The sequence below is a fragment of the Phyllobates terribilis genome, unplaced genomic scaffold (assembly GCF_046119375.1).
Source record: "Phyllobates terribilis strain yellow unplaced genomic scaffold, ASM4611937v1 Scaffold_1__5_contigs__length_1240528914, whole genome shotgun sequence".
In the NCBI taxonomy this organism is placed as follows: Eukaryota; Metazoa; Chordata; class Amphibia; order Anura; family Dendrobatidae; genus Phyllobates; species Phyllobates terribilis.
The window spans coordinates 126,065,754-127,219,186 of NW_027362761.1; positions in this window are offsets into that span (position 1 = coordinate 126,065,754).

Consider the following 1,153,433-nt stretch of genomic DNA (forward strand, 5'->3'; position numbering starts at 1 on the left):
TTGTATATGTCTGATCTTTGTATCATAATAAATATTGACCATTTTTTGCTATAGAAGTGTTGATTCGGTCTTCGCTTTTTTCTCTGGTAGTTCTATATTTGGCGATGGAGTCGCATTTAGTCCATATAGGGTAGTAATTAATAAAAGGTACATATCATACCTATATCTACACACATGGTGTGATTTATACTACCCATTTATGATTGGTGTTCTTTATTACCAAGATAATGCAAGGTGTCCTGCACGCGATGACCCGAACTTTGATCGTTTTTTCAAAGTTCGGCCGGTCATCGAACACTTCAACAACAAGTTTGGTGAAGTGTACGTGCCCCAAAGGGACATTTGTGTGGATGAGTCCTTAATTTCATTTAAGGGGCGGCTTGGATTCCGGCAGTACCTGCCCAGTAAGAGGGCAAGGTATGGGATCAAGCTGAAAAACTTTGTGATAGTACCTCAGGATACACTCACAAGTTTAGAGTTTATGAAGGGAAGGACTCCCGGATTGAACCCCCTGAATGCCCCCCTGTTCTGGGAGTGAGTGGGAAAATTGTGTGGGACTTGGTGCACCCACTGCTTGATAAAGGTTATCACCTCTACGTGGATAACTTTTATACAAGTATCCCGCTCTTCCAGTCCCTCTCTGCGAGACGTACCGCAGCCTGCGGTACTGTCCGCAAAATTCAGAAAGGCCTCCCAAAGACGCTAATTGGGCAGCTGCTCAAAAGGGGTGAGAGCAGAGCCCAATGTAGCGACCACCTGTTGATGGTCAAGTACAAGGACAAAAGGGATGTCCTTTTCTTGACCACCATACATGGTGATGGCAGCACACTCAGCACTGTACGAGGTTCCACTACACAGGTCGTCAAACCAGACTGTGTAGTGGGGTACAACAAGTACATGGGGGGAGTTGATCTCTCAGAGTGTGGTACAAGAAGCTGGCCGTGCACATTGTACAGATGGCAATGCACAATGCTTTCCTTCTGTCACAATGTGCAGGCCAGACTTCTGCGTCGTACCTTCAGTTTCAGGAAACAGTTATCAAGGCCCTGATATTTGGCAGCGGTGACAGAGAGGGCCCCAGTACTTCTGGAATTGAAGGACCAAGAATTGTACCAGGCCAGCATTTCCCAGGGCAGATCCCTCACAGCGGAAAAAAAGGAAAGTCACAAAAGAGGTGCCGAGTGTGTTATAAAAGTGGAATACGCAAGGACACCATTTATCAATGTGACACCTGCCCTGACAAACCTGGCCTGTGTATGAAAGACTGCTTCAAAAGATACCATACTTCGATGGACTATTGAATTAATTTCTGAAGTATGACAACCTGACGAACACTGCACAGCTGACGTAGTGTTCGTCAGGTTGTCATACATCAGTTGTGTAGTGTTCGTCAGATTGTCCTACACAACTGATGTATAACACTACATTACAAAATTCAAAAATCAACTAACACTACCAAAAAGGGGGCACTTGTTAGGCATTTCACTGTTTAGGCACATCAAGGGCTCTGAGAACATGACATGACGCCCGCAGACCATTCCATCAAAGTCTGCGTTCAAAAGCGTCACTCCTTCCCTTCCGAGCCCTTACATGCGCCCAAACAGTAGTTTTTTTCCAACACATGGGGTATATGAGTACTCAGGAGAAATTGCACAACAACATATGGGGTGCAATTTCTCCTAGTACCCTTATGAAAATATTTTTTTTTGCATTTTTGTGGAAAAAATGTTTTTTTTTTATTTTCACAAGTCAACATTATGATTTTCTGAGAGGCACCTGGGGGTTCAATGGGCTCACCACACATCTATATAAGTTCCCTGGGGGGTCTAGTTTCCAAAATGGGGTCACTTGTGGGGGAGCTCCAATATTTGGGCACACAGCGGCTCTCTAAATGCAACATGGTGTCCGCTAACAAATTTAACGCAAAATCGGATCAAATTGTTAGCGACACCATGTTGCGTTTGGAGAGCCGCTGTGTGCCCAAACATTGGAGCTCCCCCACAAGTGACCCCATTTTGGAAACTAGACCCCCCAAGGCACCTATCTAGATGCATTGTGAGCACTTGGAACCCTCAGGTGCTTCACAAATTGATTCATAAAAATGAAAAAGTGTTTTTTTTTTCACTTTTTCATTGTTACGAATCAATTTGTGAAGCACCTGGGGGTTCCAAGTGCTCACTATGCATCTAGATAGGTGCCTTGGGGGGTCTAGTTTCCAAAATGGGGTCACTTGTGGGGGAGCTCCAATGTTTGGGCACACAGGGACTCTCTAAATGCAACATGGTGTCCTCTAACAAATTTAACGGAAAATCGGCTCAAATTGTTAGCGACACCATGTTGCGTTTGGAGAGCCGCTATGTGCCCAAACATTGGAGCTCCCCCACAAGTGACCCCATTTTGGAAACTAGACACCCCAAGGCACCTATCTAGATGCATTGTGAGCACTTGGAACCCTCAGGTGCTTCACAAATTGATTCATAAAAATGAAAAAGTGTTTTTTTTTTCACTTTTTCATTGTTACGAATCAATTTGTGAAGCACCTGGGGGTACCAAGTGCTCACTATGCATCTAGATAGGTGCCTTGGGGGGTCTAGTTTCCAAAATGGGGTCACTTGTGGGGGAGCTCCAATGTTTGGGCACACAGCGGCTCTCCAAACGCAACATGGTGTCGCTAACAATTTGAGCCAATTTTGCGTTAAATTTGTTAGCGGACACCATGTTGCATTTAGAGAGCCGCTGTGTGCCCAAATATTTGAGCTCCCCCACAATTGACCCCATTTTGGAAACTAGACCACCCAAGGCACCTATCTAGATGCATAGTGAGCACTTGGAACCCTCAGGTGCTTCACAAATTGATTCATAAAAATGAAAAAGTGGTTTTTTTTTCACTTTTTCATTGTTACAAATCAATTTGTGAAGCACCTGGGGGTTCCAAGTGCTCACTATGCATCTAGATAGGTGCCTTGGGGGGTCTAGTTTCCAAAATGGGGTCACTTGTGGGGGAGCTCCAATGTTTGGACACACAGGGACTCTCTAAATGCAACATGGTGTCCTCTAGCAAATTTAACGGAAAATCGGCTCAAATTGTTAGCGACACCATGTTGCGTTTGGAGAGCCGCTGTGTGCCCAAACATTGGAGCTCCCCCACAAGTGACCCCATTTTGGAAACTAGACCCCCCAAGGCACCTATCTAGATGCATTGTGAGCACTTGGAACCCTCAGGTGCTTCACAAATTGATTCATAAAAATGAAAAAGTGTTTTTTTTTTCACTTTTTCATTGTTACGAATCAATTTGTGAAGCACCTGGGGGTACCAAGTGCTCACTATGCATCTAGAAAGGTGCCTTGGGGGGTCTAGTTTCCAAAATGGGGTCACTTGTGGGGGAGCTCCAAAGTTTGGGCACACATGGGCTCTCCAAACACAACATGGCGTCCGCTAATTATTCAAGCAAATTTTACAATCAAAAAGTCAAATGGCGCTCCTTCCCTTCCGAGCCCTGCCGTGCGCCCAAACAGTGTTTTTTCCCCAAATATTGGGTATCTGCGTGCCCAGGGGAAATTGCACAACAAATTTCGGGGTCCATTTTTTCTTGTTACCCCTGTGAAAATAAAAAAAATTGGGTCTAAAGTAACATTTTTGTGAAAAAAGTTAAATGTTCATTTTTTTCTTCCACATTCAAAAAATTCCTGTGAAGCACCTGAAAGGTTAATAAAGTTCTTGAATGTGGTTTTGAGCACCTTGAGGGGTGCAGTTTTTAGAATGGTGTCACTTTTGGGTATTTTCTGTCATAAAGACCTCTCAAAGTGACTTCAAATGTGATGTGGTCCCTAAAAAAATGGTTTTGTAAATTTTGTTGGAAAAATGAGAAATCGCTGGTTAACTTTTAACCCTTATAGCTCCCTAACAAAAGAAAATTTTGGTTCCAAAATTGTGCTGATGTAAAGTAGACATGTGGGAAATGTTATTTATTAACTCTTTTGTGTGACATATCGCTCTGATTTCAGGGCTTAAAAATTCAAATTTTGAAAATTGCAAAATTTTCAAAATTTTCGCCAAATTTCCGTTTTTTTCACAAATAAACGCAAGTGATATCGAAGAAATGTTTCCACAATCATGAAGTACAATATGTCACGAAAAAACTCTCAGAATCAGGGGGATCCGTTGAAGCGTTCCAGAGTAATTACCTCATAAAGTGACAGTGGTCAGAATTGTAAAAATTGGCCCGGTCATTAACGTGCAAACCACCCGCGGGGCTTAAGGGGTTAAAGAGGTCTGAATACTTTCCGTACCCACTGTATGTGAAAACAAAAATTGTGTTTATTCGGCTAACATATTTTCGCCCCAAATTTGTAATTTTCACAATGTATAATATGAGAAAACTGACCCCATAATTTGTTTTTGCATTGCTATATTCTGAGAGCTGTAACTTTTATTTTTTTTGCCGTGTGAGCCATATTAGGGCTTGTTTGTTGCAGGACAATTCGGCATAAATTTTTTTACATATGACTTTTTTATCGCTTTTTATTAAATTTTTTAGTGGTCAGTATGATGAAAAAGCTACACACTTGGCTATTTTAACGCTCACCCATGACAGCATCACGAGAAAGGGGATTCTTCCTTCAAGGACAGGAAACCTACAGGCTACTCTCCCACACATCAGTAGGTTTCTTGTCCTTGATGGGTGAACCACTTACATGCTCGGGCGTGACCGGATTACTCACGAGCCACATCACAAGATGACGCACCAGTCACGTAACGACCCGGGAACTTCTGAGTGTACCGGAGAGGCATGGAGGTGCGGGCAATAACGCGGCTCCTGCATTTAGGCGACAGATCGCTTATTCCAACTAGCAGAAAGCCATCTCCATTTGCCACCAGATTGAACAGGAAGGTAGAAAGTTTCTGTTCTCTTAATCCTAGCGAAGGTGCCTAGAGGGTAGATGCCTTCTTAATTCCATGGAAATTCAACCTAGCAATATGCTTTTCCTCCAATAGCCCTGCTGGTAGTAAGAAAGATCAGAGAAGACAAAGTGAGGGTTGTCTTAATCACTCCCTTTTGGCCCAGAAAACAATGGTTCTCATGGTTGAGAGCAATGTCACCGACCCGTGGGTTCTCCCGGAGGTTGCGAATCTCTCTTCTCAAGGGCCAATCCACCATTCACAAGTAGCCAATCTTCATTTGATGGCATGGAATTTGAGAGGGTGCTGTTAAAGGAAAGAGGTTTCTCTCCCAATCTTGTCTCCACCCTACTTCAAAGCAGGAAGTTATCCACATCAAGGATTTATGCTACAACATTGAGAAAATTTCTAACTTTTTCAGGATCAAATATACAGGATGGGGCGACAGTCGGTCGTATTCTAGAGTTTCTGCACAAAGGGCTTTAACTATGCCTATCCACAAGCACACTCAAAGTCCAAGTGTCAGCTCGGGGGCCCTGTATAACTGTGATCTAGCACGGAATTATTGGGTGTCTAGTTTTTTTAGGGCTTCATCTAGATCCAGGCCCATCTTAAGAGAAAGAGTATTGCCATGGAATTTAAATCTAGTCTTAACAGCCATGACTGAGTTACCATTTGAGCCCATTGAATCAGCATCTGTTAAAGTTCTTTCTCTTAAAACAGCCCTTCTGGTAGCCTTAATATCGGCCCGAAGGGTCAGTGACATTCTCCTCTCCAAAGTTCCACCATTTACTCAGATTTTGGAAGACTAGTAATTTTGAAGCTTGATCCATCCTACCTATCTAAAGTAGCGTCTCAGTTTCATAGGTTACAGGAGATAGTTTTTGCTCTAGCCAAAAAAATCAGAAGGAAGAGAAGCTTCATATGCTAGATGTTAGAGGATGTCTTTTTAAATACCTGTCTGTTACTGACTCCTAGTGGAAAGAGAGTTTTTTGTTCGTGTCCTTCCAGGGTCGCAGGAAAGGGCTTAAGGCTTCAAAACGCACAATAGCTAGGTGGATTAGGGAGGCAATTTCTTTAGCTTATTCTGCAAGTGGCAAAGCGGTTCCGGAAGGTCTGAAGGCTCACTCATCAAGGGCCATGGCAACCATCTGGGCGGAGAGATCGGACAATTGAACAGATTTGTAAGGCAGCAACCTGCTCTTCTCCGTCCACTATAGGCATTATAGATTGGATATGGGTTCCTCTTCCGACCTCAGCTTTGGGAGAAGGGTGCTCCAGGCTGTGGTCCATCCCTGAATTCTTATTTTTTTCTGTAATTCTCTTGTGGTGCTGTCATGGGTGAAGAAAAAAATATCTTAATTAATTTTTGCTCTTTTCCTCACCTTATTCAAAGAAACGTTACTTGTTTTGCAGAGTAAGCTTCCAAAAGGTACATGCTAACAGTTACATCCATTTCAATAGTGGTCATTATATGAAATGGCTTGAAAATATCCCACAAAATCAGTTTAAAAGGATTCGGAAAAACTGCACCCTCAACACAGACCTCATAGAACAGGCAGATGTTTTACGTAAATGGTTTGAGGTGCAAAAATATCCCAAAGAACTGGTTAAACGTGCCTTTCTCAATACAAAGGACTATGAACAAAGTACATTAATAAATAATGTCTGACAGTTTAGTAACAATTTGAACACAATTTTATTACCACTTACAATTCATTTTATAAGAACATCCAAAAAATTCTAAAGGGACACTGATACATTCTGTTGAATGATCCAGTTCTGGGAAATCTAGCTATCACTTTCCCCAGAGACCCTACTATTAAATATATTTTGACACCCAGCCGACTATGGTTCAATACCGCAAAACACAGAAAATCCAATATGTTCACCTAATGGGCTCTATAGATGCAATATAAAAAAACTGTCTAAGCTGCCATTCCATTTCCCATGGGATCACATCCTACACTTGTGTTCACTCGGGTGAAATATTTCCCATCAATGGACATACGTCATGCTCCTCAAAACTCATTATTTATGTGATTATTTGTTCATGTAATAAACTTTATGTAGGTAGAACTGCAAAACCCCTAGATAAAAGACTTAATTCACACAGATCTAATGTCTAGAAAGGATTCCTGAAACAAGGACTGTCACGTCACTACACTATAAAAGATAACAAGGATTACAAAAAGCTATGTATCTTTCCCTATCTCAAGATACACAAAATAGTATGGAACAATTGAACAGAAAAGAAATATATACTGGACATATAAACGGAATACATTCAGGACTCATTGAGGTCATGGATATTTTTCTTTGATAGACCTATAAAGGAATATCAATATCCCTCCATTTTTTATAGATTTTACTTTTTTATCATTTCACAGTAATTAATGCCCTTTATCATATTTTACCATATGTGTATCTTCAACTTTACATATTCAATGTGTATTAATTAATTTTTCAATATACTTGTTTCATGGTAATGAATTCATATTAATAATTTATATTAATAATATATGTGAACCCACATGAGCATTTAATAAGTGAACAATAACAAACCGGGTTTAACATCATCCATAATTGAAAATTGGGACTATGTTGTTACGAATCGTGATTCTGTGCTACACTACTTCGGCCGCCATTGTCCTGATCCTGGAGGTGGAGTTACTACGCGTGCTGAGAAACTGTCACATTCTTGTGGAGTGTCGTGTTCTGGGATGTGTGAGAACTCAGAACACTGCTTTGTCTGGTACTATGCAGTGGTGGGATATTGTCCAGTCTGCTGTTGAATCTAGCAGGGAGTGGCTGTCTGGGGATGATTGGGAGCTAATGAACACCTGATCATTAGGCGGGCTATATATTCCTGCTCCCTGCTCATTTTTTTGCTGTTTATTGCAGTTCCCTATGTGCTTGGTGGTGAGTCGTGCTACCACTAGTCTTGCTATCTTTTCAGGGGTTTTCTCATTTTCTCTTCTGGTTACACTTCCTGGGGTTCTTGCAGAGGTACTCTGGTTCTTGACTGGGCACCAGCCTCATCCCTGGACGCCAGATGTCCTGCTACAGTGGGCCTGGGAAGGGCTCTGCCAAAGTCCCCCCTGGGTGAAGAATATTCCTGGCCCTCAAGGGCTCGCCTAGCTGGGCAGCTTGTGCCAAGTGCATCTGTGGCTGCACCTTTGCTGGTTTGGTGTCTGTCTTGCTGGGTCCCTCTGCACAGCACTTAGCATATGTTAACTCATTCCTTCTTTTTAATTCAGAAATGAACAGATTTCATATAGGTTCCTGGCGCTTGCATTTTGCGGCTCTCTGATCCAGTTCCCACACTGTCACCATTGACCGCATTATTGCTGACCTACTTTCACATGCAGCCATTGGTTTCGTCTGAATGAACTACAACAAATGTCTCCAACGCAAGGGGGGTTTCCCATTGACCCAATTCCCACGCCTATGACACTGCTCTACTCCAGTCTAGCTATTCATCACATCTTTCTCTTTTAATTCAAAGCTCACGTAACTGCTCTATTCCAGTTTTTTTCAAGTGAGTTTCTTCTACATCTTACTATATAGTAACAAGGAAAATCAAATATAATAGAAAAAAAAAAGTAAACTGTTCTACTTATTATAGTCACCAGCACATCAATTATCATTATATTTTTATCACAACACCTTACTGCGTATTTATCCATTTGTTTCATCTATTCTATTCATGACATATCATTTTATGTGGGTTATCACTATTTCATAATTGCCAAATATTGGTTGAACACCTTATTATACGTTTCCCCCTTTCACTGGCACTTCCTGGAAACAAGAATACTGCGTTAAACAGTTGGGATTATCTGTCAGATATTGGCTTCACATCACATCATTTATATTTTATTTTTAATATGATCAATACTTTTAGAATTATATATTTTTAATATGAACAACTAAATGGACATCACGGTTAACTCCATAACAGCATTTCTGTCCAGTGTCACTAATTTTCCTTTTGTTTCAATAAGTCCTTTTTTTACATCCCTGATCTTCTCTCATTCTTTCACGCACACATTTATTCACACTCACTCGTGTGGCTCACCCACATCAAGATCAGGACGATGTCAAATCTGATAGTCAAAACTAGTTTGAATCATATAAGTTTATATATGCATATAATATATTTTAATATTTTTATTTCATATTTAAAAAAAAATTGTTTTAATAAGTTCCACAATATTTAATACTTTTATATGTTCTTATACTTGATTATTACGTGTCCTTATTCATTTCATTTTATTTTATGTATCAATGTCTTTGGTCCTATGCCAATGGTTTCAATTTGAACTCTGACACATTTTTTTGGTTGCTTTTTTCAGACACTAGTGGACCATGTAAGACAGGCTGTTTGTCTGTGGATCTTTTTACTGTGGTTTTATCCTAAGGAAGAAATTGAATAACTTCGAAATGCATAGATAATAAAAATTGCATAAAACCACCTATAGATTCCGACTGAATATTATCCTAGTTTTCAACCCGTGGCTTTCAGCAGCTGGGTTCACTTTTCTCATAAAAGGGTTGTGTGATCAGAACCTCACCAGGTGAGCAAGATTTCTATATAATTTTCATGTGTACTATTGGATAAAACCCGATTGAGCTTTTTTGCTCCCCAGTTTCTCCTCCTGATTTTTTTTACTGTTGACTTATGAGGGCTTGTTTTTGCAGCGTTTTAAATGACATTGTTCACTTTACCTAATGTACTGAAAAACACGAAAACAAAATTCCAATTCCAACATTTTTTTTCAAGTTTTGGATTGCCAGTGCTTTCTGTGCAGCAAAAAATGCCTGGTAACTTGATTTTCCAGGTCAGTCTGATTACAATGATAGCAAGTTTCTATATTTTGTTTTTAGTTAATTTACTGCTTTAAAAAATCTGAACTTTTTTAACTAATATTTTGATTGTCGCCATTTTCCATTGCTGCTATTTTCATATCTATGAAGTTAAAATGAGGGCTTGTTTTTGATTGGCGAGCTGGAATTTTATTAGCACCATGTAAGTCAAAATGACTTCTTTATTTCTAGGGGAGGCAGTTCTGTCATTTTGATGTTTTTTTCTTTACAGTGTATACCATATGGGTTAAAAACTCATATTTTGAAAGATTGACTTTTTACAAATATGGCGATACCAAATCTTCTTACCTTCTTGTTTGTTTTTTTACTATTGGAATATGATTTTTTTTTCCAGTTTTTTAACTACTTGACTCAAACCTTTTTTATATTGCAGTATATTGTCTCCTATGAAGCCCAACCACAAGCTGGGATTCATAGGTGCATCAAGATGGCGGCGACTGGTGCCTTTATCACATTATGGAACTTACACCGTAAGGCTATGTGCACACGATGCAGAAATGAAGCAGAAAATTTCTGTATAATTTCTGCATCTCCCTGGCAGAAAAAACGCATGCAGATTGTGCATGCGTTTTTCCTGCGGAATACATGCGGATTCACATGCGTTTCCACATGCGTTTCCGCATGTGGATTGACAAGCGCTTTCCAGGCGATTTTAGCATCACCTGGAAAGTGCTTGACAACCGGCATGGATTTATATAGTGTGACCCGGGAGAGTGGTAAAAATAGATGTATTCTTTACCCTCTGATGGCCCGCGCTGTCCTGCTCACTCCGTTCTCCCGGCTGCCGGCAACTTTGAATTGAAAGACCTGCCGACGTCAGCGTCACGTGACCCGTCACATGACTCTGACGTCAGCGCAGGTCCTTCAACTCACTGCAAAGTGCCGGGAACCAAGCAGGAGCGGTGCGCGGGCCGCCAGAAGGTAAGTATACATTTATTTTTTATTTTATTCTTTTTTTACAGATTTTTTAATGGTACCTGGGTGTGAATGAGACTCTCCTTTCCTCTACACCCGGGTACCATCCGCACATTAGAACGCGCCAATTACGCAAGTACAGATGCAGTCTTGCGGAATTGGCGCATTCTAATGCAAGTCAATGGCGGCGAAAACGCAGCGCTTCCGCAAAATTAATGGACATGCTGCGGATTTTTGAGCGCAGCGTTTACGCTGCGGAAAAATCCGCATCATGGGCACAGCACATGCGGATTTCAATTGGGGAACATTGCTGTCCTTCTACCATGCGTTTTTAATGCGTTTCCGCGGCTGCAAAAACGCCACGGAAACGCATTAAAAACGCATCGTGTGAACTCAGCCTAATTCAGAATTTAAAGAGTTATTATGCTTGTCGGTGATATACTGATACGTCGATGCTAATAGGCTCCTGTCCATTGCATACCAGGCAACCCATTGGCACCTTGCATTGTGTGGGGTGCTCTTCTGTCTTTATAAACCTCCTATATGGCAGCAATGCTTTCAACATTGTCATTAAAGGTATATTCCAGAATTTATTTTTTTCAAATTGACTGTAATGTAATAACCCAGCCGTGCCGTCAGATACTCAATGGCTAATTTCTTACATAATGTTCTGGCTCCAGATCCTCCATAACTATGTCTCTGCTCTCTGTGAAGTGGGTGGTCTTTCAGTGCTGCCCATGTGACCACTAAAAACTACATTTCCAATTTCCACTCTCTCATCTCCAGGCTCCTTGCTCTTCTCATGATCTGCTCTGTGATCTCCTAATGCCCCCTGGGGCAAATCCAACAGAGACATGGTGCTGTGCCTAGTTCCTAATATTATATCACTAAATGTAATTCATATCTGTCCCCACCACTTTGTGTAGAGGTTGCTAATCCTCCATCCTCCAATTCTGTGAGTATCAGAAACTTTCTGACTATATGTCCTCTCCTGGTTCCAAAAACTGTCGTTGTTGTCCATAGCAACCAATGACAATGCAGCTTTCACTTAAAAAAATGAAAGGTAAGATCTGATTGGTTACTGTGAACAATATAAACAGTTGGCAGTGTAGATAAAGTGCCAGTTGTATTTATATTGTGTTTATAGGCAGGAGGCATTCATTATAAGAAATATATACAGAAATTGAATATTCACTTTTTGTAATGAGAAAAATAACATTGACGGTTTAGTAACTTGTACTCCTGTGCTTTCTTTGCTTCGTCTATCACACAACCAAGCTGTGCAGTCTGAGAGAAGCATAGCTATTCCTCCATTGACAGCAACAGGCGCTCAGTGCCCCTGTCCAATTTGAGTAGTAAGTATGGCACAATCACACATATACAGCAGTGTTCAAAGTAATAGCAGTGTGTTCAAAAACATGAGTTAAAGGGGTTTTCCCATGAACGAAAGTTGATTTTAAGCAATCGATCTTGGAATAATAATAATTTCCACAACTGGATGTGTTTAAATAAAATAATCATTTACGATCCCCTGCTGAATTGTCTGTATACTCTTTCGCTTCCTCCCCTGCCCAGGAGTTGTGGTATGATCAGACCATGTTCTGTACGGTCAGACACAGCCATTACACAGTACACAGCATGGACACATTTATAAGATTATCTCAGCACAGGAACATTTTATTTAAACACATCCAATTGTGGAAATTATTATTATTCCAAGATCTATTGATTAAAATCAACTTTAAAATTAACTTTGTTTGTGGGAAAACCCAAGCACAAAATCTTTATACACTGCTCAAAAAAATAAAGGGAACACTTAACAAAATATTACTCCAAGTAAATCAAACTTCTGTGAAATCAAACTGTCCACTTAGGAAGCAACACTGATTGACAATCAATTTCACATGCTGTTGTGCAAATGGAATAGTCAATAGATGGAAATTATTGGCAATTATCAAGACTCCCTCAATAAAGGAGTGGTTCTGCAGGTGAGGACCACAGACCACATCTCAGTACCAATGCTTTCTGGCTGATGTTTTGGTCACTTTTGAATGTTGGTTGTGCTTTCACACTCGTGATAGCATGAGACGGACTATACAATCCACAGAAGTTGCTCAGGTAGTGCAGCTCATCCAGGATGACACATCAATGCGAGCTGTGGCAAGAAGGTTTGCTGTGTCTGTCAGCGTAGTGTCCAGAGGCTGGAGGCACTACCAGGAGTCAGGCCAGTACACCAGGAGACGTGGAGGGCGCCGTAGGAGGGCAACAACCCAGCTTCAGGATCGCTACCTCTGCCTTTGTGCAAGGAGGAGCACTGCCAGAGCCCTACAAAATGACCTCCAGCAAGGCCACAAATGTGCATGTGTGACACCCCAGGGGTCTGGTTGCCACAGTGATAGAGATATTACGTCTGAGAGCAGGTGGGAGGTCTCTTGGTCAGGAATCCTATGCATGCCACACCTCCTGCACAGTCCTGGGAGGGGAAGAACTTCCCCTATATAAAACTGGGGCTGAGGCAGGGTTAGTGAGTAGAGAAGAAGTAGAGACAGAGAAAAGAAGCAAATATAGGAACAGAACATCAGGAGCTCTGTGGGAGCAGTGTTACAAGGAGTCAGGGGCTGGCAGCTGCAGAGCTCGCCCTGACTGAGAAGATTTCTTACCGGACCCGGAGTCCGAGGCTGTGGGGATTAACTCCTACCCAGCAGCAGAATCCGTCAGGCAGGGGATTCCAGGTCCTCTGGCCAAGAAACCCGAAGGCACGGTCACACGCATGGGACCAGCACCGCCGTCGTGGAGCGGAAGCTACTAGAAGGCCCCGAGTCACCGGCCATACGGGTGAGCACCACACGGTACACTGAGGGACGTGGGCTACTTATACCCGCCTCTAGCAAGGTAGCCAGAAGAGTACAGTTAGTTTGGGAGGCCTACAACTCCGCCTGGCCAAGGGAGATCCCATCTGCTCAAGGACTGACCAGGCCCCAATCGCTAGCCAGTACTCCGGGAGGGTCTATCTTTGTCACCAGTAAAGACCCTGAACTACACCGTACCATCTCCGAGTGGTTCCTGCTACCCCCATCATCCACGTCGGCTGCCCTGAGGCCATACCCCTCCCGTTGGGGGTTATACTATCACGCTGCCCAATCCTACCACCGGCCTCAGCGGTCTGCCCTGCAGCAGCAGCTCCTTAGCTGTACTCAACGGGTGGCGTAGTCGTCCAACATCTACCGCTGATACATCGCCGCTCAGTTTGACTCCCTGGGCACGGACCGGGTCACCGCCACGAGACTACAACCCTCAACAGATCCGGCTCCGGGTAAGCTCCCGCGTGCGCAACGCAGCGCGACACAGGCCCAGGGGCGCGTCAACTTTTGGCGTAGTCGGCAGGATTTCGTGCCCGCAACCACCGGGTACTGCGTGCCTGAAAAAGACTGTTCAAACTTACCTGTGGTGAAGATTCCCGCCATCCGGCGCCATCTTCAGCCTTCTTCCCGCCATCCGGCGCCATTTTCAGCCTTCTTCCCGCCTTCCGTGGAGTTTTCCCGCCGTTGGACGCCATCTTGAAGACGTCGCGCGGGAAGAAGAGGGGCGTGGACTCCGAAAGCGCGCGAGAACTGAAGCCCCGCCTCACGTCCGGACGTCGCGTAAGGTCCTGGAAGGAGCCCAGCAGACGCCGACGTCACAGGAGCGCGACGGAAGGTCCTCAACCCTGACGATCTACTGCGGAGCCGCGGCCTACGGAAGAGGATCATCGCAAGGTAGGCCACGGTCCACTAGGGGGGAGGAGGATGTCGGATACGGAGGAGAGCTTCACTGCCTCAACCCCCGCCAGCGCCACCGCTGCTGCAGTCATGCCTTTCACCATGCCCTATATCCCGGGAGCGGCCTGGCTACCCCAGTACTCAGGGGAGTCACATACCCTGCATGACTTTAGAGAAAAGCTGGATAGCCTCTTCCAGGTGTACCCCCTCACAGAAGAGCAAAAAGTGAGCATCCTGGTGGCCCAATTAACTGGGGCAGCCCGAAGGGAGGTAAAGTCCTGGCCACCTGGGGGGAGGACTGTCGCAGGGATACTAACCCGGCTGAGGGACACCTTTGATACCCGCACCTCAGCCGAGATCAAGCTTAGATTCTACGGGTGCAAACAGCGGGCACATGAGAGTATAAGGGACTATGCCCTGAACCTACAAGAGGCCCTGAGAGCCATTAAGCAGACCGACCCTGACGGCGTGGGAGACGAGGACAGGCTGTTGACTGAACAATTTATAGAGGGTTTATATTGCAATGCCCACCGAACCCAGTTGCGGGCAATGGCCTTACAGGACCCTCATCTGGGATTTGCACAGTTCAAGGACAGAGCCATCCGGGTGCTCCGAGAACCGGCACCAGGTGGCGTTGTGACCCACAGACGCCCCACTACTACTTACCACCAGGAGGCGGCGCCCTTGTCGGCAGGGCCTGTGGGAGCTGATGCGCAGGCTTTGAGCAATGACCCGGCTCCAGACCTGCACCATCAGGTCCAAGAGCTAGCTAAAAGCGTTGCTGCGCTAACCCGAACTGTGCAGTCTTTACAGGTTTCTACTCCAGGGAAGATCCAGCTGGCATCCGGACCGGAGGACATCCCGTGGCGTCGACCAAGGAGGACCCCACCGGCCAGAGGAAGACCCAGCGACCGATACAACGAGGACGGACGACCCATCTGCCGCCGCTGTAATCAACCCGGACATATGGCAAGGTACTGTCCTTTAAACTGGCACAACCTAGGGTAGAGGGCCAACCCCTAGGAAAAGGATCATCAGGCCCATCGAACTGGCGCGACAAATATGTGGGAGGACGTCCAGTCTTGCCTGTGGTACTGGATGGCATTCCTATGAGTGCCCTACTGGACACCGGGTCACAGGTCACCACCATCCCGTACGTGCTCTTCAAGCAGTACTGGAATGACTCGGATATTACTCGCTGCCCTGACGACGACTTGAGTATCATCGCCAGCAATGGTCAGCCCGTGCCACAGATCGGATTTAAAGAGGTGACCATTAAAATTGGTAGAGTTGAACTGGCAGCACAGGGACTGATCATTGTAGACATTGACAAACACGAGAGTCACCCAAAGATAACTCTAGGAACTAATGTAATTGAAAATTGTCTTGCAGAGGTGATTTTCCTTTTACAGCAGGTTGCCAAGAACGCCAGCTCCGGCGAGCAGCGAGTGCTCCAAAAAGAGATCCGGGCACTGATGCGACGGCAACAGGTGGAACTCTCCAGCGGTGAGATTGGTAGCGTGAGAATGTGTGACCCTTTCCCTATTGCCATGCCCCCAAAAAGTGAAATGATGATTTGGTGCCGGGCAGCTATTGGTCTGAGAGGTAGAGATTACCATGCAATGGTAGAACCAGTTTACTCAGACGGTAGGCCCACTATCTTGACAGCACGGGGGGTGGTTAATGTACGCCATGGGAGGGTGCCCGTTCGCATAATCAATATCGGGAAGAGGGAAGTGTACCTGCCCCGGTATGCCACGCTAGCCAAATTATATACCATTAACCAAAATGCTATACAATCTGTGGAACCCTTGCCTCCATCTCACCCGGAGGAAGGTAACGGCTCTAAGAAAACAATGGAGGACTGGTGTCAGCAACTACATTTGGGTACTGACTCCACTCCCTCACACCAGAAACAGGGAGTCTATCGGGTGGTTCAAGAGTACGAGAGAGTGTTTAGTAAACACCCGTTAGACTTCGGGCGAGTCAAGGGGGTAGAACACCACATCCCCACGGGAGACCATCCTCCCATAAAAGAGAGGTATCGACCCGTACCCCCTGCACACTACCAACACGCCAAGGGGATGCTTAGAGACATGAAGGAGGCTGGGGTGATCAGGGATAGCTGTAGCCCCTGGGCAGCTCCACTAGTCTTAGTCAAAAAGAAAGACAACACCATGAGGATGTGTGTAGATTACCGGAAAATCAACCGAATCACACACAAGGATGCGTACCCCTTACCAAGGATAGAGGAGTCTTTGGCTGCTTTAAGATCTGCTAACTTCTTCTCTACCTTGGATCTCACTAGTGGGTACTGGCAGGTTCCTGTAGCAGAGGCGGACCGGGAGAAGACCGCATTCACCACCCCGATGGGACTTAGCGAGTTTACCTGTATGCCGTTCGGACTCTGCAACGCACCAGGAACCTTCCAACGATTAATGGAGTGCTGTCTGGGCCACAGAAACTTCGAGACGGTCCTGTTGTACTTGGACGATGTCATCGTATATTCTAAGACTTATGAGGACCACCTGAAACACCTGGCGGAAGTGTTCGAAGCTCTGGCAAGCTACGGCCTAAAGGTGAAACCCTCCAAGTGTCACCTCCTGAAACCAAAGGTGCAGTTCCTGGGACACGTGGTGAGCGCTGACGGAGTGGCTCCCGACCCTGATAAGATCACCGCAATTAAGGAATGGCCAAGTCCCTCCAGTGTAAAGGAAGTGCGGCAGTTCCTCGGGTTGGTAGGCTACTACCGCAGGTTCATCCCCGGTTTCACCAAAAAGGCAGCTCCTATGCAGGACCTCCTGATAGGCCAGTCCCGGAAGGCCAGGAACCAGAAGCCGCCCTTCAGATGGGAGAAGTTGGAAGAAGAGTCCTTCCGCCAGCTGAAGATGGCCCTCACGGGGGATGAAATCCTGGCGTACCCGGATTACAGCCAGCCCTTTATCCTCTACACCGACGCAAGTAACATCGGGCTAGGAGCCGTGTTGTCCCAGATCCAGCAGGGGAAGGAGCGAGTAATCGCTTACGCCAGCCGAAAACTGCGACCCACCGAAAGAAACCCTGAGAATTACAGCTCATTTAAGCTAGAGTTCCTGGCAGTGGTGTGGGCAGTCACCGAACGCTTTAAGCACTACCTCGCTTCTTCCCGGTTCGTCGTGTACACGGATAACAACCCGTTGACACACCTGGACACGGCAAGACTCGGTGCCCTAGAGCAGAGATGGATGGCCCGCCTGTCCAACTACGAGTTCACCATCAAATACCGGGCAGGACGCTCCAATACCAACGCGGACGCCCTGTCCAGGATGCCAAACCTACCGGACGTAGGAGAAGATCCAGAGGGACTGGAAGAAGTCGAACTCCCCGCGTTTCACCGTCATGGGACTATCCAGTATTCCCATCGGGTAAGGAGTAAGCAAGGCGCTACGCTTAACCCCTTACCTCACTACAACTGGGCGGAAACGCAAGACAGTGACCCTGCCGTCCGGCTGGTGAAGGAGATGCTGACTCGGCCAGAGGCTCGCCTTGACCCAGACGCTCCGGAGGAAGCCAAGCAACTGTGGGCAGAAAAGAGTAGACTGTTCCTTTACAAGGGGAAGTTGTGCCGCAGGATGGTTAATTCCCGGACGCATGAACTAATCTGGCAAGTAGTGGTGCCACGACGAGACGCAGCCATGGTGATGGAGGCATACCACGATGGAGCTGGGCATTTCGGATGGAAGAAGCTGGAGTTCCTGCTGCGCGGGCGGTTCCATTGGGTAGGCATGAGGGGAACCATCGAGAGGTGGTGCAGAGACTGTGGCCCGTGCAACCTGAGGAGGAAGGACCGTGCCAGCCAGAAGACTCCCCTGCAGTCCATCGTCACCCGGCAGCCGTTGGAACTGGTAGCCTTGGATCATGTAAAACTGACCCCAAGCAGAAGTGGCTACGTCTACGCGTTAACCATCGTGGATCATTACTCCCGGTTCTTGGTTGTCGTCCCCGTCAAGGACTTAACGGCTCAAACAGCAGCTAGAGCCTTCCAGCAGCACTTCTGCCGTCCACACGGGTACCCGGACCAAGTGCTGACGGACCAGGGACCTGCCTTTGAAGCGGAGGTCTTCCAGGAATTCTGCAATCTGTATGGCTGCCGGAAGATAAGGACGACACCCTATCATCCGCAAACTAATGGACTTTGTGAGAAAATGAACCAGGTGGTAATGGATCTTCTGAAAACGTTGCCCCTGGAAGAACGCAGTCTGTGGCCTGAGAAGCTGCCCGATCTGGTGGACCTATACAACCACATCCCGGTAGGTTCCACCAACTGTACCCCGGCTTACCTAATGAGGGCGAGACCTGGTAAGTTACCTGTTGACCTGGAAATGGGAGTCCTGACACCCGAGGACACTTCACCAGAAGCAGACTGGGACACAGAGAGGCAGCAGCAGTACCGGAAAGTACAGGAGAGCGTGGAGCGAAGTCTCTGTCAGGCTAGGGAGAGACAAGAGAAAACTTACAACCAGTATGCTCCCGCTGTTCCCCTGGTGCCCGGAGAGCAGGTCTTGAAGAGGAAAAGACGGCTCCACAAGTTGGACGACCAGTGGGAGAAGGACCTGTACACCGTACTGCCCTCAAGCCACGAGAACCCGAAGGTCTGTACCATCAGTAAAGACGGAGGGGAGACCACAGCCATTGTATCCCGGGATCACCTGAAGAAGTGTCCTGAACAGCTACGGAACCCTGAAGAGGAACAAGAAGACCATCGACCCGTAGAGGAAAGGGAAGATATGGTTAGTACTGTGCTCGGAGACTTCCCTCGGTCTTGGACTCAAGTCAATGGTGCAGTTGTGGTACCCGTACTCACCTTCCTCCAACCAGCATCCCAAGCACCTATGGAGCAACAGGTAGAGCTGGAAGAACAGCCGGTCCAGGAGGCGGAAGACCCCACACCAGCAGATCAGGAGGATCAACCCTCTGCTTGCAGTGAGCCTGCCATATCCCTAGTGAGCCAAAGGGCCCATAGACAGCTGCCCAATTTACCCTTGACAGCTCCTACACCCTGTAGTTCAGGGCCAGACAGTCATCTCCGTAGGTCCACTAGGGCCACTAGAGGCCAGTTACCCGCACGTTGGAGGATTTGAAGTGTATAAATTGTTTTATTTGTGGTTACCTGTTTTTCTTGTTGCTTGTGTATAATTATGTGTTTCTAGTTGTTTATAGGAGTCTTTGGTGGATTTACCGGGAATCCTGTGTACATAGTTGGAGCGTAACCCAGGACGGACTAAAGACTGTTAAGGACTCGGGGCAGGACAGACCCCTACCTGGTTACGTCTCCCTGTTTTGGTGAAATGGACACCTTGCTTTCTTCAAAGACTGCACCCGGTTACGGACATGCCGTGACCACCTTTATGTGTTTCTTTATTGTATTGTTATTGTTATATCTTATGTTTTTCTAAAATATGTTTAGTCCCGGAGTACTAAATTTCACTAGGGGGGAATGTGACACCCCAGGGGTCTGGTTGCCACAGTGATAGAGATATTACGTCTGAGAGCAGGTGGGAGGTCTCTTGGTCAGGAATCCTATGCATGCCACACCTCCTGCACAGTCCTGGGAGGGGAAGAACTTCCCCTATATAAAACTGGGGCTGAGGCAGGGTTAGTGAGTAGAGAAGAAGTAGAGACAGAGAAAAGAAGCAAATATAGGAACAGAACATCAGGAGCTCTGTGGGAGCAGTCTTACAAGTCAGGGGCTGGCAGCTGCAGAGCTCGCCCTGACTGAGAAGATTTCTTACCGGAGTCCGAGGCTGTGGGGATTAACTCCTACCCAGCAGCAGAATCCGTCAGGCAGGGGATTCCAGGTCCTCTGGCCAAGAAACCCGAAGGCACGGTCACACGCATGGGACCAGCACCGCCGTCGTGGAGCGGAAGCTACTAGAAGGCCCCGAGTCACCGGCCATATGGGTGAGCACCACACGGTACACTGAGGGATGTGGGCTACTTATACCCGCCTCTAGCAAGGTAGCCAGAAGAGTACAGTTAGTTTGGGAGGCCTACAACTCCGCCTGGCCAGGGGAGATCCCATCTGCTCAAGGACTGACCAGGCCCCAATCGCTAGCCAGTACTCCGGGAGGGTCTATCTTTGTCACCAGTAAAGACCCTGAACTACACCGTACCGTCTCAGAGTGGTTCCTGCTACCCCCATCATCCACGTCGGCTGCCCTGAGGCCATACCCCTCCCGTTGGGGGTTATACTATCACGCTGCCCAATCCTACCACCGGCCTCAGCGGTCTGCCCTGCAGCAGCAGCTCCTTAGCTGTACTCAACGGGTGGCGTAGTCGTCCAACATCTACCGCTGATACATCGCCGCTCAGTTTGACTCCCTGGGCACGAACCGGGTCACCGCCACGAGACTACAACCCTCAACAGATCCGGCTCCGGGTAAGCTCCCGCGTGCGCAACGCAGCGCGACACAGGCCCAGGGGCGCGTCACATGTGTCTGCACAAACGGTTAGAAAGCGACTCCATGAGGGTGGTATGAAGGCCTGACGTCCACAGATGGGGGTTGTGCTCACAGCCCAACACCGTGCAGGACGCTTGGCTTTTGCCACAGAACACCAGGATTGACAAAGTCGCCACTGGCGCCCTGTGCTCTTCACAGATGAAAGCAGGTTCACACTGAGCACATGTGACAGACCTGACAGAGTCTGGAGATGCCGTGGAGATTCATCTGCTGCCTGCAACATCCTCCAGCATGACCGGTTTGGCAGTGGGTCAGTAATGGTGTGGGGTGGCATTTCTTTGGAGGGCAGCACAGCCCTCCATGTGCTCGCCGGAGGTAGCCTGATTGCCATGAGGTACCGAGATGAGATCTTCAGACCCTTTGTGAGACCATATGCTGGTGCGGTTGGCTCTGGGTTCCTCCTAATGCAGGACAATGCCAGACCTCATGTGGCTGAAGTGTGCAGGTGTGCAAGATGAAGGCATTGAAGCTATGGACTGGCCCGCCCGTTCCCCAGACCTGAATCCCAGTCAGCACATTCAACTTGTACAGAACAAAGTATTCAATGAGAATATTTCATTCATTCAGATCTAGGATGTGTTATTTAAGTGTTCCCTTTATTTTTTTGAGCAGTGTGCTAGCTTTTATTTCTATGCATTGGGAACATTGCACACTGTTTTCTAATTCAAAACATAAAGAGAAATGTATATAATTTGTAACTACTTTACAGAAAATAAAAAATGAACATTGGGCTGTTCTAAAAAATAGCAATGCCTGCATTTGTCTTTACAAACTCAACAATGTCTTTTTGTTTTTGGAGTTTTTAGCGTTCCTGTGAATCACTAATCTAATATTTAGTTGTATACCCACAGTTTTTTAGAACTGCTTGACATCTATGTTGCATAGAGTCTACCAACTTCTGGCACCTGTCAACTATTATTCCAGCCCAGGATGCTTTGACTACATCCCACAATTTTTTGGCATTTGTTGATTGGGCTGGCTACTCCACAACCTCAATTTTGTTGGGCTGGAACCAAGATTTTGTTTGTTTACTGGTGTGTTTAGGGTCGCTGTCTTGTTGAAACACCCATTTCAAGGGCATATCCTCTTCAGCGTAAGGCAACATGACCTCCAAGTATTTTAATATATGCAAACTGGCCCAAGATCCCTGGTATGCGGTAAATAAGTCCGGCACCATAGTAAGAGAAACATGCCCATATCATGATGCTTGCACCATCATGCTTCACTGTCTTAAGAGTGTACTGTGGATAAAATGCAACATTTGGGGGTCATCTGATGAGCTGTCTGCCTCCATTGGACCCACAAAGAACAATTTTACTTTCATCAGTCCACAAAATATTTCTCCAGTTCACTTTAGTCCAGATGATGTGTTCTTGGCAAATTGTATTCTCTTCAGTGCATGTCTTTTTATTAACAGTGGGACTTTGCCGGGACTTCTTGCTAAGAGATTAGCTTCACACAGGCGTCTTCTAACTGTCACAGTACTCACACATAACTTAAGACCGTCTTTGATCATCCTGGAGCTGATCACTGGCTGAGCCTTTGCCATTCTGGCTATTTTTCGATCCATTCGATTGGTAGTCTTCTGTTTTCTTTCATTTCTATCATTGTTAAGAAGTGTAGACAATGGACAAGTTTTACCCTCTCTAATCACCTTTTTAATCAAAGTACGCTGTTCTTCTGAACAATGTCTCGAACGACGCATATTTCTCTGGCTTTCAAGGAGAAATGCATGTACAACATGAGCAGGCTTCACCCTTAAATAAGGGCCACCTGATTCACACCTGTTTCTTCACAGAATGATTGACCTCACTAATTGAACGCCACACTGCTATTATTTTGAACACACCCCTTTCAATTTATTATTCAAATACACAGACTCAAAAACATGCAGATCATGAATGCTGAGTCTGTTGGCTTTCTTACAATCTACTGCAGCAACTGGTAAATTGTTTGACCTGTGGTAATATAATTTATACCAAAAACCGTGATTAATCTGGTTAGTTATATTGGGCTGTCATTATTTTGAACACTACTGTACTGTGTCACTGCAAAGAAAGAGGAGGACACTCGCTATAGAAAAATATCAGGTATCTACTGAGCATGTGCACCTATAGTGAAAAATCTACAAGACATATCCATGGGCAACCGGGTAGACCAAAGCCTCTAAACATGCGGGTTTTCAGGGAGTGATATCTGAAGCAGCGAGCACTTAGGGAAATTGATTGCATTTGACAACTCCATTTCTTTTAATATTTTAAGTCCGTGAGCTGTGATTCATATTATGAATAACCCTTTAAATTGGTTGAACAGCCAGAATTAGGTTTGTGGCAATCAATGTATTAATTCAGTTGTCATTAAACAGCCAAAGGAGACTTGTGCCACAACAACATAAAGCACTAAGCGGTGGCATATGGCCCCTAACGCTGTAAAAAGGCATATTGGTGGTAATTAATGGCTTAGTTACTTCCATTTCATTTTACTTCACCTCTCTGTGCAAACCAACTGTTCATAAATTCATTAATATTTAGCTGCCAAAGCATTTTCTTGCTGTAGCAATTGTGTACATTCCTTCACATGCTGGGAGCAATTAACTAGAATGGGCCCAGCTGTTAGACACTGCTCCAGCAGCTATCAGAAAAGGCTGATTGCGTTTAGACACTCTCACGCACACACATCAAATGGCTTCTGTTCTACTTGGGCATTTTCAGTTTGATTTCACTAAAAAGAAAGCATATAAATGATATGGATAGAAGATCTTATTGGCCATCTTGGTTGTCTGATTGTAAGAAATCTTAAGCACCTGCCATCCGCACATCAAAATGTATTTCTTATGCTCTTCAATGTATGCTACGCATTTTGAAAACATTAACTGTTGTGTTTTAAAAAAGAAAATCAGCAAGTCCATTATTATTTGTATCAAGATATTATTCCATAAGATTTTTAAGCAAAGGCTCCTGCTTTTGTCATAAGACAATTCTGAGATACTCTGACCTTCGTGGTCAATTTTCCATTCAGGAAACAAATATATACCCTATTTCCACTGTATTTGCTATTAATTATTCAGTTTTATAGTAGTGAATGTGTAGGATACTTCACTTTTATTAAAGGGGTTGACCACTTTCTCTACTTAGTACAGCTTTCCTCACAGACTGACCAGCACGTCTGTCCATACAATGGCTGCTGGTAGAGGAGCATGTGACCAGACTTATCCATAAGCCTCCTTCAATTGTAAAACACCTCATATTGGAAAGCTGCTTTTCTTTTGGAGGAGGCTGATGGACAGGTCTGGTCATATTCTCCATCGGCAGTGATGCTATGGACAGAAGTGCTTTTCAGTTTGTGAGGAAAGGAGCACTAGCAAGGGAAAGTGGCCAACCTCTTTAATGAACATGTGTTGTGCCTAAAGAGTTTATCCAGGAATGTTTTTTTTTACTATGGGCCTAAGAACTTACTACCTGCTAACTACCTGCCTGTTTTGCCCAGTACCGATCTCTGTTGGCACAGACTACTGTGACAGCCTTTGCAAGAAAAATGTAAAAAGCATATACAGAATGGGAGGAATAGTGTTAAGCAACAGCACATGTGATAAAAGACTTATATATATTAATAGATCACAGACTGCATGTGAGTCAACAGTGTGATGCAGCAACAAAAACGGCAAACACAATTCTGGGTTGCATTGACTGAAGCATACCGTCTAGATCACCTGAAATAATTATTCCCCTCTACTCCTCTTTGGTCAGACCACATCTGGAATACTGTGTCCTATTCTGGGAACCACATTTTAAAATAGACATTGAAAAACTGGAGCAAGTTTAGAAAAGAGCCACCAGAATGGTGACCGGTGTGCAAACAAAGTCCTATGAGGAACGGTTAGAGGATTTGGAAATGTTTAGCTTGCAAAAAAGAAGACCGGGAGGAGACTTAATAGCTATCTACAAATATCTTAAGGGCTGTCACACTGTAGAGGGATCAGCTTTATTCTCCTTTGCACAAAGAAAACTAGAAGCCATGGGATGAAACTGAAAGGGAGAAGATACAGATTAGATATTAGAAAAAACTTTGACAGTGAGGGTGATCAATGAGTGAAACAGGCTGCCACGAGAGGTGGTGAGTTCTCCTTCAATGGAGGTCTTCAAACAGAGGCTGGACAGACATCTGTTTGAGATAGTTTAGCGAATCCTGCATGGAGCAGGAGGGTTGGACCAGATGACACTGGAGGTCCCTTTCAACTCTACCTTTCTATGATTCTAACTATTTAGCTACTTCTGCTGATGTCATGTCGACAGAGCAGTGGCTTCTCTTCCATTCTATTGACAGGGCATGACTGCTAAAAATAATTGTTTGTAACACGACAGCAGCAGAGAGTGGTCATTGAGTGCTCTATTCTGGGCTGCTCTGTCGATGGGTTATGAATGCCAACGTCATGCTGATTGACAGCCAACTCCACACAGTTAGGCAGCAGGGAACCAGCTGTCAATCAGCATGACATCGGCAGTCATGCCCTGTCAACAGAGCGGAAGAGAAGCCACTGCTCTGTCGACACAACATCAGCGGAAGTTGCTAAATCACCAGCAAAAGCGGTCACACTGCTCTGTGCCAACAGAGATCGGCACCGGGCAAAACTGGCAGGTTGTCACCCTAATCATATGAAGAGGGCATTACCACATTCACAATTCCAGAGGGTTCACCGTATTGTCTCAGAGACTCACACTCGTGAGATTCGATTGAAAGAGATGCAGAATAAATTTAGGAACCGGGGTTATCCCGACGCCTGTCTTTCCCTTGTATCTAAGACACCTAAAGAGAAAATTGTGGGTCCGAGAGCGACTTTTGTGAATACCTACCATCCATTCATGCGTATTATTCATACAGTCATTCATTCCCATTGGGCTCTTTTAAGGAACTCTTACCCCAACATATCTGAATTTCAAAAACCATCCCTAATTTGTCATAAGAAACCCCAGAACCTTCGTAATATACTTATTAGAGCCGATCTCGGCTCCACAATTGTTAAAGATACACAGACCTTTTTGTCTACACCAAGAAGAGGAACGTTCCCTTGTCTTCATTGTTTACAATGTTCCAACATCTCCAAGGGTGACTCGTTCACGCATCCTCGATCGGGAAAGAAATTCCCTATCGGTGGATTTTTCACTTGTGACTCGTCATTCGTTATATACCTAATTAAATGTCCTTGCGGTCTCGGATATGTTGGAGAGACTACCCAGCATATCCGTGACGGCATCTCTCAACATAAATCTACAATACGTTATAAGAGAACAATGTTACCCATACCGGCACACTTCATTTTGAGAGGACACGACATTTCTCAGCTTCGTTTTCAAGTATTGGAACACGTTCCCCTTTTTAGACGTGGAGGCAATAGAATTCTTAGGTTGAAAGAAAGAGAGGCTTATTGGATTTATAGATTAAATACATTGGAACCGTTTGGCCTCAATAGGGAATATGAAATTTTTTAAGAATTTTTTATTAATGGGATTTCTTATTGATGGAAAATTTTGTTTAAGATATTTTCTGCATTAACAAATAATTTGCTAAAAATATCTTTCCATCAAAAGTTTTGTATTTGATTGCTTTCCCCATCCCTGTATCTATTATGTGTGCCATTTAATTTGGATATACCTATGAAATAGTTATTTAAGAAGTTTGGATTCATTAATAATATATTTTTTTCTCTCTATATTTTTTTTTCTCTTTTTCTCTCTTTATGTTCCATTGGTTAATTAGGGGTTCCTCAGGTATGGCTCTTTTGTCTTTTTGATTATTTTATTTTTTTCCCTTTTTCTTCCATCTTTTTTCCATTTTTTGATTTCATCACTTTTTTCATCTGTTCATCTTTTTATTATTTTTAGAATTTTGAGTTATTTTTCTAGGCTATGTTTGTGTATATATGTGGGTGTATGTGTATGAATGTATACAGTTATGTCCATATATATTTGGACAGACATTTTTCTAATTTTGGTTCTAGACATTACCACAATGAATTTTAAACAAAACAATTCTGATGCAGTTGAAGTTCAGACTTTCAGCTTTCATTTGAGGGTATCCACATTAAAATTGGATGAAGGGTTTAGGAGTTTCAGCTCCTTAACATGTGCCATCCTGTTTTTATAGGGACCAGAAGTAATTGGACAGATTAAATAATTGCAAATAAAATGTTCATTTCTAGTACTTGGTTGAAAACCCTTTGTTGGCAATGACTGCCTGAAGTCTTGAACTCATGGACATCACCAGACGCTGTGTTTCCTCCTTTTTGATGCTCTGCCAGGCCTTCACTGCGGTGGTTTTCAGTTGCTGTTTGTTTGTGGGCCTTTCTGTCTGAAGTTTAGTCTTTAACAAGTGAAATGCTGCTCAATTGGGTTGACATCAGGTGACTGACTTGGCCATTCAAGAATATTCCACTTCTTTGCTTTAATAAACTCCTGGGTTGCTTTGGCTTTATGTTTTGGGTCATTGTCCATCTGTAGTATGAAACGAAGACCAATCAGTTTGGCTGCATTTGGCTGGATCTGAGCACACAGTATGGCTCTGAATACATCAGAATTCATTCAGCTGCTTCTGTCCTGTGTCACATCATCAATAAACGCTAGTGACCCAGTGCCACTGGCAGCCATGCATGCCCAAGCCATCACACTGCCTCCGCCGTGTTTTACAGATAGTTACATAGTTTATAAGGCCGAAAAAAGACAAGCGTCCATCCAGTTCAGCCTATTTCTTGTGCACTGCAGCTATTCCGCAGCATTGATCCAGGGGAAGGCAACAAAAAACCATGCGGTATAGGCCAATTTACATCATTGAGGAAAAATTCACTTCCCGACACCAATCTGGCAGTCAGATTAAATCCCTGGATTAATTAACTAAGCATAAGATGTAATTTTATTGTTCTCAAGAAAGGCGTCCAGGCCTCTCTTGAACTCTTTAAGTGAGTTGGACATCACCACTTCCTCTCCCAGAGAGTTCCAGAGTCTCACGGCTCTGACCGTAAAGAATCCCCTTCTATGCTGGTGCAGGAACCTCCTTTCCTCCAGATGCATAATGTGCCCCCTCATCTTTGTCACCATCCTTGGTATAAACAGGTCATGGAAGAGATCTCTGTACTGCCCCCTGATGTATTTATACATGTTTGAGGTCTCCCCTAAGCCTTCTTTTTTCCAATGTAAATAGGCCTAATTTTGACAACCTCTCTGGGTATTCTAGTCCCTCCATTCCCTTTATTACCTTAGTCGCCCTCCTTTGTACCCTCTCTAGCTCCAATATGTCTTTCCTGAGCACCGGAGCCCAGAACTGTGCACAATATTCTAAGTGCGGCCTTACCAGCGCTTTATACAGAGGAAGAACAATGTTCTCATCATATTCCTCTTCTGATGCATGCCATGACTCTATTTGCCTTCGCAGCTGCTGCCTGACACTGGGCACTCCAATTTAATTTGCTATTAACCAAGACGCCCAGGTCCTTCTCCATGTCAGATTTCCCCAACGGTTTCCCATTTAATATGTATGGGTGACTGCTGTTTTTCTTTCCCATGTGCATGACCTTACATTTATCGGCATTGAACCCCATTTGATGATGTGGTATGCTTTGGATCATGAGCTGTACCACGCCTTCGTCATACTTTTCTCTTTCCATCATTCTGGTAGAGGTTGATCTTGGTTTCATCTGTCCAAAGAATGTTCTTCCAGAACTGTGCTGGCTTTTTTAGATGTTTTTTAGCAAAGTCCAGTCTAACCTTTTTATTCTTGATGCTTATGAGTGGCTTGCACCGTGCAGTGAACCCTCTGTATTTACTTTCATGCAGTCTTCTCTTTATGGTAGATTTGGATATTGATACGCCTACCTCCTGGAGAGTGTTGTTCACTTGGTTGGCTGTTGTGAAGGGGTTTCTCTTCACCATGGAGATTATTCTGCGATCATCCACCACTGTTGTCTTCCGTGGGCGCCCAGGTCTTTTTGCACTGATGAGTTCACTAGTGCTTTCTTTCTTTCTCAGGATGTACTAAACTGTAGATTTTGCCCCTCCTAATATTGTAGCAATTTCTCGGATGGGTTTTTTCTGTTTTTGCAGCTTAAGGATGGCTTGTTTAACCTGCATGGAGAGCTCCTTTGACCGCATGTTTACTTCACAGCAAAACCTTCTAAATGCTAGCACCACACCTCAAATCAACTCCAGGCCTTTTATCTGCTTAATTGAGAATGACATAACGAAGGGATTGCCCACACCTGTCCATGAAATAGCCTTGGAGTCAATTGTCCAATTACTTTTGGTCCCTTTAAAAACAGGGTGGCACATGTTAAGGAGCTGGAACTCCTAAACCCTTCATCCAATTTTAATGTGGATACCCTCAAATGAAAGCTGAAAGTCTGAACTTCATCTGCATCTGAATTGTTTTGTTTAAAAATCATTGTGGTAATGTCTAGAACCAAAATTAGAAAAATGTTGTCTCTGTCCAAATATATATGGACCTAACTGTATGCATATATATATATATATATATATATATATATATATATATATATATATATATATATATGCATGTGTTTGTATATATATGTATTTGTATGTGCATATGTGAATTTATCTCTCTACTGGTCTTCCAGTAATTTTCTGCATCTTTATTATTATTTTATTAATACATATATTCTTTTTTATCTCCTCTTTTATCTCTTTATTCTTCTATCACTTTCTGTTTCTCTTTTCCTCTTCTCCGATCCTTGTCTAGCTAATTCCCTCTGTCTTACAGCGAGGCACGTATTTGGTTCTGTTACTCCCCCAGCCCGGGCCGCTCCGTTCTTCAGCCTCGGCTCTTTTCGGCTTTTCTCGGCTCTGCCGACCGGGCGCATGCGCAGTTCTAATTTAGACGTCATCGCACAGCTGATCCCTGCCGGGTGCGTACTTCCACCCCGGCTTTATTTAAACGGCGTTTGCCGTGAGTATTTACACACCGCCCAGCCCAGGCTATCCATTTACACGGGTCACGCAGGATTTACCAGGTATTGTTTAATAGACCTTGGGGGACCATTTCCCTGCTTTATTTATATTTAACTAATAGCTTATATTATACTTCCCATAGAGACCTTATCCCTTCCAGCTCAAGTGGACCGGTAATTATCCTTCCCCACCATATTATCATTAGTATACAGATAGGTGTTTACCTTTTCCCCGCTATCTTTTAACAACTCACTTTTCATATATTTCTCCTTTCCCTCCCCTCCCCCTCTCCCTTTTCTTTCTCTTCTTTCTTACTTTGCCTACAAGAGTATTTCTCAGACTGAGGTGTACTTATTATTTTATTGTGTCTTTTTTCATATATTGGTTTTATGTTTATCTACAGAGCTTTTCACTTATCTACAGAATGAATCCTATCTGAAGATGATGGCCCTTGCTGTTTCTATATCATCACTGTTATATCTGCACTTCCTTTTTTTGATTTTTATGTGTATTTATATTTTTCATTTATGTTTATCCTTTGCCATTGGTTTTCAGATCGATGCATATTTTTGTTTGTTACTTCTTTTTGTATTGCCTTGTTTACTTTGTTTATTATATTAATAACGGATTGATTTGTTAATATGCAGATAAACCTTGATAAAGGCTTTGAGAGCCGAAACGTTGGTTTGAAGTCTGTCTGACCATGTTGGTTTGAAGTCTGTCTGACCATGTTGGTTTGAAGTCTGTCTGACCATGTTGGTTTGAAGTCTGTCTGACCATGTTGGTTTGAAGTCTGTCTGACCATGTTGGTTTGAAGTCTGTCTGACCATGTTGGTTTGAAGTCTGTCTGACCATGTTGGTTTGAAGTCTGTCTGACCATGTTGGTTTGAAGTCTGTCTGACCATGTTGGTTTGAAGTCTGTCTGACCATGTTGGTTTGAAGTCTGTCTGACCATGTTGGTTTGAAGTCTGTCTGACCATGTTGGTTTGAAGTCTGTCTGACCATGTTGGTTTGAAGTCTGTCTGACCATGTTGGTTTGAAGTCTGTCTGACCATGTTGGTTTGAAGTCTGTCTGACCATGTTGGTTTGAAGTCTGTCTGACCATGTTGGTTTGAAGTCTGTCTGACCATGTTGGTTTGAAGTCTGTCTGACCATGTTGGTTTGAAGTCTGTCTGACCATGTTGGTTTGAAGTCTGTCTGACCATGTTGGTTTGAAGTCTGTCTGACCATGTTGGTTTGAAGTCTGTCTGACCATGTTGGTTTGAAGTCTGTCTGACCATGTTGGTTTGAAGTCTGTCTGACCATGTTGGTTTGAAGTCTGTCTGACCATGTTGGTTTGAAGTCTGTCTGACCATGTTGGTTTGAAGTCTGTCTGACCATGTTGGTTTGAAGTCTGTCTGACCATGTTGGTTTGAAGTCTGTCTGACCATGTTGGCAATAAATTTTGAAAACCTCAAATGAATTATTGATTATGGACTTTGTACTGTGCCTGGATGTTAATCTTACTAGGATACTGATTTTGCATCCAATAGGCACTATCAAGGAGTAGCGTATATTCTTTTTCGTGTTATAAAACTGGCAGGTAGTTAGCAACTACCTACCTGTTATTTCTTAGGCCCAGAGTAAAAAAAAAGTCCTGGATAACCTCTTTAATACAGTTATACTGTGAATGTCTGCCGTGAGACAGTAGATTATAGAAATGTAGTAAAATTGCTATTACATGGAATGCTGCTGCAGGTCGCATCAATTTTTCAAAACTGCTGCCATGTAACTTATCACTGTTTAAAACAATCACAGAGCCTCCTCTCCCCATCCTGACATATTTTGGTAAGGCCCAAGAGGAAACCAGCTGATGAACATGACAAAACACATCAGGGGGTTGTGACTGTGGTTTAAATAATTAGAAGTAATCTAGCTATTCATCTGACAAACAGATGTTACCTACAGGCGCATCAATGTTTAATACAGTTTTAGTCTTTTGCAGTAGTCATAGATGAAGGCCACATTAAGGCTACATTCGCATGATGCGTATTTGAGTTTTAGATGTTGCATATCATCTGCCATTTTTTTGCACCTATTAAGTAAATTTGTTTAGTTGCATTTGTTTCATTGCGGTTTTTAGTGCATGTTTTTACACTGATTTTTGGCTCATTTTGGTGTGTCATACTTTAAATAAAGCTGATTTGTTTTTGATACTTCCTGATATTTGGCTTTGACTAAGCTTTAATGATAGATATGTGCAGATTAGATAAGTCTTTAGTGCATTTCCTCAGAGGGAATGTACTAAAAACGCATCTAAGTTTTTACCCGTGGATTTTCCGCATCAAATGCAATTCTATGGGGTAAATCCACACACAAATCTCCGCGGACCCGCAAGAGAAATTGACATGTTTGCGGATTTAAAACACACATTGAAGTTGAGTTTAAGCAGCGTAAAAATAAAAGTACAGTGGGCATGACATTTTTTTATAAATCCCATCCACTTTGCTGGAACTGTAAGAAACTGCATATTTTCTGTAGCGAAAAAACAGAGGCCAAAACTCATTGTGGAAACTTAACCTAATTAGAGACTTATCAAAAACGTTCTCTTAAAGGGAATTTGTCATATGGTGTTTGCTACCTAATCTGAGAGCAGCATAATGTAGAGACAGAGAACCTGATTCCAGCAATGTATCACTGGGCTGCTTTGTGTAGTTTTGATAAAATCATTGTTTTATCAGAAGGAGATTATCATTAGAGGACTACTAAACTTGCTGCCATATATTCCTACATCATAATGACCTCTGGAAAATCCTGCCCCACTAATGAGTGGGAGCTGTACACAGAAAGCTGTCAATCAGTAGTGTGAGCAGAGTTATACAAAGCTCAACATTCAGACAACTGCTAGATCTGCAGCAGAGAGAACAGTGATATTGTTAAAATGAGAGCAAGCAGCTCAGTAAGTGATACCTCACTGGAATCAGGGTATCTGCCCATATATTATGCTGAGAAGCTCTGCAGAGGGACAGAAGTGCACACAAAATAGGGCAATACTGTCTTGTAAAGGATAGGTATAAGCAATGGTAGCACCCACCTTTAAAGGTGTGGAAAACTGCTGCTGCCCCATGGCTGGAGGAACTGGTTCTTCCAGATGTATAATGGCAAAAATGGAAGTTGGCACGTTTAGGGAGGCTGCGCTGCGGGAATGAAGAGCTTTGGGATTCCAAAACGTTTTTTGTTAATACCCACACGTTCCAGCGCCGGACTGGTGCTTCTCTCAATGTATAAAAATACAAGTGTGCAAGGTACAACAAGTGAAGGCTTTAAATAGGAAAAAATGTCTCCAAAAAGCATGTGAAATGCCCCTAAAGGGGAGGGGGAGGAAGTAAAAGAAAAAAAGTGTTAACACAGAGAGGGTGGAGTGGTTAATGAAGCACGGAGGAAAAAAAAGTGCAGAAGGAGAGGGGAGCAGGGAAGAAAGTTAAAGCATGATCAAGCTGATTGATATGTAAGATGTAGAGAAGTGTGATGGAAAGATGTGAATGTTAAGAATTGTGAAAGGATATAAATGTAAAAAATATTCAGGAGATTCATGTGTGTGGCTATATGAGAATTCAGCGTGAAGTGAAGAAGAAAAAAGGAATGGAGATTTTAAATAGCTTGTGTAGAATTAAGCGATCGCTCTTAGTGTCTAAAGGAGCAAACAGGAGTATCGAAAAGTACCAAAATGAGAACCATGACAGAAGATGGATCAAGATTGATGTAAAAATCCTGTAAGAAGTGTGGGGATGGAGATCTGAGAGTAAAAAAAACACCAGTATATATAGAAAATGTGTTAATCCTGAGCCAGGTGTTTGTGAGGGATTTAACATTAAATGTGGTGAAAAATTAAGAACCAGTGTGTTTCTCATTAAATTAAAGGACAAAGTAACAAATGAGTATTTTTTCTGAAGACAAAGAGAAACGAGGTTAGATAGTGTACAGAATTGCTAATTTGAAGGTAATTAAAAATAATTAAAAATGTAGTAAAAATATAAAGATATAGTAAAAGTACAGTAAGATGTATATAGTAAAAATTACAACAAAAGAGCTCAATATCAAAAAGGCATTCAGAAGTAAGGTATAAAATTACAATATAAGATATATAAAAAGGCCTCTATATCAGAAAGAGATTTGTGTGAAACACACAACTTTCTATGATGGGTTGTGTAACCTCATAAAAAAAAGAAATTGACTGGTATGTATAAATGAAAATAAAATTAACAATTAGAGTATAAAATATGAGATTATTATGTGTAAACTCAATTGGGACAAGAGAAATGCATGCAGTGTTTTTGCCATGTTCATTGATAGTGTCTGGAGAGACCATGATACATAAAGCCTTTGGCTTTATTAGCTCGGTGTGAATTGAGCCTTTTAGTGTAATGTTTGCTTTGTCCTGCCAATGTACTGCAGCCCACATGTACACTCAATAAGATAGATTATGAATTGGGTCTGGCTGGTTATATAAGTTTTTAAAGGGAAGGTTTCCCCTGTTTTACTTAAGTGGAAAAATTGTGTATTGTGCAAAATCCATTTGTCAAGTTACTTCAAAAGGACCTCAGGCAACTTGGAACTAGTATGGTTCTCAAAGTGGGTGCCTGTCTGAAAGTAACTTGTGGTTGGTCAGGGATGAGGTGGCCAAGAATAGGGTCTTTCTGTAAAATGTGCCGATGCTTTTGTAACACTTTCCTTAATGAGAAATGATTTGTTTCCTTTTCATTGTCCTGGGATCTTGGTTCCAAACATTGTTGCTGTGTGAGCAGAGCAGTCCCTAACTGATGTATTTAAAAACTGATCATGTGTATAGTACCTATATGAGCAGATCTGAAGGTAATGTCCATGTGGATACGTTGCAGAGGACGGCATTTATGTGCATGGCCCACAAGGGAGGGGTGGAGGCCTACCTAATATTGCAAAAGCAAGAAACAAATTGAATATAAACACATGGGCCATGCACACGGTGAACAAGTCTGTAGGACAGTGTTCACACCACCACAAGACTGAAAAAATGTATACTAAGCCGCTCTACCAACGTCAAGGACATTACCTTCAGATCTGCTCATATAGGTACTATACACATGATCAGTTTTTAAATACATCAGATAGGTACTGCTCTGATGTGGGTTACCTTGACGTTGGTAGAGCGGATTAGTATACATTTTTTGCAAAAAACGTGTCAACTAAATACCCTGTTTTTTATCACCTTTTTACTAGCACTTGCTGTTTACGGTTACTTTTTTACAACAGAGTATTTTTTATACGTTTGTTTTACTGTGTCCTTGTGTTTTTCAGTCTTTTGATGGTGTGAACACTGTCCTACAGACTTGATGAATCGGGGCCTATATGAGTAACTATTAGTGTTGATACTCGGGTGCTCGACCCGAGCAACGAGCCCAATGTTAGTCTATGGGAGACCCGAGCATTTTTGTTGCTGCACCCCCGGCAGTCTGTAGAAAGCCTAAAAAGTGCCCAAAACGATAGTGACAGTGCTCAAATGACATTGGGACAGCATGGGAATCGCCCCAGGAAGCATTTCTGACCCCCAGGTCACTGCTGTCAACAACGTGGTCAGAGGTATGAAGCCACTTTTACGGGCTCACAATAAAACATATAAAAACGAAAGTGAAACTGGTTTCCTGTGAAATATGTTAAGGAACATCTTTTACAGGGTAAAGACTTGTGTATAAGGTAAAATAAATAACCAAAAACAAAAATACTCCTCCACACCTTGGGCTATGTTCACAGGTAGCATTTTTTATGCGTTTTTGCACCTTTGTATTGCTTTCAACCGTGACAAATGCATTCACCGGGAAATGTCATTTTAACATTTTACAACCTTATCTGGCCATGTGCTGTGTGACACATGCATACAGTGCTGAAAAGACATGGGAACAGCATGGGGAAGACCCCTGGAAGCATCTGACTCCCAGGTCACTGCCTAAAAGTGTGCCCATCAGAAGTGATCCTTGCCGCATCAGAAGATGCAGACTTGAAACTATCCCCGTGCAAGTCCTTGTCCCAGGGCAGTGTTCAATTGTACCTCCCCCATTCCTTGCAATGCAAGCGCAAGTATGCAGCCTGACACCCACCCACCCCCAGGCTGCAATACCATACTGCTTGCTTGCTTGCACTTGGAATTGGGCCTTTTATGCATGTGGAGGCGGAATCTGGCCACCACGTCATAGCTGCGTCGGCGGCCTGGTATCCATACTCAGTCCCCAGCCTCCCAGCGGCCTGGTGTCCACGCTTGGTCCCCAGCCGCCAGGGGGTGGCCAGGTGTCCATACTCTGTCCCCAGCCGCCCGGCGGCCGGGTGTCCATAAACGGTCCCCAGCCGCCCCTATTTGTCCCGGTGCGCCTTATACACAAGCGTGCATACCAAAACATTACCTGTGCCCTCCCCAGTGCATTTAATGGGAAGGACAGCCTAACCACAAACACGTGGACAAGTGAATGTGGCCAGGGATGGTCCATCTCACTAACGCCTTCACACTGGGTTAATATTGTGGAAGCCGGGACACAGTTGGACACTGGGATGCAACACATCCTCCAGACATAAAGGATTTCGGGTCCTGGGTCAATCAGGCTTCAACACAAAGTTCAGAAGGTAGACAGCAGCAGTGTTCGGCCTCCTACACAACGAGAAAATTATTCATGATCATGAGGCCATCCATCTCCTTAGCTTTCTGTTCCTTGGAATGCAAGCGCATGTATGTAGTAGCGGTTAGGTCTGAGGTGGTCAGCGTTTTGGCGCATATCCTACCTCCTCCGAGGATTGCTGGATGTTTTCCTGCTACTATCCCAGTTCTATGACTCCCTTTAAAACAAAGCTTCAGGTGATGAATGATGGATGAGGTGGTGGCAAAGGAGAAAGAGCAGGAGGAACAGGGACCATTCACATCAATATCAGGCCAGTCAACCACACGTGTCTTGTAGGATATGTTTCTGTACCAAAAGGAGCGGTTCGGCTACACAGTTATAGGGCATACAATGAGTGCAATGCCTACCAAAAATTTCGAGGCACTCCAATGCCCCTTGGAAGTGACATGGAGGTCAGAGGGCCTTAACTAAACCGTTTTTTCCATTTATAGCAACTAGGTCTCCTGTACACTGTTGGCCTAAGCAGTGAATGGAAGGCTTTCCAAAAATTATGAGGAACTGCAATTCCCCTTGAAACAGACGTGGATTACAGCGTACTAAAAACCTTCTACCCATTATTGGGGAGTGGGTCTCCCTTAGTGTTTGCCTATGCATTGAAAAGCAAAAGCTGACTAAAATTAGGAGGAAATGCAATGCGCGTTGGAAGAGTCGTGGAGGTTAGAGTTAATTAAAAACAACATTTCAATGCCCCTTCGAAGAGCTGTGGAGTTCAGAGTGGTTTAACAAGACTGTTTTAATGCCCCTTGAAAGAGACGTGGAGGTCACAGTAGCTTAAAAAGACGGTTTTAATGCCCCTTTGAAGAGACGTGGAGGTCATTGTAGCTTAAGACGGTTTTAATGCCACTTGGAAGAGACGTTGAGTTCAGAGTGGTTTAACTAGATGTTTTTAATACCCCTTGGAAGAGTGGTGGAGGTTACAGTGGAATAAAAAGACAATATCAATACCCCTTGGAAGAGTGGTGGAGGTTACAGTGGAATAAAAAGACAATATCAATGCCCCTTGGAAGAGTGGTGGAGGTCGCAGTGGAATAAAAAGACAATATCATTGCCCCTTGGAAGAGTGGTGGAGGTCGCAGTGGAATAAAAAGACAATATCAATGAACCTTGGAAGAGACGTGGAGGTCACAGTAGCTTAACAAGACAATTTTAATGCCACTTGGAAGAGACGTGGAGTTCAGAGTGGTTTAACAAGACGGTTTTAATGCCCCTTGGAAGAGACGTGGAGGTCATAGTAGCTTAACAAGATGGTTTTAATGCCCCTTACAAGAGCCATGCAGTACAGCATATGAAAAACATTATTCCCATTATTGGGGAGTGGGTCTCCCATAGTCTTTGCCTATACCTTCCAAGCAAAAGCTGCCAAAAATTAGGACGGAGGAACTTGCAATGCTGGCAATACGGACCACGGTCACCCTGGTGGTATAGTGGTGGTGGAGGCTGAGGATAAGGAGAAGAGCAAAAAACAGCCGAAATGAGGAAGCGTATACCCATGTGTGGGTGTAAAGTGGTGCATGGGAATACACCTCCCGAAATAACACAGTGGATTTGACTTTGTTACTCTGCTGTCATTTGGTGGTGATGAGAAGTCCGGCCCAATCCAGCCCTTGTTCATTTTGATAAGGGTCAGCTTGTCAGCATTATCAGTTGACAGGCGAATGCGCTTATCAGTTATAATTCCCCCGGCGGCACTAAAAACACGCTCGATAACATGCTAGCCGCAGGGCACGCCAGGACCTCCAAGGATTACAGAGCGAGTTCATTCCAAATGTCCAGCTTGGATACCCAATAATTAAAGACACAGGAATCACGGAGGACGCTGGTACGGTAGGCAAGGTACTCCCTCACCATCTTTTGAAACTTTCCACTCCTTGTGAGAGTACCCCGCGCCTCAGGGCCTGTAAGCTGGGCAGGTCTCAGAAAACTGTCCCAGAACTTTGACAGTGTTCCCCTGCCTCTGCTGGATTGGAGTTGCGTCTCTCACCTGTACTCCTTTGTTGGGCAACGAACTGTGACCTCTGCCGCTAGCGTGTTCAGATGGGAATTTTTTTTAACAGTTCTGCAGCAAGGGCCTTCTGGTACTGCCCCATTTTTGTAGACCTCTCCACCTCAGGAATAAGAGAGTGAAAGTTCTCCTTGTAGCGGGGGTCTAAAAGTGTCACCAACCAGTAATGACCGTCACCCAACATTTTGACAACGCGAGGGTCACGGTTAAGGCAGCGTAACATAAAGTCAGCCATGCGTGCCAGTCTGGTAACGGGCTAGACTTCCGTGTCCTCACCAAGATGACGACTGACCATGCTCTCCTCTGCCTCCTCCTCCTCCCCCCTGTCCTCAGGCCACCCATGCTGAATCGATGGTATGACAGTTGTACGGGTACTACCGTCTACAGCGCATGATACCAGTTCCTGTTGTTCCTCCTCCTCCTCTCCCTCATTGTCCCCCAATGCACTTTGGGATGAGATGAGGCTCAGCTGTGTGTAATCGCCCGCTACTGCTTCTTGATCCATCTCATCATACTCTGGCTGCAATGCCTCCTCTTTAATTTTCTGCGTTGCAAAAGACAGACAAGTGGGATGCTGACGCTAATGATGGCGTCATCGCCACTCACCATCTTGGTGGACTCCTCAAAGTTTGTCAGGATGGTACATATGTCAGACATCCAGGTCCACTCCTGAGGTCTTATGTGTGGAGTCTGACCTGAATATCGACGGCCTTGTTGCAGCTGGTACTCCACAACTGCTCTCTTCTGCTCACAAATCCTTTGCAGCAAGTGGAGGGTAGAGTTCCAATGTGTGGGGACATCACACACCAGTCGGTGTGCCGGAAGCTGCAAACGCTGCTGCAACACAGCAAGGGCGGCGGAAGCTGTAGCCGACTTCCAAAAATGAGCTGACAGGCGGCGTACTTTGACGAGCAGATCTGGCAACTCGGGGTACGATTTAAGAAACCGCTGAACCACGAGTTTAAGCACATGAGCTAGGCATGGTATGTGTGTGATCTCGCCTCGCCTCAGAGCCGCCACCAGGTTACGGCCATTGTCACACACGACCATGCCTGGATGTAGGTTCAGCGGTCTCAGCCACAGATCTGCCTGCTCTTTCACAGCTGTCCACAACTCACAAGAAGTGTGAAGTTTATCACCTAAGCTTATGAGTTTCAGCACAGCCTGTTGCCGCTTGGCTGAGGCAGTACTGCAGTGCTTCCAGCTTGTAACTGATGTGGTGATATCTGAGATGGAGGCTGAACATGAGGAGGAGAAGGATGATGTGCAGGAGCAGTACACTGTGGGGGCAACTCTGACTGACCTAGGGCCCGCAATCCTCGGTGTGGGGAGGATGTGTTCCGTCCCAAGGTCCGACTGGGTCCCGGCTTCCACTATGTTTACCCAGTGTGCCATCAGGGAGATGTACCGTCCCTGGCCACAAACACTTGCCCACGTGTCCGTTGTCAGGTGGACTCTCCCAGTAACTATGATGTTGAGGGCATGGCAGATGTTTTGGGAAACGTGCTTGTGTAGTGCGGGGATGGCACACCGGGCAAAATAGTGTCGGCTGGGGACAGAGTACCGAGGGATGGCCACCGCCATAAGGTTGTGGAAGGATTCAGTTTCCACCAGCCTAAATGGCAGCATTTCCAACGCAAGCAGTCGTGAAATGTGCGAATTTAGGACTGTGGCCTGTGGGGCTTTGGCTGCGAATTTGCGCTTTCGTTAAAAGGTCTGGGATATGGTCAACTGAACGCTGTGGTGGGACGTGGACGTTGATGCTGTTTCTTGAGAAACTGCCATAACAAGTGAAGACTGAGAGGAGGGGGCATCTTTGCATGCAGTATGGACAGGGGATTGCCTTGCACGCACAATAGCGGAAGAAGCAGTGGTGACACCCGCTGACCCACAAAGTTGGGTTCTTTGCTGACATGTGTCTGATCATGCTGGTGGTGGTCAGTAACATAGTAACATAGTTTGTAAAGCCGAATAAAGACTTGCGTCCATCAAGTTCGACCTGTTCTGTAATTGCTAAAGTTGATCCAGAGGAGGGCAAAAACCCCAAATGATTTGGCCAATCTTCACCTGAGGAAAAATTCCCTCCCGACTCTGAAACCAGCAGTCAGAATAAATCCCTGTATCAACCTCCTACTTTATTTTATTTTTAAGTATATGCTGAAATCTGCCTGGTATCTAGAAATGCATCCAGTCCCCGCTTGAACTGGTGTAGTGAATCCGACATTACCGTCTCCTTACTCAGTGAATTCCATATTCTCACTGCTCTTACCGTAAAGAACCCCTTCCTATGCTGGTGCTGAAACCTTTTCTCTTCCAGTCTTAGTGAGTGCCCTCTTGTTACCGTAATATCCCTCCTTTTGAACAAATCCCGGGCAAGATCTCTATACTGTCCCCTAACATATTTGTACACATTTATTATGTCCCCCCTCAACCTTCTCTTTTCCAGGCTGAATAGTTCTAGTTTTGCCAACCTCTCTGGGTATTGCAGTCCCTCCATTCCCTTTATTAATTTTGTTACCCTCCTTTGTACCTTTTCAAGCTCATTTATATCCTTTCTATATATTGGGGCCCATAACTGAGCACAGTATTCCAAGTGTGGTCTGACCAGTGCTTTGTACAGTGGAAGAACAATGTTCTCATCCTTTGCAGCTATACCTCTTCTGATACATCCCATTACCCTGTTTGCCCTTACAGCAGCGGCCTGACTTTGGGCACTCCAATTTAGTTTGCTATCAATCAAGATGCCCAAGTCCTTCTCCATCTCTGAATTCCCCAATGATTTCCCATTCAGTGAGTACTGGTGACTTCCATTTTTCCTTCCCATATGTATGACCTTACATTTCTCCTCGTTAAACCTCATTTGCCATTTAATGCTCCACCTACCCAGCTTATCCAAATCCCTCTGTAGGTCTGCACTGTCCTCTTTTGTATTAATTGTTTTACATAACTTTGTGTCATCTGCAAATATTGATATTTTACTATTTATCCCGTTGACTATGTCGTTAATAAAGATATTAAATAACATTGGGCCTAGTACAGACCCCTGTGGTACCCCACTAGTGACGCTTACCCAATCTGAGTATATTCCATTTATAACCACCCTCTGCCTTCTATCCTTTAGCCAGTTAGCTACCCACTTGCAGACATTTTCGCCCAGCCCCATCATTCTCATTTTGTATACCAACCTATTATGTGGCACGCTATCGAACTCTTTTGAGAAGTCGAGATACACGACATCCACTGGTTCCCCCTGATCTACTCGAGAGCTAACCTCCTCGTAGAAGTCAATCAGGTTTGTTTGGCAGGAGCGATTCCTCATGAATCCATGTTGGTTCGGGATTAAAAGATTATTAGCATCAAGATGCTCCGTAATTGCCTCTTTAATGAAGCTTTCAAAAATTTTGCCCACAACGGACGTCAGACTCACCGGCCGATAGTTTCCGGCGTCACTTTTCGCTCCCTTTTTGAATATTGGCACTACATTCGCCTGTCGCCAATCAAGTGGCACAGACCCAGTCTCAACAGAGTCCTTAAATATAAGATATAACGGTCTGTCTATCACATTACTTATGTAGCACCCTGAGGATTCGGCTGCTACAGGGGTATTGCACCTCAACCCAGAGGTGTGATATTCCACTCCCGGGTAAGGAAGGAGTGTGGAACTGAGCTCAGATAGACTGCATGCACTACATACATCCCATTCCAGAGGAGCAGGCCGACGGCACTCCCACTTAGAAATGTGCAGGTGCGACCGAGCCTGTTCCTGGCTGGAGTGGGAGGGGGGAGGAACATCCCATGTAGTGTAGGGGCAGATAGGGGGAGCAGTCTGGGTAGTGGTAGGAGCTCATTGGGTGCTGGTCACCTGAGCTCACACATAGAGGGATATATAAGGAGGGCACCAACTAGGATCAGGGTCAGACGCGGAGAGTAAGTCAGATGCAGAGGACAAGCCTGCAGAAAGAAACAACAGCCCTGGAGAGAGAGTGGAGTGAAGAAAGACCCAGAGGGGGGGACAAAGAAGGGACCCAAGAACCCAAATAAGAACACCGGGTGAGGAGTCAGCAGAAGGGTACCGGAACCCAAGCTGGTGGGGGTAAAGACATTCCCCAGCCAGAGACCGGAGACCGTGGGCAGAGTCTGTCACGGTCACCCACTACATTCACCCTGAAGGCAGACCACATGGAGGGTCAGGGAACCTGAGGCCAAAGGTTGCCCAACAGAAGGCCCGAGGGAGCTGGATTTAGGTGAATCACTGGTGGGGACGGCTGAAGGAAGGACAGAGGGAGAGCTCAGGGCCACGCTCCGGACTTGTTTGGGGGTTGGCCGGATCCAGGACCTGGTGGACGCAGCACGGCTCGGGAGGTCACTTGGAGCTAGAGTGACCAGGAACATCTGCAGTAAGTAAAGACCCTTAACTGCACTACCCGAGTCTGTCATCATTACCGGCTGCACCGCACCACCACAACCCCCATCCTCTGCGCCTGTCCCCTCTGAGGCTATACCCCTCCCGTTGGGGGTTATCCCACCAAGCTGCGCATCCACCATCAGCCTCAGCGGACCCTGCTGCAGCGGCGGCCACAGTGACCGCATCACAACGGGTGGCGTAGTCGACACAACGAACTTTAATAACATCAGTAAAGACTGCCACATAACCCTGAGCTTGACGCCCTGGGCACGGGACCGGGTCACAGCCGCTCGGAGACTACAACCCCCCATCTGATCCGGTGCCGGGTATTCCCCTCAAAAAGGAATATGTCCCAGGGGGCGCGTCACTTAGTTCCCTTAGTACCCGTGGGTGTATGCCATCAGGTCCTGGTGATTTGTTTATTTTAATGTTACTGAGGCGTTTCTGTACCCCAGCTTGGGTTAGATTTGTCATACTTAGTGGAGGATTAAGTTTGTCACTTCTCATTTCTCCTGTTAGTTCGATTTCCTTTGTGAAAGTTGTCGAAAAAAAATTATTTAATAGATTAGCTTTATCCTCATCTTTCTCTATGATTTTGCCTTCCTCACTTTTTATCGGTCCAATATTATCCGATTTAATCCTTTTACTATTTATATACGTAAAGAACAGTTTGGGATTTGATCTACTTTCCCTAGCAATACGTCTCTCTGTTTCCTCCTTCGCTATTTTTATTTGTTTTTTACAGGTTCTCGTTTTTTCCTTGTAACACATTAGTGCCTCCTTACTGTTTTCCTGTTTTAATCTCTTGAATGCCTCTTTTTTGCCATTTAACGCCCCTTTTACGTTCTTGTTCAACCATATTGGTTTCCTCTTATTTCTGGCCCTTTTATTCCCATACGGTATATATCTCTCGCACTGAGTATTCAGAATTCTTTTGAAGGTTTCCCATTTACTATTCGTATTCCTTTGATTAAGAACTTTGTCCCAGTCAATAAGTTGAAGGCTTTCTTTCAGCTGATCAAACTTCACCCTCCTAAAGTTTAATGTTTTTGTTGTTCCCTTATTGATAACCCTACTGAAGGGCATTTTGAAGTCGATAATATTATGGTCGCTATTACCTAGGTGCCCCCCTATCTGTACCTCAGTTATTCTATCAGGCCTATTAGTCAATATTAAGTCCAACACTGCCTTCCCTCTCGTTGGTTCCTGCACTAGTTGGGAGAGATAATTATCCTTAATATTTGTCAAGAACTTTTTTCCTTTCTGAGATCTACAGGTTTCTGTTTCCCAGTCAATATCCGGGTAGTTGAAATCCCCCATTACAATCACTTCATTATGTTTTGCTACTTTGTCTATTTGTCCTAATAGCAGATTCTCATTCTCCTCTGTTATATTGGGTGGCTTATAGCAGACCCCCAGTAATATTTTATTATTATTTTTAGTTCCCTCTATCTCTACCCACATGGACTCGACCCCCTCTTCTCCCTCTCCTATATCTTCCCTTAGTCTGGGTTTTAGACATGACTTTACATATAAGCAGACTCCTCCGCCTTTCCCCTGTTTCCGGTCCCTTCTAAATAAACTATAATCTAATAAATTTACCGCCCAGTCGTAGCTATCATCTAGCCCAGTCTCTGTTATACCTACGATGTCATACCTCTCCTCCGATATAAGCGCCTGCAGCTCATCCGCCTTATTGGTCAGGCTTCTTGCGTTGGTCAGCATGCAAGATAAAACTTTGGGGTTATTTAGCATCCTATTCTTCTCTAACGATCTAACTGTACTATCCTCACCCCCCTCTCCACCCTCATTATATTCACTTCTCCCCTTCCCCCTTGCTTGCCTCACATCCCACCTATTTCCTTGGTTCCCCCCCCCCGTCTCTAGTTTAAAAACTCAGGTTGGTAGTTTTGTCACCCCTGCTGATGCTGGCCTCGCAGGTGGTACAAATGGCCTTTTTGGGGTTATCAGCAGAGTCTTTAAAAAAAATTCCAGACTCTGGAAGACCTACCGGTTGTACTGGCAACGTCCCTCGTGTTGGTGTTACGGTGAACGGCTGCCCGCCTTCTGTCTGCGGCCAGCACACTGCTTCTTCCTGCCTGTTGGGGTAATTTGCCTCCCTCCCCCTATGTGCTGCTGGCCTCGCTCTGCGTGTCCTCCTGCCACGTTGGGTCAGTTACTAGATCATCCACCACCTTCTCACTTCGTGGCAATTGTGTCTCGTCATCGTCCACCTCTTCTGACAAATTGCCAGCGTCGCCTTCCTGTGGCCGTGGCTGTTCAAATATTTGGCCATCGCTACATGGGATCTCCTCTTCTACCACTTCAAGCGGAGCAGGCGAGGGGCACAAATATGGAAATGGACCAGTGAACAGCTCTTCAGAGTGTCCAAGTGTGCGATCAGTTGCTGTCTGACGACACTCGGCATGGTGGGAGGAAGGAGCATCAGGGTGAGGAGGAGTATGCGGTCGAGACTCACGGCTACTAACACTTGACCGTGTGGAAGACAGACCGGAGGTGGTGGTGCCCAGGTGACTGGAAGTATTATCTGCTATCCAATTAATAACCTGTTCACACTGATCAGTTTGCAATAGTGGTCTTGTTGTGTGCTTCCCTAGTAATTCGGTCAAGAACTGGGAGCGAGAAGATGTGGCTGTTGGTTGTGGCACATTTTCACCTTGGCCACGTCACCGTCCTCTGCACGTACCATCACCAGAACGTCCAGTTCCACGTCCCTAGCCACGTGCCTTGCCCATTGTAAATGAAGTAAAATAGCTTACACTTGCACTATCAATGGCAAAAGGGTAACATAAAGGAGATTAGAACCGTGGAAGAGGAAAACCACAGTTCTAGTTCTCTGGCCTGCACCAGAATCTTTTAAACAGATACTGTACAGACCAAAAGTTTGGACACACCTTCTCATTTAAAGATTTTTCTGTATTTTCATGACTATGAAAATTGTACATTCACACTGAAGACATCAGAACTATGAATTAACACATGTGGAATTATATTCTTAACAAAAAATTGTGAAACAACTGAAAATATGTCTTACATTCTAGGTTCTTCAAAGTAGCCACCTTTTGCTTTGATGACTGCTTTGCACACTCTTGGCATTCTCTTGATGAGCTTCAAGAGGTAGTCACTGGAAATGGTCTTCCAACAATCTTGAAGGAGTTCCCAGAGATGCTTAGCACTTGTTGGCTCTTTTGCCTTCACTCTGCGGTCCAGCTCACCCCAAACCATCTCGATTGGGTTCAGGTCTGGTGACAGTGGAGGCCAGGTCATCTGGCGTAGCACCCCATCACTCCTCTTCTTGGTCAAATAGCCCTTACACTGCCTGGAGGTGTGTTTGGGGTCATTGTCCTGTTGAAAAAGAAATGATGGTCCAACTAAACGCAAACCGGATGGAATAGCATGCCGCTGCAAGATGCTGTGGTAGCCATGCTGGTTCAGTATGCCTTCAATTTTGAATAAATCCCCAACAGTGTCACCAGCATAGCACCCCCACACCATCACACCACCTCCTCCATGCTTCACGGTGGGAACCAGGCATGTAGAGTCCATCCGTTCACCTTTTCTGCGTCGCACAAAGACACGGTGGTTGGAACCAAAGATCTCAAATTTGGACTCATCAGACCAAAGCACAGATTTCCACTGGTCTAATGTCCATTCCTTGTGTTCTTTAGCCCCAAAAAAGTGTCTTCTGCTTGTTGCCTGTCCTTAGCAGTGGTTTCCTAGCAGCTATTTTACCATGAAGGCCTGCACAAAGTCTCCTCTTAACAGTTGTTGTAAAGATGTGTCTGCTGCTAGAACTCTGCATGGCATTGACCTGGTCTCTAATCTGAGCTGCTATTAACCTGCGATTTCTGAGACTTGTGACTCGGATAAACTTAACCTCAGAAGCAGAGGTGACTCTTTGTCTGCCTTTGCTGGGGCGGTCCTCATGTGAGCCAGTTCTTTGTAGCGCTTGATGGTTTTTGCAACTGCACTTGGGGACACTTTCAAAGTTTGCCCAATTTTTCGGACTGACTGACCTTCATTTCTTAAAGTAATGATGGCCACTCGTTTTTCTTTACTTAGCTGCTTTTTTCTTGCCATAATACAAATTCTAACAGTCTATTCAGTAGGACTATCAGCTGTGTATCTACCTAACTTCTGCATAACACAACTGATGGTCCCAACCCCATTTATAAGGCAAGAAATCCCACTTATTAAACCTGACAGGGCACACCTGTGAAGTGAAAACCATTTACGGTGACTACCTCTTGAAGCTCATCAAGAGAATGCCAAGAGTGTGAAAGCAGTCATCAAAGCAAAATGTGGCTTCTTTGAAGAACCTAGAATATAAGACATATTTTCAGTTGTTTCACACTTTTTTGTTAAGTATATAATTCCACATGTGTTAGTTCATAGTTTTGATGCCTTCAGTGTGAATGTACAATTTTCAAAGTCATGAAAAAAAGAAAAATCTTTAAATGAGAAGGTGTGTCCAAACTTTTGGTCTGTACTGTATATTTGTGTCTGAATAGTCAGCGAGACACTCAAACTGTTTTTTTTAATGGAAAAAAGGCAAAAAAGTGGATAATACAGAAATTTGAACCGTGGAACTGCAAAACTACAGTTCTAGTTATGTGGACGAAACCAGACTCTTTTAAGAGGATTTAGATGAAAAAAAAAGGATTTTTTTCTGGCCCCTGAGACCTGGTGCTATGTCTAGCAATTTGAGAAGCAGCACACAGGACTGTGATGCAGTGTTTGTTGGTATAACCACTGCGTCTCCTATACAGCCTGCCTGCCTGATATCTGGGATGGATATTAGTCCTGAGAAGGACTGTTGGTTTGATTTTGCAGGCTAAAGAGACCCTACACTACCTATTTTGCAGTATAAATCTCTCCCTAGCTCAGCAGCACTCTCCCTACACCGTCTGATCTGAGAGGACTGTGTCCAAGATGGCGGCGCCCGGTTTTAAAAACTCGAGGTGACGCTGTGCGGCCAGCCAATTACTGTAATGCCCACTACCAACATGGCTGCGGCATTACAGTGACTGGCTGGCAATCCCTGCATGTTCATTGGCTCTATAACGAGCGCTAAAAACATGCAGGGCGGAGACCTGAGCTCCCGCCCGAGTAACCCGGAAATGCTCGGTGCTCGCCGAACATTCCGAGTAGTGAGATGCTCGGGCGAGTACCGAGCAGTGTCGAGCATGCTCGCTCCACACTAGTAACTATTTAATATATCTAACCACTTTTCTAATATACTTCAATTCAAAATTCCCTACCCTTCCCTGTCTATTCTAACTTGTCTGTGTTTTTTTTTTCTTACTTCCGAGGACAATTTGTTTGAGTCTTCCAGCATCTCCTCCACAGCATGATAATTAAGTCAAATGAAAGAACCAAAACTTATATTCTCATGAAACCTCTTCAGAACTACCAAAAGGCAAATCCATTTGGTTCTCTTCTGAGTCCGTATTCTACTCCAATTGCTTCCATGGGGGGTTTTTCAAAATCCATTTAAGGCTGTGTGCCCACTATGTGTTTTTTATGCGTTTTTGCAGCTGCGGAAACGCATTAAAAACGCATGGTAGAAGGGCAGCAATGTTCCCCATTGCGGAATAAAACGCAGCACTACCAATTATTTTGCGGAAGTGCTGCGTCTTCGCCGCCATTGACTTGCATTAGACTGCATGGATTACGCATCACTGTATATGTAGATGCGTAATCCAAGCGTTCTAATGTGCTTATGGTACCCGGGTGTAGATGAGAGGAGTGTCTCCTCCACACCCAGGTACCATTAAAAAATCTGTAAAAAAAGAATAAAATAATAAATGCATACTTAACTTCTGGTGGCCCGCGCAGCGCTCCTCCTTGCTTCCCGGCACTTTGCAGTGGATTGAAGGACCTGCGCTGACGTCAGAGTCATGTGACGGGTCACGCGACGCTGACGTCGGCAGGTCTTTCAATCCACTGCTGCCGGCAGCCGGGACCGAGCGAAACAAGACAGCGCGGGCCATCGGAGGGTAAGTATATATTTATTTTTTTATTTTTAACCACTCTCTCGGGTCACACTATATAAATCCATGCAGTTTGCATGGATTTATATAGTGTGACCTAGTTGTCACAAGCACTTTCCAAGTGATGCTAATCGCTTGGAAAGCGCTTGTCAATCCGCATGCGGAAATGTCAGTGGGTAACGCTCCATTTCCACATGTCCCTGGCAGGAAAACGCATGTACAATCCGCATGTGTTTTTTTCTGCCAGGGAGATGCAGAAACCCTCAGGAAAAAATCCTGAGCATTTCTGCATCGTGGGCACATAGCCTAATTCCTCATACTTTGTTAGGAACTGTCACAATTATCTTGACACAACTTTGTGGCCCTGATTAACGTCAGAAATGTGGTGGTATTATTAGCAGTTTTTATGTCACATGTTACTTGGTGCACGCCACTGAGAAGATGCACTAGATTCATCTATTTTAATTTTGAAACTTCATGGTGTTTGGCAGCCTTTATTCTTAAGGCATGCTCACCAGACCTTTAAGGGGTTGTCCAGTCAAAAGTGATAAGTCTGCAGTCACTTTGTGACTGCAGACTTATGAATCCCTCCAGCGCCCGCACTGTATACTGCGGGGATTCGCCAGTTTCAGACTCCGGGCCAGAGGGCATGTATGAGTTATACATACCCCTGGACAGTCGGTGCTACCTCTCTCCATACATTTGTATTGAATGAGGCCACGTCCTGTCTAGTGATGCAGATGACCAGTGGACTCGTCCGACTAGAAGGCGCGGCCTCGCGCAATACAAGTGTATGGAGAGCGAGGCCACGCTGGGTGGAACAGAGAGTGGTAGATGATGGCTGAATTATTCATCCGTCATCTGCCAGGAAAGATGCAGGCTAAACTTGCGAGCCTGCCTCAGAGGCAGGGAGACGGCATATGACGTACATAATACTTCATAAGTCTTTAAGTGGTTAAGATAGAGATTTTGCCTGCTTTCCATCATCTACTGCTGATGTTATGGATAGTATAATTGTGTTAATTAAGCCCAGAACACTGACATGCTCATTAATAAATTATGTTTTCTATAGTATACAATCACTATTATAATTGAGCATTGTTAGGTAGAGCACAGAAAAGTACAATAGGTAAACTTAATTTTGAGTTGCCGCACGGGCCTCCCCATAGTGCCATGCAACTATGACATCTCATGGATAATCATAACTTACAGTGGTGGTCACTACCTGGGCCATCACAGATCAGCGATTTCTAGCGGAGCACAATTTGTATGGCAGAATCGTTTTCTATCTCCAGAGTCACTTGGTAAATCTTTCTCTTCTGTAGAGTGTAAGCTCTTATGGTCATCAGGGTCCTCTTTCTCCCATAGAATGTAAGCTCTTATGATAAGCAGGGTCCTCACTTTCTGCTATAGTATGTAAGATCTTATGACTCGGTGGGGGTCCTCATTCTCCTGTAGTGTATAAGGTCTTATGGTTAACAGGGTACTCTCTCTTTCCTGTACAGTGTAAGCTCTTATGGTCAGCGACATTCTCTCCTCTCCTCTCCTCCATGTGTATTTTCCAAGCAATTACAAACTTTTCAGTATTGAGCACAATGCGATTTAATTCCTCAAGAATTTAATTTTTGGGAAAAATTCAGCACAGTTGAAGAATTAAAATTTCAAAAGATCCACTCATCTCTAGTTATCAATAAGATTATAAATCTTTAAAAGTAACATGTAAGTCTGTGTGAACTTGCACTAGAAATTAACGAACTTACAAACCTTTTCACCGTCCTACACACTTTACTGGTGTAGGTAAGGTTATGCTGTAAAAAATGCACATACCATACAATTTATACACTTGGTACATTCAAAAATGAGTATGGCACACAATGAGAAAGTACAAAACCAAACATGTTCCACCAGTTTCACTGGGGAGACTCAGAAGTATGAAAGATATAGTTTTCTCCCAGCCTATGCAGGACTTTTGAACACCGCTGTAAATCATGACACCATTAAGAATGTATGTCAGCGGTCACATGACCTGTCACATGGCTAAATGACGTCATGGCAGGTCCTTTCACACCTCCGCGACCCATACAACAGACCGGACGTAGCGAAGAAAAGACCGGGGGCCATCGGAAGGTAAGTGTAATCTTTATTTTTTATTTTAAATTCTTTTTTTAACAGGTTCTATGATACCCGAGTCTGGATGAGAGTCTCCTCTTCTCCAGACCCGGGTACCATCCGCATATTGAATCGCATAATATCCGCTTGTGCACATGTGCTGACACGGATATTATGCGTTTCAATGCAAGTCAATGGCGGCGATTACGCTGCCTGTCCGCAAAATTAATGGACATGCTGCGTATTTTTTCGCAATGATAATCTGCAGCAGAAATTTCCTCAGCATGTGCACAGCACATGCGGATTATCATTGGGGACCATGGGGCACGTATTACCAAGCGTTTTTTAAGCGTTTTCGCTGCAGAAATTCTGCGGCAAAAAAGCTTGAAAAACGCATAGTGAGCACACAGCCTGACTCTCCTATCTCTTCCTACCTTTAAATCTATACTACTCTCTTTTCTCACAAATTAATCTTCACCTATGTGCTGTTATACACACTACCTGTAGAGTTTTTCAATGTTTTATGGCTTTCTCTTGTGATGTCTATGGCTGTGATGGCCTCTCCCCCTATCCAGATTCACAAACAAATAGCTGCTATATTACCTGCTTCTGCTTTTATACAGGTCATGATTGTCCCTCCTGATTGACTATGTGAAGTGATAGCTGCAAAGCATTATGGGAAAACCTGTTCTGCCACTCCCGAGGTCACGTGAGCCTTATCTAGCTAATGTAGTCTTCTTTATTGTGTAAAATGTCACCAGCTATTTTAATCGATTTGAATAATCAAATCCAATGTTTTACCTCATTGATCTGTTGGCAACAGGGTACCATAAAATACAATGAAGAGATGCCACTGGTTGATTCATATAGAGTAACATATCCTTTTTTGCCAAGTGACCTACAGTTAACAGGGTTTGCCACTGCTTTACCCCTTTCATGTGAACTAACTGCCATAGATAAGCACTTCACGAAATACCTTTCTTTGCCAAATCCTGCTGTAACCTGTGCTGCTCTACTGGTCACATGATCTCTGTCTCTCCCTCAATTCTGGGCTCTGGAAATTGATGGGTGGACGTGGCTTGCTGCGCTAGTGTGCGGGGCTGCATTCAGGAGTGTTCACTCGGTTCCTGTGAATGCTGCCAGTTCTTCCTTATATCTGTATATATACACAGTCAAGACCGAAATTTGTTGGCACCCCTGAAATTGTTCCTGAAAATTAAGTATTTTAGCCAGAACATTATTGCAATTACACATGTTTTGTTATACACGTGTTTATTTCCTTTGTGTGTATTGGAAAAACACAAAAAACAGAGAGAAAGAGAAAAAAAAGCAAATTGGACATAATTTCACACAAAACCCCAAAAAGGGCCAGACAAAATTGTTGGCATCTTTCCAAAATTGTGGGTAAACAGGTGGGGGCAATATGAAAATCACACCTGAAACAAGATAAAAAGGGGAGACGTTGACTGAATCTTTGCATTGTGTGTCTGTGTGTGCCACACTAAGCATAGAGAACAGAAAGAAGAAGAGAACTGCCTGAGGACTTAAGAACCAAAATTGCTGAACAGTATAAGCAATCTCAAGGTTACAAGTCCATCTGCAGAGATCTTAATGTTCTTTTTTCCACCGTACGCAACATAATCAAGAAGTTTATAACTCATGGCACTGTAGCTAATCGACGTGGACGGCAGAGAAAAATTTATGAAAGGTTGCAACGCAGGATAGTCCAGCTGGTGAATGAGCAGCTCCAATCAAGTTCTAAAGACATTCAAGCTGTCTTGCAAGCTCAGGTGACAGCGTGAACTATCTGTTGACATTTGAATGAAATGAAACACTATGGCAGGAGACCCAGGGGTTCCCAACTGCTGACATAGAAACATACAAAAGCTAGTTTGCAGTGTGCCAAAATGTACGTGAGTGAGTGGACAGATTGGACCAAGAAAGACCTTTTTGGTAAAACACATCATTTTACGGTTTACCGAAAACCAAATGAGGCCTATGAAGAGAAGAACGCAGTACCTACAGTCAAATATGGTGAAGGATCAAAGATATTTTGGCATTGTTTTGCTGCCTCTGGCACTAGTTGCCTTGACAGTGTTCAAGGTGTCATGAAATCTGAAGATTACCAAAGGATTTTGGGTCGCATTGTAGTGCACAGTGTCTGAAAGCTGGATTTGCATCTTAGGTCATGGTGTCATGAATAATTTGGGGATTCGTGGCAGCTCTGGGTGTGCTGTAATTTAAATGTAGTTTTTTCATTTTGGTCCAGCAAGGGTTAATCTTAGCCTCTTGCTGGCAGCCTTTGTAGAATGGTCAGCTGATGTTGGTTGATGCCCCTCCCACCTCCCTTTAAATAGCCACATGATCCATTAGCTGACCACTGGTTATAGTTCATTCTATGCTGACCTCTTTGAAGGAGCCAGTCTCTGGAAAAAGCTGTGGTGTTCATTTTTATTGCAGCGGTGAAGTTTCCTGTTGGAAAGCTAAGTGTATTTTATGTTGCTATCTTCCCATTGTTTGTCTTACCTTCCTCGTATCCTATTGTAGTGGTGAGAGTAGTGTCTCGCTGGCCTGCGCACTAGCCTGGTTAAGTCTGTGATCGCGCACGGGAGAAAAAAAACATCTAGGGATGATAGGGGAGCTTAGGAACAGACACAGGTTGGTTTCAGGAGGTGTCCCTTCCCTCGTTCCCTACCACTAGGGCCCTCCTTCCCCTTATATCTTCCTGTTGCGTCCGTGTGTTGTGCCGTCCACCGGACATCTCCTTGTCGTTTCATGACACATGGGTCTTACAGTAGGACAATGACCCCAAACATACTTCAAGAAGCACCCAGAAATGGCTAGAAACAAAGTGGAGAGTTCTTAAGTGGCCAGCAATAAGTCCGGATCTAAATCCCATTGAACACCTGTGGAGAGATCTTAAAATTGATGTTGGGAGAAGGCACCCTTCAAATATGAGAGACTTGGAGCAGTTTGCAAAAGAAGAGTGGTCCAAAATTCCAGTTGAGAGGTGCAAGAAGCTTGTTGGTGGTTATAGGAAGCAATTGATTGCAGTTATTTATTCCAAAGGGTGTGCAACCAAATATTAAGTTGGGGGTGCCAACAATTTTGTCCAGCCCATTTTTGCGGTTTTGTTTGAAATTATGTCCAGTTTGTCTTTTTTTCTCAGTTTTTTTTGTGCTGTTCCAATACACACAAAGGAAATAAACATGTGTATAACAAAACATGGGCAATTGCAGTAATTTTCTGGGAGAAATACTAAATTTTCTTGAACAATTTCAAGGGTGCCAACACTTTCAGCCACGACTGTGGCTAGGGGAGACTATAAACTACTGAAGCCAAATTGGTTAAAAACAATTGATTGTTGTGGCATGAAAAGGATTATAAAATAATCTAGTTGGGTCAGAACTTGTAAAGATTGTGTTATGAATAAATAAATGAGTGTTGGAAAGAGGACTAATCAACAAGGTAAGTATCATTACATAAAAAAGTAATGAAGGAAAAGTGGTATGAGATATAATTGTAAATATCAGAACCTATTAAAGAGAATCTTTCATTGGGTTTATGCTGCATCATCTGAGAGCAGCATAAAGTCGGGGCAGAAATCCTGATTCTAATACTGGGATTTATACGGGGCTTCTTCCAGTAGATTTAGTAAAACAGTTGTATTTATTACAGCTTTGCTAATCCTCTCAGTGATGATTTCCTGATGTGTAGACCTCGATATTCATAGCTTTGGCTATGTCTGCCATGACCATTGACAGTGTAGACAGAAAGCTATGAAATAATGGTAATAGCGGGTTTATACCCAATTCACATAGCTGTAATTTTAAGCCAGAATAAAGTGTGGCTCCAAGAACAGGTATGAATCTTTCAATTATAGTTTTTTCGCTTCCACTACGGATTCCACTACTGATTCTGGCTAATGAATTCTAATGCAAAATATTGCCGAGGTAATAAGGCCTTAGGCAAAGCATGTCATTAACCGCTTAAGGACCAAGTGATTTTTTGTTTTTTCACTTTCATTTTTTACATTTCTTGCTTGCTTTCTTCCAAGACCCATAACTTTTTTTTTTAATTACCGAAACATTTTTGTTTTTCCATTAATGGGATTGTGTGAAGACTTGTTTTTTTATCCCCTGAGCTGATGTTTTTATTGATACCATTTTTGGAGTAAAGATGACATTTTGATGACTAGTTTTTGCATTCTTTGTAGAGCTGCAATGACCAAAGATACACAAGTTTGGCTTTTCGATTTTATCTCCTTACAGTTCAACCGATTGGATCAATTAGTTTTAGATTTTGATAGATTGAAAATAATGATTGTATTGCAGTATGAAGTTAAAACTCATGGTCTCCTTTGACCGCAGCCTTAGACTGTTTTTATAGGTGCACATCATGGTAGACATGGGGGCCTTCAGCAGACCCCCGGCTCACACGGGCACATGAAATGGCGTGAGCCCAGGACACAGAAAGTACACTATAAATGCCACTATTAGAGATTGTGATTATAATGAAAGCTGGAAATATAATGGGCGCAATAGGGTTCTATCCTGTCACGGGTGTGTCAGATGGACAGACAGTCGCCCTGCAGTTGGTTGCAGAAGATCTCTTTGTTTGGCATTACAAACACCTTCTTGAATCTGTCTCACTCTAGGACCCAGCAGCTACCGCCCTCCTGCTAATTGACACCCAGGCCTGAGTGTTAAAATACTTTTTGTTTGCAGCAGGGTGGGACCAGTGATATTCACATGTTTCCTTGTGAAGGCTTCGAGCTATTGCAGTCTGCTTACTTCCGCTCTTGTGCTATGAGGACGTTTGGTGTAATCTCTCTGAAGTTGTCTCAAGCTAAGTTACTTTTCTCCGTGTGTGTCTCCCTTGTTGTCTTTAGTTGCTAGTGGGGACTGACTAGGGCTCATCCCCCCTTCCCTATCCAGGGCCAAGCAATAGGGAAATACAGGGCTTAGGTTCCTGTGCGGCGATTGGTGAGGAACCAATATAGGGACGATAGGGGAGTCAGGGTGATATGAGATCAGCCTAGGAAGTCTCCACTCCCCTTACCCTAGTCTGTGCTCCTTTCCCCTCTTCCCTTCGTGTTTCACTTAGTCTTTCCCAAACCTTGCATGACATTATCACCGGCCATGCACATTTAAGAGAAAAAAAAACTGACACTTGGGTTTATTTGTGTGTTTTTTTTTCCTTGGCATGGTTTCTGTTGCAGACCTCGCAGAGCAGTTCGGCTGTCTGTCCCTGGAGGTGAATAACCTCCGCGGTGAGGTTCAGCAACAGCATCAGCGTCTACTGGTTGCTAATGTGGGGGTCTCTGCAGGTAGGCCTGTCCAGCCTGAATCCAAGCTTGCCCTCCCGAACAAGTTTTCAGAAAGTAAGGACAAGTATTTTGTGTTAACAGAGGCCTGCAAACTATACTTTAAATTTCGTCATTTCTCCTCCGGAAGTGAGGAGCAACGAGTGGGAATTGCAATCTCACTGCTGCAGGGAGATCCACAATCCTGGGCTATTTCTTTACCACACAATTTGGTTTGTCTCCAGTCTGTGGATGTATTTTTTGGAACCCTGGCCCTTATCTATGATGACCCTGACCGAGTCGCCTTGGCGGAATCTAGGCTACGTCGCCTTCAGCAGGGGTATCGGTCAGTGGAGAGGTACAGTTCTGAATTCCATAGATGGACAACGGATTCTAAATGGAATGACTCAGCCCTTAGAAGCCAATTTTGTGAGGGTTTTACTGAAAGGTTGAAAGATGCTTTGGCAGTATATGAAATCCCTGAGTCCTTGGAGGCTGCCATGTCGTTGGCTATACAAATTGATAGACGCCTTCAGGATAGGCGGGTGAGACCACTTTCTCCGGGCCTTCTTGTTGGGGTTATGTACCTCTGCCGGGGGAGCGGTCTGGCCGTGAACCAGTACTGATGGAGGTGGAGGAACCAATGCAGTAAGGGGGTGCCTCTGCATCATACATTTCCCCAGAGATTCGCAAGAAAAAAGGCGTGTTTTTTCTGTGGAAAAAGGGGACATTTTATCGGGGCTTGTCCTTCGATTCCTAAGCAAAAGGAAACTTGAATAACCCTTGGTAGTCTGGAGTTGGACAAGCAAGAGGTGCATTTATCGCCAGCCTTCAGTTCCTGGTTTGTCCTGACAGCAGAGGTGGTGCTAGAGAGCAAAAGCGAGAAAATTTCTGTGTTTGTTGACAGTGGAGCTGGAGTCAGCATGGTTGATGCTGAATTTGTAAAAAACTCATGGTCTTGCTTGCTGTACTTTAGCTAAGCCTATTCTCATCTTCGCCATCGACTCAGCGCCACTTGTACAGAAAGCACTTACTCAGATTGTACATAATGTAAAACTGAGGGTGGGGTCAGTTCATTGTGAGATCCCTTGCTATGTCCTGTACAGTCTTTCCATCCCAATTGTTTTGGGTCTTCCATGGTTGGTGAAGCATAATCCGTTGGTGGATTGGCAGGCCTTGGAAATCATTGAATGGGGAGATTATTGCCATGAGAACTGTTTAGATATTTCCCTTGCTACAATCTCTACAGAAATATTACCTGCTTTTCTGTCTGGTTTTGAGGATGTTTTTTTCTGAGAAGGGGTGTCAGGATTTGCCTCCTCATCATACATATGACTGTCCTATTAACCTGACCCCCGGAGTTAAACTACCAAAGTCCAGACTGTATAATCTTTCTCGCCCTGAGAGACAAGCCATGAAGGATTTCATTTTGGAAAGTTTGGAGAAGGGACAAATTAGGCCCTCATCTTTGCCTGTGGCGGCAGGGTGGTTCTTTGTGAAGAAAAAGATGGCGGTCTACATCCCTGTTTAGATTTCCGGGAATTTAATCAAATTACCATTCGAGATCAATACCCTCTTCGTCTGATTCCAGATTTGTTCAGCCAGGTTGTGGGAGCTAAGGTATTCTCCAAGTTATATTTAAGGAGAGCCTACAATCTGGTTAGAATCAGAGAAGGGGATGAATGGAAAACAGCGTTCAATAACCCTGAAGGGCATTTTGAGAGTCTGGTTATGCCTTTCGGTTTGACCAATGCACCTGCGGTGTTCCAGCATTTCATAAATGACATTTTTGATCATTTAGTGGGGAGGTTTGTGGTGGTCTATCTGGATGACATTTTGGTTTACTCACCTGATTTTGAGACACATCGGGGGCATGTTAAACAGATGCTCCAGATATTAAGGGATAACAAATTATATGCCAAACTTGAAAAATTATGTTTTCGCTGTTTCAGAGGTACAGTTTTTGGGGTACTTGAACCTGAGGGCTCTACAACTTTTTCTGGGCTTTACTAATTTTTAACGGAAATTCATCCAAAATTACTCAGTAATCGTGAAACACCTTACTGATATGACTAGAAAGGGGTCTGATTTTTCCAAATGGTTGGATGCCTCCTTCCAGGCATTTTCTTCCTTAAAGAATTGTTTTGCCACTGCACCTATACTCAGTCAACCCGACATTTCCCAACCCTTTATTGTAGAAGTTGATGCGTTGGAAGTGGGGGCTGGGGCTGTGTTTTCTCAGGGTCCATCCCCTGGTAAATGGCGTCCATGCGCCTTCTTTTCTAAAAAATTGTCTTCGGCTGAGAGAAATTATGACGTGAGTAATAGGGAACTTTTGGTGATCAAATTGGCGTTCGAAGAATGGCGACATTGGTTGGAGGGGGCTGTCCATCCTATTACTGTTATTACTGACCTCCTCTCTTGTCGTTTTTGGTGTCCGGGGTTGCATCGGGATGTGATTGAACACGCATCTGCTTGTGGTATTTGTGCGCTTTCTAAAGTATTGCATACCCGTCCGTCTGGTACTCTTCTTCCATTACCTATTCCTAGCAGGCCATGGACATATTTGTCCATGGATTTTATTACTGACCTACTGGTTTCTGCAGGCAAAACTGTGGTTTTGGTGGTTGTAGATAGGTTCAAAAAATCGTTCACTTCATTGCTTTACCTGCACTTCCTAATGCCAAGACACTTGTTCATGTGTTTATAAATGAGATTGTGATGCTTCACGGGTTCCCTCCAATGTGGTGTCAGATCAGGGGACCCAGTATGTTTCCAAGTTCTGGAGAGCATTCTGTGCAGCTGTCCTTTTCCTCTGCCTTCCACCCATAGTCGAATGGACAGACCGAGCGCATCAATCAGAATTTGAAGACCTACCTCAGGTGTTTCATCTCTGAAAATCAGGAGGATTGGGCATCCTTGTTACCGCTGGCATAATTTGCCATTAATAATCATCATCAAGAATCCACTGGCAGGTTACTGTTCTTTGGTGCATACGGTTATCACCCACAGTTTGGTACCTTTAGTGGGGGAAGAGCTTCGGGCGTTCCTGAGGAGGAACGTTTTGCTTCAACGCTCTCCTCGGTATGGCTGGGGGTTTTGAGTAATTTAAAGATCATGGGAGACAGGTATAAATGTATGGCTGACAGAAAACGCTTGCCAGGTCCGGACCAAAATGTAAATTACTTTTTGTGGTTGTCTACCAAGAATATCAAGTTGAAAGTCCCTTCTTGGAAGCTGGGACCTAGGTTTATTGGTCCCTATAAAATAACCGCAGTCATTAACCCAGCAGTGTTTCGCATTGACCTTCCTCAAGCCATTAAGGTCCACAATGTTTTCCACAGGTCCTTACTCAAAAGATATGTGGAAGCTCTTGAGCCCTCACCCCTGCCGCCGACCCCAATAATGGTTGATGGTAATCTGGAGTTTCAGATTTCGAGGATTGTAGATTCTCATCTCCAACTAATTTCCCTACAATACTTGGTGCACTGGAAGGGTTATGATCCAGAGGAGAGAATGTGGGTTTTAGCATCAGGTGAACAGACAGTCACCCTGCAGTTGGTTGCAGAAGATCTCTTCGTTTGGCATTACAGACAACTTCTTGAATCTGTCTCACTCTAGGACCCAGCGGCTACCTCCCTCCTGCTAATTGACACCCAGACCTGGGTGTTTAAATACTTTGCTTGCAGCAGGGTGGGGCCAGTGATATTCACATGTTTCCAGGTGAAGGTTTGGAGCTGTTGCAATCTGCTTACTTCCGCTCTGGTGCTATGAGGACGTTTGGTCCCTTGTTGTCTTTAGTTGCTAGAGGGGACTAACTAGTGCTCATCCCCCCTTCCCTATCCCGGGCCAAGTGATAGGGAAATACAGGGCTTAGGTTCCTGTGCGGCGATTGGTGAGGAACCAATATAGGGACGATAGGGGAGTCTGGGTGATATGAGATCAGAATAGGAAGTCTCCACTCCCCTTACCCTAGTGTCTGTGCTCCTTTCCCCTCTTCCCTTCGTGTTTCACTTAGTCTTTCCCACACCTTGCGTGACATATCCATGTTAAAACAGAAAATGAAGCAAAAAATATGCTCACCTTAAACCACTGTAAGGGTATGTGCACACGATGCAGAAATGAAGCAGAAAGTTTCTGCATCATTTCTGCATCTCCCTGGCAGAAAAAACGCATGCAGATTGTGCATGCGTTTTTCCTGCAGAATACATGTGGATCCACATGCGGATTCACATGCGTTTCCGCATGCAGATTGACAAGCGCTTTCCAGGCGATTTTAGCATCACCTGGAAAGTGCTTGACAACTAGGTCACACTATATAAATCCATGCAAACAGCATGGATTTATATAGTGTGACCCGAGAGAGTGTATATACTTACCTCCGATGGCCCGCGCTATCCTGCTTTACACTCCGTTCTCCCGGCGGCCGGCAACTTTGAATTGAAAGACCTGCCGACGTCAGCATCACGTGACCCGTCACATGACTCTGACGTCAGCGCAGGTCCTGCAACTCACTGCAAGTGCCGGGAACCAAGCAGGAGCGCTGCGCGGGCCGACAGATGGTAAGTATATATATATTTTTTATTTTATTCTTGTTTTACAGCTTTTTTAATGGTACCTGGGTGTGGATGAGACTCTCCTTTCCTCTACACCCGGGTACCATCCGCACATTAGAACGCGCCAATAACGCAAGTACAGATGCAGTCTTGCGGAATTGGCGCGTTCTAATGCAAGTCAATGGCGGCGAAAACGCCGCGTTTACGCAAAATTAATTGACATGCTGCGGATTTTTGAGCGCAGCGTTTACGCTGCGGAAAAATCCGCATCATGGGCACAGCACATGCGGATTTCAATTGGGGAACATTGCTGCCCTTCTACCATGCGTTTTTCATGTGTTTCCGCGGCGTTTACGCAACTGCAAAAACGCCGCGGAAACGCATTAAATACGCATCGTGTGAACTCAGCCTAATTGCTGAATAAATTGGTTGCTGTTGATCGACAGAAGGAGATACCATGTGCAACTGTAGAAAAGTGGAGACAAATCTGCACACTTGCTTCTTCATCAATGCCAGCCACAGAAGTCAGTGGTTTGTCCTGATGAATAAGCAGGTGTGCTTCAAAACACGTTGATAAATAAAAATTGCATTTATAACATGTTTTTTTCCACTGCATCTTTCTACTATCAGAGATTGACAACGGCATTAAACAGGTTAACAGTTTGGCTGTACCTGTGGCTGCTAGAGGCAGATGATGGCTTAATATTGCAGCCATCATCTATTAGGTATTATGTAGGCTCAGCTCCTGAGCCCACTCCATACACCCACTCTCAATGAGCGTCCTGCATGTAAGAAGTCTGGTTGAGCTGCAGCAGAAAAAAAGTGATTTTATCAAAACTGCGGGAAAAAACCTAGTGAATGACATATCAATGGAATCGGGGTCTCTGCACCTATTTCATGCTGCCTTGGGATTGTGAAGCATAAACCTGATGACAGATTCCCTTTGACCACATTGGGTTTTCTAGCATTATATCAAAGCAGCTAAAGGCAAAAAAATAAACTCAATAAAAGCTTTCATCATATTTCTGCTTCATCAGTTTTCGATTGTTTTAATGAGTAGAATAGGAAGTCAAATTGAATGAAGAGATCTGTAGTATTTATCACTGATCAAGGGATGTGAGAACAGAGCAATTTAATGACATTGTCTGATTACAAATACCTAGGAAAAGCTGTGGGCGGTCAGACAGTTTTCCTGCTGTGATGTTGCGATAGGACGACCCTTTAACTTGTGTACATGTTCGATGAAAGGAGTAGAAATATTTTGAAAGCAAGTCTATCCGTTTCTCACAAATCGTGGCAGTTTTATAATGCATGATATGTACTGCTTTAGAGTTTGATTCAAACAGTTGCGTTTTAGTCATGGATTACTTATTTTTGGCAAAAAAAAGAAAAAAACGTGATTGCCTAAGTGTTGTTTATCAACACTTGAAGTGATAGTAAATCAGATAAGAAGGTGTGACTCTAATTTGCACCTCTCTCTCATCTGCCCAGAGGAGTTGCCTGTCTTTGCTAGCACATCAGAGAAATGACAAGGGGTTGCTTTCCAAATGTGTTGTGAACAGATGTGACAGTCACACGTACTGTGTTCATAAATTTACAGTAGTCAGTTCAGATATAAAAATTACTGTTCATTAATTTATTGTATACAGTTCAGATGTAAAAACTCATTCTAGCATGTTTGATAGATTCAGCAGTAATTAAAGCTTTGTATTTGATAAATACTAATGACTATCTTTGTTCACATACTCAAAAAAAGAATTTTGACAGTTTTCCAAGTGTGTGCTCACTTCGTAAGGGTTACTAAAGTTGTTTTTGTAAGCTTCCTCATATATTCTCATGTCTAATTTTAGTTAAAAAAAAAAAAAAAAAAGCACTCATTAATATCCTTTATCTCCTTGAACATTTTGTACCCTCTATCAAAGTGTTGAATTAGCCCTAGTAGTAGTGTGATAACGCTATTTTTACTATAAAAATAGAACATTATTTTTCTGATCTCTTTCCATAACTGAAATCTTTATAAACTGCTGTATTATGCAATGAACATAGTAAATGAAGCAGAAGTTTCTCAGTGACATCTATGTCTTGTAAGTAAAGAATTTAACCTTTAATGCAATTAAATTTATTAATACTATTCTGGGATGAGTTATAATTTGAAATTAGGAGCTCTATGCTGTAATTCTGAGAAAATCTCATAACAGGTTCCCTTTTGATTTCTTTCAAGTGGATTGCTTTCATGCAATATTTACATCCTAAAAATTGTCCATTACCCCAATTATACCTCTATTATAAGGCAGTACTGTAAAGATCACTCCATTATAAAGGCATTAAACCCAATAGAACTTGAAGCCATAGAACTAAATAAAACGTAACATTTATTAAGAAATAATTCTATAACAAATCTATACTTAACAGGATACAGCAAGTGTTAATGACTAGTGATGAGCTAACGTGCTCGTCACTGCTCGGTACTCGCTCAACGAGTATTTCGGGGTTGCTCGGGCGGGAACTTGGGTCCCCTCTCTGCATGTTTGGCGCTCTTTAGAGAGCCTGCCATGCACTGTAATGTCGTAGCCATGTTGGTTGTTGGCATTACAGTGATTGGCTGGCCTCACAGTGTCATCGGGTCTATATAAGACCTGGCGCTGCCATACTCGTCACAGTCTACCCCGGAACCAGGCAGAGTAAGGAGAGGTGCTGCTGAGTCGGGGAGAGATTTGCTTGTTTATAGTTAGTATAGGTATTCCAAAACATATATCTATATCCATCTGAACTAACAGTCCTTCTGAGGACTAATCCAGGTGCATATTTTCAGTGGTAAAGGTGATAGCAGGAGGCAGGCAGACAGTGTATGTGGCAGACTGCAGTGCATATAGTGCAAGAGAGTCCATTGAATGTACGATTAGTATAGGTATTCCACAACATGTACAGTACAGACCAAAAGTTTGGACACACCTCATTTAAAGATTTTTCTGTATTTCTTTGAAAATTGTACATTCACACTGAAGGCATCAAAACTATGAATTAACACATGTGGAATTATATACTTAACAAAAAAGTGTGAAACAACTGAAAATATGTCTTATATTCTAGGTTCTTCAAAGTAGCCACCTTTTGCTTTGATGACTGCTTTGCACACTCTTGGCATTCTCTTGATGAGCTTCAAGAGGTAGTCACCGGAAATGGTCTTACAACAATCTTGAAGGAGTTCCCAGAGATGCTTAGCACTTGTTGGCCCTTTTGCCTTCACTCTGCGGTCCAGCTCACCCCACACCATCTCGATTGGGTTCAGGTCTGGGGACTGTGGAGGCCAGGTCATCTGGCGTAGCACCCCATCACTCTCCTTCTTGGTCAAATAGCCCTTACACAGCCTGGAGGTGTGTTTGGGGTCATTGTCCTGTTGAAAAATAAATGATGGTCCAACTAAACGCAAACCGGATGGAATAGCATGCGGCTGCAAGATGCTGTGGTAGCCATGCTGGTTCAGTATGCCTTCAATTTTGAATAAATCCCCAACTGTGTCACCAGCAAAGCACCCCCACACCATCACACCTCCTCCTCCATGCATCACGGTGGGAACCAGGCATATAGAGTCCATCCGTTCACCTTTTCTGCGTCGCACAAAGAAACGGTGGTTGGAACCAAAGATCTCAAATTTGGACTCATCAGACCAAAGCACAGATTTCCACTGGTCTAATGTCCATTCCTTGTGTTCTTTAGCCCAAACAATCTCTTCTGCTTGTTGCTTGTCCTTAGCAGTGGTTTCCTAGCAGCTATTTTACCATGAAGGCCTGCTGCACAAATTCTCCTCTTAACAGTTGTTGTAGAGATGTGTCTGCTGCTAGAACTCTGTGTGGCATTGACCTGGTCTCTAATCTGAGCTGCTGTTAACCTGCGATTTCTGAGGCTGGTAGCTCGGATAAACTTATCCTCAGAAGCAGAGGTGACTCTTAGTCTTCCTTTCTTGGGGCGGTCCTCATGTGAGCCAGTTTCTTTGTAACGCTTGATGGTTTTTGCAACTGCACTTGGGGACACTTTCAAAGTTTGCCCAATTTTTCGGACTGACTGACCTTCATTTCTTAAAGTAATGATGGGCACTCATTTTTCTTTATTTAGCTGCTTTTTTCTTGCCATAATACAAATTCTAACAGTCTATTCAGTAGGACTATCAGCTGTGTATCCACCTGACTTCTGCACAACACAACTGATGGTCCCAACCCCATTTATAAGGCAAGAAATCCCACTTATTAAACCTGACAGGGCACACCTGTGAAGTGAAAACCATTTCCGGTGACTACCTCTTGAAGCTCATCAAGAGAATGCCAAGAGTGTGCAAAGCAGTCATCAAAGCAAAAGGTGGCTACTTTGAAGAACCTAGAATATAAGACATATTTTCAGTTGTTTCACACTTTTTTGTTAAGTATATAATTCCACATGTGTTAGTTCATAGTTTTGATGCCTTCAGTGTGAATGTACAATTTTCAAAGTCATGAAAATACAGAAAAATCTTTAAATGAGATGGTGTGTCCAAACATTTGGTCTGTACTGTATATATCTATATATATATCTATATATATATATATATATATATCTATATATATATATCTATGTCTATATATATATATATATCTATGTCTATATATATCCTTCTGCACTAACAGTCCTTCTGAGGACTAATCCAGCTGCATATAATCAGTGGCAGGCAGGCAGTGTATGTGTCAGACTGCAGTGCATATAGTGCAAGAGGGTCCATTGAACGTCCTGTTAGTATAGGTATTTCACAACATATATACAGTACAGACCCAAAGTTTGGACACACCTTCTCATTTAAAGATTTTTCTGTATTTTCATGACTTTGAAAATTGTCCATTCACACTGAAGGCATCAAAACTATGAATTAACACATGTGGAATTATGTACTTAACAAAAAAAGTGTGAAACAACTGAAAATATGTCTTACATTCTAGGTTCTTCAAAGTAGCCACCTTTTGCTTTGATGACTGCTTTGCACACTCTTGGCATTCTCTTGATGAGCTTCAAGAGGTAGTCACCGGAAATGGTTTTCACTTTACAGGTGTGCCCTTTCAGGTTTAATAAGTGGGTTTTCTTGCCTTATCAATGGGGTTGGGACCATCAGTTGTGTTGTGCAGAAGTCTAGTGGATACACAGCTGATAGTCCTACTGAATAGACTGTTAGAATTTGTATTATGGCAAGAAAAAAGCAGCTAAGTAAAGAAAAACGAGTGGCCATCATTACTTTAAGAAATGAAGGTCAGTCAGTGCGAAAAATTGGGCAAACTTTGAATGTGTCCCCAAGTGCAGTTGCAAAAACCATCAAGCGCTACAAAGAAACTGGCTCACATGAGGACCGCCACAGGAAAGGAAGACTAAGAGTCACCTCTGCTTCTGAGGATATGTTTATCCGAGTCACCAGCCTCAGAAATCGCAAGTTAACAGCAGCTCAGATTAGAGACCAGGTCAATGCCACACAGAGTTCTAGCAGCAGACACATCTCTTCAACAACTGTTAGGAGGAGACTTTGTGCAGCAGGCTTCATGGTAAAATAGCTGCTAGGAAACCACAGCTAAGGACCGGCAACAAGCAGAAGAGACTTGTTTGGGCTAAAGAACACAAGGAATGGACATTAGACCAGTGGAAATCTGTGCTTTGGTCTGATGAGTCCAAATTTGAGATCTTTGGTTCCAACCACTGTATCTTTGTGCGACGCAGAAAAGGTGAACGGATGGACTCTACATGCCTGGTTCCCACTGTGAAGCATGGAGGAGGAGGTGTGATGGTGTGGGGGTGCTTTGCTGGTGACACTGTTGGGGATTTATTCAAAATTGAAGGCATACTGAACCAGCATGGCTACTACAGCATCTTGCAGCGGCATGCTATTCCATCCGGTTTGCGTTTAGTTGGACCATCATTAATTTTTCAACAGGACAATGACCCCAAACACACCTCCAGACTGTGTAAGGGCTATTTGACCAAGAACGAGAGTGATGGGGTGCTACGCCAGAAGACCTGGCCTCCACAGTCACCAGACCTGAACCCAATCGAGATGGTTTGGGGTGAGCTGGACCGCAGAGTGAAGGCAAAAGGGCCAACAAGTACTAAGCATCTCTGGGAACTCCTTCAAGATTGTTGGAAGACCATTTCCAGTGACTACCTCTTAAAGCTCATCAAGAGAATGCCAAGAGTGTGCAAAGCAGTCATCAAAGCAAAAGGTGGCTACTTTGAATAACCTAGAATATAAGACATATTTTCAGTTGTTTCACACTTTTTTGTTAAGTATATAATTCCACATGTGATAATTCATAGTTTTGATGCCTTCAGTGTGAATGTACAATTTCCATAGTCATGAAAATACAGAAAAATCTTTAAATGAGAAGGTGTGTCCAAACTTTTGGTCTGTACTGTATATCTATAATAAAATCGTACAACCGTCCCTCTGTCTGAAGCCTCTATAGACTGCGCAAGCGTGAAATGCCTGCGCAGTCTGGCTCCGGACAGAAGAACGCATGGAGCCGTTACAAGTAAGCGGAGTGTATGGCGCCGTAGATCGTGGTATGCGTAGACACTGAACGCATACCACGATCTCCGGCGCCATACTTACATACTTACCTGACCGGGAGGAGCGTTGCCATGGCCCCTCTCCTCGTCAGAGACCGGGGCAGGAGTGAAGAAGTCGGAATCGGCGCATGGGCATAGAGCTATCCGGCGCCATTTTACTGAAGGCACATTTGCAGTGTGTCTTCTGCAAAATGACGCCGGACAGCGCGGTATAGGCACGCGCGTACTGCGGCGCCACACTCCTCCCCAGGCCTCCAGCAGAACAGGACACAGCAGCCCTGGTGCACAGGGAAGAAAGGTGAGTATGTGGTTTTTTTTTTGTATGTGTGCAGCATTTAAGTGATGAGGCGGGCCACACATACCAGGATTGGGGGGTGAGGGGGCCACACATACCAGGATTGGGGGGTGAGGGGGCCACATATACGAGGATTGGGGGATTTGGGGACCACACATACCAGGATTGGGGGGTGAGGGTGCCACACATACCAAGATTGGGGGATGAGGGGGCCAAACATACCAGGATTAAGGGGATGAGGGGGCCAAACATACCAGGATTAAGGGGATGAGGGGGCCAAACATACCAGGATTGGGGGATGAGGGGGCCACACATACCAGGATTGGGGGATGAGGGGGCCACACATACCAGGATTGGGGGATGAGGGGTACCATACATACCAGAATTGGGGGATGAGGTGTACCATGCATACCAGGATTGGGGGATGAGGGGTACCATGCATACTAGGATTGGGGGGTGAGGGGGGCATGCATACCAGGATTGTGGATGAGGGATGCCATGCATACCAGGATTGGGGGGTGAGGTGTGCCATGCATACCAGCATTAGAGATGAGGGGTGCCATGCATACCAGCATTGGGGATGAGGAGTACCATGCATACCAGGATAGGAATGCAGGGTACCCATGCATACCAGGATAATTGATGGGGTGCTATGCATACCAGGATGAGGGGTACCATGCATACCAGAATAGGGATGAGGGTACCATGCATACCAGAATAGGAATATGTGGTGCCATGCATACCAGGATTGGGGGATGAGGAGTGCCATGCATAACAGGATAGGGATGAGGGGGCCATACATACCAGAATGAAGGGTTGGGTGCCATACATATCAGGATCAGGGGATGAGGAGGCCATACATACCAGAATTGGGATGAGGGATACCATGCATACCAGGATGAGGAATGGGGTGCCATGCATACCAGGATGAGGGATGGGGTGCCATGCATACCAGGATGAGGGGGTACCATACATACCAGAATAGGGATGTGGGGTACCATGTTTACCAGGATGAGGGATGGAGTGACCATGCATACCAGGATGAGGGATGGGGTGTCATGCATACCAGGATGAGGGGTACCATGCATACCAGAATAGGGATGAGGGGTACCATGCATACCAGGATATGAATGTGAGATACCATGCATACCAGGATGAGGGATGGAGTGCCATGCATACCAGAATTAGGATGAGGGGTGCCATGTATACAAGAATGAGGGGTACCATACATACCAGAATAGGGATGGGGTGTCATGCATAACAGGATAGGGATGCGGGGTACCATACATACCAGGATGAGGGATGGTGTGCCATGCATTCCAAGATGAGGGATGCCATGCATAACATAATTGGGGATGACAAAGCCATGCATACCAGGATGAGGGATTGGGTACCATACATACCAGGATTGGGGTATGAGGGGTGCGATACATACCAGGATTGGGATGAGGGGTGCTATGTATATCAAGTTTGGGATGAGGGGGCCATGCATACCAGGATGAGAGATGGGGTGCTATGCATACCAGGATTGAGATGAGGAGTGCCATGTATACCAGGATTGGGGATGAGGGGTGCCATGCAAACCAGGATTGGGGATGAGGGGTGCCATGCCATCCAGGATTGGGGATGAAGGGTGCCATGAATAACAGGATTGGGGGTGAGGGGGGTGCCATGCATGCCAGGATTGGGGATGAGGGATGCCATGCATACCAGTATTGGGGATGAGTAGTGCCATGCATACCAGGCTTGTGGATGAGGGGTGCCATGCATACCAGGCTTGGAGATGAGGGGTGCCTTGCATACCAGGATTGGGGATGAGGGGTGCCATGCATACCAGGATTGGGGATGAGGGGTGCCATGCATACCAGGATTCGGATGTGGGGCCATGCATACAAGGATAGGAATGAGGGATACCATGTATACCAGGACAGGGATGAGGGGTACCATACATACCAGGATAGGGATGAGTGATGGGGTACCATGCATACCAGGATTGTCATGAGGGGTGCCATGCATACCAGGATTGAGGGTGAGGGATGCCATTCATACCAGGATTGGGGGTGAGGGATGCCATGCATACCAGGATTGGGAATGAGAAGTGCCATGCATACCAGGATTAGTGGTGAGGGGGGGTGCCATGCATACCAGGATTGGGGGTGAGGGATGCCATGCATACCAGGATAGGGATGGGGGCAGCACAAATAACAGGATGGGGGGCAGCACAAATAACAGGATGGGGGCAGCACAAATACCAGAATGGGGGCAGCACATACCAGCATGGGAGACCATATACCAATAAAAATGCTCGCCACCCAGGCGTAGAACAGGCTCAATAGCTAAAATATATATATATATATATATATATATATATATATATATATATATATACATATATATATATATACATATATATATATACATATATATATATATACATATACATATACATATAGCCACATTTCTGGCTTCAAACATAAAGATATAAAATTCTAATTTTTGGGGGAAGAATCAACAACAAGTGGGACACAATCGTGAAGTGGAACGAAATTTATTGGATATTTCAAACTTTTTTAACAAATTAAAAACTGAAAAGTGGGGCGTGCAATATTATTCGGCCCCTTTACTTTCAGTGCAGCAAACTCACTCCAGAAGTTCAGTGAGGATCTCTGAATGATCCAATGTTGTCCTAAATGACTGGTAATGATAAATAGAATCCACATGTGTGTAATCAAGTCTCCGTATAAATGCACCTGCTCTGTGATAGTCTCAGGGTTCTGTTTCAAGTGCAGAGAGCATCATGAAGACCAAGGAACACACCAAGCAGGTCCGAGATACTGTTGTGGCGAAGTTTAAAGCCGGATTTGGATACAAAAAGAGTTCCCAAGTTTTAAACATCTCAAAGAGCATTGTGCAAGGGATCATATTGAAATGCAAGAGTATCAGACCACTGCAAATCTACCAAGACCTGACCGTCCCTCTAAACTTTCATCTTGAGCAAGGAGAAGACTGATCAGAGATGCAGCCAAAAGGCCCATGATCACTCTGAATGAACTGCAGAGATCTACAGCTGAGGTGGGAGAGTCTGTCCATAGGACAACAATCAGTCGTACACTGCACAAATCTGGCCTTTATGGAAGAGTGGCAAGAAGAAAGCCATTTCTCAAAGATATCCATAAAAAGTCTCATTTGAAATTTGCCACAAGCCACCTGGGAGACACACCAAACATGTGGAATAAGGTGCTCTGGTCAGATAAAACCAAAATCAAACTTTTTTGGCCACAATGCAAAACTATATGTTTGGCATAAAAGGAACACAGCTCATCACCCTCAAAACACCATCCCCATTGTCAAACATGGTGGTGGCAGCAACATGGTTTTGGCTTGCTTTTCTTCAGCAGGGACAGGGAAGATGGTTGAAATTGCTGGGAAGATGGACGGAGCCAAACACAGGACCATTCTGGAAGAAAACCTGTTGGAGTCTGCAAAAGACCTGAGACTGGGACGGAGATTTATCTTCCAACAAGACAACGATCCCAAACATAGAGCGAAATCTGGAATGGTTCAAAAATAAATGTATCCAGGTGTTAGAATGGCCAAGTCAAAGTCCAGACCTGAATCCAATCGAGAATCTGTGGAAAGAGCTGAAAACTGCTGTTCACAAACGTCCTCCATCCAACCTCAATGAGCTCGAGCTGTTTTGCAACGAAGAATGGGCAAGAATTTCAGCCTCTCGATGTGCAAAACTGATAGAGACATAACCCAAGCGACTTGCAGCTGTAATCGCAGCAAAAGGTGGCGCTACAAAGTATTAACTCAAGGGGGCCGAATAATATTGCACGCCCCACTTTTCAGTTTTGAATTTGTTAAAAAAGTTTAAAATGTCCAATAAATTTCGTTCCACTTCACGATTGTGTCCCACTTGTTGTTGATTCTTCCCCAAAAAATTAGAATTTTATATCTTTATGTTTGAAGCCAGAAATGTGGCAAAAGGTAGAAAAGTTCAAGGGGGCCAAATACTTTCACAATGCACTGTATATATCCATCTGAACTAACAGTCCTTCTGAGGACTTATCCAGCTGCATATAATCAGTGTTAGGCAGGCAGTGTATGTGGCATACTGCAGTGCATATAGCGCAAGAGGGTCCATTGAACGTCCTGTCTGCTGCTGCTGTAATAATTACAGATATTTGAAGACCTATCAGGGGCCAGGGCAAATTTTTTTTTTATCTTGATCCTGGTTATTTGCTTAAAAAGCAATCCAGAGTACACCATTTTTGGGCTCCATTTGCTTGTTAACACTGCAGAATACAGCCAGATCTGTTCCATATTTATCGGTCGACCATGACAGCACCACGAGAGAAAGGGGATCCGCCCACCAAGGACAGGAAACTTGCAGGCTTAAAAGGGGCGGCCTTCTCTTCTCACCTCAGTTTGGTTTCCTGTCCTTGATGGAGGGAACCTCTGACAGGCTTACCTGTGAAGATGTCCTGAAGAAGCGTGCTGTCGAGCAGCGCCCCTGTCTGGGATCAGCAGCTCCTGTACCATCCTGTGCCCTGGGCTGTGGGAGCTGCGCCCCTGTCTGGGGTGTCAGCACCAGCCAGATAGATCGTGATGAAGGAGGCTGCACCCCTATCTGGAGATGGCAGCCCCAACTTGAGGTGGGCACAGCATTGGGGGGCTGCGCCCCTGTCTGGGGTTGGCAGCCCCAGACCTGCGTGCAGGACGCTGGGGGAGCAGCACCCTGGTCGGGGTAGAGCTGCCCCTAGCAGCATGTGAACGCTAGCTGGAGCAGGCAGCTGGAGGGAGAAAGCGCTGATTACAGGAGCAGCTCCTCTATGACCGGCGCCGCATGCTTCCGGTCTTTCACAAGGCTGGGGGCGGGGCCTGATGCTGGGCTGTCATGTGACCAGACAGGAAGTCCGGACAACATGCATGCAGACACCGCGTGAATGCTGCGTTCTTCCCTCCAACCAGCAGATGGCAATGTAAAAAAAAAAAAAGAGGGGAAATTAAAGGGAAGTAGATGCTCCTATTTAAGGGTCCAGATATCGCTGCTCTAGGCTTCGCAGCTGCTTCAGAACGCTATTGTTAATGGATTCTGAAGACAAGCAGCAGCAAATCCAGCGGCCGCCGCTTTCTCCATCTCAGTGGTCGCCTGGGGAGCCCCAGGAAACACAACCCCCTCGAATCACCAGCAATTCTCTGACTGCTGCTAGACGAACCCGGTCCGGCCATCGTGACTCTAACAAGACGGACGAATCTGCAGCCCTAGGGACGATCCCCCCGGCTGAGAAAGGTCCTCCAGCTAAACCGGTACCAGCTATTTCAGCTCTGGGTAAGTGATCTTCAAGAAAGATCACTTGGTGTCACGCTGTCTCCGTATACTGGAAGTAGGGGGCCTAAGCTGACCCTAAGCTGGGGCCCTGACTAATCCCTCAACCTGGAGGTACTGTTAAAGGTACAGAGGTCCAGGCCGCCAGCGTAACCCCTACCTCCTGAAGATCCCTGCACCACAGTAATCTAGTCCTGAGAAGGACCCCGATCACAACCAAAGGGAACAAGACATAATATGCCCAAACACAATACTTAGACGAACGAGACAGTACAAGGGAAAAACCAAAACCACCTTGCATACAAACAACTTCTCAACTACAACAGAGGGAAAACCAACGGGAAAGGAGATAAATGATAAAGCGAGGAAAGGGAAAACACTTCCAAATACACTTATCTCAGCAACTCCAAACACCACGATCCGCTCTGTCAGTCTGAATGAAATGCTTTCACCGACACTTCCCAAACAGACCAGCAGGTATAAGAAGGAGTCTCACTACAGAAGTATTGATTGCAGCTGGGCGAGGCTGGACCTCATCTAGCCCAGAGAGAGAGAGAATTAACTCCCTCACTGCCGAGAGACACAAAGCACCAACAAGTCAGCTGCGAGAAGTCAGGCTGTGTACTCGTGACGATCTTCGTGGCAACACACCCGTGACAGTACCCCCCCTTCTACGAGGGGCCTCCGGACCCTCAGGGCCAGGTTTATCCGGGTGAGTCGTGTGGAAGGCCCGAACTAATCGGTCTGCGTTAATATCCGACGCAGGAACCCACATCCTCTCCTCAGGACCATACCCCTTCCAATGAACCAGGTACTGAAGGGACCGGCGATTAAAGCGTGAATCAATGACCCTCGATACCTGGAACTCCAAGTTACCATTGACAACCACTGGAGGGGGAGGTAAAGGTGACGGTACCACCGGCGCCACATACCTCTTAAGCAATGATCTGTGAAACACGTTGTGAATTTTAAACGTAGGGGGGAGATCAAGACGGAATGCCACCGGATTAATAATAGAACTGATTCTGTACGGCCCAATGAACCTGGGACCCAATTTCCAGGAGGGAACCTTAAGTTTAATATTCCTGGTAGACAACCATACCCGATCGTTCACACTTAGGTCCGGACCAGACACTCTCCTCCTATCAGCCATACGTTTGTATCGGTTCCCCATAGTATTCAGATTCTTCAGCACCCCTCTCCATACTGAAGCGAGTGATGAGGAAAATCGTTCCTCCTCAGGAACCCCCGAAGAGCCCCCCCTACTGAAAGTACAAAACTGGGGGTGAAAACCATATGCCCCAAAAAACGGGGACTTACCAGTGGACTCGCTCCGCCTATTATTAAGAGCAAACTCTGCCAGAGGTAAGAAAGAAGCCCAGTCCTCCTGGTTCTCTGACACAAAACACCGGAGATATGTCTCCAAGCTCTGGTTCATACGTTCCGTCTGACCATTGGTCTGAGGATGAAAAGCCGAAGAGAATGACAACTGCATCCCCCGCCGTGCACAAAACGCCTTCCAGAACTTAGACACAAACTGAGACCCCCGATCAGACACCACCTCGGAGGGTACCCCGTGAAGCCTCACAATCTCCCCAATGAACACCTGCGCAAGAGTTTTAGCATTAGGGAGAGCCGGAAGAGCGATAAAATGTGCCATCTTGCTGAACCTGTCCACTACAACGAGTATGACCGTTTTACCCGAAGACGGAGGGAGGTCCGTAATAAAGTCCATAGACAGATGAGTCCAAGGACGCTCCGGGATCTTCAAAGGTAAGAGGGCCCCAGACGGACGGGTATGTGAGGTCTTAGAGCGCGCACAAACCCCACAGGACGCGACAAAAGTTACCACCTCCTTATGTAAGTTAGGCCACCAAAACCGACGCGAGAGGAGATCCACAGTTGCTTTACTCCCCGGGTGTCCTGCAAAAACAGAGTTATGGTGTGCCTCGATCACCTTTTGTCGCAACTGATCTGGAACAAACAGTCTCCCTGGAGGTCCAACAGGGGCGTCCCCCTGAGCCTCCAATACCTCCTCCTCCAGCTCAGAGCATACTGCTGAAACCACCACCCCCTCCTGAAGGATAGGAATCGGGTCGTCCGTATTCCCGGCCCCCGGGAAACTACGAGATAAGGCATCCGCCTTTACATTTTTTGACCCAGGACGATATGTAACGACAAAATTAAACCTGGTAAAAAACAATGACCACCTAGCTTGTCTGGGATTCAGACGTTTCGCGGACTCCAGATATAGCAGGTTCTTGTGATCGGTGATGACGGTGACCGGATGAACTGCCCCCTCCAAAAAATGGCGCCACTCCTCAAAAGCTAACTTAATGGCCAAGAGTTCCCTATTGCCGACATCGTAATTCCTCTCAGCGGACGACAATTTTTTAGAGAAAAAGGCGCACGGATGCCACTTACCAGGGGACGAACCCTGTGACAATACTGCTCCCACCCCTACCTCGGAAGCGTCTACCTCTACAATGAATGGCTGAGACGCATCAGGTTGAATGAGTATGGGCGCCGAGGCAAAACATTTTTTCAAAGAGGAGAATGCTTGACAAGCCTTGTCAGACCACCTAGAAAAATCCGTCCCCTTTTTAGTCATGTCTGTGAGAGGCTTAACCATGGACGAGAAATTACGAATGAACTTCCGGTAATAATTAGCAAACCCCAGGAAACGTTGTAGTGCCTTAAGATTCTCTGGCCGATCCCACTCAAGAACTGCCCGCACTTTCCCAGGGTCCATACGAAAACCGGACGCTGAAACCAGGAAGCCTAAAAACTGGAGTTCCTGTACGGCGAACACACACTTTTCCCACTTGGCATACAGTTTATTATCCCGCAAGATCTGTAACACCTGCCTAACGTGCTCCTGATGAGACACCAGATCCGGCGAGTAAATTAAGATATCATCCAGATATATGACAACAAACTGTCCCACCAGGCGGCGAAAGATGTCATTAACAAAGTGTTGAAACACCGCCGGGGCATTAGTCAGACCGAATGGCATGACAAGGTTCTCATAATGCCCCTCCGGAGTGTTAAACGCCGTCTTCCACTCATCCCCCTCTTTCATCCTAATCAGATTGTACGCCCCCCTGAGATCCAACTTAGAGAACCATTTGGCGCCCACGATCTGATTAAAGAGATCGGGAATAAGTGGGAGCGGATACGGATCTCGGACCGTAATCCGATTAAGTTCACGGAAATCCAGGCAAGGGCGTAGGCCTCCATCTTTCTTCTTAACAAAGAAGAACCCCGCAGCCACCGGTGAAGATGAAGGTCTAATATGCCCCTTAGCCAGACTTTCTGAGATATAATCCTTCATGGCCTGCCTCTCAGGACCAGAAAGGTTATACAACCTAGCTTTAGGTAACTTGGCCTCAGGGAGCAGTTTTACAGAACAGTCATACACGCGATGAGGAGGTAGTTCCTGACACCCTTTCTCCGAGAATACATCCTCAAAGTCCGCCAGAAATGGAGGTAAGACCCAAGGAGTAACCGCACCAATGACCGTGTTCATGCAGTTTTTATTACAGAATTTACTCCATTGGCTTATCTCCCTGGTTTGCCAATTAATAACCGGGTTATGCTTAGCTAACCAAGGAAGGCCCAACACAATAGGAGTGGGAAGACCCTCCAACACGTAGCAAGACAACAGTTCTTTATGTATTGCCCCCACTTGAAGTTTTACGTCATGCACAGCTTGCAAAAAACTTCCCTGACCGAGAGGCCTGGCATCGATCAAGAATATGGGGATGGGTTTAGCCAACTCACTCAACCGCATACCTTGGACCCGGGCAAACCGAGCATCAACCAGATTAGCCCCGGCCCCACTATCCAGAAGAACAGATATCCTCTCAGTTCTCGTACCCACCACCACCTCCGCCGGTACGAGAAACTGAGACGAACCTAGGGACGAAATACCTACTCCCAGATTGCCGTCCACCACACAACCTGGGATTAACAGTTTTCCGACGACTCTTCACTCTGCAAGGGACGGGATGGACACCCCCCAATAAAATGTCCCTTTCTCCCGCAGAAGAAACACCTTCCTGCCTTATGGCGCACCACCGGTCCCCTCCCCCGAAATGATGTCCCTCCTAATTGCATAGGCTCCTCTGGACTGACCAGGGGAACCACCATATGAGGGGACCTTGTAGGAGGTGGAGTCATCACAGGGGGTAGAATTATCCCGCACCTCTCCCGAAGCCGTCTGTCCACGCGAATAGCAAGGGCCATAGCGGCTTCCAGTGACACGGGAGAGTCATACTGTGCCAACACATCCTGTAATTTGTCGGATAAACCATGACAAAACTGGCTCCTAAGAGCCGGGTCATTCCACTGGGTGTCCGTGGCCCACCTACGGAACTCCGAACAGAATTCCTCCGCCGGACGATCTCGCTGCTGGATCCTACGTAACTTAGACTCAGCAAGGGAGATCCGATCTGGGTCATCATATACGAGTCCCAGAGCAGCGAAAAACCTATCCACTGACTGGAGAGCCGGGGAACCCGGGGGAAGAGAGAACGCCCAGGATTGTGGGTCCCCTTGTAGGAGCGAGATGACAATTCCCACCCTTTGTTCTTCACTCCCCGATGACCGAGGCCGCAGCCGAAAGTACAATTTGCATGCCTCCCGGAAAACAAAAAACTTGTCCCGCCCCCCAGTGAACCTATCAGGGAGAGCTACTTTAGGTTCTGGTCCGGCTTGCTCCTGAGGATGCCAAACCTTGGACCTAACGTCCGCCAGCTCCATGGACAAACTCTGCAATTGCCGAGCTAGACCGGCTACTGGATCCATGGTAGCTGGAGAAAAACTAAGTTGGGTCGGTGAAAATGTCACGCTGTCTCCGTATACTGGAAGTAGGGGGCCTAAGCTGACCCTAAGCTGGGGCCCTGACTAATCCCTCAACCTGGAGGTACTGTTAAAGGTACAGAGGTCCAGGCCGCCAGCGTAACCCCTACCTCCTGAAGATCCCTGCACCACAGTAATCTAGTCCTGAGAAGGACCCCGATCACAACCAAAGGGAACAAGACATAATATGCCCAAACACAATACTTAGACGAACGAGACAGTACAAGGGAAAAACCAAAACCACCTTGCATACAAACAACTTCTCAACTACAACAGAGGGAAAACCAACGGGAAAGGAGATAAATGATAAAGCGAGGAAAGGGAAAACACTTCCAAATACACTTATCTCAGCAACTCCAAACACCACGATCCGCTCTGTCAGTCTGAATGAAATGCTTTCACCGACACTTCCCAAACAGACCAGCAGGTATAAGAAGGAGTCTCACTACAGAAGTATTGATTGCAGCTGGGCGAGGCTGGACCTCATCTAGCCCAGAGAGAGAGAGAATTAACTCCCTCACTGCCGAGAGACACAAAGCACCAACAAGTCAGCTGCGAGAAGTCAGGCTGTGTACTCGTGACGATCTTCGTGGCAACACACCCGTGACACTTGGGTAATAAGGTGTCCCTTCTTCTTATCCGTTTAGGGGAAGAAGTGTACCTCCAAAACCAAACACAAGCAATGTGCGTTATGCGAGGCCCTATTGGCGGACTCATATTCCAAAAGACTGTGCCAGTCCTGCATAAACCAAACTTTGGCGGATGAGACCCCTAGTTTCACCTCAGGTTTAAAAACCCTAGTTAAATCAAAGGTGAGCAAACTCCTCTCTAAAAAGTCTTAGAGGAAGGATCTAACCATGAGGTCTCCCCAACTCCTGATTATTCCCTATCATCAGCCGAGGAGGTGGACTCTGACGATTTATCTTCTTCATCTTCCTCATTTTCGGATAGTGGTTCAAGCCAGCACTGCTTTCCATTAAATGAAGTTGATGGGTTGGTTAAAGCGGTCCTCTCAACCATGGGCATTACGGACCTCAGACCAGAGAAGTCAGTCCAAGATGTCATGTTCAGAGGATTGGGGCAGAGGAAGAGAAAATGTTTCCCGTTTAATGATAAACTTCAGGGTCTAATCCATAGAGAGTGGCAAAAGCCGGAAAGAAAGGGTTCTCTCCTCCCATTCTTTAAAAGAAAGTACCCCTTTGAGGACTCTGCCTCCTCCTCCTGGGAGAAGGCTCCCAAACTAGACACAGCCATAACTAAAGCTTCTAAAAGGTCATCTCTCCCCTTTGATGATATGGGGGCCCTTAAAAATCCTCTGGGCAGAAAAGCGGATGTGTTTCTCAAAGGCACCTGGAAGACAACCGCTGGGGTTTAAAACCAGCAATTGGTGCGACTTGCACAGCTAGGTCTTTGATGATATAGATAGATCAGCTGGAATCGAATTTAGAAAACAACACATCCTGGAAAGAGATCTTGTCTAGTATCCCACTCATGCAGAGGGCAGCAGCCTTCCTAGGGAATGCTTCCGCGGACTCTGTTAAGTTAGCTGCTAGATCGGCCGCCATGTCTAATGCAGCCCGCAGGGCCCTGTGGCTCAAGTGTTGGCCGGGTGACATCCAGGCTAGAACTAGACTCTGTGCTATACCTTGCGAAGGGGAACATCTCTTCGGTTCAGTCCTGGATGAAATCCTAGACAAAGCAAGTGACAGGAAGAAAGGTTTCCCTAGCCTGTCCATGCCTGCCTATATGCGGTCTTTTCGCAGGAGAAGATTTGTGCATAAAAGGCCACAGAGAGACCAGGATAAATGGGAACACCATAAACCAAAAGGTAGAGGTCTTCTGTTCAGTACGTCTTCTTCCACTCGGGAGCCCCGGAAATCGAGTCAGTGACTCGTAGCCCAGGTAGGGGGGAGGCTGACGGGCTTCTTACCTTCCTGGACAAAGATTTCAGCCAGTAACTGGATCCTTAATCTGATAGGTTCGGGTCTGAGATTCCAGTTCCAAGCAGTTCCTCGTGGAAGGTTTATCTTGACCCCGGTCCATTCCTCTATATCAGAACAACTCGCTCTTCAGGAAGAAGTACTTGACCTTGTTCAAAAAGCAGTCCTGGTGGAGGTCCTGGCGTCTGAAAGGGGGTTGGGATTTTACTCCCCTCTCTTTCTGGTTCTTTCAGGTGCATTATAAATTTAAAAGCACTGAATAAATTCCTGATAATCCCCACCTTCAAAATGGAATTGATAAGGTCAACAATAAAATTGCTGTTTCCAGATTGTTACATGGTAATTTTGGATTTGAAAGACACCTATTACCATGTACCTATCCATTCAGATTACCAGAAATATCTTAGAGTGGCCGTGGTTATAGATGGGGTCATCAAGCATTTTCAATATAGGGCCCTGTCATTTGGTTTAGCCATAGACCCCTGGGTATTTACCAAAATCGTGGCAACGGTAATGGCTCATGTTAGAGAGCATGACATATTAATTATCCCATATCTGGATGATTTCCTGATAGTTGATAACTCGGCCATTCAATGTAGTAAGCATCTGAAAATAGTGATCTCCATCTTAGAGAATCTGGGCTGGGTCCTCAATTTAAATAGATCTAGGTTAACGGCCACAAAAGTTCAGCAATTCTTAGGAGTTATGCTGGATTCAGATTCTCAGACACGTTACCTCCCTGAAGCCAAAAAACTAAGGATCAGGGATCAAGTAAGAAGGGCAGTGTCAAACCCAGTCATGTACCTGAGAGCTGCAATGTCACTGTTAGGTACCCTGACATCTTGCCTTCCCGGGGTTCTGTGGGCTCAATATCACTCCAGGGTTTTACTGGGATGTACTGCATAATGAAATTATGTTTAAGGGGTGCTTGGAGGGGAGGTTTTCCTTGTCTTCCCGGTCAGTTGAATGCTTACAGTGGTGGGATAATGAAGTGAACTTATCCAGAGGGGTCCCCTGGGCTTTTAGAACAACCCAAACAATTACTACCGATGCCAGTTCCAGCGGGTGGGGGGCCCATCGGGGAGCTATGGTAACCCCAGGGTCATGGTCTAATTCGGAAAAGAGTCTCTCCTCCAACGCTAAAGAATTTCTAGCGATAGACAGGGCAGTCAATTATTTTCTAGTTTTTCTTCAAAATCGTGATGTAAAAGTTTTCTCTGATAATAAAATCGCAGTAGCTTACGTGAACCACCAAGGGGGTACACGATCAACCTCTCCGATGAGAGTGGTGACTCCTCTCTTTCAGGTCTCGGAATGCCATCTTCGTTCCTTAACAGCCCTTCATATAAAGGGTAAAGAAAATTCAAGGGCAGACTACTTAAGCCGCTATACCCTCAGACAGGGGGAATGGGAACTAAATCAGGACATTTTCTCCCAAATTGTCCAAAGATGGGGACCTCCAGTAGTGGACTTGTTTGCTACAAAGTTAAATTGGAAAACTCAGCTCTTCTGTTCGCTGGATCCCACAGAAAAAACCCTGGCAGTAGACGCTCTCCAGATACCTTGGTGTTCAGTCTAGCCTATGTCTTTCCCCCGTTAACCCTTCTTCCTATGGTTATCAGGGAGGACAAGGCGATAGTTCTGCTGGTCGCACCCTTTTGGCCCAGGAGGCCCTGGTTCTCATGCCTCAGGAGCATGTCTGTGTCAGATCCTTGAGTTCTACCAGAAGTTCCAAGTATAATTCTAGAATTTCTGCAAAAGTTCTTGAGTTAGAGCTAGCCACTAGCACCCTGAAGGTTCAGGTGTCCGCCTTAGGCGCCTTATATAGCTGTGATCTGGCGAGTAATTATTGGATTTCTCGTTTCATTAAAGCCGCCTTTAGGTCCAGGCCCATTGTCAAAAGCAAATTGGTACCCTGGGATCTAAATTTGGTTCTTAAAGCCTTAATTGGTCCACTCTTTGAGCCAATAGAGTTAGCCACTCTTAAGTCCCTCTCCGTTAAAACAGTACTTCTGATAGCTTTAACATCTGCTAGGAGAGTTAGTGATATTCATGCCCTGTCTTCAGCCTTGCCCTTCACTCAGATCCTGGATGATAAAATAATTCTTAAACCTGATCCCGCCTATCTCCCTAAAGTAGCTACCCATTTTCACAGACTCCAAGAAGTAGTCCTACCCTCCTTCTGCCCTAATCCGGGTAACCGGATTATTATTTATTCGTTATTTATGTCCTACCAAGGTGTTAGGAAAGGCTCTAAAGTCACAAACTCCACCATAGCTAGATGGATCAGGGAGGCTATTTCCCTAGCTTATACATCCAGCGGTGAGGAAATACCACAAGAATTGAAGGCTCACTCCACCTGGGCAGTGACTACCTCCTGGGCGGAGAAGACAGGTGTCTCGATAGAAGACATATGTAAGGCTGCTACCTGGTCTTCTCCATCTACCGTCTATAGGCACTATAGACTGGATTCGGGTGTTTCGTCTGATCTCACTTTCGGGAAAAGGGTGCTCCAAGCTGTAGTCCCTCCCTAAACTTCTTCATCTCTGTAATTCTCTCGTGGTGCTGTCATGGTTGACCGATAAAGTCATAAGTTACTTACCGGTAACGGGATTTTTCGGAGACCACCCTTATAGTCCCTCCCTTCACATTGGTGGGAGCACTCCTTGTTTATTAATTTTCACTCTTAAGTTGGTGATTTATAGAAATGCTGGTTTATCATGTTTTTATTGTCTACTAACCTGGTGGTCCTCTCAATGCTCTGTAATCCAAACTGAGGTGAGAAGAGAGGGCCACCCCTTTTAAGCCGGTAGGTTTCCTGTCCTTGGTGGGCGGATCCCCTCTCTCTCGTGGTGCTGTCATGGTCTCCGAAAAATCCCGTTACCGGTAAATAATTTATGACTTTCAGCAATAAAAATCCAGAAATTTGAACTGAACATGAAAAATTTTTTCCTCTTTTTCCATTCTGTTGCAGTGTGTCGGTCAAGCTATTTACTCTAGGTGTCTGTGAAGAATAGTATTAGTAAATCACAGGCCTGCTATTTAAAACCGTGGTTCTCTGTCAGACATATCACCTATAACAGTGTTCCAAAATCAGCCATTTCTTCCATTTTCATTTTGTTGCAGTGTGTCGGTCAAGCTATTCACACTAGGTCTCTGTGTAGAATAATATTAGTAAATTACAGGCCTGCTATTTAAAACCGTGGTTCTGTGTCAGATGTATCACATATAACTGCAGTACAAATCCTGCCATTTGTAGTGAAGCAGAGGAACTTTTTTCAATGATCAGATGCATGTGATCCATATGGCTGCCGTAATTATACAGAAATTTTGTGGAGCATGCCAAATATTCCACTCCTTTTAAAGTCAGCCACCTGTGTTTTGTTGAACCAATTGACACTTGGTCGCTGACAAATACCATACTATTAGGCGACTGCCTGAAACCATGGCCATCAGATGTTATCCCATATGACCGCCCTAATAAGTCAGCAATTATTGTGAGCGTGTCAAATATCACACTCCATTTAAAGTATTGCAGTTGTGGGTTCAAACCTATTCTCAGTTGGCCGCTAACAAATAGCATATCTGTGAACAATGTTGTCAGAGTATTACTTCACTTTTGCGGACTGACAAAAAAAAAACATACAAAAATCAGACTAGAATGAAAAAATTTTTAATACACATTATTTCAAGGGTAATGACTTGTATATAAGGCCAAAGAAATAAAAAAAAATAAAGTTATGGACTGTGGAAGACATTTATGCGACCAGAATGAACACTCATCTGTAGCTGGTGATGATACAATCTAGCAGCAGCACCTGTTCGTATTGTAAATGCATCTAACAGCGTTATTGATAGGGAATAGAATAGATTTTACATGTTTTTGGGCAGCACCAGCAGCACACAGTATAAGGCAATAATACCTGGCTGGATCGATGTAATATGATATCCATACTGCAATTCCTCACCCGTAAAAGAATTTCAAATAAAACAGTTAATATTCTAGAATATAGAATCTATTTGAATTGTCCTTCCCATTATTAAGGAGTGTGTCTCCTATACTGTTATTGCATATGCAACAATTTCAAGGGCTGCCAAAAATTAGGACGAACTCCAATACACATTTGAAGAGACGTAAAAAAAAAATAAAAACACAGTAGGATCTTTCTTTAGTATAAAAACCAGACTTGCCAATGCAACCTCAGTGAAATCACATTGTTCAGCTCCTGCACCTCCTCCCCTAGTCGGGCCTTCATCTCCAAAATGACCACATCAGTCACAAGCTGAAAGCATTGTGGCACAGCCTTGGCCAAGCGGCAACAGGCTGTGCTGAAGATAATATGCTTATTGCTTAGGTGACAAACCGCCCACCGCTGCAGAGTTGTTGAAAGCTGTAACACAGCAGCCTGAACTGTGGCTCTCACTGCTGAACATACAGCCAGGCATGGTTGTGTGTGACAATGGGCGGAACCTGATGTCGGAGAAATGACAGCCGGAGTAGATACGGTTTCCCTCTATGCCAGTCCTTTCACCGAGCTAAAGAATATGGCTGTGATGAAATACAACTCTCACCGAGAAGCAGTGTCAGACTGAAAAACATTGGACCCACCAGAGGATTTGATTTCTGAGGGCCCAACTTTCTCCCTTGCTCAAGAGCCCCATAGCAGCTGAAGAGTTTGCGCTATCATGAACTCTCCTGATGAAGAAGCCGGGGTCCACCCAAGGATTCTCTGGTGGGCCCGTCCAACCCTGCCGAGAAGCAGCCCTGGCTAAGAAAAGTGTGTCGGAAGGTTCCTGGACACTCTCTGGCTGCTTTTTTACTGAAGGGGAAACCCATGCAAACATAGGGAGAACATACTAAATCCTTGCAGATGTTGTACTTGGTGGGATTTGAACCCAGGACCCCAGCGCTGCAAGGCTTCAGTGCTAACCACTGAGCCACTGTGCTCCCCTCTCTGTTCTCCCTCTGATATCTAACATGCTGGAGAAACTTGCACCTACTGCCACTCAGTATCTTCAGCTCCTTTTTGAGAAACTAATGTATTTGGGCAGAAGAAAAGGAAATTGTGGATGGCTTTGCTACTGGTACTGGGGGCACTGCTAATACTATGGCATTGTGCCATAGTTCACTGGAAATATTCCTGGCTGGTTGGAGCCAAGCTGATTCCCATAGAAAAGTACCAGCAGCAAGCTAAGGAGATAGTGGTCTCAATCATCATCACGACCTCACCTTAGCACTATGATCTCTCCTGAAGGAGAAGCCAGGGCCCACCGGAGGAGTCTGGTTCTCTGGTAGGCCCGTCCGACCCTGCTGAGAAGCAGCCCTAGCTAAGAAAAGTCTGTGGGAAGATTCCTGGACACTCTGACTGCTTTTTTACTGTGGACTGGCTCCAGCAAGCTATAAGATTGCAATCTATGATCCCTTCACTGGCTCCCCATTGGCCAGAGACTTCAGTTCAAAACCGTAACCATAACATGAAAAGCCATCCACAACCTGTCTGCTCCATATATCTGTGACCTAGTCTCCCGGTACATACCTGCACGCAACCTCCGATCCTCACAAGATCTCCTTTTCTACTCCCGTCTTCTCTCCTCTTCCCACAATCGCATACAAGATTTTTTCTGTGCATCCCTTCTACTCTTGAACTGTGTACCCCAACATATCAGACTCTCACCTACTGTTGAAACCTTTAAAAGGAAGCTGAAGACCCACCTCTTCCGACAAGCCCACAACCTGCAGTATCCCTAGCTCCACCATACCGCTGCACGACCAGCTGTACCCTCACCTACTGTATCCTCACCCATCCCTTATAGACTGTGCGCCCTCACGGGCAGGGTCCTCTCTGCTCTTGTACCAGTCAGTGACTACTTTTCACATGTAAAGCGCAATGGAATAAAAGGCGCTATAATAATAATTAATAATTATACTACTTATATTCTGGGTCAATTGATGGCACTTTCCTGGTGACTGCCCCTAAATTGATGTGTTTTGGCAGCTTTTGGTCCCATTTGAAGGTGTTGTTTATACGTTTGGTTTTGGCTCCCAATGAATCCGATGGCATTTGCTAATGTTCGGCGAATATTCGACAATTACATTGGCGAATATTGCAAAAACGGCGATTGTAATCCGAAACGAATTTTGAAAAATTATATAGTTGTTGCATCACGGTTTTCCTGGTGATATGGTGGTGGAGGATGAGAAGAAGGAGGAGGGCGACATAAAATAGAACAATTCCTGAAGGGTATACCCATGTCTGGGTCTGAAGGGGTGCATGGGAACCCCCCCAAAAAATAACCACTGGATTTGAGTTTGTTTGATGCTATCATCTGGTGGTGTTGAGAAGTCTGGCCCAATTCAGCCCTTGTTCATTTTTATGAGTCAGTCTGTCAGCATTTTCAGTTGACAGGCGGATGCGCCTATCAGTTTTATCAGTTATTTTTTAGTGCCCCCGGGGGCACTAAAAACTATCTTTGACAAAATGCTAGCGGCCAGGACCTCCAAGGCGTAGAAAGACAGTTTATGCCACGTGTCCAGCTTGCATCTTCCAAAAGTTTTCCCTCCTTGTTTGAGTACCCTGTGTATGAGGGCCTGGGCGCTGGGAGGGTCTGCGAAAACTGTCCCAGACTTTTGACAGAGTTCTCCTGCGTCTGCCGCATCTGTTTTGTCTCTTCCTCGCTTGTACTCCTTGGTTGTCCAATAAACTGTCTGACTGTGACCTCTGCCGCCAGCGTTGTCAGATGGGAATTTTTTTGTTATAATTCTTCAACAAGAGCCTGAACTTAATAGCTCCAAAAATGAACTCCTTCGGTTTCCTCCCTCTACTAACCTACCTATACCTGACTTTGCAATTTCCTTTATGTGCTGCCACCATAACTCCCACTCGTCATGCCTGCTATCTTGGAGTCATATTTGACACACAACTTTCCTTTGTTCAACATGGAAAATCACTCACTCGATCATATCATCTGCACCTTAAAAATTTCTCCAGAAGTCGACCTTTTCTCACCTTTCATACTGCAAAAACTCTTACTGTCCCTCTTATTCACTAGTGCAACTCTCTTCTAATCGGTCTCCCTCTAAACAAACTGTCTCCCTCTAAACAAACTGTCTCCCTTCCAATCCCTTCTGAATGAAGCAGCCACGGTTGTATTTCTATTAAGCCGCTTCACCGACTCCTCTATCCTGTGCCAGTCATTACACGGGTTAAGTTAAACAATCACTACAGAATACAATACAAACACATCTCTCTCACCCACCAAGCTGTCCACAGTTCTGCACCAGTCTATATCTCTTCCCTCATTTCTGTGTATCACCCCTCCTGTGCCCTCTGTTCTGCAACTGATCTAAGGCAGACATCCTCCTTAATCAGAACCTCACACCTCCATCTCCAAGAATTCTCTTGTGCCGTCCCAGTTTTCTGTAATGCCCAAAATGCATACATGATGCTCACGGTAAAGGCAGGGGAACATAAAGTCGGCCTTGTGTGCCTGACTGCCAACAGCCAAGACTTCCCTGTTCTCACCACGAGTATGACTGTCTATGTTCTCTTCCTCCTCCTCCTCATTATCACCAATCCGCGTTTAGATGAGATGAGGCTGTACTGAGTAGCATCACCCTGTATAGTTCCTTGCTCTGCCTGCAATGCCTCCTCTTTAATTGTAAGCAGTGAGCGTTTCAGTAGACAGAGACGCGGGATGGTGACGCTAATTATGGCGTCATCGCCCCTCACCATTTTGGAGGAGTCCTCAAAGTTTTGGAGGAGGGCACAGATGTCAGACATCCATGCCCACTCATCAGCTCTTATGTACGGAGGCTGACCTGAATGTCGACGGACGTGTTGAAGCTGGTACTCAACAACTGCTCTCTGCTGCTCAAAATCATTCCAAACATCGACGAACGTTGATTTCCAACGCGTATTCACAGCGCACACCAGTCAGTGAGCTGGAAGCCGCAAACGCTGCTGAAGCCCTGCCAGGGCGGCGGAAGCAGTAGCTGACTTTCTGAAATGGGCACACATGCGGCGTATTTTCACCAGCAGCACTGGCAGATCCATGTCGATTTTGAGAAACTGCAGAACCACTAACTTGAGCACATGGGCCAGGCATGGTACATGTGCGAGCTTGCCTACGTTCAGAGCCGACACCAGGTTCTCTGATACAGCTTTCAACTACTCTGCAATGGTGTGCGGTTTGTCGCCTAAGCATACAGTCCTGCTTATTGTTATTGGTACACACGAAGTTTAAGTAAATAATCTGGAACATGTCCACTCATCATCTCCCTTCTCGACGACTGCAACCTACTGCTCTGTGGCCTCCCTTCTAACATTTTTGCATTCCTCCAATCTATCCTAAAATCTGTTGCCCGACTGATCCACCTGTCCCCTCACTATTCCCTGGCCTCTCCTCTCTGTCAATCCCTTCACTGGCTCCCCATTACCCAGAGACTCCAGTTCAAAACCTAACCTTGGCTATCCGCAACCTGTCTCCTCCATACATCTGTGACCTAGTCTCCCAGTACTTACCTGCACGCAACCTCCAATCTTCACAAGATCTCCTTCTCTACTCCCCTCTTATCTTCTCTTCCCACAATCGCATACAAGATTTCTCCCATGCAGCCCCCCTTCTCTGGAACTCTCTACCCCACCATTTCTGACTCTCGCCTACTGCTGAAACCTTTAAAAGGAAGCTGAAGACCCACCTCTTCCGACATGCGTACAACCTGCAGTAACCCTCGCTCCACCATACCGCTGCAAGACCAGCTCTTTCCTCACCTACTATATCCTCACCCATGCCTTGTAGACTGAGCCCTCGCGGGCTGGGTCCTCTCCTCTCCTGTGCCAGTCGCTGTCACATTTTAGTTCAAGATTATTATAATTGTTTTTGCGATGTATACCCCTTTTTCATATGTAAAGCGCCATGGAATAAATGTCGATAAAGTAATAATAATAATGTGATCCAGACTCACATCTACTGAGACTGGACCACGTGGAACACAGGGTGGTGGTGGCAAACCGACTGGAAGCTTTATCTGCTATCCAACCAATAACCTTTAAACACTGCTCTGGCTTCAAAAGTGGTGTTCCGTGGCCCCCTAGAAATTGGAACAGGAAGGTAGTTCGACATGACGTGGGTGTTTGCTGTGCTCCCTCAGCAGGCACAGTTTCATCTTGTCCACGGCCTCTGCGTGCACTATCACCATCACCATAACGTCCACTTCCTCGTCCCTTTACACACACCTTGCCCATTTTAAATGGAGTTTAAGATTTGTCACATTGCCAAAAATGTCTATTATTACCGCAGTAATATAGGATCACGTCTGATGATATGACCACAGTTTTAGGCAGTGCCCTGGGAGTCAGAGAAGCTTCCAGGGGTCTTCCCCATGCTGTTCCCATGTCATTTGAGCACTGTTTCCATCGATTTGGGCAATTTTTAGGCCCTCTGCAGACCGCCGGGGGGAGCCACTGGAAAAATGCTTGCGTTTCCCATAGACTTACATTGGGCTCGTTACTCGGACCGAGCACTCAAGCATTCCAATTTGCTCGACCCGAGCATTTTAGTGCTCGCTCATCACTATTAATGATCCTTTAAAAAAACAGATTGTGTTGTCACATGTCCCCAGGGAATGCCAGGGCGAAATATGTGATATGTGACCTATGATACCCCCAGAGGAAGCCAAGACGAAACGTGATAAGTAGCCTGTAATGGATTTAATGGGTTATTCATGGTATTTAACTACTTTTACTATCTTGCCACTTAATATACAAATTTATGTTCTGACTTCATGTCTATTTTATTCACTAGTAGTTGGTGATTAGACATAGCAGCCGGGGGCCAGCTACATCAATACTGCCGTTATCAGTATTTCATGTTAGTTTTAAAGGGTAACTGCTATCACTTATGGAATCCGATTTAGTATAATTTTGTTTTTATAACAATTTCTTTCTTAACCAAATGTCTGACTACACCTATGGCTCCATCCTAACTGGCTTGAGCTGTCTTAGATTTCTGGTTTTGAGGACGTAAACCCAGGCAAGTTTTCTATTAAATCACTGCAGTGCAGAAATCAGAACTGGCTTGGTATGAAAAACAGTTCTCATATTTTTATTGTGTATGATAGCTTTTTTATTTTTGACAAATCTCTAAAACGACTATTGGTAAGAATATGAAATTATGTTAGTTTTTGTAGGAAATTATAAACCAATTATCTAAGTAACTATATTTCTAAAGGTGCTATTGACATGAAATTCTCGCCAGATGTTGGTAACAACCCATGCAATCCACCCATGCAAAGAAATCAAACCATAGATGTCCATAAAGTAAGTTAGGTGTAATGATGAAAAATAACCAAGAGAAAAGTATTAAGGCTTACTGAAATTTAATTAATACTTTGTACAAAAACCTTTCTTGATCATGACAGCTTCAACATGCCTCCTGTATGGAGAAACTAGTCGCGTGCATTGCTTAAGTGTGCTTTTGGCCTATTCCTCCACGCAAACACTCTTCAAATCCTGAAGGTTCCATGGGCTCCTTCTATGAACTCTGAGCTTTAGTTCCTTCCATATATTTTCTATTGGATTCAGGTCAGGTGATTGGCTGGGCCATTCTAGCAGCTTTATTTTCTTTCTCTGAAACCAATTGAGAGTTTCCTTGTCTGTGTGTATGGTATCATTGTCTTGCTGAAATATTCACCCTTGTTTAATCTTCATCATACTGGTAGATAGCAGCAGATTTTTTTCAAGATGGTATCGGTAAATTTTTCCATTCTTCCTTCCTTTAATCACATGAAGTTTTCCACTACCGTATGCAGAAAACCCACTCCATTATGTTCCCTCCTTCAAAATTCACTGTTGGTATGATGTTCTGGGGGGTGATATGCAGTGCCTTTTGGCCTCCAAACATGGTGTGTTTTATGGTACCCAAAAAGTTAAATTTTTGTCTCATCTGACCAAACTATATTCTCCCAGTATTTCACAGGTTTGTCTAAATGTTATTGAGCAAACTTTAAACGTGCTTGAACATGCTTTTTGTTCAGCAGTGGAGTCTTGCAAGGTGAGCAGGAATAACCTTGGCACTCAAGAGTATGTTCCAGTAATGAAAATTTATTGCAGTCCATTATAAACAATGACAAAACGTTTCGGTCACTTAGGACCTTCTTCAGTTGACTGCAGAGAACGCAAAATACTGTGAGTAAATAATATCAAAAAACTTTTTCACAATAATATATAAATCTAACATAATGTCAATATACATACATGTATCAATAATTGATGGGGATTCAGGAACAAGGGAAGAGGAAAAGGATCTGAGGAATTCCTACATGTGAATAAAGCTATCTCTATCCATTTGTGGTTATATGGAGAAAAATATATGGAGAAAATTACCTACCAGTATATAGACTGTGGTAGGATTAATGGACAAAAGCAAGTATCTTAAGAGGGTCCATAAAGGACTGCCTGGGAGTGAAAAAATAGTAAAATGAATTTATAAGTGAAGGCAAAAAGGTACCTTGTAAAGGTAGAAGGCACAATTACCTGGTTCAGGTAGGATGGACAGTGTTCTAGTGGCACCGCGGTATCCACCGCTGGTTATGCTGACCATCTGACTATGGGGGGAAACCTTAAATAGGGGAGGGGATAGCAGGATAAACCAATCACTGCTGCAGTATTGAGGATGCGGTTTGCGCAAAACCGGAAGTGATGTCCTCACTATACCGGAAGTGACGTTTCAGGATCACGTGTGCGGTCCAAGGGAGGTGCGCTTGCTTTCCAATGTGCAGGAAGTGTCTGCGCTGGATCTGTGACTGAGAGTAACGGTACAAGGAGGTGCTCAGTGGCTCTGGGACCCCATTGGAGGATAAGGGGAAAGACTCTAGGGAGTCTTTAAGGTTTCCCCCCATAGTCAGATGGTCAGCATAACCAGCGGTGGATACCGCGGTGCCACTAGAACACTGTCCATCCTACCTGAACCAGGTAATTGTGCCTTCTACCTTTACAAGGTACCTTTTTGCCTTCACTTATAAATTCATTTTACTATTTTTTCACTCCCAGGCAGTCCTTTATGGACCCTCTTAAGATACTTGCTTTTGTCCATTAATCCTACCACAGTCTATATACTGGTAGGTAATTTTCTCCATATATTTTTCTCCATATAACCACAAATGGATAGAGATAGCTTTATTCACATGTAGGAATTCCTCAGATCCTTTTCCTCTTCCCTTGTTCCTGAATCCCCATCAATTATTGATGCATGTATGTATATTGACATTATGTTAGATTTATATATTATTGTGAAAAAGTTTTTTGATATTATTTACTCACAGTATTTTGCGTTCTCTGCAGTCAACTGAAGAAGGTCCTAAGTGACCGAAACGTTTTGTCATTGTTTATAATGGACTGCAATAAATTTTCATTACTGGAACATACTCTTGAGTGCCAAGGTTATTCCTACTAGATTTAGGGCACGGTCCCTTCTTGAGCACCACAGAACGGGAGTGCAGCGATTATATTACAAATTTGCAAGGTGAGCATGCATGGAGGTTTGACCTGGTCTTTCTGTAGCTCTCCATAGGTGTTCCTTGGCTCTTGGACAACTCTTCTACTAACTATTTTTACTCCTTTGTCTGAAATCTTATGACGAGCACCTGGTCATGGCTGTTTTATGGTGAAATGATTTTCTTGCCACTTCCGATTATGGTCCCAACAGTGCTCACTGGAGGTTTCAGTAGTTTAGATATTCTTCTGTATCTGTGTGTGTGTACACACTGCTCAAAAAAATAAAGGGAACACTCAAATAACACATCCTAGATCTAAATGAATAAAATATTCTCATTGAATACTTTGTTCTATACAAAGTTGAATGTGCTGACAACAAAATCACACAAAAATCATCAATGGAAATCAAATTTATTAACCAATGGAGGCCTGGATTTGAAGTCAACCCCAAAATTAAAGTGGAAAAACACACTACAGGCTGATCCAACTTTGATGTAATGTCCTTAAAACAAGTCAAAATGAGGCTCAGTATTGTGTGTGGCCTCCACGTGCCTGTATGACCTCCCTGCAACGCCTGGGCATTCTCCTTATGAGGTTGCGGATGGTCTCCTGTGGGATCTCCTCCCAGACCTTGACTAAAGCATCCGCCAACTCCTGGACAGTCTGTGGTGCAATGTGACGTTGGTGGATGGAGCGAGACATGATGTCCAAGATGTGCTCAATCGGCTTCAGATCTGGGGAACGGGCAGGCAAGTCCATAGCTTCAATTCCTTCATCTTGCAGGAACTGCTGACACACTCCAGCCACATGAGGTCTGGCATTGTCCTGCATTAGGAGGAACCCAGGGCCAACTGCACCAGCATATGGTCTCACAAGGGGTCTGAGGATCTCATCTCAGTACCTAATGGCAGTCAGACTACCTCTGGCGAGCACATGGAGGGCTGTGCGGCCCTCCAAAGAAATGCCACCCCTCACCATTACTGACCCACTGCCAAACCGATTATGCTGAAGGATGTTGCAGGCAGCAGATCGCTCTCCACGGTGTCTCCAGACTCAGTCACATGTGCTCAGTGTGAACCTGCTTTCATCTGTGAAGAGCACAGGGCGCCAGTGGCGACTTTGCCAATCCTGGTGTTCTGTGGCAAATGCCAAGCGTCCTGCACGGTGTTGGACTGTGAGCACAACCCCCATCTGTGGATGTCGGGCCCTCATACCAACCTCATGTAGTCGGTTTCTAACCATTTGTGCAGACACATGCACATTTGTGCAAAATAACCTTGGCACTCAAAATTCTCTGTTAGTGATTTGTGATTTTTTTTAATGCAGTCCAAAAGGATAGTATACAGAACACAAAAAGTTTGTCTATACGACCTTCATCAGTTGACTGCAGAAAACAATAAATAAAGTATAAGTACAATAACATAAATCAGCAGAGTACATCTGTCATGAACATAAATCCGAACAGAGTGATTAAACGACAGGATCACAGGGGATGGGAAAGTGGAATACAAGTCACGGGTAATGCAAAGTAGAGGAGAAGGATGGGCGAGGAGGGGGGGGAGGCGGTTGAGGAGAAAAGAGAAAAAGAGAAAGAGTTCTATGGAAGGTATAAGGCACCTACCCGTGTAATCTGTGAGCAGGTATGTGAGAGAGCAGTTTGAGGGTCCAAGAGAACTACCTAGAGGAGATGGTACAACAGGTAAAAATGCTAAAGAAGATACTAGTATGTTCCAAAACATTGGAACAAACGTGGTATTTACCTGCAGTAAGGTATGTGAGGATGAGGAGTGTCAACGCGGCGTCCACCGCTAGTTGTATAACCCCAGGTGAGAGGGAGGGTCTTAATATAGTGCTGAAGGTAATGAGGTGACCAATGGTAACAGGAGCGCTAAAGTGACAGCCTGCGCATGACCGGAAGTGTCACAATGCCGAAACCGGAAGTGGCTGGTCACGTGTGCGTTCCACAGTGCGAAAGCTTGCGTTCCAGGATACAGGAAGTGCGTGCACAAGCTAAGGAGATTGGTGAGGTGCTCCGTTGTCAGACAAAGTGGTCAGAAACTGGAGAGGACAGCAGGGAGGGACCAGGTAATGGGTGATTCTGCAAGAGAACAGAAATATGTTACTGTGGAGACTATGACTTAGTATAGATCGTAGATATCTGCTGCAGACCATATATCAGCTGGTAGATGAATGACAGATTGTAAAAACCTAAATCACTGGTCAATCATAGGAAAAAATATAAAGATCACAATGTATCATAATATACGTGATATGGATGATTATAGCTTAAGTCTAGTACATGGATCCTAAATGGCACACAAGTATGAACATTAGATGGAATAAAACAGTGGAACCCAACATAAGACATTCAGTAATAGCGTGCAATACCGTATCAAGCTCCCAGGGGTTAAGAGAGGAGGTAAAGGAGATGTAACGGTGTTCATATAAAAGATAATAAATCGTAATCTCTATTCAGTCCCCTGGGGGAAAGGGAGTCTAGCTCATGGATCCAGAACGCTTCACATTGTTTGAGCAGGCGGATTCGGTCGCCGCCACGCCGAGGTGGCGCAACGTGTTCCAGAACTTGGAATCTCAGTTGGGAAATGCTATGGCCTGATGCTATGAAATGCTGTGGGATGGGTAGAAGGAGGTTCTTGCATCTAATTGTGGACTTGTGCTTGGATATCCTGTCCCGTATGGGCTGGGTGGTTTCCCCTATGTACAGGAGCCCACAGGGACATTTTATCAAATAGATCACATATGAGCTGTCACAGGTGAAATATCCCTTGATATAGTATTTTCTGCCAGAATGGGGGTGGTGTATAAGGTTGCCCTTCGTAACATTACTGCACTGCCTGCACTGTAGGCAAGGGAACGTGCCCATTTTGGGATTTTGAAAAAAACGTTGGGTAAATTTTAGTCTGTTTTTGCCCATGTCAGCTCGGATGAGCGAATCCCTAAGATTGGGGGCTTGTTTGAAGCATGGCATAAACGGTTTGTGAAAACTGGTAATAGACAGATAGCCGGTACTCAAGATGTTCCAGTGTTTACGGATGGTCTTGTGAAGTAGATAGGAAAAAGGGTGGAATGTATGCACGAAAGCAATACGGTCTGATTTGTTGGTATGTGTGTCACGAGGAGTGGCTTGTAAAGGCTGAAGAGATGATGGAGGGTAGCCCCTTTCGGTAAACTTCTGGTGCATCTCCCTCAATCTCACTTGGCGAGTAGTGGGGTTAGACACAATCCGTTCGACCCTTTTGAACTGTGATCGGGGTATGGACCTTTTGATATGCGATGGATGACTGCTGGTGTAATGCAGTAGTCCATTACGATCAGTGGGCTTGGAGTATAAGTCTGTGGTGAGGAAGCCTTCGGTGTCCTTGATAATTAGTGTGTCCAAGAAACTGATCTGGTGTAGGTCATGGGTGATGGTAAAGTGTAGGTCAGGCCAGGCCGTATTGAGATCAGAGTAGAATGATTCCAGAGTGGTTAAGGGGCCATTCCAAATGCAGAAGATATCATCGATGAATCTCTTCCAGACAACGGAGTGTGCCTGGAAGAGAGGGTGGGCGTATACTACCATCATTTCGAACGCTGCCATGTAGCTATTTGCGTATGGCGGTGCTACATTTGAGCCCATAGCGGTGCCCTTCGTTTATAAGAAGAACCTGTCTTGAAAGAGAAAATAGTTCTTTTTGAGTATCAGGGCCAATAGGTCCATGACTAATTCTGTGACCTGGGGGTTAGTCTGAGCCTCCACTAGTAGTGTTTTGACTGTGTGTATACCTTGGTCATGTGGGATGGAGGTGTAGAGGTTTTTAACATCGAATGACACCAGCCAAGCAGAGGTGGGGACTTGCTTAAGCTCCGTAAGGACACGAAGGAACGAGTCCGTATCTAGTAGAAAAGAGGGACTCTTTTGTATTAGAGGTGTAATAATCTTTTCTACGAAAATAGAAAGAGGGGAAAACAATGAGTCTGTGGAGGCCACGATAGGGCGCCCAGGGGGTTCCGTTAGGCTCTTGTGGATCTTGGGTAGGACATAAAAGACAGGAATGATGGGGTGCGTCTTGGTGAGATATTCTCCCGTTTTGATGTCAATTGTTCCTGCTCTGATGTGTCGGTCTATGGTGTCACGTACGAGGACCTTGAATTGGGAAGTGGGGTCATGAGGTAGTTGTAAATAAGTAAATGTGTCACTTAATTGGCCCTAGACTTCCTTAGTGTATTGGGCTTTGTCCATGACAACTATTGCACCCTCTTTGTCTGCTGGTTTAATTACGAGATCCTGATCTTGCTTGAGACTATTGAGGGCCTGTTGGTCCAACGACGATAAGTTAGGTTCGTAGTGAAGCCCCCCTCCATCTACCTTGGAACGCAACTCCCTGAAGGCTGTATTAACGAAACCTATAAATGTCTCAAGGGCGTGTGAGCCCTGAGGGGGCCTGTATGTACTCGTAGTATATAGGCCCAGATCTCTGGCTGTGATGGCTACAGTGCCGTTAGTCATAGAGGGTTGGGGTACCAAGGGGGTCTGATCAAAATGGACTTTTAATCTAAGGGAGCGATAAAAGCGCTGTAGTTCCATTTCCAACCTAAAGGTATTAAACCTTGATGTTGGACTGAAGGAGAGTCCCTTCTGTAAGACAGACAGTTGGGTCATGGTGAGTGTCTTTGAGGATATATTTACCACCAAGCGGGGCGGGTCTGGGATCGGGTCACCCGGTTGTATTCTGCGTTGTCTCCGGTGTTGGCCACCCCTCCTCGTTTTCTTCTTTGCGGGTATCTCCGTGGCTGGCTTAAAAAACGAGAAGAGCTAGTGAAACTGTTCCTTGTCTCTGGTTCGGAGCCGGAGGATGATGCGTCCGTGAACGTGCGGGTGAATCTGAAAGGGTTGCCACCCGGTTGGTATCTCTCTTGCCAGCGGTATACTCTCTTTGCCTCGTAATCCTCGGTATCCCTTTGGAATTTACTCCTTTTCTTGGATTCGGTGTCCCTACGGTGCTGGTCGATGTTGGACTGGATTTTAGTTTTGAGATTGGTCCATTCGTCGGGACTCAAAGAGGAGATAAGTTGTGTCTCAGTGTTAGTAATCAAGTCCTTCATGGAAGTTATAGCTCTATGTAAGAAATCCACAGTAAGTACCATTAAATCGAAAGAGCACTTATTGAGAATCTGCTCAAATTTATCGTTATAATCGGGTAGATCGGAAAAGAGGGTTGGTCTGAGAGGCACCTTTAGACCCCTGGGGATTCTTTGTACTTTCAAATATTCAGTTAAAGTGGTACAATGTAATTCCAGGTTTACTAACTGCCGATGGTCCTTCTCCAGATTTCGTCCCCAAGTCTCACCTGGAGGTACCCTGAGGAAGTCACTGGATATGCAGGTGCGGGCCAAAATAGAGTTTGTTTCCTCCACATTATAGGAGAACGTAGATGAGGACATATCCCCTTAGGGGTGCTAGCGGACTGGTACCAAAATATAGAAGAGTAATCGCTGCACTCCCTAGTGTGGTGCTCAAGAAGGGACCGAGCCCTAATACTATGCAAAATAACCTTGGCACTCAAAATTCTCTGTTAGTGATTTGTGATTTTTTTAATGCAGTCCAAAAGGATAGTATACAGAACACAAAACGTTTCGGTCTATACGACCTTCATCAGTTGACTGCAGAAAACAATAAATAAAGTATAAGTACAATAACATAAATCAGCAGAGTACATCTGTCATGAACATAAATCCGAACAGAGTGATTAAACGACAGGATCACAGGGGATGGGAAAGTGGAATACAAGTCACGGGTAATGCAAAATAGAGGAGAAGGACGGGCGAGGAGGGGGGAGAGGTGGTTGAGGAGAAAAGAGAAAAAGAGAAAGAGTTCTGTGGAAGGTATAAGGCACCTACCTGTGTAATCTGTGAGCAGGTATGTGAGAGAGCAGTTTGAGGGTCCAAGAGGACTACCTAGAGGAGATGGTACAACAGGTAAAAATGCTAAAGAAGATACTAGTATGTTCCAAAACATTGGAACAAACGTGGTATTTACCTGCAGTAAGGTATGTGAGGATGAGGAGTGTCAACGCGGCGTCCACCGCTAGTTGTATAACCCCAGGTGAGAGGGAGGGTCTTAATATAGGGCTGAAGGTAATGAGGTGACCAATGGTAACAGGAGCGCTAAAGTGACAGACTGCGCATGACCGGAAGTGTCACAATGCCGAAACCGGAAGTGGCTGGTCACGTGTGCGTTCCACAGTGCGAAAGCTTGCGTTCCAGGATACAGGAAGTGCGTGCACAAGCTAAGGAGATTGGTGAGGTGCTCCGTTGTCAGACAAAGCGGTCAGGAACTGGAGAAGACAGCAGGGAGGGACCAGGTAATGGGTGATTCTGCAAGAGAACAGAAATATGTTACTGTGGAGACTATGACTTAGTATAGATCGTAGATATCTGCTGCAGACCATATATCAGCTGGTAGATGAATGACAGATTGTAAAAACCTAAATCACTGGTCAATCATAGGAAAAAATATAAAGATCACAATGTATCATAATATACGTGATATGGATGATTATAGCTTAAGTCTAGTACATGGATCCTAAATGGCACACAAGTATGAACATTAGATGGAATAAAACAGTGGAACCCAACATAAGACATTCAGTAATAGCGTGCAATACCGTATCAAGCTCCCAGGGGTTAAGAGAGGAGGTAAAGGAGATGTAACGGTGTTCATATAAAAGATAATAAATCGTAATCTCTATTCAGTCCCCTAGGGGAAAGGGAGTCTAGCTCATGGATCCAGAACGCTTCACGTTGTTTGAGCAGGCGGATTCGGTCACCGCCACGCCGAGGTGGCGCAACGTGTTCCAGAACTTGGAATCTCAGTTGGGAAATGCTATGGCCTGATGCTATGAAATGCTGTGGGATGGGTAGCAGGAGGTTCTTGCATCTAATTGTAGATGTGCTTGGATATCCTGTCCCGTATGGGCTGGGTGGTTTCCCCTATGTACAGGAGCCCACAGGGACATTTTATCAACTAGCGGTGGACGCCGCGTTGACACTCGTCATCCTCACATACCTTACTGCAGGTAAATACCACGTTTGTTCCAATGTTTTGGAACATACTAGTATCATCTTTAGCATTTTTACCTGTTGTACCATCTCCTCTAGGTAGTCCTCTTGGACCCTCAAACTGCTCTCTCACATACCTGCTCACAGATTACACGGGTAGGTGCCTTATACCTTCCATAGAACTCTTTCTCTTTTTCTCTTTTCTCCTCAACCGCCTACCCCCCCCTCCTCGCCCGTCCTTCTCCTCTACTTTGCATTACCTGTGACTTGTATTCCGCTTTCCCATCCCCTGTGATCCTGTCGTTTAATCACTCTGCTCGGATTTATGTTCATGACAGATGTACTCTGCTGATTTATGTTATTGTACTTTTACTTTATTTATTGTTTTCTGCAGTCAACTGATGAAGGTCGTATAGACCGAAACTTTTTGTGTTCTGTATACTATCCTTTTGGACTGCATTAAAAAAATCACAAATCACTAACAGAGAATTTTGAGTGCCAAGGTTATTTTGCATAGTATTAGGGCTCGGTTCCTTCTTCAGCACCACACTAGGGAGTGCAGCGATTACTCTTCTACATGCACATTTGTGGCCTGCTGGAGGTCATTTTTTAGGGCTCTGGCAGTGCTCCTCCTGTTCTTCCTTGCACAAAGGCTGAGGTAGCGATCCTGCTGCTGGGTTGTTGCCCTCCTATGGTCCCCTCCACGTCTCCTGGTGTACTGGCCTGTCTCCTGGTAGCGCCTCCAGCCTCTGGACACTACACTGACAGACACCGCAAACCTTCTTGCCACAGCTCGCATTGATGTGCCATCCTGGATGAGCTGCACTACCTGAGCAACTTCTGTGAGTTGTTGAGTCCGTCTCATGCTACCACGAGTGTGAAAGCACAATCAACATTCAAAAGTGACCAAAACATCAGCCAGAAAGCATTGGTACTGAGATGTGGTCTGTTGTCCCCACCTGCAGAACCACTCCTTTATTTAAGGTGTCTTGATAATTGACAATAATTTCCATCTATTGTCTATTCCATTTGGACAATAGCATGTAAAATTGATTGTCAATCAGTGTTGCTTCCTAAGTGCACTGTTTGATTTCACAGAAGTTTGATTTACTTGGAGTTATATTCTGTTGTTTAAGGCTGTGTGCCCACTATGCATTTTTTAAGCGTTTCTGCAGTGGCAATTTTGCTGCAGAAATGCTTAAAAAACGCTTCATAGAATGTCTGCAATGTCTTCCAATGATAATCCGCATGTACTGTGCACATGCTGTGGAAATTTCCGCTGCGAATTATCATTGCGGAGAAATCTGCAGCTCTACCAATTATTTTGCGTAATCGCGGCGTTTTCGCCGCCACTGAGTTGTATTGAATCGCTTAATATCCGTATGACTACATGTGCACATGCGGATATTAAGCGATTCAATGTGCGGATGGTACCCGGGTCTGGAGAAGAGGAGACCCGGGTACGATAGTACCTGTAAAAAAAAATGGTCCCCGGTCTCCATAGTGATGCGTCCTGGCTCTCTGGCAGCTCGCGATGGTCTAAAAGGACCTGCCATGACGTCATTTAGTCATGTGACGGTTCACGCGACTGCCTAAGTCACATGACTAAATGACGTCATGGAAGGTCCTTTTACACATCCCGAGACACCGGGGAGACCTGACGCATCGGATGAGGAGACCGGGGGCCATCGGAAGGTGAGTATAATGTTTTTTTTTCACCATTTTTATCTTTTTTTTTTTTAACTAACTTGGTCACACTATATAAAATCCATGCCGGTTGCATGGATCTATATAGTGTGACCAAGTTGTCAAGCACTTTCCATGTGATGCTAAAATCGCTTGGAAAGTGCTTGGCAATCCGCATGCGAAATCGCTTCACTTCCGCTTGTCCCTGGCAGGAAAAAAAAAACGCATGTACAATCCGCATGCGTTTTTTCTGCCAGGGAGATGCAGAAACGCTCAGGAAAAATCCAGAGCATTTCTGCATCGTGGGCACTTAGCTTAAGTGCTCCCTTTATTTTTTTGAGCAGTGTATATATATATCGCACTGTGAGACCGCTTAAGACATTAAGACTGGCTTTGTTCACGCCTCTTCATTAATCAGGAGTGTCAGTTGAGTGGCATGTACCTCTGTTTGTGCCTTACTACAAAACATTTTCCAGTCCCTACTGAAGTAAAATTTGTGGCATAGTGAACACCACTACTCATCATGAGTTTGACAAGCAGTGGTCGCCATATCCCTGTCCAGCCTTAGCTCCACCCACTTTGTCGAAGTTTTACAAAAATGGTGTGAGAACACCAAAACTCGCAAAATTTTAAAGCATCCGTCTAGTTGCTCCAAAATTGTGACTTTTCAAAGCTTTTTACAAGCTTGGATGAATTGGCATCTGTGTGTCAAAAATATTAACTAAGTATCTCATGTTTTGTATCTGTATAGCAAGGGATTCATGTATTCATTAATCACAGTATGCAGACGCACTGTGTATATATATATATATATATATATATATATATATATATATATATATATATATACAGTGCTGGCAAAAAGTATTGGCACCCCTGCAATTCTGTCAGATAATACTCAGTTTCTTCCTGAAAATGATTGCAATCACAAATTCTTTGGTATTATTCTCTTCATTTAATTTGTCTTCAATGAAAAAAACACAAAAATAATTGTCCTAAAGCCAAATTGGATATAATTCCACACCAAACCTAAAGAAGGGGGTGGACAAAAGTATTGGCAAAAATCATGTGATGCTTCTTTAATTCGTGTAATTAACAGCACCTGTAACTTACCTGTGGCACCTAACAGGTGTTGGCAATAACTAAATCACACTTGCAGCCAGTTAACATGGATTAAAGTTGACTCAACCTCTGTCCTGTGTCCTTGTGTGTACCACATTGAGCATGGAGAAAATAAAGAAGACCAAAGAACTGTTTGAGGACTTGAGAAACCAAATTGTGAGGAAGCATGAGCAATCTCAAGGCTACAAGTCCATCTCCAAAGACCTGAATGTTCCGGTGTCTTCCGTGCGCAGTGTCATCAAGAAGTTTAAAGCCCATGGCACTGTGGCTAACCTCCCTAGATGTGGACGGAAAAGAAAAATTGACGAGAGATTTCAACGCAAGATTGTGCGGATGGTGGATAAAGAACCTCGACTAACATCCAAACAAGTTCAAGCTGCTCTGCAGTCCGAGGGTACAACAGTGTCAACCCGTACTATTCGTCGGCGTCTGAATGAAAAGGGACTGTATGGTAGGATACCGAGGAAGACCCCACTTCTTACCCGGAGACATAAAAAAGCCAGGCTGGAGTTTGCCAAAACTTACCTGAGAAAGCCTAAAACGTTTTGGAAGAATGTTCTCTAGTCAGATGAGACAAAAGTAGAGCTTTTTGGGAAAAAGCATCAACATAGAGTGTACAGGAAAAAAAAAGAGGCATTCAAAGAAAAGAGCACGGTCCCTACAGTCAAACATGACGGAGGTTCCTTGATGTTTTGGGGTTGCTTTGCTGCCTCTGGCACTGGACTGCTTGACCATGTTCATGGCATTATGAAGTCTGAAGACTACCAACAAATTTTGCAGCATAATGTAGGGCCCAGTGTGAGAAAGCTGGGTCTCCCTCAGAGGTCATGGGTCTTCCAGCTGGACAATGACCCAAAACACACTTCCAAAAGCACTATAAAATGGTTTTAGAGAAAGCACTGGAGACTTCTAAGGTGGCCTGCAATGAGTCCAGACCTGAATCCCATAGAACACCTGTGGAGAGATCTCAAAATGGCAGTTTGGAGAAGGCACCCTTCAATTATCAGGGACCTGGAGCAGTTTGCCAAAGAAGAATGGTCTACAATTCCAGCAGAGCATTGTAAGAAACTCATTGATGGTTACCGGAAGCGGTTGTTCGCAGTTATTTTGGCTAAAGGTTGTGCAACCAAGTATTAGGCTGAGGGTGCCAATACTTTTGTCTGGCCCTTTTTTGGAGTTTTGTGTGAAATGATCAATGATTTGATTTTTGCTTCATTCTCTTTTGTGTTTTTTCCTTGCAAGCAAATTAAATGAAGATAATAATACCAAAGAATTTGTGATCGCAATCATTTTCAGGAAGAAACTGCGCATTATCTGACAGAATTGCAGGGGTGCCAATACTTTTGGCCAGCACTGTATATATATATATATTTTTTTTTTTTCTTACTATATAGTGACATTTATAGATTATCTAATATAATTGAAAGGTCTATTTTTGTATAGCAAAAAGAAAAAAAATATTTTATCAACTCACCACTCCCATGTCTTGTAGTTGCTTTGGAAGATTTCTAGTTGGACAGCAGCACGGAAAGCCAGTTCCAGTTGAGTTAATAAGTTTTAGTTTGTAATACTCAAGCACCACAGAAAAGGTTAAAAATTTAAAAATGTATTCCAATCCATTAAAAACATTATTGTGTGCACCTATATGATAGCATAGTTTACGTATTTCATAAATACTATAGGTAGTCATAGTATAACCTTTTCCAAGACACTTGCAAGAGCAGGGTTAAAAAAGTGATTCAGTGGCCAAGTATGTCTCCTGATCTCAATCCAACCGAAACACTTATGGGGAATTCTGAAGAGACAAGTTGAATATCACTCTCCATCCAGCATCCAGGCTCTAAAAGAGGTTGTTCTTTAAAAATGGAAGAAGATAGATGTTGCAGTACATTGTCAACTTGTTCATTCCATGCCTAGAAGACTTGGGGCTGTCCTTAAAAATCATCGGGGTCATAGTAAACATTAGATGCAGTAGATGCAGTAGTTTTTGATGAGGAATGTATTCATTTTTGTATCAACTAATTTGAGTAAGACTGAAGGTTTTGTAATGAGTTATATTGTTAACCTTACTTTCATGTTTTAGGTTAAAGAAATATTCTATGAAACTCAGTCTTGTCAAAAGTTTGAAAATTGTTCTTGCATTCAGTAAGATATTGATTAATATCTTACTTTTCAAAGGGATGTACTCATTTATGCTGAGCAGTGTATATGTGTGTGTGTATGTGTAATTCTGCTTTCATTTACCTAACTTTAACTTTAGGTTTTTTCATTAGCAAAGACATATTTAGGTCTAGATCAGATATATTTAGATGAGACCACAGAAAAGTTCACTCCACACAGTCACTGATATGAAATTAGTCATTTTGTTCTGGATTCTGGAAACTTGTCAGCCTTTTCATTTCACCATGAATAAGTGCAGGTTGTATTTGAACCCAAAGAACTGACAACCTGAGATGGATGTTTGCAAAGGTGCCAAGATTTTGCACAAGTAAGGGCATGTCACAAGGTTTAAGACGTGCTATAGTAAAATGATTAAAGGCATTCAAAATCTACATTAGAAACCTATCTGCAGTCTTTCACCCATAAAAGGGAGTTGGAAACTACCTCAGTAATAGCCCACTTGGTGGTTAAGGGCTCAACAATGTCTCTGTACTAGAAACCCTGTAGTGCTAGGATTGAAAATCATAAAAATGAGATAATTTCACGTATATTTATGTACTTCTTAGTACAGTCCTTACCTTTTTGATTAAAGCCCCCTCACGACAACATCATTGGTCTGTTAGAAGCAAAATGCAAAGGAAAATTGTGTAGAAATAGTAGTTTTTAAGTTTTTAAATTCTTTAAAGTTAAAGGTCATGACATATGGAGTAACTTAATAAAGACAATCATTGTACTGAGTTGAGTACCATTACACTTATAGCTTCCTGTAATAGAGGGTAAACATAGCAGCTTTTTTATCTTGATTTTATATCGTTTTCTGAGGGCTACAATAGATATAATAGCTTTTGCCCTTCTGGGCGCAATTTTCAAATGTTTACGTATATCTTTTTGCCAAAAAATGATCATTACGAAGAATGTGCCAATGCTTTTCTATTATTTTACACATATAACAATGGCAATGATTATATGTGGCAATAAAATCATAATTTAATTGCCCAAATACAGCATTTACTTTGCATTTTTGTAAAGTTAACTGTTAAAGTTAAACTATTTGAATCCAAAAATATTTTAGTAATTGTCGAGTTCTCGCCAGCTATTCGGACTAGATATAAAAATTAAATGACCTCAGAACTAGAACATGTGAATTTGAGTCATCATTTGTTAAGAGTATTCACAAATTCAGCTAGATCTAATGCTGTACCTTTCCAAATAAAAATAAGGTCAATATGATGTTTATAAAATGATATTCTCAAACCATGTTTCCTCAACATCACCCATATATAGATTAGCAAGGGAGGAGGGCAAAATCTGTCCACATGGGCTGTTCCTTTCATCTGAAGGTTGCAATAGGATTCAAACTTAAAAGCATTATGCTTCAAAATAGTCTATACCATCCAAAACAAATTTGTTTCTGTCTGATGGGAATTAATCTTTATCAAGGAGTTTCATTATGGATGTGATGGCTAACACAGTATATTACTATGAAATTAATTGACATCTAATGTTGCCCATCCATTAATGTGAGTCTGTTTATATGTATGTAAGTTATTTATCAAATGTTTGTTATCTTTAAAATAAGAGTCGAGTGACAACAAATTTTTGCAATTGCATATCCATATATTGTGATAAATTGCAAGGGAGAGATTGTACAGCTACCATTATAGATCTCTGCTGGATTAGCAACATCTTAACGAACTTTGGACAAGTTTTTATTGGTAACACAGGGTTTTTTATTTTCAAATGTTACCTTTCTTTTCGTGTAAGAACACCTTACAAATAGGCATCATCTCTAAAAGTTTAAACACCTTGACCTACACTCACTCTCTGAATCCCTTCTCCCTCTTACAGACATTAGTTCCTTACATGATGCAGATGTTGCTGTGTCTTTATACAGCACCATAACAGCTGCAACTCTCAATTCGGTTGCCCCCCTCACACATACCAAAGCTCGCACAATCAACGGGCAACCCTGGCACACCAGCCTAACTAAAGAACTGCAACAGGCCTCCTGGCTTGCTGAGCTTAGATGGAAAGGTCCCACTCCAATGAGCACTTCATCGCATTCAAACAATCCATCACTACCTTCAAGTCCACACTCACTGCTGCAAAACAAACATACTACTTATCTCTCATATCCTCCCTGTCTCACAACCCTAAACAGCTATTCAACACCTTCAATCCTCTCCTCCATCCCCCAGCGCCTCCTCCCTCTCTCCTCAGCTGAAGCCTTTGCCTCATTCTTCAAGCAGAAGAATGACACCATCTGACAGCTTTTGCCTAAAGTCCCCACAGCCCCTCCTCACATCTACTCACTCCTCCTCCAAAACCAGCATATCCACCATTACAGAAGATCAACTTTCCTCTTTACTCTCCAAGTCACACCTCACCACCTGTGAACTTGACCCAATCCCGTCCTACCTCATCCCCAACCTTACCACTATCTTCATCCCAACCCTAACCAACCTTTTCAACCTGTTACTAACAACTAGTGTCTTCCCCTTATGCTTCAAACATGCCTCAATTACACCCATCCTCTAAAAGCCCTTACTTGACCCATCCTCTCTGACTAGCTATCTCCCCGTATCACTTCTCCCCTATGCCTCAAACTACTGGAACAACATGTCCATTTTGAACTGTCCTCCACCTCTCTTCCTACTCCCTCTTTGACCTCCTACAATCTGGCTTTCGACCGCACCATTCTACTGAAACTGCCCTGATTAAAGTCATCAACCACCTACTAACCGCCAAATCCAAGCGGCACTACTCTGTCCCCCTTTTGGACCTGTCATCTGCCTTCGACACAGTGGACCATTCCCTTTTACTACAGACTCTCTCATCTTGCGGCATCACAGACTTGGCCCTATCTTGGATCTCATCATACCTTGCAGACAGGACATTCAGTGTCTCCCACTCACACACCACCTCCTCATCTCGCCCCCTATCTGTCGGTGTCCCCCAAGGTTCAGTTCTAGGACCCCTGATCTTCTCCATCTACACCTTCAGCTTGTGACAGCTCATAGAGTCTCGCGGCCTTCAGTATCACATCTATGCTGACGACACACCGATCTACCTCTCTGGACCCAATATCTCCTCCCTACTAACCAAAATCCCACAATGTCTGTCCACTATTTCATCCTTCTTTTCTGCTAGATTTCTAAAACTTAACATGGATAAAACAGAATTCATCATCTTTCCACCATCTCATTCAACTCCCCCATCTGACCTATCAACATCAATGGCTGTCCACTCTCCCCAGTCCTGCAAGCTCGCTGCCTTGGGGTAACCCTGGACTCTAATCTCTCCTTCAAACTACATATCCAAACCTTTTCCACTTCCTGCCAACTCCAACGCAAAAATATCTCACGGATCCGCACATTCCTCAACCACGAATCTTCAAAAACACTAGTGCATGCCTTCATCTCCTGCCTCAACTACTGCAACTTCTTGCTCTGTGGCCTCCCTACCAACACTCTCGCACCCCTCCAATCTATCCTAAACTCTGTTGCCCGACTAATCCACCTGCCCCCCCACTATTCCCCGGCCTCTTCTCTCTGTCAATCCCTTCACTGGCTCCCTATTGCTCAGAGACTCCAGTTCAAGACCCTAACCGTGGCATACAAAGCCATCCACAACCTGTCTCCTTCATATATCTGTGACCTAGTCTCCCGGTACATACCTGCTCGCAACCTCCAATCCTCACAAGATCTTCTCTACTCCCCTCTTATCTCCTGTTCCCACAATACAAGATTTCTCCTGTGCATCCCCCCTACTCTGGAACTCTCTACCTCAACATGTCAGACTCACGCCTATCGTGGAAACCTTCAAAAAGAACCTGACGACCCACCTCTTCCGACAAGCCTACAACCTGCAGTAACCATCACTCCACCATAACACTGCATGACCAGCCCCACCCTCACGTACTGTATCCTCACCCATCCCTTGTAGACCGTGAGCCATCATGGGCAGGGGACTCGCTCCTCCTGTACCAGTCGCTGTCACGTTTTGTTCACGATTATTGTAATTGTTTTTGCTATGTATACCCCGTTTTCACATGTAAAGCGCCATAGAATAAATGTCGCTATAATAATTAATAATAATTCCTTGATCCACTTATAAGGAAATATCTTATATTTAAATGCGGATGTCACCTCTGAAAGCCGCAATACACATTCACAAACAAAGCGATACACTAAAGTATCTTGAATGCTTTTCTATAAATTGCTCAGCTCCATAAAATTTACATAGTAGGAAACCAAAAGTAATCATGAACTATATTCAACAAATGTGATAGATCCAAATTTGAGATGTCCATAATATCCAGCAGAGATTCGCTTAAGTCCAATATGGTGAGTCTGCCATGGACTTGACGGCATACCACACAAACTCTGCAACATTTCTGGGCATTCCCAATTCTCCAATATGCTTAGGGGTTTTCTTATTTCTCAAGCAAGCTTGAGAAAGTGGAAGGCCCAAAGACATCGCAATGTTTGTGTGGTGCACTGTGGGGTCTTTGGTGGATGTTCCATAACTACTGCTTGATTTTATGGACACTTCCAGTTTGGATCTATCATATTTGGTGCATTATTTTTGTCAGGGGTTAAAGCCATTCTATTTTTTTTAGCTCAGCCTCAACAATAAGATCAATAGTAGTACAACGACATACTGAATTGGAAGGGGGCTCAGCTCTTGTATTGCCACTGGTGAAATTAGGCATTGGTGCTACAATAAAAAGAGAGCCACTCATTGGAGAAAGCTTAATAAAAGATGATCCCACCAAGGACATCATCTGCAAGGAGTTTGTATGTTCTCCCTGTGTTTGCGTAGGTTTCCTCTGGGCTCTCCGGTTTCCTCACACACTCCAAAGACCTACTGATAGGGAATATAGATTGTGAGCCCCAATGGGGACAGGGCTGATGATGTCTGTGAAGCTGTCACGCTAGGTATGGGAAATACTTAGTGCAACACAAAGGGAAGAGGAAAAGGGAGCCTAGACTCCCTAGGCTGATCTAATATCACCCTGTCTCCACTAACGTCCCTATATTGGCTCTTCACCAATTGCCGCACACGAACCTCGCCCTGTCTTTCCCTGACGTTTGGCCCTGGCTAGGGAAGGGAGAAAGATTAGGGCTAGTCGATCCCCACTGACAACTAAAGACAACCAGGGGCAACAAACAAAGGAAGATAGCTTAGCTTTTAGTTGACTTCAGAGAGATGAACACTCGTCCTCATAGCTCCAGAGGATGAAGTAATACACTTGCTCCGAGCCTTCAGAAAGGGTAATGTGAGTATCGCCGGCACCTCCCTCTGGCAGACAGCAAGTATTTATACACAAAAGCCAGGGTGTTAATTAGCCAGAGGAAGGTAGCCACTGGGTCCTAGAGATACAGCCTCTAAGAAGGTGTCTGTATTGCCAAACGTAGAGATCTCCTGCAACCAACTGCAGGGCGACTATCTGTCACCTCTGACACACCTTTAACAGTACCCCCTCCTCTATGAGTGACCTCCGGACACTCAGGACTGGGTTTCTCAGGATAAAAGGTGTGGAATGAATGAACCAACCTGGGAGTGTTCACCTCGGATGCTGAAACCCACATCTTCTCCTCTAGACCATAACCCTTCCAGTGCACCAAGTATTGTAGAGAACGACGTTGGAGACAAAAATCTACAATCATTGAAATCTGGAACTTCAGATTACCTTCAACCAGTACTGGGGGAGGTGGTAGAGGTGAGGGCTTAAGAGGTTCCGCATACTTCTTGAGTAAGGACCTGTGGAACATGTTGTGGACCTTAAAGGCCTGAGGAAGTTCCAGACGAAAAGCTGCAGGGTTAATGACGGCGGTTATTTTATAGGGACCAATAAACCTGAGTCCCAGCTTCCAAGAAGAAACTTTCAATCTTATATTCCTGGTAGACAACCACACAAAGTCATTCACATTCAGGTCCGGACCTGGCAAGCCTTTTCTGTCAGCCATACGTTTATACCTGTCTCCCATGATCTTTAAATTACTCAGAACACCCTGCCATACCGAGCAACAAAGCAAACCGTTCCTCCTCAGGAACTCCCGAAGCTCTTCCCCCACTAAATGTACCAAACTGTGGGTGATAACCGTATGCACCGAAGAACGATGACCTGCCAGCGGATTCTTGACAATGATTATTCATGGTAAATTCTGCCAGCGGCAAGTAGAATGCCCAATCCTCCTGATTTTTGGAGATGAAACACCTGAGGTAGGTCTCCAAATTCTGATTGACACGCTCGGTCTGACCATTCGACTGGGTCCGCCGATCTGACACCACATTGGAGGGAACCCTGTAAAACTTCACAATCTCATTTCTGATCACCTGAGCAAGTGTCTTGGCATTTGGAAGTGCAGGTAATGCGACGAAGTGAACCATTTTACTGAACCTATCTACAACCACCAAAACCACCATTTTGCCTGCAGAAACCAGTAGGTCAGTAATAAAATCCATGGACAAGTGTGTCCATGGCCTACTTGGGATAGGTAGCTGTAGAAGACTACTAGACGGACGGGTATGCGAAACCTTAGAACGCACGCAAATACTACAAGCAGATACGTGTTCAATCACATCCCGATGCAACCTCGGCCACCAAAAATGATGAGAGAGGAGCTCCGCGGTTGCCTTACCAGCTGGATGCCCAGCAAGCACAGAGTTATGATGTTCCTTAATTACTTTGCGGCACAGATTAAATGGTACAAATAACCTTCCTGAAGGGCAGGAGGCAGGGGCATCCCCCTGAGCCTCCAACACCTCACACTCCAGTTCAGGATACAGTGCCAAAATGACTACCCCTTTGTGTAATATAGGGGCAGGGTTCTCATGGTCACCACCACCAGGGAAGTTCCGGGACAAAGCATCAGCCTTGACATTTTTGACCCCTGGACGAAAAGTGACAACAAAATTGAACCTAGTAAAAAATAGAGACCATCTAGCTTGCCTAGGGTTGAGACGTTTAGCTGACTGGAGATATGACAGGTTCTTATGGTCAGTAATAACAGTAATGGATTGGACAGCCCCCTCCAACCAATTTCGCCATTCTTCAAACGCCAATTTGATCCCCAAAAGTTCCCTATATAGTTTCTCTCAGCCGAAGACAATTTTTTAGAAAAGAAGGCGCATGGACGCCATTTACTAGGGGATAGCCCCTGAGACAACACAGCCCCAATCGTGACATCCGACGCATCAACTTCTACAATAAAGGATGGGGAAACATCTGGTTGACTGAGTATAGGTGCAGTGGCAAAATGATTCTTTAAGGAAGAAAAAGCCTGGAGGTAAGCATCCGACCATTTGGAAAAATCAGACCCCCTCTTAGTCTTGTCAGTAAGGGGTTTCACAATTACAGAGTAATTTTGGATGAATTTCCAGTAAAAATTAGTAAAGCCCAGAAAACGTTGTAGAGCCCTCAGGTTCTCGGGATGGTCCCAATCAAGGACTGCACAGATCTTTTCCGGATCCATCTGAAAACCTGAAGATGACAACAAGTATCCCAAAAACTGCACCTCTTGAACAGCGAAAACACATTTTTCCAGTTTGGCATAAAGTTTGTTATCCCTTAATATCAGGAGCACCTGCTTAACATGCCCCCGATGTGTCTCAAAATCAGGTGAGTAAACCAAAATATCGTCCAGATAGACCACCACAAACCTCCCCACCAAATGATGCAAAATATAATTTATGAAATGCTGGAATACTGCAGGTGCATTGGTCAAACCGAAAGGCATAATCAGACTCTCGAAATGCCCTTGCAGGGTATTGAACGCTGTTTTCCATTCGTCCCCTTCTCTGATTCTAACCAGATTGTAGGGCTCCCCTTAGATCCAACTTGGAGAATACCTTAGCTCCTACCACCTGGCTGAACAAATCAGGAATCAGAGGAAGAGGGTATGGATCACAGATGGAAATTTGATTTAATTCCTGGAAATCTAAACAGGGACATAGACCGCCATCTTTTTTCTTCTCAAAGAAGAACCCTACCCCCACGGGCAAAGATGAGGGTCTGATATGTCCCTTCTCCAGTCTTTCTGCAATTAAATCCTTCATGGCTTGTCTCTGAGGGCCAGAAAGATTTTACAATCTGGACTTCGGTAGTTTAGCTCCAGGGGTCAGGTTAATAGGACAGTTATATGCATGATGAGGAGGCAAATCCTGACACCCCCTCTCAGAAAAAAGTCCTCAAAACCAGACAGAAAAACAGGTAATATTTCCGTAGACAGTAGCAAGGGAAATATCTAAACAGTTCTCATGGCAGTAATCTCCACATTCAAAAATCTCTCCGGCTTTCCAATCCACCAACGGATTATGTTTAACAAGCCAAGGAATACCCAAAACAATGGGTGTGGGAAGATAGTCCAGGACATAACAAGAGATTATTTCACAATGAACCGACCCCACCCTCAGTTTTACATTGTGTACAATCTGAGTAAATGCTTTTTGTGCAAGTGGCGCCGAGTCGATGGCAAAGATGGAAATAGGTTTAGCTAAAATACGGCAAACAAGTCCATGAGTTTTCACAAACTCAGCATCAACCATGCTGACTCTGGCTCCACTGTCAACAAACACAGAAATTTGCTCGGTTTTGCTCTCTAGCACCACCTCTGCTGTCTGGACAAACCGAGAACTGCAGGTTGGCAACAAATGCACCCCTTGTTTATCCAACTCCAGACTACCAAAAGTTAATCGAGTCTCCTTTTGTTTAGGAATTAGAGGACAGGTCCCAACAAAATGTCCCTTTTTCCCACCAAAAAAACATACTCCTTTTTTCTTGCAAATCTCCGGGGAAATGTATGATGCAGAGACACCCCCTAACTGCATGGGTTCCTCCACCACCCCCAGTACTGGTTCTCCCCCAGACTGCTCCCCCAGCAGAGGTACACAACCCCAACAAGAAGGCCCCGGAGAAGGTGGTCTCACCAGTCTATCCCGAAGGCGTCTATCAAGACGTATGGCCAACGACATGGCAGCCTGACTGCCAAGGACTGAGGGGTTTAATATATTTCCAAGGCACCTTTCAACCTTTCAGTAAGACCCTCACAAAATTGACTTCTAATGGCTGAGTCATTCCATTTTGGAATCAATTACCCATCTACGGAATTTAGAACTGTACGTCTCCACTACCCGATTCCCCTGCTGAAGACGACGTAGGCTAGACTCAGCCAAGGCGACTCGGTCAGGGTCATCATAGATGAGGGCCAGAGCCCCGAAAAAACCCTCCACAGACTGGAGACAAACCGAGTCCTGCGGTAAAGAAAACGCCCACGACTGAGGAACTCCCTGCAGTAGAGATATCACAATTCCAACCCATTGCTCCTCATTTCCGGAGGAGTAAGGACGAAGTTTAAAATAGAGTTTTCAGGCCTCCTTGAATACAAAAAACTTGTTCCTACCTCTTGAAAACCTGTCCGGGAGGGCAACCTTGGGTTCACGTTGGACAGGCCTACTTGCAGAGGCCCCCCCATTGGTGACCTGTAGCCGCTGCTGAACCTCACAGTGGAGGTCACTCACCTCCAGAGACAGACTGTGCAGCTGCTCTGCGAGCTCTGAAACTGAAACCATACCAAGGAGAAAGGAAAAAAAAAAAACACTCAAAAATCACACACACAAAGAAAACCCAAAGTGTCAGTTTTTTTTCCTTTTCAAAATGTGCTCGGCCAGCGATAATGTCACGCAAGGTTTGGGAAAGACTTGAGGGCATACTATACCAACTCTGCAACATTTCTGGGCATTCCCAATTCTCCAACATGCTTAGGGGCTTTCTTCTTTCTCAAGCAAGCTTGAGATAGAGGAAGGCCTCAAGACATCGCAGTGTTTGTGTGGAGCACTGTGGGGTCTATGGTGGATGATCCATAATTACTGCTGGATTTTATGGACACTTCCAGTTTGGATCTATAATATTTGGTGTATTATTTTTGTCGGGTTAAAGCCATTCTATTTTTTTAGCTCAGCCTCAACAATAAGATCAATAGTAGTACAACGACATACTGAATTGGAAGGGGGCTCAGCTCTAGTATTGCCACTGGTGAAATTAGGCATCGGGGCTACAATAATAAGAGAGCCACTCATTGGTGAAATCTTAATAAAAGATGATCCCACCAAGGACAACATCTGCAAGGAGTTTGTATGTTCTCCCTGTGTTTGCGTAGGTTTCCTCCGGGCTCTGCGGTTTCCTCACACACTCCAAAGACCTACTGATAGGGAATATAGATTGTGAGCCCCAATGGGGACAGTGCTGATAATGTCTGTGAAGCTGTCATGCTAGGTGTGGGAAAGACTTAGTGCAACACAAAGGGAAGAGGGAAAGGGGGGAATGGAGACCTCCTAGGCTGATCTAATATCACCCTGTCTCCACTAACGTTCCTATATTGGCTCTTCACCAATCACCACACGTGAACCTCGCCCTGTCTTTCCCTGGCATTTGGCCCTGGCTAGGGAAGGGAGGGGGTGAGTGCTAGTCGATCCCCACTGACCACTAAAGTCAACCAGGGGGAACAAACAAGGGAAGATAGCTTAGCTTTTAGTCGACTTCAGAGCGATGAACACCCCTCCTCATAGCTTCAGAGAGGATTAAGTAATGCACTTGCTCCTAGCCTTCACAAAGGGTAATGTGAGTATCCCCAGCACCTCCATCTGGCAGACAGCAGGTATTTATACACAAAGGCCAGGGTGTTAATTAGCCAGAGGAAGGTAGCCGCTGGGTCCTAGAGAGACAGCCTCTAAGAAGGTGTCTGTAATGCCAAACGTAGAGATTTCCTTCAACCAACTGCAGGGCGACTGTCTGTCACCTCTGACACACCTGTGACAGAAGCGCTGTGGAATTAATGGTGCTATATAAGCAAGTAAAATAAATAAATAAAAAATTCAGCCATCTTAAGTATGGACAGTGTAGCAAGTGTAATTGGAGGGATGTATGTTCACAGAGTTTCAAATTCCTAATATCAATGTTGTCACTAACTTTAAGGGTATTCAATGAAGAGACTTTCCAATTACATCTGTCAGAACCTGTGGTAGATGGAGGAGGTAACAATCCAATTACACCTATCAGAACCTGTGTGACCGACCCATAAATGTTTTATTATTTCTGACTTTTTGATTCTTTGATGTCCCATCCTACTGTTCACCACCTGGTGAGAGTATCCTTTTTGTAATTTTTAAAATGTAAAAAATGACTATATATGTATGTATATGTATACACTCCCTGACAGAAGTTATGTCGCTTATCCATGTTATGTAAATAAAAGCTTATAACCGGACGTTAAATTCATCCATTGGTTTTATAAATTACTCTTTTGAAAGCTGAAACCCTCCCAAATTTGGTTTAGGTAAAGAAAATAAATCAATGCTGAAATATTGATCATTTAATGAACGCAGAATGGTCAGATTTTGGCAAGACAAAAGTTTTGTCACCTGGTCATATAATGCACCCAATCCTAGTTTACATCCTCACCAGTGCTCAGTAAATGATTGGTTAATTAGTGGGTGTGTATAAAAAGAAACCCAGCACCCCAGACCTTCACTTGAACTGCAACTTGAGCTCTGACAACATGCCAAACATCCACCCTGCGACCAAAGCCTTCATTATCAAGAGGCTGAAGACCAGATCCACTGCAGAGGTGGCTGACACCTTTAATGTGTCTCAGAGCCAAGTACAAAGAATTAAAAAAAGATTTGAAGAGAGTGGAGATGTTTGATAAGCCCAGGTCCGGCAGACCCCTCAAGACAACTGCTCAGGAGGAACGTTTGTTGGTTAGAAAATCCAAAGCAAGCCCCTCTTCCACTGCAGCAGAGCTCCAACAGGCCTGGTCACCTCAAGTTCCAGTGTCAACTAGAACAGTTTGTAGGATTCTGTCTCGAAATGGCCTCCATGGTCGAATCAGTGCCCAGAAGCCAGCACTAAACGAAAGGCAAATAAAAAAACTGTGGCATTTGCCAAGTCCCACAGCCTGCTAAACAGATGGACGCTGGAAAAGTGGCAGAAGGTGGATTTCTCTGATGAATCTTCAGTAGAATTACACCACAGCCGCCGCAAATACTGCAGGAGACCTACTGGAGCCCGTATGGATCCAAAATACACCCAGGAAACAGTTACATTTGGTGGTGGAAAGATCATGGTCTGGGGTTACATTCAGTATGGGGTGTGCGAAACATTTGCAAGGTGAAAGGCAATATCAATAGCCTAAAATATCAAGAAGTATTAGCTACCTCTTACATTCCAAATCATAAAAGGGGTCAAATTCTGCAGCAGGATGGTGCTCCATCTCATACATCCATCTCTACAACAAAGTTCCTCCAGGCAAAAAAGAACAAGGTGCTCAAGGACTGGCCAGCCCAGTCTCCAGACATGAACATCATTGAGCAGGTTTGGGGTAGGATGAAAGAGGAAGCTTGGAAGACAAAACCAAAGAATCTAGATGAACTCTGGGAGGCATGTAAGACTGCATTCTTTGCTATTCCTGATGACTTCATTAATAAATTGTATGAATCATTGTTGAACCGCATGGATGCAGTCCTTCAAGCTCATGGAAGTCACACAAAATATTAAATATGATTCTAATAGCACCACAACTCCATTCACCAATGTTATGCCACATATATTTGTATTTTAAGATAATTATTTGTTTGAATATCACATTACTTTCTGTGGGCGACAAAACTTTTGTCTTGCCAAAATGTGACCATTCTGTGTTCATTAAATGATCAATATTTCAGCATTGATGCCAATTTATTTTCTTAACCTAAACCAAATTTGAGAGGGTTTCAGCTTTCAAAAGAGTAATTTATAAAAACAATGGATGAATTTAACGTCAGGTTATAAGCTTTCATTTACATAACATGGATAAGTGACATAACTTCTGTCAGGGAGTGTAGGTTTTGCCTAAAATACAAAAGAAATTTGCCATCTTTAACTTTAGGCCTATTGGAGATCATTTAATCTTCAACTTGCTTAACTGTTTACATTACAATAACAGTAATTTTGACCAGAGGTGCCCAAACTTTTAGATGCCACTGTTTCTGTGTGTTTTTTTTTTTTTTTTACTAAAACTTCTTTTTCAGAGTTGAGAATACAGCATGTTCTCATACTCCAACAGAACAAGTGGTATGGCATCAGTGCACTCAATCTCTTCCACTTGTGGGGCAGGACCAGCTGGATGGCCTACTAAACCACAGCCAGCGGAATCATCAAAAAGCCGAAGTGACTGCTGCATGACTTGAGGCCCATAATGCTTGTCTGATTTGCAAGGGGGTGAGGTGGAACACAGATGCCCCTGGGCCAGAGGTGCCAACTTTGCGCTTTCAGCAGGGGTCCGGGTGGAAGAGAAAATGAAAGAACTGAAGGCGCTCTCAGCCATCCAATCAAATACTGCCTCTACTTGTTCTGGTATCATTTGTCCTGCAGTACTTGGGCCTACAAAATTACGCAGAACTTCCTGTCACCAGCGTGCATCAGGGGAAGGTGTTTCATTTGGGAGCATAGCCTGTGTGTAGCAGAGGCCATCAGATAATTGCAGCTTCTTGTCTCCCATGAAGACTATTGAAGCAGGTAAAAAGTATGAAAATAATTAAAAAAATATAAAAGTTTAAATCACCCCCCTTTCGTCCCATTCAAAATAAAACTAAAGAAAATCAAATATACACATATTTGGTATCACCGTATTCAGAATCGCCAAATCTATCAATATAAAGGAAGAATTAATCTGATCGGTAAACGGAGTAATGAGAAAAAAAATCAAAGCACCAGAATTATATTTTTTTGCTCGCCGCAACAATGCAATAAAATACAATAATGGACGGTTAAAACATTGTATCTACCCCAAAATGGAAGCTCGGTGTGCAAAAAATAAGCCCTCAATCGGCCCCAGATCCTGAAAAATGGAGACGCTACGGGGGTCGAAGAATGGAGACTTTTTTTTTTTTTTTTTTACAAACTTTCGATTTTTTTTCACCACTTAAATTAAAAAGATCCTATACCTGTTTGGTGTCTACAAACTCGTAATGTCCTGGAGAATCATAATTGCAGGTCAGTTTTAGCATTTAGTGAACATGGTCAAAAAAATAAATAACTGTGGAATTGCACTTTTTTGCAATTTCACAGCACAGGGAATTTTTTTCCCGTTTTCCAGTACATGACATGGTAAAACAAATGGTGTCATTCAAAAGTACAACTTGTCCCCCAAAAAACAAGCCATTACATGGCCATATTGACAGAAAAATAAAAAAGTTATGGCTCTGGGAAAAAGAGTAAAAAACAAAAGTACAAAAACGGAAAAGGGACCCGGCATGAAGGGGTTAAAGCACTGAAGTTTGGGTCCCCATTGACTTCTATTGGATTCTGGTTTGGGGTCAAGTTCTGATACCTGAACTGAACTTTGGGCTACAGTTCGGCCGAACCCGACAAACCCAAACATCCACAGGTTTGCTCATCCCTAGTTCCATTAAGAAAATTTCTAGCAAAACAAATATTGTAATCCATAGCACTGATAAGGAAGGGGTAGTGGTCTTCAGAATATGGCAGATTATATAAAAGTGACTGACTGTTATGCACCAGTCTTGGCTACAAGGCTGGATACTGCTCCTTTCCCCTATGTCTGCTGCCCTTTGCTGTGCACTACTTCAGATTTCACAAGTTGCTTGGCCTATTCTACTAAAATTATCACCAAGGGCCTTTTAAAGCCAATGTTGACATGCCTTTACATTTAAATATTGAAAAAATATTTTCAAATTTAAATTCCCAGAGGAGTACTGCATGGCCTTTAAGTCTCCTTACACCAACTCTCCACAAGGATAAACTTTCTACTTAAAAAACCCTGTCAGAGGTCTTTCAACTAGCGAAAATAGATCTCCTACTTTGCACTGATGAGGAACAAACACCCTGAATCACGTATCTGCAAATAGAGTTTCTGGTTCAGCTTCTTTTTCTAAGTTATGTTGCAGGGCTTGTTAAAGGGTCGATATTAACTTTTAGGATTGCTACATCCAATAGGTGGCACGAGAGTTCAAGTCCTCTTCTCTTAAGAGGCTATTTGCTATTTTCAATATTTGCATATTTAAATTCCCAAAGGCTTTGCACTGATGAGGGGTGGCACACCATCTCCCCCCCCCCCCCCCCTGAAGCAACCACCCCTCTCCCCCAACACATGTCTGCAAATTTGGTTTGGCTTACTGTAATTAATCGAGAGGCAAGGCTCATTTAAGGGTCGATATTGACTCTTGGGATTGGTACATCCGATAAGTGACGCTAGAGTTCAAGTCCTTTACTTTACTTCCCTGAACAGGCTATTTGCTGTATTGTAAGTAATTCTTGTGCTTGTTACCTTCTGTCTTGGAGTTGCCCCACCAGTTTTACTTAGCTGGAATAATTTTTCAAACTCTTGTTTGCTTCTGAAATCTGTATTTGCTTCCTGGCACAGACCTAACCCATCATCTTCTGTAAGGATGACCAATTCCTCTTTAGAAATTGTTCACGTTACCAATGCTGCTCTGATTCCTGAACTGTTTCTTCAGTTCCTGTGCTTCTACACACCCTTGGCTCTGTGTATTTTGGTGTGTCCTGCTCCGCTTATTTGCCTGTTATGCTAGTCCTCACTATTCAATATCCAGCTGATTTTGCCATCGTTCATGGTATGTGTCTTCACCCTGATTTGCAGCCTAATGAATCATCTCACCAGGTGAGTCCTGACACTTACAGCATATTGTTTTATCAGAGCTACTGTATTCCTCTAAAATGTGACCCCACAACTAGCAGTCATATAGGCGATGCAATTTGAAAGGTGTTCTTTCATGAAAGGTAAGGTATTTTTTAAAAATAGAAACCCTGTGTTACCTATATATTCTTACTTGATCAAAGTTCATAATGATGATGTCAATTCACCAGGTAAACCTATAATTGCAGGTTTATAATCTCTCACCTGCAATTTATCACAATATATCGGCATGCAATTGTAAAGATTTGTCACTCCTGATTCGTATTTTAAAGACATCAAATACTTCCTAAATATCTCACAAATAAATGGTTTCACATTTATAGATGGGCAACATTATACGTCAATTCATTATATACTAATATGCCACATGAGTTTTGCCCATTTTTTTTGCTAATCTATATATGACTATGTTCACATATCATGTTTTTTTTTGCGGCACAAATCTGCATCAAAAAATTATCTTCAGGGGCATTTTACTCAGTGTTTTTCTTGCAGTTTTGGTGCTTTTTTGGTGCATTTTTTCAGCGTTTTTTTCCACCGTCCTTCTGTCTCTATTTATGCATGTACGTAAAGTTCTGTGCAAAAAAGAACCCCATTGTATTTTGCCATCAAAACGCTGATGCAAATTTTGGTGTGTTTTTTTTAGCATTTTTTTCACCACCCATTACTTCCTATGGGTGAAAAACGCTGAAAGAAGTGATATGCTCTATTTTCCAAAAAAACATGCCAGTCACAAAATACGGAACATGATGTGTGAACAGAGAGTTCTGGTTTCTCATGGACGTTGCTGAAAAAAAACATGATGTGTGAACATAGCCTATGGGTGATTTCAAGAAAACATATATTTCCTCAACGGATGTATGGCCTGACAGTGTCATATTTAATAGACATTATATTGTTGACCTTATTTTTATTTGGAATGGTATGGCATCAGATTTGGCTGAGTTTGTGATATCTCTCAATAATAGCGAATGGGGACTCAACTAGAAATGCTCTAGTTCTGAGAAGAATTTTTAGATCTAGTGCTGATAGCTGAAGAGGACTTTATATTTGCTAAAACATTTTTTAAATAAAGTTGAGTCATCTAGTTAATTTGAACAGTTGTCATTGCAAAAAAATGAGAAGTCAATGTTCTGTTTAAACAAAAATAAATGCAAATGCATTGCAAAAGTATTAACCCTTTCCCAACATACAGTGGGGAAAATAAATATTTGATACACTGTCAATTTTGCAAGTTTTCCCACCTACAAAGCATGGAGAGGTCTGTAATTTTTATCGCAGGTACACTTCAACTGTGAGAGACAGATTCTTAAAAAAATTTTAGACAATCACATTGTATGATTTTTACATAATTAATTAGCATTTTATTGCGTGAAATAAGTATTTGATACAATAGAAAAACAGAACTTAATATTTGGTACAGAAACCTTTGTTTGCAATTACAGAGGTCAGATGTTTCCAGTAGTTCTTGACCAAGTTTGCACACACTGCAGCAGGGATTTTGTCCCACTCCTCCATACAGATCTTCTCCAGATATTTCAGGTTTCAGGGCTGTCGCTGGGCAACACTGAGTTTCATCTCCCTCCAAAGATTTTCTATTGGGTTCAGGTCTGGAGACTGGCTAGGCCACTCCAGGACCTTGAAATGCTTCTTATGGAGCCACTCCTTAGTTGCCATGGCTGTGTGTTTCGGGTCTTTGTCAAGCTGGAAGACCTAGCCACGTCCCATCTTCAATTCTCTTACTGAGGGAAGGAGGTTGTTGGACAAAATCTTGTGATACATGACCCCACCCATCCTCCCTTCAATACGGTGCTTTCGACCTGTCTCCTTTGCAGAAAAGCATCCCCAAAGTATGATGCTTCCCCTGCCAATGCTTCACGGTTGGGACTATGTAATTTCTCAGAATCTTCCTTACCCGACAAGGCGAGATCTTGCATGGAGCCCCAGAAGAGGGACAGTCATATTGTGTTTCTTCGATTTTCTAATAATTGTGCCAACAGTTGTTGCCTTCTCACCAAGCTGCTTGCCTATTGTCCTGTAGCCCATCACAGCCTTGGACGGGTCTACAATTTTGTCCCTGGTGTCCTTAGAAAGCTCTTTGCTCTTGGCCTAGGTGGAAAGCTGGGAGTGTGATTGATTGAATGTATGGACAGGTGTCTTTTATACAGGTAACGAGTTCAAACAGGTGCAATTAATACAGGTAATGAGTGCAGAATAGGAGGACTTCTTAAAGAAAGACTAACAGGTCTGTGAGAGCCTGATTTCTTGCTAGGTGATCAAATACTTATTTCATGCAATAAAATGCAATTTAATTATTTAAAAATCATACAATGTGATTTTCTGTTTTTTAATATTAGATTCTGTCTCACAGTTGAAGTGTACCTACGATAAAAATTACAGACCTCTCCATTCTTTGTAGGTGGGAAAACTTGCAAAATCGGCAGTGTATCAAATACTTATTTTCCCCACTGTATGTCATGGTTACTTTGATGCGAGCTTGCAAGCTTTCCCTGCAGATCATGGCTGAATTGTTCATCCATCATCACCTTTAGAAGCTGCTTGTGGAGGAGAACTGTTAACATGTTAAACGACGTTGTCAGTCTCTGACAGTGGTATTCATCGCACATTGGCATAGGGGCGCGTCAGTCTATGCACCCATTGGCACTAGTGACGTAATTGTGGGGCACCTATTGGTTGCCATGTTAGTCAGAGGTCTGCTGAAGACCCCTGTGCCTGTTATTATGGCACTCCTGTAAAAGCCAGCCTGTAGCTGGCGTTTGTAAGGTGTCAAGGGCGGTAGCCGTGTGCGAGCTGCTGTTTCTCCACACCTTTGCACCCCACAAATAAACAATGTCTCAGTCCATCAATGGTGTGCTGTGGACAATGCAGTGTACTCACTGTCAGGCCGGAGGCCTTCGCTGCATCCACGTCATTTGGTCCAGGATCAGCCGTACACACATCAGGGGACATCTGGTTTGTTATCACAAATTCAAATTTACTGGACAGTTCAGATACACGCAGCTTCGGGCATTGCACCGTCCAATATAAGTTTCACCAATACGGCACATTTCCAGCCTCCGCTCACGTTCAGCTCGGACAATCCCCACGCTTGATCCTCCTGTCAGCCCCAGGGATTTTCCATCTAGCCCCACAGCACTCCTGAAATCTGCTACTTTTTGCTCATGCATTTTCCAGTCCGGCTTCCTCTGTATGGAAGGGAATAAGGCATACTTCCCAGTGCCTAGTTTGGGCCATAGGCCCCGAACGTTACAGGAATGTCTGCAAGAAATTCGATACAGCCTCATGCTGTCAGAACGCTAAGTACTTCACCTGCCTGCATCCCACTGCCGCTTGAACCTGAACTTCTCCCGAACCTCACACTAAAACTGTCTGACTAAACCAGGAAATGCTTTCCCTTTTTGCTTGCCCTAGACCCTTCCCAATCTGGGCTAGACCGAACATTAACTGTCTCTTTTCTCTATCTGTTGCTGGGCAACTTAACCTTTCACCTACATTCTAACATCACTACTTGTTACGCATGTGGTTGAGGAACCACTGTGCCATAGTCCGGGAGAGCCTGAAGGGGCATAACTAAGCAAACACCTGGTTTTTCACTAGAGCCCCTGATGGTGTGGTTAGATTTGAACCCATGTGGACGCCAGGTGCTGCTCCAGGACATACCCCAGAGCCATGGTGTCACACTGTCACAGAATACTGGAGGTAGGGGGCCTAAGCTGACCCTAAGCTGGGGCCCTGACTAATCCCTCAACCTGGAGGTACTGTTAAAGGTACAGAGGTCCAGGCCGCCAGCGTAACCCCTACCTCCTGAGGATCCCTGCACCTCAGTAATCTAGTCCTGAGAAGGACCCCGATCACAACAATTGGGAACCAGAAATAATATGCCCACACACAGAATTTAGACGAACGAGACAGTACAAGGGAAAAACCAAAACCACCTTGCATACAACTTCTACACAACTACAACAGAGGGAACACCAACGGGAAAGGAGATAAATGATAAAGCGAGGAAAGGGAAAAAACACTTCCAAATACACTTATCTCAGCAACTCCAAACACCACGAACCGCTCTGTAAGTCTGAATGAAAAGCTTTCACCGACACCTCCCAAACAGACCTGCAGGAATATGAAGGAGTCTCACTAAAGAAGCATTGATTGCAGCTGGGCGAGGCTGGACCTCAGCTAGCCCAGAGAGAGAGAGAATTAACTCCTTCACTGCCGAAAAAACACAAAGCACCAACAAGTCAGCTGCGAGAAGTCAGGCTGTGTACTCGTGACGATCTTCGTGGCAACACACCCGTGACAGTACCCCCCCTTCTACGAGGGGCCTCCGGACCCTCAGGGCCAGGTTTATTCGGGTGAGTCGTGTGGAAGGCCCGAACTAATCGGTCTGCGTTAATATCCGACGCAGGAACCCACATCCTCTCCTCAGGACCATACCCCTTCCAATGAACCAAGTACTGAAGGGACCGGCGATTAAAGCGTGAATCAATGACCCTCGATACCTGGAACTCCAAGTTACCATTGACAACCACAGGAGGGGGAGGTAAAGGTGACGGTACCACCGGCGCCACATACCTCTTAAGCAATGATCTGTGAAACACGTTGTGAATTTTAAACGTAGGGGGGAGGTCAAGACGGAATGCCACCGGATTAATAACAGAACTGATTCTGTAGGGCCCGATGAACCTGGGACCCAGTTTCCAGGAGGGAACCTTAAGTTTAATATTCCTGGTAGACAACCATACCTGATCATTCACACTTAGGTCCGGACCAGACACTCTCCTCCTATCAGCCATACGTTTGTATCGGTTCCCCATAGTATTCAGATTCTTCAGCACCCCTCTCCATACTGAAGCGAGAGATGAGGAAAATCGTTCCTCCTCCGGAACCCCCGAAGAGCCCCCCCTACTGAAAGTACAAAACTGGGGGTGAAAACCATATGCCCCAAAAAACGGGGACTTACCAGTGGACTCACTCCGCCTATTATTGAGAGCAAACTCTGCCAGAGGTAGGAAAGAAGCCCAGTCCTCCTGGTTCTCTGACACAAAACACCGAAGATATGTCTCCAAGCTCTGGTTCATACGTTCCGTCTGACCATTGGTCTGAGGATGAAAAGCCGACGAGAATGACAAATGCATCCCCCGCCGTGCACAAAACGCCTTCCAGAACTTGGACACAAACTGAGACCCCCGATCAGACACCACCTCGGAGGGTACCCCGTGAAGCCTCACAATCTCCCCAATGAACACCTGCGCAAGAGTTTTAGCATTAGGGAGAGCCGGAAGAGCGATAAAATGTGCCATCTTGCTGAACCTGTCCACTACAACGAGTATGACCGTTTTACCCGAAGACGGAGGGAGGTCCGTAATAAAGTCCATAGACAGATGAGTCAAAGGACGCTCCGGGATCTTCAAAGGTAAAAGGGCCCCAGACGGACGGGTATGTGAGGTCTTAGAGCGCGCACAAACCCCACAGGACGCGACAAAAGTTACCACCTCTTTATGTAAGTTAGGCCACCAAAACCGACGCGAGAGGAGATCCACAGTTGCTTTACTCCCCGGGTGTCCTGCAAAAACTGAGTTATGGTGTGCCTCGATCACCTTTTGTCGCAACTGATCTGGAACGAACAGTCTCCCCGGAGGTCCAACAGGGGCGTCCCCCTGAGCCTCCAATATCTCCTCCTCCAGCTCAGAGCATACTGCCGAAACCACCACCCCCTCCTGAAGAATAGGAATCGGGTCGTCCGTATTCCCGGCCCCAGGGAAACTACGAGATAAGGCATCCGCCTTTACATTTTTAGACCCAGGACGATATGTAACGACGAAATTAAACCTGGTAAAAAACAATGACCACCTAGCTTGTCTGGGATTCAGACGTTTAGCGGACTCCAGATATAGCAGGTTCTTGTGATCGGTGATGACGGTGACCGGATGAACTGCCCCCTCCAAAAAATGGCGCCACTCCTCAAAAGCTAACTTAATGGCCAAGAGTTCCCTATTGCCGACATCGTAATTCCTCTCAGCGGACGACAATTTTTTAGAGAAAAAGGCGCACGGATGCCACTTACCAGGGGACGAACCCTGTGACAATACTGCTCCCACCCCTACCTCGGAAGCGTCTACCTCTACAAAGAATGGCTGAGACGCATCAGGTTGAATGAGTATGGGTGCCGAGGCAAAACATTTTTTCAAGGAGGAGAATGCTTGACAAGCCTTGTCAGACCACCTAGAAAAATCCGTCCCCTTTTTAGTCATGTCTGTGAGAGGCTTAACCATGGACGAGAAATTACGAATGAACTTCCGGTAATAGTTAGCAAACCCCAGGAAACGTTGTAGTGCCTTAAGATTCTCCGGCCGATCCCACTCAAGAACTGCCCGCACTTTCCCAGGGTCCATACGAAAACCGGACGCTGAAACCAGGAAGCCTAAAAACTGGAGTTCCTGTACGGCGAACACACACTTTTCCCACTTGGCATACAGTTTATTATCCCGCAAGATCTGTAACACCTGTCTAACGTGCTCCTGATGAGACACCAGATCCGGCGAGTAAATTAAGATATCATCCAGATATATGACAACAAACTGTCACACCAGGTGGCGAAAAATATCATTAACAAAGTGTTGAAACACCGCCGGGGCATTAGTCAGACCGAATGGCATGACAAGGTTCTCATAATGCCCCTCCGGAGTGTTAAAAGCCGTCTTCCACTCATCCCCCTCCTTCATCCTAATCAGATTGTACGCCCCCCTGAGATCCAACTTAGAGAACCATTTGGCGCCCACGATCTGATTAAAGAGATCGGGAATAAGTGGGAGCGGATACGGATCTCGGACCGTAATCCGATTAAGTTCACGGAAATCCAGGCAAGGGCGTAGGCCTCCATCTTTCTTCTTAACAAAGAAGAACCCCGCGGCCACCGGTGAAGATGAAGGTCTAATATGCCCCTTAGCCAGACTTTCAGAAATATAATCCTTCATGGCCTGCCTCTCAGGACCAGAAAGGTTATACAACCTAGCTTTAGGTAACTTGGCCTCAGGGAGCAGTTTTACAGAACAGTCATACTCGCGATGAGGAGGTAGTTCCTGACACCCATTCTCCGAGAATACATCCTCAAAGTCCGCCAGAAATGAAGGTAAGACCCAAGGAGTAACCGCACCGATGACCGTGTTCATGCAGTTTTTATTACAGAATTTACTCCATTGGCTTATCTCTCTGGTTTGCCAATTAATAACCGGGTTATGCTTAGCTAACCAAGGAAGGCCCAACACTATAGGAGTGGGAAGACCCTCCAACACGTAGCAAGACAACAGTTCTTTATGTATTGCCCCCACTTGAAGTTTTACGCCATGCACAGCTTGCAAAAAACTTCCCTGACCGAGAGGCCTGGCATCGATCGAGAATATGGGGATGGGTTTAGCCAACTCACTCAATCGCATACCTTGAACCCGGGCAAACCGAGCATCAACCAGATTAGCCCCGGCCCCACTATCCAGAAGAACAGATATCCTCTCAGTTCTCGCACCCACCACCACCTCCGCCGGTACGAGAAACTGAGACGAACCTAGGGACGAAATACCTACTCCCAGATTGCCGTCCACCACACAACCTGGGATAAACAGTTTTTTCGACGACTCTTTACTCTGCAAGGGACGGGATGGACACCCCCCAATAAAATGTCCCTTTTTCCCGCAGAGGAAACACCTTCCTGTCTTATGGCGCTCCACCGGTCCCCTTCCCCGAAATGATGTCCCTCCTAATTGCATAGGCTCCTCCGGACTGACCAGGGGAACCACCATATGAGGGGACCTTGTAGGAGGTGGAGACATTACAGGGGGTAGAGTTATCCCGCACCTCTCCCGAAGCCGTCTGTCAACGCGAATGGCAAGGGCCATAGCGGCTTCCAGTGACGCGGGAGAGTCATACTGTGCCAACACATCCTGTAATTTGTCGGATAAACCATGACAGAACTGGCTCCTAAGAGCCGGGTCATTCCACTGGGTGTCCGTGGCCCACCTACGGAACTCCGAACAGAATTCCTCCGCCGGACGATCTCGCTGCTGGATCCTACGTAACTTAGACTCAGCAAGGGAGATCCGATCTGGGTCATCATATACGAGTCCCAGAGCAGCGAAAAACCTATCCACTGACTGGAGAACCGGGGAGCTTGGGGGAAGAGAGAACGCCCAAGATTGTGGGTCCCCTTGTAGGAGCGAGATGACAATTCCCACCCTTTGTTCTTCGCTGCCCGATAACCGAGGCCGCAGCCGAAAGTACAATTTGCATGCCTCCCGGAAAACAAAAAACTTGTCCCGCCCCCCAGTGAACCTGTCAGGGAGAGCTACTTTAGGTTCTGGTCCGGCTTGCTCCAGAGGATGCAAAACCTTGGACCTAACGTCCGCCAGCCCCATGGACAAACTCTGCAACTGCCGAGCTAGACCGGCTACTGGATCCATGGTAGCTGGAGAAAAACTAAGTTGGTCGGTGAAAATGTCACACTGTCACAGAATACTGGAGGTAGGGGGCCTAAGCTGACCCTAAGCTGGGGCCCTGACTAATCCCTCAACCTGGAGGTACTGTTAAAGGTACAGAGGTCCAGGCCGCCAGCGTAACCCCTACCTCCTGAGGATCCCTGCACCTCAGTAATCTAGTCCTGAGAAGGACCCCGATCACAACAATTGGGAACCAGAAATAATATGCCCACACACAGAATTTAGACGAACGAGACAGTACAAGGGAAAAACCAAAACCACCTTGCATACAACTTCTACACAACTACAACAGAGGGAACACCAACGGGAAAGGAGATAAATGATAAAGCGAGGAAAGGGAAAAAACACTTCCAAATACACTTATCTCAGCAACTCCAAACACCACGAACCGCTCTGTAAGTCTGAATGAAAAGCTTTCACCGACACCTCCCAAACAGACCTGCAGGAATATGAAGGAGTCTCACTAAAGAAGCATTGATTGCAGCTGGGCGAGGCTGGACCTCAGCTAGCCCAGAGAGAGAGAGAATTAACTCCTTCACTGCCGAAAAAACACAAAGCACCAACAAGTCAGCTGCGAGAAGTCAGGCTGTGTACTCGTGACGATCTTCGTGGCAACACACCCGTGACACATGGCCGCTGACCCTCAAAAGAGCAGGGAAGCAGGACCAGCCAGGAACTGGATCACAGGGGAACATGCTCCTCCTTGACAGAACAGGTACTGGATCAGGAACAGACAGGATGAGTTCAGGAACACAGGCCAGCCTCAGGTACAGGATCACAGGCGCAGGTTTAGACTGGACAGGAGAGGGTATCGTTATAGGTGCAGACAAGGCAAATCAGGCTTAGGAACAGGATACAGCAGGGCAAACAGGAACCAGTTTAGACAGGGAAGGCAGGACGGACAGCCTCAGGTTCAGGCAGGGTCAGGTTCAGACAGTGCACATGTACAGGGATCTTACAACTTGGTAGCAGAAAACAGACTGAATACTGAAATTGAGAAGTCACCTCCCAATAGGGGAGGCTGCATTAAATATCAGACGTCTCCCAGCTATTAGCTGGGGACGTTTTCAGAAGCGTGCATGCTGGCCCTCTAAGCACACACCCAGGAAACATGCATGCCGTGCGCAGGTCTAGGGAGGAAACAGACACCGAGAGCATGGATGGGTAAGTGAACACACCAGCGTCCCTGCAGGGTGGGGAAAAGGGATTCGTGCAGGGTCGCCGGCGCTGTTCTAACACTACCCCACCACACCTTACGCCCCCTCTTCTTTAAGCCTGCTAGGAATTTCTGTAGAAGAAGTGGAGCATGAATATTTTGTGGTGGCTCCCACGACCTTTCTTCAGGTTCAAATCTCTTTCAGTCGACTAAAAAAATGTTTTTCCTCTCACCTTCTTCAAGGCTAAGATATTCTTCACCTGAAAGTCATCTTCGGAACTGATGGTAACAGATGTAGCATCAGGAAGCTTGAAGAAGGGACTCAGGATGACTGGCTTCAGAGGGTGGCAGCTTCAACATATAAGACACAGCATTAATTTGCTTGATGACTTCAAAGCCAGGACCCAACTTGTAGGATGGAATCTTGAGACGTAAGTACTTAGAAGATAGCCACACTATATCCCTTGGACAATAACAAGGTGGATCTAAGCATCCCTTTCCCCATGCCTCTTCCATGCTCAGACGATTTCTTTAAAGTGTCCTTGGTGTCCTCCCATACAGTATCTTCGAGAAATCCTTTGTGAAAGCATCAGCTGCTGGTACACCAAAAATGTTCGACACTGGAAGAGGGATTCCTGGCTGTTGACCAAAGACAGTAAAGAATGGAGAGTTTGCCAAAGACTTACTTGTTATAGAAGAACTCTGCCCATGGTAAGCGCTTGACCCAACAGTCATGATATGAGTTAGTGTAGTGTCGCAGGAAATTGGCCAGAATCTCGTTGATTCTCTCCATCTGTCCAGGTAGTGGTAGGAGTCGCCTTGACCGGAGTTGCCTAGGAGTTTTGTGGCGGGCACAGTAAGGACAGGCAGAAACTAACTCCATGATCTCCTTACGCATGGTGGGCCACCAATATTGACGTGATATGAGCTGCAACGTCTTTTTCTGCCCGGCATGACCGGCCATCTTGGAGGAGTTACCCCATAGCAGAACTCGCCTCTTGTCCCATTCTGACATCAAGGTCTTTCCTGGAGGAATTTGGGACAAGTTTACCAGAGTAACAGTAACCATCTTGGACGGCTTGATGATGAGATGGGGTTCCTCCTCTTGGTCGGTGGGCAGGAAGCAGCGGGAAAGTGCTTCAATCTTGATGTTCTGATCAGCTGGCTGAAAATGCAGAACAAAGTAAAAACGGGCAAAAAATAGAGACCACCTAGCCTGGCGTGGGTTTGGTTTTTGTGCAGATAGGCCAAGTTCTTTTGGTCTGTATGAATGACGACGCGATAGACTGCTCCCTCGAGAAGGTGCCACCACTTCTCTAGGGCCATCTTAATTGCCAACAACTCTTGGTCGCCAATTGAGTGGTTGCACAACAGAGAAGGCCATGGAAAAGAAACCACAGGTCACCATATGTTCAGAGGAAGAATTTGGGGTTAGAACTGCTCAGGCTCCAGAATTTGAAGCGTCTACCTCCAGAAAGAATGTTTTGCTCACCTCCGATCTATGTAAAACTGGAGAGGAGAAAAAGACCTGTTTCAGGGAGACAAAAGCATGCTCAGCCTCTGGAGTCCATACTTTTGGACCCTTACAGATCATAGCGGAGATGAGATCGGTCTGGGACGAGAAAGGTGGAATGAATTGTCAGCAGTAATTGGCGAATCCTAGGAATTGCTGGATAGCTTTAACTCCGGCAGGACGTGGCCACTTGAGGATAGAAGACACTTTCTCCAGATCCATCTTCAGGCCCATGTCCGAGATGATATAAACTAAGAAAGGCAAAGAAGATTGTTCAAACATGCATTTTTCAAATTTAGCATACAAAGCTAACACTGTGCCTCACCCATGGAGAAGCATGGTGGAGGCAGCATTATGTCTTGGCGTTGTTTTTCGGCAGTTGGAATTGGGGCTTAAGTTAATTTGAATTGTTCATAATTCTTTGTAACTTATCAGTCAATTTTGCAGTAAAACCTTCAGGACTCTGCTAAGAATGTCACCTCTTAGCATGATAATAAATCCTAAGCATAAATCTAAAACAACAAAATAATGGTTGTGACGCGCCCCTGGGCCTGTGTCGCGCTGCGTTGCGCACGCGGGAGCTTACCCGGAGCCGGATCTGTTGAGGGTTGTAGTCTCGTGGCGGTGATCTGGTCCGTGCCCAGGGAGTCAGACTAAGGGGCGCTGTTTTAGCGGTAGATGTTGGACGACTACGCCACCCGTTGAGTGCAGCCAGGGAGCTGCTGCTGCAGGGCAGACCGCTGAGGCCGGTGGTAGGATTGTGCAGCGTGATAGTATAACCCCCAACGGGAGGGGTATGGCCTCAGGGCAGCCGACGTGGATGATGCGGGTAGCAGGAACCACTCGGAGACGGTACTGTGTAGTTCAGGGTCTTTACTGGTGACAAAGATAGACCCTCCCGGAGTACTGGCTAGCGATTGGGGCCTGGTCAGTCCTTGAGCAGATGGGATCTCCCCTGGCCAGGCGGAGTTGTAGGCCTCCCAAACTAACGATACTCTTCTGGCTACCTTGCTAGAGGCGGGTATAAGTAGCCCACGTCCCTGAGTGTACCGTGTGGTGCTCACCCGTATGGCCGGTGACTCGGGGCCTTCGGGTTTCTGGGCCAGAGGACCTGCAATCCCCTGCCGGTCGGTTTCTGCTGCTGGATAGGAGTTAGTCCCCACAGCCTCGGACTCCGGGTCCGGTAAGAAATCTTCTCAGTCAGGGCGAGCTCTGCAGCTGCCAGCCCCTGACTCCTTGTAACACTGCTCCCACAGAGCTCCTGTTGTTTCTTCCTATGCTGCTTCTCTTCTCTACTTCTGGCATGGCCCAGGAGCTGGGCCCAGCCGGAGCCACAGCTCCCTGTCAGCCCTCCTGGCTGAACTCTCCCTCTCCACTCTCTAACCCTGCCTCAGCCCCAGGTTTATATCGGGGAAGTCCTTCCCCTCCCAGGACTGGGCAGGAGGTGTGGCATGCATAGGATTCCTGACCAAGAGACCTCCCACCTGCTCTCAGACATAACACTGCCATTACTGTGGAAACCAGACCCCTGGGGTGCCGCATTCCCCCCTAGTGAAATTTAGTACTCCGGGACTAAACATATTTTTAGAAAAACATAACAAGGTATAAACAATAATAATACAATAAGAAAAACACATAAAGATGGTTACGGCGTGTCCGCAACCGGGTGCAGTCTTTGAAGAAAACAAAGGTGTCCATTTCACCAAAACAGTGAGACGTAACCAGGTAGGGGTCTGTCCTGCCCCGAGTCCTTAACAGTCTTTTAGTCCATCCTGGGTTACGCTCCACTAACTGTACAAAGGATTCCCGGTAAATCCACCAAGGACTCCTATAAATTACTAGAAACACATAATTATTTACAGGATATGGCCGCTCTCAGTCCTCGGCCAGTGGGGATAAGGATTGGCTGCTCACAGTCCTCAGCCTGGTAAGGGATAGGGGCACATGGGGAACAATTCACTAATCCCAACGGGGACCATATTTTAATTAGCAGCAGTCCTTGTACCCTTACGGGTAACTATTTACAGCTCTTTATTCACGCTACTTCCCTTCAGTAGCTATGTCCTCTTTGTGCTCCCTCCTGAGGGTAGTCCTCAGACCCGTCCGGGTCCTCTTGACTTTCCTCGTATTGGTAGTACTGCAGCTCCTCCTCGGTTAGCTGGGTTAGTATCTCTGCGACAGTCCTCCTCCCAGGTGGCCAGGACTTTACCCCCCTTTGGGCTGCCCCGGTTAATTGGGCCACCAGGATGCTCACTTTTTGCTCCTCTGTGAGGGGGTACACCTGGAAGAGGCTATCCAGCTTTTCTCTAAAGTCATGCAGGGTATGTGACTCCCCTGAGTACTGGGGTAGCCAGGCTGCCCCCGGGATATAGGGCATGGTGAAAGGCATGACCGCAACAGCGGTGACGCTGGCGGGGGTTGAAGCGGTGAAGCTCTCCTCCGTATCCGACATCCTTCTCCCCCCTAGTGGACCGTGGCCTACCTTGCGATGATCCTCTTCCGTAGGCCGCGGCTCCGCAGTGGATCGTCAGGGTTGAGGACCTTCCGTCGCGCTCCTGTGATGTCGGCGTCTGCTGGGCTCCTTCCAGGACCTTACGCAACGTCCGGACGTGAGGCGGGGCTTCAGTTCTCGCGCGCTTTCGGAGTCCACGCCCCTCTTCTTCCCGCGCGGCGTCCTCAAGATGGCGTCCAATGGCGGGAAAACTCCACGTATGGCGGGAAGAAGGCCGAAGATGGCGCCGGATGGCGGGAATCTTCACCACAGGTAAGTTTGAACAGTCTTTTTCAGGCACGCAGTACCCGGTGGTTGCGGGCACGAAATCCTGCCGACTATGCCAAAAGTTGACGCGCCCCTGGGCCTGTGTCGCGCTGCGTTGCGCACGCGGGAGCTTACCCGGAGCTGAATCTGTTGAGGGTTGTAGTCTCGTGGCGGTGATCCGGTCCATGCCCAGGGAGTCAGACTAAGGGGCGCTGTTTTAGCGGTAGATGTTGGACGACTACGCCACCCGTTGAGTGCAGCCAGGGAGCTGCTGCTGCAGGGCAGACCGCTGAGGCCGGTGGTAGGATTGTGCAGCGTGATAGTATAACCCCCAACGGGAGGGGTATGGCCTCAGGGCAGCCGACGTGGATGATGGGGGTAGCAGGAACCACTCGGAGACGGTACTGTGTAGTTCAGGGTCTTTACTGGTGACAAAGATAGACCCTCCCGGAGTACTGGCTAGCGATTGGGGCCTGGTCAGTCCTTGAGCAGATGGGATCTCCCCTGGCCAGGCGGAGTTGTAGGCCTCCCAAACTAACGATACTCTTCTGGCTACCTTGCTAGAGGCGGGTATAAGTAGCCCACGTCCCTGAGTGTACCGTGTGGTGCTCACCCGTATGGCCGGTGACTCGGGGCCTTCGGGTTTCTGGGCCAGAGGACCTGCAATCCCCTGCCGGTCGGTTTCTGCTGCTGGATAGGAGTTAGTCCCCACAGCCTCGGACTCCGGGTCCGGTAAGAAATCTTCTCAGTCAGGGCGAGCTCTGCAGCTGCCAGCCCCTGACTCCTTGTAACACTGCTCCCACAGAGCTCCTGTTGTTTCTTCCTATGCTGCTTCTCTTCTCTACTTCTGGCATGGCCCAGGAGCTGGGCCCAGCCGGAGCCACAGCTCCCTGTCAGCCCTCCTGGCTGAACTCTCCCTCTCCACTCTCTAACCCTGCCTCAGCCCCAGGTTTATATCGGGGAAGTCCTTCCCCTCCCAGGACTGGGCAGGAGGTGTGGCATGCATAGGATTCCTGACCAAGAGACCTCCCACCTGCTCTCAGACATAACACTGCCGTTACTGTGGAAACCAGACCCCTGGGGTGCCACAGTTGCACCAGAAGAAGACTAAAGTTTTGGAATGGCCCAGAATTGAATCTAATTAAAAAATCTGTGCGTTGGCCTGAAGAGAATTGTACACAGATGTCCTCACAGTCAGAAAGAATTGGAGCTACTGCCAAGAAGAATGGGCGAAGATTGGCAATTATAGATGTGCCATGCTGAGATACTTCTTTTTCTAAAGACTGAATGCTTCTCCAAATTATTAGATTAAGAGTTTGCATATTTATTTAATTACATTAGTTATTTTTATTTTTCAACCCATGCTGCCCAAGGTTAGAGTTCCTTTTACCTTGTGCAGCAGTTTTTCAGTTTAAGTATCAATGGAGCTCCATGCAATACAAACCCACTATTCAGAAAATGATGGTATTTCCCAGACATGCCCATGATAAAATGTCTCTTTTTATAAATTCATGATTTTTAAATACATTTTAGTTAAATTATACATCCAAAATAAATTATACTTCTCTGCCTACCTTGTCTAACAACTGTAAAATGCAAAACTTTCTCTACCTTTATACATATTTAGAAAAAACACTCACTGCAGCTTGTACCTGTTCACACTTGCTTTATTTTGTTCGGAGGTGCTGGTCAATATTTTTATTTCTTTGTAACACACAATTGTACGTTGTGACTGCCTTCATATTTTGCTGAGGACTCCTCCCCTTTGGCCAAGGGCCGATTATGTAAAGAACAATGATCAAATTCTAATTAGAGTATGAGCATAGTGTGATCTGATTCTCTCGGATAGGGAGAAGACAGAGAAAAAATGTCTCCATCTTCTTCATTCTGTCAATACACGGAAATTAGACTGCACTCCAAGTGCCGTCTGATGGTTTCCACTGACTCATTGACTTGCATGGCCGAGTGTGATCTGAATATCGGATTAAACTCAGAAGTGCAGCGATTTTCGGACATGTGCACGGCTCCATAGAATAACATTGGTCCATTTTTTGTCATTAAGCTTCTTTGTGGATGTTACCTGAGTGCTTGCTTGATCGTTTTTGACCTGAGGAGTTTTTTGAGCGGTTTTCCATCATTTTTCGATTGTCTATTTACTGGCGTTTTACAATTGTTTTATTTCTATATTCAACATTGAAGAAACAACTAGCGGTTTCTGAAGTGAAAAACACTGGGAAAATGCTCAAAAAGGCACATGTGTGGATTTTGAGCCTTCCCATTGATTTATATTGTAAAATATAGAGCATCCTTCAGCTGAAGAATTGACAGCATACTTCTTTTAATGACTTGATGTCTTTTGAAACCTGAAGTGATTAAAAGACTCTCAAAAGACTGAACAAATGTATAGGAAGTTTTTTTTACATAGAAATATATACGTTCATTCTTTTGAGCTTTTTCTGGACCCTTTTTCAGTAATCTGTCTGAAAAAGATGTTGTTTGTTTATACTCTGAGGCTATTTAGACACAGTTTTTTTTGTAGTCTTTTCAGGGTAGAAACTGGGATAAAACACCAAGGTTTTGAGTAGTTTTGAGTTTTTTAGGAGGATTTGGAGAGCTCCTGCTCAGTTTCTGCTCCAAATACTCCTTGAAAAACTCTGTGCACATACCCTTAGGCTATGTGCACACAATGTGGATTAATTTGCTTTTACGGCGAATTTTCACCGTGAAAATGCATTAAAATAGCTTGTAATAGGTCTGCCATGTACTGCAATGCCAATCCGCATGTGCTGTGCACATCATGTGGAAATTTCCGCTGCGGATATGCATTGCGGTAAAAACCGCAGCAAGATCAATTCTAGTGCGATTCCACTACGAAATCGATACTATTGACTTGCATTGGACCGCATAAGATCCGCATGACTTCATGTAGTCATGTGGATCTTATGCAATTTAATGTGCGGATGGTACCCGGGTCTGGAGAAGAGGAGACTCTCATCCGACCCAGGTACCATCATACCTACAAGTTAAAAAAATAATTAGAATGTTAAAAATAAAAAAAAATAATCATACTTACCTCTCCGGCGCCCCCGGTGTCCTTCCGGCGATGATGCGCTCTCCTCGGCTCCCAGCAGTGATCTGCAAGGACCTTCGGTAACTTCATTTAGTCAGCTGATGGTCACGTGACCGCTGACATCAGTGGTCAGGTGATGGTCGCGTGACCATCAGCTGACTAAATTACGTCACCGAAGGTCCTTGCAGATCACTGCTGGGAGCCGAGGAGAGCGCATTGTCGCCGGGAGGACACCGGGGGCCGGCGGAAGGTGAGTATGAATATTTTTTACTTTGTAATTCTTTTTTTTAAACTATTTTATGGTCACACAATATAAATACATGCCAGTTGCATGGATTTATATTGTGTGACCAACTTGTCAAGCACTTTTCCTAGTGATGCTCAAAATCGCTTCGAAAAGTGCTTGAAAATACGCATGCTTAAAACGCATGTCCCTGGCAGAAAAAATGCATGTCAGTTCCGCATGTGTTTTTTCTGCCAGGGAGAGGAAAAAACACATGCGAATTTTGGCGGGAATTTCTGTATCGTATGCACATAGCCTAAGACCTCATTCACATATCTGTGTTTAAACTTCCACATGAATAAAACGGTGTCATCAAGCGTTTTGGAACAGTGTGTGGATCGTGTGTTTGTTTTTACTATCAGTTTGTCATTAGTGTTTTTTATGCAAAGAAAGCAATTACAAAGCTTTTCCTATTCTTTGCAATGTGAAATACATACAGCACACACTTGCCTTCCGTGTTCTGTACATATTTTCCATAGACCCACGGTATTGGCCAGTTCCACCTATGATACTGGAAAAAACACGGCCATGTGACTTGCACCATAGATTATAATGGGTATGTGTTCTATCTGTGAAAATAATCAGATGCAACACATACGTGTAACATGAATACTGAATGAGGCCGGCTGTTAAATAGTGATAAACTGCCGCATCAGTGCAACTTCTGAGTGCTGACACTGCAACAAGAAAAGGTGTATTTACATAGAGCAAAAACAAAAAAGGCAACCCGCTCACCTCCTTTAGTAGCACTAAACCTTGGGGCACAGACTGCTTCTCGTCAAGACATCCAACTAGGTAATGTTAATCCATAAAGATTGTTCCATCTCCAGAGGGTTAAAATAATGCCTTTTATTAATATAATTGAAACTTTATATTCCAAGTGAAAAAAGTAAAAAAAAATTGTTTCAGATGCAAGCAATTATATTTAATTGTGGCATCCCTGTTTGCATATACCCTAATTAAAAACAAACAAAATAAAAGCAGTAGTAAATACTCCTGTGCAATTGTCTATTAAGCCACAACAACACCTAACGTATGTGGAATATAATTACTTATGATGCTGACTGCAGTATACATGGATTATCGCCAAACACTAACCTGGGTATGAGTTGTAAACAGGGCCGGGACAAGGTATTTTGGCACTTTAGGCAGATGAAGCCAATCGTGCCCCCTCCCCGAAGCACAGGAATAGGTCAGAGACTAAGGTAATAGGTCCCCTAACACTCACACACCCTCTCGGAAGGATCTGGTAACAAGCTATGATGACCACTTCCACTAGAATTGTTATCTTTTTCATCACAAAATATCAGCAAAGGTAATAAAGTGGTGCATTTTAGGGGTGTGACTTAACAGGGAGTGCAATTTCAAAGTTAAATATAGAATTATTCATTGTTTGTAGACCATTTACACAATATGCGGGACAAATAGCGATATCATTTCAAACTTCCTATATTTTAAATGTCAGACCTAAGGATAGTCACTGAAACTAATTCTGCTTAAAAATAATGAGAGCCATTTGGTTGTAATTGAGGTTTCCACCATTTGGTAGATACTCTAAAGGAAACTAAACAGACCCACTATAGATAGAGATGGTATGATGGTTTTTGCTTCTTTTATACAACAAATACAGCTTGCACAAAACTGGTGGTGGTTTTGGTGCCATATTCATGTACTGATGGTGGTTCTGATGATGTATTCTGGTTCTGATGACATATTCATGTAGTGATGGTTGCTCTGGTGCTGTATTCATGTACTTTTGATGGCTCTGACTTGACTATGTATTCTTGTACTGATGATGATTCTGGTGATGTATTTGTAGCACCCTGAGGATTCGGCTGCTACAGGGGTATTGCACCTCAACCCAGAGGTGTGATATTCCACTCCCGGGTAAGGATGGAGTGTGGGACTGAGCTCGGTAGGCTGCATGCACTACACACATCCCATTTCCGGGGAACAGGCCGACGGTACTCCCACTTAGAAATGTGCAGGTACGACCGAGTCTGTTCCTGGCTGGAGTGGGAGGGGGGTGGTACATCCCAAGTAGTGTAGGGGCAGATAGGGGGAGCAGCCTGGGTAAAGATAGGAGCTCATTGGGTGCTGGTCACCTGAGCTCACACATAGAGGGTGTATATAAGGTGGGCACCAACTAAGAACAGGGTCAGTTGCAGAGAGAAAGTCAGCGAGCAGAGGAGAAGAGAGACCCAGAGTGAGAGAGGAGAGAGAGAGACCCAGAGGGGGAAACAGAAGAAAAGGACTCTAAGACCCCAAATTAAATCCCCGGGTGAAGAGTCGGCACAGGGTACCGGAACCCAAGCTGGTGGGGGCAAAAACACACCCCAGCCAGAGACCGGAGACCGTGGGCAGCGTTTGCCACGGTCACCCACCACATCCACCACGAAGGCATACCACGTGGAGGGTCAGGGAACCCGAGGCCAAGGGTCTCCCAACAGAAGGCCCGAGGGAGCTGGACCTGGGTGGATCAATAGTGGGGACGGCCAGTGAAAGGACAGAAGGAGAGCTCAGGGTCACGCTCCGGACTTATTTGGGGGTTGGCTGGATCCAGAACCTGGTGGACGCAGCACGGCTCGGGAGGTCACTCGAAGCTGGAGTGACCAGAACATCAGCAGTGAGTAAACATCCTAAACTGCATAACCCGACTCTGTCTCTGATTGCCGTCTACACTGCATCACCACAACTCCCATCCTCTGCACCTGATCCCCCTGAGGCTATACCCCTCCCGTTGGGGGTTATCCTATCAAGCTGCACCAACACCACCAGCCTCAGCGGACCCTGCTGCAGCGGCGGCCACAGTGACCGCAACACAACGGGTGGCGTAGTCGACATTAAGAACTTGATAACATCTGTAGGACTGCCACATACAACTGAGTTTGACACCCTGGGCACGGACCGGGTCACAGCCACTCGGAAGACTACAACTCCCATCTGATCCGGCTCCGGATATTCCCCCTAAAGAATATGGCCCAGGGGGCGCGTCATATTCATCACCAGAACCATCATCAGTATATGAATACAAAACTAAAATCATCGTCAATATATAAATTGAACACCAGTTCCATCAATCGTACTTGAGTATGGCACCAGAACCATCATCAGTTCATGAATACTTAACCAGAACAACCATCAATACATGAATACATCACCAGATCCACTATCAGTGCATGAAAACGTCACCAGAACCAGCATCATTACATGAATAAGTTAAAAAAAAACATCAGTACACAAATGCATCACCAGAACCACCATCAACATATGAATACTTCACCAGAACCACCATAAGTACTTCAATACAAGAAACAAGCTTAGTACAATGATCAATTGTAATGTCAAGTCAGCCTCATATACAATTGTATCACAAAATCTACAACTCCCAGTCTGTGCTTGGGATGGTAAGGAGATGCTGGGAGTTGTTGTTACTAGCCATCATCAGATTGCAGATCATACAGGAACCATGGTAGTGATGAGACATGGCGGGTATCACAAATAAACATTACATCCAGGTACCTTATAGGTGACATGCTCTCTGAAAAGAGTCATGTTTCTTTTCGTCTCCATCTTGCCTAAAGGCCTGATGACTTTTCACTTCCACAGCCCGTCACTGCAGACTTCCTCTTCTCCGGTACATCCCCACACTGTGCCCTTAAAAATAAAATATCATTAAAATGCCATCTGCATAAAAATATCAGCCTTAATAAGCCTCATATGGTATATCGCCTCCACACTGTCTGCCTTAATGAGCTATAACCACCACATTGCCTGCCATTATCAGCTATAAACCCCACACCATCCTCCCTTAGGAACCATGGCCTAAACAATGTCGGTCTGCTCTCTAGTTTTCCCTTACACTCTCGACATCTCCACTCCATAGCATGCCCTTATTTCATGATGCCTACTTTCCATATTCATTCTGTGCACCCTCTTTTCACTATGCCTTTATACTGCCCATCACGCTGCCCTCTCCAAACTGTACCCACTCCTCACACTGTTCCCCTACACAGGGTGATGGTCACCACAGCCGCCCATACAGTATGATATCCACAACAACCTCCTGATATAGTATCATCACCACCACAGACCTCCATATATAGTATAATGTCCCCCACAGCCCCCCACATATAGTATGATGGCCCCCACAGTCTCCCATACAGTATAATGGTCCCCCAGTTCCAAATACAATATAATGGCCCCCACAACACAGTATAATGCTCACCACAGGACCCCAAACAGTATGATATACACCTCAGCCCCCTATCCAATATAGTCACCACAACACCCTAAACAGTCATGAATACAATTGATTGTGGGAAGGTGACGCTTGCTGGGGTGCAGTCAGTGAGCCTGCATCTTGGCTGTCAGTGTACTGAATGCCTGCCGCCGGCCGCAGGCATTCAACAATTGTTTTCAAAGTGCGCCCCCTTTGTGTAGTCAAAAGGTAGGGCCCTAGGAGGGTGCCTACCAGTCCTCCCGGGCCTCGTTGTAAAAATAAAAGATGATTCCGTTGATACATCCTCCACGCTTGGTGGAAGACTAGTATAAGAAGCTAGTATTGTTGAGAGCAAACTCTAAATTTGTTCAATTGAGCTTTGTACCATCCTAACTTCCATAGCTTCAGGTAAAGTCACCAAACAACATTTGTATGTTCTCCCTGTGTTTGCGTGAGTTTCCTCCGGGTTCTCTGGTTTCCTCCCACTTTCCAAAGACATACTGTTAGGGAATCTAGATTGTGAGCCCCAATGAGGACAGTGGCGATAGCTACTGTAAAGTGCTGTGGAATTAATAGCGCTATTAAAGTGAGTAAAATAAATAAATTAGATCTTGCCTGCACTTCAAATTTGTAGGCTTCTGGCATATCTAATAGAAATGGTTATTGTCCCAATCAGAGAAAGGTTGCCCTGTCGTGCTTGATGGGCATGCACGAATTGGCCAATTTGTTTAAGTATCTCAATTTTATTAGTATATTCCATATGGCAGTGATGCAGTTTATATTCAATATATTCATTGTTTGCATATACTGTATCTTGGCCCACACTACATGCTGATGCACTTTTCTCATCTGCATATGTAAAATGATAAATTAATGTAAATTTCTCGTTTACAGAATCTGAGTTTTGATCATCTATTTATACCTCTGCGTATATGTAGGATGATAGAGGTACTAACAAATGATTCATTTCCAAATGCTAATTAAATTATTGTTAATGCCTTTTTTTATCATCATGATTGTGAAAATGTCTTGATTAGGGGGAAGATCTTCATTTAAATATGAACAAAAGATTAAAAAATTAAAAGTTTAAAGGACTTTATATATTTTTTTGGGATGCAAACAATTGTCTTTTACTAGAAAATAACATTATTTTAATGCATTCACTTTTCCTATTAGATTGGTATATATATTCAGATATACATAGCAATATATATGCAAATGCTTGTACCCATGGCATTTTGCATTGGTGAAAAGCAGTTTTGGAAGAAAAAAAAAAACATAGAAAACAGAGCTGCATAAATGATTCTATTCGTGCTTAGGGTAGCGTGAAAAACACAAGCAAATAGAGCTTCTAGTAAATCAAAAGCACAGTATTATCTTCCCAGACTGGCATTTAATCATTTTGCAATGTGACAAACACAATTGGTTTTCATGCTGGCAGATGACACACATCTCCAAATATTACATCTCAAATCTGCAAACAAAACCGCCCGCGTTCAACAGAATGTGCTTTGGTTTACATGCCATTATCTCAATCCTTGCATCTCGGCAGTCGGGGTGGTATTCAGTACTTTTTCTATCAATGATTTCCTCGCTGTTAACATGTTCAGTTTTTCCTCTTTAATCCTGCTGGAATGCATTGCTTTATGAGTGCATCTGAAACACTTCTAGATATTTCAAAGAAGAACTCCAGGGGTCATATTATTTGGAAGAGAAAATATTAAAATATGATCACACAGCATCCGCTCATAAATCAGTCGGCGTGAATAGACTGAGGATAGAAGGCCTGAGTGAATGGTCTTATATTTGTAGTACATCATGACTATTCACAAAGGGCTATTACTGTTACAGGGTTTTAACTGAGAGATCTGAAAGAATGTCATTATATCTTGAAATAGACTGTGAATATTTGACTAAGGAGCAGTGAAATGAACTGTATGGCAGATAAAATGAGGTTCTCAGAAAAAAAAATATGCTGAATTGTTCTATATTACATTCCATAGTCCATTGGCCAAATAATAAGGTGGAATTGTTATGTAATAATGTGTGTCATGTAGAGAATGTGTGGTCTTTATAATGGTATGTTCATCTTTCTATTACTAGACGAAGAAAGATTATATGCAGACACTGAAACCAAAGTAATGAACAGGAACAATACGCACCCAATGAAACCCTCATAATGTTCTTGTTAAAGCTGTTAAAATGAAGTTTATTTCAATACGGCTGCCTTGCTCTATTATTAGCTACACCCTACCCAGAAAAGGAAGAAATTAAGATGTTTGCTGAAAACACAACTGTATAATCTATACACAGTCATAGCCGAAATTGTTCCAGAAAATTATTGCAATCACGTGTTTTGTTATACACATGTTTATTTCCTTTGTGTGTATTGGAACGACACAAAAAAGGAAAAGAAGGCAAATTGGGCATAATTTCACACAAGACCCCAAAAATAGGCCTGACAAAATTGTTGGCACCTTTCCAAAATTGTGGGTAAACAACTTTGTTTCAAGCATGTGATGCTCATTCAAACTCACCTGTGGCAAGTAGCAGGTATGGGCAATATGAAAATCACATCTGAAACCAGATAAAAGGTGAGAAGTTGACTCAGTCTTTGCATTGTGTCTCTGTGTGCCACACTAAGCATGGAGAGCAGAAAGAGAAGAGAACTGTCTGAGGATTTGAGAGCCAAAATTGTTGAAAAATATCAACAACCTCAAGGTTACAAGTCCATCTCTAGAGATCTTGATGTTCCTTTGTCCACGGTGCGTAACATAATCAAGACGTTTACAACCCATAGGACTGTAGCTATTCTCCCTGGACGTGAACGGCAGAGAAGAATTGATGAAAGGTTGCAATGCAGGATAGTCCGGATGATGTACAAGCAGCCCCAATCAATACCAAAGAAATTCAAGCTGTCCTGCTGGCTCAGGATGCATCAGTGTCAGCGCCAACTATCCGTTGACATTTGAATGAAATGAAACGCTATGGCAGGAGACTCAGGAGAACCCCACTGCTGACACAGAGACATAAAAAAGCTAGAGTGCAGTTTGCCAAAATATACATAAGTAAACCAAAATCCTTCTGGGAAAGCATCTTGTGGACAGATGAGACAAATATAGAGTTTTTGGTTTTACCGAAAACTAAATGAGGCCTACAAAGAAAAGAACACAGTACCTACAGTCAAATATAGTGGAGGTTCAAAGATGTTTTGGTATTGTTTTGCTGCCTCTGGCACTGGGTGCCTTGAATGTGTGAAAGGCATCATGAAATCTGAAGATTACCAAAGTATTCTGGGTCACAATGTAGTGCCGAGAGTCTGAAAGGTAGGTTTGTGTCCCAGTTCATGGGTCTTCCAGCAGGACAGTGAATCCAAACAATAATTCAAGAAACACCCATAAAGCACTGAAGAGTTCTGAAGTGGTCAGCACTGAGTCTGGATCTAAATCCTATTGACGCCTGTGGAGAGATCTTAAAATTGCTGTTGGGAGAAGGCACTCTTCAAATATAAGTGAGCTTTGGCAGTTTGCAAAAGAAGAGTAGTCCAAAGTTCCATTTGAGAGGTGTAAGAAGCTTGTTGATGGTTATAGGAAGTGATTCATCGCAATTATTTATTCCAAAGGGTGTGCAACCAAATATTAAGTTGAGGGTGTCAACAATTTTGTCCGGCCCATTTTTGGGGTTTTGTGTGAAGTTATGTCTAATTTGCCTTTTTTCTCAGTTTTCTTGTTTTGTTCCAATACACACAAAGGAAATAAACACCTTTATAGCAAAATATGTGTAAGTGCAATAATTTTCTGGAACAATTTCAAGGGTGCCAACACTTTCAACCATGACTGTATATATATATATATATATATATATATATATATATATATACAGTTATATGAAAAAGTTTGGGCACCCCTATTAATCTTAAGCTTAATGTTTTATAAAAATTGGTGTTTTTGCAACAGCTATTTCAGTTTGATATATGTAATAACTGTTGGACACAGTAATGTTTCTGCCTTGAAATGAGGTTTATTGTACTAACAGAAAATGTGCAATCTGCATTCAAACAAAATTTGACAGGTGCATAAGTATGGGCACCCTTATCATTTTCTTGTTTTAAATACTCCTACCTACTTTTTACTGACTTACTAAAGCACTTTTTTTGGTTTTGTAACCTCATTGAGCTTTGAACTTCATAGCCAGGTGTATGCAATCATGAGAAAAGCTACTTAAAGTGGCCACTTGCAAGTTGTTCTCCTGTTTGAATCTCCTCTGAAGAGTGGCATCATGGGCTCCTCAAAACAACTGTCAAATGATCTGAAAACAAAAATTATTCAACATAGTTGTTCAGGGATAGGATACAAAAAGCTGTCTCAGAGATTTAACCTGTCAGTTTCCACTGTGAGGAACATAGTAAGGAAATGGAAGAACACAGGGACAGTTCTTGTTAATGCCAGAAGTGGCAGGCCAAGAAAAACATCAGAAAGGCAGAGAAGAAGAATGGTGAGATCAGTCAAGGACAATTCTCAGACCACCTCCAGAGAGTTGCAGCATCAACTTGCTGCAGATGGTGTCACTGTGCATCGGTCAACTATACAACGCATTTTGCACAAGGAGAAGCTGTATGGGAGAGTGATGCGAAAGAAGCCGTTTCTGCAAGCACGCCACAAACAGAGTCGGCTGAGGTATGCAAAAGCACATTTGAAGAAGCCAATTTCTTTTTGGAAGAAGGTCCTGTGGACTGATGAAACCAAGATTGAATTGTTTGGTCATACAAAAAGGCGTTATGCATGGCGGCAAAAAACCACAGCATTCCAAGAAAAACACTTGCTGCCCACAGTAAAATTTGGTGGAGGTTCCATCATGCTTTGGGGCTGTGTGGCCAATGCCGGCACCGGGAATCTTGTTAAAGTTGAGGGACGCATGGATTCCACTCAGTATCAGCAGATTCTTGACAATAATGTTCCAAGAATCAGTGATAAAGTTGAAGTTACGCAGGGGATGGATCTTTCAGCAAGACAATGATCCAAAACACCGCTTCAAATCTACTCAGGCATTCATGCAGAGGAACAATTACAATGTTCTGGAATGGCCATCCCAGTCCCCAGACCTGAATATCATTGAACATCTGTGGGATCATTTGAAGAGGGCTGTCCATGCTCGGTGACCATCAAACTTAACTGAACTGGAATTGCTTTGTAAAGAGGAATGGTCAAAAATACCTTCATCCAGGATCCAGGAACTCATTAAAAGCTACAGGAAGCGACTAGAGGCTGTTATTTTTGCAAAAGAAGGATCTACTAAATATTAATGTCACTTTTCTGGTGAGGTGCCCATACTTATGCACCTGTCAAATTTTGTTTGAATGCAGATTGCACATTTTCTGTTAGTACAATAAACCTCATTTCAAGGCAGAAACATTATTGTATCCAACAGTTATTACATATATCAAACTGAAATAGCTGTTGCAAAAACACCAATTTTTATAAAACATTAAGCTTAAGATTAATAGGGGTGGCCAAACTTTTTCATATAACTGTATATATATGAGGACCAACCCTTATAGCAGCTCATTTACTGTAATCATGAATTAATGTTGCATTATCTTTAATCTCTCTCTATTTTACTGTAACAAATTTACATGGCTTATGTTTTTTTGGTTAGAATACATATAGCAGTAGTAATCGCTGTTGGCAGCAATTTAACCGTGTGAAGGAATATTTTTTTTATAGGTTGAGAATCACTGTTTACAATCAGAAATATTTTTAAAGGGAACCTGTCACCTGAAAAAAACGCTATTAACCTGCAGATATGGGGTTAATCTAAAGGTTAATAGCATTGTGAACCTGCCTAGCACCGGCACATAGACCTATGTTGGCGGGAGGAAATAAACATTATTGTCACCAGCAGCGTTTAGGTTTCAGTCATGGGGGCAGCACCAGAGCGAGTCCAGTCGCCGCTCTGTGTATTGAGAGCAGTCGCTGTAACCATGCCTCCGGTACTAACTGACTGTCTTGGGTGTGTCCGAAGTGACAGACAGTTGCCCTGCAGTTTATTGCAGGAGATCTCTACGTTTGGCATTACATACACCTTCTTAGAGGCTGTCTCTAGGACCAAGCGGCTACCTTCCTCTGGCTAATTAACACCCTGGCCTGGCTGTATAAATACCTGCTGTGTTCTAGAGGGAGGTGCCGGCGATATCCATTACTCCTTGTGAAGGCTTGAGCAAGAGCAGTACTACTTCCTCTCTGGTGTTGAGGACGTGTGCGCAGTTGTCTGGAGTCATCTAAAGCTATTATTATTATTATTAATTTATATAGCGCCATTGTTTCCATGGCGCTGTACATAAGGATGGGTTACATACCAAATACAGATATCACTTACAGTAAACAAACTAACAATGATAGAACGGTACGGAGGGAAGAGGACCCTGCCCTTGTGGGCTTACATTCTACAGGAATGGGGCGGAGACAGTAGGTTGAGGGGTTGCAGTAGCTCCGGTGTTGTTGGTTGAGGTGGCAGCAAGCAAGGTCATGGCAGGCTGTAAGCTTGTTTGAAGAGATGGGTTTTCAGGTTCCGTCTGAAGGATCCAGATGTGGTGGATAATCGGACGTGTTGAAGCACAGAATTCCATAGGATGGGGGATATTCGGGAGAAATCTTGGAGGCGATTGCGTGAGGAACGAATAAGTGTGGAGAAGAGAAGGAGGTCTTGGGAGGACCGGAGGTTACGTGAGGGAATATATCGGCAGATTAGTTCAGAGATGTACGGAGGAGAGAGGTTATGGATGGCTTTGTAGGTCAGTGTTAGTAGTTTGAACTGGATACGCTGGGGGAATGGGAGCCAATGAAGGCATTTGCAAAGGGGGGTAGCAGAGGAGTAGCGAGGCGAGAGATGAACAAGTCGTGCAGCAGAGTTGAGGATGGACTGGATTGGTGCGAGAGTGTTAGCAGGTAGGCCACAGAGGAGGATGTTGCAATAGTCGAGGCGGGAGATGATGAGGGCATGCACAAGCAGTTTAGTAGATTGAGGGTGGAGGAAAGGACGGATTCTGGAAATATTTTTGAGCTGGAGGCGACAGGAGGTGGCGAGAGCTTGGATGTGGGGTTTGAAGGACAGGGCAGAGTCAAGTGTTACTCCGAGGCAGTGGATTGTCGGTACAGGGGAAAGAGTAATATCATTTATTGTGATAGAAAGATCAGGTGGGAAAGATATGTGAGATGGGGGAAAGATAATGAGTTCAGTTTTGTCCATATTGAGCTTGAGGTAGCCGGAGGAGAAGAAGGAAGATATGGCTGCTAGACATGCTGGGATTCTGAACAGCAGAGAGATGACATCTGGGCCTGAGAGGTAGATCATCAGCGTACAGATGGTACTGGAAGCCATGGGATTTTATGAGCTGTCCCAGGCCAAGGGTATAGATTGAGAAGAGTATGGGTCCTAGGACAGAGCCTTGAGGGACTCCAACAGAGAGGGGGCGGGGTGTGGAGGTAGTGTGGGAGTGGGAGACGCTAAATGTGCGGTTAGAAAGGTATGAGGAGATCCAGGATAGGGCAAGGTTTTTGACGCCAAAGGAAGAGAGGATCTGTAGTAGGAGGCAATGGTCAACTGGATCGAAAGCAGAGGACAGGTCAAGAAGAAGCAGTACAGAGAATTATCTGTTAGCTTTGACTGTAAGTAAGTCATTGGTGATTTTGGTAAGGGCAGTTTCTGTGGAACGGTGGGGGCAGAAGCCGGATTGTCGATTGTCAAAGAGAGAGTTAGATGAAAAGTGGGAGGAAAGTTCAGCGTGAACGTGTTGCTCAAGGAGTTTGGTGGCAAATGGGAGCAGCGATATGGGGCGATAGCTGGACAAGGCGGTTGGGTCGAGGGATGGCTTTTTGAGGATGGGCGTGATTGTGGCATGTTTGAAGGCAGCGGGGAAAGTACCAGAAGATAGTGATAGGTTGAAGACATGTGTTAGGGATGGGATGAGTGTGGGGGTGAGGTTGGGGAGGAGATGGGATGGGGTCAAGTGCACATGTGGTGAGGTGTGATTTGGAGAGGAGACGAGTAAGGTCTCTTTCTGTGATGTTGGGAAGGGAGGTTATGGGGGTAGGGAAATGGTGTGGAAAGCAAAGGGGTTGTGGTGGTTGGACAGTAAAGACTTGCCGTGTTTGGTCAATCTTGTTTTTGAAGCTAAGTAATTCCCCTTTTTTTGTCCCCCCTTGTCATTAGTATCAGTGGGGATTTACTAGTGCTCATCTCCTCCCTTCCCTAGCCTGCGGCGTGCGGCGACTGGTGAAGAGCCAATATAGGTACGTTAGAATATCACCCTGTCTCCCCTATCAGCCAGGAGGTCTCCACTGCCCCCTTTCCCTAGAGTTTGGGCTTCCTTTCCCTTTGTGTTGCACTAAGTCTTTCCCACACCTTGCGTGACATTATCGCCGGCCGAGCACATTTCGAAAAGGGGAAAAAAAAAGACTGAAACTTTGTTACTTTTTTTCCTCTGTGTGTTTTTGGGCATGGGCCTTTTTTTTCCTTTCTCCCTTTGTATGGATTTAGTTTCAGGGCTCGCAGAGTGGCTGCACAGGCTGTCTCTGGAAGGTGATTGACTTCCACTGTGAGGTTCAGCAGCAGCATCAGTGGCTAAAGGTCGCCAATGTGGGGGTCTCTGCAGGTAGGCCTGTCCAGCCTAAGCCCAAGGTTGCCCTCCCGGACAGGTTTTCGAGAGGTAGGAACAAGTTTTTTGTATTCAAGGAGGACTGCAAACTGTATTTTAAACTTCGTCCTTACTCCTCCAGAAATGAGCAATAGGTTGGAATTGTGATATCTCTACTGCAGGGAGATCCTCAGTCGTGGGCGTTTTCTCCAGTCTGTGGAGGGGTTTTTCGGGGCTCTGGCCCTCATCTATGATGACCCTGACTGAGTCACCTTGGCTGAGTCTAGGCTATGTCGCATTCAGCAGGGGAATCGGTCAGTGGAGACGTACAGTTCTGAATTCCATAGATGGGCAACGGAGAGGGGCTTACTGAAAGGTTGAAAGATGCCTTGGCAGTATATTAAACCCCTCAGTCCTTGGAGGCTGCCATGTCGTTGGTCTTGATAGACGCCTTCGGGATAGACGGGTGAGACCACCTACTCCGGGACCTTCTTTTCGGGGTTGTGTACCTCTGTCGGGGGAGCACTCTGGGGGTGAACCAGTACTGCGGGAGGTGGAGGAACCCATGCAGTCAGCGGGTGTCTCTCTGCATCATATATCTCCCCGGAGATTCGCAAGAAAAAAGGCGTATGTTTTTTTGGTGGGAAGAAGGGACATTTTGTTGGGACCTGTCCTTTAATTCCTAAACAAAAGGAACTCAATTAACTCTTGGGAGTCTGCAGTTCTTGCTTTGTCCTGACAGCAGAGGTGGTGCTAGAGAGCAAAACTGAGAAAAATTCTGTGTTTGTTGACAGTGGAGCCGGAGTCAGCATGGTTGATGCGGAGTTTGTGAAAACTCATGGTCTTGCTTGCTGTACTTTAGATAAACCTATTTTCATTTTCGCCATCGACTCGGCACCACTTGCACAGAAAGCATTTACTCAGATTGTACATAATGTAAAACTGAGGGTGGGGTCAATTCATTGTGAAATAATCCCTTGCTATGTCCTGGACAATCTTCCCCGACCGATTGTTTTGGCTATTCCTTGGCTTGTTAAACTTAATCCGTTGGTGAATTGGCAAACCGGGGAGATTATTGAATGGGGAGATGCCATGAGAACTGTTTAGATATTTCCCTTGCTAGTGTATCTATAGAAATATTACCTGCTTTTCTGACTGGTTTTGAGGACGTTTTTTCTAAGAGGGGGTGTCAGGATTTGCCTCCTCAACGTGATTATGACTGTCCTATTAACCTGAGCCCCGGAGCTAAACTACCGAAGTCCAGACTGCATAATCTTTCTGGCCCTGAGAGACAAGCCATGAAGGATTTCTTTGCGGAAAGTCTGGAGAAGGGACATATCAGACCCTCATCTTTGCCCGTGGTGGCAGGGTTCTTCTTTGTGAAGAAAAAAGATGGCGGTCTACGTCCCTGTTTAGATTTCCGGGAATTAAATCAAATTACCATCCGTGATCCATACCCTCTTCCTCTGATTCCTGATTTGTTCAGCAAGGTTGTAGGAGCTAAGGTATTCTCCAAGTTGGATTTAAGGGGAGCCTACAATCTGGTTAGAATCAGAGAAGGGGATGAATGGAAAACAGCGTTCAATTCCCCGGAAGGACATTTCTTGAGCCTGGTTATGCCTTTTGGTTTGACCAATGCACCTGCGGTATTCCAGCATTTCATAAATGATATTTTCCATCATTTGGTGGGGAGGTTTGTGGTGGTCTATCTGGATGATATTTTGGTTTACTCACCTGATTTTGTGACACATCAGGGGCATGTTAAACAGGTGCTCCAGATATTAAGGGATAACAAACTTTATGCCAAACTGGAAAAATGTGTTTTCGCTGTTCAGGAGGTGCAGTTTTTGGGGTACTTGTTGTCATCTTCGAGTTTTTGGATGGATCCAGAGAAGATCCGTGCAGTCCTTGATTGGGAACGTCTCAAGAACCTGAAGGCTCTACAACGCTTTCTGGGCTTTACTAATTTTTACCGGAAATTCATCCAAAATTACTCTAATTGTGATACCCCTTACTGACATGACTAAGAAGGGGTCTGATTTTTCACAACGTAATTAAGGAACATAACTCTGTGCTTGCTGGGCATCCAGGTGGTAAGGCAACCGCTGACCTCCTTGCTTGTGTTTTTTTTTTGGCTGGGGTTGCATCGGGATGTGATTGAACACGTAGCTGCTTGTAGTATTTGCGCGCGTTCTAAGGTTTCGCATACCCGTCTGTCTGGTACTCTTCTACCGCTACCTATCCCTAGTAGGCCATGGACACATTTGTCCATGGATTTTATTACTGACCTACTGGTTTCTGCAGGCAAAACGATGGTTTTGGTGGCAGTAGATAGGTTCAGTAAAATGGTTCACTTAGTCGCATTGCCTGCACTTCCAAATGCCAAGACACTTGCTCAGGTGTTCATAAATGAGATCGTGAAGCTTCACGGGGTTCCCTCCAATGTGGTGTCAGATCAGGGGACCCAGTTTGTTTCCAAGTTTTGGAAGGCATTCTGTTCTTGACCGGGTGTGAAGCTGTCCTTTTCCTCTGCCTTCCAACCTCAGTCGAATGGACAGACCAAGCGTGTCAATCAGAATTTGAAGACCTACCTCAGGTGTTTTGTCTCCGAAAATTAGGAGGATTGGGCATCCTACTTACTGCTGGCAGAATTTGCCATTAATAATCATCGTCAAGAATCCACTGGCAGGTCACATTCTTCGGTGCATACGGTTATCACCCACAGTTTGGTACTTTTAGTGGGGGAGGAGCTTCAGGAGTTCCTGAGGAGGAACGGTTTGTTTCGTCGCTCTCCTCGTTATGGCAGGGTGTTCTGAGTAATTTAAAGATCATTTGAGATAGCTATAAACGTATGGCTGACAGAAAACGCTTGCCAGATCCGGACCTGAATGTGAATGACTTTGTGTGGTTGTCTACCAGAAATATAAGATTGAAAGTTCCATCTTGGAAGCTGGGACCTAGGTTTATTGGTCCCTATTAGTGATGAGCGAGCATACTCGCAAGTACTCGGTACTCGCCCGAGCATCTCAGTACTTGAGATGGCAAGGGACAGGGAACTGGACGTGATGGTGATGGTAATGGTGCATGCAGAGGCCTAGGTCATGGGCAAGCTGAAATTGTGCCACAACAAACACCCACATCTTCTTGCCCGACCTTCTAGTCCCAATTTCTATAAGACCGCAGCACACCACTATTGAACCCAGAGCAGTGTCAAAAGGTTGTTTGTTGGATATCGGATAATGCTTCCAGTCACTTTGCCACCACCACCACCCTGTCTTCCACACGGTCAAGTCTCAGTAGCCATGAGTCTGGACCGCATATTCTCACCCTGATCCTCCTTCCTCCCACCATGCCGAGTGCCCAGAGACAACTGATCCCACACTTGGACACTCCAAAGAGCTGTTCACTTTTCCATTTATAGATTTGTGCCTCTCACCTGGGGCACTTGAAGCGGGGCAAGAAGAGATCGCATGTAGCGATGCCCAAATATTTGAGCAGACACGGTCATACGAAGGCAACGGTGGGAAAGTGTCACAAGAGGTGGACGAAGATGAGACACAATTGCCAGAAAGTCAGGAGAAGAACCAGGGTGCGGAAGTGGAAGACGAGGTGGTGGATGATATAGTAACTGACCCAACCTGGCAGGATGACATGCAGAGCGAGGACAGCAGCACACAGGGGGAAGGAGGCAGAGCACACTAACAGACAGGAAGAAGCAATGTGGTGGCCGCAGACAGAAGACGGGCAACCGTTCCCCTAACACCAACACGACAAAAGTTGCCAGTACAACTGTTAGGTCTTCCCGAGTCTGGTTGGTTTTTAAAGACACTGCCGATAACCCCCAAAACGCAATTTGCATCACCTGCCAGGCCAGCATCAGCAGGGGTACCAAAACTACCCGCCTGACCGCCACCAGCATGATCATGCACATGGCAGTAAAACACCAGACTTTGTGGGCTGAACCCCAGGGTCCAGCAACAGTGTCTGCGGGTGACACCACTGCTTTTTACACTGTTGTGCATGTAAGTCAATCCCCTGTCCATAGTGCATGCAAAGATGCCTCCTGCCCTGCACCTGTTGTTGCACACTCTCAAGTAGCAGCTTCAGGAAGCACGTCCACGTCCTTGTCCCAGCGCAGCGTTCAGTTGTCGATACCTCAGTCCTTGAACGCAAGCGCAAATACGCAGAGCCAAGGCCCCACAGGCCACTCTACTACATTTTTCACGACTGCTTGCGCTATAAATGTTGCCTGTTAGGCTCGTGGAGAATGAAAGCTTTCTGCAACCTGATGGCGGCGGCCGTCACTCGGTACTCGGTCCCCAGCCGCCACTATTTCTCCCGGTGTGCCGTCCCCACATTACACAAGCACGTGTACCACAACATTAGCCGTGCCCTCAACAATGCAGTTACTGAGAAAGTCCACCTAACCACTGACACGTGGACAAGTGCTTGTGGGCAGGGATGGTACATCTCGCTGACGGCACACTGGGTTAACATAGTGGAAGCCGAAACCCAGTCAGACCTTGGGACGGAACACATCCTCCTGACGCTGAGGATTGCGGGCCTTAGGTCAATCAGGGTTGCCCCCACAGTCTACAGCTCTTGCACCTCATCCTCCTCCTTCTCCCCTTCAGTCTCCATCTCCGAAATGACCACATCAGTCACAAGCTGGAAGCACAGCAGCACTGCCTCAGCCATGCGGCAACAGGCTGTGCTGAAGCTAATATGCTTAGGTGACAAACCGCACAATGTTGAAGAGTTGTGTACAGCTCTGAAGAGCAGGCAGATCTGTGGCTGACACCACTGAACCTACAGCCAGGCCTGAACCTTGTGGCGGCTCTGAGGCGAGGCGAGCTTACACATGTACCATGCCTGGCCCATGTGCTTAACCTCATGGTTCAGCGGTTTCTCAAATCCTACCCGGTGCTGCCAGATCTGCTTGTTAAAGTACGCCGCCTGTGTGCCCATTTTAGAAAGTCAGCTACAGCTTCCGCCGCCCTGACCATGCTTCAGCAGCGTTTGCAGCTTCCGGCTCACCAACTGGTGTGTAATGTCCCCACGCGTTGGAAATCTACACTGCAGATGTTGGAAAGGATTTGTGAGCAGAAGAGGGCAGTTGTTGAGAACCAGCATTAACATGGCCTTCGGTATTCAGTTCAGACTCCATACATAAGACCTCAGGAGTGGACATGGATGTCAGACATATGTAAAACTTTGAGGACTCCACCAACATGGTGAGCAGCGATGATGCCATAATTAGCGTCAGCATCCCGCTCTTCTGTCTTCTGAAACGCTCTCTTCTCACAATCAAAGAGGATGCATTGCAGGTGGAGCACGATGAGATGGAGCAAGGAACCATACAGGGTGATTACACACAGGCAAGTCTCATCTCATCCCAACGTGGATTGGGTGACAATGAGGAAGAGGAGGAGGAGGCGGAAGAAAAGGAGCTAGTTTTATGTGCTGTACACGGTACTACCTGCACAACTGTCATGCCGTCTGTTCAGCGTGGAAGGACTGACGACAGGGAGGATGAGGAGGAGAGCATGGTCAGTCTTCCTCTTGGTGAGGACACGGAAGTCTTGCCTGTTAGCAGTCTGGCATGCATGGCTGAGTTTGTTACGCTGCCTTTCCCGTGACCCTCGTGTTCTAAAAGTTTTGAGTGACAGTCATTACTGGCTGGTGACACTTCTAGACCCACGCTACAAGGAGAACTTTCTATCTTTTATTCCTGAGGTGGACAGGTCTACAAAAATTGGGCAGTACTGGAAGGCCCTTGTTGTGGAACTATTAAAAAAATTTGCATCTAAAAATGCTGGCTGCAGAGGTCACAGTTCGTTGGACAAACAAGGAGTACAGGCGAGATAGACACAACTCCAATCCAGCAGAAACATGGGAACACTGTCATAGTTCTGGGAGAGTTTTCTCAGCCCCTCCCATCGCACAGTTCCTGAGGCGCGGGGTACTCTCACAAGGAGTGCAAAGTTTGGGAAGATGCTGAGGGAGTACCTTGCCGACCGTACCAACGTCCTCTGTGATTCCTCTGTGCCTTATAACTGCGTATCCAAGCTGGACACATGGAATGAATTGGCTCTCTATGCCTTGGAGGTCCTGGCCTGCCCTGCTGCTAGCGTTTTATCAGAGCGGGTTTTTAGTGCCGCTGGTGGAATTATAACTGATAAGCGCATCCGCCTGTCAACTGAAAATGCTGACAGGCTGACTGTTATAAAAATGAACATGGGGCTGGATTGGGCCAGACTTCTCAACACCACCGAATAATAGCAGCATAACATAAACTCAAATCCAGTGTCTTTTTTTGGGAGGTGTATTCCCATGTGTAGCACCCTGAGGACTCTGCTGCTACAGGGGTATTACGCCTCAAGCCAGAGGTGTGGTATTCCACTCCCGGGTAAGGATGGAGTGTGGAACTGAGCTCAGTTAGCTGCATGCACTACACACATCCCATTTCCGGGGAACAGACCGATGGTACTCCCACTAGAGAAATGTGCAGGTACGACAGTGTCTGTTCCTGGCTGGAGTGGGAGGGGGGTGGAACATCCCAGTAGTGTAGGGGCAGATAGGGGGAGCAGCCTGGGTAAAGCTAGGAGCTCATTGGGTGCTGGTCACCTGAGCTCACACATAGAGGGAGTATATAAGGTGGGCACCATCTTAGATGAGGGTCAGTCAGTTGTCAGTCAGCCAGTCAGACAGTCTGTCTGAGAGCCTGAGAAGCAGAGCAGAGGAGAAGGAAGAGAGACCCAGAGGCGCAGAGGGGACCCCAAGATCCCAGAATAAGGACAAAAGGGTGAAGGGTCGGCAAAAGGGTTCCGGATCCCAAGCTGGCAGAGGCTACAGCACACCTTAGCCAGGAACCGGAGGTCGTGGGCAGGATCTGCCACGACCCTCACCAAATCCACTAGAAAGGCATACCAAGCATAGGGTCAGGGAGCCCAGAGGAGGCTTGACCACCAAGAGACCCGAGGGAGCCGGCCAAAAGTGGATCCCTGGTGGGAACGGCCAGAAGAAGGGAGAGTCAGAAAGGAGCTCAGGACCATACTCAAGAATTGCCCGGGAGTTGACCGAGTCCAGGACCTGGTGGACGCAGCACGGCTTGGGTGGTCACTGCTGTACACAGTGACCCGAGCAACACCAGTAAGTAAAACCCTGGAACTGCATTTTATGCCTCTGAGTCTCCTTGCTGCACCTTCACCACCACCATCCTCCACGGCTGACCCCCTGAGGCTATACCCCTCCCGTTGGGGGTTATACTACCAAAGCTGCACACATACCAACAGCCTCAGCGGACCCTGCTGCAGCGGCGGCCTTTTGACCGCAAATCAACGGGTGGCGTAGTCGACACAAAGAACTCTAATAACATCTGTAGGACTGCCACACACTGAGTTTGACACCCTGGGCACGGACCGGGTCACAGCCACTCGGAGACTACAACCCCCATCTGATCCGGCTCCGGGTATCCCTAACAGCACTGGCCCAGGGGGCGCGTCAACTTTGGCGTAGTCGGCAGGATTACGTGCCCGCAACAACCGGGTACTGCGTGCCTGAAGAAAAGTTCATCGTTACCTTAAAAAGAAGTCTCCCGCCGGTTCCGGAGGGTCCCCGCCAACGGACCCCATCACAGGTCGTTTCCCGCCGGTTGTCCGCCATTTGCAGCTTTTTCCCGCCATTTCCAAAGATTTCCCGCCTTGGAAGAGCGGACGCCATTATGGGCGTGCCAGAGGGTGGCAAGAGGTCACCTCCCATCGTGGGCCAGGTCGAAGAATGGCGCCAAAAGCGGAAACCGCGCCCACCAACAGAGACTGTGATGCTGGAAGTGTCCATCAGCGTAAGAGAACTGCCCCTGGAACTGACAATTGCAAAGTTGCCCCGGGACCACCCTAAATGTGGGCGGAGACAGAACAAGAGAGCAGAGATGGGTGTCGCCTGGAGCAGTCTGGAGAGAGCGCACCCGGAGACAAGAAGTCTGGAGAGCAGTCCAGAGAGAGCCTACCCGGAGATGGAGGGAGAGTCAGGCAGCACCGACCCAGTGGTCAGGAGCCTGCTGCAAGCAACGACCCCACTAGGCTTAGTGGAGGTCCTGGCACAGCTCCCCCGAGACCGGGAGTGTGCACAGACCGCGCTGGAGAGCCTCGCACGGAGGATGGCCCGGGTACAGCGAGAGACGTTGGCGGAGTGGAGCCGAGAGATGGCCCAGCAGACCGGAACCCGTCAGCGGAGCACGCCACCCGAGACGAGGAGACAGACCGCCTCTGAGGATGGTGCAGGAGGACTCAAGGCCGGAGACGGCGCCGAGAAGGGAGCTGAACGGACGGAGGCAGGTAAAGGGGACGTCTCTACCCCGAGCCGGGAAACCGCGTGCCTGCCCCAGCTCCCCGTCGCAGAGCCCGAAGTTCCCCCTGCCGTGCCCGTCGCTGCATCGTCACCGCCGCCGACTAGGCCTCAACCGGAAACCGCGGCCGCGACCCCTGTAACGTCACACGCCTCGACCTCGAGCGTGGCAAAGCAGGAAATACCACCGGCCTGGTCGCAAGGCCTAGTACCCCCGGGCGCCGCTATTCTAACAGCGCCCCCTACCTCCGCGGAGCCACCGGCCTGGTCGCAGGGCCGAGTAACCCAGGGCGCCGCCGTTCTTACGGTGCCCTTTGCCTTTAGGGTGCCCCAAGCCTGGTCGCAAGGCCTGGTCAACCCGGGCGCCGCTACCATCAACGCGCCCTCAACATCTAGAGTGCCGCACCTGGGTGAAAATCTATTTGCCCAGCATACGTGCCCGGATGGGCAGCCCTTCATATGGCCCCAGGAGTACATTCAGCTGGAACTCCAGAGAGCAAGGCCCATGTGCGAGCCCCTGATTCCGGCTCCGAAGCCCGTAAAGAGGACCTCGCCCCCGCTGGAGGAGGCACAGTTCGAGTGGGACCCCACTGGAGAAGACCTCATGGGGTTCACTCAGGAGACTCGGGCGGCCGCAGCGGAGCGTGCAGAGTGCTGCCGCCAGCAGCTCGAAGTCTTCGAGAGGGAGCGGAGAGAGAGGCGGGTCCGGGAACAGCAGATGCAGATAAGAAGCGCGGAGCAGAAGAGCCGGACCAGGAGGAAACCCCGTGCAGCTCATGGTCCCCGTGCCACCGGGACTGTGATAAAATTCAATATGCAGCACGGATGGGGCTTTATCAGAGACCATCAGACCCCCGGCGACGTCTTTGTAACTCGCAGAGACGTAGAAAGCCATCTGCCGGAGGGACACAGAGGTCGTGACCTGTATGTAGGGGACGAGGTCACCTTCACCCGGCACAAGTGTGCCAAAGGACCCTACGCCCTCCATGTACATCGCCTGACGGAGGAGGAGCTGTGGTGTGAGGAGGAGCAAGAGGGCCCGGACGGGTCTGAAACTGAAACCAACCAACAAGAAAGAGCAGGAGGACGCCGTCGTTGAAGTACGGTAGAGAGAGACTGTATAAAGTTGCCCGTCGGGGTACCAAGAACTGTTGCTGCTTTAAATATGTCCCCGTTGGGACAAGTGTGAACTGTTCTAGTGTGTCCCATCTCCCACAGGCTGAGGACTGTGAGCAGCCATCCCTTATTCCCCACTGGCCGAGGACTGAGAGCGGCCATATTTCCTTTGTATATAGTTGCGCTTTTTAAGGCGCCCCCTACCGGTTTTATAGGAAACTGTTTTCTTCCAAGAGAGACTGTCGCACTTTACCCGGTCACAAGTTGCACCGTGACCGGAGGAACCAGAAACAAGAATGTTATTTATGAAAAGTTTATGCTGATATATATATTGTTTTATATGTTTATGTTTTATGAAAAAAATTGTATGTTTTGGATGTTTTTGTTCTCTTACAGCCCGAGGACGTGCTGTGATTTACCAGGGGGGAATGTAGCACCCTGAGGACTCGGCTGCTACAGGGGTATTACGCCTCAAGCCAGAGGTGTGGTATTCCACTCCCGGGTAAGGATGGAGTGTGGAACTGAGCTCAGTTAGCTGCATGCACTACACACATCCCATTTCCGGGGAACAGACCGATGGTACTCCCACTAGAGAAATGTGCAGGTACGACAGTGTCTGTTCCTGGCTGGAGTGGGAGGGGGGTGGAACATCCCAGTAGTGTAGGGGCAGATAGGGGGAGCAGCCTGGGTAAAGCTAGGAGCTCATTGGGTGCTGGTCACCTGAGCTCACACATAGAGGGAGTATATAAGGTGGGCACCATCTTAGATCAGGGTCAGTCAGTTGTCAGTCAGCCAGTCAGACAGTCTGTCTGAGAGCCTGAGAAGCAGAGCAGAGGAGAAGGAAGAGAGACCCAGAGGCGCAGAGGGGACCCCAAGATCCCAGAATAAGGACAAAAGGGTGAAGGGTCGGCAAAAGGGTACCGGATCCCAAGCTGGCAGAGGCTACAGCACACCTTAGCCAGGAACCGGAGGTCGTGGGCAGGATCTGCCACGACCCTCACCAAATCCACTAGAAAGGCATACCAAGCATAGGGTCAGGGAGCCCAGAGGAGGCTTGACCACCAAGAGACCCGAGGGAGCCGGCCAAAAGTGGATCCCTGGTGGGAACGGCCAGAAGAAGGGAGAGTCAGAAAGGAGCTCAGGACCATACTCAAGAATTGCCCGGGAGTTGACCGAGTCCAGGACCTGGTGGACGCAGCACGGCTTGGGTGGTCACTGCTGTACACAGTGACCCGAGCAACACCAGTAAGTAAAACCCTGGAACTGCATTTTATGCCTCTGAGTCTCCTTGCTGCACCTTCACCACCACCATCCTCCACGGCTGACCCCCTGAGGCTATACCCCTCCCGTTGGGGGTTATACTACCAAAGCTGCACACATACCAACAGCCTCAGCGGACCCTGCTGCAGCGGCGGCCTTTTGACCGCAAATCAACGGGTGGCGTAGTCGACACAAAGAACTCTAATAACATCTGTAGGACTGCCACACACTGAGTTTGACACCCTGGGCACGGACCGGGTCACAGCCACTCGGAGACTACAACCCCCATCTCATCCGGCTCCGGGTATCCCTAACAGCACTGGCCCAGGGGGCGCGTCACCATGCACCTCTTCACACCCACACATGGGTATACGCTTCCTGATTTTGGCTATTAGCTCTTGTCCTCCTCCATCTCCTCATCCTCATCCTCCACCACCATATCATCAGGGTGACAGTGGTCCGTGATGCAACACCCACATAATTTTCTTAAAGGGTGTTTATGATGTCCGTAAAAAAAATTTTTTATACAGTATGTTCATGTATACCCCCCGGGGTAAATGTTTGTCAGCCCATATACTTAGTGCATGGGCGTTACAATTATAGGAGACCTGCTCTTTTCTAATGGGAACATTTTTTTATGAGGCCCTCCTCCACGTCTTTTCCAAGGGGCATTGAAGTGCCTCCAAATTTTTGGCAGCCCTTGCATTCACTACATAGGCCAACACTATGGGAGACCCACTTCCTAATAATGGGAACATTTTTTCATGAGGCCCTTTATGTCTCTTCCAAGGGGCATTGGAGTGCCTCCAAATTTTTGGCAACCCTTGCATTCACTGCATAGGCAAACACAATGGGAGACCAACTTTCTAATAATGGGAACATTGTTTTCAGTAGGCCCTCTGACCTCAACGTCTCTTCCAAGGGGCATTAGAGTGCCTCCAAATTTTTGGCAACCCTTGCATTCACTGCATAGGCAAACACAATGGGAGAGCCACTTCCTAATAATGTGAACATTGTTTTCAGGAGGCCCTCCTCTACGTCTCTTCCAAGGGGCATTGGAGTAAGTCCAAATTTTTGGCAGCCCTTGCATTCACTTCATAGGCAAACACTATGGGAGACCCACTTCCTAATAATGGGAACATTGTTTTCAGGAGGCCCTCCTCTAAGTCTCTTCAAAGGGGTATTGGGGTGCTTCCAAATTTTCAAAGGGGTATTGGGGTTCGTCCAAATTTTGGGCAGCCCTGCCACTCACTGCATACGCAATAACAGTATAGGATACCCACTCTTTAGTAATGGGAACAACAAAGCACATCCGGCTGATGGCTCTCCAAGAATAGTGAGGGCCAACTGTTGGCCCTTTAAGAATAGTAAATGCCGCCTGATGGCCCTATAAAAATAGGCTTTGTGACTTTCATAAATGAAAAAGGATGTGTATGATCATGTCTCACACACCACATGGCCAGATAGGGTTGTAAAATGTTAAATTGACATTTCCCAGTGAATGCATTTGTCTCGGTTGAAAGCAATGCAAAAGTGCAAAAACCCATCAAAAACGGTACGTATGAACATAGCCCAAGGTGTGGAGGAGTATTTTTGTTTTTGCTTATTTATTTTTCCTTATATACAAGTCATTACCCTGGAAAGGATGTTCCTTAACATATTTCCCAGGAAAATCCATTTTGGTTTCGTTTTTGTATGTTTTATTGTGAGTCTGTAAAAGTGGCATAATACGTCTGACAACATTGTTCACTACAGTGACCTGGGAGTCAGGAATGCTTCCAGGGGTCTTCCCCATGCTGTTCCCTTGTCATTTGAGCACTGTTCCCATTGATTTGGGCAATTTTTAGGCCCTCTGCTGACCGCCGGGGGGAGCCACCTGAAAAATGCTCGAGTTTCCCATAGACTTACATTGGGCTCGTTGCTCGGGTCGAGCACCCGAGTATTCCAATGTTCTCGACCCGAGCAATGAGCACCCAAGCACATTTTATAGAGACTAGTGATGGACGAGCACCCGAGCATTTTAGTGCTCGCCCATCACTAGTCCCTATAAAATAACCGCCGTCATTGAACTTCCTCAGACCCTTAAGGTCCACAACTTGCTCCACAGGTCATTACTCAAAAAGTATGGGGAACCTCTTGAGCCTTCACCTCTACCACCGCCCCCAGTAATGGATGATGATAATCTGGAGATCCGGATTTTGAGGATTGTAGATTCTCCTCTCCAACGTCGTTCTCTACAATACTTGGCGTACTGGAAAGGCTTTGGTCCAGAGGAGAGGATGTGGGTTTCAGCATCAGAGGTGAACGCTTCCAGGTTGGTTTGTTCTTTCCACACCTCGTATCCTGAGAAACCCTGTCCTGAGTGTCCAGAGGTCACTCGTAGAGGGGGGGTACTGTCATGGATGTGTCAAGGAGATCTCTACGTTTGGCATTGCAGACAACTTCTTGAAGGCTGTCTCTAGGACCCAGTGGCTACCTTCCTCTGGCTAATAACCCCCTGGCCTGGGTGTATAAATACCTGCTGTGTTCCAGAGGGAGGTGCTGGCAATATTCATTACTCCTTCTTAAGGCTTGAGCAAGAGCAGTACTTCTTCCACTCTAGTTTTGAGGACGTGTGCGCAGTTGTCTGGAGTCGTCTAAAGCTAAGCAGTTCCCCTTTGTTGTCTTTAGGGTCAGTGGGGAATGACTAGTGCTCATCTTTTCCCTTCCCTAGCCTTAGCCAAACACAAAAGAAAGACAGGGCGAGGAACGCGTGCGGCGATTGGTGAAGAGTAGTGATGAGCGAACATGCTCGCTACTGCTCTGTGCTCGCCCGAGCATCTCACTGCTCAAGATGCTCGGCGCTCTCCGAGTATTTCTGGGGTTGCTCAGTGGGAGCTCGGGTCTCCTCCCTGCATGTTTGGTGCTCTTTACAGAGCCAATGAACATGCAGGGATTGCCTGCCACTCACTGTAATTTCGCAGCCATGTTGGTTGTGGCATTACAGTAATTGGCTAGCCGCACAGCGTCATCAGGTCTATATCAGACCTGATGCCGGCATGCTCATCACAGTAACTCCGGAGTCAGACAGCGTAGGGAGAGGTGCTGCTGAGCTAGGGAGAGATTTGCTTGTTTCTAGTTAGTGTAGGTATACCAAACTATATTAGATACACGTATCCATCTCAACAAACAGTCCTTCTGAGGACTAATCCATCTGCAGAGATATTCAGAGATTCAGGCAGTGAATATAGGAAGGCAGGGTATGTAGCAGACTTCAGTGCATATAGCACAAGAGGCTCCATTCCAGTTTTATCTGCTGCTGCTGTTAGATACTTCTAGAAATAGGCCCAGGTCTCGGGGGCCAGGAATAATTTTTCTTTGGATCTTTATCCTCATCAGGAGAGCTTTAAACTACAACAATGTGGGAAGGGAAGCAAAAGGCCAGAAATAGATATACAGCTGACAAATACTTTTGAGATCTCTGCTACTGGAAGTGGAAAGGAAGAACAAAGGCAAAAAAATTTAAATAATAAAAATATGGGAGGAAGAGAAACCAATCACAAACTACAATGTTTTTATACAAATGCACAAAGCATGGGCAACAAACAAGGAGAATTGGAACTACTAACGCAGGAAAAGGAATATGATGTCATTGGAATCACTGAAACTTGGTGGGACGATACACATGATTGGAATACAAGGCTAAAAGGATACAACTTATTTGCAAGAAACAGACTTGATAAACGGGGAGGAGGTGTCGCATTGTATGTTAGAAAAGCATATATCTGCACAGAGATTGAAGCAGAGACTGGGAGTTCTGTGGAAACTGTTTGGGTAAGAATACAAGGAGAGAACACTGGAAAGGACACCATTGTAGGCATTTACTACAGGCCACCTGGGCAAGTTGAAGATATGGATGAACTCTTTATGTATCAAATGACCAAGTTCTCCAAAAAATATGACGTAGTGGTCATGGGAGATTTCAACTATCCAGACATTTGTTGGGAATCTCTCTCAAGTAAAGCTAACAGGTCAAGCAAATTCTTATCCTCTCTTGCTGACAACTTTATCTTCCAAAAGGTAGGGGAGAAAACAAGGGGATCTGCTACTTTGGATCTACAGTTATATGAAAAAGTTTGGGCACCCCTATTAATCTTAAGCTTAATGTTTTATAAAAATTGGTGTTTTTGCAACAGCTATTTCAGTTTGATATATGTAATAACTGTTGGACACAGTAATGTTTCTGCCTTGAAATGAGGTTTATTGTACTAACAGAAAATGTGCAATCTGCATTCAAACAAAATTTAACAGGTGCATAAGTATGGGCACCTCCCCCGAAAAGTGACATTAATATTTAGTAGATCCTCCTTTTGCAAAAATAACAGCCTCTAGTCGCTTCCTGTAGCTTTTAATGAGTTCCTGGATCCTGGATGAAGGTATTTTTGACCATTCCTCTTTACAAAACAATTCCAGTTCAGTTAAGTTTGATGGTCGCTGAGCATGGACAGCCCTCTTCAAATGATCCCACAGATGTTCAATGATATTCAGGTCTGGGGACTGGGATGGCCATTCCAGAACATTGTAATTGTTCCTCTGCATGAATGCCTGAGTAGATTTGGAGCGGTGTTTTGGATCATTGTCTTGCTGAAAGATCCATCCCCTGCGTAACTTCAACTTTGTTACTGATTCTTGAACATTATTGTCAAGAATCTGCTGATACTGAGTGGAATCCATGCGTCTCTCAACTTTAACAAGATTCCCGGTGACTGCATTGGCCACACAGCCCCAAAGCATGATGGAACCTTCACCAAATTTTACTGTTGGTAGCAAGTGTTTTTCTAGGAATGCTGTGTTTTTTTGCCGCCATGCATAACGCCTTTTTGTATGACCAAACAACTCAATCTTGGTTTCATCAGTCCACAGGACCTTCTTCCAAAAAGAAATTGGCTTCTCCAAATGTGCTTTTGCATACCTCAGCCGACTCTGTTTGTGGCGTGCTTGCAGAAACGGCTTCTTTCGCATCACTCTCCCATACAGCTTCTCCTTGTGCAAAGTGCGTTGTATAGTTGACCGATGCACAGTGACACCATCTGCAGCAAGTTGATGCTGCAGCTCTCTGGAGGTGGTCTGAGGATTGTCCTTGACTGATCTCACCATTCTTCTTCTCTGCCTTTCTGATGTTTTTCTTGGCCTGCCACTTCTGGCCTTAACAAAAACTGTCCCTGTGTTCTTCCATTTCCTTACTATGTTCCTCACAGTGGAAACTAACAAGTTAAATCTCTGAGACAGCTTTTTGTATCCTTCCCCTGAACCACTATGTTGAATAATCTTTGTTTTCAGATCATTTGACAGTTGTTTTGAGGAGCCCATGATGCTACTCTTCAGAGGAGATTCAAACAGGAGAACAACTTGCAAGTGGCCACTTTAAGTAGTTTTTCTCATGATTGCATACACCTGGCTATGAAGTTCAAAGCTCAATGAGGTTCCAAAACCAAAAAAAGTGCTTTAGTAAGTCAGTAAAAAGTAGGTAGGAGTATTTAAAACAAGAAAATGATAAGGGTGCCCATACTTATGCACCTGTCAAATTTTGTTTGAATGCAGATTGCACATTTTCTGTTAGTACAATAAACCTCATTTCAAGGCAGAAACATTACTGTGTCCAACAGTTATTACATATATCAAACTGAAATAGCTGTTGCAAGAACACCAAATTTTATAAAACATTAAGCTTAAGATTAATTGGGGTGGCCAAACTTTTTCATATAACTGTAATCCTTATAAACAGGGAGGAAATGGTTGAGGAGGTAAAAGGGGCTGGAACCCTAGGAGGCAGCGATCATGCTATTATAGAATTTTGGATAACTAGAGGAGGAAGACATGTAAAGACTCAAGCTTCAAGGTTAGATTTCAGAAAGGCAGATTTTAAGCGACTCGGAAAGAGAATAGGAGGGATCCAATGGCTGGAAGTCCTTAAGGACAAAAATGTCCTGGAAGGATGGGAAATTTTTAAAAATGAGATTCTCAAAGCACAATCATTAACAATCCCAAAAAGTAGGAAGAATGGGAAGCATTTAAGGAAACCAAGATGGATGAACACAGAACTTAAACACTTGCTAAAAAGAAAGAAAGAAATGTTTATCAAATGGAAAGAGGAAGCATATCTAAAGAAGATTATAATGCAGTTTGCAGATCCTTCAGGGCACGTATCAGGTTAGCTAAAGCTGACAATGAATTAAGGCTTGCAAGAGATGTCAAAAGCAATAAAAAAGGATTTTGGGGGTATGTCAAAAGTAAAAGAAAAGTTAAAGATGCTATAGGATTTTTACAGGATGAAAATGGTGAAATGGTAAGAAAGGATGTTGAGAAGGCCGAACTTTTTAATTCCTATTTTGCATCTGTTTTCTCTCAGAAAGAAAATGTAACATCAACTGATCTTCACTGTCCTATTAAAGGAATAGAAGATTCCAAGTTATTTGCAAAGAGAGAGATTGTGAGGGAATATTTAGCTAACATAAATGAGTTCAAGTCTCCAGGTCCAGATGAATTACACCCCAGAGTACTGAAGGAGATTGTAGAAGAAATTTTAGAACCACTCTCCATAATCTTTGAAAATTCTTGGAGAACAGGAGAAGTCCCAGAAGAGTGGAGAAGAGCAAATGTTGTTCCTATCTTCAAAAAGGGGAAAAAGGTGGACCCAGGGAACTATAGGCCGGTGAGTCTGACTTCTATACCAGGAAAGATCTTTGAACAAATTATTAAACAACATGTATGTAAGTAACTGGATAAGAATGAAGTGATTAACCAGAGTCCGCATGGGTTTGTAACTAACAAGTCATGTCAGACTAAGTTAATTTCCTTCTATGACAGAATCATTGACTGGGTGGATCAGGGAAATGAAATGCTGTAGATATAGTATATCTTGACTTCAGCAAAGCATTTGAGAAAGTATCTCACACCATCCTTATTGAAAAAATTACCAAGTATGGAATGGACAAGGCAACTGTTCGATGGATTCATAACTGGCTTAGTGATCGGACTCAAAGAGTGGTCGTAAATGGCTTCACATCCAGTTGGATGAATGTCTCAAGTGCTCTGTCCTGGGACCTGTATTGTTTAACATCTTTATCAATGATTTAGATGTAGGAATTGAGGGTAAACTGATTAAATTTGCTGATGACACAAAGCTAGGAGGGATAGCTAATACTAGAGAAGAGAGAGAGAGGATTCAAAAAGACCTAAATAAACTAGAGCAGTGGGCAGTAACTAACAGAATGGTTTTTAACAGGGAAAAATGCAAAGTACTACATCTGGGCAATAAAAATGAAAAAAGCGTATACAAAATGGGAGGAATAGAGCTAAGCAACAGTACATGTGAAAAAGACTTAGGTATACTAATAGCTCATAGACTGAACATGAGTCAACAGTGTGATGCAGCAGCAAAAAAGGCAAATACAATTCTGGGATGTATTAACAGAAGCATACAGTCTAGATCACGTGAAGTCATTATCGGACTTTACTCCTCTTTGGTCAGACCTCATCTGGAATACTGCGTTCAGTTTTTGGCACCACATTTTAAAAACGACATCGACAAACTGGAGCAAGTTCAGAGAAGAGCGACCAGAATGGTGACCGGTCTGCAAACCATGTCCCATGAGGAACGGTTACAGGATTTGGGAATGTTTAGCTTGCAAAAAAGAAGACTGAGAGGAGACTTAATAGCTGTCTACAAATATCTCAAGGGCTGTCACATTGTAGAAGGATCATCTTTATTCTCATTTGCACAAGGAAAGACTAGAAGCAATGGGATGAAACTGAATGGGAGGAGACACAGATTAGATATTAGAAAAAACTTTTTGACAGTTAGGGTGATCAATGAGTGGAACAGGCTGCCACGAGAGGTGGTGAGTTCCCCTTCAATGGACGTCTTCAAACAGAGGCTGGACAGATATCTGTCTGAGATGATTTAGTGAATCCTGCTTTGAGCAGGGGGTTGGACCAGATGACCCAGGAGGTCCCCTCCAACTCTACCATTCTATGATTCTATGATTCATTATTTGCTTAAAAAGCAATCCAGAGAACACCGTTTTTCTGCGCCATTTGTCTCTTGGCTCTGCAGAATAGAGCCAGGTCCTTTCTATATTACAGCGCTAAAAATCCAGCTGTTTAAAACTGTGGTTTGTCCTTTACACAGATCATATATAATTGTGCTGAAAATACTGCCATTTCTGGCCTCCATTAAAAATTTGTTTCAGTGTTTCAGTGAAGCTATTGATACCAGTTTGCTGTTCAAAATAGTTACCTACAGGCCAGGTATTTAAAACTGTGTTTTCTCTGTCACACGGATCACATATACGTTTTCAGAAAATGCTGCCATTTCTGGCCTCCATTAAAAATTTGTTTCAGTGTGTCAGTGAAGCTTTTGACACCAGTTTGCTGTTCAAAATTGTTACCTACAGGCCAGGTATTTAAATCTGTGGTTTGTCCGTCATACGGATCACATATAAGTTCGCTCCAAATTCAGTCATTTGTAGTGAGCGTGGAAGATATTGTCCTCCATTTAAAATTGGCAAGGCACATGGCAAGGGACGGGGAACTGGTCGTGATGGTGATGGTGCATGCAGAGGCCGAGGCCATGGGCAAGCTGAAATTGTGCCACAACAAACACCCATATCTTCTCTCTCGACCTTCCTGTCCCAATTAATAGGGGACTGTAGAACACCACTATTGAACACAGAGCAGTGTGAAAAGGTTATTGGTTGGATAGCAGAAAATGCTTGTCTTCTACACGGTCAAGTCTCAGTAGCTGTGAGTCTGGACCGCATATTCCTTACCCTGAAACTCCTTCCTCCCACCATGCTGAGTGCCCAGAGACAACTGATCCCACACTTGGACACTCCGAAGAGCTGTTCACTTTTCCATTTTTAGATTCGGGCCTCTCGCCCGGTCCACTTGAAGTGGGGCAAGAGGAGACCGCATGTAGCGATGACCAAATGTTTGAGCAGCCACGGTCACACGAAGGCGACGGTGGGAACGTGTCATAAGAGGTGGACGATGATGAGACACAATTGCCAGAAACTCAGGAGGAGGACCAGAGTGCGGAAGTGGAAGACAAGGTGGTGGATGATATAGTAACTGACCCAACCTGGCAGTAGGACATCCTTGCCACAGACAGAAGGCAGGCAACTGTTCCCCCTAACACCAACATGAAGGAAGTTGCCAGTACAACTGTTAGGTTTTCCCGAGTCTGGTTGTTTTTTAAAGACTCTGTCGATAACCCCAAAAATGCAATTTACACCACCTGCCAGGCCAGCATCAGCAGGGATGGCAAAATGACCAGCCTGACCACCACCAGCATGATCAGGCACATGGCAGCAAAGCACTCGACTTTGTGGGCCGAACCCCAGGGTCAAGGAACAGTGTCTGTGGGTGGCACCACTGCTGTTGTGCATGCAAGCCAATCCCCTGTCCATGTTGTATGTGAAGATGCCTCCTGCCCTGCACCTGTCATTCGCACTCTCAAGTAGCAGCATCAGGAAGCACTTCCTTGTCCATGTCCCAGCACAGCGTTCAGTTGTACATACCCCAGGCCTTGAAACGCAAGCCCAAATATGCCGCCAACCCCCCACAGGCCACACTACTAAATTTAAATTTTTCACAACTGCTTGCGCTAGAAATTTTGCCTTTTAGGCTCGTGGAGATGGAAGCATTCCACAACCTGATGGCGACGGCCGTTCCTCGGTACTCTATCCCCAGCCGCCACTATTTCTCCCGATGTGCCCTCCCCACATTACACAAGCACGTGTCCCAAAACATTAGCAGTGCCCTCAACAACGCAGATACCGGGAAAGTCCACCAAGTGCTTGTGGGCAGGGTCGGTACATCTCGCTGACAGCACACTGGTTAAACATAGTGAAAGCCCGGACCCAGTCTGACCTTGGGACGGAACACTTTCTTCCGACACCAAGGATCGCAGGCCCTAGGTCAATCAGGGTTGCCCCCACAGCTCCTGCACCTCCTCCTCCATCTACAAAATGACCACATCAGTCACAAGCTGAAAGCTCTGCAGCACTGCCTTGGCCAAGCGGCCACCGGCTGTGCTGAAGGTAACATGCTTAATGCTTAGGTGACAAACCGCCTATTGCTGCAGAGTTGTTGAAAGCTGTAACACAGCAGCCTGATCTGTGGCTCTCACCGCTGAACATACAGCATGGTTGTGTGTGACAATGGGCGGAAACCTGGTGACGGAGAAATGACAGCCGGAGTAGATACGGTTTCCCTCTATGCCAGTCCTTTCACCAAGCTAAAGAATATGGCTGTGGTGAAAAAAAACTCCCACTGAGAAGCTGTTTGAGATTGAAAAACATTGGGCCCACCAGAGGATTTGATTCTGAGGGCTCACCTTTCTCCCCTGCTCAAGAGCCCCATAGCAGCTGCAAAGTTAGCGCTATCATGAATTCTCCTGAAATAGAAGCCAGTGCACGCCAGAGGATTCCTTGGTGGGAGCGTCCAACCCTGCCAAGAAGCAGTCCTGGCTAAGAAAAGTGTGTGGGAAGGTTCCCGGACACTCTAAGGCTGCTTTTTTACTGAGGTGGAAACCCACGCAAACACGGGGAGAACATACAAAATCCTTGCAGATGTTGTCCTTGCTGTGATTTGAACCCAGGATCCCAGCGCTGCAAGGCTTCAGTGCTAACCACTGATCCAATGTGCTGCCGTTCGCCCTCTGATATCTAACAGGCTGGAGAATCTTGCACCTACTGCCACTCTATCTTCAGCTCCTATGTGAGTAATTAATGTATTTGGGCAGCCACTCAGTCTACCAAATAAAATTCCTGAGAAGGAAATTGGGGATGGCTTCGCTACTGGTACTGGGGGCAGTGCTAATACCATGGCGTCATACCATAGTTTACTGGAAATAATCCAGGCTGGTAGGAGGCAAGCAGATTCCCACAGAAAAGTACCAGCAGTAATGTTCAGGGACCCACGCTTGTAGAAGGCGGAGACAATACCAGGAGAAATAGAGGCGGCTGGGGACCGAGTATGGACACTCGGCTGCCGCTAGTATGAGGTTGTGAAAAGCTTCCGCCTCCACGAGCCTAAAAGACCACATTTCAAATGAAAGCAGCTTTAGAGAACTTCCTGGGAGAAATGACAGCTGGAGTAGATATGGTTTCCCAAGTCCTTTCACCAAGCAAAAGGATATGGCTGTGGTAAAATACAACTCTCAGCAAAAAAAGCTGTGGACTGGCTCCGTACCATCCCTGGCCACATTCACTTGACCAAGTGTTTGTGGGTAGGCAGTCCTTCCCATTAAGTTCACTAGGGAGGGCACGGGTAATGTTTTAGGACCCGTGCTTGTGGAAGGTGGAGACGACACCGAGACATATAGTGGCGGCTAGGGACCGAGTATGGATATCTGGTCGCCGCCGCCATAAGATTGTGGTTATGAGGTCCTTCCCAGTAAGTGCACTGGGGAGGGCACGGGTAATGTTGTGGGACCCGTTCTTGTGGAAGGCAGAGACGATGCCGGGAGAAATAGTAGCGGCTGGGGACCGAGTATGGACACCTGGCCTCCGTCAGCATGAGGTTGTGAAAAGCTTCCGCCTCCACGAGCCTAAAAAGCCACATTGCAAGTGAAAGCAGCTTTAGAGGACTTCCTGGGAAAAATGACAGCTGGAGTAGATATGGTTTCCCAAGTCCTTTCACCAAGCTATAGAATATGGCTGTGGTAAAATACAATTCTCAGCTAAAAAAAGCTGTGGACTGGCTCCGTACCGTCCCTGGCCACATTCACCTGTCCACGTATTTGTGGTTAGGCTGTCCTTCCCAGTTAGTGCACTGGGGAGGGCACAAGCAATGTTGTGGGACCCATGCTTGTGGAAGGCGGAGACGATACCGGGAGAAATAGTGGAGGCTGGGGACTGAGTATGGACACCCGGCCGCCGGCATGAGGCTGTGAAAAGCTTCCCCCTCCACGAGCCTAAAAGGCCACATTTCAAGTGCAAGCAGCAGCCCAGATATCAGGCAGTTTAGTATTGCGGCCTGAGGGTGGCTGGCTGCATACTTGCGCTTGCATTCCAAGTAACAGAAAACTAAGCAGATCGTGGCCTCTATCATCATCATGGCCTCACCTCGGCACTATGAACTCTACTGAAGGAGAAGCCAGGGCCCACCAGAGTCTCCGGTTCTCTGGTGGGCCCATCCAACCCTGATGAGAAGCAGCCCTGGCTAAGAAAAGTTTGTGGGAAGGTTCCCGGACACTCTATGGCTGCATTTTTAATGTGGACTGGCTCCGTACCATTCCTGGCCACATTCACCTCTCCACGTGTTTGTGGTTAGGCAGTCCTTCCCAGTAAGTGCACTGGGGAGGGCATGGGTAATGTTGTGGGACCCATGCTTGTGGAAGGCGGAGATGATACCGGGAAATATAGTGGCGGCTGGGGACCGAGTATGGACACCCAGCCGCCGGCATGAGGCTGTGAAAAGCTTCTGCCTCCACGAGCCTAAAAGGCCACATTTCAAGTGAAAGCAGCTTTAGAGGACTTCCTGGGAGAAATGACAGCTGGAGTAGATATGGTTCCCCAAGTCCTTTCACCAAGCTAAAGAATATGGATGTGGTGAAATACAACTCTCAGCAAAAAAGCTGTGGACTGGCTCCGTACCATCCCTGGCCACATTCACTTGTCCACGTGTTTGTGGGTAGGCGGTCCTTCCCAGTAAGTTCACTAGGGAGGGCACGAGTAATGTTTTAGGACCCATGCTTGTGGAAGGTGGAGACGACACCGAGACAAATAGTGGCGGCTAGGGACCGAGTATGGATATATGGTCGCCACCGCCATAAGATTGTGGACAGGTTCCACCTCCATGAGCCTAAAAGGCCACATTTCAAGTGCAAGCAGCTGTCAAAAATTTGGCAGTATAGTATTGCAGCCTGTGAGTGGGTGGCTGACTGGCTGCATACTTGCGCTTGCATTCCAAGGAATTAGGTAGGAACAACTGAACGCTGCACTGGGACAAGGACGTGGACAGTGATTGTTGCAAGTCTGCAGCGACAGGTGCATGGCGGGAGGCATCTTCGCATGCGCCAAGGATCACTTATGATGGGCACACTTTTAGGCAGTGACCTGGGAGTCACAGATGCTTCCAGGGGTCTTCCCCATGCTGTTCCCATGTCTTTTCAGCACTGTATGCATGTGTCTGATGATGTGTCACACACCACATGACCAAATAAGGTTGTAAAATGTTAAAATTACATTTCACAGTAAATGCATTTTTCTAGGTTGAAAGCAATTCAGAAGTGCAAAAACGCATCAAAAACGTTACGTGTGAACATAGCCCAAGGTGTGGAGGAGTATTTTTGGTTTTGGTTATTTATTTTGCCTTATATATAAGTCATTACCCTGGAAAGGATGTTCCTTAGCATATTTCCCAGGAAAATCCATTTTGGTTTTGTTTTTGTATGTTTTATTGTGAGTCCGTAAAAGTGGCGTAATACCTCTGACAATGTTGTTGACAGCAGTGACCTGGGAGTCAGAAATTCTTCCAGGGGTCTTCCCCATGCTGTTCCCATGTAATTTGAGCACTGTTCTCATCAATTTGGGCAATTTTTAGGCCCTCTGCAGACCGCCGGTGGAAGCCGCCTGCAAAATGCTCGAGTTTCCCATAGACTTACATTGGGCTCGTTGCTCAGGTCGAGCACCCGAGTATTCCAATTTGCTCGACCCAAGCATCGAGCACCCGAGCATTTTAGTGCTCGCCCATCACTAGTGAAGAGCCAATATAGGGACATTAAGGGAGACAGGGTGCTATTCTATCAGCCAAGAGGTCTCCACTCCCCCCTTTCCCTAGAGTCTGGGCTTCCTTTCCCTCTTCCCTTTGTGTTGCACTAAGTCTTTCCCACACCTTGCGTGACACTGACAGCATCTCAGCATTTTTTCTGGCTGTCAGTCAGTGCGGGGGGCTTACTTACAGCCACCGCTCTCTATACACAGAGCAGTGACTGAACCTGCGCTAGTGCCGCCACTATGACTGAAATTGGAATGTTGCCAGGGATGGGGGGGGATAAAGTTCATTTCCACCCAGCAGCAGGTGTCTAAGTGCCGGCCCTGGGCAGGTTCACAACAATATTAACCTGAAGATTAACCCCATATTTGCAAAGTAATAGCGTTTTTTTTCATGTGACATCTGTTTTCTTCAAAGTATTATCAGACTATTTAAGTTTTGAGAATGGATGTAGAAAATGGTTGACAATTAATCTTGGGAATACATCACAGCTTTTAAATGAAACCAAAGCTGGTCATAGAAGCAACAAAGTTCTGCTGATTTCTACAAAATTGATATGCTGATACATTGGCAAATGTAGTTTTCACTTAAAACTGCACAACTGTTTCATGAAAATAACAGATGTTTTGAGTAAAACTGGATTAATCTGTGGATAACTTAATACATGCACAGGAATAGAGAAGATATCAACACTAACACTTATAGTTTTTACCCATTAACATATGCATGTTAGCTCTTCTCCAAAAACAAGTTAACTGTTTCTTTAGTGCCACTTATAAGTAGCTATCCAGCCAAACTACTGACATTCATCTGTAAGCACAAAGACCTGACATGGATAACCATTCAGGAGGGCCCACCCTTGAAATCCTTCATGAACTATGCAACACAAACTCCTTTCTGAGGTGTCTATTTTTTTAGAAAACATCCTTGCGGCTCTTATACAAATGCCCGCTGTGTTTGATGTCCTGGAAAGTTAACTCAGCGAGTCTTCCGGGGTGCTGTCCATTATACTTTTCAATGCTGTTGTGACCTTTTTTTGTCTGAAGCTATCCAGGAAGCCTGAGACATTTTGAATAATTTTAAGAATGCTTTTTGGATTGTGAAGAAATGCATGTTCTTGAACTGAAAAGAAATGTTTATCGAATGGAATTCTAGAAAGTCTGGACAGCAATGAAGAGGAGTATTGTGTTAGAGTAACGAAGGGGATTAATGCTTGCCAAAATTTATAAGGTGTTGTAATTTTTAGAACTCACTCTGAGGGGTGTGCCCAAGCTCAGTAGATGTAGTGAGTGTGTTATTATACAGCTATGTATTCTGCCATTTGCTATCATGTTAGAAACGCCTACATTTATGCAAATTATGCCTATATTCACGAAGCCTATAAATAAGCGAGACCTTCATTTTCTCCTTTGTAGAGCTTTGAAAATCAAATGCCTGTGTATTTAATTCTCAACTCCGCCGTAAAACGAATCCAAGAAACATTTAAGTTGAAGTTAGAACTACTCCAACAATTAATATCTCCCTTCTTCCCATTCTCCCCGTGGTATGTCTGTCTTTCAATAAATCTTCAGGTCTGTGATTGCACTTAGCTCTCTGCTCACCCCATGTACCATCTACAAGAACTCATTTTAAAGCTGTGTATTTGTTAAATCAGGATATATTTTCACACCTTTACTTTATCTCTACACCCTTGAATAAATTTACTTTTCTGTATGAATATTTCTCCACAGAATACTCATGTCTTCTATTTTTCATTGCTTGGGAGCTGGTTTTCCCTTAGTCTTCATGCTTCAAAAGAATCTTTCACCAGGATTGTGATATGTAATCTGAGAGAAGCATAATGTAGAAACAGAGACTCTGATTCCAGCAATGTATATGCCCTCAGGGGCATACCGTCAATAGCGACAGCCCACACGGCCTCATTGGGCTCCCTCTGTCCTCACAATTTCAGCAGTATTCGCATCCTCAGGATGTGGATATCATTGAATAGAATGGTGGATCAGGTAGCTGAAAGCTCCATAATTCACTATTTACAGTATTTTTCGGACTATAAGATGCACCCCAAATTTTGGGGTGGAAAATAGAAAAAATATATTTTTTATAAGATGGGGGGTCCATCCTATAGTCCGGATAGGTATCTTACCTGGGGGGTGGTGGAGCGAGGGTCACAAGAGGCATGGTCCCTCAGGGGGTGCTCCAGCAGAAGGGGGTTGCGTTGGTGGTCGAACGGGATGGCAGGAAGCAGGGCCCCTCCCTCAGGAACGCGGCTACGGCAGCAGAAGCGGTGAGATGCTGCGGGGCCAGTGTCAGCGGTCAGCAGAGTGGCGCGCATTGCTTTTCAGGTGGCCGCGGCCATCTTCCCGAAGCTTTTATCTACAGGGCAATGGCTGCCTGAGCTGGTGCATGCGCAGACTGGGATCTCGGCGGCCATCTTCCTGAAGCTGTGGGCCTCAGGGAAATGGCCGCTGAGATTCCCGTCTGCACATGCGCCACCTGAGGCGGCCATTTCCCTGTAGATCACGGCTTTAAGAGGATGGCTGCAGCCCCCAGAAAAGCAATGCCTGCCACTCTGCCTGACCACCGACACTGGCCCCGCATCATCTCACCGCTTCTGCTGCCGCCTCCAGGTTCCTGAGGAAGGGACCCTGCTTTCTGCGATCCCGCTCTACCACCACCGCAACTCCCCGGTAAGCTACGTTTGGACCATAAGATTCACCCCCTATTTTCCTCCCAAATTTTGGGGAAAAAAGTGCATCTTATGGTCCAAAAAATATGGTTGTTGAACCCGGTAAGCCTGAGACCTCAAGTCATTACATCATTCTTGCTGTGCTGAAGCCTCAGTACTCACAGTGTCAGTAATTGTGGGGGCCATCGTACTAATTGGGGGGCTTGTGGGGGCCAGTCATACTTAATGGTTGGCTTATGGGTGTCAATTATAATGAAAGGGGGGCTGGTGGGGGATAATCATACTAAATGAGGGGCTAGTGGTGGCAATAATACTGAATGGGGGTCTGGTGGGGACAATATACTGAGTGAGAGTCTTGTGGGGCCATTATACTGTCTGAGGGGCTGTGAGAAACCCCATATTGAGTTGGGGACTGTTAAAAACCCCATATTGAGTTGGGGACTGATGGGGGCCCTGAGTAGGGGGATGTGGGGCATACTGACATGCCTTAATACTGTGTGTGTGTTTGACTGTGGGGATATACCATAGAGGGGCACTCTAGGTGCATCATGCTGTGGGAGCATTATACTGTGTTGGAAGCACTGTGAAGTCATCACATTCTATATTGTATGTGTGGGGTAAAACTATGCTAGGGGATTCAATATGTGGATACCATTCTCAGTTTGTGTGTGGGGTTATTTTTGGGAGCATCATACTCTATAATTGCCATAAAAGGGATATCGCTAAAGTACAAGTCTATATAATATAGGTTTATAAAAGTTGGGAGATATGACCCCGCCAAATACATACAGTTGACACCAGAAGTTTACATACATTATATAAAAAGACACATATGCATGTTTTTCTCAATATCTGAAAAACATGCATTTGTTTTCTCAATATCTGAAAATAAACCTTTCCTGTTTTACGTCAATTACACACGTGGTCAAAATTGTGGTACCCCTCGTTTAATGAAAGAAAAACCCACAATGGTCACAGAAATAACTTGAATCTGATAATAGTAATAATAAATTAAAAATCTTTGAAAATGAACAAATGAAATTCAGACATTGCTTTTCATCCCTGCTTCCACAGAATTAAAAAAAAAATTAAACTCATGAAATAGGCCTGGACAGAAATGATGGCACCCCTGAAAATAATGTGACCAAAGGGATATGTTAAATCAAGTTGTGTCCACTAATTAACATCAGAGGTGTCTACAATCTTGTAATCAGTCAGTGGGCCTGTATATAGGGCTACAGATACTCACTGTGCTGTTTGGTGACATGATGTGTACCACACTCAACATGGACCAGAGGAAGCAAAGGAAAGAGTTGTCTCAGGAGGTTAGAAAGAAAATTATAGACAAGAATGTTAAAGGTAAAGGTTATAAGACCATCTCCAAGCAGCTTGATGTTCCTGTGGCTACAGTTCCACATATTATTCAGAAATTTAAGATCCATGGGACTGTAGCCAACCTCCCTGGACTTGGCCGCAGGTGGAAAATTGATGACAAATCAAAGAGACGGATAATACGAGCCCAGGATAACTTCTAAACAGATTAAAGGTGAACTTCAAACTCAAGGAACATCAGTGTCAGATCTCACCATCCGCCGTTGATTGATCCAAAGTGGACTTCATGGGAGACGACCAAGGAGAACACCATTGTTGAAAAAAAATCATAAAAAACCCAGACTGGAATTTGCCATACTACATGTTGACAAGTCACAAAGCTTCTGGGAGAATGTCCTATGGCAGATGAGACAAAAATGGAAGTTTTTGGCAAGGCACATCAGCTCTATGTTCACAGATGGAAAAATGAAGCATATCAAGAAAAGAACACTGTCCCTACTGTGAAACATGGTGCAGGCTCTGTTATGTTCTGGGGCTGCTTTGCTGCATCTGGCACAGGGTGTCTTGAATCTGTTCAGGGTACAATGAAATCTCAAGACTATAAAGGGATTATAGAGCGAAATGTGCTGCCTAGTGTCAGAAAGCTTGGTCTCAGTCGCAGGTCATGGGTCTTGCAACAGGATAATGACCCAAAACATACAGCTAAAAACACCCAAAATAGCTAAGAGGAAAACATTGGACTATTCTGAAGTGGCCTTCTATGAGCCCTGACCTAAATCCTATTGAGCATCTTTGGAAAGAGCTGAAACATGCTGTCGGCAAAAGGCAACCTTTAAACAAGAGACAACTGGAGCAGTTTGCTCAAGAGAAATGGGCCAAAATACCTGTAGAGAGGTGCAGAAGTCTCATTGACAGTTACAGGAATCGTTTGATTGCTGTGATTGCCGCCTCAATAGGTTGTTCAACAAAATATTAAGTTAAGAGTACCATCATTTCTGCCCAGACCTATTTCATGAGTGTAATTTTTTTTTACATTTTGTGGAAGCAGGGTTGAAAAGCAATGTCTGACTTTCATTTGTTCATTTTCATAGATTTTAATTTATTATTACTTTTGTCAGATTCAAGTTATTTCTGTGAACACTGTGGGTTTTCCTTAAATTAAACGAGGGGTACTTTAAGGGGTGACCACGTGTGTAGGATTACCATCATTTTTAATATTTGCTAAATGCCAGAATGAGAGAGAGAGAATGTGTAAAAACATTTTTATTACTTACTGTAAAGTCAAAAGTTTACATGCACTAAGATTACTATGCCTTTAAACAATTCTGGACTGCCCATATGATGATGTCATGTGTTTGGAAGCTTTTTTTTTTGGCAACATCTGAGTAAATTAGAGACACACCTGTGGATGTATTTTAATGCACACCTGAAACACACTGCTTATTTGTGTAGCATCATGGGAAAGTCTTAAGAAATCAGCCAAGATATCAGGAAGAGAATTGTGGACTTGCACAAGTCTGACTCATCCTTGAGTACAATTTCAAAATACCTGAAGTTGCCTCATTTATCTGTATAAACAATTATACGCAAGTACAAACAAGATGGGTATGTCCAGCCATCATACCGCTCAGGAAGGAGACGGGTTCTGTGTCCCAGAAATGAACGTCCTTTGTTCCGACATGTGCATATCAACCCAAGGACAAAAGTAAAAAACCTTGTGAAGATGATGGCGGAAGCTGGTAAGATTGTGTCAATATCTACAGTGAAACGAGTACTGTATCAACATGATCTGAAAGGCCACTCTGCCAAGAAGAAGCCATTACTCCAAAAGAAACATAAAAAAAACTGATTATTGCTTGCAAATGCACACAGGAATAAAGACCTTATTTTTTGGAGACATGTCTTGTGGTTTAATGAAACTAAAATTGAACTTTTTGGGCAAAATGACCATCGCTATGTTTGGAAGAAAAAAGAATAAGCTTGGAAGCCTAAGAACACCATCACAACTGTGAAAGACGGGGGTGGCAGCATCATGTTGTGGGGTTGTTTTGCTGCAGGAGAGACTGGTGCACTTCACAAAATAGATGGCATCATGAGAAAAGAAGATTATGTGGCAATAATGAAGCAACATCGCAAGACATCAGCAGAAATTTGCCAGGCAGAGAAGCCGTCCCCCTTACCGCCGCGGTCCTGCTCAAGCGTCTTCCGGCCTCCCTGCAGCTGCTGCTGGTGCACGCAGCTTCCCTGGCTCTGTGCTTAGGGCGTGCACGCGCTCCCTCCCTCTTAAAGGGGCTGCGTGCGTCATCCTAAAAAGTCCCCGGCCAATCACCAGAGGGCTTTCCCTATAAGAGGCACCTCCTCCAATATGGAGGTGCCCGTGCAAGGTTGTTGCTTTGTGATTCTTACTTTTCTTCAGCCCCCAGGTCCTCTGCAAGTCAGTCCTGTTCGCCAGTCTGATGTTCTGCTCAGTCCGCTAGCCTGACTTCTTTTCTGCCCGACAGTCTTTACCTGGAAGCACCCGCCTGTTACCTGCCGTGCTTGCCAGCCCGCTTACCTGGAAGCACCCGCCTGTTACCTGCCGTGCCTGCCAGCCCGCTTACCTGGAAGCACCCACCTGTTACCTGCCGTGCCTGCCAGCCCGCTTACCTGGAAGCATCCACCTGTTACCTGCCGTGCCTGCCAGCCCGCTTACCTGGAAGCACCCACCTGTTACCTGCCGTGCATACCAGCCCGGTTACGTGGAAGCACCTGCCTGTTACCTGCCGTACCTGCCAGCCCACTTACCTGGAAGCACCTGCCTGTTACCTGCCGTGCCTGCCTGCCCGCTTACCTGGAAGCACCCGCCTGTTACCTGCCGTACTTGCCAGCCCGCTTACCTGGAAGCACCTGCCTGTTACCCGCCGTGCCTGCCAGCCCGCTTACCTGGAAGCACCAGCCAGATACCTGTTGTGCCGCCAGCTTGCCTACCCAGAACACTCGCCTGATTATCTGCCTAATCAGCCTGCTTGTCTACCCAGACCACCCGTCAGCCTGCCAGCCGAAGCTCATCCGCTGTACGGGTCAGTTCCTGCCTTCTGACCCGTGGGAGTCACCTCCTCTCATACAAGGTCGGTCCCAGAGTGGCAACTGGTCCCTCTGCTCGGTTCCTCCCTGGTTCACGGTGTCAACTGAGCCACCGTGCGACCTTGGTCAGACCGAGTTGCTACTTAGTCACGCCCCTCTGGCCCCTCCTTGCACCGCAGCGCAGAGGTTCCACCACCCGGATCCGTAACAAAAGTTAAAGCTTGGGTGGAACTGGGTCTTCCAAATGGACAATGACCTGAAGCATACTGCCAAAATGGTAACAAAGTGGCTTAAGGATAACAAAGTCAATGTTTTGGAGTGGCCATCACAAAGCCCTGATCTCAATCCTATTGAAAATTTATGGGCAAAGCTGAAAAGGCAGGTGCGAGCAAGGCGACCTACAAACCTGCATCAGTTACACCAGTTTTGTCAGGAGGAATGGGCCCAAATTCCAACCAACTATTGTGAGAAGCTTGTGGGTGGATATCCCAAACGTTTGACCAAAGTCATTCAGTTTAAGGGCAATGGTATCAAATACTAATGAAATATATGTAAACTTTTGACTTTGCAGTAAGTAATAAAAATGCCTTAAAACATTCTCTCTCATTATTCTGTCATTTGGCAAATATTAAAAATTATGGTAACCTAATTGACCTAAAATTGGAAATGTTTATTCTGATTTCATGTCAGATATTGAGAAAAACATGCATATGTGTCCTTTTCTATAGTGTATGTAAACTTCTGGTTTCAATTGTATATACAGTTGTGCTCAAAAGTTTACATACCCCAGCAGAATTTTTCCTTTCTTGGCCTTGTTTCATAAAATATGAATGATAACAAAAAAACTTTTTCTCCACTCATGGTTATTGGTTGGCTGAAGCCATTTATTGTCAAACTACTGTGTTTTCTCTTTTTAAATCTTAATGACAACCAAAAGCATCCAAATGACCCTGATCAAAAGTTCACATACCCTGGTGATTTTGGCCTGATACCATGCACAGAATTTGACACAAATGGGTTTAAATGGCTACTAAAGGTAACATCCTCACCTGTGACCTGTTTGCTTATAATCAGTGTGTGTGCATAAAAGCTCATTGAGTTTCTGGGATCCAGACAGACTCTTGCATCTTTCATCCAGCCACTAATGTTTCCGGATTGTGAGTCATGGGGAAGCAAAAGAATTGTCAACGGATCTACGGGAAAAAGTAGTTGAACTGTATAACACGGGAAAGGGATACAAAAAAATATCCAAGGAATTGATAATGCCAGTCAGCAGCGTTCAAACTGTGATTAACAAATGGAAAATCAGGGGCTCTGTAAAAACCAAACCACGGTCAGGTAGATGAAAGGAACAGCATTCTTACAGTAAGGTGGATCGCTGATGTTTTGGGGATGTGTGAGCTACAAAGGCACAAGAAACTTGGTAAAAGTTGAAGGTAGTGTGGTAGTTGTGGATGAGATTCTTTATTTTCTCAGATGGTAAAGCTGCCCATTCTTTTAGGAAAAAAGCCTCCAGTTCCTGTAAATTCCTGGGCTGTCTAGTATGAGATCTCCCCAGAGTGGCTCAATGATATTGAGGTTAGGAGACTAAGATGGCCACTCCAGAACCTTCACTTTGTTCTGCTGTAGCCAATGACAGGTCGACTTGGCCTTGTGTTTTGGATCGTTGTCATGTTGGAACGTCCAAGTATGTCCCATGCGCAGCTTCCGGGCTGATGAGTGCAAATTTGCCTCCAGTATTTGCTGATAACGTGCTGCATTCATCTTTCCATCAACTTTTACCAAGTTTCCTGCGCCTTTGTAACTCACACATCCCCAAAACATCAGCGATCCACCTCAGTACTTTACTATAAGAATGGTGTTCCTTTCATCATAGGCCTTGTTGACCTCTCTCCAAATGTAATGTTTATGGTTGTGGCCAAAAAGTTCAATTTTGGTCTCATCACTCCAAATACCTTGTTCCAGAAGTTTTGAGGCTTGTCTCTGTGCTGTTTGGCGTATTGTAGGTGAGATACTTTGTGCCATTTGCGCAGTAATGGCTTTCTTCTGGCGATTCAACCATGCAGCCCATTTTTCTTCAAGTGCCTCCTTATTGTGCATTTTGAAACAGCCACACCGCTAGCTTTCAGAGAGTCCTGAATTTCAGCTGATGTTATTTGTGGATTTTTCTTTGCGTCCTGAACAATTTTCCTGGCAGTTGTGGCCGAAATTTTTGTTGGTCTACCTGACCATGGTTTGGTTTTTACAGTGCCCCTGATTTTCCACTTGTTAATCACAGTTTGAACGCTTGCTGACTGGCATTATCAATTCCTTGGATATTTTTTGTATCCCTTTCCTGTGTTATACAGTTCAACTACCTTTTCCCGTAGATCCGTTGACAATTCTTTTGCTTTCCCCATGACTGACAATCCAGAAACATCAGTGGCTGGATGAAAGATGCAAAAGTCTGTCTGGATCCCAGAAACTCACTGAGCTTTTATGCACACACACTGATTACAAGCAAACAGGTCACAGGTGAGGATGTTACCTTTAGTAGCCATTCAAACCCATTTGTGTCAAATTCTGTGCATGGTATCAGGCCAAAATCACCAGGGTATGTGAACTTTTGATCAGGATCATTTGGATGTTTTTGGTTGTCATTAAGATTTAAAAAGAGAAAACAGTAGTTTGAAAATAAATGGCTTCAGCCAACCAATAACCATGAGTGGAGAAAACGTTTTTTTGTTATCATTCTATGTACCTCACTGCACTTACTGGTCTGCATGCTGTCATTTTGATAAAATCACTGTTCTATCACCTGCAGATCTAGCAGTTCTTGGAAAGCTGAGGTTTTCATAACCCCACCCAAATTACTGATGGGCAGCTTTCCGTGGACACTGTAAATTGGCAAAAAGCTGCTAATCTGTTGGAGGGGAAAGGTTATGCAAAGCAATAGCCAGGAAGACAGACAACTCGTCCTCTAGTGATAATCTCCTGCTGACTAAACACTGATTTTATTAAAACTACAGCAAGCAGTCAAGCAAGTTACAAATTGCTGTAATCAGGGTCTCTTCCCCTAAATCATACTGTTCTCTGATTACGTAGTAAAATCCTGCTGACAGATTCCATTTCGGTCTGTATGTAAACCTGTGGGTATTTTGTATGAAGGGTCTAAAAACAGTCCACACAATACATTAATACATCCTGTTGGATTTGGATGAATGTTCTTTTATTAAAACTGCTGTTGAAATGTTCCAGGCCTAGATTTAGAACTGTGGGCATGGAGTGCACATTGCTGGCAGCAATATTACATCTTGGATTTATTTATTATGAACAGAAAGAGTTCAGAATGTTAAATATATATGCTTTGTGTTGAGCCATTTCTCATAGCATGTTGTTATACAATAGTGACTTGACAAACAGTTAATTTTGTTTCATTGTTTGGATTTTTGTAAAATTTACTCTTCAGAGAGCTGAAAAGAATATTGGATTGTCTGCTTTTTATTACTTTCTTTGTATGAAATTGTAATGCTCATCAGCAGTTCGGAGATGGATTTGCATATGAATTACAGAGCAGATGCAAGCAGGTGAAATTCCAATGACGAGGTCGAAAAAGTGTCTGATTAATTTAATGCAGCTCCTCAGAAAGCAGTACTTTTATTTGCCTTAATCATATATACTATCAGTATTTGGTCAGTATTCGGTCAGTATTTTTTCTCAGGAGTGGAAGCCAAAACCAGGAGTGGGTGATAAATGCAGAATTGGTGCACTTGTTTCTATTATACCTTTTTTCTGATTGTTTCTCACCTGGTTTTGGTTCCTACTACTGAGAAAAATTAGTGACCGAATACTGACCAAATACTGCTAGTGGGGCTGGGGCCTAAGACTGAATGTCTAGGGGCCTGGCAGCGAGCAATGTGAAAAGACACGCTTCCAACAAGCTCCATTAAGATATCTTTAATTTATTTTTCTTACATCTTCTTTATCTGTATCAAACAGGAAGTAAAGCCCACTATGCCCACCTAAATGCCTTAGTAATCTTGCAGTTGGTCCCAGAGTATTTTAGGTATTTTTATGATAAGGGGAAAGGCAAGCAGAAGAATGGAGCATGAGCTTCAAGATGGCACTGATACGAGCACGGTAGTAAGAAAAAGCCGGGTAGGAGAGCGCCAAAAGGAAGGCATGGCTACACTAGAAAGATATGCCATGGCAGTGCCGTCAGGGGTTGACAAGATGTGGTTTGGCTTATAAAAGTGGAGCAAAATCCTTAATTCCTACAGCCCAGCAAGAAACTGAGTCAAATGAAGAGATAACGTCAATATTTGGGACAGATACTGTAACCCCCAAAAATGGGCAAGTTGCTGTTGAACCCACTCTTAAATCTGCATTAAGTCCTTATCATCGCTCACATTACAGAAGGGAGGAATTAAAGAGGACATATCTACATTCAAACATGATCTCCTTAAAATTTCAGAGAGAACTACAGCCCTTGAGGAAAGGGTAAGTGAGATGAAGGACACTTTACTCCCTACCAGATGCGATTACAACACACCAGAATTCTAGAAACATTCCTCCTTAAACAAGATGACTTGGAAAATCATCTCCGTAGAAATAACTTTTGGATGCTGGGGACCACTGAAAAAATGAAAGGACCTAGTGCTAGGGAATTTTTTGAATACTGGTTGGTAAAGGTGTTTGGAAAAGACACTTTGAAGCCACTCTTTGTAGTAGAAAGGGCTCACCCTGTAACGACCAAACATCTTTCTCTAAGAAGCCCTCCTCGCTCACAGTACTAGTCAAGTTACTCTACTATGGAGATCATGATATCACTATAGGAAAGACTAGAAATAATCCTGAAGTGTGTGGATGGTCACAGATTAATTTCCGACAGGCAAGAAAAGAGGTCACAAGTTATTGATTTTAAAAAAGGCATGCACTTATTGGGAATCTCCTATTCCATGCTATATCCGGCCCATTTATGGATGGCAGCAATTCAACTTATGGTTTTTGATTCCCCTAAAAATGCCCTCTATTGGCTGAATTGGATGAATTGGGAGAAAAGAATGCGAGCAATAGATAATTGCAACCGACATTTGATCAGAGATTGGTGGTAAACTGTCATTCTCCATATCTCAACTTTCAAAAACATATTGTTATATGTTCTTAACCTTCTCTCTTGTACAATATGGTTTATGGTGTATTGCCTGAAGATTAGAATTGATAATATTATTCTGGGGTCTTCTGTTTCATTTATCTAATTTCTCTCTCCCCTTTTTCCACCATCCTTTTTGAAACAACACTTACCATGGCTGATGATAAACATTCTCTGCATGAGTAGCGGCTGTGTATCAGCCACGATACATGCGGCTGCGGGTACACAAGCATTTGACTCGAGCACGCCTGCTACTCTATCCTAGATCATGCGCGCTCATCACTAGTGCCCATATATTGTAGTACCCATACATTGTGCCAGCTCGTGCTTCTGGAGATATGGACCCTGTAAATTAGGTGGGCTCTCATCGCTACAGAAAAAAACAACGTGGATGCTAACTGCAGTTTAGGCACACTGTGGGGCTCAGAAGGGAGGGGGGCATTTGGATTTTGGAGCTCAGAATTCGCTGGATTTCTTTTTAGAGGCTAGGAGCCATAGCGCTTTTCCAGAGCCTTTTGTACTACCAGTAATGTGGAAGCCCCTATATTTCCATTAACAGATGATGGACCCAAGTGGGGATTTGCTTTTTTGTGGATTGAGTTGAAGCTTTTACATAACATTTTGGATCACATTTAATCTGTTCTCTATGCTGGGCATTTAGATCAGGGTTTCCTACGAAATTTCCAAATGACGTGATTGAGATGAAACCCCTGAGGAATCCGTTCACTATAATGAGGCAGCGGAGTTATTCTGGATTCCATCTGGCCCCTATCTGGGGTGTCCTACTTTTCAGAAGTGCAAAAAACTGTGGTCGACTGCGCTTTTATGCATGCTAAAAAAAACGGACACCGCTGGATCATAGGCCAGACGGCATCCACAGTTCCTCCATCTGCCTCATTATAGGGAATCTTCCCACAGGGGTCCCGTCTGAATCACGTATTACAGAGATTTACACGGAAACACCAGTGTAAGCGCTCAGCGATCTTTGTGAGGCAGAATGAACAAATCAGCAGCAGGTGAAGAATTGGTTTTATTTTTTTTTTACGTCGTTCCTCGTGCGGTATAAGAAATTAGACGGCTTTATTCTTTGGGTCGTTGCGATTACAGTGATACCAGATTTCTATATTTTTTTTAGGTTTGGCTGCTATCACACACTAAAAGATGCTTTTTTTTTTGCGAAACAAAGTTGTTGCATCGCAATATTTTGAGAGCTATAATTTTTCTATAGTACTACCAACAGAGTCATATGAAGGCTTGTTTTTTGCGGGACAAGTTGAGGTTTTTATTGGTACCATTTTCGGTCATGTAATGTTTTTTGATGACTTTTTATTCCAGTTTTTGTGAGGCAGAATGAACAAAAAAGAGCAATTCAGGAATTATTACTATTTTTAAAGCCATTCACCGTGTGGTAAAAGTGATAAGACAACTTTAACTTTATTATTCGGGTCAGTACGATTACAGCGATACCACATTTATATCATTTTTTTATGTTTATACAATAAAAACTATTTTTTAGAAAAATAATTGTTTTCGCATGGTTCTATTCTGAGAGCTATACGTTTTTTATTTTTATGTTGATGCAGCTGTAAACCGGCTTATTTGACGACAAGTTGACGTCTTCAGCTCTACCATTTTTATTTACATTTGACATTTTTTGTTCAGCGGTATGAGCAAAAAGCATAGTTTTGACACTTTTTTTTTACAGTGTTCACTGAAGTGGTTGAGTAGTAGGATAGTTTTATATAAAGCATAGTGTGCGACCTGGGGGGATCCTGTATGGAGGACAATATAGTCCTCCATACAGTTTTATGGGAACCACATAATCCTCCATACAGTATTATGGGCACCACATAGTCCTCCATACAGTATTATGGGTACTACAAAGAGCTCCATACAGTATATGGAGCCCATATAGGGCTCCATACTGAATAATGGACCCCATATATTGCTTCATAAATAATAATGGACCCGATATATTGCTCCATACAGAATAATGAACCCCATATAATGCTCCATGTAGAATGGACCTCACATAATGCTCCATACAGAATAATGTGCCTCATATAAGGTTCCATACAGAATAATGGGCCTCATATAATACTCAATACAGAATGATGGGCCCCATATAATGCTCCATACAGAATAATGGACCCCATATAATGCTCCATACAGAATAATGGGTCTCATATAATGCTATATACAGAATAATGGGCCCCATACAATGCTTCATATAGAATAATGGACCCCATATAATTATCCATACAGAAAAATGGAACCCATATAATGCTTCATATAGCATGTACCCCATATAATGCTCCATACAGTATGGGTCTCATCTAATGCTCCATACAGTACGGGCCCCATCTAATGCTCCATACAGTACGGGCCCCATATAATGCTGCATGCATAAAAAATGTTAAAAAAATCACATACTCATCTCTCCTAGCTGGCCGCAGCTCCAGACTCCTCAGTGTCTTCCGGCTCTCTGACTGCTTAGAGCAGAGGGCGTGCTATAGTGACGTCATTGCTCATGCTGACCTCAGACATCACAGAGTCAGAAGACTCCAGAGCTCCGGAGGAACAGGAGAGGTAAGTATTGCAAGTGGGGGGCCCCACTCCCAGGCGCTGGTACCTGGCTCTCCCGACTCACGGGTCCCATAGCATGCTGATGTCCCCACTGGTAAGTGTATAAGAAAGACTTGGCACTCTCTTCTTCAAACAAACTAAATTATTTTATTGTTCATAGAAATTCCAGATTTCATAAAGACATTTTGGTCAGTCAGACCTTCATCAGTCATCTGGAAGGTGATTACACTGCAGCAGGCAGCGCTAAAAAGGTGTCTTCGTGGTGAAGAAAACAAAAATGTAATTTGGAACTTGCAGCCTTCTTCCTAGGCAGCAAAACTAGCCACCATGAGAGAAGTTTGGAATAAATGGATAGAAATACTTCCAAAATTATACAATACTGGTGAAAATGTCAATGTGGATCAACAACTCGTGGCAGTCCGAGGTAGGTTTCCTATCAAACAATATATACCGAGCAAGCCAACAAAGTAGGGCATCAAGATATGGACACTTTGTGACAGCAGCAGTTCATACGCTCTAAACGCTCAGGTATATACAGGAAAAAGGCCTGGAGAAAAACCTGAAAAGAATCAGGGTATGCGAGCCGTTTCAGATTTGATGTTTGAACTAAGAGGACAAAATGTGACATCTTTTTTACATCGCACCAGCTGGGACAGCTGTTGCTAAAACGAAAACTTACATAGCTGGACACTGTAAGAAAAAGCAATGTATCCTTGGTAAAAGAGATGTTCATAGTTCAACATTTTACTTTACTGGAGATATGACAGTGATTTCTTACATTCCCCCCAAAAAAAAAACCATGTCATTCTGATGAGCACGGTGCACCATTACAATGCAGTAAGTAGTCAAGATGACAAAAAGCCGCAGATGATATTAGATTATAATTCCACCAATGGGGCAGTTTATACGCTAGATCTACTAATAGCTACGTACACAAGCAAACGCGAAACCAATGGGTGGCCAATAGTTTTATTTTATAACATTGTTGATGTATCTGCCTACAATGTTTTTGTATTATTGCGTGAAATAAACCCCCGATCAGAATGCCAATAAACTGCATAAACAAAGACTCTTTATGGAAAAATTAGGAAAATCATTTGTTATGCCATCTATTTTAAGAAGAAAAGTAAAACCCCGAAGTGAAAGAGCAGTAGCCATAGTAAACCGTATCCAGCAGCATGCTCAACAAAGCGAACCTACAGCCTCCACCAGCACTTGAAAAAGACTGAAAAGGAAATGATGCAGAATTTGTCCATCTTCATGTAATAAAATAAATATTACATGTTCTAGTTGTAGTAAATATTTATGTAAAGCACATGAGTTATTTCACAATGTAAGAATGTGAGAAAGCCCGAATATAAGTGAACCAGCACAACCCTTTGCTATATTTTCTTTAAAAAACTGAAGTTTTTATTTTTCATTAGTTTTTGACAAACCATGTTCACATACAGTTAGTGCTGCTCACCAGTATTGGCACCCCTTCATTTTTTTCATAGACTGTACAATATCTTCAGAAATAAATGGAAATGTTCCAAAGTTATACCCTCAGGATTTTTTAATTAGTGGTCCAAAGTAATACAACAATAGAACATTGTTTTTCAACTTCCATGTTGCAATTTCAAAGAAGAAACAGAATAAACAGCATGTGATGCAATAAAGGCACCCCTAATTAATACTTGGTTGCACACCCTTTGGCATTGCTGACCGCCTCTAAATGATTCTTGTAGCCATCTATAAGCTTCTTGCAGTTCTCAGTTGGAATTTTCTCCCACTCTTCTTCATGCAGTTTGTTCAAGCTCTTGAATGTTTGCAGGGTTCTTTTTTCCAATGGGATTCAGTGGGATTAAGGTCAGGTCTCATTGCTGGCCATTTTGAAAAAGACCATTCTTTTTTTCCACCATTCCTGTGTACTTTTGGATGTGTGCTTTGGGTTATTGTCTTGCTGGAGGACCCATGATCTTTGACTTAAACCAAGTTTTCTTACACTGGGTAGGACATTTTGCTCTAAAATCTCTTTATAATTCTCTGATTTCATGATTCCTATTATATGGTCAAGGCGTCCAGTACCAGATGCAGAAAAGCAACCACATAGTTCCTCCACCATGCTTAATTGTTCAATTGTTCCTATCCCAGTCCTTGGAACGCAAGTGCAAATATGCAGCTAACGCCCCACAGGCCACACTATTAAATTCACATTTTGCGAATGCTTGCGCTTGAAAATGTTGCCTTTTAGGCTCGTGGAGATGGAAGCTTTCCGCAACCTGATGGTGGCGGCTGTCCCTCGGTACTCAGTCCCCAGCCGCCACTATTTCTCCCGGTGTGCCATCTACGCATTACACAAGCACTTGTCCGACAATATTAGAAGTTCTCTTAACAACGCAGTTACTGGGAAAGTCCACCTAACCACAGACACGTGGACAAGTGCTTGTGGGCAGGGATGGTACATCTCGCTGATGGCACACTGGGTTAATATAGTGAAAGCCGGGACTCAGTCAGACCTTGGGACAGAACATGTCCCACCGACGCCGAGAATTGTGGGCCCTGGGTCAATCACAGTTGCCTCCACATTCTACAGCTCCTGCACCTCCTCCTCCTCTTCAGCATCCATCTCCGAAATGACCACATCAGTCGCGAGCGGTAAGCACTGCGGCACTGCCTCTGACAAATGGCAACAGGCTGTGCTGAAGCTAATATGCTTAGGTGACAAACTATTCAACGCTGAACAGTTCTGGACAGCTCTGAAAGAGCAGGCAGATCTGTGGCTGACACCGCTGACCCTACAGCCAGGCATGGTCATGTGTGACAATGGCCGGAATCTGGTGGCGGCTCTGAGGAAAATCGAGCTCACATACAGTACAGACCAAAAGTTTGGACACACCTTCTCATTTAAAGATTTTTCTGTATTTTCATGACTATGAAAATTGTACATTCACACTGAAGGCATCAAAACTATGAATTAACACATGTGGAATTATATACTTAACAAAAAAGTGTGAAACAAGTGAAAATATGTCTTATATTCTAGGTTCTTCAAAGTAGCCACCTGTTGCTTTGATGACTGCTTTGCACACTCTTGGCATTCTCTTGATGAGCTTCAAGAGGTAGTCACCGGAAATGGTCTTCCAACAATCTTGAAGGAGTTCCCAGAGATGCTTAGCACTTGTTGGCCCTTTTGCCTTCACTCTGCGGTCCAGCTCACCCCAAACCATCTCGATTGGGTTCAGGTCTGGTGACTGTGGAGGCCAGGTCATCTGGCGTAGCACCCCATCACTCTCCATCTTGGTCAAATAGCCCTTACACAGCCTAAATGATGGTCCAACTAAACGCAAACCGAATGGAATAGCATGCCACTGCAAGATGCTGTGGTAGCCATGCTGGTTCAGTATGCCTTCAATTTTGAATAAATCCCCAACAGTGTCACCAGCAAAGCACCCCCACGCCATCACACCTCCTCCTCCATACTTCACGGTGGGAACCAGGCATGTAGAGTCCATCTGCTCACCTTTTCTGCGTCGCACAAAGACATGGTGGTTGGAACCAAAGATCTCAAATTTGGACTCATCAGACCAAAGCACAGATTTCCACTGGTCTAATGTCCATTCCTTGTGTTCTTTAGCCCAAACAAGTCTCTTCTGCTTGTTGCCTGTCCTTAGCAGTGGTTTCCTAGCAGCTATTTTACCATGAAGGCCTGCTGCACAAAGTCTCCTCTTAACAGTTGTTGAAGAAATGTGTCTGCTGCTAGAACTCTGTGTGGCATTGACCTGGTCTCTAAGCTGAGCTGCTGTTAACCTGTGATTTCTGAGGCTGGTGACTCGGATAAACTTATCCTCAGAAGCAGAGGTGACTCTTGGTCTTCCTTTCGTGGGGCGGTCCTCATGTGAGCCAGTTTCTTTGTAGCGCTTGATGGTTTTTGCAACTGCACTTGGGGACACTTTCAAAGTTTGCCCAATTTTTCGGACTGACTGACCTTCATTTCTTAAAGTAATGATGGCCACTCGTTTTTCTTTACTTAGCTGCTTTTTTCTTGCCATAATACAAATTCTAACAGTCTATTCAGTAGGACTATCAGCTGTGTATCCACCAGACTTCTGCACAACACAACTGATGGTCCCAACCTCATTTATAAGGCAAGAAATCACACTTATTAAACCTGACAGGGCACACCTGTGAAGTGAAAACCATTTCCGGTGACTACCTCTTGAAGCTCATCAAGAGAATGCCAAGAGTGCAAAGCAGTCATCAAAGCAAAAGGTGGCTACTTTGAAGAACCTAGAATATAAGACATATTTTCAGTTGTTTCACACTTTTTTGTTAACTCATAGTTTTGATGCCTTCAGTGTGAATGTACAATTTTCATAGTCCTGAAAATACAGAAAAATCTTTAAATGAGGTGTGTCCAAACTTTTGGTCTGTACTGTATGTACCATGCCTGGCCCATGTGCTTAACCTCGTGGTTCAGCAATTGCTCAAAACCTACCCGGATCTGCTTGTCAAAGTACACCGCCTGTGTGCCCATTTTAGAAAGTCAGCTACATCTTCCGCCACCCTTGCCGTGCTTCAGCAGCGTTTGCTGCTTCCAGCTCACAGACTGATTTGCGATGTCCCCACGCGTTGGAACTTGTGAGCAGAGTAGGGCAGCTGTTGACTACCAGCATCAACAAGGCCTTTGGTATTCAGGTCAGACTCCACACATAAAACCTCAGGAGTGGACATGGATGTCAGACATATGTACCATCCTCCAAAACTTTGAGGACTCCACCAAGATGGTGAGCGGTGATGATGCCATAATTAGCATCAACATCCTGCTTCTCTGTCTTCTGAAATGTTCTCTGCTCTCAATTAGAGAGAATGCATTGCAGGTGGAGCACGATGAGATGGAGCAAGGAACCATACATGGTGATTACACACAGCCCAGCCTCATCTCATCCCAACGTGGATTGGGTGACGATGAGGAAGAGGAGGAGAAAGAACAGGAGCTAGGTTCCTGCACTATAGATGGTACTACTTGCACAACTGTCATACCGTCTGTTCAGCGTGGATGGCCTGAGGATAGGGAAGAGGAGGAGGAGAGCATGGTCAGTCATCCTCTTGGCGCGGACACGGAAGTCTTGCTTCTTTGCAGTCTGGCACACATGGCTGAGTTTGTTACACTGCCTTTCCCCTGACCCTCGCGTTGTCCAAATTATGGATGACAGTCATTACTGGTTGGTGACGCTTCTAGACCCACGCTACAGGGAGAACTTTATGTCTCTTATTCCCCTGCAGGACAGGCTTAATAAAATGGTGCAGTACAAGAAGGCCCTTGTTGTGGAATTATTTTAAAAATTCCCATCTAAAAATGCCGGCAGCAGAGGTCACAGTTCGTTGGAAAACCAAGGAGTACAGGCGAGAGAGCCACAAATGCAATCCAGCAGAGGCAGGGGAACACTGTAAAACTTCTGGGACAGTTTTCTCAGACCCTCCCATCGCACAGGCCCTGAGACGCAAGGGACTCTCCCAAGGAGTGCAAAGTTTTGGAAGATGGTGAGGGAGTACCTTGCCTACCGTACCAACGTCCTCCGTGAGTCCTCTGTGCCTTATAATTATTGGGTATCCAAGCTGGACATGTGGCATGAACTGGCTCTCTATGCCTTGAAGGTCCTGGCCTGCCTTGCTGCTAGCGTTTTGTCAGAGCCGGTTTTTAGTGCCGCCTGTGGAATTATAACCGAGGCGCATTCACCTGTCAACTGAAAATGCTGACAGGCTGACTTTTATAAAAATTAACAAGGCCTGTATTGGGCTAGACTTCTCACCTCCACCGAATGATAGCAGCGTAACATAAACTCAAATACAGTGTCTTTTTTTGGGGAGGTCTAACTCTATTCCCATGCACCTCTGTCTTCACACCCAGACATGGGTATACGCTTCCTGATTTTGGGTATTTGCTCTTGTCCTTCTCCATACAGTATGGGACACAGACTTCCTAATAATGGGAACCTTGTTTTCAGGAGGCCCTCCGACCTCTGCATCTCTTGCAAGGGGCATTGGAGTTCCTCCAAATTTTTGGCAGCCGTTGCTTCACTGCATAGGCAAACAGTATGGGAGACACACTTCCTAATAATGAGAACATTGTTTTCAGAAGGCCCTCTGACCTCTATGTCTCTTGCAAGGGGTATTGCAGTTCCTCCAAATTTTTGGCAGCCGTTGCTTCACTGCATAGGCAAACAGTGTGGGAGACACACTTCCTAATAATGGGAACATTGTTTTCAGGAGGCCCTCTGACCTCTACGTCTCTTGCAAGGGGCATTGGAGTTCCTCCAAATTTTTGGCAGCCGTTGCATTCAATTTATACCCTATAACTGTATAGCAGACCCTCTCCTTTCTAATGGGAACATGTTCTTACTGTGGCCCAGCTCTATGTGTCTTTAAATTGTTAGTGGGGTTTTTCCCAATTTTTGCCAGCCCTTGCAGTCACAGCATGGGCATTACCACTATAGGAGAGCCACTCCTTTATAATGGGAACATTTTTTTTACTGAGACCATCCTATATGTCTCTTCAAAGGGGTATTGGGTTGCGTCCAAATTTTTGGCAGCCCGTACAGTCACTGCATACTCAATAACAGTATAGGAGACCCACTCATTAATAATGGGAACCACAGAACATAGCTGGCTGATGGCTCTCTAACAATAACGATGGCCGACTGCTGGCCCTTTAAGAATAGTAAGGGCCGCCTGATGACCCTATAAAAATAGGCTTTGTGACTTTCATAGTCCCTCCATCATAAATGAAACAAGATGTGTCTGATGATGTGTCACACACCACATGGCCAGATAAGGCTGTAAAATGTTAAAATGACATTTCCCGGTGAATGCATTTGTCTTAAAAAATAACGTAAAAACAACAAAACAGTAGGATTTTTCTTTAGTATAAAAAAGAGTCGCCAATGTAACCTCAATGTAATCACATTGTCCAGCTCCTGCACCTCCTCCTCCATCTCCAAAATGACCACATCAGTCACAAGCTTAAAGCACTGCAGCATTGCCTTGGTCAAGCGGCAACAGGCTATGCTGAAGATAACATGCTTAATGCTTAGGTGACAAACCGCCTAGCACTGCAGAGATGTTGAAAGCTGTAACACAGCAGCCTGATCTGTGGCTCTCACCGCTGAACATACAGCCAGGCATGGTCGTGTGTGACTATGGGCAGAACCTGGCGATGGAGAAATGACAGCAGGAGTAGATATGGTTTCCCTCTATGCCAGTCCTTTCACCAATCTAAAGAATATGGCTGTGGTGAAATACAACTCCCACTCAGAAGCAGTTTAAAACTGAAAAACATTGGGCCCACCAGAGGATTTGATTCTGAGGGCTCACCTTTCGCCCCATAGCAGCTGCAAAGTTTGTGCTATCATGAACTCTCCTGATGGAGAAGCCAGAGCCCACCCTATGATTCTCTGGTGGAACCGTCCAACCCTGCCGAGAAGCAGTCCTAGCTAAGAAAAGTGTGTGGGAAGGTTCCCGGACACTCTATGGCTCCTTTTTTACTGTGGTGGAAACCCATGCAAACACGGGGAGAACTTATAAAATGCTTGCAGATGTTGTTCTTCCTGGGATTTGAACCCAGGATCCCAGCGCTGCAACACTTCAGTGCTAACCACTGAGCCAATGTGCTGCCATTCACCCTATGATATCTAACAGGCTGGAGAAACTTGCACCTACTGCCACTCTATCTTCAGCTCCTTTGTGAGAAACTAATGTATTTGGGCAGCCACTCAGTCTACCAAATAGAATTCCTGAGAAGGAAATTGGGGATGGCTTCGCTACTGGTACTGGGGGCAGTGCTAATACCATGGCATCGTACCATAGTTCACTGGAAATATTACAGGCTGGTAGGATGCAAGCAGATTCCCACAGAAAAGTATCAGCAGTAATGTTCTACTTTTTAAATGTGAACTGTCCTGATTGGGTCTCCATCTGCTGGGCTGACTGTAGTGGAAGAGGCTTTGGTCTCAATTATAATATACTGTACTGAAAGTCATTTCCAGATATTGTTCTCCACACAGGGGTACACAGACAAGAATCTTCACATGATCAATCAACATGCGTTACTCTGGCAATCTCACTGCAATAAAATACTGACCTCAACAACCATCAGCCGCCCCATCAACTGCATCTGCTGCTTCTTCCTCCTCCTCTGTTACAGTGCCAAGTATTGTCACACAGGTCTCCCACCGCAGAACCTCCAGTTCTTTTCCCGCTCCAGTCAGGCTGAGTGAGAGCCCGTCAGCTGTAACGGAAGCTGACATGCCTGCTGTTTTTGACCCATCTCAGAGAACGAGCACACCACAACTTTATCAATCCATCGTAACATCTCCGCCTGCATCTCACTCATGGTCCAGCAGTTTGTCCAGTTCACCATACTCCGCCCTTTCTTAGCACTGCAGCCAGCCCTCGGTCCTGTAATTGTGATCACGTAAAAGATTGTTTTCTCCTACACATAAGAAAGCCAAGAGATTGAACTCCACCATCTCCAATCTGTTGACCACAGAAATGGTGGTGTCAGGCCCTAGTTTTTTGAAATGTGAACACTCCTGGTCGGGTCACCATCTGCTGGGTTGGCTGTAGTGGAAGAGTTGTCGGTCCCCATTATACTAGTTGTACTCTAATGAAATTAATTCTTTGGTGCAGATTAGGGTTGAGCGAGTTTGTTCTGTACGAGTATGCTCGGGCCGAGGTCCGAGTATTTACTGCTGCTCGGTGAAAAGGTTAAATCGCTCCCGTGTGCATGATTTGCGACTGTTTGACAGCTTTATTACATGTGAGGAATGTGTGAGAAATAGACATTCCTCACATGTAATAAAGCTGTCAAACAGTTACAAATCATGCACACGGGAGCGATTTAACCATATCACCGAGCAGCTGTAAATACTCGGAGCTCGGCCCGAGCATACTCGGCGAAAGGGTTAATAGAACATACTCGCTCAACACTAGTGCATATATTGTTGTCACAGGGGTACACATGATATAATCAAAATTGGTTTTTCTAGTACCATGGTATATGAAGCGGGCTACATTTCATCTTTTAATTCTTTGGTGCTGATATTGTTCTCCATACAGGGGTACACATTACTGATGAGCGAGCACTAGATGTGCTCAACTTAGTGGTTCAGCGGTTTCTCAAAACCTACCCAGAGCTGCTTGTGAAAGTATGCCGTGTGTGTGCCCATTTCCGAAAGTCAGCTACAGCTTCTGCCACCCTGGAAGTGCTTCAGCAGCATTTGCAGCTTCAAGCTCACCGACTGGTGTGCGATGTGACCACACATTGGAAATCAACGTTCCAGATGTTGGGAAGGATTTGCGAGCAGCAGAGGGCAGTTGTTGAGTACCAGCATCAACAAGCCCTTTGGAATTCAGTTCAGCCTCCGCACATAAGAGCTGATGAGTGGCCATGGATATCTGTGCCGTCCTCCAAAACTTTGAGGGCTCCACCAAGATGGTGAGTGGCGATGGCGCCATAATTAGCATCACCATCCCTCTTCTCTGTCTACTGAATGCTCGTTGCTCACAATTAAAAAGGAGGGATTGCAGGCGGAGCAAGGAACTATAGAGGGTGATACTACACAGCCCAGCCTCATCTCAACGCGGATTGGATGATAATGAGGAGGAGGATAAGGAGGAGAACATGGACAGTCGTTCTCTTGGTGAGGACAGGGAAGTCTTGGCTGTCTTGGAAGTCTTGATACCTCTCTTTCAGTCTGTGGGAAAGCTGTATGACTTTCTCTTAATGATGACCTTCAGTAGCCTAAACCATGGCTTTGCTTATGCACGCTATTTCTCAAAAACGCATTGCAGATCAGGCCATTTCCCAACTCTGTAGTCATGAAATTCAAGGCGTCACGAACAAGCTTTGTGTGTGGCTAAGCACCACCGAGAAGTGTGAGATGATGTTGGAAGGGCTGCCATTGCTTATGTAACAAGCTGCTTTAGAGGACTTCCTGGGAGAAATGACAGCCGGAGTAGATACAATTTCCCTCTATGCCAGTCCTTTCATCGACCTAAAGAATATGGCTGAGAAGCAGTGTCAGACTGAAGAACACTGAAGAACCAGGGGAGGAGTCCTGAGGAGACAATTTGCATATTCTCACAGCATTTTGGGATAAGTGAAGAGTCTCCGCGAGCTCAAAGAACACTGGATTTTGGCCGTTGGAGCTGAAAGGAGGACATTGGTGAAGAGTCTCCGCAAGCGAATTTTGGAGCGTTTTTCACTGTTTTCATAACATATCAACAATAAGAACATGGAAGAGTCCAGGAGCCATTTGGTGAGCTGCATATCCTGCTACATGTTCACAGACTTGCCAGTGGAAAAGCCAAACTTCACATGCCAGAAATGCAAGCTTGTGTCCCTGTTGGAGGAAAAGTTAAGTAATCTAGAAGAGAGGTTAACTACCTTGAAAATCATTAAGGAAGGTGAATAGTTAGACAGAGCAGAATTATCTCTTCATGATACAGAAAGAGAAGAAATTCGAACTGCACCTGACGAAACAGAGCAATGGAAGCATGTGACCCAAAGAAGCAGGAGGATCGAGAGGCAGTCAGCACATATACTGCTCAGGAACCAGTACCTCTCACGCAGGAGAACCACGAAGAAATACAGCAAGATAAGACTTTGCCCACAATGAAAACCTTGTAAGCCCTCAAAATCCTCCTGGATGGAGAAAGAAAAATGTTGTGAAGAAAAAACGGAGAGTGGTGGTCATGGGGGATTCCCTGTTGAAAGGAACAGAGGCCACTATCTGCAGACCAGACATAACCTCAAGAGAAATGTGCTGTCTTCTAGGAGCAAAAATTAAAGATGTGTCTGACAGGATATCAAGACTCTTCAGACCTACAGATCACTACTCATTCCTGCTAATACATGTGGGGACAAATGAAACCGCAAGAATAGACCTGGAGCCATCTGCAGTGACTTTGAAGACTTAGGCAAGAAAGTGAAAGAATTGGGAGCGCAGGTGGTCTTCTCATCCATCCTCCCAGTGGATGGCCATGGAGCAAAGAGGTGGAATAAGATTCTACAGGTGAACAACTGGCTACGTCGATGGTGCCGTCAACAAGGATTTGGATTTCTGGATCACGGAATGAATTACCTATATGATGGACTACTTGCTAGAGCTGGGGTACACCTTACGAAGACTGGAAAACATGTATTTGGAAGTTGCCTTGCTACTCTCATCAGGAGAGCTTTAAACTAGAACAATGTGGGAAGGGAAGCAAAAGGCCAGAAAAAGATATACAGCTGAAAAATACTATTGAGATCTCTGCTACTGGAAGTGGAAAGGAAGAACAAAGGCAAACAAAATTAAATAATAAAAATATGGGAGGAAGAGAAACCAATCACAAACTAAAATGTTTTTATACAAATGCACAAAGCATGGGCAACAAACAAGGAGAATTGGAACTACTAACGCAGGAAAAGGAATATGATGTCATTGGAATCACTGAAACTTGGTGGGACGATACACATAATTGGAATACAAGGCTAAAAGGATACAACTTATTTGCAAAAAACAGACTTGATAAACGAGGAGGAGGTGTCGCATTGTATGTTAGGAAAGCGTATATCTGCACAGAGATTGAAGCAGAGACTGGGAGTTCTGTGGAAACTGTTTGGGTAAGAATACAAGGAGAGAACAAGGGAAAGGACACCATTGTAGGCATTTACTACAGGCCACCTGGGCAAGCTGAAGATATGGATGAACTCTTTATGTATCAAATTACCAAGTTCTCCAAAAAATATGACGTAGTGGTCATGGGAGATTTCAACTATCCAGACATTTGTTGGGAATCTCTCTAAAGTAAAACCAACAGGTCAAGCAAATTCTTATCCTCTCTTGCTGACAACTTTATCTTCCAAAAGGTAGGGGAGAAAACAAGGGGATCTGCTACTTTGGATCTAATCCTTATAAACAGGGAGGAAATGGTTGAGGAGGTAAATGTGGCTGGGACCCTAGGAGGCCGCGATCATGCTATTATAGAATTTTGGATAACTATAGGAGGAAGACATGTGAAGACTCAAACTTCAAGGTTAGATTTCAGAAAAGCTGATTTTAAGCGACTCAGAAAGAGAATAGGAGGTATCCAATGGCTCGATGTCCTTAAGGACAAAAATGTCCAGGAAGGATGGGAAATTTTTAAAAATGAGATTCTCAAAGAATTTAAGGAAACCAGGATGGATGAACACAGAACTTAAACACATGCTAAAAAGAAAGAAAAAAATGTTTATCAAATGGAAAGAGGGAGGCATATCTAAAGAAGAAGAAGATTATAATGCAGTCTTCAGATCCTGCAGGGCACGTATCAGGTTAGCTAAAGCTGACAATGAATTAAGGCTTGCAAGCGATGTCAAAAGCAATAAAAAAGGATTTTGGGGGTATGTCAAAATTAAAGAAAAGTCAAAGATGCTATAGGATTTTTACTGGATGAAAATGGTGAAATGGTAAGAAAGGGTGTTGAGAAGGCCGAACTTTTTAATTCCTATTTTGCATCTGTTTTCTCTCAGAAAGAAAATGTAACATCAACTTATCTTCACTGTCCTTTTAAAGGAATAGAAGAATCCAAGTTATCTGTAAACAGAGAGATTGTGAGGGAATATTTAGCTAACATAAATGAGTTCAAGTCTCCAGGTCCAGATGAATTACACCCCAGAGTACTGAAGGAGATCGTAGAAGAAATTTTAGAACCACTCTCCATAATCTTTGAAAATTCTTGGAGAACAGGAGAAGTCCCAGAAGACTGGAGAAGAGCAAATGTTGTTCCTATCTTCAAAAAGGGGAAGAAGGTGGACTCAGGGAACTATAGGCCGGTGAGTCTGACTTCTATACCAGGAAAGATCTTTGAACAAATTATTAAACAACATGTATGTAAGTACCCGGATAAGAATGAAGTGATTAACCAGAGTCAGCATGGGTTTGTAACTAACAAGTCATGTCAGACTAACTTAATTTCCTTCTATGACAGAATCATTGACTGGGTGGATCAAGGAAATGCTGTAGATATAGTATATCTTGACTTTAGCAAAGCATTTGACAAAGTATCTCACACCATCCTTATTGAAAAAATGTCCAAGTATGGAATGGACAAGGCAACTGTTAGGTGGATTCATAACTGGCTGAGTGATCGGCCTCAAAGAGCGGTCGTAAATGGCTTCACATCCAGTTGGATGAATGTCTCAAGTGGGGTACCACAGGGCTCTGTCCAGGGACCAGTATTGTTCAACATATTTATCAATGATTTAGATGAAGGAATTGAGGGTAAACTGATTAAATTTGCTGATGACACAAAGCTAGGAGGCATAGCTAACACTAGAGAAGAGAGAGAGAGGATTCAAAAAGACCTAAATAAACTGGAGCAATGGGCAGTAACTAACAGAATGGTTTTTAACAGGGAAAAATGCAAAGTACTACATCTGGGCAATAAAAATGAAAAAAGCATATACAGAATGGGAGGAATAGAGCTAAGCAACAGTACATGTGAAAAAGACTTAGGTATACTAATAGATCATAGACTGAACATGAGTCAACAGTGTGATGCAGCAAAAAAGGCAAATACAATTATGGGATGTATTAACAGAAGCATACAGTCTAGATCACGTGAAGTCATTATCGGACTTTACTCCTCTTTGGTCAGACCTCATCTGGAATACTGCGTCCAGTTTTGGGCACCACATTTTAAAAAAGACATCGACAAACTGGAGCAAGTTCAGAGAAGAGCGACCAGAATGGTGACCGGTCTGCAAACCATGTCCTATGAGGAACGGTTACAGGATTTGGGAATGTTTAGCTTGCAAAAAAGAAGACTGAGAGGAGACTTAATAGCTGTCTACAAATATCTGAAGGGCTGTCACATTGAAGAAGGATCATCTTTATTCTCATTTGCACAAGGAAAGACTAGAAGCAATGGGGTGAAACTGAATGGGAGGAGACACAGATTAGATATTAGAAAAAACTTTTTGACAGTTAGGGTGATCAATGAGTGGAACAGGCTGCCACGAGAGGTGGTGAGTTCCCCTTCAATGGACATCTTCAAACAGAGGCTGGACAGACATCTGTCTGAGATGATTTAGTGAATCCTGCTTTGAGCAGGGGGTTGGACCAGATGACCCAGGAGGTCCCCTCCAACTCTACCATTCTATGATTCTATGAACATTGGGCCCACCATAGGATTTGATTCCAAGGGCCCACCTTTCTCTTCTGCTCAAGAGCCCCATTGCAGCTGCAAGGTTTGCGCTATGAACTGTACTGAAGGAGAAGCCAGGGCCCAACGGAGGATTCTCCGGTTCTCTGGTTGGCCCATCCAACCCTGCCGAGAAGTAGCCGTGGCTAAGAAAAGTCTGTGTGAAGGTTCTCGGACACTCTATGGATGCTTTTTTACTGAGGAGGAAACCGGAGAACCCAGGAGGAAAACCCCACAAACATGGGGAAAACATACAAACTACTTGCAGATTTTGTCCTTGGTGGGATTTGAACCCAGGACCCCAGCGCTGCAAGGCTGCAGTGCTAACCACTGAGCCACCATGCTGCCCTCTCTGTTCTCCCTCTGATATCTAACATGCTGGATAAACTTGAGCCTACTGCCACTCTGTGTCTTCAGCTCCTTTGTGAGAAACTAATGTTTGGGCAGCCACTCAGTCTACCAAATAAAATTCCTGAGAAGGAAATTGTGGATGGCTTCTCTTCTGTTACTGTGTGCACTGCTAATACCATGGCGTGCCATAATTCACTGGAAATATTCCTGGCTGGTTGGAGACCAGCTCAATCCCACAGAAAAGTACCAGCAGCAAGCTAAGGAGATGGTGACCTCTATCATCATAAAGGAGTTAGCTCGTTGTCTAGGAGACTGACCACCGCTGCTGTCTACCTTATGAACATTGTGTTGAAGCTTGCAAGGTGTCACAGGTTTGCCATGACTGAGAGGAGCCAAAAGACCACAGTGTCTGATTCCTCCCACTCCTGCACTCATTAGAAGCCTTTCACCTTCATATTAATCGGTGCAGGCTTCTTTTAGCAGTGCAGGGCTTAATCTGCTCAATTGTGAATTCCTTGAAGCTTACCTTCATTTAGGCTCTCAGCAGATTTGTCCCGTGCATCTCCCCTACTGTGTAACTCTGTACCCCAACACATGAGACTCTTTCGCCTACCATGGAAACCTTGAAAAGGAAGCTGAAGACCCACTTCTTCTGACAAGCGTACAATCTGAGGTAACCCTCGCTCCAGCATACATCTGTATGACCAGCTGTACCCTGACCTACGGTATCCTCACCCATCCCTTGTAGATTGTTTGTGCGCCCTCACGGGCAGGGTCCTCTTTCGCTATAATAATCAATAATAATAATTATACTACTTGGACTCTGGGTCAATTGATGGCACTTTCCTGGTGTCTGTCCCTAATTTTATGTGTTTTGGCAGCTTTTGGGCCCGTTTGAAGGTGTTGTGTATGCGTTTTTTTTTGCCCCCCCATTGAATCCAATGGCGTTTTTTAATGTTCGGCGAATATTTGCCGAATAAATTGGCGAATATTGCAATATCCGAACCGAACATTGAAACATTCGCTCATCTCTAGTATCAAGTGCTTTGTTGTGTTTTTTTGCTTTTTGTGCTTTTAAAAAATGGTTAATAAAAATTATCTAATTAAAAAAACAATGTCTGCTCGTCACAGCGACAGTTACTACTGGCATCATAGTTTCTTAGTTTTAAGGTTGAAAGTAGATAAGTCCATTGAGATCAAGCTATAACTTAACATATTGAGGAGGAAGGAAGGCAAAGACCCCATGGGGCAGATACAGACTTTCCAAAATTAGGGAAAAATTTCTTTCCGACTTCACATAGAGCAGTCAGTCTAGTTCCCTGGATCAGCGTCCTATTACAGAATCTAATACCCATAACTTGTGATATTATATTTTTCAAGAAATACATCCATTCCCTCCCTGATCTTATAGACAGTAAGCCGTTAAAAACATCATGTGGCAGAGAGTTCCATAGTCTCACTGCTCTACAGTAAAGATCTACCACCTGTGATGATTATTAAACCTTCTTTGCTCTCATTGTGGGGAATGCCCATTGTTATTGTTGCAAGCCTAGATGTAAAAAGATCTCTGAATTGTCCATTAATTTAGTATATTATAATGAGATCGCTTCAAACCTTCAGTTTTCTTAACTGAATAACTCTAAGTGTAATAACCTGTCTAGGTATTGCAGTCCACCCTTTCTCTTATTAACCTTGTTCGCTCTTCTCTGCATCCACTCTAGTTTAGATAGGTCCTTCTTATACAATGGAGACCAAAATTGTACCCAGTATTCTAAGTGTGGCCGCACTAGTGACATGTATAGAGGTAAAACTGTGTTCTCTTCATGAGCATCTATGCCTCTTTAAATGCGTCCCATTATTTTATTTGCATTGGCCGCAGCTGCCTGACACTGGCCACTAAAGATGAGTTTGCTGTGTACCAATATAACAAAGTATTTTATTGTGACTGTTTTACCCAGTGATTTACCAGTTAGTACATACAGTAATTGTACATTTTATTTCCTCAGCCATATCTCAGTTATCCCACTAAATCACAATTTTCTTCCAACATTATTCATTCTAATTTATCAATATTGTTGGTGAGGCTTCTGGTATAAGTATACAAGCATTTTATATATTTTTCTATACCTCTGTTCTTTCTCTATGTATTAACTGTTCTAGCATTTCTTCCCTTTCCACCCTTACTTAAATTACTTAAGGCCCTGTCACACATAACGAGATCGCTAGCGAGATCGTTACTACGTCACGGTTTGGAGATCGCTGGAGAGATCGTTGGGGAGCCGTCAAACATGCAGAACTTGCCAACGATTTCGGCCGCCCCAGCGATCTAACTAACGATCTCGTTGGTCGTTGGGGCGCTTTCACACAGCAGCTATTTCAACGATCCACACCTTGATAGGAATTGTACTGTGTCACAAAGGCATGCATAAAATTACTTTTCCGCGCCCCCTCATCTCCGATTGGTGGACGCTACTGCGTTCTGATTGGCGGCAGGTTTAAAATAAGGCGACGTTGCAGCAATTCCGTTCCTTTGTTCCTATCTGAGCTCGGCATTCGGATCGGAGCAGTGTTCTCCGGGCAACATTCGTTCATCTGGGATTTGTTAAGGCCCTGTCAGTGTCCTGATTATTGGATCCTAGTAGCGTTCCACAGCTGTGATTCCATTCATCTGGGCTTTGTTCCTGACAAGCATTCTGGTTTGTGGATTTTCTTCAGCTGTGACTCAACATTGATTTTTTGGTTCTTCAGGCAGCTATATTGCTTTGTTTACACGGTAAGTTATTTTAGTGGGTTTTTGCCACACCCAACAAGTATACATTTGCTTATGCATCGGAGGCCATTTATAAGGGGGTCAACAAATAGTGTGCAGTATTTTTTACTATGTTTTAAAATGTTTCATGTATGCTCACTGTATGCTATCCTTTTTCAGATGGCTTTCAAAAGTGAAGAGTTTGTGAGGGAAATGATTGACCTCTACCGCTCCCTGCCGTGCCTTTGGCAAATAAAATCAACAGACTACTGCAATAGAGAGAAAAAGAGGGAGGCATACCAGCAATTGATTGCCCTCTTTAAAAGGCATGGCCCCAACGAGAAGGTGGATGAAGAGCTGGTGAAGAGAAAAATCCAGGGTCTACGCACCGTATATAAGAAAGAACTCAACCGGGTGGAGAAGTCAAAGAAGTCGGGTACCGGCACAGATGAGGTTTATGTGCCGACATTATGGTATTATGACTTGCTTGCCTTCACCCGTGACCAGGAGCTACCTCGGCGAATGGCGTGTACGATGCGGCCGACCCCGGAAGAAGACCCCGACATCCGGACTGACTCCCCTGTTGAAGATGTAAGTACCTTCTTTGCTTCACTGTAAATAGCATTTATACTTTCAATGTACATGCCATAGTTCAGCCGCCCCTCACATTTGTTTTTTAGTACACGTGTACCCATGCTGGTCATAACATACCTGCTGGATGTTGTAACCAAATCTTAACTTTAATTTTGTGTTCCCACAGCACCATCGGCAAGATGACGACATCCCGGCTACGGAACGTGGTATGGAGGAGGCGAGTGTGCTGTCAAGGAATGAGGAACCTATGGCATCGGCGAATGAAGACCCTATGGCCTCTACAAGTGAAGACCTTGTACCTCGGCGACAAAGAAAATCAAGGAAAAGAAAGGCCAGCTTGCCGTCATCGCCAGATCTAATATCTCTGACGAACAAGATTCTACTGCTGCAGAGCCAGGCCAAGCGGGACAGCTTTGCAACATTTGCTGGCGAGAGACTACAGAGGCTAGATGACCGACAGAGGGCGCACGCAGAAAGGGTCATGTTTGAGACTTTAAATAAAGCGGCAGCCGGTGAACTTAATGAAAGTTCTACTGTACATACTCTGATCGACCCTGGCCCTTTTCAACAACATTCTTGGACCCATATGCCGGACCCACTTTGCAGCACACCAGTGCAGAGGATCCGACATCCACAAAGCCTTGCCCCCCCCCCCCCCACAGTATCCCATGTGTTCGGATTCTTTTGTTTCCCCCAGGCATGGATACACAAATACAGGCAATCAATCCGAAGAACTGTAGTGATGTTCCATTTCAATTTTTGTTATCATTTTGTAAATATTGTTAATTTAATACTTATTTAAATTGTTAAAATTGTTCACATTTTTGTTTGTTTATAAAAAAAATGTTTTATTGTCCTCTTTTTTAACTTTACCCCTGCCCTCCGATCTCCCCCTGATTGAAATAAAAATGTTTTTTTGTTGTCTTATTTTCTGCTTTAACTCTTCCCGAGGGTGGGACCCCTCACCCCTGCCCTCCGATCCCTTCCCAATCTCCGTTCCCTCCCCTCCATTCCCTACCCTCCATTCCCATCCCTGCTCTCCGCTGGTGATCACCTCCTCCCCTTCTCCTCTTCCCGCTCCAGGCTTCATCACCTGTCTTCTGTCTTCTCCCTGTGTCCTCTGGTCTTCTTCACAGCTGGTCTTCTTCCCCTCCTCTTCCTACTTCCCTTGTTTAGTCTTTGGGGTCATAGTCATGATGCACTGTATGGCAATGATCTGCCATACCATGCACCATGAGTCTGACTCTGATTATAGGTTGTATATACTAGATTCCTGATAGGGCGTTGATCCAGGGAACTAGTCTGATTGCCATATGTGGCGTCAGGAAGGAATTTTTTTCCCCGAAATGGAGCATGTTTTTTTTTTTGCCTTCCTCTGGATCAACATGTTAGGTCTTCCTTCAACTTTTCATACTATGTTCCTATTCTTTCCTATTCTTTCCTCTTCTCTCTTCTTCTTGAATTAGCTGGCATCTGTGAAAGCCGACTTCAGACGGCTTTCCTGCCCCACACAACATCAGCTGATAACCTCAATTAGCAGGCGGCTATGAAAGCCGACTTGGGAGTCGACTTTCCTGCCCCCGCACAACATCAGCTGATAACATCAATTAGCAGGCGCTATGAAAGCCGACTTCAGACAGCTTTCCTGCCCCCACACAACATCAGCTGATAACATCAATTAGCAGGCGGCTATGAAAGCCGACTTTGGAGTCTGCTTTCCTGCCCCCGCACTGCTCAGCAGGCAGTATCACACAGGATAGGATTAGATACACAACTCAGCAGACAGTATCACAAAGAATAGGATTAGATACACGACTCAGCAGACAGTATCACAAAGAATAGGATTAGATACACGACTCAGCAGACAGTATCACACAGGATAGGGTTAGATACACAACTCAGCAGACAATATCACAAAGAATAGGATTAGATACACAACTCGTCAGGCAGTATCACAAAGAATAGGATTAGATACACAACTTGTCAGGCAGTATCACACAGGATAGGATTAGATACACAACTCAGCAGACCGTATCGCAAAGAATAGGATTAGATACACGGCTCAGCAGGCAGTATCACACAGGATAGGCTTAGATACACAACTCGTCAGGCAGTATCACAAAGAATAGGATTAGATACACAACTCAGCAGACAGTATTCGGAGTTGGCCGCATGAAGCAGCCGGAGGGTCCGCATGCGGCCCGCGGGACGCGTGTTTGAGACCTCTGATCTATACAGATGCATACATATAATGGGTGTGAGTGATGAAACATCTTGTTTGTTTGTAACAAAGTGTAGACAACAGTGGATATAAACTTTAACTTTTTTTTTTATAAAAATAGAATAAATATAACAACAAACCAAAAAATATCAACAACATAAAAAAAAAATGTTATTGGCTGCTGCAACGCTCTTGGGCTGCCACAAATCTTGCCAGCATCACTCCGTGCTGGTGGATCTCTTCACTAAGTCTCAGCTGTGACGCCAGGAGATTGTGTAATGTTGGGATTTCTACGGAGGTAATTGTTAAACTTAAGTCCAATAATTCTGTACATTCATCAAATTAAGGCTATGTGCCCACGATGCACCACACCTGGGTACCATTCGCACATTAGAAGGCGCTAATTACGCAAGTACATATGCAGTATTGCGGAATTGGCGCATTATAATGCAAGTCAATGGCGGCGCAAAAAAAAAACCCTTCTGCAAAATAAGTGGTAGTGCTTCGTTTTTTTCCACAATGACAATCTGCAGCATGTGCACAGCACATACGGATTATCATTGGGGAACATTGCTGCCATTCTACCATGCGCTTTTAATGCGTTTCCACAGCTGTAAAAACGCTGCAGAAACGCCTTAAAAAACGCATCGTGGGCACACAGCCTATCAGGTACATGTTTGTTATTTAACACTTACGGTTTTCGGCTTGCTCGGGTGATGACGAGCTGATGGACCACCCGGATCCCCTGGCATCACTGGCTAGGGAAAGACACAACACTTCATAGTACATGACAGCCCTATACTTTCCAAGTTGTATGGACTGTATTTTATGTGAAAGCATTACCGTAAGATGAAGCTGCACCTATATCACGGAGGGATGCTGGCGAGCCTGTGGATGACTGCTGCTGGGGCTCCGGGGCTGCAGGTGACTCCCGCTGGGGCTCTGGGGCTGCAGGTGCTGGAAAACAAATAACATTAGATACCTAAGGTAATTGCAGTTGTAACTAATGTGCTGCCATATATTGTGCTAACGTATTTTAAAACCACTCACCACGATGGGGCAAAGTCTGTGACCGGATGCTGGTGATACGGTCGGCAGATCTATACTTCAGATCCGCCAGCTTCTTCCTGATTTGGATAGCAGAGCGCTGCACCCCAAATCTCCGGACCAGGCCCCGACCGATCCTCTGCAGCGCCGCCTGTTTATGGAGCACTGGATGTTCAGAGTGCACATGGCACTCATAATCCAGTGCATCCAGTTGTGCTACAAGGTAGCGCACCTCGGCATCGCCCCAAGGAGATGCTCTCATTCTGGATGCCATATTGCTACTGATGAGCTAGGCCGCAACTACGTCGTTAAACACGCCCACGACGCATCAACGTCGGTAACCACGCCCACGACGTATTAACGTCGCCCGCGCGCTTATTAGAGGACTCTACTGCGCGCTAGCTGCGACCTGAATTATTAGCATCTCTGTCAGACTGGAGACGCTGTATTGATAATGCGTCATCTGTAGAACGCAGCAGCGTCTCCAGCCTGACGGTCACACAGGAACACTGGTGTCTAGGTGGTTTTAAGTAGAAATATATATCTATATTTTTAGATAGGTATGCATACTTTTGTGTCTGTGACTATGTATGTGTATATCTAGTTATCTGTATATGTGTGGATATGGGTGTAGATTTATATGTATGTGTATATGGATGTATATGGATGTATTTGGATGTATCTGTATACATATGAGTACACCAGTGGCGTACCGCCATTGGCGGCAGGCCACATAACTGCTATGGGGCCCGTGGCCATAGGGGGCCCGTGAGCCAGCGGACCCCATAGCAGTCTCCCCCATTCTGTACCCCACGCTCCGCTGTTTGATTGCCGCCGCCGCCCACTGCCACTGTGTTCAGACATAGCCGCGCGCTGTGCGGCTATGTCTTGTGGTAATGACGGCAGGGGCGACACTGCACCTTTAATTGTGCTTGTGTCGCCCCTGCTGCGTCATTACTACAAGACACAGCCCCTGCTGCGTCATTACTACAAGACACAGCCGCACAGCGCACTACGCGCAGCCATTACTGAGTTCAGTGCCGGTGGGCGGCGGTTAATCAAACAGCGGCAACGCTGCTACGATGCACCACGCTGTGTCAGACAATGGAGCTGCCAGCTGCTGTCGTGATGAGGGAGACAGGCTGCAGAGACTGAAGCAGCGGGGAATGAGGAGTGGTAAGTATGCATTTATTTATTTTTGTAAATCAGTCAGTACTGATAATACTGGAGGACTGGGGCTGCCTTTTACCCTATGGTGGGCTGCATTATACTGTGTGGAGCACCACAGCGAGTGCATTATGTATATGTTTGCATATGTATATGCTCTCCCATCCTGGTATACAGGGCTGTGGAGTCGGCAAGCCAAACCGACTCCTCAATTTCCATGACTCCGACTCCACGACTCCGGCTCCCTCATACATGGCTCATGTGATACATTTCCTATAGCACAGATTCATCTCAGCTAAAAGTCCAGATCCAATCAGGAATAGAACATTTATAGGACATTTCATAAATTTCCCAAATTCTTTGGAAAAAAATATTCCACACAAACTGCATTGAACTACTGTACCCAATTTATTATATATTTTATGAGTCGGTCCTTTTTATACCGACTCCAACTCTGACTCAACAGCCCTGACAGTAGGATCATTGCACTGTGCATGTGGAGGCTAAAAAGGAGGAATTCACCATCGGGGTATCATACTGTGTTAAGGGGGACACTTTTGTTGGCATCACATTTTATGGGGCTATGAAAGAGGAATCTAGGAGTTCAGAAAGGTAGAAAGTTGCTATGCAAAGGCTGGAAGGTTGTGAGATCTGCTCTTCTGTGTCCCCAACAATTATTTACTGTTTTTTTTTATTTTTATGGGGGTCCCCAATTATAACTTCTGGTATGGGGTCCCATGATTCCTATGTACGCCCCTGGAGTACACGTATGTATATACGGGCCCTTACTACTGAAACAATGAGAAACAAAGTAAAACACAGTTTATTACACAAATCAGTACAAAACTGAAAGTAGTGTATTCAGTTATATGAAAAAGTTTGGGCACCCCTATTAATCTTAAGCTTAATGTTTTATAAAAATTGGTGTTTTTGCAACAGCTTTTTCAGTTTGATATATGTAATAACTGTTGGACACAGTAATGTTTCTGCCTTGAAATGAGGTTTATTGTACTAACAGAAAATGTGCAATCTGCATTCAAACAAAATTTGACAGGTGCATAAGTATGGGCACCCTTATCATTTTCTTGTTTTAAATACTCCTACCTACTTTTTACTGACTTACTAAAGCCCTTTTTTGGGTTTTGTAACCTCATTGAGCTTTGAAGTTCATAGCCAGGTGTATGCAATCATGAGAAAAACTACTTAAAGTGGCCACTTGCAAGTTGTTCTCCTGTTTGAATCTCCTCTGAAGAGTGGCATCATGGGCTCCTCAAAACAACTGTCAAATGATCTGAAAACAAAGATTATTCAACATAGTTGTTCAGGGGAAGGATACAAAAAGTTGTCTCAGAGATTTAACCTGTCAGTTTCCACTGTGAGGAACATAGTAAGGAAATGGAAGAACACAGGGACAGTTCTTGTTAAGGCCAGAAGTGTCAGGCCAAGAAAAACATCAGAAAGGCAGAGAAGAAGAATGGTGAGATCAGTCAAGGACAATCCTCAGACCACCTCCAGAGAGCTGCAGTATCAACTTGCTGCAGATGGTGTCACTGTGCATCGGTCAACTATACAACACACTTTGCACAAGGAGAAGCTGTATGGGAGAGTGATGCGAAAGAAGCCGTTTCTGCAAGTACGCCACAAACAGAGTCGGCTGAGGTATGCAAAAGCACATTTGGAGAAGCCAATTTCTATTTGGAAGAAGGTCCTGTGGACTGATGAAACCAAGATTGAGTTGTTTGGTCATACAAAAAGGCATTATGCATGGCGGCAAAAAAACACAACATTCCAAGAAAAACACTTGCTACCCACAGTAAAATTTGGTGGAGGTTCCATCATGCTTTTGGGCTGTGTGGCCAATGCCGGCACCGGGAATCTTGTTAAAGTTGAGGGATGCATGGTTTCCACTCAGTATCAGCAGATTCTTGACAATAATGTTCAAGAATCAGTGACAAAGTTGAAGTTACGCAGGGGATGGATCTTTCAGCAAGACAATGATCCAAAACACCGCTCCAAATCTACTCAGGCATTCATGCAGAGGAACAATTACAATGTTCTGGAATGGCCATCCCAGTCCCCAGACCTGAAAATCATTGAACATCTGTGGGATCATTTGAAGAGGGCTGTCCATGCTCGGCGACCAGCAAACTTAACTGAACTGGAATTGTTTTGTAAAGAGGAATGGTCAAAAATACCTTCATCCAGGATCTAGGAACTCATTAAAAGTTACAGGAAGCGACTAGAGGCTGTTATTTTTGCAAAAGGAGGATCTACTAAATATTAATGTCACTTTTCTGGTGAGGTGCCCATACTTATGCACCTGTCAAATTTTGTTTGAATGCAGATTGCACATTTTCTGTTAGTACAATAAACCTCATTTCAAGGCAGAAACATTACTGTGTCCAACAGTTATTACATAGATCAAACTGAAATAGCTGCTGCAAAAACACCAATTTTTATAAAACATTAAGCTTAAGATTAATAGGGGTGCCCAAACTTTTTCATATGACTGTAATTGTCAGTAGTTGCCCACTATAAGTTCTGATGCTGCCAAGTAACAGCACCAGGACCGTTAAAATACTGGCAGTAGTTGTCGCGGCAGGTCTTCGCATCCTGGGTGTTTCTGCCATATCCCACTGGTTGAAGGCCTGCAATTGCAGGATCATTTGCACGCCATTCTCCGAGCTCCACTTCCCCATTGGCTAGGTCCACAGAGTCCATGAAGCCAGGCGGACAGTACGTAATTGCATCACATCGACGAAGAAAGTTGTGAAGCGTGCAACAGGCCAAAACAACAGAGTCTATTGATGTAAGCTTCATGTTAATTGGCGTATGAAAAACTCTGAAGCGGTTGGCCATGATACCGAAGGTATTTTCTACAACACGACGTGCCCTTGACAAACAATAATTGAAAATTCTTCTTTCCTGGGTAAGACTTTTTTGGGGGAACGGTTTAATAAGATTGGGATGAAGTGGGAAGGCTTCATCGCCGACAAAAACAAAATTAAGGTTACATGTAGTCTCTGAGTTGGGAGGCAAGTGTAGGTCACAGTTGTCCAATCGCTCTCCAAAAAGTGTGTGCTCTAAAACACCACCATCAGAAACCCTACCGTTCATGCCAACATCTACATTTATAAATTTGTAATTGGCGTTAACAAGGGCCATCATGATGATGCTGAAATAGCCCTTATAATTATAAAAATAGGATCCGCTATTTGGTGGCTGAGTGATTCGGACATGTTTCCCGTCCAAAGCCCCACCACAGTTAGGGAACTGCCACAGCTGCTCAAAATCAGAGGCAATCTTTTTCCATTCCTCCTCCGTGTTGGGAAACTGTATGTAACTACGTAGACTGTGGTAAATCGCATTACATGTCTCCGGGATTAGAACACTGAGCATGGGCCTTGAAATGGCTGCAGAAAAATGCAAGTCTTGGAGTGAGCGTCCGGTGGCCAAGAATCTCAGTGTGACTGCCAATCTTTCATCTGCCGGAATGGCAGCACGCATCGCTGTATCCTTCCGTTGAATACGTGGCGTAACTCGTTCCAGTAACTCTTTAAAAGATTCCTCTGACATCCTCAGATAGTTGCGGAAATCATGAGGGTTCTTCTCCTGAAGCTCTCTTACAAGTTGCATGTGGGACAATTCAGACCTCTTCTGCAGCCACTCTCTGGTCCACATGCGACGTTTTCGTTTGGAACGCCTCTGTAGCTCTCGTGCCTCATCTTGACGCCGAGCTTCCTCAACCAGCAATGCAGCATCCACAATAGCACACTGCCCGTCATCCATGATGTGCAAACTGCAAACATAACATGAAAAGATGAGAACATTTTCAACAAAACAACTAACACAAGTATTTAAACTGTACATAAAAAATATCATGGAAAACCGTGTTCCCTTCTGTTAGTGAGCATGACAGAAAATGTGCTGTGTGGGTGCGTGTGCATGAGACCCCTAAAATATCTGTCCATGCAAAAGCATATATATACAGATAGAAGCCAAGCCCTCCCTCCCTGAAGAGCAATGATAGCAGATAATTGGTAAATGTCCTATAAATGAATTAAAAATGGAAACTCATTTGAGACCTCAAACAATTCCTACCTCGCTAAAGATGCCTGATTTCTTCAAAGCGGAGTCACAGCTGGAGAACGCTACAATGATCTGCAAAAATCAGCACTAGTCCAATGAACGGATATTAACAGCCCGGAGAACTCTGCTACGATCTGCAATCAAGCACGAAGTCAGAAACAAAGGACGGAATCACTATTCTGTTGCCTTCTTTATGCGCGGCCGGAAATGAGATCGCTGTAGCGACCACCAATCGGGGACGAGGGGCGCGGAAAAGTCCAATTTATGCACGCCTACGTGTCTCTGCTCTGAATCGCTGACGAGGTCGTTGGTTAGGTGTCAAATACAGCGATGCACACTGCCCAGCGGGAGTGCAATGACCCAGGAATGGTCCAGGAAGCTTTGTAGCGATCAACGATCTCACAGCAGGGGCCTGATCGTTGCTACCTGTCAAACGTAACGAGATTGCTAGCGATGTCGCTATTGCGTTACAAAACCCGTGATGTATCAACGATCTCGCTAGCGATCTCGTTATGTGTGACAGGGCCTTTAGTATAGATAATGGCCTGGTCCTATCTTCCCCTCATATACAGTAATTGTCCTACCCTCAGTCTATAATTTAAACACTATTCCAACTGTCTAGCATCTTGGCTCTCATCACTGAGCAACAATGGCCACTGATTTGCTGCTGTGATCCACTGCTGACTGCTGGTAAACAACAGAGTACTAGTGATAATAACATCTAATTATTAGAAAACAGTGTTTTTTATCATAGAGACCTTTATTACCACCCTCCCCTGATATATTAAATGAAGATCTATAATTATATATTTCAGTTTACTGAAATAGAAATCTGTTCTGCATGCAACAGACGCAATTAAAGGGCAACTTTCAGTAGAATCAATCCTCCTAAGCCACCAATATGGGCACTCAGGTCATAGAAAGTTGAATGAAATGATACCTTGATATCCATGTTTTTCTTATATGTAAATGAGCTGTTAAGATTTATAAGCCAGACAATGATCTGCATGAGAATCTGCCTCCAGAGAAATAAGATAAAGAGATAAATGAAAGTGTGTAATTATAACTGACACATCTGCAGGTTCCTCTCAGCTTCAGTTTCCATCTCACAGACAGACAGTGTTGCAATACAGCAGAGCTGTGAGAGCTGCTGCTCAAAACATGTTTGTAATGCAACAAAGTTAAGTTCTACTGTTCTATGTTAGTTACATGTCTCACACTGGTAATGCCCCCTTTCATTGAAAATGAGCTTAGGAGGCAAATTTTCGGAGAGTTCTATGTCCTGGCCCTAATTCTTAATAGCTTATTTACGTGTTAAGAAAACATGGATTTCTCTGGAATAAGAAAGAAGATTGTAGATATTAAGGTATCATCTTAATCAGCTGGCTATGACCTACTATAACATCTGTGCTGGTTTGTGCTTTGGCTGCTAGGCGGCGCCACACCGTTGTTGCGGGTGATGTTTGATAGCATCACTCCTATTTTATTCTTAGGACTTGTGGCTCTGGCCAGTTCGGAAGCTACGGGGTAAATCTTGTTGAACAAAAAAGAGGAGAGGAGTTTTTATAGGCTAAAAACAGTCAACTTTTTATTAAAAATAACATGAAAACAATTTAAATACAAAAGATAAATGGTAAGAATACAAAAGGGCCCCAATGTGCGTTTTGTGTGCTATAATTTTGCTCCCTCAGTGGGCTAATGCACTAACCTAACTCACAGGTCCTTAAACACCTTAAGTACAGCGATCACATAATGGCCAATGAAAATCGATCTGTCTGCGCATATGCACCACGCCGTGTGTGCCAACTACACAGCACGCGGCAATCAAAGTAGTATGTGCCTGGTCAGAGAGCAGGGGACGTGTTGCCATAGCTCCCGAACATGCGCAGACCCCATGAAGATGGATGGCAAGAGGCATGCGATTACACCAGGGAGAAGGAGGTTAATGTGTAGCAAGGTAAATATGGAGAGATTTGCTTGTGTATTAGGTAGTGTAGTGAGAAAACACATACATTACACATATCCGTCTCAACAAACAGTCCTTCCGAGGACTAATCTATCTGCAGAGATATCAGGCAGGCAGGGTGTATAGACAGGCAGTGTATATAGTACACTGCAGTGCATATAGCATAAGAGGCTCCATTCCAGTTCTGCCTTCTGCTGCTGTTAGATATTTCTAGACATAGGCCCAGGTCTCAGGGGCCAGGAATAATTTTTTGGGGATCTTAATCCTCATTATTTGCTTAAAAAGCAATCCAGAGAACACCATTTTTCTGCGCCATTTGCTTGTTGGCACTGCAGAATACAACCAGGTCCTTTCCATATTACTGCACTAAAAATCTGCAGGCCAGGTTTCTAAAACTGTGTTTTCTCCGTCACATGGATCACATATACGTTTTCAGAAAATACTGCCATTTCTGACCTCCATTAAAAATTTGTTTCAGTGTGTCAGTGAAGCAATTGATACCAGATTGCTGTTAAAAAAATTGTTACCTACAGGCCAGGTATTTAAATCTGTGTTTTCACCGTCACACGGATCACATATACGTTTTCAGAAAATACTGCCATTTTTGGCCTCCATTCAAATTTTTTTTCACTGTGTCAGCGAAGTTTTTGACGCCTGTTTGCTGTTCAAAATAATTACCTACAGGCCAGGTATTTAAAACTGTGTTTTCTCCGTCACACGGATCACATATATGTTTTCAGAAAATACTGCCATTTTTGGCCTCCATTCAAATTTTTTTTCACTGTGTCAGCAAAGTTTTTGATACCAGATTGCGGTTCAAAATAGTTACCTACAGGCCAGGCATTTAAAACTGTGGTTTCTCCGTTACACGGATCACATATAAGTTCGCTCCAAATTCAGTCATTTGTAGTGAGTGTGGAAGATGTTATCCTCCATTTAAAATGGGCAAGGCACGTGGCAAGGGACCGGGAACTGGACATGATGGTGATGGTGCATGCAGAGGCCGAGGCCAAGGCCGTAGGCAAGCTTAAATTGTGCCACAACAAACACACACATCTTCTCGCCTGACCTTCCTGTCCCAATTCCTATGGGACTGCAGCACACCACTATTGAACCCAGAGCAATGTCAAAAGGTTGTTAGTTAAATAGCAGATAATGCTTCCAGTCACTTAGCCACCACTCTGTCTTCCACACTGTCAAGTCTCAGTAGCCATGAGTATGGACCACATATTCCTCACCCTGATCCTCCTTCCTCCCACCATGCTGAGTGCCCGGAGACAAATGATCCCACACTTGGACACTCTGAAGAGCTGTTCACTTTTCCATTTATAGATTCGGGCCTCTCGCCCGGTCCACTTGAAGCGAGGCAAGAGGAGATCGCATGTAGCAATTCCCACATATTTGAGCAGCCACGGTTACATGAAGGCGACGGTGTGAAAGTGTAACAAGAGGTGGACGATGATGAGACACAATTGCCAGAAAGTCAGGAGAAGGACCAGTGTGCGGAAGTGGAAGACGAGGTGGTGGATGATATAGTAACTGACCCAATCTGGCAGGAGGACATGCAGAGCGAGGAGAGGAGCACACGGGGGGGGAGACAGAGCACCCCGACAGGCAGGAAGAAGCAGTGTGGTGTCCACAGACAGAAGGCAGGCAACCGTTCCCCGTAACACCAACACGAAGGAAGTTGCCAGTGCAACTGTTAGGTCTCCCCGAGTCTGGTTGTTTTTTAAAGACTCTGCCGATAACCCCAAAAAGGCCATTTGCACCACCTGCCAGGCCAGTATGAGCAGGGGTGGTAAAACGACTAACCTGACCACCACCAGCATGATCAGGCACATGGCAGCAAAGCACCCGACTTTGTGGGCTGAACCCCAGGGTCCAGAAACAGTGTCTGTGGGTGGCACCATTGCTTCTTCTGCTGTTGTGCATGCAAGCCAATCCCCTGTCCATGGTGCATGCGAAGATGCCTCCTGCCCTGCACCTGTCGTTGCACACTTTCAAGTAGCAGCATCAGTAAGCACGTCCTTGTCCTAGCACAGCATTCAGTTGTCCATTAGAGATGAGCGTTGTTCTACTCGAACTGTTCGCCAATCTCAAATTCGAGCTGTTTTGGGCGGTGTTCGAGCCGTTCGGCGAACACGAACAATTTGAGAAAAATTCGGCTGTTCGAGGTTATGTTCGATAACTGTTCGTGCACCAAAATCATAACTGGATATTTTCTCAGTAATGATGAAAATTAATGTTAATACGCAGTTTGAGTGTACAGCGGGGTGGGGCGAGGGGCAGGGGATGGATCTCTGCAGGAACAATGAAGATCTCCATTTTTTTTTCTCTTTCCCGCATTTGCAGTGGGGAGGTGCAATCTGTCATCCTATCAGCAGCGCACACACGGAGCGAAGTGCTTTTTTTCACACAAGCAAGGGCATGTGTCATTGGCAGTGTATGTCACATGTCCTTGCCCTATAAGACCAAGCCATTTTCCCCGTCGCCACCATTTTCTCACTGCTGCAGCTGCGTGTTAGACGGCACCGCTGTTGCTGTGTGCGCTATACCTTGTTAATTTCAAGCCAATTTTCGCACAAATCTACAGATAGCTTGGGAGTAGGGAATAGTTGTGATTGCAGTCCTTTTAAGGACTAGGTTACAGCATTTCCTACGACTTTTATCAGGGAGGTCTGTGCTCTTAAATAGATAGGTTGTGGGAGTAAAGACTAATTGTAATTGGAGTCCTTTTCAGGACTAGGTTATATCAGTTCCTATCAGTTTTTGCCAGGCAGGTCTGTGCCAGTGCTGTGCAAGTTTTTTTCACAGCATTTGGCTGAATCTAGCAAAGCTAATCCTTTTTGGCCTATTGCAGAGTGTGTTAGTCAGTGGAGTAGCCTATCTGTGTTGCAAGATATACCACCTGTGTATAGAATACCAATTTTTTTACTGCACCTAGTGAAGTAAAATCTTTTGGGCATAGCATCATTCTATTAGTCCATCTATACTGACCTCCATCAGGTTGCAAATTAAAACTAATTTTTATCTGCATCTACAGTACCTCTGAAAAAATATTTGGGCTTCTACCTGTGTGTGGGACTTGTTGCATTAGTCCATCTATACTGACCTCCATCAGGTTGCAAACTGAATATATTTTTTTCCTGCATCTACCTTTGAAAAAATATTGGGCTTCTAGCTGTGTGTGGGTCTTGTTCTATTAATCCATCTATACTGACCTCCATCAGGTTGCAAACTGAATATAATTTTTTTCTGCATCTAGCTCTGAAAAAATATTTGGCCTTCTAGTAGTGTGTCGGACTTTCTCTATTAGTCCATCTATACTGACCTCCATCAGGTTGCAAACTGAATATAATTTTTTTCTGCATCTAGCTCTGAAAAAATATTTGGCCTTCTAGTAGTGTGTCGGACTTTCTCTATTAGTCCATCTATACTGACCTCCATCAGGTTGCAAATTAAAACTAATTTTTATCTGCATCTACAGTACCTCTGAAAAAATATTTGGGCTTCTAGCTGTGTGTGGGACTTGTTGTATTAGTCCATCTATACTGACCTCTATCAGGTTGCAAACTGAATATATTTTTTTCTGCATCTACATCTGAAAAAATATTGGGCTTCTAGCTGTGTGTGGGACTTGTTGTATTAGTCCATCTATACTGACCTCCATCAGGTTGCAAACTGAATATATTTTTTTCTGCATCTACCTCTGAAAAAATATTGGGCTTCTAGCTGTGTGTGGGTCTTGTTCTATTAATCCATCTATACTGACCTCCATCAGGTTGCAAACTGAATATAATTTTTTTCTGCATCTAGCTCTGAAAAAATATTTGGCCTTCTAGTAGTGTGTCGGACTTTCTCTATTAGTCCATCTATACTGACCTCCATCAGGTTGCAAATTAAAACTAATTTTTATCTGCATCTACAGTACCTCTGAAAAAATATTTGGGCTTCTAGCTGTGTGTGGGACTTGTTGTATTAGTCCATCTATACTGACCTCCATCAGGTTGCAAACTGAATATATTTTTTTCTGCATCTACCTCTGAAAAAATATTGGGCTTCTAGCTGTGTGTGGGACTTGTTGTATTAGTCCATCTATACTGACCTCCATCAGGTTGCAAACTGAATATATTTTTTTCTGCATCTAGCTCTGAAAAAATATTGGGCTTCTAGCTGTGTGTGGGTCTTGTTCTATTAATCCATCTATACTGACCTCCATCAGGTTGCAAACTGAATATAATTTTTTTCTGCATCTAGCTCTGAAAAAATATTTGGCCTTCTAGTAGTGTGTCGGACTTTCTCTATTAGTCCATCTATACTGACCTCCATCAGGTTGCAAATTAAAACTAATTTTTATCTGCATCTACAGTACCTCTGAAAAAATATTTGGGCTTCTAGCTGTGTGTGGGACTTGTTGTATTAGTCCATCTATACTGACCTCCATCAGGTTGCAAACTGAATATATTTTTTTCTGCATCTACCTCTGAAAAAATATTGGGCTTCTAGCTGTGTGTGGGTCTTGTTCTATTAATCCATCTATACTGACCTCCATCAGGTTGCAAACTGAATATAATTTTTTTCTGCATCTAGCTCTGAAAAAATATTTGGCCTTCTAGTAGTGTGTCGGACTTTCTCTATTAGTCCATCTATACTGACCTCCATCAGGTTGCAAACTGAATATAATTTTTTTCTGCATCTAGCTCTGAAAAAATATTTGGCCTTCTAGTAGTGTGTCGGACTTTCTCTATTAGTCCATCTATACTGACCTCCATCAGGTTGCAAATTAAAACTAATTTTTATCTGCATCTACAGTACCTCTGAAAAAATATTTGGGCTTCTAGCTCTGTGTGGGACTTGTTGTATTAGTCCATCTATACTGACCTCCATCAGATTGCAAACTGAATATATTTTTTTCTGCATCTACCTCTGAAAAAATATTGGGCTTCTAGCTGTGTGTGGGACTTGTTGTATTAGTCCATCTATACTGACCTCCATCAGGTTGCAAACTGAATATATTTTTTTCTGCATCTACCTCTGAAAAAATATTGGGCTTCTAGCTGTGTGTGGGTCTTGTTCTATTAATCCATCTATACTGACCTCCATCAGGTTGCAAACTGAATATAATTTTTTTCTGCATCTAGCTCTGAAAAAATATTGGCCTTCTAGTAGTGTGTCGGACTTTCTCTATTAGTCCATCTATACTGACCTCCATCAGGTTGCAAACTGAATATATTTTTTTCTGCATCTACCTCTAAAAAAATATTTGGCCTTCTAGTAGTGTGTCGGACTTTCTCTATTAGTCCATCTATACTGACCTCCATCAGGTTGCAAATTAAAACTAATTTTTATCTGCATCTACAGTACCTCTGAAAAAATATTTGGGCTTCTAGCTGTGTGTGGGACTTGTTGTATTAGTCCATCTATACTGACCTCCATCAGGTTGCAAACTGAATATATTTTTTTCCTGCATCTACCTCTGAAAAAATATTGGGCTTCTAGCTGTGTGTGGGTCTTGTTCTATTAATCCATCTATACTGACCTCCATCAGGTTGCAAATTCAAAATAATTTTTTTCTGCATCTAACCCAGCCAATAGTTTTGGCCTAATACCACAGTTTGGCCACTCAGCTCTGCTCGGTTACCATCCATTGTTTTTTTGTGCAAACAACTCCAGAGTTGTGAATTAGTTAACCACCAAAATGAGTGGAAAAAGGCCTGCTGCTAGTGGAAAGGGGAATAGGCGTGTTGGGAAGGGGAAAAAAGGTTGTGTCCGTGGGGTAGGTGTTAAAGCAACAGTAACATCTGCAGAAGAAAGACCATCTTCCAGCCAAACTAAAATGTCTACTTCTTTTAGCGGACAATGTGATAAGATCCCTTTCCAGATGAGGCACAAATTCCAGATGAGGCACAAAAACAGCAGGTGCTTCAACGGATATCAAGTGCTCCTTTAAGTGGGCTCTCCTCCACATCAACTTCAACATCACAAATACTCCAGTCCTCAAAGGTGTCACCCAAATCGCACTTGCTTCCTCACAGCTCCCAAATCTCCAGCTGCCCGTCTGAGTATGAGGTAGAACAGATGGTTGAGTCTGCAGAGCTGTTTACTCATACTATAGCCTGGGAATCAGAGGTCGACTCCAGCGCTTCTGTGAATCCAGACGAGGAAATGATCTGCACTGATGCCCAGAATCTTTATGAGTCGGATCCAGGACCAGACGCAGAAGGTTCTGACCATAATGTAGACCCTCATTCCCAAACTGTAACTCCTGTTGGTGGAGACAATGAGGAAGACGATGATAAGACTCAAATACCTGATTGGAGCGACAACTTTAGTTTTTTGTCAGGGCAGGAACAGGTTGGCTCTGAGGACGACGGGTGTGATAACGCACAGGGTGATGATGATGAGGTCGGAGATCCCACTTACTCTCAACCCACAGTCAGCCAAGAGATGAGGTCAGCAGAGGAGGTGGAGGAAGATGCTAGTGACGACGAGGTCAGGTTGCGCCTTCCTGGACAGAGACGTAGTACTGGAAGCACGTCAACAACTGCATCCTCAAACACAACTCTGCCTCTCACCACAAGTCGTGGTGGCTCTTCAGGTCGTGTTATCTGTAACATTTGTCAGCAAAAGCTAAGTAGAGGCCAAAAAATACATAGTTTGAGTACTTCATGCATGAACCGGCACATGGACATGAAGCATAAGTTGCAGTGGGAAGCTCAGTGTGCTACAATGAGGCCTAGCCGGCCGGGCCAACCACCGTCTGCCATATCTTGTGCATCCGCGGCCTCTTCATCCTCTGTGACTGGGGGGACAGCAGTCACACCTGTTTTGGGGCGCAGACCTGCCACCTCTTTACCCGCAACAGCCAGCGTGATTGGCAGGTCATCATTTTCTTTGGAGGTGGTAACACCAGCTGGTGTTGAGCGCTGTCCGACATCGATAGAACCACCTTTGGATCAAGGCAACCTAACATGTCCGCCTGCATCTTCCTCACAGACCGGCAGTTTGCCGGGGACACCCTTATCAACCCCGTCTAAGCACAATAGCCAGCCCTCGGTCCCTCAGATGTGGACAAGTAAAAGACCATTTCCTCCTAGCCATGAGAAAGCTAAGAGGTTGAATTTCACCATCTGCAAGCTCTTGGCTACAGAAATGCTGCCTTTCCGCCTGGTGGACACAGAGGATTTTCGAGACCTTATGTCCGTCGCAGTGCCCCAGTACCAGATGCCCAGTCGGCACTACTTCTCAAAGAAAGGTGTGCCTGCGCTCCACCAGCATGTCGCACATAACATCACCACTTCTTTGAGAAACTCTGTGTGTGACAGGGTGCATTTCACCACAGACACTTGGACGAGTAGGCATGGACAGGGGCGTTACATGTCGCTGACTGGGCACTGGGTAACTATGGTGACAGCAGGACAAGGGGCTGCTGTCCAAGTCTTGCCGTCCCCACAAGTTGTGCGTCAATCCTCTTTATGTCAAAGTTCCTCCACTGCTTCTGCCTCCTCAACCTCCTCTCGGTCTTCCACCTGCACCCAAAGCCTGTCTGGTCATGCCACAAGCTTTCTAACTGCGCAGAAGGGATCCTGCACACCTCCTTACTATGCTGGCAGTAGGGCTCAACGTCATCAGGCGGTTTTTACATTGAAATGTCTGGGAAATGTGAGTCACACAGCTGAGGAGTTGTGGTCAGCTCTGGAGAACCAATTTCATGAATGGTTGTCTCCACTGGACCTGAAACCAGGGAAGGCCGTGTGTGACAATGCTGCAAACCTGGGTGCGGCCCTTCGCCGGGGCAATGTCACACACGTGCCTTGTATGGCTCACGTGTTGAACCTGGTTGTCCAGCAATTTTTAGCCCACTATCCCAGACTAGATGGCCTTCTGCAGAGGGCACGGTCGCTGTGTGCTCACTTCCGCCGTTCGCATCCCGCAGCTCAGCGACTTACATCTCTACAGAAGTCGTTGGGCCTGCCACTTCACCGGCTAAAATGCGATGTGCCTACCCGGTGGAATTCAACTCTGCACATGTTGCAGCGACTGTGGCAACACCGACAAGCCCTGGTGCAATACGTTCTGACGTATAGCCTGGGCCAACGAGATTCAGAGGTGGGGCAAATCACGCTGGAGGAGTGGTCTCAGATCAGGGACCTATGCACCCTTCTGCACAGTTTTGAAATGGCGACGAAGATGTTTAGTGCTGACGATGCCATTATCAGCATGACTATTCCGGTGATTTACATGCTGGAGCACATGTTAAACAGAATTCGGAGTCAGGTGGTGGCACAAGAGGAGGTGGAGGAAGTAGAGGAGGAGGAGTTGTATGCGGAAGGGCTAACATCTGCAAGGTCCAGACGGTCGGCAGCACCAAGGCGGCAGGCATGTGAGGGTGGGGGAGATGGTTTTACCAGGGCGCATGGTAGCAGCCAAACTAGTGAGGAAGGTGCAGGAGCCCAGGAAGAAGTGGAGGACGAACTGATGGAAGACTCATCAGATGAGGGAGACCTTGATCACATTTCTGTTGTGCGAGGTTGGGGGGAGAGGACAGAGGAAGGAAGCATGATTGTTACCTCGCCACCAACACAACAGGGACTTGGTGCTCCTGGATGCGCAACACACATGAGTGCCTTCTTGCTGCACTACCTGCAACATGACCCTCGAATTGTGAGAATTAGAAATAATCCTGACTACTGGGTTGCCACACTGTTAGATCCCCGGTACAAAAGTAAATTTGCAGAAATTATTCCTGCCATAGAAAGGGATGCACGCATGCAGGAGTATCAGCAGAGACTGTTGCAGAATCTTACATGTGCTTTTCCACAAAATACCAGTGGTGCACGTAGTGAATCTCACAGTTCCAACTTGCCAACCGTGGGACCGTCAAGTGTTCAGCACTCAAACCGTAACAGAACCACAGTATCTGCTGGTAACATCAATTTTGCGGAATCATTTCACCACTTTTTTAGCCCATCCTTTGCAAGGCCACAGGAGACAAGAAGTCTGACACATAGTCAACGCCTAGAGACGATGGTACAGGAGTATCTCCAAGTAAACATTGAAGCCACGACTGTGTCACTGGACCCTTGCTCTTTTTGGGCTTCCAATCTGGATAAATGGCCGGAGCTAGTCACTTACGCCTTGGAGATCTTGTCATGCCCCGCAGCCAGCGTTCTGTCTGAACGTGTGTTCAGCGCTGCTGGTGGTGTGCTGACAGATAAGCGCACGCGGCTCTCCACTGATAATGTAGACAGACTCACGTTCATAAAGATGAACAAATCATGGATCCGAAACGACTTTTCTACCCCTGTGTCATCCTGGGGAGAGTAAAAGCTTGATGATTGGTTAAAATCACCCTACCAACCGTTTTAAGCTTTCAAATTACTAATCATGTTTATCTGTATCTTGACTGGAAAATAATTTGGGCTTTGTAGCAGTGTGCAGCACTGATCCTATTAGGCCATCTATACTAAAGCTTCACCAGATTTAAAATTAAAAATAAATTTTAGCTGCATCTAGCCCGGAAAAAAATTTTGGGGCTCCGAGATGCGCAAGGCACATAAGTGCCTTCTTGCTGCACTACCTGCAGCATGACCCTCATATTGTCAGAATTCGAAGTAATCATGACTACTGGGTTGCCACACTCTTAGATCCCCCAAACTTTTCGATCAACCTTTTCATTTTAATAAAGACCAAAAAAATGGTCATTTTTGAAATTATAAGCATTAGCAGGTTGTTAGAAACTGAAATCAAACAGTTTTCAACTCAAAACTTTATTCTAGGTGATGTTACATTTTCACATAGGACCCCTTGTTCGAAAGGAGCTTCTGAACTCTCTCGTCCATTGAATTTGTCAGGTTTTGGATGGTTTCTGCTTCAATTGTTTTGCATGAGGACAGAATACCCTCCCAGAGCTGTTGCTTAGATGTGAACTGCCTCCCGCCATCATAGACACTCCTTTTAATGATGCTCCAAAGGTTCTGAATGGGGTAGAGGTCAGGGGAGCATGGGGGTCACACCATAAGTTTGTCCCCTTTTATGCCCATATCAGCCAGAGATGCAGATGTTTTATGTGCAGCATGAGATGGTGCATTATCATGCAGAAAAATGATCTTGCTGTGAAATACATGGTTCTTCTTCTTGAACCATGGCAGGAAGTGCTGTTTGAGAAAATCCACATACATTATGGAGTTCATCTTTAGCGCCTTCAGGGATCCTAAAGGGGCCGACAATCTCTCTCCCCATGATTCCAGCACAAAACATTACTCCACCTCCTCCTTGTTGGCGCTGTAGCCGTGTTTGCGTGGGGTGTCCATCAACCAGCCATCCTCCACTCCATCCATCTGGACCATCGAGCGCTGCACGGCACTCATCCGTGAACAAAACAGTTTTGAAATCAGTCTTCATGTAATGTTTGGCCCACTGGAGCCGTTTCTGCTTGTGTGAAGTGGATAGAGGAGGTCGACAGGATGGCGCATGCACAGCTGCAAACCTCTGAAGGACCCTGCATCTTGTTGTTCGGGGGACGTTGGAGGCACAAGCAGCTTCAAAAACTTGTCTGCTGCTATGACAAGGCTTTTTTGCCGCTGCTCTTTCAACCTGACGTAATTGCCTGTAGGAAAGAGTCCTCAATTTGCCCTTATCAGCACGCACACGTGTGTACTGTGAATCAGCTACATACTTCTTGATTGCCAAGACACTTCATCCTGATCATCGCACAATGTTGATTGTAGTCATGCCTTGACCTAAACACTCCACAATTTGTTGCTTCTCAGCAGCCGACACATCCTTTTTCTTTCCCATTTTGGCAGAAAATGTAGGCTGCTTAATAATGTGAGAGAGCCTTCTTAAGTAGTCTTGCCTTTCATTGGACACACCTGCCAAACTAATTAGCACAGGTGTCTGCAATTGCTTACAGTGATATAAAGAGCCCTGACACACATCACCATCAATGAGTTTAACTGACAAACAAACAAATTCTTCCCTTATCACTCCTAAACACTTTTTGCATAATAATTTGGAACGCAGTGTACATGTGCTTTTCCACAAAACACCAGTGGTTCACGTAGTGAATCTTACAGTTCTAACTTGCCAACCGTGGTCTGTATGGAGTTGTTCAATAAAGGGCCCAAAATTAAGATAACATAGATGGGAGAGGTCTCTATGAATAGGAATTCCTAAGTATTTGATACCCTGTGAGGGCCAGGCAAAGGGAAAGTTGGACTGGATGGAATCCTATATGGATTTGGGGAGGGAGACATCGAGGGCCTCAGACTTCGCTGCATTGATTTTAAAATTTTACCATGTAACAAAGTGATCTATTTCAGCCATAACAGCATGGATGGATATATGTGATTGAGTGATATATACTAGGACATCATCAGCAAATAGAGAGCACTTGTACTCGGTGCCTCCCACCTCAATCCACCTAATATTGGGGTTATGGCGAATTGATGAGAGCAGGTGCTCCGTCACTAGGATGTATAAGAGAGGGGACAGAGGACATCACTGCCTTGTCCCATTGGTGATTGTGAAAGGTGATGAAAATGTTCTGACGCACCCCCTGGGCCTTGGGACACCCGGAGCCGGACCCTTTTTGGTGGATGCTGGTGGTTGTAGTCTTCGTGGCGGCGACCCGGTTCCGTGGCTCAGGGCGGTCAAACCAGTGGCGGAACTATTTATGTGGTTTTGATGTTTAAATGTCCGACTACGCCACCCGTGGATTGCGGTCAGAGTGAACCGCCGCTACAGGGCAGACCGCTGAGGCTGGTGTTGTGGGTGCAGCAGAGCGTAGCATAACTCCCCACGGGAGGAGTATAGCCTCAAGGCAGTGTATGCGGAGGATGGGGGTGATGGTGCAGGGCAGCAGCAGTAACGACACGGAGTCAGTGATGCAGTTCAGGGCCTTTACTCACAGTTCTTATTATCCAGACCACGTCTGCAGGTAACGGCTGCCCACGTCGTACTGTGCTCACCAGGTGAGGGGCTCAGACAACTCCCAGATAACTTTGGAGCACTTCACAGGACCCCCTTTGTGTGTCCTTTGTCTGGCCTTTCTTACCAACACTTCTGTCCGGCTGCCTCGGGCCTCCTCTTGGTAAACTTGGCGCCAGTTTCCCTGACCCTATGTGGTGCCTTCCTAGCGGGTGTAGCGAGGGGCTGCGCCACATAAAATGTCAGAGCCTCCGGTTTCTAGCTGAGGGTCGTTTCCTGCCTCCACTAGTTCGGGGACCGGTCTCCCCCTTTGGCCTGACCCCTCCACGCAGGTGGATTCGGGCGTGCGGTGGCGACTCGCCCGTCCGCACCCCTGGGATCCCTTCATTCCTCGTTCCTGGAGCCTTCTCCGCTCCTCTTCCTTCCTTCTCCCTCTTCCAGGCCTGGGCCTCTGTTACTAGGCCCGCCTCCGGAGCAGAGCTCATGCAGAGCCCCTGCTCCCTGCCACTTCTGCTCAGACTTCTCTGCACTGAACTAAGATGGTGCCCACCTTTTATACTCCCTTCTCAATGCACCCAGGAACTGCTTCCTCCCTGCTCCTGCACTACAGGGTTCCCCTTCCTCAGTGTTCCCTCCCCCCACTCCAGCCAGGGACAGGGACTGTCGTGCCCATCTCAGGGGCATATTGGTCGCCCTGCCCCACGGCAATGTGGTGTAATGCATGCAGGTGTCGGGTCCTGATCCACACTCCATCCTTACCTGAGAGTGAGATATCACACCTCTGGGTGAGGTGCAATACGTCTGTAGCAACCGAGCCCTCAGGGTGCTACAGTTCCATTTATCTTCAGCCTAGGTGACGTATTGCGATACAGGGCCGTGATTTTGGCTATAAAAGGGTCCCCTAGACCCCTACCCCAAGCTTTTTAAGAGAATCATATATGGCGTGCCAGGAGACTCTATGGAATGCTTTCTCAGCATCCAACGAGAGTATCTAATTACAAATTTTTAACTGCATCTAGCCCAGGAAATACTTTGTGCCTAGTAGCAGTGTCTGCTAGTCAGCGGATTATCCCGGCTGTTAAGCAAGCTGCACCACCTGTAGTTTAGACACTTAATTTTTTCAAAGGAAATGCTTCGGGACCATGGGATACTTAGTGAAGAGCATCAGGAGGCACCCCAAGGCATAGGGGCTGGGACTGGCAGTAGGATGCCTTGCGGTGGACAGCCGAGCTCGATCCTTATAAAAGCTTTTTAACTGCAGCAGCTTTAGTGGACGCTACTGGAGCTGGAATTACCGCGGCTGCTGGCATGAGACTTGCCCTCCAATAGATCCTTGTAAATGGATTTAAAGTGTATTCATTCAAATTAGAGAGACAATTTAAATTAAAAAGCTTAGAGCTGCCTCCACCACAGGGGGGCTCGCTCGACCCACCAGCGGACAGGCACCAGTATTGGGAGAGGGGGGCTGGCCGTCAGGGTTCACCGCGGCTCTGGCACAAACCCGGCGACACGGAGGTGGCACGGGCAGGAGCGGACTGGCCGTGTCGGCTTCTCACTTTTTGGATTTTAGAAGGGCATGACATGCCTATATCTGTGTCTCCCCCTCCTTTTACTCCTCCACCTCTTTTATTTTCGCATGACTATATGTACTTGTCACTTTTCCATGTGTTAGTTATGTCTTCTGAGCAGTTTGTCAGCTTTTGGACACCTTTGAAGGTGTTTTCTATGTGTTTCTATGTGTTTTTGTTTGCCTGCCATTGGTTTTAACGGTGTTCGAAGGTGTTCGACGAACAGTTCGACGAACAGTTCGGCGAACACACGGGTGTTCGACGAACCGAACCGAACTCGAACACTACGGGGTTGGCTCAACACTATTGTCCATACCCCAGTCCTTGGAATGCAAGCGCAAATACGCAGCCAACGCTCCACAGGCCACACTACTAAATTCTCATATTTCACGACTGCTTGCGCTCAAAATGTTGCCTGTTAGGCTCGTGGAGACGGAAGCATTCCGCAACCTGATGGCGGCGGCTGTCCCTCGGTACTTGGGCCCCAGCTGCCACTATTTCTCCCGGTGTGCTGTCACCGCATTACACAAGCACGTGTCCCAAAACATTAGCCGTGCCCTCAATAACGCAGTTACCGGGAAAGTCCACCTAACCATGGATACGTGGAAAAGTGCTTGTGGGCAGGGACGGTACATCTTGCTGACGGCATACTGGGTTAACATAGTGGAAGCCGGGACACAGTTGGACCTTGGGACGGAGCACGTCCTCCTGACGCCGAGGATTGTGGGCCCTAGGTCAATCAGGGTTGCCCCCACGGTCTACAGCTCCTGCACCTCATCCTCCTCAGCCTCCTCCTCCTCTTCAGCCTCCATCTCCGAAATGACCACATCAGTCACCAGCTGGAAGCACTGCAGCACTGCCTCGGCCAAGCGGCAACAGGTTGTGTTGAAGCTAATATGCTTAGGTGACAAACCACACAATGCTGAAGAGTTGTGGAGAGCTCTGAAAAAGCAGGCAGATCTGTGGGTAACACCGCTGAACCTACAGCCAGGCATGGTCGTGTGTGACAATGGCCGGAACCTGGTGGCGGCTCTGAGGCGAGACGAGCTCACACACGTACCATGCCTGGCCCATGTGCTTAACCTCGTGGTTCAGCATTTTTTCAAATCCTACCCGGAGCTGCCGGATCTGCTTGTTAAAGTACGCCGCCTATGTGCCCATTTTAGAAAGTCACCTACAGCTTCCGCCACCCTTGCCTTGTTTCAGCAGTGTTTGCAGCTTCCAGCTCACAGACTGGTGTGTGATGTCCCCACGCTTCTCTGTCTTCTGAAATGCTCTCTGCTCACAATCAAAGAGGATGCATTGCAGGCGGAGCATGATGAGATGGAGCAAAGAACCATACAGGGTGATTACACACAGACCAGCCTCATCTCATCCCAATGTGGATTGGGGGACAATGAGGAAGAGGAGGAGAAAGAACAGGAGCTAGTTTCCTCCGCTATAGACGGTACTACCTGCACAGCTGTCATACCGTCTGTTCAGCGTGGATGGCCAGAGGACAGAGAGGAGGAGGATGAGGAGGAGAGCATGGTCAGTCATCCTCTTGGTGAGGACACGGAAGTCTTGGCTGTTAGTAGTCTGGCACGCATGGCTGAGTTTATGTTACTCTGCCTTTCCCATGACCCTCGCATTCTCAACATTTTGGGTGACAGTTATTACTGGTTGGTGACACTTCTAGAAAATGTACAGTACAGACCAAAAGTTTGGACACACCTCATTTAAAGATTTTTCTGTATTTTCATGACTATGAAAATTGTACATTCACACTGAAGGCATCAAAATTATGAATTAACACATGTGGAATTATATACCTAACAAAAAAGTGTGAAACAAGTGAAAATATGTCTTATATTCTAGGTTCTTTAAAGTAGCCACCTTTTGCTTTGATGACTGCTTTGCACACTCTTGGCATTCTCTTGATGAGCTTCAAGAGGTAGTCACCGGAAATGGTCTTCCAACAATCTTGAAGGAGTTCTCAGAGATGCTTAGCACTTGTTGGCCCTTTTGCCTTTACTCTGCGGTCCAGCTCACCCCAAACCATCTCGATTGGGTTCAGGTCTGGTGACTGTGGAGGCCACGTCATCTGGCGTAGCACCCCATCACTCTCCTTCTTGGTCAAATAGCCCTTACACAGCCTGGAGGTGTGTTTGGGGTCATTGGTCTGTTGAAAAATAAATGATGGTCCAATTAAACGCAAACCAGATGGAATAGCATGCCGCTGCAAGATGCTGTGGTAGCCATGCTGGTTCAGTATGCCTTCAATTTTGAATAAATCCCTTACAGTGTCACCAGCAAAGCACCCCCACACCATCATACCTCCTCCTCCATGCTTCACGGTGGGAACCAGGCATGTAGAGTCCATCCGTTCACCTTTTCTGCGTCGCACAAAGACACGGTGGTTGGAACCAAAGATCTCAAATTTGGACTCATCAGTCCAAAGCACAGATTTCCACTGGTCTAATGTCCGTTCTTTGTGTTCTTTAGCCCAAACAAGTCTCTTCTGCTTGTTGCCTGTCCTTAACAGTGGTTTCCTAGCAGCTATTTTACCATGAAGGCCTGCTGCACAAAGTCTCCTCTTAACAGTTGTTGAAGAGATGTGTCTGCTGCTAGAACTTTGTGTGGCATTGACCAGGTCTCTAATCTGACCTGCTGTTAACCTGCGATTTCTGAGGCTGGTGACTCGGATAAACTTATCCTCAGAAGCAGAGGTGACTCTTGGTCTTCCTTTCCTGGGGCGGTCCTCATGTGAGCCAGTTTCTTTGTAGCGCTTGATGGTTTTTGCAACTGCACTTGGGGACACTTTCAAAGTTTGCCCAATTTTTCGGACTGACTGACCTTCATTTCTTAAAATAATGATGGCCACTCGTTCTTCTTTACTTAGCTGCTTTTTTCTTGCCATAATACAAATTCTAACAGTCTATTCAGTAGGACTATCAGCTGTGTATCCACCTGACTTCAGCACAACACAACTGATTGTCCCAAACCCATTTATAAGGCAAGAAGTGCCACTTATTAAACCTGACAGGGCACACCTGTGAAGTGAAAACCATTTCCGGTGACTACCTCTTGAAGCTCATCAAGAGAATGCCAAGATTGTGCAAAGCAGTCATCAAAGCAAAAGGTGGCTACTTTGAAGAACCTAGAATATAAGACATATTTTCACTTGTTTCACACTTTTTTGTTAAGTATATAATTCCACATGTGATAATTCATAGTTTTGATGCCTTCAGTGTGAATGTACAATTTTCATAGTCATGAAAATACAGAAAAATCTTTAAATGAGAAGGTGTGTCCAAACTTTTGGTCTGTACTGTACAAGGGATGCATATTTTATTACATAAAGAAGGCATTTTGAGATCACTTTATACTGCAGAAAAAGTCTAAATTGATCACCTCATTTAAAATTTGTTGGAATAGAAATTATTATTCTGCCTGTTCTACTGTTATAATGAAATGCATCACTTAGGCTGTGTGCCCACGTAGCATTTTTCAAGCGTATATGCTGCGGAATTTCCGCAGCGTAAACGCTTGAAAAACGCATGTATATCCGCACCCCATGTTCCCCAATGGGATTCCGCAAGTTCTATGCACATGCTGCGGATTTTTCGGCAGCGTTTATGCCGCGTTCAAAAATCCGCAGCATGTCATTTAATTTTGCGTTTCCGCAAGCGGAATTGCCTTTGTCCAATGCATAAAAAACGCAAGGCAATTCCGCATGTGGAAAACGCGTGATAAACGCGCGAAAAATGCGCGATAAACGCGTGCGGAATTCCGCATGCGTTTTTCCGGGAGAAGACTTGCATTTATGTAGCAGAAATTTTCTGCTTCATAAATGCAACGTGGGCACATAGCCTTAGACTACAAATAGCTTTGTCTGTGACTAGATGAACCACAATTTCCTGGAGGTTTCAGCCTAATACTGCATGTCTCAGCTGGAAGCCACTTTGAGATCTCATGGCTAAAATGAATCAGACCAGAATTCAATCACCCAATGGGAAGTCATTCTGTGGGTGTAAGATTTTGTGAGACTTACATTTACAATATGCATTAACAATAAGGTACTGAATCTATCACTGCATTTTGCTTTAAAATACCTGACCTCAGCTTTTCTATGACAGCATCATCTGTGGCTTTACCGATCAGTCATTCACATAGGTCAGAATTATTCTGCATGAAAAGCTTTTCTCCACAAAAGTAAAATGATGATCATAAAAACATTCACATTAAAAATCCATCGTAACTTTTCCATATATAAATCCACATGACTGCTTCATATTCCACTGCAGTGAGCCTGGGCTGCCAGGGATGAGAAAAAAAAAAACAAATAATTGCATTTTTCCTTTTTTTTCATGCTCAAGCACTCACCTATATGCAAACTGTGCAATTTTTGTAAAATTGAGACAGGTACACGATAACTGTGCTTTCTGAAAGCACCAATTTGAAAGAAGAATAGACGATGTGTACTTTCTCTGGCTCTTATAGACTCAACCTCATCTTAATTGTGGAGGCCAGTAGGACAAAATGTAATTTCTGTTATGTTACTAATTTTTATCCCCAACTTTATTCTACTAGTATAAATAGATTTCTCAACGGAGGTAGCAATAGAGATTCAAACAGAACCGTCTAGTTTAATTTAGTGTGTTAATACAGCCGCCATGCTGGCGATTTGCTCCATTTCAAGTGTATGTCATGATGGTACTTGTCATATTTCAGTTATATACTAGAGATAATTGTCTCCAAAGAAAAATTTATGCTTTGCTTGACCCTTCAATAGTTAAACATTGATTGCAGTAATACATGCCAAGTGGTTGGATATCCAGGGATTTCCATGAAGTGCGCAGCTATTTCTAGAATGACTGTCCTATATTTAATCATAGGCTGACATTGATAATAGCGCTTCAGTACCACCTGTAACTGTTAAACTGTGATTAGATACAAGTCTTCCTTTTTTCAGTGCTATTGATTTAACCCCGCAGGGTACATGTCATTATTGATGTGAACAAGATATCTCTGCTTTAGAGCTTGTGAACTCTCATCCTATAAGTTTTATCAATATTCACATTTACTGGAGATCATTGTTACATAGGTGTAAAATTAGTTGGCATCAAACAGTTTAGCACATACATAATTTCCAACAAAACATTAAATATCCCAATGACTGGGATTGTAGTTACAGTTTCTGTTGTCCCAGACATTGAATGTGAGCACATACTTTCCCTGTATTACTTTCTCTGTAAGTGTTAAAGGGCAAAAATAAATAAAGTCAGCATACTTCTTATGTGGTAATTTCATGAAAACTGGTTGTAGTCAATGCAAGACAAGGGTGTGAGAAATATTACATCAAAGGGATGGTTATCATGTTTATAAAAATCAAACAGGGTGAAGGTCCCTATCTACCAGACCAGAGCCCTTTGAATTTCCTCCTACATGCCAGTATCCAAAGTGATTTTCCTGCTTAATATCCACAGCAACATCATGTGTATGTCACTCCGCAACAATGATGTTGCAATGGGCATCCTAATTAGAAGAAGCACCATGGATGATGGAGGTTTGGAGGGTTCTGCCCCGGTGACCACAGGCTTCTGACGTGGTTGCTAGACCAGGGTCTGCCAAATCTTGTTGCTTAACTCAAATTTCTATCTATTTATTTATCTTGCCAATATAGCGCCAACATATTATACAGTGCTGTATAGACATTGTCATCACTCATTGTCACAATATGTCTTTGAAGTATGGGAGAAAAGTGTCTAAAATGTCTCTGTACAAGAGACATTCATTAAATATTTCCCTTGACCCACTTCCTGTGAGTTGTGAACTGGTGCTTTGTCTTACAGAAGGTGGACACCTTTGGTGAGCGTGCCACGTCTCTTGGTTTTGATGGCCTCCCGCAATTTCCACAGCAGTGAAGCATAGTATGCCCCAGTGATCATAGTACCCTTTGCTAGGAAATCCATCAGTACTACGCTGTGCTGGTCCCAAAATACTGTGAGCATGACCTTGCCTGCCGAGGGTTGGGCACGTGCCTTCTTTGGAGGTGGTGAGTCGTGATGCTTTCATTGCATCGACTGGACTTTAGTCTCAGGATCATAGTGATGGACCCAGCTTTCATCCCGTGTGATCAGTCTGTTGAAAAAGTCCTCCTGGTTTCCATGGCACAACGTCAATAGAGCCTGAGAGCATTCGACTCGTTCCTGCTTCTGGAAAGGTGTGAGCAGCCGGGGAACCCAGCGAGCGGATATCTTTTTATCTTTTGCATGTAAAGATGGTCTTGGATGATTTTTTCCACGGACTCCACACTAATCTTGACATTTTGGGCTAGGTGGCGAATGGTTACGCGGCGATTTTCCAATATGGCGACCTCCACTTGCTGGATGGTGTGTTCATCAATAGCAGAGTGGTGTGGCCCTGGAATTGGAGCTGTTTGCACCGAAGTAAGACCACATTTCAATTGACGATGCCAGTTCTTGACTACATCATATGATGGGGAATCATCACCATAAACCTCTTTCATCTCATCGAACGTCTCCTTTGGTGTGTGGCCTTTCAAGTAAAGGAACTTCATGACTGCTCTGTATTCCACTGGGTCCATTATCAAACCTCACCACTTCAGCACCTGTAAAATCAAGACCGTTATCAGTTATGAGTTGCAAATTGGCACGTAACCTATAGAGACTTATATCATTACACATGTGAAGTTTCAGCATCCTGTGATAAATAGAAGTGGGTCAGGAAATCTTTCTCATATATATTTTCCTGATTGTTAAGGTAATGATTACCATTTCCCAGTTGTTTACCTGACATACAACTACATATCATAAATAAATGGGGTAATCTAATTGTTTTCATCAGGTAGATAGATACCTGTTTGTCTAATTAGAACAGCTTCAGACAAAAGTTACGGCATAATCTCCTTAGCCAATGCAGAATTGTAATTCATTACTGAAAGGGCTCGTGCTGACGACTGTTTTATTCAAATGAGTGTTATTCGTGTTTTTGACTGATAGCACTCATACCCATGTTATTCTATGGGGCCATGCACATGTCCAATTATTTCCTCGGACCAATTGGTCCGAGGAAAAAAATCACAGCATGCCAAATTTGATTTTCACAGATTGACATAATGGAGAAGGTGGAGAAACTTTTTTTTATCTCTGCCTCAGAGAAAATCAGATGCTACTTTGACCAAACTCTGATCAGAGAAATGGTGAAAAAAATGGTGGATAAAAGACAAAATCTGCCTTTCTTCATCTTCACAAAACGTATGCGATGGAGAGAACAAACTCCATGCAGATATTGACGTTGGTCAAAATTGAACCTTGGACATGAAAAGCAACAATGTTAACCACTGATAATTTTAGACTAAACAAGCACCATTGTTTGTTTGTTTTTTTCTGCGGAAAACAGTATGTGTAAATACCTAGAACCTAGAAAGACTATAAAAAGGAAATTGTTACTAGCAGTTGTATCTAATGATGATGTGACAGCCTCATTATTGGTTGTGTACAGGCTTCGTTGTAGCTTCCCATATTCGACCAGTGTTTATATTATATAATAACTACTTATTTACTGATGTTCAGAGACAGATTCTGCATTCTTCAACATACTTTTACAGTTCCTTTCAATACTGTTAAAATAATTCATTTGCTTTTGGCATTATAAGTTAATGTCTGGCTTACAGATTTTAAAACTTGAATAAATCAGAAAGAAAATGTTGAAAAAAAGACCTGGATAATAGAAGAGTTATCGTGTTTTATTTTCTCATATATCATTGCAAAAACAGAACACTGTTGCCCTCAGCAACTCAATAACCACACTATACACATGCTTCCAAGCACTGCTTGGAAAAAGGTTAATCTTAGGACAACAGAAGTGAACACAAGAATCCATAGAAAATATACATTTTTATTGAATAAATATAGTAATAACACATTTAGACCAAAAGATGCCTCACAAAATGGGAACTTGGGAAAGGCTTAGTAATTCTAAATGTAATACTAATTAGTGTTGAGCCACCCCCGTAGTGTTCGAGTTCGGTTCGGTTCGTCGAACACCCGTGTGTTCGCCGAACTGTTCGTCGAACTGTTTGTCGAACACCTTCGAACACCGTTAAAACCAATGGCAGGCAAACAAAAACACATAGAAACACATAGAAAACACCTTCAAAGGTGTCCAAAAGCTGACAAACTGCTCAGAAGACACAACTAACACATGGAAAAGTGACAAGTACATATAGTCATGCGAAAAGAAAAGAGGTGGAGGAGTAAAAGGAGGGGGAGACACAAATATAGGCATGTCATGCCCTTCTAAAATCCAAAAAGTGAGAAGCCGACACGTTCAGTCCGCTCCTGCCCGTGCCACCTCCGTGTCGCCGGGTTTGTGCCAGAGCCGCGGTGAACCCTGACGGCCAGCCCCCCTCTCCCAATACTGGTGCCTGTCCGCTGGTGGGTCGAGCGAGCCCCCCTGTGGTGGAGGCAGCTCTAAGCTTTTTAATTTAAATTGTCTCTCTAATTTGAATGAATACACTTTAAATCCATTTACAAGGATCTATTGGAGGGCAAGTCTCATGCCAGCAGCCGCGTAATTCCAGCTCCAGTAGCGTCCACTAAAGCTGCTGCAGTTAAAAAGCTTTTATAAGGATCGAGCTCGGCTGTCCACCGCAAGGCATCCTACTGCCAGTCCCAGCCCCTATGCCTTGGGGTGCCTCCTGATGCTCTTCACTGAGTATCCCGTGGTCCCGAAGCATTTCCTTTGAAAAAATTAAGTGTCCAAACTACAGGTGGTGTAGCTTGCTTAACAGCCGGGATAATCCGCTGACTAGCAGACACTGCTACTAGGCACAAAGTATTTCCTGGGCTAGATGCAGTTAAAAATTTGTAATTAGATACTCTCGTTGGATGCTGAGAAAGCATTCCATAGAGTCTCCTGGCACGCCATATATGATTCTCTTAAAAAGCTTGGGGTAGGGGTCTAGGGGACCCTTTTATAGCCAAAATCACGGCCCTGTATCACAATACGTCACCTAGGCTGAAGATAAATGGAACTGTAGCACCCTGAGGGCTCGGTTGCTACAGAGGTATTGCACCTCACCCAGAGGTGTGATATCTCACTCTCAGGTAAGGATGGAGTGTGGATCAGGACCCGACACCTGCATGCATTACACCACATTGCCATGGGGCAGGGCGACCAATATGCCTCTGAGATGGGCACGACAGTCCCTGTCCCTGGCTGGAGTGGGGGGAGGGAACACTGAGGAAGGGGAACCCTATAGTGCAGGAGCAGGGAGGAAGCAGTTCCTGGGTGCATTGAGAAGGGAGTATAAAAGGTGGGCACCATCTTAGTTCAGTGCAGAGAAGTCTGAGCAGAAGTGGCAGGGAGCAGGGGCTCTGCATGAGCTCTGCTCCGGAGGCGGGCCTAGTAACAGAGGCCCAGGCCTGGAAGAGGGAGAAGGAAGGAAGAGGAGCGGAGAAGGCTCCAGGAACGAGGAATGAAGGGATCCCAGGGGTGCGGACGGGCGAGTCGCCACCGCACGCCCGAATCCACCTGCGTGGAGGGGTCAGGCCAAAGGGGGAGACCGGTCCCCGAAACTAGTGGAGGCAGGAAACGACCCTCAGCTAGAAACCGGAGGCTCTGACATTTTATGTGGCGCAGCCCCTCGCTACACCCGCTAGGAAGGCACCACATAGGGTCAGGGAAACTGGCGCCAAGTTTACCAAGAGGAGGCCCGAGGCAGCCGGACAGAAGGGTTGGTAAGAAAGGCCAGACAAAGGACACACAAAGGGGGTCCTGTGAAGCGCTCCAAAGTTATCTGGGAGTTGTCTGAGCCCCTCACCTGGTGAGCACAGTACGACGTGGGCAGCCGTTACCTGCAGACGTGGTCTGGATAATAAGAACTGTGAGTAAAGGCCCTGGACTGCATCACTGACTCCGTGTCGTTACTGCTGCTGCCCTGCACCATCACCCCCATCCTCCGCATACACTGCCCTGAGGCTATACTCCTCCCGTGGGGAGTTATGCTACGCTCTGCTGCACCCACAACACCAGCCTCAGCGGTCTGCCCTGCAGTGGCGGTTCACTCTGACCGCAATCCACGGGTGGCGTAGTCGGACATTTAAACATCAAAACCACATAAATAGTTCCGCCACTGGTTTGACCACCCTGAGCCACGGAACCGGGTCGCCGCCACGAAGACTACAACCACCAGCATCCACCAAAAAGGGTCCGGCTCCGGGTGTCCCAAGGCCCAGGGGGTGCATCAGAACATTTTCATCACCTTTCACAATCACCAATGGGACAAGGCAGGGATGTCCTCTGTCCCCTCTCTTATACATCCTAGTGACGGAGCACCTGCTCTCATCAATTCGCCATAACCCCAAGGTGGATTGAGGTGGGAGGCACCGAGTACAAGTGCTCTCTATTTGCTGATGATGTCCTAGTATATATCACTCAATCACATATATCCATCCATGCTGTTATGGCTGAAATAGATCACTTTGTTACATGGTCAAATTTTAAAATCAATGCAGCGAAGTCTGAGGCCCTCGATGTCTCCCTCCCCAAATCCATATAGGATTCCATCCAGTCCAACTTTCCCTTTGCCTGGCCCTCACAGGGTATCAAATACTTAGGAATTCCTATTCATAGAGACCTCTCCCATCTATGTTATCTTAATTTTGGGCCCTTTATTGAACAACTCCATACAGACCACGGTTGGCAAGTTAGAACTGTAAGAACCACTGGTGTTTTGTGGAAAAGCACATGTACACTGTGTTCCAAATTATTATGCAAAAAGTGTTTAGGAGTGATAAGGGAAGAATTTGTTTGTTTGTCAGTTAAACTCATTGATGGTGATGTGTGTCAGGGCTCTTTATATCACTTTAAGCAATTGCAGACACCTGTACTAATTAGTTTGGCAGGTGTGTCCAATGAAAGGCAAGACTACTTAAGAAGGCTGTCTCACATTATTAAGCAGCCTACATTTTCTGCCAAAATGGGAAAGAAAAAGGATGTGTCGGCTGCTGAGAAGCAACAAATTGTGGAGTGTTTAGGTCAAGGCATGACTACAATCAACATTGTGCGATGATCAGGATGAAGCGTCTTGGCAATCAAGAAGTATGTAGCTGATTCACAGTACACACGTGTGCGTGCTGATAAGGGCAAATTGAGGACTCTTTCCTACAGGCAATTACGTCAGGTTAAAAGAGCAGCGGCAAAAAAGCCTTGTCATAGCAGCAGACAAGTTTTTGAAGCTGCTGGTGCCTCCAACGTCCCCCGAACAACAAGATGCAGGGTCCTTCAGAGGTTTGCAGCTGTGCATACGCCATCCTGTCGACCTCCTCTATCCACTTCACACAAGCAGAAACGGCTCCAGTGGGCTAAATATTACATGAAGACTGATTTCAAAACTGTTTTGTTCATGGATGAGTGCCGTGCAGCGCTCGATGGTCCAGATGGATGGAGTGGAGGATGGCTGGTTGATTGACACCCCACGCAAACACGGCTACAGCGCCAACAAGGAGGAGGTGGAGTAATGTTTTGGGCTGGAATCATGGGGAGAAAGATTGTCGGCCCCTTTAGGATCCCTGAAGGCGCTAAAGATGAACTCCATAATGTATGTGGATTTCTCAAACAGCACTTACTGCCATGGTTCAAGAAGAAGAACCGTGTATTTCACAGCAAGATCATTTTTTTGCATGATAATGCACCATCTCATGCTGCACATAAAACATCTGCATCTCTGGCTGATATGGGCATAAAAGGGGACAAACTTATGGTGTGACCCCCATGCTCCCCTGACCTCTACCCCATTCAGAACCTCTGGAGCATCATCAAAAGGAGTGTCTATGATGGCGGGAGGCAGTTCACATCTAAGCAACACCTCTGGGAGGGTATTCTGTCCTCATGCAAAACAATTGAAGCAGAGACCATCCAAAACCTGACAAATTCAATGGACGAGAGAGTTCAGAAGCTCCTTTCGAACAAGGGGTCCTATGTGAAAATGTAACATCACCTAGAATAAAGTTTTGAGTTGAAAACTGTTTGATTTCAGTTTCTAATAACCTGCTAATGCTTATAATTTCAAAAATGACCATTTTTTTGGTCTTTATTAAAATGAAAAAGTTGATCGAAAAGTTTGGGGGATCTAAGAGTGTGGCAACCCAGTAGTCATGATTACTTCGAATTCTGACAATATGAGGGTCATGTTGCAGGTAGTGCAGCAAGAAGGCACTTATGTGTCTTGCGCATCTCGGAGCCCCAAAATTATTTTCCGGGCTAGATGCAGCTAAAAATTATTATTAATTTTAAATCTGGTGGAGCTTAGTATAGATGGCCTAATAGGATCAGTGCTGCACACTGCTACAAAGCCCAAATTATTTTCCAGCCAAGATACAGATAAACATGATTAGTAATTTGAAAGCTTAAAACGGTTGGTAGGGTGATTTTAACCAATCATCAAGCTTTTACTCTCCCCAGGATGACACAGGGGTAGAAAAGTCGTTTCGGATCCATGATTTGTTCATCTTTATGAACGTGAGTCTGTCTACATTATCAGTGGAGAGCCGCGTGCGCTTATCTGTCAGCACACCACCAGCAGCGCTGAACACACGTTCAGACAGAACGCTGGCTGCGGGGCATGACAAGATCTCCAAGGCGAAAGTGGCTAGCTCCGGCCATTTATCCAGATTGGAAGCCCAAAAAGAGCAAGGGTCCAGTGACACAGTCATGGCTTCAATGTTTACTTGGAGATACTCCTGTACCATCGTCTCTAGGCGTTGACTATGTGTCAGACTTCTTGTCTCCTGTGGCCTTGCAAAGGATGGGCTAAAAAAGTGGTGAAATGATTCCGCAAAATTGATGTTACCAGCAGATACTGTGGTTCTGTTACGGTTTGAGTGCTGAACACTTGACGGTCCCACGGTTGGCAAGTTGGAACTGTGAGATTCACTACGTGCACCACTGGTGTTTTGTGGAAAAGCACATGTAAGATTCTGCAACAGTCTCTGCTGATACTCCTGCATGCGTGCATCCCTTTCTATGGCAGGAATAATTTCGGCAAATTTACTTTTGTACCAGGGATCTAACAGTGTGGCAACCCAGTAGTCAGGATTATTTCTAATTCTCACAATTCGAGGGTCATGTTGCAGGTAGTGCAGCAAGAAGGCACTCATGTGTGTTGCGCATCCAGGAGCACCAAGTCCCTGTTGTGTTGGTGGCGAGATAACAATCATGCTTCCTTCCTCTGTCCTCTCCCCCCAACCTCGCACAACAGAAATGTGATCAAGGTCTCCCTCATCTGATGAGTCTTCCATCAGTTCGTCCTCCACTTCTTCCTGGGCTCCTGCACCTTCCTCACTAGTTTGGCTGCTACCATGCGCCCTGGTAAAACCATCTCCCCCACCCTCACATGCCTGCCGCCTTGGTGCTGCCGACCGTCTGGACCTTGCAGATGTTAGCCCTTCCGCATACAACTCCTCCTCCTCTACTTCCTCCACCTCCTCTTGTGCCACCACCTGACTCCGAATTCTGTTTAACATGTGCTCCAGCATGTAAATCACCGGAATAGTCATGCTGATAATGGCATCGTCAGCACTAAACATCTTCGTCGCCATTTCAAAACTGTGCAGAAGGGTGCATAGGTCCCTGATCTGAGACCACTCCTCCAGCGTGATTTGCCCCACCTCTGGATCTCGTTGGCCCAGGCTATACGTCAGAACGTATTGCACCAGGGCTTGTCGGTGCTGCCACAGTCGCTGCAACATGTGCAGAGTTGAATTCCACCGGGTAGGCACATCGCATTTTAGCCGGTGAAGTGGCAGGCCCAACGACTTCTGTGGAGATGTAAGTCGCTGAGCTGCGGGATGCGAACGGCGGAAGTGAGCACACAGCGACCGTGCCCTCTGCAGAAGGCCATCTAGTCTGGGATAGTGGGCTAAAAATTGCTGGACAACCAGGTTCAACACGTGAGCCATACAAGGCACGTGTGTGACATTGCCCCGGCGAAGGGCCGCACCCAGGTTTGCAGCATTGTCGCACACGGCCTTCCCTGGTTTCAGGTCCAGTGGAGACAACCATTCATGAAATTGGTTCTCCAGAGCTGACCACAACTCCTCAGCTGTGTGACTCACATTTCCCAGACATTTCAAAGTAAAAACCGCCTCATGACGTTGAGCCCTACTGCCAGCATAGTAAGGAGGTGTGCAGGATCCCTTCTGCGCAGTTAGAAAGCTTGTGGCATGACCAGACAGGCTTTGGGTGCAGGTGGAAGACCGAGAGGAGGTTGAGGAGGCAGAAGCAGTGGAGGAACTTTGACATAAAGAGGATTGACGCACAACTCGTGGGGACGGCAAGACTTGGACAGCAGCCCCTTGTCCTGCTGTCACCATAGTTACCCAGTGCCCAGTCAGCGACATGTAACGCCCCTGTCCATGCCTACTCGTCCAAGTGTCTGTGGTGAAATGCACCCTGTCACACACAGAGTTTCTCAAAGAAGCGGTGATGTTGTGTGCGACATGCTGGTGGAGCGCAGGCACACCTTTCTTTGAGAAGTAGTGCCGACTGGGCATCTGGTACTGGGGCACTGCGACGGACATAAGGTCTCGAAAATCCTCTGTGTCCACCAGGCGGAAAGGCAGCATTTCTGTAGCCAAGAGCTTGCAGATGGTGAAATTCAACCTCTTAGCTTTCTCATGGCTAGGAGGAAATGGTCTTTTACTTGTCCACATCTGAGGGACCGAGGGCTGGCTATTGTGCTTAGACGGGGTTGATAAGGGTGTCCCCGGCAAACTGCCGGTCTGTGAGGAAGATGCAGGCGGACATGTTAGGTTGCCTTGATCCAAAGGTGGTGCTATCAATGTCGGACAGCGCTCAACACCAGCTGGTGTTACCACCTCCAAAGAAAATGATGACCTGCCAATCACGCTGGCTGTTGCGGGTAAAGAGGTGGCAGGTCTGCGCCCCAAAACAGGTGTGACTGCTGTCCCCCCAGTCACAGAGGATGAAGAGGCCGTGGATGCACAAGATATGGCAGACGGTGGTTGGCCCGGCCGGCTAGGCCGCATTGTAGCACACTGAGCTTCCCACTGCAACTTATGCTTCATGTCCATGTGCCGGTTCATGCATGAAGTACTCAAACTATGTATTTTTTGGCCTCTACTTAGCTTTTGCTGACAAATGTTACAGATAACACGAGTTGGGTCATCTTTATCGATCTGAAAAAATGCCCAGGCTATGCAAGGCTTAGCACCCATGCGACCTGAAGAGCCACCACGACTTGTGGTGAGAGGCAGAGTTGTGTTTGAGGATGCAGTTGTTGACGTGCTTCCAGTACTACGTCTCTGTCCAGGAAGGCGCAACCTGGCCTCGTCGTCACTAGCATCTTCCTCCACCTCCTCTGCTGACCTCATCTCTTGGCTGACTGTGGGTTGACAGTAAGTGGGATCTCCAACCTCATCATCATCACCCTGTGAGTTATCACACCCGTCGTCCTCAGAGCCAACCTGTTCCTGCCCTGACAAAAAACTAAAGTTGTCGCTCCAATCAGGTATTTGAGTCTTATCATCGTCTTCCTCATTGTCTCCACCAACAGGAGTTACAGTTTGGGAATGAGGGTCTACATTATGGTCAGAACCTTCTGCGTCTGGTCCTGGATCCGACTCATAAAGATTCTGGGCATCAGTGCAGATCATTTCCTCGTCTGGATTCACAGAAGCGCTGGAGTCGACCTCTGATTCCCAGGCTATAGTATGAGTAAACAGCTCTGCAGACTCAACCATCTGTTCTACCTCATACTCAGACGGGCAGCTGGAGATTTGGGAGCTGTGAGGAAGCAAGTGCGATTGGGGTGACACCTTTGAGGACTGGAGTATTTGTGATGTTGAAGTTGATGTGGAGGAGAGCCCACTTAAAGGAGCACTTGATATCCGTTGAAGCACCTGCTGTTTTTGTGCCTCATCTGGAATTTGTAGCGATTGGCGTGGCCGTAAGAAAGGGATCTTATCACATTGTCCGCTAAAAGAAGTAGACATTTTAGTTTGGCTGGAAGATGGTCTTTCTTCTGCAGATGTTACTGTTGCTTTAACACCTACCCCACGGACACAACCTTTTTTCCCCTTCCCAACACGCCTATTCCCCTTTCCACCAGCAGCAGGCCTTTTTCCACTCATTTTGGTGGTTAACTAATTCACAACTCTGGAGTTGTTTGCACAAAAAAACAATGGATGGTGACCGAGCAGAGCTGAGTGGCCAAACTGTGGCATTAGGCCAAAACTATTGGCTGGGTTAGATGGAGAAAAAAATTATATTCGATTTGCAACCTGATGGAGGTCAGTATAGATGGACTAATAGAACAAGTCCCACACACAGCTAGAAGCCCAAATATTTTTTCAGAGGTAGATGCAGAAAAAATATATATTCAGTTTGCAACCTGATGGAGGTCAGTATAGATGGACTAATAGAGAAAGTCCCACACACTGCTAGAAGGCCAAATATTTTTTCAGAGCTAGATGCAGACAAAAAATTATTTTGAATTTGCAACCTGATGGAGGTCAGTATAGGTGGACTAACAGAACAAGTCCCACACACTGCTAGAAGGCCAAATATTTTTTCAGAGCTAGATGCAGAAAAAAATTATATTCAGTTTGCAACCTGATGGAGGTCAGTATAGATGGACTAATAGAACAAGTCCCACACACAGCTAGAAGCCCAAATATTTTTTCAGAGGTAGATGCAGAAAAAAATTATATTCAGTTTGCAACCTGATGGAGGTCTGTATAGATGGATAAATAGAACAAGTCCCACACACAGCTAGAAGCCCAATATTTTTTCAGAGGTAGATGCAGAAAAAAAATTATTTTTAATTTGCAACCTGATGGAGGTCAGTATAGATGGACTAATAGAGAAAGTCTCACACACTGCTAGAAGGCCCAATATTTTTTCAGAGCTAGATGCAGAAAAAAATTATATTCAGTTTGCAACCTGATGGAGATCAGTATAGATGGACTAATAGAACAAGTCCCACACACAGCTAGAAGCCCAAATATTTTTTCAGAGGTAGATGCAGATAAAAATTATTTTTAATTTGCAACCTGATGGAGGTCAGTATAGATGGACTAATAGAGAAAGTCCCACACACTGCTAGAAGGCCAAATATTTTTTCAGAGCTAGATGCAGATAAAAATTATTTTTAATTTGCAACCTGATGGAGGTCAGTATAGATGGACTAATAGAGAAAGTCCCACACACTGCTAGAAAGCCAAATATTTTTTCAGAGCTAGATGAAGATAAAAATTATTTTTAATTTGCAACCTGATGGAGGTCAGTATAGATGGACTAATAGAGAAAGTCCCACACACTGCTAGAAGGCCAAATATTTTTTCAGAGCTAGATGCAGAAAAAAATTATATTCAGTTTGCAACCTGATGGAGGTCAGTATAGATGGACTAATAGAACAAGTCCCACACACAGCTAGAAGCCCAAATATTTTTTCAGAGGTAGATGCAGATAAAAATTATTTTTAATTTGCAACCTGATGGAGGTCAGTATAGATGGACTAATAGAGAAAGTCCCACACACTGCTAGAAGGCCAAATATTTTTTCAGAGCTAGATGCAGATAAAAATTATTTTTAATTTGCAACCTGATGGAGGTTAGTATAGATGGACTAATAGAGAAAGTCCCACACACTACTAGAAGGCCAAATATTTTTTCAGAGCTAGATGCAGAAAAAAATTATATTCAGTTTGCAACCTGATGGAGGTCAGTATAGATGGACTAATAGAACAAGTCCCACACACAGCTAGAAGCCCAAATATTTTTTCAGAGGTAGATGCAGATAAAAATTATTTTTAATTTGCAACCTGATGGAGGTCAGTATAGATGGACTAATAGAGAAAGTCCCACACACTGCTAGAAGGCCAAATATTTTTTCAGAGCTAGATGCAGATAAAAATTATTTTTAATTTGCAACCTGATGGAGGTCAGTATAGATGGACTAATAGAGAAAGTCCCACACACTGCTAGAAGGCCAACTATTTTTTCAGAGCTAGATGCAGAAAAAAATTATATTCAGTTTGCAACCTGATGGAGGTCTGTATAGATGGATTAATAGAACAAGTCCCACATACAGCTAGAAGCCCAATATTTTTTCAGAGGTAGATGGAGAAAAAAAATATATTCAGTTTGCAACCTGATGGAGGTCTGTATAGATGGATTAATAGAACAAGTCCCACACACAGCTAGAAGCCCAATATTTTTTCAGAGGTAGATGCAGAAAAAAAATATATTCAGTTTGCAACCTGATGGAGGTCAGTATAGATGGACTAATAGAGAAAGTCCCACACACTGCTAGAAGGCCAAATATTTTTTCAGAGCTAGATGCAGAAAAAAATTATATTCAGTTTGCAACCTGATGGAGGTCAGTATAGATGGACTAATAGAACAAGTCCCACACACAGCTAGAACCCAAATATTTTTTCAGAGGTAGATGCAGATAAAAATTATTTTTAATTTGCAACCTGATGGAGGTCAGTATAGATGGACTAATAGAGAAAGTCCCACACACTGCTAGAAGGCCAAATATTTTTTCAGAGCTAGATGCAGAAAAAAATTATATTCAGTTTGCAACCTGATGGAGGTCAGTATAGATGAACTAATAGAACAAGTCCCACACACTGCTAGAAGCCCAAATATTTTTTCAGAGCTAGATGCAGAAAAAAATTATATTCAATTTGCAACCTGATGGAGGTCAGTATAGATGGACTAATAGAATGATGCTATGCCCAAAAGATTTTACTTCACTAGGTGCAGTAAAAAAATTGGTATTCTATACACAGGTGGTATATCTTGCAACACAGATAGGCTACTCCACTGACTAACACACTCTGTAATAGGCCAAAAAGGATTTGCTTTGCTAGATTCAGCCAAATGCTGTGAAAAAAACTTGCACAGCACTGGCACAGACCTGCCTGGCAAAAACTGATAGGAACTGATGTAACCTAGTCCTGAAAAGGACTGCAATTACAATTAGTCTTTACTCCCACAATCTATCTATTTAAGAGCACAGACCTGCCTGATAAAAGTCGTAGGAAATGCTGTAACCTAGTCCTTAAAAGGACTGCAATCACAACTATTCCCTACTCCCAAGCTATCTGTAGATTTGTGCGAAAATTGGCTTGAAATTAACAAGGTATAGCGCACACAGCAACAGCGGTGCTGTCTAACACGCAGCTGCAGCAGTGAGAAAATGGTGGCGACGGGGAAAATGGCTTGGTCTTATAGGGCAAGGACATGTGACATACACTGCCAATGACACATGCCCTTGCTTGTGTGAAAAACAGCAGTTCGCTCCGTGTGTGCGCTGCTGATAGGCTGACAGACTGCACCTCCCCACTGCAAATGCGGGAAAGAGAAAAAAAAATGGAGATCTTCATTATTCCTGCAGAGATCCATCCCCTGCCCCTCCCCCCACCCCGCTGTACACTCAAACTGCGTATTAACATTAATTTTCATCATTACTGAGAAAAAATCCAGTTATGATTTTGGTGCACGAACAGTTATCGAACATAACCTCGAACAGCCGAATTTTTCTCAAATCGTTCGTGTTCGCCGAACGGCTCGAACACCGCCCAAAACAGCTTGAATTTGAGATTGGCGAACAGTTCGAGTAGAACAACGCTCATCTCTAATACTAATAAGTATAGATATTGCAATGAATGGAAAGGTACCAGTCAAGCAGTGGGTTTGGACATGCCCCTAACAAGAAGCAGGGTGAAACGCATGGGGGTGGAGGAATTCTGTGCCTGTCATGACTTCACCTGTTTCAAATTTCATTTAAGAGATAGTACCATCTATCTATTCAAAAATATTTAATTTAAGAGGTAGAACATCTATCTATTCATCAATGGACGAGCCCCTGGGAGAAGCAGGGCGAAACGTGGGTCGGAGTGGAATGACGCGGTGCCTGACATAACTGCGGCTGTTGCAGCTTTCATTTAAAAGGTAGAACCATCTATTCACACTATTATTGCAGGCTGCATGTTCACTATGTATAATAAAAACACAAAATGTACACAGGCGCTAATAATCCGTTACTTTTCCAAGCTACTAGTTGAAAAGCAAACACCACGATTTACAAAAAATAGTATTATGCAAACCAACTCACGTTATGGGAAATTAATGAAATGAAAAATGAAAAAAATAACCTTAAAATAGCTAATGTAAACCTAAACCCCCTTTATTGCGCACATGCTTTCCTCTGGTGGTTTATCCTAATGTATCGCACTTATATTTTGCACCAATATATTTTCCTTGTTATATTGTGCGTAGTAGATAGTTTAATATATTGCACTAGATGTTTTATGTTTCAAACATAACGAGACTTAAATGCTCAATTCACAGGCCCAATAAATAGGGGTTATTTGGACGCCATTTTAAGGAGTATATTCTATCCATCACTGAACCACATTTATGCATGTGATATAATTAACTTGTGAATCTGTTTTGAGGTAAAGTGTAATAATATACGCCAAGACATTAGGACAAACCACCAGAAGAAAGCACATGCACAATAGGGGGTATAGGTTTACATTTGCTATTTTATGCTTGTTTCGTTTTTTTCATCTCATTAACTTCCCATAGCGCGAGTTGGTTTGTATTTTGAATATAAATAATATTATGTTCGCTATATAACTGAGATAAATGATAGGTGTGACGATCGGTAGTTGGTTATCACCCACTGTTTGGTACCTTTCGGTTCATTGCAATATTCATTAAATGAAATATATTTGAATAGATAGATGGTACTACCTCTTAAATGAAATCTGCAACAGTTGCAGTCATGTCAGGCACCACATCCCTCCACCCCCACGTGAGTTTCGCACTGCTTCTTCTGGGGGCGTGTCTAAACCCACTGTTTGACTGGTACCTTTCCATCCATTTTAATATCCATATTTATTTGTATTACTTTTGATCTTAATGTTTTATTACTATATTTATTTAATTATTATTACTATATTACCGTACCGTACGCACCCCATATTTTTGGTTGGAAAATAGAAAAAAATATTTTTTATAAGATGGGGGTCCATCTTATAGTCTGAATAGGTACGGTATCTTACCTGGGGGGCAGTGGAGCAAGGGTCACAGGAGGCAGGGTCCCTCAGGAAGTTGACGGCTGCAGCAGAAGAGGTCAGATGCTGTGGAGCCTGTGCCGGGGCTTGTGCCTGGCTGAGGCCCTTAGCCTGGCCGTTTCCTGTGCTGGGGCTTGTGGCTGGGGCCGAGGCCTTTGGCTGGGGCTGAGGCCTCTGGCTGGGGCTGAGGCCTCTGGGTGGGGCTGAGGCCTGTACTGGGCTGAGGCTGGGGCCTCGGGCTGGGGCCTGTAATGGTCTGAGCCCAGGGCCTTGGACTGGGGCCTGTACCATTCTGAGCCCGGGACCTCGGGCTGGAGCCTGTACTGGGCTGCGGCAGGTGCCGGGCAGTGAGCGGCGTTGGGCGGCGAATCAGTGTGGCCTGCACAGGTTTCCGGTGTGCGCGGCCATCTTCCTAGTGCTGTGATCTACAGGAAAGGAGAGCTACCGGTCTGCGCATGCGCTGGCTCCGGTGGCCATTTTCCTGTAGATCACAGCTCTCGGAAGATGGCTGTGCACACCGGAAACCTGCGCAGGCCGCAGTACTTCGCCGCCCGATGCCGCACACAGTCCGACACCGGCCCCAGTACCGGCTGGGCACAGATCCCGGCCCAAGTCGCTCTGCCTCACCTCTGCTGACGCCGCCGCTACCACCACCGCTATCCTGGAGGGCCCTGCAATCCCACTTCACCACCACCGCAGGTAACATTCGGACCATAAGACGCACCCCCCATTTTCCTCCCAAATATTGGGGAAAAAAAGTGCGTCTTATGGTTCGAAACGGTAACTCAATAAAAATGCATATACAGTCATATGAAAAAGTTTGGGCACCCCTATTAATCTTAAGCTTAATGTTTTATAAAAATTGTTGTTTTTGCAACAGCTATTTCAGTTTGATATATGTAATAACTGTTGGACACAGTAATGTTTATGCCTTGAAATGAGGTTTATTGTACTAACAGAAAATGTGCAATCTGCATTTAAACAAAATTTGACAGGTGCATAAGTATGGGCACCCTTATCATTTTCTTGTTTTAAATACTCCTTCCTACTTTTTACTGACTTACTAAAGCACTTTTTTTGGTTTTGTAACCTCATTGAGCTTTGAACTTCATAGCCAGGTGTATGCAATCATGAGAAAAGCTACTTAAAGTGGCCACTTGCAAGTTGTTCTCCTGTTTGAATCTCCTCTGAAGAGTGGCATCATGGGCTCCTCAAAACAACTGTCAAATGATCTGAAAACAAATATTATTCAACATAGTTGTTCAGGGGAAGGATACAAAAAGCTGTCTCAGAGATTTAACCTGTCAGTTTCCACTGTGAGGAACATAGTAAGGAAATGGAAGAACACAGGGACAGTTCTTGTTAAGGCCAGAAGTGGCAGGCCAAGAAAAACATCAGAAAGGCAGAGAAGAAAAATGGTGAGATCAGTCAAGGACAATCCTCAGACCACCTCCAGAGAGCTGTAGCATCAACTTGCTGCAGATGGTGTCACTGTGCATCGGTCAACTATACAACGCACTTTGCACAAGGAGAAGCTGTATGGGAGAGTGATGCGAAAGAAGCCGTTTCTGCAAGCACGCCACAAACAGAGTTGGCTGAGGTATGCAAAAGCACATTTGGAGAAGCCAATTTCTTTTTGGAAGAAGGTCCTGTGGACTGATGAAACCAAGATTGAGTTATTTGGTCATACAAAAAGGCGTTATGCATGGTGGCAAAAAAACACAGCATTCCAAGAAAAACACTTGCTACCCACAGTAAAATTTGGTGGAGGTTCCATCATGCTTTGGGGCTGTGTGGTCAATGCCGGCACCGGGAATCTTGTTAAAGTTGAGGGACGCATGGATTCCACTCAGTATCAGCAGATTCTTGACAATAGTGTGAAAGAATCAGTGATAAAGTTGAAGTTACGCAGGGGATGGATCTTTCAGCAAGACAATGATCCAAAACACCGCTCCAAATCTACTCAGGCATTCATGCAGAGGAACAATTACAATGTTATGGAATGGCCATCCCAGTCCCCTGACCTGAATATCATTGAACATCTGTGGGATCATTTGAAGAGGGCTGTCCATGCTCGGCGACCATCAAACTTAACTGAACTGGAATTGTTTTGTAAAGAGGAATGGTCAAAAATACCTTCATCCAGGATCCAGGAACTCATTAAAAGCTACAGGAAGCGACTAGAGGCTGTTATTTTTGCAAAAGGAGGATCTACTAAATATTAATGTCACTTTTCTGGTGAGGTGCCCATACTTATGCACCTGTCAAATTTTGTTTGAATGCAGATTGCACATTTTCTGTTAGTACAATAAACCTCATTTCAAGGCAGAAACATTACTGTGTCCAACAGTTATTACATATATCAAACTGAAATAGCTGTTGCAAAAACACCAATTTTTATAAAACATTAAGCTTAAGATTAATAGGGGTGCCCAAACTTTTTCATATGACTGTATTCTATGGATTCTTGTGTTCACTTATCTGGTCCTGAGATTAATCTTTTCTCAGGCAGTGGTTATGTATTGAGTATATTTAAGTGCTATCCATTATTGTTTTTTTTCACTGTAAGGACTGTTTTTTTGTTGACTAATATATAGAAATGTGCATAACACAGTTTTCATCAGCTTAAAGAGAATTCTTTATTAACATAAGTCACGTGGCAATAATAAAGTCCATCAAAGATGACAAACAAAAAAGATCAACAGGTAAGTGACCCTGAAGAGACATGTGTATCATGACAAGTGGTCAAAGATAAATGTTCTACATTCATGTAATAAATAAATGCAATCAAAAGGGTAGAGAGCAGGGCCGGCTCCAGGTTTTTGTGGGCCCCAGGCGAAAAAGTCTCAGTGGGCCCCTTTATCATATACCACGATTCATGATGCACAGATACGGCGAATAAATATAGGTATACCACACAATACGCAGACACGCACACACACACACACAATACGCAGACACACACAGTACGCAGACACGCACACACAATACGCAGACACACACACAATACGCAGACACGCACACACAATACGCACACAATACGCAGACACGCACACAATACGCAGACACGCACACAATACGCAGACACGTACACACAGTATACAGACATGCGCATGCACACGGTACGCAGGCATGCGCACACATACACACATGAACATGGTACACAGATATACACACACAATGTGCAGACACGCACAGATACATACACATACATTAATGTCCACTCACTACTTCATTGTAAGTACCTTGTGTGTATTTGCTCTGCTCTACTTGTCTACCGCACATGCAGGTTTTGCTCTGCTCTGTTGTCTACCGCACCTGCGGGTTTTGCTCTGCTCTGCTTGTCTACCGCATCTGCGGGTTTTGCTCTGCTCTGCTTGTCTACCGCACCTGTGGGTTTTGCTCTGCTCTGCTTGTCTACCGCACCTGCGGGTTTTTCTCTGCTTTGCTTGTCTACCGCACCTGAGGGTTTTGCTCTGCTTTGCTTGTCTACTGCACCTGCGGGTTTTGCTCTGCTCTGCTTGTCTACCGCACCTGTGGCTCTATTCCTGTATCCCAGTCTGTACTGATCCCTATCCTGCCTGCGTTCCTACCTGCCAGTACCCACCTGTCTGCACACCAGCTGTGCCTGCCAGTACCCACCTGTCTGCCCACCAGCCGTGCCTGCCAGAACCCACCTGTCTACATACCAGCCGTGCCTGCCAGTACCCACTTGTCTGCATACCAGCTGTGCCTGCCAGTACCCACCTGTCTGTATGCCAGCCTAATCTGCCTGTTCCTGCATTCCCCGGTGTGGGTCAACAGCTGTGACTGGGGTCTGATCTGGAGTAGCACCTGATCCCTCTGCTCGGTTCCTCCCTGGTTCACTGAGTCGACTGAGCCGCCGTGCGACCTTGGTCAGTCCGAGTTGATACTTAGTCACTCCCCTCCAGGCACTCCTCGGTTCATGGTCCAGTGGGATCACTAACCACGCTCACGCCAGTCAGTCTGGGCATGTGCGTAACACCATGGACACGTGGACAAATGCTTGTGGGCAGGGATGGTACATCTCGTTGATGGCACACTGAGTTAATGTAGTGGAAGCCGGGACCCAGTCGGACCTTGGGACGGAACACGTCCTCCCGACGCCGAGGATTGTGGGCCCTGGGTAAATCAGGGTTGCCTACAAATTCTACAGCTCCTGCACCTCATCCTCCTTTTCAGCCTCCATCTCTGAAATGACCACATCAGTCACAAGCTGGAAGCACTGCAGCACTGCCTCGGCCAAGCAGCAACCGGCTGTGCTGAAGCTAATATGCTTAGGTGACAAACCGCCCAAAGCTGAAGAGTAGTGGACAGCTCTGAAAGAGCAGGCAGATCTGTGGCTGACACCGCTGACCCTACAGCCAGGCATGGTCGTGTGTGACAATGGCCAGAACCCAGTGGTGGCTCTGAAGCGAGGTGAGCTCATACACATGCTATGCCTGGCCCATGTGCTTAACCTTGTGGTTCAGCAGTCTGCTGGATCTGCTTGTCAAAGTAAGCTGTGTGTGTACCCATTTTAGAAACTCAGCTAGAGCTTCCGCCACCCTTGTCGTGCTTCAGCAGCGTTTGCAGCTTCCAGCTCACCGACAGGTGTGTGTAGCATACCTGGCGGCGTTCTTGCATGGTGTTCCATCTCTCATCATGCAAGATCGCAAACTTCATCTCCCGCCCAGCTTCCTGGTCTGGCTTCTTTCCTTGTGCTCTGCTCTGCTCCACTTTGGCTGCATAGGGCGACGCCCGCTGAACTTCCTGTTTCTTGTACCTGCTGCGGACACGCCCCTGTTGCACCTTCAGCCTATTGCTGTCCATCTTTGGGTATTTATACCACCTTCTTCCTCAAGATGGCGCCTGAGCATTGTTTCTTGTCAGTTGGCTTTTTGTCTCTGACATGCCAGGTCCTATCCTGTTTTCCTGCCTGTTTTCCAGTTCTGTGTCTGAACTGTGGTCTGTTCTTGAGAACACGCCTCTTGCCTGTTCTTTCGCCTTCTAGGGGCTGTATTCCTAGATCTGCCTGTCTGTGCCTTGCGGTATCTGTTCCCGTCTGAACAGAGTCCTGTTTGTGTCCCTGCCTTGCGGTATCTGTTCCCATCTGAACAGAGTCCTGTTTGTGTTCCTGCCTTGCGGTATCTGTTCCCGTCTGAACAGAGTCCTGTTTGTGTTCCTGCCTTGCTGTCTCTGTTCCCGTTCCTCTGTTCCCTGTTGTCTGTGCCTCGTTTCTACTTTAACCTTGTCTCCCTTTTCCCTCTATGTCTGTTTTCTGCGTCTTTCTGCAGAGTCTGAACCCGCTCCTAAATTCCTTCTCGTCGTCTCTGTACCTCTGTTGTGAATTTAGTGTACGCTCGCTACTTCTATGCAAGTACTGTGCGTGCTTCTGGTTCTGCCTTTCCTTCTCCGTCTGTTCTTTGTGAACAGAGTCATATCCCCTTGCCTTGTTTACCGCTCTGCGGTGTCCGCTCTGCTCCTGCTTAGCTTGCCGCTCTTGCGGTTTCTGCTCTGCTCCTGCCTTGTTTACCGCTCTGCGGTGTCCGCTCTGCTCCTGCTTAGCTTGCCGCTCTTGCGGTTTCTGCTCTGCTCCTGCCTTGTTTACCGCTCTGCGGTGTCCGCTCTGCTCCTGCTTAGCTTGCCACTCTTGCGGTTTTTGCTCTGCTCCTGCCTTGTTTACCGCTCTGCGGTGTCTGCTCTGCTCCTGCTTAGCTTGCCGCTCTTGCGGTTTCTGCTCTGCTCCTGCCTTGTTTACCGCTCTGCGGTGTCCGCTCTGCTCCTGCTTAGCTTGCCGCTCTTGCGGTTTCTACTCTGCTCCTGCCTTGTTTACCGCTCTGCGGTGTCCGCTCTGCTCCTGCCTAGCTTGCCGCTCTTGCGGTTTCTGCTCTGCTCCTGCCTTGTTTACCGCTCTGCGGTGTCCGCTCTGCTCCTGCTTAGCTTGCCGCTCTTGCGGTTTTCACTCTGCTCTTGCCTTGCTTGCCGCTCCTGCGGTTTCTGCTCTGCTTTTATCTTGCTTACTGCTTCTGCGGTTTCCGCCCTGCCCTGCTTCTGCCCGCTGCTCCGACAGTCCTGTCCTGCCCTGCTTGTGCTCGCTGCTCCTGCAGCCCCGTCCTGCTCTGTTCTTGCCCACCGCTTCGGGCGTTCCCTCTCTGCTGTGGTTGTCTACCGCATCTGCGGTTCTGTGACCCAGTCTGTACTGGGTCTTAACCTCTCTGTGCTCCAGCCCGTCCTTTCGGCCAGTACCTCCCTGCCTGCATACTCGCCTGTATCCACCCATCTGCATACCTGCCGTGTTTGCTTACATCCACCAGTCTGTGCCAGCCTAACCTGCCTGTTCCAGTAATCCTAGTGTGGGTCAACCCCCGTGTCCGGAGTTTGACCTGGAGTAGCACCTGGTCCCTCTGCCCGGTTTCTCCCTGGTGCACTGGCGTCGTATGCCGTCGTGCCACCTTGGTCGGATCGGCCAGATACTTAGTCACGCCCCTCCAGGCACTCTCCGGTCCATGGTCCAGTGGAACCACAACACCCGCACACGCCAGTCAGTCCGGGCGTGTGCATAACAGCATGCTCAGGCCATGGTTCCCGTTGAGCCCCACGGCCTTCGCTCTCTGAGACGTTTTCCAGCTAATACGTGCATTAAAAATAAATAAATAATTTTTTTTTTTTTTTTCTCTAGCTGAGTTCCAGGCTAATTTCGCACCCGTCCAGATGGAGCTTTCTGCACCCGTTCCTGCGGATCCGCCCCAGTACTATGGGGATCCAAAACAAAGTCGTGCATTTGTGGAGCAATGCATGCTGCACTTCAAGTTCTACCCTCTTTCTTTTCCTTCTGATTGGTCTAAAGTGGCATTTATAATTGACTACCTAGCGGGGGATGCCTTGAAGTGGGTCACCCCCCTATGGTAAGCTTGGGATCCTATCGTCCTTGACCTGCAGGCCTTCCTGGTGGCCTTCCTAATGGTCTTCGATGACCCCAACCCTGGAGTCCCTGCTGAAGCTGCACCTGCTCCCGCGGATCCACCACGGTACTACGGGGATCCAAAACAATGCCGTGCGTTTGTGTGGCAATGCTTGCTGCAGTTCCGGTTCTATGCTAATGCCTATTCTTCTGATTGGGTTAAGGTGGGATTTATAATGTCCAACCTAGCGGGTGATGCCTTGGAATGGATCAACCCCCTATGGGAAGCACAGGATCCTATCGTTCTTGACCTACAGGCCTTCCTGGTGGCCTTCCTTTTGGCTTTCGATGATCCTAACCCTGAAGCCCCTGCTGAAGCTTCACTTCCCTGTATCCCGGAGCAGCCCCGACGGGTAATGTGCATAGGTAGCGCACAAGTTCTCCTGCCCGAAAAGACTGTTGCTTGCCCTGAATCCACTCAGGATGACTACACTCTCCGGAATACTGCTCCCAACCTCAAGAGGCAGTCCAGACGTGCTAGACGCAGAGGCAAGCCGTCACGCCAGGGTCTGTCCTCCCTGAGACCTCCTGACCCCAACCTTGAAGTCCCTACTGAAGCTTTATCTTCCTGTATCCCGGAGAAGCCCCAGCGGGTGATGTGCGTGGGTGGTGCACCAGTTCTCCAGCCAGAAGAGACTGCTACCCATCCAGAGTCCACACAGGAGAGCTTCCTGCACCTGGCATCAGATTCTACACCCACTTTAACCAGTGTGCATGTCCAAGGATGCTCCGAAGCTGTGTTTACCTCCGAGTCTGTACACCTCTACTACCTGGCGGAGGACCCCTTGTTGCCTCCTGAATCCTCCGGGATACCACTCGATGACAATTGGAGAGAGTCTTCCCTACACCCGGTACCCGATACTTCGTCCGCTCAGTCCTGTGGGCCTGACAATGGATGCCTCAAAGTGGTAGTTACTTCCGAGTCTCTACACCCCTCTGACCAGGCAGAGGACCTCCAGTTGTCTCCAGAACCCTTCGGGGTGCTACCTGGTAGCGAAAGGACAGAGACTCTCCTATTCTCTGTACCTGATACCTCGCCCGCTTCTTCCAGTGAGTCCGACCTAGTGTACTCCGAAGCAGAGGTTACCCCCGAGTCTCTACACCCCTCCGACCAGGCGGAGGACCTCCAGTCGTCTCCTGAACCCTTCGGGGTGCTACCTGATAGCGAATGGACTGAGACTCTCCTTTACTAGGTACCTGATACCTCGCCCGCTTCTTCCAGTGAGTCCGACCTAGTGTACTCCGAAGCAGAGGTTACCCCCGAGTTTCTACACCCCTCTGACCAGGCGGAGGACCTCCAGTCGTCTCCTGAACCCTCCGGGATGCTACCTGATAGCGAATGGACAGAGACTCTCCTTTACTCGGTACCTGATACCTCGCCCGCTTCTTCCAGTGAGTCTGACCTTGTGTACTCCGAAGCAGAGGTTACCCTCGAGTCTCGGTATCCCTCCAACCTGGCGGAGGACCCCCAGTTGTTTCCTGAATCCTCCGGGGTACCACCACATAACAAAGAGGCAGTGTCTTCTCTACACCTTGTACCTGATACTTTGCCCATTTCATCCTGTGAGCTTGACAAGATGTACCCCGAAGCAGAGGCTACCCCCGAGTCTCTGCACCCCTCCAACCCGGCAGAGGACCTCCAGTTGTCTCCTGAACTTTTTGGGGTGCTGCCTAAAAATAAATGTAGAGAGACTTTTTTGTGTGCTGTTTCTGGTACTTAATCATAGAATCATAGAATCATAGAATGGTAGAGTTGGAAGGGACCTCCTGGGACATCTGGTCCAACCCCCTGCTCAAAGCAGGATTCACTAGATCATCTCAGATAGATGTCTGTCCAGCCTCTGTTTGAAGACGTCCATTGAAGGGGAACTCACCACCTCTCGTGGCAGCCTGTTCCACTCATTAATCACCCTAACTGTCAAAAAGTTTTTTCTAATATCTAATCTGTGTCTCCTCCCATTTAGTTTCATCCCATTGCTTCTAGTCTTTCCTTGTGCAAATGAGAATAAAGATGATCCTTCTACAATGTGACAGCCCTTGACATATTTGTAGACAGCTATTAAGTCTCCTCTCAGTCTTCTTTTTTGCAAGCTAAACATTCCCAAATCCTGCAACCGTTCCTCATAGGACATGGTTTGCAGACCAGTCACCATTCTGGTCGCTCTTCTCTGAACTTGCTCCAGTTTGTCTATGTCTTTTTTAAAATGTGGTGCCCAAAACTGTACACAGTATTCCAGATGAGGTCTGACCAAAGAGGAGTAAAGACCGATAATGACTTCACGTGATCTAGACTGTATGCTTCTGTTAATACATCCCAGAATTGTATTTGCCTTTTTTGCTGCTGCATCACACTGTTGACTCATGTTCAGTCTATGATCTATTAGTATACCTAAGTCTTTTTCACATGTACTGTTGCTTAGCTCTATTTCTCCCATTCTGTATATGCTTTTTTCATTTTTATTGCCCAGATGTAGTACTTTGCATTTTTCCCTGTTAAAAACCATTCTGTTGGTTGCTGCCCACTGCTCCAGTTTATTTAGGTCTTTTTGAATCCTCTCTCTCTCTTCTCTAGTATTAGCTATCCCTCCTAGCTTTGTGTCATCAGCAAATTTAATCAGTTTACCCTCAATTCCTTCATCTAAATCATTGATAAAGATGTTGAACAATACAGGTCCCAGGACGGAGCCCTGTGGTACCCCACTTGAGACATTCATCCAGCTGGATGTGAAGCCGTTTACAACCACCCTTTGAGTCCGATCACTAAGCCAGTTATGAATCCACCTAACAGTTGCCTGGTCCATTGCATACTTGGTCATTTTTTCAATAAGGATGGTGTGAGATACTTTGTCAAATGCTTTGCTGAAGTCAAGATATACTATATCTACAGCATTTCCCTGATCCACCCAGTCAGTGATTCTATCATAGAAGGAAATTAAGTTAGTTTGACATGACTTGTTAGTTACAAACCCATGCTGACTCTGGTTAATCACTTCATTCTTATCCATGTACTTACATACATGTTGTTTAATAATTTGTTCAAAGATCTTTCCTGGTATAGAAGTCAGACTCACCGGCCTATAGTTCCCTGGGTCCACCTTCTTCCCCTTTTTGAAGATAGGAACAACATTTGCTCTTCTCCAGTCTTCTGGGACTTCTCCTGTTCTCCAAGAATTTTCAAAGATTATGGAGAGTGGTTCTAAAATTTCTTCTACGATCTCCTTCAGTACTCTGGGGTGTAATTCATCTGGACCTGGAGACTGGAACTCATTTATGTTAGCTAAATATTCCCTCACAATCTTTCTGTTTACAGTTAACTTGGATTCCTCTATTCCTTTAAAAGGACAGTGAAGATCAGTTGATGTTACATTTTCTTTCTGAGAGAAAACAGATGCAAAATAGGAATTAAAAAGTTCGGCCTTTCATCTGTTGCTGAAGATGGCTGGATGGGAAGTCGCATCCTAGCCATCCAGATTATAAGACCAGTTTTGTCTCCTCCTGTGGACAATAGAAGTATTCTCCTTGAGGAGAGGGATTGGCCCCCAAATTCCCTGCGGAAGATCCTTGCAGGCCTGAAGAAGAGGGGGCGTAAGGGGGGGGGGTACTGTAGCATACCTGGCGGCGTTCTTGCATGGTGTTCCATCTCTCATCATGCAAGATCGCAAACTTCATCTCCCGCCCAGCTTCCTGGTCTGGCTTCTTTCCTTGTGCTCTGCTCTGCTCCACTTTGGCTGCATAGGGCGACGCCCGCTGAACTTCCTGTTTCTTGTACCTGCTGCGGACACGCCCCTGTTGCACCTTCAGCCTATTGCTGTCCATCTTTGGGTATTTATACCACCTTCTTCCTCAAGATGGCGCCTGAGCATTGTTTCTTGTCAGTTGGCTTTTTGTCTCTGACATGCCAGGTCCTATCCTGTTTTCCTGCCTGTTTTCCAGTTCTGTGTCTGAACTGTGGTCTGTTCTTGTGAACACGCCTCTTGCCTGTTCTTTCGCCTTCTAGGGGCCGTATTCCTAGATCTGCCTGTCTGTGTCTTGCGGTATCTGTTCCCGTCTGAACAGAGTCCTGTTTGTGTCCCTGCCTTGCGGTATCTGTTCCCGTCTGAACAGAGTCCTGTTTGTGTTCCTGCCTTGCGGTATCTGTTCCCGTCTGAACAGAGTCCTGTTTGTGTTCCTGCCTTGCTGTCTCTGTTCCCGTTCCTCTGTTCCCTGTTGTCTGTGCCTCGTTTCTACTTTAACCTTGTCTCCCTTTTCCCTCTATGTCTGTTTTCTGCGTCTTTCTGCAGAGTCTGAACCCGCTCCTAAATTCCTTCTCGTCGTCTCTGTACCTCTGTTGTGAATTTAGTGTACGCTCGCTACTTCTATGTAAGTACTGTGCGTGCTTCTGGTTCTGCCTTTCCTTCTCCGTCTGTTCTTTGTGAACAGAGTCCTATCCCCTTGCCTTGTTTACCGCTCTGCGGTGTCCGCTCTGCTCCTGCTTAGCTTGCCGCTCTTGCGGTTTCTGCTCTGCTCCTGCCTTGTTTACCGCTCTGCGGTGTCCGCTCTGCTCCTGCTTAGCTTGCCGCTCTTGCGGTTTCTGCTCTGCTCCTGCCTTGTTTACCGCTCTGCTGTGTCCGCTCTGCTCCTGCTTAGCTTGCCGCTCTTGCGGTTTCTGCTCTGCTCCTGCCTTGTTTACCGCTCTGCGGTGTCCGCTCTGCTCCTGCTTAGCTTGCCGCTCTTGCGGTTTCTGCTCTGCTCCTGCCTTGTTTACCGCTCTGCGGTGTCCGCTCTGCTCCTGCTTAGCTTGCCGCTCTTGCGGTTTCTACTCTGCTCCTGCCTTGTTTACCGCTCTGCGGTGTCCGCTCTGCTCCTGCTTAGCTTGCCGCTCTTGCGGTTTCTGCTCTGCTCCTGCCTTGTTTACCGCTCTGCGGTGTCCGCTCTGCTCCTGCTTAGCTTGCCGCTCTTGTGGTTTTCACTCTGCTCTTGCCTTGCTTGCCGCTCCTGCGGTTTCTGCTCTGCTCTTATCTTGCTTACTGCTTCTGCGGTTTCCGCCCTGCCCTGCTTCTGCCCGCTGCTCCGGCAGTCCTGTCCTGCCCTGCTTGTGCTCGCTGCTCCTGCAGCCCCGTCCTGCTCTGTTCTTGCCCACCGCTTCGGGCGTTCCCTCTCTGCTGTGGTTGTCTACCGCATCTGCGGTTCTGTGACCCAGTCTGTACTGGGTCTTAACCTTTCTGTGCTCCAGCCCGTCCTTTCGGCCAGTACCTCCCTGCCTGCATACTCGCCTGTATCCACCCATCTGCATACCTGCCGTTTTTGCTTACATCCACCAGTCTGTGCCAGCCTAACCTGCCTGTTCCAGTAATCCTAGTGTGGGTCAACCCCCGTGTCCGGAGTTTGACCTGGAGTAGCACCTGGTCCCTCTGCCCGGTTTCTCCCTGGTGCACTGGCGTCGTATGCCGTCGTGCCACCTTGGTCGGATCGGCCAGATACTTAGTCACGCCCCTCCAGGCACTCTCCGGTCCATGGTCCAGTGGAACCACAACACCCGCACACGCCAGTCAGTCCGGGCGTGTGCATAACAGTGTGCAATGTCCCCATGCATTGGAACTCTACATTGCAGATGTTGTGAAGGATTTGTGAGCAGAAGAGGGCAGTTGTTGACTACCAGCATCAACAAGGCCGTCGGTATTCAGGTCAGACTCCACGCAAAAGACCTCAGGACCCATTCCATGTCCAAGTATAGTGAAGAGAATCTTGCCAGGAGATTTATCCAGAAGTCCTTCTCCCCGGCTGGAGCGGGCTTCTTCTCTGTGAAGTAAAAAGGATGGCTCTCTGCGACCCTGCATTGAGAATAGAGGTCTCAACCAAATTACGATCAAAAATAAATATTCTCTGCCTCTCATTTTCGAGTTGTTTGATCATCTTAAAGGTTCCAGATGAATGGAAGATGGCCTTTAATACTCGAGATGGCCATTATGAGTATTGCGTAATGCCGTTTGGACTCTGCAATGCCCCTGCAGTCTTTAGAGAATTGGAGAATGACATCTTCCGGAACCTTCTCTACACGTGTGTGGTAGTATACCTAAATGATATCTTGGTGTTCCCTCCCAATCTGCCTTCACACCAAAGGGATGTTTGCCAGGTCTTGCAGAGATTAAGGAAGAACCATCTGAATGCCAAATATGAAAAGTGCATCTTCGAGCAGACCTCTCTTCCATTTCTCGGGTACATCATCTTCGAGACCGGCCTGACAATGGATCCAGAGAAGGTATCCGCCGTCTTGAAGTGGCCCTGCCCAGACTGCCTGAAAGCTATCCAGCGGTTACTCGGATTCGCAAACTATTTCCTCCAGTTCATTCCACATTTCTTCTCTCGGACTGCTCCTATTTCTGCCCTGACCCGCAAGGGAGCCAGTCCTAAGATTTGGACTCCAGAGGCAGAGAACACCTTTGTGTCTTTAAAACAGGCCTGCTCCTCAGATCCTGTACTGCATCATCCAGACAATAATAAGCAGTTTTTTTCTGGAGGTGGATGCTTCTTCCTTAGGGGCTGGAGCCGTTCTTACTCAGAAGTCTTCTTCCGGGCATATGGTGACCTGGGGCTTCTTTTCCAAAATCTTCTCTGCTCAAGAACACAATTGCTCTATAGGCGATCGAGACCTGTTAGCGATTAAACTGTCTCTGGAGGAGTGGTGGTTATTGCTTGAAGGAGCAATGCATCCAGTGGTTATCTACACTGACCACAAGAATTTAGCCTATCTGCAATCCACACAGAGGCTTAACCCGCGACAAGCCAGTTGGTCTTTGTACTTCACGCGTTTCAACTTCACTCTCCATTTTTATTCGGCAGATAGGAACGTCAAGATGGATGCTCTCTCTAGATCCTTCCAGTCTTCTGACCAGGAGGAGGAGCCTCAACACATCATTGAGCCCTCCGACATTCTTACGGTCGCAACATTGGATTTGTCTCAGCTCTCTTCTGGAGAGACGTTGCTGAACCAGATAGGAAGCGGGTCCTTCTCTGGGGTCATTCATCTAAGTTGGCTGGCTATGCCGGACAGAAGAAAAGGGCTCTCCTCATTTCCCGCCATTATTGGTGGCTGACCATGCGCAATGATATTGCAGATTTCGTCTCGGCTTGTGCCTCTTGTGCCCAGAACAAAACCCCTAAACAGCTTCCGACAAGTTGGCTACTTCCTTTGCCTGTTCCATCTACTTCCTGGCAGCATATTGCAATGGATTTCATTCCGAACTTCCAGTATCGACTGGGTGTAATGTCATCTGGGTGGTTGTGGATCGCTTCTCCAAGATTGCTAATTTCACTCCACTGTCTGGTCTCCTGTCTGCTCCTGTGCTTGCAGAGAGGTTCATTCTACATATTTTCCGCCTCCATGGTTTACTGCTCCATACTGTCTTTGACAAAGGCGTCCAGTGTACTTCTTGCTTCTGGAGGGCCACCTGAAAATTATTTAATATCACTTTGGATTTCTCTTCAGCCTACCATCCTTGTTCCAATGGCCAGTTAGAGGTAGAGTCAATCAGATCCTGTCCAACTTCCTGCAACACTTCGTCAATGCCCACCACAGTGACTGGTCTAAACTGCTGCCTTGAGCCGAATTCTCGTATAACAACTATGAGAGTGAATCCTCTGCCAAATCTCCATTTTTTGTTGTCTGCGGTCAACATACCAATATTCCGTTCCCTGTTTCTACTCTCTCCAATATTCCTGCTGCTGAATCCCTCGTCAAGGGTTTTTTAAGATCTGGGAGGACATTAGTCCACATTATTGAAGTCCTCTGAACTGATGAACATAAACACAAACAAGAGACGTCTGTATCCGCCTCTGCTTCGTCCTGGGGACAAGATCTGGCTGACATCTAAGTATGTCCTTCTCAAGGTAAATTGGGTCCTCACTTCACCGGTCCATTTGAGGTTCTCAAACAAACTAATCCAGTAAACTATAAGCTCAGATTCCCAGCCTCTTTATGGATCTCCAATTCTTTTCATGTGTCTCTCCTCAAGCCTGTCATCCTCAGTCCTTTTTTCAAAGATCCTGTTACCACTCCTGCTCCAGTCAGTGCTGAGGACATTTTTGAGGTAGAGAACATTCTAGCCACCAAGAGGGTAAGTGGAAAAAACTTTTTTTCTTGTGGATTGGAAGGGGTTTAGTCCTGATAAGAGGTCTTGGGAGCCCAGGGAGAACATTAATGCCCCTCTCCTCCTGGGAGATTCCTTATGGGCTTGAGGGGGTGAAAAGGGGCTACTATAGCGCTGGTGTCTCTGCACTCTGCCACCCTCTCCCGGCAGAGACTCTGACTCACTCACCTCTCCAGTCCCGCACTTTCTCCCTCCTCTCCTGTTGTTACTGCTCGGGTCTGCGCACAGCTTGTAGATCCCCGGGCACTGTGCTTAGGGCATGTGCATGGTTCTATCTTCTTAAAGGGACAGCACGCGCTGTCCGAAAGTGTCCCAAGCCAATGGCTGGGAGACACTTATTGTTTAATGCACCTCCACCTTATGGGAGGTGCCTGTGCAACGTTGTTAGTCTGTTTCCAAACACGGTTGCTAGTTGTCACGTCCCAGTGCCCACCTGCCTATCTGTGTATTAGCCATGTCCGCCTGCCTGTATGCTCTTCAGCCGTGTCCGCCTGTCTGTACTTCAGATGTGCCCGCCTGCGCCTTCCTGTCTATCAGCCATGTCCGCCAGTACCTGCCTACCTGTCTTAGTCGTACCAGTTACCACAACAGCCGTGCCAGCTAGTATTTGCCAAGTCTACTATTCCTAACCATTCCTGCCTCCTGTCCCCTGGGGGTCAGCTGCCATCCACCCGTGGTCATTTCTGGAGTGGCACCTAATTCCTCCTCTCTTGACTCTCTTTGGATCATGGTATCGTCAGCTACTGTGCATCCGAGGTCGGACTTGGTGAGACACCTAGCCACGCCCCTCCAGACTATCCTCAGATAATGGCACAGTGGTTCCACCACTTAGTCAGTTACAAAATGATTGTCATGAAGAACATGAAGCAGCTGTCAAACATCCTCCCGATGCTCCTCAAGAGAACCTGAGTAGATCAAAATATCATCCAAGCATATCACCACAAATCTTACTACCAAAGATGAAAAAATATCATTTATAAAGTTATGAAATACAGCAGGAGCACTGGTCTAACCAAATGGCATCACCAAATTCTGAAAGTGACCCTTGGGAATATTGAAGGCAGTCTTCCACTCATTACCTTGACAAACATGTATAAGACTATATGCTCCTCTCAGATCCAGTTTAGGAAACCACTGGGCCCCTTCTAGTTGATTAAACAGATCAGGAATAAGAGATAACGGGTATTGGTAACATACAGTAATCTAATTAATCTCTCTAAAATCCAAGCAAGGACGCAAACCTCCATCATTTTTCTAAACAAAGAAAAACCCATGGGGACTGATGAGGTGGAAGGCCTTATGTGACCCTTGGCGAAACTCTTTTGAATTTGCTCTTTCAAGACATCTCTTTCCGGAAGAGAGAGATTATACAGACGAGATTGAGGCAATTTGTTCCCTGCGATAAATTCGATACTACAATCATATGACCTATGCGGGGGAAGAAATTCGCATTTCGTCTCAGAAAAAAACATCCTCAAAATCCTGAATAAAATCTGAAAGAGGAGATCTCATGGATGCATGGATCAATTGTAAAAACAAAAATCCCCCTAAAACGTAACCTCTCTACTCTCCCAATTTATAGAAGGATTGTGTTTCACCAACCAGGGCATACCCAACACAACTTTAGCTAGTAATGACAGAAAGACCATGAAAGGCATAGATTCTGTGTGTAACACTCCCACTCTCATGCACACATTCTCAACCTTAGAAGTAACATGACTTTTGATAAGCGAGAATTATCAAATGCTGATACTTGGATAAAATTACCGAGATTTGACACTGTGTACTCACACTCGATAGCAAAATCACTGTCAATGAGATCTAAGGAGGAACCTGAGTCAACAAGGGCAGAGGTAATTATAATTCCAGATTTGATGACCATAGATACTTGTAAAAAAAAACAGCAGTGTGTATGAGAGAGAACCTCACACTGTTGGGATCAAAGTCCTTACATCTAGTGTTGAGCGAATTTGTTTGGCGAATGTTTGAAAGTTTCAAATTCAGCACGAACATGGCACATTCGAGCAAATTTTCTTAAAATCGGAAAAGTTCGACGAATTTGCGTGGGACCACGAATACAGGGCAACCACGGTGTTTTGAACAGTTTTGTTAGCATAGTGCAAGTGTATGATGAGTGGTGACATGTGCCGGGTGAGTGTGGGGGCTGTGGAGAGCTTAGAACAGTTCAGATCAGCACTGTTTTGTTTTTCCTGTGGGTGGTAACTTTAACTGAGGAAAGCGTGGCCAGCCAATCATAGCACAGGAAGCATCTACACTGTCCAAACATAAGGGTTTCTGCAATTGGCTGCAGAAATCACATGTCCTGTCAATATAAAAAGCGGCCATGTTCCCTCAGCGCCATTATATCCATGTCACTGCTGGAGACAGACGCAGCTCAGTGTTCTCCTGTGTAATGAGAGATATTAGCTAGATAGATGGGCGCTTGTGTGCTAGTCAGATAGTGTAGATAATTCCTGGCCTGTGTACCTCTGCAACCGCTGGTGCAGCACATTTTTGATGTTCTTGTGCAAGTACTGAGATTCTGACAGAAACAGAGGGCCCATGCCATACAATAGTGCTGTGCACCGCTGGTATAGAGCTCCATGTCTCAGTATACCTTGAATCTTTTTTTGCACTTGCTAATGTGATCAAGCAAGCGCAGGGCACCTTTTCATTTAGTGGGGTTGAAATTGTGCTCTGCACAGTCTGCAGAGCTTCTCATTGCAGAGCACAAAATCTGTTTTTTTTCTGTTGCTATTGTGATATTGAAAGCTGTGTGCACTAAAGTTTTTTTTAGTGTCAGATACTATTTTCGTGGAGTTGAACTTCAGGTGGTTTCAGAGTAAAAAAATATTTTTTTTCTCTTGCTACGCCCAGTCCAAAAAAATATTTTATCCAGTGCCAAAAGTCATACATTGCTATAAGTCATCTACTACGTCAGTGACTGTCAAATTCAGCTTGTACGACAGTCAAACCTATATATATTTTTGGTTGGCAGGCCGAGTCCACCAAAGGTTTTTTACTGTGGCAAAGTTGATCCAGTCTGCTAGAAGGCAGATCCTATTTTAGTGGCGTTGAACTTGTCCTGGTTTCACAGTAAAAAAAACAAAACTTCTCTTACTAGGCCCAGTCCAAAAAATATTTTTTTCCTGTGCCAAAAGTCATACATTGCTATAAGCCAGCTACTATGTCAGTATTGGTCAAAGTCAGCAGGACGCAGAGCTTATGCAGAGCAACCCAAAAATATTTTTTGGTCTGTGCAAAGTGATACAGCTGGCTAGATCTGAGTTTGAAATATTTTGGAGCATATATTCTATGTCATACTGGCCTCATCCACATTCAAAAAAAAAATTTCTTCTGTTCCTAAAGTAATACAGCAGGGGATCTCTCAGTTTGAAATTGTTTGGAGAATATCTCGTAGGTTTTATCGGCCTCATGCACACTAACAAATTTCTTTTGTCTGTTAGTAATGTTATACGGCAGGCCATATCTTACCTTGTCATTAAGTGTCGCTGGAATTCAGGTGTGTGCTGAGCTATTGCACAGGAAAAAAACTTATTTTTCTTTAGTTAATTGCATGCTCCTACCACTGTATCTGATCAACATGAGTGGGAAAAAGAGAGGGCGTGGTGGAAGGGGGAATAGGCTTGGTGTTCAAGGGGTACGTGGTGAAAGCACTAGTGAACCAACACAAACCGGTCCTATCCAAAGACAACTGACAACTTATGTTAGTGGACGGCCTACTTCAGTCCCTTCCTTTGGCAGCTGCACAGCAATACGCCTTGTTGATAAGGCCCAGAAAGAGCAGGTGCTCCAGTGGATAGCAAGCTCTGCTTCCAGTGCCCTCTCCTCTTCTTCCTCCACCTCAACATCACATGCAGTACAGTCCACAGAGGTGGCACCCCAATTACCCGTGCTTCCCCCCCGCGTCACAACTGGCCAACTGCCCAACTGACTGTAGCGAACCACAGATGGGCGAGTCTGTAGAACTCTTCACCCATTCTACAGCATGGGCATCAGAAGTGTACTCCAAACAGTCACAGAGTCAAGGGGAGGAAAGTATCTGCACTGATGCCCAAAATGTTTTTAGCTTGGATTCGGGGCAGGACGAAGTAGGGTCCGAGCAGGTTCCTGACCCTCGTCACCAGATTTTAACCGCAGGGGAGGGAAGTGATCCCGATGAGACTCAGATTCCTGAGGCTCATGCGGACTGTACTGTGCTGTCAGGGCTACAAGAAGAGAGGGGTCACTCTGAGGGTGAAGAATGGGATAACACATTGGATGATGACAAGGTTGAAGATCCTACTTGGTGTGAACCAAGAGTCATGCAGCCGAGTAGCTCATCTGAGGAGGTGGAGGAGGAAGACGAGGAGGTTACATTTCGCCCTACAGTGCAGATACGGAGTGATGCAAGCACGAGGAGCACTGCATCCTTAGCCACAACCGTGGCTGTGGCCAGCAGCAGTCATGGGTCTGCAGCTCGCAGGGGCAGAAAGGGTTGCCTAGCATGGGCCTTTTTTGTCACTGCAAAGGATGAGCAGGATTCACTAAATCATCTCAGACAGATGTCTGTCTAGCCTCTGTTTGAAGACGTCCATTGAAGGGGAACTCACCACCTCTCGTGGCAGCCTGTTCCACTCATTAATCACCCTAACTGTCAAAAAGTTTTTTCTAATATCTAATCTGTGTCTCCTCCCATTCAGTTTCATCCCTTTGCTTCTAGTCATGCCTGGCAGCCAGCGTTCTCTCTGAACGTGTCTTCAGCGCTGCTGGTAGTGTCTTGACGGATAAGCGTACCCGGCTGTCCCCTGAAAGTGTAGACCACCTAACTTTCATCAAGATGAGCAAGTCATATATCTCCAAGGACTTTTGCACCCCAACTGCAGACTGTGCTGAGTAGGCGATGTTGTCGTTTTGAGTGTGCTGCATTGATCTCTTGAAATTGCAGTCTGTAATATGGCTTCTGTGCCTGCTCTCGCTGCTGCTGCAGGTTTTAGGCCCTAATTTTGAGAAATGTGGAGAATTCTCTTTGTGTCTCCATCCATTGGGTTGGCTGTAGTGGGACAGGTTTGGGTCTGCATTAAACTACTTGTAGTCTAAAGAGATTGATGCCACTTCGGTGGTGTTAGGCTCTCATTTAGGGCAATGTGAACACTCCTGGTTAGGTCTCCATCTCCTGGGTTAGCTGTACTGGAAGAGGTGTGGGTCTTATTTACACTATTTGTACAGTAGTGAAATTGATGCCATTTTGCTGGTGTCTGCCTCTAATTTATTTAAATGTGAGGAATCCTAATTGGGACTCCATCTATTGGGTTGGCTGTAGTGGAACTGGTTTAGGCCTCCTTTGCAATACTTATACTCTAGTGAAATTGATGCCACTTCGGTGGTGTTAGGCCCTCATTTAGGGCAATGTCAACACTCCTGGTTAGGTCTCCATCTCCTGGGTTGGCTGTACTGGAAGAGGTGTGGGTCTTATTTACATTATTTCTACTGTAGTGAAATTGATTAGACATTGCTAGTGTCTGACGCTAATTTTTGAAATGTGGAGAATCATGATTGGGTCTCCATCTATTGGGTTGGCATAGAGGAACTGGTTTTGGCCTCCTTTGCAATACTTATACTCTAGTGAAATTGATGCCACTTCGGTGGTGTTTGTTAGGCCCTCATTTAGGGCAATGTGAACACTCCTGGTTAAGTCTCCATCTCTTGGTTTGTCTGTACTGGAAGAGATGTGGGTCTCATTTACACTATTTCTACTGTAGTGAAATTGATTACACTTTGCTGGCGTCTACCGCTAATTTTTGGAAATGTGGGGAATCCTGAATGGGTCTCCATCCATTGGGTTCACTGTGGTGGAAGAGGTTTTGGTCTCCATGCGTTTCTATAGTTATACTGTAGTGAAATTGAGCATTTGTTGCAGATATTATTCTCCCCAAATGGGTACACAAACATGATAAACTCTACAGTACTGAAATTGATGCCACTTTGCTGGCCTCTGCCACTATTTTTTTTAATTGTGGGGAATCCTGACTGGGTCTCTAACTATTGGGTTGGCTGTAGTGGAACCTTCCTGTGCTGCAGTCTAAGTTGTATAAGGTTGTGTACCAGTCCTTGCTGCAGTCCTGATACAGACTCTGCCTGCTGCACTCCTGATACAAACTCTGCCTGCTGCACTCCTGATACAGAATCTGCCTGCTGCACTCATGATACAGACTGCCTACTGCACTCCTGATACAGACTCTGCCTGCTGCACTCCTGATACAGACTCTGCCTGATGCACTCCTGATACAGACTCTGCCTGCTGCACTCTTATACAAACTCTGCCTGATGCACTCCTGATACAGACTCTGCCTGCTGCACTCCTGATACAGACTCTGCCTGCTGCAGTCTGATACAGACTCTGCCTGCTGCACTCTGATACAGACTCTGCAGGTGCAGTCTAACACAGACTCTGCCTGCTGCACTCTGATACAAACTCTGCCTGCTGCACTCCTGATACAGACTCTGCCTGCTGCACTCCTGATACAGACTCTGCGTGCTGCACTCCTGATAAAGACTCTGCCTGCTGCACTCCTGATACAGACTCTGCCTGCTGCACTCTGACACAGACTCTGCCTGCTGCAGTCTAATACAGACTCTGCCTGCTGCACTCTGATACAAACTCTGCCTGCTGCACTCCTTATACAGACTCTGCATGCTGCACTCATGATAAAGACTCTGCCTGCTGCACTCCTAATACAGACTATGCCTGCTGCACTCTGATACAGACTCTGCCTGCAGCACTCTGATACAGACTCTGCCTGCTACACTCCTGATACAGACTCTGCCTGCTGCACTCTGATACAGACTCTGCCTGCTGCACTCCTGATACAGACTCTGCCTGCTGCACTCTGATACAGACTCTGCCTGCTGCACTCTGATACAGACTCTGCCTGCTACACTCCTGATACAGACTCTGCCTGCTGCACTCTGATACCGACTCTGCCTGCTGCACTCCTAATACAGACTCTGCCTGCTGCACTCTGATAAAGACTCTGCCTGCTACACTCCTGATACAGACTCTGCTTGCAGCACTCTGATACAGACTCTGCCTGCTGCACTCTGATACAGACTCTGCCTGCTACACTCCTGATACAGCCTCTGCCTGTTGCACTCCTAATAGAGACTCTGCCTGTGGCACTCTGATACAGACTCTGCCTGCAGCACTCTGATACAGACTCTGCCTGCTGCACTCTGATGCAGACTCTGCCTGCTGCACTCCTGATACAGACTCTGCCTGCTGCACTCTGATACAGGCACTGCCTGCTACACTCCTGATACAGACTCTGCCTGTTGCACTCCTAATAGAGACTCTGCCTGCGGCACTCTGATACAGACTCTGCCTGCTGCACTCTGATACAGACTCTGCCTGCTACACTCCTGATACAGACTCTGCCTGCTGCACTCTGATACCGACTCTGCCTGCTGCACTCCTAATACAGACTCTGCCTGCTGCACTCTGATACAGACTCTGCCTGCTACACTCCTGATACAGACTCTGCCTGCTGCACTCTGATAAAGACTCTGCCTGCTGCACTCTGATACATACTCTGCCTGCTACACTCTGATACAGACTCTGCCTGCTGAACTCTGATACAGACTCTGCCTGCTGCACTCTGATGCAGACTCTGCCTGCTGCACTCTGATGCAGACTCTGCCTGCTGCACTCCTGATACAGACTCTGCCTGCTGCACTCTGATACAGACTCTGCCTGCTACACTCCTGATACAGCCTCTGCCTGTTGCACTCCTAATAGAGACTCTGCCTGTGGCACTCTGATACAGACTCTGCCTGCAGCACTCTGATACAGACTCTGCCTGCTGCACTCTGATGCAGACTCTGCCTGCTGCACTCCTGATACAGACTCTGCCTGCTGCACTCTGATACAGACTCTGCCTGCTACACTCCTGATACAGCCTCTGCCTGTTGCACTCCTAATAGAGACTCTGCCTGTGGCACTCTGATACAGACTCTGCCTGCTACACTCCTGATACAGACTCTGCCTGCTGCACTCTGATGCAGACTCTGCCTGCTGCACTCCTGATACAGACTCTGCCTGCTGCACTCTGATACAGGCACTGCCTGCTACACTCCTGATACAGACTCTGCCTGTTGCACTCCTAATAGAGACTCTGCCTGCGGCACTCTGATACAGACTCTGCCTGCTGCACTCTGATACAGACTCTGCCTGCTACACTCCTGATACAGACTCTGCCTGCTGCACTCTGATACCGACTCTGCCTGCTGCACTCCTAATACAGACTCTGCCTGCTGCACTCTGATACAGACTCTGCCTGCTACACTCCTGATACAGACTCTGCCTGCTGCACTCTGATAAAGACTCTGCCTGCTGCACTCTGATACATACTCTGCCTGCTACACTCTGATACAGACTCTGCCTGCTGAACTCTGATACAGACTCTGCCTGCAGCACTCTGAAACAGACTCTGCCTGCTGCACTCTGGTACATACTCTGCCTGCAGCACTCTGATAAAGACTCTGCCTGCTGCACTCTGATACAGACTCTGCCTGCTGCACTCTGATACATACTGTGCCTGCTACACTCTGATACAGACTCTGCCTGCTGAACTCTGATACAGACTCTGCCTGCCGCACTCTGAAACAGACTCTGCCTGCTGCACTCTGGTACATACTCTGCCTGCAGCACTCTGATAAAGACTCTGCCTGCTGCACTCTGATACAGACTCTGCCTGCTGCACTCTGATTCATACTCTGCCTGCTGCACTCTGATACAGACTCTGCCTGCTGCACTCTGATACAGACTCTGCCTGCTGCACCATCTAGTCTGTCCTACTGGGTCTAGCTGCTGCTCGTCCGTTGGTCTGTCCTGTAGTGGCACCTGGCGTTCATCGGGAGCCAAGTCTAACCTCACCATCAGAGGCTCTAGTGAACAGTCCGGTGCTCGTTTAGTCACGCCCCTCCAGGCTCTCCGGGGTCCAGTGGCACAGTGGTTCCACAAACCACGTCCGTGACAGTGCGCCTTCGCAGGCAGGGTTCTCTCTCCTGTTGTACCAGTCGGTGACCCCTTTTGACATGTGAAACGCAACTGAATAAATGTTGCTGTCACAGTAATAATAATTATAGTACTCTGGGTCGATGGATTTCACTTCCCTGGTGTCTACACCTAATTTGATGTGTTTTGGCAGCTTTTGGTCCCATTTCTAGGTGTTGTAAATGCATTTTTTTGGTCCCCTCATTGACTCCTATGGGATTCGGAAATGTTCGACGAACATTCGGTCAATAAATTCGGCGAATATCAATTTGTTCGGCAAACTTTTCCCGAATCGAACATTGAAATGTTCGCTCATGCCTACTTACACCTTAAATTTTTTCTTTTCATATCCTCTTTACGTTTAAGAAATTAATTGTTGCATTTGAAACACTGAATCATTACATGCCCCGTTCGACCGCAGTATAAGCCTGAGGATCTCCACGAAGCAACGACAAAACAATACCCATGCGCTGACTCTCATCCCTGCACGAGGTAGAACAGAGAAGAAAATACAATTTACATGAAGCAAAAAAGATGGAAAACTTACTTTGGTCCCTGTCGAAATAATCCGGTAATTTTACCTTAGGCTCAGATGACTGATTAAGGTGGAAAGTGCAAGCTGTTGTTGCTGCTTGATGTCTGCCACTTCCAAAGACAAAGTCCGCAATTGAGCGGTCAGGGTCTTCATGATGACTTCTTGGCACACAAGAAATGGAGTGGACTGGTGATAATATTATGACTGTCGAAGCACATTCACGCAGATAACGTACAAACCAGGAAGACAAATATCTGAACCTGACAGGTCCCTGTTCAGACTAGGAAAAAAGCCCTTCTCTGACTCTGGTCTGTCCTTGCCTGACCGCAAAGGTTGGTACTCTAAGATAATGCAATGGTGCTTCCACTCGATGATGGCTTACCCTAAATGTCCTTAGCAGCTCTCTAGAATAGCAATTTCCTAAGGAATAGAAAAAACACACACAAAACAACTGCAACCAATTCAAACTACAGCTAAGTGAATGAATCCAACAAAGTCTTTCCCCAACAGGAAACACCAATAGGGTAAGGTATTTAAAGCTGCACCCGAAAGGTGATTGGACAGACAAACAGAGTGAATGAAAAATACCTGTTACCCAAAACCAACAGAAACAAAGATAACAGAACTAAAATACCCAAAGAAAAGGTGACTCTGCTGTGACTCAGCAGAAAGAGATGTAGAACTTAGAACCAAAGATTCGAATCCAGAGACAAGAGAACTACTTTATGTAATTTGTGTATTTGCCAGAAGTTTAAAAAGTTGAACATCCAATAAGTGTTTTGATTCTGGAACTTTTAGCATGAAGTCTACAACTTTCTTTTTGTTTATATGTTGCTTAAATATTGTCAACATTTGCTATGATCTAAATATTTTGAATCAACCCATAAATATACTCAAATGATTGACTCCAAAGACTTCTTGGTGACTTCTTTCGGACGTTTGACATTTCCAATGTCTCTTTCATAGCGTTTGGTCTGATTCTAAATTTCAGGCACTAAATGAAATAATAGAAATATGATTTGAAAGATGAAGCTGTTTTCTGTTGTTAGAGGGTCAGGTCCCATCAGAGTATTATTGGGTTAACCTTTTCTGACTATAGTCCCAGCTGATAGAAGGAAAGCCATCTAATGGAAAGAATAAGGATTTTTTTTTCCAATTTTATCTTTAAGTGAAAAAGTTTGAAGATAAAGTAAAAACATCAGTTTGCGCAAATGAGCCTAAACAATTCTTAAAAAACGAATCCAGTCTATGCTGATAAAATGTATGCTATGAAACGTATGATTACATTTTAATCCTGTTTCACACCACATTTTTTGTTAATCATTTGATGTACTGTATTTTTTGGACCATATGATGGACTTTTTTTCCTTCACATTTGGGAGGAAAATGGGGGATGCGTCTTATTGTCAGAATACAGGCTTATCGGGGAGTTGCGGTGGTGGTGGAGCGGGATCGCAAGGAAGCAGGGTCCCTCCTTCTGGAAGCCAGCAGCTGCAGAAGCTGTGCGATGCTGTGGGCCCAGTATCGGCGGTCAGGCAGAGCTTTCCCGGCGGCCTCATGCGCTGACTGGGATCTCAACTGCGCATGTGCTGCCTCCAACGGGCATCTTCCTGAAGCTGTGGACCTCAGGGAAATGACAGCTGAGATCCCAGTCTGCATATGCGCCGGCTCGGGCGGCCATTTTCCTATAGACCACGGCTTCTGGAAGATAGCCACCGGAAAAGCAGTGCACTGCGCTCTGCTTCATTGCTGACACCGAGCCCACAGTATCTCACAGCTCCTGCTGTCGCTGGGTTCCTGAGGGAGGGACCCTGCTTCCTGCTATGCTGCTCCACCACCACTGCAACCACCTGCTGCGGCGGTACCGGCTTCTCCCACCCAGGGCCATCTGCAATGCTACACTTCTGCCTGCTTCCTGATGGACCCTGCCTCCTGTGACTCCACGCTCCTCCAAGGTACTTATTTGGATTATAAGACGGACCCCCATCTTATAAAAAAATATTATTCCCATTTTTCACCCTAAAATTTGGGGTACGTTTTATGGTCCGGTGTGTTTTATAGTCCGAAAAATACGGTATTCATTTGTACGGTAAATCGATTTGCATCAGTTTTACAACAGATCAATCTTTTTGTTTGCAATATAAACTATGTATCTTTCAAAAAATACTAAGGGTATGTGCCCACGATTCGCAGCCGCCTGCGGCCCTGATGCTACTGAATAGCAGCGCGGCTTCTGCCCTCATTATGCAAATGAGCGGCGCGATTTTTTTTTCACAAGTGGACTTTCCTCATTGATGTTAATCTATGGGGAAAGTCCATATGCGGACCCGCAAGAGAAATTGACATGCTGCGGGTCTGAAAGACACGCTGCATGTCAGTTTCTGCAGGTGATCCGCTGGTGCACAGAGATGCACAATGGACATGGGATTTCTAGAAATCCCATCCACTATGCTGTAACATTTGGACGCTGCGTGTTTGATGCTGCATATAGCCCATACAAGGCTTGGTTTTCAATTTTATCCAGAACTTTACTATTTTTCCATTGATTACGCATGAAAATCTCAGACTGATGGATATGCCTTAATACCTTGTTATATTTTTTCAAAATTATATCAATCCAACATCTTTATAATGGCCATTTCCAGGTATGACTGTAAAAACTGTTCACAATCGTCCAATCATTTGTACATCAGACATGTAATGAAATGTTCCCATTGTTTCCTGCAACTCAGAATCAAAGTTGTCAAATTTTGCTAAATTTATATGCCATTCAGTCCTCTATAGTCTGACTTGAAGGAGAACCGTGTGTATAAATCATTCATTTTGCTTTTGAAAGATCTATATTAAAATGAATTCTATAAAAGTAATACCATTTCTTTTCATTACTTTCTAACTGACAAATGTGTTATTATAGGTCCCTTAAGTGGAATGAATTTGATTTACAAGTACCCACAGTAATTTCTTCTTCAGACAGAGTTATTTTCCTCGGCATGTGTTCTCATGTTTTAGCAAAAACTCAATCAATACCTCTGTAAGAACCTTCTGCAACAAATTTTAAGTTCATTCAACACTTATTGCGCTTGAGATATTTCTATGTGCTTAAAGTGTACTTTTTAAGGCTGACAATACCCAAGAGCTTGTTTAGACTACTACACAAGGTTACTGGTGTGCTTCTAAATTGTTGTGCATCAAGAAGATAAGGTGCTTAGCATGACAGTCCAAGGCTTTGACAACCTCACTGCCATTAGCGTTGACAGGACAAAAATGTCTGATAGGGTAAACAAAGAACGCTGTCTATAAGTAGAATGAGCGAAAATAAGAAAATTTCAAGGTTGCTATGTAGAGATCTTTATTTAAACCTGTGAAGAATAGGGTATCAAATTTTATGTCTTTTTTATTATGGAGCCAGAATGAAAAAACTGTTTTCGATTTCTGAGTTTCTGTCTTTTGAAGTACAGCGTAAACATTAAAGTTTTATACCGTAACTTCTTGTTCTATGTCTCTACACACAAAGTTATAAATGTGTATTTTGTATTGACTTTCATCGTGTATTCAGTGGTTCAGCATTTGACTGTATTTGGAAACAACAAATAAAATAGTAAGTACAAAAGAAAAAAAAGTTTTTGTTATTTTGATGTTACCTAGTAAGAAAATAGGATCCTAATAAGAGAGATTTTGTAACAATTGGTGTTGGATAGTGTCTGTGGCATGAAGATAAAGCTAACATTATGCTCTTTATGCTGTCAACATATATTTTCATGCTCTGAAAATATTCTTGTTATGTACTTACCTTACCTTACCTGTCAGCAACCACTCTGGTCTACACACCTGTGATGGAGATGCTGGTGGGGCATGTGCAATGCTGTCCAGCCACTCAATGGTCCCGACAGTCTCCCCAAAGCAAAGGCCAATAAGGGGGCTAATTGATCCACCGCCTTATTTAAACTCCTTAGTATGTATGCATCTACCATGTATGAGCCTGTTATATTACACTGCTCAAAAAAATAAAGGGAACACTCAAATAACACATCCTAGATCTGAATGAATGAAATATTCTCATTGAATACTTTGTTCTGTACAAAGTTGAATGTGCTGACAACAAAATCACACAAAAATCATCAATGGAAATCAAAATTATTAACCAATGGAGGCCTGGATTTGGAGTCACCCCCAAAATTAAAGTGGAAAAACACACTACAGGCTGATCCAAATTTGATGTAATGTCCTTAAAACAAGTCAAAATGAGGCTCAGTATTGTGTGTGGCCTCCACGTGCCTGTATGACCTCCCTACAATGCCTGGGCATGCTCCTGATGAGGTTGTGGATGGTCTCCTGTGGGATCTCCTTCCAGACATGAACTAAAGCATCCGCCAACTCCTGGACAGTCTGTGGAGCAACGTGACGTTGGTGGATAGAGTGAGACATCATGTCCCAGATGTGCTCAATCGGATTCAGGTCTGGGGAATGGGCGGGCCAGTCCATAGCTTCAATGCCTTCATCTTGCAGGAACTGCTGACACACTCCAGCCACATTAGGTCTGGCATTGTCTTGCATTAGGAGGAACCCAGGGCCAACTGCACCAGCATATGGTCTCACAAGGGGTCTGAAGATCTCATCTCGGTACCTAATGGCAGTCAGCTACTTCTGGCGAGCACATGGAGGGCTCCAAAGAAATGCCACCCCACACCATTATTGACCCACTGCCAAACCGGTCATGCTGAAGGATGTTGCTGGCAGCAGATCGCTCTCCTGGCATCTCCAGACTCTATCATGTCTGTCACATGTGCTCAGTGTGAACCTGCTTTCATCTATGAAGAGCACAGGGCGCCAGTGGCGACTTTGCCAATCCTGGTGTTCTGTGGCAAATGCCAAGCATCCTGCACGGTGTTGGGCTGTGAGCACAACCCCCAACTGTGGACGTCGGGCCCTCATACCACCCTCATGGAGTCGGTCTCTAACCGTTTGTGCAGACACATGCACATTTGTGGCCTGCTGGAGGTCATTTTGCAGGGCTCTGGCAGTGCTCCTCCTGTTCCTCCTTGCACAAAGGCGGAGGTAGCCGTCTTGCTGTTGGGTTGTTGCCCTCCTACGGCCCCCTCCACGTCTCCTGGTGTACTGGCCGATCTCCAGGTAGCTCCTCCAGACTCTGGACGCTACGCTGACAGATACAGCAAACCTTCTTGCCACAGCTCGCATTGATGTGCCATCCTGGATGAGCTGCACTACCTGAGCAGCTTCTGTGGGTTGTAGAGTCCATCTCATGCTACCACGAGTGTGAAAGCACAACCAACATTCAAAAGTGACCAAAACATCAGCCAGAAAGCATTGGTACTGAGATGTGGTCTGTGGTCCCCACCTGCAGAACCACTCCTTTATTTAGGGTGTCTTGATTATTGCCAATAATTTTCATCTATTGTCTATTCCATTTGCACAGCAGCATGTGAAATTGATTGTCAATCAGTGTTGCTTCCTAAGTGGACAGTTTGATTTCACAGAAGTTTGATCTACTTGGAGTTATATTCTGTTGTTTAAGTGTTCCCTTTATTTTTTTGAGCAGTGTATATATGTGGATATTTACTCTTCTGGATTAATCTATCATCTCTGTTTTTGACCTCAAATTATTTGATCGATCAATGTTGGGTTGCCTGCCTTTTCTGGATTCTGACTCCACTTTTCCTGATCTTGCACCATAATTTCAGTAGTGATTCCCAGTGGTGCCTTTATATGGAACGGAAGGAAAGAGAGTCCAACGGGGATGGGTGCCCTTCCCCTCAAGCATAGTGTTTTTTTTTTTTTTTTAAATATATTTTTTTAAATCTGCACAGTACTTAAGGCAGGGAGTGGATCATGGCTTCCTATTGCGCCACTGATATATTAAATTGCATCTGCATCTTTAAAATGTAGAATGTACATAGCATTAGTACTGCATGATGCTATAAATGTTTTCCTAGCTTTCTGCTCACGTCTTCTCTGTAATGCTGGCAGTGGTGCAATATCATCATTGCACTGACACAATCTTTCAGCAGAACGGTGGCTCGAAGACAGCTCTTATTCCAGGGAGAACAGTGGCTTAACTGTTGTTCAGAACTGTGGAAAATGAGACTTGGACTGCACTTTGAAATATTATTCATTGATCTCCTGCGGTTAATCAGATTTTTCAAAAGTGAACATGAGGTTCTTAGTTCAAATTTGATTCATGTTTAATTAAAAGGGTTGTCGACAACCCCTTCTCAATCACGTTATTTCCCCCAAGTAAAATAATAACAGCTATATTCACCTCCGATACGGAGCACAGTATCAGCAATGTCGGCACTGGCTCTCCCGGAACTCTTGTGACATTAAGTCACACAATCCCTGCAGCTAATCAACCGTCACTTCACTCTCTCCTCCTTTGGATAAATTGGACATCTGGAGGAAGTGAGAGAGCAGCAACAGCTGAAGGAGGAGTGGGTGAAGCGGTCGCTGATTGACTGTAGGAACACATAACATAACAATGTCACTCCAGCACTCAGAGAGGTAGTGCCGACATCGCTGGAACAGCGCCCGCATCAGAGGTGAGTATAGCTTTAATCATTTTACTGTGGGGAGAACGAGTAATGGACAACCTATTTAAGCGCTCATGGTAGCTTAGCCTTTATTATGTGAACACAGTAGCTTAACTTGTCCTCTTTAGAGTGTATAAGCCGTCCCTTTCTAAAATTGAAAAATATAACATGGTCTTGTACATTATGTGATGGTTAGTGATGAGCGAGCACTAAATTGCTCGGGTACTCATTGCTCGGTTCGAGCAAATTGGAATACTTGGGTGCTCGAACCAAGCAACGAGCCCAATGTAAGTCTATGGGAAACTCGAGCATTCTTCAGGCGGCTCCCCCCGGCGGTCTGCAGAGGGCCTAGAAATTGCCCAAATCGATGGGAACAGTGCTCAAATGACATGGGAACAGCATGGGGAAGACCCCTGGAAGAGTTGTCAGAGTATTACGCCACTTTTACGGACTCACAATAAAACATACAAAAACAAAACCAAAATTGATTTTCCTGGGAAATATATTAAGGAACATCCTTTCCAGGGTAATGACTTGTATATAAGGCAAAATAAATAGCCCAAGGTGTGGAGGAGTATTTTTGGTTTTGGTTATGTTCACACGTAGCGTTTTTGATGCGTTTTTGCACTTTTGCATTGCTTTCAATCGTGACAAATGCATTCACTGAGAAATGTCATTTTAACATTTTACAACCTTATCTGGCCATGTGGTGTGTGACACATCATCAGACACATGCATACAGTGCTGAAAAGACATGGGAACAGCATGGGGAAGACCTCTGGAAGCATTTCTGACTCCCAAGTCACTGCCTAAAAGTGTGTCCATCATAAATGATCCTTGGTGCATGCGAAGATGCCTCCCGCCATGCACCTGTCATTGCAGACGTCCAAGTCCTTGTCCCAGTGCAGTGTTCAGTTGTCCCTACCCCATTCCTTGGAATGCAAGCGCAAGTATGCAGCCAGCCACCCACCCACCCACAGGCTGCAATACTATACTGCCAATTTTTTGACAGCTGCTTGCACTTGAAATGTGGACTTTTTGGCTCGTGGAGGTGGAAGATTTTCATAACCTCATGCCGGCGGCGGCCGGGTGTCCATACTCGGTCCCCAGCCGCCACTGTTTCTCCCGGTGTTGTCTCTGCCTTCCACAAGCACGGGTCCTACAACATTACCCGTGCCCTCCCCAGTGCACTTACTGGGAAGGACCGCCTAACCACAAACACGTGGACAGGTGAATGTGGCCAGGGACGTTACGGAGCCAGTCCACAGCTTTTTTTGCTGAGAGTTGTATTTAGCTCGGTGAAAGGACTGGCATAGAGAGAAACTGTGTCTACTCTGGGTGTCATTTCTCCCAGGAAGTACTCTAATGCTGCTTGTTGCAGAAGCAATGGCAGCCCGTCCAACATCAACTCACACTTGTCGGTGGTGCTTTGACACACAAACATCTTTCTTTGCGCATTTAATTTCATGAATACAGAGTTGGACAATGGCCTGATCTGCAATGCGGTTTAAGAAATGACATGCATAAGCATGTCCGATCCACATTAAAAAAGCAGCCATAGAGTGTCCGGGAACCTTCCCGCACACTTTTCTTAGCCAGGGCTGCTTCTCGGCAGGGTGGACGGGCCCACCAGAGAACCGGAGACTCTTCCGGTGGGCCCTGGTTTCTCCTTCAGGAGAGTTCATAGTGCTGAGGTGAGGCCATGATGATGATAGAGGCCACCATAAGCTTAGTTTTCTGTTACTTTGAATGCAAGCGCAAATATGCAGCCAGCCACCCACCCACAGGCCGCAACACTAAACTGCCAGATTTCTGGTCAGCTGTTTGCACTTGAAATATGGCCTTTTAGGCTCGTGGAGGCGGAAGCTTTTCACAACCTCATGCCGGCGGCGGCCGGGAATCCATACTCGGTCCCCAGCCGCCATTATTTTTCCCGGTATCGTCTCCGCCTTCCACAAGCACGGGTCCCACAACATTACCGTGCCCTCCCCAGTGCACTTACTGGGAAGAACCGCCTACCCACAAACACGTGGAAAGGTGAATGTGGCCAAGGACGGTACGGAGCCAGTCCACAGCTTTTTTTGCTAAGAGTTGTATTTAGCTCGGTGAAAGGACTGGCATAGAGGGAAACCGTATCCACTGTGGGTGTCATTTCTCCGTCACCAGGTTCCGCCCATTGTCACACACGACCATGCCTGGCTGGATGTTCAGCGGTGAGAGCCACAGATCAGGCTGCTGTGTTACAGCTCTCAACAACTCTGCAGTGCTGGGCGGTTTGTCAATTAAGCATTAAGCATGTTTTCTTCAGCACAGCCTGTTGCCGCTTGGCCAAGGCAGTGCTGCAGTGCTGTCAGCTTGTGACTGATGTGGTCATTTCGGAGATGGAGGAGGAGGTGCATGAGCTGAACAATGTGATTACATTGAGGTTAAATTGGTGACGATGTTTTTTAAAGATCCTATTGTTTTGTTTTTTTTACTTATTTTTTAAGATAAATGCATTCACCGGGAAATGTCATTTTAACATTTTACAACCTTATCTGTCAATGTGGTGTGTGACACATCATCAGACACATCCTGTTTTATTTATGATGGAGGACTCTGAAAGTCATAAAGCCTATTTTTATAGGGCCATCAGACGGCCCTTACTATTCTTAAAAGGCCAGCAGTCGGCCCTCGCTATTGTTAGAGAGCCATCAGCCGGCTATGCTTTGTTGTTCCCATTATTAACAAGTGGGTCTCCTATACTGTTATTGCGTATCCAGTGACTGCATGGGCTGCCAAAAATTTGGACCCAACCCAATACCCCTTTGAAGAGACATAGAGGAGGGTCTCAGTAAAAAAAATGTTCCCATTATAAAGGAGCGGATCTCCTATAGTGGTAATGCCCATGCTGTGACTGCAAGGGCTGCCAAAATTTGGGAAAAACCCCACTAAGAATTTAAAGACACATAGAGCAGGGCCACAGTAACGACAAATTCCCATTAGAAAGGAGAGAGTCTGCTATACAGTTATAGGGTATGCAGTGAGTCCAGCGGCTGACCAATTTTAGGAAAAACCCCACTAAGAATTTAAAGACATATAGAGCAGGGCCACAGTAACGACAAATTCCCATAAGAAAGGAGTCTGCTATACAGTTATAGGGTATGCAGTGAGTCCGAAGGCTGACCAATTTTAGGAAAAACCCCACTAAGAATTTAAAGACACACAGAGCAGGGCCACAGTAATGACAAATTCCCATTAGAAAGAAGAGAGTCTGCTATACAGTTATAGGGTATGCAGTGAGTCCAAAAGCTGACCAATTTTAGGAAAAACCCCACTAAGAATTTAAAGACACACAGACCAGGGCCACAGTAAAAAGGTATGACATGTTCCCATTAGAAAGGAGAGGGTCTGCTATACAGTTATAGGGTATGCAGTGAGTCCAAAGGCTGACAAATTTTAGGAAAAACCCCACTAATAATTTAAAGACACATAGAGCAGGGCCACAGTAGCGACAAATTCCCATAAGAAAGGAGAGAGTCTGCTATACAGTTATAGGGTATACAGTGAGTCCAAAGGCTGACCAATTTTAGGAAAAACCCCACTAAGAATTTAAAGACACACAGAGCAGGGCCACAGTAACAAGTACGACATGTTCCCATTAGAAAGGAGAGAGTCTGCTATACAGTTAAAGGGTATGCAGTGAGTCCAACAGCTGAACAATTTTAGGAAAAGCCCCACTAACAATTTAAAGACACATAGAGCAGGGCCACAGTAATGACAAATTCCATTTAGAAAGGAGAGAGTCTGCTATACAGTTATAGGGTATGCAGTGAGTCCAACGGCTGACCAATTTTAGGAAAAACCCCACTAAGAATTTAAAGACACATAGAGCAGGGCCACTGTAACAAGGAACGACAAATTCCCATTAGAAAGGAGAGAGTCTCCCATAGTGTTGGCCTATGCAGTGAATGCAAGGGCTGCCAAAAATTTGGAGGCACTTCAATGCCCCTTGGAAGAGACGTGGAGGAGGGCCTCATGAAAAAATGTTCCCATTAGAAAGGAGCGGGCCTCCTATACTTGTAATGCCCATGCACCAAGTGTATGGGCTGGAAAACATTTAACCCTGTGGGGTATACATGAACATACTGTATAAAAATTTTTTTTGATGGGCATCACAAACACCCTTTAAAAAAATTATGTGGGTGTTGCATCACGGACTACGGTCACCCTGGTGAAATGGTGGTGGAGGATGAGGAGATGGAGGAGGACAAGAGCAAATAGCTAAAATCAGGAAGCGTATACCCATGTCTGGGTGTGAAAAGGTGCATGGGAATACACCTCCTAAGAAAAGACACTGGATTTGAGTTTATGTTACGCTGCTATCATTCGTTGGTGGTGAGAAGTCTGGCCCAATCCAGCCCTTGTTCATTTTTATAAGAGTCAGCCTGTCCGCATTTTCAGTTGACAGGCGGATGCGCTTATCAGTTATAATTCCACCAGTGGCACTAAAAACCCGCTCTGATAAAACGCTGGCGGCAGGGCAGGCCAGGACGTCCAAGGCATAGAGAGCCAGTTCATTCCACATATCCAGCTTGGATACCCAATAATTATAAGGCACAGAGGAATCACAGAGGATGTTGGTACGGCCAGCAAGGTACTCCCTCAGCATCTTCCAAAACTTTGCACTCCTTGTGAGAGTAACCCGCGCCTCAGGGCCTGTGCGATGGGAGGGTCTGAGAAATCTCTCCCAGAAGTTTGACAGTGTTCCCCTGCCTCTGCTGGATTGGAGTTGTGTCTCTCTCGCCTGTACTCCTTGGTTGTCCAACGAAGTATGCCCTCTGCTGCCAGCGTTTTCAGATGGGAATTTTTTTAGTAGCTCCACAGCAAGGGCCTTCTGGTACAGCCTCATTTTTGTAGACCTGTCCGCCTCAGGAATAAGAGATATAAAGTTCTCCTTGTAGCGTGGGTCTAGAAGTGCCACCAACCAGTAATGACTGTCACCCAAAATTTTGAGAAAGCGAGGGTCATGGGAAAGGCAGCGTAACATAAATTCAGCCATGCGTGCCAGACTGCAAACAGGCAAGACTTCCATGTCCTCACCAAGAGGATGACTGACCATGCTCTCCTCCTCCTCTCTGTCCTCTTGCCATCCACACTGAACAGACGGTATGACAGCTGTGCAGGTAGTACCATCTATAGTGCATGAAACTAGATTCTGTCCTTCCTCCTCCTCCTCTTACTCATTGTCACCCAATCCACATTGGGATGAGATGAGGCTTGGCTGTGTGTAATCATCATGTATGGTTCCTTGCTCCATCTCATCATGCTCCACCTGCAATGCATCCTCTTTGATTGTGAGCAGAGAGCGTTTCCGAAGACAGAGAAGCGGGATGGTGATGCTAATTATGGCATCATCGCCGCTCACCATCTTGTTGAAGTCCTCAAAGTTTTGGAGGATGGTACATATGTCTGACATCCATGTCCACTCATGAGGTCTTATGTGTGGAGTCTGAACTGAATACCGATGACCTTGTTGATGCTGGTACTCAACTACTGCCCTCTTCTGCTCAAAAATCCTTCCCAACATCTGCAGTGTAGAGTTCCAATGCGTGGGGACATCACACATCAGTCTGCAAACGCTGCTAAAACACGGCAAGGGCGGCGGAAGCTGTAGCTGACTTTCTAAAATGGGCACACAGGCGGCGTACTTTAACAAGTAGATCCGGCAGCTCCGGGTAGGATTTGAGAAACTGCTGAACCACGAGGTTAAGCACATGGGCCAGGTGTGGTACGTGTGTGAGCTCGCCTCACCTCAGAGCCGCCACCAGGTTCCGGCCATTGTAACACACGACCATGCCTGGCTGTAGGTTCAGCGGTGTGAGCCACAGATCTACCTGCTCTTTCAGAGCTGTCCACAACTCTTCAGCATTGTGCGGTTTGTCACCTAAGCATATTAGCTTCAGCACAGCCTGTTGCCGCTTGGCCGAGGCAGTGCTGCAGTGCTTCCAGCTTGTGACTGATGTGGTCATTTCTGAGATGGAGGCTGAGGAGGATGAGTTGCAGGAGCTGTAGACCGTGGGGGCAACCCTGATTGACCTAGGGCCTGCAATTCTTGGCGTCGGGAGGATGTGTTCCGTCCCAAGGTCTGACTGGGTCCCGGCTTCCACTATGTTAACCCAGTGTGCTGTCAGCGAGATGTACCATCCCTTGCCACAAGCACTTGTCCATGTGTCCGTGGTTAGGTGGACTTTCCCTGTAACTGCGTTGTTGAGGGCACGGCTAATGTTTTGGGACACGTGCTTGTGTAATGTGGGGACGGCACACCGGGAGAAATAGTGGCGGCTGGGGATCAAGTACCGAGGGACGGCCGCTACCATCAGGTTGCGGAGTGCTTCCATCTTTACGAGCCTTAAAGGCAACATTTCGAGCGCAAGCAGTCGTGAAATGTGAGAATTTAGTAGTGTGGCCTGTGGGGCGTTGGTTGCATATTTGCGCTTGCGTTCCAAGGACTGGAGTATGGACAACTGTACACTGCGCTGGGACAAGGACATGGACGTGCTTCCTGATGCTGCTACTTGAGAGAGTGCAGCGACAGGTGCAGGGCAGGAGACATCTTCGCGTGCACCATGAACAGGGGATTTGCTTGCATGCACAACAGCGGAAGAAGCAATCGTGCCACCTGCAGACTCAGTTCCTGGACCCTGGGGTTCGGCCCACAAAGTCGGGTGCTTTGCTGCCATGTGCCTGATCATGCTGGTGGTGGTCAGGCTGGTCGTTTTGCCACCTCTGCTGATGCTGGCCTGGCAGGTGGTGCAAATGGCCTTTTTGGGGTTATCGGCAGAGTCTTTAAAAAACAACCAGACTCGGGAAGACCTAACAGTTGTACTGGCAACTTCCTTCGTGTTGGTGTTACGGGGAACGGTTGCCTGCCTTCTGTCTGCGGCCACCGCACTGCTTCTTCCTGCCTGTTGGGGTGCTCTGCTTCCCTCCCCCTGTATGCTGCTATCCTCGCTCTGCATGTCCTCCTGCCAGGTTGGGTCAGTTACTATATCATCCACCACCTCGTCTTCCACTTCCGCACCCTGGTCCTCCTCCTGACTTTCTGGCAATTGTGTCTCATCATCATCCACCTCTTATGACACTTTCCCACCGTCGCCTTCGTGTGACTGTGGCTGCTCAAATATTTGGGCATCGCTGCACGCTTCAAGTGGACCGGGCGAGAGGCTCGAATCTATAAATGGAAAAGTGAACAGCTCTTCAGAGTGTCCAAGTGTGGGATCAGTTGTTTCTGGGCACTCGGCATGGTGGGAGAAAGGGTGATCAGGTTGAGGAATATGCGGTCAGAACTCACGGCTACTGAGACTTGACCGTGTGGAAGACAGGGTGGTGGTGGTGGTGGCTAAGTGACTGGAAGCATTATCCGCTATCCAACCAACAACCTTTTGACACTGCTCTGGGTTCAATAGTGGTGTGCTGCGGTCCCCTAGAAATTGGGACAGGAAGGTCAGGCGAGAAGATGTGGATGTTTTTGTGGCACAATTTCAGCTTGCCCACGGCCTTGTCCTCGGCATCTGCATGCACCATACAATCACGTCCAGTTCCCTGTCCCTTACCACGTTCCTTGCCCATTTTAAATGGAGGACAGTATCTTCCACGATCACTACAAATGACTGAGTTTGGATCGAACTTATATGTGATCTGTGTGACGGAGAAAACAGAGTTTTAAATACCTGGCCTTTAGATAAGTAGTTTGAGCAGCAAACTGGTGTGAATTGCTTCACTGACACACTAAAGGAAATTTTTAATGGAGGCCAGAAATGGCAGTATTTTCTGACAACGTATATGTGATCTGTGTGACGGAGATAACAGAGTTTTAAATACCTGGCCTGTAGGTAAATAGTTTGAACAGCAAACTGCTGTGAATTGCTTCACTGACACACTTAAAGAAATTTTTAATGGATGCCAGAAATATCAGTATTTTCTGACAACGTATATGTGATCCGTGTGACGGAGAAAACAGAGTTTGAAATACCTGGCCTGTAGGTTAGTAGTTTGAACAGCAAACTGGTGTGAATTGCTTCACTGACACACAAAAGGAAATTTTTAATGGAGGCCAGAAATGTCAGTATTTTCTGACAATGTACATGTGATCCGTGTGACAGAGAAAACAGAGTTTTAAATACCTGGCCTGTAGGTAAGTAGTTTGAACAGCAAACTGGTTTGAATTGCTTCACTGAGACACTGAAAGAAATTTTTAATGGAAGCCAGAAATGGCAGTATTTTCTGACAACGTATATGTGATCCGTGTGATGGAGAAAACAGAGTTTGAAATACCTGGCCTGTAGGTAAGTAGTTTGAACAGAAAACTACTGTGAATTGCTTCACTGAGACACTGAAAGAAATTTTTAATGGAGGCCAGAAATGTCAGTATTTTCTGACAATCTATATGTGATCCGTGTGACGGAGAAAACAGAGTTTTAAATACCTGGCCTGTAGGTAAGTAGTTTGAACTGCATACTGCTGTGAATTGCTTCACTGACACACTGAAAGAAATTTTTAATGGAGGCCAGAAATGGCAGTATTTTCTGACAACGTATATGTGATCCGTATGACGGAGAAAACAGAGTTTTAAATACCTGGCCTGTAGGTAAGTAATTTGAGCAGCAAACTGCTGTGAATTGCTTCACTGACTCACTGAAAGAAATTTTTAATGGAGGCCAGAAATGTCAGTATTTTCTGACAACGTATATGTGATCTGTGTGATGGAGAAAATAGAGTTTTAAATACCTGGCCTGTAGTTATGTAGTTTGAAGAGCAAACTGGTGTGAATTGCTTCACTGAGACACTGAAAGAAATTTTTAATGGAGGCCAGAAATGGCAGTATTTTCTGACAACGTATATGTGATCCGTGTGACGGAGAAAACAGAGTTTTAAATACCTGGCCTGTAGGTAAGTAGTTTGAACAGCAAACTGCTGTGAATTGCTTCACTGACACACAGAAAGAAATTTTTAATAGAGGCCAGAAATGGCAGTATTTTCTGACAACGTATATGTGATCCGTGTGATGGAGAAAACAGAGTTTTAAATACCTGGCCTGTAGGTAAGTAGTTTGAACAGCAAACTGGTGTGAGTTGCTTCACTGACACACTAAAGGAAATTTTTAATGGAGGCCAGAAATGGCAGTATTTTCTGACAACGTATATATGATCCGTGTGACGGAGAAAACACAGTTTTGAATAGCTGGATTTCTAGCGCTGTAATATGGAAAGGACCTGGCTGTATTCTGCAGTGTCAACAAGCAAATGGCGCAGAAAAACTGTGTTCTCTGGATTGCTTTTTAAGCAAATAATGAGGATTAAGATCCAAAGAAAAGTATTCCTGGCCCCTGAGACCTGGGCCTTTGTATAGAAATATCTAACAGCAGCAGAAGGCAGAATTGGAATGGAGCCTCTTGTGCTATATGCACTGCTGTCTGCTATATACCCTGCCTGCCTATATACACTGCCTTCCTGATATCTCTGCAGATGGATTAGTTAGTCCTCAAAGGACTGTTTGTTAAGATGGATATGTGTAATGTACGTTTTTTTTCCCTACACTACCTAATACCCTAATACACAAGCAAATCTTTCCCTGACACAGCAGCACCTCTCCCTACACTGTACGATTCCAGAGTGACTGTGACCAGCATGGCAGCGCCAGGTCTGATATAGACCCGATAACGCTATGCTTCCAGCCAATCACCGTAATGCCACAACCAACATGGCTACGGCATTACATTGAGTGGCAGGCAATCCCTGCATGTTGATTGGCGCTCTAAAGAGCGCCAAGCATGCAGGAAGGGGACCCGAGCTCCCGCCGATCAACCCCGGAAATACTCGGCGAGCGCCGAGCATCTCGAGTAGGGAGATGCTCGGGCGAGCACCGAGCAGTAGCGAGCATGCTCGCTCATCACTAGTTATAATACAAAGATATACAGATATAGAGGTTCAACATTTCTTCATAAAATATAGTACTATACATCCTTAACCCCTTAACGACCCCTAATAAGCATTAAAATGACTGTGGTTAAGGGGCTTTATTCCCTCATCGCCGTTTTAAAACAGCAATCTGGAATAAGGGAATATCACCACCCTGTGGTGACAATTTCCGTGGGTGTTACCTGTATGTGACAGCTGACAGCCTGCAGTATCAGCCCATTTGGTTTTTCAACCGATCAGGTCCGATTAAGCCCTTGTAAACCGCTGTCAATCACGACAGCAGTATTTAAGTTGTTGCAAGGGGGTCACAAGACCCCATTAGTAACTATCGGACCCCCGCAATGAGAATTGTGGGTCCCAATGGTTACCATGGTGCCCTGAGGTCATGTGATGACCTCAGGGTTTGGTGACCGGTGAGATCCAGTGACTCACTGACTGCTCTTATGCACTGCAGTACTCGTGTACTGCAGTGTATGAGACCAGTAATAAAAAAAAATATACATGTCCCACCCACAGTGAAAAAGTGAAAAAAGTATAATAAAATATGTAAAAAAGTAAAAATAAACACAGAAAAAAGCACACACAAATCACAAAAAGCCATTTTGTCACTCAAAATGCAGCTTTTGTGATGAAGCAAAAATAAACAAAAAAAAGTACACATAATTGATATCACTGCATCCGGAACGACCTGTTCTAATAAACTGTAATGTTATTTATTCTGTTTGGTGAATGCCGTAAAAAGGTAATAAAAAACACGCCCAAAATTATGCTTTTTAATCATACTGACTCACAAAAAAGTGAATAAAAAGCCATAAAAAAAGTCATATGTAAAAAAAAATGGTGTAAATGAAAATGCCAAACCGTCCCACAAAAAACAAGCCCTAATAAAAAAGTTACAGTTATTGTTTTTAGTCTGTAAAAATAGTAAAGCATAAAAATATAAATCTGGTATCACTGCAATCGTACCAACCCAACGAACAAATCAGTCTTATCACTTTTACCGCAGAGTGAACAGCACAAAAAATAAAAACATTAACTGAATTGCTAGTTTTTGTTCATTCTGTGCCTGAAAAATCTGACTAAAAAGCGATCAAAAAATATTATGTGTCACAAAATGGTACCAAAAAAATCTGCAACTTGTTCCGCAAAAAATAAACCCTCATACAGCTCTGTTCACCAAAAATTTAGAAAGTTACAGCTCTCAGAATATGGCGATGAAAAAAACTTTTTATAAAAAAGCATTTTTACTGTGTGATAGCAACAAAACCTAAAAAAACCACAATATAAATCTGGTATCTCTGTAATCGCACCGACCTGAAGAGTAAATCCGCCTTATCATTTACAGTATACCGCAAGGTGAACCACATAAAAAAAAAAAATTAGGGCTATTCTTGTACTGTTGTCTATTTGTTCATTCTACCTCCCAAAAATTGGAATAAGGCTCGGCTCACATATATCCTGCGCTCCCTGCTGAGAGCTTACATCGGAGTTTCCGTCTAAATTCCCCAAAAACGCAATTCAGACAAAAGCCCGGATGAACCCACTCACTTATGAGGCAGATGGAGTCACTTTGGACTGGAATCTGTTCCGGCGGTGTCCCATCATTTTAGGCGTCTTTTTAACACACAAGTGTGGGCGACCACAGATCTGTGTTTGTTTAAAAAGATGGATACCACTGGAACAGACATCAAAAGCATTCCAAAGTGTCTCCATCTGCCTCATTATGGTGTGTGGTTCCATCAGGGGCTTTCTCTAATTCACATTTTTGTGGAATTTACACAGAAACCCCGACGTAAGTGCTCAGCGTGGAACACAAGAAAGCGAACCAACCTTATTCTGGAAGCATCAAAAAATTATATACCCCAAAATATTACCAATAAAACCCCTAATTTATCCAGCACAAAACGAGCCCCCACTCAGGTCCATCATCTGTCACTGGAACTATAGGGGCTTCCCACGTTACTGGTAGAACAAACTCTGGAAAAACAACATGGCTCTCTCCCTCTTAAATAAAATCTAGTGAATTCTGCGCTCCCAAATCCAAATGCCCCCTACTTCTGAGCCCCATTGTGCCTAAACCACAGTAAGGGGCCACATATTTGCCATTATTTTAGTGGGGAGAGAGCACCTAACAATTTATGGTGTGCATATCGCCAGAAACACAAGCTGGGCACAATGTATGGTGGCGCTACAATATATGGTGCTCTACACTGCATTCGGACACAATGAATGGCCACTAAACTGGTATATTTGCAATTCTCCAGAATAAAGCATGGCGTGGATGTTACAAAATAGTCACTGCAGCTGTAGATTAATTCATTGAGAGGTGTAATTTCTACCATGGGGTCACTTTTGGGTTTTTTCTGCTGTTCTTCCACCTTAGGGGCTTCGCAAATGTTGCCCGCAAACTATTCTAGAAAAATCTGTGCTCCAAAATCCAAATAGTGCTCCTTCCTTCTCAGCCCTGAAGTGTGGCCTAACAGTAATTTCTGATGACATATAGGGCATCGTCTCGTTCAGGAGGAATTGCGCGATAAATTATGTGTCCATTGTCACCTATTATCCCTTGTGTATCTGAAAAATTTACAGAAAATACAATAATTACATTTTTACCACTAAAATGTCATATTTCAGCATCTCAATGTGATAAATTTCTGTGAGGCACCTATGGGTTTAAAACACTCACTATACCCCTAGATGACTTTCTTAGGCAGTGAAGTTTCCAATATGTGGTCACCTGGGGGGTTTATGCTGTTATGGCATCTCAGGGGCTTAGCTAATGGAGCCCACAATCTATTCACACGGAATCTGCATTCTAAAAGCAAAGTAGCGCTCCTTCCCCTCCGATCCCCGCCATGTGCTTAAACAGTAGAGCATAACTATATATGGGATACTTACACATTCGGGAGAAATTGCATAACAAGTTCTCTCCAAATGCGACATGGCATTCACAATTTATTCCAGACAAATAGCGCTCTTTCCTTTCCTAGCCTTACCATGTGCCCAAGCAACAGTTTTTGACCACATATGGGGTATCATTGCATTGAGGAGAAATTGGTTAACAAATTATTGGGTCTGTTGTCACCTATTATGCATTATGAATTTTACAAATTTGGGGGTAGATAACATTTTCGTGTAAAAAATGAACATTTTCCATATGATGACCTAATGTTATCAAATTCTGTGTAGTACCTGTGAGTTAAAAATGCTCACTAAACCCCTGGATAAAATCTTTGAGGGGTCTAGTTTCCAAAATAAGGTCACTTTTGGGGGCTTTTTATTGTTAAGGAACGTCAAGAGCTCTCCAAACGTGACATGGCATCTACTCTCAATTCCAGCCATTTTTGCGTTCAAAAAGTTGAAAATGTGCTCCTTCCCTTCTGGCCCCTGCCGTGCACCAAATCAATAGTTTTGCCCAACATATCAGGTATCGGCATGCTCAGGAGAAATTGCACAACAAATTTGTGGCACCTTTTATTCTGTTACCCTTCTGAAAATAAAAAAATTGGGGCTAAAGTAAAATTTTTGTGAAAAAAGTAAAATATACATGTTTTCCTTCCTTATTGCTTTAGTTCCTGTGAAGCACCTCAAGGGTTAATAAACTTCTTAAATGTGGATTTGTGGACCTTGAGGGGTGCCGTTTTTAGAATAGTGTCATTTTTGGGTATTTTCTGTCATATAGGCTCCCTAAAGTCACTTCAAATGTGATGTGATCCCTAAAAGAATGGTTTTGTAAATTTTGTTGGAAAAATGAGAAATCAATGGTCAAATTTTAAACCTTCTAACTTCCTAACAAACAAAATTATGTTTAAAAAATGATGCTGATGTAAAATAGACATGAGGGAAATTTGATTTTTTAATGGTTTTGTGTGACATATCTCTGGTTTAAGGGCATACGATTTAAAAGTTTGAAAATTGCAAAATGTTAAAAATTTTCGCCAAATTGATATTTTCACAAATAAACGCAAGTTGTTTCAAACAAATTGTACCACTATTATGAAGTACAATATGTCATGAGAAAACAATCTCAGAATCAGTAGGATACATTGAAGAGTTCCAGAGTTATTAGCACATAAAGTGACACTGGTCAGGTTTCAAAATTTTGGCCTGATCATTAAGGTCAAACTTGGCTCAGTCACTAAGGGGTTAAACCCTCTTTTGACATGGCTATTTTCCATGGTTTTGCTTTTTCCTCTCCTTATTTCAAGAGCCATAGGTTTTTTATTTTTCTGTCTAAATAGCCCTATGAAGGCTTGGTTTTTGTGATCTGAGTTATACTTTTGAATGACGTAATTAATTTTATCATGTGATGTACTGGAAAACGGGGAAAAAAATCCAAGTGCAACAAAATTGCAAACAAAGCGCAAATCTATAATAGTTTTTGGGTTTTTTATTTACAGTTTTCACTCTACAGTAAAAATTACCTGGCACTATGATTCTCCAGGTCAGTACGATTATGGAGATATGAAACCTGCACAGTTTTTTTTTTTATTTAAGTGGTGAAAAAATATTTGTAAATTTTTAACCTTTTTTTTTTTTACTTGTGTCGCCATTTTTTCGAAACTCACAACGTTTTAAATTTTTGATTAATGGGGCTGTGTAAGGGTTTGATTTTTGTGCCTTGAGACAACTTTTTTATTGATACTATTTTATGGTAGATATGATGTTTTAATCCCCTCTTATCGCCCTTTTTTTGCAGTCTTGCTGATAGATCGGACTCTTATGGATGTAACAATATGTGTATTTTTTTAAATATATACAGTAAAGACCAACAGTTTGGACACACCTTCTCATTTAAAGATTTTTCTGTATTTTCATGACTATGAAAATTGTACATTCACACTGAAGGCATCAAAACTATGAATTAACACATGTGGAATTATATATTTAACAAAAAAGTGTGAAACAACTGAAAATATGTCTTATATTCTAGGTTCTTCAAAGTAGCCACCTTTTGCTTTGATGACTGCTTTGCACACTCTTGGCATTCTCTTGATGAGCTTCAAGAGGTAGTCACCGGAAATGGTTTTCACTTCACAGGTGTGCCCTGTCAGGTTTAATAAGTGGGATTTCTTGCCTTATAAATGGGGTTGGGACCATCAGTTGTGTTGTGCAGAAGTCTGGTGGATACACAGCTGATAGTCCTACTGAATAGACTGTTAGAATTTGCATTATGGCAAGAAAAAAGCAGCTAACTGAAGAAAAACGATTGGCCATCATTACTTTAAGAAATGAAGGTCAGTCAGTCCGAAAAATTGGGAAAACTTTGAAAGTGTCCCCAAGTGCAAAAACCATCAAGCGCTACAAAGAAACTGGCTCACATGAGGACTGCCCCAGAAAAGGAAGACCAAGAGTCACCTCTGCTTCTGAGGATAAGTTTATCCGAGTCACCAGCCTCAGAAATCGCAGGTTAACAGCAGCTCAGATTACAGACCAGGTCAATGCTACACAGAGTTCTAGCAGCAGACACATCTCTACAACAACTGTTAAGAGGAGACTTTGTGCAGCAGGCCTTCATGGTAAAATAGCTGCTAGGAAACCACTGCTAAGGACAGGCAACAAGCAGAAGAGACTTGTTTGGGCTAAAGAACACAAGGAATGGACATTAGACCAGTGGAAATCTGTGCATTGGTCTGATGAGTCCTAATTTGAGATCTTTGGTTCCAACCGCCGTGTCTTTGTGCGACGCAGAAAAGGTGAACGGATGGACTCTATATGCCTGGTTCCCACCGTGGAGCATGGAGGAGGAGGTGTGATGGTGTGGGGGTGCTTTGCTGGTGACACTGTTGGGGATTTATTCAAAATTGAAGGCATACTGAATCAGCATGGCTACCACAGCATCTTGGAGCGGCATGCTATTCCATCCGGTTTGCGTTTAGTTGGACCATCATTTATTTTTCAACAGGACAATGACCCCAAACACACCTCCAGGCTGTGTAAGGGCTATTTGACCAAGAAGGAGAGTGATGGGGTGCTACGCCAGATGACCTGGCCTCCACAGTCACCAGACCTGGACCCAATCGAGATGGTTTGGGGTGAGCTGGACCGCAGAGTGAAGGCAAAAGGGCCAACAAGTGCTAAGCATCTCTGGGAACTCCATCAAGATTGTTGGAAGACCATTTCTGGTGACTACCTCTTGAAGCTCATCAATAGAATGCCAAGAGTGTGCAAAGCAGTCATCAAAGCAACAGGTGGCTACTTTGAAGAACCTAGAATATGACACATTTTCAGTTGTTTCACACTTTTTTGTTAAGTATATAATTCCACATGTGTTAATTCATAGTTTTGATGCCTTCAGTGTGAATGTACAATTTTCATAGTCATGAAAATACAGAAAAATTTTTAAATGAGAAGGTGTGTCCAAACTTTTGGTCTGTACTGTATATATTTTTAATGACGGGAAAGGGGCTAAATTGAACGTTTATGTGTTTTTAATTCTTGTTTTAATTTTTTACACTTATAAATGTATTTGTTAGTCCCCTTATGAAACTTGAACCTGGGATCATCCGATCGCTTGTGCTTTATACAGCAATACTCACATTGTCTGATTTGGAAAGAATTTTTTTTTTACATTTTGGTGGAAAATAAGTATTTGGTCAATTACAAAAGTTCATCTCAATACTTTGTTATATATCCTTTGTTGGCAATGACAGAGGTCAAACGTTTTCTGTGAGTCTTCACAAGGTTGTCACACCGTTGCTGGTATGTTGGCCCATTCCTCCAAGCAGATCTCCTCAAGAGCAGTGATGTTTTGGGGCTGTCGCTGGGCAACACGGACTTTCAACTCTCTCCAAAGGTTTTCTATAGGGTTTAGATCTGGAGACTGGCTAGGTCACTCCAGGACCTTGAAATGCTTCTTACGAAGCCACTCCATCGTTGCCCTGGCGGTGTGCTTGGGATCATTGTCATGCTGAAAGACCCAGCCACGTTTCATCTTCAATGCCCTTGCTGATGTAAGGAAGATTGCACTCAAAATCTCACGATAAATGGCCCCTTCATTCTTTCATGTACACGGATCAGTCTTCCTGGTCCCTTGGCAGAGAAACAGCCACAAAGCATGATGTTGCCACCACCATGCTTCACAGTAGGTATGGTGTTCTTTGGATGCAACTCAGCATTCTTCCTCCTCCACACATGACGAGTTGTGTTTCAACCAAACAGGTCTACTTTGGTTTCATCTGACCATATGACATTCTCCCAATACTCTTCTGGATCATCCAAATGCTCTCTAGCAAACTTCAGACGGGCCCGGACATGTAATGGCTTAAGCAGGGGGACACGTCTGGCACTGCAGGATCTGAGTCCCTGGCGGCGTAGCGTGTTACTGATGGTAGCCTGTGTAGCGTTGGTCCCAGCTATCTGCTGGTCATTCAGTAGGTCCCCCCATGTGGTTCTCTGATTTTTGCTCACCGTTCTTGAGATCATCTTGACCCCACGGGGTGAGATCTTGTGTGGAGCCCCAGATTGAGGGAGATTATCAGTGGTCTTGTATGTCTCCCGTTTTCTAATTATTGCTCCCACAGTTGATTTCTTCACACCAAGCTGCTTGCCTATTGCAGATTCAGTCTTCCCAGGCTGATGCAAGGTTACAATTTTGTTTCTGGTGTCCTTCGACAGCTCTTTGGTCTTCACCATAGGGGAGTTTGGAGTGTGACTGTTTGAGGTTGCGGACAGGTTTCTTTTATACTGATAACAAGTTCAAACAGGTGCCAATACTACAGGTAATGAGTGGAGGACAGAGGAGCCTCTAAAAGAAGAAGTTACAGGTCTGTGAGAGCCAGAAATCTTGCTTGTTTGTAATTGACCAAATATTTATTTTCCACCAAAATTTGAAAAAAAATTCTTTCCAAATCAGACAATGTGATTTTCAGGATTTGTTTTCCCATTTTGTCTGTCATAGTTGAGGTCTATTACAGGCCTCTCTCATCTTTTTAAGTGGGAGAACTTGCACAATTGGTGGCTGACTAAATACTTTTTTTCCCCACTGTATGTCACTAGCTTATAGCTTCGGTAGTATAAAGTATTATCTCTTAGTATTCTAGGGTAGAAGGGAGGTTCACATTATTTTACTGCCGTTCTAAGGTAAAATAGAGGGTTAATATTTAGTGATAGGCGAGCACTAAAATGCTCGGGTACTCGATTCCCGGGTCGAGCAAATTGGAATGCTCGGGTGCTCGACCCATGCAACGATCCCAATATAAGTCTATAGGAAACTCGAGCATTTTTCAGGTGGCTTTCTCCGGCGGTCGGCAGAGGGCCTAAAACTCACTCAAATAGATGGGAACAGTGCACAAATGACATGGGAGCAACATGGGGAAGACCCCTGGAAGCATTTCTGATTCCCAAGTCACTGCTGTCAACAACGTTGTCATAGGTATTACGCCACTTTTACGGACTGACAATAAAACATACAAAAACTAAGCCAAAATGGATTTTCCTAGGAAATATGTTAAGGAACATCCTTTCCAGGGTAATGACTTGTATATAAGGAAAAATAAATAAGCAAAACACAAAATACTCCTCCACACCTTGGGCTATGTTCACACATAGCGTTTTTGATGCGTTTTTTGCACTTTTGCTTTGCTTTCAACCGTGACAAATGCATTCATCGGGAAATGTCATTTTAACATTTTACAACCTTATCTGGCCATGTTGTGTGTGAGACATGATCAGACACATTCTGTTTCATTTATGAAGGAGGAACTCTGAAAGTCACAAAGCCTATTTTTATAGGGACATCAGGTGGCCTTTACTATTCTTAAATGGCCAGCAGTCGGCCCTCACTATTCTTAGGGAGCCATCAGCTGGCTATGCTTTGCTGTTCCCATTACTAAAGAGTTGGTCTCCTATACTGTTATTGCGTATGCATTGAGTGTCAGGGCTGCCCAAAATTTGGACGCACCCCAATACCCCTTTGAAAATTTGAATGCAACCCAATACCCCTTTGAAGAGACTTAGAGGAAGGCCTCCTGAAAACAATGTTCCCATTATTAGGAAGTGGGTCTCCCATACTGTTTGCCTATGCAGTGAATGCAAGTGCTGCCAAAAATGTGGATCTACTCCAATGCTCCTTGGAAGAGATGTAGGGGAGGGCCTCCTGAAAAAAAAATATTCCCATTATTAGGAAATGGGTCTCCCATTGTTTTTGCCTATGCAGTGAATGCAAGGGTTGCCAAAAATTTGGAGCCATCCCAATGCCCCTTGGAAGAGATGTGGAGGTCAGAGAGCCTTCTGAAAACAATGTTCCCATTATTTGGAAGTATGTCTTCCATTGTGTTTGCCTATGCAGTGAATGCAAGGGTTGCCAAAAATTGTGAGGCAGTCCAATACCCCTTGGAAAAGACGTGGAGGTCAGAGGGCCTCCTGAAAAAAATGTTCCCATTATTAGGAAGTGGGTCTCCCATAGTGTTGGCCTATGCAGTGAATGCAAAAACTGCAAAAAATTGGGAGGCACTCCAATGCCCCTTGGAAAAGACGTAGAAGGCCTCATGAAAAAATGTTCCCGTTATTAGGAAGTGGGTCTCCCGTAGTGTTGGTCTATGCAGTGAATGCAAGGGCTACCAAAAATTGGTAGGCACTCCAATAACCCTTGGAAGAGACGTAGAGGGGCTCATGAAAAAATGTACCCATTATTAGGAAGTGGGTCTCCCATAGTGTTGGCCTATGCAGTGAATGCAAGGGCAGCCAAAAACTGTAAGGCACTCCAATGCACCTCAGAAAAGACGTGGAGGAGGGCCTCATAAAAAAATGTTCTCATGCTCTCCTCCTCCTCCTCCTCCTCCCTGTCCTCAGGCCATCAACGCTGAACAGATAGTATGACAGTTGTGCAGGCAGTACCTTTCTATAGCGCATGAAACTAGCTCCTGTTCTTTCTCCTCCTCCTCTTCCTCATTGTCACCCAATCCACATTGGGATGAGATGAGGCTGGCCTGTGTGTAATCACCCTGTATGGTTCCTTGCTCCGTCTCATTGTGCTCCGCCTGCAATGCATCCTCTTTGATTGTGAGCAGAGAGCGTTTCAGAAGACAGAGAAGTGGGATGGTGACGCTAATTATGGCGTCATCGCCGCTCACCATCTTGGTGGAGTCCTTTAAGTTTTGGAGCATGGTACAGATGACTGACATCCATGTCCACTCCTGAGGTCTTATGTGTGGAGTCTGAACTGAATACCGACGGCCTTGTTGATGCTGGAAGTCAACAACTGCCCTCTTCTGCTCACAAATCCTTCCCAACAACTGCAATGTAGAGTTCCAATGTGTGGGGACATCACACACCAGTCGGTGAGCCGGAAGCTGCAAACGCTGCTGAAGCATGGCAAGGGCAGCCGAAGCTGTAGCTGACTTTCTAAAATGGGCACACAGGCGGCGTACTTTGATAAGCAGATCTGGCAGCTCTGGGTAGCTTTTGAGAAACCGCTGAACCACGAGGTTAAGCACATGGGCCAAGCATGGTTCATGTGTGAGCTCGCCTCGCCTCAGAGCCGCCACCAGGTTCCGGCCATTGTCACGCACGACCATGCCTGGCTGTAGGTTCAGCTGTGTCATCCACAGATCTGCCTGCTCTTTCAGAGCTGTCCACAACTCTTCAGCATTGTGTGGTTTGTCACCTAAGCATATTAGCTTCAGCACAGCCTGTTGCCGCTTGGCCAAGGCAGTGCTGCAGTGCTTCCAGCTTGTGACTGATGTGGTCATTTCGGAGATGGAGGCTGAAGAGGAGGAGGAGGCTGAGGAGGATGAGGTGCAGAAGCTGTAGACTGTGGGGGCTACCCTGATTGACTTAGTTTCCCCAGTCCTCTGTGTCGGGAGGATGTGTTCTGTCCCAAGGTCCGACTGGGTCCCGGCTTCCACTATGTTAACCCAGTGTGCCGTCAGCGAGATGTACTGTCCCTGCCCACAAGCACTTGTCCATGTGTCCGTGGTTAGGTGGACTTTCCCTGTAACTGCATCGTTGAGGGCACGGCTAATGTTGTGGGACATGTGCTTGTGTAAAGCGGGGACGGCACACCTGGAGAAATAGTGGCGGCTGGGGACCAAGTACCGAGGGACGGCCGCCACCATCAGGTTGCGGAAAGATTCCGTCTCCACGAGCCTAAAAGGCAACATTTCGAGCGCAACCAGTCACGAAATATGGCAATTTAGTAGTGTGGCCTGTGGGGCGTTGCCTACGTATTTGCGCTTGCGTTAGAAGGACTGGGGTGTGGACAACTGAACGCTGCGCTGGGACAAGGACGTGCTTGCTGATGGTGTTAGATGAGAGTGTGCAAAGACAGTTTCAGGGCAGGAGGCATCTTCACATGCACTATGGACAGGAGATTGGCGGAAGAAGCAGTGGTGTCACCCGCAGACACTGTTCCTGGACCCTGGGGTTTGGCCCATAAAGTTGGGTGCTTTGTTGCCATGTGCCTGATCATGATAGTGGTGGTCAGGCTGGTAGTTTTGCTACCCCTGCTGATGCTGGCCTGGCAGGTGGTGCAAATGACCTTTTTGGGGTTATCAGTAGAGTCTTTAAAAAACAACCAGACTCGGGAAGACCTAACAGTTGTACTGGCAACTTCCGTCGTGTTGGTGTTACGGGGATCGTTGCCCGCCTTCTGTCTGAGGCCACCACATTGCTTCTCCCTGCCTGTTGGGGTGCTCTGCCTCTCTCCCCCTGTGTGTTGCTCTCCTTGCGCTGCATGTCCTCCTGCCAGGTTGAGTCAGTTACTATATCATCCACCACCTCGTCTTCCACTACCACACCCTGGTCTTCCTCCTGACTTTCTGGCAATTGTGTCTCCACCTCTTGTGACACCTTCCAACCGTCACCTTCATATGACCGTGGCTGCTCAAATATTTGGGCATCGCTACATGCGATCTCCTCTTGCCCCGCTTCAAGTGGACCAGTCGAGAGTCCATAATCCATGAGTGGAAAAGTGAACAGCACTTCGGAGTGTCCAAGAGTGGGATCAGTTGTTTCCGGGCACTCGGCATGGTGGGAGGAAGGAGGATCAGGGTGAGGAATATGCGGTCCAGACTCACAGCTACTGAGACTTGACCATGTGGAAGACAGGGTGGTGGTGGTGGTGGTGATTGGAAGCATTATCTGCTATCCAAACAATAACCTTTTCACACTGCTCTGTGTTCAATAGTGGTGTTCTGCGGTCCCCTATTAATTGGGACAGGAAGGTCAAGCGAGAAGATATGGTTGTTTGTTGTGGCACAATTTCAGCTTGCCCATGGCCTCGGCCTCTGCATGCACCATCACCGTCACCATCATGTCCAGTTCCCCGTCCCTTGCCACGTGCCTTGCCCATTTTAAATGGAGGACAATATCTTCCACGCTCACTACAAATGGCTGAATTTGGAGCGAACTTATATGTGATCCGTGTGATTGACAAACCACAGTTTTAAACAGCTGGCCTGTAGGTAACTATTTTTAACAGCACCGACCTTGTGTCAATAAGTTCACTGACACACTGCATCAAAATTTAAATGGAGGCCAGAAATGGCAATATTTTCAGTGCAATTATATATGATCCGTTTGACGGACAAACCACAGTTTTAAATAACTGGCCTGTAGGTAACTATTTTTAACAGCAAACTGGTGTCAATAACTTCACTGACACACTGAAAGAAAATGTGAATGGAGGCCAGGAATGGCAGAATTTTCAGCGCAATTATAAGTGATCCGTGTGACTCACAAACCACAATTTTAAATAGCTGGATTTTTAGCACTGGAATATGGAAAGGACCTGGCTGTATTCTGCAGTGCCAACAAGCAAATGGCGCAGATAAACAGTGTTCTCTGGATTGCTTTTTAAGCAAATAATCAGGATTAAGATAAAAAAAAAATATTACTGGCCCCTGATACCTGGGCCTATTTCTACAAATATCTGTAAAAGCACCAGCAGACAGAACTGGAATGGACCCTCTTGCTATGTGTACTGCAGTCTGCCATATACCCTGCCTGCCTAGCACTGATATCTCTGCAGCTGGATTAGTCTTCAGAAGAACTGTTAGTTGAGATGGATATGTGTCTCTAATATAGTCTGGTATACCTACACTAACTAGAAGCAAGTAAATATCTCCCTAGCTCAGCAGCAGCTCTCCCTACACTGTCTGATTCCGGAGTGACTGTTACCAGCATGGCGGCGCCAGGTCTGATATAGACCTGATGACGCTGTGCCGCCAGCCAATCACTGTAATGCCACAACCAACATGGCTGCGGCATTACAATGTGTGACAGACAATCCCTGCATGTTGATTGGTGCTTTAAAGAGCGCCAAAACATGCAGGGAGGGGACCCGAGCTCCCACCGAGCAACCTTGGAAATACTCGGCGACTGCCGAGCAACTCGAGCAGTGAGATGCTTGGGCGAGCACCGAGCAGTAGCGAGCATGCTCACTCATCACTATTAATATTGTATTTGTATTCCTTAGTGGTCTTTGGTAAAAGTGGCCAGAAGTCTGCATTTTATAGTCTGACTGGTTCCTATGACCAAACTAAGATTTTTCCATTTTAGAATTCAAGTATATTAAAAAAAAACTATTTATAAATATTGCTTTAGAAATATCTATTCATCTGATAATTATATTATTTAATTATGATTTTAATAATTACTATCCAACATGGCATGATATGGCATACAGTGGGGAAAAAAAGTATTTGTCCTCCACTCATTACCTGTAGTACTGGCACCTGTTTGAACTTGTTAACAGTATTAAAAGACACCTGTCCGCAACCTCAAACAGTTACACTCCAAATTCCACTATGGTGAAGACCAAAGAGCTGTTGAAGGACACCAGAAACAAAATTGTTGCCCTGCACCAGGCTGGGAAGACTGAATTTGCAAAAGGCAAGCAACTTGGTTTGAAGAAATCAACTGTGGGAGTAATAATTAGAAAATTGAAGACATAAAAGATCACTGATAATCTCCCTCGATCTGGGGCTTCACACAAGATCTCACCCCGTGGGGTCAAAATGATCTCAAGAACGGTGAGCAAAAATCCCAGAACAACACTGGGGGACCTAGTGAATGACCTACAGAGAGCTGGACCAATATTACACAGGCTACCATCAGTAACACACTACGCCGCCAAGGACTCAGATCCTGCAGTGTCAGATGTGTCCCCCTGCTTAAGCCATTACATGTCCAGGCCCGTCTGTAGTTTGCTAGAGAGCATTTGGATGATCCAGAAGAGTATTGGGAGAATGTCATATGGTCAGATGAAACCAAAGAAGAACTGTTTGGTAGAAACACAACTCGTCATGTTTGGAGGAGAAAGAATGCTGAGTTGCATCCAAAGAACACCATACCTACTGTGAAGCATGGGGGTGGCAACATCACGCTTTGTGGCTGTTTCTCTGCCAAGGGACCAGGAAGACTGATCTGTGTACATGAAAGAATGAATGCGGCCATGTATCGTGAGATTTTGAGTGCAAACCTCCTTACATCAGCAAGGGCATTGAAGATGAAACGTGGCTGGGTCTTTCAGTATGACAATGATCCCAAGCACACCGCCAGGGCAACAAAGGTGTGACTTTGTAAGAAGCAATTCAAGGTCCTGGAGTGGCCTAGCCAGTCTCCAGATCTAAACCCTATAGATAACCTTTGGAGGCAGTTGAAAGTCCATGTTGCCCAGCAACAGCCCCAAAACATCACTGCTCTTGAGGAGATCTGCTTGGAGGAATGGGCCAACATACCAGCAACAGTGTGTGCCAACCTTGTGAAGACTTACAGAAAACGTTTGACCTCTATTATTGCCAACAAAGGATATATAACAAAGTATTGAGTTGAACTTTTGTAATTGACCAAATTCTTATTTTCCACCAAAATTTGAATTATTTTTTTTCCAAATCAGAGAATGTGATTTTCAGGATTTCTTTTCTCATTTTGTCTCTCATAGTTGAGGTCTACCTATGATGTCAGTTACAGGCCTCTCTCATCTTTTTTTAAGTGGGAGAACTTGCACAATTGGTTGCTGACTAAATACTTTTGTTTCCCCACTGTATATATTACTGATATCTTCTCATATAGCAGAAGGGTCTTTAGCTCTCTTGCACAATGGTCTTTGTGCTCCAGCTGCCTTTGCTTCTCCTACAGCTAATCCCTTGCACCAAAATGAATCTAGAATTATTTAAATTTAATTTACTTGGATTATAATATATGTAATAAAGATTTGTCATGAGATGACTAACACTTTTTCATTACTTACTTTTCTGTTTTGTTGAGTAATCATGTTGGTGTTTGTCCATAGCAAATTGCAAATTATTTGCTGTATAATCATGGCTGTGCATAAAAATTACCTACAATGTTTCAGCTATGAATATTGATATTTCATATTAAATTAGAATTAGTTGTAATAAAAAGCCATGTATTAGTGCCTTGACCTGCTAAATCACCTTTCTTCTAGTTCAGCCATGCTTTATAATTGACTTAAAATCAACAAAATGTATTTCAAGCTTTGTAAATGATTAGCTGAATTACACAGCAAAATAATTACCTGAATTTTATGTCTGAGGTGGCTATTTTACTCAATTAGGATTTTGTTCTCATTTATAATTACATGCTCAGCGTTCTACAATTGATATTTCATTTTAAAAGGTTAGGATGGGGTCAAACTTTTTTATTCCTTGCTGTAAAACATGTTAACAAAAATAATTAGTGACACAAAAGTCTTGGCCAACCAAATTTCATTGTGGCTTTTTATCTTTGCATAATATTTTTCTCATTTCTTTTTTTAACCAGTTAAAATGGGAGCTTTATTAAATTAAGTTAGTAAGGTTTTTTCAATATTGTTAGAGACCATCCAGCCCAGCTTTACTTTAAAGTGGTATTCTATAAATTTTGTACTTATGCATAAAACCAAAAAAGAAAAAAGGGGGAATGTGCCAGGAACAAAAGTGCAACAATGTCTTTAATAAAAACATCAATTTTATTAGATAAAGTTAAAAGAAAATCATAATACAATACAATTCAAACAAATCCAGGCACAGAAAAGAACAAACAACAAACAGAAACAATTGGTGAGTGAGCTAGTTAAAGTAAATAAAAGTACAAGTGTAGCTTACCATAAAGTGCATGTCAGTTTGCAAGTCTATTAATGCTCAAAAATAGAGCTTCAAAGATAACTTTTCTTCAGTAGTAAAAGATAAAAACGTATTTAGGCAGAGCAAACTCCTTTTGCACGAACGAGTTAGTGGTCCATAGTGATGAAAGAAGTCTTAAGTAATATAGGGGATTTCATATAGCATACACACAAACAGTTATCTTCACATGAGTATAATCAGCTCACCCACCAAAGGACACGACAGGTGTTTCACCACAGCTTCGTCAGGGGTCTTTTTTTTTTGGACAAAAGAGATGTCATCATAAAAACTGTGAAGAAAGAAAGAGAATGCCATTAGCGGATACCCCTGACAAAGCTGTGGTGAAACACATGTCGGGTCCCTTGAGAAGTGGCTTCTTTGCTGCTCTTCTTGACACCAAGCCAGCCTTCAAAAGGCTTTGCCCTCACCTCTCTGTGCATGCTGATGCACTGACACCTGCTTTCTGCCATTTAAGAGCAAGCTGTACGCTCCTGTTCAATCCTCTTTAATGATAATGGTACTTGCTTAACTTCCTTAAGCACCCTGAAGTCTTCTTCACAGCAATTGTGCTTCTTTATTTGAAGTTCTTGATAATCTTGTAAATGGTTGATTTAGGAGCAATGTTACAAGCAGCAATGCCTTTGCCTGTAAAGCTCTATTTATGCAAAGCAATGATGAGCTCTACTTGTTTGCATTGTTAACAGAAGACAATGATTTTCAACACCAGTCACCTTTTAAAGTAACTAGTCTGCTCTTATAATTTAATCAGTATGACAGAATGATATTAGCTGCATTGTCCTCTTTATCACATTGTCCTGAGCTAAAGAGATCACTGAAATTCAATGGAAATTAGTTTTTGCGATTGGGGAATTTTTGTGACATAGAATGACTTTGCAATTTTTTTGCAATTCATCTAAACACTATAACAATCTAGAATTAATGAAAATTGCCACTATAAAAAGTGAAACAGCAAAGATTGTGAAATCTAAAATGTATATCAGTGTTCAAATTTTTGGCCACGACTGTATGCCTTCCAGACCTAGTCATTTATTTAATTGCCATAATTTTGTGTTTTTAAGGCAGTGCCGCACTTCTTGCTTGGTTAAGCAGGTGACATTTAAAGAGTAACTAAACATTTACTGTTATGTTTAACCCCTTTACAACCCAAGGTGGTTTGCACGTTAATGACCAGGCCAATTTTTACAATTCTGACCACTGTCACTTTATGAGGTAATTACTTTGGAATGCTTCAATGGATCCCCCTGATTCTGAGATTGTTTTTTCGTGACATATTGTACTTCATGATTGCGGTAAAAATTTCTTCGATATCACTTGCGTTTATTTGTGAAAAAAATGGAAATTTGGCGAAAGTTTTGAAAATTTTGCAATTTTCAAAATTTTAATTTTCATGCCCTTAAATCAGAGAGATATGCCACACAAAATAGTTAATAAATAACATTTCCCACATGTCTACTTTACATCAGCACCATTTTGGAACCAAATATTTTTATTAGGGAGCTGTAAGGGTTAAAATTTGACCAGTGATTTCTCATTTTTCCAACAAAATTTACAAAACCATTTTTTTAGGGACACATCACATTTGAAGTCACTTTGACAGAAAATACCCAAAAGTTACACCATTCTAAAAACTGCATCCCTCAAGGTACTCAAAACCACTTTCAAGAACTTTATTAACCCTTCAGGTGCTTCACAGGAATTTTTGGGATGTGGAAGAAAAAAATTAACATTTAACTTTTTTCACAAAAATGTTACTTTAAACCCAATTTTTTTTATTTTCGCAGGGTTAACAGGAAAAAATGGACCCCAAAGTTTGTTGTGCAATTTCCCCTGAGTATGCTCATACCCCATACGTGGGGAAAAAACACTGTTTGGGTCCACGTCAGGGTTCGGAAGGTAAGGAGCGCCATCTGACTTTTTGAATGTAAAATTTGCTTGAATAATTAGCGGACGCCATGTTGCATTTGGGGAGCACCTGTTGTGCCTAAAAAGTGGAAACCCCCCACAAGTGACACCATCTTGGAAACGAGACCCCTCAGGGAACTTATCTAGATGTGTGGTGAGCACCTTGAACCCCCAGGTGCTTCACAGAAGTTTATAACATTGAGCCGTACAAATCAAATTTTCACATCTTTCCCACAAAAATGTTTTTCAGCCCCCAATTTTGCATTTTCATAAGGGTAACAGGAAAAATTGCACCATGCAGTTTGTTGTGCAATTTCTCTTGAGTAAGCAGATACCCTATATGTGGGGAAAAAACAGTGTTTGGGCACACGGCAGTGTTTGGAAGGGAAGGAGCGCCATTTCACTTTTTGATTGTAAAATTTGCTTGAATAATTATCGGACGTCATGTTGCATTTGGAGAGCCCCTGATGTGCCTAAACAGTGGAAACCCCCCACAAGTGACACCATTTTGGAAACTAGACCCTTCAGGGAACTTATCTAGATGTGTGGCAAGCACCTTGAATCCCCAGGTGCTTCACAGAAGTTTATAACATTGAGCCGTAAAAATAAAATTTTCACATTTTTCCCACAAAAATGTTTTTCAGCCCCAAATTTTGCATTTTCATAAGGGTAACAGGAGAAATTGTACCATGCAGTTTGTTGTGCAATTTCTCCTGAGTAAGCAGATACCCCATTTGTGGGGGAAAACCACTGCTTGGGCATACGGCAGGGTACAGAATGGAAGGAGCACCATTTGACTTTTTGAATGTAAAATTTGCTTGAATAATTAGCGGATGAGCCCCTGATGTGCCTAAACAGTGGAAACCCCCCATAAGTGACACCATTTTGGAAACTAGACCCCTCAGGGAACTTATCTAGATGTGTGGTGAGCACCCTGAACCCCCAAGTGCTTTCCAGAAGTTTATAACATGGTGCCGTGAAAATAAGAAAATCAAACTTTTTCCACAAAAATTATGTTTTAGCCCCAATTTTTTATTTTCACAAGGGTAAGAGGAGAAAATGGACCCCAAATGTGCAATTTCTCCTGAGTTCGCCAATACCCCATATGTGGGGAAAAATACAGTGTTTGGGCACACGGCAGAGTTCAGAAGGGAAGGAGCACTGTGTGACTTTTTGAGCGCAAAATTGGCTGGAATCAAGAGCGGACAACATGTCGCGTTTGGAGAGCCCCTGATGTGCCTAAATAGTGGAAACCCCTAACAAGTGACCCCATTTTGGAAACTACACTCCTCAAGGATTTTATCAAGGGGTATAGTTAACATTTTGAACCCAGAGCTACGACACAGATATTGATAACATTAGGTCATTATATTAAATAAGTTGTCATTAGTCTTGAGCGCAAGTGCTCGCTACTTGAGTTTGCATCGGGTACTCAGGCATGCACCATGTATCGCGGGTGCTCGAGTGAAATGCTCGAGTCCCCGCCCACATGTTTCACGGTTATTAGACACCCAAAAAAAAAACATGCGAGGATCGCTCGTGCATGGCAGGCAATCCCCGCGAGGTTTTTTTGGCTGCGAAGCATATGGGGCGGAGACACGAGCATGTCACTTGAGCACTCGCGATACTCAGTGCATACCCGAGCACCCGATGCAAGCTCAAAACTAGTCGCCATATCGTAATTTTTTTTTTTTTACTTTTGAAAAAAATCTCAACCCTAACCCAACCCTAACACCAGCCCCAACCCTAACCCTAGCCCAACCCTTACACTAACCCCAACCACAACCCTAGCCCAACCCTAAACCTAACCCCAACCCTAGCCCTAACCCCAACCCTAACCCTAACCCCAACCCTAACCCTAGCCCAACCCTAACCACAATCCCAACCCCAACCCTAACCCTAGCACAACCCTAGAGTTTATTTTTTATGCCGTTCCTCATGCGGTATAAGTGATTAGACAACTTTATTCTTCGGGTCGGTGCGATTACAACGATACCAGAATCATATCGGGTTTTTATGATTGACAGCTGGAAAATCTTTGTAAAATCTAGTTTTTGCATCGCCATATTTTGAGAGCTATAATTTTTCCATATTTTGGCGGACAGAGTCATGTGATGGCTTGTTTTTTGTGGGATGAGTTGAAGTTTTTATTGGTGCCATTTTCCGGCACGTGACATTTTTTGATTGCTTTCTATTCCAATTTTTGGGAGGCAGAATAAACAAAAACCAACAATTCAGGAATTGTTTTTTTTTAAAAATTTTTTATGCTGTTCCACGTGTGGTAAAATTGATAAGGTAGCATTATTCTTTGGGTCAGTACGTTTACAGCAGTACCACATTTACATAGTTTTACTATGTTTTGGCGCTTTTACACAATAAAAGCTATTTTATAGAAAAAAATATTTTTTTGCATAGCTTTATTCTGAGAGATATAACTTTTATTTTTCGGCTGATGGAGCTGTATGGCAGCTTGTTTTTTGAGTGACAAGATGACGTTTTCAGCGGTACCATTTTTATTTATATTCATCTTTTTGATCTTGTGTTATTCCATTTTTGTTTGGCCGTATGATGATAAAGCATTGTTTTTAGCTTCGTTTTTTTTTTTTTTTTTTTACCATGTTCACTAAAGGGGTTAACTAGTGGGACAGTTTTATAGGTCAGGTCGTTCCGGATGCGGTGATACCAAATATGTGTACTTTTATTGTTTTTTTTCATAATAATATTTTTATTTTTGGTGGATTACTTTTTTTTTTTTATATTTTTACAATTTTTTTTTTTTTAATTTTTAAACACTTTTTTTTACTTTTATTCTTTGTCCCACTATGGGACTTTCAATTTTTATTATTCTGATCGCCTGTATAGCACAGGGATGGAGCACCATCCCTGTGCTATACAGGCTGTCAGCGCTGCAGATGCAGAAGATACTTTGGTCATGCACTGCGCATGACCAAAATGTCTTCCTGCTGTCTGGTGACCCGGATGTTGTCATGACGACATCTGGTCGTCATGGCAACATCCGGGAATCCGCGGCAGACAGCGTTGGACGCCGGCAGGAGAGGTGAGTATCGCGATCACCTCTCCTTGCCACCACAATGCTGCGATAGACTTTGATTGCAGCATTGCGGGGGTTAATGTGCTGGTAGCGGTGCAGGACCGCTCCTAGAACATAGCACAGGCTGTGCGTGCGCGATCGCCGCTGGGTGTCAACTGATTGTCACAGCTGACACCCGGCGGCGATCGCGCGCGCACAGCCTGTGTGCGGGCGTGATCGCCAAGGTGTACTAATACATATCAGGCTCTTATGTCCCAGGGCGCACATACGTATTAGTACGTCTTGGGCTTTAAAGGGGTTAATACTGTATGTTCTTTTAATTGCACTTAGAAAGCTTGCGTTTTGTCTTTTGAGCTGTACAGCCCTTGGGTGTTTTTGAGAGATCAATCTCAGAACCCAGACCCCCACTGAGCTACCTGCAATTAAGAGCAACATATTAAAAATACTAACAAATGTTTAATTACTCTGTAATAGGGAATTTTTTATGCCTAAACATATGATCTGTTATTGGCTTTGATTAGTAGATATTGTAAAAATGAATGTGTTTTATAGATTGTTTTTTCTTATATCAAACTGTTTATAGGTATAAGTCTTTTTCTGAATAATTATTAGCTGTAGTGTTACACTGTAGTTTTTATAGATACAGTTGTTTTCTTTCACTGGGCGTAGCTAATTGTATATGTAACAATGTAAAACATGCTTTGTGTTGTATTGCTTTGAAAGAAAGGTTAAATCAAGAATGAGGAGGAATCATATAAATTGGAATGGGAAATATCAGGATTAATAAAAGAAAGTAAAAACCTGCTGAAAATGAGTGTTTTTAATTGCTTTTTAGCTGCTGTAGTGGAGAATGTTTTCATGTTTTCCTTGTGTTTTTTGCTATACTTAAAAGAATCATAAAACCGAGGATAATCTATTATTCCCAATCATACAACGTTGTTAAGTTTTAAAGGCAAAAAGCCATCCATAGATATGCTCAAATATGTGCCACATTAATCAATAATTTAGTGCTTGCTTTCACTTGCTGTTATTTTCTGCATCAGTCGTCTTATATCTTTAACCCCTTTTCGACACATGATGTATATTTACGTCATATGTTGTGTTCCTGCCTTTGATGCGGGCAAAAATGCTGAGCCCACATCTTTCCCCACACATGATGACTGATTTAGTCAGCCATCATGTGCCTTTAACAGCCGTGGGTGTTAACCATTTAAATCCCACTGTCAATCACTGACAGTGGGATTTAACACCCGTCTACCGGAAGCACATCATTAGTCCCGCTCATTGGCGCCCCGTCATGTGATCACAAAGCGCTGATGGGTTGTCATCACAGCCGGAGGTCTGCAGATGACCCCCGTGCCTGTTGTTATGATACTCCTGTGAACACTGGGTTGTGGCTGACATTCATAGGAGATCGTGATTTCTACTATACATAGCAGTGCTGATGATCTGCTATGTATAGCACAGGTGATTAGATTGCAGCTCTAAGTCTCCTATGGAGACTATTAAATAAAGTAAAAGAAAAGTTTTTAAAAATATGCTAAAATTTCCAATCACCCCCCTTTTGCTCCATGGAAAATAAAACAAATAAAAAAAAATGCACATAATTGGTATCGCTGTGTTCAGAAATGTCTGATGTATCAAAAACAATTGGTAAAAAATTGGCCACTGCAACATTGCAATAAAATGCAATAACAGGTGATCAGAACATCATGTCTACACTAAAATGGTAAAAAAGGGGAGGAAAAAGGATTATATGGTATAAATAATCAATAGGAAATTTTATTAAATACAATGAAGACAATCACATATAATAACAAAATTTAAGAACAGGACAGATAGAAATGCGAACCAGCCACAATAGTTCAAGCGGTAAAGCTTGGTAAAGTGCAAAAGGTATAAAATACCAGCCAGCCCAACTGGAAAATGTACTGTTGAATCAACCACTGGAGCAGTAATGCTTCAAAAGACATAATTCCATTTACTCAATAATAACATTCCCAGTGGCCTTGCAAAGAAGTGACAAGGCATTCTTACCCAAGTGGAGGCTGAAAGAAACAGAACAGGGTGGAGGACCCCGACGCGCGTTTCACATGGATGGACCATCGCCTTTTCAAGGGGAGATGTCTGTGTATAGTCAGGAAAGGAACTTTTTGCATCCATGGCCGCCGGTGAAATGGCGTCCTATGTGACCGGCAACCACTCAATAATCCTTCGTCTATGACAGGCAATCAGAACATCGTGTCTACATTAAAATGGTATCTATAAAAACGTGATCTTGGGGTGCAAAAAAATGAGCCTTCACACAGGCCTATATCCTGAAAAATGAAAACATTACTGATCTTGGGAAATAGCAACAAAAGCTGTTTTTTTTTTTTTACATGCAAATTTCTAAAAAAATTTCACTACTTAAATAAAAAAAGCTATACATGTTTGGCATCTGCATGCTTTTACTGACATAGATAATCATACAGCCAGGTCAGTTTTACCATGTAGTGAACATGGTAAATAAAAGACCCCAAAACAATTGAGAATTGCACTTTTTTTGCAATTTCACCTTACCGTTTTACAGTACACTATGTGATAAAATCAATGGTGTCATTCAAAAGTACAACTCATCCTGAAAAAGACAATCCCTCATACGGCTACACTGGCATGAAAATAAAAACGTTATGGCTTTTTGAAGAAGGGGAGGAAAAAGCGAAAAATAGAAAATGGCCCAGGGGTGAAGGAGTTAATGATACCCCAGCCACATCCTTTTAGCAACCTACAAAACTGTCCCATCACATCATAAGAACAGTGAAGCAGCAAAGAGATAGCAGTTGAATTAAGGTTATACTGAAACATATTTCTGGGGCTAATATAATCTATTGTTATTCTGATTTTACAGTTTTGTCATTACAACCACTTAAAAGATCTTTAGCTCACCAATTACACCAATTACACTCTGTACTGAGTGTCCTTATATTGTAATCAATATAAATAGCATCACCAAAAATGTTTTGCGCTGCTTGCAGTGACTGCAACTCTACTATGTACCTGTTCACAGCTACAGTATATGTCCTATTATTTCACCAATAAGAGAACATTTATTCAATAAGGAGGTTCTGATCAATTTAGAGATTTAACGTTTAAATGCACTTTAGTGTACGTGCATACAGAGATTTTTCAGGAACTTATTGGAGCGGATTCCCTCAAAAAATGCCTGAAAATCATTGAAAAAAACACTTGAGAGACTCTTCCTATTCATTTCTATTGCATTACCACTTTGCTGTCAATAAGTCTAGTTCTTTGAGAGTTTTTTTTTTCTGCTTCAAATGTTGAAAAACGTCTCTTAGGGAAAAAAAAGTGGCTCCAAGCTAGGCATTGTGTCATTAAAAAGCTTCAGGAAACAATTCAGAAAAGAAAAAAACACTTAAAAATTCTTCTTTAAAACACTTTAGGAAATGATTTAATGAGCAAAAAGACCTCCAAAAACTTGTAGAAGATGCATTTTCTAAAGTGGTTTCCACTAGAGAACTAGTTGCTTTTGACCACTTTAACAACACTACCCTTAAGAGACTTTCAGTACAAGCTGTAATATGCGCGCATGAGAAATAATACTATCTCTAGCTATTATAGTGCTTGTATCTTGCATTTTTAGCAGTTATTCCCTCCGTACTTGAATGCACAGCTGTTTCTCCTTTAGCCTCTTTGCTTTTGTTTCCTTCAAGCTCCTTTTCCTCTCCCCTCTCTATAAACTTCCATAGAGAGCAGGTATGATTTGATCACTCACTGAAGAAAAACCTGTCGATCAATGTCAGCAGTTTATTGAGAGCACTGTCTGACTGGGGTACCATGGGCCCACCACTAACATTGATACTGAGGTCCTACTGTTCAGCTAAATGCAATATTATTCTCATTCATAAACTTGCCTATGATTTTACATAATAAACCGGGTAGTTTGTTAAATGAATGATGAGATGCTGTTGTCGCCTGTAAATAATACATTAAGTGTACTGTGCCAAGCAATGCTTATGTGGAGGGTCCATTTCTGCACATGGGCCCCCAGAGGATTCACCTGTTTCTTTTTGTGCCAGCCTGAACCTGTTTGAGAGAAACTGATCAATGCAGGGAGAGAAGTGATTGGTAAGACTGGAAAGAGACATTTTTCTATAATAAGATATATTACACATTTGTTTTATCTCTGCTTATAATGTTGATTCATTAAAAACATAAATGTAAAGTAATTATTTAAATGGATAGTTTGTCACAAATTTATAGCAAATGTAAGATATTTGCATTGGTGACCGTGTGACTATATTAAGGCTCCTGCTGCTGAGAAAACATTTGAAATATTAAATTTTATATACCTTCATATTGAATAGCATTTTAAACAGTAATTAAATGTAAAAAATGAATTGGCAACTAGATGTCGTAGAGACCAAACTGTTATTTTACCCCTTCACAACCTTCGACGTATATACGTCAAAGGTCGTGTCCCTGCCTTTGATGCCGGCTCCGATCATGAGCCCGCATCTTTCCCTGTACTTGATGGCTGATTTAATCAGTTATCACATGCCTTTAATAGCCTTGGGTGGATCCAAGATCCACCTGCAGCTGTTAACAAGTTAAATGTTGCTGTCAATCTGTCACGGGTGTGTCAGGTGTAATAGACAGTTGCTCTTGATCTGGCTGTAAAAGGTCACTGCGCTTGGCATTACAGATGCCTTCTTAATCCTTCTTCCTTTTGGACCCAGCGGCTACCTCCCTCCTGCTGCTGATTGACACACCCTTGCCTGGGAGTTAAAAGCACTCAGTTTGCTCCACCGGTGATACTTCTTTCTACCTTTGTGCAGGCTTGGAGCACTAGCATTCGGCTAGCTTTTCTCTGGTGCCCTTGGAGGACAGTTAGCGTTTCTCCTCTGGTGTCTGCTCAAGCTACTGTAAGTTTATCCCTTTTGCTTGTCTACCTTGTTGTCAATAGTTTGTAGTGAGGCCTGACCAGTGCACACCCCTTACCCTCCCTATCTAGTGCCAAGCTCTAGGGATATCCAGGGCTTAGGGTCCTGCTTGGAGATAGGTGTGGAACCTATATAGGGGACAGTAGGGTAGGCAGGGTGATATTAGATCTGCTGAGGGGTCTCCACTCCCCCTTTCACTAGTGTTTTGGCTTCCTCCCCCTCTTCCCTTCGTGTTGCACTTAGTCTTTCCCACACATTGTGTGACACAATCACTGACATCGGCATTTAACACGAGCTGGCCAGATGCGTGTCACAATCCCTGTCACAATCCCTGTCACGGAATCGCGGGGTTCCGATGGGTTGTCATGACACCGGGAGTTCTGCAGAAGACCCTCGTGCTTGTCATTGTGACTATTCTGTGAATGCTGACTCGTGACCCGCGTTCATAGGAGATCGTGCCCTGCTATGTATAGAACAGGCGATCGGATGATCACAATTTCAAGGGGACTATTGAAATCAGTAAAAAGTGAAAAAAGTGTTAAAAAATATAAAGAATATAAAAAAAAACACAAAAGTTCAAATCACCCCCCATCGCCCCATTAAAAATAAAACAATTAAAAAAAATAAAAAAATCACATATTTGGTATCACTGCATGCAGAAATTACTAATCTATTAAAATCTAAAAACAATTAATCAGATCTGTAAACGGTGTAACGAGAAAAACAAAATCAAAACTCCAGAATTAAGTTTTCTTGACCACCGCAACATTGCAATAAAATGCAGTAAGAGGCAATCAAAACATTGCATCTACACAAAAGTGGTATCAATAAAAACGTCAGCTCAGGGTGCAAAAAATAAGCCATCACACAGCCCCAGATCTCCAAAAAATGCTACAGGTCTCGGAAAATGGCAACATACTCAAATTTTTTTTCTTACAAATTTTGGATTTTTTTTCGCCACTTAAAAGAAACTTATACATGTTTGGTATCTACGTTCTTATACCGATCTGTGGAATCATATTGATAGGTCAATTTTAGCATTTAGTGAACATGGCAAATAAAAATCCCAAAAGATTATTATGAAATTAAACTTATTTTGCAATTTCACCACACTTGGAATTTTTTTTCCCATTTTTCAGTACACTGTATGGTAAAATAAATGGTGTCATTCAAAAGTGCAACTTGTTCCGCCAAAAAACAAGCCCTTATACGGATATATTGATGGAAAATAAAAAAGTTATGGCTCTGGGAAGAAGGGGAGCAAAAAGTGAAAGTGCAAAATAGGAAAATTGCAAAATCATCAAGGTGTTAAAAGAAGGCTAAAAACAAGACAGCTAAAGCTTCAAATGTTATTCAGATTTTTAAGCTTCTCATCTCTAAACAACTTTTCACTTCTTTTTTAAAGCACCAATTTTTTTCAATTCTGCATTTAATTAATTTTTATCTTTTACTTAAGATATTACAATAGCTTGTTGGTTTCAAATCAGTAAAGTACCAGCACAGATATTAAAAGGGCTTCCGACAAATAATACTTTGGAGTGAGACGTGGCACTCAATGAACATTACAAAAACTTCTCAAATTAAAGAAAAGACCTACAGGTGCATCTCTGTCAGGACTTCAAATATTTTTAATTACATTTTGACCCTTTTTGCCCTCTTTCAAGATGGTGTCTTTTGTCTCATGTGCCCCTTGTCTTCCTGCTTTATAACTCCACCCCAGCCTCTAATCAGTGCTAGAGTATTCTACCTGTGATCTGCTCCAGGTGGTTTCCTAGTTTCCTGCTCTGCCCTGCAGACTTGTTTGGATCTTCTGTTACCTGCTCTCAGAGACTCTGCTGCATTCAGTTGTTACCAGTATTCCTCCTTCTCCTGGCTGCTCCTGCTGTTACCTCTGAGCCCCAGTCTTCACCTGCATTCTGCTAACAAGTAAGCTGGTTTCTGCTCTGACTCACCTGCTTTAGATAGCTGCAGAGCACGGGACTGTGCTGCACTATCAGGGACTTCCTACCCAGGCCTCCCTGGATTATTTAAATATTGTATGGACTGCCTTGCATGGACTTGATAAGGACTTCCTTGTTTTCTAGCATCCTCTAGTGTGAATTGTGCTTTACAGATTGCTTTGCTGATTACGTTTAGAGCACGAGACTGTGCTGCATTATCTGGGACTTCCTACCCAGGCCTCCCTGAATTATATAATATATATTGTTTGGACTTGATAAAGACTTCCTTGTTTTCTAGCATCCTCTAGTGTGAACAGTGCTTTACAAACTGCTCTGCTAATTGCATATTCCCCTGAGTGTTTATGGACTTTGTATTTTCGTCTGCACTTGTTTAAAACACCGTGTGTTTATAATATACACTTTGACACCTATAAGTTGTGTTCTGTTGTATCTTTGTTACACGCAAAAAGACTCCTGTGGTATCCATTATAATTATTACAATCTCACTAAATTAGAATATCATCAAAAAGTTAATTTATTTCAGTTCTTCAATCCAAAAAGTGAAACTCATATATTATATAGGGTCATTACAAACAGAGTGATCTATTTCAAGTGTTTATTTCTGTCAATGTTGATGATTATGGCTTACAGCCAATGAAAACACAAGAGTCATTATCTCAGTAAATTAGAATACTTTATAACAACAGCTTGAAAAATGTTTTTAAAATTCGAAATGTTGGCCTACTGAAATGTATGTTCAGTAAATGCATTCAATACTTGGTCAGGGCTCCTTTTGCATCAATTACTTCATCAATGGGGCGTGGCATGGAGGCAATCAGCCTGTGGCACTGCTGAGGTGTTATGGAAGCCCAGGTTGCTTTGATAGCAGCCTTCAGCTCGTCTACATTGTTGGGTCTGGTGTCTCTCATCTTCCTCTTGACAATACCCCATAGATTCTCTATGGAGTTAAGGTCAGGCGAGTTTGCTGGTCAATCAAGCACAGTGATACTGTTGTTTTTAAACCAGGTATTGGTACTTTTGGCAGTGTGGACAGGTGCCAAGTCCTGCTGGAGAATGAAATTTCCATCTCCAAAACGCTTGTCGGCAGAGGGAAGCATGAAGTGCTCTAAAATTTCCTGGTAGATGGCTGCGCTGACTTTGGTCTTGATAAAACACAGTGGACCTACACCAGCAGATAACATGGCTCCCCAAACCATCACTGATTGTGGAAACGTCACACTACACTAGACCTCAAGCAGCTTGGATTGTGTGCCTCTCCACTCTTCCTCCAGACTCTGGGACCTTGATTTCCAAATGAAATGCAAAATTTTCTTTGCATTTACTTAGTGTCAATGACTGCTTTTTGGACATCTGTCAAGTCAGCAGTCTTCCCCATGATTGTGGAGCCTACTGAAATAGACTAAGGGACCTTTAAACGCTTAGAAAGCCTTTGCAAGTGTTTTTTGTTAATTATTGTAATTTACTGAGATAATGACTTTTGTGTTTTCATGGGCTGTAAGCCATAATAATCAACATTAACAGAAATAAACATTTGAAATAGATCACTCTGTTTGTAATGACTCTATATAATATGAGTTTCACTTTTTGCATTGAAGAACTGAAATAAATTAACTTTTTGATGATATTCTAATTTTGTGAGATGCACCTGTATATAAAGAGCATGTCAGCTCTCCTACATTAATATTTTATTAAAAATTTCTCCATAAGATAACAATACTACAACATTGTATCTTACACTCCCCAACATTGAATTTGCAAAACCAAGAAGGAAAAGTTTTGAAATTATTGAAATCATAAGATTGATAAATATGTCATTGATATAAAAATGTTGCACAAATGGAAATTTTTTTAATAAAAATCTCAAATTATCAAATACCAAGTATGAGCACCATTCACAGAAATATGCTCACTTACATGTCTTGGCACCATCTCCAGTCCTGTATCCCACTTAGCACAACTGGGTCATTGGTTGGCAGTTGCAAAGGGAGCTATAAGCGGATTTTCATTCTCAACTGCATTCAGAGTGGTAGAACATTCTTCAGAGAACTATAAATAACCTCACTGATAGCATGCCAAGGTGTGTAGGTACTTGTATTTTACTATTGCAATGACAGCACTATAAGAGAGGGTCCATCTCCTTGGACAGGGTGCCTTTAGGCATAAAAGGCAGAACCTCCCACCTTTCCTCAGTGGAATCCTGCCCTAGGACATAAAAACCTGTATAGGCCGGGCGTGCCGGGGCATAGTTTTCTCTCCTATTGTGTTCATTGGCTGGTGCTCCAGATGAGGGTATAGAGCAGTTGCTCAATCTATCCTTATTCATGTCACCTGTAGTGTAACTGCTATGCAGCCCTGGTCAGCTGGATGCATGACTTCAAAGCAAATGATGTCACAGGATGAATAAAAAAAATCACACATTTGGTGTCACTGCATTCAGAAATTACTAATCTATCAAAATATAAAAACAATTAATCAGATCTGTAAACAGCTAGGGCAGTGATCACCTGTTATAAGAAGGAGAATCCAAGGTTCAGGTGTGTTTCAGTCACCGATGGAGGTTCCAACAATTGAAAGTAATGAAAGTCCAGGAGAAGCTAACCAAGACTCCTCAACCCCTTCTGTCAAGGTATTCGGGGTATGTGTAAGTAGCTGTAAGCCAAAAGAATCTTTTACTTAGTTCTCAAGAAATTGTTCTCCTGTCCTGTTTTTAATAACCTTAAGTCTGACGTAGAGACAATTTTAACTGCCTTGATGTTCAGAGATGTGCGGGGAATACTTATCTGCTTCTTCAGAATTTAGAATAGGTAACTCCCTGTTCATTCAGTATGAGGGGGTGAATGAAGGGTAATAAAGGGAAATTAGCCATCAAACTTCCCTAGTTAGGTGGATTAAATCTGGTATTTCCTTAGTTTATGAGTCTAACTCTTTTCCGGTACCAGGAAGTCTCAAGGCCCATTCCACTAGAGCAGTGTTCACCACCTCCGTTCTCAAGAGCCATCAACAGGTCATGTTTTCAGGATTTCCTTCATATTGCCCAGGTGATAACTTCATCACCTGGACAGGCAAGAATTCCATCACCTGTACAATACTAAGAAAATTCTGAAAACATGACCGGTTGGTGGCTCTTGAGGACCGGAGTTAGGGAACACTGCACTAAAGCTATGTCCACCTCATGAGCTGAGAAAGTGGGGCTTCTATAGAAGCAGTCTGCAAGGCCGCAACCTTTTCTACACCTTCCCCCTTTTTCAGACTCTACCAGTTGGAATTGTTCTCCTCCTCTGATCTGTCCTTTGGGCATAAGATCTCTCAAGCAGTGGTCCCACCATAAGGTAGATTTCTCTGAAATTTATCATGTTTCAGTTATGGCAATGGGTAAAATGATAATTACACTAATTAGATTTTCTTGAGACCATGTCAACACCATTCCTATTCCTTCCCTCTATATCCACTTCATGATGTGTCTTTCACAGGGCTCAAAAAATAAATTCTATATCGTGATTGAGTTGAATATTTTGTCTGTGAACTAACTTCATAAAGGTATCCGCTATTCTCGGTAGCCACTGAGGAAAGGTGGGAGGCTCTATCTTATATGCCCACAGATTTCCTCTTCCAGTAGATGGGCAACCTGGTGCAGTCATAGTCTCTAGAGATGTTTAATAATTATCTTTCCATTTTTTCATAATTTGCATATTATTAACAAATCTATCAATCCTTGTGATTTCTGTAATTCCAGAACTTTTTCCTCTTGGTGTTGCAATTAAAATTTTGAGGATTGTATCATTCAGCATAGCTTCTTTACTTTGTTATTCCTTCTGAAATATTTGAGTGTTACCATTTCTCTTGTTTGGCTAGTTATCAATACAAATTTAATAACTTTCAATGTGATGAAGTTACTCTGACTTTTTGAACAAAATATAAAGAGTGAAGATAAATATTGTGTATGCATTTGAGTTACCAAAACAAACAGGAAAGCAACAGTGGACCAAACAATGGGTGCAGGCCTCTGAACACCAATTCTACACCTCACAATATAATAACAAAAAAGCAGGCAGCACTCCCATTAGTAGTGATGAAAAAGTGGTGGACTAGTGTGATAAGAACCGAAACATTGGAGTGCTACCTTTTTTTACTACATTTTAATTACCATGTATTCTATTGTTGGATATTTTTGTAGTTTCAGGTCAATGTTTAATTTAGAAGTAACTGTAATGTATCCAATAAAAGGAGAAACTTCTACTATATTGTTCAGAACACAAAGCAGAATAGAATTCTAGCAACTTATTTGTTACTAAATGATTTTTTGGATGATATTTACTCAATTAGAAACCTGAATATATAGAATAAACTTTATCCATATAATTTTTCTTCTCTTGCCCAGATCAATACACTCCAGTTGCTACAAAATAAACCAACTAAATGTTAAGATTTGTGGATGGAAACCAACTAAACTAATCAGATTACAGCATCTGTGTCAGGATATTTGCCTATAGGAGGGGAAAACAGAACACAGCATAAAAACTTTACCCACTGTGTTTATACACAATAACAGATTTTCTCCCCACGCTTCTCACTACATTCCCACCATCCCATGGAAAGAGTGATGACGATTAGCACACAGTTTGCACAAATTAAAGACTTTTAAAGGACAAATGTAGAAAAACTTTAAAACTTCATCAAGTTTAGTGATTAACTAAATGTATTAAGATATTTCATGTGATATATTGTGTGTTGAAAGGGAAGAAATATACTGTAATCACAACAAATACCAAAATAATAGGCCACAAAATCTTTCCTTACTTGATGGCAAAAGTTATTTTTTTTTTACATTTAATATTTTATTGCTAAAATAGCTCCGGTTACACATTACTTTTACATACATGTTATGGAGCTCTCTCTGCTGTTCTTTTAACTCTCAGAACATCCCATTAAAGGGATTTTTCCATGGACAAAGTACATTTTAATCAATAGATATTGGAATAAAAATAAGTTCCACAATTAGATGTGCTAAGATATTCATGTGCTGAGATAATCTTATAAATGTCCCCCTGCTGTGTACTGTGTAATGACTATGTCTCACTGTGCAGTAACACTGTCTGATCATACCACATCTCCTGGGCAGGGGGGGAAGCAAAAGAGTATACAGACATTACAGCAGGAGAGGGAGCGAAAGAGATCCCATGCTGTCCTGTCTGTATACTGTTTTGCATCCTACACTGGCTATGAGCTGTGGTATGATCAGACCATGTTCCTGTATGGTCAGACACAGCCATTACACAGTACACATCAGGGGCACATTTATAAGATTATCTCAGCACAGGAACATTTTTTAACACATCAGATTGTGGAATTTAGTTTTATTCCAAGATTTATTGCTTAAAATTTACTTTGTTTGTGGGACAACCACTTCTTTAATGTGTTAGTATAATTGGATGCAGATAACCAGTGGATTACTTCCACTGTCGGTATATTCATACATGGCTGGCATTTCAGACCAGCCAAAAGAAATCAGTATATTTTATCAATATATCAGTATAAGTATAGAAGTCTGTCTTTTCACCAGCACTGATCACATTAGGTAGACATTCTGGGAAGATATTCAAAAAATATGCTAGGGGCACCATAACAAATATGTAATCGCTGTAGCTCCAGGGTGAGTTTTTATAAATTACCGTAGACTAATTGAAAAATTGTTGTTTTGCATGAGCTAACAGAAATGTAATATTTATTCATGGCACAACCCCTTTTGGTAAATCTATGATTACTGATGGTTGGCAATAAGCTCAACAAAGTTACCTGGGCATTTGTTGTAGCGGCTTTATTGTTTATCCAAGCACAGCAACATACATACGGTGTGACTGGGACTGCAGTTATGCTCCAATTACTGAAAGAGTGACTGTGAAATAAATAGCCACCTTTGTCATATATCTTATATGGGAAATCCACTTCTTTTTTTCTCCTAGACTAATCATTTTTTTCAAAATTCTCAATTCACAGGTAAAATCTGTCTTCAGTGTACACAGATTTTCTCATTGCCAAGATAGTTGTTGCTCATAAATTTTTTTGGAAAGCTGTAACTGTTGTTTTCAGGAGAACTTGCAGCAGAATGTCTGTATCTGCCCCTTGCTCCTGCCTCATCCGCGCCTTTCCATAAAATTGTAAAAGCAACAACAGTTATCTCCTATATCAGTAATGGGAAAGTCTGTCTTCACTGATACAGATTTTACCCAGTAATTGAGAGGGAATGATCAATCCGGGGGGTGAAAGAAGCATATTTCTCTGAATAGATATTTGACAAAGTTTCTTATTTTCATGTGGACTATTAATTTCTGAATAAAAAATTAAAATGACGGTTACTCTTTAAAGGAAACCTGTCATGTCTGATGATGCTATTAACCTTCAGATATAGCGTTGATCTGCAGGTTAATAGCTTTATGATGATGCCCAGCAGCAATATTGAAAATTCAGCACCTGTAATTCCTCATGGCACACCTGCATTACTGAAAGTCGGTGGCACCCAGGAGAAATAAAGTTCATTTTCTCCAGGGTACCTCACTTTCAGTACTGTGGCCGGGCACCTTCATTGTGCTACTAACTATGCAGCAGTACTCAATGTCAAGCAGCAGCTGCAAAAGTGAACAAGATTTTAAAGTGTATAGAAAGAGAAATAAAATCCTGCAATCCCAACATTTTGTTACCCCTTTATAAATCACCAGTGAAGCCACATCTGGAATATGGGATCCAGTTTTGGGCTCCACATTTTAAAAAGGATATTCAGAATTTAGGGTCAGTTCAAAGGTGGCAACTAGATTATTACAAGGGATGGAAGGTCTCTCATATGATGAGAGGTTGGAAAAGTTGGGCTTGTTTAGCTTAAAAAAACTAAGCCTCAGAGAAGATCTCATTTATATGTATAAATAAATCTGTGGTCAACACAAATACTGGCGCACAACTTATTCCTTCCAAAGACCATACTAAGGACCACTCATTACGGCTAGAAGATAGGCGATTCCGGCGGCTAAATAGGAAAGGTTCTTTACAGTCAGAGCAGGCAGGCTGTGGAATGCCGACCACAAGAGGTAGTAATGGCAGACACTATAACAGCTTTCAAAAAATGGCTGGATGATTTCCTCGATACAGGTAACATTGTGGGTTATAGTTAAATTAGTGACAAAATGTACAATTGGTGGAGGAAGGTTGAACTTCATGGACCTAGGTGTTTTTTCAACCTACGTAACTATGTGACTATGTAACCAGAAGATTAACCCTATACCTGCAGGTTTATAGGGTTATCAAACATGATAGGTTCCCTTTAAACATTGCCCTGTAATATCCGGCACTATCAATTAATGTTTGATGAATAATTACCAGATCATATACTTTGTAAAGATTGCTTGAAAAACCTGAAACACCCCTTTTAATTATTTAACAGATGACATTAGCAAAATGAACAAAATATGCACCTAATTTGCCTTGTAAAAATCGAAAGATTTTCAGGCTTGATGTATGTACTGTTCATAGGGGAAAACATACAGGACTTCTATGTGTGCAGAGAAATATTCTATACTAATGTAATTTGTCATTATTACAAATGTCTTTCTTTATGAAAGGAAGCAGTTTTCTGTGTTTGCTATAAACCATTGGAGCTTGTCATTAATATATTTTGTAGTAACAATTACTGCTGCCAGCTCATAACCACCCATGTGAATGATCCTTAATAGATAATGTTAGAATACCATGTTATGCATTGCTCTAGTCAGGGTGCTCACTACTTTCAGAAATCATGTAATTGATAGAGATTATAGGGTTCACCTCAAAGAAAATTTATTATATGCAATTAAACTGAAGCTTAAATGAAATCTGTTATTCCCAATTGAATTATGCTGTGGAACATTTTTTTTTTTCACAGTGAATCCATTGGGTCACTGTTCACGGAAAGAATGAACTCAATTTTCTTCTGCTCACCAAGTAAAAATGCAAAATGCTGTGTTATATTTAAATTGTTTTTAGAGATTGCAGACATATTGAAACCATAGGAGTGAAAATCATTTTTTGCTACTGTGGTGCTCTACATAAAGATTACAGGTCATTTTGATACTCAAGAAAGTCATTCAATGGAAAGTAAGACTTGTAAGTAAGCTTTAAGTCTTCAAAAATATGAAGATTAATATTACATAAAGAATAAGATTACTTCTGTGTATTGAAAACTTCTTTAATTCACTTTTTCTTAAAAATAGAAATTCTACCCTAAGAGCTTGAGGAATGGTGTCATGGAGCTGTAGGCACTTTGTCAATCATGAGATGTCTCCACCATGTTAAAGAGGCATCTGATGAAACATGACATGTATTTTTGTTGCTGAAATCCTCGTTTTTGTGTTTCATTTTTTATTAAATTATATTTTTACAACATTGATTAAAACATAATATTTCAGCCAAAATTTATTCAGAAATGCAGAAAATGATGAAAGTTTCGTAAGTGTTCGAATGGTGCTTCTTTGCAGATAAAAGACTTAAGATAATGGACCCTGATGCACCCATGAGTGACACGGCGATGCAGTCATCCACGGCAGCGTTTTTTTTTTATACAGACCGTATTGGATGGACCAGCTGCAATCCGGAGGATAAACTTAACTTTGTAAGTTGTTGGACAATAAAGACTTTGAGGCTATGTGTGCACGATCAGGATTTTAAGCAGACATATCCTGAGCGTGTCTGCATCTCATTGGCAGGAAAAACGCTGCAGAAATTCCTTGCGTTTTTGATCATGAAAAGGTCTGATTGACACCTTGTCATCACCAAACAATAGAGCTAGGTGTCATCTAGTCCTATTCACGCAATCTTCATTAGCATTTCTATTCATGTAATTTATGCCACAGCTGTGAGCTGCTATTTTAGCCTGGGAAGGTGCCATTTGCAAACATGGTCCCTGGCTATAATTAACAGCTCACAGCCACTACGTCCCCCGATCAGCACTCAGCAGCGCTTTGGACGCAGCGCATTTTTGTTGCGTCCAAAACGCAGTGTTCTAATGCCGCACTTTTGTCGGTAAATGTGAATCCACCGCATATAATGACACTTCAATCTGTCAAAATCTGCAGCAGAGACTAGCCACGGTCAGGAGCCACTGCAGGTTTGACGCTGCGTGTTTATACAGTGTCCAACCCGCAGCATACAACTGTTACAGCATAGTGGATGGGATTTCTAGACATCACATGTCCACTATGCGTGAATCTGAGGCTGCGGATCACCCATGGACGCTGACATGCGGCACGTCTTTCAGGACCACAGCATGACAAATTCTCTTGCGGAGTCGCTAGTCTCCGCAACAGAAATTTGAACACTAGAATGTATTGAATGCGATAAATATGCATCGTTCAGTGAACACATGTGGATTTACCTGGGTTCAATAGAATGCAACATTTTGGATGCAGCAAAAATATGCTTCCAAAGTGCTGCTACATCCGGATCAAGGGCACAGAGCCTAAAACTAAAAAAAAAATGGCGTGGGCACCCGCGTCATTTTTATAACCAGCAGAGGGAAAGCCGACCGCTGGGGGCTGATATTAGTAGATGGGCAAGGGGCCATTAGCCAGCAATGTTCCCTGGCTATTAATAACAGCCCACAGCTGTTTGTTTAGCCTTTACTGACTAGATTACAGGGGGACCCCAGAAAAAAATTGACGTGGGGTTCCCCTATAAAATTTAACCAGAAAAGGCTAAACTAGACAGCTGCAGGCTGATATTAATAGCTAGGAAAGGGGCCATGAATACTAGCCCCCTCCGCGGCTATTAATATCACCCCTCAGCAGTCCCAGAAATAGTGCATCCATAAGATGCGCCAAATATGGCGCGTAGCCTCCGCTCTTCCCACTGCCCTGTTGCGGTGGCGAGTAGGGAAATGGGGTTGGGCTTCACGTCAGGCTTATATTGGTGGCTGACGTGTAGCCCAGGTTATTAATGGAGAGCGTCTATAAGACGCCCCCATTACTAACTGTGTAGTAAAATGGTCACGACTTTTTCAATAAATACACGGCCAGAATAAAGTATTTTAATGAAATAAAAAACAAACGGCTTTTACATTTTTTTTATTGTACTGGGTCGACGAAGCCATCGATCTTCTGAAAAAAAAGTAAAAAAACAAACAACCATATTCCTCACCTGTCCACCATCACAACGCAGTCCACCTACCGCCAACGATTTTCCCACGGTGATCTGAGTCACTTCTATAGCAGTGACATCAGCAATCACTGTAGAGACAGCAGTGTATACTGACAGGAGTGTAAAATCACTCCTATCAGTATACATTGCTGTGCAGGAGGTCACTGGGGTTCATCAGCTGAAGATCAGCTGATCAGCCCCAGTGAGCTCTCACCACCATCACTCTGGGAACATTCTTCAGAATGCTCCCCCGGTGAGGACACGTGAGCAATCAGCTGATCGCTTTCTTGACCACAGGTCCTGGAAGCACAGTAAACTGCTGAGAGCGAGCGCGCTCCCCGCAGTATACCGCCCGCTGCCAGGGAGACAGCATCGCCGGGGAACAGGACCAGTAGGACACCGGGGGGGTACCGGACAGGTGAGTATAAGGATTTTTTTTAACTTTTTTTTTTTAACAGTGGGCACGCCGGCTTGGCTGGGAAGACTTCTGCTCCCCCCAGCCGACCCGCTCTTGCTGTTATCAACTGGAGCGGCGGTCAGGTGAGAGGAGTAATATTCCTCTCCAGACCCAGGTACCACCCGCACCGCGTTTCTGCCGCGAATTTGCAGCCATTGGCTTTAATTGAAACGCAGCAAATCCACAGAAATAAATATTATACCTGCGGTTTTGCTGCGGTTCAATTCAAGTCAATGGGCATGAATTTGTGGCAGAAATGCCCGCATAATGGTCATGCTGTGGTTTTTACCACAATGGTAATCCTGAGCGGAAATTTCCGCATTGTGTGCACAGCACATCAGGATTACCATTGCTATAGCTGGTAGACCTATTAACAAGCATTTTTGCAGCGTTTCCGTGGCCAGAAAACTGCCACGAAAACGCATCAAAATGCTTTGTGTGCACATAGCCTAAGTTGGACATTCTTGGGTCACTGCCTGTTAAACCGCACTGTGTGAATATCGCCGCACTACATTTGTTGGAGAATGCGGGCAGTGTGAACTAAGGCATACCCCAACACCAGCTGCATGTCTGTCATAAGGCCTGCAACACTGAAGTCCAGGCCTGCTGACAAGATGGAGCAAATCCTGAATCAGCTGGCCCCCTCTCAGGCACAGCAGCAGAAACTGCAGGAGTTTCAGCAGCAGCTAAATCAGCAGCAGTAGACAAACAACCTGATACTGCTGCAGATTGTGGCCTTGCGAAAGATGCCCCCACCGCTGACCCCAGTTCTTAATGAGGCCCGGGACAAAGTCCCGTCAGCCTTGAGGAAGTTGAGTCCGGAGGACGATGTAGAAGCCTTCCTCACTGTCTACGAATACACCACAGAGTGGGAGAACTTGCCAACTTCCCAGTGGGCTGAAGTAGTGGCCCCATTCCTGATGCGAGGAACCCAGATGGTCTACTTTGACCTCAGTCGAGAGGATGCCCAGGACTATGGGAAGCTGAAAGGTGAGATCCTTGCTCGACTGGGGTTAATACATATGTGCGAGCCCAACATGTGTTTCAATGGACCTTTGTGGAGAACGCAGACGTATTACTTGCTGCAGCTAGTCAAAGATGGCTCCAGCCTGAGACCTTGACTCCTTCCCAGATGGTAGAGAGGGTGGTGGTTGACCGGCTTGTGAGAACTCAGCCAGCAGTTATACAGCGTTGGGTGGGTCAAGGGGACTCGGGCACTCTAGACTGGGTAGTTAGCCTGATTGAGCAGTACACTTCCACTCAGGACTTCATGTGGGACTCTGGTGCACTGCAGCTTTCACACCAGCCCCTGCAAGCCCAGGAGTCTTGGAAAGGGACATTACCCTCTTCTGGGGTCAACTGGAACCGAGCCCGTACTGAGGGGGTACCCTGGATTGAGGGTGGCAGGAGACCAGTTTTACCTTAACTCGTGGACTAGCGAAGCCTCTGCTATCAGGTGTTGGCGATGCCATGAGTCAGGACATGTGGATGCCAACTGCCCACTGTCAGCTGAACCCATGGACTGCAGGTTTACTCGCCAGGTATCGATGTTTGCCCAAAGTGCCTGCACCGAAAATGCAGACACTACACAAGGTGAACCCCAACTGTGCCAGGTACACGTCAATGGTACCAGATAGAGGCTCTCTTGGATTCAGGGAGCCTAGTGACACTTGTCCATGGGTCACTGGTTACCGAGGACAACCCCAATGGTCGTAAAGTTTGGGTTGTCTGTATACATGCGGATCTACCAGAGTATTCAACAGCAGAGGTCACCTTTTCCACCCCGTGTGGGGAGATTAAACATGTGGTGGGAGTGGTGAAGACTCTTCCTTATAGGACTGTTTTGGGGAGGGACTTGCCCCTGTTCTGGCCCCTGTGGGAGAATAAAATGGTAGTTGTTTTTCCGGGCACTGAACTCAAACATCCCAAGTCAGGGATACCAGCCGTAGCAGTCACCCACTTAGGGACAGAGTGTGAACCCGACAGGTTTTCCCTAGAGGTATTGGAAGGAGAGGTCAAGGAGATCACGGAAATTCCGGAGCTGGAAGTGCCCCAGGGAATGTTTGGGACAGCCCTGCTCCAGGACTCCACTCTGACCTGAGCCCAGGAAAGGGTGATAGAGATAAATCGGGTGGCTCAGCAACCGGGTGCAGAGGCGGTTTTTCCGTGCATGGCTGTCAACCAGGATTTACTATATAGGGTTGACAAAATCTGTGGCGAAGTAGTGGAGCAGCTGGTAGTGCCCCAATCCTATCGTCTGGCAGTGCTTGAGATGGCTCACGCACACAGGCTGGGCGGGCACCTAGGGGTTAAAAAAATGCAAAAATGTATTTTGCAACAGTTCTTTTGGCCCGGGGTTTATGCCCAGGTGCAGAGGTTTTGTGAATCGTGTCCCAAATGTCAACTTAACACACCCACCGCAAGCTTCCGAAGTCCATTGGTACCTCTGCTCAGAGGTACCTTTTGAGTGGATTGCTATGGATCTAGTGGGGCCTATAGTAAAATCCACCTGTCACGACTAGTGTTGAGCCACCCCCATAGTGTTCGGGTTCGGTTCGGTTCGTCGAACACCGGGATGTTCGAGGAACTGTTCGTCGAACTGTTCGTCGAACACCTTAGAACACCGTCGAACACCGTTAAAACCAATGGCAGGCAAACAAAAACACATAGAAACACATAGAAAACACCTGCAAAGGTGTCCAAAAGCTGACAAACTGCTCAGAAGACACTCTCTTTAAAAAAGCCGGCCGGCAAATTCAGCAGCGGCATACACCGGTACCCGACAATTTAGACAAGAAGGAATAGAGCATCACACATAGATTAGATAGATAGAAACATGTCAGTCACACATATAAGAAGCACAGTGACAGTGTTGGTTACTGCACTTGTCATTTAGTGTAAAGGATTTAGTAAAAAAAATATTAGTGTTTTCATGCACCGTCTCTTTAAAAAAGCCGGCGGCAATTCAGCATCTGTACCCGACAATTTAGAATAGAAGGAATAGAGAATCACACATAGATTAGATAGATAGAAACATGTCAGTCACATATATATGAAGTACAGTGACAGTGTTGGTTACTGTACTTGTCATTTAGTGTTAAAATAAAGGATTTATTAAAATAAAAATTGGCGTGGGGTTCCCCGTAATTTTAGTCTCTAGCGGAGGTTAAGCAGACGGCTGGGGCAGATATTTGAAGCCTGGGAAGGGGTTAATACCCACGGAGCTTCCCAGGCTACTAATATCAGCCCCCAGCTGAATACCTAGCCTTTACTAGCTATTAAAATGGGGGACCCCTCAAAAAAAATGACGTGGGGTCCCCCCTATGTTAATAGCTAGCAAAGGCTAGGCAGACAGCTGGGGGCTGATATTAATAGCCCAGGAAGGGTGCCATGAATATTGGCCCCCTCCCAGGCTAGAAACACCAGCCGTCAGCCGCCCCAGAAATGGCACATCCATAGGATGCGCCAATTCTGGCACTTAGCCTCGCTCTTCCCACTGCCCTGTAGCGGTGGCAGTGGGCTAATAGGGCTGGGGTTGATGTCAGCTTATAACGCCTGCTGACATCAAGCCCAGGTTAGTAATGGAGAGGCGTCTATAAGACACCCCCATTACTAACCCCATAGTAAAAGTTAAAAAAAACACAAACACCCAGAATAAAGTCCTTTAATTGAAATAAACACACAATTCTTTATTGTTCTAAATTAAACCATACTTACCATCACGCCCATTCCAGCTGAAGCCAACGATCTCCTGTAATAAAAATAAAATAATAAACCAACATCATCCTTACCTTTCGATGGTTCCCAGGACAGCTTCAGCTCTGCTACATCGAGATGACAGGCTGGACCGCAGGAGAAAGCTGCCATCCAGCCTGTCATCCCGCGGACACTGAGAAGCGCAGGCATGCTTGCGCTCCTCAGTGTCTCGCTGTGACGGCATCCAGATGAGCCGAGGTCATGTCCAATGAACTCGGCGCACCTCATGCACGTCACTGACAGCGTGGGAAAATTCTCCTGCACTCAGCGCTTCAGCGTGGGAGAATTCTCACGCTGAAGCGCTGAGTGCAGGAGAATTTTCCCACGCTGTCAGTGACGTGCATGAGGTGAGCAGAGATCATTGGACATGAACTCACCTCATGCACGTCACTGACAGCGTGGGAAAATTCTCACGCTGAAGCGCTGTCAGTGACGTGCATGAGGTGAGTTCATGTCCAATGATCACTGCTCACCTCATGCACGTCACTTACAGCGTGGGAGAATTCTCCTGCACTCAGCACTTCAGCGTGAGAATTTTCCCACGCTGAAGCGCTGAGTGCAGGAGAATTTTCCCACGCTGTCAGTGACGTGCATGAGGTGAGCCGAGTTCATTGGACATGACCTCGGCTCATCTTTATGCCGTCACAGCGAGACAGTGAGGAGCGCAAGCATGCCTGCTCTTCTCAGTGTCTGCGGGATGACAGGCTGGATGGCAGCGTTCTGCTGCGGTCCAGCCTGTCATCTCGATGTAGCAGAGCTGGAGCTGTCCTGGGAACCATGGAAAGGTAAGGATGAGGTTGGTTTATTATTTTTCTTTTATTGCAGGAGATCGTTGGCTTCAGCTGGAATGGGTGTGATGGTAAGTATGGTTTAATTTAGAACAATAAAGAATTGTGTGTTTATTTCAATTAAAGGACTTTATTCTGGGTGTTGTGTTTTTTTTAAATACTTTACTAGAAATTCATGGCGGTCATGTCTAATACTGGCGTGACCCCATGAATTTTGGGCTTAGGGCCAGCTGATAATACCAAGCTGGCCCTAACCCCTTTATTACCCAGTGAGCCACCGCACCAGGGCCCTGGATGAGTTGGGTACAGCGCCAGAAGATGGCGCTTCTATGAACGCGCCATTTTCCGGGGTGGCTGCGGACTGCAATTTGCAGCGGGGGGGGGGGCCAGAAAGCTTGGGCCTCCCTGCGCTGCAGATTCCAGCCCCCAGCTGCCTAGTTGTACCTGGCTGGACACAAAAATGGGGCGAAGCCCCACGTATTTTTTTTTTAATTATTTCATGAAATTCATGAAATAAGCCCTTTTTTTCTTAATTATTTCATGAAATAATTTAAAGAAAATTGACGTGGGGCTTCGCCCTGTTTTTGAGTCCAGCCAGGTACAACTAGGCAGCTGGGGGCTGGAATCCGCAGCGCAGGGAGGCCCAAGCTTTCTGGGCCACCCCCGCTGCAAATTGCAGTCCGCAGCCACCCTGGAAAATGGCGCGTTCATAGAAACGCCATCTTCTGGCGCTGTACCCAACTCATCCAGGGCCCTGATGCGTTGGCTCACTGGGTAATAAAGGGGTTAGGGCCAGCTTGGCATTATCAGCTGGCCCTAAGCCCGAAATTCATGGGGTCACGCCAATATTAGACATGACCACCATGAATTTCTAGTAAAGTATTTAAAAAAACACAACACCCAGAAAAAAGTCCTTTAATTGAAATAAACACACAATTCTTTATTGTTCTAAATTAAACCATACTTACCGTCACGCCCATTCCAGCTGAAGCCAACGATCTCCTGAAATAAAAGAAAAATAATAAAGCAACATCATCCTTACCTTTCCATGGTTCCCAGGACGGCTCCAGCTCTGCTACATCGAGATGACAGGCTGGACCTGCAGAACGCTGCCATCCAGCCTGTCATCCCGCAGACACTGAGAAGCGCTCTGTGAGGGCATCCAGATGAGCCGAGTTAATGTCCAATGAACTCGGCTCACCTCATGCACGTCACTGACAGTGTGGGAAAATTCTCCTGCACTCAGCGCTTCAGCGTGGGAGAATTCTCACGCTGAAGCGTTGAGTGCAGGAGAATTTTCCCACGCTGTCAGTGACGTGCATGAGGTGAGCTGAGTTGATTGGACATGAGCTCACCTTATGCACGTCACTGACAGCGTGGGAGAATTCTCCTGCACTCAGCGCTTCAGCGTGAGAATTTTCCCACGCTGTCAGTGACGTGCATGAGGTGAGCCGAGTTCATTGGACATGACCTCGGCTCATCTGGATGACGTCACAGAGAGACGCTGAGGAGGGGAAGCAAGCCTGCTCTTCTCAGTGTCTGCGGGATGACAGGCTGGATGGCAGCGTACTGCTGCGGTCCAGCCTGTCATCTCGATGTAGCAGAGCTGAAGCTGTCGTGGGAACCATGGAAAGGTAAGGATGATGTTGCTTTATTATTTTTCTTTTATTGCAGGGGATCGTTGGCTTCAGCTGGAATGGGCGTGACGGTAAGTATGGTTTAATTTAGAACAATAAAGAATTGTGTCTTTATTTCAATTAAAGGACTTTATTCTGGGTGTTTGTGTTTTTTTTTAACTTTGACTATGGGGTTAGTAATGGGGGTGTCTTATAGACGCCTCTCCATTACTAACCTGGGCTTGATGTCAGCTGGCATTATAAGCTGACATCAACCCCAGCCCTATTACCCCACTGCCACCGCTACAGGGCAGTGGGAAGAGCGAGGCTAAGTGCCAGAATTGGCACATCCTATGGATGTGCCATTTCTGGGGCGGCTGACGGCTGGTATTTCTAGCCTGGGAGGGGGCCAATATTCATGGCACCCTTCCTGGGCTATTAATATCAGCCCCCAGCTGTCTGCCTAGCCTTTGCTAGCTATTAAAATAGGGGGGACCCCACGTCAATTTTTTGGGGGGTCCCCCATTTTAATAGCTAGTAAAGGCTAGGCATTCAGCTGGGGGCTGATATTAGTAGCCTGGGAAGTTCCATGGGTATTACCCCCTTCCCAGGCTTCAAACATCTGCCCCAGCCGTCTGCTTAACCTCCGCTAGAGCCTAAAATTAAGGGGAACCCCACGCTAATTTTTTTTTAAATAAATCCTTTATTTTAACACTAAATGACAAGTACAGTAATCAACACTGTCACTGTACTTCATATATATGTGACTGACATGTTTCTATCTATCTAATCTATGTGTGATGCTCTATTCCTTCCATTCTAAATTGTCGTGTACCGCTGCTGAATTGCCGGCCGGCTTTTTGAAAGAGACGGTGCATGAAAACACTAATATTTTTTTAATAAATCCTTTACACTAAATGGCAAGTACAGTAATCAACACTGTCACTGTACTTCTTATATATGTGACTGACATGTTTCTATCTATCTAATCTATGTGTGATGCTCTATTCCTTCCATTCTAAATTGTCGGGTACCGCTGCTGAATTGCCGCCGGCTTTTTTAAAGAGACGGTGCATGAAAACACTAATATTTTTTTTTATAAATCCTTTACACTAAATGACAAGTACAGTAATCAACACTGTCACTGTACTTCTTATATATGTGACTGACATGTTTCTATCTATCTAATCTATGTGTGAAGCTCTATTCTTTCAGTTCTAAATTGTCGGGTACCTGTTTACGCCGCTGCTGAATTGCCGGCTTTTCATGTTTCACTGTGAGCACAGTTCCCATCGATTTGGTCAATCACTCTAATGCCACAACCACCATGGCTGTGGCATTACAGTGAGTGGCAGACAATCCCTGCATGATTGGTGCTCTAAATAGCGCCAGACATGCAGGACATGCTTTTGGTGCACGAACAGTTATCGAACATAACCTCGAACAGCCGAATTTTTTGCAAATCGTTCGGGTTCGTCGAACAACTCGAACACCGCCCAAAACAGCTCGAATTTGAGATTGGCAAACAGTTCTAGTCGAACACCGCTCATCTCTAGTCACGACACCACCAGATCGGAGCCACGTGCCCCCTGATCCTTCCTCACAATTTCCGTGAGTTCCGGGTTTAGGATAATGTGAAGCGAGCTTATAAATTTTATATATTTATTTACTCAAAAGAGCGATGCTAGGTACAGTATATACAAGTGGTTACAAGATATATATGTATGCAGTAGTCAGACAAATACATTAAGGAAGCAGTAATACGATACATTAAAATAAAAAGGAATAAAAGTGAATATACCACTCTTTCATTAAAGATCTCTGGACGGCAGGGAGGGCGCTGTCATGGATCCAGAGCTGTTCCTTGGTCTTTCTGCACATCTGTAGCGACAGGTGACCCTCAACAGAAGACTCCTCCTCTCTCACAGAGGGACACATTTATTCGTAACTTGGGCAGGGCAGAAAATGGGTGATTTACATGTAATCTCCTCTTCCCTTCTATCAGACCTTTCATAATCCATTTCCCAGCAATATACTCATTGTAAGGTGCGCATGTTAATTGATCTAACAAAGGGGCTTCCCCTGATTCAATTAGCTCCCCCATACTCTTGTCAGGAATAGGCGTCTGCACTACAAAGGTATATCCTAGCTGACCTGTATTCAATTCTCTCCTGGCTTGTCACCCTGGTCAATAGCATCCTTTTAGTAATTGACTTTTGGAACCGGCATAGTAATGTAATGGTAACTAAGTCATATTCTGACTGTGGGGAATATACCATTTCCCCTGGGGTCCTTTAAAGTCAGACAGACTAGCATTCCTGCTGAGACATTGAATATGAAATAACTGGGAATATGAAATAACGGGGAATATGAATTTCCAGTCCCTGGCCTCACCACACCACCCATAGCCACCAACACATTTTGGTGGTAGTAGATTATGCCACCCATTACCCGGAGGCAATCCCACTTTGCCACACCTCGGCTAAACTTATTACTCGAGAGCTGTTTGCCATGTTCTGCTGCCTTGGGCTACCTAAGGAGATCCTTACTAGTGTTGAGCCACCCCCGTAGTGTTCAGGTTCGGTTCGGTTTGTCGAACACCGGCATGTTTTGCCGAACGGTTCGTCGAACACCGTTAAAACCAATGGCAGGCAAACAAAAACACATAGAAACACATAGAAAACACCTTCAAAGGTGTCCAAAACCTGACAAACTGCTCAGAAGACACAACTAACACATGGAAAAGTGACAAGTACATATAGTCATGCGAAAAGAAAAGAGGTGAGGAGTAAAAGGACGAGGAGACACAGATATAGGCATGTCATGCCTTTCTAAAATCAAGAAAGGCTGGAGTAAAAATCTAAAATCAGCCTGCCAACACCCTTACGTCGTGACAAGAAAATTAAAAAAAGAAATATCTTTAGGTAGAATGGCGGTTCCATTCAGAACACTTTCCTTACAAGACGTAGTGGTTTCCCCATTGGGAGTCGTGCCAAAAACGGAACCCAATACATTTGGACTAATCCACCATTTGTCATATCCAAGGGGCAGGTCAGTAAACGACAACATTGATGCGGAACCAAGTACAGTAGTATATACTGTACCTCCTTTGACAAGGCAATCAGGCGGGTCAAGAAGTTGGGAAGGGGCACCCTAATGGCCCAAACAGACATTGAGGGGGCGTTCCAGTTACTTACTACCTGTGCCTCCGAATAGTGTCCGCCTATTGGGCTGCTTCTGGGAAGGAACATACTATATAGATCAATGTTTTCCCATGGGGTGCTCCATATCCTGCTCACTATTTGAGGCGTTTAGTTGCTTACTCGAATGGGTCGTCATGGAGGTTTCTAAGGGGGCACATAGTATCCTCGATGACTTCTTATGCCTGGGCCCAAAAGATTCGCAACAGTGTGAATACACGCGGTAGTCCACCTGTGAGAAGGAGAGAGCTGGAGGGAGAGCGGACACCACAGAGCCGAGGGGTTATATGGAGAACGGAAGAAGGAAAGAGCGCGAGGGAGGTAAGGGAGTACGGTGGAAGGCCTACCTGAGCTCCCCCACATTCCTGCTTGGCGGGGAACAGCCCTGAGAAGAAAAGCCGCTTGCGCATCCCTTTGAGGTTACGGGCGCGAGCAGGCTGGAGTGCGAAGCCGACACGACCAGGCCGTTCCTGCCCCTGCGACCTCCACATCGCCGGGTTTGTGCCATAGCCGCGGTGGACCCTGACGGCCAGCCCCCCTCTCCCAATACTCGTGGCTGTCCGCTGGTGGGTCGAGACCCCCCGTGGTGGAGGCAGGTCTAAGCTCTGTAATTTAAATTGGCTCTGTAATTTGAATGAGTACACTTTAAATCCTTTTACAAGGATCTATTGGAGGGCAAGTCTGGTGCCAGCAGCCGCAGTAATTCCAGCTCCAGTAGCGTCCACTAAAGCTGCTGCAGTTAAAAAGATTTTATAAGGACCGAGCTTGGCGGTCCGCCGCAAGGCATGCTACCGCCAGGCCCAGCCCCTTTGCCTTGGGGCGCCTCCCCGATGCTCTTGACTGAGTGTCTCGGGGGCCCGAAGCATTTCCTTTGAAAAAATTAAGTGTCCAAAGCACAGGTGGTGTAGCTTGCTTAACAGCTGGGCTACTCCGCTGACTAGCAGACACTGCTACTAGGCCCAAAGTATTGCCTGGGTTAGATGCAGTAAAAAATTGTTATTAGATACACAGGCAGTGTAGCTTGCTTCACAGCTTGTCTACTACGCTGACTAGCAGACACTGAAGCTATGGAGCAGACCTCTGATTCCCAGGCTATAGTATGAGTAAACAGCTCTGCAGACTCAACCATCTGTGTTACCCCAAGCCATAGTGTATGTAGTTTCTTACGGTTAAAAGGGGGGGGAGCGACCCGACCCACCTGGAATTGACGATGCCAACGTCATCTAAAACACAGCAAGGGGACTCCAAAAAGAGTCTCCATTTTTTCCAAAAATTGTGGCACAGACACCACTTAAGTGGCATCAATTGCCCCAGATTTGCTTAAAATGGTTGGTGAGGTGATTTTCTAAAATCCTCAAGCTTTTAGTCTCCCCAGGATGACACGGGGTAGAAAAGTCCTTGCGGATCCATGATTTGTTCATCTTTATGAACGTGAGTCTGTCTACATTCTCAGTGGAGAGCCGCGTGCGCTTATCTGTCAGCACACCACCAGCAGCGCTGAACACACGTTCAGAGAGAATGCTGGCTGCGGGGCACGACAAGATCTCCAAGGCGTGAGTGGCGAGCTCAGGCCATTTTTCCAGATTGGAAGCCCAAAATGAGCAAGGGTCCAGTGACACAGTCATGGCTTCGATGTTCACTTGGAGATACTCCTGTACCATTCTCTCTAGGCGTTGACTATGTGTCAGACTTCTTGTCTCCTGTGGCCTTGCAAATGATGGTCTAAAAAATTGGTGAAACGATTCCACAAAATTGCTGTTACCAGCAGATATGGTGTTACTGTTACAGTTTGAGTGATGAAGACTCGACAGTTCCACGGTTGGCAAGTTAGAGCTATGAGATTCACTACGTGCACCACTGGTGTTTTGTGGAAAAGCAGATGTAAGATTCTGTAACAGCCTCTGCTGATACTCCTGCATGCGTAAATCCCTTTTTATGGCAGGAATTATTTCGGCAAATTTACTTTTGTACCGGGGATCTAAGAGTGTGGCAACCCAGTAGTCAGGATTACTTCGAATTCTGACAATCCGAGGGTCATGTTGCAGGTAGTGCAGCAAGAAGGCACCCATGTGTCTTGCGCATCCAGGAGGACCAAGTCCTTGTTGTGTTGGTGGCGAGATAAGAATCATGCTTCCTTCCTCTGCCCTCTCCCTCCAACCTCGCACAACAGAAATGTGATTAAGGTCTCCCTCATCTGATGAGTCTTCCATGCCCATCGCCAGTTCGTCCTCCACTTCTTCCTCGGCTCCTGCACCTCAACAGTTTGGCTGCTACCATGCGCCCTAGTTAATCTCTCTCCCCCACCTCCCCATGCCTGCCGCCTTGGTGCTGCCGACCGTCTGGACCTTGGAGATGTTATCCCTTTGCATACGACTCCTCCTGTACTTCCTCCCCCTCCTCTTGTCCCACCACCTGACTCCGAAATACTGTTTAAAGTGTGCTCCAGCATGTAAATGACTGGAATAGTCATGCTGATAATGGCATCGTCAGCACTAAACATCTTCGTCGCCATTTCAAAACTGTGCAGAAGGGTGCTGATCTGAGACCACTCCTGCAGCGTGATTTGCCCCACCTCTGGATCTCGTTGGCCCAGGCTATACATCATAACGTATTGCACCAGGGCTCGTCGGTGCTACCACAGTCGCTGCAACATATGCAGAGTTGAATTCCATCGTGTTGGCACACCGCATTTCAGCCGGTGAACTGGCAGGCCCAACGACTTCTGTAGAGATGTAAGTCGTTGAGCTGCGGGATGCGAACAGCGGAAGTGAGCACACAGCGACCGTGCCCTCTGCAGAAGGCCTTCTAGTCCGGGATAGTGGGCTAAAAATTTCTGGACAACATGTGAGCCATACAAGGCACGTGTGTGACATTGCCCCGGCGAAGGGCCGCACCCAGGTTTGAAGCATTATCACTCACGGCCTTCCCTGGCTGCAGGTTCAGTGGAGACAACCATTCATGAAACTTGGTCTCCAGAGCTGACCACAACTCCTCAGCTGTGTGACTCACATTTCCAAGACATTTCAAAGTAAACACCGCCTGATGCCATTGAGCCCTGCTGCTAGCATAGTAAGGAGGTGTGCAGGATTCCTTCTGTGCAGTTAGAATGCAGGTGGCATTACCAGACAGGCTTTGGGTGCAGGTGGAGGACCGAGAGGAGGTTGAGGAGGCAGAAGCAGTCTAGGAACTTCTAGATAAAGAGGATTGACGCACAACTCGTGGGGACGGCAAGACTTGGACAGCAGCCCCTTGTCCTGCTGTCACCATAGTTACCCAGTGCCCAGTCAGCGGCATGTAACACCCCTGTCCATGCCTACTCTTCCAAGTGTCTGTGGTGAAATTCACCCTGTCACACACAGAGTTTCTCAAGGAAGTGGTGATGTTGTGTGCGACATGCTGGTGTAGCGCAGGCACAGCTTTCTTTGAGAAGTAGTGGCGACTGGGCATCTGGTACTGGGGCACTGTGACGCACATAAGGTCTCGAAAATCCTCTGTGTCCACCAGGCGGAAAGGCAGCATTTCTGTAGCCAACAGCTTGCAGATGGTGAAATTCAACCTCTTAGCTTTGTCATGGCTAGGAGGAAATGGTCTTTTACTTGTCCACATCTGAGGGACCGAGGGCTGGCTGTTGTGCTTAGACGGGGTTGAGTAGGGTGTCCCCGGTAAACTGCCCGTCTGTGAGGAAGATGCAGGCGGACATGTTATGTTGCCTTGATCCAAAGGTGGTGCTCTTGATGTCGGAGAGCGCTCAACACAAGCAGGTGTTTCCATTTCCAAATGAACTGACGACCTGCCAATCACACTGGCTGTTGCGGGTAAAGAGATGGCAGGTCTGCGTCCAAAAACAAGTGGACATGTGGATGAAGAGGCCGCGGATGCACAAGATGGGGCAGACGGTGGTTGGCCCGGCCTTCAAGGCCGCATTGTAGCACAGTGAGCTTCCCACTGCAACTTTTGGTTCATATCCATGTGACGGTTGATGTATGAAGTACTCAAATTATGGATTTTTTGGCTTCTACTTACCTTTTGGTGACAAATGTTACAGATAACATGAGTTGGGTCATCCTTTGCGATCTCAAAAAAATGCCCAGTCTATGCAAGGCTTAGCACCCATGCGACCTGAAGAGCCACCAGGACTTGTGGTCAGAGGCAGAGTTGTGGTTGAGGATGCAGTTGTTGACGTGCTTCCAGTACTACGTCTCTGTCCAGGAAGGCGCAACCTAACCTCGTCGTCACTAGCATCCTCCTCCACCTCCTCTGCTGACCTCATCGACTGGCTGACTGTGGGTTGACAGTAAGTGGGATCTCCAACCTCGTCATCATCATCCTGTGTGTTCTCACACCCGTCGTCCTCAGAGCCAACCTCTTCCTGCCCTGACCGAAAAGTCAAGTCCAATCAGGTATCTGAGTCTCATCATCGTCTTCCTCATTGTCTCCACCAACAGGAGTTACAGTTTGGGAACGAGGGTCTACATTATGCTCAGAACCTTCTTCATCTGGGCCTGGATCCAACTCATAAACATTCTGGGCATCAGTGCAGATCATTTCCTCGTCTGGATTCACAGAAGCTCTGGAGCAGACCTCTGATTCCCAGGCTATAGTATGAGTAAACAGCTCTGCAGACTCAACCATCTGTGTTACCCCATACTCAGACGGGCAGCTGGAGACTTGGGAGCTGTGAGGAAGCAAGTGCGATTGGGGTGACATCTCTGAGGACTGGAGTATTTGTGATGTTGAAGTTGAGGTGGAGGAGAGCCCACTTGAAGGAGCACTTGATATCCATTGAAGCACCTGCTGGTTTTGTGCCTCATCTGGAATTTGTAGCGATGGGCGTGTCCGTAAGAAAGGGATCGTATCACATTGTCCACGAAAAGAAGTAGACATCTTAGTTTGGCTGGAAGATGGTCTTTCTTCTGCACATGTTACTGTTGCTTTACCACCTACCCCAAGGACACAACCTTTTTTTCTCTTTCCAACACGCCTATTCCCCTTTCCACCAGCAGAAAGGCCTATTGCCACTCATTTTGGTGGTTAACTAATTGGCAACTCTGTAGTTGTTTGCACAAAAAACGATGGATGGAAACCGAGCAGAGCTGAGTGGCCAAACTGTGGTACTAGCCCAAAAGGATTGGCTGGGTTAGATGCAGTAAAACAATTTTATTAGATACACAGGCAGTGTAGCTTCCGTCACAGGTGCGCTACTCCCCTGACTACGAGACACTGCTACTATGCCCAAAAGGATTTACTGGGTTAGATGCAGTAAAAAATTGTTATTAGATACACAGGTGGTGTAGCTTGGTTCAGATGGGCTACTCCACTGACTACCAAACACTGCTACTAGGCCCAAAAGGATTTCCTGGGTTAGATGCAGTCAAAAATTAGAATTAGATACACAGGCGGTGTAGCTTCCTTCACAGCTGGGCTACTCCGCTGACTACTACACACTGCTACTAGGCCCAAAAAGATTTCCTGGGTTAGATGCAGTAAAAAATTAGAATTAGATACACAGGCGGTGTAGCTTCCGTCACAGGTGGGCTACTCCACTGACTACCACACACTGCTACTAGGCCCAAAAAGATTTCCTGGGTTAGATGCAGTAAAAAATTAGAATTAGATACACAGGCGGTGTAGCTTCCTTCACAGGTGGGCTACTCCGCTGACTATGAGACACTGCTACTATGCCCAAAAGGATTTACTGGGTTAGATGCAGTAAAAAATTATTAGATACGCAGGTGGTGTAGCTTGCTTCAGATGAGCTACTCCACTGACTTACAAACACTGCTACATGCCCAAAAGGATTGGCTGGCTTAGATGCAGTAAAAAATTGGTATTAGATACACAGGTGGTGTAACTTGCAACACAGATAGGCTGCTCCAATGACTAACAGACACTGCTACAGGCCCACAAGGATTGGCTGAGCTACATTTCGCCAAATTCTGTGAAAAACACAGTGACGTGCATGAGGTGAGCTGAGTTCATTGGACATGAACTCGGCTCATCTGGATGCTTTCACAGCCAGACACTGAGGAGCTTCTCAGTGTCTGCGGCATGGAAAGCTGGATTGCAGCGTTCTGCTGCACTCCAGCTTATCATGTCAATGTAGCAGAACTGAAGCTGTCCTGGGAACCATGGAAAGGTAAGGAAGAGGTTGGTTTATTATTTTAATTTTATTGCAGGAGATCGTTGGCTTCAGCTGGAATGGGCGATACGGTAAGTAGGGTTTAATTTAGAACATTAAAGGAATGTGTCTTTATTTCAATTAAAGGACTTTATTCTGGGTGTTTGTGTTTTTTTTAATTTTGACTATGGGGTTAGTAATGGGGGTGTCTAATAGATGCCTCTCCATTACTTACCTGGGCTTGATGTCAGCTGGCATTATAAGCTGACATCAACCCCAACCCTATTACCCCACTGCCGCCGCTACAGGGCAGTGGGAAGAGCGAGGCTAAGTGCCAGAATTGGCACATCCTATGGATGCGCCATTTCTGGGGCGGCTGACTGCTGGTGTTTCTAGCCTGGGAGGGGGCCAATATTCATGGCACCCTTCCTGGGCTATTAATATCAGCCCCCAGCTGTCTGCCTAGCCTTTGCTAGCTATTAAAATAGGAGGGACCCCACGTAATTTTTTTTGGGTCCCCCATTTTAATAGCTAGTAAAGGCTAGGTATTCAGCTGGGGGCTGATATTAGTAGCCTGGGAAGCTCCGTGGGTATTACCCCCTTCCCAGGCTTCAAACATCTGCCCCAGCCATCTGCTTAACCTCCGCTAGAGACTAAAATTACGGGGAACCCCACGCCAATTTTTTTTTTTATAAATCCTGTATTTTAACACTAAATGACAAGTACAGTAACCAACACTGTCACTGTACTTATTATATATGTGACTGGCATGTTTCTATCTATCTAATCTATGTGTGATGCTCTACTCTTTCTGTTCTAAATTGTCGGTACCGGTGTATGCCGCTGCTGAATTGCCGGCTTTTCATGTTTCACTGTGAGCACTGTTCCCATCGATTTGGGCAACCAATGTAATGCCACAACCACCATGGCTGTGGCATTACAGTGAGTGGCAGACAATCCCTCCATGATTGGTGCTCTAAATAGCGCCAGACATGCAGGACGGGGATCCGAGCTCCCGCCCGAGCATCTCGAAAGTACTTGGCGAGCTCCAAGCATCTCGAGTACTGAGATGCTCGGGCGAGTACAGAGTAGTGGCGAGCATGCTTGCTCATCACTAATTAACAGTATTACTGTGAAAAAATCCAGTTACGCTTTTGGTGCACGAACATTTATCGAACATAACCTCGAACAGCCAAATTTTTTGCAAATCGTTCGAGTTCGTCGAACAACTCGAGCACCGCCCAAAACAGCTCGAATTTGAGATTGGCGAACAGTTTGAGTCGAACACCACTCATCTCTAATCCTTATGGATCAGGAGACTCCTTTTATGTACAAGGTGACAAAGGAACTGTGTAAACTTCTCCAAATAAAACAGTTGCACACGTCGGTGTACCACCCACAGACCGACGGATTAGTCGAACGGTTTAATAAAACCCTCAAATCCATGCTGAAAAAAGTGGTTTCCAAGGATGGGAGGGATTGGAACATGTTACTGCCCTATTTAATGTTTACCATCCATGAGGTACCACAGACTTCCACGGGCTTCTCACCCTTTGAGCTATTGTGCGGCAGACATCCTAGTGGGCTGCTGGATGTAGCCAAACAGACGTGGGAACAGGTGCCTACCCCCCATAAAATCATAATAGAGCACGTGGCAACTATGCAGGATCGGATCATGGCGCTGATGCCTATAGTAAATTAACACTTTGTGGATGCCCAAGGAGCGCAGAGCCGAGCATATAATAGAAAGACCACAGTCAGGTCCTTTAAAGAAGGGGATCGCGTATTAGTATTAGTGCCCACCGCAAAAAGTAAGCTCTTTCTCTTTCTAACATGACTTTTTATATGCACTGTAATTTGTTCTACAGTATCTATCTACAGGGCAAGGGCCATATGAAATCCGGGAAAAAGTGGGGGAAGGGAATTACAGAGTATACCATCCCCGGAAGAGAAAACCTGAACAACTGTATCATGTAAACCTGCTAAAAGAGTGGAAAGACTGGGAATGTATGACTGCTGATGCGACTCCAGTCATATCGTCTGGGGACCTTTCGACACCGGCACAGAAGGAGGCTGAAAGAGAGGTTAAGATAAGCGATGCTCTCACTAAACAGCAGCTTCGGGAATCTCGGAAGTTTATGCAGCACAATACGGACGTGTTCTCGGAACTGACCTGCTGTACATCTGTGATCCGACATGACATTGTTACCAAGTAAAGCTACGAATTAAATTGTACCGTATGCCAGAGGCCGGGAGGCAAGCCATCGTGGCTGAGGTAAAACAAACGCTCCAGCTAGGAGTTATAGAGGAGTCGAGGAGTGAGTGGGCTGATTCCAAAGCCAGATGAATTGTTACGATTTTGTAATGATTTTGTAAAAATTTAATGAAGTGTCAAACTTTGAACTTTATCCAATGACCCGGATGGACGAGCTGATCGAGAGACTCGGGCAGGCCCAGTACTTCACCAAGCTTGATCTGACCAAGGGTTACTGGCAGGTGCTTCTGACAGAGTCAGTGAAAGAAAAGACCTCCTTCATAACACCAGAGGGTCTTTATCAATATGTAGTCCTGCCTTTTTCGGTTACATGGGGCCCCAGCCACTTTCCAGAGACTGATGGACGTAGTGTTAGAGCCTCATGAGAAGTATGCGTCAGCGTATTTGAATATTATCATCTTTAGTACCGATTGGCATACCCACTTTACCCAGGTACAAGTAGTAGTGCATTTTCTCAGAGCTGCGGAATTAACGGCGAACCCAAAAAAATGCACGATAGGTCTCGAGAAAGCCCAGTACTTCGGGTATGTGATCGGCCTTGGGGTTATCATTCCCCAAATAAACATCCATTCAAACCTGGCCCCGGCCTCTTACCACTAAAAAAGTAAGCGCGTTCCTAGGCATCATTGGGTATTACCGACGGTTTATACCTAATTTTGCAGGGAGATCGGCACCCCTGGCCAATCTTTTAAAGGGAAAGAAGTCGGTTATGGATTGGTGGAACCCGCAGGCAGAGGCAGTGTTCCAATCCATGAAGTTGGAGTTGGGCAGACAGCCTGTCCTCACCAGCCCCAACTTCAAGAAAGGTTTTATAGGACAAAGAGACGACTCTAAGGTAGTAGTCATAGGAGCAGTGCTGTCACAGGAGGTGAACGTGGAAGAACATCTGGTCATCTATTTGAGTAGGAAACTTACCCCGGCAGAGAAAAATTATAGCATAGTGGAGAAGAAGTGCTTGGCCGTTAAGTGGGCCTTGGAGTTCCTATGTTATTATTTGCTCGGGTGACAGTTTCGCTTGGTAACGGACTATTCACCCTTTGTCTGGTTGAGAAATGTCAAGGAGAGGAATGCTCGAGTCACCAGATGGTTCCTGTCACTACAAAATTTTAGCCTCAAGTTGGAACATCGAGCGGGGAAGGCACAAGGAAGTGTGGATGCCCTATCACGGGCACCCTGTATGGTGACAGGTGTTCAATCCCACAAGTTTGAACAGAGCAAGGGGAATTGTGAGGCAGTGAGGGAAATCATATGCAAAGGCCGGTATGTATCCCCCAGGATGCGCATAGAGGCTTATTGAACCCGCTGGAGTGCATTGCAATCACAGCCACAGCTGTGGTTGCAGTGCAAAATAACAGTAAGTGTGGACTGGGTCAAGCTATTTGACCAAGTCAGATTAAGAAAACCTGAAATGGACTTTTATTTTTGGAGTGATCTACAGAGTGGTAGTGGGTTGGGTCACTCCCTCCAGCCAAGGTCTTACAAGTGTTTTTTTTTGTAAAGACTGTATTCGATGACCCGGCTGTGATCCAGAGGATAAAGCTGTCTCTAAATGTGTGAGTTGTTAGACAATAAAGACTTTAAGTTGGACATTCTTGGGTCACTACCTCTTAAATCGCACTGTGTGAACACCGTCTCACTATACTACCTAATAAAGGTTTACATTGTTTAAATTTAAGAAGTGCCACCGATCTTTTGTACATCTCTTTTCTCTCTTTCTCTTTCTAACATGACTTTTTATATGCACTGTAATTTGTTCTACAGTATCTATCTACAGTATCTATCTATCTATCTTAACTTGTCTCTTACAACTGTGCGTGTCTTTTCTCTTTTTCTAATATGACTTTTCATATGCACTGTTCTGCAGTATCTATCTATCTATCTATCTATCTATCTATCTATCTATCTATCTATCTAACATTGATCAGTCTCTCTATCTATCTGCTCATTGTTAAATAACCTTCTACCATTACTTTACATTCCTTTTTATGGTTATTGTGTTTTTTTCCAGCATAAATGTTTATTTCAAAAGATTTATATTGCAGGACTAGTTGCTGAGGAGATGCTGTCTTGATAGCATAGAGATAATAGGTTTCACCTTATTTTCATGTCAAGGATCATTGTTATTCAAATGTGTTGTGGAAGGTGAGTAGAAATGATTTTAATTAACAAATACTTCTAAATATATCCACCCACTGCTTATGAGACTTGGATGCAAAAACATGTAAGGCAGCATGAACTCATTACTTGCTCATTTCTCTAACTTTCCATTAGTCGTGTTAATGTACCTTTAATTATAATCATGCTAATAAGTGATCATGTATGCAAAATGTAATCACAATAAACATGAATAACCTTTCTCAGCATATGCACTAGAACAATATTCATAGAGAAACAGGATGAAAGCCGTTTCGGGTTAGAACAACGCTTTTACTGGTCCAGGTCCAGTAGGAGCATTGTTCTAACGCGAAACGGATGTCTTACTGTTTCTTCCTCTCCCCGCATTCCTCTGCTTCCCTGCATACCCCGAAGAATGGAATAAAAGACTTTTAATTTTTACAGAATTGGTGAGTGCCGCTTTTATTTTTATTTTTTCTTATGTGTGATTCCATGCTATTCAGCAGAGCCCCAAAACCAATTGAGATACTGCATAGTTAGTAGGACTATGAAGCGGGAGTTTTGATACTGAATGTTATGTAGTGCAGAAATTCTCCTCTGAATTGCTTTGAAGTATATAGAATAATCACAGGTGTAATACCAATAGAAGTCCCCTTCCAAAGAGCAAAAGTACAAAACAATCTTCAAATAAGAGCCAGCTTGTGCCTACCCATTTTTGTATCAGACCACAGGTGCCCTCCTTGCAGCCCATGATGCGCGTTTTGCGTTTTTGCTTTCTCACCCCTTTGAGAAAGCAAAAACGTGAAACGCGCATCAGGGGCTGTAAGGAGGGCACCTGTGGTCTGATACAAACATGGGTAAGCACTAGCTGGCTCGTATTTGAAGCTTGTTTTGTACTTTGGCTCTTTGGAAGGGGACTTCTATTGGTATTACACCTGTGATAATCCTATACACTTCCTGATTTACCTAACTTTAGCTCTGCAGTGCTGTCCTTTACTGCACTTACTGTGCCATTCCCTTGCATGTTTTCCATGTTTCCTCCTTTTATATAAACCTTGATGCTATACATGGCAAATTAAGTATATGTTGTTTTTATAATGTTTTTTCAATAAAATTATATATTTTTTATCTTTCCATCTTATTTCTTTGGTGGTTTGTAGTTACTCCATATTTCTTGATGTTCTTTTCTCCACAGTTGTTAGTCTGAGGTATCATGTACATAGTCCAGATTAGAGATACAGTGCTGGCCAAAAGTATAGGCACCACTGCAATTCTGTCAGATAATACTCAGTTTCTTCCTGAAAATGATTGCAATCACAAATTCTTTGGTATTATTCTCTTCATTTAATTTGTCTTCAATGAAAAAAACACAAAAAGAATTGTCCTAAAGCCAAATTGGATATAATTCCACACCAAACCTAAAAAAGGGGGTGGACAAAAGTATTGGCACCCTTTGAAAAATCATGTGATGCTTCTCTAATTCATGTAATTAACAGCACCTGTAACTTACCTGTGGCACCTAACAGGTGTTGGCAATAATTAAATCACACTTGCAGCCAGTTAACATGGATTAAAGTTGACTCAACCTCTGTCCTGTGTCCTTGTGTGTACCACATTGAGCATGGAGAAAAGAAAGAAGACCAAAGAACTGTCTGAGGACTTGAGAAACCAAATTGTGAGGAAGCATGAGCAATCTCAAGGCTACAAGTCCGTCTCCAAAGACCTGAATGTTCCTGTGTCTTTCGTGCACAGTATCGTCAAGAAGTTTAAAGCCCATGGCACTGTGGCTAACCTCCCTAGATGTGGACGGAAAAGATAATTGAGGAGAGATTTCAACGCAAGATTGTGCGGATGGTGGATAAAGAACCTCGACTAACATCCAAACAAGTTCAAGCTGCCCTGCAGTCCGAGGGTACAACAGTGTCAACCCATACTATCCGTCGACGTCTGAATGAAAAGGGACTGTATGGTAGGATACCCAGGAAGACCCCACTTCTTACCCTGAGACATAAAAAAGCCAGGCTGGAGTTTGCCGAAACTTACCTGAGAAAGCCTAAAACGTTTTGGAAGAATGTTCTCTGGTCAGATGAGACAAAAGTAGAGCTTTTTGGGAAAAAGCATCAACATAGTGTACAGGAAAAAAAAAGAGGCATTCAAAGAAAAGAACATGGTCCCTACAGTCAAACATGGAGGAGGTTCCCTGATGTTTTGGGGTTGCTTTGCTGCCTCTGGCACTGGACTGCTTGACCGTGTGCATGGCATTATGAAGTCTGAAGACTACCAACAAATTTTGCAGCATAATGTAGGGCCCAGTGTGAGAAAGCTGGGTCTCCCTCAGAGGTCATGGGTCTTCCAGCAGGACAATGACCCAAAACACACTTCCAAAAGCACTATAAAATGGTTTTAGAGAAAGCACTGGAGACTTCTAAGGTGGCCAGCAATGAGTCCAGACCTTAATCCCATAGAACACCTGTGGAGAGATCTCAAATGGCAGTTTGGAGAAGGCACCCTTCAAATATCAGGAACCTGGAGCAGTTTGCCAAAGAAGAATGGTCTACAATTCCAGCAGAGCATTGTAAGAAACTCATTGATGGTTACCGGAAGCGGTTGTTCGCAGTTATTTTGGCTAAAGGTTGTGCAACCAAGTATTAGGCTGAGGGTGCCAATACTTTTGTCCGGCCCTTTTTTGGAGTTTTGTGTGAAATGATCAATGATTTGATTTTTGCTTCATTCTCTTTTGTGTTTTTTACTTGCAAGCAAATTAAATGAAGAGAATAATACCAAAGAATTTGTGATTGCAATCATTTTCAGGAAGAAACTGAGTATTATCTGACAGAATTGCAGGGGTGCCAATACTTTTGGCCAGCACTGTATGTTCTATCCTGGATATATAAAGCTTTGGATTCAGTGACATATAAGCTGATCTCACACCTCTGTGCAACATGGACTACCTCTGACAGAGCCCTGATCTCAGTATTATGCAGTATGTTTGAGATTACTCAAAGAGACAGAAGGATTTGCACAAGCCTAAATCCACAGATCTGTGAAAAGCTGTCCAAGATGTTTGGAACAACCTCCCTGCCAAATTCCTTCAAAAACTCTGTGCTAGTATTAATGCTTTGATGCAGTTTTGAAGGCAAAGAATTGTCACACCAAACATAGATTTGATTTAGATATCTCTTTTTTCACTCACTTACCATTTTATTCACTGATAAAAATAAGCTATTAACACCTGCCTAAAACCTTTGCACGGCACTGATATATATATATATATATATATATATATATATATATATATACACACAAATTACGGTCAATGCCAGAATTCAAACCAACAACCTTGATGATATGTAAGGCAAAAGCATTAGCTCAGATCCAAGAACTCCCCAGCACTCTGAGTTACAGGGCTCTGTACAAATATACTGTAGAGCAAGCTGTCAATCAAACCCCCACAGAATGTTCACAGCTGTCACTCACTGCGAATGAGACCACTCCAGGCACACCTGTAAGACTGAAAGCCGACTGCTCCTGGATGGAAAAAAGTTAATTTCCTCCTGGTAGCTGCATTTTCAGTAAGGCTACTGGACATCATTGGAACGCGATTTACCTGCAGATTAACTCTATATCTGCAGGTTTAAAGCATTTCAGGACATAACAGGTTCCTTTTAAAGTCAGAAATGAGTCAACAAAGACTAAAAAAAGGAAAAAAGTCAAATTGTGATTTTTGATCAGTGATGATTTTTTTTTCAGTAGAACTTAATGTAAAATAACTTGTCAGCAGTTTGTTAGACCCAAACTAACAACATGTATGTAAAGTCCCTGTAATGTTGATTACATCCATACCTTTGTTTAACAAATCCATATCTCCATTTTATTGAAATCCATCAGCAAATATTTATGCAAATGAGACATAAGTGCTGGGGACTTGGGCCTGCACTTACAACTCTCTAGCCTCTCTCCCTCTATCACCGCCTGCCTCCTGTCAGTGACTGAAAGGTCGCTATTCTCGGTGACCTGTTTCCCCGCACAAGATCTCACTCAAGTGCTGTAATTCCTGTGGGTAGTGCATATGCATATTACTCCTACAAAGTCATCAGGGCCTTTCTGCACATGCTCCACCCCTGAGACTGACAGCTATTGAGCAAGTTCTCGGGCAGTGGAGTAGGTCACAGAGAGGAGTAACCTTTCATACACTGACTGGAGGCCGACGGCGGACAGTGAATAAGGGTGAGCAGCCGCAGAGCTGTAAGTGCAGGTCCATGCCCCTTGCACTTGCATCACATTTGCATAAAATTTGCAGATGGATTTCTATAAAAGGAAGATACAGACTTAGATAACAAAAATATGGACAAAATCAACATTACAGGGACTTTATATATATATATGATGTTAGTTTGGGTTCTAAAAACCTACTGACAGTTTTCCTTTAAAAATATGCCTTTATTCAACAATATACATCCACTATAATATTACGAATGCTTACATACTATATTTACCTGTTTAAAACCACACCTTTGGACTTAAGTTTCCGGCTCTGATGGGGATGCAGGGACGCGTGTGAGCTCCCGGCGCCCGCGGCTGCTAAACAGCATCATTATATCGCGCCCCGACGCCGCAACACTTACAATGAGCTCCAAGAAGGCAGCATGGAAAGGTGGCTCCACAATACCGGGAACGAGCACGGAACCCTGTCGCCTCAGCCCCAGCGGCAGAAGGTAACCGCCAAGATGGCGGCGGGCGGGAAACAGAGGGATACAACGCGGGGAAAACAGCAGAAGAAGCTGGAGGATTCCGCTAACGCGGTCAGTAACATAGAGGAGGCAGCTAGCGGAGAGGAATACAATGAAGAAGAGGAAGAAGTATCCTCACCTGGCCACATTATGCCCCTATTAGATAATAAAAAGCTGGCACAGGAACCATCACACTACTTAGCAGATGATCTCAGTGAGACAATCAGAGAGGTGATGAAAGAGACTCTGCTGAGCCTGCAAATCATATCTGACCAGCATGAATCCAGACTACATACCTTAGAACAAAGGTTATCCGATTCGGAGACAGGGTGTCACAATTGGAGAACCGGGTCTCTGATCTTCTCTAGAGATGAGCGTTGTTCTACTCGAACTGTTCGCCAATCTCAAATTCGAGCTGTTTTGGGCGGTGTTCGAGCCGTTCGGCGAACACGAACAATTTGAGAAAAATTCGGCTGTTCGAGGTTATGTTCGATAACTGTTCGTGCACCAAAATCATAACTGGATTTTTTCTCAGTAATGATCAAAATTAATGTTAATACGCAGTTTGAGTGTACAGCGGGGTGGGGGGAGGGGCAGGGGATGGATCTCTGCAGGAACAATGAAGATCTCCATTTTTTTTTTTCTCTTTCCCGCATATACAGTGGGGAGGTGCAATCTGTCAGCCTATCAGCAGCGCACACACGGAGCGAAGTGCTTTTTTTCACACAAGCAAGGGCATGTGTCATTGGCAGTGTATGTCACATGTCCTTGCCCTATAAGACCAAGCCATTTTCCCCGTCGCCACCATTTTCTCACTGATGCAGATGCGTGTTAGACGGCACCGCTGTTGCTGTGTGCGCTATACCTTGTTATTTTCAAGCCAATTTTCGCACAAATCTACAGATAGCTTGTGAGTAGGGAATAGTTGTGATTGCAGTCCTTTTAAGGACTAGGTTACAGCATTTCCTATGACTTTTATCAGGCAGGTCTGTGCTCTTAAATAGATAGATTGTGGGAGTAAAGACTAATTGTAATTGGAGTCCTTTTCAGGACTAGGTTACATCAGTTCCTATCAGTTTTTGCCAGGCAGGTCTGTGCCAGTGCTGTGCAAGTTTTTTTCACAGTATTTGGCTGAATCTAGCAAAGCTAATCCTTTTTGGCCTATTGCAGAGTGTGTTAGTCAGTGGAGTAGCCTATCTGTGTTGCAAGATATACCACCTGTGTATAGAATACCAATTTTTTTACTGCACCTAGTGAAGTAAAATCTTTTGGGCATAGCATCATTCTATTAGTCCATCTATACTGACCTCCATCAGGTTGCAAATTGAATATAATTTTTTTCTGCATCTAGCTCTGAAAAAATATTGGGCTTCTAGCTGTGTGTGGGACTTGTATTAGTCCATCTATACTGACCTCCATCAGGTTGCAAACTGAATATATTTTTTTCTGCATCTACCTCTGAAAAAATATTGGGCTTCTAGCTGTGTGTGGGACTTGTTCTATTAATCCATCTATACAGACCTCCATCAGGTTGCAAACTGAATATATTTTTTTCTGCATCTACCTCTGAAAAAATATTGGGCTTCTAGCTGTGTGTGGGACTTGTTGTATTAGTCCATCTATACTGACCTCCATCAGGTTGCAAACTGAATATATTTTTTTCTGCATCTACCTCTGAAAAAATATTGGGCTTCTAGCTGTGTGTGGGACTTGTTCTATTAATCCATCTACACAGACCTCCATCAGGTTGCAAACTGAATATATTTTTTTCTGCATCTACCTCTGAAAAAATATTGGGCTTCTAGCTGTGTGTGGGACTTGTTGTATTAGTCCATCTATACTGACCTCCATCAGGTTGCAAACTGAATATATTTTTTTCTGCATCAACCTCTGAAAAAATATTGGGCTTCTAGCTGTGTGTGGGACTTGTTCTATTAATCCATCTATACAGACCTCCATCAGGTTGCAAACTGAATATATTTTTTTCTGCATCTACCTCTGAAAAAATATGTGGCCTTCTAGCAGTGTGTGGGACTTTCTCTATTAGTCCATCTATACTGACCTCCATCAGGTTGCAAACTGAATATATTTTTTTCTGCATCTACCTCTGAAAAAATATTTGGGCTTCTAGCTGTGTGTGGGACTTGTTCTATTACACCATCTATACTGACCTCCATCAGGTTGCAAACTGAATATATTTTTTTCTGCATCTACCTCTGAAAAAATATTGGGCTTCTAGCTGTGTGTGGGACTTGTTGTATTAGTCCATCTATACTGACCTCCATCAGGTTGCAAATTAAAAATAATTTTTATCTGCATCTACAGTACCTCTGAAAAAATATTTGGGCTTCTATCTGTGTGTGGGACTTGTTCTATTAGTCCATCTATACTGACCTCCATCAGGTTGCAAATTGAATATAATTTTTATCTGCATCTAGCTCTGAAAAAATATTTGGCCTTCTAGCAGTGTGTGGGACTTTCTCTATTAGTCCATCTATACTGACCTCCATCAGGTTGCAAATTAAAAATAATTTTTATCTGCATCTACAGTACCTCTGAAAAAATATTTGGGCTTCTAGCTGTGTGTGGGACTTTCTCTATTAGTCCATCTATACTGACCTCCATCAGGTTGCAAACTGAATATATTTTTTTTCTGCATCTACCTCTGAAAAAATATTGGGCTTGTAGCTGTGTGTGGGACTTGTTCTATTAATCCATCTATACAGACCTCCATCAGGTTGCAAACTGAATAAAAAATTTTTCTGCATCTACCTCTGAAAAAATATTTGGGCTTCTAGCTGTGTGTGGGACTTGTTCTATTAGTCCATCTATACTGACCTCCATCAGGTTGCAAATTGAATATAATTTTTATCTGCATCTAGCTCTGAAAAAATATTTGGCCTTCTAGCAGTGTGTGGGACTTGTTGTATTAGTCCATCTATACTGACCTCAATCAGGTTGCAAACTGAATATATTTTTTTCTGCATCTACCTCTGAAAAAATATTGGGCTTGTAGCTGTGTGTGGGACTTGTTCTATTAATCCATCTATACAGACCTCCATCAGGTTGCAAACTGAATATATTTTTTTATGCATCTACCTCTGAAAAAATATTGGGCTTCTAGCTGTGTGTGGGACTTGTTGTATTAGTCCATCTATACTGACCTCCATCAGGTTGCAAACTGAATATATTTTTTTCTGCATCTACCTCTGAAAAAATATTGGGCTTCTATCTGTGTGTGGGACTTGTTCTATTAATCCATCTATACAGACCTCCATCAGGTTGCAAACTGAATATATTTTTTTCTGCATCTATCTCTGAAAAAATATTTGGCCTTCTAGCAGTGTGTGGGACTTTCTCTATTAGTCCATCTATACTGACCTCCATCAGGTTGCAAATTGAATATAATTTTTATCTGCATCTAGCTCTGAAAAAATATTTGGCCTTCTAGCAGTGTGTGGGACTTGTTGTATTAGTCCATCTATACTGACCTCCATCAGGTTGCAAACTGAATATATTTTTTTCTGCATCTACCTCTGAAAAAATATTGGGCTTGTAGCTGTGTGTGGGACTTGTTCTATTAATCCATCTATACAGACCTCCATCAGGTTGCAAACTGAATATATTTTTTTATGCATCTACCTCTGAAAAAATATTGGGCTTCTAGCTGTGTGTGGGACTTGTTGTATTAGTCCATCTATACTGACCTCCATCAGGTTGCAAACTGAATATATTTTTTTCTGCATCTACCTCTGAAAAAATATTGGGCTTCTATCTGTGTGTGGGACTTGTTCTATTAATCCATCTATACAGACCTCCATCAGGTTGCAAACTGAATATATTTTTTTCTGCATCTATCTCTGAAAAAATATTTGGCCTTCTAGCAGTGTGTGGGACTTTCTCTATTAGTCCATCTATACTGACCTCCATCAGGTTGCAAATTGAATATAATTTTTTTCTGCATCTAACCCAGCCAATAGTTTTGGCCTAATACCACAGTTTGGCCACTCAGCTCTGCTCGGTTCCCATCCATTGTTTTTTTGTGCAAACAACTCCAGAGTTGTTAATTAGTTAACCACCAAAATGAGTGGAAAAAGGCCTGCTGCTGGTGGAAAGGGGAATAGGCGTGTTGGGAAGGGGAAAAAAGGTTGTGTCCGTGGGGTAGGTGTTAAAGCAACAGTAACATCTGCAGAAGAAAGACCATCTTCCAGCCAAACTAAAATGTCTACTTCTTTTAGCGGACAATGTGATAAGATCCCTTTCTTACGGCCACGCCAATCGCTACAAATTCCAGATGAGGCACAAAAACAGCAGGTGCTTCAACGGATATCAAGTGCTCCTTTAAGTGGGCTCTCCTCCACATCAACTTCAACATCACAAATACTCCAGTCCTCAAAGGTGTCACCCCAATCGCACTTGCTTCCTCACAGCTCCCAAATCTCCAGCTGCCCGTCTGAGTATGAGGTAGAACAGATGGTTGAGTCTGCAGAGCTGTTTACTCATACTATAGCCTGGGAATCAGAGGTCGACTCCAGCGCTTCTGTGAATCCAGACGAGGAAATGATCTGCACTGATGCCCAGAATCTTTATGAGTCGGATCCAGGACCAGACGCAGAAGGTTCTGACCATAATGTAGACCCTCATTCCCAAACTGTAACTCCTGTTGGTGGAGACAATGAGGAAGACGATGATAAGACTCAAATACCTGATTGGAGCGACAACTTTAGTTTTTTGTCAGGGCAGGAACAGGTTGGCTCTGAGGACGACGGGTGTGATAACGCACAGGGTGATGATGATGAGGTTGGAGATCCCACTTACTGTCAACCCACAGTCAGCCAAGAGATGAGGTCAGCAGAGGAGGTGGAGGAAGATGCTAGTGACGACGAGGTCAGGTTGTGCCTTCCTGGACAGAGACGTAGTACTGGAAGCACGTCAACAACTGCATCCTCAAACACAACTCTGCCTCTCACCACAAGTCGTGGTGGCTCTTCAGGTCGCATGGGTGCTAAGCCTTGCATAGCCTGGGCATTTTTTCAGATCGATAAAGATGACCCAACTCGTGTTATCTGTAACATTTGTCAGCAAAAGCTAAGTAGAGGCCAAAAAATACATAGTTTGAGTACTTCATGCATGAACCGGCACATGGACATGAAGCATAAGTTGCAGTGGGAAGCTCAGTGTGCTACAATGCGGCCTAGCCGGCCGGGCCAACCACCGTCTGCCATATCTTGTGCATCCGCGGCCTCTTCATCCTCTGTGACTGGGGGGACAGCAGTCACACCTGTTTTGGGGCGCAGACCTGCCACCTCTTTACCCGCAACAGCCAGCGTGATTGGCAGGTCATCATTTTCTTTGGAGGTGGTAACACCAGCTGGTGTTGAGCGCTGTCCGACATCGATAGCACCATCTTTGGATCAAGGCAACCTAACATGTCCGCCTGCATCTTCCTCACAGACGGGCAGTTTGCCGGGGACACCCTTATCAACCCCGTCTAAGCACAATAGCCAGCCCTCGGTCCCTCAGATGTGGACAAGTAAAAGACCATTTCCTCCTAGCCATGAGAAAGCTAAGAGGTTGAATTTCACTATCTGCAAGCTCTTGGCTACAGAAATGCTGCCTTTCCGCCTGGTGGACACAGAGGATTTTCGAGACCTTATGTCCGTCGCAGTGCCCCAGTACCAGATGCCCAGTCGGCACTACTTCTCAAAGAAAGGTGTGCCTGCGCTCCACCAGCATGTCGCACACAACATCACCGCTTCTTTGAGAAACTCTGTGTGTGACAGGGTGCATTTCACCACAGACACTTGGACGAGTAGGCATGGACAGGGGCGTTACATGTCGCTGACTGGGCACTGGGTAACTATGGTGACAGCAGGACAAGGGGCTGCTGTCCAAGTCTTGCCGTCCCCACGAGTTGTGCGTCAATCCTCTTTATGTCAAAGTTCCTCCACTGCTTCTGCCTCCTCAACCTCCTCTCAGTCTTCCACCTGCACCCAAAGCCTGTCTGGTCATGCCACAAGCTTTCTAACTGCGCAGAAGGGATCCTGCACACCTCCTTACTATGCTAGCAGTAGGGCTCAACGTCATCAGGCGGTTTTTACATTGAAATGTCTGGGAAATGTGAGTCACACAGCTGAGGAGTTGTGGTCAGCTCTGGAGAACCAATTTCATGAATGGTTGTCTCCACTGGACCTGAAACCAGGGAAGGCCGTGTGCGACAATGCTGCAAACCTGGGTGCGGCCCTTCACTGGGGCAATGTCACACACGTGCCTTGTATGGCTCACGTGTTGAACCTGGTTGTCCAGCAATTTTTAGCCCACTATCCCAGACTAGATGGCCTTCTGCTGAGGGCACGGTCGCTGTGTGCTCACTTCCGCCGTTCGCATCCCGCAGCTCAGCGACTTACATCTCTACAGAAGTCGTTGGGCCTGCCACTTCACCGGCTAAAATGCGATGTGCCTACCCGGTGGAATTCAACTCTGCACATGTTGCAGCGACTGTGGCAGCACCGACAAGCCCTGGTGCAATACGTTCTGACGTATAGCCTGGGCCAACGAGATCCAGAGGTGGGGCAAATCACGCTGGAGGAGTGGTCTCAGATCAGGGACCTATGCACCCTTCTGCACAGTTTTGAAATGGCGACGAAGATGTTTAGTGCTGACTATGCCATTATCAGCATGACTATTCCGGTGATTTACATGCTGGAGCACATGTTAAACAGAATTTGGAGTCAGGTGGTGGCACAAGAGGAGGTGGAAGAAGTAGAGGAGGAGGAGTTGTATGCGGAAGGGCTAACATCTGCAAGGTCCAGACGGTCGGCAGCACCAAGGCGGCAGGCATGTGAGGGTGGGGGAGATGGTTTTACCAGGGCGCATGGTAGCAGCCAAACTAGTGAGGAAGGTGCAGGAGCCCAGGAAGAAGTGGAGGACGAACTGATGGAAGACTCATCAGATGAGGGAGACCTTGATCACATTTCTGTTGTGCGAGGTTGGGGGGAGAGGACAGAGGAAGGAAGCATGATTGTTACCTCGCCACCAACACAACAGGGACTTGGTGCTCCTGGATGCGCAACACACATGAGTGCCTTCTTGCTGCACTACCTGCAACATGACCCTCGAATTGTGAGAATTAGAAATAATCCTGACTACTGGGTTGCCACACTGTTAGATCCCCGGTACAAAAGTAAATTTGCAGAAATGATTCCTGCCATAGAAAGGGATGCACGCATGCAGGAGTATCAGCAGAGACTGTTGCAGAATCTTACATGTGCTTTTCCACAAAATACCAGTGGTGCACGTAGTGAATCTCACAGTTCCAACTTGCTAATCGTGGGACCGTCAAGTGTTCAGCACTCAAACAGTAACAGAACCACAGTATCTGCTGGTAACATCAATTTTGCGGAATCATTTCACCACTTTTTTAGCCCATCCTTTGCAAGGCCACAGGAGACAAGAAGTCTGACACATAGTCAACGACTAGAGACGATGGTACAGGAGTATCTCCAAGTAAACATTGAAGCCATGACTGTGTCACTGGACCCTTGCTCTTTTTGGGCTTCCAATCTGGATAAATGGCCGGAGCTAGCCACTTACGCCTTGGAGATCTTGTAATGCCCCGCAGCCAGCGTTCTGTCTGAACGTGTGTTCAGCACTGCTGGTGGTGTGCTGACAGATAAGCGCACGCGGCTCTCCACTGATAATGTAGACAGACTCACGTTCATAAAGATGAACAAATCATGGATCCGAAACGACTTTTCTACCCCTGTGTCATCCTGGGGAGAGTAAAAGCTTGATGATTGGTTAAAATCACCCTACCAACCGTTTTAAGCTTTCAAATTACTAATCATGTTTATCTGTATCTTGGCTGGAAAATAATTTGGGCTTTATAGCAGTGTGCAGCACTGATTCTATTAGGCCATCTATAATAAGCTCCACCAGATTTAAAATTACTAATCATGTTTATCTGTATCTTGACTGGAAAATAATTTGGGCTTTGTAGCAGTGTGCAGCACTGATCCTATTAGGCCATCTATACTAAAGCTTCACCAGATTTAAAATTAATAATAATTTTTAGCTGCATCTAGCCCGGAAAATAATTTTGGGGCTCCGAGATGCGCAAGACACATAAGTGCCTTCTTGCTGCACTACCTGCAGCATGACCCTCATATTGTCAGAATTCGAAGTAATCATGACTACTGGTTTGCCACACTCTTAGATCCCCCAAACTTTTCGATCAACCTTTTCATTTTAATAAAGACCAAAAAAATGGTCATTTTTGAAATTTTAAGCATTAGCAGGTTGTTAGAAACTGAAATCAAACAGTTTTCAACTCAAAACTTTATTCTAGGTGATGTTACATTTTCACATAGGACCCCTTGTTCGAAAGGAGCTTCTGAACTCTCTCGTCCATTGAATTTGTCAGATTTTGGATGGTTTCTGCTTCAATTGTTTTGCATGAGGACAGAATACCCTCCCAGAGCTGTTGCTTAGATGTGAACTGCCTCCCGCCATCATAGACACTCCTTTTAATGATGCTCCAAAGGTTCTGAATGGGGTAGAGGTCAGGGGAGCATGGGGGTCACACCATAAGTTTGTCCCCTTTTATGCCCATATCAGCCAGAGATGCAGATGTTTTATGTGCAGCATGAGATGGTGCATTATCATGCAAAAAATGATCTTGCTGTGAAATACACGGTTCTTCTTCTTGAACCATGGCAGGAAGTGCTGTTTGAGAAAATCCACATACATTATGGAATTCATCTTTAGCGCCTTCAGGGATCCTAAAGGGGCCGACAATCTCTCTCCCCGTGATTCCAGCCCAAAACATTACTCCACCTCCTCCTTGTTGGCGCTGTAGCCGTGTTTGCGTGGGGTGTCCATCAACCAGCCATCCTCCACTCCATCCATCTGGACCATCGAGCGCTGCACGGCACTCATCCGTGAACAAAACAGTTTTGAAATCAGTCTTCATGTAATGTTTGGCCCACTGGAGCCGTTTCTGCTTGTGTGAAGTGGATAGAGGAGGTCGACAGGATGGCGTATGCACAGCTGCAAACCTCTGAAGGACCCTGCATCTTGTTGTTCGGGGGACGTTTGAGGCACCAGCAGCTTCAAAAACTTGTCTGCTGCTATGACAAGGCTTTTTTGCCGCTGCTCTTTCAACCTGACGTAATTGCCTGTAGGAAAGAGTCCTCAATTTGCCCTTATCAGCACGCACACGTGTGTACTGTGAATCAGCTACATACTTCTTGATTGCCAAGACACTTCATCCTGATCATCGCACAATGTTGATTGTAGTCATGCCTTGACCTAAACACTCCACAATTTGTTGCTTCTCAGCAGCCGACACATCCTTTTTCTTTCCCATTTTGGCAGAAAATGTAGGCTGCTTAATAATGTGAGACAGCCTTCTTAAGTAGTCTTGCCTTTCATTGGACACACCTGCCAAACTAATTAGCACAGGTGTCTGCAATTGCTTACAGTGATATAAAGAGCCCTGACACACATCACCATCAATGAGTTTAACTGACAAACAAAGAAATTCTTCCCTTATCACTCCTAAACACTTTTTGCATAATAATTTGGAACACAGTGTACATGTGCTTTTCCACAAAACACCAGTGGTTCACGTAGTGAATCTTACAGTTCTAACTTGCCAACCGTGGTCTGTATGGAGTTGTTCAATAAAGGGCCCAAAATTAAGATAACATAGATGGGAGAGGTCTCTATGAATAGGAATTCCTAAGTATTTGATACCCTGTGAGGGCCAGGCAAAGGGAAAGTTGGACTGGATGGAATCCTATATGGATTTAGGGAGGGAGACATCGAGGGCCTCAGACTTCGCTGCATTGATTTTAAAATTTGACCATGTAACAAAGTGATCTATTTCAGCCATAACAGCATGGATGGATATATGTGATTGAGTGATATATACTAGGACATCATCAGCAAATAGAGAGCACTTGTACTCGGTGCCTCCCACCTCAATCCACCTAATATTGGGGTTATGGCGAATAGATGAGAGCAGGTGCTCCGTCACTAGGATGTATAAGAGAGGGGACAGAGAACATCCCTGCCTTGTCCCATTGGTGATTGTGAAAGGTGATGAAAATGTTCTGACGCGCCCCCTGGGCCTTGGGACACCCGGAGCCGGACCCTTTTTGGTGGATGCTGGTGGTTGTAGTCTCCGTGGCGGCGACCCGGTTCCGTGGCTCAGGGCGGTCAAACCAGTGGCGGAACTATTTATGTGGTTTTGATGTTTAAATGTCCGACTACGCCACCCGTGGATTGCGGTCAGAGTGAACCGCCGCTCCAGGGCAGACCGCTGAGGCTGGTGTTGTGGGTGCAGCAGAGCGTAGCATAACTCCCCACGGGAGGAGTATAGCCTCAGGGCAGTGTATGCGGAGGATGGGGGTGATGGTGCAGGGCAGCAGCAGTAACGACACGGAGTCAGTGATGCAGTCCAGGGCCTTTACTCACAGTTCTTATTATCCAGACCACGTCTGCAGGTAACGGCTGCCCACGTCGTACTGTGCTCACCAGGTGAGGGGCTCAGACAACTCCCAGATAACTTTGGAGCGCTTCACAGGACCCCCTTTGTGTGTCCTTTGTCTGGCCTTTCTTACCAACCCTTCTGTCCGGCTGCCTCGGGCCTCCTCTTGGTAAACTTGGCGCCAGTTTCCCTGACCCTATGTGGTGCCTTCCTAGCGGGTGTAGCGAGGGGCTGCGCCACATAAAATGTCACAGCCTCCTGTTTCTAGCTGAGGGTCGTTTCCTGCCTCCACTAGTTTCGGGGACCGGTCTCCCCCTTTGGCCTGACCCCTCCATGCAGGTGGATTCGGGCGTGCGGTGGCGACTCGCCCGTCCGCACCCCTGGGATCCCTTCGTTCCTCGTTCCTGGAGCCTTCTCCGCTCCTCTTCCTTCCTTCTCCCTCTTCCAGGCCTGGGCCTCTGTTACTAGGCCCGCCTCCGGAGCAGAGCTCATGCAGAGCCCCTGCTCCCTGCCACTTCTGCTCAGACTTCTCTGCACTGAACTAAGATGGTGCCCACCTTTTATACTCCCTTCTCAATGCACCCAGGAACTGCTTCCTCCCTGCTCCTGCACTACAGGGTTCCCCTTCCTCAGTGTTCCCTCCCCCCACTCCAGCCAGGGACAGGGACTGTCGTGCCCATCTCAGGGGCATATTGGTCGCCCTGCCCCACGGCAATGTGGTGTAATGCATGCAGGTGTCGGGTCCTGATCCACACTACATCCTTACCTGAGAGTGAGATATCACACCTCTGGGTGAGGTGCAATACCTCTGTAGCAACCGAGCCCTCAGGGTGCTACAGTTCCATTTATCTTCAGCCTAGGTGACGTATTGCGATACAGGGCCGTGATTTTGGCTATAAAAGGGTCCCCTAGACCCCTACCCCAAGCTTTTTAAGAGAATCATATATGACGTGCCAGGAGACTCTATGGAATGCTTTCTCAGCATCCAACGAGAGTATCTAATTACAAATTTTTAACTGCATCTAGCCCAGGAAATACTTTGTGCCTAGTAGCAGTGTCTGCTAGTCAGCGGATTATCCCGGCTGTTAAGCAAGCTACACCACCTGTAGTTTGGACACTTAATTTTTTCAAAGGAAATGCTTCGGGACCACGGGATACTCAGTGAAGAGCATCAGGAGGCACCCCAAGGCATAGGGGCTGGGACTGGCAGTAGGATGCCTTGCGGTGGACAGCCGAGCTCGATCCTTATAAAAGCTTTTTAACTGCAGCAGCTTTAGTGGACGCTACTGGAGCTGGAATTACGCGGCTGCTGGCATGAGACTTGCCCTCCAATAGATCCTTGTAAATGGATTTAAAGTGTATTCATTCAAATTAGAGAGACAATTTAAATTAAAAAGCTTAGAGCTGCCTCCACCACAGGGGGGCTCGCTCGACCCACCAGCGGACAGGCACCAGTATTGGGAGAGGGGGGCTGGCCGTCAGGGTTCACCACGGCTCTGGCACAAACCCGGCGACGTGGAGGTGGCACGGGCAGGAGCGGACTGAACGTGTCGGCTTCTCACTTTTTGGATTTTAGAAGGGCATGACATGCCTATATCTGTGTCTCCCCCTCCTTTTACTCCTCCACCTCTTTTCTTTTCGCATGACTATATGTACTTGTCACTTTTCCATGTGTTAGCTGTGTCTTCTGAGCAGTTTGTCAGCTTTTGGACACCTTTGAAGGTGTTTTCTATGTGTTTCTATGTGTTTTTGTTTGCCTGCCATTGGTTTTAACGGTGTTCGAAGGTGTTCGACGAACAGTTCGACGAACAGTTCGGCGAACACACGGGTGTTCGACGAACCGAACCGAACTCGAACACTACGGGGGTGGCTCAACACTAATCTTCTCCAACAGTCAGCCTACACTAAATATAAACTAGAGGACTTGGAGAACCGCTCGACACGCAATAACCTGAAAATCATAGGGCTGCCTGAATCCATACCGAATGGGGCTCTAAATGACATTTGTGAAATTGAAATTCCTTGTGCCCTAGGGATTCTGCACAAATGCAAGGTGGAAAGGGCTCACAGAGTTGGCATGCCTCCAGCGACAAGACCAGACTCCAGCAAAATCAATAATTCTGAGTTTCAGGTGCGAAACAAGAACCGCACCTCCCTCCAGTCTAAACCAAGACAAGTGATTGTGCGTTACCTTGATTATAAAGATAAATAAAATATCTTGCGCAAATTTAAGGGTACGAGACACCCAGTATTGATTGGAGATCATAAGATCCGGATTTTTGGAGATTTCTCAGTGGCGGTTACCAAGATGAGAAAAGCTTTTAGCCCGGCATGTAGCATCCTGTACAAGAGAAACATCCGTTTTCAACTTCTGTATCCTGCAGTGCTTAAATACAGAGGCCCTGATGGTAGGCTTAAAGTGCAGCGCGACCCCCAGGAAGCACTAAAACATCTTACGCAAAGAGAGCCTGCAGACAGAAGTAACCACAGATCCCCCAGAACGGAGGAAATTAGACTGTCGAGATCTCCTGAGCCTTGCCGTGTTGCAGATTCCTGCTCGCCTGGACCCCAATATGGTGAAATTCTGCCCCAGCCATTGGGAGGAGATGTCCAAACCTTGTCCCCGAAAGAAAAAGGGGGCGCAAGCTTCGGTGGGCCTACATGAGGTCAACACTGAATCGCGTCTGATCCTTTGCTTATTCAAGGCAGTGAAGATTTGTGCCAAGTCTGCCTCCCACTGATGACATTAAGTTGTCTCTCTCGGGGTTTCTTGAACATTTGGAGGATTGGAGCAGGGGTTGAGGAGAGACACTATGTATTTGCAAAGACGGTTGCTATACTTTAAACTTTGTCCTTAAGCCGCTGGGCGGGAGTGAAAAGAGGTTTCCTGTTAGTATATGGAAGTTCGTTTACGTCAAATATTTAGAGGGATAATTGTTGAGGGGAGAGGGAGGATAATTCTACAGAGGGGGGAAATGGGAATGGTTTTACTGTTGTTGCTTGAAGAGTTTTCAGAACATGATTCATTTAATGCAGTGCCGTCTCAAATTATAATGTGTTGTTATATCACAAATTGTGCTTACCTATTTAGAGAGTACCGCCACCTAATCTCATTATATATCAAAGAACATGGTTAAGGTTATAACATGGAACGTTAAAGGTTTAAGATCCCCGGAAAAAAGATCAATGATATTGCGACATCTGAAGCGACTTAATGCTGATATTGCCATGTTGCAAGAAACTCATTTGTCCCAAAATGAAATGTTTAGAATGCATAGAATGTGGGTAGGGGCGGTATTTGGCTCTGGGGCGGTGGGGAGAAAAGCAGACGTGCTAATTCTGGTCAACAGGACCTTCCAGCATAAAATCCTCTCTGAGGTCAGGGATGACGGGGGGCGCCTGATTCACCTGGTTCTAGATAGTCTGTCAGGTAGACTAAGTCTCTATAATGTATATGCCCCTAACTCGGCTCAGAAAGACTTCTTTACATATCTTCAAAAGTTGGTTCTGGAAGATGGAGGAGATACAAAAATTTTGGGGGATGACTTCAACACAGTAGTATCTAGCTCAGAAGATAGGAGAAGGGGAGGTTACTAATAACGAGGAGTCCCAAGAGGGGTCGGGGTTACTTCATAATTTGATTTCCTGCTTATGCTTGGGGGATGTGTGGAGAATGTATCATCCCCTAGACCGTGAATTCACACATTATTCTCACCCACATGATTCGTGGTCACGTATAGACTTGTTCTTCCAGGGGGGGTGTTGATAGATAGAGTAGAAGATGTGACCATAGAAGACATGGTTATTTCGGACCACAATCCAGTCACCCTACAATTGACAGATTCATCGCCAAGAGGGATAGATTACTTGTGGCGATTCCTGTCATATCTTAGACGAGACGGGAATTTTGACAATTTATTAAGGGAATGGTGGACTGAATTCTCAATTGATAATGAAGCTCACAGATCTGATCCACGGTTATTTTGGGAGACGAGCAAGGCCGTAATGAGAGGTAAAATCCTGGCCTATACAAAGACACAGAAGCGCAAGGCCAATTAGCAGTTTAAAATTGAATCAGGAAGGCATGCATTCAATTCAAAAATCTACAAACGCTAGATTTAAAATCCCAGTGGGTGATAGCTAAACGAGAGTTTGATGAATGGGCCAAGAGAAAAGAGCTATTTTGGAAAGCCCAATGGGAGGTTGATTTATATAGATATGGGGATAAAGCGGGAAAAATTTTAGCCAATCTAGCCAGAGGAAAGAGGCCCCATACGGCAATAACAGCTTTGAAAAGGAAAGATGGTACTTTAGAATCCACTCCAAAGGGGATAAACAATCTCCTGGGAAAATATTATTCAGAATTATACAAAGATAATCTAGGGCCAAGGGAGGGAGGGGATGACTGGTTGAAAAAAGTAAAATTACCAAAATTAACAGAGGGAGAATTGGAAGGGTTAAATAGAGAAATAACCCAAGAAGAGGTCCTCAAGACAATAAAAAATCTGGGTTCCCACAAGGCTCCGGGTCCTGATGGGTTCTCCGGGGAGTATTATAAAACACTTAATGATAAAGTTGTCGCTTGCATGATCCCTTACTTTAATAACATCTTGAGGGGTGAACAGCTGTCTGACCAAACCAATATGGCATATATTAAACTTTTGCCGAAAGGAGAAAGGGTGGCAACCGATCCTTCCAGTTATAGACCCATCTCATTAATTAACCAAGATCTCAAGATCCTGTCCAAGATTATGGCAGACCGTCTAGCACAAATTATGCCACAGCTGATTGGGAGCCAACAATCTGGGTTTATAAAAGGAAGGTCGGCAGTAGGTAATATTAGGAAGGCTATTTTGATTCTGGACGAGGTAGGGAAGGGGAAGTTATGCAGGGATGATTCACCGGCTTTACTATTGTTGGACGCCGAAAAAGTGTTTGACAATGTAAGTTAGGCATGACTTGATATGGTTATGGATACCTTTGGCTTTCTCGGGTCGTTTAGGACCTTTCTAAAATCACTGTATTTTAACCCAAGAGCTAAGGTGAACACCCCGGGGTTCCTGTCTGCAGCCTTCCCCTTGGAGAAGGGAACACGCCAGGGATGTCCCTTGTTTCCTCTGCTTTTCAATCTAGCAATTGAACCTCTTTCTTGATTCCTCAATGACGGTGATGCATTTGAAGGAATACGAACAGGGCAAAGAATTGTCCGTTCAGCTTTATTTGCGGATGACATAATATTATTTTTAAATAGACCGGAAAGAGATATGAGCAATCTGCTTACACAGTTGGAAATATTTGGCTCCTTTTCGGGCTTCAAACTAAACAAATATAAATGTGAGTTGCTCAGACTAGGTGAGTCAGGGCGTAATATTCATCATGAGAGGTTGGGGGACCGGATAGGAGATATTAAGGTTAGACGTGATCACATAAAATACCTAGGAGTTTATCTGGGGAGGAGTGCGAGCTCTGTATATTCTCTAAACTTTGGCCCGCTAATTGCCAAGATAGAGAAAGAGTTGGAGGGGTGGAAAAACCTCCCTTTGTCTTTATTGGGGAGATGTCATTTGATAAAGATGATCAGTTTTGCGAGACTGCTGTACCCACTACAGACGATCCCTCTTCTCCTCAGATATACAGACATTAAATGACTCAATGTAGCATTCACAAGATTCTTATGGAGAGGAAAGAGAGCGAGAATAAAAACTGATACACTGACGCTTCCCAAAGACAGGGGGGATTAGGACTACCGGATATTAGGGGTTATAATCTGGCCTGTCTTTCCCGACATGTGCTAGACTGGTTAAAAAAATCTAGTAAACACTCTAATTATGAAGATGAGGTGGAACTATGTAGGCCATGGGACCCGGTCAGTCTTCTTCATGCCTCTTGGTCTGACATCCCGCAGTCTTTGAAACCCTCATTGATATACAGAGATACAGCGATGTGCTGGAAGGCGGTCCAAAAGAAATTCAAATTGGCTTGGAGGGTTTCGAAATATTTGAATCCCTGGGCCCATATGGGCTTTAAATTAGGAAGGGAAAACATCCTATTCAAGGAGTGGAGAGCCAGGGGCATTCAGAAGATGGGTGATCTGTTACATGTGACTGAGAAAAGATGGTTATGTGGGTCGGAAGTGCTTGAGAAATATGATCTATCGGTCATGCAGTTGTTGCAATATGGACAATTACAGTTTCATGTCTTAAATCAACTGAATCAACTGATGTCTCAAAGGAATGCGTTACAAATGTTTGGGATACGCTAGTTGATAGAGATATTGCAGCTATAAATATCTCTTACTTGTACAAACGATTAAAAGACATAACCTCACTTGAAAACGTAGATAAAAGGTTTAAAGGTTGGGAGAGACTGATTCAAACTGAAGATTTGGAGGACAAAATACTTAAAGGCTGGGAATTGGTGAGAAAATACTGTATATACCTAACGAAAAGTGGAGAGACATGCAATTCCGTATCATGTATAGAGCTGTATATGGCTTTAACATACCACCAACACCACAAGCACCTGATAGGCTACAAAGTTGCCCAAAATGTGACACCCCTAAGACAGATATGATTCATGGCCTGTGGACTTGTCCAGCTATTTAGGGTTTTTGGAGACAGGTTATTATGACAACACAAGATATTTATAACAATGACTTAGGCCACGATCCCTTGACATGGCTGTTACACTTCCCGACGGAAAAAATTTGGAGAGGAAAAAAAGCTAGATTATTACACATTATAGCTATAACAGCTAAGAAACTTATTTTAAGGGATTGGCTGATTGGGGTACCCCCCAAGATCTCAGATTTAGTAACAACGCTGAAAGACAACATGTTGACTGAGAGGTTGGAAGCTGAGAGAAACAAGGATATCTTGATGGATAATTTTTTTAATACATGGAGAGCTTTCATAATTTTGCATTTGTCCCCGGATGAGTTGGTTCATACGGTCTTACCATTTAAAAACTCCAACTGGTATCTATTAGAAGACTTGAATGGTACTCTGGGGATCTTAAAGATATAGAAGTGGCTTTATTGCTTGAGGTGATAGTGACGGAATTATTATCTGTTGTCCTTTAGGACACTAATAATTTAATTTGATATGCATGATCGATGGCTGTACTGCATTTGTGGATTGATCTATATTGGGGGCTTTTGTTGGATTTTGACTTTATTGTTATTTTGTTATTTTATGTCATTAACAAATTCGAATAAAAATGATTTGGGAAACAAAAAAACAAAACACATCTTTACATGATAATCTAAAGCTTTCTTATTTTTTTCAAACCCTTTAAGCTACTGTTAATCTTTTTAATGTTAAGAGGTGTAATTAGATTTTTAAATAATTCATGACAACTAATGGCAATTTTTAGAAGCTTAATGACCAAAATAGAAAAAAAAATACTTTTACTATTCATATATATTTGAGAAATGTATTATGTTTCACATCTCTAATTTACACTGCAAAGGTGTATTTCTCATTAGCTATTTGATACCAATAGGTTTTGTTTGTTTTGTCTTCCGATTAAATGATCTTTTAGTGATGAACAGATAAGATATATGCGTTGCTATGTCAGCCTACACATATTTCAGCCTTATTTACCAATCTCTTCTGATATCATTAGTTAACAAGGCAAGCTAACTTGCCTACTTCTTCTTCTTCTCCTCATTATTATGTTGGCCCCTGTATTTGTATCATTCCATATGTGTGGATACTGCAGATAATGATCACAGCTTGTTTCCTAGTGTCAGTAGTAGTGTTGAGCCACCCCCGTAGTGTTCGGGTTCGGTTCGGTTCGTCGAACACCGGGATGTTCGAGGAACTGTTTGTCGAACTGTTCGTCGAACACCTTAGAACACCGTCGAACACCGTTAAAACCAATGGCAGGCAAACAAAAACACATAGGAACACATAGAAAACACCTTCAAAGGTGTCCAAAAGCTCACAAACTGCTCAGAAGACGCTTTCTTTAAAAAAGCCGGCCGGCAATTCAGCAGCGGCATACACCGGTACCCGACAATTTAGACATGAAGGAATAGAGCATCACACATAGATTAGATAGATAGAAACATGTCAGTCACATTTATATGAAGTACAGTGACAGTGTTGCTTACTGTACTTGTCATTTAGTGTAAAGGATTTATTAAAAAATATAATAGTGTTTTCGTGCACCGTCTCTTTAAAAAAGCCGGCCGGCAATTCAGCAGCGGTACCCGACAATTTATAACAGACAGAATAGAGCTTCACACATAGATTAGATAGATAGAAACATGTCAGTCACATATATAATAAGTACAGTGATAGTGTTGGTTACTGTACTTGTCATTTAGTATTAAAATAAAGGATTTATTATTAAAAAAAATTGGCGTGGGGTTCCCCGTAATTTTAGTCTCTAGCGGAGGTTAAGCAGACAGCTGGGGCAGATGTTTGAAGCCTGGGAAGGGGGTAATACCCACGGAGCTTCCCAGGCTACTAATATCAGCCCCCAGCTGAATACCTAGCCTTTACTAGCTATTAAAATGGAGGACCCCCCCCAATAAATGACGTGGGGTCCCCCCTAATTTAATAGCTAGCAAAGGCTAGGCAGACAGCTGGGGGCTGATATTAATAGCCCAGGAAGGGAGCCATGAATATTGGCCCCCTCCCAGGCTAGAAACACCAGCCGTCAGCCGCCCCAGAAATGGCGCATCCATAGGATGCGCCAATTATGGCACTTAGCCTCGCTCTTCCACGCTGCCCTGGTGCGGTGGCAGGGGGTAATAGGGTTGGGGTTGATGTCAGCTTATAATGCCAGCTGACATCAAGCCCAGGTTAGTAATGGAGAGGCGTCTATAAGACACCTCCATTACTAACCCCATAGTCAAAGTTAAAAAAAAACCACAAACACCCAGAATAAAGTCCTTTAATTGAAATAAAGACACAATTCTTTATTGTTCTAAATTAAAACATACTTACCATCACGCCCATTCCAGCTGATGCCAACGATCTCCTGCAATAAAAGAAAAATAATAAAGCAACCTCATCCTTACCTTTCCATGGTTCCCAGGACAGCTTCAGCTCTGCTATATCGAGATGACAGGCTGGACCGCAGCAGAACGCTGCCATCCAGCTTGCCATGCCGCACACACTAAGAAGCGCAGGCATGCTTGCGCTCCTCAGTGTCTGACTCACAGATGAGCCGACAATAAACTCGGCTCACCTCATGTACGTCACTGACAGCGTGGGAAAATTCTCCTGCACTCAGCGCTTCAGCGTGAGAATTTTCCCACGCTGTCAGTGACGTGCATGAGGTGCGCCGTGTTCATTGGACATGACCTCGGCTCATCTGGATGCCGTCACAGCCAGACACTGAGGAGCGCAAGCATGCCTGCTCTTCTCAGTGTCTGCGGGATGACAGGCTGGATGGCAGCGTTCTGCTGCGGTCCAGCCTGTCATCTCGATGTAGCAGAGCTGAAGCTGTCGTGGGAGCCATGGAAAGGTAAGGATGATGTTGCTTTATTATTTTACTTTTATTGCAGGAGATCATTGGCTTCAGCTGGAATGGGCGTGACGGTAAGTATGGTTTAATTTAGAACAATAAAGAATTGTGTGTTTATTTCAATTAAAGGACTTTATTCTGGGTGTTGTGTTTTTTTAAATACTTTACTAGAAATTCATGGTGGTCATGTCTAATATTGACACTATTATTTTTTTTAATAAATCCTTTATACCAAATGACAAGTACAGTAAGCAACACTGTCACTGTACTTCATATATATGTGACTGACATGTTTCTATCTACCTAATCTATGTGTGATTCTCTATTCCTTCTATTCTAAATTGTCGGGTACAGATGCTGAATTGCCGGCCGGCTTTTTTAAAGAGACGGTGCATGAAAACACTATTATTTTTTTTAATAAATCCTTTACACTAAATGACAAGTACAGTAATCCACACTGTCACTGTACTTCATATATATGTGACTGACATGTTTCTATCTATCTAATCTATGTGTGAAGCTCTATTCTGTCTGTTATAAATTGTCGGGTACCGCTGCTGAATTGCCGGCCCTCTTTTTTAAAGAGACGGTGCATGAAAACACTATTATTTTTTTTGATAAATCCTTTACACTAAATGACAAGTACAGTAAGCAACACTGTCACTGTGCTTCTTATATGTGTGACTGACATGTTTCTATCTATCTAATCTATGTGTGAAGCTCTATTCTTTCGGTTCTAAATTGTCGGGTACCTGTGTACGCCGCTGATGAATTGCCGGCTTTTCATGTTTCACTGTTGGCACTGTTCCCATCGATTTGGGCAATCACTGTAATGCCACAACCACCATGGCTGTGGCATTACAGTGATTGGCAGACAATCCCTGCATGATTGGTGCTCAAAATAGCGCCAGACATGCAGGACACGCTTTTGGTGCACGAACAGTTATCGAACATAACCTCGAACAGCCGAATTTTTTGCAAATCGTTCGGGTTCGTCGAACAACTCGAACACCGCCCAAAACAGCTCGAATTTGAGATTGGCGAACAGTTCTAGTCGTACACCGCTCATCTCTAGTCAGTAGTACCAATTAAGTGTGTAGATATCACTGAGACTGGTTTAATTACACTATTAGAGCTGAGAAGAAGTAATTGCATTCAATAAGGCTCTTGCTTATTTTCTGACATTATTGTAAGATGGTATTGGAGGGCATCTCATGCAGTGCCTTAAAAGATTTGATGTGGGCTAACAATCGCTAATCTTCTAGTAAGATGCTGACGCTTACAATCAGTTATTACTGTAAATGTTACCTAAACTGAAAGTGTGCTGCTGGTAAATGCACTGCTAATAGCATTTTACCTACACAAATTTATTAAAGAGTTTTCCAGAACATAAATATTGATCTCCATATATTTTGATTAAGGGCAGTAAGTGATGAGTGAGTGTATTTGAGTGGAATTTAATTCTACTTGAATTTTACCAATATACCATATCTTGCAGATTATAAAATGCAGCGGACCATAAAACGCACCCCAAATTTTGGGGAGGAAAATAATATAATTTTTTTTTTGATAAAATGGTGGTACGACTCATAGTCCACTTTTACCGTAGCTTACTGGGGGTAGGGGGTGGCTGCAGTGGAGCAGGGTCCCAGGATAAAGAAGTGAACTGGTGGCGGCAGCAGGAGTGGGGCGATGCTGAGTACCCCGGGCTGAGAAGAGGTGATGTTCAGTGGAGTGAGACTGAGGCGGACTCCTGGCTTTCAGAAAATGTCAGGAGTCCCCACACTTCCCATCCTTTTCAGGTGGACTTCAGGAAAATGGCCGCCAGGGGAGGTGCATATGCAGATTGAGATTTTGAGATCTCAATCTGCACATGGGCGACCTACCATGACGTCATTTAGTCATATGACGGGTCATGCGACCCCCGACATCAGCGGTCTCGTGACTCACATGACTAAATGACTTCATAGCAGGTCCTTTTAGACCATCGCGAGCTGCCGGGAAGCCAGGACGGATCGGATAAGGACACCGGGGGCCATCAGAAGGTAAGTATAATGTATATTTTTTATTTTATTCATTTTTTTTACAGGTTCTATGGTACCCAGGTCTGGAGGAGAGTCTCCTCTTCTCCAAACCCGGGTACCATCCGCACATTGAACTGCATGATATCCGCATATGCACATGTAGTGATGCGATATTATGCGATTCAATGCAAGCCAATGGCGGTGAAAACGCTGCGATTCCACAAAATAATTGGTAGTGCTGCGGATTTTTCCGTGATAATCCGCAGCGGAAATTTCCGCAGCATGTGCATAGCACATGCGGATTATCATTGGGGAACATGGCAGACCTTCTACCAAGCGTTTTTTAAGCGTTTCTGCAGCGGAATTGCCGCTGCGGAAACGCTTAAAAAACGCATAGTGGGCACACAGCCTTATAATCCGAAAAATATGGTAATTGAACAATTAATCTCAAGTGATCAAGGTCTAGACAATCGCAGTAGATACAGGAAGAGCCAGTAATGGCATCTCTCACAAGTATATGGCGAAATACAGTAATACATATGCTATGAGATAAGTCATTATGGATTATTATGTAGAATCTGTCTTTTAATTGATTAATTATGCATGATAGTAAGTTTTTTGTATAGTTTTGAAGTTTTGTACACTTTTATATATGTAATAAATGTTTACCATAAGTTACTGCACGTTTGCACTTTATTACTTTGAAATGTGAATGTACACATATGAAATTTGTTGATGTTTTTAAAATGATTGTAAATGACTTTAATTAATCATAACTGCTATTTAAGGATGGCTCTAGCACTATTTTGTTCACTTGAAAAAGGCAAAAAAGCTCATTGCCAAAACGTTGTGTACATGGGCTTAGAATAATCCAACTTTTCACTTTTTTTTAATGGGTATGCTGCCATTCTTGATTGTGTGCATGTGTGTGTGTGTGTATATGTATGTATATATGTATATGCATATATACAGCTCTGGCAAAAATAGACCACTGCAAAATTTTCATTTTCTCAGATTTTTCTCTTTATAGGTATATTTTTGAGTAAAATGTACATTGTTGTTTTAGTCTATAAACTACTGACAACATGTCTCCGAAATTCAAAGCTAAACATTTTGTATTTATTTGCAGCAAATGATAAAGCATCAAAATACTAAAAAAGAAACAGTGCTTTCAGACTTTTAACTCAGGAACAGTTCAAAAATCAATATTTGGTGGACTAATCTGCATGATTTTTAATTACAGCTTTCATGCGTCTTGGCATGCTTTCCACCAGTCTTTCCATGCTTTCCAATAGAAAACTGTTCAGTGGTCTCTTAATTTTTGCCAGAGCTGTATATATCTATATCTATATCTATCAAGTGAAAGTTCAAGTCCCACAGGGAAACTAAGTAAAACATTTTTTTAAAAAGCGCCCCAAAAATTGTAAAATTGCTAAATAAAAAATAACAGATTTTTTTTTGCCACTAAATACACTTTCATGTGAAAAAAAGTAAACAATAATTGGTATTGCTGCATCCACAACAATACAAGCTATAAAACTATTACATTATCATACCATGAGCACCATAGAAAATAATCTAAAAGACACCAAAAAATGTAGCTTTTTCATCTTGCTGACACAAAAAATTGAAAAAAAAAGTGATCAAAAGGTACATTTATACATAGATACATAAATGGTATTTCTGAAAATGTTATCTTGTCTTGAAAAACACAAACCCATGTATCAGTCTATCAGGAAAGAATAAAAAAGTTATAGCTAACAGAATATGGTTATTTTGTAAAATTATTTTGTAAAAAATAATTTTCAGTGTGCAAAAGTAAAAAAGCATAAACAAAACCTTTATAAATCTGCTATCAAGCAATCAAAAAATGTTATGCAACCTCAAATGGTACTGATAAACATTTCAACTCATCACCCCAAAAAACAAGCCCCCACTCAGATCTGTCATTAGAATCATAGAATAGAACAGAATCATAGAATGTTAGAATTGGAAGGGACCTCCAGGGTCATCTGGTCCAACCCTCTGCTCAATGCAGGATTCACTAAACCATCTCATACAGATGTCTGTCCAGCCTCTGTTTGAAGACTTCTATTAAAGGAGAACTCACCACTTCTCATGGAAGCCTGTTCCACTCATTGTTCACACCCATGAAGTGGTTTTCTATTGTATTAGTAGCTCACAGGTGCAGGAAAAGGGATATGTATCCCGAAAACCTATCCAGTAAAATTCATGCTCCCAAAGCAAAGTGACCCCTCTTCATATCCCTGCGGTGTGCCCAAAACCCAGGTTTAAGACGTGGCCTCTGCAACCCAAATTTACTCTCTAAAAATCAGCGCTATATCCTTTACGAGATCTGCCGTGTGCCTAAACACTGATGTTTTACAACATATGAGGTATTGCAGCATTTTGGAGAAGTTATGTAACAAATTGTGGGGTCCATTTAATCCTTTTATCCCATGAGAAAATAAAAATATTTGATCTTACGGAAATATTTTTTTGTGTGAGAGAAATGTATTTTTTCATTTCACTTAGCAACAATTCATGTGACGCACTTGCAGTGAAAATAAACTTCCGGGATGCAGTTTTTTTAAAGTTTATTTTAAACATTTTTTAAATAATACAAGTTATAAGGAACAATAATACACCACTGTGTACCACGGGAAGCAACTTCACAGAGGCTGTACAAGAATACGAGAACCTTGAATGCAGTTTTCAATACTTTAAGGTACAGGATTTAAACTGAGGTTTGAGGGTTTTCTGACATACAGGCTCAAGTCACTTTAAATGTAAAGCGGTCCCTAAGAAAATAGGATTTGTAGGTTTTCTTGAAATATATGAAAAATTGCTGCTAAACGTTTAACCCTTCTAACATTCTAATAAAATAAAAGTACTTTTAAAAATGATATTGACATAAAGTAGACATATGGTACATGTTATTTACTGTAGTAACTATTTTGTGTAGTGTGATTACATGTTTTAATGGCATAAAAATTCAGTGTTTGAAAATTGCTAATTTTTCTATATTTTCAGCAAATTTTTGATATTTTTTGTAAAAACGTATGGACCAAAATTTACCACTATCATAAAGTTTAATGTGTCATGAAAAAACATTCTCAGAATCACTAGAATGACAGGAAGCATCCCAAAGTTATTACCACATACAGTGACACATGTCAGAATTGAAAAATGGTGTTTTGTCAAGAAGGTCAAAACTGATTTTAGTGGTAAGGAGTTAATAGGAAATTTTTTAAAAGTAATAAGTGGAAAAAAAAGTAACCTCGTGGAGTACGGCAGAGGGTTGTATTCCCAGCAGTTTATTATGTGTCTAAGACTATGTGCCCACGATGCATAAATGCTCTGGATTTTTCCTGAGCGTTTCTGCATCTCCCTGGCAGAAAAAATGCATGCGGATTTTACATGCGTTTTTTCTGCCAGGGACAAGCGTATTTCACTCGTTTTGCACATGCGATTTCGCATGAGGGTTCTCAAAAGCTTTTCCAAATGATTTTAGCATTACTTGGAAAAGTGCTTGACAACTTGGTCACACTATATAAATCCATTCAATGGATTTATAAAGTGTGAACAATAGTGATGAGCGAGCATACTCGCAAGTACTCGGTACTCGCCCGAGCATCTCAGTACTCTAGATGCTCCGAGCTGGCCGAGTACTTGCGAGATGCTCGGGTGGATGCTCGGGTCCCCTCCCTGCATATTTAGCGCTCTTTAGAGCGTCAATCAACATGCAGGGATTGCCTGCCACTCATTGTAATGCCGCAGCCATAGTGGTTGTGGTATTACAGTGATTGGCTGGCCGCACAGCGTCATCACGTCTATATCAGACCTCGCGCCGCCATGCTCGTCACAGTCACTCCGGATCAGACAGTGTAGGGAGAGGTGCTGCCGAGTCAGGGAGAGATTTGCTTGTGTATTAGGTAATGTAGGGAGAAAAACCGTACATTACACATATCCATCTTAACAAACAGTCCATCTGAGGACTAATCCATCTGCAGAGATATCAGGCAGGAAGGGTATAAAGGCAGGAATTGTATATAGCAGACTGCAGTGCATATAGCACAAGAGGCTCCATTCCAATTCTGCCTTCTGCTGCTGTTAAATATTTCTAGACAAAGGCCCAGGTTGCAGGGGCCAGGAATACTTTTTTTTGGATCTTAATCCTCATTATTTGCTTAAAAAGCAATCCAGAGAACACCATTTTTCTGTGCCACTTGCTTGTTGGCACTGCAGAATGCAGCCAGGTCCTTTCCATATTACAGCGCTAAAAATCCAGCTATTGAAAACTGCGTTTTCTCAGTCACACGGATCACATATACGTTTTCAGAAAATACTGCCATTTCTGGCCTCCATTACAATTTTTTTTCACTGTGTCAGCAAAGTTTTTGACACTGGTTTGCTGTTCAAACTAGTTACCTACAGGCCAGGTATTTAAAACTGTGTTTCCTCCGTCACACGGATCACATATACGTTGTCAGAAAATACTGCCATTTCTGGCCTCCATTAAAAATTTGTTTCAGTGTGTCAGTGAAGCGATTGACACCAGTTTGCTATTCAAACTAGTTACCTAGAGGCCAGGTATTCAAAACTCTGTTTTCTCCGTCACATGGATCACATATACGTTTTCAGAAAATACTGCCATTTCGGGCCGCCATTAAAAATTTGTTTCAGTGTGTCAGTGAAGGAATTGACACCAGTTTGCTGTTCAAACTAGTTACCTACAGGCCGGGTATGCAAAACCTTGTTTTTTCTGTCACACGGATCACATAAAAGTTTGCTCCAAACTCAGTCATTTGTAGTGAGCGTGGAAGATATTGTCCTCCATTTAAAATGGGCAAGGCATGTGGCAAGGGACGGGGTACTGGACGTGATGGTGATGGTGCATGCAGAGGCCGAGGACAAGGCCGTGGGCAAGCTGAAATTGTGCCACAACAAACACACACATCTTCTCTCCCGACCTTCCTGTCCCAATTCCTAGGGGACCGCAGCACACCACTATTGAACCCAGAGCAGTGTCAAAAGGTTGTTGGTTGGATTACCGATAATGCTTCCGGTCACTTAGCCACCACGACCCTGTCTTCCACACGGTCAAGTCTCAGTAGCCGTGAGTCTGGACCGCATATTCCTCACCCTTATCCTCCTTCCTCCCAACATGCCGAGTGCCCGGAGACAACTGATCTCACACTTGGACACTCTGAAGAGCTGTTCACTTTTCCATTTATAGATTCGGGCCTCTCGCCCGGTTGACTTGAAGCGGGGCAAGAGGAGATCGCATGTAGCGATGCACAAATATTTGAGCAGCCACGGTCACACGAAGGCGACGGTGACAAAGTGTCACAAGAGGTGGACGATGATGAGACACAATTGCCAGAAAGTCAGGAGGAGGACCAAGGTGCGGAAGTGGAAGATGATGTGGTGGATGATATAGTAACTGACCCAACCTGGCAGGAGGACATGCAGAGCGAGGACAGCAGCACTCAGGGGGAGGGAGGCAGAGCACCCCAACAGGCAGGAAGAAGCAGTGTGGTGGCCACAGACAGAAGGCAGGCAACCGTTCCCCGTAACACCAACATGAAGGAAGTTGCCAGTACAACTGTTAGGTCTTCCCAAGTCTGGTTGTTTTGTAAAGACTCTGCCGATAACCCCAAAAAGGCCATTTGCACCACCTGTCAGGCCTGCATCAGCAGAGGTGGCAAAACGACCAGCCTAGCCACCACCAGCATGATCAGGCACATGGCAGCAAAGCACCTGACTTTGTGGGCCGAACCACAGGGTCCAGGAACAGTGACTGCAGGTGGCACCATTGCTTCTTCCGCTGTTGTGCATGCAAGCCAGTTCCCTGTCCATGGTGCATGCGAAGATGCCTCCTGCCCTGCACCTGTCGCTACACACTCTCAAGTAGCAGCATCAGGAAGCACGTCCATGTCCTTGTCCCAGCACAGCGTTCAGTTGTCCATACCCGAGTCCTTGGAACGTAAGCACAGATATGCAGCCAACGCCCCACAGGCCACACTACTAAATTCTCACATTTCACGACTGCTTGTGCTCGAAATGTTGACTATTAGGCTCGTGGAGATGGAAGCATTCCGCAACAAGATGTTGAAGGCCGTCCCTCGGTACTCGGTCCCCAGCAGCCACTATTTCTCCCGGTGTGCCGTCCCCGCATTACACAAGCACGTGTCCCAAAACATTAGGCGTGCCCTCAACAACGCAGTTACTGGGAAAGTCCACCTAACCACGGACACGTGAACAAGTGCTTGTGGGCAGGGACAGTACATTTTGCTGAAGGCACACTGGGTTAACATAGTGGAAGCCAGGACCCAGTCGGACCTTGGGACGGAACACGTCCTCCCGACGCCAAGGATTGTGGGCCCTAAGTCAATCAGAGTTGCCCCCATGGTCTACAGCTCCTGCACCTCATCCTCCTCAGCCTCCTTCTCCTCTTCAGCCTCCATCTCCGAAATGACCACATCAGTCACAAGCAGGAAGCACTGCAGCACTGCCTCGGCCAAGCGGCAACAGGCTGTGCTGAAGCTAATATGCTTAGGTGACAAACCGCACAATGCTGAAGAGTTGTGGACAGCTCTGAAGAAGCAGGCAGTTCTGTAGCTCACACCGCTGAACCAACAGCCAGGCATGGTCGTTTGTGACCTATGGCCGGAATCTGGTGGCGGCTCTTAGGCGAGGCGAGCTCACACATGTACCATGCCTGGCCCACGTGCTTAACCTCATGGTTCAGTGGTTTCTCAAATCCTACCCTACCCAGAGCTGCCAGATCTGTGTGTTAAAGTACGCCGCCTGTGTGCCCATTTTAGAAAGTCACCTACAGCTACCGCCACCCTTGCCGTTTCAGCAGCGTTTGATGCTTCCGGCTCACAGACTGGTGTGTGATGTCCCCACGCATTGGAATTCTACACTGCAGATGTTGGGAAGGATTTGTGAGCAGAAGAGGGCAGTTGTTGAGTACCAGAATCAACAAGGCCGTCGGTATTCAGTTCAGACTCCACACATAAGACCTCAGGAGTGGACATGGATGTCAGACATATGCATCATCCTCCAAAACTTTGAGGACTCCACAAAGATGGTGAGCGGCGATGATGCCATAATTAGCGTCACCATCCCGCTTCTCTGTCGTCTGAAACGCTCTCTGCTCACAATCAAAGAGGATGCATTGCAGGCGGAGCACGATGAGATGAAGCAAGGAACCATACAGGGTGATTACACACAACCCAGCCTCATCTCATCCCAACGTGGATTGGGTGACAATGAGGAAGAGGAAGAAGAGGAGGAAGAACAGGAGCTAGTTTCATGTGCTATAGACGGTACTGCCTGCACAGCTGTCATACCGTCTATTCAGCGTGGATTGCCGGAGGACAGAGAGGAGGAGGAGAGCATGGTCAGTCATCCTGTTGGTGAGGACACGGAAGTCTTGTCTGTTAGTAGTCTGGCACACATGGCTGAGTTTATGTTACGCTGCCTTTCCCATGACCCTCGCAATCTCAAAATTTTGGGTGACAGTCATTACTGGTTGGTGACACATCTAGACCCACGCTACAAGGAGAACTTTATATGTCTTATTCCTGAGGCGGGCAGGTCTGCAAAAATGGGGCTGTACCAGAAGGCCCTTGTTGCGGAACTATTAAAAAAATTCCCATCTAAAAACGCTGGCGGCAGAGGGCACACTTCGTTGGACAGCCAAGGAATACAGACACAACTTCAATCCAGCAGAGGCAGGGGAACACTGTCAAAGTTCAGGGAGAATTTTCTCTGCCCCTCCCATCGCACAAGCCCTGAGGCGCGGGGTACTCTCACAAGGAGTGCAAAGTTTGGGAAGATGCTAAGGGAGTACCTTGCCAACCATACCAACGTCCTCCGTGATTCCTCTGTGCCTTATAATTATTAGGTATCCAAGCTGGATACGTGGCATGACCTGGCTCTCTACGCCTTGGAGGTCCTGGCCTGCCCTGCCACCAGTGTTCTTTCAGAGCGGGTTTTTAGTGCCGCTGGTGGAATTATAACTGATGAGCGCATCCGCCTGTCAACTGAAAATGCTGACAGACTGACTCTTATAAAAATGAACAAGGGCTGGATTGTGCCAGACTTCTCAACACCACTGAATGATAGCTGCGTGATGTAAACTCAAATCCAGTGTCTTCTTTTGGGAGGTTTATACCCATGCACCTTTTCACACCCACACATGGGTATATGCTTCCTGATTGTGGCTATTTGCTCTTGTCTTCCTCCTTCTCATCCTCCACCACCATATCACCAGGGTGTGTGATGCAACACCCACATAGTTTTTTTAAAGGGTGTTTATGATGCCCTTAAAAAAAAAAAAAAAATTATACAGTATGTTCATGTATACCCCCTAGGGGTAAATGTTTGTCAGCCCATACACTTAGTGCATGGGCATTACAAGTATAGGAGGCCCGCTCCTTTCTAATGGGAACATTTTTTTATGAGACCCTCCTCCACGTCTCTTCCAAGGGGCATTAGAGTGCCTCCAAATTTTTGGCAACCTCACTGCATAGGTCAACACCATGGGAGACCCACTTCCTAATAATGGGAACATTGTTTTGAGGAGGCCCTCTGACCTCCATGTCTCTTCCAAGGGGCATTGAGGTGTCTCCAAATTTTTGGCAACCTTTGCATTCACTGCATAGGCCAGCACTATGGGAGACCCATTTCCTAATAGTGGGAACATTGTTTTGAGGAGGCCCTCTGACATCCATTTCTCTTCCAAGGGTTATTGAGGTGCCTCCAAATTTTTGGCAACCCTTGCATTCACTGCATAGGCAAACACAATGGGAGACCTACTTCCTAATAATGGGAACATTATTTTCAGGAGGCCCTCCTCTAAGTCTCTTCAAAGGGGTATTGGGGTGCGTCCAAATTTTGGGCAGCCCTGGCACTCACTGCATACGCAATAACAGTATAGGAGACCCACTCTTTAGTAATGGGAACAATAAAACATAGCCGGCTGATGGCTCTCTAAGAATAGTGAGGGCCGACTGCTGGTCCTTTAAGAATAGTAAAGGCCGCCTGATGGCCCTATAAAAATAGGCTTTGTGACTTTCAGAGTCCCTCCTTCATAAATGAAACAGGATGTGTCTGATGATATCTCACACACCACATGGCCAGATAAGGTTGTAAAATGTTAAAATGACATTTCCTGGTGAATGCATTTGTCACGGTTGAAAGCAATGCAAAAGTGAAAAAACGCATCAAAAACGCTACGTGTGAACATAGCCCAAGGTGTGGAGGAGCATTTTTGTTTTTGGTTATTTATTTTGCTTTATATACAAGTCATTACCTTGGAAAGGATGTTCCTTAACGTTTTTCCCAGGAAAATACATTTTGTTTTCGTTTTGGTATGTTTTATTGTGAGTCTGTAAAAGTGGCGAATACTCTGACAACGTTGTTGACAGAAGTGACCTGGGAGTCAGAAATGCTGTCCCCATGTCATTTGAGCACTGTTCCCATCGATTTGGGCAATTTTTAGGCCCTCTGCAGACCGCCAGGGGGAGCCGCCTGAAAAATTGTTGTTTCCCATAGACTTAGATTGGGCTCATTGCTCGGGTCGAGCACCCGAGTATTCCTATGTGCTCGACCCGATCATCAAGCACCCGAGCATTTTAGTGCTCGCTCATCACTAGTGACCAAGTTAATAGTTAAAAAAAGAATTAAAAATGGTAAAAAAAAAACCCCAACAAAACATTATTCTCCAGTGCGTCCAGTGTCTTGGGCGGCTCGTGGGGGTGTAAAAGGACCCTCCATGACGTCATTTAGTCATGTGACAGGTCACGCAGCCGCCGATGTCAGCGGCCGTGTGACCTGTCACATGACTAAATGACGTCATGGAAGGTCCTTTTACACCATCTCAAGCCGCCGGGGTGCCAGGACGCACAGGAGAGAAGACCACGGGCCATCAGAAGGTGAGTATAATGTTTATTTTTTATTTTAAATTCTTTTTTTTTACAGGTGCTATGGTATCCGGGTCTGGAGGAGAGTCTCCTCTTCTCCAGACCTGGGTACCATCCGCACATTGAATTGCAGAATATCCGCATGTGCACATGTATTCATGAGGATATTATGTGATTCAATGCCAGTCAATGGCGGGGAAAAGGCCACGATTACGCAAAATTAATGGTAGTGCTGTGGATTTTTCTGCAATAATAATCCGCAGCGGAAATTTCCGCTGCATGTGCACAGCACATGCGGATTATCATTGGGGAACATTGCAGACCTTCTACCAAGCGGTTTTTAAGTGTTTCCGCGGCGGAATTGCCGCTGCGGTAACGCTTACAAAGCGCATCGTGGGCACGCAGCCTTACGGTGGCCAATCTTTCGGTCATGATGAGCTGCTTCCCCTCTCAAATTTCATGCACACAAACTTACACAATATAAGGTTTGCACAGTAGTTGCCTCTTTAAGTAAAGGATGATGGTGGTGATAGTAGTTTGCGCAACCAAGCCCCAATCATGAAGAAGCCGCATGAACTTAAACAGAGCAGTCGCTTCACTAATGATAAAGGGGAAAGTAATTTTTTACAAACAGTAGGGAATTGGTGTTCAGGTTTACACTCACAGTTGAAGACTGGCTTATACCTACAGACAGGCAGATCTCTGTGGGACACTTGTTTCATCAAATTAGAATATATATTCCTTAGAGATGAGCTATGCGTCTGTCCTGAGATCATTTTTCTTCTAGAGGTGCAATAGGAATTTTCCTAATATGAAGGTTGTCAGCTTCCCTTATTTTATTAGTCCCTTCTAGACCCAGAAGTCAGGAGGAGGAAACTCCTTTTCCTACAAAATGGCTTCCTCTTCTCATTCCTCTCACAAAATGTCTTACCTTCAACTACCACCTCAATTCTTAACTACCTCACAGGATTTAGCTCCTCCCACTCTCAAATGACTCTTACTGCTGCAGTCATTGGCTGACTGCCCAGGGGAGTTTGTTCCAGAAACTTCTGCATACTAAGCAGAGCTTGGTCACATGATCCAGCCTATGAGGGGGAGATTAACCCTTTTTGTGCTGCCCTTCAGCAGGTCTCACAATGTGTTTACAATATACAGTTTACGCAAAAATCACAGCATTTGATGTTACACTATACATCCGATATCCTATGGAAATGGCCACTTTGTGGGATACCACACAGGAAGTGAAACAAGCACCTCTATGACATTTATGGCATATACCTTCAATATGCTTTAAATTTCTCAAAAGCTCTCCTTTAATTTTTATCGCAGTCACTGGCAATACAGGGAGTCAAAGGTAGAGAGAGATATACATCTGGCAAACACAGATTAAGCCTATTAAGGTTAAACATTTGCAGGCCCAAATGTTCTCCAGAGAACACTGCTTCCACAGATAATATTCTGCCAAATCCCTTTCATTTATAACCTACCTTCATCTTAATGACACCACACCATTGTATACGCAAACATAACTAGAGATTACTAGAAATTAGAAGTATCAAAAGACTGATCGTCACTTCCAAACAGAAAGACTAATGTGAACAGGTGCAAGCTAAGAGAGCTACTGTAACACTATAGTATATACCGTATTTTTCGGACCATAAGACGCACTTTTTTCCCCCCAAATTTTGGGGGTAAAAGGGGTTGCGTCTTATGGTCTGAATGTAGTCAAAGTATAGATATTATGGTGCTTACTGTAGTGGTGTGGGGCGGAGGCGGCAGCGGTGGTGATTGAGTGTGGTCGTACTGCAGGTAGCGGGTGGCAGGGCAGGGAGAGGTATCGCACACAGCAAAATCTGTGGCGCCGCCATTAATGCACTTACGCTGTGTTACACAGGAGAAAGTGGGCGGTCCCGGGCCAGATCACATGCTGCAGTGACAATACAAAGAGGCAGGGCTGGGGGGACTGCACGCTGTGCTGTTATGTGTTGTCTCGGCCCTACCTCTTTTGTATTGTCACTGCAGCATGTGATCTGGCCCGGGACCGCCCACTTTCTCCTGTGTAATGCAGCGTAAGTGCATTAATGGCAGCACCGCTGATTTTGCTGTGTGTGATACCTCTCCCTGCCTAGCCCAATGGAGCTGTCATAGTGAATCCAACGGCGCTGTTATGAATTCACTATGGCAGTGTTAGACAGGAGTTAGTGGGCGGTCCCGGGCCAGATCACGTGCTGCAGGGCCGGGGAAACACAAAACAGCACAGCATGCTGTCCCCTGCAGCCCTGCCTCTTTTGTATTGTCACTGCAGCATGTGATCTGGCCCGGGACCGCCCACTAACTCATGTCTAACACTGTCGTAGTGAATTCATAACAGCGCCGTTGATCCCTGATGATCCTCTCCCTGCAGTGCGACCCAGCTCCCTCCAAACAAAAAACCGTGAGGCAAGCATTACCCTAGCTAAACCACATACAGCAAAACACTACCACTGTGATGAACTATAACTCCTAGCATGCCATAGAAGCTGCAGGACATGCTGGGAGTTATAGTTCTCCTCAGGGAAATCACATGAAATAAATGTAGGGTGAACTATAACTCCCAGCATGCCATAGAAGCTGAAGGACATTCTAGGAGTTATAGTATATTTTACCACATTTTTTACTACAAAAGTTTTTTTCCCCTATTTTCCACCTCTAAAACCTGGGTGCGTCTTATGGTCCAGTGTGTCTTATAGTCCGAAAAATACGGTAAACATTGAATATATGAAATTTCATTACTGCTGTAGAAAATAAATTAAAAAATGAAGGTACTTAGAGCATAAATTGGCCAATTCGTGTGAGCCCAACAGCCAGTGACAATGTGTACTCCTTTGTTAGTACCCTGCCCTAACCAGATACCTCTCCCGGGCTAAAAGCCTACAATTATATGGGCAGGTAGAATCAAGCTCTATATAAGACCACCATAGGCTGATGGGTGGAGTGTTCAGTCAGATGGCCTGTGCTATAAATATTAAAAAACTGAGCATCACTTCCAAACAGAAAGACAAATGTGAACAGGTGCAAGCTAAGGAAGCCACTCTATACGTAAATAACAAATTAAAGCTGCACCCTGTAACACTTTAGTATGCAAATATTAAATATATTAAATTGGAACTGCATTACTGCTGTAGAAAATAAGTTAAAAAAAATGAAGGTACTTAGCACATTAATTGGCCAATTCATGTGAGCCCAATAGCCAGCAACAAGGCGCACCCCTTTGTTGGGATCCTGACCTAACATGATAGCTCTCCCAGGCTAAAAGCCTACAATTATATGGGCAGGTAGGCTCAAGCTCTATATAAGACCGCCATAGGCTGATGGGTGGAGTGTTCAGTCAGAAGGCTTGCGCTACAAATATTAAAAGACTGAGCATCACTTCCAAAAGTAAAGACAAATGTGAACAGGTGCAAGCTAAGAGAGCCACTCTATATGTAACTAACAAATTAAAGCTGCATCCTGAAACGCTATAGTATGTAAACATTGAATATAGAGTGTAATTGAATATGATGATTGCAGGATCAGAACGACACCAGGCAAATGACCCCTGTACCTGGCGCTATCATTTCCATTGGTCTCATGATATTTTGAAAGCAAAAAATCTCTGTGACTGACTATTACATATCATAGGCCTCTCTATGCAGAAACCTCTTAAAGGGGTTGTATGGTGTCCCGATATTTTCTGGCAGGAAACTTATAAATGAAGCATAGTTTAAGTAAATCAACTTAAAATGTCTAGTTTGCTTTGCACACATATGGCAGATGGTTTTTGCATTTCTAAAAACTGAATATATTTCTCTGTAAATGCCGATGAGTATTAGACATGATAACTGAATAACATGAAATTCAGCCAAGCACTATTCTGTCTTGTTAAGCACATACCTGCTGATCGACCATAAGGTTTGCTATTTCTCAGTAGAACTTCAGTTGTGAAAAGCTAAGATTCCCTAGATGACAAATAGTAACACATATATTAGATTGTTGTGCTTTCTCCTGCGAACGTATGCTGCTTTTATGGACTGTATCTTGCTGACCATATGTGTTGTCTTTAAGAAGAGATTTAGTTTGTTTGCTGAAGAAAAGCTGTTTATGTTTGAGCTGCCAGATTCAATAAAAGATAATTTTCTGTGCGAGACTTTGAGCCGTAACATCGTCTGTTGTGGATTCTCTTACACATCTGCTGTTATCATTGCTCTTACAATATTTTATTTGTATTTGTTATTTTTCCAGTTGAATAGTTCAGCTAAGCATATACTTGTTTCGCCACATGGCTTTTTCTCCTGTTTAAAAAAATAAAAAAGTCTCAGTTGAAAACATAAAAGATTTTATATTCACAGGTTTTCAAGCTGTTCAAAAAAATGTAACTTCTACTTTATTGTAGAGTACAATGGCATTAAACTTTTGACAGCCTGATTGAACTCAATAAGTAAACTGTCTTCGGTAAGTCCTAGGGCTCCCCCTGGTGGTGTCTACAGGAATCCAAAATCTTGTGATTGAATTTTGTATCTGTTTGTAGGAAAACAGTTGATTCTGAGCTCTAACTCAGAAAAACAGCTCTCTGACCCTGTAATTAGATATAATAAAATTAATTAGCACAGAAGTTTTAGCCTGCTTATATAAAAAAATACCCCTCATTCCTCAAAGAAAAAATTCTTCATTGCTCCTCCCCATTCAATTCCCACCTTTGATATCCTGTTTTCTTCATATAATACATTTTGCCTATATTGTAAGTCACTGAGGCTTCTCAGAAAGTGTCTTCACTTTTGTAGCCTACATAGAATTAATGACCACTATTTAGTGAATGGTGGAGCAAAGCTACTGACTCTATTCGACTCTTTGTGATCTCTGAATGTCTGCATTGTTGCTGGGTCTTAGCAGTTCCAGATCAGCTCTGCCAGTATCTAATATCAACACAATGTGCTGTTTCTCTCTATCACCTATGGATGCTTTATTTACATTGGAAAAATGTGCAAAAAAGGGGGGGAAGTATGAAAGATAACAAAATTTGTTACAAAGTGAAAAATATAAAAATAATACAAATTAAAAATGGTATTTTTAGTGAAATGAGAAATATACTGTATATTTTATATATGAATACATTACTCCTAATAAATATAGGCTAGTGTTAAACCCTAGTTCTATAGGTTCTGATTTGATCACCTGGCTAGCCCTGCATATAACCAGACTAGCTGTTCTCCTTAGTCATTGGCTCAGGGAAGCTGACCAGACTGGATGTATCTTGGAGCCAAAGAGAGAGACAGGCCAAAATTCCTCTCTGAGAAGAATCTGCAAAGGCCATGTGCAGAGAACTGCATTGTATCAATTGTTGCTATGAATAATAGCTGTTTTGTTTGAGTGAGTTTGGGCTAGCTCAGCCGTATATGAGAAGCCAGGGTCAGTTCTGTTTCATTAGTGCCTGGACAAGGCTAGCAATTTATATTTATGATTTTGTTTTGGTGCTGAGCAACCTGTGGAAAGCAATAAAAGGTGCATGTGTTTGGACCAAAACTGCATTGCCTGTGTGAATGCTACCTAAGGCCTAATTCCTACCAGAGAGTGAATCCCTACAATATATATACAGCAGGTGGAATAAGTGTTCAACACTTCACCAATTTTCTAAGTAAATATATTTCTAAAAATGCTACTGACATGAAATTTTCACCAGATGTTGGTAACAACCCATCCAATGCACATAAACAAAAAATCAAACCATAGATGTCTATAAATTAAGCTATATGTAATAATGAGAATGATACAGGGAATAAGTATTGAAAACATGAGAAAAGAGAAGTGGAAAAAACCATGGAAAGTCATGACACCAGCTGAAATCTACCAGTAATTAGAAAGCAATCTTGCTACTTAGTGAAAAATAATGTCAGCTAGCTCAACTGATGGCCTATAGAAAGGTGTCTCATTACCAAGATGCCACACAAGAAACATCTCATGATGGGTAAAACCAGTGAGCTATCTCAAGACCTTCGCAACCTTATTGTTGCAAAACATATTGATGGCATTGGTTACAGAAGAATTTCAAAACTACTCTAGGTTCCGGTGAGCACTGTTGGGGCAATAATCCGGAACTGGAAAGAACATCATTTCCCCATAAAACGGCCATGACCAGGTGCTCTCCACAAGATTTTCAGACAGATGAGTGAAAAGAATCATCAGAAGAGCTGTCCAAGAGCCAAGAACCACTTGTGGAAAACTACAAAAAGACCTGGAATCAGCAAGTACAATTGCTTAAACGAAAACAATAAGTAATACATGCAATCTCCATGGCCTGTATGAACGCTCACTACGCAAGACTCCACTGCTTAACAAAAAGCAACTTCAAGCACGTTTAAGGTTTGCTCAATAAAATTTAAACAAAGTCTAACAAGTCAAATTTAAACAAGTGAAATACAGGGAGAATATATTTTGATCAGATGAGACCAAAATTGAACTCTTTAGATGCCATAATACACACCATGTTTGGAGGCTAAAATGCACTGCATATCACCCCAAAAACATCATATCAACAGTAAGTTTGGAAATGGGAAATTCATGGTGTGTGGCTATTTTTCAGCATACCACACTGGCAAGCTTCATAAGATTGAAGGAAGGATAAATGGACAAATGTACCTAGACATTCTTGAAAAAAATCTGCTGCCATCTACCAGGATGATGAAGATGAAATAAGGGTGGACATTTCAGAAAGACAATGATCCCAAACACACAGCCAATGAAACTCTCAAAGCTGCTTAAATGGCCCCGCAAATCATCTGAATTAAATCCAATTGAAAATTTATGTAAGCTACTAAAGCTCGAAGTTCATATAAGGTGCCCACAGATTCTTCAGTATTTGAAGAGTGTTTGTGTGGAAGAATGAACCAAAATCAAACCTGAGCAATGCATGCTACTAGTTTCTCCATAAAGGAGGCATCTTGAAGCTGTCATCACCAAGAAAGGCTTTTGTATGAAGAGTTAAATACATTTCAGTAAGTGTGTTCGATACTTTTTCCCTGTGTCATTTCTTATACACATGACAACATGCACAAAAAATTATTTCTGAAAAATGCTGCATACATATATTTAATTTTTTATCCTTATACATCTTCCACAAGTACACTTTATTTTTACAGTTATATACAGTACAGACCAAAAGTTTGGACACACCTTCTCACTTAAAGATTTTTCTGTATTTTCAGGACTATGAAAATTGTACATTCACACTGAAGGCGTCAAAACTATGAATTAACACATGTGGAATTATATACTTAACAAAAAAGTGTGAAACAACTGAAAATATGTCTTATATTCTAGGTTCTTCAAAGTAGCCACCTTTTTCTTTGATGACTGCTTTGCACACTCTTGGCATTCTCTTGATGAGCTTCAAGAGTTAATCACTGGAAATGGTCTTCCAACAATCTTGAAGGAGTTCCCAGAGATGCTGAGCACTTGTTGGCTCTTTTGCCTTCACTCTGCGGTCCAGCTCACCCCAAACCATCTCGATTGGGTTCAGGTCTGGGGACTGTGGAGGCCAGGTCATCTGGCGTAGCACACCATCACTCTCCTTCTTGGTCAAATAGCCCTTACACAGCCTGGAGGTGTGTTTGGGGTCATTGTCCTGTTGAAAAATTAATGATGGTCCAACTAAACGCAAACCGGATGGAATATCATGCCACTGCAAGACGCTGTGGTAGCCATGCTGGTTTAGTCTGCCTTCAATTTTGAATAAATCCCCAACAGTGTCACCAGCAAAGCACCCCCACACCATCACACCTCCTCCTCCATGCTTCACGGTGGGAACCAGGCATGTAGACTCCATCCGTTCACCTTTTCTGCGTCGCACAAAGACACGGTGGTTGGAACCAAAGATCTCAAATTTGGACTCATCAGACCAAAGCACAGATTTCCACTGGTCAATTGTCCATTCCTTATGTTCTTTAGCCCAAACAAGTCTCTTCTGCTTGTTGCCTGTCCTTAGCAGTGGTTTCCTAGCAGCTATTTTACCATGAAGGCCTGCTGCCCAAAGTCTCCTCTTAACATTTGTTGAAGAGATGTGTCTGCTGCTAGAACTCTGTGTGGCATTGACCTGGTCTCTAATCTGAACTGCTGTTAACCTGCGATTTCTGAGGCTGGTGACTCGGATAAACTTATCCTCAGAAGCAGAGGTGACTCTTGGTCTTCCTTTCCTTGGGCGGTCCTCATGTGAGCCAGTTTCTTTGTAGCACTTGATGGTTTTTGCAACTACACTTGGGGACACTTTCAAAGTTTTCCCAATTTTTCGCACTGACTGACCTTCATTTCTTAAAGTAATGATGGGCACTCATTTTTCTTTACTTAGAATTTGTATTATGGCAAGAAAAAAGCAGCTAACAGTCTATTCAGTAGGACTATCAGCTGTGTATCCACCAGACTTCTGCACAACACAACTGATGATCCCAACCCCATTTATAAGGCAAGAAATCCCACTTATTAAACCTGACAGGGCACACCTATGAAGTGAAAACCATTTCCGGTGACTACCTCTTGAAGCTCTTCAAGAGAATGCCAAGAGTGTGCAAAGCAGTCATCAAAGCAAAAGGTGGCTACTTTGAAGAACCTAGAATATAAGACATATTTTCATATTTTGATACCTTCAGTGTGAATGTACAATTTTCATAGTCATGAAAATACAGAAAAATCTTTAAATGAGAAGGTGTGTCCAAACTTTTGGTCTGTACTGTATTTTGTTTTATTCTGCTTGCATAAAATAAATATTTGTATAATTTTTCCAATTTTTTATGACCACAAAGGACCACTGAACAATTTCCAAACAATTATTTTTATATATTCGACATGTTTTTTTTTTTTACGGAGGCAGGCTGGTAAAAACAATTTAGGTTGGCCTCTGCCTCTTTTTATTTATTGTTTTTCATTTTTTATTTTTGCATTGTTTTTCCATTTCTTTCACACATTGTGATCCCTATAAAATCATAAAAGACCTTTTGGGGGGCATTCCAACATTTATCTACTAGTTTTTTTAACTGACTTCCCTTGTTACCGAGGCTGGTATGTTAGCCCCAGTTACATGGAAAAGTCCGGCCCTCGCGGTCTCCCTATACCCAACTATCACGTGATTGCTGGGTCTGGAGGAGGATGCATTGTAAGTGACTTATCACTGTATACACAATGCTCGTTTAACGCTTGGCATACAGTTATTGGGATGGCAAAGAAAGTAATGAACCATATCTGCCTTTTCTTTTAGAAGTTTTGCTATGATTGACAGTTGGCTCTCTGCTTCAGTTTTAGAACCTCACTGTGGAGTGTAATGGGGATCCGAAGTAGTTAATTAGTAAATATAGAACCCTGTCCATACAATTGATTTGTGATATATGATTTAAGATCACCACCAATACAAAATGACTCTACTTTCATCATAGGACACGTCAGGAAAGGTGAGTCATCAATATTACCACAGCAGATAAAGGCAAGAAATACAAGTCACATACTGTACATATCTCAATCCAGATATGTTCATGTGGAACAATGTCAGCATCTATATGTTCTGGTCAACATCAACAACCTCACCAATGTTCCTTTCTTTTCCTCTATTTAAAAGACACTTTCCAGTTTCCTTTCTCTATAGGTCCTAAGACATAACCTACTATAAATCCTGATGCATCTCACTATTCTTTATAGTCCATAAATAAATAAATAAATAAATTATAGAGAAATTAGCATGGATATGGTTAGATTCCTGTTATTTGCTGCAGTCACATGTCTGTGTTGCTGGATGATGACAATGACCGCTATCACTTGGTAAACACAACACATTTACAAGAAAATTGTTTCATGTGTGGGCACCCTTACTGAGCAAGTTTCTGGATGGGTAGAGTGTGTTCTTAAGCCACTGGTAAAGATTACACCCAGCTACATTCAGTACACAACAGACCTACTGAATAAACTAGCAGCAATAGCTCTTCTACCAGAAGGAACCATCCTGGCCACCATGGATGTGGAATCTTTGTATTCTAATATCCCACACCAGGATGGATTAAATGCCTGCAAAATCTTCATGGAAAATACAGGAATTGATGCTGATTCTGTGGTGAAACTTACAGAATTCATCCTCACGCACAATTACTTTGAATTTGATAACAACATATATCTACAGGAAACTGATACAGCGTTAGGAAGTAAAATGGCTCCACGGTACGCAAATCTTTTCATGGCCAAGCTTGAAAGTGACTTTTGGTCCTCATGTCCCATCAGGCTTCTTGCCTACTATCGTTTCATTGACGATATTTTAATCATCTGGATGGGGTCTGAGCAACAGCTGAAGACGTTCCATGAACACTTTAATCGATTTCATCCCACCATCAACCTAACACTCAACTACTCCTGTACTGAAATTAACTGTTTGGACACCATCATCAAGCTACAGAACAATGAAATAGAGACATCCTTGTACTAGAAACCAATCGACTGTCCTACATACCTTAAATGGGACAGTTTCCATCCAAAACTCATAAAATACTCTACAGCCAAGCCATCAGATACAGCCGGATATGTTCCAACCCTATGGATAGAGACAGACACCTTGATGGCCTCAGAAAGACATTTTTGAATCAGGGCTACCATCCAAGAACAATTGAGAACCAGATTACAAGTAGAGATGAGCGTTGTTCGACTCGAACTGTTCGCCAATCTCAAATTCGAGCTGTTTTGGGCGGTGTTCGAGCCGTTCGGCGAACACGAATGATTTGAGAAAAATTTGGCTGTTCGAGGTTATGTTCGATAACTATTCGTGCACCAAAATCATAACTGGATTTTTTCTCAGTAATGATGAAAATTAAGGTTAATACGCAGTTTGAGTGTACAGCGGGGCGGGGGGAGGGGCAGGGGATGGATCTCTGCAGGAATAATGAAGATCTCCATTTCTTTTTCTCTTTCCCGCTTTTACAGTGGGGAGGTGCAATCTGTCAGCCTATCAGCAGCGCACACACGGAGCGAAGTGCTTTTTTTCACACAAGCAAGGGCATGTGTCATTGGCAGTGTATGTCACATGTCCTTGCCCTATAAGACCCAGCCATTTTCCCCGTCGCCACCATTTTCTCACTGCTGCAGCTGCGTGTTAGACGGCACTGCTGTTGCTGTGTGCGCTATACCTTGTTAATTTCAAGCCAATTTTCGCACAAATCTACAGATAGCTTGGGAGTAGGGAATAGTTGTGATTGCAGTCCTTTTAAGGACTACGTTATATCATTTCATACGACTTTTATCAGGCAGGTCTGTGCTCTTAAATAGATAGGTTGGGAGTAAAGACTAATTGTAATTGCAGTCCTTTTCAGGGCTAGGTTACATCAGTTCCTATCAGTTTTTGCCAGGCAGGTCTGTGCCAGTGCTGTGCAAGTTTTTTTCACAGCGTTTGGCTGAATCTAGCAAAGCTAATCCTTTTTGGCCTATTGCAGAGTGTGTTAGTCAGTGGAGTAGCCTATCTGTGTTGCAAGATGCACCACCTGTGTATAGAATGCCAATTTTTTTACTGCACCTAGTGAAGTAAAACCTTTTGGGCATAGCATCATTCTATTAGTCCATCTATACTGACCTCCATAAGGTTGCAAATTGAATATAATTTTTTTCTGCATCTAGCTCTGAAAAAATATTTGGCCTTCTAGCTGTGTGTGGGACTTGTTCTATTAGTCCATCTATACTGACCTCCATCAGGTTGCAAACTGAATATAATTTTTTTCTGCATCTACCTCTGAAAAAATATTTGGGCTTCTAGCTGTGTGTGGGACTTGTTCTATTAGTCCATCTATACTGACCTCCATCACGTTGCAAATTGAATATAATTTTTTTCTGCATCTAGCTCTGAAAAAATATTTGGCCTTCTAGCTGTGTGTGGGACTTGTTCTATTAGTCCATCTATACTGACCTCCATCAGGTTGCAAATTCAAAATAATTTTTTGTCTGCATCTAGCCCTGAAAAAATATTTGGCCTTCTAGCAGTGTGTGGGACTCATTGTATTAGGCCATCTATACCAAGCTCCACCAGCTTTTAAATTAATAATAATTTTTAGCTGCATCTAGCCCTGAAAATAATTTTACTTCCCAATAGTGGTAGCAATAGAAATATGGGGCGCGCGCCTGGCTTACAAAAATATACGCTTCATAACAAAAAACACCAGCCTAGCGCACTGCATTAATAAGATGGCATCATCGTCTCTCCCAGTGCTAGGCCTACTACCCAGGCTAGCATTCCTGTGCCTAAAACACAATGTATGGGTCCGCGCTAGCCACTATGCTGAGGGGTCTAAAGCTGCTGCTAACGCTTTATAACAATTCAATTGGCAGATTTTCACAGAGCTCTTCCACAATGCCCACCCATCGGGCAACAGTTGCCCACCTTCCCTATGGGATCTGTAGCGCCCCGAGGGTTCAGCCGCTACAGGGGTATTGCACCTCTGCCAGAGGTGTGATATTCCACTCCCAGGTAAGGATGGAGTATGGACCAAGGCTCAGTTAGCTGCATACAGCACACACACCCCATTTCCGAGGGACAGCTCAACGGTGCTCCCACTAGACAGAAGTGCAGGCACGACCAACTATGTCCCTGTCTGAAGTGGGGAGGAGGGTGGAACACCCAGTGCTGTAGGGGCAGATAGGGGTTGGTTCCTGAGCATAGGTAGGAGCCATTTGGGTGCTGGTCACATGGGCTCATGGCTAGAGGGAAGTATAAAAGGGAGGAGCCATCTTAGATCTGGGTTCAGTCTGTGAGGAGAAGTTGAGAGGAAAGCTGACAGGGAGCAGCAGCTCAGGCTGAGTGCTGCTCCAGAGGCAGGCCTAGAGAAGAGGCCGGAGCCTAAGAGGAGAAGGAGAAGTGGGCCTAGAGAAGAGGCCGAGGAAGGAGGAGAAGTGGGAACAGGAGGAGAAGGAACAAGAAAGGAAGAGAGAGAGGAACAGAAGGGCTCAGGAACAAAAAGGTGGAAGGGACCCTAAGAACCCACGAGAATACAGGGTGAAGGGTCAGGCAGATTAAGGGTACCGGATCCCAAGTTGGTGGAGGAGAAACAACCCTCAGCCAAAGACCGGACGTCGTGATCATTTATTGGTGCGACACCTCATCAAACCTGCTAGGAAGGCACCATATAGGACAGCGGGGAACGGGGCCAACGTTTACCTGCACAGGTCCGCGGCAGCTGGACAAAAGTGGGTCACTGGTGAGGCAGGCCAGAGAAAGGAAGGAAGGGGGTCCTGTGCCATATTCCTGAGCTGCCTGGGAGTTGACCGAGCCCCACACCTGGTGGACGCAGCACGGCTCGGGCAGTCATTGCCAGCTGAAGTGACTTGGATATTAACCGTGAGTAAAGACCCTGGACTGCAGTACGTTGTCTGTGTGCTTTTTCGCTCCTCCGGCACTACCGGTACTGGGACTCTCACCACCATCACTCCCACCATCCACTACACTGCCCTGGGGCCGCACTCTTCCCGTGGGGAGTCACACTACCCCAGCTGCACACCTCATCAGCCCCAGCGGTCTGCATGCAGCGGCGGTTCCTAATTAGTGTTGAGCCACCCCCGTAGTGTTCGAGTTCGGTTCGGTTCGTCGAACACCCGTGTGTTCGCCGAACTGTTCGTCGAACTGTTCGTCGAACACTGTTAAAACCAATGGCAGGCAAACAAAAACACATAGAAACACATAGAAAACACCTTCAAAGGTGTCCAAAAGCTGACAAACTGCTCAGAAGACACAACTAACACATGGAAAAGTGACAAGTACATATAGTCATGCGAAAAGAAAAGAGGTGGAGGAGTAAAAGGAGGGGGAGACACAGATATAGGCATGTCATGCCCTTCTAAAATCCAAAAAGTGAGAAGCCGACACGTTCAGTCCGCTCCTGCCTGTGCCACCTCCGTGTCGCCGGGTTTGTGCCAGACCCGCGGTGAACCCTGACGGCCAGCCCCCCTCTCCCAATACTGGTGCCTGTCCGCTGGTGGGTCGAGCGAGCCCCCCTGTGGTGGAGGCAGCTCTAAGCTTTTTAATTTAAATTGTCTCTCTAATTTGAATAAATACACTTTAAATCCATTTACAAGGATCTATTGGAGGGCAAGTCTCATGCCAGCAGCCGCGTAATTCCAGCTCCAGTAGCGTCCACTAAAGCTGCTGCAGTTAAAAAGCTTTTATAAGGATCGAGCTCAGCTGTCCACCGCAAGGCATCCTACTGCCAGTCCGAGCCCCTATGCCTTGGGGTGCCTCCTGATGCTCTTCACTGAGTATCCCGTGGTCCCGAAGCATTTCCTTTGAAAAAATGAAGTGTCCAAACTACAGGTGGTGTAGCTTGCTTAACAGCCGGGATAATCCGGTGACTAGCAGACCCTGCTACTAGGCACAAAGTATTTCCTGGGCTAGATGCAGTTAAAAATTTGTAATTAGATACTCTCGTTGGATGCTGAGAAAGCATTCCATAGAGTCTCCTGGCACGCCATATATGATTCTCTTAAAAAGCTTGGGGTAGGGGTCTAGGCGACCCTTTTATAGCCAAAATCACGGCCCTGTATCGCAATACGTCACCTAGGCTGAAGATAAATGGAACTGTAGCACCCTGAGGGCTCGGTTGCTACAGAGGTATTGCACCTCACCCAGAGGTGTGATATCTCACTCTCAGGTAAGGATGTAGTGTGGATCAGGACCCGACACCTGCATGCATTACACCACATTGCATTGGGGCAGGGCGACCAATATGCCCCTGAGATGGGCACGACAGTCCCTGTCCCTGGCTGGAGTGGGGGGAGGGAACACTGAAGAAGGGGAACCCTGTAGTGCAGGAGCAGGGAGGAAGCAGTTCCTGGGTGCATTGAGAAGGGAGTATAAAAGGTGGGCACCATCTTAGTTCAGTGCAGAGAAGTCTGAGCAGAAGTGGCAGGGAGCAGGGGCTCTGCATGAGCTCTGCTCCGGAGGCGGGCCTAGTAACAGAGGCCCAGGCCTGGAAGAGGGAGAAGGAAGGAAGAGGAGCGGAGAAGGCTCCAGGAACGAGGAACGAAGGGATCTCAGGGGTGCGGACGGGCGAGTCGCTACCGCACGCCCGAATCCACCTGCGTGGAGGGGTCAGGCCAAAGGGGGAGACCGGTCCCCGAAACTAGTGGAGGCAGGAAACGACCCTCAGCTAGAAACAGGAGGCTGTGACATTTTATGTGGCGCAGCCCCTCGCTACACCCGCTAGGAAGGCACCACATAGGGTCAGGGAATCTGGCGCCAAGTTTACCAAGAGGAGGCCCGAGGCAGCCGGACAGAAGGGTTGGTAAGAAAGGCCAGACAAAGGACACACAAAGGGGGTCCTGTGAAGCACTCCAAAGTTATCTGGGAGTTGTCTGAGCCCCTCACCTGGTGAGCACAGTACGACGTGGGCAGCCGTTACCTGCAGACGTGGTCTGGATAATAAGAACTGTGAGTAAAGGCCCTGGACTGCATCACTGACTCCGTGTCATTATTGCTGCTGCCCTGCACCTTCACCCCCATCCTCCGCATACACTGCCCTGAGGCTATACTCCTCCCGTGGGGAGTTATGCTATGCTCTGCTGCACCCACAACACCAGCCTCAGCGGTCTGCCCTGGAGCGGCGGTTCACTCTGACCGCAATCCACGGGTGGCGTAGTCGGACATTTAAACATCAAAACCACATAAACAGTTCCGCCACTGGTTTGACCGCCCTGAGCCACGGAACCGGGTTGCCGCCACGGAGACTACAACCACCAGCATCCACCAAAAAGGGTCCGGATCCGGGTGTCCCAAGGCCCAGGGGGCGCGTCAGAACATTTTCATCACCTTTCACAATCACCAATGGGACAAGGCAGGGATGTTCTCTGTCCCCTCTCTTATACATCCTAGTGACGGAGCACCTGCTCTCATCAATTCGCCATAACCCCAATATTAGGTGGATTGAGGTGGGAGGCACCGAGTACAAGTGCTCTCTATTTGCTGATGATGTCCTAGTATATATCACTCAATCACATATATCCATCCATGCTGTTATGGCAGAAATAGATCACTTTGTTACATGGTCAAATTTTAAAATCAATGCAGCGAAGTCTGAGGCACTCGATGTCTCCCTCCCCAAATCCATATAGGATTCCATCCAGTCCAACTTTCCCTTTGCCTGGCCCTCACAGGGTATCAAATACTTAGGAATTCCTATTCATAGAGACCTATCCCATCTATGTTATCTTAATTTTGGGCCCTTTATTGAACAACTCCATACAGACCACGGTTGGCAAGTTAGAACTGTAAGATTCACTACGTGAACCACTGGTGTTTTGTGGAAAAGCACATGTACACTGTGTTCCAAATTATTATGCAAAAAGTGTTTAGGAGTGATAAGGGAAGAATTTCTTTGTTTGTCAGTTAAACTCATTGATGGTGATGTGTGTCAGGGCTCTTTATATCACTGTAAGCAATTGCAGACACCTGTGCTAATTAGTTTGGCAGGTGTGTCCAATGAAAGGCAAGACTACTTAAGAAGGCTGTCTCACATTATTAAGCAGCCTACATTTTCTGCCAAAATGGGAAAGAAAAAGGATGTGTCGGCTGCTGAGAAGCAACAAATTGTGGAGTGTTTAGGTCAAGGCATGACTACAATCAACATTGTGCGATGATCAGGATGAAGTGTCTTGGCAATCGAGAAGTATGTAGCTGATTCACAGTACACACGTGTGCGTGCTGATAAGGGCAAATTGAGGACTCTTTCCTACAGGCAATTACGTCAGGTTGAAAGAGCAGCGGCAAAAAAGCCTTGTCATAGCAGCAGACAAGTTTTTGAAGCTGCTTGTGCCTCCAACGTCCCCCGAACAACAAGATGCAGGGTCCTTCAGAGGTTTGCAGCTGTGCATACGCCATCCTGTCGACCTCCTCTATCCACTTCACACAAGCAGAAACGGCTCCAGTGGGCCAAACATTACATGAAGACTGATTTCAAAACTGTTTTGTTCACGGATGAGTGCCGTGCAGCGCTCGATGGTCCAGATGAATGGAGTGGAGGATGGCTGGTTGATGGACACCCCACGCAAACACGGCTACAGCGCCAACAAGGAGGAGGTGGAGTAATGTTTTGGGCTGGAATCATGGGGAGAGAGATTGTCGGCCCCTTTAGGATCCCTGAAGGCGCTAAAGATGAACTCCATAATGTATGTGGATTTTCTCAAACAGCACTTCCTGCCATGGTTCAAGAAGAAGAACCGTGTATTTCACAGCAAGATCATTTTTCTGCATGATAATGCACCATCTCATGCTGCACATAAAACATCTGCATCTCTGGCTGATATGGGCATAAAAGGGGACAAACTTATGGTGTGACCCCCATGCTCCCCTGACCTCTACCCCATTCAGAACCTTTGGAGCATCATTAAAAGGAGTGTCTATGATGGCGGGAGGCAGTTCACATCTAAGCAACAGCTCTGGGAGGGTATTCTGTCCTCATGCAAAACAATTGAAGCAGAAACCATCCAAAACCTGACAAATTCAATGGACGAGAGAGTTCAGAAGCTCCTTTCGAACAAGGCGTCCTATGTGAAAATGTAACATCACCTAGAATAAAGTTTTGAGTTGAAAACTGTTTGATTTCAGTTTCTAACAACCTACTAATGCTTATAATTTCAAAAATGACCATTTTTTTGGTCTTTATTAAAATGAAAAGGTTGATCGAAAAGTTTGGGGGATCTAAGAGTGTGGCAACCCAGTAGTCATGATTACTTCGAATTCTGACAATATGAGGGTCATGCTGCAGGTAGTGCAGCAAGAAGGCACTTATGTGTCTTGCGCATCTCGGAGCCCCAAAATTATTTTCCGGGCTAGATGCAGCTAAAAATTATTATTAATTTTAAATCTGGTGAAGCTTTAGTATAGATGGCCTAATAGGATCAGTGCTGCACACTGCTACAAAGCCCAAATTATTTTCCAGTCAAGATACAGATAAACATGATTAGTAATTTTAAATCTGGTGGAGCTTATTATAGATGGCCTAATAGAATCAGTGCTGCACACTGCTACAAAGCCCAAATTATTTTCCAGCCAAGATACAGATAAACATGATTAGTAATTTGAAAGCTTAAAACGGTTGGTAGGGTGATTTTAACCAATCATCAAGCTTTTACTCTCCCCAGGATGACACAGGGGTAGAAAAGTCGTTTCGGATGCATGATTTGTTCATCTTTATGAACGTGAGTCTGTCTACATTATCAGTGGAGAGCCGCGTGCGCTTATCTGTCAGCACACCACCAGCAGCGCTGAACACACGTTCAGACAGAACGCTGGCTGCGGGGCATGACAAGATCTCCAAGGCGTAATTGGCTAGCTCCGGCCATTTATCCAGATTGGAAGCCCAAAAAGAGCAAGGGTCCAGTGACACAGTCGTGGCTTCAATGTTTACTTGGAGATACTCCTGTACCATCGTCTCTAGGCGTTGACTATGTGTCAGACTTCTTGTCTCCTGTGGCCTTGCAAAGGATGGGCTAAAAAAGTGGTGAAATGATTCCGCAAAATTGATGTTACCAGCAGATACTGTGGTTCTGTTACGGTTTGAGTGCTGAACACTTGACGGTCCCACGGTTGGCAAGTTGGAACTGTGAGATTCACTACGTGCACCACTGGTATTTTGTGGAAAAGCACATGTAAGATTCTGCAACAGTCTCTGCTGATACTCCTGCATGCGTGCATCCCTTTCTATGGCAGGAATAATTTCTGCAAATTTACTTTTGTACCGGGGATCTAACAGTGTGGCAACCCAGTAGTCAGGATTATTTCTAATTCTCACAATTCGAGGGTCATGTTGCAGGTAGTGCAGCAAGAAGGCACTCATGTGTGTTGCGCATCCAGGAGCACCAAGTCCCTGTTGTGTTGGTGGCGAGGTAACAATCATGCTTCCTTCCTCTATCCTCTCCCCCCAACCTCGCACAACAGAAATGTGATCAAGGTCTCCCTCATCTGATGAGTCTTCCATCAGTTCGTCCTCCACTTCTTCCTGGGCTCCTGCACCTTCCTCACTAGTTTGGCTGCTACCATGCACCCTGGTAAAACCATCTCCCCCACCCTCACATGCCTGCCGCCTTGGTGCTGCTGACCGTCTGGACCTTGCAGATGTTAGCCCTTCCGCATACAACTCCTCCTCCTCTACTTCCTCCACCTCCTCTTGTGCCACCACCTGACTCCGAATTCTGTTTAACATGTGCTCCAGCATGTAAATCACCGGAATAGTCATGCTGATAATGGCATCGTCAGCACTAAACATCTTCGTCGCCATTTCAAAACTGTGCAGAAGGGTGCATAGGTCCCTGATCTGAGACCACTCCTCCAGCGTGATTTGCCCCACCTCTGGATCTCGTTGGCCCAGGCCATACGTCAGAACGTATTGCACCAGGGCTTGTCGGTGCTGCCACAGTCGCTGCAACATGTGCAGAGTTGAATTCCACCGGGTAGGCACATCGCATTTTAGCCGGTGAAGTGGCAGGCCCAACGACTTCTGTAGAGATGTAAGTCGCTGAGCTGCGGGATGCGAACGGCGAAAGTGAGCACACAGCGACCGTGCCCTCTGCAGAAGGCCATCTAGTCTGGGATAGTGGGCTAAAAATTGCTGGACAACCAGGTTCAACACGTGAGCCATACAAGGCACGTGTGTGACATTGCCCCGGCGAAGGGCCGCACCCAGGTTTGCAGCATTGTCGCACACGGCCTTCCCTGGTTTCAGGTCCAGTGGAGACAACCATTCATGAAATTGGTTCTCCAGAGCTGACCACAACTCCTCAGCTGTGTGACTCACATTTCCCAGACATTTCAATGTAAAAACCGCCTGATGACGTTGAGCCCTACTGCCAGCATAGTAAGGAGGTGTGCAGGATCCCTTCTGCGCAGTTAGAAAGCTTGTGGCATGACCAGACAGGCTTTGGGTGCAGGTGGAAGACCGAGAGGAGGTTGAGGAGGCAGAAGCAGTGGAGGAACTTTGACATAAAGAGGATTGACGCACAACTCGTGGGGACGGCAAGACTTGGACAGCAGCCCCTTGTCCTGCTGTCACCATAGTTACCCAGTGCCCAGTCAGCGACATGTAACGCCCCTGTCCATGCCTACTCGTCCAAGTGTCTGTGGTGAAATGCACCCTGTCACACACAGAGTTTCTCAAAGAAGCGGTGATGTTGTGTGCGACATGCTGGTGGAGCGCAGGCACACCTTTCTTTGAGAAGTAGTGCCGACTGGGCATCTGGTACTGGGGCACTGCGACGGACATAAGGTCTCGAAAATCCTCTGTGTCCACCAGGCGGAAAGGCAGCATTTCTGTAGCCAAGAACTTGCAGATGGTGAAATTCAACCTCTTAGCTTTCTCATGGCTAGGAGGAAATGGTCTTTTACTTGTCCACATCTGAGGGACCGAGGGCTGGCTATTGTGCTTAGACGGGGTTGATAAGGGTGTCCCCGGCAAACTGCCGGTCTGTGAGGAAGATGCAGGCGGACATGTTAGGTTGCCTTGATCCAAAGGTGGTGCTATCGATGTCGGACAGCGCTCAACACCAGCTGGTGTTACCACCTCCAAAGAAAATGATGACCTGCCAATCACGCTGGCTGTTGCGGGTAAAGAGGTGGCAGGTCTGCGCCCCAAAACAGGTGTGACTGCTGTCCCCCCAGTCACAGAGGATGAAGAGGCCGCGGATGCACAAGATATGGCAGACGGTGGTTGGCCCGGCCGGCTAGGCCGCATTGTAGCACACTGAGCTTCCCACTGCAACTTATGCTTCATGTCCATGTGCCGGTTCATGCATGAAGTACTCAAACTATGTATTTTTTGGCCTCTACTTAGCTTTTGTTGACAAATGTTACAGATAACACGAGTTGGGTCATCTTTATCGATCTGAAAAAATGCCCAGGCTATGCAAGGCTTAGCACCCATGCGACCTGAAGAGCCACCACGACTTGTGGTGAGAGGCAGAGTTGTGTTTGAGGATGCAGTTGTTGACGTGCTTCCAGTACTACGTCTCTGTCCAGGAAGGCGCAACCTGACCTCGTCGTCACTAGCATCTTCCTCCACCTCCTCTGCTGACCTCATCTCTTGGCTGACTGTGGGTTGACAGTAAGTGGGATCTCCAACCTCATCATCATCACCCTGTGCGTTATCACACCCGTCGTCCTCAGAGCCAACCTGTTCCTGCCCTGACAAAAAACTAAAGTTGTCGCTCCAATCAGGTATTTGAGTCTTATCATCGTCTTCCTCATTGTCTCCACCAACAGGAGTTACAGTTTGGGAATGAGGGTCTACATTATGGTCAGAACCTTCTGCGTCTGGTCCTGGATCCGACTCATAAAGATTCTGGGCATCAGTGCAGATCATTTCCTCGTCTGGATTCACAGAAGCGCTGGAGTCGACCTCTGATTCCCAGGCTATAGTATGAGTAAACAGCTCTGCAGACTCAACCATCTGTTCTACCTCATACTCAGACGGGCAGCTGGAGATTTGGGAGCTGTAAGGAAGCAAGTGCGATTGGGGTGACACCTTTGAGGACTGGAGTATTTGTGATGTTGAAGTTGATGTGGAGGAGAGCCCACTTAAAGGAGCACTTGATATCCGTTGAAGCACCTGCTGTTTTTGTGCCTCATCTGGAATTTGTAGCGATTGGCGTGGCCGTAAGAAAGGGATCTTATCACATTGTCCGCTAAAAGAAGTAGACATTTTAGTTTGGCTGGAAGATGGTCTTTCTTCTGCAGATGTTACTGTTGCTTTAACACCTACCGCACGGACACAACCTTTTTTCCCCTTCCCAACACGCCTATTCCCCTTTCCACCAGCAGCAGGCCTTTTTCCACTCATTTTGGTGGTTAACTAATTAACAACTCTGGAGTTGTTTGCACAAAAAAACAATGGATGGGAACCGAGCAGAGCTGAGTGGCCAAACTGTGGTATTAGGCCAAAACTATTGGCTGGGTTAGATGCAGAAAAAAATTATATTCAATTTGCAACCTGATGGAGGTCAGTATAGATGGACTAATAGAGAAAGTCCCACACACTGCTAGAAGGCCAAATATTTTTTCAGAGCTAGATGCAGAAAAAAATATATTCAGTTTGCAATCTGATGGAGGTCTGTATAGATGGATTAATAGAACAAGTCCCACACACAGCTAGAAGCCCAATATTTTTTCAGAGGTAGATGCAGAAAAAAATATATTCAGTTTGCAACCTGATGGAGGTCAGTATAGATGGACTAATACAACAAGTCCCACACACAGCTAGAAGCCCAATATTTTTTCAGAGGTAGATGCATAAAAAAATATATTCAGTTTGCAACCTGATGGAGGTCTGTATAGATGGATTAATAGAACAAGTCCCACACACAGCTAGAAGCCCAATATTTTTTCAGAGGTAGATGCAGAAAAAAATATATTCAGTTTGCAACCTGATGGAGGTCAGTATAGATGGACTAATACAACAAGTCCCACACACAGCTAGAAGCCCAATATTTTTTCAGAGGCAGATGCAGAAAAAAATATATTCAGTTTGCAACCTGATGGAGGTCTGTATAAATGGATTAATAGAACAAGTCCCACACACAGCTAGAAGCCCAATATTTTTTCAGAGGTAGATGCAGAAAAAATTATATTCAGTTTGCAACCTGATGGAGGTCAGTATAGATGGACTAATACAACAAGTCCCACACACAGCTAGAAGCCCAATATTTTTTCAGAGGTAGATGCAGAAAAAAATATATTCAGTTTGCAACCTGATGGAGGTCTGTATAGATGGATTAATAGAACAAGTCCCACACACAGCTAGAAGCCCAATATTTTTTCCGAGGTAGATGCAGAAAAAAATATATTCAGTTTGCAACCTGATGGAGGTCAGTATAGATGGACTAATACAACAAGTCCCACACACAGCTAGAAGCCCAATATTTTTTCAGAGGTAGATGCAGAAAAAAATATATTCTGTTTGCAACCTGATGGACGTCTGTATAGATGGATTAATAGAACAAGTCCCACACACAGCTAGAAGCCCAATATTTTTTCAGAGGTAGATGCAGAAAAAAATATATTCAGTTTGCAACCTGATGGAGGTCAGTATAGATGGACTAATACAACAAGTCCCACACACAGCTAGAAGCCCAATATTTTTTCAGAGGTAGATGCAGAAAAAAATATATTCAGTTTGCAACCTGATGGAGGTCTGTATAGATGGACTAATACAACAAGTCCCACACACAGCTAGAAGCCCAATATTTTTTCAGAGGTAGATGCAGAAAAAAATATATTCAGTTTGCAACCTGATGGAGGTCAGTATAGATGGACTAATACAACAAGTCCCACACACAGCTAGAAGCCCAATATTTTTTCAGAGGTAGATGCAGAAAAAAATATATTCAGTTTGCAACCTGATGGAGGTCTGTATAGATGGATTAATAGAACAAGTCCCACACACAGCTAGAAGCCCAATATTTTTTCAGAGGTAGATGAAGAAAAAAATATATGCAGTTTGCAACCTGATGGAGGTCTGTATAGATGGATTAATAGAACAAGTCCCACACACAGCTAGAAGCCCAATATTTTTTCAGAGGTAGATGCAGAAAAAAATATATTCAGTTTGCAACCTGATGGAGGTCAGTATAGATGGACTAATACAACAAGTCCCACACACAGCTAGAAGCCCAATATTTTTTCAGAGGTAGATGCAGAAAAAAATATATTCAGTATGCAACCTGATGGAGGTCTGTATAGATGGATTAATAGACCAAGTCCCACACACAGCTAGAAGCCCAATATTTTTTCAGAGGTAGATGCAGAAAAAAATATATTCAGTTTGCAACCTGATGGAGGTCAGTATAGATGGACTAATACAACAAGTCCCACACACAGCTAGAAGCCCAATATTTTTTCAGAGGTAGATGCAGAAAAAAATATATTCAGTTTGCAACCTGATGGAGGTCTGTATAGATGGACTAATACAACAAGTCCCACACACGGCTAGAAGCCCAATATTTTTTCAGAGGTAGATGCAGAAAAAAATATATTCAGTTTGCAACCTGATGGAGGTCAGTATAGATGGACTAATACAACAAGTCCCACACACAGCTAGAAGCCCAGTATTTTTTCAGAGGTAGATGCAGAAAAAAATATATTCAGTTTGCAACCTGATGGAGGTCTGTATAGATGGACTAATACAACAAGTCCCACACACAGCTAGAAGCCCAATATTTTTTCAGAGGTAGATGCAGAAAAAAATATATTCAGTTTGCAACCTGATGGAGGTCAGTATAGATGGACTAATACAACAAGTCCCACACACAGCTAGAAGCCCAATATTTTTTCAGAGGTAGATGCAGAAAAAAATATATTCAGTTTGCAACCTGATGGTGGTCTGTATAGATGGATTAATAGAACAAGTCCCACACACAGCTAGAAGCCCAATATTTTTTCAGAGGTAGATGCAGAAAAAAATATATTCAGTTTGCAACCTGATGGAGGTCAGTATAGATGGACTAATACAACAAGTCCCACACACAGCTAGAAGCCCAATATTTTTTCAGAGGTAGATGCAGAAAAAAATATATTCAGTTTGCAACCTGATGGAGGTCTGTATAGATGGACTAATACAACAAGTCCCACACACAGCTAGAAGCCCAATATTTTTTCAGAGGTAGATGCAGAAAAAAATATATTCAGTTTGCAACCTGATGGAGGTCAGTATAGATGGACTAATACAACAAGTCCCACACACAGCTAGAAGCCCAATATTTTTTCAGAGGTAGATGCAGAAAAAAATATATTCAGTTTGCAACCTGATGGAGGTCTGTATAGATGGATTAATAGAACAAGTCCCACACACAGCTAGAAGCCCAATATTTTTTCAGAGGTAGATGAAGAAAAAAATATATGCAGTTTGCAACCTGATGGAGGTCAGTATAGATGGACTAATACAAGAAGTCCCACACACAGCTAGAAGCCCAATATTTTTTCAGAGCTAGATGCAGAAAAAAATTATATTCAATTTGCAACCTGATGGAGGTCAGTATAGATGGACTAATAGAATGATGCTATGCCCAAAAGATTTTACTTCACTAGGTGCAGTAAAAAAATTGGTATTCTATACACAGGTGGTATATCTTGCAACACAGATAGGCTACTCCACTGACTAACACACTCTGCAATAGGCCAAAAAGGATTAGCTTTGCTAGATTCAGCCAAATGCTGTGAAAAAAACTTGCACAGCACTGGCACAGACCTGCCTGGCAAAAACTGATAGGAACTGATGTAACCTAGTCCTGAAAAGGACTCCAATTACAATTAGTCTTTACTCCCACAATCTATCTATTTAAGAGCACAGACCTGCCTGATAAAAGTCGTAGGAAATGCTGTAACCTAGTCCTTAAAAGGACTGCAATCACAACTATTCCCTACTCCCAAGCTATCTGTAGATTTGTGCGAAAATTGGCTTGAAATTAACAAGGTATAGCGCACACAGCAACAGCGGTGCCGTCTAACACGCAGCTGCAGCAGTGAGAAAATGGTGGCGACGGGGAAAATGGCTTGGTCTTATAGGGCAAGGACATGTGACATACACTGCCAATGACACATGCCCTTGCTTGTGTGAAAAAAAGCACTTCGCTCCGTGTGTGCGCTGCTGATAGGCTGACAGATTGCACCTTCCCACTGTAAATGCGGGAAAGAGAAAAAAAAATGGAGATCTTCATTGTTCCTGCAGAGATCCATCCCCTGCCCCTCCCCCCACCCCGCTGTACACTCAAACTGCGTATTAACATTAATTTTCATCATTACTGAGAAAAAATCCAGTTATGATTTTGGTGCACGAACAGTTATCGAACATAACCTCGAACAGCCGAATTTTTCTCAAATTGTTCGTGTTCGCCGAACGGCTCGAACACCGCCCAAAACAGCTCGAATTTGAGATTGGCGAACAGTTCGAGTAGAACAACGCTCATCTCTATTCCTAATAACCGCAATCCACGGGTGGCGTAGTCGGACATTATCTAAAGTACGGTAGCAGACTACCATTGGTCTGACCACCCTGAGCCGCGGGACCGGGCCGCCACTACTACTCCCAGCATCTCCCTATTGCCCGGTTCCGCGTGCCCCACGGCCCAGGGGGCGAGTCAGCTTTGGCGTAGTCGGCAGGATCGTTACCCACCCGCCACAAGCGGGTATTGCGCACCTGAAAAGAGACTGTTTTATTGTACCAAAGATGACGCCCGCCCCAGAAGAACGAGCGCCATAATGTGCGCGCCAAAAGACAACAGGAAGCCACCTCCCATCGTGGGCCAGGTCCCAGAATGGCGCCAAAGAAGGAGCCCACCCCCAACAGCCATGAGTGCGGCTGTGGAGATGTCCGTCAACGTGGGGGGGCTGCCCCTGAGAGTGATTGTCAGCAGAATGCCCCAGGACCACCCCTTATGGGGGCGGAAAGAGAAGAAAACTGTGGGGCAGGGCGCGGTCTGGATCAGTCTGGCCAGGCCGCACCCGAAGATAGAGACAGGAACCAGCTCCAGCGCCCTGGTGCGTGGCCTGCTGCAGGCCGAATTCCCATGCAGCTTCACGGAGCTGCTAACACACCTCCCCAAGGAAGACCCCGAGTATGTGCGGGCTGCGCTGGAGAAGTTGGTCCGGAGGATGGTCCGGGCGCAGCGGGACGTGATTGCCGGGTGGAAAGAAGAAATGGCCCTGCGGGCTGTGATCCTGCAGCAGGAGGCGCTGTCGACATCCAGCGGCACACCAGCCACCGAGGGCAGTGAAAGCAGAGCGGAGGCCGAGGACGACGCCGCGGAGGAGGCCGCGACAGCAGAGGCAGGTAACGGAGACGCCCCTACCCCAAACCCTGGGGCCGCCGACCTGCCCCTGCACCCTGTTGCGGAGCCCAACGTACCTGAACCCGCCGACGACACCGTGCCTCCACCGCTACCAACCGGTTCCCAGGCCATCGACACTGCCAGCGAGCCCCGCCCCACGCCGTGCCCTCTGACCCCGGGCCTGATCAGCAGACCACAATCGCAGGTCCGGTCGCAAGGCCTAGCGCCCCCGGAAGCCGCCCGTCGACGGGAGTACTGCCGCCAACAGCTGGAGATGTTCGAGAGGGAGCAGAGGGAGCGGCGCATGAAACGGGAGGAGCTGCAGGTCCAAAGTGCGGAGCAGAAAATGAAGGCCCGGCGAGATCCCCGAGCTGCCCGCAGTCCCCGAGTCACCGGGACTGTTGTGAAGTTCCAGATGGAGCGCGGCTGGGGTTTCATCCGAGACCCTGAGACCATCAGCGACGTGTTCGTGACGAGGAGGGATGTGGAGAGCCACCTGCCGGAAGGTCATCGAGGGCGGGATCTATTTCCAGGGGATGTGGTGTCTTACACTCGACACCAAGGCGTGAAGGGATGGTACGCCCTCCACGTCCTCAGAGTAGTAGAGGAGGAGGAACAGCACTACTCGGACTCTGAGTACCAAGAGGGCCCGGACGGGCCTGAAGATTATGAGGAGCAAGGAGCGGCTGGAGGGTTATCGCTACCAGTAAACAGTAGCATACCAGTGTAAATAGTTACCCGTCAGGGTACAAAGGAACTGTTTGGGACTGTTTCAGATTGAAGTGTGGTCCCCGTTGGGACTGATATAGGACTGTTTGACTGTTGCCCTAACCCCTAAGTAAACTGGCTGAGGACTGAGAGCAGCCATCCCTCTTCCCTTTACCAGGCTGAGGACTGTGAGCAGCCATTCCCCCTTTTCGACCGGCCGAGGACAGGGAACGGCCAATCCCTTGTATATAGTTGTGCTTCCTTAAGCGCCCCCTACTGGTTTTATTAAAAAGGCTGCAACGTCTACCTCAAGATAAATTGTTGCACCTTTAAGAGGGAAGAACACCTGGTCGCAAGTTGCACCACGGCCATGATCCAAGAATACAAGAATGTGTCTTGCCTTAAAATGTTTTACATGAGAAAGTTTTATATGCTGCTAGGTGATAATGCAAATGTTTTGCGAGATGTTTTATACAAAAGAGTTCCGGAAGTATTGAAAGTGTTTTCATAATGTCTAGTGAAAAGAAAAGTGTGTCCCATAAAGGGAATTGAACAATGTTGTCCGTTTCTAAATGTAAAAAGTTTTAAAAAGTTTTGCATGTCCTGTAATCAACTGTTTTTGCTCTTTTCCAGCCCGAGAACGTGCTGTGGTTTACCGGGGGGGAATGTAGCGCCCCGAGGGTTCGGCCGCTACAGGGGTATTGCACCTCTGCCAGAGGTGTGATATTCCACTCCCAGGTAAGGATGGAGTATGGACCAGGGCTCAGTTAGCTGCATACAGCACACACACCCCATTTCCGAGGGACAGCTCAGCGGTGCTCCCACTAGACAGAAGTGCAGGCACGACCAACTATGTCCCTGTCTGGAGTGGGGAGGAGGGTGGAACACCCAGTGCTGTAGGGGCAGATAGGGGTTGGTTCCTGAGCGTAGGTAGGAGCCCATTGGTTGCTGGTCACCTGGGCTCATGGCTAGAGGGAAGTATAAAAGGGAGGAGCCATCTTAGATCTGGGTTCAGTCTGTGAGGAGAAGTTGAGAGGAGAGCTGACAGGGAGCAGCAGCTCAGGCTGAGTGCTGCTCCAGAGGCAGGCCTGGAGAAGAGGCCGGAGCCTAAGAGGAGAAGGAGAAGTGGGCCTAGAGAAGAGGCCGAGGAAGGAGGAGAAGTGGGAACAGGAGGAGAAGGAACAAGAAAGGAAGAGAGAGAGGAAGAGAAGGGCTCAGGAACAAGAAGGTGGAAGGGACCCTAAGAACCCACGAGAATACAGGGTGAAGGGTCAGGCAGATTAAGGGTACCGGATCCCAAGTTGGTGGAGGAGAAACAACCCTCAGCCAAAGACCGGACGTCGTGATCATTTATTGGTGCGACACCTCATCAAACCTGCTAGGAAGGCACCATATAGGACAGCGGGGAACGGGGCCAACGTTTACCTGCGCAGGTCAGCGGCAGCTGGACAAAAGTGGGTCACTGGTGAGGCAGGCCAGAGAAAGGAAGGAAGGGGGTCCTGTGCCATATTCCTGAGCTGCCTGGGAGTTGACCGAGCCCCACACCTAGTGGACGCAGCACGGCTCTGGCAGTCATTGCCAGCTGAAGTGACTTGGATATTAACCGTGAGTAAAGACCCTGGACTGCAGTACGTTGTCTGTGTGCTTTTTCGCTCCTCCGGCACTACCGGTACTGGGACTCTCACCACCATCACTCCCACCATCCACTACACTGCCCTGGGGCCGCACTCTTCCCGTGGTGAGTCACACTACCCCAGCTGCACACCTCATCAGCCCCAGCGGTCTGCATGCAGCGGCGGTTCCTAATAACCGCAATCCACGGGTGGCGTAGTCGGACATTATCTAAAGTACGGTAGCAGACTACCATTGGTCTGACCACCCTGAGCCGCGGGACCGGGCCGCCACTACTACTCCCAGCATCTCCCTATTGCCCGGTTCCGCGTGCCCCACGGCCCAGGGGGCGAGTCAGATCTAGTGGCGAATAGTTGATGCCATTAATCAGAGCGTCAGTTGCCCCGTCGACGTGGCAAGCATACGGTAAGGCATGGGAAGAGTGGACACGACTAGTAGCAGGCAGACGGGTTGACCAATATGAACAAGCCAGACCACAAGTCAACATAGAATTTCTCCACCAGCTAATTCTCAGGGGCATATCAGGGGCGTCAGCGCAGTGGTTTCTGACCGGAGTAGCATTTCACTTCCAACTACTGAATTGGGGAGATGTGACAAAGGTTCATCATCAGACAATCCATAAAAGGGTGGAAAAGGGGTCAGCCAAGTCAGGAGTGTAGACGTCGCATCCTGTGTCACTAAAACTGATTTCTCACATCATATCCCTAACACCATTAACATGACACTCACAATTTGAAGCAAAACTACTGTCTACTGCATTTGTGATCGCCTTCTTCGGGGCGCTATGCATAAGCGAATTAGTCCCTCAATCCAAAATTACCACCAGTGGAGGCTTATTACACCAGGACGTAATCATAGCCAATAATGCAATACGTCTAAGCATACACAAATCGAAAACGGTTCCAGCGGTCAGGGGCACCTGGGTACTTCTACAACCCACAAACGGTACACTGAGTCGGGTAACAATAGTAAAAACATATCTAACCATCAGATCACAAAGTAATTTCTTCCTATCACACATTGATGGAATGCCATTATCAAGATACCAGTTCCAAGCTATATTTAATAAATGCATAACATCGGCAGGGAACCACCCCAAAGATTACGGGACACACTCATTCCCCATAGGCGCGGCCACGGAAGCAGCAATAGCAGGACTGTCAGAAACGGAAGTTCAGCGGATAGGGAGATGGCGATCCACGTGTTTGGCAAGATACGTAAGACCGGACTTGTTATCCTAACGTGGTTTGTTTCTTTTACAGGTGACGCTAAGCCAGCAGTGTGGGTGATAGGCCACTCGTATATGTATTGGGCAGAAAAAAGGGCGAAAGTCTGCCCAGGCGGGAGGAAATTAGAGTTTCATAACACATATTTCAACTAGAGAGGTATTAGAGGCCTGCTATGGCCACAGGTACTAATGGAGGTAATCAAGGTAGGGAGAGAGGCAAGATGTCTGGTCATCTTAGTTATACAGGCCGGGGGAAACAACCTAGGTCATCACAACAGCGCATAACTAATGGCAATAATGAAACTAGACACTGAGCGCTTCAGAGAATTTTTCACAAAACTAGCTATAGTATGGTCAGAGATTGTGCCGATAGCAGTATGGCAAGGTGCGCGAGACATCGCGGCCATCGAACGGACAAGGCGGGTAATAAATATTCGGATGGCAAAATTTAGAAGAGACAGAGGCGGTGTAGTGGTATGACACCGACAACTGGAAGGAGATAAAGCAGGCCTCATACGGCCCGACGTTGTTCACTTAATGGATATTGTACTGGACATATTCCTGCCAGGACTCCAGGACGGAGTGGAACAAGCGTTAAGAGTGATGGGTGGGGGTCAGAGTCCTGCATACGAGTACGCAGGATCCTCCGTGGCCTGGAAATAGAAAGGACATGTTGGAGAGTTACACTTGTTGGCCAACTTGCCGGAGTGGAGACCCAGGGCATGCTGCAACAAGCTGAATTATTTTAGAAATAAAATGCCTTTCTAATGGAATGAGTATAAAGAGTTAATAAAGCTGTGACCGATCCTCACCCATCCAGTTGTAAGAGTTACATTATTGTATTGTCAAGGAAAGGGGGGCGGTAGGGGGGCTGAGCGTCTGGGTTTGGTTGGGGGTCCCCACAGTCTGCCTAGGCTAGATGCATTTAAAAATTCTTATTAGATACACAGGCGGTGCAGCTTGCTTCGCAGCTGGGCTACTACGCCCAAAGTATTGCCTAGGCTAGATGCAGTTAAAAATTCTACGCTGACTAGCAGACACTGAAGATTTGGAGCAGACCTCTGAGTAAACAGCTCTTCAGACTCAACCATCTGTGTTACCCCAAGCCATAGTGTATGTAGTTTCTTACAGTTAAAAGGGGGGGGGGAGCGACCCAACCCACCTGGAATTGACGATGCCAACGTCACGTAAGACACAGCAAGGGGACTCCAAAAAGAGTCTCAATTTTTTCCCAAAATTGTAGCACAGACACCACTTAACCCTAGCACGCATACCTGGGGCCTCGCAGGCCCGCCCTGTTAATTGTTTTCTATTTTCTGCAAGATTACTTTAGTTAGAATTTTGAAACTCTAGGTATTCTTCATGTATATAGTTGTTTGTCATTTGAGTTTGAGTTATTCCATGTTATTTGCACATGGGCCTAAAAGGCCCCAGGTATATGAAAGTGTAGATTTTTATGGTCATGCGTTCTAGGGTTAAGTGGCATCAATTGCCCCACAGTTGCTTAAAACGGTTGGTGAGGTGATTTTACCAAATCCTCAAGGTTTTAGTCTCCCAAGGATAACACAGGGGTAGAAAAGTCCTTGCGAATCCATGATTTGTTCATCTTTATGAACGTGAGTCTGTCTACATTCTCAGTGGACAGACGCGTGCGCTTATCTGTCAGCACACCACCAGCAGCACTGAACACACGTTCAGAGAGAACACTGGCTGCAGGGCATGACAAGATCTCCAAGGCGTTAGTGGCGAGCTCCGGCCATTTTTCCAGATTGGAATACCAAAATGAGCAAGGGTCCAGTGACACAGTCATGGCTTCGATCTTCACTTGGAGATACTCCTGCACCATCCTCTCTAGGCATTGACTATGTGTCAGACTTCTTGTCTCCTGTGGCCTTGCAAAGGATGGTCTAAAAAAGTGGTGAAACGATTCCACAAAATTGCTGTTACCAGCAGATACTGTGTTACTGTTACGGTTTGAGTGATGAAGACTCGACAGTCCCACGGTTGGCAAGTTAGAACTGTGAGATTCACTACGTGCACCACTGGTGTTTTGTGGAAAAGCACATGTAAGATTCTGCAACAGCGTCTGCAGATACTCCTGCATGCGTCAATCCCTTTTTATGGCAGGAATTATTTCGGCAAATTTACTTTTGTACCGGGGATCTAAGAGTGTGGCAACCCAGTAGTCGGGATTACTTCGAATTCTGACAATCTGAGGGTCATGTTGCAGGTAGTGCAGCAAGAAGGCACTCATGTGTCTTGCACATCCAGGAGGACCAAGTCCTTGTTGTGTTGGTACCGAGGTAAGAATCATGCTTCCTTCCTCTGCCCTCTCCCCCCAACCTCGCACAACAGAAATGTGATCAAGGTCTCCCTCATCTGATGAGTCTTCCATGCCCATCGCCAGTTCGTCCTCCACTTCTTCCTTGGCTGCTGCACCTTCCTCAACAGTTTGGCTGCTACCATGCGCCCTGGTTAATCCCTCTCCCCCACCCTCCCATGCCTGCCGCCTTGGTGCTGCCAACCGTCTGGACCTTGGAGATGTTATCCCTTCCGCATACGACTCCTCCTCTACTTCCTCCACCTCCTCTTGTCCCACCACCTGACTCTGAATTCTGTTTAATGTGTGCTCCAGCATGTAAATCACCGGAATAGTCATGCTGATAATGGCATCGTCGTCAGCACTAAACATCTTCGTCGCCATTTCAAAACTATGCAGAAGGGTGTGTGGCGCCCCTGAGGGTCCAGTCACCACAGAGTTACTGCATCTCACCCAGAGGTGTGGTATCTCACCCTCAGGTAAGGAAGGCATATGGCTCGGGACCCTAACACCTGCATCCAACACATACCCGCAGTGGGGGTAGGGCGAGATTGCTCCTAAGGGAGAACACAGTCCCAGGTCCCTAGCTGGTGGGAGGGTCCCATGTAGTGGGTGCTTAGGGGAGCAGCTTAGCGGAGCACATGACAGGGAGAGTATAAATAGGAAGCCATCTTAGAAAGAGCAAGCCAGTCAGAGGAGGAAAAGTGACAGGAGCAGAGGCTCGGCATGAGCTCTGCTCCAGAGGTGGGCCTAGCCTGGGAGGCCCAGGACTGAAGGAGAGAAGAGAGGAGTGGGAGCAGGAAGGCTCCAGGAACCGAAGGGACCCTAGGGCTACGGGCCGTGCAGAAGGCCACCCGTACTCCTGCTGCTACCAGGAGGTAGAGGGGTCAGGCCAGATAAGGGGAACCGGTCCCTCAACTAGCGGAGAAACAGCAAGGCTCAACTAGAAACCGGAGGCTGCAGCATTTCATGTACTGCAGGTAAAAGTCCACACCAGTCTCACTAAGAAGGTAGCCACATAGGACCCAGGGGACGGAACACAAGTCGCCCGCCAAGGCCCGAGGATACCGGATAGAAGTGTCACTGGGTGTGAGGTGCAGGGAGAAGGCCAGAGAAAGGACACACAGAAGGGGGTCCTGCTAAGTACTCCGGAGCTATCTGGGGGTGGACTGAGCCCCTCACTGAGTACGCACAGCACGATGGGTGAGATTGCTCTGGTACCTGTAATCTGGACTGCAACAACTGTGAGTAAAGATCTTGGGACTGCATCACACGGACTCTGTGTTCAATACTGACTCCCTGCACTACAACCACCATCATCCACCCACACTGCCCTGAAGCTACACTCTTCCTGTGGTGAGTAATAATTCCATTGCTGCAAAACCACCAGCTTCAGAGGACTGTTCCGCAGCGGCGGCCCCTTTTGCCCCACTCCAGAGGTGGCGTAGTCGGACATTATAAAACTCATATATACAAATTACCCTTGGATTGACCGCCCTGGATCACGGACCGGGTCACCGCCACAGTGACTACAATCCCCAGCGTCTACCGGCCCGGCTCAGGGTACCCCACGGCCCAGGGGGCTCGTCAACTTCATAGGTCCCTGATCTGAGACAACTCCTGCAGCGTGATTTGCCCCACCTCTGGATCTCGTTGGCCCAGGCTATACGTCAGAACGTATTGCACCAGGGCTTGTCGGTGCTGCCACAGTCGCTGCAACATGGTCAGAGTTGAATTCCACCGTGTCGGCACATCGCATTTCAGCCGGTGAACTGGCAGGCCCAACGACTTCTGTAGAGATGTAAGTCGTTGAGCTGCGGGATGCGAACGGCGGAAGTGAGCACACAGCGACCGTGCCCTCTGCAGAAGGCCATCTAGTCCGGGATAGTGGGCTAACAATTTATGGACAACCAGGTTCAACACGTGAGCCATACAAGGCACGTGTGTGAAATTGCCCCCGCGAAGGGCCGCACCCAGGTTTGCAGCATTGTCGCACACGGCCTTCCCTGGTTGCAGGTCCAGTGGAGACAACCATTCATGAAACTGGGTCTCCAGAGCTGACCACAACTCCTCAGCTGTGTGACTCACATTTCCCAGACATTTCAAAGTAAACACTGATGCCTTGAGCCCTGCTGCCAGCATAGTAAGGAGGTGTGCAGGATTCCTTCTGCGCAGTTAGAAAGCAGGTGGCATTACCAGACAGGCTTTGGGTGCAGGTGGAGGACCGAGAGGAGGTTGAGGAGGCAGAAGCAGTGGAGGAACTTCGAGATAAAGAGGATTGACGCACAACTCGTGGGGACGGTAAGACTTGGACAGCAGCCCCTTGTCCTGCTGTCACCATAGTTACCCAGTGCCCAGTCAGCGACATGTAACGCCCCTGTCCATGCCTACTCGTCCAAGTGTCTGTGGTGAAATGCACCCTGTCACACACAGAGTTTCTCAAAGAAGCGGTGATGTTGTGTGCGACATGCTGGTGGAGCGCAGGCACACCTTTCTTTGAGAAGTAGTGCCGACTGGGCATCTGGTACTGGGGCACTGCGACGGACATAAGGTCTCGAAAATCCACTGTGTCCTCCAGGCGGAAAGGCAGCATTTCTGTAGCCATGAGCTTGCAGATGGTGAAATTCAACCTCTTAGCTTTCTCATGGCTAGGAGGAAATGGTCTTTTACTTTTCCATATCTGAGGGACCGAGGGCTGGCTGTTGTGCTTAGACGGGGTGGAGTAGGGTGTCCCCGGCAAACTGCCGGTCTGTGAGGAAGATGCAGGCGGACATGTTAGGTTGCCTTGATCCAAAGGTGGTGCTCTCGATGTCAGAGAGCACTCAACACCAGCAGGTGTTTCCACTTCCCAATGAACTGATGACCTGCCAATCACGCTGGCTGTAAAGAGGTGGCAGGTCTGCGTCCAAAAACATGTGTGACTGCTGTCCCCCCAGAGGCCGCGGATGCACAAGATGGGGCAGATGGTGGTTGGCCCAGCCTGCTAGGCTGCATTGTAGCACAGTGAGCTTCCCACTGCAACTTATGCTTCATATCCATGTGACGGTACATGCATGAAGTACTCAAACTATGGATTTTTTGGCCTCTACTTAGCTTTTGGTGACAAATATTACAGATAGCACGAGTTGGGTCATCCTTATCATTCTGAATAAATGCCCAGGCTATGCAAGGCTTAGAGCCCATGCGACCTGAAGAGCCACTACGACTTGTGGTCAGAGGCAGAGTTGTGGTTGAGGATGCAGTTGTTGACGTGCTTCCAGTACTCCGTCTCTGTCCAGGAAGGCGCAACCTAACCTCGTCGTCAATAGCATCTGTGACACCCCGCTGTGCTTGGTATCACAGATCCTAGAAGACTGTATTGATGGAATCCTCCACAAGAGGCTCCCATAAACATTCACACATCTCCACCTTCCACCTCAGACCAGCAGAGGGAGCCCGTTAGGGATATAAATAGGGAAGGTGGAGCTAGGCAGTTCAGTTCCTCTGAAGAGTTCCTGCAAGTAGAGAAGCCTAAGAGAGGTCAGTCTGCAGTGGAGCTCAGTCTAGTCTAGAGAACTCAGTTAATAGTTCATCAGTGGAGCACGAGGCAGTAAGGCATAACCGGAATCCCTGGAGAACTACAAGTCCCAGGATCGCTAAGGTGCTGATACTTAACAGAGCCAGGAGACGCTTAGGCCCCGCATAGTGGGAGCGTGAACTCCAAGAGAAGGCCCTACCACAAGGTCAGCCAGCGTAGGACAGAGACAAAGTTAGGCCTAGCTCCAGGCAGGTCAGAAACTTACTACGCAGAGGCAAGAAACAGGAGGCCCTACACCCGCTCATTGGGGAGGATCCTGATATTCACCCTTCACCCTACAGTGCTCCAGGATGTGCCTGAATTTCCTCCAGTAGAAGGTACTGAAGTGACTACCGTGTCCGTTCCCGTTCTTGCTCTGACCCAGCTGGGTCTCGCCTGTCCTGCATTCCCCCTGCATACGCTGCCCTGAGACCTAGCTTTACCTGTGGGGAGCTATACCATCGAGCTGCCTTATCACGGGTCTCAGTGGACTGCTGCAGCGCTGGTGCTTCTCACCAGATACCACAGGTGGCGTCACGAACTCTTATAAAATTAACAATTATCCACTCTTTTAAAGAGTGACCCCAGGGTACGGGCCAGGGAGCCGACCACCGCGACATCCCCAAGGCCAGGCAAAGGCCCGGGTACCGAGTCATCCCCATCCCCTGGGCTAGTCACATCCTCCTCCACCTCCTCCGTTGACCTCATCGACTGGCTGACTGTGGGTTGACAGTAAGTGGGATCTCCAACCTAGTCATCATCACCCTGTGTGTTATCACACCCGTCGTCCTCAAAGCCAACCTCTTCCTGCCCTTACCGAAAAGTCAAGTTGTCGCTCCAATCAGGTATTTGAGTCTCATCATCGTCTTCATCGTTGTCTCCACCAACAGGAGTGACAGTTTGGAAACAAGGGTCTACATTATGCTCAGAACCTTCTTCATCTGGTCCTGGATCCAACTTATAAAGATTCTGGGCATCAGTGCAGATCATTTCCTCGTCTGGATTAACAGAAGCTCTGGAGCAGACCTCTGTTTCCCAGGCTATAGTATGAGTAAACAGCTCTGCAGACTCAACCATCTGTGTTACCCCATACTCAGACGGGCAGCTGGAGACTTGGGAACTGTGAGGAAGCAAGTGCGATTGGGGTGACACCGCTGAGGACTGGAGTATTTGTGATGTTGAAATTGAGGTGGAGGAGAGCCCACTTGAAGGAGCACTTGATATCCGCTGAAGCACCTGCTATTTTTGTGCCTTATTTGGAATTTGTAGTGATGGGCGTGTCCGTAAGAAAGGGATCGTATCACATTGTCCACGAAAAGAAGTCGACATCTTAGTTTGGCTGGAAGATGGTCTTTCTTCTGCAGATGTTACCCCCCCCCACCGCGGGGGGGCTCGACCCACCAGCGGACAGGCACCAGTATTGGGAGAGGGGGGCTGGCTGTCAGGGTCCACCGCGGCTCTGGCACAAACCCGGCGACACGGAGGTGGCACGGGCAGGAACGAACTGGCCGTGTCGGCTTCTCACTTTTTGGATTTTAGAAGGGCATGACATGCCTATATCTGTGTCTCCCCCTCCTTTTACTTCTCCACCTCTTTTCTTTTTGCATGACTATATGTACTTGTCACTTTTCCATGTGTTAGTTATGTCTTCTGAGCAGTTTGTCAGCTTTTGGACACCTTTGAAGGTGTTTTCTATGTGTTTCTATGTGTTTTTGTTCGCCTGCCATTGGTTTTAACGGTGTTCGAAGGTGTTCGACGAACAGTTCGACGAACAGTTCGGCGAACACACGGGTGTTCGACGAACCGAACCGAACTCGAACACTACGGGGGTGGCTCAACACTAATTACAAGAGCCACCGGATTATCAAGAAATCATCTCCTACATTACAAAACCAAACAAGAAAACAACCGTGTGCCTCTAGTAGTCACCTACAATCCAAATCTGGAGGCGCTAAGGAGAGCTGCACGGAAACTACAACCCTTACTACAAAAAGATGCCCAATTACAATCCATATTTCCAGACCCCCCACTTCTGTGTTTCAGGCAGCCCCCAAATCTAAGAAGCATCATTGTCAGAAGCTCCCTATCATCTCCACCAGCTACAGATACCTTTCCTTGTAACCAGAAAAAATGTAAAACCTGTCCGTTTAGAACGACCACAGACAAGATAAAGATTCCCAATTCACATCAGGACTACAAGATCCCAGGTACTTTCAGCTGTATCACATCTAATGTAGGGTACTTAATTATATGTACCAAATGTCCAGCTGGGGGTCTTTATGTAGGGGAGACAGGGCAAAAACTTAGGACAAGCATGAATCATCATCGCCACACAATAAAAGAAAAAAGAATACATCTACCTGTAGCCAAGCATTTTTGTTCCCCTGACCACAGCATCAAAGACATGAAATTACTGGTATTAAAAGGTAACTTCAAATCTCAAAGAGAAAGAAGAAGCTCAGAATATAAAAATAATGTCATATGTCTGCTGCAGCCCAAAGACTGGCAGGGGACGCAGAAGCCGGAGGAATGGCGCCGGTCTGGGAGGTGTGTGTAGGTTTCTTATCTTTAATTTCTCACCCTCATGCCAAATACTATGTTTCAGAGTAGAGGGATCATCTCCTTTTTTAGAGCAAAGAGGGACAGCTGTAATGTTGCCAAGAACATGTGGATGTTGATATTGTTCCAAGCTTATAAATGATTATATCTGGAATGAGGCATGTAAGCAACTCATATTACTTGCCTTTTCCTGATTTTGTACTTTAAATTAAGTCAAAGAAAGTACTAATAGAAACTACACAAAACTTGTGAATCATCCGAAAATGCACCAATTATGTAGAAGTAGAAGAGGAATTTCTTGCATTAGATATTTGTTACATTTGTGGTGAGAAGCATTCTTATGGCGCACCACAATGGAGAGGCCACCTTCATCGTTTACAGTCATGTGAGGTTATGGCTGTACTGCTGTCATTCGGCCCCATTTACTTTAAGGGGCTTGCAGTACCCTGCAGTACCAGGCAACTGCTTATATGTATAATCTTTTCAAACTATAAATGCCTGGACGAAGCATTTCAATGCAAAACTCATGTTGGGCGTTGTGGGTCCCCGGATTGACTGCTGAGGTAATGTTATGTGCTTCATTTGTCTGACTTTGTTCTACTACCCATATTTATTGTACCAAGTCATCATAAGTGCTCTAGACACTGGACAGCATCATGTCTATAACATTAGTGGTATTCCACTTCCTTATTTACTAAACAGCCTTCTAATCAGATGCGCCCACTGGCCGTCCACATTACTAGACGGGGCATGGCCTCGCTCCATACAAGTGAATGGAGAGAGGCAGCGCTGAATGGTCTGGGGTATGTATAATACATACCGTACATACCCTCCGTTACCGGGTCTCATACCGGCAAATCCCCGCAGCGCACAGTGCCTGTGCTGGGGGGATTCGTAAGTCAGCAGTCACACACAGTGACTGCAGACTTATCACTTTTGACCGGACAACCACATTTATGTACATGTGTATAATGGCCTCTAGCATAATACTTATTGTTATACGTTTACAAGCTATTATGAATTGTTAGGTACGAATTGCTATGCCCATATCAATGCATCATTTTCTTGAGATTTACATGTACAGATAATTATTTCTCAGTGATTAGTAGTATTTAACCTTTTAATTATTTTGTTATAGTGCACATACCCATTTATTACTGCATCTAGGTATACCCATCTATTGTCTTACCAGTGGTTTTCTCACTTTTTTTATATGTCTTCTACTGATTTTATGCATTTAATAATAAAAATGTAACTTTTTAACTTTGGCCCCTGTGTAAAGCTTACTTTTTTGGGGGCGATTGTTCAAAATTTTGCTTTATGGCTTATGTGTATATGGGATAGTTACCGTAATTGGGGTATATAAAGGGGATGTGGCAAACCCATTCCAATGAAACATTTATGGTCTCCTCTAAGGGCGCGGTCAGACAGCTGTATAAATTGTACCCAGATTGGTCCACAATTCATGAACTGGCCGGCAGCTCTCCCGACCTGAGCATAACAGCTTCATATATTTCTATGCAGCTATCACGTTCAGGTCGGGACTGCACCCTAAGGATAAGTCATCAATAGTGAAGTTTTAGAAGACACTTTTAATAGAAAAAGTCACCAAGATTTGTTGAAATCTTAGTGTAGTGCAGACATGAACATAATTTTTTTTCATGTAACTTAGGTTGGGCCCTCAGAGTCAAATCTACAAATCAACCCATTCCAAGGATGGGACTGAACCTTAATGGAATTTTAATGTAATACCAGGGACAACTTCTCAACCCATTCATGAAAAGCCTTATTTATGCTGCAGAGTATTGTACAGACATGGATTTTTACATTCAAGAACTGCATTTGTATGCTGGATTGTATTTCATGCAGATATAAAATCAATACTATGAAATTAAGTATTCTGTTCTGCAGAAAGCAAGAAAAAACATAGTAAACATATTGAAAACCAGAGATATGAATCTTCCAATTCTTAGTCACATCTTTCATGTCATTAATACAGGCATCCATAAGCTTTATTTAGTTTTTTTTAAGATATTGTCAATATACTATACAGAGAATTCACTTGCCATAATTGTCTGTTTGTATTGAGTGACATTATATTATAGCTGTTCTGTAGTAAACCCGTTCTTTAAAAATCAGTATCTAGTGTTTTGTACTTGGGTATATAATTACCATATTAATAATGTGAATATGTGGGTGGAAATAATGTAGGCGAAAGACAAATGTGGAAGTTGCTAAGGAAAGCCATGAACTGAGTCTTGAAATCACACTGTAGTACAAAATAATACAAAATAAGGAAGGGAGAGAAAGCAAGTGCTGATCTGAATTGAGTTCACTGTATGAACACATATTCTGTATGTGATGGAGAAATTTCTCTTAAAGGCAATCTGTCATGTCCCCAACACTATTAACCTGCAGATATAGGGTTAATCTGCAGGTTATTAGCATTGCAATGCTCTCTGAGTGTCTTACTGAATGCATAGCTACCAAATAAAATTAACTTTATACAGTACTTCCTGGGAGCCGCCAGCTTTCAGTCATAGAGGCGCACTCGGAGCAGGTTCAGTCATTACTCAGTACACAGTGAGAGGCAGCTGTAATAACACCATAGCACTGTGATTAACAGATCGCTCTACACAGGTGCACTCCAGAGCGAGCTGTCAATCAAAATCCTTGGGCATGCTTACAGCCACCTCTCACTGTGAACTGAGCAGTGACTGAAGCCGCAACGGGTGAGCCTCTATGACTGAAAGCTGGCGGCTCACTGGAGGAATAAAATCCATTTTCCGGGTAGATGTGCATTCAGTAAGGTGGTCAGACAACATAGTAATGCTAGTATCCTGCAGTTTTATCCCATATCTGTAGTTTAATAGCATTTGGAGACATGATAGGTTGCCTTTAAAGTATAGCCACTACACTTACCCTTACGTGAGTAAGCAGTAAAGTAATAATATATCCTAACCACAAAATAACCTAACAGACAGTAGGATCAACATGTTCCTAAATTGATATCAAGGATACATTTTTTTCTTTCTTTTAGAACAGTAATGTTCAACCATTTCAAAACTACACCTCTAAGCAAGCTGTCGGCATGCACATTGTGACATTGTGAAGTTATGATGAAACTATGCTTAGTAATATGGCTTTGTGCCCATATTTGCAGCATATTAAAACCCCCCTTGGTACATTCATATGTAGCAATCTATTTGAACACTGCAGTAATTTACCACAGAGGGCTTATGTGATATTGTATTTTCTGCCAATGATTAGCTGTGGATTTTCACATTTTCATGTGTTAATGAAGAGCTTTTTCTTTCCTAGATTTCTGAAAAGTACCATAAATTGGCTACAGTAATTTTAAAACTCAAGTTATAAAAGTGTACATGTGAAATGGCTTAAAGGGAATCTGTCATCTCCGAAATCCATATCAAAGTAAGCGCAGCTTCTTGTAGGTGAGCTTGTGCTAAAAGGAGCCAAACCTGTAATTTAATAGTTTTGAAGGAAACATTTCTTACATTCATATGCAAATAATATGTACAGAGCACTGAGGGTAGGACCATGCAGTCCAGGGCACCATTCCTCCTTCAGGTTCTACCGCTAAAGCAGTGATGTGCAAAATCACAAAGGAAGATAGCTAATTGCTATTTCTGTACATTCTGGAGCTTTTTTCTTTTAAAGAAACATCTGTTTTAAGAAAGATTGTTAATCAAATTGTGCAGTTTAAGTTAAAGAATAGTATCAAAGAAAGGCGAGAACTTGGAGTCCACAAGCTAGATAAAATAACAATTTTTATTTGCATTAATTAAAAGCATGATTATAATTCAAAAGATGATCAAGGCAAAATTGGTGGTTTCAAAGGACTATACAATAATCATATACATGGGCTGAATTATATACTAAGTGCTAGATAGTATGCATCTATAATTGAACAAATGAACATTTTATCAAAGTGCTAAATAAATCCTTCACATATAGAAAGAAGACAAATATAACATAGATATGACATTTCCAGGAGCAAAATTAAGCTGCACTCATATACTTTATGTATCTCAACCATCTATATTCATATACAGTGGCGTGTAAAAGTTTCTGGCACCTCCGGTCAAAATTACTGCTATTGTGAACAGTTAAGCAAGTACGGTAATAGATGAAATGATCTCTAAAAGGCTTAAAGTTAAAGATTAGACATTTCCTTTGTATTTTAGGCAAAAAATATATATGTTTTCATGTTTTACATTTTAAAAATTGCAAAAAGTAAAATGGGCCTATGCAAAAGTTTCCCACCCTGCATGGTTAGTATCTAGTAGCACCCCCTTTTGAAAGTATCACAGCTTGTAAATGCTTTTTGTAGCCAGACAAGAGTCTTTCAATTCTTGTTTGAGGGATTTTCATCTATTTTTCTTTGAAAAATTCTACCAGATCTGTGAGATTCCTGGATCTTCTTACATACACTGCTATTTTGAGGTCTAGCCACAGATCTTCAATGATGTTCAGATCAGGGGACTGTGAGGGCCATTATAAAACCTTCAGCTTGCACCTTTTGTGGTAGTCTATTGTGGATTTTGACGTGTGTTTAGGATCATTATTAGTGTTGAGCGAGCACTAAAATGCTCGGGTGCTCGAAGCTCGGACCGAGCTCGCCGTGATACTCGGTTGCTCGACCCGAGCAACGAGCCCAATGTTAGTCTATGGGAGACCCGAGCATTATTGCGGCGGCACCCCCGGCAGTCTTTTAAAAGCCTAACAAGTGCCCAAAACGATAGTGACAGTGCTCAAATGACATGGGGACAGCATGGGGATCGCCCCAGGAAGCATTTCTGACCCCCAGGTCACAGCTGTCAACAACGTGGTCAGAGGTATTAAGCCACTTTTAAGGGCCCACAATAAAACGTTCAAAAACTAAACTGAAACTGCTTTCCTGTGAAATATGTTAAGGAAGTTCCTTTCCAGGGTAAAGACTTGTGTATAAGGTAAAATAAATAACCCCCCCAAAAAATACTCCTCCACACCTTGGGCTATGTTCACAAGTAGCATTTTTTATGCGTTTTTGCACTTTTGTATTGCTTTCAACCGTGACAAATGCATTCACCGGGAAATGTCATTTTAACATTTTACAACCTTATCTGGCCATGTGCTGTGTGACACATGCATACAGTGCTGAAAAGACATGGGAACAGCATGGGGAAGACCCCTGGAAGCATCTCTGACACCCAGGTCACTGCCTAAAAGTGTGCCCATAAGAAGTGATCCTTGCCGCATCAGAAGATGCAGACTTGCAGCTATCCCCGTGCAAGTCCTTGTCCCAGGGCAGTGTTCAATTGTACCTCCCCCATTTCTTTCAATGCAAGCGCAAGTATGCAGCCAACCACCCACCCGCCCGCAGGCTGCAATACCATACTGCTAGCTTGCACTTGAAATGGGGCCTTTTAGTTTGGAGGAGGCCGAAGCTGGCCACTACCTCATGGCTGCTTCGGCAGCGAGGTATCCATACTCAGTCCCCAGCCGCCCGGCGGCCGAGTGTCCACGCTCGGTCCCCAGCCACCAGGGGGCGGCCGGGTGTCCATATTCGGTCCCCAGCCGCCCCACGGCCGGGTGTCCACACGCGGTCCCCAGCCACCTGGGGGCGGCCGGGTGTCCATAAATGGTCCTCAGCCGCCCCCATTTCTCCTGTCACCTTCCCATACACTTTTCTTAGCTTGGCCTGCTTTAGGGCAGCATTGGACGAGCCCACCAGACAACCAGAGACTCCTCCGGTGGGCCCTGGCTTCTCCATCAGAGGAGTTGAGAGTGCCAAGGTGAGGAGCATGATGATGATGATAGAAGTTAGCATCTGCTTTGTTTTCTTGTAATGCAAGCGTAAGTGTGCAGCCTGCCACCCACCCACGCCCAGGCTGCAATACCATACTGCTAGCTTGCACTTAAAATAGGGCCTTTTAGTTTGGAGGAGGTCGAAGCTGGCCACTACCTCATGGCTGCTTCGGCAGCGAGGTATTCATACTCAATCCCCAGCCGCCCGGCGGCCGAGTGTCCACGCTCGGTCCCCAGCCACCCCTATTTCTCCTGTCACCTTCCCACACACTTTTCTTAGCTTGGCCTGCTTTAGGGCAGCATTGGACGAGCCCACCAGACAACCAGACTCCTCCGGTGGGCCCTGGCTTCTCCATCAGGGGAGTTGAGAGTGCCAAGGTGAGGAGCATGATGATGATGATAGAAGTTAGCATCTGCTTTGTTTTCTTTTAATGCAAGTGTAAGGGTGCAGCCTGCCACCCACCAACCCACAGGCTGCAATTCCATACTGCTAGCTTGCACTTAAAATGGGGCCTTTTAGGTTGGAGGAGGCAGAAGCTGGCCACTACCTCATGGCTGCTTCGGCAGCGAGGTATCCATACTCGGTCCCCATCCGCCCCTATTTGTTCCGGTGCGCCGTATACATAAGATTAAGCGCGCATACCAAAACATTACTTGTGCCCTCCCCAGTGCATTTAGTGGGAAGGACAGCCTATTCTGCTGTAGTGTGTGCATGCCAAACCCCTGTTCATGGTACATGCGAAGATGCCTCCCACCCTGCACCTGTCGTTGCAGACTTGCAACGATCCCCGTTCAAGTCCTTGTCCCAGGGCAGTGTTCAATTGTACCTCTCCCATTCCAGGCAATGCAAGCGCAAGTATGCAGCCTGCCACCCACTCACCCCCAGGCTGGAATACCATACTGCTTGCATGAACTTTAAATTGGGCCTTTTAGGCATGTGGAGGCAGAATCTGGCCACCATGACATGGCTGCGTTGGCGGCCTGGTATCCAGGGTGTTCACACTCGGTCCCCAGCCGCCTGGGAGCAGCCGGGTGTCCATAAACGGTCCCCAGCCGCCCCTATTTCTCCTGTCACCTTCCCACACACTTTTCTTAGCCTGGCCTGCTTTAGGGCAGCATTGGACGAGCCCACCAGAGAACCAGACTCCTCCGGTGGGCCCTGGCTTCTCCATCAGGGGAGTTGAGAGTGCCAAGGTGAGGAGCATGATGATGATGATAGAAGTTAGCATCTGCTTTGTTTTCTTGGAATGCAAGCGCATGTATGTAGTAGTGGCTAGGCCTGAGGTGGTCAGCGTTTTGGCGCATATCCTACCTCCTCCGAGGATTGCTGGATGTTTTCCTGCTACTATCCCAGTTCTCTGACTCCCGTTAAAACAAAGCTTCAGGTGATAAATGATGGGTGAGGTAGTGGCAAAGGAGAAATCAGGAGGAACAGGGACCATTCACATTAATATCAGGCCAGTCAACCACATATGTCTTGTAGGATATGTTTCTGTAACAAAAGGAGCGATTCGGCTACACAGTTATAGGGCATACAGTGAGTGCAATGCCAACCAAAAAATTCGAGGCACTCCAATGCCCCTTGGAAATGACATGGAGGTCAGAGGGCCTTAACTAAACCGTTTTTTCCATTTATAGCAACTGGGTCTCCTGTACACTGTTGGCCTAAGCAGTGAATGGAAGGCTTTCCAAAAATTATGAGGAACTGCAATGCCCCTTGAAACAGACGTGGATTACAGCGTACTAAAAACCTTCTACCCATTATTGGGGAGTGGGTCTCCCTTAGTTTTCGCCTTTGCATTGAAAAGCAAAAGCCTACTACTAGGAGGAAATGCAATGCCTGTTGAAAGAGTCGTGGAGGTTAGAGGTAATTAAAAACAACATTTCAATGCCCCTTGGAAGAGCTGTGGAGTTCAGAGTGGTTTAAGAAGACGCTTTAAAGGCCCCTTTGAAGAGACGTGGAGGTCACAGTAGCTTAACAAGACGGTTTTAATGCCCCTTGGTAAAAAGTGGTGGAGGTCACAGTAGCTTAACAAGACGGTTTTAATGCCCCTTGGAAAAGTGGTGGAGGTCACAGTAGCTTAACAAGACGGTTTTAATGCCCCTTGGAAAAGTGGTGGAGGTCACAGTAGCTTAACAAGATGGTTTTAATGCCCTTTGGAAAAGTGGTGGAGGTCACAGTTTCTTAACAAGACGGTTTTAATGCCCCTCGGAAGAGACGTGGAGGTCACAGTAGCTTAACAAGACGGTTTTAATGCCCCTCGGAAGAGACGTGGATGTCACAGTAGCTTAACAAGATGGTTTTAATGCCCCTCGGAAGAGACGTGGAGGTCACAGTAGCTTAACAAGACGGTTTTAATGCCCCTTGGAAGAGATGTGGAGGTCACAGTAGCTTAACAAGATGGTTTTAATGTCCCTTGGAAAAATGGTGGAGGTCGCAGTAGCTTAACAAGACTGTTTTAATGCCCCTTGGAAAAGTGGTGGAGGTCACAGTAGCTTAACAAGATGGTTTTAGTGCCCCTCCAAAGAGACGTGGAGGTCACAGTAGCTTAACAAGATGGTTTTAATGCCCCTCCAAAGAGACGTGGAGGTCCCAGTAGCTTAACAAGACGGTTTTAATGCCCCTCGGAAGAGACGTGGAGGTCACAGTTGCTTAACAAGACGGTTTTAATATACCTCGAAAGAGACGTGGAGGTCACAGTAGCTTAACAAGACGGTTTTAATGCACCTCGGAAGAGACGTGGAGGTCACAATAGCTTAACAAGATGGTTTTAATGCCCCTCGGAAGAGACGTGGAGGTCACAGTAGCTTAACAAGACGGTTTTAATGCCCCTCGGAAGAGACGTGGAGGTCACAGTAGTTTAGCAAGACGGTTTTAATGCCCCTCGGAAGAGACGTGCAGGTCCCAGTAGCTTAACAAGACGGTTTGAATGCCAATTGGAAGAGACGTGGACTTCACAGTAGCTTAACAAGATGGTTTTAATGCCCCTTGGAAAAGTGGTGGAGGTCGCAGTAGCTTAACAAGACGGTTTTAATGCCGCTTGGAAAAGTGGTGGAGGTCACAGTAGCTTAATACGACTGTTTTAATGCCCCTCGGAAGAGACGTGGAGGTCCCAATAGCTTAACAAGACGGTTTTAATGCCCCTCGGAAGAGACGTGGAGGTCACAGTAGCTTAACAAGATGGTTTTAATGCCCCTCGGAAGGGACGTGGAGGTCCCAGTAGCTTAGCAAGACGGTTTGAATGCCCCTTGGAACAGACGTGGAGGGCCCAGTAGCTTAACAAGACGGTTTTAATGCCCCTTACAAGAGGGGCTCCCATAGTCTTTGCGTATGCCTTCCAAGCAAAAGCTGCCAAAAATTAGGACGAAGGTACTTGCAATGCCCCTTACAAGAGCCATGCAGTACAGCATATTACAAACATTATTCCCATTATTGGGGAGTGGGTCTCCCATAGTCTTTGCTTATGCCTTCCAAGCAAAAGCTGCCAAAAATTAGGACGGAGGAACTTGCAATGCCCCTTACAAGATCCATGCAGTACAGCATATTACAATCATTATTCCCATTATTGGGGAGTGGGTCTCCCATAGTCTTTGTTTATGCCTTCCAAGCAAAAGCTGCCAAAAATTAGGAGGAAATGCAATGCCCGTTCGAAGGGTCGTGGAGGTTAGAGTTAATTAAAAACAACATTTCAATGCCCCTTGGAAGAGCTGTGGAGTTCAGAGTGGTTTAAAAAGACACTTTTAATGCCCCTCGGAAGAGACGTGGAGGTCCCAGTAGCTTTTCAAGACTGTTTTAATGCCCCTTGGAAAAGTGGTGGAGGTCGCAGTAGCATAACAAGATGGTTTTAATGCCCCTTGGAAAAGTGATGGAGGTCACAGTAGCTTAACAAGATGGTTTTAATGCCCTTTGGAAAAGTGGTGGAGGTCACAGTTGCTTAACAAGACGGTTTTAATGCCCCTCGAAAGAGACGTGGAGGTCACAGTAGCTTAACAAGACGGTTTTAATGCCCCTCGGAAGAGACGTGGATGTCACAGTAGCTTAACAAGATGGTTTCAATGCCCCTCGGAAGAGACGTGGAGGTCACAGTAGCTTAACAAGACGGTTTTAATGCCCCTTGGAGGAGATGGGGAGGTCCCAGTAGCTTAACAAGACGGTTTAAATGCCCCTTGGAACAGACGTGGAGGGCCCAGTAGCTTAACAAGACGGTTTTAATGCCCCTTACAAGAGCCATACAGTACAGCATCTTAAAAATATTATTCCCATTATTGGGGAGTGGGTCTCCCACAGTCTTTGCTTATGCCTTCAAAGCAAAAGCTGACAAAAATAAGGACGGAGGAACTTTCGATAATGGCAACACGGACCACGGTCACCCTGGTGGTATAGTGGTGGTGGAGGCTGAGGATAAGGAGAAGAGCAAACTATAGCCGAAATGAGGAAGCGTACACCCATGTGTGGGTGTGAAGCGGTGCATGGGAATACACCTCCCGAAATAACACAGTGGATTTGACTTTGTTACTCTGCTGTCATTTGGTGGTGATGAGAAGTCTAGCCCAATCCAGCCCTTGTTCATTTTGATAAGGGTCAGCTTGTCAGCATTGTCAGTTGACAGGCGAGTGCGCTTATCAGTTATAATTCCCCCAGCGGCACTAAAAACACGCTCCGATAACACGCTAGCGGCAGGGCAGGCCAGGACCTCCAAGGCGTACAGAGCGAGTTCATTCCAAGTGTCCAGCTTGGATGCCCAATAATTAAAAGGCACAGATGAATCACGGAGGACGCTGGTATGGTCGGCAAGGTACTCCCTCACCATCTTTTGAAACTTTCCACTCCTTGTGAGAGTACCCCGCGCCTCAGGGTCTGTGCGAAGGGAGGGTCTGAGAAAACTGTCCCAGAACATTGACAGTGTTCCCCTGCCTCTGCTGGATTGGAGTTGGGTCTCTCTCGCATGTACGCCTTGGTTGGGCAACGAACTGTGACCTCTGCCGCTAGCGTGTTCAGATGGGAATTTTTTTAACAGTTCTGCAGCAAGGGCCTTCTGTTACTGCCCCATTTTTGTAGACCACTCCACCTCAGGAATAAGAGAGTGAAAGTTGTCCTTGTAGCGGGGGTCTAAAAGTGCCACCAACCAGTAATGACTGTCACCCAACATTTTGACAACGCGAGGGTCACAGTTAACTGCAGCGTAACATAAAGTCAGCCATGCGTGCCAGACTGGTAAAGGGCAAGACTTCCGTGTCCTCACCAAGATGACGACTGACCATGCTCTCCTCCTCCTCCCTGCCCTTAGGCCACCCACGCTGAACAGACGGTATGACAGTTGTACAGGTACTACCATCTACAGCGCATGATACAAGCTCCTGTTCTTCCTCCTCCTCCTCCTCATCCTCTCTCTCATTGTCCCCCAAAGCACGTTAGGATGAGATGAGGCTGGGCTGTGTGCAATCGACTGCTACGGCTTCTTGATCCATCTCATCATACTCTTGCTGCAATGCCTACTCTTTAATTCTCTGCAGAGAGCGTTGCAAAAGACAGACAAGTGGAATGCTGATGCTAATGATGGCATCATCGCCACTCACCATCTTGGTGGACTCCTCAAAGTTTGTCAAGATGGTACATATGTCAGACATCCAGGTCTACTCCTGAGGTCTTATTTGTGGAGTCTGACCTGAATATCAACGGCCTTGTTGCAACTGGTACTCCACAACTGCTTTCTTCTGCTCACAAATCCTTTGCAACATGTGGAGGGTAGAGTTCCAACGTGTGGGGACATCACACAACAGTCGGTGTGACGGAAGCTGCAAATGCTGCTGCAACACAGCAAGGGCGGCGGAAGCTGTAGCCGACTTGCGAAAATGAGCTGACTGGCGGCGTACTTTGACGAGCAGATCTGGCAACTCTGGGTACGATTTAAGAAACCGCTGAACCACGAGGTTAAGCACATGAGCCAGGCATGGTACGTGTGTGATCTCGCCTCGCCTCAGAGCCGCCACCAGGTTACGGCCATTGTCACACACGACCATGCCTGGATGTATGTTCAGCGGTCTCAGCCACAGATCTGCCTGCTCTTTCACAGCTGTCCACAACTCACAAGCAGTGTGAGGTTTCTCACCTAAGCTTATGAGTTTCAGCACAGCCTGTTGCCGCTTGGCGGAGGCAGTACTGCAGTGCTTCCTGCTTGTAACTAGAGATGAGCGTTGTTCGACTCGAACTGTTCGCCAATCTCAAATTCGAGCTGTTTTGGGCGGTGTTCGAGTCGTTCGGCGAACACGAACGATTTGAGAAAAATTCGGCTGTTCGAGGTTATGTTCGATAACTGTTCGTGCACCAAAATCATAACTGGATTTTTTCTCAGTAATGATGAAAATTAATGTTAATACACAGTTTAAGTGTACAGCGGGGTGGGGGGAGGGGCAGGGGATGGATCTCTGCAGGAATAATGAAGATCTCCATTTTTTTTTCCTTTTCCCGCATTTACAGTGGGGAGGTGCAATCTGTCAGCCTATCAGCAGCGCACACACGGAGCGAAGTGCTTTTTTTCACACAAGCAAGGGCATGTGTCATTGGCAGTGTATGTCACATGTCCTTGCCCTATAAGACCAAGCCATTTTCCGTGTCGCCACCATTTTCTCACTGCTGCAGCTGCGTGTTAGACGGCACCGCTGTTGCTGTGTGCGCTATACCTTGTTAATTTCAAGCCAATTTTCGCACAAATCTACAGATAGCTTGGGAGTAGGGAATAGTTGTGATTGCAGTCCTTTTAAGGACTAGGTTACAGCATTTCCTACGACTTTTATCAGGCAGGTCTGTGCTCTTAAATAGATAGATTGTGGGAGTAAAGACTAATTGTAATTGCAGTCCTTTTCAGGACTAGGTTACATCAGTTCCTATCAGTTTTTGCCAGGCAGGTCTGTGCCAGTGCTGTGCAAGTTTTTTTCACAGCATTTGGCTGAATCTAGCAAAGCTAATCCTTTTTGGCCTATTGCAGAGTGTGTTAGTCAGTGGAGTAGCCTATCTGTGTTGCAAGATATACCACCTGTGTATAGAATACCAATTTTTTTACTGCACCTAGTGAAGTAAAATCTTTTGGGCATAGCATCATTCTATTAGTCCATCTATACTGACCTCCATCAGGTTGCAAATTGAATATAATTTTTTTCTGCATCTAGCTCTGAAAAAATATTTGGGCTTCTAGCAGTGTGTGGGACTTTTTCTATTAGTCCATCTATACTGACCTCCATCAGGTTGCAAACTGAATATAATTTTTTTCTGCATCTAGCTCTGAAAAAATATTTGGCCTTCTAGCAGTGTGTGGGACTTGTTCTATTAGTCCATCTATACTGACCTCCATCACGCTGCAAATTCAAAATAATTTTTTGTCTGCATCTAGCTCTGAAAAAATATTTGGCCTTCTAGCTGTGTGTGGGACTTGTTCTATTAGTCCATCTATACTGACCTCCATCAGGTTGCAAACTGAATAAAAAATTTTTCTGCATCTAGCTCTGAAAAAATATTTGGCCTTCTAGCAGTGTGTGGGACTTTCTCTATTAGTCCATCTATACTGACCTCCATCAGGTTGCAAATTAAAAATAATTTTTTGTCTGCATCTAGCTCTGAAAAAATATTTGGCCTTCTAGCAGTGTGTGGGACTTTCTCTATTAGTCCATCTATACTGACCTCCATCAGGTTGCAAATTCAAAATAATTTTTTGTCTGCATCTAGCTCTGAAAAAATATTTGGCCTTCTAGCAGTGTGTGGGACTTTCTCTATTAGTCCATCTATACTGACCTCCATCAGGCTGCAAATTAAAAATAATTTTTATCTGCATCTACCTCTGAAAAAATATTTGGCCTTCTAGCTGTGTGTGGGACTTGTTCTATTAGTCCATCTATACTGACCTAAATCAGGTTGCAAACTGAATATAATTTTTTTCTGCATCTAGCTCTGAAAAAATATTTGGCCTTCTAGCAGTGTGTGGGACTTTCTCTATTAGTCCATCTATACTGACCTCCATCAGGTTGCAAATTAAAAATAATTTATATCTGCATCTAGCTCTGAAAAAATATTTGGCCTTCTAGCAGTGTGTGGGACTTTCTCTATTAGTCCATCTATACTGACCTCCATCAGGTTGCAAACTGAATATATTTTTTTTCTGCATCTACCTCTGAAAAAATATTGGGCTTCTAGCTGTGTGTGGGACTTGTTCTATTAATCCATCTATACAGACCTCCATCAGGTTGCAAACTGAATATAATTTTTTTCTGCATCTACCTCTGAAAAAATATTTGGGCTTCTAGCTGTGTGTGGGACTTGTTCTCTTAGTCCATCTATACTGACCTCCATCAGGTTGCAAACTGAATATAATTTTTTTCTGCATATAGCTCTGAAAAAATATTTGGACTTCTAGCAGTGTGTGGGACTTTCTCTATTAGTCCATCTATACTGACCTCCATCAGGTTGCAAATTAAAAATAATTTATATCTGCATCTAGCTCTGAAAAAATATTTGGCCTTCTAGCAGCGTGTGGGACTTTCTCTATTAGTCCATCTATACTGACCTCCATCAGGTTGCAAATTAAAAATAATTTTTATCTGCATCTACCTCTGAAAAAATATTTGGGCTTCTAGCTGTGTGTGGGACTTGTTCTATTAGTCCATCTATACTGACCTCCATCAGGTTGCAAACTGAATATAATTTTTTTCTGCATCTAGCTCTGAAAAAATATTTGGCCTTCTAGCAGTGTGTGGAACTTTCTCTATTAGTCCATCTATACTGACCTCCATCAGGTTGCAAATTAAAAATAATTTTTATCTGCATCTAGCTCTGAAAAAATATTTGGCCTTCTAGCAGTGTGTGGGACTTTCTCTATTAGTCCATCTATACTGACATCCATCAGGTTGCAAATTAAAAATAATTTTTTGTCTGCATCTAGCTCTGAAAAAATATTTGGCCTTCTAGCAGTGTGTGGGACTTTCTCTATTAGTCCATCTATACTGACCTCCATCAGGTTGCAAACTGAATATATTTTTTTTCTGCATCTACCTCTGAAAAAATATTGGGCTTCTAGCTGTGTGTGGGACTTGTTCTATTAATCCATCTATACAGACCTCCATCAGGTTGCAAACTGAATATAATTTTTTTCTGCATCTACCTCTGAAAAAATATTTGGGCTTCTAGCTGTGTGTGGGACTTGTTCTCTTAGTCCATCTATACTGACCTCCATCAGGTTGCAAACTGAATATATTTTTTTTCTGCATATAGCTCTGAAAAAATATTTGGACTTCTAGCAGTGTGTGGGACTTTCTCTATTAGTCCATCTATACTGACCTCCATCAGGTTGCAAATTAAAAATAATTTATATCTGCATCTAGCTCTGAAAAAATATTTGGCCTTCTAGCAGTGTGTGGGACTTTCTCTATTAGTCCATCTATACTGACCTCCATCAGGTTGCAAATTAAAAATAATTTTTATCTGCATCTACCTCTGAAAAAATATTTGGGCTTCTAGCTGTGTGTGGGACTTGTTCTATTAGTCCATCTATACTGACCTCCATCAGGTTGCAAACTGAATATAATTTTTTTCTGCATCTAGCTCTGAAAAAATATTTGGCCTTCTAGCAGTGTGTGGAACTTTCTCTATTAGTCCATCTATACTGACCTCCATCAGGTTGCAAATTAAAAATAATTTTTATCTGCATCTAGCTCTGAAAAAATATTTGGCCTTCTAGCAGTGTGTGGGACTTTCTCTATTAGTCCATCTATACTGACATCCATCAGGTTGCAAATTAAAAATAATTTTTTGTCTGCATCTAGCTCTGAAAAAATATTTGGCCTTCTAGCAGTGTGTGGGACTTTCTCTATTAGTCCATCTATACTGACCTCCATCAGGTTGCAAATTAAAAATAATTTTTTGTCTACATCTAGCTCTGAAAAAATATTTGGCCTTCTAGCAGTGTGTGGGACTTTCTCTATTAGTCCATCTATACTGACCTCCATCAGGTTGCAAACTGAATATATTTTTTTTCTGCATCTACCTCTGAAAAAATATTTGGGCTTCTAGCTGTGTGTAGGACTTGTTCTATTAGTCCATCTATACTGACCTCCATCAGGTTGCAAACTGAATACAATTTTTTTCTGCATCTACCTCTGAAAAAATATTTGGGCTTCTAGCTGTGTGTGGAACTTGTTCTATTAGTCCATCTATACTGACCTCCATCAGGTTGCAAATTGAATATAATTTTTTTCTGCATCTAACCTAGCCAATAGTTTTGGCCTAATACAACAGTTTGGCCACTCAGCTCTGCTCGGTTCCCATCCATTGTTTTTTTGTGCAAACAACTCCAGAGTTGTGCATTAGTTAACCACCAAAATGAGTGGAAAAAGGCCTGCTGCTGGTGGAAAGGGGAATAGGCGTGTTGGGAAGGGGAAAAAAGGTTGTGTCCGTGGGGTAGGTGTTAAAGCAACAGTAACATCTGCAGAAGAAAGACCATCTTCCAGCCAAACTAAAATGTCTACTTTTTTTAGCGGACAATGTGATAAGATCCCTTTCTTACGGCCACGCCAATCGCTACAAATTCCAGATGAGGCACAAAAACAGCAGGTGCTTCAACGGATATCAAGTGCTCCTTTAAGTGGGCTCTCCTCCACATCAACTTCAACATCACAAATACTCCAGTCCTCAAAGGTGTCACCCCAATCGCACTTGCTTCCTCACAGCTCCCAAATCTCCAGCTGCCCGTCTGAGTATGAGGTAGAACAGATGGTTGAGTCTGCAGAGCTGTTTACTCATACTATAGCCTGGGAATCAGAGGTCGACTCCAGCGCTTCTGTGAATCCAGACGAGGAAATGATCTGCACTGATGCCCAGAATCTTTATGAGTCGGATCCAGGACCAGACGCAGAAGGTTCTGACCATAATGTAGACCCTCATTCCCAAACTGTAACTCCTGTTGGTGGAGACAATGAGGAAGACGATGATAAGACTCAAATACCTGATTGGAGCGACAACTTTAGTTTTTTGTCAGGGCAGGAACAGGTTGGCTCTGAGGACGACGGGTGTGATAACGCACAGGGTGATGATGATGAGGTTGGAGATCCCACTTACTGTCAACCCACAGTCAGCCAAGAGATGAGGTCAGCAGAGGAGGTGGAGGAAGATGCTAGTGACGACGAGGTCAGGTTGCGCCTTCCTGGACAGAGACGTAGTACTGGAAGCACGTCAACAACTGCATCCTCAAACACAACTCTGCCTCTCACCACAAGTCGTGGTGGCTCTTCAGGTTGCATGGGTGCTAAGCCTTGCATAGCCTGGGCATTTTTTCAGATCGATAAAGATGACCCAACTCGTGTTATCTGTAACATTTGTCAGCAAAAGCTAAGTAGAGGCCAAAAAATACATAGTTTGAGTACTTCATGCATGAACCGGCACATGGACATGAAGCATAAGTTGCAGTGGGAAGCTCAGTGTGCTACAATGCGGCCTAGCCGGCCGGGCCAACCACCGTCTGCCATATCTTGTGCATCCACGGCCTCTTCATCCTCTGTGACTGGGGGGACAGCAGTCACACCTGTTTTGGGGCGCAGACCTGCCACCTCTTTACCCGCAACAGCCAGCGTGATTGGCAGGTCATCATTTTCTTTGGAGGTGGTAACACCAGCTGGTGTTGAGCGCTGTCCGACATCGATAGCACCACCTTTGGATCAAGGCAACCTAACATGTCCGCCTGCATCATCCTCACAGACCGGCAGTTTGCCGGGGACACCCTTATCAACCCCGTCTAAGCACAATAGCCAGCCCTCGGTCCCTCAGATGTGGACAAGTAAAAGACCATTTCCTCCTAGCCATGAGAAAGCTAAGAGGTTGAATTTCACCATCTGCAATCTCTTGGCTACAGAAATGCTGCCTTTCCGCCTGGTGGACACAGAGGATTTTCGAGACCTTATGTCCGTCGCAGTGCCCCAGTACCAGATGCCCAGTCGGCACTACTTCTCAAAGAAAGGTGTGCCTGCGCTCCACCAGCATGTCGCACACAACATCACCGCTTCTTTGAGAAACTCTGTGTGTGACAGGGTGCATTTCACCACAGACACTTGGACGAGTAGGCATGGACAGGGGCGTTACATGTCGCTGACTGTGCACTGGGTAACTATGGTGACAGCAGGACAAGGGGCTGCTGTCCAAGTCTTGCCGTCCCCACGAGTTGTGCGTCAATCCTCTTTATGTCAAAGTTCCTCCACTGCTTCTGCCTCCTCAACCTCCTCTCGGTCTTCCACCTGCACCCAAAGCCTGTCTGGTCATGCCACAAGCTTTCTAACTGCGCAGAAGGGATCCTGCACACCTCCTTACTATGCTGGCAGTAGGGCTCAACGTCATCAGGCGGTTTTTACTTTGAAATGTCTGGGAAATGTGAGTCACACAGCTGAGGAGTTGTGGTCAGCTCTGGAGAACCAATTTCATGAATGGTTGTCTCCACTGGACCTGAAACCAGGGAAGGCCGTGTGCGACAATGCTGCAAACGTGGGTGCGGCCCTTCGCCGGGGCAATGTCACACACGTGCCTTGAATGGCTCACATGTTGAACCTGGTTGTCCAGCAATTTTTAGCCCACTATCCCAGACTAGATGGCCTTCTGCAGAGGGCACGGTCGCTGTGTGCTCACTTCCGCCGTTCGCATCCCGCAGCTCAGCGACTTACATCTCTACAGAAGTCGTTGGGCCTGCCACTTCACCGGCTAAAATGCGATGTGCCTACCCGGTGGAATTCAACTCTGCACATGTTGCAGCTACTGTGGCAGCACCGACAAGCCCTGGTGCAATACGTTCTGACGTATAGCCTGGGCCAACGAGATCCAGAGGTGGGGCAAATCACGCTGGAGGAGTGGTCTCAGATCAGGGACCTATGCACCCTTCTGCACAGTTTTGAAATGGCGACGAAGATGTTTAGTGCTGACGATGCCATTATCAGCATGACTATTCCGGTGATTTACATGCTGGAGCACATGTTAAACAGAATTCGGAGTCAGGTGGTGGCACAAGAGGAGGTGGAGGAAGTAGAGGAGGAGGAGTTGTATGCGGAAGGGCTAACATCTGCTAGGTCCAGACGGTCGGCAGCACCAAGGCGGCAGGCATGTGAGGGTGGGGGAGATGGTTTTACCAGGTCACATGGTAGCAGCCAAACTAGTGAGGAAGGTGCAGGAGCCCAGGAAGAAGTGGAGGACGAACTGATGGAAGACTCATCAGATGAGGGAGACCTTGATCACATTTCTGTTGTGCGAGGTTGGGGGGAGAGGACAGAGGAAGGAAGCATGATTGTTACCTCGCCACCAACACAACAGGGACTTGGTGCTCCTGGATGCGCAACACACATGAGTGCCTTCTTGCTGCACTACCTGCAACATGACCCTCGAATTGTGAGAATTAGAAATAATCCTGACTACTGGGTTGCCACATTGTTAGATCCCCGGTACAAAAGTAAATTTGCAGAAATTATTCCTGCCATAGAAAGGGATGCACGCATGCAGGAGTATCAGCAGAGACTGTTGCAGAATCTTACATGTGCTTTTCCACAAAACACCAGTGGTGCACGTAGTGAATCTCACAGCTCCAACTTGCCAACCGTGGGACCGTCAAGTGTTCAGCACTCAAACCGTAACAGAACCACAGTATCTGCTGGTAACATCAATTTTGCGGAATCATTTCACCACTTTTTTAGCCCATCCTTTGCAAGGCCACAGGAGACAAGAAGTCTGACACATAGTCAACGCCTAGAGACGATGGTACAGGAGTATCTCCAAGTAAACATTGAAGCCATGACTGTGTCACTGGACCCTTGCTCTTTTTGGGCTTCCAATCTGGATAAATGGCCGGAGCTAGCCACTTACACCTTGGAGATCTTGTCATGCCCCACAGCCAGCGTTCTGTCTGAACGTGTGTTCAGCGCTGCTGGTGGTGTGCTGACAGATAAGCGCACGCGGCTCTCCACTGATAATGTAGACAGACTCACGTTCATAAAGATGAACAAATCATGGATCCGAAACGACTTTTCTACCCCTGTGTCATCCTGGGGAGAGTAAAAGCTTGATGATTGGTTAAAATCACCCTACCAACCGTTTTAAGCTTTCAAATTACTAATCATGTTTATCTGTATCTTGGCTGGAAAATAATTTGGGCTTTGTAGCAGTGTGCAGCACTGATTCTATTAGGCCATCTATAGTAAGCTCCACCAGATTTAAAATTACTAATCATGTTTATCTGTATCTTGACTGGAAAATAATTTGGGCTTTGTAGCAGTGTGCAGCACTGATCCTATTAGGCCATCTATACTAAGCTTCACCAGATTTAAAATTAATAATAATTTTTAGCTGCATCTAGCCCGGAAAATAATTTTGGGGCTCCGAGATGCGCAAGACACATAAGTGCCTTCTTGCTGCACTACCTGCAACATGACCCTCATATTGTCAGAATTCGAAGTAATCATGACTACTGGGTTGCCACACTCTTAGATCCCCCAAACTTTTCGATCAACCTTTTCATTTTAATAAAGACCAAAAAAATGTTCATTTTTGAAATTATAAGCATTAGCGGGTTATTAGAAACTGAAATCAAACAGTTTTCAACTCAAAACTTTATTCTAGGTGATGTTACATTTTCACATAGGACCCCTTGTTCGAAAGGAGCTTCTGAACTCTCTCGTCCATTGAATTTGTCAGGTTTTGGATGGTTTCTGCTTCAATTGTTTTGCATGAGGACACAATACCCTCCCAGAGCTGTTGCTTAGATGTGAACTGCCTCCCGCCATCATAGACACTCCTTTTGATGATGCTCCAGAGGTCAGGGGAGCATGGGGGTCACACCATAAGTTTGTCCCCTTTTATGCCCATATCAGCCAGAGATGCAGATGTTTTATGTGCAGCATGAGATGGTGCATTATCATGCAAAAAAATGATCTTGCTGTGAAATACACGGTTCTTCTTCTTGAACCATGGCAGGAAGTGCTGTTTGAGAAAATCCACATACATTATGGAGTTCATCTTTAGCGCCTTCAGGGATCCTAAAGGGGCCGACAATCTCTCTCCCCATGATTCCAGCCCAAAACATTACTCCACCTCCTCCTTGTTGGCGCTGTAGCCGTGTTTGCGTGGGGTGTCCATCAACCAGCCATCCTCCACTCCATCCATCTGGACCATCGAGCGCTGCATGGCACTCATCCGTGAGCAAAACAGTTTTGAAATCAGTCTTCATGTAATGTTTGGCCCACTGGAGCCATTTCTGCTTGTGTGAAGTGAATAGAGGAGGTCGACAGGATGGCGTATGCACAGCTGCAAACCTCTGAAGGACCCTGCATCTTGTTGTTCGGGGGACGTTGGAGGCACCAGCAGCTTCAAAAACTTGTCTGCTGCTATGACAAGGCTTTTTTGCCGCTGCTCTTTTAACCTGACGTAATTGCCTGTAGGAAAGAGTCCTCAATTTGCCCTTATCAGCACGCACACGTGTGTACTGTGAATCAGCTACATACTTCTTGATTGCCAAGACACTTCATCCTGATCATCGCACAATGTTGATTGTAGTCATGCCTTGACCTAAACACTCCACAATTTGTTGCTTCTCAGCAGCCGACACATCCTTTTTCTTTCCCATTTTGGCAGAAAATGTAGGCTGCTTAATAATGTGAGACAGCCTTCTTAAGTTGTCTTGCATTTCATTGGACACACCTGCCAAACTAATTAGCACAGGTGTCTGCAATTGCTTACAGTGATATAAAGAGCCCTGACACACATCACCATCAATGAGTTTAACTGACAAACAAACAAATTCTTCCCTTATCACTCCTAAACACTTTTTGCATAATAATTTGGAACACAGTGTACATGTGCTTTTTCACAAAACACCAGTGGTTCACGTAGTGAATCTTACAGTTCTAACTTGCCAACCGTGGTCTGTATGGAGTTGTTCAATAAAGGGCCCAAAATTAAGATAACATAGATGGGAGAGGTCTCTATGAATAGGAATTCCTAAGTATTTGATACTCTGTGAGGGCCAGGCAAAGGGAAAGTTGGACTGGATGGAATCCTATATGGATTTGGGGAGGGAGACATCGAGGGCCTCAGACTTCGCTGCATTGATTTTAAAATTTGACCATGTAACAAAGTGATCTATTTCTGCCATAACAGCATGGATGGATATATGTGATTGAGTGATATATACTAGGACATCATCAGCAAATAGAGAGCACTTGTACTCGGTGCCTCCCACCTCAATCCACCTAATATTGGGGTTATGGCGAATTGATGAGAGCAGGTGCTCCGTCACTAGGATGTATAAGAGAGGGGACAGAGGACATCCCTGCCTTGTCCCATTGGTGATTGTGAAAGGTGATGAAAATGTTCTGATGCATCCCCTGGGCCTTGGGACACCCGGAGCCGTACCCTTTTTGGTGGATGCTGGTGGTTGTAGTCTTCGTGGCGGCGACCCGGTTCCGTGGCTCAGGGTGGTCAAACCAGTGGCGGAACTATTTATGTGGTTTTGATGTTTAAATGTCCGACTACGCCACCCGTGGATTGCGGTCAGAGTGAACCGCCGCTGCAGGGCAGACCGCTGAGGCTGGTGTTGTGGGTGCAGCAGAGCGTAGCATAACTCCCCACAGGAGGAGTATAGCCTCAGGGCAGTGTATGCGGAGGATGGGGGTGATGGTGCAGGGCAGCAGCAGTAACGACACGGAGTCAGTGATGCAGTCCAGGGCCTTTACTCACAGTTCTTATTATCCAGACCACGTCTGCAGGTAACGGCTGCCCACGTCGTACTGTGCTCACCAGGTGAGGGGCTCAGACAACTCCCAGATAACTTTGGAGCGCTTCACAGGACCCCCTTTGTGTGTCCTTTGTCTGGCCTTTCTTACCAACCCTTCTGTCCGGCTGCCTCGGGTCTCCTCTTGGTAAACTTGGCGCCAGTTTCCCTGACCCTATGTGGTGCCTTCCTAGCGGGTGTAGCGAGGGGCTGCGCCACATAAAATGTCACAGCCTCCGGTTTCTAGCTGAGGGTCGTTTCCTGCCTCCACTAGTTTCGGGGACCGGTCTCCCCCTTTGGCCTGACCCCTCCACGCAGGTGGATTCGGGCGTGCGGTGGCGACTCGCCCGTCCGCACCCCTGGGATCCCTTCATTCCTCGTTCCTGGAGCCTTCTCCGCTCCTCTTCCTTCCTTCTCCCTCTTCCAGGCCTGGACCTCTGTTACTAGGCCCGCCTCCGGAGCAGAGCTCATGCAGAGCCCCTGCTCCCTGCCACTTCTGCTCAGACTTCTCTGCACTGAACTAAGATGGTGCCCACCTTTTATACTCCCTTCTCAATGCACCCAGGAACTGGTTTCTCCCTGCTCCTGCACTACAGGGTTCCCCTTCCTCAGTGTTCCCTCCCCCCACTCCAGCCAGGGACAGGGACTGTCGTGCCCATCTCAGAGGCATATTGGTCGCCCTGCCCCACGGCAATGTGGTGTAATGCATGCAGGTGTCGGGTCCTGATCCACACTCCATCCTTACCTGAGAGTGAGATATCACACCTCTGGGTGAGGTGCAATACCTCTGTAGCAACCGAGCCCTCAGGGTGCTACAGTTCCATTTATCTTCAGCCTAGGTGACGTATTGTGATACAGGGCCGTGATTTTGGCTATAAAAGGGTCCCCTAGACCCCTACCCCAAGCTTTTTAAGAGAATCATATATGGCGTGCCAGGAGACTCTATGGAATGCTTTCTCAGCATCCAACGAGAGTATCTAATTACAAATTTTTAACTGCATCTAGCCCAGGAAATACTTTGTGCCTAGTAACAGTGTCTGCTAGTCAGCGGATTATCCCGGCTGTTAAGCAAGCTACACCACCTGTAGTTTGGACACTTAATTTTTTCAAAGGAAATGCTTCGGGACCACGGGATACTCAGTGAAGAGCATCAGGAGGCACCCCAAGGCATAGGGGCTGGGACTGGCAGTAGGATGCCTTGCGGTGGACAGCCGAGCTAGATCCTTATAAAAGCTTTTTAACTGCAGCAGCTTTAGTGGACGCTACTGGAGCTGGAATTACGCGGTTGCTGGCATGAGACTTGCCCTCCAATAGATCCTTGTAAATGGATTTAAAGTGTATTCATTCAAATTAGAGAGACAATTTAAATTAAAAAGCTTAGAGCTGCCTCCACCACAGGGGGGCTCGCTCGAACTACCAGCGGACAGGCACCAGTATTGGGAGAGGGGGGCTGGCCGTCAGGGTTCACCGCGGCTCTGGCACAAACCCGGCGACACGGAGGTGGCACGGGCAGGAGCGGACTGAACGTGTCGGCTTCTCACTTTTTGGATTTTAGAAGGGCATGACATGCCTATATCTGTGTCTCCCCCTCCTTTTACTCCTCCACCTCTTTTCTTTTCGCATGACTATATGTACTTGTCACTTTTCCATGTGTTAGTTGTGTCTTCTGAGCAGTTTGTCAGCTTTTGGACACCTTTGAAGGTGTTTTCTATGTGTTTCTATGTGTTTTTGTTTAGCTGCCATTGGTTTTAACGGTGTTCGAAGGTGTTCGACGAACAGTTGTAACTGATGTGGTGATATCTGAGATGAAGGCTGAACATGAGGAGGAGGAGGATGATGCGCAGGAGCTGTACACTGTAGTGGCAACTCTGACTGACATACGGCCCGCAATCCTCGGTGTGGGGAGGATGTGTTCCGTCCCAAGGTCCGACTGGGTCCTGGCTTCCACTATGTTTACCCAGTGTGCCATCAGGGAGATGTACCGTCCCTGGCCACAAGTACTTGTCCACGTGTCCGTTGTCAGGTGGCCTCTCCCAGTAACTGCGTTGTTGAGGGCACGGCAGATGTTTTGGGACACGTGCTTGTGTAGTGCGGGGATGGCACACCGGGCAAAATAGTGTCGGCTGGGGACCGAGTACCGAGGGACGGCCACCGCCATAAAGTTGCGGAAGGATTCCGTCTCCACCAGCCTAAAAGGCAGCATTTCCAACGCAAGCAGTTGTGAAATGTGCGAATTTAGGACTGTGGCCTGTGGGGCTTTGGCTGTGAATTTCCGCTTTCATTCAAAGGTCTGGGATATGGACAATTGAACGCTGTGGTTTGACGTGGACGTTGATGCTGTTTCTTGAGAAACTGCCATAACAAGTGAAGACTGAGAGGAGGGGTCATCTTTGCATGCAGTATGGACAGGGGATTGCCTAGCACACATAACTGTGGGTTCTATTGCACGCACAACAGCGGAAGATGCAGTGGTGACACCCGCTGACACTGGTCGTGGACCCTGGGGGTCGCCCCACAAAGTCGGGTGCTTTGCTGCCATGTGCCTGATCATGCTGGTGGTGGTCAGGCTGGTAGTTTTGTCACCCCTGCTGATGCTGGCATGGCAGGTGGTACAAATGGCTTTTTTGGGGTTATCAGCAGAGTCTTTAAAAAAATTCCAGTCTCTGGAAGACCTACAGGTTGTACTGGCAACGTCCCTCGTGTTGGTGTTACGGGGAACGGTTGCCTGCCTTCTGTGTGTGGCCACCACACTGCTTCTTCCTGCCAGTTGGGGTACTCTGCCTCCCTCACCCTGTGTGCTGCTGGCCTCGCTCTGCATGTCCTCCTGCCACGTTGGGTCAGTTACTAGATCATCCACCACCTCCTCCTATTCCACTTCCGCACCTCGATCCTCCTCCTCACTTCCTGGCAATTGAGTCTCGTTATTGTCCACCTCTTGTGACAAATTGCCAGCGTCGACTTCCTGTGGCCGTGGCTGTTCAAATATTTGGGCATCGCTACATGGGATCTCCTCTTCCACCACTTCAAGCGGAGCAGGCGAGGGGCACAAATCTGGAAATGGACCTGTGAACAGCTCTTCAGTAAGTCGGTAAAGAAGTGGGAGCGAGAAGATGTGGCTGTTGGTTGCGGCACATTTTCACCTTGGCCACGGCCCAATCCGCTGCACGCACCATCAACAGAACGTCCAGTTCCACGCCCCTTGCCACGCGCCTTGCCCATTGTAAAGGAAGTAAAATAGCTTACACTCGCACTATCAATGGAAAAAGGGTAATAAAAAGTAGATTAGAACCGTGGAAGAGGAAAACCACAGTTCTATTTCTCTGGCCTACACCCGACTCTTTTAAAAAATCTGAGAGAAACTATTACTGTTTTTCTTTACGGAAAAAATAACAAAAGCTGGATAAAGAGATTTTTTACCGTGGAACGGCAAAACCACAGTTATAATTTACTGGTGTATACCAGACTTTTTTAAATATATATATTTGCGGCACACTCAAACTGGTTTTTTTTAGATACAAATGGCCCAAAAGTGGATAATACAGAGGTTTGAACCGTGGAACTGCAAAACCACACTTCTGTTTCTCTGGCCTACACCAGACTATTTTCAACAGATATATTTGTGTCTGAAAAATCAGGGAGACACTATTAGTTTTTTTTTACTACAAAAAATGCCAAAAGCAGGATAATAGAGATTTTTTACCGTGGAACAGCAAAACCACAGTTATAATTTACTGGTGTATACCAGACATTTTTAAACATATATATTTGCGGCTGAACAGTGAGCGACACACTCAAACAGTTTTTTTTTAGATACAAATGGCCCAAAAGTGGATAATACAGAGGTTTGAACCGTGGAACTGCAAAACCACACTTCTGTTTCTCTGGCCTACACCAGACTATTTTAAACAGATATATTTGTGTCTGAACTGTCACAGACACACTTTTTCTTTTTTTTCCGGGGGGGGGGGGGACACCACCAAAAGGTTAATAAGACGGGTATTTGTACAGTGTGAAGGAGGGAAAAAAAAGAGGCTTTAGATGAAAAAAAAAGGATTTTTCCTGGCCCTCGAGACCGGGAGCTAATTCCTGCAATTTCAGCAACAGGAGCACACAGGACTGTAATGCAGCGTTTGCTGGTATAACCACTGCGTCTCCTATACAGCCTGCCTGCCTGCCTGATATCTGGGATGGATATTAGTCCTGAGAAGGACTGTTTGTTTGATTTGGCAGCCTTTACAGACCCTACACTAACTATTTCGCAGTATATATCTCTCCCTAAATCAGTAGCGCTGTCCCTACACTGTCTGATCCCAGCCGTCTGTGTCCAAGATGGCTGCTGGCTGCGCCCGGTTTTAAATACTCGAGGTGACGCTCTGCGGCCAGCCAATCAATGTAATGCCCACAACCAACATGGCTGCGGCATTACAGTGACTGGCTGGCAATCCCTGCATGTTCATTGGCTCTGTAAAGAGCACCAAACATGCAGGGCGGAGACCCGAGCTCCCGCCCGAGTAACCCGGAAATGCTCGGTGCTCGCCGAACATCCCGAGTAGCGTGATGCTCAGGCGAGTACCGAGCAGTGTCGAGCATGTTCGCTCAACACTAATCATTATCCATTTGTAGAAGCCATCCTCTTTTCAACTTCAGCTTTTTTTTTACAGATGGTGTTATGTTTGTATCAAGAATTTGTTGAAATTTCATTAAATCCATTCTTCCCTCTAACCGTTAAATGTTCCCTGTGCCATTGGCATAAAACAAAACCTCAAAGCATGATTGATCCATCCCCATACTTAATGGTTGGCGAGATGTTCTTTTCCTGAAATTCTGTGCACTTTTTCTCCACACATACGTTTGATCACTGTGGCCAAAGATTTCTATTTTAACCTCATCGGTCCACAGGACTTGTTTCCTATATGCATCAGGCTTGTTTAGATGTTCTTTTGCATACTTCTGATGCTGAATTTTATGGTAAGGACGCAGGTGAGGTTTTCTTCTGATGACTCTTCCATGAAGGCCATATTTGCCTCTCTAGCAATCCTACGAGCAGCTCTCACTGAAAGGATATGTGACACCTTTAACTTTAGGCCTTTTAGAGATCATTTCATCTTCAACTTGCTTAACTGTTCACAATAACAGTAAATTTGACCAGGGGTGCCCAAACTTACATGCCACTGTATATACAGTATCTTACTACATAAAGAGCTTAATGTTGAGGTGAGTCAGAGAAAAACATCAGCTGCAATGGTACACAATTAGTTATAACTAGTGTTGAGCGAGCATGCTCGACACTGCTCAGTACTCGCCCGAGCATCTCACTACTCGGGATGTTCGGTGAGCACCGAGCATTTCCGGGTTACTCGGGCAGGAGCTTGGGTCTCCTCCCTGCACGTTTGGCGCTCTTTACAGAGCCAATGAACATGCAGGCATTGCCAGCCAGTCACTGTAATGCCGCAGCCATGTTTTTTGCGGGCATTACAGTGATTGGCTGGCCGCAGAGCGTCACCTCGAGTATTTAAAACCGGGCGCAGCCATCTTGGACACAGTCACTCCGTATCAGACAGTGTAGGGTCAGTGCTGCTGAGCTAGGGAGAGATTTATACTGCGAAATAGTTAGTGAAGGGTCTCTAAAGCCTGCCAAATCAAACAAACAGTCCTTCTCAGGACTAATATCCATCCCAGATATCAGGCAGGCAGGCTGTATAGGAGACGCAGTGGTTATACCAACAAACACTGCATTACAGTCCTGTGTGCTCCTGCTGGTCAAATTGCTTTTTATTTCCATCTAAATCCTGTTTTGTTTTGTTTTCCTCAGTCAGACTGTACAAATACCGTCTTATTAACCTTTTGGTATTTCCCCCCCCACCCCAAAAAAAATTGAGTGTGTCTGTGAGTGTTCAGACACAAATACAGTATATCTGTTTAAAAGAGTCTGGTGTAGGCCAGAGAACTAGAACTGTGTTTTTCCTCTTCCACGGTTCAAATCTGGGTGTTATCAACCTGCTTGCCTTTTTTCCATAAAAAAAAAACAGTTTCAGTGTGTCGCTGACTGTTCAGACACAAATATATCTATTTTAACAAGCCTGGTATACACCAGGAAATTATAACTGTGGTTTTGCAGTTCCACGGTTCAAATCTCTGTGTTATCCACTTTTTTGTCTCTTTTCCATCAAAAAAAAATATTTACAGTGTCTCACTGACTGTTCAGACACCAATGCATCTGTTTAAAAGAGTATGGTGTAGGCCAGAGAACAAGAACTGTGTTTTTAATCTTCCACGGTTCAAATCTGGGTGTTATCAACCTGCTTGCCTTTTTTGCATAAAAAAAACCAGTGTGAGTGTGTCGCTGACTGTTCAGACACAAATATATCTATTTTAACAAGTCTGGTATACACCAGGAAATTATAACTGTGGTTTTGCAGTTCCACAGTTCACATTTCTGCATTATCCACTTTTTTTTCTTTTTTCCATAAAAAAAAAACATTTTCAGTGTCTCCCTGACTGTTCAGACACCAATATATCTGTTTAAAAGAGTCTGGTGTAGGCCAGAGAAATAGAACTGTGGTTTTCCTCTTCCACGGTTCAAATCTCCTTTCTATTACCCTTTTGCCATTGATAGTGCGAGAGTAAGCTATTTTACTTCATTTACAATGGGCAAGGCGCGTGGCAAGGGACGTGGAACTGGACGTTCTGGTGATGGTGTGTGCAGAGGACGGGGCCGTGGCCAAGGTGAAAATGTGCCACAACCAACAGCCACATCTTCTTGCCCCCAGTTCTTGACCAAATTACTAGGGAAGCACACAACAGCACCTCTATTGCGAACTGATCAGTGTGAACAGGTTATTAATTGGATAGCAGATAATACTTCCAGTCACCTGGGCACCACCACCTCCGGTCTGTCTTCCACACGGTCAAGTGTTAGTAGCCGTGAGTCTCGACCGCATACTCCTCCTCACCCTGATGTTCCTTCCTCCCACCATGCCGAGTGTCGTCAGACAGCAACTGATCCCACAGTTGGACACTCTGAAGAGCTGTTCACTGGTCCATTTCCGTATTTGGGCCCCTCGCCTGCTCCGCTTGAAGTGGTGGAAGAGGAGATCCCATGTAGCGATGGCCAAATATTTGAACAGCCACGGCCACAGGAAGGCGACGCTGGCAATTTGTCACAAGAGGTGGACAATGACGAGACACAATTGCCACGAAGTGAGGAGGAGGACCGTGGTGCGGAAGTGGAAGAGGAGGAGGTGGTGGATGATCTAGTAACTGACCCAACGTGGCAGGAGGACACGCAGAGCGAGGCCAGCAGCACACAGGGGGAGGGAGGCAGAGTACTCTAACAGGCAGGAAGAAGCAGTGTGGTGGCCGCAGACAGAAGGCAGGCAACCGTTCCCCGTAACACCAACACGAGGGACGTTGCCAGTACAACCTGTAGGTCTTCCAGAGTCTGGAATTTTTTTAAAGACTCTGCTAACCCCAAAAAGGCCATTTGTACCATCTGCCAAGCCAGCATCAGCAGGGGTGTCAAAACTACCAGCCTGACCACCACCAGCATGATCAGGCACATGTCAGCAAAGCACCTGACTTTGTGGGGCGAACCCCATGGTCCACGACCAGTGTCAGCGGGTGTCACCACTGCATCTTCCACTGTTGTGCGTGTAATAGAACCCCCTGTTGTGCGTGCAAGGCAATCCCCTGTCCATACTGCATGCAAAGATGCCCCCTCCTCTCAGTCTTCACTTGTTATGGCAGTTTCTCAAGAAACAGCATCAAGGTCCACGTACTACCGCAGTATTCAATTGTTCATATCCCAGACCTTTGAACGAAAGCGCAAATTCGCAGCCAACGCCCCACAGGCCACAGTCCTAAATTCGCACATTTCACAACTGCTTGCGTTGGAAATGCAGCCTTTTAGGCTGGTGGAGACGGAATCCTTCCGCAACTTTATGGCGGTGGCCGTCCCTCGGTACTCGGTCCCCAGCCGACACTATTTTGCCCGGTGTGCCATCCCCGCACTACACAAGCACGTGTCCCAAAACATCTGCCGTGCCCTCAACAACGCAGTTACTGGGAGAGTCCACGTGACAACGGACAAGTGGGTAAGTGCTTGTGGCCAGGAACGGTATATCTCCCTGACGGCACACTGGGTAAAAATAGTGGAAGCCGGGACCCAGTCGGACCTTGGGACGGAACACATCCTCCCCACACCGGACCTATGTCAGTCAGAGTTGCCCCCACAGTGTACAGCTCCTGCGCATCATCCTCCTCCTCCTCATGTTCAGCCTCCATCTCAGATATCACCACATCAGTTACAAGCTGGAAGCACTGCAGTACTGCCTCAGCCAAGCGGCAACAGGCTGTGCTGAATCTCATAAGCTTAGGTGATAAACCTCACACTGCTTGTGAGTTGTTGACAGCTGTGAAAGAGCAGGCAGATCTGTGGCTGAGACCGCTGAACCTACATCCAGGCATGGTCGTGTGTGACAATGGCCGTAACCTGGTGGCAGCTCTGAGGCGAGGCGGGATCACACACGTACCATGCCTGGCTCATGTGCTTAACCTCGTGGTTCAGCGGTTTCTTAAATCGTACCCCGAGTTGCCAGATCTGCTCGTCAAAGTACGCCGCCTGTCAGCTCATTTTCGGAAGTCGGCTACTGCTTCCACCGCCCTTGCTGTGTTGCAGCAGCGTTTGCGGCTTCTGGCACACCGACTGTTGTGTGATGTCCCCACACGTTGGAACTCTACCCTCCACATGTTGCAAAGGATTTGTGAGCAGAAGAGAGCAGTTGTGGAGTACCAGCTGCAACAAGGCCGTCGATATTCAGGTCAGACTCCACACATAAGACCTCAGGAGTGGACCTGGATGTCTGACATATGTACCATCTTGACAAACTTTGAGGAGTACACCAAGATGGTGAGTGGCGATGACGCCATCATTAGCGTCAGCATCCCACTTGTCTGTCTTTTGCAATGCTCTCTGCAGAGAATTAAAGAGCAGGCATTGCAGCCAGAGTATGATGAGATGGATCAAGAAGCCGTAGCAGGCGATTACACACAGCCGAGCCTCATCTCATCCCAACGTGCATTGGGGGACAATGAGGGAGAGGAGGAGGAGGAGGAAGAACAGGAGCTGGTATCATGCACTGTAGACGGTATTACCTGTACAACTGTCATACCGTCGGTTCAGTGTGGGTGGCCTGAGGACAGGGGGGAGGAGGAGGAGGAGAGCATGGTCAGTCATCATCTTGGTGAGGACACGGAAGTCTTGCCCGTTACCAGTCTGGCACGCATGGCTGACTTTATATTACGCTGCCTTAACTGTGACCCTCACATTGTCAAAATGTTGGGTGACAGTCATTACTGGTTGGTGACACTTTTAAACCCCCGCTACAAGAAGAACTTTCACTCTCTTATTCCTGAGGTGGAGAGGTATACAAAAATGGGGTAGTACCAGAAGGCCCTTGCTGCAGATCTGTTAAAAAAATTCCCATCTGAACACGCTAGCGGCAGAGGTCACAGTTCGTTGACCAACCAAGGCGTACAGGCGAGAGAGACGCAACTCCAATCCAGCAGAGGCAGGGGAACACTGTCAGCGTTCTGGAACAGTTTTCTGAGACCCACCCAGCTTACAGGCACTGAGGCGCGGGGTACTCTCACAAGGAGTGGAAAGTTTCAAAAGATGGTGAGGGAGTACCTTGCCGACCATACCAGCGTCCTCCGTGATTCCTCTGTGCCTTTTAATTATTGGGCATCCAAGCTGGACACTTGGAATGAACTCGCTCTGTACGCCTTGGAGGTCCTGGCCTGCCCTGCCGCTAGCGTGTTATCGGAGCGTGTTTTTAGTGCCGCTGGGGGAATTATAACTGATAAGCGCACTCGCCTGTCAACTGACAATGCTGACAAGCTGACCCTTATCAAAATGAACAAGGGCTGGATTGGGCCAGACTTCTTATCACCACCAAATGACAGCAGAGTAGCATAAAGTCAAATCCACTGTGTTGTTTCGGGAGGTGTATTCCCATGCACCGCTTCACACCCACACATGGGTATATGCTTCCTCATTTCGGCTGTTTTTTGCTCTTCTCCTTATCCTCAGCCTCCACCACCACTATACCACCAGGGTGATCGTGGTCCGTGTTGCCTGCATTGCAAGTTCCTCCGTCCAAATGTTTGGCAGCTTTTTCTTGGAAGGCATAGGCAAAGACTATGGGAGACCCACTCCCCCATAACGGGAATAATGTTTTTAAGATGCTGTACTGCATGGCTCTTGTACGGGGCATTGCAAGTTCCTCCGTCCTAATTTTTGGCAGCTTTTGATTGGAAGGCATAGGCAAAGACTATGGGAGGCCCACTACCCAATAATGGAAGTAATGTTTTTAATATGCTGTACTGCATGGCTCTTGTAAGGGGCATTAAAACCGTCTTGTTAAGCTACTGTGACCTCCACGTCTCTTCCACGGGGCATTGATATTGTCTTTTATTCCACTGCGACCTCCACCACTCTTCCAAGGGGCATTGATATTGTCTTTTTATTCCACTCCGACCTCCACCACTCTTCCAAGGGGCATTGATATTGTCTTTTTATTCCACTGTGACCTCCACCACTCTTCCAAGGGGCATTGATATTGTCTTTCTATTCCACTGCAACCTCCACCACTCTTCCAAGGGGCATTAAAACCATCTTGTTAAGCTACTGTGACCTCCACGTCTCTTCCAAGGGGCATTTATATTGTCTTTTTATTCCACTGCGACCTCCACCACTCTTCCAAGGGGCATTGATATTGTCTTTTTATTCCACTGCGACCTCCACCACTCTTCCAAGGGGCATTGATATTGTCTTTTTATTCCACTGCGACCTCCACCACTCTTCCAAGAGGCATTGATATTGTCTATTTATTCCACTGCGACCTCCACCACTCTTTCAAGGGGCAATGATATTGTCTTTTTATTCCACTGCGACCTCCACCACTCTTCCAAGGGGCATTGATATTGTCTTTTTATTCCACTGCGACCTCCACCACTCTTCCAAGGGGCATTGATATTGTCTTTCTATTCCACTGCAACCTCCACCACTCTTCCAAGGGGCATTAAAACCGTCTTGTTAAGCTACTGTGACTTCCACGTCTCTTCAACGGGGCATTGATATTGTCTTTTTATTCCACTGCGACCTCCACCACTCTTCCAAGGGTCATTGATATTATCTTTTTATTCCACTGCGACCTCCACCACTCTTCCAAGGGGCATTGATATTGTCTTTCTATTCTACTGCAACCTCCACCACTCTTCCAAGGGGCATTAAAACCGTCTTGTTAAGCTACGGTGACCTCCACGTCTCTTCAACGGGGCATTGATATTGTCTTTTTATTCCACTGCGACCTCCACCACTCTTCCAAGGGTCATTGATATTGTCTTTTTATTCCACTGCGACCTCCACCACTCTTCAAAAGGGCATTGATATTGTCTTTTTATTCCACTGCCACCTCCACCACTCTTCCAAGGGGCATTGATATTGTCTTTCTATTCCACTGCGACCTCCACCACTCTTCCAAGGGGCATTAAAACGGTCTTGTTAAGCTACTGTGACCTCCACGTCTCTTCCACGGGGCATTAAAACATTCTTGTTAAACCACTCTGAACTCCATGTCTCTTCCAAGGGGCATTAAAACCGTCTTGTTAAACCACTCTGAACTCCACGTCTCTTCCAAGGGGCATTATAATCATCTTGTTAAACCACTCTGACCTCCACGTCTCTTCCAAGGGGCATTAAAACCGTCTTGTTAAACCACTCTGACCTCCACGTCTCTTCCAAGGGGCATTAAAACCGTCTTGTTAAACCACTCGGACCTCCACGTCTCTTCCAAGGGGCATTAAAACCACTTTGTTAAACCACTCTGACCTCCACGTCTCTTCCAAGGGGCCTTAAAACCATCTTGTTAAACCACTCTGACCTCCACGTCTCTTCCAAGGGGCATTAAAAGCGACTTGTTAAGCTACTGTGACCGCCACGTCTCTTCCACGGGGCATTGATATTGTCTTTTTATTCCACTGCGACCTCCACCACTCTTCCAAGGGGCATTGATATTGTCTTTTTATTCCACTGCGACCTCCACCACTCTTCCAAGGTGCATTGAAATTGTCTTTTTATTCCACTGCGACCTCCACCACTCTTCCAAGAGGCATTGATATTGTCTTTTTATTCCACTGCGACCTCCACCATTCTTTCAAGGGGCAATGATATTGTCTTTTTATTCCACTGCGACCTCCACCACTCTTCCAAGGGGCATTGATATTGTCTTTTTATTCCACTGCGACCTCCACCACTCTTCCAAGGGGCATTGATATTGTCTTTCTATTCCACTGCAACCTCCACCACTCTTCCAAGGGGCATTAAAACCGTCTTGTTAAGCTACTGTGACCTCCACGTCTCTTCAACGGGGCATTGATATTGTCTTTTTATTCCACTGCGACCTCCACTACTCTTCCAAGGGTCATTGATATTATCTTTTTATTCCACTGCGACCTCCACCACTCTTCCAAGGGGCATTGATATTGTCTTTCTATTCCACTGCAACCTCCACCACTCTTCCAAGGGGCATTAAAACCGTCTTGTTAAGCTACTGTGACCTCCATGTCTCTTCAACGGGGCATTGATATTGTCTTTTTATTCCACTGCGACCTCCACCACTCTTCCAAGGGTCATTGATATTGTCTTTTTATTCCACTGCGACCTCCACCACTCTTCAAAAGGGCATTGATATTGTCTTTTTATTCCACTGCCACCTCCACCGCTCTTCCAAGGGGCATTGATATTGTCTTTCTATTCCACTGCGACCTCCACCACTCTTCCAAGGGGCATTAAAACGGTCTTGTTAAGCTACTGTGACCTCCACGTCTCTTCCACGGGGCATTAAAACATTCTTGTTAAACCACTCTGAACTCCACGTCTCTTCCAAGGGGCATTAAAACCGTCTTGTTAAACCACTCTGAACTCCACGTCTCTTCCAAGGGGCATTATAATCATCTTGTTAAACCACTCTGACCTCCACGTCTCTTCCAAGGGGCATTAAAACCGTCTTGTTAAACCACTCTGACCTCCACGTCTCTTCCAAGGGGCATTAAAACCGTCTTGTTAAACCACTCGGACCTCCACGTCTCTTCCAAGGGGCATTAAAACCACTTTGTTAAACCACTCTGACCTCCACGTCTCTTCCAAGGGGCCTTAAAACCATCTTGTTAAACCACTCTGACCTCCACGTCTCTTCCAAGGGGCATTAAAAGCGACTTGTTAAGCTACTGTGACCGCCACGTCTCTTCCACGGGGCATTGATATTGTCTTTTTATTCCACTGCGACCTCCACCACTCTTCCAAGGGGCATTGATATTGTCTTTTTAGTCCACTGTGACCTCCACCACTCTTCCAAGGGGCATTGATATTGTCTTTTTATTCCACTGCGACCTCCACCACTCTTCCAAGGGGCATTGATATTGTCTTTTTATTCCACTGTGACCTCCACCACTCTTCCAAGGGGCATTGATATTGTCTTGTTATTCCACTGCGACCTCCATCACTCTTCAAAAGGGCATTGATATTGTCTTTTTATTCCACTGCCACCTCCACCACTCTTCCAAGGGGCATTGATAATGTCTTTCTATTCCACTGCGACCTCCACCACTCTTCCAAGGGGAATTAAAACGGTCTTGTTAAGCTACTGTGACCTCCACGTCTCTTCAAAGGGGCATTAAAACCATCTTGTTAAACCACTCTGACCTCCAAGTCTCTTCCAAGGGGCGTTAAAACCATCTTGTTAAACCACTCTGACCTCCACGTCTCTTCCAAGGGGCAATAAAACCGTCTTGTTAAACCACTCTGACCTCCACGTCTCTTTCAAGGGGCATTAAAACCATCTTGTTAAACCACTCTGACCTCCACCACTCTTCCAAGGGGCATTAAAACCGTCTTGTTAAGCTACTGTGACCTCCATGTCTCTTCCAAGGGGCATTAAAACCATCTTGTTAAACCACTCTGACCTCCACCACTCTTCCAAGGGGCATTAAAACCGTCTTGTTAAGCTACTGTGACCTCCACGTCTCTTCCTGGGGGCATTAAAACTGTCTTGTTAAACCACTCTGAACTCCACAGCTCTTCCAATGGGCATTGAAATGTTGTTTTTAATTACCTCTAACATCCACGACTCTTCCAACAGGCATTGCATTTCCTCCTAATTTTAGTAAGCTTTTTCTTTTCAATGTATAGGCGAACACTAAGGGAGACCCACTCCCCAATAATGGGTAGAAGGTTTTTAGTACGCTGTAATCCACGTCTGTTTCAAGGGGCATTGCAGTTCCTCATAATTTTTGGAAAGCCTTCCATTCACTGCTTAGGCCAACCGTGTACAGGAGACCCAGTTGCTATAAATGGAAAAAACGGTTTAGGTAAGGCCCTCTGACCTCCATGTCACTTCCATGGGGCATTGGAGTGCTTTGAAATTTTTGGTAGGCATTGCACTCACTGTATGCCCTATAACTGTGTAGCCGAACTGCTCCTTTTGGTACAGAAACATATCCTACAAGACATGTGTGGTTGACTGGCCTGATATTGATGTGAATGGTCCCTGTTCCTCCTGCTCTTTCTCCTTTGCCACCACCTCATCCATCATTCATCACCTGAAGCTTTGTTTTAACGGGAGTCATAGAACTGGGATAGTAGCAGGAAAAAATCCAGCAATCCGCGGAGGAGGTAGGATATGCGACAAAACGCTGACCACCTCAGGCCTAGCCGCTACTACATACATGCGCTTGCATTCCAAGGAACAGAAAGCTAAGGAGATGGATGGCCTCATGATCATGAATAATTTACTCATTGTGTAGGAGGCCGACCACTGCTTCTGTCTACCTTCTGAACTTTGTGTTGAAGCATGATTGACCCAGGACCCGCAATCCTCTATGTCTGGAGGACGTGTTGCATCCCAGTGTCCAACTGTGTCCCGGTTTTCACAATATTAACCCAGTGTGAAGGCGTCAGTGAGATGGAACATCCCTGGCCACATTCACTTGTCCACGTGTTTGTGGTTAGGCTGTCCTTCCCACTAAATGCACTGGGGAGGGCACAGGTAATGTTTTGGTATGCGTGCTTGTGTATAAGGTGCACCGGGACAAATAGGGGCGGCTGTGGACCGTTTATGGACACCCGGCCACCCCCTTGCGGCTGGGGTCCGAGTGTGGACACCCGGACTCCGGGCGGCTGGAGACTGAGTATGGATACCAGGCCGCCGACGCAGCCATGACATGGTGGCCGGCGTTTACCTCCACAAGCCTAAAAGGCCTCATTTCAAGTGCAAACAAGCTAGCAGTATGGTATTGCAGCCTGGGGTTGGGTGGGTGGCAGGCTGCACACTTACGCTTGCATTCCAAGAAAACAAAGCAGATGCTAACTTCTATCATCATCATGCTCCTCACCTTGCCACTCTCAACTCCCCTGATGGAGAAGCCAGGGCCCACTGGAGGAGTCTGGATGTCTGATGGGCTCGGCCAATGCTGCCCTAAAGCAGGCCAGGCTAAGAAAAGTGTGGGGAAGGTTATCGGGACAAATAGGGGCGGCTGGGGACAGAGTATGGACACCCGGCCACCCTCTGGTGCCTGGGGACCAAATGTGGACACCCGGCCGCCGGGCGGCTGGGGACTGAGTATGGATACCAGGCCGTCGACGCAGCCATGACATGGTGGCCGGTGTCTGCCTCCACAAGCCTAAAAGGCCTCATTTCAAGTGCAAGCAAGCTAGCAGTATAGTATTGCAGCCTGGGGGTGGGTGAGTGGCAGGCTGCATACTTGCGCTTGCATTGCAAGGAATGGGGGAGGGACAATTGAACACTGCCCTGGGACAAGGACTTGCACGCGGATAGTTGCAAGTCTGCATCTTCTGTTGCGGCAAAGATCACTTCTGATGGGCACAGTTCAGTTTTAGACAGTGACCTGGGTGTCAGAGATGCTACCAGGGGTCTTCCCCATGCTGTTCCCATGTCTTTTCAGCACTGCATGCATGTGTCACACAGCACATGGCCAGATAAGGTTGTAAAATGTTAAAATGACATTTCCCGGTGAATGCATTTGTCACAGTTGAAAGTAATAAAAAAGTACAAAAACGCATAAAAAATGCTACTTGTGAACATAGCCCAAGGTGTGGAGGAGTATTTTTGTTTTTGGTTATTTATTTTACCTTATATACAAGTCTTTACCCTGGAAAGGATGTTCCTTAACATATTTCACAGGAAAGCAGTTTGTTTCGTCTTTGAACGTTTTATTGTGAGCCCATAAAAGTGGCTTAATACCTCTGACCACGTTGTTGACAGCAGTGACCTGGGGGTCAGAAATGCTTCCAGGGGCGATCCCCATGCTGTCCCCATGTCATTTGAGCACTGTCACTATTGTTTTGGGCACTTGTTAGGCTTTCTACAGACAGCCGGGGGTGCCGCGGCAAAAATGCTCAGGTCTCCCATAGACTAACATTGGGCTCGTTGCTCGAGTCGAGCACCCGAGTATCACGGTGAGCTCAGCCCGATCTTCGAGCACACAAGCATTTTAGTGCTCGCTCAATACTAGTTATAACATCATTGAATAGAAATGTTCTTGACGCAGAGATTTTAACAGGATCAGCTGAAGGTGATAAGGTATTTATACCAAGAATTGATTTATGTCCATCAGAAACAGGACTATCATTCAAATTTAAGAGATGATAATTTCCAGTAAAACTGGCTTTTGCAATGACAATAATTCTCAAGGACAAACATTTGAATGAGTCTGCATTTATTTGCCTGAGCCCGTGTTTGGACCTGGCCAATTATATGTGACGTTATTAATTATGACAACTTTGTTGTTTATCGTGTAAAAAGGCTGAAAGTAAATAGACATGGGTAGTTTTTATTATGTAGAGCACACTTTTCTAGCTTCCGAAACTTATTTGACTTTTTTTGAAAAAGTTGAACAAGAGGAAAATAGTGGGCACCGCAAAAAATAATATGTAATTGTGGCGCCCTGCTACGCACTGGTGCCACAGAATCCAGAAGGGTGCATGGATGGACTTCTCCACAAGAGGCCCTCGCACATTCGCACACCTCCACCCTACCACCTCAGACCAGCAGAGGGAGCCCTGATAGGGATATATATGGAGGGTGGAGCCAGGCAGCTGAGTTTCACTTTAGAGTTGAGCAGAGAGCGTGCTGACGTTCAGAGACCAGTGAAGAGGCAGCACGCTGGCTGCTGTGCTTAGGCGAGCCAAGGCCTACAGCACGAGGTGAAGCCTAGTGAGGGCCCTGAGTGTGGCCGAAGGCGAGAGGAGAAGGAAGAAGTAGCGAGGGGGCAGAGGAGCATACCAGGCTCACCCCGAGATATATAACGGACACCGGGTCCGCGCCTACGGGGTCCCTTTACACCCAGTAGGGACTACCGGAACCCCTGGAGGACTACAGGTCCCAGGTTTACCAAACGCTGACTACAGTACCAGGGCTCGGAGTCACGGAGGCCGCAGTGTCCAGGGAGAGTGATCTCCAAGAGAAGGCCCTACCACCAGGTCAGCAGGTGCAAGAGAGAGACAGTAACCAAGCTAGGCCTAGCTCCAGGCAGGTCAGAAGCTTAGCGAGTAAAGCCACGGATCAGGAGGCCCTATACTTGCTCACTGGGGAGAGTCCAAAAGTGCACCCTTCATCCGGAGTACTCCGGACCGTGCCTGCACCATCACCAGTAAAGGTACAGTACTGAAGCTTACCCCCGTGTGAGTGTCCGTCTTTCCTCCGGGACCATCCTGCCGTCTCTCATCAACATCCACCATCTGCCCCTAAACTGCCCTGAGGCCCGCTCCACCTGTGGGGAGCTGTCCTAACAAAGCTGCCCAAACACCTGCCTCAGAGGACTGTCGCAGCGCTGGTAATCCTTACCAGACACCACAGGTGGCGTCACAAACTTATTACAAACACTATAAATCCCCTATAAATATCCCTTTTTGTTGACCGCCCTGGGCCATGGACCGGGCCAGCCACCGTGATATCACCCCCAGCATCTACCGGCCCGGCACCGGGTACCCCACGGCCCAGGGGGCATGTCATAATGAGTAAAGACTAGGGGGTGCTGAAACTAACTGTGCAAAAAGGGGTACTCAGATGGGTAATAAGCTGCACAGAAAAAAATGCACAACCAAGCATGAAAACCAGTAAAAAATGGCTTTATTGAAAAACATAAGTGCTAAACACAATAAAAACAATAAAAAACACAAACCAAAGTGACAACAGGCATGCAAAGGACATGATGGTCCATGGAGATTTGTATACAAATAGATTGTTATAATTACCCTGCCAGTTAGGCATACAATAGATGTTCAATATAAAAGTAGTCCCAGGTAATACATCATATGGAAGCAGGAAAAATTCCCAATATATTGAGGGTAAATAGTGCAAGATACTTAATGCAAAGGGTAGCAATATAATGGGATTACCACCAATCAAGTATGAAAGTTAATGCACAAGAATAAAACATGCATAAAACGACACCACTGGGGGACTGGAGTAGAGTTGCGCCAAACTTTGCTACTTGTTAAAAGGTTACAATTGATGAATCAGGCTAAAATATCTCCAATCACTAAACTCTGCCCACAAATCAAAACCAAAAAATAAAAACAGGTAAGCACATAAAATGGACTTCAGAAAAGGCATAAATAAAATAATGAATTGGGTGCAAACAAAAGAATAGCGAAAACCAAAACAGAACTAGACAAAAAACAGGCAATGATGAATCGAGGCCATTATGTTTATTTTAAGAAAAACACTAAATTATAAACAAATTTGGGATTGGGAATCTTTAAGGGTATGTGCACACGATGCAGAAATGAAGCAGAAAATTTCCTGACCATTTCTGCATCTCCCTGGCAGAAAAACGCATGCGGATTATTGGCGCGGTTTTTGTGCGTTTTTGGCGCGGTTTTCCATGCGTTTTTCACGCGTTTTTTGAAGCGTTTTGGAAGCGTTTTTGAAGACAAATAAAGTTAGTGGAAAAAAAAAAGGACAATTTGATGTCATTTCCTAGTACAACCCCTTTTCACCATTTTGGAAGTATTCAGGATGCCACATGAACTGCAGCCCCTGCGTCTCAGTGAACCATATTTGTTTGTTCTGCTGGCGACTGCAATAAATCTCATGCATCACTACAGCGATCAGGTAAGATAAATTTAAGTAGAAGGTTTCGTTTATTGCATGTAGTGTGCACTAACCTATTATTCTCCCATAGGAGCGGTCTAGGAGGACGAGGAGAAGACCCAAAAAGCTATGGGTGCACCCTATTGTGCAGGAGCGGGCGGAGAAGGGGCACTTCAATGTGCTGTACCAGGATTTAAGGAGGTAAGATATATGGGGGAAAAAAGGATCTCGTCATCCGTGTGTACCTAATTTATATTTTAAATGATTTTTTTTTTGTCAAATAATATATTTTATTATATTTTAATCGGAGTGAACCTAATATTTTTTTTGAATTTTACAGATATCCAGAAAAATTTCAAAAATTTTGTCGGCTCACCATTGCTGCCTTTGATCGGCTGCTGGGTCTTCTTGCTCCCGACCTCGACTATACAGACACCATAATGAGGAGGGCCATCTCTGCTGAGGAAAGGCTGCTCATCACCTTGCGGTAAGTTGAACATTTTAAATCTATGTCTACATATATGTATATATTTTATATATTAATATTTTATAAAGCTTAATCAACATATGCTGTCACCTCCCCAAATATTTTCTCAGTATTCGCCCAGTATATTTGCTGTGGAGTTGGATACAAAACCAGGTGAGGAACAATGCGAGAAATTAAATAGAAACCCGTCACCAATTCTGCATTTATCATCCACTCCTGGTTTTGACTCACACTCTTAACTAAAAATACTGATGGAATACTGACTATATGGCTGGTTTCACACGTACAGATATCTCCAGCACCATAAGTACTGGAAATATCATAGCAGAGTGTGCGTTACATGCACCGCACCTGGATCACATGGACAGACTTCTGTGAGTCAGCGGTACAATTATCACTATTCAACAAGTCCTTGCTGACCGCTGCCTTAATCATGGTTCTATGCCGGCGCTTTGATCAGCAACATAAGGGATCATGATGAGGGGGTTAGTAGTGTGGCCCCACATGTAAAATTAAGAATGAAATAACAATCATTACGTCTGTTGTCTCTGCCACCTCTCGTACTGGAGAAACAGACGTGTGAAAGAGCCCTAAACTTGTCCGTTTTGTTATTAATAATCACATAGGAACATGAAAAATGTAATTTGTTGTATTCCTTACAACATTGTCAAATTGAAAATAAAAAATCTTGAGTGGACAATTATCCACTCCTTATGTTTTCGAACTGGCATGATTAGTTCCACCACTCATGAATGGGCCCAACAGACCACCCCTCCCTTCAGGTTTACCTTGGTGAGTCATCCTCTGGTGATGGCTCCTATGTGTCTATAATGTTTTCCTGTACATAAGATTAGCTGGGTCATAGCAAGGGGATAGTGATAAGGTCACTGAATAGAATTGATGTGTGACCTGTTGATGAGCAAACAATGGAGGCAAACACAGCCAATGACAAGTGACTACATATGTGAGAACTACCTAGCAAAAAAATGTAAAAACAAAAAAAAAACACCTTTCAAATGTCCAACCAAAACTACAAGACATGCACTCAGTGCTGCAAACTATTTTAGTCTAATTTTTTTTTCTATACTAATTACTATTGTGGGATTATAATGTTGTCTTGTATTTCTTTTCTTTTTGTGTCTTTTCTAATTTTATATTTTTCCTTTTCAGGTTTTTGGCCACAGGAGAGAGCTATACATCACTGCACCTCCAATTTAGGGTGGGTAAATCCACCATTTCCCAAATTGTGAGGTGCACATGTACCGTCATCTGGTAGAAGTTGCAGCCCATCGTGATGCCTTCCCCAACCGAGGAGACTTGGCTGCAGGTCGCAGCAGGCTTTCAAACTGTGGCCAATTTCCCCAACTGCATAGGTGCTGTCGATGGCAAACATGTGAGAGTTCAGCAGCCACCACGATTAGGATCACGCTTCTTTAATTATAAGAAGTATTTTTCTGTGGTACTGATGGCGGTGGCTGATGCAAATTACAAATTTGTTGCCATCGACGTTGGCGCTTATGGTAGTACTGGGGACTCTCGGGTATTGCGATCATCACAGATTGGGCTGCAAATTCTTCAAGATGGCGGAACTCTCCCAGCCCCAAGACCTTTGCCAGGTTCCACAGATCCAGTTCCCTTTGTGATGGTATCGGATGAGGCATTTCCCTTAATGAACAACCTGCTGCGCCCATACCCACGAAGGGCACTGAATGCCCGGCGGAGGATTTTTAATTATCGGCTGAGTCGTGCACGCAGATATGTGGAATGCACCTTCGGAATCATGTGTAGTCAGTGGAGGATCTTTCACACTGCCATCCAGTTGGATACGGAGACGGTTGACACTGTAATTAAGGCATGCTGTGTACTCCACAACTATGCTCGTGAGTACAGCACTGAGCAAGATGAGGAGTCACAGCTGTCTGAATTAATTCCAGTGGTCAACTTGGCTCCGGGAAGGCCATCCAACTCTGGTGCCAGGGTGCGAGAAACCTTCGCTGACTACTTCATGAGTCCTGAAGGTGCCGTGCACTGGCAATACTCCTGTGCTGGTGTTGAGCAGCCTGACCAGCAGAGAAGATCTGATGCCCAAAAAAAGAAGAATTTCGAGAAAAGTTATTATTGTCAAAATTGATAAAACCTTCTTAAAGAATAAATTTGTTTTAACTCACAATCTTGTGTCCATATTCAGTGATATGTGTGGCTTTATGAACATACATCTACGCATAAGATGGCTTTCCAGTGCAGCACCCATGAAGATATTTCAGATACTTGACCCCCCACCCCCACCACCAAAAAAAAACAAAAAACCTGAGATATTCAAACCTGTCCCTGGGAATCGGCGGTACTAGTAGAGCGCTCTTCCCAAATACTGGCTGCTAAAATCAGCACAGACCATTGTCATTTGCTTGTGCTCTGAGCAGAACAAGCAAAGAACGATGTTGTGACAATTCATCCCTTTGTCGTCAAGTCATATAATTTTATTTTTTTTTTTAATTACAAATCAAATCGGCTAAATACAGACAGCCAAAAATGAAGTGTCATAATAACTTTAACAAATTATTGTTCCCCTGAAATTTGTGCAGGTCAGGGGCCCATTTTTTTTTTTGGTTAGATGAAATTTTTCACTGACACTACCCAAACAGATATAATATATATACTCTAAATTTTACCTGAAGTAAAATGGACATTTTGTCATAAATATTAATTTATTTTAATAAAACATATCGAAAAATGTGAAACAACTTGAAACAAAAAAAATTGCCCAAAAAATGGGAAACAAACATCTGGACAAACATTTACAAACTTTACAATGTAGTAACAAAACACTTCAGAGGCCAGGCCAAGCTGTCAACAGTTTTGGTCCATAAAGAACGGGCAGCACCTGTAGTTCGTTCCAGTATATAAAACTAAACACCTTTTCTTACAGTCACCTACACCTGAAGCCTGGTGTAGATGACTATAAAGAAAAGGTGTTTTCTTAATTTTTTTTTAAAAAATGTATCTAATGACATACAGGTGCTGTCTGCATTTTTTTATGGACCAAAAATGTAGACAGGGTGTAATTTCTTCTATGGCAACTGTTGGAACTCCGGGTCGTACCCATACCCTTGGAACATATCCTGGGAGAAACTGCTGTTCGGAGATGGGCCAGGATGGTGGTAAGCCGCTCCAGGGGCTGGTGGGCAGCTGTAAGTTCCATGGGCCTCTGAAGGTTCATGCCGATATGCTGCAACCTGCCCATAACGATGGGTTGCAGCTGCTGGTGGTGGTGGAGGCCCACTGGGATTAAAAATATTCAAAATACCATTTATTATTGCTGGTGACAAAGGAATAGGCGAGGGCACATCAATTGCCATGGCAAGAGTGTTGACTGCTGCCATAAACACGTTCTGCCTGTCCCGTGGCATGGATCTAAGGTGGCCTGCTAGGGATAAACAAAAATGATGATGGTGATCCTCGTTCTGGACCCTGTCCATAAGACTGAGGGTGCGAGTAGTGAGGGCTTCAAGGGCACTACTCGCAACCTCTTGGATTTTTGGCTTTTTAGTTCCAGCCTTTCTCAATGCCACGGGACGGGCAGAACCAGCCCCCATCCCAGTGGGCCTAGATGCACCAACAGCAGAGCTACCTTCAGAAGCAGGAGCAGCATCAGCACCAGACCCCGGCGCAACGCCAGCAGCAAATGAGGAGGCAGAGGCAGAGGCAGGCGAACACGAAGGACCAGCACCGTGAGGATCCGGAGAACACAGGAGAAAGTCCTCTGAATCTTCTTCCCCTCCCTGCTCCGTGCTGGTCTCGTGGTGTACTGTTGGTGTTGGAACATTGCCTTCAGAGCTGTACAATAAAGTAAAAAAAGGCATGTTAATGCAACAGTTTGAAAGAAATTTTGTTGACAAATTATTATTGTGAACTTACCGCTGCAAATTCCTGCTGGTCAAAATGAAGGCCAGCTGGTCTGCATATGGAACTCTTCGACGGAGGGGTGAAGACCCGCTTCGCCCGGCCTCCGCTTTCATGAAGCGGTCGGTGACCGACCGCCACCTTTTTTGAAGATCTTCTACTGCAATTTTAAAAAAATACATAAATATGTATTGCATTTCAAAAATATATATGTTTAATTTTTTTTTTTAGAAAATGTTTAAAAAAAAAAAATTACCAATTTTTTTTTGGACCACTTGATCAGCATCCTCCCACATGGGATAAATTTCACGCACGACAGAGTGCCATGCGTCTCGTCGTTTTTGTTTGTCTTTATATAAATCCGCTGAACGGTCCCATATTTCAGGGTACCTCTCCACCTACAATGTATTAACACCACAACAGTAAATTAATAAACTGAAAAGGGGGTAATATGTAATAATAAATATATGTGTGTGTGTATGTATGCATGCATGCATGCATGTATGTATATATATATATATATATATATATATATATATATATATACAGTACAGACCAAAAGTTTGGACACACCTTCTCGTTTAAAGATTTTTCTGTGTTTTCATGACTATGAAAATTGTACATTCACACTGAAGGCATCAAAACTATGAATTAACACATGTGGAATTATATACTTAACAAAAAAGTGTGAAACAACTGAAAATATGTCTTATATTCTAGGTTCTTCAAAGTAGCCACCTTTTTGCTTTGATGACTGCTTTGCACACTCTTGGCATTCTCTTGATGAGCTTCAAGAGGTAGTCACTGGAAATGGTCTTCCAACAATCTTGAAGGAGTTTCCAGAGATGCTTAGCACTTGTTGGCCCTTTTGCCTTCACTCTGCGGTCCAGCTCACCCCAAACCATCTCGATTGGGTTCAGGTCTGGTGACTGTGGAGGCCAGGTCTTCTGGCGTAGCACCCCATCACTCTCCTTCTTGGTCAAATAGCCCTGACACAGCCTGGAGGTGTGTTTGGGGTCATTGTCCTGTTGAAAAATAAATGATGGTCCAACTAAACGCAAACCGGATGGAATAGCATGCCACTGCAAGATGCTGTGGTAGCCATGCTGGTTCAGTATGCCTTCAATTTTGAATAAATCCCCAACAGTGTCACCAGCAAAGCACCCCCTCACCATCACACCTCCTCCTCCATGCTTCACGGTGGGAACCAGGCATGTAGAGTCCATCCGTTCACCTTTTCTGCGTCACACAAAGACACGGTGGTTGGAACCAAAGATCTCAAATTTGGACTCATCAGACCAAAGCACAGATTTCCACTGGTCTAATGTCCATTCCTTGTGTTCTTTAGCCCAAACAAGTCTCTTCTGCTTGTTGCCTGTCCTTAGCAGTGGTTTCCTAGCAGCTATTTTACCATGAAGGCCTGCTGCACAAAGTCTCCTCTTAACAGTTGTTGAAGAGATGTGTCTGCTGCTAGAACTCTGTGTGGCATTGACCTGGTCTCTAATCTGAGCTGCTGTTAACCTGCGATTTCTGAGGCTGGTGACTCGGACAAACTTATCCTCAGAAGCAGAGGTGACTCTTGGTCTTCCTTTCCTGGGGCGGTCCTTATGTGAGCCAGTTTCTTTGTAGCACTTGATGGTTCTTGCAACTGCACTTGGGGACACTTTCAAAGTTTTCCCAATTTTTCGGACTGACTGACCTTCATTTCTTAAAGTAATGATGGCCACTCGTTTTTCTTTACTTAGCTGCTTTTTTCTTGCCATAATACAAATTCTAACAGTCTATTCAGTAGGACTATCAGCTGTGTATCCACCTGACTTCTGCACAACACAACTGATGGTCCCAACCCCATTTATAAGGCAAGAAATCCCACTTATTAAACCTGACAGGGCACACCTGTGAAGTGTGAACCATTTCCGGTGACTACCTCTTGAAGCTCATCAAGAGAATGCCAAGAGTGTGCAAAGCAGTCATCAAAGCAAAAGGTGGCTACTTTGAAGAACCTAGAATATAAGACATATTTTCAGTTGTTTCACACTTTTTTGGTAAGTATATAATTCCACATGTGTTAATTCATAGTTTTGATGCCTTCAGTGTGAATGTACAATTTTCATATTCATGAAAATACAGAAAAATCTTTTGGTCTGTACTGTATATATACACATATATATATACTCATACACACATATATATATATATATATATATATATATACACATACACACATATATACACATACACACATATATATACAGTTATATGAAAAAGTTTGGGCACCCCTATTAATCTTAAGCTTAATGTTTTATAAAAATTGGTGTTTTTGCAACAGCTATTTCAGTTTGATATATGTAATAACTGTTGGACACAGTAATGTTTCAGCCTTGAAATGAGGTTTATTGTACTAACAGAAAATGTGCAATCTGCATTCAAACAAAATTTGACAGGTGCATAAGTATGGGCACCCTTATCATTTTCTTGTTTTAAATCCTCCTACCTACTTTTTACTGACTTACTAAAGCACTTTTTTTGGTTTTGTAACCTCATTGAGCTTTGAACTTCATAGCCAGGTGTATGCAATCATGAGAAAAGCTACTTAAAGTGGCCACTTGCAAGTTGTTCTCCTGTTTGAATCTCCTCTGAAGAGTGGCATCATGGGCTCCTCATAACAACTGTCAAATGATCTGAAAACAAATATACCTGTCAGTTTCCACTGTGAGGAACATAGTAAGGAAATGGAAGAACACAGGGACAGTTCTTGTTAAGGCCAGAAGTGGCAGGCCAAGAAAAACATCAGAAAGGCAGAGAAGAAGAATGGTGAGATCAGTCAAGGACAATCCTCAGACCACCTCCAGAGAGCTGCAGCATCAACTTGCTGCAGATGGTGTCACTGTGCATCGGTCAACTATACAACGCACTTTGCACAAGGAGAAGCTGCATGGGAGAGTGATGCGAAAGAAGCCGTTTCTGCAAGCACGCCACAAACAGAGTCGGCTGAGGTATGCAAAAGCACATTTGGAGAAGCCAATTTCTTTTTGGAAGAAGGTCCTGTGGACTGATGAAACCAAGATTGAGTTGTTTGGTCATACAAAAAGGCATTATGCATGGCGGCAAAAAAACACAGCAGTCCAAGAAAAACACTTGCTACCCACAGTAAAATTTGGTGGAGGTTTCATCATGCTTTGTGGCTGTGTGGCCAATGCCGGCACCGGGAATCTTGTTAAAGTTGAGGGACTCATGGATTCCACTCAGTATCAGCAGATTCTTGACAATAATGTGCAAGAATCAGTGATAAAGTTGAAGTTACGCAAGGGATGGATCTTTCAGCAAGACAATGATCCAAAACACCGCTCCAAATCTACTCAGGCATTCATGCAGAGGAAAAATTACAATGTTCCGGAATGGCCATCCCAGTCCCCAGACCTGAATATCATTGAACATCTGTGGGATCATTTGAAGAGGGCTGTCCATGCTCGGCGACCATCAAACTTAACTGAACTGGAATTGTTTTGTAAAAAGAAATGGTCAAAAATACCTTCATCCAGGATCCAGGAACTCACTAAAAGCTACAGAAAGCGACTAGAGGCTGTTATTTTTGCAAAAGGAGGATCTACTAAATATTAATGTCACTGTTCTGGTGAGGTGCCCATACTTATGCATCTGTCAAATTTTGTTTGAATGCAGATTGCACATTTTCTGTTAGTACAGAAAATCGAGCTGATCCTGCTGGCACGAGTGGACGGGGGACAGACATAGGCCGATGGGAGTAGTAGTGTCACATCGGCCTATGTCTGCCTGCACGCACACACCGGCACACATCCCGCACACACCGGCACACATCCCGCACACATCCCGCACACACACGGCAGACACCTACCACACTAATCATGAGCGGGACATTCAGGTCCATCCTCTTGTACCATCCCAGGTGCTCAGCCATGATCCAGGAAGATGGGAATGGTCTGGGATTCTCGTCTTCCTGGATTATGGGATGCTCATGGGATGCTCTTGGGATGGCAGGAACGCCCCCACATGAGGTCACTTCCCTTTTGCTGCAGTCTTGTGATTCAAAATCGCAGCAAATACGCTTCATTTCCGCAAGTAGTTTGACATAATTGCGGATTTGAAGCGGCTCAATGTAAGTCAATGGCGGCGAAAACGCAGCGTTTCCGCAAAATTAATTGACATGCTGCGGATTTTTGAGCGCAGCGTTTACGCTGCGGAAAAATCCGCATCATGGGCACAGCACATGCGGATTTCAATTGGGGAACATTGCTTCCCTTCTACCATGCGTTTTTCATGCGTTTCCGCGGCGTTTCCGCAGCTGCAAAAACGCCGCGGAAACGCATGAAAAACGCATCGTGTGAACTCAGCCTAAAAATGATAACACAGGCAGGGCTGTATTTATACTTAGTTCTGCCCTGGCCACTGAGATCTCTTCTTTTACTGGGGCTTCCTTGTGCATTTTGGAAAAATTGGCAAGTATAGTATTCATTTACAGTGGTTTTCCACTACTAGAACAATCCCTTCTCAATCAATATGTTTTCCCCATTTAAAAAATAACATCCTATACTCATCTCTGGTGGCAGTGCCATTCCTGTGACATGGCACCAGGTCTCCCAGGGGTCATGTAACATTATTATGTCACATGAGCCCTCTAGCCAATCAGCAGCCTCTTCCATCTCACTTACTTTGGACATAACTGACACTCGGAAGAAGCCAGAGAGCAGCCACAGCTTTCTAACATTTTCTCCATGAAATTTCAATTTGGCTTCGTTTTTGTATGTTTTATTGTGAGCCCAAAATAGTGGCGTAATACTCTGACAACATTGTTCACAGCAGTGACCTGGGAGTCAGAGATGCTTTCAGGGGTCTTCCCCATGCTGTTCCCATGTCATTTGAGCACTGTTCCCATCAATTTGACCAATTTTTAGGCCCCCTCCAGACCTCCGGGGATGGGGGGGCACGGGAAAAATATTAGAGTTTCCCATAGACTTACATTGGGCTCGTTACTCGGGTCGAGCACCTGAGCATTTCGATTTGCTCGACTCAAACAACGAGTACCCGAGCATTTTAGTGCTCGCTCATCACTAATGCCTACCCATTCCTTCCTATGATTTAAAACTCAATCCAATTTCTCAGTGTTTTTAGACACTCATTAACATTTGTACATTTGCGAAAATTATTAAAATATTTCCAATTGTATTCACCACAATATTTCATAATGTTTATGATGCCTTTACTGTATTGTACTTTACCGATTTATATATTTCAAAACTTTGACAATACATACAATATAGCAAAAAAGGGAATAAGGAGCAATGAAAAACTATGTCTAAATGCAGCTCTCTCAACAGAAAAATATAAAAAGTTTTGGCTGCTACATTGGCAGAAAAATGAAATAGCTATGACTCTAGGAACATAGTAATAAAATAATGCTGTGTCCTCAAGGTACAAAATAGCTACATGCTGAAGGGGCTCATTGATGTATGAATAAGTAGCTGATTGGTGGTCATTTAGTGTTGCCAGCTGGGTAAAGGAAACGGACCTTCAGACACTGTGCTTCAGATCTTCACTCAGCTTATTTCTGTCTACTCACCTTCTTATCGTTTTAACTCTTTTTTCAAGAGTTTATTGATTCCAGAATTTCTCAGCATTCTTTTGATGTGACTATCTCTGCACCCCTCACAGGCGGTTATCTCCTTACACAAAACAGGCAGATACACTTCTTATAAACAGTATTAAGTCTCCCCCATCCTCTGTTCCTACTGATCAGGTCATCTGTGGCAATACATGCCTTTCTTTTGGTAGCTTTCTCATTGAAATAAAAACAGTGGCCATTGTTGACATCGGTCTTGATGAGGGGGCATGTCAGTGTCAGATACTCTTGATTCATTAAGCGCCACAGGCCTCTCAATGAATTGGGTACGTCTGAAAAGAGGCATGCCTCCATGCATCTTGCCACAAATCTTACTTCAGTCAGGTGCTGGAGTAAGATTTCTGGCGTTGGGCATGCCACAGATCATCTTGAAGCAGATGAACTATGGTGTAAGGCCACAGTTCCACCCCTGTCCCTTCCAGCTCTGCCCATTTTGGCAGAGGTGGGTGAAACTGATGTGAAAACGCCAACAGTCACAACATTTTGCACAATAATTTTGTGACTTATTAAAGTGAAATTTGAAGAAAACACTTTGATGAATCAGGACTTTTAGCTGCAAATAGATAGTGTTGTGCTGCACCAATATAAGGTACAGAATGAAGGTGTAGAATCTAGATTTTCTAAGCTGTGAATGAATGGAAAGATCATGTATTAATCTCAGCTGTTACTAATTTATTGCTGTTTTTTTTTATTAAGAAGCTGCAGATGACTGTTAGAGACTCCTAATGGATTCTTTAAATGTACTTGGCAATTATGCAAATACTTCACCCCCTTGTTCACCATCTTGTGACATCACATTTACAGGGTTGCATCAGACTAAATACCAGAAAAGATGATTCAACAGAGATCTCCTGTCCATTTTACTGTTCTTCATTAGTGGGCAAGCTACCAGGATGTCTCGTCATTTGACCTTCATAAATGGCTTTGCATTTCTGAGAGACTAGAAGCAGCCTAAAGGGAAGAATCACGCGTCTCATCTCAAATTTCAGCAGGACTGGGCAGCAGACGCCTAGCTATCGGGAGATTTCTGTCTGCCTTTAAGAGAGCAGGCTGATAAAATAATATTCCAATTCCTTCCAAGATGAGCAGAGTTTATATAATGTGTTCCAACAGTCTAATAATCTCTAATCTGTGCATGATAATGGGCAATAACCATCTTCTAAGAGAAATATTTGAGATTATACATTTTAGATCGGTTGGGGAGGAATAAACAAACCTAAATGCTCAAACACCTACTGTCTTGTTTTATCTCTGCAAACATATACATAAGAAGGCTCGCTATCAGCAATGTCAAAGCAAATTAATTCCCGGAATGTTTCCTAATTTTCAGCTTACGCCAAATGTGGTCTGAGAGGCAACATAAGCAGTAAAAGGAATCAAGGACTAATGCCAGTGACTATACAGCCGGCTGTGCAGTTGCCATAGCAGCAATCAATCTGCTAAACAACTGGTAACATAAACTGATTCAAAGGGAAAGACTGATTTAGGTCAGGGTAGAAAAAGACTTGCCTTACACTTCAGTCGATTGTTTTACTGTGTCGACTTTTAAGTCTGTAGGAATACAAAATGCTGGAGCTCCGTAACCCTCTCTCTTCCAGTAGGAAAAACTGCTTATTACAGTGGTTTGGAAATGGAGTTGTGTTCTGTTTACAATGATGTATTATACAGTGATACATTGCAACACATAAGAGCGCAAGCAATGGAGCACTGTCCACAAAGAGAAGAGGGAACTTTTCCTAGGGTGCCACTCTGAATGATCATAGTACCGTATGAGTGGTTTCTCATTAAAGGGACTCTGTAAGCACAGAATGACTGTTCAAACCAAGTACAGGCGCACGGTGCTTCATTGTGGGGCCCAACATTTAACTACACCTTCCCACCTGATCGTTTCCTTCCATCTCCACCCCCCCTCTTCTTTGATTGACAGCTCTGGCTTCATGGAGCCAGAGACGGGTGGAGAGAAATGGAAACCAAGCAGCTGAGAAAGTGTATTTAATGATTGGCCTGGCCGTGATGCACTGAGAGCCCTTACTTAGTTTGAACAGTCATTCTGTGAACGAAAATAAACAGTCCAGCTGAAAATCACTGCACATAACAGTCCGATTCTTGGCATTGGCCACTACACAGTGAATAGAGCTGTGCTGCTCGGCTCCATTCACTGTTTACATAAAGCCACCGCTGGAGCTGATAACAGCTGATCAATTAGGGTGGTGGACCCATAGCAATCTGACAATAATGACCTATCCCAAGGATTAGACTGGAAAACCTCTTTAAAGATTTAAGGCACATATCCTTTGCAATTTAAATATGCAAATAGCTTTTTCAGAGCGCAAGAGGGCTTGGAAGTAGCAAACTTCAAAGTAAATATTGGGCCTTGCCATATGACTTATGATAAGTAGTGTTGAGCCACCCCCGTAGTGTTCGAGTTCGGTTCGGTTCGTCGAACACCCGTGTGTTCGCCGAACTGTTCGTCGAACTGTTCGTCGAACACCTTCGAACACCGTTAAAACCAATGGCAGGCAAACAAAAACACATAAAAACACATAGAAAACACCTTCAAAGGTGTCCAAAAGCTGACAAACTGCTCAGAAGACATAACTAACACATGGAAAAGTGACAAGTACATATAGTCATGCGAAAATAAAAGAGGTGGAGGAGTAAAAGGAGGGGGAGACACAGATATAGGCATGTCATGCCCTTCTAAAATCCAAAAAGTGAGAAGCCGACACGGCCAGTCCGCTCCTGCCCGTGCCACCTCCGTGTCGCCGGGTTTGTGCCAGAGCCGCGGTGAACCCTGACGGCCAGCCCCCCTCTCCCAATACTGGTGCCTGTCCGCTGGTGGGTCGAGCGAGCCCCCCTGTGGTGGAGGCAGCTCTAAGCTTTTTAATTTAAATTGTCTCTCTAATTTGAATGAATACACTTTAAATCCATTTACAAGGATCTATTGGAGGGCAAGTCTCATGCCAGCAGCCGCGGTAATTCCAGCTCCAGTAGCGTCCACTAAAGCTGCTGCAGTTAAAAAGCTTTTATAAGGATCGAGCTCGGCTGTCCACCGCAAGGCATCCTACTGCCAGTCCCAGCCCCTATGCCTTGGGGTGCCTCCTGATGCTCTTCACTAAGTATCCCATGGTCCCGAAGCATTTCCTTTGAAAAAATTAAGTGTCTAAACTACAGGTGGTGCAGCTTGCTTAACAGCCGGGATAATCCGCTTACTAGCAGACACTGCTACTAGGCACAAAGTATTTCCTGGGCTAGATGCAGTTAAAAATTTGTAATTAGATACTCTCGTTGGATGCTGAGAAAGCATTCCATAGAGTCTCCTGGCACGCCATATATGATTCTCTTAAAAAGCTTGGGGTAGGGGTCTAGGGGACCCTTTTATAGCCAAAATCACGGCCCTGTATCGCAATACGTCACCTAGGCTGAAGATAAATGGAACTGTAGCACCCTGAGGGCTCGGTTGCTAAAGACGTATTGCACCTCACCCAGAGGTGTGATATCTCACTCTCAGGTAAGGATGGAGTGTGGATCAGGACCCGACACCTGCATGCATTACACCACATTGCCGTGGGGCAGGGCGACCAATATGCCCCTGAGATGGGCACGACAGTCCCTGTCCCTGGCTGGAGTGGGGGGAGGGAACACTGAGGAAGGGGAACCCTGTAGTGCAGGAGCAGGGAGGAAGCAGTTCCTGGGTGCATTGAGAAGGGAGTATAAAAGGTGGGCACCATCTTAGTTCAGTGCAGAGAAGTCTGAGCAGAAGTGGCAGGGAGCAGGGGCTCTGCATGAGCTCTGCTCCGGAGGCGGGCCTAGTAACAGAGGCCCAGGCCTGGAAGAGGGAGAAGGAAGGAAGAGGAGCGGAGAAGGCTCCAGGAACGAGGAATGAAGGGATCCCAGGGGTGCGGACGGGCGAGTCGCCACCGCACGCCCGAATCCACCTGCGTGGAGGGGTCAGGCCAAAGGGGGAGACCGGTCCCCGAACTAGTGGAGGCAGGAAACGACCCTCAGCTAGAAACCGGAGGCTCTGACATTTTATGTGGCGCAGCCCCTCGCTACACCCGCTAGGAAGGCACCACATAGGGTCAGGGAAACTGGCGCCAAGTTTACCAAGAGGAGGCCCGAGGCAGCCGGACAGAAGTGTTGGTAAGAAAGGCCAGACAAAGGACACACAAAGGGGGTCCTGTGAAGTGCTCCAAAGTTATCTGGGAGTTGTCTGAGCCCCTCACCTGGTGAGCACAGTACGACGTGGGCAGCCGTTACCTGCAGACGTGGTCTGGATAATAAGAACTGTGAGTAAAGGCCCTGAACTGCATCACTGACTCCGTGTCGTTACTGCTGCTGCCCTGCACCATCACCCCCATCCTCCGCATACACTGCCCTGAGGCTATACTCCTCCCGTGGGGAGTTATGCTACGCTCTGCTGCACCCACAACACCAGCCTCAGTGGTCTGCCCTGTAGCGGCGGTTCACTCTGACCGCAATCCACGGGTGGCGTAGTCGGACATTTAAACATGAAAACCACATAAATAGTTCCGCCACTGGTTTGACCGCCCTGAGCCACGGAACTGGGTCGCCGCCACGAAGACTACAACCACCAGCATCCACCAAAAAGGGTCCGGCTCCGGGTGTCCCAAGGCCCAGGGGGTGCGTCAGAACATTTTCATCACCTTTCACAATCACCAATGGGACAAGGCAGTGATGTCCTCTGTCCCCTCTCTTATACATCCTAGTGACGGAGCAACTGCTCTCATCAATTCGCCATAACCCCAATATTAGGTGGATTGAGGTGGGAGGCACCGAGTACAAGTGCTCTCTATTTGCTGATGATGTCCTAGTATATATCACTCAATCACATATATCCATCCATGCTGTTATGGCTGAAATAGATCACTTTGTTACATGGTAAAATTTTAAAATCAATGCAGCGAAGTCTGAGGCCCTCGATGTCTCCCTCCCCAAATCCATATAGGATTCCATCCAGTCCAACTTTCCCTTTGCCTGGCCCTCACAGGGTATCAAATACTTAGGAATTCCTATTCATAGAGACCTCTCCCATCTATGTTATCTTAATTTTGGGCCCTTTATTGAACAACTCCATACAGACCACGGTTGGCAAGTTAGAACTGTAAGATTCACTACGTGAACCACTGGTGTTTTGTGGAAAAGCACATGTACACTGCGTTCCAAATTATTATACAAAAAGTGTTTAGGAGTGATAAGGGAAGAATTTGTTTGTTTGTCAGTTAAACTCATTGATGGTGATGTGTGTCAGGGCTCTTTAGATCACTGTAAGCAATTGCAGACACCTGTGCTAATTAGTTTGGCAGGTGTGTCCAATGAAAGGCAAGACTACTTAAGAAGGCTCTCTCACATTATTAAGCAGCCTACATTTTCTGCCAAAATGGGAAAGAAAAAGGATGTGTCGGCTGCTGAGAAGCAACAAATTGTGGAGTGTTTAGGTCAAGGCATGACTACAATCAACATTGTGCGATGAACAGGATGAAGTGTCCTGGCAATCAAGAAGTATGTAGCTGATTCACAGTACACACGTGTGCGTGCTGATAAGGGCAAATTGAGGACTCTTTCCTACAGGCAATTACGTCAGGTTGAAAGAGCAGCGGCAAAAAAGCCTTGTCATAGCAGCAGACAAGTTTTTGAAGCTGCTTGTGCCTCCAACGTCCCCCGAACAACAAGATGCAGGGTCCTTCAGAGGTTTGCAGCTGTGCATGCGCCATCCTGTCGACCTCCTCTATCCACTTCACACAAGCAGAAACGGCTCCAGTGGGCCAAACATTACATGAAGACTGATTTCAAAACTGTTTTGTTCACGGATGAGTGCCGTGCAGCGCTCGATGGTCCAGATGGATGGAGTGGAGGATGGCTGGTTGATGGACACCCCACGCAAACACGGCTACAGCGCCAACAAGGAGGAGGTGGAGTAATGTTTTGGGCTGGAATCATGGGGAGAGAGATTGTCGGCCCCTTTAGGATCCCTGAAGGCGCTAAAGATGAACTCCATAATGTATGTGGATTTTCTCAAACAGCACTTGCTGCCATGGTTCAAGAAGAAGAACCGTGTATTTCACAGCAAGATCATTTTTCTGCATGATAATGCACCATCTCATGCTGCACATAAAACATCTGCATCTCTGGCTGATATGGGCATAAAAGGGGACAAACTTGTGGTGTGACCCCCATGCTCCCCTGACCTCTACCCCATTCAGAACCTTTGGAGCATCATTAAAAGGAGTGTCTATGATGGCGGGAGGCAGTTCACATCTAAGCAACAGCTCTGGGAGGGTATTCTGTCCTCATGCAAAACAATTGAAGCAGAAACCATCCAAAACCTGACAAATTCAATGGACGAGAGAGTTCAGAAGCTCCTTTCGAACAAGGGGTCCTATGTGAAAATGTAACATCACCTAGAATAAAGTTTTGAGTTGAAAACTGTTTGATTTCAGTTTCTAACAACCTGCTAATGCTTATAATTTCAAAAATGACCATTTTTTTGGTCTTTATTAAAATGAAAAGGCTGATCGAAAAGTTTGGGGGATCTAAGAGTGTGGCAACCCAGTAGTCATGATTACTTCGAATTCTGACAATATGAGGGTCATGCTGCAGGTAGTGCAGCAAGAAGGCACTTATGTGCCTTGCGCATCTCGGAGCCCCAAAATTATTTTCCGGGCTAGATGCAGCTAAAAATTATTTTTAATTTTAAATCTGGTGAAGCTTTAGTATAGATGGCCTAATAGGATCAGTGCTGCACACTGCTACAAAGCCCAAATTATTTTCCAGTCAAGATACAGATAAACATGATTAGTAATTTGAAAGCTTAAAACGGTTGGTAGGGTGATTTTAACCAATCATCAAGCTTTTACTCTCCCCAGGATGACACAGGGGTAGAAAAGTCGTTTCGGATCCATGATTTGTTCATCTTTATGAACGTGAGTCTGTCTACATTATCAGTGGAGAGCCGCGTGCGCTTATCTGTCAGCACACCACCAGCAGCGCTGAACACACGTTCAGACAGAACGCTGGCTGCGGGGCATGACAAGATCTCCAAGGCGTAAGTGGCTAGCTCCGGCCATTTATCCAGATTGGAAGCCCAAAAAGAGCAAGGGTCCAGTGACACAGTCGTGGCTTCAATGTTTACTTGGAGATACTCCTGTACCATCGTCTCTAGGCGTTGACTATGTGTCAGACTTCTTGTCTCCTGTGGCCTTGCAAAGGATGGGCTAAAAAAGTGGTGAAATGATTCCGCAAAATTGATGTTACCAGCAGATACTGTGGTTCTGTTACGGTTTGAGTGCTGAACACTTGACGGTCCCACGGTTGGCAAGTTGGAACTGTGAGATTCACTACGTGCACCACTGGTATTTTGTGGAAAAGCACATGTAAGATTCTGCAACAGTCTCTGCTGATACTCCTGCATGCGTGCATCCCTTTCTATGGCAGGAATAATTTCTGCAAATTTACTTTTGTACCGGGGATCTAACAGTGTGGCAACCCAGTAGTCAGGATTATTTCTAATTCTCACAATTCGAGGGTCATGTTGCAGGTAGTGCAGCAAGAAGGCACTCATGTGTGTTGCGCATCCAGGAGCACCAAGTCCCTGTTGTGTTGGTGGCGAGGAAACAATCATGCTTCCTTCCTCTGTCCTCTCCCCCCAACCTCGCACAACAGAAATGTGATCAAGGTCTCCCTCATCTGATGAGTCTTCCATCAGTTCGTCCTCCACTTCTTCCTGGGCTCCTGCACCTTCCTCACTAGTTTGGCTGCTACCATGCGCCCTGGTAAAACCATCTCCCCCACCCTCACATGCCTGCCGCCTTGGTGCTGCCGACCGTCTGGACCTTGCAGATGTTAGCCCTTCCGCATACAACTCCTCCTCCTCTACTTCCTCCACCTCCTCTTGTGCCACCACCTGACTCCGAATTCTGTTTAACATGTGCTCCAGCATGTAAATCACCGGAATAGTCATGCTGATAATGGCATCGTCAGCACTAAACATCTTCGTCGCCATTTCAAAACTGTGCAGAAGGGTGCATAGGTCCCTGATCTGAGACCACTCCTCCAGCGTGATTTGCCCCACCTCTGAATCTCGTTGGCCCAGGCTATACGTCAGAACGTATTGCACCAGGGCTTGTCGGTGCTGCCACAGTCGCTGCAACATGTGCAGAGTTGAATTCCACCGGGTAGGCACATCGCATTTTAGCCGGTGAAGTGGCAGGCCCAACGACTTCTGTAGAGATGTAAGTCGCTGAGCTGCGGGATGCGAACGGCGGAAGTGAGCACACAGCGACCGTGCCCTCTGCAGAAGGCCATCTAGTCTGGGATAGTGGGCTAAAAATTGCTGGACAACCAGGTTCAACACGTGAGCCATACAAGGCACGTGTGTGACATTGCCCCGGCGAAGGGCCGCACCCAGGTTTGCAGCATTGTCGCACACGGCCTTCCCTGGTTTCAGGTCCAGTGGAGACAACCATTCATGAAATTGGTTCTCCAGAGCTGACCACAACTCCTCAGCTGTGTGACTCACATTTCCCAGACATTTCAATGTAAAAACCGCCTGATGACGTTGAGCCCTACTGCCAGCATAGTAAGGAGGTGTGCAGGATCCCTTCTGCGCAGTTAGAAAGCTTGTGGCATGACCAGACAGGCTTTGGGTGCAGGTGGAAGACCGAGAGGAGGTTGAGGAAGCAGAAGCAGTGGAGGAACTTTGACATAAAGAGGATTGACGCACAACTCGTGGGGACGGCAAGACTTGGACAGCAGCCCCTTGTCCTGCTGTCACCATAGTTACCCAGTGCCCAGTCAGCGACATGTAACGCCCCTGTCCATGCCTACTCGTCCAAGTGTCTGTGGTGAAATGCACCCTGTCACACACAGAGTTTCTCAAAGAAGCGGTGATGTTGTGTGCGACATGCTGGTGGAGCGCAGGCACACCTTTCTTTGAGAAGTAGTGCCGACTGGGCATCTGGTACTGGGGCACTGCGACGGACATAAGGTCTCGAAAATCCTCTGTGTCCACCAGGCGGAAAGGCAGCATTTCTGTAGCCAAGAGCTTGCAGATGGTGAAATTCAACCTCTTAGCTTTCTCATGGCTAGGAGGAAATGGTCTTTTACTTGTCCACATCTGAGGGACCGAGGGCTGGCTATTGTGCTTAGACGGGGTTGATAAGGGTGTCCCCGGCAAACTGCCGGTCTGTGAGGAAGATGCAGGCGGACATGTTAGGTTGCCTTGATCCAAAGGTGGTGCTATCGATGTCGGACAGCGCTCAACACCAGCTGGTGTTACCACCTCCAAAGAAAATGATGACCTGCCAATCACGCTGGCTGTTGCGGGTAAAGAGGTGGCAGGTCTGCACCCCAAAACAGGTGTGACTGCTGTCCCCCCAGTCACAGAGGATGAAGAGGCCGCGGATGCACAAGATATGGCAGACGGTGATTGGCCCGGCCGGCTAGGCCGCATTGTAGCACACTGAGCTTCCCACTGCAACTTATGCTTCATGTCCATGTGCCGGTTCATGCATGAAGTACTCAAACTATGTATTTTTTGGCCTCTACTTAGCTTTTGCTGACAAATGTTACAGATAACACGAGTTGGGTCATCTTTATCGATCTGAAAAAATGCCCAGGCTATGCAAGGCTTAGCACCCATGCGACCTGAAGAGCCACCACGACTTGTGGTGAGAGGCAGAGTTGTGTTTGAGGATGCAGTTGTTGACGTGCTTCCAGTACTACGTCTCTGTCCAGGAAGGCGCAACCTGACCTCGTCGTCACTAGCATCTTCCTCCACCTCCTCTGCTGACCTCATCTCTTGGCTGACTGTGGGTTGACAGTAAGTGGGATCTCCGACCTCATCATCATCACCCTGTGCGTTATCACACCCGTCGTCCTCAGAGCCAACCTGTTCCTGCCCTGACAAAAAACTAAAGTTGTCGCTCCAATCAGGTATTTGAGTCTTATCATCGTCTTCCTCATTGTCTCCACCAACAGGAGTTACAGTTTGGGAATGAGGGTCTACATTATGGTCAGAACCTTCTGCGTCTGGTCCTGGATCCGACTCATAAAGATTCTGGGCATCAGTGCAGATCATTTCCTCGTCTGGATTCACAGAAGCGCTGGAGTCGACCTCTGATTCCCAGGCTATAGTATGAGTAAACAGCTCTGCAGACTCAACCATCTGTTCTACCTCACACTCAGACGGGCAGCTGGAGATTTGGGAGCTGTGAGGAAGCAAGTGCGATTTGGGTGACACCTTTGAGGACTGGAGTATTTGTGATGTTGAAGTTGATGTGGAGGAGAGCCCACTTAAAGGAGCACTTGATATCCGTTGAAGCACCTGCTGTTTTTGTGCCTCATCTGGAATTTGTAGCGATTGGCGTGGCCGTAAGAAAGGGATCTTATCACATTGTCCGCTAAAAGAAGTAGACATTTTAGTTTGGCTGGAAGATGGTCTTTCTTCTGCACCTACCCCACGGACACAACCTTTTTTCCCCTTCCCAACACGCCTATTCCCCTTTCCACCAGCAGCAGGCCTTTTTCCACTCATTTTGGTGGTTAACTAATTCACAACTCTGGAGTTGTTTGCACAAAAAAACAATGGATGGTAACCGAGCAGAGCTGAGTGGCCAAACTGTGGTATTAGGCCAAAACTATTGGCTGGGTTAGATGCAGAAAAAAATTATTTTTAATTTGCAACCTGATGGAGGTCAGTATAGATGGACTAATAGACCAAGTCCCACACACCGCTAGAAGCCCAAATATTTTTTCAGAGCTAGATGCAGAAATTTTTTTTTATTCAATTTGCAACCTGATGGAGGTCAGTATAGATGGACTAATAGACCAAGTCCCACACACTGCTAGAAGCCCAAATATTTTTTCAGAGCTAGATGCAGAAAAAAATTATTTTTAATTTGCAACCTGATGGAGGTCAGTATAGATGGACTAACAGACCAAGTCCCACACACTGCTAGAAGCCCAAATATTTTTTCAGAGCTAGATGCAGAAAAAAATTATTTTTAATTTGCAACCTGATGGAGGTCAGTATAGATGGACTAATAGAACAAGTCCCACACGCTGCTAGAAGCCCAAATATTTTTTCAGAGATAAATGAAGAAGAAAATTATTTTTAATTTGCAACCTGATGGAGGTCAGTATAGATGGACTAATAGACCAAGTCCCACACACTGCTAGAAGCCCAAATATTTTTTCAGAGCTAGATGCAGAAAAAAATTATTTTTAATTTGCAACCTGATGGAGGTCAGTATAGATGGACTAATAGACCAAGTCCCACACACTGCTATAAGCCCAAATATTTTTTCAGAGCTAGATGCAGAAAAAAATTAGTTTTAATTTGCAACCTGATGGAGGTCAGTATAGATGGACTAATAGACCAAGTCCCACACACCGCTAGAAGCCCAAATATTTTTTCAGAGCTAGATGCAGAAAAAAATTATTTTTAATTTGCAACCTGATGTAGGTCAGTATAGATGGACTAATAGACCAAGTCCCACACACTGCTAGAAGCCCAAATATTTTTTCAGAGCTAGATGCAGAAAAAAATTATTTTTAATTTGCAACCTGATGGAGGTCAGTATAGATGGACTAATAGACCAAGTCCCACACACCGCTAGAAGCCCAAATATTTTTTCAGAGCTAGATGCAGAAAAAAATTATTTTTAATTTGCAACCTGATGGAGGTCAGTATAGATGGACTAATAGACCAAGTCCCACACACTGCTAGAAGCCCAAATATTTTTTCAGAGCTAGATGCAGAAAAAAATTATTTTTAATTTGCAACCTGATGGAGGTCAGTATAGATGGACTAATAGACCAAGTCCCACACACTGCTAGAAGCCCAAATATTTTTTCAGAGCTAGATACAGAAAAAAATTATTTTTAATTTGCAACCTGATGGAGGTCAGTATAGATGGACTAATAGACCAAGTCCCACACACCGCTAGAAGCCCAAATATTTTTTCAGAGCTAGATGCAGAAAAAAATTATTTTTAATTTGCAACCTGATGGAGGTCAGTATAGATGGACTAATAGACCAAGTCCCACACACTGCTAGAAGCCCAAATATTTTTTCAGAGCTAGATGCAAAAAAAAATTATTTTTAATTTGCAACCTGATGGAGGTCAGTATAGATGGACTAATAGACCAAGTCCCACACACTGCTAGAAGCCCAAATATTTTTTCAGAGCTAGATGCAGAAAAAAAATATTTTTAATTTGCAACCTGATGGAGGTCAGTATAGATGGACTAATAGACCAAGTCCCACACACTGCTAGAAGCCCAAATATTTTTTCAGAGCTAGATGCAGAAAAAAATTATTTTTAATTTGCAACCTGATGGAGGTCAGTATAGATGGACTAATAGACCAAGTCCCACACACCGCTAGAAGCCCAAATATTTTTTCAGAGCTAGATGCAGAAAAAAATTATTTTTAATTTGCAACCTGATGGAGGTCAGTATAGATGGACTAATAGACCAAGTCCCACACACCGCTAGAAGCCCAAATATTTTTTCAGAGCTAGATGCAGAAAAAAATTATTTTTAATTTGCAACCTGATGGAGGTCAGTATAGATGGACTAATAGACCAAGTCCCACACACTGCTAGAAGCCCAAATATTTTTTCAGAGGTAGATGCAGAAAAAAATTATTTTTAATTTGCAACCTGATGGAGGTCAGTATAGATGGACTAATAGACCAAGTCCCACACACCGCTAGAAGCCCAAATATTTTTTCAGAGCTAGATGCAGAAAAAATTATATTCAGTTTGCAACCTGATGGAGGTCAGTATAGATGGACTAATAGAATGATGCTATGCCCAAAAGATTTTACTTCACTAGGTGCAGTAAAAAAATTGGTATTCTATACACAGGTGTTATATCTTGCAACACAGATAGGCTACTCCACTGACTAACACACTCTGCAATAGGCCAAAAAGGATTAGCTTTGCTAGATTCAGCCAAATGCTGTGAAAAAAACTTGCACAGCACTGGCACCGACCTGCCTGGCAAAAACTGATAGGAACTCATGTAACCTAGTCCTGAAAAGGACTCCAATTACAATTAGTCTTTACTCCCACAACCTATCTATTTAAGAGCACAGACCTCCCTGATAAAAGTCGTAGGAAATGCTGTAACCTAGTCCTTAAAAGGACTGCAATCACAACTATTCCCTACTCCCAAGCTATCTGTATATTTGTGCGAAAATTGGCTTGAAATTAACAAGGTATAGCACACACAGCAACAGCGGTGCCGTCTAACACGCAGCTGCAGCAGTGAGAAAATGGTGGCGACGGGGAAAATGGCTTGGTCTTATAGGGCAAGGACATGTGACATACACTGCCAATCACACATGCCCTTGCTTGTGTCAAAAAAAGCACTTCGCTCCGTGTGTGCGCTGCTGATAGGCTGACAGATTGCACCTCCCCACTGCAAATGCGGGAAAGAGAAAAAAAAATGGAGATCTTCATTGTTCCTGCAGAGATCCATCCCCTGCCCCTCCCCCCGCCCCGCTGTGCACTCAAACTGCGTATTAACATTAATTTTCATCATTACTGAGAAAAAATCCAGTTATGATTTTGGTGCACGAACAGTTATCGAACATAACCTCGAACAGCCGAATTTTTCTCAAATTGTTCGTGTTCGCCGACCGGCTCGAACACCGCCCAAAACAGCTCGAATTTGAGATTGGCGAACAGTTCGAGTAGAACAACGCTCATCTCTAATGATAAGAAGCCAGACCAGAAACTCCATTTGCAGACACATGGTTTGGGTGTTTTGCCCCTCATCAGTGAAAAGCAGAACTGATTAGGCTGATTCTAATGCATGGATAGTGGGAGATCACAAATCATCACTCACCCCTGCTACCCGACACTCCTCCTTCACACTTGCTGAAGTCAGGATGGGGGGGTGGAAGTCATTGTGAAAGGCTGATATTCAATTTGCATCGCAGCTAAAACAATAATCTAAAGCTCATTTTGAAATATCGCCCCAGCTCAAGATATCCTGTGTTAGACCTCGGCCCTACTATCAGTATTTGGTCAGTATTTTTTCTCAGGAGTAAGAACCAAAGCCAGGTGAGGAACAATCAGAGAAAAGGTATAATAGAAACTAGTCACCAATTCTGCATTTATCACCCACTTCTGGTTTTGGCTCCCACTCCTGAGAAAAAATACTGACCTTATACTGACCAATACTGATAGGGGGACCGTGGCCTTAAAGTGAGAGTTGAAAGTGGAAGCTGTAAATGCAGCCAGCCAACACTTTACCACCTGGCATCTCAGGCTTGGTTGTGACAACAGCCACATTTGTGGGAATCTCAACGTCAAAATGAGCTGGACCAGTGATCCAGTCTGAGATATTGTCATTAGAACCCAGGACGTATAATATATATGATTTCCTTGACAAGGAAATAATTAATGACCATCAAATATGCCGCCTTTTTAAGTTGGTCATTAAGGGACCTTATTCCTCATTGCTTACTTTTTACAACATCAAGGCATAAGTGTATGGCGTTCCCTGAAAAGTGAAAATGCTGTTGACTATAGATGAAACCCTACTGCATTGGCCACGATTGGTGTTAACACCAATCGTGGCAGCCTAACCCCCTAGATGCCACTGTCATTTGCAACAGCTGCATCTGCATGGTTAACAGATGGAGGAAGGGTCCTCTTTAACCCTATTGGCACCTTGAAATTGTGGGATCCCAATGGTTGTTTTGCAACTCAAAGTCCTTTCTTGGACTGCCAGCTATGGTGGCGCATTAGGCCCTGTCATAAATATAATCTAGCAGACCAAGTATTAAGTGAACACTGACAGGTCTGATGCACTACACTAAAAAACTAAAATAAAGTTCAATTATATTTTTGAAAATGTAAAAAGCCCACAAAAAAGCATGACAAAATCACGGTGAGATGTTGTGCCACTAGAAACACATTTTATAAGTAAAAACAAAAATAAACAAAAGAACGTACACATTATAGGTAGCACCAAATCTGAAATGACCTGCACTATAATACTGTAAAATTGTTTATCCTGGTGAATACAGTAAAAGATAAATAAATAAAATACACACTAAAGGTGTAGCTTTTTCGGCAAACTGACACACAAAAATAGGAATAAAAAGTAATCAAATAATTGTATGTAAAAAAAAATATATATACATGGTATATATATATATATATATATATATATATATCACTGATGTAAACTTACCCATCAAAAAACAAGCTCCCATACCACTGTAAGCAGAAAAATAAAAAAAGTTACAGCTCTTAGAATATGGCAATGTAAATGCAAAAAAACTAATTTTTTTTTTTATAAAGAATTGTTTAGTGAGCAGTGCATAAAAAATGATATAAATCTAGTATCACTGTCAAAGTTGTCATCATTTTTACTGCACAGCGAACAGTGTAAAAAATAATAAAAACAACTCATGAATTGCTGATTTTTGTTCAGTTTGCATCTGAAACATCTAAATAAAGTACGATCAAGAAATGCTATTTACTCCAACATGGTGTGACGCGCCCCTGGGCCTGTGTCGCGCTGCGTTGCGCATGCGGGAGCCTACCCGGAGCCGGATCAGTGGAGGGTTGTAGTCTCGTGGCGGTGACCCGGTCCGTGCCCAGGGAGTCAAACTAGACGGCAGTCTATTAGTAGTAAATAGTTGATGACTACGCCACCCGTTGAGTGCAGCCAGGGAGCTGCTGCTGCAGGGCAGACCGCTGAGGCCGGTGGTAGGATTGTGCAGCGTGATAGTATAACCCCCAACGGGAGGGGTATGGCCTCAGGGCAGCCGACGTGGATGATGGGGGTAGCAGGAACCACTCAGAGACGGTACGGTGTAGTTCAGGGTCTTTACTGGTAACAACGATAGACCCTCCCGGAGTACTTGCTAGCAAACGGGGCCTGGTCAGTCTTTGAGCAGATGGGATCTCCCCTGGCCAGGCGTAGTTGTAGGCCTCACAAACTGACTGTACTCTTCTGGCTACCTTGCTAGAAGCTGATGTAAGTAGCCCACGTCCCTGAGTGTACCGTGTGGTGCTCACCCGTATGGCCGGTGACTCGGGGCCTTCTAATGGCTTCCGCTCCACGATGGCGGTGCTGGTCCCACGCGTGTGACCGTGCCTTCGGGCTTCTGGGCCAGAGGACCTGAAATCCCCTGCCTGACGGATTCTGCTGCTGGGTAGAAGTTAGTCCCCACAGCCTCGGACTCCGGGTCCGGTAAAGAATCTTCTTAGTCAGGGCGAGCGCTGCAGCTGCCAGCCCCTGACTCCTTGGAACTCTCCTGTTTCCTATGCTGCTTCTTGTCTCCACTCTCCTTGTCTGACTCACCCTGCCTCAGCCCCGGGTTTATACAGGGGAAGTTCTTCCCCTCCCAAGACTGGGCAGGAGGTGTGGCATGCACAGGATCCCTGACCAAAGGACCTCCCACCTGCTCTCAGACATAACATTACATTACTGTGGAAAACCAGACCCCTGGGGTGCCACAGGTGCCAATAAAAAGTGTAACTCATCCTGCAAAAACAATTCCTCATACATCTTTGTCTGCTGCGCTTAAGTCTTATACTGGTATGCCAGACCTGTCTCGTCACTCTCCACAAGGAGAAACCTTACCCCTTAGACCCCAGTCTCTCACCTAGCCAAGTCAGATCCCATGCTTCGCACTGACAAGTGCCAATATCCTGAAACACTGTGTCTGCAAATTGGGATTCTTGCTTGGCTTTTATCACAATTCATATTGCATGCCTCTTTAAAGGGTTGATATTGACATGTAGGATTGCAGCTGGCTATAGTTGGCACTAGAGTTCAAGTATTCTTCTTCTTCTCTGAAGAGACAATTTGCATAATTAATTTCTTAGAGGAGCATGCAAGGCATTTAACCCTAGCTCCAGGCAGGTCAGAAACTTACTACACAAAAGCAAGAAACAGGAGGTCCTACACCCGCTCACTGGGGAGGATCCTGATATGCACCCTTCACCCTACAGTGCTCCGGGTTGTGTCTTGAATAACATCAGTAAAAGGTACTGAAGTGACTATCGTGTCTGTCCCTGTTCTTGCTCTGACCCGGCTGGGTCCCATCTGTCCTGCATCCTTTCTTCCCCGCTGCCCTGAGGCCTAGCTCCACCTGTGGGGAGCTATACCACCCAAGCTGCCTTAAAACTGGCCTCAGTGGGCTGCCGCAGCACTGGTGCACCTCACCAGACACCACAGGTGGCGTCACGAACTTTCACATAATTATCCACCCTTTTAAAGAGAGGCCCAGGGTACGGACCCGGGAGCCGGCCACCGCTGCATCCCCCAAAACCAACAACAAGGCCCGGGCGCCGAGTCGTCCCCATCCCCTGGGCTCGACAGTTCTCTTTCCTGGTGTCATGAACAGGATCCCGTGTCCGCTGCAACGACGGAGGGTTATGCCCGTTGCCACCGGGTACTGTGCGCCTTTGATCAAAAACTGTGTATTAAACTGTGGCGAAGATTGGCGCCATTGTTGGGCCGCCGAGCGGGAAGAAGGGCGTAACCGCGGGAAACTGAGGGGCGTACCTGCAAAAGCACGCGAAGCCCCGGACACGCCCCACGCCTTGACGTCAAACCAGGAAGCGCCATGTCCTGGAAGGAGCATCGCTGAACGCTCTGACGTAGCACGCAAGCGACGCAAGGTCCTGAAGAAGACCGTCACCTGCGGAGCTGCGGCCTACTGGAAGAAAAGAAAAGAAGGTACGCCACGGTTCGCTAGGGGGGCGTCAGAATGTCCAAAGAGCAGCACAATGCCAGAATACCGGTTAACGGCCCTGATGTCCAACCCGAGCTCGACGCCAAGCAGGCAGAAGCAGCCGCTCTACCAGCAGGGCCTGTAACCCCTGTCATACCCATGGCCCTACCGTACATCCCTGGAGTGAATTGGCTCCCCCAGTACAGCGGCAAACCAGATACTCTGTCTGGATTTAAGCGGAAAATATGCGTTATACTGGACATGTCCTCTATGACAGGCAAGCAAAGAGCCGCTGTGGTATTAGGACAATTAACTGATGCTGCGGAATGAGAAGTAGAAACCTGGTCGGCCGCAGACCAGGAGTCAGTGTAAGCCATCTTTAAAAAATTACAGACTGTCTTTGAGAATCGTACTGAGACAGACCTCGGGATGAGGTTCTACAACTGCTCTCAGCAACCGGAAGATAGTGTTCGGGACTATGCCTGGCGTTTACAAGGGGCCCTGCGGGCTCTGAAACAGGTTAGTCCAACCAGCATCAATGATGAAAATAAAATGCTGAAAGAGCAGTTTATCCGGGGACTGAGGTCCCAAGAGGAGAGCAGGACTGTGCGTTGGTGGTCCCTGGATCATTCAGATGCCACCTTTGACACCCTTAAGAACATGGCTATAAAAGGACTGCAGCCCCTGGAAACAACTGCTATCCAATGTTACCAGGGTGGGGCCACCCCAGTACCTGCAGTATCCACCTTTTCCCCGGTGGCTGCTGAAGCAAAGGTGCAAGCAACGTCCCCTAGTGAGCTGGACAGCCTGCGCTCTGAAGTGCGCCAGTTGAGCAAAACTCTGACCACTGTACTGAGTGCCCTGCAGCTGCGGACGGAGCCCGAGGCGGAAGGAAGGATCCTGCTAGCCGACAGCCCTGAGGATGTCCCCTGGATGAGAAGGAGGAAGAGGACAACGCCACCCCCTGGGAGGATCAGCGACCAATGCCGTCCACCGAGGGACCCTGTCTGCCACCGCTGCCACAAGTCCGGCCACACCATCCAGAGCTATCCTTTAAACGAGAAAACCCTGGGGCCGAGGGCCGACACCCAGGAGTAAGCTCCCCAGGCCCATCAGACTGGTACAGCAGGTTCGTGGGAAGAAGACCAGTGTGCTGGACGGCATCCCGACACATGCTCTACTAGACACAGGATCTCAGGTAACCATCATGCCTGACATCCTCTACAGAAGGTTCTGGTCCATGGACGATCTACGCCCGCCAGCTCCAAATATTTCCGTTTATGCCTCAAACGGCCTCCCCCTTAACCTAGTCGGGGTTAAGGAAGTGGCAGTGAAGGTGGGGAGAGTGGAACTGAAGGACCAGGGACTAATTGTAGTAGAGACTAATCCTGATGATACCAATTTGTATATGGTACTTGGCACTAATATTGTTGGTAACTGTTTAGGAGAAGTTGTGTTCTTGCTCCAACAGATAGCTGACACTGCCAGGCCAGGGCAGAGAAGGGCGCTGCAGAAGGAGATCCGAGTCCTGATGTACCAGCAGCAAGTGAAGCTATCCGGTGGTGAGATTGGTAATGTGCGGGTAACAGACCCCATACCCATTGTGATTCCCCCAATGAGTGAAATGCTTATCTGGTGTAGAGCAGCAATAGGTCTTAGAGGACAGAGCTACCAGGTGGTAGTAGAACCCCTTAGCTCAGAGCACAGACCTACACTCTTAACTACCAGAGGGGTAGTGGATGTACGCAATGGGAGGGTGCCCGTCCGTCTTCTCAACTATAGGGAAGATGAGGTCAGATTACCACGCTATGCCACTGTTGCCAAGTTACATGCTGTAAATAACAACTCCATTCACACGGCGGAGTCCTTAACCTCACCAGACGAAGTGGAGGATAATGACCCTGCCACCCAGGTGGAGGAGTGGTGTCAACAGCTCCATGTTGGGACAGACACCACTCCTGCCCACCAGAAGCAGGGTGTACACCGGGTGGTTCAGGAATATGCGCAAGTATTCAGTAAGCACCCACTTGACTTTGGGAGGATTAAGGGGGTTCAACACTATATCCCCACAGGTGACCATCCACCCATCAAGGAACGTTACAGGCCTATACCACCAGCACACTACCAGAAGGCCAAGGAGATGTTGCACGACATGAAGAAGGCAGGGGTAGTAAGGGATAGTTGTAGTCCCTGGGCAGCTCCCCTAGTTCTAGTCAGGAAGAAGGATGGAAGCATGAGAATGTGTGTAGATTACAGACAAGTAAATCGCATTACACATAAAAATGCATACCCTTTACCATGTATTGAGGAATCCCTGGCTGCCTTAAAGTCTGCAAATTACTTTTCCACCCTTGACCTCACGAGTGGGTACTGGCAAGTAGCTGTGGCTGAGGAGGATCGGGAGAAGACTGCCTTCACCACCCCGATGGGACTCTGCGAGTTCAACAGTATGCCGTTTGGACTCTGCAATGCCCCCGGAACGTTCCAGAGATTGATGGAGTGCTGCCTGGGAACTTCGAGACTGTGTTACTATACCTGGATGACGTGATAGTGTACTCCAAGACGTATGAGGACCACTTGAAGCACCTGGCAGAGGTATTTGAGTCACTGTCCTGATACGGGATGAAGCTGAAGCCCTCAAAGTGCCACCGGCTCAAGAGAAAGGTACAGTACCTGGGGCACATTGTCAGCCCAGAAGGGGTAGCACCAGACCCGGAGAATGTCGCTGCCATCCAGAAATGGCCGGAGCCGAAGAGCCTCAAGGAGGTGCGTCAGTTCCTGGGACTAGTAGGATACTACCGGAGGTTTGTAAAAGACTACACTAAGAAAGCAGCCGCTCTGCAGGACCTCCTGGTAGGACAGTCCCCCAAAGGCAGAAATCCCCCATTCCACTGGGGTAAGGAGCAAGCCGAGTCATTTCAGGAGATGAAGGAGATCCTGACAGGCGACGAGATCTTAGCCTACCCTGACTACAGCCAACCGTTCCTGCTGTATACTGATGCCAGCAACGAAGGACTGGGAGCTGTCCTAAGTCAGAAGCAGAATGGCCAAGAGAAAGAGATCGCATACGCAAGCAGGAAGCTCCGCCCGACCGAGAGGAACCCAGAGAACTATAGCAGCTTTAAGTTAGAGTTCCTGGCCTTGGTCTGGGCCATCACTGAAAGGTTCAAGCACTATCTAGCCTCCAGTAAGTTCACTGCCTTCACTGATAACAACCCCTTGACCCATCTTGAGACAGCCAAGTTAGGAGCCTTGGAGCAGCGATGGATGGCTCGGCTGTCAAACTACCAATTCACAATTAAGTACCAGGCGGGCCGCAAGAACGCCAGCGCCGATGCCCTGTCCAGGATGCCTCACCAGTCAGACACAGAAGAAGAAGTGGATGACCTGGAAGAGATTGAGCTACCTGCCTTTCACCGGAATGGGATGATCCACGAGCAACGAGCCTCCAGGAGACAGCGTGGGAAGACGGTAAATCCTTTGCCTCACCACAGCTGGAAAGAGACCCAGGACAGTGACCCGGTTGTCAGCCGTGTCAAGGAGCTGATAACCCAAGAAGGTTCCTCCCTGGAGAAGGAAGCGTCTCTCCAAGCAAAGCAGCTGTGGAACGAGAGAAGCCGGCTGTTTATCTACTGTGAGAAGCTGTGGTGGAGGTACGTCAATCCAAAAACCCATGAGATGGTATGGCAGACAGTGGTCCCCAAGACAGACATCCATATGGTGTTGGAGGCCTACCACGATCGGGCAGGGCACTTTGGCTGGAAGAAGCTAGAGACCCTGCTGAAGTGTCGATTGTACTGGGTAGGAATGCGCAGCTCCATTGAGCGGTGGTGCCGAAATTGTGGACCCTGTAGCCTCAGAAGAAAAGACTACAGAAGCCGGAAGGCACCCCTGCAACCCATTAAGACGACTCGACCCCTGGAGATCCTGGCCCTGGAACATGTCAAGCTGTCACCTAGCAGGTCAGGATACTCCTATGCCCTGACCATGGTGGATCACTACTCCAGGTTCCTGGTGGTCGCCCCCGTCAAAGACCTGACGGCAGAGACAGCAGCAAAAATGTTCCAGGCGTGTTTCTGTAGACCCCATGGATACCCTGAGCAGGTGCTGACGGACCAAGGCCCGACCTTTGAGGCTGAGTTGTTCAAAGAGTTCTGCCATCTCTACGCGTGTAAGAAGATAAGAACTACACTGTACCACCCACAAATCAATGGTCTCTGTGAAAAGATGAACAACATCATCATCGACCTGCTGAAGACCATACCACTAGAGGAGAGAAACCAGTGGCCAGACCTACTACCTGACCTAATAGATCTGTACAATCACATACCAGTAAGTTCCACCAACTGCACTCCGGCATATCTCATGCGGGCAAGGCCAGGAAAGCTGCCCATGGACCTGGAGCTTGGTGTTGTAGAACCAGAAGCGGATGTGACCACTGAGGACTGGGACACGACCAGACAGGAGCAGTACAGAAGAGTACAAGCCTGTGTCTAAGACAGTCTCATTCGGGTGAGAGACAAGCAGGAGGCCCACTACAACAAAAGTGCACTGGCAGAACCCTTCACACCTGGTGAAGTAGTGTTAAAAAGGAAGAGAATAAACCACAAACTTGATGACCAGTGGGAGAGCGAACCCTACACTGTGTTAAACTCAAGGATTGATAATAAGAAGACGTGCCTAATTAGTAGAGATGGAGGAAGAACGACTGCAACAGTATCCAGGGACCATATGAAGTTGTGTCCAGGTCTGCTAAAGCCCCAGGAAGAAGTGCCTCTCACCGTACCGGAGGAGCCTAAAGAAGCAGTAATACACACTGACTTAGGAGATTTCCCGGCAGATTGGCCTCAACTAGGAGGAGCAGTAATCATACCTGTAATCACCTTCTACCCACAGCAAGAAGAACCTGTAGGTGCCCCAGAAGAGCCTGCTCAAGAAGAATTCCCGGACGAAGGATCCCCGGCTGGAGCAGAGCAAGAAGGCCCAGCTAATGGTATACTTGCCAGTCCCGCAGAGAGGCCAAGGCAGTCTAGCAGCCCCTCCACACCTATTACTGACAGAATGGGAGGTAGTGAAAATACTAGTGCCTCACGCATCCCAGTACCACGCAGGTCCATACGTAGTACTAAAGGTCAACCCCCTGTCAGATACACTGAGTAAAGTAGTTAAATTCTGACAGTGTAAATAGTTGCCCCTGGGGTATTATATAGCATTGTATTGTATTGTATTATATGGTGTATTTTTATGAATATGTATTTTCTGGTAGATGCATTTAACTTATATTTTTGCCTTGCAATGGACAATCTAAGTGATATGGACACTTCCCTTGTTACATACAGAACTTTGAGGCTGAGGACTATGTGCAGCCCAAAAACTATTCCTTGTAAATAATTGCACTCCCTGGAGTGCCCCTCTAGGTGACCTCAGAAGTAAAACCTGTCTGGAGTGGCTCTACTGGAGGTCCAACTCGGGATCTTCATGCCCTGGAGCCACCCCAGGGCCTACTTTGAGGGTTTGGGACAGGTCCCTCAAGCTACCAAGTACTCTGCCCTGTGAGATGGACATCCTTTCGGGGAACCTCATCAAAGGAGACTTAAATTCTGAGGTTGCTTATGGTCTCTATGTATATATTTGTTATTTATAATGTTATTTGCAACGTTTAAGAATGTACCTCCCATAAAGGGAAGATTGTTATTGCTCATGTTTATTCAAAATGTACTTCAGCCCGGGAGTGCTGAGCTTTGCTAGGGGGGAATGTGGCGCCCCTGCTGTGCATGAGTGCCACAGATCCTAGAGGGGTGCATGAACGGATTCCTCCACAAGAGGCCCCCACAGCACACACACACCTCCACCTTCCACCTCAGACCACCAGAGGGAGCCCAATAGGGATATAAATAGGGAAGGTGGAGCTAAGCGGCTCAGTCTAGAGTACAGAGTTTAGTCTGTGAAGTAGTTCTTCTGGAGAGTTCCTGCAGAGTGAGATACAGAAACAGGTCAGTCTGCAGTGGAGCTCAGTCTAGTTGTAGTTTGCAGTCTAGCCAGAACACAGCTAAAGGTTCAGCAGTGGAGCACCAGGCTCCTGCAAGCTAGACTCAAGTAGCTCAAGTTAGTGAGCTAGGAGCGTTGCCGACGCTCAGAGAGTGGCAGAAGAAGCAGCCAGCTAGCTGCCAGTGTGTATAGCCTAGTGAGGGCCCCGAATAGGCCGAAGGCTAGAGGAGTGAGTAGCATCGGGGGCAGAGGAACTGTACAAGCTCACCCCAGAAAACATATACCGGACACCGCCTCCGCATCTACAGGGCCGTATATCCCCCTGTAGAGACAACCGGAGACCCCTGGAAGACTTCAAGTCCCAGGATCACCCAAGAGCTGATACGTACCAGAGCCAGGAGTCACGGAAGCCCCGCAAGCTGGGAGTGTGCACTCCAAGAGAAGGCCCTACCACAAAGTCAGCCGGTGCAGGACAGAGACAAAGTTAGGCCTAGCTCCAGGCAGGTCAGAAACTTACTACACAAAGGCAAGAAACAGGAGGCCCTACACTCGCTCACTGGGGAGGATCCTGATATGCACCCTTCACCCTACAGTGCTCCGGATTGTGCCTTGAATAACATCAGTAAAAGGTACTGAAGTGACTATCGTGTCTGTCCCTGTTCTTGCTCTGACCCGGCTGGGTCCCATCTGTCCTGCATCCATTCTTCCCCGCTGCCCTGAGACCTAGCTCCACCTGTGGGGAGCTATACCACCCAAGCTGCCTTAATACCGGCCTCAGTGGGCTGCCGCAGCGCTGGTGCACCTCACCAGACACCATAGGTGGCGTCACGAACTTTCACATAATTATCCACCCTTTTAAAGAGAGGCCCAGGGTACGGCCACCGCGGCATCCCCCAAAACCAACAACAAGGCCCGGGAACCGAGTCGTCCGCATCCCCTGGGAGCGACATGACCTCTGTGGCCTCTCAGGCTCATTGTGCCTGAAGGCTCTCACTTTTGAAGGTTCGTACTTTCTGTTTTTTTTTTCATCACAATTGTTTATTTTGCTTGTTTTATGAATGAATAATGAAAAGTTTGTGGATATTTCTTAGAAATAAGTAGGGTTTTCTTACAAATAAGAGGGTTTTATTAGAAATGGCCTCTCAGGCACATTGCGCCCGAACACGTGATAATCTCTGATATCATATGATAACTTACCAGGACACGTTAAAGCACAGGTCAGCACAAAACGGCCGCCGTCCTCCAGATGTGCTCTATGCCTCCCTGCAGCCTATTTTAATGTGTCGTTAGATAAATTTTTGCAAATTTCTACATTTCTGTTTTTTTCCAGTCAAGATGGGGTGCAGAGTGTACTTTAGTGAGAAAAAAATGAACTTTTTCGAATTTACCAAATGGCTGCAATAAAACAAGGAGTGAAAAATTTAAAGGGGTCTGAATACTGTCTGTACCCACTGTATAGATAGATAGATAGATAGATAGATAGATAGATAGATAGATAGATAGATAGATAGTCATTTTTTACATTTTAAAAATTATAAAAAGGAAAATGGGCCAATGCAAAAGTTTGGGCACCCTTGGAGATTTGTGTGCTCAGATAACTTTGACCAAGGTTTCAGACCTTAATTAGCCTATTAGAGTTTTGGCTTGTTCACTATCATTGTTAGGAAAGGCCAGGTGATGCAAACTTCCCAGCTTTATAAAAACCCAGCCTCCTCTAACCTTGTGCCAAAAAACAGCAGCCATGGGTTCTTCTGATCAGCTGCCTAACACTCTGAAAATGAGAATAGTTAAGCCCACAAAGCAGGAGAAGGCTATAAGAAGATAAGCAAAGTGCTTTCAAGTTGCCCTTTCCTCAGTTCGAAATGTAATTAAGAAATGGGAGTTAACAGGAACAGTGGAGGTCAAGCTAAGGCCTGGAAGACCAAGCAAAATTTCAGTGAGAGCTGCTCGTAGGATTGCTAGAGAGGCAAATCAAAATCCCCGTCTGACTGCAAAAGACCTTCAGAAAGATTTAGCAGACTCTGGAGTTGTAGTACATTGTTCTACTGTTTAGAGACACCTACACCAATATTGTGTTCATGGAAGAGTCATCATAAGAAAAATTCTCCTGTGTCCTCACCATAAAATTCAGCATCAGAAGTATGCAAAAGAACATCTAAACAAGCCTGATGCATTTTGGAACAAGTCCTATGGACCAATGAGGTTAAAATAGAACTCTTTGTCACAATGATCAAACGTACAGTATGTGTGAAGAAAAAAGGGCACAGAATTTCAGGAAACGAACATCTCGCCAACCATTAAGCATGAAGGTGGATCAATCATGCTTTGGGGTTGTGTTGCAACCAATGGCTCGGAGAATATTTACCGGGTAGAGGGAAGAATGGATTCAATGAAATTTAAACAAATTCTTGATGCAAACATAACACCAATTGTAAAAAGCTGAAGTTGAAAAGAGGATGGCTTCTACAAATGGATAATGATCCTAAGCACACATCAAAATCCACAATAGACAACCTCAAAAGGTGCAAGGTGAAGGTTTTACAATAGCCCTCACAATCCCCTGATCTGAACATCATTGAAAATCTGTGGCTAGACCTCAAAAAAGCAGTGCCTGCAAGACGACTCAGGAATCTCACAGAACTGGAAAAATGGATGAAAATCTCTCAAACAAGAATTGAAACACTCTTGTTAGGCAGCTGTGAGGCGGTGGTGTTCACACCGTGCAGTAACTGAGGCAGTGACCCAAGAAAGTCCCACATAAACAACTTTTATTTCAGCAACTCACGGGTTAACAGAAAGTCCTCCGGTTCGCAGCCAGGTTAACAGAATGTCCATACACAATGGTCGCCGTGGGTAATGGCCGTGCCGGGCCGCTCAGAGCCTGACGGGTGCAGAACCTTCCCAGGCATGGGTTCAGCTATACACAGTCCTGCAGAGTTTTTCTGCTATCCTCCTAGCAGGTCCCAACACTGAACAACACTAATCCTTAGTGCAGGGTTTTTAAAGGACCTGCGGCAAGAGCCACTGGAAAACCTGGGTTGGAGGGAGGAGGCCACCCCACTGCCTTCCTGTAGCCTCCCCCAAGAAATGAAGGCCCTGCCGGGTTTTACTTAATCTGCCTTAGCCAGATAGCCTGACCAAGTCAATGCTCACCTTCATTCCTGCATTGCAGCCGTAGGTGAGTTTGTGACTGCAATGCACTCCAATGGATTTAATAGGTCTCTGTACACATTCTGGGGGATATATAACGTCCCTCGTATACGAGCCCGGTCACTGCCTCACACTACAAAAAGCATTTACAATCCGTGAAACTTGGAAAAGGTGATGCTACTAACCATGCAGGGTGCCCAAACTTTTGCTTCAACTTATTTTCCATCTTCTAATTTTTAAAATGTAAAAGATGAAAATATATATATTTTTTGTCTAAAATACAAAGAAAATGTGTCATCTTTAACTTTAGGCCTTTTTAGAGATCATTTTATCTTTAGCGTGTTTAACTGTTTCACAATAACATTTTGACCACGTGAGCCTAGACTTGTGCTTAGACAGTGGAGTTCCTTGAAATATGCTGTTTTATTAAAAGTTTTAATAAACTCTCTTACTGCCATGGTGTACATCCTTTGTGCTTTTATATTTTCATTTTTTCCACTGATATCAACCTATTTGGATACCATATTCAAGTTCACTGGTTTTCCCTGAGAAGGTTGGCACCACTGCTCCAGACATATTTGAGTATCAGCGGCATCTGTCAACCGATTGCAATTTGTCTAAAGTTGTGTGAAATATACACCAGCTGGGAGGGGGGGGTGGGTCACGCAGCCTGGCCTAGTGGTGTGCGATAAAGGGCGAAATCTCGTAGCAGCTCTGGGTCTATCCGGTTTGACACAAATCCCTTACCTGGAGCATGTGCTGAAATTGGTGGTGCAGAGCTTCAATATATATTCTCTGAAAAATACTAATTAGGTGTTCATAATATTAATACAACAAAACACATTATCCGTGCATAATTAAAAAATGAGAGGAGTGTGCCTGACCCTATAATGACACTAATCTTTCCCTACCTAGCCGTGGAGGTTGGCACCCTGAAACCTGCGCAATGGCGCCCCTGCTGAACGTCGGCTAGCCCTCCTCACCCTAATTCACACTATAATGGAAAGGAGAACCTCAAATACCAAAAATTTAGGAAAGTATTAATTATAATATATGAATACCAGCAGCCCTGATCAGTTCAATTTAGCTGCAGAAAAAAAGGGGAAAAATATAGTGTCAGCCTATATATAGGAATGGCTTTTTTTGATACATGAAGACATGGTCAATGACACACAGAAAATAACCAGTCAATCGCCTGGTATATGTGAACAAAAATATCCTATATTTTAAATGATGGATATTAGCCTTTTTACAGTTTTTTAGAATATAGCCCAATCAATTCAAATTCAACTCGATGCGTTTCTCCTTTCACAAGGTTCATCAGGAGTAATTAAACAGGCAGAGTTGATTTTTACATAATAAAAAGACCACTTTCTTTTTTGGACCAAATATGTCATAAGCTCCGTTCCTTAACCCCTTTACCACCTAGGGTGGTTTGCACGTTAATGCTGATTCTGAGATTGTTTTTTCATGACATATTGTACTTCATGATAGTGGTAAAATTTCTTCGATATCACTTGCATTTATTTGTGAAAAAATCAGAAATTTGGTGAAAATTTAGCAAATTTCGCAATTTTCAAAATTTGAATTTTTATGCCCCTAAATAAGAGAGATATATCACACAAAATAGTTAATGAATAACATTTCCCACATGTCTACTTTACATCAGCACAATTTTGAAAACAATTTTTTTTTTTATTAGGGCGCTATAAGGGTTAAAAGTTGACCAGCGATTTCTCATCTTTACAACAAAATTTGCGAAACCATTGTTTTAGGGACCGCATCATATTTGAAGTGACTTTGAGGGGCCTTTATGACAGAAAATACCAAATAGTGACACCATTCTAAAAACTGCACCCCTCAAGGTGCTCAAAACCACATTCAAGAAGTTTATTAATCTTTCACGTGCTTCACATGAATTTTTGGAATGTGGAAGAAAAAAATGAACATTTAACTTTTTCACAAAAATGTTACTTTAGACCCCATTTTTTTTTATTTTTGCAGGGGTTACAGGAATAAATGGACCCCAAAATTTGTTGTGTAAATTCTCCTGAGCACGCAGATACCCCATACGTGGGAAAAAAATACTGTTTGGGCGCACGGCAGAGCTCGGAAGGGAAGGAGCACCATTTGACTTTTTGAATGTAAAATTTGCTTGAATAATTAGCTGACGCCATGTTGCGTTTAGTGAGCCCCTGATGTGCCTAAACAGTGGAAACCCCCCACAAGTGACACCATTTTGGAAACTAGACCCCTTAGGGAACTTATCTAGATGTATGGTGAGCACCTTGAACCCCCAAGTACTTCACAGAAGTTTATAACATGGAGCCGTGAAAATAAAATTTTCACATTTTTCCCACAAAAATGTTTTTCAGCCCAAAGTTTTGCATTTTCATAAGGGTAACAGGAGAAATTACACCATGCAACTTGCTATGCAATCTCTCCTGAGTAAGCCGATACCCCATATGTGGGGAAAACCACTGCTTGGGCATATGGCAGGGTTCGGAAGAGAAGGAGCGCCATTTGACTTTTTGAATGTAAAATTTGCTTGAATAATTAGCGGATGTGCCCCTGATGTGCCTAAACAGTGAAAACCCCCCACAAGTGACACCATTTTCAGGGAACTTATCTAGATGTGTGGTGAGCACCCTTAACCCCCAGGTGCTTCACAGAAGTTTATAACATGAAGCCGTGAAAATAAAAAAATCTAACTTTTTCCACAAAAATAATCCTTTAGCCCCAATTTTTTTAGCTTCACAAGGGTAAGAGGAGAAAATGAAACCTAAAAACTGTTGTGCAATACTCCTGAGTATGCCAATACCCCATATGTGGGGAAAATACACTGCTTGGGCGCACATCAGGATTCAGAAGGGAAGGAGCACTGTGTGACTTTTTGAACGCAAAATTGGCTGGAATCAAGAGCGGACGCCATGTCGCATTTCGGGAGCCCCTGATGTGCCTAAATAGTGGAAACCCCCCCACAATCGACTCCATTTTGGAAACTAGACCCCTCAAGGATTTTATCAAGGGGTAGAGTGTACATTTTGAAACCAGAGGTACGACAGAATTTGATAACATTTGGTCATCATATTGAATAAGTTGTCATTAGTCTTGAGCGCAAGTGTTCTCTACTTGAGTTTGCATCGGGTACTCGGGTATGCACCATGTATCAAGGGTGCTCGAGTGACATGCTCGAGTCCCTTCCCCACATGTTGAACAGTTGTTAGACACCCAAAAAAAACATGCAGGGATTGCTCGTGCAAGGCAGGCGATCCCAGTAACATTTTTTTTGACCGCGAAGCATATGGGGCAGAGACTCAAACATGTCACTCGAACACCCACGATATTCAGTGCATACACGAGCACCCAATGCAAACTCAAGTAGCGAGCACTTGCGCTCAACACTGTTCGTCATAATTTTTTTTCTTTTGTTTTGAAAAAATCCCAACCCTAACCCCAACCCTAATACAACCTCAACCCTAGCCCAACCCTAACCCTAGCCCAACCCTAACCCTAGCCCAACCCTAACCCAACCCTAACCCCAAACCATAACCCTAGCCAAACCCTAACCCTAGCCCAACCCTAACCCCATCCCCAACCCTAACCCTACCCCAAACCTAACCCCAACCCTAGCCCAACCCTAACCCTAGCCCAACCCTAACCCCCAACACAACCCTAACCCCAACCCTAACCCTAATACAACCCTAATAGTGATGAGCGAGCACTAAAATGCTTGGGTGCTCGATGCTCGGGTCGAGAAAATTGGAATACTCGGGTGCTCGACCCAAGCAACGAGCCCAATGTAAGTCTATGGGAAACTCAAGCATTTTTCAGGTGGCTCCCCCGGCGGTCTGCAGAGGGCATAAAAATTGCTCAAATTGATGAGAACAATGCTCAAATGACATGGGAACAGCATGGGGAAGACCCCTGGAAGTATTTCTGACTCCCAGGTAACTGCTGTCAGCAATGTTGTCAGAGTATTATGCCACTCACAATAAAACATACAAAAACGAAACCAAAATGGATTTTCCTGGGAAATATGTTAAGGAACATCCTTTCCAGGGTAATGACTTGTATATAAGGCAAAATAAATAACAAAAAAACAAAAATACTCCTCCACACCTTGGGCTATGTTCACAAATAGCGTTTTTGATGCGTTTTTGCACTTTTGCATTGCTTTCAACCAAGACAAATGCGTTCACTGGGAAATGTAATTTTAACATTTTACAACCTTATCTGGCCATGTGGTGTGTGACACATCATCAGACACATGCATACAGTGCTGAAAAGACATGGGAACAGCAAGGGGAAGACTTCTGGAAGCATCCCTGACTCACAGGTCACTGCCTAAAAGTGTTCCCATCATAAGTGATCTTTGGCGCATGTGAAGATGCCTCCCCTCATGCACCTGTCATTGCAGACTTGCAAAAATCACCGTCCACGTCCTTGTCCCAGTACAGCATTCAGTTGTCCCTACCCCTTTCCTTGGAATGCAAGCGCAAGTATGCAGCCAGCCACCCACCCACAGGCTGCAATACTATACTGCCAAATTTTTGACAGCTGCTTGCACTTGAAATGTGGCCTTTTAGGCTTGTGGAGGCGAAAGCTGTCCACAATGTTATGGCGGCGTATCCATACTCGGTCCCCAGCCGCCACTATTTGTCCCAGTGTCATCTCCGCCTTCCATAAGAACTGTTCTCACAACATTACCCGTGCCCTCCCCAGTGCACTTACTGGGAAGGACCGCCTAACCACAAACACGTGGACAGGTGAATGTGGCCAGGGACGGTACAGAGCCAGTCCACAGCTTTTTTTGCTGAGTTGTATTTCACCACAGCCATATTCTTTAGCTTGGTGAAAGGACTTGGGAAACCATATCTACCCAGCTGTCATTTCTCCCAGGAAGTCCTCTAAAGCTGCTTTCACTTGAAATGTGGCCTTTTAGGCTCGTGGAGGCGGAAGCTTTTCGCAACCTCATGAATCATGCCCCGTGTCCATACTCAATCCGTTGTTGTCTCCGCCTTCTACAAGCGCGGGTCCCTGAACATTACTGCTGGTACTTTTCTGTGTGAATTTGCTTGCCATGGTATTAGCACTGACCCCAGTACCAGTAGCGAAGCCATCCCCAAATTCCTTCTCAGGAATTTTATTTGATAGACTGAGTGGCTGCCCAAATACATTAGTTTCTCACAAAGGAGCTGAAGATAGAGTGGCAGTAGGTGCAAGTTTCTCCAGCCTGTTAGATATTAGAGGTTGAATGGCAGCACATTGGATCAATGGTTAGCACTGAAGCCTTTCAGCGCTGGGATCCTGGGTTCAAATCCCAGCAAGGACAACATCTGCAAGGATTTTGTATGTTCTCCCCATGTTTGCGTGGGTTTCCATCTCAGTAAAAAAGCAGCCAGAGTGTCCGGGAACCTTCCACACACTTTTATGCTTCTCGGCTGGGTTGGACGATCCCACCAGAGAATCCTCTGGTGTGCCCTATCTTCTACATCAGGAGAGTTCATGATAGCGCAAACTTTGCAACTGCTATGGGGCTCTTGAGCAGGGGAGAAAGGTGAGCCCTCAGAATCAAATCCTCTGGTGGGCACAATGTTTTTCAATCTGAAACAGCTTCTCAGTGGGAGTTGTATTTCACCACAGCCATATTCATAAAGCTTGGTGAAAGGACTGGCATAGAGGGAAACCGTATCTACTCCGGCTGTCATTTCTCCGTCACCAGATTCCGCCCATTGTCACACATGACCATGCCTGGCTGTATGTTCAGCGGTGAGAGCCACAGATCAGGCTGCTGTGTTACAGCTTTCAACAACTCTGCAGCGCTGAGGGGTTTGTCACCTAAGCATTAAGCATGTTATCTTCAGCACAGCCTGTTGTCGCTTGGCCAAGGCAGTGATGCAGTGCTTTCAGCTTGTGACTGATGTGGTCGGAGATGGAAGAGGAGGTGCAGGAGCTGAACAATGTGATTACATTGAGGTTACATTGGAGACTCTGTTTTTTATACTAAAGAAAGATTCTACTGTTTTTTTTTTACGTTATTTTTTAAGACAAATGCATTCACCGGGAATGCGGTGTGTGACACATCATCAGACACATCCTGTTTCATTTATGATGGAGGGACTCTGAAAGTCACAAAGACTATTTTTTATAGGGCCATCAGGCGGCCCTTACTATTCTTAAAAGGCCAGAAGTCGGCCCTCGCTATTGTTAGAGAGCCATCAGCCGGCTATGCTTTGTTGTTCCCATTATTAATGAGTGGGTCTCCTATACTGTTATTGCGTATGCAGTGACTGCAAGGGCTGCCAAAAATTTGGACGCAACCCAATACCCCTTTGAAGAGACATAGTGGAGGGTCTCAGTACAAAAAAAGTGTTCCCATTATAAAGGAGCGGGTCTCCTATAGTGGTAATGCCCATGCTGTGACTTCAATTGCTCCCAAAATTTTGAAAAAAAAACACTAACAATTTAAAGACACATAGAGCAGGGTCACAGTAACGAGTACAACATCTACCGATTAGAAAGGAGAGGGTCTGCTATACAGTTATATGCTATGCAGTGAGTCCAGCAGCTGACCAAATTTAGGAAAAACCCCACAAAGAATTTAAAGACACATAGAGCAGGGCCACAGTAATCACAAATTCCCATTAGAAAGGAGAGAGTCTGCTATACAGTTATAGGGTATGCAGTGAGTCCAACGGCCGACCAAATTTAAGAAAAACCCCACTAAGAATTTAAAGACACATAGAGCAGGGCCACAGTAACAAGTACGACATGTTCCCATTAGAAAGGAGAGGGTCTGCTATACAGTTATAGACAATAACTGTATGTTGAGAATCCTGGTGTTTAGAAGTCTGGCTTAATCTAGCCCTTGTTCATTTTTATAACAGTCAGCCTGTCAGCATTTTCAGTTGACAGGCGGATACGCTAATGAGTTATAATTCCACCAGCGGCACTAAAAACCCGCTCTGATAAAACGCTAGCGGCAGAGCAGGCCAGGACCTCCAAGGCATAGAGAGCCAGTTCATTCCACGTATCCAGTTTGGATACCCAATAATTATAAGTCACAGAGGAATCACGGAGGACATTGGTACGGTTGGCAAGGTACTCCCTCAGCATCTTCCCAAACTTTGCACTCCTTGTGAGAGTACCCCACACCTCAGGGACTGTGCGATGGGAGGGGCTGAGAAAATTCTCCCAGAACTTTGACAGTGTTCCCCTGCCTCTGCTGGATTGAAGTTGTGTCTCTCTCGCCTGTACTCATTGGTTGTCCAATGAACTGTGACCTCTGCCGCCAGCGTTTTCAGATGGGAATTTTTTAATAGTTCCGCAACAAGGGCCTTCTAGTACAGCACCATTTTTGTAAACCTGTCCGCCTCAGGAATAAGAGATATAAAGTTCTCCTTGTAGCATGGGTCTAGAAGTGTCACCAACCAGTAATGACTGTCACCCAAAATTTTGAGAATGCGAGGGTCATGGGAAAGGCAGCGTAACATAAACTCAGCCATATGTGCCAGACTATTAACAGGCAAGACTTCAGTGTCCTCACCAAGAGAATGACTGACCATGCTCTCCTCCTCATCATCTCTGTCCTCTGGCCATCCACGCTGAACAGATGGTATGACAGTTGTGCAGGTAGCACCATCTATGGCGCATGAAACTAGCTCCTGTTCTTCCTCCTCCTCCTCCTCTTCCTCATTGTCACCCAATCCACGTTGGGATGAGATGAGGCTGAGCTGTGTGTAATTGCCTTGTATGGTTTCATGCTCCATCTCATCGTGCTCTGCCTGCAATGCATCCTCTTTGATTGTGAGCATAGAGCGTTTCAGAAGACAGAGAAGCGGGATGGTGATGCTAATTATGGCATCATCACCGCTCACCATCTTGGTGGAGTCCTCAAAGTTTTGGAGGATGGTACATATGTCTGACATCCATGTCCACGCCTGAGGTCTTATGTGTGGCGTCTGAACTGAATACCGATGACCTTGTTGATGCTGGTAGTCAACTACCCTCTTCTGCTCACAAATCCATCCCAACATCTGTTATGTAGAGTTCCAACATGTGGGGACATCGCAGATCAGTCAGTGAGCCGGAAGCTGCAAATGCTACTGAAGCACGGCAAAGGTAGCGGAAGCTGTAGCTGACTCTCTAAAATAGGCACACAGGTCGTGTACTTTGACAAGCAGATCCAACTGATCCGGGTAGGTTTTGAGAAACCGCTGAACCATGAGGTTAAGCAAATGGGCCAGGTATGGTACGTGTGTGAGCTCGCCTCACCTCAGAGCCGCTCCAAGGTTCCGGCCATTGTCACACATTACCATGCCTGGCTGTAGGGTCAGCGGTGTCAGCCACAGATCTGATGTCGCTTGGCCGAGGCAGTGCTGCAGTGCTTCCAGCTTGCGACTAATGTGGTCATTTATGAGATGGAGGCTGAAGAGAAGGAGGAGGAGGTGCAGGAGCTGTAGAATGTGGGGAAGACCCTGATTGACCCAGGGCCCACAATCCTCAGCGTCGGGAGGACGTGTTCCGTCCCTATGTCCGACTGCGTCCCGGCTTCCACTATATTAACCCAGTGTGCCGTCAGTGAGATGTACCGTCCCTGCCCACAAGCACTTGTCCACATGTCCGTGGTTAGGAGGACTTTCCCAGTAACTGCGTTGTTGAGGGCATGGTTAATATTGTGGGACACGTGCTCATGTAATGCCGGGACGCCACACCGGGAGAAATAGTGTCAGCTGGGGACCGAGTACCACGAACCTAAAAGACAACATTTCGAGTGCAAGCACTCGAGAAATGTGTGATTTTAGTAGTGTGGCCTGTGGGGCATTGGCTGCGTATTTGTGCTTGCGTTCCAAGGACTGGGGTAGGGACAACTGAACGCTGCATTGGTACAAGGATATGGACATGCTTGCTGATAGTGCTACTTGAGAGTATGCAACGACAGGTGCAGGGCGCTAGGCAACTTAGCATGCGCCATGGACAGGGGATGGGTGAGCACGCACAACAGTGGCAAAAACAGTGGTGTCACCCGCAGACACTGTTGCTGGATCCTTGGGTTTGGCCCAATTAGTCAGGTGCTTTGCTGCCATGTGCCTGATCACTCGGGAAGACCTAACAGTTGTACTGGCAACTTCCGTCGTGTTGGCGTTACGACAAACTCTTTCTTGCCTTGCATCTATGGCCACCACACTGCTTCTTCCTGCCTGCTGTGGTGCAATGCTTCCCTCCCCCTGTGTGCTGCTGTCCTCACTTTGTATGTCCCCCTGCCAGGTTGGGTCAGTTACTACACACGTGGTCAAAATTGTTGGTACCTCTCGTTTAATGAAAGAAAAACCCACAATGGTCACAGAATTAACTTCAATCTGACAAAAGTAATAATAAATTTAAAATCTATGAAAATGAACAAATGAAAGTCAGAATTTTTAAATAAATTAAGCTCATGAAATAGGCCTGGACAGAAATGATGGTGCCCCTGAAAATAATGTGACAAAAGGGACATGTTAAATCAAGTTGTGTCCACTAATTAGCATCACAGGTGTCTACAATCAGTCAGTGGGCCTTTATATAGGGCTACAGATACTCACTGTGCTGTTTGGTGATATGGTGTGTACCACACTCAACATGGACCAGAGGAAGCCAAGGAAAGAGTTGTCTCAGGAGATTAGAAAGAAAATTAAAGACAAGCATGTTAAAGGTAAAGGTTATAAGACCATCTCCAAGCAGCTTGATGTTCCTTTGACTACAATTGCACATATTCTTCAGAAATTTAAGATCCATGGGACTGTAGCCAACCTTCCTGGACGTGGCCGCAGGAGGAAAATTGATGACAAATCAAAGAGACGGATAATACGAATGGTAACAAAAAGAGCCCAGGATAACTTCTAAAGAAATTAAAGGTGAATTCAAGCTCAAGGAACATCAATGTCAGATCACACCATCTGTCGATGTTTGATCCAAAGTGGACTTCATGGGAGACGACCAAGGAGAACACCAGACTGGAATTTGCCAAACTACATGTTGACAAGCCACAAAGCTTCTGGGAGAATGTCCTATGGACAGATGAGACAAAAATGGAAGTTTTTGGCAAGGCCCATCAGCTCTATGTTCACAGATAGAAAAATGAAGCATATCAAGAAAAGAACACTGTCCCTACTGTGAAACATGGAGGAGGCTCTGTTATGCTCTAGGGCTGCTTTGCTGCATCTGGCACAGGGTGTCTTGAATCTATGCAGGGTACAATGAAATCTCAAGACTATCAAGGTATTTTAGAGAGAAATGTGCTGCCCAGTGTCAGAAAGCTTGGTCTCAGTCGCAGTTCATGGGTCTTGCAACAGGATAATGACCCCAAACACACAACTAAAAACATCCAAGAATGGCTAACAGGAAAACATTGGACTATTCTGAAGTGGCCTTCTATGAGCCCTGACCTAAATCCTATTGAGCATCTTTGAAAAGAGTTGAAACATGCCGTCTGGAAAAGGCAACCTTCAAACATGAGACAACTGGAGCAGTTTGCTCATGCGGAGTGGGCCAAAATACCTGTTGAGAGGTGTAGAAGTCTCATTGATAGTTAAAGGAATCATTTGATTGCAGTGATTGCCTCAAAAGGTTGTTCAGCAAAGTATTAAGTTAAGAGTACCATAATTTCTGTCCAGGCCTATTTCATGAGTTTAATTTTTTTTAAATTCTGTGGAAGCAGGGTTGAAAAGCAATGTCTGACTTTCATTTGTTAATTTTCATACATTTTTAATTTATTATTACTTGCCGTGCGCACACCCCGGGCACACACAGAGTGGGAGCAGGAGGTAGGAACAGGAGATGCCAGACCAGGGCAGCAGCAGTAAGGGGAGCGGCATCTCTGCCGGGCAGGAAGCAGAGACGCGGACGCTATAGTACCTCCCCCTTTACGCCCCCTCTTCTTCAAGCCCGCAAGAAATTTTTTCAGAAGAAGGGGAGCATGAATGTTCTCCCTGTGCTCCCAAGATCTCTCCTCAGGACCAAACCTCCTCCAACCTACAAGAAAGAAAGTCTTTTCTCTTACCCTCTTGGTAGCCAGAATGTTCTCTACCTCAAAAACATGCTCAGCGGAGACTGGAGCAGGAGTGGTAGCCGAATCCTCAGAGAAGGAATTGAGGACGACAGGCTTAATGAGAGACTCATGAAAGGAATTGGGGATCTGTAACGAGGCAGGGAGTTTCAACTTGTACGCCACCGGATAGATTTGACTCAAAATTTCGAAAGGACCGATGAACCACGGACCCAACTTGTATGAGGGTATCTTGAGGCGAACATACTTGCATGATAACCAAACCCTGTCCCCTGGACGAAGTACCGGCAGATCCAGACATCTCCTGTCTGCATGTCTCTTCATTCGCTCAGAGGACTGAAGCAATGAAGACTTAGTGTCCTCCCAGATCACAGAAAAGTCTTTGACAAGAGAATCCGCGGCGGGATTATCAACAGAAGTGGAAACAGGAAACGGAATATTGGGATGCTGACCGTATACCACAAAAAATGGAGACTTGGCAGAAAACTCACTCACATGATTATTGTAGGAAAATTCGGCCCAAGGCAGGAGTTACACCCAGTTGCTATGGTGGGCGTTGACAAAGTGCCGAAAGGAAGCTAGTGAGGATCTGTTTGATACTCTCAACCTGGCCATTAGACTGTGGATGATAAACCAAAGAGAAGTCTAATGCAACTTTAAGCAGCTTGCACATGGCTCTCCAGAAGAGTGAACTAAACTGGACCCCTCTATCCAAGACAATATGAAGAGGTAGGCCGTTTAGATGGAAGATGTGCAGAAAGAACACTTTAGCAAGCTCTGGCACAGAGGGTAGTCCAGGTAGAGGAATTAAGTGAGCCATCTTGGAGAAGCGGTCAGCAACCACCCAAATGACATTACATCCGACTGATACAGGAAGATCCGTGATGAAATCCATCGCGATATGCTGCCATGGAGCGGAAGGCAAGGGTAAAGGAAGCAGTCAACCCATCGGAAGTTGTCTAGGCATCTTGTTTCGGGTGCAGGAAGAGCAGGCAGAGACGAAAGCCTCAACATCCTTGCTGGACCCTCTTCCTATCCGGAGCCGCCACGAAAGTTTACCAGGGGGAAGATGAGACAGATCAAACGGAGCAACAGTAATTATTTTAAAGGACTCAGTGATGTGTTGAGGCTCCTCTTCTTGGTCAGTCGACAGAAACGCTCTGGAGAGTGCGTCTTCCTTGATATTCTTATCTTCCGGCTGGAAGTGGAGAATGAAATTGAAGCAGGCAAAAAACAGGGACCATCTGGCCTGATGAGGATTGAGTCATTGAGCGGACTTCAAGTAGGCAAGATTTTTGTGGTCCGTGTAGATGACCACTGGATGCAGGGCCCCCTCCAGTAGGAACTGCCACTCTACTGTACCAGCGCCAGTTTGATGGCTAGCAGTTCCCGATCTCCAATAGAATAGTTGCTTTCCGGGGAAGAGAAGATCTTGGAAAAAAGCCGCAGGTCACCATTCGTCCAGAAGAGGATTTCTGGGTGAGAACTGCCCCGGCCCCAGAGGAAGAGGCATCAACCTCCTGGAAGAACTGCTTGTTACAGTCAGGAAGATGAAGCACCGGAGAAGCAGAGAAGGCTTGTTTCAAGGACACGAAGGCTTCTTCCGCCTCTTGAGTCCAATCCTTGGGATTGACCCCTTTGCAGGTCAGGGCGGAGATGGGAGCAGTCGGGGAGGAAAAATGAGGAATGAACAGGTGATAATAATTAGCAAATCCCAGAAACCGCTGTATAGCCTTCAACCCCTCAGGTCGGGGCCACTTTAGGACAGCAGACACCTTCTCGGGATCCATCATGAGCCCGGTCTCTGAGATTATGTACCCCAGAAAGGGAAGGGATGCCTGTTAGAAAACACATTTCTTGAATTTGGCATACAGACTATTCCTCCTGAGCCTCTGCAATACCTGTCGAACGTCTCTTATATGTGAGGGCAGATCCGAAGAGAACGCCAGGATATCGTCCAGGTACACTACCACGCATGAATATAGAAGATCTCGGAAGATGTCATTCACCAGTTCCTGGAAGACTGCTGGTGCGTTGCAGAGTCTGAAGGGCATCACACGGTGCTCGTAGTGGCCATCCCGAGTGTTGAATGCCGTCTTCCACTCGTCACCTTGGCGAATCCGGATCAGATTGTATGCGCCACGGAGATCGAGCTTAGTAAAGACCTTGCGCCCTTGAGGCGATCAAACAACTCGGAGATGAGAGGCAGAGGATACTTGTTTTTGATGGTAATGTGATTTAGACTCCCATAGTCGATACATGGGCGAAGAGAGCCATCATTCTTCTTGACAAAAAAGAATCCTGCTCCAGCCGGATATGAATAAATCCCCTAGCAAGATTCTCCTCGATGTATTCGGACATGGCACGGGTCTCAGCCAACGACAGGGGGTAAATTCAACCTTGGGGTGGCGAGGCACCAGGAATGTGATCGATAGGACAGTCCTACGGCCTATGAGGAGGAAGTGTCTCAGCCTCCTTCTTGTTGAAGATGTCAGCGTATGACCAGTAGGGTGCTGGCAAGCTGGTTAAATTAGCTGGAGTTGGCGGAGGTCAGGCAGGATGTACAGGAACCAAGCAGGTCTTGTGGCACTCCTGGCCCCAGCGGAGCACCTCTCCCGACCTCCAATTCAAAACAGGCTCATATCTCTGAAGCCTAGACAGTCTCAGCAGCAAAGGATGAGAGAGGCCGGACAGCACGTAGAGGGAGATCTTCTCCGTGTGTAGCATACCAATCTGGAGAACTACGGGTTCGGTGACAAACATGATGGACTCGGAAAGGGGCCTCCCATCCACAGAAGAAACCGCCAACGGATCTGAAAGAAGTTGAATGGGAATCTGATACTGCTCCGCAATGGCCTGTTGAATAAGATTCCCAGCGGTACCGGAATCCAGATAGGCAGTCTCGAAAAAATGTATCTTACCATAGGTTATCGATACAGACAGAGTCAGGGGTGGAGAGGAAGGATTTTTTTCCCAGGACGACCTCTCCAAGCGATCCTAGGCACTGGAGTTTCCGGGTCTTTCTGGACAAGAACGGATTAGATGCTCTGAACTGCCACAGTAGAAGCATCTTCCCTCGGCTCGGCAAGCCTCCTGGCGAGACTTGACCATCTTTACCTGGTCTACCTGTATAGACTCATGGATGGATGCCGAGGCAGGGTCTTGTTGAGAGACTGGCCTTTGGAAGGTTGGTGCAAGGCGCGGAGACTTCCTCTAACGGATTACTTCCTTAGAACGTTCCTGGAACTTGATGTCAATCCATGTGGCCAAAGACACCAGGTCATCCAGAAAGGTGGGTGTGTCACGACCGGCTAGTTCATCCTTGATTTGTCCTGAAAGACCTTCCCAAAAGGTAGACAGACACCAGAGCCTCGTTGTTTCAGACAAGTTCGGATGCGAGGGTGCGGACGCGCACAGCGTACTGGCCCACCATGAGGGTCCCTTGGCATAGACGAAGAAGAGAGGAGGCAGTCGAGGACGTGCGGCCGGGCTCATCAAAAACCCTCTGGAAGGCCACAAGGAAAGCCTGGAGGTTGGACACTAGAGGATTCCCTCTCTCCCATAGGGGATTGAGCCATGCCAATGCCTCCACGGTGATGTGAGACATGACGAATGTGACTTTAGCCCGGTCGGAGGCGAACTGATGAGCAAGGAGCTGAAAGTGCAGCGTGCACTGGTTGATGAAGCCCCGACATAGAGCGGGATCCCCACCAAAGCGTGGAGGGGCAAATAGTCGGGGTCCAAAGCTGTATGCCACTCCGCCACTGGGTAGAGTTGCCGCCGGAGCGGATGCCGCTTGGTTAGAAGCTGACACAGCCGGGACAGACAGTGCATCCAAGCAGGATTTACAGTCCGCAGATAAGACAGAATTGTATCCTGTTGAGATCTCTGGAGGGAGACCTCTTGATACAGGTCAGAGAGCGAGGGAGCCTGGGAGCCACCGGATTCCATGGCCTGCGCAAACTGTTACGGGTCCGGATGGTGGAACCACTGTGCCGAGGTGCAAAGGGGGACCAGAGGGGCGTAACTAAGACCCTACCTGGACCGACCCTGGCTACACAGAGGCTTAGTCGACTCTGTGAGCCAAGGAGGGACCGGGAAGGTGGTCCAGGTGCCACTCTGGGACCAACCTTGAGAGAGCAGGCGACTCCCACGGGACTGGCAGCCGAAGCGGACAGGCATGGCAGATGGTCTGGCAGATGAGCACGGCTGGTAGGCAGGCAGGTGGGAACGGCTGATAGACAGGCTGGCAGGCAAGTACTGGGACATGAGGGCTGGAGAGAGTGTTTAGAAAACAAACTACAACATTTATCAGGCACCTCCATTTTGGAGGAGGTGCCTTACATAGCATTATCCTCTGGCCATTGGCCGGAGACATTATAGGATGGCGCGCGTGGCCCCTTTAAGAAACAGGGAGCGTGCGCGCGCATGCCCTAAGAGCTGTTCCCGGCAGACATGGCATGGGAGCAGGAGATGCTGGACCAGGATCGCGGCGGTAAGGGGAGCGGTGTCTCTCCCGGGCAGGAGGCAGAGACACTGATGCTACAATATGTCTGAAAGAGAACCACGGTTTTAAATAGCAGGCCAGTAATTTACAAATATTATTCTCCACAGAGACCTAGTGTGAATAGCTTGACCGACACACTGCAACAGAATGGAAATGGAAGAAATGGCTGATTTTGGAACACTCTTATAGGTGATATGTCTGACAGAGAACCATTGCAACAGAATGGAAAAGGAGGCCAATATTTTCCACGTTCAGTTCAAATTTCTGAATTTTTATTGTGAAATATGGAACAGATCTGGCTTTATTCTGCAGTGCTAACAAGCAAATGGAGCAGAAAAATTGGGTACTCTGGATTGCTTTTTAAGCAAATAACCAGGATTAAGATAAAAAAAAAATTCCCTGGCCCCTGATATCTGGGGCTATGTCTACAAATAACTGTAATTATTACAGCAGCAGCAGCAGACAGGACATTCAATGGACCCTCTTGTGCTGTATCATACACTGCAGTCTGCCACATACACTGACTGGCTGCCTAGCACTGATTATATGCAGTTTATGCAGTAGGATTAGTCCTCAGAAGGACTATTAGTTCAGATGGATAGATATACACTGCTCAAAAAAATAAAGGGAACACTTAAACAACAGAATATAACTCCAAGTAAATCAAACTTTTGTAAAATCAAACTGTCCACTTAGGAAGCAACACTGATTGACAATCAATTTCACATGCTGTTGTGCAAATGGAATAGACAATAGATGGAAATTATTGGCAATTATCAAGATACCCTCAATAAAGGAGTGGTTCTGCAGGTGGGGACCACAGACCACATCTCAGTATCAATGCTTTCTGGCTGATGTTTTGGTCACTTTTGAATGTTAGTTGTGCTTTCACACTCGTGGTAGCATGAGACGGACTCTACAACCCACAGAAGTTGCTCAGGTAGTGCAGCTCATCCAGGATGGCACATCAATGCGATCTGTGGCAAGAAGGTTTGCTGTGTCTGTCAGCGTAGTGTCCAGAGGCTGGAGGTGCTACCAGGAGACAGGCCAGTACACCAGGAGACGTGGAGGGGGCCATAGGAGGGCAACAACCCAGCAGCAGGACAGCTACCTTTGCCTTTGAGCAAGGAGGAACAGGAGGAGCACTGCCAGAGCCCTGCAAAATGACCTCCAGCGGGCCACAAATGTGCATGTGTCTGCACAAACGGTTAGAAGCCGACTCCATGAGGGCCCGACGTCCACAGATGGAGATTGTGCTCACAGCCCAACACCGTGCAGGATGCTTGGCATTTGCCACAGAACACCAGGATTGGCAAAGTCGCCACTGGCGCCCTGTGCTCTTCACAGATGAAAGCAGGTTCACACTGAGCACATGTGACAGACGTGACAGAGTCTGGAGACGCTGTGGAGAGCGATCTGGTGCCTGCAACATCCTTCAGCATGACCGGTTTGGCAGTGCTTCACTAATGGTGTGGGGTGGCATTTCTTTGGAGAAGTGCACAGCCCTCCATGTGCTTGCCAGAGGTAGCCTGACTGCCATTAGGTAAAGAGATGAGATCTCAGACCCCTTGTGAGACCATATGCTGGTGCGGGTGGCCCTGGGTTCCTCCTAATGCAGGACAATCCCAGACCTCATGTGGCTGGAGTGTGTCAGCAGTTCCTGCAAGATGAAGGCTTTGAAGCTATGGACTGGCCCACCCGTTCCCCATACCTGAATCCGATTGAGCACATCTGGGACATCATGTCTCGCTCCATCCACCAACGTCACATTGCACCTCAGACTGTCCAGGAGTTGGCGGATGCTTTAGTCCAGGTCTGGGAGGAAATCCCACAGGAGACCATCCGCAACCTCATCAGGAGCATGCCCAGGCATTGTAGGGAGGTCATACAGGCACGTGGAGGCCATACACAATACTGAGCCTCATTTTGACTTGTTTTAAGGACATTACATCAAAGTTGGATCAGCCTGTAGTCTGTTTTTCCACTTTAATTTTGGGGGTGACTCCAAATCCAGGCCTCCATTGGTTAATAAATTTTATTTCCATTGATGATTTTTGTGTGATTTTGTTGTCAGCACATTCTGCTTTGTGCAGAACAAAGTATTCAATGAGAATATTTCATTCATTCAGATCTAGGATGTGTTATTTGAGTGTTCCCTTTATTTTTTTGAGCAGTGTATATATTGTGGAATACCTATACTAACAGGACGTTCAATGGACCCTCTTGGGCTGTATCATGCCATGCAGTCTGCCACATACACTGCCTGCCTGCCTAACTCCTGCTATCACCACTGAATATATGCAGCTGGATTAGTCCTCAGAAGGACTGTTAGTCCAGATGAATATAAATATATATGTTGTGGAATACCTATACTAACTATGAAGAAGAAAATCTCTCCCTGACTCAGCAGCACCTCTCCCTACTCTGCCTGATTCCGGGGTAGACTGTGACAAGCATAGCGGCGCCAGGTCTTATATAGACCTGATGATGCTGTGCGGCCAGCTAATCACTGTAATGCCCACAACCAACATGGCAACAGCATTACAGTGTGTGGCAGGCAATCCCTGCATGTTCATTGGCTCTCTAAAGAGCGCCAAACATGTAGGGAGGGGACCAGAGTTCCCGCCCAAGCAACCCGGAAATACTCGCCGAGCGCCGAGCTTATCCTGCACAGTGATGCTCGGGCGAGTATCGAGCAGTGGCGAGCACGTTCGCTCATCACTAGTTTGGGATAGTAGGGCGAGAGAACTGTTGCACAAATACAAATGAATTAGCACCGTAAAGGGATTTTCCCATTTCAAAGTTATTGCTTATGGGCCCAGGGTGGAGACCGATTCTATACTTCTGTATTACTAATAAAATGTCAGTTAAAACTCTTTTATCAAGTGTAATATATCACAGGGTTTTTTTCTTAGCTTACTATTTTAGTCAATTATCACGGTATTTATATGTGAAATACACTCTTACATTAAATAGTGTATATTTAGTAGTAGAGACCACCATAGACTGTGACAAGATAAGAAAATTATTTGCAGAATTTACAAGATGATAATAACAATTTAAGCTGTCTCTTTTGTTTTTTCTGAACTATACTTCAGGGACTAGAGTACATGAACACATTACTCACAAAAGAGGATGCAAGGTCTTTCTAGATGCAAACCCTGTGGGATTATTCAGTAGATCCTAAGGTGATAGTAAATCATTTATGATGTCTGCAGCAAGATTTCATGCAACCTAAAAAATAACTCTTAATCATGATATTTATCTGTATGGAAATGTAAAATAAAGCTAAATAAACATTGAGAATATATTCTGTTTTTCACTGTAAAAAATACATTATATTTGTGATATTTGTATTAATATTCGTGGATATATTTTTTATCAGGTATTTTTTATTGAAAAAATAAAACAATACAATAATAGAATGAACAACATTGTTCCCAACTCCCACCCCTCAACCAGTCATTTTGATATTGTTATATAAGCAGGGGTGGACATACCGCTGATGCAGCTGCAGCAGCGGCTCAGAGGTGGAGGGGGGTCCCTTTAAGGGGCGGCTTATAATGAGGGTAAACTGACCTGTCACTTGGCTCCCGGGGGCCCATGGCCAGATTTCCCTCGTCATTAGTAGCATGCCGGGGAGAGAGCATTCCTACCTACAGTACGAAATGGCAGCTCAGCTTCCTGCCCGACGCTTTCTCTTTGATGCAGGCCAGCATGGGGTGATTATGTCAGCACACTGCCAGCTACAGTTAGAAAGTACCTTTTTAAATTAGAAGAGGAAGGAAGCAATGCAGGAACGTTCAGAGAGATGAGTGATTTTTTTTAACACACCGAGGAGAGCATTATGAGGGTGTTGAAATTGGGATGGGAGTTAGGCGTGATAGAGGATGGCATCAGGGAATTTAAATAAATAAGGAAGTGGAGTATGTTATAATTGGGAGTTGGGAGAGGCTGCTAAGGCCCTGATAGTGTCTTCTCCCACCCATGATAATGCCCCGTCTCATGCTGCACATAACACATCTGCATCTCTGGCTGCTATGGGCATAAAAGGGGACAAACTTATGGTGTGGCACCCATGCTCCCCTGACCTCAACCCCATTGAGAACCTCTGGAGCATCATCAAAAGGAGTGTCTATGATGGCAGGAGGCAGTTCACATCTAAGCAACAGCTCTGGGAGGGTATTCTGTCCTCATGCAAAACAATTAAAGCAGAAACCATCCAAAACCTGACAAATTCAATGGACGAGAGAGTTCAGAAGCTCCTTTTGAACAAGGGGTCCTATGTGCAAATGTAACATCACCTAGAATAACGTTTTGAGTTGAAAACTGTTTGATTTCAGTTTGTAATAACCTGCTAATGCTTAAAATATCAAAAATGACCATTTTTTTGTTCTTTATTAAAATGAAAAGGTTGAAAACTCTGCTGTGCATAATAATTTGGAACATGCATTTTGAGTGCAGTGTGAGTTTTTTATTTTTTAAAAATATACTGTTATCATAGGCAGTTTGCACACACAGGTGCTTCTCACCAAATTAGAATATCATCAAAAAGTTAATTTATTTCAGTTTTTCAATTCAAAAAGTGAAACTCATATATTATATAGAGTCAGTACAAACAGAGTGATCCATTTCAAGTGTTTATTTCTGTTAATGTTGATGATTATGGCTTACAGCCAATGAAAACACAAAGGTCATTATTTTAGTAAATTAGAATAATTAACAAAAAACACCTGCAAAGGCTTCCGAAGTGTTTAAAAGGGTCACTTAGTCTGTTTCAGTAGGCTCCACAATCATGGGGAAGACTGCTGACTTGACAGATGTCCAGAAGGCAGGCATTGACACACTCAACAAGGAGGATATGCCACAAAAGGTCATTGCTGAAGAAGCTGGCTTTTCACAAAGTGCTGTATCCAAGCATATTAATGGAAAGTTGAGTGGAAGGAACAAGTGTGGTAGAAAAAGGTGCACAAGTAACCGGGATAACCGCAGTATTGAAAGGATTGTTAAGAAAAGGCCATTCAAAAATTTGGGGAAGATTCACAAGAAGTGGACTGCTGCTGTAGCCATTGCTTCAAGAGCCACCACATACAGACATATCCAGGACATGGGCTACAAGTGTCGCATTCCTTGTGTCAAGCCACTAATGACCAATAGACAACACCAGAAATGTCTTGCCTGAGCCAAGGAGAAAAAGAACTGGACTGTTGCTCGGTGGTCCAAGATGTTATTTTCAGATGAAAGTAAATTTTGCATTTCATTCGGAAATTAAGGTCCCAGAGTCTGGAGGAACAATGTGGAGAGGCCTACAATCCAAGCTGCTTGAGGTCTACTGTGAAGTTTTTGCCAATCAGTGATGGTTTGGGGAGCCATGTCATCTGCTGGTGTAGGTCCACTGTATTTTATCAAGACCAAAGTCAGCGCAGCCGTCTGCCAGGTAATTTTAGAGCACTGCATGCTTCCCTCTGACGACAGGCTTTTTGGAGATGGAAATTTCATTCTCCATCAGGACTTGGCAATTGTCCACACTGCCAAAAGTACCAATACCTGGTTTAAAAACAACAGCATCACTGTGCTTGATTGGCCAGCAAACTCGCCTGACCTTAACCCCATAGAGAATCTATGGTGTATTGTCAACAGAAAGATGAGAGACACCAGACCTAACAATGCAGACAAGCTGAAGGCTGCTATCAAAGCAACCTGGGCTTCCATAATACCTCAGAAGTGCCACAGGCTGATCGCCTACTTTGCCACACCACATTGATTCAGTAATTGATGCAAAGGGAGCCCCGACCAAGTATTTAGTGCATTTACTGAACATACATTTCAGTAGGCCAACATTTCGGATTTTAAAAACATTTTTTCAAGCTGTTGTTATAAAGTATTCTAATTTACTGAGATAATGACTTTTGTGTTTTCATTGGCTGTAAGCCATAATCATCAACATTACCAGAAATAAACACTTGAAATAGATCAATCTGTTTGTAATGACTCTATATAATATATGCGTTTCACTTTTTGTATTGAAGAACTGAAATAAATTAGCTTTTTGATGATATATATATATATATATATATATATATAATTATATACTTTGCTGTTATAAAAGTCAAATCTAACTTGTCAAAGTTCAATATTCCGTGATACTATTACATAGAGTAAGTACTGTAGATAACAGATGGTGCTACCATGGAGGACAGAACACACTTTAGCAGACAGAGTTACTATTCCTTATTGTTTATATGTACCTCCATTCAGAAGTCCAAATATATCTTCACTAATTGGCTGTGTATAAGCTAACCCTAGAAAATAAAACCATGGACCCCACAAAATGTCAAACTTATTGATCAGACAACTCTTAATATAGACTGATTTTTCCATACCAGTAATCCAGTTGACCTAGTTTATGAATTGTTGACATGTAGGAAGACTTTGATCCAATTTTTGAGCTATACATTTCTTAGCAATATATAAGAGCCCAATAGAAATGTTAGCAATACCTTCAATCGACAATATGCTTGAACTCCCCAGCAAACAAACAAAAGGATCAAAAAGAATTGTTATGTCATAAAATGTGGCAATCAAATCTAATATCTCTAAACAATGGACAGATTCATAACAAATGTATTTTATGTACTTGAAGGGATTTACATTTTCAGCAATTAGAGTCCTCTCTGAGACCTATTTTATGTACAATTTCAGGAATCCTATAAAACCTGTGAATTCAGAAGACTTGTGATAGTCTGTGACTAACATTAAATGACAATGAACATTAGATAGTATTTCCTACCATCTACACTCATATTTATATGACCTAAAAACTTTTAAAGTTTGTGAATCTATTTACTTCATACTGACAAGTAATCCATATTTTTCTAAGGCTGTGTCCATGTTGGCAATTTTATTTCTGTTATTCTAATCCATCAGAGGAGCAGAATAAAGGAAATTATGGCCCTCATTCATCAAAGTAATTTAGCTGAAATTCTGATGAAAATTGCTTTCAATAGTTGCAAACTTTTGCCACAACTCAAAGTTGTGTAAAAAGTTTGCGACTTTTGCTATTTTCAATTTCAGGCATTTTCAGTATCTCCAAGCCTAACAAAATATGCGAAACTGGGGTGGGACGGGGCATGACACCACTGCTTGTCTAATTTATGACAAGCTGCAGCATTCTCTACCCTAGAAATCTTACTCCCATCAGAGACTGAAGTAAGATTTAAGGCGTGGTGCACAGAGGTGCCTGCCACTCATCAAACATTCCAGATTCATGAAGAGGTGTGCACTTCTTAATGAATCAGGAGCATTTGACTCCACCATGCCCCCTCATCGAAATCGGCGAGAAAATTACTGGTTATGCTGACTCAGGGTCAAAATGTTTCATTACAGGACCTCTTCATTTGAATTTGTTTTTATTTCATAAAATGTCATCTGTTTGCATCCACTCCATCTGCTTCTGCTTTTGTATAGACAAAAAGTTGCAGCCTGCAGAGCTTCTTTTCCACCCAAACCCGACCACATATTATAATGGATATTCATTTGTTATATTTTCTGTTTGACAGATTTCTTTTTAAGCCCTGCTCATGTTGATAACAGTAGAGCTATTCAGAGGCACCAGTGGTGACATCCCAGACCACACCCAGAGGCACCCACTGCAATCTTTCATCCAAGAGCCAGAAGAGACTCCTAACAGCCAATTTAAACCTTAGTAAGTAAATCTATGTTTTCCTTCACCTTGGATTCATGACCTAATAGTCACAGAATTGGAGCAGCACATGAGAAGTCTTGGAGACCAGAGTGGGGGTTCCGGATTATTGAGAATGATAGTCTTAGGCCTTTAGTGGAACAGCAAGGGAAGAGATGTAGGGTGGTACTGAACCATGGAGAGCTTTGTGGGTGAGAGTGATAAGTCTATATTGGACTCTGTAGTGGATGGGCAACCAGTGCAGTGACTTGCACAGTGTAGAGGCATCGATGTGGTGGGGGAGGAAAATTAATACTGACTGCGGCATTCAGGACAGATTCGAGAGGGGAGAGTTTAGAAAGAGGGAGACCGATTAATAGAGAGTTGCACTAGGCCAGAAGAGAATGAGTAAGAGCAGCAGAAAGAGTTTTTGCCTAGTGCAGAAAAGAAAAGGTCCAATTCTCATGTTTTTGAGGTGTATGTGACATGAGTGACTGAGTGATTGGATGTGGGGAGTTAAGGCATAATCTGAGTCAAATATGACCCCAAGACAGTGGGCATGTTGCTGGGGAGTAATCGTAGAACCACACAAGGAAATGGCAATATGCTGTCTAATGCTGCAGAGAGGTCCAGGAGAATCAGCAGGGAGTGGTGACCATGAGATTTAGCTGTTAGTAGATCATTAGAGACTTTAGTAATGGCAGTTTTAGTAGAGTATAAGGAGCGGAAACCACATTGTAAAGGGTCAATAAGAGAGTTATCTGAGAGATGGTGGATTAGATGGGAGTGGACCAAGCGTTCCAGGAGTTTAGAGATGAAGAGAAGATTAGAGACAGGTCTGTAGTTAGCAGCGCAGTTCTGGTGGAGGGATGATTTTTTAAGTAATGGATGTATGCTGGCATGTTTAAATGAAGAAGGAAAGATACCAGATGAGAGAGAGAGGTTAAATATTTTAATTAGATAAGTAGTGACAGCCGGGGAAAGGGACTTAAGGAGATGTGAGGGAATAGGGCCACTGGTGCAGATAGTAGGTTGAGAAGATGCAAGGAGCCTGGTCGCTTCTTCTTCCGTGATTGGTTCAAAGACTGAAAATGAGCTAGATGCTGTGCGGGCGTGAGGACTAGTGTTGAGCCACCCCCGTAGTGTTCGAGTTCGGTTCGGTTCGTCGAACACCCATGTGTTCGCCAAACTGTTCGTCGAACTGTTCGTCGAACACCTTCGAACACCGTTAAAACCAATGGCAGGCAAACAAAAACACATAGAAACACATAGAAAACACCTTCAAAGGTGTCCAAAAGCTGACAAACTGCTCAGAAGACATAACTAACACATGGAAAAGTGACAAGTACATATAGTCATGCGAAAATAAAAGAGGTGGAGGAGTAAAAGGAGGGGGAGACACAGATATAGGCATGTCATGCCCTTCTAAAATCCAAAAAGTGAGAAGCCGACACGGCCAGTCCGCTCCTGCCCGTGCCACCTCCGTGTCGCCGGGTTTGTGCCAGAGCCGCGGTGAACCCTGACGGCCAGCCCCCCTCTCCCAATACTGGTGCCTGTCCGCTGGTGGGTCGAGCGAGCCCCCCTATGGTGGAGGCAGCTCTAAGCTTTTTAATTTAAATTGTCTCTCTAATTTGAATGAATACACTTTAAATCCATTTACAAGGATCTATTGGAGGGCAAGTCTCATGCCAGCAGCCGCGGTAATTCCAGCTCCAGTAGCGTCCACTAAAGCTGCTGCAGTTAAAAAGCTTTTATAAGGATCGAGCTCGGCTGTCCACCGCAAGGCATCCTACTGCCAGTCCCAGCCCCTATGCCTTGGGGTACCTCCTGATGCTCTTCACTAAGTATCCCATGGTCCCGAAGCATTTCCTTTGAAAAAATTAAGTGTCTAAACTACAGGTGGTGTAGCTTGCTTAACAGCCGGGATAATCCGCTGACTAGCAGACACTGCTACTAGGCACAAAGTATTTCCTGGGCTAGATGCAGTTAAAAATTTGTAATTAGATACTCTCGTTGGATGCTGAGAAAGCATTCCATAGAGTCTCCTGGCACGCCATATATGATTCTCTTAAAAAGCTTGGGGTAGGGGTCTAGGGGACCCTTTTATAGCCAAAATCACGGCCCTGTATCGCAATACGTCACCTAGGCTGAAGATAAATGGAACTGTAGCACCCTGAGGGCTCGGTTGCTACAGACGTATTGCACCTCACCCAGAGGTGTGATATCTCACTCTCAGGTAAGGATGGAGTGTGGATCAGGACCCGACACCTGCATGCATTACACCACATTGCCGTGGGGCAGGGCGACCAATATGCCCCTGAGATGGGCACGACAGTCCCTGTCCCTGGCTGGAGTGGGGGGAGGGAACACTGAGGAAGGGGAACCCTGTAGTGCAGGAGCAGGGAGGAAGCAGTTCCTGGGTGCATTGAGAAGGGAGTATAAAAGGTGGGCACCATCTTAGTTCAGTGCAGAGAAGTCTGAGCAGAAGTGGCAGGGAGCAGGGGCTCTGCATGAGCTCTGCTCCGGAGGCGGGCCTAGTAACAGAGGCCCAGGCCTGGAAGAGGGAGAAGGAAGGAAGAGGAGCGGAGAAGGCTCCAGGAACGAGGAATGAAGGGATCCCAGGGGTGCGGACGGGCGAGTCGCCACCGCACGCCCGAATCCACCTGCGTGGAGGGGTCAGGCCAAAGGGGGAGACCGGTCCCCGAACTAGTGGAGGCAGGAAACGACCCTCAGCTAGAAACCGGAGGCTCTGACATTTTATGTGGCGCAGCCCCTCGCTACACCCGCTAGGAAGGCACCACATAGGGTCAGGGAAACTGGCGCCAAGTTTACCAAGAGGAGGCCCGAGGCAGCCGGACAGAAGTGTTGGTAAGAAAGGCCAGACAAAGGATACACAAAGGGGGTCCTGTGAAGTGCTCCAAAGTTATCTGGGAGTTGTCTGAGCCCCTCACCTGGTGAGCACAGTACGACGTGGGCAGCCGTTACCTGCAGACGTGGTCTGGATAATAAGAACTGTGAGTAAAGGCCCTGGACTGCATCACTGACTCCGTGTCGTTACTGCTGCTGCCCTGCACCATCACCCCCATCCTCCGCATACACTGCCCTGAGGCTATACTCCTCCCGTGGGGAGTAATGCTACGCTCTGCTGCACCCACAACACCAGCCTCAGCGGTCTGCCCTGCAGCGGCGGTTCACTCTGACTGCAATCCACGGGTGGCGTAGTCGGACATTTAAACATCAAAACCACATAAATAGTTCCGCCACTGTTTTGACCGCCCTGAGCCACGGAACCGGGTCGCCACCATGAAGACTACAACCACCAGCATCCACCAAAAAGGGTCCGGCTCCGGGTGTCCCAAGGCCCAGGGGGTGCGTCAGAACATTTTCATCACCTTTCACAATCACCAATGGGACAAGGCAGGGATGTCCTCTGTCCCCTCTCTTATACATCCTAGTGACGGAGCACCTGCTCTCATCAATTCGCCATAACCCCAATATTAGGTGGATTGAGGTGGGAGGCACCGAGTACAAGTGCTCTCTATTTGCTGATGATGTCCTAGTATATATCACTCAATCACATATATCCATCCCTGCTGTTATGGCTGAAATAGATCACTTTGTTACATGGTAAAATTTTAAAATCAATGCAGCGAAGTCTGAGGCCCTCAATGTCTCCCTCCCCAAATCCATATAGGATTCCATCCAGTCCAACTTTCCCTTTGCCTAGCCCTCACAGGGTATCAAATACTTAGGAATTCCTATTCATAGAGACCTCTCCCATCTATGTTATCTTAATTTTGGGCCCTTTATTGAACAATTCCATACAGACCACGGTTGGCAAGTTAGAACTGTAAGATTCACTACGTGAACCACTGGTGTTTTGTGGAAAAGCACATGTACACTGCGTTCCAAATTATTATGCAAAAAGTGTTTAGGAGTGATAAGGGAAGAATTTGTTTGTTTGTCAGTTAAACTCATTGATGGTGATGTGTGTCAGGGCTCTTTATATCACTGTAAGCAATTGCAGACACCTGTGCTAATTAGTTTGGCAGGTGTGTCCAATGAAAGGCAAGACTACTTAAGAAGGCTCTCTCACATTATTAAGCAGCCTACATTTTCTGCCAAAATGGGAAAGAAAAATGATGTGTCGGCTGCTGAGAAGCAATAAATTGTGGAGTGTTTAGGTCAAGGCATGACTACAATCAACATTGTGCGATGATCAGGATGAAGTGTCTTGGCAATCAAGAAGTATGTAGCTGATTCACAGTACACACGTGTGCGTGCTGATAAGGGCAAATTGAGGACTCTTTCCTACAGGCAATTACGTCAGGTTGAAAGAGCAGCGGCAAAAAAGCCTTGTCATAGCAGCAGACAAGTTTTTGAAGCTGCTTGTGCCTCCAACGTCCCCCGAACAACAAGATGCAGGGTCCTTCAGAGGTTTGCAGCTGTGCATACGCCATCCTGTCGACCTCCTCTATCCACTTCACACAAGCAGAAACGGCTCCAGTGGGCCAAACATTACATGAAGACTGATTTCAAAACTGTTTTGTTCACGGATGAGTGCCGTGCAGCGCTCGATGGTCCAGATGGATGGAGTGGAGGATGGCTGGTTGATGGACACCCCACGCAAACACGGCTACAGCGCCAACAAGGAGGAGGTGGAGTAATGTTTTGGGCTGGAATCATGGGGAGAGAGATTGTCGGCCCCTTTAGGATCCCTGAAGGTGCTAAAGATGAACTCCATAATGTATGTGGATTTTCTCAAACAGCACTTCCTGCCATGGTTCAAGAAGAAGAACCGTGTATTTCACAGCAAGATCATTTTTCTGCATGATAATGCACCATCTCATGCTGCACATAAAACATCTGCATCTCTGGCTGATATGGGCATAAAAGGGGACAAACTTATGGTGTGACCCCCATGCTCCCCTGACCTCTACCCCATTCAGAACCTTTGGAGCATCATTAAAAGGAGTGTCTATGATGGCGGGAGGCAGTTCACATCTAAGCAACAGCTCTGGGAGGGTATTCTGTCCTCATGCAAAACAATTGAAGCAGAAACCATCCAAAACCTGACAAATTCAATGGACGAGAGAGTTCAGAAGCTCCTTTCGAACAAGGGGTCCTATGTGAAAATGTAACATCACCTAGAATAAAGTTTTGAGTTGAAAACTGTTTGATTTCAGTTTCTAACAACCTGCTAATGCTTATAATTTCAAAAATGACCATTTTTTTGGTCTTTATTAAAATGAAAAGGTTGATCGAAAAGTTTGGGGGATCTAAGAGTGTGGCAACCCAGTAGTCATGATTACTTCGAATTCTGACAATATGAGGGTCATGCTGCAGGTAGTGCAGCAAGAAGGCACTTATGTGTCTTGCGCATCTCGGAGCCCCAAAATTATTTTCCGGGCTAGATGCAGCTAAAATTATTTTTAATTTTAAATCTGGTGGAGCTTATTATAGATGGCCTAATAGGATCAGTGCTGCACACTGCTACAAAGCCCAAATTATTTTCCAGTCAAGATACAGATAAACATGATTAGTAATTTGAAAGCTTAAAACGGTTGGTAGGGTGATTTTAACCAATCATCAAGCTTTTACTCTCCCCAGGATGACACAGGGGTAGAAAAGTCGTTTCGGATCCATGATTTGTTCATCTTTATGAACGTGAGTCTGTCTACATTATCAGTGGAGAGCCGCGTGCGCTTATCTGTCAGCACACCACCAGCAGCGCTGAACACACGTTCAGACAGAACGCTGGCTGCGGGGCATGACAAGATCTCCAAGGCGTAAGTGGCTAGCTCCGGCCATTTATCCAGATTGGAAGCCCAAAAAGAGCAAGGGTCCAGTGACACAGTCGTGGCTTCAATGTTTACTTGGAGATACTCCTGTACCATCGTCTCTAGGCGTTGACTATGTGTCAGACTTCTTGTCTCCTGTGGCCTTGCAAAGGATGGGCTAAAAAAGTGGTGAAATGATTCCGCAAAATTGATGTTACCAGCAGATACTGTGGTTCTGTTACGGTTTGAGTGCTGAACACTTGACGGTCCCACGGTTGGCAAGTTGGAACTGTGAGATTCACTACGTGCACCACTGGTGTTTTGTGGAAAAGCACATGTAAGATTCTGCAACAGTCTCTGCTGATACTCCTGCATGCGTGCATCCCTTTCTATGGCAGGAATAATTTCGGCAAATTTACTTTTGTACCGGGGATCTAACAGTGTGGCAACCCAGTAGTCAAGATTATTTCTAATTCTCACAATTCGAGGGTCATGTTGCAGGTAGTGCAGCAAGAAGGCACTCATGTGTGTTGCGCATCCAGGAGCACCAAGTCCCTGTTGTGTTGGTGGCGAGGTAACAATCATGCTTCCTTCCTCTGTCCTCTCCCCCCAACCTCGCACAACAGAAATGTGATCAAGGTCTCCCTCATCTGATGAGTCTTCCATCAGTTCGTCCTCCACTTCTTCCTGGGCTCCTGCACCTTCCTCACTAGTTTGGCTGCTACCATGCGCCCTGGTAAAACCATCTCCCCCACCCTCACATGCCTGCCGCCTTGGTGCTGCCGACCGTCTGGACCTTGCAGATGTTAGCCCTTCCGCATACAACTCCTCCTCCTCTACTTCCTCCACCTCCTCTTGTGCCACCACCTGACTCCGAATTCTGTTTAACATGTGCTCCAGCATGTAAATCACCGGAATAGTCATGCTGATAATGGCATCATCAGCACTAAACATCTTCGTCGCCATTTCAAAACTGTGCAGAAGGGTGCTTAGGTCCCTGATCTGAGACCACTCCTCCAGCGTGATTTGCCCCACCTCTGGATCTCGTTGGCCCAGGCTATACGTCAGAACATATTGCACCAGGGCTTGTCGGTGCTGCCACAGTCGCTGCAACATGTGCAGAGTTGAATTCCACCGGGTAGGCACATCGCATTTTAGCCGGTGAAGTGGCAGGCCCAACGACTTCTGTAGAGATGTAAGTCGCTGAGCTGCGGGATGCGAACGGCGGAAGTGAGCACACAGCAACCGTGCCCTCTGCAGAAGGCCATCTAGTCTGGGATAGTGGGCTAAAAATTGCTGGACAACCAGGTTCAACACGTGAGCCATACAAGGCACGTGTGTGACATTGCCCCGGCGAAGGGCCGTACCCAGGTTTGCAGCATTGTCGCACACGGCCTTCCCTGGTTTCAGGTCCAGTGGAGACAGCCATTCATGAAATTGGTTCTCCAGAGCTGACCACAACTCCTCAGCTGTGTGACTCACATTTCCCAGACATTTCAAAGTAAAAACCGCCTGATGACGTTGAGCCCTACAGCCAGCATAGTAAGGAGGTGTGCAGGATCCCTTCTGCGCAGTTAGAAAGCTTGTGGCATGACCAGACAGGCTTTGGGTGCAGGTGGAAGACCGAGAGGAGGTTGAGGAGGCAGAAGCAGTGGAGGAACTTTGACATAAAGAGGATTGACGCACAACTCGTGGGGACGGCAAGACTTGGACAGCAGCCCCTTGTCCTGCTGTCACCATAGTTACCCAGTGCCCAGTCAGCGACATGTAACGCCCCTGTCCATGCCTACTCGTCCAAGTGTCTGTGGTGAAATGCACCCTGTCACACACAGAGTTTCTCAAAGAAGCGGTGATGTTGTGTGCGACATGCTGGTGGAGCGCAGGCACACCTTTCTTTGAGAAGTAGTGGCGACTGGGCATCTGGTACTGGGGCACTGCGACGGACATAAGGTCTCGAAAATCCTCTGTGTCCACCAGGCGGAAAGGCAGCATTTCTGTAGCCAAGAGCTTGCAGATGGTGAAATTCAACCTCTTAGCTTTCTCATGGCTAGGAGGAAATGGTCTTTTACTTGTCCACATCTGAGGGACCGAGGGCTGGCTATTGTGCTTAGACGGGGTTGATAAGTGTGTCCCCGGCAAACTGCCGGTCTGTGAGGAAGATGCAGGCGGACATGTTAGGTTGCCTTGATCCAAAGGTGGTGCTATCGATGTCGGACAGCGCTCAACACCAGCTGGTGTTACCACCTCCAAAGAAAATGATGACCTGCCAATCACGCTGGCTGTTGCGGGTAAAGAGGTGGCAGGTCTGCGCCCAAAAACAGGTGTGACTGCTGTCCCCCCAGTCACAGAGGATGAAGAGGCCGCGGATGCACAAGATATGGCAGACGGTGGTTGGCCCGGCCGGCTAGGCCGCATTGTAGCACACTGAGCTTCCCACTGCAACTTATGCTTCATGTCCATGTGCCGGTTCATGCATGAAGTACTCAAACTATGTATTTTTTGGCCTCTACTTAGCTTTTGCTGACAAATGTTACAGATAACACGAGTTGGGTCATCTTTATCGATCTGAAAAAATGCCCAGGCTATGCAAGGCTTAGCACCCATGCGACCTGAAGAGCCACCACGACTTGTGGTGAGAGGCAGAGTTGTGTTTGAGGATGCAGTTGTTGACGTGCTTCCAGTACTACGTCTCTGTCCAGGAAGGCGCAACCTGACCTCGTCGTCACTAGCATCTTCCTCCACCTCCTCTGCTGACCTCATCTCTTGGCTGACTGTGGGTTGACAGTAAGTGGGATCTCCAACCTCATCATCATCACCCTGTGTGTTATCACACCCGTCGTCCTCAGAGCCAACCTGTTCCTGCCGTGACAAAAAACTAAAGTTGTCGCTCCAATCAGGTATTTGAGTCTTATCATCGTCTTCCTCATTGTCTCCACCAACAGGAGTTACAGTTTGGGAATGAGGGTCTACATTATGGTCAGAACCTTCTGCGTCTGGTCCTGGATCCGACTCATAAAGATTCTGGGCATCAGTGCAGATCATTTCCTCGTCTGGATTCACAGAAGCGCTGGAGTCGACCTCTGATTCCCAGGCTATAGTATGAGTAAACAGCTCTGCAGACTCAACCATCTGTTCTACCTCATACTCAGACGGGCAGCTGGAGATTTGGGAGCTGTGAGGAAGCAAGTGCGATTTCGCTGACACCTTTGAGGACTGGAGTATTTGTGATGTTGAAGTTGATGTGGAGGAGAGCCCACTTAAAGGAGCACTTGATATCCGTTGAAGCACCTGCTGTTTTTGTGGCGATTGGCGTGGCTATAAGAAAGGGATCTTATCACATTGTCCGCTAAAAGAAGTAGACATTTTAGTTTGGCTGGAAGATGGTCTTTCTTCTGCAGATGTTACTGTTGCTTTAACACCTACCCCACGGACACAACCTTTTTTCCCCTTCCCAAAACGCCTATTCCCCTTTCCACCAGCAGCAGGCCTTTTTCCACTCATTTTGGTGGTTAACTAATTCACAACTCTGGAGTTGTTTGCACAAAAAAACAATGGATGGTAACCGAGCAGAGCTGAGTGGCCAAACTGTGGTATTAGGCCAAAACTATTGGCTGGGTTAGATGCAGAAAAAAATTATATTCAATTTGCAACCTGATGGAGGTCAGTATAGATGGATTAATAGAACAAGACCCACACACAGCTAGAAGCCCAATATTTTTTCAGAGGTAGATGCAGAAAAAAATATATTCAGTTTGCAACCTGATGAAGGTCAGTATAGATGGACTAATACAACAAGTCCCACACACAGCTAGAAGCCCAAATATTTTTTCAGAGGTACTGTAGATGCAGATAAAAATTATTTTTAATTTGCAACCTGATGGAGGTCAGTATAGATGGACTAACAGAGAAAGTCCCACACACTACTAGAAGGCCAAATATTTTTTCAGAGCTAGATGCAGAAAAAAATTATATTCAGTTTGCAACCTGATGGAGGTCTGTATAGATGGATTAATAGAACAAGACCCACACACAGCTAGAAGACCAATATTTTTTCAGAGGTAGATGCAGAAAAAAATATATTCAGTTTGCAACCTGATGGAGGTCAGTATAGATGGACTAATACAACAAGTCCCACACACAGCTAGAAGCCCAATTTTTTTTCAGAGGTAGATGCAGAAAAAAATATATTCAGTTTGCAACCTGATGGAGGTCTGTATAGATGGATTAATAGAACAAGTCCCACACACAGCTAGAAGCCCAATATTTTTTCAGAGGTAGATGCAGAAAAAAATATATTCAGTTTGCAACCTGATGGAGGTCAGTATAGATGGACTAATACAACAAGTCCCACACACAGCTAGAAGCCCAATATTTTTTCAGAGGTAGATGCAGAAAAAAATTATATTCAGTTTGCAACCTGATGGAGGTCTGTATAGAAGGATTAATAGAACAAGACCCACACACAGCTAGAATCCCAATATTTTTTCAGAGGTCGATGCAGAAAAAAATTATATTCAATTTGCAACTTGATGGAGGTCAGTATAGATGGACTAATACAACAAGTCCCACACAAAGCTAGAAGCCCAAATATTTTTTCAGAGGTACTGTAGTTGCAGATAAAAATTATTTTTAATTTGCAACCTGATGGAGGTCAGTATAGATGGACTAATAGAGAAAGTCCGACACACTACTAGAAGGCCAAATATTTTTTCAGAGCTAGATGCAGAAAAAAATTATATTCAGTTTGCAACCTGATGGAGGTCAGTATAGATGGATTAATAGAACAAGACCCACACACAGCTAGAAGCCCAATATTTTTTCAGAGGTAGATGCAGAAAAAAATATATTCAGTTTGCAACCTGATGGAGGTCAGTATAGATGGACTAACAGAGAAAGTCCCACACACTACTAGAAGGCCAAATATTTTTTCAGAGCTAGATGCAGAAAAAAATTATATTCAGTTTGCAACCTGATGGAGGTCTGTATAGATGGATTAATAGAACAAGACCCACACACAGCTAGAAGCCCAATATTTTTTCAGAGGTAGATGCAGAAAAAAATATATTCAGTTTGCAACCTGATGGAGGTCAGTATAGATGGACTAATACAACAAGTCCCACACACAGCTAGAAGCCCAATATTTTTTCAGAGGTAGATGCAGAAAAAAATATATTCAGTTTGCAACCTGATGGAGGTCAGTATAGGTGGACTAATAGAACAAGTCCCACACACTGCTAGAAGGCCAAATATTTTTTCAGAGCTAGATGCAGAAAAAAATTAGATTCAGTTTGCAACCTGATGGAGGTCAGTATAGATTTACTAATAGAATGATGCTATGCCCAAAAGATTTTACTTCACTAGGTGCAGTAAAAAAATTGGTATTCTATACACAGGTGGTATATCTTGCAACACAGATAGGCTACTCCACTGACTAACACACTCTGCAATAGGCCAAAAAGGATTAGCTTTGCTAGATTCAGCCAAATGCTGTGAAAAAAACTTGCACAGCACTGGCACAGACCTGCCTGGCAAAAACTGATAGGAACTGATGTAACCTAGTCCTGAAAAGGACTCCAATTACAATTAGTCTTTACTCCCACAACCTATCTATTTAAGAGCACAGACCTGCCTGATAAAAGTCGTAGGAAATGCTGTAACCTAGTCCTTAAAAGGACTGCAATCACAACTATTCCCTACTCCCAAGCTATCTGTATATTTGTGCGAAAATTGGCTTGAAATTAACAAGGTATAGCGCACATAGCAACAGCGGTGCCATCTAACATGCAGCTGCAGCAGTGAGAAAATGGTGGCGACGGGGAAAATGGCTTGGTCTTATAGGGCAAGGACATGTGACATACACTGCCAATGACACATGCCCTTGCTTGTGTGAAAAAAAGCACTTCGCTCCGTGTGTGCGCTGCTGATAGGCTGACAGATTGCACCTCCCCACTGTAAATGCGGGAAAGAGAAAAAAAAATGGAGATCTTCATTGTTCCTGCAGAGATCCATCCCCTGCCCCTCCCCCCACTCCGCTGTACACTCAAACTGCGTATTAACATTAATTTTCATCATTACTGAGAAAAAATCCAGTTATGATTTTGGTGCACGAACAGTTATCGAACATAACCTCGAACAGCCGAATTTTTCTCAAATTGTTCGTGTTTGCCGAACGGCTCGAACACCGCCCAAAACAGCTCGAATTTGAGATTGGCGAACAGTTCGAGTAGAACAACGCTCATCTCTAGTGAGGACAATGCATGATATTTGGGGACTAGGAGAAAATTTCCTCTCGGATATGGTAATTTTCTTCTTTGAAATAGTTGACCAGATATTGTGAGCACTGAGGTCGGGGGAGGGGGCCTGTACTCTTGGATTGAGGAAAGAATGAAAAGTGTCAAAGAGTCATTTAGGATTGTTGGATAGGGAGGTGATGAGGGTGTTGAAGTAGGCTTGTATGGAGAGGTGAAGGGCAGAGTTGTATGTTTTAAGCATAAACTTATAATGGATGAAATCTTCGGCCAGATTGGATTTTCTCCACAGACGTTCAGTGCACCTGGGGCACTACTGGAAATAATGTGTTTGCAGTGTGTGCCAGGGTTGTTGCCATCTGTGTCTAGTGGTTCTAAATGTAGGAGGTGCAGCTTCATCCAGGGCACTCTGCAATGTCTCATCACAATTTTTCAGTGCAGAGTCAGGACATGAGAGGGAGGAAATTGGGGCCAATGATGACTGCAAAATCTTCATAAGGTTTTGGGTATTAATGGCACGTATATTTCTATAAGTGAGGTAAGAGGGGGTTTCCTGAGTGGGGTGACAGTTCTTGACAGAGATTGAAAGAAGGTTGTGGTCAGAGAGTGGGAGAGAAAGTCATGCACTGGGCAGAGTTGAGAGAAGGTCAAGCCCAGAGTATTCCCGTCTTCATGCATAGGAGAGTTAGTAAGCTGTGAAAGGCCGAAGGAGGATGTTAGAGATAAAGGGAGGGTGGAAGATTGTGAGAAGGAATCACCAATGGGGATGTTAAAGTCCCCCATGATGAGAGTGGGGATGTCACAGGATAGAAAATGTGGCTGTCAGGTGGCAAAGTGATCCAGAAATTAAAGTTAGGGGACCAAAGAGCGATATACAACAGTCACTCGCAGGGAGATGGGCCGGAAAAGTCTGACAGAGGAAGACACAGGCTTTAATCTTATCACTGCCAGTTTCAAGTTTAAACTGAATCAGCCTAGTGAAATTCCTCCATTTGACCATCAAAATCGCTGGTCAGTTAAAAAATTATTATTATTATCATTTATTTTTATAGCACCATTGATTCCATGGTGCTGTGCATAAGAAAGGGTTACATACAAAGTATAGATATCACTTACAGTAAATGAACTAACAATGATAGACTGGTACAGAGGGGAGAGGACCCTGCCCTTGCGGGCTAAAATCCTTTGGCTGTAGTTGAATCCCTGGCTGGAAAAGGGTTTGCAAAGTTTGCTGCACATCTGAAAGGCCTCCTCACTAACAGTAACAAATGGCATAGGAGCGCCATCAGTTTTAGGAAAGTGCTTGTGTGGTAGAAGTTTACAATTCTCCGAAAACTTTCTGCAGCCCATGGCAGACATATTGAGGGCCCTAGAGTAATTCCTTTGGCCATACGCCCCAATTTTCACAACAAAGCCATTCTGGGTATCTACTATGGCCATCAGATAATGGAAAAAAAATATTTGTAATTTAAATATTAAGAACCAGTCCCTGGAGGCTTTTGAATACAAATTTGCTTTCTTTTGACAGCACTAACATGGTTTGGAAATTGTGTCAGTTGCCAAAATGTGCACATAATTTAATTCCAATGCTGCATTCAGGAATCAGGACTAAAGTCCTCACATAGCAGATCCTAAAGAGCCATGTACAATTTTAGAAACAGCCAACTTTTGCAATTCTGTACTGATAGTGGAACAGTGAGAAATTTTCTCCTGTTGTAAAAATTCTGGATTAAAAGAAAGAAAAAAATGTATTAATATAACATTGTTATAGGTTGAAAGAGAAATAAAGCATTGTTCCAGAGATTGGCAGTACATACCTCTGGGTGACTATCAAGTGCTTTTCTAGTGGAATATTTCTATGAATGTGGTGTCTCTGAATACGCTAGGAAAGTCATCAAACTTAACGATTGTCATTCTCATGTAGTCACTGAACTTCTCAGGGGGCTGACAAAGCTGATGATAAAATAGGGTGATGTGAACCCCGCAAGTCATCCGTGTGAGCAGATTTAATACTATGCCTCTTCTTGAACCATCTTTTCGCTTTCATGTCCATGAACTTCATGGTAAGGGCCGCACAGCGACTCAGTGGTTAGCACTGCAGCCTTGCCTGGGTTCAAATTCTACCAAGGACAACATCTCCAAGGAATTTGTATGTTCTCCTCCAGTTTGTGTGGGTTTTATCTGGATACTGTAGTTTCCTCCCACACTCCAAAGACATACCGGTAGGGAATAGAGATTGTGAGTTCCATTGAGGACAGTGATGAAAATGTCTGTCAAGTGCTGTGGAATATGATGGTGCTATATAAGCAAACAAAATAAAATAAGGTAAGGTATGCACAAAGTATTTTAGTAGCAATAATAGCTTAAAAACACTAGAAAAGCAGGAATTCAATTGAAAGAAGACTTTAATCTCCAAAGCCTGTATCAAGACTAAATTTTTCTTGGATTCCAGAAGGGATTTGGCAAACCCCAAAAAATTGGATAGGACTTGTCAATTAAAAATAACAATATCAATTGCACAATTTATCTGTGGTCCCTCCTAGAATTATATGACTAAATTACAATTGGGCACTAGTCCCCTTGTCAATAGACTTGTCAAACTCTTATACTATCCAATCAGAACTGATTTTGTAAGGGGGAGTGGTAAAATTCGGTTGTCAATTTATTTATTCTCAGGAAGAATTATTGAGAAACAACATAATTCAGAGATTGAAGAAAAGATGCTCCAACATCCAATATTATCTAAAACAGATATCTTAGGAAAGCTCATGCTTTTTCTAAAAATCTTACCCTTGGGATTTGTCTCCAGATCATACCAAGATAGATAGGTAGAAATTTAGGTAGATCAACAGTGATTTGTTCCATTATTTACCATGTTTCTTTGTATGGTAAAACTGAGTATAAAAACTGTAAATCATTTCAAATGTAACTTCAATTTGCAGATATTTCCCCTGCAGAAGCTTAAGATGTGTTGAGTATTTCAGACAATCCTATTATGCAGGTTAGAACTATCTGATTCTTATCTCCCTTACGCATTAGAGCCAGAAAATCCAGTGTTTTGATCTCTGTAAAATTATTTAAATCATTGAATAATAAAACACCTACAAATGTAAAATGTGTAGATGCTTCACAAGAAGGTAATAGGAACGGCGGATGAAATGTTCTACAGTATATGAGATGTCATCTTTGGCTGCATCAGGGAGGCAGAATTCAATGCAACATGATTGTATTATTAAAGTCAATCCTCTTTCTGTCTGAAATGCAAATGTCACATCTAGGTTATTGCTGCCTGCAGTGTATTGAAGCTGACACTACTTTCTATTTTGTAAGGTATTATTAGAAAAATATAGAGGCATAAAACCATTTTAAGCTGCACATTACATTGAGCAAATATTATTTTCATTAATTAGAGATGCTAGAAATGTAATGTATTTTATTGGAAAATCATACTGTACATAATCTAGAAGATCAATTAGATTTCCAAATATGTTTTCTTATAAATTGAATTCACAGATCATCAACAAATCTTTAGCTAAACTCTTGTGCACACAACATGCACACAGCACAGCATGTTATAAATCCGCAGTCACACTATGCCTCCATATGTTGCCTCTTAGGCACCATGTTTTTACCTAGAAACAATACTGCCTGTGATGTACTCGTAACATGCCATAATTCCTATTTCTCATGGATTCCCACAGAACCAGTGAGAAAAGACTGTGTGTACCTACATTGAAAATGGAGGCATCCAAAAGTATAGTTTGGGCTTCGGAAAAGTATCAGACAAATATCAAAAGGGTTTTTCTAGGACCTGAATATTTCCTAAAAATCTGTTAACACTTTTGCTATGTTTAAACAGTTGTATATCCTGTTTTGTGTTTTAACGTTTATTAACAACCTCTTTTTCCATGTGCACAGCCCTCACTCTGCTTTGGGACTTATGTGGTCATTTCCCAAACTACCTTGATGTATTATTTTATTCCAGACAGCCCGCCAACGCAATGTCATAATTCTGTCCAATCCTGTTCACTATACTGTACCTCCTTGCTATGACAATTGTAATTTAAGTAGCTACAGGAAACAGCCCTCCTCCATGTGCTCTTTGTGTATGAAGATCTTGCGTACATTAGGACAATGATATTCCACATGCGAGATATTGTGAATAAAAGACTATCTTTATTTCTTATCCATAAAAAATGTCCACTTAAAGGGACAGAAAATAGAAAAGAAAATATGTTACAGACAGCAATGAGGTAAATCTATTAACTGACGCATTTCAGATCATATTGGTTTCTAGTAGAGTTGAGCAAAAAGATTCACATGACCCTGTTCCAGTGGTCACAGACTACCAGCATGCAAACCTTCTACATGTTGTCGTTTTTAGCATCTCTTCCGATTAGTAGTCATGGCATGATGTCATCATTGGGGTGCACGCAGGATGTCATGCTGGGGATACTAATAAGGATGGGTGCTGTAGATGCAGGCAAGTAGAAGGAAGTTTTCAGGGCTCCTGTCTAGTGGCCATGGACATCTGATGTGGCTATTGGACTGAGTTCCTGTGAATCATTTTGCTCAAATGTAGCCTCTGGTCATAGTTCAAGTCTAATCCTGCAGAATTGCATTAATCTCCTTCTTATACAATTTATCTATAGGTCAACAAGTAGAGGACACAACTGTGGGTCATCATGGATTTCTGATGAGAGTACCAAAAGTCAAACCCACAACTATCAGACATTTATAGAATGCCATATGTCATAACTTTCTTTCATACTAATATTCCATTTAATATAATTGTGTGTGGAAACATAGCATTCTATTGATAAAAAACTAAAAAGTTTAAAAAAACTGTAGTTTTGATTAAGTTGCCAACATCTCAGTAACTAGTTCTCCACAGCCTCAGATGTTCAATAAGTTGTGATGTACAATGACTCCACATTAGCTGTATATAAAGTTAAATATTGTACTTTCATCCGCATCTGTGACAAGGTCCCATAATATAATCTTCAAGTGGCTTTCTCAAGCAATAGCTTGAAAAGGACACTCATTTATAAGTCCACTTGACCTTGTTTTGTTCAGTCTTGCTGCTCACTTTAACGTGAACAAGCTCCCTTTCCTTTACATCCAAATGTGGCCCCTGAGCACACACAAGTGTGCTTTCATGCAACATTTTCAGAACAAAAATGTTATGTACTGTAATGTGTGTGTATATAGTATATGTGTATGTTTGTATATATACGTATATATTACATACATACACACATATACAGTATATATATACAGTACAGACCAAAAGTTTGGACACACCTTCTCATTTAAAGATTTTTCTGTATTTTCATGACTATGAAAGTTGTACATTCACACTGAAAGCATCAAAACTAAGAATTAACACATGTGGAATTATATACTTAACAAAAAAGTGTGAAACATCTGAAAATATGTCTTATATTCTAGTTTGTTCAAAGTAGCCACCTTTTGCTTTGATAACTGCTTTGCACACTCTTGGCATTCTCTTGATGAGCTTCAAGAGGTAGTCACCGGAAATGATCTTCCAACAATCTTGAAGGAGTTCCCAGAGATGCTTAGCACTTGTTGGCCCTTTTGCCTTCACTCTGCGGTGCAGCTCACCCCAAACCATCTCGATTGGGTTCAGGTCTGGTGACTGTGGAGGCCAGGTCATCTGGCGTAGCACCCCATCACTCTCCTACTTGGTCAAATAGCCCTTACACAGCCTGGAGGTGTGTTTGGGGTCATTGTCCTGTTGAAAAATAAATGATGGTCCAACTAAACGCAAACCGTATGGAATAGCATGCCGCTGCAAGATGCTGTGGCAGCCATGCTTGTTCAGTATGCCTTCAATTTTGAATAAATCCCCAACAGTGTCACCAGCAAAGCACCCCCACACCATTACACCTCCTCCTCCATGCTTCATGGTGGGAACCAGGCATGTAGAGTCCATCCGTTCACCTTTTCTGCATCGCACAAAGCCATGGTTGGAACCAAAAATCTCAAATTTGGACTCATCAGACCAAAGCACAGATTTCCACTGGTCTAATGTCCATTCCTTGTGTTCTTTAGCCCAAACAAGTCTCTTCTGCTTGTTGCCTGTCCTTAGCAGTGGTTTCCTAGCAGCTATTTTACCATGAAGGCCTGCTGCACAAAGTCTTCTCTTAACAGTTGTTGTAGAGATGTGTCTGCTGCTAGAACTCTGTGTGGCATTGACCTGGTCTCTAATCTGAGCTGCTGTTAACCTGCAATTTCTGAGGTTAGTGACTCGGATAAACTTATCCTCAGAAGCAGAGGTGACTCTTGGTCTTTCTTTCCTGGGGCGGTCCTCATGTGAGACAGTTTCTTTGTAGCGCTTGATGGTTTTTGCAACTGCACTTGGGGACACTTTCAAAGTTTTCCCAATTTTTCGCACTGACTGACCTTCATTTCTTAAAGTAGTGATGGCCACTCGTTTTTCTTTACTTAGCTGCTTTTTTCTTGCCATAATACAAATTCTAACAGTCTATTCAGTAGGACTATCAGCTGTGTATCCACCAGACTTCTGCACAACACAACTGATGGTCCCAACCCCAATTAGAAGGCAAGAAATCCCACTTCTTAAACCTGACAGGGCACACCTGGGAAGTGAAAGCCATTTCCGGTGACTACCTCTTGAAGCTCATCAAGAGAATGCCAAGAGTGTGCAAAGCAATCATCAAAGCAAAAGGTGGCTGCTTTGAAGAACCTAGAATATAAGACATATTTTCAGTTGTTTCACACTTTTTTGTTAAGTATATAATTCCACATGTGTTAATTCATAGTTTTGATGCCTTCAGTATGAATGTACAATTTTCATAGTCATGAAAATACAGAAAAATATTTAAATGAGAAGGTGTGTCCAAACTTTTGGTCTGTACTGTATATATATATATTATATATATATATATATATATATATATATATATATATATACACTGCTCAAAAAAATAAAGGGAACACTCAAATAATACATCCTAGATCTGAATGAATGAAATATTCTCATTGAATACTTTGCTCTGTACAAAGTTGAATGTGCTGACAACAAAATTACACAAAAATCATCAATGGAAATCAAATTTATTAACCAATGGAGGCCTGGATTTGGAGTCACCCCCAAAATTAAAGTGGAAAAACACACTACAGGCTGATCCAACTTTGATGTAATGTCCTTAAAGCAAGTCAAAATGAGGCTCAGTATTGTGTGTGGCCTCCACGTGCCTGTATGACCTCCCTACAATGCCTGGGCATGCTCCTGATGAGGTTGCGGAAGGTCTCCTGTGGGATCTCCTCCAGGATGGCACATCAATGCGAGCTGTGGCAAGAAGGTTTGCTGTTTCTGCCAGCGTAGTGTCTAGAGGCTGGAGGCACTTCCAGGAGACAGGCCAGTACACCAGGAGACGTGGAGGGGGCTGTAGGAGGGCAACAACCCAGCAGCAGGACCGCTACCTCCGCCTTTATGCAAGGAGGAACAGGAGGAGCACTGCCAGAGCCCTGCAAAATGACCTCCAGAATGCCACAAATGTGCATGTGTCTGCACCGACTCCATGAGGGTGTTATGAGGGCCCGACGTCCACAGATGGGGGTTGTACTCACAGCCCAACACCGTGCAGGACGCTTGGCATTTGCCACTGAACACCAGGATTGGCAAAGTCGCCACTGGCACCCTGTGCTCTTCACAGATGAAAGCAGGTTCACACTGAGCACATGTGACAATTGTGACAGAGTCTGGAGACGCCGAGGGGAGCAATCTGCTGCCTGCAACATCCTTCAGCATGACCGGTTTGGCAGTGGTTCAGTAATGGTGTGGGGTGGCATTTCTTTGGAGGGCCGCACAGCCCTCCATGTGCTTGCCAGAGGTAGCCTGACTGCCATTAGGTGCCAAGATGAGATCCTCTGACCCCTTGTGAGACCATATGCTGGTGCGGTTGGCCCTGGGTTCCTCCTAATGCAGGACAATGCCAGACCTCATGTGGCTGGAGTGTGTCAGCTGTTCCTGCAAGATGAAGGCATTGAAGCTATGGACTGGCCCGCCCATTCCCCAGACCTGAATTCGATTGAGCACATCTGGGACAACATGTCTTGCTCCATCCACCAACGTCACGTTGCACCACAGACTGTCCAGGAGTTGGCGGATGCTTTAGTCCAGGTCTGGGAGGAGATCCCACAGGAGACCATCCGCAACCTCATCAGGAGCATGCCCAGGCGTTGTAGGGAGGTCATACAGGCACGTGGAGGCCACACATAATATTGAGCCTCATTTTTACTTGTTTTAAGGACATTAACCAAAGTTGGATCAGCCTGTAGTGTGTTTTTCCACTTTAATTTTGGGGGTGACTCCAAATCCAGACACATATTTTGTATAGACAAAAGTATTAAGAGACCTACATACTATACATACAAAAGATTCTATAACATCCCATGTCTACACCCATGAGCATTAATATAACAGCTTTATTATGACTTTATGATAGGATGGCTATATACAAGATTTTGGAGTGTGTGTGAATTCTTGCCCATTGATCCAGAAGAACATTTGTTAAGTCAGAAACTGGTGTTAGATGAGAGGACCTGGCTCTCAATCTCTATTTTAATTGATACCAATGTTATTTAATGGGGTTGAAATCAGGGCTCTGTGCGGGCCAGTCAAGTTCTTCTACACTAAAGTCATCCAATCATATGTCTACAGTCCTTGCTTTGTGCACTAGGACACAGTGCTCGAGAACAGAAAAAGGCCTTCCCCAAACTTCCCACAAGGATGGAAGCAAACAACTATTCCAAATGTCTTTGGTATCCTGATTTATTTGAATAAGTGTCGAATTTGCAGTACCCGGCTGCGGCCACTATACAGGTGACTGTGATGTGCAGCTCCATAACTGAGCAGTTCTGACCACCGACACCAGGAATTGCTGTCAGTGGGGGTGCCGGTTGTCGCACCCCCACTGATCAGACATTGATGACCACTCCTAGGCCTCTAGATCTCTCATAGCCTATCAATGTTAATGTCCCGGTCAACCCCCTTAAAATTTTCCTTCACAGGAAGTAAGGGGCTGGAACCACCCCTGAAAATCAGCCCCATACCATTTTTCCTTCTTCACCAAACTTTACATTTGATATAGTGCAATCAGACAGGTCAAGTTCTCCTGGCATTCACCAAACCCAGACTTATCTTTCAGACTGTCAGATATCGAAGCATGATCCATAAGTCTACAGAACAAGTTTCCACTGCCTCAGAGCCCAGTGGCAGCTTACTTTATACCATTTCATCTGATGTTTGGCATTATGTTTGGTGATGTAGGTCTTTCATGCAGTTGGTGGTCCAAGGAAACCCATGCCATGAAGCTACTGGTCCAATTTTCTTGTGCTCATGTTAATTTCAGAGAAGGTTTGAATCTCTGCAGTTATTGAGTCAGCAAAGCATCAGAGACTATCATGCACCTTGCATCTCAGCAGTTGAATGACAACCTTTACGTGATCTTAACGTGGTCTACCACTTTGTGGCGGAGTTTCTGTAGCTCCTATACACGTTCTCTTTTCAATAATAAATGATTGTGGAATATTTAGGAGAGAAGAAATGTCATCTTTTTAATTTTCATTTACATCATCATGCTCAAGACTGTGGGCTCTTTAGAATGAGCCACTCTTTTACAAAGGTTTGTAAAGGTACACCCCATGGCTAGGTGCTCGATTTTGCGCAGAAATTCCAAAATGCACTAAAGTCCAGCATCGGGATAAAAATGTTCTTACTTTCTTTCCAATAATGAATAAAATTCAACGTGCAAAAAGCCAAACAGAGTGACAGGCACAGCTTACATATTTGGAGTGCATACAACACTTTTAGTCATAGCATGTGATTCACAACAGGAAATTACGTTATATACAAAGCTTAATCATAAACAAGTAAAAATCAATTAAAACTTAAAAAAATCACAATATTTTTAGTCCTAATGTTTTTATATCACTTTTTCAATAATTGTGTGCGATCTCACGGCACAGGTTTAATGCCGATGGAGAGCGGGTTCTAAGGTGGAAAATCCAGAAATGTTCACGTTTAAACAATCCCTTTCACCTCCTCTGACATGTTTTTTAACCAATTCAATTCTATAAGTACAAAAACTATTCACTTTGCATTGGATCTACTGAATTTCTCATTAGATACAGTGGCTTGTGAAAGTATTCACCCCTCTTGGCTTTTTACCTTTTTTGTTACATTACAACCTGTGTTTAAATATTTTTGTACTCCGATTTGTCTGTGATGCATCAGCACTAAATAGTCTAAGTTGGTAAAGTGAAGTGATACAAATATACGCACAAATTTAATTTATGGGATCAAATAACTAAAAATTGGCATGTGCGTATGTGTTCAGCCCTTTTGCTATGAAGCCTCTAAAAATTTTTGGTGCAAGAAATTACCTTCATAAGTCACTTGGTTAGTGAAAGGGAGTCCACCTGTTTGCAATCTAAGTGTCACATTATCTGTCAGTATACAGTGGCTACGGAAAGTATTCACACCCCTTTAAATTTTTCACTCTTTGTTTCATTGCAGCCATTGGGTAAATTCTAAAAAGTTCATTTTTATTCTCATTAAAGTATACTCTGTACCCCATCTTGACTGAAAAAAACAGAAATGTAGAAATTTTTGCAAATTTATTAAAATTTTTTAGAATTTACCAAATGGCTGCAATGAAACAAAGAGTGAAAAATTTAAAGGGGTCTGAATACTTTCCGTACCCACTGTATACACACCTTTTCTGATAGGCCACAGAGTTTGCAACATCATTAAGCAAGAGGCTCCACTAACCAAACAACACCATGAAGACTAAGGAGATCTCCAAAAAAGAAACAAGTCAAGGACAACAATTACAAAATGGACCACCACCATCAAAGACTCTCCCTACACAAGATCAGCAACATCCAAAAAACATATGGGGATATGAGCCATAAATAGAAATCACAAAAATCTTTATTAAATATTTCACAACACATAAAAAACTTTTAAAAAGAGAGTGTCAAACATAGGAAAAGCCATACCAATAGGTCATATGAAACAGCATTAGTAGTCACTAAATATCTTGATACATACAATAAACAGGCTCCACACAGAAAAGTTATAGCAATTATGTATACATGGCGGAATATAATCCTACCTAAAAGAGAAAAGCAGTGGAGACAAATAGCGAAAAAGAATATCCCCAAAGCAAATATCTGCCAACTAGCACATATTTGGGCAACAGGAAATTAGCCACTAGCAAGGCTTCACTATTGATAAAGAAACCTTTATCAGGTTTCATCCTTCGGAGGAAGCAATATGCGAAACACGGGTCACGGGTGCTCCTTTGGCTGCCATACAGGTCTTATATACTTTCATGGTGACTTTCACCTGACTTGGCATTACTTGTCACTTGGCTCAGGAATGATTTGACTGCCTTATTTATTGTGCTGTGGCTACACTCTTGCTTTTTTTTTGGCAGACAGCTGCCTTAAGGGTATATGTGCTTTATTATATTCTCATCTTCAGCAAAGGTTTCTTTATCAGGAGTGAAACCTTGTTAGTGGCTAATTTCCTGTTGCCCAAATATGTGCTATTTGGCAGATATTTGCTTTAGGGATATTATTTTTCCCTATTCGTCTCCACTGCTTTTCTCTTTTAGGTTGGATTATATTCCACCATGTATACATAATTGCTATAACTTTTCTGTGTGGAGTTTTTTATGTGAAATATTTAAAAAAGATTTTTGTGATTTCTATTTATGGCTCATATCCCCATATGTTTTTTGGATGTTGTAAGTCAGGGACAAAGTTGTTGAGAAGTACAAGTCAGGGTTGTGCTATAAAAAATATATACCAATCTCTGATTGCAATTCCTGATTGCAGAAGTCAAAGCCCAGACCTTAATCCAATTGAGAAATTGTGGTCAGACTTGAAGATTGCTGTTCACCAGAGGAAATCATCTAATCTGAAGGAGCTGGAACAGTTTTACCTTGAGGAATGGGCAAAAATCCTAATCGCAAGATGTGGAAAGCTCATAGAGACTCATCCAAAGCGAGTTACAGCTGTAATTGGCACAAAAGGAGGCTCTACAAAGTACTGACTTTAGGGGGGTGAATGGTTATGTACACTGAAGTATTCAGTTGTGTTGTCCTATTTGTTGTTAGCTTCACAATAAAAAGAAAACCAAATGTTCATAGTCGTAGACATATTCTTTACATGAACTGATGCAAACCCTCAAAAAAGCCAGTGAAATTTCAGGCTGTGAGGCAGCAAAACATGAAAAATGCCAGGGGGGGGGGGGGGGAGTGAGTACTTATGGAATCCATTGTACATCATTGAGATACTCTAACATTCTGTTTGACAGAAAGTGTTCTTCATCCAGTATATAGACCAAATTACTTTTAGAGCTCTCAATAATTATTCTAATAATTATTACAGGCTGTAACACACCTTGTGAGCCTACTACATACACCCTCTACTGAATTGCACCGTACATATACTGCGGATGTCGGTAAGGGTTTTAACCCCTTCGTGACCAAGCCAACTTTAACCTTAAAGACAAGGCCAAATTTTGGAAATAGTTATCAGTGTCACTTCTTGTGGTAAGAACTCTGGAACGCTTCAACGTATCCCAGTGATTCTGAGACTGTTTTATCATGACACATTGTACTTGATGTTAGTGGTAAATTTAGGTCGGCATGTTTTGCATTTATTTGATGTTAGAAGGGTTAAAGTTTAGCAGCAGTTTCTAATTTTTTCAAGAAATTTAAAAAACCTGTTCCTTTAGGGACCTATTCAGATTTAAATGGACTTTTTGGAGCCTCCCCAAAAGTGATAACATTTTAAAAACTGCACCCCTCAAATACTTCAAAACTACTGTAAGGCAATTTGTTAACCCTTTAGGTGCTACACAGGAATTAATGAAATGTCGAATGAAAAAAAATAGTAATTTTTAGTGTAAAATGTTGCTTAAGCCCCAATTTTTTCACTTTTACAAGAAATAGCACAAGAAAATGAACCCCACAGTTTATTTAGTTTCTTATGAGTGCGCTGATAACCCACATGTGGCCAGAAACCTCTGTTTGTACAAATAACAGGGCTCATAAGGGAAGATGCACCATTTGAAATTTGGAATACAAAGTTGGTTGAAATTGATTGCGGGCGCCATATCGGATTTGCAGGGCCCCTGAGGCACCCGAAAAGCAGAAACCCCCTACAAGTGACCTCATTTTGGAAATTGCACCCCTCTTGGATTTTATCCAGGGGTATAGTAAGCATCTTGAAATCACATGTAGTACACAGAATTTGATAACATCAGGTTGTCATATTGAAAATATTCATTTTTTTTAAATAAAATGTTTTTGTTCACCCCAAATTTTTCCCTTTTACAAGAGATAACATGAAAAAAATGGACAGCAAGTTTGTTACCCACTTTGTTCTGAGAGTAGCAATACACCATATGTAGTAAAAAAGTTCTGTTTGAACACACGGCAGGGCTCGGAAGAGAAGGAGCACCATTTCAATTTTGGAGCACAAATTTGGCTGAAATAGATTATGTCGCATTTCCATGGCCCATAAGGGCCCCTAAACACCAGAAAACCACCCCCAAAAGTGAGCCCATTTTTTAAACTACACCCCTCAAGGATTTTATCTAGGAGTATAGTCAGCATTTTGAACTCTCAAGTTCTACACAAAATTTGATAACATTAGGTCATCATATTAAAAGTTGTCACATTAGGACGTGTAAATATAACATTTTTGTGGTAAAAATGTAATTTTTATATTTGCTGAAAATTTGTCAGTTGTACAAGGGTTAATAGGTGAAACTGGACCTCACAATTTTTCCCAAACACGATGAAGCCCCATATGTCATCAGAAACTACTGTTAAACCACATGCCAGGCCTGAGAAGGAAGGAGTGCTATTTGGCTTTTGGAGCACTGATTTTGCTGGAATAGTTTGTGGGCAACATTTATGAAGTCCCTAAAGTACCAGAACAGCAGAAAAACCCCAAAATTGACCCCATTGTAGAAATTGCACCTCTCAATGAATTGATCGCCGACTGCTGAGACAATTTTTTTAAAACATCCACATCAGGCTTTATTCTGGATTATTGCAAATCTTTCAGTTTAGTGGCTGCCCATACTTTGTGCCACCATACAGTCTAGTGCCCCAATATATTATAGCACACTCATACATTGTGCCCAACTTGTGCTTCTGGCAACATGCACCCCATAAATTGTTAATTGGGCTCTCCCCACTACTTATAATACCAAACATGTGGTCGCCTACTGTGGTTTAGGCATAGTGGGGCTCAGAAGGAGGGGGACATTTGGATTTATGAGCTCAAATTTCACTGGATTTTATTTGAGGGGGTGAGAGCCATGTCACTTTTCCAGAGTCTTTGTTTTACCGGTAACTTGGGAACCTCCTATATTTCCAATGAGACATGACAGACATGAGTGGGGGCTGGTTTTGTTCGGGATAAATTAGGGGTTTTATTGGTAACATTTGGGGTACATAACATTTTTTGATCGCTTCCAGAATAAGGCTGGAATAACATTCTTGTGTTCTACGCTGAGCACTTAGGTCAGGGTTTCCATGTAAATCCTACAAAAATGTGATTCAGACAAAACCCCAAAGGAACCACTCACTGTAGTGAGGCAGATAGAGACACTTTGTACTCCGTTTGGCGTCTGCTCCGGTGGTGTCCATCTTTTTATGCAGGCACAGAACTGTGGTCAACCACACTTGTGCACTAAAAAGATGCCAAATGGACTCCATCTGCCTCATAAGTGAATGGTTCCATTGTCAAGGTAAAATATATATATTATAGAAAATCAATTAGTTTATTTTAATAGATTACCTAATCAGTGTGAATTAATATAGAGATGATGGAATAATCTATGTGTATGAATGTATGCAAATGTGTATATGCACATGGATTATGTGAATAGTTAATGAATATATAACTGCTTCTGTTCTTATTGTAGGCATGAACAACTAAATGATTTCCTGGGAATGACGTATGCATGTGCATGGCTGATAACAGAGAGATTCATGTCGAGTTGGCAAAGATGGCGCTGAGAGACGACTTCACCCCTCCAATCAGAATTCCTAAGGCATTACTGAGGCCAAGAGATACATGGATGAGCAAATTGCCGTGTGCCAAGTTATCAGAAAGAGCAATGAATTTTACTAATCCCACATAGGAGTAGAATACTATATAACCCCATGTCTGCTTAATAAAATATGCCATTTTGCATGGTTCAGTCTCTGAGTGAAGTTTTTCAACCGGATTAGCAAATTTGGTTGATTAGCTTCTTTGCATGCACTCGGACATCTTTAATTTGGAGGAGAGCAGTTACCTAGTGTATCTTAAATTGGTGAAACCTCCACAAATGGTGCCGTGACTCAGATCACACTCGAGGGGACTCTAGGTTTTGGGGTACTCATCACTGGACCACCTACGGACGAGCCGGGACTGCTCAAAGCGAGAGCCTGATCAACTCTCATCATTGAATACGGTAAGTCTGCAGATTTAATGAATCCGTAGTGCTTATTCGTATTTTGAGCGGTCTCTGGTGAGTTTGTGGTGTCTAGATTGGCCCTTAGGGACAGCCCCGTGCGACTGGGCGGGTCCCCGCTGTGTGATTCCAAGAACTCTGGTGTGTAGTCGTTCCTGGCTAACTGCTGCTCTGTGGTTTCTGAGGTGTTCCGTCCCATTAGAACAATCTTTGTACGCATGCGCATACAAGTATACACTTGAGAATTTAGGAAAACTTCTTTGCTTATAACGCGGGCACGCGGGGAGTGATGTTGCTGATAAGTAGTGTATTAAGATGCCATTAGGGCGCGGGCATGCTGGGCCAACCAATCCTTTATTAAGTCATGTATTAAGTCGTGGGACACGGGGGAATGTGAAGTTACTGATAAGTAGTGTATTAAGACACCATTAGGGGGCGGGCACGCGGGGCCAACCAATCATCTCTCAAGACATGGAATACGCGGGGAGCCAACTGCATCGTTAAGCCGTATATTCAGATGTCACTAAGACGCGGGTGCGCGGAGTGTTCGGTGCTTCATTAAGTCATAAAAGAATCAATTCAGTGCTTGGTAGGGAGTGTAGGGACCTGTTACAATTCTACTTGTATATCAGCTGCCTGTTCTGATCATAAGTCTAAGGAGACGGAACGCCTGGAGCCAAAATCATGGAAAAACTAAAGACATTGTTTGTGTCGCAGGGGTCGCTCGATCAGGAGCGACAGGACCTCAAAGATATAGTTGCTAGAAGAGAAGGAAGGAAATATGTAGAGAAAACCAAAAAAGTAATATCATTGTGTGGGTTGTACCCGGGGGGTATATTACAGTACGAGATGTTGAATGCAGCAATTTGTGAAATGAGGGGAAAACTGGAAGATAAGGGGTTGTTGCAAAGTGCATACATGTGGAAGAAGGTTGCGCTGAGTTTATCGAAAGAAGGGTTTGTGGAAATTGAGTATAGGGATAACAAAGGGAACATAGAAATAACCAGTTATGTTAGAGAGATGCCTCCACCACCCCCCTATAATGGCGGCGCAATGAATTGTTGGGTGTGTTCTAATTGTGGCCAGCAGAATCCATTGTCAGCAGATTATTGCGTTGCATGTCACGCGCCCTGTCCAGGAGGCCCATCCCTCGCTACTACCCAAGCCACTCCTAGTGCCCCATCCTCATCTGTTATACCTACAGTACAGACAAAAAGTTTGGACACACCTTCTCATTTAAAGAGGCCAATGAAAATTGTACATTCACACTAAAGGCATCAAAACTATGAATTAACACATGTGGAATTATATACTTAACAAAAAAGTGTGAAACAACTGAAAATATGTCTTACATTCTAGGTTTTTCAAAGTAGCCACCTTTTGCTTTGATGACTGCTTTGCACACTCTTGGCATTATCTTGATGAGTTTCAAGAGGTAGTCACTGGAAATGGTCTTCCAACAATCTTGAAGGAGTTCCCAGAGATGCTTAGCACTTGTTGGCCCTTTTGCCTTCACTCTGCGGTGCAGCTCACCCCAAACCATCTCGATTGGGTCCAGATCTGCTGACTGTGGAGGCCAGGTCATCTGGCGTAGCACCCCATCATTTTTCTTCTTGGTCAAATAGCCCTTACACAGCCTGGAGGTGTGTTTGGGGTCATTGTCCTGTTGAAAAATAAATGATGGTCCAACTAAACGCAAACCGGATGGAATAGCATGCCGCTGAAAGATGCTGCGGTAGCCATGCTGGTTCAGTATGCCTTCAATTTTGAATAAATCCCCAACAGTGTCACCAGAAAAGCACCCCCACACCATCACACCTCCTCTTTCATGCTTCACGGTAGGAACCAGACATGTAGAGTCCATCCGTTCACTTTTTCTGCGTCGCACAAAGACACGGTGGTTGGAACCAAAGATCTCAAATTTGGGCTCATCAGACCAAAGCACAGATTTCCACTGGTCTAATGTCCATTCCTTGTGTTCTTTAGCCCAAACAAGTCTCTTCTGCTTGTTGCCTGTCCTTAGCAGTGGTTTCCTAGCAGCTATTTTACCAAGAAGCCCTGCTGCACAAAGTCTCCTCTTAACAGATGTTGTAGAGATGTGTCTGCTGCTAGAACTCTGTGTGGCATTGACCTGGTCTCTAATCTGAGTTGCTGTTAACCTGCGATTTCTGAGTCTGGTGACTCGGATAAACTTATCCTCAGAAGCAGAGGTGACTCTTGGTCTTCCTTTCCTGGGGCGGTCCTCATGTGAGCCAGTTAATTTGTAGCGCTTGATGGTTTTTGCAACTGCACTTGGGGGCACTTTCAAAGTTTGCCCAATTTTTCGGACTGACTGACCTTCATTTCTTAAAGTATGATGGCCACTCGTTTTTCTTTACTTAGCAGCTTTTTTCTTGGCATAATACAAATTCTAACAGTCTATTCAGTAGGACTATCAGCTGTGTATCGACCTGACTTCTGCACAACACAACTGATAGTCCCAACCCCATTTATAAGTCAAGAAATCCCACTTATTAAACCTGACAGGTCACACCTGTGAAGTGAAAACCATTTCCGGTGACTACCTCTTGAAGCTCATCAAGAGAATGCTAAGAGTGTGCAAAGCAGTCATCAAAGCAAAAGGTGGCTACTTTGAAGAACCTAGAATATAAGACATATTTTCAGTTGTTTCACACTTTTCTGTTAAGTGTATAATTCCACATGTGTTAATTCATAGTTTTGATGCCGTCAGTGTGAATGTACAATTTTCAAAGTCATGAAAATACAGAAAAATCTTTAAATGAGGTGTGTCCAAACTTTTGGTCTGTACTGTATGTCCGCCCAAAGTTCCAACCCTTCCTGCAGCGGCCATGCTACTACACCCATTGCATCACCTCCAGCCTCTGACCAGATGTCAGTGGGTGTGATCCTTCCCAGTGGCACGCACACTTCCTGTAGTGTGCTTCCTTCTGGTGGGGGCCATCTTGGCGCACCCGGAATACAGGCCGCAATACACACTACACCCGGAACATCAACCGCAACATTTACTCCTATACCAATGTGTCCGCTTGTCACTCCGGATGGTGCGTACTATGTCCCAAAAGACTATGTCCCTCTCTAGCCTCATTTGCCTAGTGCCAAAACTCTATTTAATAGTCTGGAGTTCCGGCAGGCCCTTAACCGAAGGAGAAATACTATTGAACCGGAGGAGCCGTGGGATGAAGAGGCGGCAGCACCAGCACCACCACCATCAGCGTCCACACTAATAAGCGAACCAGAAGGTAAACCGGCTCGTGTGACATTTCGTACACCAATATCAGAATTCTCTCTGGATTGGGAGGATTCCCGTGCCACCCTTTCAGATGAAGAATACCCACAGGTGTGGAAACCATGGACAGAAAGAATGATTTGGAAGTCATCAACGGTACTAACAGCAGGTCTGGGGGATCTGGTAACACAGCGGGTGGATGCTGTAGTTAATGCAGCAAACCCTAGATTACAACATAGGGGAGGAGTGGCTAAGACTATTGTGCAAGCCGGAGGTAATGCTATTCAGGAAGACTACAACAGCATTGTACATTCTTCAGGACCGGTCGAGGCAACAGACCTGGTAGCCATCAGACCAGGGAGATTACCATGCAGGCTTACCATTCATGCAGTTGGTCCAGTGTATGATGAAGATCATCATGATCAGTGTGTGTCACAACTTAGAGCTACAATCAACAATATTCTGAACTATGCTGGAACAAGGAACCTTACTTCTATTGCTCTTCCTGCTATAAGTTCTGGAATGTATGGATTTCCTATGCAAGCCTGTGCCCAAGCAATAGTCCAAGCTATATGGAAGTATAGAGGACTAACTACGTTGGAGGAGATAAGACTAATCAGCAATGACTATCATAAATCTCAAATTCTCACCCGAGCTGTGGAAAGTGCCACAGCTAGAGCAGACCCACTCAGCTGCCAGATGACCTTAGAACGTAACCCAAATGAACTATTTCCTGGACAAACAAGCCCACCTCCTGTTGCTGTGTTGCAGGTATCTCCCTCAACATCTTTTCAGTCAGAATCTCCAGTGTCAGTTCACCATAATAGATATGTGGCATTCACACCCTCACAAGTTAATAAAGTGATTAGTCAACTACCTGACCCAGACAGACACCCTATGGCGTTCTACAGAAGAATCAGACAAATTCAACAAACTTATTCAGCCACTTTGAAAGATCTTCATGAAATCACTAGCATTAGAGCGGGAGATGCCTTCTGGCTAATAATTCAAGAAGCTCTGAATGACAGCCAAGTGACAGACAAGGAGACTTACCAATCAGGAGGAGCTTTTTGTCAACAACGTCAGCAATGGGCCAAGGAGCGGCTCACAGACTCATCTACCAGTGTATCAGACTGTACTCAAGAAAAATTTTACACTAGAATCTATACTCTGTTCAAGGATCAAGGGTTCGATGAAGGTCAGAGGATCCAACAGAATCTGCTAGTCACTTCATTTGTTAGGGGACTCAGAGAGGAAATCTCAGCGAAGCTTACAGACTCCATACCAGAATATGTGGACATGTTCCCGCGAAAGGTACTCCTCATTGCTAAAGCTATAGAGAAACAATTGAATGCTGTACCAAGGCCTGCTTCAAGGCCTGCTCCAGAGCCTACTCCAGCACCTACACCGACTCCTGTTCCAGCTCCAGCTGCTCTAGCAATCTATCAACCTGCAGATAATCAACAAGAACAGTTGCCATATCCCCCAGGATACCCGCAACAACTATACCACTCACCCCCACAATGGATGGGTCCTCCGCAAATGTACAGAGGACCGAGTTTAAGACTAAGGGAACCAATCTGTCACCGTTGTAACCAACTAGGTCATTTCAGAAGAGGATGTCCAGAGAATAGAGGGGATCCTTTCTATGGCTCGATAACACTCTCCTACAACCTCCTACAAATTTGAAAGAAGAGATTCTCCACGCTACCAAGGGAATCCATTGTACTCACGCCAAGAGTATAGAGAGCCATCACGGCAGCCACCACAGAGAGAGTATGAGACAATGCCAAGAGAACCTGTGCAGAATTACAGAGATCAGCCACCGCAACAGATGTACCAAAATAACATGGACCCACCACGCCGGTTTGTGGGGGAAGTCCAGAATTACCCCGCATAGGACAGTGGCAAACCCGTGCTCACCTTGACCTCAGTTGAAAACGTCCCTACTAAATCTGGACTGATTTCTACTGTCAAAATAGATGTAGGGGACAGAACTTTACCTTTTCTAGTAGACATGGGTGCAGCCAGATCAGTAATATGGTCAAGAGATTTACCCTATGAATCGCTTATATCTGATGATTTCCTTTCAAGTGTGGGAGTGGAAGGAAAACCACACTCATGCCGACTAACATTTCCATTGCCTATTGGGAAAGAGCAGAAGCTGCTGGTCAGATTGCTCGTTTCAGACACCTGCTCGCTTAATTTGTTGGGAGCAGATCTACTCCAGAAGTTAAATGCTCAGATATCATATGTTGAGAATGGAATGCATCTAGATGTCTCTACTCCGTTATCATTAGAGGAACAAACAAAGGTACATGCCCGACCATTGTGTGTCATCCAATTTGCAATAACAGCCATACCACAACATTATCTTGACTGCATACCACCTGAACTCTGGTCTCAAGGTCCTGATGATATTGGTCGGCTGCCTGTCCCGCCAGTCCAAGTTTTCCTGAAAGAAGGTGCACGGATTCCCAGACTCCCACAGTACCCACTGAAAGCAGCCCAAGAAGCGTCATTAGATGCCCAGATCCAAGAATTACTCAAGAAAGGAGTATTAATTCCCTGTGTTTCTCCTGCTAATACTCCATTGTTTCCAGTGAAGAAGAAAACTGCAAGAGGAGAACCGAATAAAATTAGGATGGTGCAAGATCTGAGAGCTGTGAATGCAGTTGCAATCCTGGAGACCCCAGTGGTGCCAAATCCACATACATTACTCAGTGAAATTCCCCCTGAGGCAACGCATTTTACAGTAATCGACTTGGCAAACGCCTCTGCATCCAGACTGTCAGTATCTTTTTGCTTTTACACACACAGGAGTACAGTACACCTGGACCGTTATGCCTCAAGGAGCTCAGAACTCCCCTCATCACTTCACAAAGGCCTTAATTACCTGTCTCCAACCCTGGAAGAGTGAGAACCCTGAAGTCACATTGATACAATATGTCGATGATCTACTCCTCTGTTCTCCTGATGATCAAACTTGCCACAGGTTCAGCTATTCTTTGCTCCGATTTCTGACCACCATCGGATGCAAAGTTACTCTGCGAAAGCTACAATGGTGTTGTACCGAAGTTGTGTTTTTGGGTCATTGCATATCCCAAGGTACCAAGCATCTCACTGAAGAGCAGAAAACTGCCATCTGTGACATCCCATATGCGAGAAATGTCAAACAACTCCAAGCTTTCCTGGGAATGGTCTTATACTGCAGGCAGTGGATCCCTAACACGTCAGTTCCCATGCAACCTCTATATGATTGGGTCCACTCTTCTGAGCTTGACCTGCATTTTGACCAAGAAGCTGAGGATGCAATGGACTAGTTGAAAGAACTCATCATTTCAGCCCCTGCACTGGGGATTCCCAACTTTGAATTTTCATTCTGTCTCAGAAGTGTGTGGCCATGCCTCAGGAGTTCTGGCACAAAAACATGAAGGCCACATGAGACCCATCGGATATTATTCCAGTAAATTGGATCCAGTGGCGCAAACAGCTCCAACATGTCTCAAAGCAGTGCTGGCAGCTACAGAACTCCTTCACAGAACAGCAGATGTTGTACTTGGCCATCCTACAACTATACTGGCCCCTCATTATTTGAAAGTTATCCTTGCATAAACCCAGCACAACCATCTATCTATGCAACGTTGTGTCAGAATCCAATGTGAGCTCCTTTTACCAGAAAATATAGCTCTTCGGCGATGTACTGTCTTGAACCCCTCCACTCTGCTTCCTCTGTCAAGGGGGGACTGCTCTGAAGACTTAGGGGAGACCTGAGAAGACCATGAATACCCTGATTTGAGTGACCATGATTGCCTTGAGGTCATGAAGGCAGAAACCTTTCACCTACCTACTGTCTCCGAACAGCCACTGCCTGAAGCGGATCTGATACTGTATACTGACAGGTCCAGATACGCAGATGAATATGGAACTTACCATACCAGATATGCGGTGGTGTCCCCACCAACGGTTGTTTCTGCTGGACAACTGCCATCTTATATGTCAGCTCAAGAGGCCGAACTGTCTGCTTTGACCAAAGCCTGCAGGTGCGCAGAGAGTCGAGTGGCCAATATCTACACGGACTCGAGGTATGGATTCGGGATTGCCCATGACTTTGGCCTAATATGGGCCCTGATGGGCTACAAGACAGCCAGTGGAGCTCCAATCCGGAATGCAGCAGCAGTGAGTAGTCTGCCAGAAGCTCTGAAGTTACCTAGGCAAGTGGCTGTGATCAAAATTAAGGCTCATGGGAAACTAAATTCGGAGAAAGCCAAGGGGAATCATCTGGCTGACATTACAGCAAAAGCAGCAGCTATGGAACAAATATTTCCAGAGGAAGCTGAGGTGTTGGGGGGTACGGAGGTGTTTGTGCTCACCAGAAGTCAGAGACAACGAGGGGATGAGGAAGAAACGAGAATGGGAAATTTGGGGTTGGAAGAAGAAGATGAGGAAGATGAAGAAGAGCTAAGACTGGAAGAGAATCCGGCACAGAGGACTTTAGTGGACCAGCAGAATGCGGTAACAGAAGAAGAAAAACAAGGATGGATCGGACAGGGAGGAACATTTTGTAATGACGAAATCTGGAGAGTGGGAAGAAGAATATGTCTGCCAAGAGCACTGTATCCTGCAGTGGCTCAGTGGGCTCATGGAAAGGTTCATAGAGGGAAGAATCAGATGATTTCAGCTATCAATAAACTCTATATTGCACCCGAGATCTCAGTTCTTGCAACAATGTATACTAGGAGCTGTGAGATTTGTAACACTTGTAATCCCGGAAGAACAGAACATGTGCCAAAGAAGAAACTGGCAAAGTCACAGTATCCTTTCCAGAGAATCCAAATTAATCGTATGCAATTAACCAAGAGAGGAAGATATGAATATGTTCTGGTGGTGGTGGTAGATATGTTTTCCGGTTGGACAGAATCATACCCAGTAGCCAACATGACTGCTAGAACTTCAGTTAAAAGGCTTCTGGCAGAACTTATCTGCAGATTCAGGATTCCAGAAGTGATTGAAAGTGATCAAGGACCCGCCTTCACTGCAGAAGTTACCAAATCAATCTGGGAGATGATTGGGGCGGATTTGGGCCTGCATTTGCCTTATCATCCTCAAAGTAGCGGCAAAGTTGAAAGGATGAATGGCACTTTGAAAAACAAAATTCTTAAAGCCAGTAAAGGATTGTCACTTCCATGGCACGAGGTGCTGCCTATTGCCCTATACTCAGTCCGAAATACCCCGAGACAACCCACAGGGCTCACACCATATGAGATCTTGTTTGGGGGGCCACCTAGAATGGGTCAATATTACGCACAGCAGCTTAGTTCAAGGAATGATAAGCTTGTGAATTTTGTTGTCAGACTTTCTAAAGAGTTAAAACTAACACATGCTACAGTGTACTCTTCTATTCCAGACTCAGATCTTGAACCAGGTACTCACCAGCCTGGAGATTTTGTCTGGATAAAGAATCCACACTGGATGCCAGATTTGAAGGGCCCTACCAAGTGTTGCTTACATCACCTACGGCTGTGAAGGTCGAAGGCCGAACAACATGGGTTCATGCATCCCATTGCAAGAAGGCGGTCTCAGACCCACAACCCTGATGTTCCTTTTTCTGATGACGGTAGCTATGGGGGAAGCCTTTGTTACGGTAGCACGTGCATTCCAAGCAATTATTACTAAAGAGAATGATATTCCAGTTTTCTGGTACAACACTTAATTGAGTGTGGTGACTTTCAAATTTGATTACTGTGGGATAGTATCTTGTAGGGGGTATGAGAGATTGAGTAGTGACTGGTTAACAGCTTCGTGGGTGGACACTGACCAATATGTCTGTGTCACTGACAATTACTGGGGACAAAAATGTGATTACTGGGGTGCTGTTGGAAGGAACACAGATGACTACGACTGGGGATACAAACCACAATCTGCTAAGGACAAAAAGGATAATAACGGGAAATCTTTGCTTGACTGTTTCAAACTACTAAAAAGACCATTTAAACCTGGGTGTAGGGTTATAGGTACACGTAATGGGTTGACTATCACCATAGAGAACCCTACAGAGCAAAATGGAGGAATATATATATTAGGATCCTGGAGTGAAGGAAGGATGGAAGGTATGGGAAAGTTCAAATTGGCCAGTATTCCTAATAAAGTGGGTCCGAAGATAAACCCATTAGCCCTTCGGCACCACAAGATGGAAGGTATGTTAGCCATAGCCAATCCCACTTATGAGGATACCCTAACCATAGAAATGGGATTTTCAGATCATAACTGGTGGTTAGAATGTATGAAGTATACAGCAACCCAACATAACTTTACTGATTGTTATGTATGTTCAAAGGCTAGGCCACAAAGGTGCAAAAGTGTCTCTTGGATATGTATACCAACAGGACTTCAAATTCCAGTGTCTGCATCCGGAATATCAAGCTCCAGACAGGGAATAATCATCTACCCAAGAAATTGCACTTGTTTCCAAAATACCCGGGGGAGTGGGAATTTCTTAGGGAATTTTACACAAGGTTACTGTGGGAATTACACTACTATAGAGGGTACAGAGGCCCAGGATCAGAAACAATCTCTGAGTGACGTGTACTGGATTTGTGGTGACATGAAGATTAGGACTAAACTGGATGGCAAATGGACTGGGGAATGTGCCTTAACTAAAACAATAATGTCTGTTTACCTTATATCTGAGCCCCAGGAATCCAAAGAGGAAATAAAGGCAGTGTTTGCAAGTACATACAGGGCCAAGAGAGAAGTTAACCCCAAAGGCAGTTTTGACACACATATATATATTGATTTTCTTGTAGTGCCTAGGGGGGTGCCAGACGAATTCAAGGACCGAGACCAAGTGAAGGCGGGATTTGAGTCCATAATACCCATAATAACCATTAACAAGAACGTAGATTGGATAAATTACATATATTATAACCAACAAAGATTTGTCAATTACACCAAAGATGCCTTACAAGGCATAGCTGACCAACTAGCACCCACATCTGCCATTGCTTTCCAAAACAGAATAGCTTTGGATATGTTACTTGCAGAAAAAGGAGGGGTATGCAAAATGATAGGTGAGCATTGTTGTACTTATATCCCAGACAATACCGGCCCCACAGGGAAAGTTACTAAGGCTCTCAAAAAATTGGCAGATTTAAGTGAAGAACTGGAAAGGAATTCAGGTGTGACTGATCCCTGGGATAAATATTTTTCTTGGATGAGAGATTGGAAGAGTTGGTTAATCCAACGGGGAATTATTTTACTAAGTGTGATAATTCTAATTAGTGCATTGCTGATCTGTGTGATTCCCTGTGTCAAGAGGTTAATTGCCAAAACAGTAGATGCAGCAGTACCTGTCAGCGTCTTGTCCGAAGAATCTAATGAAGACGCCTATGAACAAACAGTTCCCCTTAGAATAATAATAATAATTTTTATTTTTATAGCGCCAACATATTCCGCAGCACTTTACAAATTTTAGGGGGGACTTATACAAACAATACAGAATAAACATATCTCATATCGAAAGGAGTGAGGGCCCTGGTCGCAAGCTTACAGTCTATGAGGAAATGGGGGAGACACAAAAGGTAGAATGTACATATATTGTATAATGCAGCCTTGATATACTAAATAGGATAAATAATACATGGACTGGTCGCCTGCCAGTATGTGTACAGTCCTGACCGTGGCTATTAAGTACATGATTGGTATGAACCTGAAATTGAAGAAGATTTTAATAAGGGGGAAAACTGGGACGGACAACTGGGATGGACAGATAATGTGTGAAGGCAATACGCCAGTCTAAAGAAATGGGTTTTTAGGGTCCGCTTGAAACTGTGGGTATTGGGAATTAATCGAACTGTCCTGGGTAGTGCATTCCAAAGAATTGGCGCAGCGTGCGAGAAATCTTGGAGACGGGAGTGAGAAGTTCGGATTATGGAGGATTTTAGTTTTAAGTCACTGGCAGAACGGAGGGCACGTGTAGGGTGGTAGACTGAGACAAGGGAGGAGATGTAGGGGGGTACTGAAGCATGGAGCGCTTTGTGGGTCAGCGTGATACATTTAAATTGAATTCTAGATTGGATGGGTAACCAATGCAATGACTGGCTCAGGGAAGAGGCATCGGTGTAGCGGTTGGAGAGGAATATGATCCTGGCTGCTGCATTAAAGACGGATTGGAGAGGGGAGAGTTTAGTAAGAGGGAGCCCGATAAGTAGAGAGTTGCAGTAGTCCAGACGAGATTGAATAAGAGCTACAGTAAGAGTTTTTGCCAAGTCAAAGGTGAGAAAAGTCCTGATTCTTGAGATGTTTTTGAGATGTAGATGACATGAACGAGCGAGTGATTTGATGTGAGGAGTGAAGGAAAGATCTGAGTCAAAAATTACCCCAAGACAGCAGGCTTGTTGCTGAGGAGTAATGGTTGAGCCACAAACGGAAATGGCAATATCGGGCACAGGTAGGTTAGTGGAGGGAGGAAATGCGAGTAGTTCAGTTTTTGACAGATTCAGTTTTAGACAGAGGGAGGACATAATGTTAGACACAGCAGAAAGGCAATCACTGGTCTTTTGTAGTAATGCAGGGGTTATGTCCGGAGCAGAGGTGTATAATTGGGTGTCATCAGCATAGAGATGGTACTGAAAGCCGAATCTGCTGATTGTTTGCCCAATGGACAAAGGTGTTGTACCAGAGAGATTAGCAGAAGTAAATGGGTTTGTAAAGTTAATATCCATATTTCCGTGTTAGGGGTGGCCCTCGATTACCCAGTGACTAGACCTTGTAGGGTCTCCATCCCTTTCCTGTAGGTCTCCATTTGAGTTAGATTTAGGAAACGTCGGTGGGCCCGTCTTAAAGGGATGGGGCTCCCGCCACATCGTAGGGTTCCAGAATAGTCTTAATGTAGGGTCAATTTCTTCTCCCCCTCTGATTTTTAGCATATGGATATTAAAAGCAAATAATTGATTTTGGGGGGGTCTGTCAAGGTAAAATATATATATTTTAGAAAATCAATTAGTTTATTTTAATAGATTACCTAATCAGTGTGAATTAATATAGAGATGATGGAATAATCTATGTGTATGTATGTATGCAAATGTGTATATGCACATGGATTATGTTAATAGTTAATGAATATATAACTGCTTCTGTTTTTATTGTAGGCATGAACAACTAAATGATTTCCTGGGAATGACGTATGCATGTGCATGGCTGATAATAGAGAGATTCATGTCGAGTTGGCAAAGATGGCGCTGAGAGACGACTTCACCCCTCCAATCAGAATTCCTAAGGCGTTACTGAGGCCAAAAGATACATGGATGAGCAAATTGCAGTGTGCCAAGTTATCAGAAATAGCAATGAATTTTACTAATCCCACCTAGAAGGAGAATACTATATAACCCCATGTCTACGTAATAAAGTATGCCATTTTGCGTGGTTCAGTCTCTGAGCGAAGTTTTTCAACCAGATTAGCAAATTTGGTTGATTAGCTTCTTTGCATGCACTCAGTCATCTTTAATTTGGAGGAGAGCAGTTACCTAGTGTATCTTAAATTGGTGAAACCTCCACACCATCAGGGCTTTGTCTGAATAGCGGTTTTGGGGATTTAGACAGAAACCCTAACGTAAGGATAAATGTGAGCAGAACCTTGTTCTGATTTTTTGGGAGGTGGAATGAACATAGACAGCAGTAAAAGAATAGTTCTTATTTTTATTTTTGCTTGGTTTACAATGTGGTATAAGTGATTAGGCGGTTTTATTATTCGGATCCGTGAGATTACAGCGATACCCGATTTTTATAGGTTTTTTATGATTTTGCTGCTATCACACAATAAAAATGCTTTTTTATAAAGAAAAAAATGTTATTTCTGAGAACTGTAATTTTTTTTATTGTTTGAACTGGCCTTATTTTTTTTGTGACGAGTTGGAGATTTTTTGGTACCATTTTGTGGCACATAACATTTTTTGATTGCTTTTTAATCAGATTTTTCAGATACAGAATGAACAAAAACCAGCAATTCAGGGTTAGTTTTATCTATTTTTTTTTACACCATTCACCATGTGATAAAAGTGATAAGACCGATTTATTCGTCGGGTCAGTACGATTACAGTGATACCAGATTTATATAGTTTTTTATGCCTTGTTGCTTTTACAGACTAAAAATATTTTAGACAATTATTTTTTTTGCATCACCATATTCTGAGATTGGAACTTTTTGAATTTTTTCCCAAATGAGCCAATTTAGGTATTGTTTCTTGTGGGATGATTTGTCGTTTTTATTTGTTCCATTTTTTTTACATATGACTTTTTGATTTCTTCTATTTAATTTTTTTTTGTGTCAGTATGATAAAAAGTGAAATTTTTGGTTTGTTTTTTATTATTTTTTTTTATGGTATTCACAGTATGGAATAAATAACATACCAGTTTTATACACTATGTGCAGAATTATTAGGCAAGTTGTATTTTAGAGTATTATTTTTATTATTGATCAACAACTATGTTCTCAATCAACCCAAAAGATTCATAAATTTCCAAGCTTAATATTTTTGGAAGTTGGAGTGGGTTTTTTTTAGATTTGGCTATCTTAAGAGGATATCTGTTTGTGCAGGTAACTATTACTGTGCAGAATTATTAGGCAACTTAATAAAAACCAAATATAATCCCATCTCACTTGTTTATTTTCACCAGGTAAACCAATATCAGTGCACAAAATTTAGAAATAAACATTTCTGACATGTAAAAATAAAAAAATTAGTGATCAATATAGCCACCTTTCTTTATGATGACACTCAACAGCCTTCCATCCATAGATTCTGTCAGTTGCTTGATCTGTTTTCCATCAACATTGCGTGCAGCAGCCACCACAGCCTCCCAGACACTGTTCCGAGAGGTGAACTGTTTTCCCTCCCTGTAGATCTCACATTTTATGATGGACCACAGGTTCTCTATGGGGTTCAGATCAGGTGAACAAGGGGGCCATGTCATTATTTTTTCTACTTTTAGATCTTTACTGGCCATCCACGCTGTGGAGTAGTTGGATGCATGTGATGGAGCATTGTCCTGCATGAAAATCATGTTTTTCTTGAATAATACCGACTTCTTCCTGTACCACTGCTTGAAGAAATTGTCTTTCAGAAACTGGCAGTAGGTCTGGGAGTTGAGCTTCACTCCATCCTCAACCCGAAAAGGTCCCACAGGTTCCTCTTTGATGATACCAGCCCATACCAGTACCCCACCTCCACCTTGCTGGCGTCTGAGTCGGAGTGGAGCTCTCTGCCCTTTACTGATCCAGCCTCTGGCCCATCAAGAGTCATTCTCATTTCATCAGTCCATAAAACCTTTGAAAAATCAGTCTTAAGATAAAACGTCAAGAATAGGCCAAGAAATATCTTATGTTTCTTGTTCAAAGGTGGTCATTTTTCAGCCTTCCTTACCTTGGCCATGTCCCTGAGTATCGCACACCTTGTGCTTTTTGATACTCCAGTAACGTTGCAGCTCTGAAATATGGCAAAAGTGGTGGCGAATGGCATCTTGGCAGCTTCACACTTGATTTTCCTCAATTCATGGGCAGTTATTTTGTGCCTTTTTTGGCCAACACGCTTCTTGCGACCCTGTTGGCTATTTGCCATGAAACGCTGGATTGTTCGGTGATCACACTTCAAAAGTTTGGAAATTTCAAGACTGCTGCATCTCTCTGTAAGACATCTCACAATTTTGGTCTTTTCAGAGCCCATCAAATCTCTCTTCTGACCCATTTTGCCAAAGGAAAGGAAGTTGCCTAATAATTAAGCACACCTTATATAGGGTGTTGATGTCATTAGTCAAAACCCCACCTCATTACAGAGATGCACATCACCAGATTTACTTAATTGGTAGTTGGCTTTCAAGCCTATGCAGCTTGGAGTAGGACAACATGTATAAAAAGTATCATGTGATCAAAATACTCATTTGCCTAATAATTCTGCACACAGTGTAGATCTGATCATTCCAGACGTGGCAATACCAATTATGTGTACTTTTTTGATTATCTTTGTTTTATCACAGAGCAGGATTTTTAGTGGCGCAACAGCTTTTTGTGATTTTTATGCACTTTCGTTTTTTTTACTTTCTTTTACATATATTCATTTACTTTGGGACATGTATAATTTTTACTCTGATCGTTGGTCTCATGCGATGCAGTACTTGTGAACCACCCAAATAACCTTAAAAATACAACCACCAACCAAATCAAAATAGTAGAAGATCAAAATTCAACATAAATCTTTATTAAGGAATTAACAATAAAATTAAAACACACTAAAAGTGAAACAACCACAGGAGGAGATGATAATTCAAGACATAATTACAGAAAACAAAAAATAATAAATCAGAAAGGTAGCAGCATCCAATATATATGAAACCAGTTCATTTAACATATAGATAGTATATGTATATATAGAGAGTATTTCATAAAAAATAAAGTGCAACAGTGCTAGAAATGTAATGGGAGTATCCCTATACTGTACACCAGGGGTCCTCAAACTTTTTAAACAGGGGGCCAGTTCACTGTCCCTCAGACCATTGGAGAGCCGGAATATAGTTTAAAAAAAAACTATCAACAAATTCCTATGCACACTGCACATATCTCATTTTGAAGTAAAAACAAAACAAAATGGGAACAAATACAATATTTAAAATGAAGATCAAGTAAAGTTAAATCAACAAACTTACCGGTATTTCAATGGGAACTATGGGCCTGCTTTTGGCTAATGAGATGGTCAATGTCCGGTTCCATATTTGTCACAACAAGTGATACAAGTGTGCATCAGTTAGTCTGGATCTTGTTGGAGATTTCAAATGTTTCATTCTGGAAAAAGTCTCTTCACAAACAGAAGTGCTGCCAAACATGGTTGCCATTTTGAGTGCATGGTTCCTGAGATTAGGATATGTCTCAGAGGGGAGAGATGCATAGAAATTAGGAAGGCTGCTTGACTTGAATGCATCTTTCAGAGAGTCACAATTTTGCAGTTCAGCCAGTTCCATTTGGTAAATTGTATCCACATTTTCAATGTCAATAGAAAATGGGTTACGGAAAAGCTGTATGTCCTATTCATGGAGATGAAGCTCTTTAAATCTACATTGGAACTCCTTTTGTAACTTTTCCAGTGAATCCACACATGTTTTGTTTGCGAATGCAACCAATGTTTTTTCCGCTAACAGATTTTGAGTTGTGGGGAGATGGCAGAACTTTTCCTCCTTCACTTGTTTGATGAGGAGGCCTAATTTTACTTCAAATGCTTTCACATGTGATTGCATATCACAGATGAGCTTCCCCTTTCCTTGAAGTTGCACATTGAAACTGTTAAGTAACTCTGTTACATCTGTCAGAAAGGCAAGAAGCCATTTCCATTCCGAATCATTGAGCTCCGGTACTTCTTTGTTTTATGAAAGCAGAAAAGCTGTAATCTGTGGAAGTAAGTCTTAGAAATGCTTCAAAACTCTCCCTCTACTCAGCTAACGGACTTGTGTGTGTTATAGAACATCTTCATAGGCAACATTTAGCTCTTTCAGAAATTCCTGAAATGGTCTGTGGTTTAATGCATTAGCTCTAATGAAGTAAACACAAGATACCACAATTTTCGTAACAGATTCGCACTTCAGTGATTTACTACACAGCGCCTGTTGGTGGATGAGGCAGTGTATGGCTATTGGATGAGAATGGTTATGTTTGTCCATATCTTGGTTAATGCAAGCAATTACTCCTTTCTTAGACCCCACCATGCTAGGAGCACCATCAGTTGTCACCCTGGCTAGTTTAGCCCAGTCCAGCTCCAAACCATTCACAGTTTGGCAAACCTTTTCATAGCTATCCTCTCCTGTAGTTGTTCCTTTCATGCTTTGCAATGCAGCAAGCTCTTCTGTGACTTCGAAACAGTCATTCGTCCCACGAATAAAAATTAGAAGTTGTGCAGAATCACGAATATTATTACTTTCGTCGAGTGCCAAGGAAAAATAGGAAAGTTTTTTTGCAGAGTTTTGCAAATGCTGATGAAAATTTTCTCCCATTTCTTCAATCCTTCGTGTAATTGTAGGTCCTGAAAGACTCACTGTACTAAATAAATCGGCCTTCTCTGGACACATCTCTTTGGCAACAGAAAGAAGGCATTCTGTAACAAATTCTCCCTCCAGGAATGGTCTGCCAGTGCACGCTATTAGCTTGGCAACTTGAAAACTTGCTCACAGTGATGAAATATTTAGCTGCTTCTGCTTCACAAAAGTATTTTGCTGAGTTGTCAATGTATTTTTCAGTTTTAATATTTTATCCTTTCTTCGACCAAACAATCATATTTATGTTTATGTTGAGTTTGATAGCGTCGACGCAAATTGTATTCTTTCAACACAAACATTATGTTCTGGCATATCAAACACACAGCTCTTTCCTTGTACTGCATGAAAAAGTAATCATAAGTCCACTGTTCTTTGAATATCATACACTCCGCTTCAATTTTTCTTTTTCTTGATACCATTGTTTCCTAGGGATTCCAAATTGCTATTAGTAAAATACCAATATATACAGTATACAGCACTACAAAAACAATATACAAGCAATAAAATTGCCCACATAGAGACATACAGACTGCACTGCCCATCAATTCAGTCTGATCAGTGACCATCAATGAAGCCTTGCCAGTCTATATCATTTCAGCCTCACCAGTGCTCATATTGGTGGAACTCCGCTTTTACCTCAGGCTCAGACTGGTGTGGTGCGAGAGTCCCCAATAGGTAAGTAAATATCCCCAATAGGTAGCATAGGTTCCTAATAGGCAAGTAAAGGTCCCCAATTGACAGCAAAGGTCCCCAATAGGCAGGTAAATGTCTCCAATAGGCAGCATAGGTCCCCAATAGGCAGGTAAAGGTCCCCAATAGGCAGCATAGGTCTCCAATAGGCAGGTAAATGTCCCCAATAGGCAGCATATGTCCCCAATAGGCAGCATAGGTCTGCAATAGGCAGGTAAATGTCCCCAATAGGCAGCATAGGTCCCCAATAGGCAGGTAAATATCCCCAATAGGCAGGTAAATGTCCCCAATAGGCAGCATATGTCCCCAATAGGCAGGTAAATGTCCCCAATAGGCAGAATAGGTCCCCAGTAGGCAGATAATTGTCCCCAATAGGCAGCATAGGTCCCCAATAGGCAGGTAAATGTCCCCAATAGGCAGGATAGACCGGACCCAGTGTTAAAAATATAAAAAATACCAGTACTCACCTATGTACCCCACTGCTCTGAATAGGCACCCGCTCGATTCTGTCTACTTCAGGCACAGGCGCATGAAGTCATCACGTCGTCTGTGCTGTCTTCCGGAGTGGCAGTGCAATGCCTTTACTCACCGCCTCGTCGTTCCGCCCACGATTACAGGGCCTGCCGGCATTGAACTGTCGTCTGCTAAGCAGGACAGGCAGCGGTGGCAAAAACACCCGGCGGGCCGGATAAACATCCTCGCCAGGCCACATGTGGCCTGGAAGCCGTAGTTTGAGGACCCCTGCTCTACACTATATACAGCAATGGGTAATTGTGATAAGAAAAGCCATATATTATGCCACATATCCATACTGCTATCCAACTGTTCAGGTCATAAATGTTACCAAATTAAATATCATAATATGTACAGACCTGAAGGCATCTCCACCTGTTGGTATGGTGACACAAACGTCCCAACTCGCGTTTCAGCATCTGCCTTCATCAGGGGGCATGGCGTCAAACCAGTGGGACTGTCTATTTATATAATGTATGACCAATCATCTTATAGGTGGGCGGGGTTATATTCGGCGCATAGCTTGTCTCCCTGAGCAGCCGAGCGCATCATGCATCGCGTCATCTCGAGGGTGGGCCCTGTGACGCGAGCAGGAACCCGATCACATGGGTATCACATGATCGGGACCCGGTCACATGACCACGCCCGTGCTAGGATCTAGGCCCAGCACACAATTCAGTCAGCTCCACCAGGAGACTGCATGCGCACAGCCCCAAATCCCCCAATAGTGATATAGAAAGTGCAATCTACTATTATTATGGGACAATACATTAGAAAACATAATATGGAATTTGATCTATACACAGCAAGTATATATATATATATATATATATATATATAAGAAAATGACATTGATTTCGCAAAAATATAAAAACATACCTTTGATGACATACATCGATACATTAATTACATGATTATGATTAAAGGATGTATACAATCAAATATTCAATAATGAGCACATGCTGTAACCTACTGTACATATATATACAGAGAAATCCATTGTATTAACATTCATATATACCTACAGTATATAAATAAAAAGCACACATAAATATCATAAAAAATATGATTACACATATATAAAATATATAAATATATAAATAATTATTAAAACGTGAAACGAGTGACTAAAAGAAATATTAGTGTGTAGAATTCATTACCTACTACGTGAATGTGTAAAGATCAATAGGTGATTGTGTAAACAAATATTGCAGGTGTACAATAAAAGTGATTAATTATTTCATCAATAAAGTCAGATGACTAAAGAGTGATAGACAGGGGACTGAAGATAATATTAGTGTACAGTATAGAATTCATTGACTACTATGTAAATATGTGAAGAACAATAGGTGATAATATAAATAAATATACAATATAAGTGATTGATTATTTCATCAATAAAACAGATAAGATAACTAAATATATTAATAAATATTATATATATATTTTAAAATTAAAATAAAAGAAATTAATTGAGTGACAGTGTGTGAATAGCTAAAGTGCAAATGTGCAATAACTATGTGCAATCAGTTTATCAACAATAAAAAATAAATATTAGATCAATAAAAAATAATAATAAATATATATACAGTGGGGAAAAAAGTATTTAGTCAGTCACCAATTGTGCAAGTTCTCCCATTTAAAAAGATGAGAGAGGCCTGTAATTGACATCATAGGTAAACCTCAACTATGAGAGACAAAATGAGAAAACAAATCCTGAAAATCACATTGTCTGTTTTTAAAATAATTTTTTTTCCAAATTTTGGTGGAAAATAAGTATTTGGTCAATTACAAACAAGCAAGATTTCTGTCTCTCACAAACCTGTAACTTCTTCTTTAAGATGCTCCTCTGTCCTCCACTCATTACCTGTAATACTGGCACCTGTTTGAACTTGTTATCAGTATTAAAACACCTGTCCCCAACCTCAAACAGTCACACTCCAAACTCCACTATGGTGAAGACCGAAGAACTGTCGAAAGACACCAGAAACAAAATTGCAGCCCTGTACCAGGCTGGGAAGACTGAATTTGCAATAGGCAAGCAGCTTGGTGTGAAGAAATCAACTGTGGGAGCTATAATTAGAAAAAGGAAGACATACAAGACCACTGATAATCTCCCTCGATCTGGGGCTCCACACAAGATCTTACCCCGAGGGGTCAAAATGATCTCAAGAACGGTGAGCAAAAATCCCAGAACCACAAGGGGGGACCTAGTGAATGACCTGTGGTGAGCTGGGACCAACGTTACACAGGCTACCATCAGTAACACACTACGCAGCCAGGGACTCAGATCCTGCATTGCCAGACTTGTCCCCCTGCTTATACCATTACATGTCTGGGCCCATCTGAAGTTTGCTAGAGAGCATTTGGATGATCCAGATGAGTATTGGGAGAATGTCATATGGTCAGATGAAACCAAAGTAGAACTGCTTGGTAGAAACACAACTTGTTGTGTTTGGAGGAGAAAGAATGCTGAGTTGCATCCAAAGAACACCATACCTACTGTGAAGCATGGCGGTGGCAACATCATGCTTTGGGGCTGTTTCTCTGCCAAGGGACCAGGAAGACTGATCCGCGTACATGAAAGAATGAATGAGGCCATGTATCATGAGATTTTGAGTGCAAACCTCCTTCCATCTGCAAGGCATTGAAGATGAAATGTAGCTGGGTCTTTCAGCATGACAAGCACACCGCCAGGGCAACAAATGAATGGCTTCGTAAGAAGCATTTCAAGGTCCTGGAGTGGCCTAGCCAGTCTCCACATCTAAACCCTATAGAAAACCTTTGGAGGGAGTTGAAAGTCCGTGTTGCCCAGCGACAACCCCAAAACATCACTGCTCTAGAGGAGATCTGCATGGAGGAATGGGCCAACATACCAGCAACAGTGTGTGCCAACCTTGTGAAGATTTACAGAAAATGTTTGACCTCTGTCATTGCCAACAAAGGATATATAACAAAGTATTGAGATGAACTTTTGTAATTGACCAAATACTTATTTTCCATTAAAATTTGAAAAAAAATTCTTTCCAAATCAGACAATATGATTTTCAGGATTTGTTTTCTCATTTTGTCTCTCATAGTTGAGGTCTACCTATGATGTAAATTACAGGCCTCTCTCATCTTTTTAAGTGGGAGAACTTGGACAATTGGTGATTGACTAAATACTTTAATAAACAGAAAGCATTTAACCACCCAGGCCTGGGAGTCAATTAGCTGGAGACAGATCTAAGAAGGTGTCTGTCATGCCAAACGAAGAGATCTTCTGCAACCAACAGCAGGGCGACTGTCTGTCACATCTGACACACCTGTGACAGAATCCCCCTTTACGAGTGGCCTCCAGACACTGAGGACCAGGTTTCTCAGAATAAGAGGTGTAGAATGATCGAACCAACCTGGGAGCGTTCACCTCTGATGCTGAAACCCACATCTTCTCTTCTGGACCATAACCCTTCCAGTGCACCAAGTATTGTAGGTTATGACGTTGGAGATGAGAATCAACAACCCTCAAAATCGGAAACTCCAGACCTGAAACAGATCTAAGAAGCTGTTCGTAATGTCAAAAGAAGAGATCTTCGGCAATCAACTGCAGGGCTACTGTCTGTCACATCTGACATACCCGTGACCGATCCCTCTTAATTACTATATCCAGAAAATCAATTTGATCTCTATCATACTTGTATGTAAGATAGAGGTTACAATCATTGTCATTCAATGTTTCAAAAAATGAATGTAATTCTGTTGAAGTTCCTTGCCAAATCAAAAAAATATCATCGATCTAGCATCCCCAAAATATGACACGCTCCATCGGTAACTCTGAATCTGATAAAAAGAGGTCCCTCTCTCACGGCCCCAGGAAAAGGTTAGCATAGGCCGGCGCGCACGCCACCCCAATAGCGTGTACTGACTTGTCAATGAGTCACTGACTTAGCCTGTGAGACCAGGCATATAGCGTACCCTGGGGTCATCAGATGACCTCAGGTTACCAAGGCAATGATTGGCACCCACGATTACGATCTCTGGGAGTCGATCCTGCCATAGGGTTTTTTTTATACCCCCTTTTAACCACTTAGATACCGCTGTTGCGATTGACAGCAGTATTTAAGGACTTAATCGGCCCCAATTGGCTCCAAAACCAGCCGAGGCCAATACTGCAAGGTGTCAGTTGTCATATACAGCTGTCACTTGTGGGAAATTCGGCTGCAGGGCGGTGCTATTCTCGTATTCCCGATTGCCCCTTAACGGCCTCCATTTTTATGCATATTGTTAAGGGGTTAAGCGCACCTGACAGCAGAAACATATGGTCTGTGCCACAGACAGCAAGTATCAGACACTGACTGTATGAACTCAGCGATGTACCATATTTTTCAGACTATAAGAAGCACCCAAAAATTTTGGTCAGGAAAATAGGAAAAAAACTATTTTAATGTTAAAATGACTGTCCATCTTATAGACGGGGGACCATCTAAATGATATATAATTTAGCTTACCACATGGGCGGCAACGGTATAGCGGGTCACAGGAGACAGGATTGCTGCTGCAGGAAGCCAGCAGTGGCAGGAGTGGGGGGATGCTGCGGGCCATGGGCTGGGAGGAGGAAGTGTCCCTTTGGTGCAAGACTGCTGGCCCTGGACTTCAAGAAAATGTTGAAAGGGAATTAGGAGTGGAGTCCCCGATCTGTACATTGATTTCCTGGTGCTCAGCTATACTCGGACTATAAGACGCGCCTCCATTTTCCTCTGAAATTTTGGGGGAAAAAATAAGTCTTAGGCTGTGTGCACACTGTGAGTCTTTTGTGCATTTTCGCTGTGTTTTTTTCCGCATGGAAATGGGCCAAAAATGCTAGGGAATCCTGGTGCCAGCTAATGCAATGACAATCCTGAAGTGTTGTGCACATGATTAAGGAATTTTCCTGTCAGGATTGTCATTGCATTTAAATCTACAGCAGGTCAATTCTTTGTGCATTTTTGCAGCGTTTTTCACCTTTTGACTTCAACTGAGTCAGTCAAATCCACAGAAAAAAACACAGGTATAAAAATATTTCCAGATTTGCTGCGTATTTTTGCTGCGTATTTGACTGACTAAATTCAGTTAGTGAATAACTTGTCAAAAACGCACAAAAAATTTACCGCGGTAGACTACTCCTCCCATCATCCTACGGCCGGTCCTGCTGATAATAGCGAGAGCAGGCGCCGCTGAGGGAAGAAGTAGTCTCCTCAGCCGGTGCCTGTGCTCCGTGTAAAAAAAAAAAAAAAAAAGTTAAAATAAATCGATAGTAAAATATAAAACACTTTATACTCACCTGTCCGCCGTAATTGCGAGTGTCCCACGGCGATCCGATCACACGGGAGCACTCTATACACTAATAGGAGTGCGATCGCTCCCGGTAGTGTATAGGGACAGAGGTAACTGGAGTTCAATCAGCTGATGATCAGATGACGATCTATAGTGACCTCATTTACTGCACCGCTGTGTGAGAAGTTTCCAAGAGTCAGAACCTTTTTTTATTTTTGCTTTGAAACAGACATATACTGTAAGTGCTTGTTTTTTGTGTGGCAACTTATACTTCTGAATGACACCATTCATTTTATCATGTGATGTACTGGAAAGCAGGAAAAAAATTCCAAGTACGGGGCAATTGCGTAAAAAGTGCAATTCCACAATTGATTTTTGGATTTTTTATTTACAGTGTTTACTATGTGGAAAAATGACCTGGCAATATCATGCACCAGATCAGTACGATTATGAAATACCAAACATGTATAGTTTTTTTTTATATAAGTGTCGAAAAACAATTGGAAATTTATAAAAAGAAGTGTTTCTTGTGTCGCCATTTTCCAAGACCCATAAAGTTTTCAATTTATTATCGAAGGCTTCTTTTTGGGCACTGAGCTGACATTTTTATTGATTGAATTTTGGGATAGATACGTTTTGACCGCCTCTTATGGCATTTTTTTTGTAGTATTGCAGCATTCAAAAAAACTTAATCCTGGCATTTAGATTTTTTTCTTAGTACGCTGGTTACCAATCATTTTATTTATTTTATATTTTGATAGATTGGACTTTAAAAGAATGTATCAATACCCCATATGTGTATTTTTATTTATTTTTATTTAGTTATTTTTGATGGGGCAAAAGGAGGGTGATTTGAACTTAAATTTTTTTAAAAACATTTATGTTTACTTTTCACTGTACTGGTTAGTCCCACAGTGCAGCTGTATATTTCAAAAATTATGGTCTCCTTTGAACATCAGCCAAAATCGAATCTGGCATTAATTGCCTACCATTGCACTGTAAATGCTGTTTTCAAAAATTGACATTTAAATTTAACAGGACAACAGCTGCAGGTGGAGCTCAGCTCCACGCACAGCTGTGAGAGGCAGATGCTGGCTGAATATTACAGCCATCATCTGCTGAGAAAGATACGGGTTCAGTTGCTGAGCCGGTATCGAAAGCAGGGAGCCGGCATATGACGTAACTATAGGTCATATGTCAGTAAGTGGTTAAATGTCTACTTAGGTAATATCCATACATAAACCTTTTACCATTTATCATTCCCGGACCTACAGATAGACTGTGCTCCAACATCTATAAGAAAATAAACTTAATGTCAAATGTAACAAGTGCCTTTCAGAATCTTGCAATTAACTATCCTGAGCTACAGCATATTTATCAATGGACTGCAGATTGCACCTGAGAAACTTTCCTATATTCTAGCCTGGCAGATCTTAAAGGCTATACAACACTTTCTATCACTAGAAACTATTCTAGTTTCAATCACTATCCTCACTTGTAAAGCTGCATGTTCTAAGGAATAGCATTTTCAAGACATTGAGGCCTTTAAATGGGACCAGTAGGTTCAACAAACTTAGCAGAGATCAATAATTTAAGCAAATATAATAAACTTTGCAATATATCTATGCAGAGAAATATGCTTCTTTCTCCGCTTATAAGCCCCCACCTTTTAATATCCTCATTTACTCTGAAATAAAAATAGCTCAAATTGCTAGGACAGTGAAATGTAAAATTACCTAACATATGCATATTGAAGCTTATGGAGTGTGGAGGGCAAGAGAAAAGATGAAGCAATTTCTATCTAGCTTATTCTAGAGATTGATTCACAGCTACACTGCTCAGTACTGCTGTATAATTTCCTGTATGTGTCTGCTGCTTCTGTAGAAGTACAAAAAGATCAATATATTAGCTCACTCAGGGTTTCTTTGACTTATGATCCACTAATTCAAATTCAAAGGGATGCACGGATGATGAGTCCCAGCTGGTTCCCAGGGGGTAACAAAAGTCTGGATGATAACATGTTTTTTATCCAACAATCCCATAATGGTTAAAAAAATTACTCCTTTATTTTGAAAAAAGTTTCAAGTTTATAATGGTAGTGAAAAGGAAAACTATGGAAGAAGAGAAGGCATTAAAATGCACAAATAGTGGATTCTTAATCATAGCCTATTTCCAAATGGTAGCTAAGTATATTAACATTTTTTTTCAAAGGAAGGACAATAGCAAAAGAAAGAAAAAAATAATACTAAAAATAATATAAGAAAAATAAATATAAATAAATTAAAGCGGTTGACCACTATTTGACATGTCTTTTTCATGTGAACTAAGTGCCATAGATAAGCACTTCACTAAATAACTTGCTTTGTCAAAAATGCTGCATTATAAGCTGCTCTTCTGGTTGTATGATCTCTGATTGAGAACCTATTGTTCCAATGATGTTATGTCAAATTCTCCCTCACTCTGGAAACTGATGGGTGGGCGGGGCTTGCCCAGTGAGTTGGCAGAGATGCAATCAGCAGCGTTTACTCTGTTTCTGCGAATGCAGTCAGCTCTCCCTGCATACCCAGGTCTCCCCTGCATCTGTATGTATACTGCAGGGTGTATATACAGGTGCTTCTCACAAAATTAGAACATCATCAAAAAGTTAATTTATTTTAGTTCTTCAATACAAAAAGTGAAAGTCATATATTATATAGAGTCATTGCAAACAGAGTGATCTATTTCAAGTGTTAATGTTGATGATTATGGCTTACATCCAATGAAAACACAAAAGTCATTATCTCAGTAAATTAGAATACTTCATAACAGCAGCTTGAAAAATGTTTTTAAAATCCGAAATGTATGTTCTGTAAATGCACTCAATACTTAGTCGGGGCTCCTTTTGCATCAATTACTGCATCAATGCGGCGTGGCATGGAGGCGATCAGCCCGTGGCACTGCTGAGGTGTTATGGAAGCCCAGGTTGCTTTGATAGCAGCCTTCAGCTCATCTGCATTGTTAGGTCTGGTGTCTCTCATCTTCCTCTTGACATTACCCCATAGATTCTCTATGGTACCCCATAGATTCTCTATGGGGTTAAGGTCAGGCGAGTTAGCTGGCCAATCAAACACAGTGATACTGTTGCTTTTAAACCAAGTATTGGTACTTTTGGCAGTGTGGACAGGTGCCAAGTCCTGCTGGAGAATGAAATTTCCATCTCCAAAAAGCCTGTCGGCAGAGGGAAGCATGAAGTGCTCTAAAATTTCCTGGTAGACGGCTGCGCTGACTTTAGTCTTGATAAAACACAGTGGACCTACACCAGCAGATGACATGGCTCTCCAAACCATCACTGATTGTGGAAACTTCACACTAGACCTCAAGCAGCTTGGATTGTGTGCCTCTCCACTCTTCCTCCAGACTCTGGGACCTTGATTTCAAAATGATTTGCAAAATTTACTTTCATCTGAAAACAACACCTTGGACAACTGAGCAACAGTCCATGTCTTTTTCTCCTTGGCTCAGGTAAGACGCTTCTGACGTTGTCTATTGGTCATGAGTGGCTTGACACAAGGAATGCGACACTTGTAACCCATGTCCTGGATACGTCTGTGTGTGGTGGCTCTTGAAGCAATGACTCCAGCAACAGTCCTTGTGCACCTTTTTCTTCCACACTTTTTCCTTCCACTCAACTTTCCATTAATATGCTTGGATACGGCACATTGTGAACAGCCAGCTATCTTAGCAATGACCTTTTGTGCCTTACCCTTCTTGTGGAGTGTGTCAATGACTGCCTTCTGGACATCTGTCAAGTCAGCAGTCTTCCCATTGATTGTGGAGCCTACTGAAACAGACTTTTTAAAGGCATCAGAAGACTTTGCAGGTGTTTTTTGTTAATTATTCTTTACTGAGATAATGACTTTTGTGTTTTCATTGGCTGTAAGCCATAATCATCAACATTAACAGAAATAAACACTTGAAATAGATCACTCTGTTTGTAATCACTCTATATAATATGTGAGTTTTACTTTTTGTATTGAAGAACTGAAATAAATTAACTTTTTGAAGATATTCTAATTTTGTGAGAGGCACCTGTATGTGCACACACACTGTTGCATACCTTGTGCAATGTATATACACCCTGCTGTATTCCCTTTATAATGTGAATACATCTCTACCCATCCATTGATCCATCCCATCATCCATGTCAGTGAGGAGGAGTAGGGATAATCTTTATTGTCAGGGCTGGTGTAATGGTGCTTTATGCATCACTTCTATTACCTACAGTGTCCAGCAGTCCTGTATAGGAGATCAGGCTGGAGCTGCGTATGAATCTGGGGGAGGAGTGGGAGGAATTTAGCGGATTTATAGGTCTTTGCTCACTGTTGGCTTGCAGCCCAGTACAAGGAATGATGGGAAATGTAGTAGAAAGTGAGCAAAGGATTCTGTGGAGGAAGTGATCACTTCGACAACAGAGCTGGAGCCAGGGCACAGGAAGTGATACAAAAGGGCATACAACAACAAGAAACTTGACAGAAAATGTATATAGGGACCTTTAGGGACATTGCCCTAAAGCATTTATCCCTATCCTGGTATGCATGGTACCCCCTCATCATGGTATGCATGGCACCCCCTCATCCCTATCCTGGCATGCATGGTACCCCATCCCTCATCCTGGTATGCATGGTACCCCCTCATCCCTATCCTGGTATGCATGGTACCCCATCCCTCATCCTGGTATGCATGGTACCCCCTCATCCCTATCCTGGTATGCATGGTACCCCCTCATCATGGTATGCATGGCACCCCCTCATCCCTATCCTGGCATGCATGGTACCCCATCCCTCATCCTGGCATGCATGGTACCCCCTCATCCCTATCCTGGTATGCATGGTGCCCCATCCCTCATCTTGGTATGCATGGTACCCCCTCATCCCTATCCTGGTATGCATGGTACCCCCTCATCCCTATCCTGGTAGGCATGGTACCCCATCCCTCATCCTTGAATATATCATACCCCTCATCCCTATCCTGGTATGTATGGTACCCCATCCCTCATCCTGCTATGCATGGTATTCCATCCCTCATCTTGGTATGCATGGTACCCCCTCATCCCTATCCTGGTATGCATGGTACCCCATCCCTCATCCTGGTATGCATGGTACCCCCTCATCCCTTTCCTGGTATGCATGGTACCCCCTCATCATGGTATGCATGGCACCCCCTCATCCCTATCCTGGCATGCATGGTACCCCATCCATCATCCTGGCATGCATGGTACCCCCTCATCCCTATCCTGGTATGCATGGTACCCCATCCCTCATCTTGGTATGCATAGTACTCCCTCATCCCTATCCTGGTATGCATGGTACCCCCTCATCCCTTTCCTGGTATGCATGGTACCCCATCCCTCATCCTGGTATGTATGGTACCCCTCATCCCTATCCTGGTATGTATGACACCCCTCATCCCCAATCCTGGTATGCGTGGCATCCCTCCATCTCCAATCCTGGTATGCATGGCACCCCATCCCTCATCCTGGTATGCATGGTACCCATCCCTCATCCTGGTATGCATGGTACCCATCCCTCATCCCTATCCTGGTATGCATGGTACCCCCTCATCCCTATCCTGGTATGCATGGTACCCACTCATCCCTATCCTGGTATGCATGGTACCCCCTCATCCCTATCCTGGTATGCATGGTACCCCCTCATCCCTATCCTGGTGTTTATGTACCCCTCATCCCTATCCTGGTATGTATGGCACCCCTCATCTCCAATTCTGGTATGCATGGCACCCCTAATCCCTATCCTGGTATGTATGGCATCCCTCATCTCAATCCTGGTATGCATGGCACCCCTTATCCCCCAATCCTGGTATGCATGGCACCCTATTCCTCATCCTGGTAAGTATGGTACCCCTCATCCCCAATCCTGGTATGCATGGCACCCCTCATCCCCAATCCTGGTATGCATGGTACCCCTCATCCCTATCCTGGTATGCATAGCACTCCTCATCTGTATCCTAGTATGCATGGTACCCCCTCATCCCTATTGTGATATGCATCATGTCCCATAATCAATATCCTGGTATGCATGGGGCCCCCTCATCCCTATCTTGGTATGCATGGTGCCCCCTCATCCCTATCCTGGTATGCATGGCCCCTCATCCTGGTATGCATGGCACCCCTTATCGCTATCCTGGTATGCATGGTACCCCATCCCTCATCCTGGTATGCATAGTACCCCATCCCTCATCCTGTATGCATAGTACCCCATCCCTATCCTGGTATGCATGGTACCACCTCATCCCTATCCTGGTATGCATGGTACCCCATCCCTCATCCTGGTATGCATGGTACCCCCTCATCCCTATCCTGGTATGCATGGTACCCTGTCATCCCTAACCTGGTATGCATGGTACCCCATCCCTCATCCTGGTATGTATGGTACCCCTCATCCCTATCCTGGTATGTATGGCACCCCTCATCCCCAATCCTGGTATGCATGGCACCCCTCCATCTCCAATCCTGGTATGCATGGCACCCCTCATCCCCCAATCCTGGTATGCATGGCACCCCATCCCTCATCCTGGTATGCATGGTACCCATCCCTCATCCTGGTATGCATGGTACCCATCCCTCATCCCTATCCTGGTATGCATGGTACCCCCTCATCCCTATCCTGGTATGCATGGTACCCCCTCATCCCTATCCTGGTATGCATGGCACCCCCTCATCCCAATCCTGGTATGCATGGTACCCCCTCATCCCTATCCTGGTGTTTATGATACCCCTCATCCCTATCCTGGTATGTATGGCACCCCTCATCTCCAATTCTGGTATGCATGGCACCCCTAATCCCTATCCTGGTATGTACGGCATCCCTCATCCCAATCCTGGTATGCATGGCACCCCTCATCCCCCAATCCTGGTATGCATGGCACCCTATTCCTCATCCTGGTATGTATGGTACCCCTCATCCCCCAATCCTGGTATGCATGGCACCCCTCATCCCCAATCCTGATATGTATGGTACCCCTCATCCCTATCCTGTTATGCATAGCACCCCATCCCTCATCCTGTATGCATAGTACCCCATCCCTATCCTGGTATGCATGGTACCCCCTCATCCCTCATCCCTATCCTGGCATGCATGGTACCCCATCCCTCATCCTGTTATGCATAGCACCCCATCCCTCATCCTGTATGCATAGTACCCCATCCCTATCCTGATATGCATGGTACCCCCTCATCCCTAGCCTGCTATGCATGGTACCCCACTTATACTCACCTTTCTTCCCTGTGCTCTAGCGCTGCATCCTGTTCTGTCGGAGGCCGGGGGAGAAATGTGGTGCCGGATTACGCGCGTGCCCATACCGCGATGTCCGGCGCCATTTTGCTGAAGACACACTGCAAATGTTTCTTCAGTAAAATGGAGTCGGATAGCGTGCTATGCGCATGTGCCGATTCCGACGCTTCACTCCTACCTCGGTCTCCGACTGGAAAAGAGGCACTGCGGCAACACTCCTCCCGGTCAGGTAAGTATGTAAGTATGGCGCCGGAGATCGCAGTATGCATTCAGTGTCTACACATACCGCGATCTCCGGTGCCATACACTCCTCTTACCTGTAACGGCTTGATGTGTTCTTCTGTCTGGAGCCAGACTGCGCAGGTGCGTCGCGCTTGCGCAGTCTATAAAGGCTTCGGACAGAGTGATGAATCTACGATTATATAATAAATATATATTTATTTACTTACATGTGGCACATCGTGATACCGCACATGGGAAAGATCAATTTGTGGCAAGCCATGTGTGTTTAAAATCATTTTGCGGAATTTATAGCTTGTTGAGATAATGTTTCTAATGGAAACATCTTGTCTTGCCACACACATAATACTATATTAAAAGGAGTGTCCGAGACTTTAACATTGATGGCCTATCCTTATCTGTTGTGGAGCTCTGATGACTGTATAGTGGCTGCGGCAAAGTACTGCACATCCACCCCCTATTCAAATCATTAAGGGGTGGATGTGCAGTACATAGCTGCAGCCAATATTCCACCAACTGAGCTGTGCAGCTCCGTAACTGAGCCACTGTCGACCAGAAACAGCTGATCGGTAGGGGTGCTGATGGGTGTCGGACCCTGACAGATCAGACATTGATGGCCTATCCTAAGGATAGGCCATCAATGTAAAATTAGTGGACAACCTCTTTAACATTTTGGCAATTTAGTTAATTTCTGTCAAGCTGAGTACCATAGTTACTCCACTGTGATCTTTTGCTCCTGCAGGCTGATCCACTGAATTGTAATATATTATTGATACTGACCCTGTAGCTCCTGGCAATTGCTTCAATAAAAAAAAATCTACATCGGGGACATTGCTCCAAGTTGGCTGGGCTGATTAGAATACAAAATCAATTAAAGAACAGCCATCATTTTATATATGTTTTCCATAAATAGATAGTACACATGAAAATAAGAAACTTTGTAATATATTTTATCAGAGAAATCTGCTATTTGCTCCACCAGGACTCATGGTTCATTTTCCAAATTCTCAACTCTTGGGTAAAATCTGTATTCAGTGAAGACAGATTATTACATTACTGAGATAGGAGATGGCAGTTGTTTTTTATAAGATTCTACGTAGAAAAGAGAAGAAAGTAGGAACTCTGTCTTTTCATGTCTACTGTTGATTTATGAAATTAAAATATAAACAATGGTTACTCTTTAAATCTTATCTCTTGAGTATATTAGTGACCTACATTGTTGTAGATATTGTCATGGACGTTATTATAAACAGTACTCCGAGCACTGATTTGGAAAAGGCTGTTCTCTTCTCCCATTCGCAGTTCTGACTAGTCCTTGGACTAATTTCTTCTTGGGACTTTTATACCAATTTACCTGTCTTCTAATAGTTTGTGTATCTGTGTGGTAGCAAAATGGCCTATTTTGCTCAGCTGAACAATCTTCCCTCTGCAGCCTCTCATTTTATCATGTGTAAGATACAGGTATAACTTTTGCACCATAATCTAGGATAATCTAGATAGCTTTTTGAATATCTTAACAACAGTGGGCAAAATTCATGTAGCTGGACCGTGGTTAGCATTCTGGTCAGGATGATAATAAATAAGCATCTTTGCATGACGTCTAACTTCTGAGATAACAGTAACATTTTAAGCCGCTGATAAAAGTTTAGCTTGTAAATAAAAGAAGAACAATTTCACAATTTACTTCTTATATTCTAATGCAATTTGGAAAGGCACAGCAAATGTGTCCAGATGATAATGGCATTTGACAGTTCGAAATGTATTTATAGATGTCTCCAGCTCCATCTAAATTCTTATAGGATTATCCAGGATTTTGTGGATTTATCACTGCAGACACACGGGATTAACAGCCTGATGAAGTCAAAAAGAATTATTCCAATGCTGCTGTGTGTTTTTAAAATAGAAAGTGTTTTAACTGTTCGTGTCATTACCATAATACCACTAATCTAATCAGCTTTTAAATAAGGTAATTACTTTTCTCTGCTGTTTAAATCTAAACATTATTTAAACAGAAATGTTTTATTCTTCAGCTCATTAAGTGGACTGTATTTATGGTCATTTAAAGGGCTTGTCAAGGATTAATAAAGTTTTAGTTATGCCTCATATTAATTAATAATAAAATGTTTTTTAAATCAAGCATTTGTAACATATATCTCTTGCTGAGGTGTCCCACAGAACTGAGCACCACTGCATTGTAATCATTTTGGTGCTTATGCAGTGTTATGTAGGAGATACCCATACGGTGTTCATAAAAGGCTTTCCCACTGGGATGACACACACCGGCACTGCAATTATGTAAACTTGCAGTATCTTTAGACATTGTGAAGAAGTGTGGAGAATAATTATTTGTAATGTATGTTGTTATCAACATATGATTTATATAACTGTTTTATTTAACTGTTAGTTCCAGAGTGTTGTAAAGTAGCATGCTCGTAGAGGGCTTGGCCAAAATTATTTTTCATGCCAAGTTTCACAGGCTATGAAAAAAATGTGGTTTCACCCATAATGTTTTTGGAAAACTGCTTTTTTTCTTTTTTTTAAAATGTAGCAGCCAGATGTAAAGTGGGGAAAATAAGTATTTGATACACTGCCGATTTTGCAAGTTTTCCCAGCTACAAAGAATGGAGAGGTCTGTAATTTTTATCATAGGTACACTTCAATTGAGAGAGTCAGAATCTAAAACAAAATCCAGAAAATCACATTGTATGATCTTTAAATAATTCAATTGCATTTTATTGCATGAAATAAGTATTTGATCATCTACCAACCAGCAAGAATTCTGGCTCTCACAGACCTGTTAGTTTTTCTTTAAAAAGCCCTCCTACACTGCACTCATTACCTGTATTAATTACACCTGTTTGAACTTGTTACCTATATAAAAGACACCTGTTCACACTCAATCAATCACACTCCAACCTCTCCACCATGGCTAAGGCCAAAGAGCTGTCTAAGGACACCAGGGACAAAATTGTAGACCTTCACAAGACTGGGATGGGCTACAGGAAAATAGGCAAGCAGCTTGGTGAGAAGGCAACAACTGTTCGCGCAATTATAAGAAAATGGAAGAAACACAAGATGGCTGTCAATCTTTCTCGGTCTGGGGCTCCATGCAAGATCTCACCTCGTGGGGTAAGGATGATTCTGAGAAAGGTCAGGAATCAGCCCAGAAATACAAGGGAGAGCCTGGTCAATGACCTGAAGAGAACTGGGACCACAGTTACAAACATTACCGTTATTAACACACTACGCCGTCAATGATTAAAATCCTGCAGGGCACACAAGGTCCCCATGCTCCCACCAGCACATGTCCAGGTCCATTTAAAGTTTACCTGTGACCATCTGGATGATTAAGAGGAGGCAAGGGAGAAGGTCATGTGATTAGATGAGACCAAAATAAAACTTTTTGGTATCAACTCTACTCGCCATTTTTGGAGAAAGAAGAAGGATGGGTACAACCTCAAGAACACCATTCCAACCGTGAAGCATGGTGGGGGAAACATCATATTTTGGGGGTGCTTTTCTGCAAAGGGGACAGGGCGACTGCACTGTATTGAAGGGAGGATGGATGGGGTCATGTATAGCATGATATTGGCCAACAACCTCCTTCCCTCAATAAGAGCATTGAAGATGGGTCATGGCTGGGTCTTCCAGCATGACAATGACCTGAAGCACACAGCCAGGGCAATTAAGGAGTGGATCTGTTAAAAGCATTTCAAGGTCATGGAGTGGCCTAGCCAGTCTCCAGACCTGAGCCCAATAGAAAATCTTTGGAGAGAGTTGAAACTCAATGTTGCCCAGCGACAGCCCTGACACCTGATAGATCTGGAGAAGATCTCTATGCTGCAGTGTGTGCAAACTTGGTCAAGAGATGGGAAACATCTGACCTCTGTAATTGCAAACTAAAGTTTCTGTACTAAATATTATTTTCTGTTTTTCTATTGCATCAAATACTTATTTCATGCAATAAAATGCAAATTAATTATGTAAAATTCTTACAATGTGATTTTCTGGATTTTTTTTAGATTTTGTCTCTCACAGTTGAAGTGTACCTACGATAAAAATTACAGACCTCTCCATTCTTTGCAGGTCGGAAAAATTGCAAAATCAATAGTGTATCAAATATTTATTTTCCCCACTGTATGCTGTTAGTTAATAGGGAAATAAAAGATACATTATGCATGCTTCTGACAATTAATTTTTAGCTATTATTACTTTTGTTGTTGTTCATGTTAGTATGTTTTTGTGTGATATTTACTGTTATTTATCACATTTTGGACAACTGCTTATCCCAGTCATCTGTGTCCATGTATTTGCTGTGTCTTGTATTGTAGTACCAAATACTGCATGAGTCAGACAGGTCTCAGTGAAATAATGAGGAGGCAGCACAGTTGCAAAATACTGATTCACTTGCAAGTCAGTATGAAGGGCTGGCTGCTTAGTATTATAAATGCACACAGATAAACTTGAAACTGACAAAATTAATTTTCAATTTAAATAGTAACCATTGTTTTAATCTTTACTTCATAAATCAATAGAACACATGAACATAAGCAACTTTGTAATTTATTTAAGCAGAAAAATGTCCTTTCTTCTCTGCCAAAATTGATCAATCATTATCACAATTCTCAATTCTGGGGTAAAATCTGTATTCAGTGAAGACAGACTTTCCCATTACTGAGATAGGACATGGCAGCTGCTACTGATGAGATTCTATGTAGATGGGAGGACAGAGCTCGTCCCTCCACCTCACCTTCCCATCTAGATAGAACCTTACCAGCAGCAGCTCTCATCTCTTATCTCAGTAATGGGAAAGTCTGTCTTCACTGAATACAGATTTTACCCCAGAATTGAGAATTGTGATAGTGACTGATCAATTCTGGCAGAGAAGAAAGGACATTTTTCTGCTTAAATGTATTACAAAGTTGCTTATGTTTATGTGTGCTATTGATTTATGAACTAAAAATTAAAATGATGGTTAGGCTTTAAATTTACTGAATATCAACTAATCAGATATTGCTTTTGAATCGTGGTTCAACAGAAAAGTTAAAAATAAAAGTAATGCAAATGGTCTGATCAAAAATTATGGTACACCTAGAAAATATTGAAAATAATTTGTCCATAGGAGGATGTTAAACTAAGGCGTGTCCTCTACTTAGCATCACTTGTGTCAACAAACTTGTACTCAGTAAGTCTGCCTATTTTAAGGGTGAAAAGTAGTCAATGTGCTGTTTCATATCAGGTTTTATACCACTCTGAACATGGAACAAAAAAACTAAGTCAAGAGATTAAAAAAGAAAATTATAGGCAAACATGTTAAAGGTAAGGATATAAAACCATTTCCAAACAGCTTGATATTCCTGTAACTACAAACATACATATTATTCAGAAGTTTAAGGATTCTGGGACTGTAGCCAACCTCCATCGACATGGCCGCAAGGTACAATTGATGATAAATTAAAGAGACAGGTAAAACAAATGGTAATCAAAGAGACCAGAACAACTTCCAAAGAGATTAGAGGTGAACTCCAAGGGCAAGGTACATCAGTGTCAGATCGCACTATTCATTTGCTACCTTCACCAAAGTGGACTTCATGGAAGACGACCGAGTAGGAAGCCACTGTTGATTGATAGTCATAAAAAAAAGCGAAACTGGAATTTGCCAAAATGCATATTGAAAAGCCAAAAAGCTTTTGGGAGAATGTCCTTTTGGACAGATGAGACAAAACCAGAGCTTTTGGCAAGTCACATCAGCTCTATGTTCACAGATGCAAAAATGAAGCATACAAATAAAAGAACATTGCACATACTGTGAAATATGAAGGAGCTTCGGTTATGCTTTGCTGCATCTGGCAAAGGGTCTCTTGAATCTGTGCAGGGTACAATGAAAACTCAAGTCTATCAAGGCACTTTGGAGAGAAATCTGCTGCCAGTGTCAGAAAACTTTGCCTTAGTCGCAGATGTGGCATCCTCTAACAGGAAAATAAACCTGGAGCAGGTTATTCACAAGGAGTAGGCCAAAACACCTGTGGACACATGCAAAAGTTTTATTGAGAGTTATCCAAATCGTTTGTTTGCAGTAATTGCATCAAAAGGTTGTGCAACAAAATATTAAGCTATGGATGCCAATATTTTTGTCCAGTCCATTTTCATTTGTTTTTTTTTCTCTGTTGATTAAAAATTCAAAAGAAATATCTAATTTTCATTAGTTGATATTCTCAGGGGCTAAAAGCCTACAAATGTAAAGGGCAGTTAGGATCCTGCACTAATTAAAATTGCTTGCATATTATTATGCAGTCATAGCAGCTTGCATCTAGTCACACTTGCTTTAGGCTATGTGCACATGTTCAAGATTTGAAGCAGAAATTTCTGCAGCATTTCTGCATCTCTTGGCAGGCAAAAATTCTGCGGAAAAAATGCATGGTATGATGCGTTTTTTGATGCGTTTTTTTAAGCGTTTTTGTACAGAATTGCATGATGTTTGGAGCTAAATAAAGAGAGTTGAAAAAAAAACTTTTTCTGATGTCATTTCCTTGCCCAACCCCTCTTTTCCATTCTGCATTTTGCAAGTCACAATGCCACATCAAGAGCAGCCCCTGCGCTTCCCTGCAGGCCGTATAGGAATCTGCTATTAATTAGTGTGCTAAATATCCTGCGCCTGCACAGCGAGCAGGTATGATAAATGTAGGTAGAATGTACAGTTCTTTTTTTTCTGTAGTGTGCACTAACCAATTGTTTCATAGGAGCGGTCTAGAAGAAGACCGAAAAAACTCTGTGTCCACCCTATAGTGCAGGGGAAATGTGGCAAGGGGCACTTCTATGTGCTATATCAAGATCTAAGGAGGTAAGTTATTATCATATGGGAAAAAAGTATATTGTCATCTGTGGGTACCTAATGTTTTTTATTTTTTTATTCAGATATCCGGAAAAATTTCTGGCATTTTGTCGCATTCCCATCCATGCGTTTGACCGGCTGCTGAATATTCTATCACCTCCGCTGGACTGCAGTGACACAGTCATGAGAAGGGCCATCTCTGCTGAGGAAAGGCTGCTCATCAGCTTGCGGTTAGTAAAAGTAATGATATCTCTATACATATTTTATCGCTACTTTTTTTGGGGGGGGGCTGATCAGGTATTTGTCAATGCAGTGATATCCATTTTTTTTCAAATGTGGTAAAAGCTCTGTTGTGAACAGCAAAAGCAAACATCTCCTTTGAATAGCGGCCACAGGTCGCTGTTCAGAGGAGGGTGTTCATGACATCAACAGGGGTCATCATGTGATGCCAATACTGTTATGGCAATGCATTGATGCTACGTCATCACGTCATGGGTGCACCAATGCTTGTCTACAAGAATGCGCTTCCAGCCGCCACATGTTAAATCCTGCTGTCACAGTTTGTCAGCGGAATTTAACTGCAGCCATTACCCGCATCTGATGACGTTATCAGTCATTACATGTGTTATTTTTTTTGTGTGATTTTTTTAATATAAAAAAATAGGTAATATACATATGCTCTTAGGCCACGGCCCCACTATCAGTATTTGGTCAGGTCAGTATTTGGTCAGTATTTTTTCTCAGGAGTGGGAGCCAAAACCAAGTGAGGAACAACCATAGAAAAGGTATAATAGAAACAAGTGCATCAATTTTGCATTTATTACCCACTCCTCATTTTGGCTCCCACTCCTGAGGAACAATACTGACCAAATACTGACCAAATACTGATAATGGGGCCGTGGCCTTAATGTAATAATGTTGTGTTGTATTCCTTTTTTTTGTGTTTCTAATCATCTTATTTTCCTTTCCAGATTTCTGATCCCCCCCAATGAAAAAAAGAAGATAATCAAGAAAAGTGTTTCTTATTTCTAATATTATTTTTTTTCAAAAAATTTTTATTTTTCCATAATAAACCTAAATTTGTTTGATTTTCATTACAGTCTCCATCAGCTTTTGAATTATCGCCTTTTCCATGGTTTTATGGTCAATCGACAACTCACAACTGTATGTAAGTCTATGACAGCCACAAAAAGGCTAGAAAGTGGCTATCATACACTTACATTGTGACCGTTACCTCTGATTATGCTGAGTCAGAAGTAGTGGTCACAAGATGGCATTGCAGTGCGGGATAGGCCCCAGTAAACTATGTTTCAAACGTCCTGATATTTCAGGTACTGCAAAAAAACCATACATGAGATGTCCGTGTTTGTGTGGAACTGTTTTGAATACGCGTGCGGCAACACTCACACGTACCGGTGCCTGGGAATCTGCGGTACAATAGAACTCTTCCCAAGTACTGGGTGCTGAAGGAATCACTCACCATTGTCCCCTGCTAACACTGTGATCAGCACTAGCAAGGGACATTGTTGAGAGTAGTATTCATCTCCTGTTTTTTCTAAACCATGTGAAAATATGACCAAAAAAACCCCCATAAAAACATTGCAATCACCTGCTTAGAGGCGACCACACACGTTCATGAGCAGAGTAAATTTACTCGCTGCAGCAAGCAGTCCCCTGACCTGCACTGAGCTCAGCGCAGGTCTGGGGCCCGCTCAATTCTTATTTTTACCACCAACCAAGCACATAGAAGATTAAATAGCTGTCGTTGGGACCCAAATATCTATTCTATTGGACAAAACATGCATTGTATACACCCTTTTTTATTTGTGAAAAAAATCAACCAAAATTTTTACATATAATTTTATTTTATAACAAATAACGCAAAAAAAGAGAAACATTTTCATTTTAATATGAAACAAAAGATAATGAATAATAAACTCCTCATGACAAACATTGTCATTTTACCATTAACCCCTTAACCCCCGAGGGTGGTTTGCACGTTAATGACCAGGCCAATTTTTACAATTCAGACCACTGTCACTTTATGAGGTAATTATTCTGGAACGCTTCAATGGGTCCCCCTGATTCTGAGATTGTTTTTTCGTGACATATTGTACTTCATGATTGTGATAAAATGTCTTCGATATCACTTGCGTTTATTTGTGAAAAAAAACGGAAATTTGGCAAAAATTTTGAAAATTTTGCAATTTTCAAAATTTGAATTTTTATGCCCTTAAATCAGAGAGATATGTCAGACAAAAAAGTTAATAAATAACATTTCCCACATGTCTACTTTACATCAGCACAATTTTGGAACCAACATTTTTTTTTGTTAGGGAGCTATAAGGGTTAAAAGTTGACCAGCGATTTCTCATTTTTCCAACAAAATTTACAAAACCATTTTTTTAGGGACCACATCACATTTGAAGTCACTTTGAGAGGTCTTTATGACAGAAAATACCCAAAAGTGACACCATTCTAAAAACTGCACCCCTCAAGGTGCTCAAAACCACATTCAAGAACTTTATTAACCCTTCAGGTGCTTCACAGGAATTTTTGGAATGTGGAAGAAAAAAATGAACATTTAACTTTTTTCACAAAAATGTTACTTTAGACCCAATTTTTTTTATTTTCACAGGGGTAACAAGAAAAAATGGACCCCAAAATTTGTTGTGCAATTTCTCCTGGGCACGCAGATACCCCATATGTGGGGAAAAAACACTGTTTGGGCGCACGGCAGGGCTCCGAAGTGAAGGAGCGCCATTTGACTTTTTGATTGTAAAATTTGCTTGAATAATTAGCAGACGCCATGTTGCGTTTGGAGAGCCCCTGTGTGCCCAAACATTGGAGCTCCCACACAAGTGACCCCATTTTGGAAACTAGACCCCCCAAGGCACCTATCTAGATGCATAGTGAGCACTTGGAACCCCTAGGTGCTTCACAAATTGATTCGTAAAAATGAAAAAGTGAAAAAAAAAAAACACTTTTTCATTTTTACGAATCAATTTGTGAAGCACCTGGGGATTCCAAGTGCTCTCTATGCATCTAGATAGGTGCCTTGGGGAGTCTAGTTTCCAAAATGGGGTCACTTGTTGGGGAGCTCCAATGTTTGGGCACACAGGGGCTCTCCAAACGCAGCATGGCGTCCGCTAACAATTTGAGCCGATTTTCCATTCAATTTGTTAGCGGACACCATGTCGCGTTTGGAGAGCCCCTGATGTGCCTAAACAGTGGAGCTCCCCCACAAGTGACCCCATTTTGGAAACTATACCCCTCAAGGATTTTATTAAGGTGTATAGTGAACATTTTGAACCCAGAGGCACGACACAGAATTTGATAACATTAGGTCATCATATTGAATAAGTTGTCATTAGTCTTGAGCGCAAGTGCTCGCTACTTGAGTTTGCATCGGGTACTCAGGTATGCATCATGTACTGCGTGTGCTCGAGTGACATGCTCGAGTTCCCGCCCGGATGTTTCACGGTTATTAGACACCCAAAAAAAAACATGCGGGGATCGCTCGTGCATGGCAGGCAATCCCCGCAAAGTTTTTTGGGCCGTGAAGCATAAGGGGTGGAGACTCGAGCATGTCACTCAAATACCCATGATACTCAATGCATACCAGAACACCCGATGCAAACTCAAGTAGCGAGCACTTGCGCTCAACACTAGTCGCCATATCGTCATCTTTTTTTCTTACTTTTGAAAAAAATCCCAACCCCATCACAACCCCAACCCCAGCCCTAACCCTAACACAACCCTAACCGTAGCACAACCCTAACCCTAGCACAACCCTAACCCTAGCACAACCCTAACCTGAGAGTTTATTTTTTACGCCGTTCCTCATGCGGTATAAGTGATTAGACGACCTTATTCTTCGGGTCGGTGAGACTACAGCGATACCAGAATCATATGGGGTTTTTATGACTGATAGCTGTCACACACTAAAAGACGCATTTTTTGTAAAATCTAGTTTTTGCATCGCCATATTTTGAGAGCTATAATTTTTCCAGATTTTGGCAGACAGTCATTTGACGGCTTGTTTTTTGCGGGATGATTTGACGTTGCTATTGGTGCCATTTTCAGGCACGTGACATTTTTTGATCGCTTTCTATTCTGATTTTTGGGAGGCAGAATAAACAAAAACCAACAATTCAGGAATTGCTTTTTTTTTTTTATTCTGTTCCGCGTGTGGTAAAATTGATAAGGCAGCTTTATTCTTCGGGTCAGTATGTTTACAGCGGTACCACATTTATATCGTATTTCTATGTTTTGCACTTTTACATAATAAAAGTAATTTTATAGAAAAAATTATTTTTTAGCATAGCTTTATTCTGAGAGCTATAACTTTTATTTTTCGGCTGATGGAGCTGTATGGCAGCTTGTTTTTTGCGGGACGAGATGACGTTTTCAGTGGTTCTATTTTTATTTATATTTGTCTTTTTGATCGCGCGTTATTCCATTTTTTGTTTGGCGGTACGGTGATAAAGCATTGTTTTTGCTTCGTTTTTTATTTATTTTTTTTAACGTGTTCACTGAAGGGGTTAACTAGTGGGACAGTTTTATAGGTCAGGTTGTTTCGGACGCAGCGATACCAAATATGTGTACTTTTACTGTTTTTTTTTATAATAATATTTATTGATGGGTACATTATATTTTTATTTTTGGTGGATTATTTTTTTTATTTATTTTTTATATGTTTACAATTTTTTTTTTTTTTTTTTCACTTTCTGATAGTTTTTATACTTTATTACTTTGTCCCACTGTGGGACTTTCATTTTTTTTTCTCTGATCGCCTGCATGGCACAGGAATGCAGCACCATCCCTGTGTCATGCAGGCTGTCAGCTCTGGACAGGGAGAAGATTGTTTGGAGATGCACTGCGCATGTCCAAAAAGTCTTCCTGCTGTCTGGTGACCCGGATGTTGCCATGACGACATCGGGTCGTCATGGCAACATCCTGGAAGCCACGGCAGTCAGCGCTGGAAGCCGGAAGAGGAGGTGAGTATCTGCGATCACCTCCCCTTGCCACCGCAATGCTGCGATCGACTTCGATCGCAACATCGCGGGGGTTAATGTGCTGGGAGCGGTGCAGGACCGCTCCCTGCACATAGTACCGGGTGTCAGCTGTGACAATCAGCTGACACCCGGTGGCGATCGCGCCCGCACAGCCTGTGTGCGCGCGCGATCGCCATGACGTACTAATACGGGTCTGGCTCTTAAGTCCCAGGGCACAGACGCGTATTAGTACGTCAAATGTTGTTAAGGGGTTAAACATACTCCTCATGACAAACATCGTCATTTTATCATTAAACATACTCCTCGTGACAAACATTGTCATACTATCAACTTAGTTTTTTCCCTGTTTATAGAAAAGTTATGAAACCTGTCAACAGCTTTGGCCCATATAAAGTACGGCCAGCATCTGTAGGTACTTTATATCTAAAGGATATAAAACTAAACACCATTTATTATAATCATCTACGCCATAATCCAGTTTGATGAGTGTCACCGGTCTTTGTCTGGCATCTCCTCCAGCCCTGCAGTGGCTGTCCTTCTTCATTTGGATGACGCTTCCTGTATGGCGATCAAAGCTGGCGCACTTTCGACCCTCCTCAGCACAGAGAAGCATCATCCACATGAAGGAGGACGAACATGACAAGCAGAGAGGAGGTGCCGAATCAACAGCTGTGACACACATCTGCCTGGTGTAGGTGACTATAACAAAAGGTGTTTTTTCATACAGTGTTTACAGCATTCCAAAATGGTGGATATAAGGACCTACAGTCATGGCCAAAAGTTTTGAGAATGACACCAAAATTATATTTTCACATGATCTGCTGGCCTCTGGTTTTTATTAGTGTTTGTCTGATGTTTATATCACATACAGAAATATAATTGCAATCATATTATGAGTACCAATAGGTTATATTGACAGTTAGAATGAGTTAATGCAGCAAGTCAATATTTGCAGTGTTGCCCCTTCTTCTTCAAGACCTCTGTAATTCTCCCTGGCATGCTCTCAATCAACTTTTGGACCAAATCCTGACTGATAGCAGTCCATTCTTGCATAACCAATGCTTGCATTTTGCCAGAATTTGTTGGTTTTTGTTTGTCCACCCATCTCTTGATGATTGACCACAAGTTCTCAATGGGATTAAGATCTGGGGAGTTTCCAGGCCATGTACCCAAAATCTCTATGTTTTGTACCATGAGCCATTTAGTTATCACCTTTGCTTTATGGCAAGGTGCTCCATCATGCTGGAAAAGGCATTGTTGGGCGCCAAACTGCTCTTGGACGGTTGGGAGAAGTTGCTCTTGGAGGACATTCTGGTACCATTCTTTATTCATGGCTGTGTTTTTAGGCAAGACTGTGAGTGAGCCGATTCCCTTGGCTGAGAAGCAACCCCACACATGAATGGTTTCAGGATGCTTTACAGTTGGCATGAGACAAGACTGGTGGTAGCGCTCACCTCTTCTTCTCCGAATAAGCTGTTTTCCAGATATCCCAAACAATCGAAAAGGGGATTCATCAGAGAAAATGACTTTGCCCCAGTCCTCAGCAGTCCACTCCCTGTACCTTTTGCAGAATATCAGTCGGTCCCTGATGTTTTTTCTGGAGAGAAGTGGCTTATTTGCTGCCCTCCTTGAAACCAGCCCTTGCTCAAAGAGTCTACGCCTCACAGTGCGTGCAGAAGCACTCACACCAGCCTGCTGCCATTCCTGAGCAAGCTCGGCACTGCTGGTAGTCCGATCCCGCAGCTGAAAAAGTTTTAAGATACGGTCCTGGCGCTTGCTGGTCTTTCTTGGGCGCCCTGGAGCCTTTTTGACAACAATGGAAGCTCTCTCCTTGAAGTTCTTGATGATGCGATAGATTGTTGACTGAGGTGCAATCTTTGTAGCTGCGATACTCTTCCCTGTTAGGCCATTTTTGTGCAGTGCAATGATGGCTGCACGTGTTTCTTTAGAGATAACCATGGTTAACTGAAGAGAAACAATGATACCAAGAACCAGCCTCCTTTTAAAGTGTCCAGTGATGTCATTCTTACTTAATTATGACTGATTGATCGCCAGCCCTGTCCTCATCAACACCCACACCTGTGTTAATGGATCAATCACTAAAACGATGTTAGCTGCTCCTTTTAAGGCAGGACTGCAATGATGTTGAAATGTGTTTTGGGGGTTAAAGTTCATTTTCTGGGCAAATATTGACTTTGCAAGTACAGTAATTGCTGTTAAGCTGATCACTCCTTGACATTCAGGAGTATATGCAAATTGCCATTACAAAAAATGAAGCAGTAAACTTTGGAAAAATTACTATTTGTCTCATTCTCAATACTTTTGGCCATGACTGTACAGGTGCTGGCCGTAATTTTTATGGCCCAAAACTGTTGACAGTTGAAATACCTTTAATGAAATTGGTGGTATTACAAGTTATACCCATAACTGGAGAAAAGGTCCTGGGAATAGCTGGCATTTGGGGAGGGGCAAGCACGCTGCACCGCACTTCCAGGGGGTGGCATGTTGCCAAAGAAGCCAGATGCCTCACTACCTTCTGGCTGATAGGCTCCTTGCCGAGCATGTCGCTGCTGTACTCCAGCTGCTGGTGGTTACCCAATTGGATGGATTAAATTGAACACACCATTGACTATGTTCTGCGCAGGGGCCACAGGCAATGGGCTCTCCAAAGCAGTAAGCATAGATGTGCCCGCCGCCATGTAAATGGACTGCCTGTCCCGTGGCATTGCCCTAAGCCGACCAGCCATCATTGCCCTGTAATGGTCGAACTCGTCCTCCCGGTTGGCCCGATCTATAAGATTCAGGGTGTGAGCCGTCATAGTTTGCACGTCGCTCACAATCCTCTTGCCCTCTTAGGTTTTTTTTGTTTACCTTTACCTAGGGCCCTTTTTTGTGCCACGGGACAGGCAGTGCCAGTGCTCATCACTGTGGCCGCTGACACAGTGACAGCAGCTGAAGCAGCAGAGGCAGAAGAAGAAGCAACGGTGACAGAAGATGAAGCACCAGCGGTGGGATCCGGAGATGATGTGAAGAATATTTCTGATTCCTGACCTGCTGCTGCAACATGCTCCATACTGACGTCCTCTTCCTCACCCTGAACTGCTGCAGCAATATTGCCTTCCGTACTGTGAGAATTAGAAAAAAACATGCATGTTAATAAAAATATACATTTAAGACAATTATTAAGAAAACCTTAAACAAAAATGCTAGTGCCAATGAAGTGCAGAGGATCAGCATAAAGAAATTTACTTTTTGAGGGCGAGGCACCATTTTTCCCCTACTGCGACTTCATGTAGCGGTCTGTTATTGACCGCCACCTTTTGTGGATGTCCTTTTCTGCAAAACAAAACACTGTTCATTCTTACTGCAGTAGGGCTCTTTCACACGTCAGTATCTCCTGTACAAGTGGTCACAGTTTTCACATGTACCGGAGACACTGACAAACACAGGCCTATTAAAATGAATGGGTCTGTGCACATCTCAGTGTATTTCCACGAACCGTGTGTCCATGTGCTCCACATGGAGACAAGTCAGTTTTTTTTCTGACACGGTCCGCAAAATGTACCACATGGATGACATCCCTGTGTCATCAGTGTGGCACGTACCTGGGAATCAGCGCTACAGTTAGCACTGTCCCCAAGAGCCGGTACTGAACACTGCCCTCATCATGGTTCCCTACCGGCGCTGCCATCATTACCAGCAGGAACAGTGATGTAGTGGTAGTCTGTTCCGGGTGTCCACCTGTAAAAATAAGAATTAAAAAAATCAAATCAAATCCATAAACTGACCTCTCCTAGGTGTCCTCCGCTGTATCCAGACGACCGCTGCTGCTGAGGAGAATGAGTCGCTCAGCAGCTGCAGCTCAGGAGTGGTGTCCTGTCACTCATTGAGCGCAGCTCCGGAGCCGCTCATTCTCCCCAGCTCCTGGGCATCAGCGGTCTCATGGATTACTGTGGGGGACACTTAGGACATATAAGTAAATGGATTTTATTTTTTTAGTCTTATTTTTACACAGGTGGACACCGGGAACAGACTACCACTACCGTTATCATAGTCCCTGATGAGGATAGTTCAGCACCCGGCGCCTGGGAACAGTGCTACCTATAGCGCTGATTTCCCGGCACCAGTCCATGTGTTTCTGATGCGGCACACTGCCTTCACAAGAGTGACACACTCGGACAAACGGAACACGGATATCTCGGGTACCAGTTTATCCGGTACCGGAGAGATGTAGACGTGTGAAACCGGCCTTATAGAATTTTTTTAAAATTACAAAAAAAAACACTTGCCAACTGTATTCTGTACACTTGGTGAACCGTCATCCCATTGCACATACAGGTTTTTGACAACATTGTGCCAGCACTGGTCCCGCTGCAGTTTGTCCTTATATCTAGGACATGTGGGTTCCCAGATCTTAGGATATTACTCCACCTAAAATGTGTAATATAACGTCATTAAAAACATTTTTAAACAGAAAATGAGTGTGTGTATGTACAGTTATATTAAAAAGTTTGGGCACCCCTATTAATCTTAAGCTTAATGTTTTATAAAAATTGGTGTTTTTGCAACAGCTATTTCAGTTTGATATATGTAATAACTGTTGGACACAGTAATGTTTCTGCCTTGAAATGAGGTTTATTGTACTAACAGAAAATGTGCAATATGCATTCAAACAAAATTTGACAGGTGCATAAGTATGGGCACCCTTATCATTTTCTTGTTTTAAATACTCCTACCTACTTTTTACTGACTTACTAAAGCACTTTTTTTGGTTTTGTAACCTCATTGTGCTTTGAACTTCATAGCCAGGTGTATGCAATCATGAGAAAAGCTACTTAAAGTGGCCACTTGCAAGTTGTTCTCCTGCTTGAATCTCCTCTGAAGAGTGGCATCATGGGCTCCTCAAAACAACTGTCAAATGATCTGAAAACAAAGATTATTCAACATAGTTGTTTAGGTGAAGGATACAAAAAGCTGTCTCAGAGATTTAACCTGTCAGTTTCCACTGTGAGGAACATAGTAAGGAAATGGAAGAACACAGGGACAGTTCTTGTTAAGGCCAGAAGTGGCAGGCCAAGAAAAACATCAGAAAGGCAGAGAAGAAGAATGGTGAGATCAGTCAAGGACAATCCTCAGACCACCTCCAGAGAGCTGCAGCATCAACTTGGTGCAGATGGTGTCACTGTGCATCGGTCAACTATACAACGCCCTTTGCACAAAGAGAAGCTGTATGGGAGAGTGATGCGAAAGAAGCCGTTTCTGCAAGCACGCCACAAACAGAGTCGGCTGAAGTATGTAAAAGCACATTTGGAGAAGCCAATTTCTTTTTGGAAGAAGGTCCTGTGGACTGATGAAACCAAGATTGAGTTGTTTGGTCATACAAAAAGGCGTTATGCATGGTGGCAAAAAAACACAGCATTCCAAGAAAAACACTTGCTACCCACAGTAAAATTTGGTGGAGGTTCCATCATGCTTTGGGGCTGTGTGGCCAATGCGGGCACCGGGAATCTTGTTAAAGTTGAGGGACGCATGGATTCCACTCAGTGTCAGCAGATTCTTGACAATAATGTTCAAGAATCAGTGACAAAGTTGAAGTTACGCAGGGGATGGATCTTTCAGCAAGACAATGATCCAAAACACCGCTCCAATCTACTCAGGCATACATGCAGAGGAACAATTACAATGTTCTGGAATGGCCATCCCAGTCCCCAGACCTGAATATCATTGAACATCTGTGGGATCATTTGAAGAGGGCTGTCCATGCTCGGCGACCATCAAACTTAACTGAACTGGAATTGTTTTGTAAAGAGGAATGGTCAAAAATACCTTCATTCAGGATCCAGGAAATCATTAAAAGCTACAGGAAGCGACTAGAGGCTGTTATTTTTGCAAAAGGAGGATCTACTAAATATTAATGTCACTTTTCTGGTGAGGTGCCCATACTTATGCACCTGTCAAATTTTGTTTGAATGCAGATTGCACATTTTCTGTTAGTACAATAAACCTCATTTCAAGGCAGAAACATTACTGTGTCCAACAGTTATTACATATATCAAACTGAAATAGCTGTTGCAAAACACCAATTTTTATAAAACATTAAGCTTAAGATTGATAGGGGTGCCCAAACTTTTTCGGATAACTGTATATATACAGTATATATATATAATATATATATATATATATATATATATATATATACATATACACACAAAACAGATATGCAGATATATAGGCATGTGTGTAGATACACGTACACACACACCCCCACCCACATAGTTTACAGCCTATGTAGGAGCTTTCACCAAATGAACCTACATACGCTGTACACTAACATGAATCTGCGTGCATACCTGTTCATTACAATATATATAAAAAAAAATTAACGTGGGCTCCAGCGTAATTTTAATACCCAGCAGAGGGAAAGCAGACGGTTGAGGGCTGATGTTATACTGTGGGAAGAAGCCAATATTCATGGCCCCTTCCTTCCCTGGCTATTAATAACAACCCACAGCTGTTTTCTTACCCTTTCCCAGCTATTTTACAGGGGGAACCCAGAAAAAAAAGGACGTGGGGTTCCCCTATAAATTGTAACCAGCAAAGACTAGGCAGACAGCTGTGAGCTGATATTATTAGCCTATAAAGGGGCTATGGATATTGGCCTTCTCCCAGACTATAATATCAGATCTCAGCCGCCCAAGATTTGGCGCATCAATTTTGTGAGCCAAATCTGGCACTTAGCCTCGCTCTTCCCACGACCATGTAGCGGTGGTGAGTGGGGTAACGGGGTTGGGGTTCATGGCAGCCGCGGCTAGCATGAAGCCCAGGTTAGTAATGAAGCAGCGTCTTACTAACATTACTAACCTAAAACATGAAAGATTTAAAAAATAAATACAACAAGACCCAGAAAAAAATCCTTTTTTGAAATAAATGACACACTTTTTTATTTAATTCTTATTTTACTAAAAAAAATACTTACCTAGCTCCTAATCCCCCATTCCCTTGTCTAATAAAAATAAAAAAAATACTCACCTGTCACATGTTCCCATGCAGATCTGACATGAACAGCAGTCACATCAGGAGATGTGACTGCTGTTCATCACAGAAAGCTACACACTGCCAGGAACGTGATCGCTCCCGGCAGTGTGTAGCACTGAGTGAAGTCTCCAGAGTGCAATCAGCTGATCTGCTCCAGTGACCTCATTTACGGCAAGGTCGCACCGTGAGAATTTCTCACGAAGCGCCGGGGCCGTAAATGAGATCACCGGAGCAGATCAGCTGACTGTACTCTGGTGAACTCTGCGCTACACTGACGGGATTGGTTTACGCTCCCGTCCGTGTATCGCTGGTAGCTGTTTAGAGCTGTCACATCTACTGTGGCTGCTCTAAACATTGGATCTGCGTGGGAGCCTCGCTTATTAGGACTGTGGCGAACAGGTGAGGTTGAGGCTGGCTTATTATTTTAAAATTATTACAGGTGATCATGGACTTCGGGGTCTAGCTGTAAGTTGAGTGTTTTTTTTTTTTTATTGTTTTTCAGGGGACGAGAACATCGTGGACTGGTGAGTATGAACTACATTTATTAAATTTGAAATTTTTTTATGCACTAGAACAGGAGCAGGCTGATGGGAACTACTGCTCTCATCCAGCTACTCCTGCCCTCACTGCAGCACGGGGGACAGATGTAGGCCGATGGGAGTTGTAATCTCTCATTAGCCCACATCTGGCTTCAATCTAAGACACCCAGACACACACCAGGACCCCAGGACACAACCGGACCCCTGGACACCCACACACAGACCCTAGACAGCCACACACAGACCCCAGACACACACGGACACCACCAGACACCCACACATGGACACCCACACACAGACATACACATGGACACCTACACATAGACCCACACATGGGCACCCACACACAGACACACACAGACACCACCGGACACCACCGGACACACACTTACCTGTTGAATCAGTCGGGGGACATTGATCCCCATGTGGCTGTACCATTCGGGAGCAGCAGCCATAGCGGAAGTGAATTTTAATGGGAATCTGGGATAAATCTGGGATAACTTCTTGGATTATGGGCTACTCATGGGATGACGTTCCCGCCCACTGATGTCACTTCCTATTTGCTGCTTTTTTGTGGAACAAGAACGCAACAAATGCGTAGCAAATTTGCAAATATTTTTTATACTTGCAAACTTGCTGGAACAATGGACATGCTGCGCTTTTTACCGCAATGACAATCCTGAGTAGAAAATTCCGCATCATGTGCACAGCACATCAGGATTGTCATTGCATCAGCTGGCAGACAGATTATACATAATTTTTTATGCATTTTCACAAGGAAAAAATATCGAGAAACAGCATCAAAAATGCTAAGTGTGGACTTAACCTTATTCTGTTGTAAGGTGCTGGTCAGTTTTTTTTTAATAGTATATCCTTTGAGGTTGTGATAGCCTCCAAATTTGACTGAGCACTCCTCCAATCAGTTTAAATCTGTTTTTAATTAGTGCTGGGTCCTACCTGCCCTTTAAATTTGTAGGCTTTCAGCCCAGGGGAGGCATGATTGATAAATATTAGGTTTGTATCCTATCAAAGAAACGTATTACTTGTCTCAGTTGGTGGACTTTCATGAATTGGCCAATTTATGCACTACACATCTTACTTTAATTATAAGTATACTTTATATATCAATAATGCAGTACAAATTTCATATATTCAGTGTTTGTATACATCTTAATGCTTACAGGGTGCTGCTGTATTCTTTTGTTTGTTCTTATATTAAAAAAACTTAATTTTTTGTAAGTACTTGTTGCTGAGCAAAACAGTTTAGATCTAATATTTTCATTGTTAAGATGTATCTAGGCCATATGGAGTGCTGCTGCATTCTTTTGAAATATTTTATAGTTACAGCAGCTGGCACCAGTTCATACTAGGAGGTGCTGGTCAGGTTTCTTTGGTTTGTATATATATATATATATATACTGTAATATATACTGACCTTTCCGCTCTGACTGACCTTCATTTCTTAAAGTAATGATGGCCACTCATTTTTCTTTACTTAGCTGCTTTTTTCTTGCCATAATACAAATTCTAACAGTCTATTCATTAGGACTATCAGCTGTGTATCCACCAGACTTCTGCACAACACAACTGATGGTCCCAACCCCATTTATAAGGCAAGAAATCCCACTTATTAAACCTGACAGGGTACACCTGTGAAGTGAAAACCATTTCTGGTGACTACCTCTTGAAGCTCATCAAGAGAATGCCAAGAGTGTGCAAAGCAGTCATCAAAGCAAAAGGTGGCTACTTTGAAGAACCTAGAATATAAGACATATTTTCAGTTGTTTCACACTTTTTTGTTAAGTATATAATTCCACATGTGTTAATTCATAGTTTTGATGCCTTCAGTGTGAATGTACAATTTTCATAGTCAGGTAAATACAGAAAAATCTTTAAATGAGAAGGTGTGTCCAAACTTTTGGCCTTCACTGCATATACAGTATATATATATATATATATATATATATATAAATATGTATACAGTACAGACCAAAAGTTTGGACACACCTTCTCATTTACAGATTTTTCTGTATTTTCATGACTATGTCTTTATGACAAAATCTTTAAATGAGAAGGTGTGTCCAAACTTTTGGTCTGCACTGCATATACAGTATATATATATATATATATATATATATATATATACTGTATATGCAGTGCAGACCAAAAGTTTGGACACACCTTCTCATTTAAAGATTTTTCTGTATTTACCTGACTATGAAAATTGTACATTCAGACTGAAGGCATCAAAACTATGAATTAACACATGTGGAATTATATACTTAACAAAAAAGTGTGAAACAACTGAAAATATGTCTTATATTCTAGGTTCTTCAAAGTAGCCACCTTTTGCTTTGATGACTGGGGTGAGCTGGACCGCAGAGTGAAGGGAAAAGGGTCAACAAGTGCTAAGCATCTCTGGGAACTCATTCAAAATTGTTGGAAGACCATTTCCGGTGACTACCTCTTGAAGCTCATCATGAGAATGCCAAGAGTGTGCAAAGTAGTCATCAAAGCAAAAGGTGGCTACTTTGAAGAACCTAGAATATAAGACAAATTTTCAGTTGTTTCACACTTTTTTGTTAAGTATATAATTCAACTTACCGCAAGGTGATGAGCAACCTTTCCTCAGCAGAGATGGCCCTTCTTATTATGGTGTCACTGTAGTCCTGGTCGGGAGAAAGAAGACACAGCAGCCGTTCAAAGGCAGCAATGGTGAGCCGACAAAACTGCTGGAATTTTTTGGGATATCTGTAAAAAAGTTCAAAATAAATATTAGTTTCACGGATTAAAATAGAATAAAATATAATTTTTACCATAGGATAACAACAACTAATTAAAAAAATACATTAGGTACACATGAATGACAATATCCTTTTTTCCCCATATATCTTACCTCCTTAAGTCCTTGTACAGCACATTGAAGTTCCCCTTGTCCGCCCGCTCCTGCAGGATAGGGTGCACCCACAGATTTTTGGGTCTTCTCCTCCTCCTCCTAGACCGCTCCTATGGGAGAATAATTGGTTAGTACACACTACATACAATTAGTGATGAGCGAACGCGCTCGCCAATACTCGGTACTCGCCCGAGCATCATGGTGCTCGACAAGCTCGGCGTGTATTTCCGGGTTGCTCGAGCGGGAACTCGGGTCCCCTCCCTGCATGCTTGGCGCTCTTTAGAGAGCCAATGAACATGCAGGGATTGCCTGCCATCCACTGTAATGCCGTAGCCATGTTGATTGTGAGTATTACAGTGATTGGCTGGCCGCACAGCGTCATCAGGTTTATATCAGACCAGGCGCTGCCATGCTCGTCACAGTCACTTCGGATTAGACAGTGTAGGGAAAGCTGCTGCTGTGTCAGGGAGAGATTTGATCGTGTATTAGGTAGTGTAGGGAGAAAAAACGTACATTACACATATCCATCTTAACAAACAGTCCTTTTGAGGACTAACTAATCCATCTGCAGATATATCAGGCAGGCAGTGTATATAGACAGGCAGGGTATATAACAGACTGCAGTGCACATAGGACAAGAGGCTCCATTCCAGTTCTGCCTTCTGCTACTGTTAGATTTCTAAAAATAGGCCCAGGTCTTAGGGGTCAGGAATAATTTTTTTTGCATCTTAATCCTCATAATTTGCTTAAAAACAATCCAGAGAACACGTTTTTTCTGCGCCATTTGCTTGTTGGCACTGCAGAATACAGCCAGGTCCTTTCTATATTACAGCGCTAAAATCCATCTATTTAAAACTGTGTTTTCTCCGTCACACGGATTACATATACGTTTTCACAAAATACTGCCATTTCTGGCCTTCATTAAAAAAAATGTCAGTGTGTCAGTGTGTCAGTGAAGCAATTCACAGCAGTTTGCTGTTCAAACTACTTAACTACAAGCCAGGTATTTAAAACTGTGTTTTCTCCGTCAAACGGCTCACATATAAGTTCGCTACAAATTCAGTCATTTGTAGTGAGCGTGGAAGATACTGTCCTCCATTTAAAATGGGCAAGGCACGTGGCAAGGGACGGGGAACTGGACGTGATGGTAATGGTGCATGCAGAGGCCAAGGACAAGGCCGTGGGCAAGCCAAAATTGTGCCACAACAAACACCCACATCTTCTCGCCTGACCTTCCTGTCCCAATTTCTAGGGGACTGCAGCACACCACTATTGAACCCAGAGCAGTGTCAAAAGGTTGTTGGTTGGATAGCGGATAATGCTTCCAGTCACTTAGCCACCACCACCACCCTTTTTCCACACGGTCAAGTCTCAGTAGCCGTGAGTCTGGACCGCATATTCCTCACCCTGATCCTCCTTCCTCCCACCATGCCGAGTACCCAGAGAAAACTGATCCCACACTTGGACACTCTGAAGAGCTGTTCACTTTTCCATTTATAGATTCGGGCCTCTCGCTCGGTCCACTTGAAGCGGGGCAAGTGGAGATCGCGTGTAGCGATGCCCAAATATTTGAGCAGCCACGGTCACACGAAGGCGACGGTGGGAAAATGTCACAAGAGGTGGACGATGATGAGACACATTTGCCAGAAAGTCAGGAGGAGGACCAGGGTGCAGAAGTGGAAGACGAGGTGGTGTACGATATAGTAACTGACCCAACCTGGCTGGAGGACATGCAGAGCGAGGACAGCAGCACACAGGGGGAGGGAGGCAGAGCATCCCAACAGGCAGGAAGAAGCAGTGTGGTGGCCGCAGACAGAAGGCAGGCAACCATTCCTCCTAACACCAACACGTAGGGAGTTGTCAGTACAGGTCTTCCCGAGTCTGGTTGTTTATTAAAGACTCTGCCGATAACCCTAAAAAAGGCCATTTGCACCACCTGCTAGGCCATCATCAGCAGGGGTGGCAAAACGACCAGTCTGACCACCACCAGCGTGATCAGGCACATGGCAGCAAAGCACCCAACTTTGTGGGCCGAACCCCAGGGTCCAGGAACAGTGTCTGCGGGTAGCACTGATGCGCCCCCTGGGCCGTGTGTGGGGGAATAGCCGGAGCCGGGTCTCTGTGTAATGCTGGGGCTTTGTAGTCTCCGTGGCGGCGACCCGGTCCCGTGGCTTAGGGTGGTCAAACCAGTGGCGGATCTGTTTATTTGGTTTTTAAAGTTTAAATATCCGACTACGCCAACCGTGGATTACGGTCACTGAGAACCATCGCTGCAGGGCAGACCGCTGAGGCTGATGTTGTGTGCACAGCAGAGGGTAGTATAACTCCCCACGGGAGGAGTATAGCCTCAGGGCAGTGAGTGCAGATGATGGGGGTGATGGTGCGTGGGAGCAACAGTAATGACTCAGAGTCCAGTGATGCAGTCCAGGGTCTTTACTCACAGTTTTACACTCCAAGCCACTTCTGCAGATAAGGGCTGCCCTCGTCGTACTGTGCTCACCAGGTGAGGGGCTCGGCCAACTCCCAGGTACCTTTGGAATGCTTTTCAGGACCCCCGTCGTGTGTCCTTTCTCTGGCCCGTCATACCCCACAATTGACCACGTTTCTGTCCAGCTGCCTCGGGCCTTGGCGGGCAAACATATGTTCTGTTTCCCTGGGCCCTATATGGTGCCTTCCTAATGGGTGCAGTGAGGGGCCGTAACACGTGCAATGCCACGGCCTCCGGTTACTAGCTGAGGGTAGTTACTCTCCTCCACTAGATGAGGGATCCGGTTCCCTTTCTTGGCCTGACCCCCCCTACTCTGGTAGCGGCGGGCGTACGGTGGCGACTGGCCGGTCCGCACCCCTGGGGTCCCTTCACTCCACTCCTGGAGCCTCCTCCGTTCCTCTCCTTTCTGTTTTCTTCTCCTCCAGGCCCAGGCCTTGTGACTTGGTCTGCCCACGGATTAGAGCTCTTACAGAGCCCTTGCTCCCGGTCTTCCTCTCTCTCTGCTCTCTCACCTCTCTCCCCAACTCCAAGATGGTGCCCACCTTATATACTCCTACTTTTCAGTGCACCCAGAATCTACTCTCCCCACCCACACACTACCGGGTTCCCCCTTTCTAGGTGTTCCCTCCCCCCACTCCAGCCAGGGACAGGGACAGTTGTGCTCACACTTGGGAGCATTGTCGCCCTGCCCCCCCCCCAGAAATGTGGTGTAGTGCATGTGGGTGTTAGGGTCCTGAGCCACACTCCATCCTTCCCTGGAAGTGAGATATCACACCTCTGGGTGAGATGCAATACCTCTGCAGCGACCGAACCCTCGGGGCGCTACAGCACCATTGCTTCTTCTGCTGTTGTGCATGCAAGCCAATCCCCTGTCCATGGTGCATGCGAAGATGCCTCCTGCCCTGCACCTGTCATTGCACACTCTCAAGTAGCAGCATCAGGAAGCACATCCATGTCCTTGTCCCAGCGAAGCGATCAGTTGTCCATAACCCAGTCCTTGGAAAGCAAGCGAAAATATGCAGCTAACGCCCCACAGGCCACACTACTAAATTCTCATATTTCACGACTGCATGCACTCGAAATGTTGCCTTTTAGGCTCGTAGAGACAGAAGCATTCCGCAACCTGATGGCGGCAGCCGTCCCTCGGTACTCAGTCCCCAGCTGCCACTATTTCTCCCGGTGTGCTGTCCCTGCATTACACAAGCACGTGTCCCAAAACATTAGCCGTGCTCTCAACAATGCAGTTACCGGTAAAGTCCACCTAACCACGGACACGTGGACAAGTGCTTGTGGGCAGGGATGGTACATCTCCCTGGCGGCTCACTGGGTTAACATAGTGGAAGCCAGGACCCAGTCGCACCTTGAGACGGAACACGTCCTCCCGACACCAATGATTGCACTAGGTCAATCAGAGTTGCCCCCATGGTCTACAGCTCCTGCACCTCATCCTCCTCAGTCTCCTCCTCCTCTTCAGCCTCCATCTCCGAAATGACCACATCAGTCACAAGCTGGAAGCACTGCAGCACTGCCTCGGCCAAGCGGCAAAAGGCTGTGCTGAAGCTAATTTGCTTAGGTGAAAAAACGCACAATGCAGAAGAGTTGTGGACAGCTCTGAAAGAGCAGGCAGATCTGTGGCTCACACCGCTGAACCTACAGCCAGGCATGGTCATGTGTGACAATGGCCGGAACCTGGTGGCGGCTCTTAGGCGAGGCGAGCTCACACAGGTAGCATGCCTGGCCCATGTGCTTAACCTCGTGGTTCAGCGGTTTCTCAAATCCTACCTGGAGCTGCCAGATCTGCTTGTTAAAAGTACGCTGCCTGTGTGCCCATTTTAGAAAGTCAGCCACAGCTTCCGCTGCCCTTGCATTGTTTCAGCAGCATTTGCAGCTACCGGCTCACAGACTAGTGTGTGATGTCCCCACGCGTTGGAACTCTACACTGCAGATGTTGGGAAGGATTTGTGAGCAGAAGAGGGCAGTTGTTGAGACCCAGCATCAACAAGGCCATCGGTATTCAGTTCAGACTCCACACATAAGACCTCAGGAGTGGACATGGATGTCAGACATATGTACCATGCTCCAAAACTTTTAGGACTCCACCAAGATGGTGAACGGCAATGACGCCATAATTCGCGTCACCATCCCGCTTCTCTGTCTTCTGAAACACTCTCTGCTCACAATCAAAGAGGATGCATTGCAGGCGGAGCACGATGAGATGGAGCAAGGAACCATACAGGGTGATTACACACAGCCAAGCCTCATCTCATCCCATGCACTATAGACGGTACTACCTGCACAGCTGTCATACCATCTGTTCAGCGTGGATGGCCAGAGGACAGAGAGGAGGAGGAGGAGGAAAGCATGGTCAGTCATCCTCTTGGTGAGGACACGGAAGTCTTGCCTGTTAGTAGTCTGGCACGCATGACTAAGTTTATGTTACGCTGCGTTTCCCATGACCCTCGCATTCTCAAAACTTTGGGCGACAGTCATTACTGGTTGGTGACACTTCTAGACCCACACTACAAGGAGAACTTTATATCTCTTATTCCTGAGGCGGACAGGTCTACAAAAATGGGGCTGTACCAGAAGGCCCTTGTTGCGGAACTATTAAAAAAATTCCAATCTGAAAATGCTGGCGGAAGAGGGCACACTTTGTTGCACAACCAAGGAGTAAAGGTGAGAGAGACACAACTTCAATCCAGCAGACACAGGGGAGTACTGTCAAAGTTCTGGGAGAGTTTTCTCAGACCCTCCAATCAGACAGGCCCTGAGGCGCGGGGTACTCTCACAAGGAGTGCAAAGTTTGGGAAGATGCTGAGGGAATACCTTGCTGACCGTACCAACATCCTCCATGATTCCTCTGTGCCTTATAATTATTGGGTATCCAAGCTGGATACGTGGAATGAACTGGCTCTCTATGCCTTGGAGGTCCTGGCCTGCCCTGCCACCAGCATTTTATCAGAGCGGGTTTTTAGTGCCGCTGGTGGAATTATAACTGATAAGCGCATCCGCCTGTCAACTGAAAATGCTGACAGACTAACTCTTATAAAAATGAAGAAGGGCTAGATTGGGCCAGACTTCTCAACACCACTGAATGATAGCAGCGTAACATAAACTCCAATCCAGTGTCTTTTCTGGAGAGGTGTATTCCCATGCACCTTTTGACACCCACACATGGGTATACGCTTCCTGATTTTGGCTATTTGCTCTTGTCCTCCTCCTTCTCCTCATCCTCCACCACCATATCACCAGGGTGACCGTGGTCCGTGATGCAACACCCACCTAATTTTTTTAAAGGGTGTTTATGATGCCCGTAAAAAATTTTTTTGATGCAGTATGTTCATGTATACCCCCAGGGGTAAATGTTTGTCAGCCCATACACTTAGTGCATGGGCATTACAAGTATAGGAGGCCCACTCCTTTCTAATGGAAACATTTTTTTATGAGGCCCTCCTCCACATCTCTTCCAAGGGGCATTGGAGTGCCTCCAAATTTTTGGCAGCCCTTGCATTCACTGCATAGGCCAACACTATGGGAGACTCTCTCCTTTCTAATGGGAATTTGTCGTTACTGTGGCCTTGCCCTATATGTCTTTAACTTCTTAGTGGGGTTTTTCCTAAAATTGTCAGCCGTTGGACTCACTGCATACCCTATAACTGTATAGCAGACTCTCTCCTTTCTAATGGGAACCTGTCGCACCTTGTTACTGTGGTCCTGCTTTGTGTGTGTTTAAATTCTTAGTGGCGTTTTTCGTAAAATTGTCAGCCGTTGGACTCACTGCATACCCTATAACTGTATAGCTGACTCTCTCCTTTCTAATGGGAACATGTCATACTTGTTACTGTGGCCCTGCTCCATGTGTCTTTCAATTCTTAGTGGGGTTTTTCCTAAAATTGTCAGCCGTTGGACTCACTGCATACCCTATAACTGTATAGCAGACTCTCTCCTTTCTAATGGGAACATGTCTTACCTTGTTACTGTAGCCCTGCTTTATGTGTCTTTAAATTCTTAGTGGGGTTTTTCCCAAATTTTGGCAGCCCTTGCAGTCACAGCATGGGCATTACCACTTATAGGAGACCCGCTCCTTTATAATGGGAACATTTTTTTTACTGAGACCCTCCTCTATGTCTCTTCAAAGGGATATTGGGTTGCGTCCAAATTTTTGGCAGCCCTTGAAGTCACTGGATACGCAATATCAGTATAGGAGACCTACTTGTTAATAATGGGAACAACAAAGCATAGCCGGCTGATGGGTCTCTAACAATAGCGAGGGCCGACTGCTGGCCTTTTAAGAATAGTAATGGCCGTCTGATGTCCCTATAAAAATAGGCTTTATGACTTTCAGAGTCCCTCCATCATAAATAGAACAGGAAATGTCTGATGATGTGTCACACACCACATTGCCAGCTAAGGTTGTAAAATGTTAAAATGACATTTCCCGGTGAATGCATTTGTCTTAAAAAGAACTTAAAAAAAACAAAACAATAGGATCTTTCTTTAGCATAAAAAAAGCGTCACCAATTTAACAACAATGTAATCACATTGTTCAGCTCATGCACCTCCCCTCCATCTCCGAAATGACCACATCAGTCACAAGCTGACAGCACTGCAGCACTGGCTTGGCCAAGCAGCAACAGGTTGTGCTGAAGACAACATGCTTAATGCTTAATTGACAAACCGCCCAGCGCTGCAGAGTTGTTGAAAGCTGTAACACAGCAGCCTGATCTGTGGCTCTCACCGCTGAACATACAGCCAGGCATGGTCGTGTGTGACAATGGGCGGAACCTGGTGACGGAGAAATGACACCCACAGTAGATACGGTTTCCCTCTATGCCAGTCCTTTCGCCGAGCTAAAGAATATGGCTGTGGTGAAATACAACTCCCACTGAGAAGCTGTTTCAGATTGAAAAACATTGTGCTCACCAGAGGATTTGATTTTGAGGGCTAACCTTTCTCCCCCGCTCAAGAGCCCCATAGCAGCTGCAAAATTAGCGCTATCATGAACTTTCCTGAGGTAGAAGCCAAGGCACACCAGAGGATTCTCTGGTGGGACCGTCCAACCATGCCGAGAAGCAGTACTGGCTAAGAAAAGTGTGTGGAAAGGTTCCTGGGCACTCTATGGCTGCTTTTTTAATGTGGATTGGCCATGCTTGTGCATGTTATTTCTCAAACCGCATTACAGATCAGACCATTGTCCAACTCTGTATTCAAGAAATTAAATGCGCAAAGAAAGATATGTGTGTGTCAAAGCACCACCGACAAGGGCGAGTTGATGTTGGACGGGCTGCCATTGCTTCTGCAACAAGCTGCATTACAGGACTTCCTGTGAGAAATGACTTGCAGGGTAGATAGGGTTTTCCTCTATGCCAGTTCTTTCAATGAGCTAAATACAACTGTCAGCAAAAAAAAGTTTTGGACTGGCTCCGTACCATCCATGGCCACATTCACCTGTCCACGCGTTTGTGGTTAGGCGGTCCTTCCCAGTAAGTGCACTGGGGAGGGCACGGGTAGTGTTGTGGGACCCATGTTTGTGGAAGGCGGAGGCGATACCGGGAAATATAGTGGTGGCTGTTGACCGAGTATGGACACCCGGCCGCCGCCGGCATGAGGTTGTGAAAAGCTTCCGCCTCCACAAGCTTAATAGGCCACATTTCAAGTGGAAGCAGCTGTCCAAAATTTGGCAGTATAGTATTGCAGCCTGTGGGTGGGTGGCTGGCTGACTGCATACTTGCGCTTGCATTCCAAAGAATGGGGTAGGGACAACTGAATGCTGCAGTGGGACAAGGACGTGGACGGTAATGGTTGCAAGTCTGCAACGACAGGTGCATGGCGGGAGGCATCTTTGCATGTGCCAAGGATAGCTTATGATGGCCACACTTTTAGGCAGTGACCTGGAAGTCAGAGATGCTTCCAGTGGTCTTCCCCATGCTGTTCCCTTGTCTTTTCAGCACTGTATGCATGTGTCTGATGATGTGTCACACACCACATGGCCAGATAAGGTTGTAAAATGTTAAAATTACATTTCCTGGTGAATACATTTGTCTTGGTTGAAAGCAATGCAAAAGTGCAAAAACGCATCAAAAACGCAACGTGTGAACATAGCCCAAGGTGTGGAGGAGTATTTTGGGTTTTGGTTATTTATTTTGCCTTCTATACAAGTCATTACCCTGGAAAGGATGTTCCTTAACATATTTCCCAGGAAAATCCATTTTGGTTTTGTTTTTGTATGTTTTATTGTGAGTCCGTAAAAGTGGCGTAATACTCTGACAACGTTAACAGCAGTGACCTGGGAGTCAGAAATGCTTCCAGGGGTCTTCCCCATGCTGTTCCCATGTCATTTGAGCACTGTTCCCATCGATTTGGGCAATTCTTATGAAAAATGCTTGAGTTTCCCATAGACTTACATTGGGCTCGTTGCTCGAGTACCCGAGCATTTTAGTGCTCGCTAATCACTACATACAATATAACAAACCATCTACTTACATTTATCTTACCTGCTCACTGTAGTGATTCAGGAGATTTATCGCAGTCAGCAGCAAAAGGAACAAGTATGGTTGGCTGAGACGCAGGGGCTGCAGTTCATGTGGCATCCTGAATACTGCAAAAATGGTCAATAAGGGTTGGACTAGGAAATGAAATAAATATTGCCCTATTTTTTCCTTTATTTTCACCTAACTTTATTTGTGTTCAAAAAAGCTTACAAAAACGCATGTAAAAAAACATGAAAAAATGCATCAAAAACGAACCTAAAATCTGCATGCGTTTTTCTGGCAAGGAGATGCAGAAATGGTCAGGAAAATTTCTGCTTCATTTCGGCATCATGGACACTTAGCCTTAGTATACCTTTTGTTTATAAGTGCAGATATTCTAATGTTCCAAAATATTCATTTATTAATACATTTTTATGTTATTGATACCATTGCTAATACAAACAAATACATACCTATTTAAGCTGGATAGGATCCACAAAGGAGAACTCCGGCCCATCCACTCCTCACTATCACCTCTCGGTTCCTCATCACATCTTTTGATCACCACCACTCACACTGAAATCCCCAGGTCTGTGATGCTAGACTCGGACTTCCAGCTCTGATGGGGCCCGGGATGGTTCTGCACAATGTCACAACATTGTGACTTCACAATGTGTGCCATGACTTTACATGCACATGCACAATCTGTGAAGTTCAGAAGATGTGAAAAGGTCCAAATGTGTGATGGTTATGAGCAGGGAGGTTAGTGGTGAGGTGAGTATAAGGATTTTTTAACATTTTTTTAACCCTTTGATGGCTCATTACGGTTCAGTTGCCAGCACAGAAGCAGATTGGTGAATGCAAATTTTAGTAAAATTAAAGAATTCAATTCCACTTGAATATATTCACTAATACCTAGAAATATGTACTAGATACTGTAGCGTCGGCATCCCTGCCTCCTGCTAGGCAGGGACGCCGTTCCCCTCACTTCTCCGCTCCGTGCCCGGCAGCTTCCTCCCGCTCTGCTGGCAGCGCGCGCTGCTTCCCGTCCTCTGTGCTTAGGGCGCGCGCGCGCTCCCCCTGTCTTAAAGGGGCCGCGCGCGCCGTCCTAAGGAGTCCCCGGCCAATGGCCGGAGGACCTCAACATTAGAGATGAGCGTTGTTCTACTCTAACTGTTCGCCAATCTCAAATTCGAGCTGTTTTGGGCGGTGTTCGAGCCGTTCGGCGAACACGAACGATTTGAGAAAAATTCGGCTGTTCGAGGTTATGTTCGATAACTGTTCGTGCACCAAAATCATAACTGGATTTTTTCTCAGTAATGATGAAAATTAATGTTAATACGCAGTTTGAGTGTACAGCGGGGTGGGGGAGGGGCAGGGGATGGATCTCTGCAGGAATAATGAAGATCTCCATTTTTTTTTCTCTTTCCCGCATTTACAGTGGGGAGGTGCAATCTGTCAGCCTATCAGCAGCGCACACACGGAGCGAAGTGCTTTTTTTCACACAAGCAAGGGCATGTGTCATTGGCAGTGTATGTCACATGTCCTTGCCCTATAAGACCAAGCCATTTTCCCCGTCGCCACCATTTTCTCACTGCTGCAGCTGCGTGTTAGACGGCACCGCTGTTGCTGTGTGCGCTATACCTTGTTAATTTCAAGCCAATTTTCGCACAAATCTACAGATAGCTTGGGAATAGGGAATAGTTGTGATTGCAGTCCTTTTAAGGACTAGGTTACAGCATTTCCTACGACTTTTATCAGGCAGGTCTGTGCTCTTAAATAGATAGGTTGTGGGAGTAAAGAGTAATTGTAATTGGAGTCCTTTTCAGGACTAGGTTACATCAGTTCCTATCAGTTTTTGCCAGGCAGGTCTGTGCCAGTGCTGTGCAAGTTTTTTTCACAGCATTTGGCTGAATCTAGCAAAGCTAATCCTTTTTGGCCTATTGCAGAGTGTGTTAGTCAGTGGAGTAGCCTATCTGTGTTGCAAGATATACCACTTGTGTATAGAATACCAATTTTTTTACTGCACCTAGTGAAGTAAAATCTTTTGGGCATAGCATCATTCTATTAGTCCATCTATACTGACCTCCATCAGGTTGCAAATTGAATATAATTTTTTTCTGCATCTAGCTCTGAAAATATATTTGGCCTTCTAGCAGTGTGTGGGACTTTCTCTATTAGTCCATCTATACTGACCTCCATCAGGTTGCAAACTGAATATATTTTTTTCTGCATCTACCTCTGAAAAAATATTGGGCTTGTAGCTGTGTGTGGGACTTGTTCTATTAATCCATCTATACAGACCTCCATCAGGTTGCAAACTGAAAATAATTTTTTTCTGCATCTACCTCTGAAAAAATATTTGGGCTTCTAGCTGTGTGTGGAACTTGTTCTATTACTCCATCTATACTGACCTCCATCAGGTTGCAAATTGAATATAATTTTTTTTCTGCATCTAGCTCTGAAAAAATATTGGGCTTCTAGCTGTGTGTGGGACTTGTTGTATTAGTCCATCTATACTGACCTCCATCAGGTTGCAAACTGAATATATTTTTTTCTGCATCTACCTCTGAAAAAATATTGGGATTCTAGCTGTGTGTGGGACTTGTTCTATTAATCCATCTATACAGACCTCCATCAGGTTGCAAACTGAATATAATTTTTTTCTGCATCTAGCTCTGAAAACATATTTGGCCTTCTAGCAGTGTGTGGGACTTTCTCTATTAGTCCATCTATACTGACCTCCATCAGGTTGCAAATTAAAAATAATTTTTATCTGCATCTAGCTCTGAAAAAATATTTGGGCTTCTAGCTGTGTGTGGGACTTGTTCTATTACTCCATCTATACTGACCTCCATCAGGTTGCAAATTGAATATAATTTTTTTCTGCATCTAGCTCTGAAAAAATATTGGGCTTCTAGCTGTGTGTGGGACTTGTTGTATTAGTCCATCTATACTGACCTCCATCAGGTTGCAAACTGAATATAATTTTTTTCTGCATCTAGCTCTGAAAAAATATTTGGCCTTCTAGCAGTGTGTGGGACTTTCTCTATTAGTCCATCTATACTGACCTCCATCAGGTTGCAAATAAAAAATAATTTTTATCTGCATCTACCTCTGAAAAAATATTTGGGCTTCTAGCTGTGTGTGGGACTTGTTCTATTACTCCATCTATACTGACCTCCATCAGGTTGCAAATTGAATATAATTTTTTTCTGCATCTAGCTCTGAAAAAATATTGGGCTTCTAGCTGTGTGTGGGACTTGTTGTATTAGTCCATCTATACTGACCTCCATCAGGTTGCAAACTGAATATATTTTTTTCTGCATCTACCTCTGAAAAAATATTGGGCTTCTAGCTGTGTGTGGGACTTGTTCTATTAATCCATCTATACAGACCTCCATCAGGTTGCAAACTGAATATAATTTTTTTCTGCATCTAGCTCTGAAAAAATATTTGGCCTTCTAGCAGTGTGTGGGACTTTCTCTATTAGTCCATCTATACTGACCTCCATCAGGTTGCAAATTAAAAATAATTTTTATCTGCATCTACCTCTGAAAAAATATTTGGGCTTCTAGCTGTGTGTGGGACTTGTTCTATTACTCTATCTATACTGACCTCCATCAGGTTGCAAATTGAATATAATTTTTTTATGCATCTAGCTCTGAAAAAATATTGGGCTTCTAGCTGTGTGTGGGACTTGTTGTATTAGTCCATCTATACTGACCTCCATCAGGTTGCAAACTGAATATATTTTTTTCTGCATCTACCTCTGAAAAAATATTGGGCTTCTAGCTGTGTGTGGGACTTGTTCTATTAATCCATCTATACAGACCTCCATCAGGTTGCAAACGGAATATAATTTTTTTCTGCATCTAGCTCTGAAAAAATATTTGGCCTTCTAGCAGTGTGTGGGACTTTCTCTATTAGTCCATCTATACTGACCTCCATCAGGTTGCAAATTAAAAATAATTTTTATCTGCATCTAGCTCTGAAAAAATATTTGGGCTTCTAGCTGTGTGTGGGACTAGTTCTATTACTCCATCTATACTGACCTCCATCAGGTTGCAAATTGAATATAATTTTTTTCTGCATCTAGCTCTGAAAAAATATTGGGCTTCTAGCTGTGTGTGGGACTTGTTGTATTAGTCCATCTATACTGACCTCCATCAGGTTGCAAACTGAATATATTTTTTTCTGCATCTACCTCTGAAAAAATATTGGGCTTCTAGCTGTGTGTGGGACTTGTTCTATTAATCCATCTATACAGACCTCCATCAGGTTGCAAACTGAATATAATTTTTTTCTGCATCTAGCTCTGAAAAAATATTTGGCCTTCTAGCAGTGTGTGGGACTTTCTCTATTAGTCCATCTATACTGACCTCCATCAGGTTGCAAATTAAAAATAATTTTTATCTGCATCTAGCTCTGAAAAAATATTTGGGCTTCTAGCTGTGTGTGGGACTTGTTCTATTACTCCATCTATACTGACCTCCATCAGGTTGCAAATTGAATATAATTTTTTTCTGCATCTAGCTCTGAAAAAATATTGGGCTTCTAGCTGTGTGTGGGACTTGTTGTATTAGTCCATCTATACTGACCTCCATCAGGTTGCAAACTGAATATATTTTTTTCTGCATCTACCTCTGAAAAAATATTGGGCTTCTAGCTGTGTGTGGGACTTGTTCTATTAATCCATCTATACAGACCTCCATCAGGTTGCAAACTGAATATAATTTTTTTCTGCATCTAGCTCTGAAAAAATATTTGGCCTTCTAGCAGTGTGTGGGACTTTCTCTATTAGTCCATCTATACTGACCTCCATCAGGTTGCAAATTAAAAATAATTTTTATCTGCATCTAGCTCTGAAAAAATATTTGGGCTTCTAGCTGTGTGTGGCACTTGTTCTATTACTCCATCTATACTGACCTCCATCAGGTTGCAAATTGAATATAATTTTTTTCTGCATCTAGCTCTGAAAAAATATTGGGCTTCTAGCTGTGTGTGGGACTTGTTGTATTAGTCCATCTATACTGACCTCCATCAGGTTGCAAACTGAATATATTTTTTCTGCATCTACCTCTGAAAAAATATTGGGCTTCTAGCTGTGTGTGGGACTTGTTCTATTAATCCATCTATACAGACCTCCATCAGGTTGCAAACTGAATATAATTTTTTTCTGCATCTAGCTCTGAAAAAATATTTTTCCTTCTAGCAGTGTGTGGGACTTTCTCTATTAGTCCATCTATACTGACCTCCATCAGGTTGCAAATTAAAAATAATTTTTATCTGCATCTACCTCTGAAAAAATATTTGGGCTTCTAGCTGTGTGTGTGACTTGTTCTATTACTCCATCTATACTGACCTCCATCAGGTTGCAAATTGAATATAATTTTTTTCTGCATCTAGCTCTGAAAAAATATTGGGCTTCTAGCTGTGTGTGGGACTTGTTGTATTAGTCCATCTATACTGACCTCCATCAGGTTGCAAACTGAATATATTTTTTTCTGCATCTACCTCTGAAAAAATATTGGGCTTCTAGCTGTGTGTGGGACTTGTTCTATTAATCCATCTATACAGACCTCCATCAGGTTGCAAACTGAATATAATTTTTTTCTGCATCTAGCTCTGAAAAAATATTTGGCCTTCTAGCAGTGTGTGGGACTTTCTCTATTAGTCCATCTATACTGACCTCCATCAGGTTGCAAATAAAAAATAATTTTTATCTGCATCTACCTCTGAAAAAATATTTGGGCTTCTAGCTGTGTGTGGGACTTGTTCTATTACTCCATCTATACTGACCTCCATCAGGTTGCAAATTGAATATAATTTTTTTCTGCATCTAGCTCTGAAAAAATATTGGGCTTCTAGCTGTGTGTGGGACTTGTTGTATTAGTCCATCTATACTGACCTCCATCAGGTTGCAAACTGAATGTATTTTTTTCTGCATCTACCTCTGAAAATATATTGGGCTTCTAGCTGTGTGTGGGACTTGTTCTATTAATCCATCTATACAGACCTCCATCAGGTTGCAAACTGAATATAATTTTTTTCTGCATCTAGCTCTGAAAAAATATTTGGCCTTCTAGCAGTGTGTGGGACTTTCTCTATTAGTCCATCTATACTGACCTCCATCAGGTTGCAAATTAAAAATAATTTTTATCTGCATCTACCTCTGAAAAAATATTTGGGCTTCTAGCTGTGTGTGGGACTTGTTCTATTACTCTATCTATACTGACCTCCATCAGGTTGCAAATTGAATATAATTTTTTTCTGCATCTAGCTCTGAAAAAATATTGGGCTTCTAGCTGTGTGTGGGACTTGTTGTATTAGTCCATCTATACTGACCTCCATCAGGTTGCAAACTGAATATATTTTTTTCTGCATCTACCTCTGAAAAAATATTGGGCTTCTAGCTGTGTGTGGGACTTGTTCTATTAATCCATCTATACAGACCTCCATCAGGTTGCAAACTGAATATAATTTTTTTCTGCATCTAGCTCTGAAAAAATATTTGGCCTTCTAGCAGTGTGTGGGACTTTCTCTATTAGTCCATCTATACTGACCTCCATCAGGTTGCAAATTAAAAATAATTTTTATCTGCATCTAGCTCTGAAAAAATATTTGGGCTTCTAGCTGTGTGTGGGACTTGTTCTATTACTCCATCTATACTGACATCCATCAGGTTGCAAATTGAATATAATTTTTTTCTGCATCTAGCTCTGAAAAAATATTGGGCTTCTAGCTGTGTGTGGGACTTGTTGTATTAGTCCATCTATACTGACCTCCATCAGGTTGCAAACTGAATATATTTTTTTCTGCATCTACCTCTGAAAAAATATTGGGCTTCTAGCTGTGTGTGGGACTTGTTCTATTAATCCATCTATACAGACCTCCATCAGGTTGCAAACTGAATATAATTTTTTTCTGCATCTAGCTCTGAAAAAATATTTGGCCTTCTAGCAGTGTGTGGGACTTTCTCTATTAGTCCATCTATACTGACCTCCATCAGGTTGCAAATTAAAAATAATTTTTATCTGCATCTAGCTCTGACAAAATATTTGGGCTTCTAGCTGTGTGTGGGACTTGTTCTATTACTCCATCTATACTGACCTCCATCAGGTTGCAAATTGAATATAATTTTTTTCTGCATCTAGCTCTGAAAAAATATTGGGCTTCTAGCTGTGTGTGGGACTTGTTGTATTAGTCCATCTATACTGACCTCCATCAGGTTGCAAACTGAATATATTTTTTTCTGCATCTACCTCTGAAAAAATATTGGGCTTCTAGCTGTGTGTGGGACTTGTTCTATTAATCCATCTATACAGACCTCCATCAGGTTGCAAACTGAATATAATTTTTTTCTGCATCTAGCTCTGAAAAAATATTTGGCCTTCTAGCAGTGTGTGGGACTTTCTCTATTAGTCCATCTATACTGACCTCCATCAGGTTGCAAATTAAAAATAATTTTTATCTGCATCTACCTCTGAAAAAATATTTGGGCTTCTAGCTGTGTGTGGGACTTGTTCTATTACTCCATCTATACTGACCTCCATCAGGTTGCAAATTGAATATAATTTTTTTCTGCATCTAGCTCTGAAAAAATATTGGGCTTCTAGCTGTGTGTGGGACTTGTTGTATTAGTCCATCTATACTGACCTCCATCAGGTTGCAAACTGAATATATTTTTTTCTGCATCTACCTCTGAAAAAATATTGGGCTTCTAGCTGTGTGTGGGACTTGTTCTATTAATCCATCTATACAGACCTCCATCAGGTTGCAAACTGAATATAATTTTTTTCTGCATCTAGCTCTGAAAAAATATTTGGCCTTCTAGCAGTGTGTGGGACTTTCTCTATTAGTCCATCTATACTGACCTCCATCAGGTTGCAAATTAAAAATAATTTTTATCTGCATCTAGCTCTGAAAAAATATTTGGGCTTCTAGCTGTGTGTGGGACTTGTTCTATTACTCCATCTATACTGACATCCATCAGGTTGCAAATTGAATATAATTTTTTTCTGCATCTAGCTCTGAAAAAATATTGGGCTTCTAGCTGTGTGTGGGACTTGTTGTATTAGTCCATCTATACTGACCTCCATCAGGTTGCAAACTGAATATATTTTTTTCTGCATCTACCTCTGAAAAAATATTGGGCTTCTAGCTGTGTGTGGGACTTGTTCTATTAATCCATCTATACAGACCTCCATCAGGTTGCAAACTGAATATAATTTTTTTCTGCATCTAGCTCTGAAAAAATATTTGGCCTTCTAGCAGTGTGTGGGACTTTCTCTATTAGTCCATCTATACTGACCTCCATCAGGTTGCAAATTAAAAATAATTTTTATCTGCATCTAGCTCTGACAAAATATTTGGGCTTCTAGCTGTGTGTGGGACTTGTTCTATTACTCCATCTATACTGACCTCCATCAGGTTGCAAATTGAATATAATTTTTTTCTGCATCTAGCTCTGAAAAAATATTGGGCTTCTAGCTGTGTGTGGGACTTGTTGTATTAGTCCATCTATACTGACCTCCATCAGGTTGCAAACTGAATATATTTTTTTCTGCATCTACCTCTGAAAAAATATTGGGCTTCTAGCTGTGTGTGGGACTTGTTCTATTAATCCATCTATACAGACCTCCATCAGGTTGCAAACTGAATATAATTTTTTTCTGCATCTAGCTCTGAAAAAATATTTGGCCTTCTAGCAGTGTGTGGGACTTTCTCTATTAGTCCATCTATACTGACCTCCATCAGGTTGCAAATTAAAAATAATTTTTATCTGCATCTACCTCTGAAAAAATATTTGGGCTTCTAGCTGTGTGTGGGACTTGTTCTATTACTCCATCTATACTGACCTCCATCAGGTTGCAAATTGAATATAATTTTTTTCTGCATCTAGCTCTGAAAAAATATTGGGCTTCTAGCTGTGTGTGGGACTTGTTGTATTAGTCCATCTATACTGACCTCCATCAGGTTGCAAACTGAATATATTTTTTTCTGCATCTACCTCTGAAAAAATATTGGGCTTCTAGCTGTGTGTGGGACTTGTTCTATTAATCCATCTATACAGACCTCCATCAGGTTGCAAACTGAATATAATTTTTTTCTGCATCTAGCTCTGAAAAAATATTTGGCCTTCTAGCAGTGTGTGGGACTTTCTCTATTAGTCCATCTATACTGACCTCCATCAGGTTGCAAATTAAAAATAATTTTTATCTGCATCTACCTCTGAAAAAATATTTGGGCTTCTAGCTGTGTGTGGGACTTGTTCTATCACTCCATCTATACTGACCTCCATCAGGTTGCAAATTGAATATAATTTTTTTCTGCATCTAGCTCTGACAAAATATTGGGCTTCTAGCTGTGTGTGGGACTTGTTGTATTAGTCCATCTATACTGACCTCCATCAGGTTGCAAACTGAATATATTTTTTTCTGCATCTACCTCTGAAAAAATATTGGGCTTCTAGCTGTGTGTGGGACTTGTTCTATTAATCCATCTATACAGACCTCCATCAGGTTGCAAACTGAATATTATTTTTTTCTGCATCTAGCTCTGAAAAAATATTTGGCCTTCTAGCAGTGTGTGGGACTTTCTCTATTAGTCCATCTATACTGACCTCCATCAGGTTGCAAATTAAAAATAATTTTTATCTGCATCTAGCTCTGAAAAAATATTTGGGCTTCTAGCTGTGTGTGGGACTTGTTCTATTACTCCATCTATACTGACCTCCATCAGGTTGCAAATTGAATATAATTTTTTTCTGCATCTAGCTCTGAAAAAATATTGGGCTTCTAGCTGTGTGTTTGACTTGTTGTATTAGTCCATCTATACTGACCTCCATCAGGTTGCAAACTGAATAAATTTTTTTCTGCATCTACCTCTGAAAAAATATTGGGCTTCTAGCTGTGTGTGGGACTTGTTCTATTAATCCATCTATACAGACCTCCATCAGGTTGCAAACTGAATATAATTTTTTTCTGCATCTAGCTCTGAAAAAATATTTGGCCTTCTAGCAGTGTGTGGGACTTTCTCTATTAGTCCATCTATACTGACCTCCATCAGGTTGCAAATAAAAAATAATTTTTATCTGCATCTACCTCTGAAAAAATATTTGGGCTTCTAGCTGTGTGTGGGACTTGTTCTATTACTCCATCTATACTGACCTCCATCAGGTTGCAAATTGAATATAATTTTTTTCTGCATCTAGCTCTGAAAAAATATTGGGCTTCTAGCTGTGTGTGGGACTTGTTGTATTAGTCCATCTATACTGACCTCCATCAGGTTGCAAACTGAATATATTTTTTTCTGCATCTACCTCTGAAAAAATATTGGGCTTCTAGCTGTGTGTGGGACTTGTTCTATTAATCCATCTATACAGACCTCCATCAGGTTGCAAACTGAATATAATTTTTTTCTGCATCTAGCTCTGAAAAAATATTTGGCCTTCTAGCAGTGTGTGGGACTTTCTCTATTAGTCCATCTATACTGACCTCCATCAGGTTGCAAATTAAAAATAATTTTTATCTGCATCTAGCTCTGAAAAAATATTTGGGCTTCTAGCTGTGTGTGGGACTTGTTCTATTACTCCATCTATACTGACCTCCATCAGGTTGCAAATTGAATATAATTTTTTTCTGCATCTAGCTCTGAAAAAATATTGGGCTTCTAGCTGTGCGTGGGACTTGTTGTATTAGTCCATCTATACTGACCTCCATCAGGTTGCAAGCTGAATATATTTTTTTCTGCATCTACCTCTGAAAAAATATTTGGCCTTCTAGCTGTGTGTGGGACTTGTTCTATTAATCCATCTATACAGACCTCCATCAGGTTGCAAACTGAATATAATTTTTTTCTGCATCTAGCTCTGAAAAAATATTTGGCCTTCTAGCAGTGTGTGGGACTTTCTCTATTAGTCCATCTATACTGACCTCCATCAGGTTGCAAACTGAATATAATTTTTTTCTGCATCTAGCTCTGAAAAAATATTGGGCTTCTAGCTGTGTGTGGGACTTGTTGTATTAGTCCATCTATACTGACCTCCATCAGGTTGCAAACTGAATATATTTTTTTCTGCATCTACCTCTGAAAAAATATTGGGCTTCTAGCTGTGTGTGGGACTTGTTCTATTAATCCATCTATACAGATCTCCATCAGGTTGCAAACTGAATATAATTTTTTTCTGCATCTAGCTCTGAAAAAATATTTGGCCTTCTAGCAGTGTGTGGGACTTTCTCTATTAGTCCATCTATACTGACCTCCATCAGGTTGCAAATTAAAAATAATTTTTATCTGCATCTACCTCTGAAAAAATATTTGGGCTTCTAGCTGTGTGTGGGACTTGTTCTATTACTCCATCTATACTGACCTCCATCAGGTTGCAAATTGAATATAATTTTTTTCTGCATCTAGCTCTGAAAAAATATTGGGCTTCTAGCTGTGTGTGGGACTTGTTGTATTAGTCCATCTATACTGACCTCCATCAGGTTGCAAACTGAATATATTTTTTTCTGCATCTACCTCTGAAAAAATATTGGGCTTCTAGCTGTGTGTGGGACTTGTTCTATTAATCCATCTATACAGACCTCCATCAGGTTGCAAACTGAATATAATTTTTTTCTGCATCTAGCTCTGAAAAAATATTTGGCCTTCTAGCAGTGTATGGGACTTTCTCTATTAGTCCATCTATACTGACCTCCATCAGGTTGCAAACTGAATATAATTTTTTTCTGCATCTAGCTCTGAAAAAATATTTGGCCTTCTAGCAGTGTGTGGGACTTTCTCTATTAGTCCATCTATACTGACCTCCATCAGGTTGCAAACTGAATATAATTTTTTTCTGCATCTAGCTCTGAAAAAATATTTGGCCTTCTAGCAGTGTGTGGGACTTGTTCTATTAGTCCACCCATACTGACCTCCATCAGGTTGCAAATTCAAAATAATTTTTTGTCTGCATCTAGCTCTGAAAAAATATTTGGCCTTCTAGCAGTGTGTGGGACTTTCTCTATTAGTCCATCTATACTGACCTCCATCAGGTTGCAAACTGAATATTTTTTTTTCTGCATCTACCTCTGAAAATATATTTGGGCTTCTAGCTGTGTGTGGGACTTGTTCTATTAGTCCATCTATACTGACCTCCATCAGGTTGCAAATTGAATATAATTTTTTTCTGCATCTAACCCAGCCAATAGTTTTGGCCTAATACCACAGTTTGGCCACTCAGCTCTGCTCGGTTCCCTTCCATTGTTTTTTTGTGCAAACAACTCCAGAGTTGTGAATTAGTTAACCACCAAACTGAGTGGAAAAAGGCCTGCTGCTGGTGGAAAGGGGAATAGGCGTGTTGGGAAGGGGAAAAAAGGTTGTGTCCGTGGGGTAAGTGTTAAAGCAACAGTAACATCTGCAGAAGAAAGACCATCTTCCAGCCAAACTAAAATGTCTACTACTTTTAGCGGACAATGTGATAAGATCCCTTTCTTACGGCCACGCCAATCGCTACAAATTCCAGATGAGGCACAAAAACAGCAGGTGCTTCCACGGATATCAAGTGCTCCTTTAAGTGGGCTCTACTCCACATCAACTTCAACATCACAAATACTCCAGTCCTCAAAGGTGTCACCCCAATCGCACTTGCTTCCTCACAGCTCCCAAATCTCCAGCTGCCCGTCTGAGTATGAGGTAGAACAGATGGTTGAGTCTGCAGAGCTGTTTACTCATACTATAGCCTGGGAATCAGAGGTCGACTCCAGCGCTTCTGTGAATCCAGACGAGGAAATGATCTGCACTGATGCCCAGAATCTTTATGAGTCGGATCCAGGACCAGACGCAGAAGGTTCTGACCATAATGTAGACCCTCATTCCCAAACTGTAACTCCTGTTGGTGGAGACAATGAGGAAGACGATGATGAGACTCAAATACCTGATTGGAGCGACAACTTTAGTTTTTTGTCAGGGCAGGAACAGGTTGGCTCTGAGGACGACGGGTGTGATAACGCACAGGGTGATGATGATGAGGTTGGAGATCCCACTTACTGTCAACCCACAGTCAGCCAAGAGATGAGGTCAGCAGAGGAGGTGGAGGAAGATGCTAGTGACGACGAGGTCAGGTTGCGCCTTCCTGGACAGAGACGTAGTACTGGAAGCACGTCAACAACTGCATCCTCAAACACAACTCTGCCTCTCACCACAAGTCGTGGTGGCTCTTCAGGTCACATGGGTGCTAAGCCTTGCATAGCCTGGGCATTTTTTCAGATCGATAAAGATGACCCAACTCGTGTTATCTGTAACATTTGTCAGCAAAAGCTAAGTAGAGGCCAAAAAATACATAGTTTGAGTACTTCATGCATGAACCGGCACATGGACATGAAGCATAAGTTGCAGTGGGAAGCTCAGTGTGCTACAATGCGGCCTAGCCGGCCGGGCCAACCACCGTCTGCCATATCTTGTGCATCCGCGGCCTCTTCATCCTCTGTGACTGGGGGGACAGCAGTCACACCTGTTTTGGGGCGCAGACCTGCCACCTCTTTACCCGCAACAGCCAGCATGATTGGCAGGTCATCATTTTCTTTGGAGGTGGTAACACCAGCTGGTGTTGAGCGCTGTCCGACATCGATAGCACCACCTTTGGATCAAGGCAACCTAACATGTCCGCCTGCATCTTCCTCACAGACCGGCAGTTTGCCGGGGACACCCTTATCAACCCCGTCTAAGCACAATAGCCAGCCCTCGGTCCCTCAGATGTGGACAAGTAAAAGACCATTTCCTCCTAGCCATGAGAAAGCTAAGAGGTTGAATTTCACCATCTGCAAGCTCTTGGCTACAGAAATGCTGCCTTTCCGCCTGGTGGACACAGAGGATTTTCGAGACCTTATGTCCGTCGCAGTGCCCCAGTACCAGATGCCCAGTTGGCACTACTTCTCAAAGAAAGGTGTGCCTGCGCTCCACCAGCATGTCGCACACAGCATCACCGCTTCTTTGAGAAACTCTGTGTGTGACAGGGTGCATTTCACCACAGACACTTGGACGAGTAGGCATGGACAGGGGCGTTACATGTCGCTGACTGGGCACTGGGTAACTATGGTGACAGCAGGACAAGGGGCTGCTGTCCAAGTCTTGCCGTCCCCACGAGTTGTGCGTCAATCCTCTTTATGTCAAAGTTCCTCCACTGCTTCTGCCTCCTCAACCTCCTCTCGGTCTTCCACCTGCACCCAAAGCCTGTCTGGTCATGCCACAAGCTTTCTAACTGCGCAGAAGGGATCCTGCACACCTCCTTACTATGCTGGCAGTAGTGCTCAACGTCATCAGGCGGTTTTTACTTTGAAATGTCTGGGAAATGTGAGTCACACAGCTGAGGAGTTGTGGTCAGCTCTGGAGAACCAATTTCATGAATGGTTGTATCCACTGGACCTGAAACCAGGGAAGGCCGTGTGCGACAATGCTGCAAACCTGGGTGCGGCCCTTCACCGGGGCAATGTCACACACGTGCCTTGTATGGCTCACGTGTTGAACCTGGTTGTCCAGCAATTTTTAGCCCACTATCCCAGACTAGATGGCCTTCTGCAGAGGGCACGGTCGCTGTGTGCTCACTTCCGCCGTTCGCATCCCGCAGCTCAGCGACTTACATCTCTACAGAAGTCGTTGGGCCTGCCACTTCACCGGCTAAAATGCGATGTGCCTACCCGGTGGAATTCAACTCTGCACATGTTGCAGCGACTGTGGCAGCACCGACAAGCCCTGGTGCAATATGTTCTGACGTATAGCCTGGGCCAACGAGATCCAGACGTGGGGCAAATCACGCTGGAGGAGTGGTCTCAGATCAGGGACCTATACACCCTTCTGCACAGTTTTGAAATGGCGACGAAGATGTTTAGTGCTGACGATGCCATTATCAGCATGACTATTCCGGTGATTTACATGCTGGAGCACATGTTAACAAGAATTCGGAGTCAGGTGGTGGCACAAGAGGAGGTGGAGGAAGTAGAGGAGGAGGAGTTGTATGCGGAAGGGCTAACATCTGCAAGGTCCAGACGGTCGGCAGCACCAAGGCGGCAGGCATGTGAGGGTGGGGGAGATGGTTTTACCAGGGCGCATGGTAGCAGCCAAACTAGTGAGGAAGGTGCAGGAGCCCAGGAAGAAGTGGAGGACGAACTGATGGAAGACTCATCAGATGAGGGAGACCTTGATCACATTTCTGTTGTGCGAGGTTGGGGGGAGAGGACAGAGGAAGGAAGCATGATTGTTACCTCGCCACCAACACAACAGGGACTTGGTGCTCCTGGATGCGCAACACACATGAGTGCCTTCTTGCTGCACTACCTGCAACATGACCCTCGAATTGGGAGAATTAGAAATAATCCTGACTACTGGGTTGCCACACTGTTAGATCCCCGGTACAAAAGTAAATTTGCAGAAATTATTCCTGCCATAGAAAGGGATGCACGCATGCAGGAGTATCAGCAGAGACTGTTGCAGAATCTTACATGTGCTTTTCCACAAAACACCAGTGGTGCACGTAGTGAATCTCACAGTTCCAACTTGCCAACCGTGGGACCGTCAAGTGTTCAGCACTCAAACCATAACAGAACCACAGTATCTGCTGGTAACATCAATTTTGCGCAATCATTTCACCACTTTTTTAGCCCATCCTTTGCAAAGCCACAGGAGACAAGAAGTCTGACACATAGTCAACGCCTAGAGACGATGGTACAGGAGTATCTCCAAGTAAACATTGAAGCCATGACTGTGTCACTGGACCCTTGCTCTTTTTGGGCTTCCAATCTGGATAAATGGCGGGAGCTAGCCACTTACGCCTTGGAGATCTTGTCATGCCCCGCAGCCAGCGTTCTGTCTGAACGTGTGTTCAGCGCTGCTGGTGGTGTGCTGACAGATAAGCGCACGCGGCTCTCCACTGATAATGTAGACAGACTCACGTTCATAAAGATGAACAAATCATGGATCCGAAACGACTTTTCTACCCCTGTGTCATCCTGGGGAGAGTAAAAGATGGATGATTGGTTAAAATCACCCTACCAACCATTTTAAGCTTTCAAATTACTAATCATGTTTATCTGTATCTTGGCTGGAAAATAATTTGGGCTTTGTAGCAGTGTGCAGCACTAATTCTATTAGGCCATCTATAATAAGCTCCACCAGATTTAAAATTACTAATCATGTTTATCTGTATCTTGGCTGGAAAATAATTTGGGCTTTGTAGCAGTGTGCAGCACTGATCCTATTAGGCCATCTATACTAAGCTCCACCAGATTTAAAATTAATAATAATTTTTAGCTGCATCTAGCCCGGAAAATAATTTTGGGGCTCCGAGATGCGCAAGATACATAAGTGCCTTCTTGCTGCACTACCTGCAACATGACCCTCATATTGTCAGAATTCGAAGTAATCATGACTACTGGGTTGCCACACTCTTAGATCCGCCAAACTTTTCGATCAACCTTTTCATTTTAATAAAGACCAAAAACATGGTCATTTTTGAAATTATAAGCATTAGCCGGTTATTAGAAACTGAAATCAAACAGTTTTCAACTCAAAACTTTATTCTAGGTGATGTTAAATTTTCACATAGGACCCCTTGTTCGAAAGGAGCTTCTGAACTCTCTCGTCCATTGAATTTGTCAGGTTTTGGATGGTTTCTGCTTCAATTGTTTTGCATGAGGACAGAATACCCTCCCAGAGCTGTTGCTTAGATGTGAACTGCCTCCCGCCATCATAGACACTCCTTTTGATGATGCTCCAGAGGTTCTGAATGGGGTAGAGGTCAGGGGAGCATGGGGGTCACACCATAAGTTTGTCCCCTTTTTTGCCCATATCAGCCAGAGATGCAGATGATTTATGTGCAGCATGAGATGGTGCATTATCATGCAAAAAAATGATCTTGCTGTGAAATACACGGTTCTTCTTCTTGAACCATGGCAGGAAGTGCTGTTTGAGAAAATCCACATTCATTATGGAGTTCATCTTTAGCGCCTTCAGGGATCCTAAAGGGGCCGACAATCTCTCTCCCCATGATTCCAGCCCAAAACATTACTCCACCTCCTCCTTGTTGGCGCTGTAGCCGTGTTTGCGTGGGGTGTCCATCAACCAGCCATCCTCCACTCCATCCATCTGGACCATCGAGCGCTGCACGGCACTCATCCGTGAACAAAACAGTTTTGAAATCAGTCTTCATGTAATGTTTGGCCCACTGGAGCCGTTTCTGCTTGTGTGAAGTGGATAGAGGAGGTCGACAGGATGGCGTATGCACAGCTGCAAACCTCTGAAGGACCCTGCATCTTGTTGTTCGGGGGACGTTGGAGGCACCAGCAGCTTCAAAAACTTGTCTGCTGCTATGACAAGGCTTTTTTGCCGCTGCTCTTTTAACCTGACGTAATTGCTTGTAGGAAAGAGTCCTCAATTTGCCCTTATCAGCACGCACTCGTGTGTACTGTGAATCAGCTACATACTTCTTGATTGCCAAGACACTTCATCCTGATCATCGCACAATGTTGATTGTGATCATGCCTTGACCTAAACACTCCACAATTTGTTGCTTCTCAGCAGCCGACACATCCTTTTTCTTTCCCATTTTGGCAGAAAATGTAGGCTGCTTAATAATGTGAGACAGCCTTCTTAAGTAGTCTTGCCTTTCATTGGACACACCTGCCAAACTAATTAGTAGTGTTGAGCCACCCCCGTAGTGTTCGGGTTCGGTTCGGTACGTCGAACACCGGGATGTTCGAGGAACTGTTCGTCGAACTGTTCGTCGAACACCTTAGAACACCGTCGAACACCGTTAAAACCAATGGCAGGCAAACAAAAACACATAGAAACACATAGAAAACACCTTCAAAGGTGTCCAAAAGCTGACAAACTGCTCAGAAGACGCTCTCTTTAAAAAAGCCGGCCGGCAATTCAGCAGCGGCATACACCGGTACCCGACAATTTAGACAAGAAGGAATAGAGCATCACACATAGATTAGATAGATAGAAACATGTCAGTCACACATATAAGAAGCACAGTGACAGTGTTGCTTACTGTACTTGTCATTTAGTGTAAAGGATTTATCAAAAAAAATAATAGTGTTTTCATGCACCGTCTCTTTAAAAAAGCCGGCCGGCAATTCAGCAGCGGTACCCGACAATTTATAACAGAAAGAATAGAGCTTCACACATAGATAGATATAAACATGTCAATCACATATATAATAAGTACAGTGACAGTGTTGGTTACTGTACTTGTCATTTAGTGTAAAGGATTTATTTTAAAAAATATTAGTGTTTTCATGCACCGTCTCTTTAAAAAAGCCGGCCGGCAATTCAGCATCTGTACCCGACAATTTAGAACAGAAAAATAGAGCATCACACATAGATTAGATAGATAGAAACATGTCAGTCACATATATATGAAGTACAGTGACAGTGTTGATTACTGTACTTGTCATTTAGTGTTAAAATAAAGGATTTATTAAAAAAAAAATTGGCGTGGGCTTCCCCTTAATTTTAGTCTCTAGCGGAGGTTAAGCAGACGGCTGGGGCAGATGTTTGAAGCCTGGGAAGGGGGTAAAACCCACGGAGCTTCCCAGGCTTCTAATATCAGCCCCCAGCTGAATACCTAGCCTTTACTAGCTATTAAAATGGGGGACCCCCCCAAAAAAATGACGTGGGGTCCCCCCTATTTTAATAGCTAGCAAAGGCTAGGCAGACAGCTGGGGGCTGATATTAATAGCCCAGGAAGGGTACCATGAATATTGGCCCCCTCCCAGGCTAGAAACACCAGCCGTCAGCCGCCCCAGAAATGGCGCATCCATAGGATGCACCAATTCTGGCACTTAGCCTCGCTCTTCCCACTGCCCTGTAGCGGTGGCAGTGGGGTAATAGGGTTGGGGTTGATGTCAGCTTATAATGCCAGCTGACATCAAGCCCAGGTTAGTAATGGAGAGGCGTCTATAAGACACCCCCATTACTAACCCCATAGTCAAAGTTAAAAAAAAACCACAAATACCCAGAATAAAGTCCTTTAATTGAAATAAGCACACAATTCTTTATTGTTCTAAATTAAACTATACTTACCGTCACGCCCATTCCAGCTGAAGCCAACGATCTCCTGCAATAAAAGAAAAATAATAAAGCAACCTCATCCTTACCTTTCCATGGTTCCCAGGACAGCTTCAGCTCTGCTACATCGAGATGACAGGCTGGACCGCAGCAGAATGCTGCCATCCAGCCTGTCATCCCGCAGACACTGAGAAGCGCAGGCATGCTTGCGCTCCTCAGTGTCTCTCTGTGACGGCATCCAGATGAGCCGACAATGAACTCAGCTCACCTCATGCACGTCACTGACAGCGTGGGAGAATTCTCACGCTGAAGCGCTGAGTGCAGGAGAATTTTCCCACGCTGTCAGTGACGTGCATGAGGTGAGGTCATGTCCAATGAACTCAGCTCACCTCATGTACGTCACTGACAGCGTGGGAGAATTCTCACGCTGAAGCGCTGAGTGCAGGAGAATTTTCCCACGCTGTCAGTGACGTGCATGAGGCTGATATTTAAATTTGGCGCACAAATCGGTGATTGGTCGCGGGCAGCGTCCGCGACCAATCAGCACGGTAGTGTTTAACTTTGGCGGCAAGATCAGTGATTGGTCGCGCGCCAAGACCGCGACCAATCACCGATTTGTGCGGCACATTTAAATAGCGGCCGCGACCAATTGGATGTCAGCGCCGCTCCCCGGTCCTCCCTTCACACCCTAGCCGCTGATGTCCCCACAGTATCCGCATGGTGTTACAAAGGTCCGGACATTTGTGTTAAAAATCGCTGATTGGTCGCTGGCGCTGCCCGTGACCAATCACCGATTTGGGCACCAAATTTAAATATCAGCCGCGACCAATCACCTATTTGGGCGCTAAATTTAAATATCCTCCGCGACCAATCACCCATCTTGGCTCCACATTTAAACACCGCTGTACTGATTGGTCGCGGACGCTATTTAAATGTGGCGCCAAAATCGGTGATTGGTCGCGCCCAGCGTCGGCGACCAATCAGCACAGCGGTGTTTAAATGTGGAGCCAAGATCGGTGATTGGTTGCGGCCGATATTTAAATTTGGCGCCCAAATCGGTGATTGGTCGCGGGCAGCGCCAGCGACCAATCACCGATTTTTAACACAAATGTCCGGATCTTTGTAACACCATGCGGATACTGTGGGGACATCAGCGGCTAGGGTGTGAAGGGAGGACCGGGGAGCGGCGCTGCGGGTCGGGATACTTCTGCTGCGAGCAGTCGCTAATCTCCCGGCTTCTCGCAACGGAAGTATCCGACCAGGCAGCGGCGCTCCCCGGTCCTCACCAATACGATTAGCTGATTGGTCGCGCTCTCCGCACGCGACCAATCAGTGATCTTGGCGCTAAAGTTAAACACCGCTCTGCTGATTGGTCGCGGACGCTGCCCGCGACCAATCACCAATTTGGGCGCTACATTTAAATAGCGGCCGCGACCAATCAGCGAGCTTGGCGCCAAATTTAAACCCCGCTCTGCTAATTGGTCGCGGATGCCGGCCGCGACTAATCAGCATTATTGGCGTCAAATTTAAACACCGCTCTGCTGATTGATCGCGGTCGCCATCCGCGACCAATCAGTAGTATTGGCGCCAAATTTAAACCCTGCTCGGCTGATTGGTCACGGTTGCCGGCCGCGACCAATCAGCAGTATTGGCGCCAAATTTAAACCCCGCTCTGCTGATTGGTCACAGTTGCCTTCCGCGACCAATCAGCGATTTTGACGCCAAATTTAAACACCGCTCTGCTGATTGGTCGCGGCCGGCGATTGCGACCAATCAGCATTATTGGCGCCAAACTTAAACCCTGCTCTGCTGATTTGTCGCGACCGCCGGCCGCGACTAATCAACATTGTTGCCGCCAAATTTAAACACCGCTCTGCTGAATGGTCGAGGTCGTAACCAATCACCATTATTGGCGCCAAATTTAAACACCGCTTTGCTGATTGGTCGCGACCACAACCTATCAGCATTATTGGCGCAAAATTTAAACCCCGCTCTGCTGATTATTCGCGACCGCCGGCCGTGACCAATCAGTGATATAGTCGCCAAATTTCAACACCGCTTTGCTGATTGGTCGCGGTTGCTGGCCGCGACCAGTCAGCGATTTTGGCGCCAAATTTAAACACCGCTCTGCTGATTGCGCCGGGTCTGCCGCATACATATTCTAGAATACCCGATGCGTTAGAATCGGGCCACCATCTAGTTTCATGAAATAATTAAAAAAAAAATTGACGTGGGGCTTCGCACTATATTTGTGTCCAGCCAGGTACAGCAGGCAGGAACGGACTGCCCCCAACCACCAGCTGACTATTTGTACCTGGCCGGACACAACAATGTAGGGAAGCCCTTTTTTTCTTAATTATTTCATGAATTTCATGAAATAATTAAAAAAAAAAATACGTGGGGCTTCGCCCTATTTTTGTGTCCAGCCAGGTACAACTAGGCAGCTGGGGCTGGAATCTGCAGCGCAGGGAGGCCCAAGCTTTCTGGGCCCCACCCGCTGCAAATTGCAGTCCGCAGCCACCCCGGAAAATGGCGCATTCATAGAAGCGCCATCTTCTGGCGCTGTACCCAACTCATCCAGGGCCCTGGTGCGGTGGCTCACTGGGTAATAAAGGGGTTAGGGCCAGCTTGGCATTATCAGCTGGCCCTAAGCCCGAAATTCATGGGGTCACGCCAATATTAGACATGACCACTATGAATTTCTAGTAAAGTATTTAAAAAAAACACAACACCCAGAAAAAAGTCCTTTAATTGAAATAAACACACAATTCTTTATTGTTCTAAATTAAACTCTACTTACCGTCACGCCCATTCCAGCTGAAGCCAAGGATCTCCTGCAATAAAAGTAAAATAATAAAGCAACCTCATCCTTACCTTTCCATGGTTCCCACGATGGCTCCAGCTCTGCTACATCGAGATGACAGGCTGGACCGCAGCAGAACGCTGCCATCCAGCCTGTCATCCCGCAGACACTGAGAAGCGCAGGCTTGCTTGCGCTCCTCAGTGTCTGGCTGTGACGGCATCCAGATGAGCCGAGGTCATGTCCAATGATCTCAGCTCACCTCATGTACGTCACTGACAGCGTGGAAGAATTCTCCTGCACTCAGCGCTTCAGCGTGAGAATTTTCCCACGCTGTCAGTGACGTGCATGAGGTGAGCTCATTCATGTCCAATGAACTCGGCTCACCTCATGCACGTCACTGACAGGGTGGGAAAATTCTCACGCTGAAGCGCTGAGTGCAGGAGAATTCTCCCACGCTGTCAGTGACGTGCATGAGGTGAGCCGAGTTCATTGTCGGCTCATCTGGATGCCGTCACAGCGAGACACTGAGGAGCGCAAGCATGCCTGCGCTTCTCAGTGTCCGCGGGATGACAGGCTGGATGGCAGCGTTCTGCTGCGGTCCAGCCTGTCATCTCGATGTAGCAGAGCTGAAGCCATCGTGGGAACCATGGAAAGGTAAGGATGAGGTTGCTTTATTATTTTACTTTTATTGCAGGAGATCGTTGGCTTCAGCTGGAATGGGCGTGGTGGTAAGTAGTGTTGAGCCACCCCCGTAGTGTTCGAGTTCGGTTCGGTTCGTCGAACACCCGTGTGTTCGCCGAACTGTTCGTCGAACTGTTCGTCGAACACCTTCGAACACCGTTAAAACCAATGGCAGGCAAACAAAAACACATAGAAACACATAGAAAACACCTTCAAAGGTGTCCAAAAGCTGACAAACTGCTCAGAAGACACAACTAACACATGGAAAAGTGACAAGTACATATAGTCATGCGAAAAGAAAAGAGGTGGAGGAGTAAAAGGAGGGGGAGACACAGATATAGGCATGTCATCCCTTCTAAAATCCAAAAAGTGAGAAGCCGAGACGGCCAGTCCGCTCCTGCCCGTGCCACCTCCGTGTCGCCGGGTTTGTGCCAGAGCCGCGGTGAACCCTGACGGCCAGCCCCCCTCTCCCAATACTGGTGCCTGTCCGCTGGTGGGTCGAGAGAGCCCCCCTGTGGTGGAGGCAGCTCTGAGCTTTTTAATTTAAATTGTCCCTCTAATTTGAATGAATACACTTTAAATCCATTTACAAGGATCTATTGGAGGGCAAGTCTCATGCCAGCAGCCGCGTAATTCCAGCTCCAGTAGCGTCCACTAAAGCTGCTGCAGTTAAAAAGCTTTTATAAGGATCGAGCTCGGCTGTCCACCGCAAGGCATCCTAGTGCCAGTCCCAGCCCCTATGCCTTGGGGTGCCTCCTGATGCTCTTCACTAAGTATCCCGTGGTCCCGAAGCATTTCCTTTGAAAAAATTAAGTGTCCAAACTACAGGTGGTGTAGCTTGCTTAACAGCCGGGATAATCCGCTGACTAGCAGACACTGCTACTAGGCACAAAGTATTTCCTGGGCTAGATGCAGTTAAAAATTTGTAAGTAGATACTCTCGTTGGATGCTGAGAAAGCATTCCATAGAGTCTCCTGGCACGCCATATATGATTCTCTTAAAAAGCTTGGGGTAGGGGTCTAGGGGACCCTTTTATAGCCAAAATCACAGCCCTGTATCACAATACGTCACCTAGGCTGAAGATAAATGGAACTGTAGCACCGAGGGCTCGGTTGCTACAGACGTATTGCACCTCACCCAGAGGTGTGATATCTCACTCTCAGATAAGGATGGAGTGTGGATCAGGACCCGACACCTGCATGCATTACACCACATTGCCGTGGGGCAGGGCGACCAATATGCCCCTGAGATGGGCACGACAGTCCCTGTCCCTGGCTGGAGTGGGGGGAGGGAACACTGAGGAAGGGGAACCCTGCAGTGCAGGAGCAGGGAGGAAGCAGTTCCTGGGTGCATTGAGAAGGGAGTATAAAAGGTGGGCACCATCTTAGTTCAGTGCAGAGAAGTCTGAGCAGAAGTGGCAGGGAGCAGGGGCTCTGCATGAGCTCTGCTCCGGAGGCGGGCCTAGTAACAGAGGCCCAGGCCTGCAAGAGGGAGAAGGAAGGAAGAGGAGCGGAGAAGGCTCCAGGAACGAGGAATGAAGGGATCCCAGGGGTGCGGACGGGCGAGTCGCCACCGCACGCCCAAATCCACCTGCGTGGAGGGGTCAGGCCAAAGGGGGAGACCGGTCCCCGAACTAGTGGAGGCAGGAAACGACCCTCAGCTAGAAACCGGAGGCTCTGACATTTTATGTGGCGCAGCCCCTTGCTCCACCCGCTAGGAAGGCACCACATAGGGTCAGGGAAACTGGCGCCAAGTTTACCAAGAGGAGGCCCGAGGCAGCCGGACAGAAGTGTTGGTAAGAAAGGCCAGACAAAGGACACACAAAGGGGGTCCTGTGAAGCGCTCCAAAGTTATCTGGGAGTTGTCTGAGCCCCTCACCTGGTGAGCACAGTACGACGTGGGCAGCCGTTACCTGCAGACGTGGTCTGGATAATAAGAACTGTGAGTAAAGGCCCTGAACTGCATCACTGACTCCGTGTCGTTACTGCTGCTGCCCTGCACCATCACCCCCATCCTCCGCATACACTGCCCTGAGGCTATACTCCTCCCGTGGGGAGTTATGCTACGCTCTGCTGCACCCACAACACCAGCCTTAGCGGTCTGCCCTGTAGCGGCGGTTCACTCTGACCGCAATCCACGGGTGGCGTAGTCGGACATTTAAACATCAAAACCACATAAATAGTTCCGCCACTGGTTTGACCGCCCTGAGCCACGGAACCGGATCGCCGCCACGAAGACTACAACCACCAGCATCCACCAAAAAGGGTCCGGCTCCGGGTGTCCCAAGGCCCAGGGGGTGCATCAGAACATTTTCATCACCTTTCACAATCACCAATGGGACAAGGCAGGGATGTCCTCTGTCCCCTCTCTTATACATCCTAGTGACAGAGCACCTGCTCTCATCAATTCGCCATAACCCCAATATTAGGTGGATTGAGGTGGGAGGCACCGAGTACAAGTGCTCTCTATTTGCTGATGATGTCCTAGTATATATCACTCAATCACATATATCCATCCCTGCTGTTATGGCTGAAATAGATCACTTTGTTACATGGTAAAATTTTAAAATCAATGCAGCGAAGTCTGAGGCCTTCGATGTCTCCCTCCCTAAATCCATATAGGATTCCATCCAGTCCAACTTTCCCTTTGCCTGGCCCTCACAGGGTATCAAATACTTAGGAATTCCTATTCATAGAGACCTCTCCCATCTATGTTATCTTAATTTTGGGCCCTTTATTGAACAATTCCATACAGACCACGGTTGGCAAGTTAGAACTGTAAGATTCACTACGTGAACCACTGGTGTTTTGTGGAAAAGCACATGTACACCGCGTTCCAAATTATTATGCAAAAAGTGTTTAGGAGTGATAAGGGAAGAATTTGTTTGTTTGTCAGTTAAACTCATTGATGGTGATGTGTGTCAGGGCTCTTTATATCACTGTAAGCAATTGCAGACACCTGTGCTAATTAGTTTGGCAGGTGTGTCCAATGAAAGGCAAGACTACTTAAGAAGGCTCTCTCACATTATTAAGCAGCCTACATTTTCTGCCAAAATGGGAAAGAAAAAGGATGTGTCGGCTGCTGAGAAGCAACAAATTGTGGAGTGTTTAGGTCAAGGCATGACTACAATCAACATTGTGCGATGATCAGGATGAAGTGTCTTGGCAATCAAGAAGTATGTAGCTGATTCACAGTACACACGTGTGCGTGCTGATAAGGGCAAATTGAGGACTCTTTCCTACAGGCAATTACGTCAGGTTGAAACAGCAGCGGCAAAAAAGCCTTGTCATAGCAGCAGACAAGTTTTTGAAGCTGCTTGTGCCTCCAACGTCCCCCAAACAACAAGATGCAAGGTCCTTCAGAGGTTTGCAGCTGTGCATATGCCATCCTGTCGACCTCCTCTATCTACTTCACACAAGCAGAAAGGGCTCCAGTGGGCCAAACATTACATGAAGACTGATTTCAAAACTGTTTTGTTCACGGATGAGTGCCGTGCAGCGCTCGATGGTCCAGATGAATGGAGTGGAGGATGGCTGGTTGATGGACACCCCACGCAAACACGGCTACAGCGCCAACAAGGAGGAGGTGGAGTAATGTTTTGGGCTGGAATCATGGGGAGAGAGATTGTCGGCCCCTTTAGGATCCCTGAAGGCGCTAAAGATGAACTCCATAATGTATGTGGATTTTCTCAAACAGCACTTCCTGCCATGGTTCAAGAAGAAGAACCGTGTATTTCACAGCAAGATCATTTTTCTGCATGATAATGCACCATCTCATGCTGCACATAAAACATCTGCATCTCTGGCTGATATGGGCATAAAAGGGGACAAACTTATGGTGTGACCCCCATGCTCCCCTGACCTCTACCCCATTCAGAACCTTTGGAGCATCATTAAAAGGAGTGTCTATGATGGCGGGAGGCAGTTCACATCTAAGCAACAGCTCTGGGAGGGTATTCTGTCCTCATGCAAAACAATTGAAGCAGAAACCATCCAAAACCTGACAAATTCAATGGACGAGAGAGTTCAGAAGCTCCTTTCGAACAAGGGGTCCTATGTGAAAATGTAACATCACCTAGAATAAAGTTTTGAGTTGAAAACTGTTTGATTTCAGTTTCTAACAACCTGCTAATGCTTATAATTTCAAAAATGACCATTTTTTTGGTCTTTATTAAAATGAAAAGGTTGATCGAAAAGTTTGGGGGATCTAAGAGTGTGGCAACCCAGTAGTCATGATTACTTCGAATTCTGACAATATGAGGGTCATGCTGCAGGTAGTGCAGCAAGAAGGCACTTATGTGTCTTGCGCATCTCGGAGCCCCAAAATTATTTTCCGGGCTAGATGCAGCTAAAAATTATTTTTAATTTTAAATCTGGTGAAGCTTATTATAGATGGCCTAATAGGATCAGTGCTGCACACTGCTACAAAGCCCAAATTATTTTCCAGTCAAGATACAGATAAACATGATTAGTAATTTGAAAGCTTAAAACGGTTGGTAGGGTGATTTTAACCAATCATCAAGCTTTTACTCTCCCCAGGATGACACAGGGGTAGAAAAGTCGTTTCGGATCCATGATTTCTTCATCTTTATGAACGTGAGTCTGTCTACATTATCAGTGGAGAGCCGCGTGCGCTTATCTGTCAGCACACCACCAGCAGCGCTGAACACACGTTCAGACAGAACGCTGGCTGCGGGGCATGACAAGATCTCCAAGGCGTAAGTGGCTAGCTCCGGCCATTTATCCAGATTGGAAGCCCAAAAAGAGCAAGGGTCCAGTGACACAGTCGTGGCTTCAATGTTTACTTGGATATACTCCTGTACCATCGTCTCTAGGCGTTGACTATGTGTCAGACTTCTTGTCTCCTGTGGCCTTGCAAAGGATGGGCTAAAAAAGTGGTGAAATGATTCCGCAAAATTGATGTTACCAGCAGATACTGTGGTTCTGTTACGGTTTGAGTGCTGAACACTTGACGGTCCCACGGTTGGCAAGTTGGAACTGTGAGATTCACTACGTGCACCACTGGTATTTTGTGGAAAAGCACATGTAAGATTCTGCAACAGTCTCTGCTGATACTCCTGCATGCGTGCATCCCTTTCTATGGCAGGAATAATTTCTGCAAATTTACTTTTGTACCGGGGATCTAACAGTGTGGCAACCCAGTAGTCAGGATTATTTCTAATTCTCACAATTCGAGGGTCATGTTGCAGGTAGTGCAGCAAGAAGGCACTCATGTGTGTTGCGCATCCAGGAGCACCAAGTCCCTGTTGTGTTGGTGGCGAGGTAGCAATCATGCTTCCTTCCTCTGTCCTCTCCCCCCAACCTCGCACAACAGAAATGTGATCAAGGTCTCCCTCATCTGATGAGTCTTCCATCAGTTCGTCCTCCACTTCTTCCTGGGCTCCTGCACCTTCCTCACTAGTTTGGCTGCTACCATGCGCCCTGGTAAAATCATCTCCCCCACCCTCACATGCCTGCCGCCTTGGTGCTGCCGACCGTCTGGACCTTGCAGATGTTAGCCCTTCCGCATACAACTCCTCCTCCTCTACTTCCTCCACCTCCTCTTGTGCCACCACCTGACTCCGAATTCTGTTTAACATGTGCTCCAGCATGTAAATCACCGGAATAGTCATGCTGATAATGGCATCGTCAGCACTAAACATCTTCGTCGCCATTTCAAAACTGTGCAGAAGGGTGCATAGGTCCCTGATCTGAGACCACTCCTCCAGCGTGATTTGCCCCACCTCTGAATCTCGTTGGCCCAGGCTATACGTCAGAACGTATTGCACCAGGGCTTGTCGGTGCTGCCACAGTCGCTGCAACATGTGCAGAGTTGAATTCCACCGGGTAGGCACATCGCATTTTAGCCGGTGAAGTGGCAGGCCCAACGACTTCTGTAGAGATGTAAGTCGCTGAGCTGCGGGATGCGAACGGCGGAAGTGAGCACACAGCGACCGTGCCCTCTGCAGAAGGCCATCTAGTCTGGGATAGTGGGCTAAAAATTGCTGGACAACCAGGTTCAACACGTGAGCCATACAAGGCACGTGTGTGACATTGCCCCGGCGAAGGGCCGCACCCAGGTTTGCAGCATTGTCGCACACGGCCTTCCCTGGTTTCAGGTCCAGTGGAGACAACCATTCATGAAATTGGTTCTCCAGAGCTGACCACAACTCCTCAGCTGTGTGACTCACATTTCCCAGACATTTCAATGTAAAAACCGCCTGATGACGTTGAGCCCTACTGCCAGCATAGTAAGGAGGTGTGCAGGATCCCTTCTGCGCAGTTAGAAAGCTTGTGGCATGACCAGACAGGCTTTGGGTGCAGGTGGAAGACCGAGAGGAGGTTGAGGAGGCAGAAGCAGTGGAGGAAAAATGACATAAAGAGGATTGACGCACAACTCGTGGGGACGGCAAGACTTGGACAGCAGCCCCTTGTCCTGCTGTCACCATAGTTACCCAGTGCCCAGTCAGCGACATGTAACGCCGCTGTCCATGCCTACTCGTCCAAGTGTCTGTGGTGAAATGCACCCTGTCACACACAGAGTTTCTCAAAGAAGCGGTGATGTTGTGTGCGACATGCTGGTGGAGCGCAGGCACACCTTTCTTTGAGAAGTAGTGCCGACTGGGCATCTGGTACTGGGGCACTGCGACGGACATAAGGTCTCGAAAATCCTCTGTGTCCACCAGGCGGAAAGGCAGCATTTCTGTAGCCAAGAGCTTGCAGATGGTGAAATTCAACCTCTTAGCTTTCTCATGGCTAGGAGGAAATGGTCTTTTACTTGTCCACATCTGAGGGACCGAGGGCTGGCTATTGTGCTTAGACGGGGTTGATAAGGGTGTCCCCGGCAAACTGCCGGTCTGTGAGGAAGATGCAGGCGGACATGTTAGGTTGCCTTGATCCAAAGGTGGTGCTATCGATGTCGGACAGCGCTCAAGACCAGCTGGTGTTACCACCTCCAAAGAAAATGATGACCTGCCAATCACGCTGGCTGTTGCGGGTAAAGAGGTGGCAGGTCTGCGCCCCAAAACAGGTGTGACTGCTGTCCCCCCAGTCACAGAGGATGAAGAGGCCGCGGATGCACAAGATATGGCAGACGGTGGTTGGCCCGGCCGGCTAGACCGCATTGTAGCACACTGAGCTTCCCACTGCAACTTATGCTTCATGTCCATGTGCCGGTTCATGCATGAAGTACTCAAACTATGTATTTTTTGGCCTCTACTTAGCTTTTGCTGACAAATGTTACAGATAACACGAGTTGGGTCATCTTTATCGATCTGAAAAAATGCCCAGGCTATGCAAGGCTTAGCACCCATGCGACCTGAAGAGCCACCACGACTTGTGGTGAGAGGCAGAGTTGTGTTTGAGGATGCAGTTGTTGACGTGCTTCCAGTACTACGTCTCTGTCCAGGAAGGCGCAACCTGACCACGTCGTCACTAGCATCTTCCTCCACCTCCTCTGCTGACCTCATCTCTTGGCTGACTGTGGGTTGACAGTAAGTGGGATCTCCGACCTCATCATCATCACCCTGTGCGTTATCACACCCGTCGTCCTCAGAGCCAACCTGTTCCTGCCCTGACAAAAAACTAAAGTTGTCGCTCCAATCAGGTATTTGAGTCTTATCATCGTCTTCCTCATTGTCTCCACCAACAGGAGTTACAGTTTGGGAATGAGGGTCTACATTATGGTCAGAACCTTCTGCGTCTGGTCCTGGATCCGACTCATAAAGATTCTGGGCATCAGTGCAGATCATTTCCTCGTCTGGATTCACAGAAGCGCTGGAGTCGACCTCTGATTCCCAGGCTATAGTATGAGTAAACAGCTCTGCAGACTCAACCATCTGTTCTACCTCATACTCAGACGGGCAGCTGGAGATTTGGGAGCTGTGAGGAAGCAAGTGCGATTTGGGTGACACCTTTGAGGACTGGAGTATTTGTGATGTTGAAGTTGATGTGGAGGAGAGCCCACTTAAAGGAGCACTTGATATCCGTTGAAGCACCTGCTGTTTTTGTGCCTCATCTGGAATTTGTAGCGATTGGCGTGGCCGTTAGAAAGGGATCTTATCACATTGTCCGCTAAAAGAAGTAGACATTTTAGTTTGGCTGGAAGATGGTCTTTCTTCTGCACCTACCCCACGGACACAACCTTTTTTCCCCTTCCCAACACGCCTATTCCCCTTTCCACCAGCAGCAGGCCTTTTTCCACTCATTTTGGTGGTTAACTAATTCACAACTCTGGAGTTGTTTGCACAAAAAAACAATGGATGGTAACCGAGCAGAGCTGAGTGGCCAAACTGTGGTATTAGGCCAAAACTATTGGCTGGGTTAGATGCAGAAAAAAATTATTTTTAATTTGCAACCTGATGGAGGTCAGTATAGATGGACTAATAGACCAAGTCCCACACACCGCTAGAAACCCAAATATTTTTTCAGAGCTAGATGCAGAAAATTTTTTTATTCAATTTGCAACCTGATGGAGGTCAGTATAGATGGACTAATAGACCAAGTCCCACACACTGCTAGAAGCCCAAATATTTTTTCAGAGCTAGATGCAGAAAAAAATTATTTTTAATTTGCAACCTGATGGAGGTCAGTATAGATGGACTAATAGACCAAGTCCCACACACTGCTAGAAGCCCAAATATTTTTTCAGAGCTAGATGCAGAAAAAAATTATTTTTAATTTGCAACCTGATGGAGGTCAGTATAGATGGACTAATAGACCAAGTCCCACACACTGCTAGAAGCCCAAATATTTTTTCAGAGCTAAATGAAGAAAAAAATTATTTTTAATTTGCAACCTGATGGAGGTCAGTATAGATGGACTAATAGACCAAGTCCCACACACTGCTAGAAGCCCAAATATTTTTTCAGAGCTAGATGCAGAAAAAAATTATTTTTAATTTGCAACCTGATGGAGGTCAGTATAGATGGACTAATAGACCAAGTCCCACACACCGCTAGAAGCCCAAATATTTTTTCAGAGCTAGATGCAGAAATTTTTTTTTATTCAATTTGCAACCTGATGGAGGTCAGTATAGATGGACTAATAGACCAAGTCCCACACACTGCTAGAAGCCCAAATATTTTTTCAGAGCTAGATGCAGAAAAAAAATATTTTTAATTTGCAACCTGATGGAGGTCAGTATAGATGGACTAATAGACCAAGTCCCACACACTGCTAGAAGCCCAAATATTTTTTCAGAGCTAGATGCAGAAAAAAATTATTTTTAATTTGCAACCTGTTGGAGGTCAGTATAGATGGACTAATAGAACAAGTCCCACACGCTGCTAGAAGCCCAAATATTTTTTCAGAGCTAAATGAAGAAAAAAATTATTTTTAATTTGCAACCTGATGGAGGTCAGTATAGATGAACTAATAGACCAAGTCCCACACACTGCTAGAAGCCCAAATATTTTTTCAGAGCTAGATGCAGAAAAAAATTATATTCAGTTTGCAACCTGATGGAGGTCAGTATAGATGGACTAATAGAATGATGCTATGCCCAAAAGATTTTACTTCACTAGGTGCAGTAAAAAAATTGGTATTCTATACACAGGTGGTATATCTTGCAACACAGATAGGCTACTCCACTGACTAACACACTCTGCAATAGGCCAAAAAGGATTAGCTTTGCTAGATTCAGCCAAATGCTGTGAAAAAAACTTGCACAGCACTGGCACAGACCTGCCTGGCAAAAACTGATAGGAACTGATGTAACCTAGTCCTGAAAAGGACTCCAATTACAATTAGTCTTTACTCCCACAATCTATCTATTTAAGAGCACAGACCTGCCTGATAAAAGTCGTAGGAAATGCTGTAACCTAGTCCTTAAAAGGACTGCAATCACAACTATTCCCTACTCCCAAGCTATCTGTATATTTGTGCAAAAATTGGCTTGAAATTAACAAGGTATAGCGCACACAGCAACAGCGGTGCCGTCTAACACGCAGCTGCAGCAGTGAGAAAATGGTGGCGACGGGGAAAATGGCTTGGTCTTATAGGGCAAGGACATGTGACATACACTGCCAATCACACATGCCCTTGCTTGTGTGAAAAAAAGCACTTCGCTCCGTGTGTGCGCTGCTGATAGGCTGACAGATTGCACCTCCCCACTGCAAATGCGGGAAAGAGAAAAAAAAATGGAGATCTTCATTGTTCCTGCAGAGATCCATCCCCTGCCCCTCCCCCCGCCCCGCTGTACACTCAAACTGCGTATTAACATTAATTTTCATCATTACTGAGAAAAAATCCAGTTATGATTTTGGTGCACGAACAGTTATCGAACATAACCTCGAACAGCCGAATTTTTCTCAAATTGTTCGTGTTCGCCGACCGGCTCGAACACCGCCCAAAACAGCTCGAATTTGAGATTGGCGAACAGTTCGAGTAGAACAACGCTCATCTCTAGTGGTAAGTATGGTTTAATTTAGAACAATAAAGGATTGTGTCTTTATTTCAATTAAAGGACTTTATTCTGGGTGTTTGTGTTTTCTTTTAACTTTGACTATGGGGTTAGTAATGGTGGTGTCTTATAGACGCCTCTCCATTACTAACCTGGGCTTGATGTCAGCTGGCATTATAAGCTGACATCAACCCCAGCCCTATTACCCCACTGCCACCGCTACAGGGCAGTGGGAAGAGCGAGGCTAAGTGCCAGAATTGGCGCATCCTATGGATGCGCCATTTCTGGGGCGGCTGACGGCTGGTGTTTCTAGCCTGGGAGGGGGCCAATATTCATGGTACCCTTCCTGGGCTATTAATATCAGCCCCCAGCTGTCTGCCTAGCCTTTGCTAGCTATTAAAATAGGGGGGACCCCACGTCATTTTTTTGGGGGGGTCCCCCATTTTAATAGCTAGTAAAGGCTAGGTATTCCGCTGGGGGCTGATATTAGTAGCCTGGGAAGCTCCGTGGGTATTACCCCCTTCCCAGGCTTCAAACATCTGCCCCAGCCGTCTGCTTAACCTCTGCTAGAGCCTAAAATTAAGGGGAACCCCACGCCAATTTTTTTTTAAATAAATCCTTTATTTTAACACTAAATGACAAGTACAGTAATCAACACTATCACTGTACTTCTTATATATGTGACTGACATGTTTCTATCTTTCTAATCTATGTGTGATGATCTATTCCTTCTATTCTAAATTGTCGGGTACAGATGCTGAAATGCCGGCCGGCTTTTTTAAAGAGACAGTGCATGAAAACACTATTATTTTTTTTAATAAATCCTTTACACTAAATGACAAGTACAGTAAGCAACACTGTCACTGTACTTCATTTATATGTGACTGACATGTTTCTATCTATCTAATCTATGTGTGATTCTCTATTCTTTCTATTCCAAATTGTCGGGTACCGCTGCTGAATTGCCGGCAGGCTTTTTTAAAGAGACGGTGCATGAAAACACTATTATTTTTTTTGATAAATCCTTTACACTAAATGACAAGTACACTAAGCAACACTGTCACTGTACTTCATATATATGTGGCTGACATGTTTCTATCTATCTAATCTATGTGTGAAGCTCTATTCTTTCGGTTCTAAATTGTCGGGTACCGGTGTATGCCGCTGCTGAATTGCCGGCTTTTCATGTTTCACTGTGAGCACTGTTCCCATCGATTTGGGCAATCACTGTAATGCCACAACCACCATGGCTGTGGCATTACAGTGAGTGGCAGACAATCCCTGCATGATTGGTGCTCTAAATAGTGCCAGACATGCAGGACACGCTTTTGGTGCACGAACAGTTATCGAACATAACCTCGAACAGCCGAATTTTTTGCAAATCGTTCGGGTTCGTCGAACAACTCGAACACCGCCCAAAACAGCTCGAATTGGAGATTGGCGAACAGTTCTAGTCGAACACCGCTCATCTCTACTAATTAGCACAGGTGTCTGCAATTGCTTACAGTGATATAAAGAGCCCTGACACACATCACCATCAATGAGTTTAACTGACAAACAAACAAATTCTTCCCTTATCACTCCTAAACACTTTTTGCATAATAATTTGGAACGCAGTGTACATGTGCTTTTCCACAAAACACCAGTGGTTCACGTAGTGAATCTTACAGTTCTAACTTGCCAACCGTGGTCTGTATGGAGTTGTTCAATAAAGGGCCCAAAATTAAGATAACGTAGATGGGAGAGGTCTCTATGAATAGGAATTCCTAAGTATTTGATACCCTGTGAGGGCCAGGCAAAGGGAAAGTTGGACTGGATGGAATCCTATATGGATTTGGGGAGGGAGACATCGAGGGCCTCAGACTTCGCTGCATTGATTTTAAAATTTGACCATGTAACAAAGTGATCTATTTCAGCCATAACAGCATGGATGGATATATGTGATTGAGTGATATATACTAGGACATCATCAGCAAATAGAGAGCACTTGTACTCGGTGCCTCCCACCTCAATCCACCTAATATTAGGGTTATGGCGAATTGATGAGAGCAGGTGCTCTGTCACTAGGATGTATAAGAGAGGGGACAGAGAACATCCCTGCCTTGTCCCATTGGTGATTGTGAAAGGTGATGAAAATGTTCTGACGCGCCCCCTGGGCCTTGGGACACCCGGAGCCGGACCCTTTTTGGTAGATGCTGGTGGTTGTAGTCTCCGTGGCGGCAACCCGGTTCCGTGGCTCAGGGCGGTCAAACCAGTGGCGGAACTATTTATGTGGTTTTGATGTTTAAATGTCCGACTACGCCACCCGTGGATTGCGGTCAGAGTGAACCGCCGCTCCAGGGCAGACCGCTGAGGCTGGTGTTGTGGGTGCAGCAGAGCGTAGCATAACTCCCCACGGGAGGAGTATAGCCTCAGGGCAGTGTATGCGGAGGATGGGGGTGATGGTGCAGGGCAGCAGCAGTAACGACACGGAGTCAGTGATGCAGTCCAGGGCCTTTACTCACAGTTCTTATTATTCAGACCACGTCTGCAGGTAACGGCTGCCCACGCCGTACTGTGCTCACCAGGTGAGGGGCTCAGACAACTCCCAGATAACTTTGGAGCGCTTCACAGGACCCCCTTTGTGTGTCCTTTGTCTGGCCTTTCTTACCAACCCTTCTGTCCGGCTGCCTCGGGACTCCTCTTGGTAAACTTGGCGCCAGTTTCCCTGACCCTATGTGGTGCCTTCCTAGCGGGTGTAGCGAGGGGCTGCGCCACATAAAATGTCACAGCCTCCGGTTTCTAGCTGAGGGTCGTTTCCTGCCTCCACTAGTTTCGGGGACCGGTCTCCCCCTTTGGCCTGACCCCTCCACGCAGGTGGATTTGGGCGTGCGGTGGCGACTCGCCCGTCCGCACCCCTGGGATCCCTTCATTCCTCGTTCCTGGAGCCTTCTCCGCTCCTCTTCCTTCCTTCTCCCTCTTCCAGGCCTGGGCCTCTGTTACTAGGCCCGCCTCCGGAGCAGAGCTCATGCAGAGCCCCTGCTCCCTGCCACTTCTGCTCAGACTTCTCTGCACTGAACTAAGATGGTGCCCACCTTTTATACTCCCTTCTCAATGCACCCAGGAAATGCTTCCTCCCTGCTCCTGCACTACAGGGTTCCCCTTCCTCAGTGTTCCCTCCCCCCACTCCAGCCAGGGACAGGGACTGTCGTGCCCATCTCAGGGGCATATTGGTCGCCCTGCCCCACGGCAATGTGGTGTAATGCATGCAGGTGTCGGGTCCTGATCCACACTCCATCCTTACCTGAGAGTGAGATATCACACCTCTGGGTGAGGTGCAATACCTCTGTAGCAACCGAGCCCTCAGGGTAATACAGTTCCATTTATCTTCAGCCTAGGTGACGTATTGCGATACAGGGCCGTGATTTTGGCTATAAAAGGGTCCCCTAGACCCCTACCCCAAGCTTTTTAAGAGAATCATATATGGCGTGCCAGGAGACTCTATGGAATGCTTTATCAGCATCCAACGAGAGTATCTAATTACAAATTTTTAACTGCATCTAGCCCAGGAAATACTTTGTGCCTAGTAGCAGTGTCTGCTAGTCAGCAGATTATCCCGGCTGTTAACCAAGCTACACCACCTGTAGTTTGGACACTTAATTTTTTCAAAGGAAATGCTTCGGGACCACGGGATACTTAGTGAAGAGCATCAGGAGGCACCCCAAGGCATAGGGGCTGGGACTGGCAGTAGGATGCCTTGCGGTGGACAGCCGAGCTCGATCCTTATAAAAGCTTTTTAACTGCAGCAGCTTTAGTGGACGCTACTGGAGCTGGAATTACGCGGCAGCTGGCATGAGACTTGCCCTCCAATAGATCCTTGTAAATGGATTTAAAGTGTATTCATTCAAATTAGAGAGACAATTTAAATTAAAAAGCTTAGAGCTGCCTCCACCACAGGGGGGCTCGCTCGACTCACCAGCGGACAGGCACCAGTATTGGGAGAGGGGGGCTGGCCGTCAGGGTTCACCGCGGCTCTGGCACAAACCCGGCGACACGGAGGTGGCAAGGGCAGGAGCGGACTGAACGTGTCGGCTTCTCACTTTTTGGATTTTAGAAGGGCATGACATGCCTATATCTGTGTCTCCCCCTCTTTTTACTCCTCCACCTCTTTTCTTTTCGCATGACTATATGTACTTGTCACTTTTCCATGTGTTAGTTGTGTCTTCAGAGCAGTTTGTCAGCTTTTGGACACCTTTGAAGGTGTTTTCTATGTGTTTCTATGTGTTTTTGTTTGCCTGCCATTGGTTTTAACTGTGTTCGAAGGTGTTCGACGAACAGTTCGACGAACACACGGGTGTTCGACGAACCGAACCGAACTCGAACACTACGGGGGTGGCTCAACACTACTCAACATATATAAGGCACCTCCTCCAAAATGGAGGTGCCCGAGCAATGTTGTTGCAAAGCCTTTCAACTCTGCTTCAGCCCTCAGGTCCCGTTACCAGATACCTGCCAGTTACCTGCCAGATCTCTGCTTGATACCTACCTGGTTCCAGTCTATCTGCTTGCATTCCTGCGGTCCGACAGTCTGCCTTCCAACTCCTGTCAGTCTGTCTATGGATCTGCCCGCCCGCTCACCTGGGAGCGCTCACCTGCTACCTGCCTGCTAGCCTACCTGGAGGCTCTGCCGTCACTTGCCGTGACCACATGCCTGTCCAGAGACTCTTGCCCGCTCACCTGGGAGCGCTCACCTGCTACCTGCCTGCTAGCCTACCTGCAGGCTCTGCCGTCACTTGCCGTGACCACCTGCCTGTCCAGAGACTCTTGCCCGCTCACCTGGGAGCGCTCACCTGCTACCTGCCTGCTAGCCTACCTGGAGGCTCTGCCGTCACTTGCAGTGACCACCTGCCTGTCCAGAGACTCTTGCCCGCTCACCTGGGAGCGCTCACCTGCTACCTGCCTGCTAGCCCACCTGGAGGCTCTGCCGTCACTAGCCATGACCACCTGCCTGTCTAGAGACTCTCTCCCTGCTGTCACTTGCCGTGACCACCTGCCCGTCTAGAGACTCTTAACCTGTTGTCACTTGCCGTGACCATCCGCCTGTCAAGAGACTGTCCCCGTCACTTGCCGTGACCTCCTGCCCTTCTACCCAGAGACTGTCCCTGTCACTTGCCGTGACTACCTGCCCGCCTTCCCTGGGAGCCACCCGCTTCCTTACAAGGACTGCCCCTTTGTATAGTTGCTCAGAGGTTCCACCTCCCAGACCCGTTACAGTTTGCTCGGGCCATGGAACCCGGTGGCACCCAAACTCCCTCGCTCTCGGACCTATGTCATGAACTTTCCCGTCAGAGGTCCCAACAGGAGTCCATCCTGAGCCACCTGCGTAGTGTTAACTCTCGCCTGGACACACTGACTACCTCTTCGGGACCTGCTTCCAGTCGCACGACTCCTACCCCGGCAGCGTCATTGCTCATCAATTCCATGGCATCTCTTCCCGGTCCCCACCTCACCGCCCCGCCTCGTTTTGGCGAAGATCCCGGTCAGGCACGGGGCTTCATTAACCTGTGCACTCTGCACTTCGAACTGTTGGCACACCAGTTTTCCACCGACCGAGCCAAAGTAGCCTTCATCATGTCCCATCTCACGGGGGAGACGCTGGCTTGGCTAAATCCTCTATGGGAGAGAGGAGACCCTCTGGTGTCCAACCTGCCAGCCTTTCTCACGGCTTTCCGGAAGGTCTTCGACGAACCTGGACGGAGGACCTCATCCGCCTCATCTCTGCTATGCCTCTGCCAAGGAAGTCTCACCGTGGGCCAATATGCCATACGGTTCCGTACCCTTGCTTCGGAGCTTGCCTGGGATAACGACGCCCTGGTGTCTGTCTTCTGGGAGGGTCTGTCCGGCCGTATTAAAGATGAACTCACCGGTCGGGACATTCCTACCACTCTCGATGACTTAATTACACTTGCCACCCGGATTGACATCCGGTTCCAGGAGCGCACCAAAGAGGCCACCCGTGAGAGGAGGTTTCCACGCCTTGCCCCAACCTTCCAGAGACCCGTCACTTCCTCCGTTACTCCCCCGGCGCACTCACCCGAGCCTAGGCAGGTCGGCCAGACCAAGATGGTCAAGACCCGTCAAGAATTACGCCGTGCCGAGGGGAGCTGCTTCTACTGTGGCAGTAAGGAGCACCGGATCCGTTCCTGCCCGGGGAGGTCGGGAAATGCCTGTGTCTAGGATCGCTCAGAGAGGTCGCCCTAGACAGAAGTAAACCCTCTCCATCTCTAATGCTGTCGGTCTCTATCATCTGCGGGGAGAACCGTTATTTTGAACTGGCTCAGCTTGACTCTGGAGCTGCCGGAAATCTCATTTCTCAGTCCCTGGTAGAGAAATACCGCATTCCCACCAAACCTCTGGCTGTACCCTTATCTGTCGCCGCCGTGGATGGGGGCCTCTTACCACATCCCATCCAACTCATCACCGAATCCATAACTCTGCAGGTGGGAATGCTGCACTCTGAGAGCATCTTCTTCCATGTTCTGCCTGGACTCTCTCATGCCCTCTGGCTAGGCCTACTTTGGCTCCAGAGACATGCACCCGTGCTTGATTGGCAGACCGGAGAAGCTCTTCGATGGGGACAGGACTGCCATAAGACTTGTTTAGTTCCCGTTCATCCTGCTCGTCCTTCTCCTACCCCAGCCTATCTACCCGGCCTACCGGTTCCCTATTGGTCTTTTGCGGACGTCTTTAATAAAAGAGAAGCAGAGACATTACCCCCTCATAGACCATACGACTGCCCTATCGACCTGATGCCCGGCGCTACTCCTCCCCGTGGGCGTATTTACCCTTTGTCCACTGCTGAGACCCGGTCCATGTCTGAATATATTGAGGAGAATCTGGCCCGGGGATTTATCTGGAAATCTACCTCCCCGGCGGGAGCAGGCTTCTTCTTCGTCAAAAAGAAGGACGGCTCACTCCGTCCCTGTATAGACTATAGAGGCCTTAACCAGATCACAGTGAAAAATAAATACCCCCTTCCGCTCATTCCTGAATTATTTGACCGTCTGAGGGGGGCTAGAATCTTCACCAAGCTGGACCTCCGTGGGGCGTATAATCTGGTCCGTATCCTTCAGGGGGATGAATGGAAGACGGCATTCAACACCCGGGACGGCCACTATGAATATCTTGTAATGCCCTTCGGTCTCTGTAACGCTCCCGCCGTCTTTCAAGAGTTGGTCAATAACATCTTCCGTGACCTTCTCTACTCCTGCGTGGTGGTGTACCTGGACGACATCTTGGTCTTCTCTCCGGATCTTCTCACTCACCGGAGGGACGTTCGTCAGGTCCTGCTCAGGCTCAGGCAGAACCACCTCTACGCTAAATATGAGAAGTGCCTCTTTGAGCAGACCTCGCTTCCGTTTCTGGGCTACATAATCTCTCAGACCGGCCTACGGATGGATCCTGAGAAACTGTCTGCCATCCAGAAGTGGCCCCGACCAGAGGGGTTGAAGGCTATTCAGCGGTTCCTGGGCTTCGCCAACTACTACCGCCTCTTCAATCCGCACTTCTCTTCCCGGACTGCTCCTATCTCGGCGCTCACCCATAAGGGCGCTAATCCCAGAGAATGGCCGCCCGAAGCAGAGGATGCCTTCCTTTCCTTAAAACAAGCTTTTTCCTCCACCCCTGTGCTGCATCGTCCGGACGGCAACAAACAATTCTTCCTAGAAGTCGACGCTTCCTCCTCCGGAACCGGAGTGGTACTTACCCAAAAGTCGTCTTCCTGAAGAATGGTAACCTGCGGCTTCTTCTCCAGACTCTTCTCCTCTTCTGAGCGCAATTATTCTATAGGAGATCGAGAATTGTTGGCCATTAAGCTGGCACTGGAGGAGTGGCATTACCTGCTCGAGGGGGCTCTTCACCTGGTAATAATTTACACGGACCACAAGAACTTGGCTTACCTCCAGAGTGCCCAGAGACTTAACCCGCGCCAAACCCGGTGGTCCTTGTTCTTCGCCCGCTTTAATTTCATTCTTCATTTTCACCCGGCTGACAAAAACATCAATGCTGATGCCTTGTCCCGACCCTTTTTGGTCTCTGATCTTGAGGAGGAGCCTAAACACATCATCGACCCCGCCAAAGTAATGCAGGTGGCCCCCGTGAATCTAAATCGTCTTCCACCCGGTAAGACGCTCGTATCTGTACCTGATCGTGAGAAGGTTCTACACTGGGGACACTCGTCCAAGCTAGCTGGCCACGCTGGTCAGAAAAAGACCCTCCAGCTTATTATCAGGCACTACTGGTGGCCTACCCTGCACAAGGACGTAATAGACTTCGTTTCAGCCTGTGTGTCCTGCGCCCGCAACAAGGTTCCGAGACATCTGCCAGCTGGCCGTCTCCTTCCTCTTCCTGTACCTGCTGCCCCGTGGCAGCATATAGTTATGGACTTTATAACGGACCTCCCTGTCTCTGCCGGTTGTACGGTCATATGGGTGGTCGCTGACCGCTTTTCCAAAATGGCTCACTTTATTCCCCTGCCGGGTCTCCCGTCTGCATCAGAGTTAGCTAAAGACTTTATCCATCAAGTATTCCGTCTTCATGGTCTTCCTCTCCACATCGTATCCGACCGAGGGGTTCAGTTCACCTCTCGCTTTTGGCGAGCCATGTGTAAGCTGCTGGGGGTCACCTTGGACTTTTCTTCCGCTTATCACCCACAGTCCAATGGTCAAGTAGAACGGATCAACCAAATTTTAACCAGTTTCTTCCGGCACTTTGTTAATGCTCACCATTCCGACTGGGTGAATCTTTTATCGTGGGCCGAATTTTCCTACAATAATCACGAGAGCGAATCTTCCTCAAAATCCCCGTTTTTTGTAGTCTTCGGTCAGCATTCTCGGATCCCGTTTCCCGTCTCCACCTCGGTGGACAATCCGGCTGCGGAATCTCTCGTTAACGAATTTTCCTCCATTTGGGAAAGTACCAGATCCGCACTTCTTCAGTCATCCGAGCGGATGAAAAAACAGGCTGACAAAAGACGTCTGGATCCACCACAATTCCGTCCTGGAGATAAGGTCTGGCTCTCGTCCAAAAATGTCCGGCTCAAGATTCCTTCCTACAAGTTAGGGCCTCAGTTCATCGGCCCACTGGAAGTTATCAAACAAATCAACCCGGTGGCCTATAAATTGAAACTCCCGGCCAATTTGCGGATTCCTAACTCCTTCCATGTATCTCTACTCAAAACCCGTGGTACTTAACTCTTTTTCCAAGTCTACAGGTACGCCTCCTACTCTGGTTTCCGCTGAAAACGAGTTTGAGGTAGAGAACATTCTGGCCACCAAAAGGGTAAGAGAAAAGTCCTTTTTTATAGTGGATTGGAAGGGGTTTGGTCCTGAGGAGAGAACATGGGAGCCCCGGGAGAACATCCATGCCCCTCTCATCCTTAATAAATTTCTCTCTGGCCTAAAAAAGGGGGGGACTAAAGGGGGGGTACTGTAGCGTCGGCGTCCCTGCCTCCTGCTAGGCAGGGACGCCGTTCCCCTCACCTCTCCGCTCCGTGCCCGGCAGCTTCCTCCCGCTCTGCTGGCAGTGCGCGCTGCTTCCCGGCCGCTGTGCTTAGGGCGCGCGCGCGCTCCCCCTCTCTTAAAGGGGCCGCGCGCGCCATCCTAAGGAGTCCCCGGCCAATGGCCGGAGGACCTCAACATATATAAGGCACCTCCTCCAAAATGGAGGTGCCCGAGCAATGTTGTTGCAAAGCCTTTCAACTCTGCTTCAGCCCTCAGGTCCTGTTACCAGATACCTGCCAGTTACCTGCCAGATCTCTGCTTGATACTTACCTGGTTCCAGTCTATCTGCTTTCATTCCTGCGGTCCGACAGTCTGCCTTCCAACTCCTGTCAGTCTGTCTATGGATCTGCCCGCCCGCTCACCTGGGAGCGCTCACCTGCTACCTGCCTGCTAGCCTACCTGGAGGCTCTGCCGTCACTTGCCGTGACCAGCTGCCTGTCCAGAGACTCTTGCCCGCTCACCTGGGAGCGCTCACCTGCTACCTGCCTGCTAGCCTACCTGGAGGCTCTGCCGTCACTTGCCGTGACCACCTGCCTGTCCAGAGACTCTTGCCCGCTAACCTGGGAGTGCTCACCTGCTACCTGCCTGCTAGCCCACCTGGAGGCTCTGCCGTCACTTGCCGTGACCACCTGCCCGTCTAGAGACTCTTACCCTGCTGTCACTTGCCGTGACCATCCGCCTGTCAAGAGACTGTCCCCGTCACTTGCCGTGACCTCCTGCCCTTCTACCCAGAGACTGTCCCTGTCACTTGCCGTGACTACCTGCCCGCCTTCCCTGGGAGCCACCCGCTTCCTTACAAGGACTGCCCCTTTGTATAGTTGCTCAGAGGTTCCACCTCCCAGACCCGTTACAGATACATGGTATAATATACAAAAATTATAGTTTATTTATTGTACAAGATCAGGTGAACACTATAATGAAGCATTTAGAAAGGTACATGATGATAATACCAATATAATCCCAGATCATACCGCTAAAATCACTGTTTATTAGTATCGATTAAAAAGCAAGAAAAAATTCCACCAGAAATTGAAACCTTATCCAAAGAAATGTTAAAACCACATCAATCAAATAGTTCAAGACAAAGGGGCAATCACCCTACAATCAACATTAACCTTGTCCCTACCTGTCAGCTCTGGTTGGCACCCTCTTTTAATGCAATTGGCACCCCCACTCCATGACGGCTCTCGAAGATAATCCCTATAAGACCCTAATGAAAGCGATGAGTCAAGAGAGGAAGAGATACTAAAAAGAAATCATGAAACGGGAATAAGTGGTAACCAACCACTAGTTGTAAACAATTATCTGCCACAGTTATAGATTAGGCTCAATATATATCACCACTAGATGGCAGCTAAATAGATAATATGTAGCAAAGCAGTATCATAGTAGACATAAACTAAGTACACAGAAGATAAATATGGCATATTTCAAACATCTTTTATCTTAATATGTCTGTTATACAACCTCAGACTCACTCCTCCTTTTTCCTTCCTATTCACTTAAAGCTACTGTGCAGGCGCCTATTGTGTGACGGTGGTCGGTTCCCTCTGTGTGCTGGCTGGTTTGAGACACTGATGAGTGCCAATCCTCTCTCTGGCTGCTGCTTCTATAATTACAGCATGTCCCTTGATTCATCACTTTCATTAGGGTCTCATAGGGATTATTAGTGAGAGCCGTTGTGGAGCGAGGCCCCATTTGCGTTACAAGAGGGTGCCAACCTCCGCTAACAGGTAGGGACTAGGTTAGTGTTGATTGTAGGGTGATTGCCCCTTTGTCTTGAACTATTTGATTGTTGTGGTTTTATCATTTCTTTGGCTACGGTTTCAATTTGAGGGAAATTTTTCTTGCTTTTATATCGATACTAAGAAACAGTGATTTTAGGTGTATGATCTGGGATTATAATAGTAATTGTATACCCTTTCTCTGTTGATAAATTGAAGATAATACCAAATAACCAGTTAAACAACCATGATAATTTTTTTAAGTCTGTCCCTTCAATTGCAATTTATGAGAGCTACCAAAAAACAATGTGAAGATGAAGTACAATTCTCTATAGTATAATATTGAATGCACTACATGGGTCGAAAAAAATCCAATAATTATGCAAAAGAAAAATAGAAAAGAGTCAAAAAAGGTCAGTATGTAGTGTCTGTTTGTGTGTGTGTGTATATATACTGTATATAACAACAGATGTAATAGTGGTAGTTATTTATAGGAAAGCAAAAAACCTCACACACTCATAATAAAGTTGTGGTCCTTGCTTGCATGGAAATTTCTTCAAATCTGTACTTCTTCGAAAAAAATCTTGTACAGGACAAAACTTGTCCAAATTTTATTTAGTCATATTTTCATCTCTTGGGATCACTGACAGTTCTGGTCTTTATAACAAACCATTTTTTTCACTTTTTTTACTTGTCATATTCCAGAAGCCATAATTCTACAATTTTTTTTTGGTGAAGTATTTGTACGAGTGCTTTTCCAGACTTGTATTTGTCAGTGTATTCATTTTGGGGTACAATTCCACCACATCAGTTCCTGTCAGTTTTTTGTAGGTCAGTGTGTATATACGGCAATGCCAAATTTATATACTTTTATGTATTCTATTATTATTTTGTACAATAAATACATAGTTGGAAAAAAAATCATTTGAGGGCTTTTTTTGTGCAAGAAACTGTAGTTTTCTCTTACACCATTTTGTGATACAGTATATGCAATTATTTGATCACTTTTCATAACACACTTTGCACGGAAAAATTAAGAAAAAAAATCAACTCTAAATTCTTTTTCTAAATGTTCTCTAAAAATCATTCACTAGGTACAATTGACATGATATACATAGTATAAGGTAAATATGAGGATTGTTTTGCTTTATTTTTGATACCAATACATTTTTTCCCATAAACAGAGATCTGTGAGAGCTTTATTTGCAGGACAAGCTATAGTTTTTCTGGTATAATTTTTGAGTATAATATGACATTTTGATCACTGTGATTAATTTTTTGTAGGCGGCATGAACAAAAAAACAATAAATCTAAAATTAATTTTTTATTTTATTTTTTTTACCGAGTCCACCTTGCAGAATAATTAAATTTATTCTCTAGGCCAATGCAATTGTAGTGGTAACCCAATAATTGTTTTTGAATGTTTACTGCTTTGCACAAGAAAACCACTTAAAAAATTGTTTTGGTTATCATTTTCTGAGAGCTACAAGTTTTCATATTTCTGAGTAAAAAAGTCACATAAGACATTGTTTTTTGTAATAACAACCTGTTTTTTTCATTGGTATCATATTGAGATATACAGACGGTCCCTAGGTTAGAAACTAGATATTCCCTATAGGTTTGTTCATAAGTTAAATTTGTATGTACAGTGGGTACGGAAAGTATTCAAACCCCTTTAAATTTTTCACTCTGTTTCATTGCAGCCATTTGGTAAATTCTAAAAAGTTAATTTTTTTCTCATTAAAGTACACTCTGCACCCCATCTTGACTGAAAAAAAACAGAAATGTAGAAATTTTTGCAAATTTATTAAAAAAGAAAAACTGAAATATCAAATGGTCATAAGTATTCAGACCCTTTGCTTAGTATTAAGTAGAAGCACCCTTTTGAGCTAGTACAGACATGAGTCTTCTTGGGAATGATGCAACAAGTTTTTTACACCTGGCTTTTGGGATCCTCAGCTATTCTTCCTTGCAGATCCTCTCCAGTTCCGTCAGGTTGGATGGTGAATGTTGGTGGACAGCCATTTTCAGGTATCTCCAGAGATGCTCAATTGGGTTTAGGTCAGGGCTCTGGCTGGGCCAGTCAAGAATGATCACAGAGTTGTTCTGAAGCCACTCCATTGTTATTTTAGCTGTGTGCTTAGGGTCATTGTCTTGTTGGAAGGAGAACCTTCGGCCAAGTCTGACGACCAGAGCACTCTGGAAGAGGTTTTCATCCAGGATATCCCTGTACTTGGCCGCATTCATGTTTCCTTCAATTGCAACCAGTTGTCCTGTCCCTGAAGCTGAAAAACACCACCATAGCATGAAGCTGCCACCAATATGTTTCACCGTTGGGATTGTATTGGGCAGGTGATGAGCAGTGCCTGGTTTTCTCTACACATATCACTTAGAATTATCACCAAAAAGTTCCTCTCTTCGTCTCATCAGACCAGAGAATCTTATTTCCCATAGTCTTGGAGTCCTTCATGTGTTTTTGAGCAAACTCTATGCGGGCTTTCATATGTCTTGCACTGAGGAGAGGCTTCCATCAGGCCACTCTGCCATAAAGGCCCGACTGGTGGAGGGCTGCAATGGTAGTTGACTTTGTGGAACTTTCTCCCTGCTCCCTACTGCATCTCTGGAGCTCAGCCACAGTGATCTTGGGGTTCATCTTTACTTCTCTCATCAAGGCTCTTCTCCCACAATTGCTCAGTTTGGCTAGACGGCCAGGTCTAGGAAGACTTCTGGTGGTCCCAAACTTCTTCCATTAAAGGATTATGGAGGCCACTGTGCGCTTGGGAACCTTGAGTAATGCAGAAATTATTTTGTAACCTTGGCCAGATCTGTGCTTTGCTGCAATTCTGTCTCTGAGCTCCTTGGGCAGTTCCTTTGAGCTCATGATTCTCATTTGGTCTGACATGCACTGTGAGCTGTGAGGTCTTATATAGACAGGTGTGTGCCTTTCAGTTTAATTAAACGCAGCTGGACTCCAATGAAGGAGTAGAACCGTCTCAAGGAGGATCACAAGGAAATGGAAAGCATGTGACCTAAATATGAGTGTCTGAGCAAAGGGTGTGAATACTTATGACCATGTGATATTTCAGTTTTTGTTTTTTAATAAATTTGCAAAAATTTCTACATTTCTGTTTTTTCAGTGAAGCTGGGGTGCAGAGTGTACTTTAATGAGAAAAAAAATGAACTTTCTAGAATTTACCAAATGGCTGCAATGAAACAAAGAGTGAAAAATTTAAAGGGGTCTGAATACTTTCCGTACCCACTGTAAGTTGGAACACGTAGAGACTTGGCAAATGGTTTAAAAAAACACAAACTAATACCTCTCTGGCTACCCTGCTGCTCGCTACCTGGTCCTATTCTATGCAGTGCTGTGCGCTGCATGTCCACCCTCTTCAGTATTGGCCAGGTCTTCTGAAAACATTCAGGCTTCAAAGTTCACTCCATGTGTTTTAAGATTGCACTGTCGTGACTTGCAGTGGCCTCCAATACCTGAAAGCGAAGGTATAGTGCTAGATGGCGGGAAGAAGTGGGCTGGCTGGAGAGTTGAGTATTAGTTTTTTTTACCAATACTCATCTCACTGCTAACCTCTCCAGCCACCCTGCAAGCTCACTGTCTGCCATTTGATCTTCTTTCTGCTGGGGCAAAACTTGACAGTAGCAAATATGTGTTGTTTTTGCAAGGGTTTGTTGTTTTCATAAATAAACTTTTTTTATTTTTAAAATTGGGATTTGGAAGCTTTATATTTGTATATTTTTTTAAACTTAAAAACTTTTTTTTTTAAACTACTTACAAATCCCACAAGAGAGCTTGTCCTTTTAATCACATTGATAATACACTGTTCTACTTGGGTAGTGCAATGCAATACTTAGCATTTTGATGTTTAATTGACAGGTAGCCTATTAGACCCTACCTCTTGATAGGCTGAGGTATAGGGTAGACACAAAGGCTATTTTTAGGCCTCATTATTGTTATAGAAACCATTAGCACTCTGCAATTGTATTGTGGGGGGTGCTGATGGGCAGAGGCAGAGATTTGTGCCAATGTCATCCCTTGTACATAATTGTATGCCAGATTGCTGTAAACTACTTGCAATATGGACATACAGTTATACATAATATAATTACCTTGTAGTAATAGTAATAAAAGTCCTAACGCCAAGAAAGTTAAGCATATGGATAAGAAGGATGCAGTTACCACATTATAAGTAAGTGAGCAAATACCCCGCAGTAAGTAAATAGCAATAGTGCATGAAAATAATATAGGGTACTTAGTTAACATTGTTTTGATCAAATAAATGTAAAAGCCATCCCACCACATCAAGATGATCCTACTCGAGACGGTCCTTACCTCTAGTATTAAAAGCTTACCATGTGTCTAATGACATAAATGTGAATAAGGGCTGAGAAGGACTGAGACCCGACTAATGGAAACCCAGCCATAGGAAGCTATATAAACATGATGTCCAGCTCGAAGAAAAAGGGAGACCACGTCCTTATTTGCACTAAGTGCAAAAACGTAAAGCGAAACTGAAAGAGATGAACTGGAATATAAGTTGGTATGTACTGTATGCAACATGTAGGTGCATATTCACACTGGCCTCTAAACAGACAAAACCTAAGAAAAAAACAAAATGAACAAATACCCTGCAGTAAGTAAGCAGCAATAGGGCATGAAAATAACATAGCAGCTATGACAAGTTCACGAGGCAGGCATAGAAAAAGAACCCTGGAAATACACAATTTGACATACGTGGACATATTGATACTTTGCAATTCAAACAGTATATAGATATAATGGAATAAAAAAATGTAGCAAATTAGATTTGTTAATAAAAAGGATTTAAATGTCATTTCACATGTCACTAACTGAGCAACTAAGATAAAGACCAAAAAAGTATACATGAATTAAATACTATTAAGATATATTTACATGATGCTGTGCTGTCAGCTTTATTGCTGTGATTTCTGCAAAGTTCTGCCAAAAAGTTGACATGACCAGACCTCCTGAATAAACAGTCTGTATAGCCACATTAGATTTGAAATTTCTGTAACCGTTCCATACATCTGAGTGAGCTTTTTTCACAACGCATGCATATATTTTTGCAAACCTTATTCACGTAAATTGGACAGTCTCATATAGTTTTATAAGACGTCTGCCATATAAAACGTAAGTATTTTGTGGCAAAAAAACACAAAAGCAGTTTTTGATGCTGTTTTTAGACAAATCCAAAAGCTGATCTATTAACAAAAATAAGTACTTGTATATGCCCTTTGCTCCAGGCTTTAGCCTTTTTAAAAATGGGTACCATATTTGTCCTGGTTCCTTGATATTAGACTAGACACTCTTATAAACAGGTGGCATAATAATAATATTCAAACTACAACTTGTCCCACAAAAAACAAACCTTCATATGGTTATGGTGAAGAAAAAATAGAAAAAGTTATTGTTCTCGGATGAAGAAGGGAAAGAAAAAAGGAAAGTTCAAAGACTTAAAAATCAACTGATGAAAAAGGGGTTAAAGAGTTTTTTGGTATCTTCTTTCTGTCAGTTTTATTCCATTCTATGATTCTATAGCAATGGAATGAAATTGACAGTGAGAAGATACCAAAGCTCTTTAACCCCTTTTTCATCAGTTGATTTTTAAGTTTTTGTACTCTCCTTTTTTCCTTCCCTTCTTCCGAGAACAATAACTTTTTCTATTTTTACATCACCATAACCATATGCAGGTTTGTTTTTTGTGAGACAAGTTTTGAAGGATGTCATTCACTTTTCAATATAAACGTACAGAAAGACGAAAAAAAATACTCCAAGCGCGGTGAAATGGTGAAAAGAACCGCAATACCTCAGGTTTTTTGGGGGAGTTTTTATTTCTACACTGTTTATTTCAGTGTTTGCATTAAAGAGCTTGGAAACAGTACAAGGAGACCTCTGAGTGTTTCACACATCTTTTTAGGGTAATTAGAGGCTTTGTAGTATTGTGCTTTGGGTGAATGAAATTTTTGGGAAAACTTCAATGAACCTGGCAAATTCAAATTTCAAAAGATTTGAACATCTCAACTTAGGGGATTTGAACCTGAGCTTGTTCTATGTTAGAAACTTAAGAGCCAGGCTCATTATTAATTAATGTCCCCTTTAGGCCATCCAAAGCCCAGAAAAAGGGGAGAGAAAAATGAGATAAATTAATGTGCAGAAGAACCACTCCTGAGATATCATAAACAAGGAAAAAAAATGAGTTTTTTTGAAAGATAAAAAATGAATTTTTATTGATGCAAAAAAAAATTTAAAACAGTAATAGATCATAAAAATGATGGGCCACAGCAATGAAGTTTACACGAAAGAATAAAAAACAAAAAGCAAATTGAAGCACAACAACAAAAACCCAAAGTAAGGGGAAGGATTCCACCAAAGGGCAGGTATAGAAGTATAGTGCAGGAGAAATTGCAGGATTAGGCAGGAGGATTTCACTTGGTAAAGAGTGAATGGCCACTTAAAGTATAAAATGCAAAAACCTCCTGTCAAAATCCGATAACATTTCCTCACATCACATCAAGCTGAAGGCAATAATAGCCATATTGGCAGTAAGACCTTACCCATCACATGAAAAAAACTCCCTCAGGACTGAAACGCAGGCTGTTTTTTTGATTTTGTGTTTCAATTTGTTTTTTGTTTTTGTTCTTTTGTGTAAACTTCATTGCTGTGGTCTGTCATTTTTATGATCTACTGCTGTTTTTAAATATTTTTGTATCAATAAAAAATTTTTTTTTATCTTTCAAAAATACTCCTTTTTTTCTTATTGTTCTATATGTTTCAATACTATAGTATTACAGCTTTTAGAAGAAATGACAATCTCCAATGAGAGTACAATGATGGCAGCAATGGGGTACCTGGCTAGCATGGCATGATTTTTAGGAGCATTTAAGTGGTTAAACATCAGTTGTCGGAGCTAGCTAGAGGCTAGTTAGAGGCACTTAATGGCTATATAAGAGAACCAGCACCTACTTTGCATTGAGCAGGCTCAACTCTGGAGCTTACTCCATAAACCGGCACCTAACATAGGACATATCTGTATGTCCTATCTTGGAAAGGGGATAATAGCACTTGAGTTTAATTCATTGGGTCCATGGAGTCTTGCTTACATTTACTTTATTTAACCGTTTCATGATAGGGACATTTTTCTCTTTTGAACTTTCAGTTTTTGCTCTCCTTCTTCAACAGTCATAACTTTTCTTTTACTTTTCCATCTACAATCATATGAGGGCTTGTTTTTGGATGAGCTGTAGTTTTTAATGACACCATTCACTTCAACATGAGCTGAAAACAGGGAAAAATAATTCTAGTGTGGTAAAATGGTAAGAAAACTGCAATTGTTTTTTGGGTTTTGCTCTTTTAACATTCATTATTTGGAAATATTCTTCAAGTCAATACAAGTATGGTGATACCAAATTCATAGAGGTTTATTTTTTAGTGGTCAAAAAAGATGCAAAACTTTGAAAAAAACAAAACTAAAATTGCCTAGCAATTTTCTGAGACCTGTAACTTTTTTATTTTTTGCCAATGAAGGGCATGTTTTTTTGTACACTGATATTACATTTTTATTGATACCATACGACATTCTGATCTGTTTTTATGGTATTTTATGTGAGAATTGCTGCAACTGAAGAAACTCTGTTCTTGCATTTAGACTATTTTTTTTCTTTTTGGCATTTAACAAGTGGTTAAAACAATTTTATATCTTTATGAATCAGAATTTTATGAAAGTGTGTTACCAAATATGCAAAAAAATGTTTTAAATGGGAAAAGAGGGATGATTTAAAACGTTAATATCTTTTTAATTTGTTTTAGATTTTTAAAAACATTTTTTCACTTTATTGTCCCTTCACGTGACTTGAATCGCTAAAACTATAATCTGCAATTCCTCAGTTATTGCATTATATTGTGAAAATATAGGTGGGCTTCACAGGAGAACCAAAATGGGGGTTACAGGGGCTTGCTGAAGGGGCTGCCATAGCAAACCTTTTGTGTCACGGGTGACCAATGAGAGCAGGAGAGAACTCATTGTGACCGCTTCAGTTACATGTAGATACCCGCTGTTTAACACCATGGGCATCTACCTGGAATGGTGCGGGCTCAGTTTCTGAGCTTGCTCCTTACTACTGACATGACTACATGCTGTAAATTTGCGATCTCTGGTCATCATTGTGTTAACTTTATGTCAGCAATTCCATCACTGTGTCACTAACTTGTCAAGATGCTGAAGACTACACAACATGAGTCCATATTTGACATGATTTCATCAAAACTACTGCCGGGACGGTCATACTACCATAATTAGCGTTACTGTCACTACTTTTTGCAGTCCTCAGATAGGGCAAAATAAACTTACAGCCAAATTTCATTTACTTTATATATTAACATCATTGGCATTGTCTGTATCAGCTTTTCTCTTTTTTTAATATATACAGAGAATCAGTTCTTCCATCTTTTTATCGACAGTGCTCAACTCCTCATTACCAATATTTAAAGTTCCAACATTTTGTGAACTTTTTTTTTATATTTAAGTACTTAAAAAATGGTTAGATTTTTGGAATTAAAGATAAATTATTCAAGCTAAAATGTATAGTATATATTGGAGAGGGGCAGAATGTTAATAGGAGTGGGGGAATTTTACAGCAATCTAGGGTGATGTGTCATGTGCATGACATACATTCTGATTGTGGTAGAATGTTGTAAAATATTGTTTGCGCATCAGCCCTTTATTTTATCAGCATCATGTTTTCATATTCATAAAATAAATCTAGAGGAAATGTTGCCTTCAAAAAGCTGAAATAAAAAAGCAAAACGTCTGCCAAGAGAAAAGTAAATCATGGTTTTAGAGGGAAAAAAAGCAGATTTGTGTACACCATCATTTATTTCACTGCTTCTAAGAGCTGCAAATGTTCATACATTTACTTTTCACATTTGTTATGGAGTGCCATCTTCTCTGGGTATAATTTGTTGTCTGTCCCATACATATGTCTTAAATATGTATTTGTGTGTGTTTTCAATATTTCTGTTATGAGTAATGGAACTGAATTTCACACATTTTTATTAGCATCCTTGATAGTGGTATGCTTTCATAGCAGGATTATTGCTGAAAGGCAATGTTTTACACTATCCCATTACATGCTGACATGTCCTTGGTTATCTTGTTGTGAGAAATGGATAACATATATGCAAATTTGTAATCCCCTTAGAGCATAGAAAACAGTACAGTGTTGGAAGACATATGGCCTCTAGCAAAAAAGGACCTAAAACAATAAACCATGCGGCAATATAAAACAGCGCGAATTACTTTTAGAATCAATCACAAATTGCAAATACTCACTGAAGACTAGTATATGAAAACACTATAAAAATAGTAGTCATTTGTCCAAGGGGATTAATAGCAGTCTTGGGAAAATTATATGCAGATATAGTCACACCATAGCTTATCCATGCCATGTGTCCTGTTTCCATTCTTTAAGATCAGATACGGAATTTTGATAGTAAATTTTATGTGCTTTCAATTAAGGTTATATTCAAAATAACTGATTGAATTAATGAGTTAATGGAGGTGGGTCTTGAGATAATAATGTTTTCTATTAATCAGATTGGCGCGTGGCTACAAAGAGCATCTCTTTATGCCCCCATACACATGAATTCACTGATATAGCCAGATCAGGTCACACTTTAATGTGTATTGATGCCTCTCGACTTTCCCCTGCAAGATGAGAGAAAAGCATCCAGGCTTTGGATTTCCAATACCTAATCCTTTTTCTCTCTGGAACATTAGCCTCTGATAGGGTACTCTGGCGACAGCTCACGAGTGAACCTAAGAATGCTCACCATTTTGGGAGTCCTAGCTGTTGGCCAAACGAGCATGTGGGCCTTTAATCTTGTAGACTCTGCAAAACTATGAATTCCTCAGATAGTCTATTAATGGGCAGTATGTATTGCAAACAAAGGAGTATGTTGCAGTAAGTATACAAAAAAAACAAACAAAAAATGCTTTAAAAAACGTGTTTTGTTGCATGCTGTCAGGAATTAAGAGGTGGCATGCATGGTTCTCTACTTTTATTTCTATGGGCGCAGCAAAAATGGTGCATGCTTGCTTGGCAATTTTCAGCAACAGAAAAAAAGTGGATTACAGCAAGGAGACATTAATATCTTACTTACTCCAAGCACGACACAATCTACAAATTCCCTCAGCCAGGAATAGGGAACCATTGAGACATGATGGAAATTTTATGTCTTTTTATGCTGACAACTTTCCTGTCTTTGAAGGCGAACCCTCTTTCTCCGGCTGCTGAGAGCATGGATGGTGGGAAGATAAAAAACTTTCATGTATAATTGGCTATGTATGTTTGAGGGCAGGAGGAAAATATATAATGCCACGTGCATGACAGTAACATAAGATGGTTTAACTTCAAAGCATCCAAGCTATGCATTTTATTAAACAGTGTGCAGAACAATTCAATGTTTCTGCATGAAGTGGATGGACCTTTGTAATTTTTTTGGCCACTCACAATAGAATGTAAAGCACTGTAGCTTTTGTTATTTGATAGTACATACATGTATGTATATATGCAAGGCTACTCAGGTGGCAGGCTGAGATGACTCTCATGGAATGACATTCTGCTGGCCCCCACGGATGCGTGGCCAGTCTGGCCATGGGCCACATTGGGCAGCAACACTTTTAATTGTATTGGCGTCATTAGGACTCCAATACTGTTTACAGCTATAGTGGAGCAGAAAGCCATCAGTCCCAGTATGGAGGATATGTAGCATGACAGGGACAGTGTGGGACTCATGTTTTGAGCAGAGAGAATAGTTAAGGGCAAGTGGGACTCATGTATTGAGCAGAGAGTAAAGTTAAGGGCAATTATTTATTCAGGAGCCCAGCAGATATTTTTATTCAGGAGCACTGTAATGACACTGTTGTTCTTAACGCCACAAGGATGAGATAAACTAGGATTTGTTGGCTTAAGTGATACCGATGTTTATTGTGGGCACTGAACTAACATTACAATTAGTGATGAATGAGCACTAAAATAGTAATGCTCAGGTGCTTGACCCGAGTAATGAGTACAATGTACAGTACAGACCAAAAGTTTGGACACACCTTCTCATTTAAAGAGTTTTCTGTATTTTCATGACTATGAAAATTGTACATTCACACTGAAGGCATCAAAACTATGAATTAACACATGTGGAATTATATACTTAAACAAAAAAAGTGTGAAACAACTGAAAATATGTCTTATATTCGAGGTTCTTCAAAGTAGCCACCTTTTGCTTTGATGAATGCTTTGCACACTCTTGGCATTCTCTTGATGAGCTTCAAGAGGTAGTCACCGGAAATGGTTTTCACTTCACAGGTGTGCCCTGTCAGGTTTAATAAGTGGGATTTCTTGCCTTATAAATGGGGTTGGAACCATCAGTTGTATTGTGCAGAAGTCTTTTGGATACACAGCTGATAGTCCTACTGAATAGACTGTTAGAATTTGTATTATGGCAAGAAAAAAAGCAGCTAAGTAAAGAAAAACGAGTGGCCATCATTACTTTAAGAAATGAAGGTCAGTCAGTGCGAAAAATTGGGAAAACTTTGAAAGTGTCCCCAAGTGCAGTTGCAAAAACCATCAAGCGCTACAAAGAAACTGGCTCACATGAGGACAGCCCCAGGAAAGGAAGACCAAGAGTCACCTCTGCAACTGAGTATAAGTTTATCCGAGTCACCAGCCTAAGAAATCGCAGATTAACAGGAGCTCAGATTAGACGCCAGGTCAATGCCGCACAGAGTTCTAGCAGCAGACACATCTCTTCAATAACTGTTAAGAGGAGACTTTGTGCAGCAGACCTTCATGGTAAAATAGCTGCTAGGAAACCACTGCTAAGGACAGGCAACAAGCAGAAGAGACTTGTTTGGGCTAAAGAACACAAGGAATGGACATTAGACCAGTTGAAATCTGTGCTTTGGTCTGACGAGTCCAAATTTGAGATCTTTGGTTCCAAATACTGTGTCTTTGTGCGACGCAGAAAAGGTGAACGGATGGACTCTACATGCCTGGTTCCCACCGTGAAGCATGGAGGAGGAGGTGTGGGGCTGCTTTGCTGGTGACACTGTTGGGGATTTATTCAAAGTTGAAGGCATGCTGAACTAGCATGGCTACCACAGCATCTTGCAGTGGCATGCTATTCCATCCGGTTGGCGTTTAGTTGGACCATCATTTATGTTTCAACAGGACAATGACCCCAAACACACCTCCAGGCTGTGTAAGGGCTATTTGGCCAAGAAGGAGAGTGATGGGGTGCTACGCTAGATGACCTGGCCTCCACAGTCACCAGACCTGAACCCAATCGAGATGGTTTGGGGTGAGCTGGACCGCAGAGTGAAGGCAAAAGGGCCAACAGGTGCTAAGCATCTCTGGGAACTCCTTCAAGATTGTTGGAAGACCATTTCCGGTGACTACCTCTTGAAGCTCATCAAGAGAATGCCAAGAGTGTGCAAAGCAGTCATCAAAGGAAAAGGTGGCTACTTTGAAGAACCTAGAATATAAGACATATTTTCAGTTGTTTCACAATTTTTGTTAAGTATATAATTCCACATGTGTTAATTCATAGTTTTGATGCCTTCAGTGTGAATGTACAATTTTCATAGTCATGAAAATACAGACAAATCTTTAAATGAGAAGGTGAGTCCAAACTTTTGGTCTGTACTGTATGTTATGGAATGTTAAACGTAGGCCTCTAAAAATTGTTCTTACAGGCATCATAAACACCTTTAAAAAAATTTATTGGGTCGTTGCATGATGGTCACCCTATTGATATGGTGGTGGAGGATGAGGAGAAGGAGGAGGATGACATAAAAAAACAAAATCCTGAAGCATATACCCATGTCTGGGTGTGAAGGGGTGCATGGGAATAGACCAAAAAGAAACAAAAAAACCCACTGGATTTGAATTTATGCTCCGCTGCTGTCATCCAGTGGTGTTGGGAAATCTGGGCCAATCCAGCCATTGATCATTTTGATAAGAGTCAGCCTGTAAGCATTTTCAGTTGACAGGCGGATGTGCCTATCAGCTATAATACACCCGACAGCACTAAAAACACGCTCCGACAAAACGCTAGCAGTAGGTCAGGCCATGACCTCCAAGGCACAGAGAGACAGTTCATGCCACGTTTCCAGCTTGGATACCCAATACTTGTAAGGTACAGAGAAATCACAGAGGCCAAAGTACTCCTTCAGGATCTTCCAAAAATTTTCCCTTCTTGTCAGAGTACCCAGCGCATCAGGACGTGGGCGCTGGGAGTTTCTGAGAAAACTATCCCAGACCTTTGACAGTGTTCACCTGCCTCTACTGCATCTGGTTTGTGTCTCCCTCACCTGTACTCCTTGGTTGTCCAAGGAACTGTGACCTCTGCCACCAGCGTTTGTCAGATGGGAATTTTTTTAATAATTCTTCAACAGGTACCTTCTGGTACTGCAACATTTTATTAGACCTCTCCACCACGGGAAGGAGAGATAGAAAGGTCTCCTTGTAGAGTCGTTCTATAAGTGTGACAAATCAGTAATTACTGTTGCCCAAAATACGTACAACGTGAAGGTCATGGGAAAGGCAGCAGAACATAAACTCAGTCATGTGTGCCAGATTGCCAACAGCCAAGACTTCCCTGTCCCCACCAAGATGTCGACTGTCCATGTTCTCCTCCTCATCATAATCCTGGTCCTCCTCCTCATCCTCCCTCTCCTCCCACTTTTAAGCCATCCACCCTGAATAGACGGGATGAATGTGGTGTGGGTAGTACCGTCTGTAGCACAGGAAACCAGCTTCTGTTCCTCCTCCTTATTATCACCCAATCCACGTTGAGATGAGATGAGGATGGGCTGTGTAGCATCACCCTGTATAGTTCTTTGCTCCATCTCATCGTGCTCCTCCTGCGTTCGGCCCAACTAGTCGGGTGGTTTGCTGTCATGGACCTGAACATGCTGGTGGTGGTCAGGCTGGTAGTTTTGCTGCCCCTGCTGATGCTGGCATGGCAGATGTTGCAAATGGCCTTTTTTGGGTTAACTGGACAGTCTTTAAAGAAGAGCCAAACTCTTGTTGGTCTTCTGGGGAAAAGTTGCCCGCCTTGTGTCTGTGGTCACTCCACTGCTTCTTCCTGCCTGTTGCAGTGCTACGGCTTCCTCCCCCTCTGTGCTGCTGTCCTCACTATGCATGTCACCTTCCCAGGTTGGGTCAGTGACTTCATTGTCCACCACCTCATCTTCCACGTACGCACCCTGGTCCTGCTCCTGACTTTCTGGTTTCTCATCATCATCCACCTCTTGTGACAGTAATTGCACTTTCCCACCATCGCCTTCTTGTGACTGTGGCTGCTCAAATATTTCGGCATCACTACATGCAATCTCCTCATGTCCCGTTTCAAGCAGGCAGGAAGAGAGGCCAGAATCTATAAATGGAAATGTGAACAGCTCTTCGGAGTGTCAAAGTGTGGGATCACTTGTCTCTGGGCACTCGACATGGTGGGAGAAAGGAGGATCAGGGTGAGGATCATGGGGTCCAGACTCACGGCTACTGAGTTGCTATCCAACTAACAACCTTTTCACACTGGTCTGGCTTCAAGAATGGTGTTCTGTGGCCCCCTAGAAATAGGAACAGGGACAAGAAGTAAGGTCGACATGATGTGGGTGTTTGTTGTCCTGCTGCAGCAAGCACAGTTTCACCTTGCCCACAGCCTCGGTCTCAGCATGCACCATCAGCATCACGTCCAATTCCCCGTCCCTTACTACACACCTTTCCCACTTTAAATGAAGTATAATATTTCACAGCTTTCAAAAAATTACAGGATTATTACCACAGTAATATTTGATCACCTCTGATGACCAAGTTTCTCTGCAATAGCGGTATGGTGATGCTATTGGTCAGCGGCCAAGTATGGATATATGTTTTGAGCGCCCAACTGGCACACTTTAAATGGAGTATAATATTTTACAGCTTTCAAAAATGTCACGATTATTACCACAGTAATATTTGATCACCTTGTGCTCCCTCAGCAGGCACAGTTTCATCTTGCCCACGGTCTTGGCCTCTGCATGCACCATCAGCATCACGTCCACTTCCCCGTCCCTTACTACGTGCCTTTGCCCATTTTAAATGGAGTGTAATATTTTGCAGCTTTCAAAAAATTTCAGGATTACTACCACAGTAATATTTGATCACCTCTGATGACCAAGTTTCTCTGCAATAGCGGTATGGTGTTGCTATTTGTCACCGGCCAAGTCTGGACATATGTTTTGAACACCCAACTTGCACACTTTAAATGGAGTATGATATTTTGCAGCTTCCAAAAAATTTCACGATTATTACCGCAGTAATATTTGATCATCTCTGTTGACCAAGTTTCTCTGCGATATCAATATAATGATGGTATTGATCAGTGGCCACGTCTGAATATATGTTTTGAATGCACAACTGGCACACTTTAAATGAAGTATAATATTTTGCAGCTTCTAAAAAAATTCACGATTATTACCGCAGTAATATTTGATCACCTCTGATGACCAAGTTTTTCTGCAATTGCAGTATAGCGATGACCAAGTTTCTCTGTTTGCACTATACAGCAATGTTATTGAAATCAACAAATTCTGGGTGTATGTTGTTAACAAGCAACTGGAGCAGTATAATGGTGTATTATATTGCTTTTCACAAAAATTAGCAAAAAGAATATTATTTGCCCTGATATCTAGGACTATTGATATTATTTCCAGCAACAGAAAGAATGTGCAATGAATCCTATTCTGTACTATACTAGCTCTCCACAAACTTTGCCTAACTACTGCTATCAGCAGTATTAATATTCATCAGAATTAGCCATTACAAGGACTGTTGGTGTAGATGAAATAAATAATAGTGGTGTGGAATCCCTGCCTAAAATAAGCACTAATTCTGTCCCTTGCTCAGCTGCAGCTCTCCCTACTCTGTCTGTTTGAGGTGTACACTGTGACAAACATATGGTCCGGGGTCTTATATAGACCCGATGATGCTATGCGGCCAGCCAATCACTGTAATGCCACTACCAACATAGCTACAGAATTACAGCAACTGGCAGATAATCCCTGCATGTTAATTGGCTGCCTAAAAAGCACCAAACATGTGGGGCGGGGACTCGAACATTCAAAAAATATTCGCCGAGTAACAAGCATCCCAAGCATTGTGATGCTCGGGTGTGTTACGAGTAGTGACGAGCATGCTTGCTCATCACTAACTACAATTGATCGCTGTATTAAGCTTGGTGCTGTATTGATGTATTCATGCTGAAGTTGTTGATGTATTCATGTACTGATGTTGTTGCTGGTGATGTATTCATGTACTGAAGGTGGTTCTAGCGATTCATTCATGTTTTGAAGATGTTTCTGGTGATGCATTCAAGTCCTCATGGTGGTTCTGATCCTGTATTAATGTAGATGAAGAAATCTTTAATTTTTTAGACTTGATGCTAGATCAGTGTGCTTTCCGTTGCACACATGGAGAATAAAAGAATGGAAATTCAGGCATCTAAACAAGGTGATGTATTCATGCACTTATCGTCGTTCTGGTGCTATATTCCTTTGCTGATGATGATACTGGTGATGTATTAATGTAGTGATGATGGTCCTATTGATGCATTCCTGTACTGATTGTTGTTCTGGTGATATATTCCTGTATTCTTGGGGGTTCTGGTCTTGTATTTCTCTATAGGAGACAGTGATTGGCTTTATAAAATGCAATACTGTTGTAATACAGAATTTAGTATAAGCAATTAGATGATTGCAGGTTCAAGTCCCCTAAGGGGACTAAATAATAATGAAGGATACCGTCAAATGAAAACACAAAAAACAATGATGGAATTTTGTTTGTTCACTGAAGGGTTAAATTGGTCTGTGGGAAGGAGCGCCATTTAAATTTTCACCTCAGTCAGCAGAAAAGCTAGAATCGGCCCTGTATATTCAGCATTCATATATAAAGAACAATATTAACAAATTTGTGTTTGGGATTGTTCAAAGAAAAGAACATTCACTCCCCTTTCCAAGACCCATTTTAACAGTTATGATTAGAAAATAAAGTATCCAAACACCTCATAGACTTTATTCTATCTCAAGCATGAAAAATATCAGCAGACTTAACATTGCCTCATAGACAATTTGGGGATTGTCTCCAAATAAAAGCTACCAAATGAAAAAGCACAAAATTATTTTCTATGAACAATACAGTTATATGAAAAAGTTTTGGCACCCCTATTAATCTTAAGCTTAATGTTTTCTTAAAATTAGTGTTTTAGCAACAGCTATTTCAGTTTGATATATGTAATAACTGTTGGACACAGTAATGTTTCTGCCTTGAAACTAACAGAAAATGTGCAATCTGCATTCAAACAAAATTTGACAGGTGCATAAGTATGGGCACCCTTATCATTTTCTTGTTTTAAATACTCCTACCTACTTTTTACTGACTTACTAAATTACTTTTTTTGGTTTTGTAACCTCATTGAGCTTTGAACTTCATAGCCAGGTGTATGCAATCATGAGAAAAGCTACTTAAAGGGGCCACTTGCAAGTTGTTCTCCTGTTTGAATCTCCTCTGAAGAGTGCCATCATGGGCTCCTCAAAACAACTATCAAATGATCTGAAAACAAAGATTATTCAACATAGTTGTTCAGGGGAAGGATACAAAAAGCAGTCTCAAACCTGTCAGTTTCCACTGTGAGGAACATAGTAAGGAAATGGAAGAACACAGGGACAGTTCTTGTTAAGGCCAGAAGTGTCAGGCCAAGAAAAGCATCAGAAAGGCAGAGAAGAAGAATGGTGAGATCAGTCAAGGACAATCCTCAGACCACCTCCAGAGAGCTGCAGCATCAACTTGCTGCAGATGGTGTCACTGTGCATCGGTCAACTATACCACAATTTGCACAAGGAGAAGCTGTATGGGAGAGTGATGCGAAAGAAGCCATTTCTGCAAGCACGCCACAAACAGAGTCGGCTGAAGTATGCAAAAGCACATTTGGAGAAGCCAATTTCTTTTTGGAAGAAGGTCCTGTGGACTGATGAAACCAAGATTGAGTTGTTTGGTCATACAAAAAGGCGTTATGCATGGCGGCAAAAAAACACAGCATTCCAAGAAAAACACTTGCTACCCACAGTAAAATTTGGTGGAGGTTCCATCATGCTTTGGGCCTGTGTGGCCAATGCCGGCACTGGGAATCTTGTTAAAGTTGAGGGACGCATGGATTCCACTCAGTATCAGCAGATTCTTGACAATAATGTTCAAGAATCAGTGATAAAGTTGAAGTTACGCAGGGGATGGATCTTTCAGCAAGACAATGATCCAAAACACCGCTCCAAATCTACTCAGGCATTCATGCAGAGGAACAATTACAATGTTCTGGAATGGCCATCCCAGTCCCCAGACCTGAATATCATTGAACATCTGTGGGATCATTTGAAGAGGGCTGTCCATGATCAGCGACCATCAAACTTAACTGAGCAGGAATTGTTTTGTAAAGAGGAATGGTCAAAAATACCTTCATCCAGGATCCAGGAACTCATTAAAAGCTACAGGAAGCGACTAGAGGCTGTTATTTTTGCAAAAGGAGGATCTACAAAATATTAATGTCACTTTTCTGATGAGGTGCCCATACTTATGCACCTGTCAAATTTTGTTTGAATGCAGATTGCACATTTTCTGTTAGTACAATAAACCTAATTTCAAGGCAGAAACATTACTGTGTCCAACAGTTATTACATATATCAAACTGAAATAGCTGTTGCAAAAACACCAATTTTTATAAAACATTAAGCTTAAGATTAATAGGGGTGCCCAAACTTTTTCATATAACTGTACATGTTACATCATATACACTTGTATCGGGGACATGTATTATTTGTTTATATCTAACATAAATGATGCACTGCACCAATGAATAATGCTCAATAAAAAATAGCAAAACTGCTAAAATATCGAATTCTCCATCTTTGCTGGAGTGTTTTGATATATCACTAGAAATATTCCAACTCGCTTTCCCAATGGAAATCAATCCAACAATTGTCTATATCTATATCCAAGTGTTTGAATTAATGTCATAAAACATAATAGTTTTTAGTTTTATTATGTTTTCTATAATATCATTTTTCCAACTTTCTGACCTCTTTTAAATATACTTCTATTCTGCTGTGGAATTGGCAATTCTATCACTGTCTTACCTCAATCCTGGGAGAACAGACATTAGCCTTCCATTCTCAAAATAATATGCAATAGAAAAAGAATTCATACTTTAGTAACATAGCTGCAGAACCTTAACTAAAAATAAGACTGTTTTTTTGCCAGGCAGTATAAATCAGCCACTACATCGATAATATTTTAGGATGTTTCGTAATGTATTTAGGATAGGTTTGGTGTATCAGATTATATTGTTTTCCTTGTATTATTCAGCTGAGTAATGCAATTTAGCACTGCACTGTAATAGCTTTTATGGGTATTTATTGAGAATTCAATGAAGTATAAAAAGTAATAAACTGCATTGACAAAGTCCAATTATTTGGATTTACTTAAGCCGCATGTATTGATCGCTTTCATAATATATAGTAGTTTATGAAATGAAGCTACCACAATTAACCTATTTAACCAAGCATATATATTAATGACATAAATCCTAAATGTTATAATGCAACCAATGCCATGATAGTTATATACTGCATTTTCTTATTGTACTTGCTTTTCACATTTTATAAGGTATTTTTACGAGTCTGGCTGTTTGTGGTATGATTAATCCTAACCAAGGATCCTTACGAAGTAACTGGGAAGGCACTCAAATTGTTTATCATGAACAACGATCTAGGTGATAAAACCCAGAGAAAGAGTGAGACGACATCTCATTTATATTAAAAATATTTATTTTTATTGAAAAATATTAAAAAGAAGGATAAATAAAATTAATTGCAAATTTACTAAAAAGGGACATACAGTATATAATAATCCAGTTGAATAGATGTTACACAAGTAACATCCATATGAGGACTTGGTTTTTGCAGGACAAGTTGTACTTTTGAATGACGCAATTCATTCTGCCACATAGTGTACTGGAAAATGGGAAAAAAATTCCAAATGTGTTAAAATTGCAAAAAAAAGTGCAATTCCACAATGTTTTTTTTATTTAAAATGTTAAATATATGGTAAAACTGACCTGGCTATATGATTCCCTAGGCCTATATTTTCAATATCACCAATGGAGCTCGTTATTACCAATTTTTCTACTTACATGAATAAATGAATACTGCACCTTTTAGTGCTTTACACTAAATTTTGAAAATATTTGTAAGAATAACAGGCATCGGCATCTAGTATTTGGTACTTGTGTAAAATCTATTCAACTGGATTATTATGGATGTCCATTTTGAGTAGCTTTGCAATTTATTTTATTTATCCTTGTTTTTTAATATTTTTCAATAAAAATAAATGTTTTTAATATGAATGGGATTTTGTCTCACTCTTTCTCTTGGTTTTATTACCTAGATGGTTGTTTTTGGCTGTTTGCGCTGCCCATACTCAGGCCCATCTTTGCCACCACGCACTGGAGGTCCAGTGCCTATGTCAGCGAGGGAGCACCGCCAAGATGAAGATTATTATTTTTTTATTATTATTATTTCTCCTCCCATCCGTCTTTGCAGAGAAGGGCCACATTCATTTGATGTCACACCTGTAAAACACTAATACAAATCACTGCAGTGTGATGCATTTACATCATCATGCTGCAGATGGAGATCTCGGATCGGTGAGAGGTGGAAGCACGGTTTATTTCATATAGAGAAAGGACAGTGTGGAGGACTAAGCATGGAAAAGGGGTAGCATGAGTGGCTCAGTATGGAGAAGAGGCAGTGTGGGGGGCTCAGTACGGAGAAGTGGCAGCATTGTGGGGTCCGTATGGAAAAGGGGCTGTATTGAGGACTCGGTATGGAGAGCACAATATAGAGATAGGCCACCATGCTGCCATTAGTACGGAGAATGGGTCAGTATGGGGCACTCAGTATGGAGAGGACAAGCATTTGGACTCAGTAAGGAATGTGGGGCAGCATGGAGGGCTCAGTATGAAGAGTGGAATAATATGGGCGACTCAGTATGGATAGTGGGGCACTGTGGGAAGGTAAGTATAGCGAAGGGGAAGAGTGGGGTCTCTATAGGGAGAGGGGGCAGCATGGAGGGCTCATTATGAACAGTGGGGCAGTGTGGGGGTCTCAGAATGGAGAGGAGCAGCAAGGTAGGCTCAGTATGGAGAGTGTAGCAGTGTCAGGGGCTCAATATAGGTAGTGGTGCAGCATAGAGGGTTCAGCATAGGGAGAAGGGGCAGCATGGAGGGCTCATTATGGACAGTGGGGCAGTGTGGGAGGTTTAGTATGGAGAGTGGGGCAATGTGGGGAACTCAGTATAGAGAGGGGGCAATGTAGGGAGTACAGTATGGAGAGGGCCTGAGTAGCGGTTTGGAATGGAAAAGGGGCAGAGTGGCAAGTTCAATATGGAAAGTGGAGCAGTCTGGGGGGGCTCAATATGGAAAGGGGCAGTGTGAAGAGAAGGCAGCATGGGGTGGGGACTGTATGGAGATTATAATTCATACGTGAGGAAGTTGTGGTGGGTATGACCCACGACTAGTGATGAGCGAGCAGTAAAATGCTCGGGTACTCGTTGCTCGGGTCGAGCAAATTTGAATACTCGGGTGCTCGACCCTAGCAACGAGCCCAATGTAAGTCTATGGGAAACTCGAGCATTTTTCAGATGGATCTCCCCGGCGGTCTGCAGAGGGCCTATAAATTGCCCAAATCGATGGGAACAGTGCTCAAATGACATGGGGACAGCATGGGGAAGACCCCTGGAAGAATTTCTGACTCCCAGGTAACTTCTGTCAACAACGTTGTCAGAGGTATTACGCCACTTTTACGGACTCACAATAAAACATACCAAAACGAAACCAAAATGGATTTTCCTGGGAAATATGTTAAGGAACATCCTTTCCATGACATATACAATGTATATAAAGCAAAATAAATAACCAAAAACAAAAATACTCCTCCACACCTTGGGCTATGTTCACACGTAGCGTTTTTTATGCGTTTTTGAACTTTTGCATTGCTTTCAACCAAGACAAATGCATTCACCAGGAAATTTCATTTTAACATTTTACAACCTTATCTGGCCATGTGGTGTGTGACACATCATCAGACACATGCATACAGTGCTGAAAAGTCAAGGGAATAGTATGGGGAAGACCTCTGGAAGCATCTCTGACTCCCAGGTCACTGCCTAAAAGTGTGTCAATCATAAGTGATCCTTGGCGCATGCGAAGATGCCTCCCGCCATGAACCTGTCGTTGCAGACTTGCAACAATCACCGTCCACGTCCTTGCTTGTCCCACTGCAGCGTTCAGTTGTCCCTACCCCATTCCTTGGAATGCAAGCGCAAGTATGCAGGCAGCCAGCCACCCACCCACCCACAGGCTGCAATACTATACTGCCAAATTCTTGACAGCTTCTTGCACTTGAAATGTGGCCTTTTAGGCTCGTGGAGGCGGAAGCTTTTCACAATCTCATGCCTGCGGCAGCCGGGTGTCCATACTCGGTCCCCGGCTGCCACTATATTTCCCGGTATCGCCTCCGCCTTCCACAAGCACGGGTCCCACAACATTACCCGTGCCCTCCCCAGTGCACTTACTGGGAAGGACCACTTAACCACAAACACGTGGACAGGTGAATGTGGCCAGGGACAGTATGGAGCCAGTCCACAACTTTTTTTGCTGACAGCTGTATTTAGCTCGGTGAAAGGACTGGCAAAGAGGGAAACCCTATCTACCCTGCATGTAATTTCTCACAGGAAGTCCTGTAATGCAGCTTGTTGCAGAAGAAATCGCAGCCCGTCCAACATCAACTCGCCCTTGTCCGTGGTGCTTTGACACACACACATCTTTCTTTGCGCATTTAATTTCTTGAATACAGAGTTGGAAAATGGCCTGATCTGTAATGCGGTTTGAGTAATAACATGCATAAGCATGGCCGATCCACATTAAAATAGCAGCCTTAGAGTGTCCGGGAACCTTCCCCCACACTTTTCTTAGCCAGGGCTGCTTTTCAGCAGGGTTGGACGGGCCCACCAGAGAACCGGAGACTCCTTCGGCGGGCCCTGGCTTCCCCTTCAGGAGAGTTCTTAGTGCCGAGGTGTGGCCATGATGATGATAGAGGCTACCATCTGCTTAGTTTTCTGTCACTTGGAATGCAAGTGCAAGTATGCAGCCAGCCACCCACCCACCCACCCACAGGCCGCAACACTAAACTGCCAGATTTCTGGGCAGCTTTTTGCACTTGAAAAGGCCTCCTCTGCTTCGGACGGCCATTCCTTAGGATTTGCTCCCTTACGGGTGAGCACAGAGATGGGTGCAGTCCTGGAAGAGAAATTTGGGATGAAGAGACGGTAATAGTTGGCGAATCGCTGAATCGCCTTCAACCCCTCCGGACGGGGCCACTTTAAGACGGCAGAGACCTTCTCGGGGACCATCCGTAGACCTGTCTTAGAGATAACATAGCCCAGGAACGGATGAGAGGTCTGCTCGAAGAGGCATTTCTCAAATTTTGCATATACAGTGGTGGCCAAAAGTATTGGCACCCCTGCAATTCTGTCAGATAATACTCAGTTTCTTCCTGAAAATGATTGCAATCACAAATTCTTTGGTATTATTATCTTCATTTAATTTGCTTGCAAAGAAAAAACACAAAAGAGAATGAAGCAAAAATCAAATCATTGATCATTTCACACAAAACTCCAAAAATGGGATAGACAAAAGTATTGGCACCCTCAGCCTAATACTTGGTTGCACAACCTTTAGCCAAAATAACTGCGAACAACCGCTTCCGGTTACCATCAATGAGTTTCTTACAATGCTCTGCTGGAATTGTAGACCATTCTTCTTTGGCAAACTGCTCCAGGTCCCTGATATTTGAAGGGTGCCTTCTCCAAACTGCCATTTTGAGATCTCTCCACAGGTGTTCTATGGGATTCAGGTCTGGACTCATTGCTGGCCACCTTAGAAGTCTCCAGTGCTTTCTCTCAAACCATTTTATAGTGCTTTTGGAAGTGTGTTTTGGGTCATTGTCCTGCTGGAAGACCCATGACCTCTGAGGGAGACCCAGCTTTCTCACACTGGGCCCTGCATTATGCTGCAAAATTTGTTGGTAGTCTTCAGACTTCATAATGCCATGCACACGGTCAAGCAGTCCAGTGCCAGAGGCAGCAAAGCAACCCCAAAACATCAGGGAACCTCCTCCATGTTTGACTGTAGGGACCGTGTTCTTTTCTTTGAATGCCTCTTTTTTTTTCCTGTACACTCTATGTTGATGCTTTTTCCCAAAAAGCTGTCCTTTTGTCTCATCTGGCCAGAGAACATTCTTCCAAAACGTTTTAGGCTTTCTCAGGTAAGTTTTGGCAAACTCCAGCCTGGCTTTTTTATGTCTCCGGGTAAGAAGTGGGGTCTTCCTGGGTATCCTACCATACAGTCCCTTTTCATTCAGATGCTGACGGCTAGTACGGGTTGACACTTGTACCCTCGGACTGCAGGGCAGCTTGAACTTGTTTGGATGTTAGTCGAGGTTCTTTATCCACCATCCGCACAATCTTGCGTTGAAATCTCTCGTCAATTTTTCTTTTCCGTCCACATCTAGGGAGGTTAGCCACAGTGACATGTGCTTTAAACTTCTTGATGACACTGCACACGGAAGACACAGAAACATTCAGGTCTTTGGAGATGGACTTGTAGCCTTGAAATTGCTTATGCTTCCTCACAATTTGGTTTCTCAAGTCGTCAGACAGTTGTTTGGTCTTCTTTCTTTTCTCCATGCTCAATGTGGTACACACAAGGACACAGGACAGAGGTTGAGTCAACTTTAATCCATGTTAATTGGCTGCAAGTGTGATTTAGTTATTGCCAACACCTGTTAGGTGCCACAGGTAAGTTACAGGTGCTGTTAATTACATGAATTAGAGAAGCATCACATGATTTTTCAAACAGTGCCAATACTTTTGTCCACCCCCTTTTTTAGGTTTGGTGTGGAATTATATCCATTTTGGCTTTAGGACAATTCTTTTTGTGTTTTTTCATTGAAGACAAATTAAATGAAGATAATAATACCAAAGAACTTTTGACCATCACTGTAGGTGATTCTGCCTAAGCCTAAGCAGGACCTGACGAACATCCCTCCGGTGTGAGGGAAGATCCGGAGAGAAGACCAAGATGTCGTCCAGGTACACTACCATGCAAGAATATAAGAGGTCACGGAAGATGTCGTTAACTAATTCTTGGAAGACGGCTGGAGCATTACAGAGGCCGAAGGGCATCGCACGGTATTCATAGTGGCCGTCCCGGGTATTGAATGCCGTCTTCCACTCATCACCTTGGCGGATCCGGACCAAGTTATACGCCCCACGAAGATCGAGCTTGGAGAAGATCTTCGCGCCTTTAAGGCGGTCGAACAGCTCAGAGATGAGCGGTAGGGGGCATTTGTTTTTGATAGTAATCTGGTTGAGTCCTCTATAATCGATACAGGGGCGTAGAGTGCCGTCTTTCTTTTTTACGAAGAAGAATCCGGCTCCAGCCGGGGAGGTAGATTTCTGGATCAATCCCCTAGCCAGATTTTCCTCGATGTACTCCGACATGGCCCGGGTTTCGGCCAACGACAATGGGTAAATACGCCCACAGGGTGGAGTGGCACTGGGTACCAGGTCGATGGGGCAATCATATGGCCTATGAGGTGGCAGTGTCTCTGCTTCCTTCTTGTCGAAGACATCTGCATAGGACCAGTAGGGTGTCGGCAAACCAGGTAAATTAGCCGGAGTAGACAGAGGTCGAGCCGGGCGAACCGGGACCAGGCAGGTCTTATGGCAATCCTGCCCCAACGGAGCACCTCACCGGATTGCCAATTCAGAATGGGTTCATGTCTCTGTAGCCAAGGTAGACCTAGCAAAAGGGAGTGAGAGAGTCCGGAAAGCACATGGAAGGAGATCCTCTCTGAGTGCAGCATTCCCACCTGAAGGGTTAAGGGCTCAGTAACGAGCAAGATGGTCACCGGAAGGAGTCTTCCATCCATGGAAGCAACTGCCAATGGTTCAGCCAGAGGTTTGGTAGGTATCTGATACTTCTCTACAAGGGATTGGAAAATGAGATTCCCAGCGGCTCCGGAATCCAGATGGGCGGTTTCAAAGAAGCGGTTCTCTCCACAGGAAATAGAGACGGATAAAGTCAAGAACGGAGAGGATTTACTCTTGCCTAGGATGACCTCTCTGAGCGGTCCTAGACACTGGAGTTTCCCGGCTTTACCGGACAGGAACGGATCAGGTGCTCCTTACTACCACAGTAGAAACAGCTCCACTTGGCACGGCGTGTTTCTTGGCGAGACTTGACCATCTTGGTCTGGTCGATCTGCATGGGTTCGGGAGAGCGTGCAATGGGGAGGCAAGTTTCTGGAAAAAAGGAGCAAGACGAGGAAATCCTCTCTCCCGGGTAGTCTCCTTAGCTCGTTCCAGGAAACGGATGTCAATCCGGGTAGCTAGTGACACCAGGTCATCCAGGGTGGTAGGAATGTCCTGGCCGGCTAACTCGTCCTTGATCCGTCCGGAAAGACCCTCCCAGAAGGTGGACACCAGGGCCTCATCGTTCCAGGCAAGCTCAGAAGCTAGGGTACGGAACTGTATGGCATACTGGCCCACGGTGGGACTCCCTTGGTGAAGTCGGAGCAATGAGGAGGCAGTAGAAGTCCTTCGTCCAGGCTCATCGAAGACCTTCTGGAAGGCAGTGAGGAAAGCCGGAATATCGGACACCAGGGGATCCCCTCTCTCCCATAGAGGGTTTAGCCATGCCAATGCTTCCCTGGTGAGGTGAGACATGATGAACGCCACCTTGGCCCGGTCGGAGGGAAACTGATGTGCCAGTAGCTCAAAGTGCAGTGTGCACTGGTTCAGAAAACCCCAACATAAGACGGGGTCACCCCCAAAACGAGGAGGCACAAAGAGCCGGGGTCCTGAGCTGGATGCTATGGCACAGGTAGGCAGAGGCGCCGCCGGAGTGGGTGTCGCTCGGCTCGAGGCGGACACTGGTGGGACAGGCAGCGTGTCCAGGCGAGAGTTGACAGACCACAGGTAGGTCAGGATGGTTTCCTGTTGGGATCTCTGACGAGAAACCTCCTAGTACAGGTCAGCAAGCGAAGGAGCCTGGGGGCAACCGGGTTCCATGGCCCATGCGAACTGTTACGGAGCCGGGTGGTGGAATCTCTGTGCTGCGGTGCAAGGAGGGACCAGAAGGGCCTAACTAGGTACCAACTCGGACTGACCATGGTAGCACTGTGGCTCAATCGACTCTGTGAATCAGGGAAGGACCGAGAAGAGTGACCAGGTGATACTCTGGACCAGTCCTTGTTTGACAGCAGGTGACTCCCACGGGTCAGAAGGCAGGGACTGACCGGTATAGCAGATGAGCACGGCAGGCAGGTTGATGGGTGATCCAGAAAGACGGACTAGTAGACACCACGGGTAGCTGGCAGGAGCATCCAGGTAGGCTAGCTGGTAGGCACGGCAGGTAACTGGTACGTTCTCCGGGTAGGCAAGCAAGCCTGGCCCATAGATAGACTGGCGGGTTAGGACTGTAGGCAGACCATCGGGCTGGAGAGTGTACTTGGCAGGCGGACATGGGTAGACAGGATGGCGGACTGGACTTGTAGTCAGGCTGGCGGACTGGACTGGTAATCAGGCTGGCGGACTAGACTGGTAGTCAGGCTGGCGGACTGGACTGGTAGTCAGGCTGGCGGGCTGGACTGGTAGTCAGGCTGGCGGACTGGACGTCAGGCTAGCAGCGAAACCTGAGGGCTGAAGCAGAGTTTAGCACACAGAGCTACAACTTTGCACGAGCACCTCCATTTTGGAGGAGGTGCTTTTTATATGAGAGGTCCTCCGGCCATTGGCCGGGGACTCCTTAGGATGGTGCGTGCGGCCCCTTTAAGAGGGAGAGAGCACACGGACCCTAAGCACAGTGCCCGAGAAGCTGCGCGCACCAGGAGCAGCAGCAGGAGAGCCAGAAGACGCTGGGCGGGGAGCGCGGCGGTAAAGGGGACGGCGACTCTGCCTATCAGGGGGCAGAGATGCCTATACTACAGGTACGACATGTTCCCATTAGAAAGGAGAGGGTCTTCTATACTATTATAGGGTAAGCAGTGAGTACAACGGCTGACCAATTTTATTAAAAACACCACTAAGAATTTAAAGACACACAGAGCAGGGCCACAGTATCAAGGTACGACATGTTCCCATTAGAAAGGAAAGGGTCTGCTATACAGTTATAGGGCATGCAGTGAGTCCAACGGCTGACCAATTTTAGGAAAAACCCCACTAAGAATTTAACCCCTTAAGCCCCGCGGGTGGTTTGCACGTTAATTACCGGGCCAATTTTTACAATTCTGACCACTGTCACTTTATGAGGTAATTACTCTGGAACGCTTCAAGGGATCCCCCTGATTCTGAGACTGTTTTTTCGTGACATATTGTACTTCATGATTGTGGAAAAATTTCTTCGATATCACTTGCGTTTATTTGTGAAAAAAATGGAAATTTGGCGAAAATTTTGAAAATTTTGCAATTTTCAAAATTTGAATTTTTAAGCCCTGAAATCAGAGTGATATGTCACACAAAAGAGTTAATAAATAACATTTCCCACATGTCTACTTTACATCAGCACAATTTTGGAACCAAAATTTTTTTTTGTTAGGGAGCTATAAGGGTTAAAAGTTGACCAGCGATTTCTCATTTTTCCAACAAAATTTACAAAACCATTTTTTTAGGGACCACATCACATTTGAAGTCACTTTGAGAGGTCTTTATGACAGAAAATACCCAAAAGTGACATCATTCTAAAAACTGCACCCCTCATGGTGCTCAAAACCACATTCAAGAACTTTATTAACCCTTCAGGTGCTTCACAGGAATTTTTTGAATGTGGAAGAAAAAAATGAACATTTAACTTTTTTCACAAAAATGTTACATTAGACCCAATTTTTTTTATTTTCACAGGGGTAACAAGAAAAAATGGACCCCAAAATTTGTTGTGCAATTTCCCCTGGGCACGCAGATACCCAATATTTGGGGAAAAAATACTGTTTGGGCGCACGGCAGGGCTCGGAAGGGAAGGAGCTCCATTTGACTTTTTGATTGTAAAATTTGCTTGAATAATTAGCGGACGCCATGTTGTGTTTGGAGAGCCCATGTGTGCCCAAACTTTGGAGCTCCCCCACAAGTGACCCCATTTTGGAAACTAGACCCCCCAAGGCACCTTTCTAGATGCATAGAGAGCACTTGGAACCCCCAGGTGCTTCACAAATTGATTCGTAACAATGAAAAAGTGAAAAAAAAAACACTTTTTCATTTGTATGAATCAATTTGTGAAGCACCTGAGGGTTCCAAGTGCTCACAATGCATCTAGATAGGTGCCTTGGGGGGTCTAGTTTCCAAAATGGGGTCACTTGTGGGGGAGCTCCAATGTTTGGGCACACAGCGGCTCTCCAAACGCAACATGGTGTCGCTAACAATTTGAGCCGATTTTCCGTTAAATTTGTTAGAGGACACCATGTTGCATTTAGAGAGTCCCTGTGTGCCCAAACATTGGAGCTCCCCCACAAGTGACCCCATTTTGGAAACTAGACCCCCCAAGGCACCTATCTAGATGCATAGTGAGCACTTGGAACCCCCAGGTGCTTCACAAATTGATTCGTAACAATGAAAAAGTGAAAAAAAAAACACTTTTTCATTTGTATGAATCAATTTGTGAAGCACCTGAGGGTTCCAAGTGCTCACAATGCATCTAGATAGGTGCCTTGGGGGGTCTAGTTTCCAAAATGGGGTCACTTGTGGGGGAGCTCCAATGTTTGGGCACACAGCGGCTCTCCAAACGCAACATGGTGTCGCTAACAATTTGAGCCGATTTTCCGTTAAATTTGTTAGAGGACACCATGTTGCATTTAGAGAGTCCCTGTGTGCCCAAACATTGGAGCTCCCCCACAAGTGACCCCATTTTGGAAACTAGACCCCGCAAGGCACCTATCTAGATGCATAGTGAGCACTTGGAACCCCCAGGTGCTTCACAAATTGATTCGTAACAATGAAAAAGTGAAAAAAAAAACACTTTTTAATTTTTATGAATCAATTTGTGAAGCACCTGGGGGTTCCAACTGCTCACTATTCATCTAGATAGGTGCCTTGCGGGGTCTAGTTTCCAAAATGGGGTCACTTGTGGGGGAGCTCCAATGTTTGGGCACACAGGGACTCTCTAAATGCAACATGGTATCCGCTAACAAATTGAATGGAAAATCGGCTCAAATTGTTAGCGGACACCACATTGCGTTTGGAGAGCCCCTCTGTGCCCAAACTTTGGAGCTCCCCCACAAGTGACCCCATTTTGGAAACTAGACCCCGCAAGGCACCTTTCTAGATGCATAGTGAGCACTTGGAACCCCCAGATGCTTCACAAATTGATTTGTAATAATGAAAAAGTAAAAAAAAAAACACTTTTTCATTTTTACGAATCAATTTGTGAAGCACCTAGGGGTTCCAAGTGCTCACTATGCATCTAGATAGGTGCCTTGGGGGGTCTAGTTTCCAAAATGGGGTCACTTGTGGGGGAGCTCCAATGTTTGGGCACACAGGGACTCTCTAAATGCAACATGGTATCCGCTAACAAATTGAATGGAAAATCGGCTCAAATTGTTAGCGGACGCCACATTGCGTTTGGAGAGCCCCTCTGTGCCCAAACTTTGGAGCTCCCCCACAAGTGACCCCATTTTGGAAACTAGACCCCCCAAGGCACCTTTCTAGATGCATAGTGAGCACTTGGAACCCCCAGGTGCTTCACAAATTGATTCGTAATAATGAAAAAGTGAAAAAAAAAAACACTTTTTCATTTTTATGAATCAATTTGTGAAGCACCAGGGGTTCCAAGTGCTCACTATGCATCTAGATAGGTGCCTTGGGGGGTCTAGTTTCCAAAATGGGGTCACTTGTGGGGGAGCTCCAAAGTTTGGGCACACAGGGACTCTCCAAATGCAACATGATATCCGCTAACAATTTGAGCCGACAATTTGTTAGCGGATATCATGTTGCATTTGGAGAGTCCCTGTGTGCCCAAACATTGGAGCTCCCCCACAAGTGACCCCATTTTGGAAACTAGACCCCCCAAGGCACCTATCTAGATTCATAGTGAGCACTTGGAACCCCAGGTGCTTCACAAATTGATTCATAAAAATGAAAAAGTGTTTTTTTTTTCACTTTTTCATTTTTACGAATCAATTTGTGAAGCACCTGGGGGTTCCAAGTGCTCACTATGCATCTAGAAAGGTGCCTTGGGGGGTCTAGTTTCCAAAATGGGGTCACTTGTGGGGGAGCTCCAAAGTTTGGGCACAGAGGGGCTCTCCAAACGCAATGTGGTGTCCGCTAACAATTTGAGCCGATTTTCCATTCAATTTGTTAGCGGATACCATGTTGCATTTAGAGAGTCCCTGTGTGCCCAAACATTGGAGCTCCCCCACAAGTGACCCCATTTTGGAAACTAGACCCCCCAAGGCACCTATCTAGATTCATAGTGAGCACTTGGAACCCCAGGTGCTTCACAAATTGATTCATAAAAATGAAAAAGTGTTTTATTTTCACTTTTTCATTTTTACGAATCAATTTGTGAAGCACCTGGGGGTTCTAAGTGCTCACTATGCATCTAGATAGGTGCCTTGGGGGGTCTAGTTTCCAAAATGGGGTCACTTGTGGGGGAGCTCCAATGTTTGGGCACACAGGGGCTCTCCAAACGCAACATGGCGTCCGCTAACAATTTAAGCCGATTTTCCATTCAATTTGTTAGCGGACACCATGTCGCGTTTGGAGAGCCCGTGATGTGCCTAAACAGTGGAGCTCCCCCACAAGTGTCCCCATTTTGGAAACTATACCCCTCAAGGATTTTATTAAGGTGTATAGTGAACATTTTGAACCCAGAGGTACGGCACATTATTTGTTTACATTAGGTCATCATATTGAATAAGTTGTCATTATTCTTGAGCGCAAGTGCTCGCTACTTGAGTTTGCATCGGGTACTCAGGTATGCACCATGTACAGCGTGTGCTCGAGTGACATGCTCGAGTCCCTGCTCCGCATGTTTCACGGTTATTAGACACCCAAAAAAAAACATGCGGGGATCGCTCGTGCATGGCAGGCAATCCCCGTAAAGTTTTTTGGCCGCGAAGCATATGGGGCAGAGACTCGAGCATGTCACTCAAATACCCACGATACTCAATGCATACCAGAGCACCCGATGCAAACTCAAGTAGCGAGCACTTGCTCTCAACACTAGTCGCCATATCGTCATCTTTTTTTCTTACCTTTGAAAAAAATCCCAACCCCAGCCCTAACCCTAGCACAACCCTAGCCCCAGCACAACCCTAGCCCCAGCACAACCCTAGCCCCAGCACAACCCTAGCCCTAGCACAACCCTAGCCCCAAACCCAGCCCTAACCCTAGCCCAATCCTAACCCAAGAGTTTATTTTTGACGCCGTTCCTTGTGCGGTATAAGTGATTAGACGACTTTATTCTTCGGGTCGGTGTGATTACAGCAATGCCAGAATCATATGGGGTTTTTATCACTGACAGCTGTCACACACTAAAAGACGCATTTTTTGTAAAATCTAGTTTTTGCATCGCCATATTTTGAGAGCTATAATTTTTCCAGATTTTGGCAGACAGTCATGTGACAGCTCGTTTTTTGCGGGATGACTTGACGTTGTTATTGGTGCCATTTTCAGGCACGTGACATTTTTTGATCGCTTTCTATTCCGATTTTTGGGAGGCAGAATAAACAAAAACTAACAATTCAGGAATTGTTTTTTTTTTTTTTTTTTATTCTGTTCCGCGTGTGGTAAAATTGATGAGGCAGCTTTACTCTTCGGGTCAGTATATTTACAGCGGTACCACATTTGTATCATTTTTCTATGTTTTGGCGCTTATACACAATAAAAGCTATTTTATAGAAAAAAATATTTTATAGTATCGCTTTATTCTGAGAGCTATAACTTTTTTATTTTTCGGCTGATGGAGCTATATGGCAGCTTGTTTTTTGCGGGACGAGATGCCGTTTTCAGCGGTATCATTTTTATTTATATGCGTCTTTTTGATCGCGTGTTATTCCACTTTTTGTTTGGCGGTATGGTGATAAAGCATTGTTTCTTGCTTGGTTTTTTTTTTTTTTCTTTTACCGTGTTCACTGAAGGGGTTAACTAGTGGGACAGTTTTATAGGTCAGGTTGTTCCGGACGCGGCGATACCAAATATGTGTACTTTTATTGTTTTTTTTTTATTTTTTTTATAATAATATTTATTGATGGGTACATTATATTTTTATTTTTGGTGTATTATTTTTTTTATTTTTTTATAATATTTTTGCACATTTTTTTTTTTTTTTTTCCACTTTCACACTGTTTATCCACTTTATTACTTTGTCCCACTCTGGGACTTTCACTTTTTTTTTCTGATCGCCTGCATGGCACAGGAATGGAGCACCATCCCTATGCCATGAAGGCTGTCAGAAGTGCACAGTGTGAAGATTGCTTGGAGATGCACTGCGCATGTACAAGCAATCTTCCTGCTCTCTGGTGACCCGGATGTTGTCATGACGACATCGGGTCGTCATGGCAACACCCGGGAAGCCTTTGCCGACTGCGCTGGAAGCCGGAAGAGGAGGTGAGTATCGCCGATCACCTCCCCTTGCCCCCGCAATGCCGCGATCGACTTCGATCGACTTCGATCGCAGTATCGCGGGGGTTAATGTGCTGGGAGCGGTGCGTGACCACTCCCTGCACATAGTACCGGGTGTCAGCTGTGACAATCAGCTGACACCCGGCGGCTATCGCGCCCGCACAGCCTGTGTGCGCGCGTGATCGCGATGACGTACTAATACGGGTCTGGCTCTTAAGTCCCAGGGCACAGACGCGTATTAGTACGTCAGATGTTATTAAGGGGTTAAAGACACACAGAGCAGGGTGACGGTAATGGCAAATTCCCATTAGAAAGGAGAGAGTCTCCCATAGTGTTGGCCTATGCAGTGAATGCAAGGGCAACCAAAATTTTGGAGGCACTTCAATGTCCCTTGGAAAAGACGTGGAGGAGGATCTCATAAAAAAATGTTCCCATTAGAAAGGAGCGGGCCTCCTATACTTGCAATGCCCATGCACTAAGTGTATGGGCTGACAAACATTTACCCCTGGGGGTATACATGAACATACTGTATAAAAAAAATTTTTACGGGCATCATAAACACCCTTTAAAAAAATTAGGTGGGTGTTGCATCACGAACCACTGTCACCCTGGTGATATGGTGGTGGAGGATGAGGAGAAGGAGGAGGACAAGAGCAAATAGCCAAAATCAGGAAGTGTATACCCATGTGTGGGTGTGAAAAGGTGCATGGGAATACACCTCCCAAGAAAAGACACTGGATTGGAGTTTAGGTTACGCTGCAATCATTCAGTGGTGTTGAGAAGTCTGGCCCAATCCAGCCATTCTTCATTTTTATAAGAGTCAGCCTGTCGGTATTTTCAGTTGACAGGTGGATGCGCTTATCAGTTATAATTCCTCCAGCGGCACTAAAACCCCGCTCTGATAAATCGCTGGCGGCAGGGCAGGCCAGGACCTCCAAGGCATAGAGAGCCAGTTCATTCCACGCATCCAGCTTGGATACCCAATAACTATAAGGCACAGCGGAATCACGGAGGATGTTGGTACGGTCGGTAAGATACTCCCTCATCATCATCCCAAACTTTGCACTCCTTGTAAGAGTACCCAAAGGGCCTGTCCGATGGGAGGGTCTGAGAAAACTTACCCAGAAGTTTGACAGTGTTCCCCTGCCTCTGCTGGATTGGAGTTGTGTCTCTCTCGCCTGTACTCCTTGGTTGTCCAACGTACTGTGACCTCTGCCGCCAGCGTTTTCAGATGGGAATTTTTTTAATAGTTCCGCAATAAGGGGCTTCTGGTACAGCCCCATTTTTGTAGACCTGTCCGCCTCAGGAATAAGAGATATAAAGTTCTCCTTGTAGCGTTGGTCTAGAAGTGTCACCAACCAGTAATGACTGTCACCCAAAATTTTGAGAACGCGAGGGTCATGGGAAAGGCAGCGTAGCATAAACTCGGCCATGCGTGCCAGACTATTAACAGGCAAGACTTCCGTGTCCTCACCAAGAGGATGACTGACCATGCTCTCCTCCTCTCTGTCCTCAGGCCATCCACGCTGAACAGACGGTATGACAGCTGTGCAGGTAGTACCGTCTATAGTGCATGAAACTAGCTCCTGTCCTTCCTCCTCCTCCTCCTCTTCCTCATTGCCAACGAATCCAAATTGAGATGAGATGAGGCTTGGCTGTGTGTAATCACCCTGTATGGTTCCTTGCTCCATTTCATCGTACTCCGCCTGCAATGCATCCTTTTTGATTGTGAGCAGAGAGCGTTTCATAAGACAGAGAAGCAGGATGGTGATGCTAATTATAACGTCATCACCGCTCACCATCTTGGTGGAGTCCTCAGAGTTTTGGAGGATGGTACATATGTATGACATCCGTGCCCACTCCTGAGGTATTAAGTGTGGAGTCTGAACTAAATACCGATGGCCTTGTTGATGCTGGTACTCAACAACTGCCCTCTTCGTCTCACAAATCCTTCCCAACATATGCAGTGTAGAGTTCCAACTCGAGGGGACATCACACACCAGTCTGTGAGCCGGAAGCTGCAAATGCTGCTGAAACACTGCAAGGGCGGCGGAAGCTGTAGCTGACTTTCTAAAATGGGCACACAGGCGGCGTACTTTAACAAGCAGATCCGGCATCTCCGGGTAGGATTTGAGAAACCGCTGAACCACGAGGTTAAGCACATGGGCCAGGCATGGTACGTGTGTGAGCTTGCCTCGCCTCAAAGCCGCCACCAGGTTCCGGCCATTGTCACACATGACTATGCCTGGCTGTAGGTTCAGCGGTGTGAGCCACAGATCTGCCTGCTCTTTCAGAGCAGTCCACAACTCTTCAGCATTGTGCGGCTTTTCACCTAAGCATATTAGCTTCAGCACAGCCTGTTGCCGCTTGGCCGAGGCAGTGCTGCAGTGCTTCCAGCTTGTGACTGATGTGGTCATTTCGGAGATGGAGGCTGAAGAGGAGGCTGAGGAGGATAAGGTGCAGTAGCTGTAGACTGTGGGGGCAAATCTGATCGACCTAGGGCATACAATCCTTGGCGTTGGGAAGACTTGTTCCGTCCCAAGGTCTGACTGGGTCCTGGCTTCCATTATGTTAACCCAGTGTGCTGTCAGCGAGATGTACCATCCCTGCCCACAAGCACTTGTCCACGTGTCCGTGGTTAGATGGACTTTACCGGTAATTGCGTTGTTGAGAGCACGGCTAATGTTTTGGGACAAGTACTTGTGTAATGCGGGGACGGCACACCGGGAGAAATAGTGGAGGCTGGGGACCAAGTACCGAGGGACGGCCGCCGCCATCAGGTTGCGGAATGCTTCCGTCTCCATGAGCCTAAAAGGCAACATTTCAAGCGCAAGCAGTCGTGAAATGTGAGAATTTAGTAGTGTGGCCTGTGGGGCGTTGGCTGCATATTTGCGCTTGCGTTCCACGGACTGGGGTATGGACAACTGAACATTGCGCTGGGACAAGGACATGGACGTGCTTCCTGATGCTGCTACTTGAGAGTGTGCAACGACAGGTGCAGGGCAGGAGGCATCTTCGCATGCACCAAGGAAAGGGGATTGGCTTGCATGCACAACAGCAGAAGAAGCAATGGTGCCACCCCAGACACTGTTCCTGGACCCTGGGGTTCGGCCCACAAAGCCAGGTGCTTTGCTGCCATGTGCCTGATCATGCTGGTGGTGGTCAGGCTGGTCATTTTGCCACCCCTGCTGATGCTGGCCTGGCAGGAGTTGCAAATGGCCTTTTTGGGGTTATCGGCAGAGTCTTTAAAAAACAAACAGTGGATGAATTGACTGCCCTGAAAGACTCTCTGAATATCTCCATGGATAATTTTCGTAAGGATCTACAGGAAAGAAAATGCCGAAAGTTTGCTAGAGACACAGAGGATTATCTTATGAATAAGGTCTACAAGTGGCGGGACCCGGCTTTTGGTTATGAAAAATACTCTAGAACTTTTTTCCGCAGCAGTCAATATTCTTCGGATTCTGGGAGTGATACTTCAGGATCTTGGAACCCGCAGCGCCCTTTTTTCAGGAGAGGAAGACGACGACATTTCAGAAGAAATCGAGGAGAGCCGGTCGTCATCACAGGAGGAACTACTCCAGCGATGACAACAAGGTCGCAGGTACTAAGGACATGCTAGTTATTAATATTTCCTCTAAGACTTTACAACCGTCACAAATAGAACTGCTACAGAAAGGTTTATCTTTTGGTGTTATGTCTAAACTTAATGGTTTTCAATTAGATCTGGACTTAAATCGTTTCTTTAGAAATGTAAGGTTAAAAACACATTTCTCCACTATACCACCACCGGCACCAGTTAGATCTGTTGTAGATAAGGAGGAGTGTTTGAAGTTAGCAGATTTAAATTTGAGAATTAAGAGCAGTTTTTCGCCACCTAAGATTTATCACCCGACAGAAACATATATTAGCTTTGTTACAAGAGAAGTTGAATCTTTATTAAATCGGACAGAACTAGGAGGTTTTTCTTACAGTAGTAATCTAACCATGAAAGAAAAGGAAGCCCTTAAACTTTTACAGGAGGATAAGACGATAGAGATAAAGCCCGCTGACAAAGGGGGATCAATTGTAATAATGGATAGGGAGAGATATATTGGGGAGATAATGAGACAATTATCAGATTCTACAACTTATCAACCATTAAAAGGGAACCCATTGAAAGATATACAAAGGAAAATTGAGATAATGATAGATAGATATAAATTAGGGAGTAATATTGATTCAAAGTTGGCTGATTTTTTGATTAAAGATGATCCTATCACCCCAGTATTTTATATATTACCGAAAGTGCATAAAACTTTAATTGATCCTCCAGGCAGACCAATTGTGGCGTCCACAGAGTCAGTATTATCCCCTCTATCTATAACATTGGAACACATTTTGACCCCTCTAGTAAAGAAAAATAAATCTTTTTTATTAGATACAGGAGATTTTTTGGAAAAAATTAAAACCATTCATAATATATCTGCAGATGCCATCATTACTACAATAGATGTTACAAGTTTATATACATCAATAGAACATGAAAAAGGATTAAACGCAGTGAGGTGGCTTCTTGAGATTAATGAATTTCCAGGGGTTCAAAGAGATATAGTGATGGAGTTACTAAAGGTGGTTCTGTATGAGAACTATTTTTTGTTCCAGGATGTATATTATAAACAGAAGAGGGGATCGGCAATGGGTGCGAATGTGGCCCCCCCATACGCAAATACATATATGTCATTTTTTGAGGAGCATTATGTCTATGAACATCCTCTATTCAAGATACATGGAAGAGCCTGGTTTAGGTTCATAGATGACATTTTTTGCGTATGGGAGGGGCCACAAGAAACCCTGATGATATTCTATGATGATTTGAATAGTGTATGGAGTGAACTAAAATTTACCATTTCATATAGCACTGAGAGGATAAATTTTTTGGACACTATGGTAATTAGGAATGAGAAAGGGGACTTTGAGACAGATTTATATAAAAAAGATACGGACAGGAATAGTATCTTACATTTTAGGAGTGCACACCCATATTCTGTTAAAAAGGCTATCCCCAAATCACAGTTTCAGCGAGTGACTAGGATTGTTACCAACCCCTCCACCTGTTCAAAAAGAATTGAGGAAATGTGTGAAAATTTTAGATTGAGAGACTATCCCCAACGTATTCTAGATGGGGCATTAAGAGAGGTGGTTACTGATGAAAAAACACGTAGAAGGGATGAATCACGTATATGCTTTGTGAGAGAATATCATCCGGTCAATTTAAAAGTAGATCAGATTATAAAGAAATATTGGTATATTCCAGGGCAGGCATATCCGAGTGTGATGGAATTTAATATACCTCCCCTTATCTGTAACAAGAGATTGCCCAATGTGAAGGATAAACTAATACGGGCGGATGTTGGGAGCGATGCAATAATTCCAAGACAAACTTTTCTTTCAACAAAAAATAAAGGAACGTATCCCTGTCTGAATTGTGCTCAATGTAGTAATGTAATTAAGGGGGAATATTTTAGTCATCCTAGGACAGGTAAAAGATTTAATATTAAGGGCTTCTACACGTGTAAATCTACAAATGTGGTTTATCAGATAAAATGTCCGTGCGGCTTTTCATATATTGGAGCAACAATGCAGTCAGTAGGAACACGAGTTAATAAACATAAATCCACTATCAGGTGTGGAGATACTTAGCTTCCCCTTCCATTACATTTTAAGGAAAAAGGACATTCAATAGCCCAATTGAAATATCAGGTGTTAGAACAAATAGATACACCTAGAAGAGGAGGCAGTATCAAAAAAATCCTTTTACGTAGAGAAGCCTTTTGGATTTATACTTTGGGAACTTTATATCCGAATGGCCTGAATCGAGAATATGATGTTAGTGGTATTATGTGATTAGGATAATGAGTAATATATACATCCTATTTTTCTTTCTAGACATCTCAGATGCGATGAAATCCTGAAGTATCTACATAGGAACAAATGGGATGCATATTATACTTGCCACATTTTGTCGGGTTAAATAAGATTGAATGCGGAGATAAGGCATGATGGACGGCTTCCCTATGTATCTCTAGGAATTACGGGTGGACAGTTAATTATACTGTCACCTTTAACGAAATAAATAAGGTCTAATTTAGGAAATAGAGGATAACAAAGGATAAAATTAAAAAGTCACTCTTATCTCAGACAACGATCTGGGGGAGGTGAGAATCACTTAGGACATAGATGTTCTCTATTCCCGTATGTCTGTGATTATTCCTTCAGCAGTAGCTTTATATGTAGTTACAATTTATAATGAGATATAAAGTGATATAGAAATAATATGATGAATTTTTTCTACTATGTGAATTGGGATTTATGGGAATATGGCAGTATACTGATCTCTTTATAAGGTATTTACTAATAGAATTATAAAGGGCAAGAGAATAAAAGATAGATTTAGTCACTTGTTGCAGGCTGTTCATGAGGAATCAGTTGTATATACAAATGTAATAAACAGTATTGTTCTAATAAATATCTTTTTGAAAAAATCTAAAAATATCAAGGAATTTTTTCCAGAAAAATTATATAATGTTGAATGTGTTTAATAAAAAGAACATTGAGAAATTTAGATGGGAATATTTTTGATACATTTATGAAATGGAATCCATGTTTTAGGATTTATATTCTCATATTTGGTTGGAGATTATTTATATATATGAATTTACTTGTCATTGATATATTTGATTCCATGGAAAATATTAAAAAATCTTAAAAACATTAAGGATCTTTTCTGGAAAAACTATGAAATGTTACATATTTTTAGCTAAAAGAATATGGAGAAATAAAGATATAATGTGGTATATGCATGCAATAAATTTTACAATCTGCGATGTATATGGTTTTATGTGTAGTCGGGGATTATTTAAATATATGAATTCACGTGTTCTTTTTCATTGTGCAACTTGAGTTTATTATTGCTTAATTTTTGTATGTTGTTGTAAATTCTGTTATATATAATTTTTTTATTGGTCTACTCTTTTTTTTATGTTAATGAGAATTATGTCATTTCCGTGGATTTGTTTATAAATATCTTGACTGAATGTATTTAACCACAATTGAAAAAAGCCTTGGACAGGCTGAAACGTCTTGTGTGAGTTGTGGAATAAATCAACTGATTATCAACACGTGAGTGCCGGGATTTTCTTTTCCTACAGACATTGTTTTCCACGTGCACCACTCTAGCTATACGGAGTGCCGACTATTCCTTTTTAAAAAACAAACAGACTCGGGAAGACCTTACAGTTGTACTGGCAACTTTCTTAGTGTTGGTGTTACGGGGAGCGGTTGCCTGCCTTCTGTCTGCGGCCACCACACTGCTTCTTCCTGCCTGTTGGGGTGCTCTACCTCCCTCCCCCAGTGTGCTGCTGTCCTCGCTCTGCATGTCCTCCTGCCAGGTTGTGTCAGTTACTATATCATCCACCACCTCATCTTCCACTTCCGCACCCTCGTACTCCTCCTGAATTTCTGGCAATTGTGTCTCATCATCGTCCACCTCTTGGGACACTTTCCCAACGTCGCATTTCTGTGACCATGGCTGCTCCAATATTTGGGCATCGCTACACGCGATCTCCTCTTGCCCCGCTTCAAGTGGTCCGGGCGAGAGGCCCGAAACTATAAATGAACTTCAGAGTGTCCAAGCGTGGTATCAGCTGTCTCTGGGTACTCGGTATGGTGGGAGGAAAGAGGATCAGGGTGAGGAATATGCGGTCCAGACTCACGGCTTCTGAGACTTGACCGTGTGGAAGACAGGGTGGTGGTGGTGGTGGTGGCTAAGTGACTGGAAGCATTATCCGCTATCCAACCAACAACCTTTTGACACTGCTCTGGGTTCAATAGTGGTGTGCTGCGATCCCCTAGAAATTGGGACAGGAAGGTCAGGCGAGAAGATGTGGGCACAATTTCAGCTTGCCCACGGCCTTGTCCACGGCCTCTGCCTGCAGCATTACCATCACGTCCAGTTCCCCGTCCCTTGCCACGTGCCTTGCCCATTTTATATGGAGGACAGTATCTTCCACGCTCACTACAAATGACAGAGTTTGGAGCGAATTTATATGTGATCCGTGTGACGGAGAAAACAGAGTTTTAAATACCTGGCCTGTAGGTAAGTAGTTTGACCAGCAAACTGCTGTGAATTGCTTCACTGACACACTGAAATAATTTTTTTAATGGAGGCCAGAAATGGCAGTATTTTCTGACAACGTATATGTGAGCTGTGTGACGGAGAAAACATAGTTTTAAATACCTGGCCTGTAGGTAAGTAGTTTGAACAGCAATCTAGTGTTAATTGATTCACTGACACACTGAAAATTTATTTTAATTTAGGCCAGAAATGGCAGTGTTTTCTGAAAACGTATATGTAACCCGTGTGACGGAGAAAACACAGTTTTAAATACCTGGCCTGTAGGTAACTGTTTTAAACAGCAAACCAGTGTCAAAAATTTTGCTGACAGACAGAATTTTTTTTATTGGAAGCCAGAAACGGCAGTATTTTCTGAAAACGCATATGTAATCCGTGTGACGGAGAAAACACAGTTTTAAATGCCTGGCCTGTAGGAAACTGCTTTGAACAGCAAACCAGTGTCAAAAACTTTGCTGACAGACAGAAATTTTTTTTTAATGGAGGCCAGAAATGGCAGTATTTTCTGAAAATGCATATGTAATCCGTGTGACGGAGAAAACACAGTTTTAAATAGCTGGATTTTAAGCGCTGTAATATGGAAAGGACCTGGCTGTATTCTGCAGTGCCAGGTGCTTCACAAATTGATTCATAAAAATGAAAAAGTGTTTTTTTTTTCACTTTTTCATTTTTACGAATCAATTTGTGAAGCACCTGGGGGTTCCAAGTGCTCACTATGCATCTAGAAAGGTGCCTTGGGGGGTCTAGTTTCCAAAATGGGGTCACTTGTGGGGGAGCTCCAAAGTTTGGGCACAGAGGGGCTCTCCAAACGCAATGTGGTGTCCGCTAACAATTTGAGCCGATTTTCCATTCAATTTGTTAGCGGATACCATGTTGCATTTAGAGAGTCCCTGTGTGCCCAAACATTGGAGCTCCCCCACAAGTGACCCCATTTTGGAAACTAGACCCCCCAAGGCACCTATCTAGATTCATAGTGAGCACTTGGAACCCCAGGTGCTTCACAAATTGATTCATAAAAATGAAAAAGTGTTTTATTTTCACTTTTTCATTTTTACGAATCAATTTGTGAAGCACCTGGGGGTTCTAAGTGCTCACTATGCATCTAGATAGGTGCCTTGGGGGGTCTAGTTTCCAAAATGGGGTCACTTGTGGGGGAGCTCCAATGTTTGGGCACACAGGGGCTCTCCAAACGCAACATGGCGTCCGCTAACAATTTGAGCCGATTTTCCATTCAATTTGTTAGCGGACACCATGTCGCGTTTGGAGAGCCCGTGATGTGCCTAAACAGTGGAGCTCCCCCACAAGTGTCCCCATTTTGGAAACTATACCCCTCAAGGATTTTATTAAGGTGTATAGTGAACATTTTGAACCCAGAGGTACGGCACATTATTTGTTTACATTAGGTCATCATATTGAATAAGTTGTCATTATTCTTGAGCGCAAGTGCTCGCTACTTGAGTTTGCATCGGGTACTCAGGTATGCACCATGTACAGCGTGTGCTCGAGTGACATGCTCGAGTCCCTGCTCCGCATGTTTCACGGTTATTAGACACCCAAAAAAAAACATGCGGGGATCGCTCGTGCATGGCAGGCAATCCCCGTAAAGTTTTTTGGCCGCGAAGCATATGGGGCAGAGACTCGAGCATGTCACTCAAATACCCACGATACTCAATGCATACCAGAGCACCCGATGCAAACTCAAGTAGCGAGCACTTGCTCTCAACACTAGTCGCCATATCGTCATCTTTTTTTCTTACTTTTGAAAAAAATCCCAACCCCAGCCCTAACCCTAGCACAACCCTAGCCCCAGCACAACCCTAGCCCCAGCACAACCCTAGCCCCAGCACAACCCTAGCCCCAAACCCAGCCCTAACCCTAGCCCAATCCTAACCCAAGAGTTTATTTTTGACGCCGTTCCTTGTGCGGTATAAGTGATTAGACGACTTTATTCTTCGGGTCGGTGTGATTACAGCAATGCCAGAATCATATGGGGTTTTTATGACTGACAGCTGTCACACACTAAAAGACGCATTTTTTGTAAAATCTAGTTTTTGCATCGCCATATTTTGAGAGCTATAATTTTTCCAGATTTTGGCAGACAGTCATGTGACGGCTTGTTTTTTGCGGGATGACTTGACGTTGTTATTGGTGCCATTTTCAGGCACGTGACATTTTTTGATCGCTTTCTATTCCGATTTTTGGGAGGCAGAATAAACAAAAACCAACAATTCAGGAATTGTTTTTTTTTATTTTTTTTATTCTGTTCCGCGTGTGGTAAAATTGATGAGGCAGCTTTACTCTTCGGGTCAGTATGTTTACAGCGGTACCACATTTGTATCATTTTTCTATGTTTTGGCGCTTATACACAATAAAAGCTATTTTATAGAAAAAAATACTTTTTAGTATCGCTTTATTCTGAGAGCTATAACTTTTTTATTTTTCGGCTGATGGAGCTATATGGCAGCTTGTTTTTTGCGGGACGAGATGACGTTTTCAGCGGTATCATTTTTATTTATATGCGTCTTTTTGATCGCGTGTTATTCCACTTTTTGTTTGGCGGTATGGTGATAAAGCATTGTTTTTTGCTTGGTTTTTTTTTTTTTTTTTACCGTGTTCACTGAAGGGGTTAACTAGTGGGACAGTTTTATAGGTCAGGTTGTTCCGGACGTGGCGATACCAAATATGTGTACTTTTATTGTTTTTTTTTTATTTTTTTTATAATAATATTTATTGATGGGTACATTATATTTTTATTTTTGGTGTATTATTTTTTTTATTTTTTTATAATATTTTTGCACATTTTTTTTTTTTTTTTTCCACTTTCACACACACAGTTTATCCACTTTATTACTTTGTCCCACTCTGGGACTTTCACTTTTTTTTCTGATCGCCTGCATGGCACAGGAATGGAGCACCATCCCTATGCCATGAAGGCTGTCAGAAGTGCACAGTGTGAAGATTGCTTGGAGATGCACTGCGCATGTCCAAGCAATCTTCCTGCTCTCTGGTGACCCGGATGTTGTCATGACGACATCGGGTCGTCATGGCAACACCCGGGAAGCCTTTGCAGACTGCGCTGGAAGCCGGAAGAGGAGGTGAGTATCGCCGATCACCTCCCCTTGCCCCCGCAATGCCGCGATCGACTTCGATCGACTTCGATCGCAGCATCGCGGGGGTTAATGTGCTGGGAGCGGTGCAGGACCTCTCCCTGCACATAGTACCGGGTGTCAGCTGTGACAATCAGCTGACACCCGGCGGCGATCGCGCCCGCACAGCCTGTGTGCGCGCGCGATCGCGATGACGTACTAATACGGGTCTGGCTCTTAAGTCCCAGGGCACAGACGCGTATTAGTACGTCAGATGTTATTAAGGGGTTAAAGAGCGTACTTACCTGAAAAAGTTGTCGTACACACACAAAGCCTGTAGAATTTAATAGAATTTACAAAAGATGCAACATATGACCAGCAAGTAGTTTTGACATTGTAGCTCATATATTCAATCTTCTTTAGCACTTTTTCAAGCATTTTTTTGTCAGAATTCGCCAGAAAAAGATGTTGTTTTCACATACACTTATTCTCATTAACCAGTAGGGTGCGTGGTCACTAAATCTTTCTCAGTCAGCATGACTGTTAGATATGGCCCTGCCCATACCACATACCATGGGTGAAATAAGTATTGAACACTTCATCAATTTTCTATGTAAGTATATTTCTACAGGTGCTATTGACATTAATTTCTAATCAGATCTCGGTAACAACCCATCCAATTGACACAGGCAAAGAAATCAAACCGTAGATGCCCATAAATTAAGTTATGTGTAATAATGAGAAATGATACAGGGAAAAAGTATTGAACATCTGAAGAAAGAGAGTTGTAAAAAGTCATAGAAAGTCATGACACCAGCAGAAATCTAGCAGTAATTAGAAAGCAATCCTGCCACTTATTGAAAAATAATAACAGCTGGTTCAACTAATGACCTATAAATAGGTGTCTCATTACCAAGGTGCCACACAAGAAATATTTCATGATGGATAAAACCAGTGAGCCTTCTCAAGACTTTTTCAACCTTATTGTTGCAATACATACTAATGGCATTGGTTAAAGAAGAATTTCTAAACTATTGACGGTTCCAGTGAGTACTGTTGGGGCTATCGTCGGGAAGTGGATTTCACCATAAACCAGAAATCACCAGGTGCTCCCCACAAGAATTCAGACAGATGAGTGAAAAAAATTATCAGAATAGTTGTCCAATAGTCAAGGACCACCTGTGGAGAGCTACAGAAAGACATGGAATCAGCAGGTACAATTGGCCTGTGTAACATACCTGGCGGCGTCCTTGCATGGTGGTCCATCTCCCACTGTGCAAGAGCGCGCACTTGATCTCCAGTCCAGAATGTCTCTCTGGCTTCCCTCCATGCTGTCTGTTTGTGTCTGTTTCTGCTGCTTAAGGGCGGCGCCCGCTGAACTTCCTGCTTTTTGTACCTGCTGTGGGTCACACCCCTTGTGCGTCCTCAGCCTATTGCTGTCTGTCACCTGGTATATAGCTCAGCTGCTCCCATCTATTCCTGCCTGAGCATAGTGTTTCATTCAGTGTGTGCTTGCACTCTGAAGGTGCCAGGTCCCGTTCTGTGTTCTCTTGTCTGCCTATCCTGGAGGCTGTATTTCCAGGCCTGTCTGAACACGCTTCTAGCCTGTTCCTCCTGCCTTCTAGGGGCCGATTACCTAGACCCGTTCCTGTATCTTGTCTGACCTGTCTGAACACGCTCCTAGCCTGTTCCTCCCGCCTTCTAGGGGCCGATTACCTAGACCCGCTCCTGTATCTTGTCTGTCCTGTCTGAACACGCTCCTTGCCTGTTCGTCCTGCCTCTCTGGGGGCCGTATTCCCAGACCCGCTCCTGTATTCCGCTGCAGTGTCGGTCTCCTCCGTACACTCAGTTCCAGTCTGAACTCTCTCCTATCCTTTACCTGTTTTGCCTCTATGTCCGTTCCCTTCCTTTTTCTGCAGAGTCTGAACTCGTACCTAACTCCTGCTTGTTGTCTCTGTACTCCCGTTTGTGAGTTTGTGGTCCACTCGCTACTTCTCTGCTAGTACCCTGTGGGTGTCTGGCTCTGCCTTTCCCTTCCTGTCTGTTCCGTGTGAACAGAGCCCTGTCCCCCCTACTCAGCCTAGCCTGCTCTGACTCCTTTGCTCACCGCTCCGGCGGTTCTAGTCTGCTCTGACTCCTTGCTCACTGCTCCGCAGCCTTGCTCCGCTCTGACCCTTTTGCTCACTGCTCCGGCAGCCTTGCTCCGCTCTGACCCTTTTTGCTCACTGCTCCGGCAGTCCTGTCCTGCCCTGCTTCTGCCCGCTGCTCCGGCAGTCCTGTCCTGCCCTGCTTCTGCCCGCTGCTCCGGCAGTCCTGTCCTGCCCTGCTTCTGCCCGCTGCTCCGGCAGTCCTGTCCTGCCCTGCTTCTGCCCGCTGCTCCGGCAGTCCTGTCCTGCCCGCTGCTCCGGCAGTCCTGTCCTGCCCGCTGCTCCGGCAGTCCTGTCCTGCCCGCTGCTCCGGCAGTCCTGTTCTGCCCGCTGCTCCGGCAGTCCTGTCCTGCCCTGCTTCTGCCCGCTGCTCCGGCAGTCCTGTCCTGCCCTGCTTCTGCCCGCTGCTCCGGCAGTCCTGTCCTGCCCTGCTTCTGCCCGCTGCTCCGGCAGTCCTGTCCTGCCCTGCTTCTGCCCGCTGCTCCGGCAGTCCTGTTCTGCCCGCTGCTCCGGCAGTCCTGTTCTGCCCACTGCTCCGGCAGTCCTGTTCTGCCCGCTGCTCCGGCAGTCCTGTCCTGCCCTGCTTGTGCTCGCTGCTCCTGCAGCCCCGTCCTGCTCTGTTCTTGCCCACCGCTTCGGGCGTTCCCTCTCTGCTGTGTTTGTCTACCGCATCTGCGGTTCTGTGACCCAGTCTGTACTGGGTCTTAACCTTTCTGTGCTCCAGCCCGTCCTTTCGGCCAGTACCTCCCTGCCTGCATACTCGCCTGTATCCACCCATCTGCATACCTGCCGTGTTTGCTTACATCCACCAGTCTGTGCCAGCCTAACCTGCCTGTTCCTGAGTCCCAGTGTGTACTGGGTCCTATCCCGCCTGTGTTCCTACCTGCTAGTGCCTCCCTGTCTGCACTCTAGCTGTGCTTGCCTGTACCCCTTTGCCTGTATTGTTCCTGAGTCCCAGTGTGTACTGGGTCCTATCCCGCCTGTGTTCCTACCTGCTAGTGCCTCCCTGTCTGCACTCTAGCTGCGCTTGCCTTTACCCGCCTGCCTGCATACCAGTCGTGCCTGCCTATACCCTCCAGTCTGTGCGCCAGCCTAACCAGCCTGTTCCAGTAATCCCTGTGTGGGTCAACCCCCGTGTCCGGAGTTTGACCTGGAGTAGCACCTGGTCCCTCTGCCCGGTTTCTCCCTGGTGCACTGGCGTCGTATGCCGTCGTGCCATCTTGGTCGGATCGGCCAGATACTTAGTCACGCCCCTCCAGGCACTCTCCGGTTCATGGTCCAGTGGAACCACAACACCCGCACACGCCAGTCAGTCCGGGCGTGTGCATAACAGCATGCTCAGGCCATGGTTCCCGTTGAGCCCCACGGCCTTCGCTCTCTGAGAAGTTTTCCAGCGAATACATGCATTAAAAATAAATAAATAAAATTTATTTATTTTTTTTTTTTTCTCAGCTGAGTTCCAGGCGAATTACGCACCCGTCCAGATGGATCTATCTGCTCTCGTTCCTGCGGATCCGCCACGTTACTATGGGGATCCAAGACAAAGTCGTGCATTTGTGGAGCAATGCATGCTACACTTCAAGTTCTACCCTCTATGTTTTCCCACCGATCGGGTTAAGGTGGCATTCATTATGTCTTACCTGGCGGGTGATGCCTTGGAATGGATCAACCCCCTATATGAAACACAGGATCCGATCCTCCTGGACCTAATGGCCTTCCTGGTGGCCTTTCTAATTGTCTTCGATGATCCTAACCCGGAGGCTCCTGCTGAAGCTTCACCTCCCAATATCCCGGAGCAGCCCCGATGGGTAATGTGTGTGGGTAGCGCAATAGTCCTCCAGCCCAATGAGACTACTGTCCACCCAGAATCTTCACAGGGTGACTACGCTTTCCGGAATACATCTCCCAACCTCAAGAGGCAGTCCAGACGTGCTAGACGTAGAGGCAAGCCGTCACGCCAGGGTCTGTCCTCCCTGAGACCTCCTGACCCCAACCTTGAAGTCCCTACTGAAGCTTCATCTCCCTGTATCCCGGAGAAGCCCCAACGGGTAATGTGCGTGGGTAGTGCTCCGGTTCTCCTGCCCGAAGAGACTTCTGCCCATCCAGACTCCACACAGGAGAACTTCCTGCACCCGGCATCAGATGCTTCACCCACTTTAACCGGTGTGCATGTCCAAGGATGCTCCAAAGCTGTGGTTACCTCTGAGTCTGTGCACCTCTACTACCTGGCGGAGGACCCCCTGTTGCCTCCTGAATCCTCCGGGATACCACTCGATGACAAATGGAGAGAGACTTCTCTACTAGAGATGAGCGTTGTTCTACTCGAACTGTTCGCCAATCTCAAATTCGAGCTGTTTTGGGCGGTGTTCGAGCCGGTCGGCGAACACGAACAATTTGAGAAAAATTCGGCTGTTCGAGGTTATGTTCGATAACTGTTCGTGCACCAAAATCATAACTGGATTTTTTCTCAGTAATGATGAAAATTAATGTTAATACGCAGTTTGAGTGTACAGCGGGGTGGGGGGAGGGGCAGGGGATGGATCTCTGCAGGAACAATGAAGATCTCCATTTTTTTTTCTCTTTCCCGCATTTGCAGTGGGGAGGTGCAATCTGTCAGCCTATCAGCAGTGCACACACGGAGCGAAGTGCTTTTTTTCACACAAGCAAGGGCATGTGTGATTGGCAGTGTATGTCACATGTCCTTGCCCTATAAGACCAAGCCATTTTCCCCGTCGCCACCATTTTCTCACTGCTGCAGCTGCGTGTTAGACGGCACCGCTGTTGCTGTGTGTGCTATACCTTGTTAATTTCAAGCCAATTTTCGCACAAATATACAGATAGCTTGGGAGTAGGGAATAGTTGTGATTGCAGTCCTTTTAAGGACTAGGTTACAGCATTTCCTACGACTTTTATCAGGGAGGTCTGTGCTCTTAAATAGATAGGTTGTGGGAGTAAAGACTAATTGTAATTGGAGTCCTTTTCAGGACTAGGTTACATGAGTTCCTATCAGTTTTTGCCAGGCAGGTCTGTGCCAGTGCTGTGCAAGTTTTTTTCACAGCATTTGGCTGAATCTAGCAAAGCTAATCCTTTTGGGCCTATTGCAGAGTGTGTTAGTCAGTGGAGTAGCCTATCTGTGTTGCAAGATATAACACCTGTGTATAGAATACCAATTTTTTTACTGCACCTAGTGAAGTAAAATCTTTTGGGCATAGCATCATTCTATTAGTCCATCTATACTGACCTCCATCAGGTTGCAAACTGAATATAATTTTTTTCTGCATCTAGCTCTGAAAAAATATTTGGGCTTCTAGCGGTGTGTGGGACTTGGTCTATTAGTCCATCTATACTGACCTCCATCAGGTTGCAAATTAAAAATAATTTTTTTCTGCATCTAGCTCTGAAAAAATATTTGGGCTTCTAGCGGTGTGTGGGACTTGGTCTATTAGTCCATCTATACTGACCTCCATCAGGTTGCAAATTAAAAATAATTTTTTTCTGCATCTAGCTCTGAAAAAATATTTGGGCTTCTAGCAGTGTGTGGGACTTGGTTTATTAGTCCATCTATACTGACCTACATCAGGTTGCAAATTAAAAATAATTTTTTTCTGCATCTAGCTCTGAAAAAATATTTGGGCTTCTAGCAGTGTGTGGGACTTGGTCTATTAGTCCATCTATACTGACCTCCATCAGGTTGCAAATTAAAAATAATTTTTTTCTGCATCTAGCTCTGAAAAAATATTTGGGCTTCTAGCGGTGTGTGGGACTTGGTCTATTAGTCCATCTATACTGACCTCCATCAGGTTGCAAATTAAAAATAATTTTTTTCTTCATTTATCTCTGAAAAAGTATTTGGGCTTCTAGCAGCGTGTGGGACTTGTTCTATTAGTCCATCTATACTGACCTCCATCAGGTTGCAAATTAAAAATAATTTTTTTCTGCATCTAGCTCTGAAAAAATATTTGGGCTTCTAGCGGTGTGTGGGACTTGGTCTATTAGTCCATCTATACTGACCTCCATCAGGTTGCAAATTAAAAATAATTTTTTTCTGCATCTAGCTCTGAAAAAATATTTGGGCTTCTAGCGGTGTGTGGGACTTGGTCTATTAGTCCATCTATACTGACCTCCATCAGGTTGCAAATTAAAAATAATTTTTTTCTTCATTTATCTCTGAAAAAGTATTTGGGCTTCTAGCAGCGTGTGGGACTTGTTCTATTAGTCCATCTATACTGACCTCCAGCAGGTTGCAAATTGAATATAATTTTTTTCTGCATCTAGCTCTGAAAAAATATTTGGGCTTCTAGCGGTGTGTGGGACTTGGTCTATTAGTCCATCTATACTGACCTCCATCAGGTTGCAAATTAAAAATAATTTTTTTCTGCATCTAGCTCTGAAAAAATATTTGGGCTTCTAGCGGTGTGTGGGACTTGGTCTATTAGTCCATCTATACTGACCTCCATCAGGTTGCAAATTAAAAATAATTTTTTTCTGCATCTAACCCAGCCAATAGTTTTGGCCTAATACCACAGTTTGGCCACTCAGCTCTGCTCGGTTACCATCCATTGTTTTTTTGTGCAAACAACTCCAGAGTTGTGAATTAGTTAACCACCAAAATGAGTGGAAAAAGGCCTGCTGCTGGTGGAAAGGGGAATAGGCGTGTTGGGAAGGGGAAAAAAGGTTGTGTCCGTGGGGTAGGTGCAGAAGAAAGACCATCTTCCAGCCAAACTAAAATGTCTACTTCTTTTAGCGGACAATGTGATAAGATCCCTTTCTTACGGCCACGCCAATCGCTACAAATTCCAGATGAGGCACAAAAACAGCAGGTGCTTCAACGGATATCAAGTGCTCCTTTAAGTGGGCTCTCCTCCACATCAACTTCAACATCACAAATACTCCAGTCCTCAAAGGTGTCACCCAAATCGCACTTGCTTCCTCACAGCTCCCAAATCTCCAGCTGCCCGTCTGAGTATGAGGTAGAACAGATGGTTGAGTCTGCAGAGCTGTTTACTCATACTATAGCCTGGGAATCAGAGGTCGACTCCAGCGCTTCTGTGAATCCAGACGAGGAAATGATCTGCACTGATGCCCAGAATCTTTATGAGTCGGATCCAGGACCAGACGCAGAAGGTTCTGACCATAATGTAGACCCTCATTCCCAAACTGTAACTCCTGTTGGTGGAGACAATGAGGAAGACGATGATAAGACTCAAATACCTGATTGGAGCGACAACTTTAGTTTTTTGTCAGGGCAGGAACAGGTTGGCTCTGAGGACGAAGGGTGTGATAACGCACAGGGTGATGATGATGAGGTCGGAGATCCCACTTACTGTCAACCCACAGTCAGCCAAGAGATGAGGTCAGCAGAGGAGGTGGAGGAAGATGCTAGTGACGACGAGGTCAGGTTGCGCCTTCCTGGACAGAGACGTAGTACTGGAAGCACGTCAACAACTGCATCCTCAAACACAACTCTGCCTCTCACCACAAGTCGTGGTGGCTCTTCAGGTCGCATGGGTGCTAAGCCTTGCATAGCCTGGGCATTTTTTCAGATCGATAAAGATGACCCAACTCGTGTTATCTGTAACATTTGTCAGCAAAAGCTAAGTAGAGGCCAAAAAATACATAGTTTGAGTACTTCATGCATGAACCGGCACATGGACATGAAGCATAAGTTGCAGTGGGAAGCTCAGTGTGCTACAATGCGGTCTAGCCGGCCGGGCCAACCACCGTCTGCCATATCTTGTGCATCCGCGGCCTCTTCATCCTCTGTGACTGGGGGGACAGCAGTCACACCTGTTTTGGGGCGCAGACCTGCCACCTCTTTACCCGCAACAGCCAGCGTGATTGGCAGGTCATCATTTTCTTTGGAGGTGGTAACACCAGCTGGTCTTGAGCGCTGTCCGACATCGATAGCACCACCTTTGGATCAAGGCAACCTAACATGTCCGCCTGCATCTTCCTCACAGACCGGCAGTTTGCCGGGGACACCCTTATCAACCCCGTCTAAGCACAATAGCCAGCCCTCGGTCCCTCAGATGTGGACAAGTAAAAGACCATTTCCTCCTAGCCATGAGAAAGCTAAGAGGTTGAATTTCACCATCTGCAAGCTCTTGGCTACAGAAATGCTGCCTTTCCGCCTGGTGGACACAGAGGATTTTCGAGACCTTATGTCCGTCGCAGTGCCCCAGTACCAGATGCCCAGTCGGCACTACTTCTCAAAGAAAGGTGTGCCTGCGCTCCACCAGCATGTCGCACACAACATCACCGCTTCTTTGAGAAACTCTGTGTGTGACAGGGTGCATTTCACCACAGACACTTGGACGAGTAGGCATGGACAGGGGCGTTACATGTCGCTGACTGGGCACTGGGTAACTATGGTGACAGCAGGACAAGGGGCTGCTGTCCAAGTCTTGCCGTCCCCACGAGTTGTGCGTCAATCCTCTTTATGTAATTTTTCCACCACTGCTTCTGCCTCCTCAACCTCCTCTCGGTCTTCCACCTGCACCCAAAGCCTGTCTGGTCATGCCACAAGCTTTCTAACTGCGCAGAAGGGATCCTGCACACCTCCTTACTATGCTGGCAGTAGGGCTCAACGTCATCAGGCGGTTTTTACATTGAAATGTCTGGGAAATGTGAGTCACACAGCTGAGGAGTTGTGGTCAGCTCTGGAGAACCAATTTCATGAATGGTTGTCTCCACTGGACCTGAAACCAGGGAAGGCCATGTGCGACAATGCTGCAAACCTGGGTGCGGCCCTTCGCCGGGGCAATGTCACACACGTGCCTTGTATGGCTCACGTGTTGAACCTGGTTGTCCAGCAATTTTTAGCCCACTATCCCAGACTAGATGGCCTTCTGCAGAGGGCACGGTCGCTGTGTGCTCACTTCCGCCGTTCGCATCCCACAGCTCAGCGACTTACATCTCTACAGAAGTCGTTGGGCCTGCCACTTCACCGGCTAAAATGCGATGTGCCTACCCGGTGGAATTCAACTCTGCACATGTTGCAGCGACTGTGGCAGCACCGACAAGCCCTGGTGCAATACGTTCTGACGTATAGCCTGGGCCAACGAGATTCAGAGGTGGGGCAAATCACGCTGGAGGAGTGGTCTCAGATCAGGGACCTATGCACCCTTCTGCACAGTTTTGAAATGGCGACGAAGATGTTTAGTGCTGACGATGCCATTATCAGCATGACTATTCCGGTGATTTACATGCTGGAGCACATGTTAAACAGAATTCGGAGTCAGGTGGTGGCACAAGAGGAGGTGGAGGAAGTAGAGGAGGAGGAGTTGTATGCGGAAGGGCTAACATCTGCAAGGTCCAGACGGTCGGCAGCACCAAGGCGGCAGGCATGTGAGGGTGGGGGAGATGGTTTTACCAGGGCGCATGGTAGCTGCCAAACTAGTGAGGAAGGTGCAGGAGCCCAGGAAGAAGTGGAGGACGAACTGATGGAAGACTCATCAGATGAGGGAGACCTTGATCACATTTCTGTTGTGCGAGGTTGGGGGGAGAGGACAGAGGAAGGAAGCATGATTGTTACCTCGCCACCAACACAACAGGGACTTGGTGCTCCTGGATGCGCAACACACATGAGTGCCTTCTTGCTGCACTACCTGCAACATGACCCTCGAATTGTGAGAATTAGAAATAATACTGACTACTGGGTTGCCACACTGTTAGATCCCCGGTACAAAAGTAAATTTGCAGAAATTATTCCTGCCATAGAAAGGGATGCACGCATGCAGGAGTATCAGCAGAGACTGTTGCAGAATCTTACATGTGCTTTTCCACAAAATACCAGTGGTGCACGTAGTGAATCTCACAGTTCCAACTTGCCAACCGTGGGACCGTCAAGTGTTCAGCACTCAAACCGTGACAGAACCACAGTATCTGCTGGTAACATCAATTTTGCGGAATCATTTCACCACTTTTTTAGCCCATCCTTTGCAAGGCCACAGGAGACAAGAAGTCTGACACATAGTCAACGCCTAGAGACGATGGTACAGGAGTATCTCCAAGTAAACATTGAAGCCACGACTGTGTCACTGGACCCTTGCTCTTTTTGGGCTTCCAATCTGGATAAATGGCCGGAGCTAGCCACTTACGCCTTGGAGATCTTGTCATGCCCCGCAGCCAGCGTTCTGTCTGAACGTGTGTTCAGCGCTGCTGGTGGTGTGCTGACAGATAAGCGCACGCGGCTCTCCACTGATAATGTAGACAGACTCACGTTCATAAAGATGAACAAATCATGGATCCGAAACGACTTTTCTACCCCTGTGTCATCCTGGGGAGAGTAAAAGCTTGATGATTGGTTAAAATCACCCTACCAACCGTTTTAAGCTTTCAAATTACTAATCATGTTTATCTGTATCTTGACTGGAAAATAATTTGGGCTTTGTAGCAGTGTGCAGCACTGATCCTATTAGGCCATCTATACTAAAGCTTCACCAGATTTAAAATTAAAAATAATTTTTAGCTGCATCTAGCCCGGAAAATAATTTTGGGGCTCCGAGATGCGCAAGGCACATAAGTGCCTTCTTGCTGCACTACCTGCAGCATGACCCTCATATTGTCAGAATTCGAAGTAATCATGACTACTGGGTTGCCACACTCTTAGATCCCCCAAACTTTTCGATCAACCTTTTCATTTTAATAAAGACCAAAAAAATGGTCATTTTTGAAATTATAAGCATTAGCAGGTTGTTAGAAACTGAAATCAAACAGTTTTCAACTCAAAACTTTATTCTAGGTGATGTTACATTTTCACATAGGACCCCTTGTTCGAAAGGAGCTTCTGAACTCTCTCGTCCATTGAATTTGTCAGGTTTTGGATGGTTTCTGCTTCAATTGTTTTGCATGAGGACAGAATACCCTCCCAGAGCTGTTGCTTAGATGTGAACTGCCTCCCGCCATCATAGACACTCCTTTTAATGATGCTCCAAAGGTTCTGAATGGGGTAGAGGTCAGGGGAGCATGGGGGTCACACCATAAGTTTGTCCCCTTTTATGCCCATATCAGCCAGAGATGCAGATGTTTTATGTGCAGCATGAGATGGTGCATTATCATGCAGAAAAATGATCTTGCTGTGAAATACACGGTTCTTCTTCTTGAACCATGGCAGCAAGTGCTGTTTGAGAAAATCCACATACATTATGGAGTTCATCTTTAGCGCCTTCAGGGATCCTAAAGGGGCCGACAATCTCTCTCCCCATGATTCCAGCCCAAAACATTACTCCACCTCCTCCTTGTTGGCGCTGTAGCCGTGTTTGCGTGGGGTGTCCATCAACCAGCCATCCTCCACTCCATCCATCTGGACCATCGAGCGCTGCACGGCACTCATCCGTGAACAAAACAGTTTTGAAATCAGTCTTCATGTAATGTTTGGCCCACTGGAGCCGTTTCTGCTTGTGTGAAGTGGATAGAGGAGGTCGACAGGATGGCGCATGCACAGCTGCAAACCTCTGAAGGACCCTGCATCTTGTTGTTCGGGGGACGTTGGAGGCACAAGCAGCTTCAAAAACTTGTCTGCTGCTATGACAAGGCTTTTTTGCCGCTGCTCTTTCAACCTGACGTAATTGCCTGTAGGAAAGAGTCCTCAATTTGCCCTTATCAGCACGCACACGTGTGTACTGTGAATCAGCTACATACTTCTTGATTGCCAAGACACTTCATCCTGATCATCGCACAATGTTGATTGTAGTCATGCCTTGACCTAAACACTCCACAATTTGTTGCTTCTCAGCAGCCGACACATCCTTTTTCTTTCCCATTTTGGCAGAAAATGTAGGCTGCTTAATAATGTGAGAGAGCCTTCTTAAGTAGTCTTGCCTTTCATTGGACACACCTGCCAAACTAATTAGCACAGGTGTCTGCAATTGCTTACAGTGATATAAAGAGCCCTGACACACATCACCATCAATGAGTTTAACTGACAAACAAACAAATTCTTCCCTTATCACTCCTAAACACTTTTTGTATAATAATTTGGAACACAGTGTACATGTGCTTTTCCACAAAACACCAGTGGTTCACGTAGTGAATCTTACAGTTCTAACTTGCCAACCGTGGTCTGTATGGAGTTGTTCAATAAAGGGCCCAAAATTAAGATAACATAGATGGGAGAGGTCTCTATGAATAGGAATTCCTAAGTATTTGATACCCTGTGAGGGCCAGGCAAAGGGAAAGTTGGACTGGATGGAATCCTATATGGATTTGGGGAGGGAGACATCGAGGGCCTCAGACTTCGCTGCATTGATTTTAAAATTTTACCATGTAACAAAGTGATCTATTTCAGCCATAACAGCATGGATGGATATATGTGATTGAGTGATATATACTAGGACATCATCAGCAAATAGAGAGCACTTGTACTCGGTGCCTCCCACCTCAATCCACCTAATATTGGGGTTATGGCGAATTGATGAGAGCAGGTGCTCCGTCACTAGGATGTATAAGAGAGGGGAAAGAGGACATCACTGCCTTGTCCCATTGGTGATTGTGAAAGGTGATGAAAATGTTCTGACGCACCCCCTGGGCCTTGGGACACCCGGAGCCGGACCCTTTTTGGTGGATGCTGGTGGTTGTAGTCTTCGTGGCGGCGACCCAGTTCCGTGGCTCAGGACGGTCAAACCAGTGGCGGAACTATTTATGTGGTTTTCATGTTTAAATGTCCGACTACGCCACCCGTGGATTGCGGTCAGAGTGAACCGCCGCTACAGGGCAGACCACTGAGGCTGGTGTTGTGGGTGCAGCAGAGCGTAGCATAACTCCCCACGGGAGGAGTATAGCCTCAGGGCAGTGTATGCGGAGGATGGGGGTGATGGTGCAGGGCAGCAGCAGTAACGACACGGAGTCAGTGATGCAGTTCAGGGCCTTTACTCACAGTTCTTATTATCCAGACCACGTCTGCAGGTAACGGCTGCCCACGTCGTACTGTGCTCACCAGGTGAGGGGCTCAGACAACTCCCAGATAACTTTGGAGCACTTCACAGGACCCCCTTTGTGTGTCCTTTGTCTGGCCTTTCTTACCAACACTTCTGTCCGGCTGCCTCGGGCCTCCTCCTGGTAAACTTGGCGCCAGTTTCCCTGACCCTATGTGGTGCCTTCCTAGCGGGTGTAGCGAGGGGCTGCGCCACATAAAATGTCAGAGCCTCCGGTTTCTAGCTGAGGGTCGTTTCCTGCCTCCACTAGTTCGGGGACCGGTCTCCCCCTTTGGCCTGACCCCTCCACGCAGGTGGATTCGGGCGTGCGGTGGCGACTCGCCCGTCCGCACCCCTGGGATCCCTTCATTCCTCGTTCCTGGAGCCTTCTCCGCTCCTCTTCCTTCCTTCTCCCTCTTCCAGGCCTGGGCCTCTGTTACTAGGCCCGCCTCCGGAGCAGAGCTCATGCAGAGCCCCTGCTCCCTGCCACTTCTGCTCAGACTTCTCTGCACTGAACTAAGATGGTGCCCACCTTTTATACTCCCTTCTCAATGCACCCAGGAACTGCTTCCTCCCTGCTCCTGCACTACAGGGTTCCCCTTCCTCAGTGTTCCCTCCCCCCACTCCAGCCAGGGACAGGGACTGTCGTGCCCATCTCAGGGGCATATTGGTCGCCCTGCCCCACGGCAATGTGGTGTAATGCATGCAGGTGTCGGGTCCTGATCCACACTCCATCCTTACCTGAGAGTGAGATATCACACCTCTGGGTGAGGTGCAATACGTCTTTAGCAACCGAGCCCTCAGGGTGCTACAGTTCCATTTATCTTCAGCCTAGGTGACGTATTGCGATACAGGGCCGTGATTTTGGCTATAAAAGGGTCCCCTAGACCCCTACCCCAAGCTTTTTAAGAGAATCATATATGGCGTGCCAGGAGACTCTATGGAATGCTTTCTCAGCATCCAACGAGAGTATCTAATTACAAATTTTTAACTGCATCTAGCCCAGGAAATACTTTGTGCCTAGTAGCAGTGTCTGCTAGTAAGCGGATTATCCCGGCTGTTAAGCAAGCTGCACCACCTGTAGTTTAGACACTTAATTTTTTCAAAGGAAATGCTTCGGGACCATGGGATACTTAGTGAAGAGCATCAGGAGGCACCCCAAGGCATAGGGGCTGGGACTGGCAGTAGGATGCCTTGCGGTGGACAGCCGAGCTCGATCCTTATAAAAGCTTTTTAACTGCAGCAGCTTTAGTGGACGCTACTGGAGCTGGAATTACCGCGGCTGCTGGCATGAGACTTGCCCTCCAATAGATCCTTGTAAATGGATTTAAAGTGTATTCATTCAAATTAGAGAGACAATTTAAATTAAAAAGCTTAGAGCTGCCTCCACCACAGGGGGGCTCGCTCGACCCACCAGCGGACAGGCACCAGTATTGGGAGAGGGGGGCTGGCCGTCAGGGTTCACCGCGGCTCTGGCACAAACCCGGCGACACGGAGGTGGCACGGGCAGGAGCGGACTGGCCGTGTCGGCTTCTCACTTTTTGGATTTTAGAAGGGCATGACATGCCTATATCTGTGTCTCCCCCTCCTTTTACTCCTCCACCTCTTTTATTTTCGCATGACTATATGTACTTGTCACTTTTCCATGTGTTAGTTATGTCTTCTGAGCAGTTTGTCAGCTTTTGGACACCTTTGAAGGTGTTTTCTATGTGTTTCTATGTGTTTTTGTTTGCCTGCCATTGGTTTTAACGGTGTTCGAAGGTGTTCGACGAACAGTTCGACGAACAGTTCGGCGAACACACGGGTGTTCGACGAACCGAACCGAACTCGAACACTACGGGGGTGGCTCAACATTATTCTCTACACTCGGTACTCGATACTTTGTCCGCTTCGTCCTGTGAGCCTGACAATCGGTACCCCAAAGTGGTAGTTACCCCCGAGTCTCTACACCCCTCCGACCAGGCGGAGGACCTCCAGGTGTCTCCAGAACCCTTCGGGGTGCTACCTGGTAGCGAAAGGACAGAGACTCTCCTATACTCTGTACCTGATACCTCGCTCGCTTCGTCCAGTGAGTCCAACCTAGTGTACTCCGAAGCAGAGGTTACTCCCGAGTCTCTACACCCCTCCGACCAGGCGGAGGACCTCCAGTTGTCTCCAGAACCCTTCGGGGTGCTACCTGGTAGCGAAAGGACAGAGACTCTCCTTTACTCTGTACCTGATACCTCGCTCGCTTCGTCCAGTGAGTCCAACCTAGTGTACTCTGAAGCAGAGGTTACCCGTGAGTCTCTACACCCTTCTGACCAGGCGGAGGACCGCCAGTTGTCTCCAGAACCCTTCGGGGTGCCACCTGGTGGTGAATGGACAGAGACTTTCCTATACTCGGTACCCGATACCTCGCCTGCTTCGTCCAGTGAGTCCGACCTAGTGTACTCTGAAGCAGATGTTTTCTCTGAGCCTCTGCACTCTTCTGACCCGGCGGAAGACCTCCAGTTGTTTCCTGAATCCTCCGGGGTACCACCAGATAACAAAGAGACAGTGACTTTTCCTCATTATGTACCTGATAACCCGTCTATTTCTTCCTGTGAGCTTGACAAGATGTACCTCGAAGCAGAGATTACCCCAAAGACTCTGTCCCCCTCCAACCCGGTGAAGGACTTCCAGTTGTCTCCTGTACCCTCTGGGGTGCCACCTGAAAATATGTGGAGAGAGACTTCCTTGTGTGCTGTTCCTGGTACTCCACCCGTTTCGTCTGTTGCTGAGGATGGCTGGATAGGAGGTAGCATCCTAGCTAACCAGATGAGATCAGTTTTTCCTGTGGACAGTGGAAGTGATCTCCTTGAAGTGAACGACTGGTCCTCTAATTCCCTGCGGAAGATTCTGGCAGGCCTGAAGAAGAGGGGGCGTAAGGGGGGGGGTACTGTAACATACCTGGCGGCGTCCTTGCATGGTGGTCCATCTCCCACTGTGCAAGAGCGCGCACTTGATCTCCAGTCCAGAATGTCTCTCTGGCTTCCCTCCATGCTGTCTGTTTGTGTCTGTTTCTGCTGCTTAAGGGCGGCGCCCGCTGAACTTCCTGCTTTTTGTACCTGCTGTGGGTCACACCCCTTGTGCGTCCTCAGCCTATTGCTGTCTGTCACCTGGTATATAGCTCAGCTGCTCCCATCTATTCCTGCCTGAGCATAGTGTTTCATTCAGTGTGTGCTTGCACTCTGAAGGTGCCAGGTCCCGTTCTGTGTTCTCTTGTCTGCCTATCCTGGAGGCTGTATTTCCAGGCCTGTCTGAACACGCTTCTAGCCTGTTCCTCCTGCCTTCTAGGGGCCGATTACCTAGACCCGTTCCTGTATCTTGTCTGACCTGTCTGAACACGCTCCTAGCCTGTTCCTCCCGCCTTCTAGGGGCCGATTACCTAGACCCGCTCCTGTATCTTGTCTGTCCTGTCTGAACACGCTCCTTGCCTGTTCGTCCTGCCTCTCTGGGGGCCATATTCCCAGACCCGCTCCTGTATTCCGCTGCAGTGTCGGTCTCCTCCGTACACTCAGTTCCAGTCTGAACTCTCTCCTATCCTTTACCTGTTTTGCCTCTATGTCCGTTCCCTTCCTTTTTCTGCAGAGTCTGAACTCGTACCTAACTCCTGCTTGTTGTCTCTGTACTCCCGTTTGTGAGTTTGTGGTCCACTCGCTACTTCTCTGCTATTACCCTGTGGGTGTCTGGCTCTGCCTTTCCCTTCCTGTCTGTTCCGTGTGAACAGAGCCCTGTCCCCCCTACTCAGCCTAGCCTGCTCTGACTCCTTTGCTCACCGCTCCGGCGGTTCTAGTCTGCTCTGACTCCTTGCTCACTGCTCCGCAGCCTTGCTCCGCTCTGACCCTTTTGCTCACTGCTCCGGCAGCCTTACTCCGCTCTGACCCTTTTTGCTCACTGCTCCGGCAGTCCTGTCCTGCCCTGCTTCTGCCCGCTGCTCCGGCAGTCCTGTCCTGCCCTGCTTCTGCCCGCTGCTCCGGCAGTCCTGTCCTGCCCTGCTTCTGCCCGCTGCTCCGGCAGTCCTGTCCTGCCCTGCTTCTGCCCACTGCTCCGGCAGTCCTGTCCTGCCCGCTGCTCCGGCAGTCCTGTCCTGCCCGCTGCTCCGGCAGTCCTGTCCTGCCCGCTGCTCCGGCAGTCCTGTTCTGCCCGCTGCTCCGGCAGTCCTGTCCTGCCCTGCTTCTGCCCGCTGCTCCGGCAGTCCTGTCCTGCCCTGCTTCTGCCCGCTGCTCCGGCAGTCCTGTCCTGCCCTGCTTCTGCCCGCTGCTCCGGCAGTCCTGTTCTGCCCGCTGCTCCGGCAGTCCTGTTCTGCCCGCTGCTCCGGCAGTCCTGTTCTGCCCGCTGCTCCGGCAGTCCTGTCCTGCCCTGCTTGTGCTCGCTGCTCCTGCAGCCCCGTCCTGCTCTGTTCTTGCCCACCGCTTCGGGCGTTCCCTCTCTGCTGTGTTTGTCTACCGCATCTGCGGTTCTGTGACCCAGTCTGTACTGGGTCTTAACCTTTCTGTGCTCCAGCCCGTCCTTTCGGCCAGTACCTCCCTGCCTGCATACTCGCCTGTATCCACCCATCTGCATACCTGCCGTGTTTGCTTACATCCACCAGTCTGTGCCAGCCTAACCTGCCTGTTCCTGAGTCCCAGTGTGTACTGGGTCCTATCCCGCCTGTGTTCCTACCTGCTAGTGCCTCCCTGTCTGCACTCTAGCTGTGCTTGCCTGTACCCCTTTGCCTGTATTGTTCCTGAGTCCCAGTGTGTACTGGTTCCTATCCCGCCTGTGTTCCTACCTGCTAGTGCCTCCCTGTCTGCACTCTAGCTGCGCTTGCCTTTACCCGCCTGCCTGCATACCAGTCGTGCCTGCCTATACCCTCCAGTCTGTGCGCCAGCCTAACCAGCCTGTTCCAGTAATCCCTGTGTGGGTCAACCCCCGTGTCCGGAGTTTGACCTGGAGTAGCACCTGGTCCCTCTGCCCGGTTTCTCCCTGGTGCACTGGCGTCGTATGCCGTCGTGCCATCTTGGTCGGATCGGCCAGATACTTAGTCACGCCCCTCCAGGCACTCTCCGGTTCATGGTCCAGTGGAACCACAACACCCGCACACGCCAGTCAGTCCGGGCGTGTGCATAACAGCCTGTATGCACACTCGTCACGCAAGACTCCAAAGCTAAGCAAAAAGCATGTTCAAGCATGTTTAAAGTTTGCTCAACAACATTTAGACAAGCCTGTGAAACACTGGGAGTATATATTCTGGTCAGATGAGACCAAAATTGAACTCTTTGGATGCCATAACACACACCATGTTTGGAGGCCAAAACACACTGCATATTACCCCAAAATCACCAAAGCAACAGTAAAGTTTGGAGGTGGGAACATCATGATGTAGGGCTGTTTTTCACCATATGGCACTGTTAAACTTCATGTAATTGAAGGAAGGATGAATGGACAAATGTACCCAGACATTCTTCATTAAAATCTGCTGCCATCTACCAGGATGATGAAGATGAAAAGAGGGTGGACATTTCAGCAAGATAATGATCCCAAACACACAGGATACTCTCAATTGTTTTCAGAGAAAGAAAATGAAGCTGTTAGAATCGCTTAGCCAGTCACCTTACCTGAATCCAATACAAAATATATGGAAGAAACTAAAGCTCAGAGTTCATAGAAGGAGCTCACAGAACCTTCAGGATTTGAAGAGTGTTTATGTGGAAGAATTGGCAAAAATCACACCTGTTTATTACTCATAACTTAATTTATGTACATCTATGATTTGATTTCTTTGTCTGTGTGGATTGGATGGGTTGTTAGCAACATCTCGTGAGAATTTCATGTCAATAACACCTTTAGAAATAGTTTTACTTAGAAAATTGGTGACATGTTCAATACTTATTTCACCCACTGTAAATGATCCAAAGTGTTGTTACTAAACTGTACATAATTTATCTTGAGATCTGAATACATTTAAAACACAAATGTTTAATGCTACTGCTTTGCACAGTTCTTGCAAACGAGTCTTGATATCAATGTTTTTTCCTAAGCTTTTCTATGGCACATGTTAACTGTTATTAAGGCCAGATGTTTGCTGCAACTCAATAAGCAAATATTAGGTGTTATTTTCCACACTTTAAAACATTCTTTGGTTATTGGCTTTATTTTCAAATATAGAGTTCTAAGATACACGTTTGGTAAAAAAAAATTGCATACACACAGCAGATTTTTCAGACATAAGCGGACTGATTGACTCTTATCAGCCTCGACAAATTGCATCCAATAACAAAGAAATCCAGAGAAAGTGCTTCAATACTTTATAGGGCAAAAATTCTGTAGTGACTATACTTGAGAATGGGGTCTGCCCTGAAACCTGTCAGGCTCATCCACATGCTAACTTCTGCTTTAACTATGTCCATAAGCCCTATCTGTACATGCTGCTTGAAAATTTCTAATGTTTCAATAAAAAGGCACTATGTCTTATTCTCTACTATTTATGAAAACAAGTAAGAGTACCTTATGAGCATAATTTTACTCTGCATATTTATACTAAAGACAGTCACTGCAGAATTTTTGAATCTAGAAAGGGTTGAAGGTTTGAATATTAATCAGTTATTTATTGCACATCATATAAAGTGGAGTAAGGTGTTTATTTTGTATATAGTGTGAATACAAGCAACTTTAAAAAATGAAAGTCTATATCTCCTCATTATTGATAGAAATTGTTCATTTGCTATGGAAATAAAATAAATAAATAAAAGAAACAGAAATCTTCAAAAAAAAAAGAACACATCTAATTTATTGCATTGTTTAAAAAAAATACAAAAAACACTGAGGGGCTGATTAATTAATAGAAGCCTTGTACACACCAGCCTTAATGAAGGGGCATGATTGAGAAGGAGGTGCCTGCCACTTAATGAAGTTGGCACATCTTTCCAGTGATGTGCCCCTCAAAAGCTGACACCATGCCCCATTCCACACACCCAAATTTTGTGCCTGTTCAAAGTGTTTTACGCTGGCGATGTAGCAGTGAACAGTGGAGGGATGAGTATAAGATTTTTTTTACATTTTGATGGCCTTTTATGGTTCAGAAAAGTGGTAGCAAGTGGCCGCCATTTTGCTCAATCCGAGTGAAAGCGAATTGCAAAAAAAAACTGCTTTTTGGAATGCGGATTTAAGTAAAATTTGAGTACAATTCAATTTCACTCAAATTTATTAACTCATCTCTAGTGGAAACATTAAAAACCACAGACACAACATGTATGTGAATCATGGACATCTGAATGTGGCCTTACAGTTGTTCAACTCTCTGTGGACTCCATGCAACACTTTTTAAACAGCCAGATACTCAAAAATTGGTGACCACTAGAGATGAGCGTTGTTCTACTCGAACTGTTCGCCAATCTCAAATTCGAGCTGTTTTGGGCGGTGTTCGAGCCGGTCGGCGAACACGAACAATTTGAGAAAAATTCGGCTGTTCGAGGTTATGTTCGATAACTGTTCGTGCACCAAAATCATAACTGGATTTTTTCTCAGTAATGATGAAAATTAATGTTAATACGCAGTTTGAGTGTACAGCGGGGCGGGGGGAGGGGCAGGGGATGGATCTCTGCAGGAACAATGAAGATCTCCATTTTTTTTTCTCTTTCCCGCATTTGCAGTGGGGAGGTGCAATCTGTCAGCCTATCAGCAGCGCACACACGGAGCGAAGTGCTTTTTTTCACACAAGCAAGGGCATGTGTGATTGGCAGTGTATGTCACATGTCCTTGCCCTATAAGACCAAGCCATTTTCCCCGTCGCCACCATTTTCTCACTGCTGCAGCTGCGTGTTAGACGGCACCGCTGTTGCTGTGTGCGCTATACCTTGTTAATTTCAAGCCAATTTTCGCACAAATATACAGATAGCTTGGGAGTAGGGAATAGTTGTGATTGCAGTCCTTTTAAGGACTAGGTTACAGCATTTCCTACGACTTTTATCAGGCAGGTCTGTGCTCTTAAATAGATAGATTGTGGGAGTAAAGACTAATTGTAATTGGAGTCCTTGTCAGGACTAGGTTACATCAGTTCCTATCAGTTTTTGCCAGGCAGGTCTGTGCCAGTGCTGTGCAAGTTTTTTTCACAGCATTTGGCTGAATCTAGCAAAGCTAATCCTTTTTGGCCTATTGCAGAGTGTGTTAGTCAGTGGAGTAGCCTATCTGTGTTGCAAGATATACCACCTGTGTATAGAATACCAATTTTTTTACTGCACCTAGTGAAGTAAAATCTTTTGGGCATACCATCATTCTATTAGTCCATCTATACTGACCTCCATCAGGTTGCAAACTGAATATAATTTTTTTCTGCATCTAGCTCTGAAAAAATATTTGGGCTTCTAGCAGTGTGTGGGACTTGGTCTATTAGTCCATCTATACTGACCTCCATCAGGTTGCAAATTAAAAATATTTTTTTTCTTCATTTAGCTCTGAAAAAATATTTGGGCTTCTAGCAGTGTGTGGGACTTGTTCTATTAGTCCTTCTATACTGACCTCCAGCAGGTTGCAAATTGAATATAATTTTTTTCTGCATCTAGCTCTGAAAAAATATTTGGGCTTCTAGCGGTGTGTGGGACTTGGTCTATTAGTCCATCTATACTGACCTCCATCAGGTTGCAAATTAAAAATAATTTTTTTCTGCATCTAGCTCTGAAAAAATATTTGGGCTTCTAGCAGTGTGTGGGACTTGGTCTATTAGTCCATCTATACTGACCTCCATCAGGTTGCAAATTAAAAATAATTTTTTTCTTTATTTATCTCTGAAAAAATATTTGGGCTTCTAGCAGCGTGTGGGACTTGTTCTATTAGTCCATCTATACTGACCTCCATCAGGTTGCAAATTAAAAATAATTTTTTTCTGCATCTAGCTCTGAAAAAATATTTGGGCTTCTAGCAGTGTGTGGGACTTGGTCTATTAGTCCATCTATACTGACCTCCATCAGGTTGCAAATTAAAAATAATTTTTTTCTGCATCTAGCTCTGAAAAAATATTTGGGCTTCTAGCAGTGTGTGGGACTTGGTCTATTAGTCCATCTATACTGACCTCCATCAGGTTGCAAATTGAATAAAAAAATTTTCTGCATCTAGCTCTGAAAAAATATTTGGGCTTCTAGCGGTGTGTGGGACTTGGTCTATTAGTCCATCTATACTGACCTCCATCAGGTTGCAAATTAAAAATAATTTTTTTCTGCATCTAACCCAGCCAATAGTTTTGGCCTAATACCACAGTTTGGCCACTCAGCTCTGCTCGGTTACCATCCATTGTTTTTTTGTGCAAACAACTCCAGAGTTGTGAATTAGTTAACCACCAAAATGAGTGGAAAAAGGCCTGCTGCTGGTGGAAAGGGGAATAGGCGTGTTGGGAAGGGGAAAAAAGGTTGTGTCCGTGGGGTAGGTGCAGAAGAAAGACCATCTTCCAGCCAAACTAAAATGTCTACTTCTTTTAGCGGACAATGTGATAAGATCCCTTTCTTACGGCCACGCCAATCGCTACAAATTCCAGAGGCACAAAAACAGCAGGTGCTTCAACGGATATCAAGTGCTCCTTTAAGTGGGCTCTCCTCCACATCAACTTCAACATCACAAATACTCCAGTCCTCAAAGGTGTCACCCAAATCGCACTTGCTTCCTCACAGCTCCCAAATCTCCAGCTGCCCGTCTGAGTATGAGGTAGAACAGATGGTTGAGTCTGCAGAGCTGTTTACTCATACTATAGCCTGGGAATCAGAGGTCGACTCCAGCGCTTCTGTGAATCCAGACGAGGAAATGATCTGCACTGATGCCCAGAATCTTTATGAGTCGGATCCAGGACCAGACGCAGAAGGTTCTGACCATAATGTAGACCCTCATTCCCAAACTGTAACTCCTGTTGGTGGAGACAATGAGGAAGACGATGATAAGACTCAAATACCTGATTGGAGCGACAACTTTAGTTTTTTGTCAGGGCAGGAACAGGTTGGCTCTGAGGACGACGGGTGTGATAACGCACAGGGTGATGATGATGAGGTCGGAGATCCCACTTACTGTCAACCCACAGTCAGCCAAGAGATGAGGTCAGCAGAGGAGGTGGAGGAAGATGCTAGTGACGACGAGGTCAGGTTGCGCCTTCCTGGACAGAGACGTAGTACTGGAAGCACGTCAACAACTGCATCCTCAAACACAACTCTGCCTCTCACCACAAGTCGTGGTGGCTCTTCAGGTCGCATGGGTGCTAAGCCTTGCATAGCCTGGGCATTTTTTCAGATCGATAAAGATGACCCAACTCGTGTTATCTGTAACATTTGTCAGCAAAAGCTAAGTAGAGGCCAAAAAATACATAGTTTGAGTACTTCATGCATGAACCGGCACATGGACATGAAGCATAAGTTGCAGTGGGAAGCTCAGTGTGCTACAATGCGGTCTAGCCGGCCGGGCCAATCACCGTCTGCCATATCTTGTGCATCCGCGGCCTCTTCATCCTCTGTGACTGGGGGGACAGCAGTCACACCTGTTTTGGGGCGCAGACCTGCCACCTCTTTACCCGCAACAGCCAGCGTGATTGGCAGGTCATCATTTTCTTTGGAGGTGGTAACACCAGCTGGTCTTGAGCGCTGTCCGACATCGATAGCACCACCTTTGGATCAAGGCAACCTAACATGTCCGCCTGCATCTTCCTCACAGACCGGCAGTTTGCCGGGGACACCCTTATCAACCCCGTCTAAGCACAATAGCCAGCCCTCGGTCCCTCAGATGTGGACAAGTAAAAGACCATTTCCTCCTAGCCATGAGAAAGCTAAGAGGTTGAATTTCACCATCTGCAAGCTCTTGGCTACAGAAATGCTGCCTTTCCGCCTGGTGGACACAGAGGATTTTCGAGACCTTATGTCCGTCGCAGTGCCCCAGTACCAGATGCCCAGTCGGCACTACTTCTCAAAGAAAGGTGTGCCTGCGCTCCACCAGCATGTCGCACACAACATCACCGCTTCTTTGAGAAACTCTGTGTGTGACAGGGTGCATTTCACCACAGACACTTGGACGAGTAGGCATGGACAGGGGCGTTACATGTCGCTGACTGGGCACTGGGTAACTATGGTGACAGCAGGACAAGGGGCTGCTGTCCAAGTCTTGCCGTCCCCACGAGTTGTGCGTCAATCCTCTTTATGTCATTTTTCCTCCACTGCTTCTGCCTCCTCAACCTCCTCTCGGTCTTCCACCTGCACCCAAAGCCTGTCTGGTCATGCCACAAGCTTTCTAACTGCGCAGAAGGGATCCTGCACACCTCCTTACTATGCTGGCAGTAGGGCTCAACGTCATCAGGCGGTTTTTACATTGAAATGTCTGGGAAATGTGAGTCACACAGCTGAGGAGTTGTGGTCAGCTCTGGAGAACCAATTTCATGAATGGTTGTCTCCACAGGACCTGAAACCAGGGAAGGCCGTGTGCGACAATGCTGCAAACCTGGGTGCGGCCCTTCGCCGGGGCAATGTCACACACGTGCCTTGTATGGCTCACGTGTTGAACCTGGTTGTCCAGCAATTTTTAGCCCACTATCCCAGACTAGATGGCCTTCTGCAGAGGGCACGGTCGCTGTGTGCTCACTTCCGCCGTTCGCATCCCGCAGCTCAGCGACTTACATCTCTACAGAAGTCGTTGGGCCTGCCACTTCACCGGCTAAAATGCGATGTGCCTACCTGGTGGAATTCAACTCTGCACATGTTGCAGCGACTGTGGCAGCACCGACAAGCCCTGGTGCAATACGTTCTGACGTATAGCCTGGGCCAACGAGATTCAGAGGTGGGGCAAATCACGCTGGAGGAGTGGTCTCAGATCAGGGACCTATGCACCCTTCTGCACAGTTTTGAAATGGCGACGAAGATGTTTAGTGCTGACGATGCCATTATCAGCATGACTATTCCGGTGATTTACATGCTGGAGCACATGTTAAACAGAATTCGGAGTCAGGTGGTGGCACAAGAGGAGGTGGAGGAAGTAGAGGAGGAGGAGTTGTATGCGGAAGGGCTAACATCTGCAAGGTCCAGACGGTCGGCAGCACCAGGGCGGCAGGCATGTGAGGGTGGGGGAGATGATTTTACCAGGGCGCATGGTAGCAGCCAAACTAGTGAGGAAGGTGCAGGAGCCCAGGAAGAAGTGGAGGACGAACTGATGGAAGACTCATCAGATGAGGGAGACCTTGATCACATTTCTGTTGTGCGAGGTTGGGGGGAGAGGACAGAGGAAGGAAGCATGATTGTTACCTCGCCACCAACACAACAGGGACTTGGTGCTCCTGGATGCGCAACACACATGAGTGCCTTCTTGCTGCACTACCTGCAACATGACCCTCGAATTGTGAGAATTAGAAATAATCCTGACTACTGGGTTGCCACACTGTTAGATCCCCGGTACAAAAGTAAATTTGCAGAAATTATTCCTGCCATAGAAAGGGATGCACGCATGCAGGAGTATCAGCAGAGACTGTTGCAGAATCTTACATGTGCTTTTCCACAAAATACCAGTGGTGCACGTAGTGAATCTCACAGTTCCAACTTGCCAACCGTGGTCTGTATGGAATTGTTCAATAAAGGGCCCAAAATTAAGATAACATAGATGGGAGAGGTCTCTATGAATAGGAATTCCTAAGTATTTGATACCCTGTGAGGGCCAGGCAAAGGGAAAGTTGGACTGGATGGAATCCTATATGGATTTAGGGAGGGAGACATCGAGGGCCTCAGACTTCGCTGCATTGATTTTAAAATTTTACCATGTAACAAAGTGATCTATTTCAGCCATAACAGCAGGGATGGATATATGTGATTGAGTGATATATACTAGGACATCATCAGCAAATAGAGAGCACTTGTACTCGGTGCCTCCCACCTCAATCCACCTAATATTGGGGTTATGGCGAATTGATGAGAGCAGGTGCTCCGTCACTAGGATGTATAAGAGAGGGGACAGAGGACATCCCTGCCTTGTCCCATTGGTGATTGTGAAAGGTGATGAAAATGTTCTGACGCACCCCCTGGGCCTTGGGACACCCGGAGCCGGACCCTTTTTGGTGGATGCTGGTGGTTGTAGTCTTCGTGGCGGCGATCCGGTTCCGTGGCTCAGGGCGGTCAAACCAGTGGCGGAACTATTTATGTGGTTTTGATGTTTAAATGTCCGACTACGCCACCCGTGGATTGCGGTCAGAGTGAACCGCCGCTACAGGGCAGACCGCTAAGGCTGGTGTTGTGGGTGCAGCAGAGTGTAGCATAACTCCCCACGGGAGGAGTATAGCCTCAGGGCAGTGTATGCGGAGGATGGGGGTGATGGTGCAGGGCAGCAGCAGTAACGACACGGAGTCAGTGATGCAGTTCAGGGCCTTTACTCACAGTTCTTATTATCCAGACCACGTCTGCAGGTAACGGCTGCCCACGTCGTACTGTGCTCACCAGGTGAGGGGCTCAGACAACTCCCAGATAACTTTGGAGCGCTTCACAGGACCCCCTTTGTGTGTCCTTTGTCTGGCCTTTCTTACCAACACTTCTGTCCGGCTGCCTCGGGCCTCCTCTTGGTAAACTTGGCGCCAGTTTCCCTGACCCTATGTGGTGCCTTCCTAGCGGGTGGAGCAAGGGGCTGCGCCACATAAAATGTCAGAGCCTCCGGTTTCTAGCTGAGGGTCGTTTCCTGCCTCCACTAGTTCGGGGACCGGTCTCCCCCTTTGGCCTGACCCCTCCACGCAGGTGGATTCGGGCGTGCGGTGGCGACTCGCCCGTCTGCACCCCTGGGATCCCTTCATTCCTCGTTCCTGGAGCCTTCTCCGCTCCTCTTCCTTCCTTCTCCCTCTTGCAGGCCTGGGCCTCTGTTACTAGGCCCGCCTCCGGAGCAGAGCTCATGCAGAGCCCCTGCTCCCTGCCACTTCTGCTCAGACTTCTCTGCACTGAACTAAGATGGTGCCCACCTTTTATACTCCCTTCTCAATGCACCCAGGAACTGCTTCCTCCCTGCTCCTGCACTGCAGGGTTCCCCTTCCTCAGTGTTCCCTCCCCCCACTCCAGCCAGGGACAGGGACTGTCGTGCCCATCTCAGGGGCATATTGGTCGCCCTGCCCCACGGCAATGTGGTGTAATGCATGCAGGTGTCGGGTCCTGATCCACACTCCATCCTTATCTGAGAGTGAGATATCACACCTCTGGGTGAGGTGCAATACGTCTGTAGCAACCGAGCCCTCGGTGCTACAGCTCCATTTATCTTCAGCCTAGGTGACGTATTGTGATACAGGGCCGTGATTTTGGCTATAAAAGGGTCCCCTAGACCCCTACCCCAAGCTTTTTAAGAGAATCATATATGGCGTGCCAGGAGACTCTATGGAATGCTTTCTCAGCATCCAACGAGAGTATCTACTTACAAATTTTTAACTGCATCTAGCCCAGGAAATACTTTGTGCCTAGTAGCAGTGTCTGCTAGTCAGCGGATTATCCCGGCTGTTAAGCAAGCTACACCACCTGTAGTTTGGACACTTAATTTTTTCAAAGGAAATGCTTCGGGACCACGGGATACTTAGTGAAGAGCATCAGGAGGCACCCCAAGGCATAGGGGCTGGGACTGGCACTAGGATGCCTTGCGGTGGACAGCCGAGCTCGATCCTTATAAAAGCTTTTTAACTGCAGCAGCTTTAGTGGACGCTACTGGAGCTGGAATTACGCGGCTGCTGGCATGAGACTTGCCCTCCAATAGATCCTTGTAAATGGATTTAAAGTGTATTCATTCAAATTAGAGGGACAATTTAAATTAAAAAGCTTAGAGCTGCCTCCACCACAGGGGGGCTCTCTCGACCCACCAGCGGACAGGCACCAGTATTGGGAGAGGGGGGCTGGCCGTCAGGGTTCACCGCGGCTCTGGCACAAACCCGGCGACACGGAGGTGGCACGGGCAGGAGCGGACTGGCCGTCTCGGCTTCTCACTTTTTGGATTTTAGAAGGGCATGACATGCCTATATCTGTGTCTCCCCCTCCTTTTACTCCTCCACCTCTTTTCTTTTTGCATGACTATATGTACTTGTCACTTTTCCATGTGTTAGTTGTGTCTTCTGAGCAGTTTGTCAGCTTTTGGACACCTTTGAAGGTGTTTTCTATGTGTTTCTATGTGTTTTTGTTTGCCTGCCATTGGTTTTAACGGTGTTCGAAGGTGTTCGACGAACAGTTCGACGAACAGTTCGGCGAACACACGGGTGTTCGACGAACCGAACCGAACTCGAACACTACGGGGGTGGCTCAACACTAGTGACCACATAGACCAAGATTTATTAAAGACAATCTACAAATCCCATATCTTTCCAGACAACTGTCAATAATAATATATCCAAATAAGGTACATTGATAATGTCCTCGGGCATGGTTGAGTTCCTTATTTCTCTATACTGTATACATTTTATATTTTGCTACCACACAGAATAATTATCTTTAAATCTCTGGGCATCACCTCCAGATTTATACATTATTGTTGCTGCCAAATCTTTATTTGAAACAGTCTCTTTTTGTACTTTACTTGTCTGAGTTTGATCGTAGCTGCCTGAAGTGTCCAGCAACAGTTTTGCTAAATCTCTCATATCAGTTCTTGGGATGTTTAGACGCCTTTAGAATTGTTCTATATTGCTGACTTTCTACAATACTGCATTGTATATTACCCTCATTATACGATATTGTACTTCACTGTAACTTTGATCCATGTGTTCTTTATCAGTGCTTTAGTGGCATTTTTTTGGGTCTTCATACATGTTTAAAATGCTTGTCTTATTTTTTTTTTCCTATAGCTAAGCCTTTAGAAAATGACATATTATATTATTATTATATGACTTAATTATATTTCTAAACAAACTTGAAAAAGTAAGGAAAAATAACAAAAACTTTTTTGGTTTTAGTGTTTAGCGTTTGGCTTAAACCTTTGTCCACAAAGTTCTTTAGAGATTTTCTAAAATATCTGAAGGAATCAAAATGTAATAAAAAAATCTTAATATTCGGTATATATTTTATCTAGCTGCATAAATTTAATGTCTAATGTGTTGTAAAAATAAATAATATCAAATATAAGTTGGTTGACCAATAAATTATATATTTATTATTTGCAGTTAAATAAGCTAAGGTTGAAAAGTTGATCTAATAAAGAAGGGAAGAAAAAAGCTCTGGTAATAGAATGGTTAAACTTTGTCAAATCTTCAAATTTGTTAACATATTTCCTGGATCTCGCAAAATTATTACACATGCCTTACCTACTATTAAACTCTTATAAGCATATGCTGTCACTCATCCCACTGCTTTATCATGCATTTTAGGGCACTGTTATGGACAGCATTTACCATAATCTATTTTGACAAAACAAAAAGAATGAAAAGCTTGATGCACTTTGCTCAGGAAAGTGGAATTTATATTTAGGATGTCCTCAGGGAAACATGATATCTGAAGGAAGGTTACAACTGATGATGACCTGGGCTGACTAGCCTTATTCTTTTCTAGGTCAGTCTGATCTAAGGCACTAAGACAGCTGTGAAATATGCCAGAGATTCCCAGGCAAAGAAGAGTGTTAATATACACCTATTCAGCACCTACAATGACCATCTTTCGAGAAATTTGTAAACCATGATTTACAATCTAAACATATGTTTAGGGTAGATAGTCTATTCTATCATATTTTCAATAAAAAGAAAAATGTAAAATATGCTCTCTACTAATAAAACAATGTCCCACATTAACTTATACTTACAATAAGTTTTTTTTTATTAAGGCTTTTGTGCCAGCTAAATTGTATCCAAATGTTGTACATTTTGAAGGACGCTTTCTGAGTAAAAATTTGGACACAGTTAAAATATGTACGCCAGACTTATGAATTGCAATCTTCTTTAATAGTCAAAGCAAAGTTGCAATCCTCACTCTACAAGGAGGTTAAATTAAAAGAAAAATAGAAATGAGCACTTTCCAGCTTTATCTTATATTCTACTCAAAATGACTTGAGACCATCAGATGTACACACCTCATACACTTATCCAAACAAATACAGATGATTATTCTTTTTAGGACACTAGTCAGACACAATCATATCCATAAGACTACTCTCCTCCAATACTGAAACAAAATATAAGATACATCCACTCACAAGTTAAAAATCACATATAAACCAAGTCAGAAGGTCCACTGCCCAACTCTGAGTTTTGCCTTCAGCTACTTCTCATGGCATGAACTCTGAACTGACACTTCCTAATTAAATGAGGAACATTATTTGTATATTTACATATAGAACATCATCAAAATATTTCAATTTAAATTCTTTTTAGGATATTCATACCATCCACATATTTAAAACATTTACACTTTATTTTACAATAAAATCATGGAGTGGTACAATACAATTTTATAAACATTACCTGCTTTTTGAGTGTTCAGTAGCATGCCGTACTCCAACATTATTTAACATCCATTGGAAGGACTTGGTTCAATTTATTTATTTATAGCGCTAAAAAGACATTTCATTTCTAATGATGTATCAAATTATCAAACATTAAATAATACTGGTACATTTTCAAAAAATAACTGCAATGCTGCTGCAATCAAAAGTGAATTAAAAATTACCTTCATGTTAAACTTATTTCCAAGTGGAGCAAACAAAACTTTGGAAAAGTATTTTGACCTGACACACTTGCAGAAAATCTGAATTGATTTAATAAATGTGACTCTATGTTTTCACTTTTCAAGATTGTTTTCTTTTTTCAATTTAAATTTAGTACAAATTTGTTACATACCCAACATGTGAGTACCTTGTTGCCTCATATTACAAGAAAAAGTGGTGTATACTGCTTAATAAATATGGACAAATGACTGACTGCAGAACCAAACATATTCATCTAGTATACAGATTGCCCAGCTCAGTAATATTAATTCACAATGTATTTTAGTGGTGGTGTAGGTACAGAAATTGCAGAAGTCACAACTATTAATTGTAACTTAAGCCAGGAAAGCCTATGGAGCCACTTCATCACTAGTGCTGACTTCATTGTGCCACCTAAGAGAACCAGCAATGTAGCTTAAATTTTCTGTGCTGTTTGTAGACATGAAGATACATTTGGAGGTATCAATCTATGAAGAAAGGAGAGCTGGCATACACCAAAGGTTTGTTTTCTCTGCTATGTAGTTCAGTAACATAACATTTCATGTCCTAATGAAACAGAGCCATCCCTTTGTGGGTCTGCCAGACTCGTTGCGGTAGATAATGCCTTAATTGCCTTAATCAGTATGTTTTTGTAGTATGGGAGAAAACCCATGCAAACACTGGGAACATACAGTGGGTACAGAAAGTATTCAGCCCCCTTTAAATTTTTCACTATTTGTTTCATTGCAGCCATCTGGTAAATTCTAAAAAAGGTCTTGTTTTTTTCTCATTAAAGTACACTCTGCACCCCATCTTGACTGAAAAAAAACAGAAATGTAGCAATTTTTGCAAATGTATTAAACAAAAACTGAAATATCACATGGTCATAAGTATTCAGACCCTTTGCTCAGCACTGAGTAGAAGCACCCTTTTGAGCTAGTACAGCCATGAGTCTTCTTAGGAATGATGCAACAAGTTTTTCACACCTGGATTTGGGGATCCTCTGCCATTCCTCCTTGCAGATCCTCTGCAGTTCCGTCAGGTTGGATAGTGAACATTGGTGGAAAGCCATTTTCAGGTCTCTCCAGAGATGCTCAACTGGGTTTAGGCCAGGGCTCTGGCTGGGCCAGTCAAGAATGGTCACAGAGTTGTTGTGAAGCCACTCCGTTGTTATTTTAGCTGTGTGCTTAGGGTCATTGTCTTGTTGGAAGGTGAACCTTCGGCCAAGTCTGAGATCCAGAGCACTCTGGAAGAGGTTTTCATCCAGGATATCTCTGTACTTGGCCACATTCATATTTCCTTCAATTGCAACCAGTCGTCCTGTCCCTGCAGCTGAAAAATACCCCCATAGCATGATGCTGCCACCACCATGTTTCACTGTTGGGATTGTATTGGCCAGGTGATGAGCAGTGCCTGGTTTTCTCCACACATACCACTTAGAATTATCACCAAAAGTTCTATCTTCGTCTCATCAAAGCATAGAATCTTAGTTCTCATAGTCTGGGAGTTCTTCATGTGTTTTTGAGCAAACTCTATGCGGGCTTTTATATGTCTTGCACTGAGGAGAGGCTTCTGTTGGGCCACTCTGCCATAAAAGCCCTACTGGTGGAGCATTTCTGGAGCTCAGCCACAGTGATCTTGGGGTTCTTCTTTATCTCTCTCACCAAGGCTCTTCTCCCATGATTGCTCAGTTTGGCTGGACGAGGTCTAGGAAGACTTCTGGAGGTCCCAAACTTCATCCATTTAAGGATTATGGAGGCCACTGTGCTCTCCGGAACCTTGAGTACTGCAGAAATTCTTTTGTAACCTTGGCCAGATCTGTGCCTTGCCACAATTCTGTCTCTGAGCTCCTTGGGCCGTTCCTTTGAGCTCATGATTCTCATTTGGTCTGACATGTACTGTGAGCTGTGAGGTCTTATATAGACAGGTGTGTGCCTTTCCAAATCAAGTCCTATCAGTTTAATTAAACACAGCTGGACTCCAATGAAGGAGTAGAACCATCTCAAGGAGGATCACAAGGAAATGGACAGCATGTGACTTAAATATGAGTATCTGAGCAAAGGGTCTGAATACTTATGACCATGTGATATTTCAGTTTTTCTTTTTTAATAAATTTGCAAAAATTTCTACATTTCTGTTTTTATTCAGTCAAGATGGGGTGCAAAATGTACATTAATGAGAAAAAAATGAAATTTTTAGAATTTACCAAATAGCTGCAAAGAAACAAAGAGTGAAAAATTTAAAGGTGGGTGAATATTTTCCGTACCCAATGTAGAAACTCCTTGTAGATGTTGTTCTTAGTGGGATTTGAACCCAGGACCCCTGTGCTGCAAGGCTACAGTACAAACCACTGAGCCACCATGCTATAAACCGTAAATGTTCAGTAGAATTCCTTGATATATTGAGAGAAAAAGATTGCATGTTCATTGCAGCACCATTACTTATCCCCCCAATCATTGCTGCCAGTATTTTCCAGCGGTATTGATGTGTAGAGATGAGCGTTGTTCTACTCGAACTGTTCGCCAATCTCAAATTCGAGCTGTTTTGGGCGGTGTTCGAGCCGTTCGGCGAACACGAACAATTTGAGAAAAATTCGGCTGTTCGAGGTTATGTTCGATAACTGTTCGTGCACCAAAATCATAACTGGATTTTTTCTCAGTAATGATGAAAATTAATGTTAATACGCAGTTTGAGTGTACAGCGGGGTGGGGGGAGGGGCAGGGGATGGATCTCTGCAGGAACAATGAAGATCTCCATTTTTTTTTTCTCTTTCCCGCATTTACAGTGGGGAGGTGCAATCTGTCAGCCTATCAGCAGCGCACACACGGAGCGAAGTGCTTTTTTTCACACAAGCAAGGGCATGTGTCATTGGCAGTGTATGTCACATGTCCTTGCCCTATAAGACCAAGCCATTTTCCCCGTCGCCACCATTTTCTCACTGCTGCAGCTGCGTGTTAGACGGCACCGCTGTTGCTGTGTGCGCTATACCTTGTTAATTTCAAGCCAATTTTCGCACAAATCTACAGATAGCTTGGGAGTAGGGAATAGTTGTGATTGCAGTCCTTTTAAGGACTAGGTTACAGCATTTCCTACGACTTTTATCAGGCAGGTCTGTGCTCTTAAATAGATAGATTGTGGGAGTAAAGACTAATTGTAATTGGAGTCCTTGTCAGGACTAGGTTACATCAGTTCCTATCAGTTTTTGCCAGGCAGGTCTGTGCCAGTGCTGTGCAAGTTTTTTTCACAGCATTTGGCTGAATCTAGCAAAGCTAATCCTTTTTGGCCTATTGCAGAGTGTGTTAGTCAGTGGAGTAGCCTATCTGTGTTGCAAGATATACCACCTGTGTATAGAATACCAATTTTTTTACTGCACCTAGTGAAGTAAAATCTTTTGGGCATAGCATCATTCTATTAGTCCATCTATACTGACCTCCATCAGGTTGCAAATTGAATATAATTTTTTTCTGCATCTAACTCTGAAAAAATATTGGGCTTCAAGCTGTGTGTGGGACTTGTTGTATTAGTCCATCTATACTGACCTCCATCAGGTTGCAAACTGCATATATTTTTTTCTTCATCTACCTCTGAAAAAATATTGGGCTTCTAGCTGTGTGTGGGACTTGTTCTATTAATCCATCTATACAGACCTCCATCAGGTTGCAAACTGAATATATTTTTTTCTGCATCTACCTCTGAAAAAATATTGGGCTTCTAGCTGTGTGTGGGACTTGTTGTATTAGTCCATCTATACAGACCTCCATCAGGTTGCAAACTGAATATATTTTTTTCTGCATCTACCTCTGAAAAAATATTGGGCTTCTAGCTGTGTGTGGGACTTGTTGTATTAGTCCATCTATACTGACCTCCATCAGGTTGCAAACTGAATATATTTTTTTCTGCATCTACCTGTGAAAAAATATTGGGCTTCTAGCTGTGTGTGGGACTTGTTCTATTAATCCATCTATACAGACCTCCATCAGGTTGCAAACTGAATATATTTTTTTCTGCATCTACCTCTGAAAAAATATTGGGCTTCTAGCTGTGTGTGGGACTTGTTGTATTAGTCCATCTATACTGACCTCCATCAGGTTGCAAACTGAATATATTTTTTTCTGCATCTACCTGTGAAAAAATATTGGGCTTCTAGCTGTGTGTGGGACTTGTTCTATTAATCCATCTATACAGACCTCCATCAGGTTGCAAACTGAATATATTTTTTTCTGCATCTACCTCTGAAAAAATATTTGGCCTTCTAGCAGTGTGTGGGACTTTCTCTATTAGTCCATCTATACTGACCTCCATCAGGTTGCAAATTGAATATAATTTTTTTCTGCATCTAACCCAGCCAATAGTTTTGGCCTAATACCACAGTTTGGCCACTCAGCTCTGCTCGGTTCCCATCCATTGTTTTTTTGTGCAAACAACTCCAGAGTTGTTAATTAGTTAACCACCAAAATGAGTGGAAAAAGGCCTGCTGCTGGTGGAAAGGGGAATAGGTGTGTTGGGAAGGGGAAAAAAGGTTGTGTCCGTGGGGTAGGTGTTAAAGCAACAGTAACATCTGCAGAAGAAAGACCATCTTCCAGCCAAACTAAAATGTCTACTTCTTTTAGCGGACAATGTGATAAGATCCCTTTCTTACGGCCACGCCAATCGCTACAAATTCCAGATGAGGCACAAAAACAGCAGGTGCTTCAACGGATATCAAGTGCTCCTTTAAGTGGGCTCTCCTCCACATCAACTTCAACATCACAAATACTCCAGTCCTCAAAGGTGTCACCCCAATCGCACTTGCTTCCTCACAGCTCCCAAATCTCCAGCTGCCCGTCTGAGTATGAGGTAGAACAGATGGTTGAGTCTGCAGAGCTGTTTACTCATACTATAGCCTGGGAATCAGAGGTCGACTCCAGCGCTTCTGTGAATCCAGACGAGGAAATGATCTGCACTGATGCCCAGAATCTTTATGAGTCGGATCCAGGACCAGACGCAGAAGGTTCTGACCATAATGTAGACCCTCATTCCCAAACTGTAACTCCTGTTGGTGGAGACAATGAGGAAGACGATGATAAGACTCAAATACCTGATTGGAGCGACAACTTTAGTTTTTTGTCAGGGCAGGAACAGGTTGGCTCTGAGGACGACGGGTGTGATAACGCACAGGGTGATGATGATGAGGTTGGAGATCCCACTTACTGTCAACCCACAGTCAGCCAAGAGATGAGGTCAGCAGAGGAGGTGGAGGAAGATGCTAGTGACGACGAGGTCAGGTTGCGCCTTCCTGGACAGAGACGTAGTACTGGAAGCACGTCAACAACTGCATCCTCAAACAGAACTCTGCCTCTCACCACAAGTCGTGGTGGCTCTTCAGGTCGCATGGGTGCTAAGCCTTGCATAGCCTGGGCATTTTTTCAGATCGATAAAGATGACCCAACTCGTGTTATCTGTAACATTTGTCAGCAAAAGCTAAGTAGAGGCCAAAAAATACATAGTTTGAGTACTTCATGCATGAACCGGCACATGGACATGAAGCATAAGTTGCAGTGGGAAGCTCAGTGTGCTACAATGCGGCCTAGCCGGCCGGGCCAACCACCGTCTGCCATATCTTGTGCATCCGCGGCCTCTTCATCCTCTGTGACTGGGGGGACAGCAGTTACACCTGTTTTGGGGCGCAGACCTGCCACCTCTTTACCCGCAGCAGCCAGCGTGATTGGCAGGTCATCATTTTCTTTGGAGGTGGTAACACCAGCTGGTGTTGAGCGCTGTCCGACATCGATAGCACCACCTTTGGATCAAGGCAACCTAACATGTCCGCCTGCATCTTCCTCACAGACCGGCAGTTTGCCGGGGACACCCTTATCAACCCCGTCTAAGCACAATAGCCAGCCCTCGGTCCCTCAGATGTGGACAAGTAAAAGACCATTTCCTCCTAGCCATGAGAAAGCTAAGAGGTTGAATTTCACCATCTGCAAGTTCTTGGCTACAGAAATGCTGCCTTTCCGCCTGGTGGACACAGAGGATTTTCGAGACCTTATGTCCATCGCAGTGCCCCAGTACCAGATGCCCAGTCGGCACTACTTCTCAAAGAAAGGTGTGCCTGCGCTCCACCAGCATGTCGCACACAACATCATCGCTTCTTTGAGAAACTCTGTTTGTGACAGGGTGCATTTCACCACAGACACTTGGACGATTAGGCATGGACAGGGGCGTTACATGTCGCTGACTGGGCACTGGGTAACTATGGTGACAGCAGGACAAGGGGCTGCTGTCCAAGTCTTGCCGTCCCCACGAGTTGTGCGTCAATCCTCTTTATGTCAAAGTTCCTCCACTGCTTCTGCCTCCTCAACCTCCTCTCGGTCTTCCACCTGCACCCAAAGCCTGTCTGGTCATGCCACAAGCTTTCTAACTGCGCAGAAGGGATCCTGCACACCTCCTTACTATGCTGGCAGTAGGGCTCAACGTCATCAGGCGGTTTTTACATTGAAATGTCTGGGAAATGTGAGTCACACAGCTGAGGAGTTGTGGTCAGCTCTGGAGAACCAATTTCATGAATGGTTGTCTCCACTGGACCTGAAACCAGGGAAGGCCGTGTGCGACAATGCTGCAAACCTGGGTGCGGCCCTTCGCCGGGGCAATGTCACACACGTGCCTTGTATGGCTCACGTGTTGAACCTGGTTGTCCAGCAATTTTTAGCCCACTATCCCAGACTAGATGGCCTTCTGCAGAGGGCACGGTCGCTGTGTGCTCACTTTCGCCGTTCGCATCCCGCAGCTCAGTGACTTACATCTCTACAGAAGTCGTTGGGCCTGCCACTTCACCGACTAAAATGCGATGTGCGTACCCGGTGGAATTCAACTCTGCACATGTTGCAGCGACTGTGGCAGCACCGACAAGCCCTGGTGCAATACGTTCTGACGTATAGCCTGGGCCAACGAGATCCAGAGGTGGGGCAAATCACGCTGGAGGAGTGGTCTCAGATCAGGTACCTATGCACCCTTCTGCACAGTTTTGAAATGGCGATAAAGATGTTTAGTGCTGACGATGCCATTATCAGCATGACTATTCCGGTGATTTACATGCTGGAGCACATGTTAAACAGAATTCGGAGTCAGGTGGTGGCACAAGAGGAGGTGGAGGAAGTAGAGGAGGAGGAGTTGTATGCGGAAGGGCTAACATCTGCAAGGTCCAGACGGTCGGCAGCACCAAGGCGGCAGGCATGTGAGGGTGGGGGAGATGGTTTTACCAGGGCGCATGGTAGCAGCCAAACTAGTGAGGAAGGTGCAGGAGCCCAGGAAGAAGTGGAGGACAAACTGATGGAAGACTCATCAGATGAGGGAGACCTTGATCACATTTCTGTTGTGCTAGGTTGGGGGGAGAGGACAGAGGAAGGAAGCATGATTGTTACCTCGCCACCAACACAACAGGGACTTGGTGCTCCTGGATGCGCAACACACATGAGTGCCTTCTTGCTGCACTACCTGCAACATGACCCTAGAATTGTGAGAATTAGAAATAATCCTGACTACTGGGTTGCCACACTGTTAGATCCCCGGTACAAAAGTAAATTTGCAGAAATTATTCCTGCCATAGAAAGGGATGCACGCATGCAGGAGTATCAGCAGAGACTGTTGCAGAATCTTACATGTGCTTTTCCACAAAATACCAGTGGTGCACGTAGTGAATCTCACAGTTCCAACTTGCCAACTGTGGGACCGTCAAGTGTTCAGCACTCAAACCGTAACAGAACCACAGTATCTGCTGGTAACATCAATTTTGCGGAATCATTTCACCACTTTTTTAGCCCATCCTTTGCAAGGCCACAGGAGACAAAAAGTCTGACACATAGTCAACGCCTAGAGAAGATGGTACAGGAGCATCTCCAAGTAAACATTGAAGCCACGACTGTGTCACTGGACCTTTGCTCTTTTTGGGCTTCCAATCTGGATAAATGGCCGGAGCTAGCCACTTACGCCTTGGAGATCTTGTCATGCCCCGCAGCCAGCGTTCTGTCTGAACGTGTGTTCAGCACTGCTGGTGGTGTGCTGACAGATAAGCGCACGCGGCTCTCCACTGATAATGTAGACAGACTCACGTTCATAAAGATGAACATATCATGGATCCGAAACGACTTTTCTACCCCTGTGTCATCCTGGGGAGAGTAAAAGCTTGATGATTGGTTAAAATCACCCTACCAACCGTTTTAAGCTTTCAAATTACTAATCATGTTTATCTGTATCTTGGCTGGATAATAATTTGGGCTTTGTAGCAGTGTGCAGCACTGATTCTATTAGGCCATCTATAATAAGCTCCACCAGATTTAAAATTACTAATCATGTTTATCTGTATCTTGACTGGAAAATAATTTGGGCTTTGTAGCAGTGTGCAGCACTGATCCTATTAGGCCATCTATAATAAAGCTTCACCAGATTTAAAATTAATAATAATTTTTAGCTGCATCTAGCCCGGAAAATAATTTTGGGGCTCCGAGATGCGCAAGACACATAAGTGCCTTCTTGCTGCACTACCTGCAGCATGACCCTCATATTGTCAGAAATCGAAGTAATCATGACTACTGGGTTGCCACACTCTTAGATCCCCCAAACTTTTCGATCAACCTTTTCATTTTAATAAAGACCAAAAAAATGGTCATTTTTGAAATTATAAGCATTAGCAGGTTGTTAGAAACTGAAATCAAACAGTTTTCAACTCAAAACTTTATTCTAGGTGATGTTACATTTTCACATAGGACCCCTTGTTCGAAAGGAGCTTCTGAACTCTCTCGTCCATTGAATTTGTCAGGTCTTGGATGGTTTCTGCTTCAATTGTTTTGCATGAGGACAGAATACCCTCCCAGAGCTGTTGCTTAGATGTGAACTGCCTCCCGCCATCATAGACACTCCTTTTAATGATGCTCCAAAGGTTCTGAATGGGGTAGAGGTCAGGGGAGCATGGGGGTCACACCATAAGTTTGTCCCCTTTTATGCCCATATCAGCCAGAGATGCAGATGTTTTATGTGCAGCATGAGATGGTGCATTATCATGCAGAAAAATGATCTTGCTGTGAAATACACGGTTCTTCTTCTTGAACCATGGCAGGAAGTGCTGTTTGAGAAAATCCACATACATTATGGAGTTCATCTTTAGCGCCTTCAGGGATCCTAAAGGGGCCGACAATCTCTCTCCCCATGATTCCAGCCCAAAACATTACTCCACCTCCTCCTTGTTGGCGCTGTAGCCGTGTTTGCGTGGGGTGTCCATCAACCAGCCATCCTCCACTCCATCCATCTGGACCATCGAGCGCTGCACGGCACTCATCCGTGAACAAAACAGTTTTGAAATCAGTCTTCATGTAATGTTTGGCCCACTGGAGCCGTTTCTGCTTGTGTGAAGTGGATAGAGGAGGTCGACAGGATGGCGTATGCACAGCTGCAAACCTCTGAAGGACCCTGCATCTTGTTGATCGGGGGACGTTGGAGGCACAAGCAGCTTCAAAAACTTGTCTGCTGCTATGACAAGGCTTTTTTGCCGCTGCTCTTTCTACCTGACGTAATTGCCTGTAGGAAAGAGTCCTCAATTTGCCCTTATCAGCACGCACACGTGTGTACTGTGAATCAGCTACATACTTCTTGATTGCCAAGACACTTCATCCTGATCATCGCACAATGTTGATTGTAGTCATGCCTTGACCTAAACACTCCACAATTTGTTGCTTCTCAGCAGCCGACACATCCTTTTTCTTTCCCATTTTGGCAGAAAATGTAGGCTGCTTAATAATGTGAGACAGCCTTCTTAAGTAGTCTTGCCTTTCATTGGACACACCTGCCAAACTAATTAGCACAGGTGTCTGCAATTGTTACAGTGATATAAAGAGCCCTGACACACATCACCATCAATGAGTTTAACTGACAAACAAACAAATTCTTCCCTTATCACTCCTAAACACTTTTTGCATAATAATTTGGAACACAGTGTACATGTGCTTTTCCACAAAACACCAGTGGTTCACGTAGTGAATCTTACAGTTCTAACTTGCCAACCGTGGTCTGTATGGAGTTGTTCAATAAAGGGCCCAAAATTAAGATAACATAGATGGGAGAGGTCTCTATGAATAGGAATTCCTAAGTATTTGATACCCTGTGAGGGCCAGGCAAAGGGAAAGTTGGACTGGATGGAATCCTATATGGATTTGGGGAGGGAGACATCGAGGGCCTCAGACTTCGCTGCATTGATTTTAAAATTTGACCATGTAACAAAGTGATCTATTTCAGCCATAACAGCATGGATGGATATATGTGATTGAGTGATATATACTAGGACATCATCAGCAAATAGAGAGCACTTGTACTCGGTGCCTCCCACCTCAATCCACCTAATATTGGGGTTATGGCGAATTGATGAGAGCAGGTGCTCCGTCACTAGGATGTATAATAGAAGGGACAGAGAACATCCCTGCCTTGTCCCATTGGTGATTGTGAAAGGTGATGAAAATGTTCTGACGCGCCCCCTGGGCCTTGGGACACCCGGAGCCGGACCCTTTTTGGTTGATGCTGGTGGTTGTAGTCTCCGTGGCGGCAACCCGGTTCCGTGGCTCAGGGCGGTCAAACCAGTGGCGGAACTATTTATGTGGTTTTGATGTTTAAATGTTCGACTACGCCACCCGTGGATTGCGGTCAGAGTGAACCGCCGCTCCAGGGCAGACCGCTGAGGCTGGTGTTGTGGGTGCAGCAGAGCGTAGCATAACTCCCCACGGGAGGAGTATAGCCTCAGGGCAATGTATGCGGAGGATGGGGGTGATGGTGCAGGGCAGCAGCAGTAATGACACGGAGTCAGTGATGCAGTCCAGGGCCTTTACTCACAGTTCTTATTATCCAGACCACGTCTGCAGGTAACGGCTGCCCACGTCGTACTGTGCTCACCAGGTGAGGGGCTCAGACAACTCCCAGATAACTTTGGAGTGCTTCACAGGACCCCCTTTGTGTGTCCTTTGTCTGGCCTTTCTTACCAACCCTTCTGTCCGGCTGCCTCGGGCCTCCTCTTGGTAAACTTGGCGCCAGTTTCCCTGACCCTATGTGGTGCCTTCCAAGCGGGTGTAGCGAGGGGCTGCGCCACATAAAATGTCACAGCCTCCTGTTTCTAGCTGAGGGTCGTTTCCTGCCTCCACTAGTTTCGGGGACCGGTCTCCCCCTTTGGCCTGACCCCTCCACGCAGGTGGATTCGAGCGTGCGGTGGCGACTCGCCCGTCTGCACCCCTGAGATTCCTTCGTTCCTCATTCCTGGAGCCTTCTCCGCTCCTCTTCCTTCCTTCTCCCTCTTCCAGGCCTGGGCCTCTGTTACTAGGCCCGCCTCCGGAGCAGAGCTCATGCAGAGCCCCTGCTCCCTGCCACTTCTGCTCAGACTTCTCTGCACTGAACTAAGATGGTGCCCACCTTTTATACTCCCTTCTCAATGCACCCAGGAACTGCTTCCTCCCTGCTCCTGCACTACAGGGTTCCCCTTCCTCAGTGTTCCCTCCCCCCACTCCAGCCAGGGACAGGGACTGTCGTGCCCATCTCAGGGGCATATTGGTCGCCCTGCCCCACGGCAATGTGGTGTAATGCATGCAGGTGTGGGGTCCTGATCCACACTACATCCTTACCTGAGAGTGAGATATCACACCTCTGGGTGAGGTGCAATACCTCTGTAGCAACCGAGCCCTCAGGGTGCTACAGTTCCATTTATCTTCAGCCTAGGTGACGTATTGCGATAAAGGGCCGTGATTTTGGCTATAAAAGGGTCCCCTAGACCCCTACCCCAAGCTTTTTAAGAGAATCATATATGGCATGCCAGGAGACTCTATGGAATGCTTTCTCAGCATCCAACGAGAGTATCTAATTACAAATTTTTAACTGCATCTAGCCCAGGAAATACTTTGTGCCTAGTAGCAGGGTCTGCTAGTCAGCGGATTATCCCGGCTGTTAAGCAAGCTACACCACCTGTAGTTTGGACACTTCATTTTTTCAAAGGAAATGCTTCGGGACCACGGGATACTCAGTGAAGAGCATCAGGAGGCACCCCAAGGCATAGGGGCTCGGACTGGCAGTAGGATGCCTTGCGGTGGACAGCCGAGCTCGATCCTTATAAAAGCTTTTTAACTGCAGCAGCTTTAGTGGACGCTACTGGAGCTGGAATTACGCGGCTGCTGGCATGAGACTTGCCCTCCAATAGATCCTTGTAAATGGATTTAAAGTGTATTTATTCAAATTAGAGAGACAATTTAAATTAAAAAGCTTAGAGCTGCCTCCACCACAAGGGGGCTCGCTCGACCCACCAGCGGACAGGCACCAGTATTGGGAGAGGGGGGCTGGCCGTCAGGGTTCACCGCGGCTCTGGCACAAACCCGGCGACACGGAGGTGGCACGGGCAGGAGCGGACTGAACGTGTCGGCTTCTCACTTTTTGGATTTTAGAAGGGCATGACATGCCTATATCTGTGTCTCCCCCTCCTTTTACTCCTCCACCTCTTTTCTTTTCGCATGACTATATGTACTTGTCACTTTTCCATGTGTTAGTTGTGTCTTCTGAGCAGTTTGTCAGCTTTTGGACACCTTTGAAGGTGTTTTCTATGTGTTTCTATGTGTTTTTGTTTGCCTGCCATTGGTTTTAACGGTGTTCGAAGGTGTTCGACGAATAGTTCGACGAACAGTTCGGCGAACACACGGGTGTTCGACGAACCGAACCGAACTCGAACACTACGGGGGTGGCTCAGCACTATTGATGTGCCATCCTTCCATGTGACAACAGAGGCAAGTAATTGGCTGCAATCACATTAATTTTTATGATATTGTTGCAGCAAAAAAAAATGCAAGGGTGTTGTCGAAATTACCATTTTTTAGGCTCAGGGGTGGGCACTACCTGTTGGGTAGAGAGAGCCTATATATTACTAAGACAATGGAGTCCTGGGTCACAGACTTGAAATTGTTCTTTGACTATTAAACTGTGAGATCTATACAACTAATGCATCTTTACATATAGGAAACAGCATGTCTGTCATTAAATTTTGCTAACAGGTCTCCTTTAATTTACCTGCCCTTTTAAAGCAGGTTACAACTACTGTAATGTAAAAAGAGTCTAGATGACTACCATAGAACACTTACACTAATTTCCATTGATTTTCATATAACTGTAATGAAAACTTGAAAAACAATGGTCAACATTGGATTTTTTACAGGTAGTCATTAGTGATGTGCAAGCACTAAAATGCTCGAGTGCTCGGTACGCAAATCAAGCAGACGGATGCACAGACAGGCTCGATTTTAGTACCAAGTATATTGGAAGTCAAAGGGAAGCGCGAGCATTTCTCTGGAAGACCTTAACATAAGGGCAGAGGAGGCAGGAAAATCACTGAAATGGATTGAAACAGTACTCAAATGGAATGGGAACAGCATGGGGAAGATGCCTTGATGCATCTCTGACTCCCAGATCGCTGCTGTGAGCAATGTTGTCAGAGTATTACGCCACTTTTACGGATTGACAATAAAACAAACAAAACTGAAGATAAAATGAATTTTACAGGAAAAAAGTTAGGAAACATTCTTTCCTGTATAATTACTTCCACATAAGGCAAAATTAAAAAGAGAAAAAAAAACCCCGCCTTCTCCACTCTTTAATAGCTGGGCCATCTCTAAACCTATTTCCCCGTCGCCTATGATGACAAAGATGACAAAGTAGAAGGGGAAATAATACTACACCCAGTGGTAGTCACCGCTAAATGTAATTTTAACATTTTCCTACCGTATCTGGGCATGTGGTGTGTGTGACATGGTCAGGCACATCCTGTTTAATTTTTGTAAGCTTGTAAGCTTGCGAGCAGGGCCCTCTCTCCTCCTTGTATCTGTTGATTTATGTGATTATTGTTATTCTGTAATGTCTTTTATTGTCTGTATAAGTCCCCTCTAAAATGTAAAGTGCTGCGGAATATGTTGGCGCTATAGAAATAAAAATTATTATTATTATTATTATTATTATGACGGAGGTACTCTGAAACTCACAAAGCCTATGCAGAAAATGCAAGAACTGCCAAAAATTAGAAGGAAGAGGGACTCCGATACATCCTGTATTAAACATAAAGGAGGGCCTCATACACATTCTCTTAAAATTGTTAGGTAGTGGGACTGCTGGACTTATAAAGCCTATGCACGGGCAAGGGCTGCCAAAAATTAGAATGAGGGACACATAGAGGAGGGCATCAGAAAACATTTTTTTCTCATTGTTAAGGAGTGGGACTGAAGAAACATTTACCTTTGGGGACATACATATATATATGTAATAGAATTGTAGAGGTAGGCCTCATACACATCCTGTAAAAATTATGATGTAGGGCATCATACACACCCTGGAAAAATTAAGAGCGAGGGCTGCATGATGATCCTCTAAAAATTATGAGCGATGATCGCATGATGACCTTCTAAAGATTTGTAGCAAGGGCCACCTGTTTATCCTCTAAAAATTATGAGCGAGGGCCACATGATGACCCTCTAAAAATTTGGAGCGCATGCCTTACACCTTTTAAATTAGGTATATAATATATGGCTGCAAACTTTCTGGAATTAGTACAGAACAGAAAATATGTAGCACTGAAAAGGACTTTTGTTTTTAGGTTGTAGCAGCTGTATACCTATAGTAGTACTGTAAAGCAATAAACCCTGCTGATATGCCTCTAATCTTAAATTACAGTTACAAGCAAAAGGGAAAAAATTAGTGATGAGCGAGCACTAAAATGCTTGAGTCGAGCAAATTGGAATACTCGAGTGTTCGACCCGAGCAATGAGCCCAATGTAAGTCAATGGGAAACTCGAGCATTTTTTCGGCACCCTCCCTGGAAGTCTGCAGGGGGCCTAAAAACTGGCCAAATAGATGGGAACAGTGTTCAAATGACATGGGAAGAGCATGGGAAAGACTCCTGGAATCATCTCTGACTCCCAGGTCACTGCTGTGAACAATGTTGTATTACGCCACTTTTACGGACTCACAATAAAACATACAAAAACAAAACCAAAATGGATTTCCAAAATGTTAAGGGACATCCTTTCCAGGGTAATGACTTGTATATAAGGTAAAATAAATGACCAAAAACAAAATGCTCCTCCACACCTTGGGCTATGTTCACGTAGCATTTTTGCATTTCTTTCAAAGATGAAAAATACATTCACCGGTAAATGTCATTTTATCATTTTTCTACCTTATCTGGCCATGTGGTGTATTAGACATGATCAGACACAGCCATACAGTGCAGAAAAGACATGGGAACAGCATGAGGAAGACCCTTGGAAGCATCTCTAACTCCCAGGTCAATGCCTAAAACTGTGGTCATCAGACGTGATCTTATATTACTGCAGTAATAATACAGACTTTTTGGCAACATGACAAATATTAAATTCCATTTAAAATGGGCAAGGCTCGTGGTAAGGGAAGGGGACGTGGACGTAATGGTGATGGTGCACGCAGAGGCCGAGGCTATGAGCAAGATGAAATTGTGCCTGCTGAAGGGGCATAACAAACACCCACATGATGTCGAACCACCTTCCTGTCCTAATTTCTAGGGGGGCGCAGAACACCGCTATTGAAGCCAGAGCAGTTTGAAAAGTTTGTTGGTTGGATAGCAGATAATGCTTCCAGTCAATTTGTCACCTCCACCTCCCTGTCTTCCACACGCACCAGTCTCAGTAGCTGTGAGTTTGAACCACATTATTATTGTTACTTTAGCGTCATTTATTCCATGGTGCTTTACATGTGAAAAAGGGGTATACAAATACATCGCAAAAGCAATTACAATAGTTTTGAACAAAAATGTGACAGTGACTGGTATAGGAGAGGAGTGGACCCTGCCCGCGAGGGCTCACAGTCTACAAGGAATGGATGAGGATAGAGTAGGTGAGGATAGAGCTGGTTGTGCAGTGGTATGGTGGATAGTGGGTTATTGCAGGTTGTACGCTTGTCGGAAGAGGTGGGTCTTCAGGTGCCTTTTGAAGGTTTCAACAGTAGGTGAGAGTCAAAATGTTGGGGTAGAGAGTTCCAGAGAAGGGGGGGTGCACAGGAGAAATCTTGCATGCGATTGTGGGAAGAGGAGATAAGAGGGGAGTAGAGAAGGAGATCTTGTGAGGATCGGAGGTTGCATGCAGGTAAATACGGGGAGACTACGTCACAGATGTATGGCGGAGACAGGTTGTGGATGGCTTTGCATACTAAGGTTAGGGTTTTGAACTGGAGCCTCTGGGAAATGGGGGGCCAATGAAGGGATTGACAGAGAGGAGAGGCCAGGAAATAGCGAGGGGACAGGTGGATCAGTCGGGCAACAGAGTTTAGGATAGATTGGAGGAATGCAAGAATGTTAGAAGGGAAGCCACAGAGCAGAAGGTTGCAGTTGTTGAGATGGGAGATGATGAGGGCATGCACTAGTGTTTTTGTTGATTCGTGGTTGAGGAAAGTGCGGATCCGGGAGATTTTTTTTATTTGGAGACGGCATCTTCCTCACCCTGATCCTCCTTCCTCCCACCATTCTGAGTGCCTGAGACAATTGATCCCACACTTGGACACTCCAAAGAGCTGTTTTGTTTATCTTTCCATTTATAGATTCTGGCCTCTTGCTCGGTCCACTCGGAAGTGGAAAGAGCTTGGATATGTGGTTTGAAGGAGAAATTAGAATCCACGGTTACCCAAAGAGCTGTTCACTTTTCCATTAATAGATTCGGTCCTCTCGCCCAGCCAGCTTCAAGCAGGGCAGCAAAAGATCGCATGTAGCGATTTGAGCAGCCATGGTCATTCGAAGGTGACAGTGGGAAAGTGCAATTGCTGTCACAAGAGGTGGATAATGATGAGACACAATGGACAGAAAGTCAGGAAGAGAAGCAGGGTGAAAGACGAAACGGTGGACGATAAAGTCACTGACCCAAACAGGCAAGAGGACATGCAGAGTAAGGACAGCAGCACACAGGAGGAGGGAGGTGTAGCACCACAACAGGAAGGAACAAGCAGTGTGGTGGCCACAGACACAAGGCGGGCAACTGTTCTCCGGAACACCAACATGACAGAATTTCCAGTAGAACTGTTAGGTCTTCCTGAGTCTGGTTCTTTTTTAAAGACTATTTAGATAAACCCAAAAAGGCCATTTTCAACATCTGCCAGGCCTGCATCAGCAAGAGCACCAAAACTACCAGCATGACCACCACCAGCATGCTCAGGCACATGACAGCAAAGCACCTGACTTGCTGGGCCAAACGCCAAGGTCCAGAAACAGTGTCTGTGAGTGACACCACTGCCTCTTCCATTCTTGCAACCATCACAGTCCACGTCCTTGTCCCAGCGCAGTGTTCAGTTGTCCCTATCCCAGTCCTTGGAATGCAAGCTCAAGTATGTGGAAGCTGGGACCCTTCTTCCCGACGCAGAGGATTGCGGGCCCTGGGTCAATCAAGCTTCAACTCAAAGTTCAGAAGGTAGAGAGCAGCAGTGGTCGGTCTCCTAGACAACGAGTAAATTATTCATGATGAGGCCATCCATCTCGTTAGCTTTCTGTTACTTGGAATGCAAGCTTAAGTGTGCAGCCAGCCACCCACCCAAAGGCCGCAATACTAAACTGCCACATTTCTGGGCTGCTTGCACTTGAATTGTAGCATTATAGGCTTGTGGAGGCGGAAGGTTTCCACAACCTCATGGCGGTGGTCGGGGCTCCATTCTCGTTCCCCAGCCGCCACTATTTCTCCTAGTGTCATCCCCGCCTTCCACAAACATGGGTCCCAGAACATTACCCTTGCCCTCCCCAGTGCACTTAGTGGGAAGGACCGCCTAACCACAAACACGTGGAAAAGTGAATGTGGCCAGGGACGGTACATCTCACGGACGCATTCCACTGGGTTAATATTGTGAAAGCAAGGACCCAGTGGGACCCTGGGATGGAACACGTGCTCCCAATGCAGAGGATTGCGGGTACTGTGTCAATCAGGGTTGCCCGCACATACTACAGCTCCTGCACCAGGTTCTCCTACTCCTCTTCAGCCTCCATCTCCATCACTTGATTAATATTTTTGTCCACAACCTCATGGCGGCGGCTGGGTGTCCATACTCGGTCCCCAGCCTCCACTATTTGTCCCTGTATTGTCTCCGCTTTATACAAGCGCTGGTCCCTGAACATTACTGCTGGTACTTTTCTGTGGGAATCTGCTTGTCTCCTACAAGCCTGGAATATTTCCAGTAAACTATGGTACGACGCCATGGTATTAGAACTGCCCCCAGTACCAGTAGTGAAGCCATCCCCAATTTCTTTCTAAGAAATTTTATTTGGTAGACTGAGTGGCTGCCCAAATACATTTGTTTCTCACAAAGGAGCTGAAGATAGAGTGGCACTAGGTGCAAGTTTCTCAAGCCTGTTAGATATCAGAGGGTGAACGGCAGCACATTGGATCAGCAGTTAGCACTGGGATCTTGTGTTCAAAACCCAGCAAGGACAACATCTGCAAGGATTTTGTATGTTATCCCCGTGTTTGCGTGGGTTTCCACCTCAGTAAAAAAGCAGCCACAGAGTGTCCGGGAACCTTCCCACACACTTTTCTTAGCCAGGACTGCTTTCTGGCAGGGTTGGACGGTCCCACCAGAGAATCCTCTGGTGTGCCCTGGCTTCTACATCAGGAGAGTTCATGATAGCGCAAACTTTGCAGCTGCTATGGGGCTCTTGAGTGGTGGAGAAAGGTGAGCCCTCAGAATCAAATCCTCTGGTGGGCCCAATGTTCTTCATTCTAAAACAGCTTCTCAGTGGGAGTTGTATTTCACCACAGGCATATTCTTTAGCTCGGTGAAAGGACTGGCATAGAGGGAAACCGTATCTACTCCGGTTGTCATTTCTCCATCACCAGGTTCCGCCCATTGTCACACACGTCCATGCCTGTCTGTATGTTCAGCGGTGTGAGCCACATATCAGGCTGCTGTGTTGCAGCTTTCAAAAATTCTGAAGCGCTGGGTGGTATGTCACCTAAGTATTAAGCATATTATCTTCAGCACAGCCTGTTACCGCTTGGCCAAGGCAGTGCTGTAGTGCTTTCAGCTTGTGACTGATGTGGTCATTTCGGAGATGGAGGAGGAGGTGCAGGAGCTGAACAATGGATTACATTGAGGTTACATTGGCGACTTTTTTTTACTAAAGAAAGATCCCACTGTTTTTTTTTTTTGTTATTTTTTAAGACAAATGCATTCACCGGGAAATGTCATTTTAACATTTTACAACCATATCTGGCCATGTGGTGTGTGACACATCATCAGACACATCCTGTTTCATTTATGATAGAAGGACTCTAATAGTCACAAAGCCCTTACTGTTCTTAAAGGGCCAGCAGTCGACCCTCGCTATTGTTAGAGAGCCATCAGCCGGCTTTGTTGTTCCCATTATTAACGAGTGGGTCTCCTATACTGTTATTGCGTATGCAGTGACTTCAAGGGCTGCCAAAAATTCGGACGCAACCCAATACCCCTTTGAAGAGACATAGAGGAGGGTCTCAGTAAAAAAAATGTTCCCATTATAAAGTAGCAGGTCTCCTATAGTGGTAATGCCCATGCTGTGACTGCAAGGGCTGCCAAAATTTGGGAAAAACCCCACTAACAATTTAAAGACACATAGAGCAGGGCCACAGTAATGACATGTTTCCATTACAAAGGAGCGGGTGTGCTATACAGTTATAGGGTATGCAGTGAGTCCAACGGCTGACAAAATTTAGGAAAAACCCCACTAACTATTTAAAGACACAGAGCAGAGAAAGGAGAGGGTCTCCCATACTGTTTGCCTATGCAGTGAAGAAACGGCTGCCAAAAATTTAGAGGAAATCCAATGCCCCTTGCAAGAGACATAGAGGTCTGAAAGCCTCCTAAAAACAATGTTCCCATTATTAGGCAGTGAGTCTCCCATAGTGTTTGCCTATGCAGTCAATGCATAAGCTGCCAAAAATTTGAAGGCACTCCAATTCCCCTTAGATGAGATGTAGAGGTCGGAGAGCCTCCTAAAAACAATGTTCCCATTATTAGGAAGTGGGTCTCCCATAGTGTTTGCCAATCAGTGAATGCAAAAGCTGCCAAAAATTGGGAGGCACTCCAATGCCCCTTGGAAGAGACATAGAGGGCCTCATAAAAAAATGTTCCCATTAGAAAGGAGCGGGTCTTCTATACTTGTAATGCCCATGCACTAAGTGTATGGGCTGACAAACATTTACCCCTGGTGGGTATACATGAACATACTGTATAAAATTTTTATTTTATGGGCATCATAAAGACCCTTTAAAAAAATTATGTGCGTGTTGCATCACGGACGATGGTCACCCTGGTGATATGGTGGTGCAGGATGAGGATGAGGAGAAGGAGGAGGACAAGAGCAAATAGCAAATAAAATCAGGAAGCATATACCCATGTCTGGGTGTGAAAAGGTGCATGGGAATACACGCCAAGAAAAGACACTGGATTTGAATTTATGTTATGCTGCTATCATTCGGTGGTGTTGAGAAGCCCTTGTTCATTTTTATTAGAGTCAGCCTGTCAGCATTTTCAGTTGACAGGCGGATGCGCTTATCAGTTATAATTCCACCTGCGGCACTAAAAATCCGCTCTGATAAAACACCAGCGGCAGGGCAGGCCAGGACCTCCAAGGCATAGAGAGCCAGTTCATTCCACGTATCCAGCTTGGATGCTCAATAATTTTAAGGGACAGAGGAATCACGGAGGATGTTGGTATGGTTGGAAAGGTACTCCATCAGCATCTTCCCAATCTTTGCACTCCTTGTGAGAGTACCCCACGCCTCAGGGCCTGTGCGATGGGAGGGGCTGAGAAAATTCTCCCAGAACTTTGACAGTGTTCCCCTGCCTCTGCTGGATTGGAGTTGTGTCTCTCTCGCCTGTAGTCCTTGGTTGTCCAACGAACTGTGACCTCTGCCGCCAGCATTTTCAGATGGAAATTTTTTTTAATAGTTCTGCAACAAGGGCCTTCTGATACTGCTCCATTTTTGTAGACCTGTCCGCCTCAGGAATAAGAGATAAAGTTCTCCTTGTAACGTGGGTCTAGAAGTGTCACCAACCAGTAATAACTGTCACCCAAAATTTTGAGAACGTGAGGGTCATGAGAAAGGCAGCGGAACATAAACTCAGTCATGCGTGCCAGAGTGCTAATAGGCAAGACTTCCATGTCCTCACCAAGAGGACGAGTGACTATGCTCTCCTTCTCCTCCTCTCTGTCCTCAGGCCATCCATGCTGAACAGTACGGTATGACAGTTGTACAGGTAGTGCCGTCTATTGCGCATGAACCTAGCTCCTGTTTTTCCTCCTCCTCCTCCTCTTCCTCATTGTCACTCAATCCACATTGGGATGATATGAGGTTGGGCTGTGTGTAATCACCCTGTATGGTTCCTTGCTCTATCTCATCGTGCTCCGCCTGCTATGCATCCTCTTTGATTGTGAGCAGAGAGCGTTTCAGAAGACAGAGAAGCGGGATGGTGATGCTAATTATGGTGTCATCGCCGCTCACCATGTTGGTGGAGTCCTCAAAGTTTTGGAGGATGACACATATGTATGACATCCATGTCCACTCCTGAGGTCTTATGTGTGGAGTATGAACTTAATACCAATACCAACAACTGCCCTCTTCTGCTCACAAATCCTTCCCAACATCTGCAGTGTAGAGTTTCAATGCGTGGGGACATCACACACCAGTCTGTGAGCCAGAAGCTGCAAATTCTGCTGAAACACGGCAAGGGCGGCAGAAGCTGTATGTGACTTTCTAAAATGGGCACATAGGCGACGTACTTTTACAAGCAGATCCTGAAGCTCCGGGTAGGATTTGAGAAACTTCTGAACCACGAGGTTAGGCACATGGGCCAGGCATGGTACGTGTGAAAGCTCGCCTCGCCTCAGAGCCGCCACCAGGTTCCACCCTTTGTCACACAAGACCATGCCTGGCTGTAGGTTCAGCGGTGTGAGCCACAGATCTGCCTGCTCTTTCAGAGCTGTCACAACTCTTCAGCATTGTGCGGTTTGTCGCCTAAGCATATTAGCTTCAGCACAGCCTGTTGCCGCTTGGCCGAGGCAATGCTGCAGGGCTTCCAGCTTGTGACTGATGTGGTCATTTTGGAGATGGAGGCTGAAGAGGAGGAGGAGGCTGAGAAGGACAAGGTGCAGGAGCTGTAGACTGTGGGGGCAACCCTGATTGACCTAGGGCCTGCAATCTTTTGTGTCGGGAGGACATGTACAGTCCCAAGGTCCGACTGGGTCCCGGCTTCCACTATGTTAACTCAGTGTGCCATCAGCGAGATGTACTGTCCCTGTCCACAAGCACTTGTCCACGTGGTTAGGTGGACTTTTCTGGTAACTGCGTTGTTGAGGGCACGGCTAATGTTTTGGGACACGTGCTTGTGTAATGCGGCTACGGCACACCGGGAGAAATTGTGGTGGCTGGGGACCGAATACCGAGGAATGGCCACCGCCATCACCTTGCGGAATGCTTCCATCTCCACAAGCCTAAAGAGCAACATTTCGAGCGCAAGCAGTCGCAAAATGTAGGAATTTAGTAGTGTGGCCTGTGGGGCGTTGGCTGCATATTTGCGCTTGCGTTCCAAGGACTGGGGTATGGACAACTGAACACTGCGCTGTGACAAGGACGTGGATGTGCTTCTTGATGCTTCTACTTGACAGTGTGCAACGACAGGTGCAGGGCAGGAGGCATCTTCGTATGCACCATGGAGAGGGGATTGGCTTGCATGCACAACAGCGGAAGAAGCAGAGATGCCATCCGCAGACACTGTTCCTAGACTCTGGAGTTCAGCCCACAAAGTCGGGTGCTTTGTTGCCATGTGCCTGATCATGCTGGTGGTGGTCAGGCTGCTAGTTTTGCCACCTCTGCTGAAGATGGGCTGGCAGGTTGTGCCAATGGCCTTTTTGGGGTTATCGACAGAGTCTTTAAAAAACAACCAGACTCGGGAACACCTAACAGTTGTACTGGCAACTTCCTATGTGTTGGTGTTACGGGGAACGGTTTCCTGCCTTCTGTCTGTGGCCACCACACTGCTTCTTCCTGCCTGTTGGGGTGCTCTCCCTCCCTCCGCCTGTGTGCTGCTGTCCTCGCTCTGCATTTCCTCCTGCCAGGTTGGGTCAGTTACCATATCATCCACCACCTTGTCTTCCACTTCCGCACCCTTGTCTCCGCCTGACTTTATGGCAATTGTGTCTCATCATTGTCCACCTCTTGTGACACGTTCCCACCGTCGCCTTCATGTGACCATTTCTAGTCAAATATTTGGGCATTGATGCATGCGATCTCCTCTTGCCCCGCTTCAAGTGGACCAGGTGAGAGGCCCGAATCTATAAATGGAAAAGTGAACAGCTCTTCAGAGTGTCCAAGTGTGGGATCATTTGTCTCCGGGCACTCAGCATGGAGGGAGGAAGGAGGTCCAGGGTAAGGAATATGCAGTCCAGACTCAAGGCTACTGAGACTTGACCGTGTGGAAGACAGGGTTGTGGTGGTGGTGGCTAAGTGATTTGAAGCATTATCTGCTCTCCATCCATTAACCTTTTCACACTGCTCTGTGTTCAATAGTGGTGTCCTGCGGTCCCCTATTAATTGGGACAGGAGGGTCGAGCGAGAAGATGTGGGTGTTTGTTGTGGCACAATTTCAGCTTGCCCACGGCCTCGGCCTTGGCATGCACCATCACATCCTGTTCCCCGTCACTTGCCACATGCCTTGCCCATTTTAAATGGAGTATAATATCTTCCACGCTCACTACAAATGGCTGAATTTAGAGCGAACTTATATGTGATCCGTGTGACGGACAAACCACAGTTTTAAGTAGCTGGCCTGTAGGTAACTATTTTGAACAGCAAGCTGGTGTCAATAGCTTCACTGACACACTGAAACAAATTTTTAATGGAGGCCAGAAATGGCAGTATTTTCTGAAAACGTATATGTGATTCGTGTGATGGAGAAAACACAGTTTTAAATTCCTGGCCTGTGGGTAACTATTTTGAACCGCAAACTGGTGTCAATAGCTTCACTGACACACTGAAACAAGTTTTTAATGGAGGCCAGAAATGGCAGTATTTTCTGAAAACGTATATGTGATTCGTGTGATGGAGAAAACACAGTTTTAAATTCCTAGCCTGTAGGTAACTATTTTGAACAGCAAATTGGTGTCAATAGCTTCTCTGACACACTGAAACAAGTTTTTAATGGAGGCCAGAAATGGCAGGATTTTCTGAAAACGTATATGTGATCTGTGTGACGGAGAATAGACAGTTTTAAATACCTGGCCTGTAGGTAACTATTTTGAACAGCAAACTGGTGTCAATAGCTTCACTGACACACTGAAACAAATTTTTAATGGAGGCCAGAAATGGCAGTATTTTCAGCGCAATTATATGTGATCCATGTGACGGACAAACCACAGTTTTAAATAGCTGGATTCTTTGCGCTGTAATATGGAAAGGACCTGGCTGTCTTCTGCAGTGCCAACAAGCAAATGGCGCAGAAAAACGGTGTTCTCTGGATTGCTTTTTAAGCAAATAATGAGGATTAAGATAAAAAAAAAAATATTCCTGGCCCCTGAGACTTGGACCAATGTCTAGCAATATCTAACGGCGGCAGCAGCAGACAAAACTGGATTGGAGTCTGCTATATACACTGCCTGCCTATACACCTTGTCTTCCTGATATCTCTGCAGATAGATTAGTCCTCAGAAGGACTGTTTGTTGAGATGTGTCTCTAATATAGTTTGGTATTTCTACACTAGCTAGAAACAAGCAAATCTCTCCTTAGCTCAGCTGCACCTCTCCCCACAATGTCTGATTTCGGAGTGACTGTGACAAGCATGGCGGTGCCAGGACTGATATAGACTTGCTGACGCTGTGCGGCCAGCCAATCACTATAATGCCGCAACCAACATGACTGCGGCATTACAGTGAGTGACAGACAATCCATGCATGTTCATTGACTCTGCAAAGAGCGCCAGACATGCAGGGAGGGGACCCAAGCTTCTGCCGAGCAACCATGGAAATACTTGGCGAGCGCCGAGCATCTAGAGCAGTGAGATTCTCAGGCGAGCACCGAGCAGTATCGAGCATGCTCGCTCATCACTAGTGGCTTGAACTGTCTCTCTATGCCTTGGAGGTCCTGGCCGCTAGAGTTTTGTCAGAGATCGTTTTTAGTGCTGCCGGGGGCTTTATATCTGATTTAACAGATAGGCGCATTGGCCTGTCAACTGAAAATACTGACAGGCTGACTTATCAAAATGAACAAGGGCTGGATTGGGCCAGACTTCTCAACATCAACAGATGATAGCATCATCCCGTGGTTATTTTTTTTGGGGGGGTCAATTCCCATGCACCCCTTCACACCCAGACATGGGTATACACTTCAGGAATTGTTCTATTTTATGCTGCCCTTCTCCTTCTCCTCATCTTCCACCACCATATCACCAGGGTGATCATCATGCCATGCCCACATAATTTTTTTAAGGTTGTTTCTGATTAGAGACGAGCAAATAATTCAATATTCGTTTCGGATTACAATCGCCGTTTTTGCAATATTCGCCAATGTAATTGTCGAATATTCGCCGAACATTGCCGAACGCCATTGGATTCAGTGGGGACCAAAACCAAAAGCATACACAACACCTTTAAATGGGACCAAAAGCTGCCAAAACACATCAATTTAGGAGCAGACACCAGGAAAGTGACATTAATTAACCCAGGGTACAAGTAGTATAATTAGTATTATTTATTATTATAGCGCCATTTATTCCATGGCTCTTTACATGTGAAAAGAGGTTACCGGCTGGTACAAGAAGAAAGAGGACCCTGCCCATGAGGGCGAACAAACAGTCTATAAGGGATGGGTGAGGATACAGTAGGTGAGGGTACAGCTGGTCATGCAGCGGTATGGTGGAGCAAGGGTTACTGCAGGTTGTAGGTTTGTTGGAAGAGGTGCGTCTTCAGCTTCCTTTTAAAGGTTTCAACAGTATGCGAGAGTCTGATATGTTGAGGTAAAAAGTTCCAGATTAGGGGGGATGCATGGGAAAAATCTTGTATAAAATTGTGGGAAGAGGAGATAAGACGGGAGTATAGAAGGAGATCTTATGAAGATCGGAGGTTGCGTGCAGGTATGTACCGGGAGACTAGGTCACAGATATATGGAGGAGACAGGTTGTGGATGGCTTTACATGTCATAGTTAGGGTTTTGAACTGGAGTCTCTGGGCAATGGGGAGCCAGTGAAGGGATCTTATAGATTACAATATTATAGATTGCTGGAGGCAGTCCACAGTAAAAAGGCAGCCATAGAGTGTCCGGGAACCTTCCCACAGACTTTTCTTAGCCAGGGTTGCATTTCGGCAGGGTTGCACGGGCCAACCAGAGAACCGGAGACTCCTCCGGTGGGCCCTGTCTTCTCCTTCAGGAGAGTTCATAGTGCAAACCTTGCAGGTCCTGATGATGATAGAGGCCACCATCTCCTTACTTGTTGCTGGTACTTTTCTGTGGGAATCAGCTTGACTCCAACCAGCCTGGAATATTTCCAGTGAACTATGGCACGACACCATTGTATTAGCAGTGCCCCCAGTACCAGTAGTGAAGCCATCCACAATTTCTTTCTCAGGAATTTTATTTGGTAGACTGAGTTGCTGCCCAAATATATTAGTTTCTCACAAAGGAGGTGAAGATACTGAATGGCAGTAGGTGCATGTTTCTCCAGCATGTTAGATATCAGAGGGAGAACAGAGAGGACAGCACAGTGGCTCAGTGGTTAGCACTGAAGTCTTGCAGTGCTGGGGTCCTGGGTTCAAATCCCACCAAAGACAACATCTGCAAGGATTTTGTATGTTCTCCCCGTGTTTGCGTGAGAATGAATACAATGTCCAGGAACCTTCACACGGACTTTTCTTAGTCAGGGCTCCTTCTCACAGAGAGTTGTATTTCACCACAGCCATATTCTTGGTGAAAGGACTGGCATACAGGGAAACCGTATCTACTCTGGCTGTCATTTCTCCGCCACCAGGTTCAGGCTATTATCACACACAACCATGCTTGGCTGTATGTTCAGCGGTGAGAGCCACAGATCTGTCTGCTGTGTTACAGCTTTCAACAACTCTGCAGCGGTGTGCGGTTTGCCACCTAAGCATTAAGCATATTAGCTTCAGCACAGCCTGTTGCCGCTTGACCAAGGAAGTGCTGCACTGCTTCCAGCTTGTGACTGATGTGGTCATTTCGGAGATGGAGGCTGAATAGGAGGAGGAGGAGGTGCAGGAGCTGAACAATGTGATTACATTAAGGTTACATTGGCAAGTCGGGTTTTTATAATAAAGAAAGATCCTACTATGTTTTAATTTTTTTTTTTATGTCTCTTCAAATGTGTATTGGAGTGCGTCCTAATTTTTCTGCATATGCAATAACAGTATATGAGACCAACTGCTTAATAATGGGAAGGACAATTCAAATACATTCTATATTCGAGAATATTAACTGTTTTATCTGAAATTCGTTTACGGGTGAGGTATCGCAGTATGGATAGCGTATTACACTGATCCAGCCAAGTATTATTTATTACCTTATACTGTGTGCTGCTGGTGCTGCCCAAAAAAAAATAAAATCTATTCTATTCCCTATCGATAATGCTGTTAGATGCATTTACAATAGGGGCAGGTGCTGCTAGGTGGTATCATCAGCTCCAGATGAGTGTTCATTCTGGTCACATAAATCTCTTCCACAGTCCATAACTTTTTTTTTTTGTATTTCTTTGGTCTTATATACAAGTCATTACCCTAGAAAGAACGTTTCTTAATATTTTTTCCATTTTAGCTTGTTTTTTGTATGTTTTTTTTGTCAGCAAGTAAAAGTGGCGTAATACAACATTGTTCACAGATATGCTATTTGTCAGTGACCAACTGTGAATAGGTTTGAACCCACAACTGCAATACTTTAAATGGAGTGTAATATGACACCCTCACAAAAATTGCTGGATTATTAGGGCAGCCATATGAGATCACGTCTGATGGCCATGGTTCAGGCAGTCGCCTAATAGACGCCGAACGGGTTCACCTTTTCGCTGGTGGGATAGCTTTCATAGTATTTTTGATCAAAAACAGTGTTACTAAGAACCCTATTTAATTTAAATGCACTTGCTTTTTATTTATTTACAACAGGGTTTATTTTCATTTTGCTTCTTGTGGGTTTTTCTGATTCATGGCCATTGTGAAACATGCATTTATGTTCTGCATGTATACCATTTTAAACCAAGCTCAAATTTTGTGTTTTTTGCTTTGTATATTTTGCATTCTGTGCAAACCTGGGTGTGGCCTCCCTTTCTTGAGCTGGACAACACATTTAAAAGCTTCCCTCGGCTGGTGTTCCTAGTTTGGGACTGGAGCCTGGACTGGAGTCTGCCCTTATTCACACAGAGGTCAACTTTGACACATAGTAAGGTTTTTAATATTAGATAAAGTAGGTTCTATTCCGAATGGGTTCACCTTGTCGCTGGTGGGATAGCTTTCATACTATTTTTGATCAAAAACAGTGTTACTTAAGAACCCTATTTTATTTAAATGCACTTGCTTTTTATTTATTTACAACAGGGTTTATTTTCATTTTGCTTCTTGTAGGTTTTTCAGTTGCCTAATAGTGTGATATTTGTCAGTGACCAAGTATCAATTGGTTCAACAAAACACAGCTGGATGACTTTAAATTCAATGGAATATTTGGCACACTCCACAATATTTCTGTATTATTACGGCAGTCATATGGGATCTCGTCTGATGGCCACAGTTTCAGGCAGTCACCTAATAGTATGGTATTTGTCAGCAGTCATATAGGATCATGTCTGCTCATTGAAAAAAAGTTTCTCTGCTTCCACAATACAGTAATATGAATAAAATAAAAAAAATCTGTCTGTATTCTGCGAACAAGTAAATGGCGCAGTAAAATGGTGTATTCTGGATTGCTTTTGAAGCAAATAATCAGGATTAAGATAAAAAAAGTTAGCCCTGGCTCCTGATACCTGGGGCTATGCCTACGGATATCTGTAACAGCAGGAGCAGACAGAATGTGCAATGGACCCTCTGGCGTTGTATACACTGCCACAAACCCCGCCAGTCTGCCTAACTCCTGCTATCAGGATTAATATATGCAGCTGGATTAGTTCTCAGAAGGACTGTTAGTTCAGATGGATATATATATACACTCCTGGAGTACCACTACCTATATCTAACTATTACACTGCGAATTCAATCCCTCACACAGCAGCACCTCTCCCTACTCTGCCTGTTTCCGGGATACACTGTCATGAGCCTAGCATCACCAGGTCTTATATAGAGCCGATGATGCCATACGGCCAGCCAATCACTGTAATGCCACAACCAACATGGCTACGGCATTACAGAGCATAGCAGACAGTCCCTGCATGTTCATAGGCTCTCTAAAGAGCGCCAAACATGCAGGGCGGGGACCAGAGCTCCCACCCGAGCAACCCAAAAATACTCGTCGAGCAGGGTGATGCTCGGCCGAGTACCGAGCAGTGGCGAGTACACTCGCTCATCACTAGTAAAAATGTTTGGAAATTTTGACTTTCAGGTTCCATATCTCACCATTCACTACTGCTTTAAACGTGAGACTACCACCATTTTATAGACAATCATCTTGAGCATATGATTAGTTATGCAGATTCTTGTAAGGTCACTGCATTGTTACTGTTTTGCTCCTAAAAGTCTAAATTTTAATTTTTATTATTTTGTTAGAATTTTGAAAATCCACCATTGGTTTTCAACACTGCCTGAATCCTTCTGAGCATGCTCTCAATCAGATTCAAACATGTCTAGACTGAAATATGATTCCAGGTCTCTTCTGCACGTTCCTAAAGTTGGTACATACTGGTTGACTCACTTGCGTATGTACATAGTTTTTTCTTCAACTCTAACCACAAATGTTTGATTGGGTTGAGGTTTGGAGAAAGTGGGGGCCAAGCCAGCACCTCTATTTCATTGTCATTGAGCCATTTCTTCGCCAATCTGTGTGGTTTGGGTCATTGTCCTTCTGTAACACTATGTCATCCTTTTCATACCCATAGTACTTGAGTGTACAAAGTAACTCATCTTGTAAGATACTCACATATAGCTCAGCATTGAGACTACCATCTATCCTGGTCAAGTATCCAACGCCTTTTGGCTTTGAAACAACCCCATATCATCAGGCTTCCTCCACCAATTGTGACAGTTCATTCAATTTCTCAATCCGTTAGCCCCCTTTTTCCCCTATTTATTCCACATCCATTTGCAGCCATCAGAGCCTAGTCAATTGACCATTGTCTCATCACTGTAAATCAACTGTTTCCAATCTTCTACTATCCCCTTTTCATACTTCTTTGCAAACTCGAGCCAACGCTTCTTATGATGATATTGAATTCACGGCTTTTTCACCTTTTTTCGACCCACCATTCCAAACTTGTGTAATGTGCATGGCATGGTGCTTGCATGGACATCTGTGATCTCACTATCACGAAGCATACGAGCCACCTCCACTGCCGTGTTTGTCACACGAGAACTGATAGACTTTGTGATGAGCCAACTTGTTGACTCCGATATTTTTCCTGGACGTCTACCTCTTGGCTTTTGAATGGATGGACAGACTTCATTTCATATTCTTCAACTGTGATGACACTCACATGATGCAGTTTGGCAATTTTCTTGGCCAAGAGACCGCTATCAATGAGCTGGATGATGCTGTTTCTGTTTTCTTGTAATATCTTCTTTATGACTGCTCCTCGATTGAAACCAGTGACCTTTCACTTGGGAATCAAGCTTATAACACACTGTGCTATTAGGTAATGGGAGAACAGGTTGAATTTTGTAGTATACAGGAAGAAAAAGTTTTCCACCACCAGTAGCAAAACAGTAACAATGCAGTCACATGATAAGAATCTGTATAATTAATCATATGCTAAATAGTTGCAAATCAAATTAATGTATGAGATAGCCAAGATGATTGTTTATAAAATGATGGTAGTCTCACGTTCAAAGCTGTAGTGGATGGTGAGATATGGAGCCTGAAAGTCAAAAGTTCAAAAGAAAGCTACCCTTTTGCTTCTCACTGTATCATTCCTCCACCAGCTATCCCTACACGGAATGCAGGTAACAGCGGTTTTACTAGAAAACAAATAGGATGTAGCTCTGAAAAGGACTTTTGTTTTAATGGTGCAGCAGCGGTATACATGTACTGCAATAGCAATTAAACACTGCACATATGCCTTCTCTAATCTAAGCTCTCTCTCCTAGATCAACTCTCACTGAACTGCTTCCAGAGGAGAGTGTGCCAAGCATCATGTCACCGGGTCTTACATAATACCTCATGATGTGATGCGGCTGGCCTATCACAGTAATACCAGGAGACAAAAAGGTTATGGCATTACCATATATGGCAGGCAATCCCCACATGTTTATTGGTTGTCTAACAGGCACCAAACAAGCGGGATGGGGACTTGAGCATGGCATCCGGGCACCCGCGATACTCAATCGAGTAACGAGCGTATTCGAGCACCCTGATGCTCAATCGAGTATTGAACAGTGGTGAGCATGCTTCCTCATCACTAGTGTGAGCAGCTGGCCATGGATTAAAGACTACTAGACCAATGCATGTAGAGCGGAATCCACGGCTCTAAGGGATGGAGCACCGATCTCATTGTTGTGTTTTATTAGAGATTTTCTTGTGTTTTATTAGACATTTGCTTGCTTGTCAGTTTACCTCAGGAATCAATGGTTCCATTCAGTGACAGTAAGCAGAGGAAGATGTGCAGGCTGGAACTTATGTATATGACTGACCCCCTGGGCCAGTGCTGTAGTGCGGCGCGCGTGCGCGCGGGGGATACCCGGAGCCGGATCCGATGGGGGTAGTAGTCTTCGTGTGGCGGTGACCCGGTCCGCGCCCAGGGTGGTCAAACTAAGTGGCGGTTATTGGTATGATGGTATTAGTGTCCGACTACGCCACCCGTTGAATACGGTTATGAAACCGCCGCTGCAGGGCAGACCGCTGAGGCCGGTGGTATAGGTGTGCAGCAATGTTGATATAACCCCCAACGGGAGAGGTATGGCCTCAGGGCAGCGGATGTGGATGATGTTGGGAGTGATGGTGTGGATGTCCCAGCACTAACGGTGCGACAAGGAAGCACGGAAACGCGAGGGTACAGTTCAGGGCCTTTACTGATGGTACAAGGCAAATTCCCCGGGAGTACTGGCTAGTAGTTGGGGCCCGGTTAGTCTGCGAGTAAGCCGGAGTTCCCCTGGCCAGGTGGAGTTGTAGGCCTTCCCGTTAGTCTGTACCCTTCCTGGCTACCCTGCTTTCGGCGGTTACAAGTAGCCCACGTCCCTGGGTATACCGTGTGGTGCTCACCCGTATGGCTGGTGACCTGGGGCCTCCTGTTAGCCTCCGCTCTGGGATGGCGGTGCTGGTCCCTTCGTTGCGACTGAGCCTCCGGGCTTTTATGGCCAGAGGACCTGGAATCCCCTGCCGGATGGATTCTGCTGCTGGGTATATCTTAGTCCCCACAGCCTCGGACTCCTGTGTCCGGTTTTAGTACCTTCTCCCAGGGCGAGCTCTGCACAGCTCCAGCCCCTGGCACTTCTCCTTGGCTCCTACAGAGCTCCTGATGTCTATCTGTCCCTGTTTCTGCGTGTCCAGACCAGACTCCATCTCTGTCTGGAACTCCTCTCTCTAACTCTGCCTCAGCCCCAGTTTATATAGGGGAAGTTCTTCCCCTCCCAGGACTGGGCAGGAGGTGTGGCATGCTTAGGATTCCTGCCCAGGAGACCTCCCACCTGCTCACAGACGTAATACTGCTATTACTGTGGAAACCAGACCCCTGGGGTGCTACATTCCCCCCTAGTGAAATTTAGTACTCCCGGACTAAACATAACAGGGTATAAACAGTAACAATTAAATACATGAGATGGTCACGGCGTGTCCGTAACCGGGAAGCAATAAGGGTGTCCATTTCACCAAAGAACAGGGAGCCGTAACCAGGTAGGGGTCTGTCCTGCCCCGAGTCTTTAACAGTCTGTAGTCCATTCCTGGGTTACGCTCCAAACATATTTACAACAGAGTTCCGGTTACTCACTGTCCATAACCTGTCAGTCCATATAAAGAAACCTGTAAGTGAAAAACATAATTAGCAACGGCTACAACAAAACAGGTAAACATAAAATAGTTAAAGCAACTAGCCAACTTAGATTCTCCAACGTACGGGCATCTGGCCTCTGGTAACCCTAGTGGACCTACGGAGCTCACTAACTGGTCCTGCACTACAGGGTGTAGGAGGTGTTATGGGCAGGCTGGGCAGCTTTCTGCGCACTCTTTGGCTCACTAGGGGCACGGCAGGCTCACTACTAGCAGAGGGTTGATCCTCCTGTACTGCTGGTGTGGACTCTTCTGCCTCTTGGGCTGGCTGCTCTTCCAGCTCTACTGGTTCTTCTGTAGGCACTTGCGGGGCTGGCTGGAGAAAGGTGAGGACGGGTACCACGACAGCACCGTTTACTTGTGTCCAAGACCGGGGGAAGTCTCCGAGTACAGTCCTGATCATTTCTTCCCTTTCCTCTGCGGGTTGAGGGTTTTCTTGATCTTCTTCAGGGCTTTGCAGCTGCTCGGGACACTTCTTCAGGTGGTCTCTGGAGACAACGGCTGTGGTTTCTCCTCCATCCTTACTGATCATGCAAATCTTTGGGCTCTCATGGCTTGATGGCAGTACGGTGTACGGGTCCTTCTCCCACTGGTCGTCCAACTTGTGGAGCCGTCTTTTCCTCTTCAAGACCTGCTCTCCAGGTACCAGGGGAACAGCGGGAGCATACTGATTATAAGCCCTCTCTTGCCTTTCTCTAGCTTGAGACAGACTTCGCTCCACGCTCTCCTGCACTTTCCGATACTGCTGCTGCCGCCCTGTATCCCAGTCTGCCTCTGGCGAGGTGTCCTCGGGCGTCAGGACTCCCATATCCAGGTCGATAGGCAGCTTACCAGGTCTCGCTCTCATTAGGTAAGCCGGGGTACAGTTGGTAGAACCTACAGGGATGTGGTTGTATAGGTCCACCAGATCAGGCAGCTTCTCAGGCCACATACTGCGTTCTTCCAGGGGCAATGTTTTCAGGAGGTCTATCACCACCTGGTTCATCTTCTCGCAGAGTCCATTAGTTTGTGGGTGATAGGGCGTTGTTCTTATCTTCGTGCAGCCATACAGGTTGCAGAACTCCTGGAAGACTTCCGCTTCGAAGGCTGGCCCTTGGTCTGTCAGCACTTTGTCCGGGTACCCGTGTGGACGGCAGAAGTGCTGCTGGAAGGCTCTAGCTGCTGTTTGAGCCATTAAGTCCTTGACCGGGACCACCACCAGGAACCGGGAGTAATGATCTACGATTGTGAGGGCGTAGACATACCCAGATCTGCTTGGAGCCAGTTTCACATGGTCCAGGGCTACCAGTTCCAGTGGCTGTCGGGTGATGATGGGCTGCAAGGGAGTCTTCTGGCTGGCACGGTCCTTCCTTCTTAGGTGGCACGGTCCACAGTCTCTGCACCACCTCTCGATGGCTCCTCTCATGCCTACCCAGTAGAACCGTTCACGCAATAAGAACTCCAGCTTCTTCCACCCGAAATGTCCTGCTCCATCGTGGTACGCCTCCAGAATCATAGCCGTGTCTCGTCTGGGGACCACTACCTGCCAGGTTAACTCATGTGTTCGAGAGTTAACCATTCTCCGTCACAACTTCTCCCTGTAGAGGAACAGCCTACTTTTCTCCTTCCACAGTTGCTTAGTCTCCTCTGGGGCGTCTGGGTCCAGACTGGCATCGGCTTGGGTCAGCATTTCCTTCACCAGGCGGACTGCAGGATCACTGTCTTGCGTCTCCGCCCAGTTGTAGTGGGGCAAGGGATTGAACGTCGCGGAGCGCCTGTCCTTCACACGGTTGGAATACAGGGTAATCCCATGACGGTGGAATGCAGGGAGCTCAACTTCTTCCAGATCTTCTGGATCTTCCCCTACGTCCGGTAAGTTCGGCATTCTAGACAGGGCATCCGCGTTGGCATTTGAGCGTCCTGCCCGGTATTTGATGGTGAATTCAAAGTTGGACAGGCGAGCCATCCATCTCTGTTCCAGAGCACCGAGCCTTGCAGTGTCCAGGTGTGTCAACGGGTTGTTATCCGTGTACACGATGAATTTGGAGGAGGCAAGGTAATGCTTGAAACGTTCGGTCACTGCCCACACTACTGCCAGGAACTCCAGCTTGAATAAGCTATAATTCTCAGGGTTCCTCTCGGTGGGTAGTAGCTTTCGGCTAGCGTAAGCGATTACCCGTTCTTTTCCTTGCTGGATCTGGGACAGCACGGCTCCTAGCCCGATGTTACTTGCGTCCGTGTGGAGGATAAAGGGCTGGCTGTAGTCTGGATATGCCAGGATTTCATCCCCCTGGAGGGCCATCTTCAGCTGGCAAAAGGACTCCTCTTCCAGCTTTTCCCACCTGAAGGGCGGCTTCTGGTTTTTGGCTTTTCGAGATTGACCTATCAGGAGGTCCTGCATAGGGGCTGCCATTTTGGTGAAACCGGGAATGAATCTTCGGTAGTAGCCTACCAACCCGAGGAACTGCCGCACTTCCTTTATGCTGGAGGGTCTTGGCCAGTCCTTAATCACGGTGATCTTATCAGGGTCAGGAGCCACTCCGTCAGCACTCACCACGTGTCCCAGGTATTGCACCTTTGGTTTCAGGAGGTGACACTTGGAGGGTTTCACCTTTAGGCCGTAGTTTGCCAGAGCTTCGAACACTTCTGCCAGGTGTTTCAGGTGGTCCTCGTAGGTCTTGGAATAGACGATGACATCGTCCAGGTATAACAGGACCGTCTCGAAGTTCCGGTGTCCCAGACAGCATTCCATCAACCGTTGGAAGGTTCCTGGTGCGTTGCAGAGCCCGAACGGCATGCAGTTAAATTCGCTGAGACCCATCGGGGTGGTGAATGCGGTCTTCTCCCGGTCTGCCTCTGCTACAGGAACCTGCCAGTACCCGCTAGTGAGATCCAAAGTAGAGAAGAAGTTAGCAGATTTTAATGCAGCTAAGGACTCTTCTATCCTTGGTAACGGGTACGCATCTTTGTGTGTGATACGGTTGACCTTCCTGTAGTCTACACACATTCTCATAGTGTTGTCCTTCTTTTTCACTAAGACTAGTGGAGCTGCCCAGGGGCTACAGCTGTCCCTGATTACCCCAGCCTCCTTCATGTCTCTAAGCATCCCCTTGGCGTGTTGGTAGTGTGCAGGGGGTACGGGTCGGTATCTCTCCTTTATGGGAGGATGGACTCCCGTGGGGATGTGGTGTTCTACCCCCTTTACTCGCCCGAAGTCTAACGGGTGTTTACTAAACACTCTCTCGTACTCTTGAACCACCCGATAGACTCCTCGTTTCTGGTGTGAGGGAGTGGAGTCAGTACCCAGATGTAGTTGCTGACACCAGTCCCCCACTGGTTTCTTAGAGCCGTTACCTTCCTCTGGTTGAGATGGAGGCAAGGGTTCCACGGCCTGTACAGAATTCTGGTTTATGGTGAACAATTTAGCTAGCGTGGCATACCGGGGCAGGTGTACTTCTCTCTCACCGATATTTATGATGCGAACGGGCACCCTCCCATGGCGTACATCGACCACCCCCCGTGCTGTCAAAATGGTGGGCCTACTGTCTGAGTAGACGGGTTCTACCATTGCTTGGTAGTCTCTACCTCTTAGACCAATAGCTGCCCGGCACCAAATCATCATCTCACTTTTTGGGGGCATGGCAATAGGGAACGGGTCACATATTCTCACGCTACCTATCTCACCACCAGATAGTTCCACCTGTTGCCGCTTCATCAGTGCCCGGATCTCTTTTTGGAGCACACGCTGCTGGCCGGAACTGGCGTTCTTGGCAACCTGCTGTAAAATGAGAATCACCTCTGCAAGACAATTTTCAATTACATTGGTTCCCAGGGTGATTCTAGGGTGACTCTCATGACGGTCTATGTCCACTATAATCAGTCCTTGTGCCGCCAGTTCGACTTTACCGATTTTAATGGTCACCTCCTTGAATCCCACCTGCGGCACGGGCTGACCATTGCTGGCGATGATACTCAGGTCGTCGTCTGGGTAGCGGGTTATGTCCGAATCATTCCAGTACTGCTTGAAGAGCACGTACGGGATGGTGGTGACCTGTGACCCAGTGTCTAGTAGGGCACTCATAGGAATGCCATCCAGTACCACAGGCAAGATTGGACGTCCCCCTACGTATTTATCACGCCAGTTTGATGGGCCTGATGGTCTTATGCCTGGGGGTTGGCCCTCTACCCCAGGTTGTGCCCGTTTAAATGACAGTACCTTGCCACATGTCCGGGTTGATTGCAGCGGCGGCAAATAGGTCGTCCGTCCTCGTTGTATCGATCGCTGGGTCTTCCTCTGGCCGGTGGGGTCCTCCTTGGTCGGCGCCACGGGATGTCCTCCGGTCCGGATGCCAGCTCGATCTTCCCTGCAGTAGAAACCTGTAAAGACTGCACAGTTCGGGTTAGCGCGGCAACGCTTTTAGTTAGCTCTTGGACCTGATGGTGCAGGTCTGTAGCCGGGTCACTGTTTAAAGCCTGTGCATCAGCTCCCACAGGCCCTGCAGACAAGGGCGCCGTCTCCTGGTGATAAGTGATAGCAGGGCGCCTGTGGGTCACAGCGCCACCTGGTGCCGGTTCTCGGAGCACCCGGATGGCTCTGTCCTTGAACTGTGCAAAATCCAGGTCAGGGTCCTGTAAGGCCATTGCCCGCAACTGGGTTCGGTGGGCATTGCACAGTAGACCCTCAATGAATTGTTCAGTCAACAGCTTATCTTCATTTCCCACGCTGTCAGGGTCTGCCTGCTTAATGGCTCTCAGGGCCTCTTGTAGGTTTAGAGCATAGTCTCTTATACTCTCATGTGCCCGTTGTTTGCACCCATAAAATCTTAGTTTTATTTCGGCTGAGGTGCGGGTGTCAAATGTGTCTTTCAGCCGGGTTAGTATGTCTCTGACAGTCCTCTTCCTCCCAGGTGACCAGGACTTTACCTCCCTTTGGGCTGCCCCGATTAATTGGGCCACCAGGATGCTCACTTTTTGCGCCTCCGTGAGGGGATACACCTGGAAGAGGCTATCCAGCCTTTCTCTGAAGTCATTTAGGGTATGTGACTCCCCTGAGTACTGGGGTAGCCAGGCTGCCCCCGGGATATAGGGCATGGTGAAAGGCATGACCGCAGCAGCGGTGGCGCTGGCGGCGGCTGTGGCGGTGAAGCTCTCCTCCGTATCCGATATTCTCCTCCCCCCTAGTGGACCGTGGCCTACCTTGCGATGATCCTCTTCCGTAGGCCGCGGCTCCGCAGTGGATCGTCAGGGTTGAGGACCTTCCGTCGCGCTCCTGTGACGTCGGCGTCTGCTGGGCTCCTTCCAGGACCTTACGCAACGTCCGGACGTGAGGCGAAGCTTCAGTTCTCGCGGGCTTTCAGAGTCCACGCCCCTCTTCTTCCCGCGCGGCGCCCTCAAGATGGCGTCCAATGGCGGGAAAACTCCACGGATGGCGGGAAGAAGGCAGAAGATGGCATCGGATGGCGGGAATCGGCTCCAGATGGCGGGAAACGACTCCGGACGGCGGGAAACTTCACCACAGGTAAGTATAAAAGTCTCTTTTTTTCAGGCACGCAGTACCCGGTGGTTGCGGGCACGTAATCCTGCCGGCTACGCCAAAGTTGACTCACCCCCTGGGCCAGTGCTGTAGTGCGGCGCGCGTGCGTGCGGGGGATACCCGGAGCCGGATCCGATGGGGGTAGTAGTCTTCGTGTGGCGGTGACCCGGTCCGCGCCCAGGGTGGTCAAACTAAGTGGCGGTTATTGGTATGATGGTATTAGTGTCCGACTACGCCACCCGTTGAATGCGGTTATGAAACCGCCGCTGCAGGGCAGACCGCTGAGGCCGGTGGTATAGGTGTGCAGCAATGTTGATATAACCCCCAACGGGAGAGGTATGGCCTCAGGGCAGCGGATGTGGATGATGTTGGGAGTGATGGTGTGGATGTCCCAGCACTAACGGTGCGACAAGGAAGCACGGAAACGCGAGGGTACAGTTCAGGGCCTTTACTGATGGTACAAGGCAAATTCCCCCGGGAGTACTGGCTAGTAGTTGGGGCCCGGTTAGTCTGCGAGTAAGCCGGAGTTCCCCTGGCCAGGTGGAGTTGTAGGCCTTCCCGTTAGTCTGTACCCTTCCTGGCTACCCTGCTTTCGGCGATTACAAGTAGCCCACGTCCTTGGGTATACCGTGTGGTGCTCACCCGTATGGCTGGTGACCTGGGGCCTCCTGTTAGCCTCCGCTCTGGGATGGCGGTGCTGGTCCCTTCGTTGTGACTGAGCCTCCGGGCTTTTATGGCCAGAGGACCTGGAATCCCCTGCCGGATGGATTCTGCTGCTGGGTATATCTTAGTCCCCACAGCCTCGGACTCCTGTGTCCGGTATTAGTACCTTCTTCCAGGGCGAGCTCTGCACAGCTCCAGCCCCTGGCGCTTCTCCTTGGCTCCTACAGAGCTCCTGATGTCTATCTGTCCCTGTTTCTGCGTGTCCAGACCAGACTCCGTCTCTGTCTGGAACTCCTCTCTCTAACCCTGCCTCAGCCCCAGTTTATATAGGGGAAGTTCTTCCCCTCCCAGGACTGGGCAGGAGGTGTGGCATGCTTAGGATTCCTGCCCAGGAGACCTCCCACCTGCTCACAGACGTAATACTGCTATTACTGTGGAAACCAGACCCCTGGGGTGCCACATTTACGTAAGGCCAGACAGGAGATTGATAAAAGTAAAGGTGAAGCAATTATTCCATTACTCTTGTTAGGCTGTGTGCCCACGATGCGTTTTTCAAGCATTTATGCTGCGGAATTTCCGCAGCGTAAACGCTTGGGAAACACTTGGTAAACCTTCCCCCATGATCTCTAATGCAATTCCGCACTTTCAATGCCCATGCTGCGGATTTTTCCGGAGCGTTTATGCTGCACTCAAAAATCCGCAGCATGTCCATTCATTTTTGCGGAAGCGCTGCGTTTTCGCCCCATTGACTTGCATTAGAACGCGCCAATTCCGCAAGACTGCATCTGTACTTGCGCAATTGGCGCGTTCTAATGTGCGGATGGTACCCGGGTGTGGAGGACAGGAAACTCTCCTCCACACCCAGGTACCATTAAAAGCTGTAAAAAAAAGAATAAAAATAAAAAATTAAGATTATATTCGCCTTCCGACGACCCCCGGTCTCCTTCCCTGTGTTGGCTGCCGGCAGATCGCGCAGGACTGAAGGGCCTGCGGTGATGTCACAGTCATGTGATGGCAGGTCTTTCAGTACAGCGTACCGCGAACTGCCGGCAGCGAGCACAGCAAGTCTCGGGGGCCATCAGAGGGTAAGTATAGGTTTATTTTTTTATTTTTAACCATTCTCTCGGGTCACACTATATAAATCCATGCCGTTTGCATGGATTTATATAGTGTGACCTAGTTGTCAAGCACTTTCCAAGTGATGCTAAAATCGCTTGGAAAGCGCTTGACACCCGCATGCGGAAATGCCAGTGAAGAACACTTCATTTCCGCATGTCACTGGCATGAAAAACGCATGTACAATCCGCATGCGTTTTTTTCGGCCAGGGAGATGCAGAAACGCTCAGGAAAAAATCCTGAGCATTTCTGCATCGTGGGCACATAGCCTTAGTGTCTCAGAGGCCTCAATTGAGCGATTGCTTCATATGAGACTATATGTTGACTCTTGTTGTACAGTATCTCACAAAAGTGTGTCCACTTTTCACATTTTTGTAAATATTTAATTCTATCTTTTCTTGGGACAATACTGAAGATATGACAATTTGTTACAATGTAAAGTAGTCAGTGTACAGCTTGTTTAACAGTGTAAATTTGGTGTGCTCTCTAAATAACTCAACACACAGCCATTAATGTCTAAACCGCTGGCAACAAAAGTGAATACAGTCCTAAGTGAAAATGGCCAAATTGTGTTTAAAGTGTCAATATTTTGTGTGGCTACCATTATTTTCAAGCACTGCCTTAACTCTTTTGGCTATGGAGCTTCACAGGTTGGCACTAGAATCTTCTTCCACTCCTCCATGCCGACATCATAGAGCTGGAGGATGCTAGAGACCTTGCGCTCTTCCCCTTCCTTTTGAAGATGCACCACAGATGCTCAATAGGGTTTAGGTCTGCAGACATGCTTGGCCTGTCCAGCACCTTTACCCTCAGTTTCTTTAGCAAGACAGTGGTTGTTTTGGAGTGTGTTTGGGGTCCTTATCATGTTGGACTACTGCCCTGCAGACCAGTTTCCAAAGAGAGGGTATCATGCTCTGCTTTAGTATGTCACAGTACTTGTTGGCATTCATGATTTCCTCAATGAACTGTTGCTCCCCACAGCCAGCAGCACTCATGCAGCCCCAAACCATGACACTCCCACCACCATGCTTGACGGTAGACACACTTGTCTTTGTACTCCTCACCTGGTTGCTGCTACACACACTTGACACCATCTAAACCGAATAAATTTATCTTGGTCTCATCAGACCACAGAACATGGTTGTAGTAATCCATGTTCTTAGTCTGCTTGTCTTCAGCAAAGTGGTTGCAAGCTTTCTTGTGCATCATCTTTATAAGAGGCCTCCTCCTGGGATTACAGCCATGCAGATCAATTTTATGCAATGTGTGAAGTATGGTCTGAGCACTGACTGGCAGACCCACCACCCCTTTAACCTCTGAAGCAATGCTGGCAGCTCTCATACGTCTATTTTGAAAAGACAACTTCTGAATATGACACTGAGCACGTGGAATCAACTTCTGTGGTTGACGATGGATAGACTGTTCTCAGTGGAACTTGTCTTGTTCAACCGCTGTATGGTATTGGCCACCATGCTGCAGCTCAGGTTCAGGGTGTTGCTAATCTTCTTATAGTGCATTATCTTCAGTGTTGTCCCATGAAAAGATATAATAAAATATTTACAAAATGTGAGGGGTGTACTCAGTTTTGTTACATACTGTATGTTAATTTGTAAGTGCCTGCTGAGTATGAATTGCATCAGCCCACTGCATTTTACTAATCTACACAATTTAGGATAAATATGCAGGTTAGTTGAACAGTCGAACAACAAAGCATTATCTCTCCCACTTTCCCCCAATCCTGTGGAGGAATATTCTGATTGGGAGCTATGGGTATGAAGTCTCTGGCTCCCTCTCCAGAGAGAGACTCTACAGGAGCAGCTAAGGAACCATGGCTCCATCAGGTGGAATACAGGTCTGCTTCTCTGCTCATCACTGAACCACAAATATGTCTGGAGAACCCTGGTGGGGACAGTACTATATGTTGTTACAGGCTGGAGCAAGTTACACATGCTACAGTTGTGATATCTATGGTCTGGTTGTGAGGAACTATCTTAAGAGGTTGTTGCTGGCTGGAGTGGGATACACATGCTATGATTGTGATATCCGTCTTTCTGGAGGCGCATGGTCTGTGACTGCAGACTATAACAGAGTGAGATATAAAAGCTGTGGGCCAACCAAACGTTGGGAGACAGTTGTTATTGCCTGGTAAGGGACCAGTGGAACTATCGACTCCAAGATAGGATCTTGTGGACTGGGGAAATTGCATTGTGACCATCTACCAGTAATTTCTGTAAGACCATGGACATAAGGAATAAAAATAGTTACATTGTTAACCTGCCTCAGTGATTATTACAAGCCACAACCTCAGATCTTCACAACTAGTAGTCATTCTTTTGTCCAAGTCCAAAGAGCCCTTTAAGGAATAATGAAATGCTATCTCTATACTGGGTACAATATAATTTTTCCAAAGACAATGAAGGGTTATTCTTTTCTAGCTTTAATACACTAAATAATAGATGTTAAAGCCTTAAGTACTATGTAGATATGAATGTCACGGCTAATGAAATGTTGTCTTTTAAATGAAATCAGTTTCCTATTTTAAGCATTATGCAAACTTTGTACTTAAACATAATTTAAGTTGAATTTAATTCCACTTCTTTAAGTCACAGATTTCTGTGTACTAGTCAAGTGTATCATTATTATGTTACCATATTATTACATGTTACTCTGCACAAGAATATTTCAGAAGAGTATTAATAGAATTGTGAAGAAAATAAAAGCAACAAAAATGTACCTGTACAACTAGGTAATAAAGATCATGCAGGGAGATTTGGAGCTGAAAAGATCTTCATCAATCAATAAACATTTGTTTCCTGCAGAGAAAAATATTTACATAGATTACAAATGGCCTTCATTATGAAGAAAAAAAATACATTCAGTATTTATTTAGTACAGAAAGCTAATACTAGAGAAAAAGCAACACCTTCATTGAAATTAGTATTCACAGACTATGTCCTTATTGAGAAAAACAATGCTGTCAGCAGGTAAGCAAGATGGAGATTTGAGGTAATGATCTGAAAATTCTTATAATCAACTTTTCATTCTTGGTATGTTCAGTTATTTGGAGATGAGGGGATTGGTCCATGGAGCATCAAATTTGAGTCGAATGTACTGAAATCTGCTGTTTCATGTGAATTTGAACATTTTGAGGTGCGATTTTCATTTCTCAAAAAAAATCTTGCCAGACACCATTTCCCACACAGCAGAAGCATGAAAAAGCGTGCTTTCAACATTTTGCCTTGCTGCATCCATCTCCTCATTATGTACCAAACCTGTGACATTGGATTATCATAACTTGCATAGGGGTTCATCACAGATCAGACATACGCAATCACAGATGAGCAGTTTCTAATGGAGCACAATTTGTCATTTTCCATCTCCCCAGCCACTGGGTCTGTTCTTCAGTATGTAAGCTCTTATGATCAGTGAGTTCATCTATCTTTTCTCTGTAGAGTGTAAACTCTTATGATTACCAGGGTCTTCTCTCTCTCTTGCTCACCTGTAAGTGTAAGCTCTTATAGAGAGTGGTGTCGTCTTTTGTAAAGCGAAAGCTCTTATGGTCAGCGGGGTCCTCTTTCTCGCTTGCCAGTAAAATGAAAGCTATTATGGTCACCAGGGTTCTCTTTCTCTTCTCTCCATGTGTATTTTCGAGCAATTACAAATTTTCCAGTTTTGAGATTCGTGCAAATTTATTTGCTGTGCATCAAATTTTTTGTGGAAGAATTCATTGAGATCGAATTTCAAAAGTCTCACTCATCTCTACTGATAATACCTCTTCTCATAGGCATGAACTACAAGTGTACAAGTAAAAGATATGTTCCAGAAAATAATATTTTGCTTTATTAGAGGCCAACTTTTGTTGAAGTACATTTAGTTTTGCAAATGACTGACTATCCATATGGGACCAGAGTACAGAGAATAGTCCTAGATATAAGTACTTTGGCATAGATAAGGTGGGGTACTAGAAAATAAAAAAACATAGGTTTAGAAACCATGTAATATGATTAAAACTACTTATATACTATTACCATATTTTATTGATATCTATATGTTGTATGGCACCTAAGCATCTTTTCAAAGATGAATCTATGAGCTGAGAAAATGCCCTAAAATTATGTCTATAACACTCGGAGGTCTTCTAGAACTGTATACAACCTCTTTCAATCTCTTTAAGGCAACTCTTTAGCTCTTTAACTCTTTAGTCCAGTCTTAGTCATTTCAAAGTGACTTCAACATAGAAGTGTTTTTTTTTCTTTTAAAGTACCCCATCCATTGCCACTTTTTCTTTTATCAAACATATTGTATTATTATTAATTATTTTTAAAGCAATATTAATTCCAGAATGCTATACATGTGGAAAGGGTTGCATACATACAGTGGAGGAAATAAGTATTTGATCCATTGCTGTTTTTGTAAGTTTGCTCACTGACAAAGACATGCACAGTCGATAATTTTAAGGGTAGGTTCATTTTAACATTGAGAGATAGAATATTAAAAAAAAAATCAAGAGAATCACATTGTATAAATTAGATATTTTTTTTTGCATTTTGCAGTGAGAAATAAGTATTTGATCCCTCTGGCAAACAACACTTAATACTTGGTGGCAAAACCCTTGTTGGCAGTCAGACGTTTTTCGCAGTTAATGATGAGGTTTGCGCACATGTTTGGAGGAATTTTGGTCCACTCCTCTTTGCAGATCATCTCTAAATCATTAAGATTTTGAGGCTGTCGCTTGGCAACTCGGAGCTTCAACTCCCTCCATAAGTTTTCTATGGGATTAAGGTCTGGAGACTGTCTAGGTCTCTCCATGACCTTACTGTGCTTCTTTTTGAGCCACTACTTTATTGCCTTGGCAGTATGTTTTGGCTCATTGTCTTGCTGGAAGACCCAGCCACGACCCATCTTCAATGCTCTTACTGAGGGAAGGAGGTTGTTGGCCAAAATCTCGCGATAGATGACCCCATCCATCTTCCTTTCAGTATGGTGCTGTCATCATTTCCCCTTTGCAGAAAAGCATCCCCAAAGTGTAATGTTTCCCCCACTATGCTTCATGGTTGGGACGATGTTCTTAGGGTTGTACTCATCCTTCTTCTTCCTCCAAACACGGCGAGTTGAGTTAATGCCAAAGAGCTCAATTTTTGTCTCATCTGACCACATAAGCCACCAGGGAGGAACCGAGCAGAGGGACAAGGTGCTACTCCAGGCCAGAACCGCAGATGCGGTAGACAAGCAGAGCAGAGAGGAACCGCCGGAGCGGTGGGCAAGGCGGAGCAGAGAGGTACCGCCGGAGCGGTGAGCAAGCAGAGCAGGGAGAAACCGCCAGAGCGGTGAGCAAGGCAGAGCAGGCAGGAACCACCGGAGCAGTGAGCAAAGCAGAGCAGGCAGGAACCGCCAGAGCGGTGAGCAAGGCAGAGCAGGCAGGAACCACCGGAGCAGTGAGCAAGGCAGAACAGGCAGAAACCACCAGAGCGGTGAACAAGGCAGAGCGAGCAGGAACCGCCGGAGCAGTGAGTAAGGCAGAGCAGAGATAAACCGCCGGAGCGGTGAGCAAAGGCAGAGCAGAGGGGACAGGGCTCTGTTCACAGACTGGAAGGGAAAGGCAGAACCAGATGCACACAAGATACTTGCAATGAAGTAGCGAGTGGACTCTAAACTCACAAACGGAAGTACAGCGACAATGAGTAGGAGTTAGGTGCAGATTCAGACTCTGCAGAAAAAGGGAAAGTACGGACATAGTGAAAAACAGGTAACAGGCTAGGAGAGTATTCAGACAGGAACTGAGTGTTCAGACAGGAACTGACACTGCAGCGAGATACAGGAGCGAGTCTGGATATGCGGCCCCCAGAATGGCGGACAAACAGGCTAGAAGACACAGATAACAGGTCTGGGTATGCGGCCCCCAGAAGGCGGGACGAACAGGCTAGGAGCGTGTTCAGACAGGCCTGGGAATACAGCCTCCAGGAAGGCGGACAGGCAAGAACAGACCGGGACCTGGCACATCAGAGGCAAGGAGCCCTCTGAAGGTAAGAGTTGCTCAGGCACCAGCTTCAAGGTGGAGCTGGTTTAAATATCCAGTGATAGACAGCAATAGGCTGAGGACGCATTAGGGGTGTGCCCACAGCAGCTACAAGAAACAGGAAGTAACCGGGCCACCGCCCTAAGCAGTCAGAACAGAGACAAATAGACAACATGAATAGAAGCCAGGCTAGCAGACTGGAATGAAGATCAAGTTTGCGATCTTGCATAGTGAGAGATGGTACACCATGCAAGCCCACCACCAGGTATGTTACAGTACCCCCCCCTTACGCCCCCTCTTCTTCAAGCCTGCAAGAGTCATCTGTAGAGAATTTGGAGGCTAATCCTTATCTTCAAGAGGATTACCTCTTCCGTCCATTAGAGGAAACGAAACTGGTCTCATCATCTTGGTAACTAGGATGCTTCCTCCCATTGAGCCATCCTCAGCAACAGATGAAGTGGGTGAAGTACCGGGAACAGCACACAGAAAAGTCTCTCTCCATTTGTTAACAGGTAGCACCCTGGTGGATTCAGTAGAAAATTGGAGGTCCTCCGCCTGTTTGGAGGGGTGCAGAGATTCAGGGGTAACCACCGCCTTGACGTTCACTTTGCCAAGCTTACTGGATGCAGTGGGCGGCGTACCAGGTACTAGGTGTAGGAAAGTCTCTCCCCGTTTATCAGGTAGCACCCCGGGAAATTCAGGAGACAACTGGAGTTCCTCCGCCTGGTTGGAGGAATGCAGAGACTCGGGGGTAATCACTGCTTCGGAGTCCACTTTGTCAAGCTCACTGGATAAAGTGGGCGAGGTATCAGGTACAGGGTGTAGGGAAGTCTCTCTCCATTTGTTCTCAGGTAGCACCCCGGAGGTTTCAGGAGGCGACTGGAGGTCCTCTGCCTGGTTGGAGGGGTGCAGAGACTTGGAGGTATCCACCACCTTGATGGACGTAAGGCCAGATTTATTAGAGATGGAGGGTCCTTGCTTAGGGACCATCTTAAGTCTGGTTTCAGAGATGACATGTCTGTGAGGCGGGACGGTACCTGAAGCCAGATCATTGGTACAATCGTCGGGACTGTGAGGGGACATTGCCTCCGCTTCTCTTCCTTCGGAGACTTCAGCGCACAGCGAGTCATTGACCAGCAGACCTGGTGAAGAAGAAGAAGAAACTGCTGACTGTCCTGAAGATATGGGGACTGGACACCCCTTGTACCTTAGCAGTCCCCCAGGATTCACCATACAGGGTCTCCAGACCTGAGCGGGCACTAGATCTCTCTGCTCTGGACTACTTGTGGGTAAACCTGTCAGCACCTGGAATGTAAGCTTCTTCATGTGTAATGCTCCAATCAGGAGCTTAATTTGTACAGACATATTTTGACTGTTTTTATGTAGGGCTCGTCCTTACGCTGACAATGCCAATACTGGCTTCTGAAGTTTTCGGACGGGAATCAAACACTGACTCTTCAAGGTTTTAAGCCCGAAACTTCCGGTTAATCTGAGGCTTTTACTTGCCACGGAGACAGTCATGGTCATCTGTGAAGAGGAAACACTAAGGCCAAGGGCAGCCTCTCCTACAGGCCTAATGTCTTGGGATTCTCCAACCTTCTGTGGACAAAGACCTTCAGGGGGTCCCAAACAACCGCAGCGGGACCGCAATCCGATTTTGTGACTAAGTTCCAGCCTCTGCTTCGCCTGACGAACAAGGTCAACCTTCATGGATTCAGTGAGGATAGCTGCCTCTACAGGCTGGGGAGCAGGAGGTTTTTGGGAGGACAGAACTTGGCGTGATGGTTTGTCTCTACGCCTTGCATGTCTGGACTGCCTCTTGAGGTTGGGAAGAGAAGTATTCTGCGGAGCGTAGTCATCTTGTGTGGATTCTGGGTGGGCAGCAGTCTCTTCAGGCAGGAGAACTGGTGAGCTACCTACACACATCATCCATCGGGGCTGCTCTGGGATATTGGAAAGGGAAGCTTTAGTAGAGGCTTCAGGATTAGGGTCATCGAAGACCCCTAGAAAGGCCACCAGGAAGGCCTGAAGGTCAGAGACGATAGGATCCCATGCTTCCTATAGGGGGGTGATCCATTTCAAGGCATCACCCTCTAGGTAGGACATCATGAATGCTACTTTAATCCAATCAGTAGGAAAATAGTGAGCATAGAACTTGAAATGCAGCATGCATTGCTCCACAAATGCAAGGCTTCGTTTTGGATCCCCACCGTACCGTGGTGGATCCGCAGGAACAAGTGCTGATAAATCCATTTGGGCTGGTGCATAAATCGCCTGGGCCATATCAAGAGAATTTTTTTATTTTTTTATTTTAAATGCACGTATTCGCCGGACACGGATTCAAAATGTCTCTGAGAGCGAAGGGCCGTGGGGCTCAACGGGAACCATGGCCTGAGCAAACTGTTATGCACATGCCCGGGCTGACTGGCGTGTGCGTGATTTAGTGATTCCACTGTGCCATGAACCGGAGAGTGCCTGGAGGGGTGTAACTAAGTATCAACCCGATCCGACCAAGGTCGCACGACGGCTAACGACGCCGTGCACCAGGAAGGAACCGAGCAGAGGGACCAGGTGCTACTCCAGGCCAGACCCCGCACACGGCTGTTGACCCACACCGGGGAATACAGGAACAGGCAGGTTAGGCTGGCACACAGACAGGTGGGTATTCGCAGGCACGGCTGGCATGCAGACAGGTGGGTACTGGCAGGCATGGCTGGAGTGCAGACAGGAGGATACTGGCATGCACAGCTGGTATGCAGACAGGAGGGTACTGACAAGTACGGCTGGCGTGCAGACGGAGAGGTACTAGCAGGTTGGAGCACAGGCTGGATAGGGTCCAGTACAGATTGGGATTCGGGAACAGAACCGCAGATGGGGTAGACAAGCAGAGCAGAGAGGAACCGCCGGAGCGGTGGGCAAGGCGGAGCAGAGAGGTACCACCAGAGCGGTGAGCAAGCAGAGCAGGTAGAAACCGCCGGAGCAGTGAGCAAGGCAGAGCAGGCAGGAACCGCCGGAGTGGTGAGCAAAGCAGAGCAGGCAGGAACCGTCGGAGCGGTGAGCAAGGCAGAGCAGGCAGGAACCGCCGGAGCGGTGAGTAAGGCAGAGCAGGCAGGAACCGCCGAAGCGGTGAGCAAGGCAGAGCAGGCAGGAACCACCGGAGGGGTGAGAAAGACAGAGCAGGCAGGAACCACCGGAGCGGTGAGCAAGGCAGAGCAGGCAGGAACCACCGGAGCGGTGAGCAAGACAGAGCAGGCAGGAACCGCCGGAGCGGTGAGCAAGACAGAGCAGGCAGGAACCACCGGAGCGGTGAGTAAGGCAGAGCAGGCAGGAACCGCCGGAGCGGTGAACAAGGCAGAGCAGGCAGGAACCGCTGGAGCGGTGAGCAAGGCAGAGCAGGCAGGAACCGCCGGAGCGGTGAACAAGGCAGAGCAGGCAGGAACCGCCATAGCAGTGAGCAAGGCAGAGCAGGCAGGAACCGCCAGAGCAGTGAGCAAGGCAGAGCAGGCAGGAACCGCCGGAGCAGTGAGCAAGGCAGGGCAGGCAGAAACCGCCAGAGCGGTGAACAAGGCAGAGCGGGCAGGAACCGCCGGAGCGGTGAGTAAGGCAGAGCAGAGATAAACCGCCGGAGCGGTGAGCAAAGGCAGAGCAGAGGGGACAGGGCTCTGTTCACATGGAACGGACTGGAAGGGAAAGGCAGATCCAGATACACACAAGATACTTGCAATGAAGTAGCGAGTGGACTCTAAACTCACAAATGGAAGTACAGCGACAATGAGTAGGAGTTAGGTGCAGGTTCAGACTCTGCAGAAAATCGGAAGGTACGGACATAGAGAAAAACAGGTAACAGGCTAGGAGAGTGTTCAGACAGGAACTGAGTGTTCAGACAGGAACTGACACTGCAGCGAGATACAGGAGCGAGTCTGGGTATGCGGCCCCCACAATGGTGGACAAACAGGCTAGAAGACACAGATAACAGGTCTGGGTATGCGGCCCCCAGAAGGCGGGACGAAGAGGCTAAGAGCGTGTTCAGACAGGCCTGGGAATACAGCCTCCAGGAAGGCGGACAGGCAAGAACAGACCGGGACCTGGCACATCAGAGGCAAGGAGCCCTCTGAAGGTAAGAGTTGCTCAGGCACCAGCTTCAAGGTGGAGCTGGTTTAAATATCCAGTGACAGACAGCAATAGGCTGAGGACGCATTAGGGGTGTGCCCACAGCAGCTACAAGAAACAGGAAGTAACCGGGCCGCTGCTCTAAGCAGTGAGAACAGAGACAAACAGACAGGATGAATAGAAGCCAGGCTAGCAGACTGGACTGAAGATCAAGTTTGCGATCTTGCATAGTGAGAGATGGTGCACCATGCAAGCCCGCCACCAGTTATGTTACAGTTATACTGTTCAACTACCTTTTCCTGTAGATCCATTGACAATTCTTTTGCTTTCCCCATGACTCACAATCCAGAAATGTCAGTGGCTGGATGAAAGATGCAAGAGTCTGTCTGGATCTCAGAAACTCACTCAGCTTTAATGCACACACACTGATTACAAGCAAACAGGTCACAGGTGAGGATGTTACTTTTAGTAGCCATTCAAACCCATTTGTGTCAAATTCTGTGCATGTTATCAGGCCAAAATCACCAGGGTATGTGAACTTTTGATCAGGGTCATTTGGATGTTTTTGGTTGTCAGTAAGATATAAAAAGAGAAAACACAGTAGTAATAAATGGCTTCATCGAACCAATAACCATGAGTGGAGAAAATGTTTTTTGATATCATTCATATTCTCTGAAACAAGGCCAAGAAAGGAAATATTCTGCCGATGTATGTAAACTTTTGAGCACAACTGTAGATGGAGAAAAGTAGAGGTCCCAGGACAGAGTCTTGAGGGACACAAATAGAAAGAAGGTAGGATGAGGAGGTACTATAAGAATAGGAGAAGCTAAATGTGTGGTTAGGGAAGTATGAGGATATCCAGTGGAGAACAAGGTTTTTTATGCCAAGGGAAAAGAATATCTGTAGCATGATGTACTGATAAACTGTGTCAATGGAAGCGAACAGGTCTATGAGGAGGAGCATAGAATATTGTCTGTTGGCTTTGAGAGAAGGTGGAATTAGATAGTGTCAAGTACACTAGAGGTGGTGAGGTGTTAATTGGAGAGAAAATGCATCTGTTTTTTTTTCAGTGATGTTGAGAAAGAAGGTTATGGAAGAACAGCATTGATCTGTTATACTGAGGGGTTATGGTGGTTGAATTCTATAGCATTCTGTAATGTGATCTATCTTGGTATTGAAATATGAGGCAAAGTCTTAAGTTGAAATAACTGATGTGCAAGATGGCAGCTGTGGACAAATTTAGGAATTGAAAGTGTTGAAAAACTGTTTAGGGTTTGATAGTGAATATTTGTCATCAGTTTTGAAGTAACCCTTTTTAGCAAAGGTGAGAGCTGACTTGAATGTAAAAGTTGCTTGTTTGAATGTGGTAAAGTTTTATTTAAATTGCATTTTCTTCCAGCGACGATCTGCAACCCTGGAAACTTGCCCCAGCTTTTTTGTAAGGTTGGTGTACCAAAGTTGTCTATTAATTCATTGCATTCTGCTATATACAATAGGGACAACTGAGTCAATGGCTGATGGGAGTGTGATGTAGAAAAAGATGTCTGTGTCATGGAGTGACAGCAGTAGAAGAGGGTCAGTGAGTGTGTGAATATCTAGGGGTGACATGTTTCTGCGTGGTGTGCTAATTGCTGGACTTTGGAGGCAGTTGAATAAAATTGGGAATAGAATCTAGGTGATGGTCAGACAGGGGAAAGGTGAGGTTATAAGGTTAGATATGGAACAGAGGGTGGTGAAGATAAGATCTAGAGATTTATGGGTGGTTGTATAGGACCATTGTATGAGACCAAAGAATCAAGCAAGTGACAAGACTTTGGAGGCTACTGAATTGTGTATCATTATAAATAACTTTTCAATGTCGATTATTCGACACTTGCCAAAAATGACATAAAAAGATATGCTAGGTAGGTAGATATATGTACAGAAAGCAAAATGTAGCAGCAGGCCACAGTATGTGTGTTAAGTACGGTTGCCAAATTGGACTAGTTTTTGTAAAAAAAAACATGCACAGTTAAATGTCTACTTGTTTTTATTATTTTTTTGTTCTATTTTTAACAAACTTTAACCCTTTCTCAAAATTTACAAAAGAAGAAATTCTAGGTAGATGCAAAACCAAAAAGCTATAAAATTTGACTAGTAAAACAGATGGACAAAGAAAAAATTGTTTGCTACCTGCACACTTTGTGAGGTAGACTGTCGCAATTAAATGTCTTGATTTTAGGGAAATTTACTCCTTTATTTTTTAATGTATTTCCCCTTCACAAAAATGATTGAACAAGAAATGAAAATACTCCATACAGTTGCTTGTGACAAGCAAGCACACCATCTGACATGGATTTCAGATTTTGTAAAACATATTGTGATGTCTTGCTTATGATTTCTACTGCAATAAACATGAAGAAAAAAAAAGTGCAATTGTAATTGAAATGCCAAATCTCACCTACACCATATCCCTGGTCAACCACAATGATAATGGCACTGCTGCTGGTGGCTTTCCTATTTCTCTCTCCCCCATCAATTGTATATCTATATTATTTGCTGACTGACTACTCTCATCTTCTTCAGTGCTTCAGTTATACAACACCTTACTGTCTATAGAGTATTTGTCCATTATTTAAGGCTTTCTCTTCCTACCTCTCTTGCTGAGCTTTGAGCTCTGACACCCTCTAGTTCACGTAAAATCACCATGAAATTGCATTTGCATTTTCTGTCTCAGCAAGTTTACAGGCTATAATAGTCCCTCCTGATTGAATGCCCTATACCATGTGACGTGAAAGCTGTTAGGTATTATGGGAAGCCAGCACAGTTGTGCTTATACTTATGTCAGCTTTCTTTGAAAGATGCAATCTTCTGCAATATGTTAAAAGTGGGGGGGTATATTCTGGGAAAAGTGCATGAACTGAATTGAAAATTGTTTTCATTTATCAGGACTTAGGAATTTCATAAAATTCAACTTGAATTCGATTTGCATTGAATCAATTCAATCATCTCTATTATGAATTTGAAAAATGGGTCTGGTCAGAAAGGTGAAAACAAGCTGGGGATGAAGTGGTTAAGTCTACCTTCAACCATAAAACTTTAAAACTATATTTCACACATTCCTGTGGGCAGTTTAACAAATAAACAGAATCAGAACAGCACATACAGTAAATTACATAAATAAATGAGACAATGCTCATTTATCATGGTATACTAAAAGATATCAGAGATCTTGTCAGTTCATGTGCAGGAAACATGACACAGAAATGTTACTCTACATGACATTTAATTTTTCCCAATCAATTATTTGTTCTTGACTCAAATAACAGAAGAAAATACTGAGACTCATAAATATTGAATTCGTAAATATATATATTGGTCTAAAGTGTATTGCACTTAAAAGTAAGTTACATACTATAATTACCCATACTGAAATGAAAATAGCATGAAACTGTATCATAATGCATTATTAATACATGCATTCATTACAATAGAGATGAGTGGGTTGATCTGTGCAGGATCCAGTTCAAGTCTAGTTTCCTGAAATTTGAGGTTTCACAAGAATTTGAACATTTTGAGATTCTATTAAAAAAAAAAAAGCCCTTGCCTGACACCATTTCCCACACTGCTAATGCACCAGAGAGCAGGCTAATGTCTTCTTTGCATCATATGGATTATCATACCTTATATCATGGAGGTCAGTACCTGGGACATCACAGATCATTGGGTCCAAGTGGAGCATAATTTGTACGGCAGAGATGTTTTCTATCTCCAGAGTCACTGTATGAGTCTTCCTCTTCTGTAGTGTGTTAGCTCTTAAGGTCAGTCGGGTCCTCGCTCTCTTCTGTAGAGTGTAAGCTTGTATAGGCAGCAGGGTCATCATTCTCTCTTCTGTAGAGAAGAGTATAAGCTCTTGTGATCAGCAGGGTCCTCTCTCCTGTAGGGTATAAGCTGTTATAAACAGAAGTGTCCTCTCTCACCTGTAGTGTGCAAGCACTTATGGTCAGCTGGGTTCTGTGATTCTCTACTTTGCCCTACTTGTATTTTCGAGCAATCACAAGCTTTCCAGTATGGAGATTCAAAAAAATTATTTGTCACAGATTGAACTTTTTGGAAAAATTCTGCAAAGCCAGCAAATTTGAATTTCAAAATGGTTCACTCATCTACACATAATAATATTAACCTTTTACCAATCTTGGAAGTACTCAGTACGTCGTGGTTGGTAAATACTTACCGACCTTGGACGTACTGAGTACTTTCAGGCAATTTTGCGTGCACAGGGGCTATATGCGCACGATAGCCGCCAGGTGTCAGTTGATTCTGACCGCTGACACCAGGCACTCAGTGCCAGGAGCGGTGCACTTTAACCTTATAAATGCTGCGATCGCTTCGATCACAGCATGAAGCGAGCAGGCGGACCCTGTGACGTCACTTGAGGAGGGATTCTGCTCTTCTAGAACTTAGGGGCTCTGTATATGGAGTCTGCAAACTATTCTAGGAAATTCTGCACTCCAGGAGGCAAATATCGCTCCTTACCTCCGAGACTCTCGGTGTGATTAAGAAGTACTGTACAGCCACATATGGGGTAATGCCACCTTCAGCAGAAATTATGGGACAAGTTTTGGGGCCATTTTTACCCAGTTTCCAGTGTGAAAATGTAAAATCTGGGGCTAAAACAAAATTTTGGTGGTAAAAATGTAAATATTTTTTATTCACTGCCCAATGGTATAAAATTTTGTGACCCAGCTGTGGTGTCAATATGATTACTGCACCCCTATATTAATTAATGGAGAGGTGTAGTTTGTAAAATGGAGTCACTTATGGGGGTTATGCTGTTTTGGCACCTCAGGGGCTCTCCCAGTGGGTGATGGCACTCACAAACCATAACAGTAAAATCTGCACTACAATATGGCACTGTGCCTAAGAAGTATTTCCTTATTACATGTAGGGTATTGGCATACTCAGGAAAAAATGGACCTCAGTTTTTTGTAAAAATTTCTCCTATTAGCCCTTAGAAAAATTAGAAACCTGGGACTAAAACAACATTTTAGTGGTAAAAATGTAATTTATTCTTTCTTCATCGCCCAATGGTATAAAATTCTATGAGGCATATATGGTGTCAATACGATCACTGCACTCCTAGATTAATTAATTGGAGGGATGTAGTTTGTAAAATGAGGTCACATATGGGGGTTTCTGTTGTTTCTGGCACCTCCAGCAAAATCTGAACTCCAATATGGCACTTCTTCCCTTCTGAGCTTTGCACTGTGTGCTTCAAGAGTAGTTTTTGACCACATATGGTGTATCGTTTTTCTCAGGAGAAATTGCACAACAAATTTTGGGGTAAATTTTCTCCTGCTATCCTTTTGAAAATGAAAACATTTGGGGCTAAATCATTTTTGTAGGAAAAATATATATTTTTTAATTTTCACAGATCAAAGTTGTAAAATTCTGTGAAGCACCTGGGGGCTCAAGGTGCTCACCAAATATCTAGAAAAATTCCTTGAAAGGTCTAATTTCCAAAATGGGGTCACTTGTGGCTGGTTTCCACTGTTTAGGCACATCAGGAGCTCTATAAATGGGACATGGCATCCGCTAATGCTTCCAGCAAATTTTGAGTAAAAAAATTCAAATGGCACTCCTTTCCTTCTGATCCCTGCCATGCGCCCAAACAATAGTTTTACCCCACATATGGGGTATCAGAGTTCTCAGGAGAAATTGTTCAACAAATTGTGCATTGCAATTTCTCCTGTTACTCTTATGAAAATGCAAAATTTGGTGCTAAAAGAACATTTTTGTGGGAAAAATTAGATTTTTTTTTATTTTCACGGCTCAATGTTATAAACTTCTGTGAAGCACCTGAGGGTTCAAGGTGCTCACCGCTCATCTAGATAAGTTCCCTGAGGAGTCTAGTTTCCAAAATGGTGTCACTTATGGGGGTTTCCACTGTATAGGCACATCAAAGGCTCTGCAAATGCGACATGGTGTCTGCTAATTATTCCAGCAAATTTTGCATTCAAAAAGTCAAGTGGTGCTCCTTCCCTTCTGAGCCCTGCCATGCGCCCAAACAGTGGTTTTCCCCCACATATGGGGTATCGGCATTCTCAAGATAAATTGCATAGCAAATTTTGGAGTAAATTTTTCTCTGTTACCCTTACAAAAAGAGAAAAATAAAGTAAAATTTTTGTGAAAAAATGTTAAATGTTCTTTTTTTTCCCCACATTCCCAAAATTCCTATGAAGCACCTAAAGAGTTAATAAACTTCTTGATGTGGTTTTGAGCACCCCGAGGGGTGCAGTTTTTAGAATGGTGTCACTTTTTGGTATTTTCTGTCATCTATACCTCTCAAAGTCACTTCAAATGTGATATGGTCCCTGAAAAAAATGGTTTTGTAAATTTTGTTGGAAAAATGAAAAATTTTAACCCTCATGACTTCATTGCAAAAAAAATTATGTTTCAAATATTGTGCTGATGTAAAGTAGACATGTGTAAAACTGCAAAATTTTCAAAATTTTTGCCAAATTGCTGTTTTTTTCACAAATAAACACAAGTGATATTGAAGAAATTTTACCACTGTCATGAAGTACAGCATGTCATGAAAAAACAATCTGAGAATCAGTGGGGTCCATTTAAGTATTCCAAAGTTATTACCTTATAAAGTGACACTGGTCAGAATTGTAAAATCTGGCCTGGTCATAAAGGTGGAAACTGGCTTAGGGGCGTAAAGAGGTTAAAATAAATATGCTTGAAAAACATACACACTAGAGAGGAACAAATCAATCTGCTGTGAATCAACTTTGATTCAATTCACATGAAGTTTGGAAGTCACTAGTGAATGGCCGAGTATTTCCGGGGTTGCTCGGTGGGAGCTCAGGTCTCCACCCTGCATGATTGGCACGATTTAGAGCACCAATGAACATGCAGGAATTGCCTGCCACTCACTGTAATGCCGTAGCCATGTTGATTGTGGCATTACAATGATTGGCTGGCAGCACAGCATCATCAGGTCTATATAAGACCTGGCGCCGCCATGCTCGTCACAGTCACTCCGGAATCAGACAGTGTAGGGAGAGCTGCTGCTGAGCTAGGGAGAGATTTGCTTGTTTCTAGTTAGTGTAGGTGTACCAAACTATATTAGAGACACATATCCATCTTAACAAACAGTCCTTCTGTGGGCTAATTCATCTGCAGAGATATCAGGCACGTAAAAATTAATTCATCGCACACTCATAGGAAGTTTTGCTTTTTAGTGCCAATTTATTTATACAAATGAAATGTAGGAAAAATAACAGTGGTGAAGGCGACAATAGGTAGACGTTTCGGCCACACTGGCCTTATTCATTAAGTCGCTACTGCAAAAAAGATAAATAGCATGATGAGAAAAAAAATATAACAAAAGATGCATAATTGAAAGTCATACATAAGAATACATCTCGGTTGACACTGAGTTACGAAAGAGGTAACGGAATAGACGGTGTCAAAAAGGGAGGAGGGGAAAAGGGGGGGGATGGAAAGGGGAGGGAGAGAGAGGAGGGGGGGTTGAAGTGGAGAGTTGGGATAGGATGGAGGCAGAGGAATAATATATACAAATAAAAGCAGTTAAAAACAGTCAAGGTATACCAGGGGGAGCACAGGTATTGGGGGGTTCCTTTCTTGTATCAAGTTTGTTTTAGTAGGAAGGCACCATAGAATGTAGAGAGAAGTTCCAGTCAGAAGCTGCAACAATGAGGGGATTCAGATCAGTATCATGAGGCATGGGGTAGAATGCCTAAGCTAGTGGATATAAGTACCTTAACAAAAGACAGGGGTTCATCAGCCTGTGGAGAGCTGAAATAGAAGTAATGCCGGTTACCAGTGCTGTCAAGGGGTTTGGATAAGGAGTAAAGCCCACAGGGGTCAATAAGTACCTGCAGATCCTGTATCAGGGGTGTCTCTAGATGGGGAGTCCCATAAATGGTAGAAGTGGAGGGTACAGGCAGCATTCCCAGGTTAGGCTGTTGGTAGTGTGGGAGTTAGGCTGCCTTATGTACACAGTGCTGCGTGCTGCAGGAAGTGCGTCATCAGGGGGCGTGTCCCGGAAGTGGCATGTTGCTGGTTCATCATGTGACAGTGGTTGTTTATTGGTAGCCATGGTAACCAGCCACATCACGCTGTGTAGGGGGTTGTAGTGAGAGAGGGAGTAACTGTGGGCGTGTACAGAGTCACAGAGCTCTGCATGGAGGGCTGAACTGGGAGTAGCAGTGGGATATACAGAGGAATGACGTTCTGTGAGCAGGTCACATGTGGGAGGTGATGCATGCAGGTTATCATGGTCATGCGAACCTGATATTTGTAGTGTATGAACTGACCCATCATGGCATAGAAGCACAGAGTTTAGTAACCCACAGCAATAGTATGGTAACAGGTAGGAGGTAATGTAAAGTAACCCTATATATTGGGGAGTGACATGCTATGTTAAATAGGGACGATTCTCCTGAATAATTATGCACAACATGCTATATGGTATATATACTCATAGAGAGGTAGAGAGAGAGAAAGTCAGGTAATGCCTGTCACGATGTAAAGTGGGGGGGGGGTTAGTGGTCATGCGTATAAAGACGAAGCGGTAGTGGGGTAGTAGGTACTCACCCGAAGGAAGGGGGATTTTTCAATGGGTCTGTAAAAGGAGTGCGTTAGAAGGTCCAACTTAATATTCTATTGAATCCCCAAGGGGGTGATTTGTCAGGTATATATACCACTAAGAGAGGGAACATGTTAATAAGTCCAATTTATTTCACTATGAGAATTTGGAAGGTATGTATCCCACTAGGAAAAAGAGTATGTCAGTAGGTCCAATTTATTTCCCTATTGAGTCCCCCAGGAGAGAGGGTTTGCAGGGTATAGATCCAGTAGGTCTCACGTTGTTTGAGAAGCCTTATGTGGTTACCACCCCGTCTGGGTCTTGCTACGTGTTCTAAAACCTGAAAACGGAGTTGGGCAATGGTATGCTTTGCTTTAGAGAAATGGTCAGGTAGTGGGAGCCAATTTTTGCTGGAGCGGATTGTGGATTTATGACTTGCAATCCGGTCACGTACGTGCTGTGTCGTCTCTCCTACATAGAGTAGGCCGCAAGGGCACTTGATGACATAAATGACGAAGTTGGAATCGCATGTGAAGAAGCCCTTGATTGGATAACTCTTCCCTGTCCTGGGGTGGGTGACAGAGTCAGATTTAATGATATTAGAGCAGGCGGCACAGTTGAGACAGGGGAATGTCCCGTTGCGACGGGTATTGAGTAAACGTTGGGATGTGAGTGTCCGTGTGCTGCCAAGGTCTGCTCTAACGATTTTATTCTTAAAGTTGCGTGTTCTCCTGGTGCACATAAGAGCCGGGGTTGAAAATGCCGGAATCTCTGGATAGGCTTTGGAAAGAAGGGGCAAGTGTTTTTTGATGGTGGCGTGTATTTTCGGCATAAAAGGGTGATATGTGTGAACGAATGGTATCCTTTCAATTTTTACGGTGGGTGGATGTTGTGATGTAGGGGTCAGGGCCCGGTTCCTTTCTTGTATGAGGAGTTTGGTGGGATAGTTGCATTCCTGAAATTTTTGTGACATGTCTTGTAATCACTGTGAAAGAATGTTCTGGTCTGAAACAATCCGGGTGACCCTATGGAACTGAGAACGGGGTAGGCTATTCTTTGTAGTTTTGGCATGGCAACTGGAGTAGTGTAGCAAGCTGTTACAGTCGGTGGGTTTAGTAAATAGATCAGGGGTAAGTTTGCCGCGGCCGTCCTGAATGACTAATGTATCAAGGAAAGAAATCTTGTCTGCATCGTGGTTAAGAGTGAATTGTAACTCTGGTCTGATGGAGTTCAGATGGGTGAAAAAGGTGGTAAGAGTATTAATCGGGCCCTGCCAGTTAAGGAAGACGTCATCAATGTAACTGTAATAGGTGGTGCAGTATATTTTAAAGAGATCATTGTTGTAGACAAATTCCTCCTCAAATTTATGCATATACGCATTAGCATACGCTGGCGCTACGTTGGAGCCCATTGCAGTCCCCCGTGTCTGTATGTAGAATTTATCCCTGAATAAAAAGAAGTTCTCATGTAGTATAAGGGACAGTAGTTCCAGGCAAAATTCAATTGATGATGTTGCCAAGTTAGATTGCAGGAGAAGATGTGAGGTAGCTTCCAAACCCTTGTCGTGGGTTATGGAGGTGTATAGGCTGTTCACGTCCATCGTGACCAATCGGCTGCCTGGTAGAAGACAGGGGATATTCCTGTTTATTCCTAAAAAAGCATTTGTGTCGAGTAGAAAGGCTCTTGTATTTTTTACAAGTGGTGTCAGGATCTTCTCCAGGTAGATTGCCAGTGGTGATAGGATGGAATCTGTGGAAGCTACAATAGGTCGACCAGGAGGGTTAGTAAGAGACTTGTGGATTTTTGGTAAGATGTAGAATACGGGAGTGATGGGGTGGGTATTGGTCAGGAAGGAAGCAGTTTTGGAGTCAATGGTGTTGTTATGAAGGTATTTTTTCAGGATAGTTTGGATTTTGGAGTGGATGGTACTGGTGGGGTCATGGCTTATGTGTCTGTATGTAGCAGTGTCTGCCAATTGGCAAAAAATTTCGTCCGTGTAAGCTGATTTGTCCATTATGACCGTGGCTCCCCCCTTGTCAGCAGGTTTGATAATAATGTGTTTGTTGTTCTGTAGGTTTTTAAGGGCCTGTCTCTCGTCAAAAGTGAGATTTTGATTGATTGGAAAAAATCCCAGGCGTTGTTGGTGTATTAAACTCCTGATGTCTTTGTCAATCAGGGCTATAGTGGTTTCTGCTGCATGATTGATATGAGGGGGGTTGAAAGAGCTCGGGTTACGTAGGCAAAGGTAGTAATGGAGAGTTCCGGGACCGGGGTACCCCCGGGTGGAGGTATCCTGCTCACGGTGATCTCATTAGATAGACTGAAATGGGTCTTGAGACGTATAGAATGATAGAACCGTTGCAAGTCCTTTTCCAGCTGGAAAGAGTCCCAGTTGGGTGTCGGAGAGAAGGACAGGCCTTTCTGTAGGACCGAGAGTTCTGCAGGGGCTAATGTGTAGCCCGAAATATTCCTCACCAGGTTTGGTATCTTACCTGGGAGCGCGTGGTCATCCTTCCGCCTCCTCGACCTCCTTGTTGGTCTGCGTTTCGGCGTCCGCCTTTCCGGTTTCCCCATAAAAAACGTTGGTCGTTCAGTCCAGTAGAGGAATCGCTGCCGGAGCTGTGCGAGTTCGGATTGCAGTTTCCCGGAAAGTGGCGGCGAGGTTGGGGGTCTGTAGAGACGTTCCATCTGTATACTCGGTTGTTGATGTAGTCCTCGTTGTCTCGGTGGAACTTCTGTCTTTTCCGTTCCTGTAGGGTTTGCTGGTGTTCCAATAGGATCTTATCGGTTCTATTCTTCAGGGCAGTCCAATCAGTTGATGACAGGTTAGCGGTCAGTTGTGCTTCGATGGCGATAATGGATTTCTCACTTTCTTGGATAGCTTTCTGCAAAAATTCAACAGTAAGTATAATAATATCAAGGGAACACTTATTAAGTATTTTCTTGAATTTTTCACAATACTCCGGGTTATCGGAGAATAGTGTAGGGCGGAGGTGACTCCTCAACCCCCTGGGGATTTTTCCTTGTTTATGGTACTCAGCCAGAGGAACTGCATGTAGGTCTTAGGAGACCAACCGCCGTCTCTCTCTCTCGTAGTCCCTGCTCCTTATTTCTTCTGAAGGGGTCTTGAGAAAATCATTAGAGGTTTTGACTAATGACAAGATATTAAGGCTTGTCATGTCATCATACGCAATAGTGTCGGTTGACATTAGGGAGACTGGTGCAGACGCTGAAGAGTTAAGTTCAGTAAATAGAAAATTAGCGTGCACACTGTCAAATAGAGTTGAGGTGCAGATGCAATGGACTGGAAATGTCCTCAAATCACGTAAAAATTAATTCATCGCACACTCATAGGAAGTTTTGGTTTTTAGTGCCAATTTATTTATACAAATGAAATGTAGGAAAAATAACAGTGGTGAAGGCGACAATAGGTAGACGTTTCGGCCACACTGGCCTTATTCATTAAGTCGCTACTGCAAAAAAGATAAATAGCATGATGAGAAAAAAAATATAAGAAAAGATGCATAATTGAAAGTCATACATAAGAATACATCTCGGTTGACACTGAGTTACGAAAGAGGTAGGTAACGGAATAGACGGTGTCAAAAAGGGAGGAGGGGAAAAGGGGGGGATGGAAAGGGGAGGGAGAAAGAGGAGGGAGGGTTGGGGTGGAGGGTTGGGATAGGATGGAGGCAGAGGAATAATATATACAAATAAAAGCAGTTAAAAACAGTCAAGGTATACCAGGGGGAGCACAGGTATTGGGGGGTTCCTTACTTGTATCAAGTTTGTTTTAGTAGGAAGGCACCACAGAATGTAGAGAGAAGTTCCAGTCAGAAGCTGCAACAATGAGGGGATTCAGATAAGTATCATGAGGCATGGGGTAGAATGCCTAAGCTAGTGGATATATTGACGAGAGACAGGCCCTTAAAAACCTACAGAACAACAAACACATTATTATCAAACCTGCTGACAAGGGGGGAGCCACGGTCATAATGGACAAATCAGCTTACACGGACGAAATTCTTCGCCAATTGGCAGACACTGCTACATACAGACACATAAGCCATGACCCCACCAGTACCATCCACTCCAAAATCCAAACTATCCTGAAAAAATACCTTCATAACAACACCATTGACTCCAAAACTGCTTCCTTCCTGACCAATACCCACCCCATCACTCCCGTATTCTACATCTTACCAAAAATCCACAAGTCTCTTACTAACCCTCCTGGTCGACCTATTGTAGCTTCCACAGATTCCATCCTATCAACACTGGCAATCTACCTGGAGAAGATCCTGACACCACTTGTAAAAAATACACGAGCCTTTCTACTCGACACAAATGCTTTTTTAGGAATAAACAGGAATATCCCCTGTCTTCCACCAGGCAGCCGATTGGTCACAATGGACGTGAACAGCCTATACACCTCCATAACCCACGACAAGGGTTTGGAAGCTACCTCACATCTTCTCCTGCAATCTAACTTGGCACCATCATCAATTGAATTTTGCCTGGAACTACTGTCCCTTATACTACATGAGAACTTCTTTTTATTCAGGGATAAATTCTACATACAGACACAGGGGACTGCAATGGGCTCCAACGTAGCGCCAGCGTAAGCTAATGCGTATATGCATAAATTTGAGGAGGAATTTGTCTACAACATTGATCTCTTTAAAATATACTGCTCCACCTATTACCGTTACATTGATGACGTCTTCCTTATCTGGCAGGGCCCGATTAATACTCTTACCACCTTTTTCACCCATCTCAACTCCATCAGACCAGAGTTACAATTCACTCTTAACCACGATGCAGACAAGATTTCTTTCCTTGATACATTAGTCATTCAGGACGGCCACGGCAAACTTACCACTGATCTATTCACTAAACCCACCGACTGTAACAGCTTGCTACACTACTCCAGTTGCCATACCAAAACTACAAAGAATAGCCTACCCCGTTCTCAGTTCCATAGGGTCACCCGGATTGTTTCAGACCAGAACATTCTTCCACAGCAATTACAAGACATGTCACAAAAATTTCAGGAATGCAACTATCCCACCAAGCTCATCATACAAGAAAGGAACCGGGCCCTGACCCCTACATCACAACATCCACCCACCGTAAAAATTGAAAGGATACCATTCGTTCACACATATCACCCTTTTATGCCGAAAATACACGCCACCATCAAAAAACACTTGCCCCTTCTTTCCAAAGCCTATCCAGAGATTCCGGCATTTTCAACCCCAGCTCTTATGTGCACCAGGATAACACGCAACATTAAGGATAAAATCGTTAGAGCAGACCTTGGAAGCACACGGACACTCCCATCCCAACATTTACTCAATACCCGTCACAACGGGACATTCCCCTGTCTAAACTGTGCCGCCTGCTCTAATATCATTAAATCCGACTCTGTCACCCACCCCAGGACAGGAAAGAGTTATCCAATCAAGGGCTTCTTCACATGCGATTCCAACTTCGTCATTTATGTCATCAAGTGCCCTTGCGGCCTACTCTATGTAGGAGAGACGACACAGCACGTACGTGACCGGATTGCAAGTCATAAATCCACAATCCGCTGCAGGAAAAATTGGCTCCCACTACCTGACCATTTCTCTAAAGCAAAGCATACCATTGCCCAACTCCGTTTTCAGGTTTTAGAACACGTAGCCAGACCCAGACGGGGTGGTAACCACATCAGGCTTCTCAAACAACGTGAGACCTACTGGATCAATACCCTGCAAACCCTCTCTCCTGGGGGACTCAATAGGGAAATAAATTGGACCTACTGACATACTCTTTTTCCTAGTGGGATACATACCTTCCAAATTCTCATAGTGAAATAAATTGGACTTATTAACGTGTTCCCTCTCTTATTGGTATATATACCTGACAAATCACCTCCTTGGGGATTCAATAGTATATTAAATTGGACCATCTAACACACTCCTTCTTTTACAGACCCATTGAAAAATCCCCCTTCCTTCGGGTGAGTACCTACTACCCCACTACCTCTTCGTCTTTATACGCATGACCACTAACCCCCCTCCTCCCCCACTTTACATCGTGACAGGCATTACCTGACTTTCTCTCTCTCTACCTCTCTATGAGTATATATACCATATAGCATGTTGTGCATAATTATTCAGGAGAATCGTCCCTATTTGCCATAGCATGTCACTCCCCAATATATAAGGTTACTTTAAATTACCTCCTACCTGTTACCATAATATTGCTGTGGGTTACTAAACTCACTCTGTGCTTCTATGCCATGATGGGTCAGTTCATACACTACAAATATCAGGTTCGCATGACCATGATAACCTGCATGCATCACCTCCCACATGTGACCTGCTCACAGAACGTCATTCCTCTGTATATCCCACTGCTACTCCCAGTTCAGCCCTCCATGCAGAGCTCTGTGACTCTGTACACGCCCACAGTTACTCCCTCTCTCACTACAACCCCCTACACAGCGTGATGTGGCTGGTTACCATGGCTACCAATAAACAACCACTGTCACATGACGAACCAGCAACGTGCCACTTCCGGGACACGCCCCCTGATGACGCACTTCCTGCAGCACGCAGCACTGTGTACATAAGGCAGCCTGACTCCCACACTACCAACAGCCTAACCTGGGAATGCTGCCTGTACCCTCCACTTCTACCATTTATGGGACTCCTATTCTAGAGACACCCCTGATACAGGATCTGCAGGTACTTATTGACCCCTATGGGCTTTACTCCTTATCCAAACCCCTTGACAGCACTGGTAACCGGCATTACTTCTATTTCAGCTCTCCACAGGCTGATGAACCCCTGTCTTTTGTTTAGGTACTTATATCCACTAGCTTAGGCATTCTACCCCATGCCTCATGATACTGATCTGAATCCCCTCATTGTTGCAGCTTCTGACTGGAACTTCTCTCTACATTCTATGGTGCCTTCCTACTAAAACAAACTTGATACAAGTAAGGAACCCCCCAATACCTGTGCTCCCCCTGGTATACCTTGACTGTTTTTAACTGCTTTTATTTGTATATATTATTCCTCTGCCTCCATCCTATCCCAACCCTCCACCCCAACCCCCCCTCCTTTCTCTCCCTCCCCTTTCCACCCCCCCTTTTCCCCTCCTCCCTTTTTGACACCGTCTATTCCGTTACCTACCTCTTTCGTAACTCAGTGTCAACCGAGATGTATTCTTATGTATGACTTTCAATTATGCATCTTTTGTTATATTTTTTTTCTCATCATTCTATTTATCTTTTTTGCAGTAGCGACTTAATGAATAAGGCCAGTGTGGCCGAAACGTCTACCTATTGTCGCCTTCACCACTGTTATTTTTCCTACATTTCATTTGTATAAATAAATTGGCACTAAAAAGCAAAACTTCCTATGAGTGTGCGATGAATTAATTTTTACGCGATTTGAGGACATTTCCAGTCCATTGCATCTGCACCTCAACTCTATTTGACAGTGTGCACGCTAATTTTCTATTTACTGAGATATCAGGCAGGCAGTGTATATAGGCAGGCAGGCAGTATATATAGCAGACTGCAGTGCATGTAGCACAAGAGGCTCCTTTCCAGTTCTGTCTGATGCTGTTGTTATATTTCTAGAAATAGGCCCAGGTCTCAGGGGCCAGGAATAATTATTTTTTGAATCTTAATCCTGATTATTTGCTTAAAAAGCAATCCAGAGAACACCGCTCTTCTGTGCCATTTGCTTGTTGGCACTGCAGAATACAACCAGGTCCTTTCCATATTACAGCGCTAAAAATCCATCTATTTAAAACTGTGTGTTCTCCATCACACTGATCACATACACGTTTTCAGAAAATACTGCCATTTCTGGCCTCCATTAAAAATTTGTTTCAGTGTGTCAGTGAAGCAATTGACACCAGTATGCTGTTCAAAATAGTTACCTACAGGTCAGGTATTTAAAACTTTGGTTTGTCCGTCACACGGATCACATAAAAGTTCGCTCCAAATTCAGTCATTTGTTGTGAGCGTGGAAGATATTGTCCTCCATTTAAAATAGGCATGGCACGTGGCAAGGGACGGGGAACTGAACGTGATGGTGTTGATGGTGCATGCAGAGGCCGAGGCCGTGGGCAAGCTGAAATTGTGCCACAACAAACACACATACAGTACAGACCAAAAGTGTGGACACACCTTCTCATTTAAAGATTTTTCTGTATTTTCATGACTTTGAAAATTGTACATTCACACTGAAGGCATCAAAACTATGAATTAACACATGTGGAATTATATACTTAACAAAAATTGTGAAACAACTGAAAATATGTCTTATATTCTAGGTTCTTCAAAGTAGCCACCTTTTGCTTTGATGACTGCTTTGCACACTCTTGGCATTCTCTTGATGAGCTTCAAGAGGTAGTCCCCGGAATTGGTTTTCACTTCACAGGTGTGTCCTGTCAGGTTTAATAAGTGGAATTTCTTGCCTTATAAATTGGGTTGGGACCATCAGTTGTGTTGTGCAGAAATTAGGTGGATACACAGCTGATAGTCCTACTGAATAGACTGTTAGAATTTGTATTATGGCAAGAAAAAAGCAGCTAAGTAAAGAAAAACGAGTGGTCATCATTACTTTAAGAAAAGAAGGTCAGTAAGACCGAAAAATTGGGCAAACTTTGAAAGAGTCCCCAAGTGCAGTTGCAAAAACCATCAAGCGCTACAAAGAAACTGGCTCACATGAGGACCGCCCCAGGAAAGGAAGACCAAGAATCACCTCTGCTTCTGAGGATAAGTTTATCCGCGTCACCAGTCTCAGAAATCGCAGGTTAACAGCAGCTCAGATTAGAGACCAGGTGAATGCCACATAGAGTTCTAGGAGCAGACACATCTCTACAACAACTGTTAAGAGGAGACTTTGTGCAGCAGCCGTTCATGGTAAAATAGCTGCTAGGAAACCACTGCTAAGGACAGGCAAAAAGCAGAAGAGACTTGTTTGGGCTAAAGAACACAAGGAATGGACATTAGACCAGTGGAAATCTGTGCTTTGGTCTGATGAGTCCAAATTTGAGATCTTTGGTTCCAACCCCCGTGTCTTTGTGCGACGCAGAAAAGGTGAACGGATGGACTCTACATGCCTGGTTCCCACCGTGAAGCATGGAGGAGGAGGTGTGATGGTGTGGGGGTGCTTTGCTTGTGACACTGTTGGGGATTTATTCAAAATTGAAGGCATATTAAACCAGCATGGCTACCACAGCATCTTGCAGCGGCATGCTATTCCATCCGGTTGTGTTTAGTTGGACCATCATTTATTTTTCAACAGGACAATGACCCCAAACAAACCTCCATGCTGTGTAAGGGCTATTTGACCAAAAGGAGAGTGATTGGGTGCTACGCCAGATGACCTGGCCTCCACAGTCACCAGACCTGAACCCAATCGGTGAGCTGGACCGCAGAGTGAAAGCAAAAGGGCCAACAAGTGCTAAGCATCTCTGGGAACTCCTTCAAAATTGTTGGAAGACCATTTCTGGTGACTACCTCTTGAAGCTCATCAAGAGAATGCCAAGAGTGTGCAAAGCAGTCATCAAAGCAAAAGGTGACAACTTTGAAGAACCTAGAATATAAGACATATTTTCAGTTGTTTCACACTTTTTTGTTAAGTATATAATTCCATTAATTCATAGTTTTGATACCTTCAGTGTGAATGTACAATTTTCATAGTCATGAAAATAATATAGAAAAATCTTTAAATGAGAAGGTGTGTCCAAACTTTTGGTCTGTATTGTATATTCTCGCTCGACCTTCCTGTCCCAATTAATAGGGGACCGCAGAACAACACTATTGAACACAGAGCAGTGTGAAAAGGTTATTGGTTGGATAGAAGATAATGCTTCCAGTCACTTAGCCACCGCCACCACTTCCTTGTCTTCCACACGGTCAACTCTCAGTAGCTGTGAGTCTGGACTGCATATTCCTCACCTTGAACCTTCTTCCTCCCAGCATGCCAAGTGCCCATAGACAACTGATCCCACATTTGGACACTCTGAAGAGCTGTTCACTTTCCCATTTATAGATTCGGGCCTCTCACCCGGTCCACTTGAAGCAGGGCAAGAGGAGATCACACGAAGGCGCCGGTGGGAAAGTGTCACAAGAGGTGGACGATGATGAGACACAATTGCCTGAAAGTCAGGAGGAGGACCAGAGTGCAGAAGTGGAAGACGAGGTGGTGGATGATATAGTAACTGACCCAACCTGGCAGAAGGACATGTAGAGCAAAGACAGCAGCACACAGGGGGAGGAAGGCAGAGCACCCCAACCGACAGGAAGAAGCAGTGTGGTGGGCGCAAAAAAAAGGCAGGCAACCGTTCCCCGTAACACCAACACGAAGGAAGTTGCCAGTACAACTGTTAGGTCTTCCTGAGTCTGGTTGTTTTTTAAAGACTCTGCCGATAACCCCAAAAAGGCCATTTGCACCACCTGCCAGGCCAGCATCATCAGGGGTGGCAAAATGACCAGCTTGACCACCACCAGCATGATCAGGAACATGGCAGCAAAGCACCCAACTTTGTGGGCCGAACCCCAGGGTCCAGGAACAGTGTCTGCGGGTGGCACCATTGCTTTTTCCGCTGTTGTGCGTGCAAGCCAATCCCCTGTCCATGGTGCATGCGAAGATGCCTCCTGCCCTGCACCTGTCATTGCACACTCTCAAGTAGCAGCATCAGGAAGCACGTCCACGTCTTTGTCCTAGCGCAGCGTTCAGTTGTCCATACCCCAGTCCTTGGAATGCAAGCGCAAAAACGTAGCCAACGCTTAACAGTTCACACTACTAAATTCCCTCATTTCACGACTGCTTGTGCTCGAAATCTTGCCTTTTAGGCTCATGGAGGTGGAAGCATTCTGCAACCTGATGGCAGCGGCTGTCTCTCGGTACTCAGTCCCCAGCCGCCACTATTTCTCCCGGTGTGCCGTCCCCGCATTACACAAGCACGTGTCCCAAAACATTAGCCGTTCCCTCAGCAGTAACGCAGTTACCGGGAAAGTCCACCTAATCACGGACACATGGACAAGTGCTTGTGGGCAGGGATGGTACATATCGCTGACGGCACACTGGGTTAACATAGTGGAAGCCGGGACCCAGTCGGACCTTGGGACGGAACACGTCCTCCCGACACCAAGGATTGCGGGCCCTGGGTCAATCAGGGTTGCCGCCACAGTCTACAGCTCCTGCACCTCATCCTCCTCAGCCTCCCCCTCCTGTTCAGTGTCCATCTCCGAAATGATCACATCCTTCCCAAGCTGGAAGCACTGCAGCACTGCCTCGGCAAAGCAGCAACAGGCTGTGCTGAAGCTAATATGCTTAGATGACAAACCGCACAATGCTGAAGAGTTGTGGACAGCTCTGAAAGAGCAGGCAGATCTGTGGCTCACACCGCTGAACCTACAGCCAGGCATGGTTGTGTGTGACAATGGCCGGAACCTGGTGGTGGCTCTGCGGCGAGGCGAGCTCACACACGTACCATGCCTGGCCCATGTGCTTAACTCGTGGTTCAGCGGTTTCCCAAATCCTACCCAGAGATGCCGGATCTGCTTGTTAAAGTACGCCGCCTGTGTGCCCATTTTAGAAAGTCACCTACAGTTTCCGCCGCCCTTGCCATGTTTCAGCAGCGTTTGCAGCTTCCAGACTGGTATGCGATGTCCCCACGCGTTGGAAAGGATTTGTGAGCAGAAGAGGGCAGTTGTTGAGTACCATATGTATCATCCTCCAAAACTTTGAGGACTCCACCAAGAAGGTGAGCGGCGATGATGACATAATTAGCGTCACCATCCCGCTTACCTGTCTTCTGAAATGCTCTCTGCTCACAATCAAAGAGGATGCATTGCAGGCGGAGCACGATGAGATGCAGCCAGGAACCTTACAGGGTGATTACACACAGCCCAGCCTCATCTTATCACAATGTGGATTGGGTGACAATGAGGAAGTGGAGGAGGATGAAGAATAGGAGCTAGTTTTATGCTCTATAGAATGTAGTACCTGCACAACAGTCATACCGTCTGTTCAGCGTGGATGGCCAGAGGACAGAGAAGAGGAGGAGGAGAGCATGGTCAGTCATCCTCTTGGTGAGGACACGGAAGTCTTGCCTGTTAGCACTCTGGCACGCATGGCTGAGTTTATGTGACGCTGCTTTTCCCATGACCCTCACGTTCTCAAAATTTTGGGTTACAGTCATTACTGGTTGGTGACACTTCTAGACCCACGCTACAAGGAGCACTTTATATCTCTTATTCCTGAGGCGGACTGGTCTACAAAAATGGGGCAGTACCAGAAGGCCTTTGTTGCGGAACTGTTAAAAAAATTCCCATCTGAAAACGCTGGTGGCAGGGGTAACAGTTCATTGGACAACCAAGGAGTACAGGCGAGAGAGACACAAATGCAATTCAGCAGAGGCAGGGGAACTCTGTCAAAGTTCTGGGACAGTTTTCTGAGACCTTCCCATCGCACAGGCCCTGAGGTGCAGGGTACTCTCACAAGGAGTGCAAAGTTTGGGAAGATGCTGAGAGAGTACCTTGCCGACCATACCAATGTCCTCCGTGATTCCTCTGTGCCTTTTAATTATTGGGTATCCAAGCTGGATACGTGGAATCAACTGGCTCTCTACGCCTTCGAGGTCCTGGGCTGCCCTGCAGCTAGCGTTTTATCAGAGCGGGATTTTAGTGCCGCTGGTGGAATTATAACTGATAAGCGCATCCGCCTGTCAACTGAAAATGCTGAGAGGCTGACTCTTATAAAAATGAACAAGGGCTGGATTGGGCCAGACTTCTTGACACCACTGAATGATAGCAGCGTAACATAAACTCAAATCCAGTGTCTTTTTTTGGGAGGTGTATTCCCATGCACCTCTTCACACACACACATGGGTATACGCTTCCTGATTTTGGCTATTTGCTCTCATCCTCCTCCTTCTCTTCATCCTCCACCACCATATCACCAGGGTGACCGTGGTCCGTGATGCAACACCCACCTAATTTTTTAAAGGGTGTTTATGATGCCTGTAAAAAAAAAAAATTATACAGTATGTTCATGTATACCCCCCAGGGGTAAATGTTTGTCAGCCCATACACTTAGTGCATGGGCATTATAAGTATAGGAGACCAGCTCCTTTCTAATGGGAACATTTTTTTATGAGGCCCCCTAAGTTTCTTCCAAGGGGCATTGGAGTGCCTCCCAATTTTTGGCAGCCCTTGCATTCACTGCATAAACCAACACTATGGGAGACCCTCTCCTTTCTAATGAGAATTTGTCATTACTGTGGCCCTGCTCTATGTGTCTTTAAATTTTTAGTGGGGCTTTTCCTAAATTTGGTCAGCCGTTGGACTCACTGCATACCCTACAGCTGTATAGCAGACCCTCTCCTTTCTAATGGGAACATGTCATACTTGTTACTATGGCCCTGCTCTATGTGTCTTTAAATTCTTAGTGGGGTTTTTCCTAAAATTGGTCAGCCGTTGGACTCACTGCATACCCTATAACTGTATTGCAGACTCTCTCCTTTCTAATGGGAATTTGACGTTACTGTGGCCCTGCTTTGTGTGTCTTTAAATTCTTAGTGGGGTTTATCCCAAATTTTGGCTGCCCTTGCAGTCACAGCATGGGCATTACCACTATAGGAAACGCGCTCCTTTATAATGGGAACATTTTTTTTACTGAGACCCTCCTCTATGTCTCTTCAAAGGGGTATTGGGTTACTTCCAAATTTTTGGCAGCCCTTGCAGTCACTGCATATGCAATAACAGTATAGGAGACCCACTTGTTAATAATGGGAACAACAAAGCATAGCCGGCTGATGGCTCTCTAACAATAGCGAGGGCCGACTGCTGGCCTTTTAAAAATAGTAAGGGCCGTCTGATGGCCCTATGAAAATAGGCTTTATGACTTTCAGAGTCCCTCCATCATAAATAAAAAAGGATGTGTCTAATGATGTGTCACATACCACATTGCGAGATAAGGTTGTAAAATGTTAAAATGACATTTCCCGGTGAATGCATTTGTCTTAAAAAATAACGTAAAAAACATAAAAAACAATAGGATCTTTCTTTAGTATAAAAAACAGTGTCACCAATTTAATCTCAATGTAATTACATTGTTCATCAACCTCCTCCTCCATCTCCAAAATGACCACATCAGTCAAAAGCAGACAGCACTGCAGCAGTGCCTTGGCAAAGCGGCAACAGGCTATGCTGAAGATAAGATGCTTAATACTTAGGTGACAAACTGCCCAGCGCTGCAGATTTGTTGAAAGCTGTAACACAGCAGCCTGATCTGTGGCTCTCATCGCTGAACATACAGCCAGGCATGGTCATGTGTGACAATGGGCGGAACCTGGTGACGGAGAAATGACACCCACAGTAGATATGGTTTCCCTCTATGCCAGTCCTTTCACCGAGCTAAAGAATATGGCTGTGGTGAAATACAATTCCTACTGAGAAGCTGTTTCAGATTGAAAAACATTGTGCCCACCAGATGATTTGATTCTGAGGGCTCACCTTTCTCTCCTGCTGAAGAGCCCCATAGCAGCTGCAAAGTTAGCGCTATCATGAACTCTCCTGAGGTAGAAGCCAGGGCACACCAGAGGATTGTTGGACGAGCTGCCATTGCTTCTGCAACAAGCTGCATTAGAGGACTTCCTCGGAGAAATGACACCCAGAGTAGATACGGTTTCCCTCTATGCCAGTCCTTTCACCAAGCTAAATACAACTCAGCAAAAAAAGCTGTGGACTGGCTCCGTACCATCCCTGGCCACATTCACCTGTCCACGTGTTTGTGGTTAGGCGGTCCTTCCCAGTAAATGCACTGGGGAGGGCACGGGTAATGTTGTGGGACCCGTGCTTGTGTAAGGCGAAGACGTTACCGGGAAAAATAGTGGCGGCTGGGGACCGAGTATGGACACCCGGCCGCCGCCGGCGTGAGGTTATGAAAAGATTCCTCCTCCACGAGCCTAAAAGGCCACATTTCAAGTGAAAGCAGATTTAGAGGACTTCCTGGGAGAAATGACAGCTGGGTAGATATGTTTTTTAAGTCCTTTCACCAAGCTAAAAAATATGGCTGTGGTGAAATACAACTCAGCAAAAAAAGCTGTGGACTGGCTCCGTACTGTCCCTGGCCACATTCACCTGTCCACGTGTTGTGGTTAGGCGATCCTTCCCAGTAAATACACTGGGGAGGGCACGGGTAATGTTGTGGGACCCGTGCTAGTGTAAAGCGGAGACGATACCGGGAAAAATAGTGGCGGCTGGGGACCGAGTATGGAAACCCGGCCGACGCCGGCATGAGGTTATGAAAAGCTTTCGCTTCCACGAGCCTAAAAGGCCACATTTCAAGTGCAAGCAGCTTTAGAGGACTTCCTGGGAGAAATGACAGCTGGGTAGATATGGTTTCTCAAGTCCTTTCACCAAGCTAAAGAATATGGCTGTGGTGAAATACAACTCAGCAAGAAAAGCTGTGGACTGGCTCCGTACCGTCCCTGGCCAGATTCACCTGTTTACGTGTTTGTGGTTAGGCTGTCCTTCCCAGTAAGTGCACTGGGGAGGGCACGGTTAATGTTGTGGGACCCATGCTTGTGGAAGGCGGAGTCGATAACGGGAAAAATTGTGGCGGCTGGGGACCGAGTATGGATACCCGGTCACCGCCATAGGATTGTGGACAGTTTCCGCCTACACGAGCATAAAAGGCCACATTCCAAGTGCAAGCAGCTTCCCAGAAATCTGGCAGTTTAGTATTGCGGCCTGTGGGTGGGCGAGTGGGTGGCTGGCTGAATACTTGTGCTTGCATTCCAAGGAATGGGGTAGGGACAACTGAACGCTGCACTGGGACAAGGACGTGGATGGTGATTGTTGCAAGTCTGCAATGACAGGTGCATGGCGAGAGGCATCTTCGCATGCGCCAAGGATCACTTATGATGGGCACACTTTTAGGCAGTGACCTGGGAGTCAGAAATGCTTCCAGAGGTCTTCCCCATGCTGTTCCCATGTCTTTTCGGCACTGTATGCATGTCTGATGATGTGTCACACACCACATGGCCAGATAAGGTTGTAAAATGTTAAAATGACATTTCCCAGTGAATGCATTTGTCTTGGTTGAAAGCAATGCAAAAGTGCAAAAACACATCAACAACGCTACGTGTGAACATAGCCCAAGGAGTGGAGGAGTATTTTTTTTTTTTGCCTTATATACAAGTCATTACCCTGGAAAGGATGTTCCTTAACATATTTCCCAGGAAAATCCAATTTGGTTTCGTTTTTGTATGTTTTATTGTGAGTCTGTAAATGTGGCTGTAACGGGTCTGGGAGGCGGAACCTCTGAGCAACTATACAAGGGGGCGGTCCTTGTAAGGAAGCGGGTGGCTCCCAGGGAAGACGGGCAGGTAGTCACGGCAAGTGACAGGGACAGTCTCTGTGTAGAATGGCAGGTAGTCACGGCAAGTGACAGGGACAGTCTCTGGGTAGAAGGGCAGGTAGTCACGGCAAGTGACAGGGACAGTCTCTGGGAAGAAGAGCAGGTAGTCACAGCAAGTGACAGGAACAGTCTCTGCGTAGACTAGCAGACAGGTAGCAGGTGGACGCTCACAGGTGAGCGGGCAAGAGTCTCTGGATGGGCAGGTGGTCACGGCAAGTGACGGCAGAACCTCCAGGTAGGCTAGCAGGCAGGTAGCAGGTGAGCGCTCCCAGGTGAGCGGGCAAGAGTCTCTGGACAGGCAGGTGGTCACGGCAAGTGACGGCAGAGCCTCCAGGCAGGTTAGCAGGCAGGCAGCAGGTGAGCGCTCCCAGGTGAGCGGGCAAGAGTCTCTGGACAGGCAGGTGGTCACGGCAAGTGACGGCAGAGCCTCCAGGTAGGCTAGCAGGCAGATAGCAGGTGAGCGCTCCCAGGTGAGCGGGCAGGCTGGTCCATAGACAGACTGACAGGTGTCGGAAGGCAGACCGTCGGACCGCAGGCTTGCAAGCAGGTAAGCGGAAATCAGGCAGGTATCAAGCAGGAATCTGGCAGGTGAATGGCAGGTAACAGGCAGGAATCTGGCAGGTGACTGGCAGGTAACTGGTAATGGGACCTGAGGGCTGAAGCAGCGTGAAGGCTTTGCAACAACATTGCTCGGGCATGTCCATTTTGGAGGAGGTGCCTTATATATGGTGAAGTCCTCCGACCATTGGACGGGGACTCCTTAGGACGGCACGCGCGGCCCCTTTAAGAGAGGGGGAGCGCGCGCGCCCTAAGCACCGTGGCCGGGAAGCAGCGCGTGCTGCCAGCAGAGCGGGAGGAAGACGCCGGGCACGGAGCGGAGAGGTGAGGGGAACAGCGTCCCTGCCTAGCAGGAGGCAGGGACGCCGACGCTACAGTGGCTTAATACTCTGACCACGTTGTTGACAGCAGTGACCTGGGAGTCAGAGATGCTTCCAGGGATCTTCCCCATGCTGTTCCCATGTCATTTAAGCACTGTTCCCATCGATTTGGGCAATTTTTATGCCCTCTGCAGACCTCCAGGGGGAGCCGCCTGAAAAATACTCGAGTTTCCCATAGACTTACATTGGGCTTGTTGCTCGGGTCGAGCAACTGAGTATTCCAATTTGCTCGACCCGAGCAACGAGTACCCGAGCATTTTAGTGCTTGCTCATCACTAGAAGTCACAGCAAATTTGAACAATTTGAAATTAGATTTGTATTGCTTACAAAAAAATTATTGGCCCTCTTTCACACATTACAGGAGATTGCTTCAGCCAGAGCCAGTTCACATGATGACATGATTTTATCTGCGGCCACGCAGTTTTCCTCATAATGGTTTGCAGCTATGAAATCACATAGAGTAGCACAGCCAGTCAGTGGGGGTATCACAGTAAGGCCATGGCCCCACTATCAGTATTTGATCAGTATTCGGTCTCTATTTTTTCTCAGAAGTGGGAGCCAAAACCAGGAGTGGGTGATAAATGCAGAATTGGTGACTTGTTTCTTTTATACCTTTTCTCTCATTGTTCCTCACCTTGTTTTGGCTCCCACTCCTGAAAAAAATACTGAACGAATACTGATCAAATACTGATAGTGGGGTTGTGGCTTTACTAAAAAAGATGAAGCAGGGAAAGTAGTGTCTATTTTAGGGTTTTACAGTCAATGGAGAGGAGGTCTGAGTGCACAGCTCATGCTCTTACTAGAGATATGAATAGATAGGTGTGAAACAAAGTGTGGTGTCTTGCTGCAGCATTGAAAAACCTAGAGTATGGGAGAGGTAGTTTCAATCTGTGAAAACTAGTGTTGAGCGAGCACTAAAATACTCGGGTGCTCGAAGCTCTGGCCGAGCTCACTGTGATACTCGGGTGCTCGACCCGAGCAACGAGCCCAATGTTAGTCTATGGGAGACCCAAGCATTTTTGCGGCGGCACCCCCGGCAGTCTGTAGAAAGCCTAAAAAGTGCACAAGACGATAGTGACAGTACTCAAATTACATGGGGACAGCATGGGGATCACCCCAGGAAGCATTTCTGACCCCCAGGTCACTGCTGTCAACAACATGGTCAGAAGTATTAAGCCACTTTTACGGGCTCACAATAAAACGTTCAAAAACTAAACTGAAAGTGCTTTCCTGTGAAATATGTTAAGGAACATCCTTTCCAGGGTAAAGACTTGTGTATAAGGTAAAATAAATAACCAAAAACAAAAATACTCCTCCACACCTTGGGCTATGCTCACAAGTAGCATTTTTTATGCGTTTTTGCACTTTTGTATTGCTTTCAACCATGACAAATGCATTCACCGGGAAATGTCATTTTAAAATTTTACAACCTTATCTGGCCATGTGCTGTGTGACACATGCATACAGTGCTGAAAAGACATAGGAACAGCATGGGGAAGACCCCTGGAAGCATCTCTGACACCCAGGTCACTGCCTAAAAGTGTGCCCATCAGAAGTGATCCTTGCCGCATCAGAAGATGCAGACTTGCAACTATCCCCATGCAAGTCCTTGTACCAGGGCAGTGTTCAATTGTACCTCCCCCATTCCTTGCAATGCAAGCGTAAGTGTGCAGCCTGCCACCCACCTACCCCCAGGCTGCAATACCATACTGCTAGCTTACTTGCACTTGAAATTGGGCCTTTCAGGCATGTGGAGGCGGAATCTGGCCACCATGTCATGGCTACGTAGGCGGCCTGGTATCCATGCTCAGTCCCCAGCCGCCCGGTGGCCGGGTGTCCACTCTTGGTCCCCAGCCGCCAGGGGGCGGCCGGGTGTCCGTAAACTGTCCCCAGCCACCCCTATTCGTCCTGGTAACCTTCCCCACACTTTTCTTAGCCTGGCCTGCTTTAGGACAGCATTGGCCGAGCCCACCAGACAACCAGACTCCTCCGGTGGGCCCTGGCTTCTCCATCAGGGGAGTTGAGAGTGCCAAGGTGAGGAGCATGATGATGATAGAAGTTAGCATCTGCTTTGTTTTCTTGGAATGCAAGCGTAAGTGTGCAGCATGCCACCACCCCACCCCCAGGCTGCAATACCATACTGCTAGCTTGCTTGCACTTGAAATTGGGCCTTTTAGGCATGTGGAGGTGGAATCTGGCCACCATATCATGGCTGCGTCGGCGGCCTGGTATCCATACTCAGTCCTCAGCTGCCCGGCGGCCGGGTGTCCTCGTTTGGTCCCCAGCCGCCAGGGGGCGGATGGGTGTCCATACTCGGTCCCCAGCTGCCCCGCGGCCGGGAGTCCACACTCGATCCCCAGCCGCCAGGTGGCGGCCGGGTGTCCTTAAACGGTCCCCAGCCGCCCCTATTTGAACGACGGCCTAACCACGAACACGTTGACAAGTGAATGCGGCCAGGGATGGTCCATCTCACTGATGCTTTCACACTGGGTTAATATTGTGGAAGCCGGGACACAGTTGGACACTGGGATGCAACACGTCCTCCAGACATAGAGGATTGCGGGTCCTGGGTCAATCAGGCTTTAACACAAAGTTCAGAAGGTAGACAGCAGCAGTGGTCGTCCTCATACACAATCAGTAAATTACTCATGATCATGAGACCATCCATATCCTTAGCTTTCTGTTCCTTGGAATGCAAGCGCATGTATGTAGTAGCGGCTAGGCCTGAGGTGGTCAGCGTTTTGGTGCATATCCTACCTCCTCCGAGGATTGCTGGAAGTTTTCCTTCAGGTGATGAATGATGGATGAGGTGGTGGCAAAGCAGAAAGAGCAGGAGGAACAGGGACCATTCACATCAATATCAGGCCAGTCAACCACACATGTCTTGTAGGATATGTTTCTGTACCAAAAGGTGCGGTTCGGCTACACAGTTATAGGGCATACAGTGAGTGCAATGCCTACCAAAAATTTCGAGGCACTCCAATGCCCCTTGGAAGTGACATGGAGGTCAGAGGGCCTTAACTAAACCATTTTTTCCTTTTATAGCAACTGTGTCTCCTGTACACTGTTGGCCTAAGCAGTGAATGGAAGGTTTTCCAAAAATTATGAGGAACTGCAATGCCCCTTGAAACAGACGTGGATTGCAGCATACTAAAAACCTTCTACCCATTATTGGGGAGTGGGTCTCCCTTAGTGTTCGCCTAAGCAATGAAAAGCAAAAGCTGACTAAAATTAGGAGGAAATGCAATGCCCATTGGAAGAGTCGTGGAGGTAAGAGTTAATTAAAAACAACATTTCAATGCCCCTTGGAAGAGCTGTGGAGTTCAGAGTGGTTTAACAAGACGGTTTTAATGCCCCTTGGAAGAGACGTGGAGGTCGCAGTAGCTTAACAAGACGGTTTTAATGCCCCTTGGAAGAGCGGTGGAGGTCGCAGTGGAATAAAAAGACAATATCAGTGCCCCTTGGAAGAGCGGTGGAGGTCGCAGTAGCTTAACAAGATGGTTTTAATGCCCCTTGGAAAAGTGGTGGAGGTCGCAGTAGCTTAACAAGACGGTTTTAATGCCCCTTGGAAAAGTGGTGGAGGTCGCAGTAGCTTATCAAGACGGTTTTGATGCCTCTTGGAAGAGCGGTGGAGGTCGCAGTAGCTTAACAAGACGGTATTAATGCCCCTTGGCAAAGTGGTGGAGGTCGCAGTAGCTTAACAAGATGGTTTAAATGCCCCTGGGGAGAGACGTGGAGGTCACAGTGGAATAAAAAGACAATATCAATGCCCCTTGGAAGAGCGGAGGAGGTCGCAGTAGCTTAACAAGACGGTTTTAATGCCCCTTGTAAGAGCGGTGGAAGTCACAGTAGCTTAACAAGACGGTTTTAATGCCCCTTGGAAGAGCGGTGGAGGTCGCAGTATCTTAACAAGACGGTATTAATGCCCCTTGGCAAAGTGGTGGAGGTCGCAGTAGCTTAACAAGATGGTTTAAATGCCCCTGGGGAGAGACGTGGAGGTCACAGTGGAATAAAAAGACAATATCAATGCCCCTTGGAAGAGCGGAGGAGGTCGCAGTAGCTTAACAAGACGGTTTTAATGCCCCTTGGAAGAGCGGTGGAGGTCGCAGTAGCTTAACAAGACGGTTTTAATGCCCCTTCGAAGAGCGGTGGAGGTCGCAGTAGCTTAACAAGACGGTTTTAATGCCCCTTGGAAGAGTGGTGAAGGTCGCAGTAACTTAACAAGACGTTTTTAATGCCCCTTGGAAAAGTGGTGGAGGTCGCAGTAGCTTAACAAGACAGTTTTAATGCCCCTTGGAAGAGTGGTGGAGGTCGCAGTAGCTTAACAAGACGCAGTAGCTTAACAAGACGGTCTTAATGCCCCTGGGAAGAGTGGCGGAGGTCGCAGTGGAATAAAAGGATAATATCAATGCCCCTTGGAAGAGTAGTGGAGGTAGCAGTAGTTTAACAAGACAGGTTTAATGCCCCTTGGAAGAGCGGTGGAGGTCGCAGTAGCTAAACAAGATGGTTTTAATGCCCCTTGGAAGAGTGATGGAGGTCGCAGTAGCTTAACAAGACGGTTTTAATGCCCCTTGGAAAAGTGGTGGAGGTCGCAGTAGCTTAACAAGACAGTTTTAATGCCCCTTGGAAGAGCGGTGGAGGTCGCAGTAGATTAACAAGACGGTTTTAATGCCCCTTGGAAGAGCGGTGAAGGTCGCAGTAGCTTAACAAGATGGCTTTAATGCCCCTTGGAAAAGTGGTGGAGGTCGCAGTAGCTTAACAAGACGATTTTAATGCCCCTTGGAAGAGACGCGGAGGTCACCGTGGAATATAAAGACAATATCAATGCCCCTTGGAAGAGCGGTGGAGGTCGCAGTAGCTTAACAAGATGGTTTTAATGCCCCTTGGAAGAGCGGTGGAGGTCGCAGTAGCTTATCAAGACGGTTTTAATGCCCCTTGGAATAGCGGTGGAGGTCGCAGTGGAATAAAAAGACAATATCAGTGTCCCTTGGAAGAGCGGTGGAGGTCGCAGTAGCTTAACAAGACAGTTTTAATGCCCCTTGGAAGAGCGGTGGAGGTCGCAGTATCTTAACAAGACGGTTTTAATGCCCCTTGGAAGAGCGGTGAAGGTTGCAGTAGCTTAACAAGATGGCTTTAATGCCCCTTGGAAAAGTGGTGGAGGTCGCAGTAGCTTTACAAGACGATTTTAATGCCCCTTGGAAGAGACGCGGAGGTCACCGTGGAATAAAAAAACAATATTAATGTCCCTTGGAAGAGCGGTGGAGGTCGCAGTAGCTTAAGAAGACGGTTTTAATGCCCCTTGGAAAAGTGGTGGAGGTCGAAGTAGCTTAACAAGACAGTTTTAATGCCCCTTGGAAAAGCGGTGGAGGTCGCAGTAGCTTAACAAGACAATTTTAATGCCCCTTGGAAGAGTGGTGGAGGTCACAGTAGCTTCACAGGACGGTTTTAATGTCCCTTGGAAAAGTGGTGGAGGTCGCAGTAGCTTAACAAGACGCTTTTAATGCCTCTTGGAAGAGCGGTGGAGGTCGCAGTAGCTTAACAAGACGGTTTTACTGCCCTTTGGAAGAGTGGTGGAGGTCGCAGTAGCTTAACAAGATGGTTTTAGTGCCCCTTGGAAAAGTGGTGGAGGTCGCAGTAGCTTAACAAGACGGTTTTAATGCCCCTTGGAAGAGCGGTGGAGGTCGCAGTAGCTTAACAAGATGGTTTTAGTGCCCCTTGGAAAAGTGGTGGAGGTCGCAGTAGCTTAACAAGACGATTTTATTGCCCCTTGGAAGAGACGCGGAGGTCACCGTGGAATATAAAGACAATATCAATGCCCCTTGGAAGAGCGGTGGAGGTCGCAGTAGCTTAACAAGATGGTTTTAATGCCCCTTGGAAGAGCGGTGGAGGTCGCAGTAGCTTATCAAGACGGTTTTAATGCCCCTTGGAAAAGCGGTGGAGGTCGCAGTGGAATAAAAAGACAATATCAGTGTCCCTTGGAAGAGCGGTGGAGGTCGCAGTAGCTTAACAAGACGGTTTTAATGCCCCTTAGAAGAGCAGTGGAGGTCGCAGTAGCTTAACAAGACGGTTTTAATGCCCCTTGGAAAATTAGTGGAGGTCGCAGTAGCTTAACAAGACGGATTTAATGCCCCTTGGAAAAGTAATGAAGGTCGCAGTAGCTTAACAAGACGGTTTTGATGCCCCTTGGAAGAGCGGTTGAGGTCGCAGTAGCTTAACAAGAGGGTTTTAATGCCCCTTGGAAGAGTGGTGGAGGTCGCTGTAGCTTAACAAGACGGTTTTAATGCCCCTTGGAAGAGTGGTGGAGGTCGCAGTAGCTTAACAATACGGTATTAACGCCCCTTGGCAAAGTGGTGGAGGTCGCAGTAGCTTAACAAGATGGTTTAAATGCCCCTGGGGAGAGACGTGGAGGTCACAGTGGAATAAATAGACAATATCAATGCCCCTTGGAAGAGCGGAGGAGGTCGCAGTAGCTTAACAAGACGGTTTTAATGCCCTTTGGAAGAGCGGTGGAGGTCGCAGTAGCTTAACAAGACGGTTTTAATGCCCCTTGGAAGAGCGGTGGAGGTCGCAGTAGCTTAACAAGATGGTTTTAATGCCCCTTGGAAGGATGGTAGAGGTCGCAGCAGCTTAACAAGACGGTTTTAATGCCCCTTGGAAAAGTGGTGGAGGTCGCAGTAGCTTAACAAGACAGTTTTAATGCCCCTTGGAAGAGCGGTGGAGGTCGCAGTAGCTTAACAAGACGGTCTTAATGCCCCTTGGAAGAGTGGTGGAGGTCGCAGTGGAATAAAAAGATAATATCAATGCCCCTTGGAAGAGTGCTGGAGGTCGCAGTAGCTTAACAAGACAGTTTTAATGCCCCTTGGAAGAGCGGTGGAGGTCGCAGTATCTTAACAAGACGGTTTAAATGCCCCTTGGAAGAGCGGTGAAGGTTGCAGTAGCTTAACAAGATGGCTTTAATGCCCCTTGGAAAAGTGGTGGAGGTCGCAGTAGCTTAACAAGACGATTTTAATGCCCCTTGGAAGAGACGCGGAGGTCACCGTGGAATAAAAAAACAATATTAATGTCCCTTGGAAGAGCGGTGGAGGTCGCAGTAGCTTAAGAAGACGGTTTTAATGCCCCTTGGAAAAGTGGTGGAGGTCGAAGTAGCTTAACAAGACAGTTTTAATGCCCCTTGGAAAAGCGGTGGAGGTCGCAGTAGCTTAACAAGACAATTTTAATGCCCCTTGGAAGAGTGGTGGAGGTCACAGTAGCTTCACAGGACGGTTTTAATGTCCCTTGGAAAAGTGGTGGAGGTCGCAGTAGCTTAACAAGACGCTTTTAATGCCCCTTGGAAGAGCGGTGGAGGTCGCAGTAGCTTAACAAGACGGTTTTACTGCCCTTTGGAAGAGTGGTGGAGGTCGCAGTAGCTTAACAAGATGGTTTTAATGCCCCTTGGAAAAGTGGTGGAGGTCGCAGTAGCTTAACAAGACGGTTTTAATGCCCCTTGGAAGAGCGGTGGAGGTCGCAGTAGCTTAACAAGATGGTTTTAGTGCCCCATGGAAAAGTGGTGGAGGTCGCAGTAGCTTAAAGAGACGGTTTTAATGCCCCTTGGAAGAGCGGTGGAGGTCGCAGTATCTTAACCAGACGGTTTTAATGCCCCTTGGAAGAGTGGTAGAGGTGGCACTGGAATAAAAAGAAAATATCAATGCCCCTTGCAAGAGTAATGGATGTCGCAGCAGCTTAACAAGATGGTTTTAATGCCCCTTGGAAGAGACGTGGAGGTCACAGTGGAATAAAAAGACAATATTATTGCCCCTTGGAAGAGTGGTGGAGGTCGCAGTAGCTGAACAAGATGGTTTTAATGCCCCTTGGAAAAATGGTAGAGGTCGCAGTAGCTTAACAAGACGGTTTTAAGGCCCCTTGGAAGAGACGTGGAGGTCACAGTGGAATAAAAAGACAATATCAATGCCCCTTGGAAGAGCGGTGGAGGTCGCAGTAACTTAACAAGATGGTTTTAATGCCCCTTGGAAGAGTGGTGGAGGTCGCAGTAGCTTAACAAGATGGTTTAAATGCCCCTGGGGAGAGACGTGGAGGTCACAGTGGAATAAATAGACAATATCAATGCCCCTTGGAAGAGCGGAGGAGGTCGCAGTAGCTTAACAAGACGGTTTTAATGCCCTTTGGAAGAGCGGTGGAGGTCGCAGTAGCTTAACAAGACGGTTTTAATGCCCCTTGGAAGAGCGGTGGAGGTCGCAGTAGCTTAACAAGATGGTTTTAATGCCCCTTGGAAGGATGGTAGAGGTCGCAGCAGCTTAACAAGACGGTTTTAATGCCCCTTGGAAAAGTGGTGGAGGTCGCAGTAGCTTAACAAGACAGTTTTAATGCCCCTTGGAAGAGCGGTGGAGGTCGCAGTAGCTTAACAAGACGGTCTTAATGCCCCTTGGAAGAGTGGTGGAGGTCGCAGTGGAATAAAAAGATAATATCAATGCCCCTTGGAAGAGTGCTGGAGGTCGCAGTAGCTTAACAAGACAGTTTTAATGCCCCTTGGAAGAGCGGTGGAGGTCGCAGTATCTTAACAAGACGGTTTAAATGCCCCTTGGAAGAGCGGTGAAGGTTGCAGTAGCTTAACAAGATGGCTTTAATGCCCCTTGGAAAAGTGGTGGAGGTCGCAGTAGCTTAACAAGACGATTTTAATGCCCCTTGGAAGAGACGCGGAGGTCACCGTGGAATAAAAAAACAATATTAATGTCCCTTGGAAGAGCGGTGGAGGTCGCAGTAGCTTAAGAAGACGGTTTTAATGCCCCTTGGAAAAGTGGTGGAGGTCGAAGTAGCTTAACAAGACAGTTTTAATGCCCCTTGGAAAAGCGGTGGAGGTCGCAGTAGCTTAACAAGACAATTTTAATGCCCCTTGGAAGAGTGGTGGAGGTCACAGTAGCTTCACAGGACGGTTTTAATGTCCCTTGGAAAAGTGGTGGAGGTCGCAGTAGCTTAACAAGACGCTTTTAATGCCCCTTGGAAGAGCGGTGGAGGTCGCAGTAGCTTAACAAGACGGTTTTACTGCCCTTTGGAAGAGTGGTGGAGGTCGCAGTAGCTTAACAAGATGGTTTTAATGCCCCTTGGAAAAGTGGTGGAGGTCGCAGTAGCTTAACAAGACGGTTTTAATGCCCCTTGGAAGAGCGGTGGAGGTCGCAGTAGCTTAACAAGATGGTTTTAGTGCCCCATGGAAAAGTGGTGGAGGTCGCAGTAGCTTAAAGAGACGGTTTTAATGCCCCTTGGAAGAGCGGTGGAGGTCGCAGTATCTTAACCAGACGGTTTTAATGCCCCTTGGAAGAGTGGTAGAGGTGGCACTGGAATAAAAAGAAAATATCAATGCCCCTTGCAAGAGTAATGGATGTCGCAGCAGCTTAACAAGATGGTTTTAATGCCCCTTGGAAGAGACGTGGAGGTCACAGTGGAATAAAAAGACAATATTATTGCCCCTTGGAAGAGTGGTGGAGGTCGCAGTAGCTGAACAAGATGGTTTTAATGCCCCTTGGAAAAATGGTAGAGGTCGCAGTAGCTTAACAAGACGGTTTTAAGGCCCCTTGGAAGAGACGTGGAGGTCACAGTGGAATAAAAAGACAATATCAATGCCCCTTGGAAGAGCGGTGGAGGTCGCAGTAACTTAACAAGATGGTTTTAATGCCCCTTGGAAGAGTGGTGGAGGTCGCAGTAGCTTAACAAGACAGTTTTAATGCCTCTTGGAAAAGTGGTGGAGGTCGCAGTAGCTTAACAAGACGGTTTTAATGCCCCTTGGAAGAGTGGTAGAGGTCGCAGTAGCTTACAAGATGGTTTTAATGTCCCTTGGAAAAGTGGTGGAGGTCGCAGTAGCTTAACAAGATGGTTTTAATGCCCCTTGGAATAGCGGTGAAGGTCGCAGTAGCTTAACAAGACGGCTTTAATGCCCCTTGGAAAAGTGGTGGAGGTCGCAGTAGCTTAACAAGATGATTTTAATGCCCCTTGGAAGAGACGTGGAGGTCGCAGTAGCTTAACAAGACGCTTTTAATGCCCCTTGGAGGAGCGGTGGAGGTCGTAGTAGCTTAACAAGACGGTTTTAATGCCCCTTGGAAGAGTGGTGGAGGTTGCAGTAGCTTAACAAGACGGTTCTAATGCCCCTTGGAAAAGTTGTGGAGGTCGCAGTAGCTTAACAAGACAGTTTTAATGCCCCTTGGAAGAGCGGTGGAGGTCGCAGTAGCTTAACAAGATGGTTTTAATGCCCCTTGGAAAAGTGGTGGAGGTCGCAGTAGCTTAAAGAGACGGTTTTAATGCCCCTTGGAAGAGCGGTGAAGGTCGCAGTATCTTAACAAGACGGTTTTAATGCCCCTTGGAAGAGTGGTGGAGGTCGCAGTGGAATAAAAAGAAAATATCAATGCCCCTTGGAAGAGTAATGGAGGTCGTGGTAGCTTAACAGGATGGTTTTAATGCCCCTTGGAAGAGACGTGGATGTCACAGTGGAATAAAAAGACAATATTAATGCCCCTTGGAAGAGTGGTTGAGGTAGCAGTAGCTTAACAAGATTGTTTTAATGCCACTTGGAAAAGTGGTGGAGGTCACAGTAGCTTAACAAGACAGTTTTCATGCCCCTTACAAGAGCCATGCAGTACATCATATTCAAAACATTATTCCCATTTTTGGGGAGTGGGTCTCCCATAGTCTTTACCTATGCCTTCCAAGCAAAAGCTGCCAAAAATTAGGATGGAGGAACTTGCAATGCTGGCAACACGGACCACGGTCACCCTGGTGGTATAGTGGTGGTGGAGGCTGAGGATAAGGAGAAGAGCAAAATACAGCCGAAATGAGGAAGGGTATACCTATGTGTGGCTGTGAAGCAGTGCATGGGAATACACCTTCCGAAACAACACAGTGGATTTGACTTTATGTTACTCTGCTGTCATTTGGTGTTGATGAGAAGTCTGGCCCAATCCAGCCCTTGTTCATTTTGATAAGTGTTAGCTTGTCAGCATTGTCAGTTGACAGGCGAGTGCGCTTATCAGTTATAATTCCCCCAGGGGCACTAAAAACACGCTCAGATAACACGCTAGCGGCAGGGCAGGCCAGGACCTCCAAGGCGTACAGAGCGAGTTCATTCCAAGTGTCCAGCTTGGATAGCCAATAATGAAAGGGCACAGAGGAATCACGGAGGACGCTGGTATGGTCGGCAAGGTACTCCCTCACCATCTTTTGAAACTTTCCACTCCTTGTGAGAAAACCCTGCGCCTCTGGGCCTGTAAGCTGGGCGGGTCTCACAAAGCTGTCCCAGAATGTTGACAGTGTTCCCCTGCCTTTGCTGGATTGGAGTTGCGTCTCTCTCACCTGTACGCCTTGGTTGGTCAACGAACTGTGACCTCTGCGACTGGCATGTTCAGATGGGAATTTTTTTTAACAGTTCTGCAGCAAGGGCCTTTTGGTACTGTCACATTTTTGTAGACCTCTCCACCTCAGGAATAAGAGAGTGAAAGTTCTCCTTGTAGGGGGGTCTAAAAGTGTCACCAACCAGTAATGACTGACACCCAACATTTTGACAAAGCGAGGGTCACGGTTAAGGCAGCGTAACATAAAGTCAGCCTTGCGTGCCAGACTGGTAACGGGCAAGACTTCCATGTCCTCACCAAGATGACGACTGACCATGCTCTCCTCCTTCTCCTCCCCCTTGTCCTCAGGCCACCCACTCTGAACCGTCGGTATGACAGTTGTACAGGTACTACCGTCTACAGCGCATGATACCAGCTCCTGTTCTTCCTCCTCCTCCTCCTCCTCTCCCTCATTGTCCCCCAATGCACGTTGGGATGAGATGAGGCTGGGCTGTGTGTAATCTCTAGAGATGAGCGTTGTTCTACTCGAACTGTTCGCCAATCTCAAATTCGAGCTGTTTTGGGCGGTGTTCGAGCCGTTCGGCGAACACGAACAATTTGAGAAAAATTCGGCTGTTCGAGGTTATGTTCGATAACTGTTCGTGCACCAAAATCATAACTGGATTTTTTCTCAGTAATGATGAAAATTAATGTTAATACGCAGTTTGAGTGTACAGCGGGGTGGGGGGAGGGGCAGGGGATGGATCTCTGCAGGAACAATGAAGATCTCCATTTTTTTTTCTCTTTCCCGCATTTGCAGTGGGGAGGTGCAATCTGTCAGCCTATCAGCAGCGCACACACGGAGCGAAGTGCTTTTTTTCACACAAGCAAGGGCATGTGTCATTGGCAGTGTATGTCACATGTCCTTGCCCTATAAGACCAAGCCATTTTCCCCGTCGCCACCATTTTCTCACTGCTGCAGCTGCGTGTTAGACGGCACCGCTGTTGCTGTGTGCGCTATACCTTGTTAATTTCAAGCCAATTTTCGCACAAATATACAGATAGCTTGGGAGTAGGGAATAGTTGTGATTGCAGTCCTTTTAAGGACTAGGTTACAGCATTTCCTACGACTTTTATCAGGCAGGTCTGTGCTCTTAAATAGATAGGTTGTGGGAGTAAAGACTAATTGTAATTGGAGTCCTTTTCAGAACTAGGTTACATGAGTTCCTATCAGTTTTTGCCAGGCAGGTCTGTGCCAGTGCTGTGCAAGTTTTTTTCACAGCATTTGGCTGAATCTAGCAAAGCTAATCCTTTTTGGCCTATTGCAGAGTGTGTTAGTCAGTGGAGTAGCCTATCTGTGTTGCAAGATATAACACCTGTGTATAGAATACCAATTTTTTTACTGCACCTAGTGAAGTAAAATCTTTTGGGCATAGCATCATTCTATTAGTCCATCTATACTGACCTCCATCAGGTTGCAAACTGAATATAATATTTTTCTGCATCTAGCTCTGAAAAAATATTTGGGCTTCTAGCAGTGTGTGGGACTTGGTCTATTAGTCCATCTATACTGACCTCCATCAGGTTGCAAATTAAAAATAATTTTTTTCTTCATTTAGCTCTGAAAAAATATTTGGGCTTCTAGCAGTGTGTGGGACTTGTTCTATTAGTCCTTCTATACTGACCTCCAGCAGGTTGCAAATTGAATATAATTTTTTTCTGCATCTAGCTCTGAAAAAATAGTTGGGCTTCTAGCGGTGTGTGGGACTTGGTCTATTAGTCCATCTATACTGACCTCCATCAGGTTGCAAATTAAAAATAATTTTTTTCTGCATCTAGCTCTGAAAAAATATTTGGGCTTCTAGCAGTGTGTGGGACTTGGTCTATTAGTCCATCTATACTGACCTCCATCAGGTTGCAAATTAAAAATAATTTTTATCTGCATCTACAGTACCTCTGAAAAAATATTTGGGCTTCTAGCAGTGTGTGGGACTATTTGTATTAGTCCATCTATACTGACCTCCATCAGGTTGCAAATTCAAAATAATTTTTTTCTGCATCTAACCCAGCCAATAGTTTTGGCCTAATACCACAGTTTGGCCACTCAGCTCTGCTCGGTTACCATCCATTGTTTTTTTGTGCAAACAACTCCAGAGTTGTGAATTAGTTAACCACCAAAATGAGTGGAAAAAGGCCTGCTGCTGGTGGAAAGGGGAATAGGCGTGTTGGGAAGGGGAAAAAAGGTTGTGTCCGTGGGGTAGGTGTTAAAGCAACAGTAACATCTGCAGAAGAAAGACCATCTTCCAGCCAAACTAAAATGTCTACTTCTTTTAGCGGACAATGTGATAAGATCCCTTTCTTACGGCCACGCCAATCGCTACAAATTCCAGATGAGGCACAAAAACAGCAGGTGCTTCAACGGATATCAAGTGCTCCTTTAAGTGGGCTCTCCTCCACATCAACTTCAACATCACAAATACTCCAGTCCTCAAAGGTGTCACCCAAATCGCACTTGCTTCCTCACAGCTCCCAAATCTCCAGATGCCCGTCTGAGTATGAGGTAGAACAGATGGTTGAGTCTGCAGAGCTGTTTACTCATACTATAGCCTGGGAATCAGAGGTCGACTCCAGCGCTTCTGTGAATCCAGACGAGGAAATGATCTGCACTGATGCCCAGAATCTTTATGAGTCGGATCCAGGACCAGACGCAGAAGGTTCTGACCATAATGTAGACCCTCATTCCCAAACTGTAACTTCTGTTGGTGGAGACAATGAGGAAGACGATGATAAGACTCAAATACCTGATTGGAGCGACAACTTTAGTTTTTTGTCAGGGCAGGAACAGGTTGGCTCTGAGGACGACGGGTGTGATAACGCACAGGGTGATGATGATGAGGTCGGAGATCCCACTTACTGTCAACCCACAGTCAGCCAAGAGATGAGGTCAGCAGAGGAGGTGGAGGAAGATGCTAGTGACGACGAGGTCAGGTTGCGCCTTCCTGGACAGAGACGTAGTACTGGAAGCACGTCAACAACTGCATCCTCAAACACAACTCTGCCTCTCACCACAAGTCGTGGTGGCTCTTCAGGTCGCATGGGTGCTAAGCCTTGCATAGCCTGGGCATTTTTTCAGATCGATAAAGATGACCCAACTCGTGTTATCTGTAACATTTGTCAGCAAAAGCTAAGTAGAGGCCAAAAAATACATAGTTTGAGTACTTCATGCATGAACCGGCACATGGACATGAAGCATAAGTTGCAGTGGGAAGCTCAGTGTGCTACAATGCGGCCTAGCCGGCCGGGCCAATCACCGTCTGCCATATCTTGTGCATCCGCGGCCTCTTCATCCTCTGTGACTGGGGGGACAGCAGTCACACCTGTTTTGGGGCGCAGACCTGCCACCTCTTTACCCGCAACAGCCAGCGTGATTGGCAGGTCATCATTTTCTTTGGAGGTGGTAACACCAGCTGGTGTTGAGCGCTGTCCGACATCGATAGCACCACCTTTGGATCAAGGCAACCTAACATGTCCGCCTGCATCTTCCTCACAGACCGGCAGTTTGCCGGGGACACCCTTATCAACCCCGTCTAAGCACAATAGCCAGCCCTCGGTCCCTCAGATGTGGACAAGTAAAAGACCATTTCCTCCTAGCCATGAGAAAGCTAAGAGGTTGAATTTCACCATCTGCAAGCTCTTGGCTATAGAAATGCTGCCTTTCCGCCCGGTGGACACAGAGGATTTTCGAGACCTTATGTCCGTCGCAGTGCCCCAGTACCAGATGCCCAGTCGGCACTACTTCTCAAAGAAAGGTGTGCCTGCGCTCCACCAGCATGTCGCACACAACATCACCGCTTCTTTGAGAAACTCTGTGTGTGACAGGGTGCATTTCACCACAGACACTTGGACGAGTAGGCATGGACAGGGGCATTACATGTCGCTGACTGGGCACTGGGTAACTATGGTGACAGCAGGACAAGGGGCTGCTGTCCAAGTCTTGCCGTCCCCACGAGTTGTGCGTCAATCCTCTTTATGTCAAAGTTCCTCCACTGCTTCTGCCTCCTCAACCTCCTCTCGGTCTTCCACCTGCACCCAAAGCCTGTCTGGTCATGCCACAAGCTTTCTAACTGCGCAGAACGGATCCTGCACACCTCCTTACTATGCTGGCAGTAGGGCTCAACGTCATCAGGCGGTTTTTACATTGAAATGTCTGGGAAATGTGAGTCACACAGCTGAGGAGTTGTGGTCAGCTCTGGAGAACCAATTTCATGAATGGTTGTCTCCACTGGACCTGAAACCAGGGAAGGCCGTGTGCGACAATGCTGCAAACCTGGGTGCGGCCCTTCGCCGGGGCAATATCACACATGTGCCTTGTATGGCTCACGTGTTGAACCTGGTTGTCCAGCAATTTTTAGCCCACTATCCCAGACTAGATGGCCTTCTGCAGAGGGCACGGTCGCTGTGTGCTCACTTCCGCCGTTCGCATCCCGCAGCTCAGCGACTTACATCTCTACAGAAGTCGTTGGGCCTGCCACTTCACCGGCTAAAATGCGATGTGCCTACCCGGTGGAATTCAACTCTGCACATGTTGCAGCGACTGTGGCAGCACCGACAAGCCCTGGTTCAATACGTTCTGACGTATAGCCTGGGCCAACGAGATTCAGAGGTGGGGCAAATCACGCTGGAGGAGTGGTCTCAGATCAGGGACCTATGCACCCTTCTGCACAGTTTTGAAATGGCGACGAAGATGTTTAGTGCTGACGATGCCATTATCAGCATGACTATTCCGGTGATTTACATGCTGGAGCACATGTTAAATAGAATTCGGAGTCAGGTGGTGGCACAAGAGGAGGTGGAGGAAGTAGAGGAGGAGGAGTTGTATGCGGAAGGGCTAACATCTGCAAGGTCCAGACGGTCGGCAGCACCAAGGCGGCAGGCATGTGAGGGTGGGGGAGATGGTTTTACCAGGGCGCATGGTAGCAGCCAAACTAGTGAGGAAGGTGCAGGAGCCCAGGAAGAAGTGGAGGACGAACTGATGGAAGACTCATCAGATGAGGGAGACCTTGATCACATTTCTGTTGTGCGAGGTTGGGGGGAGAGGACAGAGGAAGGAAGCATGATTGTTACCTCGCCACCAACACAACAGGGACTTGGTGCTCCTGGATGCGCAACACACATGAGTGCCTTCTTGCTGCACTACCTGCAACATGACCCTCGAATTGTGAGAATTAGAAATAATCCTGACTACTGGGTTGCCACACTGTTAGATCCCCGGTACAAAAGTAAATTTGCAGAAATTTTTCCTGCCATAGAAAGGGATGCACGCATGCAGGAGTATCAGCAGAGACTGTTGCAGAATGTTACATGTGCTTTTCCACAAAATACCAGTGGTGCACGTAGTGAATCTCACAGTTCCAACTTGCCAACCGTGGGACCGTCAAGTGTTCAGCACTCAAACCGTAACAGAACCACAGTATCTGCTGGTAACATCAATTTTGCGGAATCATTTCACCACTTTTTTAGCCCATCCTTTGCAAGGCCACAGGAGACAAGAAGTCTGACACATAGTCAACGCCTAGAGACGATGGTACAGGAGTATCTCCAAGTAAACATTGAAGCCACGACTGTGTCACTGGACCCTTGCTCTTTTTGGGCTTCCAATCTGGATAAATGGCCGGAGCTAGCCACTTACGCCTTGGAGATCTTGTCATGCCCCGCAGCCAGCGTTCTGTCTGAACGTGTGTTCAGCGCTGCTGGTGGTGTGCTGACAGATAAGCGCACGCGGCTCTCCACTGATAATGTAGACAGACTCACGTTCATAAAGATGAACAAATCATGGATCCGAAACGACTTTTCTACCCCTGTGTCATCCTGGGGAGAGTAAAAGCTTGATGATTGGTTAAAATCACCCTACCAACCGTTTTAAGCTTTCAAATTACTAATCATGTTTATCTGTATCTTGACTGGAAAATAATTTGGGCTTTGTAGCAGTGTGCAGCACTGATCCTATTAGGGCATCTATACTAAAGCTTCACCAGATTTAAAATTAAAAATAATTTTTAGCTGCATCTAGCCCGGAAAATAATTTTGGGGCTCCGAGATGCGCAAGGCACATAAGTGCCTTCTTGCTGCACTACCTGCAGCATGACCCTCATATTGTCAGAATTCGAAGTAATCATGACTACTGGGTTGCCACACTCTTAGATCCCCCAAACTTTTCGATCAACCTTTTCATTTTAATAAAGACCAAAAAAATGGTCATTTTTGAAATTATAAGCATTAGCAGGTTGTTAGAAACTGAAATCAAACAGTTTTCAACTCAAAACTTTATTCTAGGTGATGTTACATTTTCACATAGGACCCCTTGTTCGAAAGGAGCTTCTGAACTCTCTCGTCCATTGAATTTGTCAGGTTTTGGATGGTTTCTGCTTCAATTGTTTTGCATGAGGACAGAATACCCTCCCAGAGCTGTTGCTTAGATGTGAACTGCCTCCCGCCATCATAGACACTCCTTTTAATGATGCTCCCAAGGTTCTGAATGGGGTAGAGGTCAGGGGAGCATGGGGGTCACACCATAAGTTTGTCCCCTTTTATGCCCATATCAGCCAGAGATGCAGATGTTTTATGTGCAGCATGAGATGGTGCATTATCATGCAGAAAAATGATCTTGCTGTGAAATACACGGTTCTTCTTCTTGAACCATGGCAGGAAGTGCTGTTTGAGAAAATCCACATACATTATGGAGTTCATCTTTAGCGCCTTCAGGGATCCTAAAGGGGCCGACAATCTCTCTCCCCATGATTCCAGCCCAAAACATTACTCCACCTCCTCCTTGTTGGCGCTGTAGCCGTGTTTGCGTGGGGTGTCCATCAACCAGCCATCCTCCACTCCATCCATCTGGACCATCGAGCGCTGCACGGCACTCATCCGTGAACAAAACAGTTTTGAAATCAGTCTTCATGTAATGTTTGGCCCACTGGAGCCGTTTCTGCTTGTGTGAAGTGGATAGAGGAGGTCGACAGGATGGCGCATGCACAGCTGCAAACCTCTGAAGGACCCTGCATCTTGTTGTTCGGGGGACGTTGGAGGCACAAGCAGCTTCAAAAACTTGTCTGCTGCTATGACAAGGCTTTTTTGCCGCTGCTCTTTCAACCTGACGTAATTGCCTGTAGGAAAGAGTCCTCAATTTGCCCTTATCAGCACGCACACGTGTGTACTGTGAATCAGCTACATACTTCTTGATTGCCAAGACACTTCATCCTGATCATCGCACAATGTTGATTGTAGTCATGCCTTGACCTAAACACTCCACAATTTGTTGCTTCTCAGCAGCCGACACATCCCTTTTCTTTCCCATTTTGGCAGAAAATGTAGGCTGCTTAATAATGTGAGAGAGCCTTCTTAAGTAGTCTTGCCTTTCATTGGACACACCTGCCAAACTAATTAGCACAGGTGTCTGCAATTGCTTACAGTGATATAAAGAGCCCTGACACACATCACCATCAATGAGTTTAACTGACAAACAAACAAATTCTTCCCTTATCACTCCTAAACACTTTTTGTATAATAATTTGGAACGCAGTGTACATGTGCTTTTCCACAAAACACCAGTGGTTCACGTAGTGAATCTTACAGTTCTAACTTGCCAACCGTGGTCTGTATGGAGTTGTTCAATAAAGGGCCCAAAATTAAGATAACATAGATGGGAGAGGTCTCTATGAATAGGAATTCCTAAGTATTTGATACCCTGTGAGGGCCAGGCAAAGGGAAAGTTGGACTGGATGGAATCCTATATGGATTTGGGGAGGGAGACATCGAGGGCCTCAGACTTCGCTGCATTGATTTTAAAATTTTACCATGTAACAAAGTGATCTATTTCAGCCATAACAGCATGGATGGATATATGTGATTGAGTGATATATACTAGGACATCATCAGCAAATAGAGAGCACTTGTACTCGGTGCCTCCCACCTCAATCCACCTAATATTGGGGTTATGGCGAATTGATGAGAGCAGGTGCTCCGTCACTAGGATGTATAAGAGAGGGGACAGAGGACATCACTGCCTTGTCCCATTGGTGATTGTGAAAGGTGATGAAAATGTTCTGACGCACCCCCTGGGCCTTGGGACACCCGGAGCCGGACCCTTTTTGGTGGATGCTGGTGGTTGTAGTCTTCGTGGCGGCGACCCAGTTCCGTGGCTCAGGGCGGTCAAACCAGTGGCGGAACTATTTATGTGGTTTTCATGTTTAAATGTCCGACTACGCCACCCGTGGATTGTGGTCAGAGTGAACCGCCGCTACAGGGCAGACCACTGAGGCTGGTGTTGTGGGTGCAGCAGAGCGTAGCATAACTCCCCACGGGAGGAGTATAGCCTCAGGGCAGTGTATGCGGAGGATGGGGGTGATGGTGTAGGGCAGCAGCAGTAACGACACGGAGTCAGTGATGCAGTTCAGGGCCTTTACTCACAGTTCTTATTATCCAGACCACGTCTGCAGGTAACGGCTGCCCACGTCGTACTGTGCTCACCAGGTGAGGGGCTCAGACAACTCCCAGATAACTTTGGAGCACTTCACAGGACCCCCTTTGTGTGTCCTTTGTCTGGCCTTTCTTACCAACACTTCTGTCCGGCTGCCTCGGGCCTCCTCTTGGTAAACTTGGCGCCAGTTTCCCTGACCCTATGTGGTGCCTTCCTAGCGGGTGTAGCGAGGGGCTGCGCCACATAAAATGTCAGAGCCTCCGGTTTCTAGCTGAGGGTCGTTTCCTGCCTCCACTAGTTCGGGGACCGGTCTCCCCCTTTGGCCTGACCCCTCCACGCAGGTGGATTCGGGCGTGCGGTGGCGACTCGCCCGTCCGCACCCCTGGGATCCCTTCATTCCTCGTTCCTGGAGCCTTCTCCGCTCCTCTTCCTTCCTTCTCCCTCTTCCAGGCCTGGGCCTCTGTTACTAGGCCCGCCTCCGGAGCAGAGCTCATGCAGAGCCCCTGCTCCCTGCCACTTCTGCTCAGACTTCTCTGCACTGAATTAAGATGGTGCCCACCTTTTATACTCCCTTCTCAATGCACCCAGGAACTGCTTCCTCCCTGCTCCTGCACTACAGGGTTCCCCTTCCTCAGTGTTCCCTCCCCCCACTCCAGCCAGGGACAGGGACTGTCGTGCCCATCTCAGGGGCATATTGGTCGCCCTGCCCCACGGCAATGTGGTGTAATGCATGCAGGTGTCGGGTCCTGATCCACACTCCATCCTTACCTGAGAGTGAGATATCACACCTCTGGGTGAGGTGCAATACGTCTGTAGCAACCGAGCCCTCAGGGTGCTACAGTTCCATTTATCTTCAGCCTAGGTGACGTATTGCGATACAGGGCCGTGATTTTGGCTATAAAAGGGTCCCCTAGACCCCTACCCCAAGCTTTTTAAGAGAATCATATATGGCGTGCCAGGAGACTCTATGGAATGCTTTCTCAGCATCCAACGAGAGTATCTAATTACAAATTTTTAACTGCATCTAGCCCAGGAAATACTTTGTGCCTAGTAGCAGTGTCTGCTAGTGAGCGGATTATCCCGGCTGTTAAGCAAGCTGCACCACCTGTAGTTTAGACACTTAATTTTTTCAAAGGAAATGCTTCGGGACCATGGGATACTTAGTGAAGAGCATCAGGAGGCACCCCAAGGCATAGGGGCTGGGACTGGCAGTAGGATGCCTTGCGGTGGACAGCCGAGCTCGATCCTTATAAAAGCTTTTTAACTGCAGCAGCTTTAGTGGACGCTACTGGAGCTGGAATTACCGCGGCTGCTGGCATGAGACTTGCCCTCCAATAGATCCTTGTAAATGGATTTAAAGTGTATTCATTCAAATTAGAGAGACAATTTAAATTATAAAGCTTAGAGCTGCCTCCACCACAGGGGGGCTCGCTCGACCCACCAGCGGACAGGCACCAGTATTGGGAGAGGGGGGCTGGCCGTCAGGGTTCACCGCGGCTCTGGCACAAACCCGGCGACACGGAGGTGGCACGGGCAGGAGCGGACTGGCCGTGTCGGCTTTTCACTTTTTGGATTTTAGAAGGGCATGACATGCCTATATCTGTGTCTCCCCCTCCTTTTACTCCTCCACCTCTTTTATTTTCGCATGACTATATGTACTTGTCACTTTTCCATGTGTTAGTTATGTCTTCTGAGCAGTTTGTCAGCTTTTGGACACCTTTGAAGGTGTTTTCTATGTGTTTCTATGTGTTTTTGTTTGCCTGCCATTGGTTTTAACGGTGTTCGAAGGTGTTCGACGAACAGTTCGACGAACAGTTCGGCGAACACACGGGTGTTCGACGAACCGAACTGAACTCGAACACTACGGGGGTGGCTCAACACTAGTAATCACCCATTACCGCTTCTTGATCCATCTCATCATACTCTGGCTGCAATGCCTCCTTTTTAATTCTCTGCAGAGAGCATTGCAAAAGACAGATAAGTGGGATGCTGACGCTAATGATGGCGTCATCACCACTCACCATCTTGGTGGACTCCTCAAAGTTTGTCAGGATGGAACATATGTCAGACATCCAGTCCACTCCTGAGGTCTTATGTCTGGAGTCTGACCTAAATATCGACGGCCTTGTTGCAGCTGGTACTCCACAACTGCTGTCTTCTGCTCACAAATCCTTTGCAACATGTGGAGGGTAGAGTTCCAACGTGTGGGTCATCACACACCAGTCGGTGTGCCGGAAGCTGCAAACGCTGCTGCAACACAGCAAGGGAGGCGGAAGCTGTAGCCGGCTTCCGAAAATGAGCTGACAGGCGGCATACTTTGATGAGCAGATCTGGCAACTCAGGGTACGATTTAAGAAACCGCTGAACTACGAGGTTAAGCACATGAGCCAGGCATGGTACGTGTGTGATCTAGCCTCGCCTCAGAGCCGCCACCAGGTTACGGCCATTGTCACACACGACTATGCCTGGATGTAGGTTCAGCGGTCTCAGCCACAGATCTGCCTGCTCTTTCACAGCTGTCCACAACTCACAAGCAGTGTGAGGTTTATCACCTAAGCTTATGAGTTTCAGCACAGCCTGTTGCTGCTTGGCTGAGTCAGTACTGCAGTGCTTCCAGCTTGTAACTGATGTGGTGATATCTGAGATGGAGGCTGAACATGAGGAGGAGGAGGAGGATGATGCGCAGGAGCTGTACACTGTGGGGGCAACTCTGACTGACATAGGGCCCGCAATCCTCGGTGTGGGGAGGATGTGTTCCGTCCCAAGGTCCGACTGGGTCCCGGCTTCCACTATGTTTACCCGTTGTTCCATCAGGGAGATGTACCGTCCCTGGCTGCAAGCACTTGTGCATGTGTCCGTTGTCAGGTGGACTCTCCCAGTAACTGCATTGTTGAGGGCACGGCAGATGTTTTGGGACACGTGCTTGTGTAGTGCGGGGGTGGCTCACCGGGCAAAATAGTGTCGGCTGGGGACCGAGTACCGAGGGCCGGCCACCGCCATAAGGTTGCCGAAGGATTCCGTCTCCACCAGCCTAAAAGGCAGCATTTCCAATGCAAGCAGTCATGAAATGTGCGAATTTAGGACTGTGGCCTGTGGGGCGTTGTCTGCAAATTTGTGCTTTCGTTCAATGGTCTGGGATATGGACAATTGAACACTGCGATGGGACGTGGATGTAGACATGGACGTTGATGCTGTTTCTTGAGAAACTGCCATAACAAGTGAAGACTGAGAGGAGGGGGCATCTTTGCATGCAGTATGGACAGGGGATTGCCTTGCATGCACAACAGGGGGGTTCTATTACACGCACAACAGCGGAAGAAGCAGTGGTGACACCCGCTGGCACGGGTCATGGACCTTGGGTTCACCCCACAAAGTCGGATGCTTTGCTGACATGTGCCCGATCATGCTGGTGGTGGTCAGGCTGGTAGTTTAGTCTCCCCTGCTGATGCTGGCATGGCAGGTGGTACAAATGGCCTTTTTGGGATTATCATCAGAGTCTTTAAAAAAATTTGAGACTCTGGAAGACCTACCGTTGTAATGGCAATGTCCCTCGTGTTGGTGTTACGGGGAACTGTTGCTCGCCTTCTGTGTGCGGCCACCACACTGCTTCTTCCTGCCTATTGGGGTACTCTGCCTCCCTCCCCCTGTTTGCTGCTGGCCTCGCTCTGCGTGTCCTCCTGCCACGTTGGGTCAGTTACTAGATCATCCACCACCCCCTCCTCTTCCACTTGTGCACCACGATCCTCCTCCTCACTTCATGGCTATTGTGTCTCGTCATCATCCACCTCTTGTGACAAATTGCCCGCGTGGACTTCCTGTGGCCGTGGCTGTTCAAATATTTGGCCATCGCTACATGGGATCTCCTCTTCCACCACTTCAAGCGGAGCAGGCGAGGGGCACAAATATGGAAATGGACCAGTGAACAGCTCTTCAGAGTGTCCAGCTGTGGGATCAGTTGCTGTTTAATGACACTCGGCATGGTGGGAGGAAGGAGCATCAGGGTGAGGAGGAGTATGCGGTCGAGACTCACGGCTACTAAAACTTGACTGTGTGGAAGACAGACCGGAGGTGGTGTTGCCCAGGTAACTGGAAGTATTATCTGCTATCCAATTAATAACCTGTTCACACTGATCAGTTTGCAATACTGGTGTTGTAGTGTGCTTCCCTAGTAATTCGGTCAAGAAGAGGGAGCGAGAAGATGTGGCTGTTGGTTGTGGCACATTTTCACCTTGGCCACAGCCCCGTCCTCTACACGCACCATCACCAGAACGTCCAGTTCCACGTCCCTTGCCACGTGCCTTGCCCATTGTAAATGAAGTAAAATAGCTTATACTCGCACTATCAATGGAAAAAGGGTAATAAAAAGGAGATTAGAACTGTGGCAGAGGAAAACCACAGCTCTATTTCTCTGGCCTACACCAGAATATTTTAAACAGATATATTTGTGTCTGAACAGTCAGCGAGACACTATTACTGTTTTTTTCCACAGAAAAAAGGGCAAAATCAGGATAATACAGAGATTTGAACCGTGGAACTGCAAAACTACAGTTATATTATCTGGCCTACACCAGATTCTTTTAAACAGATATATTTGTGTCTGAACAGTCAGCGAGACACTATTACTGTTTTCTTACGGAAAAAAGGCCAAAAGCAGGATAATACAGAGATTTGAACCATGGAACTGCAAAACCACAGTTATAGTTATCTGGCCTACACCAGAATCTGTTAAAAAGATATATTTGTGTCTGAACAGTCAGCGAGACACTATTACTGTTTTTTTTTACAGAAAAGGCCAAAAGCAGAATAATACTGAGATTTGAACCGTGGAACTGCAAAACCACAGTTATAGTTATCTGGCCTACACCAGATTCTTTTAAACAGATATATTTGTGTCTGAACAGTCAGGGAGACACTATTACTGTTTTTTTTTATGGAAAAAGGCCAAAAGCAGGATAGTACAGAGATTTGAACCGTGGAACTGCAAAACCAAACTTCTAGTTATCTGGCCTACACCAGAATATTTTAAACAGATATATCTGTGTCTGAACAGTCAGGGAGACACTATTACTGTTTTTTTTTATTTAAAAAAGGCCAAAAGCTGGATAATACTGAGATTTGAACCGTGAAACTGCAAAACCAAACTTCTAGTTATCTGGCCTACACCAGAATATTTCAAACAGATATATTTGTGTCTGAACAGTCAGGGAGACACTATTACTGTTTTTTTATGTAAAAAAGGCCAAAAGCTGGATAATACTGAGATTTGAACCGTGGAACTGCAAAACCAAACTTCTAGTTATCTAGCCTACACCAGAATATTTCAAACAGATATATTTGTGTCTGAACAGTCAGGGAGACACTATTACTGTTTTTTTAATGTAAAAAAGGGCAAAAGCTGGATAATACTGAGATTTGAACCGTGGAACTGCAAAACCAAACTTCTAGTTATCTGGACTACACCAGAATATTTTAAACAGATATATTGGTGTCTGAACAGTCAGGGAGACACTATTACTGTTTTTTTTATGTAAAAAAGGCCAAAAGCTGGATAATACTGAGATTTGAACCGTGGAACTGCAATCCCTGTGACGCGCCCCTGGGCCTGTGTCGCGCTGCGTTGCGCATGCGGGAGCCTACCCGGAGCCGGATCAGTGGAGGGTTGTAGTCTCGTGGCGGTGACCCGGTCCGTGCCCAGGGAGTCAAACTAGACGGCAGTCTATTAGTAGTAAATAGTTGATGACTACGCCACCCGTTGAGTGCAGCCAGGGAGCTGCTGCTGCAGGGCAGACCGCTGAGGCCGGTGGTAGGATTGTGCAGCGTGATAGTATAACCCCCAACGGGAGGGGTATGGCCTCAGGGCAGCCAACGTGGATGATGGGGGTAGCAGGAACCACTCAGAGACGGTACGGTGTAGTTCAGGGTCTTTACTGGTAACAACGATAGACCCTCCCGGAGTACTTGCTAGCAAACGGGGCCTGGTCAGTCTTTGAGCAGATGGGATCTCCCCTGGCCAGGCGGAGTTGTAGGCCTCACAAACTGACTGTACTCTTCTGGCTACCTTGCTAGAAGCTGATGTAAGTAGCCCACGTCCCTGAGTGTACCGTGTGGTGCTCACCCGTATGGCCGGTGACTCGGGGCCTTCTAATGGCTTCCGCTCCACGATGGCGGTGCTGGTCCCACGCGTGTGACCGTGCCTTCGGGCTTCTGGGCCAGAGGACCTGAAATCCCCTGCCTGACGGATTCTGCTGCTGGGTAGAAGTTAGTCCCCACAGCCTCGGACTCCGGGTCCGGTAAAGAATCTTCTTAGTCAGGGCGAGCGCTGCAGCTGCCAGCCCCTGACTCCTTGGAACTCTCCTGTTTCCTATGCTGCTTCTTGTCTCCACTCTCCTTGTCTGACTCTCCCTGCCTCAGCCCCGGGTTTATACAGGGGAAGTTCTTCCCCTCCCAAGACTGGGCAGGAGGTGTGGCATGCACAGGATCCCTGACCAAAGGACCTCCCACCTGCTCTCAGACATAACATTACATTACTGTGGAAAACCAGACCCCTGGGGTGCCACACCTGCATGTTCATTGGCTCTGTAAAGAGCGCCAAACGTGCAGGGCGGAGACCCGAGCTCCTGCCCGAGTAACCCGGAAAGGCTCGGTGCTCTCCGAACATCTCGAGTAGCGAGATGCTCGGGCGAGTACCGAGCAGTGTCGAGCATGCTCGCTCAACACTGGTGAATACTAATACATAGATTCAAGTGATAAGTAAGTTCAGTAGCCGTAGAATCAGTGTAACTGTAGATTGACTGATCTGTGATATACTGCCATACAGCACTATAATTACACAATATTTTTCTTGATCATTCTTGAAAGACTACAAATAAGGGCAGTTTAAGTCACTCTATTTTTCCTTCTAAACAAATACTGAAACCAGGGCTAGTCTGTCTGACAAAGTGCGCTTCCTGATTTGTGAAATCTTTAAAGTACTTCTCTTTTTGGATTGCTTTTGCATTTCTTTATGTAGATTTTGTTTTTCTACCTCACAAAGTGTGCATGTTTTAAAAAAGCTTTACATTTTTTTTACACACTTAGTCCATTATTACCCTTTGTGCACACCACACAAATACAGTGGGTTTTGGCAGATGCTGTTTTCTGGGACATGTACTTACATGTCCTTTTCAGAAAAGGAGGGCTTTTATTTAAAAAAAATCTTAAAAAAATACTTTTTACTTTTTGCATAACTATTTTAATAGTCCATGACAACACTGCATGCTGTTCCTTTCCAGGCACATGCCTACCTAGCAATGTATTTAACTGTTTTGCATATCTGTTTTATTAGTCGAATTTAACCCCTTATCGATCGCCGATGTGCATTAAAACGGCGGCCGCTAAGGGGCCTTATTCACTTGGGAATAAGTCTATAGCGCCCCCCAGAGTCCAAAAATCTCCAGGGTCTCAGCTACCCCCGGTAGCTGTGACTCTGGAGAACATGAATCGGGCAGTTTTTTCCGCTCCTTGATCACATAATCACAGTTATTCAATGAATAACGTCGATCACGTAAAAAAAAAAGTGTGTCCGCTATAAAAATCATTTCTCTCTCTTCTGACATGATATACATGGCAAAGGAGAGAGAAGTGATGTCCCCAAGCGCTTCTCGGTAATTCCACCATCCCCTGGGCCCTCCTGCTCCATTCCCCAACTTCATGAAAAAAATGGCGGGCACATGTGTAGCGAGCCAGTCGAGATCTGTCTGTCGACACCCGACAGCAGCAGGGAATTTTTCCATTGGTTCCAGACTTTTGATCACTGTGATACACCCTATCATAGTGATCAAAAGCTCAATAATTAGTAAATCATCCCTGTGTCTTTCCCTTAGTCAGATTCATTTTTTTTATTTTATAATTTTTATTTCTTTCATTCTTTGCCGTTAGGGTTGGGCTTAAGCTTAGGGTGGGGCTTAGGGTTAGGGTTGGGGATAGGGTTGGGTTTAGGGTTGGGATTAGACTTTTTTAAAACTAAAAAAAAAAAGGATGACGATATGATGACTAGTGTTGAGTGCAAGTGCCCACTACTTGAGTGTGCATGGGGTGCTCGGGTATGAACCAAGTATCGCGGGTGCTCAAGTGACATGCTTGAGTCCCAACCTCACATGTTTCATGGCTATTAAACACCCAAACCACATGTGGAGATTGCCTGCCATACATGGGCAATGGTAGAATTACAGCACCTACGGTATACTAAGAAGCAGACAAAAAGAAGACCGTCATCCCTGACCTGATATGAACGTGCCTGGATTTGATTGGTGGGTAACATTTGGCGCGCAATTGCGGCTATATGAATGGGGATTCCCTCCTCAATGGTGGCATTGACTCTGATGGTCCATGGCAAGCACATTATTACTGCCCATGCTCCTATTATGGCCTGTCTCCTGATTTGTCCCCTGATGAGCCCTGAATGAGGAAAGGGTGAAACGCGTTGGGATAGCTATTGGCACTCTTTGTGCCATAGAACTGGGACTTCTTTTGCACTGGTGCAACCTACAGAGCAAATATCTGGAATGGGACTATTCGGTTACTACTTGGAAGCATTTCACCACTTACCACAGATAAGTCCATTGCTCTCTCTTAATATGCTTTATGTCGCTTGTTAAGACTATTGCTTTGTGAGCTATTCATTGAGATATTGTAACATGAATTATCCTTCTATTGATTTTAAGAGAGACTGAAATTCATAAAATTTTGGTTATATCTGTTTAAGGGCCTGTCTGTGGCCTAGGAGGTACCACTGCAAAGGATGATAGATTTTGATCCTACCTTTATTGCTCTGTGTGTTTGGTGCAAGGGTGCAATAGGGCAACCAAGGGAAAGCCGATGTGGAGCCAGGACACCAAACCGTCTAACTAGGGTGATAAACTTCCACTGTCAGGCAGGATCTCAGTCTTTTGAGAGATATTTAGGGCTAGCCTGAATAAAATAACTGGTATTTACCCCTTACCCTCACCATGTTCGTACTGACACCTTGTATGGTCTATGTCCATTCACATATTTACCGTTTGGTCTTTTAAAACATCCATTAAAAGTTATATTTTATATTAGGTTTTTTTTTTCTTTTTGTCTCATACACGGGCAATCCCTGCATGTTTTTTTTATGTCTAGCAGCCAAAAAACATGCAGGGTGGGGACTCGAGCATGTCACTCGAGCACCATCGATACTCGGTGCATACCCAAGCACCCAGTGCAAACTTGAGTAGCACTTGCGCTCAACACTAATGATGACATATTCAATACATTGACCTAATGTTATCAAATTCTATGTAGTACCTTTGGGTTCACAATTCTCACTATAGCCCTGGCTAAAATCCTTGAGGAATGTAGTTTTCAAAATGAGGTCACTTGTGGGGGTTGTCTGCTGTTTAGGCAACTCAGGGTTCAATAACAATAGGTGAAATAGCAATCTATTTCAGATAATTTGTGTTTAAAAATTCAAATATTGCTCCTTCCATTCCGAGTCCTGCTGTTTGGTCAAACAGGACTTTTTGACTACATGTTGGGTATTGCTGAGAGTGCAAGAAAGTGAGTATCAAGCTGTGGGGTCCACTTTTTGGTGTTACCTCTTGCAATTGTGAAAAAATTGGGGCTAACGCAACGTATAAGAGTAAAATTTACATTTTTTTTGTTCATTTCCCTTTTCATTAATTCCTCTGTAGAATGTGAAGGGTTAAACAAATTTCCTGACAGTAGTTTTGAAGTATTTGAGGGGTGCGGTTTTAAAATGGCTTCACTGTTGGGGAGTTTCCAATATATAGGCCCCTCAAGGTCCATTTAAATCTGAATAGGTCCCTAAAGAAAAAGGTTTTGTAAATGTGTTGAAAAAATGAGAAATTGTAGCTAAATTTTAACCCCTCTGACATCCTAACAAAATAAAATGACATTTGAAAATTTATGCAGATGTAAAGTAGACATATCGAAAATGTTATTTATTAATTATTTTGTATGGCATGACTAAGTAATTTAAGGATACAAAGATTGAAAGTTTGAAAATAGCATTTTTTAAAAAAAATTCCGCTAAAAATTGTGATATTTTCACAAATAAACGCAAGTCATATAGAAATTTTTTTACCACTATAATGAAGTACAATATGTAATGAAAAAATATCTCAAAATCACTGGGATCCATTGAAGCTTTCCAGAGTTATTACCTCATAAAGTGATCGGTCAGAATTGTAAAATTTGGCCTGGTCAATAAGGTCAAAATTAGCTTGGTCACTAAGGGATTAAGAATCTTACAACAACAATACTGCTTGCACTTGCTGCACCTTCCATTCTATACATTTAGCTACCAACCAATGCAGCATTCTTGGTTACAACTTTTTGTTGGGGAAAAGGGTAAAATACTGTTTCAAACTTTAAAACACATATTTAAAAAATGATACATGTTTTATTTTTTACATATTGCACCTATTTTATCAGTCAATTTTAGCAACACCCCACAACAAGCTAAGGCTGCAGTTTCCATTCTGGGTGTATGCCTACCTACCAAAGTAGGATTCTAGGGGAATAAATTGGTGTAGAAAATAGATAAAGAATATACACCTGTTTTAATATTTTTGCATAACTATTTTGCTAGTTCAGTTTGGCAACCATACACCCACAACTCTATGGTGGGCTTTATTTGGAAGTCATGTATCTACCTTTTGTTTCTGTAACATCATTCTTTTTGGCAAGGGGGATATAATTTGATTAGTAAAGAAGCCTAAAAAGAAATTACACTAAATCGAGACATGTACCTCTGAATGTCTGTTTTGGCACACATGCTTAAGTTTGCCAATTGGAGACATGTACATGCCACATTTATGCTACAGATGTGGTGTTATTCAGTTAGTCTTTTGACCATGAAATGTACATTACCTAGTATTTCTGGATGATTCCATATTTTTACGGGGTTCGTAAAAGTGGTTAAGCTTTTTTGTACCCTCAATATTTGTGTTCAAAATGTATGGTAAACTAACAAGTGACAATGGCAACAGATGTGGTAATATGAGAGAAAAATAAATACCACCACTGGAAAAGCGGGAGCCGCTACTGCTGGCGCAAGCCATTCTTGTAGTAGTAGTATCAAACATAATTGGCCTTCTTTGACTCTGGCAAGCATTTAAGTGGGGAGTTATTGGGGGAAATAATGGAATATATGGCACATCACTCATTTCAATCAAAGCTGGATGATGTTACCTCTGACAGCGACATCATAAGTTTTCATTAGTATTTTGTAGAGTCCACCTCCTCCATCACCCAAACACCTAATATTTTACATAGTATACATAGTAGATGTTCAATTCCGTTAACAACATCTCTATATCTCTAGCCCGTAATTGACAGCAACCCGGTGGCTAAGAAAGATGTTTCACAAGCTGGGAGCTCGGACATTTCTCACACTTAGACAACTATGAGCCCAATCATGGATAATATTGCTGATGTTTTGGAGGCAGATCGTGCTGTCGTGGCGGTGATGCCTTAAGAGAGGGAGGCTAATGAAGCCAACAATGAAGAGCCATGACGATGCCCAGCCAAAAGTTCTTGGGGAAAATGTGCTTTCTGTACAGTAAGTTCCGGAGTAGATGATAACACAACAGATGTAGGTAGCTCAACAGTGCCTGAAAGCTTTGGTAGTGGTTGTGGTGGCAGCAAGTCTTATGTGCGAGTATCTTGAGTATGGGAATTCTTTTCTATGTTGCCAAACAGTCAATGTATCGCAGTGTACAGGCTCTGATATTGAAAAATAAGCAGCAGACATGCTGGCACACATAGAATAGGACACTTTTCCGTCAGCACATGAAATTGCATCACCTGCTCATGTGGGGAAAGGAAACTGACCAGCAAGATGAGCAGGCTATTTTCCTTTTGATCATTTTGGGTAGCCAGTCCAGATTCATAAGAAGTACATGGCCACAATTCACAATGACAATCATCATCACCTATTCATATTCTTCCTCCTCTACATTGCATCATTAGTTAGCCTTCTGTGAATGAATTCTGCCATCCATTTTGCGTGGAAACTGAACTGTAACATGACCAAGTTTCTCACAATTGATGCTGAATCACCTTGATTGTACTGTCTTTTGCGAAAGAATCACATGCAGAGTTGACGTCACCATGCAGTACACCCGAGCAAGTGTTGAGGAACTGAGCAAGCGGGGGGCCCACTCGTTGTCGGGGACACTGGCATGCTAGGGGGCACCCTACCCCGCACATCACACTTTAAATTGTTTGAAATGCTTACCTCTCCCTGTTCCTCCGCTGCGCGGTCTCTTCCACGTCTTCTGACTCTCTGATGTCTCAGGGCAAAGGGCGCGATGATGTCACTACAGTGTGCCCTTGGCGCTGAGCACTGCAGAGAGGCAGAAGATGCTGAAGAATCTAGAGCAGCAACCGCCGGCCAGTGGGGAATGAGGAGAACTATGTATTTGATTATTTATTTTTTATGTATGGAACATTATATGGGGCCCATTCTATATGGAGCATTATATGTGGCCCATTCTGTATAGAGTATTATATGGGGCCCTTTCTGTATCGAGTATTATATGAGGCCCATTATATATGGAGCATTTTATGGGGCCCATTCTGTATGGAGCATTATATGGGGTTCATTATTCTGCATGGAGTATTACATGGGGCCCATTCAGTATGGAGCATTATATTGGGCCCATTCCTTATGGAGCATTATATGGGGCCAATTCTGTATGGAGCATTATATGGGGCCCATTATTCTGTATGCAGCATAATATGGAGCCCATTATTCTGTATGGAGTAATATATGTCGTCCATTATTCTGTATGGAGCAATATGTGAATATGTGGGGTCCATTATTCTGTATAGAGCATAATATGAGGCCCACTCTGTATGGAGCATTATATGGGGCCGATTATTCTGTATGGAGCAATATATGGGGCCGATTATTCTGTATGGAGCATTATATGGGGCCCATTACCCATTATTCTGTATGGAACATTATATGGGGTCCATTATTCTGCATGGAACATTATATGAGGTCCATTATTCTGTATGGAGCATTACATGAGGTCCATTTTTCTGTATGGAGCATTATATGAGGCCCATTCTTTTGTATGGAGCATTATATGAGGTCCATTATTCTGTATGGAGCATTATATGGGACCCATTCTGTATGGAGCATTATATGAGGTCCATTATTCTGTATGGAGCATTATATGAGGTCCATTATTCTGTATGGAGCATTATATGAGGTCCATTATTCTGTATGGAGCATTATATGAGGTCCATTCTTTTGTATGGAGCATTATATGAGGTCCATTATTCTGTATGGAGCATTATATGAAGTCCATTCTTTTGTATGGAGCATTATATGAGGTCCATTATTCTGTTTGGAGCATTATATGGGGCCCATTCTGTATGGAGCATTATATGAGGTCCATTATTCTGTATGGAGCATTATATGAGGTCCATTATTCTGTATGGAGCATTATATGAGGTCCATTATTCTGTATGGAGCATTATATGCGGTCCATTCTTTTGTATGGAGCATTATATGAGGTCCATTATTCTGTATGGAGCATTATATGGGGCCCATTCTGTATGTAGCACTATATGGGGTCCATTATTCTGCATGGTGCATTATATGGGGCCCATTATCCTGTATGGAGCAATATATAGTTGCTCATTATACTGCATGGAGCAATATATGGGTCTCATTATGCCAAGGGACTTATACGTATACGTATATATTATGTCCCATTGGGTCAATGTTTTACAGAGCGGCGACCAAAATGTTTTTTTTTCTGGAGGTGAGAAAATACGTATACACCAGGTGGAGCTTATACACTTCCACATTCTCCTCCATGGACAACTCCACTCTCAGTTTGATCATGCAACATTTTTTTTTCTAATATACCCGATGACACAAAGTTGTGCTCATTGTCAGAAGCATGTGTGGGCACTTCAGCTGTTCTTATGAGGCCAAGAAAGGCCACAAGGATTTGCAGTGACAGAGCAGTATGACTGAACCACTGGCTGATTTTCAATATTGAAACATGGTGCAATTTATCAGTGAAAACCTTACAGCATTTGTTCAAGCAACATCAAGCAGTTAAGCGGCTAAAAAAAGTGACATGCTCTTTCTTGGGGTGGCTTCTGCTTAAAAGCTGCCAGTTCTCTATACTTAATAGTACAGAGTGAAAACAGCTGCCAGAGCAAGAATGATGGCAAAGCCACCAGTGAAGTTAAACGATTGCCGGTATTTTCCTGAAGCTGTTTCACCTGGGAAAACTTGGAGTTACCCCTTGGAGCAGTCATGGAGAAGCTCTGGCCCGCAGGTCATTTACAACCCACAATGTCATTTTCTCTAGCCCTTGGGCAGACTCCCAAGGGCAGTAATATTTTTCTATCTGCTAGTCCTTTAACTCCTCCTTAGGCTATGATCATACGCACGGTTCAATAGTCAATACCACAGCGGAATTATGTCCTGATGCTGGCCAGTGTCAAGACATTTCTTTAGGACATACAGTTAGCGCTCTTTGCACTCCCATATTGCTGCTGCAGTCTGTGTCTCATATGTGGTGTATATAGCAATGTCAATGTCTTCTATGTGATAAATAAACAGCAGATTAGGTGTCTCCTATGTAATGTACATGCAACAGTCTTGGTGTCTTCTATGTGATGTATATGCAGAATCCTCAGTGCCTACTATGAGATGTATATACAACAGTATTAGTGTATCCTATGTGATGTATATACAGCAGTCTCTGGGTTTCCTATGTGAAGTATATAGCAGTCTCAGTGTGTCCTATGTGATGTATATACAGCAGTTTCAGTACAATACCTTGAAAGAGTATTCATACCCCATGAACTTTTCCACAAATCTATGCTTTTCATTTGTATTTGATGTACCAACACAAAGTAGCAAGTATTTACAAAATGTGAAGGAAATGATACATGGTTTTCTAAATATTTTAAAAGGAAAAATCTGAAAATTGTGACATGCATTTGTATTCAGCCCCCCCTGAGGCTATATTCATACATCGTGGGTTTTTTTTTCATTCATTTTATGCAGCAAAACCTGATCTCTTGCCAGGAGGTTGTACAGGATTTTTGTTGCAGTTTTCTTGCTTTTTTGTAGGTGTGTTTTTGGTGCGTTTTTTTCGCATTTTTTTTCACTGTCCTTTTGTCTCTGTTATGCATGTACATAAAGTTCAGTGAAAACAAAATCTCTTTCTGGTTAATGCACAAAAAAACGCATAAAAAAAGTTACCTGCATTTTTAGCGCTTTTTTTCAGCATTTTTTTCACCACCCATTACTTCCTATGGGCGAAAAAACGCTGAAAAAACTCCGAAAGAAGTGACATGCTCTATTTTCCAAAAAAACATGAAAGGCACAAAATCCTCAAAAGAAAACAAAACAAGATGTGTGAACTAAGAATTCTGGAATCTCATAGACTTTGCTGGTACTGCAAAAGGCAGCTGAAAATTTGCATAAAAATCTGCAGCTAAAAACGCTGAACAAAACATAATGTGTGAACATAGCCTTAGTCAAAATTTGTAGGACCAACTTTTGCTGCAATAACTGTTGAAAGTCTTTACAGGTGTGTCTCTATCAACTTTGCACATTTAGAGACTGAAAATTTTGCCCATTCTTCTTTGCAAACTAGCTCAAGCTCAGGTTGGATAGAGAGCATATGTGATCATCAATTTTCAAGTCTTGCCACATATTCTCAATGGGATTTAGGTCAGGACTTTGACTGGACCACTCAAACACATGAATATACTTTGATCTAAACCATTCCATTATAGCTCTGTCAGTATGTTTAGGTCCATTGTCCTGCAGGAGGGTGAACCCTATGCCACAGTCTCAAATCTTTTGCAGTCTCTAACAGGTTTTCCTGCAGAATCACCCTGTATTTGGCTCCATCCATCTTCCCATCAACTCTGATCAGTCCTTGCTGAAGAAAAGCATCCCCACAGTACGGTTCTGCCACCACCATATTTGACGCAGGGATGGTGTTCATGCAGTGTTTGTTTTACGCTATACATAGCGTTTTACATTTAGCCCAAAAGTTCTACTTTGGTCTCATCTGACCTGAGCACCTTCTTCCAAATGCTAGCTGTATCCCCTCCTTGGCTTTTTGCAAACTTAACTTCGTATGGCTTGCTTTCAAAAACTGCTTTTTTATTTCCATTCTTCCTTGAAGATCAGATTTGTGGAATATTTTACTAATAGTTGTCCTGTGGAAAGATTCTCCCACCTGAGCTGTGGATCTCTGCAGTTCCTCGAGAGTGACCCACAGTCTTTTGGCTGCTTCTCTAGTTAGTGCTATCCTTGCTTGGGACTTCAGTTTAGGTGGATGGCTTGTCTTGGTAGGTTTGCAGTTGTACCATACTCTTTTCATTTTTGGATGATGGATTGAACAGTGCTCCGTGAGATGTTCAGAGCTTGGGCTTTATTTATAAGCTAACCCTGCTTTACTCTTCTCCACAACTTTATGCCTGACCTGTCTGTTGTGTTCCTTGGTTTTCATGATGCTGTTGATCCCTAATGTTCTCAAACAAATCTCTGAAGCCTTCACAGAACAGCTGAAGTAATACTGACAATAAATTACATACAGTTCGACTCAATTGACTAATTATGTGACTTCCGGAGGCAGTTGTCCACTCAGGATTTTATTTAGGGGTATCAGGCTACAGGGAGCTGAATACAATCTCATGTCAGAATTTTCAGATTTATATTTTTAACATAATCATTTCCTTTACACTTTACAAATATTTGATACTTTGTGTTGGTATATCACATAAAGTCCCAATAAAATACATTTAACCCCTTTAGCACCGAAGGTGGTTTACACGTTAATAACCAGGCCAATTTTTACAATTCTGATCATTGTCACTTTATGAGGTAATTACTCTGGAACGCTTCAACGGATTCCCCTGATTCTGAGATTGTTTTTTCGTGACATATTGTACTTCATGACCATCCATGCACTTAATAGCCTCGGTCAGGACTGTACACATACTGGCTGGCGACCAGTCCATGTATTATTTATCCTATTTAGTATATCAAGGCTGCATTATACAATATAAGTACACTTTACCTTTTGTGTCTCCTCCATTTCCTCATAGACTGTAAGCTTGCGAGCAGGGCCCTCACTCCTTTTGATATGAGATATGCTTATTCTGTATTGTCTGTATAAGTCCCCTCTAAAATTGTAAAGTGCTGAGGAATATGTTGGCACTATAAAAATAAAAAATTATTATTATTATTATTCATGATAGTGGTAAAATTTCTTTGATATGACTTGCATTACTTTGTGAAAAAATCGGAAATGTGAAAAAAATTTAGCAATTTTCAAACTTTGAATTTCCATGCCCTTAAATCAGAGAGATATGTAACACAAAATAGTTAATAAATAACATTCCCACATGTCTACTTTACATCAGCACAATTTTGGAACCAAATTTTTTTTGGGTCAGGAAGCTATAAGGCTATGTGCCCACGATGCAGAAATGCTCAGGATTTTTTCCTGAGCGTTTCTGTATCTCCCTGGCAGAAAAAAACGCATGCGGATTGTACATGCGGATTGTACATGCGGATTGTACATGCGAATTGTGCATGCGGATTGTACATGCGGATTGTACATGCGTTTTCCTGCCAGGGACATGCGGATGTGAAGCGTTCTTCACATGCATTTCCGCATGTGGGTTGACAAGCGCTTTCCAAGCAATTTTAGCATCACTTGGAAAGTGCTTGTCAACTTGGTCACACTATATAAATCCATGCAACCAGCATGGATTTATATAGTGTGACCCGAGAGAATGTCAAAAAATCAAAAAATAAATCTATACTTACCCTCTAATGGCCCCCGCAGTCTTGATTCCCTCCGTTCTCCCTTGCCGGCAGCGGTACACTGAAGGACTTGCCGACGTCAGCGTCGCGTGACCCGTCACATGACTATGACGTCAGTGCAGGTCCTTCAGTCCATCGCGGACTGCCGGCAAGCACAGACAAGGAGACCGGGGGCCGCCAGAAGGTAAATATATATTTATTTTTTATTTTATTCTTTTTTTTTACAGTTTTCTATGGTACCCAGGTCCGGAGGAGAGTCTCCTTTCCTCTAGACCTGGGTACCATCCGCACATTAGAACGCACGGAATGCGCATCTACATATGTAGTGATCTAATGCAAGTCAATGGCGGCAAAAACGCAGCACTTCCACAAAATAATTGGTAGTGCTGCGTTTTTTTCCGCAATGATAATCCGCAGTGGAAATTTCCGCAGCATGTACACAGCACATGCAGATTATCATTGGGGAACATGGCAGGCCTTCTACCATGCATTTTTTAAGCGTTTCTGCAGCGTTTTTGCCGCTGCGGAAAAGCTTAAAAAACGCATCGTGGGCACACAGCCTTAGGATTAAAAGTTTAGCAGCAATTTCTCATTTTTCCCAAAAAATGTAAAAAAAAAAATTTTTTTAGAGACCACATCACTTTTGAAGTGACTTTGACAGAAAATACCCAAAAGTGACAGGTGTCTCAATGCAAAAAATCTAAATGTATATTTTGTTTCAACTGCTCTTTTCTATTTATCTATAAGTCTTTAAATATTATAATATTTATGAGCAACTAGAAAAAGGAAAGCCTTTACAGTTCTGTTCTTTCAATTAATCTTAATTTTCTATCATTTGTCTTTTTTACAGAGATTTTGAATTTAAATACATGACAGAAAGTTAGAAATAATGAGAAGGCATCTCTTCTTTGAGCTTACTAACTGTATACTCTAGTGACCTAATGAAAGATCTTTGAATAGAGAGTTTAAACATTAATTGAGTACTGAATACTGTAGTTAAACATGAATTGTTCAATCGTTTCCTCTTCTAAATTACCTTTGTCAAACACAAATATTTAGTAAATTAACCTAGAATAAAATAAAATATGTTAAGTATTTAGATTTTTAAACCCATTCATAACAGTTTTTTTCCCCTCACTAACATAATTTTGACCTTGAAAACCATAATATCTGCTTCATAGTGAAGCCTCAGAACAAAGAGAATCATTTCCATTCTATCACTATGGTTACACTTTTTTTCAGAGTCTAGCAACAGCATTGGAAGTATTGAATATATAGATTCCTCAAGAGGGTAAGAAGAACTTTGTACAGCATTTAGTTTTCATTAAACCATTCAATGCTGGAGTGTCCTGGAAGACCACTGCACAGAAAGATGTCTTTCATACCCTGGATGTGATACATAAACACAAATAATATATATAGCAATGGCCTAACAGAAGCATTTACATAATATGTGCTTCAATATCATTCAGATAAGCATTGTGATTCAACATGCACCTTATAAAAACATAAATAGTAAAAGTCAGAAGAGAGGCAAAATGATACGGTTGGCAACCGGAATTTATTTCCAAAAGTGCCATTTTTGTGGTAGACATATGCCCAGCAAAACACTCATTCATCAGGTGAAATATTCATTTGCATAATGCAAAAAGAAAAAACAATCAGTCTTGGCGGTGCATCATTCTGTGGAAACAAGACTCGCACTGCCAAGAACCATGGCAGCCTGTACGCACTTTGCGGTCTATTACAGATCGCTCAGTGGGCATAGTTTTTTTTTTGTCTGCCTGTGTAAACAGACTATTAAACGAGCGCCGATCAGGAAAGGTTTACTGACCGACAGTCATTTAATGCCACCAGATGGTCCATGTAAATGGACCCTTTGTGAACCAAATATCCATTTTTGCTATAAAACAAAATAATTAAAAAGCACACAGTAGATAAGGGCCCTGATATGGATCTTGAATTTTTGATTGTGGGTTTGAGGAGCTTTAAGTTATGCTTCCAACTAATAAGTACATTATACTTAAAGGGGTATTCCCATCTTCAAGATCATATCCCAATATGTATTAGGTGTAATAATAATAATAATAATAATAATAATAGCAAATACCTCCAATTAAAAATGTAGTATAGTTTTTCTCATTCTCTTTGTCCCTTACCCATGTGCAGGGCATTGCAGTAGTTTAGGTATCCATGGTAATGACCACTAACAGCTAACTAATTAACTGTGACTATATGAGTGATTGTAACCATGGATACCTAAGCTATTGCAATGCCCAACACATGGGAAAAGTGAAAAGCAAATCAGAAGAACTATACTGCCTTTCTAATTGGAGGCATTTGCTAATATTATTATTACACCTACTAAATATTTGGAGTTGGGAATACCCCATTAAGGGTGAAGCCACAAGTTATTGTTACTTTACAGATAAATAATTTGATCAGAATAGTCAGGGCAATTTAATTTATCGTAAGACACAGACTTTACTGGCTGTGTTCAACTCCCTTTTAATTTTACGTTAAAATGTTGCAGTGTTTAAGAAAATATGTAATTCAATTTAATTAGGGAGCAGGTCAGTAATTAGGGATGAGATCCATGATTAAAGAGGACCTGTCACAATGATTTTTTTTTTCTGGTGTAAATGCAGCTACTTTGTTGAATCTGGCATTTGTTTTTATTTTGTTCCTGAGCCTCCCCATTCCTGAAATATGCCCCTTCTTTTCTGTATATAAATCTAATATTTTCAGCCAAGTTGGTGTGTTCTTTCTTGGAATCTACTTGGGGACATCATCCAAGTGGATAAAAAGACTAAATTTATATACTGGGAAGATAAGGCCATATTTCAGGAATGGAGAGGTGATAAAAAAAAAAAAGCCATATTCAGGAGATCCGTGGCATTTACACCAGGTAAAAAAAGACATATTTATGGCAAGTGACTGGTCCTTTTTAAGGCAGTATGATCATGCTGACAGAGCTGTCAGAGCCACATGTCAAAGCAGCATGAATTTACTAATGATAAAAAAGTGACACCTATAGTTGGATTAATGGATATTACATGTCTACAATTTAGCAAAGCACATTGTCTTTGATTTCACACCAAACTAAGCAGAAACTACTAAACAAAGTTTTAAATAGCATGCACTTGAGTATATGTGGGGTACTAGTGACGTACACCATGGTTCAGTACAGTACTGAGTCATGCTAAACATCATTTAATTTGAAAAAAAGCAGCAAAGTGTAAATTTGTAACAGTCATAATACCGTATCACTCATTAGAAATATATTCAAACAAAATTAACTTTACAGTGTTAACATTTCAGATCCAGTAAAGCTTATTTATTACTTCTCTAGAAATACTTTTTTCACACTGGGTGCTTATCTGCAAAAATGTCATTCAAACCCTTTCTCCCAATAACTCAAAATAACTATGTTAGACAGCCAACATCTGCCTATAATAGCAGCAAATGGAGCTAGTTCATATTGTTGCTGTTTAACCATTTAAAGGGAATCTGTCATCAGTTTTTTGCCTTCTAATCTGAGAACAGCATAATATAGGGGCAGAGACCCAGATTCAAGCAATATGTCACTTACTGGGCTGCTTGCTGTTATTTTGATAAAATCACTGTTTTCTCTTTTGCAGAGCTATCAGTTCCCTTAATGTTTAGCTCTGTATAACCCCACACACACCACTGATTGCCTACTTTCTGTCCATGTACAGTGCACACAAAAAAGTAACAATCAGTGCTGGGGGAGGGGATATACAGAGCTCAAGAATATGCTTCAGTACATGACAGCAGGATGTTTACTTGTCCTCTAGTGATAATCTCCTGCTGATAAAATGGTGATTTTATCAAAACTACAGCAAGCAGACCAATAAGTGATACATCACTGGAATCAGGGTATCCGCCTCTACATTATGCTGCTCTTAGAGTGAGTGTCAAAAACACGAGGACAAATTCCCATTAAATTTGGTTGCCAACGTTGCACCACAGGGGTCCAGTTGCCACAGCGGCATTGCCTCCTTCACAAGGGGTGATGCCATGCCTGGAAGCAAGGAGGGGTCCACTAATCAGGTTTACCAGCATACAACATTTTCCTGGCTCCAGACCAGAAAGGGGAGCTCCTCACCTTAAAAACTGGAATCTGGAGGCGGGGTTCGTAAGAGTGAGTTGAAAGGAGTTGGAGTCAGGCAGTGACGAGGAAGAACCTGGTGAATGGATCTGTGGACAAGCTCACCCCAGAGAGAAGCTCAAGGGAACCGGACACCGGAGTCCGTGGTTGTGGGGCACTGAAGGCCCAGCAGCTAAATCCGGAGGGCAGGAGACTGCAGGTCTCCTGGCCCCACCAGATGCCCGGCGGCTCAGCAGCATCATAGGGCCCAGCACCGCCACGTGGGAGCGACACTTGAGAAAGGCCCGAGCTGCCTGCCATACGGGTGAGGAAGAGATGTTTTGCTCAGGGACGAGGGCCGCAGCATAGCTTCAAGCAGCAGGGCCAAAGAGAATAGCGCAGAGGGAAGGCCTACAACTCCACCTGGTGAGGTGGATCCCCAACTTGCTTCAAGACTGCCCGGACCTCCACTACCAACTAGAACCCTGGCCCTGGTCTGCTCTGACAAACCGCAAGTAAAGCTAGAGGAAACCGTCGTTAATTTGTTGTTTGGTCTTTATCTGCTCCCTCAGCCCTGCATTACACCGAAGCAACAACATCTACCTCCACAATTCATCATATACTGCCCTGGAGCTTAGCTCTGCCTGTGGAGAGCTGAACCAACTCTGCTGCATCACAATCAGCTCCAGTGGATCTGCACCGCAGTGGCGGCCCCATATAGCCGCATACCACAGGTGGCGTCACGAACATTATTCTCCAAATACTTTATTCCTCTTTTACTTTCCTTTGATTGACCGCCCTGGGTCATGGAGAGGGTCACTGCCACCGTGACATCCCCAGCACCGACTGGCCCGGCTACCGAGTACCCCACGGCCCAGGGGCGCATCACCAACAAATGGCAGCATCATTTAAATTGCCCTATTGCCACATGATTGCAGTGTGTTGATGGGTTGTCAGGGAAGCTGAAGGCATGATGAAGACCTATGAGGATCGTCCTATGAAGCACAGCCTGTGGCAGATGTCAATTAAACTATTAATCTACATTGGGGAATAAAATATAAAGTTTGTAAAAAAATTTGAATAATTGAAAAATTTAGAATACACTCCTTTCCCTTGTGTAAAAATGCAATTAGAAGTGATCAAGCATTGCAGGTATCCAAAGTGGTATAAATTAAGATGTCAGCTTGGTGCAAAAAAACAAGCCCTCTTACAGCTCGATCATTTGAAAGATAAAAGAAGTTATGAGTCTCGGAAAATGGTAATAAAAAACAATTTTTTTATACAGTTCAAAATTTTGTTTATCTGTAAAACAGCACAATGAATAGTATAAAAACAAAACCCAAAAGACGGTGGCAGAATTTTTTTCTTTTTTCACAATTCCACCCTACTTGAATTTTTTTTCCATGTTTTTCTTCTTCAGTACATTACATGGAAAAATTAATTGTGTTTAAAACCACAACTCATGAAGGGGTTAATCATTAAATTCAGGTTTTTCATTTAGTCTCATTGCTATAAGTGTACAAATTCAAGCATTTTATGTTTTCTGCTTATAGTTCTGAAACAGTATTTTTGGATTTATCACTAAAACGTGATACAGGACATAACAACATTACATCGGACACCTAGTGCATTAAACACAATCTTCCATGCGAATAATGCCCACCCTCCACACACCATTAAATATATAGCCGTGGGAGAATTAATTTGGGCAAAGCCAAATTGTGGTTCAGATATAATATTTCCAATGGAGTTCAACCAGGTAAATCGTAGATTACAGGCAAGAGGCTATTCGATATTGATGTTGGACAGAGCTAGCCCTGTAGTAAGTGACAAAAGTCGTAAAGATCTGATTTTCAGAGGGTCTACAAAAAAATCTAGCTACAAATCATAGAGGCCAATTTAATAAGATAAAAAATGCGGTTTAAAATGCTTTCCAATTTTAAATGAAGACCCCAAACTTCAAATAATTCTCAATAATGGATGCAAGATTGTTTTTGGAAAGGCTGCGACTTTGGGAAACAATCTATCCCCAATTTTATGTAATATACAAAAGAATAAATAATCATGGATACATGATAATGGATTTTTTATATGTGGAAAATAACCCTTGCAAAATGTGTTCATTCACTATAAAATGCAAAAAATGTTTTCATCATCAAAAAAAGAAAAAAATATTTAATCAAAGATTTTATCACTTGTAATACACCTAATATGCATAGCGCAAGTGTTATCCTGTTAAATGCTGCTGTCAAACTGACAGCAGTATTAACAACATGCCAGTTAATGTGACATTCAACGTGCCTGTGATATGATTGCGGGTTGCCGAATGGTTGCCAATGTGTTGCTATGAAAGCCAGTTGTCTGTTTGAAGACCGTGCTTGTCATTACGGAACTCTCTTGTAACCCTTGCAGTAACAGGGTTCAAAGAAGACCGTGATTTTCACTACAGGGGAGAAAATAAGTATTTGATACACTGCCGATTTTGCTAGTTTTCCCACCTACAAAGAATGGAGAGGTCTATAATTTCTTTCATAGGTACACTTCAACTGTGAGAGACAGAATCTAGAAATGAAAATCAAAACAATCACATTGTATGATTTTTAAATAGTTAAATTGCATTTTATTGCATGAAATAAGTATTTGATCACCTACCAACCAGCAAGAATTCTGGTTAGTTTTTCTTTAAGAAGCCCTCCTACTCTGCATTCATAACATGTATTAATTACACCTGTTTGAGCTCATTACCTGTATAAAAGATACCTGTCCACACACTCAATCAATCACACTCAAACCTCTACACCAAGGCCAAGACCAAAGAGCTTTCTAAGGACACCAGGGACAAAATTGTAGACCTGCACAAGGCTGGGATGGGCTACAGAAAAATAGGCAAGCAGCTTGATGAGAAGGCAACAACTGTTGACACAATTATTAGAAAATGTAAGAAAGACAAGATGACTGTCAATCTTTCTCGGTCTGGGGCTCCATGCAGGATTTCGTCTCATGGGTTAAGGATGATTCTGAGTAAGGTCATGAATCAGCCCAGTACTACACAGGATGACCTGGTCAATGACCTTAAGATAGATGAGACCACAGTTTCAAACATTACCGCTAGTAACACACTATGCTGTCATGGATTAAAATCCTGCAGGGCATGCAAGGTACCTCTGCTCATGCCAGCACATGTCCAGGCCTGTTTGAAGTTTGTCAATGATCACCTAGATGAGCCAAAGGAGGCATGGGAGAATGTACTGTGATCAGATGAGATCAAAATAAAGCTTTTTCGTATCAACTCCACTCGCCGTGTTTAGAGTAACAAGAAAGATGAGTACAACCCCAACAACACCATCCTAATCATGAAGCATGGTGGGGGAAACATCATACTTTGTTGGTGCTTTTCTGCAAAGAAAACAGGACGACTGCACAGTATTGAAAGGAGGATGGATGAAGTCATGTATCGCGAGATTTTGGACTCCCTTCCCTCAGTAAGAGCATTAAAGATGGGTTGTGGCTGGGTCTTCTAGCATGACCCGAAACACACAGCCAGGACAACTAAGGAGTGGCCCCGTAAGAAGCATTTCAAGGTCCTGGAGTGGCCTAGCCAGTCTCCAGACCTGAACCCAATAAAAAATCGTTAGAGGGAGTTGAAACTCAATGTTGCCCAGTGACAGCCACAAAACCTGAAAGATCTGGAGAAGATCTGTATGAAAGACTAGGCCAAAATCCATGCTGCAGTGTGTGCAAACTTGGTCAAGAACTACAGGAAATGTCTGACCTCTGTAATTGCAAACAAAGGTTTCAATACCGAATATTAAATTCTGTTTTTGCATTGTATGAAATACTTATTTAATGTAAAATAATGTAAAATAATGTAAAATTCAGATTAATTATTTAAAAATCATACAATGTGATTTTTTTTACATTTTTTTTAGATTTTGTCTCACACATTTGAAGTGTATCTATGATAAAAATTACAGATCTCTCGATTCTTTGTAGGAGGGAAAACTTCCAAAATCGGGAGTGCATCAAATACTTATTTTCCCCACTGTATATGCAATACTGAGGTATCATTGTATTAACACAAGTGATCAGATGATCACAGATTAAAGTTGAGTAAGGGGACTAACAGGTGCAGTGAAAAGTTAAGAAAAAAAAGATTTATAAAATATGAAAAAATGTAAAAAACATAAAAGTTCAAATCACCCCCCATTCCCCGTCGAAAATAAAGATAATAAGATACACACATGTACTATTGCCAAGTTCAGAGATCTCCAATCTGTCAATATAAAACTAATTACAGTAAACACTGTAAATGGAAAAAAATCAAAAACGTCAAAATTGCAAAATTACATCAATATCGCTGTAATATCGCAAAAAATGCTATAACAAGAAATCAAAATATCATATCTATCTGAACATTGTATCAATAAAAACCTCATCTCGCCGCACAAAAAATAAACCATCACACCGCTCCATTAACCTAGAAAGAAAAACATTATGAATCTTGGAAAATAGCCACACAACCACCAATATTTTTTTTTGCTACCACTAAAATAATAGAAGGAATTGACATGTTTGGTGTTGCCGTAATTGTACTGATGAGGAGAAGCATATAGCTTGGTCATTTTTACCAGAAAAGGAACACCGTAAAAACAATTCCCAAAAAACAATGTTAGAATTGTGTTTGTTTCACAATTTCACTGCATGTAGAATTTTTTTCCTGTTTTCCAGTACATTATGCGGCAAAATAAATGGTGTAATAAAAAAGTACAATTTGGCAATCAAAATACAAGCCCTAATATGTCTATGTGGACAGAAAAATATAAAAGTTATGGTTCTGGGAAGAAGGGGTGGAAAAACACAAAAATGGAAATTAGCCACGTTGGGAAGGGGTTAAAACTAAAAATCGTTTCACTATTAATCTGCTGATACGAGAGCTTGGATGAAGCTCTAGGCAGCATAAAATGGCTATCGCTCTTTTTTCTGTTTGTCTGTATCCTCCGCCCGGTTGTAATAAAGGAATAACTTTTTAGCCACGGAGTGAGTGCCATAGTTTTTTGTCTGTTCCTATTTTTGATGTTGCCTGTCACCTGTTGATCACCACATGATGCTATATTATAACTGACTCAAGACTTAAAGGGAATCTGTCAGCAGGTGTTTGCTACCTCATCTGAGAGCAGCATAATATAGGAAAGAGACCTTGATTCATAAGATGTGTCACTTAGTTTACTGGGTGCAGCAGTTCTGAGTTTTTAGATTTAGCAATGCAGCAGAGCTGAGAAAGCTAACTCCTCCCACACCAGGCTCTCTTTGTGCAAAGTCTATAGACAGTGAGCTGCTAATCACTGGAGGGGGTGGAGTCGGATGAGAACCCGCCTGCCAATTAGCCACAGCAATGGTAATCACCAAGTGGTGAAACTTTCAGTCTAAATAAACAACAGCATACAGCTATCTCCATATGTCATTCCATTCATTTTATTGCAATTACTAGTAGTGCGAAACTATCCTCTTATCATTTGTTAAAAAGCAATCACAGGATTCCATTAATAAATTCTTACTGAAATGCTACCGACTAGACTTCACAAAGAAAGAACAGGAGAAAAAAAAACTATGAAATACTTGGATGGAAAAAAATGAAAGATATGCTGCATCCTGAAGGACAAATAGCTGGTCCCTATACAATGGATGCAATGATAGTATGGAATTAATATAAATACATTTTTTTTTAAATGACATGAAAAAATTTGTGTAGAAATAAACACAAGAAAAAGAAAAACACAGTGACAAAAAAATCCTGCATAGCTTTGTGATTTTGAGGCTTAGCAAAGATAAACTATTTTCTCCAAGCTTGCAATGAATTTCTTATTAAGAAATAAGTTACTTTGCAAGTAAACTAATTAAGCATTGTATGCAAGTATATATTAAGATGCCATTTGGAAGTTAAATTGCAATAAGATTTGTTGTATGCTGTAAACAGAAATCATTTGGCAGTGGGATGCCTTTTACCACTGCAAAATCTGCCAAGATTTATTTGCTTATCCACAGTCTTTATGGGAAAAAAACAATATGCTAACAATAATCCATCATTAGTTAATGTGTAAAATATGTCGTTTTTTTCTGCAGAAAAAGGCATGTGCGAAATTATACTTGTGCATTAACTTACAATTAAAAATAACAGAGGCGTAAAATCTCTTCTTGACAAATATATGCATCTTTACAGATTTCTTTTTTTGTTTCCTTGCTTGCTGGATTGCTAATAATTATCAGTTACTCCAACGGGACGCCTGGAGAATTAAACCTATTGTAATTGATGGCTGAATAGAGGGTGTATTTTTTTGCAATTAGGGAAAATAAAATGGAGCGTCGTTAAAGCCTTCGGATTTCAGGAGCTATAGAAGATGTAATCCCTTTTGTTATGTTGTGACTTTTTTACGACATTTGTTTAAGAATTTTGCTCGAGTTAAATCATGAAGTTTCTAGAGGAGAACACCTCAATACCTGAGGTCCATTTTGACCCTGTCATATGGGCAGTTACATAAAGTTTATCTTTTCAATTCACTTCTAGTACCTAACAGAGCTAGTCGAGGAGTGCCATAAACATGTATGAAGTTCTGCTCGACTATGCGCACTACTGCACTACAGGGATTTTTGGGGTCACCGTGCTCGTGAAGGATGTAGGTCCCATCAGGATTGCCGACCTACTCTTACATTTTTCTAGACTACTGAAAAAAGATCATGGACAGCTCTAAATTTTCACAGACATAAATCACTCCCCTTTTAAAAACACACCTCATATGTCATCCCTTTAACATAATGTCCGAGAATCAGAAAAGAAAGTACAACTCACAATTAAAAAGACAGAAAGATTAGATACAGTGTTTATAGAGTTAGGATGATATACTCACTGCTAGGTATTCTGTGAAGTTGTATATTAGATGTTGTCACTGCAGCTTTGGATGTTAATGAGGTAAAAGACATGATGTACAGCAGAATAGTGACTGCAGCTCTCAATTTGACTGGAGGATAAACATGATTTAATAGAATAATGACAGCAAGTTCATATGTGACTTGAGTATAAGACAGGTGGGGAAATACCATTGGTGCAACCCGTGCAACCACCCAAGAGCCCGAGAAGTAAGGGGGTCCACTTTCAGCTCCAATGCTGAAAGCCGATTCTGTAACAACACATAAAGTGCTGCATTATGATGAAGTATTGGACTGCACAGGTGTATCAGACATGATGTAACAGAATACTGAATGCATCTCTGGAGGTGACTAGAGTATGACACATGATGTAACACAGAATAATGACAGCTGTTCTGGATGTGATTGGCGTAAAACATGATGTAACAGCAGAATAGTGACTGCACCTGACTGGAGTATAAGACATGAATTTACATAGAATGGTGACTGCAGCTCCGGATGTGACTGTAATATAAGACAGAATGTAATAGCAGAATAGTGACTGTAGCTTTATTCATGACTGGTGTATAAGACATGATGTAACAGCAGAATAGTGACTGCAGCTTTATTCATGACTGGAGTATAAGACATGATGTAACAGCAGAATAGTGACTGCAGCTTTATTCATGACTGGTGTATAAGACATGATGTAACAGCAGAATAGTGACTGCAGCTCTATTCATGACTGGTGTATAAGACATGATGTAACAGTAGAATAGTGACTACAGCTTTATTCATGACTGGTGTATAAGACATGATGTAACAGCAGAATAGTGACTGCAGCTTTATTCCTGACTGAAGTATAAGACATGATGTAACAGCAGAATAGTGACTGCAGCTCTATTCATGACTGGTGTATAAGACATGATGTAACAGCAGAATAGTGACTGCAGCTTTATTCATGACTGGAGTATAAGACATGATGTAACAGCAGAATAGTGACTGCAGCTCTATTCATGACTGGTGTATAAGACATGATGTAACAGCAGAATAGTGACTGCAGCTTTATTCATGACTGGAGTATAAGACATGATTTAACAGCAGAATAGTGACTGCAGCTCTATTCATGACTGGTGTATAAGACATGATGTAACAGCAGAATAGTGACTACAGCTTTATTCATGACTGGAGTATAAGACATGATGTAACAGCAGAATAGTGACTGCAGCTCTATTTATGACTGGAGTATAGCACATGATGTAACAGCAGAATAGTGACTGCAGCTTTATTCATGACTGGAGTATAAGACATGATGTAACAGCAGAATAGTGACTGCAGCTCTATTCATGACTGGTGTATAAGACATGATGTAACAGCAGAATAGTGACTGCAGCTCTATTCATGACTGGTGTATAAGACATGATGTAACAGCAGAATAGTGACTGCAGCTTTATTCATGACTGGAGTATAAGATATGATGTAACAGCAGAATAGTGACTGCAGCTTTATTCATGACTGGAGTATAAGATATGATGTAACAGCAGAATAGTGACCGCAGCTCTATTTATGACTGGAGTATAACACATGATGTAACAGCAGAATAGTGACTGCAGCTCTATTCATGACTGGTGTATAAGACATGATGTAACAGCAGAATAGTGACTACAGCTTTATTCATGACTGGAGTATAAGACATGATGTAACAGCAGAATAGTGACTGCAGCTCTATTCATGACTGGAGTATAAGACATGATGTAACAGCAGAATAGTGACTACAGCTTTATTCATGACTGGAGTATAAGACATGATGTAACAGCAGAATAGTGACTGCAGCTCTATTCATGACTGGTGTATAAGACATGATGTAACAGCAGAATAGTGACTACAGCTTTATTCATGACTGGAGTATAAGACATGATGTAACAGCAGAATAGTGACTGCAGCTCTATTCATGACTGGTGTATAAGACATGATGTAACAGCAGAATAGTGACTGCAGCTTTATTCATGACTGGAGTATAAGACATGATGTAACAGCAGAATAGTGACCGCAGCTCTATTTATGACTGGAGTATAACACATGATGTAACAGCAGAATAGTGACTGCAGCTTTATTTATGACTGGAGTATAAGACATGATGCAACAGCAGAATAGTGACTACAGCTTTATTCATGACTGGTGTATAAGACATGATGTAACAGCAGAATAGTGACTGCAGCTTTATTCATGACTGGAGTATAAGACATGATGTAACAGCAGAATAGTGACTACAGCTTTATTCATGACTGGTGTATAAGACATGATGTAACAGCAGAATAGTGACTGCAGCTTTATTCATGACTGGAGTATAAGACATGATGTAACAGCAGAATAGTGACTACAGCTTTATTTATGACTGGAGTATAAGACATGATGCAACAGCAGAATAGTGACTGCAGCTTTATTCATGACTGGAGTATAAGACATGATGTAACAGCAGAATAGTGACTACAGCTTTATTCATGACTGGTGTATAAGACATGATGTAACAGCAGAATAGTGACTACAGCTTTATTCATGACTGGTGTATAAGACATGATGTAACAGCAGAATAGTGACTACAGCTTTATTCATGACTGGAGTATAAGACATGATGTAACAGCAAAATAGTGACCGCAGCTCTATTCATGACTGGTGTATAAGACATGATGTAACAGCAGAATAGTGACTGCAGCTTTATTCATGACTGGAGTATAAGACATGATGTAACAGCAGAATAGTGACCGCAGCTCTATTTATGATTGGAGTATAACACATGATGTAACAGCAGAATAGTGACTGCAGCTTTATTTATGACTGGAGTATAAGACATGATGTAACAGCAGAATAGTGACTGCAGCTTTATTCATGACTGGTGTATAAGACATGATGTAACAGCAGAATAGTGACTGCAGCTTTATTCATGACTGGAGTATAAGACAAGATGTAACAGCAGAATAGTGACTGCAGCTTTATTCATGACTGGTGTATAAGACATGATGTAACAGCAGAATAGTGACTGCAGCTTTATTCATGACTGGAGTATAAGACATGATGTAACAGCAGAATAGTGACTGCAGCTTTATTCATGACTGGAGTATAAGACATGATGTAGCAGAAGAATAGTGACTGCAGCTTTATTCATGACTTGAGTATAAGACATGATGTAACAGCAGAATAGTGACTGCAGCTTTATTTATGACTGGAGTATAAGACATGATGTAACAGCAGAATAGTGACTGCAGCTTTATTCATGACTTGAGTATAAGACATGATGTAACAGCAGAATAGTGACTGCAGCTTTATTCATGACTGGTGTATAAGACATGATGTAACAGCAGAATAGTGACTGCAGCTTTATTCATGACTGGAGTATAAGACATGATGTAGCAGAAGAATAGTGACTGCAGCTTTATTCATGACTTGAGTATAAGACATGATGTAACAGCAGAATAGTGACCGCAGCTTTATTCATGACTGGTGTATAAGACATGATGTAACAGCAGAATAGTGACCGCAGCTCTACTTATGACTGGAGTATAAGACATGATGTAACAGCAGAATAGGGACCGCAGCTCTACTTATGACTGGTGTATAAGACATGATGTAACAGCAGAATAGTGACTGCAGCTCTATTCATGACTGGTGTATAAGACATGATGTAACAGCAGAATAGTGACTGCAGCTTTATTTATGACTGGAGTCTAAGACTTGATGTAACAGCAGAATAGTGACCGCAGCTCTACTTATGACTGGTGTATAAGACATGATGTAACAGCAGAATAGTGACTGCAGCTTTATTTATGACGGGAGTATAAGACATGATGTAACAGCAGAATAGTGACTGCAGCTTTATTCATGACTGGTGTATAAGACATGATGTATCAGCAGAACAGTGACTGCAGCTTTATTCATGACTGGAGTATAACACATGATGTAACAGCAGAATAGTGACTGCAGCTTTATTTATGATTGGAGTATAAGACATGGTGTAACAGCAGAATAGTGACTGCAGCTTTATTCATGACTGGAGTATAAGACATGATGTAACAGCAGAATAGTGACTGCAGCTCTATTCATGACTGGTGTATAAGACATGATGTAACAGTAGAATAGTGACTGCAGCTTTATTCATGACTGGAGTATAAGACATGATGTAACAGCATGATGTGTATGTCACATGTCCTTGCCCTATAAGACCCAGCCATTTTACCCGTCGCCACCATTTTCTCACTGCTGCAGCTGAGTGTTAGACGGCACTGCTGCTGCTGTTAGCGCTATATTGTGTAACTGAATTGCAAGCGAATTTTCTCTTAAATAGACAGAAAGGTTTAGGGAGTAGGGACTAGTTTGTAATTGCAGCCCTTTTGAGGGCTAGGTTACAGCAGTTCCTAGCACTTTTAGCAGGCAGGTCGGTGCTCTTAAATAGACAGATAGGTTGGGAGTAGTGACTAGTTGTAATTCCAGCCCTTTTGAGAGCTAGGTTACATCAGTTCCTATCACTTTTTGCCAGGCAGGTCTGTTTTTAGTGCTGTGCAAGTGTTTTTCACAACATTTGGCTAAATCTAGCTAAGCAAATCATTTTGGGCCTCTTGCAGTGTGTGTTAGTCAGTGGAGTAGCCTATATGTGTTGCAAGCTACACCACCTGTGTATGTAATACACATTTTTTACTGCACCTAGCCAAGTAAAACCTTTTGGGCATAGTAGCAGTGTGTGGTACTCCTTGTATTAGGCCATCTATACCAAGCTCCCCCAGCATTGAAATTAATAATAGTTTTTAGCTGCATCTAGCCCGGAAAATAATTTTGGGCATAGTAGCAGTGTGTGGTACTCATTGTATTAGGCCATCTATACCAAGCTCCACCAGCTTTGAAATTAATAATAAATTTTAGCTGCATCTAGCCCGGAAAATAATTTTGGGCTTAGTAGCAGTGTGTGGTACTCATTCTATTAGGCCATCTATACCAAGCTCCACCAGGTTTGAAACTAATAATAATTTCTAGCTGCATCTTGCCTGTAAAATAATTTTGGGCATATTAGCAGTGTGTGGTACTCATTCTATTAGGCCATCTATACTAAGCTCCACCAGCTTTCAAATTACTAATAATTTTTAGCTGCATCTTGCCTGTAAAATAATTTTGGGCATATTAGCAGTTTTGTACTCATTCTATTAGGCCATCTATACTAAGCTCCACCTGCTTTTAAATTACTAATAATTTTTAGCTGCATCTTGCCTGGAAAATAATTTTGGGCCTGTAGCAGTGTTTGGTACTCATTCTATTAGGCCATCTATACCAAGCTCCACCACCTGTGTATCTAATAAAATTGTTTTACTGCTTCTAACCCAGGCAATCCTTTTAGGCTAGTACCACAATTTGGCCACTCAGCTCTGCTCGGTTTCAATCCATTGTTTTTTGTGCAAACAACTCCAGAGTTGTCAATTAGTTAACCACCAAAATGAGTGGCAAAAGGCCTGCTGCTGGTGGAAAGGGGAATAGGCATGTTGGGAAGGGAAAAAAAGGTTGTGTCCGTGGGGTAGGTGTTAAAGCAACAGTAACATCTACAGAAGAAAGACCATATTCCAGCCAAACTATGATGTCTACTTCTTTTAGTGGACAATGTGATACGATCCCTTTCTTACGGCCACGCCCACCGCTACAAATTCCAGATGAGGCACAAAAACAGCAGGTGCTTCAACGGATATCAAGTGCTCCTTTAAGTGGGCTCTCCTCCACCTCAACTTCAACATCACAAATACTCCAGTCCTCAGAGGTGTCACCCCAATCGCACTTGCTTTCTCACAGCTCCCAAGTCTCCAGCTGCCCGTCTGAGTATGGGGTAGAACAGATGGTTGAGTCTGCAGAGCTGTTTACTCATACTATAGCCTGGGAATCAGAGGTCGGCTCCATAGCTTCTGTGAATCCAGACGAGGAAATGAGCTGCACTGAGGCCCAGAATCTTTATGAGTCGGATCCAGGACCAGATGAAGAAGGTTCTGAGCATAATGTAGACCCTCGTTCCCAAACTGTAACTCCTGTTGGTGGAGACAATGAGGAAGACGATGATGAGACTCAAATACCTGATTGGAGAGACAACTTTAGTTTTTTGTCAGGGCAGGAACAGGTTCGCTCTGAGGACGACAGGTGTGATAACACACAGGGTGATGATGATGAGGTTGGAGATCCCACTTACTGTCAACCCACAGTCAGCCAGTCGATGAGGTCAGCAGAGGAGGTGGAGGAGGATGCTAGTGACGACGAGGTCAGGTTGCGCCTTCCTGGACAGAGACATAGTACTGGAAGCAACTGCATCCTCAAACACAACTCTGCCTCTGACCACAAGTCGTGGTGGCTCTTCAGGTCGCATGGGTTCTAAGCCTTGCATAGCCTGGGCATTTTTTCAGAGCGATAAGGATGACCCAACTCATGTTATCTGTAACATTTGTCACCAAAAACTAAGTAGAGGCCAAAAAATCCATAGTTTGAGTACTTCATGCATGAACCATCACATGGATATGAAGCATAAGTTGCAGTGGGAAGCTCACTGTGCTACAATGCGGCCTAGCAAGCCGGGCCAACCACCGTCTGCCCCATCTTGTGCATCTGCGGCCTCTACATCCTCTGTGACTGGGGGGACAGCAGTCACACCTGTTTTGAGACGCAGACCTGCCACCTCTTTACCCGCAACAGCCGGTGTGATTGGCAGGTCATCATTTCATTTGGAAGTGGAAACACCAGCTGGTGTTGAGCGCTGTCCGTCATCGAGAGCACCACCTTTGGATCAAGGCAACCTAACTTTTCCGCCTGCATTTTCCTCACAGACCGTCAGTTTGCCGGGGACACCCTACTCAACCCCGTCTAAGCACAACAGCCAGCCCTCGGTCCCTCAGATGTGGACAAGTAAATGACCATTTCCTCCTAGCCATGAGAAAGCGAAGAGATTGAATTTCACCATCAGCAAGCTCTTGGCTACAGAAATGCTGCCTTTCCGCCTGGTGGACACAGAGGATTTTCGAGACCTTATGTCCGTTGCAGTGCCCCAGTACCAGATGCCCAGTCGGCACTACTTCTCAAAGAAAGGTGTGCCTGCGCTCCACCAGCATGTCGCCCACAACATCACCGCTTCTTTGAGAAACTCTGTGTGTGACAGGGTGCATTTCACCACAGACACTTGGACGAGTAGGCATGGACAGGGGCGTTACATGTCGCTGACTGGGCACTGGGTAACTATGGTGACAGCAGGACAAGGGGCTGCTGTCCAAGTCTTGCCGTCCCCACGAGTTGTGCGTCAATCCTCTTTATCTCGAAGTTCCTCCACTGCTTCTGCCTCCTCAACTTCCTCTCGGTCCTCCACCTGCACCCAAAGTCTGTCTGGTTATGCCACCCGCTTTCTAACTGCGCAGAAGGGATCCTGCACACCTCCTTACTATGCTGGCAGCAGGACTCAACGTCATCAGGCGGTTTTTACTTTGAAATGTCTGGGAAATGTGAGTCACACAGCCGAGGAGTTGTGGTCAGCTCTGGAGAACCAGTTTCATGAATGGATGTCTCCACTGGACCTGCAACCAGGGAAGGGCGTGTGCGACAATGCTGCACACCTGGGTGCGGCCCTTCGCCGGGGCAATGTCACACACGTGCCTTGTATGGCTCACGTGTCGAACCTGGTTGTCCAGCAATTTTTAGCCCACTATCCCAGACTAGATGGCCTTCTGCAGAGGGCACGGTCGCTGTGTGCTCACTTCCGCCGTTCGCATCCCGCAGCTCAGCGACTTACATCTCTACAGAAGTCGTTGGGCCTGCCACTTCACCGGCTAAAATGCGATGTGCCAACATGGTGGAATTCAACTCTGCACATGTTGCAGAGACTGTGGCAGCACCGACAAGCCCTGGTGCAATACGTTCTGACTTATAGCCTGGGCCAACGAGATCCAGAGGTGGGGCAAATCACGCTGGAGGAGTGGTCTCAGATCAGGAACCTATGCACCCTGCTGCACAGTTTTGAAATGGCGACGAAGATGTTTAATGCGGACGATGCCATTATCAGCATGACTATTCCGGTGATTTACATGCTGGAGCACATGTTAAACAGAATTCGGAGTCAGGTGGTGGGACAAGAGGAGGTGGAGGAAGTAGAGGAGGAGGAGTTGTATGCGGAAGGGCTAACATCTGCAAGGTCCAGACGGTCGGCAGCACCAAGGCGGCAGGCATGGGAGGGTGGGGGAGAGGGATTAACCAGGGCGCATGGTAGCAGCCAAACTAGTGAGGAAGGTGCAGGAGCCGAGGAAGAAGTGGAGGACGAACTGGCGATGGGCATGGAAGACTCATCAGATGAGGGAGACCTTGATCACATTTCTGTTGTGCGAGGTTGGGGGGAGAGGGCAGAGGAAGGAAGCATGATTCTTAACTCGCCACCAACGCAACAGGACTTGGTGCTCCTGGATGCGCAAGACACATGAGTGCCTTCTTGCTGCACTACCTGCAACATGACCCTCGAATTGTCAGAATTCGAAATAATCCTGACTACTGGGTAGCCACACTCTTAGATCCCCGGTACAAAAGTAAATTTGCCGAAATAATTCCTGCCATAGAAAGGGATTCACGCATGCAGGAGTATCAGCAGAGACTGTTGCAGAATCTTACATGTGCTTTTCCACAAAACACCAGTGGTGCACGTTGTGAATGTCACAGTTCTAACTTGCCAACAGTGAGACTGTCGAGTCTTCAGCACTCAAACCGTAACAGAAACAGTATCTGCTGGTAACAGCAATTTTGCGGAATTCTTTCACCACTTTTTTAGCCCATCCTTTGCAAGGCCACAGGAGACAAGAAGTCAGACACATAGTCAACGCCTAGAGATGATGGTACAGGAGTATCTCCAAGTGAACATCGAAGTCATGACTGTCACTGGACCCTTGCTCTTTTTGGGCTTCCAATCTGGATAAATGGCCGGAGCTCGGCACTCACGCCTTGGAGATCTTGTCATGCCCCGCAGCCAGCGTTCTCTATGAACATGTGTTCAGCGCTGCTGGTGGTGTGCTGACAGATAAGCGCACGCGGCTGTCCACTGACAATGTAGACAGACTCACGTTCATAAAGATGAACAAATCATGGATCTGCAAGGACTTTTCTACCCCTGTGTCTTCCTGGGGAGAGTAAAAGCTTGAGGATTTGTTAAAATCACCTCACCAACCGTTTTAAGCAACTCTGGGGCAATTGATGCCACTTAAGTGGTGTCTATGCCCCAAATTTTTGGAAAAAATGGAGACTCTTTTTGGAGTCCCCTTGCTGTTTTTACGTGACGTTGGCATCGTCAATTACAGGTGGGTTGGGTCCCCCCCCGCTTTTAACCGTAAGAATCTACATACACTATGGCTTGGGGTAACACAGATGGTTGAGTCTGAAGAGCTGTTTACTCAGAGGTCTGCTCCAAAGTTTCAGTGACTGGTATTCAGCGTAGTAACCCAGCTGCGAAGCAAGCTGCACCGCCTGTGTATCTAATAATGATTTTTAACTGCATCTAGCCTAGGCAGACTGTGGTGACCCCCAACCAAACCCAGACGCTCAGCCCCCTACCGCCCCCCTTTCATTGACAATACAATCATGTAACTCTTACAACTGGATGGGTGAGGATCGGTCACAGCTTTATTAACTGTTTATACTCATTACATTAGAAAGGCATTTTATTTCTAAAATAATTCCGCTTGTTGCAGCATGCCCTGTGTCTCCAGTCTCCACAACGGTAAGTTGGCCAACAAGTGTAACTCTCCAACATGTCCTTTCTATTTCCAGGCCACGGAGGATCCTGCGTACTCGTATGCAGGACTCTGACCCCCATCCATCACTCTTAACGCTTGTTCCACTCCGTCCTGGAGTCCTGACAGGAATATGTCCAGTCCAATATCCATTAAGTGAACACAGTCGGGCCGTATGAGGCCTGCTTTATCTCCTTCCAGTTGTCCGCCTCTGTCTCTTATAAATTTTGGCATCCAAATATTTATTAGCCGCCTTGTCCGTTCGATGGCCGTGATGTCTCGGGCACCTTGCCATACAGCACTCGGCACAATCTCTGACTATTTTTGTGAAAAATTCTCTGAAGCGCTCAGTGTCTAGTTTCATTTTTGCTATTAGTTATGCGCTCTTGCGATAACCTAGGTTGTGTCCCCCGGCCTGTATAACTAAGATGACCAGACCTCTTGCCTCTCTCCCTACCTTGATTACCTCCATTAGTACCTGTGGCCATTGCAGGCCTCTAATACCTCTCCAGTTAAAATATGTGTTAGGAAACTCTAATTTCCTTCCGCCTGGGCGGACTTTCGCCCTTTTTTCTGTCCAATATATATACGAGTGGCCTATCACCCACACTGTTGGCTTAGCATCACCTGTAAAAGAAACAAACCATGTTAAGATAACAATTCCGGTCTTATGTATCTCGCCAAACACGTGGATCGCCATCTCCCTATCCTCTGAACTTCCGCTTGTGACAGTCCTGCTCTTGCTGCTTCCGTGGCCGCGCGTATGCAGAATGAGTGTGTCCCATAATCTTTGGGGTGGTTCCCTGCCGATGTTATGTATTTATTAAATATAGCTTGGAACTGGTATCTTGATAATGGCGTTCCATCAATGTGTGATAGGAAGAAATTACTTTGTGATCTGATGGTTATACATGTTTTTACAATTGTTACCCGACTTAGCGTATCATTTGTGGGTTGTAGAAGTACCCAAGTGCCCCTGCCCGCTGGAACCGTTTTCGATTTGCGTATGCGTAGACATATTGCTTTATTGGCTATGACTACGTCCTGGTGTAATAAGCCTCCACTGGTGTTAATTTTGGATTGAGGGACTAATTCGCTTATGCATAGCGCCCCGAAGAAGGCAGTCGCTAATACAGTAGACAGTAGTGTTGCTTCGAATTGTGAGTATCATGTTAATGGTGTTAGGGATATGATGTGAGAAATCAGTTTTAGTGTCACGGGACGGGACATCTACACTCCTGACTTGGCTGACCCCTTTTCCACCCTTTTATGGATTGTCTGATGATGAATCTCTTTGTCACATGTCCCCAATTCAGTAGTTGGAAGTGAAATGCTACTCCGGTCAGCCACCGCAGCTGACGCCCCTGATATGCCCCTCATCATTAGCTGGTGGAGAAATTCTATGGTGATTTGTAATCTGGCTTGTTCACATTGGTCAACCCGTCTGCCAGCTACTACTCGTGTCCACTGTTCCCATGCCTTACCATATGCTTGCCACATCGACGGGGCAACTGACACTCTGATTAATGGTATCAACTATTCTCCACTAGATCCCATAGGGAGGCAACTGTTGCCCGATGGATGGGCGTTGTGATAATGCGTTAGCAGCAGCGTTAGACCCCTAAGCATCGTGGCTAGCGCGGACCCATACATTGTGTTTTAGGCACAGGAATGCTAGCCGGCGTAGTAGGCCTAGCACTGGGAGAGACGATGATGCCATATTATTAATGAAGTGCGCTAGGCTGGTGTTTTTTGTTATGAAGAGTATATTTTTGTTAGCCAGGCGCGCGCCCCATATTTCTATTGCTACCACTATTGAAAACAGTTCCAGGACTGTTTGTTTTTTTGTCAGCACTTGTTCTGCCCAATACGGAGGCCATAAACTTGTGCGCCATTGGTTATTTAGTATCGCTGCATATCCGCCTGATTCTGCCACCCCGGTGAATAATCTTAGTTGAATGTTGGACTGTTCTGCTGACATAAATAACGTGTGACCGTTTAATGATTATAAGAAGGTTTTCCACACCTCTAAGTCCCCCCGTAGCTGCCTGCTGATTCTGATTGTATGACTCTGTTTAAATGCCCCTTTTGTTGCGGGCGATAAATGAAGAGAAAAATCCCTTCCGACTGGCATCACCCGGCTCGCAAACACGAGGAGACCTAGAAATACTTGCATCTGCTGTAGTGTTACTTTCCATACTGCGCAAAAAACCTAGATCAGGTGTAATGTTTTGGTATTTTTTCCCATGGGAGGCAGAACAACCTTGCTGTGGTGTCGATTTCGATGCCTAAGAACGATTTTTTTTAGTTGTGGGGCCTATGTTTTTGGTTGGGCATAATGGGACTCCAAACCGACGGGAGATGTTTGTGAATTCGTTGAGTAAGGGGCAGCGAAAGTGGATGACCAATCGCCACATGGCAGAAAAAGAAAGGAAAAAAATCGGCTCACCCACCTAGAAGTTCAACAGCACGGAGCTAGGAGTGCTACCAGATGAACATGAGGAACCAGGAAGATCCAGCTGAACAAATCTTCTAAAATCCACTTTTTATTGGGTCATACAAAAAATATTTTAAAAGTCCACCTTGGAGAAGAACAGCAAATGCGTTTCGAACTAAAGGTTCTTAATCATTGCATAGCAAAAAAACAGCAAGGAAGGGGTATTTATAGGTCATGTCCTGCTATGCACCTGTTCAAGACTGAGTTAATCAGAAATTTAAACACACATACCATGCATAGAAACAATGCATATAAATGTAAATAATAAAAAAGAAAAAGAAAAGAAGAAAAAAGGAACATATATATAATAATAATCTATAAATGATCATTCATAATGATGCATCAAATCATGTCTGATGTTTAAACCCGCTGGTACACGTGTATTTAAAGTATAAATCCACCAACTTTCTCTATTAAGGTGCTTTCTCCTATAATCATCCACCAAATCTCCACCAATCGCCACGGCCCACGGAGGGGACACCACAGTCAGTGAATCCTTCCTTATTTAGTATAGAGTCTACCAATACTTTGGGCGTATTAGCCCAGCTGCGAAGCAAGCTGCACCGGCTGTGTATCTAATAATAATTTTTAACTGCATCTAGCCTAGGCAGACTGTGGGGACCCCCAACCAAACCCAGACGCTCTGCATCTAACCCAGCCAATTATTTGATAGTATTGCTAGTAGCAGAGTCGCATGGGCTCTAAACCTTGCATAACCTGTGCATTTTTTCAGATCGATAAGGATGACGCAACTCGTGTTATCTGTAACATTTGTCACCAAAAGCTAAGTAGAGGCCAAAAAATCTATAGATTGAGTACTTCATGCATGAACCGTCACACGGATATGAAGCATAAGTTGCAGTGCGAAGCTCACTGTGCTACAATGCGGCCTAGCGGGCCGGGACAACCATCATCTGCCCCACCTGTGTCATTCTGGGAAGACTAAAAGCTTGAGGATTTTGGAAAATCACCTCACTAACCATTTTAATCAACTCTGGGACAATTGATGCCACTTAAGTGGTGTCTGTGCCACAATTTTGGGAAAAAATGGAGACTCTATTTGAGGTCCCCTTGCTGTGTTTTACATGACGTTGCCATCGTCAATTCCAGGTGGGTCGGGTCTCTCCCCCCCCCTTTTAACCGTAAGAAACTACATACACTATGGCTTTGGGTAACACAAATGGTTGAGTCTGAAGAGCTGTTTACTCATGCTATAGCCTGGGAATCAGAGGTCTGCTGCAAAGCTTCAGTGTCTGCTAGTCAGCGGAGTAGCCACCGCCTGTAGATCTAATTCCAATTTTTTTTTTCAAATTCAAGCTTTTTTTTATTTTTGTGTTGAAAAAGTACAAGAAAATACAATATACATAGTAAAAGGGGTAGTATAACTATAAATCTATGCATAATGACAGTACATTGGGGGGTACAGGGAGGGTTTTCCATCAATATCCAGATCAAGCATGTATTTTTCCATATGAAAGATAGAGAGAGAGGGAGCGGACCACGGCAGACCACCAATCAATAGAGTGCGATTATGATCATTGTTGTGCCGACATCACGAATAACTTTAGTTGGGGGCTAGATGGTAGGCGTCAGAGTTTTGCAAATCAATCCAATCCCTCCAAATCACACAGTATCTATCAACATCAGCCGGTGAGATGGCAATCAGATGCTCCATCCTATTAAGGAGGGAGATCTCCGCAAACCATTCCTCCACAGTGGGTGGGTCTCTGCTTTTCCAGTGTCGTGGAATGACATTCTTAGCCGCCTGTATTAGGTAGCCTATTGATGACCTTTTATAACTGCGTTTACTTATTGGTAACATTGATAAAAGGAGGACTTCTGGCGTATTAGCGTATTAGGGATAGTCAAACCAGTTATTTTCTCAATCATGGGAGCCACCTTTGCCCAAAATGCATTTATTATAGGGCATGCCCACCATATGTGTGACATTGTCCCTTCCCCCTCCCCACATCTCCAACATCTATCTGAGACCACTGGATACCATCTATGAAGGACTGCTGGTACCCGGTACCATCTAGAGATAATTTTGAAGGAGGTTTCCAGAGCTTTGGACCCTATTGAGGTTTTATGTGTTAGGAAGAAACATTTATCCCACTGTGAGTCAGAGAAGGACTTCCCCACGCACCGCAGAATCCTGGCCTATTGTCAGTTACCTGGCAATGAGGAGATTATACAGTAGGGAGATGGAGTGTGTAGGGGGTGACAATGATAGGCTCAATTTTTCAAAGTTTGTGAGATCTCTATGAAGATGTGTGTGCTTCTTCACAGTTGAATAGAAGTGTTGTAACTGGCTATATTCAAAATTAGTCTTCGGGGAAGTGGCTCTTCCCTGTAACAAGTCATTGAGGGGGAGCAGCGAAGTATTGGAGATGACATGAGAAAATAATATCGGATGGGATTTATGTGAACCGAGAAATCTATTTGCAGATAGTGCTGGTGGGAAATCTGGATTATCTGAAATCGGGAGAAAGGGGCCCTGGGGGTCGATTGAGGATAAGCTTTTTCTTTGGGATCTCAAAGCCAAAGCAGTGGCATAAGTACTATATGACATGAGGCCAAGAGAGGGGACAATTAAATGGGCGCACCATGGGAGAGTGGTAAGAGCTTTAGGACAAATGGATTGAGCTATTTTGACCCACAATTTCCCCTCCGAATGATGGAAGAAGTCCAGGATTCTAGCGTGTACTGCTGCCATGTAATGCCTTCTACAATCCGGAAGGCTAAGGCCCCCCTTTTGTTTGTGTCTGATCAGAACGTCCCCCCGAATGCGTGGACGTCCACTTGCCAGATAAATCTGCAAAAGCTACTGTGTAGTCTTTTCCAAAAATTTGAGAGAATTACCATGGGAATGGTATGGAAGAGGTATAAAAGTTTAGGTAGGACGTTCATTTTTAGTATATTTATTCTGCCGAACCAGGAAAAATCCTTCACTGGCCAAGAAGTAAGATCTCTATGGAGTTGTTCAATAAAGGGCCCAAAATTAAGATAAAATAGATGGGAGAGGTCTCTATGAATACGAATTCCTAAGTATTTGATACCCTGTGAGGGCCAGGCAAAGGGAAAGTTGGACTGGATGGAATCCTGTATGGATTTGGGGAGGGAGACATCGAGGGCCTCAGACTTCGCTGCATTGATTTTAAAATTTGACCATGTACCAAAGTGATCTATTTCAGTCATAACAGCAGTGATGGATATATGTTGTTGAGTGATATATACTAGGACATCATCAGCAAATGCAGAGCACTTGTACTCGGTGCCTCCCACCTCAATCCCCCTAATATTGGGGTTATCATGAATTGATGAGAGCAGGTGCTCCATCGCTAGGATGTATAAGAGAGGGGACAGAGGACATACCTGCCTTGTCCCATTGGTGATTATGAAAGGTGATGATAATGTTCCATTTATCTTCAGCCTAGCTGACGGATTGCGATACAGGGCCGTGATTTTGGCTATAAAAGGGTCCCCTAGACCCCTACCCCAAGCTTTTTAAGAGAATCATATATGGCGTGCCAGGAGACTCTATGGAATGCTTTCTCAGCATCCAACGAGAGTATCTAATTACAAATTTTTACACCACCTGTAGTTTGGACACTTAATTTTTTCAAAGGAAATGGTTCGGGCCCCCGAGACACTCAGTGAAGGGAATCGGGGAGGCACCCCAAGGCACAGGGGCTGGGACTGGTGGTAGGATGCCTTGCAGTGGACCGCCAAGCTCGATCCTTCTAAAAGCTTTTTAACTGCAGCTGCTTTAGTGGACGCTACTGGAGCTGGAATAACCGCGGCTGCTGGCATGAGACTTGCCCTCCAATAGATCCTTGTAAAAGGATTTAAAGTGTACTCATTCAAATTAGAGAGACAATTTAAATTAAAAAGATTAGACCTGCCTCTACCGCAGGGGGGCTCGCTCGACCCACCAGCGGACAGGCACCAGTATTGGGAGAGGGGGGCTGGCCGTCAGGGTCCACCGCGGCTCTGGCACAAACCCGGCGACACGGAGGTCGCACGGGCAGGAACGGACTGGCCGTGTTGGCTTCGCACTTTTTTGGTTTTAGAAGGGCATGACATGCCTATATCTGTGTCTCCCCCTCCTTTTACTCCTCCACCTCTTTTCTTTTCGCATGACTAGATGTACTTGTCACTTTTCCATGTGTTAGTTGTGTCTACTGAGCAGTTTGTCAGCTTTTGGACACCTTTGAAGTGTTTTCTATGTGTTTTTATTTGTTTTTGTTTGCCTGCTATTGGTTTTAATGGTGTTCGAAGGTGTTCGACGAACAGTTCGACGAACAGTTCGGTGAACATATGGGTGTTCGACGAACCGAACCGAACTCGAACACTACGGGGGTGGCTCAACACTATTTATGACTGGTGTATAAGACATGATGAACTTGTCATGGAAGCCAACCGTTTCTAGTATGATACTTTACATATATCTCTTGTTACTGGTAAATACTGTATATACATAGAAGTGCCGACAGCCAAGAGGAGATCATGGTGTTTCTGGAAACTGTCAGAAACACTGTTTATATGAGATGAGCAGAAGGAATAGGCTCTGTGCTCAGTAAAGTATAATGAAGTGTCACTGCAAACTATCTGTCGACATTTGAATGAAATGAAATGCTAAGGCAGGAGACCCAGGAGGACCCCACTGCTGATACAGAGACATAAAAAAGCTAGCCTGCAGTTTGCCAAAATGTACATGAGCAAGCCAAAATACTTCTGGGAAAGCGTCTTGCGAACAGATGAGACGAAGATAGAGCTTTTTGGTAAAGCAAATCATTCTACTGTTTAACGAAAACAGAATGAGGCCTTCAATGAAAAGAACACAGTACCTACAGTCAAATGTGATGGAGGTTCAAAGATATTTTGGGGTTGTCTTGCTGCCTCTGGCACTGGGTGCCTTGACTGTGTGCAAGGCATTTTGAAATCTGAAGATTATCAAAGGATTTTGTGTCACAATGTAGTGGACAGTGTCAGAAAGCTTGGTTTGATCCCAAGTCATGGGTCAGCAGGACAGTGACCCCAAACATACTTCAAGAAGCTCCCAGAAATGAAAGGAAACAAAGTGCTGGAGAGTTCTGAAGTGACTAGCAATGAGTCTGGATCTAAATCCCATTGAACACCTGTGGAGAGATCTTAAAATTGATGTTGGAAGAAGGCACACTTCATATATGAGAGACCCCGAGCAGTTTGTTAAAGAAGAGTGGTCCAAAATTCCAGTTGAGAGGTGTAAGAAGCTTGTTGATTGTTATAGGAAGCGATTGATCACAGTTATTTATTCCAAAGGGTGTGCAACCAAATATTGAGTTGAGGATGCCAACAATTTTGTTCGGTCCATTTTTGATAGTTTCTGTGAAACTATGTCCAATTTGCCTTTTTTTCTCAGTTTTTTTTGTGTTGTTCCAATACACACAAAGGAAATAAACGTGTGTATAACAAATCATGTGTAATTGCAATAATTTTCTGCGAGAAATACTGTGCTTCACTTTCTGGAACAATTTCAAGGGTGCCAACACTTTCGGCCATGACTCTATATTACCAAGATAAAACTATAATACCATTCCCATATTATGTTATATTTTGGGCAGGTGGAATAAAAGACAATTTGGATGGTTATATGAGCGGCATCTTCATAAACTGTTTGTTAAGATATATAGAGCGTGTGCCTTGCCACTGAAAGCTATATTTTGCCTATTTTCTTCTTACTACAAATAAGTGGTGTCACAATTATATTTTCTCCATGCATCATTTTCACACCATGACATTTTATGTGCTTAATCCAGCAAAATCCACATGAGAATTAAAGGTTGTTAGAACTCTAAAGAATTTTGCTGGTAACAAAATGAAGGGTCAGCAAGTAAGATAACTCAGACTGAATCATGAAGTGGTTCGCCCTTTATAAACTATGGGGAAACATTTCATTTTTGTTTGTAACTGTGACTGTAATTTTGCCGGATCCTAAAAGGCAACCACAGAGCAATATTCAGGACATTACAGGAAGCAAACAAAGATAACTAGTATTGTGCATTACATGTAGGAGTTCATGTTGGGTTAACACCACTACTTGCAATTGCATTTACAATTGCCTTTGTCTTTGAAGAAAATTACTAACTCCAGGGGCTTTGAAAACTGTATTTTGTTTAACCACACAGCTATCTAAGTTTTATAGATTTATTGTTTTTTTTTTATTTTTGCAGAATCTTGTTTACATTAAAACATAAAAATGTTTTATTTATTTCTTTTTTTATCCCTGTATTTAAATAATTCATTATAATAAACTTATAATTCAATTATTTATTATAATAATAAGAAGAAGAATGCCAAGAGTGTGCAAAGCAGTGATCAAAGCAAAAGGTGGCTACTTTGAAGAACTTAGAATATAAGACATATTTTCAGTTGTTTCACACTTTTTTGTTAAGTATATAATTCCACATGGGTTAATTCATAGTTTTGACGCCTTCAGTGTGAATGTACAATTTTCATAGTCATGAAAATACAGAAAAATCTTTAAATGAGAAGGTGTGTCCAAACTTTTGGTCTGTACTGTATATACAGTACAGACCAAAAGTTTGGACACACCTTCTCATTTAAAGGTTTTTCTGTATTTTCTAGAATATGAAAATTTTACATTCACACTGAAGGCATCAAAACTATGATTTAACACATGTGGACTTAAAAAAGTGTGAAACAACTGAAAATATGTCTTATATTCTAGGTTCTTCAAAGTAGCCACCTTTTGCTTTGATCACTGCTTTGCACACTCTTGGCATTCTCTTGATGAGCCTCAAAAGGTAGTCACAGGAAATGGTCTTCCAACAATCTTGAAGGAGTTCCCAGAGATGCTTAGCACTTGTTGGCCCTTTTGCCTTCATTCTGCGGTCCAGCTCACCCCAAACCATCTCGATTGGGTTCAGGTCTAGTGACTGTGAAGGCCAGGTCATCTGGTGTAGCACCCCATCACTCTCCTTCTTGGTCAAATAGCCCTTACACAGCCTGGAGGTGTGTTTAGGGTCATTGTACTGTTGAAAAATAAATGATGGTCCAACTAAACGCAAACCGGATGGAATAGCATGCTGCTGAAAAATGCTGTGGTAGCCATGTTGGTTCAGTATGCCTTCAATTTTGAATAAATCCCCAACAGTGTCACCAGTAAACCACCCCTACACCATCACACCTTCTCCTCCATGCTTCACGGTGGGAACCAGGCATGTAGAGTCCAACCGTTCACCTTTTCTGTGTCGCACAAAGACACGGTGGTTGGAACCAAAGATCTCAAATTTGGACTCATCAGACCAAAGCACAGATTTCCACTGGTCTAATGTCCATTCGTTGTGTTCTTTAGCCCAAACAATCTCTTCTGCTTGTTGCTTGTCCTTAGCAGTGGTTTCCTAGAAGCTATTTTACCATGAAGGCCTGCTGCACAAAGTCTCCTCTTAACAGTTGTTGTAGAGATGTGTCTGCTGCTAGAACTCTGTGTGGCATTGACCTGGTCTCTAATCTGAGCTGCTGTTAACCTGCCATTTCTGAGGCTGGTGACTCGGATAAACTTATCCTCAGAAGCAGAGGTGACTCTTGGTCTTCCTTTCCTTGGGCGGTCCTCATGTGAGCCAGTTTCTTTGTAGTGCTTGATGGTTTTTGCAACTGCACTTGGGGACACTTTCAAAGTCTGCCCAATTTTTCGGACTGACTGACCTTCATTTCTTAAAGTAATGATGGCCACTCGTTTTTCTTTACTTAGCTGTTTTTTTCTTGCCATAATACAAATTCTAACAGTCTATTCAGTAGGACTATCAGCTGTGTATCCACCTGACTTCTGCACAACACAACTGATGGTCCCAACCCCCTTTATAAGGCAAGAAATCCCACTTATTAAACCCGACAGGGCACACCTGTGAAGTAAAATCCATTTCCGGTGACTACCTCTTGAAGCTCATCAAGAGAATGCCAAGAGTGTGCAAAGCATTCATCAAAGCAAAAGGAGGCTACTTTGAAGAACCTAGAATATAAGACATATTTTCAGTTGTTTCACAATTTTTTTGTGTTAATTCATAGCTTTGATGCCTTCAGTGTGAATGCACAATTTTCGAAGTCATGAAAATACAGAAAAATCTTTAAATGAGAAGGTGTGTCCAAACTTTTGGTCTGTACTGTATATATACACATATACATATAGTTCACAATAGTTTAACCCCTTTATGGCCTTCGGCATATCTATACATCATGGGAGGGGTTCCCAACCCATGACATATATTTATGTCATGGCAATCATTCACGGTACAGAAGCTGTGCCCGCGTGATCGCCACCGGGAGCTCGGCTTAGTGATAGCCAAGCCCCAGCTGTCACAGCTAGGAGTGAAGCCTGCACTGTCCCCAGCTGTTTAACCCCAGAATAAATATCAATCGCAACATTTGGGAGGCTAGGAGGGGGAGGTGGCTCCCTCTTTCTTCCAATCGGCATCTCTGCGAAGCCATCACAAGGGTTCGATTGTTGTCATGGAAAACTGACTTTCGGGTCTGCCAGCTATGGTAGCCTTTTTTGACCAAGCCAGGAATATCGTCTAAGAGGCTTCTGTCAGTGCAGCGCTGACAGGTATAAAGCATTGCAATGCTGGTGCATCGCAATGCATAATACCAACAATCAAAATAATAAAAGTTAAAGTCCCATCAAGGGATTAATCAAGGGACTAAGTAAAAAAAGTAAAAATAATTTTTAAAAAATCATACAATAAGTTAAAAAAAATGAAAAAAATATTATACCAATAAATAGGTGTATTTATGTAACATCTGAAATAAATAAAAACAGTACACATATTTGCCATCACTGCATCCAGAATGACCCAAAATATAAAACTGTCCCACTAGCTAACCCCTTCAGTGAATATCATAAAAAAACAAAATGGTAAAAAAACTATGCTTTTTCATCATACTGGATATTAAAAAGTGGAATAAAATGCGATCAAAAAGTCAAATGGAAATAAAAATGGGACAGCAGAAAACGTCATACTGTCCCACAAAAAATAAGCTGCCATACAGCTCCATCAGTATATTAATAAAAACTATAGCTCTATAGAATATAGCGATGCAAAAACAATTATTTTTTCTATAGAATAGCTTTATGTAAAAGCGGCAAAACATATAAAAAAAAAGGATACAAATGTGGTATCACTGTAATCATACTGACCTGAAGAATAAAACTTCCTTATCACTTTTACCACAAGGTGAGCTGTATAAAAAACAATAATTCCAGAATTGCTGCTTTTTGTTCATTCTGCCATCATTTCTGTCACGAAAGCCCACTTAATTTATGGGTTTCATGTTTCAAGAAAAAATGAGCGAATGGAGTCAAAATCATCACTACACCTGTGGATACACAGATTACACAGCATTATTACAAAATTAAAAAAGATAATGTTCTTAACATACAGTTGAGACCAGAAGTTTACATACACTATATAAAAAGACACATATGCATGTTTTTCTCAATATCTGTCATGAAATCAGAATAAACCTTTCTCGTTTTAGGACAGTTAGGATTACCATCATTTTTAATATTTTCCAAATGCCAGAATAATGAGAGAGAGAATGTTTTAAGGCATTTTTATTACTTACTGCAAAGTTAAAAATTTACATACATTTCATTAGTATTTGGTACCATTGCCCTTAAACTGAATTACTTGGGTCATACATTTGGGATAGACTTCCACAAGCTTCTTACAATAGTTGGTCGGAATTTGGGCCCATTCCTCATGACAAAACTGGTGTAACTGATCCAGGTTTATAGGTCTCCTTACTCGCACCTGACTTTTCAGCTTTGCCCATAAATTTTCAATAGGATTGAGATCATGGCTTTATGATGGCCACTCCAAAACATTGACTTTGTTATCCTTACACCACTTTGTTACCATTTTGGCAGTATGCTTTGGGTTATTGTCCATTTGGAAGACCCACTTTCTGCCTGATGTCTTGAGATGTTGCTTCAGTATTGCCACATAATCTTCTTTTCTCATGATGCCATCTATTTTGTGAAGTGCACTAGTCCCTCCTGCAGCAAAACAACCCCACAACACGATGCTGTCACCCCCCTGTTTCACAGTTGGGATAGTGTTCTTAGGCTTGCAAGCTTCTCCCTTTATCCTTCAAACATAACGATGGTCATTATGCCCAAAAAGGTTCAATTTTAGTTTCATCAGACCACAGGATGTCTCCAAAAATGAAGGTCTTTGTTCCTGTGTGCATTTGCAAATATTAATATGCCTTTTTTATGTTTCTTTTGGAGTAATGGCTTCTTCCTGGCAGAGTGGCCTTTCAGCCCATGTTGATACAATACTGACTTGCATATAATTGTTTGTACAGATGAACGAGACACCTTCAGGTATCTTGAAATTGTACCCAAGGATGAGCCAAACTCATGCAAGTCCACAATTCTCTTCCTGATATCTTGGCTGATTTATTTAGACTTTCTCATAATGCTACACAAAGAAGCAGTGTGTTTCAGGTGTGCATTAAAATACATCCACAGGTGTGTCTCTAATTAACTCAGATGTTGCCAAAAAATCTATCAGAAGCTTCCAAGCACATGAAATCATCATGTGGGCAGTCCAGAATTGTTTAAAGGCAGAGTAATCTTAGTGTATGTAAACTTTTGACTTTGCAGTAAGTAGTAAAAATGCCTTAAAACATTAACTCTCTCTCATTATTCTGGCATTTGGCAAATATTAAAAATTATGGTAATCCTAACTGACCTAAAACGAGAAAGGTTTATTCTGATTTCATGTGAGATATTGAGAAAAAACATGCATATGTGTCTTTTTATATAGTGTATGTAAACTGCTGGTTTCAACTGTAAATACTTACTGTATATACACTGCTCAAAAAAATAAAGGGAACACTTAAACAACAGAATATAACTCCAAGTAAATCAAACTTCTGTGAAATCAAACTGTCCACTTAGGAAGCAACACTGATTGTTAACAATCAATTTCACATGCTGTTGTGCAAATGGAATAGAAAATAGATGGAAATTATTGGCAATTATCAAGACACACTCAATAAAGGAGTGGTTCTGCAGGTGGGGACCACAGACCACATCTCAGTATGAATGATTTCTGGCTGATGTTTTGGTCACTTTTGAATGTTGGTTGTGCTTTCACACTCGTGGTAGCATGAGACGGACTCTACAACCCACAGAAGTTGCTCAGGTAGTGCAGCTCATCCAGGATGGCACATCAATGCGAGCTGTGGCAAGAAGGTTTGCAGTGTCTGTCAGGGTAGTGGCCAGAGGCTGGAAGCGCTACCAAGAGACAGGCCAGTACATCAGGAGACGTGGAGGGGGCCATAGGAGGGCAACAACCCAGTAGCAGGACCGCTACCTCCACCTTTGTGCTAGGAGGAACAGGAGGAGCACTGCCAGAGCCCTGCAAAATGACCTCCAGCAGGCCACAAATGAGCATGTGTCTGCACACATGGTTAGAAACCGACTCCATGAGGGTGGTATGAGGGCCCAATGTCCACAGATGGGGTTGTGCTCACAGCCCAACACCATGCAGGACGCTTGGCATTTGCCACAGAACACCAGGATTGGTGCCCTGTGCTCTTCACAGATGAAAGCAGGTTCACACTGAGCACATGTGACAGACGTGACAGAGTCTGGAGTCGCCGTGGATTGCGATCTGCTGCCTGCAACATCCTTCAGCATGACCGCTTTGGCAGTGGGTCAGTAATGGTGTGAGGTGGCATTTCTTTGGAGGGCCGCACAGCCCTCCATGTGCTCGCCAGAGGTAGCCTGACTGCCATTACGTACCGAGATGAGATCCTCAGACCCCTTGTGAGACCATATGCTGGTGCGGTTGACCCTAGGTTCCTCCTAATGCAGGACAATCCCAGACCTCATGTGGCTGGAGTGTGTCAGCAGTTCCTGCAAGATTAAAGCATTGAAGCTATGGACTTTCCCGCCCGTTCCCCAGACCTGAATCTGATTGAGCACATCTTGGACATCATGTCTCGCTCCATCCACCAACTTCATGTTGCACCACAGACTGTCCAGGAGTTGGCAGATGCTTTAGTCCAGGTCTGGGAGGAGATCTCACAGTAGACCAACTGCAACCTCATCAGGAGCATGCCCAGGCATTGTAGGGAGATCATACAGGCACGTGGAGGCCACACACAATACTGAGCCTCATTTTGACTTGTTTTAAGGACATTACATCAAAGTTGGATCAGCCTGTAGTGTGTTTTTCCACTTTAATTTTGGGGGTGACTCCTAATCCCGGCCTCCATTGGTTAATCAATGTGATTTCAATTGATGATTTTTGTGTGATTTTGTTGTCAGCACATTCAACTTTGTACAGAACAAAGTATTCAATGAGAATATTTCATTCATTCAGATCTAGGATGTGTTATTTGAGCAGTGTAGTAAATAGTAGACTTGTCAGACATCAAACAACTTTTTTAACTTAGCCAAGCAGCCCATCTTCTGACAAATTATTAAGGATTTCTATTACTACAGGATTGGAACCATCATCCACACATGCATTCATCACCAGAAACTCTATACATACATACATAAATATAGAAGTAGAGAACAACCACCCATACATGAGTACAGCATTATGACCACCATCTGTACATGAATACATCACCAGAACTTCCAATAGTACATGAATACAGAAACAGAAACACCATCAGTACATGAATACATCCCCAGAACTACTATCAGTGCGTGAATACAGCACCAGAACTGTCATCAGTAAATGAATATGTCACCAGAACCACCATAAGCACATGAATATCAACACCAAAATATCATCTATATATGAATACAGCATATATGAATATAGCACCAAGCTTAGTTCAGCAATCAATTGCAAAGTCAGTTCAGCATTCCATAAGAGAATTGTATTGCATGAACCTACAACTCCCAGTAAGGACATGGTAAGGAGAGTCTGGTAGTTGTTACCATACTAGAACCACAGTGCAGATTAGATGCAATTAGTAGCACTATTAAACATTTAAAGAGTTACAACTTTTCGGAGATATTTGATATGTTTTCGGCCCTTTAATTTTAATCAAATCGCTGAGGGTCTGGGTCATGAGACCACCACAATCATTCAAAAGACCTCATAGGAGTGCACAGCTCAGGAGAGAGGGGCACACAGAAAGCATATGACTGTCTACTGCATCTGTAGTGTGTATGTGTAGGCTTTTGTCTCCATATAAGAAAACTCCCCAAAGTTTAGTTAATCATTAAGGTGCATTTTCACTTGCCAACAATCTGAAACCAATTTTTTATCTAAACAAGCTTCAAACCACCCAATGCAACAGCAAAACGTTCGCTTGGCTATATAGTTTTTAATCTTGCTTAACCAGATCATCTACCCCCATTTCTGACTGGGTATATGTGGTTTAAAGAGTTGTAAAAAAATTCTTGTTTAGATATTCAAGTAATATTTTTCATCTTTTTTTTCGTGATACATAGGGCTTCATTTTTATGTGACTTTTATATTCTCTTTTTTTGCGAATATCGGATATCGGGTAACATCAGTGGAAAAACAAAGGGAAAAAGGTGTCTGGTTTTCATATGTTTTCAATTTTTTTATGACCACAAATGACCAATAAAATAGATTTAAAAATGTGTTCCTCATTCACTAACAATTATTTTATATATCGGACAGTGTTATTTTTACCGGGGTAGGGCTTGTAACAGCAATTTGGATAAACAGTTTCATTTTTATTTTATTTCTAATTATGTGCTAATTTTTATTTATTTATTTATCTAGTTATTTATTTTGTTTGTCATTTATTTTATACATTGTGCCCCAACATAAGGTCATAAAAGACCTTGAGGGGACATTTCAATCTTTACATCTTTTTTATTTTCATCCTATTTTCATCCTTTATAGCTGGGGCTATTAGCTCCAGTTCAAAGGAAATGCAGCCTGCTGGCTGCATAGCTGAGCTGTCTAGGTGTCTTATGACCCAGCAGTTCCTGCAACTTCACTATGCTCAGGATCACATGACTCCTGTGTATAAAGGAGGAAGCGCAATCACCACTTCCTATTACTACTTAGTGCTGTGTATACAGCGGTAGACAAGAAACAAATGGCAATAAACTGTCTGTGAAGTCTCTATGGGAATTCTCACTCCCACAGCTACAGTATATGATCATTTGTAGCTGCTCTACTATGTAAAGACATTTTAGAATGTCACTGCAGAGTAGGAATCGACCGCCCAGTTCTTTAAAGTCTATGGGTGGTTCATAAGCAGTTAAATATGGTCTTTCACAGCATCATATTGTCCTGTGTAAACAGGAATTATGCACACAAGAACAATGCTGTTCTGTGTGCACTGAATGATCACGTTAAAGATCGTTCTGTGCACATAAAAATCCAATCATCCTGTCTAAACAGGCTGTTAAATGACTGCAAATTGGCTTTATCCTGCGCTTCTTCTTCATGCTACCTCTCATTTATACTGTTTGACCTCTTCACAGTGTCTCAATGCTGTCCACTTTCAAAAACGTGTCCACATTTCACATTGCTTCCCCACATCCTGCCCACCCCTCACATACTGTGTCCCTACAGGATCTCTTCTTTGGTGTACAATCTACTCCCATACTGTGCCGTCACACTGCCCTTCACTCTGTATACTGACCCTACAATACTGTGTCCTAGCACTATCTGTTCCATCTGCAAACTGGACCCCCTCCCATACTATGCCCTCAAACTATCCCTCCTTCTGTATACTGCCCTCTCTCATACTGTGATTCTATATATTGCCCCCGTCCCATACTGTACCCTCACACCGTCCCTCATTCTGTACATTGAGCACCCTAAATACTGTGCCCTAGCCCCATCCCTCATTTTTTAAATTGACCACTCCCATAATGTGCCCTCACACAATTTCTCCTTCTGTATATTGCCTCCTTTATATACTGTGCCTTCACACTGTCCCACACTATGTATACTGTAACCCATACTATGCACTCATATTATCCTTCCTTTGGCATACTGAACACCCTCCCATACTATACCCTCACACTATCCCTCTATCTGCATACTTCTCACCCATACTGTGCCCAAACAAAATCCATCTTTCTGTATACTAGCCCTTTCCCATACTGTTCATTCACACTGTGCCTCACTCTGTATATTGACCCTTTCCATATTGTGCTCTTACACTATCCCTTCTTCTGTATGCTGCCTTCACCCTCCCATACTGTGCTCTTAAACTATACCTTCATCTTCTTACTGCTCCTACCTTCCATATTGTGATTTTACACTGTCACTCCTTCTTTAAAATGCCCCCTCTCATACTATGCCCACAAACTGTCCCACACTCTATATAATACCCCCTCCAATACAGTGCACTCACACTTTCCTTCATGCTCAACACTGCCCCCTCACATACTATACTTTCATATTATCCCTCCTTCTGTTTACTACCCCTCCCATACTGTGCCCTCACTGTCCCTCCTGAACACTGTCCCCTTGCCATACTGCATACTGTGCCCACACACTATCCCCCCTTTTGTATACTGCCCCTCTCCCATACTGTGTCCTCACACTATCACTCACTCTTCATACTGTGCCTCTCCCATAATGTGCTCTCACACTGACCCTCACTCTTTATACTGCTCCCTCACAATGTCCCTCACTCTTTATACTGTGCCCTGAGACTGTCCCTCACTCTGTATATTGCCCACTTTAATACTGTGCCATAATGCTATCCCTCCTTCTAAATACTGAACCTCCAGTGACTAGTGGCAAATGCAGCCATGAGTGTACATTATAATTGCTGTGGTGCCTTTAATTTGTACACTATTAAAGCCCTTTAGAAGATATACCAATTTTTTATTTGCAGACTCTTTTGCATAATATCCAACTGTCTATTGGCCTGGTTTCTAACCCTGCATTATCATTATTAGCATAAATGCAATTTCTGTAATTCATATAACCTTTATATTTATTTTTGGTGAAGATTTAAATAAAAGAACATTGTCACACATAAAAAGTGTATGTTTGGGATAATGAACTTTAAGTGTTCTTCTTTGACTGTCTAATTTGTTAGGTAGTATCTGTTTCTATTACCATAAATATACCTTATTATTTAAAGGCCAACATTTACTGAGATAAAACAACTGCTGTTGTTGAATGACTGATAAGATTTCAATTTTTGCAAGGCCAATGAAAGTGATTGAAAATGTGGCAGAGTAATAGCACAAGATTGCCAGGAGTCTAGAAAGATCATTAATGGATAGAAAGCACTGATGGTATGACAGTAAACACATACTTAGTGGATTTGTGATACAAGAAGAATTGTTATTATTACCGCAGTAAAGACAAAACGTATAAATATTGCTTCAAATGAGTTTTATGAAAGAGGAGTCCCTCACAAATTACTGTAATTGAAATGGCATTTGGAAAAGTCAACATATTAAAGAGCCATATTATGTTTTAGCTTTGAGAAAGTATTTTGATACTATTTATATGGAGCAGTTACAATGGATGCAAACCTTTCAAACTTTGTTTCATACTATTAATACACATACAGGATAAAAAGATAGATAGATTAGATAGATAGATCAAATCAGATACTGTAGATAGATAAGTAGAAAAAAGATATAGGAAGAGCACTTTAGAAGTTATGGTGGGTGCAGCGCCTCCCAAACAATTACTCGGTTGTAGCATAGATAAAAATAAGGAAAAGCAGGCAACACTCCAAAAAATAAAGGTGAACGAGTGAACCTTATTAGCCAACCTGGTGTGGCAACTAATGATGGGCAAACCCATATATAGCTGAACACTGAACAGATTTTTAAAAGTTCGGGTTCGGGTACTAGAACAATACCCGAACTTCGAACCCGAACACAGACCCCATTCATTTGAATGGGCGACCCGAATTCACCTGCTTTCCTGTGCTGTCATTTGCGTGACAGCGCAGGAAATACAGGCTCTGATCGGCGGTAATTGCGTTACCGCGTTCAGAGCGCTGTGGCATCATGCTGACAGGTGTCAGCATCATGCCACAGCTGTGATAGTGACCCGCGGTAAAAAACTTACCGCGGGTCATAGGTGCCGGCTGATGGTACTACTACTATCATCAGCCAGTGTCTCCTGCCATTGGAAACAGCGAGCACAGGCACCGCTGGATAGGAGCAGCAATCTCCCGTCCGCCGGCACCTGTGCTATGCTAAAGGTTACAAAAAAAATGTCTAAATTAATAAAAAAAATATTAACATAAAAAAAACACATTATACTCACCTACACCTTGTCCCCGATGTTCGCCGCCCCTGCAAAAAAATAAACAAACACTATATACTCACCTTACACCTAATCCCCAAAGCCAACAATCACCTGTAATAAAAGTAAAATAATAATAAACCAATCTCCTCCTTTCCGACGCAGTCTAAATAACGAGTGGCCCACAAAGATTCCATGGACATTGTATGTGACTGCTCTGTTCATTTGCTGGCAATACACTGACTCAGTGTATTCCCGGCAGATGAGGTCTGCGCATGCGCAGCGAGTATTTTCCCACGCTTGCAGTGAGTTGAGCTCAAAACAACTCATTTCATGCGTGGGGAAATACTCACTGTGCATGCGGTGACCTGTTTTGCCTGCAATACACTGACTCAGTGTATTGCCGGCAAATGAACAGAGCAGTCACATACAATGTGGCTGCTCTGTTCATGGGATCTTCTGGGACACTCGTTATTTGGACTGTGGAAAGGTAAGGATGAGGTTGGTTTATTTTATTTTTATTACAGGAGATTGTTGGCTACAGCTGGAATGGGCGTGGCGATAAGTAGGGTTTTAATTTAGGATATTATAGGAATACTGCCTTTATTTGAAATAAAATATTTTATTCTGGGTGTGGGTGTTTTTATTTTCCATCTTACTTACACTATGGGGTTCCCTCCCTGCATGTTTGGTGCTCTTTAGAGTGCCAATGAACATGCAGGGATTGTCTGCCACACACTGTAATGCCGCAGCCATGTTGCTTGTGGCATTACAGTAATTGGCTGGCAGCACAGCATCATCAGGTCTATATCAGACCTGGCGCCGCCATGCTCATCACAGTCACTCCGGAATCAGAAAGTCTAGGAAGAGCTGCTGCTGAGCTAGGGAGAGATTTGCTTGTTTCTAGTTAGTGTAGGTATACCAGACTATATTAGAGACACATATCCATCTCAACTAACAGTCCTTCTGAGGACTAATCCATCTGCAGAGATATCAGTGCTAGGCAGGCAGACAAGGCATATAGCAGACTGCAGTGCACATAGCACAAGAGGGTCCATTCCAGTTCTGTCTGCTGGTGCTTGTACAAATATTTGTAGAATAGCCCCAGGTATCAGGGGCCAGGAATATTTTTTTTTGTATCTTAATCCTGATTATTTGCTTAAAAACCAATCCAGAGAACACCGTTTTTCTGCACCATTTGCTTGTTGGCAATGCAGAATACAGCCAGGTCCTTTCCATATTACAGCGCTAAAAATCCAGCTATTTAAAACTGTAGTTTGTCCGTCACACGGATCACATATAATTAAGCTGAAAATATTGCCATTTCTGGCCTCCACTGAAATTTTATTGCAGTCTGTCAGTGAACTTATTGACACGAGTTCAAAGCTGTTAAAAATAGGCCAGCTATTTAAAACATCTTCAGAAAATACTGCCATTTCTGGCCCCCATTAAAAATTTGTTTCAGTGTGTCAGTGAAGCTATTGACACCAGTTTGTTGTTCAAAATACTTACCTACAGGTCAGCTATTTAAAACTGTGGTTTGTCCGTCACATGGATCACATAAGTTCGCTCCATCTTCAGTCATTTGTAGTGAGCGTGGAAGATATTGTCCTCCATTTAAAATGGGCAAGGCACGTGGCAAGGGACAGGGAACTGGACGTGATGGTGATGGTGCAATCAGAGGCCGAGGCCGGGTGCAAGCTGAAATTGTGCCACAGCAAACACCCACATCTTCTCGCTCGACTTTCCTGTCCCAATTAATAGGGGACCGCAGAACACCACTATTGAACACAGAGCAGTGTGAAAAGATTATTAGTTGGATAGCAGATAATGCTTTCAGTCACTTTGCCACCACCACCACCACCCTGTCTTCCACACGGTCAAGTCTCAGAAGCCGTGAGTCTGGACCGCATATTCCTCACCCAAATCCTCCTTCCTCCTACCATGCCAAGTGCCCAGAGACAACTGATCCCACACTTAGACACTCTGAAGAGCTGTTCTCTTTTCCATTTATAGATTCGGGCCTCTTGCTCGGTCCACTTGAAGGGGGGCAAGAGGAGATCGCATGTAGCGATGCCCAAATATTTGAGCAGCTACGGTCATACGAAGGCGACGGTGTGAAAGTGTTACGAGAGGTGGACGATGATGAGACACAATTGCCAGAAAGTCAGGAGGACCAGGGTGCGGAAGTGGAAGACGAGGTGGTGGATGATATAGTAACTGACCCAACCTGGCAGGAGGACATGCAGAGCGAGGACTGCAGCACACAGGGGGAGGGAGGCAGAGCACCCCAACAGGAAGGAAGAAGCAGTGTGGTGGCCTCAGACAGAAGGCAGGCAACCGTCCTCCGTAACACCAACACGACGGAAGTTGCCAGTACAACTGTTAAGTCTTCCCGAATCTGGTTGCTTTTTAAAGACTCTGCCGATATCCCCAAAAAGGCCATTTGCACCACTTGCCAGGCCAACATCAGCAGGGGTAGCAAAACTACCAGCCTGACCACCACCAGCATGATCAGGCACATGGCAGCAAAACACCCGACTAAGTGGGCCAAACCCTGGATTCCAGGAACATTGTCTGCGGGTTACACCACTGCTTCTTCCACTGTTGTGTGTGCAAGCCAATCCGCTGTCCATAGTGCATGCGAAGATGCCTCCTGCCCTGCACCTGTCGTTGCACACTCTCAACTAGCGACAACCAGCAGACACACAGCCCCCCTAAAAAATAACTTTTATTAATAATCTCTAAAAAGGACCTAAGAGTCCATAGACAAACAACAATAATACTCTAAATGATAGGACATATAGAATCAGGTAATACACCGACCGGGAGGGAATACAAATTAAAGCTGTCCCTATTATGTCCCTAAATCCTGTCCCTACCTGACAGCGGAGGTTGGCACCCTAATTTGTACTTCGTGGCGCCCCCGCTCAACGTCGGTATCCCTAATGTCCCTACAAGGACCCTTGTCTTAAATGAAACAAAACCACAATAGTGAGAAAGGGTAGAAAAAGTGAACGTATAAGTACAGAAGCCGATAATAAGTCAATGATTATAGATGGCAAAATTCATTTGGTCGGGTAAACATAAATGCTCTAGGGTAGAGGAGCACAGTGCTTGTTTTTCCATAGCCAAATCAAATCAAATAGCAGCCAGAGCAGTCAAATATGGACACATGCTCCACTTTGATAATCCAGCTATATACCTCAAAAGGGGCTCCAAAAACAGAATCCCACCCAGGTAAATGTCTCCCCATACATCAAATGGGATTTAAGTATTGGTATTTGAAAAAGCATAATATCTATATCAAAGTATCAGGTCCAGACTCTATCTGTCATATCTGTCTCGGTGGTAAGGCCAACCATAGAGGTAGGAGACGAGGGAGGAGGGGCTATCAAAGGAGATGGCAGGGACAAATTTTGGAACAAAGAGGGGGCAGTCTTATATCCCCACCTGCACAGTCCTCCTCTTCCTCATCGTCTTTTTTAGAAACAAGGGGCCTCCTTCCTTACAAACTGCGGGAACGCACTGGGCCCCAAACACACAGGTAGTGGGTTATAGGACTAATGATTTTCCAGAGGATAGTGAAAACCAGATAATTAATATATCTTCTTATGCTTTGTCTGATTGTGAGAGGTCTGTCCTCCGGAAAGGCCTCACATTTGTTCCAACAACGAGATTTGACCCTTTTTCTTGGATAAAAGATATTAACCTCTTTACCAGAAAATTAAAATGGAGAAAGTTTTTTCTGCATAATGACAGATTGAAGTGCCAACATTTGGGCATATCCCTGGAGGATCTTCCGGACGTGTTAACATTATCAGAATTATCAGAGGAGGGACAGAGGAGTCCTGGCCTCGGACCCTTCTCTGATCTGAAACCTAGGAGCACTAGGATGCCCCCAGTCGGTGACATAGGGGGCATCGATATCTTCCTTATATTGGTTTCTGAAGAGATCCGCAATATTAACCCAAGATGTGAACCAGCACGTTCCAATTTGTCTTTGGGGGAAAAAAGGGCGTTGGAATCCCTGGGTGCTAATAATGCAGTAGTGCTGAAGCCCTCTGATAAGGGCGGCAACATTGTTGTCTTGGACGACACCCAGTACATTGAAATGTGTCAGGGTCTCCTATCAGATGTGTCCACATACGAAGTCTTACGGAAGGATCCCACCAGTGAATATATGGTGGGACTATCTAAGATTCTGTCATGTGCACTGACCATGAATCTGCTCTCGAAAAATGAATATGATTTTCTCATTCCGAAATGGCCTGTAACAGCGACGTTCTATGCACTTCCCAAGATACACAAGGGCATCAGCCCCCTTAAGGGAAGACCTATTGTTGCAGGGATTGATGCCCTGTGCCAAAATTCGAGTGTGTATTTGGATAAGGTCTTGAGACCATTTGTCCTAGCCCTCCCATCATATCTGAGGGATACTATGGACCTTTTGAACAAACTAGAAGGTGTGTCCATTGATTCCAATACGATTTTGGCTTCAATTGATGTTGAGGCTTTGTATAGTAGCATTCGACACGAAGTGGGCTTAACAGCCGTTGAATGCTATTTGAAAAGTAGAGGGACAAACCTGAGGCCACACAATAAATTTCTCCTGGAACTTTTGGATTTTGTACTACGACATAATTTTTTTCTATACAATGGGAGATACTACCACCAACTCAGGGGCACAGCGATGGGGAGCCCTTGTGCCCCTACGTACGCTAATCTGCTCCTGGGTTGGTGGGAGGATACTGTTGTGTTCAGAGACGAGGATGTCGTCTGGGCCCCACAGATACTTTTCTGGGGCAGATATATTGACGACATCCTCGTCCTGTGGACAGGGGATGAGGCATCTTTTCGGACGTTCGTGACACATCTGAATGTAAACCCTTTTGGACTATCCTTCACATGCGAGGTGGGAGTGGACGAGATCTCCTTCCTTGATTTAAAAATCTCAAGAAATCGTGATGGCACTTTAAAAACTTCACTGTATCGTAAACCTTCTGCGACCAATAGCCTTCTAGAGTGGGGGAGCTTCCATCCTCCGCCTCTAAAAAGAGGCATTCCTAAGGGACAGTTCCTTAGGGTGCGGAGGAACTGTTCCTCGTGGAATGACTTTCAATCTGATTCATGTAATCTATCTCATAGGCTTAGAACTAGGGGTTATCCTGAAGGAGTAATAGATAAGGCATATCAACAGGCAAGGACGACAGATAGATCGTCCCTCCTCACTCCAAGAGACAGATGCAACTCTGAGTCCATCACACGACTGATAGGTACCTATGATGATCAGTCAAGAAAAGTAATGGGCATTCTTGAAAAATACTGGGGGATCCTACGAGCAGATCCGGATGTGGCGGGCTTGGTCCCAAAAACACCCTCGGTTACATATAGGAGGGGGAGATCCGTGAAGGATACAGTCATACACAGTCACTTTACGCCTCAGATGAAGGAGGTCACATGGTTGAGAAGTAGGTCTAAGGGTACGTTCAGATGTGGTCACTGCTCCTTCTGTAAATTTGTCACACCTTCAAAGAGTTTTGTGAGTGCAGTGACTAAACGCACATACGAGATGAAAGATTTCGCCAACTGCAAAACGTCAGGAGTGGTGTACCTCTGCACTAGTACGTGTCCAATGGATTATATCGGGAAAACAAAACGTGAATTACGCGTCCGGATAGGCGAGCACCTTGGAGACGTTAGGCATGGCAGAGATACACCACTCGCCAGACATGTAATATCTAAACATGGGGGTGATGTGAGATGCATTTCGTTTAGGGTTTTGGAGGTTGTGGCACGGTCAATCAGACAGGGTGACTGGAATAAAAAAATACTCCAACGGGAGGCCCGTTGGATCTTTTGGATGGAGTCAATGGCCCCTGGGGGCATTAATGAACAGTTGAGCTTCTCGAGTTTTATCTGATTCCAAGAATGTGATATTAGGGGCCGAATAGAACCAGCCTATATGGTATTGGTCTAATGATCACCATATGTATATACCCATTGTGGTTAAATATGTATTTATATTTCTGGGACCTATTTCTCTCCTACTCTAACAGCGTTAAATACTCTGTGGATGATAAACAACATTGTAATATGTGGATAACACTTTAATTATATAATAGTCAGACTCCAACCTTCCTGTTTATTATATACTGAATGCTTTTGTCCCCCGATGTACAGCGTATATATTTACTTTGCGCTGAATAACTTTTGGACATCTTAGCCCTGGTGCCGACCTGTCCATCTATGGCACTTTAAGTATATGGGGTATGTTGGTGGGAGGTGTGCCCGTCTGGCCGGTGTTTGCATTGCTGGCTACCATGACAACCACTGACAAACGTTTATGGGGATGGGTGCAGACCTTGCCTCCTAACCATGTACCGCCACATTTGGATGACATCATATCCCGGTGGACGCCAGTTAGGCACCGTTACTTCCGGGTGCGTGCGTTCCAGATGCGCTTCAGATATTCTGATGCAGTCTGGTGACGTCATCTCCGGTGGGCGTCATTAGCATATCGTCACTTCCGGGTGCGTGCGTTCCATGTGCGGTCCACAGACCTGCATTTGGCGGTGGACGCCGGACATGTGTACGATGACAGCAGTACACAGGCTTTTGCGATTATTACTAATTGTGGGGCTGAGCTGAGTTTATAAGGGAGGTATATGGGCAGGAATTCCCTACACATGCAGCATTGTCTGGCAATCTGGGGTGAGGGATTGAAGTCCTCCCCAGATCCCCTGATGAACCCTGGTGGAAACTAGGGGGAAACGCGTTGGGACTACTAAGGATAAGTGTCATTTTTTTACTTATTAATGATATCTACTTTCTGACTGTTGGAATTGGGGACCATTAAGGTTTAGTGTTACTGTTTATTTACTAATGAAAATGTATATTCTGATTGCCATTTTCTAGTCTTTTGAAAAGGAATAGGGACTAACAATGATGAGTGTCTCTCTTTCGATAATCTATTTTTTGACTGTTGGGACTAGGGACCATCAAGGTTAAGTGCTATTGTTTACTTACTAATGGATATTTATATTCTGATTACTATTTTCTAGTTATTTGAAAAGGTATAGGGACTAATAATGATAAGTGTCTTTCTTTCTGTCTACTCTATGACAGATAGAGTCTGGACCTGATACTTTGATATAGATATTATGCTTTTTCAAATACCAATACTTAAATCCCATTTGATGTATGGGGAGACATTTACCTGGGTGGGATTCTGTTTTTGGAGCCCCTTTTGAGGTATATAGCTGGATTATCAAAGTGGAGCATGTGTCCATATTTGACTGCTCTGGCTGCTATTTGATTTGATTTGGCTATGGAAAAACAAGCACTGTTCTCCTCTACCCTAGAGCATTTATGTTTACCCGACCAAATGAATTTGGCCATCTATAATCATTGACTTATTATCGGCTTCTGTACTTATACGTTCACTTTTTCTACCCTTTCTCACTATTGTGGTTTTGTTTCATTTAAGACAAGGGTCCTTGTAGGGACATTAGGGATACCGACGTTGAGCGGGGGTGCCACGAAGTACAAATTAGGGTGCCAACCTCCGCTGTCAGGTAGGGACAGGATTTAGGGACATAATAGGGACAGCTTTAATTTGTATTCCCTCCCGGTCGGTGTATTACCTGATTCTATATGTCCTATCATTTAGAGTATTATTGTTGTTTGTCTATGGACTCTTAGGTCCTTTTTAGAGATTATTAATAAAAGTTATTTTTTAGGGGGGCTGTGTGTCTGCTGGTTGTCTCTATTTATTAGGCCCCTCATGTGATATTTTGTCTAGGTGTTTAACACTCTCAACTAGCACCATAAGCAAGCACGTCCTTGTCCCAGTGCAGTGTTCAGTTGTTCACAGGCCACACTACTAAATTCCCACATTTCGCGACTGTTTGCGCTCAAAATGTTGCCTTTTATGCTCGTGGAGACGGAAGCTTTCCGTAACCTGATAACGGCGGCCGTCCCTTGATATTCAGTCCCCAGCCGTCACTTTCTCTTGGTGTGCCATTCCAGCATTACACAAGCACATGTCCCACAACATTAGCCGTGCCCTAAACAATGCAGTTACAGGGAAAGTCCACATAACCACTGACATGTGGACAACTGCTTGTGGGCAGGGAGGGTACATCGCGCTGACGGCACACTGGGTTAACATAGTAGAAGCCGGAACCCAGTCGGACCTTGGGACGGAACACGTTCTCCCGACGCCAAGGATTGCGGGCCTAGGTCAATCAGGGTTGCCCCTACAGTCTACAGCTCCTGCACCTCATCTTCCTCAGCCTCCTCCTCCTCTTCAGCCTCCATCTCTGAAATGACCACATCAGTCACAAGCTGAAAGAACTGCAGCACTGCCTCAGCCAATCAGCAACAGGCTGTGCTGAAGATAATATGCTTAGGTGCCAAACCGCACAATGCTGAAGAGTTGTGGACAGCTCTGAAAGAGCAGGCATATCTGTGGCTGACACCGCATGGTCCTATGTGACAATGGCCAGAACCTTGTGGCGGCTCTGAGGCGAGGCAAGCTCACACATGTACCATGCCTGGACCATGTGCTTAACCTTGTGGTTCAGCGGTTTCTCAAAACCTACCCGGAGCTGCCAGATATGCTTGTCAAAGTACGCTATAGCTTCCACCACACTTGCCATGCTTCAGCATCGTTAGCAGCTTCCGGCTCACCAACTGGTGTGTGATTTCCCCATGCATTGAAACTCTACACTGCAGATGTTGGGAAAGATTTGTGAGCAGAAGAGGGCAGTTGTTGACTACCAGCATCAACAAGGTCGTCAGTATTCAGTGCAAACTGCACACATAAGAACGCAGGAGTGGACACGGATGTCAGACATCTGTACCATCCTGCAAAACTTTGAGGACTCCACCAAGATGGTGAGTGGCGATGATGCCATAATTAGCATCACCATCTCGCTTCTCTGTCTTCTGAAACACTCTCCGCTCACAATCAAAGATGATGCATTGCAGGCGGAGCACGATGAGATGGAGCAAGGAACCATACAGGGTGATTACACACAGCCCAGCCTCATCTCATCCCAACGTGGATTGGGTGACAATGAGGAAGAGGAAGAACAGGAGCTAGTTTCATGTTCTATAGACAGTACTACCTGCACAACTGTTTTACCGTCTGTTCAGCGTGGATGGTCTGAGGACAGGGAGGAGGAGGAGAAGAGCATGGTCAGTCGTCTTCTTGGTGAGGACACTGAAGTCTTGCTTGTTATCAGTCTGGCACGCATGGCTGAGTTTATGTTATGCTGCCTTTCCCGTGACCCTCACGTTCTCAAAATTTGGGTGACAGTCATTACTGGTTGGTGACACTTCCAGACCCATGCTACAAGGAGAACTTTCTATCTCTTATTCCTGAGGTGGACGGGTGGACAAAAATGGGGCAGTACCAGAAGGCCCTTGTTGCGGAACTGCTAAAAAAAATTGCCATCTGAAAACGCTAGCGGCAGAGGTCACAGTTCATTGAACAGCCAAGGAGTACAGGCAAGAGAGGCACAACTCCAATACAGCAGAGGCAGGGGAACACTGTCAAAGTTCTGGGAGAGTTTTCTCAGCCTCTCATAGGCGCGGGGTACTCTCATAGAGAGTGCAAAGTTTGGGAAGATGCTGAGGGGGTACCTTGCCGGCCGTCCCAACGTCCTCCATGATTCCTCTGTGCCTTATAATAATTGGGTATCCAAGCTGGACACGTGGAATTAACTGGCTCTCTATGCCTTGGAGGTCCTGGCCTGCCCTGCCGCTAGCGTTTTATCAGAGCAGGTTTTTATTACCTCTGGTGGAATTATAACTGATAAGCGCATCCGCCTGTCAACTAAAAATGCTGACAGGCTGACAACTATAAAAATGAACAAGGGCTGGATCGGGCCAGACTTCTCAACACCACCGAATGATAGCAGCGTAACATAAACTCAAATCCAGTGTCTTTTTTTGGGAAGTGTATTTCCATGCATCTTTTCACACCCATGGGTATACGCTGACTGATTTGGCTATTTGCTCTTGTCCTCCTCCTTCTCCTCTCCTCCACCACCATATCACCAGGGTGACCGTGGTCCGTAATGCAACATCTACATAATTTTTTAAAGGGTGTTTATGATGCCTGTAAAAAAAATTTTTTATACAGTATGTTCATGTATACAGTACCCCCCAGGGGTAAATGTTTGTCAGCTCATACACTTAGTGTATTGGCATTACAAGTATAGGAGACCCGCTGCTTTCTAATGGGAACATTTTTTTATGAAGCCCTCTTCCACGACTTTTCCAAGGTGCATTGGAGTGCCTCTGAATTTTTGGCAGCCCTTGCATTTACTGCATAGGCCAACACTATGGCAGACCCACTTCCTAATAATGGTAACATTTTTTCATGAGGCCCTCTACGTCTCTTCCAAGGGGCATTGGAGTGCCTCCAAATTTTTGGCAACCCTTGCATTCACTGCATAGGCAAACACAATGGGAAACCCACTTTCTAATAATGGGAACATTTTTTAGGAGGCCCTCCTCTAAGTCTCTTCAAAGGAGTATTGTGGTGCGTCCAAATTTTTAAAGGTGTATTGGCATGCGTCCAAATTTTGGGCAGCCCTGCCACTCACTGCATACACAATAACAGTAAAGGAGACCCACTCTTTAGTAATGGGAACAACAAAGCATACCCGGATGATAGCTCTCTAAGAATAGCGAGGGACGACTGCTGGCCCTATAAAAATAGGCTTTGTGACTTTCAGAGTCCCTCCTTCATAAATGAAACAGGATGTGTCTGATCATGTCTCACACACCACATGCCCAGATAAGGTTGTAAAATGTGAAAATGACATTTCCCGGTGAATGCATTTGTCACGGTTGAAACCAATGCAAAACTGCAAAAACGCATCAAAAATGCTACGTGTGAACATAGCCCAATGTGTGGAGGAGTATTTTTGGTTATTTATTTTTCCTTATATACAAGTCATTACCCTGGAAAAGATGTTCCTTAACCTATTTCCCAGGAAAACCCATTTTGGTTTTGTTTTTGTATGTTTTATTGTGAGTCTGTAAAAGTGGCATAATACCTCTGACAACGTTGTTGACAGCAGTGACCTGAGAGTCAGAAATGCTTACAGGGGTCTTCCCCATGCTGTTCCCATGTCATTTTAGCACTGTTCCCATCGATTTGGGCAATTTTTAGGCCTCTGCAAACTGCTGGGGGAGCCACCTGAAAAATGCTTGAGTTTCCCATAGACTTACATTGGGCTCGTTGCTCGGGTCGAGCACCCGAGCATTTTAATTTGCTTGACCCGAGCATTGAGCATCCGAGCATTTTAGTGCTCGCCCATCACTAGTTAGTAATGGGGGCGTCTTATAGTCGCCTCTCCATTACTGACCTGGGCTTGATGTCAGCTGGCATTATAAGCTGACATCAACCCCAACCCTATAACCCCATTGCCACCACTACAGGGCAGTTGGTAGAGCGAGGCTAAGTGCCAGAATTGGCGCATCCTATGGATGCGCCATTTATGGGGTGGCTGAGGGCTCCTGTTTCTAGCCTCGGAGAGGGCCAATATTCATGGCCCCTTTCTAGGTTATTATTATCAGTCCCCAGCTGTCTGCATAGCCTTTGCTAGCTTTGGGGTCCCCCATTTTAACAGCCAGTAAAAACTATGTATACAGCTGGGGGTTGATATTAGTAGCCCAAGGGTATTACCCCTTTCTCAGACTAAAAACATCCGCCCCAGCTGTCCACTTTCCCTCTGCTGGTTAATTAAATTACCATATATCAATTATCTATATACAGTACAGACCAAAAGTTTGGACACACCTTCTCATTTAAAGATTGTTCTGTATTTTCATGACTTTGAAAATTGTACATTCACACTGAAGGTATCAAAACTATGAATTAACACATGTGGAATTAAAAACTTAAAAAAGTGTGAAACAACTGAAAATATGTCTTATATTCTAGGTTCTTCAAAGTAGCCACCTTTTGCTTTGATGACTGCTTTGCACACTCTTGGCATTCTCTTGATGAGCTTCAAGAGCTAGTCACCAGAAATGGTCATCCAACAATCTTGAAGGAGTTCCCAGAGATGCTTAGCACTTGTTGGCCATTTTGCCTTCACTCTGCGGTCCAGCTCACCCCAAACCATCTTGATTGGGTTCAGGTCTGGTGACTGTGGAGGCCAGGTCATCTGGCATAGCACCCCATCACTCTCCTCCTTGGTCAAATAGCCCTTACACAGCCTGGAGGTGTGTTTGGGGTCATTGTCCTGTTGAAAAATAAATGATGGTTCAACTAATCGCAAACCGGATGGAATAGCATGCCACTGCAAGATGCTGTGGTAGCCATGCTGGATCAGTATGCCTTAAATTTTGACTAAATCCCCAACAGTGTCACCAGCAAAGCACCCCCACACCATCACACCTCCTCCTATACACATCTATATATATCTATTTATATATTATCTAACTATCTATCCATATATCAATTATCTATTTATATATCTATATAACTATTATCTATTATATATATATATATATATATATATATATATATATATATATATATATATATATATATATATATATATATATATATATATATACACACACACACACACAGTACAGACCAAAAGTTTGGACACACCTTCTCTTTTAAATATTTTTCATGTCTTTGAAAATTGTACATTCACACTGAAGGCATCAAAGCTATGAATTAACACATGTGAAATTATATACTTAACAAAAAAGTGTGAAACAACTGAAAATATGTCTTATAGTCTAGGTTCTTCAAAGTAGCCACCTTTTGCTCTGATGACTGCTTTGCACATTCTTGCCATTCTCTTGATGAGCTTCAAGAGCTAGTCACCGGAATTGGGTCACCAGACGCTGTGTTTCCTCCTTTTTGATGCTCTGCCAGGCCTTCACTGTGGTGGTTTTCAGTTGCTGTTTGTTTGTGGGCCTTTCTGTCTGAAGTTTAGTCTTTAACAAGTGAAATGCATGCTCAATTTCGTTGAGATCAGGTGACTGACTTGGCCATTCAAGAATGTTCCACTTCTTTGCTCTAATAAACTCCTGTGTTGCTTTGGCTTTATGTTTTGGGTCATTGTCCATCTGTAGTATGAAACGACGACCAATCAGTTTCGCTGCATTTGGCTGGATCTGAGCTCACAGTATGGCTCTGAATACATCAGAATTCATTCGGCTGCTTCTGTCCTGTGTCACATCATCAATAAACACTAGTGACCCAGTGCCACTGGCAGCCATGCATGCCCAAGCCATCACACTGCCTCTGCCGTGTTTTACAGATGATGTGCTATGCTTTGGATCATGAGCTGTATCACGCCTTCGCCATACTTTTCTCTTTCCATCATTCTGGCAGAGGTTGATCTTGGTTTCATCTGTCCAAAGAATGTTCTTCCAGAACTGTGCTGGCTTTTTTAGATGTTTTTTAGCAAAGTCCAGTCTAGCCTTTTTATTCTGGATGCTTATGAGTGCCTTGCCCCGTGCAGTGAACCCTCTGTATTTACTTTCATGCAGTCTTCTCTTTATGGTAGATTTGGATATTGATACACCTACCTCCTGGAGAGTGTTGTTCACTTGGTTGGCTGTTGTGAAGGGGTTTCTCTTCACCATGGAGATTATTCTGCGATCATCCACCACTGTTGTCTTCCGTGGCCGCCCAGGTGATTTTGCATTGATGAGTTCACCAGTGCTTTCTTTCTTTCTCAGGATGTACCAAACTGTAGATTTTGCCACTCCTAATATTGTAGCAATTTCTTGGATGGGTTTTTTCAGTTTTTTTCAGCTTAAGAATGGCTTGTTTCACCTGCATGGAGAGCTCCTTTGACCGCATGTTTACTTCACAGCAAAACCTTCCAAATGCAAGCACCACACCTCAAATCAACTCCAGGCCTTTTATCTGCTTAACTGAGAATGACATAACGAAGGGATTGCCCACACCTGTTCATGAAATAGCCTTGGAGTCAATTGTCCAAATACTTTTGGTCCCTTTAAAAAAAGGGTGGCACATGTTAAGGAGCTGAAAATCCTAAACCCTTCATCCAATTTTAATGTGGATACCCTCAAATGAAAGCTGAAAGTCTGAGCTTCAACTGCATCTGAATTGTTTTGTTTAAAATTCATTGTGGTAATGTCTAGAACCAAAATTAGAAAAATGTTGTCTCTGTCCAAATATATATGGACCTAACTGTATATGGATAATAGATAGATTAATAGATGATAGATAGATATATAAGTAGATTAATAGATATATGGATATATAGATAGATAATAGAAATATGGATAGATAATAGATGTTGATTAGATATATACAACGCGTTCAGAATTATTAGGCAAATGAGTATTCTGATCACATGATATTTTTTATACATGTTGTCCTACTCCAAGCTGCATAGGCTTGAGAACCAACTACCAATTACCAAAATTGTGAGATGTCTTGCAGAGGGATGCAGCAGTCTTGAAATTTCCAAACTTTTGAAGCGTGATCACCGAACAATCAAGCGTTTCATGGCAAATAGACAACAGGGTCGCAAGAAGCGTGTTGGACAAAAAAGGCGCAAAATAACTGCCCATGAATTGAGGAAAATCAAGCGTGAAGCTGCCAAGATGCCATTCACCACCAGTTTTGCCATATTTCAGAGCTGCAACGTTACTGGAGTATCAAAAAGCACAAGGTTTGTGATACTCAGGGACATGGCCAAGGTAATTAAGGCTGAAAAACGACCACCTTTGAATAAGAAACATAAGACAAAATGTCAAGAATGGGACAAGAAATATCTTAAGACTGATTTTTCAAAGGTTTTATGGACTGATGAAATGAGAGTGACTCTTGATGGGCCAGATGGATGGGCCAGAGGCTGGATCAGTAAAGGGCAGAGAGCTCCACTCCGACTCAGACGCCAGCAAGGTGGAGGTGGGGTACTGGTATGGGCTGGTATCATCAAAGATGAACTTGTGGGACCTTTTCGGGTTGAGGATGGAGTGAAGCTCAACTCCCAGACCTACTGCCAGCTTTTGGAAGACAACTTCTTCAAGCAGTGGTACAGGAAGAAGTCGGTATCGTTCAAGAAAAACATGATTTTCATGCAGGACAATGCTCCATCACATGCCTCCAACTACTCCACAGCGTGGCTGGCCAGTAAAGGTCTAAAAGAAGAAAAAATAATGACATGGCCCCCTTGTTCACCTGATCTGAACCCCATAGAGAACCTGTGGTCCATCATAAAATGTGAGATCTACAGGGAGGGAAAACAGTACACCTCTCGGAACAGTGTCTGGGAGGCTGTGGTGGCTGCTGCACTCAATGTTGATTGAAAACAGATCAAGCAACTGACAGAATCTATGGATGGAAGGCTGTTGAGTGTCATCGTAAAGAAAGGTGGCTATATTCATCACTAATTTTTTTTGTTTTTGTTTTTGCATGTCAGAAATGTTTATTTCTAAATTTTGTGCACTGATATTGGTTTACCTGGTGAAAATAAACAAATGAGATGGGATTATATTTGGTTTTTATTAAGTTGCCTAATAATTCTGCACAGTAATAGTTACGTGCACAAACAGATATCCTCCTAAGATAGCCAAATAAAAAAAAAGCCCACTCTAACTTCCAAAAATATTAAGCTTGGATATTTATGAGTCTTTTGGGTTGATTGAGAACATAGTTGTTGATCAATAATAAAAATAATCTTCTAAAATACAACTTGCCTAATAATTCTGCACACAGTGTAGATAATAGATAGATAATAGATTGATATACAGATAGATATAAATATGTGATATTGTGACGCCCTGCTGTGCATGGAGTCACAGACCAAAGGGGAGTGCATTTCAGGTTTTCTCCACAAGAGGCCCTCAGAGCATTCACACACCTCCACCCTACCTCAGAACCACCAGAGGGAGCCCTTTAGTGAATATATAAAGGAGGGTGGAGGCAGGAAGAGAGAGAGTTCAGTCAGTTGTCTAAGGAGTGAGTCCAGTCAGGAGTCTCTGCTGAGACACAGAAGGTTAGTGACTCAGCAGGTTTCTGCTGAGAGGAGTTGTTTGGAGTCTGCTGCAAGCAGCTCAGAGAGAGACAGCTAGGAGCGTTGCCGACGCTCTAAAGAGCGGCAGAAGAGGCAGCCAGATTACTGCCAGTGTGTATAGCCTAGTGAGGGCCCAGAGTAGGCCGAAGGCTAGTGGAACAGTAGCATCGGGGACCGAGGAGCTTCATAAGCTCACCCCAGAAATATACCGGACACCGGCTCCGAGTCTGCAGAGCAATATATGACGCGCCCCCTGGGACATATTCCTTTTTGAGGGGAATACCCGGCACCGGATCAGATGGGGGGTTGTAGTCTCCGAGCGGCTGTGACCCGGTCCCGTGCCCAGGGCGTCAAGCTAAGTGTTATGTGGCAGTCCTACAGATGTTATTAAAGTTCTTTTGTGTCGACTACGCCACCCGTTGTGATGCGGTCACTGTGGCCGCCGCTGCAGCAGGGTCCGCTGAGGCTGATGGTGGATGTGCAGCTTGGTGGGATAACCCCCAACGGGAGGGGTATAGCCTCAGAGGGGACAGGCGCAGAGGATGGGGGTTGTGGTGGTGCGGTGCAGCCGGCAATGAAGACAGACTCGGGTTGTGCAGTTAAGGGAGTTTACTTACTGCTGATGTTTCGGTCACTCCAGCTGTTAGTGACCACCCGAGCCGTGCTGCGTCCACCAGGTCCTGGATCCAGCCAACCCCCAAACAAGTCCGGAGCGTGGCCCTGAGCTCTCCCTCTGTCCTTTCTTCAGCCGTCCCCACCAGTGATTCACCTAGGTCCAGCTCCCTCGGGCCTTCTTTTGGGACACCCTTGGCCCTGGGTTCCCTGACCCTTCATGTGGTGTGCCTTCGGGGTGAATGTGGTGGGTGACCGTGACAGACACTGCCCACGGTCTCCGGTCTCTGGCTGGGGAATGTCTTTACCCCCACCAGCTTGGGTTCCGGTACCCTGATGCTGACTCCTCACCCGGTGCTCTAATTTGGGTTCTTGGGTCCCTTCAGTCTTCCCCCTCTGGGTCTTTCTCTGCTCCACTCTCTCTCTCTCCAGGGCTGCTGTTTCCTTCTCTCTCCTCTCCAACTGACTTGTTCTCAGCATCTGACCCTGATCTAAGTTGGTGCCCTCCTTATATATCCCTCTATGTGTGAGCTCAGGTGACCAGCACCCAATGAGCTCCTATCACTACCCAGACTGCTCCCCCTATCTGCCCCTACACTACATGGGATGTACCACCCCCCTCCCACTCCAGCCAGGAACAGGCTCGGTTGTACCTGCACATTTCTAAGTGGGAGTACCGTCGGCCTGCTCCTCTGGAATGGGATGTATGTAGTGCATGCAGTCTATCTGAGCTCAGTTCCACACTCCATCCTTACCCGGGAGTGGAATATCACACCTCTGGGTTGAGGTGCAATACCCCTGTAGCAGCCGAATCCTCAGGGTGCTACATTCCCCCCTGGTAAATCACAGCACGTCCTCGGGCTGTAAGACATAAAACACCAAAACATACAAAATTTTTATATGAACATATAAAACATATAAACATTATATATATATAAAACTTTTTATATAAACATTCTCGTAGACTTCTCTTGTCTCTGATTCCTCCTCCGGACACTGTGCAACGTGTGTCTGGGAAAAGTGCGACAGTCTCTTAGAAAAATCTGGTTTTCTTATAAAACCGGTAGGGGGCGCTTTAGGACGCGCAACTATATACAGGGGAAGTTGGCCGCTCTCAGTCCTCGGCCAGGTAGAGGAAAGGGAATGGCTGCTCACAGTCCTCAGCCTGTAGGATGAAGGGGTTAACGGGTAAAACAGTTCACTGGTCCCAACGGGGACTATTTTAGCAGCAGCAACAGTTCCAGTTTCAGTTCCTTTATACCCCGATTGGGTAACTATTTACAACTCCTGCTCTGCAGCACTCAACGGCGTCTTCCTCCTGCTCTTTCTTGATATGATGTTTCTTCAGACCCGTCCGGGTCCTCTGGCTCCTCCTCCCCGTACCGCAACTCCTCCTCCGTCAAGCGGTGCACGTGGAGGGCGTAAGGTCCTTTGGCACACTTGTGCCGGGTGAAAGTGACCTCGTCTCCGACGTAGAGGTCACGGCCTTTGTGACCTTCCGGCAGGTGGGACTCGACGTCTCTGCGGGTCACAAAAACGTCACCGCGGTTGTTACGGTCCCGAATAAAGCCCCACCCATGCTGCGGGTTGAACTTTATCACTGTCCCGATGGTGCGGGGACAATGCGCTGCACGGGGGTTCCTCCTAGTCCGGCTCTTCTGCTCCGCGCTCTGGATTTGGGCCTGTTGTTCTCTGACCCGCCTCTCCTCCCGTTCTCTCTTAAACTCTGCCAGCTGTTGACGGCAACACTCTGTACGTTCAGCTGCGGCTGCCCGAGTTTCTCCGGTGAACCCCATCAAATCTTCTCCCGTGGGGTCCCACACGAATTGGGCTTCTGCTAGAGGAGGCGAGACCCGAGCCACGGGCTTCGGAGCCGGGATTAGGGGCTCACACAAGGGCCCTAGTCTTTGCTGCCGCTCCAGCTCAGGGTACCCTTCGGGCCAGATGAAGGGCCGCCCGTCCGGCCATGTGAGCTGGCCGAAGAGGTCCTCCCCCAAGTGTGGCACCCTAGGTATTGCGGGCGCGGGCGCGGTGGTGGTGGCGCCCGGGTTGCCCAGGCCTTGCGGCCAGGCCTGGGGCACCTGGAAGGTGAAGGGCACCGTTAGGACGGCGGCGCCCTGGGCTACCTGGCCTTGCGGCCAGGCCGGAGGCTCCGCGGAGGTAGGGGGCGCTGTTGGTGATGCGGCGCCCGGGGATACTAGGCCTTGCGACCAGGCTGGTGGTACTTCCTGCTTTGTCACGCTCCGGGTCGGGGCGCGTGACGTCACAGGGGTCGCTGCGGCGGCTTCCGGTCGGGGCCTAGTCCATGGCGGTGACCTGGCGGCTACGGGCACAGCAGGGGGACTTTCGGGCTCTGCGACGGGGAGCTGGGGCAGGTAAGCGGTGTCACGGCTTGGGGTATAGGCGTCCCCTTTACCTGCCTCCATGCGTTCGGCTCCCTCCTCGGCGCCGTCTCCGGCCTTGGGTCCTCCCGCGCCATCCTCAGAGGCGGTCTGCTTCCTCTTCCAGGGTAGCGTGCTCCGTTGACTGGTCTCTGCTTGCTGGGCCATCTCCCGGCTCCACTCCGCCAGTATCTCGCGCTGTACCCGGGCCATCCTCCGTGCGAGGCCCTCCAGGGCAGTTTGTGCACACTCCCGGTCTCGGGGGAGCTGCGCTAGGATCTCCGCTAGACCTAGCGGGGTTGTGGACTCTAGCAGGCTCCTGACCATCGGGTCGGTGCTGCTCTGCTCGGCTTCCGGCAGGCTCCTGGCCAGCGGGCCGGTGCTGCTCTGCCCTCCTTCCTCGGTCTCTAGCAGACTCCTGGCCAGCGGGCCGGTGCTGTTCTGCTTTCTCTCCATCTCCGGGTGAGCTCCTCCGCTACTCCTCGTTAGACCTCTTGCCTCCGGGTGCGCTCGCTCCAGACTGCTCCAAGCGACACCCATCTTTTCTCTTCTCTTTCGTCTCCTCCCACTTCGAGGGCGGTCCCGGGGCAACTCGGTGACTGTCCGCTCCAGGGGGAGTTCTTTCACGCTGACAGACACCTCCAGCATCACAGTCTCTGTTGGTGGGGGCGGTTTCCACTTCTGGCGCCATTTTCTGTCCTGGCCCACGATGGGAGGTGGCCTCCTGCCCTCCTTTGGCACGCCCATAATGGCGTCCGCTGCTCTTCCAAGGCGGGAAATCTGCGGTTTTGGCGGGAATCGCTTCCCAGTGGCGGGAAACTCGGCAGATGGCGGGAACAAGCTGGAAATGGCGGACAATCGGCGGGAAACGACTGGTGATGGAGTCCGATGGCGTGGACCCTCCGGAACCGGCAGGAGTCTTCTTTCTGAGGTAAACTTGCACTTTTCTTCAGGCACGCAGTACCCGGGTGTTGCGGGCACGTAATCCTGCCGACTACGCCAAAGTTGACGCGCCCCCTGGGACATATTCCTTTTTGAGGGGAATACCCGGCACCGGATCAGATGGGGGGTTGTAGTCTCCGAGCGGCTGTGACCCGGTCCCGTGCCCAGGGCGTCAAGCTAAGTGTTATGTGGCAGTCCTACAGATGTTATTAAAGTTCTTTTGTGTCGACTACGCCACCCGTTGTGATGCGGTCACTGTGGCCGCCGCTGCAGCAGGGTCCGCTGAGGCTGATGGTGGATGTGCAGCTTGGTGGGATAACCCCCAACGGGAGGGGTATAGCCTCAGAGGGGACAGGCGCAGAGGATGGGGGTTGTGGTGGTGCGGTGCAGCCGGCAATGAAGACAGACTCGGGTTGTGCAGTTAAGGGAGTTTACTTACTGCTGATGTTTCGGTCACTCCAGCTGTTAGTGACCACCCGAGCCGTGCTGCGTCCACCAGGTCCTGGATCCAGCCAACCCCCAAACAAGTCCGGAGCGTGGCCCTGAGCTCTCCCTCTGTCCTTTCTTCAGCCGTCCCCACCAGTGATTCACCTAGGTCCAGCTCCCTCGGGCCTTCTTTTGGGACACCCTTGGCCCTGGGTTCCCTGACCCTTCATGTGGTGTGCCTTCGGGGTGAATGTGGTGGGTGACCGTGACAGACACTGCCCACGGTCTCCGGTCTCTGGCTGGGGAATGTCTTTACCCCCACCAGCTTGGGTTCCGGTACCCTGATGCTGACTCCTCACCCGGTGCTCTAATTTGGGTTCTTGGGTCCCTTCAGTCTTCCCCCTCTGGGTCTTTCTCTGCTCCACTCTCTCTCTCTCCAGGGCTGCTGTTTCCTTCTCTCTCCTCTCCAACTGACTTGTTCTCAGCGTCTGACCCTGATCTAAGTTGGTGCCCTCCTTATATATCCCTCTATGTGTGAGCTCAGGTGACCAGCACCCAATGAGCTCCTATCACTACCCAGACTGCTCCCCCTATCTGCCCCTACACTACATGGGATGTACCACCCCCCTCCCACTCCAGCCAGGAACAGGCTCGGTTGTACCTGCACATTTCTAAGTGGGAGTACCGTCGGCCTGCTCCTCTGGAATGGGATGTATGTAGTGCATGCAGTCTATCTGAGCTCAGTTCCACACTCCATCCTTACCCGGGAGTGGAATATCACACCTCTGGGTTGAGGTGCAATACCCCTGTAGCAGCCGAATCCTCAGGGTGCTACATTTACCCTCTGTGGAAAACAACCGGATCTTTCCTGGAAGACTTCAGGTCTCAGGATAGCCCAGGAGCTGACACGTAACAGGACCAGGAGGCACGGAGGCTCCGCCATACCAGGAGCTTGCTCTTCAGCAAAAGGCCCTAACACCAGGTCAGCCGGCGCAACACAAGGACTAAGTTAGGCCTAGTTTCAGACAGGCCATAAACTACACAAGCGGCAAGGATACAGGAGGCCCTATACCTGCTCACTGGGGAGATACTGTTATGTTCTGCTACCAAAGCTAAGGAAAGAGAGGAGATCAGTCCCTACTATAGGACTCAGCTGAATCCCTACGATGTAACAGGGAACCTGATCCTGCGATCAGACCTGCTAAAGTCCTAATCTAGTCTGTACGGAGACCTATAGATGTGGGGAGGGAATCCCTACAAGTACTAAGGACTGGGAGGAATATGGGACACCTCCTAACAGAAATAGTAGCAGACAGACGAACAAACAAAATAGATAGAACATAGAGGTCCGTAGACCAAGCAAACTAACAGAGTTAGATACAGAGCACAGGCTAGCTAGAAAATAGATATACAATGAAGTCCAGCAAAGCCAGAAGGGCGGAGCAGGATTAAATAGGCCAACAAGGTCATGTGACCAGCAAAGGAAAAAAAAACTAACAGCAAGGTTCTAACAGTACCCCCCCTTCTAAGAGGATCCTCCGGATCCCCTAGGACCAGGCTTATCAGGAAATCTCCTGTGAAACGCTCTGATAAGTCTGGACGCGGAAACATCATCTGACCTCACCCAAGAGTTATCCTCGGGTCCGAAACCTTTCCAGGCCACAAGATACTGCAAACTACCTCTATACCGTCTAGAGTCAAGGATGCGAGAAATTTCATATTCCCCGTCCTCCACCACCGGAGGAACAGAGGCAGAGGCGTCACCATCCGACACAACAGCTTTTTTTAACAGAGAGACATGAAAGACCGGATTAATTCTCCAGGAGGTAGGAACCTCCAACCTAACAGCAGATTGGTTGACAACCTGAAGCACCTTAAAGGGCCCTACAAACTTGGGACCCAATTTCTTAGAAGGAATCCTCAACCGCAGATTCCTAGAGGACAACCAAACCATGTCACCAACAGCGAACAAAACCTCCTGTCGTTTCCTATCAAAGTAGTCTTTAGATTTTCTGTTGGCCTCCTGAAGATTACCACGCACATCCGTCCAAACTCTTTCCAAATCACCGGAAAAATTCTCCTCCTCAGGCACGGCAGATCCCAACTTGGAGAACGACCCAAACGACGGATGTCTCCCAGAACAACAAAAAAAAGGCGAACAACCAGCAGAAGAAGATGTATGATTGTTCAGAGCAAATTCGGCAAGTGGCGGAAACTCAGACCACCCCTCTTGATTGTCTGCCACAAAACAACGCAAGAACTGCTCAACATCCTGGTTTTTCCTTTCTGTCTGGCCATTAGATTCAGGATGATATCCGGACGAAAACGACAAATGAATTCCCAACCTGTCACAAAAGGCACGCCAAAAACGAGCCACGAACTGAGGACCCCTATCAGAAACAATGTCAGTAGGAACGCCATGAAGTCTGACAATTTCCTTGACAAAGGCCTTAGCGAGACACATCTTGCTAAAACGGTCCACGACCACCCAGATGACAGTAAAACCCTCAGAGGGGGGAAGGTCAGTTATAAAGTCCATAGCCAAATGTGTCCAAGGAGCACTGGGGACCTCCAAAGGACAAAGCAACCCCGCAGCAGGAGTATGTGAGGACTTAGATCTAGCACATATAGTACATTGGCGCACCCACTTAATGACTTCCTTCTGCCATCCAGGCCACCAAAAACTGCGACCCACCAGTCTCTTGGTCTCAGAGATTCCGGGATGACCTGCCAACCGAGATTCGTGACACTCAACAAACAAATCTCTCCTAAAGGTCCCAGGCACAAACAACCTCCCATGAGGAGTGTTAGATGGGGCATTCTCCTGAGCTTTAAGAATCTCATCTTCCAAAACGGAGTCTAAAGCAGCTATCACAACACCTTCTTGTAAAATGTTTTCCTCTTTCTCAGCACCGACTATGGGAGAAAAACTGCGAGACAAGGCATCCGCCTTAACATTCTTAGTACCAGGGATGTAAGTAACGGAGAAATTAAACCGCGAGAAAAACAGTGCCCACCTAGCCTGACGGGCATTCAGGCGCTTGGCAGCATCAAGATATATCAGATTTTTATGATCCGTAAGAACCTGAACGGGAAATTCCGCACCTTCCAAGAAGTGGCGCCAGTGTTCAAATGCGAGTTTAATAGCCAATAATTCCCGATTACCAATATCGTAATTCAGTTCAGTCTCCGAAAATTTTTTTGAAAAAAAGGCACAGGGATGTAATCCATCCCCGTTATCCTGAGACAATACTGCGCCAACCCCCACAGAGGAAGCATCAACCTCAACCAAAAACGGCCTAGTAACATCAGGCTGCATAAGGATGGGAGCAGAGGTGAACCTCTCCTTGAGATACACAAAAGCTTCAATGGCCTCAGAAGACCACTGAACCGCATCAGCACCTTTCCTGGTGAGATCAGTCAGAGGTTTGACAATACTAGAAAAATTTTTTATGAATTTTCTGTAGTAATTGGCGAAACCCAAAAACCTCTGTATCGATTTCAAACCAATAGGCCTAGGCCATTCCTGCACAGCCTGAACCTTAACCGGATCCATCTCAAAACCTTTGCTGGAGATAATGTAGCCCAAAAAACTAATTCTCTGTACAGCGAACTCACATTTCTCCAGCTTAGCAAAAAGCGAATTGTCCATTAATAACTGTAATACCTCACGCACGCTCCGCCAATGAGACTCCAGATCTGGCGAATAAATCAAAACGTCATCCAAATACACAACCACATTTTTACCGATCAAAGGTCTAAGGATGTCATTAATCAGATTCTGAAAAAATGCAGGAGCATTAGTAAGACCAAAAGGCATAACCAGATTCTCAAAATGACCCACAGGAGTGTTAAAAGCAGTCTTCCATTCATCACCCTCCTTCATGCGCAACAGATTGTATGCCCCCTTAAGGTCAATTTTAGAAAACCACTTGGCCCCCAATAACTGGTTAAACAGATCAGGAATCAATGGCAGTGGGTAAGGATTGCGTACTGTAATTTTGTTAATCTCACGAAAATCCAGACAAGGACGTAAACCGCCGTCCTTTTTTTTTACAAAAAAAAATCCAACCGCCACAGGAGACTTAGAGGGCCTAATGTGACCGGCGGCCAAACTTGTCTGTATGTATTCCTCCAAAGCCTTCCTCTCAGGAATGGTAAGGTTAAATAAACGACTTTTAGGAAGAGTCGCTCCAGGGACAAATTCAATAGAACAATCATAGTCTCTATGGGGAGGCAAAACCTGCGATTCCTTCTCAGAAAAAACTCTCCAAAAATCCTGAATAGGAACAGGCAATTCTCCCCTATCCAAAGCAGCAATACGCCCGTTACAACACTTGTCATAACATTTATGGCTCCAGGATTTAATTTCACTGGTAGACCAATCCAGTACAGGATTGTGAAATTTTAACCAGGGCAAACCCAATATTACTGGAGAAGGCAAGTTATTCAACACTACCAAATCCAATTTCTCATGGTGAACACCATTAATAGTGAGAGGAAATTCACTGACCTTGAGAGTAATATTCTTCAAAGGGGAGCCATCCACAGAAACCACAGCAATGGGGGATGATAAAGGTTCAGGTTTTAAATTGAGTTTTTCCACGAATCCCCCATCAATTACATTCAGTGTAGACCCGCAATCAACAAACACCCGAAATTCCATTAATTTTTCCTGAGCAATCGTGGAAGCAGCTAAAAATATACCCTTGGAATTTAAACAGGCAATACGGGCGTGACTGACCATTTTTTTTTCTTTCTTCATACGAAGCTCACAGCCTTTAATCAAATGACCAGATTTTCCGCAATAGAAACACAAGCCTTCCGAAAAACGACGGTCTTTTTCTTGAGAGCGAGGTGCCACCGATCCAATCTCCATCGGTTCACCACTGTTAGTACACACATTATCATAACCAGAAACTGACATAGCAGAGGATTTGCTCTCATTAACCCTAGCACGCAGTCTTCTATCCACCCGTATAGCTAATTGCATAGCCTGTTGCAAATCCTCAGGTGTAGGATAAGCAATTAGCAGGTCTTTAACCCTTTCACTGAGCCCAGCAAGAAATAGACTTTTCAGAGCAGAATCGTTCCACCCTGTTTGAGTGGACCAACGACGAAAATGAGTACAATATTTTTCGACATTACCTGATCCTTGTTTTAAACGTCTCAACTCAGTCTCAGCTGATGCCACACGGTCAGGATCATCATATAATAGTCCTAAAGCAGAAAAAAAACTATCCACTGATCTGAAGCATGTATCACTAGGTTGCAAAGAAAAGGCCCACTCCTGAGGCTCTTTGCGCAAAAGTGACATTATGAACCCTACGCGCTGGGATTCATCCCCAGAGGACTTGGGTCTCAAACGAAAATACAATAAGCAAGCACTTTTAAATGAAAAAAATTCTCGATGTTCACCAAAAAATAAATCCGGCAAACATACCTTAGGCTCCAAGAAATATGCTCCAGGACAGTTACTCACGTGCTGACGGAGCTCGGCCACTTCCAGAGAGAGTCCCTGCAGGTGTTTAGCCAAATCCTGAACCGACACCATGATGGAACAAAAAAAAAAAAATCTTTCCTTAGAGAATTTGCAGGCTGGACTTACTGTTATGTTCTGCTACCAAAGCTAAGGAAAGAGAGGAGATCAGTCCCTACTATAGGACTCAGCTGAATCCCTACGATGTAACAGGGAACCTGATCCTGCGATCAGACCTGCTAAAGTCCTAATCTAGTCTGTACGGAGACCTATAGATGTGGGGAGGGAATCCCTACAAGTACTAAGGACTGGGAGGAATATGGGACACCTCCTAACAGAAATAGTAGCAGACAGACGAACAAACAAAATAGATAGAACATAGAGGTCCGTAGACCAAGCAAACTAACAGAGTTAGATACAGAGCACAGGCTAGCTAGAAAGTAGATATACAATGAAGTCCAGCAAAGCCAGAAGGGCCGAGCAGGATTAAATAGGCCAACAAGGTCATGTGACCAGCAAAGGAAAAAAAACCTAACAGCAAGGTTCTAACAGAGACCTGCAGTGCACCCCTCACCCTACAGTGCTCCGGGCGGTACCGCAACTCCACCAGTAAAAAGGTACTGAAGCCAAACGTGAGTGTGCCTCCCATTTTTCCTTGGACCCGGCTGGGTCACCGCCATATAGTGCACCTTACCGAACATCGCTGCCCTGAGGCCTAGCTCCACCTGTGGGGAGCTACCCCATCATAGCTGCCGTAACACCGGCCTCAGTGGACTGCCGCAGCGCTGGTGGTCCTCACCAGACACCACAGGTGGCGTCACAAACTTTCATTTTCCATTTAACCCCTTTTTTTAAGAGAGACCCCAGGGTACGGGCCCGGGAGCCGACCACCGCGACATCCCCCAAGGCCAGGCATTAAGGCCCGGGCGCCGAGTAGTCCCCATCCCCTGGGTGCCACATCTCTCTAACTGGCATCACGAACAGGATTGCGTGACCGCGGCAACAGAAGGAGTTGTGCCCGTTTCCACCGGGTACTGTGCGCCTTAAGAAACTGTAAAAAAAAATCTCACAGTGGTGAAGCTTTTCCCGCCATTTTCTGGAGTTTCCCGCCATTGGCCGCCATCTTTCCGGTCACCATGCGAGAAGAAGGGCGTAACCGCGGGAAAACTAGAGGGCGTAACCGCTAAAAGCGCGCAAAGTCGAGGACACGCCCCACGCACTGACGCAGCGTCAGGTCCTGGCAGGAAGCCCAAGCGAACGCTCTGACGTGGAACGTAAGCAACGCAAGGTCCTATCAGAAGACCTCCGCCTGCGGAGCTGCGGCCTACAGAAGGAAGGTAGTCCACGGTTCACTAGGGGGGCGCCAAGATGTTGCAGCAACAGCCCGACGTCGCTGACCAGGCTGACAGCCCAGATGATGCACCCGCAGCCGCCGCCGCGCAAGACGGAGCAGCCGCCCCATTACCAGGGCCTATAGCCCCTATTGTACCATTGACTTTACCGTACATGCCTGGAGCAAAGTGGCTCCCCCAGTACAACGGCAAGCCGGACACCCTGTCCGGATTCAAGTGCAAAATATGCAGCATCCTGGACATGTATTCTATGACCGGCAAACAAAGAGCTGCAGTAGTTGTGGGACAATTGACTGGTGCTGCGGAGAGAGAAGTAGAGACTTGGTCGGCCGCAGACCAGGAATCAGTGTTCATAATTTTCAAAAAGTTACAGACTGCCTTTGAGGACCGCACTGAGGCAGACCTCCGGATGAGGTTCTACCAATGCTCTCAGAAGCCGGAGGACAGCGTTCGGGACTATGCCTGCCGTTTACAGGTGGCCCTGCGAGCTCTAAAACAGGTTAGTCCAATTAGCATAACCAATGAGAGTAAAATGCTAAAAGAACAATTTGTCCGGGGGCTGAGGTCCCAAGCGGAGAGCAGGACTGTGCGTTGGTGGTCCTTGGACCATCCAGATGCTACCTTCGACACCCTTAAGGACATGGCTATCAAGGGACTGCAACCCCTGGAGACAGCAGATACGTCTATCCAGCGTTACCAGGGTGGGGCCACTCCAACGCCAGCAGCATCCACCTTTTCCCCGCTGGCTGCTGAAGCCAAAGTGCAGGCAGCGCCCCCTACTGAGCTGGACTGTCTGCGCTCAGAAGTGCGCCAGATGACCAAAAACCTGGCCACTGTGATGAGTGCCCTGCAACTACGGACTGAGCCAGAGACGGAAGGAAAGATCCTGCTAGCCGACTGCCCTGAGGATGTCCCCTGGATGAACCGGAGGAGAAGGAGGACGTCGCCACCCCGGAGGAGGACATCGCCACTCCGGAGGAGGACAACGCCACCCCCAGGAAGGACCAACAACCAGCGCCATCCTCACCAAGAGTTCGTCTGCCACCGCTGCCAGAAGGCAGGTCACACAGTGCACCAGTGTCCTTTAAACAAGCAAACCCTGGGTCCGAGGGCCAGCACCCAGGAATAGACTCAGCAGGCCCCTCAGACTGGCACCGCAGGTTCGTGGGAGGAAGACCTTTCCTATCCATCATACTTGACGGCATTGCGATACCTGCCCTGCTGGACACCGGATCCCAGGTAACAATCATACCTGATATCCTCTATAGCAAATACTGGTCCATGGACAGTCTCCAACCCCCAAACCCAGACTTTTCAGTATATGCCTCTAACGGCCTCCCTCTTGACCTACTCGGGGTTAAGAATGTAGCAGTAAAAGTGGGGAGAGTGGAGTTAAAGGACCAGGGACTCATTGTAGTGAAGACTGTCAATGAGGAAAATGGACTGAATATGGTACTAGGCACTAACATTGTTGGTAACTGTTTGGAGGAGGTTGTGTATTTACTCCAACAGCTCGCTGACGTTGCCAGACCAGGGCAGAGGAGAGCGATCCAGAAGGAGATCCGAGCCCTGACGTACCAGCAGCAAGCGCAGCTGACCGGCGGTGAGATTGGTAACGTGCGGGTAACTGACCCGATACCCATTGTAATTCCCCCAATGAGTGAAATGCTTATCTGGTGTAGAGCAGCAATAGGTCTTAAAGGACAGAGCTACCAGGCGGTAGTAGAACCCCTTAGCTCAGAGCACAGACCTACACTCTTAACAGCCAGGGGGGTAGTAGATGTACGCAATGGGAGGGTGCCCGTCCGTCTTCTTAACTATGGGGAAGACGAGGTTAAATTACCACGTTATGCCACTATTGCCAAACTCTACACTGTAAATAATAACTCTATTCACACGGCGGAGTCCTTAACCTCCCCAGACCAAGTGGAGGATAATGACCCTACAACACAGGAGGGGGATTGGTGTCAACAGCTCCACTTTGGGACAGACACCACTCCTGCCCACCAGAAACAGGGAGTACACCGGGTGGTTCAGGAATACGAGCAGGTATTCAGCAAACACCCGCTTGACTTTGGGAGGATTAAGGGGGTACAACATCACATCCCCACAGGCAACCATCCCCCCATCAAGGAACGGTACAGGCCTATACCTCCAGCACACTACCAGAAAGCCAAGGAGATGTTGCATGACATGAAGAAGGCAGGGGTAGTAAGGGATAGTTGTAGTCCCTGGGCAGCTCCCCTAGTTCTAGTCAGGAAGAAGGATGGAAGCATGAGAATGTGCGTAGATTACCGTCAAGTAAATCGCATTACACATAAAGATGCATACCCTTTACCACGTATTGAGGAATCCCTGGCTGCCTTGAAGTCTGCAAATTACTTTTCCACCCTTGACCTCACTAGTGGGTACTGGCAAGTAGCTGTGGCTGAGGAGGATCGGGAGAAGACGGCCTTCACCACCCCGATGGGACTCTGCGAGTTCAACAGTATGCCGTTTGGACTCTGCAATGCCCCCGGAACGTTCCAGAGATTGATGGAGTGCTGCCTGGGACACCGCAACTTCGAGACTGTGTTATTATACCTGGATGACGTGATTGTGTACTCCAAGACGTATGAGGACCACTTGAAGCACCTGGCGGAGGTATTTGAGTCACTGTCCCAGTATGGGATGAAGTTGAAGCCCTCCAAGTGCCACCTGCTCAAGAAGAAGGTACAGTACCTGGGACACATTGTCAGTCCAGAAGGGGTAGCACCAGACCCGGAGAAGGTCACTGCCATCCAGAAATGGCCGGAGCCGAAGAACCTCAAGGAGGTGCGTCAGTTCCTGGGACTGATAGGATACTACCGGAGGTTTGTAAAAGATTACACCAAGAGAGCAGCACCTCTGCAAGACCTCCTGGTAGGATAGTCCCCCAAGGGCAGAAATCCCCCTTTCCACTGGGGTAAAGAACAGGCTGAATCATTTCAAGAAATGAAGGCGATCCTGACAGGTGATGAGATCCTAGCCTACCCTGACTACAGCCAACCGTTCCTGCTGTATACTGATGCCAGCAATGAAGGATTGGGAGCTGTCCTAAGTCAGAAGCAGAATGGCCAGGAGAAAGTCATCGCGTATGCAAGCAGGAAGCTCCGCCCGACCGAGAGGAACCCAGAGAACTATAGCAGCTTCAAGTTGGAGTTTCTGGCCTTGGTCTGGGCCATTACAGAAAGGTTCAAGCACTACCTAGCCTCCAGCAAGTTCACTGACTACACTGACAATAACCCCTTAACTCATCTTGAAACAGCCAAGCTGGGAGCCATGGAACAACGATGGATGGCTCGGCTGTCAAACTACCAATTCACCATAAAGTACCGGGCGGGCCGCAAGAACGCCAACGCCGATGCCCTGTCCAGGATGCCTCACCAGTCAGACACAGAAGAAGAAGTGGATGACCTGGAAGAGGTTGAACTACCTGCCTTCCACCGGAATGGGATGACCCACGAGCTACGAGCCTCCAGGAGGCAACGCGGTAAGACGTTAAACCCCTTGCCTCACCACAGCTGGAAAGAGACCCAGAACAGCGACCCGGTTGTCAGCCGTATCAAGGAACTGATAACCCAAGAAGGTTCCTCCCTGGAGAAGGATGCGTCTCTCCAAGCAAAGCAGCTGTGGAATGAGAGAAGCCGGCTGTTTATCTACCATGAGAAGTTGTGCCGGAGGTACGTCAATCCCAAAACCCACGAGATGGTGTGGCAGATAGTGGTCCCCAAGACGGACATCCAGATGGTGTTGGAGGCCTACCACGATCAAGCGGGGAACTTTGGCTGGAAAAAGCTAGGGACCCTGTTGAAGTGCCGATTCTACTGGGTGGGGATGCGCAGCTCCATTGAGAGGTGGTGCAGAGACTGTGGACCCTGTGGCCTCAGAAGAAGAGACTACAGCAGCCAGAAGGCACCTCTGCAACCCATCAAGACGACTCGCCCTTTGGAGATCGTGGCCCTGGACCATGTCAAGTTGTCACCTAGTCGGTCAGGATACTCCTATGCCCTGACCATGGTGGATCACTACTCCAGTTTCCTGGTGGTCGCCCCTGTCAAAGACCTGACAGCAGAGACAGCAGCCAAGACGTTTCAAGCGTACTTCTGCAGACCCCATGGATACCCTGAGCAGGTACTGACTGACCAAGGCCCGGCCTTTGAGGCTGAATTGTTCAAAGAGTTCTGCCATCTGTACGGGTGTAAAAAGATCAGGACTACACCGTACCACCCCCAATCTAACGGTCTCTGTGAAAAGATGAACAACATCATCAATCTACTGAAGACCATACCACTAGAAGAGAGAAACCAGTGGCCAGACCTACTACCTGACTTAGTGGATCTGTATAATCATATACCAGTAAGCTCCACCAATTGCACTCCGGCATATCTAATGCGGGCAAGACCTGAGAAGTTGCCCATGGACCTGGAGCTTGGTGTGGTAGAACCTGAAGCTGATGCGACCACTGAGGACTGGGACGCAGCCAGGCAGGAGCAGTACAGAAGAGTACAAGCCTGTGTCGAAGACAGTCTCACTCGGGTGAGGGATAAACAAGAGGCGCAATACAACAGAAGTGCACCAGCAGAACCCTTCACACCAGGAGAAGTAGTATTGAAAAGGAAGCGGAGGAACCACAAGCTTGATGACCAGTGGGAGAGAGAACCCTACACTGTGTTGAATTCAAGGTTTGACAACAGGAAGACGTGTTTGATCAGCAAAGATGGAGGGAGAACCACTGCAACAGTATCTCGGGACCATCTAAAGTTGTGTCCGGATCTGCTAAAACCCCAAGAAGAAGTGCCCCTCATCATCCAGGAGGAACCTGAAGAAGCAGTAATCCATACTGACTTAGGTGACTTCCCGGCAGATTGGCCTCAAATAGGAGGAGCGGTGATCGTCCCAGTACTCCACTTCTTCCAGCAACCAGAAAACTCTCTACAGCAAGTTGGACCTGTAAGTGCTGCTGAAGAGCCAGCTCAAGAAGGATCTCCGGCTGGAGCAGAGCAAGAAGGCCCAGCCAATGGTACACTTGCCAGTCCCATAGAGAGGTTAAGGCAATTTTACAACTTACCCACACGAAGGGCAGACAGGGTAACTGATGATACAGACATTGATACCCCACAGACCACTGCATTACGCAGATCAGTACGCAGCACGAGAGGTAAACCCCCTGCTAGGTACATTGAATAAAATAGTACAATTTCTGGGAATGTAGATAGTTACCCCTGAGGTATGTATTATACTACGTATTGTATTAATGTGTGTAACTTATATTTCTTCCCTTTGAATGGACAATTCAAGTGATATGGACACTTTAACCCTAACCTGTTTATTCCTTATATATGAACTCTGAGGCTGAGGACTTTGTGCAGCCCAAAGATTTTCTTTGTAAATATTTGCGCTCCCTGGAGTGCCCCTTTGAGCAACCTCTCCGGAAGAGACTAGGACTTTCTGGTTGCTAACTGCCTACTGCTTTTGCAATGTATATATATATTTTTATTCATGTTTTGTTATGCAACGTTCAAGTGTTCTAACCTCCCATAAAGGGAAGCTTGTTATTTCTATTGTTTACAAAATGTGCTTCAGCCCGGGAGTGCTGACTTTAACTAGGGGGGAATGTGACGCCCTGCTGTGCATGGAGTCACAGACCAAAGGGGAGTGCATTTCAGATTTTCTCCACAAGAGGCCCTCAGAGCATTCACACACCTCCACCCTACCTCAGAACCACCAGAGGGAGCCCTTTAGTGAATATATAAAGGAGGGTGGAGGCAGGAAGAGAGAGAGTTCAGTCAGTTGTCTAAGGAGTGAGTCCAGTCAGGAGTCTCTGCTGAGACACAGAAGGTTAGTGACTCAGCAGGTTTCTGCGGAGAGGAGTTGTTTGGAGTCTGCTGCAAGCAGCTCAGAGAGAGACAGCTAGGAGCGTTGCCGATGCTCTAAAGAGCAGCAGAAGAAGGTAAAAAGGTACTGAAGCCAAACGTGAGTGTGTCTCCCATTTTTTCCTTGGACCCGGCTGGGTCACCGCCATATAGTGCTCCTTACCGAACACCGCTGCCCTGAGGCCTAGCTCCACCTGTGGGGAGCTACCCCATCATAGCTGCCGTAACACCGGCCTCAGTGAACTGCCGCAGCGCTGGTGGTCCTCACCAGACACCACAGGTGGCGTCACGAACTTTCATTTTCCATTTAACCCCTTTTTTTTTAAGAGAGACCCCAGGGTACGGGCCCGGGAGCCGACCACCGTGACATCCCCCATGGCCAGGCATTAAGACCCGGGCGCTGAGTAGTCCCCATCCCCTGGGTGCCACAATATATATAATCCATGCTTTGGGTGTACCTTACTGTTCATGTAATTTATTAATAAATGACTACATTTCTGGAAAAAAAATGGCGTGGGGTTTCCTGTAATTTTATTACGGATATATACAGATATGGATGTTTTTAGCCTGAGAAGGGGGTAATACCCATGGAGCATTCCAGGCTACTAATATCAACCCCCAGCTGTATACATAACCTTTACTGGCTATTAAAATGGGAGACCCAAAAAAAATGACGTGGGGTCCCCTAATTTTAACAGCTAGCAAAGGCTATGCAGACAGCTGGGGGCTGATATTAATAGCCTAGGAAGGGTCATGAATATTGGCCCCCTCCGAGGCTAGAAACAGGAGCCCTCAGCTTCCCCAGAAATGGCGCATTCATAAGATTTAGCGATCAAAGTATTTGGCATCTAAAAGGTAATATTTTTTTTTAAGTCCAAGTGGGCATTACCTGAAAGATTTCACTTTTTCCTGTTTTTGATGCTGACCAATTATAAGCAGGCAGCAACATATTGAGAAAAGAAGAACATGACCCCCATAATAACTTAGAACAGGCTCAGTGTGAGACATATATTGACAAACAGTTTGCTCTCCTCATTGCAGAGTAATGACATGTGCTGGAGCACAGCAGACCTGAGTGTGATTAGCTGACAGCTTTCAGTTCTCATCTCTGGCACTCATTGTATTTGTGGGTGGGAGCAGTATTGCACAGTTGAGTCTCATTAAAAATATTTGTAGTAGAGCACAAATATTTCTAATAGAGAAATAATTACACGCCCCCAGTGAAATCTATGCGGTAGCGTCCACTTGGACTTTAAGCCCTTCACCACCTACTATTTTCCATTTTTGCGCTTTCGTTTTTTGCTCCCCTTCTTCCCAGAGCAATATTTTTTTTTTATTTTTCTCACTATATAGCCATATGAGGGTTTGTTATTTGCGGGACAAGTTGTACTTTTGAATGACACCAGTGATTTTACCATATAGCATACCAGAAAACAGGAAAAAAAAATTAAAATGCAATTAAATTACAAAAAAGTGCAATTCTACAATTATTATTATTTTTTTTTTATGTACCATGTTCACTAAATGCTTAAAATGATCTGACAATATGATTCCACAGGTCAGTACGAGTATGCAGATACCAAACATGTAAAGGTTCTTTTTTTATTTAAGTGGTGAAAAAAAAATCTGCAATTTGTATGAAAAAAAGTTTTTTTCTGACACCCGTAACGTTTTCATTTTTCGTGATCTGCGGCTGGTAAGGAATTATTTTTGCGGCTTGAGCTGACATTTTTTTTATACCATTTTGGGGTAGATCGGATGTTTTGATTGCCTGTTATTGCATTTTATGTTGCGGCTGACAAAACCCAGTAATTCTGGAGTTTTGATTTCTTTTCTCGTTACGCCATTTACCAATCAGATGAATCAACTTTATATTTTGATAGATCAGACATTTCTAAGTGCAGCGATATAATAAGTGTATTTTTTTAAATTGTTTATTTTGAATGGTGCAAAAAGGAGGTGATTTGAATTTTCGTGATTTTTTATTTTTTTTTTAAATGTAAACTTTTTTCACTGAATTCTCCTTAGGAGACTTGAGGCTGCTATCATCCGATCGGCTGTTCTACACATAGCAGGGCTTCAGCATTGCTATCGATCTCACGATCTCCAGAAATCACGATCTCTTATGAATTCTGGCCGTGGCTGGCGTTCATAGAAGATTCACAATGACAGGCATGGGGGTCTTCTGCAGACCCCCGGCTGTCATGACAACCCATCGGCACCACGCAATTATGTGACAGGGGCGGGACTTGTGACGCACTTCCAACAGACGAGTGTTAAATGCCGCTGTCAGTGATTGATAGCGGCATTTAACTGGTTAACTGTTATGATAACCTGAGGAACAACTCAGATCGATTTTGAAACGCGTTGCTTTCTTTTATTAGAAGTTCTTTGTATTTCTACACTTTATCTTTGTCTTCATCATGACAGCAGACACCACACCGTTTTTTTCTTAATTTTTGCCTCGCAATTGTTTTAAGGAGCCTTTCTGTCAGCTTTAACATCCTGCCCATGTGACCCATGATCCTGCCCCATCTGTCTACATCCTGCCCATATTTCCTATGATCCTGTCCCATCTGTCACCATATTGCAACTTTCCGCTTTCAGTACAAAAAAAAAGTAAAAAAAAAAGTTTCTCTTTACCTTGTTGCGGTTTAGCGTCACCGCCTCCCCCATCCATTTGAGATGTGGACTCGCCTGTGCATGACAGTGATGTCATACATTGCCGATGTGCGCGCCGACGTCAGCTGCCGGGTTGTGATTGGTTGGTGGCTTTTAACTATTACCGTGCAGGAACCAGATTTTAACTGAACCAGCAGGATCCTGCCCCTAGAGCTGGTGAGTAGAGGGTGGCCTGGTTCGGGCCCCTCTCTGTCAGCAGGTCCCATAATCCAGTAAGTAACATTAGAGGGGAAGATACCATGCAACAATGTTAAGAAAGAGGGGTCGAGGGAAAACTAGCGGCAATGTCAAAAAAGAGATATCCAGGGAGACAGTATACTGGATGCTGCAACTTTAAATCAGATAGCTTATGTATCTGTATATAATAATAAAATGGGTAGATTATTGAATAAATGATGGGATTGTGTTTGATGCCTTTTTATATATAGTGTATCAAGTGACAAGCACTGATCATATTGAGACTGGTGGTCCACTCCTGCACATGGGCGCACTAAGGGGATTCAACTTCTCCCCTGTGGGTCAGTCCTAGCCTGTCCTCTGCAGCAAAGGCCATTTCCTCATATAGCAGTGTAACTTAGTATAAAAAGCAGAGTGCCATTAGGGAAGTTCTAAAAAGCATGACTTTCTCCAAGTCTGTCCTTGGAAGCCCTATTTCGTTTGTTTTCATAGGTAGTGGATCTATGAGCCTCAAGTCTATGAATTTTGGATGGTGTCGAAGACCTTAGGTGTCAGAGACACCTTTTTACATGAACTGTGATTAGTACTGCCACTGTCACTTATATCCCTTTACTTGAATGATGAAGTAAATCTATGTATGTAGTAAAATATTATTTTAGTTGTAGTGTCCTAGTATATTATGAAAGGTTACTTAAATGATGAACTGAGGAGTTACTTGTTTACTTTTAAATACTATGTACCTACCAAAAAAATTACTGTAATAAACATCCAGCAGAGTCAATTATGCAACTGTTTTGTATACAGCAAAACTCACTTTTTCTTGGTTTGGAGTTGTCAAATAAAATAACATAATATAAAACTGAGCAAATATTCCTTTTGGCAGAACATATTCCAATGTTTATGACGAGTTTGTCAACGTGGACATGGAGACATAAATTGCTGAAAATAACACAATCTGCTGTACTGAGAGTAACTGAGAGGCTATGTGCCCACGATGCAGAAATGAAGCAGAAAATTTCTGCAGCATTTCTGCATCTCCCTGGCAGAAAAAACGCATGCAGATTGTGCATGCGTTTTTCCTGTAGAATACATGCGGATCCACATGCGGATTCACATGCGTTTCCGCATGCAGATTGTCAAGCACTTTCCAGGCGATAGCATCACTTGGAAAGTGCTTGACAACTAGGTCACACTATATAAATCCATGCAAACAGCATGGATTTATACAGTGTGAACCGTAAAAATTAAAACAAATAAAGCTATACTCACCCCCGAGGCCCCGGTGTGTGCAGCAGCGCTCGTTCCTGTCTGGTTCCCGGCTGCCGGCATATCGCGAGACAGAGCGGTGAAGGGCCTGCGGTCACATGACTGACGTCACCGCAGGTCCTCAAGCGATGCCGGTATTCAGAGAAAAGCCTTCGGAAAGGTGAGTATAAACTTTATTTGTTATTTTATTCTTTTTTTACAGGTACAATGGTACCCAGGTCTGGATGAGAGTCTCCTCTCCTCCAGAACTGGGTACCATCCGCACATAGAGACGCATAGAAGCCGCTTGTACAAATGTACAGTCGCGGTTTCTATGGGTTTCAATGCAAGTCAATGGCGGGAGTTCCGCTGCGCTTCCGCAAAATTAAATGACATGCTGTGGATTTTTGTACGCAGCATAAACGCTGCGGAAAAATCCGCAGCATGTGCATAGAACATGCGGAATCCCCTTGGGGACCATGGGGTGCGGATTACCTAGCGTTTCACAAGCGTTTCCGCTGCGGAAATTCCGCAGCATAAACGCTTGAAAAACTCTACGGGGGCACCCAGCCAGATAGATATCTTTAGGTAGATTATCAGCCTAGTTTCAAATCAATTCTATATGCTCTCATGGCTGCACTGTACTGTACCATGCATTATATATATATATATATATATATATATATATATATATATATATATATATATATATATATATATATATATATATATATATATATGTGGCACCCCAGGGGTCTGGTTTCCACAGTAACGGCAATGTTATGTCTGAGAGCAGGTGGGAGGTCTCTTGGTCAGGGATCCTGTGCATGCCACACCTCCTGCCCAGTCCTGGGAGGGGAAGAACTTCCCCTATATAAACCTAGGGCTGAGGCAGGGTTAGTGAGTAGAGAAGAAGTAGAGACAGAGAAGAGAAGCAGATATAGGAAAGAACATCAGGAGCTCTGTGGGAGCAGTGCTACAAGGAGTCAGGGGCTGGCAGCTGCAGAGCTCGCCCTGACTGAGAAGTTATCACCGGACCCGGAGTCCGAGGCTGTGGGGACTAACTCCTATCCAGCAGCAGAAACCGACCGGCAGGGGATTGCAGGTCCTCTGGCCCAGAAACCCGAAGGCACGGTCACACGCGTGGGACCAGCACCGCCGTCGTGGAGCGGAAGCTACTAGAAGGCCCCGAGTCACCGGCCATACGGGTGAGCACCACACGCTACACTCAGGGACGTGGGCTACTTATACCCGCTTCTAGCAAGGTAGCCAGAAGAGTATCGTTAGTTTGGGAGGCCTACAACTCCGCCTGGCCAGGGGAGATCCCATCTGCTCAAGGACTGACCAGGCCCCAATCGCTAGCCAGTACTCCGGGAGGGTCTATCGTTGTCACCAGTAAAGACCCTGAACTACACCGTACCGTCTCTGAGTGGTTCCTGCTACCCCCATCATCCACGTCGGCTGCCCTGAGGCCATACCCCTCCCGTTGGGGGTTATACTATCACGCTGCACAATCCTACCACCGGCCTCAGCGGTCTGCCCTGCAGCAGCAGCTCCTTAGCTGTACTCAACGGGTGGCGTAGTCGTCCAACATCTACCGCTAATACAGCGCCACTTAGTCTGACTCCCTGGGCACGGACCGGATCACCGCCACGAGACTACAACCCTCAAGAGATCCGGCTCCGGGTAAGCTCCCGCATGCGCAACGCAGCGCGACACAGGCCCAGGGGCGCGTCAACTTTTGGCGTAGTCGGCAGGATTTCGTGCCCGCAACCACCGGGTACTGCGTGCCTGAAAAAGACTGTTCAAACTTACCTGTGGTGAAGATTCCCGCCATCCGGCGCCATCTTCCGCTTCCTTCCCGCCATCGGTGGAGTTTTCCCGCCATCCGGCGCCATCTTCGGCCTTCTTCCCGCCATACGTGGAGTTTTCCCTCCATTGGACGCCATCTTGAGGACGCCGCGTGGGAAGAAGAGGGGCGTGGACTCCGAAAGCGCGCGAGAACTGAAGCCCCGCCTCACGTCCGGACGTTGCGTAAGGTCCTGGAAGGAGCCCAGCAGACGCCGACGTCACAGGAGCGCGACGGAAGGTCCTCAACCCTGACGATCCACTGCGGAGCCGCGGCCTACGGAAGAGGATCATCGCAAGGTAGGCCACGGTGCACTAGGGGGGAGAAGGATGTCGGATACGGAGGAGAGCTTCACCGCTTCAATCCCCGCCAGCGCCACCGCTGTTGTGGTCATGCCTTTCACCATGAACTATATCCCGGGGGCAGCCTGGCTACCCCAGTACTCAGGGGAGTCACATACCCTGAATGACTTTAAAGAAAAGCTGGATAGCCTCTTCCAGGTGTACCCCCTCACAGAGGAGCAAAAAGTGAGCATCCTGGTGGCCCAATTAACCGGAGCAGCCCAAAGGGAGGTAAAGTCCTGGCCACCTGGGGGGAGGACTGTCGCAGGGATACTAACCCGGCTGAGGGACACCTTTGATACCCGCACCTCAGCCGAGATCAAGCTTAGATTCTACGGGTGCAAACAGCGGGCACATGAGAGTATAAGGGACTATGCCCTGAACCTACAAGAGGCCCTGAGAGCCATTAAGCAGACCGACCCTGATGGCGTGGGAGACGAGGACAGGCTGTTGACTGAACAATTTATAGAGGGTTTATATTGCAATGCCCACCGAACCCAGTTGCGGGCAATGGCCTTACAGGACCCTCATCTGGGATTTGCACAGTTCAAGGACAGAGCCATCCGGGTGCTTCGAGAACCGGCACCAGGTGGCGTTGTGACCCCCAGACGCCCCACTACCACTTACCACCAGGAGGCGGCGCCCTTGTCGGCAGGGCCTGTGGGAGCTGATGCGCAGGCTTTGAACAATGACCCGGCTCCAGACCTGCACCATCAGGTCCAAGAGCTAGCTAAAAGCGTTGCTGCGCTAACCCGAACTGTGCAGTCTTTACAGGTTTCCACTCCAGGGAAGATCCAGCTGGCATCCGGACCGGAGGACATCCCATGGCGTCGACCAAGGAGGACCCCACCGGCCAGAGGAAGACCCAGCGACCGATACAACGAGGACGGACGACCCATCTGCCGCCGCTGCAATCAACCCGGACATATGGCAAGGTACTGTCCTTTAAACTGGCACAACCTGGGGTAGAGGGCCAACACCCAGGAAAAAGATCACCAGGCCCATCGAACTGGCGCGACAAATATGTGGGAGGACGTCCAGTCTTACCCGTGGTACTGGATGGCATTCCTATCAGTGCCCTACTGGACACCGGGTCACAGGTCACCACCATCCCGTACGTGCTCTTCAAGCAGTACTGGAATGACTCAGATATCACCCGCTACCCTGATGACGACTTGAGTATCATCGCCAGCAATGGTCAGCCCGTGCCACAGATTGGATTTAAAGAGGTGACCATTAAAATCGGTAGAGTCGAACTGGCAGCACAGGGACTGATCATTGTAGACATTGACAAACACGAGAGTCACCCAAAGATAACTCTAGGAACTAATGTAATTGAAAATTGTCTTGCAGAGGTGATTTTCCTTTTACAGCAGGTTGCCAAGAACGCCAGCTCCGGCCAGCAGCGAGTGCTCCAGAAAGAGATCCGGGCACTGATGCGACGGCAACAGCTAGAACTCTCCGGTGGTGAGATTGGTAGCGTGCGAATGTGTGACCCTTTCCCTATTGCCATGCCCCCGAAAAGTGAAATGATGATTTGGTGCCGGGCAGCTATTGGTCTGAGAGGTAGAGATTACCAGGCAATGGTAGAACCAGTTTACTCAGACAGTAGGCCCACCATTTTGACAGCACGGGGGGTGGTCAATGTACGCCATGGGAGGGTGCCCGTTCGCATAATAAATATCGGGAAGAGGGAAGTGTACCTGCCCCGGTATGCCACGCTAGCCAAATTGTATACCATCAATCAAGATTCCATACAGTCCGTAGAACCCTTGCCTCCATCTTCCCCGGAGGAAGGTAACGGCTCTCAGAAAACAATGGAGGACTGGTGTCAGCAACTACATTTGGGTACTGACTCCACTCCCTCACACCAGAAACAGGGAGTCTATCGGGTGGTGCAAGAGTACGAGAGAGTGTTTAGTAAACACCCGTTAGACTTCGGGCGAGTCAAGGGGGTAGAACACCACATCCCCACGGGAGACCATCCTCCCATAAAAGAGTGGTATCGACCCGTACTCCCTGCACACTACCAACACGCCAAGGGGATGCTTAGAGACATGAAGGAGGCTGGGGTGATCAGGGATAGCTGTAGCCCCTGGGCAGCTCCACTAGTCTTAGTCAAAAAGAAAGACAACACCATGAGGATGTGTGTAGATTACCGGAAAATCAACCGTATCACACACAAGGATGCGTACCCCTTACCAAGGATAGAGGAGTCTTTGGCTGCTTTAAGATCTGCTAACTTCTTCTCTATCTTGGATCTCACTAGCGGGTACTGGCAGGTTCCTGTAGCAGAGGCGGACCGGGAGAAGACCGCATTCACCACCCCGATGGGACTTAGCGAGTTTACCTGCATGCCGTTTGGACTCTGCAATGCACCAGGAACCTTCCAACGATTAATGGAGTGTTGTCTGGGCCACAGAAACTTTGAGACGGTCCTGTTGTACCTGGACGATGTCATCGTATATTCCAAGACGTATGAGGACCACCTGAAACACCTGGCGGAAGTGTTCGAAGCTCTGGCAAGCTACGGCCTAAAGGTGAAACCCTCCAAGTGTCACCTCCTGAAACCAAAGGTGCAGTACCTGGGACACGTGGTGAGCGCTGATGGAGTGGCTCCCGACCCTGATAAGATCACCGCAATTAAGGAATGGCCAAGTCCCTCCAGTGTAAAGGAAGTGCGGCAGTTCCTCGGGTTGGTAGGCTATTAACGCAGATTCATCCCCGGTTTCACCAAAAAGGCAGCTCCTATGCAGGACCTCCTGATAGGCCAGTCCCGGAAGGCCAAGAACCAGAAGCCACCCTTCAGATGGGAGAAGTTAGAAGAAGAGTCCTTCCGCCAGCTGAAGATGGCCCTCACGGGGGATGAAATCCTGGCGTACCCTGATTACAGCCAGCCCTTTATCCTCTACACCGACGCAAGTAACATCGGGCTAGGAGCCGTGCTGTCCCAGATCCAGCAGGGGAAAGAACGAGTAATCGCTTACGCCAGCCGAAAACTGCGACCCACCGAAAGAAACCCTGAGAATTATAGCTCATTTAAGCTAGAGTTCCTGGCAGTGGTGTGGGCAGTCACCGAACGCTTTAAGCACTACCTCGCTTCTTCCCGGTTCACCGTGTACACGGATAACAACCCGTTGACACACCTGGACACTGCAAGACTCGGTGCCCTAGAGCAGAGATGGATGGCCCGTCTGTCCAACTACGAGTTCACAATCAAATGCCGGGCAGGACGCTCCAATACCAACGCGGACGCCCTGTCCAGGATGCCAAACCTACCGGACGTAGGAGAAGATCCAGAGGGACTGGAAGAAGTCGAACTCCCCGCGTTCCACCGTCATGGGACTATCCAGTATTCCCATCGGGTAAGGAGTAAGCAAGCTGCTACGTTTAACCCCTTGCCTCACTACAACTGGGAGGAAACGCAAGACAGTGACCCTGCCGTCCGGCTGGTGAAGGAGATGCTGACTCGGCCAGAGGCTCGCCTTGACCCAGACGCTCCGGAGGAAGCCAAGCAACTGTGGGCTGAGAAGAGTCGACTGTTCCTTTACAAGGGGAAGTTGTGCCGCAGAATGGTTAACTCCCGGACGCATGAACTAATCTGGCAAGTAGTGGTGCCAAGAAGAGACGCAGCTATGGTGATGGAAGCATACCACGACGGGGCTGGACACTTCGGATGGAAGAAGCTGGAGTTCCTGCTGCGTGGGCGGTTCCACTGGGTAGGCATGAGGGGAACCATCGAGAGGTGGTGCAGAGACTGTGGCCCGTGCAACCTAAGAAGGAAGGACCGTGCCAGCCAGAAGACTCCCCTGCAGTCCATCGTCACCCGGCAGCCGTTGGAACTGGTAGCCTTGGATCATGTAAAACTGACCCCAAGCAGAAGTGGCTACGTCTACGCGTTAACCATTGTGGATCATTACTCCCGGTTCTTGGTTGTCGTCCCCGTTAAGGACTTAACGGCTCAAACAGCAGCTAGAGCCTTCCAGCAGCACTTCTGCCGTCCACACGGGTACCCGGACCAAGTGCTGACGGACCAGGGACCTGCCTTTGAAGCGGAGGTCTTCCGGGAATTCTGCAATCTGTATGGCTGCCGGAAGATAAGGACGACACCCTATCATCCGCAAACTAATGGACTTTGTGAGAAAATGAACCAGGTGGTAATGGATCTCCTGAAAACGTTGCCCCTGGAAGAACGCAGTCTGTGGCCTGAGAAGCTGCCCGATCTAGTGGACCTATACAACCACATCCCGGTAGGTTCCACCAACTGTACCCCGGCTTACCTAATGAGGGCGAGACCTGGTAAGTTACCTGTTGACCTGGAAATGGGAGTCCTGACACCCGAGGACACTTCACCAGAAGCAGACTGGGACACAGAGAGGCAGCAGCAGTACCGGAAAGTACAGGAGAGCGTGGAGCGAAGTCTCTGTCAGGCTAGGGAAAGACAAGAGAAAACTTACAACCAGTATGCTCCCGCTGTTCCCCTGGTACCCGGAGAGCAGGTCTTGAAGAGGAAAAGACGGCTCCACAAGTTGGACGACCAGTGGGAGAAGGACCCGTACACCGTACTGCCCTCAAGCCACGAGAACCCGAAAGTCTGTACCATCAGTAAAGACGGAGGGGAGACCATAGCCATTGTATCCCGGGATCACCTGAAGAAGTGTCCTGAACAGCTACGGAACCCTGAAGAGGAACAAGAAGACCATCGACCCGTAGAGGAAAGGGAAGATATGGTTAGTACTGTGCTCGGAGACTTCCCTCGGTCCTGGACTCAAGTCAATGGTGCAGTTGTGGTACCCGTCCTCACGTTCCTCCAACCAGCATCCCAAGTGCCTACGGAGCAACAGGTAGAGCTGGAAGAGCAGCCGGTCCAGGAGGCAGAAGACTCCACACAAGCAGAACAGGAGGATCAACCCTCTGCTTATAGTGAGCCTGCCGTACCCCTAGTGAGTCAAAGAGCCGGTAGACAGCTGCCCAGTTTACCCTTGACAGCTCCTACACCCTGTAGTTCAGGGCTAGACAGTCAGCTCCGTAGGTCCACTAGGGCCACTAGAGGCCAGTTACCCGCACGTTGGAGGATTTGAAGTGTATAAATTGTTTTATTTGTGGTTACCTGTTTTTCTTGTTGCTTGTGTATAATTATGTGTTTCTAGTTATTTATAGGAGTCCTTGGTGGATTTACCGGGAATCCTTTGTGTATAGTTGGAGCGTAACCCAGGACGGACTAAAGACTGTTAAGGACTCGGGGCAGGACAGACCCCTACCTGGTTACGTCTCCCTGTTTTGGTGAAATGGACACCTTGCTTTTCTTCAAAGACTGCACCCGGTTGCGGACACGCCGTAACCATCTTTATGTGTTTTTCTTATTGTATTATTATTGTTTATACCTTGTTATGTTTTTCTAAAAATATGTTTAGTCCCGGAGTACTAAATTTCACTAGGGGGGAATGTGGCACCCCAGGGGTCTGGTTTCCACAGTAACGGCAATGTTATGTCTGAGAGCAGGTGGGAGGTCTCTTGGTCAGGGATCCTGTGCATGCCACACCTCCTGCCCAGTCCTGAGAGGGGAAGAACTTCCCCTATATAAACCTAGGGCTGAGGCAGGGTTAGTGAGTAGAGAAGAAGTAGAGACAGAGAAGAGAAGCAGATATAGGAAAGAACATCAGGAGCTCTGTGGGAGCAGTGCTACAAGGAGTCAGGGGCTGGCAGCTGCAGAGCTCGCCCTGACTGAGAAGTTATCACCGGACCCGGAGTCCGAGGCTGTGGGGACTAACTCCTATCCAGCAGCAGAAACCGACCGGCAGGGGATTGCAGGTCCTCTGGCCCAGAAACCCGAAGGCACGGTCACACGCGTGGGACCAGCACCGCCGTCGTGGAGCGGAAGCTACTAGAAGGCCCCGAGTCACCGGCCATACGGGTGAGCACCACACGCTACACTCAGGGACGTGGGCTACTTATACCCGCTTCTAGCAAGGTAGCCAGAAGAGTATCATTAGTTTGGGAGGCCTACAACTCCGCCTGGCCAGGGGAGATCCCATCTGCTCAAGGACTGACCAGGCCCCAATCGCTAGCCAGTACTCCGGGAGGGTCTATCGTTGTCACCAGTAAAGACCCTGAACTACACCGTACCGTCTCTGAGTGGTTCCTGCTACCCCCATCATCCACGTCGGCTGCCCTGAGGCCATACCCCTCCCGTTGGGGGTTATACTATCACGCTGCACAATCCTACCACCGGCCTCAGCGGTCTGCCCTGCAGCAGCAGCTCCTTAGCTGTACTCAACGGGTGGCGTAGTCGTCCAACATCTACCGCTAATACAGCGCCACTTAGTCTGACTCCCTGGGCACGGACCGGATCACCGCCACGAGACTACAACCCTCAAGAGATCCGGCACCGGGTAAGCTCCCGCATGCGCAACGCAGCGCGACACAGGCCCAGGGGCACGTCATATATATATATATATATATATATATATATATATATATATATATATATATATATATATATATATATATATATATATATATATATATATACAGTGCCTACAAGTAGTATTCATCCCCCTGCAGATTTAGCTGGTTTGATAAGATGCAAATAAGTTAGAGCCTTCAAACTGCAAACGAGAGTAGGTTTTATGAACAGAAGCATAAATCTTACAAACCAAAAAGTTATGTTACTCAGTTGAATTTTATTAAATTTTAAACATAAAAGTGTGGGTCAATTATTATACAACCCCTATGTTTAATATTTTGTGGAATAACCCTTGTTTGCAATTACAGCTAATAATCGTCTTTTATAAGACCTGATCAGGCCGGCACAGGTCTGTGGAGTTATCTTGGCCCACTCCTCCATGCAGATCTTCTCCAAGTTATCTAGGTTCTTTGGGTGTCTCATGTGGACTTTATTTTTGAGCTCCTTCCACAAGTTTTCAATTGGGTTAAGGTCAGGAGACTGACTAGGCCACTCCAACACCTTGACTTTTTCCCTCTTGAACCAGGCCTTGGTTTTCTTGGCTGTGTGCTTTGGGTCGTTGTCTTGTTGGAAGATGAAATTACGACCCATCTTAAGATCCTTGATGGAAGAGCGGAGGTTCTTGGCCAAAATCTCCAGGTAGGCCGTGCTATCCATCTTCCCATGGATGCGGACCAGATGGCCAGGCCCCTTGGCTGAGAAACAGCCCCACAGCATGATGCTGCCACCACCATGCTTGACTGTAGGGATGGTATTCTTGGGGTCGTATGCAGTGCCATCCAGTCTCCAAACGTCACGTGTGTGGTTGGCACCAAAGATCTCGATCTTGGTCTCATCAGACCATAGAACCTTGAACCAGTCTGTCTCAGAGTCCTCCAAGTGATCATGAGCAAACTGTAGACGACCCTTGACATGACGCTTTGAAAGTAAAGGTACCATACAGGCTCGTCTGGAACGGAGACCATTGCGGTGGAGTACGTTACTTATGGTATTGACTGAAACCAATGTCCCCACTTCCATGAGATCTTCCCGGAGCTCCTTCCTTGTTGTCCTTGGGTTAGCCTTGACTCTTCGGACAAGCCTGGCCTCGGCACGGGAGGACACTTTCAAAGGCTGTCCAGGCCGTGGAAGGCTAACAGTAGTTCCATAAGCCTTCCACTTACGGATGATGCTCCCAACAGTGGAGACAGGTAGGCCCAACTCCTTGGAAAGGGTTTTGTACCCCTTGCCAGCCTTGTGACCCTCCACGATCTTGTCTCTGATGGCCTTGGAATGCTCCTTTGTCTTTCCCATGTTGACCATGTCTGAGTGCTGTTCACAAGTTTGGGGAGGGTCTTAAATAGTCAGAAAAGACTGGCAAAAGAGATCTTTAATCCACACATGTGAAGCTCATTATTCTTGGTGCCTGAACTACTTCTTAATACTTTAGGGGGACCAAACAGAATTCTTGTGGTTTGAGGGGTTGAATAATAAATGACACTCTGAATTAACTTTTAACGTTTTAAAAAACAAACAAAAAAAAAAAACAAAAACAAAATTTGCTGCAGTGCATTTCCCACTTCCAGGCTGATCTACAGTACAAATGTCACAATGCCAAGTTAATTCCGCATGTGTCAACCAGCTAAATCTGCAGGGGGTTGAATACTACTTGTAGGCACTGTATATATATACAGTACAGACCAAAAGTTTGGACACACCTTCTCATTTAAAGATTTTTCTGTATTTTCATGACTATGAAAATTGTACATTCACACTGAAGCCATCAAAACTATGAATTAACACATGTAGAATTATATACTTAAAAAAGTGTGAAACAACTGAAAATATGTCTTATATTCTAGGTTCTTCAAACTAGCCACCTTTTGCTTTGATGACTGCTTTGCACACTCTTGGCATTCTCTTGATGAGCTTCAAGAGGTTGCCACCGGAAATGGTTTTCACTTCACAGGTGTGCCCTGTCAGGTTTAATAAGTGGGATTTCTTGCCTTATACGGTAAATGGGGTTGGGACCATCAGTTGTGTTGTGCAGAAGTTTGGTGGATACACAGCTGATAGTCCTACTGAATAGACTGTTAGAATTTGTATTATGCCAAGAAAAAAGCAGCTAAGAAAAGAAAAACGAGTGGCCATCATTACTTTAAGAAATGAAGGTCAGTCAGTACGAAAAATTGGGCAAACTTTGAAAGTGTCCCCAAGTGCAGTTGCAAAACCATCAAGCGCTACAAAGAAACTGGCTCACATGAGGACCGCCCCAGGAAAGGAAGACCAAGAGTCACCTCTGCTTCTGAGGATAAGTTTATCCGAATCACCACCCTCAAAAATCGCAGGTTAACAGCAGCTCAGATTAGAGACCAGGTCAATGCCACACAGAGTTCTAGCAGCAGACACATCTCTTCAACAACTGTTAAGAGGAGACTTTGCGCAGCAGGCCTTCATGGTAAAATAATGGCTAGGAAACCACTGCTAAGGATAGACAACAAGCAGAAGAGACTTGTTTGGGCTAATGAACACAAGGAATGGACATTAGACCAGTGGAAATCTGTGCTTTGGTCTGAGGAGTCCAAATTTGAGATCTTTGGTTCCAACCACAGTGTCTTTGTGCGACGCAGAAAAGGTGAACGGATGGACTCTACATGCCTGGTTCCCACCGTGAAGCATGGAGGAGGAGGTGTGATGGTGTGGGGGTGCTTTGCTGGTGACACTGTTGGAGATTTATTCAAAATTGAAGGCATACTGAACCAGCATGGCTACCACAGCATCTTGCAGCGGCATGCTATTCCATCCGGTTTGCGTTTAGTTGGACCATCATTTATTTTTCAACAGTACAATGACCCCAAGCACACCTCCAGGCTGCGTAAGGGCTATTTGACCAAGAAGGAGAGTGATGGGGTGCTACGCCAGATGACCTGGCCTCCACAGTAACCAGACCTGAACCCAATCGAGATGGTTTGGGGTGAGCTGGACCGCAGAGTGAAGGCAAAAGGGCCAACAAGTGCTAAGCATCTCTGGGAACTCCTTCAAGATTGTTGGAAGACCATTTCCGGTGACTACCTCTTGAAGCTCATCAAGAGAATGCCAAGAGTGTACAAAGCAGTCATCAAAGCAAAATGTGGCTACTTTGAAGAACCTAGAATATAAGACATATTTTCAGTTGTTTCACACTTTTTGTTAAGTATATAATTCCACATGTGTTAATTCATAGTTTTGATGCCTTCAGTGTGAATGTACAATTTTCATAGTTATGAAAATACAGAAAAATGTTTAAATGAGAAGGTGTGTCCAAACTTTTGGTCTGTACTGTATATATATCTGTTTATATATATGTAGTCAGTATATATATATATATATATATATATATATATATATATATCTGTTTATATATATAGTGGCGAAAATATGTATTTGATACACTACCGATTTTGCAAGTTTTCCCACCTACAAAGAATGGAGAGGACTGTCATTTTTATAGTAGGTACACTTTAATTATGAGAGACAGAATCTAAAAATAATAACCAGAAAATCACATTGTATGATTTTTATGTAATTAAATTGCATGAAATAAGTATTTGATCTTTCATCAACCAGCAAGAATTGTGGTTCTCACAGACCTGTTAGTTTTTCTTTAAGAAGCCCTCCTACTCAGCACTTATTACCTGTATTCATTGCACCTGGTTGAACTCTTTATGTAACATCCCAGGCGGTGAGCTGGCAGGGCTTACCATCTCCCACCATGCTAGACCGCCAACTTACCTACCAGTCCAGGTTGTGCACTGTGCTTCTCTGCTTGCTGTGTGCATGTCTTTTGTCTGCTCGCTTAGGACGGTGGTGCTGGCACTTCCTGATTCTTAAAGTAACAATGTGCGCTGTCCTAATGCATCCCCAGCCTATTGCTGTGAGTCACTGGATACTTAAACCTCCTCCACCCAGTAGGAGGTGCCTTAGCAAGACTTTCTTTCACTGTGTTCTTTGCAACTGAGTTGCCATTTCCTGTCCTGCATCTTGTCTGTTTCCGACACCCTAGGGGCTGAGTACCCAGGCCCGTTACATGTGTCTGTGACTTCTAGTCTTTTCCGCTACCCTGGAGGCTGTATGCCCAGGCTCGTTCCTGTATCTCGTTCCAGTGTCAGTTTCTGTCTGAACTGTGTCCTAGCCTGTTACCTGTTTGTCTCTATGTCCGATCCTTCCCTTTTCCTGCAGTGTCTGAACCAGTAACTAACTCCTACTCATTGTCTCTGTACTTCTGTTTGTGAGTTTTGTGTCCACTCGCTACTTCATTGCAAGTACCTTGTGTGTATCTGGTTCTGCTTGTCCCGTTTCTACCTCCTGTGTTTCTAGCTATCTTCCTGTGTTTCCCAGTCTGTTCCATGTGAACAGAGCCCTGTCCTGTCTGCCCGCACTTGCGGCTCTGCTCCGCTTTGCTCCGCTCCGTTTGTCCTCTGCACCTGCGGAGAGGCTCTGCTCCGCTTGCCCTCCGCACCTGCGGCTCTGCTTTGCTCTGCTTGCCCTCCACACCTGCGGCTCTGCTCTGCTTTACTTTCCCTCCGCACCCGCGACTCTGCTTTGCTCCACTTGCCCTCCGCACCTGCGGCTCTGCTCTGCTCCGCTTTCCCTCTGCACCTGCAGCTCTGCTCTGCTCCGCTTGCCCTCTGCAACTGCGGCTCTGCTCTGCTTGCCCTCTGCACCTGCGGCTCTGCTCTGCTCAGCTTGCCCTCCACACCAGCGGCTTTGCTCTGCTCCGCTTGCCCTCTGCACCTGCAGCTCTGCTCTGCTCCGCTTGCTTTCCGCACCTGCGGCTCTGCTCTGCTCCGCTTGCCCTCCGCACCTACGGTTCTGCTCTGCTCCGCTTGCCCTCCGCACCTGCGGCTCTGCTCTGCTCCGCTTGCCCTCCGCACCTGCCGCTCTGCTCCACTTGCCCTCCGCACCTGCCGCTCTGCTCTTGTATCCCAGTCTGTACTGGTCCCTATCCAGCCTGTTTTCCTACCTGCCAGCACCCACCCGTCTGTATACCAGCCGTGCCTGACTGTACCCGTCCGTCTGCACACCAGCCAAACCTGCCCATTCCTGCATTCCCCGGTGTGGGTCAACAGCTGTGACCGGGGTCTGACCTGGATTAGCACCTGGGCCACCTCCCACATCCCTCCTCAGACCACGAAGTCGATTAAGCAGCTGTGTGTTCGTGGTCGGATCTGGCGAGGCCCCTAGTCACGTCCCTCAAGGCACTCCTCAGTACGTGGCCCAGTGGGACCACTAACCACACTCACGCCAGTTAGTCTGGACGCGAGTGTAACACTTTACCTATATAGAAGACACCTGTTCACACACTCAATCACACTCTAACCTCTAAGACCAAACAGCTGTCTAAGGACTCAAATGACAAAATTGTAGACCGGCACAAGGCTGGGATGTGCTACAGGACAATAGGCAAGCAGCTTGTTAAGAAGGCAACAACTGTTGCCTCAATTATTAGAAAATAGAAGAAGCACAAGATGACTGTCAATCTTCCTCAGTCTGGGGCTCAATGCAAAATCCTGCCTGATGGGCTAAGAATAATTCTGAGAAAGGTCAGGAATCAGCCCAGAACTACACAGGAGTTCCTGGTCAATGACCTGAAGAGAGCTTGCACCACAGTCTCAAACATTACTGTTAGTAACACACTATGCCGTCATGGATTAAAATCCTGCCGAGCACGCAAGGTCCCCCCCTTCTCGCCAGCACATGTCCAGGCCCGTTTGAAGTTCACCAATGACCATCTGGATGATCCAGAGGAGGCATGGGAGAAGGTCATGTGGTCAGATGAGACCAAAATAGAACTTTTTGGTATCAACTCCACTCACCCTGTTTGTAGGAAGAAGAAGGATGAGTACAACCCCAAGAACACCGTCCCAACATTGAAGCATGGTGAGATAAACATCACACTTTGAGGGTGCTTTTCTGCAAAGGGGACAGGATGACTGCATCTTATTGAAGGGAGGATGGAAGGCATCATATATCGCGAGATTTTAGCCAACAAGTTCCTTCCCTCAGTAATAACATTGAAGATGGATCATAGCTGGGTCTTCCAGCATGACAATGACCTGAAACACAGCCAGGGCAATTAAGGAATGGCTCTGTAAGAAGCATTTCAAGTTCCTGGGGTGGCCTAGCCAGTCTCCAGACCTGAACTCAATAGAAAATCTTTGGAGGGAGCTGAAACTCAATGTTGCCCAGCGACTGCCCCGAAACCTGAAAGATCTGGAGAAGATCTGTATTGAGGAGTGGGCCAAAATCCCTGCTGCAGTGTGTGCAAACTTGGTCAAGAACTACAGGAAATGTCTCTGATCTCTGTAATTACAGACAAACATTTTCATACCAAATACTAAGTTCTGTTTTTCTATTGTATCAAATACTTATTTCTTGCAATAAAATGCATATTATATATATATATATTGTAAGGCAGCGCTAGTCATCATGCCGGGGGACACTCGCTGCACTGGGTCAATTAAAGCACACCAGCCACGTTTTCCAGTATTTCACAATCCAGCAGTTTATTACACTTCACTACTGTTTATCACCGAGTCCAACTCAGTGGCTCGCCGACATGCACATATAATGTCCAGGAGCCTTTCAAGTGGCAGACAGGCCCACTCGGCTCCAGTTACAGCCTTCAGCAAAGTCACTTATATCAACGTCCATATAATGCAGTGTTTTACCTTTGCCGGGTTTTAGCTTCTTCAGTCAGATTTGTTCTGCCACCACTGTGGCTTTACGGCTTCCCAGATGGGGGTCTCCAGCCCTCGTTCCTTCAAAGGCTACTGGTATGTTTTCTCACCTAACATCCAGCCTCTGCCTTCCAGGACTCTTGCCTTCCAAGCCTCTGGCCCTCCAAGGCTACTGGTATCGCTTACACATAAGGATCCAGCCTCTGCCTTTCAGGCCTCACTAGGCCTCACTAGGCCTCACTAGGCCTCACTAGGCCTCACTAGGCCTCACTAGGCCTCACACTCTTACGGTGTCCCACACGGGGAACAGGCCTCACGCCTTACACACCCTGTCTCAAATCTAACAGGGTTTATATATCCTCTAGTGCACACACACAGGACCTGTGCTGATGTCACAGTCATGTGACCAGTCACCTTTGGGGGAGGTACATGGTTAGCCAAAACACACCCTGGACCATTACAGTAATGCCGCAAGCAGCTGCATTACAATATATATTGTAAGGCAGCGCTCGTCATCATACTGGGGGTAACTCGCTTCGCTGCGTCAATCAATGCACACGTGCAATGTCTTTACGTTTTTTCACACAGTGTTGCAGTTTATTATGGCACTTCATAAACCGCTGTTCACACACAGTTCATCTTAGTCCGCCACCGGCAGGTTTACACACATAAACAATTCATGAGCCAAGTGGCACACCGGCCCACTTGCTCCAGGGTACAGCTTACGGCAAGGTAATAAAGTAGCAATGTTCATATCACAATGTCCATATAGCACCGGGTATTACCTTTGCCGGGTATAGCTGTCTCAGTCCTTTACTCTGCCACCACTGTGGCTCTGCGGCTTCCCAGGTGGGGGTCTCCAGCCGTCGTTCCCTCAAAGGCCACTGACATCCACACAGGATCCAGGCTCTGCCTTCCAGGACTCTTACTCAAGCCGGCTCTCCCTCAAAGGCCACTGACATCCACACAGGATCCAGGCTCGACCTTTCAGGTACCAGGCTTCACTTCAAAGCCGCTGCCTTCCAAGGCCACTAGCATCCGCACAGGATCTAGTCTTTGCCTTCAGGCTGCCAGGCTTCACGGTATCACGGTATCCCACACACATGGGGAACAGGCCTCACGCCTCTCACACCGAACACACCTGTCTCAAATTAAGCAGGTTTATATATGCTGTGCACAGACAGCCACATACTGACAGGACCTTGCTGATGTCACAGTCATGTGATCAGTCAGCTGTGTGTATAGGTCCTGTGTGCTGTCCCAGTCATGTATACAGAGCTTTACTGTGCATGCAGGACCTGGGTGATGTCACAGTCATGTGACCAGTCAGTTAAAGGGGAAAGTACATGGTCCGGTAAACACATCCTGGACCATTTACAGTAATGCTAGCAAGCTGCTGCATTACATATCCCCCCCCTCTGTTCAAACTTGTGGGGTTGAACACATAATATACACAATAACATTATAACCCCCAGCTCACATAGAGACCATGAACTTTACAATTGTGCTACTCAGCCCCTGGAACCTTAGTCAATGACACTAGCCCATTCCTTAGGGACCTACCATTTGTCACTGTCACTGACTTAGCCAGGTCACCTTTCCGGGTCGTAACTTTGTCAGGTCTCCCCCGCTCCCAGCGGTCAGTTGTAACCTTGTCAGGTCTCCCCCGCTCCCAGCGGTCAATCGAAACCCTGTCAGGTCTTCCCCGCTCCCAGCGGTCAATACAGCAGCGCGACTCACATGCCCCGGTATCTAAGGTCCGGTTCAACTCCGTACTGTCCCGTCCTCTATTGGGTCGTTTGTATGGGCTGCTCAAACCGGAGTTACTGGAGGTCTCACTACCTCTAAACCCACACCCACTACTCTCAGGACATCCTAAAAGGTCCCTAACTTCAGCTGTAGCTGTTCTGTTATTTAGGGGGCCCTTTCTCTGTCGGGTCTCACTATTTCTAGACGGCTTCCATCTTCTGCTGCTCAGATAATGCTGTCTATCTACTCGCAGTCTAGCGAGATTCAATTGTTCTACCTCCTGCAGGTAGGTCACTCGGTACTCAATCAGCATGCGTATATATTCTAGGCTTTCTTCTGTTCCTACAGCGGAGAAGGACACCATGCCGTCTTCGTCTGGTATCCAGTCCTGTTGATCACGTGGACTGCTTACTCTCATCACACCAGACTTTTTGACCATCATCTACATGGCTCGACCGCTTCTCCCAATGAGCTTTCTCACCAGAACATGAGGCACCCGGATGACCTCTTCACGCATACTGTGAGCTTTCCTCCTAAGCTCCAGTTGTCTAACGGCTTGCTCCGTCTTCAACCGGAGAAACCGCTTCGTGCGAATACATCGCCAGTGCATATCACTTAGGATCGCCACCCTCTTCACTGTGACTTCGGTCGTGGACAGGACCACCAGCTGTTTAGCTTCTGAGGTCAAGTACACCTTACAGGCTCCCACAGCCTTCTTAAACTCTTCATGCACGGACTCACGGGTGCATTCTTCCCTCAAGTCCTCGGGTACATCTACGAGGCACTTGTACCGAGACGTTTCGGTCTCACCAGTGGTTTCCAGACGATTAACCAGCTCAGGTTTCAGGGACAACTGACTTCCAGCTTCTTCACCCTGGACGCTTCCCCTGAGCTGACTCACAGCTACAACTTCACAACTTTTCGTCTTGACCACCTCCACTTCACCTTTATCTTCCAACACCATACTTTTAGCTCTCCTCAGGTCCACCTTCTCAGGGTCTAAGGGAGTAAGTGCAACTTGTTTGCCTTTTCCCTTCTCCAAGGAGACCTCGTTCACCACGTGACACTTTGCTAGGCGACCTTTGAGCTCTAAAACTTCTCCTTCCAGCTCAGTTACTCGCCTCTCAGCGGCCCGTCTCTGAAGCTCTTCCTGCTTCAACTGCTCTTCCAGCAGCAGAGCTCTCTCAGACCTCTCCGTCTCCAATGTGCCCACTCGGCTCTCAATAGCCAGTCTCTCACGCTTCTCTTGCGTCCACTGGGTTTGTAGCAACTCCTTGAGCTCCCTGATCTCGGCTCTTACTTCCACCGAATCATCCAAGCTCGCATCACTCGAGGAGGTATCTGTTTCACACCTCCCCTCACCAGCGGCCAACTCCTGGCCCTGGTCTGTGGCTTCTCTGACGGACTCCTCCATCTTTTTCCGCTCAGCTTCCATCTTGCTGACTGTTTCTTTAAGGCACGTCTCCGCCCTCTGGAGAGTATCACAGGACATCTGTAGCTCCTTCACCTGAGCTTCCAGATCTAGGGTCTTTCCCCGGAGACCATCATTCTCCTCACGGGTGTCTTGCAGAGTGGTCTCAACCACTTGGCGCACTTGCTCTGCACCCGCCTTATCCTCCTCTAGTTTTTCCTTCACCTTGAGGAGATCCTCATAATCTCTCTTACTCTGTTGCAGTTCCCTACTGCGTTCACCACACACCTTCTTGGAGTCACACAGCTCCTGGTTGAGCTGTTTGCGCAGTCGTTCTAGGATTTGTTCACGTCCAGAAACACCATCCTGCCACGCCTCCTTCTCAAGCTTCAACTGCAAAACCTCTTCCTTGATTTTGCGGCGGTCCTCCTTAATTGCGTAGAACATTTCCTTCCAATGGTTAATTTCCGCGTTGCTTCCCTCCACGTCTCGCTGCCAGTTCCTCATAACCTGGTATATTTTCTGCTGTTCAGACTCCAGGTTCAGCTGGTCTGCGGACACGTCACTCTGACACTGTTGCCTGACAGGCTCCAGTTCCTGGTCATGACTGGCCACCTTCTCTTTCGGGGCTGTCAGATCCTGATCCGTCAGTCTCAGTACCATACCGGAGGTTGCTACTGGAAACGTCACCTCCTCTTCTACCTCTAAAGGAGGATCCACACTTGAAGCATAGGCACACAGTACTACATTCTTTTTATTTTCATTTTCAGCCAAGTCTACAGGAGCAACCTTTTTGTGGCCCTTGCGCCGTCTACGAGATGGGGACTCTCTCACCTCGTCTAGCCCCTCCTGACTGAACTCACTTTTTACTTTCATAGTGTCACAGTCAGCTACGGGGTCTGTGTCACTACCCATGGTGTTGTGGACTAACAGGTCACCTCCCACTTTGACGTCACCCCCTTCTACTGGAGTTACCCCGTTATCAACGGTCACATTGTCATTTTTAGGAGGCACCAACCCACCACCAGTAACAATTTTCAGTTTTCTACACTCCACACTCTTGTGAAAATCCGCCCCTTTTTTAGACTCCGCCCCCTTTTTAACAACCACACCGGCAGGGTAATTTTTACACAAAAAATCAGCAGTAGTCTTAGGACTCAGTTCACAACATCTCTTACCACCTCCCCGGGCACTCTGGGACAACACTGGCGCCCCCGGAGAGTCCATAGAATGGTCCACTGCCGCCATTCCATATGGTGCCCACAGCTCCTGCGGTTCCTGCACCATGTCCAGTAAAAGTTTCCCAAATACCTGCTCCGGTCCCAACCGGCCCTTCAACCGCTCAATAGCTCCAGACAGATCTGCTGCTTTGCTCACAGCCATCGCGGTACACTGTTCACACTAGCACTTCATCGCTCTCCCGGAAAATTTTCGTGGCCCCACCAAGCCACCGCAAAACCGGATTTGAGTGCGATGAGAATCTTCGCAACCCCGCCGAGTTGCCGCAAGATGCTTTATACTTCGTGAGCCCCGCCGAGCCACAGCAAACCAGGTTTGAGTGCGACGTCAATCTTCGCAACCCCGCCGAGTTGCCGCAAGATGCTTTATCCACACTCGTCGTCCTGTGCCGTTGCCCCTAGCAACCGGGGTTGTCGTTGCCACTAGCAACCGGGCTGCCGTTGCCCGCACTCTCGAACCATATGTAAGGCAGCGCTCGTCATCATACTGGGGGTAACTCGCTTCGCTGCGTCAATCAATGCACACGTGCAATGTCTTTACGTTTTTTCACACAGTGTTGCAGTTTATTATGGCACTTCATAAACCGCTGTTCACACACAGTTCATCTTAGTCCGCCACCGGCAGGTTTACACACATAAACAATTCATGAGCCAAGTGGCACACCGGCCCACTTGATCCAGGGTACAGCTTACGGCAAGGTAATAAAGTAGCAATGTTCATATCACAATGTCCATATAGCACCGGGTATTACCTTTGCCGGGTATAGCTGTCTCAGTCCGTTACTCTGCCACCACTGTGGCTCTGCGGCTTCCCAGGTGGGGGTCTCCAGCCGTCGTTCCCTCAAAGGCCACTGACATCCACACAGGATCCAGGCTCTGCCTTCCAGGACTCTTACTCAAGCCGGCTCTCCCTCAAAGGCCACTGACATCCACACACAATCCAGGCTCGACCTTTCAGGTACCAGGCTTCACTTCAAAGCCGCTGCCTTCCAAGGCCACTAGCATCCGCACAGGATCTAGTCTTTGCCTTCAGGCTGCCAGGCTTCACGGTATCACGGTATCCCACACACATGGGGAACAGGCCTCACGCCTCTCACACCGAACACACCTGTCTCAAATTAAGCAGGTTTATATATGCTGTGCACAGACAGCCACATACCGACAGGACCTTGCTGATGTCACAGTCATGTGATCAGTCAGCTGTGTGTATAGGTCCTGTGTGCTGTCCCAGTCATGTATACAGAGCTTTACTGTGCATGCAGGACCTGGGTGATGTCACAGTCATGTGACCAGTCAGTTAAAGGGGAAAGTACATGGTCCGGTAAACACATCCTGGACCATTTACAGTAATGCTAGCAAGCTGCTGCATTACAATATATAAAAAGAAAACGCAGCAGCACTCCATTGTGGCCAAGATACATAAAGACAATAAAACCATTTGATTTAAACTGTGTTATTACTCAATGAGCTTTACTTACAAAAAACGGAGGTTCTTAGCGCATATATCTTATGCAGTTTCTGCAGCTTGCACCTGTTCACTTTTAGGATGTGCTGGTCAGTTCTTTTTACATATTACTATAGGAGCTGGTAACTGCCTCCTGTTTGACCTTGCACTCCCACCATTTTACCAGCAGGTGATGTATATTCTATTCTACCAGCCCATTTAAATTGTAGGTGTTTCAGCCCAGAAGTGACATGTTCTGTGCAGAGTTATAGGCTTGTAGCCCAAGAGAGGCATGTAGGCAGAGTAGTACCCATCAGATGGGAGGTCACCTTGCAGCGGTTGATGGGCACACATGAATTGGCCAATTTATGCGCTAAGAACCTCCGTTTTTTGTAAGTAAAGCTCATTGAGTAATAACACAGTTTAAATCAAATGGTTTTATTGTCTTTATGTATCTTGGCCATAATGGAGTGCTGCTGCGCTTTCTTTTTATATATCTTATGCAGTTTCTGCAGCTTGCACCTGTTCACATTTAGGATGTGCTGGTCAGTTCTTTTTACACATGTATATATATATATCAATTTCTGGTATATATTTTTCACTGCTTGTGTGATCTATCCTGAAAACTGCCTTGTATCTCCATGCAATGCTCTGCAGCCTATCAATTTCTGGTATATATTTTTTCACTCCTCTACGTTTTTTATTCCATGATACTTAAAGGTCATCACACTTACTTTAAGAGTTTATGATCCATGCCGAGTTTTTTAGTCTGTTTTTTTTTTTTTTTTTTTTCCCCCTGTACTTTATGGTCTCCTGTTGTCTTTTAAACTAGTCATTGATTGCTAATGAGTTAAATCTGTGTAGATCTAAGCAGATACGTCCCTATATATTGAGACTTAGTTAAGGGGCAGCATTTATGCGGGGGCATTTATGCATACTTTATCGAAGTGGCATAATTTATCAAAGTGCCCTGGCAGTTAGAAAATGGCAGTTGGACAGGGCAGGAGACAGGTAAGACATGCAAGACAAACAAACAAACTTGCTTCCAGGTCATGTTTTTGGAAAACACTATTCACCATTTGTATCTGTGCCATTTATTTTCTGGTTGCTACAATCATACACATTCACCGTTCTCCCACAAATATGGCACACTTCATCCATATTAATCCCTCTCTCCTCTCTTCTCCTATGTACAGTTGTCATGCTCTCTTCACAATGTTATACCACGCAGATCCATTCATTCCCACCATACAACGCAGGAAATGCTCTCACAAATCACTCAATCATCTGCTCACTCTCTGTATCTTCCTTCTATTAGTCGCAGGTGATATTTCTCCCAACCCAGGACCCTCCAGTTATAATAACACTAACTGTTTCCCTGTTACATTCAGAAACACTGCTAATCTCATTAATATTCCCTGCATATCTTCTGTCTCATTCAACTGTGCCCTTTGGAATGCACGCTCAGCTTGTAATAAACTCTCTTACATCCATGACTTTTTCCTCTCTAATTCCCTCAACCTTCTGGCTCTCACTGAAACCTGGATCCAGCAGTCGGACACCACCGCCGCTGCAGCTCTCTCCTATGGTGGCCTACATTTCTCTCATACCCCGCGATCTGACAACAGATCACGTGGAGGTGTTGGTCTGCTTCTTTCAACAAAATGTACTTTTCAGGTTATCCCCCCTGTACCCTCCCTTATCTTCCCGTCCTTTGAGGCCCACACAGTCAGACTCTACCGGCCCTTCTCCCTGCGAGTGGCGGTTGTCTATCGCCCCCCAGGTCCTCCCCGTCAATTCCTGGATCACTTTGCTGCCTGGCTTCCAAATTTTCTATCCGGCGACATCCCCACGATAATCATGGGAGACTTTAACATCCCAATTGGCGATCCTCTTTCCCCATCTGCCACGCATCTTTTATCACTAACCTCCTCCTTCGGCCTTTCACAGCTTGCTAATTCTCCTACACATGAAGACGGGAACACATTGGACCTGATCTTCTCCCGGCTTTGCACAGTACATGACTTTACTAACTCTCCCCTTCCACTCTCTGACCATAATCTTCTTTCATTCTCTGTCAAGAACTGTGACTCTACTCAAGACACTCCCACCGTCCACACTTATAGAAATTTACGCGCCATTAACACCCAGAAATTTATAAAAAGGTTGCAATCATCATTGGCCCCAATCTCCTCCCTCTCATGTCCCGACTCTGCATTGAAGCATTATAACAAAATAATGCTATGCGCCCTGGATGAAGCCGCACCTCCTACACAAAGAACAATTCGGGATAGACGGCGACAACCATGGCACATGCCTCAAACACGTCTTCTCCAGAGGTACTCCAGGTGCGCTGAACGGCTGTGGAGAAAATCAAATCTGCCCGAAGATTTCCTCCACTATAAATTTATGCTGAAAACATATAACTCTGCCCTTCACCTCTCCAAACAAACCTACTTTAACAACCTCATAATCTCACTTTCCAATAATCCTAAACGACTCTTTGACACGTTTCATTCTCTCCTCAATCAAACAGCACAGGCCCCAACCACCGACCTCAGCGCTGACGATCTGGCCAATTATTTCAAAGAAAAAATTGACCATATCCGACAGGAAATTTTCTCCCAATCCCCAAATGTTATGTATGCTCCCCCCCGCCACATTGTATCTTGCTCATTTTCTGACTTCGAACCAGTCACGGAAGATGAAGTGATCAGGCTCCTTGCATCTTCTCGCCCTACCACCTGCACCAGTGACCCTATTCCCTCACATCTCCTTCAGTCCCTTGCTCCAGCTGTCACCACTCACCTAACTAAAATTTTCAACCTTTCCCTCTCATCTGGTATCTCTAAACTCCTGGAATGTCTGGTCCATTCCCGTCTAATCCGCTATCTCTCAGACAACTCTCTTCTTGACCCTTTACAATCTGGTTTCCGCTCTTTACATTCTACTGAAACTGCCCTCACTAAAGTCTCTAATGATCTACTAACAGCTAAATCTAATGGTCACTACTCCCTGCTGATTCTCCTGGATCTCTCTGCAGCATTCGACACTGTGGATCACCAGCTCCTCCTCACTATGCTCCGCACTATTGGCCTCAAGGACACTGTTCTCTCCTGGTTCTCCTCCTATCTCTCTGACCGCTCCTTCTCTGTGTCTTTTGCCGGCTCCTTCTCCTCCTCTTTCCTTCCCCTTACTGTCGGGGTTCCTCAAGGATCAATCCTAGGCCCCCTTCTTTTCTCCTTATACACCGCTCCCATTGGACAAACAATCAGTAGATTCGGTTTTCAGTACCATCTCTATGCTGATGACACCCAATTATACACCTCTGCTCCGGACATCACCCCTGCATTACTACAAAAGACCAGTGATTGTCTTTCTGCTGTGTCTAACACTATGTCCTCCCTCTACCTAAAACTGAATCTGTCGAAAACTGAACTACTCGTCTTTCCTCCCTCCACTAACCTACCTGTGCTCGATATTGCCATTTCTGTTTGTGGCTCCACCATTACTCCCCAGCAACAAGCCCGCTGTCTTGGGGTCATTTTTGATTCAGATCTTTCTTTCACTCCTCACATCAAATCACTCGCTCGTTCATGTCATCTACACCTCAAAAACATGTCAAGAATCAGAACTTTTCTCACCTTTGACTCGGCAAAAACTCTTACTGTAGCTCTTATTCATTCTTGTCTTGACTATTGCAACGCTCTACTAATCGGTCTCCCTCTTACTAAACTCTCCCCTCTCCAATCCATCCTGAACGCAGAAGCCAGGATCATATTCCTCGCCAACCGCTACTCAGATGCCTCTTCCCTGTGCCAGTCATTGCATTGGTTGCCCATCCAATATAGAATTCATTTTAAACTTATCACGCTTACCCACAAAGCACTCCATGCTTCAGTACCCCCCTACATCTCCTCCCTCGTCTCAGTCTACCACCCTACACGTGCCCTCCGTTCTGCAAATGACTTGAAACTAAAATCCTCCATAATCCGAACTTCCCACTCCCGTCTCCAAGATTTCTCGCGTGCTGCGCCAATTCTCTGGAATGCACTTCCCAGGACAGTTCGATTAATTCCCAATACCCACAGTTTCAAGCGAACCCTAAAAACACATTTCTTTAGACTGGCGTATCACCTAAACACACTCTGTCCATCCAAGCTTTCCCCCGTATTAAAATCTTCTTCATCTTCGGGTTCAAACCAACCATGCACATAAAGGCCTCTGTCAGGACTGCACACATACTGGCTGGCGACCAGTCCATGTATTATTATTTATCCTATTCAGTATATCAAGGCTGCATTATACAATATATGTACTTTTTACCTTTTGTGTCTCCCCCACTTCCTCATAGACTGTAAGCTCGCGAGCAGGGCCCTCACTCCTTTCGATATGAGATATGCTTATTCTGTATTGTCTGTACAAGTCCCCCCTAAAATTTGTAAAGTGCTGCGGAATATGTTGGCGCTATAAAAATAAACTATTATTATTATTATATATATATATTATATATATATACATATATATATATATATATATATATATATATATGTATATATATATATATAAAATATATATGATGGCCACTGGACAGGTCCTTGCAGGGAGATATGAATCATCGAGGTTGGTAGCCTCAGAGATGTAAACCTGAAAAAGCAGGCTCCAGCATGTAGCATCGGCGTCCCTGCCTCCTGCTAGGCAGAGACACCGTTCCCCTCACCTCTCCGCTCCGTGCCCGGCGTCTTCCTCCCGCCCTGCTGGCAGCGCGCGCTGCTTCCCGGTCACTGTGCTTAGGGCGCGCGCGCTCCCTCCCTCTTAAAGGGGCCGCGTGCGCCGTCCTAAGGAGTCCCCGGCCAATGGCCGGAGGACCTCACCATATATAAGGCACCTCCTCCAAAATGGAGGTGCCCGAGCAATGTTGTTGCAAAGCCTATCAACTCTGCTTCAGCCCTCAGGTTCCGTTACCAGATACCTGCCAGTTACCTGCCAGATTTCTGCTTGCATTCCTGCGGTCCGACAGTCTGCCTACCAGCACCTGCCAGTCTGTCTATGGATCAGTCTGCCCACTCACCAGGGAGCGCCCAACTGCTACCTGCCTGCTAGCCTACTTGGAGGCTCTGCCGTCACTTGCTGTGACCACTTGCCTGTCCAGAGACTCTTGCCTGCTCAAATGGGAGCGCACACCTGCTACCCGCCTGCTAGCCTACCTGGAGGCTTAGCCATCACTTGCTGTGACCACCTGCCAGTCCAGAGACTCTTGCCCGCTCACCTGGGAGTGCCCAGCTGCTACCTGCCTGCTAGTCTACCTGGAGGCTCTGCCGTCACTGGCTGTGACCACCTGCCTGTCCAGAGACTCTTGCCAGCTCACCTGGGAGCGCCCACCTGCTACCTGGCTGATAGCCTACCTGGAGGCTCTGCCGTCATTGGCTGTGACCACCTGCCTGTCCAGAGACTCTTGCCTGCTCACCTGGGAGCGCCCACCTGCTACCTGCCTGATAGCCTACCTGGAGGCTTTGCCGTCACTGGCTGTGACCACCTGCCTGTCCAGAGACTCTTGCCCGCTCACCTGGGAGCGCTCACCTGCTACCTGGCTGATAGCCTACCTGGAGGCTCTGCCGTCATTGGCTGTGACCACCTGCCTGTCCAGAGACTCTTGCCCGCTCACCTGGGAGCGCCCACCTGCTACCTGCCTGCTAGCCTACCTGGAGGCTCTGCCGTCACTTGCTGTGACCATCTGCCTGTCCAGAGACTCTTGCCCGCTCACCTGGGAGCGCTCACCTGCTACCCGCCTGCTAGCCTACCTGGAGGCTTAGCCATCACTTGCTGTGACCACCTGCCTGTCCAGAGACTCTTGCCCGCTCACCTGGGAGCGCCCACCTGCTACCTGCCTGCTAGCCTACCTGGAGGCTCTGCTGTCACTTGCCGTGACCTCCCGCCTGTCAAGAGACTGTTCCCGTCACTTGCCGTGTCCGTTCTGTCCTTCTACCCTGAGACTGTTCTTGTCACCTGCCGTGTCTACCTTCCCGCCTTCCCTGGGAGCCACCTGCCTCCTTACAAGGACTGCCCCTTTGTATAATAGCTCAGAGGTTCCACCTCCCAGACCCGTTACAGATTGCTCGGGCCATGGAACCCGGTGGCACCCAAACTCCCTCGCTCTCGGACCTATGCCATGAACTGTCCCATCAGAGGTCCCAACAGGAGTCCATCCTGAGCCACCTGCATAGTGTTAACTCCCGCCTGGACACACTGACTACCTGTTCGGGACCTGCTTCCAGTCGCTCGACTCCTACCCCGGCAGCGTCGCTGGCCATCAATACCATGGCATCTCTTCCCGGTCCCCGTCTCTCCGGTCCGCCTCGTTTTGCGGCCAGGCACGGGGCTTCATTAACCAGTGCACTCTGCACTTCGAACTGTTGGCACACCAGTTTTCCACCGACCGAGCCAAAGTAGCCTTCATCATGTCCCATCTAACGGGGGAGGCGCTGGCTTGGCTAAATCCTCTATGGGAGAGAGGAGACCCCCTGGTGTCCAACCTGCCAGCCTTTCTCACGGCTTTCCGGAAAGTCTTCGACGAACCAGGACGGAAGACCTCAACCGCATCATCTCTGCTACGCCTCCGCCAAGGAAGTCTCACCGTGGGCCAATATGCCATACGGTTCCGTACCCTTGCTTCAGAGCTTGCCTGGGATAACGACGCCCTGGTGTCCGTCTTCTGGGAGGGTCTGTCCGGCCGTATTAAAGATGAACTCGCCGGTCGGGACATTCCTACCACTCTCGACGACTTAATTACACTTGCCACCCGGAATGACATCCGCTTCCAGGAGCGCACCAAAGAGGCCACCCGTGAGAGGGGGTTTCCACGCCTTGCCCCTACCTTCCAGAGACCCGTCACTTCCTCCGTTACTCCCCAGGCGCACTCACCCGAGCCTATGCAGGTCGACCAGACCAAGATGGTCAAGACCCGTCAAGAATTACGCCGTGCCGAGGGGAGCTGCTTCTACTGTGGCAGTAAGGAGCACTGGATCCATTCCTGGCCAGAGAGGTCGGGAAACGCCTGTGTCTAGGATCGCTCAGAGAGGTCGCCCTAGACAGAAGTAAACCCTCTCCATCTCTGATGCTGTTGGTCTCTATCATCTGTGGGGAGAACCGTTATTTTGAACTGGCTCAACTTGACTCTGGAGCTGCCGGAAATCTCATTTCTCAGTCCCTGGTAGAGAAATGCCGCATTCCCACCAAACCTCTGGCTGTACCCTTATCTGTCGCCGCCGTGGATGGGGGCCTCTTACCACATCCCATCCAACTCCTCACCGAATCCATAACTAAGCAGGTGGGAATGCTGCACTCTGAGAGCATCTTCTTCCATGTTTTGCCTGGACTCTCTCACGCCCTTTTGCTAGGCCTACCTTGGCTCCAGAGACATGCACCCGTGCTTGATTGGCAGACCGGAGAAGTTCTTCGCTGGGGACAGGACTGACATAAAACTTGTTTAGTTCCCGTTCATCCTGCTGGTCCTTCTCCTACCCCAGCCAATCTACCCGGCCTACCGGTTCCCTATTGGTCTTTTGCGGATGTCTATAATAAAAGAGAAGCAGAGACATTACCCCCTCATAGACCATACGACTGCCCAATCGACCTGATGCCCGGCGCTACTCCTCCCCGTGGGCGTATTTACCCTTTGTCCGCTGCTGAGACCTGGTCCATGTCTGAATATATTGAGGAGAATCTGGCCCGGGTATTTATCCGGAAATCTTCCTCCCCGGCGGGAGCAGGCTTCTTCTTTGTCAAAAAGAAGGACGGCTCACTCCGTCCCTGTATAGACTATAGAGGCCTTAACCAGATCACAGTGAAAAATAGATACCCCCTTCCGCTCATTCCAGAATTATTTGACCGTCTGAGGGGGGCTAGAATCTTCACCAAGCTGGACCTTCGTGGGGCGTATAATCTGGTCCGTATCCGTCAAGGGGATGAATGGAAGACGGCATTCAACACTAGTGTTGAGCCACCCCCGTAGTGTTCGGGTTCGGTTCGGTTCGTCGAACACCGGGATGTTGGAGGAACTGTTCGTCGAACTGTTCGTCGAACACCTTAGAACACCGTCGAACACCGTTAAAACCAATGGCAGGCAAACAAAAACACATAGAAACACATAGAAAACACCTGCAAAGGTGTCCAAAAGCTGACAAACTGCTCAGAAGACACTCTCTTTAAAAAAGCCGGCCGGCAAATTCAGCAGCGGCATACACCGGTACCCGACAATTTAGACAAGAAGGAACAGAGCATCACACATAGATTAGATAGATAGAAACATGTCAGTCACACATATAAGAAGCACAGTGACAGTGTTGGTTACTGCACTTGTCATTTAGTGTAAAGGATTTATTAAAAAAAATATTAGTGTTTTCATGCACCGTCTCTTTAAAAAAGCCGGCCGGCAATTCAGCATCTGTACCCGACAATTTAGAACAGAAAGAATAGAGCTTCACACATAGATTAGATAGATAGAAACATGTCAGTCACATATATAATAAGTACAGTGATAGTGTTGCTTACTGTACTTGTCATTTAGTGTAAAGGATTTATTTAAAAAAATAATAGTGTTTTCATGCACTGTCTCTTTAAAAAAGCCGGCCGGCAATTCAGCAGCGGTACCCGACAATTTAGAACAGAAAGAGCATCACACATAGATTAGATAGATAGAAACATGTCAGTCACATATATATGAAGTACAGTGATAGTGTTGGTTACTGTACTTGTCATTTAGTATTAAAATAAAGGATTTATTATTAAAAAAATTGGCGTGGGGCTCCCCTTAATTTTAGGCTCTAGCGGAGGTTAAGCAGACAGCTGGGGCAGATGTTTGAAGCCTGGGAAGGGGGTAATACCCACGGAGCTTCCCAGGCTACTAATATCAGCCCCCAGCTGAATACATAGCCTTTACTAGCTATTAAAATGGGGGACCCCCCAAAAAAAATGACGTGGGATCCCCCCTAATTTAATAGCTAGCAAAGGCTAGGCAGACAGCTGGGGGCTGATATTAATAGCCCAGGAAGGGAGCCATGAATATTGGCCCCCTCCCAGGCTAGAAAAACCAGCCGTCAGCCGCCCCAGAAATGGCGCATTCATAGGATGCGCCAATTCTGGCACTTAGCCTCGCTCTTCCACGCTGCCCTGGTGCGGTGGCAGGGGGTAATAGGGTTGGGGTTGATGTCAGCTTATAATGCCAGCTGACATCAAGCCCAGGTTAGTAATGGAGAGGCGTCTATAAGACACCCCCATTACTAACCCCATAGTCAAAGTTAAAAAAAACACAAACACCCAGAATAAAGTCCTTTAATTGAAATAAAGACACAATCCTTTATTGTTCTAAATTAAACCATACTTACCATCACGCCCATTCCAGCTGAAGCCAACGATCTCCTGCAATAAAAGAAAAATAATAAAGCAACCTCATCCTTACCTTTCCATGGTTCCCACGACAGCTTCAGCTCTGCTACATCGAGATGACAGGCTGGACCGCAGCAGAACGCTGCCATCCAGCCTCTCATCCCGCAGACACTGAGAAGCGCAGGCTTGCTTGCGCTGCTCAGCGTCTCTCTGTGACGACATCCAGATGAGCCGAGTTCATGTCCAATGAACTCGGCTCACCTCATGCACGTCACTGACAGCGTGGGAAAATTCTCACGCTGAAGCGCTGATTGCAGGAGAATTTTCCCACGCTGTCAGTGACGTGCAGGAGGTGAGCTGAGTTCATTGGACATGAGCTCACCTCATGCACATCACTGACAGCGTGGGAGAATTCTCCTGCACTCAGCACTTCAGCGTGAGAATTTTCCCACGCTGTCAGTGACGTGCATGAGGTGAGCCGAGTTCATTGGACATGACCTCGGCTCATCTGGATGCCGTCAAAGCGAGACAGTGAGGAGCGCAAGCATGCCTGCGCTTCTCAGTGTCTGCGGGATGACAGACTGGATGGCAGCGTTCTGCTGCGGTCCAGCCAGTCATCTCGATGTAGCAGAGCAGAAGCTGTCGTGGGAACCATGGAAAGGTAAGGATGAGGTTGGTTTATTATTTTTCTTTTATTGCAGGAGATCGTTGGCTTCAGCTGGAATGGGCGTGATGGTAAGTATGGTTTAATTTAGAACAATAAAGAATTGTGTCTTTATTTCAATTAAAGGACTTTATTCTGGGTGTTGTGTTTTTTTTAAATACTTTACTAGAAATTCATGGCGGTCATGTCTAATACTGGCGTGACCCCATGAATTTTGGGCTTGGGGCCAGCTGATAATACCAAGCTGGCCCTAACCCCTTTATTACCCAGTGAGCCACCGCACCAGGGCCCTGGATGAGTTGGGTACAGCGCCAGAAGATGGCGCTTCTATGAACGCGCCATTTTCCGGGGTGGCTGCGGACTGCAATTTGTAGCGGCGGGGGCCCAGAAAGCTTGGGCCTCCCTGCGCTGCAGATTCCAGCCCCCAGCTGCCTAGTTGTACCTGGCTGGACACAAAAATAGGGCGAAGCCCCACGTACTTTTTTTTTAATTATTTCATGAAATTCATGAAATAATTAAGAAAAAAAGGGCTTCCCTATATTGTTGTGTCCGGCCAGGTACAAATAGGCAGCTGGTGGATGGGGGCAGCCCGTTCCTGCCTGCTGTACCTGGCTGGACACAAATATAGTGCGAAGCCCCACTTCAATTTTTTTAAATTATTTCAGGAAATTCATGAAATAATTTAAAAAAAATTGACGTGGGGCTTCGCACTATATTTGTGTCCAGCCAGGTACAGCAGGCAGGAACGGGCTGCCCCCAACCACCAGCTGCCTATTTGTACCTGGCCGGACACAACAATATAGGGAAGCCCTTTTTTTCTTAATTATTTCATGAAATAATTTAAAGAAAATTGACGTGGAGCTTCGCCCTGTTTTTGTGTCCAGCCAGGTACAACTAGGCAGCTGGGGGCTGGAATCCGCAGCGCAGGGAGGCCCAAGCTTTCTGGGCCACCCCCGCTGCAAATTGCAGTCCGCAGCCACCCCGGAAAATGGCGCGTTCATAGAAGCGCCATCTTCTGGCGCTGTACCCAACTCATCCAGGGCCCTGATGCGGTGGCTCACTGGGTAATAAAGGGGTTAGGGCCAGCTTGGCATTATCAGCTGGCCCTAAGCCCGAAATTCATGGGGTCACGCCAATATTAGACATGACCACCATGAATTTCTAGTAAAGTATTTAAAAAAAACACAACACCTAGAAAAAAGTCCTTTAATTGAAATAAACACACAATTCTTTATTGTTCTAAATTAAACCATACTTACCATCACGCCCATTCCAGCTGAAGCCAACGATCTCCTGAAATAAAAGAAAAATAATAAAGCAACATCATCCTTACCTTTCCATGGTTCCCATGACAGCTTCAGCTCTGCTACATCGAGATGACAGGCTGGACCGCAGCAGAACGCTGCCATCCAGCCTGTCATCCCGCAGACACTGAGAAGCGCAGGCTTGCTTGCGCTCCACAGTGTCTCTCTGTGAGGGCATCCAGATGAGCCGAGTTAATGTCCAATGAACTCGGCTCACCTCATGCACGTCACTGACAGCGTGGGAAAATTCTCCTGCACTCAGCGCTTCAGCGTGAGAATTCTCCCGCTGAAGCGCTGAGTGCAGGAGAATTCTCCCACGCTGTCAGTGACGTGCAGGAGGTGAGCTGAGTTCATTGGACATGAGCTCACCTTATGCACGTCACTGACAGCGTGGGAAAATTCTCCTGCACTCAGCGCTTCAGCGGGAGAATTCTCACGCTGAAGCGCTGAGTGCAAGAGAATTCTCCCACGCTGTCAGTGACGTGCAGGAGGTGAGCTGAGTTCATTGGACATGAGCTCACCTTATGCACGTCACTGACAGCGTGGGAAAATTCTCCTGCACTCAGCGCTTTAGCGGGAGAATTCTCACGCTGAAGCGCTGAGTGCAGGAGAATTTTCCCACGCTGTCAGTGACGTGCATGAGGTGAGCCGAGTTCATTGGACATGAACTCGGCTCATCTGGATGTCGTCACAGAGAGACGCTGAGCAGCGCAAGCAAGCCTGCGCTTCTCAGTGTCTGCGGGATGAGAGGCTGGATGGCAGCGTTCTGCTGCGGTCCAGCCTGTCATCTCGATGTAGCAGAGCTGAAGCTGTCGTGGGAACCATGGAAAGGTAAGGATGAGGTTGCTTTATTATTTTTCTTTTATTGCAGGAGATCGTTGGCTTCAGCTGGAATGGGCGTGACGGTAAGTATGGTTTAATTTAGAACAATAAAGGATTGTGTCTTTATTTCAATTAAAGGACTTTATTCTGGGTGTTTGTGTTTTTTTTAACTTTGACTATGGGGTTAGTAATGGGGGTGTCTTATAGACCCCTCTCCATTACTAACCTGGGCTTGATGTCAGCTGGCATTATAAGCTGACATCAACCCCAACCCTATTACCCCCTGCCACCGCACCAGGGCAGCGTGGAAGAGCGAGGCTAAGTGCCAGAATTGGCGCATCCTATGAATGCGCCATTTCTGGGGCGGCTGACGGCTGGTGTTTCTAGCCTGGGAGGGGGCCAATATTCATGGCTCCCTTCCTGGGCTATTAATATCAGCCCCCAGCTGTCTGCCTAGCCTTTGCTAGCTATTAAATTAAGGGGGACCCCACGTCATTTTTTTGGGGGGGTCCCCCATTTTAATAGCTAGTAAAGGCTATGTATTCAGCTGGGGGCTGATATTAGTAGCCTGGGAAGCTCCGTGGGTATTACCCCCTTCCCAGGCTTCAAACATCTGCCCCAGCCGTCTGCTTAACCTCCGCTAGAGCCTAAAATTAAGGGGAACCCCACGCCAATTTTTTTTTTAAATAAATCCTTTATTTTAACACTAAATGACAAGTACAGTAATCAACACTGTCACTGTACTTCATAGATATGTGACTGACATGTTTCTATCTATCTAATCTATGTGTGAAGCTCTATTCTTTCTGTCGTAAATTGTCGGGTACAGATGCTGAATTGCCGGCCGGCTTTTTTAAAGAGACGGTGCATGAAAACACTATTATTTTTTTTGATAAATCCTTTACGCTAAATGACAAGTACAGTAAGCAACACTGTCACTGTACTTCGTATATATGTGGCTGACATGTTTCTATCTATCTAATCTATGTATGATGCTCTATTCTGTCTGTTATAAATTGTCGGGTACCGCTGCTGAATTGCCGGCCGGCTTTTTTAAAGAGACAGTGCATGAAAACACTATTATTTTTTTAAATAAATCCTTTACACTAAATGACAAGTACAGTAATCAACATTGTCACTGCACTTCTTATATATGTGACTGACATGTTTCTATCTATCTAATCTATGTGTGATTCTCTATTCCTTCTATTCTAAATTGTAGGGTACCGCTGCTGAATTGCCGGCCGGCTTTTTTAAAGAGACGGTGCATGAAAACACTATTATTTTTTTTGATAAATCCTTTACGCTAAATGACAAGTACAGTAAGCAGCACTTTCACTGTACTTCGTATATATATGGCTGACATGTTTATATCTATCTAATCTATGTGTGATGCTCTATTCTTTCGGTTCTAAATTGTCAGGTACCGGTGTATGCCGCTGCTGAATTGCCGGCTTTTCACGTTTCACTGTTGGCACTGTTCCCATCGATTTGGGCAATCACTGTAATGCCACAACCACTATGGCTGTGGCATTACAGTGAGTGGCAGACAATCCCTGCATGATTGGTGCTCTAAATAGCGCCAGACATGCAGGACACGCTTTTGGTGCACGAACAGTTATCGAACATAACCTCGAACAGCCGAATTTTTTGCAAATCGTTCGGGTTCGTCGAACAACTCGAACACCGCCCAAAACAGCTCGAATTTGAGATTGGCGAACAGTTCTAGTCGAACACCGCTCATCTCTATTCAACACCTGGGACGGCCACTATGAATACCTTGTAATGCCCTTCGGTCTCTGTAACGCTCCCGCCGTCTTTCAAGAGTTGGTCAATGACATCTTCCGTGACCTTCTCTACTCCTGCGTGGTGGTGTACCTGGACGACATCTTGGTCTTCTCTCCGGATCTTCTCACTCACCGGAGGGATGTTCGTCAGGTCCTGCTCAGGCTCAGGCAGAACCGCCTCTACGCTAAATATGAGAAGTGCCTCTTTGAGCAGACCTCGCTTCCGTTTCTGGGCTACATAATCTCTCAGACCGGCCTACGAATGGATCCTGAGAAACTGTCTGCCATCCAGAAGTGGCCCCAACCAGAGGGGTTGAAGGCTATTCAGCGGTTCCTGGGCTTCGCCAACTACTACCACCTCTTCATTCTGCACTTCTCTTACCGGACTGCTCCTATCTCTGCGCTCACCCGTAAGGGCGCTAATCACAGAGAATGGTCGCCCGAAGCAGAGGAGGCCTTTCCTTAAAACAAGCTTTCTCCTCCGCTTCTGTGCTGCATCGTCTGGACGGCAACAAACAATTCTTCCTAGAGGTTGATGCTTCCTCCTCCGGAGCCGGAGCGGTACTTACCCAAAAGTCGTCTTCAGGAAGAATGGTAACCTGCGGCTTCTTCTCCAATCTCTTCTCCTCTTCTGAGCGCAATTATTCTATAGGAGACCGAGAATTATTGGCCATTAAGCTGGCACTGGAGGAGTGGCGTTACCTGCTCGAGGGGGCTCTTCACCCGGTAATAATTTACACGGACCACAAGAACTTGGCTTACCTCCAGAGCGCCCAGAGACTTAACCCGCGCCAAGCCCGGTGGTCCTTGTTCTTCGCCAGCTTTGATTTCATTCTTCATTTTCGCCCGGCAGACAAAAACATCAAAGCTGATGCCTTGTCCCGATCCTTTTTGGTCTCTGATCTTGAGGAGGAGCCTAAGCACATCATCGACCCCGCCAGAGTAATGCAGGTGGCCCCCGTGAATCTAAATCGTCTTCCACTCGGAAAGACGTTCGTAACAGTACCTGATCGTGAGAAAGTCCTACACTGGGGACACTCATCTAAGCTAGCTGGCCACGCTGGTCAGAAGAAGACCCTCCAGCTTATTACCCGGCATTACTGGTGGCCTACCCTGCACAAGGACGTAATAGATTTTGTTTCTGCCTGTGTGTCCTGCACCCGCAACAAAGTTCCGAGACACCTGCCAGCCGGCCGCCTCCTTCCTCTTCCTGTACCTGCTGTCCCGTGGTAGCATATAGCTATGGACTTTATAACGGACCTCCCTGTCTCTGCCGGTTGTACGGTCATTTGGGTGGTCGCTGACCGCTTTTCTAAGATGGCTCACTTCGTTCCCCTGCCGGGCCTCCCGTCTGCATCCGAGTTGGCTAAAGACTTTATACATCATATTTTCCATCTTCATGGTCTTCCTCTCCACATTGTATCCGACCGAGGGGTTCAGTTCACCTCTCGCTTTTGGCGATCCATGTGTAAATTGCTGGGAGTCACCTTGAACTTTTCTTCTGCTTATCACCCACAGTCCAACGGTCAAGTAGAACGGATCAACCAAAATTTAACCAGTTACCTCCGGCACTTTATTAATGCTCACCATTCCGACTGGGTGGATCTTTTACCGTGGGCCGAATTTTCCTACAATAATCACGAGAGCGAATCTTCCTCCAAATCCCAGTTTTTTGTAGTCTACGGTCAGCATCCTCGAATCCCGTTTCCCGTCTCCACCTCGGTGGACAACCCGGCTGCGGAATCTTTTGTTAGTTTCCTTCATTTGAGAGAGTACCAGATCCGCACTTCTTCAGTCTTCCGAGCGGATGAAAAAACAGGCTGACAAAAGACATCTGGATCCACCGCAATTCCGTCCTGGAGATAAAGTCTGGCTCTCGTCCAAATATGTCCGGCTCAAGATTCCTTCTTACAAGTTAGGGCCTCGGTTCATCGGCCCACTGGAAGTTATCAAGCAAATCCACCCAGTGGCCTATAAATTGAAACTCCCGGCAAACTTGCGGATCCCTAACTCCTTCCATTAACTCTTTTTCCAAGTCTACAGGTACGCCTCCTGCTCCTGTTTCCGCTGAAGACGAGTTTGAGGTAGAGAACATTCTTGCCACCAAAAGGGTAAGAGGAAAGACCTTTTTTCTAGTGGATTGGAAAGGGTTTGGTCCTGAGGAGAGAACATGGGAGCCCAGGGAGAACATCCATGCCCCTCTCATCCTTGATAAATTTCTCTCTGGCCTAAAAAAGGGGGGGCCTAAAGGGGGGGGTACTGTAGCGTCGGCGTCCCTGCCTCCTGCTAGGCAGGGACGCCGTTCCCCTCACCTCTCCGCTCCGTGCCCGGTGTCTTCCTCCCGCTCTGCTGGCAGCGCGCGCTGCTTCCCGGTCACTGTGCTTAGGGCATGCGCGCGCTCCCTCTCTCTTAAAGGGGCCGCGCACGCCGTCCTAAGGAGTCCCCGGCCAATGGCCGGAGGACCTCACCATATATAAGGCACCTCCTCCAAAATGGAGGTGCCCGAGCAATGTTGTTGCAAAGCCTATCAACTCTGCTTCAGCCCTCAGGTTCCGTTACCAGATACTTGCCAGTTACCTGCCAGATTTCTGCTTACATTCCTGCGGTCCGACAGTCTGCCTACCAGCACCTGCCAGTCTGTCTATGGATCAGTCTGCCTGCTCACCTGGGAGCGCCCACCTGCTACCTGCCTGCTAGCCTATCTGGAGGCTCTGCCGTTACTTGCTGTGATCACTTGCCTGTCCAGAGACTCTTGCCTGCTCACCTGGGAGCGCTCACCTGTTACCCGCCTGCTAGCCTACCTGGAGGCTTAGCCATCACTTGCTGTGACCACCTGCCAGTCCAGAGACTCTTGCCCGCTCACCTGGGAGCGCCCACCTGTTACCTGCCTGCTAGCCTACCTGGAGGCTCTGCCATCACTTGCTGTGACCATCTGACTGTCCAGAGACTCTTGCCCGCTCACCTGGGAGCGCTCACCTGCTACCCACCTGCTAGCCTACCTGGAGGCTTAGCCATCACTTGCTGTGACCACCTGCCTGTCCAGAGACTCTTGCCCGCTCACCTGGGAGCGCCCACCTGCTACCTGCCTGCTAGCCTACCTGGAGGCTCTGCTGTCACTTGCCGTGACCTCCCGCCTGTCAAGAGACTGTTCCCGTCACTTGCCGTGTCCGTTCTGTCCTTCTACCCTGAGACTGTTCTTGTCACCTGCCATGTCTACCTTCCCGCCTTCCCTGGGAGCCACCTGCCTCCTTACAAGGACTGCTCCTTTGTATAATAGCTCAGAGGTTCCACCTCTCAGACCCGTTACACAGCACATTTAGTGCTGTGAGAGTTAATAGGGTGTGTCCAGAGCCGGATTTACAAGCAGTCAAAGAGATGGGTGGGACTGGCTGCTCAAATATCCCCACCCTAGGGACTGATACAGGAAATATAAGGAAGTCCAGCTGTATCATTAAGTGTGGTATGTGCAAAGTGGAATACCTTGCTTGTGAATGAAGGTCTGACATTAAAACGGATGATCCTATGCTATGTATGGACTGTTTATTTTCCATTTTGGTGCTGTTATTCCCTTTTTACCAAGAAGAGGCTATTTTTTTTTTTTAAACTTGATGGTTTATGGACATTTAATACACCGCATGTTTGTTTTGAACCAACGAATTGGACCTCTGTGTGTGCATCAGCGCCTACCTTAGAGCTGATCCATTAGAATTGGTACTTCAAATGTGGGCAGAAGTCCCAGAGGACAGGTGATTGCCATCAGGAAACTGAGAAATTGCTCCTTTGAAGATCGTCAGGACACACAGATGGAGGAGGGAGAGGTATTGCACTCACCTTTATTGAGAAAATACACATTGATTGACGGTGGTCCTGGAGGGCTGCAGCACCTTCTGCCCACTCCTAGCTTCTAGCTCAGGAGTCATGTTATAATAGAGAGAATGACAATGATGGGCAGTGTAGATTCACAGGGTGCCACACTCTGAGTCAGGAACTAACAGGTCAGGTAAAAAGTGTAATTTATTTGGCACAACCCTGTTTCAGGGATGATCTGTCCCCTTCATCAGGTGATTACAGAATATAAGACTCACTCAGTGCTTTAACCCCTTTACCCCAGAAGGTGGTTTGCACGTTAATGACGAGGCCAATTTTTACAATTCTGACCACTGTCACTTTATGTGGTAATAACTCTGGAACGCTTCAACGGATCCCACTGATTTTGAGATTGTTTTTTCGTAACATATTGTACTTCATGATTGTGGTAAAATTTATTCGATACGACTTGCATTTGTTTGTGAAAAAAACTGAATTTTTATGCCCTTAAATCAGAGCGATATGTCACACAAAATAGTTAATAAATAACATTTACCACATGTCTACTTTACATCAGCACAATTTTGGAACCAAATTTTTTTTTTTATTAGGAAGTTATAAGAATTAAAAGTTGACCACTGATTTCTCATTTTTACAACAAAATTTACAAAACCATTCTTTTTAGGGACCACACTACATTTGAAGTCACTTTGAGGGGTCTATATGACAGAACATGTGGGGAAAAGCCATTGCTTGGGCGCACGTCATGGCTCGGAAGGGAAGGAGCACCCTTTGACGTTTTCAACGCAAAACTGGCTGGAATTGAGAGTGGACGCCATGTCGCGTTTGGAGAGCCCCAAATGTGCCTAAACAGTGGAAACCCCTCACAAGTGACCCCATTTTGGAAACTAGACCCCTTAAGGAGCTTATTTAGATGTGTGCTGAGCACTTTCAACCCCCAAGTGTTTCGCAAAAGTTTATAACATAGAGCCGTAAAAAAAACAAAAACATTTTCTACATAAACGATCTTTTAGCCGCAATTTTTTTATTTTCACAAGGGTAACAGGAGAAATTGGACCCCAAAAGTTGTTGTGCAATTTCTCCTGCGTACGTGGATACCCCATATGAGGGGGAATGCCATTATTTGGGCACACGGCAGGGTTCAGAAGGGAAAAAGTGACACTTTGAAATGCAGACTTTGATGGAATGGTCTGTGGGCATCATGTCGCGTTTTCAGAGCCCCTGATGTGACTAAACAGTCTAGTTTCCAAAAAGTGCCCCTTTTTTGGAAACTAGATCCCCAATGAATTTATCTACATGTGTGTTGAGCACTTTGAACCTCCAGGTGCTTCACAGAAAATTATAACGTTGACTTGTGAAAATAAAAAAAACAAACATTTTTTCCACAAAAATATTATTTTAGCCCCCAAAAAATAACAGGAGAAAGTGGACTTAAAAAGCTATTGTGCAATTTCTTCAGAGTACACTGATACCCCATGTGTGGGAGAAAACAACTGTTTGGGCACACGCCAGGGCTCGGAAAGGAAGGAGTGACCTTTTGGAATGCAGATTTTGATGGAATTGTCTGTGGGCATCATGTCGCGTTTGCAGAGCCGCTGATGTGCCTAAACAGTGAAAATCTCCAACAAGTGCCCCTTTTTTGAAACTGATCTACTGATTCCTGATATGTGAATTTTATAATGTAGTGTCATACGTCAGTTGTGTACTGTTCGTCAGGTTGTCCTACGTCAGTTGTGTAGTGTTCGTCAGGTTGTCATAAGTCAGTTGTGTAGTGTTCATCAGGTTGTCATACGTCAGTTATGTAAGTCAGAAATGAATTTAGTAGTGCATGGAAGTATGGTACCTTCTGAAGCATTCTTTCTTGCACAGGCTAGGTTTGTCGGGGCAGGTGCCACATTGATATATGGTGTCCTTGCGTATTGCCCTTTAGTAACACACTCGGCACTTCTTTTGTTACTTACCTTATTTTCCTGTAGGAGGGACCTCCCCAAGGAAATGCAGCCCTGTTATGATTCGAGGTCCTTCAGTTCCGGAAGTACTGGGGCCTGCTCTGTCACCACTGCCAAATATTAGGGGATTGATCACTACCTCCTAGTACTGCACCTTGGCCTTTCTCAAGCACTGTACGGCTGGAGGACTTGATCAGAGAGATCAACTCCCCCCATGTACTTGTTGTACCCCACTACACAGTTTGGTTTGACGACCTGTGTAGAGGAACCTTGTACAGTGCTGGGGATGCTGCCATCACCATGTATGGTGGTCAAGAGAAGGACATTCCTCTTGTCCTTGTAATTGACCACCAGCAGGTAGTCGCTAGATTGGGCTCTGCTCTGATCCCTTCTGAGCATCTGCCCAATTAGCGTCTTCGGGAGGCCTCTCTGATTTTTGCAGACAGTACCGCAGGCTGCAGAACCTCTCACAGAGAGGGACTTCAAGAGAGAGATGCTGGTATAAAAGTTATCCAGGTAGAGGTGATCACCTTTATCCAGAAGTGGGTGCACCAAATCCCACACAATTTTCCCATTCACTTCCAGAACAGGGGGGCATTCAGGGGGTTCAATCTGGCAGTCCTTCCCTTCATAAACTCTAAACTTGTGAGTGTACCCTGAGGTACTCTCACACAGTTTATACAGCTTAGTTCCGTACCTAGTAGTGATGAGCGAGCACTAAAATGCTCGGTTACTCGTTGCTCGGGTCGAGCAAATTGGAATGCTCGAGTGCTTGGTCCGAGCAAAGAGCCCAATGTAAGTCTATGGAAAGCTCGAGCATTTGTCCGGCGGTCTGCAGAGGGCCTAAAAATTGCCCAAATCGATGGGAACAGTGCTCAAATGACATGGGCACAGCAAGGGAAAGACCCCTGGAAGCATCTCTGACTCCCAGGTCACTGCTGTCAACAATGTTGTCAAAGGTATTATGCCACTTTTATGGACTCACAATAAAACATACAAAAACGAAATCAAAATAGATTTTCCTGGGAAAAATGTTTATCAACATCCTTTCCAGGATAATGACTTGTATATAAGGCAAAATAAATAACCAAAAACAAAAATGCTCCTCCACACCTTGGCTATGTTCACACACAGCGTTTTTGATGCATTTTTGCAGTTTTGCATTGCTTTCAACGGTGAAAAATACATTCACCGGTAAATATCATTTTTCCATTTTACTACCTTATCTGGCCATGTGGTGTATGAGACATGCTCAGACACATCCTGTTTCATTTATGAAAGAGGGACTCTGAAAGTGACAAAGACTATTTTAGGGGGCCATCAGGCGGCCCTTACTGTTCTTAAAGGGCCAGCAGTCGGCTATGCTTTGTTGTTCCCACTATTAAAGAGTGGGTCTCCTATACTGTTATTGCATGCGCAGTGACTGCAAGGGCTACTAAATATTTGGACGGACCCCAATACCCCTTTGAAGAGATATAGAGTAGGGCCTCACTAAAAAAATGTTACCATTATAAAGGATTGGGTCTCCTATAGTGGTAATGCTCATGCAGTGACTGCAAGGGCTGCCAATATTTGGGAAAAACACCAATAACATTTTAAAGACACATAAAGGTGGGCCTCAGTAACGAGTACGACATATTCCCATTAGAAAGGAGCGGTTCTGATATACAGTTACAGGGTATGCAGTGAGTCCAAAGGCTGGCAAAATTTGGGAAAAACCCCAATAACAATTTAAAGACACATAGAGCTGGGCCACAGTAATGACATGTTCCCATTAGAAAGGAGCGGGTCTGCTATCCAGTTTTAGGGTATCAAGTGAGTCCATTGGCTGCCAAAACTTAGAAAAAAAACTAATACCAATTTAAAAACACATAGAGCTGGGCCACAGTAAATACATGTACCCATTAGAAAGGAGTGGGTCTGCTATCCAGTTATAAGGTATGCAGTGAGTCCAACGGCTGCCAAAATTGAGGAAAACCCCCCCAAAAATTTAAAGACACATAGAAGTGGGCCTCAGTAACAACATGTTCCCATTAGAAAGGAGCGAGTCTGCAATACAATTATAGGGTATGAAGTGAGGACTGCGGCTGCCAAAATTTAGGAAAAATTGCAATAACAATTTAGAGAAACATAGAGCTTGGCCACAGTAACGACATGTTACCATGAAAAAGGAGTGGGTCTGCTATACAGTTATAGGGTATACAGTGAGTACAGCGGCTGCCAAAATTTAAAAAAAAAAAACAATAACAATTTAGAGAAACATAGAGCTTGGCCACAGTAACGACATGTTACCATGAAAAAGGAATGGGTCTGCTATACAGTTATAGGGTATGCAGTGAGTCCAACGGCTGCCAAATTTAGGAGAAACTCCAATAACAATTTAAAGAAACATAGAGGTGGGCCGCAGTAAAGACATGTTCCCATTAGAAAGGAGCGGGTCTGCTATACAGTTATAGGGTATGCAGTGAGTCCAGCGGCTGCCAAAATTTAGGAAAAACCCCAATAACTATTTAAAAACACATAGAGCTGGGCCACAGAAACGACATGTTCCCATTAGAAAGGAGTGGGTCTGCTATACAGTTATAGGGTACACAGTGAGTACAGCGGCTGCCAAAATTTAGAAAAAAAACAATAACAATTTAAAGACACATAGAGCAAAGCCACAGTAACAACAAATTCCCAATAGAAAGGAGAGGGTCTCCCAAACTATTCTTGTGTATACAATTATAGGATATACAGTAAGTCCAGCAGCTGCCAAAATTTAGGAAAAACCTCAATAACAATTTAAAGACACATAGAGCAAGGCCACAGTAACGACAAATTCCCAATAGAAAGGAGAGGGTCTCCCATACTATTCTTGTGTATGCAGTGACTGCAACGGCTGCTAATAATTTAGAGGCATTCCAATGCCCCTTTCAAGAGACGTAGAGGTCGGAGAGCCTCCTGAAAACAATTTTCTCGTTATTAGGAAGTGGGTCTCCCATAATATTTGCCTATACAGTGAATACAACGGCTGCCAAAAATTTGGAGGAACTCCAATGCCTATTGCAAGAGACGTAGAGGTTGGAGGGCCTCTAGAAAACAATGTTTTCATTATTAGGAAGTGAGTCTCCCATATTGTTTGCCTATGCAGTGAATGCAACGGCTGCCAAAATTTTGAAGGTACTCCAATGACCCTTCCAAGAGACGTAGATATGGTGATATGGTAGAAATGGTGGTGATATGTTGGTGGAGGATGAAGATGAGGAGAAGGAGGAAGACAAGACAAAATAGACAAAATCAGGAAGTATATACCCATGTCTGGGTGTGAAGACAGAGGAGCATGGGATTAGAGTTACACCTCCCAAAAAAAGACACTGTATTTGAGTTTGTTACGCTGCTATCATTCGTTGGTGTTTAAAAGTCTGGCCCAATCCAGCCCTTGTTCATTTTTATAAGAGTCAGCCTGTCAGCATTTTCAGTTGACAGGCGGATGTGCCTATCGGTTTTAATTCCACCAGCGGCATTAAAAACCCGCTGTGACAAAACACTAGCGGCAGGGCATGCCAGGACCTCCAATGTGTAGAAAGCCAGTTCATGCCACGTGTCTAGCTTGGATACCTAATAATTTTAAGTCAGAGGAGTCATGGGGTACGTTGGTACGTTCAGCAAGGTACTCCCTCAGCATCTTCCGAAACTTTTCCTTCCTTGTGAGAGTACCCCGTGCCTCAGGACTTATGTGATGGGAGGGTCTGAGAAAACTCTGCTCTGCTGGATTGGATTTCTGTCTCTCTCACATGTACTACTTGGCTGTCCAATGAACTGTGACCTCTGTCTCCAGCATTTTCATATGGAATTTTTTAAATAATTCTGCAGCAAGGGAATTCTGGTACTTCCCCATTTTATTAGGCCTGTCCGTCGCGGAAATGAGAGACAGAAAGTTCTCTTTGTACCATGGGTCTAGAAGTGTCACCAACCAGTAATGACTGTCACTCAAAATTTAGCCAACGCGAAGGTCACGGGAAAGGCAGCGTAACATAAACTCAGCCATGTGCGCTAGACTAACAGGCAAGACTTCCATGTCCTCACCAAGAGGACTATTGACCATGTTCTCCTCCTCATCCTCCTCCTCATCCCTGTCTTCAGGCCATCCAGGCTGAACAGACGGTATGACAGTTGTGCAGGTAGTACCATCTGTAGCACAGGAAACTAGCTCCTGTTCTTCCTCCTCCTCCTCTTCCTCATTGTCACCCAAACCATGTTTGGATGAAATGAGGCTGGGCTGTGTGGAATCACCCTGTATGGTTCCTTGCTCCATCTCATCGTGCTCCGCTAGCAATGCATCTTTTTCAATTGTGAGCAGAGAGTGTTTCAGAAGACAGAAAAGCGAGATGGTGACACTAATTATGGCGTCATCGCTGCTCCTCATCTTGGTGGAGTCCTCAAAGTTTTGGAGGATGGTACATATGTCTGACATCCATGTCAACTCCTGAGGTCTTATGTGTGGAGTCTGACCTGAATACCGATGGCTTTGTTGATGCTAGTAGTCAACAACTGCCCTCTTCTGCTCACAAATCTTTCCCAACATCTGCAATGTAGCATTCCAACGCATGGGGACATCGCACACTAGCCTGTGAGCTGGAAGCTGCAAACGCTGCTGAAGCACGGCAAGGGCGGCAGAAGCTGTAGCTGACTAAAATGGGAACACACACAGCATACTTTGACAAGGCGATCCAGCAGATCCGGGTAGGTTTTGAGAAACCACTGAACCACAAGGTTATGTATATGGGCCAAGCATGGTATGTGTGTGAGCTCGCCTTGCTTCAGAACCGCCACCAGGTTCCGGCGCCATTGTCACACAGGACCATGCCTGGCTGTAGAGTCAGCGGTGTGAGCCACAGATCTGCCTGCTCTTTCAGAGCTGTCTACAACTCTTCAACATTGTGCTGTTTGTCACCTAAGCACATTAGCCTCTGCACAGCCTGTTGCTGCTTGGACAAGGCAGCGCTGCAGTGCTTCCAGCTTCTGACTGAAGTGTTCATTTCAAAGATGGATCCTGAAGAGGAGGAGATGCAGGAGCTGTAGAATGTGGGGGCAACCCTGATTGACCTAGGGCCCGCAATCCTTGGCATCGGGAGGACGTGTTCCCTCCAAAGGTCCGACTGGGTCCCGGCTTCCACTATATTAACCCAGTGTGCCATCAGCGAGGTGTACCGTCCTTGCCCACAAACTCTTGTCCACATGTCCGTGGTTAGGTGGACTTTCCCAGTAGCTGCGTTGTTGAGAGCACAAGTTGTTGTGGGACAAGTGCTTGTGTAATGCGGGAACGGCACACAGGGAGAAATAGTGGTGGCTGGGGACCGAGTACCGAGGGATGGTTGCCGCTATCAGGTTGCAGAAAGATTCTGTCTCCACGGGCCAACAAGGCAACATTTCGAGCGGAAGCATTCGCAAAATGTGTGAATTTAGTAGCGTGGCCTGTGGGGCGTTGGCTGCGTATTTGCGTTCCTAGGACTGGGGTAGGGGCAACTGAACGCTGAGCTGGGACAAGGACGTGGAAATGCTTGCTAATGGTGCTAGTTGAGAGTGTGCACCGACAGGTGCAGGGCGGGAGGCATCTTTGCATGCTTCATGGACAGGGGATTGGCATGCATGCACAACAGCGGAAGAAGCAATGGTGTCACCCGCAGACACTGTTTCTGGACCCTGGGGATCAGCCCACCTAGTCGAGTGCTTTGCTGCCATGTGCCTGATCATGCTGGTGGTTGTCAGGCTGCTAGTTTTGCTACCCTTGCTGATGCTGCCCTGGCAGGTGGTGCAAATGGCCTTTTTGAGGTTATCAGCAGTCTTAACAGTTGTACTGGCAACTTCTGCCGTGTTGATGTTACGTGGAACGGTTGCCCGCCTTCTCTCTGCGGCCACCACATTGCTTGTTCTTGCCTGCTGTGGTGCTACGCCTCCCTCCCCCTGTGTGCTTCTGTCCTTGCTCTGCATGTCCCCCTGCCAGGTTGGGTCAGTTACTATATCATCCACCACCTCGTCTTCCACTTCCGTACCCTGGTCCTCCTCCTGACATTCTGGCAATTGTGTCTCATCATCATCATCCACCTCTTGCGACAGTAATTACTAGAGATGAGCGTTGTTCTACTCGAACTGTTCGCCAATCTCAAATTCGAGCTGTTTTGGGCGGTGTTCGAGCCGTTCGGCGAACACGAACAATTTGAGAAAAATTCGGCTGTTCGAGGTTATGTTCGATAACTGTTCGTGCACCAAAATCATAAATGGATTTTTTCTCAGTAATGATGAAAATTAATGTTAATACGCAGTTTGAGTGTACAGCGGGGTGGGGGGAGGGGCAGGGGATGGATCTCTGCAGGAACAATGAAGATCTCCATTTTTTTTTTCTCTTTCCCGCATTTACAGTGGGGAGGTGCAATCTGTCAGCCTATCAGCAGCGCACACACGGAGCAAAGTGCTTTTTTTCACACAAGCAAGGGCATGTGTCATTGGCAGTGTATGTCACATGTCCTTGCCCTATAAGACCAAGCCATTTTCCCCGTCGCCACCATTTTCTCACTGCTGCAGCTGCGTGTTAGACGGCACCGCTGTTGCTGTGTGCGCTATACCTTGTTAATTTCAAGCCAATTTTCGCACAAATCTACAGATAGCTTGGGAGTAGGGAATAGTTGTGATTGCAGTCCTTTTAAGGACTAGGTTACAGCATTTCCTACGACTTTTATCAGGCAGGTCTGTGCTCTTAAATAGATAGATTGTGGGAGTAAAGACTAATTGTAATTGGAGTCCTTTTCAGGACTAGGTTACATCAGTTCCTATCAGTTTTTGCCAGGCAGGTCTGTGCCAGTGCTGTGCAAGTTTTTTTCACAGCATTTGGCTGAATCTAGCAAAGCTAATCCTTTTTGGCCTATTGCAGAGTGTGTTAGTCAGTGGAGTAGCCTATCTGTGTTGCAAGATATACCACCTGTGTATAGAATACCAATTTTTTTACTGCACCTAGTGAAGTAAAATCTTTTGGGCATAGCATCATTCTATTAGTCCATCTATACTGACCTCCATCAGGTTGCAAATTGAATATAATTTTTTTCTGCATCTAGCTCTGAAAAAATATTGGGCTTCTAGCTGTGTGTGGGACTTGTTGTATTAGTCCATCTATACTGACCTCCATCAGGTTGCAAACTGCATATATTTTTTTCTTCATCTACCTCTGAAAAAATATTGGGCTTCTAGATGTGTGTGGGACTTGTTCTATTAATCCATCTATACAGACCTCCATCAGGTTGCAAACTGAATATATTTTTTTCTGCATCTACCTCTGAAAAAATATTGGGCTTCTAGCTGTGTGTGGGACTTGTTGTATTAGTCCATCTATACTGACCTCCATCAGGTTGCAAACTGAATATATTTTTTTCTGCATCTACCTCTGAAAAAATATTGGGCTTCTAGCTGTGTGTGGGACTTGTTGTATTAGTCCATCTATACAGACCTCCATCAGGTTGCAAACTGAATATATTTTTTTCTGCATCTACCTCTGAAAAAATATTGGGCTTCTAGCTGTGTGTGGGACTTGTTGTATTAGTCCATCTATACAGACCTCCATCAGGTTGCAAACTGAATATATTTTTTTCTGCATCTACCTCTGAAAAAATATTGGGCTTCTAGCTGTGTGTGGGACTTGTTGTATTAGTCCATCTATACTGACCTCCATCAGGTTGCAAACTGAATATATTTTTTTCTGCATCTACCTCTGAAAAAATATTGGGCTTCTAGCTGTGTGTGGGACTTGTTCTATTAATCCATCTATACAGACCTCCATCAGGTTGCAAACTGAATATATTTTTTTCTGCATCTACCTCTGAAAAAATATTGGGCTTCTAGCTGTGTGTGGGACTTGTAATAGTCCATCTATACTGACCTCCATCAGGTTGCAAACTGAATATATTTTTTTCTGCATCTACCTCTGAAAAAATATTGGGCTTCTAGCTGTGTGTGGGACTTGTTGTATTAGTCCATCTATACAGACCTCCATCAGGTTGCAAACTGAATATATTTTTTTCTGCATCTACCTCTGAAAAAATATTGGGCTTCTAGCTGTGTGTGGGACTTGTTGTATTAGTCCATCTATACTGACCTCCATCAGGTTGCAAACTGAATATATTTTTTTCTGCATCTACCTCTGAAAAAATATTGGGCTTCTAGCTGTGTGTGGGACTTGTTCTATTAATCCATCTATACAGACCTCCATCAGGTTGCAAACTGAATATATTTTTTTCTGCATCTACCTCTGAAAAAATATTGGGCTTCTAGCTGTGTGTGGGACTTGTAATAGTCCATCTATACTGACCTCCATCAGGTTGCAAACTGAATATATTTTTTTCTGCATCTACCTCTGAAAAAATATTGGGCTTCTAGCTGTGTGTGGGACTTGTTGTATTAGTCCATCTATACAGACATCCATCAGGTTGCAAACTGAATATATTTTTTTCTGCATCTACCTCTGAAAAAATATTGGGCTTCTAGCTGTGTGTGGGACTTGTTGTATTAGTCCATCTATACTGACCTCCATCAGGTTGCAAACTGAATATATTTTTTTCTGCATCTACCTCTGAAAAAATATTGGGCTTCTAGCTGTGTGTGGGACTTGTTCTATTAATCCATCTATACAGACCTGCATCAGGTTGCAAACTGAATATATTTTTTTCTGCATCTACCTCTGAAAAAATATTGGGCTTCTAGCTGTGTGTGGGACTTGTTCTATTAATCCATCTATACAGACCTCCATCAGGTTGCAAACTGAATATATTTTTTTCTGCATCTACCTCTGAAAAAATATTGGGCTTCTAGCTGTGTGTGGGACTTGTTGTATTAGTCCATCTATACTGACCTCCATCAGGTTGCAAACTGAATATATTTTTTTCTGCATCTACCTCTGAAAAAATATTGGGCTTCTAGCTGTGTGTGGGACTTGTTCTATTAATCCATCTATACAGACCTCCATCAGGTTGCAAACTGAATATATTTTTTTCTGCATCTACCTCTGAATAAATATTGGGCTTCTAGCTGTGTGTGGGACTTGTTGTATTAGTCCATCTATACTGACCTCCATCAGGTTGCAAACTGAATATATTTTTTTCTGCATCTACCTCTGAAAAAATATTGGGCTTCTAGCTGTGTGTGGGACTTGTTCTATTAATCCATCTATACAGACCTCCATCAGGTTGCAAACTGAATATATTTTTTTCTGCATCTACCTCTGAAAAAATATTGGGCTTCTAGCTGTGTGTGGGACTTGTTCTATTAATCCATCTATACAGACCTCCATCAGGTTGCAAACTGAATATATTTTTTTCTGCATCTACCTCTGAAAAAATATTGGGCTTCTAGCTGTGTGTGGGACTTGTTGTATTAGTCCATCTATACTGACCTCCATCAGGTTGCAAACTGAATATATTTTTTTCTGCATCTACCTCTGAAAAAATATTGGGCTTCTAGCTGTGTGTGGGACTTGTTCTATTAATCCATCTATACAGACCTCCATCAGGTTGCAAACTGAATATATTTTTTTCTGCATCTACCTCTGAATAAATATTGGGCTTCTAGCTGTGTGTGGGACTTGTTGTATTAGTCCATCTATACTGACCTCCATCAGGTTGCAAACTGAATATATTTTTTTCTGCATCTACCTCTGAAAAAATATTGGGCTTCTAGCTGTGTGTGGGACTTGTTCTATTAATCCATCTATACAGACCTCCATCAGGTTGCAAACTGAATATATTTTTTTCTGCATCTAGCTCTGAAAAAATATTTGGCCTTCTAGCAGTGTGTGGGACTTTCTCTATTAGTCCATCTATACTGACCTCCATCAGGTTGCAAATTGAATATAATTTTTTTCTGCATCTAACCCAGCCAATAGTTTTGGCCTAATACCACAGTTTGGCCACTCAGCTCTGCTCGGTTCCCATCCATTGTTTTTTTGTGCAAAGAACTCCAGAGTTGTTAATTAGTTAACCACCAAAATGAGTGGAAAAAGGCCTGCTGCTGGTGGAAAGGGGAATAGGCGTGTTGGGAAGGGGAAAAAAGGTTGTGTCCGTGGGGTAGGTGTTAAAGCAACAGTAACATCTGGAGAAGAAAGACCATCTTCCAGCCAAACTAAAATGTCTACTTCTTTTAGCGGACAATGTGATAAGATCCCTTTCTTACGGCCACGCCAATCACTACAAATTCCAGATGAGGCACAAAAACAGCAGGTGCTTCAACGGATATCAAGTGCTCCTTTAAGTGGGCTCTCCTCCACATCAACTTCAACATCACAAATACTCCAGTCCTCAAAGGTGTCACCCCAATCGCACTTGCTTCCTCACAGCTCCCAAATCTCCAGCTGCCCGTCTGAGTATGAGGTAGAACAGATGGTTGAGTCTGCAGAGCTGTTTACTCATACTATAGCCTGGGAATCAGAGGTCGACTCCAGCGCTTCTGTGAATCCAGACGAGGAAATGATCTGCACTGATGCCCAGAATCTTTATGAGTCGGATCCAGGACCAGACGCAGAAGGTTCTGACCATAATGTAGACCCTCATTCCCAAACTGTAACTCCTGTTGGTGGAGACAATGAGGAAGACGATGATAAGACTCAAATACCTGATTGGAGCGACCACTTTAGTTTTTTGTCAGGGCAGGAACAGGTTGGCTATGAGGACGACGGGTGTGATAACGCACAGGGTGATGATGATGAGGTTGGAGATCCCACTTACTGTCAACCCACAGTCAGCCAAGAGATGAGGTCAGCAGAGGAGGTGGAGGAAGATGCTAGTGACGACGAGGTCAGGTTGCGCCTTCCTGGACAGAGACGTAGTACTGGAAGCACGTCAACAACTGCATCCTCAAACACAACTCTGCCTCTCACCACAAGTCGTGGTGGCTCTTCAGGTCGCATGGGTGCTAAGCCTTGCATAGCCTGGGCATTTTTTCAGATCGATAAAGATGACCCAACTCGTGTTATCTGTAACATTTGTCAGCAAAAGCTAAGTAGAGGCCAAAAAATACATAGTTTGAGTACTTCATGCATGAACCGGCACATGGACATGAAGCATAAGTTGCAGTGGGAAGCTCAGTGTGCTACAATGCGGCCTAGCCGGCCGGGCCAACCACCGTCTGCCATATCTTGTGCATCCGCGGCCTCTTCATCCTCTGTGACTGGGGGGACAGCAGTCACACCTGTTTTGGGGCGCAGACCTGCCACCTCTTTACCCGCAACAGCCAGCGTGATTGGCAGGTCATCATTTTCTTTGGAGGTGGTAACACCAGCTGGTGTTGAGCGCTGTCCGACATCGATAGCACCACCTTTGGATCAAGGCAACCTAACATGTCCGCCTGCATCTTCCTCACAGACCGGCAGTTTGCCGGGGACACCCTTATCAACCCCGTCTAAGCACAATAGCCAGCCCTCGGTCCCTCAGATGTGGACAAGTAAAAGACCATTTCCTCCTAGCCATGAGAAAGCTAAGAGGTTGAATTTCACCATCTGCAAGTTCTTGGCTACAGAAATGCTGCCTTTCCGCCTGGTGGACACAGAGGATTTTCGAGACCTTATGTCCGTCGCAGTGCCCCAGTACCAGATGCCCAGTCGGCACTACTTCTCAAAGAAAGGTGTGCCTGCGCTCCACCAGCATGTCGCACACAACATCACCGCTTCTTTGAGAAACTCTGTGTGTGACAGGGTGCATTTCAACACAGACACTTGGACGAGTAGGCATGGACAGGGGCGTTACATGTCGCTGACTGGGCACTGGGTAACTATGGTGACAGCAGGACAAGGGGCTGCTGTCCAAGTCTTGCCGTCCCCACGAGTTGTGCGTCAATCCTCTTTATGTCAAAGTTCCTCCACTGCTTCTGCCTCCTCAACCTCCTCTCGGTCTTCCACCTGCACCCAAAGCCTGTCTGGTCATGCCACAAGCTTTCTAACTGGGCAGAAGGGATCCTGCACACCTCCTTACTATGCTGGCAGTAGGGCTCAACGTCATCAGGCGGTTTTTACATTGAAATGTCTGGGAAATGTGAGTCACACAGCTGAGGAGTTGTGGTCAGCTCTGGAGAACCAATTTCATGAATGGTTGTCTCCACTGGACCTGAAACCAGGGAAGGCCGTGTGCGACAATGCTGCAAACCTGGGTGCGGCCCTTCGCCGGGGCAATGTCACACACGTGCCTTGTATGGCTCACGTGTTGAACCTGGTTGTCCAGCAATTTTTAGCCCACTATCCCAGACTAGATGGCCTTCTGCAGAGGGCACGGTCGCTGTGTGCTCACTTTCGCCGTTCGCATCCCGCAGCTCAGCGACTTACATCTCTACAGAAGTCGTTGGGCCTGCCACTTCACCGGCTAAAATGCGATGTGCCTACCCGGTGGAATTCAACTCTGCACATGTTGCAGCGACTGTGGCAGCACCGACAAGCCCTGGTGCAATACGTTCTGACGTATACCCTGGGCCAACGAGATCCAGAGGTGGGGCAAATCACGCTGGAGGAGTGGTCTCAGATCAGGGACCTATGCACCCTTCTGCACAGTTTTGAAATGGCGACGAAGATGTTTAGTGCTGACGATGCCATTATCAGCATGACTATTCCGGTGATTTACATGCTGGAGCACATGTTAAACAGAATTCGGAGTCAGGTGGTGGCACAAGAGGAGGTGGAGGAAGTAGAGGAGGAGGAGTTGTATGCGGAAGGGCTAACATCTGCAAGGTCCAGACGGTCGGCAGCACCAAGGCGGCAGGCATGTGAGGGTGGGGGAGATGGTTTTACCAGGGCGCATGGTAGCAGCCAAACTAGTGAGGAAGGTGCAGGAGCCCAGGAAGAAGTGGAGGACGAACTGATGGAAGACTCATCAGATGTGGGAGACCTTGATCACATTTCTGTTGTGCGAGGTTGGGGGGAGAGGACAGAGGAAGGAAGCATGATTGTTACCTCGCCACCAACACAACAGGGACTTGGTGCTCCTGGATGCGCAACACACATGAGTGCCTTCTTGCTGCACTACCTGCAACATGACCCTCGAATTGTGAGAATTAGAAATAATCCTGACTACTGGGTTGCCACACTGTTAGATCCCCGGTACAAAAGTAAATTTGCAGAAATTATTCCTGCCATAGAAAGGGATGCACGCATGCAGGAGTATCAGCAGAGACTGTTGCAGAATCTTACATGTGCTTTTCCACAAAATACCAGTGGTGCACGTAGTGAATCTCACAGTTCCAACTTGCCAACCGTGGGACCGTCAAGTGTTCAGCACTCAAACCGTAACAGAACCACAGTATCTGCTGGTAACATCAATTTTGCGGAATCATTTCACCACTTTTTTAGCCCATCCTTTGCAAGGCCACAGGAGACAAGAAGTCTGACACATAGTCAACGCCTAGAGACGTTGGTACAGGAGTATCTCCAAGTAAACATTGAAGCCACGACTGTGTCACTGGACCCTTGCTCTTTTTGGGCTTCCAATCTGGATAAATGGCCGGAGCTAGCCACTTACGCCTTGGAGATCTTGTCATGCCCCGCAGCCAGCGTTCTGTCTGAACGTGTGTTCAGCGCTGCTGGTGGTGTGCTGACAGATAAGCGCACGCGGCTCTCCACTGATAATGTAGACAGACTCACGTTCATAAAGATGAACAGATCATGGATCCGAAACGACTTTTCTACCCCTGTGTCATCCTGGGGAGAGTAAAAGCTTGATGATTGGTTAAAATCACCCTACCAACCGTTTTAAGCTTTGAAATTACTAATCATGTTTATCTGTATCTTGGCTGGAAAATAATTTGGGCTTTGTAGCAGTGTGCAGCACTGATTCTATTAGGCCATCTATAATAAGCTCCACCAGATTTAAAATTACTAATCATGTTTATCTGTATCTTGACTGGAAAATAATTTGGGCTTTGTAGCAGTGTGCAGCACTGATCCTATTAGGCCATCTATACTAAAGCTTCACCAGATTTAAAATTAATAATAATTTTTAGCTGCATCTAGCCTGGAAAATAATTTTGGGGCTCCGAGATGCGCAAGACACATAAGTGCCTTCTTGCTGCACTACCTGCAGCATGACCCTCATATTGTCAGAATTCGAAGTAATCATGACTACTGGGTTGCCACACTCTTAGATCCCCCAAACTTTTCGATCAACCTTTTCATTTTAATAAAGACCAAAAAAATGGTCATTTTTGAAATTATAAGCATTAGCAGGTTGTTAGAAACTGAAATCAAACACTTTTCAACTCAAAACTTTATTCTAGGTGATGTTACATTTTCACATAGGACCCCTTGTTCGAAAGGAGCTTCTGAACTCTCTCGTCCATTGAATTTGTCAGGTTTTGGATGGTTTCTGCTTCAATTGTTTTGCATGAGGACAGAATACCCTCCCAGAGCTGTTGCTTAGATGTGAACTGCCTCCCGCCATCATAGACACTCCTTTTAATGATGCTCCAAAGGTTCTGAATGGGGTAGAGGTCAGGGGAGCATGGGGGTCACACCATAAGTTTGTCCCCTTTTATGCCCATATCAGCCAGAGATGCAGATGTTTTATGTGCAGCATGAGATGGTGCATTATCATGCAGAAAAATGATCTTGCTGTGAAATACACGGTTCTTCTTCTTGAACCATGGCAGGAAGTGCTGTTTGAGAAAATCCACATACATTATGGAGTTCATCTTTAGCGCCTTCAGGGATCCTAAAGGGGCCGACAATCTCTCTCCCCATGATTCCAGCCCAAAACATTACTCCACCTCCTCCTTGTTGGCGCTGTAGCCGTGTTTGCGTGGGGTGTCCATCAACCAGCCATCCTCCACTCCATCCATCTGGACCATCGAGCGCTGCACGGCACTCATCCGTGAACAAAACAGTTTTGAAATCAGTCTTCATGTAATGTTTGGCCCACTGGAGCCGTTTCTGCTTGTGTGAAGTGGATAGAGGAGGTCGACAGGATGGCGTATGCACAGCTGCAAACCTCTGAAGGACCCTGCATCTTGTTGTTCGGGGGACGTTGGAGGCACAAGCAGCTTCAAAAACTTGTCTGCTGCTATGACAAGCCTTTTTTGCCGCTGCTCTTTCAACCTGACGTAATTGCCTGTAGGAAAGAGTCCTCAATTTGCCCTTATCAGCACGCACACGTGTGTACTGTGAATCAGCTACATACTTCTTGATTGCCAAGACACTTCATCCTGATCATCGCACAATGTTGATTGTAGTCATGCCTTGACCTAAACACTCCACAATTTGTTGCTTCTCAGCAGCCGACACATCCTTTTTCTTTCCCATTTTGGCAGAAAATGTAGGCTGCTTAATAATGTGAGACAGCCTTCTTAAGTAGTCTTGCCTTTCATTGGACACACCTGCCAAACTAATTAGCACAGGTGTCTGCAATTGCTTACAGTGATATAAAGAGCCCTGACGCACATCACCATCAATGAGTTTAACTGACAAACAAATAAATTCTTCCCTTATCACTCCTAAACACTTTTTGCATAATAATTTGGAACACAGTGTACATGTGCTTTTCCACAAAACACCAGTGATTCTCGTAGTGAATCTTACAGTTCTAACTTGCCAACCGTGGTCTGTATGGAGTTGTTCAATAAAGGGCCCAAAATTAAGATAACATAGATGGGAGAGGTCTCTATGAATAGGAATTCCTAAGTATTTGATACCCTGTGAGGGCCAGGCAAAGGGAAAGTTGGACTGGATGGAATCCTATATGGATTTGGGGAGGGAGACATCGAGGGCCTCAGACTTCGCTGCATTGATTTTAAAATTTGACCATGTAACAAAGTGATCTATTTCAGCCATAACAGCATGGATGGATATATGTGATTGAGTGATATATACTAGGACATCATCAGCAAATAGAGAGCACTTGTACTCGGTGCCTCCCACCTCAATCCACCTAATATTGGGGTTATGGCGAATTGATGAGAGCAGGTGCTCCGTCACTAGGATGTATAAGAGAGGGGACAGAGAACATCCCTGCCTTGTCCCATTGGTGATTGTGAAAGGTGATGAAAATGTTCTGACGCGCCCCCTGGGCCTTGGGACACCCGGAGCCGGACCCTTTTTGGTGGATGCTGGTGGTTGTAGTCTCCGTGGCGGCAACCCGGTTCCGTGGCTCAGGGCGGTCAAACCAGTGGCGGAACTATTTATGTGGTTTTGATGTTTAAATGTCCGACTACGCCACCCGTGGATTGCGGTCAGAGTGAACCGCCGCTCCAGGGCAGACCGCTGAGGCTGGTGTTGTGGGTGCAGCAGAGCGTAGCATAACTCCCCACGGGAGGAGTATAGCCTCAGGGCAGTGTATGCGGAGGATGGGGGTGATGGTGCAGGGCAGCAGCAGTAATGACACGGAGTCAGTGATGCAGTCCAGGGCCTTTACTCACAGTTCTTATTATCCAGACCACGTCTGCAGGTAACGGCTGCCCACGTCGTACTGTGCTCACCAGGTGAGGGGCTCAGACAACTCCCAGATAACTTTGGAGTGCTTCACAGGACCCCCTTTGTGTGTCCTTTGTCTGGCCTTTCTTACCAACCCTTCTGTCCGGCTGCCTCGGGGCTCCTCTTGGTAAACTTGGCACCAGTTTCCCTGACCCTATGTGGTGCCTTCCTAGCGGGTGTAGCGAGGGGCTGCGCCACATAAAATGTCACAGCCTCCTGTTTCTAGCTGAGGGTCGTTTCCTGCCTCCACTAGTTTCGGGGTCCGGTCTCCCTTTTGGCCTGACCCCTCCACGCAGGTGGATTCGGGCGTGCGGTGGTGACTCGCCCGTCGGCACCCCTGAGATCCCTTCGTTCCTCGTTCCTGGAGCCTTCTCCGCTCCTCTTCCTTCCTTCTCCCTCTTCCAGGCCTGGGCCTCTGTTACTAGGCCCGCCTCCGGAGCAGAGCCCATGCAGAGCCCCTGCTCCCTGCCACTTCTGCTCAGACTTCTCTGCACTGAACTAAGATGGTGCCCACCTTTTATACTCCCTTCTCAATGCACCCAGGAACTGCTTCCTCCCTGCTCCTGCACTACAGGGTTCCCCTTCCTCAGTGTTCCCTCCCCCCACTCCAGCCAGGGACAGGGACTGTCGTGCCCATCTCAGGGGCATATTGGTCGCCCTGCCCCATGGCAATGTGGTGTAATGCATGCAGGTGTCGGGTCCTGATCCACACTACATCCTTACCTGAGAGTGAGATATCACACCTCTGGGTGAGGTGCAATACCTCTGTAGCAACCGAGCCCTCAGGGTGCTACAGTTCCATTTATCTTCAGCCTAGGTGACGTATTGCGATACAGGGCCGTGATTTTGGCTATAAAAGCCCAGGAAATACTTTGTGCCTAGTAGCAGGGTCTGCTAGTCAGCGGATTATCCCGGCTGTTAAGCAAGCTACACCACCTGTAGTTTGGACACTTCATTTTTTCAAAGGAAATGCTTCGGGACCACGGGATGCTCAGTGAAGAGCATCAGGAGGCACCCCAAGGCATAGGGGCTCGGACTGGCAGTAGGATGCCTTGCGGTGGACAGCCAAGCTCGATCCTCATAAAAGCTTTTTAATTGCAGCAGCTTTAGTGGACGCTACTGGAGCTGGAATTACGCGGCTGCTGGCATGAGACTTGCCCTCCAATAGATCCTTGTAAATGGATTTAAAGTGTATTTATTCAAATTAGATAGACAATTTAAATTAAAAAGCTTAGAGCTGCCTCCACCACAGGGGGGCTCGCTCGACCCACCAGCGGACAGGCACCAGTATTGGGAGAGGGGGGCTGGCCGTCAGGGTTCACCGCGGCTCTGGCACAAACCCGGCGACACGGAGGTGGCACGGGCAGGAGCGGACTGAACGTGTCGGCTTCTCACTTTTTGGATTTTAGAAGGGCATGACATGCCTATATCTGTGTCTCCCCCTCCTTTTACTCCTCCACCTCTTTTCTTTTCGCATGACTATATGTACTTGTCACTTTTCCATGTGTTAGTTGTGTCTTCTGAGCAGTTTGTCAGCTTTTGGACACCTTTGAAGGTGTTTTCTATGTGTTTCTATGTGTTTTGGTTTGCCTGCCATTGGTTTTAACGGTGTTCGAAGGTGTTCGACGAACAGTTCGACGAACAGTTCGGCGAACAAACGGGTGTTCGACGAACCGAACCGAACTCGAACACTACAGGGGTGGCTCAACACTAGTAATTACACTTTACAACTGTTGCCTTCATTTGATCGTGGCTGTTCAAAAATTTGGGCATCGCTGCGTTCTCCTCTTGATTCGCTTGAAGCTGACCGGGCGAGAGGTCCGAATCTACAAATGGAAAAGTGAACAGCTCTTCTGAGTTTCCAAGTATGGGATCAGTTGTCTCCGGGCATGGTGGGAGGAAGGAGGATCTGGGTGAGGAATTTGCGGTACAGACTCATGGCTACTGACACTTGACTGTGTGGAAGACAGGGTGGTGGTGATGGCAAAGTGACTGGAAGCATTCTCCGCTATTCAACCAACAACCTTTTGACACTGCTCTGGCTTCAATAGTGGTGTGCTGCGTTCCTCTATTAATTGGGACTGGAAGGTCGAGCGACAAGATGTTGGTGTTTGTTATGGCACAATTTCAGCTTGCCCACGGCCATGGCCTTGGCCTCTGCATGCACCATACCCATCAGGTCCACTTCCCCGTCCCTTGCAACGCACTTTGCTCATTTTAAATAGAGAACAATATTTTCCACGTTCACTAGAAATGGCTGATTTTGGAACGCAGTTATATGTGATACGTCTGACAGAGAACCACAGTTTTAAATAGCAGGCCTGTAGTTTTTTAATACTATTCTTCACCGAGACCTCGTGAGAATTGCTTGATCGCCACACTGCAACAAAATGGAAATGGAAGCCATAAATGGCTGATTTTGAAATGCAGTTATATGTGATACGTCTGACAGAGAACCATGGTTTTAAATAGCAGGCATGTAGTTTACTAATACTATTCTTCACAGAGACCTCGTGTGAATAGCTTCACTGACACACTGCAACAAAATGGAAATGAAGGCCAATATTTTCCACGTTCAGTTCAAATTTCTGAATTTTTATCGCTGTATTATGGAAAAGATCTGACTATATTCTGCAGTGCTAACAAGCAAATGGAGCAGAACATGGTGAACTCTGGATTGCTTTTTAAGCAAATAATCAGGATTAAGATTAAAATAAAAATTAGCCCTGGCCCCTGATATCTGGGGCTATGTCTACAAATATTTGTCACAGCCGGATCAGTCAGAACAGAAGTTGAACGTGCTGTATCATGGACTGCAGTCTGTTACATACCTTGCCTGCCTGCCTAACTCTTGCTATCACCTTCACCACTGAAAATATGCAGCTGGATTAGTCCTCAGAAGGACTGTTAGTTCAGATGGATATATATATATGTACTAGCCATTGAACCCGTTCCATGCCCGGATGGCGAGCATTTTTATTGGTATATGGTCTCCCATGCTGGTATGTGCTGCCCCCCTCCTGGTATTTGTGCTGCCCCCATCCTGTCCCCACCATCCTATCCTGGTATGCATAGCACTCCTCATCCCTATCCTGGTATGCATGGGCCCCTCATCCCCAATCCTGGTATACATGGTACCCCTCATCCCTATCCTGGCATACATGGTACCCCTCATCCCCAATCCTGGTATGCATGGCACCCCTCATCCCCAATCCCGGTATGCATTGCACCCCCCATCCCCTATCTCGGTATGCAAGGCACCCCTCATCCCCAATCCCAGTATGCATGGTTCCCCTCATCCCCAATCCCAGTATGCATGGCTCCCCTCATCCCCAATCCTGATATGCATGGCAACCCTCATCCCCAATCATGGTATGCATGGCAACCCTCATCCCCAATCCTGGTATGCATGGCACCCTCACCCCCATCCTGGTATGTATGGCACTCCTCATCCCCAATCCCGGTATGCATGGCTCCCCTCAACCCCAACCCTGGTATGTGTGGTCCCCTCACCCCCCTATCCTGGTATACATGGTACCCCTCATCCCTATCCTGGCATGCATGGTACCACTCATCCCTATCCTGGTATGTATGGCACCCCTCATCCCTATCCTGGTATGTATGACACCCCTCATCCCCAATCTCAGTATGCATGGCTCCCCTCATCCCCAATCCCGGTATATGTGGTCCCCTCACCCCCCAATCCTAGTATGCGTGGTACCCCTGACCCACCAATCCTGGTATGCGTGGTACCCCTCACCCCCCAATCCTGGAATGCGTGGTACCCCTCACCCACCAATCCTGGTATGCGTGGTACCCCTCACCCACCAATCCTGGTATGCGTGGTACCCCTCACCCACCAATCCTGGTATGCGTGGTACCCCTCACCCATCAATCCTGGTATGCGAGGTACCCCTCACTCACCAATCCTGGTATGCGTGGTACCCTTCATCCACCAATCCTGGTATGCGTAGTACCCCTCACCCACCAATCCTGGTATGTGTGGTACCCCTCACCCACCAATCCTGGTATGCGTGGTACCCCTCACCCACCAATCCTGGTATGCGTGGCACCCCTCACCCCCCCAATCCTGGTATGTGTGGTACCCCTCACCCCCCAATCCTGGTATGCATGGTACCCCTCACCCCCCAATCCTGGTATGCATGGTACCCCTCACCCCCCAATCCTGGTATGCATGGTCCCCTCACCCCCCAATCCTGGCATGCGTGGTTCCCTCACCCACCAATCCTGGCATGCATGGTCCCCTCACCCCCCCAACCCTGGTATGTGTGGTACACCTCACCACCCCCAATCCTGGTATGTGTGGTACCCCTCACCCCCAAATCCTGGTATGTGTGGTACCCCTTACCCCCCAATTCTGGTATGTATGGTACCCCTCACCCCCCAATCCTGGTATATGCATGGTCCCCTCACCCCCCAATCCTGGCATGCGTGGTCCCCTTACCCCACAATCCTGGTATATGCATGGTCTCCTCACCCCACAATCCTGGTATGTGTGGCCTCCTCATCCCTTTCACACTGTACACACATACAAAAAAATAAACAGTTATACTCACCTTTCTTCTCTGTGCTCCAGCGCTGTCGCGTCCTGTTCTGACGGAGGCCGGGGGAGGAGTGCGGTGCCGGAGCACCGCGCTGTCCGGCGCCATTTTGCTGAAGACACACTGTAAATGTGTTTTCAGTAAAATGGTGCCACATAGCGCTATGCGCATGCGCCGATCCGATGCCTCACTCCTGCCCCGTTCTCCGGCGAAGAGAGGTGCTGCGGCAACGCTCATCCCGGTCAGGTAAGTATGTAAGTAAGGCGCCGGAGATCGCGGTATGCGTTCAGTGTCTACGCATACTGCAATCTCCGGCACCATACACTCCTCTTACCTGTAACGGCTGGATGCCTGCTTCTGTCTGGAGCCAGTCTATCGAGGCTTCAGACAAAGACATGCATCCCCTGTTATATTATAGATACATATATATATATATATATATATATATATATAATACAACAAAAAATCCCAAAGGCATATTGCCTAGTAGCACACTATATGAACCACAGGTAGTGTGCAATAACAAGTACTAAACTCCAAAAGCATGTATACCACCAAGAGAAAAAACTGAGCTTTTTGTCAAAGATAAAAAGGTATAAATTTTATTGACACAGAATATGAGACAACACAAAACATATAATAAAAAGACATGTGCAAGGGGGCTAGGAACGGTAGCAGCGAATACTGACAATACTAGGGGGGGGAATGGGGATAACAGAGGGATACATACCGATAAAATCATGTATCAATAGATATGGCTTGCATAACTGTGGCAATAGGGCTCCACAGAGTAGAGCCCTACGAATGGACTATAGATTAAGGCAGTATCCAGATTAAATAAATCACTAGTAAATAGGTCAGCCGTAAAAGTCCAGTTAGCGATGGAGAAAATAGAACCCCCCATTGGGGCATGTAGAAAAAACCACCACAGTAGAGGAGGATAGCAGATAAACAGTGCTTACCCTAGGTCAGTAATCCAAAAGATAGAAGGGAAAGCCCGCTTCCCGACGCGCGTTTCGCGTGTATACTGATCGGCTTTCTCCCTTGAGAAATTTTCTCCATCGCTAACTGGACTTTTACGGCTGACCTATTTACTAGTGATTTATTTAATCTGGATACTGCCTTAATCTATAGTCCATTCGTAGGGCTCTACTCTGTGGAGCCCTATTGCCACAGTTAGGGGTCGGGGGATCTATGTACTTTATGGATGCAAGCCATATCTATTGATACATGATTTTGTTGGTATGTATCCCTCTGTTATCCCCATTCCCCCCCCTAGTATTGTCAGTATTCGCTGCTACCGTTCCTAGCCCCCTTGCACATGTCTTTTTATTATATGTTTTGTGTTGTCTCATATTCTGTGTCAATAAAATTTATACCTTTTTATCTTTGACAAAAAGCTCAGTTTTTTCTCTTGGTGGTATATATATATATATATGTAGTGGGATACCTATACTAACTATAAACAAGCAAATTTCTCCCTGACTCAGCAGCAGCTCTCCCTACTCTGTCTGTTTCCGGGGTAGACTGTGATGAGCATAGCAGCGCCAGGTCTTATATAGACCTGATGACGCTGTGTGGCCAGTCAATCACTGTAATGCCCACAACCAACATGGCTACGGCATTACAGTGCATGGCAGGCAATCCCTGCATGTTCATTGGTTCTCTAAAGAGCGCCAAACATGCAGGGCAGGGAACTGAGTTCCCGCCTGAGTAACCCAGAAATACTCACCGAGTGCCGAGCTTGTCGAGCACCGTGATGCTCAGATGAGTACCGAGTAGTGACGAGCACGTTCACTCATCACTACCACCTAGCCCTCTTACTGGGCAAGTACTGCCAGAATCCAAGCTTCCCCTTAAAATTAACTAGGGATGCAGATGTCCCTTTGGGGCATGTAGACTTCAGCAAACTTGTTGTTGAAGTGCCCGATGACGGGCTGAACTTTGAAAAGACAATTATAGTTGGGGTCATCATGTGCAGGACAATGCAAGACATTTTGGATGGCCTCAAAACGTGTCTGGGTCATGACCATTCGCAACACTAGCGTGTTATACAAAACATCAACACTCCAGTATTGCCGAACTTCTGGCTTTTTCAGGATCCCCATATAAAGGACCAAGCCCCAAAACTTCATTATTTCTACTGCGTCTACAGGAGACAAATTAGAAAATGATGAGCGGTTTTCTGCCAAAATTGTTGAGCATAAAAATTAGTTTGGTCCACCATGAGGTTTACAAAATCCTCAGAGAAAAAGACTTTGAAAAAGTCTATTTCTGTGAGGCCGGTGGTGTCAAACTTGATTCCTGATTCTGCTACAAAATCAGGAATCAGTGACTCATAATTTTCGGGGGGCAAAGTCCATGCGGGGTCAGTACTGGGGGTTACTTCATCTTCTGTCCTGGAGCGTCTGCGTGGCGGTTCAGCAGCACCTGAGGAGGAAGAGGAGGAGGACAATGATGAGAAGGAGTTAGAAAAATAAAGAAAGGTAGGATACTCTCCCTCACTGTCAGTGTCGGAGGAAAGGAAAGTGTATACCTCCTCCACTGAATAGATTGTTTGGGACAAGCAGGACATTTTTTTTTTCATGCATGTGTGTGTCAGTACTTTATTCAGTGTGTATGTGTGTGTCAGTGTGTGTCAGTGTGATTGGTGTAAACTTTTTTTTTTCTAAAAGAAAATGATTTAAAAAAAAAGGAACAGAGGGAGGTGGTGCAAACAGCGAGCATGAGTGCGGATCAGTGAACTGCATCACTAATCAACGCTCAGTGGCTGCTGGATGTGCACAAAGAGGTGGTGCAAAGAGGGGTGGAAAAAAAGTGTAAAACAGCAAGCACGAGTGCGGATCAGTGATCTTCGGTCACTGATCAGCGCTCGGCCGCTGTAGGAAGCACGAAAAAAAAAACTGCCAAAAGTTGAATAATCAAATACTGATCAGCGATCAAGTACTGATCAGCGCTCGGTGGCAGAACGGAGAGGTGGGGAGGGAGGAAGAGGGGGTGGAGGATAGGGGTGTATGAGGAGGGATCAAAAAATCTACTTACAGGTGTCTTGTCTTCTTCTGTCTGATGTCTTCTGTCGCAGCAGGTGCAGCGATTGTGGTGTCACAGGCTTCTGTGGCACTGCAAGGCCCAGCCCAGCGCACAATATGACGGTGTGACCACTCTGTACAAAAAAAGTCAGTGGAAAAAAAAAAGTGTAAAACCAATCAACGCTCCGTGGCTGCTGGATGCATGCACTGTGGTGGTGCAAAGTGTGTGGGGGGATGGACAGGGAAAAAAAAGTCCTGGAAAACAGTGAGCATGGACGTTGATCAATGATGTGCTCACTGATCAGCGCTCAGCCACTGCAGGATGCAAAAAACAAAATGCCAATAATTGAGCGATCAAGTACTGATCAGCAATCAAGTACTGATCAGCGCTCGATGGAAGAATGGAGGGGTGGGGAGGGAGGAAGGGGGGAGAGGGGGATTGGGATGGATGAGGAGGGATCGAAAAATCTACATACAGTTGTCTTGTCTTCTTCTGTCTGATGTCTTCTGTCGCAACAGGAGCAGCGATTGTGGTGTCACAGGTATCTGTGAGAGCACAAGACCCAGCACAGCGCACAATCTGACAATGTGACCGCCCTGTAAAAACAAAAAAGACAGTGGAAAAAAAGCATAAAAGAGTGAGCACGAGTGCTGATCTATGATTTGAGTCACCGATCAACGCTCGGCGGCCGCTGGATGCACGCAGCGAGGTGGTGCAAAGTGGGGGGGATGTACAGGGACAAAAAAGTCCTGGAAAACAGCAAGCATGGACGTTGCTCAGTAATTTAGTCACTGATCAGCGCTCGGCCGCTGCAGGTCGTACAGAAAAAATAAATTACAAAAATCGAGCGATCAAGTACTGATCAGCGATCAAGTACTAATCAGCGTTCGGTGGCAGAAAGGTGGGGTGGGGGTGTAAAAAGAGGATGGGGAGGGGGGAGAGGGGGATTGGGCTGGATGAGGAGAGATCAGATCTACTTAACGATGTCTTCTTCTTGCAGGAGCAGCAGCAGGAGCAGGTAGGAGTAGGGATTATGGTGTCACAGTGTCTTCTGTGACACCACAAGGCCCAGCACAGCAGCGATCAGCAGCGTGACCGCCCTGTACAAATCCTCAGCAACTATGAGGAGATGCAGGGCGGTCACAGGGGGGTCATAGGATGGTGAGCCCCCGGTCACAACGCGGTCAGCCCCCGGTCACAGCCCGGTCATGCACTCTGATTTGTGCGATCGATCTCATCGTCGATCGCACCAGCAGAGTGGGATGGGGCCAAGGCTGGTGTTGCCAGGCACCAGCCTACAGTAGGATTGGTGTTCTTAGAGCACTGATCCTAGGCTGGACATCAGTGTTTCAGGCAATCTTGTTGCCTGAAACACTGAGAAATGCTGTGATTGGCTGCTCAGAATTGAACAGCCAATCACAGCAATCTTGGTTGCGAGAGGGCGGCGACACCCCCCAGGATGATGACGCCACCTACCCTAAGGTAAGATGGCGCTGGAAATATAATGCGATCAACGCGACTGCGGTCGTGGTACTGTATTAAAGGTAGGGCATAATAATACATACTGGGTCAATAAGGCCCAGGGCACAGGTACATATTATTATTCCCGACTTCAGAAAGAGGTTAAATAGACCGGCACTGATATGATTGGTTAAATAATCAATTACATATAAGACATAAAAAAATGCATGATCTTACATAAAATTTGCATAGTTACAAATCATAAATAACAAGCAACAGGTGCATTTTGTTTTTATTTATTGCTTGTTATTTATAACAGGCACCAGATGGAACTCCTAGCCGAGGCGATCCGTGGTAGGGCATTCGCCCATCCCCAAGTCAAGGTGATGATACACACGTGAGGAAGACAGTAAGGAGAGCCTTGCAAAAGATGACCCCGGGTGATAATGTTGAGGCATTTCTGTCAGTTTTCAAAAGGGAGAAGGAATGGGAGAAATTACCTACGGAGCAGTGAGCAGAGGATCTGGCGCTGTTTCTGCCAGGGAAACCACAGAAGGCCTATTATGACTTGGCTTTGCAAAAGAGTATGCCAAGCTGAAAATGGAGATCCTGATGCGCTTAGTAATAACTCTGACTGCAACGGATGCATCACTGGGACTATCACGGTGACAAACCTCCCCAGTCCCAAATGTTCCAGATTCCAGATTCCTCCTCCGTAGTGCAGATGGTGAAGCAGATCATCATGAACAGGTTCATACACTTTCTTCCAAGGCCTGTGCAGTCCTGGGCTACCCAGGAAGATCCCCGCAATGCCGATGACCTGGTGGGCCTTTTGGAAAGGTACTAGGCGCTTAAGGGCTCCTGGGGGAAGCAAGGGGTCTTAACATCTCCATACTGGGGTTCCCAAAGGGGGGCTGACACCCCAAAGAAGGGAACTAAGGCCACAACTGGGAGGTGTCCAACAGCCCAGGAGGCGGCTGAGTTGTTTCCAGAGGCCCCATCTAGTAACGTGATTTGTTGGAGGTGTCACACTCTGGGGCACATAGCCTCCCGTTGCCTCATGACCACCGAGCCAATGGACTGCAGCATAGGTTGGCGCTGCTCATATTTTGCATACCCTGCCTGCAGTACTGGCCTGTATCCATGAACGGAGTGCCAATGACTGGTCTGTTGAACTCAGGAAGTTTGGTAACCCTAGTGAGGGCCACACATCTTTGTCGGTTGATTCATGGGAAGATGGTAGGCATACGCTGTATCCATGGGTCGGTAAAGACTACCCTGGGCCCGAGTGGTCATTAACATAAACTGTGGCACCAAGTCCCATTAGGTTTGAATAGTGAAGGACCTATTACTCTCTGTGATAATAAGGTGGAACTTTGCCTTATTTTGGGACTCGTGTGGGAAAGAGGGACCTCCTGGTTACTCAGACGACAGCCATGTCACCCTTAAAGAAAACCCAACCCAGCCCAAGTCTGATAGGTTTTCATTTCATGTGTTGGTGGGCGATGAGAATGAGGCAGCGTCCCCTGAGGTCAACATCCCTTAGTTAGGGGTGTCCTGGAGGAAACTTTGGGTCAGCCCATCTCAGGGACCAAACTCTTAAAGGAGCATTTGATAATATAACTGTACTAAACAGGGTTGCGCAAGAGCCGGGGGTCGATACTCAATATCTGTATTTTGTTTTGAATGAGGAATTATTATATCGTGTCACCAAGCAGAGGTGTGAGGTGATGGAGCAGTTGATGGTAGCAGGACCCTACAGATGCAGGGTGTTAGACAAGGCCCTAACTCATGTCTTAGGAGGCTATTTGGGTGTAGGCAAAACCCAGAAACGAATCCTTCAGAGGTTTTACTGGCCCGCCTGTCATTGGGAGATCGCAAATTATTCTAGATCCTGTCCCACTTGCCAACTAGCCGCCTCAGTCACTCATTTCTCTAGTCCCTTAGTGCGGCTACCCATCATTTAGATCTTGTTTGATTGGAGTGCAATGGATTTAGTGAGCCCTGATCAAGTCTATCAGAGGTCCCCAGTATATCCTGGTAGTACTGGACCATGCTACATGGTACCCAGAGGAGATACCATTAAGGAACTCCTCTGCAAATACTATAGCTTGTACATATCTTTTCTAGATTAGGACTGCCAAAGGAGACCCTAATGGACCAGGGGATTCCGTTCATATCAAAAGAAATGAGAATTGTGCAAAACCCTGCCGATCACCCAACTCATGACTTTGCTGTGCCATCCACAGATGGATGGTCTCGTTGGAAGGTTTGATAAAATCCTGAAGGCCATGCTAAAGAAGGTTGTAGAGAAGCACGGCCGAGAATGGTACTTTCCTCTCCCGTATCTGCTATTTTCCATCAGAGAAGTTTTCCCTTTAGGGCTTTTGTATGGCCAACACCCCCGTGGCCTCCTGGATATAGCAAAGGAGACCTGGGAGGCAAGGGCTACACCCTACCAGAGCATGATCGAGCATGTCACCCAAATGCAAGAAAGCATTGCTGAAGTGATGACCTTTATGAGAGAACACGTTCTCCAGGAACAAGAGGTGCAGTCAAGGTTGTACAACCGGCTGGCAAGGGTAAGGCATTTCAGCCCTGGAGATCGGGTACTAGTACTGGTAGCCACGGTGGAGAGTAAATTTCTAGAAATGGCAATACCCCTTCTAAGTGGTCGAAAAGATTAGCAAGGTCAACTATAAAGTCCACCAACCGGGGAGAAGGAAGCCCTATCAGGTGTATTACGTCAATCTGATCAAGTCATGGCGAGATAGGGAAGCTTGTGGAAGCTCCATGTTTGCTGGCTAAGTCAGAGGATAGCGGTAATGATGTCAAGGTGGCAGAAACACTGTGATAGACCCAGAAGCAGCGGTACAGAGCATTGCTTCATCACAACAGAGACCTGTTTTCAGAGTTGCCGGGTTATACTCAGGTTGTGAAAAATGAAGTCCTCACGAAGTCTCATGTCCAGGTGAATTTGAAGCCATATAGAGTTCCCGAAGCTCGCCAAGAGGTAATCTCGAAGGAGGTGAAGCGGATGTTAAACTTAGGAGTCATGAAAGAGTCTAAGAGTGGCTGGTTCATTCCCATAGTCTTGGTTCCTAAACCAAATGGAGAATGGTGGTTCTGCAATGACTACCGGGAGCTGAATGAAGTCTCGGAATTTAACACATATCCAATGCCCCTTGTTGACAAACTCATTGAGAGGCTAGGGCCATCCAGGTATAATACCACTCTGGACCTCACGAAAGGGTATTGGCAGATTCTTCTATCTAAAGATGCCCTGGAGGAGACGGCCTATTCAACCCTAGAGAGTTGTTTCCAGTATGTCAGGATGTCATTTTGGTTGCAAGGAGCTCCAGCCACCTTCAAGAGAGCCTTGGACCGAATCCTAGATCCCCACAAGTACACTGTGGCCTACCTGGATGACATAGTGATCTTCAGCCAAGATTAGGGAAGTCATCTAGACAATGTCCAGAAAATGATTGATGTTTTAAGGAAGGCGGGCCAAGTGGTCTCCAGAAGCTGAGACATCATTCCAGGAACTGAAGCTAGCCTTGTATCAACAGCCAGTGTTGGTGGCGCTGAACTTCTCCAAAGAGTTTGTGGTCCAGACGGACTCATCAGATGTCAGTTTAGTTGCCATTTTGTCTCATGAAGCGAACAGTGAAGAACAACCGATAATGTTCCTGAATCGGAAACTATCTCCCTGTGAGAAAAACTACTCCATTGTGGCAAAGGAGTGTTTGACCATTAGGTGGACATTGGACACTTTAAAATACTACCTATTAGGCAGGAAGTTCAGGTTAGTGTCAGACCATGCAATATTGAGGTGGATGCGGGAGAAGAAGGGGAACCAGTTGATTCCTACCACTTCAGGATTTTAGCTTCCATATAGAGCATATGCCCGGGAAACTACATGGCAATGCCAACGCTCTGTCAAGGGTCTACTGATAGCAGAAGGTCCCGGCTTTGGCAGAGAGGGGGTATGTAAGATGGCCACCGGACAGGTCCTTGAGGGGAGATATGCATCATCGAGATTGGTAACCTCAGTGATGTAAACCCGGTATTGGCATCATGGTTGTTCTGATGAAAAAGCTATATGCTTCAAAACGCATTGACAATTAAACCATTTACAATTAGATTTTCATTCTTTACTCTTCTTCCTAAAGCAGCACAGAATCAACCCATTTATTTTTTCCAGTATTGATGCTTTCATCTCCTCGTGGTTCTGCAGCAGCCTTAAGCGTTTTCAGTGGTTGTGAGTACACAACTCCAACCAGGTGAGTGTGATTGTGCTATTTACTCTATATCTGTTTCCCAGATAAGACCATATTTGCGCTTTGTCTCCTTCCAGTCTCTCTCTCTCTCTTGCTTCTTGTCATAAGCAGGCCTGGTAAAACTATCCAGTATCAGGCTTTGCCACTTTTGAGGCCCCAAAGATCTTCTCAAGGAAGAAAGGAGTTTCTTTTTCCTCCCTAGTAGCTTTCAAAATTTCAGGCAAAATGTTTCTTCTTCATGTAAGGATCCATCATAGGATCTACAGCATTTGATGGCAGGTCAGTAACTTAACATTTAAGATTGTACAGAGAACAGCAAGAGATTTTAAATAAATTAGCAATTTGGTGGGTGTTATGTACCTTCAATCCATTGTTAGTTCTCAAGGACAGTATATTAAAGATGGGTACTCTCATGTGTAACAAGTGGGAAAATGCTCGACCATATTTATTAGAATGCTCATACAAAGAAAACAAAAAATAGTTCATAATGTCTGAGATTTCCTTGAAATATGGTGTTTTATCTTTTAATTGACTAAAATTAGTTCTACCGATGTTTTAGTTTTAGAAGAATGTTTTTGAGAAACCACTGACTTACGAAGCTTGGTCAAAATTATTTGGAAGAAAGCTTACTTTTTATTTTTTAATCTAGATGCTTATTGTACTGTAGAGAAGGAGGAATCAGTTCAGAAGCATGATCCAACAAGAAGTTGGAAACAGCCTTCTCAACTTTACTTTTACAAACAGCGGTCTGCAAGAGAATATCATTTAGACACTACACTCACTCCCTGGACTCCGTCCCAGGCAATCCCCATTCTAAATATGCAGGGAAATAATCTGACCAGATGGCCAATCTAATATATGTATTTGGCTGAAACTTTAGAGCATATAGTGACATAAGTGTGCAATTTAAACGTCTTACAGAGAGATGCAGCATTCTTGAAATTGCCAAGATTTTGGGGCTTGATCACAGAAGGATCAAGACCATTTCAACATGGTCTCAAAAAATGTGTTAAGAATAAATTGTGCACATTAATTGCCGAAGATTTGAGAAGAATCAAACATGAAGTTACCAGGAACCCTTTATCCATTAGTGCTGTCATATTCCAGAACTACAACCTCCCTGGAGTGCCCCGAAGTATAAGATGTTCAGTGCTCAGAGAAATGGCCAAGGTAGGGAAGGCTGAAACCCAACCACCACTGAACAATACATCTAAGTTGAAAGGTCAAACTTGGACCACAAAATATTTGAAGATATATTTCCGAGGTTTTATGGACTGATGAAACTGACTCTTGCCAGAGCAGATGGATGTGCCCTTGGCTGAATCAGTAATAGGCACAGATCGCTATTTCAAATCAGACACTAGCAAGGTGGAGGTGGGATACTGCTATGGGCTAGTATTTTAAAAGATGAGCTAGTTGGACCTTTGCAGGTTATAGATGTACTTAAAATAAACTCCCAAACCTACTGCCAGTTTTTAGAAGACATTTTCTTCCAGAAATGGGACCAGGCAAAGTCTGCATCTTTCAAGAAAACCAAGATTTGTATGCAGAGCAATGTTCCATAGCATGCATTAAAGTACTCCACTTCTTGGCAGGCCAGTGAAGGCCTTAAGGTTGAAGAATAATGACAGCCATCTTCCTCACCTGACCTAAATCCTATTGAGAATTTATGGACCCTTTTTAAATGTGAGAAGGAAACAGTACACATTTCTGTTCAGAGTCTGGGAGGCTGTGGTTTGTGCTGCCCAAAGAGTTGATCATCAACAGATTAAGAAATTGACAGACTCCATGTATGGAATACTTATGACTGTTATTGAAAATAAGGGAGGCTATATTGGTCACTGATATTCTGTATATTTTTTAAATGTCAGAAATGTGTTTTTCTACATTTTGAGTAGTTTGGTTATTATTCTCACTTTAACAAATAAAAATAAACAATTGAGATGAGACAAAATTAAGTTTTAGTTGCATAATAATTCTGCACAGGGCCGGCCCCAAGTTTTTGTAGGCCCCAAGTGAAAGAGTCTCAGTGGACCCCTATAACACATACCACGATTCATAATGCACAGATACGGAAAAGAAATATAGGTATAGTACAATGCCAAAGATTTCACTTATTTCTTATATTACACGAGTGATATGTATTGTAAATTCTATAATACCATACATATAGCATAATGCATCCCATAGTCCTCCATATAGTGTAATTCACAGCCCATAGTCCTCCATGTAGTGTAATGCACAGCCCATAGTTCTCCATATAATGTAATGCACCCCCCATAGTCCTCCATATTCCGCCATATAGTATAATACGCCTGCATGCATAATGCACAGCCCATAGTCCTCCATATTAGTATAACACACAGCCCATATCCTTCATACAATATAATGCACAACCCATATTCCTTCATATAGTATAATGCACCTTCATAGATAAAGCAGAGCCCATAGTCATCCATATGGTATAATGCAAATCCCATAGTCCTTCCTATAGTATAATGCAAAGTCTATATTCGTCCATATAGTATAATGCACCTCCATATATAATGCACAGCCCATAGTCATCCACGTATTATAATGCACAACTCATATTCATCCATGTAGTATAATGCACAGCCCAAAGTCTTTCATATGGTATAATGCACAGCCCATAGTCATCCACGTTGCATAATGCACAGCCCATAGCCATCCATGTAGTATAATTCACAGCCCATAGTGATTCAGGTAGTATGATGCACAGCCCATAGTCATCCATGTAGTATAATGCTAATCCCATAGTAATCCATGTATTATAATGCACAGACCATAGTCATCCATGTAGTATAATGACCAGCCCATAGTCATCCATTAGAAGATAAAACCACTGGAAAGCTATACAAGTATGGAAGTGTATTGAGATCCAGTCTCCGGCATGAAATCCAAATTATGGAAGTCAGCACAAGGACCATAGAATGGCAGTCCATTCGGTAAGAGTACATGAAAAAGGAGAGCAACCGAACACATGGTCCCAAGGCCAGTAGAAAGCAATCAAGTATAGTAGCTAAAGATAATAGTAAAATACCTTTATTAAATATAGAAACAATGGTACACCATACAAAAAAGAGAAGTACATGTGCAGCACGTGATATGTACTACATTTGTAAATAATACATAATTTATATTTTGATTACACAGGAAAACAGGCAAAAAATATATAGCAATCTATCCTATCTTAAAATGCCCAATTATCCATCCACTCCTCCATAATATAGAAGTAAATGTATGAAAATAGATATTTATACATTACATGAGTCTGGACTCACATCACTGGACACAGGGAGAAGAGGGGACAGGTTAATGCACAATACATTGGTAGGGAATTCAATGTAACCTCTTGGTAAAATATCTAGTTCCGTGATCCAATGTATATATACTCAGAAAGTGCCTCACAAGTGTGTGCACAACCATATATCCCTAAATTCGTCTGTGCTGGAAAGACAGTCCATAGAGCGAAAGGAGAAGGAGAAGGAAGAAGCTAATACCTGATATTGTCTCTGGATGTACAATGACATACCTGTGTGTTAGAAACCCAATGCGCAGCATACACCCCAATGTGCGTTTCGGACCGCCATTCTTCGTTCTTTCTTCCATTGCTGTTCTTGAGTGTGAGGTGGTCACCTGACAGTGATGTTATTCCAGGATTCCATATTGTGCACGATTGACAGTATAAACTAAGCACATGGCCATGTAAAGAATAAAGCCTCAATAAAATTCATACCTTCAGTATTCTAATCACTACCTCTATTCTTCAGCAACTGAAGTTTAATAAAAAAGTGCCAGTTAGGGTGGTGGGTGCATCCTTGGCCCTTGGCATGACCTCACTGTTTTTTCATGCTCTTGCTTCTATTATTGCTGATTGACAGTGCTGGTATGACTAGAGCGATCACTGTTTTTAGCGAAAGCTCAGGCCAGTCACTGCTGTCAATCATCAGTGAGGGAGGGGGCATTGGGGGCAAAGTATACAGTCAGCACATTAATCATCATATGTGATCAAACTTCAGCTTCTGCAGAACAAAGTCTGTAATCATAAAACAGTAGATGTGTTCCTTACAAGGCTATGTGCTTAATTTATATTCTCAGTTTTGTCTTACAGATTTCCTTTAACCCCTTTCTAAAGTGGGGAGTAATAATACGTATCTGCGCCCTGGGCCTATTAGACCATATACGTATTATTACGTCCTTGATATCACGCCAGCACAGCCTCTGTGCTGATTGTCACAGCTGACATCCAGTACTATGTGCTAGGAGCAGTGCCGCACCGCTCCCGGCACATTAACCCCCGAAATGCTGTGGTCTAAATCGATCACAGCATTTCCGGTGCAGGCGCCGGTAAGAGCGCCTCTTACCTTCTATCTGGCATCCCACGCTGTGTATGCCATGTCCGGATAGTTGCTATGGTGTCCCGATGTCGTCATTGTTCGGGTCACAGGGCATCAGCTTGTTAGATAGATTGTGCTTAGTGCACAATCTACCTAACTTGTGTGTGCAGGGGCTGCAGCCTGCACAGCATAGGGGATGATGCTTCTAAAAATGAAAGTCCCATAGTGGGACAAAATGTAAAAGTTAAAAAAAAGTCTCAGAAAGTGAAAAAAAAAATTGTAAAAATATTAAAAAAATGAAAAAAATAATCCCAAAAATATATATATACTGTACCCATAAATATTATAATGAAAAAAAACAATAAAGTACACATATTTGGTATCGCCACGTCCGTAATGACATGAACTATAAAACTATCCTACTAATTAACCCCTTTTGTGCACAAGGTAAAATAAATAAATAAAAAATGATACTTCATCATCATACTGCCGAACAAAAAATGGAATAAAACGCAATCAGAAAGACGAATGTAAATAAAAATGGTACTGCTGAAAACGTCATATTGTCCCACAAGAAAACAACCCACCATACAACTACATCAGCCAAAAAATAAAGTTAGAGCTCTCAGAATAAAAAATTATAGCTCTCAAAATATGGCAATGCAAAAATTAGTCTTAGCAAAAAAAGGGTTTTTTAGTGTGTGACAGCTGTCAATCATAAAAACCCGATATAAATCTGGTATCACTGTAATCGCACTGACCCGAAGCATAAAGTCGTCTAATCACTTATACTGCATGAGAAACGTCATAAAAAATAAACTCTAGGTTTAGGGTTGTGCTAGGGTTAGGGTTGTGCTAGGGTTAGGGTTGTGTTAGGGATAGGGTTGTGTTAGAGTTAGGGTTGTGTTAGGGTTATGCTACGGTTAGGGTTGTGCTAGAGTTAGGATTGTGTTAGGGTTATGCTAGGGTTAGGGTTGTGCTAGGGTTAGGGTTGTGCTAGGGTTAGGGTTGTGTTAGGGTTAGGGTTGGGCTAGGGTTAGAGTTGTGCTAGGGTTAGGGATGTGCTAGGGTTAGGGTTGTGCTAGGGTTAGGTTTGTGCTAGGATAAGGGTTGTGCTAGGGTTAGGGTTAGGGTTGTGCTAGGGCTAGGGTTGTGCTAGGGTTAGGGTTGTTCTAGGGTTAGGGTTGGGGTTAGGGCTGTGCTAGGGTTGAGGTTGTATTAGGGTTGGGGTTAGGATTGTGTTGAGGTTTGGATTTTTTCAAAAGTAAAGAAAAAAAAACGAAGACAATATGGCCACTAGTGTTGAGAGCAAGTGCTCGCTACTTGAGTTTGCATCGGGTGCTTGGGTATGCACAGAGTATAGTGGGTGCTCGAATGACATGCTCAAGTCTCTGCCCCATATGTTTCGTGGCTGTTATACAGCCAAAAAAACCCGAGGGGATTGCCTGCCATACACAGGTATTCCCCGCATGTTTTTTTTTTGGTGTCTAACAACCGTGAAACATGCGGGGTGGGGACTCGAACATCTCACTCGAGCACCCACGATACTGAGTGCATACCTGAGTACCTGATGCAAGCTCAAGCAGCAAGCACTTGCACTCAAGACTAATGACAACTAGTGATGAGCGAACGTGCTCGCCACTGCTCGGTACTCACCCGAGCATCATGGTGCTCGACATGCTCTGCGAGTATTTCCGGGTTGCTCGGGCGAGAACTCGGGTCCCGACCTTGCATGTTTGGTGCTCTTTAGAAAGTCAATGAACATGCAGGGATTGCTTGCCACGCACTGTAATGCCGTAGCCATGTTGGTTGTGGGCATTACAGTGATTGACTGGCCGCACAGCGTCATCAAGTCTATATAAGACCTGGCGCCGCTATGCTCATCACAGACTACCCCAGAATCAGGCAGAGTAGGGAGAGCTGCTGCTGAGTCAGGGAGAGATTTGCTTGTTTATAGTAGTATAGGTATTCCACAACATATATCTATATATCCATGTGAACTAACAGTCGTTCTGAGGACTAATCCAGGTGCATATTTTCAGTGGTGAAGGTGACATCAGGAGGCAGGCAGTAGTGTATGTGGTAGATTGCAGTGCATATAGTGCAAGAGGGTCTATACCACGTTCCTGCTGCTGCTGTTCTTACAGATATTTGTAAACATAGCCCCATATATCAGAGGCCAGGGCCATTTTTTTTTTATCTTAATCTAGATTATTTGCTAAAAAGACAATCCAGAGTATACATTTTTCTGCTCCATTTGCTTGTTAGCAGAATACAGCCAGATATTTTCAATATTACAGAGATAAAAATCCAGAAATTTGAACTGAATATGGAAAATATTGGCTTACATTTTTATTTTGCTGTAGTGTGTCAGTCAAGCTATTCACACTAAATCTCTGACAAGAATAGTATTACTAAACTACAGGCCTGCTATTTAAAACCGTGGTTCTATGTCAGACGTATCTCACATATAACTATATTCCAAAATCAGCAATTTCTGCCTTCCATTTTGTTGCAGTGTGTCGGTCAATCTATTCACACTGGGTCTCTGTGAAGAATAGTATTAATAAATTACAGGCCTGCTATTTAAAACTGTGGTTCTCTGTCGGACGTATCACATATAACTGTGTTCCAAAATCAGCCATTTCTAGAGAACGTAGAAAATATTGTCCATCATTTAAAATGGGCAATGTGCGTGGCAAGGGACGGGGAAGTGGATGTGATGGTGATGGTGCATGCAGAGGCCAAGGCCGTGGGCAAGCAGAAATTGTGCCACAACAAACACCCTCTACTTGTCGCCCGACCTTACTGTCCCAATTGCTAGGGGACCGCTGCAAACCACTATTGAACCCAGAGCAATTTGTAAAGGTTGTTGGTTGGATAGCAGATAATGCTTCTAGTCACTTTGCCACCACCACTACCACCCTGCCTTCCACATGGTCAAGTCTCAGCAGCCAGAGTCTGGACCGCATATTCCTCACCCTGATCCTCCTTCCTCCCACCATGCCGAGTGCCCGGAGACAACTGATCCCACACTTGAACACTCAGAAGAGTTGTTCACTTTTCCATTTTTAGATTCGGGCCTCTCGCCCGGCCATATTCAAGCAAGTCAAGAGGAGAACGCTTGTAGCAATGCCCAAATATTTGAGCAGCCACGGTCACATGAAGGCAACAGTAGGAAAGTGCAATTACTATCGCAAGAGGTGGATGATGATGAGACACAATATCCAGAAAGTCAGGAGCAGGACCAGGGAGTGGAAGTGGAAGATGAGGTTGTGGATGCTATAGTAACTGACCCAACCTGGCAGGGGGACATGCAGAGTGAGGACAGCAGCACACAGGAGGAGGGAGACGTAGCACCACAGCAGGCAAGAAGAAGCAGGGTGGTGGCCACAGACACAAGGCGGGAAAGCCTTCCCCGTAACACCAACACTACGGAGGTTGCCAGCACAACTGTTAGGTCTTCCCGAGTTTGATTGTTTTTTAAGGACTCTACAGATAACTTCTAAAAGGCCATTTGCACCACCTGCCAGGCCAGCATCAGCAGGGGTAGCAAAACTAGCAGCCTGACCACCACCAGCATGATCAGGCACATGGCAGCAACGCACCCTACTAAGTGGGCCCAAACCCAGGGTCCAGAAACAGTGTCTGTGGGTGACAACACTGCGTCTTCTGCTGTTGTACATGCATGCCAAGATGCCTCCCACCCGGCACGTGTCAATGCACCCTCTCAACTAGCACCATCAGCAAGCACTTCCACATCCTTGTCCCAGCGCTGCGTTCAGTTGTCCCTACCCCAGTCCTTGGGAAGCAAGCGCAAATACGCAACCAACACCCGCCTGCCGCACTACTAAATTCACACATTTCGCCACTGCTTGTGCTCGAAATGTTACTTTTTAGGCTCGTGGAGACGTCCACCTAACCACAGACATGTGGATAAGTGCTTTTGGACAGGGACGGTACATCTCGCTGATGGCACACTGGGTTAATATAGTGGAAGCTGGGACCCAGTCGGACCTTGGGACGGAACACGTCCTCCCGATGCCCTTTTCCCTTGCAATGTCCCTTGCAAGAGACGTAGATATGGTGATATGGTAGATATGGTGGTGATATGCAGGAGGATGTGGAGGATGAGGATGTAAATGATGAGGATAAGGAGGAGAACAAAAGCAAATTAACATAATCAGGGAGCGTATACCCATGTCTGTGTGTGAAGACAGAGGTGCGTGGGAAAAGAGTTAGACCTCCCAAAAAAAACCACTGTATTTGAGTTTATGTTACACTGCTATCATTTGGTGGTGTTGAGAAGTCTGGCCCAATCCAGCCCTTGTTCATTTTTTTTTTCAACATCATTTTTATTTGATTTTTCAAGACACAAATACATAACATACTGTACATCTAATCTGGTACAGAGAGGTAAGAGTGCCCGTATGCTGGCTAGGTCTATAACAACTCTCTTCACATATTTAATTGGTATAACAGATAATACAAACAACAAAATGAATTAGTTGACAGTATGTCTTATATCTCATTGAAGCCATCATGGATAATTAATGCATTTATATCTATGCCAGAAGTGCTGGCCCATTGATTGTTCTCCTCATCATTCTCTTCTTCATTTTAAGTTAAACAAAGTGGACCTAAGTTATTTTTGAGATCTTCTAGTATATACCATGCTGTAGATGTGAATGGTTCTATCATTTTCCTTTTGTCCTCTATTGAACAACAATTTATAATAAACTTTTTCCATTTTAGAATGAATTTGCCTGCTTGCTTCTCTTTATTACATAGGGCGTCTTGTTGTTCTACCTCCATATAATGCTTCATTTGTGCTATTAGTTCTGTAATGGGGGGGATATTGGGATCTAGCCAATGTTTTAGGAGCTGTTTTCTCGCCAATTTAAGCCAGGTATGTAATAGCTTGGGGGGACTCCCTATTAATTTGTTGAAGTTGTTTATGTTAGTCCAAACATGCAGCAGGGCTAAACATGGAGAAAGGACATATCTTGGTCCCCATGTGGTGTTAATCATGTCAGCTACCTGGTCCCAATAGGAAACAGATGCAGGACAGGACCAAAGGCCATGTAGGAGGTCAGAGTGTGGATATTGGCACTTGGGACATGCAATTAGTCTATTAGAAAGTGAGTCTTTTTTTGGTAGATTAAAGGCATATATCGCACCATGCATGATTTTGAACTGAGTTTCTCTCCACGACTCATTTATAATGTTTCCTGAATAACCTCCAACCCCTTCTAATCTTCTTGGGGATCTCTACATCATCATATTGTTGTTTCCAGTATTTAAAAAAGTTATCTGGGTGTGTTTCCATAAGGTTAGGTTTCATTGATGAATATAGTGTAGATATTGAGGGGGTTCCCATTGGAGATGACAGGATATTATCCAGTTCATTTCGGGAAGTTTCAAAGGTAACATCTCTTAAGTTAGCCATGACGGAGAGTTTGAAATGTTCATATTGGAAATAGTGCTGTGGGGGTAGTTCATATTTTTCTAAAGCTTCTGCACATTTTAGCCATCTCTGTTCAATTGGGTGAAGAAGGTGAGATATGTTCACAACACCTGCTTGTTGCCATTTTATAAAGAATTTATTTACACTACCTTGGGGGGAATTCTGGGTTGTGCCAGAACGGAAGGTGTTTTGAGATTCTGAATGAAAGGCCATATTTTTTCCTGACTGCTTTCCATGTAGAGATAGTATCTCTAATGATCATAGCTTTCTTGATTACTAAGGGTAGCGAGGTAAAACGTGAGTGGAGGAGAGCTGTTAAGTTGTAGGGGGATGCATAGTCAGAATCTAGCGAGTAGTCTGAATATGTATGTCTTTTATGAAGCCAATCTATTATATATCGAAAAAGGAAAGTTAGGTTGTAATTTCTAATGCATGGAAAGTTGATACCTCCCTCTTCCTTTGAGGCTATCAGTTTATTCATACTAATTCTAGGACGTTTTCCCTTCCAGATGAACTGACTAAAAGCTCTATTAAGTATAGTAACGTCTGAGTGTTTTAAAACTAATGGTAAGGTTTGTAGATGATACATGAGCTTTGCCGTACTTATCATCTTCACCAAGTGTGCCCTACCCATAAAGGATAAGGGTAGATCTTGCCAGGTCTTTAGCTGATTAATAATTTTCTTAATAAGGGGGGGATAGTTTAGAGTGTATAAAGACAAGGGCGAGCGACCTATCTTGATACCCACGTACAGTTATATGAAAAAGTTTGGGCACCCCTATTAATCTTAAGCTTAATGTTTTCTTAAAATTGGTGTTTTTGCAACAGCTATTTCAGTTTGATATATGTAATAACTGTTGGACACAGTAATGTTTCTGCCTTGAAATGAGGTTTATTGTACTAACAGAAAATGTGCAATCTGCATTCAAACAAAATTTGACAGGTGCATAAGTATGGGCACCCTTATCATTTTCTTGTTTTAAATACTCCTACCTACTTTTTACTGACTTACTAAAGCACTTTTTTTGGTTTTGTAACCTCATTGAGCTTTGAACTTCATAGCCAGGTGTATGCAATCATGAGAAAAGCTACTTAAAGTGGCCACTTGCAAGTTGTTCTCCTGTTTGAATCTCCTCTGAAGAGTGGCATCATGGGCTCCTCAAAACAACTGTCAAATGATCTGAAAACAAAGATTATTCATCATAGTTGTTCAGGGGAAGGATACAAAACGCTGTCTCAGAGATTTAACCTGTCAGCTTCCACTGTGAGGAACATAGTAAGGAAATGGAAGAACACAGGGACAGTTCTTGTTAAGGCCAGAAGTGGCAGGCCAAGAAAAACATCAGAAAGGCAGAGAAGAAGAATGGTGAGATCAGTCAAGGACAATCCTCAGACCACCTCCAGAGAGCTGCAGCATCAACTTGCTGCAGATGGTGTCACTGTGCATCGGTCAACTATACAACGCACTTTGCACAAGGAAAGTGATGCGAAAGAAGCCGTTTCTGCAAGCACGCCACAAACAGAGTCGGCTGAGGTATGCAAAAGCACATTTGGAGAAGCCAATTTCTTTTTGGAAGAAGGTCCTGTGGACTGATGAAACCAAGATTGAGTTGTTTGGTCATACAAAAAGGCGTTATGCATGACGTCAAAAAAACACAGCATTCCAAGAAAAACACTTGCTACCCACAGTAAAATTTGGTGGAGGTTCCATCATGCTTTGGGGCTGTGTGGCCAATGCCGGCATCGGGAATCTTGTTAAAGTTGAGGGACGCATGGATTCCACTCAGTATCAGCAGATTCTTGACAATAATGTTCAAGAATCAGTGATAAAGTTGAAGTTACGCAGGGGATGGATCTTTCAGCAAGACAATGATCCAAAACACCGCTCCAAATCTACTCAAGCATTCATGCAGAGGAACAATTACAATGTTCTGGAATGGCCATCCCAGTCCCCAGACCTGAATATCATTGAACATCTGTGGGATCATTTGAAGAGGGCTGTCCATGCTCGGCGACCATCAAACTTAACTGAACTGGAATTGTTTTGCAAAGCGGAATGGTCAAAAATACCTTCATCCAGGATCCAGGAACTCATTAAATGCTACAGGAAGCAACTAGAGGCTGTTATATTTGCAAAAGGAGGATCTACTAAATATTAATGGCACTTTTCTGGTGAGGTGCCCATACTTATGCACCTGTCAAATTTTGTTTGAATGCAGATTGCACATTTTCTGTTAGTACAATAAACCTCATTTCAAGGCAGAAACATTACTGTGTCCAACAGTTATTACATATATCAAACTGAAATAGCTGTTGCAAAAACACCAATTTTAAGAAAACATTAAGCTTAAGATTAATAGGGGTGCCCAAACTTTTTCATATAACTGTATGTAATATATGAGGGGGCTAACGTTATGCCACCGAAAGATCCACTCGGGAATAATTTTATTCCTCTCTCGGTTAAGGGGAGTATTTCGCATTTTTTGACATTTATTTTAAACTCGGAGTAAGGGCCGAAGTTTTTAACTATTTCGAGAACTTTATGCAAATGCTGAATGGGATCAGACATAAATAAAATGATGTAATCAGTAGAGATGAGCGTTGTTCGACTCGAACTGTTCGCCAATCTCAAATTCGAGCTGTTTTGGGCGGTGTTCGAGCCGTTCGGCGAACACGAACGATTTGAGAAAAATTCGGCTGTTCGAGGTTATGTTCGATAACTGTTCGTGCACCAAAATCATAACTGGATTTTTTCTCAGTAATGATGAAAATTAATGTTAATAGGCAGTTTGAGTGCACAGCGGGGCGGAGGGAGGGGCAGGGGATGGATCTCTGCAGGAATAATGAAGATCTCCATTTTTTTTTCTCTTTCCCGCATTTACAGTGGGGAGGTGCAATCTGTCAGCCTATCAGCAGCGCACACACGGAGCGAAGTGCTTTTTTTCACACAAGCAAGGGCATGTGTCATTGGCAGTGTATGTTACATGTCCTTGCCCTATAAGACCCAGCCATTTTCCCCGTCGCCACCATTTTCTCACTGCTGCAGCTGCGTGTTAGACGGCACCGCTGTTGCTGTCTGCGCTACACCTTGTTAATTTCAAGCCAATTTTTGCACAAATCTACAGATAGCTTGGGAGTAGGGAATAGTTGTGATTGCAGTCCTTTTAAGGACTACGTTACATCATTTCATACGACTTTTATCAGGCAGGTCTGTGCTCTTAAATAGATAGGTTGGGAGTAAAGACTAATTGTAATTGCAGTCCTTTTCAGGGCTAGGTTACATCAGTTCCCATCACTTTTTGCCAGGCAGGTCTGTGCCAGTGCTGTGCAAGTTTTTTCACAGCATTTGGCTGAATCTAACAAAGCTAATCCTTTTTGGCCTATTGCAGAGTGTGTTAGTCAGTGGAGTAGCCTATGTGTGTTGCAAGATACACCACCTGTGTATAGAATACCAATTTTTTTACTGCACCTAGTGAAGTAAAACCTTTTGGGCATAGCATCATTCTATTAGTCCATCTATACTGACCTCCATAATGTTGCAAATTGAATATAATTTTTTTCTGCATCTAGCTCTGAAAAAATATTTGGCCTTCTAGCTGTGTGTGGGACTTGTTCTATTAGTCCATCTATACTGACCTCCATCAGGTTGCAAACTGAATATCATTTTTTTCTGCATCTACCTCTGAAAAATATTTGGCCTTCTAGCTGTGTGTGGGAATTGTTCTATTAGTCCATCTATACTGACCTCCATCAGGTTGCAAACTGAATATAATTTTTTTCTGCATCTAGCTCTGAAAAAATATTTGGCCTTCTAGCTGTGTGTGGGAATTGTTCTATTAGTCCATCTATACTGACCTCCATCAGGTTGCAAACTGAATGTAATTTTTATCTGCATCTACCTCGGAAAAAATATTTGGCCTTCTAGCAGTGTGTGCGACTTGTTCTATTAGTCCATCTATACTGACCTCCATCAGGTTGCAAATTCAAAATAATTTTTATCTGCATCTAGCTCTGAAAAAATATTTGGCCTTCTAGCAGTGTGTGCGACTTGTTCTATTAGTCCATCTATACTGACCTCCATCAGGTTGCAAATTCAAAATAATTTTTTGTCTGCACCTAGCTCTGAAAAAATATTTGGCCTTCTAGCAGTGTGTGGGACTTTCTCTATTAGTCCATCTATACTGACCTCCATCAGGTTGCAAATGAAAAAAATTTTTTATCTGCATCTAGCTCTGAAAAAATATTTGGCCTTCTAGCAGTGTGTGGGACTTTCTCTATTAGTCCATCTATACTGACCTCCATCAGGTTGCAAATTAAAAATAATTTTTATCTGCATCTAGCTCTGAAAAAATATTTGGCCTTCTAGCAGTGTGTGCGACTTGTTCTATTAGTCCATCTATACTGACCTCCATCAGGTTGCAAATTGAATATCATTTTTTTCTGCATCTAGCTCTGAAAAAATATTTGGCCTTCTAGCAGTGTGTGGGACTTTCTCTATTAGTCCATCTATACTGACCTCCATCAGGTTGCAAATTAAAAATTATTTTTATCTGCATCTAGCTCTGAAAAAATATTTGGCCTTCTAGCAGTGTGTGGGACTTTCTCTATTAGTCCATCTATACTGACCTTCATCAGGTTGCAAATTAAAAATAATTTTTATCTGCATCTAGCTCTGAAAAAATATTTGGCCTTCTAGCAGTGTGTGGGACTTTCTCTATTAGTCCATCTATACTGACCTCCATCAGGTTGCAAATTCAAAATAATTTTTATCTGCATCTAGCTCTGAAAAAATATTTGGCCTTCTAGCAGTGTGTGGGACTTGTTCTATTAGTCGATCTATACTGACCTCCATCAGGTTGCAAATTGAATATAATTTTTTTCTGCATCTAGCTCTGAAAAAATATTTGGCCTTCTAGCAGTGTGTGGGACTTTCTCTATTAGTCCATCTATACTGACCTCCATCAGGTTGCAAATTCAAAATAATTTTTTGTCTGCATCTAGCTCTGAAAAAATATTTGGCCTTCTAGCAGTGTGTGGGACTTTCTCTATTAGTCCATCTATACTGACCTCCATCAGGTTGCAAATTCAAAATAATTTTTATCTGCATCTAGCTCTGAAAAAATATTTGGCCTTCTAGCAGTGTGTGCGACTTGTTCTGTTAGTCCATCTATACTGACCTCCATCAGGTTGCAATTTGAATATAATTTTTTTCTACATCTAGCTCTGAAAAAATATTTGGCCTTCTAGCAGTGTGTGGGACTTTCTCTATTAGTCCATCTATACTGACCTCCATCAGGTTGCAAATTAAAAATAATTTTTATCTGCATCTAGCTCTGAAAAAATATTTGGCCTTCTAGCAGTGTGTGGGACTCATTGTATTAGGCCATCTATACCAAGCTCCATCAGCTTTTAAATTAATAATATTTTTTTGCTCCATCTAGCCCTGAAAATAATTTTTCTTCCCAATAGTGGTAGCAATAGAAATATGGGGCGCGCGCCTGGCTTACAAAAATATACGCTTCATAACAAAAAACACCAGCCTAGCGCACTGCATTAATAAGATGGCATCATCGTCTCTCCCAGTGATAGGCCTACTACCCAGGCTAGCATTCCTGTGCCTAAAACACAATGTATGGGTCCGCGCTAGCCACTATGCTGAGGGGTCTAAAGCTGCTGCTAACGCTTTATAACAATTCAATTGGCAGATTTTCACAGAGCTCTTCCACAACGCCCACCCATCGGGCAACAGTTGCCCACCCTCCCTATGGGATCTAGTGGCGAATAGTTGATGCCATTAATCAGAGCGTCAGTTGCCCCGTCAACGTGGCAAGCATACGGTAAGGCATGGGAAGAGTGGACACGACTATTAGCAGGCAGACGGGTTGACCAATGTGAACAAGCCAGATCACAAGTCACCATAGAATTTCTCCACCAGCTAATTATGAGGGGCATATCAGGGGCGTCAGCGCAGCGGTGTCTGACCGGAGTAGCATTTCACTTCCAACTACTGAATTGGGGAGATGTGACAAAGGATCATCATCAGACAATCCATAAAAGGGTGGAAAAGGGGTCAGCCAAGTCAGGAGTGTAGACGTCCCGTCCCGTGTCACTAAAACTGATTTCTCACATCATATCCCTAACACCATTAACATGACACTCACAATTTGAAGCAACACTATGTCTTCTGCATTTGTGATCGCCTTCTTCGGGGCGCTATGCATAAGCGAATTAGTCCCTCAATCCAAAATTACCACCAGTGGAGGCTTATTACACCAGGACGTAGTCATAGCCAATAATGCAATACGTTTACGCATACACAAATCGAAAATGGTTCCAGCGGGCAGGGGCACTTGGGTATTTCTACAACCCACAAACGGTACACTGAGTCGGGTAACAATAGTAAAAACATATCTAACCATCAGATCACAAAGTAATTTCTTCCTATCACACATTGATGGAATGCCATTATCAAGATACCAGTTCCAAGCTATATTTAATAAATGCATAACATCGGCAGGGAACCACCCCAAAGATTACGGGACACACTCATTACGCATAGGCGCGGCCACGGAAGCAGCAAGAGCAGGACTGTCAGAAACTGAAGTTCAGAGGATAGGGAGATGGCGATCCACGTGTTTGGCAAGATACATAAGACCGGACTTGTTATCCTAACGTGGTTTGTTTCTTTTACAGGTGACGCTAAGCCAACAGTGTGGGTGATAGGCGACTCGTAAATGTATTGGGCAGAAAAAAGGGCGAAAGTCCGCCCAGGCGTTTCATAACACATATTTCAACTAGAGAGGTATTAGAGGCCTGCTATGGCCACAGGTACTAATGGAGGTAATCAAGGTAGGGAGAGAGGCAAGATGTCCGGTCATCTTAGTTATACAGGCCGGGGGAAACAACCTAGGTCATCACAACAGCGCATAACTTATGGCAATAATGAAACTAGACACTGAGCGCTTCAGAGAATTTTTGACAAAACTAGTTATAGTATGGTCAGAGATTGTGCCGATAGCGGTATGGCAAGGTGCGCGAGACATCACGGCCATCGAACGGACAAGGCGGGTAATAAATATTCGGATGGCAAAATTTAGAAGAGACAGAGGCGGTGTAGTGGTACGACACCGACAACTGGAAGGAGATAAAGCAGGCCTCATACGGCCCGACGTTGTTCACTTAATGGATATTGTACTGGACATATTCCTGTCAGGACTCCAGGACGGAGTGAAACAAGCGTTAAGAGTGATGGGTGGGGGTCAGAGTCCTGCATACGAGTACGCAGGATCCTCCGTGGCCTGGAAATAGAAAGGACATGTTGGAGAGTTACACTTGTTGGCCAACTTGCCGGAGTGGAGACCCAGGGCATGCTGCAAAAAGCTGAATTATTTTAGAAATAAAATGCCTTTCTAATGGAATGAGTATAAAGAGTTAATAAAGCTGTGACCGATCCTCACCCATCCAGTTGTAAGAGTTACATTATTGTATTGTCAAGGAAAGGGGGGCGGTAGGGGGCCGAGCATCTGGGTTTGGTTGGGGGTCCCCACAGTCTGCCTAGGCTAGATGCATTTAAAAATTCTTATTAGATACACAGGCGGTGCAGCTTGCTTCGCAGCTGGGCTACTACGCCCAAAATATTGCCTAGGCTAGATGCAGTTAAAAATTCTACGCTGACTAGCAGACACTGAACCTTTGGAGCAGACCTCTGAGTAAACAGCTCTTCAGACTCAACCATCTGTGTTACCCCAAGCCATAGTGTATGTAGTTTCTTACAGTTAAAAGGGGGGGGGAGTGACCCAACCCACCTGGAATTGACGATGCCAACGTCACGTAAGTCACAGCAAGGGGACTCCAAAAAGAGTCTCCATTTTTTCCCAAAATTGTGGCACAGACACCACTTAAACCTAGAACGCATACTTGGGGCCTCGCAGGCCCGCCCTGTTAATAGTTTTCTATTTTCTGCAAGATTACTTTAGTTAGAATTTTGAAACTCTAGGTATTCTTCATGTATATAGTTGTTTGTCATTTGAGTTTGAGTTATTCCATGTTATTTGCACACGGGCCTAAAAGGCCCCAGGTATATGAAAGTGTAGATTTTTATGGTCATGCGTTCTAGGGTTAAGTGGCATCAATTGCCCCACAGTTGCATAAAACGGTTGGTGAGGTGATTTTACCAAATCCTCAAGGTTTTAGTCTCCCAAGGATAACACAGGGGTAGAAAAGTCCTTGTTAATCCATGATTTGTTCATCTTTATGAACGTGAGTCTGTCTACATTCTCAGTGGACAGACGCGTGCGCTTATCTGTCAGCACACCACCAGCAGCGCTGAACACAAGTTCAGAGAGAACACAGGCTGCAGGGCATGACAAGATCTCCAAGGTGTGAGTGGCGAGCTCCGGCCATTTTTCCAGATTGGAATACCAAAATGAGCAAGGGTCCAGTGACACAGTCATGGCTTCGATGTTCACTTGGAGATACTCCTGCACCATCCTCTCTAGGCATTGACTATGTGTCAGACTTCTTGTCTCCTGTGGCCTTGCAAAGGATGGTCTAAAAAAGTGGTGAAATGATTCCACAAAATTGCTGTTACCAGCAGATACTGTGTTTCTGTTATGGTTTGAGTGATGAAGACTCAACAGTCCCACGGTTGCCAAGTTAGAACTGTGAGATTCACTTCGTGCACCACTGGTGTTTTGTGGAAAAGCACATGTAAGATTCTGCAAAAGCGTCTGCTGATACTCCTGCATGCGTCAATCCCTTTTTATGGCAGGAATTATTTCGGCAAATTTACTTTTGTACCGGGGATCTAAGAGTGTGGCAACCCAGTAGTCGGGATTACTTCGAATTCTGACAATCTGAGGGTCATGTTGCAGGTAGTGCAGCAAGAAGGCACTCATGTGTCTTGTGCATCCAGGAGGACCAAGTCCTTGTTGTGTTGGTAGCGAGGTAAGAATCATGCTTCCTTCCTCTGCCCTCTCCCCCCAACCTCGCACAACAGAAATGTGATCAAGGTCTCCCTCATCTGATGAGTCTTCCATGCCCATCGCCAGTTCGTCCTCCACTTCTTCCTCGGCTCCGGCACCTTCCTCAACAGTTTGGCTGCTACCATGCGCCCTGGTTAATCCCTCTCCCCCACCCTCCCATGCCTGCCGCCTTGGTGCTGCCAACCGTCTGGACCTTGGAGATGTTATCCCTTCCGCATACGACTCTTCCTCTACTTCCTCCACCTCCTCTTGTCCCACCACCTGACTCTGAATTCTGTTTAATGTGTGCTCCAGCATGTAAATCACCGGAATAGTCATGCTGATAATGGCATCGTCGTCAGCACTAAACATCTTCGTCGCCATTTCAAAACTGTGCAGAAGGGTGTGTGGCGCCCCTGAGGGTTCAGTCGCCACAGAGTTACTGCATCTCACCCAGAGGTGTGGTATCTCACCCTCAGGTAAGGAAGGCATATGGCTCGGGACCCTAACACCTGCATCCAACACATACCTGCAGTGGGGGTAGTGCGAGATTGCTCCTAAGGGAGAGCACAGTCCCAGGTCCCTAGCTGGTGGGAGGGTCCTATGTATTGGGTGCTTAGGGGAGCAGCTTAGCGGAGCACATGACAGGGAGAGTATAAATTGGAAGCCATCTTAGAAAGAGCAAGCCAGTCAGAGGAGGAAAAGTGACAGGAGCAGAGGCTCGGCATGAGCTCTGCTCCAGAGGCGGGCCTAGCCTGGGAGGCCCAGGACTGAAGGAGAGAAGAGAGGAGTGGGAGCAGGAAGGCTCCAGGAACCGAAGGGACACTAGGGCTACGGGCCGTGCAGAAGGCCACCCGTACTCCTGCTGCTACCAGGAGGTAGAGGGGTCAGGCCAGATAAGGGGAACCGGTCCCTCAACTTGCGGAGAAACAGCAAGGCTCAACTAGAAACCGGAGGCTGCAGCATTTCATGTACTGCAGGTAAAAGTCCACACCAGTCTCACTAAGAAGGTAGCCACATAGGACCCAGGGGACGGAACACAAGTCGCCCGCCAAGGCCCGAGGATACCGGATAGAAGTGTCACTGGGTGTGAGGTGCAGGGAGAAGGCCAGAGAAAGGACACACAGAAGGGGGTCCTGCTAAGTACTCCGGAGCTATCTGGGGGTGGACTGAGCCCCTCACTGAGTACGCACAGCACGACTGGTGAGATTGCTCTGGTACCTGTAATCTGGACTGCTACAACTGTGAGTAAAGATCTTGGGACTGCATCACACGGACTCTGTGTTCATTACTGACTCCCTGCACTACAACCACCATCATCCACCCACACTGCCCTGAAGCTACACTCTTCCTGTGGTGAGTAATAATACCATTGCTGCAAAACCACCAGCTTCAGAGGACTGTTCCGCAGCGGCGGCCCCTTTTGCCCCACTCCAGACGAGGCGCAGTCGCACATTATAAAACCCATATATACAAATTACCCTTGGATTGACCGCCCTGGATCACGGACCGGGTCACCGCCACAGTGACTACAACCCCCAGTGTCTACCGGCCCGGCTCAGGGTACCCCACGGCCCAGGGGGCGCGTCAACTTCATAGGTCCCTGATCTGAGACCACTCCTGCAGCGTGATTTGCCCCACCTCTGGATCTCGTTGGCCCAGGCTATACGTCAGAACGTATTGCACCAGGGCTTGTCGGTGCTGCCACATTCGCTGCAACATGGTCAGAGTTGAATTCCACCGTGTTGGCACATCGCATTTCAGCCGGTGAACTGGCAGGCCCAACGACTTCTGTAGAGATGTAAGTCGTTGAGCTGCGGGATGCGAATGGCGGAAGTGAGCACACAGCGACCGTGCCCTCTGCAGAAGGCCATCTAGTCCGGGATAGTGGGCTAACAATTTATGGACAACCAGGTTCAACACGTGAGCCATACAAGGCACGTGTGTGACATTGCCCCGGCGAAGGGCCGCACCCAGGTTTGCAGCATTGTCGCACACGGCCTTCCCTGGTTGCAGGTCCAGTGGAGACAACCATTCATTAAACTGGGTCTCCAGAGCTGACCACAACTCCTCAGCTGTGTGACTCACATTTCCCAGACATTTCAAAGTAAACACTGATGCCTTGAGCCCTGCTGCCAGCATAGTAAGGAGGTGTGCAGGATTCCTTCTGCGCAGTTAGAAAGCAGGTGGCATTACCAGACAGGCTTTGGGTGCAGGTGGAGGACCGAGAGGAGGTTGAGGAGGCAGAAACAGTGGAGGAACTTCGAGATAAAGAGGATTGACGCACAACTCGTGGGGACGGTAAGACTTGGACAGCAGCCCCTTGTCCTGCTGTCACCAGAGTTACCCAGTGCCCAGTTAGCGACATGTAACGCCCCTGTCCATGCCTACTCGTCCAAGTGTCTGTGGTGAAATGCACCCTGTCACACACAGAGTTTCTCAAAGAAGCGGTGATGTTGTGTGCGACATGCTGGTGGAGCTCAGGCACACCTTTCTTTGAGAAGTAGTGCCAACTGGGCATCTGGTACTGGGGCACTGCGACGGACATAAGGTCTCGAAAATCCACTGTGTCCTCCAGGCGGAAAGGCAGCATTTCTGTAGCCAAGAGCTTGCAGATGGTGAAATTCAACCTCTTAGCTTTCTCATGGCTAGGAGGAAATGGTCTTTTACTTTTCCACATCTGAGGGACCGAGGGCTGGCTGTTGTGCTTAGACGGGGTTGAGTAGGGTGTCCCCGGCAAACTGCCGGTCTGTGAGGAAGATGCAGGCGGACATGTTAGGTTGCCTTGATCCAAAGGTGGTGCTCTCGATGTCAGAGAGCGCTCAACACCAGCAGGTGTTTCCACTTCCCAATGAACTGACGACCTGCCAATCACACTGGCTGTTGCAGGTAAAGAGGTGGCAGGTCTGCGTCCAAAAACATGCGTGACTGCTGTCCCCCCAGTCACAGAGGATGAAGAGGCCGCGGATGCACAAGATGGGGCAGACGGTGGTTGGCCCAGCCTGCTAGGCCGCATTGTAGCACAGTGAGCTTCACACTGCAACTTATGCTTCATATCCATGTGACGGTACATGCATGAAGTACTCAAACTATGGATTTTTTGGCCTCTACTTAGCTTTTGGTGACAAATATTACAGATAACACGAGTTGGGTCATCCTTATCATTCTGAATAAATGCCCAGGCTATGCAAGGCTTAGAGCCCATGTGACCTGAAGAGCCACTACGACTTGTGGTCAGAGGCAGAGTTGTGGTTGAGGATGCAGTTGTTGACGTGCTTCCAGTACTCCGTCTCTGTCCAGGAAGGCGCAACCTAATCTCGTCGTCAATAGCATCTGTGACGCCTCGCTGTGCTTGGTATCACAGATCCTAGAAGAGTGTATTGATGGAATCCTCCACAAGAGGCCCCCATAAACATTCACACATCTCCACCTTCCACCTCAGACCAGCGGAGGGAGCCCGTTAGGGATATAAATAGGGAAGATGGAGCTAGGCAGTTCAGTTCCTCTGAAGAGTTCCTGCAGTAGAGAAGCCTAAGAGAGGTCAGTCTGCAGTGGAGCTCAGTCTAGTCTAGAGAACTCAGTTAATAGTTCAGCAGTGGAGCACGAGGCTCCTGCTAGCTAGATTCAGTAAGGCATAACCGGAATCCCTGGAGAACTACAAGTCCCAGGATCGCTAAGGTGCTGATACGTAACAGAGCCAGGAGACGCTTAGGCCCCGCATAGTGGGAGCGTGAACTCCAAGAGAAGGCCCTACCACAAGGTCAGCCAGCGCAGGACAGAGACAAAGTTAGGCCTAGCTCCAGGCAGGTCAGAAACTTACTACGCAGAGGCAAGAAACAGGAGGCCCTACACCCGCTCATTGGGGAGGATCCTGATATTCACCCTTCACCCTACAGTGCTCCGGGATGTGCCTGAATTTCCACCAGTAAAAGGTACTGAAGTGACTACCGTGTCCGTTCCCGTTCTTGCTCTGACCCAGCTGGGTCTCGCCTGTCCTGCATTCCCCCTGCATACGCTGCCCTGAGACCTAGCTCCACCTGTGGGGAGCTATACCATCGAACTGCCTTATCACGGGTCTCAGTGGACTGCTGCAGCGCTGGTGCTTCTCACCAGATACCACAGGTGGCGTCACGAACTCATAAAATTAACAATTATCCACTCTTTTAAAGAGTGACCCCAGGGTACGGGCCAGGAAACCGACCACCGCGACATCCCCAAGGCCAGGCAAAGGCCCGGGTACCGAGTCATCCCCATCCCCTGGGCTAGTCACATCCTCCTCCACCTCCTCCGTTGACCTCATCGACTGGCTGACTGTGGGTTGACAGTAATTGGGATCTCCAACCTCGTCATCATCACCCTGTGTGTTATCACACCCGTTGTCCTCAAAGCCAACCTCTTCCTGCCCTGACCGAAAAGTCAAGTTGTCGCTCCAATCAGGTATTTGAGTCTCATCATCGTCTTCATCATTGTCTCCACCAACAGGAGTGACAGTTTGGGAACGAGGGTCTACATTATGCTCAGAACCTTCTTCATCTGGTCCTGGATCCGACTTATAAAGATTCTGGGCATCAGTGCAGATCATTTCCTCGTCTGGATTAACAGAAGCTCTGGAGCAGACCTCCGTTTCCCAGGCTATAGTATAAGTAAACAGCTGTGCAGACTCAACCATCTGTGTTACCCCATACTCAGAAGGACAGCTGGAGACTTGGAAGCTGTGAGGAAGCAAGTGCGATTGGGGTGACACCTCTGAGGACTGGAGTATTTGTGATGTTGAAATTGAGAGCCCACTTGAAGGAGCACTTGATATCCGCTGAAGCACCTGCTGTTTTTGTGCCTCATCTGGAATTTGTAGCGATGGGCGTGTCCGTAAGAAAGGGATCGTATCACATTGTCCACGAAAAGAAGTCGACATCTTAGTTTGGCTGGAAGATGGTCTTTCTTCTGCAGATGTTACCCCCCCCCCCTCACCGCAGGGGGGCTCGACCCACCAGCGGACAGGCACCAGTATTGGGAGAGGGGGGCTGGCCGTCAGGGTCCACCGCGGCTCTGGCACAAACCGGCGACACGGAGCTGGCACGGGCAGGAACGAACTGGCCGTGTCGGCTTCCCACTTTCTGGATTTTAGAAGGGTATGACATGCCTATATATGTGTCTCCCCCTCCTTTTACTCCTCCACCTCTTTTCTTTTGGCATGACTATATGTACTTTTCACTTTTCCATTTGTTAGTTATGTCTTCTGAGCAGTTTGTCAGCTTTTGGACACCTTTGAAGGTGTTTTCTATGTGTTTCTATGTGTTTTTGTTTGCCTGCCATTGGTTTTAACGGTGTTCGAAGGTGTTCGACGAACAGTTCGACGATCAGTTCGGCGAACACACGGGTGTTCGACGAACCGAACCGAACTCGAACACTACGGGGGTGGCTCAACACTAGTCATCAGCAAAAAAGCTGCCTGTATTGATCTCCTTGTGAACTGGATGCCTGAAAAAGTGTATGGATCTGATATTATGCGGACTAAGGGTTCCAGAGCTAAATTGAACAAGGGGGGGACGACAATGGACAGCCTTGTCTCGCTTCTTTTTCGAGGGGAAAGGGAGTAGACAAAAAGCCTGGAGTGTAAATCTGAGCCTTTGGAGATGCGTATAAATTACGTACGTAGTTAAAGAAGGGGCCGCCCTTGTTCATTTTTATAAGAGTCAGCCTATCAGCATTTTCAGTTGACAAGCTGATGTGCCTATCGGTTATAATTCCAACGGCGGCACTAAAATCCTGCTCTGACCAAATGCTAGTGGCAGGGAAGGCTAGGACCTCCAAGGCGTAGAAAGCCAGTTGATGCCCAGCTTGGATACCCAATAATTCAAAAGCATAGAGGAATCACGGAGTACTTTGGTACAGTCGGCAAGATACTCCCTCACCATCTTCTAAAACTTTTCCCTCCTTGGGAGAGTACCCCGCCCCTCAGGGCCTGTGCGATGGGAGGGTCTGAGAAAACTGTCTCAGAACTTTAACAGTGTTCCCCTGCCTCTGCTGTATTGCATTTGTGTCTCTCTCTCACCTGTACTCCTTGGTTGTTCAACGACCTCTGCCGCCAGCGTTTTCAGATGGGAATTTTTTCAATAATTCCGCCTTCTTGTACTGCCTCATTTTATTAGGCCTGTCCTGCAAGGGAATAAGAGACAGTAAGTTCTCCTTGTAGCGTTGGTCAAGAAGTGTCACCAACCATTAATGACTGTCATCCAAAATTTGTTCCTTGCTCCATCTCATCATGCTCTACCTGCAATACATGCTCTTTAATTGTGAGCAGAGAGCGTTTTAGAAGACAGAGAAGCGGCATGGTGACGCTAATTATGGCGTCATCACCGCTCCTCATCTTGGTGAAGTCCTCAAAGTTTTGGAGGATGGTACAAATGTCTGACATACATGTCCACTCCTGAGGTTTTATGTGTGGAGTCTGAACTGAATATCGATGGCCTTGTTGATGCTGGTAGTCAACAAATGCCCTCTTCTGCTCACAAATACTTCCCAACATCTGCAATGTAGAGTTCCAATGCGTGGGGACATGGCAGATCAGTCGGTGAGCTGGAAGCTGCAAATGCTGCTGAAGCACGGCAAGGGTGGCGGAAGCTGTAGCTGACTTTCTAAAATGGGCACACAGGTGGCGCACTTTGACAAGCAGATCCTTCAGATACGGGTAGGTTTTGAGAAACTGCTGAACCACGAGGTTAAGCACATGGGCCAGGCATGGTACGTGTGTGATCTCGCTTCGACTTAGAGCTGCCACCAGCTTCCAGCCATTGCCACACCTGACTATGCCTGGCTGTAGGGTCAGTGGTGTCAGCCACAGATTTGCCTGCTCTTTCAGAGCTGTCCACTACTCTTCAGCATTGTGCGATTTGTCACCTAAGCAAATTATCTTCAGCACAGCCTGTTGTCGCTTGGCTGAGGCAGTGCTGCAGTGCTTCCAGCTTGCGACTGATGTGGTCTTTTTGGAGATGGAGGCTGAAGAGGAGGAGGAGGTGCAGGAGCTGTAGAATGTGGGGGCAACCCTGATTGACCTAGGGCCTGCAATCCTCGGCGTCGGGAGGACGTGTTCCATCCCAAAGTCCGACTGGGTCCCGGCTTCCATTATATTAACCCAGTGTGCCGTCAGCGAGATGTTCCATCTCTGCCCACAAGCACTTGTCCACGTGTCCGTGGTTAGGTGGACTTTCCCATTAACTGTGTTGTTGAGGGCACGGCTAATGTTCTGGGACACGTGTTCACGAGGAACGCTTTCCTGCCTTGTGTCTGCGGCCACAACACTGCTTCTTCCTGCCTGTTGTGGTGCTACGCCTCCCTCCCCCTGTGTGCTGCTGTCCTCGCTCTGTATGTCCCCCTGCCAGGTTGGGTCAGTTACTATATCATCCACCACCTCGTCTTCCACTTCCTCACCTTGGTCCTCACCCTGACTTTCTGGCAATTGTGTCTCATCATCATCATCCACCTCTTGCGACAGTAATTGCAGTTTCCCACCATCGCTTTCGTGTGACCGTGGCTGCTCCACAATTTGGGCATCGCTACACGTGTTCCCCTCTTGACTCGCTTGAAGCTGGCCAGGCGAGAGGCCTGAATCTACAAATGGAAAAGGGAACAGCTCTTCTTAGTGTCCTAGTGTGGGATCAGTTGTCTCAGGGCACTCGGCATGGTGGGAGGAAAGAGGATCAGGGTGAGGAATATGCGGTCTAGACTCACGGCTACGGAGACTTGACCGTGTGGAAGACAGGGTGGTGGTGGCAAAGTGACTGGAAGCATTATCTGCTATCCAACCAACAACCTTTTGACACTGCTCTGGGTTGAATAGTGGTGTACTGCGGTCCCCTAGTAATTGAGACAGGAATGTCGAGCGACAAGATGTTATTTGTTGTGGCACAATTTCATCTTGCCCACGGCCACGTCCTCGGCTTCTGCATGCACCATCACCATCACGTCCACTTACCCATCCCTTGCCATTCACCTTGCCAATTTTAAATGGAGGACAATATTTTCCACGTTCACGAGAAATAGCTCATTTTGGAACGCAGTTATATGTGATACGTCTGACAGAGAACCATGGATTTAAATAGCAGGCCTGTAATTTACTAATATTATTCTACACAGAGACCTAGTGTGAATAGCTTCACCAACACACTGCAATGAAATGGATGGCAGAAATGTCAGATTTTGGAACACTGTTATCGGTGATATGTCTGACAGAGAACCACAGTTTTAAATAGCAGACCTGTAATTTACTAATATTATTCTATACAGAGAGCTAGTGTGAATAGCTTGACCGACACACTGCAACAAAATGAAAATGGAAGAAATGGCTGATTTTGGAACACTGTTATAGGTGGTATGTCTGACAGAGAACCATGGTTTTAAATAGCAGGCCTGTAATTTACTACTATTATGCTACACAGAGAGCTAGTATGAATAGCTTGACCGAGACACTGCAATGAAATGAAAATGGAAAAAATGGCTAATTTTGGAACAGTGTTATAGGTGATATGTCTGACAGTGTACCACGGTTTTAAATAGCAGGCTTGTAATTTACTAATATTATTTTACACAGAGACCTAGTGTGAATTGCTTGACCAACACGAAACGAAATGAAAATGGAAGAAATGGCTGATTTTGGAACATTGTTATAGGTGGTATGTCTGACAGAGAACCATGGATTTAAAAAGCAGGCCTTTAATTTACTAATATTATTTAACGCAGAGACCTAGTGTGAATATCTTGACCGACACAATGCAACAAAATGAAAATGGAAGAAATGGCTGATTTTGCAACACTGTTATAGGTGATATGTCTGACAGAGAACAACAGTTTTAAATAGCAGGCCTGTAATTTACTAATATTATTCTACACAGAGAACTAGTGTGAATAGCTTGACCGACACACTGCAACAAAAAGAAAATGGAAGAAATGGCGGATTTTGGAACACTGTTATAGGTGATATGTCTGACAGAGAACAACGGTTTTAAGTAGCAGGCCTGTAATTTACTAATATTATTCTACACAGACATCTAGTGTGAATAGCTTGACCGACACACTGCAACAGAATGGAAAAGGAGGCCAATATTTTCCACGTTCAGTTCAAATTTCTGGAGTTTTATCGCTGAAATATGGAACAGATCTGGCTGTATTCTGCAGTGCTAACAAGCAAATGGAGCAGAAAAATTGTGTACTCTGGAATGCTTTTTAATTAAATAACCAGGATTAAGATAAAAAAAATTTCCCTGGCCCCTGATATCTGGGGCTATGTCTACAAATATCTGTAATTATTACAGCAGCAGCAGACAGGACGTTCAATGGACCCTCTTGTGCTATATGCACTGCAATCTGCCACATACACTGCCTGCCACTGAATATATGCAGCTGGATTAGTCCTCAGAAGGACTGTTTGTTGAGATGAAGATGAATATATATATACTGTATATACACTGTACTGTGTATATGTTGTGGAATACCTATACTAACAGGACGTTTAATGGACCCTCTTCCACTATATGCAATGCAGTCTGCCACATACCCTTCCCCCCTGCCTAACTCCTGCTATTACCACTGCAGCTGGATTAGTCCTCAGAAGGACTGTTAGTTCTGATGGATATATATATATATATTTTGTGGAATACTTATACTAACTACAAACAAGAAAATCTCTACCTGACTCAGCAGCACCTCTCCCTACTCTGCCTCATTTCGGGGTAGACTGTGACAAAAAAATTGGCGCCAGGTCTTATATAGACCTGATGACCTTGTGTGGCCAGCCAGTCACTGTAATGCCACAACCAACATGGCTACGGCATTGCAGTGCATGGCACAGGCAATCCCTCTATGTTCACGTTTGCTCGTCACTACTGATAATGTCTCACACACCACAAGGCCAGATAAGGAAGTAAAATGTTAAAATGACATTTCCTGGTGAATGCATTTTTCACCGTTGAAAGCAATGGAAAAGTGAAAAAACGCTACGTGTGAACATAGCTTAAGGTGTGGGGGAGCATTTCTGTTTTTGGTTATTTAATTTGCCTTATAAACAAGTCATTACCCTGGAAAGGATGTTCCCCTTAACATTTTTCCCAGGAAAATCCATTTTGGTTTTGTTTTTGTATGTTTTATTGTGAGTCCGTAAAAAGTGGCGTAATACCTCTGACAACGTTGTTGATAGCATTAACCAGGGAGTCCGAGATGCTTCCAGGGGTCTTCCCCATGCTGTTCCCATGTCAGTTGAGCACTGTTCCCATCGATTTGGGCAATTTTTAAGCCCTCTGCAGACCGCCGGGGGGCGCCTGAAAAATGCTCGAGTTTTCCATAGACTTACATTGGTCTCATTACTCAGACCGAGCTCCTCAAATGCGACATGGCGTCGGCTAATTATTCAAACTAATTTTACATTCAAAAAGTCAAATGGCACTCCTTCCCTTCCACACTCTGCCATGCGCCCAAACAGTAGTTTCCTCCACATATAGGGTATAGGCTTACTCAGGAGAAATTTCACAACAAATTTTGGGGTCCATTTTTTTCTGTTACCATTGCGAAATTAAAAAAAATTGGGTCTAAAGTAACATTTTTAAGAAGAAAGTTAAATATTCATTTTTTATTCCACATTCCAAAAATTCCTGTGAAGCACCTGAAGGGTTATTAAACTTCTTAAATGTAGTTTTCAGCACCTTGAGGGGTGCAGTTTTCAGAATGGTGTCACTTTTGGGTATTTTTTGCCATAAAGGCCCTTCAAAGTCACTTCAAATGTGATGTGGTCCCTAAAAATGTGGTTTTGTAAATTTAGCTGGAAAAATGAGAAATCGCTGGTCAACTTTTAACTCTTATAACTTCCTAACAAAAAAAAGTTGGTTCCAAAATGGTGCTGATGTAAATTAAACATGTGGGAAATGTTATTTCTTAACTATTTTGTGTGACATATCTGTCTGATTTAATGGCATGAAAATTGAAAATTTGAAAATTGCGAAGTTTTCAACATTTTTGCCAAATTTCCGATTTTTTCACACATAAACGCAAGTCATATTGAAGAAATTTTACCACTATCAATTGTGGCACAATATGTCATGAAAAAATATTCTCAGAATCAGTTTGATCTGTTGAAGCGTTCCAGAGTTATTACCTCATAAAGTGACATTGGTCAAAATTGTAAAAATTGGCCCGGTCATTGACGTGCAAACCACCTTCGGGGGTAAAGGGGTTAAAGGAACGTCCTTCATCTTTTATTGTTGTGTTATATTGAATGTATTCACTCGAGGTTGTGAATTTTCACTGAATCCTCACTCAAAGTCTGATTTTGCAGAAGTTGTACATACAAGTTTTGAGATAAACTATAAAGCTGTGCTGTAATTACCGTTAGGCTGAGTGCCCACGAGGCGGATTAAATGCATTTCCGCGGCGGCATTTCCGCTGTAGAAACGCATTAAAATCACTTGTTATGAGGTCTGGGATGTATCCCAATGATAATCCGCATGTGCTGGAGGAGAGAGGACGCTGCCGGGAGGAAACCAGGGCCCGCTGGAGAGGTAAGGATGAATATTTTTTTTATTTTTTACTCTATAATTCTCTTTTTACTTGCAGGTACGAAGGTACCCAGGTCGGATGAGAGTCTCCTCTTCTCCAGACCCGGGTACCATCTGCGCATTGAACCGCATAACATCCGCAGGTATACCTGCGGATATTATGCGGTTCAATGCAAGTCAATGGGCACAATTTCGCTCCGAATTCGCGCCCAAATCCCAAATTGGTTGTGCAGCACAACCAATTTGCACATGCGGATTATCATTGGGATACATCCAGACCTCTTAACAAGCGATTTTAATGCGTTTCCGCGGCGGAAAAGCAGCCGCGGAAATGCATTAAATCCGAATCATGGGCACTCAGCCTTAAACTTTAACTTAACTAAATGGGGTCATCCACTATCCACCATTAGGTAGCAGCTAAAAATTGTGTTTGACATGGAAACAGCACACTGCTACAATGAGTCAATTGGGAATTGAGTTAACAGAGGAAAAAATGAAATCTTACAATTCAACTACACAATGGCAAAATGATAATTAAGAAGTACAGTCACCTAGGGGTTTCCATAAGAAATACCGCAATATTCTATGATTGATGCTCATCGAAGCTTCATGGCATTATTCTGTCTACGAGTCATCTAGGAGGTTTCACAATCTGGCTTTTGTTTCAAGTTTTCTTTTACATTTTCTTTTGCTCATTGACTTGCACTAGCTTAAAGTTTCACTCCTCCTTCACAGGTCTCTCCTCTCAAGTGCTATCAAGGTCATTGCAGTCATGTACATAGTTGTAACATCACTGCTATAGCCTGTCAACAAAGACCATAAACAGCAGTGGAGAGCCATCAATGGAACTTCAGAGGGTGAATAATGCTGATTTTATTTTTTTTTGCCTAGTGCAAACCTATTGGTATAAGAAAGTTTAAAATGGAAACCACTTTAAGACATCTGAAAGACTGGGTGAAGTGCACATACCTGTACTTTCCCTTTTTAATAGGTTTAGTTGTTAGGTTTTAACTATGATGTTTGTTAATGTGACTAAATATGTGAGATAAGATTGTAAAATATTTGCCATGTGCCAAAAGAATCCATGTACCCAAGGCACATCGAATTAGGGCTAGAAAATCGTCTCAATGGTGCAACCATTCCTGTTTTAATTAAAAAGGAATCTGTCAGTAGGATCCACCCTCCTAAGCCTTCTATATGGTCATGTATATCATAGGAAGCTGAAATTAGAATTTGAAATGTACGCTATTACTTAAAGCTAAAGAAGAGCCCTTAAGAAGACAGAATCCTATTGTATGGACTGGTGACTTGGACTGTGTTATAAAAGAACCACTCTCTGCTAATTGTAAATGTCAATAGCATGATCTGTGTTATCATGCACTATGCATGGTCACGGGTACTATCAGAAATGGTAATGGCTTAGTAATTACAGAGACCACCTGAGATTCCAAAGCATTAGTGTACAAGAAGCTAGAGTAATGCCACTAAAAATAATACAGAGGCTGAGTTTGTTGTGGCAGCAAGTAGCCTCTTTAAGACCCATAACAGCATAGAAGGTCAGACAAGAGATGCCAGGAATCTTGGGTGGACCCTGACTACCAGGTCTCGACAAAGGGCTGTAAAAAATTTCTGCAATTGTTTTGCTGTTCAAGAGATTTAAAATATTGTACATCATCTAAAGACTGCAACCAATAAGTTAAATATCATTGCTTTTTACACCAAGAAGTATCTATGACATCCTAGCAAGGTAACAACCATATGTTTATGTTTATGTTTTTTGGGTTTTTCTTCTTCAAAGTTCTTTACTCTTTTTTAAAAAAATGACTATCTTACGTTGACCCAGGTGCAGACATACCATTGGTGCAATTTGTGCAGCTGCACTGGGGTCCAAGTGGTAAGAGGGCCAACTTCCATCTCCCATGCAGATGGAATTGTGCATTATAATGAGCAATGGGACTGCAAAGGGCCCTCTCCTGTGTGGGTCCGACACTGCTTTGACCATCTGATAATTCAGAAATAAACCTACATTTGTATGGACCCTTTATAATGTGCATACTCAATAAATATTTATTGTCAATGATAAGCCACATACAAAAGGATTCACCTTATGAAATCGATTTCAATTTTAGATTTTCCATAAAAAATGGTTAGTCTCCAAATATAAATACTCTTTCTTTTTTTTTCACGAAATACACCCAAGTAACAATTATTTTTTCATATTGAAGTTTTCTGCTACCTCCATATAAAATATGCTATCTTTATATAAACTGGAGAAAGCTTTATCCCAAGACACAAGTAACTTGCTGCTGGTAGTCTCTCGACCTTCTTGAAGTAGAAGCAATACCATTGATTGCTTGATTTCTATGTCTCCTGTTCCAGGTTTCTCATATACAGAGACAACGCTACATGCACAGTGGGTAGATTATGGCTTTATCTGCTATCCAGAAGGACTAAAGAAAATAAGTAATGTCTTCATTTTATTTTTGGCTGCTGTCAGTAATTTTTACAGGATGCTGTGACCCTGCTGGAGTTCTCCACTAGATCTTCATATCCAAACTGTTTTGACACTGATGCAAGGTTAACATTTTTTGCAAAATATAAACAATGTATCAAAACCACTTATCATCACCATTAATCCCCAGTTCGGAGTCCCCTTTTCTTTCTAGCGGTTGGTAAAGCTGAATTGTGTTCTCTGTGGAACTCATTATCAATTGAGCACAACACTGGAAGCAAAAAAGTATTAGATACCAACACTTGCCGCCAAGGAAACATTCAACCTGATTTTCCAAATATGAGCTGAGAGCTTACAATATTGTGTGAGCCAGCACAGTGTATTCTGAACAACTATATTAATACCTTCAGTAATTGAAAAGAAATTGTAATTGTAAAAATGTCTCATTAAATCACTCATTTGATTTAGGTCCCAAGGTTTACCGACCTAATTGACTCATTATGAAAAGATTACAGGCTCAGGTGAATAGATCAAATTTCATGGTGTAGATTGCAATTAAAGAATGACATTTCATGGTCATAGTTGTGGTCGATGTGTGAACAAAACAAGGTTGGACCCCATAAGAAGGAAAAACATCTAATACCGAACTATTAATAACATATCTATTAATCAGTCATAAAGCAGTAGTCTGTGTAGTCATTGAAATAAAAAAAACAGTTTTGTGTTTCTCATGCCTTCTGTATCAGTGTCACCTCGGAGTCCAGTGGTTGGCTTCCATGGCCACGTGTTGTAGAAGTGGAGTCACCACTGGAGTCGTGTCAACAAAGACCACGGAAGCAACATTCGGTGAGTATATATATATATTTTTTTTTAAAAAGGACAAGCCTATAGACTGTTAAAATATAAAAGCTGGAAACCTCTCTAAATAGCTGGAACCAGAAAAACAGGAAATTGTCTTACTTAGGTTTCAGCTATTAAAAATTGGCCACTAGAAGTTTTATATATGGAAGTTCACCACTTACAAATTCTATATTTGGGGGTAATAGAATTATTTTTCAGAAAAATGCCTCTAATTATCTGTAATTATTTAAAATATATAGAAATCTTATGCAATAACATTGATATAAACTTATATTTGTTTTATAAGTATGTCTTGCATAGATTAACATATTTGTGTTAAAAAAAAAATTTAGTTATTTTTATTGCTTAGTTTGTATTTAATAGAAATCCCATTTTTAAACATGTTTTTAGCATATTCTGAGTTACAGGAAACCTGTCATGTCAAAAAACGCTATAAATCTGCAGAAATGGATTTAATTTGCAGAATAATAGCGTTCTAAAGCCGTGTGGCTGCCGCACTGAAAACCCGGCTACTGGAAAGAAATACACTCTCTGCAGCCTCCGGCTTTTAGTCTGGGAGGCTTCAGTCACCACTCAGTATACTGTTAGCAGTGGCTGAAACCACGCCCCAGCAGTGACTGACAGCCGGCTCTGCAGTGCATCAGTGCTGACTTGGTTGTCAGTCATTGCTGGGGATTGGTTTTGGCCACTGCTCATTATGTACCGAGCGGTGACTAAAGCCACGTCGGCTCCGCCTTTATGACTGAATTACCGTGACTGCCAGGAAGAATACAGTTTATTATCTCCCGGCTACTGGGTTAATAGCGTTGTTTGTCATGACATGTTCCCTTTAAAGGGGTTGTCCAGTTTCAGAAGAATGTCTGCAGTCACTCTATGCAACTGCATAATGCTAAATCATGATAATATGCAATGCACACATTGATAGGATTCCCCTGTAAATCCCTTTCAGATGATCGATATATGTGATTTGTGGGAAAATTGTGACTGTGTGCACATCGCATACTGTCACAATTTGGCAGTCTGAATTTACATAGAATGACTGCAGATTTTTGCAAACCCCTGGTAACCATCATTAATGGGTGAAGAGAGAGGTTAGAAAATATGGTTTCTTTTTCTGGGAAAGACAACACATTCATGAAATACATATACAAGTCCATTGATTTAAATGGACAACTAAAGTTCAGATTTACTGGCAAAATGAAACATAAACTCTGGTTGCATAAAGTATACATTTCCTCTCAATCAATGTTGATGCATAAGGCACATTGACAGCTGAAAGAATCCTCTGCTGATCTCACTCTTTTAAGTAAAGAATATGTTATTTGTATTTACTGTCAGATTCTCTCAGACAATCAGCAGCGCCATAGAAATGTCTATTTCTCCACACAGTTATATGATGATTGACATCTCGCTGAAAAATAGAAAGGCAAATTCACATGATATACAGTCTAAAAAAAGGGGAAAAATAGTATATATTCTGAATCCATTTGAAAGCAAAGTGACTTTTTGTTCTATTTCAGTATAACACACTAGAATTATGGGATCGTTTTATCACTGTTTTTATGCTAATACATATGAATAAATAATCGGGGATTGGGTGAGGGGCACAAAGTCAATTATTTGCAAACATGTTCAACTTTTTTTTGTTTGAAAGTGTCATAAAATCTGATGCTTATTTTAGTTTACACCAAATGATCATCAGGGAGTGTTCCCAGTTGATGAATCTAGCACAAATTGCACAGGGCAGAGTCATTGGGTCACCACTCGTTTAGTGTGCCACTCACTCCCTTTTAATTATTTAATATATTCTTTTCTCGTTCTTTTTATGTCATAGAATAGACATGAGTAGGTAAGGTATAACCTAACAATTTGCTAATTTAGTCAAGAAATTTTCATCTGCAGATTATGTTCTAAACCCCTTGGGATAGACTACAAAACTATGTAGATTTCCTTGGGTCTTTCTGCCTGCTTCCACATGCAGATATGTCATAATAGCTTTCCTCTGCCTCTATAATTAGAATTCTGCATTACAAAGTGAATTATTGTTCTTGGCTGCCTAGTTAGGGAGACCAGCCCAACTATGAACAAAAACGTAACTTTTTGCCTTTATATTATCTTTACAGTCTTCACCTGATTTTTTTTTTTTTACAGTTATTCGTTACTTTACGCTCTCACTAATATTCTGTACTTTTCAGAGAACTTACCAAATCCCTCCTGTTATGAATCATATCGTGGGCACTTTTTATATCCCCATATAGTGGAGCCTCGTAAAATAAGAGTTTTAGAAACATGTTTAGAAGGATTAACATTCCTAATTGCACTGAAAGGTCAGTGAAGTATATTTGAAACATAACTAGGTCAAGTTGTATATTCACTGAAGCCTGTCACAATGCCCATGTCAAGGGATGATAGGGAGATTTGATTTGATTTGATTTGCTGGAGGTCATCGGTTATCTGGAAGTGGATTATTTATTCATTACACTCTTATATCTACATCTTTCCAGAAGACATTGCTCCAGGTAATTTTGCCTTTGCTGCAGTTTTGATTGGGTTACTATTTCAACTGTTTCAAAATGAAGAACTTTACCGAACGGGAAGCAGAAAAGAACAATTTCTGTGACATTTTGTCTTTTTATTTTTTTCTAGTCTTCTTAATTTAGAGTAAAAGCTATAAATTGCATTCTCTTTTTTGTTTATAGTAAATAAACAGGTTTTGACAGCACTTCCCAGCAGCAGACCACATTATAATTGTACAGAAATACCGCACCATCTTTACATTTCCCATTGATTTAATTAATGGTTTTCATTTAATTTTGTTTAAAGACAAAACGTACTTATGTCAACTCAGAGGTAAGTCATTCCACAACATATCAGTCATCGTTGGATTTTCTCCGTGACTGAGACATTTGAATCCATATAATTACCTTCATTTTTCTCTATATTATAACGGTTTTTGTTTAACAAGCATTAAATCAATAAGGGCAACAAAAGCAAACAGCAGTGAATTTCATGAAAAATATTGGCATTTGTGTGGTAAGTAAATGAAAAAAAAACCCATGTTTTTGATCCAAGCTATTAATGTTATCTAAGAGATTCTGGTAATTTCATTACTTTTAAAGAAAAATTCAAAATTTTATAAATAGATGAAATAGAATAGATATTTCCAAAGATATGTAGCTGATAAAAGAAATGGAAACAAATCAATGCATTTTGAAAAAAAAAAATAGGTTCAGATCTATTTTGGGCTCTAATTTAAATGAGACAGAGTACATTGGACTGTTAAGAAAACTATATTTAGGAAACATTAACCCCTTCCCGACCTTAGAACTATCCATATGTCCATGTCGATAGTTACTTACAGACTTTGGACTTATGGATACGTCATATCTTTAATGCAGCACCATGACCCCAGTCACAGTGATCGCATTAAGGTTCCTGCTGAATCTTTCAGCAGAGCACCTGAAGTTGTTGTGCCGCGGGGCTGGCGCCGGCCCCCCCTGTGACTACTATCGTTGTGATTGACTGTTCATTTCTGAACAGCCAATCACAGCGTTTCTCAATGTTTCAGGAAATCAGATTGCCTGAAACATTGATGCCCAGCCTATGATCATTGCTGAAAGAGCACCAATGATAGGCTGGAGCCTAGCAATGTCAGCATCACCAGGGCCAACTCTGATTGGTGCAATTGGACGATGACGTCGATCGCACCAATGAAAGTGCAGAGATGTGATTTGAACTTTCAGTGACCGATCTTAACTTCCTCAATCCGGGTTCCAGACATGAGGAGAGCAGTTACTGAAACTTTGGTCACACTGTGCTGAGCCTTGTGGTGCCACAGACTTTTTCAAGCATGTGCCATCACTGCTGGTGTTCCTGCTGCTGCTGAAGAAGAAAGAAGAAAAAATACATTCCTGATCCCTCCCTGATCTTTCCTAATCCACCCCAATCCACCTCTCTCCCCTCTCCCTCTTTTACCTCTTTCCCCCACCTTTTATTTTTACTTTTTTTTGTCACTGCCTATTCCCCCCTTTGCACCACTCTGTGTGTGCGTCCTACAGCCAACGAGATGATGTTCAGATGCACACCACTGATCATCACCCATGCTCGCTTTTGACAAGGACTTTTTTTTCTGCTTCTTTTTTATCCCTTTTTTCACCACATTTGTGCATCCTACAGCCGTCGAGTGCTGATCTCTGACACACATCAGTGATCGGCCTCTGGTTGTTTTTTTTTTTTTTTGTAAAAAAAAGAAAATAAATAATTTTAATTAGTTGATAGGACTAGATAAGGGAAAGTAAAAATATACTGTACTAATTGTTATCTACAACAGTATTTTTTACAGGGTTAATGTCAGTAAAAGTAAAAAAAAAAAGTAAAAAAAAAAAAATTATATTAGGGACAGTAAAAATATACCATAGTAATCTGTGTCTATTAAAGCACTTTTTACTGAATTTAGTTACAGTTTGTGTCAGCGTAGAAAAAAGAATCACATCTGTGCTTGCGTCCTACAGCCGTTGAGCACTGATCTCTGACACACATCAGTGATCGGCCTCCGATTGTTTTGTTTTTATTAATGTGAAAAAAAGAATAAAAAAAAATTTGATTGGTTGATAGGATTAGATTAGGGACAGTAAAAATATACCATAGTAATCGGCGACTACTTCAGTATTTTTTAATGAATATAGTCAAGGTTAGCGTCAGGTAGTTGCGGCTGCTCAGTAATTTTTTTTTTTACTTATGTCCGTTTAGTAAGTTTGTTTTTTATTTTACCAAATTTTTATATATTTTTTTGTTCTACGAGGGTCAGTCAATAAGTAATGCCTCCTATTTTTTTTCTCCTTTTAATTGGCAAGAAATTCAAATACAATTACATAGGTTGAAAACCACAACATTAACGATTAATTTGTCACTTTTCAATATAATCTCCATCCATTTCCACAGTCTTGGTCCACCGTTTTACAAGGGCATGTATTCCAGCATGGTAAAAAGCATTTTTGGGACCCACCGTGCACAAACTTTTCTGTGTCCCAGTTGTCCAATAATTTTCATCACACTGCCTTTACTGAGGCAGATAATGCCACACAATTCATCTGCAGTCACCCGGCGGTCACCACGAATGATGTCATCGACTCGCTGAATGTTGCTTGGAGTCACTGCGGTTACTGGCCTGCCACTCCGCATTTTGTCAGCCAACGGTGATGGCCCTTCAGCTGTGTTACAGCGACGAACCCACCGTCTAACAGTACTGACATCCACTGTTGCATCACCGTACACATTTTTCAGTCTCTCATGAATTCGAATGGGCGTTTCACCTTCTGCATGCAAGAATTCAATCACAGAACATTGTCTAATATGAACATCGATGTCAGCCATTTTGCAAACGGATACAGTCCTGCCACCTGTTGGTGTAGGAAGTTGCAATTGCTGTGGATTGGAGAAGAAGGTTTGAGGAATTGTGCCAAATTCGAATATTTAACATAACTACCTTATTTAAGGAGGAAAAAAATAGGAGGCATTATTTGACTGACCCTCGTATATAAAAAAAGTTTACACCAAACAATCACACATGCCCACCTGAATAAAATTTGGTACACACACAAACACAGTACATGTGAAAAAATGTCGTCCAGCTCATCCCAAACACGGTATTCAGTGGAGGAGGCATAAGATTTCCTCTCCTCTGACATTAATAGTGAGGGAGAGGATGCCACTAGTGATGAGCGAGCATGCTCGCAACTGCTCGGTGCGCGCCTGAGCATCTCACTGCTTGAGATGCTCGGCGCTCGCCGAGTATTTCCGGGGTGGCTCAGCGGGAGCTGGGGTCTCCTTCCTGCATGTTGGGCGCTATATACAGAGCCAATGAACATGCAGGGATTGCCTGCCACTCACTGTAATGCCGTAGTCATGTTGGTTGTGGAATTACAGTAATTGGCTGGCCGCACAGAGTCATCAGGTCTATATCAGGCCTGGCGCCGCCATGCTCGTCACAGTCACTTCGGAATCAGACAGTGTAGGGAGAGGTGCTGCTGAGCTAGGGAGAGATTTGCTTTTTTCCAGTTAGTGTAGGTGTATCAGCTATATTAGAGACACATATCCATCTCAACAGACAGTCCTTCTGAGGACTAACCCATCTGCAGAGATATCAGGCAGGCAGTGTATAAAGGCAGGTAGGGTATATAGCAGACTGCAGTGCACATAGCACAAGAGGCTCCATTCCAGTTTTGTTTGTGGCTGCTGTTAGATATTTCTAGAAATAGACCCAGGTCTCAGGGGCCAGGAATAATTTTTTTTGGATCTTAATCCTCATTATTTGCTTAAAAAGCAATCCAGAGAACACCGTTGTTCTGCGCCATTTGCTTGTTGGCACTGCAGAATACAGCCAGGTCCTTTCCATATTACAGCGTTAAAAATCCAGCTATTTAAAACTGTGGTTTGTTCATCACACGGATCACATATAATTGCGCTGAAAATACTGCCATTTCTGGTCTCCATTAAAAATTTGCTTCAGTGTGTCAGTCAAGCAATTGACACCAGTTTGCTGCTCAAAATACAGGCCAGCTATTTAAAACTGTGGTTTGTCCGTCACATGGATCACATATACGTTTTCAGAAAATACTGCCATTTCTGACCTCCATTAAAAATTTGTTTCAGTGTGTCAGTGAAGCAATTAACACCAGTTTGCTGTTCAAAATAGTTACCTACAGGCCAGGTATTTAAAATTGTGTTTTCTCCATCACACGGATCACATATATGTTTTCTGAAAATACTGCCATTTCTGACCTCCATTAAAAATTTGTTTCAGTGTGTCAGTGAAGCAATTCTCATCAGTTTGCTGGGACCGCAGCACACCACTATTGAACCCAGATCAGTGTCAAAAGGTTGTTGGTTGGATAGCGGATAATGCTTCCAGTCACTTAGCCACCACCACCACCACCACCCTGTCTTCCACACGGTCAAGTCTCAGTAACCATGAGTCTTGATCGCATATTTCTCACCCTGATCCTCCTTCTTCCCACCATGCTGAGAGCCCGGAGACAAGGGATCCCACACTTGGACACTCTGAAGAGCTGTTCACTTTTCCATTTAAAGATTCGGGCCTCTCGTCCGGTCAATTTGAAGCGGGGCAAGAGGAGATCGCGTGTAGCGATGCACAAATATTTGAGCAGCCACGGTCACACGAAGGTTGCCAGAAAGTCAGGAGGAGGACCAGAGTGTGGCAGTGGAAGACTAGGTGGTGGATGATATAGTAACTAACCCAACCGGGCAGGAGGACATGAAGAGCAAGTAGAGAAGCACACGGGGGTGGGGGAGGCAGATCACCCCAACAGGCAGGAAGAAGCAGTGTGGTGGCCACAGAAAGAAGGCGGGCAACCGTTCCCCGTAACACCAACACGACAGACATTGCTAGCACAACTGTTAAATCTTCCCAAGTCTGGTTGTTTTTAAAGACTCTGCCGAAAACCCCAAAAAGGCCATTTGCACCTTCTGGCAGGAAATCATCAGCAGGGGTGGCAAAACGACCAGCCTGACCACCACCAGCATGATCAGGCACATGCCAGCAAAGCACCAGACTTTGCGGGCCAAACCCCAAGGTGCAGAAACAGTGTCTGCGGGTGACACCACTGCTTCTTCCACTGTTGTGCATGCAAGCCAATCCCCTGTCCATGGTGCATGTGAAGATGCCTCCTGCCCTGCACCTGTCATTGTACACTCTCAAGTAGCAGCATCAACAAGCACGTGCACGTTCTTGTCCCAGCGCAGTGTTCAGTTGTCCATACCACGGTCCTTGGAACGCAAGCGCAAATATGCAGCCAACAGTCCACAGGCCACACTACTAAATTCCCACATTTCGCGACTGCTTGTGCTAGAAATGTTGCCTTTTAGGCTCGTGGAAATGGAAGCATTCCTCCACCTGATGGTGGTGGCCATTCCTCAGTACGCGGTCCCCAGCCGCCACAATTTCTCCTGGTGTGCCGTCCCCGCATTACACAAGCACATGTCCCAAAACATTAGCCGTGCCCTCAACAACGCAGTTACCGGGAAAGTCCACCTAACCACGAACACGTATACAAGTGCTTGTGGGCAGGGACGGTACATCTCGCTGACGGCACACTGGGTTAACATAGTGGAAGCTGGGAACCAGTCGGACCTTGGGACGGAACACGTCCTCCCGACACCAAGGATCGCAGGCCCTAGGTCAATCAGGGTTGCCCCTCCAGTCTACAGCTCTCCTGCACCTCATCCTACTCAGCCTCCTCCTCCTCTTCAGCCTCCATCTCTGAAATGACCACATCAGTCACAAGCTGGAAGCACTGCAGCACTGCCTCGGCCAAGCGGCAACACGCTGTGTTGAAGGTAATATTCTTAGATGACAAACCGCACAATGCTGAAGAGTTGTGGACAGCTCTGAAAGAGCAGGCAGACCTGTGGCTCACACCGCTGAACCTACAGCCAGGCATGGTCGCGTGTGACAATGGCCGGAACCTGGCGGTGGCTTTGAGGCGAGCTCACACACGTACCATGCCTGGCCCATTTTCTTAACCTCGTGGTTCAGCGATTTCTCAAATCCTACCCAGAGCTGCCGGATTTGCTTGTCAAAGTTAGCTGCCTGTATGCCCATTTTAGAAAGTCAGCTACAGCTTCGGTCACCCTTGCCATGCTTCAGCAGTAGAGATGAGCGTTGTTCTACTCAAACTGTTCGCCAATCTCAAATTCGAGCTGTTTTGGGCGGTGTTCGAGCCGTTCGGCGAACACGAACAATTTGAGAAAAATTCGGCTATTCGAGGTTATGTTCGATAACTGTTCGTGCACCAAAATCATAACTGGATTTTTTCTCAGTAATTATGAAAATTAATGTTAATACGCAGTTTGAGTGTACAGCGGGGTGGGGGGAGGGGCAGGGGATGGATCTCTGCAGGAACAATGAAGATCTCCAATTTTTTTTCTCTTTCCCGCATTTGCAGTGGGGAGGTGCAATCTGTCAGCCTATCAGCAGCGCACACACGGAGCGAAGTGCTTTTTTTCACACAAGCAAGGGCATGTGTCATTGGCAGTGTATGTCACATGTCCTTGCCCTATAAGACCAAGCCATTTTCCCCGTCGCCACCATTTTCTCACTGCTGCAGCTGCGTGTTAGACGGCACCGCTGTTGCTGTGTGCGCTATACCTTGTTAATTTCAAGCCAATTTTCGCACAAATCTACAGATAGCTTGGGAGTAGGGAATAGTTGTGATTGCAGTCCTTTTAAGGACTAGGTTACAGCATTTCCTACGACTTTTATCAGGCAGGTCTGTGCTCTTAAATAGATAGATTGTGGGAGTAAAGACTAATTGTAATTGCAGTCCTTTTCAGGACTAGGTTACATCAGTTCCTATCAGTTTTTGCCAGGCAGGTCTGTGCCAGTGCTGTGCAAGTTTTTTTCACAGCATTTGGCTGAATCTAGCAAAGCTAATCCTTTTTGGCCTATTGCAGAGTGTGTTAGTCAGTGGAGTAGCCTATCTGTGTTGCAAGATATACCACCTGTGTATAGAATACCAATTTTTTTACTGCACCTAGTGAAGTAAAATCTTTTGGGCATAGCATCATTATATTAGTCCATCTATACTGACCTCCATCAGGTTGCAAATTGAATATAATTTTTTTCTGCATCTAGCTCTGAAAAAATATTGGGCTTCTAGCTGTGTGTGGGACTTGTTGTACTAGTCCATCTGTACTGACCTCCATCAGGTTGCAAACTGCATATATTTTTTTCTTCATCTACCTCTGAAAAAATATTGGGCTTCTAGCTGTGTGTGGGACTTGTTCTATTAATCCATCTATACAGACCTCCATCAGGTTGCAAACTGAATATATTTTTTTCTGCATCTACCTCTGAAAAAATATTTGGCCTTCTAGCTGCGTGTGGGACTTGTTCTATTAGTCCATCTATACTGACCTCCATAAGGTTGCAAACTGAATATAATTTTTTTCTGCATCTACCTCTGAAAAAATATTTGGCCTTCTAGCTGTGTGTGGGACTTGTTCTATTAGTCCATCTATACTGACCTCCATAAGGTTGCAAACTGAATATAATTTTTTTCTGCATCTACCTCTGAAAAAATATTTGGCCTTCTAGCTGTGTGTGGGACTTGTTCTATTAGTCCATCTATACTGACCTCCATAAGGTTGCAAATTGAATATAATTTTTTTCTGCATCTAGCTCTGAAAAAATATTGGGCTTCTAGCTGTGTGTGGGACTTGTTGTACTAGTCCATCTATACTGACCTCCATCAGGTTGCAAACTGCATATATTTTTTTCTTCATCTACCTCTGAAAAAATATTGGGCTTCTAGCTGTGTGTGGGACTTGTTCTATTAATCCATCTATACAGACCTCCATAAGGTTGCAAACTGAATATATTTTTTTCTGCATCTACCTCTGAAAAAATATTGGGCTTCTAGCTGTGTGTGGGACTTGTTCTATTAATCCATCTATACAGACCTCCATCAGGTTGCAAACTGAATATATTTTTTTCTGCATCTACCTCTGAAAAAATATTGGGCTTCTAGCTGTGTGTGGGACTTGTTGTATTAGTCCATCTATACTGACCTCCATAAGGTTGCAAACTGAATATAATTTTTTTCTGCATCTACCTCTGACAAAATATTTGGCCTTCTAGCTGTGTGTGGGACTTGTTCTATTAGTCCATCTATACTGACCTCCATAAGGTTGCAAACTGAATATAATTTTTTTCTGCATCTACCTCTGAAAAAATATTTGACCTTCTAGCTGTGTGTGGGACTTGTTCTTTTAGTCCATCTATACAGACCTCCATCAGGTTGCAAATTGAATATAATTTTTTTCTGCATCTAACCCAGCCAATAGTTTTGGCCTAATACCACAGTTTGGCCACTCAGCTCTGCTCGGTTCCCATCCATTGTTTTTTTGTGCAAAGAACTCCAGAGTTGTGAATTAGTTAACCACCAAAATGAGTGGAAAAAGGCCTGCTGCTGGTGGAAAGGGGAATAGGCGTGTTGGGAAGGGGAAAAAAGGTTGTGTCCGTGGGGTAGGTGTTAAAGCAACAGTAACATCTGCAGAAGAAAGACCAGCTTCCAGCCAAACTAAAATGTCTACTTCTTTTAGCGGACAATGTGATAAGATCCCTTTCTTACGGCCACGCCAATCGCTACAAATTCCAGATGAGGCACAAAAACAGCAGGTGCTTCAACGGATATCAAGTGCTCCTTTAAGTGGGCTCTCCTCCACATCAACTTCAACATCACAAATACTCCAATCCTCAAAGGTGTCACCCCAATCGCACTTGCTTCCTCACAGCTCCCAAATCTCCAGCTGCCCGTCTGAGTATGAGGTAGAACAGATGGTTGAGTCTGCAGAGCTGTTTACTCATACTATAGCCTGGGAATCAGAGGTCGACTCCAGCGCTTCTGTGAATCCAGACGAGGAAATGATCTGCACTGATGCCCAGAATCTTTATGAGTCGGATCCAGGACCAGACGCAGAAAGTTCTGACCATAATGTAGACCCTCATTCCCAAACTGTAACTCCTGTTGGTGGAGACAATGAGGAAGACGATGATAAGACTCAAATACCTGATTGGAGCGACAACTTTAGTTTTTTGTCAGGGCAGGAACAGGTTGGCTCTGAGGACGACGGGTGTGATAACGCACAGGGTGATGATGATGAGGTTGGAGATCCCACTTACTGTCAACCCACAGTCAGCCAAGAGATGAGGTCAGCAGAGGAGGTGGAGGAAGATGCTAGTGACGACGAGGTCAGGTTGCGCCTTCCTGGACAGAGACGTAGTACTGGAAGCACGTCAACAACTGCATCCTCAAACACAACTCTGCCTCTCACCACAAGTCGTGGTGGCTCTTCAGGTCGCATGGGTGCTAAGCCTTGCATAGCCTGGGCATTTTTTCAGATCGATAAAGATGACCCAACTCGTGTTATCTGTAACATTTGTCAGCAAAAGCTAAGTAGAGGCCAAAAAATACATAGTTTGAGTACTTCATGCATGAACCGGCACATGGACATGAAGCATAAGTTGCAGTGGGAAGCTCAGTGTTCTACAATGCGGCCTAGCCGGCCGGGCCAACCACCGTCTGCCATATCTTGTGCATCCGCGGCCTCTTCATCCTCTGTGACTGGGGGGACAGCAGTCACACCTGTTTTGGGGCGCAGACCTGCCACCTCTTTACCCGCAACAGCCAGCGTGATTGGCAGGTCATCATTTTCTTTGGAGGTGGTAACACCAGCTGGTGTTGAGCGCTGTCCGACATCGATAGCACCACCTTTGGATCAAGGCAACCTAACATGTCCGCCTGCATCTTCCTCACAGACCGGCAGTTTGCCGGGGACACCCTTATCAACCCCGTCTAAGCACAATAGCCAGCCCTCGGTCCCTCAGATGTGGACAAGTAAAAGACCATTTCCTCCTAGCCATGAGAAAGCTAAGAGGTTGAATTTCACCATCTGCAAGCTCTTGGCTACAGAAATGCTGCCTTTCCGCCTGGTGGACACAGAGGATTTTCGAGACCTTATGTCCGTCGCAGTGCCCCAGTACCAGATGCCCAGTCGGCACTACTTCTCAAAGAAAGGTGTGCCTGCGCTCCACCAGCATGTCGCACACAACATCACCGCTTCTTTGAGAAACTCTGTGTGTGACAGGGTGCATTTCACCACAGACACTTGGACGAGTAGGCATGGACAGGGGCGTTACATGTCGCTGACTGGGCACTGGGTAACTATGGTGACAGCAGGACAAGGGGCTGCTGTCCAAGTCTTGCCGTCCCCACGAGTTGTGCGTCAATCCTCTTTATGTCAAAGTTCCTCCACTGCTTCTGCCTCCTCAACCTCCTCTCGGTCCTCCATCTGCACCCAAAGCCTGTCTGGTCATGCCACAAGCTTTCTAACTGCGCAGAAGGGATCCTGCACACCTCCTTACTATGCTGGCAGTAGGGCTCAACGTTATCAGGCAGTTTTTACATTGAAATGTCTGGGAAATGTGAGTCACACAGCTGAGGAGTTGTGGTCAGCTCTGGAGAACCAATTTCATGAATGGTTGTCTCCACTGGACCTGAAACCAGGGAAGGCCGTGTGCGACAATGCTGCAAACCTGGGTGCGGCCCTTCGCCGGGGCAATGTCACACACGTGCCTTGTATGGCTCACGTGTTGAACCTGGTTGTCCAGCAATTTTTAGCCCACTATCCCAGACTAGATGGCCTTCTGCAGAAGGCACGGTCGCTGTGTGCTCACTTCTGCCGTTCGCATCCCGCAGCTCAGCGACTTACATCTCTACAGAAGTCGTTGGGCCTGCCACTTCACCGGCTAAAATGCGATGTGCCTACCCGGTGGAATTCAACTCTGCACATGTTGCAGCGACTGTGGCAGCACCGACAAGCCCTGGTGCAATACGTTCTGACGTATAGCCTGGGCCAACGAGATTCAGAGGTGGGGCAAATCACGCTGGAGGAGTGGTCTCAGATCAGGGACCTATGCACCCTTCTGCACAGTTTTGAAATGGCGACGAAGATGTTTAGTGCTGACGATGCCATTATCAGCATGACTATTCCGGTGATTTACATGCTGGAGCACATGTTAAACAGAATTCGGAGTCAGGTGGTGGCACAAGAGGAGGTGGAGGAAGTAGAGGAGGAGGAGTTGTATGCGGAAGGGCTAACATCTGCAGGGTCAAGACGGTCGGCAGCACCAAGGCGGCAGGCATGTGAGGGTGGAGGAGATGGTTTTACCAGGGCGCATGGTAGCAGCCAAACTAGTGAGGAAGGTGCAGGAGCCCAGGAAGAAGTGGAGGACGAACTGATGGAAGACTCATCAGATGAGGGAGACCTTGATCACATTTCTGTTGTGCGAGGTTGGGGGGAGAGGACAGAGGAAGGAAGCATGATTGTTACTTCGCCACCAACACAACAGGGACTTGGTGCTCCTGGATGCGCAACACACATGAGTGCCTTCTTGCTGCACTACCTGCAACATGACCCTCGAATTGTGAGAATTAGAAATAATCCTGACTACTGGGTTGCCACACTGTTAGATCCCCGGTACAAAAGTAAATTTGCAGAAATTATTCCTGCCATAGAAAGGGATGCACGCATGCAGGAGTATCAGCAGAGACTGTTGCAGAATCTTACATGTGCTTTTCCACAAAATACCAGTGGTGCACGTAGTGAATCTCACAGTTCCAACTTGCCAACCGTGGGACCGTCAAGTGTTCAGCACTCAAACCGTAACAGAACCACAGTATCTGCTGGTAACATCAATTTTGCGGAATCATTTCACCACTTTTTTAGCCCATCCTTTGCAAGGCCACAGGAGACAAGAAGTCTGACACATAGTCAACGCCTAGAGACGATGGTACAGGAGTATCTCCAAGTAAACATTGAAGCCACGACTGTGTCACTGGACCCTTGCTCTTTTTGGGCTTCCAATCTGGATAAATGGCCGGAGCTAGCCACTTACGCCTTGGAGATCTTGTCATGCCCCGCAGCCAGCGTTCTGTCTGAACGTGTGTTCAGCGCTGCTGGTGGTGTGCTGACAGATAAGCGCACGCGGCTCTCCACTGATAATGTAGACAGACTCACGTTCATAAAGATGAACAAATCATGGATCCGAAACGACTTTTCTACCCCTGTGTCATCCTGGGGAGAGTAAAAGCTTAATGATTGTTTAAAATCACCCTACCAACCGTTTTAAGCTTTCAAATTACTAATCATGTTTATCTGTATCTTGGCTGGAAAATAATTTGGGCTTTGTAGCAGTGTGCAGCACTGATTCTATTAGGCCATCTATAATAAGCTCCACCAGATTTAAAATTACTAATCATGTTTATCTGTATCTTGACTGGAAAATAATTTGGGCTTTGTAGCAGTGTGCAGCACTGATCCTATTAGGCCATCTATACTAAAGCTTCACCAGATTTAAAATTAATAATAATTTTAGCTGCATCTAGCCTGGAAAATAATTTTGGGGCTCCGAGATGCGCAAGACACATAAGTGCCTTCTTGCTGCACTACCTGCAGCATGACCCTCATATTGTCAGAATTCGAAGTAATCATGACTACTGGGTTGCCACACTCTTAGATCCCCCAAACTTTTCGATCAACCTTTTCATTTTAATAAAGACCAAAAAAATGGTCATTTTTGAAATTATAAGCATTAGCAGGTTGTTAGAAACTGAAATCAAACAGCTTTCAACTCAAAACTTTATTCTAGGTGATGTTACATTTTCACATAGGACCCCTTGTTCGAAAGGAGCTTCTGAACTCTCTCGTCCATTGAATTTGTCAGGTTTTGGATGGTTTCTGCTTCAATTGTTTTGCATGAGGACAGAATACCCTCCCAGAGCTGTTGCTTAGATGTGAACTGCCTCCCGCCATCATAGACACTCCTTTTAATGATGCTCCAAAGGTTCTGAATGGGGTAGAGGTCAGGGGAGCATGGGGGTCACACCATAAGTTTGTCCCCTTTTATGCCCATATCAGCCAGAGATGCAGATGTTTTATGTGCAGCATGAGATGGTGCATTATCATGCAGAAAAATGATCTTGCTGTGAAATACACGGTTCTTCTTCTTGAACCATGGCAGGAAGTGCTGTTTGAGAAAATCCACATACATTATGGAGTTCATCTTTAGCGCCTTCAGGGATCCTAAAGGGGTCGACAATCTCTCTCCCCATGATTCCAGCCCAAAACATTACTCCACCTCCTCCTTGTTGGCGCTGTAGCCGTGTTTGCGTGGGGTGTCCATCAACCAGCCATCCTCCACTCCATCCATCTGGACCATCGAGCGCTGCACGGCACTCATCCGTGAACAAAACAGTTTTGAAATCAGTCTTCATGTAATGTTTGGCCCACTGGAGCCGTTTCTGCTTGTGTGAAGTGGATAGAGGAGGTCGACAGGATGGCGTATGCACAGCTGCAAACCTCTGAAGGACCCTGCATCTTGTTGTTCGGGGGACGTTGGAGGCACCAGCAGCTTCAAAAACTTGTCTGCTGCTATGACAAGGCTTTTTTGCCGCTGCTCTTTCAACCTGACGTAATTGCCTGTAGGAAAGAGTCCTCAATTTGCCCTTATCAGCACGCACACGTGTGTACTGTGAATCAGCTACATACTTCTTGATTGCCAAGACACTTCATCCTGATCATCGCACAATGTTGATTGTAGTCATGCCTTGACCTAAACACTCCACAATTTGTTGCTTCTCAGCAGCCGACACATCCTTTTTCTTTCCCATTTTGGCAGAAAATGTAGGCTGCTTAATAATGTGAGACAGCCTTCTTAAGTAGTCTTGCCTTTCATTGGACACACCTGCCAAACTAATTAGCACAGGTGTCTGCAATTGCTTACAGTGATATAAAGAGCCCTGACACACATCACCTTCAATGAGTTTAACTGACAAACAAACAAATTCTTCCCTTATCACTCCTAAACACTTTTTGCATAATAATTTGGAACGCAGTGTACATGTGCTTTTCCACAAAACACCAGTGGTTCACGTAGTGAATCTTACAGTTCTAACTTGCCAACCGTGGTCTGTATGGAGTTGTTCAATAAAGGGCCCAAAATTAAGATAACATAGATGGGAGAGGTCTCTATGAATAGGAATTCCTAAGTATTTGATACCCTGTGAGGGCCAGGCAAAGGGAAAGTTGGACTGGATGGAATCCTATATGGATTTGGGGAGGGAGACATCGAGGGCCTCAGACTTCGCTGCATTGATTTTAAAATTTGACCATGTAACAAAGTGATCTATTTCAGCCATAACAGCATGGATGGATATATGTGATTGAGTGATATATACTAGGACATCATCAGCAAATAGAGAGCACTTGTACTCGGTGCCTCCCACCTCAATCCACCTAATATTGGGGTTATGGCGAATTGATGAGAGCAGGTGCTCCGTCACTAGGATGTATAAGAGAGGGGACAGAGGACATCCCTGCCTTGTCCCATTGGTGATTGTGAAAGGTGATGAAAATGTTCTGACGCACCCCCTGGGCCTTGGGACACCCGGAGCCGGACCCTTTTTGGTGGATGCTGGTGGTTGTAGTCTCCGTGGTGGCGACCCGGTTCCGTGGCTCAGGGCGGCCAAACCAGTGGCGGAACTATTTATGTGGTTTTGATGTTTAAATTTCCGACTACGCCACCCGTGGATTGCGGTCAGAGTGAACCGCCGCTACAGGGCAGACCGCTGAGGCTGGTGTTGTGGGTGCAGCAGAGCGTAGCATAACTCCCCACGGGAGGAGAATAGCCTCAGGGCAGTGTATGCGGAGGATGGGGGTGATGGTGCAGGGCAGCAGCAGTAATGACACGGAGTCAGTGATGCAGTTCAGGGCCTTTACTCACAGTTCTTATTATCCAGACCACGTCTGCAGGTAACGGCTGCCCACGTCATACTGTGCTCACCAGGTGAGGGGCTCAGACAACTCCCAGATAACTTTGGAGCGCTTAACAGGACCCCCTTTGTGTGTCCTTTGTCTGGCCTTTCTTACCAACACTTCTGTCCGGCTGCCTCGGGCCTACTCTTGGTAAACTTGGCGCCAGTTTCCCTGACCCTATGTGGTGCCTTCCTAGCGGGTGTAGCGAGGGGCTGCGCCACATAAAATGTCAGAGCCTCCAGTTTCTAGCTGAGGGTCTTTTCCTGCCTCCACTAGTTCGGGGACCGGTCTCCCCCTTTGGCCTGACCCCTCCACGCAGGTGGATTCGGGCGTGCGGTGGCAACTCGCCCGTCCGCACCCCTGGGATCCCTTCATTCCTCGTTCCTGGAGCCTTCTCCGCTCCTCTTCCTTCCTTCTCCCTCTTGCAGGCCTGGGCCTCTGTTACTAGGCCCGCCTCCGGAGCAGAGCTCATGCAGAGCCCCTGCTCCCTGCCACTTCTGCTCAGACTTCTCTGCACTGAACTAAGATGGTGCCCACCTTTTATACTCCCTTCTCAATGCACCCAGGAACTGCTTCCTCCCTGCTCCTGCACTACAGGGTTCCCCTTCCTCAGTGTTCCCTCCCCCCACTCCAGCCAGGGACAGGGACTGTCGTGCCCATCTCAGGGGCATATTGGTCGCCCTGCCCCACGGCAGTGTGGTGTAATGCATGCAGGTGTCGGGTCCTGATCCACACTCCATCCTTACCTGAGAGTGAGATATCACACCTCTGGGTGAGGTGCAATACGTCTGTAGCAACCGAGCCCTCAGGGTGCTACAGTTCCATTTATCTTCAGCCTAGGTGACGTATTGTGATACAGGGCCGTGATTTTGGGTCCCCTAGACCCCTACCCCAAGCTTTTTAAGAGAATCATATATGGCGTGCCAGGAGACTCTATGTAATGCTTTCTCAGCATCCAACGAGAGTATCTACTTACAAATTTTAAACTGCATCTAGCCCAGGAAATACTTTGTGCCTAGTAGCAGTGTCTCCTAGTCAGCGGATTATCCCGGCTGTTAAGCAAGCTACACCACCTGTAGTTTGGACACTTAATTTTTTCAAAGGAAATGCTTCGGGACCACGGGATACTCAGTGAAGAGCATCAGGAGGCACCCCAAGGCATAGGGGCTGGGACTGGCAGTAGGATGCCTTGCGGTGGACAGCCGAGCTCGATCCTTATAAAAGCTTTTTAACTGCAGCAGCTTTAGTGGACGCTACTGGAGCTGGAATTACGCAGCTGCTGGCATGAGACTTGCCCTCCAATAGATCCTTGTAAATGGATTTAAAGTGTATTCATTCAAATTAGAGAGACAATTTAAATTAAAAAACTAAGAGCTGCCTCCACCACAGGGGGGCTCGCTCGACCCACCAGCGGACAGGCACCAGTATTGGGAGAGGGGGGCTGGCCGTCAGGGTTCACCGCGGCTCTGGCACAAACCTGGCGACACGGAGGTGGCACGGGCAGGAGCGGACTGAACGTGTCGGCTTCTCACTTTTTGGATTTTAGAAGGGCATGACATGCCTATATCTGTGTCTCCCCCTCCTTTTACTCCTCCACCTCTTTTCTTTTCTCATGACTATATGTACTTGTCACTTTTCCATGTGTTAGTTGCGTCTTCTGAGCAGTTTGTCAGCTTTTGGACACCTTTGAAGGTGTTTTCTATGTGTTTCTATGTGTTTTTGTTTGCCTGCCATTGGTTTTAACAGTGTTCGAAGGTGTTCGACGAACAGTTTGACGAACAGTTCGGCGAACACACGGGTGTTCGACGAACCGAACCGAACTCGAACACTACGAGGGTGGCTCAACAATATTCAGCAGCATTTGCAGCTTCCGGCTCACAGACTGGTGTGTGATGTCCCCACGCGTTGGAACTCTACACTGCAGATGTTGGGAAGGATCTGTGAGCAGAAGAGAGCAGTTGTTGAGTACCAGCATCAACAAGGCCGTCGGTATTCAGTTCAGACTCCACACATAAGACCTCAGGAGTGGACATGAATGTCAGACATACAGTACAGACCAAAAGTTTGAACACACCTTCTCATTTAAAGAGTGTGCAAAACAGTCATCAAAGCAAAAGGTGGCTACTTTGAAGAACCTATAATATAAGACATATTTTCAGTTGTTTCACACTTGTTTGTTAAGTAGAGATGAGCGGTGTTCGACTCGAACTGTTCGCCAATCTCAAATTCGAGCTGTTTTGGGCGGTGTTCGAGCCGTTCGGCGAACACGAACGATTTGAAAAAAATTTGGCTGTTTGAGGTTATGTTCGATAACTGTTCGTGCACCAAAATCATAACTGTATTTTTTCTCAGTAATGCTGAAAATTAATGTTAATACGCAGTTTGAGTGTACAGCGGGGCGGGGGGAGGGGCAGGGGATGGATCTCTGCCGGAATAATGAAGATCTCCATTTTTTTTTCTCTTTCCCGCATTTACAGTGGGGAGGTGCAGTCTGTCAGCCTATCAGCAGCGCACACACGGAGCGAAGTGCTTTTTTTCACACAAGCAAGGGCATGTGTCATTGGCAGTGTATGTCACATGTCCTTGCCCTATAAGACCAAGCCATTTTCCCCGTAGCCACCATTTTCTCACTGCTGCAGCTGCGTGTTAGATAGCACCACTGTTGCTGTGTGCAATATACTTTGTTTATTTCAAGCAAATTTTCGCACAAATCTACAGATAGCTTGGGAGTAGGGAAGAGTTGTGATTGCCGTCCTTTTAAGGACTAGGTTACATAATTTCCTACGACTTTTATCAGGCAGGTCTGTGCTCTTAAATAGATAGGCTGGGAGTAAAGACTAATTGTAATTGAAGTCCTTTTCAGGGCTAGGTTACATCAGTTCCTATCACTTTTTGCCAGGCAGGTCTGTGCCAGTGCTGTGCAAGTTTTTTTCACAGCATTTGGCTAAATCTAGCAAAGCAAATCCTTTTTGGCCTATTGCAGAGTGTGTTAGTCAGTGGAGTAGCCTATCTGTGTTGCAAGCTACACCACCTGTGTATAGAATACACATTTTTTTACTGCACCTAGTGAAGTAAAACCTTTTGGGCATAGCATCATTCTATTAGTCCATCTTTAGTAACCTCCATCAGGTTGCAAATTCAACATAATTTTTTTCTGCATCTAGCTCTGAAAAAATATTTAGGCTTCTAGCAGTGTGTGGGACTTGTTCTATTAGTCCATCTATACTGACCTCCATCTGGTTGCAAATTCAATATAATTTTTTTCTGCATCTAGCTCTGAAAAAATATGTTGGCTTCTAGCAGTGTGTGGGACTTGTTCTATTAGTCCATCTATACTGACCTCCATCAGGTTGCAAATTCAATATAATTTTTTTCTGCATCTAGCTCTGAAAAAATATTTTGGCTTCTAGCAGTGTGTGGGACTTGTTCTATTAGTCCATCTAAACTCACCTCCATCAGGTTGCAAATTCAATATAATTTTTTTCTGCATCAAGCTCTGAAAAAATATTTCGGCTTCTAGCAGTGTGTGGGACTTGTTCTATTAGTCCATCTGTACTGACCTCCATCAGGTTGCAAATTCAATATAATTTTTTCTGCATCTAGCTCTGAAAAAATATCTCGGCTTGTAGCAGTGTGTGGTACTCATTGTATTAGTGTTAGAACCTTGCTCTTAGGTTTTTTCCTTTGCTGGTCACATGACCTTGTTGGCCTATTTAATCCTGCTCCGCCCTTCTGGCTTTGCTGGACTTCATTGTATAACTACTTTCTAGCTAGCCTGTGCTCTGTATCTAACTCTGTTAGTTTGCTTGGTCTACGGACCTCTATGTTCTATATATTTTGTTTTTTCGTCTGTCTGCTACTATTTCTGTTAGGAGGTGTCCCATTTTCCTCCCAGTCCTTAGTACTTGTAGGGATTCCTTCCCCACATCTATAGGTCTCCGTACAGACTAGCTTAGGACTTTAGCAGGTCTGATCGCAGGATCAGGTTCCCTGTTACATAGTAGGGATAAAGCTGAGTTCTATCATAAGGACAGATCTCCTCTCTTTCCTTAGCTCTGGTAGCAGAACATAACAGTAAGTCCAGCCTGCAAATTCTCTAAGGAAAGATTTTTCTGTTCCATCATGGTGTCGGTTCTGGATTTGGCTAAACGCCTGCAGGGACTCTCAATGGAGGTGACCGAGCTCCATCAGCACGTGAGTAACTGTCCTGGAGCACATTTCTTGGAGCCTAAGGTATGTTTGCCGGATTTATTTTTTGGTGAACACCGAGAATTTTTTTCATTTAAAAATGCTTGCTTATTGTATTTTCGTTTGAGACCCCAGTCCTCTGGGGATGAATCCCAGCGCATAGGGTTCATAATGTCACTTTTGCGCAAAGAGCCTCAGGAGTGGGCCTTTTCTTTGCAACCTAGTGATACATGCTTCAGATCAGTGGATAGTTTTTTTTCTGCTTTGGGACTATTATATGATGATCCTGACCGTGTCGCATCAGCTGAGACTGAGTTGAGACGTTTGAAACAGGGATCAGGTAATGTGGAAAAATATTGTACTCATTTCCGTCGTTGGTCTACTCAAACAGGGTGGAACGATTCTGCTCTGAAAAGTCTATTTCTTGCTGGGCTCAATGAAAGGGTTAAAGACCTGCTAATTGCTTATCCTACACCTGAAGATTTGCAACAGGCTATGCAATTAGCTATACGGGTGGATAGGAGACTGCGTGCAAGGGTTAATGAGAGCAAATCCTCTGCTATGTCAGTTTCTGGTTATGAGAATGTGTGTACTAACAGTGGTGAACCGATGGAGATTGGATCGGTGGCACCTCGCTCTCAAGAAAAAGACCGTAGATTTTCTGAAGGCTTGTGTTTCTATTGCGGAAAATCTGGTCATTTGATTAAAGGCTGTGAGCTTCGTATGAAGAAAGAAAAAAAAATGGTCAGTCATGCCCGTATTGCCTGTTTAAATTCCAAGGGTGTATTTTTAGCTGCTTCTGACGCGCCCCTGGGCCTGTGTCGCGCTGCGGTGCGCACGCGGGAGCTTACCCGGAGCCGGATCCGTGGAGGGTTGTAGTCTCGTGGCGGTGACCCGGTCCGTGCCCAGGGAGTCAAACTGGACGGCAGTCTACTAGTAGTAAATAGTTGATGACTACGCCACCCGTTGAGTGCAGCCAGGGAGCTGCTGCTGCGGGGCAGACCGCTGAGGCCGATGGTAGGATTATGCAGCGTGATAGTATAACCCCCAACGGGAGGGGTATGGTCTCAGGGCAGCCGACGTGGATGATGGGGGTAGCAGGGACCACTCAGAGACGGTACGGTGTAGTTCAGGGTCTTTACTGGTGACAATGATAGACCCTCCCGGAGTACTTGCTAGCGAACGGGGCCTGGTCAGTCCTTGAGCAGATGGGATCTCCCCTGGCCAGGCGTAGTTGTAGGCCTCCCAAACTGACTGTACTCTTCTGGCTACCTTGCTAGAAGCTGATGTAAGTAGCCCACGTCCCTGAGTGTACCGTGTGGTGCTCACCCGTATGGCCGGTGACTCGGGGCCTTCTAATGGCTTCCGCTCCACGATGGCGGTGCTGGTCCCACGCGTGTGACCGTGCCTTCGGGCTTCTGGGCCAGAGGACCTGAAATCCCCTGCCTGACGGATTCTGCTGCTGGGTAGGAGTTAGTCCCCACAGCCTCGGACTCCGGGTCCGGAAAGAAGTCTTCTTAGTCAGGGCGAGCTCTGCGGCTGCCAGCCCCTGACTCCTTGTAACTCTGCTGTTTCCTATGCTGCTTCTTGTCTCTACTCCACTTGTCTGACTCACCCTGCCTCAGCCCCGGGTTTATACAGGGGAAGTTCTTCCCCTCCCAAGACTGGGCAGGAGGTGTGGCATGCACAGGATCCCTGACCAAAGGACCTCCCACCTGCTCTCAGACATAACATTACATTACTGTGGAAAACCAGACCCCTGGGGTGCCACATTCCCCCCTAGTGAAATTTAGTACTCCGGGACTAAACACATTTAGAAAAACATAACAAGGCAAAAACATTAATAATACAATAAGAAAACATATAAAGATGGTTACGGCGTGTCCGCAACCGGGTGCAGTCTCTGAAGAGAGCAAGGTGTCCATTTCACCAACACAGGGAGACGTAACCAGGTAGGGGTCTGTCCTACCCCGAGTCCTTAACAGTCTCTAGTCCATCCTGGGTTACGCTCCAACTATGTACAAGGATTCCCGGTAAATCCACCAAGGATTCCTAAAAATAACTAGAAACACAAAATTATACACAAGCAACAAGACACAGAAAAACATAAATAAAACAATTTATACACTTTAAATTCTCCAGCGTGCGGGTAACTGGCCTCTAGTGGCCCGAGTGGACCTACGGAGCTGACTGTCTGGCCCTGAACTACAGGGTGTAGGAGCTGTCAAGGGTAAACTGGGCAGCTGTCTACCGGCTCTTTGTCTCACTAGGGGTACGGCAGGCTCACTATAAGCAGAGGGTTGATTCTCCTGTTCTGCTTGTGTGGAGTCTTCTGCCTCCTGGACCGGCTGTTCTTCCAGCTCTACCCGTTGCTCCGTAGGTTCTTGGGATGATGGTTGGAGGAAGGTGAGTACGGGTACCACAACTGCACCATTGACTTGAGTCCAAGACTGAGGGAAGTCCCCGAGCACGGTACTAACCATATCTTCCCTTTCTTCCACGGGTCGATGGTCTTCTTGTTCCTCTTCAGGGTTCCTCAGTTGTTCGGGACACTTCTTCAGGTGGTCCCGGGATACAATGGCTGTGGTTTCCCCTCCGTCTTTACTGATGGTACAGACCTTCGGGTTCTCGTGGCTTGAGGGCAGTACGGTGTACGGGTCCTTCTCCCACTGGTCGTCCAACTTGTGGAGCCGTCTCTTCCTCTTCAAGACCTGCTCTCCGGGTACCAGGGGAACAGCGGGAGCATACTGGTTGTAAGTTTTCTCTTGTCTTTCCCTAGCCTGACAGAGACTTCGCTCCACGCTCTCCTGTACTCTCCGGTACTGCTGCTGCCTCTCTGTGTCCCAGTCTGTTTCTGGTGAAGTGTCCTCGGGGGTCAGGACTCCCATTTCCAGGTCAACAGGTAACTTACCAGGTCTTGCCCTCATTAGGTAAGCCGGGGTACAGTTGGTGGAACCTACCGGGATGTGGTTGTATAGGTCCACCAGATCGGGCAACTTTTCAGGCCACAGACTGCGTTCTTCCAGGGGCAACGTTTTTAGAAGATCCATTACCACCTGGTTCATTTTTTCACAAAGTCCATTAGTCTGCGGATGGTAGGGTGTCGTCCTTATCTTCCGGCAGCCATACAGATTGCAGAATTCCTGAAAGACCTCCGCTTCAAAGGCAGGTCCCTGGTCCGTCAGCACTTGGTCCGGGTACCCGTGTGGACGGCAGAAGTGCTGCTGGAAGGCTCTAGCTGCTGTTTGAGCCGTTAAGTCCTTGACGGGGACGACAACCAAGAACCGGGAGTAATGATCCACGATGGTTAACGCGTAGACGTAGCCACTTCTGCTTGGGGTCAGTTTTACATGATCCAAGGCTACCAGTTCCAACGGTTGCCGGGTGACGATGGACTGCAGGGGAGTCTTCTGGCTGGCTCGGTCCTTCCTTCTCAGGTTGCACGGGCCACAATCTCTGCACCACTTCTCGATGGTTCCCCTCATGCCTACCCAGTGGAACCGCTCGCGCAGCAGGAACTCCAGCTTTTTCCACCCAAAGTGTCCAGCTCCGTCGTGGTATGCCTCCATCACCATGGCTGCGTCTCTTCGTGGCACCACTACTTGCCAGAGTAATTCATGCGTCCGGGAGTTAACCATTCTGCGGCACAACTTCCCTTTGTAAAGGAACAGTCGACTCTTCTCTGCCCATAGTTGTTTGGCTTCCTCCGGAGCGTCTGGTTCAAGGCGAGCCTCCGGCCGAGTCAGCATCTCCTTCACCAGTCGGACGGCAGGGTCGCTGTCTTGCGTTTCCGCCCAGTTGTAGTGGGGTAAGGGGTTCAACGTAGCAGCCTGCTTACTCCTTACCCGGTGGGAATACTGAATAGTCCCATGACGGTGGAACGCAGGGAGTTCAACTTCTTCCAGTCCCTCCGGATCTTCTCCTCCGTCCGGCAGGTTGGGCATCCTGGACAGGGCGTCCGCGTTGGTATTGGAGCGTCCTGCCCGGTATTTAATTGTGAACTCGTAGTTGGACAGACGGGCCATCCACCTCTGCTCCAGGGCACCGAGTCTTGCCGTGTCCAGGTGTGTCAGCGGGTTGTTATCCGTGTACACGGTGAACCGGGAAGAAGCGAGGTAATGCTTAAAGCGCTCAGTGATTGCCCATACTACGGCCAGGAACTCTAACTTAAATGAGCTGTAATTCTCGGGGTTCCTTTCGGTGGGTCGCAGTTTTCGGCTGGCGTAGGCGATTACTCGTTCCTTCCCCTGCTGGATCTGGGACAGTACGGCTCCTAGCCCGATGTTACTGGCGTCGGTGTAGAGGATAAAGGGCTGGCTATAATCCGGGTACGCCAGGATTTCGTCCCCCGTGAGGGCCATCTTCAGCTGGCGGAAGGACTCTTCTTCCAGCTCTTCCCATTTGAAGGGCGGCTTCTGGTTCTTGGCCTTCCGGGACTGGCCTATCAGGAGGTCCTGCATAGGTGCTGCCTTTTTGGTGAAACCGGGAATAAACCTTCGGTAGTAGCCTACCAACCCGAGGAACTGCCGCACTTCTTTTACGCTGGAGGGGCTTGGCCATTCCTTAATTGCGGTGATTTTATCAGGGTCGGGAGCCACTCCGTCAGCGCTCACTACGTGTCCCAGGTACTGCACCTTTGGTTTCAGGAGGTGACACTTGGAGGGTTTCACCTTTAGGCCGTAACTCGCCAGAGCCTCGAACACTTCCGCCAGGTGTTTCAGGTGGTCCTCATACGTCTTGGAATATACGATGACATCGTCCAGGTACAACAGGACCGTCTCGAAGTTTCTGTGGCCCAGACAACACTCCATTAGGCGTTGGAAGGTTCCTGGTGCGTTGCAGAGTCCGAACGGCATGCAGGTGAACTCGCTAAGTCCCATCGGGGTGGTGAATGCGGTCTTCTCCCGGTCCGCCTCTGCTACAGGAACCTGCCAGTACCCGCTAGTGAGATCCAAGGTAGAGAAGAAGTTAGCAGATCTTAAAGCAGCCAATGACTCCTCTATCCTTGGTAAGGGGTACGCATCCTTGTGTGTGATACGGTTGATTTTCCGGTAATCTACACACATCCTCATGGTGTTGTCTTTCTTTTTGACTAAAACTAATGGGGCTGCCCAGGGGCTACAACTATCCCAGATTACCCCAGCCTCCTTCATGTCTCTAAGCATCCCCTTGGCGTGTTGGTAATGTGCAGGGGGTACGGGTCGATACCTCTCTTTTATGGGAGGATGATCTCCCGTGGGGATGCGATGTTCTACCCCCTTGACTCGCCCGAAGTCTAACGGGTGTTTACTAAACACTCTCTCATACTCTTGAACCACCCGATAGACTCCTTGTTTCTGATGTGAGGGAGTGGAGTCAGTACCCAGATGTAGTTGCTGACACCAGTCCTCCATGTCTTTCTTAGAGCCGTTACCTTCCTCCGGGTGAGATGGAGGCAAGGGTTCCACAGATTGTATAGAATTTTGATTAGTGATATATAATTTGGCTAGCGTGGCATACCGGGGCAGGTACACTTCCCTCTCCCCGATATTTATTATGCGAACGGGCACCCTCCCATGGCGTACATTGACGATCCCCCGTGCTGTCAAAATGGTGGGCCTACTGTCTGAGTAAACTGGTTCTACCATTGCCTGGTAATCTCTACCTCTCAGACCAATAGCTGCCCGGCACCAAATCATCATTTCACTTTTTGGGGGCATGGCAATAGGAAAAGGGTCACACATTCTTACGCTACCAATCTCACCGCCGGAGAGTTCCACTTGTTGCCGTTGCATCAGTGCCCGGATCTCTTTCTGGAGCACCCGCTGCTCGCCGGAGCTGGCATTCTTGGCAACCTGCTGTAAAAGGAAAATCACCTCTGCAAGACAATTTTCAATTACATTAGTTCCTAGAGTTATTTTTGGGTGACTCTCATGTTTATCAATATCTACAATGATCAGTCCCTGTGCGGCCAGTTCGACTCTACCAATTTTGATGGTCACCTCTTTAAATCCGATCTGTGGCACGGGCTGACCATTGCTGGCGATGATACTCAAGTCGTCGTCGGGGTAGCGGGTAATATCCGAGTCATTCCAGTACTGCTTGAAGAGCACGTACGGGATGGTGGTGACCTGTGACCCGGTGTCCAGTAGGGCACTCATGGGAATGCCATCCAGTACCACAGGCAAGACTGGACGTCCTCCCACATATCTGTCGCGCCAGTTCGATGGGCCTGGTGATCTTTTTCCTGGGGGTTGGCCCTCTACCCCAGGTTGTGCCCGTTTAAAGAACAGTACCTTGCCATATGTCCGGGTTGATTGCAGCGGCGGCAGATGGGTCGTCCGTCCTCACTGTATCGGTCACTGGGTCTTCCTCTGGCCGGTGGGGTCCTCCTTGGTCGACGCCACGGGATGTCCTCCGGTCCGGATGCCAGCTGGATCTTCCCTGGGGTGGAAACCTGTAAAGACTGCACAGTTCGGGTTAGCGCAGCAACGCTCTTAGCTAGCTCTTGGACCTGATGGTGTAGGTCTGGAGCCGGGTCATTGTCCAAAGCCTGCGCATCAGCTCCCACAGGCCCTGCTGACAAGGGCGCCGCCTCCTGGTAGTAAGTGGTAGTGGGGCGTCTGTGGGTCACAACGCCACCTGGTGCCGGTTCTCGGAGCACCCGGATGGCTCTGTCCTTGAACTGTGCAAAGTCCAGATGGGGATCCTGTAAGGCCATTGCCCGCAACTGGGTTCGGTGGGCATTGCAATATAAACCCTCTATAAATTGTTCAGTCAACAGCCTGTCCTCGTTTCCCACCCCATCAGGGTCGGTCTGCTTTATGGCCCTCAGGGCCTCTTGTAGGTTTAGTGCATAGTCCCTTATACTCTCATGCGCTCGCTGCTTGCACCCGTAGAATCTAAGCTTAATCTCGGCTGAGTTGCGGGTATCAAAGGTGTCCTTCAGCCGGGTTAGTATCCCTGCGACAGTCTTCCTCCCAGGTGGCCAGGATTTTACTTCCCTTTTGGCTGCCCCTGTTAGTTGGGCCACCAGGATGCTCACTTTTTGCTCTTCTGTGAGGGGGTACACCTGGAAGAGGCTATCCAGCTTTTCTCTAAAGTCATGCAGGGTATGTGACTCCCCTGAGTACTGGGGTAGCCAAGCTGCTCCCGGGATATAGGGCATGGTGAAGGGCATAACTGCAGCAGCGGTAGCGCTGGCGGGGGTTGAGGCAGTGAAGCTCTCCTCCGTATCCGACATCTTCCTCCCCCCTAGTGGACCGTGGCCTACCTTGCGATGACCCTCTTCCGTAGGCCGCGGCTCCGCAGTGGATCGTCAGGGTTGAGGACCTTCCGTCGCGCTCCTGTGACGTCGGCGTCTGCTGGGCTCCTTCCAGGACCTTACGCAACGTCCGGACGTGAGGCGGGGCTTCAGTTCTCGCGCGCTTTCGGAGTCCACGCCCCTCTTCTTCCCGCGCGTCCTCAAGATGGCGTCCAATGGCGGGAAAACTCCACGGATGGCGGGAAGAAGGTCGAAGATGGCGCCGGATGGCGGGAAAACTTCGCGGATGGCGGGAAGAAGGTAGAAGATGGCGCCGGATGGCGGGAAACCTCCACGGATAGCGGGAATCTTCACCACTGGTAAGTTTGAACAGTCTTTGCTTTTCAGGCACGCAGTACCCGGTGGTTGCGGGCACGAAATCCTGCCGACTACGCCAAAGTTGACGCGCCCCTGGGCCTGTGTCGCGCTGCGGTGCGCACGCGGGAGCTTACCCGGAGCCGGATCCGTGGAGGGTTGTAGTCTCGTGGCGGTGACCCGGTCCGTGCCCAGGGAGTCAAACTGGACGGCAGTCTACTAGTAGTAAATAGTTGATGACTACGCCACCCGTTGAGTGCAGCCAGGGAGCTGCTGCTGCGGGGCAGACCGCTGAGGCCGATGGTAGGATTATGCAGCGTGATAGTATAACCCCCAACGGGAGGGGTATGGTCTCAGGGCAGCCGACGTGGATGATGGGGGTAGCAGGGACCACTCAGAGACGGTACGGTGTAGTTCAGGGTCTTTACTGGTGACAATGATAGACCCTCCCGGAGTACTTGCTAGCGAACGGGGCCTGGTCAGTCCTTGAGCAGATGGGATCTCCCCTGGCCAGGCGTAGTTGTAGGCCTCCCAAACTGACTGTACTCTTCTGGCTACCTTGCTAGAAGCTGATGTAAGTAGCCCACGTCCCTGAGTGTACCGTGTGGTGCTCACCCGTATGGCCGGTGACTCGGGGCCTTCTAATGGCTTCCGCTCCACGATGGCGGTGCTGGTCCCACGCGTGTGACCGTGCCTTCGGGCTTCTGGGCCAGAGGACCTGAAATCCCCTGCCTGACGGATTCTGCTGCTGGGTAGGAGTTAGTCCCCACAGCCTCGGACTCCGGGTCCGGAAAGAAGTCTTCTTAGTCAGGGCGAGCTCTGCGGCTGCCAGCCCCTGACTCCTTGTAACTCTGCTGTTTCCTATGCTGCTTCTTGTCTCTACTCCACTTGTCTGACTCACCCTGCCTCAGCCCCGGGTTTATACAGGGGAAGTTCTTCCCTTCCCAAGACTGGGCAGGAGGTGTGGCATGCACAGGATCCCTGACCAAAAGACCTCCCACCTGCTCTCAGACATAACATTACATTACTGTGGAAAACCAGACCCCTGGGGTGCCACACTTCCACGATTGCTCAGGAAAAATTAATGGAATTTCGGGTGTTTGTTGATTGTGGGTCTACTCTGAATGTAATTGATGGGGGATTCTTGGAAAGACTCAATTTAAAACCCGAACCTTTATCATCCCCCATTGCTGTGGTTTCTGTGGATGGTTCCCCTTTGAAGAATATTACTCTCAAGGTCTGTGAATTTCCTCTCACTATTAATGGTGTTCACCATGAGAAATTGGATTTGGTAGTTTTGAATAACTTGCCTTCTCCAGTAATATTGGGGTTGCCCTGGTTAAAATTTCACAATCCTGTACTGGATTGGTCTACCAGTGAAATTAAATCCTGGAGCCATAAATGTTATGACAAGTGTTGTAACGGGCGTATTGCAGCTTTGGATAGGGGAGAATTGCCTGTTCCTATTCAGGATTTTTGGAGAGTTTTTTCTGAGAAGGAATCGCAGGTTTTGCCTCCCCATAGAGACTATGATTGTTCTATTGAATTTGTCCCTGGAGCAACTCTTCCTAAAAGTCGTTTATTTAACCTTACTATTCCTGAGAGGAAGGCTTTGGAGGAATACATACAGACAAGTTTGGCCGCCGGTCACATTAGGCCCTCTAAGTCTCCTGTGGCGGTTGGATTTTTTTTTGTAAAAAAAAAAGGACGGCGGTTTACGTCCTTGTCTGGATTTTCGTGAGATTAACAAAATTACTGTACGCAATCCTTACCCACTGCCATTGATTCCTGATCTGTTTAACCAGTTAATGGGGGCCAAGTGGTTCTCTAAAATTGACCTTAAGGGGGCATAAAATCTGTTGCGCATGAAGGAGGGTGACGAATGGAAGACTGCTTTTAACACTCCTGTGGGTCATTTTGAGAATCTGGTTATGCCTTTTGGTCTTACTAATGCTCCTGCATTTTTTCAGAATCTTATTAATGACATCCTTAGACCTTTGATCGGCAAAAATGTGGTTGTGTATTTGGATGACATTTTGATTTATTCGCCGGATCTGGAGTCTCATTGGCGGAGCGTACGTGAGGTATTACAGTTATTAATGGACAATTCGCTTTTTGCTAAGCTGGAGAAATGTGAGTTCGCTGTACAGAGAATTAGTTTTTTGGGTTACATTATCTCCAGCGAAGGTTTTGAGATGGACCCGATTAAAGTTCAAGCTGTACAGGAATGGCCTAGGACTATTGGTTTGAAATCGATACAGAGGTTTTTAGGTTTCGCCAATTATTACAGAAAATTCATAAAAAATTTTTCTAGTATTGTCAAACCTCTGACCGATCTCACCAGGAAAGGTGCTGATGCGGTTCAGTGGTCTTCTGAGGCCATTGAAGCTTTTGTGTATCTCAAGGAGAGGTTCACCTCTGCTCCCATCCTTATGCAGCCTGATGTGACTAAGCCGTTTTTGGTTGAGGTTGATGCTTCCTCTGTGGGGGTTGGCGCAGTATTGTCTCAGGATAACGGGGATGGATTACATCCCTGTGCCTTTTTTTCAAAAAAATTTTCGGAGACTGAACTGAATTACGATATTGGTAATCGGGAATTATTGGCTATTAAACTCGCATTTGAACACTGGCGCCACTTCTTGGAAGGTGCGGAATTTCCCGTTCAGGTTCTTACGGATCATAAAAATCTGATATATCTTGATGCTGCCAAGTGCCTGAATGCCCGTCAGGCTAGGTGGGCACTGTTTTTCTCGCGGTTTAATTTCTCCGTTACTTACATCCCAGGTACTAAGAATGTTAAGGCGGATGCCTTGTCTCGCAGTTTTTCTCCCATAGTGGTGCTGAGAAAGAGGAGAACATTTTACAAGAAGGTGTTGTGAGAGCTGCTTTGGACTCCGTTTTGGAAGATGAGATTCTTAAAGCACAGGAGAATGCCCCATCTAACACTCCTCATGGGAGGTTGTTTGTGCCTGGGACCTTTAGGAGAGATTTGTTTGTTGAGTGTCACGAATCTCGGTTGGCAGGTCATCCCGGAATCTCTGAGACCAAGAGACTGGTGGGTCGCAGTTTTTGGTGGCCTGGATGGCAGAAGGAAGTCATTAAGTGGGTGCGTCAATGTACTATATGTGCTAGATCTAAGTCCTCACATACTCCTGCTGCGGGGTTGCTTTGTCCTTTGGAGGTTCCCAGTGCTCCTTGGACACATTTGGCTATGGACTTTATAACTGACCTTCCCCCCTCTGAGGGTTTTACTGTCATCTGGGTGGTCGTGGACCGTTTTAGCAAGATGTGTCACTTGGTTCCCTTCGTCAAACTGCCCTGCGCTAAAACTCTCGCTAAGGCCTTTGTCAAGGAAATTGTCAGACTTCATGGCGTTCCTACTGACATTGTTTCTGATAGGGGTCCTCAGTTCGTGGCTCGTTTTTGGCGTGCCTTTTGTGACAGGATGGGAGTTCATTTGTCGTTCTCGTCCGGATATCATCCTGAATCTAATGGCCAGACAGAAAGGAAAAACCAGGATGTTGAGCAATTCTTGCATTGTTTTGTGGCAGACAATCAAGAGGGGTGGTCTGAGTTTCTGCCACTTGCTGAATTTGCTCTGAACAATCATACATCTTCTGCTGGTTGTTCGCCTTTTTTTTGTTGTTCTGGGAGACATCCGTCGTTTGGGTCGTTCTCCAAGTTGGGATCTGCCGTGCCTGAGGAGGAGAATTTTTCCGGTGATTTGGAGAGAGTTTGGACGGATGTGCGTGGTAATCTTCAGGAGGCCAACAGAAAATCTAAAGACTACTTTGATAGGAAACGACAGGAGGTTTTGTTCGCTGTTGGTGACATGGTTTGGTTGTCCTCTAGGAATCTGCGGTTGAGGATTCCTTCTAAGAAATTGGGTCCCAAGTTTGTAGGGCCCTTTAAGGTGCTTCAGGTTGTCAACCAATCTGCTGTTAGGTTGGAGGTTCCTACCTCCTGGAGAATTAATCCGGTATTTCATGTCTCTCTGTTAAAAAAAGCTGTTGTGTCGGATGGTGACGCCTCTGCCTCTGTTCCTCCGGTGGTGGAGGACGGGGAATATGAAATTTCTCGCATCCTTAACTCTAGACGGTATAGAGGTAGTTTGCAGTATCTTGTGGCCTGGAAAGGTTTCGGACCCGAGGATAACTCTTGGGTGAGGTCAGATGATGTTTCCGCGTCCAGACTTATCAGAGCGTTTCACAGGAGATTTCCTGATAAGCCTGGTCCTAGGGGATCCGGAGGATCCTCTTAGAAGGGGGGGTACTGTTAGAACCTTGCTCTTAGGTTTTTTCCTTTGCTGGTCACATGACCTTGTTGGCCTATTTAATCCTGCTCCGCCCTTCTGGCTTTGCTGGACTTCATTGTATAACTACTTTCTAGCTAGCCTGTGCTCTGTATCTAACTCTGTTAGTTTGCTTGGTCTACGGACCTCTATGTTCTATATATTTTGTTTGTTCGTCTGTCTGCTACTATTTCTGTTAGGAGGTGTCCCATTTTCCTCCCAGTCCTTAGTACTTGTAGGGATTCCTTCCCCACATCTATAGGTCTCCGTACAGACTAGCTTAGGACTTTAGCAGGTCTGATCGCAGGATCAGGTTCCTTGTTACATCGTAGGGATAAAGCTGAGTTCTATCGTAGGGACAGATCTCCTCTCTTTCCTTAGCTCTGGTAGCAGAACATAACAATTAGGCCATCTATACCAAGCTCCACCAGCTTTGAAATTAATAATAATTTTTAGCTGCATCTAGCCCTGAAAATAATTTTTCTTCCCAATAGTGGTAGCAATAGAAATATGGGGCGCGCGCCTGGCTAACAAAAATATACGCTTCATAACAAAAAACAACAGCCTAGCACACTGCATTAATAAGATTGCATCATCGTCTCTCCCAGTGCTAGGCCTACTTCGCCGGCTAGCATTCCTGTGCCTAAAATACAATGTATGGGTCCGCGCTAGCCACAATGCTGAGGGGTCTAAAGCTGCTGCTAACGCTTTATCACAATTCAATTGGCAGATTTTCACAGAGCTCTTCCCCAACGCCCACCCATCGGGCAACATTTGCCCACCCTCCCTATGGGATCTAGTGGCGAATAGTTGATGCCATTAATCAGAGAGTCAGTTGCCCCGTCGATGTGGCAAGCATACGGTAAGGCGAGGGAAGAGTGGACTTGACTAGTATCAGGCAGACGGGTTGACCAATGTGAACAAGCCAGATCAGAAGTCACCATAGAATTTCTCCACCAGCTAATGATAAGGGGCATATCATGGGCGTCAGCGCAGCGGTGTTTGACCGGAGTAGCATTTCACTTCCAACTACTGAATTGGGGAGATGTGACAAAGATTCATCATCAGACAATCCATAAAGGGTGGAAAAGGGGTCAGCCAAGTCAGGAGTGTAGACGTCCCGTCCCGTGTCACTAAAACTGATTTCTCACATCATATCCCTAACACCATTAACATTACACTCACAATTTGAAGCAACACTACTGTCTACTGCATTTGCGATTGCCTTCTTCGGGGCGCTATGCATAAGCGAATTAGTCCCTCAATCCAAAATTACCTCCAGTGGAGGCATATTACACCAGGACATAGTCATAGCCAATAATGCAATACGTCTACGCATACGCCAATCGAAAACGGTTCCAGCGGGCAAGGGCACTTGGGTACTTCTACAACCCACAAACGGTACACTGAGTCGGGTTACAATAGTAAAAACATATATAACCATCAGATCACAAATTAATTTCTTACTATCACACATTGATGGAACGCCATTATCAAGATACCAGTTCCAAGCTATATTTAATAAATGCATAACATCGGCAGGGAACCACCCCAAAGATTACGGGACATAATCATTCCGCATAGGTGCGGCCACGAAAGCAGCAAGAGCAGGACTGTCAGAAACACAAGTTCAGAGGATAGGGAGATGGCGTTCCACGTGTTTGGCGAGATACATAAGACCGGACTTGTTATCCTAACGTGGTTTGTTTCTTTTACAGGTGACGCTAAGCCAACAGTGTGGGTGATAGGCCACTCGTATATATATTGGGCAGAAAAAAGGGCGAAAGTCCGCCCAGGGGGGAGGAAATTAGAGTTTCATAACACATATTTCAACTGGAGAGGTATTAGAGGCCTGCTATGGCCACAGGTACTAATGGAGATAATCAAGGTAGGGAGAGAGGCAAGAGGTCTGGTCATCTTAGTTACACAGGCCGGGGGAAACAACCTAGGTCATCACAAGAGCGCATAACTAATGGCAATAATGAAACTAGACACTGAGCGTTTCAGAGAATTTTTCACAAAACTAACTATAGTATGGTCAGAGATTGTGCCGATAGCGGTATGGCAAGGTGCGCGAGACATCACGGCCATCGAACGGACAAAGCGGGTAATAAATATTCGGATGGCAAAATTTAGAAGAGACAGATGCGGTGATGTTATATGACACCGACAACTGGAAGGAGATAAAGCAGGCCTCATACGGCCCGACGGTGTGCACTTAATGGATATTGGACTGGACATATTCCTGTCAGGACTCCAGGACGGAGTGGAACAAGCGTTAAGAGTGATGGGTGGGGGTCAGAGTCCTGCATACGAGTACGCAGGATCCTCCGTGGCCTGGAAATAGAACGGACATGTTGGAGAGTTACACTTGTTGGCCAACTTGCCGGAGTGGAGACCCAGGGCATGCTGAAACAAGCTGAATTATTTTAGAAATAAAATGCCTTTCTATTGGAATGAGTATAAAGAGTTAAAAAAGCTGTGACCGATCCTCACCCATCCAGTTGTAAGAATTACATTATTGTATTGTCAAAGAAAGGGGGGCGGTAGGGGGGCTGAGCGTCTGGGTTTGGTTGGGGGTCCCCACAGTCTGCCTAGGCTAGATGCATTTAAAAATTCTTATTAGATACACAGGCGGTGCAGCTTGCTTTGCAGCTGGGCTACTACGCCCAAAGTATTGCCTAGGCTAGATGCAGTTAAAAATTCTACGCTGACTAGCAGACACTGAACCTTTGGAGCAGACCGCTGAGTAAACAGCTCTTCAGACTCAACCATCTGTGTTACCCAAAGCCATAGTGTATGTAATTTCTTACAGTTAAAAGAGGGGGGGGAGCGACCCAACCCACCTGAAATTGATGATGCCAACGTCACGTAAGACACAGCAAGGGGACTCCAAAAAGAGTCTCCATTTTTTCCCAAAATTGTGGCACAACCCTAGAACGCATACCTGGGGCCTCGCAGGCGCGCCCTGTTAATTGTTTTCTATTTTCTGCAAGATTACTTTAGTTAGAATTTTGAAACTCTAGGTATTCTTCATGTATATAGTTGTTTGTCATTTGACTTTGAGTTATTCCATGTTATTTGCACACGGGCCTAAAAGGCCCCAGGTATGTGAAAGTGTAGATTTTTATGGTCATGCGTTCTGGGGTTAAGTGGCATCAATTGCCCCACAGTTGCTTAAAACGGTTGGTGAGGTGATTTTACCAAATCCTCAAGCTTTTAGTCTCCCCAGGATGACACAGGGGTAGAAAAGTCCTTGCGAATCCATGATTTGTTCATCTTTATGAATGTGAGTCTGTCTATATTCTCAGTGGACAGCCGCGTGCGCTTATCTGTCAGCAAACCACCAGCGGTGCTGAACACACATTCAGAGAGAACGCTGGCTGCAGGGCTTGACAAGATCTCCAAGGCGTGAGTGGCGAGCTCCGGCCATTTTTCCAGATTGGAATCCCAAAATGAGCAAGGGTCCAGTGACACAGTCATGGCTTCGATGTTCACTTGGAGATACTCCTGTACCATCCTCTCTAGGCGTTGACTATGTGTCAGACTTCTTGTCTCCTGTGGCCTTGCAAAGGATGGTCTAAAAAGTGGTGAAACGATTCCACAAAATTTCTGTTACCAGCAGATACTGTGTTACTGTTACGGTTTGAGTGATGAAGACTCGACAGTCACACGGTTTGCAAGTTAGAACTGTGAGATTCACTACGTGCACCACTGGTGTTTTTTGGAAAAGCACATGTAAGATTCTGCAACAGCGTCTGCAGATACTCCTGCATGCGTGAATCCCTTTCTATGGCAGGAATTATTTCGGCAAATTTACTTTTGTACCGGGGATCTAAGAGTGTGGCAACCCAGTAGTCAGGATTACTTCGAATTCTGACAATCCGAGGGTCATGTTGCAGGTAGTGCAGCAAGAAGGCACTCATGTGTCTTGCGCATCCAGGAGGGCCAAGTCCTTGTTGTGTTGGTAGCGAGGTAAGAATCATGCTTCCTTCCTCTGCCCTCTCCCCCCAACCTCGCACAACAGAAATGTGATCAAGGTCTCCCTCATCTGATGAGTCTTACATGCCCATCGCCAGTTCGTCCTCCACTTCTTCCTCGGCTCCTGCACCTTCCTCAACAGTTTGGCTGCTACCATGCACCCTGGTTAATCCCTCTCCCCCACCCTCCCATGCCTGCCGCCTTGGTGCTGCTGACCGTCTGGACCTTGGAGATGTTATCCCTTCCGCATACGACTCCTCCTCTACTTCCTCCACCTCCTCTTGTCCCACCACCTGACTCTGAATTCTGTTTAACGTGCGTTCCAGCATGTAAATCACCAGAATAGTCATGCTGATAATGGCATCGTCGTCAGCGCTAAACATCTTCGTCGCCATTTCAAAACTGTGCAGAAGGGTGTGTGGCGCCCCTGAGGGTTCAGTCGCCACAGAGTTACTGCATCTCACCCAGAGGTGTGGTATCTCACCCTCAGGTAAGGAAGGAGTATGGCTCGGGACCCTAACACCTGCATCCAACACATACCCGCAGTGGGGGTAGGGCGAGATTGCTCCTAAGGGAGAACACAGTCCCAGGTCACTAGCTGGCGGGAGGGTCCTATATAGTGGGTGCTTAGGGGAGCAGCTTAGGGGAGCACATGACAGGGAGAGTATAAATAGGAAGCCATCTTATAAAGAGCAAGCCCGTCAGAGGAGGAGAAGTTACTGGAGCAGAGGCTCTGCATGAGCTCTGCTCCGGAGGCGGGCCTAGACTGGGAGGCCCAGGACAGAAGGAGAGAAGAGAGGAGTGGGAGCAGGAAGGCTCCAGGAACCGAAGGGACCCTAGGGGTACGAGCCGTGCAGAAGGCCACCCATACGCCCACTGCTACCAGGAGGTAGAGGGGTCAGGTCAGATAAGGGGAACCGGTCCCTCAACTAGCGGAGGAACAGCAAGGCTCAACTAGAAACCGGAGGCTGCAGCATTTCATGTACTGCAGGCAAAAGTCCACACCAGTCTCACTAAGAAGGTAGCCACATAGGACCCAGGGGACCGAACACACGTCGCCCGCCAAGGCCCGAGGATACCAGATCGAAGTGTCACTGGGTGTGAGGTGCAGGGAGAAGGTCAGAGAAAGGACACAAAGAAGGGGGTCCTGCTAAGTACTCCGGAGCTATCTGGGGGTGGACTGAGCCCTTCACTGAGTATGCACAGCATGACGGGGGAGATTGCTCTGGTACCTGTAATCTGGACTGCAACAACTGTGAGTAAAGATCTTGGGACTGCATCACACGGACTTTGTGTTCATTACTGACTCCCTGCACTACAACCACCATCATCCACCCACACTGCCCTGAAGCTACACTCTTCCTGTGGGGAGTAATAATACCATTGCTGTAAAACCACCAGCTTCAGAGGACTGTTCCGCAGCGGCGCCCCCTTTGGCTGCACTCCACAGGTGGCATAGTCGGACATTATAAAACCCATATATACAAATTACCCTTGGATTGACTGCCCTGGGTCACGGACCGGGTCACCGCCACAGTGACTACAACCCCTAGCGTCTACCGGCCCGGCTCCGGGTACCCCACGGCCCAGGGGGCGCATCAACTTCATAGGTCCCTGATCTGAGACCACTCCTGCAGCGTGATTTGCCCCACCTCTGGATCTCGTTGGCCCAGGCTATACGTCAGAACGTATTGCACCAGGGCTTGTCGGTGCTGCCACAGTCGCTGCAACATGTGCAGAGTTGAATTCCACCGTGTCGGCACATCGCATTTCAGCCGGTGAACTGGCAGGCCCAACGACTTCTGTAGAGATGTAAGTCGTTGAGCTGCGGGATGCGAACGGCGGAAATGAGCACACAGCGACCGTGCCCTCTACAGAAGGTCATCTAGTCCGGGATAGTGGGCTAAAAATTGCTGGACAACCAGGTTCAACACGTGAGCCATACAAGGCACGTGTGTGACAATGCCCCGGCGAAGGACCGCACCCAGGTTTGCAGCATTGTCACACACGGCCTTCCCTGGTTGCAGGTCCAGTGGAGATAACCATCCATGAAGCTGACCACAACTCCTCTGCTGTGTGACTCACATTTCCCAGACATTTCAAAGTAAACACTGATGCCCTTGAGCCCTGCTGCCAGCATAGTAAGGAGGTGTGCAGGATTCCTTCTGTGCAGTTAGAAAGCAGGTGGCATTACCAGACAGGCTTTGGGTGCAGGTGGAGGACCGAGAGGAGGTTGAGGAGGCAGAAGCAGTGGAGGAACTTCGAGATAAAGAGGATTGACTCACAACTCGTGGGGATGGTAAGACTTGGACAGCAGCCCCTTGTCCTGCTGTCACCATAGTTACCCAGTGCCCAGTCAGCGACATGTAACGCCCCTGTCCATGCCTACTAGTCCAAGTGTCTGTGGTGAAATGCACCCTGTCACACACAGAGTTTCTCAAAGAAGCGGTGATGTTGTGTGCGACATGCTGGTGGAGCTCAGGCACACCTTTCTTTGAGAAGTAGTGCCGAATGGGCATCTGGTACTGGGGCACTGACGGACATAAGGTATCGAAAATGCTCTGTGTCCACCAGGCGGAAAGGCAGCATTTCTGTAGCCAAGAGCTTGCAGATGGTGAAATTCAACCTCTTAGCTTTGTCATGGCTAGGAGGAAATGGTCTTTTACTTGTCCACATCTGAGGGACCGAGGGCTGGCTGTTGTGCTTAGACGGGGTTGAGTAGGGTGTCCCCGGCAAACTGCCGGTCTGTGAGGATGATGCAGGCGAACATGTTAGGTTGCCTTGATCCAAAGGTGGTGCTCTCGATGTCAGAGAGCGCTCAACACCAGCAGGTGTTTCCACTTCCAAATGAACTGACGACCTGCCAATCAAACTGGCTGTTGCGGGTAAAGAGGTGGCAGGTCTGTGTCCAAAAACATGTGTGACTGCTGTCCCCCCAGTCACAGAGGATGAAGAGGCCGCAGATGCACAAGATGGGGCAGACGGTGGTTGGCCCGGCCGGCTAGGCCGCATTGTAGCAAGGGTGAGCTTCCCACTGCAACTTATGCTTCATATCCATGTGACGGTTCATGCATGAAGTACTCATACTATGGATTTTTTGGCCTCTACTTAGCTTTTGGTGACAAATATTACAGATAACACGAGTTGGGTCATCCTTATTGATCTGAAAAAATGCCCAGGCTATGCAAAGCTTAGAGCCCATGCGACCTGAAGAGCCACTACGACTTGTGGTCAGAAGGAGAGTTGTGGTTGAGGATGCAGTTGTTGACGTGCTTCCAGTACTCTGTCTCTGTCCAGGAAGGCGCAACCTAACCTCGTCTTCAATAGCATCTGTGACGACCAGCTGCGCTTGGTATCACAGATCCTAGAAGAGTGCATTGATGGAATCCTCCACAAGAGGCCCCCATAAACATTCACACATCTCCACCTTCCACCTCAGACCAGCAGAGGGAGCCCGTTAGGGATATAAATAGGAAAGGTAGAGCTAGGCAGTTCAGTTCCTCTGAAGAGTTCTTGCAGTAGAGAAGCCTAAGAGAGGTCAGTCTGCAGTGGAGCTCAGTCTAGTCTAGAGAACTCAGTTAATAGTTCAGCAGTGGAGCACGAGGCTCCTGCTACCTAGATTCAGGGAGCCCAGTTACAGCTTAAGGTGTGCCGGCGCTATAAGATCGGTGAAGCACGGCAAGCTGCCGTTAGTGTGTATAGCCTAGTGAGGGCCCGAGTATGCCGAAGGCGAGTGGCGAGTTAGTACATAAGGGGCAGAGGAGCTTAACCAGCTCACCCCGAAGCATTTACCGGACACCGGATCCGAGCTTACCGTGATCTCTATGACCCAGTAAGGCATAACCGGAATCCCTGGAGAACTACAAGTCTCAGGATCGCTAAGGTGCTGATACATAACAGAGCCAGGAGATGCTTAGGCCCCGCATACTGGGAGCGTGAACTCCAATACAAGGCCCTACCATAAGGTCAGCCAGCGCAGGACAGAGACAAAGTTAGGCCTAGCTCCAGGCAGGTCAGAAACTTACTACGCAGAGGCAAGAAACAGGAGGCGCTACACCCGCTCATTGGGGAGGATCCTGATATGCACCCTTTACCCTACAGTGCTCCGGGATGTGCCTGAATTTCCACCAGTAAAAGGTACTGAAGTGACTACCGTGTCCGTTCCCGTTCTTGCTCTGACCCAGCTGGGTCTCGCCTGTCCTGCATTCCCCCTGCATACGCTGCCTTGAGGCCTAGCTACACCTGTGGGGAGCTATACCATCGAGCTGACTTATCACCGGCCTCAGTGGACTGCTGCAGCGGTGGTGCTTCTCACCAGATACCACAGGTGGCGTCACGAACTCTTATAAAATTAACAATTATCCACCCTTTTAAAGAGTGACCCCAGGGTACGGGCCCGGGAGCCGACCACCGCGACATCCCCAAGGCCAGGCAAAGGCCCGGGTACCGAGTCAGCCCCATCCCCTAGGCTAGTCACATCCTCCTCCACCTCCTCTGCTGACCTCATCGACTGGCTGACTGTGGGTTGACAGTAAGTCCAACTCCAACCTCGTCATCAACACCCAGTGTGTTCTCACACCCATCGTCTTCAGAGCCAACCTCTTCCTGCCCTGACCGAAAAGTCAAGCTGTCGCTCCAATCAGGTATTTGAGTCTCATCATCGTCTTCATCATTGTCTCCACAAACAGGAGTTACAGTTTGGGAACGAGGGTCTACATTATGCTCAGAACCTTATTCATCTGGTCCTGGATCAGACTTATAAAGATTCTGGGCATCAGTGCAGATCATTTCCTCGTCTGGATTAACAGAAGCTCTGGAGCAGACCTCCGTTTCCCAGGCTATAGTATGAGTAAACAGCTGGGAAGACTCAACCATCTGTGTTACCCCATACTCAGACGGGCAGCTGGAGACTTGGGAGCTGTGAGGAAGCAAGTGCGATTGGGGTGACACCTCTGAGGACTGGAGTATTTGTGATGTTGAAGTTGAGGTGGAGGAGAGCCCTCTTGAAGGAGCACTTGATATCCGTTGAAGCACCTGCTGTTTTTGTGCCTCATCTGGAATTTGTAGCGATGGGCGTGTCCGTAAGAAAGGGATCGTTTCACATTGTCCACGAAAAGAAGTAGACATCTTAGTTTGGCTGGAAGATGGTCTTTCTTATGCAGATGCTACTCACCCCCCCCCACCGCGGGGGGGCTCGACCCACCAGCGGACAGGTACCAGTATTGGGAGAGGGGGGCTGGCCGTCAGGGTCCACCGCGGCTCTGGCACAAACCCGGCGACATGGAGGTCGCACGGGCAGGAACGGACTGGCCATGTCGGCTTCGCACTTTTTTGGTTTTAGAAGGGCATGACATGCCTATATCTGTGTCTCCCCCTCCTTTTACTCCTCCACCTCTTTCCTTTTCGCATGACTATATGTACTTGTCACTTTTCCATGTGTTATTTGTGTCTACTGAGCTGTTTGTCAGCTTTTGGACACCTTTGAAGGTGTTTTCTATGTGTTTCTATGTGTTTTTGTTTGCCTGCCATTGGTTTTAACGGTGTTCGAAGGTGTTCGTCGAACAGTTCGACGAACAGTTCGGCGAGCATACGGGTGTTCGACGAACCGAACCGAACTCAAACACTAGGGGGTGGCTCAACACTATTGTTAAGTATATAATTCAGCATGTTTTAATTCGTAATTTTGATGCCTTCAGTGTGAATGTACAATTTTCATAGTCATGAAAATACAGAAAAATCTTTAAATGAGAAGGTGTGTCCAAACTTTTGGTCTGTACTGTATGTACCATAATCCAAAACTGTGAGGACTCCACCAAGATGGTGAGCTGCGATGACCCCATAATTAGCGTCCCTATCCCGCTTCTCTGTCTTCTGAAACACTCTCTGCTCACGATCAAAGAGGATGCATTGCAGGCAGAGCACGATGAGATGGAGCAAGGAACCATACAGGGTGATTACACACAGCCCAGCCTCATCTCATCCCAATGTGGATTGGGTGACAATGAGGAAGAGGAGGAGGAGGAATAACAGGAGCTAGTTTCATGAGCTATAGACAGTACTACCTGTACAACTGTCATACTGTCTGCTCAGTATTTATAGCCTGAGGACAGAGCGGAGGAGGAGGAGAGCATGGTCACTCGTCCTCTTGGTGAGGACACGGAAGTCTTGCCTGTTAGCAGTCTGGCACGCATGGTTGAGTTTATGTTACGCTGCCTTTCCCATGACCCTCACATTCTTAAAATTTTGGGTGACAGTCATTACTGGTTGGTGACACTTCTAGAGCCACGCTACAAGGAGAACTTTATATCTCTTATTCCTGCGTCGGACAGGTCTACAAAAATGGGGCAGTACCAGAAGGCCCTTGTTGCAGAACTATTAAAAAAATTTCCATCTGAAAATGCTGGCGGAAGAGGTCATAGTTCGTTGGACAACCAAGGACTACAGACGAGACAGACACAACTCCAATCCAGCAGAAGCAGGGAAAGTTCTGGGAGAATTTTCCTAGCCTCTCCTATCGCACAAGCCCTGAGGCGCGGGGTACTCTCACAAGGAGTGCAAAGTTTGGGAAGATGCTGAGGGATTACCTTGCCTACCGTACCAACGTCTCCCGTGATTCCTCTGTGCCTTATAATTATTGGGTATCCAAGGTGGATACGTGGAATGAACTGGCTCTCTATGCCTTGGAGGTCATGGCCTGCCCTGCCTCCAGCGTTTAATCAGAGTTGGTTTTTAGTGCCGCTGGTTGAATTATAACGGATAAGCGTATCCGCCTGTCAACTAAAAATGATGACAGGCTGACTCTTATAAAAATGAACAAGGGCTGGATTGGGCCAGACTTCACAACACCACCAAATGATAGCAGCGTAACATAAACTCAAATCCAATGTCTTTTTTTTGGGAGGTGTATTCCCATGCACCTTTTCACACCCACACATGCCTTTGGAAGTGCATTGAGGTGAAGGGTACATTGCTGGAAAAGGAAAAAAAAAAAAAAAAAAATCTCTTTAAATCTCTTAGTTTGCGAGTGTTAACTAGCTGCGTGTGTCTGGAGCGTAAGTGCGAACGAAAGTAAGTGTGTGACTTGTTTTTCAGTGACTTTGGATTCAGGGAGTTTGGAAGGGAGGACTTAGGACTGAATTGCTGACTGTATTTCATCTTTCTTTACTTTACTTTTTACTTAATTAATCCACCTGACCTACTTATCTGATTCCCCCGTCCATACTTGATACTTAATTGATCCCCCGTCCATACTTTACTGATCCCCCGCTGATATCTAATTGATACACTTGCACATCCCTAATTGATCCCCGTCCATACACCTATAAATAAATAATTGTGTTTTGTACTTGTATATATATACTGACTGTATCCCCATATTTAGAATGACGTCCATTTTGGCCGGAGCCGTGCAGTGTACATCTTGCGCAATGTATGCATTCCGTGAGCAACCGCTCGAGGATTCATACTGCTGCAAGAGATGTGAGCATATCGTGCACTTGGAAGCCCAAATTCTGGATCTAAGTGCTCAGATAGCGGTACTGAGGAGCATCGACAACATGGAACGGAGTTTGCTGCTCACCGAGCAGACACTCAATGGGTCAATACTGGGGGTGGAGCATAGAGGGGAAGTGCAGGCTGAACAGGCAGGGAGCTGGATAACAGTTAGGAGGGATAGAGGGAAGAAGTATAGGAAGGCTGGTTCAGAACCGGCATTATTGGAGCACGACAGATCCTCTGACCGCCGGGGGAGTGTATGCTCCAGTAATGAGGGGGAGGGGGGAAGTGTAGGGCAGGCAAGACAGGTTCTGGTAGTGGGTGACTCTATTATTAGGGGGACAGACAGGGCAATCTGTCACAAAGACCGGGATCGCCGAACGGTGTGCTGCCTCCCTGGCGCTCGAGTCCGGCACATCGCGGATCGGGTTGACAGGTTACTGGGTGGGGCTGGCGAAGACCCAGCGGTCATGGTCCACATCGGCACCAATGACAAAGTGAGTGGTAGATGGAGGGTCCTTAAAAATGATTTCAGGGACCTAGGTAGGAAGCTTAGGGCAAGGACCTCCAAGGTAGTTTTCTCAGAAATACTACCAATCCCGCGAGCCACACAGGAGCGCCAACGGGAAGTTAGGGAGGTGAATAAGTGGCTAAAGAGTTGGTGCAAGGCAGAAGGGTTTGGGTTCATGGAGAACTGGGCCGACTTCGCGGTCGGCTACAGGCTCTACCGTAGGGACGGGCTGCACCTCAATGGGGAGGGTGCAGCGGTGCTGGGGAAGAAGATGGCTAATAGGTTGGAGGAGTTTTTAAACTAGAGACGGGGGGGGGAAACCAAGGAAATAGGTGGGATGTGAGGCAAGCAAGGGGGAAGGGGAGAAGTGAATATAATGAGGGTGGAGAGGGGGGTGGGGATAGTACAGTTAGATCGTTAGAGAAGAATAGGATGCTAAATTACCCCAAAGTTTTATCTTGCATGCTGACCAACGCAAGAAGCCTGACCAATAAGGTGGATGAGCTGCAGGCGCTTATATCGGAGGAGAGGTATGACATCGTAGGTATAACAGAGACTTGGCTAGACGATAGCTACGACTGGGCGGTAAATTTATTAGATTATAGTTTATTTAGAAGGGACCGGAAACAGGGGAAAGGCGGAGGAGTCTGCTTATATGTAAAGTCATGTCTAAAACCCAGACTAAGGGAAGATATAGGAGAGGGAGAAGAGGGGGTCGAGTCCATGTGGGTAGAGATAGAGGGAACTAAAAATAATAATAAAATATTACTGGGGGTCTGCTATAAGCCACCAAATATAACAGAGGAGAATGAGAATCTGCTATTAGGACAAATAGACAAAGTAGCAAAACATAATGAAGTGATTGTAATGGGGGATTTCAACTACCCGGATATTGACTGGGAAACAGAAACCTGTAGATCTCAGAAAGGAAAAAGGTTCTTGACAAATATTAAGGATAATTATCTCTCCCAACTAGTGCAGGAACCAACGAGAGGGAAGGCCGTGTTGGACTTAATATTGACTAATAGGCCTGATAGAATAACTGAGGTACAGATAGGGGGGCACCTAGGTAATAGCGACCATAATATTATCGACTTCAAAATGCCCTTCAGTAGGGTTATCAATAAGAGAACAACAAAAACATTAAACTTTAGGAGGGCGAAGTTTGATCAGCTGAAAGAAAACCTTCAACTTATTGACTGGGACAAAGTTCTTAATCAATGGAATACGAATAGTAAATGGGAAACCTTCAAAAGAATTCTGAATACTCAGTGCGAGAGGTATATACCATATGGGAATAAAAGGGCCAGAAATAAGAGGAAACCAATATGGTTGAACAAGAACGTAAAAGGGACGTTAAATAGCAAAAAAGAGGCATTCAAGAGATTAAAACAGGAAAACAGTAAGGAGGCACTAAAGTGTTACAAGGAAAAAACGAGAACCTGCAAAAAACAAATAAAAATAGCGAAGGAGGAAACAGAGAAACGTATTGCTAGGGAAAGTAGATCAAATCCCAAACTGTTCTTTACGTATATAAATAGTAAAAGGATTAAATCGGATAATATTGGACCGATAAAAAGTGAGGAAGGCAAAATCATAGAGAAAGATGAGGATAAAGCTAATCTATTAAATAATTTTTTTTCGACAACTTTCACAAAGGAAATCGAACTAACAGGAGAAATGAGAAGTGACAAACTTAATCCTCCACTAAGTATGACAAATCTAACCCAAGCTGGGGTACAGAAACGCCTCAGTAACATTAAAATAAACAAATCACCAGGACCTGATGGCATACACCCACGGGTACTAAGGGAACTAAGTAATGTGATAGACAGACCGTTATATCTTATATTTAAGGACTCTGTTGAGACTGGGTCTGTGCCACTTGATTGGCGACAGGCGAATGTAGTGCCAATATTCAAAAAGGGAGTGAAAAATGACGCCGGAAACTATCGGCCGGTGAGTCTGACGTCCGTTGTGGGCCAAATTTTTGAAAGCTTCATTAAAGAGGCAATTACGGAGCATCTTGATGCTAATAATCTTTTAATCCCGAACCAACATGGATTCATGAGGAATCGCTCCTGCCAAACAAACCTGATTGACTTCTACGAGGAGGTTAGCTCTCGAGTAGATCAGGGGGAACCAGTGGATGTCGTGTATCTCGACTTCTCAAAAGCGTTCGATAGCGTGCCACATAATAGGTTGGTATACAAATTGAGAATGATGGGGTTGGGGGAAAATGTCTGCAAGTGGGTAGCTAACTGGCTAAAGGATAGAAGGCAGAGGGTGATTATAAATGGAATATACTCAGATTGGGTAAGCGTCACTAGTGGGGTACCACAGGGGTCTGTACTAGGCCCAATGTTATTTAATATCTTTATTAACGACATAGTCAACGGGATAAATAGTAAAATATCAATATTTGCAGATGACACAAAGTTATGTAAAACAATTAATACAAAAGAGGACAGTGCAGACCTACAGAGGGATTTGGATAAGCTGGGTAGGTGGAGCATTAAATGGCAAATGAGGTTTAACGAGGAGAAATGTAAGGTCATACATATGGGAAGGAAAAATGGAAGTCACCAGTACTCACTGAATGGGAAATCATTGGGGAATTCAGAGATGGAGAAGGACTTGGGCATCTTGATTGATAGCAAACTAAATTGGAGTGCCCAAAGTCAGGCCGCTGCTGTAAGGGCAAACAGGGTAATGGGATGTATCAGAAGAGGTATAGCTGCAAAGGATGAGAACATTGTTCTTCCACTGTACAAAGCACTGGTCAGACCACACTTGGAATACTGTGCTCAGTTATGGGCCCCAATATATAGAAAGGATATAAATGAGCTTGAAAAGGTACAAAGGAGGGCAACAAAATTAATAAAGGGAATGGAGGGACTGCAATACCCAGAGAGGCTGGCAAAACTAGGACTATTCAGCCTGGAAAAGAGAAGGTTGAGGGGGGACATAATAAATGTGTACAAATATGTTAGGGGACAGTATAGAGATCTTGCCCGGGATTTGTTCAAAAGGAGGGATATTACGGTAACAAGAGGGCATTCTCTAAGACTGGAAGAGAAAAGGTTTCAGCACCAGCATAGGAAGGGGTTCTTTACGGTAAGAGCAGTGAGAATATGGAATTCACTGAGTGAGGAGACGGTAATGTCAGATTCACTACACCAGTTCAAGCGGGGACTGGATGCATTTCTAGATACCAGGCAGATTTCAGCATATACTTAAAAATAAAATAAAATAATAGGTTGATACAGGGATTTATTCTGACTGCTGGTTTCAGAGTCGGGAGGGAATTTTTCCTCAGGTGAAGATTGGCCAAATCATTTGGGGTTTTTGCCCTCCTCTGGATCAACTTTAGCAATTACAGAACTAACAGGTCGAACTTGATGGACGCAAGTCTTTATTCGGCTTTACAAACAAACTATATGCATACACTTCCTGATTTTGGCTATTTGCTCTTGTCCTCCTCCTTCTCCTCATCTTCATCCTCCACCACCATATCACCAGGGTTATCGTGGTCCTTGATGTAACACCCACATAATTTTTTAAAGGGTGTTTATGATGCCCGTAAAATATTTTTTTTATACAGTATGTTCATGTATACCCCCTAGGGGTAAATGTTTGTCAGCCCATACAACGTATGGGCATTACAAGTATAGTACAAGTAGACCTGCTCCTTTCTAATGGGAACATTTTTTTATTAGGCCCTCTAAGTCTCTTCCAAGGGGCATTGGAGTTCCTCCCAATTTTTGGTAGCCCTTGCATTCACTGCATAGGCCAACACTATGGGAGACCCACTTCCTAATAATGGCAACATTTTTTCATGAGGCCCTGTACGTCTCTTCCAAAGGGCATTGGAATGCCTCCCAATTTTTGGCAGCCCTTGCATTCACTGTATAGGCCAACCCTATGGGAGACTCTCTCCTTTCTAATGGGAATTTGCCGTTACTGTGGCCCTGCTCTATGTGTCTTTAAATTGTTAGTGGGGTTTTTCCTAAACTTGGTCAGCCGTTGGACTCACTGCATACCCTATAACTGTATAGCAGACTCTCTCCTTTCTAATGGGAAAATGTCATACTCATTACTGTGGCCCTGCTCTATATGTCTTAAAATTCTTAGTGGGGTTTTTCCCAAATTTTGGCTGCCCTTGCAGTCACAGCATGGGCATTACCACTATAGGAGACCCGCTCCATTATAATGGGAACATTTTTTTCACTGAGACCCTCCTCTATGTCTCTTCACAGGGGTATTGGGTTGCGTCCGAATTTTTGGCAGCCCTTGCAGTCACTGCATACGCAATAACAGTATAGGAGATTCACTCGTTAATAATGGGTACAACAAAGCATAGCCGGCTGATGGCTCTCCAACAATAGCGAGGGCCCACTGCTGGCATTTTAAGAATAGTAAGGGCCTCCTGATGGACCTATAAAAATAGGCTTTGTGACTTTCAGAGTCCCTCCATCATAAATGAAACAGGATGTGTCTGATGATGTGTCACACACCACATTGCCAGATAAGGTTGTAAAATGTTAAAATGACATTTCCCGGTGAATGCATTTGTCTTATAAAATAACGTAAAAAAAAAAAATAGGATCTTTCTTTAGTATAAAAAACAGAGTCGCCAATGTAACCTCAATGTAATCACATTGTTCAGCTCAGGCACCTCCTCCTCCATTTCCGAAATGATCACATCAGTCACAAGGTGAAAGCACTGCAGCACTGCCTTGGCCATGCGGCAACAGGCTGTGCTGAAGATAACATGCTTAATGCTTAGGTGACAAACTGCCCAGCGCTACAGAGTTGTTGAAGGCTGTAACATAGCAGCCTGCTCTGTGGCTCTCAATGATGAACATACAGCCAGGCATGGTCGTGTGTGACAATGGGCGGAACCTGGTGACGGAGAAATGACAGCCGGAGTAGATACGGTTTCCCTCTATGCCAGTCCTTTCACCGAGCTAATGAATTTGGCTGTAGTAAAATACAACTCACACTGAGCAGCTGTTCAGATAGAAAAACATTGGGCCCACTAAAGGATTTTATTCTGAGGGCTCATCTTTCTCCCCCGCTCAAGAGCCCCATAGCAGCTGCAAAGTTAGCGCTATCATGAACTCTCCTGATGTAGATGCCAGGGCACACAAGAGGATGTCTTTTCAGCGCTGTATGCTGATGATGTGTCACACACCACATGGCCAGATAAGGTTGTAAAATGTTAAAATTTCCCAGTGAATGCATTTGTCTTGGCTGAAAGCAATGCAAAAGTTCAAAAACGCATCAAAAACGCTACGTGTAAACATAGCTCAAGGTGGGGAGGAGTATTTTTGGTTTTGGTTATTTATTTTGCCTTATATGCAAGTCATTACCTTGGAAAGGATGTTCCTTAGCATATTTCACAGGAAAATCAATTTTGGATTTGTTTTTGTATGTTTTATTGTGAGTCCATAAAAGTGGCTTAATACCTCTGACAACGTTGTTGACAGCAGTGGCCTGGGGGTCAGAAATGCTTCCAAGAGTCTTCCTCATGCTGTTCCCATGTCATTTTAGCACTGTTCCCATCGATTTGGGCAATTTTAAGGCCCTCTGCAGACTGCCGGGGGGGTGCCGCCTGAAAAATGCTCCAGTTTCCCATAGACTTACATTGGGCTCGTTGCTCGGGTCGAGCACCCGAGTATTCCAATTTGCTTGACCAGAGCAACGAGTACCCGAGCATTTTAGTACTCGCTCATCACTAGATGCCACCTTCCTTTATTTTTCATCCTCCTCTTTCTGAAGTGATGCTGAGCAGCCACGCAGATGCTTCAGGACAGAAAATGAGCCAGCGCCCACTATTACTGACCGAGTATGGATCTCACCCCCCAGAGATTATGAGCCACTGATTCATGATTTTGCGGCTTAATCAGAAACCCAAATTTGACACCACCTGTCTCACAGAAATAGACATTTTAAAAATATTTTTCTCTGAGGATTTTGTAAACCTCATGGTGGCCCAGACAAATTTGTGCGCCCAGCAATTTTTGGCACAAAACTGTCCTTCATCATTTTCTAACTGGACCCCTGCAGACACAGTAGAAATTATGACGCTTTGGGGCCTAGTCCTTCACATGGGGTTAGTAAAGAAGCCAGAGCTTTCAATATTGGAGTGTTGACATTTTGTATAACACTCCACTGTTCCACATGGCTATAACCCATAAACGATTTGAGGCAATCCACACTTTTTTGCATTAGAATAATAATGCACAATGTCTTCCCTGAGATGACCTGAACTTAGACCGACTTTTCAAAGTTCGGCAGGTCACTGATCACTTCAGCAACAAGTTTGCTGAGGTGTACGTGTCCCAAAGGGACATCTGCATGGATGAGTCCCTAATACATTTCAAAGGGGGACTCAAATTCCGGCAATACCTGCCCAGTAAGAGGGACAGGTATGGAATTAAGCTCTACAAACTATGTGAGAGTACCTCAGGGTACACCCACAGGTTTAGAGTTGATGAAGTGAAGGACATCTGGATTTAACCCCCTGAATGCCCCCCTGTCCTGGGAGTGAGTGGGAAAATTGTGTGGGATTCAGTGCACCCACTGCTGGATCAAGGTTATTACCTCAATCTAGATAACTTTTATACCAGCATCCCACTCTTCAAGCCCCTTTCTGCATGAACTAGTGCAGCCTGCGGTGCTGTCCACAAAAATCAGGGAGGCCTCCCTTAGACTCTAATTGGGCAGCTGCTCAGTAAGGGGTGAGAACAGAGCCCAATGTAGCGACAAAATGCTGGTGGTAAAGTACAAGGACAAGATAGATGTCCTTTTTTATCACTATGTATGGTGATGGCAGCACCTCCACCGCTGTACAAAGTACCTTTACACAGATCACCAGACTATACTTTGTACTAGGGTACAACAAAAACATGGGGCAGTTGATCTCTCTGATCAAGTCCTCCAACCATACAGTGCCATGAGAAAAGCCAAGGTATGGTACAAGAAGCTGGACATGTACATTGTACAGATGGCAATGTACAATGCTTTCATGCTATCATGATGTGCAGGCCAGACGGGTACATACCTTCAGTTTCAAAAAGTAGTGATTAAGGCCCTAAGTTTGGAGGTCAGGAAGAAGCAGGCTCCAGTACTTCCGGAACTGTAGGTGCTCATATTGTATCAGACCGACATTTCCCCAGTGAGATCCCTCAAAGCACAAATAAAGGAAGGTCACAAAAGAGGTGCCGAGTGTGTTATAGAAAGGGGGATACTCAAGGACACACCACTTATCAATGCGACACCTGCCTGTGTGCAATAGAATGCTTCAAACTATACCACACATCCATGGACTACAAAATTCATTCCTGACTTACACAACTCACATATGCCAACCTGACGTACACTACACAACTCACGTATGCCAACCTGACTTACACTACACAACTCACGCATGCCAACCTGATGCACTCTACATGATTTACATATGCCACCACATTATATAATTCACATAGCAGGACACACAAGATCAATTGCAATATAGGGTCACTTTTTGGGGGTTTCCACTGTTTAGGCACATCAGGGACACTCCAAGCACAACATAACGCCCACAGACCATTCCATCAAATTCTGCATTCCAAAACATCACTCCTTGCCTTCCGACCCCTGCCGTGTGCCCAAACAGTAGTTTTGCTCCACATAAGTGGTATCAGCCTTTCTACTGTTTATGCACATCAGGGGTTCTCCAAACGAGACATGGCGTCCGCTCTCGATTCTAGCCAATTTTGCGTTCCAAAAGTCAAGCGGTGCTCCTTCCTACCAAGCCCTGCCATGCGCCCAAACAGTGGCTTTCCTCCACATATGGGGTATCAGCATACTAAAGAGAAATTGCACATCAATTTTTTGGGTCCAGTTTCTCCTGTTACCCTTGTAAAAATAAAAAGATTGGGGCAAAAAGATTGTGGAAAAAATTGGATTTTTTATTTTCACAGCTCTACATTATAAACTGCTGTGAAGTACCACGGGGTTCAAGGTGCTCACCAAACATCTATATAAATTCCTTGAGTAGTCTAGTTTCCAAAATGGGGTCACTTGTGCTTTTTTTCACGGTTTAGACACATCTCCAAACGTGACATGTTGTCTGCTCCAGACAATTTTGCGTTCAAAAAGTCGAACGGTAATCTTCCCTTCCAAGCCCTGCCGTGCATCCAAACAGTGGTTTTCCCCACATATGGTGCATGAGCATACTCAGGAGAAATTTGAAAACAATTTTTGACTCCCATTTTCTTTTGCTACCCTTGTGAAAATAAAAAAATTGGGTCTAAAGTAAAATTTTGGTGAAAAAAAGTTAAATGTTAATAATAAATAATAAACTTCTTAAATGTGGTTTTTAGCACCTTGAGGGGTGCAGGTTTTAGAATCATGTCACTTTTGGGTATTTTCTGTCATATAGGCCTTTCAAAGTCTCTTCAAATGTGATGCAATCCCTAAAAAAATGTAAATTTTGTTGGTCAACTTTTAACCTTTATCACTTCCTAACAAATTTATTTTCTTCAAAAAATGTTCTCATGTTTAGTAGATATGTGGTAAATGTTATTTATTAACTACTTTTTATATCTCTCTAATTTAAAGGCATAAAAAATTAAGTTTGAAAATTGTTACATTTTCTAAATTTTTTGCCAAATTTCCATTTTTTTCACAAATAAACGCAAGTCACATTGAAGACATTTTACGACTATTATGAAGTACAACTAGATGGTGGCCCGATTCTAGCGCATCGGGTATTCTAGCATATGTCTCCCGACCCTCCTTTGTAATGCCCCATGCAGGATGTCACATCCCCCGTATATAATACCCCATGCAGGATGTCACATCCCCTCCTATATAATACCCCATGCAGGAAGTTACATCCCACTATAGTGCCCCATGCAGGATGTCACATCCCCCCTATATAATACCCCATGCAGGATGTCACCTCTCCCCCATATAATGCCCCATGTAGGATGTCACCTCTCCCCCCATATAATTGCCCATGCAGGATGTCACCTCTCCCCCCATATAATGCCCCATGCAGGCTGTCACATCCCCCCTATATAATACCCCATGCAGGATGTCCCTTCCCCCCATAGTGCCCCATGCAGGTCCCCTTTGACCCCATACAAAAAAAAAAAAATCCAATACTCACCTTACTGCTTCTCTGGACTCCAGCGTAGCCGGCATCTTCACGCTGTGGGCTGTGACCGGTCAGGAGAGAGTGCGGTGTAAAGACGTCACCGCGCCCTCTGACCTGAGACGTCACAGAGCTGCAGCGGAAGACACAGGAGCTGCTGCGCAGGCACGGGGAGGGGTAAGTATGACGCCGGGTGCCGGGGTCCTGATCGAGCGGGGGGAGGGACGGGAGGGGAGGGGAAAGGAGGGGAGGGGCGTCACACTTGTCCTCGGGAGATTAGGGGTCGTAGCCGCTGATCTTCCGACGATAGCCGCATGTAGGTCAGCGGCGCCTGCGGTCGGGGGACTTATGCTGCGAGCAGCCGGCTGCATCTCCCGGCTGCATCGCCACTGACCTCCGTGCCACACATGAGCCGCTAATGGCCGCCATGTTTTTCTGAAATGCCGTGTCGGTGATTGGCCGCGGCCGGACCAATCAGCGACCCGGGATTTCCAAGACAGACAGACAGACAAACAGACAGACAGAATAAGACAATTATATAGATAGATATGTCATGAAAAAACAATCTTAGAATCTGTGGGATCCCTTAAAGCATTCCAGAGTTATTACCTCATAAAGTGACACTGGTCAGAATTGACCTGGTCATGGAGGTGAAAACAGGCTTGAGGGTTGAAGGGGTTAAGGTTTAAATTGAACTATAGAAAGGGAATGACTCCAGAAACAAGAGGTATTTATTTATGCCTGATGATTGTCAGACTAGAATATTTAAATTGCTTATGACAAGTAACCCAGCAAACAAACACTGTCTGCACTTAAAGAACTTGTCACTTACCCAGCTGAATTCTTAACACCCTGCTCCAGATGATTAACAGGTCTCTCCAATTTGTGTACGCAGCCAGAGACCTGACACTCGTCTGGACTGAGGTGGGGAGAGTCCACCTGGGGACTGCTCTTGTCTCTCCCTATCGTCTCTGGATGGATTTTAAAACTATGCCTTCTCCAAAGGACAATTCTCCCAATAAGCATAGTCTTTATTTGCTGGGTTATCTCTGACAGTGCACTCTGCTCCCGGCTTGTCACTTTTAATTAGATCTGGCGAGGGAGTGCACTGTCACTGTGCACTGATGAGAATATTGCACAGTAAGAAGGAAGCTCTTACTTAGCATGCTTTGGGATTGACAACCAAGGCATGTGCAGTAAAGCAAGGACTAACCAAGCCCATGTAAAGAATTCACTGATGAGGCTTCATTTCAGGGTGGGTGTCGAGGCTATGGCAGTGACCACAGCTTCTGCCCTCTGAAGACGTCCTGTTGGAGTATTTTAGCATGCACTGGGGATTCTCATAATCCATCATCAAAATGGGAATAGGTAAAAAAAAAAGCAAAATAGATAGAAAGGGAAGGGTAGAGGCTTTTTGATTAAACCATATTAGAAAAAATTTCATATTAATAAAATAAATAGAGAGACATTGAAGATAAAAATCAGTATTAGTTTCGAACCACCCATTTAAGATTAGGTCAAATCCAACTTACTAAAAGCTTTCACCTTTTGACAAAACAAACGTGGACTGTGATGATACGGTGTACAAGCAAAATAAATCAAATAAATAAGGATGTGCACTGTGAATACAGACTAGACCTTTCAAAAGAAATGGGAAAACATGATGTAGGCAGTTGAAAGATGTATAAAGCAATGCTTTATATATTCACATGTTCTGTACTACTGATTTATGCCAAACTTAATATGATAAGGATCTTTTCAATTGTATTACTTAGACTCTTAAAGTGAGTGATAGCTCATCCAGGCACCAAACCTACAAGTGCATCTCACTAAATTAGAATATCATCAAAAAGTTAATTTATTTCAGTTCTTCAATACAAAAAGTGAAACTCATATATTATATAGAGTCATTACAAACAGAGTGATCTATTTCAAGTGTTTATTTCTGTTAATGTTGATGATTATGGCTTACAGCCCATGAAAACGCGAAAGTCATTATCTCAGTAAATTAGAATACTTTATAACAACAGCTTGAAAAATGTTTTTAAAATCTGAAATGATGGCCTACTGAAATGTATGTTCAGTAAATGCACTCAATACTTGGTCGGGGCTCCTTTTGCATCAATTACTGCATCAATGCGGCGTGGCATGGAGGCGATCAGCCTGTGACACTGCTGAGGTGTTATGGAAGCCCAGGTTGCTTTGATAGCAGCCTTCAGCTCGTCTGCATTGTTGGGTCTGGTGTCTCTCATCTTTCTCTTGATAATACCCCATGGATTCTCTATTGGGTTAAGGTCAGGCGAGTTTGCTGGCCAATCAAGCACAGTAATACTGTTGTTTTTAAACCAGGTATTGGTACTTTTGGCAGTGTGGACAGGTGCCAAGTCCTGCTGGAGAATGAAATTTCCATCTCCAAAAAGCTTGTCTGTAGAGGGAAGCATGAAGTGCTCTAAAATTTCCTAGTAGGTGGCTGCACTGACTTTGGTGTTGATAAAACACAGTGGACCTACACCAGCAGATGACATGGCTCCCCAACCCATCACTGATTGTGGAAACTTCACACTAGACCTCCAGCAGCTTGGATTGTGTGCCTCTCCACTTTTCCTCCAGACTCTGGGACCTTGATTTCCAAATGAAAATTGGAACTCTGGGACATTATGGAGTGTGTCAATGACTGTCTTCTGTCAAGTCAGCAGTCTTCCCCATGATTGTGGAGCCTACTAAAAAAGACTAAGGGACTTTTTTAAACGTTTAGGAAGCCTTTGCAGGTGTATTTTGTTAATTATTGTAATTTACTGAGATAATGACTCTTGTGTTTTTATTGGCTATAAGCCATAATCATCAATATTAACAGAAATAAACAATTGAAATAGATCACTCTGTTTGTAATGACTCTATATAATATATGAGTTTCACTTTTTGTATTGAAGAACGGAAATAAATTCACTTTTTGATGATATTCTGATTTACTGAGATGCACCTGTAGATATTGTTATAGTTAATTACATTACTTTTTGTAACAAACCATATTATAAAAAAGAATCATTCACCTACAAAAAAAAATTATGAAAAATTTGCAATCTGAAAAACATAAAATATTATTTAAAATGGATAGAAATAGTGTGTAGGATTTTTGATTCCATGATATCAAATCAAAGTATTTTTGCAAGCTACAAATATCCAAAGTTCACTTTTAGAGAAAAATAAGCATCACTGGGGAATTATGACAGGGTATCAGAACAGATTGCAGCAATCACAAAGAGAACAAGAGGAAACAGAAAAAGAGCCTCTATTACCAACAATTTAGCTTGCTACATTGAAAGACTCAAAAGCATTCATTAGTTTCCATAGTGTAACATGGGCTTTCAAGCCAGAACATCAAAGTAGAATAAGGTGGTATATGTATTTCATTGGTTAAACTTCTAAATAAAATCCCTACAGAAGATACAAGAAGATACTTTGGATAAACTGAACACTAAAGAAGTTTTTTCCTAGTTTAGAAAATTCTTTCATTCTTTTGGCATCTAAATAAATATATTGTTACATGAATGCATAAAAAAGAAAATATATCCTTGCTTTAGTATCGGATCAAATCATCACTGCCCAAATGAATCTGCACAAGCTATCAAGCTATGACCTTTTCTGGTGTTTTTCTGCCATTTTTAGAGTTCAGATTAGAGCTAAGTGTAATGATAAAAAATAAAATAAAAAATGTCCAGAGTAAAATATTATTTGCCCTAAACCAAATTTTGGCGTTCATCAAGTAACAAAATAAAGCTAAGTTCATTGGGTTTTTGTTAGACATTCGGTTGTTGCTAGACATAGGGTTGTTGTACTGAAAATCTGCTGAAGTGTGCAGATTTCTTGTGGGATTTTTGATCTTATAGTGGGCTATCCCTCCTACCACTTTAAAGTTAAATAATCCTTTTTTTTTTTTTTACTTTTTTTTCTTCATAGTCCTAGATAATCTGGTTACAAAGGTTGTCATTTGCACCTGCCAAGACGCACACAACATTCTGACATTGGACAGTGCACAGACTCCTCTTTTCATTCCTCTTGCAAGTAGCTGCTATCTATGGGCTTAGAATAGTTGTTCCATAAATGAGTGTCACACTAAGCAAATACTGTAGCTACACTACATTATTGGAGCATTTCAATTACACGGTTGTGCTGAAGCATGAAACATCTGTACATAAGTAATCAGTCTGAGTCATCTCAGTCCGTGCAGAGGAAATGTAGAAAATACTGAGGAACAAAGAGCGCAATAAGGTCTTGTCTGATGGTAAAAGATAATAAGGAGCAGGGAGGTGCTCAACTGGTGGGGTTGTGCAGCGTCGGACTGAAGTACAGTACCTTGGGCCCACCAGAGAAAATCATTCTTGAGGCCCACTACGTAACTACAGAGAAATAAATGCAAGACCACCAATTGTGTGGTAACACACTAATATCAGGGTATAATATAAGATAGTACACTTCTTATTGTTATAGAAAGAGCTGGTGCCCACATTTTGGTGCAAACTCAATGATAAATGTCCCCTGATGTGTAATAACAACTGAGCCAATGTTTTATAGCACCAGCGTAGTGGATGAGATTTTATGACATCTCATCCATACGGTGAGAAAATCCAGAGCGTGAAATAACCGATGCTGCAGATTTCACATGAACAATGTGTCAAAATATGCTGCGAATATTCACCACCGACTTCATCCTTTGCAATACAAAAGGATCAAGTCAGGCTACGTTCCCACAGAGTGAAGCCGCTGCTGTTAGAACCTTGCTGTTAGGTTTTTTTTCCTTTGCTGGTCACATGACTTTGTTGGCCTATTTAATCCTGCTCCGCCCTTCTGGCTTTGCTGGACTTCATTGTATATCTACTTTCTAGCTAGCCTGTGCTCTGTATCTAACTCTGTTAGTTTGCTTGGTCTACGGACCTCTATGTTCTATCTATTTTGTTTGTTCGTCTGTCTGCTACTATTTCTGTTAGGAGGTGTCCCATATTCCTCCCAGTCCTTAGTACTTGTAGGGATTCCCTCCCCACATCTATAGGTCTTCGTACAGACTAGATTAGGACTTTAGCAGGTCTGATCGCAGGATCAGGTTCCCTGTTACATCGTAGGGATTCAGCTGAGTCTTATAGTAGGGACAGATCTCCTCTCTTTCCTTAGCTTTAGTAGCAGAACATAACAGTACGTCCAGCCTGCAAATTCTCTAAGGAAAGATTTTTCTGTTCCATCATGGTGTCGGTTCAGGATTTGGCTCATCGCCTGCAGGGACTCTCTCTGGAGGTGGCCGAACTCCGTCAGCACGTGAGTAACTGTCCTGGAGCACATTTCTTGGAGCCTAAGGTATGTTTGCCGGATTTATTTTTTGGTGAACACCGAGAATTTTTTTCATTTAAAAATGCTTGCTTATTGTATTTTCGTTTGAGACCTAAGTCCTCTGGGGATGAATCCCAGCGCGTAGGGTTCATAATGTCACTTTTGCGCAAAGAGCCTCAGGAGTGGGCCTTTTCTTTGCAACCTAGTGATTCATGCTTCAGATTGTCAACCAATCTGCTGTTAGGTTGGAGGTTCCTACCTCCTGGAGAATTAATCCGGTCTTTCATGTCTCTCTGTTAAAAAAAGCTGTTGTGTCGGATGGTGACGCCTCTGCCTCTGTTCCTCCGGTGGTGGAGGACGGGGAATATGAAATTTCTCGCATCCTTGACTCTAGACGGTATAGAGGTAGTTTGCAGTATCTTGTGGCCTGGAAAGGTTTCGGACCCGAGGATAACTCTTGGGTGAGGTCAGATGATGTTTCCGCGTCCAGACTTATCAGAGCGTTTCACAGGAGATTTCCTGATAAGCCTGGTCCTAGGGGATCCGGAGGATCCTCTTAGAAGGGGGGGTACTGTTAGAACCTTGCTGTTAGGTTTTTTTTCCTTTGCTGGTCACATGACTTTGTTGGCCTATTTAATCCTGCTCCGCCCTTCTGGCTTTGCTGGACTTCATTGTATATCTACTTTCTAGCTAGCCTGTGCTCTGTATCTAACTCTGTTAGTTTGCTTGGTCTACGGACCTCTATGTTCTATCTATTTTGTTTGTTCGTCTGTCTGCTACTATTTCTGTTAGGAGGTGTCCCATATTCCTCCCAGTCCTTAGTACTTGTAGGGATTCCCTCCCCACATCTATAGGTCTTCGTACAGACTAGATTAGGACTTTAGCAGGTCTGATCGCAGGATCAGGTTCCCTGTTACATCGTAGGGATTCAGCTGAGTCTTATAGTAGGGACAGATCTCCTCTCTTTCCTTAGCTTTAGTAGCAGAACATAACAGCTGCGGCCCTGACGCTGCAGTAGAGCCGCAGCACTTCCGCCCTCATTATGCTAATGAGCAGCGCCATTTTTTTTTCTCCTGTGGACTTTCCTCATAGATTTTAGAAAGTCCACATGTAGACCCGCAAGAGAAATTGACATGCTGCGGGTCTGAAAGATGTGCCGCATGTCAGAATCCGCGGGTGACCCGCAGCCTGAGATGCACACATTGTTAGAACCCTCCTGCATGTTTTCTCCATCTTGTGTTTTGCTGTCACGTGACCATCTGCCTTTATATTCCAGCTCCGCCCTTTTGGCTGTGCAGGACTTCAGTGTTTGACTGTTTCTCTAGCCAGGTGCCTCTGTGCCTTTCTATGTCAGTTCATTTGGTCCTTCTGGGACCTCTAGTACTTTTTTGTCTGTTTGTCTTTTTGTGTTCTGCAACAACTTCTCTGTTTAGGAGGTGTCCCATTTTTGTCCCAGTCCTTAGTTCTTTTAGGGACCCCTCCCCTTATGCTATAGGTCTTCGTTCAGACTAGCCGAGGAGTATGACGGGTCTGTTCGCTAGGAACAGGCAGCCCGCTATATCGTAGGGATTCAGCTTAGTTTTACTTTAGGGACAGTTTTCCCTTATCTTTCGTTAGTACATGTTGCAGATCATAACACACATAGTGGACATGAGATTTCACTCATGTATGGCATTATTAGTGATATCAAAAAAGAACTTTCCCTTACTTAGATCTCTCTGCCACATTTAAGGACATAATTTCTTATGAAGGGCCTCATTTTGTTAGTAGTGGGGAAAAAAATCTTCTAGTATGTCAGGAGTGATAGCCCCCCTCTCCCTCTAAGTTAGTCACGGGTGATAGAGGGAGAGGGGGCAAAGTCAGTCAGGGGTGATAGAGGGAGATGGGGCTAAGTCAGTCAGGGGTGATAGAGGGAGCTAAGTCAGTCAGGGGTGATAGAGGGAGATGGGGCTAAGTCTGTCAGGGGTGATACAGGGAGAGGGGGCTCAGGCAGGGGTGATACAGGGAGAGGGGGTCAGTCAGGGGTGATATAGGGAGAGGGGGCTCAGTCAGGGGTGATACAGGGAAAGTGGGCTCAATCAGGGGTGATACAGCGAGAGGGGGCTCAGTCAGGGGTGATACAGGGATAGAGGGCTCAGTCAGAGGTGATACAGGGAGAGAGGGCTCAGTCAGAGGTGATACAGGGAGAGAGGGCTCAGTCAGAGGTGATACAGGGAGAGGGGGTGCAGTCAGGGGTGACACGGGCGATGAGGATCAGTTAGGGGGTGCAGTCAGGTGTGATACAGGGAGGGGGTGCAGCCAGGGGTGATACAAGGAGGGGGTGCAGCCAGGGGTGATATGGGAGGTTGCTGGATGGTTGAAGTCAGGGGTGATATAGGGGGAAAAGCCTCAGTCAGAGGTGATAAGGGGGATGGGGTGCACAGTGCAGTCAGTCAGGGTTGAAAGGGGCGACGAGGGAATAGGGCCCTCATTCATCCCTAAGTAACTTAACCCATTCCCTCTCTATCATAACTGACTAAAGGCCCTCCATTTGAATTTACTCACTGTTAGGCTGGCAGGGGGGGGGGCCTCCTTCAATCATTGCAGGCAGCTGTAACAGGGAGTCGTCTATCTCCCTCTGCTGCCAGTGTTTACACTGTGGGTGAGGGGTGCAGGCTTTGTAAATCAGAGTACAGCTCATTACCAGAGCTGTGCTGTCCAGCCAGTGAGGACATAAACAAAGCTGGCTGGACAACAGCTTATCAAGAGCTGCATGCTGCATGCTCTCCCTGCTGCTTCAATGCAGGGAAGAGCGGTGACATAACAAGCGATCAGGGTGCAGCAGCTCTGACTTACAAATAGTGCACCACAGTCTGCAGCAGGGGAGCGGGTCCTCAGTGTGATCAGTGATGTGCGCTGTGATCTCCTGGTTTGTTTAATTCACTGGTCTACAAAAAAAAATTTTTTTTTTCTGGCATGGACTTTAAGAACAGTTTTAGACTAATATGAGGGTGCTGAATTCAAATCTGATCTTATAATTTCTCTATCACATCACGTTTTTGCGCTATAGGTATATAGCCCATTTTCATGAATTCCATGAAAAATATAAGTAGTGTATGAAAAGTGCCAGTTTATACGGTTCACTAAGGTAAATTTGGTTTTCATTTAGTCTCCCAATAAATGTGAGAATATCTTTGTTTTCTTTGAACATGCATAATTGCCATTTGTTATGATAAGAAAGTAAAAAAACAGTTTTCAACGTACACAACAGTCGTGTGCAGGTACTGTTTTATTTATTGAAATTTTCAATGAATTTTGATATTTATTGTTTTTATCCTGCTGGTTTTCTGTTTTTGTTTGTGAATTAATACCTAAGGTGTGGGAGGGGGACAGAAATTCAATGAACAACTCAGGTAGCTAACAACTTTTATCTTGTATTTCTCTGCAGGATGTTTTGCTGATCTAACAATGGCCTCTACATCTTGCAGAAGACAGTGCTCAAATGATCCAAATATTTTTTGTTACATCTGTGGAAACTTTACTGTGAAGACTCAGAGGCGCAACATTACTGACTTTGTTAAGAGGGTGAATTTTGCGTACTTCAAAGTAAAACTTGGAGACCAAGACATTGGGCTCCTCACAAAGTGTGCAAAACCTGTATTGAAAGCTTGAGATCATGGTCTCAAGGAAAGAATGCTAAACTTCAGTTTGGAGTTCCTATGGTTTGGAGAGAACCAAGCAATCATTTAGAAGACTGCTATTCTGCCTTGTCGATGTAAAAGGTTTCAATAAGAAATACAAGCAATATTTGCAATACCCGAGTATCCCTTCAGCTATTCGACCAGTTGCCCATAGTGAAGACATACCTGTTCCAAAATTTACTGCGCTTCCAGAAAACGTTGACCCAGATCTATCTTCACATTGTTATACTGATGAAGAAGACAGTCCAGATATTTTTCTGCCATTTGATGAAGATTGTGACAAACCAATTCTGTTTACTCAGTCTGCCTTGAATGATCTGGTTAGAGATCTTTATCTACCAAAAGAGTCTGCTGAACTATTGGCTTCAAGACTACAAGAGAATCGAATGTTGAAACCCGGTACAAGTGTCTCATCGTAACAGGGAAGCAGAACTGCGGAAGTACTTCCATTCAGATGGCAAGCTTGTCTACTGTACTGATGTTGAAGGGCTACTTCTCTTTATGGGACTTCCAGCATATGATTCAAGGGATTGGAGGGTTTTTATTGATAGTTCCAAAAGAAGTTTAAAATGTGTTCTGTTACACAATGGAAATAAGTATGACTCTGTACCAATAGGTCATTCTGTAAAACTTAAAGAAGAATATAAAAACATCAAGATTGTTCTAGAGAGGTTACAATATAATGTTCATGGGTGGTTAATTTGTGTTGATTTGAAAATGGTTAACTTTCTTTTGGGTCTGCAAGGAGGGTATACAAAACACCCTTGTTTTCTGTGCTACTGGGACAGTAGAGCTACAGCAGAGTATTGGGTGAAAACTGAATGGCCTCAGCGACAGAGTTTGGCATCTGGCGATAAGAATGTCATCCATGATCCTCTAGTGGATAGGAAGAACATTCTTTCCTCCCTTGCACATAAAACTTGGATTGATGAAGCAGTTCGTCAATTCGTCAAAACTCTCAATCACAGTGGAGAATACTTTAACTATATATGTTCAACTTTTCCTGGTCTTAGTGAAGAGAAGAAAAAGGCCTGAATATTTGATGGACCTCAAATAAGAACACTTATGAGAGACCCAAATTTTATTACATCAATGAATGAGACAGAAGAAAGAGCTTGGAATGCATTTTGTAATGTGGTGCAGAATTTTCTAGGGAATAAGAAAGCAGACAACTATGAAGAGATTGTGGAAGAGCTACTAATGAGTCTGCGAAATCTTGGATGTAGAATGAGTATCAAGATTCACTATTTACACAGCCATTTGGACTTTTTTCCAGAGAACCTTGGGGATGTCAGTGAGGAACAAGGGGAGCGTTTTCATCAGGACATTAAAACAATGGAAGAACGGTATCAAGGCCGGTGCGACTCACATATGATGGCAGACTATTGCTGGAGCTTGATGAGAGACAACCCAGAAGCTGTACATCACAGATCAGCCAAGAAAAGAAAGTTCAAATAACTGCCATTTGCCATTCATCTGTGTGCCATATATATGTGTTTTTAGACTTTGTAATCTTTGTTATTCCTTGATTAAAAAGATACAAAATGTAGCACCGAAAATCATGTGTTTTTATCAAAAAACATTCGATAGGAGTAATTTTCATCAAAAATTGAAAATATCTCGAAATCCTGATGTGATAGCCAAAAACGGAGTTCGTATTCGTAATCAGCAGCCAAAATTGACTTAAAATATGTTTTAAAACCTTTTGCCAGAAAAATTGCGTTGACCAGTGATATATGGAAGGAGCTGCAAGGAGTAGTTAAGTACTGCTCGCGGCTCCTCCCAGAGTAACCTGGGATGGAGGGAACAGCGTGCATCACTGATCACACCGAGGACCTGCTCCCCTGCTGCAGACTGCAGCGCGCACGATTTGTAAGTAACAGAGCGCTGTTGCGCACTGATAGCTTTTAATATCACCGCAATCAGTAAGAGCTATAGCTCTCAGAATATAGCGATGCAAAAACAATTATTTTTTCTATAAAAGAGTATTTATTGTGTAAAAGCAATAAAACATAAAAAAAATTATATAAATGTGGTGTCGTTGTAATCGTAATGACCTGAAGGGTAAAGCTGCTTTATCAATTTTACCACATGGTGAATGGCATAAAAAAACAAATCCTCAGTTGCTGGTTTTTGTTCATTCAGCCTACTAAAAATTGGAATAGAAAGCAATCAAAAAACCTTTATGTGACCGAAAATGGTACCAATAAAAACATCAACTCGTCCCGGTGTAAAAAATAAATAAAACCAATTCTTCACCTGCTGTTGATTTGTTCATTCTGCCTCCAAAAGATCACAGTAAGGCTTGGCTCATATTCACCCTGTGCTTTACGCTTAGCGCTTACATCAGGGTTTCCATGTAAATCTCTGAAATATGTGATTCAGAGGCAGATGGTGGCACCGTGGACAACATTTGGCCTATGATCCAGCGGTGTCCATTGTTATAAACTTGCACATAAGCACGGTTATCGATGCACCTCTAAAAAGGACACGGCTGAACAAAGGTCATACGGAGTACAGAGTAACTTTGCTGCCTCATTATAGTGAAGGGAACCCTTGTGGGTTTCATCTAAATCACGTCATTCAGAGATTTAGATGGAAACCCGAATATAAGTGCTCACCATAGGTTGCCAGATAACTGTGATCCAAAATGTTATGTTAAATGTTCCCAATAAAAGCTTCTGTAACGGGTCTGGGAGGTGGAACCTCTGAGCTACTATACAAAGGGGCAGTCCTTGTAAGGAAGCGGGTGGCTCCCAGGGAAAGCGGGCAGGCAATCACGTCAAGTGACAGGGATAGTCTCTGGGTAGAAGCGCAGGAGGTCACGGCGAGTGACGGGGACAGTCTCTTGACAGGCGGGTGATCACGGCAAGTGACAGCAGGATAAGAGTCTCTAGACAGGAGGGTGGTCACGGCAAGTGACAGCAGGGTATGAGTCTCTCGACAGGCAGGTGGTCACGGCAAGTGACAGCAGGATAAGAGTCTCTGGACAGGCAGGTGGTCACGGCAAGTGACAGCAGGGTAAGAGTCTCTGGACAGGCAGGTGGTCACAGCAAGTGACAGCTAAGCCTCCAGGTAGGCTAGCAGGCGGGTAGCAGGTGAGCGCTCCCAGGTGAGCGGGTAAGAGTCTCTGGACAGGCTGGCAGGCAGGCAGGTATCAGGCGGGTATCAGGCAGGTATCTGGCAGGTGCTTCCAGGTCCATGGGCGGACTGATCCATAGACAGACTGGCAGGTGCTGGTAGGCAGACTGTCGGACCGCAGGATTGTAAGCAGGTAGACAGCACTGGAAAACAAGCTGGCAATGGGACCTGAGGGCTGAAGCAGAGTTGAAAGGCTTTGCAACAACATTGCTCGGGCACCTCCATTTTGGAGGAGGTGCCTTATATATGGTGAGATCCTCCGGCCATTGGCCAGGGACTCCTTAGGCCGGCGCGCGCGTCCCCTTTAAGAGAGAGGGAGCGCGCGCGCGCACCCTAAGCACAGTGGCCGGAAGCAGTGCGCGCTACCAGCAGAGCGGGAGGAGGACGCCGGGCACGGAGCGGAGAGGTGAGGGGAACGGCGTCCCTGCCTAGCAGGAGGCAGGGACGCCAACGCTACAGCTTCAACTCAATGACCAAAAAAGGCAAGTCCCCATTCAGGTCCGTCATCTCTCAATGGAAATATAGGGGGCTTCCTTTTACTGGTAGAACAAAGGCTCTGAAAAAGCACTATGGCTCCTCACCCCCAAAAGAAATCCAGTGAATTCTGTGCTCCCAAATCCAAACTAGCTAAAATAATTTTATTATGTGTGGAAAATCCAGAGTCAACAAAACATTTGTGAGTGAGTGAGTCCAAAATTTAGGAAAAACCCCACTAACAATTTAAAGACACATAGAGCTGGGCCACAGTAACGGCATGATCCCATTAGAAAGGAGAGGGTCTGCTATCCAGTTATAGGGTATGCAGTCAGTCCAATAGCTGCAAAAATTTAGGAAAAGCCCAACTAACAATTTAAAGACACAAGGAGCTGGGCTACAGTAACAAGTACCACATGTTCCCATTAAAAAGGAGTAGGTCTCCCATACTGTTTGCCTATGCAGTGAATGCAACTGCTGCCAAAAATTTGCAGGCACTCCAATGTCCCTTGCAAGAGATGTAGAGGTCGGAGGGCCTCCTGAAAACAATGTTCAAATATTATTAGTAAGTGGATCTCCCATACTGTTTGCCTATGCAGTGAATGCAACGGCAGCCAAAAATTTGGAGGCACTCCAATGCCGCTTGCAAGAGACGTAGAGGTCGGAGGGCCTCCTGAAAACAATGTTCCAATTATTAGGAAGTGGGTCTCCCATACTGTTTGCCTATGCAGTGAATGCAATGGCTGCCAAAAATTTGGAGGCACTCCAATGCCCCTTGCAAGAGACGTGGAGGTCGGAGGACCTCCTGAAATTTTTTTCCCATTATTAGGAAGTGGGTCTCCCATACTGTTTGCCTATGCAGTGAATGCAACAGCTGCCAAAAATTTGGAGGAACTCCAATGTCCTTGCAAGAGACATAGATATGGTGATATGGGAGATATGGTGGTGATCTGGAGCAGGATGTGGAGAATGAGTATGAGAAGGAGGAGGACAAGAGCAAATAGACAAAATCAGGAAGTGTATACCCATGTCTGGGTGTGAAGACAGGGGTGCATGGGAATAGAGTTAGACCTCCCCCCCCAAAAAAACTCTGTATTTGAGTTTATGTTATCCTGCTATCATTTGGTGGGGTTGAGAAGTCTGGCCCAACCCAGCCCTTGTTCATTTTTATAAGAGTCAGCCTGTCAGCATTTTCAGTTGACAGGCGGCTGCGCCTATCTGTTATAATTCCACCGGCGGCACTAAAAACCCGCTGTGACATAACGGTAGCAGCAAGACAGGCCAGGACCTCCAAATGAGTAGAGAGCCAGTTCATGCCACCTGTCCAGAGGAATAACGGGGGATGTTGGTATGGTCGGCAAGGTACTCCCTCACCATCTTCCGAAACTTTTCCCTCCTTGGGAGAGTACCCTGCTTTTCAGGGCAAGTGCGATGGAAGGGTCTGAAAAACTGTCCCAGAACTTTGACAGTGTTCCCCTGCCTCAGATGGATTTCATTTGTGTCTCTCTCACCTCTACTCCTTGGTTGTCCAAAGAAATGTGACCTCTGTCGCCAGCGTTTTCAGAGGGGAATTTTTTCAATAATTCTGCAACAAGGGCCTTCTCGTACTGCCCCATTTTAATAGGCCTGTCCTGCGCAGGAATAAGAGACAGAAAGTTCTCCATGTAGTGTGGGTCTAGAAGTGTCACCAACCAGTAATGACTGTCACCCAAAATTTGGACACAGGAAAGGCAGCGTAAACTCAGCCATGTGTGCCAGACTGCAAAGAGGCAAGACTTCCGTGTCCTCACCAAGAGGACATCTGACCATGCTCTCCTCTTCATCCTCCTCCCTGTCCTCAGGCCATCCACACTGAACAGAGGGTATGACAGTTGTGCAGGTAGTACCTATATAGCGCTGGAAGCTAGCTCCTGTTCTTTCTCCTCCTCCTCTTAATCATTGTCACCCAATCCACGTTGGGATGAGATGAGTCTGGGCTGTGTGGAATCATCCTGCATGGTTCCTTGCTACATCTCATTGTGCTCCACCTGCAATGCATCCTCTTTAATTTTTAGCAGAGAGCATTTCAGAAGACAGAGAAGCGGGATGGTGACGCTAATTATGACATCATCGCCGCTCACCATCTTGGTGGAGTCCTCAAAGTTTTGGAGGATGGTACATATGTCTGACATCCATGTCCACTCCTGCTGTCTTATGTGTGGAGTCTGAACTGAATACCGACTGCCGTGTTGATGCTGGTAGTCAACAGCTGCCCTTTTCTGCTCACAAATCCTTCCCAACATCTTCAATGCAGAGTTTCAATTCATGATGACATCGTAAATTAGTCAGTGAGCTGGAAGCTGAAAACCCTACTGAAGCACAGTAAGGGTGGCGAAACCTATAGCTGACTTTCTAATGTGGGCACACAGGCGGCGTACTTTGACAAGCAGATCCGTCAGATCCGGATAGGTTTTGAGAAACCGCTGAACCACGAGGTTAAGCACATGGGCCAGGCATGGTTTGTGTGTGAGCTCGCCTTGCCTCAGAGCCACCACCAGGTTCTGGCCACTGTCACACACGACCCTTCCTGGCTATAGGGTCAGCCGTGTCAGCCACAGATCTGCCTGCTCTTTCAGAGCTGTCCACAGCTCTTCAGCATTGTGTGGTTTTTCAGCTAAGCATATTAGCTTCAGCACAGCCTGTTGCCACTTGGCTGAGGCATTGCTGCAGTGCTTCCAGTTTGCGACTGATGTGGTCAATTCGGAGATGGAGGCTGAAGAGGAGGAGGAGGAGGTGCAGGAGCTGTGGAAGGTGGGGGCAACCCTGAATGACCCAGGGCCTGCAATCCTCGGCATCGGGAGAACGTGTTCCATCCCAAGGTCCGACTGGGTCCGGGCTACCACTATATTAACCCAGGGTGCCATCAGGTTGCGGAAAGATTCCGTCTCCACGTACCTAAAAGACAACATTTCAAGTGCAAGCATTCACGAAATGTGTGAATTTAGTAGTTTGGCCTCTGGGGCATTGGCTGCATATTTGTGCTTGCGTTTCAAGGACTGGGGTAGGGACAACTGATTGCTGCGCTGGAACAAGGACATGGACATGCTTACTGATGCTGCTACTTGAGAGTGTTCAATGACACATGCAGGGCTAGAGGCATTTTAGCATGCACCATGACATGGGATTGGCGTGCACTCACAACAGCGGAAGAAGCAGTGGTGTCACCCACAGACACTGTTTCTGGACCCTGGGGTTCAGCCCTCTTACTTTGCTGCCATGTACCTGATCATGCTGGTGGTGGTCAGGCTGCTAGTTTTGGTACCCCTGCTGGTGCTGGCCTGGCAAGTGGTGCATATGGCCTTTTTGGGGTTATCGGCAGAGTCTTTATAAAACAACCAGACTTGGGAATACCTAACAGTTGTACTGGCAACTTCCATCGTGTTGGCATTACGAAGAATGCTTTCCCGCCTTGTGTCTGCAGCCACAACACTGCTTGTTCCTGCCTGTTGTGGTGCTATACCTCCCTCCCCCTGGGTGCTGATGTCCTTGCTCTGTATGTCCCCCTGCCAGGTTGGGTCAGTTACTATATCATCCACCACCTCGTCTTCCACTTCCGCTCCCTGGGGGGGCCGAATAATATTGCACGTCCCACTTTTCAGTTTTTAATTTGTTAAAAAGTTTAAAATATCCAATAAATTTCGTTCCACTTCACGATTGTGTCCCACTTGTTGTTGATTCTTCCCAAAAAAATTAGAATTTTATATCTTTATGTTTGAAGCCAGAAATGTGGCAAAAGGTAGAAAGTTCAAGGGGGCCAAATACTTTCACAATGCACTGTATATATATACATAAATAATTATGTTGTGGACTACCTATACTAACAGGACATTCAATGGACCCTCTTGCACTATATGCACTACAGTCTGCCTCATACACTGCCTGCCTACCTAACCCCTGCTATCACCACTGAATATATGCAGCTGGATTAGTGCTCAGAAGGACTGTTAGTTCAGAGATATACACTACAGACCAAAAATTTGGACACACCTTCTCATTTAAAGATTTTTCTGTATTTTCATGACTATGAGAATTGTACATTCACACTGAAGGCATCAAAACTATGAATTAACACATGTGGAATTATATACTTAACAAAAAAGTGTGAAATAATTGAAATTATGTCTTATATTCTAGGTTATTCAAAGTGTCCACCTTTTGCTTTGATGACTGCTTTGCACACTCTTGGCATTCTCTTGATGAGCTTCAAGAGGTAGTCATCGGAAATGGTCTTCCAACAATCTTGAAGGAGTTCCCAGAGATGCTCAGCACTTGTTGGCCCTTTTGCCTTCTCTCTACAGCCAGCTCACCCCAAACTATCTCGATTGGGTTCAGGTCTGGTGACTGTGGAGGCCAGGTCATCTGGCACAGCACTCCATCACTCTCCTTCTTGGTCAAATAGCCCTAACACAGCCTGGAGGTGTGTTTGAGGTCATTGTCCTGTTGAAAAATAAATGATGGTCCAACTAAACGCAAACCGGATGGAATAGCATGCTGCTGCAAGATGCTGTGGTAGCCATGCTGGTTCAGTATGCCTTCAATTTTGAATAAATCCTCAATAGTGTCACCAGCAAAGCACCCCCACACCATCACACCTCCTCCTACATGCTTCACAGTTGGAACCAGGCATGTAGAGTCCATCCGTTCACCTTTTCTGCGTCGTACAAACACACGGTGGTTGGAACCAAAGATCTCAAATTTGGACTCATCAGACCAAAGCACAGATTTCCACTGGTCTAATGTCCATTCCTTGTGTTCTTTAGCCCAAACAAGTCTCTTCTGCTTGTTGCCAGTCCTTAGCAGTGGTTTCCTAGCAGTTATTTTACCATGAAGGCCTGCTGCACAAAATCTCCTCTTAACAGTTGTTGTAGAAATGTGTCTGCTGCTGGAATTCTGTGTGGCATTGACCAGGTCTCTAATCTGAGCTGCTGTTAACCTGCGATTTCTGAGGCTGGTGACTCGGATAAACTTATCCTCAGAAGCAGAGGTGATTCTTGATCTTCCTTTCCTGGAGCGGTCCTCATGTGAGCCAGTTTCTTTGTAGCACTTGATGGTTTTTGCAACTGCACTTGGGGACACTTTCAAAGTTTTCCCAATTTTTCGTACTGACTGACCTTCATTTCTAAAAGTAATGATGGCCACTCATTTTTCTTTACTTAGATGCTTTTTTCTTGCCATAATACAAATTCTAACAGTCTATTCAGTAGGACTATCAGCTGTGTATCCACCAGACTTCTGCACAGCACAACTTATGTTCCCAACCCCATTTATAAGGCAAGAAATCCCACTTATTAAACCTGACAGGGCACACCTGTGAAGTGAAAACCACTTCCAGTGACTACCTCTTGAAGCTCATCAAGAGAATGTCAAGAGTTTGCAAAGCAGTAATCCAAGCAAAATGTGGCTACTTTGAAGAACCTAGAATATAAGACATATTTTCAGTTGTTTCACACTTTTTTGTTAAGTATATAATTCCACGTGTGTTAATTTATAGTTTTGATGCCTTCAGTGTGAATGTACAATTTTCATAGTCATGAAAATACAGAAAAATCTTTAAATGAGAAGGTGTGTCCAAACTTTTGGTCTGTACTGTATATATATATATATATATATATATATATATATATATATATGTACATATATATGTACATGTATATATGTTGTGGAATACCTATACTAACTATAAACAATCGAATCTCTCCCTGACTCAGCAGCACCTCTCCCTACTCTGCCTGTTTCCGGAATAGAATGTGACGAGCATAGCGGCGCCAGGTCTTATATAGACCTGATGATGCTGTGCGGCCAGCCAATCACTGTAATGCCCACAACCAACATGGCTTCAGCATTACCGTGCATGGCAGACAGTCCCTGCATGTTCATTGGCTCTCTAAAGAGCACCAAACATGCAGAGAGGGGACCCGAGTTCCCGCCCAAGCAACCCGGAAATAGCGCCGAGCTTGTTGAGCACCATGATGCTCGAGCAAGTACCAAGCAGTGGCGAGCACGTTCGCTCATCACTAATAGTCATGACAAGGTCAAGGGATATGGGAAATTGGTGAGTGTACCAGAAATTGGAGTGCAAAAACTGACCAGGTAGGTAGTAAACCCATCATATATAAGGCACATCAGAAGGTATGGCACACATCAGAAGCCCTCACCAGACATTCATCAGGTGGAAACAGAAAGAAAAAGACTTGGGTGATGCTTGTCTGGGTTAAAACAATCATTATGCAGCAGCACAGTGCAGTGAGCACAGTAATATATACCCTTTGGATATTGGGGAACTGAACTGAGTGCAGCAGTGCTCTGAGGATGTCTACGGCATCCATCGCTCAGACATGCAACGCTAGTGAAGGTTGCGTGATCCCGGTTTAAAAAGACCTGGGAGTGTGGAGGGGTGTGGCTGGCCAGCAATCAAATGGTGATGGCCATGCCACAGCCAGGCGACAGAGAGAGGAGCTGTGCCAACAGGTAGCCAATCAGATTGAGGGGGCATGGCTAACCGCGCATCTAAGACGAGTATTGAAAACCAGATGACAAGGTTGCAGGGGCATGCCTAAGGTCTGGAGCCAGCATTTAATATGCCCGTGCTCATGGGCATGTCTGGTACATAAATGGCAAGTGGCAGGAAGAGATCAAATAACGATTAACTGTGCATGTACTTACAGGTCCAAGGTACCACGATGGGCTTATGCAAATTGCTATATGGCCTTATTTGAAGAACAGGTAGTTTACCCCAATAGCTTGTATCGATAATACTCACGGTTTTGGAAACGCTATATTGACAACATATTTTTCCCCCTGGGGGGACCCACCCGAGTCCCTCTCGAGCCCACCTGTGCTTTTTTGATTGCTTCAATACCGCATGGCCCAGACTTGGATTCACTATGCAGATGGATGTATTTAAATTGCATTTTCTTGATACATTGATTCCAAAGGACGTGTCAGGTAGACTGTCTAGTAATTTATGCACTAAGTAAACAGGTCGGAACACTCTCCTAAGATATGGCAGTTTTCGTCCTACACCTATGAAAAAATCTCTACCGATTTCTCAGTACCAACGAGTGAGGAGGATCATAACCGATTACTCCACGTGTGAGTTGCGTCTCAAAGATTTGAGCTTTCAATTCAAAATGAGAGGCTATCCATCTGGGGTTATACATCGGGTACATGAACCCTCATCAACTCCCACAAGATGTCATCTAGAACGCATCCCCTTTGTACACACCTTTCACCCTGGTGCCTATAGAATACATAGGTCGATCCGTAGACATTGTCATATTATTAATATGGCCTATCCTAACATTAAAGAATTTCAGAATCCCTTTCTGCCCTGCTTTAGACGTCCTCCTAATCTCAGGGACAAACTGGTCAAGGCTGATGTTGTCCCATCTTCTAATATTCCAAAACAAAAATTTCTTGCTAAACCTAAACGGGATATTTCCATGCCTCCATTGCTTATAATGCAATAACGTCCTTAGGGGGAACATAATCCATCAGCCTCACTCTGGTCAACGCTATCCAGTCAAGGGTTTCTTTACATACGAATCCACTAATGTAATTTACCTAATCAAGTGTTTATGCGGTCTCTTATATGTAAGGGAGACCACCCAGCATATAAGAGACTGCATATCAAAACACAAGTCCACAATTCGGTGCAAGAATCTGATTAGTGATGAGAGAGCATGCTCATCACTACTCGTTTCTTGCCTTAGCATCACAGTGCTCGAGATGTTTGTTACTCGGTAAGTATTTTTTGAATGTTTGGGCGGGAGCTCGAGTCCTCACCCAGCATGTTTGACACTTATTAGGCAGCAAATTAATATGCAGGGATTGCCTGATAGTCACTGTAATCCTATAGCCATGTTGGTTGTGGCATTATAGTGATTGGCTGGCAGCATAGGATCATCGGGTCTTTATAAAACCCGGAACCCTATGCTCGTCACAGTCTGCCAGCCAAACAGGCAGAGTAGAGAGATGTGCTGCTGAGCGAGGGAGAGAATTGTCGCTTATTTAGGCAGGTATTCCACACCACTATTATTTATTTCATCTACTCCAACAGTCCTTGTAAGGGTTCATTCTGATGAATACTAACACTGCTGATAGCAGTAGCTAGGATGAGGTTGTAAAGAGCTAGTATAGTACAGAATAGGATCCATTGCACTTTCTTTCTGCTGCTGGAAGTCATATGAATAGCCCTAGATATCAGGGCTAATAATATTCTTTTTCCTCTTAATCCTGATTATTTTTGTGAAAAACAATATAATACACCATTTTTATTGCTCCATTTGCTTGCTAACAGCATACAGCCAGATTTGGTTGATTTGAATAGCATTGCTGTATTGTGCAAGCAGAGAAACTTGTTCATCATCTCAGGTGGTCAAATATTACTTCCGTAATAATCCTGAATTTTTTGGAAGCTGAAAAATATTATACTCCATTTAAAGTGTGGCAGTTATGAGTTGAAAACATACCCAGACTTGGCCGCTGACCAATAGCATTGCTATACCGTCACTGCATAAAAACGTGGTCATCAGGCATGATCAAATATTACTGCAGTAATAATCCTGACATTTTTTGCAAGCTGCAAAATATTATACTCCATTTAAAGTCTAATTAAATAAAAATAAATAAATCTATCGCGCAAGGATGGGTAGAATGATGGCAGGGAAAAAAAAGGGTGGGAAATAAAAAGGAGGGAGTGGATGTGTTTGAAATTAATCTGCCAACAGGTGATGAAGATATCTATAGTGGATCCAATAATATTTTAATTACAGAAATAGGAGAGTGTGGGTGCTGACAGGCAGGGGATATACCAAGGAATAAATAACTACAGTAGATAATAGAATAAAAATGACAATAAAAATACGGATAAAAATTAAATTTGGTAAAAATCACTCAACAGTCCTTATAGTTATAAAAATAGTACATAGTCAATTATGGCAAACTGATGTTTAGTTGGCAAATGAAATAGAATATCCTGGGAAATCCGGTGTTTTTTTAGTGAAATAGGTAGCACTCAGTATTCAAAGATCAAGTCATTCAAATCTTTCTTATACAACATAATGTTGCAGAGAGTGTAAGGTAAGCTGGAAATCCTGCTGGTATTGCGTAATGGAAATGATGGTACTTGGATTTAGGGGTGCACTGGTAAGTGGGTAGATGCTGTTATGGTTAATTTTTTATATCTAACTTCATTATTTAGGAAAACAATCTATTCTATGAAGTTTCTGCTTAAGACTTGTATCATGGAATGTCTGACTAAGATACTGGTTTCCTGTGAATTCCCTGATAAGAAGGTTTTACGTTGGGCCAACAGTGTGTTATCACTGATTGTCTATTTCGGTTTCCTGTTCAGTTGTATGTAAGAAATGTAGTTCCGATTTTTGTCTAGCTAATAAATGTGGTGAGTCTTAGTTGAGACACAGAAGACTCTACCTGCTGACAATGCATGTCGCATGTATTTTGTCTCTCTCCCTTCATCGATGAAGTATTTTAATTTGAATCTCACTGACAATGTGAAGACCCCTTTCTGTCTATTCCAAAATTCTCCTTAATAACAAAGAGGGTCTCCATAACAGTACATGGTGCCTGAAACCTGGGATTGTCACAACCGGACTTCCTCTGGACCCGTCAACAAGGATCTCTCTGGGAATCACTGAATAAAATCTGTGGTAAGTAATCCCTTGTATTACTAATAATTCAGTGCTACCTAGAGGGCTCCAGGACGGGTAATTGGAGGTCCTAACAAGACAATCATTTCTTTGAACCTTTGCCAGTGATTGAATTTTTTGTCTTATATGTTTCAATGTGTTTTTTAGATGTATAATGATAATTGAATGAAGTGACGAGTAACCAACCTTGCCCAGCGTGTCGGGATTAGGCACCTTTGCAGTTCTCCTGTATATTTCAGGAGTCAGAGGATTGTTTTATGTTGTTTGTTTTGTCTACGTCATAAATGTCTGGTATGATATTGTAAACTATGAGTATCCTTGAATGTGGGACTGAATGATTTTTGATTGACAAATAAGGGACTACGGTCTCTGCTTGATAAGGGATCCCATTAGGTGTGTTCCTTCACATGTGGTGGAGAGGAAAATCGGTCCGTAAGAGGATCAGGGAAGTGTGATTGCCTATAACAGAGGAATCCTTCACTGTAAGGTAGTATTCTGAGGGTATTGAATTCCCCTGTAAATTGATAAAGGCACCCTCAAGAAAGGGGTAACTGAATGCAGTTTTTAGCCCGAATACAGCAGTGGGATTAATATGAGCGATTGTGCAGTATGCATTGAGTGGCTGACGTATTGTTAAGTCGTTTTTTGATGAATCAGAATCGTTGTCCTCAGTGTCTGTGTTCTGTTTTGTGTAAGCTCAAGAGAGAGAAAATCATAGTAGTTGAAGTTCTTGCTTAGCCTGTATACCCAGACCGGGAAACATATAGTATAAAAAGTAACACTTATTGCAGATATAATTGTCACACAGTGCCTTTACAAGGTGTAGAAGGAAAACCTTTGAACTGGTTAGTAAAAACATACCACTACGCCCCCACCTGGGTGACTTCCTTTTTTTGTCCCGGAACTAACCCAGTTGATAGAGAAACTGCAGAGGCAGCTATTTAGTAATTGCAGATTACCTCAGGAAATGTTATATGATCATACAGAAATAATTGCAATAGTAGGTGGAGCAGTAGGCTTGGTATTGTTATTTGTTTGGGTGTGTGTAACAATCTCCTTAGCTCACAAGGCTGGAAAATCGGTGTTAGTACTTCCTTAAAGATCTGTCTTCCGAGGCTCAGAGGAGACTGGGACAGGATCAGATCCATCTTTCGAGGATCAGAGGAGACTGGGACGGGATCAAATTTAGAGTCTGAGAGGCTCTAGGTGTGCTGAAGAGAGTTCTGCGGTAACTCTGGCACAGTGATGGCAGTCATGGGGACTGGCAACAGTAAGGAATTGAAGGAATTGACTAACCTAAAGGGCGAGGCCCCAGTTCCAGCATGTGAGATAGTGGAGAGACTGAAAGGGAAAGAAGCAGTAGAGGGATGTGACATAATATTGAGGAAATTTAGTATGGGAAAGTGGTAAATCTGGAAGAGAAGGAATGGGAGAAATATATCTGCAATTGAGAAGGATGGTCGAAAGATAAAAACAAACTAGAGCAGGCTAGGATGTGGTTAGAAGTAGCAAAACGTCTCTTAATGAGTGAACATAAATCAGAGGAAACCAGGCATGGAATTGTCTATGTAATCTATGATAGTTCGAAAAACTCTCAGACCCCTGTAGTCTCTGTACCTGATGTAAATTCTGCACCCCCTTCAGCACCCCAGCCTTATGCTGGGTCAATGGGATGGACTTGCAGACATTGTGGTCATCGGAATCCCCAGGGGTTTAATTGTTGCAGGTCCTGTCGGTCTTCAAACCCAGGGACAACACCCAGGGTGCCTCTGTTCCCTATGAGGACCACTAGTCATGTACAGTTTCAACCTCATAGGATGGTTGATAATGTTCAGGTACTAGATCCCCCCCAAGTATGACCAATAGAAACATATCGGCCTTGGTCCCCCAGTGAACTTATTGCCCTCACTACCCAGCTCCCAGATCCCCGAAAAACTGCCTTAACATTTAGAATGCGCCTCCAGGGTGTTCAGGAGGCATATCGGGCCATATGGGATGATCTAGTTTCTGTCATTCTGCAGAGAGGCAGTGACCTCTTACTTATGACAAGTTTTTTACTTTGTACTGCCACGAACAGACTGGACATGCGTCTGGTGTCCATACCCAAGAACATGGTGGTAGGCAGTGCCCTCTAGGGTATTACTCTGTAACCCTAGATCCAGTCATTATGAGGTCTCCTACTTGTGTTAGAGCTGTGGCAGCTGCTTCTGAACTTGTTAAAAAGACAGAGGACATAGTGTTAGGAAGCCCCCTCACACTTCAAGCTCCTCATCCTGTATATGAAATGCTATAACAGGCTCAGACCCGCCACCTCTCAGCATCAATGTTGACAAAATATGAAGTCTCACTCCTTAAACCCCCCATATAACTATCAAACGCTGTAATGTTCTAAATCCAGCTACACTACTTCTAGTGGATTTAGAAAAGGGAGGAAAGTATCAGGATGAGGAAGAGGGAGGGACCATGAGCCAAGATCTGCCCCTGTTTTTCAAATTGCAAAAATTGGAAGCAGGCACGTTTAGGCGGGCTGCGCTGCGGGAATGAAGAGGCTTGGGATTCCAAGACAGTTTTCATTAATACCAACACGTTTTTACCTTTCTCAAGGTATAAAAACTGCACACAACACCTTTAGGTGAGTGCTACCATTGATTATACCTACCCCTTGCCAGACTTTATTGCCCTATTTTGTGTGCGCTTTTGTCCCTCTCCAGAGCTTCTTCTGTTTTTCAAATTAGCAGATGAGGAAGCTCAGTTTGATATGGCACATGAACATGATTGTCAGGCATTGATGGAAGCTGAAATAAAGGGCTTGGCAAATATTACTGATGTACCACTCACTAACCCCTCTGCTGACTAATTTGTAGATGGTTCCAGAGCTTGGGACAGTGAAAAAGGACGATTCATCACCGGGTATGCAGTAGTCCACAATGGTAAAGCAGTGATGCAAGAACCACTCCCCTCCAGCTTCTCTGCGCAAGAGGCGGAGCTTAAAGCACTCACTGCAGTGTGTAATTTGGGAAAAGTTAAAGAAATTAATATATTTTCTGACTCGCAATATGCTTATGGTGTTGCACATGACTTTGGCACCATTTGGCGAAGCCATAATTTCTCGACCTCTGCTGGCAAACCTATAAGGAATGCACAAGTGGTAGAGCAGCTACTCACAGCACTCCCCCTTCCCCAAAGGGAAGCCATAGTCAAAGTGTCAGCACACGCTCGGGAACAAACTCCCCTTGCAGTAGGGAATGCCTTGGCCGACCAGGCGGCTAAGGAAGCAGTACGACTACCTCTGACAGAAATACTGGCTATAGCAAGTGCGGGAACCCCAGGAGACTCAGAGTCAGGGAGTGCAGGAAGCCCCCTTTCAAATAAGGAGACATCCTCTGCATCGGCCCCAGTGGCCGTGGACCTCGAACTACTGCAGGTCTTCCTGACCCAGGCTCCCCCCCTCAAGCAGAATGCATGGGTCAAAGCGGGCGCCGTACAGTCAGTGTCATGGGTATAGCAGGTAAACAAACGTATTTGTCTTCCACGCTGCCTGTTCCCCATGATGGCTGCCCTTGCACATTGTCCAGTGCATAACTCAAAGGGTGTTATGCGTGCAGTGGTGCTACAAAACTGGTGTGCCCCAGGGTTCCCGAATACGGCTGCAAAGTATGTTCAAGAATGTCTAGTTTGTGCAAAATATAACCCTGGTAGGCCTATTCGAGTCCCACGGAAATGCACACCAAAACCAGATTACCCATTTCAGAGACTACAGGTGTACTACATACAGCTACCTAAGGTGGGTAATTATGAATACGTCCTGGTATGCATTGAACTTTTCTCTGGGTGGCCAGAAACTTGAGCGGTGACTAAACCAAACACAAAAACTACTGCTAAAAAATTGATCAGTGAGGTGGTTTGCAGATATGGGTGCCCGAAACTATAGAAAGTGACAGAGGAACCCACTTTACTGGGGAACTAATGAAACAAATCATGGTCACTCTTGGGACAGAACAGGCTTTCCATGTTCCCTATCATCCACAAAGTAGTGGGAAGGTGTAACGCCTCAATGGTACCTTGAAACTAAAAATCCAAAAGTGCATGGAAGAAACACACTTGTCCTGGGTAGATTGTTTGCCCATAGCATTGTATCCAGTGAGGACCGCCCCAAGGGGGAGGGAGAAACTGTCTCCATATGAAATACTGTTTGATAGTGTCCCTAAGACATTGTTGTATTTCCCACAGCAGCAGCAGGCCTCCTAAGGTTCTCTCATTGAATATGTTCTGGAGTTGCATAAACGTTTGACTGTTACTCATAATCGTGTTCTTTTCTCTATCCCAGACCCCAATTGCCTCAGCGGCAATTATATTTTGGTACCAGGAGACTGGGTCGTGGTAAAGAGACATATGAGGAGACCACTGGAGCCCAGATACAGTGAACCATTCCAAGTGCTGTTAACCACTGCCACTTCTGTCAAGCTTCAAGGCAAGGACACTTGGATCCACACCAGCCATTGTAAAAAGGTCTTGAACCCCAGCAGCAGCAAAGATAATGACCCTGTTTGTTTGGACTATGGTGATAGCAACTGTACCCCTTGCCCTAACTCTACATGAAGTACTTAAAGAGAACTGGAATAACAAACTGATAAAGCATTACCAAGTCTTACTCCAAGACATGAACTCTAATGACCGTCCTAAGAACTGTTGGAAATGCACCCATAGTCCAATATCCTCCAATACTATGCCTTATTTAGCTATTCCAGTGACTTTGAAAGAAATGTTTTACTTAAGTAAATACACTTTTCCTATTAGAGTAAGAACAACAACAAAAAAAGAAGGCTGTAGGTCTAACTGTAGCTGCTTGTGTGACTGAGCCATGGTTGTTGTTTAACAAGAGTGGTCCGCCTCTAAGTCAGACTGAAATGCCTTGGGCGACCAGTCATGTTGACCTCTCCTGTTAACCAAACTTTATTTCTTGCAGCTGTATTCAGATAAAATCCAGAGGGTTTCCTTTTTCTACAGCTGACTATTCAGAGTGTAATGGATCAACTACCACTACTACGCAGTGTATAGCGGTTGATGCTACTCTCAATCCTAAGCTTCATTGTGTAAATGTCACCCTGCAAAATCTAATATCAGGTTTTACCTCAAATGACACTTAGTATCAGGGAAAAAATATGAAAAATTAAGCACCACCTTGTTATCTAAATGGATTGCTAGTCTGTTCAACAACACTGTTGTTGGAGCACGAGAGAGTTTATATATTGTATGTGGACATCAGGCTTACAAGTGGTTACCCAACAATTTCACAGGAGTTTGCACACTGGCCTTTCTGACACCTTCTACTTTTATAATACCACACACAAGAGTAGATATTTGTTATGATCTGCTACAAGAACTAAGGAAAGAAAGGAAAACTGTCCCTACAATAGAACTAAGCTGATTCCCTACGATGCAGCGGGCAACCTGTTCCTTGTGAACAGACCCGCCTTCGTCCTCAGCTAGTCTGAACGCAGACCTATAGATTTAAGGGAGGGGTCCCTAAAAGTACTAAGGACTGGGACAAAATTGGACACCTCCTAGCAGAAGTTGTAGAGGAGCAAAAAGACAAACAGACAAAAATTACTTAGAGGTCCAAGGACCAAGCAAACTAAAGAGATAGGTACAAAGCACCTGGCTAGATTAAGAGTCAAAGTAACACTGAAGTCCAGCAAAGCCAGGAGGGCGGAGCTGGAATAAATAGGCAGCAGGTCAGAGGTCCAAGGACCAAGCAAACTAAAGAGATAGGTACAAAGCACCTGGCTAGATTAAGAGTCAAAGTAACACTGAAGTCCAGCAAAGCCAGGAGGGCGGAGCTGGAATAAATAGGCAGCAGGTCACGTAACCACAAAATAGAAAAAAGCTAACAGGAGGGTTCTAACAGTACCCCATCTTCTATGAGGATCCTCTGGATCCTCCAGGCCCAGGCCTATCAGGAAACCTCCTGTGAAATGCTCTGATAAGTCTAGGAGCAGAGACATAATCCGCCCTTACCCAGGAGTTATCCTCAGGACCGAAACCTTTCCAAGCGACGAGATACTGCAATCTCCCTCTATGCCTTCTGGAATTCAGGATACGAGAAATTTCATATTCACCGTCTTCCACCACCGGAGGAACTGTGACAGTGGCATCCCTATCCGATACATCAGCTTTTTTCAACAAGGAAACATGAAACACCGGATTAATCTTCCAGGAGGTGGGAACCTCCAACCTAACAGCAGACCACCTGAAGCACCTTAAATGGTGCCACAAACTTCGGACGCAATTTCTTAGAAGGAATTCTCAACCGCAGATTCTTTGAGGACAACCAAACCATGTCACCAACCGTAAACAAAACCTCTTGACGTTTCCTGTTAAAATACTTCTTGGACTTTTTGTTAGCCTCTTGAAGGTTACAACGTATAGTACAGACCAAAAGTTTGGACACACCTTCTCATTTAAAGATTTTTCTGTATTTTCATGACTATGAAAATTGTACATTCACACTGAAGGCATCAAAACTATGAATTAACACATGTGGAATTATATACTTAACAAAAAAGTGTGAAGCAACTGAAAATATGTCTTATATTCTAGGTTCTTCAAAGTAGCCACCTTTTGCATTGATGACTGCTTTGCATACTCTTGGCATTCTCTTGATGAGCTTCAAGAGGTAGTCACCGGAAATGGTTTTCCCTTCACAGGTGTGCCCTGTCAGGTTTGATAAGTGGGATTTCTTGCCTTATAAATGGGGTTGGGACCATCAGTTGTGTTCTGCAGAAGTCAGGTGGATACACAGCTGATAGTCCTACTGAATAAACTGTTAGAATTTGTATTATGGCAATAAAAAAGCAGCTAAGTAAAGAAAAACAAGTGGCCATCATTACTTTAAGAAATGAAGGTCAGTCAGTGCGAAAAATTGGGAAAACTTTGAAAGTGTCCCCAAGTGCTGTTGCAAAAACCATCAAACGCTACAAAGAAACTGGCTCACATGAGGACCGCCCCAGGAAAGGAAGACCAAGAGTCACCTCTGCTTCTGAGGATAAGTTTATCTGAGTCACCAGCCTCAGAAATCACAGGTTAACAGCAGCTCAGATTAGAGACCAGGTCAATGCCACACAGAGTTTTAGCAGCAGACACATCTCTTCAACAACTGTTAAGAGGAGACTTTGTGCAGCAGATCTTCATGGTAAAATAGCTGCTAGGAAACCACTGCTAAGGACAGGCAACAAGCAGAAGAGATTTGTTTGGGCTAAAGAACACAAGGAATGGACATTAGACCACTGGAAATCTGTGCTTTGGTCTGATGAGTCCAAATTTGAGATCTTTGGTTCCAACCACCGTGTCTTTGTGCGGCGCAGAAAAGGTGAACGGATGGACTCTACATGCCTGGTTCCCACCTTGAAGCATGTAGGAGGAGGTGTGATGGTGTGGGGGTGCTTTGCTGGTGACACTGTTGGGGATTTATTCAAAATTGAAGGCATACTGAACCAGCATGGCTACCACAGCATCTTGCAGCGGCATGCTATTCCATCCGGTTTGCGTTTAGTTGGAGCATCATTTATTTTTCAACAGGACAATGACCCAAAACACACCTCCAGGCTGTGTAAGGGATATTTGACCAAGAAGGAGAGTGATGGGGTGCTACGCCAGATGACCTGGCCTCCAAAGTCACCAGACCTGAACCCAATTGAGATGCTTTGGGGTGAGCTGGACCGCAGAGTGAAGGCAAAAGGGCCAACAAGTGCTAAGCATCTCTGGGAACTCCTTCAAGATTGTTGGAAGACCATTTCCGGTGACTACCTCTTGAAGCTCATCAAGAGAATGCCAAGAGTGTGCAAATCAGTCATCAAAGCAAAAGGTGGCTACTTTGAAGAACCTAGAATATAAGACATATTTTCAGTTGTTTCACACTTTTTTGTTAAGTATATAATTCCACATGTGTTAATTCATAGTTTTGATGCCTTCAGTGTGAATGTACAATTTTCATAGTCATGAAAATACACAAAAATCTTTAAATGAGAAGCTGTGTCCAAACTTTTGGTCTGTGCTGTACATCAGTCCAAACTCTCTCCAAATCATCGGAAAAATTCTCCTCCTCCGGCACAGCCGACACCAATTTGGAGAATGAACCAAACGACGGATGTCTCCCAGTACAACAAAAAAACGGAGAACACCCAGCAGAAGAGGATGTATGGTTGTTAAGAGCAAATTCAGCAAGTGGCAGAAACTCAGACCACCCCTCTTGATTGTCTGCCACAAAACAACGCAAAAACTGCTCAACATCTTGGTTCTTTCTTTCTGTCTGTCCATTAGACTCAGGATGATACTCAGATGAAAATGACAAATGGACTCCCAACCTGTCACAAAACGCACGCCAAAAATGAGCCACAAACTGGGGTCCACTATCAGAAACAATGTCGGTGGGAATGCCATGGTGCCTGACAATTTCCTTATCAAAAGCCTTAGCGAGTGTCTTAGCGCAGGGTTGTTTAATGAAAGGAACCAAGTGACACATCTTGGTAAAACGGTCCACGACCACCAAGATGACAGTGAAACCCTCGGACACAGGAAGCACAGTAATAAAATCCATTGCAAGATGCGTCCAAGGTGCACTAGGAACCTCCAGAAGGCAAAGCAACCCCGCAGCAGGAGCATGTGAAGCCTTTGATATAGCACACACAATACATTGACGCACCCACTTAATGACTTCCTTCTGCCACCCAGGCCACCAAAAACTGCGACCTAAAAGTCTCTTAGTCTCAGAAATTCCTGGTTGACCTGCCAACCGAGACTCAGTATACTCAACAAACAAATCTCTCCTAAAGGTTCTAGGCACAAACAACCTCCCATGGGGAGTGTTAGATGGGGCATCCTCCTGGGCTTTCAGAATCCCATCTTCCAAAACGGAGTCCAATGCTGCTACACAACTCCTTCCTGTAAAATGCTCTCCTCCTCCTCGGTACCAACCATGGGAGAAAAGCTGCGAGGTAAAGCATAGGCTTTAACATTCTTAGTACCCGGGATGTAAGTAACAGAAAAATTAAACCGCGAAAAAAAAAGTGCCCACCTAACCTGACGGGCATTCAAGCGCTTGCTAGCATCTAGATAGATCAGATTCTTATGATCAGTGAAAACCTGAATGGGAAATTTAGCACCTTCCAAGAAATTACGTCAATGTTCAAATGCGAGTTTAATAGCCAGAAATTCCCGATTACCAACATCGTAATTAAGTTCGGTTTCAGAATTTTTTTTCGAAAAAAAGGCACAGGGATGTACTCCATCCTTGTTCTCCTGAGACAAAACCGCACCAACCCCCACCGAAGAAGCATCAACCTCGTCCAAAAAAGGCTTGGTCTCATCAGGCTGCATAAGGATGGGGGCAGAACTGAACTTCTCCTTGAGATACACAAAAGCTTCAATGGCCTCAGTAGTCCACTGGACCGTATTCGCACCTTTCCTGGTGAGATCGGTCAGTGGCTTAACAATTATAGAAAAATTCTTAATGAATTTTCTGTAATAATTGGCGAAACCCAAAAATCTCTGTATCGATTTCAAACCAATAGGCCTAGGCCATTCCTGCACAGCCTGAACCTTCACCGGGTTCATCTCAAAGCCCTCGCTGGAGATAATGTAGCCCAAAAAACTAATCCTCTGCACAGTGAACTCGCATTTCTCCAGCTTAGCAAAAAGTGAATTGTCACTTAATAACTTCAATACCTCACGTACGCTCTGCCAATGAGACTCCAGATCCGGCGAATAAATCAAAATGTCATCCAAATACACAACCACATTCTTACCAATCAAAGGTCTCAGTATGTCATTAATAAGGTTCTGAAATAATGCTGGTGCATTGGTAAGACCAAAAGGCATAACCAGATTCTCAAAATGACCCACCGGAGTATTAAAAGCAGTTTTCCAGTCATCACCCTCCTTCATTCGCAACAAATTTTATGCCCCCCGGAGATCAATTTTAGAGAACCACTTGGCCCCCGCTAACTGGTTAAACAGGTCAGGAATTAACGGCAGTGGGTAGGAATTGCGTACGGTAATTTTATTAATTTCACGAAAGTCCCGATGTGGACGTAAACCGCCGTCCTTTTTTTTTACAAAAAAAATCCAACAGCCACAGGTGACTTAGAAGGTCTGATGTGACCAGCAGCCAAGCTCGCCTGTATGTATTCCTCCAAGGCCTTTCTTTCAGGGATAGTCAGATTAAATAAACGACTCTTAGGAAGAGTAGCTCCCGGAATAAACTCAATGGTGCAATCATAATCCCTATGAGGAGGTAAAATTTGCGACTCCTCCTCTGAAAAAAATTTCCAAAAATCGTGAATGGGTACAGGTAATTCCCCTTTTTCCACAGCAGCAATGTGACCGTTACAACATTTATCATAACACTTAGGACTCCAAGACTTAATCTCATTAGTAGACCAGTCTAGTAAAGTGTAGCACCCTGAGGACTCGGCTGCTACAGGGGTATTGCACCTCAAGCCAGAGGTGTGGTATTCCACTCCCGGGTAAGGATGGAGTGTGGAACTGAGCTAGTTAGCTGCATACACTACATACATCCCATTTCCGGGGGACAGATCAACGGTACTCCCACCAGTTTATGTGCAGGTACGATAGTGTCTGTCCCTGGCTGGAGTGGGAGGGGGTTGGAACATCCCAGTAGTGTAGGGGCAGATAGGGGGAGCAGTCTGGGTAATGCTAGGAGCTCATTGGGTGCTGGTCACCTGAGCTCACACATAGAGGGAGTATATAAGGTGGGCACCATCTAAGGACAGGGTCAGTCTGTCAGAGTTTAGTCAGAGGAGCAGAGCAGAGAAGCTCAGCCAGAAGGGCTGACAGGGAGTTGTGGTTCCGGCTGGGCCCAGCTCCAAGGCCAAGTCTGAGAGAGAGAGAGAGAGGAGTCAGAAGGACCCAGAGAGAAGAAGAAGGAACCCCAAGACCCCAGAATACAAACGGCAGGGTGAAGGGTTGGCACCCAGGGTACCGGATCCCAAGCTGGCAGAGAGAAAAGCACACCTTAGCCAGAGACCGGAGGTCGTGGGCAGGATCTGCCACGACCCTCACTAAATCCACTAGGAAAGCATACCAAGAATAGGGTCAGGGAACCCAGAAGAGGTGTACCCACCAAGAGACCCGAGGAAGCCGGACAAAAGTGGATCCCTAGTGAGAACGGCCAGAAGAGAGGGAAAGTCAGACAGGAGCTCAGGACCACGCTCCAGAATTGCTTGGGGGTTGGCCGAGTCCAGGACCTGGTGGACGCAGCACGGCTCGGGTGGTCGCTTCAGGCCAGAGTGACCATAAGAACACCCGTAAGTAAAAACCCCTGAACTGCACAGCCCGACTCTGAGTCTTCTTGCTGATTCATCCTGCACCTTCACAACCACCATCCTCTACACCTGACCCCCTGAGGCTATACCCCTCCCATTGGGGGTTATACTACCAAAGCTGCACACATACCAACAGCCTCAGCGGACCCTGCTGCAGCGGCGGCCTTTTGACCGCAAATCAACGGGTGGCGTAGTCGACACTAAAGAACACCAATAACATCTATCAAGACTGCCACACACTGAGTTTGACACCCTGGGCACGGACCGGGTCGCCGCCACTCGGAGACTACAACCCCCATCTGATCCGGCTCCGGGTAATCCCCAAACAGCACTGGCCCAGGGGGCGCGTCTACTTTGGCGTAGTCGGCAGGATTTCGTGCCCACAACCACCGGGTACTGCGTGCCTGAAGTGAAGTTCAAATTTACCTTAAGAAAAAGTCTCCCGCCGGTTCCAGAGGGTCCCCGCCATGGGACGCCATCACGGATCGTTTCCCGCCAGTTGCCCGCCATCTGCAGCTTTTTCCCGCCATCCGCGGAGTTTCCCGCCACTGGGAGACGATTCCCGCCATTTCCAGAAGATTTCCCGCCTTGGAAGAGCAGACGCCATTATGGGCGTGCCAGAGGGTGGCAAGAGGTCACCTCCCATCGTGGGCCAGGTCAAGGAATGGCGCCAAAAGCGGAAACCGCCCCCACCAACAGAGACTGTGATGCTGGAGATGTCCATCAGCGTGAGAGAACTGCCCCTGGAACTGACAATCACAAAGTTGCCCCGGGACCACCTTCAATGTGGGCGGAGACAGAACAAAACATAGAAGATGGGTGCAGCCTGGAGGAGTCTGGAGAGAGCGCACCCGGAGACAAGAAGTCTGGAGAGGACTCCGGAGAAGCCGTACCCGGAGATGGAGGGAGAGGCAGGCAGCACCGACCCAGTGGTCAGGAGCCTGTTGCAAGCGACAACCCCAGAAGGCCTAGTGGAGATCCTGACACAGCTCCCCCGAGACCGGGAGCATGCACAGACCGCACTGGAGGGCTTGGCTCAGAGGATGGCCCGAGTGCAGCGGGACGTACTGGCCGCATGGAGCAGAGAGATGGCCCAGCAGGCAAGAACCCGCCAGCGAAGCAAGCCACCCGAGACGAGGAGACAGACCGCCTCTGAGGATGGTGCAGGAGGAGTGAAGGCCAGAGACGGCGCCGAGGAGGGAGCTGAACAGATGGAGGCAGGTAAAGGGGACGTCGCTACCCCGAGCCGAGAAACCGCGTGCCTGCCCCAGCTCCCCGTCGCAGAGCCCGAAATTCCCCCTCCCGTGCCCGTCGCTGCATCGTCACCGCTCCAGACAAGGCCTCAAGCAGAAGCCGCGGCCGCGACCCCTGTGACGTCACGCGCCTCGATCCAGAGCACGGCCAAGCAGGAGACGCCACCGGCCTGGTCGCAAGGCCGAGTGCCCCCAGGCGCCGCAGTGCCAACAGCGCCCTCTACCTCCACTGAGCCACCGGCCTGGTCGCTGGGCCAAGTAACCCCGGGCGCCGCCGTCTTCACGGTGCCCTTTACGTTCAGAGTACCCCAGGCCTGGTCGCAAGGCCTGGCGAACCCGGGCGCCGCCACCACCACCGCGCCCTCAACATCTAGAGTGCCGCACCTGGGTGAAGATTTGTTTGCCCAGCACACATGCCCGGATGGGCAGCCCTTTGTGTGGCCACCGGAGTACCACCATCCCCGACTCCGGAAAGAAAGACCCCTAGATGAGCCCCTGATTCCGGTTCCGAAGCCCGTCAGGATCACCCCACTCTCGTTGGAGGAAGCGCAGTTTGCGTGGGACCCCACCGGAGGAGACCTCATGGGATTCACCCAAGAGACTCGGGCAGCCGCAGCTGAGCGTGCGGAGTGCTGCCGGCAGCAGTTAGAGGTCTTCGACCGGGAGCGAAGAGAGAGGCGGGTCCGTGAGCAGCGGCTGCAGGAACAGAGCGCAGGGCAGAAGAGCAGGACCAGGAGGAACCCCCGTGCAGCCCACGGTCCCCGTGCCACCGGGACTGTAATTAAATTCAAACTGCAGCACGGTTGGGGTTTCATCAGGGATCATCACACCCCCGGCGACGTCTTTGTCACCCGCAGAGACGTGGAGTCCCATCTGCCGGAGGGACACAGAGGTCGTGACCTATATGTAGGGGACGAGGTCACGTTCACCCGGCACAAGTGTGCCAAAGGACCCTACGCCCTCCATGTACACCGGCTGACGGAGGAGGAGCTACGGTGTGAAGAGGAGCAAGAGGATCCGGACGGGTCTGAAGGAGGAGCAGGAGTACGCCGTCATTAAAGTACGGTAAAGAGACTGTACATAGTTACCCGTCAGGGTATATGCCATGCTGCTAACTTAAAATAAGGTCCCCGTTGGGACAAGTGTGAACTGTTCCAGTGTGTCCCATCTCCCCACAGGCTGAGGACTGTGAGCAGCCATTCCTTTTCCCCACTGGTCGAGGACTGAGAGCGGCCATACCTTCCCTTGTATATAGTTGCGCTTCTTAAGGCGCCCCTTACCGGTTTTATAGGAAACTGTTGTTTTTACTACAAGAGACTGTCGCACTTTACCCGGTCACAAGTTGCACCGTGGCTGGAGGAACAAGAATGTTTATATGAAAAAGTTTTATGCTGATAGTATATATGATGTTGTATATGTTTACGTTTTAAAAAAAAAAAAAATTGTATGTTTGTGGATGTTTTTGTTTTCTTACAGCCCGAGGACGTGCTGTGATTTACCAGGGGGGAATGTAGCACCCTGAGGACTCGGCTGCTACAGGGGTATTGCACCTCAAGCCAGAGGTGTGGTATTCCACTCCCGGGTAAGGATGGAGTGTGGAACTGAGCTAGTTAGCTGCATACACTACATACATCCCATTTCCGGGGGACAGATCAACGGTACTCCCACCAGTTTATGTGCAGGTACGATAGTGTCTGTCCCTGGCTGGAGTGGGAGGGGGTTGGAACATCCCAGTAGTGTAGGGGCAGATAGGGGGAGCAGTCTGGGTAATGCTAGGAGCTCATTGGGTGCTGGTCACCTGAGCTCACACATAGAGGGAGTATATAAGGTGGGCACCATCTAAGGACAGGGTCAGTCTGTCAGAGTTTAGTCAGAGGAGCAGAGTAGAGAAGCTCAGCCAGAAGGGCTGACAGGGAGTTGTGGTTCCGGCTGGGCCCAGCTCCAAGGCCAAGTCTGAGAGAGAGAGAGAGAGAGGAGTCAGAAGGACCCAGAGAGAAGAAGAAGGAACCCCAAGACCCCAGAATACAAACGGCAGGGTGAAGGGTTGGCACCCAGGGTACCGGATCCCAAGCTGGCAGAGAGAAAAGCACACCTTAGCCAGAGACCGGAGGTCGTGGGCAGGATCTGCCACGACCCTCACTAAATCCACTAGGAAAGCATACCAAGAATAGGGTCAGGGAACCCAGAAGAGGTGTACCCACCAAGAGACCCGAGGAAGCCGGACAAAAGTGGATCCCTAGTGAGAACGGCCAGAAGAGAGGGAAAGTCAGACAGGAGCTCAGGACCACGCTCCAGAATTGCTTGGGGGTTGGCCGAGTCCAGGACCTGGTGGACGCAGCACGGCTCGGGTGGTCGCTTCAGGCCAGAGTGACCATAAGAACACCCGTAAGTAAAAACCCCTGAACTGCACAGCCCGACTCTGAGTCTTCTTGCTGATTCATCCTGCACCTTCACAACCACCATCCTCTACACCTGACCCCCTGAGGCTATACCCCTCCCGTTGGGGGTTATACTACCAAAGCTGCACACATACCAACAGCCTCAGCGGACCCTGCTGCAGCGGCAGCCTTTTGACCGCAAATCAACGGGTGGCGTAGTCGACACTAAAGAACACCAATAACATCTATCAAGACTGCCACACACTGAGTTTGACACCCTGGGCACGGACCGGGTCGCCGCCACTCGGAGACTACAACCCCCATCTGATTCGGCTCCGGGTAATCCCCAAACAGCACTGGCCCAGGGGGCGCGTCAAAAGCATTGTGCAGTTTTAACCAAGGCAAACCTAAAACTACTGGAGAAGGTAAATTATCCAATACCACCAAATCCAAATTCTCTTGGTGAATACCATTAATAGTGAGGGGAAATTCAGCAACCTTGTGAGTAATACATTGCAAAGGAGTGTTATTAACAGCAACCACAGAAATAGGAGAAGACAAAGGTTTGGATTCTAATTTAAGTTTTTCCAAAAATCCCTTATCAATCACATTCAGTGTTGAACCACAATCCACAAATACCTGAAATTCAATCAACTCCTCCTGCACTGAGATACTCCCTGAAAGAAATACTCCCTTAGAGTTTAAACAAGCAATACGGGCGTAACTGACCTTTTTTTTTTCTTTGTTTAACCGAAGCTCACAGTTCTTAATAAAATGGTCAGATTTACCACAATAAAAACACAATCCTTTGGAAAACCTGCGGTCTTTTTCCTGAGAGCGGAGTGACATCGCCCCCATCTCCATCGGTTCTCCGTCATCTGAGCAGACCCTCTGAGGACTAGGAGCTGCCATTGCAGGAGTTTTCTCCTCATTAACCCTGGCACGCAGTCTCCTGTCCACACGTATAGCTAATTGCATGGCTTCTTGCAAGGTTCCAGGTGCAGGGAAAGCAATCAGCAAATCCTTAACCCTTTCACTTAGACCAGCAAGAAACGAACATTTTAACACCGAATCATTCCATTCCACTTCAGAAGACCACCTTCTGAAATGTGTACAATAATTTTCAACATCACCTGGCCCCTGCTTCAAATGTCTCCGTTCTGTCTCAGCAGATGAGACTCGATCAGGATCGTCATACAACAATCCCATAGCAGAAAAAAAATCCTCCACTGATCTAAAACACGGATCATTAGGTTGGAGAGAAAAAGCCCATCCCTGTGGTTACTTGAGCAAAAGTGACATGATAAACCCAATGCGCTGTGATTCATTCCCAGGACCTGGGACTCAAACGAAAATATAGTAAACAAGCATTTTTAAATGAAAAAAAATCTTGTTGTTTACCATAAAAAAATCAGGCAGTCCTACCTTCGTTCCACAAAATGCGCTACAGGACAGCTACTCACGTGTTGCTGGAGCTTGGCCACCTCAAGAGACAATCCCTGCAGGCGTTGAGCCAATTCCTGAACAGACACCATGCTGATCTACGGATTTCTTTCCTAAGAGATTCTTTTGTTTTTGGCTGGACTTACTGTTGTGATCTGCTACAAGAACTAAGGAAAGAAAGGAAAGAAAAATAGAAATAGAACTAAGCTGATTCCCTACGATGCAGCGGGCAACCTGTTCCTTGTGAACAGACCCGCTTTCGTCCTCAGCTAGTCTGAACGCAGACCTATAGATATAAGGGAGGTATCCCTAAAAGTACTAAGGACTGGGACAAAATTGGACACCTCCTAGCAGAAGTTGTAGCGGAGCAAAAAGACAAACAGACAAAAAGTACTTAGAGGTCCAAGGACCAAGCAAACTAAAGAGATAGGTACAAAGCACCTGGCTAGATTAAGAGTCAAGGTAACACTGAAGTCCAGCAAAGCCAGGAGGGCGGAGCTGGAATAAATAGGCAGCAGGTCACGTGACCACAAAATAGAAAAAAACTAACAGGAGGGTTCTAACAATATTAAAGCAATCCCTCTGCACACACTGTACAGACGTGCTGCAGACGACAAGCCCAGACAAAATGGTAAACCACATCTTGCAGAAATGGGGGTGGCTAACAACTTTTTTAGTGTCTTATTCATTTACCCATTCATAATGCAAATGTGGGATAAGTTGGTAGAAGCAACTGATTATCTAGATGACCAGATCTTCCAGATTCTTGAAGTTCTCAATACATCTAATATTGTACAGAAACAACTAATTGCAGTTACTAACCAACACACCATAGTGCTAGATTACTTAACTGCTAGAGAGGACGGGATGTGTCAGATAATAGGCCCTACCTGTTGCCACTACATAGACCCTGCAGGAAATTTCCAGGTAAAGACCAAGATAGAGATAGTTAGAGAAATGAGGGATGCGTGGCTCCAAGAACATCATGTCAACAAAGATTCCTGGTGGAGCGACACTCTCTCATTTCTTAATCCTGTCAATTGGTTCAAGGGTATAGGTGGATGGCTAATGTGCCTCCTACATGGTATTCTACAAATAGGAATTTTGATATTACTAGTGTATATTGTTGCCAGGATTAGTATATTTGCTATTAAGAGACTATGCAAGAAAACATGCAAGATTAACCATCTCGCGCCAGAGCCTGTTTTTGCCTTGACCTGGCCAATTTTTTCAATTCTGACCACTGTCACTTTATGAAGTAATTACTCTGGAACACTTCAACGGATTCCCCTGATTCTCAGATTGTTTTTTCGTGACATATTTCATGATAGTGGTAAAATTTCTTCGACATTCTCAAAATCACATTCAAGAAGTTTATTAACCCTTCAAGTGCTTCACAGGAATTTTTGGAATGTGGAAGAAAACAATGAGCATTTAACTTTTTTTCACAAAAAATTACCTTAGATCCAATATTTTTTAATTTTCACAAGGGTAACAGGAAAAAATGGACTCCAAAATGTGTTGTGCAATTTCTCCTGAGCACGCTGATACCCCATATGTGGTGCAAAACCACTGTTTGGGCGCACGGCATGGCTCGGAAGGTAAGGAGCGCCATTTGACTTTTGGAATGGAAATTTGGCTGGAATCGATAGCGGATGCCATGTTGCATTTGGAGAGCCCCTGAGGTGCCTAAATAAAGGAAACCCCCAACAAGTGACCCCATTATGGAAACTAGACCCCTCAAGGAACTTATCTAGATGTGTGGTGAGCACCTTGAACCCCCAGGGGCTTCACAGAATTTTATAATGTTGAAGTGTAAAAATAAAAAAACACATTTTTAACACAAAACTGCTACTTTAGCCTCAAATTTTTAATTTTCACAAGGGCAGCCAGAAAAAATGGACCCCAAAATGTGTTGTGAAATTTCTCCTGAGCACGCTGATACCCCATATGTGGTGCAAAGCCACTGTTTGGGCGCACGGCATAGCTAGTAAGGTAAGGAGCGCCATTTGACTTTTGGAATGGAAATTTGGCTGGAATCGATAGCGGACGCCATGTTGCATTTGGAGAGCCCCTGAGGTGCCTAAACAGAGGAAACCCCCAACAAGTGACCCCATTTTGGAAACTAGACCCCTCAAGGAACTTATCTAGATGTGTTGTGAGCACCTTGAACCCCCAGGGGCTTCACAGAATTTTATAATGTTGAAGTGTGAAAATAAAAAACACATTTTTAACACAAAACTGCTACTTTAGCCTCAAATTTTTAATTTTCACAAGGGCAGCCAGAAAAAATGGACCCCAAAATGTGTTGTGCCATTTCTCCTGAGCACTCTGATACCCAATATGTGGTGCAAAAACCACTGTTTGGGCGCATGGCATAGCTCGGAAGGTGAGGAGCGCCATTTGACTTTTGGAATGGAAATTTGACTGGAATCGATAGCGGACGCCATGTTGCATTTAGAGAGCCCCTGAGGTGCCTAAACAGAGGAAACCCCCAACAAGTGACCCCATTTTGGAAACTAGACCCCTCAAGGAACTTATCTAGATGTGTGGTGAGCACCTTGAACCCTGTAATAATTTCTCCTACTGGAATGGCTTTTAGAACATAAGGTGGGTGAAAACTGTGCGCATGCAAAATTGTATTCCCTGATGTGGGTTTCCTGAATGTTTTAGAAGTGATTAGTTCATTATTTTTGCCATTTAGTTCTACGTCCAAAAAAGTACAGTTGATGGTGTATGTAAATCGTAAATTAAATTCATTATTATTCAAATACGATATAAATTCTGGAATGTCATCCATGTTGCCCCCCCAAACCATTAAAATATCAGCAATAAATGAGGGATGTACAAAAGGGGTTATGGGCACTGTACACATAGCATTCCTCCCACCAAGCCATAACAAGATTAGCAACCAAAGGGGAAAATTTAGCCCCCATAGAAACTCCACCAGTTTGGAGAAAAAAATTTCCATTTAACATAAAATAATTATGTGTTAATAGAAAAGATAAAACAGTTTTAATGAACGATTGAAATTCATGGGAGTAAGAACTATATTTGAACATATGGTGATCTATGGCAGAGATTGCTATGTGGTGAGGAATGCTAGTGTACAGTGCCGTGACGTCACAGGTAAGCCATGACAATGAATGTGACCAGGTAACATTATCAAATAAATTAGGGACGTCGCATGAGTCCTCAAGATGACCTGGAATACGCATGACAAGTGGCTGTAAAGCAGAGTCCAACTATTGACCTAATCTTTCTCCCAGCGAGCGAATTCCTGAGATAATTGGGCGCATGGGTGGTGGTCATTCATTCTTGTGAGCCTTAAGTAAGGCATGCAAGATGGGAATAGTTGGAGAATCCACAATGAGGAATTCTGATTCTTTTTTACTGAAAAAGCCCAAAGAAACACCCTCTTGAACTAATTTGATGAGTTTTTCCTGAAAAAATGCCTTTGGGTCATTGGAAAGAATGGTATATATATTATGATCTTGCAACATGTTATTAATAGAAAGGACATAATCCTCACTATTCAAGACCACCACTGATCCACCCTTGTCCGACATCTTGATCACGATATCTGTTCTTTTGGAAAGATTGTCTAAGGCAAGTTTTTCAATTCTGGACAAATTGCACTTTCCTCTATGAACTTGCATTGATTCCTGCTGTAATGTTTTCAAGTCACATTCTATATTTTCTTGGAATCTGTCCATGGTGTCAGTACGTGTTTGTACTGGATAAAACTGAAATTTTGGTCCAAAATGAGGAGATTGAAGATTAATCCTGAAAAGGAGTTTCCTCTGAGTTGAGATCTGTTAGGCATGAAAGTGCAAGCTGTTCTGAAAATCATAAACCCCTGTATAGATTGGTATGTTTCTGGGGGAGCGTTTGGTTTTGTGAGTCATCTGACCAGAAAAGTTTTTTAATGGTTAAGTCTCTCACAAAACAGTTAATATCTTTGATGATACAAAAAATATCAAGTTTGCTGTTTGTGAAAGCAAAATTTAACCCTTTAGAAAGCAGGCGATGTTCAGCAGTAGTGAGGGGAGTGGATGATAAATTAACCACATCTAGTGTTGGAATCTGCTCCTGTTCCGGAGTCGATGTTTGATTGATTCCACATTTTTTCCGGTGCTTGCGACCTGCTCTTCTCCCCCGTTTTTTGAAACTCGCTGTTTTTTAAAGTAATAATATTGGGGTTTTACATTCACTAGATCTCCCTCAGAGGCATGAGTAGAATTATCTGATTCAAATTCAGCTGAGGAAAACGTGACTTGAGATCTAGGTGTTGAACCTGTCCTAAATCCACTGCGTTTTAAAATGGATTTAGGAAGTTTTTTAGGGCATTCCCATCTACCCCACTGATATACCTGATCTTTCTCAGAATCTATTGTGTCACAGCTGAATTTCTTTTGTTTAGTACAAATAATAGAATCTTACAGATCTTGCACCTTTTTTTAAATTTTTTGTTGAAAAATGTCAAAATCTTCAGTGGGCATTACTGTTTTAATTTTCTCCGTCAATATTTCAATTTTACATACAGTACAGACCAAAAGTTTGGACACACCTTTTCATTTAAAGATTTCTCTGTATTTTCATGACTATGAAAATTGTACATTCACACTGAAGGCATCAAAACTATGAATTAACACATGTGGAATTATATACTTAACAAAAAAGTGTGAAGCAACTGAAAATATGTCTTATATTCTAGGTTCTTCAAAGTAGCCACCTTTTGCATTGATGACTGCTTTGCACACTCTTGGCATTCTCCTGATGAGCTTCAAGAGGTAGTTACCGGAAATGGTCTTCCAACAATCTTGAAGGAGTTCCCAGAGATGCTTAGCACTTGTTGGCCCTTTTGCCTTCACTCTGCAGTCCAGCTCACCCCAAACCATCTCGATTGGGTTCAGGTCTGGTGACTGTGGAGGCCAGGTCATCTGGCGTAGAACCCCATAACTCTCCTTCTTGTTCAAATAGCCCTTACACAGCCTGGAGGTGTGTTTGGGGTCATTGTCCTGTTGAAAAATAAATGATGGTCCAACTAAACGCAAACCGGAAGGAATAGCATTTCCGCTGCAAGATGCTGTGGTAGCCATGCTGGTTCAGTATGCCTTCAATTTTGATTAAATCCCCAACAATGTCACCAGCAAAACACCCCCACACCATCACACCTCCTCCTCCATGCTTCACGGTGGGAACCAGGCATGTAGAGTCCATCCGTTCACCTTTTCTGCATTGCACAAAGACACGGTGGTTGGAACCAAAGATCTCAAATTTGGACTCATTAGACCTAAGCACAGATTTCCAGTGGTCTAATGTCCATTTCTTGTGTTCTTTAGCCCAAACAAGTCTCTTCTGCTTGTTGCTTGTCCTTAGCAGTGGTTTCTTAGCAGCTATTTTACCATGAAGGCCTGCTGCACAAAGTCTCCTCTTAACAGTTGTTGAACAGATGTTTCTGCTGCTAGAACTCTGTGTGGCATTGACCTGGTCTCTAATCTGAGCTGCTGTCAACCTGCGATTTCTGAGGCTGGTGACTCGGATAAACATATCCTCAGAAGCAGAGGTGACTCTTGGTCTTCCTTTCCTGGGGCGGTCCTCATGTGAGCCAGGTTCTTTGTAGCGCTTAATGGTTTTTGCAACTGCACTTGGGGACACTTTCAAATTTTGCCCAATTTTTCGCACTTACTGACCTTCATTTCTTAAAGTAATGATGGCCACTGTTTTTTTTTTACTTAGCTGCTTTTTTCTTGCCATAATACAAATTCTAACAGTCTATTCAGAAGGACTATCAGCTGTGTATCCACCAGACTTCTGCACAACACAACTGATGGTCCCAACCCCATTTATAAGGCAAGAAATCCCACTTATTGAGCCTCACAGGGCACACCTGTGAAGTGAAAACCATTTCCGGTGACTACCTCTTGAAGCTCATCAAGAGAATGCCAAGAGTGTGCAAAGCAGTCATCAAAGCAAAAGGTGGCTACTTTGAAGAACCTAGAATATAAGACATATTTTCAGTTGTTTCACACTTTTTTGTTAAGTATATAATTCCACATGTGTTAATTCATAGTTTTGATGCCTTCAGTGTGAATGTACAATTTTCATAGTCATGAAAATACAGAAAAATCTTTAAATGAGAACGTATGTCCAAACTTTTGGTCTGTATTGTATATATATAAAAGAAATTTAAAAAAAAATGTAAGAGAATATGACGGAGGATGCATGCATGATAGTCACCCTCGTATTCATATTATGGAGTTCAGAGGTGGCCTATATTAACTATATGCCTGCTATTCATTGGGAATTGTGCTAAAACTTGTTTATTGTACACACACCTGTAGGTTCTAATAAGGTGAGTGTGTACTATTGAAAAGCATACAGTTCTATGTCAAAATTTAGGCCTTTTGGGGGCCATACTGTCCAGAAGGAAAATCCATTTGGATTCGGCCCTAGACTTTTGTTCCCCTCCAGTGTTTGGGAATTATTTGGATCAAAAAAAATTCTAGGCCTCTATGTGACTTATTATGTAAGTCCCTAAAGTGCCTGAATAATGGGTGTCCTTCAAAACCCTTTTTAATGTTATTCAAATGCTCCTTGATTTTTTCTGAAAGTTTTCTTTTTGTCCACCCAACATATATTTTATTGCATGGACATTTTATCACATATATTACTCCAGTTGTGGAGCAGGTGATTTTGCTTTTAATCTGAAATATCTCAGAGCCATCTGAATTATATTTGGCCATTTTTCTGACGCCACATTGTCTGCAAGGGGGACAAAACCACATGCAGTGAAATCCCCTTTATTTTTTTGAGCATTTCTTTTATTCTTTGTGAGTATATCTATGCCTTTATTTGTTGAGCAATTTTTAACTCCAGAGTGGGTGCCCATCTAAAGACAAATTTGGGGACCAAGGGTAAATATTCCCCAATCGTTTTATCCTAACTGAGAATTTGCCAATATTTTTTAATAATTATCTTGAAGGACCCATTATTAGTACGATATTGTGTTATAATGGGTACCTTTGTGATCTGTTTTTCAGATCTGGATCATTTTGTATAGATTTATTGTTATGAATTAATTTTGATCTTGTTAGATAGTTAGGCAGTACAGAGATCTCTCCCATGACCTGTTTATACCAAGGATGGTGACAAAGACGAGGGGGCACACTATGCGTCTGGAGGAAAGGAGGTTCCTGCAACAGCATAGAAGGGGATTCTTTACGGTCAGAGCCGTGAGACTCTGGAACTCTCTGGGAGAGGAAGTGGTGATGTCCAACTCACTTAATGAGTTCAAGAGAGGCCTGGACGCCTTTCTTGAGAACAATAAAATTACATCTTATGCTTAGTTAATTAATCCAGGGATTTAATCTGACTGCCAGATTGGTGTCGGGAAGTGAATTTTTCCTCAATGATGTAAATTGGCCTATACCGCATGTTTTTTTGTTGCCTTTCCCTGGATCAATGCTGCAGAATAGCTGCAGTGCACAAGAAATAGGCTGAACTGGATGGACGCTTGTCTTTTTTCGGCCTTATAAACTATGTAACTATGTAACTATATGTAATATCCTGTATTTCCTTCATGGAGGCTTCCAGGGTTTCAACTTTGTAGCCCTTACTCAAGAATTGATTTTTTAATCATTTTGTTTCTTTTTGGTAGTCGGATATTATGCTGCAATTCCTCTGGATACGTGTGAATTGGCTCTTGGGTATGTTTAGTAGCCATGCTGGAAGATGGCAGCTTTCAAGTGGTTATGAAGCTGTTAGAGTCCACATCTTTTCGGAAAGTCCTAGTAATAATACTATTGTTACTCTGGTTCACTGAAATTGTAAGATCCAAAAAATTAATACTGTTGGGGCTAGTGTTTGGAGTAAATCTGAGTCCAAAATCCATGATATTTAGTTTGTTTATGAATGTATTAAAAGGTTATCTTGGGAATCTTCCCAAATGAAGATGATGTCGTCAATGAATCTGTTCCATAAAACCAAACCTTGATGTAAATTTACTTGGTTGTATATGACCATTTCCTCCCAACTGCCCACATAAAGGTAGCATAACTGGGGGCAAATTTAGTCCCCATTGTTGTCCCCTATGTTTGGAGAACATTTTTTTCATCATATAGAAAGTAATTGTAGGTCAAGATGAATGAGATACAGTCCTGGATAAAATTGATTTGATTTTTTCCATCTCTGCTATTTTTTCCAGGAAAAATCCACAGATTTACAGCCCTTGTTGTGTTCTATCACTGATATATCACTGAGTGATGTAATGTCTAGGGTACTAAGAATAAAGTGAGGTTGCCATGTGACCTGTTCAAGTTTCTAAATAATATGTGGAGTGACCTCTGGGTATGCTGGTAGTTTAGGCACACATGACTGTAGATGATGGTGAACATACTTAGATAGATTCGCGGCCAGGCAATTAATGCCAGAGATTATTGTTCTCCCTGGAGGATTAGAGGTGTTCTTGTGAAACTTTGGTATATGGTAGAAAAAAGGGATGCTTGGGGTCCTATTTAAGATATACGAATATTCATTCTTATTGAGTATACCCATTGTTTTTCCTTTATTTGCTAATTTTGTCAACTCATGTAAGAATAAGGGAGTAGTGTCTTTTTTCAGGGATTTATAGGTTTTTGTATCACCCAGAAGGCGGAGGGATTCATTATGGTACATAGAAGTGTTCATGACCACAATGCCCCAGCCTTTGTCTGCCGGGTGAATAATAATGTCTTTATTTTGTTGAAGATCCCTGACTTCTTTTTGTTCTTGAATGGTTAAATTATGTGCATATTTCTTATTCTTTGGAGTTTTAGTTTTTCTGATTTCCTCCATTGCCATATCTTCAAAAGTGGTAAAAGCCTTAGAATATTCATTAATGGGATTGAATTTGGATTTGTTAGCAAGTTTCCTGTGGATTATAGCTGTCTGTTCAGGTATTTCGTTTGGAACCTTACTTGGTTGTTTTAGATAGTATTTTTTCAAGACTAAATTGCGAAGATATTTTTTGATCTCTGTATGCAAATTAAATTTATTCACTACATTTGCAGGAGTAAATTTTAAGCCTTTTTGCAATAAGGATTCCTCCATTTGTGATAGTTTGTGGCAACTCAAATTAAATATTTTCTGGGTGGAGCCTGAAAAAATTACTTTCATTTTCATTTTGGAGTGTTTCCTGCCACGTTTGACTCTTTTGGTTTTTCAGGCCTTACCCTGAAAAAATCCCGATTAATGGTTTGCTGTATATGAAATTTTTTTGGTTCCTTATTATTATCTTTATGGCTTCTGGTGATCATGTAATTGTTAGATTTCTGGGGGTTAGAACTAGTTGTTGTAGTTGTTCTGGTACCTTTTGTGTTATTATATCTTAATTCTGCTAGTTGTGTTTGTTTTAGTGGTTGTTGGTTTGATTGGGACCTAGCCTTCTCAGGGCTGGGAGAGTGTTCTTGATGGTCCAAGGTAGATAGAAGGGAAAATCTATCTATTAGAAAAATGGCCAAAGAATGCTTCAGCAATTCGGATGGCTCTGAGATATTTCAGATTAAAAACAAAATCACCTGCTCCATAACTGGAGTAATATATGTGATAAATAGTGTTGAGCCACCCCCGTAGTGTTCGAGTTCGGTTCGGTTCGTCGAACACCCGTGTGTTCGCCGAACTGTTCGTCGAACTGTTCGTCGAACACCTTCGAACACCGTTAAAACCAATGGCAGGCAAACAAAAACACATAGAAACACATAGAAAACACCTTCAAAGGTGTCCAAAAGCTGACAAACTGCTCAGAAGACACAACTAACACATGGAAAAGTGACAAGTACATATAGTCATGCGAAAAGAAAAGAGGTGGAGGAGTAAAAGGAGGGGGAGACACAGATATAGGCATGTCATGCCCTTCTAAAATCCAAAAAGTGAGAAGCCGAGACGGCCAGTCCGCTCCTGCCCGTGCCACCTCCGTGTCGCCGGGTTTGTGCCAGAGCCGCGGTGAACCCTGACGGCCAGCCCCCCTCTCCCAATACTGGTGCCTGTCCGCTGGTGGGTCGAGAGAGCCCCCCTGTGGTGGAGGCAGCTCTAAGCTTTTTAATTTAAATTGTCCCTCTAATTTGAATGAATACACTTTAAATCCATTTACAAGGATCTATTGGAGGGCAAGTCTCATGCCAGCAGCCGCGTAATTCCAGCTCCAGTAGCGTCCACTAAAGCTGCTGCAGTTAAAAAGCTTTTATAAGGATCGAGCTCGGCTGTCCACCGCAAGGCATCCTAGTGCCAGTCCCAGCCCCTATGCCTTGGGGTGCCTCCTGATGCTCTTCACTAAGTATCCCGTGGTCCCGAAGCATTTCCTTTGAAAAAATTAAGTGTCCAAACTACAGGTGGTGTAGCTTGCTTAACAGCCGGGATAATCCGCTGACTAGCAGACACTGCTACTAGGCACAAAGTATTTCCTGGGCTAGATGCAGTTAAAAATTTGTAAGTAGATACTCTCGTTGGATGCTGAGAAAGCATTCCATAGAGTCTCCTGGCACGCCATATATGATTCTCTTAAAAAGCTTGGGGTAGGGGTCTAGGGGACCCTTTTATAGCCAAAATCACGGCCCTGTATCACAATACGTCACCTAGGCTGAAGATAAATGGAACTGTAGCACCGAGGGCTCGGTTGCTACAGACGTATTGCACCTCACCCAGAGGTGTGATATCTCACTCTCAGATAAGGATGGAGTGTGGATCAGGACCCGACACCTGCATGCATTACACCACATTGCCGTGGGGCAGGGCGACCAATATGCCCCTGAGATGGGCACGACAGTCCCTGTCCCTGGCTGGAGTGGGGGGAGGGAACACTGAGGAAGGGGAACCCTGCAGTGCAGGAGCAGGGAGGAAGCAGTTCCTGGGTGCATTGAGAAGGGAGTATAAAAGGTGGGCACTATCTTAGTTCAGTGCAGAGAAGTCTGAGCAGAAGTGGCAGGGAGCAGGGGCTCTGCATGAGCTCTGCTCCGGAGGCGGGCCTAGTAACAGAGGCCCAGGCCTGCAAGAGGGAGAAGGAAGGAAGAGGAGCGGAGAAGGCTCCAGGAACGAGGAATGAAGGGATCCCAGGGGTGCGGACGGGCGAGTCGCCACCGCACGCCCGAATCCACCTGCGTGGAGGGGTCAGGCCAAAGGGGGAGACCGGTCCCCGAACTAGTGGAGGCAGGAAACGACCCTCAGCTAGAAACCGGAGGCTCTGACATTTTATGTGGCGCAGCCCCTTGCTCCACCCGCTAGGAAGGCACCACATAGGGTCAGGGAAACTGGCGCCAAGTTTACCAAGAGGAGGCCCGAGGCAGCCGGACAGAAGTGTTGGTAAGAAAGGCCAGACAAAGGACACACAAAGGGGGTCCTGTGAAGCGCTCCAAAGTTATCTGGGAGTTGTCTGAGCCCCTCACCTGGTGAGCACAGTACGACGTGGGCAGCCGTTACCTGCAGACGTGGTCTGGATAATAAGAACTGTGAGTAAAGGCCCTGAACTGCATCACTGACTCCGTGTCGTTACTGCTGCTGCCCTGCACCATCACCCCCATCCTCCGCATACACTGCCCTGAGGCTATACTCCTCCCGTGGGGAGTTATGCTACGCTCTGCTGCACCCACAACACCAGCCTTAGCGGTCTGCCCTGTAGCGGCGGTTCACTCTGACCGCAATCCACGGGTGGCGTAGTCGGACATTTAAACATCAAAACCACATAAATAGTTCCGCCACTGGTTTGACCGCCCTGAGCCACGGAACCGGATCGCCGCCACGAAGACTACAACCACCAGCATCCACCAAAAAGGGTCCGGCTCCGGGTGTCCCAAGGCCCAGGGGGTGCGTCAGAACATTTTCATCACCTTTCACAATCACCAATGGGACAAGGCAGGGATGTCCTCTGTCCCCTCTCTTATACATCCTAGTGACGGAGCACCTGCTCTCATCAATTCGCCATAACCCCAATATTAGGTGGATTGAGGTGGGAGGCACCGAGTACAAGTGCTCTCTATTTGCTGATGATGTCCTAGTATATATCACTCAATCACATATATCCATCCCTGCTGTTATGGCTGAAATAGATCACTTTGTTACATGGTAAAATTTTAAAATCAATGCAGCGAAGTCTGAGGCCCTCGATGTCTCCCTCCCTAAATCCATATAGGATTCCATCCAGTCCAACTTTCCCTTTGCCTGGCCCTCACAGGGTATCAAATACTTAGGAATTCCTATTCATAGAGACCTCTCCCATCTATGTTATCTTAATTTTGGGCCCTTTATTGAACAATTCCATACAGACCACGGTTGGCAAGTTAGAACTGTAAGATTCACTACGTGAACCACTGGTGTTTTGTGGAAAAGCACATGTACACCGCGTTCCAAATTATTATGCAAAAAGTGTTTAGGAGTGATAAGGGAAGAATTTGTTTGTTTGTCAGTTAAACTCATTGATGGTGATGTGTGTCAGGGCTCTTTATATCACTGTAAGCAATTGCAGACACCTGTGCTAATTAGTTTGGCATGTGTCCAATGAAAGGCAAGACTACTTAAGAAGGCTCTCTCACATTATTAAGCAGCCTACATTTTCTGCCAAAATGGGAAAGAAAAAGGATGTGTCGGCTGCTGAGAAGCAACAAATTGTGGAGTGTTTAGGTCAAGGCATGACTACAATCAACATTGTGCGATGATCAGGATGAAGTGTCTTGGCAATCAAGAAGTATGTAGCTGATTCACAGTACACACGTGTGCGTGCTGATAAGGGCAAATTGAGGACTCTTTCCTACAGGCAATTACGTCAGGTTGAAACAGCAGCGGCAAAAAAGCCTTGTCATAGCAGCAGACAAGTTTTTGAAGCTGCTTGTGCCTCCAACGTCCCCCGAACAACAAGATGCAGGGTCCTTCAGAGGTTTGCAGCTGTGCATATGCCATCCTGTCGACCTCCTCTATCCACTTCACACAAGCAGAAACGGCTCCAGTGGGCCAAACATTACATGAAGACTGATTTCAAAACTGTTTTGTTCACGGATGAGTGCCGTGCAGCGCTCGATGGTCCAGATGAATGGAGTGGAGGATGGCTGGTTGATGGACACCCCACGCAAACACGGCTACAGCGCCAACAAGGAGGAGGTGGAGTAATGTTTTGGGCTGGAATCATGGGGAGAGAGATTGTCGGCCCCTTTAGGATCCCTGAAGGCGCTAAAGATGAACTCCATAATGTATGTGGATTTTCTCAAACAGCACTTCCTGCCATGGTTCAAGAAGAAGAACCGTGTATTTCACAGCAAGATCATTTTTCTGCATGATAATGCACCATCTCATGCTGCACATAAAACATCTGCATCTCTGGCTGATATGGGCATAAAAGGGGACAAACTTATGGTGTGACCCCCATGCTCCCCTGACCTCTACCCCATTCAGAACCTTTGGAGCATCATTAAAAGGAGTGTCTATGATGGCGGGAGGCAGTTCACATCTAAGCAACAGCTCTGGGAGGGTATTCTGTCCTCATGCAAAACAATTGAAGCAGAAACCATCCAAAACCTGACAAATTCAATGGACGAGAGAGTTCAGAAGCTCCTTTCGAACAAGGGGTCCTATGTGAAAATGTAACATCACCTAGAATAAAGTTTTGAGTTGAAAACTGTTTGATTTCAGTTTCTAACAACCTGCTAATGCTTATAATTTCAAAAATGACCATTTTTTTGGTCTTTATTAAAATGAAAAGGTTGATCGAAAAGTTTGGGGGATCTAAGAGTGTGGCAACCCAGTAGTCATGATTACTTCGAATTCTGACAATATGAGGGTCATGCTGCAGGTAGTGCAGCAAGAAGGCACTTATGTGTCTTGCGCATCTCGGAGCCCCAAAATTATTTTCCGGGCTAGATGCAGCTAAAAATTATTTTTAATTTTAAATCTGGTGAAGCTTATTATAGATGGCCTAATAGGATCAGTGCTGCACACTGCTACAAAGCCCAAATTATTTTCCAGTCAAGATACAGATAAACATGATTAGTAATTTGAAAGCTTAAAACGGTTGGTAGGGTGATTTTAACCAATCATCAAGCTTTTACTCTCCCCAGGATGACACAGGGGTAGAAAAGTCGTTTCGGATCCATGATTTGTTCATCTTTATGAACGTGAGTCTGTCTACATTATCAGTGGAGAGCCGCGTGCGCTTATCTGTCAGCACACCACCAGCAGCGCTGAACACACGTTCAGACAGAACGCTGGCTGCAGGGCATGACAAGATCTCCAAGGCGTAAGTGGCTAGCTCCGGCCATTTATCCAGATTGGAAGCCCAAAAAGAGCAAGGGTCCAGTGACACAGTCGTGGCTTCAATGTTTACTTGGAGATACTCCTGTACCATCGTCTCTAGGCGTTGACTATGTGTCAAACTTCTTGTCTCCTGTGGCCTTGCAAAGGATGGGCTAAAAAAGTGGTGAAATGATTCCGCAAAATTGATGTTACCAGCAGATACTGTGGTTCTGTTACGGTTTGAGTGCTGAACACTTGACGGTCCCACGGTTGGCAAGTTGGAACTGTGAGATTCACTACGTGCACCACTGGTATTTTGTGGAAAAGCACATGTAAGATTCTGCAACAGTCTCTGCTGATACTCCTGCATGCGTGCATCCCTTTCTATGGCAGGAATAATTTCTGCAAATTTACTTTTGTACCGGGGATCTAACAGTGTGGCAACCCAGTAGTCAGGATTATTTCTAATTCTCACAATTCGAGGGTCATGTTGCAGGTAGTGCAGCAAGAAGGCACTCATGTGTGTTGCGCATCCAGGAGCACCAAGTCCCTGTTGTGTTGGTGGCGAGGTAACAATCATGCTTCCTTCCTCTGTCCTCTCCCCCCAACCTCGCACAACAGAAATGTGATCAAGGTCTCCCTCATCTGATGAGTCTTCCATCAGTTCGTCCTCCACTTCTTCCTGGGCTCCTGCACCTTCCTCACTAGTTTGGCTGCTACCATGCGCCCTGGTAAAACCATCTCCCCCACCCTCACATGCCTGCCGCCTTGGTGCTGCCGACCGTCTGGACCTTGCAGATGTTAGCCCTTCCGCATACAACTCCTCCTCCTCTACTTCCTCCACCTCCTCTTGTGCCACCACCTGACTCCGAATTCTGTTTAACATGTGCTCCAGCATGTAAATCACCGGAATAGTCATGCTGATAATGGCATCGTCAGCACTAAACATCTTCGTCGCCATTTCAAAACTGTGCAGAAGGGTGCATAGGTTCCTGATCTGAGACCACTCCTCCAGCGTGATTTGCCCCACCTCTGAATCTCGTTGGCCCAGGCTATACGTCAGAACGTATTGCACCAGGGCTTGTCGGTGCTGCCACAGTCGCTGCAACATGTGCAGAGTTGAATTCCACCGGGTAGGCACATCGCATTTTAGCCGGTGAAGTGGCAGGCCCAACGACTTCTGTAGAGATGTAAGTCGCTGAGCTGCGGGATGCGAACGGCGGAAGTGAGCACACAGCGACCGTGCCCTCTGCAGAAGGCCATCTAGTCTGGGATAGTGGGCTAAAAATTGCTGGACAACCAGGTTCAACACGTGAGCCATACAAGGCACGTGTGTGACATTGCCCCGGCGAAGGGCCGCACCCAGGTTTGCAGCATTGTCGCACACGGCCTTCCCTGGTTTCAGGTCCAGTGGAGACAACCATTCATGAAATTGGTTCTCCAGAGCTGACCACAACTCCTCAGCTGTGTGACTCACATTTCCCAGACATTTCAATGTAAAAACCGCCTGATGACGTTGAGCCCTACTGCCAGCATAGTAAGGAGGTGTGCAGGATCCCTTCTGCGCAGTTAGAAAGCTTGTGGCATGACCAGACAGGCTTTGGGTGCAGGTGGAAGACCGAGAGGAGGTTGAGGAGGCAGAAGCAGTGGAGGAACTTTGACATAAAGAGGATTGACGCACAACTCGTGGGGACGGCAAGACTTGGACAGCAGCCCCTTGTCCTGCTGTCACCATAGTTACCCAGTGCCCAGTCAGCGACATGTAACGCCCCTGTCCATGCCTACTCGTCCAAGTGTCTGTGGTGAAATGCACCCTGTCACACACACAGTTTCTCAAAGAAGCGGTGATGTTGTGTGCGACATGCTGGTGGAGCGCAGGCACACCTTTCTTTGAGAAGTAGTGCCGACTGGGCATCTGGTACTGGGGCACTGCGACGGACATAAGGTCTCGAAAATCCTCTGTGTCCACCAGGCGGAAAGGCAGCATTTCTGTAGCCAAGAGCTTGCAGATGGTGAAATTCAACCTCTTAGCTTTCTCATGGCTAGGAGGAAATGGTCTTTTACTTGTCCACATCTGAGGGACCGAGGGCTGGCTATTGTGCTTAGACGGGGTTGATAAGGGTGTCCCCGGCAAACTGCCGGTCTGTGAGGAAGATGCAGGCGGACATGTTAGGTTGCCTTGATCCAAAGGTGGTGCTATCGATGTCGGACAGCGCTCAACACCAGCTGGTGTTACCACCTCCAAAGAAAATGATGACCTGCCAATCACGCTGGCTGTTGCGGGTAAAGAGGTGGCAGGTCTGCGCCCCAAAACAGGTGTGACTGCTGTCCCCCCAGTCACAGAGGATGAAGAGGCCGCGGATGCACAAGATATGGCAGACGGTGATTGGCCCAGCCGGCTAGGCCGCATTGTAGCACACTGAGCTTCCCACTGCAACTTATGCTTCATGTCCATGTGCCGGTTCATGCATGAAGTACTCAAACTATGTATTTTTTGGCCTCTACTTAGCTTTTGCTGACAAATGTTACAGATAACACGAGTTGGGTCATCTTTATCGATCTGAAAAAATGCCCAGGCTATGCAAGGCTTAGCACCCATGCGACCTGAAGAGCCACCACGACTTGTGGTGAGAGGCAGAGTTGTGTTTGAGGATGCAGTTGTTGACGTGCTTCCAGTACTACGTCTCTGTCCAGGAAGGCGCAACCTGACCTCGTCGTCACTAGCATCTTCCTCCACCTCCTCTGCTGACCTCATCTCTTGGCTGACTGTGGGTTGACAGTAAGTGGGATCTCCGACCTCATCATCATCACCCTGTGCGTTATCACACCCGTCGTCCTCAGAGCCAACCTGTTCCTGCCCTGACAAAAAACTAAAGTTGTCGCTCCAATCAGGTATTTGAGTCTTATCATCGTCTTCCTCATTGTCTCCACCAACAGGAGTTACAGTTTGGGAATGAGGGTCTACATTATGGTCAGAACCTTCTGCGTCTGGTCCTGGATCCGACTCATAAAGATTCTGGGCATCAGTGCAGATCATTTCCTCGTCTGGATTCACAGAAGCGCTGGAGTCGACCTCTGATTCCCAGGCTATAGTATGAGTAAACAGCTCTGCAGACTCAACCATCTGTTCTACCTCATACTCAGACGGGCAGCTGGAGATTTGGGAGCTGTGAGGAAGCAAGTGCGATTTGGGTGACACCTTTGAGGACTGGAGTATTTGTGATGTTGAAGTTGATGTGGAGGAGAGCCCACTTAAAGGAGCACTTGATATCCGTTGAAGCACCTGTTGTTTTTGTGCCTCATCTGGAATTTGTAGCGATTGGCGTGGCCGTAAGAAAGGGATCTTATCACATTGTCCGCTAAAAGAAGTAGACATTTTAGTTTGGCTGGAAGATGGTCTTTCTTCTGCACCTACCCCACGGACACAACCTTTTTTCCCCTTCCCAACACGCCTATTCCCCTTTCCACCAGCAGCAGGCCTTTTTCCACTCATTTTGGTGGTTAACTAATTCACAACTCTGGAGTTGTTTGCACAAAAAAACAATGGATGGTAACCGAGCAGAGCTGAGTGGCCAAACTGTGGTATTAGGCTAAAACTATTGGCTGGGCTAGATGCAGAAAAAAATTATTTTTAATTTGCAACCTGATGGAGGTCAGTATAGATGGACTAATAGAACAAGTCCCACACGCTGCTAGAAGCCCAAATATTTTTTCAGAGATAAATGAAGAAAAAAATTATTTTTAATTTGCAACCTGATGGAGGTCAGTATAGATGGACTAATAGACCAAGTCCCACACACTGCTAGAAGCCCAAATATTTTTTCAGAGCTAGATGCAGAAAAAAATTATTTTTAATTTGCAACCTGATGGAGGTCAGTATAGATGGACTAATAGACCAAGTCCCACACACTGCTAGAAGCCCAAATATTTTTTCAGAGCTAGATGCAGAAAAAAATTATTTTTAATTTGCAACCTGATGGAGGTCAGTATAGATGGACTAATAGACCAAGTCCCACACACCGCTAGAAGCCCAAATATTTTTTCAGAGCTAGATGCAGAAAAAAATTATTTTTAATTTGCAACCTGATGGAGGTCAGTATAGATGGACTAATAGACCAAGTCCCACACACTGCTAGAAGCCCAAATATTTTTTCAGAGCTAGATGCAGAAAAAAATTATTTTTAATTTGCAACCTGATGGAGGTCAGTATAGATGGACTAATAGAACAAGTCCCACACGCTGCTAGAAGCCCAAATATTTTTTCAGAGATAAATGAAGAAAAAAATTATTTTTAATTTGCAACCTGATGGAGGTCAGTATAGATGGACTAATAGACCAAGTCCCACACACTGCTAGAAGCCCAAATATTTTTTCAGAGCTAGATGCAGAAAAAAATTATTTTTAATTTGCAACCTGATGGAGGTCAGTATAGATGGACTAATAGACCAAGTCCCACACACTGCTAGAAGCCCAAATATTTTTTCAGAGCTAGATGCAGAAAAAAATTATTTTTAATTTGCAACCTGATGGAGGTCAGTATAGATGGACTAATAGACCAAGTCCCACACACCGCTAGAAGCCCAAATATTTTTTCAGAGCTAGATGCAGAAAATTTTTTTATTCAATTTGCAACCTGATGGAGGTCAGTATAGATGGACTAATAGACCAAGTCCCACACACTGCTAGAAGCCCAAATATTTTTTCAGAGCTAGATGCAGAAAATTTTTTTATTCAATTTGCAACCTGATGGAGGTCAGTATAGATGGACTAATAGACCAAGTCCCACACACTGCTAGAAGCCCAAATATTTTTTCAGAGCTAGATGCAGAAAAAAAATATTTTTAATTTGCAACCTGATGGAGGTCAGTATAGATGGACTAATAGACCAAGTCCCACACACTGCTAGAAGCCCAAATATTTTTTCAGAGCTAGATGCAGAAAAAAATTATTTTTAATTTGCAACCTGATGGAGGTCAGTATAGATGGACTAATAGAACAAGTCCCACACGCTGCTAGAAGCCCAAATATTTTTTCAGAGATAAATGAAGAAAAAAATTATTTTTAATTTGCAACCTGATGGAGGTCAGTATAGATGGACTAATAGACCAAGTCCCACACACTGCTAGAAGCCCAAATATTTTTTCAGAGCTAGATGCAGAAAAAAATTATTTTTAATTTGCAACCTGATGGAGGTCAGTATAGATGGACTAATAGACCAAGTCCCACACACTGCTAGAAGCCCAAATATTTTTTCAGAGCTAGATGCAGAAAAAAATTATTTTTAATTTGCAACCTGATGGAGGTCAGTATAGATGGACTAATAGAACAAGTCCCACACGCTGCTAGAAGCCCAAATATTTTTTCAGAGATAAATGAAGAAAAAAATTATTTTTAATTTGCAACCTGATGAAGGTTAGTATAGATGGACTAATAGACCAAGTCCCACACACTGCTAGAAGCCCAAATATTTTTTCAGAGCTAGATGCAGAAAAAAATTATTTTTAATTTGCAACCTGATGGAGGTCAGTATAGATGGACTAATAGACCAAGTCCCACACACTGCTAGAAGCCCAAATATTTTTTCAGAGCTAGATGCAGAAAAAAATTATTTTTAATTTGCAACCTGATGGAGGTCAGTATAGATGGACTAATAGACCAAGTCCCACACACCGCTAGAAGCCCAAATATTTTTTCAGAGCTAGATGCAGAAAAAAATTATATTCAGTTTGCAACCTGATGGAGGTCAGTATAGATGGACTAATAGAATGATGCTATGCCCAAAAGATTTTACTTCACTAGGTGCAGTAAAAAAATTGGTATTCTATACACAGGTGGTATATCTTGCAACACAGATAGGCTACTCCACTGACTAACACACTCTGCAATAGGCCAAAAAGGATTAGCTTTGCTAGATTCAGCCAAATGCTGTGAAAAAAACTTGCACAGCACTGGCACAGACCTGCCTGGCAAAAACTGATAGGAACTGATGTAACCTAGTCCTGAAAAGGACTCCAATTACAATTAGTCTTTACTCCCACAATCTATCTATTTAAGAGCACAGACCTGCCTGATAAAAGTCGTAGGAAATGCTGTAACCTAGTCCTTAAAAGGACTGCAATCACAACTATTCCCTACTCCCAAGCTATCTGTATATTTGTGCGAAAATTGGCTTGAAATTAACAAGGTATAGCGCACACAGCAACAGCGGTGCCGTCTAACACGCAGCTGCAGCAGTGAGAAAATGGTGGCGACGGGGAAAATGGCTTGGTCTTATAGGGCAAGGACATGTGACATACACTGCCAATCACACATGCCCTTGCTTGTGTGAAAAAAAGCACTTCGCTCCGTGTGTGCGCTGCTGATAGGCTGACAGATTGCACCTCCCCACTGCAAATGCGGGAAAGAGAAAAAAAAATCGAGATCTTCATTGTTCCTGCAGAGATCCATCCCCTGCCCCTCCCCCCGCCCCGCTGTACACTCAAACTGCGTATTAACATTAATTTTCATCATTACTGAGAAAAAATCCAGTTATGATTTTGGTGCACGAACAGTTATCGAACATAACCTCGAACAGCCGAATTTTTCTAAAATTGTTCGTGTTCGCCGACCGGCTCGAACACCGCCCAAAACAGCTCGAATTTGAGATTGGCGAACAGTTCGAGTAGAACAACGCTCATCTCTAGTGATAAAATGTCCATGCAATAAAATGTATGTTGGGAGTCGTGTTGAGCCACCCCCGAAGTGGTCGAGTTCGGTTCGTCGAACACCCGTGTGTTTGCCAAACTGTTAGTCGAACACCGTCGAACACCGTTAAAACCAATGGCAGGCAAACAAAAACACACAGAAACACATAGAAAACACCTTCAAAGGTGTCCAAAAGCTGACAAACTGCTCAGAAGACATAACTAACACATGGAAAAGTGACAAGTACATATAGTCATGCGAAAAGAAAAGAGGTGGAGGAGTAAAAGGAGGGGGAGACACAGATATAGGCATGTCATGCCCTTCTAAAACCCAAAAAGTGAGAAGCCGACACGGCCAGTCCGTTCCTGCCCATGCGACCTCCGTGTCGCCGGGTTTGTGCTAGAGCCGCGGTGGACCCTGACGGCCAGACCCGCTCTCCCAATACTGGTGCCTGTCCGCTGGTGGGTCGAGCGAGCTACAGGTGGTGTAGCTTGCTTAACAGCTGGGATAATCCGCTGACTAGCAGACACTGCTACTAGGCACAAAGTATTTCCTGGGCTAGATACAGTTAAAAATTTGTAATTAGATACTCTCGTTGGATGCTGAGAAAGCATTCCATAGAGTCTCCTGGCACGCCATATATTATTCTCTTAAAAAGCCTGGGGTAGGGGTCTAGGGGACCCTTTTATAGCCAAAATCACGGCCCTGTATCGCAATACGTCACCTAGGCTGAAGATAAATGGAACTGTAGCACCCCGAGATCTCGGTTGCTATAGAGGTATTGCACCTCACCCAGAGGTGTGATATCTCACTCTCAGGTAAGGATGGAGTGTGGATAAGGACCCCGACACCTGCATGCATTACAACACATTGCCGTGGGGCAGGGCGACCAATATGCCCCTGAGATGGGCACGACAGTCCGTGTCCCAGGCTGGAGTGGGGGGAGGGAACACTGAGGAAGGGGAACCCTGTAGTGCAGGAGCAGGGAGGAAGCAGTTCCTGGGTGCATTGATAAGGGAGTATAAAAGGTGAGCACCATATTAGTTCAGTGCAGAGATGTCTGAGCAGAAGTGACAGGGAGCAGGGGCTCTGCATGAGCTCTGCTCCGGAGGCGGGCCTAGTAACAGAGGCCCTGGCCTCGAAGAGGGAGAAGGAAGGAAGAGGAGTGGAGAAGGCTCCAGGAACGAGGAACGAAGGGATCCCAGGGGTGCGGACGGGCGAGTCGCCACCGCACGCCCGAATCCACCTGCGTGGAGTGGTCAGGCCAAAGGGGGAGACCGGTCCCCGAAACTATTGGAGGCGGGAAATGACCCTCAGCTAGAAACCGGAGGCTGTGACATTTTATGTGGTGCAGCCCCTCGCTACACCCGCTAGGAAGGCACCACATAGGGTCAGGGAAACTGGCGCCAAGTTTACCAAGAAGAGGCCCGAGGTAGCCGGACAGAAGCGTTGGTAGGAAAGGCCAGACAAAGGACACACAAAGGGGGTCCTGTGAAGCGCTCCAAAGTTATCTGGGAGTTGTCTGAGCCCCTCACCTGGTGAGCACAGGACGAAGTGGCAGCCGTTACCTGCAGAAGTTGTCTGGATAATAAGAACTGTGAGTAAAGGCCCTGGACTGCATCACTGACTCCGTGTCGTTACTGCTACTGCCCTGCACCATCACCCCCATCCTCCGCATACACTGCCCTGAGGCTATACTCCTCCCGTGGGGAGTTATACTACGCTCTGCTACTCCCACAACACCAGCCTCAGCGGTCTGCCCTGCAGCGGCGGTTCACTCTGACCGCAATCCACGGGTGGCGTAGTCGGACATTTAAACATCAAAACCACATAAATAGTTCCGCCACTGGTTTGACCGCCCTGAGCCACGGAACCGGGTCGCCACCACGGAGACTACAACCACCAGTTTCCACCAAAAAGGGTCCGGCTCCGGGTGTCCCAAGGCCCAGGGGGCGCCTCAGAACATTTTCATCACCTTTCATAATCACCAATGGGACAAGGCAGGGATGTCCTCTGTCCTCTCTCTTATACATCCCAGTGACGGAGCACCTGCTCTCATCAATTCGCCATTACCCCAATATTAGGTGGATTGAGGTGGGAGGCACTGAGTACAAGTGCTCTCTATTTGCTGAAGATGTCCTAGTATATATCACTGAATCACATATATCCATCCCTGCTGTTATGGCTGAAATAGATCACTTTGTTACATGGTCAAATTTTAAAATCAATGCAGCGAAGTCTGAGGCCCTCGATGTCTCCCTCCCCAAATCCATACAGGATTCCATCCAGTCCAACTTTCCCTTTGCCTGGCCCTCACAGGGTATCAAATATTTAGGAATTCCTATTCATAGAGACCTCTCCCGTCTATGTTATCTTAATTTTGGGCCATTTATTGAACAACTCCATACAGACCATGGTTGGCAAGTTAGAACTGTAAGATTCACTATGAGAACCACTGGTGTTTTTTGGAAAATCACATATACACTGTGTTCCAAATTATTATGCAAAAAGTGTTTAGCAGTGATAAGGGATGAATTTTTTTGTTTGTCAGTTAAACTCATTGATGGTGATGTGTGTCAGGGCTCTTTATATCACTGTAAGCAATTGCAGACACCTGTGATAATTAGTTTGGCAGGTGTGTCCAATGAAAGGCAAGACTACTTAAGAAGGTTGTCCCACATTATTAAGCAGCCTACATTTTCTGCCAAATGGGAAAGAAAAAGGATGTGTCGGCTGCTGAGAAGCAACAAATTGTGAAGTGTTTAGGTCAAGGCATGACTACAATCAACATTGTGCGATGATCAGGATGAAGTGTCTTGGCAATCAAGAAGTATATAGCTGATTCACAGTACACACATGTGCGTGCTGATAAGGGAAAATTGAGGACTCTTTCCTACAGGCAATTACGTCAGGTTAAAAGAGCAGCGGCAAAAAAGCCTT